Source organism: Haemorhous mexicanus, chromosome 2 (assembly GCF_027477595.1).
Source record: "Haemorhous mexicanus isolate bHaeMex1 chromosome 2, bHaeMex1.pri, whole genome shotgun sequence".
Taxonomy (NCBI): domain Eukaryota; kingdom Metazoa; phylum Chordata; class Aves; order Passeriformes; family Fringillidae; genus Haemorhous; species Haemorhous mexicanus.
Window position 1 is genome coordinate 35106325 of NC_082342.1, and position 1153433 is coordinate 36259757.

Consider the following 1153433-nt stretch of genomic DNA (forward strand, 5'->3'; position numbering starts at 1 on the left):
AATGCTCAAATATGTGATTAATCAGAAGTTCTGTATCTTAGTGTATTCATTCCATTTGGGGGCTTTAGTCTCAGTCAAACTTTTCTCAATGCTCCATAAAAAGCCATAAGAATTATCCTCTTCAGAGTGGTTCCAGATAGCTCTGCTTTTTTGACCTCCCTTGCCCCAGCCTGGGCTTAAAAGCTCAGCAGACCTTCCTTGAACTAACCCGCTGCTCTGTCCCTCTCTTTCAGGAGCAGGGAGCAGAGATGGATAAGATACTGGAAGCTGTAGTGATGTCCTCTTACCCCAACAACGTGAAGCAAGGGCTTGTGAGGCGCGTCATCGAGGCGGCGAAGCAGCCCATGGACAGTGAGCAGTGCTGGTCCATGCTGGAGCTGTCCACCAAGCTTTATCTCACTGGGGACACCAAGTATAAAAGAGAGATTGGGAAAGAGGTTTTGGAAGTCTATGGCCGCTATCACCCAGAGGAATTTGAGGAGTTCTTCAACGTCCGCTTCCTGCTGAGTCTCCTCCAGGAAGGCTATGGACCTCTGGGGAAGAGAAGCCATTATGTACTTGATTATATCCAGTTAGGACTGCAGTTTGTCCTGGAAAGCCCATCAGCAAACAGCATCTTCAGCTTATTGAGGATCGAGGTGCTCCGGAAAGTCTGCGAGAGGCCCGGCCCCAAGCAGTGTGCGAAGATCAGCAAACTCTTAACGCAGCATCCTCAGTGCATTCCCACGGGAAAACACCAGCTCTTGTTCTGTCAGCAGCTGGTCCGGTGCATCGGACAGTTCCAGTGTGTCTCCGAGGGGGAAGAGGAGATCATGGAGTTTTTGGAGCAGGTGAACAAAGTGAGTGGTCTGCTGCAGAGGATCTGGAGAACTCAGACCTCAGCCATCCTGCCCTCTTTGAAAGAACTGTTCACTATCATTTCTTCAACAGGTAATTTAAAAATAATAATTAAAAGAAGGCTGGGAATGTAAATGCAGGCTCTGATGAAGTCAAACTCTATTAGTTTGACATCTTGCAGGGTTTTCATCCACTACAGAAATGCAGCCACAGATGAAATATAACAGACAAGCATCTCTAAAAGTTACCAGGGCTCTGAGCTGGGAAAACAATATCACCCTGAAACCAGAGTCTGCAGACAGGAGCTGTTAACAGGATCAAAGCATTTGCAGCACAAGTTTGTGCTCAGCACTTTCCAGCTGGGCTTAAGGGAAAGCATCTTATCTGCAGCTTGTTAGAGTGGAACTTGAGAGCTTTTAGAAATGCCACTCTCTTTTGGCTGACTTGGTGGTGCCCCACAGCCTGCTCCCTACCAGAGACTAGGGATAATGCTGAACAGTTATTTCTCGCTGACCTAGAGGTATGAAGCCCTACAGACTGTCTGAAGAGTGGTTGCATCTTAGGGTGAGACAGGCAATATTTATCCAACTTCTGGGGCCTTTAGGTTATTGTGGAGGGTTTCAGAAGGTTTTTGGGAGGTACCAGTGCCATGAAAGGCTGGTGAGCTCCTGCTTTAGCTATTCCTAAGACCACAGGAGATGGGTTTTTCAGTATGACAGCCTCATCCATTAGAAGGAGGCCCATTTCCCGTCAGGCAAAATTGCAGTTGCATCATTTTGCAATTATTTCCAGTATTTAGTAAAAAGAGAGCAAGCAGAGGAAATTTGGTACCTGAGTGGGGCCAAACACGTGCCTATAATCTCTTCCTCCCTTGGGGCTACATATGGCTTCAGGGATATAGCCATCTGCTAAGATCCAGCTTCATTATGTGCTACACTGGGATCTGGGGAATTATCCTCCTAGCACAGCCAGTGGTGGACTCCACACTGCTCATTGGCAGCAGCTCAGTATCCACTCCATAATGTGTGGATGTGGTTTAGTGGTGGGCTTGGCAGTGCTGGGTTAAGGGTTGCACTTGATCTTAGAAAGCTTTTCCAATCTAAACAATCTGATTCTATTTTTTGTGGGCAGAAATGATTTGGTTTTTAGGACAAGAAATGACCTAGTGTGCCTGGTTTTCCTGTCGACTAACATCTTCATTGCTGGGGTGTGATCCCTGTCTTGCAGAGGAACAGGAAGTGCCCTCCAATGCCTTGGCCAGTGTGGTTCAGTTTGTCCCTCTGGAGCTCATGGATGGCGTCATAAGAAACCTCACCAATGATGACAGCATCACTGATGTGCAAATGATGATGGCCATTGGCAGGTAGGAGAGGCTGTGGGAGTGAAAGCTTTAACTCAGTATAGAGAAATTCTCTGTGTGGTTTTATCCCAAGCAGCTGGGCTGGCGCTGCCTGGTGAGGAGTGTGTTGGGAAAAGGAAAAGTTCTGTATAGTTTCTTTTAGCCCTGAGGTCCTAGAGAACTACAATAAAGAGTGGTTCTTATTATGATTATGACTATTATTATATTTGTTTGGCTTAATTTGGTTTATTTTTTCATAAATAATTGCATTATGGGATGTCCAATATCGTCTATGTTGAAGAAGTTTGATTTTTTTTTTTCCCCTGAAGCTGTTAAGGCCTTTTTCTTCCCCAAAATCTCATTTTCAGGATTTCATTATGATCTCTGTCTCCCTTCAGAAGGATATATTTTTAAGCCACCAGTCACAGCTAAAGACTTATGTGAGGGAGGTATGCCCAACTGTTTCCAGGTCCCACCTTGGCCTTTGTCAGCTGGGTGTGCTGCAGCTGGACAGAAAAAGTCAGTGGAGACCTAGTCAAAGCATGATGAAGAGTAGTGGGTGAAAGGCTATCTGACATGCCAGACCTGGTCTTTTCAGCACCAGTGCCCTCTTTGGCATCACCAGATCTTTTTTGCACTCTTATGACCAAGTCCTACAGCTCTTCTGTGCTCCAGTGCCTTGCTCTGCACTTACTTAGGTGTATCTCCAATATCAAGGTGTATCAACCTAATCTTAAAGGGTATTTTCCAGCCTAAATTATTCCATGATTCTATCTTTAACCCACGCTTCCCTTAGAGGACTCCATTTAAATAGATGATATTCACATGCAGTGGTGTGTGCACTTAACACAAAGGAGCTGCTCTGACTTGATCTCACTGGAAGCATCTTTTTTCCTTTTCTTATTACAGGATTTGCATGTCCCTCCCAATAAGGTTGCATGACAGAAACACGTTATTCCTGATGGGAAGTTTATGTTTGCAGAAAGGAGTTACTTCTCTTTGGCTTGCTAGGGAAAGTCATGGTTTTCCCAGAGTGCAGAGCAATCCAAGACAAAATATTAAGTTATCAGTTCAGTTCCTAACCCTCTTCTCCATCTTTTTCTCCTTCTGGACACCTGTGGCTACAAGCTCCAGATGAATCTTCTTAGAGTGCCAGTGTCTAAATACAGAGGTTGCCAAATCAATTGCATCATTCCTTAAAACAGTCTTTGTCATGCAGAAGGAGGAGTAAATAATTAGTCAGAGCCCACAAAATGTAATTAACATCACTTAGGAGAAATGTTGATGTTTTGGCAGCACATTTATGGCAGATGGGTGCCCCAAAACCATCATGACCCCAGGCTGTTCGATATGTGTGCTCCATGCCTAGAAAAATCAAAGGAAAATGTACAAATTGAAGATCTTTTAGCCTAGTATCCCTGACAAACTGGTTGCATGCAGAAGTGTTTTTCTGGTTTGGGTTTGAGAGTAGCAGGGGAATAAACTGGACTTATGTAGAGCTTCTGGTCAAGCCTGTAAAGAATAACTGGTGGTAGAAAAAGCAAGGCTGTCACCTGCTGGCATAAGTGTACACCACAAGCTCTTTTACAGAGTTTGTCTATTTTTAGATAAACTCTATTATTGCGCATCTGTGATGTCAGACATACTCACTGATTTGGGTTTTATTTTTTTCCCCCTGGGGATGTATCTGTTCCAAGGAGCCCAGGTCTGGATGCAGAAGGCATCTGCTGTCACACAGCTATGCAGGCACTCGCTACCTCTCGAGATCTTTTAAAAGTTTAGCAGACCAAATCAATGACTCCTCTGTCAAATTAGGGTCATCACTACTAAAATATTTGTGGATCCTGCAATGTGAATTTAAAATGTAATTTCTTCCTATTGTAGCAACTCAGGCAGCACTGTAACTTAGCTACCAGTGCTAGCAAAGTATAGCTTCAACCAAATAAGGCTATTTTAGGCCTCTTTAAAGAAGATAGGGAGAAAAAAGACCTTTGAATCTCTGGATCCATCTCCCTGCTTTATAGCATTGACATTACAGACCCCTTTCATGAATGTTCAACTCTGCTCCTCAAAGCAGGACTATATTCCCACTGCTGTTCTTTCACAGCTCTTCCACCACTGGATTGCTTTAATGGGTCAAATCTCTCTTCTAACAGCCAGTCTATGTGTATTTCTAGCCATCTTACAGTTCATTTGATCTCATGCCAACAGAAATTGCTGAAATATCTTTTGCCTCCCTGGTGTTTATTCCTTCAATATGTGCAGGAAGAGCAGTCCTTTCCCATCTCTGCTTTTTCTCATGGCTGTGCTAAACAAGCCAGGTTATTTTTAGCTTTTCTTGCAGGAAGTGTTCTTCATTTCCCCTACCACCTAAACAGGTTTCTTCCACGCAGTTCATTGGTCTTGGGCACAGATGGTGGTGTTTGTGCACCACGTCCACCATGGCAGCCTGACCACAACCTGAGGTGTCATTGTTTTCCTATGAGAACACCTTTCCCTCTGCCCCACAGATGGTGATGGTCCTTTCCATGGCTGCTGTTACACTGGGAACTTGTAGTCACCTGGAATCTGCCTGGTTGTCTTCAAGCAGATGAGCTACTATAGCCTCCATTTCTGGTGCCTTGCATGCCTTTTGAATCAATACATTTCCTTCCAGTTCTACATTTCTAATCCTCAGGGTCTTCCTTGTGACTCCTTGATCTTCCTCTTGTGTTGATGATGACTGACAGCTTTGCATCTTCACATACAGTGACTGCATGGCTTTCCTTGTTCTCCTCTGGTGCAAATGTCTGTGCAAGCTTCTCTGGCATTTGCTTTATTATGCACCTTGGCTTGACTTTTATTATTTTTCAACATCCCAATATATTCTGCTTTTCAAGGTTTTTTTACTGACTAGACTTTAATTTTTCCAGTTCCCTGTGAACTTCACTCATTCCTGCTCTTTGCCTTGTGGTGGTTAGTTATCTATCTTCCCTTCCTTTATTTTGCATAAGATACAGATTTATAAGCAAAAGGAACTGACTGCGTTGGGTAGCTGAATTGAGGTGTAGCCTGAAGGTTTGGGGTATCTTCAAATCAAAGGTACTGAAATGGCCAGCAAAGCCGGATACTTGGAGATCCCAAGTCTTACTTATTTACTTACTTACTTACATTTTGACAGAAACAATATGTCATCACTTAGTCTTAGGTTTTTGCTTTACAAGAAACTTCTGTAAAGCACTTATTTCTTGCAGAAACTTGACAACATGTTGGTTAAATGGCTAGAAATGAAATTTTTTACCTGTGACATTCAGGAATAATCGGCTTCCATTGGACTTTCTGGGTGGAGCTTTTTTAATATGTTTTTGGAAATCAATGTTTCCCACACAGAGAACTAAAATATATGAATCTGAATGTTTTTTCCTTACCAGTCACAATGCAGAGATCAAACCAGTGTCATTTGTTTTCTAATGGTGACAATGCAGAGACCTCAGTCAAGCCCTCATGTGAGTAGTATATAGAGCACAGCACCAGTTTTAAAAACTTGAATTCAACTAGACTGAAATTTTTGGAAAAAATCCCTACTTTACTCAATGGACTTGGTCCTGATCCTCTGATGAACCACAGCGTGATGGTGACATTAGGGTATTTCTGCTTCAGGCTCTGTTGTGCTTTGAATGACATGTGAAATGCCTTGTGCAGAGCCTGTCTCATCCCAGTGACTGGACACCAGTTTGGAGGAGGTTTGACCCAGAGTGTAGCTTGACTTTTACAGTATGTGAATTAAATTTATTTAAGAGTTTGTGTTTCATTTCAGGATGATTGACTGGGTGTCCTGGCCCCTGGGAAAGAACATAGACAAGTGGATCATTGCTCTGCTGAAGGGTTTGGCTGCAGTGAAAAAGTTCAGCATCTTGATTGAAGTCACTCTTTCGAAAATAGAAAAGGTCAGTTGGCTCATTTAAATGTGAATGTGAACCACAGAAATCCACAGAAATACCATCTTGCACCTGAAATATCACCTTGCCTTTCAAATGACAAGATGAGATGTATAGAGAAAAAAGAGTTTGCTGTCCCGAGGGATACTGATTTTGCTGCTAGAAATTATGTTCTCCAGAACAACCTGGGATTCTGCATGTTGTGGTCTGCAGAGGTACTGATATCTTAAAGGAAATAAAGTAGCCAAGAATTTTCAAACCAGTCAAACACTTTTCTTCCCAAACTATGAAGCTCTTGTAAAACTTGCTTTTGGGAATGTGACATCCTCTCATTTGACCATGCCTGAGTCATTGCTGGCACAGGTAAAATACTTATCAGTGAGTGTATTAATAGCCTACACAGACACAGGTCAGCTCTAAAGCCTGTGCCCTGGCTTGGTTCCTTTATTAGTGTAGAAAGTTTATTAGTGTATAAAGCCCCTGCTGCCATTGCCATCACCTGTTTCAGCAGTGAGTGCTTGCTCTCCCTGAAAACTGTGATCAAGCACTGAAACTGGTCAGTATTTCCGAACTTTTTCCATGTTGTGGTCCTACTCTTCCCTCCTTCAATTAATGGGGATAACACCTTTTTGAGCCACCAGAAGTCATCATAGAAGCTACTAAGACTATGTTCTTAGGGACATGGCTTAATGGTGGGCTAGGCAGTGCTGGGTTAAAGCTGGACTCAATGATATTAGAGGTATTTACTCACCTAAATCATACTGTGATTCTATAATTATCAGTACTGGAACATTATCAATAACTGCATTTGTCTTTGTGATCCCTCAAGTGCATTGAGCAGTGGGACAGTAGCCAAGCATCTCTGGCTTTTCTTTCTTTCCTTTCATTATTAATACATAGGAAAGGGACACAGCCCATAAAATAACATGTGAATTTTGGAAACCCTCAGAAATTATGATCTGACAACAGCAGAAGGAATTGCAAAAATAGTGGTATTTTTTGTAAAGTAGAATAAATATAATTATGTAGCCTTTGAAAAAGATACTTGCTTTTTATCTCTTTGAAAGGTTAGTGATAAAGTTCCAAATATCTGAATAAATTAAGAGGCATGTTCTAGAAAATCTAGCATTTTTTTCATGAGGAGATATGGAGATGCAGCACTGTCATAGAGGCATTACACAAGGCTGAAAGGGTGAGGATAACCCACACAGTATTTTTAAGGGTGCCCTGAGCCAATGCTCAGGACAGGAGATGACTCTGGAGACCTAGTTACAGACTGCTTGCTTCAACATCCAGCATGGAGTAGGAAGAGACCAGCAGCCATGCTAGATGCCCAGTGCCTCTGTTTTCTGCTGTTCCCTTCTCCTGCGGGTTGAGTGCCATCCTGCCTTCTCATTTGCTTTTTTTCTCCTCCACCAGGTCTTCTCCAAGCTGCTGTACCCCATTGTGAGGGAGGGGGCTTTGTCTGTCCTGCAGTACATGCTGCTGAGCTTCCAGCACTCCCACGAGGCATTTCACTTGGTAAGGCTGAGTCTGGCACTTGTATGAGGCCATTGTCCTGAGTGTAACCCTGCTGTGGGGCAGCAGGGATGGGGGGGGGCACCTAAGGTGTGGCAGATGTTGCCACGGTGGCTTTGGAGTGCATTTGGTGGAGCTTTTGCATTGAGAACATCTCAGAGGGCCCTCACTGTGGAGGGCAGGGAATACATTATTAAACAGCCCTTGCTTTTCCTAAGTGGATGTCTTACTGTCTGTTGGACTCCGTGGGCCCCATCCCATGTGTGACTTTAAATTGTCACCAACATATGGCACCCATTTCTTTTAGTGGTGGGTCATCTTTGAAAGGTTTGAACAACATCAGTGCATCAAGACCAGAAGACTGGATCAGAACACTTCACTATACAAATTCTCTGTTCAAAGCAAAAACAAATTTTGGCAACATTTGAATACCCACTTTTCATTTCCACAGTGATATTTTATAGTTTATTTTGCTGTTGGCACTAAGGCACAGCTCTGCTTCCTGCTGGTGTTGCCTCTGGAATGCTGAATTAAAAAAGTGAGGCCGAAGGCAAAAGCATGCTTGTAGTGATTGAACTGATAAAAGCAGTGATGAAAAATTACTCCTATTAATGTTTGATTTTGTACTTTCTGGTTAAAGCCCTTGTATTTGGCTTTTCACCTGAAGTACACAGAATAAACAGATAAGGCTAGAAAAAAGCAAAGCTAGCCAACATTTTCAACTGATGCTTTTTCATTCCTCAGCTGGAGATACTTTGAAGGAACCTGAATTTCTTGAGAAACTCTTTGGTTGCTAAAAATAGTCATTCCAACATGTTGTCTTCAGTTGGACATCAAGTTTTGAAACACTCCAAAACCTGTGAGTTGCTCTTGGCTTGAAGTTTCCAACTGTAGCCCATAAGCATAAATTTCTTCCTTTATTTAAAAAACCCAAAACCCAACAGGGCCTAACCATGTCTTTTTGTGTTTGCCCTGGCACTTTGGAAGGGTTTTGAGAGTTGTTCACATCACAGCTTGGCAAAATTCTGGTGTACAAAAAGGTGCTGCAATTCATCTTCCCCAAAAACCTTTCTTGTTGGAATGGAAATAGTTAAAATCACATTTTGAAGGGAAAGAAAAAGAGGAGAAGAAGACCAAGCAAGGAAGAGAGGACCTGGAAATGGCTGGACTGGGGTCCTGATATTTTTCTCCAGGATTACATTGGGCTAAAAATAACTTAAAATATAAATATGAAAAAGGTTATGTAAGTGCCTGGGTCACTCTAGCACATCTGCAGGGCTGGAAATCGGTTGTTAATTCTGTGTGCAGCTGCAGGGTCAGCAGAGGGTGCCCGTGAGCAATGGATCATTTGCATTTGCATCTGCTCGTGCATTTTTACGTTTTTGAGATGAAAGCAAAATAAAGAGTGTGCTGTTTATATGCCTGTTGCCACCCATCCCACCATACCAATTCTAGTTCAGTGTATTCTGTATAAAATAGTATAGAGCACAGCAGACAACATTTCTTTTAGGCTAATCCCATCTACCTACCTTGCAGGTTTGAATCCCTGCACCTAGCAGTCAGCATATCCTTTCCACCGTGGGTGTGGGATTTAGGGGAGACTAAAGAATGGCAATTGCAGCTCAGCAAAGCAGCATCACAAACCTGCAGGTGTCATGCAACAGAAAACCCTCCAAGGTTGCCAAAATCAACAAGAGAGTTGCTGTTGAGTTCAAAGGATGAAAGGTGAAGTCTAGAGTGGCACTGAAGTCAACTCCTGTTCACTGTCTTTTCTGCTTGCAGGTGGATTTCATTCCCTTAAATGTATTAACATTCTGTGAATAACGTGGAGTAATTGTTGTAGTGATTTTTTCTTTTCCAGCTACTCCCTCACATCCCCAGGCTGGTGGCCTCTTTGAAGAAGGAGGACTCCAATTCTGCAACCAGCTCCCTGGAGCAACTGGCCGAGCTCATCCACTGCATGTTCTTTCGCTTCTCAGGATTCCCAGACCTCTATGAACCAGTCCTAGAAGCAGTTAAAGTGAGTCATGCCCTTCTCAGTCATTTTACTGCTTTCCACATGGAAATGGCATCTTTGTCAGTTGCTAGAATAGAGGAACTGTCTCATAGGGATGTCCTGACCTCATCCCTCACTGGCAGGGATGTCCTGACCTCAACACCTCAGATGGTGATAGAAGAAACAGGATTAAAATTCTGAATTTGAGCCCTGTGTAGGCAAGTGGAAGGAAGTTACTTCTCTAAGTAACTTGGTGGGCCTGCAGAAGTCCTTATGGTGCCTGTAGGTTTTAGCTATAACTTTATTCTGAAATGCCTCTAAAGGATTAATACAAACAAATAAACTCTTCTATGCATGGAGGCAGGATCATGTGAAGAGCAGGAAAATTAGTTGCCTGAATGCCTCTAGCAGAGAAGTTTTGTAGTTGCTCATTAGTAATTCCTCATGGGAAAACATCAGTCATGGATCATAGAATACCCTGAGTTGGAAGGGACCCACGAGGGTCATCGAGTTCAACTCCTGACCCTGCACAGGACACGGATCACACCAGGTGCCTGAGAGCATTGTCCAAATGCTTCTTGGCTTGGTGCCATGACAACTTCCCTGGGAAACCTGTTCCAGTGTCCAGCCACCCCATGCTGGACACTTTTCCTAATATCCAGCCTAAATCTCTCTGGCACAACTTCATGCTGTTTTCTTGTGCCCTGTCACTAGTGACCAGAGAGAAAAGATTGGTGCCTGTCCCTCAGCTTCCCTTTATGAGGATAGATAATGATTTGTAACACACATCTCTCTTTCCAAGGCTCTCCCGATTCCAAATGAAGACCGGATTAAACACCTCTTGGGACAAAATGCTTGGACCTCTCAGAAGAACGAGCTGGCCTGCTTCTACCCACGCCTGGCATCTAAATCAGAGACGGGAAAGATTGGGTTAATTAACTTGGGAAACACTTGCTACATGAACAGCATCATACAGTCTCTTTTCATGGCTTCAGAGTGAGTTTTTCCTCTCTTGCTCCCATTCAAGGCTGCTCCAGGGGTTGCTTGTCACTCCAGCCTTGCATGTCCCACACTGATTTTCCATCTCACAGATTGCATCTCTGCTTTTCTTTCACAGCTTTCGGCATTCAGTGCTGAATTTAACTGAGGGCAACTCCCAGCCCCTGATGACAAAGCTCCAGTGGCTCTTTGCATTTTTGGAGCACAGTCAGGTAATTATTTCATGTTTTAGTTATTTGTTTGGACTGTCGGCTGCGGAAAGGCTCGTCTCCAAGTTGCTTCCTGCTGGCTCTAATGTGCTGATAAGGAGCTGTGGATCTTGGTGGGTTTTTGTAATGGGACAAATTTTGTTTATATGAAGGAGGCTAATTTTGGGAGAGGTGGAGGGAAACTCCTATCACCCATGAAAGTGGGCTATGTTCTCACCAGACTGCCTGTCTTTAACTTGTGGTCTTCTTGGGCTGGCCTGATGTCATAGCTAATGGTTTGACAATGAAGCCCATTAGGTAATAGTTTACATCTGTGGTCAGCTGAGAAGCCTGTTGATGTGAAGCAGAGGCTTTGTTTCTTGCTGTGCAGCAAGGGAGAAGACTGGATCAGCTTGCTTGTCCCACTGCTGCCCAGCAAAGCACTAGTGCACAATTGCTGAAAATTACTTTAAAGTGGTTTTGTTAAAAGCATAATTATAAAAATCCCCTTAGATTCCAGATTGCTGAATCCTCTCTATGTGAGGGAAAGTAAAATAAAAATAACACCCTTAAACTAAATGTAAATATTCCCATGACAAATGTGAAATTTAATGGAGTGACTCCTGGAGATACAGCTAGGTCATATCTAATTCCTCTCTTGAAAATATATCTTCCTGTCCCTAGAAAGATTTTGGAAAGTCAGTGAATTTTCCCTTGCTGGGTAGCAAGTCATCCAGGCTTCTTCATTTCCCAAGCCTTGACTGGCATAGCTGGCTGGTAGCATTGTGGTATAATGTCACTACAGATTACCTGAGGGGGAAATATAGACATCCTGTTAAATTTAATATTTGGTAATAGAAGAGTCTAGGTTTTGATTGCAGGTTAGGGTGCCTGTGTTCTGTGATGAGCAAGTACAGAAGCATGTTGTGTAACTGATGGTTATAGTTTCCTGTTTATTTCCTTTTAGTTGTTTTTCTTCTTTGAGTTGTTCTTGAAGTTACTTTTCTGCTAAAGATGGGTCTTTTTCCATGTTAATTAAATATCTGTTTCCTAATGACAGCAGTTACATTATCTGGTAACAGATTACCTGCCTGCAGTGATCAGAATGTTGGGTGCAAGTTTAGTGGGTTTTTGTTTACTTTTGTTGTTGTTATTGTTGTTGTTTTGGTTTGGTTTGGTTTTTTGGTTTTTTTTATGAAAGGATTTGGTGAGAGAGATCCTGATCAAATTAAATGGAACAGCAAATTAAATTCAGGCTGAATTAAGTAGAATTATCTGGATCAGGCCAATAAACCATTTTAAAACTGAGTGATAAACACATATCTATATGTTTATTTTATAGAAGTATACGTAAAATAATGTCTGAAATTCATCCTTACCATCCTGGCTTGCAGCAATTCAAGAAAATCTTCCTGTGCACTGGGATTAGCCTTTGTAGGGGGAAAAAAGGGACCTTATCAGGCACAGAACACTGTGCTCCCAGTGAACCAACCAAAAACCACTCTTCTCTCCATCTCCCTTTGGGAACTGAGGAAAAATGGCTAGGATTAAATGCATTTCTTCTGTGTTGCTGCCAGCGACCTGCTATCTCCCCTGAGAGCTTCCTCTCTGCCTCCTGGCCACCCTGGTTCACCCCTGGAGCTCAGCAGGACTGCTCAGAGTACCTCAAATATTTGCTGGACCGGTACGTGACGAGCGCTGTGATCTTGGAGCCTGGTGACAGCAGTGTCCCTAAACCCCAATATAGTGTTTAGTGCTAACCTACATGCAAACAGGGCACGTGGCTGAGACCCAGAGGAGCTGGGAGAGTGGAGGGTTGGAATAGTGAGACTGGTCTGAAATGAAATTCTGTTTGGGAGTAAGGTCAGAACTTAGTTCAACTTGAAAATTTCTGCCTTTGCTCTGAGGACACAAGGAATTCATAGAATTACAGAGTCATTAAGGTTGGAAAAGACCCCTATGATCATTGATTCCAACCATTAACAAGTCCACCACTAAATCATGTCCCTAAATGTCACCTCTACACATTTTTAACTCTTCTAGGAATAGTGATTTCACTACTTCCTTGGTCAGTCTGTTCCAATGTCTGACTGCCCTTCACCCTTTCAGTGAAGAGATTTTTCCTGATATCTAATCTAAAATTGTACCAACCTTAGAGATTCACCTGACAAGCCACTCAGCCTACTCTGTAAAATGTTGAGTTTTGCCTTTACCTAGAAATATCAAATCTCTTGTGTCCCAATGATCCCTCTAGAAGTATGTGATCAGTACATGAAGACTTCAGGTTCCCAAATCCTGTCAGATTCCTTCCCACCTTTTTCCCACAGCATCAGACCCCTGGGTACAGGCAGGTTAACTGGGATTAACTACTTGCAGTGAAGAACAGGAGCCCTATTTTAGAAACTACCTCTTGGTGTTGTATTGATGCATAACACAGCCTTTTTCTCCCCTGCCAAAGATTGCATGAAGAGGAAAAAACTGGAAAAAGGATCTGCCAGAAACTCAAGGAATCCAGCTTGACGTCTCAGGCAGTGGAGCATCATTACTTAAACAAGACATTGATTGAGAAGATGTTTGGGGGTAAAATGATGACAAAGATCCGCTGCTTGAAGTGCCTGAATGTTTCCTCCCGAGAAGAAGTCTTCACAGACCTGTCCCTGGCTTTTCCTCCATCAGACAGGAATGTGCGTGGGAGCACGTCTATTCTACCAGTGGAAAAAATTGGCCCACAGTTCATTGAGCCTCCAGAAAATGCAGGCCAGTTTATGGGCTCTCCCTGGATCCAGAGGAAGGCCCCCATGGCCAGTGACCATGCAACCCCATCAGTGTCAGTGGAAACATTAGGTTTCCAGGAACGAGGAGAAGCAGCAAATCCCATACATGGCAATGATGTTGGGGTGGATGCAGCCAAAGACCCTCTCTCAACTTCCGGGGAGCAGGCACGTGCTCCCAAGGACTCCAGATCTGTCCCAGATTTAATCAACTATTTTCTATCCCCAGAGAGACTGACAGCAGAGAATAAATACCACTGTGAGAAATGTGCATCCTTGCAGGATGCTGAGAAGGTGGCAGAGCTGACAGAAGGCCCACACTACCTCATCCTCACACTGTTGCGGTTTTCCTTCGACCCACGGACTATGAAGAGGAAGAAGATCTTGGACAATGTCTCCATCCCTGTGGTGCTTAAGCTACCCATCCTTGTTGCTCCAGAGGAAACTGAAGAGGTTTGCCAGCATGGGAAGGACGGTGCTGTCCCAGGGAGTGGCTTCATGACTGTCGTGTATGACCTCTGCAGCGTGGTGGTGCATTCAGGCATCTCCTCTGAGAGTGGCCACTACTACTGCTACTCCAGGGAGTGCAGTGACACCATCCCCCACGGGCAGCCCCGGGATGGGGTGCTAAAACCAGCCTCTGACAAACAGTTGGACTTTGAAATCCAGTGGTACCTCTTCAATGACACCAGAGTCTCCTTCTCCTCCTTTGAATCGGTCAGCAACGTCACCTCGTTCTTCCCCAAGGACACTGCCTATGTCCTCTTCTACCGGCAGTGGCCGGAGCGGCAGAGCTGCCTGCTGCACGAGGCTCTGGCTGAGGCCGGCCGCCTGCATGGAGAACCATCCCTCCACAAGGACTTGATGGAAGCCATTTCCAAAGATAACATCCTCTTCTTGCAGGTAACTCTCCCTGCTGTGTGCAGCAGGATGCGGTCCTACAGCTGTCTGACTCATGGGCCACGTTCCTACAAATCCAGGCAGCAGTGGGATCCTGTCCTGTGGTTAAGATCCTGGAGATACCTACCCAGTCCCTGAAGCCAAATCTCTTTTCGTTTTTGGCACCCAGATATAAACATGCTATAGCTTCTTGATGAAACTGGGCACTGAGATTGGTACAAGACACCTTGTGGCTGTGCTTGGGGTTGGTTGATTTGCTATTTTCTGCTCCTGGAAGTTCAGCCTGAATTTTCCTTTGAAGTGCCTGGGAAAGAGAGGATGATGGAATATTTTGGATTGGGAGGGACCTTTAAAGGCTATTTAGTCCACCTCCCCTGCAAGATGAGCAGGGACATCTTGAACTCAGATGTTTAGGGCCCCCGCCATGTGACCTGACCTTGAATGTTCCCAGGGGTGGAGCATCTACTGCCTCTCTGGGAAATCTGTGCCAGTGCCTCACCACCTTCATTGTAAAATATTTGTTCCTTTCATTCTACCCTTTCCTCTCCTTCCCACCTTCACTCACTGGTAACTAGCTGTTCCTTCCTACCACCTCTGATGTTCACCTGAACCATTGCAAGCAAAGTCTTTTTTTCCCCCTTTTCTCTTCTTATCACAGAATCATAGAATAGTTTGTGTTGGAAGGGACTTACAGACCCTCCAGTTCCAACCCCTCTGCCACGGGCAAGGACCCTTTCTGCTAGACCTGGTTGCTCAAAACCCCATCCAACCTGGCCTTGAGCACTTCCAGGGATGGGGCATCCACAGCTTGCCTGGGCAGATGGGTGAACTGGGAATACAAACTAGAACAGATTTCATTCAGCTGATGGAGTTCAGTGCTTTTCACAGAACAGTGTCTCATATGACATGACCTGCATGTGGGGTGATTTGGGGCTGTCCCTCCTCTCCCATAGGTGACCCGGGAGGGCTGGGTTTGATCACTGAAGAGCTGCAGTGTTCTGCTGCATCCCTCCTGCTGAGCTCTAGAGCACATGGCCTTCACACCCCACTTTAATTTGAAGGAAGGTCCCAGGGGATACCTTACAGGCCCTTGGCTCCTCAGGGATGGTGGGAGTATCCCCCCACTTGAGTCTTTTATCTGCTGATATCCTTGTGCTATTTTCCCCCCTTTCCTTCTCCCAGGAGCAGGAAAAAGAAGCGAGGAACAGAGCCGCCTATATTTCTGCCTTGCCGAAATCCCCGCTGTGGTGGAGAGACTTGGACAGGGACAAGGATGATGACAGCTCATCGGGGGGCTGCAGCCCAGCAGCGGGTGGGGGCAGATCCGGCTCCTTCCACGGACTCGTCTTTTAGCCAACAGCTTGAACCAGATGGGCAGTGTCCATGGGGCCAGCCCAAAGCCAGAAGCTCCTCTTCCTCACCCTGATAACAGTGAGCATCTTGGAGGATTTGAGAAACATTTCAATGGAAAAGGTCTCAGGGGCTGATTTGGAGGCGCCTGGAGGGTCTCGCTGCTTCCTATGCACTTGGTCTTCATGCCTTAATATACCTAAGCTAACGCTTAATGAGCAGCTGCCAACAGCTCGGAGAAGTGCCCTTTTGCTTCATCATAGCCATGTCTTGCCTGCTGTGAGCCATGCCACCAGCTCGGGGAGGTGACAGGGACAGGCATGGGGAGGAAGACAGGCCCAGCAGGGCCCCAGGGATGGACATGTCCCACGTACATCCTGTCTGCAGCCCTTCCCATGGCACTGAGTTGGTTCTGGGGTGACCTCTGCTCAGTTGTTATGTTTCTTTTTAATGTGGTTTGGGAACACACCATGAAAAACCCCAAAGGTGGAAAAAGTCTGGAAAATGCCAAAATGTAGTAGTGCTGGCTGTGAGGCAGTGAGCTTGTAAGACAAGCAGTGTCAGGTCAACAAGAGGGAGTTAATGCTTTTTTATTGCTTTGTTTATTGCAAGACATCCAAAAGAGACTGAGGGGCACAAACCCCTCCAGCCAAGAGAGACTGACCTGATGCAGTAGGGGTTTCTGGGCTCCAGTGAGGACCCACTGTGTTACTGATGACTTCTGGATGCTTTTAGTGTGTACAGCAGGCCAAGACACACCGCTCTTTTTCCAGATGTGTCTTTAGGACTCCATTAGTCTCCTTCTGCTGCTGTCATTTGATGGCTTTCTGGGCTGGATCTGCCCTTTAAAATTTGGGTTTTCCCTTGGGATACACTGAACTGAGCAGCAGATGACAGAGCCCCCCTAAAATCATGATCTTTTTTTTTTAAATGCTGATTTGCAAGGTGAGTATCCCAACCAGGTATGTTATAGCAATCCAATATCAGTATATATTCTATGTAAACCAACGTATTATATAAATCAGTAATGGGACAGGGGCTGATTTGATGGCAGATGGCCAGCTCAGGCCCCAGGCAGCACATCTACAGGACCACAGCTCCCTCCCATGTCCCTTCCCAGCTGTTTTGCCCTGCCTGCTCCTCCCTCACACCTGTAGTAGAGATTTCTCTGGCTCAAGTGGCAGAGTCTTGTGCCTTAGGTCCTAAGTGCAAGGCCCAATCCTGATCATGGCGTATCGGGGTAGAAGTGTGGAAGAAAAGGCAAAGCACAGACATTGCTATGGATAATCTGAGCAGAAAGTCTGCTGGAGAGGATACTTGGGGTCAAATATCTGGTGTAGACTATCATATTCTTTTATTGTCTTTCCTATATATAAATAAAGGAAATTAATTCAACATACAGACTTAGTGTCTTATTGCAGTACTCATAAATATTGGGCTGATGGGTCAAAAAAGAGATGGGGAAGTGAGGCATCCATCCTCAAGGACACGGGACAGTCCTGCAGAGTGGTAGCTTGGAAGAGGGGATCAGACAGAGGTGGAATGGGAACAATAGTGCAGAGCTGTGTGCTCTCCAGAAGAGCATCACAATACTAATAGTGAAGCCTTGTAGATGAGCAGTTGGAGTGTGTTTGTTGTTTTTAAGTCAGGTGCTGAGAGAAATAAATGAAGACCCAAAGATGAAGAGTCACAGAATGTACTGTGTTTCCTGGTTTTATTACTAGGCTTCTATTTATTTCCTGTTCAAAGAGGTTGCCAAAAGTTTTTCCTGTTGCTGTCATGCTAGCTCCTTTCTTTACTCTGGAATATCACCTGAAGGCATTTTCTGTTCTGTTTGCTGTAAGGTGCTTTTGCAGGAGACTGTCTTCAACTTGATGAGATCATAATCTAAGTAATGAAGGCAGATAGTCAAACCAACATGGAAAATGTTGGAGAGGCTGTATCATAGCTAAGCTCTTTCCTGAGTATGTCTTGTATTTTTCCCCAAGATTTTCTGGGATGAGCAGAGGCAAACAGCATGCAGTTCTCAGCATGGATGGCAGCCTGGAGAGTGTCAGTGGTGTAACGAGGTTGACTGGTTTAGCCCCTCTTGATTTCCTCTAATTATTAGCACTGGACTTCCTTTTGGAGTCAGCCAATACTCCTATGTCTGATGAAGATATTAAATAGTGTTGGTCCCAGTACAGACCTTTGAGGAACACTACTCATTGCTGGTTTGGACACTGAGTCATTGACTGCAGCTCTTCCAGTGTGGCCATCCAACCAATTCTTTATTCATCCAATGGTCCATCCATCCATCAAACTCTTCAGTTAAAAGCTGAGAATGTTATAAGGGACCACATTAAAAGCATTACAGAAGTCTAGTATAGTAAGAGTATGGTGTATTACTATCTGTGCCACACCAATTATAGTATATGCTATATAGTAATGCCAGTCATTTTTGTATGCCATATTGACAGACTTGTTTTGTCTGTCACACACCTCTGGTCAAGGAGAGCCCACAGGGGAGTCCTCAGCTCTTAGTTTGGGATTCCACATGTGCTGCAGGTGTGAGATGATGCTACTCTTGTCTAAAAGAGCTGTTACACGAGCTGTGTTTAGGGAGGTATTATTTCCTCATTTCCCAGTTGTCTTTTTTTTTTTAAGAAAGTCTTAAAGGGAGGGTTAAACTTTTAACTTTGGAGAAAAAGATTTGTCCTTTTTCTGAGGTTCTCTAGGTGATTTGGTGTCCTGAGCTGAGACTCACAGGTGCTAAGCTGATGATGGGTGAGGAGGGAAGCATTTGTCCTCACACTGCACGCAGCAGAGCAGATATATGGTATGAAATTCAGTTTAGCAGCTTAAAAATACATGGCTTGGGTTCTGGTATCAGGAAAAACCCTAGCTACATCTTAAAGGCCCTCCTTACCCATACAGGACACTTGAAGCTGTAGGAGACACTTGGCAAGTGAGAAGATGCTTTGAAAGCTTTAAAGGTGCTACATAATCAAACTTGATCTGCTTATTAGTTTCCCCTTTCTTTTCCTGCTCTGAATCCATGCTGGGAATCACCAAGGAGAGATGTCTTTTTATTATCATTCTTTTATTTTCCTGTTGCTTTTCTGCTGCATATACAGTACTTAAAAATGAGATCACCTTCACGTCAGGCATGTACCATGTTTATTAACAGCAAAAAAAGTATTATCTAGGCTTCACTCAAGACCGATTTACAGGATAAATAATTGTTTCAAATTACTTTAAAAAAAAACCAACCAAACAACACCCCCCCAAAGAATAAATTAATAACTTAAGTGATTAGCTGTCCACAGTGATTTGAAAACTTGATAACCATTCAAACAGTGACACCACAAGAAGACACATACTGTACAGTTTGCCACAGATTACTCTTGTCCTTCCTTCTACAAATGGAAATCAAAAAATTAAAAATACTCCTCTTTAAGAACAGTCATAGGCTTTGAAACACACAAAACGTCCCTGCGAATCGGCTGCTGATGCAACAGCTTCACAGCCAGGGCTCCAACACCTCCTCGCAGCAGGTTAAGAAACAAATGGAGAAAACTACCCTAATCTGACTGGGTCTGTTCCCACACAATGATGCCCAAAGGTCCCACAAAATGATGGCAAAGTCATGTTGACTTTGCCAAGGGCTGGGCTGAGTGGGATATAACTACTCTAAAGGTTTGGTCCTAACCCTACGGGATTCATCGACAGGCTCCCCGTGGAGCCCAGGGTCCTGCTCCCTTCCCCTCTCTGCAGTGTGGCTCAACCACCATGTCCATACTACTCTCAAAAAACCCATGGTATTGCCAGGGTAAATGGGGCAGCAGAACGCTGAAAACTGTGCAAATGACATTTCCCCCACCCCCCTCAGTCAGAAGAAAATCCTGCCAAGCTTTTTTCACCTTGGTAGCTAGGGATGAAGGGGTTTTTAATGAGTTCTGCAGAGCGGGATGTGTCGGTGCCATATATGATGCTGGGCATGACAACAGGGTAGCACCACATGCTGCCAAGCCATTGCCTGCAGACTCGAAACAGCTCTTTGCATTATTAGATGTCAATTAATTACACCTCATGACACACCTGTGAGGTGGGGAAATAAGTACTAAAAACCTTCATTTTACAAGCCGGAGAAAAAGCAGGATACAGAGTTCACATGAACCCTCTCGTCCCACATGAAGATACAGTGTGGTGTCACCCAGAGAATGACAATAAAAATGATGGTTTCATATCTCCTTGTCTGGGGGAAAACCTCTCCCATATGGTCAACCCACTGACCTACAACAGAACCCGTTGTATGTTAGCAGTGGGCTGCATCAAAAATTAAGAGCCTGCTGATGGGAGCAAGTCTGTTGAGAAGCTTTTTTAGCTAAAGAGATGGAGCCATGCAACCCAGCTTCTGTTTCAGATATTACTGGCTGGTGTTAAAACTTGAACACCACGTGCCAGGACCAGCTGGCCGTGGGCTGGAAGGGGACAGCCGTATTGTGACACCTTGCTACATATCAACTTTTCTCAAGAGAAGACACTAAATCAGCAACCTGATCGACAGTACAACACTAGGACTTGTGAACAAGGAGATGAAATTGTGACTACAATGATGAGACACCAAGGATAGGCTGATAGAGGGATGAACTGCTCCAGACCAAGGAGGAGTCGTGATCAAAAAGTGCACATCTTGACCTGCAAGAGCCTCATTAACATTTGCAAGATCATTGTGTACATCTGGCAAGGTTGAGCAGAGAAGAGAGGCACTCAGACTCATCAGAAACCCTAAATTGGCTTATTGGCCCTTGTGATTTGATGCTGGACTGGTCCCTCTGATTTTTTTGACGGCCCTTTGACGACCATGTGTGTTCTCTGGCTGGTGCCAGAGTTAGGCTTTGCTCTTCCCCTGTGCTGTAGAACTCAGGCTTCTCCATAATCACAGCTCTGCTGCATCCATCTCACCTAGGCAGCATCCCTTCAATGGGACACACACTGTGGGTGTCAGCTTTTACACAGAATGGTACTTTTACATCACCAGGTGGGAAAACACCAACGCAATGCAAGCACAACTTGAGAAAACCATCCTTTTACTTGCCTCCTGGGCCAGAAAGTTCAGACAGCACCTGGGAACTATTTTAATATCTTCCATAAGACCTGGACATGGCTGTATCCCGCTCCCCACCCAAGGAGACATGATCATTGAATAGTCAAAACAAGCCAACTCTTCCTGGTATGCCAGGGTGTGGAGTTGGCATGGGTTTGCTCAGAGGTCTGGATCTAGCCTGACAAATACACAGGTTCAAGCTGTCTCCCAGTTGCTAGAACTACCTGTCCATGTCCTAGATGACTTGTTCTGGGCCAGCCAGCCCTTTCCCAGGTGCAAGGGATGGCCCAGCGTGGATTAGGTCTTCTCACTGGGAAGTATGGCCTTAGGGATTGAGCTGTGCACCTTGCCGCTTGGCTTCATGGCCCTGCACCTGTTTTGGATGTTACAGGGCTCCAAGCAACACCTTGGGCCCCCTCCCTCACATGGAGGAGTCTCCACACCAGCAGCACAGGGTCTCAGTATGGAAGAGATGCTCCAAGCAGGGTCAGCTATGGGGTTGACCTAGACTGGTCCTGAAAACCTCCAAGGATGAAGATGGCACCTCAAGGGATGACCCTGTGAAACCACGGCACTGCTGCCCCATGAACAGCTCATGGGAGCCCCTCAGCAAGGTGTCTCCCAGCATGTCCTGGTCCCCACACATTTCTTGTAGGGTTTCTCCTGCCCAGCTCAGAGCTGGGTGAATAGCCCAAGCATTACTGAATGCCAGAGCACAGGCATCACGTTGTCAGGCAGGATGACCCTCTTGAGAGTGAAGCACCCAAGAGTGGTGGAAGTTCCTGTCCCACCAGTGCATGGCTTCTACTGAGCATTCCACAACCCACAAATCTCTGCACATCTTACCCAAGACACAGGCTAAAGGAGCACATTGTGAGGACCAAGACCCAAACCTTACTGGCAAACTCCCCTTCCTTCTCTTGTCACAACCTCATGTTCTCTCATATCTCACCCTTGCCAGTGGCTGGTGGCCCAGAGTTCAAATCCATCCCACTTAGCTCCCAGACAAGCCAAACAGCCTTCTCTATCTTTTGGTTCTGATTCTGCATTTGGCCCTATTTGCCAGACTCCCAGCTTTGCCCTAGCACACTCTGTGCTCATACTTTATTCTCTTTTGCCAACTTGAGAATAAGCCTAAGCCTGGCATCTATTTAGAGCTGGAAATGTATTTCCCACTGAACACTCAAATGCCAGTTCAGAGCAAATCAGCTCCAAGGCAGCTCACACATCTCACCAGACAGAGGAATGATGAGCAACATTTGCATACTCACAGCAAGAGATACACATTCTGGGAGACTTTTGCCTTTAAAACCACCTGCTTAGTCATTTTCAAGCTTGGGGAAAGCTTTGAGCCATGGACCCGGTGCTTCATAAAACTAAACACTGAGGTCATGGTGCTTGTCCCACGGACAACCCTTCTCCATGAGCACACACACATGCAAGCACATCCCTTTTCTAAATCAAACCGTAGAGCTGTAAAGCAGGCTCTGATGTGAAAGCTCAAGCCAGTTTAATTTCAATTAAAATGAATAATTCGCAATGTTCTCAGTTTCCTTAAATACCTATTTCTAACAAAGGAGCCTGTCATACTTGAGAATCCAAGTATAAAGTGGATGTGATAAACTCAATGCCTTCAGGACAAAGTTCTTGGCAGTCCGTGTAATTAAAGCAGCTGCTTTTCAATATGGTTTAAGACTAAATACTGCACAAACATTAATCACCAGGGACTGCTGTAATCAGCTTGGCAATCGTCATGGGTGACTATTTCCACTGAAGCCATTGATTACTTCATGCTTTCAGGAGGGGTTGATTCAGTCATGTCTATGTGGCACAGAGTCTGTGGGCTTCTGCTTAGTTTGGTGGGGCTGTTTGCTTGGTGCTTTGCAGAGAAAAAGGCAGAGGAATGCATCTGTTTCAGTGAAAACACAGACTTTGCTGCAAAGCAGAGAGGGACCAGCAACCAGCAGTTGTTAAGTAGCTGCTTTTGGGCCGTTCTGGTCCTTGGTCTGCCAAACGCAATGGACCAGTTACTAGGGATGCTTATGACAGCAAATTATCAAAACACAGGGTCTGAGCCTGGGAAAAGAGCTATCCCATGCCAGTGGTTGCCCCATGAACAAAGACATTTGTGAAACGTGGAGAAAATGGTCTAGTTTCTCCAGTACCACAAAAGGCTTTTCCATTCTTAATTGACTCCTTGGATTACACGGGGGAGTGGGCACTGGATGCACCTAGTCCCAGTGCAGAAGCACAGGGCACCCACTCAGCAACTTGCACTCAAACCCACTGTGATCTCTCTCAAGCCACTAAAGCTAACAGCTTTGAAGAAGAAATAGGAAAAAATCAGCTTCCCAGTAGTGACATTCTTTTTGGTGGGGACGAGGAGCTCTATCCCAGATGGGTGAATGCACACTTCAATGGGCTCTGGATCAGGTCCAATGTTTAGCCCCCCCTGAAACGCAGAGATAAAAGGGGCAATGGAAATACAAAGTACTGTGTTCTAGTCTTCATTTTGTCAACTCACCAGGCAAGTGGGCAAGCATCCAGCAGAAGGCAATGGCCCTTGCAGGCTGTAACACACCCCCTGACCTTTAGAAAGCATCTGACTGTGCTAAATCTTTCCCTTTGGGGCTTTGGGTTTTTTTCCCTTCTAGTAATTACTATTATTAGCATAAACATTAGGGTATTTGCTTCGTTGTTTCTATAAAAGTCTAGCACTTCAATGTCTCAACAGGGTTGTCAGAGCTTTTCCATTAACATCCCTCCCTTGCATGGCATATGAGAAGAAAATACAAAATGGTGTCGAAAGTTCAAGACTTATTTTACCAGCACACAGCAGCACACAGCCCTTAAGGGACTGCTATCCTATCCCCATGTGGGTCACGTCTGGCCCTTTCCAAGCTCAGACCAAGATTAAGCAAATGTGTTAATGCTTAAGCATTAATAACCAATACAACTTGGTGGTGTTGATGGAACACAGAGCCCACGGTGCTGGGAGGGGTTCCGCTTGCAGAAAGAATAGCTCCAGCTCTTTAATAAATATTATTACCTAATCTTTCTAATGTCTCCTTCATTTGGCTCTTGGTTTGCGGTCAGCCTGTTTATTCATGTCAGCGCTTGCTGTCTGGCAATCAGGCTGCTCCATGGCAATCATTAGTTCTTCCTGTTTTCATGAGATCATGAATTATTATCTCTGCATTAAACTGTCTCCTCCTTCTCTTCTCTCTGTGCTCAGCAGCTGCCTGGCGAGCGATCCCAAAGCCTGGACGTGTTAAGGATGCTGGCAAGGGACAACAGCAGACTCCCACCCATAATTAGAACCTAGGGCCATTGATGTCAGCAAGCCCCATTTCTGTGTTGAAGAAACATTGCTGAAGATGAGGGGAAAACAGTTCAGCCTTTTGCACCCTCCACAAACCAACCACAATGCGACGTTAAAGCTCATACTGAAACGCCCTGCCCTGACTCTCCTGACCAACCTCTTCCCAAGCCTATGATCTCACCATCAACCAACATTTCAATTACTCTTCTCCTTTCTTCCAAGAAACATTCCACCAAACCTCTTCACCCAGGACCAACCTCTGCAGTACACCACCTGCCTTCTCCCAGTCCTCACAGCAGCCTTCCACTCCCTTCTTGTCACTCATCCTTATGCCAGCCCACATACACAGGGTCTCCAGAGCCTCCCTGCCCCCTTATACTCAAACACAGAGCTTCTCACAATGGCCACGACGTAGTACTCTTACTCTATGGGCTTCTTTTGGTGCCACAAAAGGCAAATTTTGGTTTTTAGGGTCAGATTCACAGGAATTGGTTTCAGACAGGCAGTGGGTCAGTGCTTAAATTCTACCTTCCAAAGCCAATCCCTCCAGCCCCTTCCAAAACCAATCCCTCCAGCCCGTTCACTTTGAGAGTTAATGGAGAATATGAACAGAAGACACCCCAACAAACTCATGAGAGCATGTGCTGGCATGTATGTGTGTGTAGGATGGGGCAAGTCCTGGGCTCCTACGTCAGCTCAATGGGATGGTGGGGATGGTGTGTCAAGGTCCTGAAGGCTAACAACCCCAACCAAAACCTTGGGGGCTGTCCAGCCAAGAGCAGAGGTTTTGAACATATTATTTACAAGAAACAGGACAACAAAAGTGATTTCAAAAGCAATCGTCCTTGCTCAGTTTTGGGACTGGGAGGAGGCAGAGAAGAGGACAACCCTAAGGAGTGGATAATCAGAGCTGGGCAATGATATCCAATGGGAGATGCTGCAAAACTGCGTGGCGTGGTTTAGGGTACGATATGGAAGAAGACGGGGAGAGATGATGCAGTGTTAGAACACACAAGGTGGCTTTAATAGCTGTAAGGAAAAGATGTGTAGGGTGAAACCTGGTATTGCTAAGTCAAAGTTCCTGGATAGTGCATCCAGCAGCTAAAGCACAAACCTAGCCACCAAACATAGTTGGCCTTTATCACTGGCAAACAGTATCCGCCAAGTCTTCCCCTGAAATTAAGTTTTGTTTTAAGAGAAAAAAAAGAAACCAATGACACCCCCTCCCCTCCACAGACAAGTCTTAGAAATCCAGCCCAAGTGGGTCTGGCAGCCCAGCGAGGCCACAGCTGGGGAAAACCAAGAGGACATTGGCCTGTTTCGCTGCCTGCCGCAGGCACTACTGCTTCATGCTCTTGGCAGGCTCCGAGGACTGCCGCACATCGGTCCACTCCTGCATGGTGCTCTGCAGCGCCTGTGTCTTCTCCTTGTCCACTTGCACGTAATCAACCTTCTCATCTGAGGCGACTGACGAGGTGGAGGGCTGTGGGGAGGAGAAACAGGGCACCGTCTGGTCACTCATCAGCTCCCTGCTCTTCCCTCTCGCTCCTTTCTGCAGCAGCACAGCGGGTGCCACAAGCCCACCAGAACCATTCCTACTTTCTCGAAGTCTTCACAGCTCATCTCCTTCCCTTTAACCTCCCAAAGACACTTGGATGAAGGATTTCAATCTGCTCTGCCTCTTGCTGTCATGAGACTGCAGTGCAGTGGGAGGGTACAAACAGCATGTGGGTCTCTACCTTCTCACAAACTTTGGGACATGAATGTTTGTTTGTAATGGTGTTCTCTAACTGCTGATTTTTTGAGTTCAGCCTTTCATCTTGCTCATTTTCCTGTAATCTCCAGAACTCTTGGAGACACAGATAAAAATACCAGCTCTATACCTTTTAGTTGTGCTGACTCTGCCCACCTATGGCACGAGCTCATTTTTCTCCCCAAAACAATAGATATGTTTGCAGGGTCTCCCAAGAGAAAAAGGAGATACTTTTTACCCTAATTTCTGGAGTTCTGAAGTTTTTTCTGACTTTATAAGCATTTCAGAGGACCTCCATCTGCTTGTAACTGGAGCCATATCATGCTTTTTAGTGGTCTAAAATCACTTTTCCAGAACGGGATATAATTTAAATGGGTGGTATTTGAAGAAATATTGCTGGGCAGGAAGAAACCATCAAGGGACAACTGTCAAATAATAAAAGGACCTAACCAGGGGGATGCTTTGCCTAGGAAACAAGGCAGTGTTTGAGAAAGTGAGGCCAACTCACAAATGGTTGCCACAAAGGTTTATACAACCCTAATCCTTCACCTTTCGGGTGTAAAATCCAAGTCTGGTCTAGGAGGAGCTGTTGTTTTAAAGGAGGAAAAAACCAATTCTTATCCTTCTTGGGGTACCTCCTGACGGCTTTTCAATATATAGTCTCCAGCTGAATTTGTGGTCTCATCAGCATCCCTGAACCCTGCACATCCATGCTTCTGCTTTACACTGCCAGCAAAGCTGCAGACATGCAAGAGAGTGTTTGACCTAGAGTAAATATAGCAGTGGGTCACAGAATGGTTTGGGTTGGAAGGGACCTTAAAGATCATCTCATTTCAACCATGCCATGGGCAGAAACACCTTCCACTAGACCAGGTTGCTCTAAGCCCCATCCAACCTGGCCTTGAAGACTTCCAGGGATGTGGCAACCAAAGCTTCTTTGGGCAGTCTGTTCAAGTGCCTCACTACCCTCACAGTAAAAAATTTCTTTCTAATATCTAATCTAAACCTGCCCTCTGACAGTTTGAAGGCATTACCTCTTGTAGTGTCACTGTATGCCCTTGTCAAAACTCCCTCTCCACCTCTCTTGTAGCCCCTTGAGGCACTGGAAAATGGTTTAAGGTCTCCTTGGAGCCTTTTCTCCTTCAGATTGAACAATCCCACCTGTCCTAGCCTGCCTCCATAGTAGAGGTGCTCCAGCCCTTTGAGCATCAGAGATTCCTGAGACCACAGTCCAGGCTTTGGACCATGCTGTTGCCAATGTGCATAGAACACCTTAAAAATGCATCGCTTTTAGTCAGAAGTTTATAAAATCCCCCATACCTTCCTGTGTGGCCCTGGTGAGCTTGGCTGGAAGTCCAGGGCCAGATAATCCACACTCCCCGAACTCTTTTTAGGCGCTGGGCTGTTGGTACCACTAGGAACAGGAGAAGCAGAAATGGGGTTTTGCTAATGCAGGGAAGAGACAGGAGAGATAATGAGGATTAAAGTGGGAAGGAAGAAAGAAAAAAGGAAATTAACACAAATCCAGAAATGAAACACGTTGGAGGCACCTTTAAAAGAGCCTGGGTATTTGCTCACCTGCCTCTGGGACAAGGATGAGCAAGAACTGCTGGGACACTATAAATGTTGTATATTGTGCTAACAAATATTTCAAGCTCATGCTCTTGATTTCATGCATCAGAGCAGCTCTGCTGCCTTTGTGTTGATTTTCTTCACATGCCTGACAGCAGACGTGGGCTTTAGCATGTCCCTAGAACCACACCTCAGCAAGGCCAGGCCAGCTCTGGGATCTTTGCTAATCACAACCACACTGCACAGAGCACAGATTTCCTCTACCCCACTAGTTACATAGCCTCAAAAATATGCTTCAAGTCAGTAGCTTCACCAAAACAGACAAAATCCCCTCCCTGTAAGCAGTGCCACTCCCTGCTTCTGCTCTGATAGCCCCTGCTCCCACAGAAACATGATGTCAGCAGCTATTAGGGGGAAAAAAATCAACCTTAATTAGGAAAATACACTCTGACAGTCCATATAAATTTTTAAACCCCTCTTAATTCCTGGCAAAGTGGGTGATACATGTTTCTGCTCTCATACACATTTAAAACTCCAATGAGACGTTGCCTTCAGAAGGAAACACCCTGTTTTGTGCATTGAGGGATGCACATAAGGATGTACTCCACACTGTGCTATCTGAGCATTCCATGTCATGAGCGAGGAATGCATCTGCAGAGCTGGGGAGATTGTATGACCTGCCAGAGCCATCTGTCTTAGCTGTGGGGCCCTTACCATGGCCACGTAGTTCTCCTCGCTCTCTCCCGAGTCAGTGCTGGTGATGCTCTGGGAGGAGACAGGGCGACAGTACTGCAGAGAGCCGGCGTTGAAGGACTGCCTGCAAGGACAAGGGGTGAGGTGTTACGGATGGCTGCACGTCCTGCTTGTCCTTTGACAAGCAGGGATGGGAGAGGGCAGCTCCTGAGGCCTGCAACCACCACTGTGATCCAGTCTAGGCATGAGGAAGAGCTGGTGGCACTGAGGTTCTCCAGCCTGTCCTTTCCATGGGTCGGAAATCCTTGGGTTTGGTCTCCTCAATTTTTTCTTTCTAGAATTTTTTAGTAACACCTTGCTTTCTATGTGCCCATAACTCTCCTGCTCTCATCCACACAAATCAGATTCCGCTAACTCCTTCATCTCACAGGAAACATTTAATTGTGAAGGATGGAGGGGCAGCCTTGGTGAAGCCTCTCACCTCCAGCCTCACCACAGCAACAGGCTTTGTTTACTGTACAGGCCCTATCCAAATTTTTTGCCGGAAAACAAATCCTCTGAGGAATTGTCTTTCTTTCAATAGGCCAAATCTAATTATACCGAACAAAATAATGAAATCAGCTTCTGGCATTAAAGCACGTGTCTCAAAAAGCTATTTGTTGCCTTTCAGTAAAGCGGGGTCATATGATTAGCTGATAGGGGAAAAATCCATTAGCTTCTCCAGGGTCAGACCTCTTGTCAATCAAACCCTGCTCGCTGCTTCCCAGCGCAGTGATTTCGGCACACAGCGTTCATGCCCTGCGGTCAGTCTCCACACAATCCGATTTATTAGAGGAGTCATAGCAGCCAAGCTTTGCTTCTGCCTTTTACTGGTCAACATCAGACCATGAATTAGTAGCAGAGCTGGAATTGTGCGAATCCTGTTATTTTTGGCTGGCAGACATAGCTCTGAAGTGCTTTGGTTTAATTTTGCAGACTTCCTTCAGGCTAAGCTTTGCTTTCAAGGCAATCAAAATACAGCTTGGTCAGACCCTGCGAGTCACCCTGTACTTTGAGATGACAGTGGGGTTTTGGGGGGAATAGCTTGGATGTGAAATCATGCCCCCCACACAGCGTGGCTGAGTTAGTCTGGCTCAGCTGAATCATGAATCGTGGCGGACCACAGGTCCCAGGTCAGAGCCACAGCTCTCCAGTAGCTGTCAGATCCCAGAAACAGGAAATGTCTTCAAGGGATCTTAATTAGCTTGTTAGCCACATGCTGGGCTTTCATGTGAAATCCCAACCTAAATGAATTTATCTTCCTGCCACCAGCTCTGATGTGGGGAATGTTTAATCCATGGCAGAGGTGACAGCATGGCTACTTGTGGACGTCAGTAAGAATGAGACCAGAGAGCTGCTGTTGAAGCAAAGCAAGAATTCATCCCCCAGCCATTACTCACGTTGGCCTGGACCAGGATTTTGTGACTGGCGATTTGAAGGGAAGCTCATCAATGACAGTGTTGTTCCTCAGGTCCAGCGGTGATGGCTTTGCTGGGGGGGGGAAAAGCCTTTATTCAGAGGCAGCATGTTCCTACAATTCAGCATCCATGACTGGCATGGAAGTGTCCCCAACAGATGGCTGATTACTTCCCATTCTACTAGTCAGCTCCCCAGCCCTCCCTGTTGATGACAAATACCCCGAACCAAAACCCCTGTGCTCATTTATGCCAGAACTGGGAGAAAACAGTGAATTTCTCCCTCTGGTCCACAGCTCCAAAGTGGATGGGTAGTCCCAAAAGGGGAATGTATCTTCTAGGGGATAGAGATCTGCTAAAAATGCCCAAACCCCAAAACCACTCATTAGGTATCTGTGGTAACTAATGCACTAGATGGGAACAAGATCAGGCTCTGCCAGGCCTGAACTGCCCCTGGGTGGAGTGTTTTCCCATAGGGAATGGGAAAGGACATCTGCAGGGTAGTGTGAAAGCTCTTCTCATTGTGGATGGTTCATTAGGTGGAAGAATTCTATGCTCCCACCCCAGCGCTTGCATGGAGTGTTCATGGGGTTAGGTGTTGACACCTAGAGATGGGAGCCCTCCTCCTCAGGATCTCCTTGGCCACCTGCCAGACAATGGATTAGGGAGACATTTGGAGAATGTCAGCAGAGCCCTGAAGGAAGAACTGCCTGGAAACAGCCAATAGGAAACTGCAGGAAAAACTTGTGTCATCTGAATACAACATTAAGATTTTGGGGTGGAGCACAGGGAAGGGTGCAGGCCAAGGGGCTGAAATCCTGCCTGTGACATGCATCTCCTCTAAAGGCCTGGAAGGGTTTGAGATGGACTGTTCAAGCACCATGAAAGCTACATTTGCACTACAGAGCTTCTGAAAGAGGAAGGGGATGGGGGACATCTGAAGGTCTGACTGTACTGGCAGTAGTAAAGTGCACCCCACCTAGGACTGGACACAACTTCACAGATGTAGTCTGAAGTATTAAGAGAACAGAAGGATTCCTGGGAAGATTTGTGCACAACCAAAGGTTCTTACCTTTCCGGTCGGGTTTGAGGTTGCGGTTGACTGGCGGGGGTTGGATTTCACTCAGCCGTCGGTGGCACTGAGCCACGGCTCCTCCTTTGTGCACGGGAAGGGTGGCCGAGGACAAGCCCACCAGGTCAAAGTGATGCGGCCCAGGGCTCATGGGGATGTAGAGACTTTGGGCATTGTCGTTGGCTTTCTCGGCGTGGATTAGGGGCGAGGAACCAGGGTTCATGGGGACGTAGTTGTCCTCGGAGTCGGTGCTGTGGGAGCGGGCCACCACAGCCTTGGCCTGCTGGGGGAGGACGTGCTGTGAGCATCAGGCACTGCCCAACCCCATCCACTACAAACCCTTCATTTCATCATAACCAACAACGTCTGAGGGGAGACTCACTCCAAAATCTAAGCACAAAGGGAAGGAATGATCTGTCCCCTCCTTGGACATCAGTTTGCACTGAGAGGTTCTACTTCCTTTGTTTCCAAGACACTGCAACATCCTGAGTTTTCAGAAAGGTCTTTATCACCCAGACCTGAGCATCTTCTCATGATCAGAGTGAGCTGGAGAAGCATGCTTAACCTGGAAAGTCTTTCTTCCCTAGGCTGTGTCCGTGACTAGAATGGAATATGAAAGGTTGCTTTAATGTCATTTCCAGCTCAGGAAATATTAGAAAGTGCACAAAAGAGGCTGTTCTGGCTACATGTCAAAATTTAGCATCCCAGACTTTCAGGAAGAAGGCAAACTCTTGGGTAGTTTTTTTGGGCCAAAGCTGCAGGCAGATCCCCTGTGTGGAAGCAAAGCTCTGCATGCCATGGTTAGGTGGGTTGCCACTCCATCTGTTCTTTGCAGACCACCATGGTTTGAACAGAAACCATTAACAGACCCTTTCTTGACTTAGCTCTGTAGTACTGGCTGTGAGGGCCAACTGGGAGCAACCTGTCCCTGAATCTGTAAGGTGCAAGCGGTGCCTGTGGTGTGGTGGCCACACCAAGGCCAACTCACCAGGTAGGAGTGGTAGCCATCGTTCATGGACTCGACTGACTGCACAGCGCTGCCGCCCCCGTGCTGGGGGTACTCGTACGTCTCACAAGAAGAAGCTGCAACACAACCACAAATTCATGTGTCCCACCACAACTGATAACAAAAAGGAGTCCCTGAAAACAATATCCAGGCACTGGTAGGGCAGTATCTATTCTTGTTGATTGAGATGCTGGTGAGAAGATGTGGTCTTTAGCTTGTCACAGGCTCTCTGCTATGCTCCTTCCCAATTAGAATCTCTCTGATGCACCAGCACAACTGCACGTGCTGTGCAGACCTAACCCTGTTCTGCTGAAGTGCTGCAAAATCCCAGGGGTAAAGGTGTCAGATAAGGCAGATCATGGTGATAAAACTGGGTTAAGGAGGAAGCTCTGTTAGAGCTTGCTCAGTAAATGTAAAGGCTGGCAGCCTCCAGTAAGGGGAGGATGGGTGCAAAGCTCTTAGACCAGTCTGTTTACTGCTGAGCATGAATCTGATCTCAGCCTAAGTGTGGGCATTTAGGTAGGGGGAGATGGGAGAGGCATTTCAGAGAGCTGTGTGTATAATTTACAGTGCATTTTCTCTCCAGCCACCTTTTCTAAGTTACTTTGCAACTATCTCATCCTAGGCACGAGATTTGGAAAGTGCATGTACACCTACAGCCCACCCATGGCCAATGGCAATCGTGGCTTTTGGGGATGTTGGGTTTTGGAGACATGCAAAAACCAAGGTTTTGCTCACCCACCTTTGTGAGCTAAACCAAGGCATACTTCCAAGCTGAAGTATGTTCTGATAAACCCGGTTACGAGTTGAAGTAAAGGTGAGCTAAAAAATGGACGAAATCACAAAAATCTGACAAAGGGCTGCATAAGCAAGCAGATTTGGGGTTTTGGTTTAAGGTACAACACAACCAAGAGCCAGCTGAGCAGCTCTGGTGGGTAGAACTTTGCGGATGCCTCTCCATGCCTGCTGAATACAAAAAACAGGGCCAGATCCTGGCTGAGCAGAGTTTCTCCGTGTTCTGGCTGATGCCACATGCACCCCAGCCCTACCACAACCTAGTGGGACTGATCCGCCCACAGCTGCTGGAAAGCACAAAGCCACCCCCAGGTCCCCACCTCCAAATTCACCTCGGTGCAGTCTGCTGTTCTCCACTGCTGGCAGAGTGTTTCTCCGGGGAATGGTGGCTGCCATGGGGGTGAGACCTAAATTTTCACCAGGCTGGGGCCGCTGGGGTGGGCTGCCCCACCGTGGCTCTGTCTGGCCAGGCTTCGGGGGCCGTGGGGGTGGTGCAGCGGGTGAGTCGCTGGCGGCCACAGCCAGAGCATTGTGGTTCTTGTCCAGTGTAAATGTCCTGGGGATCTGGTAGATGGAGAGTGGGGTGGCAGGGATGTCATAGGAGTCCGTGGAGAGCTCCCCAAACTCCTTGCATAGGGTGTTGTTGGGAGTCTTGTAGGTGTAGACCTCCTCATTATCAGTTTCGGAGCTGGTGAGGCTTGACTTGGGGTGGGTGTAGGAGCCAAAGGAGCGCGGGAGGTCGTAGGCACTGTCCCTGAACTCCGAGTTGTGCCTGCTGGGTTTTGGCAGGCTGTAAAAGCCGTGGAGCTGCCCACCAACGCCGTTCATGCAGTGCCCGTTGCCCTGCGAGAGCTTCTGCACCGCCGTGTCGCTCCGCATGAAGAAGGCAGACCTGGTGGCTTGGGAGAAGCTGGCACTCCTGCAGAGGGAGAGGAGAAAGGGGCTGGAATGGGGGGAGAGCCGGTTCTGGGTGCAGAGAGCTCTGCTCCCTCTGTCTGTCACCTTACTGACCTGCACTGCCCAGCCCCAGAGCAATGAGAACACCTCAGACCCCTCCAAACATGCCCACAAGCCACTTAATCCTGAAACACCCTCAAAATGCCTCTGTCATAGGCAAGAGGTACATGCACCTAGCTCCATGACAGGGCCATAGGCAAGAATTAGCCTTTTATCCTGCCATAAATTGCTCCAAAAGGGCAACTTTCACACCAGAAGACAACATCCCAGGGCACAGCTGCAAAGCGCCAATCTGCCAGCATTGCCACCACGCCTCGACCACTCATCCGCAGTTCAGGAGGGAGATTTCATCTCACCTCTGCCTTGAAAATGTGTGAAGGCCTGAAAAAATTCCTGATGGGGATTATTTCAAGGTCTGCAGCCATGTCATCATCCTGCCCTCTTGCAGGACAAGCATTGGGGATGTAATAGAAGCCCCCAGCTGGGATCTGCGGTTTGCAGCCCTGATGCGCACAGGGGGAGGAATGAACCTCAAGGCTAATTTCAGATTTATAAAAGCCCTGGAGTTGTCCAGGGTGAGCAGGGCAGTGTGGTCACTAGATCCATGCCTTGGTAATGATTCCTCGATTTACACGCGGTCATGCCTGGGGACTCGTCAGAACAGGGGCCAAGCACAGAGATCTCAGGCCTCTAACAGCTGCTGGTTAGCCACTGCTCCTCTGCTCATCCCCCTCAAGGTATCACCTCCTGTTTTATCCCTGCTTAATCTCTCACATGGATCAGGCTTTTGGGGATCACACTCTCCCAGTCAGAAAGGGCTCAGCCAGCCCCATGTAAACACCCCCCACAGAAGAAAGTTCTGCGCTGTATCAATCACTGTGGTGAGAAAAAGTGAAATGGTTATGGGGAGAGTTTCCAGTTGTGGAAAATCACTGGGAAAGTGTCAGTCCTTTGGAAAAGGTGGGAGATGCTGGTTTACACTGCTCTGGTGTGGATGATGCTCTGCAGGGACAACAGGGACTCTGTTTCACGGAGCCAGCACGAGATGGCGCTCAGAAATAGGGCTTATTTAGGGGAAAAAGTGATGCTCTGATAAGACAAATGAATCCCTGCCACCTTTGGACCTCAGCCCACCCAGAAGTGGTTTGCATTTGTCAGGGTATTTTTGGTCGACGACTTGAAACATCTCATGGGTTAATTATTCTGCATTGCCTGCCAATTAGCTACTATTACCCTCATTTTATGGATGAGTAAAGTAAGAGCTCCAGAGCAGAAAGGGGAGGGATTCCCAGCAGTCCTGCAGCCTGACCTGCTGCTCTGGGCATTGATCAGAGCATTATTTCTGGCCCAGCTGCAGAAGTTACCACTGGCCAGTTTGTTTCTGCTCACCAAAGCATCCGTGCTTGCTCCCTTCTCCTCCAGATCCCAGCCCCGTTCAGGTTCTCAGAGGGTGGCTTTTAGGTATCCTCACAGCTGGAGTGTGAGAGCACCATTTTTTTTAAACACTGTTCCATTAACTCTATTTGACGTTAATTTTTCTGAGCCTTTTTCCATTGTTGTTTTCTGACTAGGGAAAGTCAGCTGCAGCAGGGAAGCCCAGTGGAGGCTGCAGCCTGAGCCCTGTACTCACTCCACGCCAGCTGGGCTCCGACTGTCTCTCCCTCCCTCCCTCCTCGCCCGCTCCCGCGAGCCAAAACTCTTCACGTCAAAAAAACTCCTCGCTATTTAAGGCAACCGGCTGGGTCTGGAGGCGGGGATTGTCGCTGGCGCAGAAATCCCACACCGTGCACCAGCAGCTGCCACAAGGGGTGAACGGCAGGGTGCCGCAAACCCTGCCCATCCCTTTGTTTGTCCTTTTTCTGGTTAAGGGCCGGAATTATGGCCCTGCCTGCAGGATCACAAAGTGGTTAAGGTTGGAAGGGACCTGTAGAAGTCATCTGGTCTAAACCCTTCCTCAAGCAGGGCAACCTAGGGCTGTGGCAGGACTGTGCCCAGACAGCTTCTGAATATCTTCAAGGATGTGGACTCCTAAACTTCTCTGGGCTACCTCTGCTAGTGGTCAGTCACACTCACAATGTTCAGATGGGCTCTCCTGTGTTTAAGTTTGTGCCCATGGCCTCAGGTCCCTGGCACTGGGCATCGCTGACAAGAGCCTGGCTCTATCCCCTTTGCACCGTCCCTGCTGGGGAGATAGCCCAGAAACTTTTCATAGGCCAGCTGAACAGCTCCAGCTCTCTCAGCCTTTCCATTTAAGAAGGATGCTCCAGGCCCCTCAGCAATTTCATGCCCCTTTGAACTGGACCCAGGATTGACCCCTGGGGTACTGCTAGGGGTCAATGTGAGCTGATGGCATCTTCCCATTGTCATAACCATGTAATGAGACTGATGCTGGAAAATAAAACAGCTCAAGGCATGTTCCTCAGCAGTCCCGTCCCGTTTGTGATGTGCACATAGCCCCCGGCCGGTGATACCGCTGACCACCACCCTCTGGGTCTGGCCTTTCAGTCAGTTTTTAACACCACCTGAAATGCCAGGAAAGCTGGGAGTTTGTGAGGTCACCACTCTGACCTCCTCCCAACCACGCTGAAATGAGACCATCATTCAGGACTTTGCCCAGATGCGTTTTGCAAACCTCCAAGGATGGAGGTGGGGTGAGCCACTCACACCCAGCCCTCCCCTCAGCTGTCCCCGAGTGGGTGCGCCACAATACCTCGCATTTTCTGACTTTCTGCTCATACACTGGTGCAGGAAAAGGTAGTCCTGGGGGGCACTGGCAGACAGGGTGCTCTGGAGGTGGCTGGCAGGTGAGTCGAAGGTGAACAGGGTGGGCTGGCTGGAGTGGGAGGGCGCTGAGGACTTGCGCTCTCGCAGCAGGTGGTGGCTGGCACTGCTGAGCTCTGCCGGGGAGGAGCGCGGGCCGTGGTTCATGGAGGCAATGCTCCTCAGGGCATCTGTGCAGGGAAGAAACACACCTGTGAGTGTCAGATGCAGCTACCCCACATCCCCTGCTCCCAGGGTTTTCCTTACGTAAACGCTCTGGCATTATGGAGGTCAGTGTGGTTGGCTAATGGCTCCAAGGGATCCTCTCAGCTTCTCTACTCAGAGCACGTGCAACTACAGGTACCATGAATGGAAATAAATATTTATTATATTTTATCATAACCCACATTTCCTAGTTTTATAAGACTTTGTCACATGCTTAGTGGCTTGCTGGGATGCCTGCAGGATGTCAGTCTATTTCGTGGGGAGCTCAGTGGGTTGTTAAAACCTGATTGAAAAGAGAGGAGCTTTCACACTGCAGTGAGATGTGATTTAAGTCACCTCCATCCCTCTGTGTTAGGGCATCACTGCTATCCCTTTACACTAGGGTTAACTGAGGAATAGGGTGGGAATCTAGATGGACATAATGACAGCAAAGATGAAAAATATTCTCATGTTTCCTAATTCTGTATTGATTTTGTGATCTCAAGAGAGTTGCTGCTGTTTTCTGTGAATTTAAAGGGATGCAGACCTAAGATGTGACTCTTAGTGTCTGCTCCCCCTACTCAAGGAGAAACAGATTTTAAAATATTAAATTAATTTCAATGAAGAATATCCCAGAGGTCAGGAATAATCACCCAGCTACTCCAGCCCTCTAATAAGTGTGCTTCATTAATTCAAACCACAGATGAATTTTTGCAGCCAAGCTGTAAATCCCCATAAAATAAAAAAACCCAAACAAAAACAAAACAAAAAAAGCCAAAGCAAAACCAAAACACCCAGGAAACCCACAAGCTGAAGAATATTTTGGAAATGCTGATCCATCTCTGGTTGCAGAAGACCACACAGAAGACCATTCATGCACTCCTGACATGTGAAAACCACTCACTGTGGCTCGCAGAAGTCACACTTCATATAGTAAATGTGATTTACATTTATTTGGTGCTGATACAAAACACAGAAAAAACCCAAACCCCAACAAAAAGGGGAAATCCATACATTTTCTAGCCACCACTAATTGTGGGATTGATCTCAGGTTTCCCTGACATGATGGTCGCCAGCTCTTCAAATTTGACTTCAGGCACCCCTGCTCCAACACAAGGATGAGCAACTTTTTATAGATTACCAACCTCTTTTTTTTCCATTCCTCCCCTCAAATTCCAGACCCTACCAGAAATTTTGCACATGACTCCTTCATGCTACAGGGAAATTAGTTCTCTACAAAGTGGCTGTAGTGGCTCAGACAAGGAGAAGCTCCACACAGGGCGATTTTTCACCAACTTCTGAATCATGTCAAGATACAAAATCTATCTGTCTGCTGCTCATTCACAGCTGCTACATTTTTTCCCTGGTGTTACTGCAAACTTCACCCAGTGCACAAAAAGCACATTAATAAAAGCCAAAGAGCCTGGCTTGACTGTGTTGTTTGGTTTGTGCTAAACACAGAAAGGATCAATATTTAACATTGACATTAATGGTGGGGGATGACAGCTTAAAACTCTGATTCTTGTCTTTTTTGCATGGGCATTAAAGATCCCCTGGGGCTCTTCATGGGAGTAAATGGCCATCTCAGTGTCCCCGGACAAAACAGTGTCTTGACCCTCATTCTTATTAAATATTTATCCCATAGCAGTGCAGAATGATCCCCATTGGAAAAGGAGTCTTGAGAGCTATGCAAATTCCAAAGCGAGTGCTTTGAGATCAACCAGGATGAGAGATCCCAAACCCACACTGCCATCAAAAACAGGGGTGCTGCACCCAAAGTGCCCCTCAGGAGCCCCATCTTGCCACCTCCCAAATCAGCACCAAGAATTGCCCATGGCACTGTGCTTTAGCCAAGACTCTTTGGGCATGGTGAGGATGACAGGTTGGTGTTGTGCTCCCCTCCCAGCAGGAAGGTCACCTCTGGGGACAACTGTGAACTGCACGGCGTTGAGGTCCCTCCAACAGCTCTGAGCTGTCCTCTCTCACTATCCCTGCAGGCTCTGCACTTGCCATTGCATCAAAATATCATGGCAAGGCAAAATACACCCAGGAGTTAGAAATAACACTGATTTATTTGTGCCAACTCAGCCTGAGGGGAGAGATGGAGCTGCACAGAGGAGACAGTCCCAGCAACACCCCGGGGCACAGCAACTTCCAAGGGTAACACTTCAGGGAGCCCTGGCATTCTGCACTGCCAGGAGACCTTAATCTTTCCCCAAAAATCAGTCTGATTTGGGGAAACCGCAGAACACAGTGCAAAAGATGCACTCATTGAAATGAGGATTAATTACTCCATGGTTACTCCAACCACATAAATGAAAATGGGGGATGAAGGGGGGCAGGAGGCAATGCCTGGTAAAAGCATGTCACTTCCCTGGGGAAAGCCGCTCTATTGGCATCCTCATCGATTTTCAAAATGAATTCCCAGCTTGCTTCCCACAGCGACCCGGCCACTGAGAGCATTAGTGGGAGCCAATTCAGGACTCACGTACTCCATTAGGTCTGTGAGATGAACTCCATAATAGTAGGTGAGAGATGGATTGCTTTGCAGGGCTGGGAGGGTATTGCAAGAGCTGGGAAGATAAATCCTGTTGAAGGAGACTGCCAAGATTGGTCTGGATTTTTTATGTTGTGAGGTTTTTTGGCACCAGAATAAAGGACAGCTCATGTGTCCAGGTCACACGCTGACAGCGGGTCCTGCTGGAGGGCAGGAAAGGGGCAAGAAAGGAAATCATGGCAGAAAAATAGTATTTGAAGAGTAGCACACGCCAAGGGAAAAATCAGAACACCATATCACGTTAAATGCAGACAGATCCCCATGAGGGTAAGGCACAGAGGATGAATACGAGACAGAGATCCCAAAGCCACTTCAACTTGCCATGCTGCAGCACCCAGCTGCCAAGAAATGAGGACAAACACTCCTTTCCCACATCCCTGCAGTGCTCTTAGAGAATAATCTCCATGGGATCCCATCTGGATGCCTCCAGGCAGTGGTCCCACCCGCATCATGACCAAAGATACTCAACTCGAGCTCTCCACAAGCCAAAAAGAATGATGATTCTCAATCCCTCATGGCCATCCACCCTGGGGCCATGGATAAACCCAGGCCCCTCCATCATTTAACAGCATAGATGTTACGCTCTAATCCTTTGGCTTGATGTTGATATCTTGAGTTTATGTTGAGGGAATGTATCAAGTACAGCCAAGGAGGGATAAGATCCTGTGCAGTTCCTACTGCCATTCCCAGGGGGGACAGAGTTAAAGTTATGTAGTGGGGCCATGTGGGAAGTGTCATCTTAACCCCATGTCTCCTGGCCAGTTCTCCTCCGAGTTTGGGGAATTGGACTCTCACGGTCTGGAAAAGGCAGTGTTGGACGCCCACAAGTTAAAACCCAATGTCAGCAGCATGATTTACACAAGTACATCTTGCTGGGCTCAGGCTGCAGCTCTGCAGCTGTTGCACTGGTCCCTGCAAGAAGCCAGCAGCTCTGTGGGGACAAACCAGCACAGCCCTGCAATTCCCCATGAAGTCAGTGGCCTTTGGCTGAAGGCTTGGAACACACTAGTCCAGGTTAAGATATACCTTTTTGTCCATGTGTTACAGCAAAGTGAGGAAAAAACCTTGGAAATCCATCCTCAAAGCAAAAATCCACAACTGTGAGCACAGCCAGCAATGGGATGGACTAGGCTGGGAGCCAGGAATTTTTTATGAATGTTTTCAATCCCCCAAAGCGGTAATTCCCTCCTTGTTGACAGTTCTGAATTCCCTTGCTCAGAGCACTCGACTACTGCTATGTGCACACAGCTTCACACAGTGTTCCTGGGCTTATCTGAACAAAATAATAACTCAGCCTCCTTTGGAAACTGCTGCTCTGAATGTCCTTTTCCACCAGAGCCACAACGTCATCTTTCCCTGCCTGAAGGCAGAGGCTGGGACTGCAACTCCCTGTATCTTCGCATGATGCTGTGGATAAATCCCTGTGCTCCTGTTGATTGCAGCAAAGGTGCCAGGCTTGCATGGCATCCCTGAGTGGCACAAAATTCCCATGATCCCCAACACCAAACTGGCAAGGACTGGTCCAAGAGCTCCACAGATAAGAGCTCCTCAGACCTGCTCTGGCCACGAAGTGCCTCGGACCACACCGCTGACTTTGTGCCAGTTAAAACTTGTGGCAAATGAGACTTTCTTTATCAAGGGAATAGCAGAAATCTACTACAAATAATCCCCAGGATGGCACAGAGCAGATCATGCTCATGCACCATCGTCTTCCTCACCCTTTGGAGCTGTTCCATCATTTATTAGAGAAAAGAGGGGGAACTTTCATCATGGGAATCTCCCTGCACCCCCACTTTTGTTGCCAGCTCTCTCCTCATGCACAAATACCAAGAAATAATTAAAACAAGATAAACAACCCTACCAAAACAAGCTATCCACATGCTTCTCCTGGCAGGAAGAGAACAAACAACATGTCCAGTGGATGAGTCAACACACCACAGTGCTGCCAAGAGGCCCTGGGATGCCATGAGGATGAGCCTGGCACCCGAGGAAGGTTTATTTCCTGAGCTTCCCCTATTGCCTCCAAGCTGGATGGCATTTGGAAAAACTGTTGTCAATCTGAGGATGAACTGGCAGATCACTAAAGGTTTTCTCCAACAGGTTGGCAGGACACAGCATCTGATCTGGATAATTTCCCCTCTCCTTCAAAATGGAGAGCTGTGTGCATGGACACAGGCACCCCAATTCTTTTCACTGCCTGAATTTTGGGTGCCAAGCAGGGGCAGTTGAGCTTCCTAAAAGTGAGGATAGGGCACAGCTTAATCCCTGTAGAGCTGTAGAGCAGAAAGATAACAGTGACATAGGGCTTTTGAGCTTTTCCTTTCCAGTTTCTGATGGTCATTTCCACTTGCTTTGGGAAACTGGTCAGGACAGACTGGCCAAGGGAAAGGAGAAGCATCCCCCCTTTACAGACAAGGACCTGCTGCACAGAGGGCTGAGAGCATGGTTTCAGTTACACAATTTCACTCTTCTAATTGATACTTAGCCTATGCTAGTTTCCTTAGGTTTTCTCTATAGAGAACAGTGAAATCTCCCAATTATTTAAGCATTTGACACAGGATAGGGAGAATTACCCAATAAAAAGTTATGGGAGAGACAGTGAGAAAAGATGACAATAAATAAACTGCCTTTCTTCATTAGTATCAGTGCTGTGCTTGCATTTGTATGAAACAACTGAAAAATATTGGCAAAGTAAGAGAGCATTTGCTTTGAAGAAGCATGGGAAACAGGGGAAAATATCACAGAGTGAGAGAGAGAAGAGAAGGAAAGGAACCTGACCTCAAAGCCTTATATAGCTCACTTATTTTAACAGTAATCAATTCTTTGAAAGATGAAGGGGCAGAAGGGAGAGAGACGGAAACAGAAACAATGCAATGCTTCTCCCTGGAGAACATAGGTTTGCTTCTGCAAGATGAGGCTGTGCCCCAGATCCCATCCCTGCCCTGGGAAATACCTGCTGGTGACAGCAACCATCTCTGTTCCATATCAACATGTCCTGGACATGGCAGCTACCACCTGAAGAGCAAATCTGCCATTTGATGGTGGAGCTCAGCACTCATATCAATACTTGGAAGTCTAACACTTGGCCAGACTGGGATGCCTGGTGTGCACCTATTTATTTTTGTTATAAGGGCCTCAGTGCTTTGAGATAAAAGCAGATGGAGGTGGATGCTCACAAACGTGGCTTATGTGTGCCCTTGAGCATCCCATGTGGGACACCCTCACCTGAGAGTCCTGGAGTGGGACAGTGACCCACAGCTAGGGAGGAAGGACAGTCCCAGGGTGGCAGCACAGGCTGGGCTGAGCCTTGTTTGCTGCATGGAACTAACCTCGTCTTGCTCTGCTTCATGGATCATCATTTCTGATATTACAAAACCAATCTGCTGAGGGGATGCCAAACCCATCTGATTAAATGGCATAAAGAAAAGGCTGGAACAGAGGAAAAGGGCAAAGATGATGTGGTGTAACTGTAAAAAACACAAAGTCCTCTCAAGGTGGGTATTTTTGCTTATTTGTCAGGCTAAGTATATAAGGTGGCAAACCCAAGGCAATGGGGATGTGTAGAATTAGCTGCTTTCTGTCTGTGGGTGGCACATGTGATTCTGGCAGATGCCAGGGGCATCCTTATCAAGTCTGTCTGGAGGTACAAGCAGTCTGTGGAGGCCAGTGCTGCAGGACAGGGTTCAAGCTGTTGAAAATTAAGAGCTATAGAAAGAAGTGACACATTTATATGAGAAAAACATTTTTTTCCCCCCAGAGGCAGGCTCATGATGGCCCAGGATCAAACCAGCTCTCTTACTCTGTGACATGAAGCTCTGGCATCCTGTTTGGGAGGATTGCACTGGATATTATTATTGGTTATTATAATTAGTTATTACTATTTATGATGATGATGACTAATGATTTTGGCACCTCCTAACCCAGTTTTCCCTTGGAAATCACACTAGAGCAGTCTCACCCAAGCACTGCAGTCCAACACGTCATCAAATGTCCAGAAGCTGATGAACCACTGACTTCCACTAGCCCAGGAAAAACTTACTTTTAGGTCCTGAACAAATTTTTCCTCATCCTCTTATCATCCACTGCAAGCAGTATGTGGGAACCTCTCCTTGCCTGAGCAAATATGAGTGCACGCCTCACTTAGCAGGGATGGAGGAGAAAGAATGAATCCTGGTCTAATCCCTGGCAGGGCTTCTTAACAGCCCGCTTTAAATTTTATAGCCCTTTTTATAGACAGTGGGAGTGGAGTCTTTAATGTTCCAGGAGAGCAGAGAAAAACTTTCACTAGGAGAAAATGTGAACCCATTTTACTTATGCATGATTTAGGACCATTTCTATTCAAGGCAGAGCACGAGAGGCCCAAATATTTGCACTTTGTATTACAGAAGAACTGCCATTCCCGGCTCTTTACCGAAATAATTTATTTCGATCTCACCATACCTTGGGGGAAGAAACATTACACCTCCCAGTTTGTTGGGGAGTCAATAAAACAGCAACACTGTTATGGGTCTGCTCTACCATTGCTCAGCAAGGCAAGGCTTGGGGAAAAAAAGAGCACCCTCAAATTTCTCCTCTCAGAGCCCCCTTCCTCATGGGTGCATTTGCACTCATGCATACGACCTAACTGCAGGAGTTTGACTCTGTTTTTCTCTCCTCTATATAAGATTAATGTTATTTTTGCTCTGTGGGTGGTGTTTTAGCTGATGAGTTAAAAGGAAAGGGAGGTGGGAGCTGCAGTGCAGGGGTAAAGGGTGAAGATGAGGACAGGTGGCTGCACTAGAGCTCCACATTTCTCACACAGCTTCAGGTGAGCCCGTCATGCCCAGCCCTGCAAAAATCCAGAGAGGAGACAGAAGAAGTCATTACCCCTCATGGACACAACATTGTGTCCCTGAAGCAGCCACAAAGCAGCCCAGAAGTCAACACAAGCAAGAATCAGTCCAGCTCCAGAAAACATGCTCATCAGGGTGGAAAATGAAACTTGCTGGGTTTTTTTCGTTGCTGGAAGTAAGCCTCCCTTTTTCATCTCTGCAGCATTTTCTCTCAAAACAAGCCTAGCTGCAACAGTTTTCCATGTGTTTTTTTTTCGTTTGTTTGCTTTCTTGTTCTTTTTTTTTTTTTTTATTTAGGGGCATGGCCATACCCTGCCCGCACACTGGGATCATCTGAAGAATTCCTGAAGGTAATGCCATTCTTAAGATATTAGAGGGCAAAATGCAAGAAGCAAAAATCTGTATAAGCAATGGGAGGATTGCATCTTGCCCAGCCACTCTCTTGATGTGTTCTGCAACACCAGCACTCCAGGAAAAATGCAGACAGCTCAAAAAGCCATCCTGGATTTTTCTCTCCATCATTAAAAACCCGAGTCCTGCCCATTAGACTGTCTATTAACAGTGCTCAGTGGAAGCAGAGAAAGAAAAGGTCCTTTCCAGCAAGCTATTCACATTGCACGAGGTTAAAAATGCCTGTGACCCCCAAAGCTTTATGCATTCAGAAATCAGGAGTTCACATGCAGTAAAGGTCTTCAGTATCAGTTAAAGCCCAGAGGTTTTTTCTCTTCCTCTTCTTTTAAGATGCAATGATGGCAAAAGGACTTGGAATTTATTCCCTACACATCGCCATAATCAAATAATATGCTAATGCTATTAGCATGGGACCTTGCATGGCAAATGACTTAGACTCATATTCTCTTTCGAAATACTAGAGTTTCATTTAAATTGGTCTCCACAGCAACCAGAAATGAACTGGAATAACGTCGGATGGAAATTTTCATGCCTGGGCACGGTGGACAAGGAATTTTGTATCAGGGATTGAGGGGAAAGCCATGAAAACAGCCTGATCCCACCAGGTTTGGTGGGCTTGTACTGGTCAGTTCTTTCCTAAATAGTCAAGTGATGACAAATACAAGGACAAAATTGACCTGCACGTCCAGGAGGACCTCAAAGCATCCTGATGAAAAAAAGATGAGAAGACATGATGTGGCTCACGTAGAGTGAACTCTGAGAAGCTTTTCTTGGTCCTCCTCCCCACAAATGCTTTCTAAGTGGCCTCAGGGCAGACACATGTGACAACTGTTTTCATGGATCCTGAATCATTTCTTGTCTGCCAAACTCAAACCTGGCTGTTTGAAACTGGTCTGAGAGAACCAAGTTTCTCTTCATGGGCCACGCTCCTGTATCTCAGGGCTGTACAAGCACAGACCAGGAAGAAAGTGTTTGTTACTGGCTTCCCTCTGTTACAACAGGAAATGCTGCTTCTTCCTTTATCTCAGCTGCTCACAGTTTCTCCATGGTAAGCACTGTCTCCCATGAGGATCCAGGATGAAAAGGACTTGCAGCATTCTCTGACCTGTGCCCAGCAGCAGATCACATGGTTCTCTTCCATTGAAAACACTCCCCAAACCCATTTGAAAATGAGCTGAGCTTTGCAATGCCATGGCTGAAAAGCTGCTGGTTAGAAATTAGCTCTAATTTCCCAGAAAGTGTTTTCCCAGATGCTGTACTCATCTTTCCTGCACTTGTTTCACTCTGTGGTAACCATTACATCAGCAGGCATGGTGTGATCCTCATCCTGGCTGGGGCTTCTAGACATTCCCCTAATCATAAAAGGAGTATTAGCAATGTGTCCCACAAAAATGTCTTTGAAAGCATTGTCAAAAAGTGGGAAGCATCTTGCTTGAGAACGGCTGAGAGTTCAGGTAATTAAAAGCAAACAACTCTGACCAGTCTTTCGATTCTGCTTGTAATTATCTGGGTTCTGGTGGGTGTTAAAACATCTGTACTGGTTTGGCAGGGACTGGGGAGCACAGCTTGTGCCAAAGGCAAGAACTGGCGTGGGTTGAAAGCAGTGCAATACTCTGGAGTGGTATTTGCACTCAGAAACACAGGGCTGGCAGCTCCTCCCACGAGTGATTTTGTGTTAGGGTCAGTTCCAGTAGTGCCCCTGTCCCCACATTCCCCATCCACCAAGGCTTGTGCCCCTGCGGGACCACCCCAAGAAAGAGCTGAGGGTGGCTAAAGGAGACGCAGACTGGGCTGGGATCCTCAATCCCACTGGGCTAAACAACCTGATAGACTTTGGTCACTATCAGTTCAGCTCCCTCTTAAGTTCTTGTTTTTCTTTTCCCTGTGCATGAGTGCTTCCACCTGGACACCCTCCATCTCCCCGTCACATCTGGTCATGTACAAGCATCTCCCTGCTGGATATTTCTGCACCAAGAAGCAGAGCAAACTCCCAGCATGGATGTTGCTATTTGAACCCTGTGCACTAAAGCATGGGCTGGTTCTGTGGTTATTTTTAACACACAGCAGCAGCAGAGCTGCGTTTAGTGGAGCAATGGAGCGTAATGTATAGCTTGGTCCTCAGGAGACTGAGGTAAGGCAGATCTATCACAATCTCCTTCATGGTTACAGTTTTGGATTTTGGCATTCCTCACCTGACTCAGGTACAAGACATCCACTGGCATCCAAAGACCAGAGCAAACCATCCCTGCTCTGATTCTTGCTCATGGGTTGGGAACCATCCCATGGGCTTACTCAGCATCTCCTCACCTCCTCTTCCTTGCTCAAACCAGCTCACAGTGCAGCAGGCTCATTTTTAAAAGCCAAAAGCACCAGATGACATTACCCCCCCTTGCAGCTCACCCATCCGTGCACCCACCACAGCTGGAACCAGCACCCAGAGCAAAATCCACATCTTCTTGCCTGGTGCCTCGCCCGGTGCTTCACGCTTGGCTTAGGGCCAGCTGAAAATCTTCTGACATCCTCCAGCTGGAAAATGCCATTTAATCAAAATAGGAGCTTGCCAAGGGATCATTTGAAGCCAGAAATTACAAGAAACCTTCAGAGAATAAAAGTGAATTTTAAGTAAGAGGGGAGAAGGTCAAGGTATTTCAATTCATTCTCATCAGAGCAGATCATTTTTTGGGGGCAGATTGCCCCTCTTCGACTGAAAATCATCATGATGTGCTTTTTAGATGTGAAAGTGCAATTCTTGTTTTTTCCTGAAATTCATTCAAATTCAGAATGAAAAGGTGTGAATCAAAATTGACACTGAAAGAGTATGAAAATGAATACCAGAGGGAGTGAAAACGAAGATGCTGAATTTTCACTGCCTTTGAAAGGGAGTTTGTTTTGGGCTTGTCACCTGCTTCACTTGCTGCAAGAACAGCATTTCCCCAGATTGCTCTGACTCCATATAGGCAACTTCTGAGCACTCCTCCTTCCTCACAGGAATGGGATTTATTTAATTTTTGATTTTAATTACTGATGTGACACATGTCTGAACTTAGTGTATTTGGCTGCTGAGATAGATCTGGGTGAGATCCATCTTCATCCTTCATCTACGGGATGAAAAGTGGAATGGTGACAAATAGACAGTACATTAGACCCATTTTTCTCCAGAGATTCTGGGAAGAATAAGCAAAGACATAATGGCTTTTAGCTACAACCACGGGAATGCAGGGGCTACTGGGACCAGACCAGACTAGAAGCCAGCCTGCTCCGACCTCCCAACTCCAACTGCTCTGGAGACACCTGAGAACTTCACAGGGACCACTCATGTGGCAATTCACCCACAGGGAAAACCCATTTGTGCATCACCTCATCACACATAAACCTGATTACAGCAAATATTTTAACTCATCTAGTATGATGGAGGGCATCCTTGGAGTCATGGCAGTACTAATTCTTTGAGCCACTCTATCTGTAAAACAAACCACTGCATCATACAGCTCTGTGAACACAGGGTCGGCCTTCCCTTCAGATGGTGCCACAAGACACCGCAGCAGTAGCATGTCTTCTCATCACTGAGATGACAGTGCATCTTTTAGTACACAAAGCTCTGTTTGCCCAGGACTTGGACAGCATGGATTTATCTCCATAAAAATGTCACTGGAGGGCAGAGGACAGGGTGGTCCTTCCAACATCGTGCCAAAGAAACTCAAAGTATTTCTGAGCCCGTACTCTTGAGTTCTTCTTAGAGGTAGAAGAAACAGTGGAAGTGAGTTTCTGGAGCATAACAGAAAAAACAATGGGATCTCAGATGCTGAGAAGGAGTTATGGTGATGCCAAAGAGGAGATCTACCAGTATTTCAAAACCATAATAAAACTGTAAAAGCATGAATGAGCTTCAAATGAAAATCACAAATCCACCTCCTTTTCTTAGAATCACGGGGATGAGGAAAAGCCACAAGAGTCAATAAACTGGGATTGAGATACTTAAAAAAAAAAAAAGTAAAGAATTAGGAGACATCATAGTGCTTTCTGGGAAAAACAGTCTTCTGCTCTATCAGGAGTTTTTTTCAGACAAATCTCAAGAGACGAAAGCAGTATTTTCATAGGATCATAGAACACCTTGGGTTGGAAGGGATCTTAAAGACCATGTAATTCCAACTCCACACCATGGGCAGGGACAACTTCCACTAGACCAGGTTGCTCAGAGTCCCATCCAACCTGGCCTTAAACACTGTGGGCATCCGCAGCATCCCTGAGGAACCTGTGCCAGTGCTTTACCACCCTCAAGTAAAATATTTCCTCATAACATGTAGCCTAACTCTCTCCTCTTTAAAACTGTTCCCCTTGTCCTATCCCTGTCTGCCCATGTAAAAAGTCACTCTCCATTTTTTTAATAAGCTCCCTTTTTGTTTTCAGCTGGAAGACCATGTGTTGACCAGGTTTTGACCCTAACACTAATCATCAAAGCAACCATCAAGTAGCAGAAAGATCCATCACAGAATTTATGGATTTCAAGTGGGTATTTGAAAGACTTCATCATGACTCACTGGAGAGCAATATGAACCATCATGGCAAGCCAGCAAAAATAATTATCATCGTAAAGGCTTTATATCAAGGCTCAGTCTGTGCAGAGCACACACGGGCTTGAGGGGAGGGTTTACACACACAGCAATGTCAAACAAGGTGGTGCTTGGCAGGGCAGGTGATCAGCCACGAGATGAAGGTGAGGACGGAGCCACTGGCAGTGCAACAGTCGTTCGCGACACTTTTACAGGTGATGAAGTATTTGCGAGTGCCCAGACACCTGCCTAACACTTCAAAAAGAGGATTCATTGTCAGCTATGGAAAAAAAAATAAATAAAAAAAGCAATTGCAATGAGTCACTCCACTCCAGCTTACTTTCAAAAGCAACGGCACAAGCACAGGGACAGTTTGGCAGTGGAATGATGGAAGGTAATCACACCAAAACTTGGCACAAGCAGCTGTGCTGGCCGGGATGGGATTAAGTCATGTGGAACTGAGAGAGCACATGATGAAATTTTTGAGGTGAAATGTTATTTTCCATTTTAACAAACAGATATAAAGGGTGGCAATCAATCAAAGGTGCAAACCAGTCACATTCCTCAGCATGTGACAAGTAAGTATGAAAGGAAGCTACATGCCCAGTAAGCGTCTGAGATGAGGTTTAGTTTGGATATTAGGAAAAGGTTTTTCACCCACAGGGGTTCAGGGGCAGCTATAGCAGGTCAGGACTGTGTTCAGACAGGTTTTGAGTATCTCCAAGGAAGAAGACTCGGGTTGGTGGGTTTTGCTGGCTTTCTTGGGGGGCTGGACTTCTTTTTTCACACAGCTTTAAGTATTTGCTTCATCCTCTGTGGCTTAAAGTGATTGTAAGCATGGAAAAATGGCAAAGATGGTCCTTGGATATCTTATGGAAACTGTGACTCCCTTCTGTGTCTGAATTCCACCGAGAAGCAGCTGATTGTGGTCAAGTGGGGAACAGAAGAGATAGAGAATATCTAATTTTCCTGGACAGTCTTATTTTTAAACACATTTTTCAGGAGCTGTGGCCAAGTGTCCTTTTAAAGACTATTGCCAGCTTGGAGGGAACAGACACCACCCCTGATGTGCCTCTGGCAGCAAATGGCCACAGACAGGATAGAAGATACCCCAAACACATCTGTATGGTGCTCTAGTGATGAATCCTTCCAAGCAGAGGCTGCCTTTCTGCTCAGTGCTTGTGCAGCACCTGGCACAGCAGAAGGCATGTTTGTTGGCTACATCTACTCTGTGATGGACCCTCAGAGATGTTCTCAGTCTTCCTGGAGGGAGCTGGGTCATGGAAGGAGGGCATTCCTGGATCAGGGGTAAGCCCCACAGCACTAAGTTATTGCCAATATTACAGCTCTGGTATTGTACCACAATAAATAAATCAAAAGTATGTTTGAAGAGCAGGCAGTAATTATAACTGAGGCATAGAAACTGTCTAGGGAAAAAATGCTATCTTTACAGATAAAATCAGTAATAAATGCTACTGCATTCATAAATAAGAATCAGTCTGGAAACAAACCCTGACTGGTGTCACAGAAAGTTCACAGGCATCGACAGCTTCATGTCTCCTTCCTGCTCCATGTGCCTTCTCTTGGAGGCTTTAAAGGCTTCAGAAAGCTTTCCTTTTGCTCAGGCTTGGTTTTAATTGGAAATATAAAGCAATACAAACCAGCAAACAAACAGGCATTGGGGTTTGGGAAATGAGAGTCTAAATCTGTCCTGGCTTTCACCAGGTTTTACAAAGCAGTGCACAGGGCAAATAAAACCACGTCCCTCTCAAAGCTTTGGAGGGAACAATGGGAAATGGATGGAGGGAAGAAACGGGAAAATAGATTTATGTGGCGGGGGGGAGAAGTGCCACATTGTGAAAAACTGCCAGAAAATTATCCTTTTCAAAGGTGATTTTTTTCCCCTTGTCCAGTATGCTTGCACTTGCATTTTGGGGTTCTCTGTCCATTGCATTTGCCAGCCTGCTTCCTACATAAGGCATCACCTGTGCATCTGTGTCCTGCCCTGATGCCTGAGAAACTCTGCAGACACAGATTCACGGCAGCTCCATGAATCCCAAAGTGCATGACTGGGGCACATGGGCTACAACAGTCCCAAGACCCCTCTGGGAAATATAAATGCAGGCAAATCTGACTGTGAGTTTCCTCCTTAGTTGGCTGACACCCAAAAATGCCTCTCTCCCTCCCTCCCTGTCTCCCTTGGTTCTGCTCAGACAGTGTCACTTCACTCCAAGTCCATCAGCTGTTTTTGTTTCCAAGGGCTTTGCATGGTTTTGTTTTCTGATGCTCTGCTGATACCGTCTGCCACACTCATTTTTCCATGGTCAGTAAGTCACCCCAAAAATTCCTCTGTGCCCATTAAACTATAACAGAGCTCATCTGACAGGGCTCATAGCCATATATGCCAATTACAAAACAAAGAATTACGTTAAATGGGTTTCTGATTCTGGGTGCCAAGCCAGCAGACAGCCCTGCCCAGGGCTGAGATGTGAACTCAGCTTGTCAATCTCTGCTAGGAAACCTGTGCTGGAAAGGCTGGGCAATGCTTTTAGTGCTAAAAAAAAGCTCCAACCTCTCAAACTTCACATTTCTTCCTTCTCACCCAGCTCAAATCCCAGCCTCAGCTCAGCTAAACCAGTGGGACTTTGGCCAGGAAAGGGCAGGATTTTCCCCAAAGGCCCCAGTCCTCCAGCTCTGTATTTATCTTCAGAAGAGGCCAGTTGGATACCCTTGAGCTGGGCGCCAGCTGGGAAACAGTCAAGAAGAGCTGGAGTATTTTGACTGTTGGTCCTTTTTGAAAGCTGAGCATAAATTTTTTTTATTGCTGGTTGATGGTTTTATTATTTGCAGCAAGATAAGAGCATTTTTTGCCTGTAAACCTTGTGCTCCCACAAACAGCTGCATCCTCTGCCAGTTCCCATCAGTGCTGTGTATGGTCAAAGGAGGCTTAACAAATACTTATCCTTCCAAATGGACTCTCTGGGATGGCAGAGCTATGGGTTTGCAAACACAAGGCTCACATATCTTCTGGATTTTTTTCAGTTTTACCTCTTCAAAATGTCCACAGTCACAATAAAAACATCTAAATAAGAAAATGCTAAGAATTCCTAAATTTCCAAAACCCAAACTGTGAAGAAAGCCTTGGTCCAAGCATTGCAGATGTCAGAGATTTGATTACATCAGATGTCCTGAAGCCAGAGAACTGGTTTTCTAATCGTGTAGATACCTTAAGACCTTTTCCCTTGCTAAAACCTTCTGCATCCTTGCCTCAGTCCTTTCCTTGGTACCTATATGGGCAGGAAACTTCCTTTGGTATCAAGGACAGTGACCACCGTGGCAGCGCAGTGTTGACTCTGGTCCTGCAATGTTCCTGGGAAGGCAGCATGCTGAAGAGCAGAGTGCAGCAAGAGAAATCAGGTATGGAAGAATGGCAGGGGTTGCTTGTTGTCTGGTGTAAATGAAATCACTGAAGATTTCATTTGATAGCAAAGGCCTTGATAGCAATCCTGAGACAGGTGGGATGAGTTTTAGTAGAAAGTGGATACCTGAGCTCATCAGTCCTACTTCCTTGGGGAACCAAGGGAAAGAAATGGCCATTTTCAGGGTGCAAATGGTTAGCCTCATTCTAGACATCTTTTTTCATTTTCTCCCAAGAAGTGGACAGACTACAACCACCCAAACATGTCTCACTCTTAGCGGCATCAGTTCCCTCTCCAAACTGCCAGGGGAATCACAGCAAGTACACCCTGACCAGCTGGTAAAGATCAGCAAGGATCTCCCCCTGTTTCTGTCCTCTAGGAAGCAAATTCCAGGTCATTAGTGGTGCTCTGCTCTTCAGCAGACTCATCAGTACCACAACTAGCTTATCTCCAGAGAGAAAGAGGGGAAAAAAGGGGGGAAAAGACAGCAGGCAGTTAACTGCTCTCAAGCTGCTCCTTTGTGCCAATACCACTCCATCTCTGGTATTGTTTACACAGAAATAAAAGCTGAACAGTGTCAGATCTTAAAATAACTTGCTGTTTGTGGAGCAGGAAAACCAGGGTCAGGGAAGTTTGGAACAAATTTAAAGTGGCAGGAAGGCTAAGGAATGAACTGTGACTTTGGCAAGAAGGTGCCTGTATGCACCTGAAGTTTAACCATGAGCCTGGTGCAAAGTGAGTTTGGGCTACCAGGTCTCCCCCACCTATTCCAGTGAGATTGGGTCAACCCTGGGGCTGAGATATGACATCTGCATTTCTCCTCCAGAGAAAATCTGCAGCCACAGCTGTTCCCCTTGTTAGGAACACTCAGAACATGGAAGAAAAGGATGAGGGGGATCTGATCTAAATGCCCTTGAGGTGTGCAACCAGTGGATCTAGATGTGACATAGGTGTTTTAAAAGAAGGAGCTCCTTGACACTGAGTGCTGAAAGTATTGATGGGAATGCTGAGGAAGAGGCTGCATCTGTATGTATGGTGGGACAGCAGGTCAGAGCACAGGGCTCAAGGCTCCATATTCCTGTCCCAACACAAGCTACCTCCAAGTCCCAAATGGGGCCAGGGACAGGTCTTTGGGTAGGTGAATAAACATAGGAAGGTGAGACATCTGGAGAGAATCCAACCAGAAATGCCCCATCCATCCCATGGTCAAGCTCAACTCAAACATACTCTTGTTGTACTGTCTGAAGGGACAGACTGGCCTCCATGTGAGCTGATATCCAAGTACAACTCATACCAGAGCTTAAAGATGGAGTCAAGACCAACTGACTTATGGCCACAGAAGCTAAAATGTCAAGTGGTACAAGGGGGAAAAAATTTAAACTGACAGGGGGCAGGTTTAAACTATATATTAGGAAGAAATTCTTTCCTGTGAGGCTGGTGAGGCACTGGCACAGGTTGCACAGAAAAGTTGTCGATGCCCTGTCCCTGGAAGTGTTCCAGGCCAGGCTGGATGGGGCTTAGAGCAACCTGGTCTAGTGGAAGGTGTCCCTGTCCATGGTGAGGGGCTGGAACTGGATGATCTTTAAGGCCACCTCCAACCCAAAGCATTCTATAATTCTAGGAAGTCATGAGGGCACAAGGCTCCACAAGGGGCTGCCTGCTCCATTGCCCTTAGGTGGCAGTGCTGCCTGCAGATCCCAAAACAACACACAGCAGGCCCCGAGTGCTGTCAGGGACACAAGGACACCCCCAAATATCCTTGTCCCCATTTCTCATTCCACATTCCTCAGCCTCTGCACAGTCCCTGGCTGGGCTCTGGGCTTGTAACTCCTCCACGGCACAAGCAGGGAAGGAAGGAGGCATGTGCTAGGCACTATAGCACTATAGCAAGGAAGTCTTGTGTATTTCCCCTCTGCTTTGGTTCTTCCTGGCCATGGGAGAGGCAGTGGTGGCAGGAATGCAGGAACTGTCCCCTTGCACGTGCTCCCTGGTGCCCTGCTCCTGCATGCAGGAATGGGGAACACTGCTGACTTGGGAGTGTTTGGGGGAGAGGTGTGTGGTATACAATGTTCAAACATGGGTTTACTCTAGTCTTGCAGCCCACAGCCTCTTCACTGAGTTCTGGGCAGCTCCTGTCCTCCCAACAAGTCTTCAGGGGTATCTCTGTTGTTTTCTTTGGTCCATCTTGAGCTCCCTTTGTTGCGCAAACACCCAGGCAAACCTGGCTGCAAGGAATCGATGGGGCTGGAGGTATCACTGGCCTGCTGTGAGGACAAACAGAGAAGTGAGGAGCGTGCAAGAGCAGCCAGATGGGCTGATAACACAGACTTGCAGGCAGCAGGCTGGGGGGCAACCAGCCTGTGGCCCATGTGGGACCCCCAGCCAAAGCAAGTCAAGTGAGAGCAATAAATTTGCTCTCATGGGCTGGAATGGGGCAACTGGTGGAGGGTCTGGGGCAGAACCAAGCCAAAGACACCCAGGCATGTGAGGTGCAGATCTCACCAGTGTGAGCAGAAAGTGACTGGTATCCAGAGGCTGATCCACTAAACTGCTAGAATAAGCATGTCTGAGTGGAAGGGGGAAGGAGAGACCCAAGTCCATTAAACTTCAATGCTCAGCCCTGACCAATGCTCAGCAAGACATTGCTGGGATTGCTCCCTGTCATGATGTAAAATACCAACACCACGCCTTGGAGATGGAGTAGGGACTTGGCCAGAACCCAGAACTGCCCTGGAGCAACTCCCTGACAGAAAGTAGAGGAATAAATAAAAGAAATTAAGTCCCAGATGGACCAAAAAAAAAAAAAAAAAAAAAAAGATAACATGCCTGGACTGGGTGGGAGAGGCTGCTGCTGCCAGACACAACCCATGAGGGCAGGAGCCCAGTGCCATCCTTTTCCCACGCCTTCCTCACCCTCTCCAAGTGGAGGGAGCTTTCAGTTCAGAACAAGGTCATTTACTCACACACAAATATTCCCTTCCCTGGTTTCAAGTCTGGGTTAAACCTCTAGCACAGGGGCATTAATGATGTGCACGAATAAGCTTTGTAACTCCCACCCATGTCTGGTCAGGACTCACAAATCCAAGCCCCTGAAAGAGCCCCTTTTCCATGGAGAAGGTAGAAGAGGAGCTCCAGGGAGACACTGAGGGTGGCACAGTAAATTGACATAAAGTTAATAAAGTTATTGACTCCTTCAAAATAACTAATCCTTGCACAGGGCCCCGGCAAGGACATGCTCACTGCATGGGCACACACACTGGTTCGTGAGAAATTAAGGGCCGCTGTAGCTGCACCTCTGTCATACTGGGGATGGAACAAGGAAGGGTTTTGGCTGAAGCATCAGCTTCAGAAAGGGTTAATGGCACATGAGACATGTTTAGTGGGATTTGGTATTTTTTTAACTTCAACAAACAAAGCATATGAGAAAATCCAGTTCACAGCTGAGCCCTGGCTGCCTGCCCACTAGGGCAGGGAAAATGCTGATGGTTTGAAATACCCATGTGCTGGCCTTTCTCATGCAGCCTGTGGCCCAGGGTCCCCGGCTGGTCTCCCCCCACTGTATTTGGATCACTCAAGGTGGCAGCAGTGCAAACTGCAGTGTAAAGGCAGCACTGACACAGGAGCAAATCTACTTCCCTTGAGCATGGCGGGCTTCCTCAAACATGCAGAGGAGCTGGGATCCTGTGAGGCTCTGCTTGTTCAAAAATCGTAATTAGCTCTCAAAGTAAATAGGTGTTAACAGAAACAAAGAGCTTTGCCACAGTCTGGGTAAACACTTTAGAATCAATTTAATTTCCCTTCTTTGGCAGATGTAATCGTGCTGCTCTGCAATTATCCTCAGGTCGGGGCAGGGAACAAAGCCACCGGGGCGGCTTTGCTGAGCAGCTGCTCCTTGGGACAGCCGGCAGGACCCTCTGCTTCACTGACATTCAGGCCCCTGAGGCTGAAACGAGCTTCCTTCCGCTGAACCAGATGTATAATGCAGCTGGAGACCAGCAAACCAGCACTGAGCCATAGCAAGACATTAAACCGCCCTGAAGTCCAGCCTCCTTAATCCTGAGAGTCCCCCTGTCTAGACGGAACACGAAGGACTAATGTGAAAACCAAGTGACAGAAAATTTACTCTCTCCCGTTGAGCTGCAAACGGAAAGAAGCATCAAAGGGTGTAAATCTGTTTGCCTTTTAATTGTCTTGCCTTTTGGGAGCACGGGCAGCACCTAAGCACAGTCCCACATTGGTGCAGAGGGTTTGCATCAATGCTTCCAGGCTGCCCATCTGCTTACTAAATCATGCTAAAAGGCTTTTTTACCCTGCCTTTTCCCTACCACCATGGGGAGCTGGTGCAACAGGCTTTTACCCAAACTGCCCCAAAAGCTAATGAGTTTGTCCTCCATCACCACTGCGTTACAAGCTAACTAGTGACTGGTGACTGGGGCTCAGCTGATGTGGGGTGTCCCTTCGAGGAGGCAGTAACTCAGCATATGATGGCAACTGCAGTCAATGTGTTTGCTGGTGATGGAGTGTTCCCCTAGCTGGGATGTGAGTACAGCCCGGGTGGGAACAGCCTGGCTGTGGGGCCAGACCCAGCAAGGCTTTTGGGCCAGTAAAAAGCAGTCACACACCCAGGAACAAGTACAACCAGAAAAATGTGCACAGTGGCTTCCCTGGCAGTTCCTGATCTTGTTCCACCACGCTGCCTGTCTGCTGGGAGAAGGAGATTTAGTTAATTAATTGCTACAATTAGCATGGAGCTATTCCTGCTCATGATGGTTACCTTTTCCTCCCCCTTTTTGGTTCATCCAATTACCAACTCATTCATTCTCCAAGGCAGAGGCTACAACAAGGCACAGAGAAGCTTGAGGATGAGGGGAGAAAGGCCCAAAAACAAAATGCCAAGTGTCCCAAGCTCTGTTTCTACCCAGGAACTGTCTTAATCTTGCACAAACTCTTGTTCCTCTCCCATCCATCCACCCTTGACTTCAAGGAGGTGACGAAGAGGGAGCACAGCACAGCAGAATTACAAACATTGCTACGGCTGTTCCATTACTCCCTCCAGCTGACACCCCATGAAGGATGCACCCCATGATGAGCTTATATATGCCAAGACAGACAAGACTTCCGACACCCATCGTGCTCCAACAACCCCTCAACTTCTTCACCCAGCCTCACGCCATGGATTCTTCAAATGAACATTACCCACTTTGGGAAACTGATGATTTATTTGCCATTACTCAGCTGGGATGGTGAAGGAAAGGTGAGCACGGGGTCACCGCTTCGGCAAGGACCAAAGTGAAGTGCCAGCCCTGAATAATTCATGCTCCCTCTCTGCTGCAGCATCTGGACACATCTGCTGCATTCGCCGTTGCAGCTTTTTCTTGGCTTACTCAGAAAATCAAACTTTGGCAGCTGGGTACTGTTTCAAGTGGGTACTTTGCCTACAGCATTAACGAGTTGTGATTCTGTTACAAATAGGGATTTTTGTTCCTCTTTTGCTGATGTCACTCCATGATCCTGCGGGGAATAGTGCTTGGATCTCTGCAGCCTGATGATCCCTGTGCGCCCTTTGGGACAGATGTACTTGCAAGTGGGAGATTGTTTTTCCTTTTGCTGCCCAGATTTATATTTCACTGAAGTCCCGTATCGATCCTGCTGCCGCTGGGCTAAAAGCTCATTTTACTAAATGAGAAGAAAAACAGTTCTCCCAGCTGAAAGCATACAAAATGGAAAATCCTGCAATGAAACAGCTCTTAAAAAAGGGGCCTGAACAATTTTGCTGAACCTCGAGGGCTGCACTGCTGCCATTGGAACGGTATGTAATTTATTTAGCCTGACCTTTCCCTGAAAGACCCGGCTGGCGACGTTATCAAGGATCCTTTCTGCCACTTGTGCACCCATTGCCAAGGTGACATCCTGCTTCATGCGTCAGTCAGTGAGGATCGCATCCGCGCTGCCGCGATGCTTTGTTTGCTGTCCTGCCTGACAAGCTCTTGGCAGGGTTTCAACTCCTGCGGATGGCAGCTGCTCCACGAGGGACCAAAACAGATTCAAGCTGGACGTTAGTATGGGGAGTTTCATGCAGACAGAGCACAGGCCTGCAGTCCCCTCGATGAGACTGGGCCAAGGATGAGATGAAGCAAAAGGTACCCAGAGATGCTACCACGTATAATGGGATGGGCAGGTGACTGCAGAGCTGCACGCCACACTCACTCCCCCTCCCCATCTCACTCAGGTTTTATATGTGCCCTTGTGGTGCTGGGAAAAGAGAGGCAGCTCACCGGTGCTTAATGCAGAGGCTTGCCCAAGTGCAACCGAGTTTGGATGGTGCAGCACAACTCAGACACTAGGTCCTCTCACTGCACATGAACTATCTGGAGTTTTCCTTCCCCCCTCCCAGCGCTTTCCCTGAGGGTTCCAGGAAGAGATGGGGATGCAGATGCAGAGAATATGTCTGTCCTCCACATGAGAGCCTGCCTGCAGTGGAGAGGAAAATGGCTCCAGTAAAGCTTCTCCTCCTACTCCATCTCCCCCTACTCAATCCAAGGGATTGAAATATCTAAGCAAAAGAGATTTTCACTGCTGGTTTCCACCACTCTCAAGGGGATTTTGGTGGTGGATAGGGACAAAGGCTGCAGCTAAAAAAGTCCCCGAACACCAACAACTTCTTGTAAGAGACTGAAAGATCTGCAGTTACAGAGGGTAAAAATGACTGGCTCTCACAATAGCCAAGACAGCTCTTTGGATGTCAAAGGCAGGAAAGCCCCATCAAGTTTCCCACACGTCCATCCATTTCCCACTTCAGCCCGCCCAGCCTTGTGGCAGGCTGCACCCCCCTCCTACAGGTCTGATCTGAAAGAGGGCCGGGGCCCATTGGGAGGACAGGAGAGAAGATGCTCTTAGCAATGGACCTGTCACTCATTGTACCTGTGTTCTCCTCAGACTGGTTGAAGCCACAGATCTGGCAGATGCTGCGGACCCATTTGTTCATGTCGTCCTCAGTCTCAGCCACCAGGTAGAAGGTCCTGTCACTCGTCTTGATGTCGAAGATGTAGCTGTCTTGCAGCTCCTTCTTGTTGAAGGTGAGGCCCGCGTCCACTTGCTCGCAGAAATTGAGGTTGATGACACGCAAAGGTTTCTTGGAGTGGTCATTTTTGTAGTACTCCAGGACATCGGGGTCGCCACTCATCCGACCGCTGCGCAGGACGAACCAGCGTTTCTTCCATGCCTGAAACCAAGACAACAAAAAGCATGAACCCCACTGGTGAATCTGTGAGAGTGAAAATCCACTGCTAGGCACAGGGTGACAGAGAGGGACACGACACTTCTCCACCATGGGGTGCTCTGGGAAGCTGCTCAGGCATACCTGCAAGAGGTGCACAGACTCAGCTCAGTTCTTCAGTTCGATACTAAAATCCAGGAGAACTACATACCAAAATAGCATCATAGCAGAAGATGATCCCAAAAGGTGCCAGTCTTGAGGCTCAGAGGAACCTTGCTCCTACCCTACAGCCCAGACATGCTCCCAGGACCCAAATGCCCTTCTCTCAGTGATCTGTGCAGTGGCATTACTGGGTGTTGCCAAAATGCCTTCCAGCAGCTCAGAGGAACTGAGGCACTTCAGATGCAGCACCCTGAGTGTCCTAACCTTCAGAGAAACCCCTGAGAGCATCAAAGGATGTGTCTGCAGATACTGACCATGCCAATCTCTGTTTAAATGCCAGAATAGAAAGACCAATAAAACCAAAGGAGAATTGGTTTGTTTTTTTAAATATCACGAATAATGCCAGGGAGACCCATGGAGAATCCCAGCTTCATTTGTTTTTCAGCATCCTCTGCTCCCTGGCATGTAGGCAACTCCTTAGCAAGGAAAAGGTTATCATTGATTCTTCCAAGCACTGCTGACAGCAGCTCCTGGCCAAACTACCTGCGGAATGGACTCAGGGGGTTGTGGAGCTTGAAGCAAACCAACAAAACAAATGTCAGCCATCAGCCCTGGCCCTGAGAGGTGCGGCCCTGCTGCTCTCCCCATGCCAGACACATCTGGGAGCCCACTGGAGGGGGGATAGCCACAAGAATAATGTGTTAAAGGCTAAAACTGAAATTACAGGGAAAATTGTGCAGGTGTAACCCCCCATCCCATGAGGCGAGCAGAGTGTTTCTTTGGGGTGTGCTCTGTGTGAGGACCATGGCACCTGTGGGAGGGATGAACGGGGTTGAGGGACCACCTCGAGCTGCCCCCCTTTGCAGAGCTATTCTCCCTTGCAGAGGCCTCAGCTCCCATGGCTTAGGGAAGAATTACACCTAAGTGTAGTCCTTAAAACAGCTTGTTCAGGGTGTCTTTGAAGGCAGCAAAGGTTTGAGAGGTGCATGTGGATAAGCAGGATGTGAATTGTGACCAGTTGTCCTGCATTACCTGACACAGACTTCAGTTTGTACCAGAGGATGTCAGGGGAGGAGACGTGATGCCCACCATCCTGCCCTGGCTCTGACAGTGGTGCTTTTTGCATGAGATTTACCTTATTTATATTTTTATATATACCCAGCTTTGGAGTTCTGATGATTATAAGAGGTTGGGTTATTTTCTAACCATATTTCTAAGATGGAAGTACAAACACCTATAGTAACCCAAGAGAGGCACCAAGGCAAGCAGTGTGCTGGGTCCCTCATGATAATGTCCAGGTGCTGAGCACAAGCTTTACATATTGGTGATGGACACATGCTAGATCTCAGCCAGCCAACTGCAGCAGGATCCCACAGTTTTGGAGAATTTAATTGCTGAAATAATGGTAAGAAACTCCTGTGGCGTTTTCCCTGAACAGTCTGATTCAGACCACACTTCTCAAAAGCTTAAAAATAGCTTTTGTTGGTGTCTTTGAGATTTGTAATCAAATTAGTTTTGCACTAATTCTCAAAACAGCTCCTGGTGCCAGGAAAGCAACTTCAGTGCAATCTTCCAAAGGCAGTGAAGCAGCAAATTGCTTAGCAAGAGGACGTGCAAGGCTAGCAGATTTTGGTTTAATCTCACCCACTTCTCATCAAAATGGCTGCTTTTGAGTGACAAAATAGATGCAGCGGAGCTGTGTCCATCAGAAAGGGAAAAACCAATTTCATCAGGCAGCAGCAATAATTTACTAGCCCATCTCCTCAAAATGGATCACCCAAATCACTGGGAAACAAACCTATGAACATTTTTTCCCTAGTTCTAGGTGGTAAATGTCCCATTAGCTTCTTCCTGTTAACACTGAGTCATTTCTTTGCAGCCACCTGGCAGGACTAAGACACGGGCATGCATCAGTGAAGGGACTGCAAGAGGATGGAGCCGTGCAACCACAGGAACCAGCACCTGAGTGCAGACATCCAGCACTAGTTCTTGCTGCTTAGCCTGTTGCTTTCCAACCATCTAAAGTTCAGTCTTGTAGCCTCCCTTCATGGCTGAGACATTGCATTACAAAACCCACAAAGTGCAGAAACTAGACTTCGGAATTTTGAGCTTTCATGGAAAAAACAGGAGGAAATGCTGCAAGCAAGACGAATGATGCTACCACGACCTCTCCTTTAATCACCAGTGTGAGAACCACAACTCCTGCAGTTCTCTTTGGCCTGTCTGGTAGCAATGAAAGGTACCACACAGTCAAGATCTGGCAGAGAAAACAGTGTAACACGCACAGTCCGGTTGCTTTGGATAAGTTTAAACATAGGCTGGTTGGGAAAGAATGGGTCTTGCAGGCACAACATTTCTTGGAAAGCTTCAGGAGGTGGAGCACCATTGGAGAGTGAGAGCACAGGACAGGGCAGGAGTCCCACAAGCTTGGGAAGACCACCCTGTCCATCTCTGTGTGGTGCCCTCCTGATGATAAGGAGTCACTGGTGTTCATGCAATACAGCTTCTGACCCAGAAAAAGAGCTCATGGCAGCAGTCTAAGGAGTGCCTGTCCTGGACAGGTGGCTGCAGGCAGTGCAGCTGGAGGCATCTCCCACCACACTTCCCTGCAGCAGGACCAGCTGTTCCTGCCTCCTAAGATCAGCTTCCAAGCCAGAGGAATAAGCAACGACTGCTAGAAGAGAGTGGAAGTAAACAGTAAAGAAATAGACAGGAACCTCCTTATTTTTGTGGACATCTTCTCTGAATTTTTGAGTGCTGGGCTCAGCAAGTGTATTTCATTTCTTCCCTGTGGATTTGCTATGCCTTTTTTGGGACCAGGGCTCAGTTTGTGTTTGCCAGGCTGTGGCTCCTCTTGGGGCATCTCTGTTGGCACCAACGCAGCTTGCTTCAACATGTCACTCTATGCAGCAAAGGATATGCAGTTTACAGCACGTGGCTCATCCTCCTGGGACACCTATTTCCCCTTCAAAGCTAACAATATCATCCAAATCTTCGACATTTAAGCTTCCCTAGGATATCACCTTCCTTAAGCGTCTACTGACCAGCAGCTATGACAGTGGTAAGATGTATGGGATCCATATGCGCGTGGCAATCTTATCTGATGCCAAACCAGGGGAGGATGCAACTCCATGTGAACCTACACACTCTTTCCAAGACCACCTTTCCCAGCATGAGGCTGAGATGGCACACAGGCATCTCATCCTCCACCTGAATTTTCCTCCTCTGCTTATTTCTACCTTTTCACAGCTCTTCTGAAGCCCCTGTTGCCATCAGTCTGCTCCTGCCAAAGCACCGTGCCTCCCTGACACGTGTTGTGAGCCAAGGGCTGTGTTTGTTTAACAGCTTTACAATGTTGAGAGGCCAACAGCTTAACAGCCATAAAATGCTGCTTTGCAGCACAAATTTCCAGCTGTGCGGTCCTTTGCCGGCATCAGGTTCCTTCACGGTTAAATTACGGCTGCCAAAGGCCCTTCATATCCCTGAGAAATATTTTGACACTTGGCAAGTACTTTCTTTTAAAGACTTGCTTCTTAAAAAAAAGTGCCCATCATGCTCCTATTGCGATGTGAATCCTCCCTGGGCACTGAGAACCGTGGCTGCTGCTCTGTTTTTTCCCACCTCAAGAGTGCAGTGGCAAAGTTAAAGTTTACCCAAGTGAGCTCTTTCCAGCTGGATGCTACCTGGAGCTGGTTGTTTTATGGGGAGCTGGGTTGGCAGAGGTGAGGCAGCACTGCTGGGTTCACTGCATGAGTGTACTTAGCAAGGATATTTGCTCAGGCAGTGGTTGGGACCCCTCCTGTTCCATCTGCTGGGTGAGGAACCAGAAGAGCCAAACCAAACAGGTGGCTGCTCTTGAGCAACTGAGATACCACCATGGGTGGTAGGAGATCCCATCCCACTGCTCCAGGAGTGAGGTCCCTCGTGTCCCCCGTGGCTGTCCTGATGGTGCAATGCTGTGACAGAGCTGGTGGCATCAGAACAGAGAGCTCAGAGAATCTGGGGCCTCCAAGTGCCTAATAATCCAAATGCTTTGACTGACAGCCCGGAGAGAGGCTTTATTAACTATGGTTATAGTCAGGGACATTCACACAGCATCTTCCTCTCTGCCCCCCTGTTCTCTGCAAAGTGAACAGAGAGATTCAGCCCATACACTGCTTCAGAAAATAAGAAAATAGGTGAGGAAAATAATAATTTAAATATCAGTAAAGCCAGGTATCCATCCCTGGGGAATTTGCTAAGTGCCACAATAATGAGAAAGAAGCAAATAGTGACAACATGGAGAGATGGCTCTTGGTGGGGCCTGTAGGAGTGGCCCACCCAGTATTATCTTAGCTTCGAAGTGAGGAGTTTGAAACAGGCAGAGAATGTCAGCTTCAGGTTGAAAGGGATGTTCTTTCAATTAGGATCAACTTCTGAGCCACATTCTCTAATCTGAAACACTAATATTTTTACCACCACACCCTTATAGCACATACAGGGAGAAGAGAAGGAGAAGAGAAGGAGAAGAGAAGGAGAAGAGAAAGAGAAGAGAAGGAGAAGAGAAGGAGAAGAGAAGAGAAGGAGAAGAGAAGGAGAAGAGAAGGAGAAGGAGAAGGAGAAGGAGAAGGAGAAGGAGAAGGAGAAGGAGAAGAGAAGAGAAGAGAAGAGAAGAGAAGAGAAGAGAAGAGAAGAGAAGAGAAGAGAAGAGAAGTACCTGTATATTTCCCAGGAAATCTCTGTCCTGTTCCTTCTCTCCCTGATAACAACTTCATGCCCACCAGCAGTGCACACCAGCAGTGTGAAATAAACCTTCCAAAATCTGACCTGACACAAGTCACAGCATCTAATCCAAGCTGGCAGGCAGGATAAGTGACCTAGCCATGACATCAGGCAAATTTCTCACACCAAGATGAAGCTGGGGACTGAGTGATTCAAGCAAGAAACCCCACAGCAGGGCAAGCAGGTGCTTGTGTCCCAAATTTGCCCAGAACCAGAGAGGCCCTGGGTGCAGGATGGCTCCTGTCACTGCCTCTGCAGCCACCAGCTGCCAGTGGGGGTGCCATCAAATCCACAGAAAACCAGAAGTCTGTCCCAGCCCCACAGTTTTCACTCTGCAGTGCAGATTAGTCTTGCACCACACTGAGCATGTTCTCCCTCTGGCTCCATTCATGTCTGGTGGGGCAGAGAGGAGTTCACACTTCAGGAGCATGTGAGAAAGACCACAACACCTGGAAAGGTCTCACTGTTCTTCCCATTCACTGTGTCACTCTGATGTCCCCTCCAGGCTGTCACCACTTTAGCCATCCTGGCAAGATCACCCCTGGGAAAGGGGGACAGAGATGCCGGGGGTATGCCGCGAGCACGTTTTGGGTGGCTTGGGTCCTTCAGTGGTGCTACTGTTTTTGCCATCTGCAAGAACTACAGCTGCTGGACTCTGTAACCCAGCACTGGGGTGGATCCTGTCCTGCCCACCCCTCCCCACAGCCCGGTAGCAGGAACAGGGTCCCCTGTTGTGGCTGGTACTACCAGCATCAGCGAGTGAAGCCCCATACAGGAGGACTGTAGAATAACCTACTGGTGACCTGTATAATAATGTTGTCTTCCTCTGTGTCCCTAGGGGCTTTTTATCTGTCTGATGGACAGGAGGATGCTGGTTTTATTATTCATGCAAGAACACCTCTCCCCTCCTTGTGTAAGTGCTAACTCAAAGGAAATGTGGCTTGGAAGTAGATTTGTAAGCAGCAAGAAAGCCCCCTCTGTCTATGCAGGGGATTGTTTGTGCTCACTGACTGCCCTCACACAGCCCCAATTCCCAGGGCAAACAGGAGCTCCCTGAGCCCCACTCCTGCCCTTCCAGACCGCCCCCCGTGGCTCTCCTTGCCCACGGCTGGCTCACAGCATCCTTCCATATGGTGCTGGGAACAGGCAGGTCCCAGCCCTGCTCCTCGCACCCTTCAGAGGGATGGAGATTGGTCCCGGCTAATCACACTCCAGCCGCGCCCGAGCTCGGGGTGGGTTCATTATCAGCCCCGCTCCGGGGAGCCGTGATTGGCAGCGCTAATAACACCACGCTGCAGCTGCGAGACCTGCGGGGCACGGGAAACCTTGCTGGGGCACAAAGAGCCTCTTCCTTGCTGAGGAACAGAGCGAAGGTGATGCAAAACAAAAAACCACCCCAACCCAGTGCATATCTCAGACTGTCAAACTGACCTTCCCTCTCGGGATTTTTTTTCCCACTCCTGGAGGTGTAATTAGGCTTCAGAGCACATGTGGAATCACTACATGTGACATCCACCCAAGGGCAGCAGAGCCAGCAGGAGACATCCTGCATCGAGCATCACTCACAGCTGGGTGAGAGAGGGGGTTTCAAGGAGCACAGGCACAAACACAGGCTAAAGCCTATTTATTTGTAAGATCATTTATAAAAACATAAGCTTCATAAACAGCCCCTGCCATCAGAGATGTTTGCTGCCAGGGAAGGAAGGGTGTGGGATGGCTCAGAGCTACAGGTACACTGGGGTGAGCTGGAGGACCCGCTCCCCACCTCTGACCGCTGTGAACGGGACGAGCAACACAGCAGTGACACAATGTGGAAAACATTTCCCTTCATATTTATTTTAGGGGAGTTCTCTGCTTGGAAAGATTTCAGTGGCTTTGTGCTGCATGGTCAATCTTAAGAAAATAAAGATTTCTCTCTAGGACGTGAGGGCACTGACAGCACTTCTGATGGGATGCTGGAGTGCCTGATTAAGGATGGGATGGAAAAACAAAATACCAAATAGTGAGGCTGTACTTACACCACCAGACAAGCTGGGACTGTCTGAGAATGAAGGACACGGGAAACCCTCGGAGGTCCAGGACTGCTCCTCTCTGGAGGGTGTAGGAAGGATGGACCCAACTCTACTGGGAGAAGCATGGGGATAGTATGAGACGTGATGGAAAAGTCTCATTAGATGTAAGGAAAATGCTTCACAATCAGGAGCAGAACAACAAAAAACCCAGATGGGGTGGGTGATGTCCATCTTTGGAGATGGTCAGAACCTGCCTGGACAAGACCAGGAGTAACATGATTTACCCCCAGATTCGGCCCTAAGTTCAAGCTAGACCAGCCTTGAGTGGGAGCTGGTTCAGAGACCTCCAAAGGTCTCTTCTGAGCTCAGTTACCTCCAAATCTAAATTACTCTTCCATAATCAGGTTCACTCCCCACTCCCAGTGAAGAGTGTTGAATTTGTCATATGGAGACCTGATGAGGGCACTCAGACTGAGTCCTGATGTAGGACCAGTGTAGCCACCCATTCCACATCCACTCACAGCATTTAGCATGGGAATGGGCAGTGCTGGCATTTTTCAACTCTCATTGACAAAAGCAACCTTTTCTAATTAATTCCTACCTGCTGAAAGTTGGATGGCAGTGCCCTTACAAGTGGGAAGGTGCTAGGAAAACAAGGGGTTCACAGGAAGAACCTGGAGCCCAGCTCTTGCCTTGGGGCTGGCTGCGAATGGTCCATGTGCAGAGCCTCCAGTGCATTCCTGCCGCCACGCATGGATTTTGTTATCTGGAATTATTTCCTGCTATTCAGCCCTGTTCTGTACTCCACTCTGTTATTCCTTGCTGAAATCTCTCCCACCGCCCTGCCGTGGCACATCCTTTGTGGGGCACTGGAGCAGCACCCAGAGGAGGTGCAGGCAGGTGAGTGGGTGTGGGATAGACAGAGCCAGTGGCTCCCTGGAGATCTACAGGCTTGTACTTTGTGGCCTCTTGGAAAGCTGACAGGACACGGGGCTGCAACAACGAAACAGGATGTTCCAGCAGCCTATGATGTGATATTTCACTTGTCATACATATTATGATACTACAGCCATACATATTTTACATGATGCACATCAAGGCTGCTGCTCTCCAGGTGTGTTTGCAAAAGCCAGCTGCCACCACTGGCTAGAGCCAACCCCGCACTCAAGAGCCGACCAACCCACCAGAGCAAGTCAGCCTGTGCCATGTGAGTACATCAAGAGTAAGAGCAGAGTTTAGTTTGGTTTTTCAAGTTTGGGTTTCTGGAAGCAAAAGCAAACTGCTCAGAGATTTTTTTTCCCTCCTGAGACTCTGGTATCAGTCTCTGATAAGAGCTTTCCCGGCTGTTACACAAGTAGGGCTGGACATGGGAACGCAGCATGAATAAATGACTTGGAGCAAAGCATTTTGATAACTGAGTTTTTCTAGCTTTCTGGCCTCTGCAAGAGCAAAATAAATTCCACAGCACTGTCAGCAATTTCCCTTCCCTCAGCCCTAGCTTTGGGCTACATTGAATTCCTACCCTCATTGCCCAGAGAAGCTGTGCATGCCCCATCCCTGGAAGTGTTCCAGGTCAGGCTGGATGGGCTTAAAGCAACCTGGTCTAGCAAAGGTCTCCTGTGGCAGATGGGTTGGAGCTAGATGGTTTTTAAGATCCCGTCCAACCCAAACCATCCTATGATTCTATGAACAGGGCTCTGCTCCAAAAGCATCCATTCTGTGCTGGCAGGAGCCATGGTTTCTGCCCCAGGCTTCTTTGGCAAATGTACACCAGCCTCTGCTCACGAAAAACTCATTGCACAGATGAGTCACCCCATGAGTGCCCAGTGACAGTCACCCAGGACAGGGCATCATGAGACAAAACAGCACTGCACATGTACCCTCTGCCTTCTCCTGGAGGTTGTGGCTGCTCTCCCACCCTGTGTCACCTCTGTGACACCCAGGAAGACACCCAAGAGAGGACAAGGTTTACTTTCACCAGGCTTGGGCTTTGCTGAGAGAAAATTTCCAGGCAGGGCATCGCATTTTGGGGCTTCTTCTGTCCCACACCCAATGAGTGTCCATGAGACCCAGAGGGAGACAGGGAAAGGGCTGCTATATGTTCCCTATCGGTGAACCTTTTACAAGCTCTAAACACTGCTTGTGTTTCAAAGCAAGCCTGAATTAAAGCAGTGCTTTTGAACAAAGAAAAGAATCTGAAAAAGCCAATTTGAGATTCAGTTTTAATCACCTGGAGATATACAGCCATGTCAGGTCTAGCAGTGAATCCTGTAATTAAACTGCTCTGCCCTCAATCTCTCAGGTGAAGGCGGATGGAAATACAGACGGACTTAGAATTGGATATCAGGAATGAGAGGTGTGTCAGGATGCTTTCCCCTTCCCTTGGCATGCCACTTCCTTTTCTTTAAGGCTGCAGAAAAAGTGCCTTACAAGGTGATGCTGAGACTGTTCTGAGCTTAACAGGCTCTATGCACAGCAAAAACCACCACCCAATTTGGTTTGATAGGATGAGCTGGAGATATCATGGGGGTGAAGCTGATAGTAAAGTGTGAGGATGTTTTTCCTGTCAGCTGAAGGAGTCTGGCTTGTAGCAGGATATTTGGGATAGGCTTGCCTTTCCAGGGATGATTTCTAATTTTAGAAAAGCTCTGAGGCTTGTTAATTTTCAGCCACTTTAATGAGCTGTCTCATCATCTGTAACTACTTCCAGCTCAGCTAACCTCTGCAACGGGAGAAATTAGCCTGATTTGGCTCATATTGAACTCACAGTCTGCTAGACAACCCTTTTCACCTCCTCATGGTAGCTGTCTGGGTGGCAGGGCCAACATCACAGTTGCTGGCACAAAGGGGGCAACAAGGAAGATCAAAGGGCTATTATGGCTTCTCTGCAAGGAACTAGTGAGACAGGTCTGGAAAAGCATCAGCATAGGAGAGATGCTGAGGAAACCCTCAGTGGCAGGGAGAAGGTGATGGAGATGACCTACTCCCTCTCACCTAAGACAAGAATGACAGGATATCATAGGAAAGTAACAGGAGCCAGGCTTGGGGCACACAAAAGGAGACTTCCCTTTGGGCAACACAGTAATGACCTTGCTGAAGGGTGCTCAGGAGGATGCAAGTTTAGCTGGCCCCAGCTGGAGACTGAACAAGGTCACAGAAACAAAATCCCCCCAAGGTCACCGAGTGCCACCAAGTGTGATGATGGATGCCTGCAATGAAAACTTAACAACAGAAAAAATACTAGGAGGAGGAGGAGGAGGAGGAGGAGCAGCAGGAGGGAGTCTTGCCAGCCTAGATGCCGTGCAACATTCCACATTGAGAAGATTTGGGAGTGACCCTCTATGGATGTTCAAATGTGCCAGGCTTGGAAGGGGCAAGGGAGGCAACACTCTTCACACCAACTCTCACGGCAGAGCTCAACCTTTGTGGCTTCACATGGTGCCCTTGCTTTGCTCGGGGAAACGTGGGTGTTTCCCTTTTGGCAAGACAGAGAGGCAGGAGGCTGTGAAGCCAAACACATTAAATGTGGGCAAAAATGAGAAATGGAGCCAAAAGCTGCTATGAGAAAGACAGCTCTGTGGAGATCAGCACCAACAGCACTCACCCGTCAGCTGGATTCTCATGGTTTAGTTGATTTTAGGGCCTCAGGTTCATTCCTGCAGCTTGAAAGGGCACCCAAATGAGTGGATTCCCTGGTGCTTCATAACATCATAGCTCGTGTGAAAGCCTTTCCTTAGTTAAAAGTGATTTCTCTCCTCTTCCAGCTCACCCTTTTGGATGAAATTCATGGAGACTTAATTATCTCATCCTTCTGTCAAGCCCCTCTGAAACCTGCTTGAAAGGGCTTCACTGGTTTCCAGGAGACACTCACAGAAAGCACACACACACACAGACACTCCCTGAGGCTCTCCCTCAGCCCTGCCAGCTCACAGCCCTGCCCACTGCCCAGCCCTGCACCCTGCTCAGGCAGTCAGGGTAACGGGTTGGAGGGCAGTGGGGGATAATTCAGGGTACACATGGGGACAGCCCTAAATCTGCACCATGCAAGGGTCCAGATCTTACCTGTTGCACAGCTGGTTGAGGGTGGCCAGCTAAAATATGTAGATTGCTGGTTTCAAGCCTGCTACAGTGAGGTACATCTTTCCAGATGTGCCCAACAGCCAAAACATCTGTCAGTGACAACACTTGGCTGGGGTCTGTGTTGGGGGTCTGTGTTTCCTACAAAAGGAAATTTTCTCCAAGTTCCCCCATATGAGTGAGAAACACAGATTCAGGCAGTTCAGGACTCCTAAGGTCCCTTCCAACCTGAATTATTTTGACTGTAAACTGATTTCTTTTATATCACAGGCTTTTAATTAAATGCACACTTATGCCCATATGGACCCCATTAACCGTTCATTTGTCCTCATATTTAGCCACCACTTCCAGAAAGAAAAAAAACAAGCAGGGGGTTGCTTCCAATCTGTCACTTTGTGGGTTTGACATCTTGCAAGGGGCTCTCACGATGCCCTTTTCCACTAGACTGGAGCTCTCTTAACATGTTCACAGAGAGAAAATATCACAATCACCTGGCTATTCCAACCCCTCATCTCTTCCAGGAAACGAACCAGCCACCAGTCTACGAATTTCTGTGCTAAACACCATTTCTGCAATACTGTCATGTTTCCTTTCTTCCTCTTCAGCACCAACATTAGCAGCCAGTTACTCCAACACATTTTGCTGTTGCTGCACGTAAGGAAAAATAAATGCACCTCCTACTCCTTCATTTAGACATCAAAGGTCACTGTAGCTGTTTCTGCCACAGCCTCAACTCACATCAGGAGCTGCTCATGCAGTTTCTTTCTACCAAACCCAGAAAACCCTGCATTTGGTGATTCACTGCCCCTTTCTGTAGGAACAATCTTATTTCTTTCTCCTTTGATGTTCAATTTTGCATTGGGCTGTCCTCTAACATATTTTTTTCAAATGTGCTCTGCTTGCCAAGTGATCCAGACTGCCCTGTCTGATGAATTTGTCTTCAACATTTACCGTTTCATTACCCTTTGTGCCACTAGCAGCTTCTCCTCACAGGAGCCATTAGATTGCTTCACCTAGGGAAGTGCTAAGACTTAGTGCTAATCCCTGAAAAACAGCATGAAGAAGAGCCCCATTTGTGGCTGACATCTTCCTGGGATCTGCCAGGTTTTAACTCACTTGCCAGGTGCTTGGGGCTGTATGGACTAAGCCCTCATCACCTGACAGCTCGCCTGACATTGGCAGACCTGTGGGCTCCACCACTTGGCCCAGGAATGATTTGGGCATCAACCTATTGCTGCCTAGGGAGTCCCTTCTGAACATTTCTTCTGCCTTCTGGATTGGAAGTAACTCCCTTAATCAGGATTAACCTCATCAGTTTCTCCCCATGTCAGGAAAGCTGTTGTCTTCTTTTCCCATGCTTTGGTGGAAAGGTGAGAAGACCACTGCTTCCTGGACCTCCATGTGCTTTGCATACTGCTCTGATCATCTTTTCCTCAAATACCAGATTTTCAAACCTCTCCATGGCCCTTCAGTGATGGGAACATTTACGAAAACCAAGGGAAGATGGCCATTGAGGGTTCTGGTTGCAGCAAAAGTCTTTAGCAGAGGCAGTCTCCAGAAACCATCTGCAAAGAATCTGGAAGAGAGCAAGGAAAGCCCTTGGCTCCCTTGCAGGAGGAAAGACCTTCCCCAGAAGGTAGCGCCTCAAAGGCAGATGACCAGGGTTCAATTGGTACTGCAAGAGCAGATGACTGGGCATTGGCAGAGTCTCTCACCTGATTAACCATGTGTCTGCCCCATCCTTTGCCTTTTGCCAGCAAACAAAGCCCAGGGAAGATATTCCTGAGCTCATATACTCTGGCTCTGGGAACTCAAGTGCATAATAGGTCACTTGATAAACAGTAGTATGGTTTAGTCAACACAGATGCGAAGATCAAATGAATGAGGAGTTGGCCCATTCAAAGACAACCTATTCCTAATGAACGGTCACATCACTATTGTCTTCTACAAATTAGAGCCTATAGAAGCCCTTGCAGTTGTATATTTGGGATGCTACAGGGTTTCTGGTCGTTTCTCTTTTCAGTCTGACCAACAGCACAGTGAGAACATTAAATATTCTGACTCTGACCTGAAGAATGCCCACACATCTAGCTGGACAAAGCACAAAAATAACCTCGGATCATGATGACAGATTGCCTTATTTAATGACTTCTTTAAAATCAAAAAAGCCAAAAGGAAGTAAATCAGCTGAGGTGCTGAAAAACACCTCATAGCAGCCAAGGATCTACCAGATCAACGGGACTGTTTTGTGTGGCTTCTGTGAATTAGCCTTTTCTCCTCAAGTTTAAATGATTACATTAAAAATGGCTGCAGCCAGACACAACTGAGGCAGTCTACTGTTTCCCTTGACTGATCACACAACTCTCCTCATTTTGAAAACCCAGCTGGAAGCCCAGCTTGATGCCTGTGTGCCTCAGGCTTCAAAGGAGTGGACAGCAGGGTGGGTCCTAATTCCACATTACCAGCACTCCATAGCAGTTCCTCCATCTGCCTGCTAATGCGTGCTCAAAACCCGATACAAACACTTGTATCAGTGCGCTGAAACTGAAACAGGGGTAGCTCTGTTTTGTCCCGACGGCACAGATATGGTCATCGGAGGAAGATGATGCCCACCACCTCTCCCTCCACTGGAATCCCAACGGCCAGTGACCCGGCTGTTGACCCCATCAATAGCTGAAAAGCCTTTCCAAAAGCAGCAAACCTCTCTCCTTTCATGTATTATTAAAATTCTCACTGGTTAATTTATTAGGGTACTTTGCACTGGGAAAAACGACCTCTTTGTTGACCCACTTAAACATGCTCCACTCCAACACAAAACGGTCAGAAGGGCGAAAGGGAGAGCTGGGAAGTTGTGTGCAGACTGATGTCCTTTGTCTCAGTGAGACAGCTCCAGGATGGAAGTGCTGGGACTCCCTGGCACGAGAGCAAAGGGCTAGACACAAGCCTTCACAGACCAAACCACAAAGGAAACATTCAGCCTTTATGCCAAATGGACACAGCCAGAGAAACAAGACTTCCCGGTCCCACTTCCTAGGCAGTGCTCATCCCTCCCTGAATCTGTGGGTTCAAGAAAGAAACCTTGATTTCTCCCCACGTTGCCTTCTCTAACAACCTAAGTGGAAAACATGATGAAGGGTGGTGGATAAACCCATCCACACGTGGTGGGACTTGCTCATGAGGCAGCAAAGGTGCATCCTGGCCATCCTCTAGTCAAAGGTGTCCAGACTACACCCAGACTCTCCTCTTACCAGCTCCTGTGTTTCTCTAGCAAGAGAATCACTAGATTTGCTCCACACAAATCCCTGATTCAAAGTAACTCGTATGGGATGTGGAGGAGCAGGGCACTGCTGAGCAAAAGCCAAACTGATGGTACAAACACCACTCAGCACCAAAAGTAGCCCCATAAGTGAAACGAGCAGGATTAGCTCTAATTAGGTCTTGTTTTTCCATTAGTGTCATAAAGATAAAGCTGCTCTCCTCCCAGAAAGGCGGCCTGCAAAGTGCTCAGACTCTACAGGACTCTCAGGTTATTAGAGAGGACACAAAAGCTCCATTTGCTTTCATCACTGACAAAGCACCTGGAAAGTGCAGCGATGACAAAAAGACACCACAAGGTGCCTGCCTTCAAACATGGGGGGATTGGGGGCTCCATCCTGTGCCCTGCTCATTGCCCTGACCATCACACCAGATTCCTGCTAGGGAGTATGTTAAAGCTCAAATGCTTTTCTGTGGCTCATCTCATGTGATGCTCTTTATCTCAAGCAAAGGGACTGCCAAATAACTTTGATACTAAAAGAGTAAGCAAAGAAAGGTTCATGAGGACACCTAAAATGTATCTGAAATTTCATCCCTAAAGAAATGACCTGGAAGAAGGACTTTGAAGATAGACATGCAACACATTAACCCCTGCTTATTCTTAGTTTCATAAAGCTCATAACATATCCTGGGTGTTAGATGAGCAAAAGTACACAGAATGGGAGTGAACAGAATAAATTACAGGAGAAGGCTGAACACAAGTTTGGGGGCTAGGAGTTTGCAAGATCCGACTCTGCAGCTGCCATTAATCTGTCAAAAACCCCTGGAGAAATGAGGTTTTACCCTGTTGTGCCACCTTTTTCCAAGCATCAAATAAAGACTCAGACACAGAAGGATGTTACAAAACAATGACTGAACTGGCATCTGCAAAAATACTTTGGGGGTGGAAAGTGCAGTTATATGATGGCCGAGGAGTAATTTTTCTCCCTGCACCAGTTCTGCAAACCTAGAGGTAGAAAACAGCTTGTGGGAACCTGAACCTGCAGCAAAGAGGGGTGGAAAGAGCAGTAACTGATGAGTTTTATTGCAGGATGTGTTAATCATCTCTCTAGACGATGGACTGGGATGGGGGTGGAGGATTTGGCAGCTGGGATTTGAGATTTATTTGTAATGCTAACACACATCTGGGATCCATCCTGGAACAGGAACACCATGTCTGGACCAGGCAGGCCAGAAGAAAATGTTCTTTGTGGCCAACCTTTGTGAAGGACCTGACCTGCAGAGCCAAGTGTGGCCTTCAGAGGTGTCCCTCAAGCAATCTGGGGTCATGGAATGCCACAGATACTTTCCAAAGGGAGCATGGAGTTTCTCTGACTGATTTGCTCAGAAGCTGTAACAACTGTCTTGCATGGACTGCCAGGGAAAAACAGGTCCAGTTCTCACTGTGAGCCCTTGTCCCCAAATTCTTTGTCAGGGCAGGCTGAGCTTGGTGCTCTGGTGGCTCAAGTCCGTGCACAATGAAGTTAAAAGATGGTGCTGCACCTCCATCCTAGCATTGCTCAATTAAAATTTTTCTGCTTATCTGACACACATGGTGTGTCTCTCCCATCAGCATAACCCTCGATGTTTCAGTGCAGTTATCTCTGGCTCACAGCAGTGAGCAGGGGACCAAGGTGTGGGCACAGGCATGCAGGCATGCCATGATCAGGGACTGCACCTACAGGTGATAAAAGAGTCACCGTGTTCCTGCACAGGCCCCCATTTACAAACTCCTTTGGAAGCATTTCATCTTCAGAAAGCAACATTAATAAAACATGGCACTTCTTTGGCTGTGCTAGAGACTGCATGGAGTACGTGGCTTTTCTGCCCCAACTTGCACAGGCTGTTAGGTTTGGGAAAGAAAGATGGGGGGTCTACACCAGTATCTGATACCTCAGATTCCCTGGCTGGGTGTTTCCAAGGATGTGTTTTTCCAAGGATATTCCCTGTGCTCTGCAAGAGTCTGAGGGAAGGCGCTCCTTATTACATCACCTCCTGATATGCAGGGGATCCCATGCTTTGCATTTGCTGTGAACTTCCTGGACACCCTGTGCATCCCTGCACTCCCAGTCCAGCCTGACGCTGCCCCACCAAGCTGCAGCAGCGCTGCTGCACGTGGTTTGTGTTGGCTCTGTGGATGCCCTTTGTGAGCTCAAGTGGTTTCTGCAGCTGTGTAAATAGGAGGGAAGCCCATGATGGATCCCTGACCTGTCTACACATGGCCTCCTCACCCTCCCACCAGCAAGGATGAGCAATGAAGACCCTGCTGGGTTCTCCACCCTGAGAAAACACTGGAGAACAGCTGTCCTTCACAGCAAGGGTGGGCTACACGTGTAGCCCAAGCACTCCTCATAACTGCTCTTAGCATCCCAGGATGCAGAAGAAAGACCAACACCAAGCCAAGGATGTCTCCTTGCTACAGACAGCAAAATCAAGTGAGAGATTAGAACAGCAGGAGCATGGAAGAAGGGAGACTTGGAAGATCTGCCAGCAAGACCACTTGATTATGTCTAGATATAACATTTAGCAGGGTTTTTTCCTATGGAAGAAAACAGCCCCCCCACACACAGGTGAGTTGGGAGAGAAGCTCTGAAGATCCCCTTGATGCTGCAGGTCTTCAGAGGGGTTTGAGTCTGGCAAAGCTCAGTTTCAGATAACTTCCCTAAGGAGAAGACAGGAGGGATGAGCCACAGGAAGGACCATGAGGAGGGATGAGCCCAAGGAAGGCACCCACTGACCTCCACAAAGATTGGTCCTGTATTAGTAGTGAACAGGTGGACCTGGGTTAACAGCTGGCCTTGATTGGCTGGTCCCTGGGTTCTGCCAAGGGGCCTTGGGGCCACCTCCTGTCTGCACTTAGTCAAACAAGACCAGGAAGAGTGCTGGGTTTCATAGACCCTATGAAACCCAGCACTCCTGGCTTCACATGCCACAGGCACCTGGATTTCCTATTCTTGGTTTTCTTCTAGGATGGCACCTCCTGTATCACCATCAGGTTCAGGTGCCAGGATCCCAGGAAAATATCAATAAACTGCAGGAAATTCAGAGAAGAACAAAGCAAACTATTATCATGGAGCCAGAGAGACTGACTTTCTGAGCTCATGTGTTTAGCTTGGCTTAACGGCAGCTTAGCAGGGGCTTGGCAACTCAACTGTCTGCAAATATTTGAAGGGTGTAAACACCAAGGACAAGAGAGAAATCACTGAGGGATTTTCACAGAGTAGGCTGAGCAGGAATGTAGGCACTCACTCACCACCATTGCTAACTGGGGCTGGGGTCTCTCCATGTAAATTTACTGAAGCTCCCTGACCTTACAGCTGCTCTCAGGTCTCTGTAGCACCTGTTGGGTCACGATGGGACTCAGAGAAGCACAAACAGCCCTTATGTCAGGCTTTATACCTGAGGATGCCAACAAGGGGAAGGTTCTTGGATGCTGGTGCTCACCAAGGCAAGGACAAGTGGTATCTAACACCGCCCAGCCCTGCTCCCAGCAGGCCTTCAGGTTGTTCAATGAGCACACTTCCACACCTATGCCGTTTTTCTCTTCTATCTCTAGCTGTTTCAAATCTAAAGCACAGGGATGAGGGCTGATTTATAGCTGAAGTCTTAGGACAGACATGGCAAGAAATGTTTTGCTTATTCATAATAATTCTGCAAATTTTTTTTGGTTTTGTTGGACAAAAACATCCTTGAATTTCCCTTCCAAGCTCCTGAAACAAATAATTTTATAACTATATTTGACATTTTATAACTATATTTGAATTTTTCAGTTCAAAGTCAAACTGACTTTCACAACGGAAGGGTTAAAACAATAATTCTAAATCAAAATATTTATATTTACAGTCATATGAAATACTTATTCATCTTTCAAGCTAACTTCTGTGGCTGCACAGGACTGCCAAAGAAACCTCCCCAAAACAAGTCACCACGTCTCGTGTCTCATAAGGTGACTCCAAACTGTTTGGACACCCTGGAGTGACGTTGCTAAACTCCAGACGAGGATATATCCCAGTAGGCACAAAAAAATTGCTTACGGAAGGGAAGATTCAAATTTAGAGTGGCTGCCTATCTATAAATAGTCTGCAGAACTAAAATACATTCCAGTTCGGCTGGAAATGCCTTTTTGCCTCGTACTCATAAACACTCCTGCCTTTTAGAGTTGAAGCAAATATTTGGTTTCTATAGTTATAACAGTGAGTACCCAGTGGTCTTTATTTTTAATCTTCACAGTGTTTGCCTGAAAAGCAGGGTAGTGGTTTGTGGGGACCCTGGAGGAGTCTGGACCACAGGTGCATCATTAAAAATAAACCTGTGAACAACACAAAAAGCCCTCCCCAAAGTACCCGAACGCAGAGAGGTTTGCTAGTAAACAGCATTTGGCTTTTAGATGCGGCTCTAAGTGCGCTGAGAGTGAAAAAGGCCAAGGATCCGGTGATTGCTAATATAATAATGAGGCTCTGTCCTACTAATCTGATGTTCTCAAAGCACTTTGCAAGCATTAATCATCCTCCCAGCAGGGCACGGTGGGGATCATCACTCCGAGCACGTTACAGGGCCCAGGGTGGATGGGGGAGAGCCGTGCACAGTCTGAAAGATCGCGGATGTCCAGGGAGGGGGTGGCCTGCATTGCTTTATGGATATGTATATTCCAAAAGCCACGGCCGCCTCCCTGAAACTTGCCTTCAAAGGGGCCTATTTATCTCTCTGACAGCAATACACACCAAAGCCCTGTTATTCAGCGCTTAATAAATCAAACACCCAGCCACCAGCATTACTGATGGAAGGAAAAGGAAATTAAAGGTGACCTGCTTGGCTTGGAGATCAGAGGATGCTTCCCCATCCACTTAGAATAATTTAAGGTGATTAAATCCTGCCTGTAACAACTAAACAGGTTTCACTCATTTTCATGTCCCGGCTCAGAAAGGATTTCAGGGTGGGATACTTGGCTTCCCAAGGGATGCCTGGAGATGATGGTGCAAACCCTCCATCCCTCCAAGGAGTGAGCCTGCAAACCCAGACTTCTCCATGGGAAGTGCTTTTCCAGGAAAACACCTGAATTCAGCTTTTTCACAAATCCACAGCTGTTTCACTTAATACCCTGGAATTTATTATCAGGCTGGACATGCCAGGAGGATGATGGGGCAAGAAGGGTGAAAGGTGAGTGAACCCAGTCTCAGTTTTAGCAGGGCTGGGCTCCCACTGGCCATCCAGAGATCTGTTTCCCCTGCTCATGCTCAGGGGAATGAGGGCTATCTTCATGCCTCATCCTATATTGTCTTCCATCCAGAGAAGAGACTCACACTTGCTGAGGTCTGCCTGGCATACTCCTGTGCCTGCTTCTGATGGCGTGATGGATGCCAATGTGTCAGACAGTTGTGTGAAGCTGCATCCACCTGGGACAATTCCCCATTTCAGCTCTTCCACCCAGCTACAGAAAGACAAGGGAAAGCTGCATGGGAAAAAAAAGCATCTAGAATCACAGGAATTTACTAGAAGGAGAATCTTTCAAACTGCACCAAAGGGGCAAGTTTCTGCATTGCTCATCCATTCCTGACCTCTTGCTTTATTAGGGAAAGAGAATGTTGAATTATCCCAGGCCATGGCTGTCCTTACAGTGCTGGATGTGAAGAATGGATAACAATGGGAATTAACAGCCACTACAAGACCCAGCTTGTAGCAAGGGGCTAAAGAGAACCGAGCACATCCACTCATGGCAGTCAAGAGCCACTGCTCCCACCCTGAAATTCACCAGGAATCAACATGGATGTTCCAGGTGAGATTAAAACCCTTTCCATGGCTTTTTGTTACTCACACAGTGCTCTGGGAAGAACTCAACCAGCATTTTTTACCTCAGCAGAGGGAGTTCAGACATCCCCACCACCCTGCATCCTCCCAGACCTGGCTCTTAGCTCTTGCTTAAATGCAGAGCTGCTGGAAGAACCTCATTGCCCTGCTGTGGGCAGGCTGCCTGCTGGCCACAATGGGACATCTCCAATGGAGCTACGAGAGCAGTCCATGCACCTGTTGGGTGCCCAGAGCCAGGCTTTCAACTCTCAGCAGTTGAAAGCAGCCTTAATTTATCAAAATTAAGGTGCCACAGAGATGATTCCTAAAACAAAGAGGTAGTACCAGGTTCAGCAGGGTGCTGCTGTGCAGCCTGGGACACTTGTGCTCCTGGGAGTCTCTGCAGAGATGCCGCCCCCTCTGTGATGGCACAGAGCTTTGAAACACCCTGAACACTGTGATTTGCCTCAGGAGCTGATGAGGCTCCAACACTTGCTCCTTAGCATGCTGCTACCTGCAAACAGCACGTCTTTGGCACCTTGTCCCTCCCTCCTCTCCTCCCCAGCATTAAAATGCCTCACGCTTGCTGTGTCACTGACTTCCAAGCCTGTGGCCACTCTGCAATATTGATATTCTTGTATTTACCATCAGCCATCTCAGAGCAGCCTGGAAAAGACCTACAGTAAATTGCTTCCGTGATTTAATGACCCCCTTGGATCCCCAATGCATTTCCAAGCAGCGCTGGAAAAGCCGAATATCCCGGCATCAATCCAGTGCTGCTGTTTCAGAACCAAACCCTGAACCCCATCTCTGGCTGAGAAAACCCTCAGCTGTAAAACCCGATGTGTTTTGGGGTGTTGGGGGGGCATAAGATGGCTTTGTCCTTGGCCCAGTGGCTACCAGTGGCTCCAGGAATTCATGTTCCTTGCATGGGAGACAATTCTTACATTACAGTGGAAGAGATTATGCCCTCTGTAGGCCCACAGAAATGCAGAGTGCTTCTAGCATGGTACACTAATTCCATTTGGGACTACAAAGCAAGACATATGGCCAGTGTTTGTGACATGTAACAAACCCCATTTCAAACCCATTTCTTGTGAAAATTGCCCAGTTCACCTCCTATGACCTCGCACAGCATCACCCTGATTGTACAAAGCTGTCTTTTCCTACTCCGCACGTCTCAGCATCCCTGTGTGCTCCCCAGGCAGGTTCCTAAAGCAGCAGGGAAGCTCCTCCAGGGAGTCCTGAAGTTATTTGGGCAAGAAGGTGAAAATACCAATGATTACAATCATTACTTCATCATGTGGCACCATGCAGAGCATCCAGGAACCATCCAAGGTTATACAAGAAGAGCACATAGGAACCGCAGCCCAGGCAGATCTGTGTGTATCTCCTATGCCTCACAGGATGAATAAAATGCTTGTGGCTTTGCTTATCAAGGCTGGGTGAAAAGCTTATCTAGGATGCCACACATGAGCAAGAACTCATGGGCTTTTTTCAGAATAAGACTTCTGTACTTAGCTCAAGTCAGGTCCAGCAACCACTCACTACGTGTCCCAGTCTCTCATATGTTCAAATGTTTTATGCAATTTGAAGAAATTTAAGGAAATTTATTTTCTTTCCTTTTTTTTCCTTTTTCAAGAAAGGAATCATTTAACTAAAGAAGTTTAAAGTGAAGCTAGGAGGATGTGACTGCTCTTGGAGAAATCTGGATCCTGGGATGGGGGAGGGAAGGGACAACAGGACAGCAATGCCCTAAGGAAGGGGTTGAAACAACAGGAAGAAGACATAGATTTTGTATGGAATAAGGTGTGATTTTAACAGCCTAATCTGCTTCAGCCTGGTCCAAGCCATCACTGCAGCAGAAATACAGATTTAGGGCAGGATCTTCATGTCAGACACTCAGGTGAACACACAGACAGCCTCCACTGTTTTTAAGGTCTCCTGGATTCACATCTCTGAGAGGCTGCAAGAACTACCACAGAAAGCTGCAGCCTCTTGGCATTCCTCCAGGTGCCACAACTTCCCTGCAACTTGGCTCAGCTCTAAGTGCTGAATACAAGAAAACTGTGGCTTGACAGCAGCAATCTCCCATCTGCCAACTGGGTAAATACCCTTGGTTTTCCAGAGGAAGATCTGAAAACCTGCTCAGATATGGGAAGTTTTGGCTTGGGGATGCTGAACACTCAGTGCTCAGTATGTCTCCCCAAGGACCACCTGGGTCTACTAGCCTGGGTCATGGCCAAAGGCCTCTTCTTTATCCCCAAAGTGCAGCTGGTATTGCATGTCTCAGGGAAAGGTATAGAAATTCCATAAACTTTGAAATAGCTTGATTGTGGGAACAGCATCCCCCTAATCCAGGCAGCACAGGACACGTACAGCACGCAGGGCTTAGCAACCCCCTAACTGCAGCTGTGGCCGATGCAAAGAAATGGATCAGATAACAGTGCTCCCAAAGCTTTTGTCTATTATTTTAATGTCATTAAAAAGTGGATAATCTTCTCCTCCATAAAAGCACTGGCTTCCTCTGGGAGCCTTTTGGCTGCTCTGTTGAGCCAGAGCAATGCAAAGGCTGGCTCTGTACCGAACCAGGAGATAGCAACTAAAGCTGTCACAAAATGTGACATTTTGGAAACTCAGCCTGGGGTCTTCAGAGATGGGCTTGAGCTGCAGCAATGGAGCTGTGCCCCTAGAAAGCTGAGAGTCACATATTAAAATGTGGTGACCTCTGTGGTGCTGGCCCCATGCAATCCCACCAGGAAGGACAAAAAAGTAATTTTCTTCTCCTCTTGTTTTTCTCCTTTGTTGTGAGTATTTTAGAAACTTAAAAGCAAACTTTATACCATTATTACTATTTTTCTTTCCATTGCAAGAAATGCCTACTGTAGCAGATTAAGCTGGGAATCATCCATAGCTCTTTGTCCACTGTTATTTTACCTTTTCTGTTTCTTATTTGCCAGCTATCTGAAGAGTCTGGTTATAAGAAGAGCCCTTTTGGATGAGCACCAGGCATGGCAGGGAAAGAAGAAACAACAAGAAGAAAACTCAATTCTTGGCTTCTGCACTCAGATCTCACCTTTGCTCCCCTTTCTATGGATGGATTGCAGCAGCAGTAAGACAAGCAGGAATCCAGGCGCTGGATTCATACTCCCACTTGCCCATGCTAGAGCCTCAGCACTGTCAAAATCCCAATTATGACACTCCTTCACCTGCTGACTGCCTTGCCCTGCAGCTGACCCAGCCTCACAGCCCAGGTGCCTGAGGAGTCACATCCCACTCTCAGATACACAACACCCTCAGACTCTGTGACACATCCCATCTCATCCTCTTTATTCCTCACCTCTTGCCAGGCCTGTGCGAGAGATCCAGGGCTTCCCCCAGCCCTTCTCTTTTGCCAACGCCTTCTTTTCTCCATTCTCACTGCCTTCCATGATAGACTTCAGGTATTTTTGGTACTGGGGGAAAGAGGGGAAAGGAAGAGCCAGCTCTGCTTTGCATCTCAATCCATTGCCATTGAATGAGAAGGAGAGGGCTACAGTGGATGTGCCCTTGGGAATTGGCTGATCCATCCTCCTATCAAACCCAAGGGTCCCTGTGGAGGAGCTGTCTAGTGAGGTCAGACAGCTCTTGTTATATTTAGGAAGAGCTTCCCCTCCTGTGTTGTCAATTTCATGCAGCAGGAAATCTTTTATTGGATGTTTTATTTTTAAAAAAGAGCACAAAACAAGAAAAAATCACCTCATTTCCTGGAGTCTTCCTCTCTGCCTCACTTCTTTCTTTCCATTTTCCCTGTTTTTTAGTATTTGTTTCTAGGGCATGGCACTCAGCAGCTTTCCCTCTACATCCAGCTCCAATCCTTGAATGCCAGCATGGACCTCCACTGCACTCACAACTGCTGCATGGAAGGAATCAAATGCCCTGAGCTACTTCTGACACCTGGAAAACTGCTCCAGGGAGCATCCTCATCCAAGTCCTACTCCAAATGCCATTCAGCATGTGAAGCTATCCCACTGCCTCTGGCCAGTGTTAGAACTGACCCTTGGGGCACAGCAGGAGCACGTGCAGGCTCCTCTTCCACATCCATATGCTCCATCCGGAAACATCAATTCTCTTTCTATAGGAAGGCAGGTTATCCTGGGGCAGAGGAAATGTTTCCTCTTCCTGGCAGGATGTTTGCAGTGAGCCCGGAGTGAGGTATGTATAGAAACCTCCTGATGCAGAGAGCTCAGTAAACACCTCCCAGCAGACAGCCCGGACCAATGTTCTCTTGGAGCAGATGAGAGGCAGCCCAGGGAAAGACAAATGTAAAAACTCCATCCTACCCTTGCCAAAACCAGGCAGAATGTCCCCTACTAACCACAGTGATCAATATTTGGAGGGACCCTATGGGGAGCTCTCCATACATGGGATTCCCTGAACCCAGGGAGATGGTGCCCAGGTCTGGCCAGAAAGGAGTTTTTATTCTCCACTTCCACTGAATTTTCCTCTTGAGTAAAGAAAAGCAAAGTTTTAAAGTTTTAAAGAATAATTAAAAATTTTTCTGACCCCAAAAAAGATTTATCCAGAATTTCCCACCTCAGCCTGTTAATACAGTTGAGATCTCAGCCTTTCATCTGGGTTCATGCATAATTCCTGATGCACAGCTCCTCAAGACAAGCCTCTCTTCCAGGCCCAGGTACCAGGCAAGATATCTGGCTTCAGGGTTCAAAGACAAAACTTTTAGGAAAATTAACCCTTAAGAAAATTTAGGGATTTGGGAATTTCAACCCCAAACGTTGCATGATGTCATTAGCTAAATCAGAGCTTCATCCTTTTGGTATTCAAATCACAGCCTCCAACACTGCTTGTGTGAAGAGATAAAGTGGTGGCTGAGCAATAAACTCTTTTGGATGCTGATAAACCCCCCCTTTGAATTGCTTGATGTGATTGTAATTATTTAATTTGCCTCTATTTCCCTCTCATCACAAATCCAGTCCCTGTGAGATCCAGCAGGGTTGCAGCTCTGGCACTCTCTCTCTCGTGATCTTTGGGGATGAACATCAGGGAGTTAGAGGGGTAAACACGAGCTGTCCATACACTTCAACAAGGTTTGATACCTAGTAAATTTTGGAAGGTAGGTATTTTGGAAATTTTCTGCAACACAAATAAAAAAATCAATGGATTTGAAAAATGTCAGGGTTTTTTTGTGTGAGTAAACCATGCCTACATCTTGTTGCCCTACTGTGGGACATGCCTGAGTGGTGCACAGCTGGTTTTACCACTAATGATGGGTCAGTCCATCAAGGTTTATTTTGATTTTATGACCTTTACCAGAAAGTCTTGTGTAGCAAGGATTAAAATATCAACTGTCTCCTGTTTGTGCTGCAGTGAAACTGTCTGACATCAACATAGCTACACCACCAAGATGGAAAACATCACGCTTCCTAATTCATCACATAAACACTGGTGGCCTGAATTCATCAAGCCAAACAGGTTTTGAACTGACCCAGTGCTTCTGGATCCCTCACCAAGTCCTGCCCATTCATGCAGGAGACCCAGCAGCACATTTTCCCATAGGAATTTGCAGAGCAGGGTTGGGGAAGATGTCTGCAGTTGTGCCAGAAGCCTCACACACATGGTGTGCTTACTGTCTCTGTCTCTTCTTTCTGCTGAACCTGTCCCCAGGGCTGATCCTTGTCACTGCCAGCAGGGAAACTCAGATCCACCAACATGAGCAAAGACATTCCTCCTGCACAAATTTTGTACCAGACTCATACAAGCATGGAGCACAGCACAAGGAAATAAGAGTGAATGGTTGGACTGTGGGATGGGATGGAAACTTGCTTTGCTAGCCAAAATTTCCAAAACCTCAATAATTATGATGATGATAATAATAAAATTTAGTAGTAATAAAATTTTCAGACATCTGATATTCAGAAAGAACCAATCACCTCCCTAAGGAAAGCCAGGTACCTCCTTGCACCAACTTGAGACCTGCTACTCCTTCCAACCTTCCAATGCCCTACTTGCATTTCTGCTTTTCTTATTCTTTTTTCCTTTGAAACATTCACATGAATGAAGTTTTGTTTGTGGAAAAACTACATCACTTGGGCTGAAGGAGACTTCCTGCTTTTTTTCATCTTATTATCTCATGACTGCTGTCTCTTTGCAACATGCTCACTTCAGTATTTTGGGTTTTGCCGCATCAGTGAGATCGGTGGAGGGATGCAGAGGCATGAGTCTGAGGGCATGAGGGCAATGCTGCCTTCTTGGCCAAACATTTTCCCTCTCATTACTTCCCCCCAGCCTACTGCTTTGGCCAAAACACACAAAATTCAGGGCAGAAGGTTGAAGGGGATTTTTCAAAGACCTCAGCCCAGGCCCTGCCCAAGAATGTCTCCCAACACAAGAAGCCATTCCTTCAACTCTGAGAACAGGTCCTGAGAACTTACAGAAAAATGTGAGAAATCCACAACATCTTAGCAAATTGAGCAACCCCGTTTCCAAAGGCTTGGGCTAAAATCCCAGATTTCAAGTCCTCCCAGCTTCACACACAATCACTGGCTCCATCACGAAGGCACGCAGGTACCTGGCTCTGAAGGCAGACAAGCTGCAGAGCTAAAGGAGCTACAAAGGTAATTGGGGACACATTTCAACCTCAGAAAGGCTTTGGGTGCTTACACAGTGCTAACGATAAGATAATTTAGAAATATTTCAACCTGACAACATAACGTATCAGCTCTGGCTGCAATTTAGTGCGTGTTATCAGGTTTTTCATTGCTTTTGCCTCGCTGTGATGGATTCCAAGCTTGCCGTTATTACAGCCATTACATCCTTGATTTTAATGGGGGGTGCTTGCAGCTGTCACAACGGGCTGAAAATATATTCTTTATGTCAGATAGCACAGGAGACATTTCCTCCTCGAGTCACTGACAGGTCACCTCCCCAAACCAATTAGCTAATTGTCTCGTATCACTCCCTGAAGAGCAAGAGAAATGAGTGACTTGTGAATGAACTCTGCCAATAGAAAACACTTGTTCTTTCTCTCCCTCCCTAATTTAAAATTTTTTTTAAACCTTAATTTAATCTGTCAGCCATTCCAACAAACAAGGCAGTGTGCCTGCCCATTCCTTGCATTCTGACTCTGCCAGACCATTTTATTTTTTGTAAATAAAGGGGGGAAAAAAATTAATAGTGTTTCTGTCCTAGTATATATAGGCAAGCCACTGCAGCAAAGTGGGTCATCCACAATCACTGGATCATGCTTGGGGGGTCCTACTCCCAAATCTGCCATCAGCTCTTTCTGGCTTGAACCTGATCCTCAAGAGCTGTCAAGGCTCCTGCATAGTGTAAGGACATACTCCTGTCTTCTCCGGCTTCAATCAGCTGTGTTAGAAAGTGTTACTTTGCTTGGCAGAACTGCTCCTCAGGCAGAGCCCCCTCTTGGCTGTTGGCTTCACCAGGGTACTGAGCTGTCACTCCTATTTCTTTGAGCTCTGCAAAAGTGATGCAAGTAGGGGAAAATAAAGAGGAAAAAAAATTGCTCCTCACTAAATGTATCAACTGAGTTGCATGTTGTATTTCAGAGAGGACAGAGGGCAGTGGGGCTTTACATACAGCAGCATGGAGAGAGGAGACCCTTTGCCCTGGCGTAGACAGGGACGTGAGTGGATCAGGAGAGACATGCTGGCGTCAGTATACCCATTACAGGGGCAGCCGTGGGGGCAAATCCTGAATGACAAACCCCTGTGTGCTGCTGAGCTCCACAAAGAAGCCCTGTGCCTGCCCAGCCAACACCTCCCCTGCTGCTAGATGTTATTACAGCATTGAATTTAATTACACTATCATGGCTGAAATGCTCCAAGAAAACTGAAATATCTGTCCCAATTACCACTAAATCATATCTCAACCTTCTATAATCTCCTCTGACCCCATGTGATTCTGAAGTAAGACCCCTAAATCACCCTTGACCATCTCCCCAGATGACTGGCTCAGTCAGAGCAGGGGGTGCTTCTTACTGGGATGTCAATAATGCTTTCTTCCAAAGCATCTCCCAGAAGTCCTCATAGGCAACCTGCTGAAGTATGTGCTAGGTAACTCTGCAGGGAGGTGGGTGTCGCTGGGGCAAGACACAAATTTAAAACACCACCAGGAAACATCATTTAAACATAAGGATCACCTTTGTTTTTAACTGTGAGGATGGTCAAACACTGGCACAGGCTGCTCAAAGCGGCTGTGGAGATCCTAAGCAATCTGCTCTTGGTGACCCTGCTTTGGGAAAGGGGGTTAAATGAGGTGACTCCAGAGGTCCCTTCCAACCTTACTGATTCTGGGCTCCAGTGGATGATTCCCTCTCTCTCATATCCCACATCTTCCTCCTGAGCTGCTTGCCCCTTCTGTGCAGCTGCTTAACACCCTCTCATCCTCCCATCTGTGTCTCAAAGCTCAACACCTTCTCATCCTCCAATGCCCCAGCTCAGCAGAGTGGAGACTCTCAATGGGTCAGGTCTGGGAGGAACCAAATGAAAACAGCAGGTCAGGAGTCAGCATGTCCCTGGTGAAAGCCAGATATCCTGAAGGTACAAATTGAGCCTGATGCTTTGGCTCTGGCTTCTCCATAATAATAATCTGGGATAATCGTGGTTTACCTGAAGCTTTGCCTTACAGGGAGGTGAGAAGGATAAAAACAGTAAAGATCTTGATTTATTGAGGTACAATGCTAAAGGAGGTGGTAAAAATAGACAGAGATGGTTAGGACAGGAATGTGACCTGCTCATTGATTTTTCAAGCATTGCTGGACTTGAGATAAACCTGTAGTCACCACAGTAGAAACACCCCCTATAATGACATTTTCTTTACTGGTTTTTTGAAGGAATGGGGTGGGGGACAATGAAATAAACTGACAGACAGCAAAATATCTTAACGTCAGGAGGAAAATGAAAGCAGCGAGAACAAACAAGGAAAAAAACAGTCCTCAAAATCCTAGAAACTGTTCTAACAGCTATAGATTTTAATCCTTATTCAAGCTCACCCAGAAAGGTTGAACTTGGCTTCCCACAGCACCCTGACCCCACAGGCAGTGACCCAGCTAGCCAACACTCAGGGGATGCTCATTAATCCAGCATCTGGAGGGTTAAGCACATTAGAAGAACCTGCCTCAACACATTGCTATCCTGTCTCTTTTTTCCTTCGGAAAATGCCAAGTCACTCTTTAGCAAGAGGCCAGGCGAGAGGTTGCTTAGGAACTGAATTACTTCTCATTCTTAGACAGTGATGCTAGCTGGCACTCAGGGCGTGTGGAGTGCTCAGAGAGGGGCCAGAGCGCTGAGAAAGCTGAAAGCAAAGGGCTGCAGGGTCATCCCAAAGACCAACCATCAGCAGCAATCACTTCTCCCTGCTCCTCCAGACAACCACCCTGGGCTCTGGAAGGAAAACCTTGGGTTTGGTCCAAAAAAGGAACCCTAAAAGGCAAGAGATGTCTAAATTAGAAAGGTTTTAACAATGTTATAAGAGGTGGTGCATGTGCTCATCTTCAGTGTCAGGGTTTCTGCTGGCACTGTGTCCAATGGGAAGAAGCAGGGATGCTTCAGGAGAAGCAACCTTTCACCCCAGATTTCAAAAATGCTTTCAAGTCCCAGATGACATGCAGCACACAAAGCTGTCAGCTGTGTCTCCTAGTCAATCACAAGAGCTGCCCTCTTTTAGGTAAGAAATACTGCTGAAGAAGCTTTTCCCCTAGATGCTTTTAGGTGAAGTTAAAAACCTTGTAGAGAGCAGAATCATGATGGAGGAAGCCGCCAATACCGCAGCTTCTCAAGGAGAAGTTGTGCCACTGAGGCTGTCCCATCCCCATGCCATCTGCCTGGAGGAAGCTATTTCAAGGGAATCACAGGAAGAATGACTGCTGAGTCAACAGTTTGGACCCAATGAAGCAACAAAAACTGCAGGAAGAAGCCAAACTGTCAGATTTCCACTATGCATACTCTTGGGGAAAGGACTGGTTTGACTGAGCCATACAGGAAAACTCAGAGGTGGCAAGGTAGGGATATGAGAAGTCATATCCCTCTCTCCTCATCTGCTGAGATAGTCCAGCAGCTTGTGTTGACAGCTCTATTCAAGATTTTACACCATTAGCTCTTGATGTAAAACATGCCCAGCTTTCAGACTTTGTAAGATAGAAAATCCCAGCAGTTCTCTGGGATATGCAGTCTCTGGATACGCAGGAAAGCAGGTTAGGCTGAGCCAATGGATGAGTAGCTGGTAAGGACCTCATGGCAGGGAGCTGCCAGAGATAAGCTGTTGTTCCTGAGTGATTTTCTGGATGTTTAACGGAGTTAGATGCCCATCTTCTGCCAGATTTCCCATCCACCCACAGAGATATATTTGAAAAATATATTGAAAAATCAGTCTAAACTGGTATTATACTCCAAGATGACATCTTGTAGCCACTCAGATTGGACTGAACCATGTCCTGTTAGATCTTCAGGCTAATGTTCAAGTTAGTCCCTTTTACCCCAGATGGACTTTGTACTCTAGGAGATGGAGTCCCCTAACACCTAAACAAAAAACACCAAGGACCAAGTTAGACATCTAATGATGCTTTCTGGGAAAGTCCTTCACAGATGGTTCTTTTCAGCACCATCAAAAATGATGGAGAGGATGAACACAAAGATAATCAGATAATCACACTACAAAACCCAAAAACCAAAGTTTTCAAAAGACTTGGCACTCTTGCACCTGTATCCCTAAGCCCAGCAGACCAGCACTGATGTCTACCACCTGGAAGGGACAAATCTTCATTGCAGGAACCACACTGACACTCCACATGGATGCAGTCTGTCACAAGAAGGTCAGGGCACCCAACCAGATCTTTTCTGATATGTCATTTTCTGTACTATTTCATGGAATATCATGGCTGAGTTCAGGATCCAGCAGAGTTTGAGATTAAACACATGTCCTGCAAGCATCCTCTGCCATCCTGTAGAACACAGATGTGAGGAGAAGCACACACTGAAGCAAAGTTATTCCCTAATGGACAAAACTGCAGCTTACCAACCTGAATGAGAAAGAGGTAAACTGCTCCTCTCTCCACTACTCCCACTGCCTCCCTTCACCATGGATTCAAGTGAGGCCCCAGATTCATGTGAGACTTTTTTTACCCCAGGGTAACCCAACCACCTCAGGTCAGTTCCACAGAAGGAACAGGGGAAACTGCAAAGTTCCCAGGACACAATCAGCTGGAGTAGCTGTAAACCAGCTCATGGGATGTTCTATTCTGGGCACGGCTCGTGCATGTAAAGGCCCCAGCTCTCCTCTCCCACATGTGGGTATCACAGCAGTCTTGTGGACAGAGCCGCCCAGACGGAGATGTGAGTTGCATCCCTGTAGTGTGATCAAGTCGAGATGAGTCAGTTCACTATTAAATTCTCATTTAGTGTCTTTGTATCAGATCCCAGCCAGAAAACAAAATAACTGTCTAGAGAAAGAGCCCAAGGAGAATTCAGCTGGCTACAGCAGGCGCTTGAAACTCAGTGCAATATACCAGATTGCAGCCCTTGTCTCCATCTTTATCTAGGTCATGGATTTTTGGGCCAAGGCAGTACAGATGTCAGGGACTAGAAGATGTTCTACATCACTACCTTCCAGAGCAGTACCCTCCAGCTCACTTCACTCAGGTCCACCACACCTCCTGGAGGCGCAAACAGGAACCCTCCAGGCTCCTGGGTGGTATGAGGGTTTAACTTCACAGGATGGTTTGATCAGTGAATGGCCTCCATGCTAAAGCGAAAACATAAAGCTAGAAGGCAACCACCTTCCACTCTGAAAACCCTCTGCCCCACACCAGGGCACTCATAATACTCTGATTTTCCCCAAAATTGCTAAATCTTGTGGTTCCCTCTTTTGCCCTACAGTCCTTCCTGGCAGCTGTCTCAGCATGCTCAGGAGTTTCATCTAATATATTTTGACATCCCCCATCTTGCTGCCAGCCAAGCTTCACAGCTCTTCCTTGGGATGCACCATCCCAGGGTAGACAAATCCATGTGCATTACTCCTTGTACACACTCCCACGGGGACAGAGGTTTGTTTCTCACCCTGCTGCCCCTGCACAAACATAAGAAAAGACTTAGCACAGATTTGACTTGGACTTCAGTACCTGCAACCAGCCCCACCAAAATGTGCTGTACCGTTGTTTTCTCTTCAAGAACAATTCTGCCAATCTCAGTTCATGAAGAAGGGTGGAAATCATCTGCCCAGACTCCCAAACCGTTCCCCAAACAACTCCCTTCCCTTTTGCCTGCAGAAGGCAGCTCACATCTGCAGAGCTGCATTCGCTGTGCTGACAGCCAGCATACCCACCCTGCTCCCCACAAAGGGCATGGGAAAAGGCAGTGGGGATGGCGGACAAAAATGCGCAGATGGGAACGTGGCAGGGGAAGGAGTGGGAGACTTTGACCTGCAATTTGTTTGCTCAGCATTTCATCTCTGGGTGAAGCAATGTTTCGTTTTTGGAGGGTAGGAGAGAGGAGCCTGTGTGCAAGAATAAATCTGGGATAGGGGAAGGGCGACAGCTCTTTGCTCCCCAGTTTTAAAGCCCAGGAGCCAACTTTTCTTGCACCTTGTCCCTTTTCCCCCTTCAGTAACCAAGTCATGGGGCAAGAAAAGAGGACACAGTGTGATACTGCAGCTCATTTCCTCATTCAGGAACTTTGGGGGGTCATGAGGAGAGAGGATGGATGGTCAAGCTGGTGACAACAGTAGCTTAAGATAGGGGTTTTACATAAGGATTTGAAAGGCTCCCTAAGACTTTGCCACCTTTACAATCATTCATCCAAAGTTAGATGACAACTTGCATCAGGCAGAAAAGATTTCCCTTTCTTGTATTTACTCAGCCGTGTCCAACTGAAAGGTATCACCCCCACCCTCCTTACATGATTCCCAAGCTCTCAGTTATGTTTAAAAAAAAAGAAAGGAAAAAAACCTCCCAAACCACCACTCAGCAAGCAATACACTACATGGACACATGTTTTTCTGCTCACTTGAGCTAAACCTCCTCCACAATTTTTCCTTTCGCCAAATGTTTCTGAGTGGGAGCACTGGAAAAATAAACTGCCCTGGCGCGGTGGGACACAGGCGGGTGGCCAGGCTGAGCTGAGCCCCGGGGGCTCACGGCCATGGGCAAACCCCTGGGAGCCCCTTCCCAGTCCTCTCTGAGCACAGGCTGTCAGCTTGGAGACATTTACTGGGAACAAGTGCCTATTGTCCCCCATCAAGACTGAGAGGCAGCTCGGTGGGATAAAAATATAATCAAGTGGAATTTCAACCTTCCTTTTTGTCCTCTTGGCTTTACTTTTACTCTCATGTCTGCATAAAGCCCCAGCATTGGTCCTTCTGCCTGCCTTGCTTTTCAACCTAGATAGGCAGCTTTGAAATGACACCTTGAGAAAATTATTATCATTATCATCTCCAGAACAGGTCTCTCCTATTATTACTATTATTTTTCCTTTCTTTGCCTTGCAGCACTGCTCCAGCCCACAGCAGGCTGGGGGTTTTGGATAGCATAATGGGGAGGGGTGCAAGATTGAAGGTGGCAGGAAAGTTGTCAGGTTTGCTGGAATAAAGACCTGGGTAGTACCTGGTTTCCAGGGCACAGCTGAAGTAGTTCAAAGTAAGCATGTGTCCATGATTGCAAGGTCCATCCATACTGCCTCTCAGGAAGAAATCATGGGCAGCTCTGGCGGGGCATGCCTGCAGCTGATGCCCATCTGGTTTCTTTGGTGCCTCTGATTCCCCATGTGGGATAAATACACCAATTTCTCCAAGGCAACGGCTCCTGTGATCCTTGCGTGACATTTGTTGCACATATGCCAACTAATAATAATAAATATGCTAGCACTATTGCTGAAAGGATACACAGAAGCAATAAAAAACAAACAACACTTAAGAAGGACAAGGAGAATAAAAGATGGCAAAGGAAAGCAGTAGCATGTGGGTAATGAGATCTGAGATCAAACTGGAGGAACTAACGGCCCTTTTCTCACAACCTAGTAAAATGTATGAATATTGAAAACCTTTTTCATAATCCTCCAGCAGGGAAACACACAGCAAGTCTAACAAGTGAAGAAAAAATTAGCAGACACTTCCCCTAGGAAAACGAGGACATTGGGGGAAGCTGGTTCATAAATTGGCCACAAGGATAAAAAACCCCTATTATTTCCAATATCCTGCTGCAGGATGAAAGAGGGTACTGAGCAGGCATGAAACCCCTGCATCCCCAGAGGCCAAATTCTACTCAGGCTCTGCAGCATCTGCCCCATCCTCTTTTCCTCACAGCTCCCTCCCCAAGTGCCCGGGAACAGTGATGGCCAAAGACTGCAACACAAAAGCACCTAGGAGCCCTTTCAAGCCAGATCAGGACCCCAAGCATGTATTGATCAGTTTTACACCCAGCAGACAAGGTCTCCCCACTGCTGAAAATAAACCCATAGAGGCTAATACAGTGTGCCACAACAAGTTGGATGAATCCATCCACGCAGACTAGTACTGCCTGGTGTTCCGTCCTCTGTATCCCTAAGTCCTGAAGTTGGACGAGGCATGCAGTGGAGAACCAGCTGCCACGTGCAGACTGCCACCCTGACCTTGCCCCAGAGCATCTGCACTTTCAATCAGTCCTCCTTACAGCTGTTTCCTTTTATTTTCATGGTGTCTGCCATTAAATAAGCCTCATTAATGTGACAGGAAAATGAGGTTCACCTCAATTTTGTTTAACGCTGTGAACCAGCAAATCTTAGATTGCATAGGAAGAGGTCAGGTCTTTGGGAGCATCCTTGGGCCAATGCTGCCCAGAGCATGTCCCAAGGAATCATCAGGAGCAGGAAGAGTCTCCAATTCATTTGGGGAAGACATTAAGAAGCTCTTTTTACCTTAGAGCAAGAAATCAAGGCAAGGCTGGATGGGCTCTGAGCAAACCTGGTGCAGTGGAAGATGTCCTTGGCCACAGCAGGGAGCTGGAACTAGATGATGTTTAAGGTTCCCTCTGACCCAAACCATTCTGCGACTCTGTAATACCACAAAGCATTGCTCTGACATCAATACTCATGTGTTGATGATGTTCCAGCACTGGAGGTAAGTGCAGTGATTTCTACACAGAGTGAAAAGACAGACAACATGAAGGCTGGTCTCAGGGAAAGCTGATGCAGAAACCAGATGCACTGGACAGAACAATGCCACTGCTGCTTGGCTGGAAGCAACCAGAGTTGTGGGGTCTCTGGAGGCATCTCTGCTTTCCTGGGAAGGCCAGTGTTTAAAAAATTAAAAAGCAGGCACACAGTTCTGAGTTCCCCAGGACTTTCTGAGCTTTTTCTGGATGGTCTTCAACGTGCAAATATGACTTTCTGAATTTTTTTGGGTACCCCTACATAAATGATTTTTGTCTGCAAAGCTTTATGGTTACAGACCCAAATTCTGGTCATTGTGGCAAAGAACAAGATTTACAAAACGACTGCAACTTCACCTTGTGCTTGTAAAGGACTGCAAGACCACCACCTTCACTTCTTCAAAGGATTTTTCACAGACAACAGCAATTGAAGATCTGGACCTGAAGCTTTGCTGAGGTGCAGGCTGAACTGACCCAAAAGAAATCAGCCTCATCTCTACTCCCAGTATGTTTCAGCCATGCAACACTTGCTGGATTTACTCTCCTGACAGCTGAGATTTGGTTCAGTTTAGTAAATATAAGCTTGGTGGAGATGCACGATCTGTCCTCCATATCCTTGTGATCCCCAGGCCAAGAAAATGACTGGGAGTTACCTGCTCCTCGTGATGCAGCGCCAGCAAAGTCCCTAAGAGCCCATGCCACCACAAACCCTGTCCAGGAGCCCCATCCATTCCATGGATGCCCACAGGACTCTCCTGCCCATTTAGAATATACTTCTTGCATTGAGACCCCCCACGCAACACAACACAGACTGCAGCTTCTCACACCACCACGTGCTTCACTGGCTGCTACAGAATACCTCAAAGTGTTTGAAAACAGCAATTAAGCATGCCTGAAGTTCAGCAGTGGGATTTATGTCAGCCAGGAACTGAGAATTAGCCTCCAAAAGTTATCACTTGGTTTATTTCAAGGAGAACAAAGGAAATTCTAGAGGACACAATGGTTATGAAGAGAAGATGGGCAGAGCTGGACTACAATCCCAATATTGCCCTGGCACTGATACTCATCTGTTGATGATATTGTTCAGCACTGGATGGAAATGTGGGGAATTTTATGCAAAATGGAAAGATGGAGCAACTTAAAGGCTGGTTGAGCCATTTTCAGCTGAGAAGCAAACTCACACTTGCTTGCAACAGGCAATAAACTCAATCTGCTAAGAGAAGCAAAGACAGGCTGTGTAAACTGAAAATGCCACCAGCAAGCAAACTCTAGCCCTGAGGCCCTTCTTGCCGGTCTTAAGTTTAAAAACAATGACTGAATTTTAAAACCTCATTTGCTTCAGTGCTCTAGGACCTGGCTTTTTATTATGAAATGGTAGAAAAGGACAGAAAAATATAAAAACACAATCAGCCTTCCTTTTTGTTTATTAACAGCCCCCAAACCACTCAAAGTACTTGAAACTGGTGAGATAACTGTCCTGATTTCAGAGAGGACGGGTGTGGGTGGCACCTCCCGGCACGGGAGGGGACGTTTGCATTGGCAGCCGAGGCAGAAAGCCTCCACACAACCTAGGGAAAAGGGAAAAAAACGAAAGAAGAGAAATAAAGAAAAAAAACCCACCCAGCAAATAAACAAAAGCATTCCTAATAAACTGGAAATGTCATACTACATCAGGGATCACAAGATCGAGCCCAGAAAGGTCCAAGTGGCAAGAACACGCTGTTAAAAACAGATGGGAAAAACAAGCCGGGAAAGGTTGAGACTGTGTTTCTAAACTTCTGTTCCCAACACAGCTTTCAGAGCTGGTGCTGTTGTGGCTGGGGAGACAGCAGGGTGAATTACCAGCTGTCTGCATCATCCCAATAGTCCCTGTGGAAACCGTATAAACAGGAGGATGGGGGAAAGAGTTTTACACTAAAATTCCTATTCAACAACTTTGGAAATGTAGATTTTTCCAGCTTCCTAAGTGCAGGCTCACCACATGGGGAGGCAGTTAATAATACTGCTTTTTAAAATTTTAGCCTTGGTTTTGTGGAGTCCTGCTTGGAATGGGATTTGCTCCTCACAGCACAGCTGTGTCCAGGCAGAGGTTGAGGCTGGGTTTCTGGATTCTCTGCAACAGATGGGGATGGCCATGTCAGCCTTTCTGTGCTCATTCCTACTCATCTTAAGATGGATTTACAGAGGCAGCTCCACTTCATGCCATAAAACCAGGTGCTCAGCAACCAAAACACAAGTCATGTGCTGGGAAAAGTGTGTACCTGCTGACAACCCCCTAAAGGTTACACATTACATGAAAAGGAGAAAGGAAGACTAAAATGAAATGGACAGGAGAGGGTACCAAGACATGCAGCCTGCAGAGAGCTGTGCAGAGGAAACCTCTGTGCCTGCAACCTCCATGCTCATCGACTCAAAGGTGACTGGAGATGAAGCTCCTGGTGACAAACTCCTAAGATATATCTGATGGTACCAGCTATTCCCTGAGAGAATTCAGAGGCCCTTCAATGTAACAAAATAACAGAAGGTTATTGTTCTAGAGGACTTTTTTTAAACTCCTTCCCCCAGTCCTGAACACACGAAGACACAGCTGGAGCAAATACAGCTCTGCATGCACACGGACCTGTTTGGGGTTCAGTTTTCAGACACATTCAAGCCAAGATCTGGTATTCTGAGAAAGAGGGTCTAGCCTGTAAGAACTCAAATACTTTTGAGCTCCAGCACCTGGAAGATCTCAAAAGTATTTGTAAATATTGGGGTTTGGCTCAAGTGCCTTTTTATGCAGGAAGAGCGTGGGGGAGAACACTTTTTGAAGCACAAACCAAATGCTATTCTGAAATTTAACAAGTTTGACTGATTTCCTCTATTATTTTGCATTCCTTCATGCTCTAGGCTCCAGAAGATGCCTAAATATCCCAGTGCATAGGCTGCCAGCACAGCTTTTCCAGCCCAGCAGGAAGTAGGAGATATCTTCAGGGAGAGCCTATTTTTGGAGAGCTATCCAATTCCAAACTAAGCCTTCAAACTTTTTTGTTGTTATTATTTGGATTAAGACAGCAGAGTGGGAGAGCTGAGGCATTCCCACAGCAGATCACATTGCTCACACTCCTTGTTCTCAGTGGTGGAAGAGGGATTTTGTATAGATGCAGGACATGGTTGGAAGTCCAGGGCTAACATCCTGCAGGATTTTGTTGAAATCCTGAGCTGATATGGGGGCACCTGGGCACTTGGATGCAGTTGTGTTTAAATTTCAAAAACCGGTTCTTAATGCTGAACAACTTATCCTGTGTGAAGCCAAGATGGATGGAGAAGACTGTTTTCTCTTGTACCCAAAACACTCCAAGTGAAAAACATGTATATAACAAAGAATTGCATTACAATAGCTTTTCACATTACCCAACATGTCTGTGGAATCAGCAGCCAAGAGCAGGACACCCCAGAGCCCCCCTGCTTAACAACTAGATTACACTAAATTAATTGCAACATCCAGTGTTGGTTTTTTTTTCTTTTTACAACTCCTATTTTATACATTAAAAAACATTTAGTCGCCATCCCTCAGCCTATTCCTTAAGATTAATAAATCAAAACAGAAACACTGGGGAGTATGTAACAAAAAAAAAAAAAATTCTAAAACCCCCTTGGCTGAATTTAATTTCTATTAGAATCCTTAGTCATGATGGAAATGTTTTTATAACCACAAACCTCCACTAAATTATCTTAACAGCCTCTAGCTGTTGTGCTGATGGCCGAAACAGCACAGTAAATGACTGTCTCACCGTACAAAATTATACACATCACTGTTACACCATGTTCCAGCCCCAGCCTCTCAAAAGCGGTGCAGATTTATTCTTATTACCCAGCTGAGCTCACCCACCAGCACACACATGTGCCCTGCCACGTGTGTACTCCCAAAACAAGAGCAAATCCACCGATTTTGGCACAAACACCCTGCCCAGTGCACAACAACCACTCACCTTTTCCCCCTCCTTTCCCACGTCTGACTGACTTTCCGCTCATCAGGTTTTCCTGTCTGGCAGCTGGACTGAGTTCACTCCTAACCTTATCCAACGAACTTCAAGGCAAGGCACGTGCAAGTGAACTTGGATCAGGAAACCTGGTATTTCTCAGCACAAGACTGCAGGGACTGAGCATGCTGGGCTGCAGCTCAGGAATGGGAAGACAAAGATGAGACTGAAGGATGTTGGTGTCTGGCTCCCAGCTCTGTGCTAGACTCGTTGCAAACCCTGAGATATTCACTTAGTCCCTGTACACTCTGATTTCCTACTTATAAGGCAGGGTTAGTAAAGATCCAATATCCAGTAAGCAATCTAGGTGGAAAGGTTGGAATCTCACTGGGTGTCCAACCTCTTGTGCCAGCTCTTTGCTCTGTTGGAATGTGCAAAGCTAAAACAATTTGTGTTTACAACCCATCTCAGTGTTACAATGCCAAGACCCTGGAATATTCAGGGTAAGCGTGTGAATATTCTTGAGAGTTCAAAGTGCAAGGACCAAAGCTTGGGGGAAAGAAAATGAACCCAAGCCAGGCCTCACCACTGGGCTCTGGGGACAAAAAGGATAAAGGTGAGAAAATAGAAGAAGCAGCTATGATAATATCCAGGAATATATACTGCCCAGGAACTAATGTCTTAAGTTACAAGTTGAAGAGCACCAGAGCCACATTTCTGATTGTGCTTTGGTATTTTGTTTTCCATCAACCAGTATTTTGTTGGGGTTTTGTTTGGTTTGAGTGTTTATTTGTTTTTAAATACATATAACAAGTCATAAGTATCCCATGCTTTGAAGGAAGGAAATCCAAGGTTTTGACCAGGTCCTTCCACACTGGCAAAGCAGAGTTGAACCATACCAAAATTACAGGTGACTCAGCAGCAATGTGCACAGCAGAGGGGGAACACATAAACCCCAAACATGTCATTCTGGCTTCTCACCTTCCTCCACAACCTGAGCTACAGTTGGTTAGTGGGAGGCTCCAGGTACAAAGAAATGCAAAGAACAGGCTTTAAAAGCTCTTCTTAATTACAAATGGAAATCTTGAAGCTTGTCCTTCCCAAGTGGTATTCAACAACTCAAATCCGTCTGAATTTCCAAGCGTGTCAGAGCAGCAGGTCCACACTTCACCCCACATGCCCTAATCACAATATTTAACAGCACTGAGTTGGTCATGGCAGACTCTCCCAAGAAGCAGGATGGACAGAGAAAAATCACCAACAGAACATTGTCCCGAAACACCCTACTTAACTAAGTAGTCATAAAAAAGCCTCATGAACAACCTACACATTGCACAAGTCAGGATTTGCTTTATGTCCCTATTTCTGTCCCAGCCCAGAGCAATCCATGAGGCCCAAGACAAACTCATTGTCAACTCCCTGTGAAGATCTAACACACCAGAGCACAGGGCATTTTGTGAAGCACTGTCCATGACACCAACCTGTAACACACTCTGTCTTTCTGCTGCATGTGAGGCACCTTCAGTATTAAAACCCCCCAAACAAATAAACCTTGCAGGCAACCTTTTTCTCCACACATGACTCTGTCTTCAAATCTTGCTCCTCAACGCACCTCCCTGCGACAGCACATGATACATCAGCCCATCTGCATGCCAGCTGGCTGTACTGATTTGATGCTAAAAGGAGTGTACTGATTGATTCCCAGTTGAAGCCTCAGCCAACATGTTTTGCAAGCGTTTGAGACAACGGCCTGATCCCTTCAGGCCCTCCGTCCCTTGGGTTGACTTTGGAGGGAGTGTAAGGCAGTGGCTGAAATTGGCTTTGGGAGCAGCTCTATGGCTCTGGTGCTGGATCTAGCTAGTCTTGGACCAATGCACATCCTATTACAGGTGGGAACTCACTAAAAAGGAAAGAGGAAAGAGCCGTATCTCTTGTAAAGATCCATCCTCAACTCCTTGACTGCTTTAAACCTCAAAATAACAATTTTGTTCCTTTCCAGTGTTTTCTTTGTGCTATCGACTTCTAAAATTGCAGATATTCACAGCATGTACCTCATCTACTTTATAAGGTGCAAATTCAGAGTTGGTAGGAGGAGGCAGCTTCTCCCCCATTGCACATCAACAGCAGAGGCAGAACTTGCTGAAGGATGAAGAAACAAAAAGATCTCACAAGCTTTAACATCTGTGACCCCTCCCCTTGTGCATTTGATGCCAAGGCGTCAGACACATCTGGTCACCTCTCCCAAGCCCAAAGCTTGCCTCTCCAAGAGTGGGTTCCAAGATGGGATGGGACCTCACTCTCCTTGGTGATGTGCCAAATGCTTTGGGCCACTTCCTGAAGAGGGACCCTGGGATGCTCACATCAGAAGTCCCACAAGCCAAGCTGAAATGCTGCCCCCCCTCTGCACTGACAGCAGCCTTGAGGACTTTTATCAGGGCACTTTCTCCTTCACTCTCCTTGGAAGGTGGCTGTCCTTTGCTGCTTTGGAGGCCTGTTGTGTAAAGCTTTCCCAGGCTCCTAATCACTCTCATCACCCATCTCCAAAGACGCTGGTGTCAGGGGTCCACCCACACACACATTGCTGCAGGATAAAGTCCTGATTGCTGGCAGGAAAACTTCCTGCTCCATGTCCTGCCTCACTCCATGCACACAGAGGGCTCAGAGAAGGACCTGAACAGATAACGCTCAGTTAAAACCTCAAATGCCAATTTTGAACCCTTGAGCAGGGACCAGCCTACATCATTTCTCAGCATCTCCTTCTGGCCAGGACAGCTAAAAGGACCCCTGTCAGTACACCCCATACCTTCTGCATCTCTTCTTTTCTTTCCTTTCATTGATATTATTTATTTATTCCCCTCCCTCAAAGGCTTTAAGGAGCCACAATCACAGAGTGCCCACTGTCTGCATGGCTGCCCCTATGGATCACATAAGGCCATGCTGGAGGTAGCAGCAGGGCTCAGCTGCCAGCTCTGCGCCCCTCTCTCCTGCCACCCTGGCCCTGTGCCCTGACCCCCAAAACAATGAGCTCTTCTGTTCCCCACAGCCCGCTGGAAAGTCTGGCCTGACATTACGTGTAGTGGGCAGTGGGCGAGGCAGGCAGGGAAGGCGAGACAGGGGAGAATACAAGCCTCAAGTCATCAATTCTTCCTGGGTCAAAGCAAATGAGGTTTTCTCAGTAGCTTCCTATCTGGAGGGAGCTATTTAGGAACAACACAGTGACCCAGAATCAAAGGAGCTGTGTGTAGTTGATGGCATGGAAGTAGAGTGGCTGATTTGTGCTGTCAATCAGCCAGAAGGGGCATTTACAGAGGGGCATTTATGGAAGGGGCTTGGAGAAGAAAAGGCTCCAGGGAGACCTCATTGTGGCCTTCCAGTACTTAAAGGGAGCTTATAAAAAAGAAGGAGTTGTTACACAGGCAGATAGTGATAGAAAAGGGGGATGAGTTTTAAATTAAAAGAGAAGAGATTTAGCTTAGACATTAGGAAGAAATTCTTTACTGTGAGGGTGGTGAGGCACTGGAACAGGTTGCTCAGAGAAGCTGTGGATGCTCCATCCCTGAAGTCTTTAAGGCCAGGCTGGATGAGGCTCCAAGCAACCTGGTTTAGTGGAAGCTGTCCCTGCCCATGGCAGGGGGCTGGAACTAGATGATCTTTAAGGTTGCCTCCAACCCAAACCACTGCAATTCTATGATTCTATGGTTTATTGCGCTTCCTGCGCTGGATGGCTCTCAAACACAGCATCTGTGGGCAAGCAGTGTGAGAAGAAAGGAGATCTGGAGTTGCTGATGTGGCCTCTACAGGAGTGGTAAGGGAGACTTCTAAATGGAGAGGCAACTACCAAAACCCAGAGCTGAATTGCATAGCCAACCTTCCCTTTTCCATGGGGCACAGTTTCAAGCCAAGAGCATCCAGGGAGCAGTAAAACCACATATTTCCCCCTACAAATAAACAAAAAAGTGCCAAAAGATCCTTATATGACAATGTGGGTGAAGATCTGAAGAACAGATCGGTAGCAATGACTAATAACCCCATTAAGCATTGTTACTGAAATTATTATGAGATTAAAAAAAGGCAGACAAATGAAAGCACTGCCCAGTGCAACAGCAGCACACGGTGCCAAAGCTCCCATGTACATGCAACACGGCTCTTCAAAGCTGAAAGTTTAAAAGACACCCCAGTGTCACCAGTAAAGAGAAGTGAAGGCTTACTGGTCACTTTTGGAAATGAGACATAATCCCTGGTTGGATATTATGTTAAGTGGCCAAAAAGTGGATTTAGCAAGCCAACTTGCAACTTTTGGCAGCCACAAGAAAGTCCATTGGCTTATTCTGAAGGTCAGTGAGGAACCAGAATGGGTGAGACAGCAGCTGGGATCATCAGCAAAACTTAATCACTGAAAATCCATGAAATTCAGAAGACTGCAAATCTTTGACTCAAAAGTTATTTCCATCTCACCATATGGATGCGGGACCTGGAACTCCACCAAAGAAATGTCTAAATGCCTTCCAAAGCAAACGCCTTTGGAAAATACCAGGTTTAAACGGAATAAGATGCATAACAAGTTCTGAAATACTATTAGGACAGTATCTTCAATCCGGAAGGCATGATGGAAATAGTTTGGATGTGTCCAAAAGGCAAGGGGAAGCAAAAGAATAAATAGTAATTAAAAAAAAAACCAACCAGAAGATAGTTCAGTCAATAGATATTCATTTCTGTCAATAGATTATTATTTCTGTAATAGAGAGAACAAACATACACCATTTAAAAATTCAGAGGCCATGTGGAGTCTGGAGTAGGCAGAGACAGAAAAGCTTTTGAAATAACAGAAAAGAAGAAGCAATCTGAACACTTAATACAGAAAAGTCTAAGAGCTGATCTCAACTGGTCCTGCCTCAAAACCAGATTTAAACTATAAATAAAAATGTTTCATTTCTGACCCAAGAGAAAACTTCCTTCCCTGAACACACATCATTTTGGGGCGAGAATATTCACATTTGGATGGAGAAGTTAATTTCTAGGCATTAGTGTAATGCAGACAACCAGACTGATGCAAGATTTCCCAAATCAGAACCTTCTCCAGAAAAAGTGCACAAGAACTCAGCAAAAAAATAGGAACCAAATATGAAAACACAAATCCAGAGATGAAATCAGCTCCCCCCTTTGCCCCCAGGTTGCTGGATTTAGTCCAGATTCAATGGAGAAACAGGTACTGCTGGCTATCTTACACGGCAAGAAACATATGCTTCCAGCACTCAGATTTTCCTCCTATCCTTCAAAGGCACAGCTTGCAGGCTAAAGACAGCTAAGAACAAATTTTTTTTGACCAAAGCTGCTTTTAAAACATTTTTAAAGATTTTCTACTTAAACGCAGCAGGTATTTAAATTGCTGTATGACTAGATATGATTGATGACATATGTACGATGGCACTGTGCAGGCTTGCACGCTGACCTTGAGGAAATCCTCTTTGTGTGTTGCAAGGTCGTGGCAGGCATGCCTTGGTGCAACTCTGTATGCCTGGCAGTATGCAAATGGTCTGCATCTCTTCTTAAGGTCTCAAGTCTGTTTTTGTGAATCCACATGATGACTATTTGTTTTTTTCTGTCACTAACCACAAAAAAGAAAGAAAAGTGATCACAGATTTACAGAAGATCCTGAGCTGAAAGGGACCCACATCACTGAAGTCCAGCTCCCGGCCCTGCACAGGACACCTCAAGAGTCACACCATGTGCCCGAGAGCATTGCCCAAAGGCTTCTTCAACTCTGCCAAGCTTGGTGCTGCAACCACTTCCCTGGGGAGCCTGTTCCAGTGTCCAGCCATCCTCTGGGTGAAGAACCCTTTCCTAATACCCAGCCTAAACTTTCCCTGACACACCTTCATGATGTTCACTCAGTCCTGTCACTGGTCACCACGGAGATCAGTGCCTGCCCCTCTGCTTCCACAGCAGCTGCAGACCACACTGAGGTCTCCCCTCCTCAGTTTCCTGTTCTCCAGGCTGAATAGCCCAAGTGCCCTCAGCTGCTCCTCATAAGGCTTCCCCTTCAGAGCCTTCAGCATTTTCGTGGCCCTCCTCTGGACACTCTCCAACAGCTTTGTATCCTTCACACACTGTGGCACCCAAAGCTGCCCCCAGCCCTCAAGGTGAGGCCGCCCCAGTGCAGAGCAGAGCAGGACAATCCCCTCTCTTGCCCAGAGTCAGCTGCCAGGGCACTGCTGACTCACATTCAACTTGCTGTCCATCAGGACAGGACCCCCAGGTCCCTTTCCATGGCACTGCTCTCCAGAACCTCATCCCCAGGCTGTCCATACACCCAGGGTTGCCCCATGACAGGTGCAGAATCTGGTACTTTCCCTTGCTGAACTTCATATGGTTGATGACCATCCAGTCCTCTAACCTGCCCAGATCCCTCTGTAGGGCCTCTCTGCCTTGGAGGGGGGCAACAGCTCCTCCCAACTTATTATCATCAACAAACTTACTTAGTATCCCTTTGAGTCCTGCACCCACGTAATTGTTTTAGATGTTGAAGAGCACTGGCCCTAAGACTGAGTCCTGCAGAAGCCCACTAAAGATCAGGCACCAGCCATGCTCTACGCTGGCTCCATCTACAGAGCCTCCCACAGTCACTGCCAATTTGCTGTGGTTTAACCCATGATAACCACATGATAACCACAAAGCTGGTTTCACTTGGCAGCAAGGTGGAGAAGCTACACGGAATGGCAGCAAAATGTCCCTCAGCTCTACTGCTGCTCTACAGGCACCCTGAGGTAAATAAAAACCTCTCTCATTTCTTCCACCTCCTGAGATACGTTTTGTCACTACTGTAAGGTGCTGAAAGATCCACCTAAGCATTATGATAGGAAAGTGAGAGTATAAAGACTTTAAATGATTACTGAAAGGAAGGGCCATTTATATTAAAAGCAGTAATTTCCAAACCTTTAGGGTCAACTCATCTCAGAGAGACCCTTGGTGACTGTGGCAGCCTCATCATCCAAATCCCTGATAGATGCATTATGTACTTCCCTGGACTAGCTGCAATCCGTATCCACATCCTCACAGCTTCACACATCCTCAGCAGCTTGTGAACAGCTCAGAAGCCCCTGGCCCAGGTAGAAACCATAAAGCCCAGGTGAGTTTCCAGCTGTGGGAATGACCCTGAACACAAGTGCAGCCAAATCACTGACTTGCTCCGTGCCTTGGTTTCCCCATCAGACCAGACCTTTCATGGCAGATGTGGTCTCCCCAAACACAGCCCCAGTCGCCTCAGCTGCTACTGTAATACAGATAAAAAACTTTTGTTCTTCCTTTGAGTCACTAGTATAAATTATGTGCTTCGGTCTGGTAAACACTTTTGCATCATGTCTTCCATCTGATAGTTGCTAAAAGAAAAAGGGGAAAAAAAATTGGTTCAGTGTCACTTCTGCTCTCTTTCAAAGAGAAACAAAGCCGGCTTCCTCGCACATTTTCCTTAAGTACTGTTTGTCTTTCTTAAGTTCAACCTGTGCTTTGGCACCATTAATCTTTTACATCCACTGTGGACTGCCAAGACAATTAGCCAACACTGAAGTCATGACAGATAGCTGAGGATTCACTCAAGCTGTCTCAGCAAAGCCAAAGCAGCAGAAAAATACACCAGGTTCACCCCCACACAACAGATGGACTCCTTACCTCCGTGGGCATGTCCACCTCAATTGATGCAATGCCTCGAAATATACACGGGTTAGTCCTGGCCAGACCAGTCTGGGTTTCAGCAGCTGAAGAGCTGCCCCAACATGTGTGCTGGCAGCAAACAAAACAAAGACTGTCCACCTTCACAGCGAGCTGGGCTACAACAGCTCTACTGCTTCTGAGACTTGTGGCTCCACGTTGCACCTTACAGAGGCGTAAGAAATATTGGGTTAGAGGCACCTCAGGAGGTTTCTAGTCCAGCCTTGCTGACTTGACATTTGAGGTGTCACTAGATCAGGTCTGCTGGAATTTTCTCTAGCCAAGTCTCGAAAACCTCCAAAGACTGAGACCCTGCAGCCTCTGTGGGAAGCTGTTCCTTTACTCCATGACCCTCTTATTGGAGGGGCTTTCCTAAGAACCAAACTGAACCTACAAATCTGGGTGTTGGCTGTTGCTCCTTATTTTGTCACCTTCTACAATCAAGAGTTTGACTTCATCAAATGGTTCCCACAATCATTCTTCAAGTATCTGCCTGTTACTAGATCACAATTTTCATGACGACAATAGATCACCACCTGGCTGTTTCCAGAAAATGCTACAGTGGGCAAAGGAATGCAGTCCCACAGTCAAAAAAATGACCCCAAAAGGAGGGGGTAAGACCTCTTCCCCTCTTGTAGGGAAGAGATCATGTGTTTTGACTCATCAGCAATGATGCAGCAGAGAAACAAGTTAGAGAGTGGGACCTTTGTGCAGCATTGCACAAGAGAGCTGGTGTAGCAGGAGCGCTGGCAGGCACTGCCTTTGCAAGCAAAATGCACCCCCTGACCTGCAAAACCTTCTCTGGTGGAGCAAGTGTTCATCCCTCCCATGAATCATTGGGCAGATTACAATTGCTAAAATATATGATGGTCTTTTGGAATCAAGCTGGGAGATTACATGGGAGGAGCAGGGTGCAGCAAGGCAGTTTGACAGATGGAGTAAGTGCAAACTCATGGAGTTTCAGTGCAATCAAAACTTTCTACAAAGAACTTGTCAGAGGACTTCCCTGAGTCCCATCAGGAGATCCAGGTGACATAATCAGTGCCCTTAAGCCTCTTAGCTACCCCTCCCTGCATACAGGCTCAAAATCCATAAATTCACCCAAACCAGCGCTGGAAGGAACTTCTGGAGAATTTGTCAAATTTATTCCACTGCCTCTAAACAGATTCAGCTCTCTGAAGTGGAGTTTGGCCAACCTGCACTTCAGAACTGCCACGATGGAGACTCCAAGCCCATCCCAAACCATCTGTTCCACTGCTCCACTCCTCTGGCAATCAGAGGTTAGGAAGTTTTTCCTACACTTGTTTCCCTTGCTGCAGCTCAAGCTCAGCACTTCTTGGCCTCCAGTCACCAGCCATGTAGAACAGTTTACTCCCTTCTCCTTCGCAGCCACCTTTGGCATACGCCAGGACTGTTATTTCTCCTCTCAGCCCTCTCATCCCCAAACAAACCCATTTCCTTCAGTCTTTCTGCTTTCTATATTTTTGCTCATTTTTTGGTGCTTTTCTCTGGCATGTCTGCAACTGTTTCCTATTTTTGTTAATGGGTAGAGCATCCCATATGAGGCATGGCACAGCTGAGTATGGGAGTGACCGATTAAAACTCCTTAGAAGAGAGAAAAAAAGGAGGTAATTCTGCACAATCTTTTGTACTTTGCTGCAGAATAAAGAGATGTTCTTTCTTCTCCCTCCTATAAAATTTCATCCCAATCAGCACTGTGCCAAACTCCACCTGGCATCTCCACTACTTGACAGCCTATGATAACCCTGCACTAATGGTCCTACTTCAGTCCACATCCCACATTCTCATTTAAGGAGGACATCCTTACGATGCATTTTCAGGTGGGATATGAAGGATCTACTTCAGGAACCAAAATAAGCCCTTCATCAAGGAGGTGCCCCTAGGAACAGGGCTGCAATCAGTAAATCAGCCCTTTAACCTCTTCTTGCTTGTCCCATCAGAGAGGAGCAGCTCTTCCAATGGCCTTGATTAAACTGCTTTTACATGATGTAAGAACAAAACTGATGCACAAAGACAAATCCAGAAAAATCAGCTGGGAGGAAAAAAACCAAAACCCAAAGCTAGGGGGAAAAAACCAAAACCCAAAAACTAGAGGACTGTACAACCGGCACACGATGAGAAGCTTTTGTTTTAGTCAGAAGTGCAGACATACATCTCAGCCAGACAGAAAATACTCTGACTTCATGGTACATAAATGAGCAGGCAGAGCACACTGATCTAACGATAGGGAGCTGAGCTGCTCTACGACAGCACTTGTTTTTCACAGTGCTTCCCTGCCAGACAGTCCAGCCCTGAGCCCATCGTGCCGGGCAGCGGACAGACACAAAACACTGCTCCAAACCCACGTCTAACACAGGAGACAACAGACAGGCACGTCCAGCAGGAGAGGACCAGGAGACAGTGAGTCAGTACAGGACCAGCACAACATGCGCTGGTCTCGGCTCACTGGTCACACAACTAAAGCCCGGGGTTTTGTTTAGGGATTGGGTTTTTTTAAAATTTTTTTTTCACATGTGTTTTAAGGAGGAGCCAGGAGGAGAATTAAAAGACAGTTCTGTGCTTTGTGGCTGCGTACAAGGAGACTCTTTCATGCATGAAAGTCAGAGAGGCAAAAGGTAGGAGCAGGCTTTTTAATAGGGTCTGTAGCAACAGGACATGGGACAATGGCTGTAAACTGAAAGAGGGTAGATTCAGACCAGATATGAGGAAGAAAATTTTTTAAAATGGGGGTGGTGAGCCACTGGCACAGGTTGCCCAGAGAGGTGGTAGATGCTCCATCTCTGGAAACATACAAGGCCAGGCTGGACAGGGCTCTGAGGAACCTGGTCTAGTTGAAGATGTGCCTGCTCATTGCCAGGGGAGTGGGATAGATGAGTTTTAAACCTCTCTTCCAACCCAAACCATTCTACGAATGTACAAGAAGTGTTTGTCTGAAAAAAAGCAATTAAGCAAGAGGATGAGGGAGCTTGATGTCCTAAGCAGAGCAGAGGTGAAAAGAGATATTTTGGTACTTCAATTATTCTTGACCTTCAGTTGTTTGCTTAGCTTTTATTATCAATATTACAGTAGCATTTACAGCCAAACTGCCCTGAGTCTACATGAACCCCTGTCTGCAGTTATGAGGCTGAAAAAAGACACACTTTGTCTCAGCCTTTAAGCAGTCATCGTTTGATCATTTGAATGTCCCTCAACAGAAGAGAAACTCACAACGCTGATATTTCCCAGAGCGTTGTACAAATAGGTCCCACAATCTCACATAAACACAATCCTCTGAAGTGAAACAGAGCAGGCACTGCTGTAAATGCAGATTAATGCTGCACTGATCAGGTGTGGAGAAGAGCCCCCTTTCCCAACCACCCTGGGTGGAAGTCAGAGAGAAAATTTAGTATTTTCCTTTCTTGCCATAGATCTCCTTCAAAAATAAAAGCAAAACAAAACCAGGCTTATAAAAGCACAGCACTTCAAGGACAGCGTTAGCAACACACCCATGTGCAGACATTTGAAATGCACTTGTCAAAGAAAAAATAAATCTATCCGCTCCCCTGTGTCAATACAGCCAGAGCAGGAACTTCAAACCCCATTAGCAGCATCCTGCAGCCTGAGATTTCTCCTCTGAGATCTCAAAGCAGAACATAAACCGAAGACATAAGGAAAGTGGCAAAGCCAGCGATTCAGCACCTTCCCTTTGAGGCCATACAAAAGCCGGCATAAACCGCCTTTTGTGCATGAAAACCAAAGTCCAGCCATGTGGGTTTATTGTGGACAAAGGCAGGTTTTACGGGAGGAAAGCCATCACCCTCAGGCTCTGGACGAGCAAGCTGCTCTGAGCTACACTGGGGAGAGCCTGATCCTCACACCAACACCCTAAATGCACACCACAGCTACATAAATACAGTATCAATAATGGTGCATGAAAAAGCAAAGGGACGAGGCACCACCAAGTGAGACACGGTCCAAGCTAAAGGCCTTCAATGCTTTGAAATCCAGCCACCGGTGCAGGAAGCTGGTGCAACTGGTGCGACTGGAAGGGAAGTCCCACTGACCACAGCGCCGGGACCGCTTCAGCGCAGAGATCCCCTCGAGTGACATCTGCCAAGCATCGCTTCCTGCCCCGCGGAGGCTGCGTGGGATGGCCGGGCACATCTCAGCATGGCTGCATTTCCTCTTGGGGCAATGAGGATGTTTTGAAAACATAGGTGGCTTGCAAAGCACTTTGGGATGTATGTGGATGAAAAGCACTCTTATGCACATCGATAATTAGCACTAACCGCCGGCATGTCACACCCTCCATGCAGAGCATTTAGCAGATTTATTCAGCTCTTGCTGGAATGCCAGAGCACAAGCTGGATATTCAGACAGTGATGTGAGCGCCCTTTCATGGGGCAGATGCTGGGGAGCTAATGATGTTTGATGAGTTAAGGCCATTGGTGACTCAGGAGCAGCAATTAGTTGATTTCTGCGGGAGGAAGGTGCTTTGCTCCATTAAGCTAAAAGCATCCTCCACAGTTCAGCATGCACAAAGTCATTCTGTCCACCTCCCACGAAGCCTACCTACGTTCATTAGGGGGTTGATACTTCCCACATAAACACTCAGGTTTACATTTCTGGATGCCCTAGTAGTTCCATCCCTCAGCCCTGTGCCAACCTGATATTTCCTGGAAGAGCATGAGGCACACAAGGAAAGAATTGCCAAGAGCAACTGGACACATGGTCTAATGCAAAGGGACGTGGTACCACTGATGTCTAAGGGGCTGAACCCATTTTGGGCAAGGCTAATAACACTGTCACAAATCAGTCACAACCCCAGTCCTGCTCTAGCCTGCAGTACGGGACTACGGACATCCATCTCCCTCTCAAGGGTAGACAGTGATGCTTCCATCAATCAATAACAGGCACTGGGGAGACACCAGCTGCACTTGTTCTGCCTGCTATTCCCCAAATGCACGCAGGCAAAAGCAACAGGACCAAAGGATGATCTGGCTGGTGTCCCCCCAGGAAGGGAAAGCATCCAGCTCCCTCCCAGAGGCTGCATTCCAGTCATGTGAAGGCTGGCTGAGGCTGGTCTTTGGTGTCAGGGAGTGGGACCCTGGACATCCTGGGGAGTGATGTGCCGAGTCATAGGACGGCAGCGCTTTTCTGAGCGCTAATGCTCGTGGCACATGGCAGGAGTGTCAGGCGGAGGACGCAATGAACAGTTATTTCTTTCAATGAGTGGGGAATGTGACAGAGCTGGCATTTGGACCCTCTTTTTACAACTTCTTTGAAGTGTTTGATCTCAGCCGCTAACGACGCAAAGGCTATCGAAGCGCTACTGGTGCTATCTTCAAAGGGTTCGAACGTTCAATGATTAATAGGAACCCTGCACGGGATGGGGGAGAGCGACTATTATGGGAATGCTGGGGGAGATCCAAGATGCGTTAGTACCTTTACTCTCTGAGACCAAGGTACTCCCAGCCTCCCCTAAAACACACGACTTCAAAGGCGGGGGTGTGACCGTCGCATGTCCCGGGTGAGCCCGGCCACCGCGGGGCGCAGCCAGAACGGCCCCAGCGCAGTGTCCGCTCCAGCCGTGGCCGTCACGGCCCATCCCACCACCCCGGGGCAGGGAGCAAGCCGGGGGGCTCGGAGATGCTCCCACCCGCCTTCCCCGAGAGGCGAGGAGCCAGAAGCTTTCGTTCCCCACCCGGGCAAGGGGCACCCCCGCCCAGCCGAGCCCCAGCGGCGCCGGGAGAGGCGGCGGCAGGTGCACCCGGGCTGGCGGCGGAGGAGCGCGGATGGAGGCGGCGGGGATGGATCCCGGCTTTCCCGGGGCCGGGGTAAGGATGAAATGGGGTGGGCTGAGACTTACGTATCTCCGTAACTTCTTCTCCGGCGGTGACTTTCGGAGCCAGCCCGAGCACACCACCTCCCCGCCGCTCATCGCGGCAGCCGGGCGCCGCCGGGCGCTGCCTCCCGGCGCTCAGCGCCGGCCGCGCCGGCCCATGGAGGGCGGGCGGGGGTGGGTGGGTGAGCGGACGGATGGATGGATGGATGGATGGGTGGGTGGAGGGAGGGAGGGACGGAGGGAAAAAGGGAGGGAGAGATGGAAGGATGGATGGGGGGGCGGCGAGCGCCTCCCCCCGCCGCCGCGGCCGCTCGGCTGCGAGCGGGGAAGCAGGAAACTGGCTCCTTCCCGGCTCACCACGCCTCCGCCCGCCCGGCGCCCCGCCAGCCGTGTTAAAGACACAAACCCCGCGGGGAGAGGGGCTGCCCGGCCCCACGCCGCCCCCGAGGGGCTGCCGCTCGTCCCGGTCCCCCCCACACTCATAGAGTGCCTACAGAGAAACTTTATCATAATGCAGCAGGTGATCTCTAACAGCGCAACGTTTCCTTAATTAAAAAGTACAGCTCCTCCCAAACCTCTCCCCCGTAAGGTTTCATTACCCCAGGACCCTTCCTCTCTCTTGATGGAAAAGCTCCTTCTCACCTCGTAAAGGCGAGGCTGGCTTTAGCCTCTCCGTGCTCAGGGGCTTGTGCCTGAGATGAAGATGCCATAGGAAAACAAAGAGGTTGAGCAAGAAACAGCCAAACACCAGTGATGTCAAAAACCCTCCTGAAGAAAAAAAAAATAGCAATAAAAAACCACGAGGGGAATCAATAAAAGCTTCGTATTTTCTTATTGATTTTTAAGTAATGGAGCAGTGGCCACTGAAAGGGGATTTGACTGCCATTGGAGTCTCATGCAGACAAGCCAAGTTTTGTATTACAGTGTATTATACCCTGGCTGAGATTCACTATCAACTTTTAGATCTAGAAACACTGTGCATTTCAAAGCCTGATCCTCTCCTTCCCAGCTCAGGCAGTAATAAAACGTCTCTCCACAGCCCTTCGAGTTGGGTTATGCTCTAACCTTGCTTTCACTTCACCCTTTAAAGCAAAACTTGGGCATGGCACCTATAAAAACTGAATCCTCTTAGCCCACGCTCATGTGGAAAACACAACAATTTGCTAGGGATGAATTTCTAAGACCTGTTTCTATACAGCAGCTCTGCCCCAAACCTGCTTGGGCACATTCAGTCATCCCTGCCTCAGCTTCCCTGCCTGTCCAACTTCTGTGGGCAGGGATGGTCCCTCCTTATGTGTTTGTGCTGTAGCTCTTGCAATAACAACTCCGTGCTGGCTGGATGTGCTACTGTATGTCACACAACAACAACCTTTATATAACATCACTCGAGCAGGGATCTTGCATCACTTCAGAGCAGTAATTGCAGTGCAGTGCCTCTGGGAGTTAGGAGCAACACCTCTTTTCAAGATGGGGACAGCACGGTTAAGCCATATGTTGTTTATCATCTTTGTGAATGCATAAAGTAGGGGAATAACCCCTTACAGAACAAGTCAGTCATTTGTCAGGAATGTATTTTCTCAACAGCTTTGTTTTTCTGCCAGTGAAATGCAAAGGCTACATAGGAAGATTTTTCTACCTTCTCACTACCCAAAGGAAGGGCTTGATCCTATTCCAATGCTGGGCAATCTCTGCAGAGAGAGGCTATGCTCAGATCAGCTTGCCCATCTCTGCCAACGCAGTGTGTGTGATGGGGCTGAGAGCAGGGGAGGATGGAGAGACCAGTTCTGTGCTGGCCTCAGTCAGCATCACCTTATTCAGTGCACTGGAGCCATATCAATTTACACTGTATGAGAGCGAGAGTCTCACCTGCAAACTCTCCTGGGTTAGAGGCACTTTGTTCATTTGAGGAGAAAACTGTGTCCTGGTGACCTGCACTTGAGAGATCTTCCCAAAACACACAGAAATTTCAGGGAGGCCAGTGAGCTATTGGGTATTTAGAAAGACTCAATTAAGAACAGATGATTGTGATTAATACAAAGGTATCATGCAAAACTATCCCATGGTGTATGTTAATGATTCACAGGTTAGGAATTCACTCATACTGACACCAATGCAAAGTGGTATCAGTTTGAATACCAGTTGCAGAGAACCCCGTCTGCATTTTTATGTTAACAACTTCTACCACACAGAGTTGGAACACTTAATTTGGGTGATGGATGTTTAAAGAAATGCTCCATAATTATCATTGTGTGAATTGGAATGAATTATTCTACATGTTCTATGACAGCCCTTGCTTTATTGCCCAGCTCCCTTGCTGTCCTATTCCTTCTCTCCACTCATCTCCTATTCTGGATCACATTTACTGACTTGGTTATATCACAAGATATATCCAAACAGTGTTCAAAACATGAAGTACTCCCGTGAATTCTTTTTTCCATGCTTTTGGTGATACTTGACAGGTATCTCAGTTTGCTGGGACTTTTGGATGGGAAATGGGTTGCATTTTCTGTACATTTGAATATGCTGCTGTTCTCACGTGTGACACAGAATCACAGAATCATTAAAGTGGGTAAATGCCTCCAAGATAATCGAGTCCAACTGTAATATAAGCTGTGTGCAGAAAATTGCTTCAGACAAAGATGCTGCACGTGAACGTGCCTCCCCAATTCCACTGTGGCTGTATGCAGAGTGGGAACAGTGAGTTAATTCTGGCATCAGGCTTCCAGATTACATATGATCCAATGCATGTAACATTACAACGCCTTATAATGCTGGCCCTCCTTAAAGCTTTTGGCCAGGAGGATACACAAATACTACCCTCAGTGCCCCTGGGAGTTAAAGACGATGTCTGTCATGAGCACAGCTCGATTTGGCAGCGCTTGCACGTTCGTAACAGTTTTTACCAACTTCAAGCTGTTCCTCCAACCGGCAGTGGAGAATGAACTCAGGCTGGCCCCAGCTGACTGCGTAAATCTCTGGAGTGTGAGCTAACAGCCAGCAGCCTTGGCGGAAAACTGTGTGAAAACCACATCCCTGTGTTGGAAAAACCTGACAAGGGAGTTATGCGAAGCCATCAAGAATCCATCTCTGCCAGCAGAAGCAACTGAAGGAGGAACAGCAGAATTAGCAGACATAGCAAGGGAGAAATTAAGAGATGCCATATAAGAAATAATATTCCTTGAGCAAGGGTAAGGCTGAGAGAGAAACGTTTTCCTAAGAAAAAGCCCTTGTACTGTCTTTAGCATGCTGGAGTGTGTGACAAAAGGACACTTTCTTCTGCAGAAACCTCTGGGGTTTTTATTCGTAACCTTCAGTGTGGTTTCTTGTTCGTGTCTGAAACTGAAAAATCAGAACTTCTAAGAAAGAAACCACAATGTCCACGGCTACTCCTTACTACTCCAAATTTATTCAAATGAGCTGTGCCATCTGCTGGCAGACGGGAAAGCTGCAGGCGGAGCAATTCTCTTCGCTCCCAGTCGCTGGTGCAAGCAGTCGGGATGGAGACACCGGGCATTTCCCGTGGATTAGGGACCAGCTGGCTGAAACGCTTCGAGCTACCTTCCCCAGCCAGGCACAAATCCCTTGGAAATGCCGATACGGCGGTTAATATAAACCGAAACAGGCTGGGGCGGGGTGGGGGGGGAAGGAAAGGCTTGAGAAATCTGCCGTGCTGCTTGGTGCTCCTTGCCTGCTTTTAATTCTGAGCGAATGCTCAGTCTCCTGAGATGCAGCTCCACAACAATAAGACCTGACTTTATCTTCACGCAACAGTTCCCGCAGCAGAGAGGGATGGGAGCAGCTTTTTGATTTAATGAAGAATTTTCAAGGTTAAAAAAAAAAAATCACCTCTTTCAAGAACTCAAGTCTTTTCAGGCTTTCCACCCTCCACAGAAGAGCAAAGCAAGCCCCCCAGAATGACTGCAATTGAAGCCAAACCACAAGACAGTCCTTTCCTTTTTGTGACAGCAGCTCCAGCAGCACTGGCTGCTTTCCATGAGCAGAGGGAATAGTAGCACAAGGTGCTTTGATCAGATAATGAGACAGTTTGAAGCATCTTCAATAGAGTGTTGTGGCAAAGGCAGGGGCATCAGTGCTCTGATGCCTTAATACAGGTTAGCAGTGTTCAAGGCAAAGAGGCTTCTGTGGAGTTGATGGTCCTACTTTGTCATCTCTCTGTTGGACATCCTGGCCAGAACCAGCACATCCCATCTAGAATGGATAGAGACCCCCTGGGCAGGACAGGGAGGGGCCTGGGGTGCTGAGCTGGATAGCGTCTGGATGCAGCTGGAGGACACTTCCAGTCCTCACACTTAAGATTATTAAAGAAGACTTTATATTCCTATTCAGTCAAAACTGAAGCCCAGTCCCACTTCTCTCACCAGACTAGACACTTAGAAATAACTTTGCCTGGAGCTGAGCTGGGGCAGAACACTACTAATGCACTTCTCAGTTCTGGACCCAGGTAGAGGCTTTTTTTTTGCACCTGGTGATTCCCTACTAGGGCGGATGAGCTCCTCATGCAAACTCTCTTGCCTGGATCCAGACACATTTTTGGCACCTACCTTTACCTTTTCTCTCTCCTGCACCCCCCCCCCCCCCCCCTTTGCTGTTTTTACCACGGAAGTGAGGGGAACTAGGAGGTTTCCCATTTTTTTCTCACCTCCTCAAAACAGAAAACCATTATACAACTGCTTGGTGGAAAGTGCACCAGGCAATGCTCCAGACACAGACACTATTCTGACATAAGCATAAAGGCCACTTCATCTTTGTTTTTCCCCGATGAGGCCGGCAGCTCGGCATGGGAAGGACTCCCTCTATGGACACTATTTGGCACAATGGGGCTTTGAGCGCAGCTGGACCCAGGGCAAGCAACCATAAAACAAATGATAATAAAACAGGCAGGGAGAAATCTTTGCCGTGCTGCCCTGCCTGCTTACCGGTGTACTCTCACATCCTTAGGCATTACTTCAAGAGCAGATGGTGCTCTGTGGTAGAGCAAACGAGCAATTATCCTCCTGACACCCTGCAAGGCCTCCCCACATGCGATTGCAAGAAGTTACTTCACCCCAAGCTAAGAGCTGTTGTCTGGCTTTTCAGCATAATTGGACGTAATCAAGTTTAATTTGGTTGGTGCAGTAACTCTGAAGACTTTTGTAACTGGATTACTGTTGGCTCAGCGGTCATGTGCCATTATATCTGCTGGTGAAAACAGAAGCCAGAATAAAAACAGATGCTTTCCCCCTACTCCTCCTTCCAGTGACACCCCTCCAGGACATGAGCTTGCCCTGTATAGCCAATATAATGAACTAAAAATTCTATTAGAAGAAGGAAGTCATTGCTGTTGTATTATGTCCAGGCCTCTTCTACAAAGTGTAAATTACTTAGAATATATATTTCTCTACATTTGTCTACAACTGTTGACCATGCACAGCTTAGAGCTAAAACTACTGGAACACAGACCTACTATGCATACGAGCTTTTAGAATTATAAATCTTATTATTCTAACTATACAAGTAGGGAAGCTGAGACCATGAGCAGGAGTGAGTGGCTGATGAGGATGGACTCCCCCAGATCCTGTTTTCCACTCTACACCACCATCTGAGAACCAGGAATATAGAGAATGCTGTGTCCATAGCAGACCTATAGCTTTACTGCAGGTAATCTACAGGTGAGAAAGGGTACCTGGTAAATGCAACAAAGCCAGCAGCATAAAGACCTTATTTTCAGACCCCCCAGCTACTACGTCGTGGAAGAAGCATGTGGAAGCCATCATACTTTAGATCAAATTTTGCAAATTCAAGAGCCTTTGTTGTCTTTTGTAATGCCCCTCAAATGCTGACAGTTAAGACACACTGATATACTCCCAAAAGAAGCTGAGGCCAGGGAAACAAAGACTGAAATATGGAAATATGGCACTTTTTTAACAGTGAAAATAATCAAGGAGCAATGCATGGAGGGGATATGCCCTTGTGGTTTCAAAGCATTTTAGCCCTCCTGGCTGAGATGTCGATTGCATTTTAAACAGACATCTCCTAGAAGTCTAAAGTGTGAAGAGACTTTGCTGAGATAAGAGCAAAAGCTGCTCTGCAGTTGCCAATCCCAAATGCTACACAGCAGCCACCCTCCCAGCTGAATGCTGTTAAGCTGTAGTTGCAGGCATATGCATCTCTGGTTTTGGCCAGATGGCTATTTTAAGTTTCTAATGATCTGGGAAATGAACACTTCATAATGTTCTATCTCAGAGGGTTTAGCACAAACTTTCTTCCTTTTATCCATGGCAGCACTGTTACAGATGGTATTGGATCTCAATTAGGGACTGGAGTAATGCAGTGCTAAAAACATTGTGTTTTAGCATGTACTCCAAGGACATGGCAACATAATCCTGCCTGGCAAGTCATCCATCAAGTTCATTAACAAATAGGCCCATGAAATTTGTTAAATACTTGAACCTTATACTTCCTAAATCACCATGAACACTAATAATTTATTAATGCCATTAGTAATAATGGAATTTGAAAGACTGTTTGAAGCCACTGTATAAACCAGGCCCTCGGATTTGATTTGTGTGGTTATTCGAGTTTTGCAGGTGGCAAAGTTCAGCCCTGCAGGGTGATCTGGAAAAGCACCAGCCATGCATGTTTACAGAGAAGCACCTAAAGCACGCCTTTCCCAGAACTCCAGCTGCAGAGTGCTGGAGCAGAGCCCCATCTTGGCAGCTATGACGCCACTTATATGCTGCTGAGCCAGCCTGAAAGCACATGGTGATTTATTTATACTAAACAGCTGCAGAGGTCATTTCAAGTGCTTCACAGAGATGCCATCATGTGAGCCCAACCTGCCAAAAGGAGACCTCCTCAGTTACAGTGATGACAGAATCTCTGCAGTAGGTAAGTGCTCACAGCTGCATCTCCTGGAGCTGCAAACTCGCTACCAGTTGAGCACTGCGTTTCTGTAGCTTCGTGCAGAAAAGGGAGAAACCTGTTCTCAACTCTGACAGGGCAGCCTGGAAATGAAACCCTAATCCTGACTCTTGCTTCCCTCCACAGCCTCTGGCAAGTCCCTTCATCTGTCACTGACCTGGAGTGTCCCAGCTGTGTGAACAGCCCTGGCAGCACTGACACTGAGAGGTCAGTCAGCCTTTGAGTTGGCTGTGGTGGGAGTTCAGCTGTCTCCTGCCTGGATGTGCAGCCCATGGCCACGTGCTCATCAATGGAGCAGCAGCAAGGCTGGGGGACAAGCAGAAAATGGGAGACCCGTGTCTCAGAAAAATATGGATCATATGCCTGCTTCACGCAGCTTAACCACAGTACTGAGCACAGAGTGCCCAGGATCTTCAAAGGGCCATCAGAGATACTGGAATTATTGCTCAAAAATGACTTTGAAGGTAAAGACACCAAGGAAGTATTACTAAAAAACATTGTGTCAGTGGTGTAATTATTTTCCACCGGGACTAGAAATGTAGCCTCTTTTTGAAGCCAGGACAGATAGTAGGGAATAGCTACAGAATAGTTCCATACTGAAACTTAAATGTTTACATGATTACCAAGGCCTCCTACCAGTCCTCGTTGATTTTTTTCTGAGCTGTTTGCATACTTTTTTGCCAGCAACCTGTATGATCAGTGACTTCTAAAAACTCTGAACTCCATTCTTTCAGCACAAGTAGCAGTACATTACCCTGCTGAAAATAGTAAGACACACAGATATCAACGAAGAGCAAAGCAGAAGATGAAGCCTTGCAAAGAAAATTAAAAATCTACTCTTCAGGCTGCCTCAAATTATTCAGAAAAAAATCAATTGTAAGAGTAATAAAAATAAACAGCAGGATTGCTATCTCTGAAAGGCCTCGGGACATACAGGGATAGATAAAAATCTCTGAAGCACAGGCGAAGATCTTAGAAATGCCAAAAATGCATTTGAAACCGGATCAGTTGCAAACATCCTGCCTTATTTCTGGTGTGGCAGTGCACCCAAAGGCAAATAGAGGGAAGTCTCAAGAGCAGGCGCCAAGCAGGGATTTGGTTGATTTGGGTCACTTCCATGCTTCTGCCACACATCTTCCCTAACCTTGGGCAAGCAGATTAATTGCTCTATGCCTCAATTTTCTGCAGTAAAATAGTGTCAGCAGTAAGAGCAACATGGATTCTAAAGTAATTTCATCCGTATTTCACTCACAATAGAGCCTACAATTTCTGATGTAACTGGTACATGACTTTTAAATGGCCATGCAGTCTTGTCCCTCTCTGGCCCTTTATGTGAAAGCTCTCCCTTTACAGCATCTTTCCTGTACACCTTGTGCAGCAGACACCGCAGCACAGCAGCCATAAAACAACGGGAGCCATAATTTCTTTGAACTCTGGGTCAAACTTGTTGTTAGCCAAGTCTGTAAGAACTCATATAGTAAATTACATATGTCTATTTATCAGCAGGATCATAAAATAAAAGTTTACAACCCTTCTGAAGGTCATGGCTCTGCAACAAACTGTAAGACAAAACAATAAATTCACCCCCAAGACCACCATTTTTGTGGCTTTAGCAGCTTTGGTTAGGTCTGAGGAAATTAGAACTCTGTCAATCTTTATAAAAAATCCTATTTCTCCTTTGGACCCATCTCTCATTTGTCCCTAAGTATAATGTCTAAAGGCTAAAACAACAGTCATAATGGCTGTTACTGGTTTCAGCAACAGCAAAGCCACGTTTATCTCTATACACACATTTAATGGAAACAAAGACAAAAGTTTCTTGGCAAATTAGCCCCCCTCACCCCCTGAGGAAAAACACATCTATAAGCTATTCCCAAAACAATCAATATTAGTCCAGCAAGCAAAACTGTACATCACGTTTCCCATCAAAGTCTTGGCATTCCCTCAAACAAGTGATGCCTTATAAATTACAACTACTACCAAATAAACCAGAGAGAGAACTGCTGAGCTGGGCACCTTGCTGCGTGTTTCCCTCAGGTCTGGGGGCCTGAATGCAGGTAATTCAGCTAAAATCCCTGTGCTGGTCAGCTGATGTTTAATCATTTGGCCCATGTACTTTTTTGTCTCTGCTTATACAGAAGGTACAACAGCCCAGGATCTGAGCACTGCCACAGTACCACAATGTAAATCATAAAGGAGAGAACAGCAATCTCTGCTCCTAACTTCCAAGTGTGCATTTGCTCTCCTGTGGATTTAAAAATGAGAAGACTGGAACAGGGTGTTAGTTCTGCAGGTATTAGTTTTTCAATTAAAAATAGAGCACTTTGGGATACTTTGATCTTACACATTAAAAAATTAAGTGAAGGGATTATCTGATATTCTTGAAGTGAAAAAACCAGATGTTTTCCTCTAAATACTCTTCTGAGAGGCTGGCATTTAGTTATGCAAAGTTTATGGTGTAGATCTTTTATCTCCCATCACTCTGTTCTAATGTTGCAAAGCTACCGACGCAGTAATCAATGACACTCATTCTTTCCTCTGAAGCTCAAAGTGAGGACAGCCTTGAAAAGAGGCAAGCTGAGGAACTGAAACTTCAAGATATACTTACGAAATGATGCTAGCAGAGACAGTGCTGGTAACCTGGGCTTGAGAGGTGACTGCTTATGGCACTAAAAACACCCCAGCACTAAAAACACACTGGGCACTGCACGGTGAGCCTAAGAGGTGATTCCTGTGTGCAAAGAGTAACAGCTGTTTATTTGAAGAAGTGTCACAGTTTTTATCTGGCTTCAGTCAGTGTCAGGGTGCAGACTCTAAGAGAAGATGTAGCAAGGAAAGCTGCTTAAATTAAGAAAATCTTGGTGCATTTCCCTGCTTACATGTCCAAGAGAAATGACCTCCCCGTCCTCCAGATTAACTTCCGTTTTGTTCTAGAAGGGAGATTCAAAGGAAATACATGACATTCCACGTGGAAATCCCAGAAAAAACATTTTGCATTCCTTGGCAATACCAGTCCATGTTATATATACATAGCACGAGGTGAACAATGCCAGCCTGGAGGGAAACAACGGCTCCCACCCTTGCTGGCTATCCATAAATTAAGTTTCTCACAAGAATGCCAGTCTCGGTATTAACCCTGAGCAGTATCATAAGGCAAAGGGCCTCAGCCTCTTCTCTCTCTCACCACTAGCAAAACCAGCACACGCTGAAGGCTGCTACCAAAACTAGACAGCCTTTCCTTCCCCTTCTGAGCCATCTGGTTACCTCTCTTGGGACAACCCTGTTCAGCTCCTGCTTCATCTGCCAAATTACCAGGGGTATTTTTTTTGAGCTTTCAGACCCAGGGGCAATGTCCCCTTAGCTCACTGGATACTCAGCTCATCAAGCACCTTGAAATGAACCAGGACAGGTAGAAGACTGGGGAAACTGCTCCTCATGGAAACACACAAAAAAGCACTCACAGTGCATACTTGTTACTTCTTTCTTACTTACATCTACCTATCTGCAAATCAAAGGTTCAACCTTTACCTTCAGTCCTGCAACAACCTCTGAAAAGGGCAAAGAACAAAAGGTGGATTAGATCAGTTCTTTGTTCTTGCCCTGTCACCCTGACAGCCACCCTGCAAACCTGTTTGAAGCAGTTGTGTCCTTCCCTGTAACTTGTGACTCACGTCACATTAACTGCGAACTTTTTGGCACCTTCCATTGTCTTCTTTTTTCCATCTTGTTTTTCACTGTTGCTGTTTAGCCCCACCTTGCCCATCAGATCTGGCATCTCAGAGCAGGATCAACAACCTCCCATTGATGCCAAAACCAATGCAGGCAGCCCAGAGCTGCTGTTGGGGATTGCCAGCAGAGTGGACAGGAGATGTTTTGCCATCACCCCACTCTGTTCCCAGAAGATGGGCTTCCAGTTCAGGCACTCTCATTTACAGTGACTGTGACAGAATCAGTGACTAAGGACCTCAATAAGGACACCTGCTCATTGCAAGTTATTTAGGGAACATGCTATGGATGGGGCTGTTTGGCAGCTGTACTCTTTCCACATCTTTCTGCAGAGAAGTCATTCCAAAACATAAAGGCCAGCAATAACACTTCAGACAACATACTAAAGGAGAGATGGTCCAAATGCAGGAAGATACTTCAGTGTCTGATGTGGGAACTTCTCAGTGGTTTCAAAGGGAAGGCAGGTGCTCAAACTGTTTTGTGGAACCAGACTTGCCAACTCAGGGCTGTACCGGGAAATGCAAACCATCAAACGCACAAATAACACCTGCCTAATCGAGTGGATGAAGGAGACATGAAAACATCTTGATATGCAGGAGATGTCTCAGTGCACACAAGAAACCCCCCAAAGTAATGACCTTGTGGTGATGTTGCTTGCATGATCATAACAAGTAAAAACCCCAGCCATGGAGCACACCGAGACATGGCAGGTGCCACATGACACAAACAGGTATTTTTAGATGCTGCAGGTGCAGTACCACACAGCCTTACCAGAGAGAACTGTGACTGCAGTATTACAGTTTTTCAATTTCTTCCATCTACTTGGAAAATAAGTTTTCAGGGCTGTCCTGCAGCCACTTCTCGTACTGTGTGCCCATATACATGGTTTATACTCCAGCCACAGTGGGCTTATGAGTAGCAAGCACTATGAAAATGATAATTTGCTGGATTATGATCATTTGGAAGGGAAGAAGGATGCTGGAAACCCTCAGTTCAAGTCCCAAATAAATCACTGGTTTCCAGTTGCCTCAGGCAAGTCACTTGCTCTTCCCATAACACTGTCTTCAAAACAGAAATGAGTATTTCTTTACCTGGCAGAGAAGCTGAGAGCATAAACCCATTAGAGACTGCCAAGGAGTTCAGATCCTATAGTGATAAGCGATTACTTAATACACAGCAATGCTTGGGAGCATCTGTTGGTTGTTTTGCAATGCAGACCAAACTGCTTGGTCCGATGAGCACATGAGAGATTTTCTCAATAACAACACAGAAAAGCAAAGCAACAACAAAACCCTACCATGAACTGCAAGTTGGCTCTGGAGAGATGGATGGATGAATGAACTCTGATCTAACTGAACATTTCTGTCTGCTGTGAATGTGTGCTTTCTTGGAGACAGAAAACAGATACCTTCTGCAGAAGTTGTGCAACTAATTTGGTTATACAGAAAATGAAACCTCTACCAGACACTGAAGGAAACTCTCTCATGCTGAGAGCGACAGTTTTATAACAGAAGAAGAAACCATACAGAGTTATAAAACAACCCAGTGTACATCTTTATTGATGATTCACAAAATCAAACATCATTCAACAAACTCACTCCAGCAATTCCACTATGACATTGTTCCTTGCTAGGTTTGGCTGATTTTTCCAAAATAAACAATATTTGTTTTTAACTCATAGTGGGGAGAATCATGTTTTACAGTAGCCATTTCCTGACTGCAGCAGTAGCAAGTGTATCACAGCCATGACAATATTTTAGGTCACACTTCCTTTTTAATATTTCACATAAAACTCCCTGCTACTTTCAGTACTTGTTCAGTACTTCCATGGCATGTACTAGTCTCATGAGAATCGTAACCCTTTAGTTAAGTGAGATTTATTAATACTCCTGAAGTGCAATGAAGACATGAGCTGCTATCAAATTAACTGCCAGTGTCCTTCCATAATCTCACCAGAACATATATTATTTTCAATAACCCAGTATTAAATTGACCAAGAGTTTCATTGAAGTAAAAATTACCTTGATTTCCCACTGAAACACACCCAGTCATATCATGGTATGTTATATACACACAGTTACACCAGCAGTTTTCTCCACATGAGTCTACTGCTGAGCTACAGGAGACAGGAGTGAGAAAACCTGGGGAAAGGAATAACATCTTTGATATTGTCAACTCCCAAGATGTACTGCAGGTAGCGTTCAAACCCCATCCCGAAGCCTCCATGAGGAACTGATCCAAATTTTCGGAGGTCTAGATACCTGTAATTTAAACAGACAGTTACATTTGCAGCACAGTTATGCTGATGTCATTAAAGTGAGCTTTTCATCTAGGGCTTTGCTTTCCATCTTAATTACTTCCCTTTGACCCTAACCACTGTGATTTCTGTGTTGGTCAGGGGTATGAAGAAGCAGAATTGCATTAGCAGAAACCCCAAGTTTAAACCCAGTCATAGCTATGATTTGCCAATACACTACAGCATGCTTTTTTTAGGAGCAAGAACGTATTTGGGTAACAAAGAACAGCTTGAGCACCATATCTCTGCTCATATAGGAAACACCTCTGTAGTTTTAGTACCTAAAATATTCCTAGCAGAGGCACAAACCCAGGCTCCCACAGAATCACAAAGCACTTCCACTGCTGGAGGCGAAGCTCTCTGCTTGGGCTTGTCTAGCCTTTGCCATGTTGGTGTGGAAATCTGTCCTGCAAATTCTTTCAATTTCTGTTTGCTTTTCAATAGCGTAAGTAATTTCATTTCCAGCAATTTCTTTAGAAGCTTAAATAGGTCCTGCTGTCTGTCTACTCAACATTCCTTCCTGTTTTTTTTTCTTTTAAGGTAATTATGATGGCTTTTTGCTACTTTTTCCCCAACCACTCTTACAGATTGATTCATTTATTTCTATAGTAAGCCAGAAAAAAGTCCCTTGAACATATCATCTCTAAAAATGAGATCTGGAACAAGACATTTTATTTTGCAGAACAGCACCTGTTGTGCACAGAAAACTCAGAAAACGTTTGGAAGCAGATACTCTGAGTATATGGGTGTCAACGAGATTATGATGGTTCTTCTATAGTTACTCACTTCCCAGCTGGACTGTGGCTGGTGTGATACTGTATTTGCAGCTATAAATTGTCCCAAACAGTTTTATTTTAACAGAATTGAAAAGCATCTCAGTGCTTCTATTGATTTGTGGGGCCACTTCTGAGGTTGCTGAGGGCACCAAGGTATTCTTCTTTATATAAATGCACTAGTAGGGAATTGAGTGACTCCAGATGTATTACTTGCTTCTAATCTTGGTGTATGAATATTTCATCATCCCAGTTAAAAAAAAAATCAAGTGCACTTAAATATAAATGCATATGTTTTACTACTTATGCAGTGGAGTAGAGGGGAGCAGAACACCGTGAAAGAAATTAAGATTGGATTGATTGCAATAAATGGCTTCCCAAATTTTACATACTGTTAATGAACTGCAAGGAAATATTATATTTGTGTGTATATGTACTTATATATGTATAAATATATAAAATATACGTTTTGTATATTTGCGTGTAGTTGCTGGGACATCAGATCTTTCTTGGCTTGAAGACTGTATTTTAACAGAATGAAGACAAAGTAAAGCCCATGATCACCCTTACTTGCAAAATAAGAGTACTCTCCCACAAATTCTATAGCTGCAAGATTGCCCTGTCACTCAGTTTGACAGTATGCCTTTCATACCATGAAATATAATTTTTCCTTAAGGCTCATTAGCAGTAGTTAAAATTTGGGAAACCAATCCAATATTCAGGTTTTTTCTTCCCCAGTGTTTTTCCTCTCCCCTCCACTGCCCAAATAGCAAAAGGAGAAGCAGAGCTTACTTCTTCCTCGTAGCACTGATACACAAAGTGCAGTTTGCAAGTTGAACAGCAGGCCCAAGAGTGGGACATGTTTTCTGATGACTGGGACCCACGTGCTTTTCTCTCTGTGCTGCTGGGTGATAGCTTGGCTTACTAAGGCTTGGTGCATGCACCCCACACCTCGTGATGAGGGTTATGCTCAGGATAAGAACATGTAGGCTGTGCAACTGCATGGTGGTCTTCACCTCTATCCACTTTACACAGACTGCATTAAGAAGAACTTGAGTCTCTGTAAATACCCTTAACTGCTCCTGGGGAGCTCTGCTGCACAGCTTTGCAAGGGTTTGCAAGGAAGGTGATAGGCAGACCTGATGCTGAGGGTGGTGACTCACAAAACACTCATAAATGTGAGGGATATGGGTGCTGGCCATGGCACATCAAGTCTGCTCAGAACTCCTGACAAGCTCAGGAGTTCTGAGCAGAACTGCCAAAGCAGCTGGTAACTACTTTAGCTGTAACCGGGAATACAAGTAAAAGCACCAACTTTTCTGATCATGTCTGTAAGTGCATCAGCCTTTGCAAAGGCAGTTGAGACTAAGCCCAGCATCTTCTCTCCCTTTTTGCTGGCAACAGAGTTTATAAAGTCATTGTAAGAAGATGAAATAACTCAGCTACTTCCAGATGAACAATAATATTAAATTCTACCCTTGCTTATCCAAGACTTTGATCTGTACATCTCAAAGCACTTTGAGAAGCCATTTTGGCAAAAGGAGCGAAACAAAACCCATCAAAGTTAATGGAACAAGTCCATTGAATTAAATGTGCTGAGGATCAAGACTCTGAATCCGTTCTGATGACTGTGCGTAGAAGAAGCAGAAGAATGGAGAAATTTTCCATTCTTCACAGATGAAAGAAAAAGTAACTGCCTGCAGATGAAGAGAAAAATCCCTTTAGGCTGGAAAATGCTCCCTGATGTTTTCCTACATTCAATAGTCTAGAGACATTGGATGTTTCTCACCTCAAAAAGAGTCGTGAAGTAGTTTAGCTGTTTTTGCCAGTAGCTCAAACTTAAGAGTGGAGCTGAGCACTCTCTTGGCAACTGGTGGACTGTGCAGCATTATTCCAGAAGAGAAGTAAGTTTCTGCGACCCCCAGCTAGCCCAGGTGTTCCTGCTCTAGACCTGACCACTGGTAGATCTTCAGAGATTTGAATCTTACTAAAGTGCGTGCTATAACAACATCCCCCAGCAATGAATTCCAGGACCTCATTATGTGCCATGTTAGAACATTTCTGTTCATCCTTTTAAAGATTTATATTCTTTTATCATCATTGTGAGCTCCCTGTGTTGCACAGCAAGGCACTGTGAAGAGCCTAGTGACCATTCATAAACAGAATGTGTTCTTTTCAGTCTCTTCAAAACAAATATAATCTCAACCTTTTATGCAATCCCCTTGCTATGCTGAAGGTACTGTGGCCAGTTTGAAAAAGGTAAGGCTGAAAGAACAAAGATACTATAGTCTGTGAAACTGAATATTCTACTGGGTGTGCATGTAAGAAAAACCCCCCTGATTTTCTGCCTGCCTCTGACTTGTCCAGCACAGCACTCCATTTTCTTCCCAAGGAGGAGTAATAGGACCAGGTCGCTGCCAAGGACAGTGATGAGCTACCTGTTTTCACTGGACTCTGAAGAAGGTTAAAGGATGAGGTGAGTGTAGTCACTGGCCATGGGCTCCAAGTGGCTCACCAGTGCTACTTTTCCCTAAGCCTACCCTGCCACACGAGGACCCAACAGAACACTCTGACATTCAAGTTTCAAAGATTACCAGAAGTGAAAGAGCCCAACACAGCTCAATCTTCTTCATCCAGAGCAGGAGCACGAACAAAACACAGTAACATCCACTTGAAGACAACAGACAACACCTGCTCTGCTATTGTGCACTTTCACCAGTGTTACAACAGAAGATCAAAAGGGTACCTGGACTGTAAAGGGTTCAGTATGATACAATTGTCTCCACTGAAGCACATAAAGATAATCAGAGTAAGGGAGCAGTGCCTTAAATGTAGGAAGACTGTCTGAAACACTGCTCTCACTGATGGTTGTGGGAACTTTACAAAGTACCTGCTTTGTTACTTTGAAGATGGCACTTGGAGGCTGCAAACAGGATCAAGTCCCCTGTTTACAAGGCAACATACTTAATACTCCCTGGTCACAGAGAAGAAATAATAATAACAACAACAGTAACAATAATAGGAATAGCAATAATAATAATAACTCCCAGAGTACCCTCATCACTCGACTTTCCCACCTCATTTCCACAGACCTCTCAGTTTAGCCAAGGTCATAATCTACAGTTAGAGCTATTTTCCATCAATTGTAGATTAAAGGAAAAAGTGTGAAAATAAGATAAAATAACTACAAAACCTAGCCAAATACTACTTCAACTCATATTCTATATGAAAAGAAATGTGCCTAACAGGAAAGATGTAGTGTACTGAAGAAGACTCATAGAGTTTGACCATGTCACTTTATCTATCTTATGAAAAACTTCCTAAAAGGTAGGAATGGCAAGAAGCAGAGCAGTATTTCAGATCATCAGTTGCCTCTGCCTTACGATTTGCCCGCGAACAAGGCAATCCTGAAACTGTCCTAGAAACAGTCAGATCCACAATATCCTCTTGCTTAGTGGAGGGAATAAAACAGGTAGAATCAGAGATATGGCAATGGTTAAGGAACTTGAAAGGAGATCACATTCAAAAGTCAGCAAATATTATATTTAAAAAGGAATGACTCAACTGTTCTTCCAAGAGTTTGTGAGCCAGCTTTGGAGACTCAATTCAATCACTAAATTGGAGGAGATTAATTTTAGTCTTTCCTGCCACCTCCACTGAAAAGATGGATGCTGGCAAGGCACCTATTTGTATTCTGGCAGATTTTGGACTGCACTCCAGAAGCATCCAGAATTACTACTATCCTGCACCTTCCTAGGATACCAGACCCTGCTAAGGCAGGGGGTAACAACAGCTTTAATCTTCTCCAAGTTACATTGTCTGTGATGGAGTGAAGGGAATAAAGGAGGAAAGAGTCTCCAAATCAAGATCACAGCAGGAAGAGCTTCCAGAATGTGATCGTTACAAATCACATGAAAATGCAAATGAGCGACAGGCAATGTCCTCATCTTTTTTTGAGGGAAGCATGAGGCAGGGCTGCACTATCTTAGTAGTGCTGGAAGGCTCTGCCATTGAACACCAGACTTCCTTGGGCTGTATCTCAGCATCTAACCACACAAGTTATCACCCTGTTCAGGATAATCCCACCCTCTGATAAAGGGATAAGGTGTATTCTGGACCACATCTACAACAATAAAGGAAGAAATTAAATTCACCCTGTTTGCACATGGATGATGTGAAGATCTGCCATACACTGGGCTGTTCCTCAGTGATTTCAGATTGTGGGAAGATGAGAGTGAAGAACCAATACTTTGTTTTTTTTATCAAGGCAGCCTTCCTAATGATCAATCCAAATACTGCAGAATACTTGAAAATACTCTTCTAAACTTAAAATTTTCTGCACTACCACTCTCTCAGTAGCTGTGATGAAGTGCATACCAAGAAACCCTAAGAACCTTCTGTCATTTTAATGGGTTAAACTGTTAATTCAAAGGTTGATCTGTCTCTTTAGGAGGACAGTTTTAATTGCTTTAACTGCTTTGTTAGGGAAGATTTTTCGACCCAATTGCTCTGTCAATTGCAAAGGGAGTTATTCATAGACCTCTTAAAGGTCACAGATCGCTGTGGTTCTGTAACCTGTTTATCTTGTGCATGGTGGTCAGAATTGACCCAGCTTCCAACACAGCCTAGTGATTTAATATGAAAAATCATTATGGGTTGTAAATTAATCCACCTTATGCAGTCCTGAGAGGAATAACCTGTGCTGTGAGTGGACACATTGGAGGCATAAACTAAGCAGCATTAGATTAACCTTTGTTTAAATGAATTGGCTATTTCATTTAGACTGGCAGTGATGGCAGGGCAATAGGGCCAAAAAATTGTTCCCTCAGAACCAAACCAAAACAAACCAAAACAAAGAAACAAAAAAAGAAAACAAACAAAACCTCAGTTGCTTAAATAAGTATCAAAAGAAGAAAAAGAGCTTGCAGAGCAAGGTGGCATCTTACCATTGATAGGCATCTGTGAGTCCTAATCTGTGAAACAAAAAGAAAATCCCTTGTAAGTAAAGGAACAGAGTTATTCTGCACAAGCAGCACTTGCCTGGAAGAGCATGCTACTAATAGAGGGAAAACCTGGTGAACTATTGTATGAAGCATGCATAAGAAGACAAGAATCCTGGTTTTTCTCTCTAATGTTATAGTGGGTCTGCAGGAAATAGAATTTAAAGGTCTAAAATATTTGGGCTTAACAAAACCAAATCCTGAAGACTCAAAATTGAGAAAAACATGTGAAAGGAGGTGTGATTTACAAAAGACACACCCCATTTGTACCTTAAAATGCTTTCTATGACTTTCCTGACAAACAAGAAAGTCTGGCTTTGAACTCCACATGGACCCCTCTCCTCCTCCTAAGGACTGTGGATTCAGACACTGGCAGAAAGTTTGGACTGAAAAAATGCAGCAGGCAACATTGTACTTTACATGAACTGAAGCATGCCTGCTTCAGAGAGCATACAGGGAGAGTAGCAGGAAGCAAAGGGAATATCATCATCCTGTACTAACAGAGAATTCTAACTGAGAATTAATGTTCTGGTGATTTTAATTGCCTGGTGCCTTTTGGATTCATTATGCTGAAGTAGATTTTGCTCTTCTCCACTGACTAGATATATCTGTGTGAGCATGTGGCTACTTTAAGCAACAAATTAATTCCCAGTGTGCAAATGGTGCTTCTCTGGGATTAGCCTTTCCCCAGTATTGCACAAGTGTATGACTAGCCCAAACCAAAGTGTTCAAGTGCTGGATGGGACTTTGTACAACCTGATCTCATGGAAGGTGTCCCTGCTCATGGCAGCAGGGCTGGAACTAGATGGTCTTTAAGGTACCTTCCAACCCAAACCATTCTCTGATTCTACAAAATTTTTGAACAATCACATAGGATCCAGAGAACAACTGTCTGTGGAGAATTACCCAATGTCAATTATTAACTAAAAAGCAGCTTTGATATTCTGACACTGAAGTTAGCCTAAAATTACCAAAAGTAACAAGATGCAGACTAAGGCAGCAGGGAAAGAGGAGCCCCGGTGACACAGGACAGGTCTTGAGCAGTTCCAGTGAAGCCTCCCATAAAACTATTAGCAAAGAGCCATAATCTCTGAAATCAGGCCAGTCACTGAGGCCAGCTACATCACAACTGGCAAAGCTGACCAAAAATGCAATTTCTCAGTTACACAACATGATGACAGATATCTAAGTTCTGTATATGTGACAACCTCCACCTTCATAACCCACTTTCAGCCACAAAAACTAAAGAAAATAATGAAGTGTCCCACAGCAGACCCTCTTCCAGACAGTTGCAGCAGAGCTGAGGCACTCTTACTGCCCTGGCCTCTCAGCACAAAGAAAACTTTTCTTCTCTGATGAGCTAAAACAGAGGTGCTTTGCACACCTATGACAGAAGCACAAGAACTTCTTCACCAGTTTGCAGTCACCTACTCAAATAAATACATATCACAAAGACAAAAATAGGCTTATTTTAAATACTATTATCTGGCCTTCCACTCCTCAGTCTTGCCAGCCACAGAGAGCTGCTGAAACACTCTCCTGCTCAGGCTAGTCTCCTGGCATCTATGGATTTTCCATACCTCTGTAAGCGTGATTCAAGGAAGGGCAGTCGCTCCTCTCTCAAGCTGCCTCCACACAGCTCCCCTACTCCTGGTACAAGGAGATCAACAGCTGCAACCTTCAAAGACAGAAAACTAATTGAAGTCATGCCACATAGCCACAGAGTGACTAGCAGAAGAAGTTAACACTGATGGTTTTTTGTAAAACCCTACTGTGATTCTTCCAGAGTCCAGGACACTTAGGTAAGGATTTGCATATACTTGAAAAGCCTTTTGTTGACAGGAGAAGGCTGGGAGGAATTTTTGCAAGGATAAACATCAGAAATTTACAGAAAACCTAAATGACAGCAGTGATGTCTCAGACTGAGGACATCTACTGCAAGTGGTTTGAACTGAATCTCACCAAGTTAGTCTGGTGACAACCTGTGTGGGGTTATATAGAACCCAACAGCAGCTCAGAGAAAGGCAAGGACATGTGGGCAAGCTTTCTGAAGCCCTGATTCCCTGCTCTGATGCTGATGCTTGTGTTCAGCCCTATCTATCCCCACTCCTATAACCAGTTCTAATGGATATGGTAGCAATGGCACTCCTGTGCTGGATCAAAGTGTTAGGATCCAAGTGTTACCACTTAGGCTGTTAGGTTTGGGCTGTCTGTCTTCTCTGCTTTGTCTCCTAGGGTTATTTTTCTTATCCTACAGCTGAAATGTTGCTAGAATTAAAGCCACTGAAGACACATTGGTGCATGGCAGTGTTGTTGCTCTTTTTAGTAGAAGCAATGCTTCAGGTTGTCTCAATTCAGTTGAGAAATCACAATTTCAAAGCATGAGACTTGATAAAGAGCTTATTTCTTCTGCCCATCTGCTATTTGAGCATTACATGGATGCTACATTTGGATCACAAGAGAATCACAGACTACTTGGAGCCATCCAATTCTAGGCCTTTCACTTAATATTATAGAAGTTTAGCAGGAAAAGAAATAAACTATGGCAAACTTGTCTTAAGTAAATTAAGCAAAAAGTTAACACTGCCCCAACCCCTGCATCTTCCTCCTCCTGCTGTTTCCACTTTGGGTATTTTCTTCTACAACAGGAAAAAAAAGGGGCAGGATCACCTGATGGTCACGTTTTATCTTGAACTTCTTGGGGGCAGGCCCAGCAGATGATGTCTATCAGTAGGCCAAGACATATTCCTAGACAAAAAAGTGGTGGAGGTGTGACCCATGGACTCACCGTGTGTTGAGGTCCATCTTCATTGTCCCGCATGTAGAAAGGTTTGAGGTCGTATGGATAGTTAACCACAAACACAGGAACCTCCCCACAGTGCTTCACCAGGTACTTCTCATGTTCTGTTTGGAGGTCACAGCCCCACTGTAAGGACAGCAAAAGGGGCCTGGGAATCTCCTTTGGTACCTTCTTGCCCATGGCAAGAGACCCAGCAAAATCCATGCAGAGAGAGATGCGCTGCTTTGAATAGCATAGGCAAAGCAACTTCTCATACAGGCCACTGGGAAGTAGACAGTTTCACAAGTTTTCAGGCAGAGAAAAGCATGTAAAATAATATGATTTAACTTAACAGAAGTTAAGAAGAACAGGGCCAGATCGTTCCTGCATCAGGCCCAAGCATCTGGTATCAAATCAGAAAACCCAAAACAAGCAAAAAAAATCCCAATCCCAAAAACTCCAAACCACATACTCATATCTAAAGGAAAACAGGCACCTCTCCAAAGCCAGCTTACTTGACCCAGCAACCAGCCTTATTTCAATATTACCTCTGGTGTATAGAAAGCAGCTTTCCTAGGCTGATTACTCTCTTCCCTGCTGTGTGCTGTTACATGCTACATTAATTCCCACTTAAGAAAACATAGCACCATATTAACCAATTCTTTGTTATCAGAAACCATGGACATTTGCAATGCCCTTCACTTTTCCATTTTTCCAGGGACGTTATAAATCCTCTGGCTTTTGACTTGAGATCCCCAGTCCATTTATAGGACATGCAAAGAATATCGGGGGAATGGAAGGGGAAGAGAGGAATAGACCTCCCCCAGACCCTCTTCATACTAAAATATCCCAAGTTTGCTGTGTCAGATCCAGGTAGTACAGAGAAAAGATTAGAGGTTCTACACCCACTTGTGCACAGAGATGAGACAGTTACCCAACTGGCTATGAGGGTGGCTTCAGCCAGAGAGTTATTTTCCTTGAAGTATCATAATGAGATAATGATTAAACAATATAGACATAAGATGAGCACCACCACAAATGCTGTCCCATACTGGAGTGGGTGTGTTTGAAATTGGGCAAAATATTTTAGAAAACCACAATCTCATAGCTTTAGAGAGACTAGCACATTACTCTTTTTACCCAGTCAACATCGATGCTTTAGAAAGACAAGGGATTCCCTTTACCTACATCTAGATTACATGACACTTTCACATGGTATTGGTTAATTAATCCTAGTCCAACTTTTGGTGCTATCCTCTTATTTCTCCTTTTCTTGAGAACTAGTACAGCAACTCTTCTTAGATGATTGCTACTGAATCTGCAACACTCTCAGCACTACTCACGTACAGGAAAGAGAAGTGCCTTTTACTAAAGCCTCAATCCTTCAACTGCAATCTCATCACTTCCTTCCCTGCAAGTGTTACATGTTCTCCTGCTACACATCTCACTCCTTGCATTGCTCCCATTTCAGCCCCGAAGGGCAAAAGTTGCACTGGATTTACAGCCCAGCAAACAAAACACCCCAGGAGGCAGATAATCTGTGCAAAATAACAACTCTTGTGGTATCAGAGAGAGAGAAAGGAGATTCTACAAAGTTCAGGCTCTGTGTAGGGACAAACCAGCTGGCAATGACCTACCTCTGGCTTGAAAGTGAAAGTTTGAGGAGCTTGCTTCAAAATTTCCACTGCTTCACTGTAGGAAATTCTGCAAGAGGAAGAAAAAAGTCTTTAAGATAACTATGAAAGGAACAACAAAGTTTTCTGGCTAATTGCCATGCTGGAAAATTAAGGAGGCATTTCCCCACCAGCATGCCAACTTGTGTGTAATGTCAGACTTCCCAGCAATGCTTCTTTGGAAAGAAACCAAAAAGCATTTAATATGGCAAGAATCCTATGTTTTCCTGTGCTTCAGCTACATGCAGGGCAGGAAGTGCTAAGCTCTCAACACTTCTGCATTATTGCAATATTGCATTTTAGTCATAAGTGAGCTCTGCAGGGAATTGCTTCATAGAAATGGGTGGATTTTTTAAAAGAAAACAATATGTCCTCATCAGCATAGCTACAACAACATAGCTGTAGTCCAGGGTGTGTTAGGCAAAAATAACAGCCCAGGGTGCAAAGGGCTTGAAGCTCAAATGTTTCCACTTTACTTAAAAAAACCATGAGATTTATGTGCAGCAATGTTTCTCTACTTCTCTGGCAGATTTGAGAGCAGATTGTTCACCAATTTCCACCGGCACAAAAGAACAGCATCATGGCAAAGCAAACAGAAAAATTGCAGTGAACAATGCTCCAGATTTGGTAACTGGAAATCCAGACTCAATGGAAGATATCGTAGCAGCTAAGTTTTCCACATACCAAGCCAAATGTTGTGGACAGAGAGAAGAACAGAATAACACGATCACAATAATTTTATCTTTGTATCACTGGCTAATCCAATTAAAAACTGGATTCCCTAAGGAGCACAAACTCCTTACACCCCAATACAAGGTTTCATTAAAGCAGGGAAGGCTTCTGGAGGAAGGAATATATTGCTCCACGTGTTTGGGTTATGTGAGGCCACAGACCAAATGAGGTGTATCACTGGCACAGATTCAACACATGTAACCAATGTGTGTAAGCCAGGAATGGCCCAGATCTGCCAGCAGCTGATGGAGAGAGAGAGAGAGAAAGGGAGAAAGAGATGGTCTGTCTCTCTCCTTTTCCTTGGAGCATGGGAGAAGCTGAGTGCAACTTTGTCCTTTCAGGAGTATCAGTTAGGTCCAAAGGGAGGACTGAAATGGGCAGATGCTAACTTCACTGAGGACTCCCATGGTGCTCCTGCAGGCAGAGGCACAGGGGGGATCCATCATGATCCTGTTGCCCAGGTGTGGCTGCAGCTGCTTAACAAGATAACCAGTGCTGGGATGAGCAGCCTGACAATGTTCTGTGGGATAAATGGAGAGCTCCACCATTTGAAGAGACAAGCAGGAGCAGGGAGGATGTGGCACTCTTGGGGGTCAGTGAGGGAAACCCTAAGCCTTCAGCTCTTTAGCCCAAAGAGAACCGGGATTAGGAGCTACACAATCAATTGGGAATAGAAAACCGATTGGGATTATTAAATATCATAAAATACTTTAATAATAAGAAAGCCCCTGGAGTGAAAGTGTGAATGAAAGCAGAGCATCAAAGCCAAAACCAAGCAGGACTATGAGCAACCAATGTGCAGGTACATGCTGGAAGGAGAATACTTTTGGGGATCTTGTCCAGGGGAGCAAAAGCCAAAGGCCAGGAGATTCAGGTGACAGTCTCATGCAGAGCTGAAAGGGCATACCTGACAAACAGTAAAAGGGAACTGCAGCTCATGCTCTTTTGGAGCCATTATGCTACCCCAGAAGACACTGAGTTGTGAAAGAGAAAGAACATACACAAAACAGGAACTCTTCCCCCAAAAGCCCCCTGCAAGATCATTTTGAAATAGTACTTACATCATAAATTTGTGCTTCAGTATTTGTTCCAACCTGTCCTTGGTCAAAACAAGAAAAACATAAACATGTAAAGCTACCCTTTACGGTTCAGGAGCAAACTCAGGAAAGTGACCTCCCTCTATTTTGTAATTTGGGACTGCATTCTGATGTAGATACAGGTCAAAATCCACTCCTGGCCATTCAATGCCAAAACAGAACCCAATTATTGAAGCTGATGATTCAGAGGCTACCAGATAAAGTGACAACTACAGTTCTACCACACTTGCTACCAGCTACAAAAAGTTGTGTGTCCTCTCTCTGTTGGCCTGAACAATCACTTAAGCTCAAGCTGATATTTAGCTTTTCACAGGACAACACAGTAACAAAACAAAACAAAAAAAAAAGAAAACAAACAAACAAAAAAAGAAAAAACCCAACAACAACAAAAAAAAAGAAAAAATTAAGCTCTCCTATAGCCAAGAACCCCAAAAACACATGACAGCATTGCAGTTCTTTCCTGTCACATGCATTACCTTCTGTGCAGGAGCTATGTATTTATGAAAAAGTTCAACATCACGAGGACATCTGGAGAGCACAGTGCTTGTCACTGTCTTGAAAAGATCTTCCATAACCTAACAGAGAAAAAAGGAGCACATGAAAAATGAACACTGCTTAGGTGTCCCAGACTATAAATGAAACATGGTACACATCAGCCAAAGGGTACAGAAGGAGTTTCTGTCCTTCTGCATGGCCAGACTCTATAAGAGGGAACCACCTCACTAATGCTCCTAATTAGCAGGCTTGCTTAGTAGCTGAAAAGGACTGGAACCTTTATTTTTGCTACAGGTTTAGGGCTTCAATATCGGCTGATGGAGTCAGTATCTTCAGTCAGGTATCTTCAGTGAAAAAAATCACAGCTAAAATATTCAAGCAGCAACCCTGGATAGCCACAGACATCTTACAACCATTTGTGGGTCTGGTCTCAGATTCATTTTTAGTGAGGCATCTGTCCTGTAATGAACAAGTCCGGATTTATGCCTTGTTGTTAGAAAAGACAAAGAAGGAAAGAGAATAAACATGCAGTGTGTAGAGCAAGCCCATCAAACAGTTCTCAGCTAGAGAGACTCTGCAGTAAGAGCAAATGAACATGTACAAGATGAGCAGAGAGCTCAAGCAAAGGACACATCAATGCAGGGATGTTTGAGAAACTAAAAAGATGTGGTTCCATTTCCCTAAACGAATGTGGATTAACTAAATGACATTATCATCCAATTTGGATATACTTATCCAGTAAAACGGGCTTCACTCATTAAGAAATTAAAATGCCATTAAAAGCCCCCACATGGGATGCTGCTGCATTTTCATCAACCCGTTTTAAGAGTCACTTTCTCTTTTGGTTAAGCAAAGCAGACCATCCAAGACACTTGCTGTTGTGCAGACTAAGAGTTCCCATGGCTCCCTGTAGTCTTACACCAGCACAAAGCAGGTAGCTGAACCCTGTGGTATCAACTGATCGCCCCACCTCTTATTCAAAATCACCCTCCTATTTTTATTTTCTTTGTCAAAACAGAGCAATGCAGCTGGGGCTACATGTCATCTCAGCCTGGGAAGGGACAAGGTTTTTCCTAACTAAGCGCATCTCAAAGTTCTGGCACTTTCCTGGTTGGTTGCGGATTTCTGGGGTGTTTTTTTGTTGTTGTTTGTTTGTTTGTTTGTTCTGTTGTTTGGGGGTTTTTTTTGTGAGTGTAACAACTGCTTCATTAATTGCAGAGTTTAGAGAACTGAAGTCTCCACTAATGATATCTAGGTGAGCAGCAGCCCCTAGACACCACAAAGCCTGTGACTGAGGAAAGATGAACCTGTGGAAAGAACAGTCAGCAGACCTCAAGAAGAAGCAGTAGGTCTGTGCCTTACAAGGAACTGGATCTTTCAGGGTAAGAGGAACACAAGGCACAGAAACAAAGCCACTGGGCTACTGACATAGCCAAGATGAGATTTCAGGCATGTTGTTCAAACTTATGCTTAGATGAACATCCTTCATACCTGCCCCAAGCTGCTGAAGCACTGCTCTGTGCTGGTGAACAACTCTGCATCCCACCAGCCTAGTGGAGCTGGTAAAGCAGTCCATTTGGGCTACTCTGAGCCAAACTCAGACTCTAGACTCCTGCATCAACCTGGGCTCTCCTTTTAAAAAAAGGGAAGATGCAAATAAGGGAACAGCATTATCATATGCAGATGAACAGTTTTACGCCTCCTGGTACTCAAACACACAGGAAATGAAAAGCCAGCATTCCTGCTGCTGAGTGGCAAATAACCAAACAGTCAGCTTTGAACTTTCTTCAAAGTAGCTAGAAAAAGGCTTATGCAAATGAAATTAGAAAACTTCTTAGCAATTCATCTGGTTTCACCAGGCAGAGACGAAGGGATTTTACATTAAGCTTCCTCTTTCTAGAAAATGAAAGTATCATCTGGTTTTGGAAAGGCATGTTGTTTAATTAGCACTTTTTTTCCTCACTGTGCGATAAAGTAACAATTAGGTTCCCACAGCATTCAACATAAGCAGCTTCCTCTTGTGGAAAAAAGATGTGGGTGGTATGGGAAAAACAATCTGAGAAATATTTCCAGGTTTGAGACTGAGGTTTTATCCTGGCAAAAAAGACAGACACGTGGGTCATACAGTGGCCTCCTTGCCACTCTTATTTATGCCAAACAAGTACTAGGCACAAACAGTAGATGGAAAAAAAAAAGGAGGAATAAAACCTCTCAAACTGAGAATTTATGTCTTTAAGCAGATAGCATAATGAAGGACTGCAAAGTAGGCTATAGGAAAAATGAGTGGAGAAGTGTAATCACTGACTTGCTGGTTTAAGGGAACACATGAGTGTGAGATATAGGTGAAGTGCTTGGTTTGAACATATTCTGAAAGAAACATGTTTGACAGGAGACTTACACAGGGGAGAAAAGGCACTGGAATCACAGCAATTAGCTCATCTCAGAGGTGGGACTCTGGATATCCCAAAAGCCCAATAATGTGATTGCTTCACAATGGTGGTGTGTAAACTGTGCTGGTAGGGGGGCAAGCAAGGAGAACAGAGGTTAAAGCTTTTTCCCTTCCCTCAACCCTTTTAGCCTCTTTTGATTTTCACCTTTGAAACTTCAGCAGTATCAACACTGGCCTTCCCCAATGTTGCTCTGTTGTTTAATGGTTAACAGCTCAATTTTGATTAGGAGCAGCTCCCAAGGGTATTGCTTAATTTTACCCTGGATCTTTTGATACTGCAACTTATCCTCTTCCCAAAAAACATTATGACCAGAGTTGAAACAGAGCAAATCATCAATAAAGCAGCAGTAAAAGTCAGCAGCAGCAACTGAAGGTGCTGCGCACTCCAAGAAAGGTTCAAATCATCATCTTTATTATGTAATAAAGATTACATAAGAAAAATCACATGACCTGCCAGCAGGATTTTTATTTATGTATTTACCTGGGCCATGCATATGGATGCAGTGTAGATCACAGGCTCCTTACAGGAAACAATTACCAGTGGACCACTGTTGCTGCCTCCATGCTTGCTCACACCCACTCTACATGTGCACATACAGAGGGAAGGATTCCCATCTGATCTTGGTCATAAAATCTCCTCTCAGCAACATAACCAACAGCTCAGGCCCCATTTTGGAGAGATGCTGTTGCTGTGCAAGGAAAGAGACTTGTCTGCCAGACCACTGCTCCACTGGCCATTGAAGCTGAATAAAAGTTAGGGAAGCAGATAAAAGTTAGGGAAGAGAACAAGCCTGAGCTATGGCAGCTGGATACCACTTCAGACAAGGAACCTACAGTCCTGCAGAAAGCCCAATGTCCCTAAAGAGAGTTGTAAAACAGAGTGCAAAACTCTTAGAACAAACCCTTCTCATGTGATTACCAGTGTTTGCTCCCTCAAGACTGCAGTCAGACCTGCCCAAGTGCCTAAGACTTGGTACTGAAGACAGAATGTTGAGTGAAAACTAGACTGGAAATCAAATCACATACATGTTTTAGATCCATGCTCTCTAAAGCTGACACCCAGAATGGGTACCTGATTTCATTTCATGCCTGAACTCCCCTCTATAAAATGGAGGTAATAATGCTCCATGTCACTAGGCCGTAATGACAGCAAATTAATTTTGATGAACTACATAACCAGTGGAAGACAATACTCCTGCCCTCAGGACACAGCTCAAATACTGAGTGTTAAATTGTATGCCCCATCTTAAAGAGAAATATTCTCCATCCCTTAAAGAGACAGTAGTGCTAGGATATAATCTTGTTAAGGAAGACTAACACTATGCATAAATTCCTGACAATGCCCTCAGGAAAACTTCCTTCTTGCATTTCCTAACTTTACAGCCTAAATAATGCCTTTTTTAGCATGGCTTTGTATGTGCTTTTGATGAAATTCAATAATGACTGTATCATATGGCCTCTTTGAGACTCCATTAGTGTCATGAGTGAAGTGGGATCCTTTAAATATACTGCACTGCTGATACAGGGGAATGAAAAATAGAAGATAATGGCCTACAAATACAACTACATGACACAGCATTGAAGAGAGAGGGAGGGAGAGAGTGGTAACAGGCATCTCAGAGGACAAATAAAACTGGAGACCTTGGATCACCAATTCAGGTACTGGGGGCCCGATGGCTCTAGGGGGTCCAGCCACTTCCACAACTGTACCTCTTCTCCTGTCTATCTGACCTTTTTCTAAATCCTTCTCTTTCTCATCCATTTTGGAGGAGACAAGAGGTCCCTCCTTAGATCCCCTTACATGTACCCTGTAGACCAAAGCAGAAATACTATCACCCAGCCATGCAGCGTGAAGTTCTGCACTGAGCACACGGGACTTTCCACAGAAAGTATTGTGAAACCAGTACTGCGAGAGTCAAAGCTTCTTTGTAGCACTAAAACAGATTTTGGCACAGAACAGAAATTTAGATTGCATGATTAAGACACATGAGACTTCATAAGAACTGTGCTACTAATTTAGGAATAACTGAGCACTACTTTGTGCAATTACAGAGGGGAAAAAAGGCCGATGCTCTAAGACTTCAGGCCCTTTGTTCCCAAATACATGTAGCTTGGTTATTAAATCTCCTTTTTTTCCTTTTATTTCATAATGAAAACTATGTTTCTTTTGGAGCTTTGGCTGAAAGATCTCAAGCCTCACCAGTGAATGGTAAACATGCACATCTTTGTAGCAAGGCTCTTTAATGGTGTATAAGCAAATACTTCAAGATGTCCCTGAAGAAGCTGAGCATTCCCAGCACATTAATTTGCTCAAGTGAGAGATACTTATTCCAAATGTCCAATAGCAATTTTAAAAATAAATTTTTAACAATCCAGCTCCTTATGTGAGGACAAAGTTCAGATAATAACCCTGGCCAAGAGCCCTGAAGGCTTTCAACTGGGCGTTTTTCACTGAATAAAGAACTTGCAGATGACAACAAACAGACAAAATACCCGATGGGCAGACACATGAGAGAACACTGAATTTAGGTCAGTTACACCAGGAGAGACACTTAGGTTTCAGAGCAACTAGCAGAGTTTTCTGTTGATTGGGTTTTTTGGTTTGTTTTGTAGTAAAAGAGATTGCTTAATGGTTTAAAAATAAACAAAGTGGGAACTCCACTTCCCCAAGTAAGAACACCACAAAATTAAGCCTGTTGCAATACATACTCACTATGAGAAATGCAAAATAATGGCTGCTAGGAGACTTTCTGTTAGAGGGAAAGGTGCTTGTCAAAGACTTTGGGACAGAGGGAAGATTTAACAAGCTGAAACTTCACAACAAGATACTTAGCAACAACAAAGGCAAAATTGAGAGGGAAATTTCCTCCTTTCTCTACAAATAAAAGCCTTACAAATTCCAGAACAGTTCTCAAATCTAATTCTCTGAATTGTCTGAACTGGCTGTTTATACTTCAAAACTCAGGAAATTAAGGTTTTCTGCACAAGGTATGTTGATTCTGTGTTGAAGGGCTCCAACACCACTCAACAGAAGACCCTACTTACTATACTAGATAAAAGTAGTGAAGATTTCAATTGACTCTTGATTACCTAGAGAAGCAAGGGGGCTCAGGAATGAAGATGTGTACATACACACAGGCTGTGCTCTAAGAATACACAAAGCTGTGGAGAAAAGGAGACACAAAAGAAAGAGCAGGATGCTATTTACGATGGAGCACAGACTCCCAATGGATCGGTCCACACAGCCCAGTGTCATGCAGACATTCCAGATTCAGAAGCAGCACACAGAGCACACCAACTGTGCTCTCAGGCCATGCTGGTTCAGCACTGTTTATGACCCATGCTGAAGAAACCACCACCTGGATGTTATTTTATATATCTGCAGCCAGTGCCTCAGGTGTTTTTCTTTATAAGGTTATTTTTTCAATCACTTTCCACAGAGCTTATCTGATAAATGAGACTGTGTGTGTATGTTTACATACAAGTCCTATTGGGTATAAGCTGGCTTATGCTGAGACTGGTAAGGTGTATAGGCATCCATCATGTGGTTAAACTGCATCTGAGAAGTCAATCCTGAAAAATCAAAAAGCAGCTGACTAAAGATTTCCTCCAGTCTTTTGCTAAAGCCACAGTGGACAGTGTATGCCAGAAACTGTTGTTTCTTCTTCAGATTTCAATGCAGATTTCAAGGAGGCCTTTACAGAGCACACTGCTTAAACACTGCTCACTCAGTGGAAAGGTGCTGAACATTTTGAAAGTGAGAGTGCCAGTCATTAGCACTAGTCAAGCACATTAACATTCCCTGGCAATACAGCAACTGTGGAGCTTCCCATTCAGATGAGGGCTGCGTGCACCTGTACCTTCTCTTCCAAATCCTCTCTATGGCCTCATCTCTGCTGAGCAAACCCTCCTCCTTGGGAAATACCTGTGCAACCTCTGCTTGGTTCTCTACTCTCTACAGGGTGAGAGGAGCTGTGACCTCAGCAGAGGGCAGGAAGCACAGGAGGAAGAAACTCTGGCAGCAGTCCTGCATAGACATCTGGAGTGCCCACCTGCATGATGTCCTGAAGGCTTTCAGTGAAGGACAGCTCAGCCTCCACCATGTAGAACTCCGCCAGGTGCCGGCGACTCTGCGAGTTTTCCGCTCGGAACGTCGGGCCAAAGGTGAACACGTGAGTAAAAGCCCTGCAAGGCAGCAGGGAACAGGCAGGTCAGGTCCAGCACACAACTGAGTCTTTTACATCTAAAGTCCTCACTTTTCTCCCAGCATCTAAAAACAATCGTGTTTCCATTTCATCTTTGACCAGTTTAATGGCACTGCTGGATAAGCTGTTGTTACGTTCCTTCATCCAGCTGGGGAGAGAGGTTATTCACATTTTGTGACTCAGAGATGTTGCACACACACACTATTTAGCTTCCTCTGAACACAAGTCATGCTCAGGACACTTTTTGTAACTGTGTGGGAATAAAACCCAACATTCTGCAGAGCTGGATAACTAGAGAAGCATGCAGATACTATACAAATCATGCTGTTCTCATCCATTTGCCTTTTCACTTCTTTGCCTGCAATGCCTGACCTTCACAGGTGCTGTGAGACCCCAGTGCTCACCAGAGCAGAGTGGACTGTGCTGCTGGAGCTGGGTTGGTGGGCACTGGGTGGGGGGCAGTGAGACCCAGCAGGACAGGAGGTGTATGGCGTGCAGTCCCCATCTAGTGGTACGACAGAAGTTCATTGCTCAGAGAGCCATGGAGATAAAGAACTGGGTTCTTCCATACAGCTAAAAATGGCTCAGCTGAGAGGGGTCCCTACTGCAGAGAACACATGGGGAGAGCATCTAATGCTGTAGCAACCAATGCATTTCCTATTATGAAGCCATTTCTCCAACCACCCTTCTGGGGAGTCTATTTAAGTACATCCTCTCTTGTTCTGCAGTCATGTCATGCTGTGTTTCCACTTCCTTCATTAGAAACCTTCCTATCAAGCACCAATACACCTTCAACAGTTTTGATTTTATGTGGGAAGCTGCACTCCAAGCAATACCTTTTACCCTGTGATCTATGAGCACTTGAGCTCCTGGACACCCTCAAGCCAGTGGGAGCTTCCCAAATACATGCTGTGACATCTGTGATTCCTCTCATGCTTCATGGGAAGAAAAACTGTGATTGGGGAAGAGAGCAAGCTGGCTCAGAAAAACCATGAACTGGGCAGCTGCTAACTTTGGTACATCTTTAACTTGATGTTATTTTTAGCTGCAGACAGCATGTAGGAGAAAAAGAACCCGATCGGTAGAGATGAAGCACAGTTTGACACTCATGAAAGGATGCATGCTAATTGCTGGGGCTGGCATTTGACTTGCATCTTGCTCTGCAAGTTTTCAACTTAGAAAGGACGTTCACTGAAGTTTCTGAACAGGCTAATTTTGTTAAACTGAACTTTAAATAAACAGCACAACAAAAAGCAGCATTTTTCCTTCACCCCTTATGGAGACATCTGTGCTACAAATAAAGGAACACACACATTCTGTTTCACTCATCTGTTCCCTCATGTCACATGTTGGTTAAAGGTTATGATCCAAAGAAACAGCACTTTCTTTTTCCTTGAGTTGCTAGTAGTAAATACACCAGAAGTTTCAGCTCAAGACTCTGAATACATAGCCTGCCTGTAGGTTTCTTTTCCCCATGGCTCTGTTTTCCCTCCTCTAAAAAACACACTTTCTGTCTCCACTTTGCACTTCTATCGGTACTCTCTCATATATAACCACAGCACCCACAACCAACTAACTAGAGTTTGCAGCAAACATCTTCCTTTAAGCATCATTTTCAGCATGCCACTATTACCTCTGCTGTCTTTCTCACTTGTTGACATGTCACTGTAATCTTCTGTTACTCCATTCTCCTTCAAACTGCCCTTTGCTGTAGCCCCTACAAAACCTCAGCAATGTTTAGAGAAGTGATGTACCAAGACTATTACTCATTGCACAGGTCATTCACTATTATTTCATCAGTTCCTTGTGATCCCCCATCTGTAGCCACCTGTTGTCTTGAGTTATGCAAAAATTCATGTTTTTCCTCACATGGCCTTTTTGATTTGTTTTTTTCCCATGCTCCTAACAGCACCTGGCACAACAAGGTCTCGGATCCAAAGTTTAAGAGCCTCAACTGCTATAGCAATACAAACAACAAATACAAAACAGTGAGTCATGCAGTCAAAATCATCTTATGTTTAAGGCAGAACCAGTCAAAAGGTTTTGTTTGCCAGCTTGTGGAGGTTGGCCTGCAGTGGGAAACAGGAGTTAGAGGCAGGTTCTTGCTCTACCTGCCCCCATGTTTCAGGGTTTTGCTAAAATATTTCAATTTGAGGCCCTTCAGTTAAAGAAAGAATTTTTCCTAAATAGATGAGTTTAGTCACAAGTTCAGTTTGTGACTGAGCCAGGATAAGACACAAGATGAAAATATTGTGAAAAGCTTACAATTGCTATAAGTACTCATTAAGGTCTGCTCAGTATGATGTGCAGGTCTCTAATGTCTCACTGACATGAAGGCCTGAAAGTAAGACTGAAAGCTAAAGTGTGACACTAGCTGGCTAGCATGGGATCCTTTCCCACAGAGCAACAGCCTGGCTTCAGGGAGTGACATTTCTCAGTGCCTGTCCACGCACAGGCACTGACAATTCAGTTACTGTAGGTTACTGGGGCAGGACAGTCTCCAGCAATGCAGGCTACTAAGAGCACTTTGAACTGCCCTTACTTCCTACTGATCAGCAGCCCAAGCATGATGACTAGTTACTCATCTTCCAAGGGGCTTGCTGCCTGCAAGATACCTAAAAGTAATCAGAAATAAAAAAACCCACCCTCTTACTGCTCCAACATGTCAGCCATGGTCAAACACTTCATAGTCAGAGATGAATTTTGTACTGCAAGAATAAAGCCTCTCTGTGCCCAAGACAGCTTTTAGGGAGGGCAAGTGCAGAACAACTCCCACAGGAACCAATTTCTGTCTTTCCTCGGCTGTAGGCACTTGTACACAGAGAACCACCAATGTTTACAAAACAAACCATTAGCACTGAGACTCCATGGACTACCTCAAGGTAACAGTAAATGTAAGGGCCTTGTGATAGCCTGTAGAATCTAACATCACTGGTGTGGGGCTGAATTTGTCTGACCCTGGAAGAAAGGGAAAAACAACACTCACCCCTAGCCCCCCTCTCCATCAAATAAACCCCCATCTGCAGGGAGAGGAGGAATCATTCACTTCTCAGGCTAACTGTAAAGGGAAAATACAGATATGAGTAACTGTGAGAACTTCCCCAGGATCCTGGGACCCTGGCAAAGGGAAACTAGCCAGATGTCACGCTGGCAAAGCGATCAAAGGAGCGCAGTAAATGCAAGTCATCTGGTAACAGCAATGTAGCACTGACCAGAGGCCTGGACAGAACAGAGAAACACAGCTGAAAGTACACATGGTCACTGTTATCAGCTCTGTGCATGAACAATTATTTTCCATCCAGGCATTTATATACTGTTTACTGTGCCCTGCCATTCAAGATGTTAAGCAAATGCCCACTATACAAATCAAGTCTTTATTTGTATTTCATCTGCTATTAAAAACATATCATGATTTGTTAGTGCTATATCACACTGAGCATGCAAGATATATCAGAAAAGAGGGATGGGAGTTGACTCTGCTCTGATTTCATGGTACTGAGAGCAAACCCAGTCATTTTGTTCTGTGTGCATTCAGCACCTAGCACAATGGAGCCTCAGTGTAGGGCTGTGACTCCTATGCTCTATGATGCAAATAATCAATCATTTAACATTCCCAGACCTCTGTAAGACTTCCAGCGTTTAAAAATAACTTGAAAATTCTAAGTCGCCAAAAGTGCCTAGGTCAGTTTGGGTTGTGGGCACTCAAGAGTCTTTAAAAAAAAAATCAGTAGTGCTAATTCCTCATCTCCAACAAAAGCATACACACAGGAGAGGAAAAAAAAGCCCACTAATCTGCTGAGCCTTTTTCCCCAGCTATTACAGGCAGAGCAGTAATGTCTGTAACACTCTCCTTGTACGTGCTACCAAAGAATACAAGAGAGGCTTTGAAACGAGTCCTTTTGCAGTCAGCTTTGCCCAGATCAGAGCTCTGGACAGCAAGGCTGAGTGCATTTATGCAGTTCACAGGCGCTGCCGGGGTCGACACCACAAGAAGGCACAGAGCTGCTTAATTAATTGCTCCCTTTCTGTGACTGTATTTCGCTCTGCCCAGTTCTCTGGGAAAATCTGAGAGCTTAATGTGGAGGCCAAGAGAATACCCACAGTACTCCCTCCAACACACTGAAACGCATCAAAAGCCAGGGCCCCATCCTACAAAACGCTGAGCTTTCTCACCCCAACCCAGTGAAGGGCCCAGCCACTTTTAGCTACAGGCTCCCAGAAGTACTTTTGGACACCAAAGCAGTACCTGGAAGTGTTGCTGGGACACAGCCATCCTCTGCACGGATGGGGGAGGCTCACTGCTGCACAGGCCACACTTGTGTTCTCTGCCCTATGAACAGCCTGGAAGAAAGAAACTTCCCCCCTTTCACCTTTATTTCACACACTACTAAAAGTGTCTCCAGAAGCAGCCACCTTTGGGAGCTCTCTGCCATGCAGAATGAAAGCTCATTTTGTTTGAGTTCATTGACATTTCATTACAGAGGAAGTGAGAGGAACCAATAGAGAAGTAATAAGTATCCGTACCCAAAGCTGCTTCAAATCATTCTTTTAATTAAACTCATGCAATGTTTGTAGGCCTCAGCGTCTCTGCCTTACTGGCAACTTTTATGGTGCAATCCAAATAGAATTAATTGTGCTGATGGTTCCCAAGCCAGGAATGGATTGTGCTCCTTTTCTGAGCCAGGACTCCACGCTGCTACTGAGGTAATAAAGACTTATTTGTGCTGTCGAACCAAGGGCATATAACTCTGAACAAGGCTATTAATCAAGAAGATGCAATCCCTGCACAGTCAGCTTACAACCAATGCCAAGGTCACACCACACAGTAGTGACACAGCTGGAGGCAGAAGCTGGCTCCTGTGACTCAGGGCTAAGCACTAAACCACACCAGTACACACAGGGAGCAAATATATTTCTTAAAACTTCATCACCCCTGTGATTTCTACTGTAAGCCATAAAAATACACTACCAACATGGCCAAGGGGGAAGAATTCATTCTCATGGTGCCCTCGCTGTAACCCCAAAATACAACATGTGCCTATGTAAACAAAAATATATTGATTACTCTGGCAAGATCTGCAGGGACAAGTTAAGCTCAACAGTGACTTGTGCCAAATCTCATCTTTGGCCATGCTAAATGACCACAGCATGTACCCCTTCAATACAGTGTGTTCCCCTGCACCATAATCCACCAACCCCTCCCTGCCATATACACATTAAAATTTAGATTGCAAGAAAATCTAGAAACAATAACTTCTAACCCAAATACAAAACAACACATGATGTCAGCAGAGGAGAAACCCTCAGCAAGGTGACCCTGAAGCCCAGGAGTTTATCTACCCATTGTCCTTTCTCTTAGGAAGAGAAGAAGCTAATAAAGTGAGCCATCTGATTTAATTCCACTCTGTCCTGGCATGACCATATTAATTTTGAGCATGGAGGACCTGCCTGCTCCACTGAAATAAGCAGGTGACTTTGCTCAGCTGCCAGGATGCACCAGCTAGCTGCAGTGCCTGACCTGAACATGAATGGGATTGTTCAGCAATGCTGAAATTTGTATTTTGAAAGATGCTCTGGCCCTGTGCACAAAACCACATACACAGGTAAGCATTCAAAATATCAGCCCAATGCTTCCTGGGTCTAGTTTTTGGAGGAGCTGGAAGCCCAGAGCTCCTAATGATGATAGCGAGGTACAGATGCCCAGCAGTGGAGACAATAGGCAGAATATTTTAAATCCTTGAGCTAGGTAGACTGTGATAAAAAATACTTGTCAGAGTTGCACAGAAATACCTGGGTTTTAACCTCAGTGCAAAAATAATACTCCCATTCCTGTTGTCTGGTGGTTTGTATTCGGCCCAATGAAAATATACATTTCTGTTGAAAAGGCAGCAGAAGACGCTGAATTTTACCCAGAAAAATGAGTTTTTAAAGACTCCTCACAGGCCATTTCTGCTCACGCTCTGGGGAAATGCAGAGGAGAAAAGCTGCATCTTGACAAGGACTTTTGTATGTGAGGCTCAGGCCTGGGCAGCAGAGCTGGTGTGCTGAGTGCTGAGGTTTTGGCTCTTGTTGCGACGAGATGGGACTGTACTTCCTTTTGTAAGCAGCCAAAAATAAATGCGTAAATTAAAAAAAAAAGAAAGCTGTCTAAGTTCCCAGACAGGGACTGGGAAGTGCCAACTTCCCCCTGCAGCCAGTCAGAGTGAAGCAATGCAGCAGCTTCTCTCGCTGCAACTTCCAAAGGGCAGGGATCCACGATGCCGGCGAGGCTGCGTGTGCACAGCACCCTCCTGCCACGCTCCAGGACCTGCTCTCCCCTTGCCACAGCCTCTGCTCCAGCTTCAGTGGCACAAAACAGAAGATGGGACAAGGATCCTTCCCAGGTCATCCCCCTCTGCTTGAATATGATCCAGGCACACTCGAGTAATTAACAACAAAGTGACCCATATACCCTAATTATCTGGCAAAGCACCCAGAAGTTTGTTTATTAACCCTCACAGCAGAGCTAGACACTGGACTGTTAGCCGGGAAAACTGAGACAAAGGACATTAAGAGTTACTCAGAGCCATACAAGTCATCTGCTCCAGGCTCAAAGACCTCATCAGCCTAGGTCCTCCACCCTTCTATGCAACAGTGTTGTACTTCATTGTCCGTGGAGTCCTGCTTTGTCCTAGTTTTGATATTATTGTTTCTAATTCAAGTCAATAAAATGACCGATTAGCAATGAAAACTCAAGCTGGGTTGATGAAAGCCACCAGAGTAGCTGAGGATTTATTCAAATAATAATATCCTGTGCTCTAGCTAACAGAGATATTCTACAAAGGAGCGATACAAAATGTCCCAAAGATTTAAATAAAACAGGTAGCTAAGATGTTTTTCAAATTTAATCATCCCATTGACTCCGACTCCAAAGCATTAAAATACACAACCAACATGTTGGAATGGAACAACTGGGTAAAATCTTTTTCCGATCAAAGTGGAAAAAATCCATGTTCTTTAAAAAATGCATTATAACAGCCAGGAAGAGGATAATTAATTTTAATTTTTTTTCATTTTTCAGATGAACATTGGTTTTATGAACTCGGCAAGTATCAATCACAACACGAAAAAGCAACAGTGGGTGCATTACTGAACAAAGGGAGTCATGGTTCAGGCCACATTCCAAAGTTTGGGTGTAACTATTTAAAACCTCCAAAGCCTCAAATTCTACAGTACCTAAATGAAGTAAGCAACTATATCCAAGGAATTACTAAAATCCATACAAAATGCAACATGTTTCAGCTGACTACAACATGTATCTATACTCTATTCTACTTCAGTACAATGGCAGCAAATCGAAGGACTTCAGGGCACACGCTAATGGATTTATGCATCTATTTCAATGAAAGCTGTGGAAGCAAATATCACATCTCATCCTGGAGCCATCTCCTGAGGCACAGAGACTCCTTGAGAAGCAGGAGCTACAACCTGGACACAAAGCAGGTTCATGCTCTTGTAGGGTATTAAGTCTGCCAAAGTGTTGCTTTGTCTCTGATGGTCAGTTGAGCTGCCCAAAGGCTTCTTGCTTGCCTCAGTCACAAAGTAAAATAAGTTTTCAGGAGTCACCATGAACGTGGCTACTATGGCACAGGAACATGTGGGCAGAGGGTTGTGACAGCCAGTACTGTCGCTCACAAAGCCACAGCTTCTTAAACCCCTGCAGCTCTCACAGCGTTGTCCAGGCACACAGATGCAGGGGAGCTGCAAGACCCCACACACACGTGGATGCTGGGCTCTCCTGCCACAGACCCTACAGCATCTACCACTGACTGGAATAGGGATGATGAGGTATTCAGAGAAGGAAAAGGGACTATGCACTGGATTCAAGACAGAAACACACTGGTTCAACTTGCTTTACTTGTAAAATGAGGACCAAAAATTTCAGGACACCTTTCACCAGATGAGCATAAAACTGGCTCTTCTCTTGCTCCCTGCACTTGATTTTTACAGCAAGACTATAACACAAAGAACACATAGTCCAAGACTGCAGGGACTGCATTCAACCCTTCATGTGAGGATCCCAGAACATGGCTGAACTGCAGCTAACCTCAGCACACACTCCCCATGCTTGCAAGCAGATTTCCTGCTTACCCTCCCCAAAAGGTGGAGAGGAAAAAAGGACCAACAGGATATCCATGTGGACTGTAAAGCTCCAACTAGCCAAGCAACTCTAGACTCACTGTTGTACCTACAGAGCTCATGTATTTGGCCTCCCAGTAATACAAAGCCATTAACAATCACTGCAGCAGTCATGAACCAGACTGAAGTATGCAGTAATTGATTAAAACCAGACATGTCACGGTTGCTTTTTATAGATCCAATTAAGTGTCAGCCTAATTAATGGAAGTTAGTGCACTAATTATAAGAGTCTGCATTATGACTCAGACTCAAACAAATGTTGTGCAAGAAATGTCAGAAATTTTTTTTCAGACATCCAAGATAAATAATTACACTTATTTTTGTTACTTCTTAGCAACAGGAATGTTATACAACTGGACATCATTCCTGCAGCTGCATTCAGAAGAATTTAAAATTGTACAGTGTAGAGCAAATATTTGTTTAAAGACAATGTAATCTGTGTCATCATTAGCAAGTCATTTTGGAATCAAATTTTAAGAGCGTGTGTTGCCAGACTGCTGAGAATGAAGCCTATTTTATGGAAAGCAGCCTCAAACACATCTCTTTTGAGCTCTGCAGTGTTCTCTTGAACATCAAAATGACAGCTCTCTCTCATTCTCCATCGTCCATGCTTTGAAAAACACTGAAGCACTGGCATTTTTAAAGTGAAATCAGTGTGATTTTAGTACCTCCTGCAAACAACAGGAAATTCACTGAGAGTTCAGCTCTCTACAAACTCAGGCAGACACAGCCAAAATAGTCTGGATGACTGAAATGCTTTTTAGATCCTCTCTGCAACCTGCAAAACCAGTTGTAGCATTGCAGAGAACATCTGGATTAGGCAGAAGAGCAGCAGAATAGATGATGGTTTAGCAATCAAGGAGATGTGCTTGAGGAGAGAGGGATTAATTATGTTGCATCTAAACCAAGTTTGATAAATAGATGTTAGCAGGCAGAAGTCTGAATGAAAGGCTGAGATTTTAAGTTAGCAGGAAAAAACAAGTCCTCGGAATGTTGAACTGAAATTAAGCTAGAGAGATAATTCACCAAGATGGTATTGTGTCTGAAATAGGTGGAGGGGCCAGTGAGAACGAAGGCAAGAAAAAAACTTTGAAGAAGAAAATTACTTGGGCTGGAAGGGACCTCAGGAGATCATTGGTTCAGTCTTCTGTTCAAAGCAGGGTAAGCAAGAAGGCCAGACCAGCTCAAGGCTCCACCTAGCTGTGTTTCTGAAGAAGAGCACACAGTTTTTCTCATCAATCTTTTTCAATGCTCAACTGATTTCTCCATTATTTTCCTCCCTATGTCCACTGGGAACTTCACTTTTCTCAACTTATCCCTATTGCTTCTTGTCCTCCTGTCATTCACCACTGCAAAGAGTGGGTCAGTCTTTGGAGAACCTCCTTGCAGGTCCTAACAGGCTGCTATTAGGTTGCCCCTCAGCCTTTTACCTATTTGCAGGGAACTTCAACACAATGTGAGATGAACAAGAGACGAGAAACCTAATGAAGGCCTGGTAAGAGAGAAAAGAAACAGGGTTAAGGAGGGCAAGGAATGATGAGATAACTTATGCTGCCAGTTAGGGAGGGGATAGCTCCCAGAAGTTTTAAGAAAAGCAATTTTATTTAAGTTCGTGATGCAAAAGGCAGAACAGACAGGGTCTGGGATGAAATGTGGTGCAAGGGAAAAACACTGATGTTAAACTATTAACAAGAAGGGCTGAAAAGAGAGGAGGTATAGCCTGTGGGAAAGGAGAACAAAAAAAATTACTGCAGCCAGTGAGCTGTTACTTCTTGACAACGAATGGCTTTGGCTGTCTCCAGTATGGTTCTGAATCATCTTCAGCTGTCACAAACCCTCCAGCCCAGTTCAGGTCCCCAAGGGGGCCTTTGTCCTCACCAGAGGATCTGGGGGCAAGGAAATACCACATGGACTTCACAGCAAACCAATGACATTTCAAACCAGATATGAGGACACAGACAGCCCTACACTTGTACCACGCACCCTGGCTACTGACTCATCGGCGACTGAGGAGACTGAAGGGGAGTGCTTTATTACTGAATAAAGACTTCTCTGGAGACCTTAAAAAGCCCATGGATTTACAGCAGCTGCCAATGATTCAGACATGCTGAGCAGACAACCTAGCTGCCATCACTGCTAAGATGAGGCTCAATGAAATGAGAATCTGTGCCAAGTAGGCTGTTCGTGTCACACTGAGAGACAAGATGAACTCCTCTGACCTTGCCTTCAGTAGCAAGCACACACAGCACAGCAGACGGTCAATAAACGCAGGGACGTCTCTCTTCCCACTTTTCCTCAAAGAAAAAACTCACCAACTATAAATGGCTCATCAGGAATAGCATCCCAAGCAATCCTGCCATGAAACAGAGCCCTGGACAACAGACAAGCATGGGCATTCGGGTCTGCAGATAAACTCTCTGCAAGGACACAGAAGATGTGATTCCAGTTTTATCTGGTAAGTCTCCTCCATCCCTCCCTTTCCAGCCTTTTCCAGCCACAGCTTGGAGGTTGCTCATGAGCTCTGTAAATCTAAAAGCTAACCCCAAAATTACATGACTGCCTACTTGACCTTCTGCTCCCCTTCTACATAACACCTCTCCAAGGAAACATTCCTACCTGCCTCTCACACCTATCCTGCTCCACCTCTACTTTCTAATGGACTTATGCAGGATCTGTCCCTCTTCCAAGTCCTACAAGTCACAGGAGAATATGGGTCAAGACTGGATGGGGAAGGTTCTCCTCAGCATTTCTATCTCAGTCTCCTCCCACAAACTCTCAGGAACAAAGTGTTCTTGAGAGCCTTAAGACTGCAACACTCAACATTATGTTTAAGCTAAAGGTAATTTCTGAAGACAAGATAATTTTATAGGCATGAAGAATTTAGTCTGGATAAAACAAAGGGTAAATTTCATGGAATCAAATCCAAAACAGATAAATCTTTACTGTTTTACCTGATTTTTTTATTGGGAAGACCAGAATATTTCCATTTTGGAGGTGGAAAACTCATTTTTTACTACTCTAAGACTAAGGGTAAAAGTGTCAAGTCTGCCAGAGAGAGAGTTCTCTTTCATAATGGGTTTGGTCTTCATCTACACTGAATTTTCCCAATAAATTAACTAAATTAGTACATTGGGTAGCTGGCATGAAATCAGCACAACAGCCCTTATCTGAAGGCACATTTTTCTGAGCAGTTGCAATGTGGATTCTCCTCAGACATGGTACTTCAGCCAAATCACTGCTGGCCAGCTGGACTGCTGATAGAGCCTGTCAGAGACCAGATCTCAGGCAGGTAGCACTGCAGTTGTTTGCCATGTACCAAGGGGGGCTCATAATGACCTTATGGTGACTTTAAAAACACTTTTAAAGTGATCAGTTACTGTGGAATGGAAGCCTTCTGAAAACGGGAGGGATAAAATCCTAGCTTTGGAAAATGTGAACTTTAAAGATTGGCCTTTTCATCTGGGAGTTCTGACCTGTATTTCTAATAGTGTTTGCTGTCCATGCCTCATATGCAATGTAGATAATCAGTGCTGGAGTTTTTTTATGTGATCACTGTAGCACAGTTTATTGGCTGCTGATAAATAGCTGCAGTGAAATTGCTCAAAGGGCAATTTTTGCATACAAATCAAAACATATAAATTTTTTCAGAAATCTCTTTTCTGCCTGGTTTGCTCTCCCTGGGTGACATGGTCTCTTCTCAGACCAGCTAAATGTCTGCAATATGCTGAAATACTCAAGCTAGACATTCTTGATAGACAGGGTGTTTCTCACACGGTGCCCTGCCTGCTGGGGCCAAAGCACAGGTCACCTGGCAGCAGATATTAGCTGTGTCATCTCAGATATTAGCTGGGGAAAGTTAATGAAGAGGAGGTTTGTTTAACTGAAGGGGGGGAGATTTTGGTCCCTGGAAGATGGGATGGCATGAGTTTGTATGTGTTAGACTTAATTGACTGTCCACAGGTTGTGATCTTTACGGAAAGATGTAATTCCACAATTCAAGTAAGTCCAAAGAAAGAACATGGATTCTAATGATCAACCTGAAATACAATCTCACTCTATTACATCAGGCTGTACCCCTTAAATAGTACACAGCCTGCTCTAAGATAAAGCTAAACTCAGCAGATCACTTGTCTGGTAAATACTTTTTCCATTGATATCACTCAGATGCACCTTGCTCTCTAAGGATGGATAAATAAAAAAATCAATGATCTTCAGCATGCAGTACATTACAGCTTCATGTTCCTATTTTACAGTATTGTGTTGTTCTTACAGACATTTGGAATAAATCTAGGGCCATCTAAATTTAGATGTGTTTATTCATAATGGAGCATAGCTGTTCTGGGAACCTGGTCCTTTTATTTTTACTCTATTTAAGAACACTGAGTTTTTGAGGCCTGTAGCTCAAGTGGTATTGAATCCCTTCAGTCTTCAAAAATAAATGAAGCTCTTCTAGATGCAAAAGCACTGCACCAATACATGACACAGCATTAACTCTCTAGAAGCTGTGAGACCCTCCAGAGCGCAGAATCATTGAATGGTTTTAGAAGTGACCCCAAAGACAATGTTGTTCTAACTCCCTGGCCATGGGCAGGGACATCTTCCATTACCCCAGGTTGCTCAGGGCCCCACCCAACCTGGCCTTGAACACATCCAGGGATGGGGCATCCATCCTTGGATGTGTTCAAGTTTCTCTGGTAAACGTGTGCCAGTGGCCCACCACCCTCAAGTAAAGAATTGCTTCCTAATATCTAATTCAAACCTTTCCACTCTCAATCTGAAGCCATCCCCCCTTGCCCTGTCACTCCTTGCTCTTGTCCAAAGTTTCTCCTGAGTTCTCTTGCAGCCCCTTAAGTACTGGAAGGGGCTCTAAGGTCTCCTGGAGCCTTCTCTTCTCCAAGCTGAACAATCCCAGCTCTCTCAGCCTGTGTCCAAACAAGAGGTGCTCCAGCCCTCTCTCCAGGCTGCCCTCTCAGCACCCATCATCCAGCCACTGCCACTCAGGCAGATAACCATGGCAGATACCTGACGGATATCAAAATTACCAGCTGGGAACATCCCACAGACAAAGACGAAAACTTCTAATTTTGCTCACCCTGCCATTACTTCCAAATGGAGCTGGCCAGAAACTGTCAGGAAGGCAGGCACATTGAAGAAATGGCTCTTTTCCACAGACTCCTTTGCCTCTCTTGATGTCTGTAACAATGAGGAGCAAGTCAGACCATTGGTGTTTAGATAAAAAGCACAGCACGCGGCTTATTTTCCCTCTTTTCAAAGCATCAATTTTCACTTTCCTACCAAGATGAACAGAGAGGAGGAAGAGAAGAATCTCTGTCATTTGTAGTTTGAAGCTTCATACAGCATTGCCTTCAAAATTCAATTTCAAGCCTGATGAGAAAATGGAGGAGTGTTTTCTGTGTCAGCCCCATTGACTTTCAGAAAAAACTTTAAACAGAGTGTTATTTTCTTTTCACAGGGAAATGAATTTGTTTCCACTGGAAAAAGACAAACAGGGAAAAAAAAAGGCAATGCAATATCCTCTTAAAATTTGTTACTCAGTCTTCAAAAATATCTCAACTGAAACAATATTAATTTGGAGACATAACAGCTTACATATTATATAGGCATTGAAAAATAAACTATGTTTCATTTCAGCTTTTGCATGCTTTTTTCAGGTCATCAGATATTTTAAGCATAAAAATCTACACGTAATAGAAAATTTAACAAGTTCAGTGTTCCATTATGAAAAACCCCAAAAGAAAAAAAAAGTCCCAAGAGACAATAGGCACAGATTTTGGAAAAGACACACAAAAATTCATCTGCAAACAAGAAAAACCTTTAATATTTACTGTGGGTGTCAAGCACTAGAACAGGTTGTCCAGAGAGGCTGTAAAGTCTCCATCTGGGAGATATAAAAAACTCAGCAGCAGAGTACTGGACAACTTGCTCCAGCTGACCCTGTTTGAGTACAGTGAGACGGATTAGATGATTTCTAGAGGTCACAACTCAGTGACTTTTAAAGAAACATGAAGATAAATGATACTGTGTTTCAACATCTTGTATATTTCAATGTCACCCCTAAACTTTGGAGGAGCCAAAGGTTCAGGAGAAAAACAGAACGAATCTTCAAAGCTAATCTGACGTCTGGCTGATCTACATTCACTTCCAAACAAAGACTTTCTTCTGAAATAAGTTTGAAATACCCAAGGTGTAGCTCCTAGGAGTCATGCTAAGTGTTGCTAGTTCAGCTAAGTACACCACTGCCTCCAGCCACCCCACTCCCCAACTTGCTCTGTCACAGGGAGCCTTGTTCTTCAGCCTTTGATAGCCTACAACCTGCCATTTTTCTCTTATGAGCTTGAAGGTGTTGCTTTTGTTCTCAAAAAGCTCTGCTGCTCATCACAAAGATAAAACAGTGACTTCCAAAAACCTCAGATCACAAGGCAGTTTTATCTCTTCACAGCATCACACTGAAGAAAAGAGCAAGCTTGCCTTGTTCCACAGAGATCAATGAAAATATGACAATTTGTGGCTCTAACCCCAGGACAGCTTCCTTTGTTTCAGAGGTTTTGTGGTTCTAAAAAAACCAAACACCAAACTCTGAGGATGCAGAAGCAGGTCCCTACTGTTTTCATCAAATAAACCCAGAGTGTTTGCTCAAAAACAATAAGGATATTAATAAACATCAAACATTCACATACTGCAGCCCCAGAACCACAGCCAGAACACTAAAGAGAAGAGCCATGGTTTCTGGTTTCTCTTTTCCTGTAAGCTTAGTTCAGACATTCCTTGTTTCACCAGTGAAAAATGCCACCTAATCCTGTAAGATGCAACTTCTAAACAATGAGAAAGAGACAAACTAGAAGCAAGAAAAGAACAAGACATCAGCCACAAAATCTCAATGCTTCACCCCAGATCCGCAAACAGGATACAACTGTCTCCAGGAGCTGGGGCCTGGTTTATTTATAATGACTTTGTGCAATTTTTCATTCTCCAAATCAGATGTGATCTCAGAGAGACATAAGGAAAAAAGAAACACAGTAAGTGACTAGATAAAGTGAGACAATCTACAACTCAATTGGGCTCCTGAAAATCTGCAGCCTGTTTGAAAGGTCACTGAGAGACCCCAAGATGTTTCTCTACATTGTGAGCAGCTCCTGAATGGCTTCTGACAGAAGATGAAGAGTAAACATGGCAATATTTAGATTAAATGTTACTGCCCCATCACCATCTGATCACCTCCCCTCTCCACAGCTGCCCACTTGCTCTCTCTCATCCTAAGGCACAATACTCAATAGAATGGGTACAACACCGCTCTTGCAGAAAACTTTTCTTTGCAGGAAAAATTAAATACCTTCCTTTTTATTCAGAAGGGACACCTTCAGAAAGGGGAGATTCCAAAATTAGCAGCTGCACATTTTACAGGTACAAGTATCAGCTCATCCACTGGAGATGATTCCTCCAATTCACACATTTGAGCACAGGCCAATATTCCCAAGTGCCTGTGCCCCAGATTCACGCTCAGCCTTTTAGATCAAGATGGCTTGTTTATTATATGAAACGACAGCCACTGGTACAAGACAAACAAAAGGTAGGGGACACTATTCCTTCACTGCTGACACTGGGTGAGACTGGTTTTCATGTCCATGACCAACAAAATGAAGGAACAAAACTGTGGTGCTTTTACTTCAATTAGATGGACGCTTCTCCCAATTCCCAATCCCAAAACATGGACTTGATAAAAGATTAGGAGGGGAATTATGGGTTTTCTTTCAAGCTCTTTCCATCCCAGAATCGAAAACTACCCAAATTACAATGGGGGGAAAGGGAGAGAGAATCTGTATGAAACATCTTGGTGTCTCAGAGTAAATATGTGCTATAAACATGCTAGTATTTGACATCAACTTCAAAGGCTTTTTATTCTCCTTCTAAATACAAGAACAACTGGATTTAGTACCTGTTTTGTTCTCCATCTCCTCAAATGTCTAATGGTTTAATTTAAAATTATTCCCTTTGATGTCAGTCTTGTATTAACTTCTCCTTGAGGCAATTAGCTTCAGGAGAGTACAGACTGTTTGATTCTGTCTTACACTCTATGCAAGCCAAAAGCATGAAGGGATCAGAGAAGACTTGAAAAGCTCACAGAAATCATTGCTGTAGCTCTAGCCCAGGCCCACAACACCAAGCTGCTGCAGCTTCCCAGAAACACATCTTTAATCCAGATTTGCCCTCTGTGACACCCCATTATAAACATGATTGGATTTTCCTTTTACACAACCCCTGCAAAATTCCTAACTTCTAAGAAGTCCTCCTTGCAATTCCAGTCCTAATTCTGACCAGCTGGACTTGCACTGAGCAATAGCAGCTGGTTCTGCTGAGACACACATCACATAAATATGTACTGGAATGCATAATATCTCATAAATATGGACTGGACAGGTAGATATGAATCAGGTAGAAATGAGGACAAACTGGGAGAGCTAGAACATGAAAAAGCCAGCCATCCCTCAGCTCAGGTCCAGCTTACCCTGATCCCTGCCAAGCACTTCTCTGAAGTACCAGTCTCCCAGGAACTGGCTGCCTCCCAGACCATCACACATCTCTAAAAGGACAAACACCTTACAGACACTAATAATGTTGTGTTCAACTGTGATCCTCCCCTGCAGATCACAGCTTTCTTTGGTGCTGACAAGGATATTTTTCAGTAGTACCAAAGAGATGGTAGGAGTAAGTTTCTGCATCTTCAGCAGCAGGCACATATTGCTGGTGCCACAGCTGGCACAGCCACAAACTTGCACCTTCAGGAACCTAACAAATTTGTCATTCACTCCTGTGAGCAAGGGGCAAAAAACCTCTGAAAGGCCAACACCCTACAATCTCCAGATGCATTTTAGAGAAGAACTATACCTGGACAGTTCTTCAGGGTTTACAGTTAAATATCCTTTCAAGTAATGAAATGGCCTGATCCAGACCCTGGGTTCAGCCAGACACCATCCAGGTGCCATGAGGTGTGCATGGGAAGAGACAAGCCTCACACAGAGCACATTTTACCTCTGCTGGAGCCAACAGGTAGAGTGCAGCACTCCTTACATGTAGAGAGTGGTCCCAGGAAGGAATATGGTCACAGGCAATAAAAATTGCATGTGAGATCTACTTTAAGGAGCTGTGAATGCATGATACAGCTGTTATGCTTTGGAATTCACTGCATACTGAGCTCCCTTAAAAGGCTGCAGCTGGGCAGCAGGGAAAGTGGCTGTGGAGACCCACACTGAACCAGCTGGAGTGTCCTGGGCCAGACAGGCTCTTACAGAGCACTGAGAAGCCTCCACCTTCTCCACATCAGCTGAAAGCAGCCATACAAAGAAAATTTTCCAGGGAGCAAAGTGGAAAAGAGAGCAAGAGACTCAGAGAACAGGGAGTCTTCAACACTGCAGACAGAGTGGGAGGCTACTGAAAATAGCAGGGAACAGACATGCAGCTGGGTCACAGGACAAAAGTATGGCAAATTTCTTAGGACACAGCCACAGAAGGGAACTGGGTAAAGTTGCTTGCAACATGAAAAGCTGCTAAGAATTCTGGACTTCAGAAGAAATAAAAGAGAAAAATAAGGAAAAAAAAGGAAAAACCCAAAAAAGCAAGGAAAAAAATCTGTGAAGTGTAGGTTCTAAAACTGCTGGTACAGGGGAATTATTTCAGATTAAAATAGAAAAAGGGCTAACTGCCCCTGCTGATCTGCATTCTTCCTATTTCAAGAATTACCTCATCCTGCTTTGGATGATACTAAAACACTACTTTCAACAGCCAAAAGTCTTCTAGTATTTTCAATATATTCACTTTAAAGAAAGAAGCACAAACAAGTTGCTTTCTCCCCGACATGCTCCCACTACAGGAAGACACTGTCAACAGTGCAGAAAGCCACAAGATGGTTTTGCTGATGTGATTTAGGGTCTGCCTAGTAGTCTTCACACTTCTGGCAGTTTCTCCTCAAGCCTATACTTTTCAGGTGGAGAAGTTTCCTCTGGAGTTGTTACCATCTTGTGACTTATTTATTCTTTAAAATGTCCTCTGCTTACTGCACACTTTTCACCATTACAGCACTTCATTTTAAAAACATTTAGTTTTTAGATTTGCCCAGCAGAGAGGGAATATGGATTCTCCCCCATCCCAAGTCCTAATATGACAGCATCCCAGCCAAAGTCATGTTCACACTAATCAGTACATCTAAAACCAAACAAAGATAATGAGGAAGCTGAACATATAAACAAACACAAATCCTACAGGATTAAGAGTTTTGGGAATCGAAGACCACATTTCAAAAAGCTTTTTCATTCTTACTTCAGATACATTTTCCCCCATTTTTTCAACTCACATGTAAAAACATATTCCTACTCTCTTCACTTTCCATCACTTCAAAAGAATGCACAGGAGCAGCCATCAGATGTTAGTCAGAGGATTAAAACTGTGATAGCAAGAGAAAACAGCTATTTAAAGGCAATAGTTCACAGTGGGTACAAAAAAAAAGCAGAAAAGCAGTCTCTACTTGAGTTCTAAAGGCTATTCAACTAAAGTTTTTCCACTTACTCCACCTGCAGCAGGTCAGCTAAACTGGTGAGACCATTAGTTCTATGCACTGCTCAAGGGAGCAAAAAAAAAAAAAAAAAAAAAAAGAAAAAGGCAACAAACCCAAAAGGCAGAAAAACCCCAACCTGTTAACAGCAGCTGTATTGCAACTACTACAAATTCAGGAGTAATAGGACATCAATTCTGGTTGCAGCTTGAAGATAGGTCTTAAAACTTAAGGAACAGGATTTAAATATTTTTTTAAACTGATGAATCTAATTTGAAGGTTGTTTTCATCAACTCCCATCACCAGAAATCTCAGCTCCTCCTCAAATATAAGAGGAACATGAAATTATATTCTCCCTTGTCCAGCTCAAGGCTAATTAAAAAGTGACTGAATGCAGCAGACAAGAATGTCTTGATAGTTGGTTTGGTTAAAAGCACATGAGGATTCTGGGCTTTGCTGCAAACACCATACCTTTATGACTATGTCTGACACTTTTCTGTCATTCTTATTTTGTGTTTGACAGCATCACATGCATGGTGCAAGGCAGGCTTAATCTTCCCCATGTTCTCACTGCCAAAAAACAGTATCACTGCTCCAGTGGAGTGACATGACCACAGCAGGATAAGCAGGAAGCCTTAGAACTCTGCTAGCCAGGACCAGTTGTGAATAGGGCTTTGCAGAAACAAAACTAAGTCCTAAATGAAGCCAGACAGTGAAGCTATAATCAAAGAAAAAACAGGACATCAGGGAGAACTCCCATCTTCCCAGCAGCAAGTGGGTTTGTGAATTCCTTCCTTTATGGCACAGGCCATTTAATGGGGTCTGACTTGGCACTTAGTGCACACCTTTCAAGCCCAGCTGTAGTTACATTTCCCAAGACAGGTAGTATTTGCACCTCAGCAATCCCACTGGAGAGGAGTAAAATATCCACCCTGAACCACGCATTTAGATAAGATCCAGTTTATACAAGTTTCAGGCTGACAGTTTAGCACCTCAATCAACATTTGCATCAGGGCTGCTGTCACTACCAGCCACCTACGCTGTAGTCCTGCATCCTCTACAGCTTTCAAGTGGATACAATTTGTACCGAAGACGCAATACACTGTACAGCTGCAAACTGCATAATGTTTCCATCATTAAGTGTCACTTGTTTTCACGTCTTAATTTGCATGCAACAGCCTGGAGTGAACCTTGGGTAGCATTAAGGCATCTCAATTAAACGGGAACAATTTAGTTTAGCTAATCAACCCTATTGTCACAGCGAGCAAAAAGCTGAGCCACATCTACTGGTCTGGAAGGGAATCACCGGTAGCACAGGTTAGACCTTGAGATTCTGGAGAACAAGCAGACAGAAGCTTTTTTTGTCACGAGGCTGTGCAGAGTGGAAGACACGATGTCACAGCAAGTAACTCTTACCTCAACAATTCTTCTTTTGCTTACAGATGAATCACCAGCAAAGCTGGAGCCAATACGCATAGGAGGCAATGGATGCCGTTGTTTGAGACAGAAGACTGAATTTCAGATACAGAAGGATAAAAGGCAGTGGAATTCTGTATGATTAATGACTGTGGGGTCAGGAATCACGAGAAATCTGTGGGGGAGATCTTAGTGGTTATGGCTGTGTTTCAGTTTCACAGGAGGTTCTGACCCACGATGTGAAGTACTCTTATAACGACAGATTGTGGCAGTAATTTGGTGGTTATGGGGAGGCCTGACAATATTGAGGGAGAATTCCAACATACAACAGGAGTAGCTTGTAGGGAGGAACCTGTATGTACATGCTGGTGAAAAGGAGTTTCAGATATTGCTGACTTTTGTTTTAAGAATTATCTCATGATTAATTATATTCTTTGTTTCAAAACTAAGAAACACTTAAGTGTAGTAGTCTGTCCTGAATGACCCATCCCATCTCTTGGGCTCTTATGATCACATAATTCTGTTTACTAAGATGTTTCATCTCCCTCCATTATTCTTTGCAAATTTTTCCACAGCACCAGGAATAAAACAACCTCATCAGTACAAAAGGTGCTGATTAATGCACAAAATAGCAATAAAATAAAAGATAATGTATCTGTTTAACTGTCTAAATTATTAGTTGAAACAAAGGATTGCTATATTAAGAAAAAAAAATCACAGAAGTACATAAAAGGGTTTATGAAGATAAATATTTCCTCTAACCTTTATTAACTCAAGAACTGCTTTGAAAAAAAAACCAAAAAACAAACCAAAACATACTTTATGCAACCCAACTTACCTCAATTTGAAAGAGTTCCCCTGCACCTTCACAGTCATTGGATGTAATTATGGGGGTATGAATATGCACATATCCATTATCCTGGAACAGACAGCACAGCAAAGTTAACAAGCTGTCACCCTGAAGGATGACATCAACCAGCACACATAACTAGGCCATTAGCCCCCAGCCAGGACAGCACATGTAGTCTTTTGGGCAGCTTCTGCCTTACAGGGACAGATGACAAACTAAATGCCACCATGATTTAAACATCAGTGTTTGCTACCTGTGTGTTTTCCTCCAGGTTTCAAAACCAAAAGGGATTTATGTCATTACTATGAGATTTTTTGCAATGGCCTGTTTCTACACCATTCCCTTTTATTCTCACTTCCTTCAGCATTTTTATAGTTTTGGGCAGTTTCAATCAAATTCACCCCTAAGACCTCAACACTTTGTTTCTTTCAGCTTTTTGGAAGGCAGTGGTAGGCAAAGGACACACATTATGCAGTCTTGCATCATCTAAGATACTGAAGTCAAGCTGATTTTAAGAGGCAGGGTTGGTCGTGTTCTAGGTCCCTACAGAATTACACATTCATGTAATAGTTCATAAATCCAGCAGAGGCCTCTGAAACCAGTAAGGCTGAATGAAGAGAGCCCCTGTTCTCTGGATTCTCTGCAGTGCAGCCATAGGCTTTTAAAACAGCTGCAACCTAATATTCAGGGGATGGACACATCTCTGCTTCACAGCTTTTACCAGAATAATAGAATTCAGTCAGTCCATGAGAGGTCCTGGTCCTTATCACCAGCTCCTAAAGGAACTAGGAAGACAGGAGTAGTATTTACTGCCCACTCTGAGAATCAAACTAAAATTAATTTGGAACAAAAACCTCATATGGACACGCAATGCATTTTGTGGGAGTACAGTAACACAACCAAGAGAGAGCAAAGTCCCTGCAGTCAGCTCTAGGCTACCTTGGTTACAGGTGCAAAGACCTTGGCTCCTCACTGGGATCCAGTTACTGCACAGAAGGAAGTCTTGGATCCAGAGCTACTTGCTTTGCCTGGAAAAGGAAGTTTCAGTCTAGCAGTACAAAATGCAGGCCTCTGGCACAGTTCCCTGCATATTTGGAGCCCTGCTGTGGCCTCCCAGCTCTACAGGAGATGTTTGAAAATGCCTGAGCTCCTCATACAGTGGTAGCAGCTGCTGTAAAGAAGCACACTTCACATACAAGATCCCTTATATGCTTTGGAAAGTAATGCAAACTGCACAGATCTGAAATAAGAGAATCCCCATAAAACCTCTTGGATAATTCCCCTTATAAAAGCTTCTAAAATAATTCAAGTTGCATTACTGGCTCTCACAAACCTGGAACTTAATGTACAGAATGGAATTTGCCATTCTCAATGCAACTATCTTGCTGTGCCTAGGAACAATGTTCCTATCCCACGTGGACCACAATTCTCAGAAGATTTAAAGAGGACATTTTAGCTTTCAACATCCAAAGGCACTTGGCACTAGTCATTCATTCGTGGAAATGAACAGGCTAAAAAAAGACAGGTTTTTAAAGTTACAGAGAGTCTTGATAATTTTGTATATTCAAACAGCTCCACTTATTTTCTTCCACCATTAAGCTCCTTACAGCTTTGCCCAGTGAAAATGCTCAAATTATACTTGGTAGCTATGGTATGCTCTGACATGGTCAAGCTGGAAATTGCAATATTCTTGGGATGATGCAAGTGGTAATTTTAAGACTTCCTTCCATTAGAGACAGAATAAAACCACAGACATTCCTGGTGCTGGGAGAGTCCTTACACAAGCATTTGTAAATATCAGGTCTGGGACCAAATCTTTCTTATTCTTTTAAAAATACCTTTAGTGTAGCTGCTGCTGCTAAATTGATGATAGAGTCTATTTTTTAATAGAGCTCTGCTCTTGAGCACTGTAAACAGGAAGGTATGTCAGAGCCTGAGCAGGACCTGGCTTGGAGAAGCAAAGCCTGAATAAGGCGGTTTTGCACCTCGGCTGCCTGCGGTGTCCAGGTTTGGAAGCACAAAGTGTTGTAGGCAATGCCATCTAGTGGCTCGACACCGGCACAAACTGACTCCCAACAGCGCAGGCTTCTGTCTTGGCAGCAGGCACAATCCTGAAACCAGCAGCTTTATCTGACACAGGACCCTCTACCCTACCCCAACAAAATCCACAAAACTCATGCAAACGCCATGCAATTCCACACAGGAAGTTCTCAGAGCAAGCAAGCTTTCTTTGCCACTGCAGGCAACAAAGACCAGCACACCTGGAACAAGAAATTCATCTCAACAGTTCTAACCTGTTCCTTGGGCCACACTAATTATTATTATGTATGAATTTTGTGATCAGAATTATCTGAATGTGATTCTATTTTATATAAAGCCAGCTTATCTAAACTAAAACATGATTATTTACAGGAACAGCTTTAAAGAAAGGCTCAGGTGTGCTAGAGGACTTGCTACCTTTCTTTTTCTAGTCACACATGGTCTCTATGACATGCCAGTGACATCTGGCATCAGAGCCAATTCACTGCTCCCCTGCCTGCAAAAAGCCTGTGGTGTGCCCACAGTGTAAGAGTGACACATTCAGAAAACACAGGTGGCTCCCATCCATCAGTTCCAAATGCATCAGACCAGGAGTCTCCTAATGTCAGCCAACAGCGTCCACAAAGACTGCAGTAAGAGGCAGGAACTGAGAATAACATGAAGCTCTGAGTCAGTTTGTCTGTGTTCCTGCATCACAGATTTTCCCATGTGGGAGGAGGTTTCTGTCCAAGAACCATAAGGTCACTGCAGAGGATGGGTTAAACAAGATCATATTATGTTGTGTTCCAAAGACCACACACTTGCAGGCAATTATGCTGCAACTCTGTGAAAGGGATAAATAACAGGAAATGGTTGAAAAGGCACTGACAGGCCACAGATGCACTAACCTGGTCATAAGAAACAGTATGGCCAAGGCCCAGCCAGGCTCAGGCCTGGAAAGAAAACCACTGTGTGAAAATTCCATGTCATGCTCCTTCCCTCCTAACCTGCTCCCAATAAAGCCAGCCTGGGTGGAGTGCTCTCCTTGAGAGGCTGGGTACAGATTACCTGGAAGAAGGAGTGGATGCTGGCAGTGGCTTCGCTGCGGATTCGCAGGAGAGCACCCAGCGTGTTGTTCCTGCAGCGCAGGTGAGGGAACTGTCGGACATACTCCAGTGGGTGCCTCTCCTTCATTTTCAGGGGAAATGACTGAAAACAACAAGGAAATCAAAGTAAGAGGATGAGAACTTGGTAGTCCATGCAGTTTTACTGCTATTCACGGAATGCCATCTCTCCCTACTAAAACTCAATCACCATTACAGAGCACGGAAGAATTAGATGTGTTTGCCTACCTTTTCTGCTTATTTTGTCTATTTTACAATGCTTACAGCAGAGCAAGATCCATGAACATGAGAGGAAGTATTAGTATTCAAAACCACTCCACCTTTTGGATGCTGAGCCCCTCTGAAGCCCAGCTGTTCACCTTACTGCTGCAACAGAAGCTGGTTCTGAACGTGCCTGTGGCAGATATGGCTCTTCCAGCTGCACAACCTGGAGTGTCTGGCCAGTTCCACTGTTTGTCCAATTCATGGTAAGCCACCTGCACAGGCAAATGCTTCAGGGTGGGACAAAGGCATACTCCTAACTGTCAGCCTATGCACATTTTCCATGGAGAAATGGCTCTGTCACAGAAATGAGCTTTCATGGTGATCCAATGCTTCTCCTTTTATGCACCCTACAGACACTGCTGACAAATCAAAGTCTGCAGGACCACTCACACTTAAAGAAAATAGAGTTTCAAGCAAGCTTTGCTGGAAACTTGGACTTTCAAGAATTGATTTCCAGCAGTCCTACCCCTCCTGCTATAGTGACATACCCAAATATCACAAGGTCCCACCACATGAATGGTTTCAGCTTGCAGTTCCATGTTTTGCATCCTGTGAGGACTTTTGACAAGCTTCCCGTGCACTTCCACTGCACTTCCAAAAGTCAGGTCTCTAAGAAACAAAGAAAAAACAACAGCTTAACTAGGTGCTGATACAACTACATTTAGAAGAGAGATTCCTGTTAATTTAGCTGGATTACTGAGGATCACAAGAGATGCTGTAGCCATAGAGCTTAATTGATGAAATGAAAAATTATTAAATGCAGAGGCGGGAATGGGAAGAGATTCACAAAGCTACAGAAGAATTTAGGACAAGGCAGGAATGTTGGACAAGCAGGGAGAAAAGTGACAGGTTTTTATTAGAAGAGGCTCTTGGTGGAGACAAACGTGGTTGGTGAGTCCCTGGCATAGGGAAGAAGGCCTAAGCAGACCCCTCCAAGCACTGCTCAGCAGATGCATTTCTCCAATTATTTCAAATGGACCTACTTCTTTTCCAGGCTGGGATCAGCAACCACCTGGAGGCTTTCCAGAGAACTCCCATCATTTATGTGCAGGAACAAAACTTCCTTCTGGGATCGGACAGAGCGAACCCAGCCCTAGAGGTAAAAGAAAAAGAGATTTGTTATTTTTTGGCAGGAACGCTGTGTGCTCACGCTTTTCTTCCAGCTGAGCTGGACACACCACTTCAGGGCTACTTCAGCTTCTTACTGAAATCAAGGTAACTGTTTCTTTAGAGGCAATAAAACCCCAATCATAATAAAAAAACAAAAAGAGAAAAAAAATTTTTGTCAGTTTTTCTTTTGACTTCAAAGCAGAGAGAAACAAATCCTCAGGCAGGGACATCCTTCTGAGGCAGTCTCTTCCTAAGAAAAGCAAGGATTGAAAAGATGTACCTGCATCTTTGAGGAGCAGGGAATACAGAAAGCAATGAAGTGCTCTGAAGATGTAAAATGTTTTGGCAAAATACATATTCATATCAGTGATGTCCCTTCCAAACTCTTCTTATTAAAACAGGAGAGACCAGTAATGCACTATTCTTCATTACAATACACTCAAGACCATTCTGATGGTTTTCAGTATCAGTTTTGTTGTTGTATCCTTGTAGTAAGGTTCCAGTGTTTCAAGTCTTCAAATCTGCTCACTAGTGGTTCATGTGCCCTTAAATGCTGGACTGCTAAAACAATGTTGCAGCAAACAGATTCATATGAAAAACTATGTATTCATGCAAAACAAAAATAAAAATTATTTGCTTGGATGTTTCTCGTTTTGTCTCAAAAGCCAAGACTGCTTCATCGAGCCCATTCGGGGAAAAAAACACTATTAAGAAAAAATTTAGAAATACTTTGTTCAGTTTCATGAAAAGAATAAAACTAATGATACCCCAATTCTTTGTAACAGCAAAACCGACCATGTACAGTGCAGGCTAATGTCTTGAGTTTTTTAATGACATATAAATTTTAATTACTTTTTAATGGGAAATGTTAAGTCAGTACCACGGAAGCAAGCAAAATGTAACTCCCATAGCTGCTCCTCAGCTCAGCAGAGTTGAGACAAAGCTGGCCTTTAAAGCAAAATTATCTGCTGGGGACCTTGCAGATCAAATTCTAATAATATTGTAGAGAACAACTAAAACCAGCGCTGATTAAAGAACCAAGCTGTCTCTTTTCCAACCAGTTTCATCTTTTTCTTAACCGGAAGGGACCAAATAGTCCCAATGACTTCAAACTGGGCAAGTGCTTTAGGGATTTTATACCAGACAAAACAATGCAAATCCATCTTCTGTCACCCAGACAGAAAAAAACAAGAATTAACCAGCATCAGAAGCATGTTATAGTTTTAAGAACAACTACTAACATGGGCAAAGCATTACACAGGCTTGTATAACACGCTTTCCTTACTCCATGTAAGCACCATGGATGATTTAAGACATCAATCCAGTGAATCAGAGGGCAAACCACCCGAAGGACAAACTAAGGCAAGAAACAAGATCATCTGGGCATCTTCCTCTTTGTATGGTGAAAGTAAAAGGTATTTCCCACAGTAAATTGATGAGGCTGTTGTGCTTATCCTCTGTATTCCAGGAAATCCCCGGAACACACCATATATGCTATACTGGATGCACGTTTAATGTATAATGGCAGGTATTTTTCCTCCCCACAAACACTCCTTAACAAAACACACCAAAAAAATGAACAAAAACATTCTCAAGAAGGTTTTTTTGCCACCTCATCAAGCTGGTCTGGAATCTATTAAATAAGAGGAGGAGCCTTGCATCCTGCAATAGGAAGTAAAAGCATACCCATGGGCTTGTATTGGAGCAGCAGAGGCTGGGGCAGCAACTTTCTGACCACTTCACAACTTACCAGAATAAATGTATAATAAAAGTGACAACGCTGACTGCAATGACTAGACTGCACATTCCAACAACCTGGCCATTACAAGGCTGGATTTAAGCCAAACCAGATTCCAAGCCCATTTTAATATAAAACCCCCACATTTTGCTAACAAAGGGGAAGAGCAAAGCAGCAAGGGTCTGGAAGACAGGGAAGGGGGAGTAATGACAGTACTGCAAATTTTAGCATCAGTTTATTCTAGCTTGCATTATTCATCAAACTACATCCAAAATGAACCAACACTGGATGAGCTTCTTCCTACCCTTTGGCTTCACCTATGTGTGAGCAGGAATACCAGCGTGCTACAAACTGGAGTCTGGGTCAGAAGAATCACAGAAAGGTTTGAATTGGAATGAGCCTTAAAGGTTATCCAGTTCAAACTGCACTGCTATGGGCAGAGACACCTTCCACTAGACCTGGTTGCTCCAAGCCCCATCCTGGCCTTGAACACTTCCAGGGACGGGGCAGCTACATCTTCTCTAGGCAACCTGTGCCAGTGCCTCACCCCCCTCATAGTGAGAAATTTCCTTCTTATAAATCTAAATGTATCCTCTTTCAGTTTTACTTAACACTGTTACCAAGTACCCCAGTCCTTTCCGTATTCATCCAGAAATACTGACAAGCATATGCCCTGCATGGAAGCAGGGACTCTGTGTGTGCAACCACTGCTCTGCCAGTTGCAAACACCACAAAACAGGGGGACGATCCTATGCCAAGGCTAAGTGCCCCATAGCTAAAATGCCCATTAATTCCAGGCTATCTTGGTTCACAAGAGGAGCCAAATACAAACGTCAGTGGAAGTGTTACGGATTATTCTACTGACATTGCTCTAAACCTGGACGTACGCGGCACAAGACCTGTGAAAAAGCTTTAAAAACAGCAGCACGCAGGCAATGGCTCGCTCTCCGGAACAGATAAAGCCAACGCGGCGGAGAGCACATTCAGTGCAACCCGCCACGGTGACAACGCTGCTCCGCATGTGCCGAGTGACCCCAAGGCTCCGCTGGCTGCGACAACAGCGAACCGAGCACGCACGGCGGGAGAACGCACGGAGCGGCTCGGCACGACGGCAGAGCAGATCCGGGAGGTCAGCAAAACGCTCTGCACGGCTCCCGTTTCCCGCGCTGAAGCACGGGCGTGGGCCGTGCCCCTCCAGGCCCTCCCCTCCGCTCGGGCCCCGGGCCGGGCCGGGGCGCCCCGGGCACACACCTGCACTCTGACCGCCTCCGCCGGCTCCCGCGCCCCCAGCGCCTCCCGCACCCGCAGCCGCACGGCCCGCGGCAGGGAGGCGCAGCGGCGGAGGGCCCGCCACCCGCCCCGGGCACCCAGCATGGCAAGGCCCGGCGGGCCCGCTGCCCCAGAGCCCGGTCCGAGCCCGGCCGCCCGCTCCCGGCTCCCGCTCCGCTCCCGGCTCCCGGTTCCGCACGGGCCCACGTGAGTCCGCCCGCCTGCCGCCGCCCCACGTGACCACCAGCCCAGCCAATGGTCGCCCCGACTGCCCCCGGCCAGCCAATCGGAAAAGAATGCGTGACTCAGGGCGCTATTCCTATGCCAGGGCGCAAGCGGCCCTGGGAAATGTAGTTCTTCCCATGGGGTGTCGGCTCCTAGCGGGACACGGGGGAATGCCATCCCCGCGAGTGGGGGGAAGAATGCTCCGTGGCCACGAGAGGGGTCCCGTGATGGGACACATGGGATCCCCGTGGCGGGGGTAGGGTATCCTACTGATCTCTGGGACCACCTCAGTGGCAGCGTGGCGTGCGGTGCTTCTCAAGGAACTTCAGCCACTGTCCCGTCCTCCTGGGCTTCTCTCCGGGACCATTGACTCTCTCATGCCCCTCGATATTCCTCACTTTTCCTGATAAGAGGCGCAGGACTTGGGTCTGCTCTGCAAGTCTTGATGATGAATAAACCTTTTCTCCTGTTTATTTTTGAGGCTTATGCCCCTCTGTCCTTCCAGGTCATGTGGGTGGATGGCGAGGAGAAGCCATCAGGGTCTCCAGCCCTGCAGGGAATGACTTGGCAAGAGAGGTGGGCTTTACATTGGACATGACCCAGCAATGTGCTCTTGCAACCCAGAAAGCCAATTATATGCTGGGCTGCATCCAAAGCAGTGGGACCAGCAGGGCGAGGGAGGGAATTCTGCCCCCTGTTCCTGTGAGACCCCACCTGGAGCATCCAGCTCTGGGCTCATCAGCACTGGAAACACGTGTGCCTACTGGACTGAGTACAAAGGAGGTCACAAAGATGGTCAGAGAGCTGGGGCACCTTTGCTACTGAGAAGGGCTAAGACAATTGGGGCCACTCAGCCTGGAGAAAAGAAGGCTTCTTCCTTACTGCAGCCTTCCAAACTTAGAGGGCTTGTAAGAAAGACAGAGAAACCTTTAGTGCAAAGATAAGGGACAATGGTTTTAAAATGAAAGTGTCGATTTACATTGCACACGAGGAAGAAATCCTCTGCTGTGAGGGTGGTGAGGCTCTGGAAGAGGTTGCCCAGGTTGGCTGCCTCAACCCTGGAAGTGTTCAAAGCCAGGTTGAATGGGGCTTGGATCAACTTGGTCTAATGGAGGGGTCTCCATGGCAGGAATGTTGAAATTAGACGATAGTAAAATGTCCCTTCCAACCCAAAACATTCTGTGATTCTGTGAAATGTGTAAAGCCAGTGCTGCTTCCCCATGCAGCCCAGCCTTTGCTGCTCTGCTTGTCTGATTCCTGCCTGTCCCTGTTCTGCAGCATCACTGCAGGAGGGCAGCAGCTGAACACGCCTGCTGTGCTTGTGGTCAGAGGTCGCCTCATTGCTGTGCTTTGATCATTGGAGCACTCTGGGTCACACAAGAGAGCAGCAGTGGGATGCCCCAGGGCCAGGAGGTGCTGGGAGGCAGCTTTGGTAGTGACACTGCTTGTAAGGAGGCAAATGCTTTACCTTGCTGTAAAGTCCCAGGTAAGAAAGGAATTGCTGGCCAGAGACTGCATTTAGAAGAAACAAGCAGGGCTCATGGGAAAGAGAGAGGGGAGCTTTTTTGATTTTGCCATGTGATTCTTTTTATCTGTGCATGAAAAGCTTCTTGTCCTCAAAGTCCAAAGCTACTTGCCAGGGCCTTCCTTCACCTCCGCTTTTGCTCCAAGGAAGCCAATGTCCCCACCCCTGGCTCAGTCCTGACCTGAGCTCTGCCCTGCCTTGAAACACCATCCTGAGGAATTAGAGCTGCAGGGCAGGGCCACAGACATAACCAGGTGGATGAGAAAGACACTGAGAGGTAGGACAGGAGATCTCAGGGGTGGGGTACAGGGAGGGGAGGTGGAGGGAGGGATAGAAGCACATCCTCAGGCAGCAAGGACAGCTTTGCCAGTATCTGATCTCTGTGCCACTGCACAGAATTGTGCAGACTGCCTGGACACACAAGGGTTACTGCCTCAGTGCTGGATGGAAACACGGAAGCACACATGTCTTTGTACTCCTGAGTGAGCAAAAATAGTTTTATTTTAATGCCAATCACCATCCCCTCCTGTAAGGGCCAGCACTGAGCCTTGCTGTGTGTTGGTACACTGCTGTGAGGTGGTTTCTTAGAGAATCACAGTGCAGGAAGGAGCTGGTACTGCTGCAGTGTCAGGCAGGTGTGAACTGGTGGGAAATTAGGGCTCTGTCATTCAGGGAACTCTTGGCTTAATGTGAGAGTTAAACAGGCATGTGATGACTGCTCAGTGCGTGTTACATGTTCTCTGTGCCTGGTCACACATGGTGCATTCCGCACTGCTCTCAGCTATAGGTTTTTTCTGCTGTTCTACCATACTGCCCAGAATAATTTTTCCAGAGTTATTTGACCCATTAAACCCTCTTCAGGCCAAATAAACAATTAATGTAAGGAAGAGGGTAGCACCAGTGACAAAGTCTAAACACACCAGGAAAGGGGTAAGGTCCTTCCCCTCAGACCCATCTCCTCTAGGACCACCTGTGAGTAATTGAAGGCAAGGGCATAATGCAGGAAAGTCTGGCCTCACATGTTTTTGAACTGGACTTGAGCTTTTCTCCTCCAGGTGAATATCCTTCTCTACAAAGACCAAATGGTATCACTATACTTTTGGGAGAAGTGGAGGTGAGACCATAGTCAAATCTGTTCCTGCTGTCATAAGTGGTGGGACAGCCACTTTGTCAGTGAATATCAAGAGTAAAAAGAGAGAGATCACAAAGGCCGTTGGTCTTGCACAAGGGGGGAACAGAACCATGACACCTTAGCATCACTCCCTCTTCCACCTCTTGAAGTGGTGAGGGTCACCTGGCCTTCACCTCATAAACCCTCTCCCATCTTCATGTCCCCAGCAATCTCTTAGCCACACATCTAATGGCATAGCTCACGGAAATCTCTTAGTCACACCTCACAGCATAATCTCAGGGTTGTAGGCCTCAGTTCCTATAGCTGCCCATCTTCTTTTCACTGCTGGATGCTGTCCTCACTGGCCAACAGTGTGGCACCATCAGAACCACAAACCACAGCCCCAGGGAGAACCCCAGATCTCAGGTTCTTTGAGTAGGTCCGTATGGGTCGATGCGGTGCTGCAGCTAACTCACAGCACTGTTCCTCTCTGGTACATAGACTGGGTGTTTTGGAGATGTTTCAGGTGTTGGCAAAGACATGGCTGTGTATGAATGTGTGTTTCATTTCTTGCCCTGCAGAGCAGAGCCCTTCTAAAAGCTTTCCAGAGAGCACTGGTGCTCTTTGTGGATCAGAGTAGCAATGTCAGTCTGGGCTGGGAAGCAGGATGCTGGTAGTCAGGGTGTCTGCAGGGAGGGAGGTTTAAAAGAATGATGAGAAATAATGGTTCTTCTGTATTCACATCTGGGTTTAGGAGACATGAAATGTTCCCAGTAGATGTTTCTGGTAGAAGCAGAATTTGTCTTCTAAGATGGTCCTTCACTGAGGGAAGAAAGAGAGAGGATTGAAGGTGAATGTGGCTGGGAGATGTGTAATGTGAGGTCATGTTAAAGGCAGTGCATTTGGAACAAAGGATGCAATGACAAATGGTTTGAGGCAGTAAAATGTATGATATCCATTCCTCCTGTTGCTAGGAGTGATTCCTGAGGAGCACTGGCCAGCAGTCTTCATCTCTCTCTTTTTTATTTGAACAGCAAAAATTTCTCCCATGGAAACAGAGCTGTGGGGGTACCCCAGCTAGCAGGTTTGTTCTGCAACAAGGTTTTATCCTTCTGAAAGGAAGATCAACTGCTTCAAAAATGAGCAGGAGGAGATGGACAAAGCTGTGTATGAGGACCAACTCCTAAAGGAAAATTAATCTTTGCAGATCCTGGTCATTTTGGAAGTCACACTATCACTGGCCCAGGGTAAGTGGCTGGAAATGGGGAGATGAAAAAGTGTTGGGAAGAGCTGTTCCTAGCTCTGTGGGGATGGCAGGAATACAGAAGAGATGTTTTGAGGGGAAGCAGTGTCTATGCTCTGGTCTTTACTCTCTGGACTGTTCTTTCAACAGAAACATGCTCTGGATCTGCTGTGAGCAAAAAGGAGGCTGGAATACTGGGCTTTGTGCTGGCTTAGTTCATGGTGGTACTGACAGAAGAAAAAGAAGTGAATTATTCATGAGCTAAGTAGAAACCCATTCTTAATGGGGCTGCAGAGAGATATTTTAAAGCCTGTAAAGCTTCACTAGAATTTAGATTTACCATGATAATTTCATTGGGTTCCAGCATTCAAGTGGGTTTTATATCGTCTAATCCAATATCCGTAGAAGCCAGTGATAGCTTTTACTTTATTTTAACTGATGTTAGATTGGGCTTTCACTGATGAGAAGTCATTTCAGAACTAGCATCAGTTGCTGAAAGGTCAGCCCAGTTCTCTGACACAAAGTCCTAGGCTATGGTTTCTTATGAGTATCAAATTAGCTACTTATTCCCAAATGTCTCCACATTGCTTTGATGCAGACATATTTTGTAGACTCTGGAAGCAGACACATTCATACTTATTTTTAGAAGGATTAAATACCTTTCTTTGCAACTACACAGGGGAAAAAATAGAGACATTATCTTCCAAAAAGCTTCATTCTTGTTCTCAAAATGCAGGTTTGCAGAGTAACAGTACCTTATCCCAGCCTTTGCTTTCTGCTTTCTAACAATTTATAATTACTAGAATCACAAACAAGTACTGGGTGAGTCATTGTCCAGGGATATCTTTCCTGGTGCAATGAGCACTATCACTCAGCTTAATCCTGTACTGTTAGCATTTTTCCTTAGCAAACTCCCTTAAGCAAGCCACATCTAATATAGCCCTTTGCCCCTCTTAATTCTCAGCCTATGGATTTAGGTCTCCAGCACCAGGAGAACCTGAATTCCCTGCCCACTACCACAGCTGTTAATAACTAGGGGGAAAAAAAGTCTTGGTGCAAAAAATGTTGTAACCCCTTTGTTGGACCCAAACATCAGTTTCTCAGAGAGCTATGATGAAAACAGCATACTCCATAGGTATCAGTTTTCCAGCCTGCCCGGAGCCTGAGCTCATTGCACCTGTGTCGTTCAGAGCCCTGCATTATCCAAGTGATAAATGCTTTGGGTAAGTCTCCAAGGTGATCTCAGAAACTGGATTCCTCTGCCATAAATAAATCCTTTATGAGAACAGCCTCTGGCAGGACTGCCATGGCTCTCTGAAGGTCAGCTGACCCCATGGACCTTAGCAGCTCTCTGCTGTGGAGTAGCATGGATTGTTGGGATGACCATGGAAATCACAGGGTAATCATTCAGTGCTGTGAATATGGGAGACTGCTAACAGGAGCCTGGAGGAGCCTTTCCTATCTCTCAACTTAACTGGCACAGTGACTGGCAATGCTCCAAAGCCTGTGTGAGAAGTTCCTCCACCCATTCCTGCTCCTTCTTCCTGCAGGGTTGCCCTGCTTTTCTACTGCAGCCACAGAGGAAGTTGGCATGGAAAGGAACACACTACTGGGTGATTAAGTCCACAGCAAACCTCTGAATCTGTGTGTGTCTCTCAGAGTTGAAATAATCTGTTGCTCCCTGCTTTTTTCCCAACACTATTCCTTTCCTACTAACTGCTGTCATGTTAGCAGGGCACTTCCTCTTCCCCTCTCAGAAGAACTGTGAGTTTGCAAATTGGCAGATTTGCAGATTCAAGGGTAGTCTCAGGGACTGATGCTGGGCCACTGAGGCTTGGATGGAGACTACTCCTGCATTAAGCAGCAAGAGGAAGGCTTCAGCTTCCCAGCCCTGCACCTACGTGGAGAGAGAGATGGGGGGAGTACACAGTAGCATTTTCAAGGAATGTTTTGTATTTTGAATGATTTATCTGAGGGTCTGAAAGGATTTAATAACTGTGAACTAATTAAGCGTACTAATTAACCCAGTGTTTAATCTCAACTCTTCGTTAGCTTTCTGTGCTGCTGAAGCAGAGATGTAGTCCCATATATCAAGACATCCAGCCACTTTGCTTAATTGTGATTTCTCTGTGCATGATGCAGGCACTGAGCTGCTGAGGTGATGAGAGGAGCACGAAAGCCCACGTACAGGAGAAAATTTGAGGGGCGAAGCAGCCCTGTGTGACTAACAACCTTGAGATTATTTCCATGAAGAGGATATTGACAGCCTAATTTGTTTCCCCTCCCCATTATCTCTGGTTTATTCTCATTGATGCCACTGTTTTGCTAAGTGAGGTGGAAACAATCTGCTTCTGGGCACATGATGACAAAATGTCCATGTTATTCCTTTGTCCCATCCTTGTCACTATAGCTCCAAGCTGCTGTGCTGCAACCAGGAATAGGATACTGCTCACTTTATGGTACTTCCCCATGGGCTTGCCTTTCCATGAGGGTTTATACTGATGCTACTGGTACTATTTTTGTGTGGAACCCACAGAGCCAACTCTCAGATCTCCATGAGCTGTTTCCTCAGCACCACAGAAAAAGGGGCATCTGAAATGAATGCCTAGCTCAATCCAGAAGTAGATCAGGAGCAATGTGACTTTCCTGCTTCCAGGACTAAATAATTCCTCTGGTTCTGGAGCTGTGGGAGACCCTGGAGCAGGTGAATGTGGTGGAACCAGGAGACAGTGTGCTCCACAGCAGAAACAGAGACAGAGGACTTAGAAGATTGAAAATCCTCATACTCACGAGGGCCATAATCCCAAGGCATGAGGACCATCATCCCAAGATTCTCTCATTGTGGATGCAGTATTTAGTGGGGGATATCTGAAATCCTGTCATTTCTTCTTCTCACAGCTGGCCAGAAGACTATGCATGGGAAGGTATCGTGAACCCCAGATTGCCCAGTCAAGGGCAGAATAATTGCCCCAACGGCACTGTTTAAACCAGCAGCTTCAGCTTGTACTCAGCTGTAGCTCCACCTCCACACTGTTTACTTATTACTACTCACATAAATGTGGGATGGAGGTAAGCTTCTTTCAGGTTCACAACCTCAGCTTGGAGTCACGATTCCTTTAGGAGCTACTCACTTAAAAGTGTCTGGAAATGAGTCTGTGTGAGCAAAGGGTCATAAAATTAGCTGAGAAAACAGGCCGCAGTGGGGGAATTTGGCAGTCACCTTCCTTGGAAATTACCAAGGGAAAGCTAGGCACAAATCTGTATTGAGGGTGTCTTAGGAGAATGAATCAGACCTGCCAGGATATGGGGAGAGGGGGGAGATGACCCACTGGGGAATTTTTTTCTGAACAGAACAAGCAAACGATTTTACGAGACCGACAATCCCCCAGTGTCTCCTTGTGCAGCCCCATGCAGCCAGCGGAGGAAATTGGTAACTGTACCCAGCAAGCCTGTTTTTAATTAACAAATAATTATCTACAAATTGCTGTAATTATTGCCTTGGATTCCAGAGGACAGGGACGTTAGCGCGAGATGAGCACAGTTTCCTTGCGAGTGAAATATTTTCCCTGCCTTATCTACAGAGCCCTGCTGCTGTGAGCTTTGGGGACTCGGCGGTGCTTTCCTTTGGAGAAAGTGATAAAACATCTTGGGCTGTCTGGAAGGCAAGCACGCTGGAAAAGGCACCAAAGGAAGGGCAGTTTCTTACCTTTATCAGGTTGTCTGTCCTCATGCTGGAGTGGTTTGGGGGATGCCAATTAAGACATAAACCTCATCAGTCAGTGCCGGGAGAGGGTGCTTGCGTATCTGTAAGCCAACAGAGCAAAAAGAGCATCCTGATTTGCAATCTTTCAATGAGAAAAGGGTAAATCCAGTATGGAAAAAGATGATTAGTGTTAATCCAGATCAAATGGAAGGCATGGAGTTTCCCTGAGCCTTCAGCACTGAAGGATGCTGGTCTGGACAGAGTGCATCAGTGGCCATGGCCACCTTGATCTCTTTTTGGTTTGAGGGCACACAGAGCACTTCTACCTCTTTTTCTTCAGGCTCTGCTACCAAACCTCATGGTAGATATCCACAGCAACCACTTTTTCACAGTTACAAAGAATCTCTCCCATGGTAGCCTAAACACAGTGATGTTTATTGTCCTGCAGGGCTTACACCCTTTCAACAAGTCTAACGGGGAAAATCCACTCCAGTTTGCAGGAAAGGCGCTGAAAGATAGCAGGACATCCTGGCTGGATGGGCACAACCTGCTGAAGAGTTCCTGAGCCCAGACTTCAGCCCTGCTAGGTGTGTTTAATCTCTGTTCTGATGCTTTATTCTGTCACTTTTAACTGAATCCCCTCAATGATGCCACTCACTGCCAGGGTTTCCATGACAGCCTCCACTTCAAGAAAACAGGGTGCTTTTTATTATTCATCCATGGCATATTTGCCTGAGGTGAGCTGCCTGTACCTTATGCTGCTGTGAAATGTTGCCTTTTGTTTTTGCTGCTGTGTACTCTGTCTTTTCCATGCAGATACTTACCATTTGGGGTAGGGGGACCCTGCAGCACCTTCCAAGGTGCCAACTCTTTTCAGCATCCCTTTGACAGTAAGAAAACCCCATCTCAGTGAAAATATGTGGTTCCGTGCTGGGGAGGAAGGGAAAGGAATAGGGCAAGCTGAGACCTTGGCCCTGCCCTCAGCCTCATCTTGCTTCTACCAGTGGGATAGCATAGAAGCCCTCAATCCTGCTCAGAAATATCTCACTTGCCCTGAAAAGACAGAAATGGCAGCTGATTTTCTTCCTCTTTATGGGCTTGCAGGAGGAATTACTTTGTATGCCTGAACCTGTGTCCCTGCTGATGCCCAGTATGGTCTCCAGTGTTGCCTGGTCTCAAGGAGCTTTAGACCCCCTGAGGTTTAAGCTCCTGGCATGAGCTCATCCTTTCACATTGGGACCTCATCTGGCACAGAAGGGCATTTCTCAATCATTACAGGGCTTCTTGTCAAGCTTCCCTCACTGATTGTGTGAGTGAAAAATTGCCCACTGTGAGAGCTGGGTCTCTGCCCTTTGTGTGGTGCCCTAAATGCTGGGACCCTGTTGAGAATCAGTAATGGTCCTGCCTTGATCAAGGCATGGCTGTGGCTCAAATATGTGACTCTAGCAGGAAAACAAAGAAAAATACACCCTGCTTTGGTGTTAGGATTAAGAAGTGGTTTTTTGTCCTTTTTTTTTTTCTTAGTATCTATGCCCTCCCATGCACTGTGGCCTTTAAATAAATGGTTCCTAATAAATGGAAATAGTTCATGGACAAAGAAGCTGTCATGAGGAATGATTGATTGCATTTAATATTTTATTTTCAAGATTTGAAAGGAAATCTCTGAAATATCCTTTGGCAGGTCTGTGAACCTAATGGAGTGATTCCTAGAGATACAGAAGGAACAGAGGGCTTGTTAGCAGCAGAGCAGGAGAGTATTGGTTGTGTTTCCTACACGCTTTTGCAACACAGCTGTGGGGGTATTTTTGCAAAAATACTGTGGGGGAAAGGCAAACAAAGGCAAAATTCAGGTTCAATTGCTTCAGGCCTGCTGACAAGAGAAAAAATAGGGTTTTCTAATGACTGTGCATCCATAATATTTAAAAACAGAGAGAGAAAATCAGCTCTTTGTTGGTGAAACATGAATTTTCTCTCAAATTGGAGTGTCTGCAAGCTATTGTGCCCAGCATCACTGTGGTGCTCTGTACCAGCCAACTTTAATGCCTTTGGAGTGTTCCCATGGGCAGCCAGTATCCTGTTGTTTTACTGGGCTGCAGTGGTGAAACAACTTGTCCTAAATCACACAAAAGGTCAAGGTCACACATGGGATTTGAACTCTGACCTTCTGATGTCTCCTTCTGTGTATGCACCATAGCTCCTGTTTTTCTCATGCCTCATTTCACTCCAGATGGTTTCTCCTGCCTTCAACCTCTCCCAGCTGCCAGTTATGCTCTTTGCTGCCTCCAGCATGTCTCTACAGGGGACATGTCCCCATGCAAGACATTTTTCCAAAAGGCTGGAGGAACTCATCACCATGTGTGAAAGAAGAGACCTTGTCATGGTCTCTTCTCAAAGTCAGTTGCTTTGTGGGCTAGTTAGTTGGAGTTTTTTCCCCTGCAAAATCAACAAAAATGAGTATAGGAACAACAAGGTTTCAGGAGAAGCTCTGACCTGTTCTCCAGGTGAAAGTCACCTCCCAGTTAAGGGACAGCAGTCATCTTGCTTAACTCTAGAGCCTGCCATGCAGGTGTCTGCATCGGAGATGTTCCCACTCCCTTCACAGCTATTGGTGACAAATAAGCTCCTCTAGGGACCAAGATGCCCCATCCTGAACTAGACATCTAAAATAGCCAAGGTGCATGCCACAGGAGTGGCTGTGATGGCACCCTTGGATGGTGAAGCTTCCAAGGGTGCCATGGTTGGATGTACCCATTAGAGCTTTGTTGGCTGTAGGCAATCCTTGAGGAGTTAGATCCACCCTGGAATGTGAGGGAGAGATCTTAAAAATATCTCTTTTTGCATGTACAGGTGAGACCTCACTGCTGATAGTAAGCTTCAGGTGTTCAAAATGCCCAGTTTTTTCTTCCAAGGCACAGCTTACGCTGGCATCTCTCACCTCGATTTTCCTTCTTTTCCGGTTACTTCTTTCCTTTTGTCACTAGATGACAGCAGAGGACACACATCAAGGACTGCTCTGAATCCAGGGCAGGCATCACTTCTGTACCAGGCAGTTCATGGCTGGGTGCCCCAAAGCATCCCGATGACTTTTAATAACTCTTTACCTACTTATTTATCTGGCAGATTATGTACAAATGCTGTATTAAGTCAAATCTTAGGCTTTTTGTGTGGAGCTACTTGAGTGCATTTTCGTGCTTCATCGCCTCCATCATCCCCATCCTATTTTTAAGACTTTTTCTCTCACATTTACTGGATGCCTTTTGTTTTATACTTGGCTTGTGCTCTCCAAATCCATTTTATTTAATCCAACAGGAGCCCTCACAGATATAAGCAACTGAAGCACACTCCAACAACTTGCTTCTGTTCAACACTGTCAGACATAGAGCTGAGCTCCCAAGAGATAGGTGGTTCCTGGGGGGAGGATTTCTCTGATAACTGGAAATTGGCACCTAAATATGAGGATGGATAAATGCATGGATGGATGGATGGGTTTTGGAATGCACAGTAATTACTTCTTGGTGGAATATGGGTCAGATAACTGACATAGTTAGCTAAAGGGTGAAATGGATGATTAAAAAAAAATTAAGTAATTATAAATAATTCTGCTATCAGGAATACCCTTACCAGACAACAAGAAAGAAAAGGTATGGATTTTTGACACAAGAGTCAACCAAATGGGTGATTTCTGTGCCTGGGTGCTATGAAAGAGGCTGATTCAGTCTGTGGTCCAGCAGAGAGCTCAGTGTGAGCACATGGGCCTTGTCTGATGATTAACTGAACCAGGTCTCTGATCTGTACAGAGGTATTCTGTGGGGAAGGTATGATCTATGTTCCTAGGAAAGGCCAAGACACTTTAGGAGACATTCTGGTTGATTTATTCATAGTTTCATAGGAGATTCCAGGACAATATTTCACGAAGAGGATTTTCATTACAAAATTCTCAAACCTACATCCCTAACAGCAATCTTCAGTGCCCGCAGCTCTTGGGCATGGTCCAGGATTTTGTTCTTGTCAAAACGAGAGCAGAGGAGATACCGAGACCATTTGAATCTTTCAGATACTGCAAAGCTAAAAAATGTATCTCTAGCTTCTTGTCAGTGACTGGAAGCTTCCACATTGATTCTTAAAGAGGTTGTTGCCATTGCCTGTTTTACCTGCAGTGTAATTTATAATCTCAAAGGCAGTGAGAACCTGCAGATACTGGGAGTCCTTCATAAGGAGTCCCGTGCCCTGTGCTCCTATTGGCTTGAACCATGCAGGATCACTGCCCTAAGGAGCTGTTGTAGTGCATCATGATGGAAAACTACAACAGCCAGCATTTTCATTTCTGATCACTCGGTCTCTGTCCCACAGCTGGGTGAAGGACAGAAGAGGATATTGTTTCTTTGATGTCATTCTCCAATTGTTCCTAGTAGATGGAACCTTTTAGGGAATGAGGCTTCCCAGTTCGCTGTAACTGTGAGGAGGGGGGAGGAGAGCAGGGGGAGAGTGGGGAGAAGGATAGCATGGGCAATCTGTGAAAGATATTTAAGTTTCTGCAGCTGCAGGTGAAATATTCATAAACAGTCATGCAAATACCTCATTTCCACTGATGTCATTGATGTCAAATGCTTCATCCACACATTTGGGAGCTGCCCTGTCCCCAGGCTCAGGTGGTGGCTGATGGGTCACTGGGAGAGTCTAACTGTGTTTGGGAGCATGCCCATCACCAGCAGAGGACCTTGAACATCACTTGACATGTCCCAGAGCCTGAAGCAGTTACTATGTGAACCAGTTAGGATCTGTCCATCTGTTTCATGTCCTGTTTTAAAAGCTGTGAATCAAGGTAAAATCCAGCCTGGAGGTGACAAGTATCTAGGTCATCCTGGCCATGTCCACAGCTGGCAGGGTGGAGAAGGGAGGGGAGAAAGGTGGCACTTACTGATGAATCAGAGCTGAAAGCAGCCCTTTAGAGACACTGGTACAGACTGAATGTTATAGATCAGCTACTAATGACCTAAAACATTCACCTTGAGGTTCAAAGGATGACTTCTAAGCCTTGTTACTGCAGTTTTGGGACTAAAAGGGGTCCTGAAAAGGCCCTACAGGCTGAGCCTCGGGAGAAACAGCCTGCAGTTAGTCAGCTACGTGTCTGTGGTACCAATCGAGCTTTTAAATCTGGAAGCATCTGCCCCAGCAGTGATTTGATTTTATGCAACGACTCTCATGCTACTGTATTGCTAAGCATGTCACTAAATCCTTGCACATCAAAGGAACAAGTAAATCAAGCAAAACTGCATAAGCCACTCTACATTCAGTTTTGGCAAAAGGTGCTTAGACAACCCTGGAGGCTGCAGTCATCTAGCTAGCAGCAAAACTCACACAGGCCCAGAAGCAGTGCAGTTTTTCCTGCACCACCAGGCAAACGGCTTGCAGCTGAGGTTGGATTAGACCCTGTCCCGGAGTCAAGTGGTCCAGAGGTCTAGTCCTGAACTTGATTAAATTTTCCAGGTGGATTGAGAAATTATACTTAACCTTTTTGTATTTCTATTTCTGGGTCTATATTTTTCCCCCATCTTTCATGAGGAAGATGAGGATTAATTAGAAAAGGCTTTTTAGTGGAGGCAAAAAAGCTTTGCAATTGTTGAAGATTCAGGTTTACCTTTTGCTAAGCCAGCTTGTTGGAGTTCCTGGGGTCAGTATTGTAGTGCAGAATTTGTCTACAATGCTACTGTTCATATTCCATATTTGTACTCCTGATGATACAAGAACTGATGTCTTTTGCTGCTCGACAGGCATTGGTACGAAAAGGAAATGACTTCACAAGCTCAGCAGCTGTTCTCACTGCCCGGGGCCATGGTCCAACACAAGAGCTGTCATTCTGCAGCACACACTGAGGGAGAAATCCCTGGGACAGGTCACTCAATTGGGTCTGATGGGTGACAAGGGTGGACAGACTGCTTGAAGGCTGGGTAGAGGCCACCATGGGCTGTAGGGGAGAGAATGCTGTGGTGGCTGTGGTGGAGAAGATGCAGTGCAGAAGCTGGTGTGGCTGAGTGATGGGGTGAACATGTCCCTACTGCCTGCACTGATGATGGAGGCCCAGGGGCTGGCTTAGATGGGATGCCCACTACGACATGATTTGCATTCAGTGAATGGAGATCTAAGGCTCTTTGTGTTGCCCAGGTGGCAGCTCTTAGTGCAGTACAGAGGCTGTGGGGTTCCTGGGACATCTGAAAGAAGGCTGATAAGCCCAATACAGAATCTTTGAGACACCTGTACAGTCTTGGAGGTTGGGCAGAACACCAGAACGATTCACATGCATTGACCAGATATGTGTGGGCAGCCAAGTAGAACTGCAAGTCAATACATCCCATGGATAACAAGGACTTGTTCAGCCTGTAGGGAAGCAAACACCTACACCTGCATGGCTCAGTTGCTCTCCCAACTCCACAAGTGCCCTGACGAGCTCTTCACATACTTCAGCCGAAACTCTCGTGTGGCTCATGTAAACATTGCACGTAGACACCGACGTGTAGGGATTAAACCAATCTCTGGGCTCCTCCTAAATCAGATCCTCCAGCAGCAATGCTGAAATCCTCCACAGCAGAAAGGAGGGATCCACTCTGGAGGGTGACCATACCTCCTATAGCAAAAGGAGGTAAGAGCGGGGTTCTCAGGGGGTTTGTTCTTGCCCCGAGATGGGTTCTCATTTGAGACTATCCAGGTCAGGAGAGTTAGGGAAGGCCTAATATTTCCTGGCCAGAGCCCTTTGTACTGTAATTCACTAGATCTCTTCCTGCCTGAAGTCCTTTCCATCATAAATCTAATTCAGAAACTCAAGGCCTCTATCTAAATATACCAAACCTCTTGTTCCATTAGCAACTCTTTTCTTGCCATAGCGGACTGTTCATTGTGCCTGTCCCACAATAAATGGGCTACAGTCACCAATGTCATTTAACATGGGTAAAGTGAAACCCAGTTTAAATGACTTTTGGTCAGTCCTGGATTAGAAAATGTTGAAGTTTGTAGACCACCATCCCCCCACAGAGCATTGCACAAGAAACAAATGGAACATGTCTCCTGGGGATCTTTTTCTCTAGAGAATCCAGATGCTTTCAAGGCGCCTGGTAACAGTACAAAATAGTCTGCTATTAAAATTCAAAAGCAAGTAAAATAGCCCTTCCCTGCAGGCTTTCTTTCTATGAGGCATTTCTGATGAGAATCCAGAGTCTCTGCAGAGGCCTGGCATATGAAATACAAATTATATAGCTCGCATTGCCCTCTTTAGAAGTGACTGTGTGAAGCACAAAATCCCTTTGCAATTCACACTCACGATGAGAGGCAGCTCCTTATGTTCAGACCGCTCCTCTCAGCATGCCTTGGGCTGAAGGCCTGCAAGGCTTGTAGCCCAGGAGCTACCTGCCCTTCCTAGGGTCATCCCAGCTCAGGGGAGAGCACATCTCCTACATCCTTCAGAGCACAGTGGAGGGTCCACAGACAGAACCACCCTCTTGCTTTCTCTAGCCCCCTGGAAACACACCAGGGCTGCATTTGTCCTTCCATCCCTGTCTCTGGAGCCTTCCTGCTGACATCAGAAAGGGCATGTGTACAGCTACACATTTTGGGCTATTTTGTCCTGGGGATAGGTTAAAAATGAGTCATGGTCTTTTCCACGAAAAACTCTTGCAGAGCAGAGTTTTTCCACACAGTGAGCCATTATCAACCCATAGGTGGAGAAGATAATTATGACTGGTGTAAAGCTGTGCCTAATTTCCCGCTCCATAAAGGGGAGACAATAACTCCCTTTCCTCTTGGAGGTGTGTGATGATTTAATCACAAGGCAAGCTCTGTATTTATAGATTTTAAAGACACCGCTATGATTTTGTAGTCCTGCCTCCAGCATAACAAAGCTCAAAGCACATCAGCCATGAATGTTTGTGTTGAGTTCATAATTTTGAGTTTGTAGCACATTTCTTAGAAAGACATGAATGTGACCAATCTGAAAGTATGTGTGCCAAGTTATGAACCCCATTTTCTATGCTAACTTACACACACCATTGTCTTTTCCATTTATAAATTCAGCTTGGGAGTAGAGTCTCCGTTTTGTGCTATCTGTTGATTTTATACTTACCCCCCATTCACTGCAAGATTAAAGTAATGTCAGCCTGCCAGTGCCCTGATCAAAGAAAGAATCTGCCACATCCCTGAGAGATCATCACTGAGAAATTGTGGATAAAACCATGTATGTTCCTTTCACCAGCTGAGTGACATGGCAGAAAATTATCTTCCTTGAGCTGTGAATGGTAGAAGGAACTATTTCTCTTTGCAGCTGGGTGGGTTTCTGTGTTTAGCGCTTTGAATTCATCGTTTGCTTTGTGTTCATGTACCAAATTACAAAGCAAAAAGGTTTTATTCTGCATTTTTTCCAAGAAAGTGAAGATAATCTCTGCATGATGTCCTCATGAATTAGCATAATTCTTTGTAGGCATGTATAAGGATGGATCAAATTGAAATTTATAGGAGAGGTATGCCCACATGCCCATGAGTCTCATTTAACAAACACAAGAATACGCTTGGTGAAAGAGCTGAATTCAATTCTCTTCAATTAAAATAGTTTTCATATGGTGAAGAACCTAATTATTTTGAGAAATCAGTTTAACCTGCTGTATTTCAAAGGAGGTTCAGTTTTGTTGTTTGGTGATGTGACAGGCAGTACTGAGTTTGTTGTCCCCCACCACAGGATTTTGCTCTTGAAAACATTGCCTGGCAAGAGCTAATGCAACCTAAGTTATTTTTCTTATGCTGTTGAATGTGGGATCACCATAATAAATTTGAGGACATTTTGTTCCCCTACTCAACATGGGAGGAAGGGATGTGCTTCCTGATGGGATACATGGAGAAAATGAACCTCTGACTAGCTGTGAGAAGGTTTAGGGCTCAGAAGATAAATTAATCCTTTGTCACATGCAAGTAAGCTAATCTGAAGACAGAGGTGCTGGTTGACCCCTAATGCCAGGCAGGTCTGGCCCAGGGGCACAGCATCCTCCAAAGTCTTCAATTTATGAAGACTGTAGATCTCTTGTTCTTTCTAGAAATGACATGTCACGATTAAAAAATTCCCATGCCAAACGTTTGTGTGTTTTCTCTCATCTGCTGATCATCGTGTCCTCTAAAGAGAGAAACTGAGAGCAGATAGGCTTGGTGAGGCGGCAGCCAGGGAGAAGGTGTGGAGTCTGAATGCAGAGAGTTATGCCTGCAAGGAAGACTGAGATGAAAGAGCTGTACTAAAGTATCTGACCAGGGACCTGCAGCCAGGAGGGCCAGCTTGAATCCACTCCAAAGAAGATGTGAGGGGACTTACTAACACTTTTTTGCAGGTTATAATTTTTGCGTCTACTTCTGGTGACCTTCCTGAAGTCACCCACACACCATGCACAGCAGGACCATCACTAGCCAAGAAGAGCTCCTATGGGTGCTCTCTCTTGGTGCTGACAGTGAGGGAATTGCTTGGATTCCCTGCACTCAGGTTGCTTCTCCATCCTCTCTTCAGGGCAAGGAGCCATGGCTCTCCCTGACTCATGGAAAGAGCATCTGGCTGATCACTGGAGAGAGGTGGCAGACTGGTAGCCAAACAGAGCCAGGGTTAAAGTGTAGATATGCATTAAACACCTCAAGTTTCATGCTCTCTTTACCTACTTGTCTAACATGACCATTAACATGAACAGTGCCAGCCTGAGCTGTTTTGTGGGAGGCTGGGGAGGTCCCACGCCATGGGAAGGTGACCTGTGTTCAAGAAGGATAATGGTGTCTCTTCTGTGCCTGGTAAAATCATGGAGAAGTTTATTCTGGGAATTATTGCAATAATGCTTGAGAGACAATGCAGTCATTGGTCATAGCCAGTCCATAAGTGCTTGGTACTCATGACTAGATAAGGATGAATGAATTCACCTGCTGTGGTGTGGTGACTCTGGCCTTTGTAGGCATGAAACCACGAGGGCTCAGCACAGTGCAGGCCATCCAGAGCATATTAAATTTTGTCCTTTGCCTACTGAGGAGAGAAACAAGGACACTTCATGCATAGTTGGACCTGGCACACAGCAGCACTGGGGAAAAAGCTTCACCAGTCTTTATTTGGACCAGGAAGTGGCCAGTGATGCACCCAGTGCAGAGCTTGGATGGTGTATTCTTCACTGGATGAAAAACTGGCTGGATGGCGGGGTCACAGGTGACTGATTAGGTGACAGGGCAGAACCACGGCTGTCTTGCAGAGCCACCTGTGATGTCACTGGTGACTAATGGGCTGATTCAGTATGAATGAACACCTGGCTTTTGCAGTGTCTGACCACCATATGTGGTTGTTCCTTTTTCCAAGGCACGAACGTGGTCCAGCAGGGACAATCTGCTTATGCAGGTTATACAGAGTATCTGCTTACACAGATACTGTATTCATGATCCCCGCCTATTTTCCACTAGTAGTCAGCTGGAAGACAATATTACCTGCAGGACATCCCAGCACCGATAACAGCAATAAAATTCCAATTTTATTTGGAAAAGAAAGGATGTACTCCTTTGCAGACCTGCATGCCCTGAGAGGTGGAGCAATAAAACCAATAAGGGCATTGAAGCAAAGACAGACGAGAAGGTTATGAGACAGCTGGACATTTTTATGGAGAAAAGTAGAATTAAATGGTGTGGTGATTAATCAGGTAGGTGGGGCTGAGACTCCCAGAAATCAGAGAGGCAGATTAGAGGTGAGATAGCTTGTTCTTATTTAGTAGTTCCCTACTTCCCTTTTAATACCTGAGAGAATATGTTCCTCATGGAAAAATATTTTACACAACTTCATGGATGAGCCTGAGATGGCCAGAGTTTTGGCTCAATGGTGTGGGCATGGCTAGAAATGCTAGAAATGCCTCACTGTCCTATCCCATCTCTTGTCCAAGAGCGTGGTACCATTGCTGTCACTTTGGGTTGTGGGATGCTGACTTGACAATTGAAAAGTCATCTTTTTGCTTTTTCCTTCACTCATCATCATCCTTAGGTGACCCAGGCTTCCTTCCTCACTCCAGCCCCTCCTGTACCTCAATGTGTGCTTGGAAACACACAGCAGCAATTTGAAAGTAATGTTGAAAATCGAGAGTGTTGCTTTTGGCTTTTCATAAGGATTTAGAATGCTTGGCCTATTTTCCTCTGTCATGGTTTAACCCAGCCAGGAGCTCAGCTGCTCGTTCACTCCCCCCAGGTGGGATGGGGGAGAGAATCAGAAGGGTGAAAGTGAGAAAACTCATGGGTTGAGATAAAGACAGCTTCGCAGCAAAAGCAAAATCTGTGCATGCAAACAGAGCAAAACAAGGAATCATTCACCGCTTCCCATTGGCAGGCAAGTCTTCAGGAATCCCCAGGAAAGCAGGGCTGCATCCCATGTAATGGTGACCTGTGAAGACAAATCCATCACATGAATGTCCCCCACTTCCTCCTTTCCCCAGCAGGACACCCTATGGTCTGGGATATCCCTTGGGTCATTTGGGGTCAGCTGTCCCAGCTGTGTCCCCTCCCAACTCTGTGGGCACCCCCAGCCCCCTCGCTGGTGGGGTCAGTGAGGAGCAGCATAGGCCTTGGCTCTGTGTGAGCACTGCTCAGCAATAGTGAAACCACCTCTGTGCTGTCAGCACTGTTTCCTGCACAAGTCCAAAACACAGCCCCGTACCAGCTACTATGGAGAAAATTAACTCTACCCCAGCCAAAACCAGCATATCCTCCCACTTGGTTACTTCTCTCCTTTTAATAAATCAAATAAAACTGTAGGAGCACTGCATTTCATCTTGTCTGAACTGTTATATTTAATCTCCTGAGTGGGTGGGGTTGGTTTGTGTGGAGGGGAACAGCTCAGAGCCTGAAAACATGAGAGATGACTCTTTTAAGCTTTTCTGATTTCACGGAAAGTTGCCAGATAGCATTTTAATTAGGATCTATCAAAACCAATCAGGAAAAGAAGAAGGTTTGTCAAGTTGTTAGCAGCCGCTAAGCTTTTTAGAGTTTGTAGGATGGGGGTTTTTTTTGCCTTGTGCACAAATTTATTCATCCTAACAATTTTATAGCTCTGCTCCCTTGCTTACAGCACATCTCTCTGCATGAGAAACCTCTTCTATCATCTTTGCCGCTAGCTCCATTGGTAATTTTCCTGCTGGGATGGGCAGGAGCACTCAGGCATTGCCAAGGTAGAGATTAGATTTTCACTTTGCAATTTGGAATCTTTTTTTCCTGGTGCTAAAAACATTTTCCTTGTGTGTTGATAAGGCCATTATTTCTGTTTAATCTGCAAAGTAAGTTTGGACCTCAAGGATCCTCAGTATTCAGTTAGTGATGTAAAACATAAGCATGATAAATAACCATATTATATAGCTTACTAGGGAAAAAGGGGGAAACCAGCACAATCTTAAATTAGAACATTTTCTTCAGCAGATTTTAGTGGAAAAGGTTTTTTCCACCCATTTGTAATTCCACTATGCGGTTCACATTATCTCTGGAATTCTTTGCTCTGTTGTGTTTTCAGAGATTTCGGTCAATAGGGAGTGAGTCAAACACTGAAAGTTAGGATCATCTTGAAGTGTTTTGCTGGATCAGAGATTTCATTATCAAGATACTGGTCACACCATCTCTGACATCCGGGTTCTTGCACAAAACACAGTTTTCTTGTTCAAAAACACAGTTTAAAATAAAATTTTTCACTTTCGTGTCTAATACGGCCACTGAAGGAAAATATATGACAGCTGGAGGCTGTAAAAACAGGGTAGGATCACTGAACACATCTGGAAATACTTTAATTACTGCACAGTCAACTTTGAACTATTTGGTTCCTATGTAAACACAAAACTAGTAATTAAAGTACAAGACTTAATTCATGTGGATTGCCACCTTTTAACTACTGGTTTGGAGAAGGGAGGGGAAGGAGAAAGGGTAATTTTACCTTTGTAGTTTTGAAGGCCAAAAGGACCATTAGATGTGACCAGCTGTGTAGCAGACTGATGAATTCCACCCCATTGCTCCTCTTTTGAGCCCAAATCCTTGAGTCCACCATGGCATATTTTCCTGAAAGACAGTTAATCTTGGTAGAAGAAAATCAAGAAATGATGCTACACATTGGAAGGAATACTTATTAAATGAGTTTTAAGAAAGCATAAAGTTAATTAAGAGCTTTTCAAGTTCTTTTTTTGAAATAATCTAAGGATGATGTTTAAATTTGATTTGCAATAGACCAGTTACAAAGAGCCATAGTTCTATCTGCAATTAACTATATAGTTAACTTAAGATGTATTAATTAAAAAAAAAAAAAAAAGGAGGCCTAAAGGATATGCAATCAAAAATCAGTCAGCTTGGTAAATTATTCTGAGGAATTGCTTCAAATAAGGTTAAATTTGATGACTTGCCATGAAACTTTGCACAGTTGGCTCAAGATGAGAAATTAACTGCCCTGTAAAACTGTTTTTAAATATATTTTTATATTTTGCATGGAGACAAGTGGGTGTTTTTATACAGCATTAGGGAGGGCCTTATCTGCTGGTCTCCATTTTAGGTCAGCAAATCTTTCCTGCCTGTGTGAAGGCACAGTGCCTGCTTCAGCCCTCTGCAGTGTGCTGGGCTCTGTGAAAGCAGTGCCAAACTGCAGGGGATGTTATTGCCGAGCCCTGCCTTGCCTTGCCTCTCTTGCTGCACCCCTTGGCTCTTCTGGATTGGCTTCTGGGCTCAAAGGACATGTCCCTGCTGCGCTGGTGGGAGCTGCACGAGATGCCCTCATCAGGATACTCGTGACCAAGCTTGACTGAAGGCAAACTCAAGGTGGACAAAGCCAAACTGGCATTCTACACATAAACCCAGCAAAACTTGTATGAGTCAGTTTTCCTTGGAAAGCCAGGACTCCACAAGCCCAGGAGCCTGGCCTGATGTCCCAACTCTGTTCTGTGTTTCCAGTAGAGGTGGGAAAACTTGTAAAAAAACCCCTGACTTTTTGAGTTTCTCCTCTGCCTACTTTTTTTTTTTCTTTTTCTTTTCCCTTCTGAGGCCCAGTGTAGAAAACGTAAAAATTTGGGAAAATGCAGAAAATGCACTTTATGTGAAATATAGCATTCAGAATAAAACCTGGACATTTTTAGAGTAAGTATTATATTATTGCTACTGCACTTCTACCTTTTACTAATAAATATTCCCAATGATATCAATATATATCAAATTGTATAATATTAATAGCAATGATTTTCACAGTTTTTAGGCTTTACTACTTGTACTTCAGAGTGCTTTGTTATACTGAATTATAGTGTATACATATATAACAAAGCCTTTTTCCCTGATTTTTCCTCCTGAATTATCAAGATTTTCTTCTTTGTCTGCAAGACAATATAAGAGGATGTAATCTTTCTTTTTTTTTGCAAGTCAACAATATTGATGCTTTTTATTTTCAAGTCCGTAATTTCCCTACCTATTTTATCAGTATTTATAAAGATAAAACATATGCAGGCACTTTTGTATGCAGCACTATTGTATGTGTGGAGTGTATTTGTCACTATTGGGAAGTAAAGAATTTAATAGCACCGCCAAAATGTTTTGGTAGCATATAATGATAAAGAATATATTATTTATTAGATATTAAAAAAGATTGAAAAAGATTTTAAATTCCAGATATCCGTTAATCTATTTCTTAAACATTACATTGAAATTTCAGATAAATAGATCTATGGGGCTACTTACCTTATTGAAATCAAATTTCCTGTTGCAAAGGCTAAAAAACTGAGCAGCAATTTGCCACAAGGCAATGGAAAGCACCAGGAGGTAAATATAGGTTATAGCTAAGAGGAAAAGGGGCTTTAGAGAAAGGACTAAAATGCAAACTGTGCTGGGCTGCAAAAGAAGCAAACGGGAGGTGCAGAAGACACAAACAACAGGAGACATTTGGTGATGGCCATGGATAGATCTCTCTTTGCAGCTGTTGAGACTTTACCTTTCAGGGCCTAATCTCACCCAACAGGTTTTCTCAAAGGAAAAACATGGGCCTGCTGTGGAATGCCAACCTCTTCCTCCAGATTCCAGTGCTGGCAAATTCACCTGAACATCAGTATTACCAGGAAAGGTTTTCAAATTGCAGAATGTCATTGCATTATCTCATGGATACAGAGTAGAGGAGTTTTTGCAGCTCCTCTTGAACAGTGTCTTGTGTGTCTCGAGGTCTCTCTGATTTGTGTGGTACAAAATTGTTGTAAGAATGTAGGATTGTAAAGGGATGTGCTCAGAGAAAAACCCCAGTCCTAATTGTACCCATACAACAAGGCTCTGAGCTGACTGTCACCTCTCACTGCTGAGATGGTAATAAAAATTTCTAAAAAAAGCAGCACCTCTATGCACAAGAACTATCAAAAAAATCTCCAAGTTCCACCTTAGGAACTGTTAGGAAAACTATAGAGATCAAACCACAAGATACCATCGTGCTGTTGTAAAAAACCCTCAAAGAGATGTTGTGCAGTTCTGCTTCCCCTGTCTCAAAACCAATCCCTAGAAGTGGGAATGGCAGAAAGGAGAACAGCAAGGATAATGAAAGATATGGCTTGGTTTCTGTGCATACAGCTGAGGAGACAGGAATCTATAAAATCACGAATGACAAGGAAAAGCCAAACAGGGAACAGCTAATTGTGGTTTCCAATGAAAGAATCATTACATTGGAATGATGGGAGTATTTTACTGCTTAAAATGAAATTAAAAGGAACCATGTTCCCCGGATGCACAAGGCTTAATTTCTTTCCACAGCAAAGAAGTGAAGTGCTGAAGTGCTTGCAACAGAACTTTTGCTGGTGAAAAAAGTTGCAGTTAAAAAGATGGTCCAGTTAGACCTTTACTCTGCCCTGACAAGGCATTTCTTGTGAACTTGGAATTTGGTAAAAAATTCTTACTTTTTGGACTTACAGACCTTGAATTTATCTGTGCTAGAGTGTCTGGTACTGGGGTTTTTGATGAGAAATTTTATGTATTGATTCAAATCTTGTGGCAAAAAACCTGACTTTGGTTACTGCATATCCATGGCACTAAAGGATGACTGTTGTCACTCTTGTAATAGAGAATGAAATTCCAGTGTCAGTTGTATGATTTGAAGTAGAGAATTAACCAAGAAAACCACTACTGATAGCAGATACACTCCTGAGAGTATTTCATGAGGCTGTACTTGGAAATGAGACAGGGAACAGTATAATACACACATGTTTGACCAAAAAGAATTATCCAGTTTCAAAACCAACGTGGAATAAATTTACAGAAGCTGCAGCTGAGCGTGACACATCACTGGAAGCCACCAAGGTTTAGATTGTGCACCAGCCAGGGAGTCACACATGTAACCAATACTTCCAGTCTCACCTGAAGTGCTAAAGTGGCAATTCATGACAAGCTAGCTGAAGACAACCCCACTGGCTTCAGAGGTGCTGTCTTATTTGAAATGCTTCAGAAAAATACAGGAAGTGTAAATGGATGTACCTTGAAGAGCCTAAAGAAGGGTATAAAAAGAACTATTCAGAATAAAAAATGCAAAGTGGACACAGACAAGATCTTGAAATGTGTGAAATGTGCTGAAAACTGCAATGAAACAAAATCTTGTGCTAATAAATCAGGACTTGGAGCTGTGGACCACATGTACATGACACAAGAGTGACTATTTCTCAGCTTTAGCATACTCATCCTAACACTAATTGCTTTAGTGGAAAAACTAGCACCAAATCCATCATCAGTCATGCTAGTCTGATATTTCCCAGATGTAGGACCCCAGCAATAATTAGAAGCAAAAATAACCCTCTGGTTCATGAGTTTGAGTTTCTCCCTGCCTCAAACCATACAGAAAAATGTGGTGGAGGACATCAGCAAAGGTAGATGTCTAGACAGTGGACCCCAAAATCTGAGGATGGGTGAGGAGGACCTAGGGGTTCAAGAACTTGCAGCATTGTTACCACAGAGGATCAGGGAGATACAAACTCCGGAGGAAGATTTGTGGAAGAATCAGAGTGCACTTGCAAGCTATTCTGAGTAAGAGGAATAGGGTTATGAAACCTGTCAAAATAGCCCTAAAAGTAAAGGAAAAAATGAGAACATTGCAGAGCTGTAAAAGAATGAGCAGAGGGACAGAGATGGATGGGCCTCTTAGAAGAGCAGCCAGCACACACAGTGCTTCTGGGAGCTCCTGAGAGACTGTCTGAGTGCTGTTAAAACAGTTAAAGTGGAGCTGAATGTGTATTTTTTTTCCTAAGTGCCATAATACAAATTGCAATGTGAGCTAATTTACGGCTGAAAAACAGGGAGTTGTGTTATGAGGATATTGATTTCCAGAATAAGAAACAAGGTGAAACTGACCAGAGATGCCCAAAAAGGAACCAGCAGGCTTCTGGAGTCAGTTAAATGTCATTACTATAACTTGACTTTTCTAGTGCATGTTCAGCTCAGGCTGTTGTCCTGATGGGAGCCTGAGCCAGTGTCTTGATTCTTCCTCCATGAAAATCATGGCCAAAACCTTTCCCTTTGAGCATCCCAGGCTGGTGACTGAGCAGGACACAGCCTCTGGCTTCCTGTTCCTGTCTTCTGTTTACAAGTCCTGTAACGTGACTTTGAGTGTCTCAAGTTGAGGTGTTGCCAGTTGTTTTACCTTTAAAACAGAGGACAGAAATAGGCTGCTCCTGTGGTCTCCCCTTGCATCTTTCTTCCATGGCTTGATGCTGAGCTACATGGCGACTAGAGAACTTCCCAGGAATTCCTGTTGGAGGCAGACATAACATGGCAGAATCATATGGACAGGGTGAGGTTCACTAGACACAGATTATGAATTGTTGAAATACAGTAATACCTTGTTTAGTAGGACAAGCCCTCCTATGCTTAGCTGGGGGAGCTCAGCCTGTCTGAGATCCACCATCTGTGGATCTTCATCTGTGGATCTTCATCCGGCTACAGCCAGATGTTATTCACCTCCTTGCTGTTCACCCCTGCACAATGTGTTCTTCAAATCCAAAACACACCACTTCATTCAAGGAAAAAGCCTGAGTATCCTCATCTCTGCACCTTCCTACCCCAAATTCCTGTTGGACAGTTCAGCACACTCTGTGCACCATTAGATCTGCACTGGTTACCTGGCTTCAGCTCCATCAAAATTCAGTCCATCAATGTGCAGAACCTACTCTGGGAAATAAATATCCATGAAATGTTTTGCTGGAGCTCCCAACCAAAAGAAGGGCAGATGATGCTCCTGGCTGGACTGTACAGATGATTGGAAGTAAGAGTTTCTGAAATTGCTTCTTGATTGAGAATATATGTCTCATTAATCTTTTAAACAGAGCAATGTGAGCTGAGCACAAAAAGATAATGGAGCTCCCAACAGCATCCTTGGCCCTTAGGACAAGGGTAGCAGTGCTTGGGCCTGACTAAAAAGTAATTTGGGTGGAGGTGATATTCTCTGGAGGTGCCTAAAATACCACAGGCTATGTTCACTGAAGTACATAACTGCCCTGCAGGTACTGAATCGAAAATGGAGATTCCCCTCCTGTCCTGCTTGGCTGCTTCTCTTTCTGCAGGTAGCTGTGTGCTTCACAAACTTATTTGTTGCCACCTAACCTTCCCTAAGACCCCAAATCTGTCCCTGGCCTAAAGGTCTCCAGTATTATGAGTAATGAGTGTGAGCTGAGGCCAAGTGATGATGTGTACCTTGTATATCTGGCTTGTGCTGGGTTTGCTCCACACTGAACTCCACACAGGGCTGAAGGAATAGAGGATCCCTACCTCCACCATGTGGTGCTTGGAGAACATCTGCAGAAGGAGAGAGACTAATTTGATTCCTCTTGCAGCAGGTTTTGCATTTGGATTTGTGGCTGTAATCATCCATTGTCCCAGGTGTCTTGCTGAGCTTGTTTGATGAGGGGCATAGCATCATATGGCCTGAGCAAAAATGTTTATTCCGCAGTCCTACTCTGAGGGAGTTCCCAATGAGAGAAGGAGCTCAGAGCTCTGGGCTCTGCTTCAGCAAATATTTCTCTTTTGCATCTTGGTCTTCACAGCTGAGACCCCAACCAGGTCATCCCTCTTGAGATGATTCTGGATTCTTTGTCACTTCTGGCTTCTGTATTTCAGCTGTTGCAGTCATTTTTTCCACCAGGTAAAATCAGGAGAAGTGGGATAATGCCCAGCTACATATCATCCAAAACACAGGTGTCTGGAGTACCCAAGGGGGTGTGCAGATTTGGACAGAGGCAGGGCAGAAGCTGGGTTGCCCACAGCTTGGATGAACACCATCACAGCTGTGTCACAGCTGTGAGAGGGACACAGCAGCAGCCCAGACTGCAAATGCAAGCATGGCTTGGCAATGGTCCTGAGAATGTTTAACTCCCTGGTGTAGGTAATCCATTAAAGGTGCTTGGTGGTTTTTACTCCCTTCTCATCCTGTTATAAGGCCAGAAGCATTTGTGAATCACTTGCTCATCTCATGAATATATAAGACTTTCCTTTGGCTGTAACCTCCAGTGAGGCACTGCCAATGGCTCACAGGAGTCTTGGCAAACCAGAAGATTTGCTTTTCATTACCATTCGTGCCAGTGATTCATGTTATCTTTGGCTGGCTGGTTCATTGATGTTCCTCTGTTTCCTCAGGTCCTTGAACTCTGCAGCCCAAAAGTGGTATATATATGAAATTATTAACTGCTGTGGTTGCTTCTCCTGAGCACGAATTCAGACACTAACACTTCACAAATTAGTACAGAGCAAACAAAGCCAGATTAGAAGAATTGCTGAAGCTTTTCCTCTCTTATTTTTTTGAAGTGTGGTTTAGCAAAATCAATTCTAATCCCTTTTAAAAAATGATGCCAGTAGCAAAGTCCTTCTGAACTTTAATGACTATTTCCCAAGTATGATTGGGAAACTCCTGCTATTTTCAGTTGAATAGGGAATTTTACAGAAGGTTTTTGTGAAAATAGATAAAATATTTTGATCATAAACAGCAAATGATAAAATGAGGATCTTCTAAACCAGACTGGAAACTGACTGCTCTGCAGTGCAGCCAAGAGGCCAATGTTTGATAAGGTTGCCTGCAGTGCAAGTCTGCCGGGCTATCATTTCTTAAATCATAGTGGTTTGCTCGATTTTCTTTTGAGGGAAGAGAAGGGAATGTGTAAAATTAATGTCAGCAGACTGCTAGCTTCCACCAGAAGGATGGGTTGTAAAGTGCATCTTTGGCCTTTCTTCATCTTCCCTCCGGAGATGGAAGATATTCTTCTCCTTCCATTGGTTTGCTGAAAAACCAGTTTATTTTGCAATTTATCACCAGTTTTGAGTTTCTTTGCTCTTCCTTTTATTTTTATCACCCTGTGATGTCACACTGCAAAAAAGTAACATTGTCTCTTTGAGGCACTGTGGGGAAAATCTCAGTGGCCCATGGGTATTTGTACACATAAACTTGTTTGCCATTCTTCAGGGTTCTGCTTGTTACCACCATGAGGCATTTGACCCAACATGATTTATTTCTTAAAGTGGCCTCTTACAGTAATTCAGTCCCCAACATGGCTCTGAATTTGCCCGTGGCATCAATTACAGATTGGGTCACACTTTCAGTCCATTGTCCCTCTGCAAGCCCTGCATGGATCCAAGAGTATCTGGACAGTGTGATGTTGTCTAGTGGATAAATTTAAGACCTGCATTCAAGCTACATTGAAGCACAGAAGGATAAGCTTGAAGGGAAAGGAGGAAAGAAAGTCCAGACAGAAATGCTGGATCAAATCCTGCCAGTGATGAGGATTTATACCCCTGGAGGGTTCACATCCACTGTGGGCACAGCTCAACCCGGGTGCAGTAGTGTGTGGTTCTGCATCAGAGTCAAGACACCATCTGTGCTCATCAGGGGCTTCTCCACTCATTTTGGTGGGGTTTAGATTATCATGGATTTAAAATTTCATCTTTTCCACTTCTGATAGAGCTCACCTGTAGACTCTAAACATGTTCCTTGGGAAAGGTGTCTTCCCTTTCTCTTTTCATTCATGCCCTTTCTGGCTTTCTGCCCAACTCTTTTTCCTCAGGCTGGGAATATCAGTGTGCAGCAGAAGGGCAGCTTGGGACACTTCAGCTGAATGTGACTGAAACTTGCCAGATTCAGGAAGAACATTCATGGATATTTCTCACTCAAGCCACAATCAGTGAAATGATTAAAAATCCCCTCAGATATCTTCCATTTTAATATTTTTTAACCAGTTGGAAAACCTTGACGTTGGAGGAAAGTCATGCTCAGGAAAGGATCATAAAGGCAAGAAGAGGGACTGCAGCTTGGTCTTTTTACAGTTCATTTCTTCTTTTGTAAAAGTCTCATTTCAAAGGATCATAGAATACTTTGGATTGGAAGAGACCTTAAAGACCATCTCATTCCAGCCCCACTGGAACAGGCAGGGACACCTTCCAAGAGACCAGAACTTGCCCAAGCCTGTTCAACAATAAACCCCAGCATAATGGGATTTGAAACGCCACTGTAACAACAGCAACAACATAATTGCCTTTGTTTATCATAAAGTTCCTTTTAGCTAGTTTTATTAAGGCTCTTGGGCTTAGGTGCTGATAAATTAGCATAAATTGTCATCTTATTAATGGCTCCCACTCTAATCTTCCTTGTGATGAGAGAGATTGGGGTGAAAAGTCTCAGCAGAAGTTGCATTTTCTAGCAGGTTGTTTTATTATTACAATTGTGTAGGTTAGTTTTTATTATTGTGTGGTTTATTTTTATTATTGTGTGATTCATTTTTGGGGGTTGGTTGTTTTTTTTTTTTTTTTATTCTTTCTAATTGTAATTAACTAACAGTTGAGAAAGTCAGCCTTGCTGCATCACCCTCAATTGCTGGGGTCCAAGCTGCAGCTGTAATTTAGAGGGCTGGAATAATCACATAATTACTCTGCAGTGATTACAGGAGGCTTGCATGGTCAGTGGATAAGAGAGATTAAATGGCAGTGGGAAAAAAGAGGCAGACATATGTTGCTAGTTAAGTTAACCACTTTATATTAATCCTGGCCTGCCCAGAGAAAGTGCCACACTCCTGCCAGAGGATGGGGTGCACAAAACCTTTGCCCAGACTGTGGGGAGCATTGAGGCCCCATGCCCCAATTTCATGGAGTGGAAAGATTAATTTTCCTAGAGGAAAACAGGAAGATTAACTCCTGGAGGTAATCTGCTTTTCCTTACTCTGGCATTGCTTACATGGCAGTCTTATGTGCAGTTTCCTTCAGATGCCAACCTAAACCTTGTGGGCTGCAGCAGGAATTGACTCACACCTGTCTGGAGCAAAGTGTGGTGCAGCATTTGGCCCAACAATGCCTCAAGATGTTCCTGGGAGGCAAGTAGTCTGATAACCAAATCATGTTGTTCTTCTTTGTTAAAACAAGATATCTAAATCAGGTTTGAATGCTCAACAAGGCAGTTTGGAGGGGCTTACGTCAAGTGGTGTTTTTCCCAGGTTATTTACCATGCAGAAGGAAGAAACATTATTCTGTGTCTGTTACTGAGTCTCCATTAAAAGCAAGCCTTAAAATCACAATTTTTGTTATTGAAAAAAAAGAAGACTGGTGAGATTATAACAGGATGCTGCAGCCCTCCTTTTCATATAAGAACTGTTAGGAATCTTTGTTCCCACCTTGGCTGGGCAAATGGGACCAGCAAAGCAAGGAGCAATGTGGGAACCTTGTTCCTCTTTACCACCCTGGGGCTCATCCTCAGGACTGACCCTGCACAGAAAGTGTCTGAATTTAACAGGTGTGTGACAAGATTAGGTTCAGGGTGGCCGTAGGTTTCCCAAGACGTTTATGGGCACAATCCTGGAGCTGTATTCCCCAGGCATCCCTGGGTGCTGTAGGGTGACACTGACTAAAACAGAATATTTCAGTTGGAAGGGACCTACAGGAATCCTCCAGGTCCATCTGTCTGACTGCTTAAGGCTGACCAAGTTAAAGCATATTATTGAGGGCACAGTTCAAAGGCCTCTAAAACACTGAGGGGAGCATCCCTGTGCTTGGGGGAACATCTGTAGGAAACCTTAATGCATGAAGCATCCCAGCCCTGCTCCCAGCCCTGTCCTAACTTCTCCGCTCATGGTATGATTTTCAGGAGGGTAAATCCACTCACAGAAATGCCCAGAAGAGCTGCCTTCAGGGATGACCTGGAAAAGCTGGTGACTTCTGTGCATGAGGACAGTGCTTGGCTGAAAGCAGGACATTCCAGACTCCGAGCAGAGGTGACCGCTGGAGATACTGGCAATAACCACATTCCCTGGGGGCTTGGCTTGTTTTATTTCCCTAAAAGCTTGGAGAAAAAACCCTTACAATGAGATACAAAACCTGTTTTAAAACAGTGCTGGATGTGGTCCCTCGGCGGGGGAGGGGAGCTGTCTGAAATCTGCTTCCCAAACACCGCTGTGTTATCAGTTGTACAGGTGCAGTGTACATGAGGGTAATGAAGACAGGATAGCAGGGGATTAGTAGGACATTGCAAACAAGTTTGTGCTAAGTAGCTTAGGGTTCATCCTGTCCTGCTTCTAAATACTGACTTCTGCTACTTTCACCTTCCAAAACACCTAAGCTGTTGATTATGATTAGTAAATTAATTCCTGCAGATAAGCTTCAGCCACTTGTTAACAGCAAGATGTGCCCCACCACCTTGTCTGTGACATTCAGAACTGAACTTATGGTGTTTTGGTGCAGGGTGTTCATGCTGACATTCATCTGAACTGCCAAACACAGGATGTCCACACTATGAGGGCATGTGGCACATTTGCCCCGTCTGAAAATCAGTCCTAAGTCCTGTAAGTACTCATTCTTTTGGGCCTTGACAACCAACATGGCATTTCAGTGCAGAAGAAGATGGAGAGTACTGAGGAGACCCTTAGTTCCCATTGCCCTGTCTCTCTATCTGCAGATCCTCTGCACCCATTTAGCTCTGGAGTATGTACAAATAGAAGAATAATTATATGTAGCTGTTCTAGAAGGACAGGAGAAGTAACTAACAACAGAAGTCAATTAATACTCTGCTGACACAGTTCACATGGGGGAAACATCCTTTCTCCAGGATGAGTCAGGTTCTTGGCTTTGGCTTTCACTAATTTCTTACCACTGTTTTCAATAAGAAGGGGAAGTTGCATCACATCTAATATTTAATGGGAAGTTTGAAAATATTCCTGAACTCCATGTCACCCTTCTGCATGCCCTGGGCCCTGCTTGACTTGATTGTCCAAATCTACCAAAACTCTCAGCCACACAGTAGATTCAGGAGCAATTTAAGAGATCATTACCTCTAATTTGTTTTTAATTCCTCTCTTGGAATCCCAGAGAGCTGCTAGCAGTTTCAGAGTGATTATAGAGATTTGCTCCAGGTAAATAGAACTCCTTGGAAGAAGGCAGAAACTTTGCAGGATGTGAGGGGGCATTTCAAGCTGTCACTTCCAGGATGACTCCTTGCAGCATCCCATTCCAAGTTCTCCCAGTGCAAGACAGCCTGGCAGCAGCCAACAGCTTACGTGTGAGCAGTTTGGGCTTTTCCCCACTTTATTAGGACACTTGAGGGCCTGTGAGTTTTTCTGTCCTTAGCATTAGGGGATCTGGTAGCTTTTATGTCCTGACACAGGCTTTTGTCACCTTTGTGTTCAGCGTGTGGTAAGGCAAAGTGCCTGTGACAAATGGGACGGAGTCTACTTGACAAAACCTTCCTCTTCTGCTCTTGAACTTGGGTTGCTTCACCTAAATATTTGTTCATGTGCGGAGCAGGGGTCTGTTTTCCTGCAGTAAACCACTTATTTTGTCCTCCTAAAACACATCAGCATCCAGCCTGCCCTCTGCCGAAGGTAACACCACCATCCCCAGACCCAAAACTTGTCCATGGCATAAGACCATGGCAGGTGCACCCAGACTGGTCCCATCCCCATAAACAATGGCTGCAAGCAATCCCTACTCCCACACAGAGCCATTCTGACCCATGTAGATGGAGTCAGAGCACCCAGAAGATGCCATGAGCTGCGTAGTCACAGCAGGTAGTGGGGCAGCTCTCCCATCTCTTCCCTCTCACAGACCACTGCTCACGCAGCAAAATCTGTTGGACTCTCTGTATCCACCTCTGTGGTGCCATTGGGTGGCTCCAGGAGAAGGGTCACAGCAGACGTCACTGTTTGTGGGCTGGTGGAGCCAGAACGGGAGGAAACATCGTGGCAATAAAAGAGCAGAAGCTGCAATAAATGGGGAAACGTGTGCCTTTCCCAATGAAATGCTGCCTTCCCCAGTCCCCTGAAGCACTTTTTCAGGTGCTAAAAGGCACACCCACCCTCTTTGCTCCACACCTGTGTGTTTAAACTCCAAACCAACTTCTTAGAAAACCTCTCCAGTCTCCATAAAAGCTGCAGATGATGACATCAGTTCATGTTCTCTGTGAGATGATTATTTCTGGGTTAAAGTATCAAATCCAGCACAATCTCTGCTGGTTGCCCTGGCGTCAGGGCTCTCGACTCCAGGAGGTGGCAGCCTCACACAGCACAGGGCTCTCATTTACTTGCCTGATCCCACCCAGCTATTCGGAAAGGGCATAAAATATTTATCTGTATTTGGATGTATTTGGATCTGATTCCCCATGAACACCTCTTTGTATCTGAAAGATCTCTTTCTACCCTTGCTGGCACGGCAGCGTTCCAGCAAAATGAGACTTTGCAATCTTGTCCATGTTCAGGCTTAAGCAGGGTTGTGTGGGGTTTTTTGTTTTGGTTTGTTTGTTTGTTTGGGTTTTTGTTTGGTTGTAGGGGTTTTTGTTTGTTTGTTTGTGGGTTTTTTTGTTGCGCAGTGGAAAAAACTCCAAAATAACAGCTAAAGGTTTTAAATCTAATCTGAGGTTTCTGGTACATAGAAATCATTAAAATCCAGCATGTTTTACAACAGAAAAGGTGAAGTGAATTTGCAGAGTGCATATTTTTCCTTTCCCCGTGCTCATATTAAAGTTTGCTCATAATATTGAATGAGCTTTTGGCCAGAGACGTGCCGAGCCTTGCCCTGTTGATCAACAGGGATTAAAAAAAGACACCTGGGACTGTTCCTGCTGAGGTAATGAAACAGGAATCCGAGGGCTCTGGAGAGCAATTTGGAAAGTTTCTTTTCTTATTGCTATGGCTGGGGCAGGCTTTTTCCCAAATTTAGTATTCTGTCCGGGAGAATATAAAATAATGAGACTCCTGCTGCTTCCTAGGGGGGACCCTTGGAAGGAATTGCCTTGGAGATATCACTGTCAGCCTGAGGTTTTTTTCTGTCTAAAGCTGACCTGAAAAAAGGAGCAAAGAAGAAAGCAGGGGCAACATAAGCCTGGGTTGATGCTTTCTGGTGGTCAAAAATTACCTTTATCTTTTTTTTTTTTTGTGGGGAGTTGTTTGTTGATTTATTTTACGTAAGAAACCCCAAGGTTAGGGAGTTAACTACTGAAACCGTTTCTCTTTGGAAAATGAGAAGAACAAGGTATTGGTCACGGTGTGCTCTCAAGGTCTCTGCAATCGATGGAAAAGAGATGCTATGAGGCTGAAAAAACACAGGGTGTTTCATTGTTGTCCATTGAAAGGATCAAAAGCTGTCACAGTAAAAAAAAAAAAAAGAGCAGCTGCTGGAGCAGTCGGGGAGGAGAATGAGATGTGGGGTTTACAACAGACTGGCTTTAGGGCGTGAGGAACACAAACGCCAGGGAGTTCCACCAACACGTTCCTTGCAAGTCAGGAGGAGCACAACCAGAGTGCCCCATGCAGAAGTTTGGGAAAAGCTGCTAAGAAAAAAGTGAGTCAATAAGGAGAGATCCATTGCTGTTTCAGCTTGCTTTTAGCAGCTCTAGAACTGCCCTGATGCTGAACATGGACCTGTTGTGTCTCTGATGTTGCCCCTTGGGCTCTCACCGCCGGCTGCAATCTCTGATGGTCCTGCAGGAAAGCCATTATTCCACACATTTATGGCATGCTGGGGGCTGCTCTGCAGAGCAGAGCTCTGGCTGGCTGCAGCTGGGCTTGCAGACAAGGTGAGAAGGGCAGATGTGCCACTAGAGTGGTTTTTTTATGGGGCCCTGTGGGCAAATTACACCTGCCACACAGCCACTCCAGTTCTAAGGAACAGATGTAAGAAGCTTAGCAGCCATCTCTGCTAGCAAGTTAAGTGAAATGGGGAGCTGGGCAAATCATAGAATGGTTTGGGTTGGAAAAGACCTTTAAAGGTCAACTAGCCCAACTGCTCTGCAATGAGCAGGGACAGCTTCCCCTAGGTCAGGTTGTTCAAAGCCCTGTCCAGCCTAGTGTTGAACACTTCCAGGGATGGGGCATGCACCACATCTCTTGGTGACTTAGGCCAATGTTTCTGTCTTAAAATAGTGGCTCAACTCATTGTATAATTTGCTTCCAGTCATTTGAGTGGTGGTGCCTGGGTGTTGCTCATGTTTCCCTTTGGATGGGTATGAGGGTTCAGGGACTTGGAGCTACAGCTGCAGGAAGTGCCACCCAAACCTGGCTACTTTTGGTAAGCTGATTCCTGAGATTTAGAGTGGGAGAAAATGGGCTGGGGACACTGGCCAGCTGTGGGACACCAGAAATAAGCAGTGGCTTCAAAGTAGTTTGGGAGGTTGGATCACAGTAGCCACAGGGATGAGCCAACAGACGATGAGAAAAGTTAACAATAGAGCTTGCAAACTGTGCTTGGAATTCAGGGAAGGAAAATCCAAGGATAAATCCCTGGTGAAAGCTGCTTCCCAGCTTCTGTCCCTCTGAATTGAAGTGACCTAGTCCACTTTCATCCCATTGGGATGTAAAACTGGCTGTGCAGCTTGAGGAGGCTGTGCCAGCCTTCTGCTGGGTATTCATCTTTGTTAGGGCTGGTGTAGAGCTGGCATGTCTGTCATCACCCTGCACCCTTTCTGAGCTGCTCTTTTGTTCACTGGAGCACAAAGCCAGGTCTCCTGTGAAGGGCTGAGCAGCTGGGGCCACCACCTGAAAATAAGAGCCACGGGGATAAAGGAGAGCTGGCAGAGCCCCTTTTCACACAAAGGAGAATAAACATATGGTATAGGTTAACATGTGAGGTGGCTGAAGCCATGCTATAAATAAGTTCAGGAGGCATGTCGACAGGCTGCTGGGGAAAAAAACACAGTGGGGAGGAAGGGATTGAGGATATTAGGATGGGGGTGAAAGGACCCAAAAGATAAGCTTATGATAAAGGGAAAATAAGATGGAGAAGCAGTCTGTTTTCTTCTTCTTCCAGCTGTGCTGTGAGTTGGAGGAAAGACCTGTTTCTGACCCACATGTCTGAACCAGCAGTGATTGGTCTGTGTGGCATAAGGAAGGTTTTGCCCATAAAACTGGAGAGTGTTGAAGAGAGTCGGCAGCATGGTGTAAGAAATTGGGTGTTACACACCTCTGGTTTTCAAGCTGCTCTAAAGGGTGGATGTGTGGGTTTGGAGGCTGGTATTGATCAGAAACACATCTAGAGGGGGATGTCTCCAGAAAGTGTCTTGCTGAGAGAGGAAAGGGTGAGGGTACAGGGGGAGGAGCAGTGGCAGAGTGCAGAGACACCTCTGTAAAGCTCCTCTGCAGTGAAGCATGGTCACATCGTGATGGAGCGAGAGGAGAGAGGAGATAGACTACAGTAGTGCCTGAGGCTGGTGGAGACATGGAGGTCCAACAGTGCTCTGAGAAAGATCAGAACCTACTCCTGCCTCAGCCTCCAGTAACATTAATTTCTTGATGTCATCAACAGACATCAGAGAAAGGAGTGGTGAATTCAAATAAACTACTTGGGTGTAGGAGATGGTTTTTTGTTGCCTTGGCCAAGCAGCTCTTTAGGAACTAAAATATGACCCAAGCCCACCAAAACCATCCATCTCCAAGATTTTATGTAATCTTTTATTTTCTGTGTAACAGACCTCTTTATTAACTCTGTGCTGGAAAATCCCAGCACTTCAACAGGAAATGTGTTCTGAGCTTTGCAAAGGAAGGTATTTCCAAAATCCTCACATGGACAAGTACCCCCATGCCAAACAGAGTAAATATCCTATGCTGTGGTACTTGCAGATCCAGCCAAACTTATTTTACCAGCTATAATAGCCACTTTTTTGGCTGCCATAGTGGGAAATGAGCTGGGAATCTCCAGAGTGAGAAGCCAAGGTTTATTAAACTGGAATTTTAAGTGATGTTAATGGTGGGTTGCACTTCCAGGGAAGGCAGCTAATGAGTTTTAGGGGTATTCTGATGCTTATCCTGACAACAAACTCCTGATGTCTGCTCTTACTGGAGTCTGGCATCATTCACAACAAAAAGGAGACATTAGAGCCTCTGAGTTGCTTTCTTTGAAAATCAAACTCTTCTGCTACTCAAGTGAGCACTAAAGACATCGGTCTGTCTTGCAAAGGTGACAGAACATCTGTTCTGAGATTTGTGTTGGGACTTGCTTCCCCATGTGGGCCTTCCCCATAACAGGCCTTTCTGAGACTTCAGGCAAAAGTTTTGGGATGCTATTCCAAGTCCAATAGCTACAACCTCAGCAGTGTCACCTAAGGGGCAATGGGTCTGGTGAAAATTGAGGCATGGAAGGAACATTTATGGCAATCATGGAATTGTAGAATTGTTTAGGCTGGAAAAGATTCCATGATGGTCAAGTCAAACCACTAACCCAGAAATGCCAGAAACATGACCCTAAGTGCAACATTTACATGCCTTTTGCATACCTCCAGGGATGGTGACTCCACCCCTGCCCTGGGCAGCCTGTTCCAGTGACTCTGGTGCCTGTGAATGCTGAAATGCCTGGGTCACTATGTGTGGCTTGTGCGAGTCACCATATTTTGAGATTTCCAAAATTAAGCTGAAATGCAGGCATGTAAGTCCCTTTGCAGATCTGGGACTTGGAGCAAATGTTTTAGATCAAAGTTTTCCCTATAAATGTACAGAAAGTAATCAAATGTGGCGTTAGCCTATAGACATCACAGCCCAGTGAAAGCATCATCAGATGGTTCCTCAGATTTAATTCATCCATTCATTATTAATGTGTGCCTGGAATTTCAATTTACTCTCATTAAAATGTGATTGATGGTAAAGATACAGCACATAACAGTCACACTGCACCAGCTCTTTCTTTGCACTCAGCAGAAAAACCCAAGAGCTGCTTCATGAGCAAAATTGGGCCTTTTGCTTTACTTTCTGGGCAAAAGTTGGGCTTTTCTCATCTCTCTATGGTAGCTGCTTTTCCTTTGTCTCTTTCATACTTCATTACCATGCTGTAAATTTGGGAAAACCAGAAAGAAATGAACAGCAAACATAGGAAATGTCCCTACTGGGCTTGCAGCTTTAATGCAGGCACAGTAAAAAACTGCTCAGTGGGGTGACACTGGTGCCCCATGCCTGGAGCTGGTGATGGGGCCCTGATAAACAGAGCAGTGTCACCATGGCACACAGTCACTGCCACCCTCCTCCTCCTCCTCCTCCTCCTCCTCCTACGAACTGGGCAACGATTTCCCGTGTAGCCTGGCCAGGCTCCAAGCTATGCTCTGAGCCAAACCCTGGCCTGCAGTCATACAGGAGTTAAGGCCTCATTAGTTTCTTATTCCCATGTCAGCAGGCTGTTAGCAGGCTCTGAATTGGCCAGCCAGTTTCTGGAGAAGAGCCAACCTGCAGCAGCACAGGCTCAGTCCCCCAGGCAGGCTCTGCTGCTGCTGGAGAGATGCATTTTGCATGCATCCCATGACACTGGCCCCACTTCTTCTTCTCTCAGGGGACCCCTCTTGAATGAAGTTTTGTAGCTGATGGTCCCAGGACTTCCATGCCAGACTCTGCTGTCAACCCAGGCTCTATGGAAAATGTCTCTCCACCAGCTACTTTTCATTTTTCCCCTGCTCTCCAAATTCATGAGTTTCTTGATCCAGAATAAGCTTCTCTTGATTGCTCAGTTCTCCAGAGAGCTGTCCGTAACCCTGTGTGTGGTGTTGGATGGTGCTCTCCTCTGTGAAGCAAACATCTAAAGAGTTGGCTACTCTTTCATCTCTTGAGCCAAATTTTTAATGCTAAGTCAGAGTCAGCGGGGTCTAACTTGGTCTTCAGATCTTCTTCTGGATAGCTCCAGCCTTAGCCTGCAAAGAGCTGCTCTTTTCATCTGGCACTAGGCACAAAATCCACTGGCAAGAGCTTTTCTTCCCTTAGATGCGCGTGGGGGAAGTACTGTTGCAAATCATGCTTAAAATTCAAGCTGGGCAGAAAAACTTTGAAATGCCTTTAAAAAGTTGAGCAAAACATTTAAATATGGCTGTGTAACCTATCCCTGGAGAAGGGAGAAAGAGAACTGCTGGTGCCCCCCCATGATTGGGGTTTCTTCACCTATTCCCCTTTGATCTTGTTCATACCTTTTTTGTTTTTCTTTTTCTTTTTTTTCCATCCTTAGATCTCCCTGCTAATATGGTCCATATGTTTATTCTCCTTGCAGGGAAAGCAACGCCAGCATTCACATTGCACACTTCTACACTGCCATGTTTTCCTAATGTGCAGTGGTTTGTTAGGAGGAATTTCAAGGCTTTCCATAATTTCCAAAGTTGGCAATTAGATCACTGCCTCCAATCTGCCTCTTGCAGTGAAAATAAACTTCCATTTCCTTTACTTTCCCTCATACCGATACCCAGGAATTTCCGAATGTTTTGTGATTTCTCCAAAGCCTTTGTTCCTCTGGGTAATGCAGAGTATCCAAGACAAGGTCATGGATCCCATACACGGGTCTCTAGCTGAGATGTAGCCATTCCTTTGCAGAGCAAAACCTCTTCTTGCCCCTGATTTCCACACTGCAGTTTGACACCTTTGCAGTTGCTTTCTTTTCTCAGATGGGGAAGGTTTCCTGCCCTGGGAACTGAACAGCTTTTGATGCCACGCAAAGAACATCAGTTTCTGGGTCCTTTACTTTGCTCTCTCTCTGTCGTCTTTCTGTTTCCCAGTGGTCCAGCAGGAGATGTGATTGTGAAGCACCCTCCAGTCCTCTGTGAACATCTCATGGGACAGGGTGGTGGTGGGCTTGGTAAGGATGGGAAATTGCAGATTCAGAAATAGAGAGGCATTTTTCCAGGCTGACTGACCATTTTTTGAATCACATTAAGTCCCTCGTTCAGGCAAAATTTCAGCTCAGGACAGCAAGATTTGGCATAACTAAATATCACCATGTCCCACTTACCTTTAAGAGATGGACTCTGCAATGGTATGAGCTTACAAGGGAGATTCTGCGAGTTCCAAGGCATTCAGTGCTGCTTTCTGAAAAGCTGTGAGAGCTTGGTAAAGATTACATCAGACTTGCCTCCAGGAAAATAAAAAATACAGACTGTAGGAGCTAAGCAGTTAAACAGGAAGAGAAAATTCAGGGCATGTTCACAAGGAAGTTTTGCAAATCCCAGTTAGAAAATCTCAGTAATATTTTGGGGTAGGTGAAACAGAGACTTAATAGGAAGAAAATATCCCATGTACTGCCGAGGAACTGTTCCTAGCCAGAAGCCTTGAGCAGAGGGGATCAAGTACAGTGTTTCTTTCAGAGAAAGAAGAAATTGCTGCTGAAAGCAAAGATATCAACAGTGTGTATGAGTAGCCCTATGGATTGCTGTTCATTTATGCTAATAACTTTGAACAAAGAGAAATTTCTCCAGGAAGTGGCACTTTTTCCAGACCTGTGCTGTCAGGCAGGAAGTTCAATACAGACTTGAGTTTGAGATTTGAAACTTGAGCCATTCAGAAGACCTAATGGCCTTCCTGTCAGATTCTTTAAATGACAAAATTCAAATCTTCTCGCTATTGGCTGTGACTTCATGCCAAAATTTTATTAATTGTTCCTTCAGGCTTTTGATGTGAGTTATCACAGTCTGAGATGGGAGTATTATCTCCTCGCCTTCCTTCTCAAGAGCCAACACTTCTTTCTTTAGCAAAAGAAGAGGATGCAAAGTTGGGAATGGGATGAGCCCTATGGTTAGGGGACAATTTCTGTCCTGGTTCAGAAGGTGTTTGATGTTGCATTGTGCTCCTTAATTGTTTAGAGGTGCATAGTAAGTGTACAGTTTTCTCTTTCCTTGTGAGTGTAGGAGCTCTGAGATCAGGACAAAATTATTTCAACATCTTGATGTTTTCTTTTATATATGATAATGAACTTTGACCTCATAGAAATTAAGGCCACGTGACAAAAAATCTGTGATGTATTTCCTTTTCCTCAACTGATGACAGTCACTGAACCAACCATGAGTTGGGTATAGCACAACACTGAAAACCAGCACACGATGACGTTGCCTGGTTTGCTATTTCAATAGAAATTCTGGTTGAGGCCCTTAGACGGTCTCCACCTTTTCTCTCATTTCCATTCTGTCTGGCAGTAACATATCTGTACCATTTCCATGATCAGGAAGGCTCTGCTGAGGTAGTGCCAAACTCTCTGGGCAACAAGATAATGAAGGACCCAGTGTAGCATTTATTTTACACTGTACCTGAGCATTTGATTAAGCCATAGTGCAAAAGGATATTTGTCTAACTTGAAAAAAAAAAACCTGAAAAAAGACTGCTCTTGTGTTTCAGGTGGATTCTAAAGTTGTTTAAAAAATATTTGCTGACCTCAGAAAAATTGAGTTCACTTGCATTGCAATGAGTCTTCGTGCCAAGCAGCAGAGGAAGTAGGAAGATATGGCTTGAGCTGTCTCGAAGGAATCAGATTCAGTTTAAACCTCTAGATTACCCATTTATTGCAATTTATTGGAACTGGTTTCCCAGAGAGTGGGAATTACTTTTCTCTGAATTACACAAGAAGATGTGCACCTTCACTTCCAAAAAGAATCTGGAAAGATCCTGTTTTCCAAAAGTACCGAGGGAAGTTCTGGATGCTTAGCCCTATACCTGATTTTATACTCTAGGAGTGTTTTAAACTCCTCACAGACATTTTATATTCATGGAGTGTGAGTTTTCTGTGATACAGCTCTGGGTGGATATTGATTTTGTACCACGCTTCACAAAGTTGCACTTGTGCACTATGGAGAGGAAAAGCCCTGGATTAAAGCTGCTGTAAGAAAATTCAGTCATGCAGCTCATGTATGTGGACTTGTACAGATTATGGGCACGCTTTATGTCCTGGATTAAAGCCTTCTTCCTTGGCCTGAGAGCTGGCTGCACAGGGACACATGGGGCACGTGGGACTGCACACTCTCTGCCAACTCATTTTGTTGCTGTCTCACCACAGCTCGTTCTGCCTTCACACATGAGACTATCTGAGTGTAGGAAAAATCACCTGGCGAGGGAAGGGAAATCTAACCCCACATGAAGACTTAGATGCTTCCCTGGAGCATACCAAGGAAGCTGTCCAAGGCTGCCCTCTAATTTTGGATCTTGGTGTACAATGACACATTCCTGGCAAGTAAAGAAGCTCTCTTTAGGTCTACGTGTCAGTGGCATGGGTTTGAATGCATTGCATTTCTGTTTCCGTTTGTCTGGAGATATGGAAGAAAATCTGAAACAACGCCTGCTGCCTGTCAAATCTGAATGAAGTTGCTGAGGGTTGGAAAAAAAGTGGGGAGAAGAAATTTACTGCTGATTTTGCCCATGTTTTACCTTCAGAACTCATCTATTTGGTAAAATCATCCGCTGTCTGGGCATCTGCCTGTTGCTTAGCAGCAGAACTGTTCTGCTGATGCTCTGGAGGACTTTATCTGGGGACATGTCAGAGGAAGGAACTGGTCCATTATTGCTCTCAAACAGTGGATTTATTTTTTTCTTTATCCATGACTTAGAACAGCAAGTAATTTACAGAGGAAATACCTTGTTCCTCAGTAATTCATTTTAAGGATGTATAGAAAGAATCTGGATGTTTTCTTTAGTACTTTATGTACTCTATGAGCTTTAGAACTCTTATTAATTCTCTAGTACTCATGAATTTTTGTTATTCACAAAATTTATCTGGGTCTCCTTGCTGCCAATGCTATCAAGGGTGAGTGTTTGCTCATTGAACAAGACGTATGTGTCGTTCTGGTTTGTTGATAGCATCGTGAATCAATAGCTGTCAGGGGATGGGAGATAATTTGTGCCTTGCATTATTGCTCAGGAGAAGGAGGGGAGGTGTTCAGGAAATCAGAGAACACGATGAATAAGTAGGCACATGGGGTATTTGTTTTGTTCTGCATTGGCATCCAGCTAAGCCAGAGGTAAAACTTTATGGTTTTTGGTGCAGCAGTAGGTGACTGGCCATGAGGATGGCACAGGAGAAACAGTCCCGAGGTACACACTGGCTCTCAGTGCAGAGCTCAAAAGCCACTCACGCTGTTGTCCCGTTCCTGAGCATACCAGAACTGACATGTGCACTTCACTATTTGTAAATCCCTTTCTGCCTCTGCACAGCCTTGGTCAGCCAAGCCCCATTTGAGGAGGCTTGCACGCTTTCACCCAGCACAGACGGATCCAGAGGGGCAGCAGCTGAAGAAGCTGATGTTTGAGCAGGTGATGTGCAGTGAATAGTTTGGAGAAGACACGTGAGAGCATGGGACAGGACAGGAACAGAAATCCAGCCTCTGTACAAGCAGCCAACTCCTTACAAACAGCACAGGAATCATGTCCTGTGAGCTCTGGTCTATGATCTCCTTTTGGAAAACCTCATCCAACTTCATCCCGTTGTCCAGTCCAGTGCAGCTGCTGCACTTTCTGCCTTCAAATTCCTGTTGGCTGATCTCAATGGGAGAGCACTCTCCCATAAAGTCCAGTCCCCAGGGCAGGACCTGCAGAGTCCACCACTGCACTGAGCCACCTCTGACTCCTGCTGGTGCTCAGCGCATGCTGGCCTGTGGTGTTTTCCTGCAGCTCAGCTTCCTCTTGTTGCAGCTCGGTGCCGGAAGAATTAGGAAATTCAGTGAGAGAATCACAGCACCATTAAGGTTGGAAAAAATCCCTAAGCTCATTGAGTCCAACCATTAATCTAACAGGACCCTGTTGCACAGCTTAACCAGGGAGGTTGTCAACCACATTTACCTCAGGGACCAAAGGTTGCTGAGAGCTCTGGCCCAAGCCCAGCCTCTCTTCTGCCCTGCAATCCTGTTGCAAGCAGCCAAAATCTGCCTATCAGACCCCAGTTCCTTATCTACTCTCTTTGTGTGATGTTCTTCCCTCAGAGCAGAGCTTTACAGGCTGCCTCTGTGCAATCCCACCGCCAATCCAGGAGCCAGTGCCAGCCCTGTGCTCCAACTCACCCCGGTCACAATGTACCTCCTGTTGCCCTTCCTTGGAAGAAGAGTCCCTCAGCCTTCTTTCTTCCACTTGGCTTTTTGAATGTGTGACCCAATCTATAATTTTTTTGGCTCTGATGGCCAGAGCACACCTTCATGTTGGCCCTGGTGCAGATAAAGGGGGGATGAATCTAGACCTGGAATGCATCAAACAGGGTGGATGGACATTGGCTTTCTTACCCAGTTAGTCTGGGATATGTTGGCACCTGTTCAAGCAATTTCTTGCTCAACCTGGACATTCCCATCTGGTTCTGTAACGTTGGTGGGTAATGTTATGCAGCACCGAGGATAAATTCAAGGCCCAAGTGATTCCTGTGTTGTAAAGAGGCATTTTGAACTTCTGGCATGAGATCTGACTGGTGGCGCCCGTGTGAGTCGAGTCTGTTGCTGTACACCAAAGCTCACCTCTTCCAGCTGGCACAGCGAGAGCTGGCTGCCTTTCGTCTGCTTTGCACCTCATCAGCAGCGAGGATGATGCTGGAACCAATTTAGGTGGTGATGTGGTAGACAGCGCGTGAGGCAGAGCAGGATGCTGGGAGTGGCTCCGCATCTGTCTCCCATCCCGGGTCTGGCTGGGATTTCTCGTCTGGCTGTGGGAAGAGCAAATCTTAGTGAGCCAGGAGCACGTGCACCCGCAGCACACAGTTGTGCCTGGGGTTGCACATGGGGAGGGAGCAGCCTTTAATAAGCAAGGTTATGGCATTAGTTTGGGTGTTGCAAGATCCGGGCTCTTCTGCTGGGCCTGTGTCACTCACTCGTGAGATTTGGATCTGTTTTTTCAACCCAGAAGAGCCTTTAGCTCTTCTGCAGTTGTTAAAATGCACAAAAAGGGTCTTGATGGGGTGTGGTGCAGTTTAGCATTTGGAAAGAAGTGTGAGGCCGGTTTATTGGTGAAAGGAGCCTTAGAAAATTCAAAGAATTGTTCTGACCCTCATTCATGAAGTAGTTGAGGTTGGAAGGGACCTCTGGCAGTCACCTGTCCAACCCCTCGCATTCAAAGCAGGGAAATGCTTCTTGTACTGCTGGCTTCCAGCAATTTCTTTACTGGTTGTGCAAGGTTAAGTGAATTCTGAATTTTTAAATACTGTTTCCTTGCAAAATTCCTTCCATTTTTTTGTCTGGTCTGCATATCTACTGAGTTTGAAAGAGCTTTTTGGGCTGAATCGTGCCAAAATGTGGAGTGGAGCCTTTCCTCTGCACACCCTCTTCTCCATGGACAAATGCCTGGAAAACACTCTGATTCACAGCAGGTTTCAAGCCTGTGGATCCCCAGAGGGATCCTCTGTTTATTTCCGAGGGCTCTGTGCATAAGAGAGATTGCACAGCATGCACAGAAATGTTTGAGTGATATGAGGGCCTGTTCCTCAGCTGGAGCAGATGCCACCCATTTGGCTTTGCCACAAGAGTCTGGGCCATCAACAGCCCTTGGCTGAACACACAGATGCTCTCCACTGTCCCAGAAGGAGAGCAGGAGTGAGCAGCTGGAGGAGGGAATACCAATAGCCAGAAGTCTGTTTGCCACAATCACGCCTCCAGCACAACTGCAAGCCTTAGCTCGCAGCAGGAGCTGCTGAAGGGTGCCCTTGGTTTGAGAGGGTTGGGGCACGGCTTAACCCTCCTCTTCACTTCTGTGTATCCTGGGTTTCGGAAACTTTCCTCCAAACCACAGCCCACTTAGAAGCTCTCAGACATTCCTTCACCCCTGGTTTAAATAACAGTGCAACTTCTTTTGGTAGTTATCTGTCTCCTGCCCAGCACCTCATCAACAGGGCACAGAGCTTACGTCTGCCTCATGTGGGCAGGCATCCTTTTCCAATTTTTTTGCAAAGTGTGAAAGGCTAACAGAAGAAAGCTGGTTGCTATCTGTGCCGCTGCTTAATCCTCAGTCTCCAATTCCCGCTATCAGCACTATCAAGGAGACTTTTCTCTCTGCCACCATGTTGCAGAACTGCAGATAACATAATCCTAAATCCCAGGTAAAGTTTTGACCCTTCTGCCGTGCAGCTTTATTTTTGAAAGCAAAGTCTCTTGCATCAGATGAATCACGGCTGGTAATATTCTCCTTCAGCCTATATTGCCTTAGCATCAAACTAAGCCCCATGTGCTTTCTGCTCTCTTATTTTCTGAAACTATTTTCAGTTTTCATTTGAAAATGTCTTTTAATATGGCCTTGCATGTAAGACCTTCTGGGAAGAGAAATCCTAAAATTCCATGATGCATCTTTCCCTCCTGAAAAGCTTTGATTTATGGCTAAGAGGAATTATCCTTGCTGCCCATAAAGTAGCATTTTTCAAGCATGCTGGCTGCAGACCAGGTAAGATTACTTCCAAATCCAGATAGCTGTGGATTTATCAAGGCATCTAAAATGCACATACACATGTACATATGTTTAAAAGTATCCAGTGGGGCATTTTTGTTTTCTGTTACATTGAACAAATTCAATCAAATTCATTAAGTTCCCTTGGTTTATTACCAATGGACTTGAGACTGGGCTATGATCCAGGGACTGCATCTGTGCAGGTATTATTACCATGATCACCTGCACTTGTCATAGACCAGATTTTTTCTCTGTGTGCTAATTACAACCATAATGTGTGCTTAAGTTGCAAACAATAATGTCTTATAGGAACATGCTTTCATTCTTAACTGCATTACAGTAAAAGCACATGATTCATGATGGCATTTTTTGGAAAACCCCAAGTGGTCGGAGTCTAAGCAGTATGGGAAGTTATGATGAGCCAACCTCCCAGTTCCTGTGGATGCTCCTGGACACAGAGAGGGTGAACTTTGTGGGTTAATGCACTAATTAGAAAGGGAATGTTGAGGCCTTTTTTCCAGGCAATGAGCTGCTTCAGCACTGGGTTTTCATGGAAGCAGCTGTGACCCTGCTATCTCCAGCCACATAGGCTTGCTTGGCATTCACAAGCAGTATTGGCCTTTATGTGGATCTGAGTTAAACCTTTTGCTGACATCTTTATGGTGTGTTTACTTCTGCTTTAAGATTAGGAAATTATTATTTTTGTCCAAACATCAAGTTATCATGGCCACTTGGCAGTGTGACTGCAGAGGCAGGAGCTGGAGGAAAATCCTGGCACATCACAGACTGGGGATTAAGAATCTTGCAAGCATGCTGTCTCCTCTGAACCTCCTCTCCTAGGCTGCTGCTCCTTAAACAAGTTCATGCCACCTGTGCCTGTGCCACTGGCACATTGTGAGCTCAGCAAATCCAGGCTCCCGTGGTTAATCCTGGAGGTGCCAATGGCACCTTCCAGTGCAGGTCCTGACCAGTGTGGTATCTGCTGCACCAAAAAAGAGGCAAACCACCTATGTAACATTTCCTAAATTAGCTTGGATTACTGGGCAGAAGAGTTTGACCAGTAAATTAGAAAGCCAGTCAGAGGGAAAGCCAGGCTCTGTGTGCCTTATTGTGACCACAAGCTGCTAACAGGGTGTGGTGTGCATGCATGCTGTGGTGCCTAAAGGCACCTCCCGCTCCTGCATCTGCCCAGAGTCAGAGGCTGCTGGAATCCCTTCCTAAGCACTGACCCAGTTCCATAAAATGGGAGCAACATTTGGCTGCTTTAGGAAAACCACTCCAAATGGCTTCTGCATCCCTAAAATCTCACATTCATGGCATCAAATGCTCACTCACACAGTTCGAGGGCCTCTTCACAGCCAAGTCAAATAAAGCACCAGAACTGTAGCTATGATTTTCTGAACTTGTTTGGAAAATTTCTTCTTTTTGGGCACCTGACTTAGCGTGGTTCTCTGGCATCTAAAAGGTATGCTGTGATCCTGTGACATGTCAGGTTGCTCACATGAAGACCCCTAAATCTTTCCAGTGACAGGAAGATCTTGCTGTCTTCTTCTCTTTGTAAAAAGAGTTTGTTATGAAATGCATCATACATGATTATAAAACTTCCCACCTTCTGTTTGGGTCTTTCAGGGTGGAACTAAAACAAGCCACACACAACAGTTTCTCTTTGGGGTTTCATACTTAAATATTATTTATTTCCCCTATAGTAACAGGAGAAAAATAGGTAGTGACAACTAATGGAAGAGGAATTTGAGCATCTGGAACAGGGTAAAATCCAAGAAAACAGTGAACTCTTGTTAGATTTTCTCCCCACTCTGAATTGTGAATAGTTTTTCCATCCCACAAAAACACTCATGGAAGGGAGATGCTTTTCTCCCTGTTTAACTGTAACAAAAAGCATGCTGTGAATCAAAGGTGCTTCCAAGAGCATCTGGAAATATTTCCCACCCCAAGCAGAGACTGGTGATGCCTGCTGTGAGTGGTTTGCAGCATCCCAAAAAAATCAGAAAAAATAAAAAAAAAAAAGTAAAAAAAAAAGTGGGTGAAAGAAAACTCAGCTAAGACATTTTCAGGGGTGTGGGGGCAGCAGGTGGAAGAAACAGGGGCTGGATGTGGGTCAGTAGCTGGTACCCCATGGTGACACCACTGTATGCTGCTGTGAATGCAGTGTCCTGGGCAGCTGCTTGTCTCTGTGTTGGGTCACACGGGGCTTGTTTCCAGCTGTCCTGGTGTTGCTTTTCCAAAGGCAACAACATGGTTAAGAGCAAAGCTTGGTCTGTGGAACCCCCTGATACCCACCTGGGTGGCAGTGTCCTGACTGGCAGAGGGGGGACCCCCTAGGTTAATAGTTAGTGTTGAGTCCAATTGCTGGGGCAATTTCTGTGGTGCTCTTTTGTTGGCAATACCTGTCTGTTGCCATTTCTCAAAGTAAAGAACTCCTGAAGCAATGGTGAGGATCATTTTGGTGGGTCTGGTACACGGAGTCACCCCCTTCTATATCCAAACCACCTCTGCTACAGGAAAGTGCCCCTCTGAGCTGGAGATGCAGTGATATGTCCTGGGACTGTGCTGCTTCTCCCAGGGAGACCAGGAGGAGTACTGCTCTCCCATCAAACCCTCTCTTTTTAAGGGAGGAATGCTTTATAGCCAGCGTGAAGCTGCAAGAATTTGCTTTTCAGTCGACATGCTCTGACACATATTTCCTACACGATCTTGGCCAGTTATTTGAGATCTCAGTGTTTCAGTTTCCCATGAGAATATTAAGACTTCCCTTCCCTTGAGGTTGTATTCCTTATTGCTAGGGAGGGGCTAGCGGATCACAGGAGAGATGGATGCCACACGACTTGGCACCTCTGTGTGCTATAAGCAGCTCTCAGCAAGATGCCTCTCCCTTTCTGCTCTGTTCCTCACTGGTGGGGCCTCCTGTGTAGCCAGTTCTGCTTGCAGTGGGTTTGCAAGAGCTGGTAGATGTGGGCTCCTAATGATGCCCATTTTCCAGACCAAGATAGCCATCAGAAGACACATAACTTTGACTGCAGGCTCACCAGTGGGTCACACATGCCATCTGCAAGGGTGTGGTTAATTCACCCCAGCTGCCAGTGCTGCCTGGTGCTCCAATTCTCCCACTTGCTGCCCCTCTAACCAGGGCTGGTTGGGTCTATTGCTCTGCCATGGACAGTTCAAGTAATGGACATAGAGGGTTTTGTTTTTATGACTCGTTAACATGAAGAAAGGCTGAGATTTTCTGAGCCTAGGAGAGAACAGCTTCTGCAATTAAATGGATGCTGTTCAGCACAGGCTGTTCACTTTTGCTGGTTTCCTGGTGGTAAACTCCCAGCAAAAGCGTTGGAGAGTGAAACGTGGCGAATACATAAAGACATAATATGGCAGAGAAGAAAATCAGAAATTTTTCTCATGCGTGTGTCTGTCTGTTGAGATGTATTTATTATAAGTTTCACATAATTTTATATTTTCCAATGTATTTCAGATATATGGTATGATATAAAAATACAGAGTCTCACAACAGTGTTATAAATGATTGGAAATTACCAGCTGGGAAATTTGTCTTCTGCAGTATATAACACAATGGAAGCACGTTGTATTAAAAAAAAAAAAAAAAACCAACAACAACCCTATATTAAAAAAAAATAAAATAATAAAAAAGAAATACTTGTCATAAGCAATCTGTTTCCCAGGAATATTCTGGATACAAAGTGGAGATTTATAAACCCTGCAGTGTGTGCAGAGAAAATGGATGAAAACATGAGCTGCTGGTTGGCGTTAAACTGCAGTGGCATTCCTGCAGCTCTCTGCGTCCAAGCCATGTGCACAGCATGGATCGCTTCCAGCCGGGAATCCAGCAGTGCTGCCGTCCTCCTTTCCAAGACTTGGGAAGATTGCACTTCCCTGGTGGGGCTTGCATGGGTACAGGACAGATGTTTCCTAGTCAGCAATTGGCCTTGCTAAGCTTTGGACGTGATTCTGGGCCATTTCTTTTTCTCTTTTTTCCCTCAGAGACAAGGAAATAAATTACTTTAATTCAGCTGAGGATGCGAAGAGCTGCTGTTCATCGTGGAAGAAGTAGATGTTTGCATTTTTTGTGAAGGTAACTAGATTTCTGAATAACATGTATTTCAAAAATAATTGTGCATCCGTGGGAATTCAATTCCTGGTTTTGTGCCAAATAACCAGACATCTGTCAATTGATGTAAAACTGGATGTATTCGACTTAATAAATAGCAGGCTGTTGTTGTTAGGACCTGCCACCCAGAGAAGCTGTGGCAAGTGCTATGCATTTGGCTATTGATGACTGTTGGTCCATGTGCCAATAGCAATAATAAGGCTAACCAAACTGGCTCATGGAAAGATGAAAAAATCCCTAGACTTGCATCCCAGGTTTGGAAATGGGCAGTATCTACCGTTCTCACATTAGCCAACACACAGAGGGATGTGGAATGAGAGTGTAAAGGGCCAGAAGCGATGAAAAACATACTTCACATTGCATTTCTGTGAAAAATTGCTTCCAGGAGCATGGTGGTGGGAAAAATGGGCCCACTGACCTGATCAGAGAAGGCTCACATGAGGAGCAGCCAGGAGCTTGGCTGGGGCAGGGATATAAACCTTCTTGTCTTGGCCTGAGCAGATCAGTGCTGGTGGATTCCACTCACAAAAGGAGGAAGAACTCATATTTTAATGCAACGGGCAGCCTGATGTAGGAGTCCTTCTATTTTGTGGCATTTGTGAACTGTCTGTTTTTCCTAGTCTCATAACCATCTGGTAGTAATTAATATCCCCTTGGAAAGCCAGGAATTTCTTTTCCCCCCAAAGACACGTAACTTTCCATGCTTCCTTGACTCTTCACAGAGCCTCCAAGAAAATCTCTCCCAGCTACTTGCTAAAAAACTGTTTTTAGGGAATAGATTTACTGCTGGAGATTATTTCAAGCTTTTCCTTTCCATGCAAGCATCTTCTGAGGCCACGTTCCCAGCCTGTTCCCTTGGGTGGGATAAGCGCACGTGGCCAAGGAGGTGTCGGTGAGGGAGAGACTCAGGGCGGCCAAAGGCAGCTCTGAGCTCAGCTTCACCTCCTTCACAGCCAGTGAAGAGGAACAGTGAATTCTGGAGCATGAAGCAGCTGCCCTAATGCAGCCATCTGTCTTGGGACGAGATGGATCACAGCCCTATTGCTCTGGATTGACTGTAATGGGAGAGTATCACAATTTGTGGGATGGATGGCGATACTTTGGAGCCTAATGGTGGACAGGATGGACACCTCCTTTGATCACTTGTGTTGGAGGAGAAGCTGCTTCTACTATATGTAGCAGGTCTGAAAAGGATCACTGACAGCTTTGGCTTCACGTGTGCATGAAAATCTATCTGTTCTCCTGGATGGCTGGTGGCACAGTGACCTCAAGGCTGGAACAAAATCCTGATGCAAAAATGAATACCTAAAAATGGGCAGAGATGTATTTATGGGGCTGAGAGTGGATTCACTCAGTCCTTTTTGAATATACTAAAAATAAGCACAAACACTAATGGCCTCTTTAATGGTTAGAAAGACCTTAATGTTAATGGACTTCTCTCCTTGCTGTCCACCCTCTGCCTAAAATGTGTTTGGTGTCATTGGCCAAAGTCAGACAATATCACCCAAGCTAATTCCGTCTGAGTTAATGAGCAACACAGGCACTTCTCTAGGGATTTCAGGTGGCACAGCTGTGAAATATTTAGTGAGATAAGGACTGATGCTGTTTCAAAATAGTCCAAAGAAACACATCAAATCCAATTTTTGAAATGCTAGGACTATGTCCTCTGCATACTGCTGTATTTTCTGTCCCTGGTTTTTTTACAGAAATAGCCAGAGAGTAGGGAAGGGTGGAGGAGGGGAGGAGGGGAAAGGAAAAAACCGACTTAAGGCAAATGTGAGGGGAATTTGATGTACCTATATAAATCTGTATTTTTTCTTTTTTAACTCTTCTTAATTTTTTTTTTCCTGGAGATAGAAATTTTGTTCTTGCATTTTATAATCTGGCAGAATCACTTTTGCGGGAAACTGGGGAAAGTGGAGGCAAGATGGGGAATGCATTTCTGGTAATATCCAGCTGCTTTTGTTAGATCACCCGCTAATTCCCAGTCTTTGTATTCCGCAGCCTTATTTACATTGCATTATCATTTCATTTATGGGCCCCTCGGAGATCTCAGTCACTTTGGGGAGCTCTCTAAATTTGCCTTTCATCACGTATTAATGAAGTGTTAATAGCTCACCCAAGCCACTTTTGAGCAAACAGCATGTGATGTGTTTGTGCTGTGCAAACAGCCCGTGTGCACGGCCGGCATTAGGGGACATCTGCCGCCGCCCCGGTAATTTCTGCTGCCTCTGCCTGCTTGGCTCGCACATGACATCCCCGCCCTTCGGAGGCCAGCGCGCACCTCTCTGCGCTAAACTGAGCTCCTGAAGCTCTGTGCACCACATCTGGGGGCAGAGGACAGGAGAAAGAGGCAAAGTCACTGAAAATTGGGCGGCTTGCGGAGGCCGGTCCTAGGCTGGAGACCGGCTGGATGTGTGCACATCTGGCAGCTGGTTTGCTCCAGAAAACAGGCAGAGCAGGGGGAGAAGCAAGGGTGGTCGATGACTTCTTGCTGCCCAAATTGGTAGGACAGGAGGTCTGAGCCTATGCCATGCTCCCCAGTGCACTCGGGGATTTGGGGGTTTTGACTTGCCTTTTGCTGGCTGTGCTTTAGCAGTTAATTATGTCAGTGTTTGTGTCTGGTTATTGATTTCTGGCCAGTCCTTCCATCCAAACAAGAAGAAAAAAAAATTTTTAAAATGAGCTGGGTAAAAAACTGAAAGTGTACAATCACGAGCAACATAATTTTTCTTTGCTTTTTTTTTTTTTATTTTTTTTATTTTTCCAAAATGAGCAGGTTGCAACTGCATGGGGGGGAAATCCAACCCCCCGGTGTTTTTTTTTTTTTTTTTTTTTTTGTTTTTTTTTTTTTTTTTGCCATTCCCCACTGCAAGGGAGCTTTTCATGAACTTTTTCACGAACACAGCCATGTATTTTAAATACGCTTTTGGGAAGAGCTTATTGACAGGTCCTTGATGAATGCTAAATAAATGCATCTTCCATAAATGCATCTTCCAGACGTCATTACCGTGTGAGAGAGGGGGCGATAAGCCTTCTGAAGAAGATTTTGATGTCCCAAAACAACCCTTCCTGAGCCATCCCCAGCATCTCCTGGCGGCCAAGGCAGCAGGGCAAGGCAGCAGGGGGCTGTGGTGGGGATGATGCAGAGTCTGGTTGTGCAGAATGGACCCTGATCACTTGGGAGGTCACTTGTGGGGAAACATCACCTTCTACACCAGCAGGCTCGTTACTAATTCAGTGTTCCCATTAGCCAGGGGTGACATTTGCAGCCCCCTCCAAAGGACAGGGACGTGTTTCTTGCAGCCTGGGCCACGCTGTGTTGCAAGATCCACCACAAAGCCCAGCTGTAGGGATGCTGTAGCTTTTAAACATATTCAAGAAGCACGCTTCCTCCTTTTTTTAAATGCACCTCCCATTAATTCTCTAGGATATGTGATAGGATGCGACCCTCTTACTGCTGACCTTTTAATAACAATAAAATCATTCAGTGGTGCACTTTATTTTGATTTATCATTGCACAACATAAAGGGATTATATATCAAAGGAGGCACTAAAATGATAAGACTAATAAGAAGAGACCAGAGGAAGATGGGGAATAACTGGAAGAAGTTTCATTGGTATTTTCAGTAAAAAGAGATAGGAAACTATGGCTTATCTTGAATAGCCTTGGGAATGATTTTTTTCCCCTTTCCAGCAGCTGAAAATGCATAGATCATGTCAAAATAAACTCATATTAAAAAAAAAAAGAACAGGGTATGTAGAATTTATCTCCAGTAACTGGAGTACTGGACATTTTCTGCAGGCTTCAGCTATGTTATTTTTTTGTATTTAAGTTATTTTCAAAAATGGAGATTTATCCATAGCTGTCATATATTTTGATTTTATTTCATTTTTATTATCAGAGCAGTCTGATCCATTGGCAGAGCAAATATCAAAAGTTAGGCTGACAAACACCTCAAGATTTTCTTTTAAGAGAAGAAGATGTTAAAAAGGAAATGATTGCTTTAAACTTCTTATTTTATCCCCCTTACACACAAGCTGACAGGTAACAACCACGGTGTTTAGAGCACGAACACGTTTGTCAAAGTGATGTGTAGGGCAACCAAAATGCTTTGTGAGTTTGAGTTATGTTTGAATAGATTCAGTAAGAATTTCCAGGGAAACTCTAGAATTATCAAAACATGACTTTATTTCTTTATGGTTTAATGAAAGTCAGTGTTTTTACATATTTAAGTGATATTTAAAGAAATCTTTATTGTACAACAGCCTTTTTGTTACAAAGATTGGCTTGTGGTAAAAGAATTTTTAAAAACATACACAAATCATTCTGTACAGAGCTAAAGGTTTTGTGTGAGTTTTTTTCCACTGTTTGGCCAAAAAGTACAAACTCTCCCTTCCAGCTCTACCTGACCTCCTTTCTTCTCCACTTTTTCCAGCAGAGCAGCAGCTGCACCAGGAAAGGACTGAAAACAGGAGGCTAAAATTCAGCTCATCAGCCCAGACACAGGGGGTTTCCTAGTCCAGCCTCTTTCTTCTTCTGCTGTAAGCCCTGGAAATTACCAACCATTAACATTTCATCAGTCCAGGGATTTGGATGGCAGCTGGCAGAGGAGCTGCCTAAGAGCAGCACGGGCTGTGCTGCAGGCCAGCCTTGCTGAGGGTGCTGCAGGTGCAGCTGCTGTGGTGAAGTCAAGGGCTGATTGTGTCTGTAAGGCCATGTAGCCTGACCAGCCCAATAATGTCACAGCTGGACTCCAGTGCCCTGTGTGCCCAGGGAGGTGTAAATCCACTGCAGAGCGAGAAAAGAAGGAAAACAAGCAGGAATGAGGTCTGAACACAAAAGGGAGGAGGTTTTGTAAGGGAAGAAGAGAAACAAGTAGTTTTAAATATGGGGTTGGCATGGTGCTTTGTGGGCTCCTGTCTTTGAGAATCCACAGGTGGATGCAAAGTGAGGGTTAATGGGGCACGGGAAGGTCACAGACACTGGCATGAGGGGAAGGAGGCAGGCAGCAGCCAGAGCTGGAGAAAGCAAAAAGGAAGAAGTGAGATTCAAGTGTCTGAGCAAGTACGAGTGGGGCTCTGATGCTCATTGCAGTCCCAGCTGAAATGGGTACTTCAGCCCATTCCTGAATGAGGCCGCTTCTGAAAGACATTTTTGGCTTTGCAATTTCATCCTGTTGGCTGGCTTAGGAGCTGAGCTCCTCACAGCATGTTTCCTGCTAGGATGCTGGGGAGCATTTAATTTCTTATTCCAGGAGTGGAAAATAAAAGATGAAGAGGAAAAGCCTGAGTTCAAAAGGTTGGGTTCTCTCCATCAAGTTCAGCTGAATTTACTTTACTGTAGAGCCAGTTCATCCACTTTCCTGAGGACACTGGTCCTGTGGACAGGGAGATGGCCAGAAGACACAACCAGCCCACCTAAGACCTCAATCACTTCTTCTTTGTTGGTTGTACAGGAGTGTGTGGCAGTGGATTCTTCTTCTACGCGTTTGAGCTAGAAAACTAAATTTAGGAAGAAGAATTTGACCATCTCTAAGTAGTTTTGTATTGCAAAGTGTAAAAACAGGGCTGCTTTTTATGTCTTCCCAAGGGTTTTCATAGAGGTCTCTGCCTTTCCCTGCTTGATCATAGGAAATATTGAAAACATCCTTGGACCCAGATCACTCTTTTGCAGAGGTCCAAGGCCAGAGCCAGAGCTTGTGCCAGCACAGATGGCGTTGTTAGACATGAGAGGGGAACGTAAGAAAAAAAAAAGATGAGTAGAAAAGTGCATTTCAAGAGTCGTCAGCCCTCCAACTTTGAAGTGACAGGGCATGTTTGCTGCTCTCATTTCTCAAGGTCCCCACAGAATTGCTGAGAGGAAGAAAGCCGTGTTTAGAAAAGCTGCCAGATGACAAGACCTGGGGATGTAGGGCACGGAGCAATCACACGGTGCTTTGCTTGCTCAAGGTGCACCTGCAGGGGGGAGAGCAGGGATGGGAGTGTGTCTTTGTGACAATGGAGGGGAGCACAGGAAGGGATGGAGAATCTGCTGAATGCATATAAATGCATGAGAACCTATCTTGAGGCTGCTCCTCTGAAAAAGCCACACTTATTTCTACATGCACAGATATTTCTATGTGGATATATAGCTCCAGTTCAGCTGCAGGCTGTGAGCAGCCCACCTTGGTGAGCCTGTGTGCTGTGTAGGTTTAAAACCCCGAGCTTCCCGAGGCCATGGGCATGCAGGACACCTCCCTTGGTGCTGCCCTGTCAAATGCTGGAGGTGGCTTTTTCTAGCATGACACCCAGAGGCAAGCGAGCACTGGGGAGGGTCTGGAGGAGAGGCAGAGCAATGCCATCCACAGCATCCTCTTGCCCCAGCTGTTTACCCCAAAGCAGATCTGACCCAAAGAGAATGTACAGAAGAGGGCCCCTGGTGGAACGCAGCACATGTGCAAAATGACACACGGACCACTCTAACCTCTTACAGCTGCCATTTCAGGCTCCTGAACCAAAACCCCGGCATGCTGAGATCCTCCAGGTAACATTCCACACATGTCCAGTGCAACACTGGATTTTTCTTCCTGCTCTTCCTCATCTACCTTGTTTCTGGAACTTCTGTCTTCCTGCTGCTGGCTGGCTGATGGCTCCTTTTCCTGAGCCACCACCAGAGCCTGAGGAGTACAAACAACACTCCTGAAATGGCCCAAAACTGTCACTGCTGCAAGGCAGTTCACCAAAAATTCTTCACCAAAAGGCTTGTGAGGCAATGGAACCAGCTGCCCAGGGAAGTGGTGGAGTCACCATCCCTGAAAGGATTCAAAAGGTCTGAAGCTGTGGCACCTGGGACATGGTTTAGTGGTGGACTTGGCAATTAATGGTTGGACTCAATGGTCTTAGAGGGCTAAAAGATTCTGTGATTCTATGATGAGGTTTGGTTGCATAGAACTTCTGGAGGACACGAGTGTCTTCTAGATGGAAAATAATAGCATAGCAATGAGTTAAAAGATCCCTCTCATCTCTTGCCCTTGAAGGCAGACATCAAAGCTTCCTTGTGGTCTCACTGGTTTGCAGCATCCCACTGGTGGTGTATCTCTGCTGAATAAACTTGCTGTAATTATCTGCCCACTGACTCCTGCCTGAGAAACCCTGGGATAAAAAAGTTTTCTGAGCTTTGGGTTAAAAAAACCCCACTGTTCCTTGAGAGAGTCTTGGAGATGCTCAAGCAGACTGAGTAATGCAGCAGGTTGAAGTCCAAGCTCAGAGCTGTGTTTTGCCTGTGGTTCTATGTAATTTAATTCAGAGAGTGGGAGATGAGCTGGTTTTAAGCCCAAGCATGCTGTGCTGTTAACAGTAAGGATGTGGTGCTTACCCTGTTCCTGTATTCCTTCCCATCCTTCTCTGAGTAAATCCTGACAGGGATGTGCTGGCTGGGCTTAGGAAGGCTTGTGGTTTTGCAAACACTATGCTGGAGGAGAGGGAGGTGTTGAAGTTCGTGGTTTATGTAGTGGGTTGGTGATTGGAGTTGTTTTTTAGATAGAACCCAAGAAATGTTTTTAAAGCATCCCACTCACAATAATTCATGAGGTTCCCTTGCCTGGACTGTTGTTGTTTCAGCAGGCTGCATTCAAAGGAGCTCCTTTGCCCTGGAAAATTCTCTGCAAAGGATCACCACCTAAAAATCACTGTTTCAAACTAGAACTGCCATGATTTGACAAAGGCTGAGCTCAATTCTTTCAAAGGGATGCATTAATGACCGGATACTTTTTTAAACCTATTATCTTTGCTGAAGAGTCTCTGTCCCTGCTCTCAGCAGCAGCTCAGCTTTTCCTTATCTTGAATCTACACCTTTATGGAGGAAGGCCAAAAGCATTGGGAGCACTGGACTGCAGCCCTGGCCTTGGCGCAGTGTGGGGCTGCAGCAGTGCCCTGTCCATGCTGTGCAGGGGAGGGAAGGGAGGGTGCTGCAGCTGGGATTTTCCTGCCCGTGCTCTCATCACTGCATGGGCACATGCAGCATCTCACAACACACACCTGCGGAGCTGAGCAGTCCTGGAGGGACCCATACTCAGGGGAGCTGAGTGATGTGATGGGTGATGTGCTGTGCCAGCCAGCCAGCAGCACAGTTTTGGCCTTGAGGAGGGTCATGAGGCTGGAGCACTTGCTCCTGCAGGGATGACCCACCTGAAGGCACATTGCTTGTGTTCTACCTGTGTTCATTTCTCTTAGACAAATATAATCATCATTCTTTGGTTTTAGTACTTTTCAACTATATATGAGATGTGGTCCATGGTTGAGGCTCTAGTTGCTTCCCTGTGGGAATGCAGGACAATTTTTTCTGTGCTCCCACCTTGAAAGGATGGAGAGACTCCTTGTAGCATTCTGAAAGATAAGCCAGAGGCCTCAGGCTATGGCCTCTATTAAAGACATGATGTGATAAGTCTGCCCTGGCCTATCAAACTGGCGTGGCAGGGTGGCTGTCCCAAAAGCACTTGATTTACTACCCATAATATTTTGATTAAAACATTGGTCTTATCTGGCACAGCCACATGAGGCAGAGAAAAACCTAGTTTGCCGACAACTTGAAATGTTGCTGTTTCCTTGGCTACCCTCGGGGATTAGTCCTTGGTCCAGTGCATTTCAATATAATTATCAATGATTTAAGGCAGAATCTTTTTTGATGATAAACTGCAGGTGGCACGGGAAGTGAGGGATGGCAGGTCACTGTCGCAGGGGGATCTGAATTCCCTGGCTAAGCACAGCCTAGGAAAAGGCACATGAGTAATAGCCTGATGCAAACTAAGGCATCTGATTTGGAGAAAACAGACCAGACCAGACCCATGGGAAACCAGAGGCTCAGGGGAGGATATCAGGGTTGCTGTGTAATTATCTCAGTAACCACTTTCTAGGGCAAAAAAAAAGGGGCCAACACCTTCCTTGCAGATAAAAATCTCTGATGAGTATAGGAGTGAGTCCCTGCTTTGTGCACAAGGTAAGTTAAACTGTCCTGCTGAAGGTAAGGTGGCCAGACATGCCAGAGAATGGAAAAACTAAAACTATCCAGCAGCTGGAAAGTGGACTTTGTGCCATGAGGCTGCAGGAGTCCATCCTGCTCAGCATAGCACAAAGAGAGCAAAGGGGGAACTTGGTTGGTATCAAAGGGATGTTTGCTTTGCAGGATGGCTCGAGGAGCTGCACCACATCTGGTGGTTAGAAAATGAAGGCCCCTGAAAGAAAACACACATTGGTGGAGAAGATAACATCCCACAAGGAATGGCCAAGTATGGGTAGAAACCTTAGGGAAACCTTGCAGGCATCAATATCCACCAGCAGCAGGACTGCCCTCGCCTTGCTTAAGATGTGCATACAAAGAGGCCTCTCCTGATTCCTGTGGCTCTGCCTGGTGTCAGGGGAGAAAGAGACATGCGGTTTATTTCCCTTATCACAGCCATCTACCTCCAGAGGAGAGAGATTTCACACAGAACTGGGCTTTATTCTAAAAGACCCAATTTCATCTGGTTTTGGAGAGCAGAACAATGCCCAGGCAGTAAAGCTGGATAGCAACTCCCCGCTCCTCCTCCAGTGATCCCTGCTCAGTCCTATGCTCCATTTTCCCATTAGGTTGTCCCCAAGGACCACACAAGGATACTTCCCTGAACACAGGTTTTCCGAACACGCATGTTTTTGGCCCCTGTTTCCTGAAGTTATTCTGGATTTTTTCCTGAAGCATCAGAGCAAGCTGCCAGTGGGGCTGGGCCAGGCAGTATCAAGAATCACAAGAGGGTTTCCCTGAGTCATCGTGGAATGTGCTGCAGGAGCTTCTCTTCCCCCTCTGTGTGAATAAGGATCAGATGCACAGGTTTCTGCTGGATGTATCGCTAAATCTAATGCTATCTTGATTTGTTAGGCATCTTTTTGAGTTCACAGTATAGTTTCTCAGTTAGCTTATCTTTCTGCTGGAATGGGGGCTCCTGCAGTAGAGAGAGAGGCTCTGAATCCCAAGCATCGCCTCCTGGATTGGCAAAGCCTTGGGACACCTGCAATCCCACACCCTATGTACAGGTGGAAAATGCACCTTTAAGTGTATATTTGAGGAGTGGGAGGACATTTTGGTCAACTCTTTTGCCATGTGCTTCTCCCATGTAAGGACCAAACAGCTAGGGTGAAGAAATCCAACATTGTCACAGAAAAAAAAGAAAACACTATTTAAACACAAAATATTCTTTTATTTGTCACTGAAGGCTACACATGGTCATTTCTGTCTGTTTGCTTTTCTTTTTTTTCTAGAAGGTATCTACATCTGCACTTATTTACAGCCTGGTTGTATTTACACAGTCAAGAATACAGTATTAGAAACACAAAGTATCGAGAAAAAAAAATTTCTCAAAAAATTAGTTCCAGACTTCAGGAAAATTATTACACACGGTAATGACAAGAGTCTTCAGTGCTGGGCTTACAGATGCAGCTTTGATACAAAGTCCTCTTCTCGGCCGGAGCTGCATTAGAAGTCCTCTCACAAAATAAACATTTTACTTTTTAATAGAAAAGTGTGATTCTTTGATTGGTTATTTCAACAATATCTATGAACTGTCCAAACACTTTATTTTTCTTTTTTGAAAGTTTTAGTGTTTGCTTGAACAGTTTCCATCTCTAAGGAAAAAAAATTATATATATATGTATATATTTTTTAGTTAATTTTCATTTGTCGTTTTCTATGCTCCCCAGAAAGCACTGACCTCTGGAATGGGAGTTAACAGCTGAGCTATGTAACACTTGGTCAGGAACACAAACTTTTATGGTAATTAAAGGAGAGTATGAAAGAAACACAGAAGATTTCCGTAGGGTGGGCTGGATTGTTTTTGATTGGGATGGCAGAGGATGGAAAACTGCCACAGGAAATGCCCCCCAGGACATGCAATGGCCCTTCATCCAGGAGCGAGAAGGGGGGTCCTGGACAGGGCCCTCCGTGCCCCTGAGGTGTCTGTTTGAAGTTTGCTCTACAGTCTCAAGTAATTTTATTTAAATATATTCAAGAGATGAAAAAAAACCAAGCCAAAACAAACAAACAAACAAAAAAGTAAAAAAAAAAGCAAACACAAGAAGGCTTTGGGTTATTTTTTTATTTTTACAAAACTCATGAAAATTCTTTGGTGTAACGGGGGACTATTTAGTGATCATAATAAAATGAGTGATTATAATAAAAAGAGGTACTGAAAAACTAGCTTGTCCTGTGGAGGACTGTAGCAACAGGAGCAAAAATGCCCCAGGCCATGCTCACCGTGGGATGGAGGATGCTGCTGGCCACATAGCAGCAGATTTTATCCCATCAAATGCATCCCTGGCATGGAGGCACAGTGTTCATATTCACCAGGTCTGGCAGCGCCACCAGGGCGAGGAGATAAAGTGAGTAAGATTTAACAAGCAAAGCGATCTCCCTAGCTCCATTATTAATGTTACAGGCAGTCATTTCTCCTCCCCTTTTAAAAAGCAGCCACAGGACTAACCATGATCCCTGGCCCTGGTTTCAATTATGCCGAGATTGAATCAAAACAGACTGCTGTGCCGTAAATATGAGGGGGGCCCTCTCTGTAAATCGTAAAATTGAATTCTAAAATTTCATGTTAAGAGCCTTGTCTTTGCATAATGGATTGCGCTGCCATCCATCACGGTGACACTTACAAGTCACAGCTGAAAAAGTACTTTATTAGATTTTTTATTTTTTTTTAAACAATTTTGATTTATTCTGGTTACACTGTCTGTATAATAGACTGAGCAGAATTTCATGCCGGTCCCTACGCTCAATAAAGCAACTACAGATATATTACAGAAATCCCTCACTGCTCCTAAGTTACAGCCAAATGGTGTCTCAGGGACTGCTCCCAGTCATCTGTGTCTTCTCAACCTGAATCAAGCACAGGGCTCTTAATGACCTTCATCTCATCAGCTCTCGCCCGGTGTTGTTTAGCATTGTTGGCCCATTTTCACTGTGGCTCTGATCAATAGCTGTGATGACAAAGATATGATGAGCTGCGTGACTCCCTCCGGTCACTGCTGCTTAATGATTTTTCCAAGTGCCAATCTCCAGTTGAAAGGGAAAAAAATAAAATAAAATAAAGATCTCAGAGGAAACAAATGCGGCATTTCTCGTGATGCCTAATTAGTCTTGCTCCTCTCCCCCTGGGCTGGGTTCACAGGATGTTTTTCAGCTGCAGAGTCCTCATGGCACTGCTTATGTTTGGATACGACACCAAGTAAGTCCCATCACTGTTGTCCCTTCAAATGGAGCATGTTTCAGTACCAGCTCCAGCTACTGAAGACTTGATCTGTTGCTCCTTATTGCTCTCATTGAGAGATGCAGCCTGTGCTCCAAAGGACTGGATTTTCTCCTCTGAGCTGTGAGATTTGGTCAGGATCCTTCTCACCTCTCTTTGGACAGGAGACAAGACCAGAGTTGAATGTAAGTGAAGTTACACCTTTGTATTTTGATGGGGAACTCCTTTTGGTGAGTCCTCTTTTTGGGAGTCAAGAACAAAAATGACTTCTCAAAATCAAACCTTAAAGCATGTGAGACTTAAAGCATAGTGACATTTTTCCCAGGAGATGGTCTGCCACGCCTTTCAATGTGCCTTTGAAACAGCACCTAGAGCAATTGTTGGCATGCTGGAGGGAAGGGATGCCATCCAGAGGGACCTTAACAAGCCTGAGTGGTGGGCCTGTGTGAACCTCATGAAGTTAAGCAGGGGCAATCCCAAGCACAAATACAGGCTGGGCAGAGAATGGATGGAGTGCATACCTAGGGAGAAAAACCTGGGGATGTTGTTGGGTGAGAAGTTCAACATGACACATCAGTAGCACTCACAGCTCAGAAAGTCAAACATGTCCTGGGCTGCATCACCAGCAGTGTGGGCAGCAGGGCGAGGGAGAAGCTTCTGCCTCCTGCTCTGCCCTAACCAGATCCCACCTGGAGTGCTGCATCCAGCTCTGGGGCTCCCAACACAAGAAAGATGTTGAGCTGTTGGAGCAAGTCTGGAGTAGGCCGCCAAGATGCTCAGAGGGCTGCAGCACCTCTGTTATAGAGACAGGTTGAGAGAGTTGGGGTTGCTCAGCCTGGAGAAGACTCCAGGAAGCACCTAGAGACCCTTCCAGTGTCTAAGGGGCTCTAGGAGAGCTGGAGAGGGACTTTGACAAGGGCATGGAGTGACAGGACAATGCGGCATGGCTTCAAACAGAGAATAGATTAGGTATTGGGAAGAAATTCTTTCCTCTGAGGCTGGTGAGTCACTGGCACAGGTTGCCCAGAGAAACTGCATATTTCATCCCTGGAAGGGTTCAAGGCCAGCTTGGATGGGGTTTTGAGCAACCTGGTCTAGTGAAAGGTGTTGCTGCCCATAGCAGGGGGTTGAAACTGGATGATCTTTAGGGTTCTTTCCAACCCAAACCAGTCTCTGATCCTATGATAGGGAGTTGAGTGCAAATCCCACAGCACTAAGACCTTCCACTCTTATGGAAGCAATAAATTACTTCATGCCTGCACACAAGCAAAGCAAGAAGGGTCAGGCAACCAGAATGGTCCCATGGGGAGGCAAAAGGGACAACAAAGAGGCTGGGAAGGAGCTACAGGGCCATCAGGAAAGTGGAAATGCACTTGGGATCCTGTAGAAAAATCATTTTTCACTAATGAATGGGTAAATTTAGTGCTTCAGCACTGAAAATATTGTTTTGCCATCTAGGTGAGGTGGAAAGCTTTCACAGAGGCTGAGGACTCAGGAATTGTAGTTGCTGTCTTTGGACAGGTTTGTCCCCAGTTTTAGACAGCCATCCCTTTTAAATTTTTGTTTTGATAGAAAGGAGCAACATATACATATATATACTTTTACATATAAATTTTTTCCCCTTTTTTGACACAATGTCCATAGTTTCCATACTGGGTGCTCGCCCAGGAGAAGACTGTCATGGACCTGGCAGGCAGACAGGTGCAGTCACATCCCAATGCTGCTTGAGGATGCAGAAAAATGCAACACAAGGGTCTTGCCTTGGCCATGGCACAGAGCTCTGGGCTCCTGGCTCTGCGTATGCTGGACAAACATGGAGGGACTGGGAGACTCTTGAAAAATGGGTGAACTCCTCAAAGTCATTAGCTCATGTAATAACCTGAAGAGTCTGTGTAAGGCTGTAGAGGTGCCATCTCAGGCTGGCAGGGTTCCAGTAGGAATATTTTACACTTGAATCTCTTTTCTTGACTCCGTGGAAAAATGGCCCATTTATTCTTGCACTGCACCTCTTAGCATTGTAACACATGGACGCAGATGGATACAGAAGCACCACTTTTCATCGGAGCTGCTTGGAATGGGGCAGTGCAAATGGGAAGCACACTGAGCTCTCTCTGCTCTGTGGGTCTTTTGACCCTGCCTCCTGCAGGTCTCTTTTTGTTCCTTTAATGCTGTTTGAGACACTCACAGCCATCACAAGTTTGAGGTTTTAAGAGGGATTTTTCCCTGGTGTGACTTGGAGAGGGGGAAGCAGGGAGCTGGACAGCACTGGCAAGGAGGTGCTGCTTCCTTTGAGTAGGTGGTTACTGCTGGTTTGGCTAATGCTGCCCCTGACCCCCACCTGTGCATCCTCAGGGCAACCCAGGCTTGCCAAGCACTTCATACCAGCCATACAGGTGGCAATACCATGGCCTTTTAACCAGCCCTGGCAGGCAGCTGCCAAAGCAACTGGTCCCTTGTAAAAGCCTGGAGCAGGTCTGGCCAACACGTCTTCTCCCACCTGGCTCTGCCAGAACTGGATAAACTTTCCAGCTGCCTGTGGTTCACTCCTGCCAAAGTAATAAAGCTTGTGGGCTGCAAGGGGTGGTTCAGAGCACAGTGCTGGGACACAGCACCAGCATCATCACCCTTGCTGCAAGCAGGAGAGAAGAGCAGAAAATCAAACCATAACGTTGGTCATGGCCATGCAGCCAAAGGTATTAGGGATTCGGAACTGGAGGAGGAACAGTCTGTTAGGGGAATTTCCATCCCATCACCTTCCTCCTGGCAAGTACCCGGGAACAGACAGGCAAGGCAGACGGAGCTGGCAGCCGGCTTCTACGGAGAAACCGTGAGAGCACCGGGGCTGCCAATGTTTCGCTGCTCGAGGATTGCATGGCCAACACACGCCCCTGCTGTATCTGGGGTTGAGATCCTGCAGAGGGGTGTCAGTCTGTGCTGGAGGATGGCAGTGGTGGTGGCATGAGTGCAGAAGAGCTGCCTCTGAGTACACAGGTGCATTGTAGGACTCCAAGTAACGAAACAGCCTTGGCATGGACTTGCACGTCTCGGGTTATCTCTCTGCAGAACTGGGAAAAGCCAAAGTGGATGGAATAAAAAAAAAAAAAAAAAAATCAGGACTGAGCTGTTCCCAGAGAGACACAAGAGAGCTCTTATAGTCAGGACACATGCAGGCATCAGTGTGATAGAGACACCTGTCTAGGACCAGGGTTGGCCACCTCCAGCCAGAGCTCCATTGAGAGGTGGAGTAATACTTCTGCCTGCAGGAACAGCACAGGACTGTTTCAGGCGGGGAAGAGGATGCTGAGCTCATCTCCTTGCTCCCTTGAATTTCAAGGACTCTCGCAAATACCAGAGCACAGAGTTATGTGAATAAAAATTACATTAGCATGCTGAGCAACTTTGTCAGCAGTTTCTTATTAAAGCACTTGGTCCTCTCTGTAGTGGGCATTTCCATTCAACCTCCCCCTCGTCACTGCTAACAGTCAAGTGGGCTCTCCATTAAATTTGAGCTCATGTAAGAAACAGTGAGAGGGTTGATTTCAATATTCTCCTTCTTGTCCCACCACGCACAAGCTGTTGCTACTTATTAAACATTTTAAAATCCCTGCTGCCAAAGTCCCCAGGAGACATTTATCTGCCATAGTCATAAACGACTTGCCAGCATGCTACTCCAAACTGCATTTCCCTGCCAATAAATACAAGCTCCAGAATCAGGAAAAGCAGGGTTTGGCTCTAATTTTCAGTGGTATGTCACTGGGATACTATAACTACTTTTAAATTCAAATCAGCTTCCTAAAAATTAACTGGTTTTATCAGATACAGCACAGTGGACTGTTAAACACGTAGCCTCATGTACTGAAACACTATACATTTAATGAAGTTATGCCATTAGCAAATGTACAACATGGGTGCATTAAATCCACCTATAGAACAGCTCCACGTATGAGAGAGGATTTATTTTAGCTTTTCTCAATAGAGCAGGAGTCCCTTTTCTTGGCTTTTGCTAGGTTATTTAACTAAAACCAGTATTTGCGCACACACAAAAAACCCCAAAAAGTATCTACTCTCATAATGAAAAAAGACTGATTTTTTTTCTTTTTTTATTCCTGTTCAGGAAGGAAGAGAATCATCTTGCAAGGTAATAGAATCAGCTCCTTTGCCTCTATAATCTACTTCTGCTCAGCCCCCAAAGAAACACTTTATGTCCCAAGTGAAACATGAAAACTACTTGTAAGGTCCCTTTTGAGGCACATGATTTGGACGGTCACTTTCAGAGTATCAGAATCAGCGTTGTCCTCCATCTCCTTTCTTTCTGGGAAGAGCTCTCTGGCATGCCATGGGCTCCCCCTGTTCCAGGTGGAAGGCTATGCCCCTGCCCCAAATCAGAAAGGGTTAGGATGACACAAGTTAGCACAGACATCCATTTCGCACTTACACCTAAGGACGTATGTTGACGACTCCCCACTTCAAATTCCTCACAAAGAGGGGGGAAAAGAAACAAAAAACCCCAAAACAAACATACAAAAAAAAAAGGACAAGAGACAGTAAATTTCACTGTGTCACACTACGGCAAAATATACCTTCTGTTCATTGCAAAAAATGCATGAAGGCCAAATTAAAGCGGGAAAAAAGTATGTTGCATGAGTTACAGTGCAACCGTTATTATTCCTTCTCTTTCTATTTTCCTCCCCCCCACCTTGTTCAGTTTAGAAAAAGGATTGAGTACAACACAGTCAGGTAAGTGGCCACAAAAGAGTAGCTGTCTTTGGCAAGAAGTCACCGCACTGACCCTCTCTGTCACCTTCTGCCCATTTCGCTCTGTCTCATGAAGTGGATGTTGTTGGCGCTGTCTGAGAGTTCGGGGTACTGCTCCACTGAGATCACAAAATAGCCATCGTAGCCCTGTACCCGGCCCGTGTTTAGCACTTGTTGCTTCTCCCCTTCTGTCCACGAGCGAATACCCTCCTCCCCATCCCGCAGTCTCTGCTGTTCCCGGGACCAAGCTTGGGTGACGGCGCGCTGTCGGGCCAGCTCCAGGACGCGTGCCTTCTCCTCGTCCAAGGTGGTCCCGTAGCGCGTGTTTAGACACAGTGCACCGTACTGGAGCTGGATGTCCGTGTATCGTCTAGTCCTCCCACTCAGCACTGTGTTGATCTGGGACACTGTCACATTCACGCCATTCTCCAGGGTCCTCCGCCCGCCGCTGAGGCCCAGGATGGATAGGTCGCCCTCCGACGGCCCCTGCTTAATGAAATAGTGTGTGTCCACCCCGTCGATGGTGAAGTGCAAGTTCTCCAGGTAGTGGGCGTTGTTCAGGATGGCTGCGATCCTCCGTCCGTCCTCATTGGCCACGCTGATGATGTCAGTGGCCACGCGCCCGTCCTTCATGGCGAACTTGACGCCTTTGCCAAAGATGGAGCCTCCGGAAGCAAAGTTCTTGTTCTTCTTGATGTGCTGGCACCCAGCGATGCTGGAGCTGTAGATTTGTTCGAAGCGCTCCAGGGTGACAAAAGCCTTCAGCTGCTTCTGCACTTCACACTGGACCCCCAAAATGGACTGAGCAGGGAGAGAAAGAAGAGAACGACATATTAAAAAGAGAAACCCGATGACTCAAAAGCATTATTTGGATGCTGGAGAGCAGGAGAACATACTGGAAACATGTAATAAAGAGCTCCATTATTTTTTCCCCCTTACCACATTTTTTCAAAATTTTAATTCCTTTTCATGGAAGAGACATGTAATGTCTCTCCCCTCTTAATGATCATTGTTTCTGCAAACTGAACTGTATTTAATCTCACAGATTGAAGGATGTAAAGGTAGAAAATGATTTTTTTGCCTTGGTGGTGTGGGCGTTGTGTTTGGATGCATAATTAGGTTGTGTTTCAGTGTTCTTCTGCATATAAGAAACAATTTGTCTTGTGGCCATGATGCTCTATGAAATGCTTTCAGACTTTCAGTGAAGCATGAAAGTATTTGTAGAAGTTTCTTCTATTTTAACTCCACATTGTAACTCCTTGTGCTGCCTTCAAAGGCCCTGCATGACCTGTATGACCCTCAGAGTGGCCATAACCTCTCCGTATTCCATTTCAGCCTAGCCAAAGCAGGTTGTTCAAAACTCAAGGAAGGCATTAAATCCAAAACTTATTTCCTGAAAACCCTCTACAATTTGCTAGGCTCCCTGAGTTAAGGCCAACCACACCCGATGCTCAAGTTTTAGCTTATATTGAAGCAAAACCAAGAGACAACAGCCCAGATCATTTGCAGTCTGGTGCAATACAAAGTCACTTTTGCTGTTAGGGTATAATGCAGCAAGCACACAGTGAGTCAGCAGCTCATCATTACTGCAAAATGTTCTGGAAATGCTCCCATCAATTCATGGCAGTGCTGACTTACAGACTCCTGCTCATGAACAATCATTTGCTCAAATTTCACAAAAGCAAGACGATTCTATGACAAAACTCTCCTGGCACAGCCAACAGCTCAGTTCAATAATATAATGACACCCAGTATTAAAAATAGGCTACAAAGTTTACTCCATCCCAATTATTTTGAGGAAATTAAACACCCTTGAAGGATATTTCCTTAAACTGTCCATGAACAGGAGATTCACATCCGGGGAGCAAGAAGACAATTCAGATGATGCAGGCATTTCAGTGTGGACCTCTCACACAAGACTTGTAACATGACAAGGGAAGTGAAATAAACCCTCATTTCCATGGTGGCCATTTATTTCCAGGGAAGAGTCATAAAGCATTAATTAAAAAAAAAAAAAAAAAAAGGGATTGAGCATTGCAACTTACTCAGAAGTTATGAGCAGATTTGACTGTTAAAAGAAAAAAACTACAAGGGAATAGAGGAATACAATTTCAAAAGCACATTTTAGGTTGTAGAACATTAAAATTTCCAGAAATTACTTTTGTTCAAAGTGCTGAGCAGGCTGATATATCATCTCCATTTCCCTTTTTGATTGACAGCATAGCAGGTGGAGCAGGAACCAGTTTCCTACGGAAAAGGAGCTCTTTCTGGTTTTCTCCATTCTGCCTGTGGGGCATCTCACACATCCCCTAGAGAGCAATATAATTAACAAACTGATAGGGAGCCTAGCCCAGCTTCTCTGCCAATTGCACAAGTGCTCTAATTATGCAAAAAATGGACGTAATTAATGTAGATGTCAGTGATGATGGACATGGAACAATTAGGCTTCTAGGCTCCACGAAACACTTACTGTTCTAAACAAGTGCACACTGCACAGCCTTGGTAATTAGTTAACTTTCTCTTCAAAGAACTTTAAATGGAGAGTTCTTCTCAGGTGTATCTCATAGGGGTTGACTCTAGGTGGTCCCTTAACCACTTTGTATGTCGTGCTGCCTTTCCAACTTGCCTCAGTAACATTTACCAGTGATGGGAAAAGGCATCTCTCAGCGCTCAAACCAAATCACTGCTCACTCAAGGATGTAAATCAGGTCTTCTGGCTACACTGCTATGTCCTGTGATCACTTATGTATCACCATCTATATATACATCACCTTGTTTACCAGCAGGTGACTGATGCAGAGTCCCTGGAATTAATTGCACCATCTACTGATTATCACCTTGGGGAAGGGAGCTTGGGGAGGTCAGGCACTACTGGGCACGGATGAATAATTCCTATCAGAAATTGCCCCTGCTCCCCTTCAATTTTGCTTTCATCAACTTATTCCTGATGAGCTGCAGGAACTCTAGTATGTTTTTGATTATGAGCAAATTATTAGGTAAAGATTCTCTATGAATGTCTCCAAATTAGGTTGCCCCGACAAACCAGTGGATCTGGACACCACCATAATATCAAAATTCACATGCAGAGACCTACCTTCAGGTGTCTTAATCAAGAACAAGAGCATAATCAAAAAAGACTTTTCTATTGAGGACTTGTTACTTCTGGGTTCTCCCCACCTTTTTTGTCACATAGGGAAGCAGGAAATCAGATGTGCAAAGCTGTAACGCTGAATATTCACCACCACTTAGAATCACAGACTGGTCTGGGCTGGAAGGAACCTTAAAGATCATCTAATTCCAAACCTTCTTCCACAGGTTCGGACAAATTCCACTACACCAGGCTGCTCAAATTTAACTATTAGCTATCAACTATTTCAATAACTAAATACATCTCTGTTACCTTGAAAACAAGCCCAGGATGACTTTGAAATGACTTTTTGAGTGCATTTCTTTAATAAAAGAGTGCATTTGGGAACAACATTCTGTTAAAAGGAAAAGCAAACACATCCAATGGAAAGAAAACATCAACCAACAAATTCAAGCAAACCAGAGCACAGCCAGAGTGTATGCTGTGCTGTGAATATAAAGAGGGTGGAGGCAAACAGATTCTACGTAGTTCAAAGAAGCAGTGTATCCCTGACTTTGAAATTACCATTTCTGTTCAAACTTAGAATTCATTTCAATGAACTGGCAAGGAAAAGAAACAGAAAATTTCCATCCAAAGCTGCAATGGCATGTGCTATTCTCTAAAAATTGCTGCTGCTTTTACCAACTGTAAACCAAGGCATCTGTAAACCAGTTTTACAGAAGAAAGAAGGGAATTCATCACTATTTTATTTCAATATTTGTTGCTCGATGTGAGTGACAAATATGCTGGGTTTGTTTTTCCTCACAGTCTTTTTTAATCAGATGTCCTTAGGTGACATTTCACTTTATCTAGTAACAACCCTTTCGAGAAAAGAGAACGACCTTCATCATTTGTTCTCTGCTGCACAAAGCTCAGGAGAGTGGCACATTACCGGGATCTCTGAATAGCCTCCTGCATTTTGCCAGCACCTCTTGAGGATTTCAAATACCATCGCCAGATCCTATCATCTGTTGTTTTTAAATATCGCCTTCCAGTGTGAGACTGAAAGCTTTAATTTCCCATCAAGGATCCAAGATGTGAAATACGTGAACATGTTTCCAAGTTTCTTTCTATCTTTCTTGTGCCATTATAGACAGATAGGTGTTTCTCTTACCACCATATGGCTTACAATGCAGAAAGCTACTTTTTCCAAAAGGTTGGAAGTTATGATTTCTCTGATATATGATTCATTTTTAACTCCTTCCTATTTATCACAGAAAGGCTTGGTCTGCAAGGGACCTAAAAGATGGTCTTCTTTTAACACCCCCACCATGGCCCAGGATGCCCCCACTAGACCAGGCTGCCCAAAGCCCCATCCAACCCGGCCTTGAACAATCCCAGGGATGGGGGTATCCATACCCTGTCTGGGCAACCTGTGCCAGTGCCTCACTGCTCCCTGGCTACAGAATTTCTTCCTAACATCTAATCTATACCTCAACTGTTTTCATTAAAAACTGTTCCCCTTTGACCTCTCCCTATTTGCCAGAGTAAAAAGTTGCTCTCCCTCTTTTTTTTAAGCCCCCGTTTTATTTACCCTGTTGCTCTCTGTTAACAAAGCCATTGTTCAGCCATCAGCCTCCTCCCTATATTCCATGTGGCCATCACCTGGACACAAGTCTCTGTTTGGATGTGCCTACCAGTACAGCTGCACTGCTCTTGGGTTGTCTGAGAGGTGATGTGTGGGGCAGCAGAGGTGAACCATGGGCCAGCAAGGCCAGTGCTCTGGATGCTGCCTGGCTGGGAATGAGCCAAACAGGAGCACTAACTCACTCAGGGGCTTAGAGGACAGGTTTCTCCTCCACCCCACCACTGTACATGACTGTTGGGGGATAACAAGGTTGAGTTCATTAAGCAGATTTCAAGTGTGGGGAAGTAATAGGATTTGCCTCCTCCTCCTGCTCATCACTTTATAGATTTCTCATCTATCTTCATAAAGCCTCAAGAGCTTAATGTTTTTGAGACTCCTTTCCCTGCACTGGATCCTTTGAAAACTGACCACTGCATTTATAAAACATAACTGGGAGCTGATGGACAGATGTGTGGGCAGCCTGACAGTTCAAGCCCAGGCCGAAGCAACTGCAATGTTAGGATGCCTTCCCTGAATGATGAACACTGGCAGAGCCAGTCCCTCAAACAGATTGTCCTTGGAAGAAGCTCTGCCAGAAAGCACAGCCCTATAGCTCACTTTCTGGCTCAGCATTCCAGAGCAGCCCTTGCCTCCAAAATGCTGCTCCAGAGGGGATGCCAAAAACTACTTCTCCAACAAAGCCTGTAACAGGCACTACAGAAAACAGGACCCATTCCTGGAGACAGTGCCCATGGGATGGAGAGAATGGTAGTTATAATAGGATGTAGATAATGATACAAGTGCTGACTCCAAAACACCCCTCCCTGAAAATAGAGTTGTTCTGGCTCCAACATTACCTGACAGCTCAACAAGACAAAAAAGGAAGGAAAAAAAAAAAAACAACAAAAAGCCAGAAGAGAAATTGGATTCAGGTGCAGCAGTTCCACAATATGCCAGAGGTCACCCAGAGTCCCCCAGTGGCCAATAACACTGAACTTGTTCAACAAACAATTTAGTGACAGCCTCACAGTCGTGGGGAGGAGGGGGGGAAGTGCTGCACAATGAAGTATTGGATTTTAAATGTCACTTCAGAGCTTTAGGGGGTTAGTGCAAGGCTTATGACATGCTGGCTGTTTTTGAGGTGGCGGATGCTCAAAGTCAGAATTATCTCTCCAGTCTTCCAGACCGGCAAGGCAAGCACCAAAAATGTTTTGGAAGAAGATGCTAGGGCCCTCTGGTTATGCACTCCAAGATGAAGCAGCCATTTATGGGTGTTAGTTGCTTTGTAATTGTGCTCCTGTTAGTTGTTCCTCTCTGATAAAAGAACAGACTCAATCTGCTGGGCCAACTTTTATCAACAAAGACAGTGGAGTAGCTTAAATATACTTCTGTCTATCACAAGGAGGTATGTGACCCAGAGAAACTAGGGATCAGGAGACATGGAGATGAGAAAGTTGTGGTACATCATTCAGTGATCAATGCCTTGTCCAGGCTACTTTTAAATGACAAAAGATCTAGAGCTTACTCTGTGTGCTCTGCAATACCATTTTACAGTTTGATCAGTCTTATTAACTGAAAATGTTTCCTGTGCTTTCATTTACCTTGGTTTAATTTTGTCATTTCCTATGTGAAATTTTCAAAAGTTTCTATTTTCTTCCACATGCTTCACCAGTAAATACAGAGACAACCAGTGACAAGGAAGACGGGACTGTGTCTGGGAGTGTGTATTGACACCTGGAAGGGTTGGGAGTGAACAGAACTTCATGGAAACATCAGTGTTGAATGCATGGATAGGTGTAGGAGAAAATGGATCATGCATTCATTTATTATATGTGAATAAATATGGTATATGCAAATATGTGCCTACAATATGCTGGGTGTGACAGAAAGCAAGGGAATCCTGCTTTACAGCATTTAAGAACCACTTGCTATCACAGCACGATCCTGCAACTGTAGACTGAAATAAAAATGCTCATGTTTTGTTGCTGTCATAACAGGGGAAGAATATGAAACTGCCTGCAATGGTTAAATTCCACTTTCAACATCTGAATTCAAAGGGACTCATCTGGAAGCATGACAGCTGTATAAAGCCCTCTTTTAATGAGCAGGGCCCTGCATAGCCCTCACTGCAGCTTTGGGCTTTAAAAACCTGTGAGGGACATGGAGATTTCCTTTTCTTCTTATTGCTCATTCAAGCAGATTCACCTAAAATGGGTGGACAGAAGGGAGGGTTCTCCTTGATTTTTTTTCCAGCTCATCCACCTGTATGAACAAGGGTCAGTCATCACCTCAATCTGTCACTCAAGTTACCTGGCTATTCAATAAGTCAAATAATGATACTATAATACACATTAAAAAGTTATATATATATTACACACTATAATACACATAATGATGTAATAATAAAATAATAATAAAATACTACCAACAATAATAATTTCTGTGGTGGTTCTGTGAGAGTTATGCACATAACAACACAGAGATGGTCTTCTGTGCAGTCTCTGGTTGAGTCTTTCCTGTCTGCCTACTCCTGTACAGCTTTGCCCAGGAAGACTGTGTCCCAGCAGAGAGGAGGAAAAATCCTGACGCTCTCAATCATTAGGAAAAAACCCTTCTATTAGCATTTTATTGTTTAATCCAAGGAAATAAGAAAAAAAAAAGGGAGTCTCTGAGCTCCAAACAAAAACTGAGTTACTGCACTGTAATAGTTTTCAAGTATCAACCCAGCCATGGTAATTTTTTTAGTTCCCCCAATATTATTAAGTGACACTTCATATAAATTTCTTGTTGAAGTTGAAGCTGGTACTTTTTAACTTGTCTTCAGCATGGCTGTGAGGCTGAGTACCAATGATGGACTGACACATGACTACTATCAATCTACAGTAATTTGTTTGTACCTTTGAGTGATACCTTTTGTAGTTCAAGAAATGTGACCTCCTGGTTTAAGATGTATACCTCAAGAATCGCCTGAAGGTCATGAAGATTTCAGTGAAGCCATAGGTAGAGAAGCTAGGAGGGCAGATAGAATCAATTCCATTGCCTACTGTTAACATATTATTAGCAGAAATGTGGAGAGGATGTCCTGATCTCCCCAAGCACATTGGTGCCTCACTGCTCTTGCAACGTTTGAACACTCAGCAACAGCAAGTGGGAGTTCAGACTTAAGAGGATTCAGACTAAACAGATGAAAGCCACCCCAGAATACAATCAGGCTATGAAATGGAAGAGAATCCTGAGAGGCAAGTGACTTTCAAGGTCATACACTGATAAGCAGTAAGGCTGGGACTTAACCTAGTGCTCTCAAATCCTGACCCTGTGTTCTAACTTTTAACAGTGCTGCCTCTGTCTTTCAGCTGAGTAAGTCTCAACAGGAAGATGGGGAAATGATTGGGCTGCAAAAGCCTTTTTCTTGCCAATTTTATCACTGAATTTTGCACCAGCATCTACCAAAATGCCTTGGGAAACAAACCTGTTTTTAAAAGCAGGACACAGTTACATGGGATTAAACATGATCAGGTAAAATGAAAGTTTAATATCATCAAAAAATTCTTTCTGGAAAGACTCTCTGCAATACAAAAGAGTTTCCTATACAAGTAGTGTGACTTCTTGTTTGAGACATTTTAAACCAGAATGAATAGGTTTCTAGAACAAAAAAAAAGCGCCCAAACTTTATAAACCAATTCTGTATCAAGATTCGCTTTTTTTTAACTTCTAAAAATCCTGAGTGCAAGGCCTTGAATTTAGCCTGCAATATGTGATAATGGGGCCTCTTTTGGGAGAAAGAAACAGTAACACACCACTTCTCTTAGCAACCACCAGAAAATATCACAGGAAAAAGCACCATGGCAGTAGGGAACTTAGTATGTGATTATTTGGTCAGATTTCAATACTGGAATGGGGTTTGACTCGCTCTTCATTTCACAACACGCTGGTAGAGCTTTTTCAACCAACATGGCAAATGGATAGTTTGCTGATAAGGGCATGAGATATAGTAATGGAGTTACGTGGATCACCTTGCTATTGTCCCATTCTTGGGTTTTCATCTGTGTGTGGATTAGCTCATAGGATGGCTCCATTGCATCCATGTCTGGCTTGGGGTAGCCGGGGATGACATTGTGCAGCTGGAACCCAAAGGTGAGCAGCCAGCTGTTGACATCTGAAAGGGAAGAGAAACATAAATAAGATTATCTGATCTCTCAAGCAGGATTGGCCAGGAGAAGGCCCAGAGGAGGACCCCACAGTGGCTGGCACTGTAGCAGTCTGGACAAAATGATGAGCTTCTGTTTTGCACGAAGAGCAGAAATCTTAATGGTCCTACAATGAGCTGTGTGCCAAAATCTGGCCTTTCCACCTCCAGCCAGAGACAAATTCTGCGCTTTCCCAGCTCTGAAACAGAAACGCTGGCAGTGAGCAAATGGCCCAAATCAAAGCCAACTTCATGTCTGCCCTTCATCAGCAGAAACCAAGCACTGTTTGAAGGTGTGCAGAAGTACAGCAACAGCAACACACTTGGAGGCTGAGATGCTCCAGCCAATTGGGAAGTGTTATCCAGTCCTACAGTCAGCTCGAAACACCTCAGCCCCAATACTTCTCTCCCTGGGGACTCTCAAAGGGCCTGTAGACTGAAGACTAAATGTAGAGCTACGTGCCAGAATGCCAGGACATCCAGGATGGACAGCTCAGGCATTTAGCCGGTGCTCACAGAAGAGGTTCTGGACACATCCACTGCTTTTTCCATGGATTTCCACCTCAGTCCAGAGTTTCCTGGCATCTTTCATAAGAAGCTGTAGTTTGAGTATTAAACCAGTGTAAAGTCACATCATCTTTTACAGTGATATTTACAATTAGACTTCATACTACCTGCAAGGTACGTTATAGTGAAAATAAGTGTACAGACACAAGAGATATTTTGCTTGGGTACTTTTTATAAACACCTTAAAAGAAGTCCATGGATGGTGAGAAAACTGGTGGCTACCAGAGATAAATTACTGTCTTATACAGAAGAGGGACCGCTGGCATTAAAGGGAACGTGATGGAAAACCAGCCATTTGGGAGACCATTCCTGCATTTATTTGCAAGTAGATTACAAAGTTTTCCTTGATTTTAGATTGCACAGCCATTAGGAATAGCAGGTGAAAGTTAATCTGCTGGAGGAAAAATTATGAAGTTGGGAACTCCTAGATCTGCTTGGGATTAGCATCACTTTTCCCCTTAACTTCAGAGCATTTGATGAGCACACCTTGTTTGCCTTTACTTAGCTCCAGAGGACACACCTGCTACAGTCCCTGAGCAATATGGTGTGCATCTGGCACACAATAGCAACTGCAAGACAAAAAAAGGTATGAAGGTGCAGTTTAAATAATATTAGCTCCCAGGAGTCTTAAGTGTCTGGATGTAACTGGAATTTTGTTGGTGACTGCTCTGCTTCACGCTGGAAGTGCAAAGGCTTGACTATCATTTTGCTAAACTCAATAAGTGTTGTTGAAATCATCTGAAGACAGAAAAAAAATTAAATAATCAAATACGCATGTTTGAATATTTTTTTCTCTACTCCCATGAGCCTAAATGAATGTTTTGAAGAACTGGTTGGAAAAGAAATTATGGATGCAAGTGGCAAATAACGCCGTTCCAGATGACTGGAGAATCAGGAGCCAAACAAACACACTATCTGTTGCTTGTTTTCCTACAGGCCAAAATGTTGCGAATGGGCAGATGTCCAAAAAGCCCTTGCGACAATCCATGTGGAAGAGGGAGGATTTCTGTAATAAAAACACTTCTGTTCACTCAATGTACAGATTGTTTTTGGAGTGTCTTTGAAACAGAGAGGTTGGGGGGGTATGAGAGAAATGAAAAGGCTCATTTGATTATTTTGTTGCCTAGTGCTAAGACAGCCTGCCTCCAAATCCTTCTTATCTCAAATGAAGAGCTTTGATGTACATATTGTGGACCAGGTGGTTAGGAGAACAAAGTAAAACAGTGAAGGTCAGCAGTGGTGCAGGAATCATTTCCCAAGCACTTCAAAAATGCTAGATAGAATCCAGAGCATGGATGCTGAACTGTTGAAAAACATGTAACATGTCTGGAAATATCCAATATAGGGGGTTTTTTTATACTTCTCAGAAAACTGACTTCCAAAACATTTGCAACAGGAGTTTGCTCTTTTTTGGGAGAGGTGGTGGAATACCCAGAACAAAAAAACCCACCAAAATAAACAACCTGAAACCACTGGAGGAAGGTGTGGAGCTGAGAAAACAGAGGGGAAAATACTAATTTGCCAGGAGGCACTGACAACTTTTTTGACAGAAAAGTACATTTCACATCACAGAGGTTTTTTCAGCTACAGTAACCCTGCCAACACATTTCACAGTAAATTCATCTGAGGGCAAAGAAAAAGAGTGCTTAATGCAGACACATGTAATGGAAATGTCAGTTCAATCCATCAGGATTGCTGAAGCTGGCAGCAAAGCTCTGTGCCATGAAGTGTACAATCACTAAAATATTCATGTTTAACAATGGGCCTCTCAAAATATAAATACCTGCTTCTCCTGCTCTCCCTTCCACATACCTTCAATTTCTTTAAACTCAGAGACCTCATCACTGTGGACCAAAGCATGTGCTGGTCACCCATATCCTGGGCACTGAGTTCTCCTAAGGACAAACAGGTCCCAGTGTGGAAATGCAGGGACAGAGAGGGTTCCCTGTGTCCAGATCTGGGCAGATTTGGTTGTGATGACAAGGACAGTCTTAGCATGGGTCCTGTCCACAAGGTGCCTGAAAGCCTGAGCAAAAAGTGCTGGGGCAGCAGCCATGTGTCACAGCACTCATCCCAGAGCATGTCCTGCTTCTTAAATGCACTGGGGGAGGAAAAACTTGAAAAATATATTTGGGCTCTGTATTCTTGAAAAACTAAAAATAGAACTTATAAGGCCATGGAAAAAATTATTTGCTGCATATAAAATATTACTGTATCAGGTTTTGACATCTTGATTTTATTGTCAGCTGTGTGGGAAGCTGTGCACCTGTTCTAAAACAGGGCTAGAAAAAATATATTTTCTCCTTTCTTAACTTGAGCAGGAAAACAAAAATCTGTTAATATGTCACAAAGCAACAGTTCAAAAACTAGATCTGTTCAAACCAAAAATTTTCAATTAACTTCTGAATTAAACTCCATGTTGGTTTTGACTCCTTATTTTTCTTTTCCAGTTTTCAATCATTAGTTTATACTTAACTTGAAAAGGCTGAAAATCCAAAATACATTTTTCTTTAAGGACATTCTGGAATTTGTGATTTTGACAATTTTGAGAGCTGTTTATACTTCTCATGAGAAATCTCTCAAGCTCAACCCTCCCCCATAAACAAATTCAGTTTGGGCAAATAGACATTTTCTGATAGGAAAAGTTCTCTTGAGGTATTCCCTCCCAGCCTTTATTATCAGAGTGAGAGCAACACACAGGATCTTAGCCTGCATCTTTTGACATATTTTACTTCCCTCGTGGCATCATCTTCTCAGCTCTGGACATAACAACTTTTCATGAAAAAACCCCATGATCTAATCCTTATGATTACTGCAGAAGAACCTGAAAGCACAAATCCTAATGTCTAGAAAAACAAGCAGGATAGAATACCCAAGATTTTTACTTTGTAACATTTATTTGCTGTTAAGCAGATCTCGTAATTCAGGGGAATGCAATTATTGTTGAATATAGGAAGGCTGTGATAGATGCAGCAGGAGCACTTAAAAATTAATTCTATCTCCTTAAGAAGTATGCACATTTGATATGTGATTGTGGCATTTGGCTTTTCAATGGGAAGTATCTAGAAAAGAGTCCCACCAAAAAGTCCTCTCAAAACTTCTCAAACTCTCCTCCTTGCTTCCACTGTTGCACACAGTATGAAACTAGGCTTGAGACTAGAGAAAGGAGATAAAACAAAGCTCGATGGAGATAAACCTGGGGGCAGCACACCAATGGTAGAGGGACAATTTGCTAGTGAGGTTCTTCAGGTTGCCATCTCAGTACAGGCAGGGGACAAACATGCAAGTGTGATCAGGTGGCCAAGAAGGCCAGGGTCATCCTGGGCAGTATCAGCAATAGTGCAGCCAGCAGGACCAGGGCATTGACTGTCCCCCTGTACAGGGCACTGGTGAGGGCACACCTTGAATCCTGTTCAGTTCCGGGCTCCTTACTACAAGAAAGACATTGAGGCGCTGGAGTGTGTCCAGGGAAGGGCAATGGAGCTGGTGAAAGGTCTGGAGCACAAGTCTGATGAGGAACAGCTGAGGGAGCTGGGGGTGTTTAGCCTGGAGAAAAGGAGGCTCAGGGGGGACCTTAAGGCTCTCCACAACTGCCTGAAACAAGGTTGCAGTATACGGTGGGGGCTGCTCTGTTCTCCCAGGTAACAAGCAGTAGGACAAGAGGAAAAAATTTCAAGTTGCACCAGGGCAGGTTTAGATTGGATTTTAGGAAAAATTTCTTCACAAAATGGGTTATCACGTGCTGGAAGAGGCTGCAGGCTGCCCAGGGCAGTGGTGGAGACACCATCCCAGAAGAATTTAAAAGACATGTAGTTGAAGCACTTAGGGACACTGTTTAGTAGTTGAAGCACTCATGGACGCTGTTTAGTGGTGGTTGTGGTAGTGCTGGGTTAATAGCTGGACTTTATAATATTAGGGTCTTTTCCAAACTAAATAATTCTATGATTCGATGTATATAGGAAGGCCATTTAACATACAAAAGGATTTTCTGTAAAAATACCCCAGAGCTCATATTACAGCAATTTTACAAAGTTTCAGGGGAAGCAGTTCAGAGATTGTGTCAAGCTTTAGGGTAGGTGTGCCCCAAAATCTGTCCTCTAAGTCTAAAGCACCTTATTTTCTTGACTTTTTGTAGACACTGTTGATTCTGCAAGGGTGATTAACTTTGAGCTACATAGCTAGTAGTGTAGTAGTCATGCAGACACTCTGAAATGACTGACTGTAATGAAAGGTTTGAATTGCTTTGCCATTCTGCTAAAACAATTCTGTATGCCATTTGTTTAGTTGCAAATAAATCTCTAGGCAAAACTGTGTAAACAGAGCTGCCCCCTTACAAAGAGAAAGGTTATCAGGACATTAATTGGCAGCTAAACTTCAGATATCTGAGGGGACAAAAAACTGTAAGCAAAAGGAAAAGAACAAACACTTAAGAAGAGAAAGGAAACAGGTTTGGGAATTACAATCTCCATCTATGCTAATGAATTAAATATGCCCCCTTACATGGGGGTCCAACTGGCAATCTAAAACTTATGTCAATTAATTAAAGAATGGAAAACCTCATGGTGATCAGGACACTGAGAGAGGAATTACCTATTGTAGTGCTTTTGGTGAGGATAAATTTCTTTATAGTAGCTGGTGCAGGGCTGTGTGTTGGATTTGTTCTGGAAAGTGTCGGTAACACAGGGATGGTTTTGCTACTGCTGAGCAGTTCACACACAGAGCCAAGGCCTAATCTGCTCCTCACCCCACCCCACCAGCGAGGAGGCTGGGGGTGCACAAGGAGCTGGGAGGGGACACAGCCAGACAGCTGACCCTGACTGACCCAAAGGATATCCCAGACCATATGATGTCACGTAAAGCTGGGGAGGAAGAAGGAAGGAGAGGACGTTTGGAGTATTGTTGTTTGCCTTCCCAAGCCACGGTTTTGTGGGATGGAGCCCTGCAGTCCTGGGAATGGCTGCCTGCTGATGGGAAATAGAGAATGAATTCCTGGCTTTGCTTTTCTTGCACAAGCAGCTTTTGCTTTTCCTATTAAACTGTCTTTATCTCAGTCTCTGTCTATGAGTTTTCTCACTTTTTCAGTTCCCCATTCCACCTGGGGGAGTGACCTAGCAGCTGTTGTGTGGGGCTTACTTCCATCTGGCATTAGACTGTGACACCTATTTGCTGACAGCAAGCTTGTGAAAATGTTTATTAATTTAAATGTCTTACCTGTCATGTAACATTTGATATCCTGAGAATTGCTAATGGGGTTGTTGTTTTTGAACATATACAGGTTGAAAGGCATTATGTTATTGCTACTCAGATGCTTCCACATATCATGGTCCGGACTTGTCCAGCGACCCGCTAGCACATCGTAGTCTCTCCGCCCCATGTGGATAAGCTTAGTGAGAGGGTCATATAGTCCTCCATGGTAGCCAATGATGATCTGGAAGTTGGGATTAGTGTCCATATAGATCTCCCCATATGCTGTGTACAGTATCTGCTTGATCATTAAGCCAGTCCCACTGAAGACAGCCAAAGGCGTGCCAATGTTATCGCAGGCTATGTAGAATTCATCGCCGCTGCTGAGCTCCATTGCAAAGAGGTGGCCTTGGAGGTCATAGTACAGGGAGGTGATCTCAGAGCTCGAGTGGTTGTACAAGTGGGTGACCTTGGTTGGGTTGGTCAGATCTGCGTAGAAGAACTGCAAGTGATGGCCATGGCTGGTTTTGCTGGAGACTCTCCTTCCTAGGCCATCATAGCGGTACTTCACACTCCACCCACTTGCTTTATTGTAGGCTTTGATGAGCAAGCCAGCTGAATTGTACTCAAAAATATCATTGCCCCTTTGCTTCAGGAAGCCATCTTCATCCATTTTGTACTGCACATCCCCCAGTCTAGTAATCCTGTCCCTGAGGTCATACCTGAGTGGTGTAAGGCGGGCACTATTCCCCGGACTCAACAGATGGAGGTTTCCATTTAGGTCATAGCTGTAACGCCAGAGAGGTTTGTCATTGATAGACACAGTCTGCAACTGGCCATCAGCATCATATTCATATGAGTAACGAGTTGTGTTTGCGTAAGGGCCAACCTTCAGCTCTTTCTTAACCACTCTCCCCATGTTGTCATACTGCACAGTCATCCAGTACATGAGAGACCGGAATATCTCATACTGGACCTCCTTCATCCTGCCATAGGCATCAAAATGTTTAGTGTGGGTCATGACAGCAGTGGTGATAATCTGGTTGATATCGTAGTAGATGACCCCAAATTTACCGAATTGCTCAGTTTTGCCTGACACATCATCGTACCTGTAGAGATCAATGGGCAAAGGTGTCTCGTTGATGACCGCTTGCATGCTGGTCACCCGGAAGCTGTTGTCATAGTTGTAGTCAAAGCGTGCATTCACCATGCCCTCCTCCGTGAAGCGGAAAATCTGTCGGTCAATGAGGGGCCCTATCTGTCTGTACCTGATTGTGCAGGTGAACCCTTCATTCTGCAAGTTTATTGTCTTCAGCATGCCCGCAGTTTCGTCGTACGTGAAACTGATCTTTGTGGTGTCGTAGAGCATCTCGGCTAACTTGGACAGCTTCCCATACTTGTAGATGACACGTCTCCCTGTGCCCAAGTACAAAGTGTGGAGGAGCTGCTCATCCTCTGTGAAGTCCTGAATTACTGAGGCATTGCCTTCTGGCGGCCGGTAGATGTTCCTGTAGTAACCAATGGAACGAATAGTTTCCAAAGTCTGACGAGCAACGTTGGGCATGGTCACTGAGGACAACCGATCATTCTTGTCAAACTCAAAGATGTACTGTCTCTGGCTATGAAGGAGCAGCACCATGGACTGGATGGAAAGAAGAAAAGTATAGATTATATCCCTGTTTATCCAGCAAAATTATACTCTCACAAAACCTGTAAGATTCCTCAATCCAAAGAGCAGAGCAAGTAGGACAAATCTCTGTGCCCAAAGAATTCAACAGTGAAAGGTAAGGAGCTGCGCACGGCACATCAAGTATCCTCAAATAGGAGTGGGTCAGTGGAAGAAGCTGTTTAAGCAGTGAGAAAGGTCCAAGGTCAGAATGTTAAGTTTTTCAAATCACTACCCTATAGCTGTCTTACCAAATTCCCTGTGCTAATAGCCTTTGAAAGATAACCAAATAAAATTGGTAGAGCTACTTAAACTATGCTTGAAAAAGTATCCTCCAACACCTTCCAGTGATGAATTAATTCATTGTGTCAACCCATCTTCTATTATCCTCTTCCTCCATACTTCTTCCTGCATACTTATTTGTTCTGGGATTTTGGTTTTTTTTGGGTTTTTTTTTGCATATAACAAACAATCCACATAGATTGTATAACACAAGGGATAAGTCAATACTTTTTCCTTTTAAAAAGATATGGTACAACTACAGTTTCCTTAAACTGTTTTAGGGATAGGTGCTATTCAAAAACCAGGAATAAAAAATTCCAGTCCCAGGTATATAATATATGGATCGGTGGGTAATTGGGCAGTGTAATGCTGAATGGTAATAGTTAGAAAATATAAGTTCTATGCTAATCTACAGAGTGAAGGCCCAGGAGACACTGCAAAATGTGCTACAAGTATGGCTGAATTAATGCCTCAGTTATTAATTATTATGTATTTTTGTAAGTAGAGATGGACCACTTGAAGAACGCAGGATGTCAGACTCTTTATGTTGTTTTAACATGAAAAATCCTACTGGAAATTCCTACTGTTCACTCTGCTGACTTTATCTGAGCATATTTTATATTGAAGTCAAGGCAATAAAGCAAGATTGTGCTTAAAAAATCACGTGTCAAAGCCTCACAGTTCACATGCTCTCAGCATGACTAGGAAAAAGACTTCTCAGACAATTTTCAACTGCTCTGTGGTGGTCTGGCATGAAAGCCACTTTGTGCACCTTAGTGGGACAGAAGAGGAGGACTGGACCATAAGGACCAGCAATTAGCTGAGGTGAAGGAGTGCAGCTGTACTGATGTCAAAGGAGAAAACCCATGTGCCTCAAATGTACCATCTCTGAGTGGTAAGACCATTCTTACCTTCTCCAAGTAGGTGTAGCTCCATGATTTACCATCAGCAAAGATTCTGGATGTAATTCGGCCAGACTGATCATACTCCATCCTTTCTGACATCGTGCCCCTCTGAATCCCTGCAATGTGTCCTCCTGGGGAATAGGTGACATTGACCCCATTCAGTCTGCTGCTGGGTGACCAGAGACTGGGCCTCCCTGCCTGGTCATAGAGGATGCGGAGCGTGAACTTGCGGTGGTCATCATAGATTTTCTCAGTCCTTGTCACACGATCAAAGTCAAGGGACAGCAGGTTTCTGTTGTGAACCTACAGGAAAAAGAGGGAGAATTAGGAAGCTGGAAACAGTGTAAGTTAGAAAGACTAGCCTTGTTTCACCAAATACCTCTTTACACCACACTGCAGAGTATCCAGCTGTTGATTGCTACTGGATAAGACACAATTTTTAAATCAAAGAGTTGTTCTAACATTGCTTTTATTGACTTCAGTGAGGAGAGAGGCAGAAGTATGGTACTTTTCAAAAACCACATCGAAGGAATATTGCTCATATCCCAAACCTAGATTTAGGACTGCTACAGCAGATGTGGCCTACAGAACACAGAATGACAACTTATTGCAAGGAATACTCCAAGATATTCTACTTATCAGGCCTTGAAGATTGAGTCTTTTGCTTTCATGCATATCAAAAAACACTTGTAGAAAAGAGATAGGTGTTGTGCACCATAGCAGAAATCAGTGTTTTTCTCTGAGTTTACTGAATGTAATGCAATCATTTGAGGTTAAGCATTTCTCCTGAGATGAAATATGGAGGCTTTAACCACTGTAGATGTTACAAAGACCAGGAACTTTCCTGCAAGAGCTGGACCTTTAGCTTCATTGTCCTGGGGTTATTCAGAGTGGCATAATTATACTCTGATCTTTGGAAATGCAGAGGCACTGGAGGTCAGCAAAGGTCTCTACTTCAAATGCAAGAGCAGGAATACATTTCTACTCAGGGATTGCAGTGCACAGCAATACAAAAAGGAGCTGATAATATAACTCATGTTTAGTGACGTGTGCAAGGAGACTTACAAAGCCACATCACCACAGCAGCAAAGTACTGGTTTGAAAGCAAGGAGGAAAACCAGTATTCCCAGTAAGAGCTTGTCAGTGAAGACAGCTCTTTCGCCATCCCACCACTTCCAAACCTCTTTCAGCTAGTGAATGTCTTTCTTCTGGAAGAGTGGAGAATCTTCTTGGATCAATCTCAAACTCCAAAAAGCTGACTTGGTTTTCAGTTCCCTTTAGAGCCCTTTAGCTATAGTCAGTAAACCAGAGTTTGCTGTTTGCTATGAAGTTTTCAGATCAAGCTAAAAACACTGCCCCATCCTGCTCTGGGTAACACTGACATTCCTGACTGAAGTGTTTAAAAACATGCAGATGTGGCACTTGAGGTCATGGTTTGGTGGGGAATATGGTGGTGGTCCTTATTTTAGTTTGACTTGTAGGACTTTGTATGTTTGCACTTCCAAGGGAAAGGATGGGGTTGAATCAACAAAGAGGTTCCTCAGCCCTGGAAGAATAGGAGAGGGAAAGGCTGAATCACTGCAGTGCCTTTGTCTTGCATGGGCAGACATCTATGCTGAAGCCTAGAGAACAGGGACACCAGAAAGACAGAATTCAGACAAAGGTATCACGGGAGCTGGGGAGAGAAGGAATTGTTGCCATGATGTAAGTGTGAGGGTGATGTAAGAGACAAGTGCAACAACAATTTTCAATTTATGGATAACAAGGATAAAAGGTGCTTCAGGGAAGAAACTCTGTAGAAAGGTAGACAATGCTCTAATTAAATATGTATGATATAGAGCGTAAATGTGCAGTGGGAGAAAAGAAATCAGCCACTATAACAGGGAAGCTGGAAAATAATTAAAAAGGTATCAAAACTCTTAAGTACAGATGCACATGAGTAACTAAGAGGAATTTGGTATCTCCTAGGCGCTTGCTGCTATAGAGAAACATGAGAGGCAATTCCTTACAAAAAAAAGAAAAGCAAAGCAGGAAGTAAAAGCATCTCTGCCTCCCATATATTCACAGAGCAGCTCCATCCTGGCAGCTGCAGCTTCTTCTGCTCCAGGTCTTTGCCAAGAAACCTGGGAAGAGCTCTTCTAGGGCTGGAACAGTCATCCAGGCTGAATGAGGTCTTCCTGAGAAGTATGTTAGCAGCAGTGCCATTCAGTGGTCTGGAAGGACCAAACAGCAGGTCCCTGGATAGCTCTTTAAGCTCAGTCCAAATGTCTGTATCCTCTGACTGGTGCCATAAATTGTTGCACCCTCCCTATGCTCTGGCAAGCAATGTCTGTGCAACTAGTTGGAACCAATCTCGCTTTTCCTGTATTTTATTTTTTAATGATTTGTTTTCTTCTGCTCTCTTGATGTACTGTCTCTTTTATCTGAGCAGTGCTGCAGTGCAAACGGTAACCTCTCAAGGTGATGAGCAAAGTGAACCCTACCCTGCCAGTAGCCTCTGAAGAGGGTCTAAATCTTTTTCATACTTTTTCAAGGACATGTCTTGTATAGAAGTGAATTTTCTGCAAAAGAACTGACAGGGCTGCAGGCTGCAGTCCAATAACTGTGTTTTATGGTGAGCAGCTAAATAAGGTGCCATCCTGCATCCCAGACGTTATTCTGGAATGGAGTCTGAAAACCTCCTGCAAAAAGGTTTTGCCCCTCAGAGTGTTTGACAAGGCTTGTGATCAGCACAGAATCAAGACAGGGTAAATTTAAATCCACAGTTCACAGTGATTTGACATCCCTTTAGAATGTGTGAGAGACTAAATTTAACCCCTAACTCACGTTCCACAGTACTTTATTCAATCCCTTAGCTTCCTCTGCAGAAAAAACCAGCATAAACACACCACCATCTCCGATTTCTCCAATGCTTTCTTTGGCACTCCTTTAGCTCAAATGATAATTAAACAATATGCATTGATCTCCCTGGGAACACTAGAGTACAAAAAGGGAGAGGATTCTCATGAAAACAGCTTGGCAACCTTCAGCAGAGGGGGGCACAAAATGCTCCTGCAATGAGGACTCCAGGCGCCAACAACATCCATGTGATGAACGGCTGCCTACAAAGGAACTCCCCCAGCAAACTGCTAAAACTGTTGGAGTGGCCATATCCAGACCTCAATGTCTTGCTGAAATTGTGGAGATCATCCTGACCATCCTTATTAGTCAGCATACCAGGAATGGCTAGCACCATATCCCCCCCTGGTCATGTCAGCTCTGGGGATTTCTGGGATACTAGGTCTTGATGCCACCATTAACCAAGGTCTCCTGTCAAGGTCTTGGGAAAGAAAATGTGATTTATGACAGGAGTTACCATGGTTAAATAAATAAAAGAACTGAGCCAGCAGCTCTGTCTCTTTTTGCTGTCCTGTTCGCTCTATTGTCAGAGATTATTTTACATCCTTCTTTACTGAAAAATTCCAGTTTGTTTAATAAAAAAAAAAAGAAAAAGAAAAAAAAAGGAGGAGTCCTGTTCCTTGAAGCAGGATTTACTTAATTCTCTCTCTGCAAATGAAGTCTGTTGCTGCTGTTGGCCAGGGATAAGTGGAATTCATAGCCAGGCAATCTGCAGAGATATCTCACTGCCAGGTAGGTGGATAGAGAATCACAAATTTTCATGGGGTGTGTGGAACAGCAAAAGTGAAAGGGGCTGCTTTAACATATTTGTGCTGCTTTACAGCTGCCTGGCCAAGTACAGAGCCAGGTCAGCACTGGTGGAACAGGGAAAGAGATATCAGGATTGTCCCCTTTCCCTTCATCTGTGCAGAAATCCCTGCTGTGTGCCTTATCCATGCAATAAGGAACTGTGTATTGTGTTATTTCCTAGGGAGGGTCAGGGAGGCAGCTGTGGAAGTGGCCTCATTGTGCTGGGAGCTGGCCGAGCTCACGGCAACAGGCTGCCAGCCCCCAAGCACACCGTAGGAGGAAGAGGCACAACTCATGAAAAGTGGATCCTTGTGATGACAGCAGAAGGGATCACTCTTTGACAGTGTCCAGATCCTGTTGTCCTCACTTCAAAGGCTTCATGAAATGATGCTGGAGCCTCTTTGGGATGTTCTTTCCCCATGAAGCACTATGTCTACCCTGCTGTCTCATGTGAGCAGGGGGGTGAGGGGACAGTGAAAGTAGTAACAGTCACATATAGCAGAAAATGGTAACATTTCCCAAAATGAACAAAAACATGTTGAATTTAACTTTCCTAAGTTTCTCTCCTGCCAGGGAAAGCAGCAATCATTGGTGCGAGAGAAGAGGGGAACATCAAACAGAGAGTATGTTAAATGTTGTGCAATCCCCAGGGAGGCAATTAGCACCTTGCAGGTTTTCATATAAGGGGAGCAGATGCTGACATGCACGCACAGACACAGAGCTTAAAACATCTAGTACACCCTCAACAACTTTGAACCCCTGAACACAGCCATAACTGAGTCCTTTGACCATGTAAGATGCACTTCTGATTCACCAGAAGGGTCCTGATAGGCTCAAAATGTCAATAAATGCTGGCAGATTTATAGGGATACTGGCAACTAGCCTGAAAATTCATTTTGCAGGTGTTTTTCCAACTGTAGTACAATATAAAACATAGACACATTCTGTGTTTGAATCTACTACAAAAATTTTGGGAGATAAAAACTGATATGGGCAGCTAAGCTTTGGCTAAATGAGTGGAAACTTTTTTGAACACCAAATAGCTGTGGCCCAGCTGCAGATTTCAGAAGGCCCTCTCTTTTCAGAAAAAGATCTTTCTGAAAAGTTCATCAGTTATTGAAATGAAATGAAATGAAATTAAAAAAAAAAAAAAAAAACCCAGGACAAACCCAACAAAAAAGCATGTTGACAACTGATCTGCAGATACACAGCAGTTCACACTGAAAGAGCAGCTTCAGCTTTCATTACTGTTTGCATTTTTTCTTCTGGTAACAAAATATGAGGCTACTGATGCATAGGGAAAAGAACAGAGGCGAGACTGAGGAGAAATACTTGACAAGTGTGAGCGAGGAGAGACAGGAAAAATCACACCATAGTGGCAAGGGTCATGCAGCAGGGAGAGGGAAAGGTGAAGAGCAAGGACTGGGAAACACATATCCTGAAACCAGAGCATTGATATTTACTGCCAAGCTTAAGTGTGAATAAATATCTGCAGTCCTTTTGCTGGGGTGGCATTACACAGCACTAAGCATTTTTCTCAGAGGGTCTGAATTTGCCAGGTGCTGAGCAGCTTCCCAGGAACCGTTCATCAACCTGTGACTCTGAGACTAGCAAGGTACAGGGTGAGTGCACAGGACTTGCTATTACAAGTTCCCAGCTTTGCCAGCAGTTAGCAGATGAATTACAGCTTATTGGGCAAGATCTTTAAACAGCCCTGACAAGTATGAGGTGCATTGTGCGGAACAATGTTTTCAAAACACATCAGTCTCAAGCACAGAAAGGTCTGGGCACTCCTGGAGGGAGAGTACTGAAAGGCTGGAGCTGCTTGTAACACTTCAGGGAACAATAGCAATTGTGGTGCAATGCCTTGCGAGCCCAGTTCTTCCACAGTTTCAACAGACTAGCAGTTTCAGGAATCCAGAGTTTTTTCTGAGGTTTCCCATTTAACAGTATTCACAGAATCATTGAATGGCTTAGGTAGGAGGGGGCCTTAAAGATGTAATTCCAACTTCCCTGCCATGGGCACAGACACCTTCCACTAGACTAGCAACTATGGTTGCTCAGAGCCCCATCCAGCCTGGCCTTGAACAATTCCAGGGATGGGGCAGCCACATCTTCCTTGGGTGGTCTGTGCCAGTGTCTCATCACCCTCACAGAAAAGAATTTCTTCCTAATATCTAATCCAAACCATCTTTTTTTTTAGTTTGAATTCATTCCCCCTTTCCCTGTAACTCTATGCCTTTGTCCTAAGCCCCTTTCCAGCTCTCTTGGACACCCTTTAGGTAATGGGAGGTGCTGTAAGGTCTCTCTGGAGCCTTCTTTTCTTCAGACTAAATAACCCCAGTTCTCTCAGCCTGTCCCGATATGCTTAGAAGGCTTTCAGTGCTCTGCTCTATGACTACCAGCAGCACAGGTAGAAAACACCTGCACTAATTGGTGGTGGTATTTCATAGTTATGACTGTCCCTGGCTTACTTGAACAGCCTGAGATGATGGTTAAACCTGTGGTGCCTGATGAGAGGTCACACATTCCCAGGGATGCAGAGGACTGGTAGGGAGATCAGCAGCAGCACCTTTGATGGGTAAGGGAACATCAGCACATAAGGAGACATAATGATATACTACAGTCATAAAGGTTATGTCACTGAGGGTGAACAGACAATTCTCTGTCCTGCAGCTCCATCCCTCTTGCAGACAATACAAATCATATCCATCCCTTTCTGCCATGAGACTGAGCACTGATGAGATAGGAAGTGGAGGCTACAAGTGCTCATGGCTCTCACTTACCCTCAGCCGACGTCCAAAGACGGTGACCTGCCCTCTCGCTTGCTCCTTCCTCTGCCTCCACTCCACGAGGTTGAGGCCGTTGTCGATGGGCAGGGTGACATTCCTCTTCCCCACCGTGGGGTTGACGGTGCCAGCCAGCAGATGTGGCTCGGTCTGCAGGGCCACCTCCATGCCATTGGCGAGCATCAGTCTGAGGGAGCCATCAGCACCGATGTAGTAGCTGTTTCTGACTTGGTCTGAAGACAGAAAAGAGTTCTTTGCTGAGCTTTGATGATACAGCTCCAGATCTTCGTTTGCTCCCTCACCTAGGCTGCATGAGCATTTTGGATGGTTGTAACCAAATGCACTCTGTTACTCACCTGTCCACTAAACAGGAGCAAAACATCAATTTCATCAGGGAAAGCAAACATGGACAATTCCTTTTTCATTCTGATGAGGTTTGGCACCTCATATTCTTTCAGAAAGCCTCGCATAGGTTAAGAATGTGAAAAAAATGTGTAATCCTTACCAAAGGATGCAGGTTCAAACCTCTTCCTCTAGGCTAAAACACTGTGGGGTGTGATATTTGTTTTAAATCAGTCTGGCTGAAAACTTTCCATGCTTTTATATCCTAAAGATCTTAATTTCACAACAGTATATGAGAAAGTGGGGCCACCTACTTTCCTCAGCTCATTCACTGTCTCACAAGTGGCAGGAAATTGCACAGCAAGTTAATGCTAACCAGTTCCCCAAACAACAGCCAAATCCCTTCCCTTGAGAAAGCTTTCAGGAGGCAACTGAAGTCCTCATGTTTGGAGAGAAAGCAGAAGCATTAAGCTCCCACATGTCTCTATACATCTGGCCTCCACTAGCTCATGAAAGATCAGATTTTGAGGCCAGTATTTGGAAATACAGGAGATGATCAGAAGAGCAATCTCTCTTCTACATCCTTCAGAAATCAGGCAGGCTGAAAGCCCATCCTTTCAATCTCCAGCTGGCATTTATCTCTGCAGAGAGTAGCTCATGAAGGGTAAGAAAGCATGAGACTTACTCAGAGCAGAATGACTTTAAAACATATTATAGAAACACTGCCTTATCTGAAGCTCCTCAAAAGCTGGAAAATATTACCACTTCTGTCTCCCAGGCTGCCATAAACTCTTAATTGTGAATAAAATCACCCATTGAAAATTCCCATTAAGTGTTTTTCCTTTCTGAGGCAAGCTGGGTTTTGTTCACTAGTTGCTCTGCCATAGCTCAGCAGGAAACAAGATCACAGTGAAATTACCATTTCTTGTCCTCAAGAAAAAGATCAGCAAAGAGCACAGTTTGGTATAGTTAGGGAAGGAAACGTGACACCAACTGGTCCTTTTTTATGTGGATCTCATCCTGCTCCTGTGCTGGCCAGCTGGAGTTCTGCCCCAGAGACCTCAGCAGAACCATCGTTACACAGCAGTGATAATGAAACCACTGGGGCACAGGATTTTGCCAAAAAACATACAGCAGTGATCCACAATGCAGATCCAAGAACTTTAGCTCTACTACCGAGTATGTAAGTTGATGGTCTTTGACACAGACTCCAGCCAGATCAAACCCCCTCCACACCTGAGTCTGCAAATGGAGAGAAGGGCCAGCAAGTTGGCTGCCACACCTTTCTTAGATGCGTGGTTTGATGCTAAAGTATTAGGAGATGCGCTTTAACTCCAATCAGAGAAATATCTCTGAACAGTGAATATATTCCTCCCTCTTTTTCCTTCACCAGGAAGCAGTAGAAGGCTTGAAGGTTTACATGAAATTAATCAGACACATGACATTCCCTTTGTTTTACATAAGCACCACAGAAGGGTTATTGTCACCAGTGCTGTGGTACAGTGTGGGGAATGTAAATGCTCTACTTTCAAAATTTTCCCAAGAGAAGACTCTTCCCTGGCTCTGGAAGGCATTTCTCAAGGGCTACATGAAATCCATGGGCTGCTGAATGCTGTATTTTAGACTGCTTTGGCTCTAGGGCACTACTGCCCTACTTTGGCATTGAACAAATGCTCACTTTGTCACTAGTCCAGAAGACAAAATCCCACTGGAGTGTTGATGTGCCTGTTGTAGAAGCTCCTAAATCCATCCTACAGGAATTTGCAATTTTCTGAAAATGCCTTCTCAGATCTCACCTGTTCACAGTGTGATCCAGGTTTCCTGAAAGGTTCACCAAGAATTTGGTTCACTAAGCCACCTCTTCTGCAACATTATCCAGATCTTTGTTTTAAGTGAGTTTCTTCAGAAAGAACAATTTCATAATTCTATACTTCTGAAGATAGTTAAGCTCTTTGTAATTCTGCATGTCCTAATGGCCAGAATGTCCCAGTGCTGGAGGGCAGGACAATGACAGAATTGACTGTGGTACCATTATGTAACTGTGCCTTCAGTGCTGAGTGTATAAATCATACCACAGCCAGTTTTGTCACTAAAGGGCCCCCAAAAGTGGGCTCCATTGCTTAATTAGGCTCTTGAGGTGAAGCCAACCTCATGTCTGCGCTGTTGCCACACATCTTAATGTGAGTAAGTGAGATGGGGTGGGGTAGGTTGCATCTGTCTTACAGTAAAGAGTAAGAAAGTCATTGTGTTTCCCTACAGGAATATGGGGACAGCTTGAGGGGGCTGGAATCCTCCCAGCTGCCCTCTCCAGAAGGGTAAAAACAGTGTTTCAGGCTTTCAGGTTTTTAGTTTTCAGGCTTTTCACAGCCTTCCAACCTTCTTGTAGGAAAGGGTGATGTTGTTACAGGGAAGGGGAAAGAAATTGTATCCCAGAGATGCGGGGAATAAATGTCACTCTGGAACATGCTTGCCCCACTTGGAGCAGTTTGTTCCTCACAAGGAGAAAAAATGTTTCACCCCCCACTGTAATCAGACACAGCCAGAGTGAATGAGATCTGGGGAGTAAAGAAAGCAGAGTCTGAAAGTTCCTTCCCTTTCCCCAAGCCCCAGAGAATAGGTGTGATAGCTCATCCTAATCCTTAGGAGGCTTCAGCTTTCAGACCCCGGAGATCCAGGCTGACACTGTGCAGTACAGGTTCTGCCACTACCAGCAGGTCAGCACAGTACTCCCCTGCTATTTATTTTATTCCTCTTTTATTTCCCACTTCATTCCTTTTTCCTCCACCCAATCAGTCCTCTGCTTCCCACCTTCCTACCACAGGCACAACTGTGCTCATTTCCCCCAGCCATAAACTGGTCTCACCAGTCCTACCCCACCTGTCCACTTCTCCTTTGTGCCTCTCCACGCTACCTCTTATGTCAAACACAGACCTTTTGGGCACAGGGATGGTCATTTTTCTGGATGCTTCCTTGTGAATGTTTGAAACACCAATGAACAAAGAATCAGATCTCCAGCAACCAGCTGGAAGCCTGTTCCAGCAGGAGAGCAACTATAAAGTCAGAAGCCATTAAGAGACTGAAGCAAAGGGGCTGGCTGGAAGTGTGGCTTGATTTATGCAACCCTTTTTAGTTACAACAATAATGGTAATAATGATGGAGGACTGTGCTGCACGAGCCTGCATGGCAAGGGGACCGACTGAGAATGGAGCAGAAAAACAGCTGCAGAGCATCCACTGTGCTAGGGAATGAGGCTAAGCAGGTATGAGTGAGTGTGTGTCTGTACCAGCATGTGGGGAGCTCTGGTGCACTGAGAATGCAGGTGATTTTTGGCGCTGGGATTATCAAGACGATGCCTGTTTCCTGATGCATTGTGTGCAGTTTGGTCAGGAAAGGGATGGTGGCCCAACTCACCTTGGAGCAGGGTGTAGAAGGCCCCTGATGCTGACAAATTGGTTGTTATTGTAACATCATCCTTGCTGGAGGTTTCCACCTGGACATGCACGGAGCTGTCGGTGTCGCTGCGGAAGCTGCTCACTTGGCCAGTAGGGAAGGTCACGTTGGTCAGGCGGCCAAAGCTGTCGTATCTGAAAGAGAGAATGTAATGAAGTCAACAGCATCAACAGAGGATGAATTATCCTATAAAGTAGAGATCAATTCTTCAAGTCATCATCCAGATTTTTCAGACAGAAAAATGCACCATCACTCCTTCAGACAGTCTTGATTTGTTTTTTGTCCTCATGAGAAGAAAATCACAGCTTTTAGCTGAAGAAATTGAAGTAAAGAATAGAAAAATAGTAAATTTATATTAGCTTGTATTTTAACAATATTTTTCCAACACTCCTCACACCTGCACTATGCTTCTTGTTTAAAAGAGTAACTTTATTTCCCATCTCCTGTGCTGTGGCTTACAAAAAAGCACTGGCCTGTGCATCCTGTCTAGCAGAGCTAGGAATTTCTGAAGCTCACCAACTGATTTGTCTGGCTGTGTCCTGAGCTCAGCAATTTATTTTAGTTTTTTTTCCCTATCTAATTTTAAAAAGCTGAATATTAAGGTAGCAGCAAGGACCGGATTGGCCACATCAGATAGAGAATTGTCCTTTGTGAACATGGTGTAGATTCCTGAGCACAGCTGAACCCCTGTGTCTACGTTTTACTGCTCCTAGGACCATATGGAAGGACTGATTTAAAAGTGTAAAAAAGCAGACCAGTTTTCACCCCTACTGTGTCCTTGGCCTTTCCAATGAGGAATCAACATAAGCACCATCTGGGAAGGTTTCTGCGATGTGGACACCTGTGTACCAGGGCCCAGGTAAAATAAGCTTCATACACGCAGGCCCCACAGCAGCTAACAAGCTGGGGGAGTAATTTTTTGGTAAAAAGAGAAACAGACACATGTGTTAGAGCCCTCCTGAGTTAAGAGAACAAACACATCATTATGCCTCCCATCTGTGGCATTACAAAAAGGTTCACAGACCCAAAAGGCTGGCAAGGAAACTTTGCAAGGAGGTTATTGTAGTTGAAATGGAGAGCGATAGGGAGCTCTACTGGCTAATCTCTGGAGGGCTGTTGGACCTTCTGATGAGAGGGACCTTCAGGGAAGGGGTATTTAAATAGTTAGGGAGAAACAGAAAAATTCCAGCAAATCAATCAGGGATAAATATTTGACTTTTTTCAAGTCCTGCCCACAACACTTTTAAGAATGATTTATATGAAACTAAATAGATAATATTATGAAAATCTATCACTTGGAGATGCAAAGTAAATGGTGGGCAAGCAGAGAGGTCTTGCTCTCCTGTGCTACCCACTGGAGAGCCTTTGAAGGAGTGCAGTGTCCAGTGAAGGACAAAGGACACCATTCCTCAGAATGACAAAGTAATGTAAATGATACATAAGGATAACAACCTTAGGAAACCTGATGTAAGAGGCAAAGCCAAAAAAAAAAAGTTCATTCAGAAAAAGGGAAACAAAGAAGTGGAAAGATGCCACCCTAACAACGGGTGTTCTGAAGAGGATTATAATAAATTGCTTATCATGTCTGCTGAGGATGTGACAGAAAGTAAATGGAAACAGTGAAAATTTAGATTAGAAGCTGTAGAACATTTTCAAGGCCCATGATTGTTCCAAGCAGAGGAACAGATGGAGCACTGGAAACCCCACCGTCCAACTCTTTTAAGAATAAGTTAGAGAAATGTCTTAGAGGGGATCTGTATGCAGATGATCAGACCTTGGAGGGAGCAGATGATTGAGGAGCTCATGATGCTTTTTTTTGGGACTACTCTGAGCTGGAGAATAAGAAAATATACCCCATCTAATAACAAAACCCAGAAATCAAACAAAAACCCAAAGAGAAGAGGGGAGTGGAGGGGAAGGGGGGATGTGGGAGGAAGGCAGGGCAGGGCAGGGTAGGGCAAGGCAATGACAAAGTACTCTTGAACTGCAGCTGATGAGAGAGCTGTGAACAGTCACTGGACTGGCTCTGCACTATATAGAAAAAAAATTGTCTCCTCTTCCACTCTCATTTTTCCAGATTCGAACACAGCGCTGGTACTTCACTTTTGAAATATGGCAATTAAGTGAGAAATGTGAGATTGATTTAATGTGAGAAAGGGCTGGTTGAAAATATTATTTTTACCCAACTTTAATATTTGTGACTAAGTGGGTGACCTCATTGCAAATCTTTGCATCCCTCAGGTTTAGAGACATCATCACATGCAGCTTTTCTTGCCCACTGAGCAGAAGGGGAGGTAGAAGGACAGAAGAAAGCATTTGCCCTCCACAGTCAGCCTCTCAGTCATGGATTATCCAAGCCTTGCCCTTTCTCTCAGATATCCTGGCAATCAATCAGCCACTTGTAAAATGGAAAAGAAAGAAGAAAAAAAAACCAAAACAAGAAAAGGTTGAAAACAGGACTGCATTGCAGGAGTTTGGCAGAGATCAGTTAAAGCTTTTCCAAGCAGCTAGCAGCACACAGCCTGGATCTGAGCTGCATCTCCACACAAGAGCCAGAACTGAAGTGCTCCCAGTACCAAACAATTTACTCCAGATTTGTGGCTGCCCTGTTTGCACTGAGACAAATGTGTTTTGCTTGTACCGTCTCCAGTCACCTGCACATCTCCTCCTAATCCAGCAATGTGAATATTAAACAGAAAACATCACAGGCAGTCTCTTTACCCCATCTGCTGAGACAAGACGCAAGGAATATGATTTAGTCTCTCTTCTGAGCAGAGGAAACATTGTTATCACTGAGGGTGCGCTGTGTAACACCCCAAATTCCTCCTACCACAACATCAATAGTGCTATATATAAAAATCAGTCTGAACTGTAAGGGTAGAATCAAGTTTGGAAACATTCTGAAATTTCAGTAAGATGAATCTGAATCTGGCATCTCTGTCTTGGTGGATTAGTAGGTGCGAGGGATTTATTTCTATTGCTTAATTTAGTCTTTAAAAATGAGCTGCTCCTAAAAGTAAGCCTGATTCACCTCCTAAAAATAATGTCACAAATCTAGATGTGTTGCACTGAAGTCCAACGGGTGAGTTTAGTGTAACAGGTATATAAAAGGAAGCAGGTCTGCAGGTTAGGGAAATAAGGAGAGCAAAAACCAGGATGCAGGCAGAGAGCTTGTTCATGTGATAAGTGCTGAGTCAATGTCCTGTGAGTCACAGCTTTTTATCCTAATTAAATGGCACTCAGAAAAATGCTGAGAGTGAGCACAAAACCTTTACTCCATGCAAGTCCTACTTATGTGCTCCCAAGAAAGCCTCAAAACCCTGTGGATACTCAGTTTAACAGCCCCCAGCAGCAGCAGACAGCCAACTCTTTATAATCATCAAATCACAGAAATACAAATTGGTTTGGGATGAATGGGACCTTATAGATCATCTTGTTTCATCCACCTCACCATGGGCCAGGACACCTACCACAAGATCACACTGCTCTGAGCCCCTTCCAACCTGGCCTTGAACACATCCAGAGATGGGGCAGCCAGATCTCTTCTGGGCAACCTGTGCCAGTGCCTCACCACACTCACAGTAACTAATTTCTTCCTATCATCTACTCTAAAACCTACCCTCGTTCAATTTAAAGCCATTCCCCCTTGTCTTAATGCAGGATGCTCTCACTAAAAGGCAAGTAGTGTCCTTTTATATAATATTATGTAGTGTAAAATAAATTTTATTTTATACAGTATTTCTGTAGTGCCTTTTTAGTAATATTTTTATAATATTCCTGGACCTCAAGCTTCTAGCACCCTCACAAATGGTTCTCCACCTCTGCTGGGCAAATAAATAATATCTGCAAATGTGCAACTGGAGAAATCTGCTAGCAACCCTTCCTTGTGAAAATTAGGTTAAAATGGCAAGAAAAAAAGAATGAAAAAGCGTAATGGCACTTAGACCTCTGTCACACTTTTTTCTTGTGAAGTCAAAATGACTAAGTACAATACACTTAATCTACATGGTTACATTTTTACAGGTGTACAAAACTCACAGTACTTCATCAAAAGCAAGGACTTCCATTTTGGACTTTCGATCCTGAGAAGCAAGACTCCTTTTGGGCCCGAACAGTCTGGAATGATCTGCTGGAACTGGTTTAAGGTGTTTGCAGAATTACATTAGACTTTTGGCACATCCTTAGTCACCCCATTAACCTCCTTCAGAAGGAACTAGGACCATCTGTGTTTTCTGCATGTGCAGGAGCTGCTGCACCTCTCTGCTCAACAGCCAGACAGAAACCTGCCAAGGACTGACTTTGGGGGGTACAGCTTACTGATGTGCAGCTGCAAGGAGATCCTGCCTTACAAAGGAAGAAAAATGAGAAGGTAGAACAATTAGACCGTTCCCATTTTTATTATTATTTTTAACTGGAGACAGATGAAGTGTAAAATGCTCACGTCCAGACTAAAGCTCCTTTTAGCACTGTGGTGGCAATGCAAACGAAGGTGTGGGAAGCCCATTAGCATGAACACACACAGCGTTTTCTCTTTGGCAAGCAGTTCTTTTTCTCTTTTCTATTTCTACTCAGAACTGAGCATTTTTCCCCTTTTCCCTGATTTAGCTCACACAACACATACCTGTCACATACCCACAGTCTCCCAGGAATGTGCAGACTTGCACATCCCAGAGATAATATGCTTAACAAGTTAAATGTGCCGGTTCCTTCCACCTGTGCTTTCAGCCCTATAAAGGCCCTTACCGAGCACACCTCAGCTTGGAGAGGACGGCCAAGTGAGTGGCTCTTATGTAGCTGCAGGTGTGCCCTGGTATTTGCAGTAACATAAATCTCTCCTAGTCACCTAATTTTGCAGCTAAGCTGCCTAGCCTGTTTCCACAGCATCGGGATTTAGGGCTCGGCCAGTTTTCATCACAGCCTAAGACTTCTGTGTTCTCCAAATGCTCTGAAAGCCCCAGAATTAAGGAAATACTGAAGCATGGGAGTGCACACAGCAGCCACTTGGAGCAATGAATCCATCACCTGCTAACACAGCTGCTGCCTCCCATTCAAACCTGCTGCAAAGCCTTAGCACTTACAATTACAGTGGCAATTATTAGGCCAGCAAAGGAATCCATTGCCATCCATTCCCAATTGGCAATGTACTTAGCTAAGGTTCAATGCACAGAATTAAAATGGTATTTGGTGCTTATGAGGTCTAATTGTTGGCTTGTAAACATTCAGAGCTTTCATTTATCACATTACCATTGTGTAGAGACCTGGACCTTGGGAATTAAAGAGCATCCTTAGTACCATCTATTCAGAAATCAATTTCTTGCCTGAGTTTCTGCATTTCCTCATTTTAGCCTCTTCACATTTCATCAGCCTTTTAAAACACAAGTCAAACAGATCAGAAAAAAAACCCTCACTATAATAATATTGCACTTAGTGCCAAAGTGTCTAAATGGACCTTGCAAACTATATTTTGCATGTGATTATACCAGTGTGCGCCCAGTGCCTCTTAACAAGCTCGCCTCATCCCAATGTTTCAAACAACATTAAACACAACATTAAAAATAAAATCTTTAACAGACAAACTAACAATACCAAAAAATGCATGAAGGCAAGTCCTCTCCCTCATGACCAAAGACCAGGTTGTGGTCACAGTCTGCTGAACTTTCTGACTGCCCAAAAAAGAAGAGGAAGATCTCTTTCTAGCTTTATAATACTCATAATTCCCTTGGTTCTCAACTAAACATTGCAATCAGGCATTCATTTCAGGGCAGGGCAGCGGCTCAAAATGTGACCTCATGACTTAGTGAGGGTACTGGAGAACTGCTATTTTATCATGGCACTTACTGGAGTTTCACTGCAACTTTGTCAGAGGAACTATAATGAGAATCTCATAATTTTATCATGTAGAAATTATGGAACAAATGGAACCAAGAAATCTTGCTAAAAGAGGAGAGAGGAAAAAAGCCTAAGGTTTCTCATACTCCAGTCTGCTGCAGGAGTAGAACAAGACCCTCACTTGAGCTACACTAAATCAAATCCTGTAAAACTCTGTGTATGATCTGATAAATCACAGTCACATAGACCAGGGCACTGCCTTTGGCACTAAAAGCTGCTGGTGCTGCGGTGGGACCTCTGCTGAGCCCTGGGGGTCACTGGGAAGCCATTCAAGGTCCTCCTGCATGCTCAGTCCAGCTGGCTCCTAGCTTCCATCCATTACAGCGTGTGAGGTTTGGCAGAGTTTGATTCTCTGTAAAACAGCCCCCAGTGTTACGGGGTCAAAGCTCCCCTTACCACTCATCTGAAGATCTGGCTCCATGAGACCCTTTGCCCTCCAGACAACTGTGAGCCACTTCTTGGGTAGTCCTTGAAAAGGTTTTGAATTTCTGGGTTTGGCTGGAGCAATGTGTGTTTGACTCTGTAAGGGAGGAGGCGACCTTCAAAACTAATTGGACACACAAAGGACCTAAGTAAAAGAGCCTCATCTGGGCTAAATAATGCATAGAAGGTTTGACTTTGGCTCAGAGGGAAATTGAGTTAATGTACAGTGATAACATCTCAGTGAACTAATCAAGATAATTGCCATATTCTTGATTTAAACAAATCCATTAATAAGAATTTCCGGATTCTGAAGCAGACAAACAGCAACTGCTAAGAAACTTTGTAAAGGCTGGTAGCAATTTTTTCAGGTCAAGTTAAAAAGCAGCAACAACAAAGCAGAAAGTAGTCACACAGCATCCTTTGTCTTCTACTTGAGGAGTGGAACAAAAAGTCGTTTCCCTGTCTGAGTTTCCAGATCAACTTCCTTTGCTGCTGATTATCACTGTTACTGTCACCAGTTCAATGGGAAGAAAAGTCTTTAATCCAGTTACTGGACAAGCTGAGCAGCATTGCATTAACTGACAGCTAATGTCAAGCCCACTGCAGGGGCAGGAAAGGTCTATTTAATGCTAAAACCCTCAAAGTAGTCATAGACAGGTCTTTGGAGACAGACTAATTACTGTGGGGAGCTAAGTTTCACTCTCAAACAAAAAGGGAAACTGCACACCATTACACACTGAGTCTTACTCAGAGCTAAACCTGATAAAACAGGATTGTTAGAGCAGGCCTGGGTGTAGGATGTGTGAAAGGAAGAGCTGTAAGTGCTGTGAGACTGCCATTCTCTGAAGCCAGCATCAGTCTCTTTCCCCACAGGAATGAAGGGACAATGTGCCAGTCCAGCATGAAGCCTTGGAGGACCTGGATTCCCTGGTGTGCCCTGAAGACAAACCTCCAGTACTGCATCAGTACATCCTGCCTCCTTCCCTCCTTTGCAGAGTCACACCAACGTGCCCACATGTCAGAGCTCTTTGCAGCCTTATGGTAAAAGCTAAAAAATGGCCTGATAAGAACAGCACCTGGAGGAGAACCAGAGATGCTGCCTATGTTGGCTGGAACTAGATGTTCTTGAAGGTCCCTTCCAACCCAAGCCATACTATGATACTGTGATTCCATGTTGAACACGTAGTGATGCCTCTCTCACGACACCACTGCTCTGTCATGCTGGGTTTCTGATTTATGGTCCTTTGTAGACAGTCAGGTGAAAGGTAAATCTTTTGAGGATGTTCTTCATGGGTAGAAGTACACGGTGCCACTGGTGCAGTGTAAATTTGCCAGCTGGATTTACTTTACTCTTAACTTTTTAGGCAACAGTGTCCAGCTTGCCCTGGCCCACAAACAACTATTGTGTGCTGTGAGAAACATGGAAGTTTTTCTTTTTCAGAGTCAGATTTGATTTGATGCCTTTATTTCTTTGGCCATGAGCAAAACAGAAATATGAACTTCAGCATTCCCCTCAGTCAGGACTGAAAACTCCTTCAGAGCACCTTCCAGCCACTCATGTTCACAGGAATTCTCTAAACCGCTTATGCCTTCCTAATGTGCATTTTTTGATGTTCAGGCAGAGAAACCAATAACATGAAGGTAGTGAATGTTGATTTTATTTGGTTTACACCATCTTCTTCAGCTTCTTTGATAACAAGGAATTTAAACTTCATCCTGCCATGCCTGCACTCATGTCTAGAGCTTGTGTTTCAGTCATGCAAATCCTCTCTCTGGTGAGATTTCATTATACAAAAGGGCATCGGAGTCCTGATCTAAGATACAAAGAAATGGAGAATATACTGCTTTCATGGTTGGTTACTCTACCAGTTAGGTCATCTCAGCCTAACAAAATCACTCCTTCTTGTCAACTTGAATTTCTCTAGCTTTGCTTTCCAGCCCCATACCCTTCTCAAGCCTTTCTCTGTTAGATTGAGAGTCCCCTCCCTAGGTGAGAGCTTTGGCTGACATGCTGTGAGATCTGGACACTTCCCAGTCTCATTCATGTCAAGATTAATAGATCAAGTCTTTCTTGTTCTCCCCATGAATGAATTTTTGAAGAGTTTTTCTGCCCAGCCTTCAATTTCCACGTTTCTTCATAAACCGCATTTTTATGAGCTGACATGTTAGTCACATCAATGCTGCACAGGGAAAAAATCAGCTTCCTACTAGCCACTACAAGTAGAGTGTGATGAGTAAATGTATTCATTTAGCTTGTCCATCCAAGAAACAAGTTAGACAGATTTGCCATGGAATCATGGCAACACAGTGAGGATAACACTGAAGACTTGATGCCTTGGTACAACTCTGAGAGCTGAGGCTTAGCCTACTTACATGTGTACCCTGGCATCAGATTGTACAAGAATATATTTTGTTTAAACGAAGCCTACTTTAGCAAGCAATTGAAATATTTGACTCTTATTTCATATTCTAATTTTATCAGTCTGATTTTATATTCTTTTCCTGGTTACACATACAAAACCTAGACAGAATCAATCCCTCTAAATCATTGATCTGCCCTCCAAGTCCCTAGTGAATAGGATAGGATAGGATAAGATAAGATGGATAGGATAGGATAGGATAGGATAGGATAGGATAGGATAGGATAGGATATGAAAGGGTAAGATGGATGAAAAAGAATAGTCTCCAATTCAAGCATGGAAGATTTAGGCTGAGCATATAAAAAAGCTTTCTATTAGTAACAATAATATAGGTAAATACATTGTTATCACTAACAATATTTATAAATAACTCAGATGACTGACAGGATCCATTTTACCAAACTGTAGACATCTGCAACATAAACATCTGTATCTGAACTCATCATTCTCTACTACCTTTGCAGAGATAAACTTTCAGAATACAACTCTTCTCATCTTAAAGGAAATACCTAACATAACTCATAAGAAGCTCACCTTGAATGGGCCTGTTTCTCTCCACCTGCCTGTAAAGGGTGGCTGAAGTAACTAATTCAGATATAGACTTTTACCCTGTAGTTTTATAGAGTTGCATCAAAAACTGCCAGGAACAGTTAAACACAGGTAAGTGATCATAGGTTTGGATGAGTTATGTGTGAAGGCACAGTCACAATTCTATATTCAGTGATGCTGTGCTATCATACAGTGCTGACTTGCTCTAGTCAAGATTTTCATAGTCCAGCCACTAGAGAATACTGTCTTCCATTTAGCTCTAAAAAGCTTTCTTATGACTCTTCTGAAGTGCATTAAAGGACCAGAATGATGACTTTCACAAATGCTCTATTTTGTTGGACAGCAGAAATAATGGATCACTGTTATAAACATATCCACAGAGCAAGTTGGTTTTGAGCTTCTGTCTCATTTTATCTCCTTTATATTTTCAGTCGCACTTTAAAATAAAAGATTATGTTTGAGGTATAAATCTGACCATTATTAGCTGTAATGTTTAGTTTACTTCACTCTCTGTGGTTGCATCTGTTTTCAAGCACAGGAACTATTGGGTTCTTTGCAAAAAGAAAATACCTCCTTGATTTAGCACAATGATCCTGACAATATAGCTGGCTTTCGCTCCTGAGAAGAAAAACACCCTCTTTTTCCTCCCTAAGGCCTTCCTCAAGAAAATTCAATGTAAGAGATGGAGAGTATTAACTTGGATTCACTGAGGAATATTGCTATAGTAATTGCAAGGAGAACATTGATGAAATGCTAATAATATTTCAAAAGATTCATCACAGCGTTTCCATCAGTTCTTTTCCAGGCAAGAGCAGGAGCAGTGAGTATTAAGCAAAGAAATTTGAAACTGGGCCTGGAACATTTTAAGGAGAGAACCAAAGCAACCACATATCAACACACAGATATGTGGATTTAGCCAGCTTTCCTTTCCTGAATCCCTTTTTTTCTTAGCAACATTTTTGTTTGTCATCTTGGGAACTGTCTATTCTATCCAAATTGGATTCTTACACTGGGTCTATTATCATGGCAGCTGAACACTTCCATGTAACCATTCAAACCATGTGGGAAATGATGCACTTAAGGGAGCATTTCAAACAGGTTACACTTGTAAATAAAAATTAAACTAAGGAAGAGGGAGGGGAAAGGGCTCTCAACAGCAGGATGAATCCTTCTAGGTGCTCTTCACCCAGTTATCTGTCTTTGTCCTTTTTTGTATCAGAAATGTGTTTGCTTCACAATATTTATAAGCAGGGAATTGCCAACAGTAGTACAGAGAAGAAGTATAAATATCCAAGATACTGCCATCTCTGGGTTTTTCAATGCATCCTATCTTCTCTCTGCTTAAAAACTCTTTAGGGATAGTCTTGAACAGTTCGAAGACTACTTTTAAAACTTAGTGAGGCAAATTGCAACAGGAGGAATTGAGCAGTCCATTAATTACAGAATTGCTTCCAGAGCAAGCTCTCATTAGTCATTGTCAATTGTCACTCTACATCAGACACTTCAAACAGGCTCAACAAAGACACTGCAGCGTAGGAGGTAGGTGAAAAGCTGTGAAAAAAGAGGCTCTGATGGAACTTTCATACTTTCAAGGCTTTCAAAGCCAAGAAAAATTCTCTGACATACAACCTAAATCTCCAGTCCCGACTAAAGTTAAGGAGAGCCAGATGCCCAAATTAATTAGAAAAACTCAGCAGAAATTCTGACTCTTAACTTGGTAGAGGGAGCTTATTCAAGCTCCAATGCACCTACTGCCAGTATCTAGTGTTTGCGTGAAATCCAATACTCTCTGTTCAGGCCATTTTATTTGGACAATAATTCTGATCAGGGAATTAAAGTCTACCAACCTTGCACGGTTCAGAGAACACAAAATGAAGTCAGCAGTCCCAATATTCATAAAATACTTACTCATAAAATGTTGTCCAACCATTTTCATTGCTTTTAGTGGCAAGGAGACCAGAGTTGCCATGGTAAGTCATCATGGCCACTTCATGCCCCTGTGTTGTTACACTCTTGAGTGCACTGTTGGTACCAATTGTCACCCAATAGACTTGGCCATCAGGCACCACCAGCCAGAGGGGCATCCCTGTGGAATCTCTTCGGATGTTGACTAAGTTGCCATTATTGTCGGTGATCAGGGTTATATCTCCGTCTCCAGAATAAGTAAAATTGTAAAGATAATCTCCAGTGGTGAGACTCTGAGTGTAAAGGTGCTTCCCACTGGTGTCAAACAAGTAGAGTTCCTGATCTATGGGTGAGGATAACTCATAGAGATTTTGTGCATTGAGGAACGGTTTGTTTTTCCGAATGAAGCGGATTCGGATGTTCCCTAGGTCGGCGACGTACAGCTCCCCGTCGGCGCACACGGCGAGGGAGGATGGCGCGTTGAGCTTGGCGTCCTTGGCGTAGCCGTCGTCCCCCGAGAAGCAGTCGCAGTTGGCATCGTTCTTGCAGTCGCAGCTGCTCGGGGCGCCGGCGACCAGGGAGATCTCCCCGTTGGTGGTGACCTGCCTGATGCGGTTGATCTTCTTCTCGTCGGTCTCAGCGATGTACAGCACCCCGTTATGGGACACGGCCAGGGCGGTGGCAGACTCCAGCGTGGCATGGATTGCCACCTTGCTGAGGAGAAAGTGATCCATGCCTGGCACCTGGCAGTGCATGGGCCTCCCTGCCACAATGCGCACTTGGTGGTTCTCAGAGATCTGCAGCACAACGTTGTTGTCGAGGACGTAGAGTGAATTATCCATGGGATTCACTGCCAGATCTGTGGGCCATTCTAGACGAACCTTCATGGTAAAAGAACACAAGGGATCTTTTATAGCAAGACATTTTTCCACTGCATGATTGCTATAAATCAATCATAATGACGATGGAATCAACATGGATTAAAGGGGGAATGGGTGAAAAACCCCACAACTAATTATTACTTGATAGGTGGTCATAGAGGATATAACCTGCTGTGAGCAAGGGGGCTTAGCTCCTGGTCATGTGAAGCAGTCACAGGGGGACACCCACACTCTGCACTGGAATACTTGGGAACAGGATGATGGACAGAGGCAAACCATTCTAGGATTTTCCCTCTCCTGTGCTTTTTGAACTTATGGAAGCTGGACCTCATAGCAGAGACCTGGGACTATAAATTTTGCTGTGTGAAGTGCTATGAAATCAGACACACAGAACAGTGATTCTTTTACTAAAGGATTTTTCACACAAGTGACTGAAGTCCTCTTGGTAAATGACAAGGAGGGATAGACACAGAACTGGCAGCTGTGCCAGCATGTGTGAATACCTGTTTTAACCTACGGTTTTCTGCTTTATGCTGCAAAAATGCAGAATAGCAATTCACAGGAAACTCAAGCAATTTCAGTTCATGGAGCAGAATACTTGTGCCTTCACAGTGATTTTCACATTTTGTTTTAGCATAATGGAAAAATGGGTTCAGGAATGACGTATCCCAGTTCTACACTGATAATCCACTAAAACAGTGACTGGCAACACCACAAGTGAGTAAGCACTAGAGTGACTTCACTTCTAGCTCTGCTTCTGCAATACACTCTTTTCAAGTCAGTCTTCTCTCTTAGTTGCCAAACCTAAAAAATGCTTACCAACAGAATCCAGAATTTTTTTTGTAAAAAACTCCAAGTTGTGAATTTTTTTGATTCTTTTATTTTATTTCAGGTTTACATATTAAAAAAAAAAAAACAAAAATCAGTCTTGTGCTGACGGGAACCTCTTAGTTCCAGTACAGTTCCTTTGTTTTGAACCTTCTTTTCCTACCATCCATCGGCACTGCTGCTTCTCCTCATTTGTCTGATGTGACTAAGTTTACAGGAGTATTTTGTAATCTTATTGGAAGGAGGACTGGATGCCAGCAGACTCAGGTCCATGAAACCATCTTTCACTGTTATTTTATTTAAAACTGAGTAAGAGAGACCAGGTAAGATTCAGGAACACAGGAAATTCCTATTTTTAAGGCCTGCAGTTCAACATCTCTGCTACAGCCATGATTTATTTGATGCTTCTATATGCCTTTTCAGCATTTATTTTAAAGGATCAGATGTAAGGTATTTAGTTCATTGTGTCTTCTAACACTTGAGTGTGTGAGGCTTATTTTCATTGCTAAGCAGTTTGCTGCACTTGATCTACTCTGGTTCTCAGTTTGCAAAATCTACTTCTTTTCCTCAGCTCCTGGCCTATTTTAACCCTTCTTGTAGTAAAACATTACAGCCTGTGGTTTTCTCTTTAATAATTCATGCCTCCATCCCTTCCAGTGGTCTTTAAGCTCTGCAGTCTTCAGTTAGCATCAAGAGCTGAGTTTATTCTGAACTGACAAGGGAATTTTCAATTTCTTAAAAACCATTCCTAGTCAACAGTGGCAGCTAAATATTTCATGTCCTCATGTCCCAGGGAGCCTCAGGGACCTGGCAGAAAAGACCCTTCTATCTGCTGTAAATGATGAAAAGCTGCTTCCCAAGCTGGATTTTATTTTTTAATTAAGCTTGTATTTAGTATGCTTCTCTAGAACAGGAGTGGTTAATCTGCCAATCCCAGTACAGGTTAATCTAAAAATGGTTCCTGTCATTTAATGAAAGGAAAAAAAAGAGTCTTCAGCTGATACAAGTTCATCTCAGAAGTGTTTGAACATGACACTGGTTTACATAGGAACTATATAACCTGGAAGCAAATAATTTCTAAAGCCTGATTATATGACCGTCTTGTGCTAACTGACCCTGAAATTCACATGAAGAAGAAATTATGTCTGTAAGATGAGAAACTAACTACAAGGTGGCCTTTAACCACCAAAATTTCCTCTCTACAGAAGGCAGAAAAACTTTTAAAGTCATAATTTCAGCTTGTTCATAAATTACAGACAGTGGGAGCCAGTTGCAAGGAAGCAAGAATAATCTTTTCAAATTAGAGGGAAAAAACAAGGATAGATTCCATATGGGAGCATGGAAATTATCTAGGTAGTTACAAAAAGGAAACCCCATTGACATCTATTGTGGCTGAATAACAGTACTTAGCCCTCCAGCTACGATCTATATTTTCATAGGAGAGGACAACATTCCTGCAGTCAGGCAAACAACAAGTGGCACAAAGGTTACATGGGACACTGTCCTAAACGGGCACAGTTTGACAAGTTGGCCAGTGCCACACAAAACTGAGTGCTGGGCTGTAACAGATTTCTCTTCTGCACCATCCAGCAGTAAAGCAATCAAAATCAAAATGAGATTTCTTCTTCTTTTTTTCTCTCCACCTTGAAGCAGCAGGACTTAAAAGCCCAGCATGATGGTAGCTGCAACCAATTTGCAATCTGATGCAATTCAAGATTCTTGTTTTCCTGCTGTTGCTAATTTTGGCACCATATCCTCCAATCAGTATTTCCTATGTTAATTTGATTCAGGTCTAAAATTGTGCTGGGCCAAACTAGGATGAGGGGAAGAAAAGAAAAAAACCTGTGATTAGCTAAGATGTTATAATGGAGCATGGCATATAGTCCATGGCATATAGTGAGACATGATGGTAACAAAACCTGCCTTCCCAGGAATCTGTATCTACCTACTGACTGGAAACTCTGAAAGCAGTCAGTTCTGTGGCTGGAACACCTTTAAAAATCTCATCCCCAGAAATCTATGAGTTAGGGCAGTCAAGTGTTTCCTTCTGTCTTTACAGGGTAATTCTTTTATGATCTGGTCAATTTTATACCATAAACTATGCAGAAATGCAACTCTCCTTGAGCCCTTACCTCTTTGTCAGATCTGCTGGGGAAGCACACAGAGATGCAGATAAGGGTGAAGGAGTAGGCTTGCATTCTGTAAAAACAAAACCAAACCACTGTCTTACCTGAGAAATGTCCATAACAGAGTCACAGCTGAGAGGCCGAGCAGATGTCAAGTCATTGGAACCCAGCACAGTGGAGATGATCCCATTCTGATCAATCCTCCTGATCATGGTGCCATCCACAAAGTAAATCAGCCCAAACTTGTCCACGGTGATGCCTGGAAAGGAACAAAGAAAGACAGTCAGAAAGTGATGGCAGCCTGACACGCGGAGCAATATATTTCATGGCGCTCCAAATGGATGAGAGAAGAGTTGGGCATGTGGGAGTCCTGGTTATCAAGAGCTTTGAGCTGGCAGCATTCCATGGAAGGCACTTTTCAATGCAATTCAGAAATCCCTGCTCACTCCTGGAAAAGGGCATGGCATTCGGTGAACTGCTGAAATGAAAAGGTTTTCTAATAACTGCGTGTCTTGCATGATCAGAAACCTGGTTTTATTGCTCATGGTATGAATGGTAAGCCATGCACGTAAAAATGTTACACTGATGAATCTTTAAAAAATGGCAATAAAAAAGGCTATGAAAGGTCCATCAGGTCAATCAAATTCCAGAGGGATAAATGAGAAAGGGTTTTCCCTGGGATAATCCTACTAATATACAGTGTTTCACCTGATTCTGAACTCTGCTAGTGATCAATTTTATTGCTCAAACCTCCTTTGTAGACATACTCCTGTCAGTGGATTTGAGGTCTGCTGACAGCAGTTCCAGGCTGCTGATCTCATTTCTTGCCCTGCAGATAGTGCTCTACACTTTCTAATTAGACCTTATAACAGTCTATGAGTGTGGTCATTCTAATTTTACATATCAGAAAATTAACAGATGATGCAGTTCTCACAAGGGCACAGAGAAAGGTCATGACTGAGGCAGAAGTAAGAAGTTAGGGGCTCTATTGACTGCCTCTTTGTGCAAGTATAAATTAAAATAAGTCCACAGTCATTCACCTCATCTACCCTATAGAGGCAGAATGTCACTCAGCATAATATTTGAGTGTGTTAAAGACACTAAAAGCTTGTAAAGAAACAGAAAAAGAACACAGAGGCCTGTAACATCTTCTTCTATGCAAGTGAAAATCCTGCTTGAAATTTATGAACATTAGGATTTTTCTGTTTGGTTTCTTTTGCTTTCAGGGTTAACAATCACTTGGCAAAAAGCAGACATCTGCACTGTGCATCTAAGCAAGTATCTGAAGTTATACCAATCAGTGGAGGGAGAAATCTACTTTGAGAGTGCAATTTTTATCACTCCAAAGCCCATATCCCCAAGAGATTATACAAATCCTGCTAGAAATACCTTTTCTTCCCATTTGACTATAAAAGGAGACTACAGCAAATATCTCTAAAGAAAACATTTATATTGTAGGCAGATTAAATTACTGAGCTGAATCCTCACTAGACTGTCTCTTTGGCTGTCAGCTTGGTGACAGAAATGATGGAATTTCTGTTTCAGATAGAAAGCTTTGAGAATGTTTGAGGAGTGATCAGACCTTGTGTTCCTCCAAAATGCTGTTTTGCAGCCAGATCCCCTTATTTGAAACATCTACACCCTCAGTCTCCATCCACTGTGAGCTCTGCTGTGAAGTGCAGATGCAGCAGTTCACAGATCAAAAATTCTAGATTTTCATAGAGTACGGACTAATCCTCTGATTGCTTTGGCAACTAAAATCATGGCCTTCAGCCAGCACTGTAAGTATTGCATGGGCTGGAAGCCATGGAGGTAGGTGATATGTGGAAAAACATAGCAGATTTGATTATAAGGAAATCCACAGAAGATAATCTGGCCTAGCAGAAAAACATCAGGACTAAGTAATTGTTTGAGAGAAAGAACAAACTTCTGCATTGAGCTGAGATAAAGGAAGGGATTCAGACATGGTTGCAACCTGTTGATTCCAAGCCAATTAGGAGTCAGAAAACAGGTGTTTCAGATCACTGAGCTGAATGGGAGCTGTGTATTATTGCCAGGAGGCAAAACCAGCATTTCCATTACTTCTTCACAGCATCACCCTGTTTGAAGGGCATCACTTCGACCTGGATCGGATATTTGATCATCAGAGCTGTGTGGTTTCAGAATAGCCTCTACAGCAGTGAGGAAAAAAATTACTTACTGCTTTCAAGATGAAGTTCATTAATTTTGGAGGGGATTATATAGCAGGATTGCTGAGATAATGGATGACAGGACTGAATGACCTAAAAGATTGCTTCTAGTCCTACACTAATACCTGTGTTGAATTCATGCCAAGGACTCATCTTTGCAGGGCCACGAAACAAGAGTCTCAAAGAGGAACACAAGGTAACTGTTGAACATCAGAATTTACTGAGAATAGTGAGGCACTGACAAAAGTTTCCTGAAGAAACTGTGGCTGTCCCATCCCTGGAAGTGTTCAAGCACAGGTTGGATGGGCTTTGAGTAACCTGGTCTACTGGAAGGTGTCCCCCCTCAGGGTGGGTAGAAACTAGATGGTCTTTATGGTCCCTGCCAATCCAAACCATTCTATGATCTGATGATTGCTATGGGAGAAGCCACAGTAGTGGTGGCCATTTATTCTCACTATAAATATAAACACATCACTTGTATTTTAGTACTTTGTTAAATGCTTGCAGAAGGATCTGATGGGATAAGCATCAATATCTCACTGTCATCCATGGCTTTCAGGAAGCTATCTTCACCTGCCATGAGATCTGTCAGTACTATGCCCTCTTCAATGGATCCTTCCAGGATACTGGCACATGTCACCTGTCACTGGCATTGAGGGTCTCTGTTCCTCTTAATTATTTTGCCTACTGAGTGTCAAGCTGTTTCATGTTTGCTGGCATTTGCTTAAAAACTAGGAACACAACTGAGCTCTTTAAGCAATATGGCAGATGTGCTTTTTTTTGGTAGAGGCATGATAGAAGGCTTAGCTGATCTTAACTGGCTTTTGTCAAACACTCAAAAGAGTCTCTTACCTATTCCTTGGTTCACAACAAGTATTTTTCCAGGTGCCTGTCCATTACTCTGTGTGACAAGCCAAAAGCCAGTGAAGGGTGGCAGGCTGGATAATGCGATTTTCAATGAGGCAGAATTTTCTCCCTTAGCTAGTTCCATATGTATTGGATTGGACTTATCAGCAGCATCTGCTGGCAGTGGCTCACTGTGTGCAGTGTTGGGGTTTGATGGCTTGTCTGATTACCCAGTTACAGTAATAATAACCTGGATGCACTGTGGCCCTCGAGCCAGCTCTGATCAGCTGATAGGGCACAACTTTATTTTGCATTCCAGCTTAGACAAAGAGCTCGCAAACCCGAGTAAGTGGAAGTGGGATAGCAAAGTTACCATTTATCACCCTGTGCAATGGTATATGTATGTGCTCTTATCACTGAGCACTTCTCTGCTTATCCCTCTTTCATAGAGGCTAAGCAATCTCAATTGACTCACATTTCCTGAGATGTTCTGTAGGGCAGTAGAGTTTGCAGTCTGTTAAAGCCCCAAATTCCCCCTTGCACACATTCTTTACATGGCAGCTGCTCCAATCCCTTCCTGATTTTGCTGATTGTCTCAGAATCAAAACTAATTACGGAGAAGAGCCCTGCTATCCCACAGACAAGTGTCTTTGGATGGATGACTTCTGTGAAAAGGGAAAGAAGCATCTCACGGATGCTTTGCAGCAGATTGTAGAGGTTAGGTTGGACCTCTCTGTTTCCTTTCTGATATAGGCACAGTTCCAGCGCTGGGAGCTGGCTTCTGCACGCAGGCACAGAAATGGGTAATTCACATGTTATGTGTCTTAAGCCCAAGGCCTTGGCTTGCTTTGGCAGAAGGCTCCTCTCATGTTTCCATAGGAACATAAGGGAATTACAGCCTCTCAGCATATATAGCTCAAAGTTCAGCCTCACAGTTACTGAAAGGAAACAGCTGCTGCCACTACCCAGGTAGCGTTGCAGATCTAAACCTTAAGTTCTGAGATATGAAACACATACCCTACGCAATCATGCTGGCTCCTCTTGCACAAGCAGAGATCTCTCACAAAACAAGGGCTTGTAGCACCAAGTGCATCTCACCACTGAGCTGTGCTGATAGAAAGTTGATGCGGTGACATTTGCTTGAAATGTCAGGACCTTGTAGCATGAAGAGGTGACAGCACAACGTTATGCTGCAAATAGCTACTGGGACATGGTGAGTTTCTTTTAGAAGACAAACCACTAAAAGTGATTGCATGGTGCATATAGCTCTAGTTAGGAAAAGAAAAAGGGGAAAGCCCCTTTTAACTGAATTGGACTTTCTTGTCTGACTGGATGCTGAATGACTGAGTAATAAAATGGCAGATCAAAATCAATGTCAGTAAGTACAGAAGAATTCACAGGGGAAGGAGAAAGCCTAACTACCCATATACACTGACAATCTGAAAAAGAGCACGCAGGAAAAAGATTCTGGAATTCCTGTGAGATGTTTTCTGCTAAGATCAGTTTTGTGCTATGCAGTGGTCAAGAAGGGAACTACAACACAGCTAAGAATAAGCTAAGACACAGAAAAAACACCAACGAAACAGTGGCTTGGCCTCAAAAGGACCATTCTTTTTCATGACCTGGCTAAAGAAATTGTGAAAATTATTAGCACAGGGTGCTTGGAAGAACAAACCTAGGTGTTCAGAAAGGTTTCTTAGCCAATTGATGCTGATATATAAGCCCAGGTCTGGTGCAACTTCTTCAGAAATTCCCCTAAATGGCGATGACTAGCATCTGGAGTGTTAGCACAGGAAGACCACATTGCCCCTGTCCCTAACTGTCTCTTCTGGCCAGAGTAAGGGACGAGAAATTTTGTTCAGTCAGCCTCTGGTCTTCCCCAAAATGGTATTATTATTATCTGACCATAAAAATGTTAACAGATTGCGGAGGGTTGGTTTCCTCAATTTATCTGTCGAACTCTTCAACACTTAGAGAACAACTGAGATTTTGTTTACACATTCAGCAGGGCAGAGTGAAAGAACCAATCTGTCCCCAAATTAATTACTTCATTTCACATTGGTGTTATGGTGCTAAATGAATGAGATGTCCCCTCTCTCCCCACGTGCCTTCTGAAACCTTCTTCCTATTGTGTCAGACTTGTCACTGCAATCTCTCTTAATTGCAAGCTCCTTGGTAATTTCTCTGCCACAACATTTTCCCGAGAAGAACCAATGGTGAGTACTCAGATGAAAAGAAATGCTCTGACAAGCTGGAGTTTTAATTTTTCTTTAGATTGCTTGTAGAAGAGGATCATTATTAGCAGATGATAATTAGGAAGTGGTAACACTTTAATTTGCAAGGATATATTGAAATTCATTAGCATCTGAAAGCTTTGCTGTGCTCTGTGGCAAATGAATTGGACGGATCAGACTGGTTCCTAATAGCTATGATAAATACCCTGACCAAACCACTGCCACCCCTGTTTCATCCGTGGATCTATCTGTCCTGTGTTTCTGTAGTCTGCCTTTATTAAACAAGCCAAAGATGGGTAAAGGTTTTTTACCCCTTCTAATGTCTTTTCTAAGCTAATGGTCTAAAATGAGCTCTTCCTTCACTGGAGTGAGACAAGAACCTCTGTCCAGAGAAGGTATTTCAGAGAAATGTCAATACAAGGGATAATGGTTCTGGGCGGATTTAGATTATGTATTAGAAAGAAATCCTTTCCTGTGAGGGTGGTGAGCCACTGGCACACGTTGACCAGAGAGGCTGCGGATGCGCATCCCTGGAAGTGTTCAAGGCCAGGTTGGATGGGGCTCTGAGCAACCTGATTAGGGAAAGGTGTCCCTGGCCATGTCAGTGGGGCTGGAACTGGATGGTCTTTGAAGGTCGCTTCCAAGCCGAAGCATTCTACTCAAAGTATTCCCTCTGAACTCAAGGGAGCTGAGGTGAAGAGAACTGGAGGAAATGATCAAAAGAATGGGGAAAAGTCTGCTGCTCAGAATGTGCAGAACCATTCTGAAGTCTTTGCTGCAGAGGGGACCTCATTCCTCAGGCTATCAGATCCAGAAGACCAGAACTCCCAGAATGTGGTTCATCCCACCTTGAACATGTGCATTGTCACAGAATGAACCACCTTCAGGTTATTAGTTTCTTTCCACTGAGAAGAGACCAAAAAAAACCTACTTAGACCAGATGCTTGACTGATCCAAGGGACTAAAGGTATATGCAAAGGCATATAATGACAGCTCTTGGTTATTTCTCCAGTCTTAATTAATTGCTGGTTTTCATCTGGCAGGAAGGTATCCCTCAGTATTTTCCAGCAAACTGCAAATATCAGCTAATTAAAACTTCATGAAAGGCAAGACTTTTATTCTTTATGATTTTTGCAAAAGTGCAAAGATGTCCTTAAAATACAGAAATCCTACTTGGCATAAAGCAATTATGTTCCGAGCAAAATAAATAGCTTTAGGCTGAAAAAGTAGAGCCCTGTGAAGAGCAATGATTCTTGAAAAACTGACTTTCCAAGTCCTTCCCTGGCTAGTTGATATCTCTACAGCTACAGAATAGTCTTCTAATTTCCTTTGACCATTCACTTATGAGTGTTTATTTGCCTGCCAAGACACAGAAGCAAAGGGTCACTTGAGATTTACTGGTTACTTATACAATAAATCATTTTTATTTTGAACTATTATGAAATACATGAGGGAAGAGCATTTGCTGGATTTTTCTGCTAGGATGAACCACTGTGGAAGTATAAACAACGGTGACATTACATTGTCAGCATGAGTTTTCACTGTTCATCATTTATTGAGGGGACTGGGGAGTGAGTCACACCTGCCATAGCCATTGCCTCAGCAGAATTTGCAAAGTCAGGTTAGAATCAGATCAGGGAACACTATTTAGGAACTTTCTATTGGCAGTGCAGGCTTTCTGCATTATTATTTTCTTCTTGTGATTTTGCTTCATGTCATTTCCTCTTTCACCCTCAATTTACTTCTGTTTTGTGAAATTTTGGAGCTATGAGGAATGAATGCATGAATTTTGCTGTTATATGATTGAGATGGAAGAATGGCCTCCTGAGAGCTTCAGTTGCCAACAAGATGGATTTCAGTGCTGAAAACTTTGAACTCCAGAGCTGTTTGCTATAGCAAAGCAGAAACATAAGTCATCTAAACCTTGTAACATTCACCCATGGATGGAAATGAATAATATTCCTCTTATCTTGTACAAGGGAGAACAGAGGACCAACAAAAGTGGTGGGATATTTTTTTTGCACTGATTGAACTTCAAAGAGGTGCAGAAAACTGGATTACAGATTTCTGGATTCCCTGATCGCATGATTCATCTGCTGGACTGCCTGAATCTCTCTGCCCAAGTCACTTAATATTCCTTTTTAGTAGGCCTTCTCATTTTAGTGAGACAGATTCTACACCACAAACTGACCGACAGTAGCTGTTCCTTTACTCTATCTGTGCTTGTGGCAATACTTTAGCCCAATAAAATGGTTAACTCACGGGATTCTCGAGTGCTTGGAAACCACGCTGGACTCTTTGAATATTACAGGGGTAGAAGTCTGAGTTTTGATGCTTTTTGGCAAAAAAACCAGGTCCTCCAAAGTACAATTTTCTGCATCCTTGACAGGAAACAACTAGCTGACATAACAAAAAACCCAACCAAACAAAAACCCAACCAAACAAACTAAAAACCAAACCCAAACAATAACAAAAAACCCAAACAAACAAAAAACCCAAACAAACTGAAAACTGAAAAATCAGAGCCAGATCTGCCACAAAAGCTCATAAAATCAGGTTGGGTTTCCTGGATTCAGTAACAACAGTGTCGTCTCTATGCCATGAAAAATAACTTCCTGAGAATCACAGAATCATTGAAGGGTTTGGGTTGGAGGAGATTCAGTTCCAAACCCTTCCCATGGGCTGGGACTCCTTCCACTAGATCAGGTAGATCAAAGCCCTATCCGACCTGTCCTTGAACACTTCAAGCCACAACTTCTTTGGGAATCTCATCTGCTCTCAGTGAAATAACTTTCCATAAAATCAGAAAATGGTTTGGCTTGGAAGGGGTCTTTGAAAGTCATATAGTCCAAACCTGCTGCCATAGGCAGGAGCACTTGCTAAAGTATCTCCGGGTTTTGCTGAAGGGTTGCTTTGCAAAGAGGTTGGGATAGACCTGGCCATTGTTGTGGTGAGGAAGGAAGGAGCTACCACTCCCCAGTGCAATAAAAAAAAAAACCAACCTGCAGCACATTGATGTCAAAGCCAAGAACCCATAAATAACTCCTTGCACTCTGAACAGCTGTGCAGAAGGCAACACATAACAGGCAAAAAATGCCCCATCTCAAAAAACATTCCTGCATGGGTGTCCTTCCCAGCCCTCTTCACAAACATGGCTGAAAATCTGTGCACAAACAGTGCCTTCCACCTCATCTCTATCCCCTCCACCTCATCTCTATCCCCCTGTGTATTTTTTTTTTTTCTGAGGTGCTGTGGACAGGTGAGAGGAGTGACATCCTCCATCTGCTGAGCTTGTTACCTTGAGATTGCCAGACTGAAGTCTTGGCTACACACAGGACTGCATATGTTTGGCTAAACCTGTTTAGAACAATTTAGTTCACAGCCATGAAGGCTGCGTGATGCATTATTCTGATTCGACTGTGCTTTTATCACATTTCAGGATGTTGGAACCAGGTAAAATTAAGCTGAATTAGACCACTCCCATATCAAAGTTAGTATCCACCCCCTACAGGATTTAAGCTGATGCTGTGATACATCATGTCAATGTCTAAACCACCATTTGCGTATGCTGCTTTTGTTGCCCTTTTTTATATATATATATTATAGGGCTTTTTTTAATGCCAAGAAAGTCTCAGTGAATTGAACGTTAGTGATTCCTGCCTGAGCTGGGAGGGACCAAGCACTGTTGGTAAGGAGAAGTAGTGGCTCCACAGGTATAAAAGTGATGGGTGGATTTATTCCAATGCCCTCTGGACACATGCCCATCACTGACCCCCTCTGGCTCGGCATACCTCCCAGCCACGTGAATTTGAAGAAACATGACATGACTAGCTGAGGGTAAGACATACTCACTTACTCCCAGGAGCAAGCCCTTAGGATGTGTTTCAGAATTGGAGAGAAGACCAATCTCCAGTGTTACTAAACAAGCTACTTTCAAAAAGCCCCCTTTAAAATAGCCAGTGGAGAAGAAGCAGTCTCACCCCTGGGATTTGTAAGGGTGGCATCAGTGCCTTTGCCTCCATCTCCGCAGCGGGTATCATCAAATGGGAGGCACTGATCCCCAGTTCCAGCCAAGACCTCTGAGTTCTTCACAATGTCTTTCACTGATGTGGTTGACTTGATTTTATAGATACGTCGGCTGTTGGTGTCCGAGAGGTAGATGGAGCCAGTGATCGGATCTGTGGTCAAGTAATACTTATGAGCTGGGCTGTGGCTGAAAAACAAGGGTATGACACTGTTAATTTTCTGGACGATGTGTTTCCTTTAGTCAACAGGCAATGCAAACACTTTAGAGAATAAAACACACAGGGCAGAGAGACTGGGAAAGTGAAGGAGTGCTGTTTTGGACAAGGTTAGTACACGGTGTGTTACAGCATGGGATCCCAAGCTGTATCCATTAGCAACCACTGTGCCTGGGGTGCTCTCTGGCATGGAGGGAAGCAACTGAAGGAAGGGGCTCTCTGGTCTGGGTCTGAGCCAAATCCATGCCAGGAACTACTACAGGTTGAGTTCCAGTGCCTATGTTTGCTTAATTTACTTGTTATAGACATAGACCTGAAACTGGTATTCGTGCAGTGCCAGGAAGTGAAGGGATAACAGAGGACAGCAGGGAAATAAAACAAATAATAATGAAAAAAAATCTCCCAACAAAGGAGATTAGCCCTCCCAAAAAAGACTAATACAAACTCCAAAAGGAGACTCCCTGTATACACCTTTCAAGATCACTGCATCAAGGTTCATCTAGTGCTCTTGCTGACTCCAACAAAGACTCCAAAGTTCTGTTCTGCCCCCAGGGAGATTAAGGGAATCCTGCCACTGAATTCAGTTGGACCTCAGTGATAAGAGAAAGAAAATAATTCCCCAAGTGGCGCATTTTGCCCTAAGTAAAGCATGAACTGACATTAGGCTGAGGAACCTGGACATCAGTCCCCTGTTGAACACCGTCTTCTCACTGTTTCCCTGGACACAAGAAAGGGTGGCTGACAAAACAGCATGGGCAGACAGAATGATAATATTTTTATCTCCATGACTAACATGGAGCAACACTAAATGAGCCCAAGTCTGAAGGAATTAATAAACTAGAATCCACTTTATGGAAAGCATCCAATACGACTGGCCAGAAAAAAAAACCAGATGGGTTTAGGCAAAATTTAAACTATTGTCTTGCAAGGACTTTACTTGTATTTTAACATAGATACTTAAGTTAATAATATCTTTTATTGAAATTGTTGACTACTAGTGTGTATTGAGCTGTATCTCTTCTAAGCCTGAAACCAACATGTTAGACTTTTAACATCTATCCTGAACAGATTAATTTTTCTTCTAAGAAATCCTAAGTAGTAATTAGATATTTTTCGTAAAATATCTACTTCTCTCCAGAACACCTTCAAGCTGTCCAAACTCATCAAGTCCAAAAAATTAATAATAAAAATCTAGGCCACAGTTCACATTTTGGCACTTAATAGAATTGTTCCAGGAGAAGCTGACTAGAAACTTGAGTGTCAATCACAGTTGACTCTATTCTGCATATAGAAAATTCCTCTCAACCTTTATGTTAGGAAAATTACCCCCTCTTCAGACACTTAAAAATTACTCAGTTATTCTAATATTTTAAAAGCAGTAAATTGGTCCTTCATTCAAATTATTTAATACTATGGGGGAGGGGGGAAAGCACCTTTCTGATTTATTCTGGAATATCCCTTGTGATTTATCCTATTAAAGTCTGAACAGATTTCATCTCCAAAAATGACACTGATTCTTGCTAAATAAAATGCTCTGACCTTCAAGACAGCTCCAGACTGACAGTTCAGTCTCCATCTGTATTCCTTCCCAATGACAGCAGGCTGGGAGGGTATTATTTCATTTACCTGCATGTCACTCACACTAAGCAAGTGGCTTCAACCCTGGTGGAAGAAGTTCCCTGTGGGAATCCATCATCCATTTTGATCAGGGCCTTGCATTTTCTGCTGACGGTCCTAACAAAGCCCTGCTGAATGTCAGTAAGCTCTTGAGCTGTTCATAATCTCTATTTTGCATGAGAGGTGGACAAGAGGAGGACAGTTTTAATGGCACTTTGCAATCCTTTACCATCTTTGACTGGCAAGCACAGGTAACTTTCCCAGAGTTTTAGAGCAGGCTATGTGCAGATGGGCAAAGGCAAATGACTTAGCTGGAGATGGAGAAAAATGGGGATAGAGAGAAATTCCTGCTCCCCTCTCCCAGCAATATTGTCATGATTTATTTTTGGATTGCACAGCCTCACTCTGGTGGATTTTATTATTGATTACAATCTTCTGTAAAAAAGACAGCTCTTAAAACAGTCTTCTATTCCCAGCTCTTGTATAGAATAGACTCTGAAACAACCTGTTAAAATGGTCAAGCTGGAATTTACCGCCCTGGCCTCTGCCAACTGTTTTCAGCACTGCAGAGATTTAGTATCATACTCTGCCCTGGCATGAACTGCACAGTGTTATACACTGGAGGTTTTTTTGGTCAATTTGAGATCCTTCAGGGTGAAAGATGCTTAAATAAACATACATTGGTCATGTAAAATCTCCCAAACTGCTTCCCTTTATCTGTGATAGTGCATGAGCAGTGGAGTCAGGAACACTGGGGATTCACTTTTTATTTAAAGCCACAATCAACAGGCAAATCCAAGTGGTAAACTGGACTGCGCTGAACAGCAACTGAAATAAATATGCCTGGGGTGAAGTAGAGAAGACTTTTTTTCCCCCTTTCATCCTCTCTTATCTCTCAGCTAGGTAACAGTCCAAAACAAAAGACAAGACTTTTTACTATTCAAAAGACTTGATCGGCTATACTATTTGTAGTCTTAGAATATTTATCCCTCATATTGGCACTGCCACTAGAAAATGACTGTGGAGGAAGAGTTCCCATTCAGAGTGTTCCTTGAGCTACTACAGTTTTTTAGCAGAAAACCTGAGCAATGCATTGATATTTTAAACCCCCTGAAGCAATAACAGCGAAATTGCAGTGATGGGATGGGCTGCTCCCTAGCCAAGAACTGACACTTTGATGGGTTTTAGTGGGCATGATGGTGTAGTCACTGGGAATGAAAACAGTTTCATGGTTCTGCAAGCCAAAGTGAAATGGAGGTGATACTGCTTCCATGTATACTTCTGACACAGTGATGTGCTGGGAAGGTCAGGAAAATCTTCCAAGTCCACAGTGATCCCACTTCTTTGGGGTTGTGTATAGTCTCTTCCATACATCTGTCTTCTCCCTTTTATCATTCTTATTGTTTGGACAGGATAGCGCAGTATCATTTAAAGAGCTCTGCAGGTTATGTTAAGAGATTCAGACTCTGTTTTAAAGTGTTTGTGCTTTATGTGATTTCTTACACACAGGCACAGGAAAGAAATGGGATACAAAGTTGGGTAAGCTGGCAGAGGCATGAGGTTTGAATTGTGGATTGCTTCAGTTGTACTATGATATGTGCACAGGCTTTGAATAAAGGCTGGTATTCTCCCTTTGGGTCCAGAGCTCATGTTCTGGAGGAGTCCTAGGAAGGAACCTCCTGCTCCAGAGTGGGAAGCCAGTCTCTAAGGAAAAGAGATAAGAAAAGGGAGATGGTTCCCTTTTTCAGCAGGTTCCCTACAAAACATCAGCACAGCAGACTACACCTTTTTATTGGTTTCTGTAAAATGCCAAGAGATTAATTTCACCAAGCTTTAGATGGTTACAAAGAGGATGCTTACATCAGAGCTGGCTGCCTTAATTCCCTTTACAAGCAGTGGAGAGAAATATCGCCTGTTGGTGTAGGACTTGTCTATTTTCAACATTTGTCTCACAAGATTAACTGTATCTTAGTTTCTCAAATGCAAGGGCATCTATCACCTCGTCAAAGGACAACCTCTGTAACTGGTAACTGTACAGCCTGGCACCCACTCTGGACAACAGACAGGAGCAGTCACACCACCAAAATTAGTTACCTACAACCACTGACCTGGATAAACCCCTGGAGCTTCTTTGGATCTGAGGTCTCTGTTTAAGGACACAAAACCACCTCTTTTTCTGTGCCAGCTACCCACTTTCCCTCTCAGCTTTGCTGGCCATGTACATTTGCTGGTGACTAAAGAACCATCAAATTCCTGCAGTCAGGAGGTTTTTGTTCAGTGGGGCTGTGTTTCCATGGCTCCATGCTAAGCACCCTGCAGCTCGGACCCAGAGGATTTAATTATTGTAGCTTGTGTGAGGTACTGGTCTTTTTTCTTTTTACTGGGTGACATTCAATAGATTAATAGCTAATGAGGCCACACAGTGCAGTGAGCTGGATTTGCACTTGGTCTTTTAGTGTTTGCAGTTTGTGTGTGGTGCCCAAAGCTCTTCTAGTGTGACATGTTGGACAATAAAACTTTATAATAATGCCATAGGCCAAGCCAGAGATTACAAGGGACTTTTTATCTGATCCTAGAGCTGTTTGCTGAGATACCTCTTTTGGTCACTAATTGTAGACTTCCCTCTACAGTCTGAATAGAAACAAGAAAAAAAGAATAAATTTAAGTGGCCACTTTTTGAATATTTGTGAGACAGAAATGCCTCAGTGCCCTCCACGTTCCTGCAGAGAAGGCATCATGATTTGTTGATGCTTTTTGGCTTAGCTAATGTCACTCATTTAGGCTGTTGCAGAGTTAGAGCTTGGCTACACACACAGAGCTGTAAAGCTAAGCCTCTTAGTGGGTAGCTCCAGAACCTTTGGAGATCAAGCTCACCACAGCCTACATACTGGGGAGGAATTCCTTTCCCATAAACAGAGGCAGCTTTAGCATATGGATTTCAGTTTTTCCAAACCACTATGATTCAGCCCTGTGGATCTTCCCCTTTGCACCATTGCTTGTCATTGGCGTCAGGCTTAGGACCTTCTGGAGTTTAAAGCACTGGAGCTTTAGCTGAAACTACACACACTCATTTCCTTGAGGGTCAGGAGCAAAGAGACTTCCTAGCAAGAAGTATTAAAGCAAATGTCACAGAACAGGCACTAAGAGATGGGCGATTCCTTCAACAGAGTCACTGATGGAAGGATTTGATCTGGAGCTCCTCACCTGCTTCCTCCTTCCCTCATCCCCTTTGGGCTACACTGAAGCATGCACGTCTTGGATTTCTTTCACTTAATTTCTTAGTTTTTAGAAACTGCCTAAAGGCTGAAGCCCTGCCAACTCTGCTTGCCAATCTGCAGCGCTTGTGGCCAGTCCATCGATCTTCCTTCAGTGACTGCTTTCATACACAAAACCTCTTCTCATAACAGGTATCCAGCTGCTGCCCTTCACTGTCAAAGCAGATGGACTTTAGTGGCTGTGTATTTCTTGTGCATTAGGGATACAACCTGGCTGTTCCAAAGAGAAATGAATTTTTCTATAGTCTTCAAATGATGTGAAAGAGTACCTGGGGGGCTGAAACTCAGCCTGATGAGGACAATCAGTGAAAAGGTCTTGGGTACCAACCTCCCAGCCCTGCTAATTGATGCTTTGGGCCAGTCCATTATACTGTGAAGCTCAGCCCTTCATTATTGTTCTGGCAATAGGATAAAAAATCAGTTTCTACTCCATTTCATTTCCAGGCATGCAGATGAAAGAACATTTTTAGTTTAGCACAGCCTCTATGAAGTCAAAGAAATAGTAAATGAAAAGCATGTAGCAAGAAAAATCCCCAATACCAAAAGCAAAAGAAAACTAAACACACATACTCAAAAATCCCAACTCCACACAATCTAAGCTTCTGATTTAGAAAAGCAACCAGGGAGAAGGATGGAAAACTTGTCAGAATCAGAGAAGTCCTTGCAAACACAGTCAGTGACAGGAAGTTGACATCTTCTGGAATGCAACTGATTGGATCAAACCCACTGAAACTCCAGTGAACCCAAGTGACAAATATTTTTAGTGACAAAGCTCCAATTTAAGAGTCTCTCTTTTATCTTGTTTTCTTGTCATTACTCTTTTATTGCATTTCCTGGCTAAGGTTCTGAGTTGCGCTACCTCCTATTGGAGTCTGACAGACTTTCATGTGTCAAAGCTCTCTATGAAAGCTCAGGCCGAAAAATGTTACAAAAACTAACGTCCCTGGGTGGGCGATGCTGGGGCACATAGGGATCTTCATTAAGCCTGTTAAACCCCCCCCCCCAAACACAAATGAAGGCTTTTCACTGAATGAGAATTATTTTTCCATCCTACTTGTTCCAGTAATCTGTATCCTGATGCTGTTCCCATTCTACTTTCTTGGTTAATTCCCATCCATTTTTCTTCCCCCCTCCTTCTCCTGCTACCCTGCTTCTCCTGCCTGTATTTCCCCTGTCTCCAGCTATAACAGCTCATGCAGAAGCTTGCATGGCTCACATTGTGATTAATGGCTCCCAGTTCTGATGACTGATTGCCTATGCCAGTTTTAATCATGCCAGCTTCATTTGCTATTGAATCATCTGGAAATGGCACTTGTGGCTCACTGTGTAACAACATGCAACAAGACAGGGAGCAGCATAAGAATTCTCCACTGGTTGGCTTACCTATGTCTGAAATCTTTATTTCTGACAGAAGACAGGAAAGCAGGGAATAGAAGAAAGAATGAGGTGTTAGCAGCTCAGTTCGATGCATTATTAGCAGATTGAAAACTTGACAGTAACTGTATCACACAATGCAATAATAAATAAAGACTTAGCTGGAATGACACTGATGTATTTTATATTGGATATTACTTGGCAGTGAGCTCACTTATGTACTGCTGCATATCACAAAAGAAGTGTGATCTCACCTGCTTAGAGTTATTCACTCACACAAGAGATAGGATCATCAGACTTTATCTATCATTCAGTGCAGCACTGAGCTAAATAGATGTAGATGCAGATATCTTTACAGTTTTTTTCACTCTCAGTCAAAGAAACACCTTGTGATTTACAAAGGTAACTTAAGAGTTGCACAGTTACGGGTGGCAGTTCATTGCTGTAACCTCGTGAACTCCAGCCCAGAGGACTGAAATTATGCTGAGCTGGACATTTTTCATAGGTCTAAGTTACACACCCAGCTGCAGCTCTCTGTGACCCACAATGCATTTGCTTCCCAGAACACTACACTCCAAACCCACCCCTGCAAACAAACCTTGGAGCCAAACAGTGAGGGTGTTAATCTCAAAGGAGATGCTGATTTGAGAAGACAAAAGCAAACTCCATTTAGTCCAAAAGCAATGGCTTTCCTTTTAGCCAGCCAACATCTGAACCCACTTACTTTATAGCACACCAGAGTGAAGAAATGTTTATTAGATCCAGTAACCTGAGTGTTTGCACAGATGAAGCAGCAATCGTTGCAGCAGATTTAACTCTGGAGTAAATTTAACTCTGTGGCTCTACACAACAGCCAGCAAGGCTACTCTGTCAAGGCTTCCAATTTTCTCTTCCCCAATGAGGAAATACTTTGCAAAACCTCTGTTTGGTCTGGTATTTCCACTGACAATGAAACAGGGATTGCGTTTTCAAAATTGTACTTCTGGGAAAGAGATATTAATCCTACTCTGTTGAAATGGGATTTGGACTCACCTAGGCTCTTCTGGAAATTTCACCTTTGGTCATTAAAATAACTTTCTGGCACTGGAAGGATGGATATTACACTCTAACGAGGACCAGGTCTGAAGGTTTATCCCAGCTTCCCACCTTACAAACATGAGAGATATTATGTTCTCATGTATCATGGAACAGAATAGCAAAAATGAGGTTCTTGCTTCCTTACTTGAAAGGTGCCCCAGCCCTCTGAGTTGCCCATACCTATTCTGTAAGTGCCAGCCTTCTGGTCGTGGCTGTCTGGATTTTTTTTTTATTTTTTTCTATACACCATGATCTACAAGGACGGTTCTGAATGCCAGATAAGACTTCTGGCAAGGTCTAATGACCATAGCATGTTTGTGCATGAGGGATGAAGAGGATCTTGCACAAATTTGGCTGCAGTCCATGCAGAAATGCAGTATTATGTTTGTCCTCAGCATCAGGGGATATTAAATCTGAGGAGGGAGGGTCTTACTTTGAGGAAAATTCTCACTTTCAGGCCAGATTTTGAGAGGTGAATGGGAATACTGACCCTTCCTAGCAGGCTATCCTCATACTGACTTCTCAGGACCTGAGTTCAGGCCTGTCAAGCACAGAAGACTCATTCAGGAACACTCCCTTAACTCTATCTGACTTTGCTGGAGTGAGGCTTCTCCGGCCATGCAAAGCCCAGAACCAGGCCCCACTGCTTTAAAGTGGATGCTTGCAGTTGTTGCGGAAATTTTAGACAGGAAAAATATCCTCAGTGAGGTCAATTTGAAATTTGGTTCAGTCACAATTTATTCCATTTTCTCAGAACTTGTGACAAATCATACTTTTCCCTCTGCTTCATTGATTTTAATGGATGTTCCTGCTCCTTCCTCGTTATTTCTCCTGGTATATTTTTTTCCTTTGCTTTCTGGCATTAAAAGGAAACCCTCCACTTACTTCCAGATGCTCCCCATCTGCAATTTCAGCCTGACACTGCTGCTCAATTGGGAATTGAAGGGGGCTGCTACAGCTGTGCCCTCAAAAAACAACTAGGAAACCCCCAGTCTGTGACTGCCTAGAGTGATCATCTTGTCTAAATTATGAGTGATTATCAGTCCTGATTCACCTTTACATATCATCATCAGTGCTGTGCCCTTCCAAGTTTAGGTTATCTCAGAGGCTGCTTGTTAATTTTCAGCATTCTCACTGGTTTCTGACTACAGAAAAAGGCAAACATCAGCACAGCCTGATTTAGCAGCACAGAAATGTGTCAATATTTTTGGCATGTGATTCAGTTCTGGAAGAACTTGCTAGGCCTGTGTTTCTCTGGTGTAAATCAAAGTCAGCAGAGTTGCAGAAGAGGCAGATCCAGACAGCTTTTTCTCTGTTTTGCTGTGTTGTTTGCTTTTTTTTTTTTTTTTTTTTTTTTTTTAAGAGTTCTGCCTATTTTTTCTTTTGGATACATAGGATTTGTGCAGAACTTAAGAGCATTACTCTAACAGCCACATTCAGCGCAGAGTACCTCAGCTCCAGTATGTTGGTGACATTGCCAGAGGGAAAGATCCTTCGGATGTAGTTGAAATCTCCAACATAAAGACTTCCATCAGACCCACATGTTAGGGCAACAGGAGCCAGGAGTTTGTTTCCATCTGCCAGACCATTGCAGCTCGGACAAGAAATGCTCCGTCTGCGGCCGTTGCCCATAATGCTTCCAATTACAGGTGGCTGCTGGGAAATGAACTGGTTTTCCCCGTTTCCTTTATGCAGGATGCCTAGAGAGAGAAAACAGTATTATGGAAATTAAAGAAACAGGGAGACTGAGACCAAAGGGAGCACAAACTGGCAATGCTGCATGCCAGCTGGTGAATCTGTTAAGTAGCAAGAAGGTCGATCATCTTTCATAGTATTGTTTTGTGATAGTTTTAAATGAGGAGCCTCTTTTGTGAATTAAGTATTTCTTTTAGACCTATTATATTTCCTGCAGACGGAAAATATGTAGGGAGAACAAGACTGTCTTTACCTTTAAATGAAATGCACTTTTCAGCATCTTATGAATTTTTACCTGCCCTGTCTGTTCCTTCTTGACCTGTAATATGCAGTCTACCAGGTTAAAAAAAATAGAAATATCATAGCTCATGGACAAGTAAGGGCCAGGAAGACCATGGAACATTCTCTAGAGAAATGTTTCACCTGCAAAGTTTTAGAGAAGATCTGCCTATTTTCCCTCTAAGTGTAGCACTCTCAGCAGTGATGTGGGTTCAATTAGATGTTTGCTCCCATACCACTATTATCCAAAGGGACAGAGTGCTTCCACCCTTTAATATGTTCTGATGAGCTTTTAAACTTCCCTTCTGCAGTCCTCAGCAGTCTTTAAGGACTCTGAAACCCTCCATTCTTCTTTAGGACCCATGAAGCCTCTTGTTTTGCAAGTACACTTGGCACATTGGAGGATGCCTCTGGGTGGATTTATGCTTAGTGACAGCTCCAATCTGAATAGGCTCCTCTTCATTATTTTAGGAATATTTTCCTTATTAATACCCTTCTTTTACGACACTACAAAGTTGGGCTGACATTCAACTACTCCATGATGGCCAGCTCCTTTTACATTTTGCAAACCAAATTGCTTCTAAATGTAGGTTAGTAGAAATAATTTGTTAGCAAAATACACAAGAGAGCACACATGTTGGTCAGGTTTCTTTCCTTTCTTTTTCTTGAATTCTTAGTGGTAAGAAGCAACTGGGTCTTGCAATGCTGCATTATTCTTGTTATGAGTCACAGACAACCTACCACTTTGTATGTTGAGGGCATGGTGTTTGTCCAGGGACCATCCTCCAAGTTTGGAAGCATCAATTTCATAACCCTGAAGCACAGCTGTCCTCTTCTCCCACAGGATTAAGTCTGGACAGGATTCATACTCATAACCTACTGAAACTGTGAACAAAAGAGAAACAAAAGATTCCTTAGATTAGTAACCCAGAAATGCAGTGCCAGCACACAGAGAGTTGCAACTGAGCAGGGGTATGAGAATTTCTACAGAAAATTGCTAATTCAATTGAAAATGTCATCAGCATAATGCACAGTCCAAATATTTTTTCTCTTAAAAGTCTATTCTGCATCTAAAAAGGTCAATGCCATTGTTAATGCTGGGCAAATGTGCTAAAAATTCAAAAGATACTGTTTTAAGGATGTATTTTAAAACTATGGATATCAGGATTGGGACTTGACCTCTGGGAGTCCTTTCCAATTCAGGATATTCTATGATCTGAGAGTGTACACCACTGCTGGACTCTCAAATGGGAGAATTTTACTCCTATCTATCTAATTTCTCTGATCAAAGAGTGCATGCCAGGAACTTAATCTTGATTATGATCTTTCTTGGAAGGTAAAGACTTGGGCAATTCATGCATGGGGCAGTGAGTCCCTCGGAGGCAGCAGTCTCAGCCAGGTTGACATGTGGTCATGGTAACTCCACTGAATACGCTAGAGCTGCTTGAAATTATGTCAGCAGAAGGAAAATAATGGTTTTGACAGAATAATGTTTCTTTTATGATTTTCTCAGAAAAAGCAGGACCATTTTCATTGGATTGCATTTCTTCTTCTAATCTTTACAGCTGAAGCAGAGCAGAACTGCAAGTTCCACACAAATGAAAAGCAATTACATAGTTTTTTTTTTTTTTAACTAATAGATAGAAAAAAAACTTGTCTGCTCATACAAGTTTACCAGCCTCTTTGAAAAGTACTGAGCACTGAGAGAACTCAGGATTCACCATCAAACATAACCTTTAGCAGACTGTATCAGAAAACCATGTAAGCTAGGATATGAAAGGTCAATGTTTTCCACTGTTCTGGAGGTGGAAATCATTGAAGGCCTGAATGCTGATGTCCTCAGACCTGCTTGTGTACTCTGGACCTGCAGAGCTGTTTCATGGAGCACTCCAGGACACACTGGTGATCTAGCACTTTAAAGAGCATGCATGCAGAGTCCTTCAGGATATGATACATTTCTCAGTGTGGACTCCAGCTGGGTAAGGCTCAGCAGGGTGTATAATCCAGCCTGCTCAAGGCAGCTGAGCCTGAGTGAGAGGAGGAAGGCATCTATTCTTACTCCTGGAAAACCAGGCATCCTGCAACTCCTCTAGAAAGACTTAGCTGAGCTATGAGGCATAATGAACCATCCTTCTGTCAACGGGAGCTGTATTTGCTAATTTGGGATCTCTCTCATTTTGCTGATACCATTTCCTGGCAGCCTGAAGGGACTAGTCTAGACTCAGCTGAAGACCTGTAACTAAATGTCCACTGGGTGTTGACAGATGGGAAGCAATCACTGCAGAACTGCTTTACTTCTGCTCACTAAACACCCAGTATGGGATGGCATTCTTGAATGGGTAACAAAGAGGAAACTAAGATCAGACCAACCCTGAAGGTCAGGCACAAGGAGCAGTGGTAATCAGGGTTCTGTCCTAGGGATTTCTTTCAAAGCAGTGTTGACAGTTTTTGGCTATAGGTGAGAGGCAGCCAAACACTTCTAGTCCCAGTTAATTCCTTCTGTATGGATATGATGGGAGCAGCTTAGGATGCACGTGCTGGGCCATGAGCCAGAGAACAGATAAGTATTTGTACTCTGTCCTTGAAAGTGTTCAAGGCCAGGTTAGATAGGGCTCTGGGAAACCTGATCTGATGGGTGTCATCCCTGCCCATGACTGGGGAATTGGAACTAAATGGTCTTTAAGATCCCTTTCAACCCAAACCATTCTGTGATTCATCTGCTGGGGAATGTGTGCTGCAGTGAATCTGCAGGGACCATTCATGTGTCTGCAGTCAGACCATAATGATCTAGGACAAGGTCTTTCACTGCCACTTAGTTGCTTCTAAAAGGAGGCACAAACCCTGGGGTCACTTACCGAAGGCTTCTGAGAGCCCATACACCTTCTGGCTGTAGACATCTGTCTTGTCCCAGATGAAATAGTAGGACAGGTCTGGAGCTGCTGCAAACCACTTTCTGAAGAGGCGTCCCTCGACGGCCACCATGAGGTGGACTTTCATGAGGTTGAAGGGGATGGTGGGGTGGGTCATGCTGATCCGCAGCACTGATTTGTAGCCAGCTGTGCGACTGCTCAGATAACTCACTTTTATTTTACTGCCGGAAACGTTAATCTCCTCTTGTAGAGCCTGTGGAAAAGCAATCCATGAGGTGTTAAATCAGCAGCGAGCAGACAGGAAAAGGCAGTGAAGCTGTAATTTATCAAACACACCTGTATAAAAGCTCTGGCAGGCATGTCTAAAAAGGCACCTAGTAGGCATCGAGTATGAAATCATATACGTAACTTATTTCTGGAAGCTAAGGAATGCCTCCTGCCTTCTCCATCTCTGTTACATGGGAGAACAGGAGAACAAAGTGTCACATTAAGTCAGTGTTTACAAAGAGACTCACTCTTAAAAGGAGTACCAGGACCCATGGAGAAAAAAAGATCTCAGATAATCACAGCTCATCAGTTTAGCTTCCATTTTCTGTCTTTTATCCTCATAGGTTTTAGAGGCCTCTAATTTTTGTCTCCTGGCTTCCTTTTCCCAGTAAAATATTGCATCTTACTTGGCCTTAAGGATATTTCCTGGTCCTGATCATAACTTGCAATTCTCTCCAAGACATTAGTGAATCCTGATTCCACCATCCCTCCTCTGACTTACCCATCTCTCCTATTTTGAAACTGCTCCTCCTCCTACCTCCTCTCTGACCTCTCTACCCGATCTACCATCTACCTCTAGCCTTTTTTTTATCTGTATTCTCACCCTTATTTTTTGAGTTCACATTTGTTCCTACTTATTCTGGTACTTGCTTGAGATTCCTTGCCTTCTTACTTAAGTGATAAAACTTCCGGCTGACTTACCACCTACAACTCCTTTCCATTCCCTTGCATTCTTCTTTCTCTTTCTTTTTCAAACTCCTCTATATTCAAAGTGAGTTGCTTTATTTTCTCCCCCAGCCATAAATGTGGGTATTTCTGACTGACTGGGACAGTTATCTAAGGTGCCCATTACAGAACAAAACTTCAGAAAAGACTGAAGAAACATCAAGGACAGTTTTTCCTGCTTTCAGAATAGAGAAGTCTCAGTAAAGATGGGATTTTCAGGATGGGACTTCAGCAGGATAATTTACCCGCTAAAGTAACAACAGGACTTAAAATTTTGCTTTTCTTCTTCTTTTTTTTTTTCTTTTTCTTTCTTTTTTTTTTTTTAATGGAGAAATGCTTGGAAAGTTTATGGAAACTGATACAAGTATATCTCTGACACTGTGCTGATCTTTTCACGCAAAATGCTGATAAAAAATTTTAGGAGAAAAACATTGTCACTTTCAAGAAAACTTCACTCTTGGGTAAGCACCCAACTTGGATATTTTTGGCACAAGTCAGCAACCTCTGGGGAATATTGAAAAATGAAGATAGAAGCTAATCAGTGAGCTGGAAAGCCTGGTGGTTTTATGGGATGTGTTAAAAAGTCACAGCTGGCACAGTCCTCTCCTGTGCCACTTCTGAAGTTCTTCAGTGTGCTGACCCCTAAATGAGCTTGGAAAATATATCCCTAGTGTCGCTAAGGAACACGAAAGAACACAGACACACACCGCTGCTCCAAGGTGAAGAACAAAAGGGAAGTTTATTTCCTGACTCCAACATTTATAGTTTTCCAAAAGTGACAGTGGATTGGAGGGTGACAGTGCCACCTCTCCAATGCCACTGGGCAAACCAACAGTCCATCAAGTCTCTCCTCCTCCATAAAGGAATGCAAAACAATGTGTTATCTACAGACAGGGTGTGAGAAAGTTCTCCACAAGAATGTAAACATCAGAAGGCTTAGAAAATCCTAGAAAATCAGGGTGACATCCCTAGCAATAATCATCCTTCTGAATATTAAGTGTGGGGAAGCTTGAAGGCAGGTGGGTCAAGAGATCCACCCATCAGGAAGGGATCACATCTATCACAGCTTGATTCTTGGGGTGTCCTGTGGAGGGTCAGAGGCTGGACTCAATGTGGGCCCCTTCCCACTCAGGAGATTCTAGGATTCCATGATCCTTGTGCCTTCCAAGTTATGTCACTCCTATACCCAGCTCCTATGTGGGAGCAGCAAACTTCCCAGGCATGGTGAGTTGCTCAACTCTTACAGGTTTTCTGGTTAGTGTTATCAAAAATGACAAATCTCATAATCTGCCCCTGAAAACACCTCTTCTGAGATGTTATCCAAGGCCCAACACTTTTTAAAGTGATAACTAAAAGGCTCGGAGTGCTGCAGCACTTGAAAACAAACATATCCAGCAGTTAAAGCCCCATTCCACCGTGCTCATAAATATTTACCATCTCTAATGCAGTCTTTTTAATTTACATATCTCAGTGCTTAGGAGGCTGAAATATGACAGAATTGGGAAAACCCAGGATTTTCAAAATATATTTTATGAGATCATCAACAAGCTGGATGGGGACCAGGCTCAACCAGAGACGAGCTCAGCCAAATTGCAGTAAAGATGGTCCCTTGTATCAAATCTGTCTTCATATGTGACCCCATTAGGATAAAAACAGGCAAAAGTAATTGTCATGGAGATACTATTTAGAAAGTCTGCTTCAGATCCTTGTCATAAGTAATTATTTCTATCTGTTGTGACCTATCTTGGCTGTCTACCATTCCAAAGAAAAGGTCAGCCCAATACTGCCAAGGCACTGAGCAGCACAAGGGGCTGTGTTAAAAGGTGTCTGCTTGAAGAGAGGTTAAAATAGTAATTCAGGTGATTCAAAATGTATTTGTAGTTTGAAAGTGGTGACAAACTAGCAACAAAACATGGCACTGGTGGGGGGGGGGGGTAAAATTCAGTAGGGTATCAGTGGAAGAAAAGAGGGAAAACAAGCTTTTAAATAATCTGAATATGCTAGAAGAAATAAGAGCTAAATTGTGCTCTTAATTCTATTTGATAATTGCTGTTTGGCCCAGACACATTCATATGCTCTGACTGCAGGCCTTGTTAAAGACTCTTAGGGTTTATCCCAGACTAACCAATATAATCTGCTCTTTTAAAGAGGTCCAGCCATGAGGTTGGGCAGGCAGAAGAGCAGATTCTTCAGGCTTACTGAGGATTTACACAGGGTCACAATTCTCACTGTCATGTTCTCTTGGCTCTCTGGTGAGAATCTGCTCCTGTCCTAGTAGCAATCATTCTACTCTTTGCATGAGACAAGGTAGGAAATCTTGTTTCTGTGTGCTGGGTTACACATGTCTCTTACAGCTACTCTTTACTCTGCCAGCAGACAGGCAAGGAACAGTCAATGTCTTTTTTTTTTTTTTGTAAGATGCTCAGAGAGAATTTTAAAAAGGAAAAGCATTTTGAGTCTGATTCAGGGGCCTTAACATAGACATCTAGAGCTTTTGAAACACACTATGGTATCCAAAACTTCTGCAAGGGCATGCCAACTCTGACATGGACCTTTCTGACATCTCCACCTTTCTGAAGCTACAGCTGGAGGCCTGAAGGGGTACTTCAGGGCATCCTGAATGGCCCCAAATCTGTCTATAGGCACCTGAATCAAATATTTAAAATGTACTACTAGGTTTTTTTAAATGCATCCAGGTAGAGAGCACTGAATTTATTTCTGCATTTATTTGTTGGAGCTCATGGGGTTCTTATCTACCCACTTGTCAAAACCTCTTTCCTAGCCCTGCTATCTGCTTGTCACCTCCTCCCAGCTATGTGCTTACACCTTTTATATTTAACATTTTCCTACTGAGAACTGTGTAATATAAAATGCAGCTGCAGGAATGGACAGCTAGGTTATTTTTTATTGTATGTACATCCAGTATAGAAATGAAAAGTAGTCCATTTCTGAAGTGCAGTACAGTCAGGACTCTGCCACAAATCAGATTCTCTTGTAAACTCCAGCATCACAAACTCTGCTAACCTTCACCTGTCAATATTTGAGGTGGAATATTGATTTACAGGTTTTAGCTCAGACATATGGCACACAGGAAAAGCACTGTGTTCATCATGTATGGGATTAATCTTCTGTCAATTTAGGAGCCTAAGTTAGGTATCTGCTCTGAACTGCTCTTTTAGGTCTTGCCTACAGATAACAGTAGATACCGGCAGATTCTTTAGAAGGTTGGTGTTGCCTTGTAAACTTAAGAGTGGGATTCAATTCCAGTTTAAGGCATCTAAATCCAGATGTCAAATTATAAATATGCTCATGTGAGGTAGGCATATAAACATCACTTTCAGTCAGTGGAATCTAACTGATATCATCAGTGAGAACCAGAAAGCTTCAGGGTAGTCAGCTTAAAAGATGTGTGGGCTCCACTGATGTACTGGTTAGATTTCTGTCTGCTTAAATGGGGGCTCAGATATTTGGCACATATCCAGACAACTGCACATGAACTCCTTATAATCTCAAAGTTAATCTTTCTTATGTATTAGATTCCGTAACTACAAGTGTCTAGTGGGACCTGGGATGTCCAAGTGATCTGCCTTTCACAAGGATATCCAGAAGATGTAATGCAGGGCACTGATAGGGGGATCATTCTGGATTGGCAGTTGGAGGTCAAGTAAGATATCATCTGGACATTTCAACTGGCACTAAATATCTTTGATGAGGGTGGTAAAACATTGACAGAGGTTGCCCAGAGAAATGGCAGATGCCCCAACACTGAAAACATTCAAAATCAGGTTGGATGGGGCTCTTAGCAGCCTGGTCTACTGGAAGGTGTTCATGGTACCAAATAATGACTGAGGTTATGATCATAGTTGCGCTGTATCAGATATTTGCTTTTTCCCAGGCAGCACTGACCTTTCATGGTGTCTGTTTATTTCATAAAAAGATTTGGAAATCAAGATACTGAACCAAGAATTTATAATATGATAGACTTTACAAGATACAGGACTTAATTAGTAATTATGCTGGGAGAAACATGGGAACCATAATTGGAAATTAGTGTGAGAAAGGATCATAAGACTTGGTCCAGAAAGAAAGGTAAAGAGACCACTAGCTTTATTTGTTGCTGGGTTTAGCACCTGGTTTATTAAAATTAGAAGGTATAAAGTTACTTCTTTCCTCATTAATGGTACTGTAACCCCAGTGGAGTCAGGCTGGAAGCACACAATTTGTCTCTACACTTGTTATTATTTCCTCCTTGGCAGATTATTGTCACTAAAAGCAATACTCAGGACATGCTGAATGCTGGCATATAAAATCCAGAGTGCAGCACGTCCAAGGTAGCAAAGGTTGAATGCTGCTACATCCATGTGTTTCAACAGAATTAGTGTTTTTAAGAAATATTGATAATTTGGTTCCTTGGACTATTCAGTTTAAAACACAACTTTCCATTTAACAAAATACTTTGAAGCCACAGCAGATTGTTAAGGATCTTTATCTGGCTTACACTTACTCATAAAAAAGGAAAATGGGGATGAGAAATAAAAGGTAACCCTCTCACTTGGCTAATCTATTCCAAATGTCATGAAATGCAATAAAACTCAGGTGCTCTGCAGGATGGCCCCTTCTCACCCACCTGCTGGCTGACTGCATGTCTCAGCAGCTGAGTAGAGGGGGAGGGTGTGACTTCCAATCAACTTGGAAAGTGGAACTTCCACCAAGTGGAAAGTTCACTCCAACATTCCACCACCAAGGTTTAAAGTGCCCAGTGGGTGGAATTTTTTCCTGAACAGAAGATAAGCATTAGAATCAGCCAGAAGGGCATCAGCCTGGTGCTGGGCATGCTGAATGCCAAAGGGCTGAGACCAAGGGCTTGTTGTCGGTCACACAAGGGTCCCAGCTCACGTGTTGTCAGCCACAAGTGCTTTGCCTCTATCTCACAGGGATAGGGGAAAAGTAATCTGGTAAAGTGAGTGCCCGGGAGTGAGTGCTCCTGGCAAATGTCTGAAAAATGGGGTAACAAACGGGGAATGCTTATTGTTAGGAAAGCAGGGGAATAGTTGCTTTTGTATTGCTCAAAGCTGTCAAAAGAAGCACAGAAAGAAGATGGGAATGAGGAGGCACTGGCAGAGGTTGCCCAGAGAAATTGTGTATGCCCCGATCCCAATTCAGTGCCAGGTTGGGTGGGGCTCTGATCGACCTGGCCTAGTGAAAGGCGTCCCTGCCTATGGCAGGCGGCCTAGAACTACATGATCTTTAAGGTCCCTTCCAGCCCAAACTATTCTATGATGTTATGACTTATTGTGCCTCAGCTCAGATGTTTCATACCTGGATTTCAGGAACAATAGGACCTTTCTCTGAGCAGGAAGTTGCAAAAGCAGTGAGTGGAGAAGGAGAGACCACAGGGTTGGGCCGGGCGAAGTTACTGAGGTCACAGCTTGGGATCTCATTCTCTTCGTGCCTCATGACTATGGTTTCCATCACAAAGAAGCGATCCCACGGCAACCACAGCGTGTGCTCCTGGGTGATGAAGGGAGCCCGCTCAAAGTGCAGGATAATGGAGATTCCACCAATGGTAACAAGATCAAAGCTGTTTTAAGAGATGGAATACAAAATTAGTGCAAGCACTACCCCATCTGTTTGTTTCAACTGTCTAACAAGGACCCCAGAAAAATAACTGCAAGAAATGTCATCAGACTCATTTTATGAACCTAAAATCTGCAGCCCAAATAGAGTTTACCTGAATAACAGCAAGTGTTGGAGGCAGGAGTCCAAGCTCAGCTTCTTTGTCCTCATGTGTATTGAAATCATACCCATCCCTTTTTTGAAACATGTTGATCTTTGTTGGTGCTTTTCTAGCACAACTTATTTTGGCCATATATACTCCTTTTCTTTTTTCTTTTTTTAAAGTAGTGATTATCCAAGCAAATACAGATCCAAAGATTGGATCAATTCACGTGATGAAATGAACTATTTGGAAAGAGCCTTCTCTGACACATCCCCATATGAATTGTCTTGGCACCTCTGCTAACCTGACTAATGCCTAATGCAACCCAGGGAAGATGGAGAGCCCAGTCATGGACTTAACCTAGTCTACTAGAAATACATACAGAGCAGGGTGTCTGTGCCACAGCACTCTGCACATCATCTTTTTTGACTCTTAAACATTTAGAGCAGGGCAGATGAATCACTGCCTGTGGTCTCTGACTTCACCCTAAGCTACCTCCTGCCAAGTGGCTTATCTGCCTTTGTTAGTGTTGGATAACAGGCAGCCCTCCAGAGCTGTGTGAAAGAATGTTACCTTGCTTAGGAAAATGTTCATCCTCTGGATGTAAAGATGTTGGAATAAGGTTCTGGTGGTTTTCTTATTTTGTATTTAAACTTCACATCTTGTCACAAAAGGAGATTTTATCAAGTACCACAGGGATGTATCTACTATGTATAGACCCAAAAAAAGAGGTGTTAAGTAAGAAAGGAAAGGATTTCAACAGAAATTGACGACCTCTTGTTTTTACTCCTTTGTGTTTCTCTCACTGTTTCTTCGGTTGCAATGCCAAACATGTGCTCCAGGCAAAGAAAGTTTTCTCATCCCTGCTTCTCACTTTCATGCTTGGTACAGCTGTATGACACTCTCACTGAGAGTTTATGCATGTGATCAGGCTCACTGGTTTCAGCAGAGCTGCTCATGTGCTTAAAGAGTTAGGAGCTTAAGGGCTTCTCTGCATGAGAACTGGGATCTGAAACACTCTTGATTGCCCAAAGCCAGATTCGATGCACCTCGTAAATACATGGTAAGAAAGAAGGTGAAGAAAGTATCTAAAAATTATTTTTTAAAATTAATTGTGAGGTTTTCAGATTGGGTGCAGAAATCCCAGAGGAACAACAACAGGCATGAACTATTTCTAAAAAAAGTCTTTGTCAAGCAATTTTTTGGGGGAACCTTTTTTATTTCATGGTTTATGGACTGAGGTGCCATTTAGGAAATAGAGTTATGAAAAGGTTATTCATTAAAGAATGTTGAATTGACTCCATGAGAGGAAGTGGAAAGCACTTCAAAAAGCCAAAGCCATGTTTATTCTACCACTTGAGTTGGGGCATCATGTTCCCAGCCCTATGGAGCTTGGCTTGCAGCAGCCTCAGGAGTAACCTGCTGGTTCCTGCCAGCAAAGCTGCACAACGTTTGTACCTGATGTGAATGTTTTTAACAGTCAATTAGCATTTGGCAACTCCTTCAGCTGGGAGGGAGATGCTTGCTCTGCATGGATCTGGGCACTGAATGGGCCAACAGGAGGGAAGAAATAAACATTACAAATGATTCTCAACAAGTTTTTAGGCAAGTTGGAAGAGGTCTTATTTGCAAACACCTCTGTTTCATCCCTTTGACTTCACTGAGCCTGGATCAGGGATGGAATCTGCTGTGGGGGAAATGTCTTGGCCTCTTCTGCATCTCCAAAACAGGATGCAGAAGGGAAAGCATCACCTCCATGTCAGGCTCCAGCAGCTGTGAAAACAGAACCATGCAGCTTTTTTTAGCAAGCGGTGTTGCTCACAGGCTGGTTTTCCCAGAGTCCCAGGGTGCAGCTTTCAAGTTGCCTTGATGAACTGAACAAAAGGTAAACCCAAAATCAAACAGAAAAAAACCAAACTGAAAAAACCTCCCAGTTTCCCTCAGTGAAATTAAATTTAACAAAAGGAAAACTGTCTTGGGATTGAAGGAATAAGATAATTTTATTTCTGTTTTTGCTGCTCATCTCTGATGTATTTTTTATCACTCTGTAAAAACCATACTTGTACAGTTGTTTTGTTGTTTTTCTTTAAAGACTCTGGAGAGACAAGCTGAAGGATGAAATTATCTATTTATCCAAAGCAGGCTCAAAAAATAAAAACCCCACAGGAAAGTGTAACCCTTTCTCATCTCTCTTCTCTGGAAGTTCATTGTTTTTGGTATTTCTGAGAAAGCTATGCAAAAGATGCTGAATGCAATATGGAAAAAGTCTGAGACTTTGTTGCTGTGGTATTAACAGTGTTCCCACAACCCAGGGATACTGAGGACTTGCAGCCTCTCTAAACTACCACTTTAATCAAATTTAAAACTTTATTTAAAAATGTGGTTTATAATCCAGTACTGATACTTTGAACTGTCTGTTAACTTTGCTTTACAGAGAAATCCATACAACAGAGCAGTTTGAGAGTTGTCACTTTTTATTCATGCTCTGTTATATAAACAAAGTCTCTGGTGCAGTAATTAGATGCAAGCCTTGAAGTTATAGGAGTTTTGCTCAGTCTAAGTAATGTGACTTTAACAAGACCAGGGTTTCACTATTTCAGGCTGTATCTGAGCAATGTTATAGGAGAGACCTGGAATAAAGTGAGTCCCCTTACAGAGGTGAAAAATTTACCTCACTGTAATTCTAAAACTGAAATTTTACATACTCATTTGGAGACTTTATCATGCCAAAAATAAACCCCAAAACCCCCAAACCTGGAGCAACAAAATCAGCTTAGGAACCAATCTAGCTAAACTGATGCAATTGTATCTTTAAATTTCCTTACTTTAAAACCCCAGTTATTTCCCTGCTATCAGTAAACTGATTTTCTAAATCAATTTAAGGCAACTCAGCGCACAATTTCAAGAATAGATATTCCTATGGTGAATATGCTAGATAATAAACCTGCTGAGTTTTATGCAGTTATCTCATGACCCCTGGAACAAGGTAACTGCTTGCATGTGTGCTCCCATTTATTCTCCAAACCAGAATGACACTGAAGATGGGAGAGATGACCCTGTATGAGTGGGAATGCTCTGGACTGCATGCAGCCTGCTACTGCAGTTCAGGAGAACCTGCTTCTTGTCTAAGAGCATCAAGTTCTTAAAACCAACTTAACTCAATCACATGAAAACTTTGCTGTACAAAAGTTGATGAGACATGCTCTATTAAAAAAAATTACTCAAACCAATAGAAAAGATAATAGAAACTGGAACAGCAAGAATTCTTTACATGATTTTGAAAGTGCTTTACAAATGGTATTAAATAAACACTATAAAAATCAGTAAGGAAAACAAGTAAATGTTAACTCTCTTTCACTGGCTGGTTCACTGGACTGGGAAAGTCAAGAGATGCATCTAATGGTACCCACTAAATCAGCAGTGAGGCTGGGATTAGAAATTTCGACATCTGACAACATTTTCTGCCCTGACAAATTTTAGCTTGAATGGTATTCTATAGTTCAAGGCAATTTACAGACCACTTGAGTCACTGGACTCAAGGATGGATCTCGCAGGACTTTGAGTGACCTGGTCTAGTGGGAATTGTCCCTGCTCATGGGCAGGGGAGTTGGAATCAGATGATCTTTAAGGTTGCTTCCAGCCCAAATCATTTGGTTCTATGAATTTTGGTGTTCTTTAACTTGTCCATTTATGAACAAGTGGTTTTTGTCCATAGAGTACCTACAGAGTACACAGATGCACTGATGTGCCTGTTCATTTGAGAAAATACCTGCATGTATCCCTTAGCCAAGTTGGAAAGTATATTCATTATTCTGGAGGCTCAGCAGTGCAACTGGACAATTTGTTTGATGTTTGTGCACCAAGTTTCTGTAGAAGCAGACTGACTTGAGAGAAAGGTGAAGAAAGTGAAATCAGAAGAGCTGACACTACAGAGGCAGGGGGTACACTGACCCCCACCAGCTGCCTACAGAGATCACAGCTTTAGGATGAATCCCACTTGGTCACAGATTCCTTGCTTTGAGACAGCTGATCTCTGTCATTTTTATCACTTAGAGCTGAGTATCTGCTGGGGGCTGAGTCAGCAAACTGCAGCCCTGAGCTCCTTGAAACTAATTTAGCTTCTGGAGTCTGGCAGCCACTCCTAGGAACCAGGAGTCCACCGAAGCCTGGTGGAGCATACTGATGCTCTGGCTGCATTGCCCCTGCTCAGCTGGACCTCGGGAAGGACATAGCATGGAAGGAGCATCCCTAGCTTGAACTGCCAGTAGAAGTAGATTTGTACCAGAGGGGGTTTAGCTCTCACCACCCAAGAATCAGAAAGAAATAGTTGCCTGAACAAAGGTCTGGAGCCTGGATAGCAGCAGTCACCTCCATGCTCTGTCCCTTTAGCTTTCAGGTTTGCTGGCTAGAGGTCCAGTTTACTGTAGGAAACTCTGTGCTAGGCACAGCACCACTGCAATGCAAAGAGATGGTTTCTTTCCTCCAAGTATTTGTAATCTAAATGAATGATTACATACAGCAGTAGGGTGTTGTACACACACAAGGTTATGACAGAACAAAAGGTTATGACAGCCATTGCTGTCCAGCAATCTTTTAGTCATATTAATCTGTTCTACTGGATACAGATTTTGTGCTGGTCCATACACAGCAAGCTGATCATGAGAGTGTAGTTTGGATCCCACTTTCCCACAAAGGAGATTCAGTAAGCTTGCCAGAGATAGCCTTAAGCACAAATGTTCAAAGTTTCTCCTTTTTGCAGTAATGCCTAAACTACTGGCAATAAGAAGACACCAGCTCCAGGGGTGTCCTTTTCCTGGAATGTCTCTTTATCATCTGCATTTCATTGTCATAACATGGAAGGGTTGGAGCATCACTTGGAAAGCCTCCCAGTCCCCACCAGTGTTACAGTAGGTGCAAACATCCCCGAGTGTGAACAGGACAGCATCAAGCACACGTTGCTAGCACATGTTCTTCTTTTTCATTACAATTCTGTTTCTCCAGCCAACTCAAATGAAAGTTGTGGATTAGAGAGGTGCTAAAATCCATAAATCCTCTCTCAAGTGCTAGTGGTTAGTAGTCAATGCATAGAACTTATGCAGCTGGAAGCCCTTCTGTTGCGTTTTTGTTCTTAAAAGAAAGGGAGCCAATTAGCACTGACAAACAAAAGATAAGATGAAAGACATTCCCAATTTGCACTGCTTTTGTTTTGGTTGAGCATGATTGCCCAGATTCTGCCTCTAACACAACCGTAATCTTAATGACTTCTTCCTAATAATTTCAACACGAATTAGCAAGAATAGATCTGCTGGGAGCAGGAGATGTCTTTTTATGTGCATGGGCACTGCATTACCAAATTGCTGGCTAAAGGTTCTAGGTGATATCACTAAATTATTAATCATAAAAAATGGGGGGGGGGAGGGGAGAGGAGGGGAGGGGAGGGGAGGGGAGGGGAGGGGAGGGGAGGGGAGGGGAGGGGAGGGGAGGGGAGGGGAGGGGAGGGCAGGAGAGGAGAGGAGAGGAGAGGAGAGGAGAGGAGAGGAGAGGAGAGGAGAGGAGAGGAGAGGAGAGGAGAGGAGAGGAGAGGAGAGGAGAGGAGAGGAGAGGAGAGGAGAGGAGAGGAGAGGAGAGGAGAGGAGAGGAGAGGAGAGGAGAGGAGAGGAGAGGAGAGGAGAGGAGAGGAGAGGAGAGGAGAGGAGAGGAGAGGAGAGGAGAGGAGAGGAGAGGAGAGGAGAGGAGAGGAGAGGAGAGGAGAGGAGAGGAGAGGAGAGGAGAGGAGAGGAGAGGTCCAAATGCCTCTTAAACACTGACAGGCTTGGGGCATTGAATGCCTCTAGGAATGCTGAGGTTACATTTGGTGCTGGTAGCCTGGTGTGCAACTGCAGTGTGAGCTGCAGTTGAGCTCCCTGTGGGGCAGGAGGCTAAGCCAAAGCCTGAGGCAAGAGGCAGGGAACTGCTGAGTGACCACATGGAGAGATGACAGGAGCCGACAACTCCAGACTTTCCCATGCTTAGACTATGAGGGGATAAAAGTCCAGGGTTTCCTTTGTCCAGGGTCCCTCCTTGCAGGCAGCAGCTTGGGCTGTTTTGTAATTTAGTTATTGCACCAAAATGAAATTATTTTAGGGATCTGGACACGAGATACTGCTACAGGAAACCTGAGGTCTAGTGGGTAAGGAACCCTGGTGTGATTGTGTGACTGTGGGGTGTGGCTGAGAAGGGACCCCCGTCCCAGCTCAGGTCATGTGAGTGTGACTGCCAGAGTGGCTTCTGGATAGTTGGACAGGGAAGTTTCCTTAACTGCAAACCTGTTTCAGTGTTTAAGCACCCTCTCAGCCTCTCAGTTAAGAAATGTTTCTTCATGTCCAGTCTAAATCTCTCCTGGTTTTGAACCATTCCCATGAGTCCTATCAGTGGATATCAAGGAGGTGAGCTCAGTACTTCCCTCTCCACACCCGCTCCTTAGGAAGCTGTAGGAAGCAATGAGGACACTCTTCAAGCCTCCTTTTCTCTGAACTAGAGAAACTCAGAGTCCTCAGATGCTGCTCACAGGATATTCCTTCCAGTCTTGTCACCACTCTCTTGCCCTCCTCTGGACACATCAAGGGACCTGAACACCTTTCCTAAATTGTGGGGCCCAGAACTGCACGCAGTGTTCTGGGAGAGGCTGCACCAACACTGGATACAGCAGGACAACCACATTCTTGACTGGCTGGTCATGCTGTGCTTGATACACCACAGGATGGGGTTTGCCCTCTTGGCTGCAAGACACACTGCTCTAACAGCTTCTATTCAGCTGCTGCTGGCCAGCACCCCCAGATCCCTGTCTGCAGGGCTGTTCTCCAGCCACTCCTCTCCCAGTTTATACTTGTGCCTGGTGTTACTTTGTTCCAGGTGCAGAAAATCCAGCATTTTGACTTTATAAAATTCATCCCATTCATCACAGCCCAATGCTCCAATTTATCTAGATCCCTCTGCAAGGTCTTTTGCCCCTCAGGAGCATCAAGATCACCTCCCATTTGGTACCATCAGCATCTTGCTAATGGTGCATTCAACCGCTGCATCCAGGCTGTTGATAAATACATTGAACAAGACTGGCCCTGGAACTGAAGAGCAAGGAACAGCACTGGGGACTGGTCACCAGCCAGATGCAGCCCCAAAACAGCCAACAATAATGCACCAAGGTCTTCAAAAGGCATGAATAAGAAACATGCTTTTGGAAGGAGTTTCTCTTTAGTGGTCATGGCAATAATGCTGTTACTGCTGCCTGAACACTGTAAATCCCTTACAGACATCCTACCTGCCATCTTGTCTGCTGATTGTGTAGCCAAAGAGAGGATTGTTGACAAAGCTGATGTTCACTCCAACTAAAGGGGTCCCATCTGCTGTCATCACCTGGCCTCGAATCACACACGCATGTCTGCAAGAAAGAGAAAAATCATGAGAAATAGTAAGTCTTTTTGACAAATGCAGTTTCTTCCTCTGTTGATGTGGCTGGGAACTCCTATGGATTAGAAAGCCAAGGCCTTTATAACCTGTAAAGCTGGAGGCCATGCCATGTGTTTTGATGGTGCAATGCTGCCCTTCAAGGCTTTCTCAGGCATTGTGTAAAAACCTTGGATACTCAAATTACCCTACTATGTAAAAGCAAGTCCTGCAGCATATACTTAATTAAGTATACATTTCTGTAGGATTCACATCACACTGGAATTTCACAGAATCTCAGAATCTCCTGAGATGGAAGGGACTCACAAGGATCACTGAGCCCAGCTCCTGGCCCTGCACAGAACAGCCTTCAAATCATACCACGTTCCTGAAAGTGTTGTCCAAACACATCTGCAACTCTGGCAAGCTTGGTGCCACCACACTCCATCAGGAGCCTCTTCAAGTGCCCAAGCCCCCTCTGAGCAACGAACCTTTTCCTAACAGCCAGTAGTGTCTTAACAGTATTGCTCTAATTAAAAGCAAGGTGTATTTTAAAATCAAAGAGAGTTGAAAATTACCATGCAGTACATGGACATATTTAAGGCACAAAAGCCACAGAAGATCCTGACCTTGGCTTGGCAGCTCATTTCTTTTCCATTTGGGAAAACCATGACAGAAAATTTGCTGGGTTAAGAAAGCTTCCTTATAATCTGCCTGGGGAGCTGAGCACACTAATAGGATGGGCTTTTTCTCCCCCTCTTTTTCTTCCCAAGTTTGGTAGATTGCACCATTTTATAGGCTACATCTATTCCAACTACTCTGTGATCTGTAATATGCTCTTTTATCTAAGGATTTCAAGGACCTTTACAAACACTGATTAATACAGCCAGATTGGTATTTTACAGAGAGAGGAAATAAAACATGGAATGATTTTCAGTTGTCCAAGGTCAGTCAGAAAACCTGTAGTAAAGCCAAAGACAAATTTTCTTGGTTCTCATTCCAAAGTCTGTTTCCAGACTTCTAAGTCATTACTACATTGCTACCTTAGGAGCTTCCCATAAAGACAAAACATCACATGTCTGTGAGAGTGTCTGAACCCAATTTTTGGCTGAAGGTAACTATTTTTCTGAGCAGCAACAGCAAATTGTAGTGTCAGTGTGCTAACATGACTCAATGAATAATTTTTCTAAGTGCTGTCCTGCTGGAGAGCAGAGATTGAAAGCCAATGTTTCTCCAGGTGCAGAACCAGATCTCAGCTAGAGTAAATCATCCCAGCTGCACTTCAACAGAGCAATGGTGCTTTGCTGGTTCAGTGAGGCAAAGGATGATTTCTGCAATGTTTTGTAAAGATGATTTCATAAACACAGATCATTAGAGAAAGAGCCAGTTATTTTCTTACAGTCCACCTTAAAAACTGAGATTGTATAATGCAAGGAGATAAAGTATAACTTCAATTTAATAAAGGCTGCACAATTTTTACATTCCACAGTACAGCAAACAGACCATTTGCCAGGGTGTCTTAAAAAAATTCCTGCTGATCTAAATGGAGAGTTCCAATATTATCAAAAATTACTGCAGCGATGCCAAAATGTGTCTGCAATCTAAGATGCAACTATATTCACATATAATTTTGGAATAGGTCACAAGAAAATTAGATACTGGAAATTATTTTTATGTCACTGAGTCTTCTCTAATGTATCATCACTGAATTCTTAGGAGTCATGTAGAAAAAACCTGGACTAAGTTTGGAGCTAATAATCCAACAATCCTACAATGGTTTGAGCTAGAAGGGATATTAAAGATCATGTAGTTCCAAACTGCCTGCCTTCCACTAGACTGCTTTACTCAGAGCCCCATCTAACTTGGCCGTGAACATTTTCTGGGATAGGGCCAATGAGGGGAATAATATCCTTAGTACTTCTTTTGCTTCTCCCATTAAGGGCTCTACCTCAGCTTTCCATATATAACAACTGGAAAACAATAATCCAGTACCGTATTATGCACATCACTCTCTAACATACAGGTAGAGCATAACTGAAAAAGAATCAAGATGCCATGGAATATGCTTGGAAAAATGTCAATGTTTGGAATAACCCCAATGAAGTCAACAGGTGACCACCTGCAGTGCAATTTTTGTGTAAAGTGAACGTGTCTGAGCACATCTCAGAGCCAACAGCAGAGCCTAGGCTCTCTCTACCCAGTTTTTTTCATGATCTGCTCCACTCTGTCCCATTTTATTTTCCATCCTTCAGAGAGACCAGATGATGGGTTTGAAACTCCCTTCTCTCTGCTTCTCATCAAATGAGCTGAATGTTTTGTGGAAGACAAGGAATCACTGCAAACTCTTTCATGAATACTAACACCTGAGTACAAAAGAATTGGTGTTCTGTACCAAGTAAACACTGCAACTACAAATGTTTTAAAATAATAAGAACAAGATCATACATTTCTGTGAACCCAAGAAGAATACTTCCACCCTTTTTTTTTTCCTTCAAAGAGGTCAAAGCAAATAAGGAAAAAAATACATGTTGCAGGTGTCCCTCCTGCTGCCTTACACACAACATATGTCCAGGCAGTTTTAAAGTTCTAAGTAACAGTGCAAGCAGATTGGCCAAGATCCTTGGCTCAGTAAATGAGGGATGTGCTTTATATCCACAAGCATCTGCTCCATTACATACCACTGACAATTATTTCTACAACAAGCACCAGCACAAGGTGGGCAAACAGCAAGTTTCCTCTCACCTTGGCAGCTGTAGCAAACACATTCAACACCCCACCTTTGGAAAAAGACTCAGTTCCTATCCTGGATGATGCTTCCCAGCACTCATCCAACTCTGCTAATACACCTATGTGCTCATGGACTTGGAGGCTGTCTCTTCTCAGAGAAGCAGCTCGTCAGCAAACCCAGCTGCATCCCCACCCTCCTGTAACCACTGCTTTATTTCCATGCTTTAAGGAAAGATGTTACCACTAAGGGGATATCATTCCCAACCCACAGCAATAAAAAGAAGATGGAGCAAGATACACGAATCTGAATAGATTTAAAAGAGATAGAGATGGAAACTGCAGGAAAACTCAAGCCCAGACTGACTCTGATGAGTCTCAAATCTTCTACTTCCCTGAGTGATAAAATTTGCCCCGCTTGAATAAAACACAGTGCACTGGAAGCAGCTGGCTTCTCTAGTGTCAACACGTCCTTTGTGGAGACAAGATCGAGTATCTACAATGCCCCAAGCCCCCCAGGATCCTGGTTAATGCTAATTTAGTCAACTATTTCCTTCAGTTGACCTTGGTCTAAATGCAATTACCCTGCAAAGAAGTTAAGTGGTACTGCTAAGATGCTCAGCTCTGCTAGAAGGTCTCCAAATACATTTACATAAAATTATCTCTCATGTTAATAGAAGAGATTTATTCCATCAGTCCAGGCCTGCTAGTTCAGAGTGCTTTCTGCAGTTGAACAAAATTCAATTTCTTGTAGCCTGAGCCTCATCTTTTCATTAAATTATTAACAGATTCCACCTACTGCCTCTGGTTTTTGTTTTTGTTTTGTTTCCTTCACTACTGTTACATAAGACTTTATGGATTCTTGTTTTACAAGGAATAGCAGATTCCATTTTCCCCCTTCTTTAATTTGACTTTTCCTTTAATTTTTTTTTTTATTTGTCATAAAAACTTGCTTGAAAGACCATCATTGTCAAAATGCTATTTACAAGGCCAGATGGTGCATCAAAGAATTTTACACTGTGGCTTTGTGAAGTTACCTTTTATTCCCAGTAAAATGAAATTAAGTCTTTCTGCTAAGATCTGGGTCACAGTGGCAAAACAGAGAGGGGTACTCTGATGCCTTTACGTTCCTACTGCTCAGAGACAAATAAAATTTGACAGACTGTCAACAAAATTCAAGCACACCAAACCAGCCTTAGAACAGAAGCCAGAAAAGTAAATTCCACAAAAGCCAATTCACCTTATGGGAGCACATTAAAGATTTGTCTTTAATACTAACTCTGATCCAGCGTCTCAACCTAGACCCTGGTCCTTCCAACACACTTTAGTCACAGATGTTTTCTGGTGACAGTGTGGTCGGCATTTGGAAATAAGGGAAAAATACTGTTTCTGCTAAGCATTTTTCATTTTAAGAAGAAAATTCCACGCATCCTAAATCCCACTTTTTCTGCAAGAAATGTATGTTCTTTCCTTGACTGAGGATAGGTGACATGGGAAATCTCACTCTGATTAATTTCTGTTGCTCCTCAAAATACTCCTCCATATACCTCATTCTCGTTTAAAGGTTTCAATGTGTGAAAATGGTTATCATGACTGCTTAGCCATCCTCAGCCCAGTTATTAATAACAAAAATTTCAATTTGACATTATAAATATTTTTGAACTTACAACTTTAACATTTTATTGGTATATATAAATATACATGCATATATGCAGGATTTATCCTTCTTGGGATAAAACTTCAACAGAGCTCCACAGAACAAAAATCCAGAAAGTTGTAATTCATCAGGAAGAATGTTATTAATGAAAAATAATCTTTACAGCCTTTCTGTGTGACACCAGTCATGTCAGCTGGTCTGCTTATTTCTCTTTACTGCACTTGCAAAATAAGAATCCCCTCCTTACAGAGACATAAGAAGAATAATTGCAGTAATCTGAAAATCCCTTTGCAGAGGGATTTTTACATTCTCATGGCATTCATCTATGATCTTCTCAGTCTGATAAGTGCCTAGAAGTACAGACGTGCTACAATCTCTTGTCTTTAGCCTTGGCTGTGGCCTTTTTGCTCGAGAGCAAGAGAGGATAAAGCAAAATGTACCTCGTCCATTTTGGGTTGAATGCACCTGTCTAATGTTAAACAACCTCAGGGCAGTCTTGTACCAGGATAGACAGAGCACTTGGTAGAATGCCAGGTAAAAGCTAAGGGCATCACGATCAAACACACGGACACACAGAAAATGCCTGAGCTGGCAGATGAAGGACAAAAGAAGAAGAGGAAAGATCAGAACATAGAGATTTCAAGTTCATTGCTTGTGGCAGTATGTTCCTCAAAAGCTGTCTGTAAAAACAGCCCTACCCACTAGCCTCTTAACTGTGGAGAAAAACCTCCTGACAGTCTTTCCTTGAACTGAGTAAATCCGTCTGACTTTTTTAGTTCAGTTTAGTTGTAAGAAAAGCTTAAAGTCAAAACCTATGTACTGCTCTTAGCTGCCATCTGAATTAAGGAATTTAGGTAAGGAAAAAGAATGCAAATGATCCTTCTGAAGATCTCCTTGTTGAAAAGAAAAAAGGCAGACTTTCATATAGGAAACAAAAATTGAAGAACGGTCATCCAGAAAGAACCCCACACTATCATGGACAGCACAAGAGAGTTTCTGAAAGGGTTTGGCACATATTGGGCAGCTGGGATACAATCCTGCTGGATTTAGCAGGGCTTGATGCAATAGGAAATGGAATAATGGTTCTAAACTAGAAGAGGGTAGATTCACACTAGATTTAAGGAAGATAAGGATGGCAAAACAGCGGTAGGCTGTGTGGAGAGGTTGTGGCTGACCTATCCCAGGAAACATTCGAGGCCAAGTTGGATAGGGCTCTGAGCAACCCAATACAGCTGAAGATATCCCTACTCATGGCAGGGGCTAGATGGCCTTTAAAGGTCCCTTTCACTCAAAAATATTCTATGATTCTAAATAACTGATTAGGCTCATCTGAGGAGTCTGCACTAAGGGAAGCACCAAAATGCTGGTGTCAATGTGACAAAGGGACTAAATGCACTAACGTTTGACCATATCCCAAATGGGGACCTGCTAAGTGGCACTGACAGACATGGCTTGGAACAGATCCTGTCATTCTGCGCTGTGAGTCACTGATGGAACAGGGACCCTGGAGAAGGATAGTGGGTGACAAATAGCAAAGTTTTTAGGAGCTCTGAACAGAATCAGTAAAAGAAAGCCAATTCTAAGTTGTTTGAAGCAAGAAACTGCACCTGCCTGTTTGTTTAACCTACTCAGTGAAGGTGCTAAAAAGGTCTCATCTCTGAAGGATAAGGAGATGCTGATGATTATGTGGGCATGGTCCTTAGCTGTTAAGCTTTTGCAAGAAGCCTTCTACAATATTTAGATATTCTATGAAAGACACAGCAAAGCCAAATGAATTAAAAGCTCCATTGAAAACCCATTACTCAAATTGCCTGAAGGACAGGGGAAAAAGCTATATAATGCTCAGATACTTTTATAGATGTGGCTAATGAAGTTGGTTTTTGAAGTCAAAAAAGAAGTGCTTATTAACCAATATTTATAATAACATCTGCAGACACAGATTTTATTCTTGCTGCCTCTTTAGATCCGATCTAACTTGACAGTATCAACCCAGTGAATGTTCTTCATCTGATATTTTTATTATACATGCAGGGACTTGGTTTTGTGATCAATTGTTGATCAGTTTCTTTGGCTTCCCACTGCATGCAGCTGTCTCAATTCTGCTCTGTGAAGACTTACAAACTGATGGTTCTTTAACATCTCCTTTGGCATCATCTTTTTTCAGCAGTATTAGTGACTGCTGGTTGTAGCTCCTCCAAAAGGAAAGAGGAGGTATCTTTATCGCGTGACAGCTTTGCAACAAAATGTAATATCCTTTGAGGACCACCTACCACTCTTAGAAATTCCATGATCATTGCTCTCACAAGAATTCCCTATTGGCTCCATTCTTGAGAGACTCAGGCCCTTATTGCTTTGAATACTTCTCCCAGGAACTGAACATTATTCACCTTCTTGTTGTGTGTCCTTTTATCTTTATGACAGCACAATCTTCCTCTCTGATCTGCCAAGCAATCTGGCCACTCTTGGATGCCACTCCTGCCATCCAGAGCATCTTGTGTCTCTATGCCTCATTGACTCACTATTTTCACAACTCAAGATTTCTCAGCTGAGCTATAATGGTAAGGTGGGAGGGTAAGGGATATGGGAAGGCTACTCAGCAGAGGAAAAGATGCTGATGACATCTGTAGAATTGTAAAACTGCCTCTAACTGTTTAAATGAAAGTATTTTAGAACAGAGTTTTATAGGAAATGCAACACATAAAGTTGGGCTGTGCTTTACTGCAAAGTTTCAGTGAAGAATCCTTTTGCTCACGTGATTGACTAATGCTTTAGGAGCTGATGACTCTCTCCTTTTCTCCAGTAAAACCAAAGAAACACTCCTGCTTTGCATAAGGTATTAAAGAAACACAATCCCAGTCATATTTTTTAGGTCTGTACAATCCAAATCAAGTGTCCAGTAGTACATAAGGTAGAAGATAATTTTTCCACCTAATACTGAATTATGCTTATTTAATGATTTTTCAGAAGTCATTTTATAGCCATTATTTCTATGAGAGATAAAGACTTTATGCTGCAATAACTTTCAGAGATGAATAGTGTATTCTTGTCAAGTCTTCACTAAAAATGTCTGCAGAACTTAGTAGCTCTGTATTATTACAGTATTTTACATCTGGTATTTATTTTGTAAGCATTGGCCACATATTCAGCTCTGCAAAAAAACAGGAATAAAAGCACTGCCTTTCATTGAATCTGAGGCACCATGAAAACAAAACTAAGCAGAAGAGGAGGAAAAATACATTATTTCCAGGTTAATTAGAAAATTATCTCTCTTTTGATCATCATAGGGGAAGTTCTTTAACTACATATAAGCTATCTGATAGATTTGTAATGATCAAAAGGAATTAGCAAAAAAAGGTCCAGTAAAATACAAAAGATTTTATGGTTGGGATTATAAAACTGCTTTTTTATATAGGAGGTTTTAAACAAATTTAGCAAATAAATGCCACACTCAAAGGACAGACTCTTTCTGGTATGGCACCTTTTTTCAGAGGACAGTAACTTAAGTACTGAATAAATATTTAATCAAATATCCATGTGCAGATCCAAGAGAATGCATCAACACGTACACCATAATTTGGACTCCTAAATCCAAAAGTGCACATCAGTACCGCTGTAATCTGGGAGGTATTTAAATCTCTAGCCTTCAAAACTTGCAAACATGAAAAAAACTCCTAATGAGCTGTCTTCTGCACACTCCAAGAGCTCCTTGGGACACAGGTATCACCTGAGACCTTTTAATTCCAGGCGCAGGATGGTGCATTGTTTCTATCAATTGTCTCACTGGGTCTTGGAAGCATGCCCAAATCATACTATGAAGATCCTACTCTTTCCCTTGTGCTTGGTCATAAATATCTAACATTTAAAAAATATTTTTAGAAAGCTGAAGCCCAGTTTCTCTAATGACTGTACACAGGACTTATAGAATTACAGAATCATTAAGGTTGGGCAAGACCTTGAAGATCATTGAGTCCAACCAAATTACTTTTACTGACAGTTAGAAAAGAGGAATATAATTACATCATGGTTACACTATCTATGTTATGGAAAAGAACATAAATATGGACAGGAGTTTTACTTTCATTAAGTCTTGCAGATACAAATTCCACAAAGTTGATGTAAATAGCTGCATATATTGCAATAATTTACTATATGGGAATAATGTTATGCTAAACTTAAAATCAGAGGGCAAACATGGGAAAAGAAAATAAGCCCTGTACATAGGAAAGGTAAATTTTTAAAGTATGCTTTGCTCTTAGGCCCTCTTGAAGGGATTAATTACTAAAATAAAAACCAGTAAGTTTTTAAAAAGCTATGACTTGTACCTAATAAGGAGTTCATTTGAGTAGAAAGCATCAAACGAAGAATGATGCCTTTGGAAGACAATAATGCTGGGAAGAAGAGGGTTTGAAGACTTGCTGAGTTAACCTGTTCTAAAATATGGAAAAATACGACCTTGCTTCCATCAATGCAGGTACCATGCTGTGCCATGAGTGCTCACCCTCAGAACACTGGATGCTGTGTTATTTCTATGACACAGTATTAAACAGATGCAGCATTCCAAACTGTCCTAACCTACAGAGATGCTGTGCTCCCTATGGTCCTATATTGCTTTTGGGTGCCTGTGTACAGTGGGTGCATCTGACCCAGAGAATTTCCTGCTGCTGAAGGGAACTTCATCTGCCTGGAGCTGGACCAGAGCCATGGGCTGGACTAGCCAGCCCAGGAGAAATCATCAGGATTAAAGCTACACCTGGTAAGTTTTGGTTCTTTGACCTCTAACTTTGTCTTCAACTAAAGAAGTGTTTCTTAGGTCACTGTATCAAAGTTATACTTTTCTTGATGGAAAAACACAGAAAAGACAGAGCACCTTAGTTTCCTTGGGTGCCGGGGTGAACCCACAGCCCCCCATGAATGGGACAAAATGAGTGAAAAGAAAAGAGAAGATGCTTTGAACATATGCATAGAATCAGAGAATGGTTTGCTTTGGAAGGGACATTAAAGACCATCCAGCTCCAATACCTACCCATGGGAAGGGACACCTTTCACTAAATCAAGCTGCTCAGAGCCCCATCCAACGTGACCTTGAATACTTCCAAGGACAGGGCAGCCACAGCTTCTCTGGGCAAACTCCGTCAAGGATACTAAGAAAACATAGCAACGTTCCTCAAAATCACTTAGGACTGACCAAAAGGACTACCAAAACATTCTGAAAAAACATTTTGATCCCCTCCTATTTTCTTAGCTCTTCTTTAACCATGATCAATATTCACAGTTTTGGTTTTGATGGGACTTGGGACCAATGCAATTTAACTCTGACAATAAACCCCATTTATTTATTTATTCACAGTAAAACAGTGTACACAGGCATTTATAGCATACCTGTCTCTCTGAGATGCTAACTGTGCTGTGTAATCCTCTCCACCTGGATCAGTAAGGTACACCGTTCTGCCTGGCACACAGAGGGGACACAGGAAGGTTGAATGACATGTTTACAGATGCCTTGTCACTCAGTAATAGGAAAAAATGTACAAAGTTAATGCTGATCAGAATTTTAATTCATCAAAACCAACTTTGTACGCAGACTACTGACCTGAGGGCGATCAGGGACTACTCTTGCAGCTAATAACAAATGCTGCTCTCTGATGTTTCATGTTACTCAGATGGTTATTTCTAGCTGCCCAAGTAATCAGAACAGGTTCATACTGTTGGCAGCAAGTAGATATACGCAATCTGTCTCAAAAAAGGAGGGGTGTAAAGCACACTTATTTCAAAATTGAATGATTTGAAATTCTCTTTACAAAAGTGCCAATTCTACACATGGTTTTCTGCGGCACTTTAACTATGCCAACACTTACCATAAAAGACTGTGGACCAGGACTTTAGCCTGTTCTTGCCCTTTTATGAACCTGTCCCTCAAAAGAGAACAAATACATCAGGTGTCCTACTTTAGAGTCAACTTATTGACACCACTGCATCTTGTGCTACTCCTTATGGTGATGGACAACTAAGAATGGCTTAAAAACAACAAAGCTAACAGTAAGAGTAAGTGGTTTCAAAATCAATACAAGAATGACCAAGTAGTAGAGGAGTACTTGTTATCTGTTCATCAAAATGATGTGAAAAGACATTCTGCGCATTCAAAATTTAATTTACCTACTTCCTTTATCATCATAAACACTCATTTCAATATGGGTAATGATTATTTTTTCTTCGCAAACATGAATAATATATAATTGCTGGTATTTGGGAAGAGACAAGGTCTTTGCCTTTATCCATCAGGGTAATTTATCATTGTCTTTCTTTTTCTTCTGCACTGGTGAGAGAGCTTGTCAGCTCAGCTTGTTCTTAAGAAGCCAGAGTGTAATTCAATAATAAATTCACTTAAAGGCTAGCTGTCACGAGACATTCATTTATTTGTATCCATTAGGTGATCTGCACTGCTGCTCCCTCTGAAGAGTGGCTAAGCTGTGGTTTTGAAGCTCAGGAAATATATTGCAGAGATATTCAGTCACCTCCTTCACGCTGCTGCCACTTCTGCACAGGCCAGACAGGGATGCAAACGTGCCCCGGTTCCCTCAGGGTGATATCCAGTCAGTCATGACCTAGTGAAGCCCAGAGGAGCACTCACTTCCTGACCTGAATTGTGAGTGTGCCTGTGCCACTGGTGCCCATGCATGATACCAGACACCCAGGACACAGAGATCCACACCATCTCTGTGTTGCCTGCTCATGGGGGACTGCTCACAGCAAATGACACAGATCCAACTCCAACCCTACCCCATGAGGACGATGGCGTTGGGACAGAAAGATATAGGAAATTACATGAACAGCAGTCTACAGTCCTGATCTACACCAAGGAGACAACTTTATGAATTATCCCAGCAGCAATAGGAGAGGGTTGTCCTAAAGCAAGATGCTGGAGCCTTCCATAAGAATAACTCCCTCTTGTCAGACAAACTTTTAAGCCAGAAGCTGGAAGGAGTGATGAAAAACAGCTCATCTTGCCCCCAGCCGCTGCTGTGATTTCTATAGAGACACCGAGCAGCTCCATGGATAACAGGGATATTATTACCTGTCTGCTGGAAAAGCAACTGGTGGAGTTTCAGTGACAATGCTACTGAATAAATGGCATATGCACACGCGCAAATACAGGCAGTCTTGCCTGTCCAGATTAACTGGATCCCAGATGGTCCTAGACCATGCTTCCCCACATATCAATCACTGACTACTGCTGAAGCACTGTCACTTCCAGGATGACCAGAGGAGCTGCTCAAAGGTCCAGCTTTCTGGGAGGTGAAACAGGAATTGAAACTACAGAAAGAGGCCAAATAAGCAGAAAACTTTTGCAATGGTTGAATTTATCCATATCTATAGGATCTTTAAGAACTGCCAGGAACATGTGATCTCTTTTAAAATCCCAAAAGAGTAGTGGCATTTTCAACAACCCAACACTCTCATGAGCCTGGACCAGGTGCTGTCTCAGGGGAAAATATACCTTCTATTGAGGTTCTTCAATATTACTTGCAATCACTCTTGTGAATCAAAATACTTAACTTGAGAGATGCAATACAATCACAGCTTGAGGTGACATATCTGTACACCATACTTAGTGGCACACAGCCTATGCTGATAATTTGAGAATGGAAACCCCATAAATCATCGCTACCTCTGTATAATTCTTCATCCTAACTTAAACAGAACAAGTTTTATTACTTCCACTGCATTTAATCAAAAGCAGTCATTAAAACCCTTCCTACTGATCTCAATCTTTGCATTCCCTCACTCCAGTAACCTACTGGAGACAAACATTTATGCTAGCAGGTGCTCCTTCTTAATTCTGAATCTCTTCTTAGCGGGACATCTATAGATGGTTACTAGGTCCTTCCTACACAGAGATCATCAGACCTATGAAACACATGTAACAACTGTAGGAATTTATGTGACACTAAATGACACATTCTTTCTGTTGGTTCTCTGCGGGCACTCTCAGAAACAAATTCACTATATAATTAGAAATTCACACTATTTTCCCCCAGCTCTGTATGCTGTTGAATGCAAGCAGCCCTTCAAGAGAAGCTGCAATTTTATTTTTTTATTGCATAAATATGAAGATTCCTATAGTTCATTAGTTGTATGGAAAGTTCACTAAGCACAGATGTGTGTGTACCAAAACTCTCTGCCTGTCAGAAAGGATAGATATGGACCTGATAACAGAGTCCTCTGTGGAAATGCTGAGGAATTGCTACCCTAAATACACCAGAAGAATGAAACGGTGAGCATAATGTATTTCATATTTTGAAGGCTGATTTTACAGCCTAGTCCAGAGCCCAGACTGTTCAGTATCCAGTACCTGTGATCTTCAGAATGCCAATGAAAGACAACAATTTGCAACATGAAAGTGTTTGGTTATAATCTGAGTCACTACTGTCAGTTTTCTTGGACCGTGAAGAACTTGGAAGCAAGAAGTATAGGGAAAATAACACATCAGGCCAATCTCCTGACACTGCTGTGATGATGATGTCAGCCTGCAGACTACAAAAAAAGGCAATATATGGGAGCTGGTACCCAAGAGATGTGGGCAGTGTCCCTCCGTGAAAAGCATTAGGTCAGAGCTAGAAGGGCCTGAGAGGCCAGTTGAGATGTAAGTGCTGAAATAAATACTCACACAAACATGAGGGCTGTGTATTTTCAGTGCCAACCTATCAACTGCTGTGTGTGGGAAAGCTGAAAGTAAGCAGTTCATGTCTGGGTGAAGCTCAACAGAGTTCAAACCAAAGTGTTGAGAGCCACCTCCAGGATCAGGGTCACTACTTCTGAAAGGCAACATTTAGGGCAGACACTGAATGATATAGGAATTTGACACCCCAGTAACCCTGCTACAAGAAATGATTTTCAGGGATGACCAGCCCTGACAGACAGGAATATACTTAAACCAAAATCTTGAGATGCAGTCACAGAAGTTAATGGCTCTGTTATAGCAGTTCACTTGTTTCCCAGTTCCTGTTTCTTGATGATGATTGCAGCGAAAAAGAATTTCTTGATTTTAAAACCAATCTACATTCAACCTGATTGCTTATATTGCAAATCACTCTAACAGCCATCCCTAGATGGTATGATTTTCCTCAGTTCTTATGAAGTCTCTAATATTCACACTATAGATTGCAAAGAGTATTCCAGTTTCCTTCTCTTTTGTCTCTGTCAAAGGAAGATCTGCCACTGCTCTTTAGGAGATACTTGTGCACAACATCATTCACTTCATCTAGAAGAGCTGAATGGATGCCTTTCACTCCTTGAAATAAGGAAAGTGAGGAAACATGCAACTGCTTGTATGTGTTGGAAGAGAAGCATCTTGCCATACTGGCTGGCAGGAAATTGTAGGTGAAGAGACAGTCGGCAGAACTACATCAGCCATAAAATCTTGAGGTATCTACTTCATTTAAACAACTTTAATTATTCTGTGTCTTGCTGCCCTTCCATGTCTTAAAATGGCTAAGTGGCTTATGCTTCACCACTTACTGAATCAACTCCAGCATTCACTTACCCGCCTTCAAAAGGATTGTCCCCTGGGATGACATGAGTGCTGTCCTTGCCAATCAGGAACTTGATTCGATCATAGAAGGAGTGCAAGCTCTGCTGGGAGACGGGCGCTTGTGTCTCCTGGATGATATCCAGGGGGTCCGGGGAGCCCAGGCACAGCGCATTCACGTGGCACAGTGGCTGCAAGCAGCAGTCTGGGTCCATGCAATCCACCAGGCCATCTGCAGAAGGGTAAGGAACATTTTAGAGCAATGGAAACATGGGGTGCTGCAGACTTCAGGGTGCAAGAACTCATTCCAATGCACGCAATAGAGAAATGCAGATTTTTATCTACATTGAGTAAGGCATGTTCACTTAAAGTCACAATAAGGAAACCAAAATACACATTAATACATAAGAGAAATATGTAGTAATATGTAATATATGAAAACTCATATATTAGACTGGGCCCTCAAAAAAGCGTATTTTAGATTAATCCTAGGATGTGCCATTCCACAACTCATTCACTTGGATTACTAACTCCAGAGCCCCTAAAGATTGCAATGGGTTTTTTTTGTCAAAATACCCAACTCCTGTACCCTGCTCCTAATAATTGCATCCCACCAAAGCTACCAGGTTTGCTTTCAGCAGAACTAAATAGTGAATAAAGCCATGGTATCTACCACAGCTGCAAAGAGATCTATACATGCAGCCCAGTAAAATAGAGTAGAAAGTAAAGGAGATTTTGCTGGGAAGGTTTGACCTCTTCTGACCTTGGTCACATTGATTTCATACTGACACAGAGTAACAGGTGACCTCAAACTCTCAGGGTATAAATCTTGCACTTTCAGCACCATTAAATTAATAGTAACAACAATAATAGCAGTGGATACACATGAAAAGGCTTGCTGAGTGTACTCCAGTAAAATGAGGGTTTGCATATCTGTCCAGCCATCAAATGCAGACAGTACCACTTCCCCTCCCACCGCCATAGCAACATGCCCCATTCATTTGGAGATGCCACTGCTCATTGCAAACAGCACAGTAAAAAGCGGTGACAGGAAAAGAAATACCAAAAAAAGCTCAAAAGAGGTTTGATGAAGCATCACATTTAGCAATAAAAGCTGTTAGCATGTAGTAGAGACAGATCTTTAAATCAGATAAAGGAACTGGATGTTTTTGTTCTGGGGTAATGGGATACCGAGCCCTTCACTTCCAACTCATCAGTTCAAGCAAGACAGTTTGACAGTGAATGAAAATTACTACCATGTGACGGCTGTTCACAGACCTATGTGAAATGACTGGTTGGTCTCTGTGTAGCTGCTGAGAGCTCCATATGTCACAGACACCACCTTTACAGCAAGCATCCTACTAACAACTTCAGCAGAGAGGCAAGAAATGAACATGCCTGGAGAGCAACACTATCCTGAGAGGCAGAGCCCTCCTGAAGTGGGATGAAATCTTTAGTTTTCAGGATAATAGATTTTTTTTATCTCAAAGAAACAATAAATTAAAACAAGACACTTTGTTATTAATACCGATTGTGAGCTTCCATTTTGTCCCACTTTTATCGGTATGAATTAGAAGTCCTTTCACTAATGTTATTGGCATTACTTTGTATTTACTTCAATATAAATAGGATGAAATCTGATCTTTCATTGTTCTAGTACTTAAGATGGCTCACACATCATGGACTTGGATTCTGTTGAGTTATACCTGTTCCAATCTTGGAATAGTTTAGTGTTTAAAACATCACTGACATCATCATTTCATATGGTTACTCACACACAGAAAGTCGAACAAGCCTGGTAGGGGCTCCCAGAGCTTCCTGTGTCCAAGTAGGTCAAAAACAATGAGTACCTGCTCCATGTACACGTACACACACACACACTGGATCATTTCCACAAGTGCTCTGCACTTGTCATTAATGATAATGGGAGCACTATTAAACCAGCAAAAGTGCTTTGGAAAATTCCATCTGTTACCCTTACCTCTGTCTGTCCTAACATCTCAACATCTTTATAACTCCTTACAGAATTGCCACAAAAAATGTTCATCTTGGACACTAAACCTATCCATTGGCCTTTTCTCTTGATTACTAGTGATAATGAAAAGGAACTAATTAGAATTTCTTTGCCCATTAAAAAAATTGCTTGCTGCAGATGACTAGATCAGTAGGATTCTGGAAGGTCAAATCTCAGATAAAGTTTGAGAGACCGTTCACAGAATACAGGCTGGCTTAGGTGCAACAGGCTTAGTCACAGCTGCCTACTTACAAAAAAAAAAAAAGTAAGAAAGAAAAACAAACAACAAACCAGCCTTGTTACTATATTGACTACAGTTTCAAGCAAGATAAAATGTTGTATTTTTCTCACACACATTAATAATGTTTTCTAAGGCTACAGACACTTGGCTGAAAGGATGGCAAACCAGCTGTACCATACCTCTTCATTAACCTGTCTTTTTCCTAGGCATCACAAATGTATTTTGGGGCCTGAAGCTACAAGACAGCAAGAAAATGTTGTCTTTGCAGGAAAGTGTAGATAAATGTTTGAAGAATAGAAGCAGAGGACAATGTTTTGAACAGGTGAGAATGATGAGGACTTATCTCCAGATAAGCCTTTCAACTAATGTGCTTCGGACCTATATGGAATAAATTGAGGAAAACTACATCAGAAAAGTTTGTCACTGACATCCTAAATTCATGAAGGCACTCGAGGGCTGAAATGGCATTTAGCTACTCAACTCTCTCTAATACCAAGAGCAGTTTCAGGACAAAGCATTTCTTTAGCTTAGGAAAATGTAATGGCTATTTTTGTCTGAGTCATGCAGAACAGCAAGAGTTAATCTACAAGCCAGATCATAAGTAGTGATGTCTCCATGTGCATACTGTTTTCTTGGGTTTTTTATTGTATGGTCCAAAAGTCATCCAAGTCGTGCCCTACAGTGACCTGTCAGGAGATATAATGACAGCGTACACAGCTATGACTTCTCATGCCCTGATATCTCTCACTGGATTTATCAGAAGAGTGAGGATAAAGTGACATTTGCAAGAACCTCCTGACCCATGACTCTGGCATTAACTGTCCAATTCAACAAAAACAATATGAAGTTGTAATACAAAACACCTTTGAAATCCATAAAGCACAAAGGTGAATTTTCATTAAAAATCACTGCAAATTTTTCAGACAGGTAACAGAGGGGGATGATCATGGGGTCAATGCCCTCTGCACCCCAAGTTTAGCAGCAGTAAAGCCAGAGAGACCCATGACCTGCATGTGGATTCCTAACTCCAGTAGCTCCCAGAGCACACGTAGACCGCACAGTAAGTTATTAGTTATGGACGCCTTTATACAGCTCTTGGTTTTAAAAAGTGATGACAGCTCCCCTACTTAAATATAACTGTAATATGACTGTGGCACTTAAGAGCAGAGAAAAAATACATTGCTGAATTATCTCTGTGAGAAATTTAAAGTCTTGCATAGGGGGATTACTGCAATTCATATGTTTTAAGGCTACTATGATCAGCTTGTCTGACCTCTTATACCCATAGGCTGTTGATTTTTTTTCCCACCCAGAACTGGATTAAAGCCTGTGTTTTAGAAAAATATTGCATATACCAAAGAGAGTTGATTATAGTGAGTCAACCACTTCTTCCAATAAGCTTCTGAAATGTTTAATTACTGCTAGGGAACTGTGTCATATTTCAAGGGTGGATTTGTCTAATTCCAGTACACCATGACTGGTCTTGTTTGGCCTTCATCCATAAAGGTACCAATAGTTCCTTCTGCCCTGCATGCTCTGATGTCCTTTCCATGTGCAAGTACCTCCATACAGAAAAATAATCTATTCCAAATCTTTTCTCTGAACAGCTAAGGAAGAACAAAATTCCCATTTTAAGGTTTGTTTCCCAACCACCGGACTTTTTGGTGTATGACATCCTTTGAGCTCTTTCCAGTAATTTCACATCTGTTATGTGTGGACACCAACACTGGACACAGCACTATGTCAGCAATACTGGGTGCAGAAAAGAGACCACTTCCTCTTTTCCAAAGAATTTTTGGGCTTCTATACTCCTAAGGTTCACAGAGGTGAAGGTGCAAAAGCCTTGAACCAAGAACAATGACCTCCAGTGACCCCAAAATCCTGTTCTGAGCCATTGCTTCTCAAGAATCTCTCAACCCTCCAGTATAACATCCTTTCTTTGTTCCCAGGGCTATTTTGCATTTTGCTGCATTATGATATATTTTGTTTGATTGTGACCTTGCAGCGATGTGAGTCAGATCATTCTGTGTCAAAATGATCTAGGTACATTATTTACCACCATACTGAGCTTTAGGTGACCTAAAAATTTTAGCAGGAGAGAAGTAAACTACATTCTAAGACAATAATTAAAATGCTGAGTAGGGCTGGATATGACAACCAGTTCCAAGGAATCCCTACAGAAACATCTTCAATCATGGATGCCTTCCAATTAACAAATTAATTCAGACATGTGTCACTAAGCCAGAATTTAAGACATCTCTTGTGTTCCTTCTTATTTCCACGCAATAGGAATTTTTACATCTTTGAGACTGTTTATGCATTCTATATAGACATACATTTGCTGGCTGCAAAGTGCTTTGACAGTCCTGCTAAAACCAAACCCAAATTCTTTTGTCCTACTTCCTTTGCAGGAAGCCTGAAATAAATACCTTTCTGTAATCTTAGAGTTACCATGGGGTGAATCAAACCACTGTTGTGAAAAGGGAGCCATTGGCAAGACATTGTCACATCTGGTAAATGATGTGTTCAGTGGTTTGCATCTTCCACTAAGATTCAAGTAATCAGAGAATAAAGCAGAGTGGATGGCACCTCTGCAGGTCATCTTGTGAGCCCTGGCTCATTCCCTTCAGAGAGGGACATGAAGGAGAATGAAATGGGCTCAGCAGAAACCCTTTCTTTTCTGCCATTGAGGATAAAGCAGCTCAAATGTATTCAGCCAACACTGTATTTTAGGGGACCAAGACCATTTTTATCAGGTAATCTACACTCTGTATTTCACTAGCCAATGAGTTTTATTTTGGGATGACTCATCTAGCTTGTATCATGTGGGTGGAGTTGCAATTTTTTTTAGAATGAGGCTCTGATTCCCTTAAAGACTGCAAACCAACTAATTCCATTAGTGAGCTCTTCAAACTACTCCTTTAGACTGAAAACTCCGTGGGAGCAGAGACTGTCTTTTTATTTTCTGTTCACAAAACATCTGTTTCAGTCTCAAAGGGCTCCGAGGTGTCAGCACAACCCAATGAAATAACCACAATTCTCAATAAAGTTTTGTGTCTGCAATGTATGTTCAGCTTTTTCTCCATGGGAGCGTTGTTTCATGGAAGGGGCTGGACACCAAAGGTACCTCTGTCTTCTTGGAGCAGGACCTTGGCCTAATGAGTGTAACATTTGCATAATGTCAGCGGAGAACACCTCATTTTAACTGAGTTCAAACACTCGCTATGACTACTGAGACAGCACCACTAGATAATGACAACGGATGGAAATGCTGACCTCACTCAGGAATTTCACGAGATACTCCTTATCGTAACTGCCTTCCACAAATAGTCACCTGGATACCAAATTTAAGAGGAGCTAAGATTACTTGGCTTTACAAACACTGCTTGTGACCCATCACATTCTGAAAATCACGTCCTTTATGACATTTGTCTATATGATGCATGCAAAAAAATACATCCACCCAAACCAACCAGATATTTTAAAATTCCTGCAAAATAATTACTCTTGAGTGTAGTATTGTCTACAAGCATCCCAGGATGAGGGAAGAGACAAGAAAGTTGACTCCATGTTTCAGAAAGCTTGATTTATTATTTTATGATAGAAAATATATTAAAACTATACTAAAAGAATAGAGAGAAAGGATTTCATCAGAAGGCTAAGCTAAGAATAGAAAAGGAATGAATAACAAAGGCTTGTCTCTGACCGAGACAGTCTGGGCAGGTGAACTGTGATTGGCCCTTAATTCCAAACAACCAGATGAGACCAATCACAGATTCCCCTGTTGCATTCCACAGCAGAAGATAAGAATTGTTTACAGTTTGTTCCTGAGGCCTCTCAGCTTCTCAGGAGGGAAAAATCCTAAGGAAAGGATTTTTCATAAAACATGTTGGTGATACTTGAGCAGCAATGGAGCTTCTTGCTGTCCCTCTTCTCCTTGAGTTGTTGCTGCACTTGCTGGCTGCAAAGTGATCACAAATCCCACAGCAGTGTCATTTCTTCTTTATGTCCTGTGCAGTCAGCTTCCAAGTTCCTCACTCACTGCCATGCAGCTCCCAAAAAGTGTTAAGGATTAGAGCTTTGTACAGAAGCAAAGGCCTGACTTTGAGACACTGCTTCTGCAGTAAACAAGATCAGCTGAGAACTAATAAAATTTCAAATTAGCTATGACTTTTCATGGCCCTACAATTGTGTTGGCTGATTTAATGGGCACTGTCTTAACTGGCTGTGACTGAATAATTGAGCATTTCTACAGAGTTATGGATGCTGCAACAAAAATCAGTCATGCTAACATCACCAACAGAATGCAAATAACCTGCAGCCAGAGGTGTTATTATGTGTTTAAGCAGACTCTGACAGGTGCTGCATGTCAAGTGTCAGGCTGGAACAGGCAGGCCATGGGTAGGGATGGACCTGTTTGTACACAGAGAGTGTTCTGTGAACTGTGACACACTCTGGGAGCCCCAGGCAGACAGGCAGTCAGAGGGAGGTGACTTAAGGAGCCTGATTAGGGTGAATCTGGGACAGCATACATGACCAACTCAAGGATTCCTCCTGATGAAGACCATGACACTTTTAGTCACTGACTGCAATGGATGAACCCCTATGAAAAACTGTATTAGGCAAAGCAAAACTAGGAAGAAAAAACAATAAAACCAATTCTCCCACTGTCTCCCATGGGAGAATTTCCACTGGCAACAAAAGCATAAAATGCACTGATTATACAAATAATCGTGTCTCGCACCTCATCCAGTTCTTATCTTTCAGTTCCCTTTCTGTGCCATTCATCAGGCAACATTATCACTTTTTGTGGGGACACTGTCTTGTCCTGTGATGCTTTTGGACGAATTACTGGGAGAGTTTGGGTGGGAAAGGTTTTAAATGTAAATGCTCAAAGGTAAAGATAACAAAGTCTTAGTCTTACCCTTGAGCAAATCAGGTTTTACTGAGGGTAAGACTTTCAGTTCTAATCTAAACTCTGGTTTAGAGGAAGGCTCTAAAGGAATGGCTCAGTACTTTTGCAAAAACAAGTTACTGATCACGTGGATGTTTGTGCTGATAAAGGTTCTATAGGAATAGTGATGTTCTGATCCAATTCCTGAGCTGAGGACTGACACTCCATTTACTTGAATTGGATTTGGGGAATAAATGGATTTTACTCCAGTGCTTTGCAAAGAGAAATTTTACTTATTCAACAAGAGTTGCAGCTTTTCGCTCCTCTTTAAGGAGTCAAAGGAGAACAAAACACAGCTGTAAGGAACAATGGCAATATGACTGTCAACTCCCTGTGGCCACGTTAGCTATTCATATTCTCTTCGCTCCTTCTATCCCTCCTGCTCTGTTTTGATTTCACCTGAATAAGCTTCTCACTGGTTGTATCCGGGCTAAATTAGATTGCTGGCTGCCTGGGAAAGGAATTGCCCTCACATCTTTCCATAAGTGTTCAGCACTTGTTTGCAAATTTGAAATAACACAGTCATATGTAATAGCAGTCAAGTGTTTGAATTACAGGACTCCTTGGGCTCTTGTGCAGAACCTCTATGGGGGTAGTCACTAGAGAAATACTCTGCAAAATGTTCATCCTAATCCAGAGCTACATTCTTTAAAAAAACATCTGAAAAGAAAAAGAAAGGAAGTGGAAGGAGGAAATGACAGAAAACACATGATAATCACCACTGTCTGGCATAAACCAGAGCTGTAATAATGTGGTTAGAATCTACAAGTTCACAGTATCCTGCAGCTCATCACTGCTCTGGAAAATACAGTTGATGCAGCTGGTTTCACGGGCTTCTTCCTTTCTCCAAGCAGATTTTTAACAGCCAGCAAAGCAGCATAGAAACCAAGCAACCTAGGATTTGAGGGAATTGCATGAATCTGAGCAAGACATATGAGGGCCTTTTCTAGCTTAGGATAGGCTGTGTCCTGGGGTGCATCAGGCATAGCATCATCAGCCGGGTGAGGGAGGGGATTGTCCTGCTCTGCTCTGCACTGGGGAGGCCTCACCTCAAGGCCTGTGTGCAGTTTTGGGCACCACAATACAAGAAAGGTATTAAGCCATTAGAGAGTGTACAAAGCAGGGCTGTGAAGAATATGAAGGCTCTGGATGGGAAGCTGTATGAGATGTGGCTGAGGTAATTTGGCTTGTTCAGCCTGGAGGAGACTGAGGCAAGACCTCATCATGGTTTGAAGTTTCCTCTCAAAGGGAAGAGGAGGGGCAGGCACTGATCTCGTCTCTGTGGTGACCAGTGACACCGGAGTGAATGACATGGAGCTGTGTCAGGTAAAGTTTAGGCTGGGTATTAGGAAAGGGTTCCTCACCCAGAGGGTAGCTGAGTACTGGAACAGGCTCCCCAGGGAAGCGGTCACAGCACCAAACCTGACAGAGCTGGGGTTGTCCTGTGCAGGGCCAGGACATGGGACTTGATGATCTTTGTGAGCCCTCTCCAGCTCAGGTTATTCTATGATTCTGTGACTAGCACTGGACAGGGCAGTAAGTGCAAACGGATTAACCTGATCAACTATCATGCAATCGTGTACCTGAAACTGCCTCCTTCAGGAGCCAAAGCACATCTTAAAAGTGATTCCTCTGAGCAAAAGTAACTCAGAACTTAACAGTTTTTTTTGGTGGGAACAGTGGTTTCACACCCTCAGCAGCTGAGAGATCCTTGTCACCAAGGTCTCTCACTTTCCTGGCAAGTGCTGCAAGTGTTAAGCTACTGTTGAAAAGTTCACCCTAACATATTCGGACTGAATCCAAGCCAATTTAAGCAATCATTTGAAAACAGCTTGGGAAGTGGTTTCAGATAACTCGGATATTGGCATGTTTCTCAAATCCTGGTCCAGACGAAACTGACCATGCAGTCTATGCAATGTTAAGTATAGTCAGTGCAAAACATTAGGATTCTAAGGGGACTTTCTGTTTCACAGAAGTTGCAACAGTTTGCCTCAGATGCTAAAGTAGGTCTGGTAGAGCTTTCCTGAATTTCTGCTTTAAACATTGGTGCTTAAACTCTGTTTAAGCACCTTTTGAAGTGCAGAAATGCTTTGTGATATAAGTGTCTAATCTTTTTTTTTTCTGAAGCTGGTTCATGTCACCTTCTGTTACATTTTGTGTACCAGCAGTGTGTCCTTTCCACAACTTAGCTCTCTCATTTCAGCAGACAATGGAAAATTTCCTTCAACACAGGGAGCATTTTCACAGGGAGCTTCTTTCTGAATCTATTAATCAAAGCCATTTCATTAAGGACTCCTTCAAAGTTCCAGGAGCTCTCCCAAGGTGTCAAGACAAGACAAGACTGCTAGACCCCCCCAGTTCACAACACATCATCCTCTCCAATGGCATGATCAACACGTGCTCCAGGATGCTGGAATGCCCTGGGTTAGCACTGCCCTCCTGCCAGCCTTGCTGTCAACAAGCACCCACAGGAGACATCCATCTGTTACCATCCAACACAAAATCAGCAAAGAGCTGAAACCTGAAAATGTGAACTGGTCATTTTATCTGAGGAGAAGACAATTAACAGTCACCATGAAACAGAGGAAGAGAAACTGGGTGATTTCTAACAAATTATACCAGCTACCCAATCTTTCAAGTACAGCAGACTTTCTCATTCTTTTAGCAGTGCTTTGTGGTTCCTCCAAGATGACCCTGTTGTTTGACTGGATCTATTTGTGATGATAAATGATAATTTACAATGGCTGTTTTCCCAGGTGCATTCAGATCTCAATATTTCCCTCCACAAACGTAGCCGGCACATTATTGCATAATTTTTTATGGTTTTGAGGAAGCAGACAGCTCACACACCATGCCCAGGAGACAATCTTCTCATGCTATTAAAGCCCAAGGCATGAGGGCAAAAAGAAAAAAAAGGAAGTATCAGAAAGCATCCCACCACTTTGTCTGTAGCTCAAGCATTTGCAAAGACAAAGGTTTGCATTCTGGGGTTCTCCTGGATTCTTTACTGTTCCCTTTAAAACCCTGAGACTAACTTCAGGTGTAACCCTATGCACTGCAAAGATCAGTGCAGGCTTCTGCCAGCTCTCTAACACTATTTGGCATGTGGTGGACAGATGGTGAGCACAGGGGTGTTAAGAAGGCCAGAGTGCTGTGCCAAAGTTTCTCTTCCCAAAGATTTGAAATGCTGTTGTTCCAAAGCATTATGTAAGTCTCCAGCTTACCACAAGCACTACCTGACCCTTGAATGGGGCAAGGCACTGTGGAGCTGCCAGTGGGTTGTGGTACACTTAAAAAAGTAGCACTGATTTGCCTCAGAGAAACCACTCCTGAATTACACTGTCCCTGAAGTCACTGCTCCAGGGTTGGGAGATTAAGGTAACCTTTAGTTGCTCTGGTCCAGGAGGATAAGTCAAGGAAAGCATACAAATTGCTCCACCTGCTAGCTTTTGGGAAGCATCTGGTGGAGCACAGACTGAACTTGCAAAGGCAAAATGGGGCCATGGGTACACTGGAACTCTCTGTTTGTCCTAGGCTAAATGAGACATAAACTGAGGGGAAGGAGCTTTGCTAATACAATTTGTGCAGAAAAAGAAAACAGGATGCTTTATTTTTCTCAGTCCCAAAGGAAGATTGTTGACCAGATGACAACTAAGAAAAATGAAATTTCTATACTTTTATGTAAAGGTGTGCAATATATGCTATGACAGGCCAGCCTTATTTGACTAGGAAGGGTATCTATCTATTTAGCTATCTACCTACCTACCTAATCCCTTAACCACTAACACTAGCCTTTGGAAGTACTTCAGTTGGGAAGAGGCAGTGGAGAACAGCAGACAACTGAACAGAAACCACTAATGAACATGAAGGTTTAGATAATACTGTGAACACAGTCATTTCAGACACGTTTTTCATGTGAGAAAGACTGTTGCCTTCCACAAGTAAAGTAGATTAGTGTTTGACAGAGTTCAGAAGCTGCTCAGGAACTGGAATTGTTTAAAGCAGGAAATGAAGGATGGGCTGGTTCCAGTTTCTGGAGAACCAGCAAGCTTTACTCTACCTGGAAGACTTTACCCTACCTGGAAGACTTTACCCTACCTGGAAGACTGCTCTGGAGAAGCCCCAAACAACAACAAACGCCCTCAAGTAAAGTAACTGTGTTGAACTTTTAGATAAAATGAGTAACTTAATTTAACATCTGTAGTCCTCTCATGATTTCACCTCAGGGTGATCTTGTCTTCATGCAAACTAATTGAAATGGGGAACTGGACAACTCTGGCTCTCAACAGCTAGATGATTTCTCCAGAACAAGGACAGGTAACACAGCTTTGCTGTTCAACATGAGATTAGTTAAGAATATATATAATAATATATATTCTTATAGAATATAATTATAGAGATATAATCGCTAAATCTCTAATCTCATAAATATAATTATATTCTTTATAATTTAGAATTATAAAGAATATAATATTATTCATGAGATTAGTTAAGAATATCCTCTCTTCCCCTCAGTTTTTCCTGTACACTATGTTCCTAACAAGTGGAGTCTACCAACATCAGAGCCCATATTTAGCCTATGGAATACCAGCCTCTTCTCAAGGTATTATCAAATGCCATTAACTCCACTTTTAGGACTTGTCACAGAAGACAATTTCCTTGATTTTTTAAACTTTCAAACTTATTCTTAAAGGACATGACAGAGCACTCAGTGCGGGGTGAGACATGTAGGTACTACCTGTCACACCTACTCTGAGGTAGTGAGTGTTTGCAACCATAAATTAGAGAGGTTATTTTCTGCTGAAGTGAGGCCAGAACCACTTTTCTTATCTTGTTTTAAAGAAACACCTCCTGTTTGTTGTAATGCAGGTGGCCTCTTAGGTCAAATGTACAAAATCTTGGCCTTTTACCCAGGTTGTTACAGCTCTGTCATTGCACTGTTTTTCCTTAACTGATACTGGATGATCACCTGCTCTCAGTTACTCACTACAGCTTCTTTCAAGTTGATGGGCTTGGTGTTTAGAAGTGTAAACAAAGTGGACCTGGGTGTGAAACCTAAGTGCTAGCTTTGACAAATGACACTTTGTGGAGAGGGAACTGCGCGCAGAAACAACTTTTTACTAGCCTGAACAAAGATTACATTTCATCAAGTTTCTTTCTGAGTGACTCCTGCTCGGCTTGTTATTGTTTATCTGAACAGCCTCCAGATTTAAGAGCCAAACACACCCTGTAATTTAGCACCCGTCTCCCTCAGGGTATGATTAAGCTGGGAGCTGATGAAAAAGTTTCTGACTTCAGCTCCCATTATCCTGAAGAATTTCCGGCTGCAGAGATTTTGATTAGCAGACACTTGACACCACAGTGTAGGAACCAGGTATGAGCTCAGGCAGAGTGAACCCCCTGGTACTGTGAACAGCCCCACAAACCTCTTTCTCACCCCTCATAATATCCATTTTGACTAGGTCAGTTGTTTGACTTCTAAAGCTTTATGGAAGGACTTTTACCTCCAATTCCTCCACTCACGAGCAAATTCCATGTTTGGATCCTTTCCAGTGAACCAAAATAAACCACCTTTCTTCAGCCCTGAGCATGCATCACTGTAGTGTATATGACAGAATCCCAAATGGTGGAGAAAGCACAGAGCTCATTGAGGAGAGCCCTTAGCAGTAACACAGACAAATCAAAGGCACAGTGTATGACAGATTATCTGTAATCTGTAATGCACACCATGTACATATTTTTTTTTGAGAGTACCAAGAGTAAAGTCAACACTCATTTGTGGGCTCTGACACATGAACAAGCTGTCACAAGGCAGTAAGTTACAACCTATCAGTTACTCTGTTCTTGGTGTGCACAACACTGCTCCACACAGGTTCACCAAATGCCATTTAGTAGCTGATGTGCACTAACTTGTAAACCTGTCAATGCCTTTTGTCTCTCCTGTCTACATCTGCTGTCCTGCAGGCTTTCAAGGCAGCTCATTTCAAGGTGAGGGTAAGCCAGGTAAAAAGGTTAACCCTTGAATCAGGAGATATAAAGAGATGCTCAGAGTCTGGTCATGCACTTTGTGATATCATACAGTTGTGATTGACATCGTATGTTAGGCTGGATTACTCCTTCCGTCTCCCTTACTAAAAACTTCACAGGGCTTTTGCTGGTTATTTTTTTCCATGGAAACTGGGACTAACCTTCAGTCTATTTACCATATTTTTGCACATCTGATGTGATGACCTTTATTGCTGCCCTGTGGCAGCTGTAAATAGAAAAGACAAGTACAGTGATACTCAGTTCCATATGAGGTAAAAAGCCATCTTCGTTTTATAGTGTGTACTCTTTGTATGGCACTCCAATTTTTCCATCTTTTCTAAAGGGCTAATTTGGTCCATTTGCCATGCCAGATGTGCAGAAGTATTTTAAATATTCAATCAGAATCGCAGTTGTTGTGAAGCAGATAATCACAGACTTGGCTTGGCTATTATTTTTTTTTAACTGTACTGTTTTTGTGAATATGATAAAACAGAGGCTTGCAAAATGCAGTCTCCACTTCACGGTCTGGGTCCTGGCCCAGACTTGTGGTTTACAAAGCCTTTTGCTGAGTGACAACAAAACAAATTATGCAGTCTCCCTTATGCCTTAAATTTAATATCTCATCTCCTGCTCTCTAATTCAAACCTTCACACTGCACCACGGTTTCCTTTGTAATGAGATAACTCTGAATATTAAGTTTGCATTGCACAGAGCTATTATTCACATGCCTGACATCATTACATATGGAACAGTAATCAATAAAACATGGTTTGAGAGGGATTAGATGGCTTGTGGGCATGGGGATCAGTCACCCAAGCCTCTAGGTTTCTGAAAAATATCCATCCAAAGTCAGTAGTGACCAACTGCAGAGCCTTGATGAAAGCCTCAGGCAGCGAGGGCAAAGTCAGGGATGTTCACTGTCTGAGGTGGTCCCATTGTGTCACTGCTGAATCACTCGGCTGGGGTGGAGGGACGGGACAGGTGCACAATTTGATTTGAAGACAAACAAATGTCCCTCTTCAGCCCTGGCACCCCAGATCCAAACCCATTTAATTTGAATTCCAATCCACTCTGGCTGAGTCAGCCTGGCAGATTTCACTGTCTGTTCTCTACCAGCTGTCAAAAAACAATCTGCCCTGCAGAATCAAGCCCAGATGACTGCTCACTGTGAGAGGTTTATAGGCTCTGTGAAGCCTGACATATCACATGTGCTCATGTCCTACCTCCATCGTTGTCTTTCCCATCGCCGCATGCCGTCTCCATGGAAGTGTCACAGCCTGCTCCTCTCCAGCCCAGCTGGCAGACGCAGTGCCAGCCGTTCATGTCCAGAGTGCATCTGCCATTGCCATTGCACAAGCCAGGGCATCCCTCTGCAAGGCAAACAGCCACATGTTCAAACGCACTCGAAACACAAAGCAACACAGCCTGGAAAGGGCCTCATTAAACAGCTCTTTCCCTTTGCCTTCAGGTGATTTCTCCACTCCCACTTGGTGTCTTCCCACCTGGAATGAACCTGCTTTGGTGTCAGGATGGTTCTGACTACTCAATGGGTAGCTGCTTCTGGCTCTCCCAGGAGGTCCTCACAGCATAACCACACTCACTGCACTGAGGAAATGGTGAGTTTCAGGGGGGCACTGAGATATTCCTGCTTCATTGGTTGCAAAAGCAAGGTAGCACATTGCCCTCCGAGCCTCTCAAAACATTTGCTAGGTAAGACTAGTACTTTGGGTTACCTAAATTGCATTTGGGATTAAAGTTCACAACACCCAGCAGGATAAAGCAGCTGGCTTTCAATAATACTGAGATCTCAGACTCGTAAGCATTCAAAACCAGCTGGAAAGGGAAAGGTAGAAAATATTATATTATAAAATAAGTACAGTTTCTTTACTGTAATAATTTTGGGAGGGATTAATCTCATCTGGTTCAAATTAATCTAAAACTGAGATACCTTTAACTCTCTGTAGTCAGCAGAGAAACAGATTGTCCCAGGGCAGAAGTCTCCTCAGGGGGGTTGGTGCTCATAGTGATGAGCTGAAGCATGCTCTGGAAACAGCCATTTCTCCCCAGTGACTAGAGAGAGCCCAGTACAGAGGCACGCATTTTATAGGTGATAAAATTTAGTTAGGGAGGATGAACAACAACCTCCCTGTCTGCTCACTAGGGCTTGCTTTTCTCATCTGATGACCTCCTGCTGAGATTTTTGTACTTCTCCCTCACCCCTTAAAGAAAACAGCAGAGTAATTTCCACAGTAAGCACTGGTGTGAGGGAGGCTGCTTAGCTTAAACCCTTCTGGGGGCTTTTTACCTGGCGAGCTCAAAAATCTTTACCACCAAGCTGTCAGAAATGTAAGAGACACTTAACAGCTTAGGAAACTGAAGTACAAGGGACTGAAGTGACTGTGAAGGTCACTCAGCAGGACTGATTACACCAGGGAAACAATTCAGTCTTCCTAAGCCCTGTTTTAAAGCTTTCTCTATTTATATGTGTGTAGTGCTATCTTGCCACATAATCTGAGTTTTTTTAAGGTCCTCAGCTTTGCAAGACAGGTTTGTGAACCTGTGTGAATGACGCAGACCTATCCCGTGCTTAAGGTCAGTGAAGAGATGCGCATTGTCTCGACACCTGTTTGACCATATGATGTGTGAGGGTCTCCCCAAAGCAGAGCTGGGACTCAATCTAGAGCATCCCATGTCATAGTGTGTCCTGCATTGGGGAAATGGAGCTTAAAAATGCATTTAAAACAAAAAAAATGTTTCACAGGAAGCTGTATAAGTTCACAGAACCTTTCCCAGTGAACAGAAAAAAAACCAAATACTGTTTGGGACTGTTTTTTTAACAAGTGACTGATTTACATGGACCAAAGGTGGTAAGGGAAAGTCCTTTAGAAGGATCCTAAATATATTTCTCCTTTACAAACAAATTTGTAGCATTTCAGTCTTTTAAAATGTGTATTCTGGGATGTGGCAAATGTGTGTGTATGTGTCAGCAAGCTGTTGTGTATTTTGGTACTTATACACCATATTAGTATTTATATACTACAGAAGAGCTATTTATAGGCAAGGCTACTTGAAATTCTTCATTTTAATATCCCGCCTTTGGTTACTTACAACAGTGCCAAACTTTTAACCACTTAATCAGATTTCTTCATGCTACAGCTAATTTATATGTTTGATCCCTTTTCAGTACAAGCTGAAAGCATTCAGCTGTTTTGAGAATGAAAGAGGAAGAAGTGTATTAACTAACCTCCTAAAATTACTTGGCTAGGTAGGTAATCCCATTTTGGAGTAGATATATTCAGTTTGGATGAGACTATCCTGACAGTAAAGCTAGGAGTTTTTTCCCCTCTCTAAAAATCACAGAATCATAGAATGGGTTGGAATGGACCTTAATGGTCATCCAATTCCAATCTCCCTGTCATGGCCAGGGACACCTTCCACTAGACCAGGAAGCTCCAAGTCCCATCCAATTTGGCTCTTCAAGTGATGGGATATCCACAGCTTCCCTGGGCAACCTGTGCTATTGCTTTAATTTGTCTAGATGAAAAGCCTCTGAAGAAATCTTGCTTTATGTGTATACTGGATGGCTCCATTAGAGCTTGGCTCCTCGGACTCTCTAAAACCTTTGCCAAAAAGATCTCCTCTATCCTACAGGTGCAGAGACTGGGCAGAACAAAGGGGCTGTAGCGTTGACCTGGACAGGAATGAAGTGAGAACCAGAAGAGCTGGATGAACTTGAAGACACCATGATCTTGGCTCATTGAGAAGTGCCCAGGAAACGTAAGGGAAAACTAATCTACATATAGAAATGAAGACCTCATACAGAACTGCATGTGCTCTACTCTCCCAGGCTTAGGAAAAAGGGAATTTGGAGTGGCAGAAAACAGATGATATATACCTTGAATGAGGTACCTTTGGCATCTGAGGAAATGGGAAGAGCTTGAGTTGTCTCTCCTTGGACAATAGTGGCTGAAAAGACTATGATTTTTTTTTTCCAAAAGTTAATGAAACACATAAACATTGAGAAGGGAAAACTTTTTAGAAGCTATTTAAGGTAAAGAGAGTATTGCTGGCACAAGAACAAATGGACATAAACCAAGTATGAATAAATTCTGGCTGGAAATTAGGAAAAAAAATCATTTGCAAGAATCAAAGGAATGAAGTTCTGGAGCAGACTCCCTGTGGGAGTGTTAAGGAGAAGATTCTTCAGTTACTTTTCCATAGAGCTTGGTAAATTTATATAAAGTTTTACACAATGTGTCCTTGCCAGCAGAAGACTAGACTCTAACTGAGGAGACCCCTTTAAATCCTATGTGTTTGAATTTTGTGTGCAATTCATTGTCTATATGAAACATGCTTGAGAGTATTTGAATGGACTTTCAGGATTTACTCTGAAATCTTCATGATCTGGACCCAGAGAAAGTAAGCCAAGCATTTCAGAAAGAGGACAAGCAGAGGAAAAGGAGAGGAGAGAGAGGAGAGCAAGTATCTCATAAGATTTTGCCTTCCCAAAATATCTATTCCTCTTCTTGAGTACTACGGGAATCCAGGGCGCTCTGATGAGAGATAAGTATCTGTAGATACCTAAAGTAGGGTAACTCCTACCTGCAATTTTATACTACACTGTCTTGGCACCCTTAAAGTCTAGAAAGTAAGTTTGTCCCTTCCCACTAAGGAGAATGTAATCTCTGGTTCTTAGTAGATAAAGCTCTTCCAAGGAACCAGAAAGAACTGCTTCCTGCTGACAGAAATGGCTCCTCACAGGTATAGGAACATAGAGATTTTCCAATGTATACCATTACATTACACAGTTCATTAAAATTTCAATGCTGTGAGGATTAAACCGAACCCCTCTAGTATCATGGTTTGGTAGGAGAGCAGACATTTTAAAGATGCATACAGAAAGTAAACCATTAATAGGAAAAAAAAATATACAGCAGCTATTAGAGGACTTGGGCCTTCAGAAAGTTAGAAGACAACAGAGATGCATAAGCCAATATATCCAGGAGAATGGACCTATAAGTACTGCCATTTCTGCAGTGGTTCACTGCACAGAGATGTGACCATCACTTATACTACAAAGACAGGATGGTACAATATTCCTCATTCCATAAAAAGTGCACTTCAAAGCACTTGATGAAAAGACGATACAAAATAAACTTTACCCTTTCCTTTCCCCCATGCTGGGGAATAAAGCAAAGAGATCATCTTGTTTCTGAATTGCTTCTGAATGTCACCACAGCAGGATGGCTTAATCCTCAGAGATTTACACCACCATAATCTTGCAGCTCTGATTTCTTATGGCTAGAAGTCACCAATGATCCATTATTCCTGTTTGTGGTGTTAACTGTACTTGGGTGACTAAGAGAATTAAATACATGAATAGGGCTTTCTTGGAAAAGGGGGAGGAAACCCTTTATGTGAGTTTCAAACTTAAGCACATGTAAGTGCTGCTGAAAGATTCTGGAGGGCATTCACAAAGATGTTTGGTCTGCCATGCAAGTGAGAGGATGGAGCAGGAAAGCAATATAAAAAGTGGGTTAATTTTGAAACAGAGATGTACAGACCAACAGAGTCAAAAGAGACTGTCACCAGAAGTCATCCTGCAATTTTTAAGACAGTTGGTAAAATAATCTGCTCTTAATAATCTGTACAGTTAAAGCCTTCTCTAATTAGTCCAACTATAAGCAAAATTTACTGGTGTTTTTCTTCAAGGCAAACCTCACTGCCACTTGAAATAATACTCAGAAGAAAAGGCTATTTATTATCTTTCCTTCACTGTCAGTAGGAGAGCCTCAATGGGGGTTCTTATGAAGTCCCAGACAGCAGCTGAGCTCTGGGACAAGTAGGACATGGCTGAATGCAACACATGAAGATGCAAATGCCTGAAGCTTGAGAGAACAACAAACGCTATGAGACCTGCAGAAGCTTCTCTAAGACTAAACACGAGGAGTAAAGCATCAGCTGATCTCTGCAAACTATGAAAGCTTGTCCCAAAACCAACTCAACTCTGAAACTACCACTGTGATATTCTGTGGTGACTGGAATCCAGAAATCTTTAATCAGATGCATCCTCTAATAGGAAGGTTAAGACGTTACTGACCAGAGCTCATACCCTTGTAACTGTACAAATGAGGGAACTGGCTTTGGTCAGACCTTGGGTTCTCACTTGCTCTCACACTTCAGGAGCAGCCCTTGCAGCCACCCCTGAATTCTAATGTTGTTTGGCAACTTTAAAATTCAAACTAGCTGTTTATATATGCATCACTACAGTGTTAATGTGGTTAATGATTATTTTTGAAGAGTAAGAACTGATATTCAGTAATAGAAATTAATTAAACTGATGCACCATCAGATTCAATGATATTCTGGATGGAGAAACTCTCTCTAAAATCAGCATCTCTTTTAATTATTATTAAAATAATAGGCATCTCTTCTCATTTTAAGCACAACCAGTGTTAATTAGGCCTTACTTTAGAAGACTCTACTTTGAGTCTAGTTAGATCTTTTTGGTTTAATTATGCTGATGTTTACTATTAAAAGTTGCCCTCCCATTTAGGAACAATTCTACATCTTCTCTGACTGACTGGTTTATTGTAAAGCTGTAGGAAAGATTCAGCAGGCTCTGAATCAGGCTCACCCTTTGACAACGGGATTACTGGGAAGGGATTTTAACCAGAAAGATGTTAATAATTAAGAAAGCCAAAAGGGCATGAGTAATTTAGTTTTGAAAAATGCACACCATGCAGTTAGCCAAGTAGAAAACCATGTACTTTTAATGTTTCAGCTATTGCTAATCTTTCCAAAAGCAGCCATGCATAGCAAGAGACGATCTTTTATTCTTAGTATGTTACTTAACCTGCTCCCTACTGAAAGACTCATTAAATATAATGTGTCTTTATTATTGGGCATAAAGGTGAGTCAAAAAGCTACCTAGAGGAAAAATGGCATCTACAAAAGACTTAGTTAAAAAAACTGTGCCACTGAATGGGCAAATCAGTACTGAAGGTTCCTTGCCAGGCTCTGCAGGTTGATTTTTCATCTCTTCTATGCCCTCAATGCTTATCTGCTACTTTTTGATGCAGCTTTCTCCAATACACATTGAGATGAAAAGGAGGAGTCCTGGGGTTTTGAAATGCAAAACACTGAGATGTGGAACATTAACAGCAGGTTCTGATCAGCTCCCTAGTGGTGGCCCATATCTTCCTCTGAGGATGTCACCATGTTTACTTCATAAGGGCACAATAAATGTCCCTCTTTCCCTGAGCTAAGAAAGAGAATGTACTTTTTCCTCCCAATTTAAATAAAGTCAAACACGTTTTTTTTTTGGTGTCAAGCAATGAGAGAAAACTAACTATCACTGTACAATCAACTGATCCATAAAGAGAGGTCCAAGGACAGCTACCAGTTGCTGCTCTACACTGAAGATGGAGGTATTTAAACTATGGACATTTCCTCATCACTAGTATTTGTCTGTTCAAACATTTTGCCTATTTGCAGTTGTTCCTGAATCTTCCTTTAAAAAAAGAAAAAACACTGCATCGTAAATTCACCTGGAGAAGTGAAGTCAGTAGGGCAACCATGTTTCCTGTCACACCACAAAAGCCCTATATAGCAAAGACTTCATTTTAACTGTTTGTGGGGTCAATACTTGAGCATATCTGCTCTTCATCCTCAGCCTCTCACAGATGTTATTTTTGATTACTTAAAACCTGAAAAGAAGGATAGTACTACAGAAAAAAATTGATTTGTTCAACCTGATTTTTTGGTTTGTTTAACCAGCAAACATGGTGTCAACACTCTGTTGCTGTTAGTGTCAAATCAGTCATGTAGAAAAATATTTAAGTCCAACTCAATCATATTTATTGTCAGACTGTTGTATTTAACCATATGCATGATATTTCAATACTTTTCAAAAGCTAAGTGCATTGTTGAACCGTCTGTTTCTATTAAAAAGTCCTAAAGCAATTTAGCTCATTGTTCTGATGAACAAATAACTGATTTTTTTAAAAAACAGCAGGTGATCACTGTTCTCCAACAGTTCAATTCCTTTTCTTCTTTTCTGAAGAAAGACCTGGGTCCTAGACTTGTGTTACACTTACAAATAGGAGCATTAGGTTGGATTTTGTTGTAGTGTACATAAATGTAGCATTCACTAATTTCCACAGATTTTGAAGATTTATGCAACCAGAGATTTTGGGATCATAACATTTTTGTATTATGAAAAAAATCCTTCAATATATAATTACTTAAAGCTCCCATGTAAGAGATGGCAGTTGTGGATCAAAAACATGAAGACTCCACATAGAAAGTGCACTCACCTGTGTTACAAAATGGACCATAGACATTTAATTAAAACATATCACTGTGCAGGGTTCCTGCTGTATTCACAGACACTTGTTTTCTCCTGACTTGCCTCACCTGAGTGGGAAGGATGAGGATGAGCGATGATTTGGAGGGGAGGGCAGGAACAAGGGAATGGGTAGGAACACTGATACGATGTTAACACAGGGTCACAGCACTCACAGAGGTATTTCCTACATAAATGACTGGAAAGTTCATCCTTCCAGACATTAGTAACCACTTTGGTGACAATGAGGAAGAGATGCAACCTCAACACAGCATGTTCACGGTGCATTTTTAAAAAAGAAACACAAAGACAATAGGAAAAATAGGAAGGAAGAGCATACCTTTCACTACCTTATCCAGATAGTGAGCTTGGGAGATAAAAGACAGGACATTTAAGGTAGGATTGAATAAGTGCATTGCGGCTTACTACGAGACTGTGCAGGTGCTAGAAAGGCAAAGGAGAGTTCGCTGTGATATGAAAAGAAAAACCTTGATTATGAGGAGAGAAAAAAGGAAGAAGAGTGGAGCACAGTGCTCCTCAGTCAAATGGCTTGAGAAAGCTGTGTTAAGGCATTCAGTCATCTTTGCTCATTAAGATCAGGAAGAAAAACAGGAAAGTTCCATATATGTATTTATGTGGTTTTATATATATAGGTACATATGTATATGTGTATATATGTATATCAGGATATTGCAATGCTCGGCTCATTTGCACATCTCCCTCCACTTTACTGACTGCTTTGCACTTCATCAGGAAAGCAGCGACATTTGAAAGTCCTCCACCTTACCTGATTGTCTAATGTTTTTCCACGCAAAAAGGCACAGTTCCATGACCATACAAGACTGGTACAGGCTATTCCCTGGATCCTTCTAATGGTAATATACTGCATTTAGGTAGTATTTTCTAGCCCCAGATCAATTACTTTACAAATATTAAATTAACCTCATCACAACTACACCAGATAGGCAAGTAATAATATATTCATTTTAAGGAGGGCTAAAGAAAAAGTAAAAAATAAAGTTATAGACATCATGGGAGCAGTCATGTACCCAATTCCCATGAAACACTCATTTGGAAAACTACCTTCTTACTGATTTTCTGGTGTCGAGAAGGCTGGTGGCAAAGACGTCCTGCCTCGGAGAGCCCTGGTTCATGCCAGCAGGCGGCACTCTCTGTCCTAACACTGGTCTTTTTTAATAAAAGGGAGGCTCTGAGTCTTGCATTTCTCCATTTCAATATGTACTTAAACAATATTTCCCTTGTTCTCTTGCCTGCTCCCTGCAATCTCAGCCTCAGTTGTGTCCTGGTACTTTTTGAAGAAGCTTTTGTTCCAGGTTTGTTCACGCAGACTATCTTCTTGGGAGGTCATGGCCCTTGCAGGAATTATTTTTCTATCCTGTGAATGTAATGGATCTATATAGGAATTAAGTGGAGAGGGCTGGGAGAGCTCACCTAGTGCGGGGCAGTTATGAGGCCTGGCAAAGACGTGAATTAATCATGTTGATGTGGGGGGAGCGATGCAGGAGGCAGAGCATCACCACCTGCTTGGATGGTGGCTGAAGCCTAGGAATGTGTCTCTTGGATTTTGACATCCACAGCAGCACAACCTGTTAGCTCAAGCAGTCACTGTGCAGCTGATGGCAGTGAAGGCAGCTGCCAATGCCAGCCACGTGTCAGTTATGTATCAATGTTTTCTTGTAATTTGAAAAATAATGGGGCTTTCTACAGGAGCAGCAGGAATCTTTCTTTTCTAAACCCATACAGGCTATACTTCTGCCATTAAAATACCATCTTATTCCTTACTGACACTCCTTTGGAAACCCTGTGGGCATGCGGGACATGCTGAGAATTATGCAGGAGTTTAGAAGAAAAGCTGTTTTTCTAAGGTGTCCTCTGCACTGAAAAGCACCACCACACTCAGCTCCATGTCACCACCCTACCCCTGGAAGCCACTTTAGAACTGCTAGGGAGGGGCTCCTGTGACCATTTTTCAGTGTGAAAGCCCCCTTGTTTCACAGCCTGAGCTGACTTGGCTCGCTTTGTCTGAAACACAATGGGAATGATAACAAATACTTCTCTTGGCTTGCAGAGAGGGAGGGAGAGAACAGAAGAGAGATGAGAGATGCTGCAGGCAGGTCCTTGAGAAGGACTTGTTTCCCACTACACTCTCCTTCTTCATTTCCCAAATATTCTTTTTCCCTTTATCTTTCCTATGAGGTAAAGTGGACAGCGCCTCAGGGAAATCACTGGAGTTAAACTGAGATCACACAAATGTGAAGGAGAGGAGAAAGTAAACATCCATTGCTGAACCAGGGACAGCATGTGAAGTTTATGCTACAGGGTCAGGGAAAACACTGTCTTTGAAGTTAATCTGTGCTCAATATTTACTGGCAAATATGCTGCCAAACTATTTAAGGCCAGATTACCTTCAGATTTATTCAAGATCATGTCAGAACAAAGCAGCAAGTGGGTATTTTCCACTGACTGCTACAACCATGGTCTTCTCTTGCCCAAGGGCACCCATCTCAACCAGCCAGGGTGAGTGCCAGAGGGTCTCACACAGCTCAGCTTCTGCTGTGGATGCACTTGGGCACTGACTGTTGGGCAGTGGGTGGAATCACAGAATCATAAGAGCTGGAAAAGACCTGTAAGATCATCGAGTGCAACCACTAACTCAGTACTTCCAGGTCCACCACTAAACCCTGTCCCTAAGCATCACATCTACGAGATAGCGAGAACCTTCCCCAGACACTGGGAGGCTTATTTTTGTCTTGGGCAATGCATGCACTATGTTGCTTTATGGATTCAAAGGGCACAAGTGATGTGTTAGAAAGCTGGGGAAAAGAGACCAGGATCCACCTGTAATGTGCCCTGTCTGGATTCCAGCTGCTCCAGCAGAAATGGAGAGGCACTGATTACAACCTAAGCTATTCAGAACATGTGTGATTATTTATGCCAGAAGACTGATGAAAGGCAAACTTAAAGGGACAGATTTCTCAAAATTCAGTTTTGCTATGTAAAACAAACCCCAGGCTGATGGCCCCATAAGCAGAAGCCGGTGTGGGATAGGCTGTCTGTCTGCCTGTCTGTCTGGGCTTTGTTATTGCATCCATCACCCGTGCGTGCCAGGACCAGATTTCCGAAAGGAGTTAAACATGTGGCTTTTGTGGAGATCAATGGGGATTAGGCACTGAGGTGCTTTGAAATCCTGCTAGGTAGGCTGTGGAGTGTTTGGAGAGCTAGCTGCTGGTCCCTCAGGTCTCCAGAGACTCAGGAGTATTTAGCTGCAGCAACTGAACTTCCAGAGATGGCTTTGGTCTTGTGTCCACGCTGTTCAAGGATAGTGAATATCCCAACTACACCATAAAGGGAAGCCCCCTCTGCCATTATTATGCTGTAATAATGCTGTATGAATCATAGAAGCTGGAGAGGTAGTTTTCACAAGGGCTTGTAATCATAGGCCAGGGGAGAACAGCCTTTAGCTGCAGGAGGACCGGTTCAGATTGGGTATTTGGAAGAAATTTTTTACACTTAAGGGTGGTGAGGCATTGGCACAGGTTGCCCAGAGAAACTGTGGATGCCTCATCCCTGGAAGTGTTCAAGACAACATTGAATGGGGCTTGGAGCAACCTGGTCAAGTGAAAGATGCCCTATCCATGTCAGTGGATTTGGAACTAGATGATCTTAAAGGTCCAAACAATTTTGTGATTCTATGACTCTTTATTAAACCCAGGAAATTTTCTGTGCTGCTTCCTGTGAGGCAAACCCATTGAGCAGCCTACTACAGACATGAGCTGTAATTTGGCCTTTCAGAGCTCACAGTAAGAGGGTTTATTTCATCGTTAAACTCAATGCTCCTAAACCCACCATGCTCCCTGGATGTAGTTTGGGCCAGAACACAAGAAACTTGAATTCCTGCAATGTCTCTAACTAGGGATGAATTAGGAACATGCTGGAGAACCTATCACAGGAGTCTGGCACTGATGATGTTGTCACGGTGTGTTTTGCTCCTTCCAGAAAGTGACTGAACCCTTCTGCTGGGTTTCAGGATTCCTGCAGTTAGATAATCAATTTTCCGCTCTACTCTCCTGCACTAAGTCTGCTGAATTAGGATGATGAATGCAAGCTTCGGCATCAATTTCCTAGTTGGGAATTAACTGGGGTTACTCTAATGAAATCTCTGAATGTGAGCAATCAAGATAGTACATTCAGTGACACAGCTCTTTGTAGGAGCAAACAAAATTAATCCACCAGGATCAGAATACCTTGAACACCATAAGGAAGAGCCTCCTATGACCTACAAAACAAAAGGATGTCTTACTCTCACACATGCTTGGCAGGAAATGGAAGAAGTGTCCCCTACTGGTCCATTTCCACCGTGTTACCTGCACACATGGCAAAACTGGTAAAGCATCACTTCAGCAACGGGGTTTTATGCTTGTCAGTGCTAAAGCAAACCGGGCCATGACACAGACATATACAGAATTACCATCAACAGAACAATTTGCCATGCAGGGAAATTACACAAGGACAAGGGGAATGCTTTCCACGTACTTAATGTAATTTCAAGTCAATGTCCTTTCATTTGTGCCAACATAACTAGCTTATTACTCCTGCTAAAACCATTCAATTTCCCTGGGTATTCACAACTTTGCCAAATCTCCTTTACAGTCTACACATTTATCAGTGAAATATTCTGTAGGAAATAGTGTTTACAGCTTCAGAGGCAGGAGACTACGTACAAATTTGTTTTTAAATCACAAAGGAGAGGGGAAAGGGAAAAGAAACAGAGTTGCTCCAGCACTTTACGTATCCAAGAATGATTCCTTAACCAAGGCAGAGCTGCAAAAGGAAGGTAGCAGCACACAAAATGAGAGTGTGCACCAGTAAAATCTCAATGCTGACTGCATTGCAGTGCTGGCCTTCCCCATAACATTTATACTTTAGAGTGAGGAATACTACAAATAAATTTAATTACCATGAAAGATAAAAGCTTGTTGTTCGAAAACAGTCCAGGCATATCAGCTGTGTGGAGAATTATCATATACTGAACTAATGGCATTTTGGTTTTACAGCAGAACTAATAAAATTGCACTAAGGGGATGAATCAGGTTTGTTATTTTTTTTTCCTGCATAAATAAGTTCCATATAAAACCGTTCCCTGGATTTGGGGCCTTTTGCTGAATTTTTTTTTTTTAACTTTTTCATGAATCTGTGCTGCTTTCCAAATCAAACTGCTTGAATAAAAGGCTATAAAATAATATTATGGAAACAGGATTTCAATTAACACAGGACTGCTCTCTTTTCATTTTAAAGTCATTTAAGAAACGTGGGTTTTTCAATCCCTTTCTCGGGAAAAGAAATGAAAGCTGCTAGGGACATCAACAAGAAAGCAGAATGCAACGTCTAATGAGACAGAGGAAGTTTTAAAGGCTAGATATTTTTCATTAGGGGGATGCATGTGGAGACCATAATGTGATAGGGTGACATTAGCATAAATAAATGATAAGTAGAATTGAGCCGCAGATATGGTTTGCACCATTATCCTAATGCTGAAATTAAAATACTGAGATCAGGCTTCATTTCCTGTCTGCGTGTGCAAATGCACCTGGTGTTCAAGCAAGGGAAGTGATGTCTCATATAACTAAGCTCCTAGTCCACACAATAACTATGCTGATATTTGCCCAGGTATTGCTAGTGGTTAGTCTTGATGAAGTGTGATTTTTAGTTATCATGACATAATGAAAGTAACATAGAGGTAAATTTTCTTCTCTTTAAAAGAAGCTGATAAAAATAAAATGACTGAAAGAGAATTTTCATTCTGGAATAATTCTTTTAAAGTCAACTGAATTTTTTCAGGTCCACACAGGCATTATTGAGAATAGAACTGGATTCACTAATTTAGTTTTCTATTAATATACAATAAAAGGTATCTGGGGAGTTTAGGGCTACTGATTTAATAGCATGACTACGGAAGAGGAACTGAAGAGGCTAAATACTTGACAATCAGAAAGAAGGAAGAAGGGAAAATGCATTAAGTAGTTAAGTGAGAGAAGGAAAAAGGTGAAGCCAAGGCAGTTCATTAATGATGCTGCAAATTGCTTAATATGAGAACTGAAGCTCTTTGCATGATTTAGGCATATTGTTGGCTTCTTATTAATAATAACATCCATAATAAGAGACATGACAGAGAGAGCTCATGAGTAGTGCCAGTACATGAGGAATACTGAAGCAAAGCCAGAAGGAAGTGAAATGGTTAGAAAGGTAGCAGAAAAGACAAGGGATAAGCAAGACAAGTTAAATACCAGACAGAAATCATCTGTCTGCAGTTTCCTCTTTTATACTGGCAAGCAAAGTGACAGTGCAAATAATGTAGCAAATAAAAGGAAAGAAAATTTAAAATCAGATGCATGTTTCTAAAAATGCTGTCACCATAGTACAGAGAAGTCTTGGAGGCCACAGAAAGACCTCTCAAGAGAGGTAAAGTAGGATGTTTTCAAAAAAAGCTCCTAGCTGACATTTAAAGGCTTGTCAAACACCACATAGGTGTACTTCAATAAAAAATATATATAGCCATGTCACCAACAAATGAAAGGACATATTGTCTTGTTCCCACATGAAAATGTATGATGTCCGAATTTGAAATCCAAGAACAAAGGTGCTCATGCTACACTAGATCACACATATTCAATTAAGCATGCGCCTTTTCTCCTCCCTGCTCATCAATTATTCTCTTAAAAGGAGTCGGGTTTTCTTTCTCCCTACCAATAGTGCAGTGCTCTCCGTTCCAGCCCGGGCTGCATTCACACTTGCCATCCCGGCAGGTCCCGTGCTCATTGCAGCGTGGGTGACACGCTCGCTGATCACAGGCTGTGCCCATCCAGCCCTCCTCGCAGCGGCAGGTGCCTCCGACACAAATGCCATGTCCTCCGCAGTCCGCTGCACAAATCTCTGTGGGAGAGGAGACAACAGAGAGGAGGGGATATGGGTGGAGAGAGAGAAGGGAGAGGGGGAAAATCCAGAGTGTTATTGTCAAGAAAAGCAGACACACTTCACTACCTCACCTTATGGGGCAATGAAAGGAATTCCTAGAGCTCATAACACTAATCCTTCCTGACAATAAGAATCTAATAAGTATATTACAAAAAAGAGATGGACATTGATTGCAAGGGTCTGCTGTGATTGATCCTTCTATTTGCTTTCTAATTCTCTTGCACTCTTCAAGCTTTTGTGATGCTCAAATCCAAAGGGGAAGGCTCTTCCAATAAGCAGAACGGAAGTCACATTTAATTAAAATCCTGTTAAATGTGGAAACAATGTGCTGATAAACTACTGAAGCTAAAGTTAAGTGCTGGCAAAGCCTGTTTATGACTTCTGAAATCCCATCACGGGATGGGATTCATTAAAATCCTTATTCTCTGTTTAAATTTAAGAAAGGTTATTTCTATTTCTACCAAATCTGCACATCCTCTATGTCCCTATTCTCCTACTACCCATTAAAAATCCCCTCTCAGACATTCAGAGGTACAATTGTATCTCTTGTGAGCCACATGCACTAGAGCTGATAGGATGGTGCTTGTTCCCAAGTCTTATCAGAGTTAATGGAAGCACAGTCACAGCTGGATATTTTGGTACTTACCGCCAAAAAGCAAAGACCTAAAGGACCTTGCCTTTTCAGGGATAATGGCCTTCCCAAACCTCCCTGAGCCATAGCAGGCCTGAGGACATAGGCATAATATTTTTATCCAGCACTAGACTTTTGCCTAAAACCTGGAATAGCCTTGGCATGAATTTGGGAAACATGTTTTTATCTACATTGTATTTGTCTGGAAAAACAGAGACTTGGTGGAGAAGAGATACCCATGAATCAGGTGTAGAAGTGCCTGTTACCGCCATTACCATACAGGATTGATTTCAAGGAAAAAGACAAAGCCCAAATACTGATGCAGTGCAGCACTGCAGACGAAATGAAATGAATCTATTTCTTCTCCAGACTCATTACTTGGCTGCTACTTTCCATCTCTCATAAGCCCTGACTACACTCACCCTTCCTCAACTGAAGGAGAGGCAATTCACAGCATTTCAGCCTATGAGGTCTTCTCTCTGACTTCTGCCTAGCGCTTCTAAATTCCCAAATGTTTTGACCTCAAGCCTTTAGCCTCACTGAGCCATTTTATAGATTTTACAGGGTAAGGACCCAGTTCCTTTTGGGGACATGGAGAAGTGAACAGAAGAAATGCTGAGCAGGGCTGGGCTGGAAGCACAGAAAGGGGTACCAGGGTACCCTGCAGTGTGCATTTTTTCTCTGTGTCATTGGCTGCACATAAAATATTCAAAACTACTCAGCCTGCATTAAAATCGCACCTGACTGAAATTCAGCCATACTAATGTTTATTTTAGTCTTTTGCTAATGAATACCCCATTTACAGGACACCTGGGCTGTTCAAGAACTTTTGATATGCTCCTGATATAGGGCTGGAACACCCACTTCAGCTCCAGTAGGAAAGCTCTTTGCAGCTCCACCACAGTACAGAGCTGTGAGGTCTTCAGCCCCTTATGATGAACAGAGAGTTCTTTGGAGACTGGTAATTTATGATAGGAACAACAGTAATGCCTTGCATGTCTAGAAAACACCTCATTTTTCAAATGAGAACAATATCTAGCTCTTGCTTCCCAAAAAGCTTGGGGTGGTGGAACAGTTTTCAGTAGAACTCCTTTTACTGCAGCATGGTGGATGTCTCCAAACCCCCTCAAACATTAGTCCTATATGCTTAAGCCTCCTAGTGAAACAACTCAGGAGTTCAAATGGGCTAAAGACACTCAGGAACTTATCTGTATCATTTAGAATAAAACTTGCAAAAGTATTTGGATATCTTGGCTACTAAAACAGAGCATGTGCACACACCACGTGCTGTTGAGATGTAACAGAATCTAATGTAGGATTTATTGGAAGCAAACAGAAATTACACTATCAAAAAATAAAGGCATGGCTGAGGAAGGGCTTAAGTTGCTGTCAGAAGTTTTTACTTTGCATCTGGCATTGAGAGACAGATTTTCACAGCTCCTAGCTGCGAGGGAGGTAATATCATACTACAGTACTCAATAAGAGCATAAGGGATGGGCAATTATTGAAACCCATCCTTGCTGAAGGGCTGGAGTCCAGACAAATGTTTTCTACTTTTTTCCTCAACTGCCAGACAGCACTGCAATGGAGCGTGGGCTGGTCAGGGTGGTGATGAAAACACACGACCTGCAAGTTGGTTAATATAGCAGTAAAGACGTACTAAAAAAAAAAAAAAAAAAAAAAGGAAATTTGGTTCTCCTTGGCTGACCTGATAAACAAAGTCTAAAGGAAACAGTGGATTAAAACTCAAAAGCTAGATTTATACTGCTAAAATTTCAGCAAGCTGACAGGAAATACCTTGAGAAAATACAAAGTCTGGGAGTACTGGTATTTAAGCCCAAACTCCAAAAATTATTATTTTAGCCTCTGGTGCTTTCCAGCACGCTTTTACCATAGGGCTACTCTAGTTAGACTGCAACCCCTTCTCTGGTTATTAGTTTACATTCTTTATGCATAAGCATTGAACCTGGATCTCAGAATATCAAATAAGATGCAATTTTTCTTGCTCCCAGCTTACCAAGCAATCCAGAGGATGCCAACTTGGTCATTTCATACCTTCATTATATCCTGTTCTTTCTCTTTGTAAAAAATTCTTCCTTATATCTAGTCTAAATCTACCTTCTTTTAGTTTAAAACAATTATCCCTCTTCTTATCACTATAGGCTCTATTAAAATGTCTGTCCTCATCATTTCTGTAAGTCCCTTTTAAGTAGTAAAAAGGCCACAATAAAGTCTACCCAGAGCCTTCTGTCCCTCAGGCTGAACAACACCAATTATCTCAGTCTGTCCCCATAGCAGAGGTTCCTCAGGCCTCTGATTATCTTTGTGGCTTTCTCTAGACTAGCTCAAACAGGTCCATATCCTTCTTGTGTTGGAGACCCCCACAAATGGGTCCCAAAGCTGGATGCAGCACTCCAGGTGGGGTCTCACAAGAGTGGAAGGGCAGAACCCCTTTCCTCACCCTGCTGGCCACACTCCTTTGATGCAGCCCAGGGCACTACTGAGTTTCCTGGGGTGTGAGAGCGCATGGCCAGGTCATGTCCAACTCTTTGTCCATCCCAAAGTCCTTCTCCTCAGGACTGCTCTCACCCCCAAGCCTGTATGGATACCAAGGGTTCCCCTGACTCAGGTGCAGCACCTTTCAGATAAAGTAACCAAGGCATAAAGAAGGAAAGCGATGGATCCACAGATAAATGTGAACTCTGAGACAGGTGCATGAAAACTGTGATGTCCCAATATTCAGTCTTGTGTCCTACAGCTAAGATGGACACGTGAGATGTCTACAGATTGGTGATGGAGGAAAAAATCCCAGAGATAATAGGAATAGTGACAGTCAGAAGCCTTCCTGGAGTTATTTAAAGGTGTCAAACTAGGATAATGGAGTGCATTCAAAAATGGTGAAGAGAGAAAAAAAAAATCATGTTCTGAAAAGCAGAGTCTGTGCAGTCATTCCTATGAAAAAGGATGGAAAACCCCTGGGACATTTACATCTTGACTGAAGTATTTCTCAGACAACATGCTGCCAAGGAACAGTCTTGCACATGTGGGCCAGGGATATGCACTGCATGGTATAAACAAACAGATCTTAGGCTAACCCAGAAAGGGAATGCTGAGAACATTCTGGGTTTCATCTCCCACCCAGCTGAGACCCCAGCCAAACCACCACCCATGCACACAGAAGTGTGCAAGTTCCAGGTTACAAATGTGTAATTCATATATAATGGATATATGAAGTGGTTTGGACTCCCAGGCCCCAAGGGCTGTAATACAGACTCCCAGCTGAGAAAAACACTTGTGAAACAAACTACTTAGGACAGTCACCCTAAAATGTAGTTTAATTATTTCTGACAGGAAACCAGGAGCCAGAAACTGTCAAAACTAAATGTTGCACTTAGTGCCAGTTTAAAGATAGATGGGTACCCTACAATTTAAATAGCCTTACAACACACAACCTGCTACATGCCCTGGTCCTCTACAACACAGGCCTCTTAAATGCTCAGAGGTTTCTAATGAGTGATTAAATAGTCAGAATAGCTTTTACTTTTCTTGTGGCACGATAAGAAATTATCAAAATGGATTTCAGATTAAGCTTCCACTTAAATACATATCTTTTTGGACAGAAAAAGACAGCTAAGACTGTTTTACAGAAAAGGGCAGGTGAATAGTTTCTTTGTCATTGAGTCCCAGGGACAGAATTTGCCACCTCTGTTCTTATTACAAACTGCATTTTTTGGTACATTTCCCAAATCCGTTGTTAAAATTAGAGGACATGATTAGCTACCATCTGAGCTGCATGAACAAATGAGTAGGAAAGCTTTTAATTCTCCTATTACAGTATTCTCAGACTGGCCAGCTGCACTATATTGCTCCTGCCTATTTAAGCTTAGTTAGAACACTCTGCCTGTGCATAAAAGACCTGCCTGTTAAATATTTTCACACCAGCTGTTCCCAAAAGGTGACTAAATATTTCCTTTCATCTTTAATGTCATTCAGTGTTTGTATGAGCAGCTTAGCCACTCCTTATCCTTTCCTAGAAGTGCACTGTTCTACCTCATTTCAGTGTAGCTCTCCAAGCTGTTTGTAGTTCCTTGAGGAGAGGGGATCCTCTGAGTAAATCTGGTGCCCAATTCTATGAGCAAATATGAGGCTTAATGTCCTCAAAAAGTACAATCAAGCCAAGCACCTCTGTGAGAAACACCTGGACTTTAAGCATTACCCTATATTTTGCTCCCTTATGTTTGTACTTAACAGAGGGTACTGATGGATAGTAACTGATTAATGGATGCAGACTTTTTTCTAAGGAATCAAGTTCCTATCAACGTTCCCATGGGGGGTTTTGTCACGTTCTTGTCTTGGAGTGATGTCTTGCATTGCCTGAATCTCACCTCACATTAAGTCAGTCTTGCCTGAAGAATTGAATTGAGCCTAATTGCCCTCTGTGGGTCAAGAAGGAAAGAAAGATAGTTCAGAGGATGATTCCCTTGAAACCTCTTTCATGGAGAATTTCTGGAGAGGACAGTGCTCAAGGCATTGTTGAGCTTGGGGTGGTTCACCCAGAGGTCTCAGGTTATCAGAAACATTATTCTTAGGAAAGGATAATGCCATTCCAATACGATTCTGCTCATTTTTTATGCAAATAATCAAAAAATAAATGGCTCATCTTCAGTTCCAGGACCTGCTCTGTTTTATCACTGCTCATCCCCAGGAATCAGCCCATTACTGGGGCTCAGAGGAACCTGTTCTAGTGGAAGGTGCCTCTGCCCATGGCAGGGGGTGGGAACTAACTGACCTTTGAAGACCTTTCCAACCTAAACCATTTTGTGATTCTGTGAGCCCAGACTCAACTGTCTGCTGGCTAGTTTTTAGACAAATGGTTTTCCTTTTTTTTTTTTTCTCATTATCTCCTCAAGACGGGGAGGGACTTCCCTCTGGTCTGTTAAAACTGCCTCAGAATTCTTCAAAGCTCTCTTAAAAATCCTAATCCATCTTGAATCCTACCCAAAATCTTGACAGTGGCTGCTGACGTGCCTTAACTTATCCACAGTGTGTTGACGAAAACTGTAATGTAATTTTACTCTGTCTCCACCAGCACGTCTCTCTCTGTTGTTGTTCACTTAAAGTTTAAGAATCTCAACTATCTGAGGCTAAGATTATCCTTTTTGTTCTGCATTTGCACTGTGCCAGGTATAATGAGGTCACAGTCCATTAACAGACTTCAGAAGTTAGAATACTAAAGCAATTACTCCTACAAATAAAAAAAAATTGTACCTGCTTCTCTCTCTTTTTTTTAATATCCTGCTAAAAACTGGCATAAATCTGCCCCCTTAAGAACAAAAAGTCTTCTATGTTGTCTTTGATATTTCAGAAGAAAGTGGGAAAAGAAACCCATCAAACACTAACCCAACAATGCAGTGCTTTGCTCATGGCCCTTTTTAATTGATGGAACAGACACAGGAGCCTCCAACACAGGAAATGGCATCATTCAGAATTTCACATTATTTTCACATTACATTAAAGACTGGAGTTGGGAAAGGGATAATGATGTTAATTTGTGCTTCATTTCTAGCAAATCCATTTTTACATGTTTACCCATATCCCCCCACATATCCTCAAACTGGCTTGACAACAGTTTAAAGCTTTCCAGCTTAGAGAAGAGAAATGCAGATGAAAATTTTTTTTTAGCATTCATGTGATGCAGAATCAGAGATTTAGCTGCTTCCGACCTGTCTGCTAAATCCTTTAATAAATATGGATTTAGTGCTAAAACGTAAGATCAGGTGAAATTGCTCAGAGCTTCCTGAAAACTGGGTCAGTTCCACTGACCTTCAATATATTAATAGAAAATTTAATAATTAAAAATCTGCTGTAACTAGGATTTTCCTATTTCAAGCTGGCTCATTTGAGGTAATTTCCAGCCTCAGACAGATTTTTTTTTCCAGAAAAGCACAGGAGAGAGGCACTGCACGGAGCTAAAAAGCTGAGTTTGGTGAGGAGCTAAGCCTTGTTTTCACAACCTGCTTTAGAAGGCAATTTATGGGGAATATCTGGGAAAAGCAAGAAATATATAGATGAAAAAAGCAGAAGGTTGTGATCAGCATGATTTAGATAGCAGTGAAGTGCTAAAGACATTCTTCTCAACAAAACATGTTTTGCAGTGTTATGAAACTCTCATTCCTGTGATTCGATAACTCTGTAGTGACAAGAACTCCTGTGCTGTTACTGAAAAAGACATAAAGCACATTAGCTTTTAAAACCACCCTTTTTACAAATGTATAAGGAAAGGATCAAACTAAGGAGCAAGAAAAAACCTGAAAGAAGAGGTGTAGATTTTCTGTCACTGCCAGTAGCTGATCTGTACCATGAAATCCTCTGAAAACCATCCTGGTTTAGTAGTGAACAGGGAATGATTGTGCAAGTTCTGTCCATGTCATTAATTGAGGGATGCATTTTTCCTTCACAGATCATGTCCTGAAAGCAATCTCTGCATAATTTAATGCCTTTATACAAATAATCTGTTTATCTATTTTTAAAGCATACATCAAATATTTAAATATTACTAATGTAGAAATAATAATAATTATGTCTACAAATGTAAAATCTGTCCTTTTAGGAGCGCAATTAAACTTTTGGTACTTTGATGACTCTCCACTCCACTCAAGGGCCTCAATGTGTTTTACACAGCTCAGTAAACTGAATGTAGCTAAAAGGTAACAGCTATTTATTTTCTTTCCATTGATGAGGAAATCATGATTAAAGGATGCTCTCTAGAGACTGAAAATGAATCCACCAGCTTTGCTATCACCACTCATCAGGAAGAACACTGACCCTCAGCAATGGCTTTGAAATGTGACTTGGACACCTGAATTTTCACCTCCTGAACACAAAGCCCTGAGGAGCATCCCAGAATGCCTGCATTGGGGAGTACACATCCTGCATTAGAGTGACCCTAACCAGGACACCTGAGTTGGCCTGAATGCTGATTCTTGCCGGCTCTGCAGGAGGACTGAGTACAGGTCTCCAACACATGTGCAGGAGGGATAACTCTGCACCTCTGCACTTTCAGGAAAGACTGGGTATGCACAAAGGAGGTATAAAACACAGAACAGAACAGGAGAGAGATTTTTCACTCAAAGTGGTTAAGCTGTATCTAGGAGAAGGGTTGGTGAAAATCCTTGATAAAAATAAGGAACCATCTCTGGCTCTGGCCCTCAACTAGATACAAAAGTTTAACCCCATTTAAGTTTTTTTTTCCCCAGTTTTCTCCTGGTATTTAATTCTTTGCTGGCATAAACAGCTTTGTGTTTAAATGAAAGGCTTCTGCAAATCCCCTTCTATGTCTCATTTCTCTCTGGAGATCCAAATCAGGAACCAGGGTGTCTCTGAGATACCTCATTTGGAGATGAATAAATAATCTGCAGAGTAGCTCCTCACCTGGTGCTGAGCAGATGGAGATGTGTCTGTAACTCCCCTGGAACTCACCCTCCTTCTCCAAAATGAGTAATGAAGGGGTTTGGTATAGTAATATACTTAAACTGATGCATGTGTGCCCTCCAAGACTGAGCTTCTAATTCTGTAACCATACAGGATTGAGCACAGTGGGATTCTTGGGAATTCTTGTCAGAAACAGTAACAGTGAGAACAGGAGCACAACAGACACAATTAGCTGCACAATGTACACTGGTAGAGCTGGGATGTCTTTTAAAAAAGTATCTCACTTTGAAGTGCAATTTTGGCTTGCTTTGTATTTGCATAAAGGTCTTCCAGTTCCTGTCTGGAAAGTTGTAATTCTGTGCGATGAAATTCCATTAAACTGCTGCAGTGTTTTTTATCAGCTGCTACTTCCTACAGTATTTATACTCCATTTTCATCCTTGCCTTAAATGGTAAGGTCTGACCATCACTTTCTGTCTGAAGCATCTCCTCTATGGCTGTGATTTACTTTCATACTCATGTCAGCCTTCCATTTATTTATTATTATGAACTGTACTTTAAACTGCCGCTTGTTGTTGAATAGCAGGACACGAAATGCCAGGTATTGTCAGGCTTCAGTCTTGGAGCCGAGATTTATTGAATAAAAATAAATAACCCAAAGTTCAGGATTGTATTTTTCTCTTTGATGCTTAATTGAATCTCTATGCTTTCTGGGATGTGTTGAAGCTTCCCAGAAAAGAAACAATTTCTAATATATTAGATGAAGTTCCTAAGAAGGATTCCTCTCTGGGCTAATTTTGATTTCCTCTCTGTCTGCAAGGAAGAGATAATTTGACAGAAGAAAAGTGTTTTGCTCATGCTTAAACAGAACTGATTTATTTTCCAATTCTGTATATTTTGTTTTTTTCTAAAATAACTTCAATAGATCAGTCAACAGTGTGTACTGAAGTGATCACAAGCTAGATTTGCTTGGGATTCCCTTACTCAGAGCTCAGTCCCAATATGGATTCCTTTCTCTTCAGACAACATTTTGCCAAAGAACTTAGAAATTTTATTGTTATTCATCTTCTTCAAAAGGAAACCCAGAACACGTAGGAAACATGCAGAGCTCACAGATCCAGAAGTTAGATGTCTGTCTATCCACACAAATGAGATGCAGCAGTAGCTGTTCCAGAGGGTTTCTGCTTGCTCTGCTGTCCATATGCCTCAACACTGATCCGAAAAGGATCACCTTTACTGAAAAGCAGCAGAGCTCTCTCCAAAGTGCTTTCTAACTTTTGTCTGTCAACATCATAAGAAAGGGCTCATTAGTGCAAATTGTGATGATAGTTTTTAGAGTATGAACACCTTGTAATTTGGAAGGGGGCAGAGAGAATATACTAATTCCAGTGCATCCACTTCAGACAGCTTATTAAATCATGGATTTCTGGGCTTTAATAGACAACAATCCACTACGTGACAATCATTGGTCTTATATTGTCTTTAGCTTATTGTTTAGCTTTTATGTTATTCTGTTTTACTGACTCACAGACTCTTTTCCTTATTATCTAACCTTGGACATTCTAACTGAGAATGATACATAGAATCCTTTGGATTGGAAAGGACATTAAAAGACCAGCTCATTCTACCCTCTACACCATAGGGAGGGGCACCTTCCAACAGAACAGGCTGTTCAAAGCTCTATCCAACCTGGCCTTGAACACCTTCGGGGATGAAGTACCCACAGCTTCTCTGGGCAACCTAATTCAGTGTCTAGAATGTGATCTGATGAACCTGAAAACATCCAATGAATTTTTGCAGGAACTCTGACTGTGATGAGCTCCAACTGGGTTGGAGTGTAAGGTGACAGTCACAACCAACAACAGCAAGGAATTGGCTGAACAGCATGGAATTGACTGAATGCCAGTGGGGAAGCCATGACATGGAACCTGCAACCATCCTTGTTGGGCCATGAGTGACTTTATCCAACATAATCAAGGTAGATCATGGCAGAGACTGACTCTGCACAAGTATCACCCTGCTGACATTGCAGCAGTATACTGGTTAAAAGTAGGAATAGCCAGCAGCAGAGGTCTAGATTCAAAAATTAAGAGGCTCCTTTCAAAGGAGAAGAAGCCAACATTTGGTCATCTAAGACTTAATGATACAAATGATAAGTTTTCAGTGACACAAGCAAACATGCTAATTGCTCAGTCATCCTCAAAACATGATACTATAACTGTACTCTCCTTTAAACATGGAATTTGGTATCTTGTGGTGTTGTGAAATTTTTCAAACTAGTCAGATTGACATGAGTCCCACTGATTCCAGTACAACACTGCTGTTTTCAGTCAGAAAAGTCCACAACACAAAGCATAATTGATCCAAACAAAAAGAACTTTTGAGCTCATGGTGTGACTGCTGAGGTCACATTTGGAGATAGGGAAGAATCCTAAACTGAAACTGGCATGCTGGGGATTAGCCCTAGTCATTGTAGGAAACAAACAGGGGATGGAATAGTCTTCCCACTGCCCTTTGTAAGGGTCCATAAATTTTCACTGATTACTGCAGATACAAGAGAGAAGCTTTGCTCATCACAGAATGCCTAAGGTCAATGAGAACCAGGGACTGCTTGTTACATGACTGGACACACACTATTCTCAGCCTGAGACATGACTTAATCAGAGCAAATGCTTTGTGATCTAATGGTCAGAGACAGACTGATGATGTCATTGCTTCCACTGGTTTTGGCCAAGTCTGAAATGACAGCTAGAACACAAGTTTTCAGTTCCTTCAATCTTCCCTTTGTCGTTGTGTTTGACCAAGACTGCATGGACTGCTGCAGAGAAGGGCTTAAAAGTAAGATCCTAAACACATCCCAGAGCTGACAGAAGTTTGATGCATCTCTGGTTGGCCAGGAAAATGTCCTAAAACAATTTCTCACTTATCAGACTTAAAGCAGAAATTCATATTTGAAAGGTAACTTGTATTTTCTATCTTAGTGGGAGTTCTCTCCCTCCCTTTATTATGTCCCTTTCATCTGCTGAGCACAAAGATACTTGGACTTTTGAAGAATTGGACTCGCCACAAAAATAACTGCAACCCAGTTCAACTATTATCTTTTTTCCACCACATCAGGGTCTCCTTACACACATTTTTAATAAACAAAAGGAAAGGGAGTAAAAGGATATACAAATGAAAGCCTCCCTGAATGCTTTTATTTCAAAGGTTTTGGCAGATTTTAGTCTTTTATTGCATTTTTAATAAAAAGCTTAGAAGCCTTTAAAGGCTAAGTTCCTCTTGGCAATGGGTAGGCTAAAATCTGCACTCACAAACTCAGCTACATGAAAAAATTCATGCTTTTCACAATGATAGTTCTTATTAACACTGTTGATTCTCTAGATTCACTAATTTCTTCACAATCCACAAAGCAAACATCTGCCAGGCAGAACCTGTGAGAGCCCTGTGTGTGCACTGGGCTGCACATACTTTTCCCTTTGAGAGAAAAGTTACTTCTCTCTGTATAAAATGGAGAAGATCACAAGTTCAGAAATCAGCATGTTATGCTTCTGCAAGGCAGAGGATGAAATTCCTGCTAGTACAAAACATTTCTTGGCTTTCAACGACCATTAAAGGACCAAAGTAAGGCTTTCAGGGATGAGTCTGCAATTTAGGTATTGAGCCAGAACAAATTTTGATGGTATCTTCTGAAGTCCAGCTTTGAAGACACTGTACTACCAAAGTTTCAATTGCCGCAGACTAATGTTTCCCATAGGTCTGCCCGGGTAGTGAGATGAACAAGTTACAAGATGAAGAAAGAGCATTCAAGGTGGCCTTTGATTACATAGCTGTGTCTGGTGACTTTTTATTTAGTGATGAAGGTGTTTATCAATTTCAGGTGTTGCATCCTGAGGTTTGGTTCTCTATTTCATCTTCATGTGTTTTAAAGCTAAGAAAAAGACAAATCAGCAACTTCTTAGGCATTAAAAGCAGTCTTGGTCTGCAGTATGCTACAAGCCTCTACCATGTCAGAGGCTTGTTATACCACAGCTCTTGTTATATCCATCTTTTACAGAGACATTTTTACCCCTGAAGAAAATGACTGTTTAAAGGAAGACTTACATGAATGTTTTCTAAGGATGGATTTTTATCTTGGTGGCCTTGGGCATAGCATGAAATTAACATGGGATTTTGTTTTCAAAAGTTGACACCAGTAAGCCCAAGGAAATAAAATTTTATCACAGATATCACAGATGTTGTGTTAGCCATGGTGCTGTTTGAACAATGGGATATGACACTGTGTGATAAAATGTATGAGAACTGCTTCTGTGTGTGTGTGTGTGTGTGTGTGTGTGTGTGCAATAGAGTCCTGCACAATTCCTGGTGAAAAAAAGACATTGCAATGTAAAGATGCATCTACTTCAGCTTAACTCTTTAAAAGTTCATTCTTCATGATCTATTAACTGGATTAGAGAAAAGATGCCTGTTTCAGTGAACTGTACCAACTTTGTGGTGGGGAACTCTTACGTGCTACCTGACAGACTGTCACCATTGCTAATCTATACTATGAAATTGATACTAAAAAGTTCAGTCATTACCATTAACTGAAACAGGGTCTTAAATCTAATCATTCTTTGTGAATTGCCTTCAACTGCACAGTAAATAGGAGCTCTTCCACTAACTTCAATTCACTGTGCAGTAATTTATAAGAATATGGCTTCCCTGCAACCAGAGACATGGATTCACACACCATGCTGGTTTTATTTTAAATCCAATTTGTCAACCTACTGAAGTAAGTAAAGTCATGGAAGGTGGGTAAATATCTGGTCTTCTCCTACCCTGTGGCTACCCACACTATTTCCCCACTGAGCTTGGAGGACAAGTTTATCTAGGAATATCTGCCATATGTAGTTCTCCACAACAAAGAGATTTATAATTTGCATTTGCTCAAGGCAAATTTTAAATGCCTAAATATTTTTGTGTTCGTAGACCTTCACAACAAAGTGTGTCAGTTAAGTCACTGGGAAGCAGCATTTCATCCCTGCCACAGTGGGATGGGCAGTCATAAAGTCAAATGGCATATCCCCAGAAAACCATGTTAGCAGCAGAAGTGATGAGAGGAGCAATTATAGGACCAAAATACTAGATTTCATGAGATATGGTCATGCAAGCTCAGCCTCAGTCTCTGGCCAGGCACGCTCTCTCAGTCTTTTCAAAATATGATGTAAGATATCATAACTTCTTACTTCTTTACTGAGCCCCAGCTTCCAGTTTCTAAGTCTTATCGTTAAATGTGCAGCCCATGATTTTATGTCTCCACTGGCAATTTAGGACTACCACATACAAAGTACTATTCCTATTACTGCTTTTCTCCAGTGTATTTTCAAGGGTCTGAAGTACTGCCTGGATGTCAACTGTGCATAAACTGCATAAGTCATTATGAATGAGTGATGGAGAAGGGATCCTTATCTGCACACTCGTCAATCTACAACCACTATCAACTGCCCAGAAAAAGTCAGTACACTTAAGACACAGAGAACATAATTTCTATTGCTGCTTTGTATATTCAACTTTGCAACGATTTGAATGAATACTGTGCATGTAAACATGTCAACTACCAAAGACAGAACAGTGTGAAAATCGCTGATTTAAACTTGAGGAGAGTGAAGGACAACACCAGATAACTTAATTTCTTTAAAAATGATTTTGCATCCAAGCCTAGTACTGTTTTGATGGGCCTGGGATTATACTGATGCATCAGTGAGATCCCTCTGGTAAATGGTGCATTCCCCCAGTGCAGAAGACATGACTCACTTATTCACTGCACTGCAGTCAGCAAACATGTCTTATGGTATGTAGTGTGCTGCCTCTGGATTCGCTAGATATAGTCAGCCCAGTTTAAATAGGTCAGGAGTGAGACTGTATCACATAGTAAGTTCTGTTTCACACTGCAGCACAGGGCATTTCCTTCTTCCCACTATATGCAGAAAAAAAAGAGGTTAAGAGACCTGCCCCGTAATGGCTTCATTAGTTGCCAGATAGGGCTCATACGAGGTGAAGGGAGATAGCCCCTCAAAAGCCTGGAATAGAGAGAATCTGGGATAGCACACCGGAGGAATGGAGATAGGTTAAGTGGTTCCTTAATTCCCTTTCTTTTACCAAGCATTGCCTTGGACTTTTTAGCTGAACGGGGTTATAAAGGCCTTTTTTGAATTTGCTTGTGCAACTGTACAAAGATGCAAAAGGGAAGTGATTTAATTATCACATGGAGAAAACAAAACACCACTTTTATTGCTCAGTACAAGTTATCTCTTGGAATTACTTCTGTACCTTTCTCTAAGATACTCTTTCTACTATTTGGGAATCAGCCAAAAAACAGTGTATATTGAGGGAAAAGTGATCCTACAAACTGTCCCTTGCAAGAAAGGGTGGAATATGTTTGAGAAGCATTTTCCCTGAGTGACAATTCTGAGGTAGTATGGCAGCAGCCCTGTCTTAGCATGTCTTGGCAGTGGGTAGACAAAGAAAGCAAAAAAACCCAAAACCATATAACTACTTCCTACAATGCAGTTCAGAATGGGATTCTCTCACAAGAGACTGAACTCCATAGACAGCTTGTCTATGAAGGCTAAGTGGAATGAAAAAAGATACTATAAACAGGAAATAGAAATCTCTGTAATATTATTGTATTGTGAAAAGTGAGGGTTTTACCCAGTAATCTGTGTTCTCTAAGATTAGCACCAAAGGCAGGTAAAATCTACCTGCTTAGCTGAAAAACTCAGTCTAAGGTTCAATGAGGCTCTAGTTTTACTTTCTACATATGACAATCCACAGACTTCAGCTACTGCTTCCATACTGCCTGATAACCTAAATGAATAGAGCATACAGCACTGTAGACAGGTGCTATTCTTAAATTCAAGGCGGTAAGAGCTGGAAAACCTACTGTGCCTGCTCATATTCTGGGTTTTCAGATAATTATGCTGTTTCCAGGGTTTGCCTCTCCATGTGGTTTATGAAAGAGGCCATCCTTGGCACAAATCCATGTGGGCACAGTTCTATACATTTCACTGGGACTCAACACAGCTCCAACTGCTTTGCTGAGCTGAGGGTGATTTTTGCAAGTACTTAGCTCTTTCCCTTAGTAATCCTTCTGTTCTGTTTGGTCCTGCTTTATAGGACAATAAAAATCTGTCCCTTTTATACCCTTCTACAGAACCTCCACCCCAGAGGGGTGGGCAGTGTGTTATTACACGCAATAGCACACCTGCTCACTCTATTTTAATGATGCAAGAAAAAGGACCACATATCCTGTGAGTAAATCTGTCTTTCAAATCAAGTCATCAATTCAGTGGAAAGGTCTGGGCTAGAAATGGAAGTTTACAAATCATCTTAGCTGTGATTTTAGCTGTGAGGCACAATAACCTGAATGTTACAAGCAGCTCAGTGAGCAAAAAGGTCTTGGAATGATGCTAAAGTTTGTCTCAAATAACTTCATGCTGCCAAAGAAAGTTTGCACTAGATGGATTTATAAAAGCAGTATAAGGAAAACGTATAAATCATCTGTACATGACCCTGCAGGTTAACAACGGGAAAGTGAATTCTGTTTGCACAATGAAATAAACATTTTTTCCAAATCCATCCCTGCAATCCCCAAACCTCTGCACAAACACAGAATAATGACTCAATTATGATCTATGCTACAAACTACAAATACATGACTACCTTTCGCCTTATGGTGGTTTTAAAAATAAACTCACAGAGTATGGAATTGAAGATGTTAATATGGGGAAAAGAAAAGCCTGGCACCAAATTTATCTTGCCTTCAATGCATGATAGCTTCCCTAAGTACATCTGCAAAAGTTTTGATCAACCTAGCTTCAGCCCCAGGCAAGTAGAGTAGGCCTCCTCTTCTGATTAATCCTCAGTCCAGTCAATTTTACTTTATGACAAGCTTCTAACACCCAGCCTAAATGATGATTGTCAAAAGCGTTTTCTTATGTTCTTAGCACCAGTTTAATCAGTTTGCCTCATCCTTGGAAATTACTCTTCTAAAATACTTGCAAACAGTTAACCTGATTTTCTTTACTCCTGATAGCAATTCCTCAGTGAAAATGTTGTTTACATAATTTTTCTACTTTATCCACTCCCCTAATAGCTTTTTTTTTGGGTTGCTTCGCTGAAAATTCCTTTCATTTCACTGTCTATACTGAGATGCCCTGGATTTCTGGCCTAGTTCCACTCCAGTTGTGTAAGGTATAGAAACTGTTATTGCTGAGGTCTCTTTTTTTGTGAGCACACAATACAGAACAAAATCCAAAGGACTGATGCTCTGTAGGTTCTAACCATTTAATGTATTTCACTATTTCTCAGTGTGGCCTTATCTAAGAGCTAATTGCATTTGGTAGAAAAGGGTTCTGAACAGTTTTTCTTTAGCCTTCAATTCCCACACCCGATGCAGATTTTGAGCAAGATGCCCATTCAGAGGAGGAATGAAGGTCGTTGTTCCAAACCTCTACACAAAGCTGCCCATAAAAATCTGTCTCCTTGGCAGCTGCTTGTACTAATAAATACTTTCACTCAGTAAACTTATTTTTTAGTTGGTAGAAGAGAGTCTTTTAATATGAACCTTATGAGGCACTCATCCTCCTCTAGCCTAGAAAAGCACAAGCTTTGAATTCAGAAGGGAAAGAAGATCTGACAGATTACAAAATCGTCCTCCTTGTTTACAGCCACTAAAGATTATTTAGTCATCTCCTAAAAATCAAAACAGACACTTTAGTGGTCCTGGGGTTCATCAAGAACTAGGACCAGAACAAGAAGTTATATGTAGACCATCAATTACATTAACAGCCATATAATGAACAATAGCAAGCCTAGATGGCTTTAATGGAGTTATTTATGATATTACTCTATGCTCAGCAATGGTAGCAGAATTATTTATGTAGTTGAGCTATGGAATTTCTCCTTCCAGTCATGCCCTACGTGTGCTTCACTGGAATACATCTTAGCACTTTTTTTGCAGATCTACGTCTGAGTGTTTCACAAAGTTAACGGAAAACCAACAGTAAGTCAGTGCTGACGTTACCAATTGAGCAGTCGTGGCCAGTCCAGTTGGGATCGCAGCTGCAGAGTCCAGTATCCGGGAGGAAGGTCCCATGACCAGAGCACTGATCCAGACAAGTGGCTCTTGGGGTCTCACAATTTGTTCCTCCCCAGCCAACCGAACAGTGACATTCTCCTCGGACACACACGCCTCGTCCCGAGCAGGTAGGATCCATACAGTCCACTACATGTGAGAAGGAAGAGGAAGCAGACAAGGAAAGCAAATGGAAATTTCATGAAGAAAGCTATCAGACTGCTGTCTACACAAACATATTTACACAGTATCTCAAGGTTTCAACCAAAAAGCCCTGCTGTGAACAAAACAGATGCTTCATGCAAGAAGTCAGTGGCCCTAAAAGGCAGTGAGACCTAAACCACCTACATGAAAAACAGAGTAAAATCTAGTGATGCAATCCATTCTTTTATGCCGGTCTGCACTAATAAGGGATCTTTCTGGTAAGAACAGGCTAATATCAATTAAGAATAGAATAAGAATAATATTCTATCATACACATAGTATGTCTTCATTTATTCTATTAGAATAACCTAAATTACTATTACTAATGAATTTGAAGCTGAGCCCTAGTTTTCTGAGAGAGAATTTTGCATAAAGATTCAGCAGAAGCTGACATTGTTATTCAGAAAAATACATGCTTAAATTGAAGAATGTGCTTAAATCTATACAGGTTTCATGGAGACTTAAAGAAATTTCACACTGAAATATATCCATAGATGGTTTTCCTGGAATAAGGATTAAAATAAAATCATGCCTTTTTTATAATGGTGTTCTTCTGGTTTTATTTTTGATCAATTAATGCTCTTCTTTAAATGTTTGAGGTTTACTTCCCCCTACACAAAGAGGCATTTTCCTAACAAGATCAGAGACCATTTAGTTAGGGGTATAGCAATGTACACCAAAAGACCAAATGTACTCCCTCCCTGATGCCTGAGTTATGTGTTTTGTAGGCAACTGTCAGCTGCTCTGCCCACAGGGGAATTTCACCCAGCAATCAAAAAATATGAAATGCACCAGACACCCTCCCAGAAAAACTGACTGGAGGAGTCGATCGTCTATTTATAGATAAAAGCTGATAGGACAGCCTAGAGAAATTCTTCCTGTCTTTTGAAATGGTGTGTGGCAGCTCCCTGGGGATTGGTGACAAGTGTCAGTCTGGCTAAGTAGCACAGGAAAACTGTCCAGCTTCTGGCTCTGATACAGCAAAGCAGAACATGGCTACCGCACACACGGCAGGTTTGTGGTTCAGTTTTTACCCCTGGAAAAGCTAGTAAGAATTCCACTGACCTGTTTAAGATCCAGAAACCTTAAAAGGAAACACAACAGCTGTTCTGATAATTCCCTGGATTCTCAAACCCTTCTCAGTCTGACAAGTAATGGCTCAGTTATTACTATCCCAAGGCATGAGAGAGAATTTTCTTTTTTGTTTGATTCTTGGAGCTCTGCTCATAGCTGGAACAATCCTCAAAAATTTTAAGAGGCTGGAAAGGATGAGTCCATAAATCTCCTTCACTGTTAGTGAGCTGGGAGCGAGGGTGCCAATTTTAGCATGAGACCCTTGAAGCCCTGGCCCTGTTCTTTCTCAGCAGTAATAAGTATGAAAAGGACTAAGGGATGGAGTAGCAGCCTCGTCCGTTCTCAGCAGATGGTTTGAACATAGAGAACAAAGATCACAGGCTAACTGACAAGAGGCTACCTCCAGGCAATTAATCATCCCCTCTGAAGGTCAGTTGGGAAAAAGGTGAGTTTTACAGGGGCCTCCATCACAGGAGGCAGACAATCTGCTATCTCAGCTCTAACACAGACGATTATAGGAGGCGAATGTGCATGTCAGAACCCCCCATTTATCATAATCCCAAGGCCATTTTTCACGTTGAAATGAGCCCTTTCAGAAAATGTCACACACAACGGCTACTTTAATCTCAGCCTCACTGGATCTATCTCTTTAGACTTTCTGCACCATTGGAAGGACCCTGGGACAGGATTACAGGCTTCTGCTTTCTTCTTAATCAATTGCTTTGTGGATTTGGAGTACAATGGTATATTTTTAGGGAGTTCTGCTTGACAAATTTAGCTGCTCAGCTCTGGGAGAAGCAGAGATGAGGAGCTGGGCATGAGGGCAGAGCTGCCAAGATCTAGTATACCTGGAAAAGAAAAAAAAAAATCCTATGTCTGTGTTGTTGGTTGGAAAATGTCCCAAATGGCCAACTTTGGTTGGAAAATGCCCTGTTTATAGTTAAGCCTTGTGCAGAATCTTTGCCAGGGAGATAAATCATGTAGCAAGCAAGGTTAGTGCCTCTTCTACACTCTTCCCCAATATGCTTCATGCTTCATTGGTCACACAAGTTATTAGGCTTATTCAGTGCCCAAAGAGTAACTTCTCATATTTCACTTCTTAAATTTGCTCCCCTCCCTGCAATGTCTCACTGGCTTAGGCCATGCCTTATAAAATATAGGCCAATAAACTAAGGAAAGAGAAAAGAAAATCTCGCATAGGATTGTTGGCTGATATTTTATAAACATTGCTGAACTTCTATGGGGGAAAAAGAAAAGACAGAAGAAAACCTGGAATGAAACCCATTACAAACATGGACCAAGCAGTGAAGCTACGAGAACTGAGAAATAATAAAAAGTAATCAATACCAGATGGCCCCTCTTAGAAGAGAAATTAAAGAGTAAAAGCAATTTAAAAAATAGTATAAATCAACTTTTTTACTAAATCTAAATACATATGTATATGTTCTCAAGATTTCCCACATGGCATATTTCTGAGCTGTTTCCCCCCCATCACAACGTAATACAAATTATGCCTTGAGTATCAAAAACATGCATGCTTGGAAAAATACTAAACAGCCCATAAGAAAACAGAACAGAACAAAGAGAACAGCCCATGTTCTCTTTGTTCTTCCTCCTTTTTCAAGTTTTGACCTAGTGGGACTGACACTGTCCCCTGCTACAGTGATAACATAAAATAACTGAGCAGTGCCTGGCTTTTCTGCTTTAAACGTGACCAGGGAAATAAAGGTTCCTGTTAGAAAAAGGGCAAATCTCACTCTGATTTACACACATTAAACACTTCTGGCTGGAGGCAAAATCAGGATCTTTTCATTTCTGTTTATCCAGTAAAGATATGATCTAGTAAATAGGAGGTCTACAGAGATGCTTTAAAGATACTTGAGTAGTCAATCTTTGGGTTTTGCATGCCCCACAGCTTCACTGAATTGTGCTTTAAGCCAAAATGAGGCTTTCACAAGAGATGGCTTATTGTTACAAGAGCTGATATTGTCTTCAATTCTAACATTTACTGACACGGAAGCCATGCTACATCAGAGATGTCCCACTCCAGTACATTATACACATCAAAAGAATTGCTAAATTAGATGCCATTTGAATGTCTGAATTCAATTCAGCCTATTTTCATTGCCTATAAAATAAAGCCATTTCAGATAAATCTTTATCCTGCATACATGAAGACAACCATAAATTAATTCAAGCCATTGTCATTCTTAAATGTATCAAATGATGTCTTTAATCTATCAAGCGGCAAAGAGGCCTTATATATGTACTTGTAGAAGCACAATTTAAGAATAATTATTTGTCAAGTCACCAGCATAGAATTCTGGGAATAGTTTTCAAAAGTTTTGAACATTATTCTTTAAATAATGCACTTTTTGGATATTTATTTATACTCTCTGAATGATTTATACACTTGCAAAACTGTTCACTTTTTCATTAGCAGTAAGAAGCAGTCACAGTCTCAGGAAGATAAAGGTTTATGTTGGCAGGTGACTTCCTACACAAAAAGATTAAAGATAAGTACTAAAAGCAGCTGTAAATCTAAATGCAAATGAGAAATGTTTGGGGGGCTAATGTGAGAAAAAAGCTATGGAAATGCCATGAAAATAATATGTGACTTTGAAGCAGAATTTAATTCAAGTCCTGAGCATTTCTAAGCTTTTAAATCTGGCAAGGACCAGGGACTTCCTCTCACACGGCACCATTTTGTGTATGTAAGCAACTGAAATTGCTTGGCATAGCACAGCAGAGAAGAAAGCACTGTAAAAGTAATTACACGTTTAGATGTGTAAATGGAAACGATGCTTTAATAAGAACATTTGAACATATGATTAGATGTTCTGGTCTTTCAACTAGATTCTTCTATCTGAAGCATTTGATAGCTTTTCATCCAATTATTGAACAAGCATGATAGCTAACCAGCAGTTATGACAACATATCATTTTTATGTTGTATCCATCTATTGTACCTCTAAGATGCCTATTATTGTTCTGTTTAAGTGCCAGTCCAATTCTGAATTGCCTCCATCCATACAATTACAGAACAACAATCAAAGAAAAAGGCTAATTGAAGGCATCCTGCAAATACCTTCTTCACAGCTCTCGCCTTTGTATCCTGGGTTGCAGATACAGGTGCCCATGATGCACGTGCCATGGTTATTGCAGGAGACATCGATGCACTGGTTGGTTGGGACATCACACTCTGCTCCCTTCCAGCCACTGTGGCACAAGCACCTTCCTTTCATGTACTGCCCATTTCCACTGCACAGCACTGGGCAGGACGCTACGGACAGACAATAAAAATCATATTAAAACAAATAGAAAATCATTTCAAAAAGAAACACAAGAGCCCAGCATGCAATTTACATTCTTCATATACAGTCTTCACCGGGGTATGCTGCTGTTTGTTTTACCAAAACCAAATATTTTATATGGATGATATCCAGCTTTTAACTATATTCTCCTATGAGTGTTCAAAACAAAGAAACAGTGCTCCTAAGTTAGATTATCTTCTTGCTTTGTGTCTCTGATACCTTTTTTCACTAACTAAACTCATAGTTTTCTTATATTCTGATTTCACAATGTACTGATGTCTCCTTTCCGGAGCATCACTGACCTCAGATTGTTTATCACTATCCCTGACCTGCTGCTGGACTTTCCTTGACACTGTCTCTGCTGTGGACCTCAGTGGCACACAAATCACTCCCCTGTTTTTTTCTGAGTTAACTCTCAGTTTTATAGGTTTCAGTTGCTTTGCTCAGAGCCCAGAATGCCACATTGAGACTGTTTCCCTGATTTAGCTCATGTCATACCATCAGCTATTAACTTTCTTGCCTGAAAGGGTTGTCAAGCACTGGAGCAGGCTACACAGAGAAGTGACTCAGTCACCATCCCTGATGGAATTTAAAAGATGTGTTGATGTGGCAAATGGGGAATTTGGCTTAGTGGTGGACTTGGCAGTGCTGGCTTAATAGCTGAACTTGATGAAAAGAGTTTTGGAGGTCTTTTCCAACCTTAACAATTCTATGGTTCTAACCGAATGCCCAGCCCCCATTTTGGGTTATCACCTCTGTTGGACTCGATCCATCACCAGCCACAAGGCAAAATTGGCCTCTACTGTTTCCAAGCTCCCTGTAATAAAATCTGTGTAAATTTATCCTCTGAAATTTGTATAATTTATAAAGGACTCATAAAGGATTTTTAATTGTCCTTGTTTCCAGCAAAGTCAGTTGACTCTCAAGGCCACCCAGATACAGGATTTCTTCCCCGTGATAAAGGGGAGAAAAAGAAAATGACAAGCTCAAACTGTAGCATGATGGATCCCAGGATTAAGCATTTTCAGAGCTAAATTTGGAAACTGCCAGGCAGAGTTGGATGGGATGAAATGAAGGATACAGAACAGGTTCCCCAAGGAAGCAGAGGGCATCAAGGACCAGACCTCACCCTCCATGACCAGTTTTTTGTAATCACTGCTCTCCAAGCTTTCTCCAGCTCCTTTCAGATGATGCCTTCTCCTTATGCCATTCTCCACACCAGGCACATTATTTTCCTTTTGTCCTCTGTTCTGATTTTGCCAAGAAAGATGCTGATTTCAGTCCCTCAGAAACAACAGCCTTTTCCTGTTCACTCTGCCTTAAAACTTCTTGCTTAAGTCCTGTTCTCTTTAATTTTATTTTGCTCAAACTCTGCTGCAAGGACATATAGACAAGAGAGACTGCTCTTGTTCAATGCTGCACATCAGCCTTAGGAGAGAGCAGCTGGCCTTCTCATCTGCCTCTCGGAAAGGCAATTCATGAACAATTTTATGCAGGACAAATGTGAAATGAATATTCCATTCTGCTGCTTAATCCAACTGGATTAGGCATGTGATGAATCCTCTCTTGCTTTGCTCCTGACTTTGATTATGTGTGGGAAGGGGTATTACATGGTTAAGGAAAGCTTTCCTCTCCTTCTCTTCCATATTTTCAGACAGTAATCTCACAAAGTGCATCATGAGTTGTTTCCACAAGTCCTTATAGTCAAGTCAGTTTGAGTGTTCCAGAACTACAGCAGCCTCAACAGAATACAAAGCACTGCCAACTCTGACTGTTAAACCAGTTTGATATGCAGTGAACTGTATTTGCCTGACCAAGATAAAAGAGGCTTAGGAAAGAAAGGAATTTGGCAACTGTTATTACTAAGGAGCACTCTGTTCACTTTAAAGGAAACATGATGCCGTGGAGCATTGAAAGTGCATAATTTGCAAGATGGTATCTACCTATACAATATGAGACTTAAATTGTGTAAGATACACTGTATTGTGTGCATGGTTCACAGCACACTCACTCTGTAATTTCACTTTTAAGCTAAGTGATGGAATTTTCTGCCCCTCCCTTCTCAAATTTCAATGCTCAGTAATAGACATTGTTCTTTCAAGGCACTGGCAGGGGATAGTCTGCAGTTCTTTTCAACAAGAAGAAAGAATAACTGCCTTTAACCAGGGAGAGGTTGCTGAGAAAGACTTAGATGTTTCCTGACAAGACAGCTGATCACTCAGTAAAAGATCAGATAAATTACTGGCTATCTGCAGTGAGACTGACACTCCACAGAGCCTTCTGTAGAGAAGTCCTTCAGCATCACCTGGAAAGCACTGCTACAAATGTCAAGGCAATGGCAAGAACAAGACCTCCTCTGTAGCATGCAATAATGAATAAAGACAAAAGAGTTTCTGATTTTTTTCTCCTGTTGTTTATGCAACTCTTTTCCATATATAAAGATATATAATTATTATTTGATCATTCAGATTCCAACAATGTCTATGATGGCAAAATTATAGTAATTCTCTAGTGTGGTAATGATAGCAGCAATCCAAATGCATACTCTGTTTCTTGCAAAGTTGAGCATCAGCGAGTAAGATCTTTTGTTTGTTTACTTTATATAGAACTTGAAAGGGCCACCTCCTGCGCCCAAGAAAACCTTCAAAAAGCTTATGAAATACACCTCTGGTGACTTGCTCTCATTTATTTTGTTTAAAATAATTGGTTAATAATATGTTAGTAATTAACCATTACTAAAAAAAGAAAGGCTTTCTGCTCCAGAGTTTCCCATTCATTTGGATGTGAATTACAAGGCTGAACTGAAATAAAGGAACACCCAGGAAATCCATGGAATTCTTCATGTGAGCAGGAACCCGCTTGTTAAAGGATTACTGCTCTTTACAGGGATCGTGAAGGGCTGAAGATGGATACTGTAACAGCCTTACACATGCTGCCTTTGGAGGGATTCACAGGTCAAAAGAAGAGTCTTGGATGCCCCTGAAAACCAACAGGAAGTCAGTGCTGGAATCTTTGGATCTCATGCTCATGGCAACATGATCTATTTAACACACCCAGTGAGTGGATGTGCATATACAAACATAAATTTGGCACTCCAGGTATTTTTCTGTCTTCCTAAAGGCAGAGTGCAACATCTGAACCCAGATGATTCTGAATGAAAAGACAGATTTTAATAAAAGGTGTTCATTGCAGCTAGAGCATGTGCTCTGGTGAAATGAGAGACTGGCATCACTCCATTGAAAAGCCTGAGAAAGTTCAGGGTAGCCAGGGAGGGGAGGTGAGCTCCTCTGAAAGTGGATTCAGAACAAGAGTTTAAGTACTCTGACTCACAGTGAAGAAAGTTCTTCTCCTCCACAGACTCTACAGGGAGCCTTGGGGGAAATAAGCCCTGAACTTCTGCCCCTACTGAAAGTTAGGAGGTGTGAGCTGGAATATGCTATGGGACATGGAAAAAACTCCTTTTGTCTCCAGCTCTAGGGATTTGAAAAGGAGCTTGGAAATGCAAACCAAGTGTAAGGAAATGCAAACCAAGTGTAACCTGAGTCAGCAAGAAGTTTGACATAACAGCTCTCAGGGACACAGCTTGCCACATCCATCTTACTGGGCTGTGAACTCTGAAACCCCGCCGGGCTCAGCCCGGCCTCACTGCCTTGGCAGGGAGCTCCCGCCTGCCCTGGGGGTGCGCGGCTCCTTATCTCTGTCTCCTGCCTTGCTGCTGGGATGTGACCCAGCTCGGCTGGAGGGGGAGAGGGCTGGGGTTGGACAGAGTTTAGCTCTCTCTTGGGAAGGCGCCAGGCTGCTTTCCAAAGCAGCGATGAGCTGGGGTAAAGGCCTGACCTGCAGCCTTACCGCAGCTCCTTGGGTGGGCACAAATGCTTTATGCTACCTCCCTCCCCAGATTTATAAATCTGTACTTAGTTTGTTGGACCGTTTGAGCCAAAGAAGGCCTTGAAAAGGTTGATGCACAGTATCCTGCCATTTCCCACATGCAAGATTTTCATATCTTGGTTTGAAATGTGTTCTTACTAAAAGTATTTCAGTTTGTTTTTTAAATGTTTAAATAACCTAGAAAATTCAGGCCAAAGAAAACCCTTCCAAAGCCATTTATTAAAAATACTTATCACTTGAGCAGAAAAATGTATTATACTGTTTACTGGGGTAAGTCTCCTTCCCAGTCTTCCCAGTGTTTTTACTTTTGGCCAGAGTAATCAGTTGCTCCTGCCATTATCCCACTCCTAGCCTTATGCTAACGCTGCCCTATTCCCTACAGCCAGACTTGCCAGGTACTTTTTGTATAATCAGTATCTTAAAAGGAAGTATCATTATAGTGTTGTGCCACATCATGATAAAAGTGCTCTGCTAAACAAACCATAATGCCACATAAGTCTGGTTTTCTAAAGTCACTTCCAGAAGTAAATTTCCAACGTGACATTTGCCTGTCCACAAGCAGCCAAAGGGCCTGTGCTGCTGCTAAGAGCACAGCACTCATGATTAGTAAAGAATCACAGTGTCATTAAGGTTGGAAATGCCCTCTGAGATCGAGTCCAACTCTTAGCCCAGCACTGCCAGCCCACCTCTAAACCATGTGCCTAAATGCTGCACCTACACTCCCAGAGATGGTGATTCCACCACTTCCCTGAGCAGCCTGAATCCTTTGCTGAAGAAATTTTTCCCAAAAGCCAATCTAAACCTCTCCTGGCACAAATGGAGGATGTTTCCTCTTGTCTTATTGCTTACTTGGGAGAAGAGACCGATCCCCACCTGGCTACACCTTCCCTTCAGGTAGTTGTAGAGATCAGTAAGATGTCCCCTGATCCTTCTTTTCTCCAGGGTAAACACCCATGGGTCCCTCAGCCGCTGATCGAAAGGGAATTTAGCAAATTTTTAGCAAATTTGTGGCAAACAAAATTCACAGATGAACTTCTTTCCACTCTACTGCAGCATCCCCACACTGGGTGAAGAGTACTTTTCAGAAGGCACCGTCATGAATATAATTTCCAGAAGAAAAATGTTAACCGAATGGGAAAGGGAAACAGTTATCAAGCATAAATTCCTACCTCTGCCACAGTCAGGGCCCAGAAAGCCAAGGAAGCAATGGCAAGTCCCAGACACGCAGTCTCCATTCCCATAGCAATTACTGGGACAGTTATCCACTGATTCTGGAAAACAAAACAGAATTCAGAAACTTCTTTAGGTAAGAAAACAGCTCTGAGTTTAGGAGGCTCTGGATGGGCAGGACAGCTGAAACTTCAAAGCAATTGCTGCACTTGGGGTGAAGACATTAGTGTGAGCTGCACTAAACCCTGCTCACCCATTTACATCGATGGATGGTTCAACTGTGAATTCAGTGATTAAATATGAGCTGCTCGGCACCCACCAGGTTTGGAATTCTCTCAGTACCTGAAAACTTCCAAGTGTCTTTTCTTCCCGTATATTTTTACAACCATTTTTCTCTCTGAATTTATTGCAGGGATGCAATACACACCATTCTCATGGCAGAACATACACTTTTGGTCTGGTTTTGTTGACTCAATTAAGTGACCTTGAGGCATTTATTTGTGCCAAAAAAGAGCTGAGTGATGATAGATACGTTCCTGTATGAACTTACTCAACACAGACCCTTGGTTCATCCTATCTGCTTGTTCACAAAACACCTCTAACCAAATTTCTTATTTGCTCTGCAACTTTACATTGAATATAATAATTTGTATCTTTAACAGCTCAGAGTGCTGGGGCTAATATTCTATTTGGTGGAACAGGAATGGGCCTATTTTATATTTTCTTCTATTTCTAGTTATCATCTTAAATTCCCTGACTTTGGCAAAAACACCAGCTATTCATTTTTCAGGGAAGTTAACAGGTAAGCAAAATGTTATCTAGCACTTCTCTTTTAAAGAGAGTTCAGAATATTGGGACTAAAACATATCTTTCATGAAGGAACAACACAAGCTGGTAAACACATCAAAAAGAGAATGAAAATAATCTTATTTTCTTACACTAAACTGAATGAAGACTGCGTAAATGTGAGTGGGGCTTTGAAAGACATTGTAATAAATACCATGGCTCATTCTACAGTGCTATTTCCCATTTTCTCTGAGGGAGATGCCTATCAGATGAAAACTGGATTTGGTTATAGAGCAGGGGCACTGGTGATACACATGGAGTGGGATGAAAATCTCAGCCCTGTGAATAATGATTGCATTTGCACAGACATACTTCACAAGACCTTGTGGGAGCAAAGTTATTTGTAAACTCCCAATCAGTGCAAGTGAAGAGAACCAGTGACAGCAGAGATGTGCAGATTAGTTTCTAATCACAAATGAAAGGAACCAGTTTCTGGATGGGTGTTTGCCAAAGAGCAGAGGTTTCTGAAGGACATTTTAAAGACTGTGGTGTAATTCAATAATTCACAAAAGACAATAGCAAACTTAAATAATAAAGCCAGTTTAAAGCATTTATGTTCTAAGTCCTGGCTTCAGACAACTCATAAGCAGACAGTTCCATGCAGCGAGAAAGGTACAACGAAGTGCTGTCTGTTTTCTAACACTCAGTAGTTAAGCAGGTATTCACTTGGTGTGTGGAAATACAGTCACAACATGCAGTCAACTCTTTAGGCTTGAGCTGCCATCTTTGTTCCAATTAAAGAGCAGCCATGCTTCCTAGAATAAAGAAGTAATGACTAAGGCCTGTGCATTTATAGTGATATTTAAGAATATCATCTCTCACTTCATAGCAGGTACAAACACAAATCTATCCTGTAAATGAAAAGTTAATACTAGCCCATGTGTATCCAATCTTCAGAACTCTGACATGGGTTAACGTCAGAGTTTTGTTTTTGCTAAAAACAAAAATTAATTCACTTTATGACTTTTTTTCTCTATGCTTTTTTAAAAATACTTATATTTTTCTTTTCTTCAAGAAATATACCCAGAGATTTAGGAAAAGGAAGTTATTTATGTACATAGTTACACACATGAAGAACATACAGAGTGTGAGTTCTGTGAAACAAGATAATGAGATGGGCAAGGAGATTTAACCGCTCCTGCTGCTGAAAGGGTCAGTCCTTTTCCTCTAATCTTCTCATCCTAAGAACAACTCTAAGCTCCCTCTTCTTGTGCTGGTTCTGGCACTTGTCAGACCCTCCAGTCAGGTGGTTAAGATCAAAAGGTGGCAAAAGAAATGAATGCAGCAGAAATAAAACCTAAAGTTTTTTTTTTTTTTTCTGCCTGAAAACTGGGAAGAGAAGGGCTGTGCTATTCAGCATCAGTTCAGTTGTCCCATGACACCTTACCACCCCCACTGCCACAGTGGGCCAGGGGCTGCAAGGTGGAGCAACACTGCACAGACGTAACATGTGTGACCTTTGAAGTCAAGGGGAATACTCAGGGCATGATGCAGGACAGACTCCCAGCATTAACAACACCTTCTGAATATTAAAAACTGTTTTTAAAAGTTTTTTCTCAAGTTTTTGCTTTAATTGACTAAACTGAAATCTTGAAAAGGATCCATATAGCTTTCTTAGTATATTTTTGCAATATAATATTTAAGTAAAATAGTAAAAAGACCCACAGAAACATCTAGAAAGTATCTAGAAAGTAGCATAACATCAAGCATGGCAAGTGTTCCAAAGTGTGACAATGCACCACATCAGCTAAATGATAATCTTTCTTACTGGAAACAATATTTTGCAGTTACAGTGAGTTCAGCTGGTGTGTCTGCGATGCCTAGGACAAGATAGGCAAGATTCTGCACAGCAATTCAGTGTCCACTGCAGATTAAACTGAATTACTTTGTCCACTATTATGACTATGTATAAAGGGATTTAGAAGTTCAGAGTAACCACAGAAATGGAGCAGACCTGTGCTTAGATAACCAACCTTTCCACAATTTCTGGATGAATCCATGTAAGAACCTTTAGTCTGGTGGTGCATCCTTTCCTCCTCTGACTAGTTCAGCAGAGACACCTATAACTGGTAAGATCCCTGCTGACAGTGACTGACACTAACTCATTAAAAAAAATACATCTATATTTTCTGGCTCATATGCAGATCTGGCATTTCTCACTGTAAAGCTGCAGTGATATGAACACATATCACTTCATCTATCACTACATCCTCAATCTTTGGTTTCCCAGACACTTCTTTGCCAGTGTGGCCAAATTGCCTCATGCCATAGAGTGGCTAAAGGAATTCAAAAGGAATTAAAAAACAGGTGGATGAAACCCATTTTACCTTCTGCACTGAAGCACCTCAGTAGCTATTACTTGTGGCCTGAATACCCTCTGCTATTAATAATAGAGTAGGCCCTTAAAAATCCTTTCATCCCATTTCACTGCTTTCTCTGATGTCCTTTGTTTTTCCAATATAGCCAAAAGTAACATTTTTAATGTATTCTCATTTTACACTACCTCTATTTGCCCTGGAATAACCTAACTGATAGAGATGAGATGAAGTGAAAAGAAACTCTACTCCCCCTGTGACTTGTGCCACTTGCTGTTTTTTAGCAGTTAAACTTTCCTGGTGATTCAGGGCAATTAGGGTCTTCACACACTCCCAAAAGTTCTTCACTACTGAGAATCAATTCTGAAAAGTGATGAAGGTTCATGCAGTGCATCTTTGTCTCAAAGCTACTCCCAAACAACTCCAAAGTATTTCCATAAAGGAAGTGTTAAATGAACACACTTTTTTTCCTCAGAAACTCCAGAGCTAATGAGCACAAAACAAGGCAGAGATTAAGGCTTGTGAGGAGCAAGTCTGCAAGCTGTGTGTGCAACACTGAGCATGCTCCTTTTTAAATTCTTAGGCAGAATCACAAGCTGGAATTTCTTTTTACTTTGAAGATTGCAGGCATTAGCAGGTTATACTCACTCAAGGCTTTTCATAAAAACCTCTGTTTCCATCCTAGGACTGAATTTTGTTTCAGTAGTTACAGACTGCCAGCTGAGCACCTCAGATAATTTTCTGGCCCTTCTGGCATGTGTAAGTGCGCACACGTTCATGCACAGTGCTCTAACACCTACATTTCAAACTAAACAGGAGGAGGAGGATGACTTGGCATCAGAAATAAGGCAGTTGTGATGGGAGAACCCTGGAAAGAATAAAGAATCAGGCAGACATTTTCAGAAGCTAGGGCTTAGCCAAATTATTATCATATGGGATAGAACGGACACAAACATTCAGGGAGTCCCTAAGTCAGTGGCACAAAGCAGCTGTCTTTCTTTTTGAGTATGTTCACAGTCAACATTGCTACAGAGGTGACAACATTGCTCTCAGTCAATAAGCAAAAACAGGCCACTGCAGTTATGGCTGGCTTCTAGTCTCCATTATAGAGCTTATTCTGTAAGCTGTTCACATAATTAGAGGAGTATTTTCCAATATATACAAAATTCCATATGGTGTTTTATGAATAGTACCATGGGAACTCCTTTAGAGAATTATGACAATGTTTTTGTTTTGCTTTATTTAATTGTTAAAGTTCACTGTGAGACCATGAACAATTCTATTTTAGAAAGAGATACATATGTTCTCCGTTTCCAGTCTGATTCCCACAGTTTTCTCTTGGCTTCCAAATCCCTGAAGAGATCTGACTGACACCAGCCGGTAAGGGCAGAGATTAATAACTGGAGGGCCAGCCGATGGATGATGCATGATGCCTTCATCAGGTTTTGCTGCTGAATGAAAAGAGAACACTGAAAACAGTTTCCATGCCACCTTTCAACCACCAATGGCAGCAGGAGTGAAACTTCCGAAAGCAAACAACTCACACCAGGGGCACATGGGCAAAACTTGAGGTGGTGGGGTTTCTAAGAGGGAATGCAGAAGCTTGCCTATGGAATTAAGTGTTCTGCCAGCTTCACAATCTAATTAGCAACTGAAAAAGCAAGTCATTTAATGGAATCACAGAATTACTGGATGGTTTTGATTGGAAGGGACCTTAAAGACCACCCAGTTCCAATCCCCCTGCCATGAGCAGAGACACCTTCCACAAGACCAAGCTGCTCCACAGCCCATCCAAACTAGCCTTGAACACCTTCAGGGCTATGTCAACCACAGTTTCTCTGGGCAGCCTGTGACAATGCCTCATCACACAGTGAAGAATTTCCTCCTAATATCTAACCTAAACCTCCCAACTGGTCAGTTTAAAACTATTCCTGCTTGTCCTATCACTCCAAGCCCTTGTAAGAAGTCCCTCTCCAGCTCTTTTGCAGCCCCTTTAGGTACTGGAAGAGCTCTAAGGTCTCCTTGGCACCTTCTCTTCCCCAGGCTGAGAAACCCCAACTCCCTTTGCCTGTCTCCATAGAGAGGTGCTCAAATCCTCTGGGCATCTTTGCAGTTCTCCATTAGAAATATCCTCACTCTTCTCTGACAGAAAGTCTAAATGACATAATGAGACACTTGGTCTTCAGATCCACACTGTCATTTTGGAGAACAGTATGGAAATGCCCTGTCCAACAGAGCAGGTACTCCCTACCCTAGGACAGCCCACCTCAGCCAGGAAAAGGAGGATGTACAAAACACTTTCTGGGTTCATAAAAATAAGAAAGGGAAAACATCCATTAAGTGCAAAAGCCTAGACTTCTTCAAGAGCAAAACTCTTCTTCTGAAGTACTCTTTAAGATCCTTTCTGCTCATGAGCTTTAAATATCAAAGCAAAGAAAGAAACAAAAAATACTCTAAGTATCCTCAACAGCTAAAATTCAGCATATTGCATAAAATAACACTGATCTGCTATTTTTGCGATTTCTTTCAGGAGATTTTTTCAGTACAAGTAAACTCACAGCTGGCAGATTTTGAGGGAAACTTGGCTCAAACCTTTGTCCCATTGCTAGCTCTCCCACTGTAATCACCCTTTACTCTGAGAGAAGCCATAAATTGGCATGATCCAGCCCATACCCACAATAAGACTTCACACTATACTATTTTTTGTTTAAGGGTATTATCGAGTTCGATATGAAATCGCTAATTGTTACCATTCTCATTTTTTTTAGGCTGTTAATCTGAGGCATGGACAAATACAACACAGCATTTGCTTCATATTATAAATTGACTCATGTGACAGCAACAAAGCTCCCAGGCTAATGGTCTGCTCAGGGGACCACTTTGCTGCTGACAAAAAGCCCCATGAAAGCCAATTCTACTGTGGTGAACTCCATAAAGATCTGTCAGCCTGGCTCACAACTACCGACATGAATTACCTTTATCCAGATGCAACACAATAAACATAATTAAGAAGCTTGACAAATTTCTAGACTCTTGATGGACTTCTTTTTTATATACTCACCATGTTTGCTGGTCAGCAAACAGTATTTAACAGTATTTCTGCCTTATTTATTTACTATGCAACATCCAACTTAATAGCTTGTTTCCCTATCTTTGGGCCAGAGGCCAAGGCAGATGTTTGCCTGACACCAAATCCTATTAGAGGCTGCAGTAATACAATTGTGTGTTAAAGATAAATATTTTATAGCCTGCACTTGCCACCAAGCATCATCATTCCCTAGGCATTTAGAGGCAACTATCTATTGGCAAAGAAAAAATAGTTATCTAGCTGGCAACTGAAGGCAGTAGCTTTTTGGGAGTTAATAAGCACCAGGACTGCTTTCTAAGAACTGATTAAATGCCATTCAGTGCTGTGTGGCTGTGTGAATTCAAATGTAACTGTTTCATTTGATAACCTCAAAAAGTTGCTTTGGAGATGGCAGTGTTTGGTGTCAGAAACATGAAGGAATAGCACTGCAGTAGGACAATTAGACTTTAATGAATCAATGCTAATCTCAGTTCAGGAATCAATTTTCAAGGAATACAAAAAACTTGCACCAGTGAGAATATTAAATATTAGAAATGAGATGCAAAGAAAAGAGCAGGGTTTTTTTAAGTATCCTGTCTGGTCCCTTCAACTAGTAGTCTACTCCACCACGACATAAGAAATGGCCTCAAAATCTTTTGTTCAGTTCTGGTGAGAGCTACAATATGTAGCTGCTCAGCCTAAAATAAATTGCCACAGCTACTCATCTATCAGCCCAGGAAGATATTGCATACATACTAATTGGTACAACAAAAGGTTTTTACCCTTTCCTAATAAATGCTGACTGTCTCTATACAAAGATGCATTAATTCAAAAATAGCAAGTAAACTAAAAAATAAGGTAAACCAAATAACTAGAATCGTTTACTGTATCAAACAAATACATATATTTATTGTTACACAGAAATATATTGTTCCTAGCTGTCTACTGATCTATTTTCTGCCTAGTTGTGTTCCCCTGGCTAACAAAAACGTTTTGCTGGGAGGGAGGGAGGGAGGGCACAGGGAGCAAGGCAGCAAACAGGGAGACTCCATGGTTTGTATTTGACCTTGAAATCCTCTTTCAGCCACATCAGTACAGAAGGGCTGTGAGGAGTGCCCAGCATTCCTCTCACTGTACACTGAATTACATTGCTTGGGAGAGTGAAGGGACACCACACTATTTCACCTTACTCTTTGCTGCTGCACTAGAGCAACCTTAGAAAGCCACACACTATTTATTCTAGATCTGCTTGTCCAGGATAAAACTGACACCTACAAGCTCACTGCAATAACATCTCTCTTTCACAAAAATGCTCCTTGTCACTGCCCTGACTACGTTACCAATAATTTTATTAGGAAGTCAAGCAGTATAACATGAAAGGCAAAGAGGATTCTGAAGCTCTGTGAACACATTTAATTTACTTCCCAGTCGCAGAGCTTGCAGTCTTGTTTATTTTTCAAAGAAATGATGCTACTCAATTGGATTTCACTTCAGGAGAGGCTGGATTCTAAGCCTAGAGAACTGTCACTGCCCTTGTAATTGTGATAACAATGCCAAGGCTGACGTGGAGGTGAGAGGGGATAAAACAGGTTTCAGATGTCTTCAAGCATCAGATTTGACATTATGAGCCAAAAAAAAAAAAAAAAAAAAAAAAGGGAAAACAAACATAAGGGGAAAGAAAATGCCCTGGAAACAAGGGAAATGTGGAAACCCTGGGTTTAGTATTCTCTTGCTCCTCCTCTTCCTTCCCTAGATGAAGCTTTAAAGGACTGATTCCTTCTTATAGTACATCATCACCTGCTGAGATTTCAATTTTTCTGCTTCATTTTTATTTTGCACAGCTTTTATACTTCTAGCTCAAGTAATCCACACCTGGCAGCCTGAGATGTGAAAATCTTGACATCATCATGGAAACTCAGTCATTATTTTTGAGTGCTCTTTCACAGTTTCCTCTTCTGTAGGGCACCTAGCAGGATTCTGATACTGCTAATGCTGGTTGATGTTGTGCCAGATTTTGATTTTTTTTTTCTTTTTCCTAAGGCTGGGAGGTCTGTTTTAATTAAGGACCCATGCATATAACCCTGTTTTGCTCTCACATCCCAGTGGAACTCTAATCTTCACATGCAGGTATAAGGATGCTAAATTAGGAAAAGGGCAACAAGCAGGCAGTCCTCTAAACAGATCCTTAAATCACTCCTGAATTTGGAAAGTGAGAGAGGACATAACCACAATATTGAATTGAATGTTATTCTCACTCCTCTTTTTTCTGTAAGAACATTTTAAAAAAGCAATTTGCAAGTGCAGATACACCCCCATGTCCATGAGGGTGCTGACAAGAGACACCTGCCCCTGCCAGAAGTGACTCTGCAGGCTGGGCCATTTTACAAGGTGACGGTGAAGCACAGAAGGTGTGGTGCTCAGGGCAGTTAGGCTGCTTATTGATATCAAGAGCTGCTGATTTTGCCAAATTTCACAGTACATCATGTGAGCACATTTTCCCTTGAGCTGTCTATACTTCGGTTTTTAGGCCTGGTTTGAGATGTATATCCAGGTACTCAAATGGCTCTCACCACAATCATATCAGTCTTTCTCACACTATTTCAAGCACATTTGACTCCAGTCCCAGCTGGAAATACTAAAAAGTCAGATTTTTTTCTGTCCTATTTTGAACTTCTGTTCTACAGAAAAAGGGACCAAGTGGGAATAGCTGGGGAGTAAATAAAGAAGAGAACAAGCCTGATCATTTCAGAAACCTTTGCCACATTTGGTCTGAATTTGGGTTACCCTTTGACAGAGAGCTTTAACTTTATCTCCCTGATTCATTCCTTTCTCTTACTGCTTCCTTATTAAGAAGAAATCTTTCCAGGGCAGAATGCCTTATAATCTGAAGCTCTCAGATGGCTGAAAGCATAAAGTGTAATGGGAATTCAAAAGCACTTGGGCATTGGTCGATGTATATGACCATTTAACTTGATGGTAAAATCTCCCTTGACTTCACCAACTTTCAGGAAGTCCTGCTAATATATTTCTGCTGTCCAGAGGGCCAAACAGGGAACACTGTTTCCTCACAACATGAGCAATGCTAAAAGTACAAAAGGCTCTTGAAACACAGTTCTTAAGGAATCATATACTGACCATCTGAAAACACCCTCTGTTCCAAAGCACTTGAAATGTGATCACAGGTTGGAAGTTAGCTGGGAAAAAAAATTCAGTGAATAATTTTAAACAAAGAGTAGCTGTTGGACTAAAGCCCTCTTATTTTTCCTTCTACAATGCAGCTTCCAAGCACAATAAGACTTTAATCCATACTTGTAACATAACTGTGACATGGCTGTGGACATCTAGAAAGACACACTGTGAACAGTTATTTTCTTCCCAGATTCCCTTTTTTGCAGTTGGAATATTTTTAAACCTGAATTTCACTCCAGTAGATGAAACTGTCATATCCCCTATTTGCCCAGGGGATTGCAAAGAATTTTTTTTGTTCCTTCCCACTCTCATAAATTGTTACAAACTAATACAGGAAACAACAATTATTCAGCCTTCAGGGTTCAACTTCTGGAGCTGCACTAGCAAGAGAGAAGTTACTTCACGTTCAGTACATTACATTTTCCGCTGTCATAGCTCAGGGCAAGGCTAAATCTGGCCTTGAGTTTCATTTTAAATGATGTTTTAAGTTGGTGTATTACAGGAGGAAAAAAACCGAAACCATTCTTGCATACACACCCAGAGAACTACAAATGTAATCTCTTTTGATCAAACAAATACCACGAAACCTTGGCAATGTTTTAATTTTGGGTGGATAGAAAATAAATTTCATTTTACACCAAGTCTTTAGTTAATATATCCAGTCTGATAACTAAGGATGTACTGGCTGGAATGACTGATATGAGAAGTTCAGTTAGGTAAGTGCCTGGTGCTTGGACATGCTCTCAAGCAGGATGCCTGACTGGCAGCAACTGCTACACAAGAGCCTGACTTCCCTCCAGGTTCTATGTCAGCCTTGCTCTGCTGTAGGGATGCCCCTAGTTCTCTGGGGCATCTCAGGCAGCTGCATTGAACTCTTGGTGGTCTTCTGTCAGAGCCAGACAAAAAGCAGTACTTATGGCTCTGTTCCTGCCCCTTACAGACTCGCTGCACATATGTGGTCAAATCTTGCTCCTGCTCAGAGCCTCTGGCAAGCTGTCTAGAAATCAGTTTAAGATAATCTGTGGAACTTTTTCGGAGACTGTTGTAGCACTCAGCAAAGGAAAGCAGTCACACATCTAATATACAGACCAACTGTTATCATGTAAAAAGTCAACATATGCCAGGAGTGACTGCACAGACCATGTCCCTCTCATCTGCTCGGCCCTCATGCAAAATAAAGATTGGTCCAGTGACTCCTGAGGTGCTGATGTTGTTGGCTTCTAGTTTTTTGTGGTCTTGCATGCAAGTATGTACACGTGAATACAGCCTTTTGAAAAGTGAGGCTTTAAAGTGTCTGTTGTTCTAGTACAGAAAGAGTTTTCTTTTTGTTTGCCAAAGCGGACAAGTAACTCCCACAACCTTATTTCTGTGCTTTAGCAGGGGAGCATTCATGGAAAGAAAAGCATGCACAAAGCTGCTCTAGCAGCTCGGTAATACGACACAGGAATAAAACAAGCTGTGCTTACATTAGCCCGCAGTCTGGGCTGCGTGGAAAGAGCTATATACAAAAGTGTAAAAACGAAAACCATATGCACCGTTTTACACTTTTCTCCAGAACCCCTCAGACAGCACTTACATGCCATGTTATTAAGGCAGAATTATGCTTTTCTGAAAAAAAGTGAACAGAAAAACATAGGGATTGAAATAACAGAAAGAAAGAAATAACAGAAAAGAGAAAGAAAGAAAGAAAGAAAGAAAGAAAGAAAGAAAGAAAGAAAGAAAGAAAGAAAGAAAGAGAAAGAAAGAAAGAAAGAAAGAAAGAAAGAAAGAAAGAAAGAAAGAAAGAAAGAAAGAAAGAAGAAAGAAAGAAAGAAAGAGGCATAAACTTCAGCAATAAATAAACCTTTTCTTGACCCTAAAACTAAAGTAATTCCCCCAATCACTAAACCTTTTGTACCAGCTCTGTCAGATCAAGGGAACTTGCCTGCCTGAACACAGCACACGGACACGCACGTTCAATGCAACCAGTCCATGTAAGTACAGATGTAGGCAAAGCTTTTCAAAATGACAAATCTACCTTCGTTCTTCTACCACTTTAAAGCATGATTAAAACCAGACAAAATCTGGAACATTAAAGACACTCAGAAATCTAACTTCTACTGAGATGAATACTTACTGGCATCCAAGCAGTCTTTAGAAGCATGGCCTAATTTCTTTTATACAACAATATAAATGAAAGTACTTGTCCATTTTTCTATTTTCTCCACTCAAGTTATCACTTGTAATTGTAAGAGCTATTGAAAGACATGTGTACATATAGAAATCAAAATAAAAAATAAAGAAAAAGTTTAAATCCAACATTAAATTATTGCATCTCTGCTTTAAAACTAAGCTAGCTTTACACATTTTAATTTTCTACTGCTAGCTTTTATTCACTGATTATCAGAGAAGAGATACACTCTACACAGAAAGAGAGGCCATGGTTGTTTTCACAGCCAAGCATTTGACCTTTACAGGCTTCTTATTATTTAATTATCTTTGAGACATGTCCTAATTTGCTCTTTATTAGACATGCCTTATGTCTTCAATAGCAAAATCCTGAAATAATAATTTTGCCTGCCATTATGGCTTGGGAAGAGGGGTTATTATGCAAGAAATGCTTGCAGAGAGAAAAAAGGTCATTACAAGTAACATCTAGATTTGAAACAATTGGTCTGACTTCCTGTTCCTTGGAAGCACTGTAGATCTAAGCAGCAGCAGGCAGAAAGCTGCAGTTAACATTTAGGGAGCAGTGTACCATAGGATCATGTACAAACATTACTGACTGAAGCTGAAAGGGATTTAAGAACCAGGAGGAATGTTTGATCTGTTAGGAGTTGTCTGAAAAGGCAGACACAAAGATAAACTCCAGCACTGGAATATGCTCACCCTCTTGGCTCACTTCACTGGGAAATGAGGCTGTTCATCAATTTTGAGGAAAAACATGAAAAGATTAAGGGTGCACTGATAAAGCTGCTGTTGATTTTCAGCTGCTAAAGTTTTAAGGGCTGTGTCACTATCTATCCAAAATCATCATTACTGTTTTACTGAGAATAGCAAACAAACTCTGGATATAAGGAGTGCAAGCTACTGTGAAATGTTTCACCTCTGCACAGCCCTCTTTCCATTTCCAAATCCAGGCTCAGCCCATGCTTGCTTTTTATTAAACCCTATAAAGAGAACAGACTAGATTTGCACATGGGCTGGATGAAAGTGAAATCTCACCAAGCACACCATGACACCTGCTTGGAATGGGGAATTCTTGCAGCTCACAAAGCTCAGGCAGAGGGAGTTCACCCCACACTTCTGTCTCGCCTTGTGATACCGAACCTATCCGACTGGGCTGGATTAGGCTAGGATGGAGAGGGCAATCTCCTGTCTTCTTGCCAACCTTCTGCATAGACTAGTTCAACTCTCACAGAGGACCTCACACTCTGAGGCCAGATGGATATTTAAAGGAAGATACTTTGCAATGCTGCAGCATAACCTGAATCTGCTCTGAGGATAAGCATTTTCAGTCAAGCAGACCTGTCAACAAAATGTCACTCATGAGATCAAATACACAAGGAAAGAAAAACCTAACATAGGCCCGGCAGGGACTCATACACGCATTTTTTGCTTTCTACATCAATTGAGTGACTGTATCTTTTCTAAATACTACCTGAGACCTGTGAGCTTGGCCACACTCAGAGAAGCTAGATAAGAGCAGAAAGCAGGAAACAAAGTATCAAAGAAAGGGTTGGCAGCAACAAGAGAATAATCAAAAAAAGCATCACCCATCTGACAGAGCATCAGACATCAGCTTGTAGGGGAGCATACAGAGCCAAAGCTGAAAAAACTATTTGCAGAGCCTGCAAAGCTCTGCTATTATTTTGTAGCACAAAGATCAATAACATCAGAAATTAGGTGATTTTCCTCCTTGGCACAGTTCTCATATTGCTGTGTTTCTTTTCCTGTGCAGAGCAAAAAAAGAGCTGTGAGTGTGGGCAGGAATGGGTTACTAACTAATCTTCTGCAGAGGGTTACCACATTGTAGAAGTGCTCCATGTCCCTCTCGGAAACAGTAGGGCTAAGATGACCATACTCATGCAATAGGGGAGAACTGAGCTCTTCCACAGAGCAGCTGGAGTCTCATTAGCAGTTAAAGAGTTCTGATTCAGCAAAGTACTTGCTGAACTTTCAGCTCTTTAGCCTAAGGAGAAGTTCAGAAAAGGGTAGCTGAGACATTAAACCCACTTTTCCTCCTTCAGAGTCCTGAAGATCTAATAGTACATGGAGGACTTTTAAGTCGAGTAACTGTGGCATTAAGGAGCTAAAAGCAAAGTGCAAGCCAGAACAGATCACATCCCATGTTACTCTGCAGAGTATCCTAACCCCTCAATATTTACATGAAGCCAATTTAGATTTTTCCAGACATTAGAAAAACAAGTGTAAATAACACAAATGGCTTTGAAACTCTAAGTGGATCACACTTCTGTATCCCCCTTTGAAGTGGAAATTGCTAGAGTTTAAGTTAGCTTACACATAAGCAGCTAAAGCAAATCTGAGCTACTCAGATGCTTCCTTTTCCCTTTGCTAAGAACAAGCTAAACACACAGACACTTTCACACAATGCTAAGGAAGCCATTCTTGTCACTGCTCACACAAGGAGGGTTCCCAGTCCCACGCTTGTCTCTGTGCCCTGCAATTTCTCCTTTGAGCTCAGTCCTATTGTGAAGTGCTCCTCTGCTGCTACCATTCCTGAGTGTGAAGCGCTGTCCTAGGGACTGCATGGGGTAGGTTACATTCTGGGCTATTGGAGGAAGGGCATGTGCCTTTTGGTGTATATTACCAGGTGCTGGATGTGCTGTCAGCCCCTTATAAATCACACTGGAGCTCATCTTGCACTTCAATGGAGGAAACTACTTACAGCAGGGTTTTTTTACAGATGGCAGAAGGAGCAGAAAGAATGGTCCTTTTCTTAAGTGTTGTCTCATGTGGAAGATAGGAATGAGATAAAACCTTGCATCCAATCCTGGGTGCTCTACATGTGTTTCCTGTCACTTGCTGGGTGACAAGCTGGTAAACAGCGATGCTCTCCTCTCACAGACAGTTGATTTTGCTTTTCCTTTTGATTTCTCAATGGCCCTGCACAGTCGAGACTGCCTGAACTCAGCAGTAGCAGCTGCTGGAAGACACTTTTACTCCACAGATGCTCTTTTCAGGTTCTCAGATGTTTTCTGCTTCTACTGAGAAGACTTTTGGCCAAAATCTGTCTCAGATGTGCTGATTCTAGCCGATTTCTCAGACTACTATTTTGCTTTGCTAGACAAGATTGCTCTAAATAAATTACCACTATCAGGCAGATTGTGGCAGATTGTGAAGCCACAAAGTGCTTCTCAAAGAAGTGTTCCTATTAGGAATTTCAGAAAGTGTCACCGATGTAATTTACAAAAAGGTTAATTTATTATTGAGAGACCATGACTGTCCATTCCTTTATAATGTAACGAATTGTAATTTGGAAGAATGAGATATAAAAATGCTGTTAAAAGCTGAAAACTTTTCTAGAATAATATTTTTCCCTCCACCTGAATTACCTGTGTTATTCAGAAGTATAAGCTCTGACAGGCATTACAAGGCTGTATTCTTCCCAGGTTTACATTCACTGCATGTAACAGGCAGATATTTTGACAACACCTAGCCCTTCAGTGATGATGATTTCACATCCATTTAGAAAACAGGCCAAGTTGCCATCTCCTGCCCTCAAAATCTATGCTAATGTTCCTGAGTGGATTTAGTTATAGCTTTATCACATTCCAAAGCTATATAATGGACAGCCTCACAATTTATGAAATTAACTGTGTGTTATCAAACTGGGAATACAGATGCCTTTTTCCATTTTTCTCCAGTTTTCACTAGAATAATGGAAGCCAAATCATTCCAGGCAAGCACTGCACAGTAATTGCAGTTGATACTGTCATACAGAGCCTGCAATGATTTGCTGGCTCTGAACAGCTCGGTCTGTTGAAACATAGCAGATAAGACTTGGGAAATCAGCAGTCTTTCCATCCAACATGTTTACTGCTGAAGTAAAAGCTATTGCCATTTATTTTGGTGAGTCCTCACTCGCAGGGGATGTTTGCCTGAAGCAATGACTGCACAGTTTGGCTTTATGAACTTATCATTATGATCACCATTATCAATTTTGTGCTTTCTGCTACTATCTGTGATTATTAATTAATGCTTCATTCATTTTCCCAGCAGTTCTATCACTCTCACAGCATCTCCGGAGAAATGTCACTCTCCTCAGTTTTACACAGTGAGCAGCTGAAGCATGAGCCTAGGCTGGGGCAGAATTAACACATCAATCAGAATTCAGGAGTTCTAGGCTGCTGGACCGCTTCTCAGATCATTGGATCCTACTTCTTCCTGCATCACAGCTATACTTTTCAAACTTGCTCTTACTGTAAGCCCTATGTTAGTGGAATAATAAAGGGAGATATTTTAGGTGGTCTTGCCACAGGAATCAAATGAAATGGCAGCTTGTCTCTGACAGTCAACACAACTCCTTTGAAGGCTCCTCACCCTGCACAGACAGATCTAAGGCTCCCATCATGTGTGACTTGATTTATTAGTTTGGTGTTGCAACTTTACACACTGGTTCATAAGCACTGTCAGGTTGCTTTATCCTCTTTACTTGGGCAGTGAAAAAAAAAAACAGTAACACTACAGTACCACAGTATTTATGTACTTACAATCTAGCAATCATGTCTTGCCAGACTTCATGAATACACTAGAAAGGTTCTGAAGCATTAGAGTTACACAAAACACCTGACTGTTTCTCTTTTTCTTTTTTTAACAAGCTGTTGAAAGTTAGATGGAGGAGAAAGGTACCACCTTGTTAAGGCTATTACAGTGATTTTTATGGTACTTATACAAATGCTGCACTTTTCTGGACAAATTCTAGCCAAGAAGCCACATTTTCCTATCTAAAAATTTTACTTAAATTCTTTTCAAAATTCATAGCTTGTACCTTTACAGGGTTTTTACACTACAGCTTTGTGTTAATATAGCGCTGCCAGTGAATAAAGTGATTCCCACCTGTGTAGCAAAAGAAAAGTTTCTTGTTTCTAAACCACAGAAACCCTGAATGATTCAAGGTCAGCAGGGGATATATTGAATATATCATGGGTTCCATATCATGGACTGCTCTGTTTATCATGTAGTCATGAGTGTACAGCAGAACAAAACTAAAAAAAATAAGATTGCCTTGAAGACAATTTGACATGCCTCTCACCCTCATCATTCCCTTGATGCTCAAAGGCAAATTAAGAATGCTTCTTTTCTTTTTTTCTCCTTGTTTTTCCCCATATTAGTGCAATGAGGCCAAGAGAAAAGTCTGGCTAGAACACTTTGGCATCACTTTGAAAACAAGAACAATAGTGACAGTGCTTTAAACATGTTTTCTGTTCTAAGAGCCTCACTGATTTCTTTCCTGTGATGGGAAATTTTGAACTGAAGACATTCTTCAACAAGGAGAAAAAGCTGCCTTAGAAGAGTATCTTAAGCTTGTGTGGTTTTTTTAAGTAAAAAATCAAATTACTAAAGCAAACTCAATGGAAGTAAATCTGCATTCTATAAAGTAAGACCTCAATTTCATAAGCTAACATAGTTCTAGAAGTAACTACCACTAGTGTTACTCAGCTGCAAACAAGACAGAACATCACATTTCCAGGTTTTAAATTTAAAACATAGTATTACAGCAGTTTCCATTTCTGCATTAGATAAACTTTAGTGCTAAAATGGAATATTGGGATGTTAATGACTTTGCTTTAGTAAGACCTAAACTTTTTAATTAACCTGCCAAGACAAATTACAGCCCATAGCTCTTAGGTAACTATTGCAGACAGCTGAGACTCAACACCAATGCCTCTGTTGGGAGAGGGATTAATGGCAGCTTTGCAATGAGTCTGCTTTTTTTTGCAAAGAAAAAAAGTCCATTAAACACTGCGGTCAGAAGAAAGCTGAGTGCTACTTTTATAGACTGATCTTTAAATTAGAACCAAATGAATTTCAGTATATGAACAGTTTAAGCAGGTCAGACAAATTTAAAATTAAATATTACTGGATCGGAAACAGATTTAGATATTTACAGGGTGGGAGAAGAATACTCAGTGTGCTGTCAGGCACCCACTGGCAGCATCTTTTCCTCCTTGGACAGCAACAAATCCATGCCTGTGAGCTGAACTGACAGGGCATTTTACTGCCAGAGAAGTCAGAAGACCTATTTACTTAATTTGTTCTTCTTAAGCAATCTCACCTTCTTTCTGTTAGCAAGGAGAAACAGGGATTCCTGTTACTGTGGTTGCTACCACCAAGGCTTACAGTGCCCTTTATTGGAGTTTTAACCCCAGTACTCTGCCTGAACTCCAGCTTGAGTGATTTTGATGGTGTTCAATGGCAGAACTGTCTGTCACACAGAACTGTGGAATGGTGCTACTGTCTGTTCTTCGATCACTCCTACATCTCTACTCCAGAAAGAGAAAAAAGCCTATCAAACAAACAAAAAATCAAACAAAACCAATAAAAGCCAACTAAATAAAAGGAAAATCAAAGTAAGAAAATAAAGCAAGGATCTTCCAGCTTGTAATCCATGTTTGGCACTGTGCAGAATCACATTATGGTTATAGTTACTTAAAATACCTACAAAATACTTACTCAACATTTAGGGTCTAACAGTATTCAGCATATTGCTAAATAGAATCCCCTCCAAGCATTTTCTCCCAAACCACACAAAGCCATCATGAAATTCGAGTGCGTGCGTTAATACCTGGCCCCAAGGCGTACTTAGGAGTTTAGGAATAATAGAGGAAATCCTTACCAATAGCAGTAGTGAGAAAAGAAACCACTTCCGATTCCTTGCCATCATTGTAGAAGGCTAAATGCCATATTCCTGAATCTAAATACTGGATAAATCCTGTCTCATGGCTGGCCAAGGGCACGAAAGCTCTGTGCTGCCGCTGAGGTCCTTCCAAGCTTCTCGCCTCCTGGGTCAGCAGACGTCTTCCATCAAGGAGCTCGACAAAGTCAAACTGAAACATAAGAGGGAGTGATGTTTGTGTGTTTATCAGGTATCCTCAAGCTTAGTCTCTTATTCTGGGTCTGCACAAGCATCATAAACAGGATTTGCTCTGGTAACTCAAGTACTCTCCTGGACTACCTGCAAGTAACCATTTTGGAAATAGCTAGTATATGAACGTATTTTCCAGAAATTATATAAATCTTGAAATCATCTTTGTTTAGAAGGTGACTTGCAGCATATTGGCCTTACTGAGATGTTCTCATTCTGTAGAAATATAGGCAGGAAATAATGAGATCATACCTCAACTGAACTGTAAATATGACACTAAACAGCTTATTTGTTATCTTTTTTATGTCTTGGCTAATATGGAAAATAAGACAGAAAAATATATCTAGCCCAACTGGGTTGTTTGCTGGAGTTTTTAGGGGTCACCAAAGGAAAAGTAAAAAATATTTTAAAGGGAACTCTGGTAGAGGTTTTGCAGAAGTATTTTGCTTAGCCAACAAAGATTTTATCTTAAAACAACAGGAAAAGTAGTTAAAAGATCATAAAAAATGAAGATGGAAAAGAGATAAATAATATATAAAAGTCTCATTTCAGGAGTGGCTCTAGGTATTTTCTTCAAAAGGATGCATTTACTTTTTGCAAGGCTAACTTTGAACAACTGCTTCGCTTTAATACTAGTATTGCAACTCCCTTTAGTTTCCTATTTAAATAAACTTCCACTGATTTTCCACAATACTTGTATTTCGTCTGGCATTATATTAATGGGCTGAGGCAGATAGAAGCCTAGCAGACATCACAAATGTTAAATGAACCTTATCTAATCTGACTTGTATCATGTGCTTAGATGACCAGGACACCTCGCAAGCAGAAGCCAACAGTTGAGGCACTATTTAGCTTTTCTATTCCCTGACTTCACTTGGTTTTGCCTATCTCATCCAGCTGATCAGGTAAGTTTGTGATTTTTTTTTGGCAGGAAGAAGAAAAACAGGCAGAAAGAAACAGAACAGCTTATTTCTGAACCCGTAAATGTTGCTGCACTGAATGGCTGCTGAGTGTTAGTTGACTGTGGCATCAATATTTAGGCTGCTTATCCCTTTTCACTTTACTGTAGCAAAATTTGGGTGCTTGTTATGAAGTTGTCTGGTATGGTCTTCAAAGTCAACAAAGATAAGGACTTGATGACATGTTCTTTCCTATGTAGGAAACGTTAAAAAAAGTTAAGCTACTAAGTCAAAAAAAGAAGTGTTTATTTCTAAGAACATTTTGAGCAATAAGCTATATATGACATAGCTCGCATGCAAAATGACAGAATACATCCCTCCATTATTTTAATTATATATTTTTAATTATTTATTTAGAGAAAATTATTTTTGATCCTTGCTTTCATTTTTATTTTCTTTTGGTTGTATTTCAGTATACAGATCACAAATTTGGTGCTGAAATATTTTTTCGAGAATGTAAAAGCTGCCACACTGCAAAGGTCATTTTTGGGTTTCTATCCAAGTTAGCTTTCCTAGAGACAGAGTTTCAGTTTTGGAAAAATAGAAAATATATATAAATTATAAACATATACAATCTAAAATCAAAAAATACACGGCAAGTATAAATTCTAAACACATGTAATTAAAAATGTACATTTCTGTTTCAACTGCTCCCTGGGGGGCATGAGGCACAGCACTGCCAGCTGGGCAAGGGAGGGGATGGTCCCACTCTGCTCTGCACTGGGGCAGCCTCACCTCGAGGCCTGGGGGCAGTTTTTGGTGCCACATTATAAGAAAAACATTGAGCTCTTAGACAGTGTCCAAAGGATGGCCAGAAGGATGGTGAAGCTCTGGAGGGGAAGCTGCATGAGGAGTGGCTGCATGAGGTCATTGGTCTGTTCAGCCTGGAGAACAGGAGACTGAGGGGAGACCTCATTGCAGTCTGAAACTGCCTCATTGAGGGGAGGTGCAGGGGCAGACACTGATCTCTTACTTGTCTGTGGTGACCAGTGACAGGACTTGAGGAAACAGCCTGAAGCTGAGTCAGGAGAGGTTTAGGTTGGGTATCAGAAAAAGGTTTTGCACTCATAGTGTGGCTGAACACTGGAACAGGCTCCCCAGGGAAGCTGCCACAAAAGTGTTTGGACAATGCTTTCAGGCACATGGTGTGATTCTTGGGCTGTCCTGTGCAAGGCCAGGAGTTGAATTTGATGATCCTCATAGGTCATTTCCTACTCAGTATATTCTATGATTCTATGAAAACAGAAGGATTTAAGAGGATACTGGCAAGTGGTTGGTTTGAAAGACACTTTGGGACCCAAGTCTCTGTAGCCACTCTGAGCATAAACTACTGCCTAGGCTGATGCCCCATCAGGTCTCATGTGTGACCATGCCTGACACAGCTGAGCAGGACAGGGACAGAGGACATCAGTGCGGTGTCTGGGTGCTGGGAATGTCTCAACAGAGCTTGATTCTGAGTAAGGAACAAGTGAACTGGAGAAGGTAAAACTGAAGTATTTCCATATTCATTTTGGAGCATGATGGAACAGCTTGACTCAACTTTAAAATAGAACTCAAGAAACCATAGGTAAAGTTCACTTCACCGAGTGCTGTCATCTCCATGGCAGCTTAAATTAGTTTTCTAGAATCACTGGATTGCAAGCAAAGAGAGACTTCTAGGATGCAACCTGCCTCATTGTAAAGCATACATCTAAGAAATATCCTGTGGATTGTGCTTACAAGCATCCACTTCCTGCTATATATTAGATGTAGTTACTTAGAGCTTAGCGAGATGAAAACAATTTCAAGGCACTCAGGTACAGTGAGCTGCTGTTCTACTTCAGTCTGGGTTATGCTTACTTGGGGCTTTCTGCCAAAAACAAAAGGTTTTTTTAATAAATATTTGCAAGATGCTGCTGCAGATGTTGCTGACTTTGGCCAAGCTACTAGTTACTAGTTGTAAATATTAACTGAGCCACAAATGGATTGGGCTTTTTTTTGCATTTTAATACATTCAAAGATTTTTAATAGGCAGTTAGTTAAGTGCCAGCAAGGAAATAATTGATAAAATACCATGTTAATCAATTCAAACTGTACAAATGGAAAAAAGCCCTCTGCAAGCAGTGATGACCTATCCCTAAAATTTATGATTTATTAAAATTTGGCCTAGGTTAAAATGAGTTTAAAAAAGGATTTGATCTAGGAAGATTAAATCTAATAGACCATAACAAAATTGTGTTACTTATTATGATTTGTTGAGAAGAATGATAAGAAATGCCTTTTGTTATTAATAGTAAACTATTATGGGCTTCTGCATGATCTATTTCTAAGACTATAGAAATTTGGAACTTACAGTTTCTTCCTACTTATTAGTGACCATAGTTGTGGGCAACCTAAAATAGAAAACCATCACCACAGCCAGAGAATATTTCCCAAAGAGAATTTGGAATAGTTTGTTATTTAAGCATGGGTAGCCATGACTTTGAGCATTGTATTGGGTTTGCATGGCCAGGTTTTGGTAGTAGGGTGGGCTGCAGGGGTGGCTGCTGAGAAGCTGCTGGAAGCTCTCCCTGTGTCTGACAGAGCCAATGCCAGCCAGCTCCAAGACAGACCTGCCACTGGGCAAGGCTGAGCCCCTCAGTGATGTTAGCAACTGTCACCTCCCTGGTAACATATTTAAGAAGGCAAAGAAATTACTGCACAGAAGTAAGTGCAGCTAAAGAAGAGGGGAGTGAGAATATGTGAGTGGACCAATTATACAGACACCAAGGTCAGTGTAGAAGGAGAAGCAGGAGGTGCTTCAGGTGCTGGAGCTGAGATTCCCCAGCAGCCTGTGGCGCAGACCATGGCGAGGCAACTTTGCCCCTGCAGCCTGTGGAGCTCCAAAGGGGAGCAGAGATCCCCTTGTAAGCAATCTGGCGAGAAGACCCATGTAGGAGCAAGTGGACGCCTGAAGGAAGGCTGTGACCCCATCCCACCCCATCCCCTGTGCTGGAGCAGGCTCCTGGCAGGACCTCTGGCCTCCTGGACAATGAAGCCCACACTTGAGCACATCTGCTTGCAGGACTTACAATCTCATGGGAAACCAATGACTGCACTCTGTGAAAAAAGTGAGGTTTATGTGTTAAATTTTAGGGTTTTTACTTAAACAATTGAACTTATCCATGTAGTAACTTCTGTTCCATAACAACATTAAAGATTATAATGAACAAATAAAATCAATATAGAGTTCTGATCTAAAGTTAGTATTATGCAATCACGACTTGAGTTTTTCTTTAACTAACACAGGATTTTCAAGTTATAAATGTCTGAATCTCCCTGTGAAAAGAGACTGATTAGAAAAGGGCAGTAACAGAGTTACTGCGGCACTGAAATTATGATGTGCTGATCCTACTGAAATATTTTAATTTTGCAGAAAAGTACACAGAGAAGCATAGATTTATGACACCTCTTTGACAGAAATAAGTGGGAGGTGTGTTAATATGTACAAAATACCCTATTATCCACAGAGATCATAATAAACATATTTGTTTGTTTAAAAATGAAAAAAGGCAGGATATTCTATAAATCTCTAGTATTTTCATCTAATAGTAGAGGGCAAGGGCAAGATACACTAACATAAACCTGCTAATTCTTTGATAACCTGCTGATGCAAGTGGGAGTAAGATACTTTGCACTGCCAGTGTATTATGTCCTAACGTATTAATCAATCTGGGTAAGAGTAGAAGCTGAAACAGAAAGGAGAGAAAAAAAATGAATAAATTCCTTACTTAAGGGGATGGTTCTTCAGAGCTTTTCTCACAAAGTGATTTTTCTGATATGTTTTTTTGGTAAAGGTGTGTTAAAAAAGCATCTGTTTTCATTTTATTCCTACAGAATAATAATTACATCTTGATTTCTGCCTAAGTTGGTGGCTTTCTGTAAAAAATTGGTTTTCTTTTCTTACACAGTAATTACTGGGCCCTGACAACCCTTGGTCTAAGCAGACAGTGAGCATACATCATGTGAAGCACTGGCTCAAGGCATTCTGACATGGAAGAAGACAGAAGTGAATCTTGCTCCCATGACCAACTGGGGTCTTGCTGCCCTTACCATGAGACAGGAAAGGCAGGGGCTGAAAGAGAGACAGACCTGATGTATATGAATCTGCTTAAGAGAAGATTCCTTTGGATGCAGTTTGAGCCTGGCTGCCTTTGTGCAAAGCACTGGATGGAGAAGGTGGTATCTTCGGCTGTTTGGAGCTACCAGCTGGTACCCTCAGTGACCACCAGCCTCACTTTCTCCTCTGGCAGCCTGCTACCTCAGGCAACTGACTGCTCTTCCCTTGTCTACAGCCTACCAGATTAATTTCTGTAAATTTTTTCAATTATCTCTTGATTCTTGTTCTCTGGACAAATGATCTTGGGTATCTTTTAAGCATGCAACAAACTCTTGAAATAAATAGATGAAATAATACATCATACAAACATCAATTTGGGACAACATAATTTAGCAAGTGAAACATAATTTAATTAAGGAAATAAAGTTCCATTACCTGTGTGTGTGATGGTGGGAGTCCTTTTCTGCCATAGATGCCAACAAGAGCAGCCTTTCCTAAAGACACATTGAATTTCAGATGCACTGGGTGGTCGATGAACACCTGAGATCTCCAAAAGATACCAGGAGGGATCTTCTGTGTGGCTCGTCTGCCTACATCAATTTCTCCGGAGTCTATAAAACTGTCGTCTGGAAAGAAACTACTGGGCTTTCCTGCCAAAACACAGGAACAAAATTCTTGAATTAGTCTTTAGATCCTGAAAGTAATCTAATCATACTGGTATCTCTGACACTGATCTTGAGAAACAGTCTATTAGTGCCCTGAAGTCTTCAGAGTACTTTGTCTAGCCAATCCATATGATTATGGGAAGAAAACTGGCAGGATTATTTCTGGCTTCAGTAACTGTTTTGTTTGAAAACATGAGCATGGAAAGAGCAACCTGGAGAAAAATGGCCTTTTGTTTAAACTGTAACATCAGAGAGTGTGTAATTACATTCCAAAGACAAGAATAAATCATCTGACATTATATCCTACATTAATATAAGTTTAGGAATGGAGAAGTCATCATTAAATTAGTAAAGAGAAGTGTAGTGAGTATGAAATAGATGTGCCACAGACAGTGGAATGGTGGGGTGGAGAACAGCAGCATGAATGATGCCTGAGTGGGGAAGGGAAAGTGTTTCTCTATTAAATTAATTCTTGACAGTGGTAACAGTATTCGAAATAGTAAAAAAAAAAGCTAATGAAAAAAAGGACTGAGATACAAAAAGGAGACCATACCCTGCACTTGAGTAGTATCTGTTAAGAACCATGAGAGGTTTTAATTGAATTTCAAAATATTCTATAAAATACGCTAATATTATCCATTTTCTTTCAGAGGACAAATGTAGGCATTTGTTTCTAAAACTACCAGGTTGGAGAGCCTGGGTATTCAAATGGGATCAGGACATGCCATAATATCCAAAGGAGTCGTCAAGGAGCTTGGCACCCCTAAAAACACACCTGAGGAATTCCAGGTTGGAAATTTATGCAGTCATAGCTCCCAAAGCAGGTGGCTGCTTCAAAAAATCTGGACCCAAAGGAAGACCAGGCAATGAGGGGCAGAATGAAAAATCAAGTGCCAGAATGTTCCTTTTTCAGCCTGGGCTATAACCAGTGGCTACAGCTTTGGGTGCAGGGCACAGGGATGATGAAAAAGGCAACTGCTTAGCAAACAGCATGTATTAAGGACACTTCTAGTGGAAAAGCATGCAGTAGCATCACCTGAAAGATTCTGGCTTTAGCGAGGAGAGCAACATGTCACCAACAAGGACTAATTATTAATTTAGGAAATGCAAATAAATCTGCTTCTTATCTCCGTGCCATTACAGCACACACTACTCTGCATTTCATAGAGCAAACAGCTCTAACAAAATGAGAAGGAAACTTCTGGGTACATATATTACTTTGCAGGAAAATCGCATCATGAATTTTTTTCTTCCAGTACCCACATTCGAGGATGGGGAAAAAAAATCCTTTCCAATCTATAATAAATTTATGTCAAACAGTCTCAGAATTTACTTGCCATGTTGAAAATGTGACTGGTAGAACATTGCATTTCATTACTTCAAATTACATGTCCTATAACATTACATAATGTTAAATACAGTATTGCCTTAAATTTCTCCACATACCATCCCAACACAAACTCTCCAGAAACAGATGTAAATTGTTAGCTGTCTCTGAAAATCAATATAGAAATTATATGCATATTAACTATTAAGGATGGAGAATTTTTCCTTGCAGAACTTTTGGCTCCAGTAAACCCAAACCCTGATTTAAAGTCAGCAACTCCTTAAGGATACTGCTGGAGCAGGACTTGATGGCATCATCAAGTCATTCTTCATTCTTGAGCCATCTTGAGGCAGAAGTTTTATCCATACCAGCACAAAAGTTATATACGCAAAGGCTGCATGTTCACACAAATAAAGCTACTCTTAATTTTATAAGATCTCCATTTATCTTTGCTCATCACTCTCAAATAAACCTAGGCAGGAAATCTGCTGACTTTTTATCCTTTTTCAGTCCATATTAAAGGAGATAATAGGAAACAGCTTAGGTAAATGGGCACTCTTTCTGAAACCTTCTGCGCTAATAGAGTATAATTGTACAAGGAAAATCAACCAGCTACATTCTGAAGGGAATTACTTTATCAACTGGATTGACAGTATTTATTTGGCATACTAAAATTTTCTTTTCACACTCTCAGGATTATGGGAAACAGTTCAAATGTCTTCATGCAAAGTTTCTTATTGCACTATTGTTAAGATGAAAAGATTGAGGATTCTATTAAAGAAGAGCTAAAGACATCACATATTTTGGTTCAAATGAAGGATATATTTTTTTCTGATTACCACTGACATGTTTTATAGATTCATAGATATTCAGATGAAAACCTTAAGTATTTGATATGCCCCATGATTGTTCATTAATAAAGATTGTACATCAGAGTGAATCAGGGAAGGTGAGAATTTAATATGACAGATGTTGCTATGCAAGATAGAGCCTGGAGAAAATGAGCACAGGGTTTATTCTGTAGAGAGATCAGCACTTGCTCATGCAAACAAAAATGCTTCTGCGATTACAAAAGACAGTCTCACAGAAATAAATTTTTGTACACAATTATGAAGTTTATGTCTCTTCTTGGTGGACAGTTGTATGTCTGAGAAGCACATATCCTAAGAGCTGTTATGTCATGTTGCCAGAGGTTGAAGCCTGTTCTGATACAGAAGTCCAAGGAGAAACTCTCTTCTGAATTCACTCCCTGAAATCCCTCTCTGTTTCACCAGTTGCAGCCTACAGTAAGATTAGGCCCTATGGACTGGATACTTCATGAAGAAAGTACAATAAATAAGCCATTTCAGCTTCTAATCAGAAATTGGCTTTTAATCAGAATACCTGAGTCCTTTAAATTAACTTCAGGTCTGAATTCTTAATTGGGCTGTCAATTACTTTGCTCTTTCTGCACCCTACCTTGAACTTTTTAGTTACCGTAGCAACTGTTCCTAATTTCTTTATATCAAAATGAACTATTTCATCTTGCTGAATCTCTCTGTACTTCTCACAGGACAGTTCCATGACCCATCAAAACACTTAAAAACACACACAGCTGACTTCAACCACAGTCAATTACATGCTTAAATGTAAGCATGTGATTAAGTGCTTTGGTAAACAGGGTTGGGCTTGAACAGAGGTAAATGCTGTTCTGGAGCACAGCCACAGATGAGAAGGAATGACTGTTACTGAGAGTTGGCAAGACACTGGTAATGATTCATTCAGATCAGCTCTAAGGATGTTCCTAACACATTCTAGCCTATTTCATTCTGATCCGGAAGACATTCAAATATATTTCAATTCTCTTTAAAATAAATTTCAATCACAGACATTCTGGTTTAGAACAGAAGCCCTGCAGCACTGCTAGTCCAGAATTAATTACACAGTTACCTGATGGAGAGAGAGCTGCATTTGAAGGCTGGGCAGTATTACTCCTGCAACAAAGATGTGCTGATGTGTTTTTTAGTCAGGACATGCTATGTTCCTCTAAATCCTACAGATTCCCTAAGATCCATACAAAGCACTAACTTGAGGGGTCTTCTCATGACATAACTAGGCTATTTCCCAGATTTCTCTTTTAAAAGAGCAGCAATCAAAACTTCTACTCATGTCACTATAAAATAAAATCTAGTGGAGGTCTTTCACTTGGATGGCAGCTTTGAATACCTACATTTATTTTGACTTTTAAAAGGAAATGGACAGATCAAAGCTATATGATTCAAAAATGAACCATATGGCAAGTTAGAGGGGAAAAGAAAAGGATCTGTCGTGAAGTATTTTTGAGTACAACAGCAGGGCTGTCTGCAGCTTGCTGTACTGTCTAGTAAGGCTTGCTGAGAATAACCTGCTTAGCTGATTATTCCTTGTAGCAACTTGATGGCAGCCATCAGTTACCAGTAAATGCACTGTTTTAAGGAACACACATAATTACGGCCTTCATTTGGACTAATAAAGACAGAAAAACTCTTGTAGGAAAAACCCGCTACAATAATTTAAATTAAACATGTAAACACAGGCTGTCAGCCAAAGCCTAGGTAACTCTTTGGAAACTTTTGAGTTCAGATAGTTGCAAGAACAGTAGCATACATCTTATCTGTCCAAAAAACTTCCACCAAAATAACTATCAAAAATAGTCCATTACTTTACTGGTATTTCATAATTATATAATAGAGAAGCTTGACACACAAACAAAAAAAGCTTTCTGAAAGTTTGCATTTCTCATTTCTCCAGCTATGTCTGCAGAATGATAAGACTTTGCAGAGCTTAAAAGTACTTTTAACAGTAATGCCTCTAAAAAAAGAACCCAGTGATGTAAAGCTGCTGAGTAAGGTGCTGCTGAATTGAGGACCCATAAGCTGCTTCTAATTTCTGTCAACACCATGATACTTTATGGAGACTAGGCCTTTTATCTGGCTACTTTTGCAAAGCTATGTTCAACTCTGGAGTGCCAAAACTTACAGTGTAATAGCTCCCAGTAAGTATTCTGGGCCTCAAAACATTTGCTGAGTGGCAACAAATAGTCAAACTCAAGCATTTTTGTAGTTCTGTAGAGGAAGCTTGATCCAGTGCTCCAGGAATCATTCAATTTTCAAGAGACAATGATTTTCCATGAAAACCATTCGAGGCAGGGTTTTCATGCTGACCTTCTGTAGTCTGTGAGAATGCCTTGAATGTGTGGAGAAGGTTTCACACAGTTTTATTGCATTAGTGGACATCAGAGGCATATGAAACTTAGAACATATGGAAACAGGACTGACAGCTACTAGCTCTAGACATGAAAGACTGGAAAAGCACCTGCTGATGGCAGCACTGAGGGTAATGGAACATGAGATTGGACGGCTGGAGTTTAGAGGCAGACAGAGGACTCACAACATGGACACACACCAACCATACCTTCACTGGTTCCTTTGCCTTTCCTGTCAGGTAACTCTAACCCTGTGCCCCCCGAAGGATATAAGGAGACGTCCGTTGGCACTGGCCAACTGCTGGCTGTGTCTTCCGTGATCTCATACATCTGCCCTTCCATCGGCTGCAGGTGCCAGTTTAGGCCAAACAGGTGCATGGCTGTGGTGAGCAATGAGAAAAGTCATCTTTTTCTGTTTGGGAGAGTTTCAGAACTACAGGGGCACTTTCTCTTTCTAAACCCTTGCTCCAATGCCTTATTAGTGGTCATTGCTTTAGGACAAGAATGGGATTAATGTAATTAGACAGCTCCTGCTGCTTCTACCATACCAGCTCCCTAGGTCTTTCCACCCACTTAAGTTCGATTTAGATCACCTGTAACAATCCACTCCGCTTCTTCCAGCAGAACCACTCCTGACTCATGGTCTGCATCACAGGATAAGCAGGCACAATGTTTCACAAAGCTCCCAAGGCTGGGGTAAAAATGTGGTGAACAAAGAAATACAAGGAGTATTATTTCTTAACATACCAATAAATCCTAGGGAACTGCACTCTGGTCTGTTTTGCCATACTCACAAGCGTATTATATGGGTTCCCTTTTTTTTTTTCCCCATGAATTATACACAGAAGCCCTTACAGACATCTCTGACAGCTTTTCCTGGTTAAGACCAAGTAAAAACTCAGGCAATTCAAGACCCATCTTGAGCACGTGCCTTTGTGCTCTGCATCACAAATGTGAGCAACTATGTCTGAGCATTCTTTCATACAACTCAGCCTCTTCTATTCAGATCAAAGACATATCCTTGAGAACTGAAAACAAGCAGGACCATTTAGATTTGTGTGATAGCAGGGCAAAGATCTCTGTAGGTTTCTGGACCATGTAAAGTCACCCAGGGCACATGTGAGTCTATTTCAAGGCATTACATAAAGACAAGTGAAGTTAAGGAAAAAGACAAACTACTTAAAAAGCAAACGTGTGTATGAGGAGTATGGAAATCATATGCTTATACAACTAATACTTGCCCCTTCCAAATATAAAGCAAAAGAATGTGGCTTGTGGCTTACCGTATCAGTTCTTCCATACCCAACATAAACATTTCATACTCAATCAGTATCCAGCTTAGCTTCAGGCTCTACACAGCTAAATGATCTGATATTTGCTACATTTGGAATGACATTTCTTTTTTTAAGGGAAAGCATTGATATTTTACACTATAATTTCTCCAAGAAACTATACAATGGCTCTAATATCACAGCCATTTAGTGTGTAAAAAAAACCCCCATAAAAAAAAACCCCATAAAAAAAAAACCCCAAAAAACAAAAAAACCAACAAACCAACCAACCAACCAGCAAAGAAACAGAGCATTTCCATGGCCTATAACTCTATTTTTATTCACAAACATATACCTGAGATTGGCAACCATTGTTAGGGATAAGTGGTTAGTTTATTTAAACCTGTGCATCAGAAACAATCTTTACAAGAGAACTGAAAAGTAATCTAAGTAGCTCTCTGAAGACAGCATGTTTAGGCAATTTAGCAAAATACAGGATTTATTCCACTTCAGTCTCAATTAGGTCACCTATCATTTACTAACTTAAACAAGATTGTCTTTGCACAACTACAACATCACAAAACATGAGTGCAAAATTCTTTCTTTACCATGTAAATGGAAACTGCGTTTATTAACAATTTTATCCATTAGGAAAGAAAATACGCTCCCTAAACTCCCACACAGCAAGGAAGCACAGCAAGGAAGGTCTCCTGAGGACCTGTTCAACACTTGTTTTTATACAGGCACGTATACCAAGAAGGAATGTTACCAACACTACTGGTAATTTAACCAGGGTACTTTAAGAAGAGGAAAAAGTATTTTCATCTAAAAGGGATATATTTACTCAGTAGAAAAACTGTGCAAAGAAGGAGAGGAAATCAGACCATGAACAAGGAATCTATATCAAGCATTCAGCATCGCTGTGTTTGCATAATATCTTTGTGTTTATACAGCCCTCATCATCAGAGTGCCTGGGCACTTCATAGCTCACCAACCTCACAAAACCTCATCAGGAAGGAATCTGCTTTTTTCTAGTACACAGTAAAGGAAAGGAGAACTACAGCAGATTAAAGGACTAACTCAATTCACTTGTTTGGGCATTAAATTGCAATTGTGTGTTATTTCACTTAACTTACTGTATGCTTACAGTGCTGCAAGCTCCAAAAGGCATTTCATGCAGCTCTCTGCCAGCAGTTCTGTTGTAAGCTCAGTACTGGATGCTGTCTTATAATTCCATCCAGGCTGGATGTTTCCAAGGACCAGAGTGTTACCCAGGTGCCGCAGAGCTGTTACAGAGCTCAAGGGCTTAGATGCTCTGAGCACACAAGTTCCTATGTTTAACATGGGATCTTTGTAGTTACCTGCATATTTGTAATTCCAAGCAGAATGGAAACTGTACTCTTCACTCCTCCAAACTCAGACATTCCTAGACAGGAGTCAGGCCTAAGTTCTGCTGGCCCTAAGTGCTTAACACCAGCTCCATCTCTCAGACATCTTCATGTTAGAATGACCTAGAATGACCTGCATGAGCTTCCAGTGGGCATTCCTGGCTTAGGCAGAACTGAGCCAGTGGTTTGCTTTCTTTGTAACACCATTTGATTTGCTCTGTTCTTTGGACATCACAGCCTAAGTGCCACACAGATTTTTAGGAACACATTGCAAGGCCATTGTTTCCCCAAAAGGCCATTGCTGCTTCTCCTCTCCTTAGGAGGAATTTTTATATTGTAGATCATTATTTACTGCAATCAAATAAAGGTGTAAAACTCAATATTGCATTGGGTGCAGTGGGCATTTCTTCTAGGCATTAAAACTAATTTAAAATACATGAGAGGAAATGTCTTAACAAGTGATCATCTTGCTTCAGTTTAAAAACAGAACTGACACTCTGGAAGATGCTACAGCTTTTCTGCACATTATCCGTCCACTTGCTCAAGTGGATCAGCCATTCCATGTCATCATTCAATCCTCATTGTCTGAAAAGTGTCTTACAATTTCCCAAAACAGAAAATACAACAGAATTATCTGTAACATAGATACTGTGTTATCACACAGTAGTTAAAAGACTTGTATTAATGTTAACTTTGTCCTTTGCTAGTAGATTTTGTCTAAAGCAAAAAGCTTATTGCATACATTGACTCATCATCACATCGGTCACAGAATGGTCTGGGATGGAAGGGACCTTAAAGACCATCTACTTTCAAGCCCACTAACATGGGCAGGAACACCCTCCACTAGACCAGGGTGCTCAGAGCCCCATTCAACCTGGCCTTGAACACTTCCAGGGATGGGGCATCCACAACTTCTGTGCGCAACCTGTGCCAAGGCCCCATCAGCCTGATAATAACAATTCATTATATCTAATCTAAATCTATTCTCTTTTCATTTAACACCATTATGGCCCTGTCCTGTCACTACAAACTTTAGTAGGACATCTCTCTACATCTTTCTTAAAAGCCTCCTTTTAAAGGATTGAAAGGCTGTAAGAAGTTCTCCAGTGATAAGCCATGAGAATGACAACTATGCACACCAGGGACACCAAAGTGCAAAATGCTGAAAACCAGAATTATCTGAATTGCATTTTGATTATCAAGTGGCTTAAAAAATTCAGAAAACAGTAAAAGCTGAGAGCTACTGCTCTATTCAGGATTTCTGAGCTGATGTTTTTAAGCACAAAAGAAAAGCCTATAAATATCCCCATTCATATGGCAAACAGATATCATGCAATTCTGCTATAGGTAGGTAATAATCACAAAAGTCAACCTGAAACAAGAACAAAGAGTCTGATTTACTTTGGAAACACACTCTTGTAGCAGGCTGTTATGAAGATGTCACCTGAATAAGTGATTTCATTACTATATTCCAAATACCAGTGTCTGATTGGCAGCCTGGTGGAAGATTCATTTCTCCTCTTGCTCTAACTGCCACACTGGTGCTAAAAAGTTAAGTAATAATAGCAGTGGATATTTTGGGTCTTTACATCTCAATGGGATGTGTAAAGCTGTTGTTGCACACAGTTGGGTTTAAACCTTTTATGAATCAACCTTGATCTGTGCTAAACTGATGAAAAGTTCTTTCTCACAGAAAAAAAAAACAACTATGGACCGTAATCATGGAAAAGCCCTGTAACCATGAATGAGAGCCATAATCATATATTTTGGAGTGTTAATGTTCTTAAGAGTGAAGTAAAGCTGTAAACATAGTTTCAGATTCCTGATGTTCTTAGTCTCCGGGTCAATGGAACCCACTGTGGACATTTTTTCTGGCTATTTTTCGCTCCCTGCTCAGCTAGATACAAGATGTTGCTGACAGAGAGTAAATGCCCTCCTAAAAGCCCCCATGTCCTTCTCCATCTCCCTCTCCAACATGATGCTCTATAGATTTTCAGATATTGAAGGCTTCCCATGTATTAAAAGAGCACTCTGCAATTAACAATCATTAAAGTGTACACTTTTGTAAAATACCATGTAGCTTTCACTGCCTAGGAAGCTCCACGACAGGCTCTTTGCAGAAGCTTTGGTTATATTCCCCATGGAGAAGAAAACTCTCTTGTCTCTCTTCTCCTGGAATGAAAACAATACTTAGGGGAAACCCCGCTTGCTCTCTGGGCTGTTTCACCACCACCAACTTAGATGATATAAAGGCATCTGGGGCCTCTGGCCCATTATGCTCATGTTTTGACTTTAAAGCTTTGACTTGCATGACCTTTCCCCTGTAGCTAAGTGCCAGCAAAAGATGCCCTAAAATTTGTTGAATGGGTAACAGAATTTTCTGTGGCAGACTAAATCCCCTTATCCTCAGTCCTAAGTCACCTGTGGCTGCCTTCTTGGTGGAAAAAAATTGGAGATCAAACTCCAGTCCTTTCAGGGTTTGATTACTTTGCAGAGTTCAGCATTTCAACCATGCCAGTGTGATACAGCTGTTCTTTTGCTGGACTCAGCTTCACTTTTACAGAGAAAATTTGCAAACGCTTTAGCATCATCTGAGTTATTTAATCATGCAAATAAATCAAAGTTCATATTGATGGAACCAAGTATTCAGGATCATGATTCTTCTGATTTTAACATATTATCTCTTCCTATATTGCATTATTCCTACTCCGTAGCTACTTGTGGACACCATAATCAGCATCAGCAGACGCTGTTAAGCCAAATAAAGAGGAACATTCTTTCCAAGTTTCTTTTGAAGACACTCAGGCTTTGAGTATCTTTGTATTATTGCCACTTGCTTATGAGGCAACAAAACACTAAAGTCAAAACAACTTACTCAGCGGAGCAGAGAACAAAAGAAGTGGTACAGCATTTAGAATGAAAAAGGACAAACAAAGATAATAATTCACATGGTCAACAAAATGGACATCTCTTAGGACAGGTTGATGGAGCGAAAGAGTTAGCAGAGAGAGGCAGATGATTGTGATAGATCACAGGGAGAAGAAAAGACAAGACATGCTTACTGAAGCATATGAGACCCCCAGAAAGCACACCAGTCAGCAAAAAATTGAAAAACAAACGTCTGGCCCTTTATTAGCTTGTTGCTTTGCCCAAAGCAGCAAGCTAAGTGTAATAAATAACCAAACCAATCAATTAGGATGTTTGGATTAAGGCTGCAGCTGAAGCCACCAGGTGCTTCCATAGTGTTTGTTAAAAGCATTCTCACAGCAGCTCCCAGGCTCTGCTGCATCCTTCTCCCCTGCCCTCTCAGGGCTAAGTCCTGCAGATACCACATCTGGCCTGGTGATTCCTCACCCAGGCAAAGCTGCTACAGAAACAAAGGGAAGAATAAAATAATTTTTTTTTCCAGCCAACAGCTGATCTTGCCCTGACCAATGAATAAAGAGTTTCTCAGAATCAAAGCTTAACAAAACACATTAATGATCCTTACCTGAGCCTGGACTTCCAGCAAGTGCAGGGGTAAATGACATAAAGGCAAGACAGAAATCTTTTGGGATTCTCATCTGAAAACCCCAGCCAGATGCTTTGCACTAAGAATACTCCAGGTTTTGAATCCATCTTTATGTAAGAATATATGCCCATGTATGTCAGTATATTTGCTTAAATAACACAGGGGAGGGCACAAACTTTGGAAAAGCGAAGCTTCTCTGCACAGCCACCCCAGCCTCTCCAGCTCAGCTGTACTGGCACTGGGCTCCATCTGGAGAGTTTGGCTTTGCTACTGCACTGGCTTCTACAAGCACCTCACTGCACTGCTGACAGCTAAGCCCAAGCCAACACAAACCAAAAGGCCACTCCAGGGAGGGAGAAAGGTTTTCCAAAGCCTCCCCGTGCAGCATGGGGAAAAGGAGAAAATGGAAAAACACTGGTGAGAAGAAACAAATGAGAAGCACTGATGCCACAACAGACAAGAATAAAAATGAGAAAGGGGAGGAAGGTGACAAAAATATGGAATGAGAGAAACTGAGAAAAATAAGATTAGAATAGAGCAAAGATAAGTTAAACAAAAAAGTATAAGGGATTTGGAATAAGAAAAACAGCTGAAGTTCAGTGATTGAGAAGACATTTTTACAGCTTGTTTCTTTGCTCTCCCCTCTTTGTGTGGGGACAACCATAATATATGCGCTGGTTACACATTCCTCTTTAACCTTCATGCTTAGTCAGACCTACAATAACATGCTCTCCAATATGATACCTGAGCTTTTCTTTTTTCTCCTAATTGAGAAAAAGCTGAATCTCACCACCAAATTACTCAGGGTTAATTTTAACTCAAGTAAATGTATTACTTTCAGTCCTGTCTCTGGAAGAAACTTGACTGTAATTATCTGGATAACTGTCTCTACACTGAAATCATATGATTTTTGTATAAATGGTAGAATTGACTGTTGCAGAATAACCATATTTTTGTGAAATTCAGTGTTATGAAAAGGAGCCTTTCAGCATGAAATAATCACTGGTTTGTCAGTCTTTAATAAATCAACAAAGATGAAGAAGAATGGGAACAATAAAACAAACATTAAAGAAAAAAATTGAACTGTTTTTCTCTTACACTGCTGTTCCATTTCAGTGCTGGCCAAGACTTTTGTGGCAGAACACACGACAGTCAAGGGCTGAAGTGGCTCTATGGGCCTACTTGTGTAGGAAGAGGGCAAAAAGCTGGATGCATCATATACTACCTGCTCTACTTGCTTGTATGGTCAAGTCCTGGACTAGACAGATCCAAGCTATTGTTCACCTAAGAGCACCTAAGAGCATGGAGGCACTTTTGAATGTTGTGATTTAATAACCAAAGAACACGTTCACAGATTTGGAGTTGAGATCTAGTATCCTGACTGAAGATCCCAGTGCTTTGTAAAATCATGAATTCACATCATTTATACATACATACCCAGGTCACTCAGCCAGGCACCATGGGGCAAGGAGAGAAGGATTCCTGCAAGGCCACATCTTGTGTAGAATTTGGCAGTTACCTTGTGACCAAAAACTCTGTACAGCACTCTCTGTCATTCCTAGTGTCTGAAATTATTTCCTATAAATAAATGCTTTCCATCTGTGGCTTAAAACTCTCACTCAGGAAATGGAAAACCTGACTTCATAAATCATCTTTTGCCTGAATGAATGTGAATTTGCACACCAGGACAAGACTGCAGTCATGTGGGAACAGAGAATCCTGCATACCAGGCTCTCCACAACCCAGATGGATTAGAGCTGCTGTGCAGCTAGAAATGTAAAATTAACAGGTCACAAAGGAATGGAGCCCAAAAGGCAGCTTGATTACATGTTGTTTAAGTGAAGACTCTAAGCCTGCAGCTGGGAGGTCCCATGGCTCTGCTTCCTGCCTGTTGATTTATTTGACACAAGACAATAGTTAAGAAAAATAAAAAAAGCATCCGGAGGGACATTTAGGGTAATGCTCACTATTGTAAATTCCCCATTTGCTTCCCCTCCTAACTGCTCAATGATCAGCCTTCAATGTGAAAAAAGGGTTTTCAAGCCTCCTTCATAGTTTGGGGTTCAAGACACTTTGTTGGGCTGGGATGTGATTGCTTCATCTACGAATTGGATAATCTGCACCCACGCATCGCAGGGTTAAGGGAGGAAGGATTTTGCTGATAAAACAGAGAGATATCTGAGTTGTGTTTCTGGGACTTTTTTAGGACCTCAAACATCCTAAAATATGATGAGGTGCTTTCACAGCCAACTCTATTCACACATGCTACAGGATTCATCAAGCAATTCCTGGGATCCTACCTTGATGCCTGACTATTGCTTCACATTTAAACTATGCAAGTACCAAAAGTGGTTCTTTTAGAGATAATTCACATCTTCTCCTTCCCTAAATCAGAATCACCACGTGCAAAGGAGGAATACAAATGACAGAGAGCTTCCTACCTTTTAAAAATTTGCCAGCAAGGCAGGAAATGCCTTTTGAGAAAACAAAGAATTGTGCTAATCACCTGAAATCCTGCCACAAACATATTTACTAGCTTTGAATTGACACTAACTAGTTATTCTTTGACCCCTTCTCATTGAAGAAGAGCTGTATCCATGATTTCCACAATAGAAGCAGATGGTCTACCAAGCAGTATTAGCACCTTCTTAGGAGAACACTTTATATTTTAATTTAGTTCCCAATTGTTCTTATTAAGGAAGAAGAAAGGCTTCCAGCTGAAGCACCACATTTCTTTGAAACCTTCAAGGAAGTGACTAGAAAGGCATGTTTTAAAATGAAGCAGTTAAACTCAATGTTTGTTCAATGCAAAGAGTCAGCACTTCCTATTCAATGTCTTCCTAATTGGCCCTGAGGATCAAAGTCTTTTGAATGATTGCCTGTCCATTCAAATCATTAATAGATGATCATTGGCCCCTCCAGTGCTACAGTAGCTTGTAATTTCTTGCAGGAAAGGGAATATGCAGTATTAAATGAGTATATTTAAATATTTTAATGCCTTTTTAAAAGAGGATATTTTTAAAGCGTTAACCTATAGAAAAAAAAGACACAAAAGTGGCGTGGTTTATCTGAGGAGCTGACTGCTTAAATACCTTTGGTAATTTCCTTTACCATTTACACTAATTTCAAATTGAATAGGAAGTGGAAAGATGGACCTCAGTAGCATTTGGCTGCTATTAGGCAGCCTACTGCAACAAAGAAACTTATTTCAGCCCTCAATGTTCTGGTAGAATTCGTGTTACGCATGCTCAGGCCTTTCTCAGTAAAATAATATTTTGCCTTCTAGATATCCTTTCTGGCAGAGACCATATTAAAATAAATATTATGGAGATATTTCTTCAAGATCAAAGTCAATTATAAGATGGTCCCACTATACCTCTAAATGGAGTTTTAATTTGTGTATATAATATTAGAAATAATGGTTTTCCCATTGGGGTACTCACTTCAATTAGAGAAATGAGGACAGGCAGCTCTACCAGAGGGCCTCTTATCCTGCTTTGCATTTACTAAAATTCTGGGCTAGTCTGTTGTGGACAGCATAATTTTACAAATGCCCTTTCATTACACACGTATAAACTGTGAGGCACTAATTAAAAATGGTGTAATTTACATAGGTAAATCCACAAGCTCTCATATGCTTCCTTCCTTGTTATCTCAACTGGAGAATGTTCAGAAAACCTACCTTCCAAAAATAATACGGTAATTTGCCCAAAGTCTAAAAAACACAGTTTGCTGTGCAGAAATCACAAAATATATATATCTTTTTCTAAAACCCCAGCACAAAAGAGGTTGGATCAGAGTTTAAATCAAATATCCCAGTTTAAGTATGAAGATCTAAATATTGCTGTAGAATCTGATGTGTGAGCTGATCTCTCAGATGGCTGCCTGCTCATCTGTCCTTCTGAACATGAACATGATTTTATTATAGTAAGACAAGTAAATGTCTTTGAGACCACTGCTTGTGTTTTAATCCTAAAATCAGCTAAAAAGTGCATTAGTGTTATTAGTCACTGTGCACATTCTAAAAGCACCAGAGCCCCAGACGGGCTGTGCTAGCTGATATAAGAAAAATTAACAAAATGACAATCTCAGAATCCCTTGATGTCCAAAGCACAGGTTTAACTTGAGCTTTACTTAGCCTAAGTAAATCTAGTGACTTCAAGAGGATGATGGAGGTGTTTAAAGTTCAGATCAAATTTACACATTTTGTATATCTGGGCCAGAGTGCTCATAAGTATTGTCAAAACTAAGCTCTAAGAATAATCCCTGCAGCCTTGAGCCTGCTGGAAGTGATACAAAGAAATTTTAACTGTCCCAGTGTTCAGGAGTATTTTGTTGTTTTACCTACTTTGGGTGACAAAAGCACAGGTATGTTTAAAGCAGGCTAGAAATGTTTTAATTTCTTTTCTCGTTTTTCTTTACATATACTAGGAAAACAAACACTCTTTGGACAGGGAAAAAAAATCCCTTTTTTTGTTGCAGTAAAAAAGCTTGGCAAATGGATACAAATGCACAGTCTGAGAAAGCTGATAAAGTGGGTGACACAGCACAATTAACAGCACAATAATTTTTGTTACTGTCCAGAGACCATGAGCAAAATCCAGCACAATATTTTCAGGTGCTATAAATCAAAATGAATGGCTCAGATCAGTGTAGAAAGCTCTCTCAATTACAAAACTTAACACAACCTGATGATTTGTTCCCTCGGACTTAGAACTAAATCCAGCACACAGAATAAGGCAAGTGCTAGCAAGTGCAACCCACAGTGTTCTAGAAAGACCCACAGCCATCTTTATATTTAATTTTACCTAAAAAAAGCAGCTGCTAAAAAAACCTGAAGTTTGCCAAGTCAAGCAATCAAAAATGAGCAAAAAAGAGAATTAAGATTGCTTTTGTGATTTTACATCAGCCCCTGTATGCATATGTACTTTGTAATAGCCTTTAATTCCCTCATCACAGGCTATTTTTTTCCACTGGCCCAATGCTGAGCAGAACAATTGCACAGAAATTACCACTCAACCCTGGCAACTCCAGCATTGTAGCACATTCAATTGCTTTCTAGGGATGCCATATGTGCAGTCTGCTTGGTAGCAGTAGGAGGGGGGTGGAAAGAGAAGGAACACTGGGCACAGACAATTTTGCTACTGCACACTAACTAGGTCCCTACTGAGCATGTGTGAACTCAGATTTTCTAGTTTTGTGGTAGCCAGCTTGGGGTGGATCAGAGGTGCGATAAAGTACACACCACTGCTTCTTCTACCTAATAAAAAAAAGAGGTGTCACAATTCTCCATTACTTCAGTACTTCTGCAATATAAATAGAGAACAACAGTAGATCCAATAGCAGAACTTTGCCTAAATGATTGCCACGTCACCCGGTGGATCCAGATGCCTACTCTCACATCTATTTAGGCTACAGAATCACAGAATCATTAAAGCTGGAAAAAACCTCTAAGATCATCAAGTCCAACCACTAACCCAGCATTGACCCATTCATCATTAAACCACGTCTCCATCTGCCACATCCATGCGCCTCTTGAACACTTCCAAGCACAGTGATTTCACCATGGGCAGCCTCTTCCACTGCTTGACAACCCTTTCAATGAAGAAACCTTACCTAATACCCAATCTAAACCTCCCCTGGTGTAACTTACAGACATGTCCCCTGGCTGCCTGGGAGAAGAGGCCAACCCTCACCTGGCTAAAATCTCCTTTGAGGGAGTTGTAGAGAGATATAAGGTCCACCCGAGCCTCATTTTCTTCAGGCTAAACACCCCAGCTCCCTCAGCTGCTTCTCATCAGACTCGTGCTCCAGCCTTTCCCCACCTCTGTTGCCCATCTCTGGACATGTTCCATCCAGCACCCCAATGTCTTTCTTGTGGTGAGATGCCCAAACGTTCCCTTGTGATAACTTTGGTCATGATAATTCTGGTTTATCATTAAATACAAATGTAACGAGTGCTTGCTCTGACACACAGCATACTGCTTTGCCCCTGGATCCCAAAAGACTAAGCTGATAGCAGTGAATTAAACAGTTCTAAGCAGGGTAACTTGACAGTCTGCTACATTTATTTGTTAGAAAGAACTCTACCCATGGCACTGGTTCTGGTCAGCCAACACTTCCAAATTCCCGTGCACTGTTCAGCTAGCAAAGACCAGAGAGCACTCTTAATAGACGGTTTGGGTCTGAATACCCATAAGAGTTTAACAGTAGAGAAATGTATCCCTTCTGGACCAGCTGGGCACCTAGAATAGTCCCATGTACATGTTCTACATCCTGGAGTAGCCCATGATACAGTCTGACTGGGGAAAGTATAGTAAAATCAATAAATTGTTACCATCAAGATTAATGCTGTTTGGAACATCATTATGCTTATATTGAAGGATTTTGTTTTTTTTTTTTACCAAAAGCCTCAGGAAACTCTTTTGATGTTTGATTTCATTATAATTTCTGCCATAATTGAAAGGGATTTTCTCCATTGATACTCCAATTAGATTTTCTTTTGAAATACTTAGGGTAAGGATAGCCATAATTTCTGCCAACTGCCTGGTTCTGCTTTGCTTTTTAAAGAGTCTCTTTGCCTAATGAAGTGATGCTGCAGTTGAACTGGGCAAGCAAGGTGAGATGCTGCTGCTTCACATGCTACTATATTTGAAAACAGCCAGCATATCCTGTTCTCATCTTCTGCCTAGGCAAGAGCTTCTGAGTGCAATAGGGACACCCTTGGAAGTTAAGGTATGATAAAATCAAATGGAGAGGAAGATAGGAAAAACTGGAGATGGGGGAGTTCATAGGCTAGCACTGAAACACCAAGATTCAGTAACTTATATCTATAGAGCACCAGAGCCTACTATCTCAAAGGGAAGTATGGAACTGGTTCTTTTGGAGCTTTTAGGTTTCAGCATAAATAGGCGCTTGAAATCTTGAAAAAGAGGAAAAGAGTGGACTGGATTTTCTGTTCATTATTTTACAGGTCATTAGGATGTTACCTGAGCAGTATACTTAACAACAACGCCTCACCCTATAAAGATTCTATCTACTACACAGCTCAACTTTAACTACAGGTAAAAACCTCAGAGAATACATCGCTGCACACATTCAATAGAAATGTATAACCTGTTTGCAAAGCAGGCTTTGAAGCCATCTTTTAATTTATGCTAGAAAACTATAAACACTAAACTATAACTAAAGAGCATTTTTCACTGCCAGTGACATCCCTAATTGAGATTACTCTATGACTAGTTAGCCACAAAAACATTTGGTATTTAAAAACATTGGAAAAAAGCCCATTATGGGAAACAATTCTTTCTGTCTCCACTTAACTGCAATTAAATTCCATTATTTCACACTAATTAGTATGAGATAAGAACATGGACTCAAGGAGAACTCCTTCCACAAGACATATAAAGATCCGTAAAACTGATTTTTTCAGCATCTGTGTGCAAAGGTCAATCTAAGTTGTGAAATAAAGATTATAGCAGCACATCTGTGCCACTGTCATAAAGACAAGGCCAGCACTTCTGGAGTCAGCCTGCTGTTATTTTCTTTTCTGGGGGCTTAGAGCAACTATCAAACCTCACTAAAAGCAACTGATAAAAGCTTATGGGTTGAGAGCCTGTATCTGACCATGTAATAAAACCAGATGGAATTGCATTAATCTCTCCTTGTATTAAAGATTCTCAATTTTACGGATGGATCAGACATCTAAAGGGCCAGCTAATGAGTGGTTTCATGGCACACTGATGCAGACACCCAGATCAGATGGAGCCTGCTGGATGCACAGCCACAACCCACTTTTGACTGGTTAAACAATCAGTTATATTGGTGGTCTACTTCTGAATGGAAGTCATTCTTCCAGTGATCCCACAATGATGAAAGAGGATCAGACTTTGACAAAAGGACCTCTTCAATCAGTGTCAAAATAAAACAATAAGCGGAAATAAAAAAAGTAATATATAAAAGCCAGAACAATAGGGGAACAGAGAGTAATCTATATAAATCTAAAGCCAGGGAGAGAGGCAAAAAGAAGCTGAGGACATCAAGAAAAAAATACATGTCTTGAAAAAAACCCACAGATCAACAGAACTTTTTTTTAAGTGCACTGAAACCTAGCAAAATGAGCAGCAATATTGATGGAGATAGGGAAATTGCTAATAATGTAGTAAAGACTGAAGTGTTCAGTAAGAATTTTTGTTCTAGCTTTTGAAAATAACTACAATAATGCAATAATTTCACAGGAAATAAGTTTTTTTCCGGTCCATTAGTAACCAGGAATTATACTGAAGTACATCTATTTAAGGACAAACATTTTTAAATCTGCAGGCTCATTTAACTTGTACCAGTAAAGAAGAAGGAAGAATCTGACTCACTGATTAATACTGAACCAGCTACCAAGAAATTAGAACGAGATTAATGCTCTACAAATATTTAAGAAGGGAAAAGGACAGGATGCAAGTCCCTTGGTTTGGGTAGTCTGATACCTATTGCAGACAAAATAACAGAAAAAATAGAATTGAACTGATAGAGAATAAAGAAAGTGAATGTATGGTATCTCAGGCCAACCATATTGCTTTTCTGAAAAACAGATCTTAAAAAACAGTTACTCATTCTTTGACAAGATTACAGTTTAGTAAGATATTTGATGTGATAAACAAGCATTTTTGAAGGGTATAAAGACATGTATATATGTATTTAAAAACTAACTGAAAGACATTAAAATTATCATTGCTGGTGAATAACCATCACATATTACAATTTCTTGTGATGTTGAACAACTGATAGTTGTCTGAAATTATTCAACATTTGCATCAATGTTATGTAAGTAAATATAAAATCATGGATCACTAAACATGTAACTGACTCAAATACTTCACGTGAGAACAGAAGTGAGAGAGAGAGAGAAAAAGAGAAAGAGCAGGGCAGTAACTAAATGAGAGCAGAACAGAAAAACAGAAGAGCAGGGCAGTAACTAAATTTGAATGACGCAAAAAAAAAAGTGTCAGTGGCCAGCCTATGTACTTAGGATAATGGACCACAAACTGTGTCCATGAGATGGGACACTGGCAACTGGAAAGCCAAGAGAGCAAATGACTTAAGAAGTAAGGACAAGAAGATGCTGTACAACAATATCCTCATGTGACTTTTACTGCCCAGAAAGACCTAATGGGATGGATGCTTACACATATAAGTTGTGAAAAAGCCAGCTGAAGGACGTATGGGATTTACCTATGTAAAACGGATAGAGTAACTAGCTGGAGTTTGCTGGGCTTCAATGTGCAAAGAGGTCAGCCTGTATGATGTGATAGTTAATGGATTTTAACATATTGAAAACTGAGAAAACAGTTTTAAATGAAAATGGTGGGAATCATTAGGCTTCTTCCTGCCTTCAATAAACACTGAATTAGTTGAGAAAAGATGTAAACTTGCCCAGTATATTTATCACTGTAGACTCTGAAGAAGTACTAACCACTTTGCAAAGCAGAAATTTTGCCACCAAGTTCAGAACATACTGTCATCACATGGATATCTACATTTTAGTAGATATCCCCAGTTTCCACAGACTGGGCAAGTCTGGCAAAATTAGTAGGTCTGCAGTATCTTCTGCTCTACTTTTTCAGTATTATTTTCTTGCAGAAGTGTCTCTCCTTTGAGTCCAAAAAGCGAAAGACAACTTGTGAAGGGTCTAGAGAGTAAGGCCTAAGAAGAGGTGCTGAGGGAGCTGGGGTGTTTATCCTGGAGAAAAGGAGACTCAAATGGGGGCCTTATTGATCTTTACAGCCACCTGAAAGGAGCCTGGAGCCAGGTAGGGGTCAGCTTCTTTACCCAGGCAGCAAGCGACAGGACAAGAGGACCCAGTCTCAAGCTGTGCCAGAGGAGGTGCAGGCTAGACAACAGAAGAATTTCTTCATGGAAAGGATTGTTAAGCATTGGAATGGACTGCCCAGGGAGGTGGTGGAGTCCCCATACCTGGAGGTGCTCAAGAAACAACTTGACATGGCACTTTTTGCTGTAGTTTAATTGACATTGTCATGTTCCATTGAAGGTTGGACACAATGATCTTAGAGGTCTTTTCCTGCCTAAATGATTCTGTGATTCTTTCAAAAGCGTATCCATCATTTCTCTAATCACAACACTTTTAAGTTCAAGTTACAAATCTTATTTAGATTGAAACAGTGAATGTTCTTTAATGGAGTTTCTATGGCAAGGTTTTTAACACCCATCTGAATGAACTGATCTTCACAAGAATAAATTTAAAGTGGCATCTTGTATCTTTATCACCTTTATTTTCAGGCACAATAGTGGATAAATCACTTGTACTTCCTTTGCTCTAAATGATAAAGCTAAGAGCAGCTGCTATCCAAACATATACTGGAAAATTCAAAGTAAAAAAAAAAAAAAAAAAGATGCACACAATCACCTAATAATACAAAGAGCTCTTGATGACTTTGCAGATGATAGAAAACAAAAGATCTACATTATAATTCATAGCACCATGTACTTAAAGCTGCAGCAAAAGACAACAAAACAGGCACAAATGTAAGACTGAATGTAACCCACTGTAGTTTTAATTTACACAGAATCCTAGAATGCTTTGGGTTGGAAAGCACCTTAAAAAAAAGAAAGCCATCTAGTTCCAACCACCCTGCCAGGGGAGCAGGGACACTTTCCACTAGACCAGGTTGCTCAAGGCTCCATCCAACTTGGCCTTGACCTCTTTCAGGGATGAGGCAGCCACATCTCTGGCAACCTGTGCCAGTGCCTCACCACTCTCACAGGAAAAAACTTCCTTCCAGTGTCTATCTGAAGCTACTCTCTTTCAGTTTAAGGCCATTGATTTAATTTTGTGTCTTTATCTTTTCTCTGATAATTAATCTCCATGTGTGCATGCATGCTGAGAGGGAGGTGGGGTAATGGTAGTAAAGAGGTGGGGCTGAAGCACTGAGTCACTATTTCACCCACTATTTGTGGATACGGCCAAGGAAAGTTTATTTTGCCAGATAATCTGAGGCAGCTTTCCTGAGCCCACTGCTACTCACCAGCCTCTTATAAATTTTACCCACAGCAGCTGCCCTCACTGGTTCTCTAACATAGTGAAGTGTGACTGAGGTGTACACAGAGTCCTGTGACCTTCCCATCTCTCTGCTACAGAACAAAAAAATGCAAAAAGATTTCTGCAACTCCACCTATTTCGAGTACTCAGACATATGCTCAAGTTGATGGCATCTCTCCATGGGACTGAGACTATTTTCATGCCTTAGCCCTTCTGAGAAAATTTACAGGGGCAAAATTTGTGGCACAGCAACAAAAAAGATCATTCAAAACTGGATTGAAGGGTTATGATCTGTCATGACTTATGTTTTATCTTTAGTGAGGTCAATTTCCAGGACCAGGAATTTATAAAAATATATGCAGATTTTTCCAGCTCCTGTTGCAAACACTGGGCCCAATGCCACTGACTCTGACTGCATTTGAACCAGTGCTGGAAGGAAGGAAATGGAGTTGCTGTAGTTTAAGAGGAGAATGTGCCCAAGAAGAGTAAGGCCCATATTTCTTAAATATCAGTAGTATGAAAGGAAAAGCTAGATGTCATTTAAAGTGTCCTGCTTAGTGAGGGAGGCACTAACCCTCTTGCCCCACCAATGTTTGTCTGCATTTGGTACAATAAGAGCCAGCTTTGATAGAAAAAATCAAAACCCCACATATTCAAGTAATACTAAACAGGAAAAAATGGTAGTGCTGGCTCGTGATGATGGTCCCCTCTGAACCAGTGTCCTGGAATGTTGTTTCACGAATATTTATAATACACAAAATATATCACTGGTAATACTAAAGCACCTTTTAGACTGGATCTGACACTTTTATTGATTAAGGGTAAAATTAGGTAAATGAGTTTGCAGTTACTGAGTGAACAGACCACAGTGATTTCTGAAGATGTGAAGGAACCAAGAAAAGACCACAAAGCTCTGTTTGAGGTAACAGATTGACTACATAACATTAAGGCTTTGCTAGAACAGATTGTTTAGCTCCCATTTCTGCCTTTTATCAAAGACAAGATGGAAATAGAAAACATGCAAAGATTTTGATTTACAATCCTTGTAAATCAAAAGAACAAATGTCAACAGTAGCAAAATAGAATTTAATCTGGGATCAGAAAATAAATATTAAAGCAGAAAGTGAAAGTAGCCTGTTGGCCGGGTAATAAAATGCTTTATATTTACTTACAACCTTAATATCAAGGTATATATGTAGGATTATTAGATATGGACCAAGTTTAATAATTAAGCATTAGCAACTTTTCCTATTGCTCTCTTACTATGTAAACACCATGGTAATTGGTACTCTATACATCCATTGCAAACTAATTAGATTTCCAAGAGCTTTGGAGATCTACTTTAAATTGGGTTTGCTCCATAGCATCAAAGAATCATGGACAAGCTGAGCTAAAGTTAGCTTTTGGGGTGATTTTTAGACAGTAAAAGAAAGAAGTTTTATAAAACACATCGTAGTCCTAGCACACTTTTACTGTCAAAGCATTTTGCCTGCAGCAAGCAACACTGTTCTTCAAGTGAAGCTGCATCTGTACAGACTTCAAATGAACACAGAGCTGAAAAGTAGAGAGCTCTGACTCCAATAAAAAGGAATGACTGTTTTGGCTTCATAATATATTTTCCAGCCCTAGCTTTAATCTAAATCAAATGCCCATCTTTCTTACTGTTCATGCAATGCAACCGCAGCACATGCTTAAGTATAGGAAAATTGCAAGTGCCTAACACCATCAAATTGTATTTCCATCTAGTCTGGAATCTGCATCAGGCAGAGGATATTAACTTCTGTTTAAACAGGCAGAAACTATTCTCCATCACTAATTAATTCAGAAACTGTTCCATAGACCTAGCCAAACAGCTGCTGGGCATGGAGATCTGGACAATCAAACAGGTATTTTCTGTTTCTAAACTTCCTCCCAGGCAGTACAGCAATGTCAGAGACTCTTTACAATGCTCTTCTAGCACGTCTGGCATCTATAAGGTACAGGAACTGTTGGCAAAGTATTAGCACAGCACCTTGTGGGATTCTCTCTGCCATTAGAATCTTGCTAGAAATTAGCCCTCCAAGGCAGAACTCAATGATGCTATAGAGACCCCACCAAATCCCAGCAAAAGCCAGGAAAATTTTTCTGGTCTAGGTGTCCATAGAATGGACATTCCTAAAATAGGGAATTCAATTTTAAAGTCATGTCTCTTCAGGAACTCCTGGAATAGAAAATTTGCAGGGCAGTTCTGAGCTGCTAAAGGAGAGGCCTTTGATTTCAATGGTTCCATCACTTTAATGTTGCAGCCCTGATGTGCCCCTGCTTTTCTCCTTGATGTTCTCACCGCATGAGACAAGCTTCTGTGGAGCTCATGGGATTTGCATAAGCTGTGTGTGTGCAAACCACTGATGGGCACTGTCACCACTGCCTTAGTATGGTGTCTGACTCTTTGAAAAGGGGCAACAAGTAAATCAAAAGCTGGCTAATTCAAATGAAAACCAGCCTCTGGATTTTAATACACTCTGTTACATTTTTTTGGTCATTATCTCTCCAGACCAGTGACTCAGCCTTGTAAAACCTTCACCTTGATCATAGTGTTGACACATGACAGCAGCCATTCAGCTGCCATGGACACCTATTTATGTCTCCTCTCCTAATTTTGAAACAGCCCAGCAAGATAAATGAACCTCAGACTGCTAAATGTCATAAAGACTTTCATGAAATAACAGAAACTCTGCTTTTTACCCTCAAACAAATGATTTAGCAAGTTCTCCAGGTGAATTTCAAAAAGGAACTGGCTTCAGCAAAAAACTTCAGAAATGACCAATGCCTTGTTTCCATGAAGCTCTGCCGCCTCAGATGGGCACCCACCACAGTTGTGCCTAGGTGTCTGTCACTCAGGAAGTACTGCCCGTAGCAGAGTCTCTTCACTATGTCTTTAGCTCCACACTTCTATGGACAGGTAAGGCCTGCAGTGGGCAGTTTTTAATATTTAAACAGAAAACTGTGACATGCCTGATGCTGTGAGAACACCCCGAAGGCCTATATACTGCTCTGAGGTATTTCCCTTATCTAGCCAGTGTCCAAAAAATACCAGATTAAATGCCAAGCTGCTGCAATGGGACTCAACCTAAAGTCCATTCACTTAAATGGGAATCTTTTCAATAAACTCAGTTTGCTCTGGAGGATGAAAATGGTCATTAAAAGATAACTTCCATTTTAACTAACAAGAGCAGATAGAAAGCAGTCAGACTCCCAATAGTCACAGCCCGTTATACAGGTTAGACCTTCTACTCATGACTAAGTTATACCTTACCCCACTCAGACTGTCCCCATGGCATTGAAAAGAGCAAGGTACTGCTTCTGTGAGAAAAGGTATCTGTAAGAAAATGCAACTATGCAAATATGGGGGGGGTGGCTGGGGAAGAAAGCCCAAAATTGGAGGAAAAACAGTAGTTTGTTTGCAAACAGACCAGGTTACTTGGAATAATAAACAAGTTCCTGTTAAGAATTACATAGTTCATACCAAAATGCAAAATGTCTCAGTGTAACTTAGTGAAAGTACATTTTGACTGTCTCATTCATTTCTCTTCTTTTGGGTTAGGTGATACAATTCTCATCTGCAACTTGACAGGATGTAAAAAATAATTACAAATGAAAAGGTTATTCATAATTTTTAAATGAGTTAATTAGTAAACCCCACCAGAATCACTCATTACAGTAATTAATAATTGATTATACTTGAAATTAAACACAATTTTTCATTAAAATCTAATTAAATATCTGCCTTTTTTCTCGTTGATCAGAACACTGGGTCTGGTAGAGACAATCTTTGCTAAATATGTTTATGCTGAACTGAACCATTGGATTTGATTTTTAATAATTGGTAGTTCCTTTAGAAATTAGTAATTATGACCCTTAATTACACTGGTTCAACCTGCTCAGCATTTCTGGCACCTTGCCAGCCATCTGTGGTGTCTGGCAAATGCCAGTGAATTCACCTGAATGGAGAGGATAAAAAGGATGGGAGGGCACTCAATGGACCTTCCTTTTAACAACATTAACTGTGGTTTTAAGCAGAAGTGTGATCTTTTGTGAACTCTGAGATGGGGTTCTGAGTTGGAAAGAAGCAAACCAAACTCCTCTCCATCTATCAACCAGCACACACCTCCTCCTCCTCCTCCTCCAGAATGAACTGACACTGCTATGCTGAAATGATTCTCCTCTGATACACTGAGATTATGTCCAAAGGAACCATGTTCAGGACATAAGGAGAATACCAGACAAATGAGAAAGGTGACTCCAAATGTACATAGCAAATGATGAAAACTGACTGCATATTTCATCAAACTGCTGCTGATTTAATGTTGGTTAATTAATCATTCCTGTTTCTCTTACAGGAGACATAAAAGCGACCAGAGTATGATGCAAGGCAGAAGTGGAAAAGTATCAGTCATTAAAGAAGTGTATATAAAAGGAACACAGTAAAAGCAATCCTTTGTGGTAGTGCTAATCATATTCATGTAAAATGAAAGCAAAATCTTTCGATCCAGACTAAGATTTGTAATTCTAACCACGACCTTTTATAGTTCATTAGTGTACAGGAAGTCACAGCAAAATCAAAAAGACTCATTTGAGCCATGAGAAATGGGCTTTTTACTCATGATCACATCTAAAAGTGTCAGACAACTGGAGTTTGCACCACAGACAGTCTAACATAGAAGTCTAGGAATGGACTTTTTAAAGACATTTATAACACACGTATCAAACAGAACTGAAGAAAAAGTAATGGTAACATTCCAGCTTTACAGGCTTAAAAATACAATTTTCACTTCTAGCAGTTCAATTACTTTTGCAACGTACAAAAAGAACTCTTTTTTGCAATGAACACTGACAAGCTGCATAAAACAAAGAAATTCAGATCATGCCTAGGTTAAGAAAAATCCACTGCTTTTCCACCCAAGATGCAAATTTCACCAGCACCATCTACTCTAAAAAACCCTGATGAACCACAATCTCAACCCAGTCCATCTCCATCCTCCTAATCACCCTGTGAACTCCAAAATTAGTTAAATGTCACTGAAATGGGTGTGCCACCAAATGATAGAATTAAACCACATTTTTGTGTACCAGGATCTTGGTTCTGATCCTGTCCCACCAAAGTCAGCACTGAGGGACCTGGATGTGACTGGGACTGGGACATCCTATTTTAATGGGATGCTTAGAGAAAACCTGGTGGCTTTGCCTCACGCCAGGTGCACTTTCCTCTGAAGAATGTAAACAGTCCACGATATTGAAGGGAGTACAACTCCCTCATATGACTCATGTTTTACTAAGCCCTTCTGGCTTTATGACAGGTGTTAAGCTCCCTGCCACAACACTGCAACACAAACAAGTCAACAGATGCCTTATTTACCCATCACTTTGTACCACAGTCTTGACCCTCTGTTTCCCAGACATTAGCAGTACGGGAGGGTTTGTAGAGAAATGAAATAAAAGAAAGAAAAACAAACAGTAACAAGCTTACCTATGAAATAGGCCAGCAGGATCACCAGCGTGACTGAGATGACGATGGCACTCAGAGCAGCACATTTCCAGTTACAATACTTATAGGGTTTCTTCAGGTTAAAGGCAGGCCTAGAAAAGGTACTTCTGGGAAGGGGCCTAGGGGGAGGCGAGTACACAGTGCTGGACGTCAGGGGATATCCCGGCGACGTTGTACAAAAAAGGGGAGAAGTGCCTCCAGGTTTGAACAGGAAGTGCCTGAGGGAAGAAAGACCAACAGCAAGTGACTCCTCACACAAATCGATGCTGAGGGAGGCGTGGGGTGGGAGAATGGCGACTGCTGCCAGGACGAGAAAAGCAGCTCCACACAATGCTGGCTACAGACATGGACGGCATGCACAAAAGAGAAGAATAAAAATCAAAGGCAAATCACACAGAGTAAAAGAAAACAAAACCAAAGAAAAAAATCACAGAGCCAACAATGCCACAGAGAACTCTTCAAGGGCAGGAGTCCCCTCTGTGGAAGAGCTGGCGTTAGAGTGAGATGAAAACCCCAAGCACAGCTACGACAGACTGGTGGCACGGGCAGAACTGGGAGCCTGCTCGCACTCCCACAGAAATGCCCTACGGAGGCTGAAGAGGAGTGGAGGTCAGATTAAAGAAGGGAGGATGTTTATCAATTTATTGATCACTGCATGAGAGCGTTTTTTTTGTGGCATTGGTGAATGGAGATGGGAATAAGGAGCTTAAGCCATTCCATAGCACCCAAATTGTCACAGAGGGGAATATTCACACTGTCCCCATCCAGCAAATTTAAGCGTCAGACAATGGCGTGGCTAAAAGCATCAAAGTCCTGTGTGTTGCCAGTGGGGAGAGGCACCTGCTTCCACAAAGCAGTCCAGTGAACATTGGATTGAAGGATACTTTTAAAAAAGTGTGAATTACTGTCAAAGGCAACAGCATTTCCTGTCCAGTGACACATTGGGAGGCACCATATTTTGCCCATTATGACAAACGCAGCCTGAGAGCCAGCCATGAGCACCCCGGGTGACACTCATGGAAGTCAGCATGAAAAGAACACACTGAAGCCCACGAGAAATGAAATGTCCCAATGGAACCTCTGTCCATGGGAATACTAAATGAAAAACCTGATTTTGGTGGGACATCATGCTGTAAAAGGCATTCAAATTCTGGGAATGAAACCTGGGAAATGGAGTGGACTAATCTACCACCATGCTTCTGTAAAACAAAAATGCAGCCTGTGAGGACTGAGAAACAGCCCCAATGCCCTTTGCACATTCTGCCATGGCTTATGGGGCCAGATTTGCAGCCAGAGTAAATGCAATTAGCATGGATTTGTGGGAGTCAGTCAGTGGCTAATACCAGATGAAGAGGTGACTCTATTTTCCCCATGAAGTTACTTGTGCAGTCACAGGGGGAAACATCACGTGCGGAAACACCATAGTGCAGAAAAGCCACCAATTCATGCAGGAAAATGTAACATGTAATTATCCAAAATAGGTGTCTGTAATAATACAGCCATAGTTCTATTAGTACTGGAAGTATGACTGCCGAGCATTAGAGAAAGATTCTTTATTTCTACTAATGCTCTACATAAAAAAAAAAAAGAAAATATTTATACAATAAGTCAGATACTATCCCCTTTTTGAAAAGTATTTATTTAGATAGAGATGTATCTGTTCTGAGCAAAGAGGTACCTGCCGTGTTCAAGTACACCAATAAGCTCTTGTGTGAATGATGGCTACCGAATTATGAGCTGGCAACACAAGATTCAACAGTTTTGGCACCAACTATCAAGTTAAAAGTCCATTATAATTTAAAAGTAAGGTGATCAAAATTTGTGTAAGGATGCCAGAATGGGTGGTTAAAGTCAAACTCCAAGGCTTGGCTGACATACACCACTAGCAGACCCTTTTCAGATAATGTATGTGGAAGACACCAGTTTAATAGTGAAGTATCAGGCTGTCAGCACAATAAAGGGTTCAGATTTTTATGAAAATGAAATTAATTTTGGTTAATATGGGAGTTGAAATTGCTGTAGGTACTTCTTACAAATCAAATGACTTTCAAAACAATAAGGGGATAAAAAGCATATGGCATGCAGTGGTTCACTAGCATATTAATGAGTTTTCCATTAATATGTACAGGACACAATGCTCCAAGCCCCAGAAATTCATTTTTTAAAGCCATATTGGAAGAGGTCAGCAATGGTGTTGCCCTTAAACATCACTGGTGTGACCAAATGCTTTCATGCAAAGATCATAATGACTGTACAGTAAACAGGAAGACCAGATAAGTGTCACATACCCATCATTGTAAGCACCGTCATGTCGGGAGGAGGTGAGAATGTCCATCTCAATGAGGTTGTCCTGCAATGTCTCTAGGAATGTCTGCTTTGCTATGTTTCTACATACATATGGAAACATGAATGAAGCCAGTGAGTCATGCATATATGAAGTGTGATCTTATAAACCACAATGGTTATAGTGCAGTTGTGCATGGAATTAGAATGATGGACCATATATTTATATGTATAAAATGCTACACATATACATATATAGCTTTTAAAAATGTTCACTTCTTTATATATACACTATATATATGCATATACACACATACAAGCACACACGCCCATGTGCATGTATCAAAAAAGTGGATGTCTTTGCTCATTGCACATTATTTATTGCCAGTGACACATGAAACCTTCCAAACTCCAGGATCCAAAGGACCAGATTTCAATCCAGCCCAGCTGTAATCTGTTTATACTCCTGCACCTGTGTTACTATAACTCTGAAAAGGGACAGCAGAGTATCTATATCCTACTGTGGCCAGTACCTTGGTAGCACTCTTGCATCTAACTTTCTTATGGATTTCCAGCAAAAATCTGCCACTCCTTTGGATTTGAGAACTTTTTAGTTTCCAATTTTATTAATTTATTTTCCTTTGTGGAATAATAACTCACTATTATAGAGTAAAATGTAAACTTTCAAAATGTAACTTTTGCTCAATATGAGTATTCCAAATGAAAGTCTCTTGGTGATAAGCAGATATAAGCCAGAAACAGGTTAAGCTGTAAACCAAATTCCAACACCAGAGTATTGGCTATAATCTGGATAATACAGGCAATAAGCAAGATACTTAGGGCCTGCACATGCAAATGCTTGGGACTGACACTGCACACAGCAGCAACATTTTGCAGTATTTGTCCTCCCGGCATGTTCTTTTATGAGTCACATTTTGACCTACAAATGCTAAACTGTTTTGTACTTTTTGAGGAGAATAGCAGGAACATAAAGAATTAACTCAGAGGCACAGCTGGGAACAAACTGTCTTTCTCACCTTTGGGCTTGTTTCTCAAGACCTGGCAAAAGAACATTCTTCCCATGTTTTTTAAAACAAAATACAGTCCTGATTTTGCCAATGTCTGTTTTCAGCATCAAAACTGAATCTAAGCCTGAATTTGAATAAATCCCCTGGCAAAATACTAGTAAAAAAAATAACAGCATTGTGGTATTTTATCACTTATGCAGGATTAAGAGCCTAGAGCGCATAAGTGACATGAACTCAAATAAGAATTCCTGTCAAAGAAACTGGATTCAGGTAACATGCTAAACCAAGAGAAACCAGCCCTGTCACATTATACAAACCTTGATACTGTTTCTTCTAAAATGTTCTCAAACCTAATTTTCATTTCTACTGCCTCCTTTGCCGGCTGCTAATGCCAGCACTTGTTTAGCTCAACTCCCTGCTTTTGGAGGCCTTTGGGCTGCTTTGACAGAACAGATCTACTCCTTGATCTGAATGAAAGTGAAGTAACTCCTATTCATAGCTGTGGAGTAAAGTGGATCAACATGCATGAGCTGTGTGCCATAGCACTTGAGACATCAATACATCCCCAAGTGTTTGCGGCTTCCTCACATTCCCTGGGAATGCAGGAAAGACTGGATGTTGAGTTCAATGCAAAAAGAAGCAGCATATGTGCATGCACTGAGCATTTAATGGGTAAGAGGCAAGGCACCTAGCAACACACCAATCAATAAAAGTTCATCGTTAGTTAAAATCCATGTCAAATTGGTTCCATGAATTTCATTTGTGGATAGTCAATAGAACAGAAGAGGGGAGGGTTACACAATCTCATAATGTATGCATTTGTAACAGACAGGTCGCTGGGTCACCTGGGGGACTGATGCGTGACTGTCTTCCTCATGGAAGGCTCACGGAGTCTGCTCCCTTGGAGATTACCTGTAAATCGCTGGCTAGTTACAAAACACTCTCCTTTCTCATTAGCAGTAATGGTGGGAGAAATCTGACCTTACATGATTACCACATGAAATTTCCTGGGAATGGAAGTCTCCTGAAAACTGTTGATTTGTCAACTAAACGTCCATCTAGTTGGCATTTGTTTGCTCCCACAAGGTCTCATGTAAAGGAACATTAAGAAGGCCACAGAAGGAAGAAGACTGAGGAATAAATAGGGGGGGAACTTACCTGTCAGGAGTGACCGCTGAGCAAATATCTTCTCATCACAACCTTGATAATACATGGCTTTTAAAGCAACAAAAAAGGGAGCAGACGGGAAAAGAAAGAGGAGAAAGGAGAAACAGAGAAAAGGGAGTAAAGGGAAACTAATGAAAAAGGAGGGAGAGAAGAGGAGGGGCTCTTCCTCTTGCAACATACAAAATTCTCCGATATGCTTATTCAGTCAGTTGTATATTTATGCTGCACATCTCTTCTTGCCCTTGTATTATGATTTAGAAATTTCCAGGCAGTGACAAACCAGTCTGAATTCCCAGTTCTGAAAACTGCCTGGAGTCCATGGCAGTCAAAATCAAGCCACTTAAAACTGGGTAAATTCTGTAACTGCAGGCACGTTCCACAGCCTGTGATAATCCTAGTTTAAAAGGTGCAGCTTTTTTCTTCTTGTGTTCTCTCTCTGTTGACTAATATGGGATTAAAAAAAAAAAAAACAACAACAGAAAAAAAATTCCATTTTTTGACATGAGATTAAAATCTCCTAACTTCAAAAACCTTTATTCTTCGATTAATGTCTCTTGGCCAGGATTTATATTTTTACATATTGGACATTTTATTCTCCTAGGTGATGGTCTTTTTATTTGGTTCTAAAAATCTTTGCAATGGGGAAGATGGGGAAGATCAGTCTCATGGAAGAGGCTGAACTGGGCTTCCAAATTTGCTAAAAAGCTCTGAAGCCTGATCTTTTTTATCTACACAATTCCCACTGAAGGAAATGGAAGACCTCTTCATGCCAGAAGAGCTGACTGTCAGACTGGAAATTAGTCCCAGATATGCTGATCATCTATGCAGCTCAGCCTTCTCTCTTTATGACACCATTATAACACATTTTATTTTCTTAATGTTGTATAAGTGAAGGAATAGTCAGTAGTATTAATTTGCTGTTGGCACAAGATTACATATTTTCCAACATGCTTGTCGTCAAAAAGAAACACTGGATGAAATCACACCATTTCAACCAGTGTGTCAAAAGCCTCCCCATCAGTCTTGAAATGACCTGTTTTCTACCAAATTAATAACATGGTTAGACTGAGGGCCAAGTACAAATGTGACTGATCTCTGATGCTAGAGTGAAATCATCAAATCACGCAAAAAGAACTCTTCATGCAGGTAGACCTCCAACTGCCAGTCTGATTAGCAGCAATAATGTGACCAATCCAGCCTGCAACAAGAGCAGTCTGCTTCAGATCTTGAAAAATTTTCATCCACAATGATTTCACAGAGAAGAAATGAGGACAGCCTTTAAGGTTTTGCACTACTAAAACAGTGTATTATCTCTTTTATAAAGAATTCACCAACTGGCTAGGAAAAGGCACAGGACTTCCTTCAGAATTATAGAGGATTATCACAAAAGAGCTGCAGGAGTAGGGCCTAAGTATTTTTTAATGTAATTTTAATAAGAATTATTACATAAAACTCAATGCTTTGGTATTTGTGCTTGAGAATTACTAACACAATATAATTACTAAAACTGTTGCCAAATCACACTTCCATTATTTGCTTATAATTTTGTCTTAATCTTTTGGATCCAGCTTCTTAGTTGAGTCTTTTTAATCAAGCAGTCACAGAGAAATTAATTATCTTTAAATGCCACAAAATGTGATATTGAGGTTGTTTTGGAAGTTTCAGAGGGCCAGCAGATATAGCTCATTCTCAGAAAGACTGACAGATGTGCTCATTTTTTAAAAAACATTCTCTTAGCAGAAGTTTGCAAAACTGAGTACAACTTGTCCCATGATACAATTACTGCTGCCTCTCAATGAGATTCCTGCAGGCAGTGATGTGAAAAATTTGGGTTTTGAAACTGTCTCAGTTTTCAGTTATTGTATGATTTTTGCTGTCTCAAATCTTGTTGGTTTGAGAAGCTTAGTCAAAGACAGTTGAGCAAGTGCACCATGTTTTAGGCTTGGAAGACTCCTCTACAGACTGCAAAAGACACCATGTATGGGAGCTAATGACTCCAGTGGCTGCTCGGAAGCAAAACCTCTGGAGAAAGCAACTGGGACTGCAAATAGATGCACTCACCATCAGATAGGAGGACTGAGGCTGAGGGAGTGTGAGACCTCTGTTTTCCAGAACCTACACAGAACCTGAACAAAGCTATGAACTGCAACTTGGTACACCCTTGTCACACCCTTCAGGTGTTGCATAGGTGGAAAAGAATTTGAGAGCTAAATGGAAACACCATTAAACGGCTGATGCTGCGCTATCCAGTGTTTCATGCTTGCAGAAGCAATGTTGAAAAGGGCAGCAGCTGACCTCTCTTCATTAGGTGATACAAGATCAACCTTTCCTGAATTACGGTCTATGAAAGTACCGCTTGATGAGGCACAGCTACAAGGCTAAATCTTTTCAATATACTGACTGATTTCAGCTTTTTAAATAGGATATTGATTTATCCTACCACATAGGAAGAAAAGACATTAAAGGAAAATAAAAGAAAGAAAACCAAGAACATTTTAATCTATGATCCTGACTCCAATTATAAATGAGGAAAATAACCTTATAAACAGTTGTTAAAGACAACATTTTTAGATTATGAAAGAAGAGCAATTTCCTCTTCTCCTAGTCCAAATAAAAAGACACAAGGAATAATAAATGCAATGCAAAATGCATAAGTCAAACACCAGTTCAGAAACTAGGTGGCTGGCTATGCAGATGTGTGTATTGTCCATAACATCTTGCGCACACACAGTCAGAACACTGTAAGTGCTAAAGACAGTGACCTACCTTGTCTCCAGTGGGATGTTACTGTTGAGTAACCAGTTGTCCTGAGCATGGGCTGGCTCTTGAGTAGTGGCTGGTTGTTCTCCAGAGAGAGAGTGGTCCGTAGGAGCTGGGCTGGGGTTGCTGCGTGGAGTGAAGTTCCCTCTGTTCAGGGAATTGATGGAGGCTGCATGATGCTGATTTGGGGTGTGAGCATGTGATATTGGAGGTGGTGGAGTTCGAAGTCTTGAATGATTTTGAATATTTGGAGGATGATCTAAAACGGAAGTAAAATACTTTTAAGGTTCATGATTTGAGTACTTCCATACTGGGTTCATCAATGTGCAGACACTTCTGAAAAGTATGAAGGCTGGGGTGTCATACATCCTAAATGAAACTCAAAAGGGTAACACAGCCTTGTTCCATATGTTCTAATGACACAGCATTGACCCCTGAGCCAGCTAGAAAAATAGTTCAGACTCATGCACAAAAGTTATGAAAGTTTAAAGCACTGCAGAAAGGCTGTCCTGACAGCCAAGTTAACCCTGATGAAGCAACTGCAGGTTGCAAAATGCAATCTATCTGTTACACTGATTTGTGATAATGTATGAAAAATACAACCAGTCTGGATAGATAACACATTATGGATATACAGCTCCCAGAGAAGTTTGTTCTGCCTGTTTTGCCTGAGAACTTTCAATAGTTAAGTTAAGAAGAAGAGTAGGAATACATTTAATCACAGACTGAGTTTGGTGAAAGCCATAAAAGCATGTCAGGCTTATACAATTTAACAAAATCCAGTAGTTTGTACTGTTAAAAATGTACTCAAACTGAGTAAAAAATTCATGTGGCATAAAATCTGAGGTGTCAGGAAAATGAAACAACAAGAAATGAATAAAGATGTTAAAGATCAGTGGTATGGCTACTTTGAGTAAAGCTCAATATTTCTTAGCCAAGAGACTGAGGAATGCAGACTGAGAAAGATAAACACCCAGGAAAGATGAAGCAAGTGCTGATCGTATCTGTATTTTTATTTTTTTAACTAACCATAAAGCATTTTTTCATGCTTTTTTTAGAAATGAAGAAAACTAAAGTATTTGATGGAACTGGAGGGAGATTGACAGTATAGCACATTGCATATGAGAAACAGGACACATATACCTCTCTGCTTTGAGTGGGTTCATGCTCAAAAGTCATTAATACTGTGCACTGGAACAGACTGCCCAGAGAGGCTGAGGAGTCTCCCTCACTGGAGATATCTGAGAACTGTCTGGATCCAATTGTGTGCAATGTGCTCTGGGATGACCCTGCTGGAGCAGGAAGTTTGGACCAGATGACCCACTGTGGTCCCTTCCAACCTCACCCATTCTGTGATTCTGTAGTACACAATACTTTAGTGATGCCTTATCTGAAAAGAGTGTCTATCCTATCAATCTAATACTTACCAGACTTCTATATCATGAGAAATGAACCCCCATTGTATTCACTAATTAGAGACCTCAGAACTGAACAAATTGTACGTAGTTATACATTACGACAAATGGTATCAGACATGTAATGATACTCTTGAAATTTGGATTAGGACTTGGATTTAGGAGAGGAACAGAAGAAGCATTCACAGTGTCTCTGCATCTTCTCAGATAGTTAATCAGATAAAACACGGAGATGTGTGAGTGAGCCATCCTGTCCCTCCTCACCCTGTGCTGACTCACACTGCCTCATCATGAACTATGGCTGGTTATACCAGAACCTTATGGTATTTGAGGTGGTCTGGCAAAAAAATATGTGTTAATTACAGGGGTGCCATTATTCTGACTGGACATATATTTACCTCTGGCTTTGTCAGGTTAGACACACAAACAGGAGTGTATATTCCAAAGGGAGAACTGAGTGGTTTGAGGGTCCCAATCTTAAAAGCCAATTTTATCCTAAATACACAGGTCAGACACATACCTACCTGTCTTGCTATTTTACATCAGTAACACAAAAAACAACAAGTTCAAAAAGAGGTCTATACTGGGCATCTACATTTGGACAGACTGACTTTTCACAGGAATCTAAGGAACTATTAAAAAATCTGACTTAGCAAAGCTCAACCAAACTTTAAAAAGCCCTATAGTGCCAATAATACTGGCCTCTGACTTGCACATCAGCCAGCAAATGAAAGGGAAGAGCAATGAGCATGGACTGTATAGACAAGAAGTATCAGAACTAAACCAGGTTTGATCTCAGCTCTGCAGCAGCATGTGAATCAAAGTGTCCAACCATTCTTGGACTGGATATTACTGGGGACTCTTGCTTAGTGGAAGTCCTGACCATTGAGACAATACAGTGAAGGAATTCTACTCTTTGTTTAGTTAAATTAATGACTCTTTTCCTACTCAACAGACAGGAATCAAGATAGGAAGAGGGTATTAAGTACAGCTGAGGGAGATAGAGGGTATCCAACAAATACAAGGTTTCCAACTTTTAGGGCTGTCAATCTATTACCATTAATAAGAACTTAGACCAGAGAAAGTAACTTGTCTATTCAGGAGAAACATACCAGAGGTTTCCAAGACCAGCTATTCAAGTTTTCAGCATAGCTCATGTCTGAGATGAATATTATGCAATCTACAAAGGGGCTAAATGGGGGGGATCTTGAAATAAGAAGTAGGCCTTCTGCAAAGTTCTCCTGCTATTGGTTGACTTTTCCTTCAGGAGGCACCATTTTCACATTGTGAGTCAGAGACTGTTTTCAAAGATCTGTTATGTAAATTTCAATTTACACCATATTATTACAGACACATTGCAGATGCTATTATGGATAATGCTTTTGAATCAAGTAAAAATGTGTTATTTTCATTCTCTATTTTCATATCCTCCGTGATTTCTTTGCTAAGTAAAGACAGCACATCTATCTCACTCTGGTCTATGTGATTTTTCACAGGATTTTATAGCTTGCATTTTGTTTTTTCTGACATTTAGGTAGCTTTTCCTTCCAGAATGTTTTTTATTTCATTCATATACAAATTCTGAACACTTATGTCATGTCTGAGCACTATGGAATTTAATATACCTTGACTAGAATTAGTAATTATTTCCCCTGCCTTACGATCCTTTTTTTTTATTGTCTTCTTCTCAAATAAAGGAACATCAGAAATAAGGTACAGACAAAAGCACAAGCCAGGAAATAATCCTACTGAAAATTACTGCAGCTGTGCAGGATTTTCTTGATGCAAAAAAAACTGTTTAGGTTCTTACCCTCTGCTGTGACCAAAGCTCCCATGGGATTTGTAACAGATCATGAAAGCCAACCAAAAAGGAAAAAAAAAAATCTTTCTTGATTTCCTGCACTTTCAACTGTCCCCTTTTTTGAGTATGCTTGGAGAAGCTGCAGATTCTCCACTGCTTGAAGTGTTCAAGAACAGGCTGGATGGGTCTTCCAGCAACCCAGTTTAATAACAGGTGTCCCTGCCCACGGCACAGGGCTGGAACTAAAGGGTCTTTAAGGTTCCAACCAACTCAAACCTGTGATTCTATGAGTATTAACTAGACCCACAATGTTTGAGTGATGTAAACTGTGTGACTGTACTTCCTCCCAGGAAGGAGAACTTAATGCTGGCTGCAGTGGCTCTCTTACATCATGTACGAGCAGAGATCGTACACAGTGGAACATGCTCAGATCATCTGCTGTCTATTACACAGAATTGAATTTTTACAGAATTGAATTTTGACAGATCCCACCATGTAGATGGGATACAGGGGAAGTCTGCTACAGCTCTCTACATCTACCAGCAAGCCTTTACTGGGACAACAGCAGCACACAGGAATTCAGAAGACTTTATAAAGGAGCAGGACACTGTGGCCAGTGCACAAATTGTACAAGATTCCCCAAGATCTTTCTTAACCAAGTATAAGATAGCTAAATGTGACTATATGTAAGTTATCTCTGTTTACTCCAAAAGAGAGAATTTTCAACATTTTCCTTCTTGTAATTTTCCTCTTTGGTTTCTAAAAAGACACAGACTTAATCATTCCCTCTCTACTTATTGTCAGAATGAAAAACTTGACATTACCTACTCAGAGGGATCAGCTGAGCTAACAGAACACCAAGGAATAAAACAAACACCTTGTAAAGCACCTCTCCCCCACCTATACAAATTTCTAATAGTCTCAGAGTCAAGGAAAACAGTTTAATGGTTGATTTGTGCCTTGAAGGGAGAACAGAAGAGACCCATCAATAGCAAAGGAGTCTTAGATACCAGTCCCAGTCTTAGACACCAGGTGCCAATGAAAGAGCATCCCAAAGATAATGTTCAACATTTCTAGAAGACAGGCTGGCAATTGTGGAAGTCTAAACAACCAGAACTTGTAGAGATCCCCATAAGCCTCATTTTCTCTAAAATGGGTAGCCAAACTGTATCTAACATGTCTGTATTCAAATGTAAGAAAACTTTGGAAATCTGAATGCAAAAAACAGATAGAAATCAAACTGCTTTTATGTTGGGGTTTTTGTGGGTTTTTTACTTGTTTTATAACATTAAAATGGCATTGAGAAACACTGGCTTGGTAATCACAGATAAAGCAGAGCTGAAAGATAATACAGTTAATGAAGCTTGTACTTGGTATGTATTAGAGAGCCTCGACAGAAGGCTGTGAATGAAGAGCTAAATAAATGTGAACCATAAAAAATTACCAATGAGGACCTAGAATGACAAAATTTCAAAAAAAAAGATTCGAACCTCATGTTCCTTTTCTCTCCCTTAATCTTTAATGAGTAGTACTGTTTTGAAATTAGTCTATGTAACAATTACACTTTCTGATTCATTAGGTTTTGGGATTGTGTTCAGAGCAAATGTGCTAACCTCTGAGCGAAAAATGCATTCTCATTTTCTCCCCAGCTTATTCTGTTCTTCCACACATTTGTCATTTGTACATCTGCTCACATTCAGACAGACTGATGCCTAACTGGTGTCTGGATTAGGTACAGGAAAGATTTCTCTTTACTCACTGTATATATTACCAGGTGGAATGAATCACTCTGTGCTCCCTTGAACTTCAGCTCCACAGTAGCTGAAGTGATGGTGATGATGAACTTGCTAGTGTGACTTTGGACAATCGTGCTTGTGCCCACTCACAAGGAAAAACATCCCCAGCCCCCATCCTGCCACCCCTTGCAGAGGAAACAATTTTTTTAAAAAACAATGTACTCTTCATTCAATTGACAGAACAGCAAAGAGCCGTGCTTCAGCTACAGGACCCACTTCAATCTGCTGCAGATGTACACAGACGGCACTTGCACCAGACTCCTGAAATCACCTTCACAGGGCTCCCTGTCCTGTTGGGTGCCACTGGGTAGGGGAGCTAGGGTGCTTCTCTCATGAATCTGATGAGGCACTTAAGGTCAGATGCACTAGGGAAAACTAACCTGGGTCTTTTCTGTCACCTTTGTAGGGGACACAGGGAGTTTGCTACTGGAAGCGAGACTGCTTGCCAGAAACAGGGTCCCTATCAGACCCATGCCAAACCAATGATGGTGTCTGCAAAATGAAAAGAGAGCAGAATATTTAACCCCCAATTTGGCAGATAATGGAAAAATATTAGGAGGAAAATCAAAGTGGGAGGAACTGCCTGCTTGGAGGGTACCTTAATGCTTTTGATTACAGCCAGGACAAATTGCAGACCCAGTTTTCCTTCTATCTGCAGACAATCCAGCTGAATGTGTAGCATCCAGACTGAGCTGAAGCAGTGTGCAAAGGCACCTCTTTTGTACCAAGTTGGTCCACCTCATGGCTGACACTGATATTCTGCAACCTAGAGGAGAATTTCCTCTTTCAAGGAATGTCTGACAACAGTGTCTGTCTCCATGGGACAGTCCAATGAGGAAGCCACTGCACAGGAGGGTGAAAAGAGATGGAGTGAAATAGGTCACCCAGTAGTCAGATGATTTATCTGAGCAGAGATAAAGTGTTTGCAGAAGTGTTTTCCCTCACTAAAACTTAAAAACTAGAATCAGCGTAACAACTTGAGTGACTGTCTCTCCTTAAGACGCACAACCACTGAATTTCACTTTAGACCAGCTTCTCCTACTATCAAGTGGAGTGTTTTCAACAGACTGTGAAACACGTCTTTTCCTGTAGCAACATCTTGTGTTCCCAGTTTTCAAAATGACACTGAAACATAAAAGGAAAGCAGAGTGCTGATGTATAATCTCCATTAAAGTAACAAAACAACAACAGAACAGCTAACCTTACGTTCTTTCCTCTGTTTTATTTTATGTAACAGAATAATAGGGGGCTGGTGTTCCATTAAGGGCTCTCACCCAGAGAAGAGCATAGTCCTCATCACACAGAATCATCAGTGTCTGTGTCCTGGTTCTAGAGTATTCTGGCTCAGAGTCTTTTTTCAACTGAACTCCTTGAGTTGCAATCTTCACAACCTCGCATCTCACCCGCACTTTATGATGCCATGTGCATAAACACGCAACCAACTGTGGACGACTAAAGCCTAATTAAGAGTTTTCCCATGCTTCTTTGGTGCAGTCTTCTGTTCACAGAAATCCACAAACATTGGAAACTACTTACTAGAGGAAAATCAGCTGTACAGATGTAAATAGTTTTGAGCATCCCTCTAAATGTGAAACTTGGACATTGAATTTGCAATAGCATGTGCTACAAAGACTGAACACCAAAAAAAGCTGCAGAATATAAACCTTCAAGTGTATTTTCATAACAACACTACTCACTGTCCCTATGAATGTCTCCAGACACTGTCCATAGCTATTCTAGATATCGTTAGTCAAGCTACACATATCAGGACCAGTGCAGAAAGACTCTGTAACTATCAAAATCGAAATTTGACTTCCAGCAGTATACTATGTGTAAAAGTGGTATACTTCCAGCAGTATACCACTTGTTTGCTCTCACAAACTGAGCATAACAAGTAGCAAGTGAAAATGAGGGTCCTCAAAATCAGGCAGCAGATAAAATGGCACTTTATTACTGACTTATAAGACTAGATTTTATAAACTTATTAAGACTTCATTCTGAAACATTACCAGGTCATAGCTGTACTTTAGAAAGTTCACTTGTTTAGATCAATGACATCCAAAATCAGGTCCATTTAGATGCTATCTATGCATGTGTAAAACGAGCTGAAGCTCCCCTCCAGCTGCACAGATCAACACTTCATTGGCTTTACTGTTTATAGAAAACCATGGGTGCACCAAATCAAGCCCAAACAAGCCATCTCCTCTGTATTTTGTTCATCAAATGTGTACATTACAGGCAAACTTTCCTCTCAAGTGCCAAAGTGCCTTTGCAAAAGCAAGATATTGACTTCTGGGCTTGAAATCAATTTTTTGTTTGATGCTGGGCTGTCAAGCTTTGCCTGTACATAGTCAGCAGGAGTTCTGGGTGGTTGTTTTTTCATCAGCATGCATCTGACTGGATTGAATGCCCTACAAGTAATGGTTTTAAAAAGGTTCAAGTCACCATCAAAGGATGATATGCAGACTTTTAACTCATGATGTTCATTACTCAATAAAAGGGAGTCACAATCTAATAAAATCAAGGCAGAGTATTACTGTTTAGCTTCTGACAGTTTATGAAGAATCATTGTCTTTAGCACAAAGGAAAGCGGAAAAAACCCAGAGTATCTGGCAGAGTGCAAATTCAAATAACATATTTAACTTGTGAAATAATTTATGGGAAGCACAGGAAAGTAGCTCCTACTGTGCCCAGCTAAGCAAATTTTTCTGCAGCCCTGGAGGCTGAATTTTCTGCTGGTCTTAAGAAAAGAAACATCTTTAACTACCCTGATACTGCACACTGGAGGCAAGAGTAGCTTTTGAAGTCTCAAGCTGTTGAACTGCTGGCCTTTCTGGTCTAAGCATATAACAAACAAAGAAACAATGCTTCATTAGAGCTCCTTCCCTCTCAGAAATGCCCCAAACATAAAAACTGACCGTGAGCCTCACCACTCAGGTGAGATGCTGCAGCCAACCACACTGTGCTCTCAGCCCCTTAGGCCTGGGTTCTCATGTTTGGAAACCCATAACTGCTATTCTCCTAATTTTCACAAGGATGCTCAATGGAGTTTGCTGTGCCATTCTGACAGCACTGATGACTCCTGTAAGCTCCCTTCCAGCTAATTGACTGAGGATAACCCACCTGCACTGCATCTTTGCAGGGCACAGCACCATCATGTCAGGCAAGAAAATCCACTGGCCTGGAGCTAAGGATGGTGCAGCCGTGCTCTGATTTCGAGTTGCTACAATTATGCTCATTGAATGTTTCTAAACGTGTGTGTCTAACACTTCAAAACCCGGCTCTTGAAGAACTGGGATCCTGCAGCTTTCTCTTTTCTGAGTAAGAGATGTATGAAGTCAGTACTTCTGAAGCTATGTGCCTTCTTTGAAGTGTTAGAAAGGTGTATCCAATTCCTCACGTTTTCCATACTGCACACAAACCCTAAAACTCATTTGTAGCCACCCATGATATCCCAGTAGCTGTAGTTTAGCCAACTATGCCACTTAGATCATTGCTAGTCTCCCGTCCAAAGCGTCCAACCTGCCCAGACTTGGCAAAAGCAGATAGGTGCCATCCCTCATGCATAAAAGGCCTGGGGAAATGGAATTAGTTCTGATTTGCTGCCCCCTCCATTGCACATTTAAGAACACAACTGTTATTACACCTAAGACTGTTCTTCTTGAAAGAAATGTAGTGCATTTCTCTGAGGTCTGCAGTTTATTGACTTGAGGCCCCAAGGAACTCTTTGATACAGAGAGAGTTTTGCTCGTTTCCATCCATACACTCTCTCCTGTGTCTGTTTTGTGCTCCTTTCATACAGTAACATATGGAGACAAATATTTATATAAATATATGAAACAGATAACCACCTAGTTGACCCTTGTCCAAACCAGACATGATTACCTGTACAGTTACACAAGCAAATCTCTGAATTGTTTGTGTAAAGCAGTTCCTGAAACAGAAGTACATCACCAAAAGGTGCCTCTGGCTGCCGTAATAGCAAATAAACTCAGGATCTTGTCAGCAAAGCTCTCAGATATTGCTGGCATTTTGTTTTTTCATATACCTATATTAGAAAAATTGAAATATAGACCTGATCTTTGTCTGTTTCTCCGTAAAAATAAAATGAACAAATAGTCTCTATTTTGCTTACACTCTTCAAAAATCTTATCTAAATTGCAGCACTGTTGTGACTTAGCTGTGCACAAACAGACAGGACTGACAGATCTCCAGCTCCATCAGCACAGCCAACTATTAACAGCAGCTGAGGAAATAGTCTGGTTTATGTATTTTTTACAATGTTGTTAGCCATGACAATCCAGAGCCCATCCTTTTACAAATATGAAGCACACAAGTTTCCAAGTTTCATGCAGTTTGACCATGTGTCAGGACCAGGTATGTGCTCATAGTGGTCAGGGTGAAAGATTAATAGCCTGCAATTTTTTTTTTTAATTTGCTTTATTTAATGTTAACTTGCAAGCTTTGGGTCTGGATTCCAACCTCAAATGGCATGTAAATCCCACAGCCACCTGGGAGTTGCACAGCACAAACACCTGAGGTAGGGTTTTGTCCTTTCTTTTTCATTTTTATGTTACCCAGGCTTGTGAATGTATAAGTCTCTGGTAACACACAATTCCATTATTTCACAGCAAAGTACTTATGGAATGCAACACGGTGTGATCCAGCACAATGCTAACAAGCACTAATGATTTTAATTATTCAGTCTTGAGAAAGAAATGGGGAGATTTCATCTTGGCAGCAGGTGAAATAAACTAATTCAAGTCTTTACTGGCAAATAGAGATTTTTTTTTCATGACTTTGGATCAACTTTTTTGCATGCTGCCCCCCAGGTGCTACCAAACAGAGGCACTGCACAGTACATAACCAGTTCTCCAGTTTTGCCTTTGTTACCCACTCCTTGCCCCCATCCTCCTTTTATTTTTTTTTCTGCCTTTAATGTTTTAACAAAGGAAATTCTATTAAACACCTCCAAAGCACAACATAAACTGGTGACAACTCCATCTGACAGCTGTGACTGACACGATGTCTGTCACAGGGATTACTACCCACATCTCCCACTCATCCACCACATACACAAAGCTGACTAACTTCCTTTGGTGAAAACCATGGGTGCAGATGAGTGTAAAATCTCTCTGCACAAGTGGGAAACCTTTTTCCTTTTCATACAGGAATCTGATTTCTAAGAGCTGGGCTCCATGACCTTTTCCTTCAGGTTCTATTTGGCATTCTTGGAAGCACTATGGCAGACGGCTGCACTCCAAATAATTCTGAAACAGACATAAAACTTTTATATTTTTATTAACACTTGAAGAGGCTACTAAAAGAAAATCAAAACCATGAATCTGTCAAGACACCCCTCAGCAATGCTGCACTTTGTTCACAAAAGCACCATGATGGAATGGCAATGTAGCTTATCCAGCGTGTATGGTTTTCTACCTATTCATAATGCCTCCTCCCCAAAAAAATCTCAGTACTAATTGATCCAGACCCTTTGACAACACACATCTGAGAGAAAATATTCATGATGAGTCTCATTAATCACTTTCATTCTTTTTTTTACTTCTACACATCATGTTGCAAACCTATAGTGCTTAAATTACATCAACAAAACTATAAATACACTGCACCTAAATAATAATAGATCATAAAGACATTTATACATGTTCTGATGTTAATTTTTCACCCTAACATTCTGAATGTACCTTTGTGTAGCTCTCTGCCTTGATACAGCAAGACAAATGTATACCGTGCTACAGAGACAGAAAAAACCATGTTATAGTTAAAAGATTTTGATCTTAATTCCTCCTCTTAACTTTTGTTTCCCTTCCATGAGCTATTGCCTTTACTGGCAGTGATGATTGCTGCCCTTCAACTTCCATCTTGGAAAACAGGCTAATTTAAAATGAATACATGAAAAGGCCTCTGGTAGAACAAAAAGACTGCCTTAGCTTTTCTGTAAAAAAAGAATCATTATTTATAATAAACATTATTATTTAGAATCCTAGTGCTTTTCGTGGTTTTTTTTCAGTGCAGAAGAAACAGAGAAAAGCCAGGGTACACAGCTATTCAGCAGTTATTCTCATGTGCACAAGGCATAAGAGGTTTGAGAGAGGCAGATCTATTTCTGCGAGTCATTCTTCATCGACACAAGCTTACAAACTGTCCATGTGTGAAACTGTCACTGGATTATTACTGGTATCTCGACATATGCAAAGAGAGAGAGATTTTTCATGTGCCCTAAAAGAAGTAAGGTATGAGCTCCCATTTCTGCCACTCAGTGATACCCTGTGGCCTTGAAAAATTTACCAGGATAATTTGAAAATCAAGCCTCAAATTAGCAATATTAGTGCAGATCCCAGAGCCAGAAGCTTAGGTCGTTTAGTAATGTTCTTTGGAAACAGAGTCCTAGCACTGTCTGAAGTCTGGTATAAGCTGCAGGTTCCCTTAGTATGTGGCAGTTCAGGAGAGTGACAGTGCACTCAGATAACGCTTTGGCATGAGGCGCGCGGCTTTAAGCGCAGATTATCACGAAAGATGAGTTTTGTAAGGTTCTTTTCATTACTTCCTGTAAGTGCTCTTGACATTCTTTGAAGCAGTTTAGGAGAGCTTCCTAGGAAAAATGTCAAAATAAAGTAGTAATTTTCTTATAATATTGTTCAACAAATGTGAGCACGGCATGGTTTAGAAAAGATCAGTGGCTTATGAAGACGATGCGAACATGCACACATCTCTATATTATCAAAGACTTTGGTGTGATCAAAACAATAAACAATAATTTCATATATACCCTGTCAGAGAACTAGAACAACTGTTCAGTGTAGAAAAGGGATTTTTTATGACTTCCAAGTATCCTGACAATATACATTTCAGCTGTATATGAAACTCTGTTTCAAACATTGCTTGTTATTCTTTGAGCAAAACAATTTATACCAGCTTCATGCTGGAAACATTTCCTATAAAATTTATACCCCTTCTATCCCTTTTAAAACAGAAAAAATGGAGTTCAGAATGCAGTTGTATTAAAATATGGCCTTGTTTTTTTAGGGACAATCATGTTAAAGCTATTTTAGTCTGCCACCAGCACCAACTGACACAACTCCAGGAGGGTGACAAAATTTTTTGGTTTAATTAAACAGATGATCATTAAGATATAATTTATTCTGTAATTCACAAATAACATGTGATAACGAGGGTTTATTTTTGTTCCCTTCAAAGTCCCAGAGCCTCCTCAACCCTCTAGATGAATGATGTAGAGTTTGGAATGGACCCATCACAAACCGCAAGTTGCAAATTAAACAGTGGGATGAATACCTGGCTACAGGGTTTTACAAATGCTAACAGAACACATCCTATTCAGTCTACTGTGAGGGAACTTCTTCCAAAAATATATTTCTGTACCAGAAGTAAAATTACTCAATAACACAATTTAAATTAATAATAACTGGATATTTTAAACTTTTAGGCTTAAATTTCACGGAATTTGTTTATGCATAGATCTTTGTACTGCTCACTTTTAAGCTAAACCACTTCACATATTTAAAAATTGACAAAATTTTACATCAAAACTACAGGAAAGAATCATTCAACTCATCACTGGAAAGCCACCAAGCCTGCCAAAGAGCAAGACAGCTTCTGCATGAAGGATGAAGCCCTGACTCCACTGAAAACAACTGTCAAACTCTTTAAGACTTTAGTAAGGTTGGAACTTTACAGCTCATTTTCTGAAAAAAATATATTAATACTTGAGGGTAACTTTAATAGTGGAAACCAAGGCAGGGCTTTCTTTATTTTTCAGTTCCAGTGATCAAACCATGACAGGGACAGATCTGTGTCTGCTGTCATGAATCCAGCAACCTACTTCCCTGCCAGCATAGCCATTTGGAAAGAAACGTGCAGAAACTCCCACAGAGATCCACTGCCCTTGATCTGCAGCAAAAATCCTGTATTGTCAATACTTGCCTTGATCTGCAACGTAACTCTTGATGTCAGCAGCGGTTTTGTGCACAGTGTGGGCAGTATCTGGCTCCTAAGGAAAGTTTTAGACGCTGGGGATGCATTGAGATTAATCTGCATTTGATGCCTCACTGAAGAAAAACAAATGAGCAGGGTTTGTGAATACAGTGAGTGAGGGAAATGCAACGGCAGCCAGAAACCTACCAGAAAAATTACAAATGATGCCAGAGAAGAAGAGCAAGAGTAAGGCAAGGAAACATTAGCCCTGAAGAAGGATCACTGATAGACCAGATTATCTTAATCTCTTCTACAGCTTTCCTTCTAAACTATCAACTTTCATCTGGACCATCCCTGATCTTCCCCATCAGTCAAATCTGAAATTCACAATCGCTGCCAAGCTATCCTTAAAACCAGCTCTCATAAGCCATATAAGCCAGAAGGGTTGGATGAACATTCTCAAATTTCCCTGCACTCCTCTCCTACCCAGTCCAATCTGTATCTACTGAAAGACCCACAGGCAAAGCACCAGACTGCTCCCTGAAGTGAACCCAACAAACTCAACCAACTCTGCTGGGATCTTCAGGTGGTGGATCTTCACCTTCAAGAGGTGGCTGGACCTCATAGAAAAACTCTGGGCAGCAGGAAATGTAGACTCTCCATTTCTTTAAATTCACAGTAGTAACGCTGACAGTTACAAACCCCTCACACTTCTGTGTAATTGCACAGTGTTTATTGGAGGAGTAAAGTGATAGTTTCCCTATTTGGGACATGGTGCTTTTAAAAAAATCTGTCTGGTATACACTGGGAACCAGAAACACAAATAATAATTTTTATTGCATAGGAACTTTCACCCAGGATTCTTACAGTAATTTACAGCATTAATTAGTTAAGAGCATCTGATAACAGGACTCCACATTAGAAGATTATTGTTATAATTAAAGGTATTGAATGATGAAAGGAACAGAGCTCAATTTGTACACCAAAGTTGAGCACAAAGATTTGTGACTAAGCACACATGACCATATGTATTTCATTTCTCAATCCTGCTTCCATCTAGGAATTTGTATGTTTTGGCTAACCTGCTGGCTGCTGACAAAAGTAATGGGCATTGGTGTAATTCTCCTTATCTTTCCTGTCACAAAGGTTTCAATTTCCACAAAATTTGTAGGATTTTGGTATCTTTGAGACCTCTGCTCCCCATTAAGCAGTCAAAACTGGTCAACAGCTTAAAAATACAGGTAACAGGGCGTCAGGCAGACAGGCAATACAGTTATTTAGACCTTATTTTCTTAGGAAATAGTTAAAAATTACAGTGATTGCACTGGGGGGACAAATACAGATTGCATCATGAGTTATAAAACAATCTTTAAAAAGACAAACAAAATTATTGCTTTTCCTTAGTTATACATATGCAAAGAGTCTTCTTTATATAAAAGGTGACCTTCATCTTGAGTTCAAGAGCATTCTGGTCTAGTGGAAGGTGTACCTGCCCAAGGCAGGGAGTTGGAGCTCAATGATCTTTAAGGTTTCTACAAACCCAAACCATTCTGTGATTCTATGATTTATGGTGAGAAAAAGAAAGTAGTGACAATCATCTTTTTGTCTTGAAGAAAGTTCCACTTTTTTTAGGAATCAGTACAAAAGCTCCAGTGAAGTGAGACATCACCCAAATGTCCTTCAGTGCAGAAAGAACCTTCTTTTTTTTCTCCTTGTAAGAGACCTATAATCTTTTTAAGACAATCCTCAGAAAGACAGCATCCAGCCTATGAGGAGGGACTTGTCCAATGAAAAGGAGTCCTCATAATGACAAAAGGTGTCAAAATTGTGGATGATACACTGGGAGTCATTCAAACTGCAGGGAGGGGTGTATCCTCTAAATGCATACTACAGTCACCCAGGTTTTCAGTAACTCTGCACTTCGCATCCAGTGGGAATCAACAGATTCTGAAAATTTTCTTTTATTAGAAGTTTGCATCCCACGACGGGTAATTAGCTGCTCAGAACTGAAGAATGACAGATAATAACACTTGTACTCAAAGAGATCAAGAGAAACTTGATAACTTTCCTTCTATGATCATCCTTCCTTGGAGACCAGACTCTCTAGCAAATCAAGCAGTGATCCATGAACAAGTATCAACAGTGTTTCTACCTCTTAGCTGACTTGGAGCTGCTGATAAATACTCTGCTGACTCCAAAAGACTTTGTACCTGCGAAGCACGCCAAACAAACAGGTATGAAAGCAAAAGGAAGGCTCTGGTTGGCAAGGAACAGCACTGTGGCTCAAACAGCTGATCTGCAAAGGCAGCTGTTTGAGCTGTGGAACATTGTCCAGAAACTCAGCACCTGGCACAATAAAGGGAACAGAGTGGTTTCCTGCTGGAAAATTAGCAAAGACTCCATCTCAGTAGCAACATGAACAGCCTCTCATAAGCTTTCATCTGCTGTACATTTCTGACACAGAAACACAGAGTGTTCCAAGTGGTGGTGTGCAAGTGTACAGCTGCCTGGCTGACCTGCTGGTAAATGCACTCACCTGGACGAGAGAGATGGCTTCTGAGGGGTCAGTGCCACAACAGCTGGCGTCTGGTGCAGGGTACGGTGCCGCACTGGTATCTACTGCTCAGATCTCAGCGCCAGAAGCAACTGTGGTTTAGTTCTGAGCCAGGGTCAGAGTTATGCCAATGTGATTCCTCACAGATCTAACAAAAACACAGCTTGAGCCACAGACACCTTTGATCAGCAGCAAGAAGGAGAACTGTGCTTCTTTAAACAGAAAAATCCCAGGGGGGGACACTTAGGCTGTTTTTTATTCTTGTAGCTGTGAAGGCTTCTCTATACATGTACACACCACATTCTTTAACTTTTCCTTCAGCACACGACCCTGGCATTTCTGAAAGCCTGCCCAGATACTGCTCTGATACTATTTAGAGAGGCAACACTCTACGCTGAACAAGATACAATTGGAAGGAAGATTGCAACAAGATGTAAAGAGAGAGGAAAATGAAGTGGGTGGAGCACCCAAAACCTACCAGGCATCCTGCACAAAATATTCTAAACCATTAAGAGTGCACGAAACCATCAGGCAAAATCTGTGCCAAACTGCGTAAGATATTGGTAAAGCATCTGCTTCTACACCAACATCCAGAGAAGATGTAAGGCTTGTTTCTTTATTTTTAATTTCAAATGCTGATTTATTTATTCTTTGCGTATTCCCACTAGCTCAGGTTTATGAAATAAATAACCTGACTGGTGGAGAAGTTTAAACACATTGAGTAGTCATGTTCTCATCTTTTGGCATACTATTTCCTTTTTCTAATTTATTTTACTAAACTTGTCAAGAAAGGAAGACTCTCTTGGCAAATCAGAATGAATGCAAAGGAGCAATCAACAACATATATAGCTCACAAATCTTTGTACCTAGCCTCCCAGGGACTGGAAGCACATTCAGGTTTAGATAGAATATCCCCAAGGATTTACACCTATAAATATACCTAATAAACTCAGTAAAAACATGAAGTGTGAAGTAAGCACTTCATCAAAAGCTTATTTTGGTTTTCAACAAATAAGAAAATTAAAACTCCTGCTGCCCACATGAGTCTGTATGTCTGGATCTTTCCTCATAGATAAAATTATTCATGGTATATTAGAGCTTGTCAGTCTGTTTAACTAGAAAAAAAAGACATATCTGTCCTAAGGGAGATCTAAGCAACTTCATTATGAAAGCTGTGAGGGAGTCACAACACATTACGAAGAACAAATGCAGTCTGCAGTGGTTTTTCAGCTCTTTCTACACCATTGACTCACCAGAGGAAAGTACTACTAATTACACCTACTTGCATTGATTATTTTTTTTCTTCAGGATGGATTAGCTTGTCCTCCCCTACATCTAATGATTTAAATTAGAACAAAATAGCAATGTGATGGAGGTTGGAACTTTTCTTGAAAGAAAGACATCAAACATGACATTTAAAAAAAAAATCATCTTTCCTTACCAACTGCTCTTCCAAAATAGGCTAAGGTTCAAGTGATGTGACTTAGCAAATACTACAGTGGTATAATATACCACACATTACAGGAAATGCCAGATATATTTCTTGTGGCTATATAAGGTTCAGCGATCCAGATCTGGATCAGATATGATCCTGTTTACACCAATGTAAATCCAAGCTAAATTCCACTGAAGCCAGGGAATTAGTTAGATCAGAATCTAGTTCACTAAATTATACATTATTCCATTCTTAGGCATACTGTTCTTATCTGTCTCCTCCTTTTCCTCTTACAGACCCTCCAGTTGTGCTGTGAGGACCATGAGGATCATCTAAATGAAACTCATATGCTGTGGGTCATAGAATATCTCCCCATCGTTTCTACATCAGACCCAGTCTTTTGCAATTGTGGTAGAAAAGATCAAACACTCCTGCTGGTTTTTTTTGTTTGTTTTTCATTTGTACCATCCCTGTGAGAACTCAGTAATTAGGAAACAATTGCCATGGTAACATATTACACCCAAATCCGATCATAATTAAATCAGTGCCAGAAATTCTATCAGGTTCTTCTGAACAGTCAACCTCTCCCTCTATTCATATAAGATGGTATCTTATCCACCAGTCTGGAACTTTTGTCCAACCTGCTTGTTGTGAGGTCAATCTGAGAGACAGATCTTAAAGAAAATTTCCTGACCATTTGTCAGATTATCTGCCTCATAATTTATATGCTATATACATGCTATATGCACATGATTATAGCAATCACCACTCTGTCTTTTGTTTTCCATCCCCCTCCTCTTCAAGCCCTCTCTCCAGGTAGGCATAGATCATTCTGTACCACCTTTGCCATTTTGTAAACAATGACAAAACACTTCTTAATTCCTGACTCTATTCTTTGCACAGACAGTTAGAGTGCATATTTTCCCATGGAATAGCTACTATTAATCCATTATAATTTGAAAACTTTACATTTTCTCATTTAGTTATAACACAGATGCAAACACAATCAAAAATTCCATGGAAAACAAAGATACTACAGTGGAAATGAATAGTCCAGTATGGATTTAAATGAACTGATGCAGTGGGTCATCATCCTGTGACCTGACACAAAACAGGCAGTATCAGAAGTGCTGGCAGCATGCTGAAGGATTTAGAGGGACAGGGGTGAGGAGGCACAACAAAGGTTTATGTAGATATTGCACAGAACATATAGAAAATTACAATAAAGAGATCTGACAGTCAATACACAGCACAAGAATCAATACACATCAAGGAAAAATTCCTGGTACTCCAAGATGCTGAAGTGGGCTGAGTCCTTTGTATGCTTAGAGAAGTGCATGCATTACATTCAGGCTGCTGAGAGCGAATGTTACTGCCTGGACAAACACTTTTTTGAGGACTTTTACTTTCATCAGTGCTATCACAGAATCAGACAACATAGTTTTGTATTTCTCTTTGTTTTTTAAATCCTAGTCTGCTAAGTTGGCAATAAAATAATTTACCCAAACTGAGTCTGTGTTGCTTGAGACTGTAAATGCTGAGTGATCACCTTGTCCTCACCTTGACCCATGAACTTTTTGTTGTATTTTCTCCCCATGTCCTGTCAAGAAGGGGAGTGACAGAGTGGCTTGGTGGGCACCTGACAGCCAGCCAAGGTCAGCCCACCACACAATCAAACCAACAGCTCTCCAACTGAGCAACAGAGATGCTGTGTGGGACCACTTCAAAGGACATGAAGAAGTCAAGATACATTACACCAGTTGCTCTTCCCTTCTCCACCAACATGGTCACTGCATCACAAAAAGACATTTGGTCCTGGTGTGATTTGCCCTTTACAAAGCCATGTTGCTGGCTCTTAACCACTTCCCTGTCATCCATCAGCCTACACATACCTTCCAGGAGGATATGATCCATGACATCAGACACAGAAATATCTGACTAGTTGATGGTTCCCAGGGTCCTATATTTACCCTTTTTAAAATAAGGTGTGATATCTTCCTTTTTCTAGGACTTTGCTTGACTGCCATGATTTGACAAATATGATGGAGAGAAGGTGAGCAACTGCATCTGCCAGTCTCATCTTACACTTGATTCATTAACATGTGAATAGTAATGCTCAATATTGTCCTGCTGGATGAAGGAAAACACGGGGAAGTCCAGGCACTGAAGACTGGGGGCAGTCTTGACCTTACAACACACGTGTTATTTGCCTTGACTGACCTCACACATAATTTTTTGGCTTTTTTTCCATATAGTTTTATTTTCTGCAGCCCCACTAGCTTAGGCATTATATAACCAGTGCTTTAAAAGCTAGGAGAATTAAAGGCTCCTAAAATATCTTTCCTTGTAGATTATTTTCTTCATCTGCATGATCTTAGTGACATGTGTAAAACTTGTGCCCTAGATTTTAATGATGGTGACCTTTGGGACTTACAGTTGAGTCAATGCCATTTTAAACATGAGTCTGCTACTGTATTATATCTTTGCAGCTGTAGCCAAGTGAGAGGATGACAAGTGTAATTACCAGCTTTTTCAGTGAAGATTCCTATCTGAGAAAATGCAAGAATCTTTACAAAATGAGAGCATGGATATGCCATGACTTTGTATCACTACTACATGTGGAAGTATTTACCTTTCACCAAAGTCAGATGCATCTGGTTTGGAAAACAGAAGTGCATAATACATAGTTAAGAAAATGAAAATGTATCACCCCATACACTATTCCACATGTTTATGTTCTCTTGAAATTGGGAATCCTTTCATAGAAATGCTTTAAACTGCTATTTTGGAATATTTGCAACAGTGTTCAGGTAGAAAGTAACATTGTGTTTCATAGTTTCACATCATGAAAGCCCACTTTCCAAGTTTAACTTCGAAAACCAGCTGACATAACCCAGACAATGAGAGGTAAACTGACTTGTTTGAACTGTAGGTATTACCACTAATAAAACAGCTGAAGATAACTTGATGTAAAGACTATTTATTGACTTTACTGGGTTTACAGAAATGCACGTGAAAGCAATTTGGTTAATTATTCTACTGAGGCATCCCAAGACAGAACAGAGTCTGCAGAAGCCTTGAGATGTCATCCCTTCCCTCTTATTTTGTTCACTTTTTTTTTTTCCCCCCACTAGCTGGTGATAGGAGCTGAAGCTGCTCTCAGAACCTTGGAATCCTACTCCTGTCTCTGTGGGAGGTACCTGTTTGCACTGGAATAACCGTGAAGAAAATTTAGATTTCCATTTAAACTACGAAGTGTTTGAGAATGTATCAAGGTTCAAAAAGTTTCAATAATGAGGACTACTACCTAGATCAGCAATTTTAGATTGTAGGAAATTACCTCTATCACACTAAATATTTCAATATATTTTTGATTCAGCACTCCAAGTCACTGATGACAATGACAGAATTATTTTTAGTACCTACTGAAAGACACTTTAAAAGGCAAGCTTTTGTGCAACAGTTTTTCCTTAAAAAAACTAGTACAGCATGTATGCACAGGGGAAACTACAACTGAGAAGGAATTTGACAAGTGCTTCTGAAAGGTATTTCTTGGAGATGTTAAATGTCTCCCTTCTTACAGAGTTTAGATTTTGTTTCAGCATCCTTTCCATATTCAGTGTCAATGCACAAACTAATTGTCTGTTAGCGTAGCAATTTGTACTGTGAAGCTATTTCACATACTGCACCGTATTGTACAGCAACTTGCATAGTTATTACTAGGTCAGACCAGAGAAGAACTTGATGGTATAATGAATTCTGTATGAGAGAGAATCTGCTCTGTGGTTCATTTAATGTTAGTATAGAATAAATCTGTTAACTTCAGCAGACTCGTGCTGGTGTAATTCAGATGTAGATCCATGTGATGCATCCATAAAACCACTCCCTGCTGGAGGGGATCACACCTGCTCATTCATTACATGTCGCAGAGTCTACACCAGTACAATCCTACTACCAGCACTGTCCTATCTCAGCCAGCTAACGGGAAGATCAACTTACTCATATGAGCTGCTCAGACACCACTTTGTCCACAGGGGACACAGAATCACCCCTGCAGAAAGCAAGAGGCTCAGCCATACTGTGACACTGGGCTGTGCTCGCTCGGCACCTCAGGCACACACTGCTTACAGCAGCTGCTCAGGTGCCAAGACCATGGCAGTGGGATGCTCCTGGGTGAGCTCCTGCTTCTCCTGGCATGCAAAGCACTGTGAAGATACTCAGGCCGCACCTCCTCTTGAGCTACTGCAAGTCACAAAAAAAATCACTGCTGAGGTCCCACTAAGTTCTGTAACATATATCTTTGCAGCTATAGCCAAGTGAGAGGATGACAAGTGTAATTACCGGCTTTTTCTGTGTCTTACTCAATATTTTGTATTTGTCCATGCCCACATATGGACAAAACAGTATCTTTACTACTAGAGGAAGAAATAATGTTTTCTTACAAAGAAAATTAAAATGTTGCAAACAATTTGACTAGAAGTCTCTAGTAAAATTCAAAGTAAAAGTTAGGATCACCAATCGACAAGCTAGGGAAGAGCCACAGTGACATTAATTTGCTCATTGGGGACAGATGGATGAAATGTTTTTCCAGCAAGGATGCCAAGGAGGTGGGTTAGTAAACAAGGCAAACCTGGGGGCTACCCTGCAGCCATCACAAAGATGGGAGACCTGCAAGGGGAGGTGGCATTGCAGGTGGCATTACTAGCAGACTGGAGGCTTACAGGGAACAAGGCAAAGGACAAGTATCTGAGCAATACTTTGGGGCTTGAAAAGTAAGCAAAAAAAATACAATGGAAGGAGTTAATGAAGACCCAGTGTTAAACAGTATCAGCCACAGAGCTCTAAGCAGGGCAAATAAAATTCTCTGTAGGTTGAGGAGTCCAAACAAAAGAAGGCTAAAAGAAAACAGAAGAGGAACATGAGTAAAGCAAAGAAGCAGGCACTGGAAAACCCAGATGGTGCATTTGGTCACAGGCACTAAAGAGTTCATGTAAGCTGTGCACATGTAACCACAGGCAACCATCAGCTCTGACATCTGCATTGCCAGATTCCCACACTTCTGGAAGATAAATAACTTGTTTTGAAGGGAACACTTCAAATAATAGTATAGATATTACTGTAAATCACAGTCTTATTCCTCAGCTGTATTTCATCAGCTTTACCTTACGTGCCATCTTTCTATCATATGCCAGACAATGTTCCTCTATCCTATTACCAGCAAACAACCACTCCTAAATTCAGCCCTTCATAGTCCCCTAATTCTGCCGTCTTTCAACCCATATATAAATGTCCAGTTCCACAGGCTAAAGGTAATATTTCTATGATTGTCCCCAGCAGCTCTCAATACCAATACACAGATGAACAGCAAGAAAAAACCTTGCCGCACAGGACATCTGAAGAAGGCTTTCAAAGTTCTACAGCCCTCAAAATAAATTGCCATCCTTGTTTGCTATTTTTGATGTAAGCAACTCTCTTAAAACTTCATGAATCACTAGAACAAGAAGAGTTCTAGTTCCATCTAAACATTTTGTCATGACTACCACCTGTCCATCTTGCTTTTGAAGGAAATATTTACTTATCTTCATTAAATTTGAGTGGCACTAGACCACAACACATACACACACACACAACCTCAGTTTAATGACTAAGCCTCTCCCAGGCTGGGTCACCCATACTGAAGCACAGGACAAGCCAGCTCACACTGGAATTTTTGAGAAACAGGGTGCTGACCCATTCCAAAAATCAGGCACTTCTGTGTCTAAAGAAAAATAAAAACCAAAAAACTGATTGAATGGGATTGTAAAAACTTAAAAAATATACAAAGTGTGCTTATGAGGTGTTTTTAACAGCACTTCTTGATCTGAAATGTTATTTTAATACTCCTCATTCAGTGCTTACAACATACCTACATAGTAAACACAGACGAACAATCCTGTAAATATATTAAATGAAGCCCTCCTTTTTCATACGGATTTCAAAACTGCAACACCAGCACCAGCTCTGCTTCAATTTTAGAAAACTTTGGTCCTTGAGCAATCCACCTTCTTACCATGTAAATCCATTATACCATTTGGACTAATCCTGTTGTCAAAAGGATTCCTGGGAATACCAGGAGGCAGCTAATTTTCCTATGCTTTTATTCTTGGCAGTGTCTGAAAACTGATGTGTGGCTATTAAGAAAGTAAAATTCACTCAGTGAGAGCTCCAACTAAAGAATAATCTCCCACATAACAATTTCTGCAAGTCTACAGGCGTAGGTCTAAGGTTCAGTAGGTGTCCTGGAGCTTACAACCATGTCTCTTTGTTTCTCTTGCTTGAATAAACATTTGATAAAAGAAAGATGAAGAGAAATGTTAATCCTGAATTTGTATCTCAAGACACGCAGGGGGGAGAGAGAGAGAAAAAGAGACACAGGGATCTGGCTGGATTTTCTTACAAGGTTGTAAGAAAAATAAATCCAAAGATACTAATCAGGGGAATTATCTCTCCTCTTATCTAAACAGCTACCTTAATGTAAAGTCAAGAAATAACTGGCCTTCCAGGAAGACACATGTCTGCATAAAAAGGAAGATACACAGGCCAACTCAGCTGAAAAAAAACCAACCAAAAAACAATAGTGAGGAATGGGAACAGCTTCAGAAATGTATAGCTTGGGGACACATTGTGGAAGGGACTGATAGTCTCCAGAGATCCCTCAAGCAATTTACCAGACAAAAAGGTTGTAAACATAAAACGGAGCAATGTGAGTCCTCATCCCACCACTGACTGTGACTACTATCCTTGTGGCCCAAGACAAGCTATTTAAACTATATAAAACTTTCCATCTGTGCAACAGATTAATAATATTTACCTACTCACATCTTTGGGATTAAAACATTACTGTTATTTTTAAAGTATGTGGAAGATGAATCATGCTACGTAATTGCTAAATATTATTATTACTAAAAATGTGATGTATTGTTTGAATTAAAGAAAATAGTATATCTTTATCTTAAGAAGCTTGTCAGAGCATAATGAACTGAAATTGTGGTTGCTTAATATAGTTACCGCCATTTCTAGTCTGAATGTTCTGTATTTATTGTTTGCATTGCACTGACGTCTATTAAATTAACAAGATTACTCTGTATGATTGCTCTCCTCTTGAGACACTTAGGAAATGAGGCTGTCCTAGGGAGCACAGTGTTTAAATAAATATTATTTTATGCATTAGTTTATAAGTTGACAGATTGTCATTGTTTTGCATCTCTGGATGTGTTTTTAATGTTACCTAGTTCCACATTATGTTTAAAGGAAACTCCATGGCTTTTAACATTACAAACAAAAGAGTAGAAAGTATATCAAATTGGACCGCAGGAAGCAATTCCGCAACAGAAGCTGAAGGGACCAATTGTTCCAGCTCATCTTTCTTTCCTGAACACTCACTCTCTGCTGTACCATTCCCACCTTACAAACTTATCGCACAGCGGAGAACAGGAAGCTCTGCCCACTTGTGCATCCAGAAAAGCATTTCCTTTTCTTTCAGTATCACCTGAAGGAGCAGACATTACAAACCCATCACCCAGTCCAGCACTAACCAATCTGACCTCTGGCTCTACACCCACTGGTACAGGGCTCCTGTGAGTGGGTTGGACAACACCACCAGCATTTCCTGCCATGGCTTTGGCCACACATGGTTCAAAAGATACCAGAACCCAGGAACCAGGCCCAATGGCCTGTGCACACACAGCCTCGCTGTTTTCTAGGCTAGCAGATTTACTTGAACTAGTATGGGCTGCTCCTTGATACCCAGACTTCAAGTTCCGAGTTCCAAGCACAGACACAGCCAGACTGGAACCACTGCAGAGTGCTGCATGAACATCCCTTGTGGCAACTGTGGCTCTCTGAACACAGACAACACTATTTAGTCACAGTCAGAGCTAAGTTAAATACAGTTGAAGTCAAATGCTCAATTTCCTGGCTTATATAACACTGTTAGTACAGTCTGAATTTGTCAGTGTGTGGAATCATTACTCAAAGTGTCGTTAGGTTTTGTACACCAACTGAAGCATATTCCACAGCTTCTTCTTGTGGAATAGAATTTACCTATCCACATATTCCCAAATGAGTGCCATACATGCTCTGCTCAAAGCAAAGGTTAGACGGGCTACTCCTCAGTATATAAACAAGGAAGCCTTGCACCTCAAGTTTTTCTCTTGTTTTAGAAGCTTTTAAGGCTGCAAATAAATCAAGACCACCCTGCCAGGCTCCCAAAGCATAAGCTATTCATCCAGAATAAATTCAGCTGTCATTTAAAGTTGAACTAGATTGGACAAAGAGGCAGCAATCAAGCCATTTTCATGTGAGGCAGGTAATTACAGAATCTGTTTAACTACAGTGATTAGGCGCTGCTAAGAAGAAGCTCCTAGAAATCTCAAGTAACTTTTGAAGGTGGAAAAATAAGTTAACAGCTGTGGACCTCTTGCAATGGATTTGATTTTCCCTCCCCCCCGCACCTTATAACAAGTAAGCAGGTTAACAAGAGACAAAAGGCAGATAAGGGAGCGTAAGTGGATCAAGGGGAGCCTTGGGAAATCCTCAAACAGTATGTCTGAATGTGGCATTAAATGGTTCATTTGGTGGTAAGTGATTAAATGGGAGAGGACTTTCTTTATCATGGAAATTGGTCCTCTATACTGTTGGACCTATGCTAATGATTTGAAAGTGAGAAAAAAGGATGACTGTGTTATAATGGTTTATAATACACCACTTCATGCTGGACTATGAGGAACATTTGCATTAATACAGGTCAGGCGAGAAAATCTGAACAGCAATGGATTTTTGTTTGGCAGAATTATTCTCACTGGTGTCCAAAGTTCACAACCTAGAAAATGCTAGCTTTTTTTTGTACATTAACTTAGAGCAAAATGTGCCATTTTTATTTACAACACTAAGAAAATAAAGGCCCACCTATTATACTGAGAAGTCTCCATTTCCAAGTATAATTAAAATTAGCCTTGTGATGGTAAAAACTATACTGCAATCATTGGGTAAGTGCAAACCTGTATTTAAATCATTCAAATCCTTTAGAGCCTTAATTTATATTTTGCAATGTAAGCTATGTAAACAGGGATATTCCTTCAAAGAGGGAAGGCCCACTAGCTCAGCACATCAGCTAAGAGTTTCAGAGACCAGAGGTGGTGTTTCCAAATTCATTTGCTAATTCCCTTGTCACTTGGAGCAACTTTAAATTAAGCTCTCACCATAATACCTCAAATGGCTTGATAAATTCATGCAAAATCTGCGATAAAGGACTCAAATGCCTTTAAAGATCTCACTGGTGCAATCCCAAAAATATTTCAAACTTTCAAGAGAAGAAAAGGTAGTTTTATATTATGACCAGAACCTTGGATAAAACCAGAAAAAGCAACACATTCAAACCCTTTAAAAGTCAAAAAGCATCATTAAAGGGTGATTCCTTCCTGCCTTGACTTCCTTGTCCCCACTAGAATAACAAATGGTTATGGTTCCATTTTACAGTGCAGCAAGGAGGATTTGAGAATCTGCAGGGCCTCATCTGCTGCCTGTTAAGCAAACATCTAATGTAATTTTAAATTTCACTTCATCATTGTGATAGCTTCAAGCAACCCCCTCCTTAGTGCCAATCCTCCCTCTCAAAGGCACACAGCCAGTATTACAGAATGGACAAAACCATCCCAAAACAATCAGCTCCCCTATGACTGTGATTTATGTCATAAGCTACACTTGTAGGGCGACACATCTCCTCATTCTTCTTCATTCAGTTGAAAGCAGTGCCTTGTAGTTTGTAAGTACCAAGTGCTGAAGCTACTTATTGTCACAGTGGTAAAATATAAGGTTTGATGGGGCAGAGGGCTGAGTCTGTAGGGATATTTAGGTGTGTGAAAGTGCAAGAGAGAAATGATGAGGTCAATACCTCTGAAAGCATCAGAAGTGCATTTTCTAGAAAGCCTTAGGCCCAAGTGAGGCTTCATTTTCAAAAGTATGCCATGCATTTTAGAGCCTAAGTGTTCCCAAAAGTTACTGTGACTTAGGCTCATACATCACTCAGGCACTTCTGAAGAGTATACCTTTAGTAAATGTACAAAAGTGCCTGTAGCAGAGAGGTACCTCTCCTAGGTGTCAGGACAGTGAGGCTGCTTGTCTGCTAGGCACTCTTTATAAATCCCCTGGGAATCTTCCTGCATTTTTTAATGCTTAAATAAATCTCGCCCTGTCCTCTAGTGTCCTTTAAAAGCAAGAGGACAACTTGCACACAAGGCCACTGTGTGGGTATCAATAAATCTCTGATAATCAAATCTCCCAGTGATCACTGATACAGAATTACTGCTTGGGCTGGAGCAATGCCAGCTCAAACCCAGCCCAAAAGCATCAAGAGCCCAATCTGACCTACAAGTGTTAAAGCAAAGGACACAGACATCATCTGGGGGATGATCTGCAAAGATGAAAACAGCTCTGCCAATGGAGACACCCTGGCCAGCCGACAGCTCTCCCAACTTCAATGACCATATTCCTCTTGGTGTTCAATGGATGACAGAAACTAAGGACATAAGCACTTGTGGTGTCCAAGGAGGTCTTCAGATTTTCTCTTCTGGGCACTAAACTGGAGAAGCAAAGGCACTATGAAGACAACATTTCTCTGATACAGGTATTCCCACCACAGAAATTCCCCATGTTACTCAATCTTCCTGAGTAACATGCCTCTACAGCTACAATAAACTGACCAGAAACCTTGCCCCTTCTTATTTCAGACTGCAATTGCTTGACCACAGGACTGCTGTCCCTAAAATCTAGAAATTCTAAAACCTTACTAGAAATAAAGGAATGTCAATATTCAACAAGCTGGGAAAATGTTTTGCTTTCCACTTGCCAGCTACATATCAGCAAGGCAAACCTGCTATTCCTTTAGCAAATGAAGATTTACAGTCTCTGCACAGTTTAGAAAGAACAGAGTAGGTAGCGGAGGGGAGGGGAACTTCTCATGTACCCCATCCACTCTCCCTTAAAAAGTACCCAATTAAAGCCTCATTGGTCCCTCGGTCTTTTTGTGGGGTTTCTGACACTAAAGTATGTGGCTTCAGAGAGCAAATGTGGAGGTCAAGAAAACTCCCCTGAGAGGAGCTGCAGCCTCCAATTGCAGCATGATGTCTGCTCAGAACCGATGAAAGAAATGCCAGCCTCCTCTTCCTGTCCCTGGTACTCACCTAAACAAAGAGATAAGCAAGTGAATGTAGTGAATGTGCTGGCAAAGCCAGTGTTGGCTGTGCCCAGAAAGTGCCATTCAGCCCTCAGAGGTTCCCTTCTGCTTACAGACACACAGTAGGATATGAGAAAGAGAGAATTATGGAGGGAGACAAATGGCTATTTAAAATAATCATCATGGTTTTTTATGGAATAGCCAGTGCTGGCTTCAGTTCTGGGGTGGGGGGGGAAGCATCTGTAAATTAAATTCACGTGATCCACTCCTGTTCATTTGCGTGGTTATATAAACTGCCCACTGGCAGAAAGATGGTCATTTTTCAATTAAAGAAGAAAATTATGTCATCTTAGTACAAGTATGTTGCTGATGAAGACTGTTTATGGTAAAGATAAAGAAATAATCAAGTAGATGACATGGTGGAGCACGACTTCAACTAAGCCCTTGTGTAATTTTACCTCTGGTTCCACTGGAGGTTCCACTGCTTTAACAACATAGCTGGGGCATATTGTCCTGCACAAAGGAGAACAGAATGTAATGGATAACTTCTTAATTACATGGTCTATTAGATGCAATGTCCTCCCCAGCAGCAAAAGTCCATTGACTTTTATAAGGTATGGCTCAGCAGAGGCAATTTATAGTAAAAAGTGTCCTAATCCATGGAAGGAAATGTCTTCCTTTTCTGACTACCCAAAGTTTGGGCCTTGTCCATTCTTAATGAAGACAACAGGAATTCCACTTTTGACATAAACTTGAGTAGAACACTAGAACAGCAAGCACTGGAAAAATACTGAGGTAGTCATAAACAGCTCTCAGACAACAGCAGGCCATATATTGGTGGGTGTTCTGGGATGAGTTCAGCCTTAGAAGTACTACCCAAACCTTCACCATTTCCTAACAAATGGTTCAAATGCTCCATGTCTCAAAAGCTATGAAATAAGGCAAAGAAAAAAGTCATAAAATAGGAGCTAAGTCTAAATGCTGAATGCTGTTTTCCACATCATGCTGGGAGGCCATAGCTTATCCCTTTAACTGTGAAAGGAAGCAGTTGGGGCAGAGAAACTATAAACACAAATACCCCAAACAGGCAGTGTGATAGCAAGTGGAAGCCTATTATGGAGAATTTGCCATTCCCTAACTCAGGCTCCATATGACCGCTGCAGGATATGCACTACAATCTGATCTCAGTGTTTGTCACTTGTCAAAAAATTGAGAACAAAGAGCCAATTAGCTGTGGTTTGTTTTCTTTTATTTTGCTGGAAATAAAAGCTGAGCTATCATACAGAAAAAAATTCCTGGTGTGTGTACGAGGCAGGGAGAAGGAAAAAACCAATAAACAAACATTTTTACAAAAACTCAAATCATAGGACTTGCAAAATAAGGACAGCTGGGATGCATAAACAAGAGCATTAGAAAAAATATATTTTATACAACAGAAACTTTCCTATTCTGGCATTTGTTCTTTCATTATACAGTATAACCACTAACTTCTACTGCAAATCTGCAAAGATTTTAAAGGCAGCTAAGCTGCAGTGGGACTGGTTTTTGAGGCTGGCTGAAAGGCAGTGACTGTCACATAGTGGCCAGGTGCTATTTGACCATTAAGATAACACTGCTTTGCATTTGGTTGGAGATTATGATAATAGAGTGTTTTGTGACAATGGAATTAATTGCTCCTCCCCACCTTGTTATGCAGTAGGTAAAGAGACACTGGAGACACATCACCAGTTTTCAAGTGCCTCTGCAGTGAAATCCATCACAGATGCCTAAGATACAGCACTGCAAGATAAAAAGGGACCACCTGGCTTCCTAGTCTCATCTCCTGGGTAACCCAGTCCACTATGTTTCACTCCACTGAACAGTAAACCAAAAGTTTTGAATACAAATTGGGGGAAAAAAAAAAAAAAGAGACTAGTTGAACCAATTGCAAAGACAGAAATCTGGAAGGGTGGAGTAGAATTACTGAAATTGGAATGCAATTAGAACAGAGAAGTCAATATCCATGTGCTACAAAGATGACAAGAGATCTTTAAGAGACCACAAAGAAGTGGTCAAGGTTTTGGTTTGTGTCTCAGTTAAAGAGAGTGCTCAATACGGTGCCACAGCACTGACTGCTACCAAAAACTGATCATTCAGGAAGTACCAGCAACAAGCCAAGCAAGATCCGCAAGAGTTCCTGGGAGATTTCCAATGCAAGGATGGATCCAGTCCAAAACCTAATTGCATCAAAGAAGATAAAACATGACTAGTTTATTGGGACAGCCTAGTATAACTCTAACACATAAACATGGCTGCTTATAGTGAAGGAGGCAGCATTTAGCAATTTGTTTAACACTCTGCACACAAAAAAGCAATTAGAAAATTCATTTTCATCCCGATCTGAAATCTAGAAATATTAAGAAATATATTTGTGTATTTAATGAAATGTTTTGTGTAAGGAATTGGCAAATACCTGTAGTAACTACTATAAGAACACAACTCTTCCCATTCCTACAGATAGTGGTGGGACTATTTTATGACTGACATGTCCAGTGAGCCCTTTCATTCCTTTTTAGGCTCTATATTGAATGAGGAAAATCTGCTGCTTTTTCTACTATCACAACTCTTTGTCTTTCAATGTGCTGTTCATGAACTACTGAAGCTTATTATGTTTAAATAATAAAATAATGGAAACCAAGACAGTGATTCTGTACAAACACAGATTAAAGTTCTTTACCAAGAGCTGTGCTTAGGTGACTCCCAAGGAAGGCTGAAGGGAACAGTCTGTGTGCATAGGGGAAAGGACATTTCATAGCTTAAGACAAGTGCCTTTTATACTGCTGCCTTTTAAGCAGCAATGGGAATCAAACAATTTTGATTTCTAAGAAAAAACAAAATCCAAATTTGGTTTTGAGCACAAACAGAGATAATTAAAGCACTTGCTCTAACAGGAAGCTGCATTAGAAAACAACTTTGCACTTTTGAGGACGCGCACTGTGTTTCTTGTTATGCCAATTTATTTTAATTAATCAGAAAAACATTTATTTGAGGTATTAGCAATGCTGGTGCTTAGCCTGTAATTCTGCTTCCCTTCTAAATACCCAGAATGGTAATTCCAAAGTAGAGCACATCTGGTGCACAGAGGAATCTCTCCTTCTGGCACATCGCTGAAAAGGAGTAGTATAAATTCACTGGGCCAAATCTCTGTCCTTTCACTCACCTGGAGTAAAGCTGAGGTGTGCTGGAGTTCACCACCACATAGAAATATGATTTAACTCTTAGTGGAGTGTGAAGTGGGGCTCTTGGCATTGCAGGAGCCTGTTCATGCTTGCCAGGGAGGAAGTGTGACAAACCATAGAACCTCCCAACAACCAACCTGTGACTCAAATTTAACCTTGGAGTGTAAGACATGGTGGGAGCAGGCCCAAAGTCCCTCTGGGAGACAGAAGGAAAGCTAACAGTATGGGGAGGCTGGAAGGACCAAACAACTTGGACTGCACCCAAGTGATACTCCTGGAATAAAAAGGGCAGATGAGATCTTCCAGGAACATTAAAGACAAAAAGGAACCAGGGGATGACTCAGACTCCTTTCAGGTTTCTCTATAGCACCTGTCATTTCTGAAACCATCACTGAGTTTCAGAATACCTGCATAAGAAGACGCTCCTCTCCAACAGTATCTGGAAAATGGAAATTAAAAATACAATCTTCCATGTTCTTCTTTGCATTCTTCATTCAAATAATAGGAACAACTGACCTGTCCTCACCAGCTCTTGTCCCCCACCTTGTCTACCCAACCCAAAAGCATTGGGTAGACTTTCTCAAAAAAGAAGCAGACTCCCAAAACACATGTGACTGACATGACTTAAAATTTTCTGAAGTTTAAAAAAGTTAAATAATTTGATAATATTTAAATAGTTTTAATTATTAAAATAAGGATCTATTTTAATAGCAAGATTTGGATTTTTTTCCTTTTTTCTTTGGTTCTCTGTACCTGTCCCATATTCAAACCTTATAAAATAAAAGAGCACTAGAAACTTCATTTTACTCTTCTTTTAGTTGGACTAAAGTTGATGGGTAATTGGAAAGTTCGTGGGGCTGGCATAACAAAATAAACACCAAATATGTTTGGAGGCAGCAAAAAGAAATGCAGGATTTGCCCTGACACATGCAGAAAAAAAGTGCTACCAATATCACCAGTAATATCTCCTAACTGGTACTATTTGTTTTACCAGAAACATTAGAGGCCGGTGGGAAAAAAGGCAGCTTTGACAGTTGCATGGCAACAAGAAAAAGAGTCAGGGATGCTCCCTGAGGATGAGTGTGGCACAAACAGAGAGTAGACAGTAACTTGGCTCCAGCTGAGCTTGCTGGGTGCTGCTAGCCTGACCTTAGACTAGCTGTAATCCAGCAGGCAGCCACTCCCACTGCACAACTCCACCAGCTCTCTGCCAGTGCCTCTTGTGTGCAATGGGGCCAGCTTTCAGCATCCAAATGGTATGAAAGCTCTCAGGATAAATAAACTAGAAGACCAACTCAAACAGTGCGTGTGAAATGGCAGCTGCAAGCAAGTCCTCCAGCCCGGGCAGTTTCAGCACTAATGTGCTTCTGCAACACCACATTTTGGGAGCTGCTGTACACTACAAACTCAGACCAAGAAGGGAAATGTCCCAAACTCACAGTGTGACAGCCCACAGCACCATCAGGAGGAAAGCCAGCCTTTCCACAAGGCACTTAATAAAGAGACCTGAAAATAAACTGAGCTTGCATATTTTGCTCACCTTAAATTTCTGCTAAAGTGATTGAGATTGAGGCCTAAGTCCCATTCAACTGCTGATTTACTCAGGGTAGCGTTCTCCTGTTAATACATGGAAAACTATCCCTTGCAACCTCCACAATTACCACATGCTGCTGGGACAGTGCCTACACTGTCCCAGTATAGTTCCTTTTGTACATTATAATCGCTTCCAGTAAGGGTAATTTATTGTATAATAAAAATTACCATATTTTAGCAGAAGACAGAAAAAAAATCTGTAAAACTAATGAAGAGCCTTTTTTTAAATTACAAATCAGAGAAGACCAAGCAACTAGAGAAGTGTAACCAGGGAGAAAAATTTGCCCCAAACCTTTCATCCTCTTTCACAAGAATTTTTTTTTCTCTTCAATTTTTAACCTTTTCTGTCACCACCAGTACTAAAAGCTGCTTTTCCCCGCCTTTTGCTGGAAGAACAAACAAACAGTTGCCATTTCAGTCAAAGCAATGTTATTCTTTGGCTGCCTGGCACTGGTTTCAGCTCACAGGGCGGTCAGTTCCTCTGGCTACCATCCAGCAAGCTGAATAAACCAGTCTGGCAGTAAGCACAACTCTGTTTGGGCTCAGAAATCAGTGCTTCAGACCTGTTTCCAACCTGAGCACTTCCAATTTACAGCACTCCAACACCGCAGGAAGTATATCAAGCCAATCTGAAACTCAAATATATTTGATACAAAGTTTTCTTCCATGCTTTTAGGTCTTTTTCTATACTCTTCTTCCTTTTCTCTTTAATGTTTGCAGGTTGGAATTTAGTGCTCTTTTTTCTGACAGAAGTTTGGCCTTTGCAAGAAATAACTTCATCCAAGTGTGCCATTTCCTCCAAAATGCACAGCAGTGGCAGAAATCACAGACAGATCATTATCATCTTTTCTCTGTTTCTTGCTTCCCTCCTTTTGTATGGAGCACTATGAAAGTCAAGAAGAACTTTTCTGAAATTACAAAACTCATTTTTTATAGGCATGCAGTCTCTCTGTTCAAGACTTTCGACTCTCAGAGCACAAAATAGAAAACACAAGAAAACTTGTAATACAAGAGAAACTGTGGTTCAGCAAGTGCAAAGGCATGCTGGAAGGATTATAAGTGGAGGACTAGGCACTTTAGACTCCCCTTATGCTCCTCTCTCTGGCAGAACAACACTAACAGCAGAATTCCACTTTACTGGCATAAGGGATGGTGCTTATGAGAATGGCAGGAGATGTGAATGCAAAGGTTGAGAAATTGTATTGAGTGCTGTGTTTCAGAGCTCAGGTTATTATTTTCTCTTTCCTCCTCTCATTTTTCACACCATTAAAATTCCACCTCAGACACCAGACTCAAAGTGAACAAACAAACATGCATTGTTCTCTATCCAAACCCACCACGCTCACACGGCTGCTGTTGAAGCTGCAGTGACACTTGAGCTGAGGAGCACAAACCACTCAGGCAGCTCACAGGGAGAATGCCAGAGTGACAGATTAAGTACAAAACTAATCCACATGCTGTGTTTCTGCTGCACAGGTGTGTTCAGGGATTATCCTTCTGCCACACAAGTCACTTATGCCAATCTCAAAACAGCCTCTCTTTCCTTCTGCTTCTTGGTTTATATGAAGTAAATTTTCCATGGCTACTGTGCCAAAACCCTTCCAGGGAAATTATTTTGTAAAACTTCAAACATTATCATTATCTCTTGTACACAATAATTTATCAATCATTGTAGCATGCTACAAGGCTAGATCCTACTCTCAGCATCGCAGCAGATGCAAGTTACCCACATTCTTTGAAAGAATCTTAAATACCACTTCTTTGCTCTGCAAAGAACAATTTGGGGAAAAAAAAATTAAAGCTTCAAGATCACCTCTAAATTCTGCACATAAATATTATGCTATGCCAAGATGGAGACAAGTAGTAAAAAAGACACAGAACCCTGAGACATGTTTGAAGTCCTCAGATAAAAGTTAGCACATTCCCATTTAGAAGCAGAAGTAATTTGAAGAAGTTCTGCTTAATGGATGGTACAGCAAATATGGGTTCTGGTTTCCAACAAAAAGTGACATGCAATAAAATATTTAGGCAATCTCTTGAGAATATGTAGCATTTCATAAATTAAAGGGCTTTAGTCAGCTTTTCACATGACAGCAACCAACCCACAGTTCAGTCAGAGAAGTGTTTGTGTTTAATCCCAAGATGGATTGGAAGAACTTCTGGCATGAACTGACACCGATATAAACTGCTCAAGAGTTTTTACAGAGAATAAATGGAAGACAAAGCAAACTGTTTTAAATTGAAGCTACCATAATATTCAGCAAGCCAAAATTCTCTGTTCCGAAAGTCATGCGACTAAACACTAGGATGGAATTTTCAAATAGGTAAGTAAACTGCCTTTATAAATTCCACCACTATGTTTAAAAATCATTTAGTTTTCATTCCAATTGTGTTATGTGTTTGTAAAGCTTTGGGCAGAAAAGAGGTTGTACTGGTTGTTAAAGAAATGGGAGAGTAAGGGGACGTGAATCCCGCTGTGGTGGCATCGCAGAATGCCTGGGTGACCTCGGGCTAGTCAGTTGTGACCTCTGTAAAATGGAGATAATCACACTTATCTGATTCAAGGCGGTACCAGGAGACCTACTGTTTCCTAATTGTTTAGAGATGTACACGGGAAAGGCACAATATATAGTTACATGGGTTAGGTTTCTAGAAATATCTACTGGTGACACAATAGATTTTACCCATCTGTGTAAAAGTGTCAAGTACTGCTATTATTTTGACCTCATTGATAAAGAAAGGATGGGTGGTCTGGTAGATTGAAGCACATTTTGGCTGGAAGCTATTACCCTTTGAGACGACCTCTTGTTTCAAGTTTCACTGGTGTATCAGAAAAGTTACAGGCAGCAGCAGTAAGGGTTTCTGTAATTCATGCTACAAAAACACTCTAATCTGTTTTATCTCCTCTGACATCCTACTCCTCTATACTAGTCCTAATGATATTTTTCCTAATCAAGCATATGTTAATGGCAGGAAGCAGCGTCACTTCTTTCTGGTTCTACTTGACCTGTCTTTAGGTACTCACTGTATCTGTGAAGCTAAACCAAGCTCAACTGTCTCTCACTATTAGAGAGGTGTAGAAAAACTGACTGCAGTGCTAAGAAGGGCATAAAAAAGCATGGTAATTTAAGAGGATGACTGATTTTAAAACAAGATACCTAAATAGAGGTAAAATGTAGATCCTTCTGATAGTTTCATGTAGCCATTCAGTTTTAGGTAGAGAAGTTGTTTAAGGTGATTTGGGCAGGATTTATGTAAACTGAGTAGTAAGAAAAAGGGATGATTTACACTAAAACATATCACAAGCCACCATCAAGTAGCAGTAGTTTTACTGCTGAAATGTGACTCAGGAGAATTTTTAAAAAATCTCCACACTTGGCCAGGAAGGGTAAGGCAAAGTAGCAGTTTTAACCTGGAGTAATCCATGCTGATTTTTATTTCACCAGAATAATTTTACACCAGAAACATCCATAGAGAATGCAAATACTGGCACCTCTGTCTAAAGCACTCATTTAACACCAAGTGCCCTTGTTTTACTCAGTGTGTTTGCAAGGATGAACCACTCTGTCATTTGTATCAGTAATGCAACTCCCACCCACATGTGCTTCAACCCCAGACTTGACTAATGCATGAATCTTTATGCTGCGCTCCTTATGAAATGCTGTGTCCTATCACGTTGCCACGATACTGCCGCTAGATTTATGGCTCCAACTAAATCATCCGATCATACCACTTCTGTGCTGTGCTTCTTCCATTACCACCTAATGTATCAAAAGCATCGATTTTACACTTGCCAGCTTTCCTGCCGGAGCACTCCAAGGTCCTGCAGCACTTTATTACACCCCATGCCCACTCCCTGAGCTGTCATGCTAATGAGCCATGTGTCGCTACTTTAATTTTTCTGAAGCAGGTCACAAAGCTCAATTCTCCCCTCACGTGGGAGAACCTAGAGTCCAATTCCTGAGCCGTCATGGCTGGCTGATTTTGAATAGTGCATATGATGTACTGGCCTGGCCACCACAACACCCCTTCCCTCCCAAATGCTGAAAGAAATATAGCCACTTATGGTTTCAGAATGCTTTTTCCTATTTGCAGCATACTGTTCTTACCAAACAATTAATATCTTGAGGTGTCCAAAATGCTGAAATTATAACCTACTTAACCCCAATAATTCTGAGAGACCAATTTTTTATCTCTACAATAGGGGTCTTATTTAGACTAAAAGAAAATGAAAGACAGCATGATTAAGAGATTCAATTGTCAGGACACCTAGAAATACCCTGAAAACCTACAGAAATGTGGCACAATAGAAAAAGGCTCAGATCCCCCAGAAAGGACCAATATATTTTATGACCTACAAGTATGAATATCTTCTAACTCCAGGTATTTTATGATTTCTATCAATTTATTGCCTTGCCAGGACATCAGTTAGGAAAGGTAAGAAAAACAAGACGTTAGAGTAGCAGCTTTTACGTTACCCTTAAAGGCATCTCAAACACACTTGCTACATTTTGTAAGGTTAATTGCTGAGTAATGTAGATGTCCTAAGACATAAAAGAATAGGAACAACTAGGAGGAAATTAATGAGGGCCAGTACAGCCTTCTAATTTTGACCACTCCTACTAATAAGGCTACTTGGTGTTTGAGACCCTTGAGGAGCAAAAGGGGCAGATTTGGGTCTCAGTAGCTTTGCTTTAGAATTTTAAATGGCATGTCAGCTGGGGAGAAATGCATCAACCATCATTCTGCTGGCAATTGTTTTCCACATGCATTTGCGTTTTAGTGGTAGAAAGTAGTAGATTAAGATATGAGGTCTCTGCCATTTGGTAGAGATGTCCTGGCATCACTATCCCTGGAAGTGTTCAGAAGGTACTGCATGTGGTACCTGAGGACATGGTTTAATAGAGAACATGATGGTGCTGGGTTAATGGTTGGACTCAGCGACCTTAGAGTATTTTCGAGCCTTAATGATTCTCTCATACGAAGAGAAGTAACTATGAAGTAACATGGAGTAACACGGCCCATGTGTAACATGGGTCTTTCAGCCCTTCACTGTTGTCTTTAGTGAATGGCTGCACATTTTCATGGTACTTTGACATGTCTGTATTAGTTGACCTCCTGTAAACAGAAATACCATACACTACATCTGAGTTTTATCACCTTCTGTCATACAATACTACATTTTATCTTTACACTTTGTCAACTTTATATGGAAAAGGCCTTAACTACTAGGCCTCCATTAAAAAACCTAATTATTACACAGAAAGAGAAAAAACATCTACTAAATCTTTCCTGCTTAAAGTGAGGACAGACTGAGATGTGTTACAAAAAGGCTGACTAAACTTTGCAGCATCACCATCCCTTACCTCCAGAGACAGAGCACGTGTTAAAAGCCAGCAGTAAAGCTCTGAGACACTGTGGATTTATCAGCTGAACAGAGATGGAACACAACAATGAATATTTTTCATTATCAATCTGAAATTCAGAACATGAAAATCTCCAAAACTTCTCAGGAGCAAACAATAGTGATTATCCCCCATTTTATTTATGCAAGAGTCAAGCACCAGCATTTAGGTCACTTGGCCAAGGTCACCACTGTAACCAGCCCCCACGTTTTTTATTGGTGTTGACTCCCATTGCACTACTTACTACAAAATACAGACCCTGCAGATGTAGATTCTGAGCTAATGCCAATCATGCATTTAAAGCACTATGCCAGCTATTCCATCTCTCTTGGGGGCTTTCTTCTAAATTCATATGGCAGGACTCAGAAACAAACAAAACTTTTAACCCTTCAAATTCCGGTGTTTTCCAAACTGCCATCAAACTAAATTTTTATGTCGGGTGTGTACACTGGGGCTTGTGGACCTCAAAGCCTCAACCCAACTGACTCTTAAAGAACTGTGACAGTCTTTCATACAAAGCTCTTCATAGCAAAGGTTCCTTCTGTGCCATAACTGTCTGTCACATTAGCTTTACTACCAAGAATGGGCACTATGGGCTTGGTCCTGCTGTTAAGACACATGGTTAAGGACTGCTCTCCCTTGAAAAAATACCCTACTGCTTTGCACCCAGGTAGACTGGGAAGCAACTTCAAAGGATACAGCATCACTTATACAGACACAGCAAGAAGCTGCATGATCCTCTCATGTCATTTTCAAGTATAATTTTTCAGAAAAATCATGCTGGATCCACAAACACCACTTTTTCCTCTGAATTACTAACTCAAATATCTTTTAACCTGATCCCTTCTCTTTTATTCACAGCCTCAAAAGCTTCCACCCAAAATACCTAAACCTATCATTGCTTTAGATGAAGAATTTGTTGGGGTCACATGATGGTTTGAAAGCTGTGGTTGAGATTAATAGTGTGTTACAATAAACACAGTGAATAATGCAAAGCACAGAAACGATGGAGGAGGAAGTGGGAGGGGATACATCTTCTGAGGCTATGCAGTTATTGGATGTTTAGTTTGAAAGAACACACAGGTCAGAGTGAGACTTCTGGCATCTTCTCCCTTACAAATTAATCACCAGGTCATAGTGACCAGCAAATTTCATCTTATAAATAAAGTTCAAAGCCCCCAGGTCCTCATTTAAAAATGGAGACATATGGCTTGCAAACAGCTAATAGAACAAGCCTTCCCAAAGTTTGAGCTCATTCCCAACTGAGAGATCCATTTCACAGTAATAACACAACGCAGCCACGAATACATGAGCTTCAGACTTCCTTCCTGTATTTTATAATACTCTGCACTTCCACAGCAGCTTTTATCTGGTGAGTGGAAAAAGTTCTGATGAACATCAGTTATGACTTTTCAAAGTGTAGAAGGCACTGCAGGAACTGAGAACATATACAGACCCTCAGCCACACAGGCTTCAGCTCAGAGATACTTACCCAGAAACAAAAAGTTAAATGTTGTGCACAGAAAAATCTGAAAAGATTTAGAAAAAAGATTAGCTTACTCTCTGAAACCTGATGTCTGCAAGTTTGGAGCCACAGGTCCCTTCCTGTCTACTTGTTCACCATAGTGTAAACCATGTCTAGCTGCAGTAATATCATATAAATAAGAAAACAGTTCAGAAGGATACCGAATTCTAGGGTTTGCTATAGCTCTCATTTGCAACTGAGAAAACTGAGGTTTAAGTTTTGTATCTGAGAAGCCTGTGGCAAAAATCAGAAGACTGAATTCCTAGTACTCACTCCAGTCCCTGGACAACTCTCCCTTCAATGTTTTGTTCTGAAGTTGCCCTGAAAGCACTTTTCCACACAGAATCTACTGCTCTGGGGGCTTTGTTTCATGTTAGTCACAAATCTCTCAGTATAACCTGAGGTAGACCAAAACACTGGCAGTCCTGCAGTGAAAAAGCATCTAATGGGCCATAAATTATTGTTTCATTTCCTTTAATAGTGTAATGATTAATTCCTTCTTCAGAGCAAGATTTTGTTGTTCATTTGATAGTTACACTATAAAGAAAGAAACAGGGTTTTTTAACGTCAAAAAGGATCAAAGCCAGAACGCTGCTGTTTTTGTTTGTGCTCTTGTAGCTTGACTCTTCAAACAGTTTTTCCTCCCCAATTTTGTAAAAAGGTAAAAAAATCCATCTCAGATGAGACCTTGCACAGCTTGTCAAGTTTCAACCCACAGTGAATTTTTTTTTGCAGATATAAACCCCTGAAAGTAGGGGTTTCTAATGGAAATGCTGACATAACCTTAACTATACCAATGCCGCCGTAATCTCAGGTTACCAGGAATATTTCTGCTGCCAATTCCATTTAACAAGTCTGAATGCATATAATTTGTTCCAGTTGTCTTTCCTTGGAGTGGGGCTCCTTTGTGCACACTTTCCAATGTGGCTTGCATTAAAAGAAAGGAAAAAAACCTCCTACTCCTATGTAAATTCATATACACACTGATATGGCTTTATCACAGCTAAAAAGCTATAAATCTGCTTTAACTGATTCAGTGTGTTCCTTGGCCTGGAAAGGTGACTTGTTTCATTGCTGCCCTTCACTGAACGTGACAATCATAACTTTGCTTTATTCTTTCTGAGATATTTATTCCTTGCAAAAAAACCTCCCAAAAGCCCCTGAACTGCCTCTCTGTGTATTCATACTATCCCCTCCTGACCAAGGGTTCCTCTGTTTGAGCCAAAAGGATTTGAGCTGGGTCAGGATTTGCCCCTGGCTATGCTAGGAATCTAATCCAAATGCCTCCCACTGATACCAGTGATAAGAATCTAGTCCTATAGCAAATCATTTGCTTCTCACCTTTGGCTCATCCTGAAGCCAAACAATTGCCAGGTTAAACAAATATTCTCAGGATGCAAAGTGAATTCATGAAGCAAGAGCTTAAGCGACAGCAATGTAAGTGGGCACTTCTAGAGCCTCATGTCCTCTGAAAGATCTGCAGCTCACACATTGACATCTCTCTGATCTCTCCTCTTAGAAGGAAGAGTGAAACAGGAGGAACAAAAACTCAACAGGATGGCTCCACTGCTCAGTGAATAAGAACAGGAATAATTCATGATCTGATCCTCCTCACAGCTGCCAGCTAACAGCTTCTTACTTGATCTTCAGGGTCTAGGAGGCAATAGCTGATGCCTGGAAACTCAAAACCTCAACCTTGTCATCTTTACATCAGAGATAAATTCAGAGGAATGATGTGAGGACAAATTTTCAAACACATAAGTGAATTTTTGGAAGGTTTCAGTGAGTTTGCGTAGACATTAACTGTGAAAATCAAGCCAAAAATGGTCATCTGCACACTAACTCCTCAGGCTTCTGGGGACCCACAGTCAAGACACAGCTCTAGCCACAATGAGTGCATAAAGAGAAATCTTCCCAGGATGACTCAAACCTTGGCGGCTTGAAATGTCTCTATCTAAATTGAAAGCTTATGGTTAATAAGTTTCTTGTTTAGTTTTCTGCCTAAAATTAAAAGAGAGGAATTAAAGTTATAGTTTCTCAGGCTGAATTCCGAGCACGTTCTGAAATTAGAGGATAAATTAATTGAAAAATTATGTAAATCTGATTTTCAAAATGCTTTTTTCGAAGCACCTCATCTAATCATCACTACTGATTTAAAAAAAATATAATTTTACTAAAGAATATTCTTAAAAGTACTGCTAAACTAAACATCTTTTAAACCTTTCCATTCCTAAGAATGTTTTTACTAAATTTCTGTAGTGTTGGGGAGGAGAGGAGGGGGAGGAGGGTGATGAGTTAAAATAGTTTTAATAGGAAATGCAATAACGAATATTTAAAACTTTTTAAAAGACACTTGGAAATTGATTGGCTATATCTTCCAATTCCTGTTTCCCTTCTGTAATTATGAATTACCATTATGAGTAACACTGACTGCTAATGGACTCTGCAAATCTCTGATAAAGGATGCAGAGATTAATTTCTATTCTTACTTAACACACTTGCTTGAGTAGTAAAAAAGAAGCAATAGAAAGCACTGTGCAAGGACAAAACACAGCAAGAGAATAGATCCTCTGTTCACAAGATTTTTTGAAAAGAAAAATTAAAGCCTTCCATAAAAGAAAACTGAATTTAATTGGAATTTATTGTTAGTTTTTAGATGAGAAAAATATCAATTATTCAGATTACATTATCAAAGGCTCTTTTGCTCTCCTCAGTCAGATTCCTGAAAATTCTCCACTTCTAAGACGCCTCACATGATACTATTCCTTCTTCAAAATCCTTTAATATTCAGAGTCTTTTGGCCTCCCTGTCGCAGTTTGATCTCTCAGTACTTTCAGTCCTGGTGCTGTAAACACCTAATCCTGTGCTTGAGCAGGACTCCTACAGGACAGCTGCTGTGTCTGAATTTGGACCCAAAGGTCAGAGGAGCGCTGGCTGATGCAGAGCAGGCTGGTGCTGCATTCAGCCTGTCAGTGGTCACACCGGGTTGCTGAACGAGTCTGAGAACAGCCGTCGCTGTGCGGCAGACTCTGCAGCACCAACCACACCACGGATACAGAGAAATAAACACTGAGCACTCACAGACAGATTAAAAACTTTCAGCAGAAAGTGCCCTTTGTTTCAAGAAGATGAACTTCCCCCTAGATCCTGAGGAAATCCAGCCATAGCGGCAGCAGTGGCACATGATCTGGTCAGTTACTGTAAATTTTGAGAAATGCACCATTTATACAAAAGTGACTATTTGACAAAAAAAGATAAGGCTATAGGAGTCCCCAGCAGCCTTTTTATGAAGGATTTATCTTCTCAAATCTGGGCCAAACCATTGAATAAATAGTGGGAAATTCTTACTGAAGGATAGGAAAGGGAGGTAAATTACGAACAGTGATTGTATTTAACTGCTCAAGGCTGCTTTTTAAAACTTAAAAAAACCCCCAAACTTTAAAGAAAATAGGTTACAAATCAGGAGGCCCAGATTTAGCCAGAAATGAAAATTAAAATCTTTGGGCGATTTACTGCTTCAAATTGTCCAGCACTCCAAACAAGAAAAAGTGGCAAAAGCAATACAAGAACCTTCATTAACTACGTGACCATGGATTTTGTTGGTCAAGAAGCTCATTCATGCAGATCCAACTGCGCAGAAGAAGCATGGTGTGGCTGCTGGGAGCAATCTGATCCTGATGTGGTCTATTTTCCACCAAAATCATGGATCATAGAGAAATTGCACACTTCTCCCAGGATCTAACCTTAGAATATTTATATATGCACTCAGCGTGGATTTCCTTCCTTGTCCACTGCCAATGTAACCTGTGCCGAGGAAAGGGCTGCACCATTCATGCTTTATTCAACTTTTAACCCTCCTCTTGGAATTCAAAGTGTAGTAATACTGAGAATCATGCCTGCCTTTCCCCTCTCCCTCTCTCTCCAGCAACAATGCCACTTTGGGTGACTGGCCTCATGATCTTTAACTGCTGCTTCATCTGTGAAAACTGCTCTTAGTGATAGAAAACGTGCAAAGCTGGTTAAGCAGTGGTGAGCCACAAGTATGTGTAACAGGGATGTAGTTGAGGGAGAAACCAAAGAAACTGGGGTACATAAATGCAGAGGTGGGTGATAAGATTCCAAACTGTGTTAGATTCTTCCCAGAGAGACTTTAGTAGATGTTGCCTTCAGTGTCACCAAAGTAATTTCTTGGACCAGAGAGTCAATTTTAAAAATTGACTGGTATTTAAAAATTTACTGGTATTGCTTTACTGCTGTTAGAATTAATTAAATTCCATGATCTGGTCTCAAATATTGTGTTAGTATTTGAGAACACTAAAATGCCCCAAAACAGAGGTGACTTGGGATTTTGTGGCTTCAATGCGCAGAGGCTGTTTCAAGTGACTACATCCAGCCTTCCTGTCTGCCTGATACAATTAGCTTAAGAGAAACACAGTGGACCCCACCAAATGACAAAAGCATACTTCTCATGGAACACCTGCTCTCTGATGGAGGAGCTGGAAGAAGTCACACATTTCAGCAGTGACTATGAGGCAACACAACCAGTGTTGGAAATTGGATGCCAGCTTTCCACAGATTTCATATATCTTTCCACATCCGTTCTTTGTCACTCTGTACAATGGCCATTTCCCTACCTCAGAGATGTACCTGCTAATGTCCCCAGTGCCACAGCTGTGGATGCTGAAGGGACATGGGCAGCAATGGTCAGGCTGATGTGCTCCTCCTGATCACCATTCCCTACAGATGCTTCATTTTTTTAAATTTTTCATGTCATTTAGGAAGAAAGGTGCCACTAATGAGCTAAGCACCCACATCCACAGCTCTCTCCTTGGCTAGTGCTCAACCTTTCTTAGCTGGCCAAGATCCTCCCTACAGCCCCACTTGTTCATGCTTCTTCTCCCATACTCTTGTCAGGGACTGCATGCTCTGATCCAGCACAGCAGTTGTTAAGTTTCTCAGTACAACCGGATTAAAGATTGGATGCCTTCAGACAGTTCTGGCTTTTCCCGAGTCCTATACATATATACCTACACACCATATAATTAGGAAACCTGAAAAACTAATTAGTGTTTCTTAATGTCCACCATGATACCATAAGTCAGCCAACTTTTCAAATAGTGCTGAAATCCTAAAATCAGGAAATTTTAAGGTTTCTGAATGGAAACATCCTGAGATGTTTCATAGAGACAGGGCTGTTTAGTCTGCAGAAGGGAAGGCGTGTGACCTTTTGATGCTAAAATGGGGATTATAAGGTAGATGGAGAGAGACTTTTTACAAGTGCTTGTACTCACAGGACAAGGGAAAAAGACTTTTAACTGAAAGAGGATAGATTTAAATTTCATATAAGGAAGGAATTATTTATTATGACAGTGATAAAGCACTGAAACAGGTTACCTGGAGAAGCTGTGGCTGCCCCATCCCTGGAAGTGTTCAAGACCAGGCAGCATGGGGCTCTGAGCAACCTGGTCTAGTGGAAGGGGTCCCTGCCCATAGCAGGGGTTTGGGACAAGGTGATGATTAAAGGCCCTTCCAATCCAAAGCATTCTAGGATTCTATGAAATAGAGACATTCACACCTTAGTTACTTTGGGTAATTTCAGGTAAAGTAAAAAGCCTTCTGGACTTGACATATATAAAAAGAAAAAATGAAAAGGTCCAAGTCTGAAAACTCTGTTTTTCCTTAAAATCATGTGCCTGTTGATATTGTTGGTACAATAAAACTTTGGCCTTTCAATGTTCTAAATTACTTAGAAATAAAGAAAATCAAACCCTGGTTTGTAACGCATCTATCACAAAACTTAAAGCCCAAAAAGATGCCCATGTATTTACATACATATTAGCTGGTTCTAGCCTGCATTTGAAAGTTTAGGTGGACATTTTTCTGGACATGTAAAAATAATATCACGGACAATATTACCTTTCTGGAATGAAAGGAATAGTGATAAAGAATAGCCTACTGTATATTAAAAAAGTAGCACGTTTCTTAAGTTCCATATGCATTATACTTGCAATTTACATGGGGATTTGCAACAGTGGTGCTGCTCCCTGGGTGTTACTTACTTTGGATGGACTTCTCTAAGGCTAAGTTTACACAGCTGTGGTTGGAAAACCTAGCCACGATCAATTAAAAAGTGCAACACAAATCCTTTGAACAGCATTCTCAGGCTGTCCTGCTGTTGAGACAGCTACTATTCTCTGAGAACGAGTGCTCTAACTGTATTAAACTTAGTCCTAACCAAAATAAGCTTTTACTAATTTTCACCATTTAAGGAACATAAAGACCTGCCTTTGTCATTTAAAATTTAAGCTGACTAAGCCTCATAGAAACAGAACATTAAAGAACTAAAGCAATTAAATCCATTTACAGAGGTCAGAAGAGTCTCTGGGTTTTAGGCATGATGGGCTTGTATGGTCTGTGGTTGTCATTCACGTGAACTTTTAGATTATGGGTTGATAGGTGGCAAAGTAAGTCACCTTTGTTTTCCTCTTGATAGCAGAGTGACGCTGAGCTGATCCTAGCAGGTCACCAATGTCCTGCCATTACCTGCTCTTCTGATTACTGAGCAACTAGAGTAAGCAGGCAAATGAGCCCCCAGATGCCTTGTCTTTGTGTGGGACATATTTATTACCAACCTACTGAATCCTGCACACAAAGAAGGCCTCAGGGAATGTAGTATGTCTACAAGCTGATGCAAAAAGCACTGAGGAAAAAAAAATAAAAAGAGGATAAATAAGCAAGCTGCTGAAAAGCCTGAAGTCTAACTAACTCACCAACACATCGATAATACAATAATGTGGTCAACCCACTGTGGACTTTGAACAAGGCTTTTTTTTTTTTGTTTTGTTTCCAGCTAATTAGTAAAAGAAGAGATTAAGGTTTTTAATCTTTCTTGCTCTTTCTTCCCTCTTTTTACCTGGAGGGTGTGCATGTATGAGTACATATGTATTTCTAAATGAGCAAAGAGAAAGTACATACATATACATTATGATGTGGAAAACATGAGGTAGAGTGTGAGTTAAGTTTTATTTCCAACAAGAGGGTAATTGACATTATTTCAGATTTCCATGTTTGGTGACTGCAAACAGTCAGATGTGTATGTGTTATAGGGTGGGAGGGGAAGGGGGAAGCTGAACAGAGGATATGAATTTTAATCAGTTTCCTCAATGAATACAACACTGTATTTCCCCCTACTCTCCTTAGGATGACAATTCAGAGGAGATAACCTTCTCCTTTGAAAAACCTTGAAAGGAAAGTTTGTTTTTACCATAACAAATGCAACAAAAGAAGAGGGAAGCTGGGAAAGGGAGAGGGCGGACAAATTAAATGTCAAACTTTCTCTCCTTACTTGAAGATAACAGCCTACTAGGAAACCTTCTTAGAAGCTTAACATAAACGCAGTTAAGCTGTTGCCAGCTGCAGTAAACCTCTCTCTCACCTTTCTTTCTCTCTTTCAAGATATCTTTGAATGTCTCCTCCTTCATCATAAATCAGACCTGTGAGCAATTATCGCTCAAACCGGATGGCAGCGGCCTGAGTGGCCACTGCTATTCCACTGCTGTAATCTGCACTTCGTCAGGTTACACTACCCTTGATGAAATTTCACATTTCTTTGCCAATGAGCGTTACCTCTCCATTTATGACTCACTGTCTTTGCAACAGAGAACTGTGAATTTCGTTCCTCTCCTTGTAATTTGCTTAAGCATCATGGACCATCCGGCCGTGCTGAGCACCCTCAGCAACCCATCGGGCAGTCCCAGAGCATCCCAATAGGATGTAGTTCTGCTGCTGTTCCTCAAATACTTCTCTTGAGGGCACATCTCAGCGCCTCGGAGGGAGACTGGACACAGACACCCTCCTCTTGGATGGTGCTGATGCCACTGTCAACTATCACAGGAACTCTTGGTATTCATCATCCGCTTTCCTATCTATGCTGCCTTAGGGTGACAGGCTCCTCTCAAGTTCCGGCCCCGCCAGCCCCCAGGCTGCACCTTGCCGCCCCCACAGAGACGGGGAAAGCTCTTTGGCCAATCCTGCAGCCAGGAATTAATAAAATAAAAAAGCCAAACCACCCCAAAATTTCAGCCCCGCAAAAGGGAGCGGGCTCCAGCCTTCAGTCACGCCAAGTCTGTGAGCGCTGCCCGGGTACCAAACGGGGTTGTGCGTCCCGCACCGCCGCCACCGCGCAGCGCGCACGGCACCCAGCACGGACCTGCTCAAAGCTGCCAACCCTTGCCAGGCAACTTTTAACTTTTTTAATAAAAACCCCCAAACCAACCCAAAGGGCACACCCGCTCTCCCAACCATCCTACATCCCCGCGCATGGCTGTCAAGACGGGCATGAAAAAGTAGGCACACAGAGAGAGAGAGAAAGAGAGAGCGAGAAAGTCACTCACCGTTGGCGGCGGCACAGAGGTTTCCAGAGCCACTTTGAACTAAGAATGACTGAGGGACAAACTCTTCCTCAGAGTCCGAGCCCGCGGCCGCCCGGGCCGCGCCGTCGCCCAGCGACCGCCCCGGGCCCTCATTGGCCGGCGGCGAGGGGAGAGGGGAGGGGGACTGCGAGCGGGGGGTGGAGGAGGCGGACGAACAGGGCAGGGGGGGACCTGCGGGCCACAGACACACACACACAGAGAAGGGAGGGGGGAAAAAACACAGAAAGAAATAAAATCAACAAAAAAACCACGGCAAAACACGGACAGAGAGACAATAAAAGTCGAGCCGGGGCACGAGGGAAGGCCGCCCCCCCACCCCGCCGCCTGCCCCAGCGGGGCAGCCCTGCCTGAGGGGCGGCCGACTGCACGTATCTGACCCCATTACCTGCTGCCCCTCGGGCTGTTACTGTCCTTTAAAACTCTTATCCTCCTAATATCCATCCTTTAAAATTGGCATCCGTCAGGTTTTTTGTTGGGCTTTTTTGGTTTGGTTTTTTAAAGATTCTGACTGGCGAGAGCCCCTGATCCGAGATGCGCTTTGTTCCCACGACGTGGGCGCTCACTACCGCGCTCCGTCTTACTAACCGGAAAGCTTTGCCCGACGTATTGTGAGGCGAATTATTTCAGATTTCATGTGAAAAGTGTAAAGTCCTTTTGGGGATTGGTTTAACAATTCCCTTCCCTCTAGTTTATAAAGCAAAGGGCTCAAGACCTCCACCATGCAGGCAAGAGGAGGAGGAAAGGTGTGGACACCGCTGTGTGGGGTAGAAGCGGCTCAGCAAACCACCACACTGATAACAGAGCAGAAGCACAGCTCAGACCAGCGTCATTTCGTTGATTAAATGACGAAAAACACAACAAATAAGGTTCTAAGATTATATTTTACAGAGAGCTGTGGAAGAGCTTCTACTGACTGCAAGAAAATTGTATCAGGTACATGTAGGTTAAGTAGATCCAATTGGAAAAGCTTACTATAAGCAATTAATGGTTGTCAGGGTCTTATTCGAATCATATTTTTAAACAAAATTGGGAAGTCAGAAGTGCCAGACTGGCAAAAAACTATCAGGCAGATGTGGAGGTCAGATATGTGCAGTACATCAATAAAAACAGGGGGAATATGAACACAGACATATAATACAGGACAATGCATTTAAACATGAGCTTTTCCCCTTGCTACATTTGATCTGAAAGTCATAATGATTAATCTCTCACATTTTCCCAAATACTGAAATTTTATCATGCAAAAATCCATCAAAATAGAAGAACACTCATCACAAGAAAATCAGCAAACTTAAAAAAATCATCTGTTTCTATAAATATACATTTTGAACATAGCATAGCTCACAACATAGCTGTACAATATTTCTTACTAAACACAACTTGGACATTTAAAAACGGACACAAACCCAAAACAATAAAGTGGGTTTAACATTAAAATCCTCCAAAGCTAGTTCTGCATTTATATTTCCTTCCACCTTGGTCATTAGTTTTTCTCATCATAAGCCCTTGGATGTCACCTCCTTGGCATATGCCAGTCTTATAAATTGCCAATTATAATCAGAGAAGAAATTGCGGCATCAGAGGCAAACCCTGAGGTCCAAGGAGAATAGCAGACTGTACCTGTGCTTAGAGACACTTGTCACCCGAAAGAGGAAAGCCAGTCAGTGTTGGTTAAGAGCCTACACTCCCTTGTGTGACCAGCAGCCTGTGCAGCATGCAGACCAAGAGCCAAAATTGAGCCCTGTGTGTTTTGTTATGATCAGCAGTGGAGTTGTCTGGATCGCCTTCTTTCTGACAGCACTCCAGACAGAGAAGTTCCTCCTTCAGGAATGCAGCTTTTAAGGAATCTGCAGCCCACTTCACACTCCCTGACCCTTTTTATGGTGCCAAGGCTGTAACCTTCCCATTGTGCTAACTACTGGTAGGAGCTGGAGACAGACAGGAAGAAAAGGGAGCACATGCAAGTGGATGAGCACAGCTTTCCTTGTCACAGTCCCTGACATAAAACCTGAGATTCAGCTCTTATTCTGAAATGCTTTTGAAGAAGCAAAGTATACTCTGCGTCATCCTCTTTGTGGCAACAGAGATTTGATGAGCCCTGACATGTAACAAAGTTTAAATCAGGACTTTGATTTGCTATGCTTTCATTACAAAATAGGGTGACATGTATTTCTAATCCTTCAAAGTAGTCAGAGGCTGAATTTTAGTGTGATGGTGACTGAAATGGAAAAGAAGTGTAAAATCAATGTCTTCCTATAGACCCATACAGTTTTTCAGTGTACTTTGTAAGGAGAGGACACATTTTTCCAGCCATTGAGAAAGACAATCTAGATTAAAAATTTATTGCAAGCCTATGATTCATTTACACAAATACCAGTGAAATGCATAAAAGGGAGTTAATGGTGTGGCTACCCAGTCAAAAAAAAAAAAAAAAAAAAAAAGTGGACAATTACAGTAGAGGCCCAAAGCCCTCCCTGTGTTTTGTTTAGACAGTACACTTGGCATAACGGTACATGAATTCTGTAGTCTGGACATAAAGAGCAGGAGCAGAATGAGCTGGATTTGGAATTGTAACCCTAAAAGCAAAATGTCAGTGCTTTTGTCACTTCACATCACAAACTTTCTGCCATTTCCACATGGTTGCAAGTTGTTGGGAGTTTCTTTTGGAAAGAGCTTTCACCATCTCTCAGTACTGCAGTTTTGGCAAGAATAAAATAAAAAATATAAATAAAAACAAAACCAAAACTTTTTTAATGGCAGCTTTAGGTTTTAATCAACTACATCATTGCAGATTGCACATGAGAAGATCCCATGGGCTTTCACAGTCATTACATGCACTTGCAGCAGTGTGTTAGCTGACCTTTACAAGGGCAGATTCCCTAGGAATTGTGCATACTAACCACTCGGGGCTGTGCTGCTATGAAGGGCACCGGCACACACCACCATGCTCTATGAAAAATTGCCTTTTGGGCATGAATGACAGGGTGGATTCAATGGGAGATTTTGCCAGCTGCTGGATGGAATGACAGGGTGGATTCAATGGGAGATTTTGCCAGCTGCTGGATGGAAGGTGTGCACTGGGCAGCTCTGCTGACAACAACCAGTTATAAAATGCCCGGGAAGCAACACGATACCTTCCTACAGTCAACAAGGCTGTAAGGCAAGCATGTGTTAAGTTGTGGATCCTTTAAGAGAACTGCCTTGTTTTTTTCCTGCTTGGACAGAAAACCAAGAATTAAATCTGACCTTTTCACAGAAATTAAACCAAGAGAGAGACGAAAGCTACAAGTTTGTTTCCTTCTCAGACAAGTCTCTCACTGAATTTACTGCAACTGCAAGTCCAAGTAAAACAAGCCCATAAAGTTTCATTCCAGCTGCCAGAGCAAAATTTCTAATTGATTAGAGCAAAATGAATTTGCAGCAATACTGGGTTGCCATGGAACCTGAGCAAGTAGGAAAAGTTACTTTGCAGAATGTGCTGTTTCTCTTTCAAAAATACAAAACAGAAGGACTAGATAACACATTCATTATGTACAGTCTTGCAATTTGGAACTTAACTCAAAGAAAAACAAAACGAATTCCAAGTATGGGCCCCTTGGCATCAATTTGTAACAATCTTATATATCCACTTGCAGTGAACAGTCAAAATTATGTTCTTTGGACTTGAGGCACGAATAATAGTGGTTGAATGTCTCTGGATGAATGATGTGATACTAGCACATATTCAGAGGAAAAGAGAACAGAACCGTGTATTTTATCTATGTGCCAGTATTTCAGTTAAAATTAAAAAAAAAAAATCAGGGGAAGATATGTTGCAGTGTCTGGTAGATTTATGAAAGTACTTAGGAAACACAAACTTTGGAAATAGGTTAGTACAAAGAATTCTGTTTCTCAACTTAGCCGAGGAACTCTGCAATATTCAGGCAACTGCTTTACATTTAGGGAAGAGACAAGCAGAGCAGATCCTAAATAGTTAGGGGAAAGTAAAACAAACAATAAACACGCCTTCATTTTATGCTGCACATTTGGCTGTAATATTTAAGAATTACTTTATCTCTCACAGGATTTGGCATTTCGAGATCAAGAGCTGATTTAAAACGGGTGTATTCATGCTAGTGTGAAGAGAAGGGCTGCCAGAAATACAGAACATTCACAGAAATACTTCTAAAGAAGGTCAGTAAATTGTTTCATGGACTATATTCAGTGGATATACTCATATGTTTGTAATTTGTCCCAAAAGAGGTAAAAAAGAGTGTATATATACAACGGCTGACTTCTCACAGAGATGAAATGACAAGGCAACAGGATTTAGTAGTGTTCTATATACCCAGAATGGTATTATCTGTGATCAATAAAGAAGTAGTATCAGCTTTTTCACCTGGTAACTTCTTCATTCAAGAACCTTTAAGGGCTTTACAAGCATTGGGTATGTAAACTTTGAAATACTGTTATCAGATCTGTAATCAGATTGGCTGATACAATGGTCAGAGGGCTGGAACCCTTGTGCTGTGAAGACAAGTTAAGAGAGTTTGAGTTGTTAAGCAGGGAGAAAAGAAGACTCGGTGGAGATCTTCCAGCAGCCTTACAGTACTTAAAGGAAACTTGTAAAAAAGAGGAAGTGCAACTTTTTACACAGGCAGATAATGACAGGACAAGAAGGAAGGGTCTTAAACTAAAAGATAGGAGATTTTTATTAGATACTGGGAAGAAACTTTTCTCTGTGAGGGTGGTGAGGCACTAGCACAGGTAGCCCAGAGAAGCTGGGGATGCTCCATCCCCAGAAGTGTTCAAAGCCAGGCTGGACAGAATTTTGGGCAACCTCTTCTAGTGGAAGGTGTCCCTGCCCCGGACAGGGGTGTGGAACTAGATGATCTCTAAGGTCCCTTATAGCCCAAATCATTCTGAAGACCAGACTTACATTTCTGACAGATAAGTAAACTGAGGCACAGAGATGTGCAATAATTTGATTCAAAATTCTGTCATTTCCTGTACCTGCACGTTGTATCTCTAGCCACTGAAACAGTCTAAAAGGCTGTTGTCACACTCCAAATATTTTTAATTAGCTGGATTCCCTCATAAAGAAACAAGAGGTGTGGGCAGAGGTCCTGTGATTGCGATTACTTCAGTACAACAACTGCAGTAGTTCTCACATAGGAACGTTGGCATTAAGTCCTATCTCTGACATTTCCTTTGTACCACCTTAAAACAGGAAAGTCTCTAACCAAGGTTAGAACTGGTGCACCAATGATGTTAAGGACCGCTACAAACAAAAGACATCACAGTACAGCTCTGGCCTTTAAAACGAGGCTTTGCTTTGTGGGTTCACAGGAAGGCTGTGTAAATGATAGCAGAATGTATTCTGTAGTGTGCTGGCTGAGTTTATTATCCTGTCAAAAGAAAGACAGTGTAAACAGATGAACTTCTTTTAACTTTTTTTTATGTCTTCCCCTTACTTTACACAGGAGTTTTGAGTGATCTGTACTGACATTGATGTGAAATGTTATTGATCAATATTAATTTGTAGCTAGTCTTGTGCTGGAGGAAACCATGACCCACCTAAATAACCCTTAGGTACCTCTGTATGATAAAGGAAATAAATTAATAATTAAGTCTAACACTCAGTCAGTTTCATCTCAGAGTGTATCTGATTGATTAAAACCCCACAAGCATGAAACAGTCCTGCAGAGCTGAGATCCTGTGTGAGAGCTATCCTTGCAAAGTAGCAAACAGGGTGGGCACCAGGACATCCCTGATTGCTGACAGATGGTACAAAGTGGAAAGGACAGCACCCTGCCTGCACAGCAGTTCTTGGTTCCCTGCAGAATATAAAAGGCAGTGATTTGCTCCACTGCTATTTCATAGCATCAGAGATCCCACTGGACTTAGGAGAGTGGGAGAATATCTGCCTTTTTGCTTTTCAAGGTGAAGGGGAATGTATATGAAGATGAGCCCAGCTTATCACATATTAGAAGACTGGTTTAGCATCCAGAAGCCTCACTCCTTCAGAGATGGAGAAAAAAGGAATTTTCCTAAGGGAAGAACAGCATTCATGTCTCTCTCATGGCAGTGTATCAAGCCTTTCCAGTGAACAGCATAATACACCTCTGGAGAAAGGGCGAGCTGAACTAGCTGTCTGGTAAAATGTGTCAGTGAATCATAGGAGTAAGGAATTGTTGCACAGATTTATTAATACTCTTTAACAATAGGTGGTCACAACATTCTTAGTTCAACAGGCAATATATATTGTGTTTAGAATTGATTAAAAAAGCAGTCTTGGAAAACTACTTTTAGTTATTTATATTTCCTGAATTTCCACCTGCACTTATGTTTATTTCAGTTAATTTAATTTCATGTATTTGATTTATAGCTTTAAAGCCAGAGGGGAAAATGAATGAAACAAAGGGGACAAATGAATATCATCTTAACAAGAAAAACCTGGGCAGTTGCCATGTCACTAAAATTAAGAAATGAGTAGTTGTGCCTAGAAAATGAAAAATAATCACATGCCCTGTATGAAGACTGGCATACTGGGGGGAAAAGGGCCATGTGAGGTTAAGAAAGAATGAATAAATTCACCTGGGCTGAAGTGGATCATAAAGAACACATGTTACATGGACTTCACTTGCCTTGTAGATGATTTGTGTTACTCTTCCAAACTGTGTTTTTCCCCTCCACTATGCTGTGAAGATAGGCAATGATTTTATTTAGCCATTTACTAGCATAGTGCATTTTCTATTGAGGAAGTAAAAAAGTCACTGTCAGCAGGGCTTGGAAACATTCTTGTTTGTACAGAACAGACCTTGGTTAGACTCTCCTCTGGATGGAAAACCTAGATTGGCAGCAGCTGTTTGAGGAATGAAATACTGGCATATATAAAAGCATCACAGCTGAATGCCTGTTACCTGCCTCTGTCCCAGCACAGATCTGGAGCGAGCGTTTGGATCCTATGCAATTATCCCAAAGGAAGCAGAAGGTAGAAAGGGACAAGAAACAAGGCAGACCTCAGATCTCCTTTCCCCCAGTAGAGGTTACTAACTTGACCCAAAACAGCAGAAAGCAATTATTGATTGAGCAAGATGGAGAGTAGCGGGAGAAAATTGTTCCCTTCCGAAGAGCAGTTCCTCCATGGCTTGGGGTGCTCTGGAGCAGCACAGCCACACTTACAATTTTTTGCCAACAGAAGAAAATATGGCAGATTTTCAGAAAATTACACGGGCAATTGCCTGAGCCGGATACTCCACTTGCTCATTTGTAGGCACAACAGTAGAAACAGATTGTGTAAGTTAGCTACATGATTTTCTACAAGACACATCACCAAGGCTCAAATCGTGCTGCTATTTAAAAGCACAAACAGGTAACCTGATTTCCAAATATGTCGGAGATTTCTTCTATCTTTTTCAAAATCAAAGAAGTAAGGATCAAGAAAGAAAGACTTTCTTCTGATAGAGACAGTATAAACAATCCTAATCACTGCAGAATATTTATATCATGCCTTGTAAAATATTTATGCAAGTAATTCACATCATCTAAAGTTTTAAGGAAAATGCAACCCCCTATTTATGGCTCAGCATTACAAATGCTTCTGCAGCTTTACTCAAACCCAACTTGTAAAAGAATAATGTAATCAGTAGGCAGTCTGATGAGCTGCTCGTGAAGTGGCCTCTCTCAGTCTGACACTAATGCTCTATCTGATCCAAACACCCAATATAAAGTATGAAGTTCTCTGCAAGTGATTACATGCAAATCTCCTAAAAGGTCCATTTTCCTGTATTTGATCACCAAACTGTAGGCTTTATAGAAATTGCTTTTTCTAAGCTTAGTGCTAACAAAATGGTTTACACTAGCCTTGGAGAACTCTCCCTGATAGGCTTGGTCAAGGCAAAGAACTTGTTCATGCTCCTGCTACCCCTGCAGGAAAGAGTTGTTCTACATGGGCCACTGCAAGGCTTTTTCACCTGCCCTAGCAAATAAAATTTACAGAAATGTCTTGCAGGGTGGTTGGCAGTCATTTTCTAAAGTTAACTTTAAAGTAATGCCAGAGAAAACAAAATTATTGAGTGCTAGAAACCAACCAAAATCGTGTGATGTTAGAGCCGATCTAACAGACAGCCAAACTAATTCATCCTACAGCCAAAGCACTAAAAAATCCACAGGTTCAGCTCACAATCAGTGATACACTCTGCAACTGTCCTGGCCCCTGGTGATGGGCTCTAACACATATGTGTAAAACAGTACATGATGAGGCAAACTATGATGTTAAGGAAGAAAGCATCTATTTCCACCTGTTAATTAGATAATCACAAAAAAGCATCTCTTGAAAGGAGTGAATGTTGCAGTTGTTAAGAGAAATCCCAGAGTTGCTTGGGGAAACAGAAGGATAAAATATGACCTTGTGCAGCATAGTCACTAGAGTGTCTCCCTACAACAAAGAGAAATCTTGTCATCATATTTCAAAAGTCTCATACTTCCTCAGTGATTTCTCATAGGCAGCTCCTCACAGCATTGACTCCTTCAAAGCACAGCCAAAAAAAAAAAAAAAAAAAAAAAAACAAAAAAAAACCAAAAAAACAAAAAAAACCCAAAAAACTCCATCTCACTTCACAGCACAACCAACAAACACTATCTCTCCCCTCAACCAGCTAACCCACTCTTTTGTAGCACGCTTCCTATTGGACACAGCTGTGGCCTATTAAGGGCAGCTCTGTTCCTAATCTTTGATGATTAGTACAGCTGCAACTCCTCAGGTGTGAGGCTACCTTTGCACCATCTTTATTTTTTTACATTCTATCCCTCCACAGGGAAATTCAACCTTTATCTTCCAGAGGCCACTTAGTTTCTGTCTCCAGTTTGAGTTGGAATGTCTCATTTCTCTTCACTGGCTATACAGGGAGCCTTGATGATCCTTACTTGTGCGTAAGTGAAAGTGTTATGAACCCTGGGTTTGATTTCTAGAATCTGCCTGAAGGTAAGGCACTCTCACTGAGGTGCTTTTGGCAGTGACAGATTGGGTTGCTCCATATACAAATCCATAATTGTGCAGACCCATCATATGTGCAGACTTGACACTTCCCTCCCAAGCTCATAGACAAAGGTACAGTACAGTACAGCAGCAATGGAATTGGTGATTAAACACACAGGCAGCTGGAGGTAAAAGTTTCAGGAAGAAAAACTGGGATGCAAGGATATATTATGCTTCTCTTAGGAAAAAACATAGTCTGCCTGAGTAAGTACAGTCCAAAGAAAATGTAACTGCTGCAGGTTCTGGCAAAGGGGTGATAAAGGTGTACTGCAGTTGAGACCCTACCTGTCTATGCATAAGTGTTCTGGGGAGGAAATTTGGGGTGACCCGAACGTTGCCTGAATGAATAGATTGTATCCATTCTGATTACTGTTTAGATTACTGTTGACTTTGAATTTCTGCACTACATAAAACGAATTAACTTTCTCAGCCTCTAACACTTACTGGGGCAGTCTCCTCCTAATCCCAGTCTTTATCCCCATGAGGGTTGGATGCTTGAATCCTTCAAGTTGGGACCTGTTTTCCGGTCACTATTAATTCTTATATTCTAGCCAAGCTCCCTGATTTTTGGAGGACTTTTTTTTGCAGTGCATGATTTCAAAGTAAGCAAACAGCCCTTCCTGCAACATCTAAGAGTCATGGTTCAGAAGATCACTTTCTTTCTTCAGCTGAGAAAGAGATCAAGGCAATTTGTGCTGACAGACTCTTCTTAGATGAACTTTTAAAGGGATCTGATTAAGAAGAAAGTTTATTTTCCATCACACTGTGTGTGAGCTAGCCCTGGGGATCTGGAGCTGAAGACAGTGGGAGGCTCCTGCAGAAGGGGAAGCAGGATGACTGCCCCAAGTGCTGAGACTCAGTTCATGTGCCCCAGACACCAGCAGCAGAGCATGGTGCTGTGTTTGAGGGGCTGCAGCCCTGCTAACACTTGTGCTCAGTGCTGTGCTGCCATGTGCAGCCTGCAGCACCTCTATGGCTAATGTCTGCACCCAGGTTGATAGTGGGTGTTAATCCTTTCCAGCTTACTCTGAGAGTAACTCCCCACTTTGTAACCTGGGGAAGAACTCTTTGAGACCTGTCTGATCTGATCCTTATGTGTCAGACTCTCATCTGGCACCCACCTCATACTCCCAAATGCATCTGAAGATTGCACATGCCCTGTGTCTGGCACAGCTCATTAAAAACCAGACCTATCCTGCATCTTCCAGCAATTTCAATCAGTTTTGTCTATTTATTCTGCAAGCTTTTCAAGACGTGGACCCCTTCTCCTTGTGTGCATGTGAGGCATGCAAAACTGCAAGACTTTGATCTTGTGTTTAGCCATACAGTGGAGGAGAACAGTTCAGTGTTCTGTAGGGAGGGAGAGGCTGAGAGTGTCCCTTTGCTAAAATCTGCAGACAGGACAAGTGCTGTGTTTCCAGGGAGGTCCAAGTGGAGATCACACACTTACTGAGAAAGCTGCAAAGAAGATGTGCACCCCTCACTTCTCTATTTCAAAATTTCACCTTATAAACTTGACTTCAGCTTTGTCTTCCTGGAACAACTCAGAAACTAAATGCTAAACGCCACCCACAACAAGAAAATAAATGGATCAAGAGGGATTTTCAGGTTATTGACTGACATTTTAAGTCCCAAAACATGGGAACAATCCTTTTCTCTCCAAAATAATTATGTATTTCAGCAGACAACAAAACAACTTGCAATGCAATAGCAAGAATTCAGAAAGTTTGAGACACCACTGATGTTATTGTTAGGTTTTTTTCCTCCACAGCATTGATTAATATCTTTAAAGCTGTGATTTTAATACCTCCATCATGGCTTTACTTACTTTTTCCCTGTAAGAAACTTTACTTTGACTTTTTTTCAGTTCCCTGCTCAGTGGAAAAGATGAAATTTTTCAAGTGACTATAAAAAGATTGGACCCAAATGATGATTTTCTGGATAGAGGGAAGGTAATGATAATTCAAAACACATTGCAGGCACATCAGAATTATTTCAAAATTCCAGTAGTTCAGAAAAGAGTGGCTATGAGCAGTAAAGCTAAATATACTTTAGAGAGAATAATACCTGGTCTCATTCACTGAATGGTCTCTCTATCTCTCATTTCTCCCAGCCTCTGTTTTTCAGAGAGATAGTTAAATGAATTAATTCATACTCAAGAAAAAAACTCTTAAAAATATGAGAGCAGTATTAGAAAATAATTCTGTTCTTGCAAAAAAGGCACCTGAGCCCACATGAAAACATGCTGCTGGTTTTGCCATAACAGAACATGCTACTGGTCCACCTCATATACCTGTCCTTTTCCCATCAATGCCTAATTGCAGCCATGCAGTGCTCCAATAAAACAGTTTATAACACCCAATGGTATAGGGGAAAAAATCTTTCTGATACTGCCTAGTAACTAAAGCTAGGCAAGGAAGCAAGATGGCTAAGACACCTCATTTTTCCCTGACTGTTGAAACAGTATGTGCTATGTATTCCAGATCATTGGTAATTATTTCCCTCAATCTATTTGCTCCAAAACAAACATGTAACAGGTAGCTTTGCATGCTTGTTATGAAACATTCCCTGCTTTTCTTTTTTAAATGTAATGGTTTTCATCATGGTAAAATGCTAATGGGAGAAAAGAATCCTTAACTTTTGGGTGATAAACAGCCTTTCTTGGTTTTGTCCATCTCTGAAGTAGTTATTCACTAAAGCATAGAGTCCCTGCTACAACACCTCTAACTTTAAATTCCTGATCAATTAGTCTGGCCAGCCTGACCCAGAGTTTTAGAGGTCTAACAATGCTCACTCTCAGATGGGTTTCTGCTATACTGCACTGAACACTCCTCAGTAGGCTGGTGAGCAGACTATATAATATTGTGGTCTCTTTTATCTCTAATTTTGATGATTACCTGACCTTTTTGGCAGGCTTGACCTTCTGTACACTATTCAATAGTTTATACAGCTATTTTCTTTCTTATGATTCCTTTAGAAGTAAAGGCCCTGATCGGCAAGCAGCGTGCAGACCCAGCTGCCTTTTATCAGTCTACATGTGTATCAGCCAAATGCCTATGAGTGGAGAACCTCTGACTAAACAGCACTTGAGGCACTTCTGCAGACATTACAGCAGTTCCACCACCCTTTGTGAGCCACTCTGGCCTCAGTTTTGTCCTAATTTTTGGCTATCTGTGTCTGTATTCATATGGGCTATGTTTTCCCCATACTCTTTTAAATTTTGGTTGAGCAGCACTTATATGCACAGAAAAGAGGCTCTTTTTTCTCTAGGACAATTTTTCAAGTTATGCTTTTCATTTACAAAAAAACATAAGAACAAACATTAAAAAAAAAAACACTTGAAAAGTCTAGAAGTAGAAAAGTCCTTTCAAAATGTATGACTTTGATTCTATATATGATCAGTTGCCTTGTTCATAAAGTGTGAAAATCAAAGGAGACAGCAAAATAAATGTAAATGATTCTGGGGAGATTCCTGAGGTCGTGGATGGTCAGTAAACTTGTTCACTTCTAAGGGCTCCCCAGTTGAGGAGGCTTCTGTTCTCACTGTCTTCCTACTTAACCTGCTAACTCCCTGATTTTTGACATTAAAAAGAGTATTATCAGAGAGAGAAGCCTGTCTGTGGCACAACCCTGATGAAACACAGAGGCCCCTTCAATTCTCAAAAAACTGAAAAGTCACTAATACCACTCAAACTGAGTGGAGCCTAGAATCAAGGCTTCCCACTTCCTGGGGAAAGGTCCCAATTTCTAAATTATTTTAGAAGAGATCAGTGCTATCATCACACATCAGAAGATGGCCTGAAGGACTGACACTCAAATGTTTCCAATTAGTTGCTCTGGAAGATTTTAAGAAAATCATGTAAGAAAAAACGTAGGAGACAGTCAAGCTGCCTGTGCCCTGTCCAGGTGGGAAGGAATTCCATATGATATGTTGATTAGAACATCCCCTGCTTTTCTTCAAGGCCATCTACTTTCTTCCACTTCTATTTACACACACAAAAAGCAAAATTTGGATGACTTTTAGTGTACAGACTGGTTTTCTCTCAAACTCTTTGGGACCTGATTTCCCAAATTTCACTAAATTTCTTGGACTCCTAAATTTTGTGTGATGAAGGATGCATAAAAGCCGCAATTTGCACATCTTAGTCCTTAGAGGAAAGAACCTAAATTCACGTTTCCTTTCTTAAACTAAAATGCTGAAGTCATCAAGTGAGACGCCCTGACACAGAGCATATCAGGGTTTTCTTGTTATTTTGGAGCTGATTTCTTTCATAATTGCAGAGAACCAAGAGCTTAGGGTCAAGACAGTAAGTAAATTCTGGTGGTTTTATTTCTATAATCAAACAAACAATGGTATGCCTAAGAGGTAATGCTTGAAATTTTTAACAGACATAATCATAAACAGTGAATATTTCCAAATATATCTCAAACTATCAAGAGTTACCTGCACATAGGCTTTGTACAGAAAGGATGAGTTGTATTTTTAATGTTCTTGGCTGAAAAAAGCTACTGTCTATCCCTGTGCCTTTGGGCATAAACTAACCCACCACACGCCCATGGGAAAACAACACACATTTGGAGATGCTTTAAGAAAAACAAAAGCTCATTGCTCCCTGTCACAGCTCAGTTCATACAGAAGCTACAGTAAAACTCATTTATGTTTGGGATTCTAGCTGTGGACAGGTAAAGGTGCTGCTGACAAACTGTTCTGCATCTGAAGATTCCTGAAGGCATTCCTTATCTAAGGCTATTTCAAAGGCAGTTCTGCTTGCATCTGTCTGCTGATCCACAATAACTGTGCTGTCTTCTGGTCTTTCTTTTTTTATCTTTTTCCTTTCCCTTTATGTTTTCTTATATGTGGAAGCTGATGCAAAGATAAATGTGAAAAGGCATGACATTTCCTTTTTGTTAGAAGCTCATGACTTTTATTATGCATGTCCCCAAAGGTAGCTTAACCAGCACCTGGTGCTATTTGAGTATTTCTGCCTTCCAGTCAATGAAAGAAGAGTCTCTGGAACCAGGGAGCAATAAAGCTACTTCAGAATCAAAATGGTCATTCTGGTGTGAATATTAAAAGTTCTCTCTCAGACACACATGCACAAACACAGACAAAAGGGTTCAGATAGCCATCGTTCTGTGCCATTTACCCTGCAAAAATATATACACTCAGTTATAAATTCTTAGAAATTCATTTAAACTTGCACTTACTTAGCTGCAAAGTCTGCTGCTTCTGTTTCAGATTTGAAGAAAGTTTGTCCACTTTTTCCAAGTATATAATTTCTAATAAAAGATTCTACCTGTGCTTGTGTTTTCTTGACTAACTTGTCAGATTATCAGACCTACGAAAATCCACCACTAGGCTGATATTTCAAGGTCTGAAATGTCATACAGATGTTTGACAGCTTTTTTTAAAAAATAACTTTCTACTACAACATGGGGTTTATAACTGTATTGGTAACATAATCATCTAAAGCTCTTCTGGTAGTAGAGGACCAAACAGATAGTTCTAGTTTTGGTGGGGACTCTGACATCCAGTAATACAACAATGTGAAAATGTGATGAGAATTACATGAAAGAAACCTATCATTTAAAACATAAGAAAATCTAACAGAGGTCTCAAGCAGCACAGATAAAAAGCTCAGCAATCTGAATGTGTTCATTTATGGACAGAGCTATAGTTTTTATGTAGATTTAATTTCTGAGCTTTGCTGTACCCTGTCACTGATGCCATCCATGTGAGCATGTAAATATAGGCAACAGAAGCAAAGGCTGTTAAGACTACTTGGAACAAATGATGAACTGAAGTCTGAAAACACACATTGTACTGTGTCACTAGAAGTTAAATCTGCTGCAAGCAGAATGGGGAAGACCACCAGGCACTAACAGAGAAAACTTACAGGATATGTGGAAGAGACAAAAAGGCGTGAGGGTTTTGTATGGCATTGCAAAATAAGATACAGAAAGAGAACTGGTGAAATAATGGCAATGAACTTGGCCATTGGACCCACAGGATGAGAAAGCATAGCTGTGCAAATGATTTTCCATCTGGTTTACTCAATAAAACATATGTATGTTCAAAAGATGTTTCATGGGAAAAACCCTTCAGCTGCTGTAACCTCTGAGTTAAGTCAGGTAGAAGAACTGAGATTGGTCTGTGGCTCAAAATCTCCACAGCAACAGGCATATCTGCTACTTTTGTTAATGCTAGGTGGAAAATGGTAATGTTTTAGGGTAGAGAAAGCAGTTGTGTCTGATTATACACAAATGCTAGTTTAAAGCTCAAATAAGTATGGATTTTCCCTAACTGTGAAAACAGCTCTTTAAGCCATTAACTTCTGTGTTTCCACAAGAAATAAGTATATTTAAAATAAATTCAAAATTCCATGGCCAGGCATTGTAAAAATTCTTGCTTTTTTAAAAAGTAAACAAAATTCAAGGTTTGCTTTTGTTGTGGGCAAAGGTCAGTTGGAGGAACAGAAAAGGTTTTATGATCCATTCTTCTTTCTTACTTGCTGTTGCTGGGAAGCTGTGAAGCCAGCCAAGAGATGGATTAATGAATGTCTTCTTTACACTTCCCATTTTATCCTTCCCAATGGTAAAAGGTGGTTGTTAAACCATGTAATGGAAAACTGGACTGATGGAGCTGGGTTATAGTTTTTGGAATAGTGTTTTTCAAACCATTCCATTTTCCCAATCTCATTTGTTCATTAATTCAGCTGTCTCTCTTACCACAGCCAGTGCTAAAATTCATATAGCAATGATACATCCAGCAAATTGCACATTGCTGTGTAGGCAGAAATTGCTCCCTTCAGATCCCTGGCAAGTGATAAGCACATGCCCTTGAGCCTGAGGGGTTTTTTAAAAAATCTCTGTTGCATTATGCAAATCTCTAGAACTGATTAGAACAGTTTCTGAATAATAGCATCTTCTTCTGCCACCTGTTCACCAAGGCCTTAGGAATCACTGGAAGAAACTAAAAATCCAAACTCAAATTCCAAATCTGCCCAGCAGCAGAATATATCTGACAAACTGACTAACAGAAGCAAGTCTGCTTCTTAGAGGAGAAAAACAGATGAGCAATAAAGCTACCAGGCCAAAATCTTCCAGTGTGTCAGATAAGAGCACACTACTTCCCTTGATTCCCACCATAGGGCTCTATACACTTGATCATCCCACTTGCATAAGAAAAATTAATACTAGTAACAAAAAGTGGCATCAAGACTGAAAAGAAAGCAAATTAAACCAATCTGCCCCTTACACCTTGGTGTTTAATAGAAGTCTGCAATGAATAATGTGTTTTGTAAAAGGTCTGTTTTAATAAAATCTGCCTTCATCTCAAAAGGGACTAGTACTAGAGTGAAATGAACACTAATAATACCATCTTCTCTGCTACTTGGTAAAATCCTATTCATAAATCTATGAATGCTAATTAATCATCTTGCAGTAGCAAGCAGAATTGTACATTATTCCCAAATGAAAGCATGGAAAGTGTTAAAGAAGACACTAAATTGATGAATGTCTAGCCAGGGGTTTTGTGTACCTAAACTCTTCCTATCTGACAAATTTTTCCTATTATTTTTTTCTTTTCATAAATGACTTGTACGAACTCTTTCAACAGCTACTTTAGTTCTTAAAAGATTGCAACTTGGCAATAGAACTATAAAATCATAGAATGGTTTGGGTTGGAAAGGACCTTAAAGATCACCTACTTTCAAACCCTGCCATGGGCAGGGACATTTTCCACTAGACCAGGTTGCTCAGGGACCCAGCCAACCTGGCCTTGAATGCCTTCCACTTGTGATGGGGCATCCACAGCTTCTCTGGACAACCTGTGCCAGTGCCTCACCACTCTCACAGAGAGGAATTCCTTCGTAATATCTTGCCTAAAGCTACCCTCTGTCAGTTTAAGCCGTTGCCCCTTGTCCTGTCACTCCATGTCCTTGTCTAAAGTCCCTCTCCAATCCTTTTGAGGCCCCTTTAGGCACTGGAAGGTGCTCTAAGGTCTCCTGGAGCCATCTCTTCTCCAGACTGAACAACCTCAACTCTCTCATTCTGTTTCCACAGCAGAGGTGGTCCAACCCTCTGAGCATCTTCCTGGCCACCTCTGGACCTGCTCCAACAGGTCCACATACTTCTTATATTGAGGGGGCCGGAGCTGGATGCAGCACTGCAGGAGGGGTCTCAGGAGGGTGAAGCAATAGTAGAGTGAGCATCTGAGATTGTCCCAGAGTCTGAACTTACCAGAAATCAAGCAGAAGCCACTATGAACAATAAGGTGGAATGAGTATATTTATGATTGACCTCTAAAGAGAGATATTATCTGATAACTGTGTTACAAAAAACCTGGTCTTTGTAAAAAGACTTATAGGTAGAAACGTCCACTATAGGAAATCCATAAGTATTTATAAGCCTCATGACAAACGTGTAGCTGCGATGTAAGATTGATGGAACAGGCTTAAGAAATTGTCTGTGAGACTCTCAGGAGATGGAAGCACACACAGCTGGCTTCAGACATGTCAGCTCTGGAAATGAAGAAGTTGCATAGACACAAATGAGCAGCTCCTTCACACCCACCCTTCCATGGTGTGTCCCTGACCTTAAAAAGCCTCTTTAGGATTGCCAAAGACTAGAGAGACTTGCCAGCACAGACAAGAGCCATCACAAAACCCCGAGGCACTGCTGCATGACACATACCAGCCCTCAGGTTTGTCAGGTCTCTCAAGAAGCACAAACCAGGATGAGATTCGGATCTTTCAAGGTACCTACCTACTTTTCAGGATAAAGGCTTGGGAGGGAGGCACATTTCTGCAATTCTTAGTTTGAAGTCCAGCCCTGACAAGTGTGATCACCTGAGCAAAATGTGTATAATGCCTTGACAGAGCTGATTACCAAAGGTAGTTTTCCACATGGACTATTAATAAGAATAGATTTTAATTGAAGATTTTAATTGAATTACTAACCGTGTAAGGCACCATTCAATGAGACCGAGGGAAGAGAGGGGTTTGGAAGCCAAAGTAACTCAGTTCCTGTTGGCTGTGTTCATGAAGAGGTGCATTTATTCTGCAAACAACTCCACTGAAATCAATCTGTATCCCTGTAGAATAACTTTTTGACCAGTTGGATTAAGAGAAAAACACTATGGCTTCTTTGAGTGAGAAAAGTTGCATAGAAATATAGCATTATTTTTATACCCTTTCTTATTAATATATTAAACTTCTCATCATTCTTCAGGGGAGATGAAGCACAGCAATGCTCAACACAACAGTAGGTTGCAGTCAACTGTGTCATTCTGTCAGATAGATGGCTTTTACGTGGTGTATCCTGGACAGCCAAAATATCAAGAGGGTAATTTGTCTCTAAATTATAGCTGTTAGTAATTAATCCTCTTTTACTCTGGACTTGGGTGACCTTTATAAAGAGGCAGTTTAAATTAAAAAAAAAAAAGAAAAAAAAAAGGGAAGAAATGAGCCATCTCTTCACAAACATATATGCTTTTGTCTTAAACTTGTAGTAAGAACTATGAAAAGAATAGAACACCCTACAGCTGACTCAAAATATAGACCAGAAGATGCATACAGATGACTTCTGCTGTATTTGAGGATAAAAGACTTTCCTGTAGTGGCAGTGGGAAGCCTGTGACCTCTCCAAGGCTTGCCAAAATCAGGTCATCTCTGTGATAAACTGCTCAGGCCTGCATTTCCATCTCGAAAAGTTTCCTGATGAGGTGTGAAGGAAAATGTCCGGCCTCTGTAGATATGGTGTTTCTTAAAACCTTGATGAAAATCAAATGTCTCCCTCCTTTTATTAGGGATGTTAAACAGAAGCAGCTGTGCAAGGGACATGCAGTCTCTTAGCATGACCTTCAGAACTGGTACATGCTCACTGGTAATTGCACAGCCATAGCTGCTTATCATATAGAAAGTGAATCCAACACCTTGTAGGAAATACCTCTGAGGAAACAGAGTCATGATGAAATACTGCCCTGCTTTATTTTTGTGGGTGAATTCAAGCATTTATAAAAATAAACTATGTCCATGGCAGATAAAAAGCAGGCGTAGTTTTTGTGCAGGCTGTTTGGGGTGAGACAGCTCTGCCTGCTTCTGTTACCAAAGATTGCCTCACTTGCAAACTTTTGGTTGAACCTTTAGTTTTGTTAAAAAAGAGAGGAAACCATTCCAAAGCTGTCCCACATATAAGGAGCAGTGCAACCCTTTAACATAGGTTAAAAAAAAAAACAAAAAACAAACACATAGGAGAAGTAGAAGGATTTGGTGGTGAAACCATCCCCGTGTTTGAGCTGCCTTGGTTTTTGATGGTAGGCAATTTGGGTTTGTCTGGGAAGGTTAAGTAGGAAAGCCCTTTTTTTGCAATATTTATTTTTTCTTATCTGAAAATCTGGGAGCTTATCTGAAGAACAGTGGAGACTTCTCTTTCAGATACAGCAATCTCTTGCATCTCAGATTCGTTATATGTGATTTTAAGCTCAATCTAATTGAGACTGCCTTATCTATGTTTTTCTTAGAAACCAGAAGGTAATCTTTAAGAGCTCCAAGTTTATCTTTTCCCTTTCTAGCCACATCTCAACTCGAAAAAGCCCATGCCATCACTCTGCTCTGCTTCATTTATCAAAATAATACAGCAGCTAATCCTTCTGGAAGGACCCAATATGAGACATGCAGGGCAGGACAGCCACATCCCCAGGGCTCTTTTGGGGAGTCAGGGGGGCTGTGTGCCCATACTGTTGTTCCTAGGAGGTTTGGTTGACTGATTGGGACAACTGAATTTGAACACACATCACAACCTGATGGTGAAGGTAACAGCCTTGTAGGACCTGAACCCCTTCCTAATCTCCATCTGCAAGTCTGTGTCCAGGGACGATGACCAGAAATTATCACCTCTCCATGAGACCCAAAAGATTAAGATGGTGTCTCCTAGCCCATCACTATATCATGTCAAAACCTGTCCTGTTTTGTGTATTAAGGCAAATCATCAATTGTCAGAGCTGTCAGCTCAGTTCCCAGACCTCAGTTTGCTGCACAGAAAATACCCATCCTGCTTCTGTTCCAAACCCCAGCATATTCCAACCTGAGCCAAATGTCCACATGGTAAATGATTGTATTAGGTGTAAAGGTTCCCTCAGAGAACTGAGACCTGTGTTTATTTGCATAATAGGTGAGGTCTGCTATTAGGGTTAAATGAGGGAATGGGATGTTTGCAGGAAGATGTTTAAATAGTTCTGGTTCAGTGAGTGCAGATTCCCAGTAAGCATTATAACAGACATGGATAATAAGTGCTGGGAACTTAACTGCTTGTCCAGGTTTAGGCATAAGTTTACAATTGCTTTCTTAAGTATTTGTTTGGCTTTCTTACTATAAATATGGAAGAAAAAAGTCTCCTACTTTCTTGAAGACTGTGCTCACTTCTGAAGTTTCTTTTCCTGACTTCCGTACCAAATAGTTCACAGGGATGTGGATATATACACCTAACGCATCCAAAACTTAGATCAAGTCTCCAGATCTGAAAGGACCAATTCTGAAATCTTAAACCAATTTATTCCTAACACTCAGGGTGTTCCAATTCAATTATGTAACAGAACATGATGTCTTAATCTTCAGTGAAACCGATCAAATCACATGGTGGTGGCCCATTGAAAGAGTGGGCTCTTGTAGAGAAATGGCAGTGTTGGAGATGTTGGAGATGCTGGGCTGTTGGCACAGGGAGGAATATGTGAACTTAAGCGTAAGTCAAGTCCTGAAGCACAAAAGATGTTTTAAGATCAGTGAACTGGACAATGTTGTTGATCCCTGTAGCAAACAGGGACTGTTTGAAAAAGCAACAACTGTATGAACGGCTCAAACATGAACACCTAGTCAATGGTTCCGAGTTGGAGGCATTAGGAATGAAAAAGTCCTACAGGGGGAACCATGATTATTCTGCTTCAGTGCTTTGTCCTGTGTTTCAAACTGCACGCAGACTTCTCTGACCAAAATGTAGATTTTAATATGTGCACTGTGCAATCAGCTTGATTTAGGGTCCTGAGTCAATCTCTTGTAGAAAGAATATTAAACTGCAAGGCATAAACTGGGATTTAAAAAACAAGAAGGGTGTTTTGGTTTTTTTGTTGTTTGTTTCCATTTCCTCTTCCCTCTTTTTTTTTTTTTTCTTTTTAATAGATTCTGAACACCCGCACACATTAAACTCTCTGCAAGGCCTAACAAATATTCCTGTGCAGAAGGGAAACATTTTCTTTCCACAATGTTTGAAACAGGTACGTCCAATGCAGAGATTCACACCAAACAAAAATCTGCTAAACAAAACTGGCTGTTTTACCAGCTGAATGCAAAGTGCAAATCCTTCCCCCAGGACATGATTTTTAGTGGTAGAAAGCGAGGTATGTAGAAAAAAAGGTGAGATCTTACAAGAATAGGAAATTGCTCCAAGTCATCCTTCTGGAATCAGGGACAGAGAGAAGGGAGGAAAAAATTGCAGAAGTATGTAAAGACAATTTCTGAAAAATTTCAGCTTGTGGCCATGTGTGGCACACATAAGCTCAATATGTGGCTATATTATATATGCTGATTTACACACTCTGCAAGAGAACTTAGGTCTGAAACATGACAAGAGAACAATGCCTATCCCAACATGGTATCCTTATGGCACTTCAAGGCAACATACTTGCCAAACTAAAGATAAATTTCAAAAGGAGTCACAAAAGTCACTGCTGTATGTGAAAAGTGCTAGCAATTTTAATCTCAAGAGGTCCACTGTTGTTTCTGTTGCCTTTTAAAAAGCCCAGGAAGCTTGCTGTCATTTTGATTCTGGAGACTAACCTCTGATCAAAGTTTTCTTTAGCTTACCTCCTTTTTGACAAGTCCCCTTTCTTCCACCTCGGTTGTTTTATGTAAAGCAAAAGTTTGCAGCAGCCTGCAGGAAGGCAAGCCACAGCCTCCCTGCCCAGCAGCAGTTCAACACTCTCAGAAGTGAAGGGGCAAGACAGGAGCAGAAGTACAAAGATGGGGAGCTGGCCTAAAGGAATGACCATCCCAGCTACACACTTGAAACAGAAAGAAATTCAGTAAAATCCAAAACCAGAACACTGAAAGTTTCAATGCCTAGGGTGGTAAAACACTGGTACAGGTTGCCCAGAGAGGTAGTGGGTGCCCCATTCCAGGAAACATTCAGCATCATGGATGAGGCTCCAAGCGACCCGATCAAGCTGGACTAGATGAGCTTTAAAGGTTTCTTCAATGCAATGCATTTTATGGTTCTGTGATTTCCACTTTTTTCCAGATCCTGAATGTGTTATGGAAAATGCATTCTTCCTGCTGACTCTGCTCTCTTTCCTTTTTAGCCTGGCTTAAACCCGCACGGCTTCTTAAAAAGACTGGTTTTGCTAGTGGGTTCCAAGGCTAAGAACTCTCCCTGCTGTTCTGCCAATCTGAGGATAAATATTTCAATACGTAAAGGGATATATCCTTTGGAAAAAGACCTGGGCTTGTCTGCCTGTGCCATAAGTTCATCAGAAGCAGTTCTGTCAAGGACTTTTTTGCCTTGGTTTATTGGTTGGTCTCAGCACTACATGGCCCTCAGCAAGGTACATAGCTGCAGGACTTTAAGGTTTACAACAGACATGAAAGGAACTGGCAAAGAACTGGGGTTATGTGAGCTTATGCAACAACCCAGTGTAATGTATTTACTACCTCTGAACTTTTTTAGATTTTCTTTGGATGGGAGCTCTTTGAGTGGGAAAGAGACTTGAAAAAGATACTAATTAGAAACTTGCTAAACAACCAAACAGATGACAAATGTCTCCACCATTGAAAACTAGAGGTGAAAAAGACCATTTGCATCCTGTTTACCACTTCCAAAGATTAGGCATGACACTATACTCATATATTATCATGTATTTTACTCTGATAGACTTTAAATTACTCAAGTCATAAGGTCTATAGACCATACAATATGCTGCACAATATTTGCAGTATTTTTTGAATGCAAATTTATATTCTAGGTAGACTGATAAGAAAAGTGATGTAGCTGAGGGAGTAAAACACTACTCACTTTTTATCAAGATGACCTTTAGTGAGATGGAACTGTAATCCTCATTAACAAAAGCAACAGAATATTTACACAGAGTACTTCATATTACAATTAAAGTAGGCATCTATCTGAATGCTTCTGAAATGTGTAACAAAAGATGCTTGTCACCACAGTTAATTTCTATCAAAGGGTGATCTGATTGCTAAAGAAGTTCACTTTGCCTTGAAAATCATTGGCATAAAAAGTCAAGCTTCAGGTGACCAGCAGAAGAGATTACATCAAAAGCATTAAAAAACAGGAATAAAGTCTTGCCAAGTATTTTTTTCTTTATGCTGAAGGTATTTCAGTAATATTCATATTTCTGCCATACAGGCCATCTAGTACACATTACTGCAGAAAGTTCCCATTCTTTGATACTCCATTGAGAATCTAAAAGTGACTTTAATATAATTCAGGCTTCAAACCCTTTTCTGTGAACTTGCTCTAATTATAGTGACCAACTGCTGCAGGCTAATGCCACCCCTGAAGCAGGCAGTTATATCTGAGGGGCCATCAACTCAAAAGTAACAAATCCAAGTTACCCTGTGTCCTCAGGCAAGCTGTGTAACATTCAATACATACCAAAGCGGTCTTCCAACTTTCTAATTTCAGGTATTTGACACTCAGCCTGAACTCATGCCAGTGATTATTTGCATCACTTTCCAACCTGCAGCACTCTGTGTCTGTTATCTGAGTTACTGTCACTACCTCTTTGAAAAGCACCAGGACCCATATGGCTTGATTTACTGCCTCATGAAATTAAATAAGCAGCACAACATCCACCAAATCGCTCTTTTTCAGAAGGATCCTAATGATTCTCATGAACTCGTATCCAGCCCAACTGATCCAGACTTCCCTCCCTGTTAGGCAGTCTTCCCTTACTGAATACACTTGGCACACACTGAACCTTTTTCCTCGTCAGATCTGTGAACTGACTGCTGAGCAGCCTAACCCCTGGAAGATGGCCTGTGTGCTTAGTGAATTTTTCATGAATCCCACATTAAATCTGCAGGCCTTGAGGTGCACTAAGGGAACTGACATATTTACCCTTCCAGATCAGCACCACTGTTATCTTTCCTAAGAAAGCACAGGAGCACCTTTGTTTTCAAAGGAGGTGTGGGCAAAAGAAAGACCATGGTCCTCCCATGTCACTCAGCTGCCACATCATCATTCTTCCCAACTGCATTCCTTAGGCCATTTATTAGCATTGCTAATACCGAGCACCTCATTTTTATGCCGCTAGCAGCAATTGTGAAAGCCATACTGAACTTTCTAATCCATTTATCTATTAATTTATTATCTAATTAAGGCTCACAATGACAGTCCTATTTGTTTAAAAATGCCCTCAAACTAAACCAATACAAAACACACATGCATTCAAATCAATTAAAATGCTACTCGCTAATGTTTTCCTTAATCAGTTGGTAACTGTTCCATTACCGTTTAAAGAAAGGCAAAATTAATTTTAACTTCATCGTAATCGTGCAACCTACTTACACGGTGCCAAACGGATACAAATGGCTGTTACTGTCATGTCATAAGGGCATGGAATCACATCAGCCATGAATTTTGCAAGAGCCATCCTAGGAATAAGGCTTTTTTGCATAAAAGGGCCCTAGAACATTAGTTTAAATGCTGTCACTGAAAGGCAGTCAGGCAAAAATGGAGATTTCAGAAGAGTTTATTACAGTTTACATCATACCTCGTGCTGCATCTCTATGATTTTTTTCTTCCAAGGGCTGTGCCTTTTGCACAACAGCAGCAGAATCTAGTGCCCCATGCCTAACGCCTCATGTTCCTTACAGGAAAAAGTGAAGGCATCTCCCTGTGTTGTTTAAACAAAGCCTGAGCACATTTTTTACCTAATAAGCTGTGTCAGGGACCCCTTCCATGCCATCCAGGCACAGAGAAATCCTACACAATACCTTAATGCCATTTGTTTCGGCCACTGACTTCAAAAAACAGTTGTGCCTCTTTATTTGGATGCAAAAAGTGCAGGCACTGCACGTCTAAACTACGTGCAGATGTTACACCTTCTTGATACTTTCACCCTTCCCGAAGTGAAAGACTGAACTCAATAATAATTGCTTACTATGGCAAAGGATTTCTGGGGCACAGCTGGGAGAGTTCTGCTCCCTTTCCTCTTTCCTTGCTGCTGGAGTTGCAGTAGTAACTGCACAGATTATCACGCTGGAGAAGGTTGCTCCATTAGGTTATTTAGAAACATTTTAAGAGCATCTTTCAAAGCCCACAGTAATGCAAACTGACACCAAGGTCTGAAACACAAATCCCCGCAGACTCAGTCTATCCTGTTCAGGCCTGGAAATGCATGGAGGAACATTCATTCATTCTCCAGAGCTGTGTTTGAACATGACTAAACTGCTGCTTTTCCACTCCTGCATGAAGCATCGCTTTCCCTTCTGCTCATTATTTATAGTACACCATAAGATATTTTTAAGATGAGGAGAGGAAGAAAAAGCCAGATTGAAGATACATAGACCTGTAGTTTCTGTAACTAAGAATGACTAAATAACATTTCTCAACCTATTTACTTCCTGCAAATTTTTTTCTTTTCTTTTTTTAAGACAAAACAGGTAGCCAAAAGAAAAAGAAATTTCATAAACAGGATATTTACACATTCTACAATTCAACTCTTGTATTGGCAGAGTTTTAAAACCCCAGCTCTGCAGTGACTGAAATGACACAACAAACATACCTGGGATGGAAATCATTCACTATGCCTGAATTTTCTGCAAATCTTTTAAAAAGTGAAGAAATACACCTGAAGAGACTTCTTTTCCTTTGCAAGGGAAAACAAGAGAGCAGCAGAGAGCTCTCAGGATCTGATGTTGATCCTTCTGAAGTCCGGAGAAGACTGTATCTGAGCTTCAAACCCTCACTGCCTTTCAGCACTAATGTCAGCCCACAGGCTTGCAAGCTGGTTTTCAAGTGACAGCTAAGCCACCTGAAGCTCTGCCTTAGCAGTTCAGTGGGGATTTTTCTGATCAGGTTTACTGGATGATGTCTTCCTGAGTGACAGTGATGGTCGGAGTACCGGATATGTGTTCAACAAAGCACATTCCACTCCCAGAGCTTATTTCTTTCCTTTTGTGCTTTATTTACCCTAGCTGACACTATGACACTTAATTAGTCTTAAAATTCGAAATGTTTTTTGGATTAGAGATTTGTTTCATAAAGCCTGGGAGGAAGTGCTAGGTCTGATTAGTGATGCCTGACTCAAAGGAAAACAAACTCCCAGAACAGCCTCCTGACAGCTAATCTCCAATCCTGCATGATGTTAGACCAGGAGAGGAAACCACTACTGCAAAGGATTGGGACCTATCCCTGTCAAATACCTTCAGTGAGCAGAATGAACAGTGGCCATGTAAGAAACCTCTTACTCTGGTGGTGACTGGTGCCTCATGTGAACAGCCTGAAGGTAACTCTGCACTGCATAGTTTTGGTAGCAAAAGAGGCTTTGCCAAGGCATGGCTGAGCTCCCCCTGGGTTCTGCTTCTGCATCAGAGAATCACAGAATGGTTTGGGTTGGAAGGGACCTTAAAGACCATATAGTCATGGGCAGGGACCTATTCCATAGACAGATTGCTCAAAGCCCCATCCAATGGGGCCTTGAATGCTTCCAGGGATGGGGCATCCACAACTTCTGTGGGCAACCTGTGCCAGTGCCTCAGCTCCCGTATCGTAAAGTGTTTCTGGTTCGCTGGCTGCTGGTTGCAGCAAAGATGCTCTCTGTGGAATAGGGATATTCCTTGCATTACTGAAATAGGTCAGCTCCAAATCATAAAAAAAAACCCCAAAAAACCCAAAACCATTACCTGTCCCTTAGGATCTTTTCTACCAAACAGAACTCACAAGCAGCACTGCTGCTGTCAGCGGAGAGTTCTTTGCTAAGGCTCCTCACTGGAGGAAGAGGAGGAATTACCGCTCGACTGGTAGACAGGACTGGCTGCACCACTGTGAGCAGAGGGGCAGGACACAATGCAAGGGGAGCAGTTCATGAGGAGGATGGTGGCTGGAACCTTGATTAAAGGAGTCACCAGAGAAAAATGATGACTGAGAGCTCAGGCTACAAATCGAAGGGTCACTCCATGGAAGTATGAGTCTTCAGTAGGTCAGAAACCAAGACCAGATCTTTTTGGGGAACTCAAAAGTGGACTCTGTGGTTGCTGTTACAACTCAGTCATGCCATGGTACAGTCAGCAGCACTGGCCTATCTGCCTATCAATCACAGCTAAGCTCCACTAGGCAAGGGGGTGCCGGCAGTCATCCTCTCCCCCACATTGCCATAACATTCCCTTGGATCATGTTGCTCTGGTCGCATCCTTACACTCCATGGGGAGGCTCCTTCAGCATACCCAAGTCAAATGCATGTCTGTCCTGGACTTCCCTGCTGGCAGACTGAAGTCAGCACCCATGCAAGCATCCTGCACACTGAAAAGAACACTGTGGCTGTGCCTGGGGCTATGCTTGTAGATTTGTTCTCAGTGTAGCACACAGGTTTACTCCTGAAGGCAGCCTCAGTGATCAGAAGTGCTACACATCCAGCTCTGAACATAATTTTGCCAAAACTTAGCAGTAGTAGAGTGCAAACTGCCTTGGAAAAGAGGAACATGAAAGGCCATGATCTGCTCTCCCATGTAGTAAACTAAAACAAGCTTATACCACTGTTTCAGTGTAATAATAATTTATTAATACTTCATTAATTTAATAATAGGCTTGGGGAGAGGATTGGTTGAAAACAAATAATTGCAGTGGCATATCCTGCCTATACTGTGATCATTCTGAATATCTATCAATGCACAACACCACATCTATTGATACACAGTTATCACAGCTATATCAATATCTTCCTATATCAATATATGGAGTGAGGGGATTGAGAGAGAATACTAATATTGATGTGGGATAATTGCTGACAACAAAATCACTGACATTTCTATGGAGTTTCTATACTGCAGATAATTCCAGGAACATGCTATAAGAAAAGTAAAGATTTCCTATTGTTCAGTTTTTGATTTTCAATTAATTTCATACTATAAATGATGCTATGCTCTAGAGAAGCTGACATAAAACCAGGTTGTTATGGAAAATCTCTGCAAAATGTTTGCTAGTACTGTTAATTCTTTAAAAAATAACCTATCTCCCTATGCAATTATATTTCAGGAAGCAAAAGGTTATCTCTGTTGTAAAGACACATAATGGAGAAAACACTCAAACTGTTGCAATGTCATTGCCAGAATTTCTCCTCCAGCATGACTGTGTTCTCAATTACAGCAGAAAAAATGTGTTAAATATCAGTCAGAGAGGAACATCATCCAGTAGCTGTATACTTCTGAAAAGCTTCTAAATTCCAAGGAAAGAAGATTTTTTTTTAACCTACATTATGCTCAGTTTAAGAAAATAAAATAGAAATCAAATAGAAATGGCTGAGAAAGAATAGCAGAAATCTCCAAGCTATAGCCCAGAAGGGGAACCCAGGATTTCTATTTACTAGAATTAGTATTGGTATTGTTACGTTGTCATTCACAGTGAGCCAAAACCCCTTTACTGCAAACTTCTGCAAGTTACCCGTCACCCCTGATTTGCTTGCCTCATCTCTAAAGTGGAAATAAATGTCCTTTCCACAGCTGGGTCTTGTAAAGTTGCGTTTTCAGGATTGGAATGCCACTATAAATGGGTTTCTTATTCAGGGCTTTATAAACTGTAATGAAAAAAGGCTGAGTAATCACTGACAGTGTTGATGTCTTATCTGAGATACATCCTGAGATCCCTCTAGTCACAGGAAAGTGACAAATTATTTTTCTTGTGTTTCTAATAGAGTCAAAATGAGCATGGTTCTTAGTAATAGTCAGTTCCTTAACAAGCTCATAAACTTTCATTATGTCTTGCTCTGCAGAAATATTTGTACTGCAGAACCAGACATCAAAGATATAATGTAGCTCTGGACACTGGGGCTACTTCACCAACTGCTGCTTGCAGGTTATCTATAAGAGAGCAACATATTGTTTTGCTTTTATGAGATCCTGTAAAAGGAAAGCTGGTACTTAGAAAAAATGAAAAGCTGCAAGCAATATATTGGCTGGGTTAACTTCACCTCTAGTACGTTTAATTTGAAGGAATCTCTACCAAGTTTCAGTATAAACGTGTTGTGACTGTGCTTACATGGAAAGTAAAAGAGGGCTCAAGCACCAGTTCATATAAATTTCCTGCTTAATGTTGCTGGGCTCATCGTGGTCATGGTTTGACCCTCCTGTGTCAGCCTGCCTCTGTGTTTGGGGCCAAATCCATCCTCCTTCATCCATGCATCTTTCCAGGAGAAGTTTCCTTGCTTTTTTCTTGATGCCCAGTGTGTGCCCACATGTTTCTAATTAAGTTGGATCTGGCCCATCATAGCTGCTGATACACAGCATTGTTCTGAAAGCTGGTAGGCGCTACTTGGTTAACAAAAGGCAAGCATACACCATCCCTAGTGGAATTTTCACCAAACTGATTCATCACCCTTGTGCCAAGAGTAGAGCATGGAACTCAAGTTTTGCTTAGTTTAAAATCTGAGGAAAAATTAAAGCTGCTGGCTATTGCCTTTTTTGAGAATGCATTAGGAAATGCTGTTCTGTCTAACAAGTGTCTCTGTCTCCTTGAGATAGAAAAAATAAAAGGATTAATAAGTATCTCATCTCACACCCCACAAACAGTATAGAAGGTCACTGACCAGTAGTCCAAGGTGGGGACTTAGAAGTGACAAAGACACAAAGGCATCCATTACCCTGGAGCAAATATTCAATAATAAGTGGGATGAAAGGAGGGAAGGAAGGGGCGGAAGGGAGAGAAGGAAAGGCAAAGGCAAAGGCAAAGGCAAAGGCAAAGGCAAAGGCAAAGGCAAAGGCAAAGGCAAAGGCAAAGGCAAAGGCAAAGGCAAAGGCAAGGCAAGGCAAGGCAAGGCAAGGCAAGGCAAGGCAAGGCAAGGCAAGGCAAGGCAAGGCAAGGCAAGGCAAGGCAAGGCAAGGCAAGGCAAGGCAAGGCAAGGCAAGGCAAGGCAAGGCAAGGCAAGGCAAGGCAAGGCAAGGCAAGGCAAGGCAAGGCAAGGCAAGGCAAGGCAAGGCAAGGCAAGGCAAGGCAAGGCAAGGCAAGGCAAGGCAAGGCAAGGCAAGGCAAGGCAAGGCAAGGCAAGGAAAGGAAAGGAAAGGAAAGGAAAGGAAAGGAAAGGAAAGGAAAGGAAAGGAAAGGAAAGGAAAGGAAAGGAAAGGAAAGGAAAGGAAAGGAAAGGAAAGGAAAGGAAAGGAAAGGAAAGGAAAGGAAAGGAAAGGAAAGGAAAGGAAAGGAAAGGAAAGGAAAGGAAAGGAAAGGAAAGGAAAGGAAAGGAAAGGAAAGAACCCACAATTGATATAATTCTGTGAGGATAGGCCAGTTTGACAAGTTCTGAGAGATTAATAAACAGCAGGTCTGTGCTTTGATAATTAATCTCTGTTAACAAGTTTTAGTCCATGTATGCAGTATTTATTTTTTGTTTTGGTAATTTTGAGAGGGTGGAGGGAAGGAGAAGCTTATGGGATCTTCAACACAGAATGAGACAAAGAGTTAATGGGAGAGATTACTGCTGTATAATCCTTAGCTGTATAATCCTTAGCATAAAAGCATTAGATACCTGTACTGCTACCACGCCTGCTTGCAGAGATATGTCATTGCCAGGAATTTAGTTGCTGTTTCTGTGGCCTCTGTAGCAGTAAGAAAAATTCAAACTGAAGCTGCTATTCTGTAAGGTTTCCTTGCAAATCCATTGGATTTTGCTCACAGGACCATAAAAATTGCCATGCTGGGTCAGATCAATGGCCCATATAATCCAGTAGTCTTTCTCCAACAGTGACTAATACTATATGTTTTGGTAAATCACAGGAAAATGTAAGAAACCTTTCATGACCAATTATGGAACAACTTTCCCATAGAAAGAAGGTTTATCCTAACTTCTGGTAAAAAATAATTTTTTTTTTTTTTTTTGCTTAGAGTCTGAAGGATTTCTACTAGCTCCTGTCCAACATGACTCTGGTTATATTTGCTACTAATATAAATATCCATTCCTTTTTTAAATTTGGTTAAGTTTAACTTAACATTACTGTGTTGCAGTGAATTTTACAGGTTAAATTATCTTTAGAAGTCTGCCTTTTATCACTTCAAAACTTACAGCCCTTCTGTTGCAATGGATGGCTCTTGTTTTTATTTTATGAGTGGGAGTAAATAAGGCTGCCAATTTACTGTCTCTGTAGTATTCAGGATGCAATATACTTCCATGAGACACCTTTTTATTCACCTTTTCTTTATAGGGACTGTTCCTCTCTCTCACCTTTGCATTCTTCCTAATAATTTTTTGCTGTGAGAAACTTCTTCCATTCTTAAATCCATCTATTTCTCTAAATATAAAAGGAAATGTTTATTTAGATCTATTCTTTTCTTTTCTATTATTCTCTATTTAATTGGAAAACTACAATGACTTTGGCATTGAAATCTAATTTCTGAAGGTCTGCTTTGAAATTCCCTGAACCAGTCACTGCATTCTTACCAAGCTCCTGCCACCATAGCCATGAGACATTAGGCTGTTTGTGGTATTTTTCTTAAAATCCAGTTTTAATATTCTAGCAATGTAAACATTTTCCTAAACACAGCTGTGCACTGAGTGCATGATTTCCCTGAACTGTTGTTTATAGGGACCAACAATTCTCTCCTAAAACCCTTCAGAATCTATCAGTATGTTGGAGTTTCCAACTAGTGTATTCTCACCTCTGATTTTTCTCATCTGTGTTTTCCCAGACAATTGTTCAGTTGCTCCTCTGCTTTGGAAGGTGGCCCTGGACTTCCTCCTTGGACTCTTCTGGCCCTGTCACTACTTTAACATCATCTGCCAGTGTTGCTCCTTCCCTCTTCACTGCTTTTTCAAGTTAGAAAAGGGTTTATTAAATATATTCTAATCATACATCTTTTCCTTAATCTCTTCTGCTAAAGACCTTAATTTGAAGTCCATGTAAAATACAATCAACTGTCTTTTTATCCACTGTTACAATCAAGTTCAAAGTAGCCTGGACAAGACTAGCACAGATAAAAAGCATGTTCACATCTGCTCCATCATGTACATATGGTACGAGCAGCTTATTTGTAATCTAACACTTATAATATTTTCCATTTTAGCAAACTCTTCACTGCCCCATCATCCAGAGATCCATTTCTTTTCAAAGAAGCAAGCAGAAGATGCTCAGCCCTCTAAAGCCTAAGACTGAGTTAGTGTCTTCCCTTTCTGTGAGCAGCACCAGAGCTGTTCCCAGCAGCTGTCAGAGAATGAGCACCTCTGAACCAGGAGAGGCATCTAAAGCACTTGATTTCAGCAGTCTTGTTTCAGCAGCAGTGCACTTCCTGTAATGATGAGAACAGAAATACTGTAGCACCTCTGAAGTGCAAGTTGTTCCCTGAGGCACTTGTTTTGGCGGTGGTCATCCTGCTCTAGAGATACTGGTGTCTTTCCGCTGAATACCAGGACTGCCTAAGGGACCAGCTTGGAACTAATGGTTCTGATCTGCCTGAATAAAACTGCCTAAGATGAATGCTTCACTAAGTGACCTGAGAATCTTTAACATAATTCTTTTTTTATGGTCTTCTCTGGCATTCAAATTCAACTCTGTTGCTGTTTTTGAGTGCATGAGGAGCTGCAGGGCAGCAGACTGACAATAGGCTGTGGAAACTGCTAAGTAATAAACCTTTTTTTTACTGGGAGGTAGACCACGTCCTGGCACAAGTTGCCCAGTTTATGGAGTCTCCATCCATGGAGGTATTCAAAAGTCACAGTGGTCACAGTCCCAGGCAACTGACTTTAGGTGGTCCAGCTTGAACAGAGGGCTTGGAGCAGATAATCTGCAGAGGTCCCTTCCAACATCAACCACTTCTTCATTCCCTGATTTTGAAGGAAATTCAGTTTGGGATGGCCTAAGGATATTGCATTGGTTTGTGGACTAATTTGTCAATCACCCAATAGGAACTTACATGTTAAGGACTTGCCAGCTCAACTTCAGATCCCAAAGCCTAACTGGCATAGTTTGCTTGAGTCCTGAGGTCTGCACTTTTCCTCTCAGAAATGCTGTAGAAGGACAAAGGTTTTAGAAGTATCATGCTTTACTGTATGCAATATATAGTCAAGAGAACTTCACTCGAGGAATATCTGTTGGATACTTTTCAGAAGAAAATTTAGGACCCAATTCCTTTAAAAAACACTTGAAAAATGGTGGTATTAGCTGTATATTAGCTGTATAAATATATATATATATATATATGCATATTATATATATATATATATATATATAAATATAAATAAGGTGACTAGACATTCTCATACCAGCTGAATCTATATCTATAAAAATATTGTAAAGACATTTGCTTTCACTTCTCTTTAAAAAAGTTTACCTTAGTAAGGTATTTCATTGACAGTGAATATTAAGTTGCCACAGTTAAAAATGTAGCAAGGAAATTGTGTTATGTGATGGGATGACAAAAACCCTAAGCTGTATCTCTCACAAGAAATCAATGTACTGTGTCATTTAATGTCATTAAAAAAAAACCTCCCAACAAGATGTACTCAGAGTAGTATTAGCAGAAAAGTGAGCTTCTAATGGCCTTTATTGATTAAGTCAGAAACAGCAGACAACTCTGAGGATATTGCTTTTGTACAAAACAACTGGAAGTACCACCACCTTACTTTATTCTTAAGTAGATTTAGTGAGGATGCCCAAACTCAGTATCTGTGGAACTGCCATTGGAGCAACTGCAGCCCTTTGTTCCAGTGAGAGGGATTTGCTGAGCCTGAAAGAAGTTTTCCCATCACCTTTCCTGAGATACTCCTCCTTTTTTCCACAAATTTTCATTTGCTAACTGCAAACCTTTGTCCTTCTCAAAGACTTCCTGAACCATCCTGTTCCCCTCCTGAACATCTGTCAGATGTTTGCATGAGGGAATGAGGACTAGAGTCCCTCATTCCCTCATGCAAACATTCTCTCTCTAAGGAGAGATAGCAATCCTAACGATATATTAAAAAAAAAAAAACCTGCTTTGGGATTGAATCCACAGTGACTGTAGAACTCTCTCTCCAGAACAAGACACACAGAAAAATGCAGCTGAATTATGGAGGCTTAATAACATGCCATCAGTTGTGCTGTCATACCTCAACAGGGTGGGTGCAGATCCCATGTGTCTGGAGGGGACAATGTTGTGTCATGCAGAGATGCATTCCACACTGGCTGATGCTGAGAAGCACAGAAATGCACTTGTGATCTCCACACGGTAAATCTGCTCCTATCCTGAGGCACATTCCTAATTGTAAGATGGAAAATATAGCTTTCCTATTCTTTCCGAATGCTAAATTCTTCTATTTTGCAGAGAGGGAGCTCAGAACATGCTGGCCCAGCTGCACAGCCATAACTCATTGAAGTGCAGCAATTCCATGAGATTTGACTGTGTGCCCACGTCCTCCAAAAAACCTCATGATAGGCACAGACCGTGTCGGCGGCCTCTTGACTCACTGCTCGGCTGCTTTATTGAGATGAGAGCTGCTGAGAGCCATGGCCAACAGCATTAAGGGCCCTGCAGAGCAGCTGAATGCTGGCCACACAGTGCTGTAAATGGGCCAGGACGGATGTTTTGGATAGGGGCCAGATCACCATAAATGCCAGCCAAGGAAGATGGTTTGTGACTCACCCCTTGGTAAATGCGCATTTATTTGGTGCACAATTCCTATACCTAAAGTAAACAGAGAGACAAACAGACTCTGGAGAGGTGTGGGGAGATGACAATAAATAGGGATGATAAAGAGCATAAAAGAAAATTCTGCAGTCAGCCATAAAAATTCCCACTCCCCACTGGCTATTTTACAGAGAGTTGTTTTTATCTTGCCAACAGTAAATAATGAAGGCAGGTTTTTTAGCTGGGTGAAGGGCACTGAAGCAGTGTTAGGACTGATCAGAAAGGGTAAGGTGCTGAGCATACGCAGGGTGTGCAGACTGGAAGCTGGGAGCATCACTGCTTCTCTGCTGTTAAATACACTGGAATCACCCCAAGCCATTGAGCCTTTGCCAAGTAACTCACTGCTCTGTGGACAGACTCTGCTTCTTGTTCACGTTTGCTGATCTGATGCAATTCCTAGTGCTTAGTGGTTTAACAGAACTTTCTGTGAGACACTCAATTTATCACTGATAAATCACTGATGAAATCAAAAGTTCAGTTATAAAGTGAAGGCTCAGCCACAGCAGTATAAAAGGCTTTCCCCTGGCTTAGAAATACACCAGTGAAGGTACTCAATATGATGGAACCCCTGCAAAACCTCCGCACTGCTCAGGCTTTGTTTCAGGCTTTTGTTCTAAAACCATAATTATTGTTCCTGGCTAACGATGGAAAAGACATGTACATCATTCCTAACATGCCCAACCAGTTCTGTCCTACCCTCTACCAGCTCTCAGCTCTGTTATGCACAGAGCAAAGCAGTTGAACTCAGCAATGAGAGTCTCCCTTTTAATAGGAACATTTTGTATTTTCAACATTGCCTGTGCCATTTCCTCCTTTGAATAGAAGAGATGAATGGATGGATGCTGGATAGGTGGCTGTCTTAGGATGTTTCATGGGTTCTTGGTATTTTTTTCTTCAAGCAATGCCCCAAAAGTAGTAAATTTTCACCCCTTTCTGTTCAAAACCTTGGGAAGTCCCCTCATTTCACTGGACAGTATGTTTAGATATGGAGATGGTGATGGCCAGTGATAGGACAAATGGGAATGACTTTTGACTGATAGAGGGGAAGTTTAGATTAGATTTAAGGAAGAAATATTTTACTGTGAATGTGGCGAGGCACTGGCACAGGTTGCCTACAGAAGTTGTGGATGCCCCGCCCCTGGAAGTGCTCAAGGCCAAGTTGGATGGGGCTCTGAGCAACCTGCTCTAGTGGAAGGTGTCCCTGCCCATGGCAGGGGGTTGGAATTGGTGCATCTTTCAGGTCCCATCCAACCATTTTATGATTCTGTGGTTCCATGACTTCATTTCCTTGGAGGTGTAGGCTGAGGAAAAATCCCACAAAAAAATTTTAAGCATTCAAAATAATTACAGATTTGTGTTTGAGGCAGGATCTTCATCTGTTTGCATTTCAGCAGGTCAAGTAACAGATGACACAAACAACAACATTGCAAGCAATTATTTGATGTGGACTATACATGCAACTAGAATGTTTGGGACCACACTACAAATCTTTTTATTCTCCATGCCTGAAGTGCTCATCATACAGGCTTTTGAAATCTGTCTTAGAGATCTCAGTGCACATCAGACTCAAATCTCTAACCCAGCACACCACTTGAAAAGAAGGTTTTGCCCCTTGATCCCAATATACACGAAAACCATGAGAGATCTGCAGGGCAAAGCACTGTCTGATTATTTCTTTGTCTGTATCTGTTATTTCCCAATAATAGATACAGTGCTGCTGCTCTGGATCCTGACCCCCATTATAGTGATACAATGCAGCAGCTCCACCGACTTTCTCATTTGTGCCATCCAGAAAGGTGCTGCAGCACGAGCCGCTGCCCTGCCATGCATTTGTCTTTCATTTCCATGCATTTCTTGCCTGATATTGGAGTGGGAGTAACACCACCACAGTTCAGCCTTCACCTCTTCTTGGCATGATTTATGTGCATCATGCAGCAGCTCTGCTAGAGATTTTTCTCATTTATATTGGGCTCCAGCATATTTTCTCCTCAAGCTAACTTGATACCTTTAAATAGAAGCAGCACCTGAGCAGAGGAATGAAACCAAGAGTCGAAACAGGGAGAAAAAAGTGCTTGGGCACCATGGCATTCAAAGTGAATCTCACAGTAGCCCCATTTCCACTGTAAACTTCGTAAAGGGTACACACACTATGTCTGTGGAATCTCATTGCAGTGACATCAGTACACATGGCTTTTGATTAAAAAATGGAAATGTATGGATACTGTTTACAGCTTGTATAATGGTGCTGGGAATCTGATTGGATTGACGTTTGGTTTGAAATGGGACATAAATTTGAACACAAACTTTAGCCAGTTTTGTGCTAAAATTTGAAGGGATGTGCTTGTTTGCCTTCCTTCCAAACTCTGTCTTAACACTTAATAAGCTGCCTGTTGTTATAGGACAGTGGTATTCTAATTGCAATTAGTGGTTTAGGGGGATTTTAATTGCAACGTAGTGGGGAGGACTGCCTCTAGATTACAGTTTCATTAATGTTATGTTACCTAAATGACAAACAGTGATAGGTGGCTTCTTCTGATTTATGAAAATTTACCCCTGAACAAATAAAATAAATTACAGTCGGGCATTCCTAACAAACAAACAAACAAAAACCAAAGGACGAGAACTACCTGTTAAGCTGATTCGTCTTGCCTAATACAGGAAAACAAATCTAGGGAGGCAATATACAATATTTCAAGCAGGTAAACACTGGCAAGAGAAAAAAGCAACTGAGGTAGTATAAAATGATGTGAGTAATTTGAGACTGAAAATGAGATGAAAACTCCTAAGCAGCAGAAGAATGAAAAAGCTGTTTCCAGTAAAAGTGATCAGAGTAAGGCACCAATCTGGCTTCAAGATGAAGAATTTATCTCTGTCTATAGTGTGAGTTGGGATTTGATGAGGGAGTAGGGTCATGGGAATGACAGGGCATGTTCCTCAAAGAGTTGGACAATTTACTTTCTTCAGTGTCAGCATCAAGAAAATTTTCAAAGAGAAGGAAAAGAAGGAAGCAATGGAGGGGAGAAAAGAGAAGGAAGGAAGGAAGTGGCGGAAGGAAGGAAGTGGCGGAAGGAAGTGGCGGAAGGAAGGAAGGAAGTGGCGGAAGGAAGTGGCGGAAGGAAGTGGCGGAAGGAAGGAAGGAAGGAAGGAAGGAAGGAAGGAAGGAAGGAAGGAAGGAAGGAAGGAAGGAAGGAAGGAAGGAAGGAAGGAAGGAAGGAAGGAAGGAAGGAAGGAAGGAAGTGGCGGAAGGAAGGAAGGAAGGAAGGAAGGAAGTGGCGGAAGGAAGGAAGTGGCGGAAGGAAGTGGCAGAAGGAAGGAAGTGGCGGAAGGAAGTGGCGGAAGGAAGTGGCGGAAGGAAGTGGCGGAAGGAAGGAAGGAAGTGGCGGAAGGAAGTGGCGGAAGGAAGTGGCGGAAGGAAGAAAGGAAGGAAGGAAGGAAGGAAGGAAGGAAGGAAGGAAGGAAGGAAGGAAGGAAGGAAGGAAGGAAGGAAGGAAGGAAGGAAGGAATTGAAAGACAACAAAAGAACAAGCCAAAGAAAATGAAAAAAATACAAGAGAGAGCAGAGAGGAAAAGAGAGAAAGTGGGAAGGAAAGAAAGTGAGAAAGCAAGAAAGAAAGCAAGCAAGCAAGCAAGGAAGGAGACAGAAAGAAAGAAAGAAAGAAAGAAAGAAAGAAAGAAAGAAAGAAAGAAAGAAAGAAAGAAAGAAAGAAAGAAAGAAAAGAAAAAGGGAAAGAAGGTGTAATAACCCTCTAAACCAAAACCAGCTACACCTAAAGCCCAGACGACTTCAGAGAAGCTGATTTACTAAAGCTTTCTAACGTTTCACATAATCAATTGCATCTCACCATTGCTTGACTATTGTTTAACATACAAGAGCAATATAGTTCCAGACCTTGCTTGGGGCAGGTAATGATGGTGTGTTTGTGTGGGATGGAGCAGTAATTCATTTCAGACACGGAGGTAATTCATTGCAGACACTCTTAAAGAGACTGGGGGGAGAAAATAAAATGACAGATGATTTTATAATAGTTCAGTATTATTTTTTTTAGCTGTTGACCCTGGAACTGGTAATAGCAGGAAATGGAAAGATTAGCGTAAAGAATGGTCATTGATACTTGGGGTCTGATAGTAATTTTTGCTGAGCTCTATACTTATTTTGAAAGGAATGAAGCATTAAAAACAGCCAGGGTTTTCTTTCCTGCACATATACAATCTTACAGCTCTTATGGAAAGTGTAAAATGGGTGAACAGGAATTATGCCAAAGGGTTTCATAGGAATAACTCTGAACTCACATTAAACATGACAGAGAATTAGAATTTTATCTTCTGAATTGAGTAAGACTTCTCAGAAACCTGTAGATAATCCATCTTTTTCCATTAAATTCTTGATTTTTTCATATGAGAAGAAAAGCTTGATTTTGTTTGCAGTCTGTTTAGTAATAAAACCTGGATCTGTAGATAAATGAAAAGAGTGGATATTCTTACCCAGACAAATAAAAAAATAAAATAAAATAAATAATAATATGGAAAAGAGATTGTTTTAGGTAAATCAGAAATTGAATTAATGGGAGGATACAAGGAATCTACCTAAAACACGATAAGAATCCAGATGGCTCTTTAAGATGTATCCTCAGAATTTTTTAACTGAATGGATAAGTGGCCATTAGAGGATAATGTGGGAATCATGATTTATTAGGTTAGGTTCAGGCCTGCAATGCAACGCTGTCTATCCAGACAACAGTAAGTCCACCAGAATTATTCTGTACTAAAGAAGAACAGAAGTGGTTTAGGCTTATTCACACTTCGACTGCTCAATTCAGCCAGCAGATTTATCTCCCACCTCAGCAGATACTCCTGCTGCCTAAGCTCTGGTCTGACAATCTAGCTGGTCCCTTTCCCTATCACAGTTCTGAACTTATGGGACCACTTCAGTGATGCCACAGATAATCCACAGCCCTTTTACATAGCTTTCTGGGTTAAATATACAAAACAGGTGATGTGAATTGAAATATATCCTACATAACCTTGTATTCATCCCCTTTTTCTCATTACATGAGCCTGGTGTGAAAAACAGTTGAGGAATGATGGATGCACCTTAGTTAGGAGGGAATATCATCAATAGATGACAAACCTGGGTAAGTGTTAACAGTTGCTCTGAACAGTTAACTAAATTGATGTGATTTATAGTAATAGACAACTACTTGTGTGACTTTGAGATTTTAGGGCTTTAAATGCCTAAAGGAGTCAAGGTGAAGAGATCCTGGATAAGGAAATGGGAACTCCTGAAAATGGTCATTTTTCTAGTCCTACTATCAAGTCTAGGAAACTCCTGCAGCATTCTCACCATTATGTGAAAAATAAAGCAGTCAGATGTTATATGACTGTCTTAATTGTGGTAATCGTGCATTTTTCAGCACAAAAAAGGAGGATGCTGCTGCTTCTACATTAAAGGGAGAGTGAGTTTTATGAGTCATAAAATAGAAGGAAACACAGGAACATTATCTCACTAGCTGTAAAAGAAGAAAAAAAAGAGGAAAAAAAAATATTATGTGAAGACTTTCAGGGCTTATCCTGAAAAACATAGATGCTGGAGGCATTCAGTAGCTCTCTGAACTGTTTTCTTGTCAGGGAATAGCCTTGATGACAAAATACTTTCAGCTGAGGATTCAGCTCAACATCCCTAGAAGTGAGGAACAGAGGCATTACTGCACCAGGGCTAACTAGGACACCACTTAGGAAGGGACCCTCTGCAGCAGCCAAGGCATATTACATCTCCCAACAAATGTACAAAAGCATGTGTTCCCAGGAAATTTCTTCCCTTTCTCATATGCTGTTCTCTTTAAAGCCTGTTTCTACAAACACTTGCTGCTTGACTTCCTTCCTGACACCATGAGGAGCCCCATTTAATTAACCTGGCAGCCTACCGTGGTGAAAATAGATTGCGGCTTGTAAGTGTGGGGATTGACAGTCTCTGCAAGGTGCCTTGGTTTGCTCAGCTACAGAAGTTACTGTTTTGCAATTATTTTGATCCTATGATTCCAGGTTGTACATCCAGTGGCTTCGCTTTGGCTGCAACAGTAGCTGAGGATGGGGAGGGAGGGGGAAGGGGACTGTGTGTGACATGGAGCACCAGCAGTTCCCTCCCCCAGTCTGTGTTATATTGGGTAGTGAATTGCCTCTGGCTAATCACAAGCCTTCTTAACATTTTCCTCTGAGAAAACAGATGATCAAATGCAAGAAAGCCTACTCATTAAAACAAGTGCTGGGAAGGTTTTGTTCTTTTCAGACCCATCTCTGTGTTTGAGTACCTAGAGAACCAACCACTATTAGCTGTATAGCATCTGTTTACCATCAGCTTTGTCTGAAATCTCTCTCTCTCTTTTTTTTTTTTTTTTTTCCCCAAGTTAATAAATATGGAGTTTGAAAACTGGTTCTGATTAGGCAGGTCAAATAATGAAAATACTCTCTAAGGTCAGAATATACCTGAGGATCTCACTGCAGAGCAAAACACCCCACAGAAATCACCAGAAAAATGGCAGCTCAAGGCAGATGGAAGTGGCCTACTAGGTGCTGCTGGATTTAGAGGTGCTGCCTTGGTGCTGCAAATGGAGCTGCAAAAATTGTGGGTGAGATTCAGCCATCTGAATTTCTGCATTAGGTGGCCAGGAAGTAGCATTAGATTCTGCGGAGGGCAAACATAAAGGAAGATTAAAAAAGCCTCTCCTTTTTAAGGAAATGCTGTATGTACACAAGAGTGATGGAGGCTGCAGCAAAGTTTTCTTTTCTGCATTTCTTTCTGCCTACTTCACAGTTAGTTGCTATACACCACTTCCACTAGAGTATTTTTTTTCCCACTGTTATTAAGATAAATTGCCTATTACCAAAGCAGCTATAAGGAAGGAGAAAAAAAAGCATCTTTTCCATCACAATGCAGTCAGATTCCATTGTAATTGGCAGCGTGGTGGGTATGTCACTCCCACCAGGTCCCTTGCCCAGCTGATTGAGTTTGTTCTTTGTGTGAGATGCTCCTATTTGTGTTGATTCATGTGACTTTTTCTTTTTCAGTCTCTCGTTATGGGTTGTCTTTTCTTTCCCTTGCAGGAGATGAACAACCAGGGGGAAGAAAGGCAGTTGTCAGCTCCATTTACTGGAGTTAGTACTGCTGTGGTGAACGTGATTCCTTCTTTTGTGTTTTGTGGGTGCTGCAGGGTGAAACTGTAAATTCTAGTTATAAAAACAAAACAGGAAGCGCAGGGTAAGCAGGTGAGGCAGAGCTGTTAAACACTTTGGTATTTGGATTGCTGGATGGGTGTCCATGTTACATGAACCTGGCAGAGAGGTAGACAGCTTACAGCTCCTACTTTGGAGTACAGGGGTAGCATCCAGAATTTAAGATTTCTGGATTCCTGAGCAAAACTATATTGAGAAAATCTAAACCTATAGCAAAAAAGCCAAACAGAGACTTCTAACAAGGGCGTGTAGTGATGGAACAAGGCTTTAAACTGACAGAAGGTACAGTAAGATTATATTAGGAAGAAATTCCTCACTGTGAGGGTGGTGAGGCACTGGCACAGGTTGCCCAGAGGAGCTGTGGATGTCCCACCCCATGAGTGTTCAAGACTGGGTCAGATGGGGCTTTGAGAAACCTTCTCTAGAGGAAGGTGTCAGGGCAGAGGGGTTGGAACTGGTGCTTTCCAATCCAAACCACTCTATAATTCTATGATCTATTCCAGGTGACACCCCACTGTGACTGGCCTGTCTCTCTGTTAACTAGCCTCTGAGGAGTACCTATATCCTAATCCGTACTGCTGTTGACTGGCCCATACCTTGGCTTCTCATGCTCATCTAGCAAAGCCAGCTTGGCCACCCCAAAGAAGACCTGAAGCCATGCACGGCTCACCAAGAGCCACGTCCCACACCTTTGCAGCTCCTTGCCATGCCTGCCATATTACCAACCAAGTCTTGTCATGATTTTGTCTCACTCTTACTGCTTTAATGCCTTAAAAAGTCTGAGCACCACTGCTAGTGTTTGAATCCTCACATGTGTGACCAAGAGTATGAATTTCTCCCTCCTTAAAACATCTGGGATAGCTCAAGGTACACTACTACAGGGTTGTCAAGCACTGGAACAGGCTGGTCAGAGCTGTGGAACCATCATCCCTGGAAGTGTTCAAAAGGTGTGTAGATACAGCACTTAGGGATATGGTTTAGTGGTGGGCTTGACAGTGCTGGATTAATGGTTGGACAAGGCGATCTTAGAGGCCTTTTCCAACTTAAATGATTCTGATTCTAGGGCTGCTCTGTTCTCTTTACTCCCAGATTCAGAGCACATCCACAGGCTGTCCCTTTTAGAGTTAAGTAGCCTGGAGTTGTTTCTCCTCGCAGAAAGTTGCTTTCAAAGAATATTTGAAAGGAAAGCTCCTTTCTCAGAATCTAATATAGTGCAGGTTTCTCCCCTGAGTTTATCTGTGAGGAACCTGGGATCCTAGAATCTTTTATCAACATCTGGCCAGAGTCAGAAGTTGGATATGCCCTGACTAGACCAAGACAGGTCTTTGAGAATCCATAAGATGTCTGTGCCAAGTTTAGGGAAAACTAATCCTCAGATTTAAGTGTAAAACCTGGGTTAAATCCATTACTGGCACAGACTTAAAAACTCTGTAACACCTTCTGTATTGCCATACCTCCAAAACACACACACACACACACACACAGAGAGAGAGAGAGAGAGAGAGAGAAAGAGATTATTCCATTTTATAAGCATGGAATATTTGAGACTTATAGGAAGCTACAGAAAAATGCAGAGGTTTATCAGACAGAAAAATGCAAGCAGCTTCTTCACGTATCTTTTGGGATTTAAATGCATTTCTTTTTAACTATTTTTCATTTGCATCCATAGAGAAATTGAGTCACTAGGAAGAATCAGCTTGTTGTAATACACAAGGTGAGATGCGTGGTGGCTGCAAGGCTGGGCAATGTAATTTAGATTTTGTAGTGAAAGTGCAAGCATGAGATGGGTAAGCATGAGATGGGCAAATCAAGTCCAATATAAATTGTATAATAGTACTAGAGCAGAGAGAAGTAGGGCTCATGAAATCTAAGGACTTTCTTTGAAAATAATATTCTTAGTCAGTTCATTAAGGAAACAGAAGTGAATACGAGTATTTGATGTAATATATTAAATAGGATTGGAAAGAGTAAAATAACCACAAGCTAAGAGCAAGGATCCTTCAGCATCTTGCAAACACAGATTTCAGTATGGCCATCTCTGGCTTGTGTCCAACACAAAGTAGGTTACAAAAATTAACCCTTCTTGCAAAGAGATGCTTCTACATGCAGAGGCATAGAAACTGGTGGCATTGCTCTGATCCATGTCTTTATTAATGTCTAGGTCATCAGCTCTATTTATGTCCTTATTGCATAGAATTTTATTTTTTTAATTAAAACTGCCATTCACCAGAGTAAAGAGACAAATTCCTAAGGGAAAAAAGAGTAATCTTTGAAACATGTCACCGAATGGGAAAATATGCTTATTTTCATTCCAGGGAGCTGCCATTACCCCACAGAAAAATTAGCCCCACATAGGGAAAATTTCAAGACCTACAGAACTCCATAGGAGAAAATGAGCTTTCACTGCAATGAGTATGAAGTCTTATAGGGCCACAAACAATAAAAACTCTTCCTTCTCCTGCCACTGCAAATGTATTTCATGTATACTTCTAATGCACTGACAAAACTAATAAGCTTATCTCACATGGAAAAAAAAAAAAGCATAAACACTGTTATATCCATGAGTAAAAATGCTTTCTCAATCTGCTGTGGTCAATTGCCAGCCACTGCACCCCATGCTGGCAAAAAAAGAGCTGCAGGAGAGAAATGCCTTATGCATGGAGGGAGACTGCTGAAGGGTCTGCATTTCCCTCTCCATAAAGTGAAAATCATTGTAGGAGGCTCTAATTATCCTGTGGCAAATTAAATGGCAAAAACCAGCATGAGCTTTTAAGTCTCAGCTGCAGAGCAGAATTTCTGGTGGGGTTTTTGTTGTTTTGTTTTTATGTTCTGGCTTAATGCACAGGTCATCATTACCAGACACCTGGGTTATGCCTATGCATTGCAGCCCAGGACAGGATGTGACTGATATTTCAGTACCTGAAGGGGTCCTAGGGGAAAGCTGGAGAGGAACTTTTTACAAGGGCAGATAGTGACTGGACAAGGGGAATAGCTTTAAACTGACAGAGGGTAAATTTAGATTAGATACTAGGGAATGTGAGGCACTGGCACACGTTGCCCAGAGGAACTGTGGATGCCCCATCCCTGGAAGTGTTGAAGAACAGGTTGGATGGGGTTTTGAGCAAACTGGTCTAATGAGTATCCCTGGCCCTGGCAGCAGCACGAATTAAATGATCTTTAAGGTGCCTTCCAACACAAACCATTCTGTGATTCTATGATTCTATGATATATTTCACCTTGAAAGAATGGGAAAAACAGTGTCTTTTCCTAGGCAAAAACCAATCAACCAAAGGAGAGGTAAATTCCTGAAAACTATAAAAATTAGGCTCTGTTATTATCCTCTATCCTCTCTCTGCAGCTTTGGTTCGAGATTGGCCAAGGAGTAAATGTCCTGCAGCAAACAGGTGGAGGAGCAATGGAGAAGCCGGGAATTTACCAAAGCCCACACATGCAATTTGCTTCTCTTCCTTGTTGACAAAATCTGCACAGAGTCAAATCAAATGGATAAGCAAGTTATCTGATCATAAGAAACAAAGCACCAGCAGTTTGGCTCTGTGCTTGGCAGTGGGTTTCTCATCTCTTCAAGGCTTTTTCAGTTTCTCTAGCTGTGAGCTACCTGTGCTGCCTGAACTGCTAATGCACACTGTCAAGGACTGGGTAAATAACTTGTCTGTGAGACTTACCTTTTTGTAATAATAGAACATGATCCAAACAGTGAGCTCCAAAACGAACAGAAACAGAAAGCTTTGCATGTATATGTCAAGGCACAATTGCATATCTGTCTTTCGCTGTAAATACAAATAGTGTGTGATGCCCTGGCAGCGTGAGCTGTACAGCAGAAGCACAGCATTTCCAAGCAGGGTCCTACTCTGAGGCTCTTGCCATCAATAAGAAGCAGAATTAGGCCCTGGTATGTAAGAAAATTATACTGGACTGGTCAGTTTGGCTTCACTTATGCTGAGATTATGTACATTAGACATGTTTATAATATTATGATATATATAATATAATTTCAAATGTGAAATGCCATTGAAAATTCTAACTGGGATTCAGACAATCTGACATGAAGGAGAGCTGGGCATGAGTGATCCTAGCCATGGAGCCAAATGTCCATTTGATGTAAATCAATATATACCTTTTCCAACAACTTTAAAAAAAAAGTGTGTGTGCTTGCATGTGCACCTGTAAGTACATGTTTTATCCTACTCAGGGAATTAGAGCTTTTTAAAATTATTCTGTATTTTGTATCCAACACTGACTGGGTTTGGCTCATACATTTAGGGTAGGCAGAAGACCTTCTCCATTCCAATCCCATAATTTTCCCAATGGTCAAGGATTAAAAGGAGTAATTTCTCTGCTTGTGCTAGTGCCTTTCAAAAAGCACCCTGTTGATATTTACCAGCAGTAGCACAGAGAAGTAATTTTTGGCAGCTAATATATCCCTCCTCTATGTCCCTCTCACTTTCCACTTGCCCCAGGCCAGCCCCCTATGCATGAGATGAGACAGTGCTGTAAACTTCACAGTTGTGCAGAAAATCCTGGTTTAGACAATTTTTTTAAAACTTTGGAACTTTCCTCAGTTTCCTGATTTGGTAGGGGTTTTTAATTGGTTTAGAGAAAAAAGCTATAAAATACATGTTTGGCAAGCTCAAAACCAAAAGGCAAACAGAAAGAAGAAATCTGTATTCTCATTGTGTTCAAGTCTCATTATTATAAAGTGAATTTCATTATTTTTAACAGGTTATTCAATATCTCTGCATGCTGGTCTTTGGCAATGTAGACAATAGACATTTTAACCACTTGCTTGTGAAGAATCTTGAAAGCAAGATTCTTACCAAAATTTTCAACCTGTGGGTGGCAAAATTTCCTCTGTTTGAGGAGTTAAGAGCTTCTGATCTATTTCCAATCTATGCAATAGGCAAGAAAGTAAATCCAATAATGCCTACTGCTATGTTCAGGGCTCTGATCCTCTTCTTTTGCAGTGCATAATTTAACATAAAGCTCCATCTACTACCAGACGTGATCTGGCATGCCAGGAAAGTGCATTGTAGGATGGCAGTTACATCATACAGTGAAGACTGAGAGAAGTATACTTGTTTTCTCCTGTGTGGTTAATAGGACTATTTTATCTATTTTTCTGTAATCCTTCAAAAAGTTTTCCTCTGTAGAATGAGCCTGCAGTTTGTCTTTCCTAAGAGCCAAGGGCTGAGCTCCTTAAGATGCCATATGTGCTATCTAGGGAGGAGGGAAAGAAATTACCTCAGTAGCTCTTGTCACCCTCCCTCTGGTCCCTCCAGCTGGCAATGACTCTTGGAAACAAAGCCCAGAACAAAAATGATGCAATGTGCTTCTTCTTTCGAGTGGCCAAATTATTCTTCAAAGACATAGGATCAGATTTTCCAATGGCACAAACTGTTCTTGACTCACTAGAAATGTGGCCACAGAGACGAGCATCAGATAAGGATGTGGCCATCTGTTCTTCTGTCCTTGGTATTCACTCTGTACTGGACACTGGTAAGGCTGTACCTCAAATCCTGTTTTCAGTTTTGGGCTCCTCACTACAGGTGCTGGAGTGTGTCCAGGGAAGGGCAATGGAGGTGGTGAAATGTCTGGAGCACAAGTCTGATGAGGAGCTGCTGAGGGAGATGGGGGTGTTTAGCCTGGAGAAAAGAAAGTTTAGCCCTCTTTACAGCTGCCTGAAAGGAGATTGTAACCAGGTGGGGGTTAGTCTTTTCTCACAAGTAACATCTGATAGGACAAGGGGAAATGTCCTCAAGTTGTATCAGGGGAGGTTTAGATTAGAGATGAGGAGAAATTTCTTCATGGAGAGGGTTGTCAAGCTTTGGAACCAACTGCCCAGGAAAGTGAAGGAGTCACTGTCCCTGGAGGTATTTAAAAGACATGTAGATGTGATACCTGGGAAATGGTTTAGTGGTGAGCTTGGCAGGGCTGCATCAGTGGTTGGACTGACGATCTCAGAGGTTACATTTCTCCCCTTTCCATCCTTAAATGGGAATTTCACTAAGATTTCTTTATCTTGAGTTAAAATTCTCTGCTACATAGTGACTGCTCAGAGTATATTGTTCACGGAATTTGGGAAGTGCTACCTCTAACAGGGGTTTCAGCTGCAGGAATGGATTGTTGGGTCACACAACCAATACCCAGGGACTAAGTAATGATTTCGAGTTTTTCACCCACTTTTCTCTTGTGCTGTTGCAGCAATCAAGCCTGAATGTCAAACCTCTATTTAAAGCCTGATTTTGATGTTGACAGAGCAGATTTCCTTTCAAATGGGAACCAAAATGGAAGCATCCTCTTGATCATGAATCTGTAAAAACAATGGGTATCCGTCTTTGTGCTGCTGAGTAATTGATCCCTTGCTCAGTGCACAGGGTGTGAACTCTGAATTTTGGCTGGTAAGGATAAAAAGGCCAAGGATGGGAGGGAGGAAAAGGAGGGAAAGAACAACTAGTAACTCTCTGCAAGAAGGTGGTTCAAAATACCAGAGCAGAATGGACATTAGTGAGAAATTCTCCCTCTTGTGGTTTTCCTGGTCTAAAGAGAAGGTGGATGTATTTTATGTCATTGTGTGCTGCATGTTTCTGCCCTCCCCTGCAACTTGCTGCAACCTTTCAACCATGAGACATTCTCAATTATATGAGTATGCATATATATATATATATATATATATATATATATATATATATATACACACATATATATATACACACACACACATGTACACATACATCTATATCTATATCTAATCTATATCTATATCAATATCTATATCTATACATATATACTCCTGTGGATGTGTGTGTGTGTGTATATATATATATATATATATCTATATATATCTATCTATATATATCATACACACACACATATACATATATATATGAACATTGATCTACAGGTTCTGAGGTAATTTAGAAAGTGCAATAAATATTCCTGAGTGGAATATAAATTAATTCTTCTGACTCAGAAAAGTTAGCAACATATGGTTTGTAAAAGTCTGCACATTGTTACGGAAAGTAAGTTCTCTGTGCCAAACCTCCCACATATCTACCATGTGGAAACAGGGAAGAAAATGTAGTGACCCAAAGACCCTAAGCTGGTTTTCTGAGGTTGATGAAAAAACTTCTCTTAATGTTCATACAGAACTTTCAAGATTTAATATATTTATATATTCAATATATACCTATTGTAGTATGCTTTGATATATCATATAGATACATCTTCATATAAAATACATTAAAAAGATAATAAATATTTCTATATTTAATATATATTTCAAACAAGATCTATTTTTTTATTTGTTCCTGCACTTGGCATCAACAGGATTGCCTGGGCTCAGCTGGTCTGATGCTGGCACCTATTAAAAAGCACCTTTTAAAGAAAGGTGATTGAATAGCTTTATAAATAAAATGCTGGAATGGCATCATTGAAATATGATATGTGAACAAGAAAAGTACACAAAGCCCCAGAGTAGGTAGGATCAAATCACAGACAGCATATTGTCTCTGTTTTCAAGTGTTTTGAAAAGGACAAACCAACCAGGATGCTGGGATAAGGCTTTGATCCTCTCTTTGTAACAGTGCTATGCTTTTAAGTCCTTTTTTGAGTGGCAAACCACTCATGAGTTAAGAAAACACCACAGTGCAGTCCAGCATGGAAAAAACCCACTACCCAAAAGAAGATATAAATAATTCACTGTTGTAGAGAAAGGCTCTGGTACTACAGGGTAAACTTGATGAGAGAGTCATACAGATAAATATAAACAGAAATACAAACACACACACACACACACACACACACACACACACACACACACACACATATATTTTTATATAATATATAAAAGAAATATAAGCATGAAGATTTTTTTCAGTAGTAACAGTGGTGCTAACAAAAGGAAGCACCCACCTCTCTGGGTGTTCCAAGATGCTAGAAAAGTGTGTAAAATGCTCTGCAAAAACCCACATGTTTTAGTTACAAAGCCCAGAATACAGCCCAGGAAATCTGGCCTCATAGAATAAAGACAGTTTAGATGAGAAGAGCTCTTGAGCCACACACACACGCTGGACAAAGGAAAGCACATTCCAGCAGTGTTTCTCAAGGACCTTGAAAGGCTGATGAGTAAACAAAGAAAATACGGTGAAGGACAGCAGTGGTTCTTTCCCCTTCATGTTAGACTTGACTGAAAGAGAAGAAAAAGCTCTAACTTAGGAAGATTTCTAAGAACTCATCCCCATGATACCTGATGAGTTTTTTCAGAACTGTGCTTGTGCAGCATCTCCTGCAGCAGACAAGTGCCTGCACACAGACCCTGCAAAGCAGATAGGGAACCAAGGCAGTGCTGCTAGCAGCAAGGGACACCTGTGGAGTTATTGGCAGAATCACAGCATGGTTTGGGTTGGAAGTTTCAACCAAAGTTTCAACACCCCTGCCATGAGCAGGGACATCTTCCACTAGACCAAGATGCCCCAAGCCTCATCCAACCTGGTCTTGACCACCTCCAGGGATGGGTTATCCACAGCTGCTCTGGGAATGCTTTGCTTCACTGCACACTGAGTAAAGAATTTATTCCTAATATATAATCTAAATCTCTCCTCCTCTAGTTTAAAGCCATTCCTCCTTTCCTACCACTATCTGCCCACGCAAAAAGACAGGAATTATTGGAAATACTGGAAGATATTCTAAGGTCTCCCTGGAGCCTTCTCTTCTCCAGACTGTACAATCCCATCTCTTTCAGGAAGAACCAGAAATAAATTTCACTAGTCCTGTATTTGCATTCTAAGACTGTGTACTCTTTCCCCTTGCACAGAGAAGTGTAGATGCTACACTTTTACAAGGTGTTTAATCACATCAATGGCTAAAGACAAACAAAAAACCCTGCCCTAAAACAAGCAGCTGGGGTCTTTAACACTGTATTGATCCTCACTGTTCCCAGAAATACTGTGAGCTGGAGCATCAGGAAAGACAGAATCCTTATTTGCTACATTTTTAATGGCATGGAAATTTTTGGAACTTTATCTCTGTGGGGCAATACATTAGGCACTTCTCTATCAGCCCAGCAATGTACTGAATGCAAACCTTTTAATCAGCAGAAATGGATCATGGCTAATTGACATGATGAACAGGAATAAAAGAATCTTGTGCCTTTTTGGTTTGTTTAATGATATTTTCCTGAAAGCCTGGATTGTGTAACTAGAGAGCACACTCACTGGGCTGTGGACTGCCCTTTATAACTGAGTGTATCAGACTCAGCACAGCAGGATCCTGATAATTGCTTGAGGGCTTGAGGTGTTACTGAAGGAAAAGCCATCACTGAAGTGCCAAGCACAACAATTAACATTTGAATTATTTACAGACTACAGGTGGGCTATCCATATGTATCCATCCATATACTCATAATCTGCTTGGTCTAGCATTCTGAAACAGAGTTCTCTGTAGAGTGGAAATGCTGCATCCATGGAATAACTTCCCATGCTAGCTGAAATTGGGATTCAAATCTGAAATGGAATTACTGCACAAGGAAATTAGGGATTGGCATTTGGAGTCACATCACCACTGTTGGGGCAGAAAATGATACACCTTCTCCCTGCAATAAGAGTGGAGACGATCCCTCTGTCCCACAGGCTGAAAACATTGAACTAGCATCTCAGTATCCAGCCTCTGACTTTTGAACAAGAAAACAAAACTGCAGCTGAAAGATTAAAAGCAAGAATGTAAGGAAGGACCAACAAATCTTTAATCAGTGTGTGGCCATTCTAAATCCCTACTAAAGAAGTAGAGTGGAAAAACCCCAACAGCAGTTCAGGGTAACTGTGCAGTGAAAAGCATTCAGCTATTTTCCTTTCAAGGGCTGTTGATCTGGGGGAGCAGCACAAGAGGTAATCTCATCCTAATTGATAGTATAGTGATATCAAAATCTTCTGAGCATTGAAAGCATAGAGAGAAGCAAGGTCTTCATATCACATCCATCATCCATCTGTGGTTTTATCGGGCACCAGTCATCATAGTAACCCCACAAATCCCCTAGCACTCTCTTGGAACCATCCAGATCTGCAAAAAAAGCCTAAGAACACAACCATCATTTCCCAGCCCAGCTCACAGAGCTCTGCATCATTAACCATCAGGTAATGACCAAATGCTAACTGCTTCATTCCCCTGAAGTATGGGAAGGTTGTTTCAAACAGCTGAATATAGTGCTTGGAAAGAACAGCCCCACTGAAGAGGCCTGTTAATGAATGATTTATTAGGCAGCAGCTTTTGTTGGGATCATTTCTTAATTAACAGCCACTAACTAGTTGATGTCTGAAAAAGAAAAAAAAAAGCCTAAATATGTTGATTTAATTTTTTTTAAATTAATTAAGCCTGAGATTTTGAAGGCTGTTGATGTACCAGTTCTCCTTCCATACTGGAGCCATCCCAACAACAACTGGCCTGAACCATGTGAGATGTGACCTGTGTTGTTTTCTCCTTCAACATTTTCATGGAGGAACAGTGCTGCTAAAATGCTTCAGTGTTCAGTCTCTTTACTGTCCCATTGAGATCCCTCTGCCACAGTTTGCCACAAGGACCTGCCTTGCATGCCCATCGCCCAGCCTGCCTTGCTGTGTGTGGGCACAAAGAAAACTAGGTTATTTATTTTCTCTCTTCTGAATTGTATTTTACCCTTTTTTTTTTCCTCTGAAAATTACTGATCCAAGAGCCAGAACAGGGAAATAGCCCTGTGCAAGGACCACATCAGCCACATCAATTTGTGTGGGCAAACCCATTTTAAATCATTTTGGTGTTGTTCGCGTGTGGCTTCTTGTACCAACCCTGGAGAGATGCACAGGGAGATATCTGCTGCAAAAGGAGAAACTGAAGAATTGCTTTTGATTTAGTCCTGTCTTTTCTATTGCCGTGCTGGTCATGTCTGCTGGGATCAGCTCTGCAGCCCCTCATCCACACTGTGTGCAGTTTTAGTGCATCTAGATCTGGATGCAAGTGATTTTTACAGGGTCATGCCATAATGCAGGAGCAAAGCAAGGAAACAACTGAGAATTCCTGATATGTCTTTCATAACCTAGCTAGATATAAATCCCCTTACTTCCTGGGAAAGGGCAAAAGAGGATTTAAATTCCTCTTTGTACAAAGGAGAAGGAAAGATACAGTACAAGAAGGGTTGTTGAACAGTGGGGTAATGCAGAACAACAGGACTAAAACTAGAGGCACATTGCAATCCTATGAAAGGAAGTGAAAGGATTTTGGAGCTAGGACAGCAATGTAGGATTTCCCTACCTGAAGGGCAGCCAGGTTTAATGTAGGCTGGGGAAACTGGAAACTGGAACTGGAGCAAAGTGTGTCCTGAGGCAAGGAGGAAGGTCTGGATTTGTGTGAGCCTGAGTTTTCAGAGGTGACTCAGCTCTGCAGCATCAGCAAAGATGGGAACAAACAGTGTGTTTCTGCTCTCCCTCAGACACAACCTAAATATGCTCAGCAGAAAACACTGATCTTGCTGTAACTGTGACACTTTCATACTTAAAATAATGCTTCTTTTCTTTTCTTGTCTTAGGGTGTGAAACAAACTTCAGTTCTTGCCTGGACCTTGCTCCAGCACAACTGAAAAACACCTGGCAGACTTATCAGTTTACATATGCTAATATGATGATTTTTCAATATGCTCTAGATGAAGCAAGTTTTGCAATACAAAAAAAAAAAAAAAAAAAAAAAAGAAAGAATAATCTATTTTCAATGACATAGGAAAATCACTTTCCTTTGTAATAATGAAAAAAGGTCATAAATAAATTCTACTTCACTGTTCTTATCTGTCATATTGCACAGAGTTATGCAAATACCAAGACATTTGAAGCACAGCATTTACTAACTCTGTGAAATCAGTACAGCCTGAAGGTATTTTTTTTCTGTATTTCTTCATCATCCTCACAATGGTGTGTTTGGATGGGCAGGGGTGTGAGTTTCTAGGCAAATGTCAAATAACTTAGAAAATGTAATTCTTAATAGTTCTCAAAGGGCCTTAAACTATTCAAAGCCTCAGATGTTAGACAACTTCACAGTGAGTACTTTCATCAAGCTTCAACTTACCCTGGCAGTGAGATAATGAACGATTTAAATAAAATGAATGAGAAAATTAAAATTAACAGTCCAGAAAATTCTAAATAATGAGGTAAGAGCCTCTGATGAGTTAGAAATATTCAAGCTTTTTGAAGGATTTTGAGTATTTGGCTGTATGTGTGTATATAAAAATTCATAACCTTGTTCATAATAATCATTATTGCTCCATGATCTTGAGAGTTAGACAGACCCAATGCCACATACTGGCAATAATCTGTCTTCTGTTTATGGTTGCTTTCTGGAATAACATTCATGAAGACACAGGAAGATTATTTCCATTAATTGAATGAATCCAACTATCATTTACATCTTCTGCAGAAACAAATTTTTTATGATCCTCGTCATTTACTGACTCATGCTAGAGTCTGAGCAGGTTGAAGACAGGGTCATTAAATCCCTTCACATACAATAGAATGCTCTCAAAGAGCCTCTTTAAAGTGACACAGGAGTGTCTACAGACAAATCGCTACCTATGCAGCTACTTTTCGAGCTGAACAAAGTGACTACAAAAGCCATGCTCAAGATTAGCAAGAAAAGTCAAGAACAATGTGTGCTTGATGGAAAGGAAATAAAGAAACACTGAAATGACATAAGGAAATGTCATCTCCATTCTCATTTAGCTTATTTCATCTATTGTCATCTAGACTTCACTGCAGAACACAAGAAATATACAGCATTGTTTGTTCACGAGTTGTCTCCAGGAATGTCAGATGCAGAGGATAACAGAACATGGATATAATAAGCCTAGTTTACAGCTCCCCTATCAACTTAACAACATTATGAACCGGGATGGTGTCCAAGACTCAAATGCTCCTCGCAATTAAGCAATGAGAGATACCAGCTCCTATAGACAGAGCCATGGCTTGAATCCTATTGTTCTGAAGCTTTTACAATAGATTTCTGACTCTTAAAAACCTCATGCACACCAAAAAAAAACCCAAGGAAAGGTGATTATCAGACAGACCTAGCAGATGTTTGTGAAAACGTTTAGTTGCAACCCCAGCACTCATGTGGGGCTTGCCAACAATTGCTCAGAGGTTTAAGAATGCAGACGGAATCTGGACTAAGTCAGTGTCTATGGCTATGGAGGCAAATAATTCAAATGGGTGTTTTCATCTTATTTCAACAAAAGGTAGTTTAACCTCATGGAAAATTAATGACTGCAAATCTGATACATGATTTTTCCTTCCACACCACCCTGGGTCTGCAAAATAAGTCTGAGTTTGTGATTCCTCACTTTTCCTCCCCCATAATCTGTGCTACTTTAGCCAGATCCTCAGCTAATTTGGCAGAGCATAAAGTACCCCAAGAGCTGTTGACTTAAAAATAAAAAACAGTCAGACTTGATTCTCTGCTTTTTTGCAACATGAGAAATCATTGATATTGGTAAAAAATGAGATAAAATGGTAAAGAATGCTCCTATATCAAACTGAACTTTCTATAACAACTCTGAACCTGATTTTTACTAATTTGCAGCTTGTTAAAGAAGTGAAAAGTTTGCTCCTATATGGGTTTTTTTCGGTTGCAGCTGATAGCACCAGAAGAATCCTTCAGAAACAAGGCTGCTTCCTATTCAACGTTAACTTTACACATGGGAAGCCTGATCATGTGCCATTAAAGTCAATAGGATTTTTATTACTGACTGTAATGAGCAAACCATCAGTCTATACGCTTTTTTCTCTCCCATCCACTCGGTTCCTAAGTTTCTCATTATCTTTATTCAAATGACTTTTCCCTGATTTTCTGTACTTCCTTTCCCTTCAAGTTTTGTGCCATCAATACCCCACATTCAAAACCAGTGGTTCAATAGGAACCGTTGTGATTTTGTCCTTTAAAAATGCAGGTAACGTATTATTTTGCCACATTTACAGACAGAACTGGATAGGTTGTAGAGCTCTCAGCAGAGTCCCTTTGGAGGCTTGGTTGCCATTCAAATAAAATTGAACGGGGCATGAACATGAGTGAACTAAAAGCTATCAAACCCAATGTAACACAGCTGGAGAGACCAGCTTGGCAAAATGTTGAATATCCTATGCTCTTGATGATTAAATGAACCATAAAGGTTTTTGGCACCTTTTAGCATCATGCTTTGAAGTCCTGATCTTGCAGGGAGCTTCAGCTATGCTTAAAATTAAGGTCTTGCCAATGACACCAACAGGTTTTTGTTCCAGATTCATGACATCTAACTAGAGACACTTCACTGAAGCAGAGATGAGATAAGCAGTGGTCCTCAGCCTCACTGGAGAAGCAAAGGCAGCTCCTGGATGTTTTCTCTGTTTAGGCAGTAAAACTGTTGAAGTGCTTTACATGGTGTGAGTACTTATAAAAAAAGATGACGGTAAAAGGACAAGCCCAGATGATCTCAAACAACCTCTCAGGGTCCTTAAACAGAACTTTCCTCCCTCTGCTGTTGTACAAGCATTAGATCCCAAAGCACATACGGACACCAATGTATCAGGAACTCAGAAAGTTGCATGAGCATAACAGAATAAAACACTTCAGTGTCAGATAGCTATATACAAAAAGATTGCATCAATCTGGCATAAACAGGGTCAAAATTCTTTGTAATTAAGGAAAATAAATACTTTGGCACAGAAACAGAAAAACCAGAAACCCAAGCATGCATGCAATCTCATTTTCTGGCAGGTTGTTCGTATCGGTGGAAGGAAATGATCTAATTATTTTATGGACAGTGTTTGTCCCTGAAGACCACAGCCTGGAACTTGGGGGGAAACAGTCTATCTGAAGCAGTTCATGTTTTTCATACACTAAGTGAGTTCTGGTATCAGTGAAATGAGTTATATGAACTAAAAATAATGCTTACCAAGGCTGATAGGCATCCAAAACCTAGCTATGGCAGAGGAAATGAGGACAATCAGCTCCAAAGACTCTAATAATAGTGTTTTTTCCAAGTTTGTATAGATGAAAAATCAACCAGTCCCCTAAAGCCCCTTTTCTTTGTGTTCAGTGAATGAGAAGAAATACCTCTTTTTGGATATGTGTTCTTGGGGGGGACTCAGAAACTCAGTTCTGCCCTTTTAAACAGCCTCCATGTGCTCAAAAAGGGCAGCCAGAGGCCACATTTTTCTAGTGTTGTTGGCAAAAACAGACTTGAAGTTTGACAAGAACATGAGAATCCAGCATAAGGGATGGACTAATGTCTGGCTGCTTGTACCTCTTGCTCTCTTTCAAATTTCTCAATACATTCATCTTCATCACTCAATTAATGTGTCTAAATCCTCAGTTCCTTATTTTTTCTCATCAGGGCTTCCAACAGTTCTAGGAATGGAGATGACTGATGAACTAACAACCAGTGTGTCACATTGTCTCTTAGCCTTAAAGGAAAAGGTAAAAGAATAATTTTCAAAGGAGTGGAAGAACATAAGAATTCTTTCCTTTCTTGAGTTTATCTTTTTTATTGCTCTAACTTGAACCCAAAAATCATTGCTGTGCAATTTGTGGACTGTCATGAACCATGGGTGGTTCTTATTCTGATTTTGGCTTTCCAGGATGCTCTGGAAGCTTGTTCTGGCTTAGGAACTGCTGAATATTCCTCTTTTGTGCTTTCTGCTCTTGTGCTCTGCCTGGACACTGATTATTTTAGCAGAGAAATCAGTATTTCTAGGGTATGGAGGGCATGGGATTGTGTTAAACAGGTTTAGGCTGTGGGGTCAAAGCTGGCACTATGGAAATTACTATGGAAATTAAATGAAATTTCACTGAGCTCTCAAAGAACTGAAATCAAAGATATTTGTCCTTTCCTTGATAAAAATAAGGAGCTGATCTTTGACCTCTATATATGAAAGGTACTTCCTTTAGTCCATTTTCACTTGTGTTGGCATTTACAGAGTATGACTTCAACAAAATACCTTCCTCGTTTTTCAGCTCTTTCTTTGTATTTATAATGACTTCTTTTCATCCTACCTTTCAAAGCCTTGACAAACACTTGCATATTTAGCTTCTCATCGATTCTTTGGGTATTATTAGACCAAATTTAACACTGAATAAAATAAAATGAACTCCAGAACATTTAGTAAGTCAGCTTCCCAGCTTGGATGAGACGGCAGGAGTCCTGACTCCTCGGCTGTTATTCTAACCACTAAACCACATTCCCTTCTCTTGCCTTATGTCTTCTGGGAATCATCCATCAACTAACTTTCCTGCATTTCCTTTTATTGCTTCCCAGGTAATGTTTATTGCTTTCAAAGTAACTAATCATTGGTTGGGCTGTGCTTAGATGCAATTAAAAGAATATTCCACACCCCCCTTTTAAAATGCAGAGCATCTCTGAGATTCCAAATCATCTGAGTTTTATGACTCTGTTTTATTACTTTCCAAATATACAATGCTCATAAAAAAGGTAATTGGATCTTTACAATAATGCCATTTTCTAATCTTCACCAATGAAGGAAAATTATCATCATGTAGCAGAATATTATGTTTCAATTGTTTTGCTCTCTTATCCCATGTCAAAAATTTTGAGGGCAAATGTACAATATAAATACTAAGCCATCACTGCTGGACAAAATGGTCATTAGGGATGATGATAATTCTGTTAAACAGGGAGTATCAAGGATGAAGGAATAAGACAAAAATATAGAGATGGGATAGCCTGAAGTAATAGAGAAAAAAATACAATAGCAAGTGTTTAGTTTAAACTCTTAGTATATAGGAAAACTAAGAGCCATGTTTTTGCCTCAGTTCTTAGAGTACATAAAATCACAGAATTATTTAAGTTGAAGAAGACATCTAGGATCATCAAGTCCAACCATTAACCCAGCACTCCCAAGTCCACTACTGAACTATGTCTTTAAGTGCAATGTCTCCGTGTCAGTGTCTCCAGGGACACTGACTCCACCACTTCCCTGGGCAGTCTGTTCCAACGTTTAACAATCCTTTTTTGTGGAGAATTTTTGCCTAATATCCAATCTCAATCTCCCATGGCACAAATTGATGTCATTTCCTCCTAATTTCTCATCTGTTACTTGGGAGAAGAGACCAACCTCCATCTCACTACTGCCTCCTTTTGGGTAGCTGTCCATGGCCAGGCAGCTCCACCCCATGGAGGCACACTGGAATCCTCTATTTGCTTTTGTACTGGAGTAGTTTGAAAGTGGTTTCAACAGCCACCAAACACAAGAAGAAACACACCACATCAGGGGTGATAGTTTGGTCCAAGAGTCAAAAAGTGTAAGAACAGCAGTGTGTTTATTTAAAAAAAAAAAAAAAAAAAAAAAAAAAAAAAAATTAGCTGTTTTAGTGTCAGGCTTCATCCTCAATTGGTCTGATTTTCTGAGAAGCTGAAAGTAAGATCAAGCCTGGGGCTCAAGCTGAGGCCTTTTTTAGAAATATAAAGCTGTAATGAAGCCCCTGTTGCATTTCCCTATGTGTGAGGTGGGGACAATAACCTCTTTTGCTGGCAAGTGTTGCAATTCCTTTAGGACAAGGATTGTTCCTTAATGTGAAATGAGCAGCACTTTGCCCAGCAGGGCTCTGACTTTTTGTTGAATGCCTTGAATTTGCAGCTAGGCAAAAATATACAAACTGAAAGGATAACAGTTCTCGGGTAGGTTAATTTCAAGCTACTTTCAAATTTCCCTTGCCACTGTATTCCTGTGGTGAATGCAGAGATATCGTTTCTGTCTGGGACAGTTTGCAATTAAGAAAGCCCTCTGGTCTCCTGCATGGGAAACAAGCCTTCAAATATGGCTTGTCTGTGATCCACTCCCACTGTCGTGGCTCTCAGCCCTGAGAACTGGCAGTGCATTACAACAGGGACTATTGGTACTTAGAAGAGACCTGCCTGACACAGCTCTCTCTGCCACGTTTCACAGGACACTGTAGGCATTGGATGACACAGAAATGAAAGACAAATGTGGGATTAAGAGGGATGTTCAAGGTCAACAACACCACCACTCAAATATAAGAAGCATCATCCCATGCAAGCCTGCTCAGGACTGTTTAAAAATTGGTTATTTTCTTGTCTAATCTTCTAATCTGGAAGGAATTCCAGAACTCATTTTCTAAACAGTTAGAAAATTTCTAGTTTCTAGTCTAAATTTATTTTTGGCATATTTTTAGTTATCTGTTCTTGTGCCAGCATCATCTTTTAGCTTAAAGACCACTGGTCCCTCCCTAGTATTTACCTGGTGAATATATTTAGAGTCTGCAATATTATCATTTCCCTGCCTTGCTCCTCCTACCCTTCCTGTGAGAAATGAAACCCAGACTGGCTTTGCAGTAACCCCAAGCCTCCCTGGACTGTAGCCATCCAGATTGCCAATTTTTTTGGTTGCAGTTTAAATTTTTCTTTCTTGAATATGTACAACAGAACATAGGTGCGAGGAGGGAGAGGAGGTCAAAAAGTGTTATAGTAAGTATTGCTGTGAAGAAAATGAAAGTCCAGAGAGAAAAAGAGATTTGAATATGTTGACACAAGAAGGGACTAAAGCAAGAGGAGATTTTGAGTCTCCTGATGCCAAACGCACTACCTTCAAACACTCTTATTCATGGTATACCTCCCTCATAGCAAAGGGTTATTAAGGTGTGAGACACTTGGTTCTCAAACCCAGCATTTCATCCTGTGATCTTGTAAGTCTCATCCAATTTGTTCATGAAATGAAAATCTATCAGGAAGGCTCTGCTGTCTCTGCATATTAATATCAGCAAAAAAATAGAGCATTCATTATCATCTTCCTTGCTTTTCCCCCTTGCCAAAAAGGCAGTTTGAAGGTTACACTTAAGGTCAGCCGCCATCCACATCTATTGGTTTATTCCCAGATTTTGAGTTATTGATATTGAGCTTGTCCAGGAAATCAGTGCAGTACAACATAAGACTCATTGATAGCCTGCTGCTCTTTTTGCATTTTAAAAAGATAACCTTACAGAGTAAAATAAATTTTTAAGAGAACTTCAATGTCTTCCCACTGCCAAATTCAAAGCTTTGCAAATCCTTGGGCCACTTTTATTTTAGTTTTACGCTGTCTTTCCCAAAAAGTGGGCTTAAATGGTCAAAGCAGGTTTCATTCTTTCTTCTTATTTTTTTATTTTTTCCTTTCATTTCTCCTGAAGATGAAACAAATGCCCACTGCACAGATATTCAGATAATTGACCTACTTGGATATGTTCCCTGCATATTGCTAGACTGTCTTTTAGCTTGCTGGGCGCCAGGAATGAAAACAGAATCATGGGCTCGTAGCATCAGCAGGGCTGTGACCTCTGTCTGAATGCTCCTTCCCCCAGCCATCTCACTGGTGGTCTCTGTTTCTTGCCTTTTCCTTAAAATTCACTTGAGAGACACAAATATGTCCCTGTACTTTGTTTTTCAGAACACCCACAAATTAACCGATGTTTTGCTTTTCATGCTCCTGCCTGCACATTTTGCCTCCTGCGTGTGTGTTTGGTTGCTGTGCAGTTCCCCTCCCTTTCCTGCCCTAATGCTGTTATAGGATATTGCTGTTTGCTAAGAAATGAAAGATGATATTTAAAAGGATGCTAGTACTAGGTTGACTGCTGTTGAATTTCAGAGTTGCTGGTACAAATACTGAATTGTATTACTTTCATGGTAACGCTCTCCCCAAGGATTCTCCTCTTGCCTCATATGCTCAGTCCCTGGTCAGTTCAGATCTGATTGCTCATCTATTAGATGCAATAACAGTATCTTAGTGTAGCTCTACACTGCCTTTCATCTCATGTGTTTTGCAGAGTCTGGGCAGCTGTTGTAGAGAAACAGGTGGAAAGCTGAGTGTGGAGGCTCTTTCTAAAGTAATTTCAGTTGACATATATTTAGTGAACTCATCCTGCTGATAAAGAGGTACAGTGTGTATTATTTAAGTGTATATATACACACAGCTAATTAAAATGACAGCACTGGCACCAGTGGCCAGCTGGGACAGATCTCTTTCCACAACACCTTTCTTCATCAGCCCCCCACCTTCCCAGGCTGGTCACCAAGGAGTGTTCACCATCACTGCTCTTTCAGGACATGATTTTCGCAGTCTCATGATGACTGGGGGTGTCTGTCTGCACACAACTTGGGAATTTGGCAGTGTTTTATGAAGTTGCCACTTCCCTATCTGCTCTGATGTATTGTCAGCAACCCAAGAGCAAGTCATAGGAGGAAGGATCCTGTTTGCCCAGAAATAAGTTGCAAATGTGGCAACTGCAATAGCCGTTATACTGGAAGTATAAAAGAAGATGGAAACCAGAGCAAAAGGGATGTGATTTTGGAGGGTAAAATGGTAACTCAGAGAAGTACCTAGAAAGTCAGAATGTATCTTCTTTGCTTAGCACAGCTGAACTTGGGACACCTCTGGGAACTGGGCCAAAATACACACATAGACACACACACGCACACAATATAGCACAGTGTCCTATCAGGATATTATCTGAGACATTTGAAGTAAAACTAACTGATCTGGGCACTACTTGTGTCTGTTATTCTGCTGAATGGCTCTGGTGACACCAAAGTAAGCTCGGCGGCACTGGGTGAAACAGTTCTATAGCCCAGGACCAAAGCCCGAAGCAGATCTTTGATCTTCTCAAACCCAAAAGAGCAAGTTATTGGCCTAGAAGACAGATCCTGAAGCCTGATGAGAAAGAAGGGGAATTCAGGTGAAACTATGACAGCAGTGAGCAACTCTATGAGAGAGAAGGATGGCTTTTTTCAGTGCTGAGGTTGTACCAGCACAGTCCCCAGTATAGGGACAATGATCTCCATGGGCTGTAATTCCCTCTTCCAGTAGAGGAATTGGCTATATTGGACTGGTTTGTGATTCATTAGTAGGAATTGAATCTTAGTGAGCCATTGCCTGTTAGCATCCTGCACTGAAGTGGCTGAGATGTGCAGGCCAAAGGGAAAGAGCAAGAGAAAGTGAGAATGGCGTCCACTTTGCCACACACTGAATGGCAAATTCATGTTTTCTAAAAATAGTAACTTGCCTTTGTCACAACACTGACCTGCACTGCAGATTCAGATTTGCTTGTAAATCTCCTCTTGGTCAGGCACCAAAACTCCTGATTCCAACATGGCAATGCAATAAATTGGAAGTGATCTGCTCACAAGTATATGTGGGAAGAAACCCAGAGCAGCATTACAGACCAAAGTCTGACATTGTCCATTTATGCCTCTCAAGTAATGCCTGTAATCCCATAGCTTCCCACAATTCCCTCTGTATCCCTGGAAAGAACAGATATTTCTTTTACTGTTTCTTTAAGAATTTAGGGTGAATATCAGTTCTGCGGTAATGATAAAACTCAAAAGACGTTCCTCTGGTATTCCCGAAGCTGTGCATATATGTGACCAAATCAGCTTGGGCACCAGGATACAAGGTGTTTCACAGTAGTACTACGCTTACTCCAGCTCAACTACTTCCAGTTGAAACACAGTTCTTCAGTGGAGACAGATGCCAAGAGCAAAAGACCCTTCTGTTGTGTGTGGGGGGGTGACCAGCGTGACTATATATTCATGGAAACAGATGGAACAGTTTATACTACAGTACTCATGCATATTTGGTTTGTATTTGAATGAAGACTAACAGATGCAATGTGCTATTTTATTTTTTAGGAAATATATGATTAGATATGGCTAATTTGCAGAGGGTAATGAGCTACATGCCCTTATTAAAAAGTCGTATATTTATATACATTTCTAGCAGCAACATCTTCCTCTTGAAAAAGGGAGCTGTCTGTTAAAACCAGAAAAGATGACCTTTTCAAACTGATACCTCAGTTGTGTACCTGCTCCTTCTTTACAGCTTCTTACAGATGTTTATTAAGAAATTGAGACAGGAGGGTACTGATGACTGAATTGTGATCCTCCAGAAATTTGTTCTCTGCATCTGGTTAGATTGTTTTCATGTGTATATACTTTACATATTGCTCTCTCAACTGCCTGAAAGGAGGTTGTAACAGGGTTGGAGTCAGTTTGTTTTTCCAGGTAGTGAGAAACAGGAAATGCCCTCAAGTGGCACCAGGGGGTTTAGACTGGATATTAGGAAAGGTTTCTTGACCAGCAGGGTTGTCAGGCATTGGAACAGGCTGCCCATGGCAGTCAGTGGTGGAGTCACCATCCCAGGAATGATTTAGAAGATGCGTGGATGTGGCACTTGGAGACACGGTTTAATGGTGGGCTTGCCAGTGCTCCATTAATGATTGAACTCAACGACCTTAGTGGGCTTTTCCAATCCAAACTATTTTATGATTCTATACCTAAGTAATTTTATTTGGTTTTGAGCACATCTCCAGGAAAACTGCATTTCATTCTCATCATGTTGACAAGGTCTTCAACACCTTGAACTTGACTGACCTTGATATGTTAATCATCATATAATGAGACATTAAGTGAAATATTACTAGGTGAGCTGTTGCTTACTTGGACATTAAGAAATTAATGTCCACTTTGGAGTACTTTTTCTTTTTACCTTTGTGGAAAAGAAAATTGATATACAGATGCTTTTGTCCTGAATTTAATAAATAATACCATGTCCTAAGGCGAGAAAGTTTTTTTTTTTTAGTCCCATAAATTCAGTGGACTGACCATGCTAGAGGTGTATACCATAATTTCTTGAATGTTTCAGAGGGCTGGAGTCAGTAGTGGCAGATCAATTCCTATTCCCTGAAGATCTCAGTAACATCCTGGGTAGACTCAGGGGACTAAGTGTCAGAGTCCTGGGGTCTAGTCTGGGTCTCGCCTATGGCAGGGAATGCAACATCAAGGAGATACAATTAATACAGATGGAAATACATCCTAAGGAATCGCCTTGCCTTGCAGCTGCCCGTGCAAACACACTCTGCAGGCTTGCACATCATCAATTTGCAGACTTGTACATTGCCATTTTACAGCAGTGTCATGAAGTTTACTTCCTTTATCTTTTAGCAACAGGGAGTTATTAGTCTAGGATGTGTTTGCCAGTAGTGTTGAGGATGGTAGCCAGTTGTTTCAGTGCTAACTATACAACACTGATGAGAAAGACACCTTAGCACAAAAACCTGGGTCACCCTTTCCATTAAAGCACTCTGAGATTTTTAACATCCCTGCAGAGCCGATGAAATCAAAGTCTCCTTCAAAGCAATGACCCACAGTGCCACATGGCTGTGTTTTTCTGTCCTAGTGTGATGAAAAGCCAAGCAGACTAGGCTGATGAGTTCAGTCCAGTGGGAGTGTGAGTTTCCCAACATCTGGCCCAGGCTTTACTGATGTTGCTCAGCCACAGGAACAGCCCTCGCGCCACTTTATTAGGCAGAAGCAACGTGGCTTTTTTCATGTTGTGTATTATCAGATCAGATCTAACTCAAATAAATCATATCAGCCCACACTGTCATCTCCTTCCACCCACTTTTTGTATAAAACTTCCATCAGCCAAGCTTAAATGCATTGAATTTTCACAATGGGTAGATTGCCAAAAAAAAAAAAAAAAAGGGACAAGACTTGGCCTTTATTTGAGAGATAGCTTCCTTTGTAGCATTGGGAAAGGAGGAAGAATTGTGATAAACATCATTACTAGCAAGTAATTTTTCCTTTTCTGATGCAGCTCTACAGTGAGTTTGTTATCTGCCTGCATGAAAGATCTTTTCAAGATGTTTCTAGTCCCCAAGGAAGTGAGAGACTAACAGAGTCTTCCAAATGATAATAAAAGAGGGATGTCAGGAGGGAGAAGATGTCTCTCTTGTTCCTCTAACACTTGACAAAGCACTTTGCCCCCCCTTCCCAGCACTAGTTTCCTAAGCAGTTTGGGAGGGAAATGAGCTTGCTTGCAGATATTTTTGTTCTTTAGCTAAAGAAACAAATGCATTCACTGAATATAGCTCTGCCAAGAAAATAAGAACATGGGCAGGACTTTGAATGGAGTCACTGATGGGAATGAAGGAGAGGAACAGTTTGCTGTTTGAATTGCTCATCAGGAAGAAATAAAGGTGAAGAAAGGGAGGGAGGAAATGGAGCTGTTTGAGTGAGGATGCTGAATGCAAAATCTGAGTGGAAGAAATAGTAAATGCTGAGAAGAAGCTGGATGAGTCTGAGTCATGCAACAGATTTTTTGCCCCCCCGAAGCTGTGTAAAGCAGACGCTGCAACAACCCACCTCAGAAACCTTTCATGCAGTCGCTGTAGGAAAAATGACCCTGGGACAAGGTTATGTCTTCAACAGATGGACAAACCAGCTCTTCCATTCTTTCCTCTCTTGCCCAAGTGGGCTGGGATCTCAATGGTTTTGAGTGGGATCTCAGAGATTTTATGGCACATCATGATAAAGGGAATTGCTGCCTGCCGCCTAACTCCCTAACTGCAGGGATACATAGATCCTCAAAAAAAATCCCAATTTTTGCTCTTCTCATATCAACCTTCCTAGCACAGTGATATTTTCAAAATACTCTCTGCTAGTGACCTTCTGAATTCCCTGTAATTTATAACACTCTTTAAAATATTAGAAACTAGAGTAACTAACCAGTTTTCAGGCAGTATTTTTGCAAGGGAAGGTATGTCTGCATATTTCCAAAAACATGCAAGTAAAGAATCTGATAATTTTTTTTTCATCCAAGTCTGGAATGCTATTCATAGGCTTATCTAGACTTGAAAATGTATTAATATAATTATTCTTGGAAAATGATTTGGAATTATTCATTTCAAAGTAATTCTCTATGTGGAATCAGAATGATCAGATACTTGTGCCAAAGGAAACAACGATGAAATAATTATTTCATAAAAGGCATATTAGTACATTTCCAATTGGAGAGGAGCTGGTATAAACAGGAAAGAAGCAAACCCTATTGTCTTTCTCATTCCTTACAGCCTTGTTTTACAGCCCAAAAGGCAATAATGAGGTTGTAGATCTATCTCGTCTTCTTAGAATCCAAAAGGCTTTACAGAGTCTGTTGGATGAATTTCAATACCCTGTTCAAGTCCAAGGAGGAAATAAGCTCTTCCAGAAATTCACCAATCTTCCTTTTTCTTCTTTGAGTCTGGCTGTATCTCAAAGGAACCTTATGGACCATCTGTCCCTCCTATCCTCTCAACCCCCACATGCCACCATCGATAAGACATCAATCTGTGAAGCAGCTCTGGGAGAGATTTTTTAGTAGTTTCTCCAGGAAAGCATCCGAGTGATTCCTTTGCAGAATCTATCTGCTCTCTGTGCCTGCTGGGGAAAAGGGGTATTGACCTCTCCCCATCCCTAATCAAGTCTGGACATTCTTCTCTTGAAGGACGCAAATATATTGGCAAGAACTTTAGACAAAGCCAAGAATAAATTAACCAAATCCAATTCAGGGAGGACATTGATAAACAGTGCATGGCTCGTGAGAGCATTAAAGGTTTGCAAAACATTACTTACAGTGAGAAACTGCAGAAGAAAAGAACTAAGAGAAGGTTAAGGACTAAGTTCATCACTGTCTATGGGGAAATTAATTTATTGGAGTACTATTCAGGGGCAATAGTAGATGTTCTGGGTCTATGGTGTCTTTGGGAACCCTTCCTGAGCTTCTCTTACTTTTTGTGCTTATGTGGGACTAACCATAATCTGATGCAGACAATGCAAAACACTGGTGCCAATGACTGAGATAAAAATGAATGGGGGCTGCATTTGCTTCAGAGTCCAGACTGTGGCTCTTTCTAAAGGTCTTCAAAAAATCTTCTATTGTGAGGTAGTAAAATATCTCCCTAGAAAAAAAAGCACTATTACCTTCCAAAATATTCCTTTGGCAACTGGTCTCTTCCTTATCATGCAGTTTACAGAGAGAAATTGTGTGAAGTCTTCTGTTTAAGTTTGCTTCTAGATATTCACTAAAATGCTGGGAAGCATTGAACTGAGTTCCAGAACTTTTGGCCTCAATATTTATCCTTCTAACCCCAGAAGTTCTCTATCCAACAATCCAACAATTAACATGGCAACGTCTTTTTTTTTTTTTTTCCCTGCCAGAACTTTGATAATTTTTGACCAAATAACAAGAGGGTTTATCCATTTGCATTGAAGAGATAAGCCTGTCCACTGATGTTTCTCCAGGTTTCTGCTTCAATTCACACAAATCACAATGTCTAACAGCTCACACACATGACCTCCATTGAAGGGAGCTATGAAAATATCCCATTCTGCCTTAGAACACATGGAGATTTTGTGACTTGATCTCTGCTTTCTGCTAGCTCCATTCACAGAAGGAAAATGACCAAAGAGGGTAAATTTGTCCTGATTTGAGAGCAGCCAGCATACCAGTAGAAGGGGTCCTGTGCATATGGAATGGCAAGGACTCCCATCAGGGAGAACCACACTTGATGGACAGTCAACAGCCAAAAATATTCAGGTGATGTTGAGGGACACAGTGACCTGACAAGAGACATAGAGAGCACATTCCCCCTGCTGCTGTGTGTCACAGCAAGTCTAGTTTAGGCACATAATTTACAAATACATACATCTTTATTCTATTTGCATAAATGTTTAAGTGAACCTTTACCAACCTAATAATCTTTCTCAAACAAACTTCTAACGTGCTTCTCTACAGCTCCATCAGGTAACATTCCTCTAAGCCCTTTCCTTGTTCTCCTTTGCAGACTGATCTTGTGCCAGAATTTCTACTTTCCTGACATCAGGAAATATCTGTAATTTCTACTTTCCTGACACCAGGAGTAAATATCTGTAATAACCAAAGTCACTACCTTTCTTTTTCTGAGAACTGAGGCAGGATTAACACTTCTTCAGACTCCTGCAAACACAGCACTAATTTCATGGCAGTTTTCCAATATATGACGGGTCAAATCACCAGTCTGGGTAGCAGGCTTCTTTAAGGACAGCTAAGTGCATCCAGCAGATTGCACATGTTCCAGAGGGAACACCTTGTATTAAACGCCAAGGAGTGGAACCAGCTACAGGTAAAGTTTGCTTTGTTGAGCACTAATGAAACTAATGGGGTATTTTTATGTCACACCTTTCATTCCAAATGATCAAGTGCATTGCAAGCCTAATCATTTCACCCATCACTGAACTGCAGACTGCTCTGGGGTGGAACATTAACAGCTGCTTGGTAGAGCACAGCAGCAAGCCAGAGCAATTAATGAAGGAGAAACACCCCTTCCAACTACAGGAGCAAAGGGAATTTTGTTAAGTGGAATGTAATTATCCAAAGCACAGAGAGGGAGACATTTCCCTTCATACTCTAATCTGGGGTTACAGCTGCTTTTCCAGTCCCTGTGTTACTGGGAAGTCATCATCCTAGCCTGACTCCGAAGTTGCAGTGCTCCATTCTAAGAAAGAAGCAAAACTCCCAAAGGAAAAGCATCTTGAATTTTTCTGTGGAATACCAGATTCCCACCCCTTCAGATGAGGAACACCATCCGCCTTCTTCAAACACCTAAACCAAACTAGCAGCAAACTAAGAAAGTGGCTGGAGATAAAGGCTCAGTACATATATGTTCCATACAAGCAACATTATTCTCCCTCAGCTATAAAATCTGCGCATTATACAAGTGGGAGAAATCATTGTCTCTAAACTATTTGTGGCAGGGTGGCCTCATTTAAATTATAATCATGGTTTAAACCAGGAAGCAGAGAATCTTGATTTAAATAATCAGGTTTAATCTTGTTTTGCATGTGTGCTTTTCAGTTATTTTCTTTTAAAACTGGTTGATTCTCACTGATTGGTATAATTTGCTGCTTCTTTATGCTAAATCAAAAAGTATCCTATATCTATACAGCAATTATATAGTTTAGCATGCATTTATTCAGATTCCTACTTTTTTACATTTTTTATGAAGAGAAAATGGTGAACAACAGATTTCTTATTCAGTAGATGATTACTGGATTTTTTAGTATTTTTTGTTGTCTTACATTTATTTGAAATTCACGTCAAAACTGCATTTAAATGGAAACTGGAATATGGTCATAATTTTACCCCCCCTTCTCAAACTAAGGGTAATAAAAGTACTTCACTATGCTGGAGATGGAGAAGAAAATAAGTCTTGCACAGAAAATGCATTGGTGAGAACAAAGGCAGTGACCACTCTTGCTGGAGAGCTGGAGCAGGGGTGCATTTCCAAGAGAGTCTGGCAATGCTCCTTCCTTGCTGGCAGTGCTGGGTTAAATAGCCCCCAGATGTTTTTGTTATGCCATCCTCAGTCACTGGCCCTTATTTGATGCAAATCAGGAGGATCTTCTGTTGGGTGGGAATTCTCCTGCTCTATCCAGCATTGAATTGATCTCTCTGGCATGGGAACTGAGTGGAAATTGTGAAATCAGGAGCTCTGTGTGCTGGCACTCTTGAGAAAAGGCTTTAAAACACATGGTTTTGGGGGATAAGTCAGAGCTGGACTCCATGAGCAGTTGCACTATCATGACCATAGGGAGGAGAACCTGTGAAAGGGCATGGGGATGAGTACCCAAGGGTGGCAACCTATTAAACAAGTTGGTGCCTCAGATGTAATCATAAAATCTCAAAATTATTTCAGTTAGAAGGACCCTTACAGATCATGGAGTTCCAGCCCCTTATCATTGTCAGGGATACTTCCTACTGGACCAAATGTTTTAGAACCCCATCTAACCTTGCCTTGAACACTTCCTGGGATGGGTCATCCAGAACTTCCCTGGGCAACCTGTGACAGTGCTTCAGTATCCCCACAGTAAAGAATTTCTTTATATCATCCAATCTATATCTCTTGTCTGTTAGCTTAAAACCATTCCCCTTGTCCTGTCACTATCTGCCTGTGTAAAAGGCTGTGAATTATTGTTTTCTTTTTATATACATGATTCAATAAGATCTTTGCTGTGGTGGAGAAAACTAAACAACAACCTGCCCTAGAGCATATAATTAAAATTTTTAGGGGCTGTCCAAAGAAACACTGAAAACTTTGCAGAATTAGGGCAGTAATGCATTTTCAATCACTGCCCTTGATTGAATAAAGTTGCGAAAAGTTAATCAAAATCCTCTGAGAAATAAAACAATGAGATTTTAATGAATAAATTCTCATGGCAGAAGCTATGCTTTCCTTTATTTGGAGCTCAGTGTGCACCTCTGGGCATGGGTAAACCAAAAATAACATGCTCTTTCGTTTCACTTTGTTCTGCTTATAGATGGAGACACATCTTCACTGAAAGAAATAAACCAGATACCTCAAGGGGCATTGTTGGAGACTGAGCCAGATGTGGACTAACACTGTGTGCTGAACTCAGAAGCAGATTCAGTGGCCCAAATGGGAATTCAGAAATACAGACATGAGCATTTGGAAATGCCCAGTTGGGAAGAACACATGAAGAGGGAATAGTGGGTATTGAAAGCAGGGTGCACCAGGCTTTCTTCCCAATTTCTTCTACTCTTCAGGGAATAATGTATGTTTTTGAAATGCTGGGATGGTGAATGGACGTGTCCTACCCATTGCAGCTTGATGTGACCCCTAGAGATTGAGGATGAAGGGAAAAAATTGAGAAAAGGCAATTGGGAAACAAGCTTACTCTCCCTGTTCCATGCTTAACCAGCTGGCTAACTCTGGAGGCAGGAGTCTGTGGGCCTTACAAGGTAGATATCCAGCCATTTTGAGTTCTCAACCATCACCCCATCCTTGTTGATGGGAGATTTACTGTCTCCTCTAATTCTTGGCTTTTCTCCATGCTGCTTCTCTTTCATGTATCCCAGAGGGATCAATCGTTTGCCTAGAACAGAGTTTAGGTCAGACTCTAAAAATAAAATCCTGCTCCAAGTGACCATTGAGCTGCAGGTCCATCCCGACTCCAGTACTGATGCCCAGTGCCATGCCAGCTTTGATGGCCCTCAGTGTTCTGACCATAATCCTCAGTCCATGGCAGAAGCCATTCCTGATTGGCAATTATGCACAAATCCCACCCGAAAACCAGGCTGGAAGTAAAGCTACTATCAAAAGGTTTCACGCTGCCGAACATAGGTTTATTCCCCTTGGGGTGTGTCACACCACAAGAAATTATTTATAGCACTTGGAAACAGTGTAAAAAATGCATAGATTTGCTTCCAAAATACTTGGCAGCTTGCCCGTAATATTAATAAATGCAATTATTTTCCTTTAAAAAAATCACCATGAAAAGGCAGTTTAAAGTGGCAAAAGAAAGGACAAAAATTATTCACATAACTACAAAGAACAGCACATTCTTACCTGCTGATGTTGTTTCTACATGCCCTCTTCCCCAATATTCAGGCTAATAATCAGTTTTTAGAGTTTAAGCTTTTTTTCTCTGCTTAATGGCTTCACCATCATCACAATAATAATAACAACGTGAAACCTACACACTAACCTATATTGAACTGCAGTTCATTACAGAAGAATAACATTGCGAAGGACTTAAGTGTCAGCATCCTTTCAGATGCAGATTACAGTAATGCAGAAAGTACATTCTCTATGGTACACACCATACAGGAATAAAATTAACAAAAAGAAAAAAAAATAAAAGGGAAGACTTCTTTTCCTCTAGGGACAAAGAGGCCAGCAATGAGATAAATTAGCCCTAGAAATCAGTGGGAATTCCTTCACTGTGAAACAGAATCAAGATACTGACCACTAATGCTGCACTTGAAATACTAAATTCAGATTAATCTCATGTGCCTTTGTCTCTTTAATGGCAGCAAAGATGCTGCTGGTTCCCTTTGTGGTGTTACCAAAGGGACAATTGGCTCTCAAGTGGGTTGAATCCTGTCTGAGATGCAGTGACATCCTCATTTTGAAATGCTGTTTTATTCCCAGTGGGCAGGGAATTGGTTGAACGTGGAAGGAAATAAGGGTCTGTGATCCTAAACCCCATGAATTCACTGTCCCATCCAGGTAAAACTTTCTCTGAGACTCCTGTGAAGGAGTGAGGTGGTGACTCACCTATTCACTTTCAAGAAGTATCTCAGGACTAACATCTAAAAAGGACAAAAAAGATCAGAGGATAGAAAATATGAGGAATCTATCATCAAGAATGTCAGAGATTAGAAAGTTGGATCAAAAGTAAAGAAGATGTAACAGCCTTCAGGGGAGCCATTTTTCAGTGGAAAATGTAGCATTTGATGGTCATACAGTTAAAAGTCTCCTTTTTAGGACTAACATTCTTCATAGGAATATTAGTATCTTTATGGTTGGAGAGCCTGAAGGCACATATCTTCCCCTGACCTTCACATTTTAGGCAATTACCAAATCTCTGAATATCTCTGTAAGGTGGCTTCAGTAAATTGCCATATCCCAACAATATCCACACACCATTAAAATGGGTGTTTTTGCAAATTCTACCTGGAAAGGGGCAGTGTGAGAGTTTTGAGAAAATGAAATAAGGAAGGGTATCAGTGAAAATTCCCTTCTGCTCTTCTAGATGTGCTACTACTTTATGTAGTTCTTCACTAACTTCTTCAATCAATAATGGATCTTAAGTGGTAAGAGTTCTGGCTAATTTTTTATTCCAGGCTGAAACATGTTGTTAATATTAAGGTTACAACTGATGGGAGACAAGTGAAAGATGACAGCCAGCAGATGTCTGATCTTGCCTGGGTAGTTCTAATTTATTATTATTTTCCTTTACTAAAAAGTCGTAAGGAAAACTTAATAAAGTATAGCTCATAGTACATCCTTTTAAAATTATTATTTATTTTGAAAAATGTTTTGTTTTTTTAAAAAAATTCCTTTCTGAGTTCTCCAGAATATGAGTATCACATTTTTGCCTACATGGTTTGCAGAAGAAGCATGTCTGAAGCACACACTCATTTACTGGAAGTACTTTATAATGTACTGTTTAACTCCAAGGAGAAAATAAAGAGAAGATGTTGCTGCAACCACAGTAACAATATTAACAATGGAGTGGATGAAGCCTGAAAGGAAATTACTCAGCAAAACACGGTAATAAAAAGAAAAGTCACCATGGATTATCAACTGGGGTATTAACAAATAATTTGTATTTCAGAGATTACACAGTAATTCTGGCACTGCTAATTGCACTGAAATACTGAAGTGTACTTTGGGCCAGTGATTTGGGTCAACATGATTTGGAAAACAGGAAGGTGAATGCAATGAAAACTGAGTAAAAATTCTTCCTCTGCAGAGAGTCAGAGTTATTAAGAAGCTACCTTGCAAGGCACCCGGTAGCAAATATAGACAACATTAAGAGAAGAGCTCTCAACAACCAAAGAGAACAAGGAAAACACACAGAAATAATTACTGTTTGTCTAAAGCTCTCTTAGTTGTTGTAAAAAGACTCTGAGGAGAAAATATTTTGAAAAAGCTGATGAAATGTGGCTTGATCATTGAAACAGCTTTCTGATTTAATAAGAGGCCAAAATGGCTATCAGAAAACTAGCATCAAACAGCATACTGTGGTGTATTTAACCAAAAGTATTGGGATCTATACCACTCAGGCATGCTGTTTTCAAAAAACAGACTGTTATCACCATGTACCTAGGACCTGGTGTAACACTGCTGATGGCAACAGGAGCCTTCAAAGGCTTTGGTGAGCTCTGTGTCAGTCACCACTGAATAAATGAAAGCATCAGTAATATTTATTAGCTACTCCAGAGAAATAAATTGTAGCATTTCTCTGGTGTTCCTTGTTTGAAATACTTGTCTTTAATTATTTCCTGCTTTAATGTACCCCTGTGTTTATAGTATGTTCTGTAAGCATTCAGTTCTGTTGAGTCCTAAAACCCTATGCAGTTTCTTAAGCACTCTTTCTGGCAACAGTAATGGCTTAAGCAGTGGAAGTAGAGAATGTGGTGGTTACTGCAAGAAATACTCTGTAAATCAGGTATTATGTCAATTAACATGGCTAAGAGTTGAGTCTGGGATAGTAGAGGAGGCAGAGCTACCATGTAAGCTTTCAAGTTCCTGATTGCCACTATGCTTCAGTTTTACAGCAGCCTATGAGAATTTTTCAGAAAGGCAATTTATTTGATGAGAAAGCAAAAATTAACTGTAACATATCTACTGCCTTTCTGGTAAAGTTGGTATGGCTTGGAGAGCATGTTTAGATATTGAGCTGGTCTGCTTAACAGTTTTAAATGCATTCATTTAAATGCATTCCAGAACAGCAATGACTAAAGGAAAAAAAATTACAGAATGGTTTGGGTTAGAGAGAACCTTAAAGGCCACCTAGCTCCAACCCCTGGGTTGCCCTGGAAGGGCAGGAACACCTTCTACTAGACCAGGAACACCTTCTACTAGACCAGGTTGCTCACAGTCACATTCAGGCTGGCCATGAACAATTCCAGGGATGGGACAGAAAGTGAAATTATTCCTCTTTGTAGGATGTGAGTCCAAAATGCTGCTCTTAAACCTTTTCACCAGGAAGTGTCTGTATCACTATAGTCACCATATCACTTTTGGCACTGACTGGTGCTTTCAGAGGTGGAGCCCAAGATAAATGAACCCTGAGATGAAACCGTTCTTCTTAAACAGAGATGATCAACAAAAGTGTGGTGGAAGTGTTGGGGTGATCAAACCTATATGCACTTCATCATTAAATGGGTGATTGGAGTCCAGTAGTAAACCCTTTTGCAATCATAGAAGGTGTGCAAAAGTTTTTGCAGGATGATGTTTCTCACATGGTTTTGAATTGTGAAGACGGAAAGAAGTTGCACAGGGCAATTTGACAGAAAAGTTTCTGCAGCTTGAATTTTGGCTTCTGTGGTGGTTAGATCTGGAATTTTAGTACATGTCTACTAATCTCTCAGTGAGGTGAAGTCACACTTCAGCTACACTTCTGCTGCAAGAATTTCTTTACATGATACATCACAGTTGAGCACCTTCAACTCAGCTGAACTGTCTTGAGCCATCTGATGCTAAACATCCTGTCTGTGAAATCCTTCTGGCCATTCCATACTGCCCACATTCTTCCAAGGAAGAGATGATGACAGAGAGAAACACCATGCCACTCCTCACAGCATTAATCATGGCTTACTTGTCCTGCTAATGAAAAAAATGCTTCCTCCCTCTCTTGTTCCTTCTCATATTTAACCAACTACTCTCCTTGGTGGATATGAACACTGACCCCAGATTACAACTAAAGTAAAATCCTTAGTTTGGAATAGTTTGGAATGGCTTCTTTGGAATAGCTGAAAGTTAAGCTGTACTGTTTGTTTGTTTGTTTTTAAAGGGCTGCAACTCCACTTTCAGAAAGACCAATTTTAAAAAAGCTGTGGACCCAGTTGTATGGTAAACCTGTAATGACTGTACTGAGTAAACCAGTAAGTTCATTATCACACTGAAGGAAGAGGAAAAAGTGGTTTGGTTTTGTTGTTGGTGGTGGGGTTTGGTGGGGTTTTTTGTTTGGCTTTTTTTGGTTCCTTTTTTTTTTTTTTTTTTTTTTTTTTTTTGGTGGGTTATTTGTATTGGAATATCTATGCATTTTCTGCCTGTCTCTCAAGTTCAAATCTGTCCAGGGATTACCAGCACCATTCATAACACTTGGGTGGATCTGGGTTAAGATCTCCATTACAGACCCAAAGGAAATAGACACAGCCCAGTCCTGGATGCTTGCACACAAACACTGTCCATGTCCACATATGTTAGGAGTCCCCTAGACAGTACAAAAGCCCAGCCTGAATAGTCCTGCACAGCCCCAGAGGAATAAGGCACAGGAGTGCTGCAAGAATTGGAACTGGAGAAAGAGGGATGCTTGAGAGACCCACACAGAAAGCCACTCTGAGTGAGACAGCATCTAGTCTAGACCTTCCTCGGCAGATTTTTGTCTAGTTTACACTTAAAAGCTTTCAGTACTGGAGTTCCTCAGACTCCTCTGATCTCCTCTAGTGCCAAACTGCCTTCCAACTGTTTATGAGGAGAGGAGACTCTAGATGCTGTCTTTCAACAGTTTTTGCACTGGGTGATGTTCAGAAGATGGAGTCAGACTGTTCTTAGAGATGCTCAATGGGAGCAATGGACACGAGTTGCAGTTGAAATCCATACCAGCTCTTAGAAAAAAAGTTGTTCGCAGCAAACGTGGTCACCTGCAGAACCAGGATACAGAGGCTGCGGCCTCTCCATTCTGATAGATACTTAAATTGCAGCTGAAAAAACCCTGAGTGACCCAACCTGACCTCCAACTTAGCCCTGCTTTAAGCAGGAGAGGGACCAGAGACTTTCAGCAATGCCTTTCAGTTTAAATTATCCTGTGGTACTGTATTTTTATAATGATGTTCTTATGATTAGAAGTTTTTTGGGTGTTTTTTTTTTTTTTTTATGTGACTAAATTGCTGAAAAATAAGCCAATTTCTGGAAGACTATTACCTCGTTTTTCTTCAATGTGCCCTTCTCTATGGTAAACAATTGCTGGCTCAGTACAAATCCTGTTCGGGGTTAGCTAAGGTACCGCCAGGAAACTCCAGGCTTCACTCCAAATGACCACTTCAGGAACTTCTTTTGCTTGAATCAGTCTTTCTGAGAAATAGTGCAATCTACTATAGGAAAGAAGTTCTCCTAAAATCTCCTAGACTTCCAGGAACCAGACTCCCTCTGTGCTTGGTTCTGAACTGTTAATGGGAGTTCACAGTTCCAGTTCAGATCATGACCATGCTGCAGAAAACCCCTTGAACCATATAAAGTGCCTGCTACATCAGCAATACAGAATGATGGCACTGTCCCCATGCAAGATGCAGCAACTTGAGCTGTGCCTCTGTCCCCTCACTGTGCAAAGTGACTGTGCAAAGGTCAAGTGAAATGCACTGTCTACTGGAAGGGAAGCCATCGTGGCTGTTTGAGTGGGCAGGATGTGAGCTCAGGGCAATGCCAGAGTTATAACTCAACTCTTTAGTGAAACAAACTCTTAACTTAGTAAAAGCATTCAGCCTCCTAGAAGCATTCAACCTAATGAAGGTGTCCCTACTCAGGGCAGAGGCTTGGAACTAGTGTTTTTTAAGGTTCCTTCCAACCCGAACCATTCTGGGATTCTGTGAAAACCTCATAACAGTTTAAATAAAGCTATGGATGGCTTTCCATGCCAGCTCCCTGTTCAAGTGATCTATAGACTACAATATGCCAGAGCACTTCATAGGCTCCCTAAGGACAGGGATGGACTGTGACTGTCCTTTCTGAGCAGCATATCTGTTCCTTTAAGGCATCACCACTCCTGAAATAAAAACAAACCTACTTTTCAAGTGATTCCTCTCCTTTTCTAGGAACACAATAAATGTTTTGGCAGAATCATGCTTTGACAACTTTGGATTTACAAACATCAGAAGTAAATTATGATTATTTATTTTAGATAAATAATGAACAGCGTAAAAACTGCTGACTTTGACCTTCATTGGAGAAGTTGGTTTAATGAGCCCCATAAACTCTTCTATTGATGGCAGGTTCATAAAGTCCATATTGACTTCCGCTAAAGGCTATAACTTCTATCAATACTGTCAACAATTAATATTGGCTCATAAAGGCATCCTGTAAACTGAGTCATAGCATTATGTTACTTTACATTGCCATTAGCAAAATTTCATGTCTTCTCGAAAATGTTTCTTCTATAAATTTAAGATTTCTCAAAATAGCATGTGTGATAGCTAGCAGCCCAGAGAAACACTACTTATATGGAGTGCAGACAGAGGAAAAGCCTTTATGTTCAGCAGAAAAAGCTTCTGAGAGGATCTCAGACTTCATTTGCTCCTACAGTAGTCTCAGGCTGTGAGGAGTTTGTGCACAAAGGTTTCTCACACCTTTATCTGTGCCAAGGAATTACAAAAGAAAATGCTCAAATTCTGGCTACTTGAAAGACCTGTCCCTAACCTTCTTTTCTTTCTACCTTGCAACATTTGTTTGGATATGTTTATACCACCAATTCAACCGCAGTCCCTAAATTAAAGTGAACTTTTTTCAATTTTGAACCAGTTTTTCTGACCTGAATACGGTCTGATGTCTATGACATCTTCCCAGGAAAGTCTAAGCATCAGATGAAGCTCATCACCAGCACAGTTTGGATCTTAATATTTTCCTTCAAGTTCCACCACCTCTTTTTTGTCAGTATGGACAATACTATTACATACTTGACACCACAGCAATCTATGTTTTATTTGTGCTACTGAGGCTTTTGGTTTTAGTATGATATAGCCTTTCTCATTCAAAACACCCAACATCTAAGACTGAAAATGCCTAGGCTCCAAGGAAACACCTACATTTATAAAGCATTGTATGTTCACCACCTCTGGTTTCCCTTTTTCTAGTTGCTATGAAGAGATGGTTCAACAAATGGTTAATGTGCCATTAAACCTAAGGAAAGAGGAATTGAAGGCTGTCTCCAACCTGATATGAGTCCTATACCCTCTGTGATTACTTTCAGTAAAGCCTTTCAAGGCACATGAAGTTGCTAATGTGCTGCTTCTAATATAGTTTCATTTGAAAGTGATCTGTAGGTATAAAGTTGCATTTGTAGGTGTAGAGAGCAGGGAAAAAGACCCCCAAACATAATGCAATTCTTCTCTGCTAAGACCAAAGAGAGGAAAAAATCCAACAACCTAAAATTCTGTATACTGTTTTTCTTACTAGGCATGGAAAGAAAAAATGTACAACAATGTATGAGATAGCATCGCAGCTGCTCACACATCACATGGAAAGCACAAAAGAGAGCCTGGATAGGGGAAAATGGGATGGAAGCACAAGGTGCTTGCTTTTGGCTGTTTTCTAGCAATTTCTTGTGAGTGTGCAAAATTTAATTGACCCTGATGATCCCTCTGATTTTTTCATCAAAACACAAGGATCAGACAGAAAACAACGTAACCTGGCACTGTGTGTCTGCACTAAGAATCTTAAGAAAGTATGGTAAAGATAATTTTAAAAGATTCTTCTGTACATCCTTTGAACAGAAGGCCATTTATCTTTGAACTCTGCCTAATATATCATTATCTCTGAGTAGAAACTTAATAAGCTTCAACTGTAATTTTGTTGGAGTTAAACATAAAATCATGTGGGTGGTGTATGTCTCACTGTCATGGCTTCCAGAGGAAAACTTATCATCATTTGTCACTATAATACTGTGGCAAAAAGCATGAAAAGAACAAGTGATACAGTCATTTCACATGAGTTTTCTGTGCCGAGCACAAGTGCCCGATGACTTGTACGCAGCAGCTATATCAAGAAGCAGGCTGTGCTATAATTGAATTAAAGGTGCAAAGGCATATAGGACTGGATGAACTCCTGGGTCAAGTTGCAATTGAATCAAAGTCCCCTCTCCTTCTCCTACACTGCCTGGCAGAACTGCTGACCAAAAGGTTCGCAGACCTACAAAAGGCATGCAGGAACCCTCGCAGCTGGGGACACAAAGTTACAGAGATAAAAAAAATCTGTGACCTTCAGCTTTTATTTTATTTCACACAAAGAAAAAGGCTTCTAAAAATATTTCGCCATTGTTTTCCTTCAGAGAGCAGTCAGCCAATTTACATAAATGAAGCGGCCCCTGTCAAGGAACCAGCAAGGAAGAGAAGAAAATTATCTGCCCAGAAAATCTGAGCAAAGATAAGAGTAGCACTGGCCAGAGGAGGGGAGATTTAAATGCTTTCCCTCTGAAAGGTTGCTGCAAAAACAGGGAGAGTATTACAGCTATTTAATGATCTCTGTCGCAGTGATAAATAAGTAGGAGCTTCTCCAGCAGTTCATTAACAAAGACTCTGTAGGACAGTAAAAAGGCCACGACTGGGGCTGTTAGAAGAGTGTTTTCATGGAGTCTGATAAAAAAACCCATCATTAAACCTAAGGAAGATTAAGGTGGAGTAGTAAGAAGAGACATTCCTTATAGAGTTCGAGGCTGACACTTGCATGCATTGTCACCACTTACCTGTTTCAGTATTCTCATGCTCCGTGTCGGTGAGGGTGAGGTTGGAGTTGGCCCGGCTTGACAAGCAGGAGCTGCGCCCAGACTTGGTGTTGCGTCCCCAGAGCCTCACTGGGTGCTCGGGTGACACGACCACATCTGCTTCTGTGTCAGCATCCGAGCCGGCGCTGATGGAGTAGCCACAGTGCGGCAGCCCGATGTCAGTCCGGTACAAAGCCCCGTGTGTGGGTGTCACATCTTCAAGTCCCAGTTCTCGCAAAGAAAAGTTGGCTCCTGTGAGAAAAACGCACCAGCCAAGTTATTCTTTAATAGGGCATGGTGCCATGTAGCACAAGTCAGAGCTGAAGTGTTCATCCTCTACCTTCATGTGGGGCACAGCAGTGTCACAGTAACACACAGCAACATGATACCAAAGATACCTTTCTTCTGTGGTCTTGCTCAGTATGAGACCAAGAGACCACAGAATCATAGAATCATTAACGTTTTAAGATCATCGAGTGCAACCACTACTCAGCATGTCCAAGTCCACCACGAGACAATGTCTAAGCATCTTATCTACACTTTTTTTTATAACAATTCCAGAGACAGCGATTCCTCCACTTCTATAGGCAGCCTGTTCCAATCCTTGACCACTCTTCCACTAAAGAAATTTTTTGTAATAGCCAATCTCAACCCCCCCTTGGTGTCACTCAAGGCCATTTCCTGTTGTCCTATTGCTTGTTAATTGGGAGAAGACACCAGTTCCCACCTCACGAGAACATCTTTTCAAACATGCCAGGACTAAAAAGCGGCTGGATTCCTGCTTATAGAACCTGACAAAAATTCAGGGCATGTTCAATGAAATCATCAGGTTTGAAAGCAAAAACGGGTGTAGAAATGGTGCAATACTTTAGGAGAAGCAAAAAGTAGTCTTGTGAGAAAAGCAAAATGAGGGGTGCAATGATGTATGCTGTCAGGTGTATGTCCAACCATACACCTGACAACTTCCCTACAATAGGCAATTTGAGTGAGTTCTGCTGATTGAAATCCCTGAAATCACATACTGGGAATTTAAATTTCCTTTGGCAATTTCACTTTCCCTGTGCTGACCACTCACACCTTGACTCACATTTAACTATTCATTCTGATAGAGTCACAGCAGAGGTTATTTGGCCACAAATAGATGCAATTGTTTAGCTGACTAAAAATATGACCTGAAAAGTGACTCTTGACTCCATGTGTAGTTACCTGCAGAGCTTCAAAATCAGACTGAATTGATGCGAATAAGGCTTCAAATATTAGCCCACTTTGTTTGGAAAGTTCCACAAAGAGGCTGGGGAGAGCAATTTTAATCCACATTTATTTATTAATGCATGCATTTATTTTTCAACCTTGAATATCTTGAAAAGATTTTGGCCACCCATGAGTGCCTTTAGCTGCACAGTGCATTTATACAGCTCAATGCACCCCTGCTTCTGTTATGCTATGCCTTGGATGGATTAAAGAACTGAGCAGTTTTCAGCTAAGGCATATTTCAACAAGATAAATCTCAATGCACACTCTCCAGGAAATTTCAGGCAGAAACCTTCCTTTGAACACTGACGTTCATAACTACTCATTATTGAAATCTGTTCATCAAGTCGGGATCTCAAGGTTGTATCCAAAACTGAATTACCATTTTCTCCTTTCTCAAGACCCCACAATTGTGTGTTTTTTCTCACATTTCTATTTGTTAATGTCAAATATCATATGGTAGAAAATGTGTATCCAAAAGAAATAGTCAGTTTTCTACTTTTCCAGAGTATGGTTTCATACTTGTGGAAACACCCTAGCTTGTCCTTGAACCCTGATGACTGGGGAAGGTCTCTCCTACGAGAGCATGCATGCATCAGATGACAGGTGGCTGAAAGTAGATGCTATTTTACCACATTTTTTCATTCAGTTGACTTTATAGCTCACAGTGAACAGAGAGGATATATCTGAATGCAAGGTGAATAGTGGGACTAGACAACATTTTCTTGTATAGCTCAGAGAAGGAGCTGTTTGATGGCAGGAGAAAATTCAGGTTTAGCTGGTAACGGATCTGCAGCTGACAACACTCCAACTGCATAAAGGATTCATGAACTTCACACCTTTGAAATTGACCAAACAAGATTAAAGCTTTCAGACAGAGTGGACAGAAAAGGTTGCTTGGGGCTCACACCTCTGTCTGACCCTTGATTGAGGAGCACAATGCAAGCTTGTGGCAAAGTAATCCATTTAACATAATTACAAAGTGGTTTGAGAGATTGTCCTCTACATTCTCATGGCATAAGGAAGCAAATAAACCTGACCTAAGTTATAAATGCTAGGAAGCAGTATATCCCCAGAGACCTTGCTCTTCTGTTCTAGTTTTGACTTACGTGTAAGGCCATGCTTTTCTAAACCATCCCTTGTGGAGTACTGAAAAATATCTTTTGGTTTTCCTTGTGTGTCTGAGTCAGTGATGCCAAGTTCCACCTTCGCCTGAAAGAAGCCACACTCAGCATCATCAGGCACATCAATGTGCAGCATGACCGATGTTCTCCAGCAACAGCAGCTCATAAATTATGAAAAATGACTGCTACAATTAACTCAAAATCAAATTTATTTGCAATAAACAGAAGCAGATGCATTGATTTTCATATTCTATGCTCACAGTTGCCTTTTAAGCTGGAAGAACTCAAGTCAATAAAAGGAGGATAATAAATATCCAAGACTTTTTAATTCAGATCTGGTCTATTTTCTCCTGTGCTGACTTGCACATTTGCTGACACTCACTCTAGCTAAAACCATTTAAATGCTGACTTGTTTATTTACTGAATTTATTTGGTCAATTTGAAATGTTTCCCTCCTCTGCCTTCCAAACCAATGCAGAAGAGAAATTCACTTTGCCTTGTTGATGTCAAGCAGGCTAATAAGGCTTGGTTTCAGTTGGCCTGATGCCAGGCAGCATCACAAAGGGAGGTCCATTCATGGCTTACTGCCAGTGGAAAATGTGGCACAGAAAGTCTGGGATGATTGTTAACACTCTTCAGGCCAGTTTTGGGACTGACAGGATAAACTGGGAGAAAGCTTTAAGTTGAGCCACTTGTGAGAGTTATATCAGAAACAGAACTGGTGCTCTGACATGGTTAATCTTAGCTTTTCAATGAATTTCAGCTACTTTGACCAGTCATTTTTACTATTTCTCAGTACCTTCAAAATTTTCATAGGGAAGCATGAGCTTGTGTATAGAAAAATTATACTCCCTGTAAACAGACTGGATTTTCAAGAAAAGTAATGTTTTGTGGACTTCTTAGGAGAAGTCTATAGATCTGCATGGCCTCATGGACCTCCAAGTTGAAAACCGCTGACCTGGACTAATTCACATCTATCCTGCATGGTGAATATATTGTATGAAGTAAGAAAATGCAATGACCTAAAAAGTTTCCTTTTCTTTATAATGTCATACATTCCTTAGAGAGGATGAAGTACTTCGGAGTTGCTAAGAGGGAAACAGCTTTCGTGATGTCACAGTGCTACTTACATCAGCTATTGGCCCTTGATTATTCCCAGTTGCAGGTATTCTGAAACTCAAACACCAAAGCCATATGCATGAAGATACTTCAGCAAATCATTTTGCTTGCGTCTGCCTTGAAGATGAGTCTTGCACCAAAATCACATATGCATGATTTCTGAGGAGAAATCAAGCAGCCCCCACGTTTAATGAATGCAATTATATGCACTCCTTTTGTGGAATCAGCTTCTCTAAATTGCAGAGGATGTGCTCAGAGTACTCTGGGTCAGCTAGTTTATGTTCTTTTTCTGGAATGCTGCCTACTCTATTTGACTCACTTTACCACTTTATGCTTTTCTTGGTGGACTTCTAAAAACAATTTATGTGAAGTCCTGGTTGGAATCTGAACTACATCTCTACAGAAAGATGAAGACGAGTCTTATAGTAGGGTACAGAAATCTACCTCATACAGGCAATAACAGCAGTGAAAACTGTAACTGCACTGACTTCAGGGTATATGGAATTTCTGTTAGAACTGTGGAGTCTGTGGTGACTCTTGAAACTCCACATCTTCACAGATACCGGGACTCAGATTCACTAAATGTGCTCCTGTAAGTCCTAAAGAGGTTCCTTACTCCTTTAACACTGAAGCATGTCCCCAAGGCAAACCTAAAGCCTGCAGGCCGTATACAATGCCAAGGGGAGTCATTCCATCTGTACCTCAGGTGTCTCCTTTCTTCCAGGATTCTTGGGTTTTGCTGTAGACCAGATGGACAGTGTGGAAAGTTACACTCTCCACTGGTTGCCTCCTGCCTCGGCATCTTCACTGGCTTCCTTCATGACAGAGCAGACATGTGACACAGTGAAAGGTCTCCTGAGCAGGCAGGAACATTCCATGCCACGTCAGTACCATACAGCATGTGCACAGGGGGTTCTAGTCTCATGGTGGGAAGTGGCAAAGTGCTGCTGCAGACAGAAAAACTAAGGCAGAAAATGTGTCTTAGTAAGTGCTACTGAACCTGGGATTGGGTAGGCCCCTTAAGGATAATGGGCTGCACACAGTGTCATGTGCAATACAATGAAGGTGATCTCTGCTGCTCTCTTTAAATCTCTCTTACATCTTGCTTTTGGCCTCAGAGTCTTTCAAAGGTAGCCTCCCACCCAACTCTGGCTCTCAGCTGATTCCCTCTTGCTGCTTGCAGTTTCATCTGCTGAAAAGTACCCACCTGCTCGGCAGAATTCATCAGCCTCCTGGTGCACCATGTCTTTGACCCGATTGCTGTAGGTCAGCCTGGAGTCTTGATCATAAGCCTTCAAGGTCTCACTGGAGCTGTAGGACTTCTGGGGTGCCTTGCTGTCCTCACTCTCGGCTGAAGAGCTGGTGTAGCGGCGCTCAGTGTCACGGCGCCGAGTCAGAGATCGATACGGCTTCCTTTCCTTTACATCCATGGCACCCTTGTCTGAGTATTCAACATTAAAATAATGACGTCTGTGTGGCGGTCAGATTGGAATAACCTGAAAGGGAGAATTAAAAAATGTTATGCCTTTGGGCACTCAACGGCTAATTTGCCCTCTTTATACATTCTTACACTGAAGAAAAGGGATGTTACTTAATGGATTGCAGAAAAACCCTCTTATAACAATTACCAATAAAAAGAAAGTCTCAATTATGTGTGACTCATTTAATAATTGCCACTGCTAACAGGATACATATATGCAGCAACCTGCATCTGTCTGAACTAGACATACACTTGGGAATTTGAAACTGATTGTGATATTGTGTGTCTTCATTCCATAGGAAGTGATTCAGACACCTCGAGGAGGCATGTATTCATCAGTCACCTAATTTCTGGGAAATGGGGTAATGCTGAAATGTCTCTATTTGGGCAACTGGAGGGCTTTGGAAAAACGCTGTCCTATGGCTTTAAAAATGTTTCCATAGATCATGAGGTTAGAATGTATGAACAAAAGACCGAGATGGTATAAGAAGGCAAGTAGGAAGGGGGAGGGAGAAAGGAAGGATGAAGGAATGACATGTGGATGGAAATTGCATAAAAAATTTCTTTCTTTTCAGAGGGCTCATCTTTACTCAGCTGGAAATATATTAGAACTTAAGCAGAGCTGAGAAGTGTAAATAAATGATAGTGTTCTGCTTCATGTAACAACATGGCCTGGGATTTATTTCTGTGGAAAAATCAATGTATATATGCACTGCAATACAAGCGTACATATCTGCACACAGAGAAAACAGATATCAGAAATAAAATGTATTAAAAGTATTTTTGTCAAAATAACTAATAAATGGTATTTTCACTTCAAGTTTATTTTTCCTGTGTTTTCTGTCACATTTAATAAAGGCAATGGCTTCCATCGAGATGGGAAAATATGTTTTTTAATATCTAAACTTGTTTATGAGGAAAAATAATGATAAAATACACAAACCAAACATGGAAAATCTGTAATTATGAGCTGAGCTTCTCAGAAACTGAATCCTCTTGACTGCTAAAGAACAGAAGTTGATTCTCTAAATGCCACCCCAGGATATTGTTGTTTACCATCAGCATTTAAAACCAGAAAGCTAAAAGTTCAGAAAGAAGCTATCAGTTCTTGGTCTTTTTGATAGCAAATACATATGGAAATATATGGCAAAAGCTGAATCACATTCTGTTGGCATTTCGTTCTTGAAAAGCTAAACCCTGAATGTGCTAATGAAATCTTACTCGTCCATGACTCAGATCCTAGACTTGCTTCAGATGCTGTGTCCTGGATTTCAGAGAATCATAGAATCCTAGAACGGTTTGGGTTGAAAGGAAACTTGAAGATCATCAAATTCCAACTCCCTGCCATGGATAGCAACAGCCTCCACCAGACCAGGTTGCTCAAAGCCTCATCCAGCCTGGCCTTGAACACTGCCAGGGATGGGGCAGCCACAGCTTCTCTGGGCAACCTGTGCCAGTGCCTCACCGCCCTTACAGGGAAGAATTTCTTCCTAATACCTCATCTACATCTGCCCTCACACAGCTGTGGTGCAGTAGCTGAGGACAGATGTGCTACGAGCTTTGTAGGTCAGTTTAAAGGGATGTGGTGTAATGTAGCATTTGTGGGTTTTAAAACTGGGGAGTTTTAAATGAAGGATGCGTTTGTCAGTTTTAAATGAAGGATGTGTGAAGGATGCAAGACTCCTAGCACAGGTTCTGATAACATATAAATCATAATAGTAATACTGAAGCCCGAAGACAGCATTTTATTATTAACTTCTTGCTTGAAAAGCTGTCTGGCACAAGCACAACTAAAAAAATACTGGAGTTGAAGAGAGACTGCAGGAGGAAACAAGAATGACAGGAAGGGTAAACAGGCAGCTGGGCAAAGAAGAAGCAGAGTTACACTCTTGGGACTCTCATGAGGTTAAACCATGACACACTCCTATTTCTGCAATTCTGATTGTGATAAAACTGCTAAAGGGTTTTAGCCCCAAAAAAACATCCAAAACCAACTTTGCAATGACACACCCCAATTCCAACACCTTGTATGGCTTCTGTAGCATTCTTCCTTGGAATTAAGGCTCTACTATAAGAAAAAAAAAATCCATTGTCCCTAGTCTATTCCATAGATGGTCGCAGACCAAGTTCATACATTCTGTTTGTCAGCAAAATGCATAAAAACTATTGAACACTTCGGGGGGGAGAGGGGAAAGGAGGAGAGTCTTTAAAAAGCTTTATCTAAGTCATCCACAGAGACTTGAGCACCACTTTGACTTCAAACATGTTTTTAAACCCACTGAACTAATTGACTTAAATTCATTCAGGTAAATGCAATACAGTGAATGCAAATGGGATTACTCACCAGCCAAAACTGACATGTTAAAAGTATAGCAGAGTAAGGGTACAAAACTAAGGCCTGAATGTAGAAGCAATAGTGAAGGAGATTGAATTGTGCTATAAAACAATAGAAGCATGAAAGAGATCTAACAAATATTGGGAGTTTTTTGTTTGTTTTTTTTTGTTTGTTTTTTTGGTTTTTTTTTTGCATTGAATCAAACATATTGGTGCTTTCACACAGGAAAAAAATAGAGCATCTGATTGCCTTTCAGTGCACTGTCATCTCCCCTTTTAAAAAAAAAAAAATTTTTGGCTTGAAAAATTGTGACATTTTTTACACTTGTTATTGAATCCGTTTGTCTCCTTTATAGCATCTCTGTATGAAAACCTTAGAAGGAGCAGGTTTGTTATACTTTTGAATATAACACCTTAAAACAGGCTCCTTCACAAAAGCCCAGTATTGTGAGCCACTATAATGAACCCTGAAATTGTGGTTTATTGTTATGGGGATGAAGATAGCAGAATGTGAGTGAGAAGTGGTTACTCTCTAAGAAAGAAATGAGGAAAGGTGGTTTCTGTCTGCTCCCGAGCATTGTAGCAATTCCTACCTAGGGCTGGTCATTTAAAAACCCTCTAGCAGGAGAGCAACATGTGCCAAGGAAACCTTTTTTCACTGCTAGACCCACAAGGTACAAACAGGGTCTGTAATTACCATTAGTAACCTTGCAACTTAGGAAATGACAAAAAAACATAAGGAAATTGACTGAATTCCCACCAGATGAAGGGTTTTCTTTTTGTTAGGAAAGGTGCTGAAAAGCTGAAAATTCTCCTACAGTTCATCAAAAATAGCCCTGTAAATTTGCACCATCCATATGCACATTCCTCTGTAACAGTGTTTCTATTCCCAACTCATTGATGTCTTTATAAATTTAACTCTTCTCAACTTTTTATTTCTCTCTCCCTCACAACTTGGGTTGACTTTCCAAATAGAAAGGTTACCTCCATAAAATATAATGAAGATTTTTTTAAAGCTATTTTGAAAGACTGAACTGTTGCATTTACCTGACTTAAGTAAGTTTCCAGCACTTTTCCATGGACATGCAGTTCTTGTCATCTCAGTTTTATAGCCCAATTCCCAGATGGTTTAGATACCTTACTTTCAACAGAGTTGTGTTGTCAGAGAGTTTGCCTCATAGCTTTTCTGTGGTAGATTTTTTTTTTTCTGCTACTCCTTGTGTCTAGATTGTACTTCTGCTGCAATTTCATCAGTGCCATCAACACCTAACATTTTTCCTGACTTCTCTGGCACATGACAAACACAAAGAATCACACTCGTCTCAATTACATACTCAACCACCAGTTTCTTTCCGTCTTTAGCTCATGATTGCTCCTCATAATTTTAAAAGCTTCCATAAACTTGCTGGACTGGATGTAAAAAAACAGGCTTTCTAATACAGACCTTTCCATTTCCGTGTTCATTTTCCTTCTATAAAAGCACAAAACCCTTCTGCTCTGAGTCATTTATATTTGGACAGGGCTTTCTTGTCCCATAATGCAGTGTTTCTAGTTCTGTTTGTTTCTTTCATCAGACTGCGGTCTGCATAACATATAAAATTTTATCTTTTTTTCCTTTTTAAAAATTTCACTTTAAGGTCAATTAGTTGCAATGGCCATTCCTATTTTTGGCAGCCTTCTGTGTATGGGGGTCCAATCCCAGCTGGACCACAAACTGGTCTGCAGTACAGCTCACAACAGAAGCATATTTCTGTCTTTACTTATTCTACTCAGAAAAATCCCACTGACCCTAGAAAGGGTTACTTAGAAGTAAAAGCCTGTAAAATCAGATTCCTTGATATAGTTATATTTTTCAGGAGTGTGGGACTCTTCTCACATCCCTGCACATGTGTCAGGGAGTGGAGCAAAAAAATCAGCTTTCTGGTTCTGGTGCAGTAGTGCAGCAAACATAATGCTTATTTGCAGCACTTTTTATTTTGCTTTTGCTTTGGTTGGCTCCCAAACAATCCTTTTTATGATATTTTATCCTTTATATCTCTCCTCCTCATTCTCAGCTCTGTTGGTTTTTGTTGCTCTTTGGAGCTTTGATTAACCACACCGGCTTTGTGCTGCAGAATCGCACTCAATGAATGGCAAGGGGTATGATTTATTTTCTGAGTCACTGCCCAAAAGAGAAACTTGCATCAATCAAAAAACCATACAAGGGAGTGTGACACCACAAAGTGATATGCTGGGAGGCGCTTATAGCAAAAAGGACAGGTGGTCTTTGATAGCTGACTTACATTGCAGGTCACTAATCACAGAGATTAGCAGCAAGGTGATAGACAGCGCCTGTTCTGGAAGGCAGCATGTCATATCATCCAATTTTCTGTCAAAATGTGAGGGTTTAAACAGTACAGATAGCTTTATGTACTTCCCATATAGTTATGGCAACAGAGTGATGAGAATGCTGGAAGAGTGAAATATCTTGTCTGCAAGAAAACATGAGCATGAGTTCTGGTGGGTTGATTCCACCTCCACCTTTGTGCTGAAGGAAGCAAAAGGACTACTTTTCACTTCTCATTTGTTTTCCTCTGCAAAACTGCCTATGCAGAAATGGCATTATTTTACTTGGTAGGGCATGCTTTTTGTCTTCTTTAACTTGATCTCATTTCACTGCTTAGGGCAATATTTTCTCTATTTTTTTATTGCTGCTGCCCTTTGTAGAATGAGCACAGCCATAGGATGCTGAGCAGCAAGCCTAATTTTATATTCCCTTCTTTGGGCTCCACAAATTGAATCATTAACTAAGACCTAAAGCTGGTAAGTAGTGAGCAAGTATCCTTTCTTTCACTTTATAGAGGAAGAGATGAGCCACGGGAAGCCAGAGTGAATTGCTTAAGGCGGTACAAGAAGAAAAGAACACAACTGAGGGCAGCAGCTTCATCTCCAAGGCTGAGTCCGATACTGAGCTCTTGATTTTTTGAGAACCAAGCCACATAAGCATAGTAGAATAATTAATTTTAAAACTTTCAGGCCAATGAATGCCTGAAATCTTTGTTGGGGAACAGAAGCATGAACATCAGGCATTATTAACAAGATGCTCTTTCATGTTCTGTAGTGTCCTTCCATCAAAAGGACTGTGGAGCATGGACAATTGCAGTTTTATCTGACCTATGAAATCCCATGGTGAGTGATGAAAAACCCACTCAGAGTCAAAAGGGAGACAGATTTTCACTTTCTATATAAATTTTCTCAAAGACACCAACAGATACTGGGGGCAAACCAGCAATATTATTTGGGAAATTAGTTCCAACTCAGGACCCTAAGCTGCAATCAAAAAAGTTGTGAGTTCAGATGATTAAATGACTTTGTGTCTGTGATTATTAATATCCTACACCAAATTAAGTCATCACCTGGTATTTTACATCATATTTGAAAGAAGGCAGTCCACTGTGGCAGTCCTACCACTTCCGTGAGGATGAAATGCCTTGTTCAAGTCTCCTTATTGTGATTTCATAGGCTCCTGGAAAGGCTTGGGCTGGAGGGAACTTTAAAGATCATCTAGTTCCAACCTCACTGCCACAGGCAGGAATGCTACACACTAGTTCAGGTTGTTTAGAGCCCCATCCAACCTGACCTTCAAAAAACCTGGCCTTCTTTACACAAAATACCAAATCGGAGAAATCTTATTTGATCATTTTTATTTGTCAAACAAAAATTGTCTAAGATATTGCCTCCCATTCTACCTCATCTAAAGCACAAACCTGGCATAAATATAGTGGTGAATGTTCTTTCTGATGCATTCAGCAAATACTCCAGCATGTACTCAGGGGTTATTCAAATCAAATTTGTACTGCTTGGTGATCAGAGTCAGCAATCATCTGATCTTAGCAAATACACTACTGTGGCTTAAACAGTGTGATACCATTTATCATGGGAAATGGGAGATTCTTCCATAACATGAAGGATTCCTGGGTTTTTTATTAAACCTTAAGCTTCATATTTATAACACAGGTTCAAATCCCATGAGATCTTCATAGGAAATAAATTAAGCTATAGGTTAACATCCTCTCACATTTTTGGCAAAGACTTAGGAAAGAAGCAGGCACAAGAGAGAAGGAGAATGAAGAGTTGAATTAATACTGCTTGGCTTCAATCCAGTACTCAAAGAAAGTAACAAAACCTCCCTTTTCTGGTCTCAACCACTAAACCTTTCTTCTGCTGGTAAGAGACTTGCTAGACAGTTGGTAATGCCTTGTCCAAAAGATGTGGTTTGTGACCTTTGCATGAACAAATCTAAAACTGCATTAAGCTGGAGGCCCAGGAGAGCTTGAAACAGTAGTGGCGGGAAAACATGGAGGAGACTAGAATGCAATTATCTCAATTATTTCTGGTTTGCAGCTCCCTAAGTCTTGTGCCATGGGCTGGAACATTTAACCTGTGCTAGTGAAAGATTTTACAGCCTGAAGTTAAAAATTCTTTTGAATAATTTTTGTCAACTATAAGCAGTCTGCAGTTGCAGCCATCAGAACCCTACTCTGGCTTACTCCAAAACAAAAGTTACTTTGGAAAAAAATTAGTTTTATACTGAAATTCTCATCATGAGTCTATTAGCCATTCTTGGATGAAGTGGGTTTTCTTCAGAATCTCAATTTAATAGAGAGTGCATAATGGCATTTAAATAATAAATGCTGAAAGATACAGCCTGACCATGTACACTCTTTTATGATCAGCCTACAAACTTTTCCTGTCTTTGTCAGACTCAAGGTTTGGGTGTATGATGTGCCATACATCCAAACCCCATGTGAAACCAGCACATTTATCAGCCACTCTCAGGAGTGACTAAGAACTGGTGACATAAAATGGTGGTATTCACTAAAAGTATTCTTATTCTTTCTCCATCACCCACATTTTGCTAATTTGGACTCTTGCCTGGGATGATACAGGAAGCTAAAACTTATGTCCTTCATCTGAGTCAGGACAAAGTTTTGAATGTTCCTCAAGCCTCCTAGGTGAAAGCCCTTGGCATAGCCTTTCTCAATCTGTTTGGGAGAATTTTTCTTTTTTTTTCCAGAAAAGAGAAACATAGCCTGTTGTCATCATATTGCAAACCTCTCATGCCTTCTCAGTGATTTCTCATGGGCAGCTCCTCACAGCACTGACTCCTTCTTCCTCACAGCCAAGACCTCCAACTCTCTTCCCAGCACAGCCAACAAACTCCATCTCCCCTCTCAACCAGCTAAGCCACTCTTTTGTAGCACACTTCTTATTGGGCACAGCTGTGGCCTATTAAGGGCAGGCCTGTTCCTAATCTTTGGTGATTAGTACAGCTGCAGCTCTTCAGGTGTGAGACTACCTTCTGCACTATTTTCTTACATTCTATCCCTCCACAATAGCCTGGGGTTGGTTTTTGTTTGTTTGTTTTTAAATAAACAAACAAATGAACCAACAAACAAAAATATAATTCCTAGTCATAGAACTCTAGAATGGATTCCATGACAACACATAAGATGTCTTTGTGTTGGAAGGGACTTTAAAGATCTACTTTTAATTCCCTTCCATGGGCAGGGACATCTTTCACTAGACCACGTTGCCCTTTCCAACCTGTCCATGAACACTTCCAGGGATGGGGCACCTACAGTTCCCCTGGGCTCCCTGTGCCAGAGTCTCATCTCTGAGACAGTAAGAAAAGCCTGGTACAGGACTCACTCAGGGTGTTAAGCCTTATACCCAGTCCTGGGTAAGCTTCGTGTCTAATTCTCAGTGTTCTGTGGTGGCCTACAGGAAGTCTTTGTAATTAAATTGGGACTCAAATGAAAATGTAGCAACAATCCCAAGACAATTCCCATGCACACATTGTGCCATTCAACCTCTTTATTCCACAATTAGGTAAGTGAATTCCCATGCTTAGATACACTAGCCCTGTATCCCTACTTCCCTGTCAATAAATTGAACAAGGAAACTCTCCACCTTTATTACCCCTTTATGGATTGGATGCAGTCAATTTCGGAGAGAAAAAGGGGACAGTGGCTGTGAACAGTGATTTAGGAATCAAGGTTGGTCTTTCCCCTCTATCCACTTCAGCAAATTTCTCTGCAGGACCACTGGGTGTGACAGTCCCTCATAAATCTGTCCTCTGAGAGTTTGCCTAACCCCATTTGATTCTGAATACTTTTGGCCTTCACCACATCCTGCGTGCAGTGCCCCAGTGTGACTGTGTGTGGTGTGAAGAAGTACTTTTCTCATTTGAAGTCACTGTTTATGGTCTTTTTCATGGGAATATTGATGAGCCCTCAGCCTTTTCGATAAGAAAAGAGGCCTTGAACTCATACCCACTCTCAGACGTATCTTATTGCTATTACACATTATTTCTGAAAAGAGCTGAATGGAGACTGGGACTCTTTTAGGAAAGAAAGCATGTCTGCCTTTTCTGCCTGCAGCCACCACCCTGTATCCATACTCCTCAGTAAAGGTATCACATTGATGTGCACCTCCTGTTTGAAACAGAGTTCAGAGCATCCTCTGTTCTACACCCTTCAGATGCAGCCTGGGGTTTTAGCAGCTCACAGGGTGACAGGTGGAATTGAAGGAGACCTGTAGTATAAAACTTCCAAGATCTTTTCTCCTTTTTGTCATTGGCTTGACTGTGAAAACAATAGAAAAGTAGTTTTGGACAGCACTGGCTTTCACTACTGCCATTAATAGCAGGAAGTGCCATAGGCTTAACTGAATTTGGAGGAATATACTTAGAATTATGCCCAAAAAGTATCACTAGGGACAGATTTATTTTGCATCTGCCTATTTATTAAGACTAATAATATAGACACTGCAGAACAATAAGATGAAAAACTTCCTGCAGCAGGGGGAAGCTCTCACCTACTCAGTCAGGACACACAGAGTAGGGAAAAAGTATTACCATCCCTCTTCTACAGGCAAAGACAACTACCTTATCCAGTTACTTGAATTCATGCAAGTAACCCAGGAAACTCCTGTAGGATTAGTCACAAGGCCAACCTGTCCTTGTTTTACTACGGTATCACGTGTGAAAATGTCCCTGCTCTTGTCACAGGTGCTGTGGTACTGGGTAATCTCTCCTTGCCTTCCTTTAGCAGGGGAAGAAACCAACCTGCTTTCTTGTTCTGATAAAATTCCCTAAAGGGTTGAGCTTCAAACTAAGTTTATTAAAATATGAATTATCTGTAAAAAAATACTGCAAGGGCTCATGAATTGATTCTTTTTAGGACTTCTCTGTGAGATAATCAGAGTGCATTGAGAGATGCTACGGATTGATTAATCAGTGTAACCCCTACTGTGTCCGGACCTTCACTTTCAACAGCACAATAAGCTTATGCAGTAGGAAGTGTATTTTTCTTAAGTAAAATGTCTATGGGGGAAAAAAGAGAGAGGTAAAAATAGTAAATTAGAAATAGGAAGTGTTTGGGTTTTTTTTCTGAAACAAAGGGCTCCTTCATTGGAAAAACAAGGAGGGGTATCACCTCTAGGAAGAGATTTTAAGCACATGCAAGAGGACTTACACCTGATTTCTGGGTTGCATCTTAGCACTGCATGTACAGGGATATGGAGAAAAGGCTCTAGGGAGACCTTACAGCACCTTCCAGCACCTGAAGGGGCTACAAGAGAGCTACAGAGGGTAATTTGTCAAGGGCATGGAGTGATAGGACAAAGGGGAATGACTTCGGACAGACAGAGGGTAGGATTAGATTAGATTAGCTAGAAGGAAGAAATTCTTCCCTCTGAGGGTGGTGATACACGGGCACAAAAGCTGTGGCTGCCCCATCCCTGGCAGTGTTCAAGGCCAGGCCGGGGCTTTGAGCAACCTGATTAAGCAAAAGGTGTCCCTGCTCATTAGATGATCTTTAAGGTCCCTTCCAACCCAAATCCTTCATGATTCAATGATTCAATGACCTTCCCAAACAGACATCAATACACTCTTCCAAATGTACGAATGCCACTTGACTGAAAGGTGCCTTAAGGAGGGATCTTAATAAGGTAATGAAAACTGATACTGTAGTTCAGGTAAAAAATCAAACATTACATTTATTCTATTCTTGCAAAATGCTGCTCTTCTACTTGCCCAAAGCTAACAGAGTAATAACAGCATTTATTTTTACTTTTATTTTTTTTTTTTTAAACACATAGCAAAAACTCAGATTTCTTACTGGTTTAGCCTTCAAGGAAGACCATTTTCATCTCTCCCATGTTACAGGCAGAGCAGACCTACAGAAAGGAGGTGACCTGATCAAAGAGCGCAGGAAGTCAGTGGCACAGACTACACAAACCCCAAACCCTGTTTACACATCAGAAGCCTGTTTACTGGAGTTCTTGGATTCTGTGCCAGTAATAATGAAATTCAATCATCTTTCAGTTGATAAAATGCTAGATAAGAGATTAAGTGGTTTATCCAAGCCCAAACTGAAAAATAAATTCTGCATTGTTGATACTAAGATCACTAGTTTAGTGACTAAGTGATGAATCTTCTGGCTTGCCATAGGAAAATATCTTGTATTTGATTTTCTGTGACAAAACAGAACGACTTCTTAAATCTTTCTTATAAGAACAAGTTTTGATAACATTTAACAAAATGAGATGGAAGGCCTACTCTTTTGATAAAAAAAAGCTTTGCTGCCATGCTAAGGAATCCATCTTAAAGAATATTCAGCAAAAAGTCGTTGTGGGAAGAAAAAGAAAAAGCAAATAAAGGAGCTGGGGAGGAGAGAAAGCAATTGAAGATGTAAATGGCTCTTCTTAGTCATACCTTTAATGACTAGCTAGACCAAAGATTAGAAGTAATTGAACTAGCTTTAAGTCAACAAAAGATGCAAGTAGATTGCAAAACAGAGTGGGATTACATTAGTTTACACCAAACCAAGAGTAATTAGTGTTTGAGTAGAGCTAAAAGAGCAGAAAGTGCTATATAAATGTTAATTATTACTATTTGTTTCAAATAGATGCAACAAACACCATCTTTTATATGCCTTAGGAAGTAAAAAACAATAAAGCAAAACTCACTAACAGCCTCTATCATTTGGCTGAGACCTATCAGATCACACTTGGGAAAACATATGGAGCCTTATTCAGTGGCTGTCTCTGAATCCTGAGTGTTTCATGTGAAGTCATAGGTGACTGTCTATCTCTAGAAAGCCTATATTCTGGGAGATGATAAAGAAAGAACAAAGCCCACCCAAAGCACAAAGGTTGCCAGCTCCACCAATGTCAAAAGAATAAGAGAATTTAAAAGATGGAGACCATGGGTTTCAGTAGCAAGAAAACCATCTTCATTTTGGTCCATGCAACAGTTGCTGAGATGAAGAGATAGTTATGTCTACTGCTGAGAAGCAAGAGCAAGACTCTGGGAAATAGCACCAGTTTCTCTTATGCCCTACTGTACCACTAATTTATTATGTGATCCTGGACACGGCATTTTACCTTTTGGGCCCATTTTATGAAAAACAGATATAACCATTTGCCAGCTGTTTCACAGCCAAGTAAAAGGTCTTTTTTGATGCTTTTAAGCATGTCATTTCAATAAATAATTTATGAGACATATCACTATTAAGAAGATGTCCGAGAGAATCTAGGAGTCTAACAAGAAACTTATGAGGTGAGATCATACAGTTTCAGGATGGATTCTGAAATGATTTGCAAAGATTATTAGGCTTGTTGGAATCATGGACATAAAAGAACCGTAAAGTAAAATGCTTATCTACTTTTTTGCAATAAATTTTCTACCAATTTCCTTCCTACCTCGGCAAACTCTTGCAGAGAAGAATGATAAATAGCAGGGGTCTAACCACTTTGTAAGTTTTAAAAATCGCAAGGGATAATTCAATTACAAAAAGAAATTTGTATGAAAGAAATATTTTGCCAGGATATGAGGTAATAAAAACCTATATTTAAGCTCATGATTTCCAAGGCAGTATATAAATGTTAGTTTATTAGCAATTATGTCTGTAAAGGAAGCAGTACAGATGGAGACAGAGGAGATAGCAACATCCTCAGTCATACACTCCTGAAGCCAAATGTCTCACTGTACATATCATTGCCCAAGTGAAGCTGGATCAATGCTTGCATCTGTTGGATGCAGAAATCTGCAGGAAATCCAATTGCCAAGAATCCTTTAAACATAAGTTTGTTTTCACAAAAGTGCAGGCTCCTGGGTTTGAAAATGTCAACCTCAGTAGAGGAATGGTTCCCTGTTTCAATGTTTCTGATGACAAACCCTACTTGAGATGTTCCCTCCTGCTAGGGCTCAGCCACCCTGCTGCTTCCTGCCTCCCTGGGGATACTGATGCAGCTGTTCATAAAACCACACCATAAGCAGATCAGGGAAATTGTCTGGAAATGAAAAGAAAAAGAGCCCTTATCTGCCAAATCCTTACCTTTTTATGTTTGTAGCCTACCCCAACTTTATTTGAGCAAGATTAATATTAATCTGGTTTTATAGGGGCATTTCACAATTAAATGCAAGGCTCAGGCAAGAGGAAATACACTGGGGTGGGAAGGAAAACAGATTGAGATACTCTTTTCTATCATCTAAGTTGGCAGATGGAGCTGTTTCCACTTTAGGTCCTGCATGCAATAACTTGCCTGACCTAAAAATCTTATTTCTAACCAGTTTTCAAGCAATAGAACTGGAGGGTTCTAATAACCATTCTAGAACATCTTTTCCAGCACTAGCCCCTACCATCCATGGGCAGATGTACATTTTGTGGTTCTGAGAGATAGTATTGCTCCATTCTTTGACAAAAGAGCTGCTGTTACTTCATGGAAGCTGCCTTGCCATGCTGAAACCCCAAGGGGCTTCAGGGGTTTCCATGTCCACAGCTCATCTATTCCTCCTCCTTGCTTACAGAGCAAAGTTTCTCTGCCCTTAATTGGAATTTCTGTTGAGACTTTATTGTCTCTTCCATTATCTTTATCATACTGTTCTCAAGAAGAGTTGAAAACTGATGTAAGCAAACCAGTTAAACACTGCCAACATATTTTCCTCCCTTCACTTCCTTGGGTTTTTTTTCCTCTTTTTTCCATTTTTTTTCCCTTTCCTTTTATTTCAGTAGCAATTTTTGGTACCCCTTGCAGGAAAAATGAATGTTAAAAACAACCCAGACCTTTCTCACTACTTTTTTGCTTTATCCTTTGGAAATCATGCTGTGTATAAGCTTAATCTTAAGGTATTCCACAAATCCCTACTCTTATCCCTATATTTCTGACCAATGAGGAGTGAATCTGTTGTGTCATCTCCTGACTGGCATTGAGTTTTACACCACCATGGCTTTTTGTGAACTGTGCATCTGATCCAAAGTCCTTTAAATTACTTAGAAGTATTTTCCATTCATTTCACTCAGGGAGTAAGATAGGGCTTTATAAGCTCAGCTCTCTGTACAAAACCTTTTAATGTTCATTTTTATGGTATGGGCTGCACTGCATCATATTTCAGTCTCCAAAAGTGCCAGCGCTGAGGACAAAAAGGAATGAAATTAAGAAATTGGAGTCTTTTGAAAATCTCCTTCTCAGGGTGAGCCAAAATGAAACTATGAAGAAACATGTAAGAGAGCACACTGGCAATTTTCTCAGATGCAACCTGTGACCTTGGGAGCTGCTGATTTGCCCCCATGGACCCTTGAGGGGGCCTGGGTTTGATGGAGCAGGTTTTTCTCCAAAATTAGGCTCCTTTCTGACATAATAGGCATAGTGCCTTTTATGATTAAGGCATTTTTAAAATTTTCTTTCCATAATTATACATAGCTGGGGTCTGGAGCAGCCCAGCCTTCAAGCTGTCAATAAACACGTTTAGTGCCGAGTTGGGTCATTAGGCTTACAAACAGGTTGAACCTAAACACTGGGGGTTTTAAGCTGATTTCTTGGGTAGGTAAAGAGATATTTATATTTTCATTTAGTTTGAGTGATACCAGCACCTGCCACTTGCTCTAAACACAGCAGTTAACCCATAACTCCCTCTGTCAACTCCTGTTGATGAAAAGCAAAGCAGATAAATTAATGGCTCCCCTGAGAGGAGAGAACTGAGAAGGCTCATGTAAACAAACACCTCACAAAATACAACTGTATTAATGGGAATGGAAATGAAAGAGAAAATGCCTCTCTCCACCCTTGATAGGCACAGCAGGCTGGAGGCAAACACTCACAATGAAACTAAAGGTGGGAACACCAGGCCCTTTGGGGCTCACTCAGTGGCCATTAGCACAGATGGAAATATTTCAGTCCAGCTGACACCAGTGGCAGCTCTTTTGGCGCATCTGACTTTGTAAATGTGACCCTTGCCCCTCTATGCTGGCATGGACACAAGGTCCTGCTGCTGGGAGTTGCACCCTGCAAACAGTAATTAAGAATGAAAAAAGGTGAAATATGTGATTCTTTTAAAAATCTGGCTTGCTCTTAGGGATATACAGAGGATGATCCATGCTCCTTGGCTTTTTCCCTCACCTGAGGGTGGGCTCAGTATCTTCAGCTGCTCTGTCTCAAATGTGCTGAGGGCACAGTGCTGTGACAAACTGAAGGACATTCAACTACTTCCTCTGTGAAGGGATAAAGTTAGGACACTTATATGTCATAGACTCATAGAATGATTTGGGCTGGAAAGGACCTTAAGATTATCTACTTCCAGTCCCCCTGCCATGGGCAGGGACGCCTTCCACTGGAAGATGATGGGGATGACAATCTTAAAAAAAGCCAAATGTGCAGGTCAGTTGATTGGTCTCTAGTCAGGGGATAAATCTAATTAAGAGAATTTTTTTCCTCCCATTTCTATGACCTTCCTCTCTCAAATATGTTTTCCCCTTTTCCCTATAATGGGAAATTGGATTTTTGTTTCTTTTCCTGTAACTGCTTTGGAATGGTCCTAGGTACCACAAGGCTTGTGCACCTCAGAGTCCTTCAAGGCAGAGGAATGTTTGCACAGACAAAAAAATTAAAGCAAAGACCTCTTCCCTATCTCACCCTGGTTGGTTGTTTTTACCAATGCACGTCTCCTTCCTTGAGGTAATAGTAGCATCTGTGTGCCTTTCATCTGGCATGAAATGCTTGCAGAAATTAAAATAAATCAAAAGTGTGGTTTTCTTTTTGCAGACCAGGAATCCAGGCCTCCAGTCTGATTCCCACTGCTATATGGTGGGACTGGGTGTAGGGCAGCCAGAATCTGCTGCTGGCCAAAGCTACAGCCTAAGAAAGGATTTATTAAAGACAGTAATTCTGTGCTTAGGGTAAAGGCAGGTCCCAGGTCTGTGTCATCCCGCTGTCCTGTTCAAGATGGAAATATAATTCCAGTCTGCTCTGCATACCCAGAGGCTGGATCATCTGGACAAAGGATATGAAGATTTTTGCCAGACTGGAGGATCTTAAGTGCCTTTTTGCCTCCCTCACACCTCAGCTACTCCTGGACTGTGGAGGAGAAGCCCATAGCTGAACTTCCTCACCTAGGCTGAGCTTCTGTTAGGCTACAAATCGTAATTTGGTGAAGGATGTGTGTAAGGAGGAATGAGTACAGCAACAAAGGAAGGAGCTGCAAGTGGAATTCTTATTCACATGAGTTTTAACTCCTACCCTGGCATTGCTTATTGCCTGTGTGTTGGCTTGGACCAGAGCCAAGGAGTCAAACAATATTCTCTGCATAATTATATGCTTAAAGGAAACAAGCAGAGGTCCCATGGCCTGGATTTGGAGAGGACTGTTTCTTAAATAGTTGCCTCTGAAGCAGAGCTGGGAAGAAACATGCCAAAGCCATGTGCAGAAGAGACAGTGGAAGGGCACCATCCATAGAAAGAGCATGTGGTCTAGGGACTATGCACTGTAGCCAACTTATATATCAGTCAGTGCCTTCTTTGGCACTTTCTCAGATGGTAAATCAAGAGCAAGAAGTTGAACCAAGTGGCCATTGCGGCCTGCTGAGCAGCTGGCTGTAGCTCCGAAAGCACATGATATGATCAATGCCAAAAACACAGACCAGGGGTGTGACAAAAGGCACACCCTTGATGTGGCTGTACTTGTGGTGACATGGAGTATTTCCATTCCAGACTGGTTTTCCACATCACTCTTTCTTCTAGAGGTTAATGGTCTTATAAGGGCAGCAGCAATAAATAAATGTGCCTAACCTGGAGCCTCATTAGTGTAAAGCCCAGCATTACATACCAAATTTTTAACGTTGCATAAAATGGGTTGGCACGAGGATGGAAGCACGAGCCTCCTTCCACCTTCCATTCCACTGTGTCTGCTGTGACAAGGGCAGGAGACCAGCTGGGCTTGAGCATATTTTAAGCTCCTGATTTTATGCTGCTGTGCAGAGCTGCTCTCAACATGAGGCCTCGGCATAAATGTGCAGGGAAGGGGTGATAGGATCACAGACAGACACCGTCAAGATCCTGGCCCAAGGCAAACATGCCTGTGGCTTTCTTACTTCATGCTTTTCAGCTCAAATTAGCTTATCTGTGTCAGAGAGGGCAGCTGTTCCATGGGGGAAGGAGGAGGGAAAGTGTAGATCACGTATCTGACTCCAGAATTGTGAAAAATAAGTAAATGCAGTGGGAAAGGGGCAGAGACAGTGACTGAGATCCCTACCTTGAGCACAACACTTTCTCCATGGGACTGCAGAAAGAGAAACACTCCAGAGAAAATGCTTAAGCAGTGCATTAATTGTGTCAATATTATTAACAGGCCTCTCTCTGTTACTTCCTTAGCTGACACCTCCCACCCTTGTTCTGCCCTGTGTTTATTATAAACTGTATAAGAAGTATAGCAGATTTACAGTTGGCCCAGGGTTTTATATAGGGTAAGGCTGAAATGAAACCATTTCACTAAGGCATAAGAAATGGTTTCAGTAATTTTTAAGTTTGGAAACAAATGTATATAAACCTAACACCCCCGCCCCCCCCCAACCAAACTAACAAGCAGACAGCAACAAAAGCTGTAAATGGCTTTGATGGTTACATTAATTGCTAAACAGTAAATAACAGTACAGTAAATAATTGTCCGGGACTAATCCCTGAAACTGAGGTCAACTGGCATGGAGAAGCCTTCAACTACATAAAAACCCCTTCTAGGATCCAAAATAGGGTGATGTAGTCTGCATTTTGGGACTGGTTTCTGGGCTATGCTGGTGCCTTAGTTGTGCTCAGAAATTGTATGCCCAGGTCAAAACCTTGCTAGGAACCTCTGTTAATTGCTGTTTAGCTGCTATTCAACAATATAAACAATAGCCCCTTGGTGTTGTTTCATTTACTAGCATAATCAGAGCCAAAGCTGCTCCATGCCAAACTGTAAGGAAATAGATACTTCCATATTTACAATAGTTTTCAGATCCGTCTGTAAAAGAAAACCTTCTTCTTATGATTATGAGTTAATTATGCAAGCCCTGAAATGAGTGTGGTGTCCTGTTCTTAAACCCAGTCTAGCATTGCCTTACGTGCATTCCAGAGCTTGAAAGAGCGCGTGTTGGTAGTCTCAGAGCTAGCAGGCACAAATATAACAATAACTGAGACCTTGGGTTTGTTTTTTAAGGAAAACCCTGCTCCTTCCCCTTACTCCCAAGATTGTTGAGCAGTGTAACTTTTCTCAGCATTCAATTTAATTTTCTTTCTTCCTCTCTTTTATTTTTTTTTTTTTTTTTAATTTAAGAGAAAGAAAAAGCAAATTAAATGAAACTGAACTTTCATTAGAAACCCATTGATGAAGAAGATATCATTTAGAACAGGTTGTCTGGGAGTGAAGGCAACATCAGCCAGAAAGGAAATGCTGCCAACTTACCCTCCTGACTCTGATCTCGGATTTTGAGCTATTACATGAAGCTCTGCAAATCACCAAACAATGTGAACAATAATGAAGGCGTGTTTAAGAAAGAAAGATGCCATTTGCAGGGGGATTACTGGACATGAATGGTCTCTCTCCCAGCTCTTGGCAAAGAATGAATTGCCACTGCATTGTCGTCAAATCAAATATTCCTACAGCATCCCTAGGGATTGTTTTGCAATTTTGTTAATATTTTAAAAGCATCCCTTGATCTCTCCCATCCTGCCTGCAGCTATGATTTCATTTTGCTCTGAAACAGATGTCTTCTCTCTCTCTCTCCCTTCTCCCCTCTCTTCCTTCAAGTGTTCTCCTTAGTAAAGTACATTATGAACAATTGATTTTGAAGCCCATGAGCACACGGAATTCAGGAGGATTCAGACCACTTTAATCCTGCCATATTTGGAGAATTGGCCTTTTTGCCAACACTGGTCAGATAAGAGTCTTTCAGAAGAAAAACAAGAAAAAACAAACAAGGAAACAAAAGCTTTCTCTTAGAGCCACAGGACAGAAATGCAGAGTCATGACTGTTCAGAGCACCTTAGTGGCCTGATTCAGAAATCTTGCCTCCAAGAGGAATTCCCAACATTATCTTGAAATTACCTAGGAATTACACATTACACAAGGGACAAACACTTTTAGCAGGTTTTGCTGAGCTAAGAAAACGAGTGATTGTTTTACACTAAAAGAGGGTCAATTCAGACTACATATATGTAAGAAGTCTTTTAAAATGAGGGTGGTGAGACACTAGCACAGTCTGCCCAGAGAGGTGGCAAATGCCCCATCCCTGAAAACATTAAACAGGTTGGATGGAGCTCTAACCAACCTGAACAAGTTTAATATGTCTCTGATCTTGGTAGGGGGGTTGGACCAAATGGCCTTTAGAAGATCCCTTCCAACCTAAACCGTTCTATGCTTCAATGATTTTTTCAACGAAAACTGAGTGAGATAGTACTGGAGTGGCATACCAACAAATGAATCAAAGCCTGGGCTCTTTGTACATTTTTCTGTGAAAGAAGACTTATCAGAGTACTAACCAGACCAAGGCTACCTACCCTAGCAGCATTTATGATGCTGTTTATCTTCAGGATGGTTGATATAGAGGTGGAGTCTCCCTGAAGGCCAGGGCTGTGACTTTGCTTGACATCTGCAAAGTGCCATCCATCACATGAATTAATTATGACTCACAAGACGACAGAAAGGGTGGCCAAGGCAGGTCAAATGCCCTGGCCCTGGCCAAAGCACAGGCAGCTAAGTCATACGATTTGTAGCAATGACCCACACTCCTGTCTATCCATCATGATAAAAAAGACTAGCTTGTTTTTTGGTTGAGCCCTTTCTATTGATTTCCACTTGTTTTCAATAATTTTGTGGTTCTCAGATGTGGATATCATACCAAGGTAAACAAGAAGGGAGAATAATTAAAGGACTTAGCACTCATTAGTAATAGAGGTTTACTTGTTGAGCTGTCCATGGGATGAATAAAATTATCTTACTCATTAAAAACAGCTATGAAATGACCACAGATGATGTGTTGTAAAGCAGAACTCCAGTTGCAGCTGGAGAAGCAGAGGTATAGAGGAAGAAAATAGAGGGATGTACCATGTGGTGAAACACTGGATGCCTCATCTGGCAGCAGAACCAAGGACTGAACACAGATCTTCTGTTTCCCAGTCCAGACCTAGCCTAAGTCTTGCAGTTAGGCCAGTTTCAACTTGGAAAGCATGTTTATGCTTTTCTATCACTGCAGAGTAAGCATTATCCACTGGAGTGCATGTTTTCATCCTAAACTTGCAGGCTTAACAGCTGAAATTCCTCTTTTCCTCCCCTCCCCTGCCTTGGCTTGGCTTTTTTCCATCCTAGTTAAGTGTATTCAAATATGCAGATGCTTCAATGAACTCAGGAGTGGATATTTCAGTGGTGACTTCACATGCTCCTCCTAAATTCATCTAGTAAGCAGATGTCAGACATTTCTTTTTATCTGTATTGCTGTTCAGGTCTCATTTCATATGTAGACTTAAGACAGAAACTGTCAGACATATGTTTCACTTCTCTAGAAAGACGCCGGTTTGATGGCAGAGGACTGGCCAACTTTCTGCAGTCAGAAGCAGCCTAATTCAAAGATGGAAGTAACTGCTGCTATTTCAGACCTGATCAGCTGGAAAGACCATCCAAAGACAAACCCTGTCTCAGAGAGGCACCTGCAGGTGATGACTGGGTCATGGGGATTTTTTGGGTGTGGTCCTATGTCGTGGCTCTGCTGGGTTGGACATTGTTGGTCACAGGACAATGTCTGGAGCTCCTGCCTGCAAGGCTCAAGTCTAAGCAGGAAACCCTTCCATATCACCTGGGAAGAGGAGGTTAAGCAGAGCCTGGTGGAGGCTGGTAATTTGGCAGGCACAGAGGAAGAAGACAACACTAGGGAAAGTTAAGAAGAAACCTTCGATGGATGCAGTCTCCTTATAGCCACCATGGAGTTTTCCTCCCCAAATCAAGAGAACCAGCTTACAGTACTATGAAAGAAACAATCAGGATGTGAACATGCATAGGAGCTTAAAAAATAAAGTATGCACCAGGATCTGAAATGTAAACAGGAGAAAAATTTGAGGTAGGAGCTGTAAGAGGCAGTAAAGGTTACCCAAATTAGGAAGAGACTGATGTGGTGAAAAAAATGCACAGCAGAACTGTGAGCTGTGAACCTGAAGCATTTGTTTCTTAAAAGCTCTAGCAGTTTGAGGCTGGCAGGCCCTGATAACCACTTGTGAGCTGGCTGATAAATGGGTCAGATGCATTCTGTCACACTTGGCTGGGGATGCTGGCCATGAAACAGAGAGGGGGATTGGTGTGGAGTAGAAGGCCCATGTAGCCCATGCTGTTTGTGTCACTGCCCTGTGACACATTGCTGGACATAAAAAATAGTACCTTGAAGAAGAGCCTGGAAAAGACCATGCAGTGAGATAATCAGCAATGCCTGTTTCAAAAGGATGTTCCTCAAACTTCCCTTAATTATGACCTGAGCCACTGAAATGCATAGTCAGAGTGACAGCAGGGTACTCATGTAATATTTCTATCTTCTTAATTATACCAGAAGTATGACAGATACTTTTTTATTGCCTTAAAAGAGTAACAGCAGCAGCAAAACCTAGTTTTTGTCTGTTAATGGTCAGGAGAAGGGTGCAAATATTCCATAATTTGTTATGGAAATACAAGAAAAAAGTGAAGGAGAATCTCAGGGTTTGTCATGGTGCATTAGAAGCTCCGAGGTAAGGGGAAACTGGCATAACCCATGTGAAAAAGTTTGTTGCCTTGTCCCAAAAAAGCAAATGCACCTAGCCCAGTTCCAATGAGTCCCAATGATCCCAGGCAAGAGCATGTAAATCCAGACTCTATTAATAATACAATTTAAATGGTTTAATTATGTCTCTATAGCTCAAAACCTGCAAAGGACTGTCTGAAATTCTGCTTTTGCCTTCCATACTTGTAAAACAGGAGGTAATTTTATCAACAGACCAGAAACAAGGATTATTCATTTCTGTATATGTGCTTCACAGTGCAGAGCATAGGCAGAGCATGGTTATTCTTTTTTCTTCATGAATTATTCCACATCTTTCTCTCTCCCAAGGACAATCACTCCTCTTGTATTATAGTGTTATTGCTTGAGGATGAGTATGAAGTAGTCGCACCATCCCTGGGCAGGAGGGTTGGAACTACATGATCTTTAAGGTTCCTTCCAGCCCCTTGAGGCTGAAGAGGAGAGAATATCAAAGTTCAGCTGATCTCAGCAGATGTCTCATCTGCTTTGCTACTCCTCAACATCTTAAAAATAAACTGTGATGGGGTTTATTCCTACATCACAGTCAAATTACAGAACATGAACAATCAACAGAGTGGTGATGTTTTTCTGTACATTTTATTTGAAGTGTTCCTAGGAGGAAGGATGGGGAGGATAGAGTGACCCCTTTATTTAATTCATAGATTGGTGTCATCACTATGTCTTTACAGTTTGCTACATTCCACGGCAGGGAAGTGTTTGTCTCTCTCTACATGACTGTTAAGAGCAGGCTTGAAGTGTTTCACATATCCCTAGGTGGTTAGCAAAAGTATATCCATGTGAATATACTTATGTAAAGCTTAAAGAGAGTAAGTATGAAGAACTGGTGCATTAAACATCTGCAATAAATGTATGCAGATTGGCAAGCAGTAAAAAACAAAGGGGTTATAAAAAGTCCAGAGGAATCCGAAGGATTTCAAGAAAAAAAAAATGGATTATCAGTGCTATGATTTAATTTAGAAGAAAATTTTATTAAGAAAAAGAAAATTTCTGATTAACATAATGAAATATTTTCCAAATAATCAGATCCCGTTAGGGAAGTAAAATAAAATAATAATATTAAAGATAATAAAGATAATAATAATGAAGGTGATGATGATGATGATGATTATTATTGTGCCATGTGCTTTAGGATGACCATGCTGGAGCAGCAAGGTTGGACACAACCAGAGTTCCTTCCCAGCCTGATCCATTCTATGATTCTGTGACTCCCCAAACCACTATAGAAACAGAGTGTTGTACAGAAAGGAGCAGTCTTATGTTGGATAGAGGACTGAACAACCTGGTAGATTTTCTTCCACTTCTTAAGTTTGTGATACTGTATCATTCACAGTGGAGCTAGATAAATCAGTATCAATGCAAAACCTGTCCCTGTTTCTCAGTAGCCCAAACCAAGGATATGTAGACCAAGCTCCTAACCACTTTGGCAACACCCAGAATTTTAATGGAAAGAGAAAACAAGTTGCTTCCAATTAGTGGAGATCCATATCACAATGCTGAGGGACCCTCCAGGCAACCAGAGAGCTTTAGTGACCCAAGCTAAGTCTGAATTTATAACCTCTGCATTGGGAGATCAACTCTCAGTAAGGAAAACCTCTGAAACTGCAGAACTACTGTACAAGTCTGTCCCTGACCCAAACATCTGCTTTTTACTTGGGTGGAGTGTGGTCTAGATTTCTTACTCAATGGTAATTCCCAGCAGTTTGTAATGGGCCCTTAGTAATCCTTAACTTAGGGCAACAGCTGTTGGAAGGCAGCCCCGGAGGGTGGTTGGGTTGACAGCCTGACGGAGGGCAGGAGACGCTACTCGTTGCAGCTTTGATGGAGAGGAGAGTCAGGGCCACTGGGTAACAGCACTGAGCTTCAAAATACCCCAGTGTTCTTGCTTTTGTGAGGCACACACACTGGAGATCTGGAAACTGTCAGCTTGTTCCAGCTTTGTAGTACCCTCAGGGAGGAAGCAAATACTCTGAAGATGTGCAACTCTAACTGCACTAATTCAATAGTAACAGCGAGTCAGGGCAAACAGACCCACCACTACAGAGAGGACACCAGAATGGAGAGGCGTTTAATTGACAGATGTGAACTGCTTAGCATTAGTGGAGACAATGAAATACCACATTTGAGAGCAGTAACGCAGACTTTATCTGATGTACAGTACATCTGTGCCTTAAATTTCCTCTAGAGTGCAGCTGAGTCCTAATCCCCTTTTCTTGTTATACCCATCTCTGGCAGTGAATACATTTGTCAATTAAAATATGTTCTTTGAAGTTATTTCAAGCTTTCCAGAGTAAAGAATTGTGAAGTCTCACTATGACCCAGGATTAATTAAGAGGGGCCAAATTTGATCTCATTTATGGGAGTGTAAATGTGTCGTAACGCTATTCCCAGCCCAGCGAAAGAAGATATTTACTCTTTGTTGGCTTTTTTTTTTTTTCCCCTCAATCTTTGGCCAGGAAAAATTAAGGTAGTTTTACTCTTCAGCTGATAATCTGTGGACTCCATCTTTATGTGGATTTCTGTGGTGCACAGCTTTCTTTAAAAAAACCTCAGGTCAGAGACAACTCTGGGGCACAAAGATGATCACAGGGCTGGAGCACATCTCTTGCAATGACAGGCTGAGAGAGTTGGAGTTGTGCAGCCTGAAGAAGAGAAGGCTTCAGGGAGACCTTAGAGCCCCTTCCAAGGGGCTAGAAGAGAGCTAGAGAGGGTAATTTGAAAAGGGCATGGACTGACAGGACAAGGGAGAATGACTTCAGACTGAAAGATGGTAGGTTAAGATTAGATATTAGGAAGAAATTCTTTCCCAAGAAGGAGGTGAGGCACTGGCACAGGTTGCTCAGAGAAGCTGTGGATGCCCCATCTCTGGAGGTATTCAAGGCTGGATGGGGCTTTGAGCAACCTGGTCTAGTAGAAGGTGTCCCTGCCCATGGCAGGAGGGTTGGAACTCAATGATCTTTATTTGTCCATTCCAATTCAGACCATTCTGTGATTCTATGATTAGTTATCCAGATAACCCCAAGATATAATCTGCTAAAATATTTACAAAAAAAAGGGAAAATTTATCTTGTTTATTATCTATCTTTTGAAGTGTTTTGTCTCTCAGCATCTCTGGACTGCATCTGTGCTAACAATCCTTCCACTGATGGTGTGAATGAAATCGACACAGTATTGAAAATCAGACTCTCATATTCTGTTTTGTGCTATTATTACATATGCTCTGCCAGAATCAGATGCAATTAATTGCTCATATCTGGCAAAAATTTACTGTATAATAAGGTATTATTCAAAGTTATCATTACTGTATATTGCATCTCCTGGAGAAGGATGAAGAATCCAATATTCAAAGTGGTTCTGCAACTGCATGTAAGCTCTCATAATAGACTGGAGACAGTCACAGACTGTCAGTTCAGCATCAAATATATACACCTCCTCCACATGCATTGAAAACAATTCCTTAGACACACATAAGTTAGTAGATTCACAACCCTTTCCAGTTAAGAAATGATGCTATAGATGGAGCTTACATATGGAAAACATGCTGTGTATACAAATTTGTGATGTGGCATGGAAATCTCACATGAGCTGATTTGTGGAAACAATAAGACACCCCTTGACAAGCTTGCTGGCATGCTACTGGGAAGGCCTGGAGAGCATTCAAAGGAAGTAAGATAGTTTTCTTTTTAAATTGATAAAAAAATGAGACAACAAAAGGTCAATTTGATGATCAAACTAGTTTCATTGTGTATTTGAGATGTCTCTGGTCATTGGAAAGGGCTGGGAGGGAGCTATCCAGAAGAGGAAGGGCTTTGGAAGACCAAAGCCATGTAGCTAGTGACAGCAAATGCAAATGCTGTCACCAGCCATTGCCCACAATTCTCATTTGATAGATTTTTACCTAATTTTACAAAGATAAATGAACACAGGAGAGATAAAGTGACAAAAAAGATTTGATAATATTTTACAGTGGAAGTCCAACAGTACGGCACTGCTCCTTCAACAATATAGAAAGAAAAGCAGTAAAAAAAGAAATCACCAGCTGAGTGTTTGGACATATTCCTTACTATTTCATTAATCCACCTTCATTTATTTCTAGCTTGATGGTGTGATCCTTAGCAGTTGATTAAACTGTAGAGAGTGGCAATTAATTCAATTAATGTGAAGTAAATGAAAGATAAGCACATGTTACATGAGTCTTGCAAAATTTGATGCAATAATATACTCTAACTCCCTGTGCCTTCTTCAAAACATTAACAAAGTATCATCGCACTTCTATATTGTATTACAATCAGGTATTATTGCCAAGACGTGATTTCTTAGAAGTCTGTTTGGAAAAACAAAGTACATGAGCACCCTCATTCCCCTTTGCATTTGACCTGTGTTTATGCAGCTAAATTTTGCTTCTTTGGAAAGGTTGTGAACATAAATAATTTCATGTGCTATTCATGTTGCTTTCATCATTGCATTTTACTGCAATAAAACACTACGTTGAAAAATCCAAATATGTATGAGAAAAAATAAAAACAATAAACTCCTTTTGCTATTTAGTTCTCTGAGTGACATTCTTGACTATTTTAATGTCATTTAATGATAGTCATGTGGCATTCATTCCACACATGTAAATGGAAACAAGATCTAGCCTCCTATTATAGGATGTTTGTGTATATTATTTTTTAAGTGGAAGCTGGAGGAAGAAAAATCAGTCCACTGGGTTACTTCAGAATTATTTCCAATGGGTTTCAGCACTTTAAAGTGCTTCTAAAATTATATTAACTGAAACTCAAGTAGAACCCTGTTGAGTACACTCATGATGCTGCAGCTACAATCACGAGGCTTAGAGAACTGTGTTTCATAGATGTACACAGCCTTGATGTCTCTAGTGCCCATGTAATGTTCTCCTTTTCTCTCTCCACATGGTTTCTTCCCTTTGCTCATTTTTCTTATTGTATTTTATTTTTTTTACAAGGGCGAGAGAAGGGAAAACACAGCTGTTGACTCTCACAGATCTGCTATGTGGCAAGACAAATCTCAGAGGTGGTCAAGACTCAAAGGCTTGCTGGGAAGCCTGTGCCTTTTGGCTTCTGCTCTCTATTATTTCTTGAACAGCATTCATCAGTACTGCCTTTGGGAAAAGAAAAGAAGAAGGAATGGGAAACAAGGGTCTGATCTTTGTGCTGTTCATTGGGCTTGCTCACTGTACAGCATCCTAAATAGTCCCCTAACTTCTTTGGCTATTTCTCTAAGTAAAGAAGCAATTCACTATAATCAACAACACCAGTCTTTTGTAGAGTAACAACTCCCTTTTGAAACCTAAGATAAGCTTCCGTGTCCGTCTTAAACCCTGCCTCAATTCTTTCCTTACAGCATTTGTCTGTCATCAGTTCTTCCTAAGAAAGGCCCTATTTAAATCCTTTCCCTGATCCTGCACTCACTTTGTGATTTTAAATATTCTTTTGCTATCTGACTTAGCTTGTCCAGCCAGAGCTTTGGGAAAGGTTTCAGAGACAGGGACACACAGGTAAGTGACCTATTGCACTCTGCCACTGCCCTGATGTTTGACCTTGGACAAGTCAATAGCAAATGGGTAACATTAAAAAGCTGTATTTGCCAATATTTAACAGTGCATGTTATACAAATGACATTATAACTTCTGCTTACTGGAACAGGAATAGTCTGTTTAAACTACATCTGACTAGCAATAATGAAGTGGACAAGAACTTTTCCAAGTTTGAAGAATAACATAAAAAGAAAGGCAAAAATATTTAAAAAATAATAATTTTTAAAAGTAGGGAAACAATCCAGAGAGATTAGAGTCAAGAATTAGTCTCAAAAATTCGTAACAGAGGTTCCATTTTAATGAATCACAGAATCAATTAGGTTGGAAAAGATCTCTGAGATCATTAAGTCCCTATGGACCAGACACCACCATGTCAATAGACCATTCCACTAAGTACCATATCCAGTCTTTCCTTACCATCTTCAGGGATGGTGACTCTATCAACACCCTGGGCAGCCCATTCCATTGTCTAACCACCCCTTCTGTGAAGAAATTCCTCCTGATTTCCAACCTTAACCTCCCCTGGCACAGTTTAAGACTCCTCTTGTTCCATCCATAGCTGCCTGGGAGAAGAGACTGACCCCCACCTGGCTGCAAGTTCTTTTCATGTGGTTTTAGAGAGCAATGAAGCCACCCCTGAGCCTCCTTTTCTCCAAGTGAAACAACCCCAAGTTCCTCATCCTCTTCTCATGGGACTTGTGTCCCAGACCCCTCACTAGCTTAATTACCCTTCTCTGGACACACTTCAGCACTTCAATGTCCTTGCTGAGCTGAGGGGCCCAGAACTGGACACAGAACTCGAGGTGTGGCCTCACCAGTGTCGATTACAGGGGCACAATCTCTTCCTGGTCCTGCTGGACACACTACTCCTGATACAGGCCAGGATGCCATTGGTCTTCTTGGCCACCTGGGCACATGGCTGTGTTGAACAGCATCTCCAGGTTCTTTTCCTCTGAGCCACTTTCCAACCACTCCACTCCAAGCCTGTGGTGCTGCCTAGGGGTTATTGTGATGCAAGTGCAGGACCTGGAACTTGGTCTTTTTAAATCTCATATCACTGGTCTTGGCCCATCAGTCCAGCCTGTCCAGATCCCCTCTGCAGAGATTTCCTGCCCTCCAGCAAATTGACACTTCCACCCAACTTGGTGAAGGGCAGCTTTTAAAAATTTAGGACACAGTAAATCAGATTGTAAGTTTCTACTTGGAAATATCATAACTGTGAGACTTCAAATGTCAAGCTACCATGCAGAGTACTAAAACACAGCCAACACAGGGTAGAGTTAGAATGTAATGTGCTTGGGAAATGTGTCCTTCTTTTTAGTGGAGAAAACTTCCAAAATGGGTGAATGGAAAATATCTTTTTAGCAGCTGGATCTCCCCTGAGGGCTCTCTAGAACTGGCCATGAAACATCAAGCTTTGCAAGACACAGAGGTTCTCTCCATCCATCTGAGTTACTGTTTCCTTGTCCACACAGTCTGCTCTGAGCACTGGCCTTAGCGAAACTCAGATTCACAAAGCAAAAAGTAGGGAATATGATGAAATACAAAGCAGCTGGAAAAAAAATCCACTTACAAACTCCAGGCACAGATCTGATCCCTCACAGAATCAAGCAGGAGAAACAGGACAGCATCCTGGAAGTGTTCAAGACCAGGCTGGATGGGGCTTTGAGCAACCTGGTCTAGTGGAAGGTGTCTTTGCCCTTGGCAGTAAGGTTGGAACTAGATTGTCTTTATGGTCCCTTCTAACCCAAACCATGCTAGAATTCTACGATTCTAAAATCAGATCAAAGCAAACTCTATAGCATTTGCTAAGCTTTTGTTCTGTTACAAAGAAATTAATTGTTGGGTTCTTCTATAACTTGCATTTCTGAGTAATTTCGTTTTAGCTAAACCTCTGATTGTCACATTTTCTTGGATCTTGCTATTGTGTGGCTAAAAGCACCATCTGTGTTCCGAGGCTACCTTTTTCTGTTTTCATCCTAAAGAAAGTCATGTTGTGGAGGTATCCAATTGCATCTTCTTCTGCCTTGATTAGGGAAACTGACTGTTGAGTGTGAACTGAGCACAACCCTTCTTGTCATTATTTATCAACCTTTCCAAAGGTACCTCCTGATCAGATCCTAGACTCCTAAGGTTCAATATACCATCAGTACTGACATTTACAGTAGCCTTGAATCACAGAAAGTTATGGAAAAGCAGGGAATTCATTTGACAAAAGACTCAGGTGCATTTGCACTAATTCCCTACCTGTATCCTACTGTACTTTATGGTTTCTGCCAGGCATAGATAGTTTTCATTCCCACTGTGAGGTAAATGGAAGGTTTACCATTAAATGGAGGCTGAAACCTGGATAATTAAGGTCCATTTCAACCCAACCCTTTCCATGAAATGCTGGAAAAAACAATGCACTGAAGACATGCCCATTGGTAAAAAACCTGATTCGTTTCCTCCTAGCCTGCAGCCGCTCAGAGCTGCAGATACTCCCATGGAGAATGACTGTCCATTCCTAGCACCCTGCACAACCTTATCACAACATCTCAGCCCTTAACACAGCCAACCATTCTGATTGAAACACAGCCATGGGTGTCTGTCTCACAGGGCAAAGAGCAGCTCTGAAAGCAAAAAACCAAACCAAAAAGCCCCCACATGCTGGTAAAAAAAACCAAACAATCAGAATTTGTGATTTGGTTAGTTCTGTGTATAGATGGAGGCTGGTTTGAATTTACACCCTTGCAGAACTAGAAGCAGTGCTCAGGTCAGAGGAAAGCACTCTATGGGAACTGAAGGTTCTATACTGAGCTCAGTATCGTTTAACTTACCCATCAATGACTTGGATGAAGGGGCAGATTACTGTGCAGCAAGTTCACACAAAGCTGAGAGGAGTGGCCAACAGCACAGAGGGCTGTGCAGCCCCTCAGAAGGGCCTTGACACACTGAAATAATGGGCAGAGAGGAACTTTTGAAATTCAACAAGGGCAGATGCAGGATGCTGCACCTGGGAAAGAATAAACCCACAGAGCAGCACAGGCTGGGGGCTGACCTGCTGGAAAGCAGCTCTGCTCCCTCCAGAGAAGAACTCAGGGGTGCTGGTGGACAACAAGCTGTCCATGAGACAGCAGTGCCCCTGTTGCTAAAAAGGCCAATGGTATCCTGGGATGTCTTAGGGAAAGCACTGCCAGCAGGGCAAGGGAGGTGATCCTGCCCCTTCACTCAGACCTGGTAAGGCCACATCTGGAGTGCTATGTCCAGTTTTTGGCTCCTTAGTACAGGAGAGACATGGAGCTCCTGGAGCAAGTCCAGTGGAGGCCTATGAAAATTATTAAGGGACTGGAGCATCATTCCTAGGAGGAAAGTCTGAGGACATTTGGCCTGTTCAGTCTCAAGATGAGATAACTTGGAGGGGACCTGACTAATGCACTGAACAAGGAATGAACTAATGTCCTGAACAAGGGTGTCAGGAGGATGGATCCAGGCTCTGCTCAGTGGTGCCAAGCAATAAGACAAGAGGCAGAAACTGATGCACAGGAAGCTCCATTTGAACATGAGGAAGAACTTTTTTACTGTGCGGGTGACCAGCAGGCAGCCCAGAGAGGTTGCAGAGTCTCCCTCACTGGAGAAGAACCATCTGACAGAAACCAGTGCAAGGTGCTCTTGGATGGCCCTGTTTGAGCAGTCTTTGGACCAGATGGCCCCACTGTGGTCCCTTTCAACCTGACTCATTCTATGATTCTGTGTACACTGAAATAGGTAAATTGTTTCCTCTGGTGGCTCCTTGCAGCTACATCACTGCACACTACATGGTCCTGGGGAGCACAGAGCAGTAGAGATTTTGGTCCCTGGAGCCCAGGGCTGGGAAAAAACTTTTCATTTGTTCTATAGACAGAGGCATGAAATGCAGCATGGAGGAATATAAAACACAACAAAGCATGAGAACAAACTTAGCTCTGCTTAGACAAAGGACTTGTGGTTGCTTCTTTCTCACCTTCTCTCTCATGGCTGCATGGAAAATAAAAAGTTGTGGCTATAAATAGCGCCACTAAGGAAGGAGGACAAATCCTGCATCATTCATGAACATGAATCTCAGACATTCTGCCAGAGCATAACTTAAACATTTGCTTACATCAAAGTGGAGCATGATCAAAAACTGCAGGCTTCCCTCAAGGCTTTCATTCAAAGGAGAAATAGATAAAGAATTGCACTCTACCTCTGTTACTAGATGCATTGTATAAATGAAAATTAGTGTAAACAGTCTGGAGATAACTAAATATTAAATGCACACAATTTATATAGCTTGAAGGAAAACAGTAATTGGTTAAGCTCACGAGAGAACTGAAACTCCACACTCTATTGTTTTATTCTTTAGCAAACAGAAAGAAATGGGTAAAAAAGAGCTACAGCACCATTCATAGGTCATCATTATCTCCCTGAGTACCAGAAGGGAATGCCTTTACATTTAGGCCCCCACAGTCACAGGCAATTATATCAAATTCTAAGACCTACCTAAATTAAGACACTCTGATGGATCCGTCTTTCTCCCAGGACTGGTGCAGCCCACATCAGATACGGCAAAGCCACCCTGAAGATGCCAAATTTGTCAGGAAGGCTCCTAATGCACACACTGAGTTATTCAGCAACAAAGCCAAGCCCTTGCCCACACAACATCCATTCACATACCCTGAGCACAAGCCGCAAATCACTCCTCTAGACAGCGCAACAATGGAAAGACCTTCAGCACCTATAACCACAAGAGGTAAAATCTACACTGGGCCACCAATAAAAACCAGGGCAAACTAAGGGCATGGCCAGTGTTGTAAATCCCCTGTAAGGGAGGGAAGTATCTTGCGAAAATTCCTCAATGGACCACCTGCCACTTTTCCAGAAAAGCTTTGTCATTCCTGCTTATATCACCCAGGGAAAATTCTTTCACAAACCTGGAAGTATCTTGGTGTTTCTGGCACAGCCTGCTCTGTCAAAGACACACTCTCCTGTCAATCAGTTAATCTAGTTAATGAGTGATAGTTAATTGAGTTGATGACTGCAAACTTAAAGGTAGGATGTTACCAGGGAGCTCAGAGCTTTTCTCCCCAGGGTGCTACTGCCTACGGCCTTCATGGAAAGCCAAATCTTTTCCCCTTTAACATATTATTCAAGGCCACATATGTATCTTACTATAGGTTTGCACAATGCTGAGCACAACCAGGCTTGGGTGCCACTGCAACACAGATTTGCCAGGTTTTTCAGTAAATACTCCCAGTGACTTCAGCAGAGAACTGTGCTGCAAAATTGCTCAGTAAGACATCATAGCTCTTAGTAAAATCTGAACGAGACAGAAAGAATGTTGGGGATAATCTCAGATCCTACAGCAGGTCATCAAATACTCATGTAAGAGTATTCCTAAAGTGTAATTCTAAACATACATAAGTCTGAAAATTACTTAAAATTTCAAAGTATATCTCATCTCTAGGTAGCAGGTGGGATTCAGATCCCCAAATTTACACATCAGGAAGTTGTATGTTTATATTTGAGGTATGCTCAGACTCCAGATTCTATTAGTGTGGAACAAGAACTTCTAGCAGATGAATAATTTAGTCATGAAATAGGCATCTAAAGTCAGGCTTAGGTTTTAAAAAATTAATAATCTGAGGAGTTGAAATTTGTGTATGATTGGTGAAGGTATTGGCAGTTCTCTGTTTCCTGAGCCAGCTTTTTGCCTTTCTGATACAAACCTGGTTGCATGCAGCTTCCCGGATATGTGTTTTTTTTTCTTTTCCAGGTGAGGATTAAAGTCCCACTACATTTGTCTGATTTTGGGGGATTTTTTGTGGCCTTTAAAAAGCCATCACCATTCTTCTGTTAAAAATATTTTTTCTTATGTCTGGTAAAAATTTCTTTCTCTGACTATTTTTTTTTTATTTGTAAACCTGCTCACCCCCAAAGGATGGTCAGTCAACAACATGCAAGAAGCTCACATGGAGATTTTTTAGAGATCTTTTGAAATAGAAAGCCGTATAGTAGGTCTGGAATAACAGTGTAGCTGAAGGCCTAGCCAAGCATATCAGCTTTTTCAAAGGGTCAGGATTCAGCCTTATTGTAAATCATTCCTACTGATGATGAGTCTATTGACATCTGCACTATGCTATCAGGTCATGGTGCAATCAGATGCTCCTTGCATATTTGCACGTCCCTGATCGACTTTGCCACTGTTCCCCATTTAAATGGCTCAGGTGAGTGGTTTATAATCACCAGAATCTGTGGTGATGGTAGAGGGGGAAAGCAATGCAATTCATACTTTTGTACAATTTTAGTTTTCTCCCACCATTGGCCAGAAAAATAACAAGCACTATAATGATCTCTGTATCATGTATGCAGCCCAGAGAAATGAATTAAGTTATCTGTCAAGGAAGGAGTAGTGCATATTACTTCTGATACCTTTCTTCACTGGATTCCCCCCCTTTTAATCTGCATATTTTATACCTCCCTATACATAGATAAACATTATTTTTTAGATTAAGGGCAACTAGTCAGCTAGTCCTACACAACAATTTAGAACAAAAACAGAGCATGAATTCCTTACATGAGTTAAATTGAAATACATCTGATTTATATTCTAGTGTTAAAACAGCTCTCTCAAGGTTTCTAATCTCCATTTTGACCATCTTCTTGTCCTTTAAAAATCTATTATTCATGTCCCCTCATGAACTTATCGCTCCATATATACATACAAGGACCAGGGAAGAAAAGTGTCTGCCCAGTAGAAATGGAGACCTAAATTTGGAGTAAGTCAGTACTGAAAAGGATGTTCGGGAAAACGGAAATAGGCACCAACTGTCTTTTGGGGAAAGAGAAATTAAAGTAATAAATATTGAAGGACAAGGAAGAAGCAAAGTTGTACAAAACTCTAAATGACAGGATGATGATAGCAAATGGACTTGGTGTTTCTTCCTCATTGAAATCCCACTGAGAGGGCTTCTCCAGGATTTCTGCTTTGAGTCCTGACTCTGAATATGGACTGTGCAATATTCAAGGCAGTTCTCCATCCCTCTTTGGAAGAATTCCTGTGAAAACTATTTTTCAGATGTACAACACTGTCCAGTTTCTTGCTCCACAAACTGAGCACTGAGGATGAAGAGAGAGTTCCAATCGGTCCCCAAGCAGGCAAAAAGAAAATTTCTGGCCAATGCACTTATCATTTTGGCTTGATTTTTTTTCATAATGTAGTAAGGATTTGGGACACAAGAGCAGAGAGTGTGACCTCAGGAAAGTCCCATAGTAGGATTACTTTTCACTTTCCATTGACATTGTTCAGAAGGGAAAGTGCATCAAGGCAATGAAGATGTTTATTTAAAACACATTGGAGATTATTATCCATCAATTCATGGAGGAGGAGAGATGTTGCACCAAAGTCCCCAACAAACAAACCACTTCCTATGTTTAAAGAATTTTGGTCATGGTCCTATCTTCCCTAATGAATCTCTTCCTGAAATTTAATCATACATAATCAGAATTACTCATTCTTTATCTGTAGCACTCAAGAAGTTAAACCATGCTTATTCAAACACATAACTTTATTTTTTCTTATATCATCTGACTCAAAGTCAATGAACTCAACAGAAAGTGAACCATTTCCTTACTTTCTGTGCCATATAATTATTAATACATGTTCAATTTTCATTCCTAATTATAGATGTATTTCACAATGTGTGTAACTATACACAAATAAAAATCTAATTGAATCATTACCAAACCCACATTTTCCAGTTAATCACACTAATAATTCTCCTTTGTTTTCTCTATTTATGTCAGTGGATACCTGAAAAAACAATTAATGCAAGGTTGCTCTAGAGCTAAGGAAGTAAATTGACTTCCCAAGCTTAGGAGTTTTTGCTGAAAATTTAATTTTCAGAATGACTGAATAAATAAGCTATTGTTATTTAAAAATTAAGCTTACTCATATGAAGCCTGACAAAGCACTGTCAATAACCTCTCCTAATAACTACCTTCTTCTACAAGAATATGTTGATCATAGAAAGTTGGTGATAAATAACATCCTGTTTGCTCTTCCACTGCAACGCTGTTACTTACCCATATTTATAACACGCCATTTACTAAAGTGTGCATGTTTATAGGCTCTCTGGAAAAGTCTGATAAGGGTAAAGATTGGTGGCAGGCTATGCTCCAAATGACTCAAACTTCCTTTCCCCACTGACGCCGGCTTTCAGCAAAGCCGGACCAGAGCACTCAGCATCCTTCAGCAGCTCATTTTCTGTGCTCTCCTTGAGCTTTGTGGCAGCGGGCACGAAAGGAATGCAAAGTCATGCTCTTGTGTGCTGCCCTTCGGCTTCATTATTTACTTTACACTCTTCTACCTGAATGCATCAGAAAGGGCTCTTTTTAAGACTTCTCCCTCTCTGTCTGCTTTTAGCAGAAGCCTGCTGTGTGGCACTGTTAGCCTAATCTAAGCTGGTGGGAGGGCCTGCTCGATGGCTTCACCAGGTGCTGGGCTGGAGGGGGCTTCTCACAGCCATGTCTTGAAAAGCTTCGTTATTTACCCCTCTTTTCTAATGCCCACCCACCCTGCCTTCGGCATGGCCATTCTTTAATTGCAGCCCAAGCTCAACGCAAATTCTTCCTGAAAGGATTTCTAGGCAGTTCCAGAGTTGCTTTTCATTTGCGAGTGCTGAATGGCAGCTTCGATGGCATATGTATACCCAGCTTAGCAAAAAGGGTACATAAAAGAGCTAAGAAAGGGCTTTGTTGTGCTTTCAAAGCTTCGGCTTCTGCCAGTGCCACGGGAATTTTTCCAGAGTAAGAAATAACCCAAATAGCTATTCCACTAGTGTCTAATATGGAGAATAAGAAATAGTTATTAAGAATTAACTCATTATAACTTCAGTGTGAGGACACTGTGGAAGAGTGTACCAAAAGTGAACAGCAGAAAACCAGCCTGAAACTTCTACCAGAGTACTAAACTTTGGAAAGCTGGCTTGAGGGGTGGAACAAAAGCCATGCTGGTATTGCACTATGCTGATAATGTCCTTCCATCCATAGCGTGGCCCCAAAACAATGTCATCAGATGGTCATTTGTCAAAAACAAATTTAGACCAATCTACCATATGTAACTCACAGTCATGGCTTGACAACATACTGCAGTTATCCCCAGCAGACACAACTGTTTACATTTTACACACATAATTGGGTCTGGTTCAGTAAAATTTTTCATTGGTGTGTCTGCCAAAATTATTAAGCTATTAGTACATGCTGAATTCTTGCCAAGCAAAATATTTGCCAATAAAATTGGCCTTATCTGTATAAATGCCAAAAAGGTTTGTGTTTTTTGGTGTGTGTGTGTCTATTTTTAAGACTTTACTCTTATACGTATAGGTAAATGTTAAACAACATGACTGGACATTGATGTAGCATATTAGACCAAGATAGTCTAGGGTTTGGATGTGATCCTTGGGATCATGTCTTGTCTGCCATGTTTTCTGCTGCTGCAGAACCACAGGATGGTTTGGGTTGGAAGGGACCATGAAGATCATTCAGTTCCAATCCTGCTGCCATGAGCAGGGACACTTTCTGCTAAACCAACTTGCTCCAAGCCCTATCCAACCTGGCCTTGAACACTTCCAGAGATGGGGCGCCCAAAAATTCTCTTCTGTGTTGCCACAGAGGAGATGTATAGTGTCCAGTAGTAAAACCCATGGAGCATTCTTCTTAAATCACTTAGCAAGGTGTGATGGACTAGACACCATATCTACACTGAACTTGTGGGACAGAGAGATCCTTAAGCTGGAATTCAGTCCTCAGCATGCGACATTCAGCCCCATCTTTAAACACGAACCTGTAACACTACACAGTTCAGATCATCACAGCCACTCTGACATCCATCCTTCTGTCTAACACTCCAGACTATGTATTTAAATTCACATCCAGTCTTCACTGCTTACAATGATTTACAGAAGTTTAGCTAGTTGCATTTTTTTTTAATGCACAGCTTTTTGAAATTTGAATGTGTTGGTTTTGTGATTGGTCACAACTGTAACCAGAGAAAGAGTAATTTTGTTACTGGGAGGTAGATTCTTTTTCAGTACTATCTGCAGCTTCACCAACGATTCATGCAAATGCTTTCTCAAGACCAGTTACTCACACTGAGTCTCAGCTTCCCAACTGAAGAGGAGGTGTGCTATGTTATTTAAAAATGCCTCTTTTTAAATCTTGTGGAGAGGAAAATGGTTTGTAAGTGGCAATTATTCAGAGAAATTTTCTCCCACCTCCTCAGGAAATAGGTTGTTTACTGTAATATTCTCAGTAATTCTCTTTCAGACCATCAAAATGTGAGTCCGTCCAACTCTCCAACTCCTTGAGATCTCTCCTTCCTGGCAGCCCATTCCTGGGAAGCAAAGAATGACCTGAACTCCCACACACTTAGGAACAGGTTACTGTGGCTTAAATTTATGGGGAACAGGACTGATTATTAGTATTGAGCCTCCTGTGAGGTAAAAGAACAATGCTGAGATAAAGAACAAAAGCACAAGCTTTACTCTTCAGTGTAACTGGACATCAAAGATGGACACTTGCATTTATTTGGGTTAGAAGATGCATTATCAACATGGCAAAGGTAGATGACAGTTTGCAAATCTGTGACATGATAACATCAGACCTCAGTTCATATGATGAAAAGGGGGAAAATTTTCCACCCTCATTAAAATGTCAGTGGTATCAGTATCCTCATGGAATTTACAGGTGCAATTCATCTTATCCTAATGCACACATATAAAATACATCAGCTAAGGAGCTCTGCAGAAGGCTGTTTCCCTTCACTGATAGTAGATGAAGTCCAGACTGACTAGCCAAAATGTGGATGCCTGCACTGCCGAGAGCTAAAATACAAGGCATGGCAATTCAACTTCTATGAATGGCCAAGTGTTTTTGGTTTTTGGTTTTTTTTTAAATCTGCTTAATTTCTCAAGTCCCAAAATTTTGATGGATCTTTTAAGTACTCAACAAGCCCACATGAGTTATTCAACATCTGGGGAGATCAATATGACAGTATATTAGTTTATTAAACTGAAAAAACATATTCAGTTTAACATCTCCAGATAATGCGCTTCCCTGGAATGAGCATGCAAATGTATGAAATACAGGAGTTCAAACCAAGTTTAATTCCTCTATATTTTTAAAGACCATACTTTGAAAAGCACAGGTTTTCATATCACCATATTCCGGAATTTTTAGTGTTTTTTATTTTATTCTAGTCTCCTTTTTTTGGGTAATCTGTGCAGAGTTGTACCAATTCTCCCCCCTTTGCATAACATCCCCTTAAAAGTCATTGAGTATGAAAGAACAACAAGTCGGCCTTGACCTCACCTTCTCTGTATTTGAAAGGGGGCCTTTATCTTAATGTTCTCAAGTTGTGTGTCCTGCTTTGATTAATGCACCCATTAGTCCATTGCTTCTATTTTTTTTTCAATCAGTCAGCATACAACACTCACCAAGAAGCCTTAAGGTTAATTTTAAATGATTTTTCCATATGGTAACTAAGAGACGGCATTCCTGCAGCACTGGCTGTGCAGCTGCAAAGGGTAAGGTGGTGGACTTTGTCTTTGGGGATGCAAAGAACAGTTGGAATCAATGAACTTAAGCATCTTTTCTGACATAAATTCTTCCATGAAGACACCAAGGCAGTGTTCACACCTACATTGCCTTTGAGCAACATGAAGTTCAGCTCCATCTCACCCAGCCTGGCTGATGTATCTAGGTACAAAAATACAGATTTTCATCCACTAAAGGGTACAGACAGAATGGAAGTTCCTGAGGGTGGTTTCCTCATTAAGATCTATGAATCTCCTCTGGAGATGACTATATCTACATCCAAGGGATGTAGGAAATAGGCAAGACAACAGCCCCTTGCTAGTTTTTTAGACTCCCCTAACGTATAGAAAATAAAAAGTTACACTTCTGCATTCAATTTAACCATCCTGTTTTATTTGTTCACTGAAGATGAGAGGAACTGAACATTTAAAATTCCTTTTCTTTACGAAGTTTTAAAGAGACACTGAGGGGTTTTTTATGTGAGATATACTGCATGAAGTAGGGACAAGCAGGGTGATCCTAGGCTGTAACTCACCTATTCATTATTTTACTGTATTGTGAAAAATGGAAATCCACTTTTTCTTGTAATCAGAGAGGGATTAGTGAAATCCTATTAAAAATGGTTATAAAATTTCTATGGAAAAAAAGAAAGAAAAAATAAACAGGATGGTTTAGCTGGAAGGGACTGCTCTTGAATTGCTCTCCTATGTGTCACATGTCTACTTCTGGACACATCTCTTTCCTCTTGTTTAGTTCCCAAGGGCTATGCAGCTGCTTTAAGAAAGAAGACACCACCATTCATGCAAGGGATGATAATCCTTCATCACTTCCCCTTTCCACCCTGACAACTGCTGACCATGGCAGGAGCAACACAGAAAGGAACTGCCTTTATTATATATAATCTTTTCAACATCAGTAGAAAATAAAGCCTTCCACCTGCTATTGTGCAGCTGAGTTTCTAATCTCTGGTGCCAGCATGACTGCTGGGAGATGACCCTCAAGCCAGGGGAAGCAGGGTTAGGCATGCACGGGGCAGGATGGCTGTGCTGATGTGATGTGACACACGTCTCTACAGCACCCAGTAAAGATATCCCCAGTTGTTACTTGCTGGGCAAAATTCAGTATTTCTCCCATGGGCAGCAACTCTGGACTACATTCAGCATGCTGGCATAAAAACTAACATCAAAATTATTTCACTTGCTTTTCCTACAGAAATACAGAGTATTCAACTTTTATTTTTAGACTTTGAATTTTGCTTTTGATGATCAGCCATAAGGAGGTGGCAATTAATCCCAAAGAACAACTCCACATATCATTGTTGGTTCCAGGTATTGGTGGGACTGATAAAAGAAAAAGAGTATGAGAATATGAAGCCATTGATAAACTGATGACTGCTGCTTATTAGGTACTTTTCCATGTGTTTTGATTTAGATCCCCTGCCTTAAATAGAAATTTGTTCACATTATCAACAAAACCGTTTGCCAGGCTTTTTGCAGACCAAGTAGGTGAATGCTTGCGGATCCCTCTGCAGTTCTTATTTTTCTGGTCAGAACTCATTTGCCTACAGAAAATTTGGGTGAAAACCAGAGAAAAGTCACATTCAATTTCATCACAAATCCAGACATTAAATGGACTTACAAGGCGCTGAACATCCACCAGGTTTTTATGATTACCAAGGGCCCCTGCTCTCCTGACAACTAAACCTGAAATACTGTGACAGCCAGCACGGGTGACAGAGGAAGGGATGGTAGGAGCTGAATGTCTGGGTACCAAAAGCAAAGGTAAAGAGAAAGTGCCATAGGCTGCCAGTGCTGATATCATTTTGCAACTGAAAGCAGTGACTTAGGCGCTTGCTTTCAGACATCAGCTGGAAAATAACCTCAGTTTTCTTATCTATAAAATAGGTCTAATTCTATTTGTCTTCCTCTAGGGGACCATGATGCCTTTGGATTGCTAATGTTTTTGGATGCTCCAGGCTTCTTAGGAATTATGAGCTACTCAATCAGTAGTGGAAGTGCGGTGTTCACAGGTGCACTCTGCACTATACAATATGTATTTCATCCATATAGGATGCTAATGCCAGTTTAGAGAGGAAAAGGAAGTCCTTAGCAGATATTTTTCTGAATTAGCAAAGATTAGAAGGGTATAGCAGAGTTTGAAAGAATTCCAAATGAGGAATCAAAACAGAATTTATTTGGTTATAAAAATCCCCATGGATCTTTAATGGGAATAAAAGTGTGAAGGCTATCCCTTGACTTAATCATACATTTGTTCATTATTTATGTAATATTCTGACCTACCCAAACCTTTTATTTGCACATGTAGTTCTTTACTTAAAAGGATGATTTTCTTCAGCATGTATTGTACAGCACTCCCAACATAGGTCCATTTTAAAAATTGATGGATCCATACATGACAAACAAGGTATTGGGAGGGACTCAGAGGATAAGTTAATGCACCTATTTGTACAGCATTCTCAGGCTGGTTTAATGGTTATGGATGAGGATAGATGTTTCCAATGCTAGGAAATGCCATGGTGAAGCCATGTCTAGTCCAGAAAAAGTTTTGGTGATGGAGAGAGTTTTGAAGATGGATAAATTTTTTTGCAAAGACAGAGTTAAGTTTCTGCATGGAAACTGGTATGGTGCTATGCTTGTCTTCCCAAGAAACCATTACGTGTGATGGAACTCTCACTTCTCAGGGATAGCCAAACATCTGATGGAAGTATTTCGTTTTGCTTTGCCTGTTAAATTATCTTTATCTGAACTCGTGAGTTTTTACAGTTTTACTCTTTCAATTCTCTCTTCCATCCTGCGTGGGGAAATGAGCCAACAGTTGTGTGAGGTTTGGCTTCCTACTAGAGCTAAACCACAACAATGGGTTAACCTTGAAAATGCCATGAATCAAAGTAACAGTAATGTCCACCTTGAAAGGACACAGAACTTTATCTTACGGCCAAGCACACAGTCACTTTCAAAGTGAAGGGGTTTTAGCCTTTTGCTCCAGTGAATATAACCCATGACACTTGCCATCTAGTGTCCTTGCATCTGCCTACAAGTCTTTTCCTATTAGTGAGTACTGTAATATGCCATATGCCTTCGAGTTCTTCCTACATATATATATATATATATATATATATATATATATATATATATATATATATATATATATATATATAGGTACAGATCTGCCGAAAGGAAGGAGTCCAAACTATAACAATGTGGATCAGAATAAACCCTGGGATATTTCAATTTATTTCCTTAAAATGCTTCCTCTGTGACACTGTATGAGTATGACTACAAATCTCCCTCAGACCACACTCGCCACTTGCAAAATAGAAATAATATTTCTTAAAAAACACCTTCCTATCCATTTCCTTTTATACAGAACAAAAACATTTAGGGATAGACAGTCCAGTATTTAGTGCAAAAGCTCTCACATTAACTCACACTGCCAAATAGTTTCATAAAAAATTGCTAAGTGATTATGGTGCAAGAAATATAAGACAGAAGCATCCCTAGATGCTAGGTATCCCTAGATGCTCCTGTTTCCAAGAAATTTGACTACTGGAAACTTTCAGAAATATAAAAGTACATTTAAATCTACAAGAATTATACTCAGATTGAGTTTTGACAGAAGGTTTTAGGTATAGTTTTAGCAAAATCTTTTTTCCATATCAGATAAAGTCCCTGAGAAATCACTCCTATCTCCACACTGATATAACTTCAAAATGCCACACACGAAGCACTCTAACATCATTAACTGGTGTGCAGTGTTGATTTTTATGTTGCAAATTTGATTGAAAACAGAAGTTTATCAGTGAAATGCTGAAATAGCCTTGAATATGGGGAAGTGAATGAGTATAATTGCTGATGGGTTCTTTTTATTATCAAGGAGTCTTGATTATAGCTTCATAGACTTAAATTATGGCAAATCAAGGACAAGATCAATTTACTATCTAAGCAAATATTTATATGAAGCTGGAGATTGGCATATATTGATCCATTTATAAGGACCATAATTCTTTCTGCAAAATGCATTGGCATTGAGCAGTGCTCTTTTCTCTATGTGCTTCCTCAACAGCAAGGAGCTGAAAATCATGAAGAAAAAAGAAAACACAATTTGGAAAGTCAGAGGTCTCATCCCAGTCAAATGCAGCTGCAAACCCAAGTCACTTTTTAAGGACAGCCCTTTAGATGGAGATTGATTAATGCGGGGTTGTGCATTGTAGATAAATTGATGAACAGTTCTTGTAGTAAGTTAGAAATCCTGCTTGAAGGAAAAGAAAGTGCTCAGAGCATCTAAGCTGTCAAACTGGCAAGTATTGATAGGCAACATCAGCCAGGGTAGAGCATTAGCTGTAACATCCCGAGTCTCCCTGCATTTTTAAGAGGTCACTTCGATATAAAGTAGAAGAGCGTTCCTAACTTGTGGGATGAAGAGGGATCCCTGTGAAATGATGACCATTCCCAACAAAGGCTGCTTTTGTTGGAGGAAAAGGCGAGTGTGGGGGCAGGGAAGAGAAGAGGCCGGATAATCTTTTGTTGCATTCGACAGTTGAAAAGGCCCTGGTGAATAATTACCCTTAAAACTAACAAACAAGGATAAAGAAAAAAAATGCATAAAAAGAGAAGAAAAAACCCCTTGACCTCTCCCCAGACACAATAGCTCCCTTTGAAATAAAAACAAAATAAAAATAACTCATAGGGGAAAAAAATAACTTAATTTGACTTTCCTTTCTACTTTTGGCAAGTGCACACACACGCTCACATATATACACAATTGGCAGTCTTCCCTGTCACAGTTATCTTAAACTTTTCAAGACTTGATCCACTCAGCAGCAAAGCTTATGCAAAATGCAATAAAAAAATCAAGGGAAACTCCAGCAGCAAAAAGAGCACCCTTAGTTGAAGGCCCTATTGGTTTATACACAAAAGAACAATTCCTGGTGAGATAAGTTGTCACCTGTTTTGCATACTCCTTATTTTGCTCTTAATTGGCATTATATGGAAACTTATCTACAAGGCCATGGGAACCAAGAAGCATCCCTTACCCCCTCCTTCTTTGAACAAGCAGAACCCAATTAAAGAACAATTATCTCTGTTCTGCTATTAGCATCCTCCAGCAACAGAGACACACGGATAGGAGAAGCATTGTTAGTCTGACAGCAGCCACCTTTTCTTATGAAAATTTTTGTAAAGGTCATAAAGAAAATAAAGGAGACAAAAGTGGTCCAGGCTTTGGTGAGCTGAAGGGCAGTGTTTTTTTTAAATATTTGATATGGATTTCCAGATGATTTTCTAAATACATTTATTTTCACCAGAGAGTAACTGACCTAAGACTCAAAATGCACTCATAGTGTTTGGAGGCAAGCCTGGAAAAATAAAGGAAATGGCCAAAGAAAAAGAGGAAAAATAGACACAGGTGTCTTCCCAGAGAGTCCAAGTTGTCTCAGAAAGCTGTGAAATTGACAATTCCTCTGGCAGGACTATGGAAAAACATCTCAGGGGAAAACAAACAACCATTTTTCAAACTGAAGCCCAGAGTCAACTCCTAAATCCATATCCTACTGCTTAATATTGCAAATCTACAGCCTACATGCTGCACCCCCGACATGGATGGTCAGCACTCCAAGATGATCATGACTCGGAAAGGGTTCCAGTGGCATGATTCGTGGGTTTTCTGGACACAATCTTTGAGGTGTCCTTGGAGAATGAACACCCACCACTGTTCTCAGTTACATATGTGCCTGGCTGTGACAGACTTCGAAGATAGCTCTGCATACCTTCCTTATCAGAAACCATCCCCAATCTGGCAAACATTTGCACTACCACTCATCCTGTCTCATCAGCAGCTACTAAGAATATTTATGTGTCAGGAAACGTCATGCATTTCATCACTTCAGCAAGGCATGCCATCACAAAGCAATTTGTGTCCCAGTTGATTCCCTCAGTTTTCCTCCTGGATGTCAACTACAGGTCTTAAAATACTGGGCAAGGAAACAAACAAGCTTACTTATTTTTCTTCTTTTTTTTTTTTTCTTTGGGATATTCCTCTGCTGTTTTTCCAACATTTAACAGGTCCAGTTCACATATTTTGTTGAAGAAGAATGCAGTATGTCCAGGCAGAAAGCGGAATTCTCCTTTTAGAGGTGCCCCGGAGGTGCCTGTCTGCTGCCCCAAGGTCTTGCCAGCAAATCTCAATGTTAATATTTTTAGGAATTTCAGTTTCACACTCATTGCATGTGCTTGCAAATTGATTTAATTTCCCAAACAAGTTAATAGCATAATGCCTGGGAGGATAGTTTTTAGGATAGCATCAGCTCTTTGACCCCCTACAGCAGATCTCCTGCTTTCTTCTCTGGAGAGCTCAATGCTGCAGCTACACAGTTCTGTCCAAAGAGAAAAAACCATGTCAGTGCATAAGCACTGTTTGCTTTTGTCATGGCACACATGGTTGGCTGGTGCAGTGAGAGGGAGATAAGACAGTGTCCCTTCTCCAAGAGCCAATGGAACAGAGGTGGCTGTTGTAGACTCTCTACACAAGCAGGGCAGTTAAAAACAGGAAAAACAGTTCTGCCAGTGATTTATTCCCAGATTAAATTGAATTTCTGCTAGTTGGGTAAGTGTTAACAGATCACCAATGAATGGTAAGGAATTGGCTAAAGAGATCCAAAGATCAAACAAGGGACAACAATGTAAAAATATGCTACTGCATTTAAGTACAAAAATAAAAAACTTTCCCCTGTGCCCTAATACCATGTAATACCCAGAGGCTGCTCTGAGAGCAGTGGAGCAGGATGAGCAAATCCCTGTCTTGCAGCATAAAGATGAAACCTGCAGGGAAACAGCTGCAGTGGAAAGGATTGAAATTAATGTCAAGCAATAGATGAGATTTTGGTGGAGATTTTGATGAGATTTATTGCTGAAAATATTTTCCCTGGCAAATGTCCCATCATTAAAATTAAAAAAAAACACCCACAATAGAATTAAGAAAATAAAGAGAAACTCAAAAACACTGTCCTGAAAAATGGCAGCTTGAAACTCAGTCCTCAGGCTCTCAGGGTCAAAGATGGTCTTCTTCGTAAGGAAGTGTGCAGAAGTGTTAAAATGTCCTTTCAGATCCTTTCACCTCATCAGGTCCATCATCTGTGACTCTAGAGCACACTTCATGGACAGTAAGGGCATTTTGTCAACATCTTTCAGGGCGTGGCTGAGTCTAACTGGGAACAGTCCTTGGAGCAAATTCTGCAGCTGAGCACTTCCCAGCAGAGCCACGTCATTTATACACAGTCTAATATGTTTGAATTAAGATCCTGTAAATATAAACAGCGTGTTTGGCATTTGCCTGTTGAAGAGGCTCCTTGGGGAGCCTCTTCTGTGCCATCCTTGATGGGATAGCCAGAAGAATTATTCCTTAATGTCTGGTAATTACACAGGAAAGTGCCAGTTCCCTGGCAGAGACAGCAAAAAGTGAGGATTGCAGGTGAATTGTGTGTTTGCCTCAAACATGACAGCAACTCTGCATGAGGCTGGCCAAGCTAATTTCTATTTTCTCAAAAGAACTGAACGGTCTGTAGGTCTGAGTGCATGCCTCAGGCATGCACCCGCCTGCCCCTCCCCATAAGTACCTTGCATTTAGCAATCCTTGAAGAAAACAAATTGTTTTCATCATGCAGGGATGAACAATCCTCCTCGGGCCACATGTCCAGCTAAGAAAAACATTTCTCCAGCCTTTGGATTCTCCATACTTGGGCGGCTGTTCTCAAATGCACTTGTATTTGTTGGTCCAGCTAGATTTGGAAGATCCTTATGAACATGGTTGCATGGAACTTGTCTTTTCTGAGCTGGCCTGTAATTCAGAGGTGCTGATATATCTATTAAAATCCAGTGTAGTTATCTTTACCAACAACACTATGTTAGGTTAATATACTGGCAATATACCAACAGTGTAAGAGTTACCTACACACATATTATTTTTATATATTGCTAATATTACTAGCACTACATGTGTTCGAGATGGTAGTTTCAGCTCGGTCAGACTAGTCCATTCCTGTTAACAGGTTAAGTCTGATAAAATAAAGAACTTATTTCTCTGCCTAGACCAGGTAAGAGCTGTGTCTGCTGGTCATCCAACACAAGAAAATAAACTTTTTAAAAGTTAGCAATAGAGCAAAAAAAGAGACTGCTCTACTTCTAAGGGACTGAACTGTACCAAATTGATGACAGTCCATTATTATCATTGGTAACACTATGCTGTTATTACAAAATGGAACTGGGGAAGAATCTCACCTGTGGAAGTATGTCTTAGATCTAATGCTAGATTTAGATATTTTTATTTATTTATTAAATATTAGCATTAGATTAATTCTAGAATTAGTTGCTAAATTGTCTTCTGTATTTAAGCCTGTCCTTCAATTTAGGGCTTAATAGGACTTCACACAGGAGCTAAACATATGCTGAACAGTTTTGCAGCAACAGTACTCAAGGATGCTTTCTTGTACCAGGTGAAGACAGATCCTGTAACTCACTTTCAATTATTTTTCCATACTTCTGTTGTTTAGATAACCCTGTTTCATAAGAAATGAATGCCCCTACTCACTTTGTTTTTTGTTCTGCCTGACAACATGCAGTGACTTCTTAACCCCAGTGAGAAAAATACAAACTTCCCCAGCAGCAGAGTTGAGGACAGTCAGACACAGTTATGCAGTCAGACATATTTTAATGCAAAATTAGCATTAAAATGAGATGAAAAAGCTCTGCTTTTTCACACAGAAAAATTTCATGCTCCCCTGCAAAATGGAAAGTGTGCTTATGTGTCCAAAAGCAAATTTTGCTCCCTCATCCCACTGTCACCTCACCCTAAAAGTCAACATCTAATGAGAATCTGCAAATTAAAACAAGCCTAGATAGGGACAGATGGAAGATTTGAAAGCTCTGCCATGAACAAAGGGAGTTTACCTCAGGTATCATGAGAGAGCAGAAGCATCTTCCAGTGCTTAAATGGGATACAAGAGAGCTGGAGAGGGACTTTTACCAAGGGTGTGGAAGGACAGGACATGGGGAAATCGTTCAGACTGATAGAGGGCAGGGTGAGATTAGTTATCAGGAAGAAACTCTTCACTATGAGAGTTGTGAGGCACTGGCAGAGGCTATGAAGATGTCGCTCCTCCATTCCTGGAGGTGTTCAAGACTAGGGTGGATGGGGCTTTGAGCCACTTAGTCTAGGGGAAGATGTTCCAGCCCATGGCACAGGGTTGGAACTAGACAGTCTTCATAGTGCCTTCCAACCCAAACCATTCTGTTAGTCTATGATTTTATGGTTTTATGAAAAGAAAACTGGGATGAAAATCCCTGGATGCATAGTTGCCTTGAGTCCTCAAAAAGTTAGCTCTCTGTACCATGGCTGTGGGTGATAAACAAGGGCTTGCGCACAGTCCCCAGGGGTGGCACGTGGCACCATGGGCTGCGCTGCTCAATCAGGGCTGCAAAGTAAGGGGTGTCAAAGAGCTTTGGCCATGGCACAGTGGGGTTCTGACCAGCTCTAGGACAATGGCACAGTGCTTATAGGAGCTACACATCTGCTGCAAGGGGAAGATATGCAGGCATGGAGAGGGCACTGAGGATGCACAACTTCCACTGAGGCATCTGTGCTGTTTGCAGTCACCGGCTGTGACAGCAGCACACACAAGCTGTGTGGGCCTCGTGCATGGCACTGTTAGATAAGCCTATAAAGTACATTATGAGATCATCCAGAGATACACAGAGAAGCCCTGAGTGAAACTCTGCAAGATCATAAAAGCAGCAAAACTGTGCCAGACCATCGGGATGATGTTCATGCCTGTTCATGGAGGTGGGGGGCATGGCTATAAGCTGTTGCACTTGCAGGCTGTGGGTTAAGCCTATGTCATTATGCTCTCCACACAGCACGTGGTTTCCAGAAGGAAAATGCTAGGGTATTTTGGTGTATTTGTTAAACCTACAAGGAGACGAGTAATAAGTATCCCTATTTCTCTGAGATACATTGTATTTGCAGCTAAAGGTGGTTCCACTGATATGAAGACACCTATTTTTCCAAACAGAGTAATGATGGGATCTTTGTTATTCCTTTGCTGTTTTGTATCAGTTCTTTGGAGGGTGTGAGATCACATCTCCTGTGTGTCACAACAGGAGGAAAAAAATTGGGCTGAAAATAGATTTCTGCAGCAAAGCAAAAGAAAAGCAAAATCTGATGTGTCCAAGAAATGCATCTGCAATTCACTTGCAAATCTAAACAGGGAGAAAACAATTGGCAGGCAATGTACAAACAGTTCTTGTAATAAACGTTTGAATTCATACTGGTTTCTACAGCCACCCCCCACCTGCTGCATACTCCACAGCCAAGTTGCTAATTACAGCCTTTCTGTTGTTTTCCAGTTCCTCCTCTGCTAAACAATGGGAAGAGAAAGGTTTATGGTAACTGATGCACTTGACAGCAAAAATAAATAAGCAAATGAATACATAACTAACTAACTAAATAATTAATCTAGTAGTCTCCAAGACAAGGCTCTTCTATCATACCTTCAGTACCTTGAGCCAAACTTCAAGGATTATTCAAGAAAAATGATGATCTGGCACCTCAGAGAATAAGACATAAGTATCAATGCTTAATTAACACTGCATGACATTGATTTGAATAAGTAGAACCTTTTAGAAGGATGTCTCTCCATATTGTGGGTTGAAACATGATGCCTTGTGGGAAGAATGAGAAGCTCCCTAGGATTATGTAACATCTCTATGGTTATAGCACCTGGAGGCTTTGAGTGTATCATGAGCACAACATGTTAGATGCTGCATAAATATACAGTTGCTAAAGATCCTTATCTTGGATTTGTAGTGTAAACAAGAAGAAATGCCATGCAGTTTAGGTGACAGGTTAATCAAGGCTAAGAAGACAGGGGACCTAAGGAAATTTGAAAACACATACACATTGTTTAGCAGTTTCTAATTTGTTGGGACAAGGGGATTTTTACAGAAACTTATTCCCAAAACTTGATCAATATAAAGTGCTTGCAAAAGTCCCCAAAGACACTGCAATAGGAGTTGCATTATGGTTTAAGAGAAAAATAGGAAGGAAAAGAGTGCACAGGTTGCAGCAGAATAGCATGACAGCCAACAACAACAATCAGTGTTTTCAAGCTGGGTACTAAATGCCAACTACCTAATGCCATCTTTCCTCACCTGAGTAAGAGCAGTCTGATCAGCAACGAGCTACAGTTTCCGCTGAGAGCTGCAAGAGGACAGCAGCTCCAAATATCATCCTCTTTCCAGATCAATGTTGGCGGCTCCTGAGAAAAACTCTATATACTCTGAGGAATGTTTACTTTTAATGAAATAGTAAAATAACAGACCTTGTTATTTGTACTGTTCATATTCATCTTGTGTGTGCACTGAAGAGGGACACAAAATTCTTTAGAGGGCTGGAGACCTTCTCCTGCTGAGACAGGCTGATGGAATTGGGGTTGTTCTGCCTGGAGAAGAGAAGGCTACAGGGAGACCTTAGAGCCCCTTCCAGAACCTAAAGGGGGCTACAAGGGAGCTGAAAGAGTGACTTTTGACAATGGCATGGAAGGACAGGACAAGATGGAATGGCTTCAGTCGAGCAGAGGTCAGGTTTAAATTGGGTATTAGTAAACAATTATTTCCTGTGAGAGTGGTGGGGCACATCCACAAGTTGCCCAGAGAACTGTGACTCCTCCATCACTGGAAGCGTTCAAGGCCAGGTTGGATGGGTCTTTGAGCAACCAGGTCTAGTGAAAAGTGTCCTTGCCCATGGAAGTGATTTTGGAATGAGATATTTGAGGTCCTTTCCATCCCCAAACATTGTATAATTCCAAGACTTTGCAGATAGTATTGGACCAGTTAGTATGGCATACCTTTGAGGCAGCTCTGGACAGACCCCTTGAGGGGAAAATGTGCCTGATAGCTGGCGTGACTGACTCCACTACCCAGTTGGACATAACTGGGGAAAAATTCTGTGATTCCACAGGAAATAACTGATTTGGATTCTATTATTGACTCTTTGACCTCATGTCACTACTCAGATCTCCTGGTAGCAAAACAGTTATCAAATGCATAATGGCTGTAAAAAACTGCATTTTGCAATGAGTAGCATTTTGTAATGAAAAAGCCTTCAGATTGCACTGATGAGTAAGAATTCACCTTCAGTAAAAGCTATTTAGACATGTCCTCTGAAATTCTTGTCTCTTAATAGAGAGCTTGTCATGGGCAGCAACTCCCAGCAATTTAAGAAGTTTTACTTTAGAGATTTCCTCTTCTTTTCCTTACTCCACTCAGTTTTCTGTCACCTCATTATACTGTTACCACTTACCATGAAACCTTGACTTTGAAAACACTTTTTCTCTTTTTCTTTTTCCCTTTTTCTTTCTCTTTGTTTTTTATGCCTAGCCATTATCTTGCAGTGAGATCTTTTTCAGGGGTTAACTTTTTGAACTCTTGCTACAGACACAACATTTCAGCTCACACCAGGCCTAATACTTCCCTGTCCATGGCAGGGGGGGATTGGAATTAAATTATATTTATGGTCTCTTCCAACTCAAACCTTCCTATGATTCTAAGATTATGGGGGGAAAAAGCAATTTAATTCCTTATAGGAGTACATGGTTTCTCCCTAAGGAGTAAAGAATAAAGTCCAGGACATGACTTGTAGGCAAAATTTTCATGCTTTGGGAACTGTCTCTTCTTTCTTATGCTAGTATCTGTGTAGTGCTGGTGATTAAAGCACTGGTGTTCACTAATCACTTTCATTCTTTCTTGCAAGTACACATAATTCTGCATCAATTTCATTTAAATATCACTTTATATTCATGGCTTTGACTTTTAGAACTCCTCCTATTGTACTTGTACTTAATATTAACAGACATTTCTTTCTCTCCATTTATCACTCATGTCAAGATTCCTAGGCTGAGGTGATCATTTGCTGCCTCTTTATGTGGCAGGAGCCACAGGCCTCCCAGCCCTTCAGTTCTAGGTGAAAAGTTCTTAAATATCAACCCTCAGCAACTTTCTCTAAAAAAGCGTGTTTTGATTTGAAAGGCGACTAGACAACTTCTAGTGGTCCCTGCCAACATCAAATATTCCACGATTCTTTGATTCATGCTCCTGCTTCTCTACCATTTCTTTGTAATGTTCTGTCTACTGAATAGTCCCAGCTTTGCTTGAGATATCCCAGCAATGATCTCCAAGCAACCTTCCCTCTTGATCACTGTGGACAATGCCACCATCCTGTCACATGCCTGTAACCTTGATATCATCAACTCATATTCCTGTTCACTCCAGATGCCACTTCCCAGTTACATTGAAGCTACACACACATTCAAAGTATGTTCTGCGTATCATACTTCAGATAATGCCTTTCCTTCTACCCATCTAGGTAAATCTCTATCTCAGACCTTATCTTTGAACATGTCAACTACTGCAGAATTCCTTTCTGTCACTTACATCACGAATGTAAATTTGCCCTGATGATATTCCCTGGATACAAAGGCCTTTTTTCCAGATATAGCACTGATTTTCCTTCCCCATTTCTATCAAATCTATGCTGTCTGCATCCAATCAACCCATGCAGTCATTTTCCATAGTCAATGCACTGGATTTTCAAATGAGTGGTTTTGTATTTTCTTTCATGCTGCTCTCCATAAACACATAAAAAATTACCTTGCGAGTGACTTTCTTTCTCTGTAGCAACATCTAAAATTCTCTGACAAGGACTAGGTTACAGGTGTGCTATTAGCATTGCCTGTCTTACTGACCAGCACTTTCTTATCACATCCATGGGTCTCTTCTGTCCGTCACTATCCACAGCTTCTTGATTTCTACTAAGATGTAAGCAATTTCATGCAGAGAATGTCTATGTTTCTAGAGTGTCTGGCACAGCAGAAATGAATCCATGACTGAGACTGTGATGCAAATTATCCTTGTCAGCTAATAAAAATAGACACATTCTAGAGAAAACAGAAAATTTCCTCACTACTCCAATTAGAGAAATCTCCTCAAGAAACATTACAAATATCATAATTTTATTTTAAACAACAAAGCATGATTAAAACATCCCAGGTACTGGAATCAGTACTCACTTTTGGTAGTTGCCTTCTTAGAAATATCTAGGAACAGTCCATCAAATGCTTCTTGTAGGATATTGTTTTAACCTAGACGTGTTATTCTCAGTCTACCTGAAAAATACACAGACATAGAAAAAAATCAATGTTTTGTTCAGTGATTTTTTATTTATTTGCTATAGAAAAATAAATTAAAACAACTACTTACTGTTATACGGGGTATCTAAAACAGTCATCTATACATACATGGCTCCTGTTGTAATATCACATCAGCACTACTAGGATATACTTAGTCATCTCATAGAAAGAAATGATTTGTTAAATACAAACTAAGGTTGTCTGTACAGCACTCAAAATTAGATGCCTGTCCTTGACCAACTGTGCAAACATTCATCCCTTCCATCTTTGCCAAAAGAGTAATTCATCAATTCCTCTACTGGAGGTTCAAGAGTTTCCAGTTAACATTGCAGTTATTCTTTTCCTCTTCTGTGTTTTTGCAGTCTTCAGAAGGTAGCAATAATTTTTTAAAATTTATTTATATGATTATCCCAAATACCTAGTTTCTTAAGTCTTCTTCCTTTGTTAGAGAGAAATGGCTGAGATCTTCCAGAGATGCCTCTTGCTGTTTCCACTCATAGCAGTAAACTACATCCTATCTGAGCTGTGTGTAGCATCAAAGAGTCAATTTAATGATGAATGTGTCACAAACCTATCACACTACAAGTAGGAGGTTCAAAGAAAGTGTTTAGCAGCACTGGGGCTCCTCTTCTGCCTCTCATTAGCTTATTAGTTTCAAGTCCCTTTTCTTAGCTCCTTTCCTTGTCTCAGGGAGACCACGTCCATATAGACTGGGAAGGTAGAGAACACAGAAAGAGGGTGTGTGTAGTTTCACTGAAAGCCACGTTTGCCAGACACATCCGCTCTCCCAGGCTACCCACTTTGTTAGATACGCATCTATTTTACATTCACTCTGGTGAACAAGGTCTTGCAGAATTGGGAAAAAAAAAAAAAAATAGAAGGCTGAGTGATATGGTAGCATACTGTTAGAGAAGTGGGATTCCATGTCTTTCTTTGGCAACTTCTTTCTGCATATATGGTCCAAAACTGCACTGACCTTTGAGTCTTGCCAATTGCAAACTAATTTTGAATCCAAGCTGTCTAATGAAAAGGTGCAAAGGTCACCTTTAAATAGCTGCTCTGCTACATTGCCCTTTACTCCATGGTCCACATCCTTTGTCTTCTTCCAATTAATTCTGCTTCTTCAAGAACACTCCTTGCTGCTGATTGTGTCCTCGTGCAGATTATTTCTCCTCCACATGCATTTTTCAAAGCCGCATCTCATTTTGTTGTTTCCTGCCTAAGGTTTCAAGTCTCTCTATTTTTGCTGATTTATGCAGTGCCTCCCAATTTGGATCATTTGTGATTTTAATTAACATGCACTCTTTTCCTGTCTTCTGGCTAATGAATTAAGATATTTAAAGAAGACCGGACTCAGGACTGCTCCCTGATGGTCCCCCACTAGAAAACTCATGTGATTCAACACATTTTCATTTATTATCTCACTTCACTAATGGCCCTGTGGATGGTTTTTAATCAACATCACAGAGTCCTTATCTAAGCCAATCTGAATTAATTTTGTGAGTATCCTCTCTTGCTGATGCTCACTTCAAATCAAAGAAAACAAAACCAGAAGATGCCATCACTCACCAGAATGCTTTTCTGCAAGATCTGGAAATGAGGAGGCAGTGAGAACAAATTGTTCACTTTCCTCTCTCAGGACTCTGGTAAACTTAGGAACCCCTATCACTATAATACCTATACTACTCCTGATTTTCAATGTAACTATTTTAAAACTGTTTGTCAAGGCAGGGAAGTGTTATTATTCCCACTTTGGAGAATAAGCTCCAGCACAGAAAATATAAGGAAGTGGTCTGCTCTGCTCCTTTAGCAGTCATGGTTACAAACTGAGGGTGTAAGGTTGCTCTTGCATTTACACCTGTCTTCTGAAAGTTACAGTGACATGCCTACATGTGTACATGTGTATCTATGGGATGACCCATCAAATGCACCACCAAAGTGATTTCATCTCTTAAACAAAAAAACCCAATCAACCAACCAAACCCAATCCAACCAAAACAACACAAACATCTAAATGTCAGTACATCCGTATTTGTACCATGACCTGAATGCCACTTTGAAAGAACCGGCCCAAATGATGTAAAGGGATTTAGAAAAGGTGAGACTCAGGTATTCAGAACATATAACTGCCTAATTCTGACCACAGGACACAGATTAAGTCTTATAGCAGTATCTGTTGGATCTCGTCCTTAAAGTTATTTGGGCATCTCCTTCTCACTCAGCTGAGTTTTGAGATATTCCTGAAGTCTTGGACCAAAGTGTTTTCTTTGATGCTATACAGGATGCTTATACTGGATTTGAATCCAGATCCACAAAGTCTAAAATGTGGTCCCCACTGAAGAACTTATTTCCTTTCCATCAAGAGTACAATTATGTCATGTGATGGATATTTCAGCACCAGTCATGGCTCTAAATTCCCTAAAAAGTAGGGTCCCAGTGACTACATGCACAGCATCCTCCACAGTCACCTCCTGATAAACAGTTTTAATATGGTAATTACCTTCCTTTAGGATGAAAATTAAAAACACCTTTCCGCTACAGCAAAAAGGCATGTATAGCATTGATTTATTTATGTGGGTAATTTATTTTCTGAAATATTAATTAATTGATGTTTCTGAATTATTCTCAAAAACTTTAAGTTTATGTGGTTTTTAATAAAAGCCAGCAGGACTTTTTTAAAATATTGCTATTATCCCCTCTTCCCACCCACCCTCTTTATAAATCAAAACCCATGGGGAGAAAACAGAAAAACAGAACCCTTCCACCCCCGCTTAAAAAAAAAAAAAAAAAAAAAAAAAGAGGAAAGGAAAGGAAAGGAAGAAAAAGAATGAGAAAAGACAGGGACCAAATATTTCCAAAAGCATCAGGAATCATAAAGAAACCCATCACAACCTAAGAAATTATCTAAGGGAGCACAGAGGGAGGTAACAATATGAAGAATACAGTTTAGAAAATATTTGCAGGAGCAAAATTTATAAATACTCATTATATCTTTTAAACATGTGTCAAATTAATATGTGTTCTTGCTTCTTCCTTTGCCAATAATATATTTAGTGCAAGAAGATATGTAGGATAAAATATTGTCACCAATATTCTCTTTATATTAGGAAATAATTACAACATTTTTTCACTCCAAACTTTTAAACATGGCCCAGTTGGAAATGAATTGCCTTTGACTTGCTAAAAATAAGCATGAGAAACTTAATCTAAGTCCATCACTAGTGCAATTTATACTAAACACCACTTCTGTAAGGTGTAATTAACAGTGCATTGCTATAATTTATTATTGGTTTAAAAAGCCTGAAAATCAGATCCTTACAGCAAAATGGGAAAATGGGAAGCTATATGCCAAGCATATTATTCTGGCTTATATTAATTCAGTTATTTTACCTTTGGTGCACATCCATCTATCCATACAATGTGAATGCTCCATTGAGAATGATGCTGGGTACTGAACCTTTGGCTCAATATGAAATACAAACTCTGAAGCAGAGCTCCAATAATACTTCCATTTGCATTATTATGATTAACATTCTTCTGAATAGGAAGCATCCACTAATATTAATCGCAGAAATAGTGAGATTCCAATTGTCATAAATCACTGTGCAGTGTAAAGCAAGCTCTCAGAAAAGAGCACAGAAAAACTCTTTTTTGTTTTTTTTTTTTTTTTCCTGAGTTCACTTGAACCTCATTTTAACCAGGCTTTTTTATTTGTGTCCATTGACAAGACAGTAGTTATGCTTCTCTCTTGATTAACACATTCTTTTCAATAAGGTCCCAAACAGCTTTCACATGAAAGGTTGAATCCAACAGAGCATGTTTTTTCTCATTAAAGACTTAGCATTCACCCACAGGTAATTTATCACACAGATACTCCCTGTCTCACAGAAAGGAGAGTGGCCTTGAAGCCAGTGTTCTTGGTCTGATCAGAAGTTTTCTCCACAACAGTTGAAATGAATGCCTTTTCAAAGATGGTGACTGTTGAATTCATTTAGTAAGTGAAAATATGGGAGGGGAAAAGATACAGAGTTTCTCTATTAAAGCACAAGGAGACATTCTGCCTTAATTGAAACAATATCATCACTAAATCTGTATGATCTTATTGAAATTAATTGATATATTTATATATTTGTATCAAGTCAACATTTCCCCTTCACTGCCATTTCCTTTCTTCCACAGTTAGCAATACTGTCAATATTCATTGATTCATCAAAGAAAGCAACCCTGACATTTGGTGCATCAGCTTTCATTTGTAACAGGCATACGATACAATGATTTATTTTGATGTATTACATTGTCCCCTAAAGAGCATCCAAAAATAAAAATGCTTTCATTAGAAGTGTTGTGAAAACAAGGCATCTTCATCAGGGACCACAAACAAGGAAAGAAAAATTTCTTGCCACCTGTGCTCTTTAGTCCAGACTTTTGATGGTTGGATTGCTTTGGAGTTTGCTTGCTTGGGGGTTTTTCAGACATGCTATTTCCAAATGTATCATTTATTCAATAAGCAGCTGGAGGGTCTAAGCAGTGCTCAGAGCTGGAAAGAGCAGAGATTTTCCTAGCTGGTGTCCTGCTTTGATTAACTTGCAGTAGGTGAGGTGCCCTGAATTACTGTGGTATCAACTGAGTTCCTAATGACAGGGCCCACCTTGCAAGAAAACGCTTTTCCTGAGATGGCAATTAGTGCCAACCTCAAAGACACCAGAAATGGTCATAGATAGCCTGGCTGCTTGGCTGCCAGTGGGAGGGTGAGGAAAGGTCACGGACATATCATCACCTAGGACATCCATACTAATTGGCTTTTCTGGCCAAGAATACTTTAGTCCCTATCTTTGCTCCTGACTGGAGGACCCACAAAGCAATTATACATTTTCAGGTATGAAACATTGTCCAACTGCAAATAATTCCTTTAGCAGATATTTACTATTAAGCACACGTTTAATGGTAAATATCTGCTATATTTACCACAGTGTCACTGGGGACAGCAGAGCTTCAACATGTGCTTGAAGTAAAGTGTTCCCTCAGAGGGCTGTGGCTGAATGGGGACAGTCTAATGAGCTGGAGACACTTAGGACCAGGAGTAAATACATTTATGCCTGCATGTACCAGTCTCTGCTGCTTCTGATTGTGTCTGTGCTGCACATTTCTCTCCAGCTCCTTTTCCACTATCATCCTGTGCTGTAAGAGATGATGCTGACACGGCGACTAAGTGGAGCGAGGCAGGAAATGGAGACAGGACAAGCAGAAATGAGCTGAAAATCATCCTCCCAAATGAAGCCCTGCTCACAGGACAACATCTCATTATTTTGTTCCCCCATGGAGAACAGAAAGGCATGGCTGATGTGTTTTGGAGATCATAGGCATGTTCCAAAAGGCAGCAAATGAAAGCAGAAGAGAACCTATTTGGGTTATGCAGAGCCAACGGACGCCCTTCTGTAAGATGGCACTTTGCTCTGCAGTGACTGAAGCCCAACCACCATGATAACCTTTTCACTCTCAACAACTCCTTGTAAGGAGGTTTTAGCAAGGTGTGGATTGGTCTCTTCTCCCAGGTAACAAGCAACAGGACAAGAGGAAATTGTGCCAAATTGTGCCAGGGGAGGTTTAGAGTGAATATCGGGAAAAATCCCTTAATTGAAAGAGTTGTCAGGCACTAGAACAAGCTGCCGAGGGAAGTGTGCAATTTTGAACTTCATCAGCTAGAATGGTGCCCAGTGGAGTGGGTGTTTTTCACATCCCAGTCTGTTCCAGCTCTGTTGTAAGGGCCATTTCACTGTATTTTGTCTCATATGTTTTCCTTCTTTGTTTTTTTTTATGGTTTTGGGTTTTTTCCTTTAAGAAGGGTGAAGCTGTTTTTTTAAGTGGATTATAGAACAGGTTAAAAAAAGGTTGCACAATGGAGGCTTCTCAGAAATAAGATAACCTTCTCGGTGTGTAGTAATTTCAAGTGAAAAATTGGACTTCTAGGAAATGATAACACAAGTAAAGGATGTAGAATGCATCGCAGAATAATTACATTTTAATGTTCATCAATGAATTGCAGTGCTGTACTCTTTGCATACCAAGCACTTCTTTCTCACTTGAAGCAAGATGACCAGGTATGCTTTGTGTAAAAAATTAGCTTTCATGTTCTACTTTTAACTGTGCCATACCTAGGTCTCATTTGCTTGCATACACTTTGGTCATCAGATATGTATCCAGCTAACTTCAGACATCTGCATAATAGAAGTTAAAGATCTATTGGCCTAGACTAAGTTACATGTCTAGTTTTAGTTGAATGAGTTACCAGTCAGTGAGTCTCACCCCAAGATATGTTTTCTCAGTGCAAATGAATAACCGCTCCATCAGTCATTAATTTTAATGCCGCACTGACAAAGGCTGAGCAGCATTTCAGTAATGACACCGTTCAAAATATTGCAACAGACCACAATAACAAATTTGGTAAATAACTTATTTTATCAAGCCAGGAGAACTCAAGGACAAAATATCCTCTTCTTGCCCACTGGAGCAAAGAAACAGGGCATTTCCATCAGCCTGCAAAGTTGCAACCACGATCAAGCTTCTTTGATTGTGCAAGTTTCACTCATTGAACTTAGATTTCAGGTGGACAAAGAAATTGTATCAAAAGGCAACAACTTCTCTCTCACAGAAAAATCGGTCCTCTATTTGCAGAGTTTAAAATTAACACACCATACTATGAAGCACTGGAACATGCTGTCAAGAGAAGTTGTGGATTCCTCCTCCTTGGAAGTATTCCAAGCCAAACTGGATGGGGCTCTGAGCAATATGGTCTAGTGGAGGGTGTCCCTGCCATGGCAAAGAGATTGGAACTAGACAATCTTTATGGTTCCTTCCAACCCAAAACGTTATAGGATTCAATATCCATCTGATCAAATCTTGCAAACATTTTAGAAAGCCATCGTTCTTGCACATGCGAAACCTTTTTTTGGATCATACTCCAAAATTTGCTTTGACATGCTCATAATCCATATAGCAAAATTCAAAGCATTAAAATATGCCTTTTGTGCAAGAGCATAGCCAAAGTAAATATTTTCCTGGTCTACTGTGGGAAAAAAGTCTTCTTTGGCTTCTGGATCATTTTTTCAGCTACTCCTTTATCTGTGGGAATAAAAATATTTTTTCTGTTGAGTTCACTTAACAGAACTCAACAGAACTGGCCTATTTGAACTGCATATTTAAAATGTCATTGTAAAAGAAAGAGGTTTTGTATTGCCTAGAAAAGTATCACAGTATGTTCCCCAGTTCACAACAGATGTTTCTGTAATTGTTCCTTGATTCTGTAGTGGCTTCAGATTTTTCAGCAGAGCCTTGACCAGCAATAAAATGTAATTTGACCATCAATACACTTTTCGTTAAAGCTGTTAAATGGAAGGAATAGTCTTCCCCTTTATCCGCTGCTGATCTAATCCAAGACCCTTCCAAAGCTTTCAAAGGATGGGTAATTGCTGCCCCTATTTCTTTTGCCAGAGGGTAGGTAAGCTGACATTGAGAAGTTTAGAGGAGCACAGCTATTGAGCTCAAGGATGGAAAACTTGACCCTAATAAAGACTGGAAATTGTGGACTAAGCTATATGGACCCCACATTTCTTATAAACTATGAATACTGCTGCATCCCACCTAAAAGATCCAGTCTGGTCATTTTGTAAGTAATTTGTACATCTGAACTTTGACATCTTCTGGCTTGGAAATATTGAAGAAAAGTGAGAATTCCTTGCAAAATTTTTATGCCACTTGCTACTGATAGCACATTTGCCTCAAAAAATCCACTGAAAAATCTGTCTTGGCAAATTTCTTAAGGGTAGAATACAAAATACATGACACCAATGATTAACAAGATGTACAAAGTGAAAGCTCTCAATATAAACATTGCATCCAAAAAATGGTATCTGAAATGGACATTAAATAGTATTTGAACATGTATTTAAAAGCTGTTTTCTCAGAAATTAAAAAATTATATAGCTTCTAGAGTGGACCAACAGGTAATGGGTTAGATATTGCATTAATAAGAAAAATACAATGTGAACAGAGGGCAAGGACACTGCTCCTGAATCTGAGTGCTTCTGTGTTGGGAGCATGTGCTCCTCGTCCTTGACTCCTCCCTTCCTAGTGCAGTAACGCTGCTGGGGAGGGTGTTGAGAAAGGGAAACACTCCCAGTGGATCATGTAGGGACTTCTGATTCCTTCTCCTGTGCCTCTTCCTCCAGCTTAATGTGATCATGCCCCAAGACTTTACAGGCCTAACTAAAGGGGTATAGGCAGTGGTTTACTTGTGTCTGACCAAGTGTGCTTCTGACCCTGAGAGATGTCACCACCTGTATCAGGCATCTTCTGGGCTGGTGGGTCAGACACGTCACTTAAGAAAGACCTGCACCTTTCCAAATCAGTAAAGAAAGGCCAGGTTGGATGTCCTGGGACATCCCAAACGAATCAAACCTTTAATTCATCAGAGAATACATTCATAGCTGTATCCTACCTCTGCAGCCCGTAACACGTTATGTCTACCCTGTTGCTGCGTGCTTGGTAGGCTGTCCTGCTGGCCCTCATGCTGAGGCAAATGTAGGCATGCTGTGACACCCTCTCTGGAAACCATGGAAGAATTTACACTGTGTATTTAGGCAGCATATTGACATTTGAATGGCTTTAACAGGAGTCCCCACTGCAAGGGAGCAATCAAGGTTAGAGCTTTAGAAGGCTCATCACCTTAGAAAGGTTTTCATTTGTGATGACGGAGAAGTCTGTGGCCTCTGAATGCCCTCTGCTCCATACTTTGCCTATTCTAAAAACCCAGGGTGAATAATTTAGATATTTCTGGAAAATCCCAAGAATGGGGTGATATTAAAAAAGGTCAAAGCATACACTTTCATTTATGTGGCTGGACACACACACACACAAATACACGTATCTACATATATGTACATACACACATGCACATATATATGCACATAGTGAAATTTTCGGTTCTCCAAATAACTACTAATAGCACATGAGAGCTGAACAGCTGGAGCTAGATTGGTATATTGTACTGTACTGTAGTGACTCAGCACAGGAGCATTTAATTTCCTCCCAGAGCCAAGATGTCTCTCCTTCTCAACTGGAAAGACTGGGGTGGCTGAGCTGCCTTTGTTTCTTAGAGAGTATCTATGATGATACCTTGTAAGGAAGAAGTGGATAAAAATTGTAGCATTTTTCTTAATTTCCCTTAAAATAAATAAAAAATGGGCATCCAGAAGAACTCAAAGATCACAATATTCACACACAAATGCAAAAATCTCACTCAGTTCCTGTGCCATGAGAAAAGCCCTATCACTAACCCTCAATTCAGATCTTCTTTCTGTTTAGCCCCTTAATGAAAAAGGAGCACACATTTTTTCATGTGCTGGGACAGCAAGAAGGAACCTGTTTAATGAGATACCATACCAGCCCCTCCACCTGACTTGTATCTTTACAGCTGTGTTTGTACCAGGAAAAATTCACTGAATTCAGGAATAGTTCACTGAATTATTTTTTATAATCAGCCTTACTACCATCCCATCCCTGCCCAGCTAATAATTTGTAAAAAAATAATATTTCTGCTTCTACAGAAAAATTTCTAATTCTCTAATGGCAAAAGCCCCCCTATCCAAGCTACCTCTCAGGACAATATGTTGTACAAATGACATTAAGTTTTGACTTGAGCTACGCTTCCTCATTTAATTAGCAAGGAGAGTGTCAAGCTAATGTTATCATCTCAAGTAAATTGATGGGATCTTTTCCCGCACAATAGAAGTTGAATAAAAGCAGAGGATCCTCATGCATCTCTCTTGCTCAGCTCCCAGGACTATATCCCTCCTGCTGCTGTGTAGTGTAGATTGGTATTTTACCTCTTATCAATAGATCTCCATCATTCTGAATGAGAATGACGATCCTTCAGACCTGGTTTTGTAAAGCAAACCTATATCCATAAGAGCAATTAGTCCCCCGCTGTGAGTTTAGACACGCCAGCTCCACTGCAGCTGCTGTCTGTTGCCAGCACTAAATTTTCCTCAGTAGTGGATCAACGTGTTTAAACACTTTGATCTTTTTTATCTCAGCCACGAGATTTGAAAGCCTCCTGGTTAAACAAGTTTTCTTTCGGGTGAAACTCCATCTCATCCACCATTTCAGTGCTGACCCGAAACATTTGTGCTTTATTTACTGGAGAGGCATCGTCTTTTGAAATGGCTTCTCACATCCTCTCAGGAAGACTTTTTTTTCATTCCCCCCTAACACTGAGCTTAAGTAACGGTACTTCAAACAGCAAATAAGAGGCACAAAGGGGACTCAGTCTTCTACGCAGCAATTCAAAACCATCTTAATCTCCATCACGCACTTTCTGATTTTCTTTTTAATCTCCCACAGCACACTGTGCACCAAACAGAACTGAAAGCTTGCTAGTTAACTACCTTATTACTGTCATGCTACAAAAGCTTAACTCCTGTTTGGAATAGATGAGCACAAATGAACAAACGCAAGGGAACAGGCATCTTCCATGTGGGTACAGCAGAGTAGTTCATGGGAGATAAGAAATAGTGTTGGGTTGAGGTTTATTCTGTTTTCTCACTTCACAAGCAGCCACAAGCGAACTATTGGTGATGTGAAATTGCTGAGCAGGGAAAAGCATGGGGTGACTGTTAGGCTTATTCCTCCAACTGCTGCGGAATTCCTGATTTTCCTAGCCAAACTAACTCTTTCCCTCTTTGCACATCATAGGGTTGATACAGCTGTGAATACAGAATCCAAATCAAATCTCATTAATCAAATTACTTATCTGAGCTTTGGATTGTAGATTGATTTACCACCAAACTGAGTAAATTTATTCTCATACAAAATGTTACCTCCTGTGATAAAAACAAGAGTTACACTTGTAACTCTCTAACTTTGCCTCTTTCCAACAGCATGTAGAGCTTGTAAAGAGGCAAAGAACAAACCTTATTGAAGCCTTTCAGTACTTAAAAGTGGCTTATAAGAAAGATGGGGACAGACTTGCATAAGGCCTGCAGGGGTAATGGATCTAAATTAAAAATGGGTAGATTTAGAGTAGGTAGAAAGAAGTTTTTACAGTGAGGGTGGTGAGACACTGGCACAGGTTGCCCACACAGGTGGTGGATGCCTCATCCTTAGAAACATTCAAGGTCAGGACTGCAGGGCTCTGACCAACTTTGTATAGTGGAAGGTGTCTCTCCCCATGGCAGAGGGGTAAAATTAGATGACAATTAAAGGTCCCTTCCAACCCAAACCACTCTGTGATTCAGTGATTCCAGAAGGAGCCCAGAGAGTTTTACTGACATTAAAACTTTCTGAATATTAGGATAATATTAAAGGGCTGTGTTCTTACCAAAATACTTGCTCAGAAATGCAGACAAAGCATTTTCCTTCACCCCATTATCTGGTGCTGGCAGTGACACAGAAATAACAGAATAATTAGAATAAACAGCATAAATAGAGACTTTGCTTTTTTTTCATAAAGGCTCCCTAGGCATGATTTTAATACCACCGACAATCAGAGGAGTTGACAGAGAGACAGATAACTGAGTCAAAACTTAGGTGAATTTTGTTTCTGCTGCAGTTTGAGTGCTCCCACCCTGCACCAGCTGGTTTTATTACACAGGTGGATGGAATGTGTTCTGCTCCATTTCCAAGGGAGCCACACAAGCCTAGCATAAATCAGTCAGCGAGTACCTTGAACCACACATATTAGGAATGTAAGCAAGAGGAATTCCAAAATGAAGCATGTTTAGACAAAGAGGCAATTATGGCATGGAGAGGAAAGGAGTGTAAAAATTTCATCTGGAATCAGGGATGGAGCACAGTAGCTCAAGGAGGTGGAAAGTCTGATTCTTTATTTACATAGCCTCACAAATGGGGTGATTTTAATCCCCTGCATATGATATAGCAATATCTATTAGAAGTGAATATCACAGACTGATTCCCAAAGAGGATTTAGGAGACTGGTCTTACAATATCCACACAGTTCAATGAGCCAGATTCAGGTCTCATTTACAAAGAGTCTGCCCAGGTGTGCTTTTATGGACATTGGAGTTACACAGAATGGAGGCAAACGATACATAAATGTCGTGGGTTTGCACTGCAGACAAAGGAGGGGTGAACAGAGCGGCTCATGTCGCTGCATGCTGCAAGTTTGACCATAAAAATGCATTCCCAGTGGGTCAGCACCTGTTTAGATAAATGGTTTACTTGAAATACACAATGCAGGAGAGCTCACTCATTTATCCATATGGCACTAACACGAATTGCCAGCTGTGGCCAGTCGTCCAATATGTTCTCTCTCCATCTATGACATATGAAACCATATGGAATCATCTATCCATTAGGAAGAGATCATTTTCAGACAGGAAGGTTTTCTGACACAATTATTAGCTGTGGCGTTCTTGACCAGGAACAGGCCGAAATAGACAGGAAACAAAAAGAGGCTTATGCTGTCTTAAAGGTTCATGTGAAGAATTTTATGTTTTTAAATCACTTTTAAAGGTTCTCTTTTCTTTTTCTTTTTTTTTTTTTTTAAAGTGTGCCTTTTATCTCTCAGCTTAATGTCATTCTGCTGCATGAGATGCCTTTCTCTTCACCCATTTCATCAGCGAGTGATCATGGCACAGGATGCTACTGGCTTCCTTGGAGCTTGGATTTGATTGGGGCCAGCAGGCAGGTATGTGACTTGCTGGAAACAGCCTCTTTTAGGAGTAACTGCTGAACACCCTGTTCAGCAAATAAGTGGTCCCAGAACTGTGACTCAAATGTACTTTGTTCCCAAGTGTCCTTGTCTACACAAGGTAGACTTTGCTCTGAACTAATGCTAAACACTGTAAATCATCATAAAATCAAAGGAAAACAGTGTCAAAACAGAGTCACTGGCTGAATTCAATAATATCTTTATTGAGACAGAAAATCCTATTAAGGCAGTTCACCTGCTCAGAATCTGGAATAACTCAATTACTCTTGATTTGCACCAATGCAAATGAGATGGGAATCTGCCCCCAGAGCAGTTGCTAGCTATGCTCATTGACATGATCAGAAGTACAGTGTTCCCTATAATCAGCCTTGGTTTACCTCTAATGGATATAAGCAGAGACAAGAGCCTCAGGCATTTCAGGCTGTGGAGTGAATAGCTGATCCCTGTCTGCCTGTAGAGTATGCAGATTATGTATGGAGAATCAGAAAAGCTTATTTTGGAAATTAAGCAGCCCCCAAATGAATCTGAAATCCAGAAATATTTCTTAACAGCAGCACTTACAGATAGAGGACCTCTCCTCCCATATGCATTATATCTCACCTAATTCAGCAGAAACCTTCTGAGTTAAATCAGCATACAATGAAAATAAGCTCTGACCTGTGGTACAGCCCAGACTATCCACGGAAGAGAAAGACAGCATAATTACTACTAACTTTAAAACTAAATTGGAAGTAAGAAGTCCTTTGATCTAGCACCCTGGCACTTGAAACAAGGTTCGGGCTCTTACATCCAGTGTTTACAGATAGACCAGTCCACAGACAGTTCAAAACTCAGCTGTGCCAAGTACAGACTCAATAGATGATGCCAAACACAGGCAAAATTTTGTAAAAGGATTGGTTACTGTCTTCTGCTCAATACACCAGGGACCCATATCCAGTCTTTTTCTTCCCCTTCCTGTTTTATAGGAGTTGAGGACTAGATCTTTTGAAAGGATTTGGATCCAAGTAACAAGTTTTGTGTTTTCCAGCTAACACTGTCATATCATCTATTCTGAAAGAGAGAGATAGACAGCTGCTTGTCATACCACCACAGGCCACAGTTAGGGAACTAAATGGGAAGCTGGGATGTAGAGAAAATATATATATATATCTTTGTAATTTGTCTATCTGATGGTTATCAGAACACAGTAAGAAACACCAACCAAGAACCTTTGCAAGCAGTCTAGAAGTTACTCACACCATAAGAAGGCAATTTAATGTGCAGTAAGTGGAGATCTCAGGCTACTTTTTCCAGGCTAGATGTCCATACACAGAAGGTGACCACAACAAACACAGTAAGTGAGAATTCATATAAAACACTTCAGAGTATTTTAGGCACCTATTTACAAGCAACACAAAGCACATAAAATCAGGAACCTAAACATTCTGCTAGTTAATGCAGAAATTTCCAGATAAGGTAACACTTAAAATTAGTATTTAACTAGCAGATGGCACAGATAGCTCAGTAACTGTCCACTTTGCTGACAAAACAAGGAGGCAATGACTCAGTCTTGCCTAGAGACAGCACTAACAGGGAAGCAGGATACACCTATTTGTTTCCTGTCTATATGGAATGAGCTCCATGCATTACTATTTCCAGGGACATTAGCCCACAGTTTTCCAGTCCTTTTCTGACACTCCAGTTCAGATAATAAAGGATGCTGTTGACCACCTACTAGTCACAAGCAGTTATTCCAGCACTTCTCTCTTTTTCCATGACCAGGGTCACTTGTGATGAATTTGATGCTTATGAGATGTTTCTGAAAAACTGCTTTTCTTTACCAAACTACAACAATACTGAGCAGAACTGGCATGCTGGCATCTCAGGAGGTTTCTAGTATTCCAGTTTGAAGGTTGTGATCCCAGTTCTTTTTGCAATCACTTACTTATTTTTGTGACATCATGACAATTGTTCTCCCACTGATGATTTGCCTTTCTTTGGTCCTTTAACTGCTTATACTTGACATGTCTTCATCATGCATAGCTGACATATTTTAAAACGCCACATGCAAGCATCTCACCAGAGGAGCAGTTTAGCTCAATGCCATGTCATGCCATGCCTTAGTAGTTCAACCCCTTGTTTTCCCAGCTTTAAATCCATACCAGCAATTTTCTCACTCATATTTGTCACTCACTGCCAGCCATGAAGTCAAGACATCACTTCAGCTCTGACATGTATATCTCCACTTTAGGCTAAAATTTAAATCAAAATGCTTCTTAAATCTACAAGTGTATTGGTTAGGACTGTGGAGATCACAATCAATAAGGAAGTGATAAAACAAGGTAATTCATACGCTTTAATGCATTTTTATGCACAGACAGGGAGTTTAAAACATACAGATCCATAGAAATATTCCACATAGCCACCAAAAGTTTACAAACTGGCATTTGCTGCTTTTATAACTGTATTTGACTAAAACATCCTAAAAATTCAGCAATATTTAGAGGTTGCTGTTCCAACCTAGTATATTTGCCGGGAATTTATAGGATTATTTGCTTTGTTCAGTCTTTTTCTGATTCTACACCCACTACAAATGAGCCCTATGCCATTGGTGCCAACCTGAAAGAGTATTCTGAGAACATGGATAGTAACAGAATTTATCTCAAGCACAAAGCTTTGTGGATATATAAAGCATTAACAAAGCCTACATACTGCACAGACCATGCTACCTATCTCGAGTAATAATCTCTTGTACAAAAAAGTTGCCTTCCCACTTACAGGAGCAACAAGCTCCTGAGCTGCCCAACAGCTGACTTCAGAGCCATTGCACTAAAATCTGGAGAAAGACTCATCAGAAGTTGTCTGCTTTAATATATTTTACACTCAGCCTTTAAAAAAATCTTCCAGGTACATTTATTCTCACATTTTTTTGAACATCTCGTCAAAGCCAACTTCCCAAACATGGCAGAAACTATATCAAACTGTAACAGGACCTGAATTCCTTCTTATATCTGTTGTATTTAGTGATTGGGAAGAAGATGCCCAAGACTATCTACAAAGTGGATGTCCTAAGGTGACATTAGGATGCTTGTATCCCCATTCGTGTGTGCTGTTCATGCTGGATATTATGTTCTGTGCCTTCAAGACTGGCTCTGAAGAGTGAAAGTTTTGTTTTGGCTTTTTATCAGCCACTCCCCCACTGCCAGCAGGACATACAGACAATACAGTACATAGTGCTGCTTTTTTTTTTGCCTGGCTTTTCGCTTTGCTCTTGCTTCTGCTTGCTCTTGCTTTTTGCTTCTTCTTATTAGTTAGTTTAGCTAAACAGTCCAAATTTCTTCCTGGACTGCTTCCCCTTTCCTTTTTGGACCTACTCAAACCTGCTCTGAACTGGGACCTGGAAAACACCAAGAGTTTGCACCTTGTGGCTGCAGCAGCTGCCCCAGTGCCAGAGGGACTGATAACAGAGCGACCACCCCAGGAGAGACTTTCTGAATTTGACATCTTATTCAGAGCGGTGAACGAGTGGTGCCATCCAGTATTGTTAATTTTGTGTGCTGGGGGGTGCAATGCCTGTTAAATAAGCATGTTCTTTCCACTTCTCTCAGAGCAATTCTTCCCAAACCGGTTGGGGGGAGGGGCCATGTGGGTTTGCTTTCTGGAGGGGCCCCCCTTTTGGGGATTCTCTCCCAAATTTGCCCTAAACCAGGACAGTGGATCAAAACGGAAGTGCTCTTTCGGGCTGCAACACTAAAGATTCCAGCCAGCTACTCTTTGAGAAACCCCTGACACATTTACTCCCCAGAGCTGCAAACAACAAACCAGACCTTTAGACAGGTGGTATCTAGCTAGAATTAGCCCTGCTTTTCGTTAACTTCAGGAGAGATGCATTGAAACTGACATGGAATTAGTGTGAAGTGTAGTTTGTCTCTTATTGTAAAAGGCCAGTGCCATCCAGATTCAGGGATGATACCTGCATCTTGTCCATTGCCATCATTCAACAGAATTATGACTCATCTATGCCTCCTATTCCTTTCCCACTTGTCTACTGAGATGTGATGCTTTCTGGAGAGGGTCTGTCTTACACACGTTTAGCTGTGGACTGATGTTGCCTGAAACTACAGCAGCATCCAACTGCTGTGGCTGTGTTCAAATACAATTACTCAAAACAAACAGCAAAATGTCTACACCTACATAATATCTTTTCTGTGTGAGAAAGGGAATAAGCTGCAAAAGTCAAAGTCAGGTCTGCTGTGATGCAGTACTATGGTTTGTAACAGTACAGTTATTTTAGTAGAATATTTATATTCTCAGAAGACATAGTTATACTGCTAAAAAATTCCAGTCTGTGCTGGAGTAGAATCTCTCACAATGCTGCTTCAATCTCGGCTGGTACCTGTGGATTTTACTGAAATGAAAATAATGAATAATAAAAAGTAATAATTGAATGTGAACTGCATGCACTGGGCTGTCATGTGTGGGCAATACAAACGACTTGCAGAAATTCTTCCTGCTCCTCTGTATTCTGCTCTTGGTGACAAGCTCTTTGTCAACTTTTCCTTCACTGTTAGCAATGAAAATGTGCATGTGTGGCAGCCAGTAACTCAAGCTTCCCATGGGGACAGTTAATTCTCTGCTCCTTGGTCCTGTGCTTATTTCCCTCAGTCACTTTTCCCCTACGGATCCAGTAACAGCAGAAAACGTGCCGGAAAGAGAATGAGAGCAATAATTAACCACAAGGAATGAAGGAATGGGACTGCTTAGAAAGCGCAAGAAGCAATGGCATGTCAAACAGCAAAACATCACTGCTTAATGGTTTAAACAAGGAACATGAAAGCCTTGCTCTTTCCTTTCCATGACACAGGAGTCTCCCTATCCACAGAAATATCTCTCTGTTAAAGGATAACATTAAACAATCCAATCTTTAATAAGCCACTGGAAACCCAGAGGCACAAGACAGACCGCCTTTGTTTATCACAGACCTTATATGCTCAGAGGTCTTCAGATGAATGAGGTGCCAGACAGCAGTCTGGGGGGACTGGGGGTATTAACTCAACACCCTCCATCAGCTTCACAAAACCATCCCTCCATGCCCTCAGACCCCACCCTGCCTTTCCCACACTGGCTGAGGATAATGAGGAAATTATTCCAAAACTATAGAGTCTAAAATAAATTTGCTTCTATCTGAAAGTCAGATTTTATGCCATATATTTATACTTTACGCCACATTTACAGGATCCACACCCAGAGGAAAAAAAAACTTAGCATTTATGAGTTCAACAGCAAAACTCCAAAGGAGTTACTCACTTGCCTAAGTAGGGGCTTCTATTTCTGATTGAGATCTCCTGGGGTAACCCACAGCTTGTTGCCCATCTCATGTCCACACCTTTTAGAACAATTTTATGGCATCTCATATAGCAGTGAATTCCTGTGTCAGGTACCTGAGCTCTTCAGTATATTCCAGGCTACAGCTTTACCCTAAGGCTAGTTTGTGATGAGATAGCAGAGTTTGCAGAAAGTTCCCTTTTCTTGCTTGGATCACACTGGCAATTAGTCCTTGGAGAACAAAACACTGCAGAGGCAGGACGAAAGCTCTGTGCTATGCGAACAGCACAGAGCTCATTTCCTCTCTCGCTGGCACAGGGAGCAGATAGAGCCTTTAAACAGCAAGCGTCAGAAGAAAAACTCTTAGGTCTGGATGTCAGGTCTTAAATTTTTTTCTTATTTGTAGGCTGAAAATTCAAAACTGTAACCTGTTAAATAGGGATTTGCCTAATGCTTCATATAAAGCTCACTGACTTCTGCTCTAATGCCAGTTCTACACCTGCGTAACAATGTTGGCTTCCACATTTGCAGCACTGGGGCACCAGCTCTACCTAATTTAATTGCAAGCATTAGATCAAGCTGCAGAGACACACTTTCAAGAACTGAGGTGTTTGAAGATCCATCCAAATCCTTGATCAAGACAAAGCAACCCCAAGCTACCTGTTTCATGTTTCTCTTTCAACACCAAACTAACACGTATGGGAAAAAAAATTAGGTTTGTGCACTGTTCACAAAGGCTGGGCGGGCAAGTTTTGCCAAGAACTTTTTTCATATTCAGCTCCAACTGCAGCCACCTGGGAGCCACTTGACTCCCAGGCTTGGTGGAAGTCATGGCAACTTCCCAAGCACCTCATATGCTTATTCTAAGAAAACAGAGCCAGTTTTTATCTTTATCTTTAAAAGTGAAGCAACCCAGAGCTCTGTCCCATTAGCTACACAGGACAGATAAGTTCAAAAGCACTTTGGCAGGGAACGTGTATCTGACACCCTTCCTATACATGATGCCTCTCCAAATAGGTTCCTAAGCTAAACCACAGCCTATGATAGGACTTGGTTAAACAAAAGGGGATTTGTGAAGGTATGTGGCAAAAATTGGCTGGATGATAAGACATATTATACCTAGAAAATTCCTTTGAGCTTACAGTGCATCTAGCTGGATAATCCCATGTATGAAGGTGGGACCTAAAAGGGTGGTGAAGCCTTCTGTAAATAGGTAAGCAAATCCATGCACAAAGCATGAGCCCTCTCTGGAAGCTGTAATGGAGAATGAAATGCATGTGGGCTGGGTGCGAATTCCTCATTTGCACCAGGACAACAGTGTATAACAGCCTCCTTAGCTCTACCTCACTCCTCACACTTGCAGAATAAAGACTCACAAAACCTTTAAAGATGCCAGCATGATGTTTACATCTTGCTACAAGGAGCAGTGAGCAGCAGGATTTTGATCAAGAAAATCTTCTTTAGAGTAAAATAATCACATGAAGGGGGAGAGAGAAAACAGGCTGACTGTAGATGTGATAGAAAATAGATACTATGATTTTTCTTGAACTTACAGAGTTAATTTTTGAGAAATTGCAGAACTTCCAAGCCTTTAAGAAAACCCCTAGTAGAGGATGAGCGTAAACATGTGTAAACACGATCAGTTTGTCCAACTTTGAGTTTTCTCTTTCCTGCAGACCCCTTTGATGATTTTCCAGGAAAACAAAGCTGGGCACTTTTTAGAAGGGGGCACCATGGCCAGAGAAGGGTTACAACAACAGATGCCCCACATTTGAAGTGCTTCTCTAAGCCTCTGTATGCACACAAACAAGAGATGCTGCTGAGCCTCTCTTCACATTAAAAAAGATAAAATCAGGTCACTTAAGACAGAGAGAAGAAAGAATGAGACAAAAACAGAGCTCAGAAGTCACCACTAAGGGAACATCGTGTACATATAAGAGTAATGCAAAGGGAAAAGTAAAATTCCTGCAGACTCCAGTTCTTGCATGAATTCTCTCTGTTGCTATGAGAATGACTGGGTTTTTTTCCAGCCTTTCTTTCCCCACCTACAAAACGGGGACAGCACTTACATAACCACTTTGCAAAGTGCATAGGAGGATTAGCTGGCTGTCATCTGTCATATGAGCAGACCTATGAAAGTGCGAAGGAGTATTTTTAATAAATACCTCATTACCTTGTTATATTTTTGACTTCGATTGTTCCCAGGGAGGTCAATTGCATTCTTTTTTCTGCCATCCTCCCAAAAATGTGCAGACCCCTTAACCATCTCATCCCTGATGAGTCATCTTTACCTAAAGTGACTTGCGCACAACATGATGTGCTTCTCTTGGTCAGTCACGTATGCAAGTCACAGTGAGCCACACATTAAACAATAACAGATTGATTTGTTCTTTAATAATCTGACCTTGTTTGATCCGGACAGGCAATGCTGTTTTACATCCTGTCATGCTGCAAACATGACAGGCTATGGATCCTTGTTATGCTGCTGTGAATATTGAGTGATTCAAGTGAAGGATTCAGAATTCCACCACAGAAACAGAAATCAAAAAAACTGTAAATAATGTGGGGTATTTAAATAACTTGGAAGTGGCTGCAGCCTTGCTCTTCAGGCTTTAACCTGCACAAGTCCATGAGATTTTGTGCTCTTTGCAGCTAAGGACTGGGGCAAATTTCCATCATATGCAAAGCCTATTTCATTTGTTCTAATCAAGTTGACCTGGATTCACTTGGCTTCCTTCAAGCAAATTTCACTGTACTGCTCAAGAAAAAGAAAAAAACCAAGCCTTCACAATATCTGCCAGATGTAGTGACCCTCAGCTAAAAAAAAAGAAAAAAAAAATTCATCAGCATATTATTTTATTTCTTTAGCTGATTTGCTTTTGTCTCCTAAAAGCTGCTGGGACACAAAGCCAGCACTAACCTTCCTCCCATCGCAATGCTCAGTGATAACATTAGCTTGACCCACTTGAATGCTGCAATGAGTTATGGTAATAAATGACTGAAGGCAAATTGACTCTCCTGATTCTCCACAATGCAAGCCTCAATGCATATGAGAAGACTTGTTTGTTTTTTATCATTTTGAAGGCTTACCATTTACCAAGGAGGTCTTTCTAGGGAGAGGGAAGCTGCCATTTGACCCATGTAAAGATGATAAATAGTAATTTAGACTGGTTTTTTTGCACATTACACAGAAGAATTACTATAATAGGGCTGGAATAACAGTGGAGGCTACTTGACACTGTTATTCTATCTTTGGCAAACTTGCAGTGCAGAAGGGCAGGTCTGATGGATGTGACACTTGGGCTATGTCGCAGAACTGCAAAATGACAGTCTCAGAAGGCAGCCAGGAAAATGGAAAAGGATTCAGTCTAACCCTTCTCCTGCTTTTTTCATGGAATTTTCCTAATGGCGGCCTAACTGCTCTCACAAGAAATTACAGCACAACTTCCATTTCTATTTTATCTCCATAGCAGAACAAACTGCAGCCCCTGGCAGACTTTGCTCATACTAGAAGAGGGCAGTTCTCTGCTCTCTTTGCTTCCTTAGGTCGTTAAGTCACTACTCTAGATGACTGGATCCACTTCTATTGTTGAAGCGGCTTAAAGCCCTCTTCAAATTTCTGTTATTCCTGAGTGGAAACCTCACTCACCTTCCTTCATCAGGCTATGACAAATGATATTCCTTCCTCTCTTGTGTATGAGAGATACAGAAGCAGATGTAACTGTCTGCTTCCATACCCTTCTGAACCACTTAATTCCAAGCCCCCTGCCATGGGTAGACACCTTCCACTACACCAGGTTGCTCAGGGACCCATCTAACCTGCCAAGGGATGGGCAGCCACAACTTCTTTGGGCAACATGTGCCTTTTCACTCCAGTGAGTCCCACTCCAGCTCTCTTGTAGCCCTGTCAGGCACTAGAAAGTGCTCTAAGGTCTTCCTGGAGCATTCCAGTCTCCAAGCTGAACAACCCCAGCTCTTTCAGCCTGCCTGCAAAACAGAGATGCTTCAGTCCTCTGAGCATTTTCACAGCCTCCTCTGGACCTGGCCCAACAGGTCCATCTCTGTCTTATTCTAGGGACCCCAGAACACAATGCAGTACTCCAGGTGGGGAGCTTGGGCATTAACCAGAGCTAGTCTTGTCATCAAATCTGATTAGGCTTGGATGCAAATAGTTACAAATATGATGCGTTGAGGAAATGAAGATGCAGTCAGATAGATCCATCTGTTCCTCCTGAAGTCTAGAGACATATTTGTCTGACACAAGATGAAGAGAAAAATGGGACACAAGATGAAGAGAAAAATGGTACACAAGACAAGTGGCTTTGGACTCATTTTAAAGATGCTTCCTCATTCAGTCATAAAACATTCTGATCATTTGCTTCAGCGATGGTCAGAGCTGGATGTGTCTTCCAGAGCTAAGGAAGGGATGGTCTCCATCCATGGCTTACTTGCAACTGGAGGGTTCACTTCGTGCTGCCACTTCGTTAGGCAACATGGAGTGAATGGAAGACCATCACATTGATTAAATTAATTACCAATCCATTGCTAGTAAGCTTCATTGCTAATGATGACTTTTTTTTCCCCACATCAGAAGGCAGTTCTTGCCAACAGAGCATTATAATGAGAACAGGAGAGCTACATTTCCCAGATGAAGGTTTTGCATACTAAGCTGGCAGAAGAGGGAGATACCTTCATGGGTTGGGAACTCTATCAAGGAGGATGGGATCGTTCTATAAATTACATGCCGGACATGAGTTACACTAATCTCCATCACTAGAGACTCATTAATTAGACATTTAAGAGCAGGCACACAAATAAAACACCTTCAGATTGTAGACAGATTACATGCATGCATTCAGTTCTGTAATGGTTATACTTCCTTCACAATTCATGCTACATGGCCACTGTTAAGATTTTAAAATTTGGTACCCCAGGCTGACAAGTCCAGAAAGTACTTCCCAAATAATCTACTGCCCACACTCATCTAAGGTCAGCCTATAAATCATGCACCAGGCAATTGACTTGGATTGTCACTGTGTGTGCCTTTTTGTCTTTTCTTGCCATTCTTCCAAGATGATATGAAACAATAACTGCATTCCAGGGGAAAAAAAAAAAAAAGAAAGACAAGAATATTCTTAACTTGATGCTTAGTTGAGGAACAAGAGTAGGTCTTCCAATGGATTAAAAGAATACTATTAAGCAGTTTAATAACACAGTTTGTGAATGCAATGATATTAACAATTTACATCACTGCAGAACCTTTACTTTCAGAAAATCCTGAAGATCTTTGCAAATTAGAATTTGTGGGAAAGTGTCATACAGCAATATGAGTTACTTGAGCAACTCTGTGTGAACACTTAGCAGCAGGACAGTGAATACTATGAAAAAGGCCTGGTTAATGTTTTCTGTGAGTCAAAACCACCCACTGTCTCTAAATTAATTCATTGTTTTAATGTATATGTGACAGACGAAATATTCAGTTTGTCCAATGAAGCAATTTTCAGTACTTCAGCAGATCATTGAACTTTATAAGTTTTTGTAGATTTGCCACATCTTTGCAACTTGGTCCATTTTCTTCAAAAAATCAGTTTTGGTTGTGATCCTTAACTATATAATTGACAAATAAAAAAGCGGCAACCAAATCTGGTGGTATATGGTCACCAGGTCTATAAGTTGACTATTTATAAACAGAATTATTTCAAGCTTTTCTTGCAAAGAAAGTCTTAGATTATAAATTTTCTGTAGGTTATTTGTAATATTATTTTTCAACAACAGTTTAGAAACCCTACAAGAATTGAGGCATTTTGATTGACCTGAAGTACATGCATTTGTTTTGGTTTTTTCCCTTGAGCAGTTATTTGCATGTCTGCTTTAGCTCTGCTTGACATAATATTTCTGCTCTCTGTTTTTTGGAATCTTAGGTGAATCCCAATCTTATTTCACAGCTGCACTGCTTCATTCCTACTTGCTTCAGGCTGAGGGGAGCATGCCTGAGAACAGCCTGAGCTCTCCCTCAACATTTCTTGGTACGTACATGTGGAACATGAGATGTGGATTATTACCAAACAACACGACTTTAGCAATAGGAAAGAGCCAGGCATGGAGGAAATTGTGACTCAGAGAGCAACACTCTGTAGTACTTCTTGGCTTCTTCAGGGCTGCTGTAACTGACTCATGGTGTGCAGCCCTTGCTAAAGGCTGTGCACTAAACTGAGTGACACTTTCACACTTGGTGAATGTCAGTACCATTCCACTGAGCCAGAGAGTCTGTGGGGGATGATGACTTGCATCTGGCTTTCCCCCGATACTGATCATTGGTCAGGCTGCACCTTGAATCCTGTGTTGTTTTTGGCCCCTCACAGCAAGAAAGACATGGAGGTACTGAAGGGAGTCCAGAGAACGGCAATGGAGCTGTTGAAAAATTCTGGAGCACAAGTTTGATAAGAAGCAGCTGGAGGAGCTGGGGGTGTTTAGCCTGGAGAAAAGGAGGCTCAGGGTGGCCTCACTCAACTGTTGTAGTATTAGCTATAACTATCTGAAAGGAGGTTTTAGACAAGTGGAGGTTTGTCTCTTCTCCCAGACAAGCGACAGGATAAGAAGAAATAGCTTCCAGTTGCACCAGGGGAAGTTTAGATTGTTTATTAGGAAAATTATTTTGACCAGAAGTGCTGTAAAGCACCGGAACAGGCTACCCAAGGAAGTGGTGGAGTCACCATCCCTGGAGGTAATTTAAAGACACGTAAATGTGGCACCTGGGGACACGGTTTAATGGTGGACTTGGAAGTGCTATGTCAATGGATGGACTTGATGACCATATTCCAATCTAAACAATTCTGTGATTCTAAGATGGAGCATGCCCCAGACTCTCTCTATTTCAGGTGAATACAAGTTTTGTCCCAGGTATCACATGAACCCTCTTACACTACTGGGGTCAGGGGCTGATCTCCAGCTGACTCACAAATTGCTGACATTGTCTGGCTGTTGGTGTTACATGGTTTTGGTTTTGACCACTCCTGCTGGAACTGATCAAAACAAATCAGCTCTGGATAAGGTAGGAACTAGGATGTGAGCTTCTTTGTTTTGTCCTTTAGGCTATAGATACTTGTCCTTTAGGTGCTAATTAAGTCTCTAGAAGTCTTTTTTCTCTGTTTTTTGTTTTGGTTTTTGGGTTTTTGTTGGTTTTGGTTTTTTTTAAACAGCATAAACACAGCTGTAGGGATCCCAAACAAGCCGCCTCCATTCAACGGAAGTTTCCCTGAGCATGCAATTCTCATTTTCTTCCTTTTTTGTGGTCATATTTATTTATTTATTTATTATTTACCTTTTTTAAAATGTATATCCAATAGAAGCTGTGCCACTGACCTACTTTTTAAAATGCATTTGAGAAATCCCTAATCCTTTAGATATTTTAGTAACAGCATTTATATTAGAAAAGGTAGTCCAAGCAGGTACCAGAGCAGAGCAAGCATTTACTATAGTGTGTGTGTAAAACATAAAACTAAAACAAAAACCAAACAAAATCTTTATAAAAAATAGATTTTGTCAGACTTTTGAACAATGCAAACAGTGAACTGAATTGTGTCAAAACATAAACCAAGCAATTCTTTTTAGTGATGCAAATCTTCTGCAGCCAGTCTGAAGTCTCAGCCATGAAGGTTTTTCTGCAATATTAAAGACTAGACCTTCCTTTCACTGCAGAGTGATAAAGAGGCACTAAGCCCTGCTCAGTTGTTAGTCACAAGTCATTTTAATGTGGGTCTGCAACACTGTGAAAGGTGACCTGCAAAAGGCAAGCGACAAGCCATAATTCAGTGCCTTGGAAGGTAACACCAGGATCTACTAGTTGATAATTGACCTTCCTGTTATACACTTATCATCTGTAACACTTTTAGACCCTCAGTGGGTCCTTGCTAGCAGAGTCTGTGTTAATCCCTTGGATGGGGATGGAGCAGTAAACTGTTAAGAGCATGGGAATGACTCTCCCAGTCTGTTTGAAAGCAGCAGCAACAAACATGTTGCTGTCAACCCATCTCCAGAGGCCAGTCACAGGCCATGAATTATTATAATTTTTACATGATACAAACACTACCTGGCCTCAAAATTGACTGGGATCCTGTTGTAGAAGCACAGGGTAAGATTACCGCTATCCTAAATAATTTATAATCTGACCAGCAAAGGGCTGGAAGAGTATTTGGGAAACACCATGGCATTTGTGCCCTGTTCTCAAACACTTCTCTAAGTGCTGACACGTGGCTACTGTCAGAGACAGACAGGAGATGAGGTGGGCTTTTGAAGTGCCTGATGTGAGCTTAAGGACAGCAAGAGAAAATCCATGTATTAAGGCCTCAAGTGGTTTAGCCAGACCCAGGTCAAGAGCCCAGCAGTGCAGAGAGCCCAAGGGTTGCAACCCCAGAACTGCTACAGTTCATCTAGACAGGTGTCTTCCTCTTCCTCCTCCTCCCATCTCTGCAGACTCTCTGTGAGTCTCCTAAGACTAGTGTGTGCTTTCTTTAAGAAGGAATTTCTTCCAGACTGCAGCAGGAATACTGACAAAGGCAGTGCCTGGCCTGCTGGCACTGCTGCTCCTCCACATTTGACTTTTCAGAGAGGCAGGACTAGCTGCAGAAGCTAGCCTGGTTAGCAGGGATAATGAGGAGAACAGCGTGTACCTGCCCAGAGCAAGCAGGGATGTGTTCACAGATGTATTCCTGTTACATCCTGCTTGTGGAGTCTGATATTCACCTCAGTGGGATAAGACAGCCTTTAAGGCAGCACTGCTGATAACAGCAGTCTGCTGGCTGCTTCTCGATACATGCAGAGGTGTAAGCAGGGAAGGAGAAGCACTGGAGTATGCTGAGAAGACAAAATACAGCTGGGAATTTCTGTACTGCTCCCTTCTAGCCTGGAGAAAGTACCACCAGTGGAGAAACATGAGCCAGTGGCATTACTCAGTTTACGAAATGCAAGAACAGACGAAGCCTTGGCTTTATGCTACATTGGTGCCTTGATGAAAGATGTCCCACCTGTGATTCCTCATTTGCACTGTAATCCTCACCTGCCTTAGTGTGCATATTTTGGATACAGACTTTAAAGATGTGATGGTATCAGGTTTTCAATAGAGTTTCCCCAGCCATACCTCACAGGAAATTTGTGTCTGGTTTATTTTGTAAATCTGATACATGATCTCTTCCTAAGGCAACTAGATGTGTTGTCTTTTGGAGGGTAGAAAGGGAAAGAGCAAAGAAAAGGATTGGGAAGATTTAGCAAAATCTACATTCAAAAATGCTAAACTGCAGTAGGTATACTGACCCATTTTTTTTCCCTCATTCCTCTTTGGTTGCTTTAACTGAATAATGAACTGACTCTTACTGGTAGCTCATTTGGGATGTTGAATACGTGATGAATCCCAGAGCGTTAAGTTTTGTTATACTAATTTGTTATTATGAAGCTGAATTTCACCAAAGCAAGCTCATGGCTCTAAAAAAATGTCTTCAGCCAGGCTCAGCTCTGAACTAGACCATGAAATTGTAAGTAAGAGTCATGTCTGCTGTAAAACAGCGGAAATATGTCTGTAAAATACACATGAATGTAAAAACTCACTTTTGAGAGACAGCTCAACTTGACCATCAGAATGTAGTTTAGAAGCACTGCACAGGAATGCCTGTACGCAAAGGAGAAAAAAATCTGAAAAGTACCTAGGAGGAGGCTGCGATCTTTTATTTAACTCCATCATATCTGTTTTCTTTGTGTCAGGTACTCCTAAATGCTTGTGAAGAACTGCAGCTGTTTGAAATCCTGATACCAAACTGAAAAACATTCTGCCACCTTGAATGCAAAAATCAATATTGAGCCCCTTTACCATGAAGTAGCAGTTTTCAAGGTCAGTCTCGCATTGGCAATGTGGAGCCGGGATGCAGCGCAAGTCTTTTACTTCCTTTTTTCCTCATGTATCTGGAGTAAAATATGTATGAGCTATATCTTCATGATTTCCTTTTTTCCAATCAAATTGGATACCACAGTCCTGAAACTCAAGCACTTTCTCCCTTGATCACCTGCCCCTTGAAAATGACTGGTTCCCCTTTATCTGTTTCTCTTACTGTCCCTTTTCTTTTAAACTCAAAAATTCCCCCACTCAAACCACAGCATTTAGTAGCATTTCTGCCAGAACTCTTCAAGTTTTCTAGTAATTCAGGTTCAATCCATCAGTTGGAAGGATTATTTCTGACTCCTGAAGACTTCTGACTTCTGCAGTCCAAAATTAGGAGGACAAACTTTTACCTGCAGAATTCAAAGTACAGCCAGTTTTGTATCATCTACTGTATACATCTACCTCAATCTTTTCAAGCATTGATGTGTTTTTGTATTGACAAATGGTAAATTAAGTCAGGGTTTCTGAAGATAGGTTCCTCAAAAAATCATTAAGAAGAGGAATCACTAAACATAATCAGGACTTTCCTATAAGAGCTAGAGCTCAGTGGGGAAAAGCAAGTCAACTGATAGACTTTCTGATATTTTTTGTCCAGTTCACCTGTAGTCCAAGAAATAGTTCACAGAAAGCTCAAATGACATTACAGTATGCAACTTGTTAAACCAAGGAGTTTGGGCTTCTTAGGTTTCTTTTCATTAATTTTTCTCCTTAAAGGAAAAAAAAGTCAATTGCAGCAGGGAAACAGTTACAATTTGTCTGGTTTCCTGTGTCTTTCACCTTCTATGCTACGTGGTGTGAGAAGATCTGTTCTGTGACAATCATTTTGTTCTGGGACACAGTGCTCCTGTCTGCTGCTTTTGAAGTTCTAGTGGCCTAAATTCAAGCACATCTGAAGGACATTTCTGGTTGCATGAGTGAAAGAGCCATTTTATTTCTAACTGAACTTTTAAAAAAAATATGGATACTGAGTAGGGAGTTCTAATGTTAAGGGATGGTACTGAACACTGTGTATTTCATTCTCTAATGCATGTTGGCAAAATTTATTTAAATACATATTCACACATATAGAATGAAATGCATAGAAAGTTTTATATATAACACCGTATGTACAAGCAGTAGTCAATGTATAGAAATATGATCAAATGGAAATATGTCTTTATGTGTAAATATAAAGCATGATTTGATGTTATTAATCTATACCAACACAACCTGTTGTCATGATCTGGTTAAAACACCTCAAATCACTTTTGTCACTAGCATTAAAAACCAGCATTCAGGGAGTTAATGGTAAATGAACAGTCAAAATCTCTTGCCAGTAAGAACATAAATCTTCATAAACCAGGCCTGTCGGTACAGCTATACCACAAAATCTGTCCCTGTGTAGACCAGGTATATGCCCTCAAAGGAAAAATGAGCCCTATGAATGTCTCTAAATTTCTTTCAGGTACAAGTGTAATTCTTTCCCTACTACATGAGGAGCCACATAGGAATAACCCAGTCACAGCTTTTCAGAGCTATTTGAGGTTGTATGTAACCAATTCCTTTTCACTACAATCATCTTTAAGATCTCAGTTCTAGAATTCTATCTTGTATTCCCAAAGCATCATGAATTTATGATAAAGTAAATTAGCCTTGTCCCTTAGGATAAATCATGCACCTCAGGAAAGGCATTTCAAGACCTTTGGAAGTGTAGCGAAAACCCCTGCAGGTTAAGAAGTGCTGTGCCTTTGTAGAAACACTTCCTTCCCTTGTCCAGGATGGCTTTGGCTATCAAGAGGTGAAGATCACTACAAAAATGCTGTAAGTCTTTGAACAACTCTCTTCAGCTGTCAGAGAAGAGGACATTTATATGTTGTCCATGGTGCTCAAAGTTATGTAGTGCCCTTGACTACAGTGCTCAGGTTCTCCTGCAACCTGCACAGAAGAGAAAGGAAAAGTAGAGACACAAAGAACTTTGCCCAAGGTCACTCTAGAGTGTTGAACTACATGTGCTGGACCTTGGAGAATAACAGCATTCAAATTTCACTGAAGAAGCCTCTGGCTAAGCAAGACAATACAAGAACAGATCTCAGCCTGGCCAATGCACAGCAGCTGAATTCAAAGATGCAGCCAAGATCTAAGCCTTCCCCACTGGTTAATGCATGATTACCAGGTCATCAGTGAATGCTTTGTCAAAATTTTCATTAATCCTGAAATTAATTTGCAGTTTGATTTCACTTCCACTTTGCTGAGAATGTACCCATTTTTGAGGCATTTAAACATATCCTGATTTCCACTGAAGACACTGAGAGAAAAGCTTATTAGCTACTTTTTAATTTAGAGCAATAAACCTCTTAAGGTTCTCAACAAAGTTTAGCATTTCTTGACGGTTTGTTGCTTAAAGCAGGGATCATCACTCACAAAAAACCATAAAGGTGTACCAAAGCCTTAAAGAGAATGGATTTATCTAGAATCCCTTACTTTACAAGCACAGATAACACAAAAATCTACTGATTTTTACATCCCTGAGATCTCTAACATCCCACATAGCCTTCCTTTCTCTTGTGACAGGGACCACAAAGAACATGTCCCTAAATGAACAAGGAACAAAGAGCTCTGTGTTCCTGTAAGGTCTCCTGCCACGCTCAGGGAGCCTCAATGCATCTGTGCCTGTTTCTGAGGTCCCTTGCTAGGCTCTGCAATCCTACTCAGGCTTCGGAGACAACTCACCCTCTACCACAAAGCTCTTTCTGACTTGCTCCCATCCTTTATACAACAGAATTCATTTTCCCATTTGGTATTTTATTTTGATGTTCCAGGCATAAAAAAGCAAATGGTTCCCTCAAGCCATTTTCTCTCTGTGAAACTGTGAAATAGCTTTGCAATTTTGGAGCAGTTTAAAATGCATTGTTATACTGAGAAAGAAGAGGGGAGGAGGGGGGGAAGCTTTTGACTATGAGCACTGAATGCTATAGGAAAAATGGATTGAAATTCTTCAAATAAGGATTTCATAGCTTCTGCAGCTATCAAGGCGGATGGCTCCCTATTTGCATACTGCCATCTATATAAAAGAAATGAGACTCAACGGTTTTATTATAATTATATAGCTTGGGTTTTAGTATTAATAAGCCTATTGTTATCACCACTGCCTTTTGAAAAAACCTCCACGTTTCTGTCATACAAACCGAAATATTGCAATTTATTTTTAAGGCGCATACTAAAAAAGTAAATCCTTTCCAAAGATTCTTCTTGGTTTCTTGCTCAGCACTGAACTAGTTTGTTGGAGATTATCACCAAGGACTGTGTTTGATCACTGTGTTTTTCAATATTCTCTTGCTGAGTGCTTTATTTAAAATTCACAGCAGAGGGGTGATGCATACTTTAAAGATGATATCAGTGCCATTTTCCACAGGACTTCAGGCAGTTCCTAGGTGCCTGTGTTGATGTTCTATTAAAATGGAGCATCCTTCACTGAGTCACAAAAAAGGTGACTGGTAATTAAGGTGAAAATGCTGCTCTCCTGTCTATGCAGCAGAACTCTTATCAGGCCTCTGAACTCTTATCAGGTGCCTTCTTATCTCTCCTCCTGTGCATCCTCTGCTGGAATCCCACACCAAACTCCCATGACATCAATGGAAGCTCTACCCTTAGTGATGTGAAAACACAATTGCTGCTGGAGTTGCCAGAGTGTGGCTCTGCAAGCACACTGTGGTCAGGGACATGGTACACAGAAAGGAAATGTAAAAGGAAAAAATCAGCGGCTTTTGAGGCTGATACAATGTATGACAGCATACTACTATGTATATGTATACATATTGTTCATCTGAAGCAAAGTTGTTCATTTGGCGTCACAGCCAGACTGAGAAGTTAAGCCTCAGCTGAAATGCTTCAGCTCCTAATATCCACAGGGACACATTCTGGTGAGGTAAAGTAAGTTTTTTTTCCAGAGAAGAAAATTTTAAAACAGACTGTGTCTCAATTTCAGAGATTTTTTTTTGCATAGGAAAAGAGAATCATAACTTTTTCAAGCAAGTACTACAAGGGAGCTTTGTGGAGAAGATCACAGTCATAAAAGCAGGGGTTTATCTAAGCTAAATCTCTGCAAGCTAGTCACTTCAGCTTCAGAAATATCAGCAGGTCCTATTTGCCATCTCACGGCTGATCTCAATCCATTTCTTATGGACACAGTGATAGAAGTGGCTTTTCAGGGAGAGGTTGAAGAAGGACCAAGATTTGAGGTATTTGAGGGAACAGGGCAGAGGCTTTTAACACCACTAGAGGTTTGAACATAAAGATGATGTGAAAGAGAGCTGCCAAAAGACATGAAAGGTGAATGAAGGAGAATGGGAAAGAGATGTTTTACCACCAAACAACACTAAAGAAAATTTTCTAGAGCAGGCAGAGTAGGAAGGGAAATGATACGACAGGGAAGGGATTACTACAATCAAAAAAAGAGATAGTAAAGCTTCATGGCAACTTTCTTAAAAGTTATCAAGCTCACAATAAACTCATTCTGAGCAATGCTGTCTGATGCTTTGCTTGAACAAATTACCACTGAGATTTTCTCCTCTCTACAAAAACAGTTCTAGCTCATTCTTCCCCTACCATGAAAAAGACCTCAAGTCTAGATTTATCATGTCCCTGCTTACTTGTCAGCTTGCATTATCCTGACAGAATACAAAAAACTTGACATATACCCTCTAGTAAAGAATTCACAGGACTCCCAATGTGGGAAGGATTAAGCATCATAATAGCCAAACCAAACAATTTCCTAGGGAGTTCATATAAAGTCTGTCAAACATGCTCCATTGCTCTGAGAAGAAAAACAAATGCAAATGTAAATCACCTCTAGGAAAGGCAAATTCTTTAAGGTGTCCAAATGCACTAAATCAATCTCTGTATTTTCTTTTGGGCAGAGTCCACAAGCTTTCACCAGTTAAAGAACCACAAGATCAGAGAGCGCATGGTTTGGCATGTTTGCATCAAAAGTTCCCAAGGCCATTTCTGAAGGTACTTTAATAGAATCCAACTTAGCTGAAAGAACTTGAGCAAGGAAGGAAAAATATGATTAAGATTTGGACAACTGCTGAAGAAACTCCATCTTCTGCATCTTCCATAATCACATTTTGAGAATTTTATTTTTGACCTAACATGCAAACACTTGCACCCAAACTGGCATCCAGCATAACATACAGTTATTAGCTATGTCCACTGGAAGACTTAGCCAAAATGAACACCAGATACAGACACTTGACTGCATGTTTGGAAGAATCTGGACCCATTGGCTCTCTCAGGAAGCAGCACGTACGGCCATACGAATTACTGAAGAAATTGCACCCAACAGGCTAAAGAAGACCTTACTCTTAGTCATGTTCTAAGACACTCTTAAAGCAACAAATTTCCCTCAGTATCAAAAAAAAAAGGTAAGCACTGGAAAAATCTTTGATAAAGAGTTCCTATTTCAGTTTCAACTTCAGAGGTCTGTTCCTTTGTAATGGGGTTAATTTGTATCACAATGAAATATCCATGGTACTAAGTGAAATACATCTGCTAAAAGAGGAACTATCAAAGGAAGAGACAGCAAACTTTATTGTCTGAAAGGAGTAGCTAATTAAGTTCTGACTAAAATTGTTTAAACTCAAAGAACAGCGAGAATAGTTATAAACTTGCCAAAAGCTCCAGTAGTCACCAATATACCATATTTTGGCATTGATTGAGAAAGTCCCAGGCACACAAATACTTCATATATAAAAACTCAGAAAGGGCACTGCTCAGGGCAATGCTGCAGTCCTTGAGATGAAATAGATGCCAGTGGTGTTGCTATTCTGGCTTTCTTGACTATAACTCCTTTAACTTGTTCAAGTCTATGATGCAGAGAGATCCTGCTCACTCTCACTATTTGTTAGACCTTGAGACAATATTTATGCATCTGCTCTCTTCCTCCTCTTAACCTGCCTTAGGCTGTGGACTCGTCAGAGGACACTGTGTCTGTGTCTGAGTCCACAACACAGAGATGTACTCCTGTGTGGGAGAACACACCACTATAATTTCAGTGGAATCCATTGGTAACACTGTTTTGTTTTCCTGTTCCTCTTCTCAGATGTATCTCTCAGCAACTTTCCCTGTGTTAGTTAATGCAGCAAATGAGATTACACTATCTGCTGTCGTGGATATGCTCAGACAGCATGCTGCCCATGTTCTCAATGTCACTCTCCATCGTCCTCCGCCATTCTTGCGAATTTAAACCTTTCAAAACCTCTCGTCAACATGGACTGATCTATTACTAATCTCTGACAAATCCTTTGTTAATCCTTCCTCACTTGTGGCCCAAAAAATGGCTACTGAAGCCAAATGGAATTTGACTCAAAAAGACATGAATTTATGGCCATGATGCACAGACAGTGTTCGAATATGGAGCAAAAATAGATCTGATTCCTGCCAAACAGAATTCCAGAGAAATGGGCAGACTGAGATGCTTGTTGTCTTCTAGAGGATTAATGGGTCTCATACTATATTGTAAGAAGGACAAAGCTGGCCCTCAAATACACCATATTTTTTGTTAGAGAGCAGTAAAAATTCTATGAGGACATATGATTTGGTAAGATTAATTTCCTTTTCTAAACTGTTTTCCTCCATTTTTAGATAGTGTTTCCTGGCATGAAGTTTTAAAAGTCATCCTCACTCTTTTTTTCAGATTCTAAGATTTATTTGTTGTTATTTTTTATTCCACATATTCCAGTAGCTGCCAGGAAAAGCAATCTGGAATCAAGGTTTTCTTACTCTATATTCTGGACAGGCAAATATTTCAAGAAAATATTCTGCAAACAATATGTACTGTCTGGATCTGCAAAGTTATTAAATAAACACAGGAAGAAGAAGGGGAAAATGAGGGAGTGAGATCACAAAATGAGAAAATCATCTGGCACAATGAGCTTCAATTTACTTTTCCTTTTATTAATATGAAAAGATGTTATTAACAAGCCTGAAAATCTCTGTGCTCTGATGGTTGTCACATTGAAAACTGTAGTTGGTACCTTAAATTGAAAAAGCCAGAAGTCTGAGCGAATTTCTAAGTGTCAGGTGAAGGACAGACCTAATTTCTGTTACTTTAGAATTAATCATTTTCTAACATGCAAATTGTATCTCTGGGACTAAAGATTACAATATTCTTTTTTTAATACAGGAAGAAAATGCAAAGATTAAGTGATTTAGCCAGAGTTACATAGGGAACTTGGTGGTGAATTCAAATGCCTTATGCTCAGTCTTGTTCTTTATAATATGAGATCCTCTTTCTTAAAAAAATACCAGAGAAAATATACAAACAGCCAGTGGGGAATTACCCTAAACAACTAAAAGGCAGTCATGCTTGCCAAAACAATTGACACTCTACATTTTGCAGAGCAGAGGGACTCTTTTAGGCCTATGTGCTCACTTGCTAAGTTGCATACTTTGTAAGACACAAATAAAGATTTACTCTAATGTGCGGTGGTGGTTCTCACCCAGGGGTTTTTGCTTCAACAAAATAAAGTTTCATATGAATCACTGAACAAGTAATTAAATGTGACCGAGAATATATCTTTGTGGTGTGCTTGAGTGTTATCTTCATTTTACCAAGGAAACTGAGGAATAGAAAAATTAAATGTTAACCGTTATTCAAGCAAAAAAAATTGTGAGCTTCAAATCTAGAAACAAAACTTATTTAATTCTTTCCCCTCAGCTTTGTGCCCTGGACTATTTTTCAGTAGGATGTGTGACTGTTGTATGTTGGACAAAAGAGTCCTAAACAAAAGGACCAACTGTAGTGCTTCTGTGTTGATTAAAAATCGAATATTCCCACATTGAAATTCTATGGAAGTGTGATTTGGTTTCTATAGAAATTATGCTATCTACTATTTTAACAAAAAAATCCATAACACAGGACTTTTAAAAACACCATATAAGATTCTATAAATGAGTTCTTACTCCAGAAAAGCCTTTAGTATGAACTACAGAAATCACAGCACAAAAAGCAAGTACCATCCTATTAAATTCAACTGAAATTTCCTAGATATGATGCATTCCCAAAAATTAAGAAGACCTTTTTCCTAGTCTCTTCCATGAGAAGGGATCCAGACATGAAGCCTCTCTTCCCTGTTGCCTTCATTCCCAATGAATTAGCATTAAGGTTGCCAAAGCCCTTTTCTGCCCTTCCCTATACCTCCGGGTTTGCTGCATGAAAATGGCACCTTGTTCTTGCCTCCTTACATGGTAATGATCAGTCTTGACAAGGGTTTTCAAGGCAGGGGGAGCAGTCATGGCTACAGGCAAAATCACAGCTTCTGAACTTCATGCTTGTCAATAGCTGTTTGAGTTTGCATTGCCATACTCATGTGCCTTATATATATTCCCCAGGGCTCTCCACACCATCACGTTGCTGTTGTCTTATTCATCAATATAGTCAAAACAGATCCAGATGCTGTCAGTTAAGGTCAAGACAGGCCTCTTACAGATCTCTGGAGTAAAAAAAAGCTCCATCCCATTTTTTAAAAGAAGGAAACATTGTGTATTCATTTAATAAGTAACTGCTGGGGTTATACAACTTTACCATGATGACCCCAATAATTAACCTTAACTGCTATACTGAGATTAACCTTTTATGCCATTCTCTCTACTCTCCTCATCCATTTCTCCTGGAGTGTTTTTGGTGATTGGTACCCACACCACTGCACAGTCTGCAGGCCATGCTGTGTGAAATGGCATCTGAAGGGATAGGAAACGACAGCCTGTCCTTCATTCCAAATGGAAGAAAAAAATCAAGTGAAGGACTGGAGTGTGAAAGGTTTGGGGAAGGATGGCTTCTGCTTATCTACAGCATGGAGGTGCAGCAAGCTGGAGCTTCACCAGCATTTCCTGCATTTAAAACTCCATCACTGGAGGCATTTCTGCAGGTGCTTGCACAATTCAGCTGACTGGTTCTTAGCCTTCTCTATTTTTTTTTTTTTTAATTTTTGAAAATTCTGTCTTAAAGCAGTGCACCCACTTGGAACCAGATTTTAAAACAAACTTGATATCCCTTAAGCTTGAACATACATGCTACTATACACCAACAAACACAGACCAAATACTCCCTCTGCTCTTTAACTCCTTTGAAAGACTTGTGATGAGTTCACACTGCAAAGCAATGACTTGCAAACATGATGGTCACTGTGCTTCTATTTAGGCACTGATGTGGGACTGATTCAGGACTCAAGGGGAGCTGAATGCTTCAAAATATAACCTCCAGGGAAGCACCATTTTTTATAAAGTCTTTGGCTTTTCTACTAAGATTAGTGAAAAAGCAGACACCTGGCATGTGCAGGGATTTCTGCACTGTGCTGATCTGATGGCGCTGCCCAGAAAAGTTCTCTCCTCAGAGCTTGTCCTTGTGCATTCTGCCTAAGGAAGCTTCCTTTGTGAGCAATCTCTCCTTGCTTCCACTGTCTCAGCTATCACCACCATAGTCATTCCCAGGAAAATCAAATATACCACTGCTGTTGTAAATATTCAGCTTACCAACAATTTCAGAAGTATAGCTTGATGAGTTCTGTGAAAGCACAGCAAACCCATTTGTGGTGCCCTAATTGCTACATGTACATATGTAACAGAGATATTGGCTCTTACTTTAACACTAGTTCTCTTCTGCAAAAGACACAGAGTGTCAGAGAAGTAAGGCAGCTGCCCACGCAGGCAGAGACACAGCAATAGTCTAAAGACTTGAAAAGTGGCAGCAATAAGAAAGTAAAATACAGTCTCTGTTTCTCCTGTAAGACGATAAAATCATCGTCATTCAGTATACACACAAACTACAAAGAAGACATGCTGAGCATGGAAAATTGACAGACTTTTCTGGGGAGCAATAGGGACTGCAGACCTCCAAAAGCTTTTCCTTGTTCTTTTTTCAGAAGGGAAAGCCTGTCTTGTCCTTCTTTTCCCTTTGCTGGTCTGCAATCATCTAATATTCTGTTGATAAGCTGTCCCTTTCTAGATACACATTTCTTGAAGAAGCACAAGAGAAGTACTTGCTCAAAATTTTTCCTGCAAGCTCTGACTTCCTTAGAGCTGTTTCTCTGCCACAACCTTACCTTGATGGGGATTTTGGACCATAAAAAGAAGATTGGCTGTCATCATGCTGAAAGTTTCCTCACTTTGCAAAGAGAAGCTACTGATTGTTATTATTTGATGACAAACTCTTGCCAAGTATTGATGCATGAATAATATTAATGTCCATCCCTCTTTATGTCACGTACTTAGATGTATCACTCTTATAAACCAACCCCAGCTTCCTAAACCACTCTGGCCTATGGGAAGCAAGAAGCATAAAGAAAAAAAAATAGCCCCCAAAGCTGCATCTTGTGCACAAAGTACACACCACACTGCGAACAGGGGGAACAGCAACATCTGGAACTGCCTCATGACCAAAAACCATCTGAAAGCCAACTCATGCAGATGTGTTTGGCCCCAAGGAGGCTTACAATACTCATCTCTAACCTACAGAAATGCAACATGTTCCAGAGAAATAAATGAAGTAAAAATATGTATTTGATTTAAGATTAATAGTGAAACTTTCCATTAGCTTATTAAACTTTCCTTTTCAAAGTTGTTTCTGTTCAAGCAAGTGACTTGCCAGCATAGCTAAACTGATAATTTCAGAGCCAAATGTGCTCAGTGCCAGTGTCATCAAGAAGGATAGATTATAGAGCTGCTTCTCATTTATGTGCTTGTTCTGATGAAATACAGACATTTATCTTTGTGGAACTAGTAAAACAATTGCATCATTTTCCACTGCAAATTGAATAAATGTACCCAGTGGCTGCTGAGCTGGGAGCAGAGCTGGAAACTGTATGTTCTTCTATGCAGCTGCCCTGATGGTAGGATCCATTTTGCATTCAGCTGAATTGCCTTCCTCTTCCCTGTCCATTCCCAATCCTTTTTCAGAAAACCCACACATAAAATAAAAACAAAAACAAAAAAACCAACCCAATCCAAAACAAAACAAAAAAACCCCAAAAAACCCATCCAGCCAAAAAGATCCAAACAAAAACAAAACAACCAAAGATAATCCCCAAAACCTACCTTTTGTTTTGTTTTGTTTTCTCCACAAACCCTCCCCTTGTGAGCCTGAGGGCTGTAATACTGGCAGTCCTTTGTCAAAGTTTGAATTGCTGGAGAGACTACCCTGCATCCATGCAAAATACAGATCCCACATGGAATTTCTGCCAATGCCTAGAGATATTTGCCTCTGAGACTTTTGTTTTGGTCATCTCTCCTTACAGAGCATCACACAGTGCTCCATTCTCTCGTCAGACCTCACACAGAGCAAGTAATTCAGGAAAAAATCATAGCTGTTTAGTCAAACAGAGAGGACATGGACACTTTCTTTGAGACCTCATGCCCCTTGGGCAAGTCTAAATTTCTGGAATCACCTATCCAAGTGTAATCACTGCTATAAACAAAAAGATTGCTCCAGAGACTATAACTTTGTGTGGGGAAGGAAGCAAGTGCTATGATACTTAAACAATATTGCCATGAGATGATTATTAGCTATTACTTATATCACTAGTGTTTGTTGGGTGCCAGGTAGGATATGCAGGTAGATTTTAGTTACTTATATACTATCCTGCTTGGATTTTACATCACAGTTACCCTTCCAAGGTGGAAAGCTCAGATAATGCTGGACTTCTACAAAGGCTGCAGATCTACTTGGTACCTGTGTCCCATCTGGTACCTGTGTCCCACCTGGTACCTGGTAGCCGTGTTCCATCTGCAAAGACAAGGATCCCTTCCAGTGAGGAATCCTGCACCTGACAAATTACAATTTAAGACATAGTAATCTAAAAATCATAGAATCAGAGAAAGGCTTGTGTTGGAAGAGATTTTACACATCATCTATTTCCAACCCACCTGCTGTGGGGAGGAGTACCACCCTCCACATCATGAACAGATAGGAGAAGGCAGAGCACAAGAAAAAGATGAAACCTTAGCACAGTGCTCCTGTCACAGCTGGCTGATGGCTGGCAGTTCTTCAGCAATCCATTGAAGGACGGCTTCTAAAGGTAATTCAAGTAGGACAGTGGTGCAGTTGTAATTGTATTAAGGGGCAAAGTCTCCTCCAAGCATGACTGTCAATAGAGGAAGAAAGCATGGAGGCGCTTGCTGCACTGCTACAAGCGTATTTACAAATCAAGCAGAACACATAAATGCTGGGGATTTTATGTAGGTCTTTCAACTCCTATTTCTGTAACTCCAGGGCAAGAAAAAACAGTCCTGTGAAGAAACAGCACCAAAGATTCTAACTAAAAAAGTAAACAGTACTCTAAAGACCTTGGAAATGCACTTATTTATTCTTTTACAGGTGATTTTAAAAATCTCCAGCTTCCCACAAATTATTTCATTCTTGAAATGGTTTGGTTTCCATAATCTGTAGTTCCTGATTTCATTTATGTGCATTCCAGTAGTGTTTAGAGACTCTAAACAGCATTAATGGTGCCTACCATACAAACCCAGATAACAGACAATGTTTACCCTGAAGGCGAATAGAAATAGGGAGAAGATGCATCTGTGGTATAGAATTGAGCAGAAAGGAAAAAGCTGTCATGAGGAAGGATCCAAAGGAAATTCAAGATTTGCAAAAGTGTGGTTGTTTATAGGGCCTCAGGGTTTAGCTGCTCCAGCTGAGATGCTTCCAAAGGGGGTTGATAATGCAAAGCATTCATTGCCATGAAACAGGATTCAAGTCTGCCTTGAGTTAGTCACTTCTAACACCAGGAACTGAAGATCTTACACTTCTAAAGCAACAGTTTAGATTTCCACAAATTAATCTTCATCCACTGCTAATGGTGCTCAGTACTGGCTCTTAAGAATCCACTCTTGAATAGTTCACAGTCATGTTGCCTTCAGGTTTTTCTACTTATTATGTGAAAAACAACAAACACTGAACTCAAGTGAAAATATGCTTTGAAAGAGGCAACATTTTTGGGCAGAGATTTAATCTGTTATTAGCCCAAGAGATTAGCTTGGAGAAAATGAGTAAGATGTTAAGCACATGCTCAGGCTTGAAGCAAAAATATCCAAGCGAAATCAAAACTAAAAATATTTAATCCAAATTTGTCATCCTACAACACTTCGTCTTTGGCAGAAAAGTTGGTGCAAGATTTTGTACTCTCAGGCACTTAGTCCTGCTGGATCCCCATTATTCTCACTGAGTTGGGGCAAACCACCATCTGAATCACTGCAATTTAAATAAATGTATTAAATTACGTGGATTTAAAAGTGTTATTTCCTTTCTTTAAATCTGAGTTGTTTGACTGTAAGATCAGATTCTGCAAATGAAGCAAAAAGATGGGGATTAGAATTTTTAAGTGGCTTTAATGCCAAAATTATTACACATTTAAGTTTAATTAATGTGTTTATTAGAAAATCTGAGAGAAAAAAAATACTGCTGGTGGTTTTGGAGCAGAGGGAGCTTCTGTTCAGAAGAGATGGTTTGCCTCAATGGAAGAGAAACAGCCATTCACTTAGTTATCCAAGGCACTAGTTTAAAGATTGTATTGCACTTCATTGAAAACATTCCTACTGTTCAGTTGTGTCCTGTATCAAAATATCCTTCACAAGACAGTTCCAGGTCATTCACCAGCTCATCAGCAGGGTTTTGCTGCTCACTTCTGCATATGGGTAACAGCATGAAACCCACGCTGTCTGCCAAACAGCCCATATATCAGAGTTTACCATGCTCTGCTGCTGCTGCTTTTCCTCCCCCTGTAGAATGCCACAGGCTACAGACAGATGAAACGGGAAATACAATAGCCTTTCAAAGGACCAGTGTAACTCTTAGAGGGAAATTATCCTTTGATTGCACAACAGAGATTCCCACACACAGCTGATATTAGGAAACACCCATGTAACACTACTTTCAATAAAGAGGCACAACAAAACGTGTTTCTCAAGACAGAAGAATGAAATCTGGCAACTTTGCATGGCTGCTTGGCAAAGACTACAAGTGCTCTAAAGTGGCTGGTTAAACGCTAGAATTATAATGGGAATTGGAAATGGAAAAGTCTGGAAACATTCTAACTTTGGAGGTTTTTTGTTTTTCATTTTCTGTTTCTCCTGGCTTGGGTGTAACGAGACACTACAACTGCTTTCTGAGTCTGTTCTTCTGCATAAATACATGCCAAAGGTAGGAGCAGGCAGCTGCTGAGAAATCCATCAAGGGCTGTTAAACACAAAGATACCACCTCTGGCTCGAGCAATCCCAGAACAGCAGATTGCTGGGAGGTGCTCTAGGGAATTGTGCCATGTGTCTGTCTCCCACCCACATCTCCTCAGGACAGAAATCCGGTACCACAAATGGCAACTTGTGCCCTCACCCAGTACAGCTCTCTGTAAGCTCTGCTGTTAAACGAGCACTTCATAACATTTCATTCAACAGGCACTTTTGGAAACAGATGCTTCCCAAAGATGCTTTCATGAAGGATTTGAGCCAATTAAAGGGGCTTTCAGGAAAAGATACCTCCACATGCAGTGAAATTTACCCTTTGCAAGGGTTTGCAGACAGGCTGATGTCTCTTGTACCACAATAAATCCCCATCAAACATGGTTAGACAGCCATAGGCTGTATTCCACTGAAAAATTCAGATCCTAAAATAAATCTTTTAAAGTGCAAAGGTACTTGGATGTCAGGAAGAGAAATCTCTTTCAGGTCAGTCTCTGATAACAAGTTACTCATCTATTTTGCTGTAAGGATTCAGGGCTCAGTTTACATCTCAAAGCATTTAATCAAGCATTTAGCCAAGTCTCTGCAGTCTGCTCAGAAAACTAAAGAAAATGCAAAAAATCTAGATTATTTAGGCAACAGAACACTATTGCCTTTTCTTGCTCTTCTACATGTGAGAAAATGCTTGAAAAGAATTTGGTTTCCAACCTGGCAGTGAAAAACTCCACATCTGAGCAAAAGTAAACATCAGAAAGTTTCATCTGATGCAATGATCTTCTCAGAAACTTTATCAGCAGGAAAAAATAAGGAATTATAAAGGAGGAGAATCTATAACGTGAGAAGTGACAGTGGGCTCCAAAAGAAAATATCACTTTAGATATTTGCAATACATGTATGTATGTAATAAAATGTCAGAGTTACTCAGAAATTAAAATTATCGATGTATAAAGTTGAAAAGGAGGAACTTCATTCTAAAATAGAGGAAGAAAAAACCAGAAATACTATCAATGTACCATCTAACCATCACTGCTCAAAACAGTCATCATGTGCCACTGCTTGTTGGTGGACTTGGTCAGATCAGTGGTCACAAAAGACAGAATTTTAGGAAGTTCATACCCTGACAGGAAGCCTATTAGTGTTAGGCACCCCAAGCCTGTTGAGTTTAGCCTGGATTTGAGAGGTTTTAATTAAAAGATCCCTGGATTTGGGATCTTTTAATGTCCAAATGCAGGTATCAGCACCTAAAATATCTGGCTATTTAGGAATCTTTAGCTATTACTGCTCTTTTAGAAAGCTGTGTGACCCTTTTGTCAAACTCAGTGACATTTTCTAAGTTGAACAGAATCAGAACAACAGATTTTGGAGCTTATAAAGCCGCTGCCATATGGGAAAAGTTAAAAAAGAAACAGGCACACATATAAGACAGCATGAGAAATGATGTCTCTGCTTGGCCTGGGCAGTGTTTGTCCACTCCTCAGAGGATTTTCAGCTACCTGAGCAATCAATCCAAGCACTAAATTTGCTGTTTCTTGTCTTTGTTAAAGAAAATCTACCAATAAATCCCCATAAGAGTTTGTGTAACCCAGATCAGTCAGTTATTTCTTTCCCCCTCAGCATTCATGGCTTAACCAGCTGGCTCTCACACTGCCCAGGCACAGACCTTGTTAGGCACCAGTGGCTGATGCAGCCTCGTGCTGCATTTTGAGGAGGCCGATGCACTGTAAAAGCTCCCAGAATATACTTTTTGTGTAAGTACAAATAAGCAGGAAAGCCCCAAAGTAATTTGTTTTCTTTTATGCTAAACAGGAAGATGTATGGGAAGAGGAGAACTGCTTATTAATCCCAACCAAACAGTAAACTCCAGCTGAGCAAACTCTGCCATTTGGTGGACTGAATTTCTTAATCAGGAAAACATATGGGGAGGCAGTTTTCAGCAACCAAGACAGGAACATTTGCAAATGCTTTCCTATTGGTGTATACCAGAAAGACAGCACAGTTTGCATTTACAAAAAATGGAATATTTTTGCTTTTTTTTGTCTTGTATAAGCAAATTAATGTTAAGGGAACTCAGCAGCTTCCCTGTAGTGTCGTGAGAGCAGCAGAACCAGTGAAGATGGCTCAATTACAAAAATAAGAATACTGTATGCAAGTCAAAAACCAAATGAAGCAAAACTAGCCCATGCTTCTGTTCTGCTCATCCCAGGAATGTAAGTCAAGAAAACAGCTTAGCCTCTGGAATTTGTTGTCAGCGAAGAGAGGAAAAAACATTCATTATCCCAAGAAATGTCAGAAGCAAAGCCTTTAGAGGAAACCTGCTGCCATTTCCATAAAATCATAGAATTTGGTTTGAGTTGGAAGGGACCTTTAAAGTTTATTTAGTCCAACTCCCCTGTAATAAGCAGGGACATTTTCAACTAGATAAAGTTGCTCAAAACCCCATCCAGCCTGGCCTTAAACATTTCCGAGTATAGGACACCACTCTGGGCAACCTGTGCCAGTGTTTCACTATCCTCATTGCAATAAAGTTCTTAATTATATGTAATCCATTTATACCCTCTTTGAGATTAAAGTCATTACTGCTTGACCTATCACCACAGGCCCTACTAAAAAGGCTGCCCTCAGGTTTTTGACAGCAGGTTTATCTAGCTGACAGCATCTTTCCTCCCTAGTGAAGCAGAAGAAGATACCCAAGCACAATGTTGGTGGACACTGCTGATGAATATACAATCTCTCAGAAGAACTTCATAACTCAAACTCTTGAATGTTTCTGATCATGTGTACAATCAGCACTAGGGTCATCAGCTCCTGCCTGGCATAAGAGGTTATGAGTGGATTGAGCAGATGCTCTGTTGCCAGTGCATTTTTGCTAGAATGATTCCTCTGTGCTCTGTGTAGCTTGAAAGGAATCATAAAGGCCCCAGATTTTAAAGTCAGAGAAACAACTAAATCCCAGAGTACAATTAATACATGCAAAAACAGTCTCCCTAATTTAGGTAGCAAAGTCCAATCAGCATAGTTCTCTGGCACATTAGTCAGGTAGAGTATATTTAAATACATGTTCTTGCTGGAATGTAAAGTTTGTAGAGGGTCAGAAATTAAGTCTAAATTTTCAGCATGATCTGGTCACCAGCTTGTTTTGTGTTGCATATCAATATTCAGCATTTCACTAAATTGTGCATATTAAAACAAAATTATGTGCAAACCATCTCTTATTTAAAGAGATGGTCACAGATATAAGGCAGCTTGCAAAGAAATACATAGAAATGGAGGGTTACTGCCTTAAGAAATTTCTGTGGTGAAGAGACATGTGTCATTAAGCTATTCACAACCAGAAAACCTGGAGTTGAAGGTTAGTCACTAACTAGATGTGCCATTTGTGGGGCAAGGGTAGCAGAGGAATACTGACACTTAGATTTATATAGGATATGTGGTATAAATAAAAACCCAGAATACAAATTGTAATTAATTAATAAGCTGCTTTGTAAAAGTAGCTGAATTACTACTCTTTGTTTTTAACCCCACTGTGGGAAGTTGTGTGATCTGACCTTCCCACAACAATCTCAGTTTCTTTAGACTTCTGCTTACAGGTAGAAAAACACATTGTGTTTTAAGCAATCCTCATCCTCCCTGCCTTTCACAACAGTGTAGGATCAAGAGTAACCTCCTGCTGAGAAGAAACAGGCTGACCCCACTGTGAAAGAGAGATCAGTAAGGCCAGATGGATTCCCAACACCACATTGAGCACTGAGGGCCCGAGGGAGCAGAATGACACCAGAAGAAGGAGGGCTTTGCTGATCTCACCATGGAGTAACTGCAGGGAATTTTTCACCTTCTTGAGGCACTGTACCAGCATCTGTTTGTCACCAAATTTAAGACAGCGGCTCCTTGGTCACAACAGAATTAGGTGGCCCCATCATGAATCTGTGTGAAAGTAATGAAAGGAGTAATTGGCAGTCAAGGGTGGTGCTGTCCCCCTCTACTCCACTCTGATGAGAGCCATCCCAGAGTGCTGTGTCCAGCTCTGGGGTCCTTAAGAAGGACGTGGACCTGTTGGAGCAAGTCCAGAGGAGGCCACGAAGATGCTCAGAGGACCGAAGCACTTCTTTGAAGACAGTCTGAGAAAATTGCAAGTGATCAGCCTAGAGAAGAGAAGGCTCCAGGAAGACCTTAGAGGACCTTCCAGCACCTAAGTGGGCTCCAAGCGAGCTGGAGAGGGGTTTTTGTCAAGGGCATGTAGTGATGGGACAAGGGGAATGGTTTAAACTAAAAGAGGAGAGATTTAAATTAGATATTAGAATGAAATTCTTTCCTGTGAAAGTGATGAGGCTGGAGTCACAGTGCTGGAGAAGCTGTGGATGCCCCATCCCTGGCAAGGTTAGGTGGGGCTCTGAGCAACCTGGTCTAGTGGAAGGTGTCCCTGTCCATGGCAGAAGTGTTCAAACTAGATGCCTTTAATGTCCCTTCCAACTCAAAGCATTATAAGATTCTACATTACTCCAGCTTGAAAAATGACAGCTCAGCATCAACAGAGCAGCAAAGCTCTATTTTTCACTTGCTACAGGAACTCACACCACTCTCCTAGAGGGAGTTTCTGACCATTTTAAAGTATAGGTTTTAAAAGACGTTATCCATCTCATTTCCGCTGCGCTGTTCTGAAGACTGTGAGCTGTTGCGGTGTGATGTCATAGCTTGCCTCAGTTATCCCGGTCCTTCCCCAGGTGCCAATCACCTCTCCTTTCCCCCACCCTGACCCCTGCTGAGTGCTGTCTGTCAGTCCTGTCATTCCAGAAGAGTGTCGAGTACTTAGAAGAATTCAAAAGATGCCTTACAGTGAGCTTTGTGGGTTTTGACAAGATTAATCTCTCCTATCTTTAAACACCTAGAAAGTACAACTTCGCATCTGATCTGATCCTTTGATATCCACTTTAGAGGAAAGAAAGGTGCTTCTGGGGTGGAATTCCATCCTATCCCAAGGTAGACATCTAAAACAGGTCAGAGAAATTGTACCTGAAGAGTGTCTATTTTGCCCCTCCATTGACTGCAGGAGTTAAGTTGAGGAGCACACATGCAGAAAATTACACTGGAATGTCTGACTCTGGAGGAGGTAAATCCCACCCTAGAATATCTCTCCCAAGAGCTGTCAAAGCTCTTTACTGAAACGCTTTGAGGCAAGGAGTTATTTAGACTGCAAAGCTTTAGGGGGTCTTTTACTGTAGGCTTGAAAAGTTATTGACATATAGGAAACTCAGTTTCAAGGAAAGACTTTGCACACTGTAGTGGTACTACCTGGTGGGAGTTCCACACAATTCCTGTTTAAATGAAAAAGGAATATGATCTGTTGATTGTTGTTAAACATGGTCCCACTTTCCAATATGCAAAATCCCATAGCTAATGAATTGGATTCTTATTTAAATTACCCTAATGCAATGAGAAAGGGTACCACCAAAATTCAATTATATCCAATTATATTAGTTTAAATCTGAGATAAAGCAAAGCCAGAATCAGGTCTAGTCTGTTCCACATTGATTTCTAAGTTTTCCCTATGTTCAGCTCTCAAAATAGCTCAAATATTGATAACATGCAGGAGTGAAGTTCTACAAAATGTCATTTTGATATTCATTTAATTATGCTCATTGTGACTTGTTAACCTCCACCTCTTATTTGTACATTTAAAACATACTCAATCCCCCCTAGCAAAATTCTCTTGCCAAAAGAGATCCAATCATTGTTGTTTGCTTATACTCCAAACCTCATCCCAGAAAAAGATAAATAAAAGTATTTAGGTAAATGAAGAGAGAGAATTTAATAAAACTTAAGTGCATGCAAATGCTTAAACATTAAAAATACTTTTAGTAAGAAACTCTACGTCTTTTTTCTTTGAGAAATTTCTGTTCTTTTAGTGGGGTTGAACCTTTTTGCCTGAAAACAAAAGCTTCCAAAGCATTTTAAAAGGTAAGAAAATCTAAATAAATTTTTAAGAATTCTTGAAGCTGTTTTTGCAGGTACAGCTGCATTGCCTAGAGCGAATCACCACATTTCCTTGCTCTTCCTTGATGTAACTCCATAAGAGCACTTCCAAGCTCTCTGGTTCTGCATTTCAGTCCAGTTTCCTGGTGTACAAGCAGAAGAGCAACACTGAGCACAGCCTATTTCTCAGCCTACCCACCTTCCCAGTGTGTCACTGCTGTGCATTCATGACAGTGAATGCATTTCTTACAGGAAGTTCAGAAACCTGTTTGCCCTCCTGTGCTGGATGGCATCTGGGGACAGCTGTGGTGGCAGTGGCAGTGCTGCAACCGACCAGGCCTGCGGTGCTGCATCACCCACAGACACAGACTCATTTCTCCAGTGGTTCAGATAACAGGGACTCAGTCCTCAGATAACAGGGACTCAGATAACAGGGACTTTTGTGGAGACAGGACCACTGGACTGTGCTGATGCAGCACCTCTCTGTGCTAGTCAAACACAGGAGTTGTGGGCTGATGAGTCTTCCACACCTCATGGGAAGTATAGAACCAGGTGTGATAACAGCTTCACAATACCTGTCCACTGCAAGGTAGAAACTAAAGATCTTCTGTTCCCTCATATTAATACATGACTTTTTCTACCCAGATGGCATATTACCACAGTGTTCCACAAGAGAGGATGTTCACATGCCCTGAAGACGTCAGAGGAAAAAAATCTACAGCAGAAAATGAAGCAAAATTCTATGCTTCCAAGTCCCAAGCTCAACAAAAAGTACCTGTGCATGTGTGGGCATGGACATACACACCAATACCTAAAAAGGTATGGGGAAAAATGGTATTTTCAAGAATATAAAAAATTACCAGTTTCTAATCCTCCTAAGTCCTAAATATTGCACAGAGAAGACACTTATTTAGAAACTCTGACTCAAAATGACTGAGCTCTGCAAAAGACACCTGTTGATCGCACAATGGTAATAGATCATGTTTACCATACAACAATGCAATTTCTCTCATTAGGGGATGTTTATCTTTAATTAGGTAACTGTGTTTTTTATTATGTATTAGTTCTCCCTGTTCTTGTCATTAGGGTATTTGTTAACAGTAGGAGTAAATGCTTTAATAATAAAAACAATGCTGAACTCAAGTTTATTAGAATTCTCTTCCTTAAGCAAAACTAAACCAAACCAAAGTGATTTCAAAGCCACTGATTACACATGCTGTTCTTCACGAGAGGCATTTCCAAGTGCGATGTCTCTAACAACTTTGTTCTACTGCTGTGACTTACGTTCACAGATTCTGTGGGGTCTAAATGAAGCAGAAGGATTAATTGCATACAGATGCTTTCCTATTTCTCCTTGCCACTGTTTTTTATTATTCTTTCATGTTTTCTTAAAGAACAAAGCCAATAAAAGGATTTTACATTATACTAAGAAAGTTAAATACAACCTGTAAGAAGTAATTATAGGTACAAAACATATGGAAATGCCATCTCTTGTTTTGGTTATATTTGCACATAATGTATGCAGAGCAAGTCATGATTAGCAGACAGGAAGCACGGTCTGTGATTATGCAGGATTTGGTAATTGAATCCACCAAGGATAATGATGCTGACCTTCCCATTCGAAAATAAACTAGGCATTCAAGTTTTAAGTGGTTTGCATTAATTCTAATTGTATAGACATGTCTACCCAGACTGCTGCTGGGAGGACCTGAAACAGGTAAGTAATGATTACATTAGAGTGTTTTATTAACAGCAACTAAAGTAATGCTGTTTACAGCAACAGTGCTTGGACCACATAAAACCAAAATTTGAATACCTAGGAACCACCATTTTCACAGAGATACAGACACCAACAACAAAAAGTTGCCCGAGGGGCTCTGTGGTTACAGAATACTCCTTGCAAACCCACAGAGAAGAAAATAGTAGCTAATTCATGAGAAATCTGCTTTCTTGCCTCTTCTGTTATCCTTCAATCTTGCAAGGAACACAGAGTTCCAAAAGTTAGAAATGCAATGGAATTAAAAAAATAAATGAATTATTTATCCTGAAAGCATGGCATGTTTTGAACTACCTATGAAACCAGAAGTTTTTGTTTGGTTTTTTTTTTTTTTCTTGAATTGGTGCTTTTTAGCAGATATATTAACTTGGTTGTACTTTTGTAGTTCAAGAACAGGAACTATGGAAACAGACTGGTGTTTAAACACTGGTGTGTTAAATCTGAAACCTTGCCTTCCTGCAAACTGACCTAGTTCTCAGTTAGTGCAGTGAACCCACCCCCAAGTCCATCTGTGATGCTCCTTCCTAAGCCCTGAAGGCAAATTTGCCTTGGTCCAAAGCCTGCAGCACTTCTACTTGCAGTACCACCAAGTCTTTGTGTCCTAGCCTGCACTGAGACAAATCTGCCGGAGAATAAAAAGCAAAGACCAGTGGCGTAGAGAAAGCTGCAAGACCCTCCTACTCCCAGGATCACTGCAAAAACACGTTGCTGATTGGGAGCAAAGTAAAGGCCATGGTCTCCTAGATACTCTCTCTGCTGGACATAAAATCTGTCTAGAGTAAGTCAGATTTTTTTCTGGAAAAAATTTTAAGGATTTTTACATTTCTCCTAGATTTTTAATGTGTGTCAGCCCATCAGATGTGGGATCCAGTTGCCTGCCTCACGTCTGGAAATTACAGACGATTCTATTTTTCTTGAACATATCAGCTCTGTGGTGCAGGCATGGAAAGCAAATATTTCCCTCTGGAAATGCCAGACTTACACAAACTCCATAATTTCTGGCTGCAAAAGTCATACTGCTGATTCTTGCTGCAGACCCCAGGAACACACAGGACTCACGCAGCAAGCTTTTGGTGTGCGTTGGAAGTCCAAGGTGTTCAGGAAGCACTTGGCTTATTGCATGTGCACTCTACAGCCACGTACAGACATTCATGCCAGGACAATCATAGGAAAAATATACTGTACCTCAATTTCTGCCTTTCTTTACTCCCTGATGCAAATAAAAACTAAGCCGCTGATGGATTTCCACTTGACCCTTAAAACTGATGACTGATGAGAATAGATCAAGGACCCAGAACTCTAGGAATCTAGCCTCAGTCACAATACATGTGATCCAGCTCCGCAGAAACATCCCTGCAGTGTCTAACCACCTGATTACATCCTGTCTGCCAAAACTCAGAGGTGGGAATGACTGTTCACCAGTGATTATTGAGGAAGAAATTCCCAGTAATACTAAGAAGCAGGGATGGCTGTTCTGTGGCAGACTACTGACCTGAGCAGGGAGTGCTTAGAATCTAAATTACTGAAAAACAGATTAGAGGAATCACAACAAAGCTCTATAATTGCACTGGAATTAAGTTATGTACTTACATTTTGCATGTGTAAAAACTGGCAATATGGAATGCACAGGCTTTCACCTCTGGGTAACTGGCATACTTCTCCATTATATTTAATGGACAAACAGGAAAACATTATGTAGTCTCCACTTAGAGTGTATTTATGACTCAACAACACTCTAGAAGTGCGTTCAAAACCATTTTTTCAGCTCATCAGAATAATTGCAGAAGGGAACCATGATAGTCTGGGTTTTGTAAGGTGACATGAAGGTCAAACCCCTATTCCAGGATCATTGCTTTATTAGTTGCTTCCCACTCTCTGCTGTCTAAGATATGGATTGAGGGTCTCAGTCAAAGTCCAGGCGCTTACATACATCTATCATACATCCCCCACATGGGTAACAGGCAAAGAAAGCATACAGCTAATTTGCTTGTCCAGAAGAAACAACATTTTGTATCTCTGAGCACAAAAGTCAACTTCAGTCTGAATAATGACCTTTAGGCCTCTCAGACAATGGAAGAGATCTTTGTCTCTCGTTTCACTTTTACACCATTTGCAAGCTTCTGGATACAAGTAGATTTAAAGACAACAACCCAACTCAAAGACTCAAAGAGCTTGTGGAACTGTCTGGACACACTATGAGCTTTTCACAGACTGCATAATGCTGCCACTTCGCCTTGGCCCTACAGACCACACTCTTCTACCAAAGAAATTTAGCAGCAATATGGGAAGGACAGGTGTTTGAACCTTGGTGATAAAAGTAGTGATAACAGCAGTGAGAGCTCAACACTGAGATATTGAACTACCTCATTTTGTGCAGCTTTGGTAAAGAGATGTGGTAGTGTCAGTGGGACAGCAGTTCACATCCACCTTTGCAGGGAAGAAGCGAGTGGGCTCTGTCAGCCCACATCACTTTCTATCAGCCTCAGCTTCTCTATCATGAAAAAGGTCCTTGAATGTTCTGTATCATCTCTAGCAACAGGAAAGGGACAAAAGGATCAGAATTAGAATTGTTCCTCTCCCTTTCCGAGACTTTCCTGTCTGCAGAAAGACAACCTAAAAGGAAATCTGAGTCGTGACCTTTTTGCTTAGCAAAGCCCCCTGTGATCAGTGTTAGCTAAGGCAGCTTTGGTCTTTTCAAGGGTGACCAGCACCCAAAACAAGTGCTTGTGATATTCAAACCAGAAATGAAGGGAAATATCCACATGGAATCCCTTCCTGCTGCTGATGGGCAGGATGGTGCACACAGACAGCCCTGGATCAAGCTGATAATAGTCTGCTCCTGTTCACAGATGAAGGAAAATTAGTCTCAAATTACCAGAGCTGTCCCTGGGCTTTGATACTATCATGCACACTGCTGCTATCCAGCCTCAAAGTCATAACAGGGGCAAGCACTGTGGCACCAAGGAGGGACAATGTGGTTTGTAAGAGCAGATGCAAGCAAAAAGAAAGAAGTAAAAAAAAAGAAAGAAAAGCACATCCTTTCTTACACTCACCATCCAGCACATTTAGTATCATGATCCTTGTTTTCTTATGGTATGAAATCACATGGGGCCTAAAATATTCCTCAGGTTAATAAACGATCAACTCAGGCCCAAAAGCTACAACCATCCCACCAATTTAACCAGGGATGGGTTTTGGGCTGGAGAACTCGAGCATGACTGACCGCATTGTTTAATTTCAGCAGTTTCTCTGGTTTGGGTTTGGTCCACAATAACAACCAATCTCTTAGACAAAGCCCAGGCATATTTTGGGGGATATATGAACCAGAAAATAGAGCCAGTAATAATGTGAGATGACAAAATGCACAATAGACTACAAGAGCTTGGCTTCACTTTCTTAGCAAATTACCTTGGTACTTGTTTCTTCTAAACCACTTTTCCTGAGTGACACTATTGAGACATTAAAGGATCAGAGCAAAGGACAGTGAACTAGGAGCCACAACATTAATTATGGCTCTGACACTGGTTACTGAGGAGACCCTTGGCAAATCACAAATTTTCTGTGCCTTCTAAGTGGGAAGACGATGATAGCAAATCCTTACCACATGTCAGGAAGGAGAGACCTAATTAATTAATGCTCAGTAAGTGCTTTGGAGATTAAGTGTGCGACTCTTGATGTCATGAGAGCTAAATATTATTACTGAACTCAGATTCATACATATGGGCAAAGGTTCCCAGAAAGAAAAACATCAAGGGTGGGAAGCAAAGAATGCTCTTACAGAAAAATACTCAGTGTAACTCATTCTGAAGCTCTTTCCCAGTAGCCAAGTGATTGTCTTCCTCTAGGCACAAAGTTAAAAGGGTTCCTGCTAAATACCCAGTATCTATCAAGGTTTAGGGATATGACATCAGCTGCAAACTTCTCCTAAACAGCTCTCACTATTAGTAGGGGCATGCATTTATTTAACCAATTATTTAGGTGTAGGCATCATTATGAGGAGTGATGAGGATGCATCATCTCTGTGTCCTCTCAAGAACATTCTTTCGTAGACAGCTGAAGAAACACTGTTAAATATGGGCAAAAGACTCTAGCTCTGATCACTTCTTATTTTACTGTTTTCTATATGGTACTGTCAGAAACTGGGAGTTCAGCTCAAATGTGATGGAAGTTGGGCCATAGAGGAAGGAACAAGAGAGGGTCCAAAGGGAGAGCCACTTGAGGCTAACATCCAGTGGCCAAAGGCAAGGTTCCTGCCCAGAGCAAAGAGAATCAAACAGTGCTTTTTTGAAATGCTTTCTATGTGCCAGTCTTTCTGGAAAACGAGCTTTTTCAGAGACCTACCCTTCATGAACAGGTAATTTTTCCTCAGTGGAGAAGGAGGCAGCGATGTGTTACTGCATAGGTGGTCAAAGAAGAGAGCTCAGTGTGAGGAGCAGGATGAGCTAACATAAGGAGGGCATGGATCTTTTACCCATGAAGCTAATCCAAACTTCACCACACACTGTGGCAAAAACACATGTAGTTGCTATACACCGACACTCAGAGATTCATGGATTTTAAAGGACCTTCAAAATCACCATTATTCATTCCTGCATAATGGCTTTGAACTAGATCTTATCTTTTAAGAAGATATCCTATCTTAATTCTAAAATCTCCAGTTATTTGCAGGATTAAATACAACCCTTGAGAAACTGGTGCCTAATTTCAAGGGTGAGGTTGTCTTGGTTCAAGCTGCATCAAGATACTCTCAGCTCATTTCAACAGACTGAAGAGCCATTTGCAATGTTTATTTTCTGAAAAAGTATATGTAAGAACCTAATCAAGCCTCTTTCTGCTTCTTTAACTCCAACTGTATTTATGGTATTCTGAAATCTTCCATTATGTGCATGACTCTCAATTGCTTAATCATTCTTGGGAATTTTGCCTGAATCATCCCCAGTTTTTTAACATCCCTGTAAAAGCCACAGGCAATATTCTGATAACAGTCTCATCAGCACAAATCACAAAGGTTGTACAGTCAATTTTACTCAAGGTCCCTAAAACCTATGTCACACATTTTTGGCATCTGTGTTCTGTGAGTGATAAACTAGGACCCCAGCATATCTCTGAATCACTGACTCTAAAAATAGAACCAATCTGTGGCCTTTGTTCCCACACATTTGACTTTACTTTTGTCTCATACCCTGCTATCAAGCAATCCAGATTGTTCTGTATCACTGATCAGTCCTATTCATGATTTATCACTCCCTCAAAACGTGAAATCTGAAAATTTTATCAGTAATGAGTACATCTTCTTCTGTGTTCTTCCTAGAATTATCAAACAGCTGAAATTCAGCAAATCATACGTGCTTAACACACTAGAAAAAGCCCAGCTTAATGTTCCCATTCACAAACACATTTTAACACATAATATTCATTCAGGTTTTAACAGTTTAATAAGTTCTGGTTTCAGCTTCTATCATTCTGGTTTCCTAATCAGCATGCCATGCAGTACAAAGTCAAGAAGTATATTACATAAAAACTAGTACCTTTCTACACCAAACTTGTAATCTCCTAAAAAAGACATCAGGATTATTTGACAAGAAATATAGTTTCTTCAGAAACTACATTGATTGGCATTAATTGCATTACTCTCCTGTATGCCTTTACTATTTGAGAGCTGCATCAACCAAGCCATTATTTTGCCTGGGATCAATGTCAATCTGACATGTCTGTAATTACCTGGGTTGTTCCAGTTACCCTTTTTGAAGCATTGGTACAATGTTACATTTCCTTAAACTTTGTTAAGGATGCAGGTTTTCATGTCCACATTGACATCTGGAGGCTATAACAGAGACTGAGGCCTCTGTGGGTGTAGTTCCCCTTCCAATAATTATTACTTTGCATCTTCTCTGCTTGCAGAGTAAAAAAGGGTAGCATTACTCCCCAGAACCACAGCCTGAGAAAGTCTGCATGAGGAGAAGTTCAGTAGTATGTGAAATCTCATGCAGTGAGAATTATGTTGATCTGATACCACCTCGTGTGCTTCCATCGCTATCCCAACGCTCGCTCTTCCTACGAGCATCCATGACTCACTGTGCCACCCTCTTTCCCACTTCCTGTATCCCAAATTTCTGGCAAGATCGTGAGCTACAACCTGGTTGTACGTGAAGTCACCAGTGAAGAGAAGCCCTCAGCTCAGCACTTCTGGGTATCTCTTGCCTCTGAAGAAGGCTACTCAAGCCATTATTAGCCAAGGCAAACTCCAGCATGGGAGAGGTTAGCTGGAGAAAACCTAGATCTGATATAGCATAGGGAAGGCCTAAAACATGCTATTTCTGAGACCATACTGCTGGAAAGGCTTCTAAGAAGCCCGCTGCATGCAAAGTGGCATTTGCAGTGAAGAATTAATTTAATAATTTAAAATCTTTTCTGTCGCTACAAAGAGGCTAAGATGCTACTACAAAGACAAGGCTGAGGTGTAGGCTATGATACCCCCATTGGAAGGACCACCTTTGGCAGCAAAGCAAAGGGTTCCCTGTGGCATAAAGGGAAAATTTGGCTAAAAATAGTATTACCAAATCCAGCTGTATCAGTTTTAAGACTGTGGCCAAGTTCAAGCTTGGCACTACTGCAACACCTCACTTTAGTTCATCCAAAATTCACATCAGCATTTCTCCCACTCAGTGCACTGACCTGGAGAACGGTGGCTGTGTTGCATCTCTCTGGCACACAGCAACTTGCTCAAGGTGATTCACGGTCACATAAAGCTGTGCTCCCAGACACAACAGTCAAGATGCTCCCTTAAAACCTGCAGAAACCAGTCCATTTTCACAGTTCTTGTAGCTGTAGGTTTTGTAGCACATCAGCTGTGCTCCCTAGGACAGCAGAGATTATGTCTGGCCATGACATCTGCTCTGGGTTGTAACCAAGCTCATAGCTTTCCAAACTGATTGTTTTCATTCTGCACTTTTATGAGGGTTTATTAGATTTGAAATATCTGCTTTATTGATATTTGTTTTATCCACAGTGTTTATTTCAGTGATTGATTCCAGCACCTCTAATTTAAAAAAAATATATACTTGTCTAAACTATTAGAAATCAATCAGTCTGTGTAATACTCCAAAAGAACTGGCCATCAGCCACAAATTCATAGGCATCACATACATTCACATACGAAATTATTTCCTAGACCAAGAAGACAATGCAGAGAGCTGTGTTTGATGCATGATACACCGTTTAAATTCCAAGACAGTATGGTCTGAAATGAGGATTCATTCCTGCTACTCACTGTGATGGTCCATATCAGATGCTCATCCTGCATCATGCTTAAAAAAACAAAGCACCAGAAGAAATGTTATTAATTCCCCAAAAAATGGTGTGGAAAACCTCCTTACTTTCTTGTGAATAATGTGTACCTTGAATATACTCCATCTACTTGATGATGTAGAAACAAAAGACACAGAGGAATAAAAGGAAAGAGAAAGCATGTTCTGTGCACAATTAAATATGACCATACTGCATATAATTTAATTAAGACACTGTAATGTGCTCCTGTGTTCTTGTTGCTTAGTACCTGCATTCAGGCAACGGTTAATTAAACATGCAGCTTAACAATGGTGACCGCACCACACATTTCACAATACCTTGTATTAAAATTTTATTTGTGACTCAACCCCCAAAAAATATTTGCTCCATTTTCTCATCTTGTACGTGCAAAGAACGATAATCAATCCAAGAAGGCACAATGTTCATGATTTTTAATACTGGATAAGACCAAGAAGAAATAAACATATTCAGAAAATACAAGATGAGTCTTTGGGGATCAGCCATTTAGGGAAAGAATAGACTCTGGTGCTGTATCTCATTGTTGTATTTAATGTTAAATAAATAAATAAATAAATAAGGTTGAAATATGCCAAGGTTGGAAATTAAACAACCCCTTCATAATTCATAAATGAAGAACAAAATACTTCTTTTCTTTGTCTGCGGAAGATATTTTAAATACTGTTTGGATTACCAGATGGGTTTTTTTTTTTTTTGTATGGACATGGCACATGCCAGCTGGAATGGCTGAACACATAGACCTGAGTCCACAATGTAAGTAAAACCCATCATTCCTTCTTTCTCTTTGCTTCTGCCCTGTGAGCAAAGACAGACTCAGGGCTGGTTTGTGTAAGTGGACTATTCTGCAGCTTGCTTGCTGTTGAGCCTGTGACCATCATACTGAGAACACCTATACCCACCAGCATCTTTACAAGCTTCACTATGGAGCCTTCTAGGACACTTACTGACACAACATCATCAAGAAGACTCTTTAGAATGCATCTCATTACAATGTATAGAAAGGTTATTGCTAAATGATTCACTTTGTTAGTACATTAAGGTGGCCATATATTAAATCCCAGGCAATTAACTGACCAACACAGTCAATTATCTAATAATAAACCTGGACCCTTCAAGACTTCCAACTAAATTAAAGGGTCTCTTGCAGAAGAAATGGAGTGGCCATAAAACTCTCTGCGACTTAACACTGTTAGAGGAGTCTAAACATTTCCTGACTCCATTTGGAATATAGATTTTTTATTTTCTTCCCAAATGACCACAGGAAACAGGTTATATAATTTTAATTATTGCTGATGCTACTCAGGGGTTCTGAGAGCAAGCCAATAATTCCGAAAACAGGTCTCTTCTTTCATGTAATTCTTCTACTCCCCCACTTAAACTCTCCATCCACCTTATATGTTACCTTTTTTTAAGGAAGCCTTGAATATTGACCTAAAACACTTTCATTCTCTCCCTTCTCAGTCAGTCCTCCCCCCATCATTAACTATAAAGTCCAGATTGTGAGACTCACAGGCTAATGGAATGTCTAATGCAGAGCAGCTGTACATTTTTAATGCAAAAGGGGAAAAATAAAGGCAGCATATGGTTTTATGTAATCTTCCTATGAATTTTTAACTGAGCGTCCTAATTCATGTCGGACAGAAAGAGCTTTTTTACTGGTCCTTTGTGGTTAGAGCCGGCTAGCATGAAGCATGCAGTACTTTAAAGCCATAGTGAGTGCAGGTGAGATTGCTCTGCAGTAGATGCTGGTATGAATGGCATTTCTTTTGTATTGATGCCTTTAATAATAACAATTCAGGGGCTAGAAAAACAAAGGTATGGATGAGCAGAATGGATGAATTGGTCTCCTCTGGACATGACTGTGACTGAGGGTTTTCTTCAGTCCTGCATAATCATCCTAAAAGTGGAAAGTGCTGTAACAGCTTCTTGCCCTTCTTTTCCTATAAAGTGCTCATGAAGTCCAAAGAAAGAGGAAGAGAAGCTGAGAAGAAGGAAGGAAGGAAGAGGCGGAAGGAAGTGGCGGAAGGAAGGAAGTGGCAGAAGGAAGGAAGTGGCAGAAGGAAGTGGCGGAAGTGGCTGAAGTGGCGGAAGGAAGGAAGGAAGGAAGGAAGGAAGGAAGGAAGGAAGGAAGGAAGGAAGGAAGGAAGAGAAGAAAGAAAGAGAGAGAGAAAGAAAGAGAGAAAGAAAGAAGAGAGAAAGAGAGAAAGAGAGAAAGAGAGAAAGAGAGAAAGAGAGAAAGAAAGAAAGAAAGAAAGAAAGAAAGAAAGAAAGAAAGAAAGAAAGAAAGAAAGAAAGAAAGAGGATTTTTTTCTGAAAGTTTTAAAGGTTCATATATGTTGACTCAGCTCCCTGACCTATCATATGTCAATATGCAGGGCACCACAATGTTTAAATTCCTTCAGTGCTAAATGACATTCATTTTCTCCCTACACGACTATTTCCATGAGAGGAACTACCTAAGGGTAAGGTAAACACAGAGATAAATGATCTAAGAAGTTTGTGGAGTCTTCATCAAAGGAAGTCTTCCAAACAAATTACAGAAACATGCACCAGAAATGACAGAGATACAGCTGATCCTGCCCTGGGGTTTTTTTAACCTCTTTCAGATTTATAATCCTATGATTCCTCTGTAGCCTCAGAGCTGACCAATGCAGGTTCCTCTGCTACTTAGCTATTACTCTCTAAAAGCCCCCACATTAAACTGATCTCTCACATCCATCCATTTTCTTTGCTTTCAACTTCCCTCCTTCCCTAGCTTGTTGCTCACTCTATTTTTCCTTTGTTATATTTAAGAACCCTCTGCTTCCCCCTTTTTCCTTGCCAAAGTGGCTACCCTCCTGTTCTAACATATCACTCCACTCTTCATATTCTGCATTTTCAGAAACCTGTGGAACTCAAAAGTGTTTTAGGAAGTAGGCCGTTTTACAGGTGAAGAAACAAAATTGGAGAGAAGGGAAGTAACTTGCCAAACAGGCAGCAAAGAAGAAGGGCTGCCATGCCAGTTTGAAACCCAGTAGGAATGCTTGGTCGTTATCCATTAACTTCTACCTCTTGTAGTCTTCTTAGAAAAATGGACAGGGGAGCTGAGGATAAAGGGTGGGAAAATCCAACAAATAGATGAAGAGACATTTGTGGTGGTGTTGCTATCCAATAGGGTTGACACATTCCCTAACCCCAATTATTGGCCAAAAAAATGTTGTCTTTTCTTACACATTGCAGTCTTCCTGAGTCCATACATATTTATGTGCCAATAGCAATTTCAGCAAGAATGTGGCGAGGGTAAAGAAAAGAAAAGGGTAGAAGCTTTTCTCCTGGATCTTAACAATTCCTTGCAGAATTAGGACATGGTTTCAAGTTCCTTCTGACTGGAAAATCTGAGAATATTTTCATTTTTAAATGAAGGATGAGATTTTTGTCTACTTATCTGACTGTGAAATCACAAATGTGGTTTGACCAGCATTAAGATTGCTAACATTACGAACACTGAAACCTTTGAAAAGAAGCTCCTGCTTCAAAATTAGGCTTTGTCCTATATTACACTATGTAAAAATGTTTTAACCATTTTCTATGGAAAAAGCCAGTAACATTAGAGAGATCTGGTTCCTATTTTCAACCCATGAGGGGTCATCTGGAATTCTGTTTTCTAGTGTTGCCTGCAATCTCATAGGGAGAGATCTCCTGTGACATCTCTAGCACTGTGCCATACACTCCAAGCACCTTCATTTTCTCTCTCATGGGACCTTAGTTCCCTTTAAAAATCAATTGTTACCACACATGAAGATCTGCACATACATGTTTAAATTATAAATACAAATGAAGATGCAGGCCCATGCAATTGTGCCTGAAGAGAAAGAAAGCTATTGTTGACTTAGATCTAAAAGCTGGATTACATTGCAAAGATGTTGCTGTTATTGCCAATATCTTGCCTTGGGGTTTACTATGGATGTGACTCTTGTTTGTTCAGTTATGTAAGACTGACCCTAATGCAGCAAAGCCAAACAATTCTGAATTATTCTGCACCTGCAGGAGAATGACATTTTCCATACAGCCATGGGCCTCATTCAGCCAGGCAGTGTGAAGTATTTCTAGAGACAAGAGGAAAAAGGAAGCATTAGGCAGGCTACAGTACTTGGGCACAATCAGCATGGCTGCTTGGAGAAAGAAATGTCTAATAATCCACTGTAACTGATGCAAACACTGAGTCCAATGACTTTTTAAAAGGCAGACAGAAACAACCAGAACACACATTCTCTAACCATATATATTTAGCAATGCCTTCTCTATATCTGACCTGAAGGTCCTGTGAGCAAGTCTTCATGAAAATCAAATATTTTAGGACTTTTATTTTAAATAGAGTAAAAAATTGGATATTTTCTGTCTTGCTTTTATGAAGAAAATCAAAACTTCTCTCTCCTGGCTGATGTAAAAAGAATACTCTCTCACTAAGAGAATCTAATTTAATCTCAAATATCACACAAACTCATGAGAGCATTCACCATTACAAAACCAAAATTTTGCCTACCACAAACACAGTGACAGTGAAGAAGAAAATGCAAACACCTTTTATGTGAAAAGTGATGGAGTTTTATTCCTCCTCCAAAACTACCTTTACATGGTCCAAGAATATATTTCAAGTGTTGGAGGAAAAGGTTTTATGCTGAGCTTGGCTGTGGATCCTCTGCCACTCACCTACCTAATTATTTTACCTTACTGTCACCTCTTTCCCATCAAATAAAATGGACTAGTATTCCTTATTTATACATATAGCACTTCAAAACCCTTTACTTATATACAGTCTGAGTGTAAGAGACGTATGGAACAACAATAAAAACCTCAATCACGGAGATAGGGAAATAAAATTCTTTTTATTATTCTTGGTTTTGAGGCAACATTTGTGAAATGTGTTTTCACTGCACACCTCTCCTCACCACCTGATTTTCTGCAGTGTGCAGATACTGTGTTCCATTCACAGCTTCTCTGGTGCTGGCCGTGAAGAAGATTGTATGCCACAGAGACCTGAGAACTGCAGGACACAGGACAGATCACGAAGGAAACCTCTGCCTATTGGATACTAATGAAAAAAGCTTATGAAATAATAACAATAATAAAAGGATTATTTAGAAAACCCTAATCATGATGAAAGTTACCATTATTTTTTAATTGGAATGATAAACCTGTAGGGATTACCCTGAAAATGCTCCTTGTCTAAGATCAAAGTGCAATCATTTTATATACTTTGAGTACAATAGTTTACCAGTTGTGCAGCTTTGTCTTCTGGATCAGTGAATAACTGGTTCAAGCTATGGCAGGAATTCATTCATCCTTGACATCTGAAATAGTAAGGAAAGAAAAACTCCGAAGATTTCCTGCAAGAAGGAAATCTGCAAGAAGGAAGTCTCTTCCTCTTCTCCCAGGACCATATTTGTCAAAAGTTTCATTGTCCATTTTCAGTCCTGCTTGGATGATCCACACAAGATTATGAGGAACACATCTTTCTGGGACTATTGCTGCATTCACAGCCACAAGTCTCATGAAGCCTAAGATATGTCAAAACTGCTGGGGTTCATTAAAAGCAGTCACTGTCATAGCCCTTTGTTCACAGGATTGTAGAAGGATTCACGAATGAGGAATGACTTCCAATAGTAAACATACAAAATACAGTTATGTGATGACAAAGAAGGTGTCTAAATGGAACAGAGACTTTGGGAGATGTCAGCATCTTAGAGATGAGTAAGTTATTTAAAATGGTACAAAACACTTGGAGCATGTGGATGTATTTAAGAAATAGAAATACTAAGGGTATTAGGGGAGGAAGATATCGTAATAGTGATGACAAAAGGGTTTATCCAAAATAGGTGCCTTGTCAGTAGATTCAACTGCTCAGGCTACATCTAGTTAGAATAGAAAGTTATGTCTGTTAGGAAATTCTGCCTTTTTAGCTTTAACTCATAGAGAATACAATTCAGCTATGGCATCCAAGTGGGTTCATGAAGATTTCCTTTCCCCCCCCCCCCCCCTTTTGTTCATATTTAGTCACTGTCTGTGCTCAGAGAGCTGAATGCATACCCATATAGCAGTAGTTAAACACTCCCTTGCTATTGCAAAGGTATGTCAAAGGTTCTATAAAAAACATTCCTACTTTTCCCACCTGTTAGCTTTAGTCACTAGGGTATTAGAAAGATAAGACCTAGCAGCAAAACAAAGAGCATCAGAATAATTTCCAGTACTCATCTCACATATCGCTCGAATCCAAGAGCCTTGAATCCCTAGTAAAACTCTGTTGCAGGAGTCCAAAAAGCTTCAGACTATACTAAAAATGTTGGCAACTTTTGCTGACTTAACTGAAACTGGTTGCTAAAAATAGCCCACCATTCGCTGAAGTCTGATCACCTAAAAAGCATGAAAAAGGTCCTCAAATATCCCAGGTGGCTTGAAAATATTTTTTTTAAATATGGATTTTCAATAATTTCAACTGAACTCAGTCCCAGTAGCATATTCACTCTCTATTAGAACTGATAGTGACAATGAATTTCATGGAATCATAGAATGGCTTGGGTTGGAAGGAACCTTTAAGACCATCTAGTTCCAACTCTCCAATGGGCAGGGACCTCTTCCACTAGACCAGGTTGCTCAGAACCCCATCCAGCCTGGCCTTAAACACTTCCAGGTATGGGGTAGCTATGACTTCTCTGGGCACTGCATCAATGTCTCACCACCCTCGCAGTAAAGAATTTGTTATTACTATCTAATCTAAATCTGCCCTCTGATTTATAGCTATATATCATGGCAGCTGGTTAGTTTGGGTTTCCCTTGAAACATCCTGTGCTTTTCACTTTTAGAGCCAGGATAGTTAAAGGGATTACCTTTGGAAATTTTTCCTTGATATTCTCCAGTACCATGTTTTTCTTTTTGTAGTTTTTTTTTGTTTTGGGCTTTTATGCACATATGTGGGAAAGTGAGGATGCAAATAACAGAAGATTCTTAGATTCTTTTTCACCTTTCAGTCACTCAGCGTTTAAATGTCTGGGCAGTATCTTGTGAGCAGGTATGACACTGCTGCATCTACAGGACTCAGCTCAGCTCCAGGTCAAAAAGTGTGACTGTGTTAATAAGGTTACAAGTCTGAGCTCTTATATCCTGCTAATGCTGAGCCTATTAGTATGGGTTTGGCCACAGGCGATGTGGTAACGCTGCTTGCTGCTTGGCTTGGAAATGCAGGCCCCAGTGGCACACATGACAGCATTCCATAATGCAGAGAGAATTACTGCCTTCTCCACCTGTGAGTTGAGCTGGCACCAAAGTGTATTTGGAAGCTTTGTGCTTCCCTAATGGCAGTAAAGGAGTTGTCTCTTCTACATACAGAAAACACCAAGAGGCACATGATAACACACAATGATGGGTACTCATCTCTTTGGAAAGGAGAATAAGAATTGTTTCCAAAATCAAAGAAACTCATGAGAAAAAACACTGAGAAGTGCAAATGCAAGAAGGATTTTTCAGCTTCACAGTCTAGAGGAATATGTTTGTGTTTATCTCCTTGCTGTGGGGTTCAAATGGTGCTACATTGCAGTTCATCCAACTGGCACTCCCCTGAATACTGAGCATTGGCTGCAGAATGTGCAGATTTCACTGCAAGATTTTATCTGTGCAGTTGGAAGGCTGTTTGTGTGAATATTTCCAGTAATCCAAACTTCTTCAAAAATCAGTTAGTAAATTATACAGATAACAATCTCAAGCCTGAGCAGAAGGTTAGGGGTCATTTTTGGCTTCTTTAGGCTGCCAGGAGAGAACAAATATTACTTTCTCCAAACCAGCATGCATCCTCATAACAGGTCCTGGTGCTTTTTATTGACTAACTGGACTGTGACCCTTGCAGCTAGTACTTTGTGCTTAGAAACACACATAATGCTGCAAAGGGTTGGGAAATTACAGATTGTTATCAATAATTAGTATGATTTTTTTTTTGCCATTTACTTAGCAAAAAGACAGAAAGAGCCTGGGTCAGTGGCAGTGGTTCAGGCTTGTCACTTTTCATCAGCTTAAGTGCTGAGAGCAGATGTGAATCAGGTTACAGCTAAAAGCTTTATACACCAGTATTCACAGCCAAGAGTGCATTGCATTTGGTTAACTTTTATACATTATGATTCCTACAAGGGGAAGGCTCTCAATGACTAAGAATCCATTTGAGGTAATGAGAGCTTTCTTGGAGCTAACTGGCTCAACTTTGTTAAGGAGTACATGCAAATAACCTGAATCCTGCTGAAAGCTATGCTGACAACTCAGTAGCACCCAGTACAGACAACAACAGACTACAACAAGCTTCAACGCACAGCATCATGCAGCTCATGTGAGCACCTCCACCCCCTTTTTAAGCACATAAGTCACATTTGCTGATATTAATATCCAGCAGATGACTATCTAATAAATACAGCATTCAGAAAAACCTGTATATGCATGCAAAAGGGGGCTTACTCTCTGCAAGAGCTCTGTGAATGGATTCATTCCAAGACAGCTCTTCTAAATTTCCTGTCTCCATCCAACTGCTCAGTTAGCTGAAAACAAGTAATCATGCTTAGAAGATAAAGCGTTCTTGTATCTTCTGGGATGCAAATTCCTATTTTGCATTTGGAAGTGTTTGGAGACTGGCTGCAAGAACATCCATCTGTTTGCTTGCCAGAGCAAAAGGAGCTCCATACCTGTTATTAAGCCTTACACGTCATTTCCCAAATTTGTTGTACTCTACTGGGGTGGCAGAAAGGCACTAGTCAACACCTTCTTAGTTTCAGTTAATTAGATGACCTAATTTTTAACCATGTTTTGACATGGAAATCTGTGGATACACAAATCATGAGTCCAACGTGGTAACAGTATGTTTTAAAGTGGTTCAAGACAAGTAAAATTATTTTGGGATGATCTTTAAGGTCCTTTTCAAATCCAAATGTTTCTAAGATGCTATTAGGATGAGCCAAGGTCAGCCCCATAGATAGTGTTTTTGTTATCTGGCATATCCTTCCCACTCCAACATAAGAAATCACCCAGTCTGTGCACAGACTTGCAGAAAGGCATGGAAAAAATACAATTTTTTTTGTAAAACAATATGCAGTCTGTATTAGCCGCCACATTTTAGAAAGCTCCCAAATGCAGCTGTCAAGCAAGAAATGCAAATAACAACTCTACCTGGCTTAAAAGTAACAGCTTTCTAAAACCCTGTTGTCTGTATCATTTTCCATGTTTCTTGTCTTTTAGTAACTGTATCCTACCGTAAGAAAAATGTCAATTGTCTTCCTGTGCAAATCTAGGATTAATGATGTAGAGAACAGATGCACTACAGAAGAAACACGCAGTACCATTTTTGCTTAACATACTAAGTTGTAGCTAGGGTTTGAGACTGCATGTAAAAAGTATAGGAGAAAGAGATAAGGTTTCAAAAAACAGCCTAACGGTTCTTGTTTTGTTCTGCCCAGTATGTAGAAACCTGAATAATGATGACTGCAAATATATACATGCACAAATGCACACAAACAAAAAGGAAGAAATGAAGCAAAATATTTGGGTCTCTTGTTAAGCTGCCATTGGGAGAGCTATGGCAATCACTGGCCATAGCTCTCCCAGTGAGAGAAGTGATAAAAGTCTCATCATATATTTTAGCTGTTAATAGCTGGACCAGTTCCAGCTTGTACTCTAATCCTATTGCCAAATCTGCTGATGCTGTAGAGAAGCCGGGTACATCTCAGGCAATCTGAATGTGAGCAAAGGCAGCAAGAAAAGGTTAACGGCATCAAAGGTAAATAAACCAGCAACTAAAAGTGCTAAAAGTCCCCAATCTTCACAATTTGAGTGGGACACTGACCATGAGGCAGAGTCAGAAAAAAATAGCAGGAGCCATGGTGAAGTAGAAATCATTTTGTTTTCTTCTGAAGTGTATAGCTTTCATTTCAGCCCTGGTAGAGGAAGGGTGGATAAAGGCCAGATTCAGACACCTGAAATTAGACCTCCACAGGAGAGGCAGGTGTCTTTCTACACTTCAATTACAGTCAGAGGAGACCTAATCAACACAGCTAGTGGAGTCTAGAAAGCCATTTGGCTGGTCAAATGCAGGTGTCTATCTCAGGGTCAGATAAATAGCCCTCTAGCCTTCATTGTCTGCATTGAATAGATCAAGTTTAAAAGGAACTTTGCCATCTAGCTCAGAATTCGATTCACAAGACACTAAAATTCATCTGGCTGAATGTGCTGATAAATCCTGCCCAACATTTATTTTTTTATATCTTTATTTATTTTGATGTGGTACTTTACAGGTCATGTTCACGCCTGTATTAAGATGTAGCAGTGAAGCAGCTCAGGTACAGCATATCTGAGACCATACAGCACCTTCCAGTACCTAAAGGGGCTACAAGAAAGCTGGAGAGGGACTTTTGACAAGGGCAAAGAAGGACAGAAAAGGAGGTAATGGCTTTAAATTTACAAAGGGCAGGTTTAAAGTAGGTTTAGATTAGACATTAGGAAAAAATCCTTCACTATGAGGGTGGAGAGGCACTGGCATAGGTTGCCTACAGAGGCTGTGGATGCCTCATCCCCGGTGTAGTTCAAGGTCAGTTCAGATGGGGACCCGAGCAACCTGGTCTAGTGAAGGTGTCCCTGCCCATGACAGGGTGGTTGGAACAAGATGGTCCCTTAAGGTTCCTTCCAAACCAAACCATTCTAGGATTCTATGGTTCACCTAAAGCAGCATTCTAACTATGATATTACAGGTGTCTCTGTCAATATTACAAGGCAGCCAAAAACTGCACACTGCCTTGAGTGCTGTGCAACTGCAGAATTTCAGAAAGATAATAAGCAACATGTTTTTCCCAAACTGAAAAACATTTCATGCATTTCTACATTCCCCTCATTCTGATAATGCTCACTCTCTCCTTCATACTCATCTTCCAGCTTATCTTACTTTAATGAATTCCTCCCATGCATACTTACAGATATACAGATCTGAGACAGTAAGCCAAGGCCAGTGCAATGAAAGTGGAGTACTGAAATACAAGTACCTCTCCAAAATTTGTAGCAAACATGTAACACAATCAATAAAACCCATTTTTCAACAATCTAAACCCTATTTATTGTATGTTAAGGGTTATTTTATTTAGCTGTCTTTTTTTCTTTCCCAAAGAAATCCCTTTGTAAAGAACAAAAACCAGCAACTTCTACAAAACAGATATTATTCAAAATAACCTGCACTCACAGCTTTTCATCTTTCCTCACCTTGAATCAGAAAAATCTCAAGTGAGAGCATATTATGTCCAAACAGATTGCTTGACCTCATATAAAACAGTACACCAGGAGGAAATGAATGGAAATTGTCTTTATTTTTCATAAAAGCTTATTCTGTCCTTGAACAAAGTGCTAACAAGGAAACATTATGCTCAATTAAATTGTTTATTTCTGTAAAGTCTCCAGGCCAATGCATTTTGTTATTGATTATGTGGAATCAAAGGCAGCATTTTTACAGGAGACAGAAGGGGCCAAAATTTGACCCCAAAGTGGTCATTTTATTTACACCTAAATTCCTGAAATGTGCCAAACTCTGTGTAGCAATCAAAGCTAAATGATAAATCCCCACACCTCCTTATTCTTGTATAAGTAGCTCCTATGAGACCCATACTATGGTTACACAGACTGGGAACAAATGTAGTGATTGAGAGGAGAGATGAAATCTCAAGAGTTCCTGCACACAAGCCTGCATTTAAATCACCAAAAACCAGAAAAACTTTCTCCAGAAAATCATTTTTGTGTTCTATTTCTTCCAAGGTACTTTTATAAAGAAGGTCATATGTGCCCTTTTTGGTATGAAATGGAGCCCATTAAACCTGCTGAGTTGTAACACAACAGCAATGACATTGTTAACTCGAATAATCAGTTTGCAAAACACAACTTTCTTCATGGTATCCATTCCAATGGTTTAACAACCTTGTTGTTTTTCCACTGACATCAGTGTATGCTGAGGAGGTGTGAGAAAGAGAGCAAGAAGTGGGCAAAGTTTGGCCTGTTTGCCAGAACAGCACCACAGAGCATAAGACATTTGCACATGTCGTTTTGACTAAGTAATTTCACACCTGTCACAGAAGAGAGTCAAATACAATTCTTAAATCTTTGACATACCCTGAGGTTCCATCACTTCATCTCTCCTGAAACACAAAATTGTTCATTTCTCATTAATTGTCCTTTATGCAGAGAGTTTTCAATTAAATTGGGAGTAGTGTTACACTCCTTACTTTGTGATACTAGCCCCCAAAGATTAATAGATTGCTCGTAATTTCTCAATTGCCGTCTGTGTTCTATTACACTCTCATCATTTGTTCTGATTACGAGACCAAACCAGATAGTGTCCCACAGAGAGTGGCAGTAGCCATCTGGATCCCTGGGGGAGCCATTTTGGCAGAAAGAATGGCTAACTCAGTCTGAATGCAATGACAAAACTAAAGTGATTGCACAGAAGCCTACAGCTCCAGGGAGGATGCCATCCAAACTTAGGTAGCATTTACTAACTAACTCCTAAACAATGTCATCCAACAAGGTGTCTTTGTGCACTATCAGCTCTGAGTGCTTCTGAGTTAGTGTGGGGTTTGCAGTAGTGTCGAAAAACAGACTCAAAAGAAAATAAAAACCCTATAATTTTAGGAAAACCTGATTTTTAAAACTAAGCCTTCGGAAAAGACAATAGTAAACAAAGTAATTGGAATATGTTTGCTTTAAAGAGTCACATTGTGTCACTAACCTGTTATACTTACTACCCTGCTTTTACCATTGTTGTTTCATACTTGCACTCAATAAAAACCATATGGGTGTCCTAACAAATATGCTAATATTAATATGCAAATATTAAGTCTGTGCTCTCAAATATTACAGATTTCAGAAAAAAGTATGGTTTTATATTCTTGTCACCAAAAAATAGCTTTATTCAGGAAGTTAATAAAGATAATTCATCCTTTAAGCCTCTCGGGTTTGAAAATAATTCACCCTACAAAGCAGAGCTGTAATAATCTCTTGCTGGGATCACACCAGCTGCCAAAGCACCAGTGATTATCCACCATCAACAGTGGTTCCCTCCAAGCCTCTGAAAGACTACAGATATCTAACATAGCTCATGAACAATGATGTCCTTCACAACATCTCTGGAAAGTTTTCCAGCAAGACAAGGGTTTGATTTTGGGAAATAGTTCATGTCTTGATCTTTTCGTCCTGTGACCTCTGTGGCCTCCAGTGCAAGATAGCTATGGATGGACCTGTTTGACCAGGTGCAGAGGGGGGTCACAGATGTATCTCAGGGATGGAACAACTCTCTTATGAACATAGGCTGAGAGAATTGGGGTTGTTCAGCCAATTCTCTTCAAAAGAAAAGCATGCTCTGGGAAAGACCTTACTGAAGCCTTTCAGTACTTAAAGAGGCTTATAAGAAAGACAGAGACTTTGTTTCCCCTTCCTCCTCCTTTATCTAAGTTTTTATTGTTAAGCAGAGCTCATGTGATATGGAATATCACTTTGGTCAGCTGGGGTTAGCTGTGTCCCCCTCCCAAGAGCCTAGCCTACTGGTGAAGGGGAAATACTGGAGAGACAGCCTGGGTGCTATAGAGCCCAGCCCAGCAGTAGTCAAAGCACTGGCACATTATCAGTACCTTTCTAGCTACCAAGCCGTAGCACTCTAAGGGATGCTAGGGGAAAAGTATCTCCATTCCAGCCAGACCCAATACAGCATCCAGGATTTTTATTTCTGGTATTTTAAGTTTTGGTCCATCTCAATTAAAATCAGTTAGAAGTCAATTTCACAGCTGTTGGTTTTTAAGATCTCACAAAAATGATAATTCACTTCTAGGCAATAATTTACTTCAGCAGAGCAATTCCTAGGATAAAGCCGACACATTTTTAAATCTCTCTCACTCTCCCTTCCTCATATCCATCCTTCTGTAAAGCAGGGCTGTGGAAAGGACAATGATCTTTTTTCTCGAGAAGTATGGGAAGGAAGGAAACTACAGATCTGTTTAACTCACCCACAGCCACATCTCACTGAAATTAGTTTCCAAGTATAAGGTGAACAGGAGGTGTCTGTGCCTTGTCTATTGAAATCTGAACCCTCCCTGTGCTTCACTTTGTCTACACTAATGGCATCTCATGGAAAGACAAGCCTGAATGCAAGACATTCCCAGACTGGAGCTTTTTTTAATGTGAAATCTAATTTTTCTTGGTTAAAATATTAGGACTATATTTACATTTTGAAGCTTATCCTAAGCAGCCTCCTGATGGATCAGAACAAGATCAGTCCTGTGGTGAAATTTATTTTTTAAATAAAGGTTGAGAAAATTGTGCTCAAAATCTTAGACACATTTTAAAGGGGATAATTAAACTCGATTGCCCCCATGGGAGGTGGCCTTTAGTGCAAGTTGGTTGCCAGTACAAGTCCATTTAATATATTGTATGTTATTTCTTTCAGGTTTATTTGGTTTATATTGGACTGCACAGAATTAAAATAGATGGGGTAATAGGCATTACCTAAAGTTAGGTACCTGGATTGCTCACAGGGGTGAGAAAGATGGTGAAGAGGAGTATTACACCCCAGACCCCAAATCCAGCCAGGGACCACACCTAGATGATGCAGAGCACTTCTGGAATGCAGACAAGAGAGGGATGCCATGGGTCTTGGTTTTCTTCTCTGAGGAGAACAGGAAGACGTGCCCAGATCCAGTGGAATCCAACTCATACATCTTTTTAGAGCAAATCTAAACCCAGCATTGCAAAATTTGAAGATTGAATCATTAGCTCAGCTGGTATATTACTGACTTCTGGTAAATCTCAAGCTTATCTTTCCTCTGGGACAAAATTCAGTTTATTTGTATAGCAAGTAGCAAAATGATGCCTTGATCTCAATTAGTTGCTAATGTTATATGAACACACATCTTTAATAACCACAGTCTACAGAGGCCTGACAAAGGGTCAGGTAAAGAGAATCTGGATTTAGCTGAATCCTGATAAAGCTCTGTTTCCAATACCAGGTCTAAACATTACCCAAGTTTACCTTCCCTCTCCTAAAGACCATGCTTTCAACACTAGTGAATTAGCACAGCTCCCACAAAGCTAGTGGGATTATGCACGTACAGCACTAACTGATAACTGAAGCACATCCATTTTCTTCAACATTATTTTCACATCTTTTCCCCAATGACTGGCTCCCACTTATTTCTACATAAGTTATTAAAGTAGATCATATGCCACCTGCCTTCAGCCTTACCCTCCATTACCTACGTTCAACATGGTTAGTTTTGAAGAGGTGTACAACCGTAATTAATGTATTCCCAGTCATCTACTCAACATGGAGGCAGCCTTTGTTTTATTTTGTAAGGCATTCTGTGCATCAAAGTAAGTTTTCATGCAAATTATCAATTACTGTATCACAGTGTATCACTTGCAAAGTACTTTTAGATGGTGAGACATGATGCCACTGTAGAAACATTTCTCATGTATTCCTGATGTGGACAAACATGCTTAACTGCAGCTCCCTAGTAAATTTTTTAAAAAAGCACCATTTCAAAGAGTCAAGCATCTGCCCAATTCCAAAGGACAGCATCTGAGCACTTAAACAAAAACACAGCAGGGAATTTAATCATGAGAAAACTGAAGTGAAAGAAGGTTTTGTATGGGCAGAGCTAGTTTTAGTTCTTTCATGGCAAAAATAAAGGGGTCAGAGAGATCAAGAGGTCACCCATTCATGGGTTAAAAAAAAAACAAGAACAAAAAAAGAACTTTTCTATAATTTACTATGCAGTGCTAGGAAATGTCCAGATCAGGGTTTCCCCATCCTGTATTCTACCCACCTTGAAGGATAAAGAAAACAAAATCCTTGGGCTTTAACCTCCCAGCCAGCTTTTATCATAATCCATATTATTCACAAAATAGACTGGAGGTGACTTATGTGGTGACCTCTCACCACAATTCAAAACGAGTCTTAATGAACTAGGGTAATTCATTCCTCTGGCAGAGCTTATGAGATAAGGCAAGACTGCACTGGTGGGCTCAGCAGACTGAAATGTTAATCTTTTGTAGTCCCTGCTCCAGGGGACCCCCAGGTCAAATCCTGGTGCTGCTGAGAAGTAGAAGTGCCTTTGTTTGGAGTTGGAGAAGCAAGGTTCTTGATTTCAGTGTTGCCATTCACTCTGCAGAATGTAGTGCGCGTGTGTGATAGTAAAAACAGCCTGTAAAGTTATTTAAAACCATACAACAGAACTTTCTGCTGAAATGTAGAGAACAAAGGCTTAAAATAAGAAAAGGAGAAAAAAAAAAAGAAAAAAGAAACAAAAAGTGGGGGGGAGATATTTAAGGAGTCTGAAACAAAAAAGACAATAAGGCTGTGGTCCCAACCTGCACTTCTGGCCCTTGTCCTCTTCTCTGGGTCATTAAAAATCCACTGTGACATTGCTTCAAGAGTTAGAAACTCCAAGCGGAATGGCTTTGATTATTCATTACTAAACAGGAATACATACCATTTCACCCTACAGTAGCAGCAAAAGTATGATTTACCTTATCAAATGTGATAGGATGTAAACATCTCTCATTTTCTCTCTTTCCTGCTCCTAGATAAGCTAGCTACTTCTGAACTCCAGTGTATAGAGCAGTCACTGGGATTTCTTCCTTTGAATCAGTAAAACAAAGATGCTGAGAAAGATGAGGATCTGTTTAAAGTTACAGTGGAAAAGTATGGAGGAAAAATTGGTCTGAAATTCACAGATTTCAAGTTCCTGCCTTAGTTTTCCTGCTTGTGCTTTTCTTTGTCTTGGCCCTGGCAGCATTTGCAAGACAGCAAAACCAGTGAAAAGGTCTTTCGGACATCTGACAAAAAAAAAACCAAACAAACCAAGTAAGAAGAAAATTACAAATTGCAGGCCTGAATGTAAATAAAGTAATGGAGAAGAGTTACCAAGGAAGATCTAAGAGACTTCCTGGGAAAAAGAGTGGACATAAAGTTAGAAAAGAGTTTTAAACTGATTAAATGGTTTGCTACACTCTATCTCTTTTTCAAGAAGATAGCATGGTGAATGTACACGGGAAATAGAACTTCTCTAATACTGTAATAGCAGACTCTAGACTGCTGGAAAATTATATTTAGGTGGAGAAAATATACCTGGGAACTGCTCATAGGTATCCTGACCTCAGCAAGTTCATCCTAGATGCAGCACATTTGTGGCCAGCAGAGACCAGCCTCCTGGCCAAGTCCAGGACTAGAGTCAAAAGACCAAAGAAAAAAATCTTGCTTTTTCTTAAGATATGGTGGAATTTCTGATATACTGTAATTGGGTTGGAATGCTGGACTGTAGGCTGACCCCAGTGAGATAAGAATGTGTGGTAGGAGCTGCTTCAAACTACTGACACATTTCTAAATTTATTAGAAAATTATTCTGGTATTGAGAACTGCAGATGGACTTCTGCCTTTGTGCTCAGGGGTGATAAAAGACCTGTTCTGAGATCCTCTCAGTATACAGTGTTTTAAAGCATTGTCTCTTTTGGTTTTCTTCTTGTTCTTCTTTCCATGTTGAACTTGAGACTGCTTGAATGATGAACCACACAAAACACAATTAACTGCCATGGAAACTACTCCGTTTTCAGCTCAATGTGATCAACTCACTTGCACATTATTGTTGTTGTTACTATTATTGTTATTAATATTTATAAGTAGAGTATGACTAATGCACCTATGGATGTGTGGATATTGTATGGCATGGACGGCAATTTGGCTTTACTTATAATGTTACATTTTTCACTCTGACCTAATTTCTGAAAAGAAGAAAAGATAGAAAGATTATTTCCAGACAAGAGCAAATTCTGGGTTGGGTTTGAATAGCGGTGCCACATCACATCAGAGAGTCTACAGGATCCTCTCAGTGGAAACCTCAGTGAATAGCCGCAATCTCTCATGCAGGTGCTTGGATTGGGTAACTAGGACAGCAGGTATAAGGACCATGACCGACGGCAAAGGGCACCCACCTCCAGAAAGAGAAGTTCCTCCAAATATATTGTCAATAATCTTACAGCAGTGTATCCTGCAAACACATTGTATCCTTGCATGCATCCTTTACAAACAGGAAAAATATTTTTTAAATAATTTTTCTTTGTCTTTTATACCTTGTATTAATATTTCTTTTTTACTCACTTGCACAGCTCACAGACTTCCCAGGCCTGGTCCTACAACCAATTCATCAATAGAGATACAAGCAAGACTTGAAATTGAACTTGAATGCTGTATTAAGAAGGCTCACCACTTTACTTCTGGGTAATTAAAGCTACTCATGGTTAGATTTGTGCAACAACTAGAGGCTTGATTTCAACAAGTTGATAATCCTCTTTTGTGGCCAAGCATTTGAAAAATATTTCTGCTGTGATACCAACTCATGTCAATGCAAGCTTGTCACCTAAGTTTGAAGAATACTTCTGCTCTGAAGGCTGCATTCCTATAAAATTATAGGGAAAGCATACTCTTCATTACTTTTTTTAGTTGGATCTGCAATGACTTTTATCAAAAAAGAGAAATGAAAAGCGGAAAAGTACAAAAGAATATCTACCATGGAGAAATATACTTGGTGAGCTCAAATAAAATACACAGCTATGTTATCACAGAGTAAACCCCTATAATTATACCCATTCTTTTATTTCCTACAAGTTTGCACATTACAGTCTACTAAACCAAAAGGCCAGATCACTCAGCTACCTAGATCCTTGCAGTCTACTTAGCCAAGGGTGAAATTAATTGAAATTCAATGGTAATATGCTGATTTACAAGTAGAAGATCTTTCTCAGAATATCATAGAAGTCTCTTTTGCTTTTCAATGGAGGGTGATTAGATTTAGATTAGAGAACGTATAGAAACATAGAAAGATAAACAATTGCCATGGCCTTTTCTTAGATCATAAAAAATAATCGGATTCAGGGTTAGCTTTCTAAAAGAACAATCTGCAGGAAGAAAAATAAAGGAGCATCTTAAGCTGCTGTCACCACACTCTAAAGTGCCCACACAATAGGTTCACTTCAGAGTGAAACCAGTTCTCCTTTTGGTTCATTTGCTGACATTGTCTGATGGGCAGCTTTGCTCTTTGCAAAGAACGGTTCAGAAATCCTGAGTGAAAGGTTCAGAGCTGGACGGAGCAATCATTCATCCATTTCACGATCACAAAATTCAGGCACCTAGGTGGCTTGTGAGCAACTGAAAACCAGAATGTGAGAAAGGCTGCTTGCTCCTGGAGCAAGTGTCTGAACTTGGGCCCCCAGAAGTATTTAACCAGAAATCTGCCTAGAGGGTCTTTTTGCCATTTGTCTTTTATGCTTCTCTCTGTCTCTGAAAGGGTTTCTTTTTGATGAATGATTGCTATCTGCCACCATTCCCCTTCAGGTGAAACATTATGCCCTTTAAACAGCATTGATCAAAGACCAGGGAGTAAAATAAAAGAAAGAGAGAAAATACCTCTGTCCGGAAGTGCTGGAAATCCAGGAGAGCAAATCTGGGTATAGCTCACTGGTTAGTTATTGAAAACACAAGACTTAGCCTTAAACACCCCTGAAGCATCACATTTAACTTCTGCCTGAATAACCAATGGAAGAAGATGCCACAAGAGTTGCTGCCTTAATAGGAATGCATTTGTGACCAAATAAAGAGCTATCTCTGGATAAGAGGGTTTTGTGTGAGCAGAGCTTTTATATAACATCTGAGTATCTGGGCTGCTGACCCAAAAAGTAAGATGCTGTCTTGTGCTCTTGTGCCCATGTGTCTACCCTCCCTTACTCAAACACCTTATTTGAAAACATTACCCCCGACAGAAAGTTTACATGGATGTGGGAGGCTCAGACCACAGAGATCTTGAAGTGAGCTAAAGTCAAAAAACTGTTATTAAATATGTGATCTAAAAAAAAAAAAAAAAAAGGCTTTGAGCATTAAATCTGCTTATTAATGTCTAAGGTCCTCTTTCAGTTAAAAAAAAAAATAGATCTGTTGAGTTTCTCTTGCGTGAAGGCTAACAAAACGACAAGCAAAGTGAGCAGGACTTGGCATAAATGTGCCCCAGTGACTTGGCACTAATGTGCCCCAGTGACTGTGCTCACTAGCAAAATCAAATTCTGTCCACTATCAAATTGCTGGGATGAGCTAAGAATGATGAGCTAGGAGCTAGACATTCCATGAAGAGCTAGTAATATACAAACCCATGTTTTCACTACAGAACCTCTAAAATAAAGAATTGGATCTTTCTGCTTGTTATTCTGATCCCAGAGAGACTCTTTATCTTTAGCATGAGTGCTTCTAATTCATAGTCCCAGCAAAAAAGTTACGATCTGAAGTAACAGGAAAGCTGTTGTACCACTGCTGTCCTCTGAGGCAAGATAAATGGTACAGAATGTTCCCTTCTTCCCTAAGGCCTCCCTACCTGATTGAGAAGTCAGTTCGGTGTGTTGCCTCACTCGCTTAATTGCCACTTAGAGGAAGACACAGTTAAACGTGGTCACCACTGGAGATACGCCTCCTGTGAAGTGATGAAGTCGTCAGGTGGCCACTAGATAAGCCAGCTAAAGAGGGTCAAGAAAGCTGTCCTCCACTTGATAGCAGCATCTTAATAGCTTTCTAAAAACAGTAGGCCATCAAGTACCCAGACAATTTAATTTCACTTCTCAGCTGGAAAATAAGTACAGTACTTAGCTTCATTCAGAAAAGAGAGGGAAAAGGAGAACTCATCTGCCCATTGATTCATTTGTTCACTCATTACCTGTGTTAACTCCAATCTAGTGTAAGCTGCAAACTTTCAGGAAACTTTCTATGCCAATATGCGATGACACTTTACCATGAGTATTTTCCCTGACACCTTTGTAAGCTCTTAGCTTGCTTGGCTGCCTTGTTATGCTACAGGAAATGTCTCTGCAGCATTCAGAGATGATAGTAACTGCATAAATGTATTCCTTCTATTCTACCTAGTAATGATGCAGTTAATAACATGGATGCATTTAGTGGACACCTCTATCTTCTTAAGCTCGTGAAAAAGTCTGGTGCTGAGTTAGTTTTCCAATTTGACACAGATTGCAAGAAAGTGTGAGCCACTTACAGTCCTCCAGAGTTTCCTGCAGACTTGCATAGACACAGACACACTGTTAAATTATATTCTCTAGTGAATGGTTAAATAAAAATCTGGAAGAGGTCCAGATTTTCCCAGCTTCTTCATAAATGGTTCAGGACAGACATTTTTTCCTTTTGTCATTAACTGGATTTGGATGATACTTCATTATGCAAACAAAAGTGTTAGGAGATTTGTGTACCTTTTTTTTTTTTTTGGTGTAGATTTAGAAAGTTGCCAAATGACTAAGATAAAGCAGAGATTTGCTTTCTGCCTTGCTCAATCTTCATCAAAATAGGACTGCAGTCCCAGCGTATAACCACAGTAAAGAACTCAGCCATAAGACTCCCCACAGCAAAGTCACTGACTGCTGTCAGATTAATATGCACTGGCACAAGGGCAACAGACAGTCTGGAGTGGCAAGAGCAAATCTGTGATTTATCTGCCAAATTTAGGACGTGTTGTATATAGTGACTTATAGTAGTATTTGAAACATCTTTAGCTCCAGTGATGCACTTTAGTAAGTGCTTTGGTATGGCTACACTCTTCAGCCCTGCATACTAGATTTGATAAGGTGAAGACATGCCTATAGGTCTACAATTTCATGGAGACTTCATCAGTGCTGGGGATGCATGGCATTTTACCGCAAGAAATAATGGTTCTAACTTGACTTGATGAAACTGTTTTGACTGGTCAATGAAAGTCTGTGTGGTAACTGAAAAACTTTAATAATGTTATTAATTATTAGTGTGATCAGAATTGTCCCTTTCAGTTTTCTAAGCTACAATACATGATTTTTCAAATCACTGAATGCAAATGCTTTCAAATAAGAAAGTCTGGAAATCCCTTAAAGTGCTCCCACCAATGTTGTACTGCCAGAGTCTTTTATATTCTGTGCAACTTCACAGGCAAAAATCTCATCAAGGTACCAAATTAAACTGTCATGCTGCTCTGTGACTCCTGAACTGCTGGCACGCCCCAGCTGTAATGCATGTTATTAATGACACCAAGTTGCCGGGAAAACAGTTTCCAGGTCATATTGTAAAGACAGCTAATTGGTAACAATGAATGACAGATTTCCGTTAAAGTTCTGGAAATAACTGGATGCAAACAATGCCACATAATGCGAAATATAGAGACAGACAAGATTAATACTGACTTTTGTCACAGTTATACCTCTCACTAAGACCCTTCTAAAAAACCAAACCAAACTATTTGCAGAGAACCTAAAGCATTCAAATGCTTCACTTTCCAGACAGGAATTAGTTTGCAGGCAGCATAGCAGGAGAATGAATAAATAATGTGGGTCATGGTTGATTATTATTGTTAATCTATAATAACTAGCTAGCCAAACATAAAGTAAAGGTTAAATTTCCAGAGGTGTTGAGATACTATTGATAGATTCACTTGCTCAAATTAAGACCACCAAGCTTATACTTCAGATTCCCTCTTTAACCTTTGGAGAAACAGAGGCACTGCTGGGACATAATTCATCACATCTGCAACAGTTGTGAACAATGCCTCCTTTAATAGTGCCTCTTCCTTAACACCAAGCCTAAATATAGACCAAAGTGCTTAGCATAGATGGAGACTTTGAAGATTAAGCAAGATGAATCACATTTTTTGAGAATGAAAGTCACGTAAGAGCGGCCTGTCCAGAAAGATGGGTGGAAGGGTGCACTGCATATGCTCCAGGTCAGTAAGTCTGGGAGCCAAACTGTCCCAGGCTATGACTTCTTCCTTAATAGGTACAGCTTCATGAGCCAGAAAAACAAAAACCCATATAAAGCACTGTTCAAATGGCTCCTGTTTAGTGTTCACCTTATTAAACTAACCTGCTACCAATTTTGCACACTAAGGAGTAATGTATAGCCCTCTGGGATCTGCTTTTCAGGCAGCCTCCAGGGACAGGGCAGACACCTGGGATTTTAACATCTCCTGTGATAAGTACTGAGCAGGATTCCTACATTCCATGAGTGCTTCTAGTTTGAAGACAGGAAGGAATTTAAGCAGTACACAGGTGTAATCATATCACTCTGCAGCAGGGTGAATCTCATCCTTGGTGCCTCAACTCATCATCTGCAAAATGATTCAGAGATGCGCAGGCTGTAAGGCCAGAGGGCTCTGTCTCCAGTCCTTCACAACACACAGACAAAACAGCTATTCCCAGGAGGTGGATTAAACCTTCTGAAAGATAGCTAATCTTGTTTTAAATAACCAGAATGATGATAAGTCTAACACCAGTCCTGGCAAGGTGTTCCAATACTCATTTATCCTCACTGCCAGAAAATTGCACTTTCCTTCAAGGTTGAATTTAACTTTGTATTCCAGCCAATGAATGCCTTGGTTTGCAAGACTAAGAAGACCTCCCTGTCTAAAAGTTTATCTGGGCATTGGTGTCTGCATATGAAAGCCAAGCCCTTGTCAATTTGCACTTGAATGAAAAGCAGAGGGTGATTCTGTAACCTCTGTATCGTATAGGGTGTCTCCCTGAACCTTGTTTTTGGGCTTTCTTGCAATTCTCTGAAGTTTTCATTCACTGCTCTTCAACTCAGTTGAGGAGAGACAGGACAGGATGACTGCCAGGCACCCTGGGCTTGGCGCACTCATGGGGGTTCTTGTGGATATGGGAATGCTTGACCTCCAGCAAGCAGAATGAGAACTCAACTTGGCTGTTAGGTTTTGCTTTGCTGTCATAATAATTGCTGTCTGTCTCCATCTAATCTTCATCAGGGCCAGCTCTCTTCCAGTAGAACCACACAACTCTGTCTTTTAAAGCAGATGACTTGGTCTGCAGAGAGATTTCTGAATTTTAACTACCTCTTTGTCAGATTTTAACTGTATATGCTTTTTTCCCGGCTCCCTGAGATCCAGATAGTAATTGCTATATTGTATGTTGATTTTTTAAAAAGAAGTATGTATCCAGCTTAAATTTACTGCCACACACTCTCACTGGGTAACTTCTGGTCTTGTTTTTAAAACCAGATTCCTGACATGTTAAATGGAAACTGTGTACACAGTAGAAAACCTATGCTACATAAGTTTAACTAATTATATGTCTTCTCTGTCAGAATTACTGTTTCAATCTTCTTCCTCTTACACAGAAATTCTCTCCTCAACTGGAGCCAATTTCATAATTTCTCTTTTACTTGTGTTGCATCTCTCTGAAGTCAGTACTGAAAAAATGCAAAATTATACCATTATTTCACAAAATGTAAAATATTTACAGCATTATAACATACAATGTAATATTTTCTTGCCGTTTTGACTACCATTGATCTATTACTAGAGAAATTTCCAGTGAATTTTGTGCAAGCAGAATCTTTTCTTTTTCTCTTTTACTGGGGGTGCTGGTTTGCAGGCAGTCAACAATCAGGTAATATATCAGGAAAATTTGAAAAAAATTGCAATCAGCTTTCTCAGATTAAAGTTGTTTAAGAGCATTGAAGATCAGCCTTGGTTGCAAATAAAATTGTGAAACAAAGTGGCAGCAGAATTGTAGAAATAATGCATCCTACCATGAGTCTGGATATGTGTTGCCCCTCTACTCCATTTTGGTGAGACCCCACCAGAAGTGCTTTACCTGGCTCTGAGATCCTCAGCACAGAAGAACATCAACCTGTTGGAGCAAGTCCAGAGGAGGCCACAAAGCTGATCAGAGGGCTGGAGCACCTCTTCCATAAAGACAAGCTGAGAGAGCTGAGGTTGGTCAGTCTGGGGAAGATTCTGGGGAGACTTTAAGACTCCTTCCAGTACATAAGTCGACTCCAAGAGAGCTGGAGAAGGAATTTTGACATGGGCATGGAGTGATGGGACAAAAGGGAATGGTTTTAAACTAGGAGATATTTAAATTAGGTATTAAGATGACATGCTCTATTGTGGGGAAGCATGAACAGAGGCTGCCCAGAGAAATGACAGATGCCCCACCCCTGGAAATATTCAAGGCCAGGTTGAAGGCAACCCTGGCAACGTAGTCCAGTGGAATGTGCCCCTGCCCATGACAGAGGGTTTGGAACTGGGTGACCTTTAAAGGTCTCATGCAATGCAAACCATTCTGTTATTCTATGATTCTTTAAGGTCAGAATATGGTAGGTTTTTGCATAAGAAGGGGTGACACTTCTATTGTTTTATCACCTGAGTAAGATGGGAGGGGAGGAGCAGAAATGATAAAAAGAACTGTCCCTGAAGAGTTATTCATCAGTTAGATGAGATCACATCTGCAAAATCTGCAAGGTAGCAATTCCTGGGACATGCTGACAGTAACACAAACCTTACTGGGGCCCTGAAACTCTAATCAGCTTCACAACACTGTGGCTGAGCTGCACATGCTGTGCCTTGCAACAGCAACCCATGGTCACAGTGGTGGGTGATTCTCCAACTGCTGATAAAGCACTGCAAGACAGTTTTTGGAAAGGCAGGATGAAAAAGGAGACAGTGGATAAATATATCAATTAAACCTGAGGAAGACAGTCTGAAGGTCTGATGACCAAAAAGGGCTACACATCGTAACTAGCAAAAGAATGCTTCCAAGTCACGGCCTGTATAGACGTATGTGAAAAAGAGGAGACAAAGAGGGAAGACAGAAAAGATTAAGATGGCAGTGGAAATGGGAAAACAACCAACCTGGACAGTAGAAAGAGTGGCGTTCATGAAAAAAGATACCCCTGCACAAAGCTCATGGGTAAACAGTAGAAATGGTAAATGTAAATTATAGATACGTAGACTCGGTAAGAATACCCTCATTCCCTTAAGACAGTGAGAAACTAAGGTCTGGTAGAAAAAGGATACTTAAGAAAAAGTTCTAGGCTCTCTCTAGAAATGAAAATGCCTCTGCCAATTTGAAGCTGTGAGCAAGCTATTTTAAAATCGTGAGCCTCAAGTCTGCTTTGCTTAAAAGAAAACTGTGACAGGAACAGCAACCAGTTTATAGACATTATTTATGTTCAGACATAATTGTGAAAGTACCTTGCAGTTGTGGGATAATTAAGTATCATAACAGCACTTGAATAAATTTTATCATTATCAGTTTTGGAAATAGGGAAATTAAGACACCAGAAATGTAAGATCAGAAGTCTGGCATCCATGCACATGTTCAAATCAATAGTTCAAGGCTCTTTTTTTAGACTGGCTGCCTGGTTGTAGAGTAGTTCATTGCAATAGTGTGGAAACAGAATTTCCCCTAAAGTGGGATTACTGCACTAACCTTAAAAAAAAGCCAAATGTAAAATAGGAATTTCTGTCAATCTAATTAAATTTATCATAGTTTCACAATGCTTCTTTCTTAGCACTGTCAACACCCATTGCCTCCTGTAGAAGCTAAACTAGCTTGGATTCAGCAGCAAGCCTCTCCTCAGTGCTCCAACAGCTTGCTGGCCTCAGTGACCCCAAAAGCCAGTGCTTCATGTTCCCATTTATCTGAGAGCCAACAGGAACTCTTCCTTCCTGCAACCTGCATCCTGGCTCTCTTGTGGGCAGTTCTGAGCTCTCCTATCTGCTCAGAGTCTTTTTGTAGATTTTTCCTGCTGTGGTGGACTGAATACCACAGGCAGAACAGCAAAATATAGCTAAAGCAGGAGATAAGTGCTCCTTCGCATGTGCTTCAAAGCAAGAGCACTCCTGTGTTGTTCTGCCTCCCACCACACCCTGCAGCTTCAGATCTGGTTCAGGGCCAAACCTGGCCTAAAAACCCTGCCCTCAACCTCTTTCTTGATTGTGTGAATAAAAAATTGCCCATGGAGATGAACAAAAGGGAAGACAGGTCATCTAATACAGGTCAAGTGTATTTCTGACATTGCCTCATCCTGGTAATTTCCCCAAAAAGACTTCCATAGACCTGTTGAAGAGAGTCCAGAGGAGGCCAAGATGATGAGAGAGATGGAACCCCTCTCCCATGACAGAGGTTGTTCAACTTGGAGAAGGCTTCCAGAAGATCTTAGAGCTCCTTACAGTTCCTAAGTGGGCTACAAGAGAACTGGAGAGAGACTTTTGACAAGAGCATGGAAAGACAGGAAAAGGTGGAATTGCTTTAAAATAAAAGACGTGAGGTTATGATCAGATATTAGGAAGAAATTCTTTACTATGAGGCAGTGAGGCATGGTCACAGGCTATCCAAAGAAGTTGTAAATGTCCCATCCCTGAAAATGTTCAAGGCCAGATTGGATGGGGTTTGGAAACTGATCAAGTGGAAGGTGTCCCTGCCCACGCCAGGGGCATTAAAACTAGATGATTTTTAATATCCCTTCCAACCCCAGTCACTTTGTGACTCCAGGCTGCTAAAATACAGTGTGTGACTAAGATTGCTCTACATGCAAAGGTACAATGGAAAGACACTGAACCAGCTGCTAAACTAAGATCCCAATTATGAACACCAGGATATCATTTCTAATAAGGCACGATGCAAATGGCCTCCCTCTGCCTTGCCATTCCTTGCAGGCCAAGGTACCCACCTTTCTGTACACACACATTGGGGACCACTTGTCTTAATGACACAGATGATAGAAACTTAACGCTGAGCTCAGGTAATGTGCATTAACAAGGTTTTATCTGCTGCAAACAAATGGTACTTTACCATCCTTTTAGTATTTTAAAAAGATATTTTGTAAAATCTATGAGCTTGTTTTACCAGCATTAAATAAAGAAAAGATCTGGAGAGGCATCTATCTATCCTTCCATCCATCCATCATTAGATGTAATTTAATACTTAATGACATTTGTGATCATCATGCTATGCTTGTAATTGAAAATGAATAATTGAAATTCCAATTACCACAGGGGTCAGTGTAAGGGGAATTCATATAGTAACTTGCTAGGGAATAGCCTAAATTTGCAGTCATGTTAGAACTGCAAACAATGTGTCTCATTCTTCAATTATTTATTGGGAAATGTCGTCTTAATTTTGCTTAGCTATTTCTATGAACACTCAGGGCATTGTCCTGAAAGGCAGAAAATCTAGACTCCCTTATGCTCATTCAGCATCTAGCTGGAGAGTCCTGGATCAGCACTCCTGTGGGGCTCCCTGTTGGCATCTGTCCTTACAAGAGCAGCTGAAGGTACCACCAGCAGACTAAGTGCACTTCAATACAGACCACACATCTGTCAGCATGAGGGAAACAGAAAGAAAGCACAGAGCTGCACAAGACCAAGAATACATGATACCAGTGGAATTAGCTTTAAATAATCGATCTTGGGCCTCAAACAACATCCAGTGGCAAATCATCAACATAACAAAAGAGGCTCATTTTCAGGCTATTAGCAGCTTGCAGTACAAGGAACTTTTCTGGCTTTCTCAGAAATCTGATCCCCTAATGACTGCAGAAAGGGCAACAGGACAGAAAATAATTACAGTCTGTCAGACAGTCTGGCATTCAACCTTCCACATGGTCCAGCAGACGGTGTCAAAGATTTGACCTCAAGGGGTTTAAAGCACATTGTCAGAAAATACTCATCTAAATGGTCTACAGAGCATCCTACAGCTGATCAATGTCTTAAGTGAGCAATACTTAGCAGCTGAAATGTGTTTGATTAGTACATCTAACCCCTGATTGATTGGTTTTCTAAATAATTAATTGCCTTGTTCGTGGGGGAACAAAATAAAACTTTAATAAGTGACAAGGATCTCAGTTTCTCTGTAGCAGGCTACAAGAATGCTAGCCCTGCTTTTCACTGGTTGGCTTTAAGTACACATATGAAACCACTTGTATATTTGCATTCAGAGTTGCAGAATTTCACTGCTTTCCTAATACCCAAAAATGTGGCTTAGTGGAAATTTCTCTCCAACTTGCTTCAATGCCAGGAATTCTATATATTCCTTTCACTCGTCTTACAATCCATCTGATCTTTCCAGAAAGATATAACTGGTTTGGGCATTAAACTCAGAACAAGAGACTTCAAAGAAAGGAATAAATACAATAAATTATATATTCATATTGGGTTTTTGAACGGGCTGCTGATCAATTTACATTGGACCTCTGTGTACAGGCAAGCCTCCCTCGGCTTTTCTTTGAACCAGTAGAAGCAGGTATCTCCAGAAGGCATCTTACTAGAACAGGTCATGGAAGGGAAATAGAATTATGGAATGGCTAAGGTAGGGAAAGACCTCTAAGGTCATCGAGTCCACTTGTTAGGCCAGCACTGTCAAGTCTACCACTAACCCATATCCCCAAGCGTCATATCCACCTGCCTTTTGAATACTTCCAGGTATGATGATTCCACCACTCACCTGGGCAGACTATTCAAATGTATGAAACTGATCTCATCTGCCTTAAGACACATCTCATTCAAGTGCCCAGGTTTGTGAAGTGACTCCTACCCAATGTCTTAGGCTCTATGTACTTTGATCAAAAAAGTGCAGAGTGCCTCTGACACCCCACTGGAGATTCAGGTTCATAGGTAAAAAGAGACATGCAACCTGTGATAATCAGCTCCACTTGGAGCTTTATTTATAGTCCTTTGTTAATTAAATCTGGAAGGACTGATTATTTCTGCAAGTACAGCCTGGATTGAAATGCAACTAGCAGGACTGAAATGATTTACATCTCTTCTACAGAGATGCCAGAGTGAAGGGCAAGAGATAATCATGTCACAGTCTGGTGATAATGGCCCTCTGGCCTTGTCCAATAAAAGAAAGTACCACTTTTTTACTAGAAAGAAAAAGGAATAGAAGTCTTTGGCAGAATTATCTGGAAAAGGCTCGTCTGAGCATACATACTGCTCCTCTGTGACTAATGATCTTCCTCCTCACCACCTACCACCAGCAGCAATGAGTGCCCTCACTTCCAACCTTAGTCCATTGCACTCTCCCATCAAGACCTAGAGAAAGTAAGACACAAGACCTAGATTCATCTTTGCAGCAAATAAGTATTTCCTAAATACTCCAAAATATCTGTACCTCAGGACATTACATTAGTGCTTTTCCCCATGTGGCCCTCTGCTATCCTGTCCTGATTGGTGTTTCTTGGCAGGACTGGATACTAGGTGCTAAAGGGACATTCACTCCACCAGAGCACTCAGATCCTAAATTTTTTGATGAAGAGGAACATGCCCCTCAAAATTCAACCAACATCCTTTCCTCTTTGCCACAGAAATGCCACTGCAGGAGACAAGAGCATGGCCAAGCCAAGTGCTTGTTAGTCTTCCATACTGAGCCAGCCACTTCCCCTGCAGATCCATGGCATCAAAGAGGTTTTCCTATATTGCAATTTAAACTTTCAATTCTCTTGGCGTATAAATAGTAAAGTGTTAAAATGATCTTGGTGTTGTTTGAGCCTGTGCCTTTTTGGATCAGTACTACCACACTGCCATCCAGGTCACAATGTTGTTTTTAGTGTCAGATTTATAAGGACCATCAGTGGGTGAAGTGTCCTGAGAGAGGCTTTTTAAACAAACGTGATTTCAGCTTATGGAAGCAGACCATCATTATGTCTCTCACCAACCAAAGAATGTGTGTTTACACAAGAGGAGGCCACGGGTCAGAGGCAGAGAGCAGAAGCACAGACAGTGCAAATCAATATTTTTAGATAGTTTACTGTTAAATAAACTGTAAGACCAGGCCCAGCTGGTTTGCATCAGCTTCACCACTCTTAGTATCAATGGCAGAAGGACTGTTTACTTGTATCGCAGTTATGGATCTCAGCACAGTCATCTCAACAAACTGCTGCCTGGAAAACCTCACATCTTCTCTAATTAGCTACTCATTGAGAATGTGGAAGAGGTATACAGCTTCTTGGCTTACAAATAAAGCAATTAAAGAGCAATTTAGACATCAGAGTAAGGTCAAATATTTAACTTCTCAGAGCCTTTGAGTAATCAGGGACTGCTGGGTGTCAAACAAGTCATGGGATTGGAATGACCTGATCAAGAAAAGCAGTTCTTTCCTCTCCTGATGCTCAACCCAGGGTTCTGCCTTCTGGATACAAAGCCCCATCCCTCGTGTGCACAGCAAAGGCCAAAAGGCAAAAAGCTTGCCAGCAGAGAAACAGAAACAGATGCCAGTCTGTTAGCTGACAAATCTAGGAAATCTCTTATTTTGCTCTAAGGTTGGCTGTAATGACATGGTGGGATGGAGGAGTTGCCTTCGCTCTGCTGCAGAGGGCAAAAGGATTTTGAGTCCAGTCACAAGAAATGTCAGGCAGAATAAATTTGCTGCTTGGCTTAGCAGTGACAGCATCAGGTTTTTCACCTGTTTCCTTGTGAGTCATGTCCAACTTTTGGACATGCATTTCCTGTGTATCCAACACAGCCTGAGGTGGGAACTAATGAGAGGCCTGGTTTTGACATGTGTTGATGTACATAGCACAGTTGCCTAGTGCAGGTGCTGACTTGCACATATTTCTGCTCACTGCATTTGTAAGTCAATGGGGGCCCTGGCTCAGTTCCTCATGTGGAAGTCTCCACTCCAGTCTCTGAATTCTCCCAATACTTGGCACAACTTTCATGAATACATTAAATACCTATAGATAATCTTCTTTCTCTGAGAATTACTATAAGTCTTGTCTGATAACATAGCTAAAGAATTACAAAAATTTTACTTTTTTTAACCAGTGAAGATTACAATGAGGCTTCTTTTTGCCTCTGAGCTGTCATGGCTGCTTCCTCCCTTCTGAACTTTCACATACTATTTTTTAAGGTTTAACCTTTAGTTTACTTTTTTCCTCGTTGAAATAGTCAGAAAATACTTTTTCATTATTTACCAATTATGGGACAGAAACTCAAAGGAACAATCAAGCTACCTAAAGGCTAAAAAATATAAATATTTCATTTTCGTTGAAAGGCAAAAAACTTTTTAAATTGACTTTTAAATCGTCTATTAAATCATAATGGTAAATGTTGATTGAAAAACTCTATTTCATATCACTCCAATGGGCATTTGATTAAAGTCTAATCAAGCTAGGATATGTGTGTGATGGCTTTTTTTTTTTACTATTATTATTAAAAGAAAATATTTATACTATAGTAGAATATAAAATTCCTCATGGAAATAAGTATTATTACTACTTCAATTCTGCTGCACCAAGCATTCTTCTTATCCATGTGTAAGAAGATATAGTATTACACCACTTCATTAAATTTAATAATCAAACTTTACTCCCCAGCCAACATCTTATTGACTGTTGCTCTGCTGACTTTTTGTCACTGCTGTCTGCATTGTCTTTTGATTTTCCAGTATTCCCTATATATTATTCAGGACAGCATTTCCATACACTGGACTTCATTATGAGGTCACTCCAACCAGCACCAGTTTGTCATGAGGATAAACTTTGACTCAGGTTTAAAATGAAGTAATAGTATATTTCACTGCAAAATAAAAGTATCATCCACCCACTACCATTATCAGTAATGCACACTGAAGCTACTGGTTTACGCTGCTGAAGGGGTTTTGCAAGACTCTGGCTTGGTTGCCCTTTTTGATTCACATGTTGAAGCCCAAAAAACCAAGAAGGACCAACTATATCTTGGACTGATTTGAGGGAGCTTGCTTACTGTTTTCCCTTTCAGAAGAAAGGCAGATGCAAAGCTGAACAGGAAATAAAAAAAACAAACCAGAGAATGAGATCAACTGGAACATTTTGCTTGGACAGATATACCGTATTTTCCTTTGTGGAGGTTGGATTTTACCCTGATTCCCTTGCATTTTTATTTATTTAGGCCAGCAGGCTTCAACCAACAGTTTTTAACAAGCCACTGAAATATTTTATGTAGATGTTTTTCTAGTTTTCATATTTTTTTCTCTGGGGGAGAGTACTGTCAAAATATATGGATGTCGTACCTCCTATACAACAAACAAGCAAACAAACAATCTGAAATAGTGTATGTATGGCCAGTACCCATAAGATCAGAGCATATCATCAGCAAGGAATTAAGGCTCACACACACTCAGTACAAATTTGTTCTATCTGGCAAAGAAAGGATGAACTTACAGTAAGAGTTGTCTTCTGACACTTCCTCTGTATTGTCATTGTCAAGCTTTACTTTCTGCGACCTCTCTTACGGATTTTCCACTACAGCAAGATCTCCTGCATCATGTCTTAAAGTCTATTTTTTTTTTCTTTGCTACCCATCAAGACCCTGCATAAAATTTAATCACAGTTGTCTCCAGAAAGAGAGTAGAGGAGGTCACTAAAGAGAGGATGTCCCCTTGACACTGCCCACATTCATGCCTTAAAAACTGCAATGATTTGGTTTATCTTAACTTGAGTTTCCTAGGTTGGCTAGGCCTTCTCAACCTCAGTAACCCTCTCTTTGTTCATCCAAGACATGGACAATGGTACCTTACATGGTTCCCTGCTCTTTCGTGCAGAAACATACTGATCTAAACTTTCACAACAGAAATAGATTTAGGTTCAAACCTTGATCTGCAAAAAGAGGTGAGACAGGGTTTCTACTAACACAGGACCTTACTCCTTCCCTAACTGATTAACTGATCTCAGAACCAATTTAAAGGCTGTTAGGAAGGGAATGCTTTTTTCCCTCCTTGTTGAAGTTTTTCCTGTTTGCAGGCAAGAACGCCAGGCAGCCAAGCTACTAGCAAGAATGGGATCATCACCATGTACCTGTGTAGTTAGGACATTAATCTCTAGCTCTGAGAGAAGTGTCTCTTCTGAAGAGCGGAGCAATTTCAGCATGAGTGACAGAGAGAGATCCCATGCAGATAGGAAGGAAAATCATATCCTTTCAGTCATCTCCAGTCTCTGTTCAAACTTGTCACCCAGGGCTGCTTTTTATTCCCCTGAGATAAGCAGAGAATTTTAGGCATATATGATGTGGTTTTATTTTAGGTGTGTCTTCTGAAATGAAAAATCTTTCAACCTGAATGTACTTGTTTCTCTCCACTGACTAAAAAACCAGTGTATGACGACTGTCTCAGCCGTGAATATTTACATTTGATCAGATGTATCTAATCCCAGTCTGGGTTTTTGTCATCTTCCTTTCCGAAATAAACTTGCATTTTGTTAAGAAATCTCTTTCATACTATCTCAAAACAAAACCTTTATAAAACCCAGGATGAAAAAAAAATCAAATTAAACCCTTCTGTTTTTAGACATTCATGTCCTAGAATAGACCCTGATATGTAACCACCACTGTTTGGGCAGCCAGAGGGAGAAACAGACTATAAACAAAACTGAAACAGATTTTATTGATTTTTCCCCATGCAAGCTAAGCCCCATGCAAAGTCAAAATCAAACACAGAATACCAATAACTAACAACAAGTCAAGTGCATTTCCAAATTAGTTCCCTCTCCACGGTCTAAGGCATTCCTGCAACAAGTCAGATTAAGAAAGATACCTGCAAGTTATGATTTGAAGTGGATTGTGTCCACTTAAGGATTCATTTCAATAGGTTTTCATGCTGATGACCTTGAAAGAATAAAGGAATTTACATTATTCGAAAGCTGTAAACCAGGCACAGCTCTCTACTGCCTTTGCTTCATAAAGCTAAAATGTTTTCTCTCATATAAAAAGAGCTACCATGGGACTTTTACTCTTACTTCCACACCTAACCCCTTTTCCCTGAGCTTTGTATACACTTTTCCAGGTTACAGAGCTATTCTACCCCACCACATCACAACTCCGGCTCCAAGAAGAGACTCACAATTAGAGTTTAACCAAGTAAGATTGGGCAAAAGTTGAGGGTAGGTCAGAGATATACAAGGAGACACTTACTCTGAACATGCACAGGGTAGGATTTATCCCTCATTAAACTTTGTATATTGACTACACCTTCACATGAGTTAGCCAGGAACAAATCCTCTGATTGTTGATCTGATACTACTAGCTCCTTCCAGCTGGGATGAAACCCAGCCTGGGAGAGCATCTTAGAGTCAGGCTAATACAGCTCATGAGCTGCTGCATCCTGACTGTCTTGTTCTTCTAAAATATCCTCTCTGTGCACAGAGATGCTTATACTGGAGTGACTTTCTTGTCATGAACTGGCTTACTGAAGAATGCCTGACACGGAACAGCTCAAATTGCTATAAAGACACATCTGTAAAATACAGATCCCTCCAAAACTGCGTGGATGGAGAACTTCTGAAGTATTTCATTACAGTCCCAGATTCTGCATACTGTCTGGGCTGCTTACGTATCGTGCATTTTAAACTCCCTGGGCTTTTTCTTACAAATAAACATCTTAAAGGAAGGACAATTCAATTTACATTTGGTCAGGTTCAAAAGTCACTGTAATTGAATAATAATTTGCCATGAAGTATGGATGTGAGTCCTCATGCTTGCCTTTTGACCTGAAAGGATACGGCTAGTGAAAATGTCTAGCAGATAATTACTGCGAGGCTAACCCTGAGGCTTGGCTATTATTCACAGGTCAATCTCTCTAAGATAATTCCCAGGATAATATTACTGAAGAAAACACTCCCCCTGCATAATGCAACACCTGTGTCCATTTTGAAACTGGGGATGGAGATGGGGTGGTTGAGCTTTACCTGTTTTTCTATCTTTTCATTAAGGTTTCCTGTAAGGCAGGGGATGAAAGCAGTGAAAGGGGGGAGTAAAGGAAAAGTCACTTTGTAACAATGAACCTGCGGTGATTTTATATTCATTACTAGGACTACAATCAAACACAGAGTGTGTACAGATGAGGAAGACACAAATTCTCAGACTGTGCAACAGGACCAGGTGCTGCAGTTGGAGAAGGGAAGGGGACTGGTTTCAATACACAAGGTATTTGCTAGCCCAAAAACACTAACAAAACGGCCTTGTCAGAGCATATAATCTTTTTCTGGGCACAGGATTATGCACATCTCACATCATTAGTAAGAACTCATCTTTTGAAGTCTTGACAACACTGTAAAGAAATTGGTGTGCTTCTATTTTGACTGGCAGCAAATCACGTCTCTTTATGAATTCTACTGCAGATGACCAGGAAGAAAAATAAACATGTTGAAAAGTGATCTCAGAAGATCACTTAAAACCATTGCTAGGTCTTCTTTTTGTCAATATACTTCCAGGACTGAGGGGAAAAAGCCACGGAATTGTAGTATCATTTAGGTTTGGAAAAGATCTCTAAAATGACTGAGTCCAACTATTATTAACCCAGCACTGCCAAGTCCACCACGAAACCATGCCCCCAAGCACCACACCAAGCGTACAGTTTTGTGTAAATATGTGTCACAGCATGGATCTACAGGCAGGTATGCACCATACTTCAGGTAAGGTCAGGATGCTCCCTGGACTTCTACAGCACTGCAAGGTACGTGAGCATGGGACAGATCAGGTCATAATCATGAGCAGGGGTGAGCCCAACCTGCTTTATTCCCCACACAGAAACCTAGTAAAACATCTCTAGAGGTCATCTAGATCCTCCCCTTGCACCGAGGCAGGCTAAACTAGAGGGAGGTCATGCCTGACAGATGTTTGTTTAACTTCTTCTCAGAATGATGGAAACTTCACAATCACTGCAGATAATCTGTGCCTGGTCTTAAGTGTCCTCATCACCAAAAGTCTTCCCTTCCCAGTGTTAGAAATCCACCCTTGCTACTGGAAGACAAGAAGAAGGAAAGAGCATCAACAAGAAAATGTACAAGAGGGAAAAAAAATCTAAGGGAGAAAAACGGGAATAAAAGAATAAAACCAATAGGTGCCCATGGGTTGATTTGCATAAGTTCAAAATTCTGCAGCTGTGAAAGTAGTGCTGAAGGGATATCTAGTTGTCCCACTGCCAGCAGTAAGAATAATAATTAATAATTATGCATCTGGTCAAAGGACAATGGTACAGTAAGGTTACATGATTAGCCTGATCAGCAACATAGAGGAGTGATGGGAAAAGGTATGCAGGGGTCCTAATTACTGCCACTTTAAATGCTATTAATAATGTATGATTAACTACTTAAATATTAATATCTTTCATTACCTTCTTTTACTTTGCCATACTGCAGAGCAGGCAAAAACATCTCTGCCTATAACAGTATATATATGTAAAAGTTGTTGGGAGGTTTATCAACCCTGTGTTGAGCAACACATGAGTCCTGATGTTCAGATTTTAATTTTTACGGATCTCTTTTATTCCACTTGTGTTAATTATGTCTTTTAGCACTTTAGCTGAAAGAACTGGAAGTATCTTAACTACTTACTACACTCATTAGTATTTTTTGTATTGTTTATTGTTTTGCTTCCACTAATTTTAGAAAATATAGCTGAATGAATTGGTTTGTTCTAGAACAGCAACACAGCTTGAAACAACTCCAAAAGATATGTTTTAAATTGGAAACACTTGCAAAAGAGGAAACCAGCTATCAGTCTCAAGTTACTACTACTGTAACTGGAAACAACTTTACAACTACATTTGTATAATTCATATTATTTTGCCAACACTTTGAAGTTACACTTTCTTCCCTCATTTCTTAAGTCAGCAAGAAATGGTTATTAAAGGCACCTTTTTAAAAAAATGAAACTGTCAAGATGTGGCTTTGAAATCTTTGAAAAGACGCCTGCAACGTATAATGTGCTATAAGCACGTCTATTAAATCACGGCTCTTGTGGTTCTAACACAAAAATACCAGAAAAGAATTCTTTTCACATAGGATCAGTAGCTACACAATAATGGGAAACACTTGGACTGAAAGGTCAAAGTTGGCTAAAGTAAGCTTCTTCCCATCTGCTTGTTATCAGCAGTTATAGGAGCAGAGCAGGTGACCCATAAATATATCTATTTTTTTTTATCTGACAGGCTTTTGTTTAGGACTGTGTGGCAATGAAGGGTCTTATTTTAATTTATAGATATTGTCCAGAAATTCAAAATTAAACAGAAGCTCTTAGTAAAGAAAAGAGCAGTGGTGGGAGAAACCGAAATTATTTTCCCAAGTTAGAATTAAGAAAAATGTTGAAAAAAATTAAGTCCTCAGATTTTGCCAGGCATTTGCTAGAAAACAGAAGCAACCTGAAATCAATAGAGAAATGGATCAATTAACTTCCCCTGTCCCAAGTAAATGAAATGCCAAGAAAAGTAAAAGTACTGAAAAAGACATGAAGAGAAAAACTTTGGGTGCACAAATAAATCCAAGAGGGGAAGACAGAAATCAAAGTACACTCTATTTAGTATTGAAAGGCACAAATCAAGATTGAAAGGCAAAGCTAAACACATTCACAGTAGAAAAAAGTGTGACTTAAATATTAATATTAATATTAATTAAATATTAATAGTGAATACACATGACCACTAAAGCACAGCTGTGTGATGGAATCTCAGTCTCTTAACCTGCTCAGTGCATCTTTAGAAGCAAAGAGTTGTCCATAGAAGCTGCTAGGCTCCAGCTGGGAATGAATGAAATTCCATCACCTCCATTAAATGGGAGGTCAAGGTGGAAGAGCTAGTGGTTTCTGTGACCTCAAAAATCTTTGAAATTATGAAACCATTAAATTAGGTTACTGATCTAATTGTCCAGGTCACTTGGAGTTGTGAGGATTTTACACAGGCTTTTAATTTAATGTATGACTTACTATAGTTGAGATAGATTCAATAATTAACCTTTAGTTATTTTTCAAGACACAGCCTCTCTACAAACAGGGGATTTTTGCAGATTGTAAGCGCTGGTTGGCATTAAGTAACTACAATTTGAAAAAAAACCTTCAAAATCCCTTAAAGCCATTCTCTGCACTGCATCCTCTTTTATATATTTTGTCATCAAGAACATTACTGAATTGCTAAAGCAATTAAATATTTGTTAATTAGCAATAAAGAAAAATCAACTTATGTAATTATAAGTGAATTTAAAACAATGGAATTAATTATTAATACTAAAAAGATTGGCATTCTTCCCAGAGCTGTAAGTTTATTTACTTGTCTTTTTAAAAGCTAAATTCCTCCTGTGCAATACATCCAGCAAAATTACCAATGCTTGTTTTGTATTCAAGCATTTTGGAGATGAAGGAAACGTGGAGCATTCCTGCAGCTTTATTCCTTGTGCCCTAAGTCAGTAAATACAGTGATTCAAATTTCTTTAACATTCAGGTTCCAGGACAGATGTTTCTCAATAACAAAGGAAAAATTAAATCAAATTTTTAAGGAACCTCAGAGAGTCCAGACATGACATGATATTTGTAAATAACCTACTAAACTATTAAGGCAAAACTGTTGCAAATAAGCTTTTCCACTTAAATAAAAGTAAGACCAGCCTGTAAAATTAAAACTTAGATATTGAGTTACCCAGGGAAGTGGACAAATAACCAAGCTTTCCAGAGTTCAAGAAGCATTTTGACAATGTTATCAGTCACATTGTGTAATTCTTGGGGCTGTCCTGTGCAGGACCAATGTTTTAGTCTGTCCCATCAAACAGCCTTTGAAGTCAAACATGGTCCTAATCACCCTATTTTTCATGATTGTCTAGGTCAGTTCCCCTCTGAGAACTATCTGTCACTGTGAATTGAAGGTGTGACTAGAATAACAAGTATAGAGTCTGCTTGGTATTACTCCATGATGGAGTAGCAACTGATTTGTCCCTTCTTGTGCTGGTCTGGTGCTCATTTTTGCTCACATGTAAAACAGTAAGTTAGAGAAGACCAACAACATTTCTCTTTCTTTGGAACAAAGAGTCATTACTATAAACCAATAGTGCCCAGGCTGATGCACGTGTCTCTGCAACTCAGCCATCAGCCTCAACACCTTTCCCACAGTACTACTGGTATTTCTTCAGGGATCAGTTTCTAACACCAGTGTCTGTACTTCTTCCACACCTTCCTAAAGGAACATCTGCGGGCAACTGAAGGAGCAAGGTCTTGGCTCCAAGGAGTTATGATTAGTCAGTGACCAGGAGAAAAGGTCAAGGACATGAACTGCCAGGCTTAACACAGGTTTAAGACAATGGGAGCCTGTTAAACAGAAGCTGAAAGTAGGTTTCTTCTTCTTGATGTAATTCATATTCTCATTTATTGAAAAGCAGCTTCAGAACACAGGTAGAAATTCGGTTCCTCTCTTCCCTCAGCCCCCTAACCATGCTCCCACAGTTCCTACCATCTCCTCACCATCTCTTCATTTCTGCTCTGGTCTTGCTCTACTTGCTGTTTCCCTCTTTCGTTTCTCTTCACTCTTACCCCTCTTTTCTTCTGCTCAGATGTATTTTTTCATCTTTTATTTTACAAATTATTCTCTCTCAGGTCTGCCTTCATCATTTTTGATGGCCAGCAGTGATGTGGATCTGGTGCCTTTCACTTTGTTCCCTGCCCATCAGCAGCACTAAGGCATGAAGCTTGATGAAATACAACCAAACCTGCTGATAGGCCTGGCCAGGCAGTGATTTCATACAATTAAATACTTACTCAGATTCAGATTGGTCATGGTTTGCTACCAGTCAAATCCAAATGCCACTTTGTCCTTTGCACAGTTGTGCCATACTCTCCTTAACATCCGCAGAACAGGCATGTGGCTGTATGTATTTCCATGACAAAATATATGTTGCCTTGCTAAAAGTATATTAAGCCTCTCTCTCTAGAGACCATGGTGTTCCAATGTAGCCCAGATATTCATCCTGAATCCTGAAAGAACTTTTTTTTTTTTTGGCAAAATAATTATACAGCTGTAGTTTTAAATTAATATAAAATGGATATGGACCTAAAGCTCCCTGATGAGATTACAGGACTGTGTCATACCATCATTGCCTTCTTCCCTGAACTGTGCAAATCACTAGTCCAGGCTTTAAAAAGCCAAGACCATACTTCTTTACCTATATGCCTTGGTCATTTTTGAGGGCAGTTAGTTACCTGTATGGCTATAGTATTGTAGAACTCAGTTTTCAATTAAACTCATTTTTGAGTTTATGAGCATCAGGATTCTCTGCATCTTATTTCCTTTACAACAGGGGAAGAACATCTTATTTCCTTTACAACAGGGGAAGAACAGCAGCAGTGGCATAAGGCATACTTATGCTGGTAACCAATTATTCCCACTGGGAAGCGATGCATGTCTTCACTTACAGTTGTACGATGGAAGCATCACACCTATGAAGGGCAGAGAACCCTCAGTCCAAATGTACTAACCATGGTCTCATCTAGACTTTTCCCAGTCAAACCATGAAAGAATGGTCCATTTATTTTACTTATTTTTTATTTGCAGATTTTTTTTATTATTCTCTTTTTAAAAATTTATTTATTTATTCAGATAAAGTCTGAAAATTAGACACAAATCTCAGAACTTAAGAACTTCCCAGCAAAATATCTGACCAGGCTGTGTTATACAACTCTACACTGCAGTAGGAACATCCAGGCTTTATGTGTGCTGAACCCATCTGTCAGTCTGGCTCTCTGTACATCAATACCCCAGCAAATAGTGTGCCATATATCACCACCAAATCCTGAAAAAAGACACCTGTTCAATATTAGTGTCTAATCTCCTGAGTGAAAAAAACACATTCAGGGAGTTTTTATTATTATTTCACAAATGTTGTTTATTAATCTGGTGGGCTATAATGTTTGAATTTAAAATTAATCCTCCTACCATAGAAAATACCATCATCAAAGACACTATTGCACAGGTTGGAAAGAAAATAGTTTTGCTGTGCAAAATAAGTCTTTTGCTAAAGATGCTCAGCAAGCCTTTAACCTACACATACTTTTTTTTTACCTGCACTTACTTTTACCTATTGTTACACAACCTGCATGAGGTACTTAAGATGGACTCCAGTTTAGGTTGTGTACTAATGGTTTGAAAGAGCAGCTAAAGCCAGGTGTGAAGCAGTGTGAGGTTGACTGAGTATGATTAACTATCACAGAATCATAGAATGATAGAGATTGGTGAGGGACCTTAAAGACCATCTAGCTCCAGCACGCCTGCCATGGACAGGGATACATTCCACTATACCAGGTTCTTCTAAGTCCTGCACAACATGGGCTTGAACACTTCCAGAGATGGAGAATGAAATATAAGAGGTCCTAGATAAGAGCAGTACAACTGATTACAGGAACACTAGCAAATGTAAAATAACTTAATGTTTCACTCCATAGTGAAATGGAAATAAATGGCAAAGTCAGTAGGAAATATTACTACAGACTTTTATACATGTCCTGAACTTGATTTTTGCAAAGTACTAGGCATATCACTAAAACACTAAAAATTTCAGCTAAAACGCTGTGAACTGCTAGAAATACCATCACTATTTAATGAAAAGGGAACATCAAATGTTCAAATGTTAAGTATATCCTTATTTTGAGTCTGACTTATTGTAGAGAAAAGGCAAATTAATTCTATGATGATGATAGAGTTTGCAGTACTTGACATCCATTTTTAAAACTTATTAGTAATAGGGTAAATATGGTTTCAAAAAGTGCCCTCTCAATATACTCCAGAATCGTTTTTGCATACGCCTTTTGAAGCTTTTCTCACTGTCTTGCCCCTTGCACCTATTAATATAGACTTTGCAATTTATCTGTCTTTATCAGCAGAAAAATGGAAGGATTGAAAGAGAAGAGTTCCACAATATCCTCGTTACGATACCAGCTTGTGATTTGTTTGTGTCCTTCCAGACAGATGTCAATTAAAAGAAAAAAGGGAAGGGGGGCGGGGGGAAGAAACAACAATAGTACAGGATTGACTGACAAGTGCTATCATGCAAGATTTCCCTCTAATATTTTATGAAAAGGACATTGGACTTCATTAAATTCTGTTTCCAAAAGCCATCTCTATTGAAAAGAAGATGTTCAGAGGAATTAACTGCTTCTGTCCTGCAGATCACGTACCAAATTCAGAGTTCACTTTCTTGTGGCAGAAGGCCTCCTTCCCACCTGCACTATCTGCAATAGGAAGATTAAAAGTAGGTGAAAAGGTCTTGCATCCTTATTATATGTACAGGATAAAGGTATTTTTACAGGGCTGGGCGCATTTTTAAGATCCAACTTAAAATACATAATTGCTATATACCTGCTGATATACTGAGGACTGTGCTATCTAGCCACACACGTGTGGAAAAAAATACTCAGAAAACTGCTTTAAAGATCTACTTTGCAAGCTTCACAGTAAATCTTCTCCCTGTGAAAACCTCCTTAACTATTCTGACAGCATGAAACTTCAAATCTCTCCTATCAGCTGGAAGGCCACCCAAGTGCAGTGGAAGTTGACATAGTAGAAGATCATGGCTCAGACAATCCTATGCTTCACAAACCCTTCACCCCATATTTGTGTATGTTTTACTAAAATATGGTGAATTAGGACTCATGCAGCAGGGTGTGAATTTGGAGAGGCAGGAAAACACCTTTCAAGGGGTATCTCACACAGACATAGCAGCTGGAGCCACCAAAAATGGCACAGAACAGAGTCAGGGAAGGCAATACAGTGTGCAACAGAGCAGTGGCCAAGAGAAGAACATTTTGACTACCTAGATCCAACTTTAGGAAAACCTGAGAAGAATACTCAATTTAGGAATCTTACTGCTGTGAGAGCTGAAGACCCTGAAATTGTTATTCTGGCTTAATGCAGAGTTACCTGTGAGAACAGCACAGATATAATGGATATTACGGAGCCTTCTTCGCAAATCTCAGTCCTGATACACACACTGGTGATTTCCTCCCTACACTCCTGCCTTCTTTAAGTGCAGAAACAAGGAGACAAGTGCAAAAAAGTGCTTCCCCCACTCCATGGGTAGGAAAAGGAAGAAAGGATAAAAGGATGGAAATGAGTGGAGATGAGAAAGAAGGAAGCAGATGGTAGGAGAATTCCAGAGTATGTAAGTGTTGTCTGTATGACCTATCTGTTGGCTGGCTGTCTTGCTTGACGTTGAAGCAAATCACAGTGGTTTTGGGAAAAAAAATTAAAAATGGGAGAAGCCATTTCGCCCATATCTTGACTCTTCAGGCAGTTTGGATTTGTCTACTGTGTCCATCATATTGCTGTTATGAACAGCCTGAGTTGAGGATCTAGAAGGATTAGCCTTCTCCTTAACAGGAATATTCTGAAGTGACTGATAACAGCTCCCTTCATTGCTCATGTACAGCAAGTGCAATGACATGACACATGAAGAAAATCTGTAAGGATGGGAAAGTACCCAGCTAAGAATCTCATCCCACTACTTTACATGGGTATATCTAGTGCAGAAAAGGCTAGTGCTAAATCCCCACTACAAAAGTGATATCTTGGAGAAAGGGAACATCAGCTAATGCTTAGCTGAAGCTAAATATGAGCGTCAGCAAATTTATCTGACCTCTTCTCACACTGTTTTAAAGGGCTGTCAGAGAAGGTAGCCTTGTCCTTCACTCTTGAAAGCAAATAAACAGAAAAACAACCTGCGCCACTAAGACATTCAAAGCTACAGAGATACCTTTGGATAATGAAAAAATTATCTTTCCAGATTTTAATCTGAACTTTCCTCTTTGATGGCTTTCCTTCCTAGAATCACAAAATAATTCAAGTTTGACCAGCATTTCTGGAGATCTGTAGTCAAACTTCCATCTTCAAAGCAGGTCCAGCTATATTAGGTGGTTCAAGAACTTGTCCCACTATTTGAAAGTCACCACATGCAGACATTACCCAACTTTCCTGGTCAACCTATTCAAACATCTGACTACCTTTACGTGGAAAATCTTCAAAAAATTTGTTGGCCATTTTTCCTTTTTTAACCACTTTGCACATATTACACAATTTTTTTTTTCTCAGAGACTGAAGTCACTGATAGTGACTTCAAACCTGAAGCTAGCACATTGTCAGTCTTTAAATTACTTTTAAAATATTCAGTTTATAAAGCTGGTTTTGGTTTCTAGGAGAGCTCTGTGTCTTACTTCACATACTGTAGCTCTTCCAACAGGTTTATTTCTGAGGTAAAAATTACTGTGCACATCAGCAAATATGTTTTCTTTTGTCCCAGCTCTAAAAATCAAATTTATCTGCCAGTTTGCTGGCAATCTGTGCCTTTCCCAAATCCTGATAAACTATCATGCAGCAATGCCAACCATTCATTATAGAAATGATCCATGTCTAATGAAAGAGGTACTGTACTTCTATATTCCAGGGTACTGGAAATTAATTTGCATAGTGGAGGCTGCAAGGGTCTGAGTATATCACCTATTCCCATACTGGGCCTATTTTCTGGAAAGAATACTTCATTAAGGGAAAAAATGTATAATAAAATTATGCATCTGCTAAGGGATATTTATATTCTAATGTCTTATTAATTTCATTGTATAAATGTGTGACATAGACTGATATAATCTATCAAACCCTTGCAAATCCAGAGTAGATGTAAAATTACCACAGCTCAGCCCTGTGTTCTCCACACTAGGCCACACCACTGCCTTTAACTTTTGACTGCTGAGTGGGACCCAAAACTGCAATGTGATCACAGAGAGAACAAACCATGTGGGGTACAATGTGTGAAATAAGGGCACGGTCAGGTGACTACTTCAGATCATCTCCTGTATCCCTTTTTGCATAACAACAGAGATGAACCCTGACATGGAGCAACAAGTGCTTTATTTTGCAGTGTGTTAATCTGTAGTCTGGGTAACTTGAAGGACTGTCAGTAGTATCAGAAAAAAGTCAATTTCTTACCAGAAACCAATAAAAACCATGCTAACTAATTTGATCACCCCTTAACAAGACAAATCACAACACTTCCCATAAATGGGTTCAGGGAAGATACTCCTACCTAGACATAGTTTAGCTTCTCACCGAAATTCAGCTAGGTCAAGAGGTGCTTTGAGAAACAACAAAACCAAAAATGATGAAGTACTGCATGTTTCTTGTCTCCATGATCCCCCTAACTTGTAGTAACGAGTCTTTGAACCTCAGGGTCTTTGAGGACATGGCACCGGCAAAGCAATAGCCTTGATTCCGCAGATGCCTTACAGCGATTCCCTGTGTGTTTATTATGGAAGCCCCACAGGCAGTGTGCAACCAAAGATTATTTTTCTTCCAAAGGCCAAACTTGCATGGAATTCTGTTAATTACATGCACTATGGAAATATCAGCCTTTACTCCTCTGTATATACAGCATCCTTTGTCCTTCACATAATGATTTCGAAGTGTTCTGCAAATATCATTTGATAGAATAATAAGGTATTATTATTGAATCTTTATGTCTCCTGCTGTCCCAGGGGCATTGACCTTGCTTCCCCAATACAGAGGTCTGTCTGCCAGGCTAATCACACTGATATTTGAGTACCTCAGGAGATCCTTATGTGACAGCATTTCTACAGGAACTCAAAACTGGACAGACATACTGATAAGATCCATGTATTACGCTTGTGCATTTCTGCAAGGTTATAAACCAATTCCAATTTCAAATGTAAATCTCCTTCCTGGTGACATGTGGAGAGATGCATGGTTCAAATAACTCAAATTGTCCCCAGCTGTCAGGGTTCCCTATACAGGTGGCAATGGATGCGATTTCCAAGCAGATAGCAACCACAGGGAACTAAGATGAATGAATCCCCCATCCACTCTTTTCCAGCAGATATGTAGTACTGATAAATGTCCTTGAACTACTGAGTTACTATGGGAATAACCTTTCATTTATGTCCTTCACTTTCATTTGCCAGGACAATGCATTCATGCTGTATCTTTTAGCCATGGACAACCAGATATTAGCTCACCTTCCCGTAAGTTGTTTTTTTTCCCCTTGATTTGACGTTGTATAGGCATATCCATAAATATCCATGTGCACAGCAGGGTATATGCAATACATCTGACAGGGCATGGTTACCCCAAGCACAATACCACTTTTTAATACAATTTTGGCTGGTTTCCATAGCTGTCAAAAAGTCTAGGTTAGGTTGATAGATCTCTTAAAATGTACAATTTTTGGCAATCAAATTTTTATTCTTCCTTTAAGAAAGTCCTGATACTTATGAGGAGGGCATTTTCTTTAAGGGATGAGATATTTTAATAGTTGCTGAACAAATTATGATACAAAAGCTCCTATCTGGAGTTATGCAGATACTTCATGGCAGCATCAGCATCCTTTACATATCTGCAAAGCTGCAAAAATGTCCAACAGTTTCATTTTTCCACTCAGCAGCTTTTTATTTATCTTCTGTTTTGAAACAAAATGCCAGAGCTCTACTATTGCCTCACCACTTTTTATTTGTCCTGAAAAGCCTTGTTTTCCCCCTCTAGTGCAGTGAAGATGCCTAGGCTATAGTTCCTTTTATTGCAATACCTCTGGGAACCTTCACATGAACAAGGGTTTTGATATAATGGCACTGTTGTTACACCAATTTCTACCAAACCAATTAGCTACAGTCAGAAATCAAAATATTCTTTGAAATACACCTATTTTAATTCAGACCCATCAAGAACAATCTGCCTGTCACTGGTACAATGTGTATGTTTAAAAACCTGCCCAAATCTGCAAGAATTCAGGGTAGTCTCATTACTATATAAACACAATAATCTGAAATATGTTTTATAACCTGGACTGGGGGAAGAAAACATATATAAGCTTATGCTTATTGCTTAAAACCAAAGGACAATCAGGACATTCTTGAGACATAAAACTTTACTTTGAACCCTGTCTGAGTAAAAATACTCTCCTGTGAAGAATTTCAAAACCAGAAATGTGATAGGACTCAGCCTCGTCCTTACAAATCCATTCTGGATCTTATTGACTGGTTTCTGTACTTTAAAGTACAGTGTTCCTGGCTTCAAGTTGTAGAAATAAACTCAATTGTGTTTCTAAATCTTTATGGCTCGTTGAAGTCTTGGCCTATGTAGGAACATTTCAAATTTATTTTGTTCTCTCTGAAATACTTTGGCATGGACACTGATTTGTACAACTGAGGTACAGCACCCTGCGTCTGACAAGTTTACTTATTAACTGTTGCACATTAACATTTTTTATGGGAGATAATAGAGATCTAAAAGGCACCTTATGCAACATCATTAGATGAATCAGAAATAGTATATCCAGATGATATTTTGGTTGCTCTTATTCAACAAAAGTGTTGGGAGTCAAGATAAAGTTGTACATCAATATAGAATTTATTTTGTGGGGAAAAAAAAGAAGTGTTATCTTTACTTGAACTGGGAGTGTGCAGGAGTAAATAGCTGAGTGTTGGCTGGTATTGGGTGAGTTGGAAATGCTGGTAAAACGCAGGGAATGGAGGCTCTGTGGTAAAGAATAAATTATGCTAAGTAGTATATGAGCTGCCATGAAATTATATTTAGGTTATTTCTGATACTTCAAATGAACTTCCAGACCAGCATGTTAACATTGACAATATCATTTATTCAAGCTCAGGAACCTGGGATCATTTCTTATCTTGATTCAAACACTTTGGTTAAACCTCTTGTTAACAAGAGAGGAAAAAAATGGATTTTCCAAGTGATCACAATTTATTAGACAATAAATTTAAATGACACTGCAAATATAATTTCATGGTTTTTGCTCTTTTCATTTCTTTAAAAAAAAATAGAATGGAGACAAATAACAGGGCTTAAAATATCACGAGGACAGTCCTGATTTATCAACTCCAATACAAACACACATCAAAAGAAAACTTTAAATGTCTAAATACCACACCCATGATAGATTAAGAATTTTACTTCTTTGATTCATCTTTACAAATAAATCTAAAAAACGATGATAGTGTACTTACATATTTCAGATCCTCATCTGTCTAAGAATAGAAAGCACTGAAGTCATGTGTCAGAATAACTCGGGTGCTCTCTTCTCAATTCCCTTTTTGTGATCACCATCCACAAAAATCAGTGCGCCACTGCAGTGGTCCAGCCATCCTCACTACAGAAAAGGAGCCAGGTGTTGAGTGTCAGACAAGACTGGCATGGATTTGTAAAGGTTGTTTGCATGGCAGCTGTCCAGATTCTAAGACCCAGATTCCCTCTATCTGCCAGAGTACCTCCATCAGAAGCCAGGCTATCAAATCAGACAGTAACTGGTACTTTTCTTTAATGTCTGTAATGATATGGATAAATGGGTATCTACCTGCACATCTACAGGCCAGCCATGTCCATGCTGCCTTTCCACGCTTTGATTTCCCCAGGAATAGTTATAACATGTTCCAGGCTTGTTCTGCCCAGGATATGCACACCATGCCACTATACATTGGTGGCTTCACACATCAGTTGAGGTCTCAAAGGCTGGATAAGGAGTATATCAAATGTGAGGTGCTTCAAGCTGAATGGAATGAGACTGGACCTAAGTTAGCATGGACACATGTTTAAGCATGGAGAAAGAGGCAGAATGTTTTCTGTGGGACAAACATTCTAACTGCATTTTTTCTTCCTTTTCTGTCTACATTTTATGCTTAATGCTGGTAATAAAGCATATTTCATTATTTTAAAATATCACTAAAATACTGTAAGTTTTTGCAGATTATATTGCTTTTTTGGAAGAAATTTAGGAGAGACACTCCTATGTCTGACACCTGGATGAGTCCAACTGTTTCAACATATATCATCAAAATTACCATCTCAGTCCCTTACTGCATTTTACTCAGACACTTTCACTCAGTAATGTGCTGGGCACTTTTTTTAGCAGCTCTATATTTAATGGGGACTTGAAGACAACTCTCAGTTTTAGAGGTACTTGAATCTATATTTACCATGAGACACACTAGGTAATGTCACTCTGTTTAGTGACAACACTCACTAATATAATGGGTGGCACAGCAGAGAGAATGAGCCAGTACATCATCTTGCTAAGGGCCAACAGTTTCTGATAGGTCACAATTAGCATGCCCCTCAGTGTTATCAAAAAATAGCTTGAAAAGTTGTGAGTGCAGATGCAAGATGCAACCCAGTTCAGCTGTCCATATAAAACTGTCCAGTGCAACTAGAGATGCCCTAGTTCTTCTCACCGTCCTTCAGCTGCTGTCCACAAAGACACGGGTTTCTTGCAAATCCTGCATCTTCTCTGCCAGTCTCTTAAATAAGCTTGGGCATCTAAAACAGCTTGGAGCATCTCAAATGTCTCTAAGTTTATTGTAAAACTAAACTTTGCAGTAGATCACAAGTTCTGCATTGACAACAGGACTCCGTGATACCCCATCTCACTACTGCTACTCCCCATACACAAGCCCAGCACATCACCCCTTTCCACAAGTACTTTCAGGGAATGAGTTGCATAACAAGATACCAAAAATTTTGTGTAGTATGCTACTTATGCACATGTATGCATGCTATATCAGAGCTCATATTTTTCATTCTTTAATTAATACTGCCTTTTTGTAAAAATTAAAGCAGTGGGATCCCAGAAAGCCATTATGTTTTGTTTGTTAGGAGCTGGCATAAATTCCAGTAGAGATAATGCTATAAATGTTGATCATGTTACAAGTTGGCCCACCTACTGTCACTTCAGGAAGCAGAGGTTTAAATATAAAACTACTATTTTTAACTGAGTTAATATTGGAACTGAAGGAGAAGACGTTCAAGCTGGGGTAAATAGTAGACTGGCTGATGTAAGTAGCAGTATATTGATTTACAGCAGTGAAGCAACTATCAGAAACAGTAACTCTTTACTCCACCAAGAGCTCCACAAATGTATTTATAACATTATTTTGATACAGAAAAGTCATAACAGAAAGTTGAGAGTATTCAAAGGTATCTCAGAAGTCCTGAAAAACTTCAATGAGAAAAGAAATGGAAATATAGAGCATGTGTCCTAGCCCAGTAGACTGCTTCAAATCCCTGAGCTAAAATATGCATGTTATATAACTATGTGTTTTGTTTACAATGAGCAGTATATTCCAGACATAATTAAAATAAAGAAAATTGTTATTGGATACCTCTGGATGATAAAAAAGTCCCAAACAACCCTCTACCAAACCTTCAAGGTATTAAATAAAAACAGGTTTTATACCATAAACATTCATTTATGTTTTCTTCTTGAAGCTGCAGTTCCTAAAGTACTGTAAGTTAGATTATTATTAAAACTAAGAGCATGACCATCCAATTTTATTACTAAATTGGAAATAGGAAAAATAAAAATAACAAAAATGCTCTAATACTTAAAACTCACAATTTTGCATCCTATAGTTTATCTTGATTTATTAAATATTCTAATGTTAGGCATTCTTTTTGGGTCTACTCAATAGCACTTGGCCTTTATAATACAATAAAAAAAATTAGAAAAGTCTAAGAAGTTTAACCCAAGAGGAACCTCACTTCTCCAAAAAATCAACTAAAGGACCCAAAGCTGTGTTTTCTTTTTAAATTACTTTCTCTCTCTTTAGCTGAGGTGTTTAAAGACTCCATAATGAAGCACAGCACAGAGTGCAGCACAGGAGGACTGAAACTATGGGCTTTAGGGAGATTAATGGCTGCAGAGCAGTTCACTTTTTTGTTACATTAACCTGCCCAGAAAAGCAATTCCCTCCACAGCCCCATACCCAATCCCCATAAGTGGAGACATATGGCAGTTCTGTGATACAGAGAGCACACTGTGGTAGTTTTATTGATACTGGGACTGCTTCTTAGCCAGTATAAGTCTTCTCCACTCAGCTATGAATTGATCCCATTGACTCTTGGCAAAAGCAGAACAGTCATAAAGGTTAATGCTGCCCTTGCAGTCAGATTCCTTCTCTGAATTGCCCTGTGAAGGTGCCTCTCTCCACTGACTCCAGGGAGATTGGCAGATTAAATTTAGACTGAGCTAACTCTTGTGCCTCTGCTGCTTTGGTGGGATCAGTCTGTAAAGACGTGCTTTTCTCTTTGTCCATAGATCTAAGTCTTTTGATAGAAAACCATCAGAAGTAGCAAAGAGAGTGGTGCAAGTTGTGCATGGCCGTCTCTGTCTTCTTATCTGGAGAAATGTCAAATGAGCAGAGCCTCTTTCTCCCTACCTCTCTCCCTCCCTCCTTCCCTCTATCTTCTGCCTGTCCATTATCTACCTCTCTCCCTCCCTCCTTCCCTCTATCTTCTGCCTGTCCATTATCTATCTGAGGACAGTAATCATTAAAACATTTCAAAACTGATAGCCCAATGTTTCCATGTTGAACTAACATGAATACTTGGAATTGGAGAGCTGTGGTGCATTTTGGAAGGACCTTACAAAAGGGGTTTTCAGCTCAGATTCTTGGCTAAAGGACAAAAGGCTTGGCAATGTGGCACAACATTGCACATACATAGACACACAGAGATAATTTCATATTTTCTGCTTCCCTCCTCAGATTTCTCTCTTCCAGCCATCAGCTTCTCTGCTAACCTTGAAACTGCAAGGAATTTCATTCTGTGGCTTGTGTTTCCTCCAAAGCAGAATTGCAGGACCTCAGTTCCTCCCTAGAAATTATATCTCCTGGAGTCATTATTCCCTCTTGGCCTCAAACCACTTCCTGCAATTTCAGAGCCACTGAGAACAGCAGTTTCAAATTATCTATTAACCCATGAAGGCTAAGCCAGCGTGGATTCACCAGAGCTCCTTTTGATGCATTTTTCTTTTGTCACACTTTTCTTTCTTCCTATCCCGAAACCTTGAAATAGAACTGAAAAGATTCTTCCTCAGACGAGTTTTGGCCCATTTTACAGACTTTATCCTCTGAATATTGTTTTGTTTCCACCTCCAGAAAACTGCAGACTACCATTGACCAAATCTATCTTTCTTGAAAAGTTCTGATGACCTGTAAAAGCTGAAACGTTAACTATCAAAACCCTTGGGTATAGCCACAAATGATTATGTAAGGCTCAAGGCTCAATGCCAGATGAACAGACGACAGACCCATTTATCATCAGTAGGAACAGGCACATTAGTTGGCTATGATAGCAGTACCGTCCTTCAGCATTAACAAAACTCTTCTTGATTCTGAATGTCTCCCCAGAACACCCTTTATTAAATAAGATAAATAATACTTAGGCCAAGAGTCACACTGTTTCATCTCAGAAAACTCAATTATTTATGAATACTTCCCAGACTCAGGCTTGGTAACCTGTCAGGCTGGCAAAGAGAGCTTTTTGGTCTACTGACTAAACATTATTATTCTACAGAGATATTAGAGAATCAACAACAGAGAAACAAAAACACATTAGTCCTGTAAAGCTTCTGGACTGGGGGAAGAGTGCTTGAACGCTGGAACAGTTTATCTAGAAAGGCTGCGGAGACTCCATCCTTGGCAACATTCAAAACGTGAGTGGACATATACCTGGGCTCTTGTGGCTGACACTGCTTTGAACAGTGTGTGTGCGTTGGACTAGATGATATACAAGCTCCCTTCAAGCCTCTGTGATATTCTGTAGTTTTGAGTCCATGAGATGAAGCCACAGTAGTGAATTCCTCAGTTTCTGTTCTGGGCTCTTCCATGTACTCACACAAAAGCCAAAATACTTCTAACTGGCTACTGCTTCCAGCTGTTTAACCATGCAAAGAGTAATATAATCCTAGGAGACCCTCATGACAATTTTCTCGCATGCAGCTGAGAATGTGAAGTAACCCATGGCCACCATTTGGTATGGTACCTACAGAATTCCCCTGCAGTTAAGTGAAATCTTCTCTAAAACAATTTGACCCTTTTTTGACACAGTTGCTATGCAAATATTTAGTATGATTCCAGGCACACTGTTTGTGTGTCATCATTGTCACCACGGATAGTACAAAAGCAGTGATACACTCCAACAACTCTGCATGAGAATGGAGAAAGAAAAAGGCAGATCATTTTACTGGAATACTGACTGCATGCTCAAACTAGTAGAAACAAAGTGTTTCTTTCAAAATTGACTTTGCCGTCTTCTTGAGTTGCCAATAAATGGTTCTGTGGCCCATTTCATTGAAGGAAGAGCTCAAAAGTAGTACAGCAATACTTCATGGAACTCAAAGAGGATCATCTGGTCCATCTTGCTGACACAATTTCTACCTTGTGGTCACAAATTCCTACCTTGCCTGCACTTGATATACACAGATTTTGATGTTATCAACACCCCTCTCCATATAGCTTGTTAGCTAATTATATGTTCATCCTACTATAAATGACATTTTCCCCATCCTTCTATCCCCTTTTGATCTTGACAAGAAGGAGAAATGTTTTTTTCTTTCTCCCCCAAGGGGTATGGGGAGTTCTCCTAAGAATGATACAGTATTTCTTCACACTTGGAACAGAGCCTTCTGTTTGCACACAGTACTGGGGAATTTCCAGTGCTGACACCAGTCAGCCGGCATGCACACTCTATACCTGCATAGCCAAAGGAACTGGCAGATGGTTGGTGACAAAAGGAGCATCCCATGGAGCTGCAGGAGAACCATCTCAACAGATCCAAGATTTCAGAGCCTGAAAGACACCATGCACAGCCCAACTGTAAGAATGCTCAGCATTCAGCCAGAAGCAAGGCAGGTGCTTGAAATGTTTGCCAGGACTCACTCATTCAAACATGTTCAGTCTCCAAGATGGAAATAAATCTAGCAAATGGGTGTGGAATGCTTTTACAAAGAGGTATAAGAGCAATCACCTGGTATAGGACAGATATACCACCTTTTCTCAGTGACTTTTGGAAGCTGGAGGACTGACTTATAAAAATTGTCCCTCCCAGGCTTCCAGCAGGAGGAATTGTTCCTTCCAGCAGGAGAGCTAGTGAGAGTAATTGGGAGTAATGATAATGTATGATTTTGAATGTAGTAGTGCCTGAAAAAGATGTGCTACCAAGCAGGTCTCATTTCAGCATGGGTCTCCAGGACTCAAAATCTGCCATTCCACAGCATTTGGTAGGCACCATTTCACAGGAGAGGGGTGGCTGCTGATGGTCCAATGCTGCATAAACACTTGAGTTGTAAGCCTGGCTGATGGGACCGGAGAGGAGGGAGTCAAAACTATTGAGCTCAATATGTTAGAATTGTCAGATTTGGATCAGTTCTGCTCTCGGCTTGACAGCTTCATATTTCATATCATCCTACCCTTAGCAGGCAAGTGACACACCTGGAGTTCTGTCTCCCATTTAAACTTTATAAAGAAAAATGTGGGGTTTTTCTGCATCTTTCCTTCCTGAAGTTGATGGCAGACTAAGGAGGAAGCATTCAGGTATTTGCTTCTCACTATTAATTTATTTCTTAACTCCCCTGAAATTTTTCCAGTACCTCAGCTCCTGCTAAAAATTTCCCATGCTGCAGCTACAATGCACTGACAAGATTCAAAGTTCTTGTTAAGCAACGGTAAACCTGTCCCAAATGTGTGGAGCTTCTTCCTTCTACAAAAGAAATGAACCATAGCAATGATCATTGCAGCTAATCTGTCTTCAGACTCAGGAAGATTCTTCTGCACCTCTGCATTTCAGAAGATGACCTTTATCAGATGTAAAACCTACAAATATTTTCTGACTGTGTAAGGCAAACTACAAATATAGGATTTGGTGTACAAATGTAACAGCCCTTCTCTTATCATACATCAGCCAGTGTAGCACAGATGCAATGTTGCAGAAAGAAAAGCATAAAATAGAGGAAACAAACATAATAACTAGTTTATAACTTGCCAATGGGAAGAGGAGACCAACTAAAACGGTAGTGAAGGTCCGATGGAATACCATGGAGTTAGTCTCCCTAGAGGAGTGAAGGGAACACATGAACAATACTAACTCTCTAAATGCAAACACTGAGTGGGAGAGGCGGTGCTTCTGTGATCTGCTAACAAGAATAAGAGTTCTTTGCTGAATAAGCAACTGGACTAGCTGGTGTAGGGAGCAGTGTGCACATTGATGCCCTAGGGAATGAATTTCATGATCAGGGGACCCTGAGACATGCTTCAGTTTTCTCATAATGAGTGGACTGAGTGCATTCATCAAAACTGAGATTTCAGGGCTCAAAGTTCAAAAAGCTACCAGAGGTGACATAATTTCCCTGCTTCCTCTTTCTCTTGTCCCTTCCAAAAACAACCCCACTATATTTTTTTTTCTTGCCACTTGACTGAAATCACCTGGGGGTTAATTATCTTTCTGGGATGAAAACCATATGCTGTTTCATGTTCTTGCATAAGGTTAAGCTGAATATGATGAAACCGATCAATTAAATCTTGTGGGAAGAGAAGGGAAGGGAGGGTGAAGCCTGGCCAGGAGTTAGTGTTCCCATTTACTGACAACGTAATCCAAGGTAACAGACAAATATTGAAATTTACTTGCTCACAAGGAAAAGAGCAGAAAAAATGTTGCCTCTATCACCATAAAATGAAGCTGGGGAACACTAAAGTGGGGAATATTAATGTAAACAAGACGGGGGATATGACTGCTTATGATTGGCCAGACTCAGACTACGGAAAGGTCATTTTATTAAAAAAACCAATTTTTCTATGTATTTGATTTTGGTTTTTTTTTCTTTTTTACCTTGCAGCTTGGAGACTGCTTTGAACACTGAGAGATATTTTGAACACGCAGATACTGCGCTGATGTGCATTCATAAACTCAGCCTGTTGTGTGGGTCTTCACCTGTCATTTCACTTCAGTGTAGGAACAGTCCCCTAAAATGTTAGCCTGATTTTCCAATCTATCTGGCAGGCAAGGCTGGTTCTTATCACTGTGGATGGTTTTCCTTCAAGCTAAAATATGGATTTTTTGTGCAAGGATAAAAAAGAAAAAGAAAAAACAGACATGGAAGTGCTCCACTAAGTCTCATACTTGTAAAATTCCATGCATACAGAAATTGCATGTGGAAAGAAGATCTACAGCCACATGCAAGTTACTGAAGGCAAACAGTGCAACATAAGCTTAGAGCTGTTTACAAGTAAATTCTTCATAACTCCTAAGCCAAAAACTTTGTTGCCTGAATAATTTCCTTGTCAAAGAGAAACATTTCTTTGCCAGTGAGAAAGAATAATTCCAAGAATCATCCAACCCCCAGCCCTGCAGAGTTTAGGTTGTACATGGGTTAACATTTCAGTGCAGTTACACTCCCTCAGCAGCTAGCATTTGGAAAGTGTGTTACTGAAAAGAAATAAGCACAAACATACACAGATGTCTACTGTTCTGGGTTCAAATAACCCTTGTGGAGAAAGAGTGGTGTATATACATATGGGTGTGCACGTGTGTGGGCATGCATGGGAAAGCAAAAAGAGCTTTATTTTTATTCTGAATCCTACCTAAACAAAGATCCTAATGTTATGCCTTGGAATGAGGTAAGAAATATGATCATTTGGTTCCAAGACCTGCCTGAAAATACAGTTTTTGTAGCCCTGAATGAGCGGCAGCCAAAGTAAAAGAGATCAGATGAACTGCATTTAGAAGTGATGCAGTGAACTGGTACAAGGGGAAAGTGCTTTTAGTGATCGATATGAAAACAGGGGGCTTTCATCTAACCACAGTGAGGATGGCAAAGAGGAATTTGGGCAATATAATATGGGATAAAAGGGTGGATAGACTCTTATTTCAACCTAAAGACTTAATGATGCTTATTAAAAGGTTGTTACCTGGTTTCATGGAAGAATTATTGCCCTCAACCTATATCCTTAGAGTGAATGACCTGACAGGGAAAACCAAATTTACTTAAGTCCTTGGTCCTTGTTATGGAAATGTTCTTCTCATTTTCCTGTGACTTTGCCAGAAGACCAACCCATGCAAACCAGCAAGACACCGTGCAATTCTCCAGGCAGCACGTTCATATTACAGCACTTGGGTCATTAGATACTACAATTTGATTCACATAACAACTGTTTAGATTAAGGTCAATGTTACAAATAAGTGAGAGCTTTGAAACAGCAAAGTGTTCTCATGCTTAAAAAAATACACTGGGCCAAAGTCATGTCTGGAGGAGACACACTGAAGACAATGAACTTTCAGCAAGTGAGCCAGGCTGCACATTTCTGCTGGGGAAATCTTTCCACCACTGCAGCATTTCATTATTGGTGTCATTTTCTCTATGAATTATTGCCTTCTTGTCAGATTTACCTCCCCTTCCACTTGAAAACAGTCATCTGGGGAATAGGACAGCAATAAAACAAAACCTCCTGGAGGTTAATGTTGCAACGACAACAACAAAAACAGGAGCTGGTCTACCTCTTCAACTAGGGGACCAAACCACATGGTAGTGGTTCAGCTACAAGAGTTCAATCTGTCTGCATCTAAATATAACAAGCTGCACTGCTTTTCTGGCACTGGATAACAACAAAGTGTTTTGAACTCTCAGTTACTAGATTTGTTTAAGGCTATTTGGTGTGTGTCAAGACTTAAAGTTCTCTAGCAGAGTGCCATTCCTGTGCCATTAAAAAATATATTAATTAGGTTTTCAGTTAATGTTAGGAAGTCTGATATGGCATTTGACTAAGAGTATACAAGGTGCCAGCATTTCTACAATTCTAGAGTAAAGAGACATGGGGCAGAGATATGTTCTGGGAGACAGGAAACCAGAGCATCAAAATGCCCTTCTTCTTACCAGAACCCATTCAACTGCATAAATTGGCCTTTTCTGGTAAAAGAACTATCTTCTCACTTTTTGTAAAACAAACTGTAGTTTAGCTACAGTTAACTGGGCCAAATCTATGAAAAGCTATTATTTCTCCTCTATTCCACCTAAATTTGTTTGTCATACATGTGAAACCTAACTCTGGAGTTAAGTCTAACCAGAACCTACAGGGTTCTACCCTAGATGTAGATTCATAGAATTATTTGGGTGAAAAAAGACTTCCAAGATCACTGAGTGTAAAATACCTTCTGAATTGCAAAATGGAGGAAATGTTTTTAGGTTAAATATTTTGAATTATGTAGAATGTTTGATAACATTTCTTTAGAAATTACTATGGCATGGAATCAAGCCATAATCGAATGAAATCAAAGAATCTTTCTATGTTGCCTTCCTTGAACGGTCATTTATGAACCAGAAAGTAAATGCACAAAGAATCCTAAATCACAGCCAATCACACCAGCAAAATTTTGACACTTCTTCACGCTACTAAGTGGCTAAGAAACTAGAACGACTGCAACAGGAGATGAAATCCAACTTTACTGGAACAAATTGTGCTTTAAATTACATTGGTGCAGTGCCACAGAAGTCAATGGGATAAAACCTTCACAGCTAATGAAAGAGGTCCACTAAATTTGTCCTAGTCATCTTGGCTGCAGAACCCCTTTGCAAACTCTGTGCACAGCCGCTTGTTCCCTCTCTTAGAATAAGTAAAAGATTTTCAGTTAAAATACAAGCTAATGAATTTCAGAGTCACCTTTTTACAGTAACTCCTCAAGTACATAATGACAGTACACTAGAAAGTACAGACCAGATTTACATGAAGACTGCTAGGACTTGAATTTAACTCATTGCAGTTTCTAACTTTTTTGCGAGGGGAAGAGGGACAAACACTGGTCCTCTCTGTGGTGACCAGTGATAGGACCTGAGAGAATGGCTTGAAGCTCTGTCAGCAGAGGTGCAGGTTGGATATAAGATACAGGTTCTTCATCCAGAGAGTGGCTAGGCACTGTCACAGGCTCCACAGCAAAGTGGTAACAGCTCCAGCCCCACAGAGTTCAGGAAGTGTTTGCATGACGCTGTAAGGAACATGTGCGACTCTTGGGAAGGGTGCAGGGCCAGGAGCTGACTCAGTGATCCCTGTGGGCCCCTTCCAACTCAGCTTATGCCAGGATCCTGTGAATCAAAGTCCTTTAACCATGGGATCTCTTTGTAAAGGAGCAGATTTACTATAGGGTGTAGGAGGCTGGCAAGCATTTCAGGGCATTGCCCAGTGCATCCTGGTTACTGCTTGTGTGACTGCAAGAGGAATTGTGGAGCAGATCCTCATCCCTTGCCTCCTTCCCTTCCAGATCAGATCTGATTCTAGGCCTACATATGGTAGTGGGGTAAAGAAATTCCTGAGATGCTTACACCTAACATTTATGATGTGGCAGACATTCACCTGATGATCCTCTCAAATACACACTTCAGAAATGACTAGAGAAATTAGTTTATTTATTCTTAAAGAAACTGATTCAGTTGACACGGGGAAGGAAGGAGGCAGTGAAAATAATGAGAAAATAATAACTATCATTATCCATAAGTATTAAAGCCGATTAACAGATTATGAGATAAAAAAGCAAATGAATATTCCACAGTTTAAAGTTCTAACAGCATTAAGATTTTATTTCCTGTCAACTAATTTTAAGTTAATCACCATTCATTTTTCAGAGCTAAATAGCAAAAGAAATAAGATTCCTCTATTATTTGCCATACACTCTAGTTGTGCAGGGAGTCCAACATGAATGGAATGTGGTGAAAAAATCTCATCACAAGATAACTGAAGTTATGGCTAGAAAAGACTTACTAATCCATACCCCTGCCACTGCAATTTCCCCTCTTCTATGGAGCATCTGATGAAGTCTCCTACTCAAAAGGTTTAAAAGTGACTCAGTGATTTGAAATCTTCTGTTGTTAATTGACTAAATTATTTCTATAGTGAAACCTCTTAGCAAGTAGTCTTTAAGTACTCTATGCTATACATCCCTACACAATCAGAAATACATTATGCATTAGAAAGGCATTTGAGCTCAGTGCAAGTGACAGAGATGGTAATTTCTTTTCAATGCAAATAGCTCACTGCTTCCTTCCAATTTTAAACATTGGTGCATTTTAGTTCAGTAAATGCCACCTTCTTGCAATGTTCAACTTGGGCAAGTGAAATATTTTTCTGATTGTCGATTTATAGAATTTTGATGTCTGAAGACCCACACAAGAAAGCACTTTAAATTAACAACTTCTACCCTTTTCTTGATGGTTCTCAGGAAACCATGAAGTCCTAAAATGGCTTGGGTTGGAAGGGACAATAAAGATCAACCAGTTCCAACGCTCCTGCCACCTGCCACTACCTTCACTAGACCAAGTTTCTCAAAGCCCCGCACAACCTGGCCTGCACTATGAGTTCTGGTATTTACAAAGCACTCTGCACATTAAAACACTTTCTCTTTGGAAGACTGTATCACCACTGCATTATCAACAATACAAAATAGTACCAGTGAAAAAGCCTGTACAATGGCTGGATAAACATTAACTTATTCTGCTGAACAGAAGAGTGTACACATGCAGCCTTTTCAGCTAAAAGGCTGAAATCAATTCAAAAACCACTGTGTTGAAACACCAGTAGAAGGTGGCAGAAAATCACAAGGTATTAATGTTAATGTTTATTTCCCAGAGAAGTTCAGAAAATAACTTTATGCAAAGTCATAATTGTATGTCTAATACAACCAGCAACAAACCAGATACTTGCAGGATACCTCAGGTCATCAGAAGCACAAAATGTACAAATTGAAAACACAGGTTACTGTATTTTATTTCATTTAAATTTAAAAGAGGTAACTGCACAAATGCCAGAACAAATTAAGTTCTGTTCAACTTTTCCTGCTGACATCTCCTTCTATCAGTGTAAACAGTTGACCATATATGCGAGCAATTTCTTAGTCACACTGCAGCAGGAATTTCTTCCTGCTTTGCAGCTCAAATTTTCTTTTGTTTAACATAATCCTATCATGCCTGTCTTTGTCACCTTAGGATAAGAGAAACAATCTTTTGTCTTTATCCTCTGTGAGCATGACTTTCTGTTTCCTACCAAGTCAGGTTGTTCCGCCCCTTAATGATTTTTGCTGCCGTTCTTGGAATTCCCTTCAATTTGTCAACATCCATCACTATATTCAAGGTGCAATCTCATCACTGCTGTACAGCAAGAGAATCCCCTCCCTATGGACAAAGGAATGACGACACTGCACATACAGACCAAAGTCACAACATCCCTTTTTGTAACCCTCTAGCATTGCAGCATGCAGATATATCATTTGCTGCCCGCTCAAACCCCAAAGGCCTCCTTTGACATTTCTGCTTTTCAGGTATCTTTGTCTGACTTAATAACTGTGCTTTAGATTATTTCCCTCTCAGATTTATTAGCCTACATTTTTCTAGGTCAGATCCCACTCTCTCAGTTAAAGCACATATTTATGCCATGTCCCATTCTCCTTGCACAGTTTTTTAATAATTAAACAGAGTTTGTTATTTCAAGGCAGAAGTTGGAAGATCCTTATTTGTGGGAGCTCAGCACATCACTCCTGATGTCCAGAGCTACAGAGAGAATCCTTGGGGGGGGTCGGGAGTCTTGGAATGTTGCAAAAGCACTTGGAGGCTTGATTTTGATCCATCTAGGGATGTGCCACCGATGTATGAGGAGACGGAACCTGTGAGAATCACTTGGGTGTGAATGGTGAAGGGAAGACATCATTATAGGGTAAATCACAGATTTTGGGGTTTTGGTACAGGGGGGTTGTGGAGACAAGATGGAGGAATCAGGGCGTGTCACCAGGCTCTTCTTTCTTCTTCCTGTCTTCAATCTTCTGTGGTGGTGTTGGCACTTGTGGATTGGTCTGGGGTGAGGGTGTACTTGGTGACGAGGGTGATAGGTATTGGGGACAAAAGGTAAATATGATATACGTAGTTTTTGTTATAAAAGATACGACCGCCTTGGGGGTGGGCAGAGTGCCTTTGGCTGCCGTGCTGGTCAGATCCTTCGGGCAGAGAAGGGACTTTGTAGATAAGAAACAATAAACAAATCTGAAGACCGAAAAAACTTAGAGTCCAGACTCATCTTTTGAGGCCCAGCGTGCAAGAACCATCCTAAGCGTGTGTGGGAGCAGAGACGGACAGCCGACCCCATACTTATTAGGATTTGGACAGGATTTGATCAGAGTATTTCAGTCCTTTTATCCTTTTATGTCTTGCACTGATTCAGCTGGGTGCTACACCTATGTCCACTGCTGGACCACTCATTTTTTTTGTCAGTGTGACTGTCTGTAGAGTTCCAAAAGGCAGCCCTGGAGCTCTCTCTTAGCTTTGCATGTTATCCAGAAAGAAAAATGCAATAATCTTATTAATTGTAGACAATCCACTCCTGAACAAGTCTAAGCCCTTCCACAGTTAAAGGACTTTAAAAATGGACACATCCAGGATACAACTAGTCTCATCCCTAAATATGCATCAAAACTAAGTTTAACAAGCTACACCCTAGAAATGTTTGTTTCATTTCAATGGACACGGGGCGAGTCCAGTAGACCTGGCCGTAGATACATAAACAGAAACAAACAACAGCAGATAATTGTGGACATCTTTGACATCATGAATTACTCTTTCATTTGTTTCTATCTACTAAAACATAAAAACATAAAAACTTCTTTATATTTAGTTCTTGTTTTCTCACATCATAAATTTTTTCATCTGTGTAACTTAGGAGCATTTTTGATGATCCATGTTTAACAGTGAGTTTTACCCAGCAGATTTCTAGGCAGTTAAAATAGTACTTGGGTACTATATTCTTTATCCAGTTTTTGAATAATTGCTCTAAATATTTTTTTTCAAGTCTTGCGACAGATGCCTACTGATATCTTTCATCCTCTGTAATTTAATCTCAAGTATTCCACTTGCTGCTATTCATTATCAAATTGTATCTCAGTGCCATTACAAACATGATATTCATTATTTCAGTATATAGTGGTAATATAAAAAAATAAATGAAGCAGCACAAAAAACAAACTACCCCTCTCATATATTTACTGCCTTAAAAACTTATGTAGGAGATATTTCTCTCAATGGTATACAGAAGAATCTTCAAGTGTTTCTTGCATCATTTCACTAAGAAAAGTTAAGATAGTTTACCATAACTATAACTGCAGCAGCCAACTGTTGCACAGATTTTTAACTTAATAAATCTATCACAAACTGAAGAGTTGAAGGTGAAATTCTGATCATAACCGGGCTTCTCAAGCTCTGCCATAAGATAGTCCCTGAATCCCATTAAACCTACCAAATATGAAGATACTCGCCCACCATATGATACTGTACATTAAGTTTATTTCAACATGGGAAATCTCTTTAAGTTTTATTATAGGAATAGCTATGATTTTTACTGTTTGTTTAACAACATGGAACATTCCATAAAGATCTGAAACCTTAATTACACTCCTCTACCTAATCCTCCAGGGAATTAATTGGAATAGCATATTAAACACTTTTTTTCCTGTTCCTAGAAGGGGTCTTCTGTTATCCATTGCCATTTCCCACACTTTTTAAAATTAATCAAATCCAATGTAGTAAGTAGCTTTATAAGCCAGTGGGCTCCTGCTTTCTCACTAGTCTCAAAAATTTACTTTACAGTGTAAGCTGTGTATCTTTTTAACACCTGAAATGTTTTTGTAAAAAACAAAACCGGCTCTTTGTCACAGTGATAGCAACAAATACCTTATTAATATGTGGTGCTAAAATGAACAACTATGCAGTAACAATGCCCTATTCAGCAGGTTTATTCCCTCCTCTTTCACCATGTTCCTATTGATTTCCGTGGTAATCTTTATTGTAAAGCTGTCCTTACAGTTCCAACATGGATGCAAGCAAAACTCCATTCCTGTATGTACCTCCTCAAAGTAACTCTTTATTATGCTTCAAGTTTATGCATCAGTCTGCAGTACGAGGATTGAGTATATATCAATGAGTACATCATTTCAAGAGGATGATAATCGGGAAAAAAAATTATTCTTTTAAAGCATATCTCATTCAGAAATGTTGGAAAAATCCTGCTTAATTGTGAGACATCTTGTATTTAAAAAAAGTTCCTGATATAGGCCACTATTTGAGACTACAGGAGAATGAGTTTCAAAATGAAGGGTACAGAACTAAGTGAAAGCAGCAAAAACAGCAATGTCCATTCTGTGTATTTAACTGTAACTACAAAGCAATTTTAATGTCAGACCATGGCATCTGGATATAGGTCAGCATATCTCCTTGAATTAATTAACAGTATAAAAACTGATAGTGTCTTAGGAATGGTGATTTTATTACTGAAAGTGACTACTTTGTATGAAACTAAGAGTTTAAAATATTCTATATGAGAGCAAATTCCCGAATATTAGCATTAATGGTGTGTTTTGGATGGTGTGGGCAGCAGTAGAACAGAATCATAGAGTCATTAAGGTTTGAAAAGACCTTTAAGCCCATCAAGCCGAATCATCACCTTAGTACCACTGCCATGTACACCTTAGAGCCATGTCCCATGCACAGACAGACACATCCATGTCTTTTTCGAACTTCCAGGAAGGAGGACGTCTCCACAGAATGTGGACAGTCTGTTAAATATTTTTTCCTAATACTCAATCTAAACTTCCCCTGGCACAGCCAGAGGCCATCACCTCTTGGCCTGTCACTTGTTGCCAGGACAACAGAATGACACCCCACTGGCTACAAGCTCCTTTCAGGCAATTGTAGGGAGCGATAAGGTCCCCCCGAGCCTCCTTTTCTCCAGGCTGAACACCCTCAGCTCCCTCAGCTTCTCCTCATCAGACTTGTGTTCCAGACTCTTCCTCAGCTCCACTGCCCTTCTCTGGACACACTCCAGCACCTTACAATGTCCTTCTGTACTGAGGGGTCCAAAAGAGAATGATTCAATCTGTGGCCTCACCAGCGCCAAGTACAGGGGGACAATCAAAGTCCTGGTCCTACTGGCCGCACTATCGCTGATACAGGCCATGATGCCACTGAGTTTCTTGGCCACCTGGACACTCTGCTGGTTCACGGTCAGACCAGTCAGACAGCCATATGAGATTCTATTAAAGGGACAAGTTTTTCCAAATTTTGGCTTTTTCACACACCATCATCACTGGAGAGCAAAATAGTCTGTCATGTCCCCTGGGTCTATGATCCATGAAAAGCATACACACTGGGGAGAGTGTTTATAACTTGCTCTTGTGTGACTGAAACTCCAAACATCGCAAGCGTGACGTGTGAAATATCAGGAACAGGCTCCCCAGAGAAGTGGTGGAATTACCATCCCTGAAAGTGTTCAAAAAACTTAGCAGATATGGCTTTTAGTATTACAGTTTAATGGAGACAGTGGTATTTTGTCAAAGGTTGGATTTGGCCATGTTGGAGATCTTTTCCAACCTTAATCATTCTATGATTCTACCTCATCCCACAGAAAAAAGCAATCTGGATTACATTTCTGATACAAGAAGCTAACAGTTTTCAAATTATTGTTTCAGAATAAAACATAAAAATGGTTTTATTTCAGTACTTTTAAAATGAGAACAATTAAATTAACTAGTGCACTTAATGTACTTTCCCATTCCTGGAAATGTTCAAGACCAGGTTGCACAGGGCCATTTTAATGAAAGGTGTCTCTGACCACGGAAGGGGAGTTGGAACAAGATAATCTTTAAGGTCCCTTTTAATACAAACCATTCTACAGTTCTGCAATTCTACTTGCATTCTTTCATTAGACAGCAAGACTGCTCACTATTTGTAGATTCTGGTTAAAAAATGCATGTATCTGTAGACAATATTTTTACTTTAAGTACAAAATCTAAATATAGTTGATCTTGCATAGTCAAGATTAGCAAAAATTCAAAAAGACTAAAGACTAGAAGCCTGCAGTTATCTTCACAAGTTGCTCTAGGAAGCTTTGAAGCCATCCTTAACTTGGATTAATTTGGATCTTAACTAGCATTCCCAACCCATATACTACAAGACAAAAATTATTCTTCCAAACAATGGTTTCTCAGCTTTTAGACGATGAGTAGACAAAAAATAATTCATTATCCCTAAATGAAGTGGAAAAGCATAGGTAGTTCTGGAGGGAGCACAGCATTAGGTGAGAACATAAAAGTATGGGACAATAAATAAAGAATACTACAACTAGTTCAAAGGGGACATGAAAACACAAAACTAGTTTTTTCTTCCGTTTGTGTTCTTCTACCTTGCAGGCTAAAAGTATATTGGATCCAATCTGCATTTTATTTTCCAAATCTATTTCATAAAAATAAGCAATTTTTCAATATTTATTGCATATTTTCTATGACATTTTTTCCAGGCAAATCAAAAATGAAAAACAAAATTAATCCAGCAACACAGATTTCTGCAGTTGAAAAAAAATGGGATGCCAAACAATAAAGCCAATAATATCAATAATTATTTTAGGAGACCTGATGAAGCAGGCTTGCATGTGGGTGTCTGTTGCCATTTCAAAACCACAAAAAATAGGCTGCCAATAGTGCTAACTGAGAGGAAACAAATACACTTGCAACTTCTCGGCACTGAATAGTAACTGGTATTTATTGCATTTAAGCTCATTTTATCTGACTTTTCATTTAATTGCACTTTGCTTCTAACAGAGTGCATTATATTAAATATTAAACATCTTGGTAAGGATGTCAAGGCACACTTTGCTGTCTTTTTAGATTACTGAACAGTAGTTCATGTAGGAATTATTTAGGGTTGCTGAAGGCAGAAAATGAAATGTGATGGGGTGAAATTAGAAAAGGAAAAGGTATAGGCAGTTAAAGTAGTCATATACAGAAAACTGTAAACCATTTCTCAGGGAAGAATAGATCTTTCCTTTCTTCAGATTTTTTCAAATAGACTAAAGGACTGACAACAGCTGTTCAATAATAAATAGTGCTGCAGAGAGAGAATAAATCATGGTCTTTGTTGATAGCACAACAGTCTCTTGCCGTAAGCAGTGGCCTGGGAGTCAGAAGCTGTTTCCCCAGCTTTGCCACTGACTTCCTTTGTAATCTTTTCTGGATCACCTCAGCAATTTCACTCTCTCTTGGTCTCTTGCAGAGTCTTAAATCTCTCCAAGTGAGGTCTAACTCTAACAGGGGCTTGTCATCCCCGCAATGCAATGTTATTGTCACTTGCTGCAATGCAAATAATAAAGAAATGCTGCATTTACTAGTAATGCTCACTCTCTTCCTCTTACACTACATTCTATTAGCTTTTTTTCTCCCCATTCAAATGCAGCAGGATCGAAAAGAACCCAATCACTTACTTGGAAGCTTGCAAACTTATACCCCCGGAAAACTTCATGTTAAAAAGACTTTACAATCTACAAGTGAAATGATCACTGCTCTCAGAAACTCATCCCTAATCTCTTTTACTCTAGTCCTTTGTCAGCTGCCAGCACCCAACATCTGAAGAGGTCCTACTCTTAACACCTCTTTTCCACGACAGGAACAAGACATAACTTTCTCAGAGATAGATGTTTTTGTGCTGTTAGTCACCAGGCTGCTTCTATACTTCAGCAATGAGAACCACCTCCAGAAAACGTTTCTCTTTCTCTCTATTAATAAAACTGAGATGTCTAGGTGATTCCTATAGGAATGACTATGCTGGCTTGGACCAGTGACTCATCAACTCAAATGACCAACGTGGACTTTTGAGGAAACTGTCCAAACCAGATAACGATATTGAGAGCTATGTCTGCTGAATATTTCCCCAGACCCCAGGTCTTCAGTCAGAGACAGAGGTGTTGTGATTAATTGCTTTCAAAAGATGTTTCTCCATGAAGTTGTTTGAAACATGCACAACCAGCTAAATAAGTAATCTGCTGATGTCTATAGTTACTAAAGAAGCAGCTCAGTCTGTAAACTGTATTTTATTGCTGTTCTGCAGCTATTTTTATTTTTTGAACTTCTGGTGGCATTTTACCACCCCTTCTTTTATTCTGTAGGAGAAGAAAGCCATGATGCTACAGTAACTGTCAGCCTGAACACTATTCAGAAGGCTGAGGTATCTGCTTAGGGGAAACTGAATCAAGTGGTGAGATTACTAACAGGGAAAGCAGAGTAACTGAGAATCATATCCCAGACACACTGTGGATGCCCCATCCCTAGAAGTGTTCAAGGTCAGGTTGGATGGGACTTTAAATAGCCTGGTCTAGTGGAAGGCATCCTCACCCATAGCAGGGGATTGGAACTAGAGGATCTTTACTGTCTTTTCCAACCCAAAATATTCTATAATTCTATGAAAACTTAAGGCTGGAGGAGGAATTGAGACATAAGGGGAATGAAAACGGTTCCTTTCTACCAGCAAATAACCATACTTTCCAGATCTCGCTTGGAGCCAAGGCTTCTGTTCCAAGTTCACCTCTGAACTTGGCCCACCACACTTTCCAGGAGGTTGGTCGCATTAAATTGCTCCAAGTATTTTACTGAGAATTGACAGATTGTTCTGCCTCTCTAAAAACTCCCATTCCATGCAGTAGCTGTCTTTTAAATCATTGGCTGGCATCTTTCCCAATTTTCCACATCTAAAACCTACCCAGTTGTCATATAACTACTATTTTCTCTCACACTTCCTTACAATAGGACTGTTTTATGCTTGTTTAGTTTGCTGCTCTGGGTTTATTTTGATCACAATGGAGCACTGTCAGGGCATGAGTAATATCGACAAAACAGCAACTACAATGCCATCTATCATCACAAAACTTCTTGGAAAACAGTAGTACACCTCTTCTGTCCTTCTATGAACTTTTGGACCAATCCTCATTGTATTTCCCCCAAATTCAGCATCACTTTCCCTCTGATCACAGAAAAAAAAACAATAGGAAAGCCTTCCTGGATAATGAGAGAAGGGTTGGAGTTAAAGTCAGAACAGCACTCAAAAATTTCATGATGGAGATCACAAGTGTCATCTTCTTATGTGCATCGCCTATTGTTATTCAGGGAAAAGAGAAGGAACTTCTTTAAGGAAGTTCTTTTTTTTTTTTTCCTATATTATATCACATTGAGCTCAATATAAAACAATAGAAAACATGTATTTGTACCTACAACAGCAGATGAGCTCTCCATTGTACTCTGTTTAATAAGATGCTTCTCAGCTAGTTTTCTCATTTGTATATAGAATCATAGAATCATTATGGTTGGAAAAGACCTCCAAGATGTCCAACTTTCAACAAATACTCTATACCAACTAAACCACATCATGAAGGTTGAAGCTGATCTTGTGGTCCTGTTGATTTAGAATCCCTCTGGCCAAATTCATGCTTGATAGGGACTCGGAATAGGGTATGGAGAAGGTCCTGGTGTTTAAGAACAAGATCTGCTACTGAATACTCCTGAGGGAAGCTGGTGACAGAATTGAGAGGATAAGGCATACTCTGGAGATTGAAAGTAATAGATGAGAGTAGCAAGAAGGAAGAAAAAAGTCAGATGCCAAAGGCAAAAAAAAACAACAACAAAAAAAAGCAATAGTTTTAAACTGTCAAAATGCCCAATCAGTTCTAATTCCCAGCTCTGTCAGATAGTTTAAATCCACTTCCAGTGTCACAGCTGAAATGGAATCTGCTCGGAATTACTTTTCATTAAAGGAAGTGGCTACTGAGAGTACAAGTTGCAAACAGGCTTTGGAGGAGAAGATGTTTAGGGAGGGGATCAAGGAAATCTCACAGTGAGGGAGGACTAGGAAAAAGCAGGCTTGATCTTCCTCTCACTTAAAGCAGTTCTACATGTTAAAACAGCTGACTTCAGAACAACCTGCTCCATATTTTCATCAGTGTAAGAACATGAGACCAACTGTGTTCCATGGGAATGCGTTTTATAATACATACCATCCCTGTATTCTTTTATCTAACTTTTTTTAGCCATTTTCATTTATTTCCATTTTCAGGAAAAAAAGCATGAGTAAATAAATTACTTTATTTAAAAAAAGGAATAAAACAAACATTTCCTCAGAGTTCACATTCACACATATTATGATGGCATGATAACTAAGTTCTGAATTTGGATTAATATTATATATAGGTGATGGCATATGGCAACAAGGATGTTTATTAGCATATGTTCCCCCCAAAGCATTAATTCTTGACTCAATGTGGTGACAAAAATTGTCATTTTGTCTTATCTAACAAGAAGTTTCAATGCATTTGCAATAGAGAAGTCCAGGAAGTACCAAAATGTTTGAGTTTTATGTTACATGGTCAGATAAACCAGCGGAACCAGTTTTAAGGAAAACATTTTGTACGATGCTTGCTGATCAAGCAGCCAAGTACTCTACAACCATAAAGCAGGCTGTGTTTACATGTGTAAGCATGAAAATTACTATCAGGCACAAATATATATCAACATTGTGCTGCCTGGCCCCTGACAGTTGAGGCTATAGCCAATATATTACACACAGATGTACATTTTGTAATGCTTTCATTTAAAAGGTTTAAGCTGTTTCCAAGGGGACTGCTCCAGCTCCCAGACAAACGGCCGCTTGACAGCTCTCCTAGTGCTCAAAGCTCTCATGCAATTTTGTTCAATACACAAAGTGCCAGGCTGAAGGAAATTGCTGTTCCTCATCTGATGCTAAGTGATTGGCTTTCTATCTTCATTAAATGTGTGCTACTCCACGCCTCAAAGACATTTTACCTTGTCCTGGAATGTGAACTTTAGCAGCTTTTTGAAATACCCAGAAGGGCTTGTAGAAATAAGAAGGAAAATCCTAAGTCCTGCCTGCCCATGCCCTTACCCCTGTTAAATCGATTAGAGATTGGACAGATCAGATGTTGTCTCACTAGATGTGCTGAGTTAGTCTTAAAAGTTGCTTTCAGAATTCAAATGAGATTCTATTCCCCAAGACCCCAGTCTCATCTGCAAAGGTGAACTAGGAATGGAGGAAAAGAAAAAAGAGTAGCAAAGAAAGAAAGATTTTGTCTGTGAGGGGAGCCTTTATATATGATGGATTACAAAATTAAGGCAGTACCAGGGTGGTACTGCTTGTGACTGTAGATTTCCCTGGCTCACTACAGTGCCAGATGCCCTCCCTCTTTTTTAATTCCAATGAGGATCCAGATACATAGATTCATTAAAAATGGGGTTCAGCCTTTAGAGAAATGAACATCCACTCTTCTCTCTCCCATTTTGGTAATAATGAAGAGCTGCTGCACCTCTCAAAGCTTGAAAACACAATTGTGCTGTTGAAAGCCATTATAATGAGATCTCTGTTTGAGAGTCAGGTCTGATCAAATAATAGACCTTCCCTGTTTGTGTTTAAGGATGGGTAAACAATGTCATAGTGAAACCTAACCAGAAGAAATTGCATGAGCTTCTTACATTCGTGCAGCCCTTTTGTTTCACTGCTATTTAGAGCTTTACTGGTCTGTGGCTGGTCTGAGGTCTGATACAAAGCCACTACTCATTTATGAAAAAAGGTGACTATTTACCCTGTTGACAACTCAGACACTAGAGAGAAACTGAAAACGGCAAGAGCATTATGCCCTGTGGACAATATAATCACCCTTGAAAGTCTGGGTGGATGGTGGCATTATGAGTTCTCATCCACTCCTTCCCATACTCCCTGAACAGCATATATCTGTGTGTAAAAGGGATAGAACAGTGAAGGCATCATTACCGGGAAAATGTACTTTGGGCAGAATGAGAAACAGCCCCATTATAGTCAAGCATGAGGGGACAAATTTGCATTGAGAAATCCCAGGAACAGAGTGGTGCCAGCATTCTATTGGAAATGACCATGCATCTTCCAGGTGAGGAATCCCATAATACTTTATGATGTACTGGAGGAGACTGACTTACGGTGGAGTGGCACGGTTGAGTGGTTGACTTAACAGTGCTGGATTACCAGTTGGATTCGATGATCTCTGCAGTGTTTTCCAACCTAAGTGATTCTATGACTCTATATATGTAGTCATGCAAACATTCTGCTCCACCCCCTGAAAACGTTCCAGCCTGCACAGTCTACATCATATGACCAGGCAAATCATAATAAACTCAAAAGCTGTGGAGCTCTTTCATCTCAGTGATCAGGTTAATGGTCTCCAGAGGCTTTCTGCACATTTGAAGACCCTTCCAGGTGGTTCTACACGATTTACCAAAATGAGTAACTCTTCATCCAGCTAAAGCTTAGCACTGGAAGATTTTGGGGGACAGATTCCTCTCACCCTGCTTTTGAACACTTAACTGATCTGCTAAATTAAAATAATTATGCTTCTGTGGAATGGAAATAATTTATTGATAGATAAAGGTGCTTCTGTTCACTGTCTAAAAGGCAGTCTAGAACAACTAAATTTGTAACATAATTGACACTGATACAATTCAAATATTAAACAGAAGGAAATCTGATTATTCCTCTCACAAGACAGGATTCCCTCTAGAGTTGTCTTACACTCTAGGACATCAGCCACTGTGCTTCTGAAACTATCTTGTGTGTTTAGTAACCCCCCCAATCTACGTCATGCCATAACAATGAAATCAGAAAAGCAAACACAAAAAATCCTACTTTTTAAAAAGTGAAAATATTCAGGAGTAAAAATGAACTGAATGTTCAGATTAATAATTCCCCAGTTCCAAAAAAGCCATATGATCTAAGGGAGCAGATAACAATGCTGATGACACTTTGTTGACAGCATTCCAGGAATCCTTTGTGAAGGAACAACTGACTTTTGTCTTTATTTTTTTTTTGTATTAAGAAATGATAATTCAAATAAATAGCTGACAGGTTTTTATTTAAATTTCAGATCTCTATTAGAATATATATGGAAAAATTATATTTAGAAATTCGAGAGCTTTCTCTGTTAGGTGGTGCAGAGAGACTGGCTACAGGAGAACCTACAAGAGAAAGACTGATGCTTTCCAAATGCAAGTTGCCCAGGAATGGGCATAAACAACCAATCTACTTGGAAACACAATTCCAATAGCAGTTGTTTGCAGTTATGAATGTACAATCCTATCTTTATATTCCACATGTGGATATAAATTGTCAGCCTTGCTCTGCACTTACCCATGTGTCACACCTGTGAAATATTTTATTATATAAACAAAACCATGTTTCACTTTATGGGCCAGTATTTCCATGCAGATCTGACACCAAAAGAGGTGCTGTGCTACACTGTTATTATATCGTCTATCAAGAAGCTCAACCAGTGACTTTCAGAGTGCAGAACCAGGAGACAGCCCCTTCCACTCTAATCTTGAGACAAAGAGCAAGGTCTACAGTCTTTCCTCCCCATTTCTCTGCTGTTAAACCAGGGAACCAGCTGTTTCTTCCACAGGGTGGTGAATGTTTGTAAAGTTTTCAAACAAGTACATTAAATTATTCATCAGGAATATAAATATTAATGGTTTGATTCAACATAGCGATAATCTGTCTTTCTTTAAAACTTTGAATTATTCTCTACCACCACAGCATCTAAAAAGGAACCAAACTATGTAATATTTCATGAGCAACCAAGAGCAATAGAAAAGTTCTGGGACGTCTCGGTGCTGCTATGGCTTTTCTCCTTGGTAATAATTCTTAGGTTTTAGAAGGGAGAGTTTTCCATTTTTGCTCCTGCTTTGATTTGTGGTTTTGATGGCTGATTGATTTTTCTGTGTAACTGATTTTATTTTGCTGTTATTTGATTTACTAAAGTCAGCAAAGTGAGGGCTGAGGCCATGACTGTGTTTTGAGCAAACTTCATGTTATGTTGGAAGGATTTTTTTGAGAGCGTGCACTAGACCTTTATTAAGACCCATGCAATTGTAGTTTTCCATCAGCCAAGACTCTACACTGGTACGATAGAGAAATTGTTACACAGTTAGTAAAAGAGGTGTAAAATAGGGTTGAATCTAACCAGTTTGTTCCCTTGTGCAATGTTAACTATGCTACGAGGCTGGGAAGATACGCCCAATGTTTTGCCCCATCTGTACTGAGGGACAAGGGTGACATCTGAGCTCATCACAGTTGTGACTACTCACCCCAAGGATGATGTTCTCACAGGGCCTGGGCTAAATGAAGCTTCACCTACAGAGGTAATTTAAATACACAAAAACCATCCACAAGCACTGAGGCCAACTGGCACAGAGCAGTGAGCATCTAAGCCAGTAACCTCTCACAGTCTCCAAAACAACATAGATGCATAAAAAGAGACTGGTGGAAATTAGCTGTTTTTCTTTTTTAGCTCCTGATCCAGACTGAAGTATTACTTGGGAGAGCACCAGTTGACACAGGCAAACACCATATCACAGATGCTTCTTACAGTGCAACAGTAGAAATTACTGTATTGTAGTGCCTAGGACTGTTTCCAGACACTTTCATTTACTTCTTGGATATAGTCTTCATATTCTCATCTGTGAGATCAGCTCTAACATCTACTGTAGAGGGAAAATTATTCAGTATATGCCCTGACTATGCCAGAGCAGGCAGGTCTGGGAATATTAAAGTAGTTGCCAAACAGTAATGCACAATGTTTTAATTATTCAGAACCACTCTGCCATTGTCACAGAGAAAAGACAAGGGCTTGGCAGAAATAAAACCCCACCATCACCAGCAAAACCAAGAGAGAATTTGGAATCCCCAGGTGTTTCTTTTCAGATGTTGTCTCTGATGGTGCTGCTGCGGGGGCTTAACTCTTGAGCCAGAGGATAAATATGAAAGCTAGTGTTCTGTATGTACGCACACCTGCACCTTTTTAGTACAAACAGCACAATTCAAGCAGAGGAGGTTAATGATTTCCCACACAATGTAATCTAGTTTATAGATCTGTATAAATGTTTTATGGCAACACTTGATTATGTGATGTCCCAAATGATTTATCAAAGAAGCTGATGTAAAAGACCAGCAAGAAATGCTGGGGAATTAACTGTCTCATTCTTTCTGTGGAAAAAAAAAATACTCAGAGCCCTCAGGAAACTTGAAACCTGTCTGGTGCAGAAAAAAGCTTGTAATTTGTTTGCATTTGATGACTCTCCTTAGTTGCAGGCAGTAGTGCTAAATTCACAATTTGTGGCAAGTAAAAAGAGGAGCAAGGAAGCTGCAGCGCACATTAAAATAGTTTAATCACCTACAGAATACAGTTTCTGCAAAGCAGGTTTTCCTCACTGTGCTTTACTGCTCAAACTGGCAGGAAAAAAAAAAAAGAGGAAAAGCAGGCTTCATAGTGGAGTTTAAAATACTGAAATAGCAAAATATCAGGAATAGAATGGAAAATAAAAAATGCAGATTATCTGGGAGAAGTGTATCATCCAACTTTCATTTTTCTGATATCAACAGTGTCTGTCCAGAGAAGGGCAATAAAGCTCATAAAAGGTTTGGAGCATACGTCTTAAGAGGAGTGGCTGAATGAGCTAGGGGTGTCTAGTCTGGAGAAAAGAAGGCTCAGGAGAGACTTTATCAATCTCTACAACTACCTGAAAGGAGGCTGTAGTCTGGTGGGGGTTGGTCTTCTCTCCCAGGTAACCAGTGACAGGACAAGGGGAAATGCCTCAAGCTGTGCCGGGGATGTTCTTGCTGGATATTAGGAAAAATTTCTTCATTGAAAGAGTTGCTAAGCATTGGAAGAGACTCCCCAGGGAAGTGGCGGAGTCACCATCCCTGGACGTATTATAAAAGAGGAGACATGACACTTTGCAGATGGTTTTGTGGGTATGGTGGCATTCGGTCAAAGGTTGAACTTGATAATCCAGGAGGTCTTTTCAACCTTGAGGATCCTAAAATCACAAGAGACTGGTTATGAGGACTATCCCCCCTACCCAGGTTACCAAAACACAACATGCATCTGTGGTGCTTTCGGTGTGAGCTGTGTCTGTGAGTGACAAACTCCCACAATATCCTAATAAACTCTGACAGAGGAAATCACAAAATGGTCTGGGGACCAGGATGCTCTCTTTTAAGCACTTCAGCAACTCCATGATGATGCCCTGATCTGTTTATTTTCCACATGCTTGGACAAGACAGACAAGTCACAGACTCAGCGTGGATTGTAAGCACTTAAACGAAGCATACGAATGCAAAGTGCAGAGATAGAGGTAACTCAGAGAGAAATGCAGCTCACATGGTGATGAAAGCTCCTTTATTTTAACCTGTGGTATCCATGAAACTAGCTTTATTATGCATAAACAAAGGCAATCTTAGCTTTCTTCTAAACAATGAGCTCTAAGTACAAAGAATAAAGAAACAGCTTACGATTGTTCCTGAGGAAATTTTCTGTTCTGACAGTGCGCGTGCTGGTTGCATTCTTTTACTAGCCTAAGAGAGTCACTATTAAAAGGATGCTATCTTATACCCTGGCCAATTCCAAAATTCCAATGCACAGTCTTGGGAATATCTGCCATTGAAGAAGCAAATGAATGAGCACAAAAGAAACAGAGTAATGCCTGGGATCTGACCTTTTATGTCAAACATTATTACAAGTAAGTGGGAATAGATGCAATACTCCTACAAGAATCAGAAACAGGTTTTGGTAAATGATTTGCAAAAAAGGCTGAAAACCTGACTGTTGCGTGATGCACCTGACCTGGAAGACTCATCAGTTTATTTTTCTGTTATTGCAAGATGATGATCTGTTTCTGATTTAAAAGGCCAAAGGCGGCATACGTATCGGCATATCACTAAACACAATTCTCGTGTATAAGGTGCTCACTGAACACAGAGGATTTTCTTAAAGTCAGAAACTATATTAAGATTTATATTAAGCTTTGTAAATTTGTTCATCAGAAAGAGTTACGCTGGATAAATTAAAGAGTGTTAAAAGTATGAGCATCAACCTGTGATTGTTCCCACTGTAGCTGATAAGATCCCTGGAAGAGTTTCGATCCAGCACTTAAAAATTATTTTGGAGAATATTTGGCTTGTATGGGCAAGAGAATATCCTAAGAGGGTGTGTGCAAATGCTCAACTCTGTCTTTTCCTCTGTCTGAAGGAAAAGAGAGTTTAGAGATAAATTCTTAAATTTTACAGGTGATCTGAAGTAACACCTTTGAGTATGTCCTTTGATTTAAGCAACATGAGAGAAAAGTTAAAAACAAATCAGACAAGAAGAAGAGCCGTGGTCATTAATGCCTGAGAGATAAAGAAAGGGACATTCACTGGAATATGGCCAATATCATAAACTGTAGGTCAAGAAGAGAAGAAAAGTAAAAGATGGCACAATCCACAATGACTTGCTAAGTTAAACTTTTAAATGGCCAGTGTTACGAAACTGAAGCCAGCCTAAGCTGTTACTTGTGTGAAGTAAGGAGACAATGCCTGCCTCAGTCTTTACTGCCTCTTGACTTCCATCAAGTAGCTGATATGGACAACAGAGTCCCAGAGGCAGAGGTCTGTCGGCATCACAGAGTGGTTTGGGTTGGAAGGGAGTTTTAAACTTTACCTAGTCCAACCCCTCTTCTATGGGCACAAATACCTTCTACCAGACCAGGATGTCAAAGCTCCATTTAACCTGGTCTGTAATGTTTCCAGGGATGGGCCATCCACCACCTCTCTGGGCAACCTGTGACAGAGTTTCTCCACGCTTATTGTAAACTTCTTCCTTATATCTAGTTTGAATCTACACTCTTTTAGTTAAAAAACATTACCCCTTGTCCTACTGCTACAGGCCTTATTAAAAAGTTTGTCCCTGTCTTTGCTGCAAATTCCTTTTAACTACTGAAATGTTGGAATAGAGTCTTCCTGAAGTATTTTGTTCTTCAGGCTGGACAACCTCAACTCTCTCAGCCCTTCCTCAAAGGAGAGGTGCTGCAGCCCTCAGATAATTTTTGCGACCCTCCTCTCAGCCTGCTCCAATAGGTCTGTATCTTTCCTAAATTAATAACATTTCTACATATTTACAGCTGATGCAGTACTCCATTTCTGACTGTGAGCTGTTGATCACTCTGGTTCTTGGAAAGGTACAAGGCATTATGGATCTGTAGGAGAACTGGAAAAAAAATGCGCTGTATCAATCCTTAGTAAGAAAATATTTTATCAGAAGCTGCTCAAAGAAATACACTTTATAAGCTGTTAAACAGTTGGTTGGAAATCACAGCCCGAAATGGCTATTTTCAAAACAGAATTCCAAACCCCACTTTGAATCTATGTGCTTTTGTATATGTTTATGTACACATACACTTATATGTATACTTATATGTGTAGCTATAAATAAATAAATAGTAGGAAAAGGCTGCTTCACTAATACCATGAATGATACTTAATGTTTACAAAAGACAAGAATCTGCGGCTCAGGCTTGGAATCCAGCCATATTGGTTCAGTGTAAATTAGTAACCGCATGCCAGGAGAGAGCTGGTCTACTAAGATATTTGCAGTGTTTTATTGCCTGGATTAATTAATGCTAATGGTTAAGAGAATGATAATCTACTGGCTTCCAAGCGGGAGTCAGGCAGTCTTCCCTGCTCAATGGAGTGTTAGAAGATTTGAAATATTTGAGGCATCAGAGGAGACTAAGAGATTTATAGAAGTCAGTGCTTGAGCTTCCCACCCCTGGAAATTTGTTACTGGAAGGTTTCCTGGAGCTCAAGAGGATATTATGGCTTCCTAATGGACTTTTATTCTTTTCTAATTTCTATGAATGTGAGGTTCTTAAAAAAACTATGTATTTCATACTTTTTTTTAGCCTTTTTTATTTAACTTTCACTTTTTAATGCATTATGCATATGTTTGAGGTTTAGTTGCCATTTTCTGGTTTGATCACTTTTGTACACAATCAGTCATTTCAAGTCTTTGCCTAAAGTATCACTACATAACAACCATTTTCACTCTCCTATTATATTTAAATGTTTTATTAAGCTGTTTCAAAATACCACTGTATGTGTTCAATGAAAGACCAAACCCATTTTGTTTTCCTTTTTGCATGATAGCTAAGACTGTCACTTAGACTTCTAGCTCACGGAAACAGATCTGAAGATCAAAGAGGATCTGAGAAAAGGAACCATTCATTAACTCAAAAAATTTAAAAATTTGAGCCATATAAAAAACCAAGCATATTATGAAAGAGGGGTCAAAAATGTTGGAGTGATATTATTAAGATTCTACCATTCTGTTCTTGTGGCTTCTTTATATCAATAGAAACTTCTTTTCTACAGAAAAAAACCCCACAACTATTATTTCCATAAATATTGCAGGGACTATTTCTACTACACAATTAAAAAGAAGACTAAAAACACTCTGATAATAAGGAACTTATCACTCTGAGGATTGGAAAATTGGTGACTAACTGAATTAGAAACTGAAAATTTACATGCCATTGCTATATAAATGCTCCTCAAGGATTTTATTTGTTGTTATTTACTGAAAATAGTCATTTTTAACTGGAAGCAATCATTAAAGATTTACATACATACAAGTCTAATAAGAAAAAGGAAGTATTTATATTTCTTGTATTTTCCAAAGAGTACTGCTGTTCCTATTATGTGACAATGATAAAGTTCCTTTAAGTACTACTTAGAGATAAAGTTTTGTTCCTGAAGATTGATCCCCTTTATGACAATAACTTAACATAACCCTGCTTCTTTCATCTGAGAAGTGTGAGACAGGTGTGGAGAATATTTCTTGGCATGGAACTTTTATGTTTTTAAGTTCCCTGTATCTTTAATTTATTTCCTTCTAGCAGCTGGCGCAGTAGATTTCTAAACCATTCCTGTAACTTTTTTTGATAAAAATTTTATACCCCTTCAAGGACACCCACAAGTCATGTATTGACTTGACAGGGGAGGCTGTCAGAGTCTTGATAGTATTTTCAGTTCCTTTAGTTTTATCCCCTGAGAAACAGTCTTTGTTATCCAAGAGTGGCTACTGAGTACATGTTTTGACTGGCACTGATTCAGGCACTGCTCTTTTCACTGATGCTAGCTGGTTTAGATATCAGCCTACACTTTCAGAAGCAAGGTCTGAAAATATAGTCTAAAAATGACTCTGGCAATCACATATACTCATCATTTTAAGCCAGAAGAGAATTCAAGATCATTTTGCGTGACTCCATGTTATGTTGCAATCCATTACATTTAGGCATTACACCTTATTAATCTCAAAAATTCAGTTTGACTACACTGTGTAGGTCCAGATTCATCCTGTATAACATACGACACCCAGTGAAACGTCCCTCATGGATCTTCTGCAGACAAGAACATATAGAAAAAAATAACCCCTCGAGTGGGCAAACCAGACCAGGATATGAGCTGTCCTGTGAAGAACTCATTCTTCATGTACACAAAGATGACCTTGAACTTCTCAAAAAATGCCTGAGAGTTTAAATGACTATTTCTATGACCCTGTGGCAACTCCCATGGCAAAAGCCAAAGAATATCTGGGAAATTAAGAAATAAACAGAGAACAGAAAAAAAAATATTATTACAACATTGAATAAAGTCCCAGCATATCCAATTCTTGCCTAGAAAATGCAGATGCACAAACAGCAGAACTTTCTTGACAAAAAGATGTGAAAACTAGAAATTTAAAGGACACGAAAGTATAGGTAAGTGGCTGATTAGGAACAATTAAATACACTGAGGTTCTTCAGCTTGCCAGAGGCAGCTGAGAGAGACTATGACTGAGACAGTCTGGATGTTTTTATGGTCCCTTTCAACACCAGAGCTAGCAAACAGCAAACGAAGCCAGGTGGCCAGCTGCACCAAAGGGAAGGGATTTGTGTGCATGTGTGTCCCAGGGTCAAGCCACGAGAACACAGCCGTGCTGCACAGCATGTAGTTATGCGGTGGAACTCAGAAGTCTGATAAAATGAAGTAAGGAGCATTCGTTGTCTACGACTTCCATCCTCCAGAGGTTTTTAAACAAATCTTATAATTTAACTACCGTGCTTCATAAATAGGAAACCTGTTGCTTATTTGAACAGTGCAGGAGGTATAAATGAAAAAAAGTGAGAGAAAAAGTTAATTGACTTTCAGCTTTGGCAGCTCCAGGAACAGACACTGTGTACAGACAGAATAGTAGCTAGGGGTGGCGATGACTGGTGTTGGGCAAAGCAACATCTGTCTGAGAAAAAACATCTGGACTGCTGCAGCATTCAGTGAGGAGTAAAATTTATCTTTAAGATTTTCCCTGTGGACTGGCAAAGATGCAGTTTTTACACAGAATTGTTTTACAGCAGTTCAATATAATTGCCTCAGAAATTTTAAGGATACTGCAAAGTGACTATCACAGATACTCTTTTAGGGAGTTTTGCCATTAGCATCACATCAACAATATTCAAAACACTTCCAAAAAGCCATTGGAGAACCAGACCACACCTCATATTTGAGCTCAATACACAGAGACCTTCCCACTTATTCAGCATCCAAGGGTTTGGATTCTATTTCAGATATTCTCAGCTGCACTTGGGCCACAATGAAATGCTACAGAAAGCTGTGATCCCACCCTCACAGATGTTCAAGCAGCAAGCAGCAGCCTGGCTGATATAGCTCATAAATTCAGAGTAGGGGGTGGCTGGAAAATGCTGCTTTCAGCTGTCCAATGTGAATGTCACAAGGAATGAGCATATGGTTAAAAAAATCACAGACTGTCCTAACCTGTACCTGCAACTGAATGCAGGAGAAAATATGCCTTTCTGCTTTTAAAGAATTGTGTAACTGAAGTCATACGCCAGAATTGTAGCAGTGGTAACTGATTTCATATAAGCAAATTCTGCCTGATATAAAAGAATACAGTTGTTCCATGGTAAGGAAACAACCTTTGCGAATTCAATCAACAAGTTTTTAAACAGTGACATTAAAAAGAAAGTGACTAGCTTTAGGGTATTTGAAGTATTGTAACCCCATAAAGTTTAAGCACTGGCAGGAAAAAAGAGTAATTGCTAAAGCAAACAGCTCAGCAGCTGGTTTACTTGTGTTCATCAGCGAGTGGTGATGAGCATGATGCTGCATCCTTGCAGCTGCAAGAAGAGATGGCCTATATATATATATATATATATATACACATATACACACATAAGGCTACTGGAACTACAGAATGATCAAAATGGAGAGAGATAGGATACCAGGAAAGTATTTTTCACTGAAATGGTGGTCAAGCACTGGAACAGGCTGCTCAGGGAAGTCCTGGAAACCTGACAAGCCAGAAGATGGGGGACATGGTTTAAGGACATGATTTAGTGGTGGACTTGGCAGTGCTGGGTTAATGGTTGGACTTGGAGTTTTTAGAAGTATTTTCCAAGCCTCAGGATTCTATGATTCTCTGACTGATACATGCTGCAATGTTTTCTGCACATCACTGCATCAGTAACGAAAGATGATACCCCTTTGTAATAATTCTGCAGCTCTCTGCAATTTAACTTGGTGAATGAACAGCTCTCCTCTTTTGATCATCAGATGATGAGTGCCGCCTGTCTAAGTAAGGAGTCAGTGTTTTCAGATCGACCATGTACCTGCTGAGATCAAACAGCAGAGTCACCTTTCAGGTCTAACATCATATATCCAGAGACACCCCTGCTATGGCAGAAATTACTCGTGCCTCTCATGATGAGGGATTTGCATTCATCCAGCAGGAGGTGAAAGAAGACACCTCCTCACTATGTGTTAATGTTTCTGTGATCCAGCAGCCCATGGGGAACTCTCCAGCTCCACACTCCACAAATGCCCAGCAAGACATAAGCTGTCCATTTATGAGCCCACAGTGTCCAGCACAGAGGATGGTTTCAAGTCCTTCTCAATGTGTAAAACTGAGGCTGAAGTCCATACAGCAACTACTCTAAAACCCTCTCTTGTATGTTGTGGCTACTGTGGTCTCAGCAGCAGTGAGTAAAGTTTAAATGATTTTAAATTACTTCTTTATTTGTGAGCAAGGATCAGCATATTCCTGTTTAAGTTATAAAAGAAAAAAACAAAGTCAAAACTAAATCTAACACCTAGCCACACAGCTCTTAAAAGTTGCTTCATATAGGTTACTTGTAAGTCTAAAAAATTCAGCCCATTTGGAAAAATATATTAAATTTGATATATATTAGACTCAAATATCATGGAATCATAGAATGGACTGGGCTGGAAGGGACATTAAAGAACATCTAGTTCCAACCCCACAGTCATGGGCAGGGACACCTTCAACTAGACCAGGCTGCTGAAAGCCCCATCTAATGTGACCTTAACACTTCCAGGGATACCGCTGCCAAAGCTTCACTAGGCAGCCTTTGCCACTGCCTCACCACCCTCCCAGTAAAGAATTTCTCCCTAATCTAAACCTATCCTCCTTAAGCTTAAAACCATTACCCCTTTTATTGTTACTCCATGCCTGTGTCAAAGGACCCTCTCCAGCTCTTTATGTACTGGAATGTGGTATAAGGTCTCTCTGAAGCCTGCTTTTCTGCAGTCTGAACTACCTCAACTCTCTTAGTCTGTCTATATATATTAAACTCCAGGGGTTAAGCTAGAGACACACAGGAAATTAGCTGCATGCAGTGTCTCAGACACAGGGACAATATTCTCACCTCCCTACAAACAGCAATTAAAATGCCCAGACACGTGAAGAAACGTTTTTTCTTAATCCTATTAAAATTCACCCATTACTAGGAATGCATTCTGTTAAATGCATGGTTTGCCCTAAGTGCTATGCTACTGCATTTTACCTGGAATACTTAATTGTTTCTCAAGAATAGCAAATGGTTAACAGCTCTTCATACAGGAGCTGTGGAATGGTTTCTGCAAATTTCACTGCAGTTCACTGCCTGCATTTACACCTAGTGAAAAACTGACTTTCAGGAAAGAAATAAAGGAAGAAAAAAAAAAAAAGGAAAATGCACAGGAGAAGCAGATAAGCTTTATAGATCCTAGAAGGCAAATGTGGAACTAGTGCTACAAAGAAGCTGTCTGCTTCCCGAGAGTGCAAAGTACCTCAGAGGTGTCAAAATACGAAGGTAGAGAGATAGAGCTTCCTCAGGTTAATGGTCTGATAATATCACTGTTGAGACCTGGAAAGCCATTGCCTCAACATCCATTTCTAGCAATGTTGATATAAACTCCGCAGGGGTGGGGTTAGGGGCAAATTCTGGGGCTTTGCCTGCCAGGCTGATGAAAGAAGGAAAATCTATTTCACTGCTTAAAAGACAAGAGTGGCTTTTGGTGCAGGAGGTCAGACAGATACACGGGTAAGTTGCTGTATAGGAGTAGTCTCAAAAAGGACTACTGAAATGAAAACCAGATAAGGGCCTGGAACAAGATCCTACAGTCTATTAATGCCCTGGGATAGTGTAAGAGAGACACATGGGAACTCAGACATAAGAAAAGTGGCGGGGCTGGGGGGGAGTTGCAGTGTTGACAACAAATATGTTTGTTCTATGGTAGGTAAAAAACCCCTTGGAACAAAAAGCTCTTGCAGGCTGATATGGGAAGAAAAGCCTGTTTGTGGTGAATACAATGGGGAATTTGTTCACATTGATGCAGACAAACCCATCACTTGAAAGCTGAAGTAGTTGTTTTGACCCTGTTCACTCCATGTTATCGAGTCAACCCAACTGGGCATTTAATCCCTCCAGGACTAAAGAAATCCATTTCTCTTCCCTCTTGTGAAAAAAGGAAAACTCACTGCTCTGGGTGTATCTCCACCAGACTTAGGCCCAGCAGGTGCTGGATGTGTGCAACATCCTGTTCATGGCTGACGGCATTTTGCAAGTGTTGCTATCAGTGCGAAGGAGAAAGCTGCTCCACACATGGTCCCCAACCAGTGTTTTCTTCATTTCGGACTAAATCTGTAGCTAGAAATGGAATTTTTAAATTCTTCTCTAATATAATTTAGGGTGCAGTCATTTCTATAGAGCCTTCTGGTACAAAAAGCATTTCAGGTCATAGGGCACAATGAAACACCAAGACAATGAAGAAAAATTAATGAAAAAATAGTATCTGGAAGAAAGAAGAAAAATGAGCACAGTATTCTGATTCTTAGTGACAATCTGCCTCCATGAAAATTTCAGGCAGACACTCTGGGACTACAAGGATGAGTTCTTAATCTAGTGAAACCCCAAACCAGCACAGGAAGCAACAGCAAAAACATGAGAAATATCTGGCTGAAATCACTCCTTAGGCTGATAATTATATGCTGGATGTAGTTAGCTGTTGGAGCTGGGCTTTTCTGGGTTATAAGGATAGGAAGGACATTCTGGATTGAGACAGTGCTCTAGAACAGGTATTCAGCTTTACTACCAGCATAACATGGGCTCCCTTTCATATCATATAAGCATCCTCAGTTCTCTATCTCTGAGAACACAGGAAATGAGTTCAGAGTTAAATAATTCTCTGGGTTAAATAATTTAGGCTTCTAGAAGGAAAGGTCAGCTTGCAAGTGTTATTTTAAAATTAATAAAACAGTACAGGTACTCAAAAAATGGCAAGAAGCAATAATCCCATCCAGGCACTTTAAATTTTTTAAACGTCACAGGAAAGGAATCCATGAATTTCAAGGATGAAAAGGACTTGCTCTCCCAATAACAAACTGGAGATCCTACCACAGTATCCAGCAAATCTAGTTCTACATCTAGTACTCTACATCCAAGACCTTTGCATGTTGCACCCAGTCCACAGGACTCACATTCAAACCCCGTGAGATAACATCATGTCTAAAGAGTCCTTCCAATCTGGTCTATAAAAAGTTTCTCCTGTAATAATAAGGTACTAAGCATTGCATTAAATATTTCTGGATGGGCAGATCTGCCAGACCCTTGCTTCACCATGGGAGTCCTCTGTCTTGAATAATGTCAGGAGGACATTGCAATGAGTCAGTCATGAATAACTATATGAAGTATTTATTATCTTGTGGTCACCATCCTTCACGAATGATCCAGAAGAAGATAGGGGTCAAAGACAGGATGAAAAGTAAGAGATACTGGTTTCAGGGCAGCAGAGAACAGAACAGACAAAGAGGTCAGAACAAGGGTACATGGATGATGGGCTCAGAACAGAAAATTAGGGATGCCACGTAGCTATGAAAGAACAGGGAGCCAGAAGAATAAACTTCCAGAGCAAGACAGCTGCTGAATGAAGTCATCTCAGAAGGTGTACTAGTGGCAGCGTTTGGGAAATAAAAAGTGGTAGTAGAGCCTCTGAATTTACATGGTGGGAAAATGAGAGACAGATGTAGGGGTAGAAATAGGAGTGAGGAGGAGAGAGGAAGAAAACAGAGACCTTGAAGATGGAAAGATGTGGGAATAAATTTCAAGCAAATGTGCAAACAGTAATGGATAATAATAGCACTCAGATGTTATGTAAGATCTTGTGTGTTTGGTGAGGGAACAACAAACTTCAGGCTCAGTAAAAGAAGACGGGCGGGCTTACGACAGGAACGTTTGTGTACAAAGTAACTGCAGGCTTTCTCAGCAGAGGCGAGATTTATATCCTATACAAAGGTATCAGGGAACAACAGAATGGTTGGTATTGAAGGGATTTTAAAGATCATTCCATTCCAGCCCCCTGCCATGGTCAAGGACACCTTCCTCTAGACCAGGCTGTTCAGGTCCCCATCTAACCTGTCCTTGAACGCTACCAGGGGTGGGATAGATACAACTTCCATGGGAAGCCTGTACCAGTGCCTCACCACCTTCATAGTGAGGAATTTCTTCCTAATACCTAATCTGAACCTAACTTCTTTCTGTTCAAAGCCATTATTCCTTATCCTATCAGTACAAAAGAATACATGTCAAAATAATGCCTGTCTGGGAATACCAAACAATCATGCACTTTAGGTTGTGAAAGCTCAACAATAAACAAGCCCAGGGACAAGGGCAGCTTCTGTTTACATCAGCGCTGCCACTCTTCTCACAAGTCCTGAGGAAGGACCAGAGCTCCGAAGATGCTGCCTAAGGAAGAGTACATCAAGGACACAGCATTATCCATTCTTGTCTTATTGCCCAGAAACACACTCATCTTTCATAATCAGCAAGACAGCAGCAAAACTGTCTGGCATAGCACCATGTTTTCATTTTTCTTCATTTAATTGTGCTCTGTCCCACGGCACGGATCAACAAGCAAACAACAACATGCAAAAAAAGAAACTAAGAGCTCGTCAGCAGGTCTGACTGGGGAGATTTACTTCTTGAGAGCTGGGCACAGAGCCAGATACATCGATGGTGGGACTTGCTAAGGGACATGGAGGCAGTGCTGGGTTTTGTAAACAATTCTGAAAGAAGAGGCCAGAAAACCAAAATCTGAAAGAAATAATCTTTCAATTTCACATTACTGACATAAAACTCCACTGGAGAAACTGACTGAACTCTTAGCTGGCATTGCACAACACTTGAACCTCTACCAGAGCTTGCACAAACAGAAATTTACAAGAACAGAGCAAGGCCGGGTTTTGTATTTTCCCAACCTGGCAAAAGAATTCTGTGGCTTAACTGAAATGGCTTTTCTGACACATCATCTCTTAATTCTCACTCATTCCTTCTCTCCATCCCTCTCAGGATCTCTTCTCCCAACCCCCCAAATCAGACTGTCTCCTTGAACAGCACAACATCTAAATCCAATCTTAATCTGATTCCCCAAAAGGTGCGGATTCCCCTTTTCCCTCTCTCCTTGGCACCTGCTATCTCTACAGCAGAGACTGAACCTGTTCTCCTGCGTGCGGGCTCTCGGCGCTGCCTGGGCCATTTTCTCTCTGAGTCACGGCCTTCTCACACTGTAAAGAACTGCTGAAGAGTGACTTGTTTCACCATTGCCCGGCTCCCTCGATAAGATATGGAAAGACAGTGGGCCACGATGGTCCCTGAAGGACCGGCCGTGGCGGTCCCTAGCGAGTGCGGCCCCTGGGCTCTGCCGCGCCGCCATCGCAGCTGAGCGCCCTCAGCGCCGAGCTGCGCGTGCCGCCGAGCGCTCGCGCGCAGCGCCGCGCACGTGGCGAGCGGGCGGTTGCCATGGTGCCTAGACTAGCGTGAAAGCGCCGAGTCACTGCCGTAAAGCGGCGCTGAGGCCGCTGGCGGAGGGAGGGAGGCCGCTCTTCGCGGGACGCCGCAGGTTCTTGGTGGTGATTCCCCGTCTCCCTTCCTGTAACTCTTGGCTTTTTCCTCTTTTTCTGTGTCATTCTTTGCTCTTTTCTTTGATAGTGAATAAAAATGAATTATCGTTTTGATCGCCACCGTTTGACCTCGTTTGTGTCTACTCGCTCTGGCTATTCGAATCCATCCTGCCCCGCCCTCCGCCTGGGTCGCACCTTTGGAGAAATCCAGATCGGGACGCAGACTTCTCCTAGATGCAAGAAAAAATTGTGCTCGGTGGTTAAACTCATGCATTTGGCAAGACAGCAGGGAGGAGAGAGAATGGTGTGTCGTTGTCACGGATTTCTCCAGAAGCCATGGTAATCCTCCCGCAAAACCCTTTGACAACAGATGCGACTCGGCCACCACCTGGAAGATTCCAGGGGCTGGACCACAGTGCCAATCCCGTTTACAAAAGGCAAAGGAGACAACCAGGAGCAATAACATGGTTCATGGGTACATCATCCTGAGATAAGAAACCCTAAGAGCGCAGCTGAGTAATACACAGCCTGCCTGTTGCACTTGTCTTCCTGAATGTCAGAGACCTTAAAAAGGTTTTAAGTATGGTTAGCACCATATTAAATATTGATCAGCTCATTCATGCTGAAGTGAGTGACTTCACCAAGATCGTGCAGCAGTGGCAAAACCCTGGAATAGACAACACCGTGAAGAAAAGCCTCCCACTCAGAAATTGCCTTATTGGTGTAACAACTGCATATTTATGTAATGCTGTTCACAACATACCTGTGAGACGCAAGGGGTACTTGGAGGTCCTCTTGCTCATTCCACAACACATACAGGTTATCCAAAGACATGGGATGCAATGCAATGGGACCCCATTGTGTATTTCATTAGACTTGAATGGGGCATTCATTCCTCTGGCTGGGAATGGAGAATGGGGAATGAGATAAACGTGCCTGCCTCACTGAAGAAGCTCAAGTAAGAAGAAAGAAAATTGGAGGTTCTGAAAAAGCACAAACGTTGCTTTTATCTAACATAGCAAATCCTCCCTACTGCTCTCCAGTTTTATCCAACTGCCTACTGACTCTACTATATGTCTGTTGCTGGTGTTATTCCTTCTGTGAATAGTTTTATCCTATCTGCCCTTCACACTAGATTCCTGCATTGTACTTATTTTGGATTTAAACCCAAAATTTGTCCAGAAACTTCATGTGAACCTGAAGCCTAATTATCACCTTCCTTTGCAATATTTTATATATCTGTCAAGATAAACCATAGTCAGGTTTTGATGCATATTTCATGTTGCTTAGAAATATGGTCTTTGCTACAGTGACAAACAAGATCACTTGCCTAATTTTACTGTTGCTCAAAAGTTATGATCTGGTGATAACTTCTAGATTTATGTATTGTAAGGCAGGACACTCTCATATGAGCAAGTCTCAATTTTAGCAAAAAATTATTTTTTCCGTGCAACAAGTCCTTGCTATCCATCAGGGCGTATTTTAGGATCTGCCAGTGTATTTAGACATACTCTGTAGTTTGGCACAGTAGGGGATGAAAACACTATTTCAGGATTGCTGACACTTTGTCAATGTAAGTGATTTCAGAAGGTAGCTTTGTTATATATTTTTGATAGACTAAAGATGAATTTTTTCAAAAATGAACAGCAAGAGACACATGGTGAATGGGGAGTTGATAACTGTGAAAAAAGCAGCATCAGCAAGTAACTGGGTCCCCAGCTTTCTAGGGACTTCTGCTGTGAAATCTGGCTTCTTGCCTCTTCCCTTCAACTTTTTCTTCTAAAGAGTGATAAAATTGTGCTACGAATTCCTGACACAAGGAGGAAGATAGAAGCTCTGTCCAGACGAGATGGCAGTGCTGCAGCAAATACGTCTGATGCTCTTGGGAAGGAGTAGGCAGCAGAAAACTTTCATGTGATTTTTCCCTGCTAGGAAAACACAGCAAAGATGACTCCATCCATTTTGCAACTTTGTTATGGCAAGACATGATTTCTTAAAAATCCAGAAAACAATGGTTGTTTTAACAAAGGATTTGTATAAGAACAGGGATTCTGTTAGGAATACACTGGACTTAATGTCTTGGTTCACATGGAACGAGTAAGGAACAGAAGGTGAAGCAAGAAGTTAAGGACCTGTCCTATGCCAGTTTTGGTCCTTCTGATGGAGACTCTCTCATGTCATAAATGAGCAATGGTTTGGGTTGGTAGGGACATTAAAGATCATCTAGTTTCAACCCCCCAAGCATGGGCAGTGGTACCACTTATTAGATCAGGTTCCCTGGAGCCCTATCCAACCTGGCCTTGGACACTTCAGGGATGGGGCATCCACAGCTTCTCTGGGCCAGTATTTTACCACCCTCACAGTAGATAATTTCTTCCTAATCCCAAATCTAAACATGCTCTCTTTCAGGTTAAAGCCATTCCCCCTTGTCCTCTCCCTACATGCCCCTGTCAAAAGTCCCTCTCCAGCTCTCCTTTAACACCTTTAGGCATTGGAAGGCTTTCTAAGGTCCCCCTGCAGCCTTCCCTTTTACAGGCTGTGCTGCCCCAAATCTCTCAATCTGTCTTAGAAGAGTTGCTCCAACCCTCTGATCATCTTTGTGGCCTCCTCTGAACCTGCTCTAACACTTCCGTGTCCTTCTTGTGCTGAGGGCTCCAGACCTCAATGCTGTACTCCAGGTGAAAGTACAGTATTCATTTAGCTGTCCTCTTTTCGTGGTAAACTTGGCAGTTACAGCTGAGCTAAGTAAGTTCTCCCTGTGTTGTCACTTGGTAGGAGAGTTTCTTATTCTGTCCCCATATTTCTCATGTAACGAGGCAGGATGCTGTCAAGACAGGTGCTGAGTTTCACCCATACTGTGAAGACACTACAAAGGTACATGATACAGTTATTGCCAGCAGCATCTGTAAAACAGGTTCCAGGCAGGGCTGTGCAGGTGTGAGATGACAGTCATCATAACCAGGGTACCATCAGTCAGTTCCCCGTCCCTCTTAACAATTTCCAGCTGATGGCTCCATGGGTTGTCATTTTAAAAACAAGTGGAAGACCCTCATCAAACTAGCCCCTTGTGCCCTCCTATCCAGTGGTATCTAGAAAAATCTTCCTGACCTTCAGAAAGCAATTTAGGCCTAATGCTCTGTTATTAAACTGGTAGGTGTGTATTAAAAACACTCATTTAGTCTGCAGTGAATGGAAGGTTAAGTAAGGTCAAAGAGTGCCTGCTTGACTTATGTCAAAAAGTTATTCTGTTAATTTTTTTGGTTGATCTTGACTCTTTCCCTGCAAATGACAGCACTATTATTAATGTTAATTAGCCAGGCCTAGTAATGGGATCATTGTGAAAGGAATAGCTTTGATGTGTGCAAGTAACATCTAATATGTGGTGTAAAAGTGCTCTGTTACTACTCAATAAAAATATATTTCCAGTGATTAAGTACAGGAACTGGAATTTCAGTCCCATTAAGTTAATGGCAGAACTCCCAGTAAATAGAATGGGATGAGCAGTGTTCACTTTTATAAAAATCCACTACTTTCACCATTTCTTACACTTTAGTAAGCCAAAGGAAATGTCACTCTGCCATGCCAAAGACCTTATTTACTCTTTTCTACAATTCTTGTCTTCTCTGTCCTGAGTTTTAAGAATCAGATCTCTGTCTTTCTCACTCCATCTTACCATCATTGAGCCATGCTGTTCTATAGACGTGTACCATATTACTAAAGCAACACAAACTTTGTTTCAGATTCTTAGGTTGGGTCAGAAATTGCACCTGCTTCTTTAATGTTTTGAATGTCATACATAAATTAAACTAGTATTGGCCCAGAATAGGAGCATGCACTCATGCTTTCACAGCCATTTAAATAAATGTCTTCATCTTAACCTCAACAACACCATTTATCTCTAACCAAATTTTTTTTTTTAAGATAATTTAAAGATGGATATTTAGAGCTCAAAATATCCACTGTTGTGACTGGAAAAAAAGTCCAATTAGAAAAAATTGTTGGGTAAAAACACCTCCACAGGTCCCTTTCTTACTGAGCTGTTCTATGACTATAAAATATTTGTAAATCCCAACTGAATGTCTTCTGTACGAGTGCATATCAATGCTCTCCTAGATAAACAAGGTGTATAATTCAGCTGGGACGCCCCTAGCACTCCTCATGTACTTTGGACAACCCACTCACATGTTAACAGTAAGTCTGATGCATGTGGTAGATAATAGACATACTTGACAAATCTACACATCAGCACAGATGTGGTAGATCTCATGGTTCCCTAATACTTGAGTCCTATAACACATGGATTTCCTATGGCACAGAATCATAAAAAAATTTTGCTTGGAAGGGGTCTTAGAGACTATATAGCTCCAGCCTCCTGGCCCATGGGGAGGCATACCTTCCTGGCCTTGAACACTTCCAGGGATGGTGCAGCCACAACTTCTTTAGGCAGCCTGTGCCAGTGCCTTACCACCCTCACGGGATAGAATTTTTTCCTAAAATCAAATGTCAGCCAACCCTCTATGTTTGAGGCCTTTCCCCCCTACTTCATGCCCTTATTCAGAAATCCCTCTCCAGCTCTCTTGCAGCCTCTTTAGGTAGTGGATGATAATCCAGGTCTTTCCAGAGCTGAGCAAGCCTAACTCTTTCAACCTATTTTCTTATCCACCAGGTATGACCAGAAAGTCTGAAATGGCTATGGTGGGTTGAGTTAACATATATGCAGGCCTAAGTAAGCCTGCACAGACTAAAAATACCCCAGAGAGAAAGTTCAGCCTTGAGCAAACTTTCACATTAGTCAGGAGAGCTCTAAACACAGCCACATCTTTTGTTGTGTCTATATAAATCTTCCCTGAGACTTTGTGTTGCATAGTGCATAAATAATGTTGTGCTTCTATTCCCTGTCTGCATTGATCCACACTGGCCTTTACAACTTCATCTTGGGTGACCCTGCTGTCAGAGGTAAGACCTGTCTGAAAAAGAGCTGAAGACCCAGAGTGTAAAGCAAAGTTTACTCTGTTGCGACTGTCACCGTGATCTTCCTGAGTGACCTTGGTGAATTGCTCCCAGCTCAGGTAGGGTTTTCTTACCTGAGAGGTCCCAACAGAACTGGAATCACTTCACACAGAGTTCTTTTAATCTTCCTACATCAATTCCTGCAAATCTTTTTTCTTGCCTGAAAGGAGATTATTGTCTTGCAAAAAAAATATTTTTTTTTAAAAGGGCATTTCATCTAATATATCTTAATTGCCATAACATTTAAAGAAGATACATGATTCCCTTAATTCAAAAGGCTAATGAATCATTTTTAATCATACAAAAATGTCATGTCCTATGGTGGTAAGCAGCCTAAAAAGCCCAGGAGAAGTTGGTACGCATATGGTGGCTTGCTCTTTCCGTAGCGTGAAAAAAAATGAATGAGCCTGCTGCTGGCTCCTGACTGCACACGCCAGTCTTAACTTTGGAGAAGTAATCATTTGCTCCTCGACTCATTCCTCTCTTTTCATCATTTGATTGCAGATTCCAGATGGGTTTGGTAGCCAGTAATTACTTTTATAACTAGAACTCCCTTGCAATGCATCAGGTTAATATAAATGGCATTCTGTACTGACACTCATAATCTTCTCTAACTTCTCTCCCATGCCAGTGGAATAGTATTTCCTTAATACTAACCAAACAGTGATCTCTTATCTTTTTGTTGTTGTTGTTGTTTTGACAGAGGGTATGTGGGAAGGAGCAATTTATATTTTTCCAGGCTCCTCACTCTCCTTCACTATGTTTATTAAATCTGTATGTGTTACTTTTATTTCTTAGTGCCAATGGATTTTTCTTCTAATTACAGCAATCTGATTTCAGTTTATTTAAATGCTGATTTATGTTTATGCTATCCCCTGGTATCAATTTCATTCCAACTAGATCCCAGTCTAACTTAATTACTTGTAGTCTTGTCATTCCAAACTAATGCTAATTAAAACAGTTTTATTGCTGGAAGGTATTAAAGATTAACCCCTCCACTGTTCTATAGGAAAGAAAGTAAAGTGAAGGTGAGGAAAAAGAAGGTTTACAAAACCAGAGAAAAGAGTGCATAGGAATGTCCACTACATCTGTTTTGTTTGATCACACAGTGTGATGCAGTTGCCTAAGGTTCACAGCCTGGTTTTATTGCCTGGTCTGGTGATCTCTTCCTGTTCTCACCCCTGTTGTTTCCATTTCCTCTTCTTTAACTATGTCTGGATGCAAAAGTTGCAGAAGATGAAGGTGCACACCTACTGGTAGCCAGCCTCTCCTCTCTTCATGTCCCCATGTCCCTCTCCCTCCCGTTCTGCCACACCTCCTCTCAGTTGTATCTCACTTTCTCTACCTCCTCCTCTTCATCACATATCCCACTCTTTGCCATTCTCTCAAATCACACACTTGTTTACATTCAAGAAAAACAGTGTTTTAATCCAATCATCGTCCCTGTAGACTTAGCACAGATGAAGATCTCTGTCAGTGCATTGTTCACTGCTGTTCAACTGTGTCCAGCAGAAGTTGAAGCTGAAGCACTGACCAGCCTAAGCTTTTAGTAGCAAGCACTTTGCAACCAAAGAGAGATCAATCCTCACAAAGATGTGTTGGGGTGAGTTTGAGTTAGATGTTAGGAAAAGTTTCTTCATCCACTGAGTAGCTGAGCACTGGAACAGGCTCCCCAGGGAAGTGGTCACAGCACCAAGCGTGCAGTTCAGGAGTTCAGGAAGCATTTGGGAAATGCTCTCAGGCACATGGTTTGCATTTTGGAGCTATCCTGTGCAGGGCCAGGAGCTGGACTCAGTGATCCTTGTGGGTCCCTTTCAGGAAAATCTAAGAGGTTTTTTTTGCTATGTGGATTTGAGATGATAACAGAATATATTGCAATAACCCAATATATTGCTTTGAGTCTTCAAGCAAACTAGGGGAGTTAGTAGGCTGATAAAGCACCCACTGAGTGCAATTATGTCCTGTGCAGTGCTTGTAAACTTTACCTGCCTCTTCAATGCTTCTCATAAATCCCCCTGACTGCAGCATACTACTCTGGCTTCCCAAAATCCCTACCCATCTCAGATACAGCTTTATTTTCCTCTACCTTATTCCTAAGTTGACATTTGCAGAAATGGTAATAAACTAACTCAGTTATTTTTAAAAAAATCCCCAAGTCCTTACTCTTCAATGCTAAAATAACTCCACATATATCTTTACAGGCTTACATAAGCACATGTATGCAAATGGCCACAGTATTGTACTCAGGTGTTTGGCTTTCCAGCACAGTTTTTTGGTTGGTTGCCAGGTAACTGGAACACTTCTGATACACATGTGCAGACGACATACTTAATTGTTTTTCATGTGTACCCAAATTAGGAGCCGGGAGGGCTACTGTTATTTCTGCTGATGAGAAAGTGACATCTGTGGGAACACAGAAAGCTATAGAGTGTGTCTGTCTGGGGCTAATTGATTTATAAAACTTGCCGACAGACAGATGTGAACAAACACTTCTGACAAACAGCATGATTATAAATTAGCTTCTTCTTTTTATAGGAGGTAGGCTAAAAACACACAGCAAGGATAAGTAATGGGTGGAGGAGACACGTTATTTATTTTCTGGATCCAATGAAGCACAGCAATTGTACTCTTGTTCTGTGGGCTGGTTTCCTGTTGGAGTCAGGGAGTACGGGAAAAAGAGCTGAAGAATGAGGATGATCTCTACAAAATGGGAAGCATATTGCAGTATCCCAGGAAAAGATATAAATATGATCTCTGAGCTCTCTGTCTGATTTTGTGGGTTTTAGCTGAAGTGGGTAGGTCTGATTGTTATTAAGGAAATTCTGTGCTATTTTCCGTAATGAAATTCACTCCTACAGAGACCAAGCAACTTAATTTCAGGATTTGTGCATCAGAGAAGAGAGTGTGAACTTCATCACATTGCTTTGATACATAAATAAAGTTGTGCAATTCCTTTGAATTTTCTCTTAAGTCAATGAACAGCGCAACTGGTTTCCCCAGGAGAAGAATGGAGGGTGTCAAGGGAGGGGTGAGCCTAACAGAAAACTGAAGTCCTCTGTGGATTTATGTGAATGCTGAGACTACTCTCTAAAATAACTAAGTTCTTTCCTCAATGTCCCAGAAGACAATTACAGGGAAAAAAATAGAAAAAAATCCTACCTCTTCATACCTACATGAAAGAAAAAGAGTTCCACATACTATTGTCTAGATGAGTTTCACTTCATTTTCCCATCTATAAGCAGGAGGCAATAAGAAATAGAATTGAAATTAATTTGTCTCAAAGTAGTGGAAATGAAATTTTTATAAGTATTATACATGAAAACAGACCACAGAATTTCACAACAAAGATTACATTGTCTAAACTCAGTGGTAAAGCAAGTGGAGAAATTTAAAATATAGGTAAAAAGGAATTTTCTTATTATCCCTTAAGCTCCCAACATCCCTATCTGCTCCTATCTGTGTTCTACCAGTCCCATTACCAAGCATGAGGCAGCACCAACAGGGACTAGTAGAGAGGAGTATGCTGTGTATGCCTGCATTTACAGAGGGAAAGCTTGCCATCCATCATCACAGTTCCAGAGAGAGAGGCAATGCTGAATCTTTCCTCTACAATGCTTTCCACCACTACACAAAGAAATCTCAGTGAGAGAGAGAGAGCACACAAGTACTAAGTGCACCAGCACAAGGGTAGAAATGGAAAAAAAACCTCAGAAAAGTCATTACTCATCAGTCTTCAGATTTACAGCCTTCAAGGTCTGGGAGGGTGGGCACTCAGCACAGGCAGCAGCAGCAGACACGGCTACTCCTCAGCTAAGGCATGACCCTCCCTGACTACCCAGCCCTGGGTATGCAGATGATGGGAGGAGGGCAGGGAAAGTTCCTGCTGCTCAGCTCTTGGGGTGCTGCCCTTGTACAGCTGCCTTGTGCAATTCAAAGCAGCAACACTCAGCATCGGATCTGTGAAGGGCAGTGAGCAGCCAGCAGCAATTCTGGCAGCCAGTGAGGGATTTTTTAGGATGAAAGCTGAGTGCAATCAAGGAGAGGTAGGCAAAGCAATCCCCAGACCTGTGGCTTCTGGGAACAGGTAGATACAGAGGCAGACCCTTGCAGGCAGAGACTTGCTGAACTCATGAGGGTTCATGGTGTTTACCCTGCTGAGGGTCTGTGGTGCAGTGAGGTTTAGTACTGAGGGTCCTGTTACCCTCATTGGCATCCAGCAGAATCTGGTATGAGGAAGATGAAATACAAGCAAAATGAGTCCCAAAGCTTAAACAGACTCTCTAATCTTGGCTGAAATCTTGGCAGACAGGACATGCCAGTGGGACACAGGACTTGGAGTATTCCTGGGAAGATGATGGTAATTATTCCTGTCATTAAGAGCAGCAGGAAATGAGTCTTTGAGAGCAGCTTGTCTTACATACAGACACACACACACGCACACCCAGGCACAAGCCAAGGCAGACTTTAGGAGAAAAGGTTGTGTCTCAGTGTAAAGGAAACTAAGTCAATATTATCTTTTAATAACAAATCCAAAAGGAGGCAAGCTGTCCCAAAGAATGAGCCAACAGAAAACACATTCACAGGAATATGACAGATAAAGGGGCCTCAGTTGAACAAATTAGCATGTGCAAATATTTGTGCTGATGACGTTGATGAAGATTTAAATTGTAGAGAATACATTAATAAATTGACATCCCAAACTGGAGTTGCATAAAAAAGAACCTTTCCCAACCCAGGAATTGTTCTCCCTGTCTTGTTTTCTTTCACTTAGTAGGAAACATTTTTCCTTCATGCTGTGAGAAACAACCTTTTTTTTCATCCCTGTGCTTGCTCTCACTTTTCTGATGACTACTCTGAGTTTAATAAGATGCTGTCAGACATGTGCAGTTAAAGCTTGGGGTTGCGTTTCTGTTTTCTCTTGTTCTTGCACAACACAATTCCAGCGGTGTCGCTTTTACAAGGCATAATGTGACTCCTCACAGGAACAGTGCAAGACAAAACCAAGGTGTTGATGGAGCACTGAAGTATCCCTCCCCTGCTGTGGGACATATGTGGAAGGAGAAGATCTCCTGTAGTCCCTCTTCATGTTAAACCCATACGGGTTTTTCCAAAGTGCTCTCTATAGAAACAGAGCAGGAAGAATTATGTTTTATATGCATGGAAATTGCACAAGTTACCTTTTTTATTTTCCCCTATAGAATCATAAAAAGGCTTGGGTTGGAAGGTATATTGAAGATCATCTAGTTTCAAGCCCCCTGCTGTTGGCACAAATGCCACCCACTAGATCAGATTGTCCCATTCAACCTGGCCTTGAACATTTCATATGCTTTCATCTTCCATGCTTTTGTGTGTGTCATACAATTAATGCTAGGATCATCTAAATGGGAGGCAAATTATGCACCCAAGGAGAAAAGAAGAGACTGAGACAAACTAATTCTGCTTTGATTTGTTTCTTGATCCCAAGAAGAGAGAAGATGAAGTGCAATCCCTGTTCTTATATGGCCACCTTGGTCTTTCTTTTTACTGCCACAAAAGCAAGGAAAAAAATAATTCAGGAAATTCCTGTGCTCCAGTGTATGGTTAACTCACAACTTTCAGGAGTGAATTAGCCTGCTAATGTCATAATGTCTGCTAAGTCAGTTAGAGCAAGGCAGCAAGGCTCTAGCTTTTGTACTTATTATGCTTATCTCAATTGCTATTCACAGTCTGAAGCCTCACTTCCCTGCCATTTTATACTGATCACTGTGCTAGACTGAAGAAAAGCTTATGACCATATGGTTGCATTTGGCTGCTCACCCATTCTCAGAATTTCACCCAGTTCTCATTGACTTTCAATGGCATCTGGATGACTAATTGCCACAGGCATCTCTCAAAGCCTCAGCTACAGCACCCTAAAGAAGGCAGGCTACTTTCAAGTCTAACACACAAAACAGCAGGTTCTTGCCTTCAGGCGCTTGCACCTACTGTTAGATGTTTATTCTTAAGTGGTAAAGATAAGTCAAGCAAGACAGAGTGGTTATGGCAAGTTTCAGGCCACAATGTGTAGCTGGAAGTTTTAGGAAGAGCTGGGCTAGTCCAATGAATGTTATCATGCCCCTTACAGTGACCATCACCAGAGGTAGCAGGAAAGGTGCTGAGCAGTCTGTGCCTTGAGCTGCAGGATTTATTTCGTGCTCTGCCACTGATGTCCAGTAGAGCCTCTGCCAGGTCATTTAACCCCTGTGCCATCCATCATCACATTTTTCTCTATTAGGTCACAAAGTGTTGAGAACAGGACAGTGTGGAGCAGTCTTCCATGATCCATGCACAAAGGAGTTTGTCATGGAGACTCTGGCATTGGTTGGAATCTGACCTGGAAAAACTCTGGGAAAAATAATAGCAGCAAGTATTTTTGTGTTCTCAAAAGAATTGTGTGGACCCATCTGCACCGTGTGAGCTCACAGTACCCACATAACTGACCTGAAAGTGGCTGCACTTGGTTTTGTCAAGGTTTTTTCCTTCACAACCCCCCCAGTTTCTGCAGGGCAAAGGAAATCCTTTTGAACAAGACGATTCAGGATAACGGAAAGCAGCATGTCGTGTAAACACCTATGTGAGGCAGGAAAAAATAAAAAAGAGACTTCTTCTATCCTAAACAACAGTAGGACCATTGCAGAGGTCAGAATGGCCATGGCTGTAAAAAGCTTCTAAAAATGTATGTGCTGCTGTTGAATTGCTTTGCCCTTGTCTCCAGAGCTTCTCAGGGAATTGTATTCAATCTCAACTTTTATGAAGACGAGCCCAATGAAGATTTGATCTGCAGCATTTCTGGCTGTAGTCTGAAATGTTGCTCAGGATGTCTTTAAAGATTTAAAAGGAATTTAGCTTTAGTGTTCTTTGTGTGTGCTTATTGTTGGGTTTTTTCCCAAACCACAGAATTGCTGAGAGGTTTTGTACCTTTTCTATTTTCTCCCTTCAAAGATTACAGATAGACTCATCACCTAATTATTTTGTTTCCATCTTGTAAACAAGATCTGGGGAAGAAGATAGCAAAGAACATATTTGTGCTTGTATCTTACGACATGCCTACACTGAAAGAAATTATACATAACAAAATTTCATTCCAATTTCCTGTAACATGGTACCCTGTGAAATGGGAAATAAAAAAGAGGAGACGCTGTTAGACACGGTCTGTTCTGTGTAGTTCTACTCTGCTCCAAAGGAGTGCTAAATTGAAAGTTTCAGTTTCAATAAACCTTTATTGACATATTTAGTAATATTAATAAATTATTCAAATAGAAAAAGAACAAAAGTTCCCATGAAATTATACACAGATGTTATTTAAGCAGCCCTTGCCTGGAATATAAGAAAGCCAGGTTTCTCACTTCTGGAAATCTGAAAAGTAAGTTGACTGTGGAGAACAAAAAAAAGGTTCTTTAATTTTTTTTTAATTTAATTCATCTTTCTTTTCCAAATTCATTCAATACCAAAGAAAGTAAATGTTTAAATGGTCATTTTTACAGTTGGGTTTTAAAAATTTTTGCTTGCAGTGTAATTTTAGTTGTCTGTGCTCCTTCAAAAACAGCTGGAATAATGGCCTATCTGCATGCATGTTCAAAATATAATATATAACATGTAATATACCACATATAGTATGTTATATACATCATTTGTTGTATAAATGACTAAAAAATAAAATATGAAATAAAACAACAAGCATCTGCAACATTTTCCCCATTCATTTCATAGTCTGGAAGCTATCTCATGAGCTTGAGAGAACCTCTGTTGAGATCATGGGTTGAAGACATACATTCCTAAGGTAAATGTTGCTACTCCTCAAATACATGGTTCCTGGACTGTCTAAAGAGATTGATGATAACACCCTGTGGCTATCAGTGCAAAGAAAGGACTATTCTGAATTTTTAAAAAATGCTTCCCATAATCAAATGTTAAATAAAGCATTACCATAGACAAAGTTATAGTTTTTACTATGTCAGATTGTATATATCAAGAAAAGTGGGGGATATAAATAAAACCTTCCTGATTAGACCTGCAGCCTGAGGACAGGAGGGGTATAAGCACCACCACATGTTTCCTGAGATTTGCAAAACCAGAAAATGAATGAGTGACATAAATCAAGGCAAGTCTATGAAGCACTATTTAATATTTTGGTTTTCCTTAGTAAATATTCTCCCTTAAAAGTCTGCCTTCCAATAGGAAAACAAATGGGGGAATTTGCTCCTAATGTTTCAGACTTGCATACAAGAAAGTGCCTGAGTCCTGATTTGGCAAGAAAGAAACAGCCACCCTGATTCCAAAGGAAATCTCTTGATATTGGGGCATCTTTAAGGTCTTAAAGAGATCCATGGGATTCCAGCACACATTTCATCATGTGCCTATGCATTATTTCTGAAGTGGGCTCAACAGCACATTGGAAGCTTTCTGAAGTCTGCAGTCCTTACAGACCTCAGGCTGTGCTTTCCCATTATCTCACCATTTTCTCTTGAGATTTTGGCAGTGATCTGTGTGTGTTAGTGCTGACTTTCAGCAGGATGAGAGAACACCCACTTTGGAAATGCTATGAGTTTGCCGTGCCCAGCTGTGCTCACAATTTCTGCTTTCCCAGTTTTCCCTCTATACAGATGATGTGGAGGCATCAGGGCTCATGGGGAGCCTCCCCTCTGAAGTCTTCTACAAGCTTCTCCACCTCCATGGAACTCAAATCCATGCAGAAGCAAACCACCTTTGCCTTTTCTTTATATAAAGTCTATAGAATGTAATGGATTTTTGAATGAATGGTGTTCCTGTAGCTTTTCCTCCAACTATTTCTTTTTGCTTATAAATTTTAAGCTCAGATTCAATTCCATTAAATGCACAGATGAGCTGCTGGACTCTAATGAAGGCTGAGCATGGAAATATAATTCCATGCTTTTACTGGTCATTTCACCCAAAGGTGATGTCTTTCAAGGCTGAAAGGAATTCATCAAAGAAAAAGGTGATGGGGGAAGTCAGCCTCTTCTCACTGCCTGCTGCCAGTTCAGGGAGAAGTGAAATGAGCTGTCAGAGCTCAAAGGGAGTGTGAGAGGGAGACATGCCTGTAGCTCACTGTGCACCTTCTCCCTAGAGCCTCAGGAGGACATTTTAATGGTGCAGTAATCAGAAAGATGAATTCTCTGGTGCTCTGAACACACCACCAAAAGGCAAAGCCCTCCCTTTGCTGACAAACCCTTATGTGAGCAGTGTTCATGCAATGACAAATCTTACTGAAACCCACATGTGCCAAAGGGAACCACCCCCAACACCTTTCTCCCTGGTGCTGAATAATCCCCTGCCCCATGGCAGGGTCTGAGTGTAGAACAGGACCTTCATTGACAAGAGCACTTAAATTAATAATTAATTTCTTGCCATAAAGGCCACCAACTTATGCCAACCCAAGGCTGCAATTTATGTTGTCCTTGCTGCTCTGAAGACTCTCTCCTTGGCCCAGAAGGCAGGTCCCCTGCTCCTCAAGGCAAGTTTTCTTGATTGTTTAACATCCCTTGTTCACCAGCAGCAAGCTTCAATGATAAAGTAAAATTAATAAAATCAGCATCACAGGATGGTTCAGGTTGGAAGGGATCTTAAAGGTCATCTCTTTCCAACCTCCCTGCCATGGACTGGGACCCTTTTAACAGTGGAAGCATTAAGGGTAAATCTGATCACTTGTAAATGTACTAAAGGTAAGGTGCACTTCACTCCCAAAGAAGCAAGGAAGCATGTATTTATGCTTTAAAATCAAGGGAAATAAGGATAGCAGGTTAAAATGCTTCTGTAAGATAGAAAAGCTAGAAGGAACGATTTTTTTTCCCCCAGGAAATCACTACTTGAAAATTTCACGGACAACACAGCCACTTGAATAATGAATAAAGCTGACTGGTTTAAATGCAGTGAAATTGCCCTCTCCTCAGCTTTCTTTTAATCTTTTGTGGCCCTACAAGGAGCCTTAGAAGAGGCAGCCCTGTGACATGATAATCTAGCCTCCTCCAGCAGCTGAGCCTAATCAGTCAGTAAAGCCACTATGTTACATTTTCAAGCAGGAGCCTCAAATTCACTTTTTCATGGCTAAACCCTTGTTGGTTTTACATTGGCTGAATTAAAAAAAGAAATCCAACCAAACCAACACTAACCACAAACAATTTAAAGGACTAAATTCACACTGCTAATAGTTCCTTAATTGCTAACCTGAAGGTCTATAGCAGTCCTGATTGTCACTTAAGTTATTTTATAAATGCATGTTGATTTTAAAATTCTAATGGTGCTGAATTAGCAAAGGGATTAAGAATGGCAGAAGAGTTTTCTGTGTCAGGGGGCCCTACATTATGAATTATAAGGTTTCCCTTTCCCTGTCTAACTCCTGGGATTTCAAAACATTTACCAAAAATTAATTTCTCATCACTCAGAGCACCCTAGGAAGTAATCAGATGTTTGTGTTTCACAGAAATTAAAACCACAGCCTGAGCAAACCCAATGGCTTCTGTGTATCCTGCCGCGAGGTCCACTGCAGCATGAAGACCAGGAAAGCTGATTTTAAAAGAAATTTATAGACACATATTTTTCCATGGGTCTGTGTCCTGTAATTAGTTACTGGTGTGTCTAGAAATGAGCAGACTCCAGCTACAATCACGCTTTCAGCCCTCTCCTGAGATTCCACACTTCTCTCTTGCAAATGGTGAGCTCTTCCTGAGCCCCCCTGGCTTAGATTGTTCAGGGTCACCTTCACTGCAGGACTCAACAACCTTTGGGACAGTTATGTGCCTGAGAAGGGGAGGCAGGGGCATTGACAAAAAGAGAAAGAGAATCATGGAGTCATTTAGGTTGGAAAAGATTTAAAAGATTATGAAGTCCAACAATTAACCTGCCACACTGCCAAATCCACCAGTAAACCATGTCCCCGAGTGCCACATTACTCATGCAAGAACAGTGAGATTACATGAACCTAATTTTTGAAAAAAGAAGCCTAAACACAGGTTCTTTTGCTTTTTATCTGTGCATTGCATAAATCTTGGTAATTCTTATTTTTGTATTTTTTTCCTGGTGCAGCCAGATAGACTATAAAACTAGAGTCTGGTCCTTGGCAGAGAACTCGAGTGATTGGGAAAGCCTGTGACTGGTTAGACTTCCCTGCAACAGCAGGGATTTAATGTATTTCTCCCTTGCTGTACAGAGCTTTTGAAAGAACTGAAATCAGCTTTAAACACTTTTGCTTTTTTTCTTAATCAAACGATACTAAAGAAATCAGGACAAATCATGCACAGTTAGAAACTGATTATCCTTTAAGGAATAAAAAAATAAACAAGTTGAGCATGCACCTTCAAAGAACCAGCCTGACATTACTTGAAATTATATTGCAGAGAGTGGAATCAAATTCTGGCATTAGTTTTTTATATACATTGAATATTTGGTCATCTTCTTGTTCATGCCTTACAAAGGTGAAGGAACTCCAGTGGCACCAAGCCAGCTATACACTCTAGAAAAGCATCCAAGCAGCCATGTTATTATTTAATCATCTACTATTAGACAATATCATCCCACTATTGAGGCATCCTTTTAGTCAGCCTGATCTAGATGGAAAAATAGATTTCCATATCTTAGGGGTTGACCTGAGGCTCCTCAGAATTAGATCATAATGAATAGAAAAAAATTCTTTTTCGAAAGAGTTGTCAAGCACTGGAACAGGCTGCTGAGAGAAGTGGTGGAATCACCATCTCTGGAGATTTTTAAAAGATGGGTGGGTGTGGCATTTAAGGACACGGTTTAGTAGTGGACTTAGCAGTGTCAGGTTAATATGTGGACTTGATAGTCTTAGAGGTTTTTTTTCCAACCTAAACATTTTGTGATTATATGATTTCAGGATATTTACAGGGTTAAAAGTCTCCTCTGGAGAAGCCAACAGCTGATGAATATATTAGCTTAACTCAACTCCATTTCCCTCCTGACTGTGCAAAAGGGAGCTACACCAGCATGCCCAAAATGGGAATCAATTACTCCTCCTACTTATGCTGCTAAATATTCAGGTCCTGTTGGTGCATCTCCTCCTGTTTGGCTCCAGTTCTCTTGCAGGTTAGCAAGGAAATCAGATGCAAATCACAAAGGTGATTCCTCAGCGGGAGGACAGAGCTGTGGCTGCCAAGGAGGGGGCAGGCTGCCTTTGTGTTTCTCAGAGTCACACAGCACTTAGCCACACAGCTCCCATTGACTTTCAAATGGGAAATATGTAGATGCAAGTAAGAGTTATGGAAATGTAGCCTTTCACTGTATCATTAGTTTTTTGTTTCCATATGACAGAAACTCATGATTTATTTTGAATATTTAAGCTGTGCCAGTGCTTTTTTTTTTTCTGGTTCTTTTGGTGAGCGTGAAATAAGCAACCCCGACAGTTTGGCATGCACCATAAAGAAGCTAACACAGCTGAAGAACATGGTGGAGGGTCTATTTTGCATATCATCTGATCTAATTGCAATATATGTAGTCTCCTTATAGTTAAAGTACAGGAATATGGAAGTGGTCACCTGGACTGTGTTCCTCTGCTGGACAAATCAATTAGTCTATGTGCATCATCTTTAAAGCAGAAATAATGCTTTATTCACATGGAAGTTTTAAGCCTTTTTCAAGCCTTGAGGAGTGCTCTTATATTTTTGGATTCGGTATAACATACTATCTAGGCCATATACCAATATCAGCAAGCTTGAGACTATTATAGTTGCTTCACTCACACCATCCCACTAAACATCTTTTATTGCCACTTTTGTCTGTGGTTTAAGACTGGGCTACATGTGACACAGTCAGCAAGATTTTCTGTCCTCATGTTAACACCAAAGAAAACTAGAAATTAACTCCACTAAATGCAAGGCTCCATTCAGTTTCAAACTGAAACTGAGCTGCAGCAATATATATTTATATATATATATATACTGAAAATCTTATGCAATCCTGAACATTTAGATTTAGCAGAATCCCTCACCTGATGGTTTGATTTATCTTGCTCCAGCCAGCAAAGCAGTTGGGCTACTTAGTAATTCTGCTGAAATTACTGCTGAAAAGCACAGGCAGGTGTGTCTCTCTGAATCATGTCCTTATCACAAGAAATTCAGGGGCTGCCAGATGATCTGACCAAAGAGCTAAGAGGGATCATTTCTCTTAACTAAGCTTTTCTCAGAGGGAAATGGCTATTTGCATATTTTACCAGAAGTATCAGGCTTTTATTAGTTATAAGGAAGTATAATGGTATCTGCCTATATATTATCTGTCCAGCAGTACCTATCTATACCTTATTTTACTATTCAGGACACTTTGTTGAAGCCTCTACCCTTACGCAGAACTAAAATTACTGGCCTCATCCTTTTCTCAATTAACAATTAAGGAACAATAAATCATGAACAGTTTCACCAAAACCAGTGAAATGTCTTTTTTTTTTTTTTTTTTTTTTTTTTTTTTTTTTTTTGGTGTAAAACTGGTGGGGAGAGACAAGAGGACCCTTGATTCTAATTATTCTATCTTTAAAACACTAAGTCCATGAGCCTTTGTCATAAGCCCCTCTCTACTACAGACTGCATTCCAACAGGAATCTAGCAAATAGTATTTACAAGGAGTGGGGCTAAACTGTTTTGTTGGGGTTTATTTGTTTGGTTTTTAATGGAGCAGAGCTAAATACTAATTTACTGGCACAGGCTGCCTAGGGAAGTAGTTGATTCACCAGCCTTGGAGAGGGTTAAAAGACATGTAGATGTGGTGCTTAGGTTTAGTGGTGGGATGACACACTTAGTGTTAGGTTAATTGCTGGACTGGATGATCTTAGAGGTCTTTCCCAACCCAAATGATTCGATGGTTTTAAATGAAGAACATAACACAATCTCCCCAATAGGCATCTATTAATTAGAGAATAAAGGATGGTCAGCTGCTTCGTGAGTGGGACAGCTTAAAAACAAAAGTGTGCCAAATAATTTACTGCACACACTCTCCAAGTTTACAGAAGAATTTGGGTTGAGTTTGATGTTTTGTCAATAACTCAGCAGAGCTAAACTTTGGAAAATCAGGTGGGTGAAACAGCTGGCAAAGAAAACAGACAATTTTGTAACAGTCTGAACCATTATCTAACCTCTCTCTTTGAAAGGCTTGGGACAGACTATGAAAACAAACTGCAATTACAGAAGAGGAATGAAATTAATATAGTTTGTATGTTAGGAGGATCCTTCTTTCTTCTTGAAGCCTCTACAAAAAACCTAATTTGTGCTGGCATTGACCAGCTTTTGGGGGGGATCTTGTATTTCTTTACTTCACAGGTTCCCCGACGCTTTTGTGTGGCATTAATATTGGTAATTGCAGAGTCTCTTTCCCTAATAGATATAATGGAGATGAAAAATAATTTCTATGGCTTCTGCAAGGAACAAGCACTGTGTTCAGATCCTGAAAATTCAGCTTTTTTAATCCTCCTGCAGCCATAGGACAAACTGAAAATGTGTATGTGAGAAGCTGAACAGGTTGAAGGGAAAAAGGCCTGGGAAAAAGGAATGCACAGCCCCTGTTCCCACGTGTGCCTGAGTCTTGAGGTGTTTATTGCCCTTGCTATCAATAAAAGGCTTTACAAAACTTTTTTCCCAGAATGTCTTCACCAATTTTTAAAATTTCTTTCTCTCATTTTTTCCCCCTAATTCCTGCCAAGCCCCTTTCTTGAGGATATATCTTAGGAAATTCTTCACAGACAATTTTTTTTCAGAAAAAGTAAAATGCAGGCATGTTGGCAGCTATTTTGGTTACCTAGAAGCAAAGGTGCTGAAACTGCAGGAAGGAAGGGGAAGAACCAGTTTTTAAGCTAGGAAATAGCAGAAACTTACAGGGTTTGCAGGCACATAACCATACTCCATCTCCGAGTATGTGTTTTGTTATTCCAAACTGGTAAGGAAGATGAAACCAGTGTTCACAATTTGGTCTTGCAGGTGCAGTCTGAGGGTTTCATCCCTGTGATCTCCAATTGCTCTTCATCCTTTCTTTCAGTCTTTATTCTCCCTTCCCCTGATGATGACAAACAGGGGCACAAAGAAATAGGGAGGAACAGAGTGAAGTGCTTCTTTCCAGCAGCCACTCGAATTTCAAGCAGAATACTGAAAGAACCAGTACAAAGGAATGGAGCTGTTGTTTTTTTCCCCTGCTTGCTCCTTGTTAAGCTTCACAGCTCAACAGGTGCCCTACTTTGAAAGAGAAAAGGCAACAAAAACATCCACTCCCTTTTCTAGCTTGTTAATTAACCTTTTTGCTCTCCCCGTCTACATTTCTTTCCTCCAGGGCTCTCCTTCCTAATATTGCCTTTTGTGAGACAAGATGGTGGAAGATGAGACAAAATGGCAGAGGATTGAACTACCAGTAACTGGGAATTCTTTCAAGCAAAACATGTTGAGAGCATATGCAAAGGTGCTGCCTCTCTTCCTTAGATCATTCCCTTGGCAGCAGGATGTGATAGGCAAAATCAAACCAGTATTCAGAGATTTTCAGCTGCAGATCTCGATAACTGGCAAGGTTTTTATAGTTGTTTTCCAAATGGGAAAGAAAGAGACAGGGAATTTGAGAACATATGGTGATAGAATAATGAATGGGTAAACAGACTCCTTCTGGGCCCTGTCCTTCATTAAACCCAAAGGAAATTAACAATCTTAGATTCAGTGTTACAATAATAGACATTGACCATGATTTCATGACCAGAAAGTAGCCACTGCAAAGGTCTTCAGCCTCCTTCTCTCAAAGCTAATGTACAAAAGTAAAGTTTGGAAGACAGATATCAAAACTCAGCACTGTGTTTTGCAATTTTGCTACCCAATGTGTTCCCACTCACTCCTGTTGAGCTAAGATCAAACAAATCATGGAATAGAGAGGTCAAAACTCAGTTTTACCACCAAATGCCTCTCTTATCAGCAGATGTCTCATTCACTAGGAAGCTGCAATTCTAAAAATGTATCTATGAAGATGATAATAGATACAAGAATCTTGTTGTTTACCAGGATATTCTTCTGACCCTGAGGGCATTCACAATCACATAAATCTTAACTTTGGAAGTATATTATGTGTTCAGTTTAGCTAAGAACAAAATAATGAGCAGTATCCCAGCAAGTATTTGGTTACCTCCTCATCTGTTTACCATGTGGGGACACATGGAAGAAGATCTGTTGCTGAAAAAGACACTTCCTTTTATTGCACTGGTTGCCAGCACCCCTGAAGTTTAAAAAAATTAAAAAATGGGAAAAGTAATTAAAGCATGCTAGGCCTAATTACTTTCCTGCCTGGTTTGACAGTGTTTTAGGGGGAGAAATCATAGTACTTCAAACCCCCATGCCTGCTTAGGAACTGCAGTCCCCAAGCCTTCTGCTGAGTAGAAAGCTGGAATTCTCTCTTCTTAACTGGACAGCCTCCTGCTTACATCAAGAAACTTGACATTTTCCATAGCCAGCTCCACATGATACTCCTTCCACAAGGCACTATTTGAGATCCAGGGATCTGAAGAGGAAAATACAAATTTATATTCTCAACATATTAAGAATGTTATGTTGCTTGTTAGAGAATGCTGAGGATATTTAAACTTAGAGGGTAAATACTCAGAAATAACCAATATTGTTGGAAGGCAGAGGATGGTTCGTGCTGAACAGTTCCTGTAACTACTCCAAAGTTGGCTATATTAGAGGTATAAAGCTTGATAAAGAAAAGCCCTGGAAACATCATAATACTCATAGTAATACACCCAAACCCAGAAGAAAATCTCTGACAAAGAGTGGAAGAAAATGCAAAATCCAAAAGGGAAGAAAAATAATGGCAAGAGAAATCAGAGAAAATTAATGTAAAAAGCAAATAAAGTAAAGAGTAGTAATCATACATTGTAGGGCAAATATCTACTACATTGTTTGGGGAGCAGTTTTCTAAAAAAAAATCCCAAAACCAGCCAAACAACCAAAACCCAAAAAACTAACAAAATCCAACCAGATTTGAAGCCAGGGATAAAAAAGTTTTTGAAATAAGGAGAAAATGAGTATTTCAGGATAAGTACTTTTTTTCCCATTTCTTGGCACTCCAGATACATCTGGAATCCTGCATCCAGCTGGGCCCCCAACAAAAGAAGGCTGTTGACAAACTTCAGGGAGTCCAACATAGGCCGCCAAGGTGATCAGGAGGTTGGAGGAGGTTGGAGCACGTGATGTACAAGGAAAGGCTGAGAGAGCTGGGTTTGTTCAGCCCGGATACTCAGCAGGGATTTCATAGCTGCCCTACAGCACTTCTGAGTAAGTTTTTTAAGACGACTGAGCCAAGTTGGGATGCATGACAGGGAGGATCCATCTGGATTAAAGGGAAAAAAATCCAGTGTGAGATATTTAAACCCAAATAGATCATGGGATCTCCATCCTTTGAGATTTTGAAGGCCCAATTGAAGAATCCCTAATCTGTTCTCAGTTCAATGTTGACCCAGCTGTGAGCAGGAGCATGGGCTGGAGACCTTCTGAGGTCACTTCCAACCTACCAGATCCTCTAATAATAGGATAGCTTCATCAGAAACATTTTCGATAAAGCAATCTGGGAGACATGAGAGCTAAAAAGCAGAGTGAAAGGCTGTTGTTACTGGAATACAGGACAACCTCGACACAGGCCAAAATATTTGGTATTTAAAATGAAACTTTGGAAAAGAAACCTTGGAAAAGATGCAAAGAGAAATGAGCTATGGGGAAGGATGTCAGATTATAGTCAGAATTTTAGTCTGAATTTCTTCTTTCTAGGGTAAAGAATAAAGTGTAAGGTGAAAAGTGGGCTAGGTCAGATCATGATTTTCCTTTGCTTCTACCTTTTGAATAACCATGGAGGGATAGATTTTGCAGAATATCACTCAGTGCTTTCCTTTGTACCCTTCACAAATAATTGTGGTTCACATTTGGTTTTGACCCAAGTTAGCACATCTGTTTAAATGGGAATAGCTTATGCAGATGAAACCTTTTTGTTGTCACCCTTCTTATCATCAAAAGCATATATATACTATGGTGATGCACGTTGGCTCTTGTGTGTCTTCAGGCCTATCATTAGTCTTGTTTTTATGTAAAGTGGATAATAGGAGAAGCTGCTGGATGAACCAGAATATGAAGTAAAAGTATTTGGATGGGTTGTAACAAAGTTTGGCCAGTATTTGCTTTAGCAGATTCCATAGTTACTAGAGGTGTATATTTTTTTTAATAACAGACAAAAATTATCATTCACTTTGCACTGGGGTACATTTTGATTGTTTTTTTTAGTGTTTGCACTTGACTCCTCATCAAGTTTTGCTGCTTCTTGGGAAACATTTGTAGGCATTCTTGAGGGTAAAGGGAGCTTTGGTCTGATTCTGCTGAGGCCAAGATTTTAACAAATTATAGTATGTTTGACATTTAGAAAGAAAATATAGCTCACATACATCACCAAATGGTAGCAACTGTACAAAATAGCATTGCTATGATATGTTCTTTTGCATTGACTCTTTTGTGTGTTCATTGGTTTAGGGATGTCCTGAAGTTTCATTCCTTGGAGCAGAAACTCGATCATTAAATTTGATGCCAAGCTGTTTTGCAAGACTTTTCATTACAGTTGCTTTGCTACACAACTAAAAAGTGCAATTGGGAACAATAGATGGTACTTCCCACTCTTTGCTGCCAACTCCTCAGACCTCACCACAAATTCTTTTCCATCTTGGCCCTTCTTTTATTTGCCGTTTGTCAATTACAATGCGTGTATTAGAAAGATTGCCCTCACAGAGAGAGCTAGTGAACTTTTAAAGAAACTCATTGACAGGCTTGAATAAAACATCCATAAGTTCACCTGCCTGAGCTCTGTGCAGCCAATTTGATCTTTCCAAGATCTGCAATGCCCTGATGATGATTTTGAGACATATTCTTGGATGAAGAATTTCAGTGTCATACTTCTGTAATTCTAAAAATGAAGAACTTACTGCCTCTCCAAGTAATTCTAAATTTTGTGTAGTCTTACGTGAAATCATGTACTTTTCCAGAGAAAATAAGTATGCCTGTTATACATGCTAAAAAAATTCCCACACATTCACTGACAAACTCCCAATAATGTATTTTGAGCACATGGGACCACAGGGAAACACAGTGGCATTCACATTCCTACCACCAGTCTGTAAGAATTTATCTATGTGGCTTTGCAGGATGATGTGATGAAGAGTCTGGTCTAATGGACATGGTTTTCCACTGAATTTAAAGTCCTACTCCCAAGTGATTGCCACTCAGGGACAAGTGGTCAGAGACTGGAGTTATCAGGTGATATTTGTACAATGACCAAGTAGCTCTCCTACTAAGACAGAAGATGCCCTGTGAAGAACTTGCCACACTAAGGCTTACATCCACTATATTTTTGACACCTTTTATTTCAAGATCTCTCCACAAGATAGAGCCTTGAGGCCATCTGCTTTTTTGGAGACTCTTCTATGCTAGTCATTTCTAGGGATCCAAGTAACCTGGAAAGGAACATAGAGTCTTAAATGCAGTGGAGAAAAATGTTTCCTGTGATTGCCTCCACTTACACTTCATTGCAGCTGGTTACTATAGAGTTTTAGCTATTCTACAGACTCCAAATTTTGCCCAAATGTGGATAGTGCTGACAGATTGCCGGAAGCCAGATAGTGACAGAAAAAGCAGGACAGAGTATACTGTGCTTCTTAGATGTGCAGGGGTGATTTGCTGGAGACACTGAATTTCAGTACCCCATTTGACAGCCACCTTCATCTTATACTTGTGAAGTTGAATAAAGTGGAAGTGTTGCCTCCTGGGGTACATAGTCTACATGATTTGCTCAAACACCACTGAAAGCTCCAGGGCCCAAAATTTCTTGTGATGGGCTGGACAGTGCATTCAGCCACTACTGCTGTTCTGATCCACACCTGACACTAGGAAACATTTGCTGTTACAGAATCAAAACCAGCCACAGCTAAAATTTCTGAGAAGACCAGAAGAAAAATGACACAAGAAAAGGAGAGAGAGGAATTAAAATTATCTCAGCTGCTTCATTTGGCACTTGATATTCCAAGGCATCAAGAGGAATTATATGAGAAAAACGCACAGAAGACATACTGTGCATTGCTGTTCATTATCAAATTAGCACATTTTATATCAGGTTTCAACCTTCTTTCAGGCTTTGCCTTGTAATACATGTGATTAGAAGAGAAGTAATATTAGCAATTTTTAGTGACTACTTAAAAGCAAAAATGAGAAAGGCACTTTTACATTATTTTTAAAGAATAATTAATCAAACAGAGGGAGGTATACTAAAGACACAAAACTCCATGCCCATGAAAACACAGTACAAAATTTCCAGGCCTCTGCCTTTAATTGCACAAAAAAGTCATTGTTCTCCAAACAAAAGAAGCCATGGAGTGAGTGTTTTATGTTTCATTGAGTCTTTATAAATTTCCATCACTCAAGATGAAAGATGCACCAAGTCATTGGAGCTATTTTTTTGCTGGTCTAGCTGCCCAAGGTACTATTTTTCCCAACTGATTTATTTTAGCTATTTTAGCTATTCATGATTATTCTCCTGTCTCACGATATGACACATTCACATGGTGCTTTTTCTCTGGTGACTGCAAATTCTTTAGGCAAGTAATTTATTTTACATCATTGTGCTGCAGAAAAGATGCTCTGCAGAAGACAGAATCAGACTAGTAGGTTGCTCAAAGGCTAAAGCCAATGGGTAAAAGAGTTAACTTTCATTTTTGTACTTTATTATTAATTTGTAATTTAATTTTTTAAATGTATCTATATCATAATTATTATTATTTTGCTAATATTTCACTTTATTATTTATCTTATTATCTTTTTTTTTTTTTTTTTAAAGTGGTGGGTAAAACTCTGTGCATTCTCTCCTCTGTTCTGCAAAAACACAAGATAAGTGCATGGTACAAAGTTTGAAAAAGCTATCCTTGTTCCTAAAAAGACATTCTGAGTTTTTTTTTTCATTTTACCAAAATTAGTCAAACAACAAGTCTTATAGAAGATACACTAGCTAACAAGGAAGAGCAATACTTACAGTCTTACTGTTTAAAAAGTACTGAGAACTGTAAGGAATAATTTTTCTTCCTGTAAATGAGAAAACAGGAGGATCTAGACAGAGCAAAAATATGCCTGAATGAATCACACATGTATGTATGATTTCATTTTCACCATGGATTTAACTGAAGGAACATATTCATTTTCCCCTTCTTCTCAAGTTCTTTCCTTAGCCCTCATTTTTTAAAATACGAGAGAAAAGAAGTAAGTTATGGGTCTCCTCCCCATGCATTTGGATACAGAGCTTGGAAAGGAAGATGAGAAAAAGAGCTACAGTGAGACCCTTAAACATAGGTGTCTCTGGGGTTAGCAGAGCTCAGTGATGAAGGGAAACATTAGGATTTATGATAAACATGAAGTGCACACAAACCAGACCCAGTTAAATTCCATCTGTCCCCTGCAGATATGCAGGTGATACATTTTTCTTTCAAGTCAGCTGGTGACACTGTCAAGTGTTGCCCCTCTGCCCCAGTACCTACCCCATGGCTTTTTAGCATCATTCCTTATGGAATTCCTTCTGTGAAGAGAGCTAGTCAGGAGCAGCAGACAGGGACTTCAGCTATTCTGTGGGCAGTGTGTACCAATCAGGATTATTTTCCTTTGTTTCCCAGAAGTAATACATTATAACCACTACAAAGTAACCCAGTGTAGACACCCAACCTCTATGCTTTGGGTTCCTCTATTTGCTTTCTGGTCAAAAACCAAAGGCAAAATTTATTTATGGAGCATAAACACATGACACTACTGGTTCTATCCCTTGATTTATAGGAAAGTTTAATCATGAAAAAAAAGGTGTCAGGCAAACTGGACCTTCCAACCACCTAATTAAGGCTACATTTACATACTGATTTCAAGGCTGAGTACCTCTGTCCATGAGGTTGAGAACCTTTGTCCATTCACTCAATATTGACCATATGTAAGAAACAGCAGGATATTAATCACAATGAAAAAAGTGTGTTCACCCCCTTCTTGGACTCACTATAGTTGTTTTTTTCCTAAATGTTATATGTTCAGAATCAAGGAGTTACTAATATAAGCTATTAAAATGGGGATAATACCTTTCAACTGCTTTTTTGCAATGGGAAGACAACATATATTTGCTCTGTCTTGGAAAATGAAAAACCACAGAGATGATTTTCTGCTGTTTTTTTTTTTCTCCATGCTTAGTAATACTGTTTCTGTTTTTTAGACAAGCATCTCTTCTCTCCATGATCTCCAGAGATAAACTGAAGGTCGTTTGTATTTGATCCTTCTCACTTTCCAATCTTCTTATCTCTTGAACTAATGTTCTCCTCCCCAGTCCTTGCGTTTTCAAGAGCTGAAAACACTTTGGGACACCTCCTGGTTTGAGAAGTTCTTCTCTCCCCATTGCTATGGACTTTCACAGACACACACATGTGCACACACACACACACAGATTAAATCTTTCTTCCTTTGGTTTTCTTTATTTTTCAGGCTTCACTGCTTCTTGTTTAATCACACATATTATGAACATGATTATCAATCCCAGACTACGGGATGTCAGACTACAGAGAACAGATTAAAGCAGAATTATTCTGCATTGGTATGTTTTCATTTCCTGAAGTTTCCTAAGTGCAAGTCTATTGAATTTATCATTTTAAACACCATTTTTCATTTGTGCATATAGAAAAAGAAAGCAGACACAGAACTATTCATACTAGATGTGCAAATTCAAAGCTATCACAGGCACAGCATACATATAACTCAAATAAAACCGTACCTTGAAAAATCATTTAAAAATAAAACAAGCAAACAAATGAAAGCAGTTCAGTTTGAAAGGGAACAGAGGCAAGTTGTCAACACCAGCATTCTTAGAAAAGCAATCTTCAGTCCATCCCCACTGGTTTTGGGTCCCTGTCTTTCTCCTCAGCTGTTTTTCAGTCACTTTCCCTGTGTGGTGTTTTCCTCACTGCCTTCAGGAATCTCTTCCTTCTCCACTTCTTTCAGTCTCCATCTTCTTACCGCTTCTCCCCCAGATTCTGCTACTTATAGAGGAAATATTATTCCCATCCTGGAGTTCTCCTAATTTGTTCCCTGATATGGAAGCCTCTCTCCTAGCTTCTTTTCTTTAGTTCTTTTGCCTGTTTTTCTCTGTCCGCTATCTTTTCCACAATAATCCCATTTAATTACTCCCTCTTCTCTTCTTCCTACCTATATTCCTTTTTCAAAACCCTTCAGAATTCATGCTGGGAATCTGATAGGTAATTATTTATTGCCAAGTCTGCAGACAAAGAGAAAGTGCCCTTAATGAGCAGACATTGGGGAAGTCCTAATGACAAACCATGAGACTACTGCACAACTCATTTAGGAAAATCAGGAGATTTCTAATGAGATGAGATCCTCAATTGGTATAAAAATATATAACTTCTTTCAGAAGATAATCAAGGATCTGCCACTTCAGGATCTGTCCTTCAGATAGAAATACAGAATATAACTAAAACGGCAACAACATCCCACATATTTTCAAAATCCCCTGGTTTTCATTTTACATCTTTAATTTAGGTGTAAAGAGAACTGGCTTCTGGGTACTTTAGTACCAGGGAACTAAATACTCAGTTTGGAGTTTTATCTGGTGTTGGTTTTGGGTTTTTTTCCTCTTTGTCTTTTTCCAGTTATTTTCCCCCCTAAGTTTATATGCAGAACTTTTTTTTTTTTTTTTTGCTAGATAATCAGACTTTTTGTTGTTATTATTATTTATGTTTAACTCTTATCTGAAATTAGGCAGCAAACTGGAGCTGCTCTGCTGGCTCAGCAAGCTGAGGGGCTGAAGTATAGATTGGTTTGTACTCAAGGGACTGGAGACTGATCTCCTTCCCACACAAGCTATTTGGGTAGAAAAATCACAACTGCTATAATGAGTAGTATCTTCATCTCCACGTGTCAGCTCAGAGGGTGGTCTTCTGGGAGAAAATTAAATGTGACCTTCTGCTGTTGATGTGACACAAGCACACATATATTGCACAAGCTTTTGCATCAATGGCTCCTGCTTGCAGCTCTCTGATGTGCAGTGATCCTTAAGAAGGGTACGAGGCCCAGCACTTTTCTTTGAGGATCCAACATTGTATTTAAGAGATTTTGGAAGTGAGATGAATCTGGCAGGCATTTTTGGACATACTCTGATTGGCACAAACTAGGTGAAACACTGGTAATTTCAGTGTTGCCCCTGGACTAAACATACAATAATAAAAGAATTTGGTTCCTATTTCCAAGGTAAAAAACTGTTTTGTAACTTTACAATATCATGGACTCCAGGACTGTGTTTCTCTATGCCTTGAACTACCATATAAGTACCAGATATCCCAATAAACACAGTGTTGGAAGACAGCAACAGGATTTTTTAAATCAGATTATTCTTTTGAAGTCAATGACATTTTCAGAAGCATGGAAGAGATCACTGTTCAAACCACTTAATATGCAGCTTTTAAGACAGCCTCCACCAGCCTCCATTTCCTTCTCTACTTATTTCATCTTGGACTTTGCATACTAATTTTGGCTGGGATAGAGTCAATTTTCTTCATAGCAGTTTGTTTCAAAGTTATGATTAAAACAGTGTTGCTACACTGTTGATAAATAGTGCTTAGTTATTGCTGAGCAGGGCTTACACAGAGTCAAGGATTTTTCTGCTCCTCATCCCAACCCACCAATAAGGAGGCTGGGGGTGCACAAGGGGTTGGGAGGGGACAGTCAGGACAGCTGACCCCAGCTGACTCAAGGGGTATGCCAGACCTTATGGTGTTGTGCTTGGAAATAAAGCTGGAGCAGAAGAAAGGAGGGATGTTTAGAATGATGACATTTGTCTTTGAAAGTCACCACTAAAGATGGTGGACCCCTGCTCTCCTGCGCGTGGCTGGACACGTGCCTGCCCATGGGAAGTGGTGAATTAATTCCTTGACTTGCTTTGCTTGTGTACAAAACTTTCTCTACCTATTAAACTGTCTTTATCTCAACCCCGTGAGTTTTCTCACTCTAACACCTCAGATCCTCTTCCACATCCTACTGTGAGGGAGTGGGTGAATAGCTAGGAGGGGTGTTAGCTGCTCTCTGGAGTCAACACACAACAGCCTGATAGATAAAATTACTTCTCCTGTTTAAGTGGGTCCTACAGAACTACCACATATAGCAAAACATTTCTTACCTTGACCCTTATAGTCATTAGGGAACAAATCTGGGGCTAATCAAAGGACTCCCTTTAACCAAACATAAATACCAGGAGCACTAAATGGTCTTCTATCTCTATGAGGCAGGACCACTCTGAAAAGAAATTCTGTTTCTCACAATCTGTCTATAAACAAGGGACAGAGACTTCAGTGAACAGTGATGGTCAGTGGCTTGATAACATGTGCTTGATGAAACTCTCTTTTCAATCATCTTGGAGAAATGAAAAGAGCACCTATAATCTGAAGCCTGTTTCTCATTTGCTGTAGCAGACTCATAAATAGCTGTGGGAGACACTATATTGAATTGTTTAACATGGATGAATCTATGGATCAAAACCAAATTTCCAGGATATAGGGATTCACCACTCGATAAAACCACTGATGGCAAACATATCATGCCAGTGAAGCCAATGGAGTCATACCAGCCTATAATTACACTAATGGGAATGAAAACCCATCCCAGGGGTAAAGATAAATAAATAAATAAATCTAAAAAGATATATAGCATTAAATAAAAATAGACAGCCAGAATAACTACCTCAGTCTTGGGTCATATGCTGTGTAGCAACCTTTACTATTTTTTTTTTTTAGTGAAACTAAACCAAAAAAGGAGTAAAACTACTTGTGGGGAATTTTCCACATGAAGGATAGGCTAAATTTCATGTGGAAGAATAAATTCTTGGGACAACAGAAGATGATAAAGATAAAAACAATGACAAATATGGCTAAAGGTATCACAGAGAAACAATTGCTTTTCAGATTAACCATCCATTTTTAAATGGCCAGTGGACCTCTCTTATAAAACATAGGGTGTTTCTAAAAATCAATATATTAGGCATTTCAGGTCCCAGTTTGGGAAAGTCCCTTAGAAAAGGAGGAAATTTTTTTATCATTCTTCATGAATTATCCACTTCCTTAATTGCTTTGGGAATTATCTGTTAAAACAGGAATGCAGTGAAGAAAAACTAAAGGAATGTGAGGAAGTACATAAAGTTGGCCCCATGTCAGCAAAGCCTGAATTGTGATAAGCAACACTTCATGCAAGGAGTAGGTGTTTTATGATATCACAATTTTTGTTCGATAATCAGTTGTCAAGGGTTTTAAGCTGCAATAAAAGCTATTGTTTGCCAAACAAAATACTAATTTAGAAGAAAGGAATAATGCCATGAACACTGTTGCATTTACAAGTTACCATTACCTGTAGTGATGCTCATGAACCTATGGTCTGATAAATTTCGTAGAGTCCAACAAGTTTTCTTTCCAAAGCCAAATAATATGATCCCATAATGCTGAGTTTGCTTCTGCTATCCCCATCCCCAAAAAGCCCATCCATTCCCATCAAGCAGAAATCCCTGTCCCACTCCCTCCCCTCTTCTGACAGCAGACAAGATATTGCTGCTCTCTGCTCTAACTGGGATGACCGAAATGAGAACAGCCAGAAATACAAAGTGGACAGGTACATTTCTTTCTTTATAGTCCAGTCTTTTGGAATTTACTCTTCTTCTTGTTTGACCTTAGACTATGAAAAGCCGTGGGCCAAAATCACCAAGGAACAAATGGATGCCACAATCCACAAACTATCTACTCATTTAGTTTGCTCTTTATTAGATTTTATGTACAAAAAGGGGTATTACTCCCTGTGGTCCAGGACTTTCAGAAGTGACTTAGTCCAAGTATTCTCTTGTAGGATTTATCTTGTACTGGTGTAAATGGCTGCAAAATGCAATGCCAATTAAGAACAAGGAGGGCAAAAAAGATGCTCAGAGGTCTGGAACACCTCTGCTAGGAAGACAGGCTGAGAGAGTTGGGATTGCTCAGCCTGGAGAAGGAAAGGCTCCAGGGAGACCTTAGAGCACTCTCCAAAAGGGCTATGAGAGAGCTGGAGAGGGATTTTTGACAAGGACAGGGAATGATGGGACAAGTGAGAATGGCTTAAGGCTAAAAAGTGAGTAGGTTTCGTTTAGCTTTTGGGAAGAAATTCTTCATTGTGAGGGTGGTGAGGCACTGGCACAGTTTATCCAGAGAGGTTGGAGATGCCCCATCCCTGGAAGTGTTCAAGGACAGGTTGGATGGGGCTCTGAGCATCTGGGATAGTGGAAGTTATCCCTGCCCATGGCAGGTAGAATAGAACTAGATGGTCTAGTTTGGTCTAGTTTTGGTTTGGAACATCCAAACCAAACCATTCTATGATTTTCTCCATCCAGTGGCCACATTAATCAGGTTTACAGGTGTTTGAAAATATCCATGTAAGTGAAGCTTGGATCAAATTATTTGATTTTAAGTTGTCCTATTTGGTTGCAGTTTGAGGGAATGTATAAATTAGCAATTCCAAGCAAGACACAGTAGTTTTAAGAAGCCAGAAACCTCCTCTGCCTCCAGAGTTTTTCACGTGCTTGTTCACAGCCATTCTCAGTACTTATATCTCAACTTCCATGCAGGCATAGAGTTACTCTAAGAGGTGCATACATAGGCAATATAGAACAATGCTACAAGCAGATCAGAGTTCCAGCTTCCATTTCAGTAACACCAAAGAAAGGAGAGAACACAGTTTCCCTTTTTTCTTACTTTTTTCTTTGCTTGCTAATAAGATTAATGGATTTCTTGTTGTGTTCTTCTTAAAAGAAAACAGAACTCTGTGCGATGGGAAAGCAGTATTGCAGGCTGGGCCAAACCAGAAAACTAAGAGGGAGCTTGAGACTGCAAAAAACCAAATGTGGTGCATAATGGGACCCATCTGGTTGTACCGAGATCTCTCTGGACGAGCAACAGATAACAAATTTCAGATTAAATAAATACTATATATTCATATCCATGCTTTCTCCACTTCAAACTGCTCAAAATAAGAAAAGAACCATTTTCTCTTTTCAGAGTTGACCATTTTTAGAAGATTTATTTCACTTCTGTATCTATTCATAAATTCCAGTTCAATCTTGACCCAGTAGAAGACACTTGAATTTCTGCTGCTTCACATTCTTTATCTCTTGTCACATATGGGGTATACAGGGATGTAAACTGCTATCAAATTATAAACGATTTGCATTCATTTTGTACATATGCAGATTAGTGCAAAACATGAAGAATGGCAATCAATCCAGATGATTAAAAGAAAACCTTGTTTTCTTTTATTCAGATTTAGGACAAGTGAGTACCTCTGAGCAAGCTCTTGACAAGCAAAAAAAAAGCCCAAAAAAAACCTCCCTGAATAGTTTTGAAAATCAAAGCTATGCTCAGGAAGTGTAGTTGTCACTATTTCTAAACATGCACAGGGCAAAGATCACTACTATCCACATGGGAGATTGCAAGAATGAGGTCCTGAATATCAGAATAGATATATATTGTGTATTCAAATATTATACAGATAAGAGGGGCCACTAGGAAGATTCTTCATGCAACACATAGTCTGGGGTGTAGGTAATACAAGCTTGAGCAAAAGTATTTACTAAAAGGTACAAAACCCCAAAATATATTCCTCATCTAAATAATCATTAAATTTCTCCTCAGGTTGTTTCCTTCATAGTAAATAGTATGCATTTTGCTTCAGGTCATTTTGTCTAGAGTCAGTTTCCTGACATTTTTTACTGATGCCTCTTTGCTACATCTGTCCAGCAGAGGCCCCTGCCAGTGAATTTCTGTTGCCTCTGCAAGTAGTCAAAATAATCCCATCACTCCTTAATTTGCACTTTGAGGAGATAAACAACAGTGTTTTCCTTGTTGTTCACAGTGTGATCTCTTACCAAGCCTTTAATTATTCTCACATCTCTTCTCTAGTTTATCCATATCCTTGTCCTTTCCACTGGTACCCAACCAAAGAAGTATTTCAACAGAAGTTAACCTATGCCACATAGTGAGATGGTTTCACTATGCCTCCATGAGGCTTCTATGCTTGAATAAAGTTTCACATTAAACTGAAAGCTCCTCTTTTACCTATTTATTCATAATGCCAGAAAAGCATTTTGCAGTTTTGGCGTGCCTGAATAGAGGATCCCCAATGAAAATATTGCCTTGCATTTACTTCTCTTTGAAGAGTTTGTATTTCATTACCTTAGAGATGAGATCACTTGCCTGTACACAGCTCACCAAGACATGCAGGTGTCTGTCAATATCCATTACTAACTGCCCCTGATGCCTCAAAGCATCACCCCAACTTTTTAGATTGCCTGCAAACTATTGGCAATGGCCATGTTTTTTTATCCCAAGTCACTGATAAACATGGGCAGCAACATAAATCTAGGAAATTGAGTCTATAATCTTTTAAAAAGTGAATTGGAAAGACACATAAGAAAGTAAAAATATCAATAACAACTTATGGAGAGAGACTTACACACTGTAACTGAACAATTCCCTTTATGAGTAAAACTTCAGACAGAAATAGCTCTTCTTACACAGACAGGGATTAGTTAATCTGTGTTGCTGTATCCAATATACTTTATGAAGGATAAAAACCATTTTGAATTAATGTATTTGGGTTATTAAGAGTCAACTGACACCTGCAGATAACTACAGGCAAGCAACAGGAATACTTAAACCATTATACACTTACTCATCTCACAGAGGGGTCTTTAACCTCCTGGCTTTATTCTTACATAGTTTGATTACTAAAGCAGTTCTTCTATCATCATAAGTCCTTGGCAATACTAGACCCCCTCATGATTCCAAAAGCTAAACCCTTTACCGTAAAACACTTTTCTGGAATTTTTTTTTCTTTTTTGAACTGTACTCAATATCCTCCTGCAATATATAGTTTTGCAGTGCCTCTGTCTTTATCTCTTTCAGTCACTGTTTCTCAAGCTGGAAGTAATATGCCTTGGATTTATTAATAATCATATGGAACTTTTTCAAGGAGTAGTTGGGTTGTGAAGAATATATACCAAGGACATCTGTGTCATTCTCATACTTTCTTACCTCGGTGTTAGCTGTCTTATCAGTCATAAAGATTTTCTAATTAGGACTGTCAAGATACAGAGCCAATAACAAGAAATAACAGGGAGTTACTAGCATGCTAGTTTTACCTTAGACAGACTTGGAAAAACCTAGAATTTGAGATGAGTTTTCTTACAATCTATGACTCAGCCTAATTTTTCCAATAAAAAAACCCCTACAACACGTGGTCTTATATGCCTGTCCTATATTAAAGTCAAGAATATAAACTGACCTGATTTGCTGGTAAGAACCTAATTAGCATGGCTACGGGGTGAGCAGTCCCTCCAACATAATAATTTATTAGCTAGAATTCCCTGGGCCTTGGCCAATGCAGATTCCTGCCAAGGAGATCTGAAGAAGAAAGGGACCTTACCCACAGGATTTTCTGACTCTTAGCACAATGGATTTTGGCAAGGAACCTTTCCTCACCATGTTCACTGTAAGTTAATAGGAGAGGAGAAAGTGGATTTGATACCAGGTGAGCCGTGGTGGCTACTTTAATTCCTATTAGTAAGCAGCTCTTTGGAGACCACAAAGTAAGTCACTGTCCAGAGCTCCTGCACTGTCCCTTTATCAAAGATAAAAATAGCATCAGCTTTGGATAGGCTCACTAAATAGTCGCTTTAACTGGACAGATACTGGGAAAAATGTTGGCATCTTTGCCTCAGAGTTTTTTTATCTGTCTTCATCATATCTCCCACTGTAGCTTGTAAGAGAAGATGGAGGTTTCTTGGGTTAATATTCCTAAAAAATATTTTCCTACTCTTTTCCCTCCTCTGGATGGTCCCCCCCAAATGTTGTCTAAACTAATATAATTGTTATGAAGGTTTGAAAAGATTTAGGCTTCATCATCTTGCTTTGGATCCTCCTTTCCTGGTGTTTCTGTCTCAGTTGGAAGATCAGATCTTATGTGTTAATCTGACTCATCCTGTATGGCCCTTTTATAAGTTTTCTGATTTGTGTGGCTTTAGTACATCTGTTGTTCCTACCAAGCACAAGTTAGAGAAATCCTTAAGACTTAAAGAGGCTTTCTCCACCTCCCAGTCATACACTTCTCCCAACACCTTCATTCAGAGAGGCAGAAAGCAGCCTGGACATAAGTGGTACTTGACCAAACAGTTGAGATAACTGTATGTTTTGATTTTGTTCTTTGCATGGTTCTTTTGTAAAACTAATGAGGAAAAATTAAGCCAACAAAGCAACTTGCTTTCATCCAGGAATGCAGATCTTTTCTCTATTTGCATGCCAGCTAGTCTGCTTCCCTTGTTATTTTCTGTCTCCACCTCAGTTTTAAGGGTAGAAAACACTGAGTCATTGCTGATAAAACAAGCAGGAAAGTTAACTGTATTGTTACCACCAATTAACTTTCTGTATGAGGGGACTGTATCTAAACTGATTTAACGGGGCTGCACCCAACACTCCACTAATGTTGCATCTGGGATAGTTTTGACACCTTATTCCTCTTTTAAGACTATGCTTGGGATGAGAAAGTAGAAAATTTGATCACCAAGGGCAGTAACTTGGAGTGATTTTGTACCCAGGTCTGCTTTGCTTTGCTTCCCCCTTCCTTGCTTATTGTTCTCCCCCTTTCCTGGAAGACGAGTCATAGAATCATAGAATGGTTTGGATTTACAGGGACCTTTAATTCTCATTTAGACCAGCTCACCTGCAACGAGAAGGGACATTTCAACTACAACAGGGTGTTCAGAGCTTCAGCCAGCCTGACCTTGAACATTTTCAGGGATGGGGCATCTACAGCTTCTCTGGACAACCTGTGCCAGTGTTTCCCCACCTTCATTGTAAAAAAATTTCTTCCTTACATCTTATCTAAATCTGCTGTGCTTTAGTTTAAAAACATTACCCTTTGTTCTATTGCTAAAGGTCCAAGTAAAAAGTCTGTCCTCATTTTCTTACAAGCTCCTTTTACTTATTGAAAAGTTGCTATAAATTCTCCCCTAAGCCTTGTCTTCTACAGGCTGAACAACACCATTTCTCTCAGCCTGTCTTCAAAGAAGAGGTGCTCCAGCCCTGAGCATTTCTGCAGCTCTCCTCTGGACCAGCTCCAACAAGTCCATGTCTTTCCTGTGCTGAGGGGCCCAGAGATGAATGCAGAACTCCAGATGGGGTAAGGACAAGACAATCTCCAGCCCAAGTGCATGCTCTGGAATTATCAATCTCTGATGAATATGGGATCTGCCTAAAGGATATATATATATGCTTTTTGCAAGAGTGACACAGGATTCAGCTATTTTGGTATGATTCAGAATTCAGCTAATTTCTAGGTAATTTGGGACATTGTCGGTCTGGGAGTGCACCTGTTCTGAACAAAGCCTGTTACAGACAGTGCTGGACCCTGTGAGCTCCTGACAGCTAAAAGGCTAATCTTTTCAAAGTGGAAATAACAATTCTCTCTCACACAGAACACTGGACTTGTAATTCAAAAGATCTGATAAATTTAGAAAGGATTTTGTTCACATGTTTGAAGAAACTGACATTTTTACAATCTGGCCTGGAATCATCTTCTAGGATAACATTGAAGGGATCAAAGTAAACACGTGTAGGAACCTAATAAAACCAAATGTCCCAAAAGACAGGTCAACTAACTTTCTACTTCACAGTGTGACTATAAATCTGATTCCCATTCAATAATTTTGTGCAAAGAATGATGGACTGAATTTCTGTAGCCTAAAAGGAATGCTGCCAGGAACTGCAGTGATATATTAAGGGAAGGGAGAGTGGAACAGAGCTTCCAGGACTGCAAAATGATGTGGAAAAGAGGAAATAACTAGGAAGTTATTAGAAAACATTTTCTATTGACAGATTAATTGAGAGAAAAACACAAGTGAGTTCTCCTGGCTCACAAAAGAGAGCTGCAAACGGATCAGAAGTCCTCATGTCCCCTCCTTTCAACTACTTTCTATGGTCAAGGTGTCTTCTCAATAACTAGTCAGTGTAACTAGATCAGGACGTCTGGATTTGTTTTATATTTATGTTTCAAATTTAAAATTGACCCAGGAACTGGAAAAGGAGTCCTGGGGAGTATGCCCTTTAATTAATGTCTCTCTCACAACCAAGAAACATGAACAGAAAAGAGAATCATCTGTCTTGCCCTGTGAGATATGATCTGCAAGACTGGGGGTTGTTCAGCTCCTGCCCAAGCTGTCTGGCACACATGCTGTAAAAACAAGTGTCAGCTAATGGAGCATGCCCTCATGCTCAAGGAGAGGGAAAAATGCATTGTGCTGCATGTCCCAGTGGATATTGGGCTCTGGACAGTCAGAGACACATAGCCATGGATAGCTGTGCTCAAAGCATCCACAAGGTGTTAACATTCAATATCAATCTGTCCTTTCCCTTGTTTTCCCTTAAAGCTGGTTCATCTGTTTGACAGTTGTCATTCCTAAATGATACTTGCTTGGGTATTCTCACTTAGAGAAAAGGACAACGTCTATCATCCTTTTGAGTAGGATCATGGCTGCATCAAAGTTGATCACAATCAGATATTTTGTCTATATTACAGACAAAAGAACAATAACCTTGGACAATATTAATCAGCTTGACAACAGAATTTTTTAAAGACTGTCTCCAAGGAATTAGCCTGAAATCTACACCATAGATGTAGGGTTAAAATCAGAGATGATTGACATTAAACTTCCCTTGTTGGTTGTCCCAGCTGCAAGAGTCTTGCAGTGTTTTACCTAGTAAGACAAGGAATTACTGGAACTGGTCCAACTCGACCATGCAAAGCAGCTTAACAAGCAAAAGCATCATTTGTGGAAATTTTCCTGATGTTCCGGAATGACTCTCATGGAACCTCAAAGGTGAAATGATCTAACAGAAAAGTGGAATTGTTTTGAAAATGAAACCCCCACATTTCACATTAAATGGAGCTAGGAAATAGGACCCAAAACACCTTGCCTCTTCCTGCTCTGACAGAAAGTGGTTAATTGCTATATTTGGTGAGAAAATGTATTTAAAAGCATAAAATTGAAGGTTTAATTATATTTGGTATGTGTTACTGGCAGAGCTTCATGAAATGATCAACAATTATCTTTCTCATCCATCAAGTGTTCAGGGATCACACAAGGACAGGGAGTAGGAATATGAAGTAAGCTGTGCCAAAAACATAAAAATGTGTTGTTTCTCTTGTAGCTTTTTTCATTTTTCCCCCCACATTTTCCATGCACATCATTCAAATTAAAGTGGGTTTTTTCAGCATAGCTACTTTCCGGACTTATCTGGAAGCAATCAACCCCACAAAACCTTTTGAGCATCAAACTCGCTACAGGACACAGTGGAGTCTCATTTTAAACCAAGAACAAATTAACGCATTCCAATTTAACTTCAGCACTTGATTAACCCAAAATGAATAAAAAAATGCTGCTCATTGACATGCAAACCCATCTTTATTATATTGCTACTCGTAAAACTTCCTATGCAATGGCACAACTCTGCCAAAACATTCAGACAACAAAAACCAGATTAATTTTGTGTATTTACACATGTTTCTGAAAGACTGAGATATTTCATGCCTACAACCAAACTTTAATTAGTGCTAAAATTACAATACAATGCATCCCATCAAAGTAGGCATGCTATTTATAGCTGCATATTTAACTCTTGGCTTGTCAGGTGCTCTGTACATTGGGATCATGAACATCCTGTTTAGCCAAGGAATTCAGAGCTTAAAACACAGTTGGAGGGGGATGCACAATATTCCATGCTGTGAATGCCACTGGAAAGATGAAACTCATGAACACCGGCTTTATTAGTACTTACACACTTATCTATTTACTTTGTGATTATTTCTCATTGAGATACTTGGCCTATTTGTGAAGGATGAACAGTAGAAAGCTTGGCGCTGCTAACAGATGTGGATGCACTTAATGGGAAAATCCATTACTTCAGGGAAGGGCTGAGATTTCTGTGGGATTCTACAAAAGGCTAAGCTTTTGACACATATAAAAGTCCCAGAAGAGCAGTTATTTGTTTATTATGAGGGGATATTTGGAATGATGGCTTGAGGCCTGGAGTGTTCTAAATTCATCACGTAACACGCACTATTTTAGTTACCCACAGGGGATCGCAGCTTGAACACCAGTATTTGGTGTTCCAGCCTGACCACCCTAACCAAAGCAGAACTCTTCCTGTTTTCACCATCCAAAACTGGAATTCAGAGAAGTGGGACACAATGGAAATGTTTCCTACTACAACACAATGCATGGTCTCACCAAGCACAGAGAGAGTCTGTGCTTGCCAGACACTTGGGAATTTAGTTTTGTCCAGCTTTTATTGAAGACCCCTGGCAAGCAGAAGGGAGCAGGTAACAGGGTGAAGGAATAAAGAGCTCCTTTAACTTCTGTGCTTGAAATCTGTTTGACAACAATTACCATCTGTCAAAGCATTTCACTCAGGTGCTTGCATTTAGCTGGGATGAACAGGTACACAAAGATGTGGCAAAGCATGTTGCACTCAACATAGAGGTGACACAGAGCACTTTATCCACCATGTAATGAGGGACCTGTAGCAGATATTTTATCCTGGGTGTTGCATGGAGCCAACTTCTACTCGCCATGTCAGATATGCTGTTAGCACTGCTTGGGTTTAAGGATCTCAAGTTTATGCTAGTTAGTGCTGGTTAGATAATAATGATGGGAGGCTTTGAAAACAAATCTCTATCTTCTGTTTTTAAGGACAGAATAATCCAGTGGCAATTCCACAAAGTAAAAATTAAAGAATCTGACTGCCCAAAAGAGCTATTTTCAAAGGTCATATGCATTGTTAATAAAAGCTTGAATAACGGCGACGAAAAAAACCTGTGAAATATCCAATAACTCACATGAACAAACAAATATCAGGTTATAGACAACAGAAGCATGAGGCACGATCCCAATATATAGATTTCCTTTCAAACCTGGATTTTTATTTGCAGATACCCACTAAAAGCCCACACATTAATTGCAAAGGAAAAATGACAATAGTTGAATTAATTTAGTTCTTTTGTTCCAAGCGTTTCATGGCCATCAGTCTGAAATTTTGAAAGAGGCCCACACTGAAGATAACCCTATAAACAGGGTAACTTGGGATTTTTAAAAAAAAAGGCTTAAAAAAAAAAAAGGTAAACTTTCCCTACATATGGTTCTAACAGATGTGGTTTTAAATTACCATTGGGACATAATAATGTTTTTTGAATAGACTGAATGTTAAATAGTTGGCTCTTCCTATGTGACAGACATTAGAGCTCAGTGGTTTAAGCAGAAAACTCCCCATTTGTGTATTTAGCTGGCATGTACTTCATTTTCAGCCCACGCCGGTCAGTATGATTTAATACCTTGGCCTGATGTCCCTCTCACCAGCAAGAAAAAGGATAAAATTGGATTAAACACATGAAACAAAACAAAACCAGGCAACATACCCCCCCCCCCCACCCCCCCAAGCAGCCAATGCCAGGCTCCTGCATTGTTCCTTACACAACAACTCCCACAGCCCTGCAATGGGAGCTCACTGGAGATGACAGCTGAGGAAGAAAAACATTAAATAATTCAAAGCCACTAACATCAAGTCTGATGTAGGTATAAAAATAGTTACAAAACACCACTCTACATGTTTTCATTATAGGAACTTTGACTTACTTGGAAACATCAAGAAAACCTCAAACCTATGCCACTCCCAGCCTCACATGCTCAATTAGTCCAGCAGTGGAAATGACATCCATTTCCAAACCAGCCTTCAATTTTCATGGCCATTTTGTGCTTCTGCACTGGGGGAGCCAGCTCTGTTCCACAGCAGGAGTGAAAAAGCCTGATCCAGAGGCCATTAAAACCAACAGGAGCCTTTGAATTAACAGTAATGATTCTTGGATCTGTCCCTGGTTTAAGTTAAAACGTTGTGGTGCTTTGGAGATTGAAACAAGATGGAATGTGATTGGCTTTTGTTATCTTCAAAAAAAAATCTCTGTTGCTGGGAGTGTCCACTTTCAAACACTCAGTCTGCCAAAGCAGTGCACATTATAAAAAAAAGGCCTTAATGAAATTCCTTAATAAGGAAACATGATGGCAAGGTGAGGTCCCACACAGTCTTTGTAACATTAACTCCAGGTGTTTTCATTTGAGCAGAGGGAAGGAGAGAGAAACAAACAGGAGTACTGACATATGAAGAATATATGCCCCCACATTAGATTAGGCACCTTTACTGGAGCTGGCTATCCTGATTTTATTGATTTATGTATTTCATGCACAGCAGAGACGTTACAGACTTTTTAGTCTTCCGTGCTCTGAAGTGGAGAATGGGAAGAAAGAAAACAGAGGAAAAAAAAAGAATCAGAGTCCTCAGTTCACAGGCCACAGCAGAGAACCAGCTGCAAGAATTCAGCTCTAATGATGAAAGAGTTGGTAGAGGTGTCTCTCTTCCTGGTGTTCCCCCATTTTCTCACCCCCTAAAAGATCCACTTCTATTCCCTAGTATCAGCTTCTGATATACCCTTCTTCTCTGTTACCATCTTCTCAACTAGATGCTTGCTGTGTCTGATACTCTCTGGAGAAGACATCAGCCAAAATAAATAAATACATAAAATTGAACAAAATATTAATTATGCAGAAGGTATAAAAGAATGCAAAACAAAGTGATGCAGGTGTACAATAAAGTTGCTCTCCAGAGCCTGTGATCAGCAGCGTTCAGCACAGAAAGCCACAAACAGATGACATTTTAAAGCATATAGGGGATATGCAGGGCTGCAAGCAATGGTTTGTAGCTTCTAAATGAGCCATTTGTGAATCCCTCCAATCCCAAATAAGATTGTGAACAGCAGCAACAATAATAAGCCATAAAAGCTAAGCCCTAAAGAAAGCCCTGCTCAGGTAGACCCAAGTGCTTGCCATGAAACAGGGCTCTAAGTGACAGGCAGGTGGCTTTGTCTGCTCACACTTTCTTGTGAGATAAAAGTAAAACCAAGAGAGTAGGAAAAGTTTCCAAATCCCAGGTGTCTTTGCAGTGCATCATGAACACAAGAGGGATTTTAGGATAGAAAGAAGATGGAGGTACAGGGAAAACATGTCAGGCTGAGAAAAGATGATCATTAAGTTGTCCCTTAGTATCAGGATTCTGGTGGTGCAGTGTGGAGGAAGCAAGGGCATGATTTCCTGCTTTTGGAACTAGCAAACACTGGCTAGAAAGAAGTATGAGAAAAAAAGACTGTTAGATTCCAACGATAAGAGCAAAAAACATTTGAACAACAGACAACTTCACAGTCAGATGTCACAAGACAGGCAGGCCGGTTGTTCTTACTTTCTGTAAAGGGTGTTTTGTTGGTTATATTTTTGTTCAGATTATCCCCAGGACAAGAATAAAAGTCAAAATGAGAGCCTGTTTCATTGCTGGGCTTTCTGATTCTCTCATGAAGCCTCCAACCATTATGCTACAACCTGCTTTCACAGTTCTGGGTAACAAGCTGGGTGATAAAAACATCAGATGAAATTCGGCATCAGTAAAAGCAAAATAATGCATAAAGGGAAAAACAGTTCTAACAATGCATGCACAATATGGGCTGTGAATTAACTGGTGCCACACAGAAGGTTGGTTGAGGGATCTCCGTGGGATGCCCTCTACAACTACTGGCTCTCTGCTCGTGCCAGTTAAATGCACAGGAAAAAAATCTGAGATACATTAGGGAAAAAATAGACAATGAAAAGAGAAAAATCATAGAATCATTTATATTAGAAAAGACCTGTAAGATCACTGAGCCTAGCCATTAACCCAGCACTGCCGCCACTAAACCATGTCCCTAAGAATCACATCCACACACTAACTGAACATTTTCAGCCATGGTGATTCCATCACAGCCTCATTCCCTCAGCAGTGTGTTCCAATGCATGGTCCCTCTGCCAGTGAAGAAATTTTTCCTAATATCCAATCTAAACTTCCCCTGGTGCCACTTGAGGTCATTTCCCCTTGTCCCATCACTGTAACCTGGGAGAAGAGACTGACCCCCACCAGGCTATGCTCTCCTTTCAGGGAGCTGCAGAAAGCTATAAGGTCCCCTCAAGCTTCCTTTTCTCCAGGCTAAATATAATATGGGATGAAGTTTTATAAGGTAACATGCATTTCTGTCTTAATGCTGCATATATTTTGGTTCTACCCATGTCTAAAATATAGAGAAGAATTAATAAAGACAGAGGAAAAGGAAAAGGATGAAAAGATTATCAGGAATGTGGAAAGACTTGCACAATAAAGTAGGGAGGGGATGGGATTTTCATCTTGGATTAGAAAAACAAAACTAAAGAATAGAAGGAATTTATCCTGCTGTATAACCCACGAAGTAGGAGTCATCTAATGAAATTACCAAATTGAGAGGTTAAAGCAGAAAAACAGGAAGGCTTATTCACTCATTGCATGACTTTAAATTTTGAAACTGATTCCTGTGGCAATCACAACTACATGCTGGGTTCAAAAAGAATCCAGCAAATTGTTAGAGGACGACTGCTTCAAGGCCCACTAAGCAGGATGTCTTGAAAGACTGTCCTGAAGATAGAAGACTGTAATGAAAAAGTGCACTCTGTATTTTAACATAAATAATATTATACTTATACATATCAGTACAATCAAACTGCTGTAAATAGTTGGCAACCTAGGAAAAACTCCTTGGTCATGGGACTAGCCTAAACCCCTATCACCACCACAAAGCTCTTTGTACCCCCTTCTTTCTCTCTTCTCCTTGGCAAATGCTTCCGCCACATTGACTCGATGTAAGTCACTAAGTCATCAGAAATAAACCAAAACCCCAAGCAAAAGATGGAGTTTGTTTTGTCCTGGGTTGATAAATTAAATTGTAGAATCATAGAATCACAGAATGGGTTGGAAGGCACCTTAAAAATCACATAGTCCCAGCCCTCTCTGCCATGTGCAGAGACATTTCTCACCAGACCAGGTTGCTCAGAGCCCTGTCCAGCCTGGAGGCATCCACAGCTTCTCTGGGCAACATGTGCCACTGTTGGCCATGGCCTCACTATTGTCACAGGAAAGAGCTTTTCCTAATATCTAATCTAAATCTGCCCTCTCTTATCTTAAACTGTTACCCCTTGTCCTACCACTACGTGCCCCTGTCAAAAAGGCATAAATCATCAGACATATTCTGAAGGAGTCAAAGGACAGAAGCTGGGGAGGGAGGACATTGAGATGGGAGGAGAGGGGGAGAGCAGGACCCCTCTCCTTCCATGCCAGTGGGTCCTGAATTTGTCTCTGATGTGAAACTGCAGCTTGAGAGTCACCTGTGATGACAATAAACAGAGAAAAAAGCTGGCCACATTATCTGTTCTTTCAGTTTTCTGGGTTTTCATTTGGTTTTTTCCCCCCTTTTTTTTTTTTTTTTTTTTTTTTGGGCTCTTTTTTGTGATAACTGTTGCTGTTACAATATAATGTTGTTATACTAAATAAGAATTCCTCTGTCAGCAGGACACTGAACCTGAGGGTGGGATACATGGGAATTTGTGGGTTTGCTCTGTCAGTGCAAGATTCCTGAGAGTTCTTTGGATTTAATTCCATCCTACAAATCCTGCAATGCTGTATCACTTTGATGTGACTTTGTGGGATTCTCATTACTTGTATTCACTTCGGTTTCCAGGAAGCTTGAGATTTCATCATCTGCTAACATATGCTGAAATGCATGTGTCAGATCTATAATAAATTTCCAATATAAAAAAAAATCTATAAAACACACAAATACAAAATTAGTTTGTAACACAATCTCCAGTTCTCTGTTTATTAGGGAAAGGCGAAGTTGGTAGTGCCGTCAATTACGGGGAGAGTGAGGCAGCTTTAATAATAAAACAGCATTCACAGTTTCTTATAACTATACTAAGCAAATTGTTTGGCCTGAAAATTTCCATGCCAGCTGTCTGCCTCAGGCTGAAGTTTTTTGGAAAATTTCAGTCAAAACAGTTCAGCAGATTCTGAGAACAAGGCTAAGGAAAAATATGTTGTTTTACTAACGTTAAAAAAAAAAAAAAAGCCTTTAGCTTTCTTTCTGAAACCTCCTCTGGGATTTTTAGGACTTTAAAGGAAGGACTTGAAATTTGCCTGGGAGAGAACTGTTTTTCTTCTAATGAATTTTGTGCATATCTGTGTGAATTAAGCCAAGTTTAGACATCTCTGATAAAAACACCGTTGCTACATGCTCTTGGGTGCATTTGTACATATTTGCCAGCTTCCATCACTTACATTTCTACCTGTATATGACAAGACAAGATGTTTTATGCTATGGGAAGTGCCAGGTCTGCATTCAAGTGTCAGAACTGCAATCAGAGATGCTCTCTGGTTCTTGACATGATCTCAAGCTGGTAGGAGCTGAATGGAGTTGGGCTGAGAGACTTGGAGAGCAGGGGTTAGAGGGGTGAAAACAGGATTGTAGAAAGGAGCTGGATGAGGCAGGGCATGAGGAGAAGACCAGACTGAGTGGGATGGACTGAGATCTGTTTAGAGGAGCAGAGTACTCTGTTAAACTAAGCCATTGACACACAGAGAGTGACCAAAATGAGGCAATGTCACAAAGCTACTGTCTCTTGGATGACTTAATAAAACCAAAAGAAATTGACAAAAGCTAGACTAACAGACCAATGATATGATTTAAAACTATATATTGGAGACCTATAATTTAAGTAAAAATCAGGATGAAAGTTGCCTTTATCAAGTGTCTGAATAAAGAAACAGTCATTATTTACAAGACAGTGTTTTACCTAAGCTGGCCTGGAGGTGAAGCAATGAGAATGAGGACTAGAAGAGGCAGTTTACAATCCCTGTCTCACCCGCTGCAGAGCTGGGAGGTTTGTACTGACTAAGCAAAGGATTGTAGAATGAGGACAAATGTGTTTCAGATTAAGGTAGCCAAATGATGCCCCAAGACTGTGGGCAATGCTGGGCAAGTCCATTTAACCCAACATTTCATAATTGTGTCAGAGTGTTGCAGTGTATGGATGATCATCTTGACAGCTCAGAGGCTGATGTGCTGAAGTGTCAAATATCCATAGCAGCAATTAAAGGCTGTGTGAACTTTGCATTGTTTTAGCACCACCGTAAGGAAACACCGTTAAGTAATCCCTGATCACGGCTCTGTCTGTGGCAGCACATCGGCCAGTTGGCTCTTGAGATGATTCTCTGCTTTCTAGAACAAAAATCTCTGCCAAAAGGCTGATCACACCTTAAACCCAGCTGCCCAAAGGGTAATTTCCTAGAAATAGAAGCACTTGCTTGTTCCAAACTGACAGGATCTGTGCTGCCCACAACCCAACCACCTAATGCTGTTTGTATCAACAGGCAGAAAGCAAATTCCAGTGTCTCTCATGATCTGTCAGTTTTTCCAACCACTTCTGGCAGTCACTTCTAAAAGCTTTTTGGGTAACCAAACTTTCCCTTCCTATTCTTCTTTATGTTACAGAGATAAGGATGAAATGGTTTTCAGCACCCAAAGACACAGAGGCAGTTCAAAAGGAATTAGCAGAATATTGAAAACCTTCCATTAAAAAATTTGGTTGTTCAGTTCATTTGTAAGACTGACCCATTAAAGTCCAGATGACCCAGTGGAAGAAATTGTTTATGAATTGCAGGCCTCCAGGACTTTGCTCTTATGTGAACAGACAGTGCTTGAAGATGCTGCTGCCTAGGAAATGAATCCTGGCTTCTGTTATACTCCACAGAGCATGATATCATAGGATCACAGAATATCCTGAGTTGGAAGGGATCCATAAGGTTCATTGGGTGAAACTCCTGTTATAGAAAACCAAGATTGATTTTATGAATAGACCCAATATTCCTCGGAAGGAACAGGCCCAGACTGGATTTTTTTAAAGCAATTTTAAGATTTTCAGTACACATTTTGGAGTTTGAGGGGGTGACAACAAAGCCTATGAGCCCTTATTGCATACATGATGCAGGGTTAGACTAAAACAGAAAAATAGGATTTAATCTTCTGTTTCTAACTTTTTACTGTATGACTAATCCAGAATACTTTGAAGGCTCAGCGTGTGCAAACACCTGTGCAGGCAAGTGATACAGCTTCTACTCAGTGCTTAAAGAGAAAACTGCACTGAATAGTCACGTAAGACCTAAATCAATGGGGAGTGAGACACCTCCTGCTCTCATGTTTGCTGTTGCTGCTGGGGTAGCACATCTGCCACCAGTGCACAGCAGTGATTACGGCAGTGGAGCAGCATTCTGGACTGCAGTGGTTATCCTAGACCACAGCAAATGCTACTTCACTAAAACCTGTGGAGATATTGGTGAAATCTCACTGAGCCATCCCCATTTGAATGAACTGATAAATGCAGTTCTGTGAGCTCCTCCACCTAAATCGACCATCAGCAACTCCTCTCTCCTTCTTCCTTCTTCCCCCTACTTAAAAAAAAAGAACAAGGATTGTGTCATATCCTAGAAAGCAACTCTAACTTGGAAAAGGAAACTTATCTGTCAGCCCTAATTCGTATCATAATTGCTTTACTTCTTCTTGCTGCCAACACACTGGAAGAACAGAGAAATCTGTGCCTGCTTTCATGGACATCTTCACATTCAAAAGATCACCTCTGCTGATACCCAGCAGGGCAACATTGCATGAAGTTTGAATCCCCCTACAGCACAAACAGCTTCATTCCAAGCAATTTGGTATAATGGCAAAAGGATTTTTGTGAGTAAGGCTTATACTTTCCAAAATTTGAACTTTCTGTAAGAAGTGTTTGTCACTGCACACAGACAAGGAAACATGCCCTCCTACTCACATTTCAACTCTGTCTCTACAGATGCTCCAGGGAGAGTAGAACAGCTGGCAAATATATATATATATTTCTAACAAAATTATTTATCTATCAAGGGAAGCAAAGGTGAAACAGCACAGAAGAATGAAAATTGTACATTTGTTCCTGACTACTGTAAGTCCTATAGACATGCTACAGCACCACTCCTCATGTTAGGCTGACATAATTAGGATATAAATTTCTCCATGTTTCTTTTTCCTTTTAATCTAGAGCAAAGAGGAAATACAAATATATACGTGTGCTTTAAAAAAGTGTTACATTATTGGACTTTTTTTCTCGGAAACATATCGGTCAAGGATCCATGAATACCCAATTCACTGGCAAGTGGTGCGAGTTACTCTGTCAAAGTACCCAGCAATGCCAATTTGTCAGTTCAAAGCAGAAACAGAGTATTTTAGCTTTTAGTTACAATAAGCTACGCTGATGGACCTTGTAACAGGGCAGGTAACAGCCAGTCTTTAAATCTGAATTGACATTGATTTACAGGGTTTCATTTCTTTGAATCAAATCTGAGAGAGAGCAAGTTTCATGCTACTTCATCTCTCGAAATTACAACTACACATTTCTTAAACACAAGAGTTTGCTTTAAGAAAAGAAAGAAATAAAATCTCAACTGTCTACACAGTTAAGATAAAAAGGAAAAGTGATGTTAAAGATATCCAACTAGTAAGGTTTTGTTTATTCATCTTTTTATAATTCTGCTTTTCCCCTCCATAAATTTTTAAAACCACTTTGATTTGAAATCCTAATAATAAATATGCCATGCAACATTCCTCCTGTCAAATCTCTCTCTTCATGGTATTACTGCAATATTTGTAACTTTTGATCTGGAAACATCAAGTTACATAAGATCATAGTTCTTCTTCTTGTAAAGATGTGATTCTGTCAGAAAATGAACCATTGAAGCGGGAACTCAACAGAACTGGAAATGACTTTCCCAGGGAAAAGGTAGTTCTGCTTAAGCATCTCAGCTATTTTAAAGGGCAAAAACTCAATGTTTTATTCTCCTGAGCAGAGAAATGGCAAACTACCAGGTTAAAAATAATCAGAGTAGGCTCTTAATTGGAATAGTGTACATGTTGTAGACAGAATGAAATAACATTTCGTTATTATGCACTCCAGGAAACCAATAAAATAAAATAAGATAAAAAATTCACTTTGTAAAACAAAAATAACCTTTTCCCTTGCCAGTGTACTATCTGCTCACCAAAACAAAAGGAAAGCATCTATTTTAAATGAGTCAAGGAAAATAATTAAGCTACACAGACCTAAAATTGCAGAGTCTTCTCAGCCCAAACCTCACTCCTTCCCCAGACCCACTGAAATTAGAGAGATGTCTCTCCTTTTCCATCCATGTAGTAAATTAAATCGGGGGGAGGGGGGGACTATCTCCCTCCCCACCCAGTGAAAACCAGATGAGCAGCTTTACCCTCTTCTCTCCATGGTTTTTTCCTATCCTTTAAAATTAGAGAAGGCAAATTCTTCCCAGAAAAGCATTTCTAAACCAGGACCCTTTGCTAACAAGAAAAGGAAACTATGAAGTAAACTTCTGCATCTCCTTTTGCCTCTTACCCCTTTCCTTGCCAAAGAACAACCCAAGAACATTTTTCCATATTAATGACCCTCTTTCTTCACCAAAATATGACATTTCTTCCCCAGGTCACACTTATAAATAACAGATTAATTGAAAATCTCCCCTTGTAAAGATGTGAACACATTCATGCACGTATGTATGAGAAAGGAGGGTGAGGCACAGAGGCAGAGTCCCTGTAAAGATATAGTGCATCTCAGAGCAGTGGCTATAATTCCCAGTCTTGGTGATTCTTTTTTTGAGGGGGAAAAAGGGGAAAAAAGTGAAACAAGTTGTCTGCAAAGGCAGCTCCCCTCCTCCCCTGCCCCAGTTGTGCGTGCAGACCCCCTTCCCAGGATGGTGGGTGCAGAGCAGTGGTCCTGCTCCCAAGGAAAGTGCAACACAGGTTACATCTTCAGGTGCCTGGGAAATGCCCGGCCACACACCGAGACCTCACAGTCCCCTCTCTGCCTCCAGACCGGCTGCAAACTAGCACAGAACCTACTTTTCTTTGGCCATGCACTGACTTGGGGATTGCATTCTCAAGGGATCATGGCAGCAAAGAATTCTCCTGGCTACAAACCAGCCCACTCCAGCAAGGACTGATCCAGCAGCGTGGCAGAGTCGGGGAGCTGGGAATTTTACAAGGACGGGCAGCTCGCAATGGCCACAAACGAGCGAATTCCTACAGCCTTGTAACACAGGCAGAGCCGAGTGAGCTGCTCTGAAGTCCTGCCTCACTGCAGAACAGTGCAAGAGACACGTCTTCCTCCCTTTATGCTCTCCCCCACCGCACTACATATCTATCTATATCTATATATAAATATACACACACATACTCCTTGTTTTTTCCACCCAAGCCCATAAAAGTGCTACAGGCAGAGGCACTAAGTGGGAGGCGCCTGGCTCTGAAGAGGCCAATGAAATAAATTAAATACAAATCTCTGGCTCAGCCCCAGCCTCCCCCAGCTACCAGGGGAGAGGTTGGGGTTCCCGACGGCCAATCCCCAGCTCCTGCCAGAGCCAGAGTGCGGGGGGCAGATGCGGACTGCTGGCATGCTATAGGTGAATGTATGTTAAGCCTTGGGTGTTGCAGGCACATATGGTGCACATGTTGGGAGCAGAGCACTTTCCATAGGAGAGGAGGGGCTATACTACTAGTAGACAATTTTATTAGGGTCAGTGAAGCCGAAAGAAATGGGATTGGGATAGGCTGGGAGCTGCCAAGTTCCCCTGCCCAGCTCCGGCGCCCCAGAGCAGAGAGCAGCACACTACCAACTTGCCAGCCTAAAGCAGAAGTTTACCTATAAAAAGCACACAGACAACTTCAAGCTTAAAAGATTTGCTCTCATTTTCTCATTTTATGGCTCTCCCTTCACCTGGGACTTTTCTCAGTGGGAAAAAAAAAAAAAAAGAAAAAGATGCAGCTGTAAATTCAAGGTGAGGCTTCACTGCAAAAAGTTAAGAAGGAAGATAGGGTTGAGGTGGAGAGACTAATTTTTAGTTTGATTCAGGAGTTTGGTGTATTGCCTTGTTTTTTTATTATTTTTAAATCATAAGAAATTGAACTTTCCAGGAAAAACCATGAGCAAATGCATTCAAGATGCAGAAAGGTCTTGCCCATCTATTCAATGAGCATTTAGTAATTTCTGTTTTGGCGGTATGAAAAATGTATTTCAGACTATGTATCCCATTAAAAAAAGGCAGTGGCATAAATATGAGGTTTTGGCTGGGTTTTGGTTTTTGGGTTCTTTTTTGTTTGTTTGTTTGTTTTGTTTCATTTTGTTTTTCTTTTCAAATCATGTGCTTTCATGGTTGTAATCGCTGTGAATTTCTAAGTGTGGTCATGATAAGAAAGTAAATAAATACTGCCTTGTGAATACTTCTAGAGTTTTGGGGAGGGGCTAATTATTATTTTTTAAAAATTTAGAAATTTCTTAACTACCATTTGTTTTGAAGTAAAATATCCCAGATATTTTACACTATATTTTCAATCAAAACAAATCCCAGGAAATAAACACCCTTTGGTAGCAGCCTGGTTTCAGGTTCAACAGCCCAAATTTGTATTTGAGAATGCAAATTGCTGAGAACACGAGCACGAGTCTGAACCACTGCATTTCTTCCAGGCACTCCAACATCTTTTCTCCAACACCACACTATTTGGGCAATCTTTTAATCCTGGCAGGGCATGGCTGGAAGCAGGGCTTTAACATTTAATGCCTAAGAAACAGACTTGTCACTCAACTTGCAGTCAAGCGCATTTCTTTTTTTTTTCTTTTTTTTTTTCTTTTTTTTTTTTTTTTTCTTTTTGTTGGAGGCAAACCCACCTTTCCTTGGAAAATGGGAGACCCCATCCTCACCCCCGATTCTAGCACGGATCCGAATGTAAACATACACATACACACACACACACTCCCACCACGCACCACCCTGCAGCAGGACATAAGTATGGGGGGCTCAGAAAGAGCCGAAGGAGCCTTGTGGGCTGACAAATATCAAGGCACTTCTTTCTTATTCTATTTTTTTCTGCCTCCTTTCCTCCCTGCTTTTACTATTACATAAATAACACCGATTGATCTTAAAGCTGCATCCTTGCTCCAGTGCCTCCCAATCTGCACTGCTGCCTTCCCCCAGCACAGCCGCACCGCTCGGGGTGCAGAGGGAAGGGTCGGGGAGGGGGAAGGTTGGATGGGAGAATCCACTCCAAACATACCCTGAAGCAAGGTTTTGGCAGTCTGGGGGTGCCTGATCACCCCCCGCCCCAGCCCGGAGCTTCCCGCAGCATCTTTGCCTCCCTCCGAATTGCTGCAAACTGTGCGAGGGGAGGGCAGGGAGCTGGGCAGGAGGGAAGGATGGATGCTGGGGAGGGAAAGCCAGGGATTCGGAGAGCTTCTCTCCAGCCCCAGCCTGTGTGCCTGGCTGTTTGGTGGGAAGAGGGAAGGGGGAAGGGAAAATTCAAGAAGAGTCTATGGCATAAATACACTTTTCAGAGGAAAAGCGAAGCTTACCATGTCTGCAGCTTCCCCCCACCGAAATGCCACTTCTGTGTCCAGCGATCCCAAAGTGGAAACTACAGGCAGGCACCGGAGCTCATCTCCGCAGGCAGCTCAGACATACACAGCCGCCTCCCCCAAAAATCAAAATCAAAATAAATTAAAAAAAAAAAAAAAAAGAACAACGACTGGTCCAGCTTCTTTCCTGACAGGAATCGTCCTGGTAGGACTGCCCAAAATAAGCAGCTGCAATCCAAAGGCTTTATTTAAAGCTTCCCCCCTCCTCCTCCCTCTCTCCGTGCCTCGCTCGCTCTCTCCCTCTCGCTGTTACACACAGAGAGAAAGAGAGACACACACAGGTTACATGAATGGGAGGCAGGAGCCGGCGCTCCCGGCTGGAATGACAGGCGCACATGCGGCTGGCGGCTGCCCACCCCAGCGGCGTGAGAACAGCTCGGACACGGCCTGCGGATGCGTGGAGAGGGGCACGGGGTGGGAACAGGCGTGGGGTGGCATGGGCATGGACACGGCAGAGGCATGGGGCCGGCAGGAGGACACAGACTCGGGCACGGCAGGGACGTGGGGCTGAGGAAACAGAGACGTGGGCACGGTCATGATCACAGAATAGACGTGGGCCAGGGATGTACATAGACACGGGCATGGCACGGGCATGGGGAGAACACAGACATTGGCATGAGATGGGAATAGGCACAGGCATGGGAGTGATGCAGTCATGGCAGAGGCACGGATCAGGGAGGACATAGACAGGCATGGGCACTGGGAGAAGGGCTTGGGCATGGCCTGGGCATGAAGGGGATTTGGGCATGCACGTAGGCACGCATGGCATGGAGAGAGGATGGACGGGGCTATGGGGAGGGGATGGGCATGGACAGATATATATGGAGATATATGGGCATGGTGAGGAGATGGATCAAGTGTGGAAATTAGGATAAGATGGTATAATAGGGACAGGAGAGGATGTGCTTGGGTATGATAGGAACAGGTTGGTCTTGGGCATGGATTAGGCATGGGGATGGGTTGGAATGGCATTGGCTTTAGCATGAGAATGGAGTGGGGATCAGGATGGAGGCAAGAAGAAAGTGGAGATCTGCCTCAGGTAATGCCTTCATGTCCTGGCCATGGTGAAACTCCCTCCCTTCTTGGGGTCAGGTGGGCTCTAGTTTCAGCACACATCGTAAGGAGGAGGAAACCTCTGTTTCTCCTTTCTGTGCCTCTAGTTAGGCAGCTTGCATAATGTCTTGCTTTTGGGGTCAGAGGGCATCATCCACAATGGTGTCAGGAGATGACATTACTATCACTATCAATTGCTATTTTTTAACTTCTTTTACAGAATTATAACTAAATCAAAATAATTCAAATCAAATTCTCGGGAAGAAGATCAATGCTACCAGTTTCTGCCTTTTATTTATTTGGGGGGGGGTGGGAATTGGCTTGGTTTTATCTGTTTTTTAATAATTTTTAACAGTAGTGACAAGAATTTAGGTCTGTTTAATGCTGCCATTCAGCATGCTCTGTAGAAAGAGAGGGTTACAGTGTTGCTAAGTGTCAGGCCCTGCTACTGCTTCACTGCCTGACCTTGGGCATGTCCTCAATAACTTATCCCTGTCAGGCTCTATCACCCATTGCCATTTACACTCAGCCTATCATTTTCTCATTCACCAAATAATCACATTTTTCTCTTTTGAGTCCCTCCTCAAAATTTATTCTTACAAAACTTTTCAGCAACACTCTCTACAGGATATGTGTTGACATCACAAATCTTAGAGTGACACTGGATTCAGCCCTAAAACCTCATTGTAAGAGGAGTGCTGAACATAATGGACTGCAGTACTTCCTGCAGTGCTTTGAGCTACATGGGAATCATCTTCTTCATGGCATACCTTTAAATCAGCCAGGTGCAAGTCTGCTGTGGTCTGCCTTTTTCTTCTGTCCTAAAATTTCTAGCCTTTGTGGAAAGCGAGTGGTAAGATATGTGTTTTATTCCAAATCCAGAAATCTCAGTAAAAAGGCACACAGCAAATCAGAACATCATCCTAAAACAGCAGAATCCTCGACATAAAGGTCTGCATTGCAAAACAGCTGCTGCTGTTCACTGGATTTTTCAGACATACATATTAAAAATGAAATATATTTGCATTGGCCTTATTACCTCTGGAATATATTCCACATCAGGAATCTAGACTCTAGACAAAGGTAATTTAGGTCTCCGGAAGGAAAAAGTTTAACTGAGAAATATATATATTGTTAGGAATAGACCTCATCCAAATTCAATGGTAATTGTATAAGCCTTTCAAAAATCATACAGTATGCAAGCTTCCAAAATTTCGGAACAAGAAACATTTCCATTTAAATGCCAAGAAGCAATTTTTCCTCTCTTGTTCAATACTAAATCAGTCACATGAGCAGTTTGCATTTGATTTTAGAAAGGAAATGGAACATCTTCTCTTCCAATTACATATAACTTTTTCTTTTTCTTGTTCTTAGTGCTCTTACAGCTTGCATTACTTTCCTGTGGTTTTGAAACACTTAGTTGATATACCCATTCACCTCAGACTTTTTTTTGTTATTTTTTTTTTAACTCAAGTGACATTATTAAGAGAAAATCAGTAAATTCAAGTGGGGAGTAGAATGCTGTTTATTTGAATTCTGGCTGGTGAATTCAAGTTTAACAGGTCAGCACTGTTTGTGTAATTGGCCTTTTTCTGTTAACAGAACTAGACAATAATGCTCCTGGTAAAAAAAGAACAAAAGTAATTTAGTGGGAAAAAGTGACTTTGCTTAGGTAAATCCTGCTCCTGCTTCAATTCACAGTGAATTACCATGGTCACAGAAGTGTGCTGCATACCAATTTGGAGCATATTTTATGAAGATGTACATTCAAAGTATCAGTGTTCATCAGCCTGCAACGTTGTGCCTGTGTCCTGCACCCCAGCAACTTTGCACTTTGCTCCTTGAGAACAGTGACTATTGAGCCAAGTTTTCCTCCATGCAGCGTTTGGAAGAGTTTGTAAAGAAGCCACATCTGTGGGACAAGAAGGTGAATGACAAGACTAATGCCTGTTAGACCTTGTGTGCCAGAGAGCAAGGACAGCAAGTCCTGGAGCTGCCACTCCGATTGGCACCTGGTGCTCCCAATGCCAGCTTGTGTTTCCATGTTGACATTCTCTCCAACAAAACAATGAAAACGCATTTTGTAAAGTCCCCATTCATCAAGCAAAAAAAGCAACGTCTGGTGGTCAAAGGCTTCTTTCCAAGTCCAGCAGCAGCTGGTTTGGTGAGCCCTTTGCCTTAGTGGAGACATCTCCTAAGGGGCTGCACTACTTGACAGCCACTACTAAAGATTTTAATTTTTTTTCTACATCCAGGAGAATAATCCAGAGGGAAAACCCATGTATTTTAATCAATGGAAGCGAAACCATTTGCCTTTCAGAGACTATAAAATACACACCCCAGGGTTCAATGCTCTTTTCTACTCCTCCACAAAATTCTTAAGGGGAAATCACTCTTTTCTTGATGAATGTGCAATTCAAATGTGGAAATATGCCATTCTTCATGCTTTCTCCATAGGGTGCAAAATGATTTCTGTAATTAAACCCTTTTTTGCCAACATTTCCTGATGAGAATTTTTTTTCTTTTTTTTTTTTTTTTAATAGAAGGGGAAAAGTCATGTGCAAGAAGGTTTGCAAAACCAGGTCTGGAGTGTTTGACCTTTAAGCCTCTATTTGAATTAGCTATTTTGTTTAAAAGGTTCATGAGAATGAGGATGAGGAACATGAGTAAGGGCTGCAACTTAAGTTTGCAATCAGGCACTGCTGAAAGAAATGTCTGCAGGAGAAGAAAATATGGGTGTATCAGTGTAGCTATTAGGGTTGACATTAGCACTGAGAACACAGAGCCCAGTGCTCAACACACTTCAGCAGCCCCAAGTGTGTAACCTGGGTCTGTGTGGGGATCATGCTGAAATGTGCGCTACAGCATCAGTGCTGCACTGGTTCCCATGGTAGCTAGATCAAAGAAATCCAGCTTCTCTGATACATATCAAGCTGTGAGGGGTAGTGTAGACAAAATTGGAGTCAACTAAGAAAAGCACCTGTGTAAGCTTTTGTAGGTCTTGGACCTGAAGTCCACAACATATTGCTTGTCACCACAGCTTGGACTATGTAATATAGAGAGATCAGGAAATGGGACAGAGTTTTAGCCACTTACACAGTTAAAAGGTGAAACCCCATTCCTGTATGATAGATGGCAGGGCTGAACCAGAGCTGGATGCAGAGCTGAATCCTGAAGTTCCCACTTTGAGTTATGTCTCTCTGACAAAACTCTTGAACAAGGTGGTGGAGCAGAAATCACTGGTGCTCTTTATCAAAAAGAAGGATTTCCCTTCTCTTTCTCTTCACTCCATGAATTCCTGCAGTTTAAATCTGTCTGCATTGACTAGAGAGATGTTTCCACTACTGGTGCCATGAGGTTATGTCCAGACTGGAGATGGAGAAATGCTATCACATATTGAATCACAAAATTATTGAGATTGGAAAAGACAACTGTTGACCCAGCATTGTCAAGTCCACCATAAACCATGTCCTCAAGTGCCACATCCACAAGTATTTTGAACACTTCTGAGGATGGTGGTTCCCCCACTTCCCTGGGCAGCCTGTTCCCATATCTGATCACTTTTCAGTGAAGAAATTTTTCCTAATACCTAGCCTAGACCTTCCCTGGCACAACTTGAGGTCCTTTCCTCTTGTCCTGAAGACTCTTTCCTTTTGTAAAGATCTTTCCTTTTATTAGCAGATTTTTAACATGCTGCTAAAGGCTGGAGAGGGTCATTCTATGCTGACTGTGCCTTTTGTAGTATCTCAGTATATCTTAAGTCTTGAGAAGGACAGAACTGAGCATCTACCCTCAGTACTGGCTCTTATACCCTTCCTTGCCTTCCTTGCAAAGCACCAATGTCTGTTGTCATACCTGAAAACAAGCTGAGGCATAGGATGGAGCTGAGAGTCTGCTCCGACTGCTTACTCAGGAAAAGTTCCCATCAAGTGAGTTGGCCATTTGCCTGAGTGAATGTGGCAGGATTCGGCCCATATGCTTCTCAGCTCTTATATTTGCATAGTGCAGAATATGCTTACAGTACAGTGCCAATAAAACAAAACTATATACAGTTAAGCACAGAAAAACCAAGAGCACAGTTAATGCCATTTACAAACAGCAGCTGAGCTCTGCAGCTGACATCCAGGCTTATAGAACATGCTCTGATGTGGATAACATGCACAAGACAATTATTTAGAGGCAATTAGGTGGAAGGTCCTGTAAGCATATAGGTCTGCATTCTCCTTTCCCTAAGCCTATTACATTCTTTTTCCCTGTGTATTGTATTTTAACTCTGTAAATATGTCTTTTTTTTTTTTCCTTCTTCTTTTCTTTTTTTTAAACTACGGAAAACATTTCAGGAGGCCACTTCCATGGAAGACAATTGTTCTTGAAGGGTTTTGGGACTGTGTAAACATACTGTATGTACCATATAAAGTGAACTTCAAACGAGATGCTGGTTTGTTCAGCCTACTGAAGTAGACTGAGGTCTCTCTTACCCCCAGAAATTCCAGTGATGTCTTAAGAAGAAAGATCTTCATCAAGAAGGTGTAGATCATGTCAAGAATTGTATAAATTGCTCAGAGAATCAAATTACACCTTTTCAAAACACATTTTCCTCTCTAAAAATCTAAAGCATGCTTTTTTAAATCCAGGGATAGGATAAAATATTTCTCAATTCCTAGCACAGGATAAAACAGCCATGAACAACTGTGATATAATACATCTTCAATACAATTGACCATAAGTATATTAGAAGAAACTCCAAAAAATAATTACCCTGTTACCACACTGTGACTTCACATCCAATTTTGTTCACCTTACTGTACAAAACAGACAGAATAGATGGATTTTATATTTTTAATAATAATGGGATGTTCAGGATTTGATATAGAAACCTGGCTACCAAGGTAATAGGTACGTATAAGAACCTATTTAGAATAGCTGTGTGAATAGGAATTGCCATTAAATTACAATGAAATACTGCAGCACATCAAACAATATCAAATAAAGCTTAGAAGGCCAATCTGCAGCCATATTCAAGACATAGCCTCATCATGAAAAAGACTTTTTTCCTGATGAAATCTTCTGGTTTAGATGCATGTGTGATATTTTTTAATTCTCCAGTTAGGCTACGTATCTTGACTAACTTTGTGATCACTCCAGATTTATGCCTGTGCAATAGCAAAATTCATGATAATAGTCCCATGCACATGCTAGATGCTCTTGGGAAATGAAAAGCCAGTTATTTCAATCACAGAGAGTCTTGGTCTTACTAAAGGAAGAGATCTGGAGACATCTCTGCCCTTTAGAGAATAATGTCTGAGCCAGCAGAATAAAGCCCCCACTTCCCCAACACCTTCACTTCTGGCACCTCCTTTTTATGTGTTGAACTTGACTTCTGAGATGGCAAAGTACCCACATTATTGTACGATAACAGAGAAAATGGTGATCTTGTGGTATTGACACAGAAAATCTGAGTACAGTGACTGGTTCTGATACACATTTCCAATCCTTGTTAATTTTTGGGACTCAATCCCCACCTGTCTCACTGAATCCTCACCAGAACAGTAAATAGCATGAATATTCCCTGCCTCCTGCCTGGGCTGCCTGCATCAGCTGACGTATCACCACTCACAAGCAGGGAGGGATCAAGCTCTGCTCCCACTTTCTGCGCTGTCCTCCAGATAAATTGTGTTAGTTTACTGGCAAAATTTAGTTTTTATTATTGTTTGCACTTCAGAGTCAATATGGATATGGAAGAATAAGCTGAAATATATGCCTTTTGCATCCATAATAACAGCGTGGCCTCTCCATAGCTACGTGACAATTCCCTAACACTTTATTTAACAGTAGCAATTTATCATGTCTGACGTATCACAGTGAAGTAGTTCAGTATCCCCAATTTACAAGGAGCGCTGTTCTCTGTGCCTATTTGTACTGCTTATTTCAAGACAGACCAACAGACTGAGTGCTAGCTTTCAGCTTGGAAAACCCAGATTCAGTTCCCTGGCATAGCAAAAATAACTGTCTAGGCTTCAGTTTCCTCTGTACAATATGCAGATAAAAAGACTTCCTCGCTTTATCAGATGTTGTGGGGATAAATGCATTAAAGACTGCAAGTCCCACCAGCACTGCAGTAGCCATCATTATCTCAATTAGACGCACGTGGTGCAAGTACAGTGATATTTAATACATACCCTATGTGTATAAGCCATGAGTCAGGGCTGATAGGAACACTCCTCAGCCATGCTAAGGAGTTAAAACTGCAGCTCACCTGTATGCTCTCCCCTGGCCTATGCTCCATGGAAGCTTGTGTGTCAGAAACCAGCTTTGGCTCCCGGTCGCGATGGAGCGCGGCTGCTCAAGGCAGTGGATTTATTTCAGTCGCACACTCCTGGAGGCAGGGGCCCATTGTCTGGGCTGAGACACTCAATCTGGAAGGGAAAGAATAAAAAGGCTCCAGTGTGTAAAGTCATTCATTACAATCTGGAATGAACAAGGAAATCAGTGGGGTTGCTGGAGGTTAAGCAAGGGCAGAAACTGGTCTTTTATCATTGAAATGCCATAGGAAAAAAAATTACATAAAGTAAGGGATCTAACACTGCACATCTCTACTCATATCTCTTGCCTTTATTCATTGCAAGGGGTCACAAAGAAACAATCATGTACATTTGCAGGACCAGATGTTAAATGCATTTATAACAGAATTTCATAAGCAAGCAACTTCTTCTTCCTTGGACAGAACTCCAATGAAATTTTGATACGACCTTTATATACTTTCAGATAAAATAAGATTATTTGGATTGCCATCCTACATAAGTAAATTTTCTACTGCAACTTCAAACTCAGAGGCATGAGAACATGCTTCAGAAGTCAGCAAATATTTTTGAAGATTAGATCTGGTGTTCTTTTAAGAGGAACTTTTGTAGTGAAAGAAAAGTAAAAGGATTGATTACAAAGCTTTCAGTACTGAAGGTGCATCATATTACTGGAAAGTGTGGAGTGAAAGTTGTTCTGAAAAGCTCCAGCAGCATCTGTGCTTATTTTATTGTACTAGTTACCCTTGGCTATGATAACTTTATGCACAGCATCAAAATAATGAGATGTTTTCATAGCTTCCCTACAAATTTAAATAAAACTGCGAGCAACACAATTGCTTTCTAAAATGCAGTAACTGACATTACTTTCTGAAACTTCTTGTTCTTTCCATTTCAGGACTGCCTGTGTTGCAGTGAGCATCCACAACCCAACATCCAGGCTTCAGATGAGTCCAGCAGCGAGGACAACTCAAAGTATGCTTGCTGAGCAACAGTTCTTCAAACAGGAAATTGGGTTCAACCAAGGGTTCCCACCCATTCCTGGTGGGAATTCCATAACCTCTGGGGCCAGATTTTGTTCATATATCAACTCTGCACATGATAATCCTCCAATTAAGGCATTTCACCTTTCACTTCCTTTACATTCCCCACCTCACATGGTAGCTCTCTTGGAACTGAGGATGCTACAAAGGAAGGATGCTACAAAAATTACTATCTAAGGGTAAAAAAAGGCTAAATAAAACAGGTGGTTGATCCTATAGACTGTTACTCAATCATGAGTCTAACAGGGCCCGGTCCAAAACCTGAGTTAGTGCTACTAAACCCGAGAGAAGGGTTGCAGAGGTTAAATACCCTGCCCATGGAACCAGGGTTGGAACTAGATGATCTTTAAGTTCCCTTTCCAATCCAAGCCATTCTGTGTGTCTATGAATTTTTGCTGTAGCATTTTCATATTTAGTGAGTACAGATTTAGAAAATCAGGTTAAGTGGTGGGTTTTAAGATTCAGTAAGCAGTACATTTAAAACTGGCCTTTTTTTCCTATTTGAAATCCCCAGATACAGACTTATGTAGCCTGTTAGACCTGATCATGTCCGATCCAGCCATTTTCAGAGTGCAGCTGGGTCAGAGGATGGGTTCAATAATTTTCAGGGTAAGGGACTACAATCTTAATATGCTGCTTCATTTACCCTCTTGGGCTGGGTGAAGAAAACATCAGAAAGTCTTTCATGAGCCTGCTGGGTGAGATTAGGAAAGGCCACATGAATGCCTTTAAATGACAATCCACAAAGGACTAATGGAGCTAGTGACAAATCTGCCTTACTTTCCTTTTCCATTTCGAATGTGTAGCTCTGCCAGTCTGCTGTGAGTTTACTTGAGACAGAACAGGACTTAAACTCACACCTGAAAAGCAAAATAAGGTGCTTCCCTTACTCTCCCTCTGCGTCTCTCTGCAGGAGTGTCTGACACATGACATCTGTTAATGAGGGTTATAATACCCCCCCATCCATCCTGTAACCTGTACTAGTAGTGCTTAGACCCAACGGCCTCTTTTCCTAAGGAAATAAGGCTTTTATAGGAGTTCTGTCTGTCCATCTGGCTCTCCATCTGTCAATCCAGTGCCCAGCAATGTATTCTGAACCTGGTGGCTAATTTCACTCCATTCTCTAGAGAGGTAAAAGCTTAAAAGATATAAATATCCTACATATATTATGAAAATCAGTGGCGTGTGAGACAAAGCACAGCTCATGTGAGTGAAAGGCTGTGGTGTAAGCTCGTTAGCTAATTGCTTGGCTTGGGCTGCCAGCTGGCCAGTCAGTACATGCAAACCAGCCAGCTCAGCTACCTGTGAGTGACTTCTTGGATCTTCACACAATGCACCTGGCAAGCCAGCAGAAGAGAGGAGACTTTTGTAGAGGGTGTAGGTGTGCACAGGGACAGACAACAATGGAAAAGAAGACTTGCCAAGGGCTGTGGTCAAAGAGAAATGGTGTTTTTGGAAGGGAGAAGAAAATAAAAGTTTAAGGGTATGATTTTGTTGGGAGGAATCTATGATTTAGGATGTTAATAAAGTGACTTGGCTGTTCTTGAAGGACAGGGTTCAGCTTAATTATCTTGAGTGAGGACTTCCCTTCCCTTTTATCTTTAGAGCTTAAAACCAACCACTCTGCTAAAAAGTAAGGATCCTTATAATCCCATACCTTGTTTCAGATGGTTGAAATTAAGAAAAGAGCAAAGAAAGAGGACACTAGCAGAAAACAGCTTATGGAATGAGCCTTATTATTCCCTCTCCACAGCTAATAAATAGAGGCACCAGAAGACAAACTGGATTGCATCTCATAAAGACCAATTTAAAATGCTCTCAGTAAAGGCATACAGTAAATTTGCCACAGTGTCAAAGCCAGAGTATCCAGTCTCCAAATCTCTGGTGCTAGAATTTCCCTGGTGTACATGGCAGCAGAGTTGCTCTGTGTTCAGCTGACAGATGCTGTGTTTGGGTGTGACGTACGACCCTTGCTCTGGCAGTGGAGAAAGAAACCCTACTTCTGGCTTGGTTCTACCATCAATTACACAGATCCTACTGCCGCTCCTCTTTCAAGGACATTTTGGCATTATTTAGTACCATTTCACTGTCAGAACACCTGGTTTTCCCCATTCCCCTGCTCCCTCACCCCTTACATTCCTTTCTGTGTTTGATGCATGTTCAACCACAGCCTAAGAGATAAAGAACAAACCTTCAGAACAGAAAGACTCCTAAAAAATCAGTTGAACTCAGGATTCCTAGTGTCAGATGATAAGGTGCCCGAGCTAACCTACTGATAAAGTATGTGGTGAGCAAACCCTGTGATCTATACAGATAGCTTAAGCTTCTGCAGTGCTAATTACTATTACAACCTTAAGCTAATATTTGAGCCTTTCTTTTGAGCAAGGATGTGTAACAATTAGATTACAGGATTTGGAGAATTACAAAGAGAGATAAAAGCAGCAGTTTCGTCATGGTATGTGGTATTTTGTTTACATAGAGATAATAGCAATGATGATAATAATAATTTAATAACAGCTATTCTCTTTAGGTCCAAATTCTGATTTCAGGTGCATCAGACCTGTGGCAGAATTATCCTGAATTAATTTGGATTGAGGCATGCAGATCTCTAGTCAGAGACCATTTGGAAGTGAATTGTTGTGAAGAGCCCAGCATGGTGTACGATGAGTTCTAGCTACTCATGGTAGTAAATAGTGAGCCAATATTTCCAAAGAAGGGCCTGGGATTGAATATTTCTCTTCACTTCTGCCCTGAGCATCGCTGAGAACTCTGATGGTATGTATTGCACCCTGATCCTGATGACAGCTCCAGCAATGAAAGGGACCTCTGTTTTTTTGGTCTCTGCCACCCTTATGGTTTTCTCTCTCCCTGCTCCACAAGAATATGCATAGGTAAAAACACAATATGCTTGTATACAGTGGTAATGCATAGGGAAAAACCAAACAACAGAGAAACAACTCTAGCTGTGTGCCAGATTTAATACATGTTATGTTTTAATGTGCCTGGGACATCATCTTTAGAACTTTCTACAGTGTACTAAAAAGAAAAGACATCTTTTCTGCATGATATTTGGGCATGTTTTTCTATGTCTCACTCTTCTGGTTTTTTTTATTTCTCCTCCTAGGCACCCAAGGGGAAAAAAAATCACCCCATGTCCATGACAACAGACAGCTTTTCTGATGAACCATAAAATTCCTTGCCTCAGAGATAAGTCAGCTCATACAAATGAGCATTTGGCCCCTGAAATTTTGTTGCTGCTGAGATCATAGAAAATACATGACAAAAACACCCTTTGCCAAAAACTGAAATCAAGATTTTCCTCTGCTTTGGAGACTAAAATCAAACTTCCTAACTATGACAGTTTTTCAAGTATTTACCACCATTTCCTGTAAGACAGAATCAGTCACACAAAGCAAAACTAATTTGTGTATCCACTCAGGAATATTAAAAATGCTCTTATAGCATTAAAGAATAAACCTATCTCCTAGCAGTGGATTTAAAGAAACTCTCAGCAGCTGAAAATCTGGTCCCAGAGTCACAAGCAGTAAACAAGCAAGGCAATTAACTGAAAAAAGACAAGGACATGTTTTAGCAAGCCCTCATTCCCCTTTTAGTCTATCGTAAGTCTATAGGAAACCTAAAAGCAGGCAAGGTAGCCAGATAGGATATTTTTCCTTACCCATAGGCACCAGGGTCTTTTCAGAGAGCTGCATCTCGCAGACAGTCAATACTTGGTTGAAAACTTGAAAAACAGGTTTTAAGCAAAAATTCTTCTGAGAATTAGATCCAGACTGAAGAGGCTGAAAGCATCACTCGAAACAGCCAGTTTAATTTATTCAAAGAAAAGCCACATAGCTCAAGGACAGGTAAGGAGGTAAATAAGCCATTGTCAGCCCCTTCTTGGCAAAGAAAGGTACCATGAAAAGCCAACATTAAAGGAGAGCTCTGCATGGGAAATGAAGGAGCCTCAGGTAGAGACATTTGATTTATTTTTTTCAGAGTGTGGCACAGGGGAGCGTGCACTGGCTCAACCTGTTGTAATCTAACATGTGGGTTGCTAGTTGTTGCGATGATATTGCAGCAGCCTCTTCATTAAAGGAGCTGTGTCTTTAGCAGCAATGATTCGTTTTCTACTTCTGAAATCAAGACACTGTCACTGCTGCTGTTGCTCTCTGTTGCACTTCCCGCTTTACCCCCTTTTTTTTTTTTCCTTTCTTTCTCACAGTGAGCAGGAAGGAATGCAGAGAAGGATGGATAGGTACTATATGTTTCTTATTTGCTCAGCTGGCAATCCTTTCACTACTTCATTTCACTTTAATAGGATCTTCTTGTTACCCACCTACTGTATCTCAGCATGGAAAATCCTGGCATCAAAAGGTTGAAAGCTGGAGGGAAAACTTGCCTCCCTGCAGCTCTAGATGAGGTGAGGATGAGACAAAGTCATCTGGTTGCTTTGCAAACAGTATTAAGGCAGTTCAAGGAAGTGTAGGTAAAAGATATTATCTTCCCCATGAATTAATCTCCAGCAGGCTTTTGCTTTTTCCAAAGGCAAAGAAGATGAGGGAAGAGTCACATGTATCTTAGAAGTGTAAAACTGTCAAGGAGAAGTGGTCAAATGATTTCCTCCATAAGAGATATCAGTGCATTTCTGTTCAGCTTGTGTTTGTCCAAAAAGGAATCCTGTGACAGAAAGATGTGTGACAAATAAAATAAGAGTGGAAACTGTCTGGGCAGCCCCCAGCTGTGTGTTGGTGTGCAGGGATCTGTGGTGGGGATCTGGTGTGCACCTGTGTGGGGATTCATTTGTAGGCAGCACCGGGACCATCCGCACAAGCCCAAGACAAGTTCCTCTCTCATATCTACTGATGAGTTTCAGGAAAAGCAGCCCTGGTTTGAAATAGCCTCTGGAACATAATAGTAAAACCTTACACTTAAAACCAAAACTGCTTTTGGAGCCCTAGCTGCACCTCTATTTCCCAGCAGTTACTCTGGGCTTTAAAATTTAATGTCTTATGTAAAGTCTCATTGCAGGATGGGGGGTGTTACTGAGAGTTGGGTGGGAGACAGCTCCTGTCTTGGTCTGGGGGAAATCGAGGCTAAGATCAATGTGATGAAGAACCAAAGGGGATTAAATCAGGCATTTGTGTTGGCAAGGGGAATGAGGCAGAGTGGGGGGAGGAGAAATTTCAGCTCTGCAAACGCCAGACCTGACAATTCTGCTGTCTGCTCTGCACAGCGGCAGCACGGAGCACGCTGGGAAGCGTGTGTGTACCACTTCCCTCTGCTGGAGGCAGCTCAGACTGTTACCTGCCTCTCTCCATCCCACAGTATTTCTACAGGTACTAAAAATGCTCCAACCCCTATCATCTGGCACAGCAGTGATAATGAAGTGGCCACAAATCCTTTCAGTAACTTTCATTTATACAAAAGTCTCAGTGCTGACTGGGGGGTGGAACACAGCAGCTCTTCCAGCACAGAGGAAAAACGGATGAGAGGAAAAGGATGTGTTTTGCAGAGATTGTTTAAGCTGACACATTTTGAAAGGAGCCAGAATACCACAGCCTGGACATGTAACACTTCTTGAAAGAAGAATGAACTGTCTGATTGCTCACAGCTTTGCACAGCCACGCACAGCCTCCCCCAGCTCCAGCACTGCGCAGCACCAGTCAGGGAATGCTGTGGCGTTGTTTAACGTACTGGTGTCCATATAACCATGAACTGATCAAGTTTGTTTTGGAGTTTGTGCAAGATCACAGGTCAAGGGAATGTGGGGGACTGAATGAACTAGTGAAGAGAAAAAGAACTTGCCTGCAAGTTGTCTTCCCTGTTCACCTCTTGCATCATCTTGAGGTGTTAAAATATTTAATATAATACTGTGTAACTAATAGGTCTCCCCATCTAATCCCTTACTTAGAGATTGTGAGCATCAATGGTTTTATGCCCAAGGTGAACTACAGGCTCTAGAAATGGATAATTCAGATAGAAATGATATTTTTTCTCTCTTGAGTATGCAGAACACTTCTTAATATTTAATATTTTATATTTGCCCTTAGATATATCCTAATGACATTCTCCAGTAGCCTTGTGAGACCAACCCCAGCTGGACCAGTCCCAACAAGACTAAGCTGGATGGGGCTTTGAGCAACCCGCTCCAGTGGAAGATTCCTTGCCCATGAGAGGGGTTGAAATGAGATGATCTTTATGGTCCCTTCCATCCCAAACCATTCTGTGATTATTTATTCTATGACCACCACTCTTGTAAGGCCACTGAATGCCACAGGATTTAGGAGTACAGGCAGTGTGAAAGTCCTGGAAAGCCAGGGGGTGTTGATACTCTGCCATTTTGCTGATGTCAGCCTTGTCATTATCCTCTCATGAGAGCTCTTATAAGACGAATTACAATCTAGTAGCTCTGCCATCAATACACTAAACCTTATAAAGTTTTAAAAAAAACAAACCAGAGTGCCACTGCAGGAAGCCACAAACACGGTACACAACAATTTACAGTGCGTGAAGAAAGCACTATATTTATTACAAAGATATTGTCATTAGAACATGAAAAAAAGAAGTCAAGTTTATGTTTTGTGCAAGAAATGTTCTTGCACAAAACTAATTTTGTAAAGGATGTGTATTATCCCTAGCCTTCTTGTCATCCCAGGGGTATGGCAGATCATTCTACCTCCTCAATCAGTCACCCACACACCTCTGGTGAAACAAGTTTGCTCTGTGATTCCTATTGAATCTTAGCTGTAAATCCAGCCTCAGTAAAACAAATTAATAAATACCTCTTTAGTAAGAAAAAAAGGGAGTGAGGAAATATGGAGAGATTACATCATTTCACTACTTAATTATTTATTTTTAAGGGGAAAGGGATGGCAATTCCTCACAGACTGAATGATGACAGCCATCTATGCCAACAGAGATGCTTGCTGCAAACAGGAGCTTATTTTTGTTAAATAAGCCACCAAATAAAGGTGTAAATTTAAAAAAATGAAGTTTTCTGCATCTTATGTGTGTATCTACATTGGCATTTAGCTTTGCATCAGATGGGTGCTATTGAGTGCCCCAATGTGTTGGCAGCATTTTATCATTTCTACAGGAACTAGAGGGTTAAACAAGCAGGACAGATCTTATTATGATTATGGAAAAAGACAGCTGGGAGAGACCAAAACCATTGTATATCAAGATATTACTAGATGCCAAGGCAGAATTCTCCCTAAAAATCTGTGACACAGACAGGAGCTGTCAAACAAAGGTTACCAAATATAAGTGGAAAAATTAGGGAAGAACATCATCTAAGTAGTGTCCCTTCATTTAAATGCCTAACACTTGAATTTTGAGAAATTTCTTTATGACTGTTGTGTAAAAAATATGAGTTATTAGTTATTATAAATAATTACTAAATTTATCCCATGTACAACTGCACTGAAACAAAAGACATTACAGAACTGAGGTTAGCCTGTAGTGGCCACTCACGTCTTTCTGATTTTAATCTCCTTGGAAGTGTGAAAAATTAAGTTTCCATTTTTGTATCAAATCAATGGCAACATCCATAGGCACTTCATTACTTGTATTTAAAAAAACAAAAAATAAAGAAATAAGGGCACAAAAAAAGAAGAAAAAAGAGGAGAAAAATATGGAAAGGAAAAGGGAAAACTAAAAAGAAAAAAGAAAAGGAATGAGGAAAAGGGAAACAAAAAGAAAATCAAGGGGGGAAAAAAAGAAGACAGAGAAAGATGTACCCACCCAGAATGTTTTAAGATGTATTTTAAAAGGACTGCTCTCTAAATGAATAGGAAACAAGGGATTTTCTTCTGTCTTTCTTCCCTCTGATAAGAAAATTCTGATTTCCTTACTTCAAGCAAGGAAAGATATCCAATTGAATGAGTGTGCTGGTCACACTAGAGATGTTTTAATTCCAACCACATTTGATCTTTTTCTTATATTCCTGATTATCTCCACCTCTATGAAGTACACAGGCAATGACTGCCCCTGCAGATAGGGTATGGTCCTGGATATGATGTTAAATATAAAAATCTCTCTAACTGACTTTTAAAACTATTTCCATCCTACTTTTTCAAGCATTCTCTGTCATTGCCACTCTTCTTTGACCAGAAAAAATATCAGACACATAAACAAAATCAGAAATTGATTACACTTTGAGGGTGATTTCCTGTGCAAAGGGAATGGAAAGGAAAATACTTTTCCCTCTCATTAGAGGGACAGCCTGTAGTAGGGTGAGCCTGAGCAAGGACAGTGATGGAGGGAGAGACCTGAGGCAAGCCAAGATCCGGACCAAGAGCTTTCCAGGGATTGTCACATTTGGCTGAGGACAGAGTGGTTTGGCAGGGCTGCAGCCTGCCCAGCAGCCTGCTGGGAAAAGAATGGGCACATAAGGCCAATGACAGAGGAAACACTGACCTTAATTTTGTTTCCAAAGATGCTATTTTTTCCTAAAGTTGAAAATAAAATAAAATAATGAAATTAATAAATCAAAACAAACAACAGCAACAAAACCAAAAAATATGCAATGTGTTTTTGTAAAGGTGCAATAAAAAATTAGATAGCATGTGAAAACTATTCTGGTCTGTAACTGTTAATGCACAGTCTGAGTGGTACTCCAGCCTCCATGGCCTCTTTCCACAGCTCTCACAGGACTCTGAACAGAGAGTGACATAGTGAAGTTTGAGCCCTTAGACAATGCACTGCTGAGCCTCAGTTTTTCTCATCCATGAAAGCTAATAAATAAATGTTTTATGAACCTTTCACAGGCCTATGCTATCCTGTGCTAGAAAAAAGGCTAATTTTGTTAAAATATTTAACACAAAATGCTTTCCCACTGTAAGACTCTTTTCAGAAGAACTGCAGCATTTGACCATCAGTTTTATAAAACTCTGTCAGACCTCAAGCTACAAGAAATATTACGGAGCTAAATATTACTTCACCATCCTCGTGCATTTTAGTTTTACATTGTAATAGGTGTAAGATTCTCTTCAGAGTGTTCCTGCAAAGGACAGGGCTCTCTCTCCAGCTTTTTTCTATTCATCAGTGTCTTGTACTTTGCTCTGTACAAATGTTTGCAGTGATTTGTAAGCAGTCTGTGCAGAGGTAGACTCAGCTGAGAGTTATTATTACACTCAGACAGCTTTATGCATTGACTGAAGATAAAATACACTCATCTCCTTAATACTATATATACACTTTCTCTATATATAGCATTAAAATGTCCTTACTAACTCTCTAACCATAGGATCCGTAGCTTGCATTTATATTTATACTTTTTTTATTTATTTAGACCTACCACAGTAGTATTCAGGCTGAATCAAGATAGCTTTGCTTAGTTTTGTTCCAGACTATATAGTTTCTAATAGTGCAGGGACACAGTGGTTCAGAGCATAACACTTCAGATCAGGAGGCTGGATAGCTGCTACTGAGCACTCAAGTCTTCTTACTTCTTTGTAAACTGAGGAGAGCAGTGATTTGTAAAACTGCCTTGAGATCTGTGTCAGGTAGATGCCAAGTGTGACTATAAATATAATTTGGGCAACTAAAAGAGCTGAAGCCAAGCCCTTTCAGAAGCACATTTTTAAACCAAGGATGCTGAAAATCTCAGGCTCCCCTATTTAAGCTAGAATGCTTTAAAAGCTTGCCAGATCATCCACATTGAATTTGGACAGAGAGTTCCAGGAAGAAGGAAACACTGTTAACCAGGCTGGTGGCTTTGTGCAAGTTCTCTGTGACCACTAAAATTGGGAATATACTTATTAAATATTCCATCAGAGCTAAGATGGTTAGAAGATTGCATTCCTCATTTAGCAGAGATCTAGAACTCCAAGAAGGGTTTTGGGTCATTAGTAAAAATAAGGGCAAATACGTGCTCCTACACAGAAGAACAGTCTGGCAAATTCTCTCCACTACCACTGATTCCTGGCTGAAACCTCCATAATGTCTGGTAACTGCAGCAGCTCTGCTAAAATTTCTAAAGGAAAGTCATTGCAGCCCATTGCAAAATCTCTTCCCTCTTCTCAAGGTTCAGTGACCCATGGGTCAGTGCTCCTAATGTGGATTTCTACACTGGTGCAGCCATAGTGTTAAATGACAAGGATGACAGTCTTGCTAATTTATGCAGACACCGAAAAGAGAGCTAGCCCATAATTTTGTTATGTTTCCAGGGCTTGACTTTTGTTCTAAATGTCAACATGGTGTGCAAATGCCACACAAGTCTCCCTTAGGACTTGGCTCAAGTTCATATGCAGATACTTCTGAGTGTCTTGGATTCATGAACTTAAAAAACTCAGCTTAAATATACAAAAGTAAAACTAGTCTTGATAGACAATATAAAAATACTGTATAAACTCCTGAGAATTTCTATAAATTTGAGCATAGATATGCAAAATTGTGCATATATATCCACACATACATTCTCTGTACACAGGATTTCAAGATAAAAGCATTGGTCAATTTTAAGCAGTCCAATTTACCTGCTTGGATTTTATTTGCAGCTGATTTACTGGTTTTCCCCATTTTTCTTTTAAGTACCGTGTTGCAAATTTCTTAGAATGATAGGCCTGGAAGCTGTCTCTTCAAAAGAAAGAGCATGTAAGCACTGTGAGAGCAAACTCCTCCAGACTACTCCAGCAGTGCACCTCAGGTTTTTTCTGCATAGAAATGCTTTCAGATGTGAAAGACCGGATGACACAAAAGTTCCTATGTAGATCCCTCCAGGGCATGGCAGTGCTGAATTGCTTGGCAGGGCTGAATGGAAATATCTGTGCAAAAAGCTGCCCTAGCACTTGCCCATGCAAATAGAGGGCTTGTGTAGATCTCTACTGAGTGATGATCAGGAAGGCAGAGCCTGTTCTGGATGAGGATATAGGGTATTTTAGAAGTGAGTGTTTTCCTGGGCATGTTGAGGAGGTTATAAAGTTTGAAGAAGAGAAATTCCAGACAGACGATGTCTCAAGTTCTCTGTTCTTTTGTTAGCATTCTCAGATAAATTTTCTTGATCAGGAAAGCCTGGAAAAATTTGAGTGAAAAAGTAAAAAGAGCTGAGAGACAGTAAAAATAGCCTTAGAATCAGGCAATGAACAAAAGTGTGTGAAAGCTCTTCATAGACATTTAGATTATCCAAATTCAATTTAATCTGTGATATCTGATCATCATAGCAAGCTTCCTAGTAGCTCAGTTGGTTTGGTAGTTCTGACTTGTTATCCCCTTTCTGCCAGATCTGGCATATGACAATTATACACATTAAGAATTCAATTATACATTTAGTAATAATTGAAAAAGATTTATAAGACCACACACACACAAATTCTTTTCCAACTGTGATCTTGGACAAAGACACCATTTATGATTATGAAAGCTACACATTGCCATCCAACCACTACCACTATCTAGCTTCATTTCTTGTGCTGTTCAGCTTTCACACCAAACACTTATGTAGAGAGCAGTAGACTCATTTGAAGACAGCATCAATGCTGGGGTTTTTTATCACCATACCAAGGGAGGTACAGAGGATAAAGTTGCTGGCTAGTACCTTCCCTTACCAACTGAACATCACTTGAGCATGTGATATGCATTGCAGCATGCAGAATGTTTGACATCTCAAACCTTTCCTTCTCAAAGCAGCAGCAGTACCTGATCCCACCACTACAATGGCTTGATTCCTTGTAAAATTGCTAGCAGCTATTGAGTTTTTCAGATTTATTCTAGAACAGGTTTTCAAGGCTGTCTGTAGAATGTCAGTATCAAAGATGAAGCTGACTTTATTCTTGTATTTGGGCTCTTGACTTAAATACACATTTTTGAAATGTCTTTCTGAGACTTTCCTTATTAATGAGTGCTTTCAGAAATAAATGTTGGTTGTCACCAAAAAAAATTGTTTCACATTTCTGTTTTGTTTCCTGTCATTGGGTAAATTCTTGAAATCAGACATTTAAAACAGTAAACAGATGTTCCAATAATAATTAACTATTTCTGTGAGTGGGAAGCTAAAAAAGCCTGCAAACCTTGGAGTTTCTGTTCTATGCTATCTATAGTCCCCTCCAGCACAGCATCCCATTCTTTTTTCCTTTCTTTTACTTTCTTTTTTCCCCTATGATCTCAACTCCCACTTCCAAAGCCTGCAGATATCCTGTAGATAATCTTTTTCTCTAGGTACCTTCCATGCCTCCAGGCTCTCTTCTAACCCTAGCAATTATCAGCTGGCAAAAGGCACCACATGCTGAGACTGGTTCCAAAATGACTGCTGGTCACTACATACAGGCTGACTGTGCAGGGTCAGACCATGCAGAAAAATGTCCCATCATAATTTATCTGACCAAGGGTTGCTCCCAGATTTGGAGGGTATTAATTTCAGTCTTTTCCTCCCACTTTCTCATTAATTTTCATGAACCTTATCAGTACCTCATTATATTTTCTTGGAGATATCTAGTTCTTTTTCAGCATGACTAATTCAAAAATGATCTCAGGTTTTCGTAAGGGAACTGATAAACAGATGGACAGGCTGAGCGACTTCAGGAACCCGGAGAGAAAACTAGACTGCCACTAAGTTTGTACTCAGGATCTCAGGAGAATTGATATCTATTCATTAATCCTGCTTCATGACATCAACTCATCAGGGAGATAAATATTACTGTTCTTTAATTTATAAATGGGTCAGCAGAGGCATGAAGAAGTCAGGAGACTTCTCAAGGTCCTAGACAAAGTCTGTGGTGGGTCCAGGGTAATTTTTTGACTGGCCTGTACTGTAACCTCAAGGTCACTGTGTACTCAAATGGTTCTTTATTAAAGGTGTGGCTTTGTCATGAAGCAGGATTAGGAATAAAGGTGCAAGCTACGGAGAACCTCTTGGGGTATCTGTCATGGCCTGACTTATTTGACCCTTGACCCATCCCTGTTACAGGCAGCAGGTACTGTCACCTGAGACACCATCCCTGCATGGGTAGAGGGGCAGAAAGGGTAAGGGACACAGACATCATTTGCAGACTCACTAGACTTCTGAAGATTAAAGTCACTACTCCTGATTTCCACCTTGAGCCCTTGAATCCACACATTTGCCCTTTGTGCTCTCAGCTGCTCATCCTCAGGTCCTGTCATATCCCATAGGGCAATTCCTTTATTTCCTTGAGTCCCCTGCTGCACAGATGCTGGCCATGCCCAACTTCTTCCTGTAACTAGATTTGCTCCTGCACCATCTCCCCTCAAGTTCAGATTCATTCTCTTGCTCAACCTTATTCTGTTAGCCCCTTCTTTTCCCTGAAGCAGATGAGAGGTCCCTTCCACAAAACATCCCTAGTAGACCCGACACTTGGATGAAAATAAATAAACATTGGGAACCATAATATAAAATTCTGCCTCAGTGATGTCAACAGCAAAAATTTTATTCCTTGACTCTTCCTTGCCTGGAATTACACAACTTGTTCTAAAAGTCTAGGTCTCTGCTGAGTTTCCGTGGATCTATTGCATATCTTCTTCACAGCAGCTATCTTAAAATTCCTTTAAGTCCTTGGGCATAACCCTGTCCCCTTGTCTCTATCTCCTGATTTGGTTTGGTGACCTTGTTATGAAGTAAAGAGATTTTAGAGATGCTTACCAGGGAAATCCTTGTCCTTCAAACTCAGGTTTGTTTTCCCAGACTGAATGACTTAAAACCCCGGGAATGTGTGTGATTAAGGACTCAATGAACCCCATGAAAGGCTTTGTAATTTGCACAGCTATTGGTATTTTAAATCAGAGTGCTTAGGTCTTCTACACCTCATGATATGAAACATGTTTACACTTATGAGTCTAATTATTTTTAATCAAATTAAGTGGCTGCTGTGTTTTCCTTATCAACATGTCCTGAGAAAATATAGCCTTAAGACCATCTGAAATAATTTTAGTAAGCCACAAATATTTTGTATGTGTTTTATCTTCATTTCTCAAATGTAGCTTTGCCAGTGGGAAAAAAGATAACAGCAAAAAAAGTGATTTGTTTTTAAAGACAAGGGAAGGGAAGGGAAGGGAAGGGAAGGGAAGGGAAGGGAAGGGAAGGGAAGGGAAGGGAAGGGAAGGGAAGGGAAGGGAAGGGAAGGGAAGGGAAGGGAAGGGAAGGGAAGGGAAGGGAAGGGAAGGGAAGGGAAGGGAAGGGAAGGGAAGGGAAGGGAAGGGAAGGGAAGGGAAGGGAAGGGAAGGGAAGGGAAGGGAAGGGAAGGGAAGGGAAGGGAAGGGAAGGGAAGGGAAGGGAAGGGAAGGGAAGGGAAGGGAAGGGAAGGGAAGGGAAGGGAAGGGAAGGGAAGGGAAGGGAAGGGAAGGGAAGGGAAGGGAAGGGAAGGGAAGGGAAGGGGTTTTTCCATCTGTACTTTTCTATCTGTGTTTTTCTGCTTATTGGTGAATCAGAAATGAAAAAGAAGCTTATGTCCTAAGTTAACTACAGAAACCTTGATTTGATTTCTGTCTGTCGTGACGTCTGTCTGCATGACCTTGGGCCTGCTATTTCCTCACCTTTAAAAGTAGTATAAAAACACATTCTTGCATTTTTGGCTGAAATAATTCATAGGCTCATCAGACAAGCCTTGCTTGTCACTATAGCCTTGTATGCACATACGGTCCTGATCTCAACTGATGTCTCTAGGTGCTAATGCAATGCAAAGACTCTGCAGTCAGAACTTTGCAGTCAACTGTGCTAAGTCAATCATCTTGTGAAAATAAAAGCTTTGAGAATCCCATGAGAAATAAATAAATAGATAAGTAATGAGATATCCCTCTGCAGTTCAGATCATGTGGTTTTGGACAGAATAAAGAACTTAGCACAGGTGTAAATAGCAGCCCTCCATTCTTCTTTCTCAAAACTCCCCTAGAAATGTCTGCCATCCTGCATTTTTAACATTTTTTCACTGGAGTACAACAAGGTACTTAAAATAAAATATATTTTTACCCGGCTATCTTGCCACTTGAAGATTCTAGACAATTATGAGATGTGACAATCTCAAATTACTTTTCTAAATTAAAGAGTAAAGAGTGCTCTTCTCTTCTGTGAACAGGGCTTTGCTCACAGAGCTGTCTGGGCCAAACCAGAGGCCTGCCACATACAATCCACTTAACGTTTTTCTAGATGAGCAATTCTCAGGTGCCTCAGGGCAGCTGGATTTGGATACTGGGAGCTCTGTGTATGTTCGTAGCACTTCCATATAAACCACATTGTAACTCATTGACAATCAGAACCCTGGTGGCCATGGATTTGTATGAGACCAGCTGCTTAGTAAAACTGCTGGCCTGCAATTTTTAATGAAATCTGCTTTTCTGTCTTTCATGTGAAAATATTGGTTTGCTGAAACTAGTGCCAGTAACAGAAAAGACATATCAACTTCCGCCTAAATTTTTGTGAGAAAAAGGTTTCTGGCTGCAGCCATGTGGTTGTGAAGCAGAAAGTCACTCACTCAAAAAAGCCTGGCTATTTGATGACCAGCAAGTCCTCTTGCAGCTGTATAAATAATGATATAATCATTCGGCCAGAACAGAGACAAGCTCTTTAGCTCTATGCTTAAAATCTAATTTGGCATGTGAGAAATCTGCACATTGAAGTCCTTGCTCCAATAAACATGCATTTATTCACCCAAAGAGCTTGGTCACCTGAAGATGAGGGAGAGAGACATGCCTTAGGGAGACCCAGGAAATCCTAATGTCCACAGTGGCTTTTCTGAACTAAATATTTACTAATGGCATAGCACATACATGTTCTTTCCCCTCTCTCCCCTGCTTTCCCCCACTGCTTCAGATAGTTCAGTTTGACTTTAGATCAATTTTTTTTTTGAAACCTGAACAGTTTTGTAGGGACAGGAAAACCATTTCCAAACCCACCCAACTCTACCTGGCATCCATCACCACAGAAGCAGACACTCAAATACTAATGGTGCCTGCAAAGCAGAAATTGAACTTTACTAAAAAAAATTAAACCAATTAATCATAGGCCAAAACTTCAGAAAAAACCCAACAGAAATCTTGCAGTGTGCTGTGAAAGCTGCCAGCTTCTGGGATTTGCAGCAGTCTCACAGGAGTAGTGTGTTACTCTGCTTCTGCAACAGCTACATTGAAAACAGAGCTTTAAGCAGGGCCAAGAGTGCTATGGTTTAGAGTCAAATCTATCTCAGATATGTGCAAATTCACTCAGACTCAGGATTTTTTGATTTGTGGAAGCCTTTCAGTAAAAACGGGCTAAAAATTACCTGAGGATCAATTATTTGCCAGGTCCTTCTTCTCCCAGTCTTCTATTGAAGGTAGATATATTCATAGATATCTGTCTCTTGCTCCTCCTCCTTTTCTCACAATAAATGATATCACACACAAATACACAATGATATGGCAGGTGTACACATGAGGAAATGACCTTTCCATAATTGCCTTTCAATGAGTCTCCCCTTACTTTAAACAGTTTATCCTTTTCCATGAGCCTTAACAAGAGACTCAGTGGTTGCCCTTGCAGAAGTAAATATTCTCCCAGAAAATGTTTTGGCTTTTTCAGGCTGGACAGTTGGATTGTGTATGGGCACAGGGGGTCAATGGCCTTTCAGGAATGCAATTTGCATAGGTGCTGGCAAGCCAGGTTGGCTTGAGGAAGGTTGAATTCACACCACTGCTCCTGATAGGCAGAGCTGTGGATGCCTGCCTGTTGAGGTGCTGTGAATGGGGCATATGTGCTTTCGGACACAAAGGACTCCACACCATAATGCACTTGCCAGGTGACTCCTGTACTGCCTAGCTCAATGACTGTGAATTTCAACTAGGCTTGGCTGCTGTGCAATGCAGAGCTATTCACCTTTACAATCACTCCCTCCCCTCTCCCATCATCCCCCACTCTACAGCTACTTAGAGAGCTAGGCAAACTTTATCATCAGAAAACAGATCAAGTCATTTGGCTCAAATCACCAGAGCACAGCAGCAGAGCACAGCATGTTGGAAAAAAAAAAAATTAATTTTTGGCTTCTTGTCAGGTTTGGGACCATATTTGCCAAGTATTTCATGAAGGATAGTTTGGATATTATTCAGGGATCCTCCTGAAAGCAGCATGTACCAGAAAACACACACCACTACTTAGGCAGTTTTGCAGACTCAGGATGTGCTAGATGAGCCTTTCCTCCCTGAGATAAATCCAACAAGCAATTATTCTGAGAGATATTTTATCCTGGCAGAAGCAGGGGTGTATTCAAGTACTTTAGGATTTAAGGGTCTTGCATTTTGGTGCAGGCTTCTTTAATCCAGTTTTGCTTTTTTACAAGGGCATTCTGTTGTGTCCATACTCAGTAATACTTGTCTCTTTTGTAAAGGACTTGGAAATGAACAAGTAAAAATACAGTGGGATACAGAATGTTTGTTTACAGGGATTGTACATCTACCACCCACCTGGGCAACCTATGCCAGTGTATCACCACCCTCACAGCAAAGTATTTCTTCCTTATGGCTAACCTAAACCTATCTTCCTTTAGATTAAAACCACTACACCTTGTCCAATTGCTACAGACCCTGCTAAAACATTTGTCCTCATCCTCTTATAAGTGCCCCCTAGGTCTTGGAAGAAGCACTAAGGTCTGCCCAGAGCTTTTTTCAGGCTGCACAACCTTAACTGTCTCAGCCTGTCTCCATAGCAGAGGTGCTCCAGCCCTCGGAGCATCTTTGTGGCATCCTCTGGACCTGCTCTAGCAAGTCCATATCCTTCTTATCTTGGGGACCCTAGAGCTGGATGCAATACTGCAGGTGGGGTCTCACCAGAGCAGAGGGGTACAGTCCCCTCCCTCGCCCTGCTGATCATACCTCTTTCGACACGACCCCAGATACTATTGACTTTCTGGGCTGTGAATGAACGTTGCTGGATCATGTCCAGGTTTCCATCCACCATGATCTCAACATGATTATTCTTTTTTATCACTGTCATATAGAGTAGCAAGTTTAGATCCAAACTTGATGTTTTTCAGACACACAGATAGGCAGAAGTATCTTTGGAGTATCTAAAAAGATGAATTTGAATTCTACAAACATCGTACTGTTTCTACCTGTTTGCAAGCTCTCCTGGTTACGTGTGATCTACAGTACTAAGAAATGGTGCTTATTTCATCACCACAGTCCTCAGTGAAACACTGAACAGAATCAGACCAAAAACTGACCACTGTCAACCTTCATGTGGAACCTCTTTTCACAAACAGGAAATGCTTTTAGCCTATCTTTAAAAGGCTGATGTCTCAGAGTCTTACTGAAGTCAAGGAAGAGGGTTGACACTGGGACTTTATCATTGCCCCACTTTATTGAGGACAACTCTTTGCAAAACACTTTATTTCTTAAATATTATATGATATAATCTGCTGATTTGAAAACATCTAACTGGTCCAAACCATTGCTTACCATACCTTCCTTGTTTCACTATTTGTTTCTCATTCTTTTGACCCTGGTATGAATTTTATTAGTCATCCAATCACAGTTAATCTTTCTAGGGAAGAAAAAAAGCAAAATGTCATTGAATGCTTCAGCCCCATCATCAGTTAACTTCTTTCTTTGTCCATTGAGTAATGGTCCTGCACTTACATTTCCTTTAGTGATAGAACTGCTCTAGGCATCTTGCCCCTCCTCCTTTCCTTTTGCTATCCCTCTTTCCCTTGCTTACCACTCATTTGTGCCAGGACAACAGTTTGCAGGACAGCATGGTGAACAAATTAACTGACTGAAGTTAAAAATAAACATGTTTTGCTGAGTTATTTCTTCATGCTCTTAGCTTCCTCCTATTATTATTTCTAATGCACTTATCCAATATGCTTTCATATTGCTGTAAATCCTTTGCATAACATTTTATCCTTTCTTTGTCTCTATTTTCTTCTAGTTATATTATTTCCCACTGATTTGACTTATCTCCCATTCTCTTTCTCACTGTTTCCTAAATTTCATAGAATGGAGATGATCATGCATCAGACAAACTCTTATTAACCTTCCTACACCTTCCATATGATAATTTGAGCCCCAGAGCTGTCTTAGCTTTTGGGAACTCTTTCCCCCTACATTTGCTTCCTCTGAGATCTCTTCTACCAATCAGTTGAATTTATTAATATACCATTTCCTAAATATTTTTTTTTTCTGTTGCTCTCTATCCTCAAAGGAATCAGACTGTCATCCTCTTCTATGTGTCTTTCTACTTTATTTTCTTAACCAATTTATATATATTTGCCAGAAGAGTACCTACAAAGACTTATTTTTCACATCAACCGCCCCAATTTTTAGAGATAACAGGCAGCTTCCAGAGCAACTAAGGAATTTGCTCTTCCTGCAGAGTTTCTGTTCCAGCTGTAGTTTGGTGTCAATATGCCCCACAGACAACAACCCCTGGGGTTTGAAATATTCCAATAGCTATTCAAGGAATTTGTCTCACTTGCCTATCTGACGGTTTCATCAGCCCATCCCATCACTCTGTTGGCTTCCTTTCTACTTCAGCAAGATAGTTTCTGCAAGTCTTACACTGAATTCTGTCTCTCAGAGCCAATTATATGCCTTGGTCAATAAACCATGTCTTCTCTCTTTTCCACCGTCCTTTCTGGACAAGCCATACCTTTTTACATCAATATTCCAGTCACATGAATTAACCTAGCAAACCTCTGCTAAGCCAATTAAGACATAATTCTAATTATGTATTAAGATTCCCAGTTCCTCTGGCTTATTCCCCATACAGCTTACATTAGTGTATAACCATTTAAAATGTTCACAAGATTGACCCAGCGGTTTCCTTTTCATCTGCCCTTTCTCCTTTTGCGTACACACTCTCCTATTTCTGGCAAATTTAGGTGCTTCCACATGACACACACTTATATCTGGTAAGCAAAGTCTGGAACCATACATTTTGATACTGAGGTAAATTATATTACTCAAATATTGGTCTATTAAAATACTAAAATATTCTTAGGCACTGGAATTTTATAAAGGACCGTATCTTCTGAAATATCAGCAGTTACTGGATGTGTTAATAGCGTTAAAATAAGAAGTGAGACAAACAGGAATTAGTCAGTGGAAAACGTAATCCACAAATAAAAATCAGACAGACTAGAAATGAGTCATAAGGATGATTTCTCATTAGTAGGGAATTTTTCCAAATCATGTTAGACCATCCCCACATCTTATCCCAACCTCAGGCTATCAAAAGACAAGGTAATACTTTATTTGTGAATGGTTTTGGGCTTTTTGTGCCTTGGAAAATGTTTACATATTGACTTGAATAGCCAAATTCTAGAGTACTTGAGACTGCTGACAAAGCAGCCTCTCCCTATATCTCCTACATTAAATATAAAAGGCTTCCATTGCATTCTTTCATGCAAATCAGTACCTGTACTTATACACACACAGGCTTGGACATACGCAGACAGAGATTCACAGCCAGCAGACCAGCTATAGCCTCCCCAAAGTTGCAAGGAGGCAAAAGAATTTTAAAAATGACATATTCAGCTATTAAAAATGGCCACATTACACTTTGGTAGTAATAACAAATGACAATACTTTGCTTAGTATTTCCATTTCACTTTCCATCCATCATGGACTTGTATTTTGGCAGCAGCTTTCTGAACATCCATCTCTCGCTGGTATTTGCCATTGCAGCAAACCACTATGCCTGTAATCCTAAACACTTTGAGTATCCTTTGGCCACTTCAAGCATGTGGCATTGGTCATCACTGAACAAGCTACTATTGGCCTCCCTGATATCCTACAGAAATGTTGCTAATATGAATCAGGCTATAAAATCTGGGGTAGAGCCAATAGATCAGTAATGCAGCCTTCACTTAGTGCTGCTGCTCTCCCCTGAATTAGGTATAATATCACTATACCCATTTTACACGTGCAAAACACAGAGAAATCCCCAAAAGAACATAGTCCCAGTGACCTTAGTTTGTGAGTATTCAGCTTGTGAAACTGGTAGATGATCCTTACATTTAATGAGAGACCTGATAATTACACTCTGCAGTAAAAAAGTGAAACATTGAAAACTGGAATTGCACCAAACCAATGAGCTGTAAGGAGCAGATTAACTATGAATGTAATGAGGTTTTGTTTTTTTTTTATCAGTCAACATATATAGGCAGCTCCAATGGGAGACTGAGATCTTATGGATCTATCAATTGCAGAAGAGCCCTGAAACTATGAAATCAGGCTCTTCAGTGAAACACCTGAATTAAGCAGGGTGGATCCAACCATACGTGATTCATGCAGACATGACAGCAAAGCCAGGACTAGAAACAGCTTCTCAGCTCCCTGCCCACCATTGTAATGATGATAATATTTCTCCAGCAGAGCAAAGCCTGCATCAGGAACCTGCACACCAGGTATTTGCAACATCTCCAAACCACTGCCAAACCCAGATACATAATTTCCTGTGCTCCACCCCACGAATGGGTATCCTTCTCAGAGTCCTACTCACAAACATAACTCAAAATTGGTTTCAAATATACACTGGAGAAATGAGCAGCCTCAGGGTGTGAGAGCCCTTAAATCATGGCTCACCATGTGAGAGTGCATGGCTTGTCTCCCCTATGGACAGCGAAGCACCACAGTGCTGATAGAGCAAGGCTGCTCACAGCAGACACTGTCACATCTTTCAGCCCACTCTGTGATAATAGATGCACTAACGTTTTGCCTACAGCCTTGTGTTTACTGTGGGTGTTAGCTGAGACATTTCCATGTAAATAAAACATTCATCAAGCTCACAAAAATGTCTGCAGAGCAATTATTACACAAGAATGGTGAGCACTGGAGAAGTGGGGTCATTCATCCATTCCATATACCTGCTTAGGCTTGTTGCAAAGGAAGATGCCACTTTCACGGATGTTGGAATTAGGTCAGGTCTCCTGTGTAGAATCTGTGTGGGCCAAGGAACAAGGCTTGGCATCAAGAGACCTGGTTTCTATTTGCATAACTTCTGCTGAGTTACTCTATGGCCTTGAGCAACTCACTTTGCAGCTGCATGATGCTGTTTCCCACCCATCTGTAAAATGGGGTTAATGGTACTTATCAGCCTTCACAAAGTGCTTTTGTGATGTAGAGATGAAAATGATGGTGACTGCTAATTGTTTTCACGCTCTCCATGGAGAGAAGCTTTTTTCCTTCCAGGAGTGTAAACCCAGGCCCATTTTCTGCTAGTTGTAGAGTTTAACTTTCCATTTGCATGGATGGCAGCACCCTTTCCTACAATTTTTCATAAATGTAATGTGCAACATCTGAGATGGAAGAGGCCTGGGTAATATACAGCCTCAGAGCGATGATGGACAGCACAACTGAACTCAGACTACAGAGAGAGCAAAACAGGGTAGAGGAAAACAAGTGCTATTCCCAAGAACTGAGGGCAACAAGAGGTTGATTTGGCTCACCAAGGTCAGATGAATATGGTTAAGAAGCTCTCATGAAGTCCACGTCTCCTGGTATTCAGATTAGTGAATTAACCCTACGAGCTTCCTTCCCTTAGCATCCTCCTGGATTAATAATAGGCATTGCCAGGAAACTTTTCTTTGTGGTTTACTTTTCATTTTCAGAGTGTTTGTGCTCCCCAAATAACTATTTTTCCTACAGACTGATCACTGACAACATGCAGCAGTGGGGTAAGTATCTGAAATTTCTTAGTTACTGGAAAAGAAGAGCTTCAGAGACCTTCCCTTATTAGCACATTAATTGCAGCTGTCACAGACAGCAATTATTCGCTCAATTTTCCTCAAATTCATCATTTTCTTAAAAAAACAAAACCAAATCCAAAGCTGCAGTAATGAATATTCAGAGTACCCTGGCACTTGAAATCCTGTTCTCATTTTGTAGCTGGCACTGGCTTCTTCCTATCTGAACACCTTGCACACCTTTCAGGCATGTATGATTGACAGCTGTCCTGCATGCATAGCAAAATGAAGTTTAGTCCCTCATATCACAGACAAATGTACTTTGACAGCCTCAGTGCTGAGCACCACACCACGCAATCCTCCCAGAACAGGTTCCTTCCAGGGTAAACACCAACTTCTCTTAACTACAGTGGACATTTCAGGTTTCTCTGCGACCACCTGGCTGTACTGGTTTTGGCTGGGATGGAGTTAATTTTCTTCAAAGTATGGGAGACTGAGACTGTGGTTTGGATTTGTGCTGGAAACAGCTCTGATAACACAGGGATGGGTTTGTTACTGCTGAGCAGTGCTCACACAGAGCCAAGGCCTTTTCTGCTCCTCAATCCCAGTCCACCAGCGAGGGGGCTGGGGGGTGCACGAGGAGCTGGCAGCAGATGCAGTTAGGACAGCTGACCCCAGGTGACCCAAGGGATATCCCAGACCACATGGCATCACGCTCAGCATATGGAGCTGGGGAAGGAAGGAAGAGAGGACATCTGGAATGATGGCATTTGTCTTTCCAAGTCACTGTTACAGTATGATGGAGCCCCGCTGTTCTGGAGATGGCTGAAGTGCATTCTGTCCGTGGGAAGTGGGGAATGAATTCCTTTACTGATTTTGATTGTGTGCACAGCTTTTGCTTTCTCTATGAAGCTGTCTTTACCTCAGCTCATGGATTTTCTCACTTTTGCCCTTCCGATTCTCTCCCCCATTCCTGCTGGGATGTGAGTGAGGAGCTGAGTGAGGCTGACTTGCCAGCTGGGGGTTAAACCATGACACTGTACAATGAAAACCATCTACAGATCTTGCAGCAGTAGAAGGGGAAAATAAGGCAAGTAATTCCTAGGACTCCCTTAGCCATGTCAACTAAAAAAAAGCTCAGGAAACCACGTTCGTCACCGTTAGTCCTTCCCTCTTTAAGCTATTTGCCTTCATAGGCTCCCTCAAGATTGGATAGTGCAGTCCAGAAGAATTACAGCACCTCTGTGAAACAGTCAGTTTCTCCAGGGACCTCATTCTCAGGAGAAAAAAACATTCTCAGGAGCCTAAATGTGCTTCTTAAAAAACTCCATAAGGCACTGCTGATGTAGGTATGTATGAATGTATGTATTTATATGTGAATGGACAATATTGCAGCTTTCACAGTGAGAAATGATGAGTTCAGGAGATGATGGATTGGGCTATAAACAGTCTCTAGGAGGCATGAATATATATATACCTGTTGTTGGGGCGCTGAGGAAGCCATGTACTTTGTCCACTTGCATCAGACAATAAAAGTGCAGGCAATTTTAACTGAGTAACTTTGAGCTGGTACAGCATATGCAAAATCAATTTGTTATCATGGAATATTTAGCATTATTATTTAGATTAGTGCATTTTATCACTAGACAGTGCTTTTATGACCATCTAGTGTAACCTACATATCACCTAGCAATTTCTGTAACTTCATGACTAATGGCTAAATTAGAGCATATCTTTTAGAGAGATACCACATCTTGATTTAGAGCCTCCAAGTCATGGAAAATATAACTCCTCCCTTGTAAATTGTTCCCAACATTCATTACTCTTCTGGCTAAAATTTGCACCTTATCTTTAGGTTGAATCTGTCTGGCTTTGGCTTCCAGTGAATGGATCTTGCTATACCTTTGTCTGAGGGATGAAAGAGCCCCATCCTACTGAAAGCTGTCTTCCTGTGCAGGTGCTTACAGTGTCAGCAAGTTTCCTCTTAACCGTCTTTCCACAAGCTAAATACACTCAGTGTCAAAATTACTCTTTCTTGGGGTGGGAAGATTGACAAACTTGGGCAACTACCAGTACCTACTTGCCTGAGCATCCCTACTTAATCAGTGGAGGCTCCTTCAGATGACAATTTAGCTAATTTCAAGTGTAAATATGCCCTGAAGGTGTCTGTGTCTCTCAGTATCTATTTAACTATTCCAGAGCAAATATGACTCTCACTTGGATGCCTCATTTAAGCAACTGAAGTTTGGTGAGGTTTCCAGCCTTTAAAATATTTTTGTCTCTTTCTGATACACTTTGTATTTTCTCACAACTTTTTTAAAGGATGAACATGAGATATGGAGACTCATGCCAGCCCCAGCTTCTCTCAGTAAAATAATACATGGTTAATGATGCCTCCATTGTCCTGTTTAAATTTGACCAAGAGCAAAATTAGCCTTGTCTCTTAGCCATCAGCTCCACATTCACAGTTCATATTCAGTACATTGTCTGCACTGACCTTTCAGTATTTTTTCAGAGCGTCTGCTTTCCCCGAATACAGTCCCACATTCCCTAAGGCTCCGGGATACAGAATTTTCAATTTAGGGTTATATTAAAATAGATTTGTAGGGTACTTGGAGCTGCCAATCAGGATCAGGACCTCACCATGCAAACAAACAGTGAGAGACAGTCCCTGCCCTGAAGAATTTACACTCTAAATTAGACAAGACAGACAGTAATAGAGTGTGGGGGCGGTTAAATGGAGACACTGAGAAATGAAGGCCACAGAGAGGTCTGAGGTTTCTCAGACCTTCCCACTTATCAAAGGGATGTAGGAGACTTGTTTTGCTGAGGCCCACTGAACTAGCCCATCTTAACAACCTTTTTGGTGCAACCCCACAGGGCTTCAAGTGCAGGGCTGCTACCACATGAGCAGTTCTGTCTGACCCATATCCCACAAAATACACAAAATGTATTTTGTCAGAAGTATGCATTGGACAGTAAACTCTGTGCTGCAGGAAGCTCCAGGGCCAGAATCATCACTAAATTGAAGCTTCCTGCCAAAGATTCTTCCAGGCACAGGCACTGTTTATGGTTGTGGCCAGGACCAAACTAGGGCTCAGCCATTCCCAGAAACAATGCCTAACCTTTCAGTGGCTGGACCAAACTAAGGTTAAAGTGGCTGGGTTTCTTCTCTGTTAGTAATGATTTATCTCTGAGGAGCAAAAGTGACGTACAACATGATGCTCTGCCCTTCTCCTTACCAGCGCATCTTTCTTGTCACATGCTTCAGGGTGACCACCCAGGTTTTCTTAAGACTCTTTTATGCCAAGTCTTTTCAACAGGAAGGATTTGAAATGCATTTTAGAGATCTAATTGATCTTTAAAGGTTTTAGAGAACGTTTAAGTTATGTCTGTCAGCATGGACTTTCCAGCTGAGTAGTTTGAAGCCCCATAGCCAGAGGTGCAGCCACGGGACAACTGCTGAGAATGGGAGGGTGACATGTGGAGCACTTGTCTTCGTAGATTTTGGGCCATCCTCTCCCTCTGGGCAGCTGAGCAGCTTGTGGATATGTGAGCAAGCTGGAGATAGGATTTTCATGGTACAGTTTTCCACTGATCTGTTCTGCTTCAGTTAAAGTCTATGCAACTTCTTTTGTTCTTAGTGGGAAAAGGAGGATTTGACCCTTATTTTAACCCCACTTTTTCTGTCATTTCCCAGTTTTTGTTCCTTTGTAGCTTTTCAACACGACTTGGGATAAATTGACTAAGTGTTTCCAAAATAGGGCTGCAGGGTAAAGCCAGACTTTCTGTTGTAATAGTTAGCCCCATTTACTCCAGCTTGAAGTCAGGAACTAAGTTATCTTGACCACAGGACACCATCAGAGCTGTAAGGCCAAAATGCAAAATGGGAAAAAGCCAAACTGAAACAAAATAAAGCAGAAAACCGAAAGAGGGCTGGTGTTGGTGATGGCAAGAGCAAAAAGGGACTGACAAAAGTAGAAAGGATGAACCCTATTATATGGTATTATGCTTTGAAATACCAGCCCTGCAAGGGAAAATGGGAGCTAATACCTCTCCCTTACCTCACTGAAAGATATAAATATCAGTTAATTAACTTTCCTCAAGGACGAAGGGAAAAATTGCTGAACACCTCTAAAAGGAACATAGGTAAATCAAATTCTTTGCTTGTAGTCTATTAGCCACAAAAAGGTGAAAATTAAATACACGTGCATAATATGTTTTCTTATAATTATATACACATATAAAAATTAAAACAATATAGATAAAAATAACTAATTACTTTCCGTCTATAGTGATGCATGAAATAAGGAGTAAAAAAAAATCCCCACGAACAAAACCTATATATTTAATGAATACTAAATAAGAGATAATAAACACTTCACAGGAAACCTTCATTTTGGATTTGTTATGTTTTTCAGTGCTTGACTTTGAAACAAAAATAACATTTGTCCAGGCTGGCTTGGGATGTATTTTTTTTTTGGGTAGCAATGTCATCTTTCTTTGTAAAGTGCCTCTTATCCCTGTGCTGCTGTTAGGGAGACAAAGAGAAAAGAGAGATAAAACCAGATGTGCTGGGTACTAATCTGATTGCTTAACATGTTTTTCTGGAAGATGCTCTGATATTGTGATGATTCAAGCTAAATGAGAACTTGCAGATAAGTGGAACTGAGCCCCAGGTTGTCAGTAATGAACTTCAACTAACTCACACTGGGCCTAAGCCCAGTAGCACTGGGCACTTTTACCTACCACAGAAGGCAATGATAAGACATGAGCATGCTGGTCTCCCTGCGGATCCAAGATATTATACCACTTGCAGGCAAAATTACATTAGCTGCTCACTGTGCTGCAAATTTTAATGGTTTATAAGCAACAAGAAATTACCACATTGTAAATTTGGGATAGATGACACAAATCAGACAGACTTACAGAGGATGCTCCCTTTGCTCTCAGCTGAGTTGTACTTTATTAATATCCTGCTTTCTCTTTGTTTACAGCACTGATTGGTTTTATGAGTGGGTGAAGTGCATTTTGCTCATTTATTTTGGTTTAGCATAGGCAAACAAGAGTAAAAGAAAAGAAGGAAAAAAGAGAGTCACTCTTGCAGCTCTCCTCTTTTCCCAGACCTCAGATCCACACTAGAGGAAGAGTTAAATTAGTGACAGGGTAAGTGCATAGCAATCCTCACACTGTTTCCTTGATTATGTGCTTAAATGACATTGTGGTAGGCGTGCTTGTTTCTGAATGGTAACACCTACCCTTTTTGCTATTCACTTTGGGTTTCCTATTGCTGTTGTCCCCAGTTCTCCTCCTAAAGCAGAGACCAGAGTGCACACAGGACCTTGGGCCATGTGGCTGATGGCACACATACATACTTTTCCTCACCATACACACATGAAAAAAAATCCCTCTTAGCAAAGCGCTGCCCAACCCTGCCCTCACTGCATCCCCTCTCTCCAGTGAATCTACCAGTGCAGCAGTGTAAGAGCAGATATGTGCATATTACAATTGTGTGTAAATATTTCCTCATGTCTTGCAGGTGATGGAAAGACACAGAAGTCCTGACATGAGCATCCCTCTATCCTGCCGTTTTCACTAGAGAGGTAAATTTCACATATAAATTCTTGGGGGAATCTCTTTGACTATTTGGGTGAGCAGTCAGTAAGTGGATGTATATGATTAAACCCTGGGATACAATATTTGACACTCAGCCTGAAAACCATTGGGCCTTTAAAGAAAATCTAGTCCAAGCCCTCTGCAATGAGTAGGGGAATCTTCAACTAGATCAGGTTGCTCCTCCAGCCTGACCTTGATGTTTCCAGGGATGGGACATCTACATCTCTGAGTAACCTGTGCCAGTGCACTACCACCTTTTTTTGTAAAAAATGTCTTCTTTATATCTATTCTAAATTTACCCTCTTGTAGAGAAAAACATTTAGACCATGTGCTATTGCAACAGTCCCTGCTAAAACCTTTGTTCTTATCTTCTTATACACTTTAGGTACAAAAAGGCTGTGATAGGGTCTTCACAGGACTTCATGTGACTGCCATAATTTTTCATTTTTTTAACCTTGTAAAAGAATATTTTAACTCTTCCTCTGAGTCCTGAGAACTCAGGTTCACACCACTCACGCTAGAACATGCAGCCAGAAGTGAGGACCAAAAGCAAGTGTGCTTATGCCCAGGTCTGTTTCTCAAATACAGTTACCTCTAAATGAGTGGGGTTAAGGTGTAATGAATTGCATCCAGAGCAATCCATTTTCCTCTGTCTTACTGCTGAGCTCCATGCTCAGAGACACAGTAATATTGTATGCACAGCTCAGGAGATGAGCACACTTAGATACAGCTGCCACTTGGAAGTCCAGTGAGGAGGGAGTAACAAATGCTGCATTGTCAGTTTACAACAATAAAGAATCATTTTCTTTCCTTGTGCACAAGAGCTCCAATTATAATCTAATTCAATTCAGATTAACTATGCTTTGATGGCATTTCCATTACATAAAAAATAAATTTATTAGCCAAGTATAATATGTTTTGTCTATAGTTCTAATGCTAATAAAGAGACTGTTTAACTGCTTTAATGCTGCATTTTAACCACAGTTATAAGCTATTTCCTCAAAATTTATAATCAGGGTGTGCAAATATTACCCTGGAAACTCACAGAAAGGAAAGTTATCAGGATTTACAGGTGAGCTGCTAATAAGGGCTTATAATCCATTTGGTTTAAATCCCACCCATTAAGAATTTTCATAAGGCTTTCATAAGAGATTCTTTCCAGGTGCTTCATCCCATGCTAATTGCGTGGTCTGGTGAAAAGCAGCAAACATGATGGGATCAAATTAACACTGCTTTATCTAAGGATTGTTAATGATTCACTGCAGGTATTTCCAAACTACAGACACCTAATCTTATTATAGCACCAGAGCTGAGTCTTTATGTTCTCTAAATGATCTTGATGGCTTCTGTGCCACCAGCCTCTCCAGCAATCCTCAGCCTGTCCCTGAGTTCCTGATTGGTTTATATCCTGCTATTTTAAGTGCTATCCTGGGGTCCTGAGGACAGGCTGCTCACTCTTGCCCTCTTTGCCCAGTGCACAAATGGATGGAGGCTCATAGCTAATCAGGCATTCTGATTAGTGGAGCATACATTTATGTTTCCACCCAGGGCAGTAAGGCAGAATTTGAGCTACTACAGATGAGAACCCAAAGCAATCCTCCCTTCTCCACAAAGGAATCACAAAGTTGGATCAGCATCTGCATCACTTTGCTGGTCTTCAAGCAATCATTTGCCTTCTGGCAGACCGTGCACAGGATGCTGGCATGGAGTTTGGAGGCTGGAAGTTCTGCTCTCTGCCAAAACTTGAGGGGCTTTGCAGAGTTAGAACAAACTATGAAACTGTATACTGTGAGAAAACACACTCAGCACAAACTCAACCCATTTAGTGCAGGAAAGACCATGACAATCCATCGCAAGGTAAATGATCATTTTTGTGTAACCTGCATTTGAACTGAAATGGCCACTGCTTGGGCAGCTTGCTTTAGTCAAGAAACAGTTGTCTTGGAAGAAGCTACATACCACAGCTCTGGAACCAGTCAAGATGGATGCAGTAACAGATGGAACATTCTGATTACTCCAGATTGATATCTATGGAAGCTCTGTTTTAATTACATTCTACAGTGACAGAAAACCAGACCCCTGCTGTACTTATGAATTACTTTCTATTCCAATTTACTTATCATGGATGCCATTAGTTTATGTGAACAGAAATTAACATTTGTTTTCTTTTTTTCTTTCACAGTTTCTTTTCAGAACAAAACCACTTTCACTGGACAGTCATCATGGAATTAAATTATATCTGAGGGAAAATAAAAAAGCCAAAACAACAAAGCACCATAAATAGCCCCCCAAAGTTCTGTAGTATCTTCCAAAAGGAGTAGGAAGACAGAAATGCCAAAGGCAATTTGGTCCATTAGTCAGCCTTCTCCAATTATTTATGATAAGCAATTTATCCAATCTTCTTAATAGTCATATAGGGAAAATGAATTTTCCACAAACAGATCAGCAAGTTAATAGTTACTTTTTTGCCCTCAGCTTAAATCTTCTTTTCCTCCCTTAACAAACATCTGCAGACAATATATCTAAGCTTCTGAGTTTGTAATTTTTTTTGCAAGTGCAGTTGCTTACATGGGTAAGAGATTTATTATAGCAATCTAATAGATCAAGTAACAAGATCTAATGACTGGACTCTAGAGCTGAATTAATTGACTCTGGATATGCTGCATAATTTTTTAATTTTAATTTTTTTGGGGGGACAGTTAGGGCAATTAGTCATTGGGATAACTTACCTGGAGATAAGGCAGAATTCCTATGACTGCAAATCTCTGATACAAGACTTTCTAAAATACATATTTCAGCTAAACTGGAAGATGGAAGCTACCTGTCAAACTCCATGGCCTTTTGCTTGTAGGATGCCAGGTTAGATGAGCATAGTGTTCCCTTCTGGCCTTAAAATTTATGAAGTATTTATTTCAGACATGATCTGTACTAGTCACCTAGGTCAAATAGTGGGTAAAACATTTATGAAAAATCAGACAAGCAGATACAAGCATCACCATGGGGCAGAAAGTGGTGATCTTCACCCTGTGTAGTGTTTCAGCCAGGTTCTCAAAATGATGACCAGAAAGCTGAGGGCAACCTGGAGTTCTAATCCCGCAGCTCAAGTGACAGTTTGAAGTGAAACAAGTAACACTGAAATGAAAAATCATCATCTTAGATGGTAGGTTACAGCTACTGAAAATGTGCTTGTGTCTTTTGCTCATTTTTAGCCTGTAAATTAAACATAAATTTACAATTTATACATAAAGAAGGGGGAAACCTACCCCTCCTACATAAAGAAGGGGGAAACCAACCAACCAACCAAACAAAAAACCCTATCAAGACTATTCCCGAGTGCATGAGAAGAATCACCCCCATGTTTCTGCACAAGGTGGTTACAACCTCTTCTTTGTGCCCAGTGCTGGTGACACAACCTCTGAAAAGGTGCTTGGTGGAAACACCTGATAATCACACAGAAGTGGAGGCACTTCAGAGGCATTAGCTCAAAAAATTAAAGAAGTAGGAGGACTGATCTGTGAGGAAAAAGCTTCTGAATAACTTGGGAACGTGATACTAAGGCACTAAGTTGGGTCTTGGTGAATTTTATGGGAGATTTTCAGTTTTGCTTGATGAAGGACAAAGATGTTTTAATCAATAGCAAATGTTCAAAATGTGTGAAAAAGAAGAGGTAAAGGAGTATTTAGCCACTGCACAGGGTATAAATAAGATAGAGTTTAAATGGAAAAAAAATGTAAGTGAACATTTCTAAAATATCAGAATTTATAACAGGCAAATGATGAAGAGAAAACGGGTGGAACAATCCAATAGAACTGAATAGGGTTTTTATAGTTTTAACTAACTTTTCTTATGAAAGATGTATTAGGAGTTGGGAAGACTGGAAATTGATATTTCCTAGTCCTGGGAGATGAACCTGGATAAGGCCTTGAGAAATATTCATTTGATTCTGTAAGGTTTCTTATCTTTATTGTCCATCAAAACCGTCTGACCTGAGTCTGTCCAAGACAAGAGGCTTTCGAAAACAGAACCCTGTTCCCCAATTCTTTCCCCATCAAATCTTCAGAGCAAAACCATGTAACCAGGACCTACCAGGGACTACACCCTGCTGCTGGACTCAACAAAAAAAAAGAGGGATGACTTTTTGGTAAGATCCCATATAAATGAATGAATAAATAAATAAATAAATATATATATATGTATAAAACTTCAGGTCATGTTTTAGAGGCTTGTGCCTTCTTCTTCGTTAATGGAAAGTCTGTATTTCATGCATGGAGTTGAATTTAATATCTATTGAACAGTAAGATGCACAGTATCTAATCTTCTGACCTGTTCAGTGAAAAAGTGCCGCAACAGTTCTCACCTTTTGCCTTCCTATTATTCATTGTTTATGTACTCCTATCCAAATATTTAAATTATGAATAATGAGGACTCACAGGAAGGAAATCTAGTTCAATATTTCTTTCCATTGAGATTAATTATCTTTATTTTTCCCTTGTTTGAGTTTTGGGGTTTTTTGCTGTTTGTTTTGTTGTGGTTAGTCTTGGTTTTTTTGACTGGAGGGCCAGCACTACAAGAAAAATCACCAATTCTAAGAAAAGACAGTTGTTATCAGTTTAATGATCAGTGAATGACCAGATCCTGCAACGACCCAAGGGCTCTTGGTTCAATAGGAGTCAATGACTACTGAAGATATGCAACTTTTCTCAGCATTGATCCTTGTTTATACAGTTCAGAAAAACACTGAGAGCAGGGAAACCATGTTGATGGCAATAAGGCATTTATGGCCTTGAGAAGATGCTGTTTCCTGGCTGTCTGTAAGTAAATACTCAAATTTTTTTCTGACTCTGAAGCTGCTGCAAATGATATGGAATGTTGGTGTTGGATTCAGAAGTACTTTAATAACTTTAATTGCAATATAAAATATGCTGAGCTCATTTTGCATGCATCCTCGCCTTTTTAGCAGTTGGCCTTCCATTTATTTTTGTGGAGGTGCTGGATATTGTGTGTGTCAGGCAGCTGTTTCCAGATGTGAAGCTGAATGCATGAGGAATGGTCAGGCATGAAAAAGTAGTAAGTGAGAACTGAAAAATAAATTGCAAGATTCTTCAGGCAATGTTCTATAGGAAAAAAGAGATAGCTGTCTCCAGATGGATCCCAAAGCCGTCCATCTGTTTGGTTTGCATGGAAGCAGTCCCCAAGCAAGGAGTGATGATTCAGCAATTAGAGTCTGAAAAGGTAACGGACCCCACGCCAAGTTAGCAGAGCTGCTGTAGACCTCTCCCTGTTTCATGTCAGCCAAAAAATACAGACTTATTGCCATGTTTACCAGGGACACATCATCCTCTTTGCTCTAAACCAGGTGTGATTCTCTAAAATTGGAAAGTTCTTAACCCCACTCTACACTACCTACATGTCCTACTGGATCCATCACAGCATCTACATTCTCCAAGCACTCCCAGAAGAAGTCCTGCATGTGCTTCTGAAGCCTTCTGCCACACAATAGGTAGGAGAAGACTGAAAATGATGACCAGTCATAGTGTTTATCCTGGTCTTCTGGAAACTGGTTCATCATCCTAAGTATGTTCCTCTGAGCCGAAGGCAAGGACTGGCTGCAGAGTGAGCAAAGATGGGATTTTCCTCTGAAAACTCTCGCTATGCAGAAAATGGGATGCACTGAGGAGAAAAAATGCTGACATCCCTCTAGACTCAGGTGCCAGCATAGAGCAGGAAAGTACTGAGCACATGGCTTGTGACAGGCTTTATATCACCTAAAATGGGAGCTCCCACAGCAGTCCAACAGCATGAGAAATGAGCTACAGCAAGACCAGAAGGAAGAATGGACTGGAACATGCTGAAATAAAGAGGAAATCACATAGTCAGGGAGAAAATGTATGGCTCTCGGCAAGACCTCTGGTAGTAAAATCTATGTTGACCATATCACCTTGCAAATTTGTTGAATGTATGTAACTGTGTTTCCTCTGGATAACATTTTTATTGTGAAGAAAAGCCTTTCTTAAAAGATAAATATGCTTCAAAGGAAATCTGAGTGAAGTTTTAACAGATCACACTTATACTTTTGTATAAGGGAAAAGAAATGCAACATTCAGACAGTACAAATGAGACATTTATGGCAAGTTGCAAGTCTTCTTGTGTTGGTTTTTTTTCTCCCTCCAAATTATCAATAAATGAGGCCAGCTCAGTTTGTTTTTCTGACATTATAGCCAGCAAACTTTTGTTTTTCATAGGTTTGGTTGTGGATCAGAGTGATATTAAACTATTTGCATTAACAATACTCAAGGCTATTTACCATCAAACCAAGTTGTAGACTCGACAGCCTGATTACATCATCTTTGAGAGAGGAAATGAAGTTTAGCATTCATTTGAACATAATGAAATAAATTTAGGCATTTACTAAAAACCATTAAATCTCATCTCCCACTCAGTTTCAATAGGGATAAAATTCAGCAGACTAGGAGAAAGGGAGCATTTCAGGTATCCTGACTCTTGTCAGTATTTTGTTAAGAGCTATTAATTTAATAAAAAGTGCATTTTAATTCAGACTAACACAAAATCTTGACACATGGAAACCAGAGATACTGGTTTACTGAACAGACCACACTTCAAAGGCAGGGAGAAGCTTTGGCCAGCAAGATCTAAAGCTTCTCTGTGGATAACCAACTGGAAAAAAAAAAGTACAAGCTATGAGTTGCTATAAGAAAGAATACAAATAAAATCTTTGTATGCTTAGTCATTAAGTTGAGGGGACTTATGAGGGTTTTTCCCCTGGATTGTTCCCAGTAATTACAGTTCCAAAAAAGACATTAATTAAAACAAGATTTTGGGAATTATCTTAAAAGGATAATCTAGGATAGAGAAATGTGCCTTTAAGGGGGAATCAGAGTTTCCCAATCTGTTTAGTGTACAGGTAGACGATGCAGAGCTGACATGGTCATAGGTTATATGCATTGAGAGAAGGAAGAGCTTTCTGACTTTATGTTGATCGTTAATCTCACAGAATCCCAAAAGCAGTTAAGTTGGAAAAGACCTTTAAGATGACCAGGTCCACCCATTAACCCATCCCTGTCAAGTGCCAAGCTCCCTCTAAGACATGTCCCCAGGTGCCACACATACATATCATTTAAATGACCACCAGGGCTGGTGACTTAACAACTTCCCTGGGCAGATCTGTTCCAGTGCTTGAGAAACCTTCTGGGGAAGAAGTTTTTCCTAATATCCAACTTAAATGTTTCCTGGCACAAATTAAGGACTTTTCCTCTTGTCCTATTGCTTGTTTATTGGAAGAAGAAACTGACACCCATCTTGCTTGAACTTCCTTTCAGGCAGTTGTAAAGAACTTATTTAGAACAAATAAAACCAAACAAATTGTACCAGCCCGTGTTTGGAAGCAGGAACTTCCAAATTCATGCTGAAACAGTAGCATGATTACGTCCTCAAAGAACGTGTCTAGATTTCATGGTAGCCCTTCATCAGTTAAACTCTTTAATTCAAGTTTGAGCTACAGCACATTCATTTGAAAAGCAAAACGTACAGAGGCAAAGGTTGTTTAATTGACACAGAAGTTACTGAGTAAGTGCTGTGCTACTGGATAACACAAAATTGAAGGAGAGATCTACCAGAGTGTGAGGTTCCCTGTGGACAGCCATGCCACTGAAGGATGCAGTGGGAGGTACTGAGGATGTCCTTCCTGCTGCTGAAGCTCTGGCAGCCCATCCATTCCCCAGCACCAAACTGAATTTTCTCCAAGTCCTTGACCCCAGACCTCCAGACACATCCAGATAATAATCCAAGAAAATAGCTGTTCCTGATCTGTCCCTGATTCTCCTTCAACGGGTGAGAGACTTCTGCACTGAGCAAAAGCCCTTGGCACAAGCCACCCCCACAACCCCACCTTTGCTGTCTGTGTGCATCATTAGTTGCCTGTCCTGGTGCCTTGGCTGGAGTTCTCCCATGTCCACAGGCTTAGGGAAAAGATGCTCAGCCCTCCCACTGCCCACATGGTAAATTACTGCCCCACGTCTCCACACTGCCTTGCTGGAAAGTGAGGGCAGAGGATCATATGGATTCTCATTCACAACTGTTTTGCATCTGTAAAAATTATAATTCCCATCCTTTTTCTTCTCCTTGGATACAGAATGGTTTCTACTTAATGATTCAGCCCACACTAGAAAAACACATCTATCCAGAAAACTGCCTGATGTGTTGATGATGACTTTTTTTAATCATCATCCATTTAGCATCGACAAAGATTAGTACATCTTGAAAATGTATTGTTTAACTGTAGCAGATAACACATTTTCAAATAATACAATTTTCATATTTAATCTCTACAAAGTAGTGATTAGAAAGATGACAAGTATCTGCTACATTCAGCTTGTTTTTGTAGTCTTGAAGAAAGTGCATCTCAAGCTACATTTACAGAATGAACTTTTGAAAGCAAAAAGGTCATGTCAGTTTTATAATACCATTATACTTACAAGCCGAGGTACCCCAAACAAATCCAGGTTTAGAATCATATAATTGTTAGGTTGAAAAGGACTTGTCAGATCGCTGAGTCCAATGGTTAACCCAGCACTGCCAAGCCCACCACTAAACCACGTCCCCAAGTGCCCCATCTAAAGGTCTTTTAAGTCCCTCTGGGAATGATGACTCCACCACTTCCCTGGGAAAACCATCATCACATCTCTTTAGCCAGCTGGAGTCAGCTGCCCCAGCTGAGTCTCCTCCCAGCTGCCTGTGCCCTGCTGCAGATGCCCCACAGATGAGATGATGTGAGAGCCTGCAAAGTCCTCGACTCAATGTAAATGTGGCTAAAATTTTCCTTGAACATCATAGCTACTCTCAACAATTTTGGATGTTAGCAGTTATGGAGTTTTAAATATTATCAGAAATATTTCAAGTACCACTCTTTTTTTCCTCCACTATTTGTTTGGAAGGCAAAAAGCAAATAAATATTTATCTTATGTATATATATATGTATGCACAAGTGCATAAATATATATGTGTATACATATAATTTAATTTTTCACTTTTTTTTACCTGTATCTATTAGTTATCTTAAAATAATCTGTTGCTACATTCATCCATTGTGACAAAACCAAGTTTTAAAAGTAGTAAGATATGATCCTTTTTTCTTATTGGATAGAAGGAAAATGCTCAGACAAAAACTTATACAACTCTCTAAGCATGAATAAATTATTTTGATGTGGCATAATAGGTATACTATGCCAAAAGTCCTTATCTACTTTAGCTTATCCTCAGTAATTCATTTGATTAGATTTTTGTTTCCTTGTTTTGATTTGTTTAAACCAAATTTGACAGTGATGAGTATCTTTTAAGAACAGCGTAGCAAAAAAAGGACTGACATTGTGTATGTAGAACCTGCTATAGGAGTTTCAAATACTGCAAACAGGCTTTGGAAGTGTTACCATTGGAAACACTTTTAAGAATGAAGAGATATGCTAATGCTTTTTTTTATTTCATCCATAAGCCACCACACGTAAGAGAAATACTGTATTATTTTACAAGGTGAAAAGAGCAGAAAAGATTTTGACTTTCCAGTGGACAAATCACCCTGGGATTTCCAGGTCAGCTGCAACGAGATTCTTCTCAGCAACTCAAGGTAACACAGTCTTTATGTCTGTGATTTTTACCTATATCTGCAGTTGAAAAAAAAGAAAGGATGACCTATCAGCTTTCTGCTCAGCCAAATAAACTGATTTGGGTTTGCATTCTTTCACAGTTGTCTCTGAATGGAAAAGGTGTTCTGCTTTGATCTCTACCATGTATTTTACAAGTAATTACTATTATTATGCCTTTTAATAGAACATGTATGTACAGACCTGCTGTGGCACTGTGAGTAGATGTGTACATGCTTACAACACCACATTCATGTATTTCTTAGGTATCCAAAGGATCCTTCTGCTCCTGTCAGCAGCCTGGAAGGACTGTGTGTAATTTAAAGAAGTCTAGGCTGTCACTAAAGGAGGATGGGGAAAGATCACAATTGCAAACCACCCTGTGTTCCTCACCAAGGACATAAAACTAGGTAAAGTCAAGTGGAAAACTTCATTGCAACAAATGTCTTGCATAAAGGAAAAAAATATCTACCAACAGAGGGGAATCTAAAACGAAAGCCTCTGGGCAGACTGGCCATTCTCAGCATTACTAAGTAGCTACAGCTGCTGTGTCAGAGCCTTAGGGCAGAGCCTGACAGGGTTCCAAATAATAAAAATTGGGATGTTTGCTACAACTTGGTTCTCTTGTTGATACCATTCACCACATATTCCTTAATTTCATACACTGACACTGCTGCTTCCATAAATTATCACATTTTATGGTTTTATTGCTAGCAAAATAAACTTTGATGGCATATTTAAAAGGCATCGAGGCTATGAAAATGAATTTGTATTTGTGGAATATTTTAAGTTGTATTATTTTCAATATATTACAGTCAAAGGTGGAAAAAAAAAGTGTTTAAATAAAAGTGACACAGTGAAGGTTATTCTGACCACATATACTCATAGACACATGTAAAAATGACTTGAAAGATGTCCCATCTGCCAGGTCTCTCCATCTGACTGAAGCAGGGAGTTGCTTTGCAGCCAACCCATGATAAATAGAATGAATTCAACAAAAAATGTGGCAGGCAGATTCTTGTCAGTCTTACTAATTAAAAAAAAAGCAAACAGATGGACAAGCAATGACTCTTATTCAACAGGAATCTGGGTGCTTTAAGTGAGAAGGCACTCTCAGAATTTTCCTTGGATGCAAAAAGGAGTGTCCTTACAGATCAGTTTCCAAATTTTGGAGCTTAAGGCTTGACACTGTGTTTTTGATTGTCCTCCTGCAGCATCTCCCCCATGCATACTGGTATTGACCTTCTACAGAGTTCTGCCTCACCATGAAGGAGCAGGGCTGAGTGGTTCTTGGAGAAATGGGAGAGGAAAGGGTAAAGGAAATGAGAGATCACAGGTTTGATTTAATTATGCTGTCATCCTTAGTATTTTTTAATCTTCAATTTATAACATATACAATATTTAAGAACATAATTGCACATTTTGATTTTTGTTTCTTGTTATTAATAATGCAGTATATAATAGATATAATACATATTATAATAAAATATAGTCACCTTTTGCACTAGTGAATTATTACCACATCAACAGTGTCTGTGGGAGGATTGCTATGAGGGAGGGTGATTGCTCCTAAGGAGCAACAAGCCTGAAAGCAAACAAATGAAAGAGAAGAAGGAGATGCAGTGCTTGAAGCTTGCTCTGAGATGAGAGTGAAACAAGATGGAAGAGGCAGCACACATGAAATAGCATGAGTTGAAGTGAGATGCTGCCAGGGAGGGTTATGTGGGCTCATGAACAATGTGCTTCAAATCAGTGCAAAGCAGCTACGTCCTGCAGATGATTATAAAGGTGAAAAAAGGAGGGAGGAGAAAGGGGATAGCCACTACAAGGCAGAAATTATGATGGCTTTATTTTCAGCAGTGTGGGCAGAGCTAAGAGGGACTAAAAGTGAAGTGGAAGCGACAGGAGTCAAGCTGGAAAGGTGCTAGTTGAGTGGTAACCACACAGGCAATGAAACATGGTTACTACTTTTTCAGAGGAGAATGACCCCTGATTCTACTACATTGGTATCACAAGAATAGGACACAATCAGGGACAGAAAAATTCTACATAAAAATAATAACAAAATCATAAAGCCATAAGATGGTTTGGGTTGAAAGGGATCTTAAAGATCTTCTAGGATCAATGCCCTTACCATGGACAGGGACTATGTAGCAACTGAAATAGTGGAAAAATATGATTTAAAATGCATATTTTTTCTTCCATTTTCTGTCAATATAAGCAAATAAATAAATTATCTCATTTGAACTTCTGGTACCTCTGTTAAAGACATTTATTTCAAGACATCACTTCTACAAAGACTCACAGACGTTTTTAAGTCTATACATGGTATAATGTTTGTAGTGCTTTATTCAGTGCACAGCAGTATGCATTTAAGCTTTTCCAGGGCAGGAAGAATACCAATCTCAAGAACTCCAGAACTGATGAGCTGAGCTGCCAAAGCCATGAGATTTAGCCTGGAAGTTATTAAAATTTTCTGTGTCAGCCTCCAAAATTTTGCTTTTTGAACAGCCTCTTTTGACTTTGAGCATATCAGCCAACTCACAACAGTTTCGAGTGAGCAGGGCCAGCTTTCAGGTCTCTTTGGGAGCCTCACTAGAAGAACCAGCTGGGACTAAATCACAAAAAAGCTGCCAGCTGCTGTAGCCACCTTTCCCCCTCCAACCAAAATGCCCAGCAAGAAATAATTCTGTGCTTCTCTAGCTTACTATCTGCCAGCTCACTAAATGGCCTTCTTCCCTCCACCAGTCCTGAGTCTTCATCATGCAGTATGGCAATTAGTTTTCCATTCTTCACTGTAGCACATTTTAAACCTGCTGTCAGTAATACTGAGTTAAGTGCCATACTCTGGAAGGAGTTGGAGGACCAGAACCACGGGATATACCCTGGGGTCCTGCCTGCATCCAGCACATGCCTTTTTTTCTGTGCCAATCACCTACTCTTTCTGCCTTACTCATTCCCAAACCTTCCTGATAGTCCTGGAAGAAGAAAAGGGAAGCTGCATCCTCCTCTTTATAACTGATCCAAATACCTGCAGTATTTGGAATATTCTAAAACTCTGACTATTCAAAATCATTGATTGCTCTCCTGAAAATATCAACAGGATACAAAAAGTCTGCACTGGGGTCATGCTTTATACATAACTGAAAGCTCAGGTCCTCATATGAAGGCATCACTTTGGAGGTACAAATTAAAAAAAAAAATTAAATACAGTAGAAATTTCAAAGAATCATTACAGTGAATCTCTTGCCTGTGAAATCTCTGAACAACTCTTAATTTAGACAGTTAACTGATTTTCAAAACCAGACCACAAACCACAATGAGGTCAGTAGAAAAGTTCCAACAGATCTGCAAAAGGAAACTGAGAGAAATCAAGTGAAATTCAAACAGGTGACATCTCTTAGAGGGGAATATGTCCAATTCAAGATGTTAATTCTGAAATAAAAGAAGGCTAAAAAATCACTGGAATTGATAATTTTATCTTTTACACTCTGACTGAATATATTTAGTTCTCTTTTAAAAATCAATAACACAAATCTCAACAACCATTTTTCAGGGAAAATCTAAAACCCAGATGTACTGGTCCTGCTCCCAGTTATGTGAGCATTAAAATGAGAAAGAAATTCATGAATGCAAATGTAATTCAAATCAACATCAGCACTGTCATCTGCAGAGAACACAGTATAACAGAATCAACATCTACAAACCTTTGAGTTTTATCAGTGTTATCATTAGCAAAGCCAAATCGTGAAATCCTCAGTCTGTTCCTCCTGCAGCAAAACTCCTCCTCACTGCTGTGGGACTAGAGGACTGAGTATGGACATCAAAGTTTGGACCCATCCTCAGAGTCTCCCCAAATTCCAGGCACAACATTACCAATAGGATTTTCAGGATTTAACTCTTCTGAGATTCAACCTGTGGTCAGCACTGCTCCATAGAGTCTTGAATCAGACTCAAGATTGGTCATTTTCCCCCAAAGTCCACAGAGAAACCTTTTAACTTTAGGACCTACTGAGTGTATGAGAGTTTAAAAAACTTCTGCAGGACTACTACAGACCTTATCATCCGTTTCCAGCTTAAACAGAGAGCTGGATGTGCATAAGAGAAAGAAAAGAAAAGAAAAGAAAAGAAAAGAAAAGAAAAGAAAAGAAAAGAAAAGAAAAGAAAAGAAAAGAAAAGAAAAGAAAAGAAAAGAAAAGAAAAGAAAAGAAAAGAAAAGAAAAGAAAAGAAAAGAAAAGAAAAGAAAAGAAAAGAAAGAAAAAGACACCCTCTCCCCAAACCTACCAAAATTAAACTGTCTCCTGCACATCAAGTGCTCCCACTTTTCAAGGGGAGTGGTGATGAGAAAAGTGATAGGGAGAACAGTTCTTGATGTGACAGTTGTTAGTCATAGTGCTTAAATGCTCTACTGGAAAGCACTCAGATCGTGCAGTGATAAAGGCTGGGTATGAAGCAGAGCAGAACATAATTCTGCCTTTTCCCCATTGTGTTTTGGAGTCTTCATCCTCTGCTCTTTCTCAAACATGATGAACCTTGTCTCTTATTAGGTACAAATGGAATTTCACAATCATTCACACATCGATTTTGCTCATTCACTCAGCTGAATACACAGGACTAGGAAAATAATCCTTTGGCAGCCTAAATCAAAGGTTTACACTTCACTTTGCATATAGGAAACCACTAAAAGATCACAATTCCATATCAAATCTAACTGAGTAACAAAACAATACCTCCTTTTCTTTCCTCGTTATTTCTGCTCTGCCTCTGGTTTTAGATGCTTGGTCTTTGTAATTATTTTATGATTTATTCAGTACAGCCAATGTACCCAGGAAAAGACACACCTAAAATGCCAATCCCTAATCCCTGAAAAGCTTGGTAAAAGCCAGCATTACTCATTACTCTGCCTATCCTTATTTTTGACAATTCCTTATTTTTCTGTTCTGAATAATTAGTGGAGTCAAGATGCTACTTGCAACATTACATGATGTAGAAAAGACTTTTTGATCAATGCTGCACATTTTACAGGGCTAACCATGCTATCACTGTGATAAAAAAACCCCAGTACTCTGTCTGACATAACCATATTTAATAAGGTTGAATTTTCAACTCAGAGATTTACATTTTTTCAACTGCATATATTTCCTGAAGGATTAGTTGTAAAGCAATCAATGGCAATACTTTTTTTTTCTCTGAAATTATTTGAATTGAAACCCTGTGCTCTGTTCCTATTACTCCTTTTTTTATTAGGGCTTCTCATCACTAAATACCCAAGTATATAACACTAAACACTTCACAAAAATAACTTTAATAGTCATTAGAGATGTTTTATAGTTGGGAAGGTGAGTGAAAGGTTGTAAACCCAGCAAACTTGAGATCATTACACTACAGGATCTTCCAGAAAAATCAGCTTCAGTAATATCTCAGGTCATAATAAATACCATTGTGCTATGCTTAGTTCTGAATGAACCAATGTATCAGCTTATCCTCAACTTACTTTTTCCATTTTCTGAAAATAAAATTAATGATTATATAATGATTAGTGCTAACATCACTACTAGGAAAAAAAATCTTCAGTTATTAGCAAACTTTATGTATAAATTCATGCTGTGAGTAAAATAAAAAGGTATTTGTCTCATTACCTCTAATGGGATACTAAACATTATGTTTGGATTGATACCAGCTAATTTGAGAAGGAAGAGAAGAATGGAAACTCCAGCTTTGAGTGTTTGGCAGCAATAATAAGCTGTTCTGTATTGATTTAATCTTATTTTATTTTATATTAATTTCATTTTATTTATTCTAACTTACTCAATTTTATTTATGTTATTTTAATCTGGTTTGGGTTTTTTGTTTTGTTTTGGTCTTTTTAAATTTCTTTGGGCATTATTGTATTTAAAACAATTCAAATGTAGAAACTTTTATTTAGCAAATGTTATTGACACAGCCATACAAAAGGGCCATCTCAAGAACAAAATTGAGTAATAACTGAAGTCCAGGTCTCCTTTCCATTAACCATCATGAATTTGTGTCTTAAAATAACTCCATTGGTTTCAGCCTTCCCTCCAAACCCTGGATCATCTGAGTACACACAATAGAACATACCCCTGGACAAACAAAAGGAAGGCAGATTCAACAAAGACTGAGCAAGAATGAGAAGTACCCGCATTGTAAATCTGACATGACATTTGAAAACATTCCTTTTTCTGCTCATTTCTGACTCTTCTGCCTTTTACTTATTCAGCCTGCAAAAATCGTCTTTTTTTCAGGTCAGGGGTTATGTTTTACTCTCATTGCTGAATGTAAGAGGAACCCAGTTCAGGGCATTTTTCTAGTGTGAAGGAAATGATAAACACAACCAATGTTAAGAGGAGCTTATTTTCAGGAGGGAGTGCTGGCATTTCACAGAGCTGCTACTTTATCTGACTGTTTAATTAAACTTTCAGAGACTTTTTCTACAGATACATGTTTGCAAACATGTTACTGGGACACAACATAGAAGGAAAATTCAGAGGAGGTTCCTGGGAAGGGGCTGCTATATTTCAGCACAAGAAAAATCTCTACAAAACCAACTAATTTCCCAAGCCTGCATTTCCTGCAGGGACCTGCAGAAGAGGAGCCAGTGCCAGCCCAGGGATGCTGAATTCCGGTATCTCACTGCAGCATCATGGCTGACGAACTTCCCAGTGTCACATAACCACACTGGCTTGTCTGGATCTGCCTTGGGAGCAGCTACAATAAGACACATGCTGCAGCCTTATCACCGTGCAGTTAAATGAAACAGACAAAGCTCAAGACAGAGAACAGAAAATAAGATGACCTAGGTGGTTCAGCAGCAAAAAAGGCTGATACAGACATCACCTGCTGCACGTGTGGCTGAAAGTGAGAGCCACTGCAGGAGGCTGAGCTGCAGGGGGAAACAAGGACAAGCAGTGTTTGAGATTGCTCCAGAAATCCTGATTAAAACCTGTACAGCAGTGTGTGAGGGAAAACTAAAAGTAGGAGGCAAGTTGGTCTCTTATTTTGGGTTGAGAAAAGTTTCAAAGGAGAAGCAGGACATATGCGAGGGAGCAGGAGAGACTTTGAACAAAGGCATGGAGTAATGGGATAAAGGGGAATGGCTTTAAACAGAATGAGTTAAGGTTCAGGCTGGATATTAGGAAGAATTCCTTATTGTGAGGGTGGTGGGACACTGGAACAGGCTGTCCAGAGAAGGTGTGGCAGCCCCATCCCGGGAAGGTTGGATGGGGTTTGAGCAACCTGGTCCAGTGGAAGGTGTCCCTGGTCATGGTGGGGGCTTGGAAATAGATGACCTGTGGGCCCCACTCCAACCCAAACCCTTCTGTGATATGTGAGTAAATAGCAGATAATTTTATATATGTCAAGATTTAAAACAATCACCCTTTAGCTTTAGTGACTGAGTTTAGTGTGGGAAGGGAATTCCAAAGCCTTTGTTTTGTTGTTCTTTACACAGGAAAAAAAGATATAAAGGGAGACTTTGCTCAGGATTAATTATTGAGTGTTCCAGTGCTTTATAATATATTTATATACTCCCTTGAGCTTGGCAAGCTCTTTCTCTCTTTCTCTTTTACCCTGTCATCTCCAACCCAGCACTTTTCACTCAAACACCCAATGAGACCCTTTGTAGTATCAGATGAGAAGAAGGTTCTGGGGAAATGCTGCAACCCTGCACAGCTCTCATGAGCCTCACTCCAGCTAAGGGCTTTCTGAGCACCTCCTGCCAACAGCCTTGCTCCCAGGATTCAGGAACATGGCTGCAGAGGAGTATATCAATGCCCAGGTCTAATACTTAAAATTGAAGCTCTTCTAGAAATACATTTTACTGCCATAATTATTATGCCCTGCCACAGAATTTTATTTGCTTGTGCCCCTTTTCTACATAATTTGGGTTTTCACTTTAATCTTATCCCTCTCTCCCATTACAACATTAAGAAGAAAAACCAGATTAAAATGTATTTGCAGTTTGAAATAAGGATGACAGGAGGATTTTGATAAATATCTGCCACAGGAGCATGAATTTTATTAGATGGAAGTACAGCTGCTGAACAACTCAGATGACCTAGATGATGCTGGAAAGACTACAGCTGATGGATGAGAAGGAAGAGCAGCTGTGCTTCCAGGGCTGAGGAGGTAAGATACAGCTTTGATGTTTGCCACTCTTAATGAGACCTCTGCAGGTTCACAGCCTCTCCAAAGCCCCACGCAAACAGTGAGTAAAACACTTATTTAGGGTCTTACACTTGCAGGGACAGGGAAAGAGATAAATAAGGTGAAAACTTGGCCCCATTGACCTCAGCTACGGCCAGATCACTTTGGCGGAGCCAAAAGTTCACCCCCAAAGTGGTTTTCTACAGACTACACTGAAAACAGCATTCTGTGGCTTTTCAGCATTGTTATGGTGGTGAGAGCACGTGCCTTGGTTTACCTGGAGACTTTGTCAAGCAGAACAACTAGACATGATTTTATACAAATGTTCGGGACATTTATTTATTTATTTATATAGCTGTTCTAGACATTACCTCTGGAGCTTGGGACAGCAGCAGGAAAAATCAATTCTGAATTAAGATTCCATCTATTGTTTCCCTGTTTTGTACTTTGGACTGTGTACAAGATGTACCATGACTCTTTCTTCTTTCAGACTGGCATGATAGCAGTGAAGACATGTCTCTGAGACACTTGCTACACATGTTAAAAATATTTCTTATTTGCTAAATAATGTCCTAGTTAAATTTCTCTTTGCAAATTGGTGACCTGCAGAATTCACATCATTAGTAAGTTAAACCACAGCTAGGCTTGTGTATTGGGCACTGTGTGCTTACATGTACTCCAGTGCAGACACAGGCTGTAAGTATAAGTCACAATCTATTGAACTAATAGCATGAATTTAAAATTCCACAATAAAGCATTTACATGAGGGATAACAGCTTTACTGAACTACCAAAACAAGCACAGTTTATGAGTTATTTAAATTGAAGGTAGAGAGGGTCTTGTAGTCTGTTATCTAGAGAATATAGATATGGCTCCAGAGGAGGAATATTTGCCTAAACACAAACTTCTGCAATCTTCATCTGAGTTAGCCAATATGAGTTAGCTTCTTTTGTACTTCTCTGACTTCATGTAGAGGAAACACATCTCCAGAAGCAGAATCACTTAATCTTAAAACAAACTTATGATTTTCTTGACTCACTCTGGAGAGATCCAGTCAACCAGCTTACATAATGCTACCTACACTGCAGATCTCTGAAATTAGGGGAGGCAAATCTTATGCCTGGTAGTTTATGTTACTCCCTCAGCAGCATCTCAAGTCAACACATCCAAAGTCTTTAGAAATACTTATCAGAGAAATAATCTAATCCAAACTGGCTAATGGAGAGAGATAGCTCCATACAGACAACCAGCCCTGTCCAACATGAGATACTGTCCTATGGAGTTACATTTCTCTCTCTATCTCCTCTGACTAGATAAGATACTTAAATTTCATGTGGCTACAGTCAGGGAAAAAAAGTCCCCCAAGGCTGAATGTCTTCCTGTGGTTCAATGAACGAACAACTGATTTCAGTTTAACTCTCTCTCACCGTGTTTGAGGAGTGGGGAAGAGTTTAGTTTTAGTCTTGCTACATCCTGCCTCTCCTACAAAGGATGCAATTTAGTGAGTGACAAAAAGTGGGAATTTAAGACTATGACTTGCTTCACAGGAGGTTGCATTTTCAAAATGCTGATGAACTTGGATGGCTCGACATTCACAGGTCAGACGTGGATACCTGAAGAGGGTGATTTTCAGAACTCCTCTTTGGCTCTCATAAGGTCTAGTGACATTTATTAAATATTTTGGTCTGAGAAGTCAAAATAATATATTGTTTTGTAAATGCAGCTCCTAGTATAAGTAGTGCTTTCAGAAAACTGTAACAACACTAGAACCCTCAACCCCATGTAAATATGTTAACACTTCAATTACATCTGTTGCATGTCAATATTTTAAAATTCAATTTTCAAACTCATGGCCAGATCCTGACTTAATTAAAGGCATATGTCTTTCTAGGAGTATTTAAATTCTATAAAAATATTCTTAGAAGAGGCAAGAGGGAGAAATACTTTCAGTTATAATAATAAAGCCAGCGTAAGAAGTTTGGTATCTCACATGGTATCTCCCACTTAACATGTGAGGGCAAACAGGGTAAAATAGAACCACACTCCAAAAAATTCTCCCTAGAGTCCATCACTTTCTGTTATAAGAAAGTGATGGCCTCTGGGCTACTCTTTATACTAATTTTGCAAATAGTGATTCAAAATATTCCCCATTCCTCTTATACTTCCTTGTCAGCCTGCCCTCACCTTCTACCAGCTGAATCTTGGTGCAATAAAGTCTCAGTTCTGTCAGCCTCAGTTATTACTTGTCATCAAAAATCAAGAAAAAAAGTGAATCAAGAAAAAAAGCATCATTTGTGTTGCTAGAAGTAAGCAATGAAGAGCATTTTACCATGGCCCACACTCCAATTTTAGGGTGGCTGTTAACCAGCTGAGATCAGCTTCAGCCTCCTGAGAATCATGCAGCAGAGTTGATCAGTGAAGGTCCCTAGCTCAGCACTTAAACACAGATTAGTGCTGCCCACTCCAATCCAGCTCAGAGCAAATCTTCACTGTGTATTCCTTTATACTCCATGCTTCTTTAAGGGCAGTATTACAAAAACTTTTTACTCATTTAAGTAATAACAAGCCTGCTGCCATTTCAGTTTAGCTTCCACAAGTCTGCCCATTTGTGTTAGAGGACAAGACTGTTTGCAGCCACAGTTCACAACAGTAATCCCTTTTCATACATTTGATAGAAGAGGAACACATCTCCCATCTCCCCTTCTGTTCCAGCTTTCAAGACTAATGTATTGACAGTACTTCTTTCCTGGTAATCATTTTCTTAATCGCTGGATTCTTCTAAGATTTTTCTAAGCTCCCAGAGCTTTGCTTTGGTTTTGTGTTTACTCAGTCTCCAACAACAGAGCTTGCCTCATCACCGTATTTAGTCAGGCACTTCTCTAGCTCCATTGTCATTAGGCTTAAAGGGAGTGACCCATTCTCCTTCCAACAATAATTCTGGAGTGTATCCAAAACGTGAAAGGACCAACTTTTGTCTCTATATTCCCTCCACTGAATAAACTCTTGCTTTCCAGCAGAATTCCTCTGGTTTTATTTTTTTACTTCAGTCCAAGTAGTCACTGAGTTCAGTACTTTCACTCAGTGACTACTTGGACTGAAGTAAAAAAATAAACAGCATAATAAGACAAAGTACCACTAATAATATAAATTTTAAAAGAAGAATTAACTACTTATTTTGCTGGTTTTTGGCTATTGGCTTTTCAAAGCTTCTATCTATCTTAAAAGTCTTACAGGAAAATAAAAATCTCAAATCATGCCAGGCATAATTCAATCCATAAAAACAAAATCCACAACTTTGGGCCAGAAGTGGCTTGCATGAGCCAAAAAGAAAGTCTGCTGTAAGATTTCAACTCCTGCCTCTTGGACATATCACTGCTGGCCTTGGCCAATATGATACTGCAATTTGGTGCCAAAACTGTCTCCAACACTTTAACACCTCTGTAATTTCTTTGCTGTGGACAAGTAGATAAGCAAGGGTGATGTCCAACTTCAGCCTGGTCCAGCAAGTGGGAGACTTGGATTAAATGACTTCCCTTGTTGAAAACACAATTCACAGATCTGTTGGGTTCCCTGAGTACAGACTAGGCTGTGCTCTAGGTCCCTGCTGAAAGTACACCAACAGGCAGGAAGAAAACACACTGTGTGATTCCTGGCCTTGTCCTCTTCAGGGCCAGGAGTGAAATTCAATGATCCTCATGGATCCCTTCCAGCTCAGGAATTCTGTGGTTCTATAGCTCTACACAGTTCCATGAAATGAAGTTTCAGGTGGCCAGAGGTAAGTCATGTGACTCAAGGACATCAGAACTCTGCCAGGAGCAAGTAGCCCTCACTCCAGTTTCTGCTCTGGTCCCGTGAGTCACATGGATGCATTCCTGGCTGCCCTGTATGTATGAAATAAACTTAGTGCTGTGGGTAGGCCACAGTGTTGAAACAGTCCTAGAACCTGATTCCATGCACTTTTCCAAGTCAGGTCTCCCTGTGCCACTCCGCTCTGTGCAGTCTCAACATGTCATTTGATTTGATTTCTGGATGGCTCCAAAGGATGTCACCACTAAAATTCAGTGTAAGGTATTAGGTGCCTGAGTCTTTTCTGGATGTAATTGCCTAGGCTTCACCTCTGATCATTTAACATGTTATAATGTACCAGGAGAGAGACTGAGCGAATTTCCCACCATCTAACAAGGAGGCTGCTGCAGAAAGAGATTTAAGCTTTGCTGTCCGTCATTTCCTTGAAGATACTGTTATCTCTACTTTTTCTGAAGTTGAAATTTACATGAGAAGAGCCTGGGTGGTATGGAAAAGGAGCAAATGGAAATTCCAGTAAGAAAAAAAGGCTAATGTTTGTTTCAAAATAGGCAGGGCTGGGGATTGAAAACAGGTGATCTTTTAAATCCCTTCCAACCCAAATCATTCTATGATTCCATCATTCTATGAGCTTTTTTCCCCCAGCCACAGTTTTCATTATTTTATTCAGGACCTTGTCCTTCTAAAGAGGAAACTGGTGGAATTTAATAAATTTCAGTGATTCATAGAACTTCTTACAATTTGTCAGCAATTCTAAACTGTTTTTTAGGGAAGGGTGAATAATATTTCTGGACTGGGGTTTCTGAACCAGGGTGACATAACACTGACACTAATCACTCTACCGCTGAGAGTCAGTGTTGCCAATGAAAGCCTTGTGTAAAGATGAAAAGTAAATCATTATCCCAATGAACAGCAATTGTATCTTATCAATTACCCCATTTTTCAAAATGGCATTTTCACCTTTAAAATCACAACTTCTTTACACTTCATCTTTCTCTTTGTGCTTTTCTTCTAATTTTTTATTTCACTTCTCTCCCTTTCTTCGTCCTTTCACATTCTTTATTACAGCAACTCCTAGTTTCCCATCTTGGATTTTACCTTAGTCTTATACAAGATCAATAATTTCTTGAATCATTACTTGAGAAACACTGTATTAGAAAAGAGAGGTGAGAAAATAAGCATATTCCAAGCACATGGGTTTAGGCTACTGATTCAGTAGAAGAAACATCAAGTCAGTAAATCTGAACATCTGAACATTTGGAAAGTTTTTTTCCCAACTAATGACTATACTTCAGATATTTTTTTTTTAAATCAACCTAACCCTTTAAATTCTTCCAAATTTGAAAGTGCTATAAACATAAAAAGCAGAATGTAATCAGCCCTCAAAAAAAGATTTTCAACACCTCCGTTCTTCACATCATCTTGTCTCTTCTCGATTCAGGCAAACTGCAAAGAACTCACTGCCAGCCTTACAGGACTCTTATGCCTCTGTGTTTACCCCAGCATTTTGTAGAAATGATCTTCATGACTGCTGGGTACTGTAGGCACACACCTGCTCCTTGTTTTATGACTGGGAAACTGGGTCATGGAGAAATGGACTGGTTTCACCAGATGTCACTCAGAGAAATGGTGTCAGAGCAAAGTTTAAACCTGATGATGCCAACTGTGTCTCATGAATCAATTATGCTTTCTCTTTATCTGATATTCTACAAGGATGCTCTAAATATGTTGAATTATGTTTTGACACTTTTGAAACAGACATTTTTTTTCCTAAGTTTTTATATATTCCTTTTATACCATCTGCAGAAATTCTGAAAGCTGTAGTTTAATTTGGCTTTTGTTGTATTGTACTGAAATAGAGAAGATTTACTGAAACTCATATTCCATTCCATTCCATTCACAGTGAAGAATAAATCCTACTTTGCAGTAGAACAATTAATATTGATTATATTACTTGAAAATGTAAGAGACTGCACACAGATATATTTTCCATGAACCAGTGTTCTAGGAAGGACCTCTATTTATTGTAGCTGCTGAATATGATCAAAGGAGTTACTCTTTAAAGAAGATAGTTCAAAATATGGAATTAAATACCAAGATTCAGTCTTCTTAGAGGAACAGCACTTTTATCTATACAGGAAAGATTGGAGAGAAAACCTATGATAAGAAAAGCTCACAGTCAAGGGGCAAAGTTTGGAATATAGAGTTTGCCTCTGGTGCACAGGACACAAGGCTGAAGGTTGATTAAGATGGCAGACAGTGCACAAGCAGGAGTGGAGCTGTTGTCAGAAGCTGATGAGTTGAGTGAGTCTCAGATCATTTTCCATCTCAGCATCCATGTTGAAAGGCACCAGCTCAGTTCATTTGGTGCTGTCACACATCTCCGTACTACTTTTCCTCTTCCTCAAATTTCTATGCTACCTTCTCTCCCTCTCCAATCACGTAATCTTCTTGACCCTCTCATCCTGCCCTATGCATGGCAAACTGCACATCTCAAAAAAGCAGAATCAGTGATGGGGCTGGAACCACAGAATTACAGAATGATAGAATATCCTCTGTTGGAAGGGGCCAACAAGAATCATCGACTCCAACTCCTGGCCCAGTACAGAACAGCCCCCACCATGAACCACACACACCATGTACCTGAGAGCATTGTGCTTCTTGAACTGTCAAGATTTGTGCTGTGACTATTTGCCAGAACTCAGGACATCCCGCTGGCTGTCCTGGATTGCCAGGACCCCTGCCAGGGGGCTCAGAGACCCTGGCACAGAACCCAAGACACCTGTGACTTTGATTATGACCCATGGAGCAAGTTACCAAGCTTATATGAAGATCTGCAAGCCACAAAAGTATTAGTAGAATAATAATCAGTTTGTCACAGGGTGAAAAATAGCTTTTTTTGAGTTTTTAGAATGGGGATTCAGGGGGCAAGATGGAGAAATATGGGCATGTCCAGCCTTTCTCCTTCTTCTTCTTGGCCTCCATCTTCTGCTGTAATGTTGGCATTTTTAGATTGGTTTAGAGTAGAAGTTCACTGTCTAACATAGATGATAGGTATTGGAAAGTTAAGGTAAATAATGTACACGTAGTTTTCGGTATAGAAGATTACACTGCCTCTGAGGGGGTCAGAGCGCCTCTGTCTGTCCTGCTGAGTGGACCTCAGCAGGCCAGGAGAAAGAATTTTATAGATAAGAAACAATAAACAACCTTGAGACTGAGAACTGAAGAGTTCTGACTCCTTCTTCGACTGCCGGGCTGGGAAAAGAGACTTTCTAACGTATCGTTGGGTCACTCTGACCAGCAAAGTCCCAAGAACTACTTTTTAGGGACCTGGGTATGTGGTCCCTTTGAAGAAGCTTTGAGTTGCTCAGAAGCTAGTGAAGCTGTTCCAAGACAATATCTGCAGGGATTCTGTGGCATAGGTGCACATACAATGAGTTTGGTTGGTTTTTTTTTCCTTTTTTACTAGCTACTGAATTGAACTGCATTTTTGAGTGTGCCAATAATCCACATCAATCCATAATATGATGACTGTATTTCTGGGTGCCAGTGGTGTTTGAGATCCTGTGATTTAATTTCACCATGATTTCATATCATACAGTAACAATACAGGCAAAATGCAGACTAGCAAAAAATTCCAATTGTGCATGAAGGAAGCCATGCATTTTGGAATTGATGTAAACCAGCACAGGACTGGATCCTCTTTTGGGAATAGCATGCTTTTGTCAAAGCCAAGTTGATAGAGGTGACACTACCAAACAAAGCACTTCAGATACTGTCCAGCAGAGATCAGCAGTGAATAGACTCCTGTCAATCAACAGAATCACCTTTCTGCTGATAGTGACAGGCAGCATTTGCCAAGGGCTGTGCACCAAACCCAGACTGCTGAAACACTAGCACAACGACTTAGCCATGAAATCATCCCACTTCTTTGCAAGCGGAGTTGGATGCTGTTAGGAGACAGGTTTAAGAGAAGGAGGGAGGGCACTCCTCTTGACAACTCAAATTCATAAATCAGAGCCAAAAGAAGCAGCAGGTTTCTGGCTACACTGCATTTAGATCAAAGGCTCTGTTATAGCTTATATGATTAATGAAAGATGAACAGCATTCCAAAGATTAACAAATTTAATTCCTGAGAATGGAGCAGTTATCTCTGTGGGCAGACTGACCCCTAATCTCTGACTCGGTGCTGGACTGTGCCACCCTCACGTTTTTTCTCTGCTCCCCCTCCACCACCACCATCATGCTGGCAACTGTAAGATGACATTGAGTAGATGAGTTCAGAACAGAAAGATAAAACAATGTGAAAGGATAGAGATTGGGAGCTTATCAGCCAAACAGGACACCGGATATAAAAAGTAATCAACTCAAAGCTCTTATCAAAATGTTTCCTGGGAACAGTTTTGTTTGGTATTGTTGGTTTTTTGTTGGTTTTTTTAAAATAAAAATCTGTCATTGCTCAGGAAAAATTACAGGATTATTTTAAAGTAATTGCATCTGATATATTCTGCATGTGGGCGTTTATGTGTTCCCTGAAGAATGCACATAGTTTGTAACTTGATGTGTTTTAAGCCAAGGGAATTAAATTATCATGTACAAAGGGACTTTATCTGCAAGAGGAACCCAGACATAACTTTTTCTGTCCTATTTAAAGGATGAATGGGAAAATACAGAAAAGGAATGCACACACTGCAGTATGTTAAGAATATAAACAATTAACAAAATATTTAGACAAATTACATATAGTTAAGTGCTAAAATAAAATCCTTGCCTGTAAAATCATCCTAACCAGAATTCTCTGGAACTTTATTTGCAGAATTTATTTAAAAAGGTTTTGAAATCTTACAGTCAATCCCATAATCTGATGACAACAAACAACTTTAGAAGTAGATTTTTTTTTTCTGTTGTTGTTAGAGTCAGCTTTCAGGATTACTAATTTTCAATTTACATGTCTACTCTCTTATGAACCCATGCTGTTCTCCACTGCTCAGAACCTACATTTTCTAATCTGGACAATATCATTCCACTCATTTAAACAGTCTTCTGCTCATAAAAGAAAAATAAAAAAGTGACATTATTTCATGCATTTTTCTAACTATCCTTTTTTTATTATTATTGCAATGAGAAAGCTATTGGGCATGTGAGTGCTGGTTTTACAATGAAGGGAAAATAATTTTAATGAGCTAGATAATATGATGGCACTAAAAGAGTGATAATAAGAAAACAGAGTAGAAGAATACATACGGGTTACATGGAAAATGTTTCAATAAAGACAGAGAGATAATTTCAGCATCTTTATTCCTTGATTTCTTCATGGCATTTAGTGCAGTTTGCTTGGTGTTGGGTTGAAGGTAAATAACACTTTATTTGTATTAAAGCAATTCATTTGTTTGCCATCATAAATCGTGGGAGCCTTAGGGTTTTTACTTCACTTCCTATGCCCAGATTCCAGACTATGCTGTGGTTTAGGTTCTGTGCTGGCCAAAAGACCCTTGTGCGTTGGAAGCCCACAACAACACAGCAAAGTATGCTATGGTTTTAGTGGTGTTTAAATGAACTCCTTTAGTCAGAGAGATCTCCTAGCTGGATACCACAAGGTGATCTCACTAGGGAAGGACACAACTCCAGCTGCCCCGTCTGCTCTTCCAGAAGACAAGAAGTTAATTTCTTCTAGTCACAAAAAGAATCTGTGCAAAACATACCACAGCTCTGCCTGGTGCCCCTACCTTGGCTTTCACATGCACACAACAAGACGTTCAGTCAGGCTTGAATTCTGCAGGAGGTGTGTCCTTAATATTAAATTTCTTATGAATATTTAAAAGTAATAAATGTCAAATTAAATGTTTTATGATCTTGTTTTGACTAAAAAGACCTTGAGGAGGATCAGCAGGAAGAAGCCAAGCTATCTAAATTGGCCAGTTAGTCAGCTGAGAGGAACACCCCACAATTTCTACTGCTCTGGTACCCTGTGATAGCAACGGTGCTTGAATCACAAGAGACAAGCACACTGATGTACGGTGTGTCTACTCTTGGAAGCAATAAAAATGTCTGTGCTTTGCTCTGCTCCAAAAGATGCAGTCTAGATGGAACCCAAAATAATGATACAACACACAACAACATCTTTAGTGGTTTCTTTACTTATTTTCTCATAGCAGCTATGGGATTTTGTTATGACTTCTTGACACATTGAGGTGTATGCAGTAGATTCCAGTAATTTTAAATAAATTCAGCTGCTTAAACTACCCATTTCTATGATGCTTTATCATGATCAGCTTGGATCTACTTGGGTCTAGCCTGAAAAGCATAGTTGTGGAGAAGAAACCTCTCACCTTCACTGGAAGGTGGAATTATCGGCATAGACACAGATAATCAGAGGATTTTTTTTTTGTAGCCATCTAGCAGCTGCCTTATTATAGCCTATTTTTTAAGAAAGTGAGAGTTCAGGCCTCATTACTGCAAACTGTGGAAACAACATCCATAATCTCAACTATTAAGGAACAGGGAAAAAGAAGTTAATTATGTACAATTACAGTTATCTTCACCTTGGTATGCTTTAATGAACTACAAGAGTTTAACTCTGTACACATGACTTTTACAGAGGTGACTAGATTTGAGACAAAGTTGTGAATGACCTTTGCAGAGTGAGAGTTAGTACAGGGGGAAGCAAAGGTGGCAGCTGAAATCATGGGGAGGGAGTGTATTGTTTCTCAGCCCCTTCACATTTATTCCCTTCTCTGTTCAGCTCTTATGGGCTTGTATTATTGTTGCACTCACTTGAAAACTAGCCAATCTTTTTGAATCATGCCAGAGAATCTTTTTTTTTTTTTTTTGTTCTTTCTTACTGTCTTGGATTTTTTAGGTTCGAATGAAACCAAGAAAATATTAACAAGCATTCAACTCAAAGCCACTCATCCTATTCACACACCCCAGTGTGGCATTTGTCTCTGGACTAATCAAGTTAGTCTTGCTTTGCCAGTCAAAGCTGAAGGCAAACAAAAGTCTCACTTCAGTTAATTGAATCCCACATACGCTCTCCATCAAGAATGCAGATACTTAATTTGTTATTGCATTATTCCCACATTGCAACTACCTAAAAGTTCATATATGGGTTGGGAATCCAGAGTTTTAGCCATTTCCCAAACACACAATTAAAGGATAGTTTCAAACTTCAAGAGCTTATTTTGCAAGTGAGATCTCTGGAGGACAGGAATGCTGAACTGTCTAGACTTCCTCTGTTGACAATTTCTGGTGGAACAATTTTTTTTGCTTGTTTTTCTTTATCTAAAGTAAGTGCAAGTTTTTCTTCATGCCTGTAGGAAACCTTTCATTGACCCATTTCCTGAACCAAGCAAACAGTCATCAGCTTATAATTGGGTGAATTAGCCACAGGAGAGAAAGCAAACTTTAAAATAATTGCTCTATTTCCTCATTTATATCAACATTTTTTTTCTGCAGCAAGCCACCTGGCTCCAAATATTTGTTTTCTAATCACCCAAGAACAAAACTCACCAGACAGCAGATCCTGAAAAGTCCTAGAGCAAAATTCTACTCAAATCACATCATCAGCTTTCAAAAGCCATTCAAAAGGAGAAGATCAGCAGAGCATACCCCCATACTGAGCATCCTTTGGTTGGGAAAGTGAGCCCTCCTGCAGCTCAGAGCTAAGGAAGAGGGAATTTTACTCTTTAATGCTCATGAAGTACACAGAGAAAATGGGGGAGGGAGTGAAGGGAAACTAGTGCTGATCAGAGGAACTACTAATGGAACAGGAGAGTTTGAAGATGTCTGATCTTTTCTCTGCCATGAGTGCAGATAAAGTCTCAGATGAATTATGAAACACAGATCCCTGTCATGGCCCCCATGCAAGTTCAAGGAATAGCACAGTTGTTTACTCCTCAGAGGATACTCTGCCAATTTTCTATTCATTCCCCACCTACTTTATAGAAAGAGATATTTTATATATTTTCTGTAGACAATACATGCCTATTTTTATGAGTATTTCCCTAATGTGCTCAGGGCAAGGATGTCTTTAAAAATATTCCTTGTGTTTTTGCACCTGTGTAGGAAGACCATTGGAATCATTATGCTGCAAGCTCTGCTCTGATTTAAACATTTTGGGTTCCAAGAAGGTTTATCTCCACCCTGCTGCCTGCACACCTACAGCTATAGGAGTCATCTCACCTCGCTTTCACTCATCTCCAGGGCCAACATCTGCATGCAAGCTCGTTTTCACCTTCTCTTCCTTACAGTCACAGGAAAGAAAGAAGTCCTCCTAGGGAATGATTAATTTGACTGATTTCAAATACCTGCCCTATGGTGAGATAATTAGGCCTTAGAAAAGCCTAATTATTTCTGTTGACTATAAAGGGAACCTTGATGATTCCTAGACGTACAGAAACTTACTCTGGCTCTAGCATTTCCTGAGCTGCAGATCATCATTAGCTGGAGGAAAGACAGCTCCGTGCTTGCCTTGTCCTTTTGCTTTTCCCTCAACACCAACCTTTTACTTCTGGTTATGGACAAAATGATCTTTCAGTGAAATTCAAGTTTTACAAAATTGTGTAACCCTTCTGGAATATTCTCATCCTTGGCTCTATCCATGACACCTGCAAGGCAGAAACTACAAAAAAAAGTCTTTAAACATTCCCAGACTTCAGATAAGGTAGGAAGCAATAACGCTTTGAGAGCTGCCAGTCTGCTTGTAGAACATACTCTTGATATGTAGCAGTGCAGACATTCTCTGTGATTGCTGTGTATATGTGGGAAACAGGGACTAAGGGGGCACAGACCTGCTCTTCAGAGGGTAGGGAAGCTGGGGCCTCCTACCTACCTGGCTTTTCCAGTGAGTCAGCCGAAAGAGACAATCTATCCCTCAGGTTGTTTCTTCCCTGTCCACTAAGACAGGGCCTCTAAAGCCAAATTGCTTCAGAGGTTTTGATTGACATCATGTTGTGGAATGACCAAGGTTTACCACCACATCTTTAAGATGGGAGAAAATACAGTAAAAACTCATGGGTCAAGATACAGACAGGGAGATCACTCACCATGTACCTTCATAGGTAAAACAGACTTTTCTTGGGGAAACTTATTTAATTTCTAGATAATTAATACAAAAATAGGATAGTGATAAATAAATTTTAAATTAGCGGGTACCTCTCTTCCTCCCAGGCTTAAATTCCCTCACGACATTTCCACTGCTTCTTCCCTGAGCTGTGCAGTGGGATGGATGGGAGCTGTAGTCAGCCCATAACATTTCATCTCTGCTGCTCCTCCTTCTGCATGCTGTTCCCCTGCTCCAGCACGGTGTCCCCACCACAGGACAAAGTCAGATCTGCTTGGACCTCTCCAAGGTGGGTTCTTCCCATTGCACTCAAGGACTGGTTCAGAGTGCCTTTTCCATGGGCTGCAGTCCTTAAGGAACAGACAGCTCAAGTGTGTGTTGGTGTCTCTCAATGACCCTTTAAACAGACCTGATCCTGTGGGCTCCTCTCAATAAGCCACAGTTCCTGCCAGAAGCCTGTTCCACCATGGGCCTTCATGGGCTGCAGATGGAACTCTGCTCCACCCGGGACCTTCATGTGCTGCAGGGGCACAGCTGCCTCACCATGATCTTCTTCGTGGGCTGCAGAGGAATCTCAGCTCTGGTACTTGGAGGACCTCCTCCCTCCTACTGACCTTGGTGTCTGCAGGAGTGTTTCTCTCAAATTTTTCTCATCCCCCTCTCTCACTGAATAGCATTTTTAGCCTTTTTGTTATCACAGAGGCATCACCAACATTGCTCATTTGCTCAGCTCTGAAGAGTGACAAGTGCGTCTTGGAGTCAGCTGAAAAGGGAGCCTGTCTTCCCATAGAACACCCCCCTGCAACCCCCCTGCTGTTGAAACCTTTTCATTTTAACACAATTCACTTCAAAAAGGCCAGGATTTCCATCCATGTCTTTTCCTAGATTTGTCAGTCAGGCAATGTATGTATGTATGTATGTATGTATGTTTAATGTATGTATTTATGTATGTATCCATCTCATCTATCTATCTGTCTCATCTATCTATCTATCTATCTATCTATCTATCTATCTATCTATCTATCTATCATCTATCTATCTATCTATCTATCTCATCTATCTATCTATCTGTCTATATCCATCCATCCATCCATCCATCCATCCATCCATCCATCCATCCATCCATCCATCCATCCATCCATCCATCTTCTCTGTTCTGCAGTCCAAACTCTTCTCTTGGGCATACTTTTCCTTATTCCTCCTCATAACCTCAATTTAGGGCTGTAGTAATTAGTCACAGGTGCAGAGAGTGCAGCTTCACACCCCTTGCAAAGAAGAAAGTGATAAATTAATTTTCCATGTCTCTCTGCAACGTGCCTTTTAGGCTCCTTATCAGGGCAATATTTCATCAGTGCTGGTCCCTTTGCTACTGTCAGTTATTTCAGGAATGCTATGAAATTAATGAGACTAATGGCTTTTGTTTCTTTGTTGTTTGGGTTATTTTTTTCTGTGGGTTTTTTAAAAGGTATAATTTGTTTAGAGGTTCTTTTTAGTCCTCATAACTCCCATTACACAACTCCCATTATGTGCTCTGACTGCCCACGGCCTCATTTTGAAAAAGAATAATTTGGGAAGCATATATATGCAGTCAACCTCCCCTCTGAGGAAGCTAAATGGAAAAATCAAAATTATTCTGTTTCAGGAACACTTCCATACAGAAATTTTGAAATGTGATTTAACAGACAAGGTTAACAGGCATTTCAGGATGGCTACAATCAAATCACAGCTGTAGCACAGTATCTTTAACCCTATTCTGTCATTCTTGGATGGATCATGAAATAACTTTGCAGCTTTCATTGTGCTGTGGAATTGGACCTTTTGTGCCTTCATCATATGTATATGTATATGTATATGTATATGTGTATGTATATGCACATACATATCAAAGTCCTTTGCATAAGCATATAAATTAATATATATATACATAAAAATTACTGGAATCAAATGTGAATGTCACTAACCAACATAATCCCAAGAAGAAAAGACACATGATATTACCTCTGACTTCACTTTTTTTCTCTATATCTCCTATTCTGTTGGAACTTTCATACTTTCATTTCTAGTGTAATTTAAGTATTTGGTGAATTTTCAGCAGACAAGATTTTGTAGACTATGGAGAGCATGAACTACATGTTCTACGGTAGTTAGCGGTTTTAAGGCAGCAGTGGGAGGAAGTCAGGATTTTTCTTTTTCTGTAAACCTATCTTTAGGATTAGTGTCAGGTTTTATTTTGAAGGACTGTTATCTTAAAATCTTCTTCTAGTGTTGCAGTTGTCTGTGTCAGAGAATCTCCAAGAAAAACTTGCTTAGAAGTAACTAAAACTGCTTTTCCAGCAGAAAGAAGGAACTGCAAGAAGGAAAGTATTCAGAGCTTGTACTTGAGTCCTTGCTCTCCACCCAGAGGTATATGGGATGCACTGAAGTCTGCCTGAGGGGCAGACTCCACAAAAACTTTCATGGATATGAACGCTGACTGATGCGTTCATGGAGCTTCTTTCACTGGTAGGAATGCTCCTGTGGAAGCTATCTTCTTTCTCTGAGGAGACAAGGAAATAGGAAACTCTACCAGTGGAGGCTCAGTTATTGGTACAGCTGACCATTTTTAATTTTTGCTTCTTCTTAAACATGAAAGCAAGGAAGAACATGTTCTAGGACGCTTACACCAAAGTAGCCAGGACAGCTCCTGCATACAATTATGCACACACACATGCACATATGTATGTTCAATTCTCTGGAAAAATGATCTAATTATCTATAGTAGATCCCTAGTCAGTCTCTCTTATCTGTATTTTCTTTTTTCCTTGTATAGAGAAGTGTCTACCATATCACAGGCGATAGCAGTCTACAATAGAGGCTCATTACATTAATTAAAACCCAACACCACCAAACAAAGAACTCTTCCTTCCACTTCAGTACACAGTGAAATATCTCCCAGTATGCACACACAGACACACAAATAAACCTTCATTGTGGTCATCTGGCAGGGGCTGTGTAGCTGCAGACTCATTTTACTTAGCTTTGAGTTACATTTACTGTTGGAAAACATTAGTAAGCCACATCCCAAGGTCCATGCTGCTCCTCTAGCATGATCTTACAGGAGAATATCTTTCTGCTCACAGACAGGGGACCCTACAGGGTATGTTTCTTAGCTGATGTGCCAGTAAACTTGTCTGGTTAAGCACTTCATATTGCTCAGCTGATATTTTATCACAGTGTCATGGAATACTAGAATGGTTAGGGTTGGAAAGTATCTTAAAGATCCTCTGGTTCAAACCCCCATGCCATGGGCAGGGACATGTTCCTCTACACCAAGCTGCTCCAAACCATATCCAGCCTGGCCTTGGACTTTCAGGGACAGGGCAGTGTAGTGGCTCTTCCTTTTCCCTCCTCTCCTGGACCACACTCTGATTCTTTAAATGACCTTAAAACACTCCTTCACAAGAGGCAGCCTCTGAGCAACCTGTGCCAGTGCCTCCCTCACCACTCTCACGGGAAAGAATTACTTCCTAATATCCAGTCTAAACTTCTTTCAGTTAAAAGTAATTCCCCCTTGGCCTATTGAACTCCCATTTTACTCAAGCATCTTGTGATAGCCTTCCTCAGTGCAAGGTATAAATCTAATTGTAAGAGTAGGATTATTGTGCAGAAGGATCAACATTTTAACCACTGAATATCTGGATCTGCTCTGAGTAAATGAGACACCAACTCTCCCACCAAAACAGGCTTACTGGACTGGCTAAGAACTAAGTTGCACCAAGGAAATTCTAAAGGAAAATTATGCTAGTCCAGACATATAAATGCACTGGTAGTGTAGCAAAATAACTTTTTTGCTAGCATGTTGTGAATTTTGTATAAAGGATACCAGAAAATAAAGACAAACAGAGAAAACCCAAGCAGGAAGTTGAGAAATTCTGACAAGGACAGTTTTGAGACTGTGAAATATTCAGAGGAATGCAAAAATACTATAAGAGGCTGAAAGATATTTTTATTTTGTCTTCACCAATTTGAGCTGGCTGCTAATCTGGGAAGCAGCCAGATTTTTATTTTCCTTCTCTTGTGCCTTGTAAACACTTACTTATTTAGTTAAAATGCAAAGATTGTTAAAAACACTTTACCAGATGCTTCCCTGGGTTCAAAACACAATTGCCTTTGGAACTCACATTTGGTCTTTTTATTCTGCTTATGGTAATTTAGTCAACCTAATAGCAGTTAAATGTTCAAAACCTTACTTCTAAGATGTATGCTCTAGGTCAAGTGTATCCTCAGAGATTGGGCCCAGGAAATCAGGGCTATAAATGCAAATATAAATATCTCAATCTAAAATAATGTAAAGAGAACATTACTGAGAACACCATGTAAATGACAGCCTGGAACAATATACGGGATTCATTATTGTTTTATTTGTGCTTTTGCATCCGTAAAAGCAAATTAAAGGAGATGTCTGCACAGAGTTTTGGGTATACAGGTCCAATCTAGAAACTGTTGTAAATTTTCAAACAAATTTAAGGAACTCTGACTAAGATGGGTGTTTCTGTGCTTCTCCTCTCAGCCTATTCCACTACAATGATCCTTGAAAAGAAAGCATTGCTCTGGAGAATATTCAAGCCAAAGGGTGACTACTTGCAATTCAAATGAAACGCCTTCATACTTCATCAGGGAAGGAGAAGAGAGTCACAGAAATGTCACTGTCAAGAATTATCTTTCTTCTTACATTATATCTTTATGCTGAATTTTTAAGGGTCATGGGGAGGATTGCCAGTTCAGTTGCTGAGTTGTTGAGATCTGCTATGTCTATCAGGGTGCTTTCATAGCAGTGTGGACCAAGAAGACAATGAGATGGGCTATTTTTGCTAGAGATCAAACCTCTTTTCAAGTGAAGCAGGCCAAGACCACATGTCCTTTTGAACTTTAGAGCTCTAATCTGTGTTGTTGCTATCAGTTTTACAGGGGAAATGAATTTTGTGGTGGAAAGTGCTTACTTAACCAATCTGAATCACTTCATGAAATACCAAGATATCTGAAATATTGATACCTGAGAAACTTTCCATGACCTGTTGATATACTATGAACTAACCTCCAAGGTAACAAGTTGGTATATTTCTCCAAATAAGAAGTGTATGGCAGAGAAATTCAGTGATCAGCTAAAACCCACACAAGCTTGATTAGGAAGAGAAGAGAGTCTGTATTTTGTGTGTCACTCGACTGATGATTCCCTCAAATTCTGAATGTGCAGATCATTTTTTTCAAATGGAATAACTGATTCTAAAGGAATCCAGTGAGAATTTGTTATAATACCTTAAGATTTGTAGCCCACTTGTAGATAGGAAGCAGACCAGACACTGATCTTGCAATTTGGGTAAGTGACAGTAGTTTCTAGTCCTCATTTTCAGAAATATATGTAATGGAAATATGAGGAATAGTAATGACTGTCCCCTCCACCTCCATCTCTTGCATACATATTTCACACCTCCATATCTCAACTTGGAATATTATCATATGTATTTTTGTAATGCTCAAAGCTCCTATCTGCTTTTAAGATCTACGCAGCTTAAGTATTGAAGTTTTATTTTGTGAGTATCTTTGAGGGGACTGGCCTGATAATGTGAATAATTTTTATACTGTTTAACAAAACATCTCCAAGATGGCATTTCATGACCTGTAATGATGTCTTAAATATGGAGACTGCGCCCTGCATTTTGAATTTAACATAGGATTTTCCTTTGCTTCAAGTAATGAGACCAAAGCAAAACCAATTTGCAGTTCCCATTACTGGTTTTATCCAGGAATCGAGGGATTAAAAAACTCCACTATATTTCTTAGAAACAAAGCAGCAACATTACTGATCATGACCCCCTGAAGCTGGAGGCCTCGTTATTAGTAATTTCCAGCTGTGCTCCTAGTGGATGCTTCCACCCTGGTCCAGCAGGATCCCAAAGGGCATGTCTACACTTCAGCTGCTGAGGCACCCTTAGATTTATTGTCATAACCAGGAGCATGTTCTCTGTAATGAATAAACATTGCTGTGGCTCTGTCACTTTCTGATTGCACCAGTTAACAGATGGACATACAAATTTGGGTTGGCACCTGCTACTGCACAGTTTTCCCCTTGTTTTCCCAAAAGGGAGAGAGTTTGGTTTGATCTTGGGTGTTTAAGAGTAGAATCAGACCCTCGAAACTCGTAAGTAAGGAAACACAAGTGCCTGAAAAGATAATGGTTTGCACAGCCCTGGAAAATACAAATGTAGATTGTTTTAAATACAAATAAACTTCAGCAAGCTCAAGCAATTAGCTTGGCACAGCCCTGAAATGTGTTTAATGGCTGAGTGATCAAAAGGTTTTCCATCAACTTTAGCTGAATCAAACTGGTAAGTAAATCTTTCCTTCCACATAATTTTCTGAAGTTTGAAGTGACAAATTGGACTGAACTCAATTAAAGCAGCAGGTTCTGTACGTTTAATTGCAAGCAGTGACTATGATTGTGAAGGAATCCAATTCAGAATGAAAACACAGATGTGGCTGCAGCAGAGCTCTGTGAAACACAAAGAGGCGAAACGAAGTTCAATCAGAAAAAAAAGTTACAGGCAATGTAAAATTATGTATTCTGCCATACTTCTGGAGCAATAGCTGTCGGCAAGTATTAGAATGTAAAATTGGGAAATGTTCACCTAGCTACACCACTGCAGTCCAAAAAATGCTATGTGAAAAAGTAAGTAAATATTTGTACAGCAGTCTGACTGTGGAAAACACCAGAAAATACTAATGCTATTTTCTATTACTGTGCAATGACACTTCAAATAATTAGTTGTAGCATCAGTTAGACTATATTAAAAGGAAAAAGTTGGTGCTAAAAATGGTTATTAAAGAATGACTTTGTAATAGGACACTCAGTCATTATGGGGGAAGTGCTTAGGGGGTAAATTTAGCATTTAGTCCTTCAGTACACACACATGGCTCCCATTGATATTAATGGGAGCCATACACATGTTCAAGGGCAGGTTTCAACCTACATCAGGAAAGCTAAACTGAAAAGGAAGCAAATCTAGCAGATCAAGTTATTCTTAAAATTGACCCAGGTGAACAAGACATGTGCTAGCATTTTAAGCCCTGCACTCAGTGAAAATTAGAGTTGTTAAATAAGCAATGGAATCAATTTTAAGCAATTACAGTGTGTATTTATAGAAACAGCACCTCCATCAAATATCTAAACAACTGAAAAGGGAACCTATTAGTCTTTAATTTTGGTCCTTCGAAAAAGATGATTTCCATAGTAAGGCAAGTGTAAGAATCATTTTAAAATCTCAGCAGGGAATTTCTGTACAGCCTATGAGTTCTGTTTGAAATTGGGAGCTTTTTATATGTATCTGTGTCAAGCCACAGACACTATTTAGGATGTGGGATTTTTGTCCTTTCACATCATGGTTGGGGGTGAATAGTAGAGGCTGTTGTGAAAGGGCTAACCTATCCAAAGAATAGAAAGATTAAGAAAAAAAAAAAAGAAAGAAAGAAAAGAAAAAAGGCCAAAACGCCAAAGATAACATGGTAAAACAACTAAGGTAAAAACCCCTATTTGAACTGAAAAGATAATCCTCAGAAAGTAGAATGAAACCTTCCAAAAAAGAGAAACAGAAAAGAGCTAGTTAAATATAAAAGTATAGTAAAGAAGGACAAAGGGAGAAAAAAAATCAAGAATGCATTGGTAAAACCATGAAAATGAAAACTTTTTTCCCAGCATGTCAGAATGTTTCTAGGTCTGAGATGATCAAGAAATAAAAAGATCATGCAGAGAAGACTGAGCTAAAAAAAAAAAATCTTCACCATGATCATTATCAATAAGTTTGGGGAGATTGCCACACCAGAAACTTTCCTTAAGAAGAGATGAATTTGAATAGTTGTTTCAAATTAGACTATCAGTGGAAGATTTTATAGGGAATCAAAAAAATTGACGGTATTGCGTCACCAGGACCAGATGGTATTCACCCAAGAGTTCCAGAAAAACTGAAGTATGAAATTGTCAAACTATTAATTATGTTAATGATATTTTTTTTACTAAAACAGAGTCCCCAGTACAGAAACTAAATGCCAATATGAAAAAGAAAAAAAGGAAAAGCAAAAATATTTTTTTTTTCAGAGTATTGTAAAAAACAGATAATAAAATTGTTCTGGTCAGTTTGATAAAAATTGTAATATAGAATGTAAACATGATACACATGGAAAATAATGGAAAGGGATAATTTTTTGGGGTGGGGGCAAGATTGTGATTCCCAAATCTGTCAGAGCTCTTGTTATTTTTTAGGTGGTTTTTAAATATATTTTTTGTTATATTTTGCCTTCTGCTGAGTATCTTCCTAAGGGTAGAGGACAGTGAGAGCAGAGTAATGTCTTCCTGAGGAGGATATACGAGGAAAGACAACACTGGAGGCTTTCCAGGGTAGGAAGAAGAAGGCAGTGTCACTGTGAGATTTCATTATTCTCCACACTTGCTGATCTCCAATAAGACCTTGTTAAACTTGTCTGAGAGGTGCAAAAGCAGTGGACTTCATAAAGTACCTAGACAGGGTATGTGCTGGTATAGGCAAGGAGCAAGCAGTCTTCTCTTGTAAAAGTATGTACTCTAGGCATGTAATAATAATTACTGCTTTTAAAACTTTGATGACAATTTTTAAAAATGCCTTTTATGAGGCAGCTTCAGGAGTGGCAGGTGATGATAAATAACGAGAGCACACAAGCTTGCCCTCCCGTGGCAGTTCATTTCTCCAATGTTTCCCAGGCATCTGCAATGGCTGTGTTAGGGAAGTATGTAGAGATTTATTTAGGCAATTTTTTCAGTCCCTTTTTGATTCTGCTGATGTTATCTGCCTTTATGACCACTGATTAAGAAAGTGCCTGTAATTTCCTGCTCAGAGGCTCAAGAAGGGCTTTTTTCCATGCTAAACCCATCTTCTGCATGCTCTGGTTAAATGTCCACCCAGCTCCTGTATTGCTAAATGGCAGCACTTCTAAATTCACTTTACCCACTGTCTTCATGACTTCAGGAAGTCACTTGATCCCCTGATCATTTTAGTTGCCCTTTTCTGTTTCTGGTCTACATCCACCATACCCTTGTTGACCTGGGGAAAAGAGACCCGAATGTATTATCCACAATGTGGGTGCACACCAGTTTTACAAGCGGGGAAATAATGCACTGTGTCTTGTCTCCTGTCCTCTTCTGATGACAATGTTATTGACCTTTCTGGGTCTCATTACCGGTTGAAATTATTATTTCAGGAAAATATCCATAGAAACTAGAATATCTCCTTTCAATTCTCTTTTCTGAGTGCAACATTGTATTTCTGTGCTTCACAGTCTTTCTCTTGATTCATTCATTGCCTTGTATTTTTTTAACAGGGACTCATCTTGTAGCTTGTGGTCCCTTTGCTCAGTTTTGTTAGGTTATAAAGCATTTGACTACCTGATAGAGCTTAATATAATTTGTAATCATAAATATTTCACTGTTTTCTGCTTCCTCAAGGGCATTGATGATGATATCCAATAAAACTGACACCAGTCCTGGGGCATCCCAGTGCTGACTATGCTCCATCCTGAAAAGCAACAAATAAGCCTTTCCTTCTTATGCTTTTCTTATGTTTCAGAGTTATTTTCTCTATTCCCATAGCAACTTACTTTAATAATGTTTGACATAAAGAGTTACCGAAGATAGGCTTTTATTTTTAGTTTTTTTTTCAAAATCTGTATGCATTATGACCATTCTATCCTTTTTTATTGAGGTGCTTACAGCTTCATGTTTAAACATCAGCATACTGAACTTCCCTTCACAAAAGCTAAGCTAATTCTTTCCTAAGAAGGTAATGCTTATCTGTGTGCTCACTGTACAATCTCAATGTTCAAAACAAAAAAAGATCCACCTCAGGTGTTTAAGGTATGAGGAAACACCAAAATTGGTGATAAACTAGTCAGCCTACTAGACTGTGATATGAGAGAAATAGCAGTTGCTATAATATTTGTTATTATAGTTTTGTATCCTTTAGCAAATTAGATGGAAGAATACTGAACTTGCTACTGAAAATCAATTGATTTCAGATCTGTTAAACACAAAACAAAGCTATTTTATGTAATTTTATATTAAAGTATGACCATTAACGAGTCATAAAACATGACCTTTATGTCTCTTGTAGTAGCTCAAAGCTCCTTGACTGGAGAAAGGCTGAAATGTTTTTTACAACTTTACAGCAACCAAACCAGTCCTAAATCTGAAGTAGTTTGTTTATCACTTATTTGGTGCACCTGTGAAATTTCCTTGTCAACAGTTTCTGCTTTAAAAGATGATACTAGATCTTACTTGTGAATTTAGATATAGCTCATCTGAGAGGAAGATTATATTCAGAACTGAGGACACTTTACATCTGAATAAGAGTTTCCACATGGGGTTTTAAGATGCTTGAACTGTGATGCTCCAAGTTCACACCTCCAATTAATTTGAATTAATTTTCCTAAGTGTCTAGATGTCAGCTGGCTCCAGAACTCTAGATATAAACAACTTCACACTCTGGCAAAGCCTAGATATAAACTTGACAGCTTGGATGCATTTCTGTTGACTTGAAGCCAGGACTTGAAGCAGACAGAACAAATTAATGTGTGAAATACCCTTAACCAGTATTTCAGAATTCTGAGAAACAAGTTTTACCAAAAACTGCTTGGAAAAGTCTGAACTCTATTTCGACAGTTATCATGTTTTAATAAGGTTTATCTAAGCTCAGCCTCTGGAAACCTTGAAGTTTGCCGTCTCGATAAAACTTGTTTCATTCCATATCTACACATTCTGTGCTTAAATGGGCTTGGCACACTTCACATCAGCTAATGCTGCATTAAAGAGCTGTATATGACACAAAAATGTCAAAGGCAGCTTTAAAATGTAATGAAAATGCTCTGAATGGAGACTTGGAAAAAGATTCCTTTGCTGTTACATATTGGTACATGTAATACTGCACCAAGAGATATCAGAGCTTTGATCTTACATGCACCTAAAAATATCCAACTTCAATAGAGCACTCAAACAATTCTTTTCCCTCACAATGAACCCATATGTTCTTCCAGCACAAAAGAAAATTAGCTTTTACTGCTCAAAATTAAATGCTGGAGAACAAGCCAAATATAGGTCATTTCTAGCAGGGCTGTGATCCTGTTAGATAACAGACAGCTAAGAAGGCTCAGGTCGGGGCAGCACACGCATGGAAGACAGCCAGAGGGCTGAAGAAAGCTGTAATTTGGCAAATAAATTGGAAACCAAATGATGCAACCCAGTATTGAACTGTGCCCTTGCACTGTTGCAAGGCACCGTGACAGTCCAGAGGCAGGACATACTGGCATGAAAACTTGTGGTCGCCCATGATGACGTAGCACTTGTACGGGAAGAGTTTTATTAACCCGGTGTCCCAGATTTGTTGCAATTTCAGTAATGATATTCCACTGACCTACATTTCCCTTGCAGTGTGAGCTGGCTGAGGCTTTCCTCCTGTTTGTGCCTCAGTGACAGTTCCTCATTGCTGTGTGTTGACAAACAGCTGTTGTGCTCTACCCAGGATGTGTGTGCGCTGCGCACAGCATCCAGTGGCTGATGGTGATACAATCAACCCCATAAAAAGGGAGATTGGACATATGGCTCTGCCTTTCTCATCCACCATATCTTTTGTCATGTCTGTACAGCATGATGCGGTCAAAATCTGTGTAAGAGTCTTTGGGACCTCCTGGGACACTACTTTATGGGTCAATCCTATTACTGATATATTTCAATTACAATAGGAAGAGCCTGCATTTTTTGGTTTAGAAATTGTTGTGTAATTGTTTGGTGGTCAGGCACTGCAACAGGTTGCCCAGAGAAGCTGTGGATGCCCCATCCCTGAAACTGTTCAAGTCCAGGTTGGATGGAGCTCTGAGCAACTTGGTCTTGTGGAAGGTGTCCCTGCCCATTACAGAAGGGTTGGAATTAGATGATTTTGAAGATTTCTTTCAACCCAAACCATTTTGTGATAATTTATTTTGTATAAGAATTTCTACACTTATATGAAAAAAAAAAAAGAAAAAATAAAAAAGTTCAGGACAACAATTTTTTGGGTGAAAGTGCTGCTTTCAGCTGTGTTTTCTCCACATGTAAACAGAGGCACAAACTTCTTCTGGCATCGTCTCATTGTTACACTCATTTACTTTTCAAGCCAGAGCAGCCGTTAGGGTTTGACATGTAAGACCAAAAGCTCCAGTGGTCATTGTCTGTGAAAGTGCTTTGAAATGGACAACAAACAGATTGCCAAGACAAAGGTGAAGTGAGATACCTGCAGTGAGAGAGAGCAATGAAGCATTACCAGGTAGGAGAAAGTGAGAATATAAAAGACAACGGAGAAGGCAAGAGACAAGAAAGATGAAAAAGAGGGCAAGGGGGTCTAATGAAAACTTAATAGGTTTGTGCTGGTGAGTAGTGCTCCTCTGTCACAGCAATCTTCTGTGTGAAGCAGCAAGACTCTTCTTGCTGTATGTAATTGTGTCAGGGAGAGCATATAATAAATGGGAAGAGACAAGGCTGTATGCATTCTCAGTAAAGCCTTAAAAGCCTTATTCTTGAATTTCCCCTTTGGGGAAAATACCAACTCAGCAGCTAATCTAAAGTTTTGGTAGGGTTGAGTTTTGTCACCAGGTGCATCCCCTGACAGTGAAGAGCACAGAGCCATGGGTGCTGAGTGGGTGGCTCAGCAATGGGATTCAGAAACTTTTGCCTGTCTGTCAAGAGTTAAACGTCTCTTCCATGCCGGCTGAGGTGGTCCCAGCTGATTCCTGTAAATGGGCTGTTTTGAGGCTGACATGAAATTAATTTGTCATACTAAACCAACAGCAGGTCAATTGAATATCTCCCTCCCATGGTGAATGATGCAAGACATTACAGAGAGGAAAAATAAAAGGAATATGGAGCACCTGTCTCCACTGAAGAAACGATGTCTCTTGTGGGACTTTTTCAGTGCCAAACAACTACATTTTCCATGCACACATACTTGGAAAAAGGCCTCAGTTTGCAGTGCAGCCACAGCCAAGTAACTTCTAAAAGTGTGGTGAAAAAAGGGAGGAAGAAATCAAATAGGGTAAAAAATAAATATTGAGGTAAGTTAGGAGCATGCAGGAAACAGCCTAGTTTTCTATCACCAGTTCCCTGGTCTGGCTGAGGTGTATTTCTACTTGGGTTACACTCTGGAGCATGACCTGCCTGCTCCTATTACATTGGTTTCTGCTAGGGAAATGAAATATTAGCCTATTTTCTTAACTTGTGTATTAAGAAGACAAGTTAATTTTTCACCCCTATAGTGAATTATTATATGATCAGTTTATATGAGAGATGTCCCAGGAGTAAGAAAATGAGTCATAACTCAAAGGAGGTGAAGCTACAAATGAGTAATGAAGAATGTGAAGATCATTCTTTCCCCTCAGTGCCTGCACTGGCTTGTTGGCTTGTTCTGCAATTAAAAGGGCAAGGGAATAGGTAAATACACAGTTGAGCCACAAGTCATCTCTGTATGCTGTGATCTTCGGAAAAAAGTCTTACAAAGTTTATTTTTGTTGGAAATGAGCATGTGCAGCTATAAAGCACATTAAAAGCCCTTCGCTTCCTGCCTAAGAGCTTCATTAGAGTGCCAGGTTGTGGAGCAGCTCTTAGAGGTGAGTTTCCTGAGGACACAACAGTGACTCATTTCAGAGATCTGTTCCTCTCCATTGCTGTATTCCCACTGTCTCTTCCTTGGAAGGTTCAGAAAAAGTTTACTCTGTAAACTCAGCTTCCAAAAGGGACATTGAGAATGTATTCTAAGCCCTTACTATTATTTAAGTGATATGTGTGGTACAGGGGGAAACTCCAGACTGAATGGAAATATATTTTTAAATGTCCTGACTTGCCTTAGTTCTTCATCACCTGCCCACAGGCTATCCATTTTGACTGCTTAAAATTCTTTCCTTACCCATCTAGTAACTTGCAGTACAGCAGTCATGGTCTGACCTGTTCTTGCTGCTGGTTTAGCTCCACAAGGTGCTATGACCTGATTTCAAGATCCCCACACTTCCAATGCTTATTCCAACTCAGCTGCTAGTTGGAATGCTGTAAAGAATAGCCTTAATTTTCTTTTCATTATGCCATAAAATCATGGACTCTCCAATTGGTTCGGGTTGGAAGGGACCTAAAAAACCATCTAATTCAACCCCCCTGTCATGCGCCAGGACACCTTCAGCCAGAAGGTTGTCCAAAGCTCCATCCAACCTGGTCTTGAACACTGCCAGGGATGTATTCCAAGCCCCCTGCAGTGGACCTTTTCTGAAGTGGATAGAGGTATGACTTATGTATGGAATCTGGCCTCTCATGCAAAGACAGTGTAAGAAGGTTTCATAAATCTGCTTTTAGTGGAGAACTATATTTCGGCACCTCGGAATGAAATGGAAAGTTCCTGGTTGGACAATAGTGCAGACACTGCTGGGCAGAAAGTTGAGGAAATCTTCAAAGGCTCAGAAACTGCACCTGTAAGGTGCATTCCTCTAAGTCACCAGACATCTGCAAGATTTGCTTTTTGGTGTAATTAAGCTGATAGTTTTTGGAGGTGTGTTGTCTTTTGTTTGAATTGTCTTCTGACCAGGCCAAGGTAACCTCAAGGGCTCAATCTAGTTTTCTTGCTGTTACAGGGTGTGGGACAAAAAGTCTTTTCTCTCTGAAATTCAAATATCCCTTAACCCTTGGAGAAATGTGTTTCCACCACTTGTCTTAATTTCTCCTTGGTTGAAACAGTGTTTCTTAATAGTCTTCTTGATACCTGCATCAATATAATGGCTAAATTTGTTATAAATATCAAGGAAAGATGGCAGATGCAAATGGCCACTGACAAGAGTGATCTAGAGACTTAGATTGTCTGCAAAACTGTATCCAGTTCTCTGATAATTCAGTATAAATCCATTTGCTCTGCCCATTTGATAACATTTTGCATGCTATGCCGTAGTGTGACTGTTAGAGAAAGAGGAAAAGGAGCGGTAGGAAGACTTTCTCATAGACAGGACTCACATTGGCAGCAAATCTCAAGAAAGCTAGAAACCACATATCTGCTGACATCGCTATCTAAATAGAAGGGTTTGTCCTTCGTGCTGTGAAAGCCACCAGCAGCTGCCAGCCCCTCCGTGAATACTGAATGAAACAATTTGTTACAAAAGGGACCTCTCTAGATCAATCTAAAAATCACTTCCATAGGCCTGGAAGCAGATGTGACATGCAAAACTTGACACCATCAACCCTACAAGGGTTTGTTCATTCTTATGATGCCTGGTGGATTCTTCCTCAGCATGTGGAAAAGCACTTAAACAGGTTTTAAAGAGCAACATATCAAAATCACCAAGTGCACAAGGCAGTTTCCTTCCACTCCTCTACTAGATTGTACATTTGGTACGTTTTGGAGTCACATGTAATATATAAAAGTTGTTCTTTCCTTTGCTTTACAGACTTGGAATAAATCTATACTAATACACCTACAGGTGCACTTGGATGGTTTACCTTCCATCCCCTTACAAGGAAAATGCTTGAAGGTCATATGGGGCCCCTCCCATTTCTCAGATACATCTGTTTGCTAAACACATTTTGCTTATTACAGGCTACTGATTTCAGTTGCATTCCACAACAATTGCCCCTTGAGGTTAACAAATACAATAAGAGCCACCTACTTTAAGTAACTTGAATTTTGAAGGCTCCTAGCAGCAGTTCCAAGCTGACCTTATGCTCTTATCTGTATGATCAGTTCTCCTCAAAGCCATATTATTCCCTTCCAAGCAGCCATGCATCTGAGCCCTGCATCTGAAAATAGCGCAGAGAGTAAAAAATAAACAACTGCTCAAATCTTCTTTAGCAGAGTCATCATACCCAATTCAGAGGTCACCTGCAGTGACTCTTCTAATTCTAGTTCATAATGTTAAAACTCTAAACAATACAGAAAATAATGTTTTAATTTTTCAAAATAGCGGAAAGGATGCAGAATTCCAATGTATCCACCATTTGAAATAGATACATGCATTAGGAATCACAGAATCATGGAATCATGGAATAGTTGGAACGGACTTAAAAGATCATCTCATACCATTGCCCCTGCCATGGGCAGGGACACCTTCCATTCGACCAGGTTTCCCACAGCCCTGTCCAAGCTGACCTGGAAGACTTCCAGGGATGAAAATACATGTGTACTCCATTGCAGGAAAAGATATTGCTCCTCTAAGAACATTACATATACTGATTTTTTAAGGATACAATCTAGCGAAATTCTGTACAGCCTACTCATGTTTCATGGATTACCCTGCAGTTGCTGAGGCTGTTGAAGTTGTTTTATTGGGGGATATTTCCAGCATTTGTGGTGAATGAAAAATCCATTACCACGCAGCACTCTAGAAATGAAGCCTTGCAAAATAAGAGAAAACTAGGCACTCTGACTGGGGAAAAACTCATTCAGCTTTAGCAGCCAGGCACAGGCTGCTAAAGCTGAATGATGCAGCAGGGTTGTAGCTCAGGTTTGATATCATCATTGGTAACAAAAATTTTGCCAAGAAATGTGGAAATTCTGTTTGACTTTCTGCAGCAAGACTGTGGTCCAAGTGATACAGGCACTTCAAACTCTATATTGCCACTCCTAATATGGACTATGTGTGACTTGCACTCTCACTGCTATTGATGCCAACTGTGACATCTAAGTTTTGTCAGGGAAGGCCAGCAAACAAGACTAAGCCACAATAGAAAACCTGCCATTATGCTAGTTATTAAACAATCTAAATTGGAGAAACATATTGTGAAGGTTTGACTATTTCAGGAGTTGCACTCATATTTTTGTGCTATCTCAAGCACAAGATAAAATTCCATATATTCACTGAGAAGTAATAAGATGCAAAGTCTTCCTCTATCAGATAATTTTCAACTTATTCTCCCCAGTGGATTTTCTAGTTTCTAATACAGGGTTGACCTAAAAGCACAGTTTTCCTCTCAGCAGGGGGATTTTTGAAGCAGCACTCCATTACCTAGCTGTTTATTTGCATGAATCTTATTAAAAAAATAAAGATGATCCCTTATGTCCGTGCCAAATTTCTCCGTTATGCCCATCTTTTCAGAGGCTCCAAGAAAGCACACTGAAGGAAGAAGAAGCTGACATGCAATGTGACTACAGCAGGCTTTTTCCTGAAATGCCAGACTAAAACTCCCCCCGAACTTGTAGACACTGTCTGGTTTACATCACGATGTTCTGAATGAGCTCATTAATGTGTAGGATGCAGTGACACCGAGCTCAGTGCTGCAGCAGAGATGGTGCTTCCTGCCCCAGAGAGATTACTGCAGGTCCAATACCAGAGCAACTTGTTGAAATTTTATGGCTTAAGCTACAAAGGAGGCAAGACTTATGGCTTTGGAACACTGAGGAGTTATGGGAGCTTAACAGGTTACTGTCTCTTGGAGGAGATGTATTTTTGGAAGGTAACTGCCCATGTGTGCTCCTAATCTGTCCCAATTGCAAGGGAACTTAGCTTAAAAGTCTTCCAGTGAAGCTTAAGTTCCGATGCATTACATCAGTTTTAGGGTGGGCCATGAGCATGCCCCACAACTGTGCCACTGGCTCAGAGTCAGGGGTAATTTGTTAAGCCATGGTAATGCAGCTGTGGAGCTGTGAGACCACAGCCTGTGATCTAAGGATTCCTTCCAGCAGCAAACCCCATGAATCGTGTCCTGGCAGAAAGCATAAAGGGAGAACTGAGCAAACAGAAATGGTTTGCTGGTGTCATAGCTTTACCTTTACCTTTAAATTTTTATATGGATGATTGTGGTACAGGCAGCACAAGCTTCTAATATAGAAGCATGCCAATTAAATGAACTGCCATCATTCTCTGCTTTGTTTACTTGAGGCTTTTGCTTACCTTTGCCAGAGCAACTCAAGCAAGGGTTAAAGAAAGGCATCTGGTTTTCACCAGCTGGCTTAGTTTCAAATGGATTTAGTTAAGCTAAAGCAGTATTTCAGGTCTTCACAGGCTCCTAACTAGCTGAATATACCTGTTTTTGACACTATGCAGGCTTACTTCTACATAAGCTTTCTGCAGGTGAGTGCCATGCTTTCTATAGCTAAAGGACAATATATATTCTAAGAAAATACATAGTAGTTTGGGTTTCCATTTATTTGGCTTCGGATTTGTTGGATTTTTCCCTAAATGGAAAGTCACCTTGGGACATGAAGGAGGCAAATTCAGAATCATGGAATCATAGAATGATTTGGGTTGGGGAAACCTTAAAGACTGATCAACTAGTTCCAACCTCCTGCCATGAGCGCTAGCTCATTTTTTTTTACCCTCAAAGGACCTATACTGGATTCAGAGGGTTGTAAACAGTTAAAGTCTTAATGGAAGGATAGGTATTGTCTAGGTGGATTGTCAAGAGATTCAGCTCCAAGATGGGAATGCCTTCAGTCTGCACAGATGATATTCTTGGATTTAATCTTCCCACACAGCTTTCACCCTGCTTACAAATACCACTTTTTATTAAATAACCGGTTTATTTAATAACCACTGTTGCTGATTAAAGTGATGTTTACCAGCCAAAATGAGTCATACCGACCCCATTTAGACCAGATGCAGCCAAAAGTTTTGATGTTTCAGTGATTTCTTAAAAATTTAAAAAAATAAATCAGGTGTGTGAAAGAATTCACTGAGGACACAACAAAGTTATTTCAGGAAAACATAATAAACATGGCATGACCATTCTTTGGGTTTTATTCAAAATTTAGGATCTACAAATACATATCAGAAGATCAGGTCTAAACTGTCCTTTACCCAATTATACTAGTTGCATGTAGAGATTAAAAAAAGAAATCCCATTATTAGACATTTCCTTCCAAATCAGTGAAGGCAAAGTTAATCAGGATTCATTAACCCTGAGTTCTGTGCCTCACTCCTGTGTAAATAAGAGAAAGACAATGTATAATGATGCAAATTTGGATGTGACCAACCATGAAGAGAGGAGAACGGGAAGTGCTTGTTGAACCTTACTAATGTGAGGCTTTTTGGGGAGCGGTGTGAAATGAACGAAACAGGCTCTGGAAAGTGGTGTCCTACTGAGCAACATTTCCACAAGAGGAAATTTGCACAACGAGCAACTGACTGTCTATCCAGCTCGTTCTGTCAGAAAAGAATAGAGTCTCTTAAAGTTTAATAGGACTGGAATGAAGAGAAATCTTTAGAAGGGTTTAAGACAAAATTAAGACAGAAGACTTTAAGACAAAGAGATGGAATAATCCCCTTTACATGAAATACTTAATGACTGAGCTCCTTTCTCTGCAATTTTAAGTTGGTCAAAGGAATTTAATAAAGATTGCATATTTCAAGAAAGAGTTCTGTAGGGAAGCTTAAATTTTTATAAGAAAGTTAGTGTACTTTTTTATAGTCCACACTGCATTTCCAGAAGTCTTAAAAGAACATCATGGCTAAAATGACTGGACACAGAATTGTTGTGCTTTGCAAAGTGGTTTGATGGAGCTCACATTTACAGTATAGCTACACTGTGTAAGCAAAGCCTTGCATGGTCAGGATTTACACAACATATAGGGAAATCAAAATGGCATTCTGTGCCTATAATACCCTCCCAGGCAAATGTAGATAACTACAGATAAAAGCACAAAGTCAAGGGGTTTGGCTGGTGAAGAAGTTAGGCAGGGAAGGTTGCAAGATTAAATAAGGGGAATATTGCTGCAGTCTCTTATTTCAGTAAGCCACATAAATCAACTCTCCTGCATCTCTTCTGTGGTATTAATTTTCTTTTTCTGGCATCGCAAGTATTGGCTTCCTAAAATTTTTGCCCAGTTACAGGAATGATGAGGAGAAAAACCCCACCACTTTTAGGATAACATAAAGAAAAATACTAGGGAAATTATTTTAAATCTTTTTGTTCTTCCAGTCATATTTAGAATAATAGAATCTCCTGAGTTTGGAGAGACCATAAGGATGGAGTCCAACTCATGGTCTCGCACAGGACAGCCCCAAGAATCAAACCATGTGACTGACAGTACTGTCCAAACACTTCTAGAACTCCTGAACATCAGGTTTGGTGCTGTGACCACTTCCCTGGGGAGCCTCTTCCAGTGCCCAAAAACCCTTTGAATGAAAAAGTTTCTGAGTTCTGAAGTTTCTGAAGCTACAAAATACTTTTTCTCTTTGTGCCTCAGAAGTTGTTATTTAGGATGTAGAAGCACTTATTTAGAGTCTTGAAATACTGAAATAGGACATTAAACTTCACGAGACATCAAGTTTCTTACATTAACATCTGCATTTCCCTTGATTAGTACCTTCTCTGTTTCAGTAGATATCTTATTTGTTACTTTCAGGTTCATCTATTTTCTACTAGTTGAAGCACCCACAATTAACACCTTAATTATTAAATATCTTCTGCTTGAATTTCTCTGAATTTGGAAGGAAATTTGACCGGCTGCAAAAGTACTCCTTATTGCTGTAGAAGAGTCACTTATAAAGAGAAAAATCAGCAAGCCAAAACCAGTGGATACCAATAATCTACAGGGTTTATAGTTCTGGTTCCTCCAAAACTAGTAGGAGTTTGAAAACACTAATAGAAAAAAGAAATATTATAATAATTTAATAGAATTATAGAATGATTTGGGCTGTAATGGCCCTTAAAGCTCATCTAGTGGCAAACACCATGCAATGAACAGGGACACCTTCCACTGAACCAGCTTGCTCAGAGCCCCATCCAACCTGGCCTCGAGCACTTCCAGGGATGGGGCATCCACAGCTTCTCTGGGTAACCTGTGCCAGTGCCTCACCACCTTCACAGGGAAGAATACTTAATCTAAATTTTCCCTCCTTCAGCTTAGTCATCCCCCCTTCTGCTATCATTGCAAGGCCTTATCAAAAGTAGCAATTACTAAGGCACTGTGTATGGAATTTTTCTGAATGGACTTCATGTCACCTTGTGGCAATCTGACTACTCAGCTGTGTAAGCCCAGGTATCTACAATATTAGCCTTCAGCTGAGAAGACAGAAGGGACAAGTGCAAAATTAGAAAGGTCTGATAAAATGAGCAGTGTCAGAAATGAATTGCAGTCTGCATAATTTGTGTGATCTGCCCAGCTAATTATATTGGCATTCAATAGCACTATCTAGTTAAGGACCTGTCAACATGTCTTCCAGAAAATCTTATTTGCTGGATTTTATAACATAGTTGTAAGGAAATCAATTCTAGACTGAATCTTGACACACACAGCTAAGTACTTAAGAGGTATTGGTTTCTACCAAACAACAGACAAACTGCACTCAGCATTTAAATAGCCAGCACTGGCCAGCATGGCAAGACTGGAAAAATGGAGCATTTCTTTTTACTTGCAGCAAGAGATAATTACATTATCTGAGCTATGCTATTGTGACTTTTAATGGAGGAAAACATCAGGTAAATAAAGTAGATTTTATAGGTATGTTTTTCACTTATATGATAAGTTAATATCCTTTATATTCTTTATTTTTATTTAAAGTTTTTCTTGTATGTAGGTGAATTAATATATCGAGATCATTCTTTGTTCTTATACCCCTTCCTTTCTTCCTATCTCCTCCCTGCCATGACTTTAATCTTTCAAATCTCATAATGAAACCCTTTGTAAAATGCTGGCTAATGTGCTGGCAAAATGATCCTGAAGTTCACCTCACAAAGTTAAATTTCAAAATTCATGCTGCTTACAAAAAGATCCTTAGCCTGGAAGAAAACACCAAGTGCAGACCATATCATCCTCTTGTTGCTACCAATCTGTTCAAATCTACATCTATGAGCACTTAAGGCAAATGCCAAGCATAGGAAAAAGCAAGTGCAAACAGCAATGTTTCTGACACGTGATGATGAAAAGCTATGAAAGAAAATGTTAGCTAGTTCAGTAACAGGTGCTGTCCCTGTGCTGCTTTACATTTCAGAAGCTTAACTCTTTATGTGTCTCACTGGTAATTGCATTTGTTGAAGAAATGCATATTTCCCTGCACTTTGGAAATATATTAGTTGCATTATTCAGGGTAAACAGAGCAGGAGAGCCTTGTTACTCTGGTGTTCAGCATCTATCACCAGAAGAAAAATGGTGACATTTTTACATGATTTTAAGGTGTCGGTTAGTGATGTCTTCTTATCTATATTCATGCTTGTTCTTAACAATGTATTTTTCAGTGATTTCTATGATTTACTTCCTTGATTTTTTAAAGTGCATTTCTTTTCAATTTTCCATGGCAGTAATTTTCAGTGCCATCAATTTGTTCACATCAATAGGAAATGAATTCTAGATATCATACTTTGAACTCATACTCTGGAGACACAATAAGACCCCTTTTCATCTTGATTGCTCCTTGAAGTATGTGGAACCCATTCCCATTGTGGCAAAGAAAATGGTGTTAGTTTTTACAAAGAGCTTCATGAAATGGCAGAGATGGAAACACACCTGAGCTGTTTCTCAGAGTAGCATTTACAGGCTACCTTTCTGGGTAGCATCCATCTAGATGATAATTGCTGGTGTAGAATCAAAGTATTACATGTTTTTGACAAATCACATTAGAAATATTTCTTTTTTGTGGAGTCACTTATTTTCAATGCCAAGACTTTGCTTTTCAAAGCTTAAAAATATTTGGTTTTTTTTTATATTGTTCTTCCCTTTTCTTGTTGCCTTACAGAGGAAGTTTGTGGAAGGATTGACAGAAAAAACCAAGGATTCAAAATTTTGACCTTGAAGAGTGTTGACTTTAAAAAAAAATGCTAGTGGCTTAAATTAATAAAATGTTCAAGCAGGGATCTGAATGTAACCTTTCCTCTTAGTTTCTAAAATCAGAACCAGCAAAATAAATATCTCAGTCTTGCAAATTTCCTTAAGGTTTTTGAATTATTTTATCTCTTCAGGAAGCATTTCTCAGATGTTCCATCAGTTTTACCCCCTGGCTCCCTGGAGATTGAAGAGCTAATTGTTATTTGCACTTTCAGCAAGGCTTGTGCTGTTCTCCTGGCATCATAGTCATGAAGTCTTATTACAATTCTTGTTCTTCTTTTCTCTGAGACTATCCCAAAGGTCCCCAATGGGCGGGTAATGAATGATAATATGCTCAGGTTGCAGCCAGACTGTGTGTGTATATATACATATTTAGAAGACCGCTTGCCGTACAGAAGATTTAATAACATTCACATTACTCTGGCTTCTTCTTTGACCCATGACCTTGAGGAGAAGTTACCTTCAAAACTGTATTCCTAACTCCTCCCATTTCTGTTCTGCAACTTCTGCTCTAACATGCAGAAACAGGAGGGGTTCAAAGTCAAGGTTGCTGAAAAATGTTAAAGATTTTTCAAGAAATTTGGCTTTAAGGACTCAAAGAATGATACAATTCTCACATATAAATGTTTTAAAGTTTTTTTTCAAGTAGGGAAACACATTTGGCTGAAAAATGTGCAGGAATTTTGATTAGAATTTCTGCAGAAAATATGATCTAGTGTCTGGCCTCTGGTCCAGCAAAGGAAAAAGATATATGAATGCCTTTCATTTTCACAGTCTTGATAATTGGAAAAAAAAATTTTAAAAATTAAAAAATTAACCTGGGCATAAAATACTAGCAGTAGTAAATAGCTTAGAAAACTCTTTTCTGTGAGTTAGCTATGTCTTATTTGAAGAAATAGTTAAAGGTGTGATACAGAGAGGGTTTGCCTCACTCTTTCTGCATTATCCTATTTCCACCTATAAACTGTGTTTTGCCATTCCCTCAGCTATGCTCAAGTACTGCTAGGGCAAACGAGCACTATTTTTTCCTTGAGCAGGAGGTTCTCAAGCTGTTTTCTACTGTCTCTTGCCAGAGACAGGATGCAAGGCTAAAGGGTCAGGTGATTTGATCCTATAGTCAAGTATGATCATTCTTATAAATGACATAACTTGTCTGGAAACTTATTCAGTAAAACATCTTAGTAGAGGAAGTTTACTTTTAGGCTGGGTCATGTGAGGGATGTGGTTTATGGTGCTCCCCTGGTGCAGCTCTGTCAGCAGAAGCAGCAGAGGGAGAGGGATAAGCAGCAGTGAAGGGATGAGGTGGAAGCTGTAAGGGTGTAAGGGTATAGAAATGTCAAAGCTATTTATGGCAATGATTCTGATGGCAATATCTCATGCAATTTCAACATTAAGTCATGGCTTTATGCTATAAAGCTCTTCATGGCAAAGAAATCATAGCATTGCTTCATCCCAGCTGTGTAACACCTCTGAGTTTCTGTACTATGGTGAAGCATTTCTCTCCTATACATCACTAGCTGTGATGGTAATTGGGATGGATAAATGATCCTGCTTTTAGAAAACAAACCACTGAAAAGCATTTGGCTTTTTAAAAAATTTTTGTTTGCCACTAAATGAGAGGAAAGGTTGTGTTCCAACTTAGGGAACACGGGGCCTTTAGCTCAGCTGGGGGGATAATGTGCTTCAGTGAGTAGACAGGGAATATTTTAAGTTCCTAATGACACAAAATCCTCTGCAAGGTAAAACAATGGCTTCTGACATGTACAACAACCCTTAAATAGCCCTGTTTAGTTCTGTAAGCAAAACCACGTTCACCTGCTGCATTAGAACTTGTCAGAAGATTTCCAATCCATGGAGAAAACCCAAGGATTTATGTTTCATTGGGGTATAAGTCATGCCTGTCTCTTAAAACATAATGGGAAATCCTGTATTTATTACTAAAAAGGCTGAATAAATTTTTCTTGATAACTGTCCTGTCCCTTCAACTTCTGCCTTCATAGTGACAGGCTCTCTGCATTCAGGCATCAGCCTGTGATCCCCACAGCTGACTGAAGAGCAAAGGGTAACGTAGCATCTGTCAACTTTCAATTATCCCATGGTGGTATCCTGATAATGTCTGTTAGCCAGAGCTGTGATGTCTAGGCTTGTATGTGCTCTCTTTGAATTCAGACCTACAAACACAACTTTAGGGACAATAAAGGGAGTTCAGGACTAAAATTCAGTACAGAATAGCATGTTTATACTGTTGCACTTGGCTCTTGAGCTTACTGTATTCAGTGAAGATGTAGAACTGAATTAGGTTGCTCAAGTTTTCTTGTGCCATTTGACATATCCTAGGGCAGCCAAAGTGGATACCAACTACTGGAAGACATGACACAGAACTTGTAGAAGAGTTTGGTCTCTTAGAGGAGCAGCTGTAAGACCCTAAGGATATCACACAGTCTGAGATCTCTGCATGGGGAGCTGAACAAAGCTTCTAATGTACACATAGATATTTCCAAGCAGCAAAAAGTATATTTGTTTTAAGCTGGAGCTGAGTCACACACCAGATGTCTACAAGAGAAGTATCTTTGTGAAATATGAGGGTACACTGAGACTTGTCCAGGCCCTTTCTTTGAAACATAGGGACATCATGCCAGTAGAATTCATCAAGGTAAAGCTCCAGGCTGAAAACTAGGACATACTGAAAGTACAGATGTGCATATATGGGTGGCAGGTTTTTGTGGTTCATTTTTAATGTAGGAAGCAGATTAACATCCTCTCTTTCCAAATAGAATGAAGCTATTTCCTATACATAAAAGCCAGAAAGAGGCCTGTGTACTACTACCTCAATCCACTAAAAACATTGAATCAGGGATTTCAAATGCAGTTTAGCATTGCCTGAGTCTTCTTCTGGCTCTTGTATGGAGTTAAGCAGTGAAGCAAGAAAGAGGAAAGCTCAGGCAATGAAGATCTCCTTTATAAGCATTAAGATTCTTGGCTATTCCTAGACAATAAAAACTGACTTAAAATCCTTATAATGGATGCCTTGTTTTTTCACTGCTCCTGTAAAACAATACCTCCTTAAAAGCAGTCCACAGCTTGCTTTCTTACCATCATATTCCATTCCAGTAAGATTAATGACAAAATTTCTGCAGCTTTTAGAAGAGGAATTAGCTTGATATAAAGGTATGTCCTCTCATTTCTGTCTAGTCTAACAACAAAAATCTATTATGTAAGTTTTCCCAAAACATTTCTCATTCTGGTCTAAATACTTTTGCCATGATATCACAGCTCCTAAAGGAGAACAGGCTCAACGTTACTCCCTCCTCATGCATAAAAGCTATGGTATATTCATCATTGCATGCGAGTCATTTTTTGATACCTATTATTTAGATGTTCTGTTCTTTAGCCACTCTATTCTTCATGCAATCAAGAAACCCATTGCTAGCACAATATCCATGGTTTTATATAGCCAAGCCCTATTCAGACCAGCCAACATATTAGACCTCTTTTACTGCAGCTGCACTAAACCGCATACAAAATGTAAAACACTGGCCAAGACACTGGAAAAAAAAAGTCTATTTTGAGTGTCCAACTCGATACATTTACAAAAATCCAGCATCGAGATGATGGGTTGCTGCTCTATTTTCTTTTGAAAGATGGACACTAAGATATCCCAGGCTGAATGTCAGATGTGAATTGTCAGACCTGCTTTGCATTTCATTGTAACTATAATGCCATGTGAACTCTAAAGCATTTGGATAATATCTGAACATCTCATACATTCAAGAGCATTTCAACTGATTTCCACATACCAGCTGCTTCATTCAGTAAGATATGGCCTTACTAAAGCTAGGTCTAATTTCAGGCATTGCACAAAATGAAGGGCTCAAAAAAAGGAAGTTGAGCTGAGCAATGGTGGGAGAAGCAAGAAGATATATGCAGGATCAAGCAGTAACAATCTTCTTTCTGGTTGTGTAAGAGTTAGCCATCTGCTTGTTTTCTCTGAACTCTGTTTTGGGGATACAAATCCAATTACCCTTCCTAACCACAGACCTCTTGCTTTGCCTGTGAAAATGAGGATAGGAACTGATTTAGTCACTGTGGGAGTCAGAGATTTGTGATAGAAATGGTTTTGGGTCTCAGATGGGTTTTGTTTGTGTATTTGTTTTCTGTTTTATTTATACAATTTGTATATGATTCTTCCTTCTCCTACATGGGTGGGAGAGATGTAATGGATGAACAAATTTCTAACATGAGCATTTGAAGAATTACATATGACAACACCGAGAAATGTACTTTACATTTTCCCCACTATTTTTGTAATCTTTTCAGCAAAATCCCAGGAAAATAGTTGCTCCAGAAACTATATGGAAGCATCAATCCTCAAGTTACTCCTTTTGGATCAAAAAGACATATCAGGTTCCTTGTGGTTTGTGGGCTTGATTTACTGTATTGAGCTCTGTGGACTTTTTGTATACGTTACTGGTTGAAATAGTATTTTTTCCTAGTCACATAACCCTTAAAAACTGAATGATTAGTTTACTTCTAAGATACATGTGGCAGGTGAACAAACAGCTTTGCTATGGGTCCAAAGTACAAGTCTCATCTGGTTAAGGTAGTGAATGGAGTTAGTTAAAACAGCAATGGACCATGGGTGATAAAGGTGACTAAAACACAGAATATAAGGCTGAAAAATGGGTCAGAGAATTAGGGAAAGACAATTCCTTTGACTTGGGAAGAAAAGATGATCTAGCTTTGCGCAGTGCAATCTATGAATGGTTGTATCTGACAGGTCCTACCTTAATGCAAGGTTGGAAAGTCTTCTTTGCAGGGCTCACTCTTCTTAATAGCTGTGTCTCAGCACTGCCTTATGGGATGATACTCTGTACACCAAGACAATGCTGCTTGAAATGTAGCTAAAGAGACAATGAGCAGGGACTACAAGAGGTGAACACCACAGGAAGATTTTTCTGCCCTATTCCTTGATCCATTTTCCTTCTCTGCTCATGTAAAGCTCCCATCATCATCTGTTTGGATATTTACTGCAGTAATGGTTGTCTTTACACATCACATGAGGAATGGGAGGCATTAGGTTGTGGGCTGGCTGCCCAGTAGTTCAAAGCCCATGTGGGAGGCATTCCCTCACAGACCATCAAGCTGTCGGGAGATGGAACTTTGTTCCTGGCCACCCCATGCCCACCCAGCTGCTTCCCTGCCAGTGAAAGCTGACTTCATGGGGCAGAGGAATTGGGAGCTCTACTCAGGAACTGCTCTGAGTCACACTCTGAGAGCCCCAGCTGGCCTCATTCTTTTGGTGCTTCAGTTAGAAAGCAACAAAATGTAGTTTCACCCAGTCTCTCTCCTCCAACTTTTCATCAAATATTAAAGTCAGTTCAAAACAGATTTTCTGGATCCTAGCTCTGTCTCAATGAACAGTGAATGGCACTAATGCAGATCTCCAGAAGCTTCTAACCTGCTGCAGGATGGACAAACTGAGAGGATGAAACCTTGCAGTGACAGGACTGCTCCAACAGAATGTGGCCGAAGGTCAGGCTGCACAGAATGGTGCCTGCTGACTTGTCTTGCTGAGAGGTGTAACTTTATAAAGTCTAACACATCTAGCAAAATTGCACTTCAGTCTTTTGCTTTCCTTTGGGAACCTCTGGGTTCAGTTGCTTGGGACAGTTAGTTGAGAAAAACTTTTTTCTTCTGTAAGCAAATTTAGGATATCTTTTCTCCTCATTATCTCTTTCTCCTGCTCTGTCAGGGTCTTTATTATAACACAGCCTTCCAGCCTGTTTAGAAAGACTTGAGAGCATATTTACTCCCATAAAATAAGGTCAATGACTCCTTTTTCATTTATTGGTATTGACACACAGGTTTTAAGACTTTCTGTAATAAAGGAAAAAGGTTTTTCATCCTGAGAAGATTATCTTTGGAGGTATTCATAGGCAAACTATTCATAGTTTTGTATCATGTCAGTACCTCAAGGCTGATGTATCATTAATTTTGGACTCTTGTCAAAATCTAAGGTGGTATTCAGAGCGATGAATAGATGAACACTCGAGACTGCTGACCGAAAGCTTTCAGATTATCTGTGAATGTCTGTTATAATGTGCTTCAAGGACTGTGTGTTTCCTCTTTGTCTGTAGGGCGGTTGTAGAAGTGGTGACCATGAACATATGAGGATATGTTACCTATGCTTTCTGTTCTTGCGTCTGACTCATACCAAAGCACCTTGGAGCCCTGGGTGATAAAGTGCAATCTTTCAGAAGATCAAATGTGATAAAGAAAAATACCTTGAGAACCTCAGGAAACACAAATGTCATTTTGGTAAAAGCATGTGTCCCATAGAGATTCTTAAGATTACACAGACATGGAATCTTTTTTACTAAGAGCAACCACCAAGAGTCCTCCTAAACAAAACATCTCAGATGCATGTGAAATATTTTTAATATTAATTTAATTATTTTAGTGAGGCATAGGTTTTTCTCCCTCCATCTAAAGTAGCAGGTGCAGCTTTTCAGCCTTGTCCAGCAATTCTTACTGCAAAAAAGCCTATCAATCTCCCCTTTTAACTCTCCCTTTTATATAAACTCTCCACACAGCATGAAGATGTTAGAAGCTATTATAGCTGTGAAAATCATGCTAACAGCCTATCAATTCCCAGCAACACACCTTTTAAAACTCTCTTAAATTCACATCTTCAACCAATGTAGTTTTATCAAGAACATCAGTAAGATGTGCTTTCAACCCAAAATTATTTTGCTCTATACTAGTCCTATTACACATTGCATTTTTTCTATTTTTATTTACATGTAAAATTGAGACTTATATTCCTTTAAGAAGCACAAGCATTCCCTTTCATTTATCCTATTTACCCTTCTAATATATGTAGCTCTTCTACTGAAGATTCCAGAATGCTTCTATCAACAGATTGGCTTCTGTATTAGCATCTGTCTTAAAAGTTTTAAACATGTCATTTCGTTTCTGGCAGTTGATCCAAAATTATGTCACAGTTGTCTCTGCCCCTTAAGGGGCACTACCTTAACGCTGTGCTATCCACAGCCAAATACAATGATGGTGTAATGATGGCTTGAAACTTTTGAAAAGTGGCAAAATCTATTGAAGCTTGTTCAATTTTCCACTATATCTGACATTTTCTTAATTTGTGCTGGTCTTAAGCATTTACTTCATGTACTATTCTCTCCATTTTCCACGATTTCCAGCTCTCAGAATTATGGATTCTCGTGCACATTTATTCTATTATCACCAATAACCTCCATATGCTTCATTCTGAATTGAGTCACCTCTTTTTCTTGGAAAATTAACTCAGTCTCTTGTAGCAGTTTCTGAGTGGTTTTGTTCCATCTATAATCCAATCTCTTATCAGAGCCCAATAAAAAAACTGCAATACTCACTGTTCAGCTTCTTCTTTATGAGGTTTATTTAAGTATTCTCACATTCTTTTTAAAATCCTTTGAAAATATTTCATATTTACATAGCGTATGATGCATCCTTTTCACTTCTGAAGCACATTTCCATAGTCAATAGCTGACTTAGATGCCAGCAAACTCAATTTGGAAAAACAAAACCTTTTGAATTGCATTTACTGTAGCAAGTGATTCCTAGCAGCCAATGTTTACAGCCTAAAAATTTTGTGTATTTCTGTCAGTTAGCATATTTCTAGACAGTTTCAGTTCAGGCTTCTGCAGCTATCATGCCACAAAAATGCTGGGAAATTGGACCATTTCCAGTGACATTTCATCACCTCTGACTGTTCAACACCCTCCCGAGCAGCACCTCTGGGCGCTCTTTCACAGCTTTTCCGACTACCGGTGTCTGGGTGTTTCCCTGCCTGTAGCAGGGCCTGGTATTGGAGGATCTTTAAGGTTCCTTCCAATCCAAACCATACTATAATTCTGTGATAGGTGTATTTGGCAGTTTAGGAGTCTGTGATACAGGATACACCTCCTTGGCAGCTGTATCAGATTCCCTATAGAAAGGATTTGCTTTGATCTTTCCTAGATATCCATGAAGCCATAGCACCTCTACTGGGATATGGATATTTTCCACATTTTATAACTTGTTAGCAGTAGTCCACAACCAACTGGTGTGATCTGACTGGGGAGAGCTTTTAGAAGCTTCAAAATAGTGTAGAATACATCAGATCACCTCTTGCAATTACTTGGTAAGAGTGTGCTCTGTTCTGACGATAAAGCCAAGTGATAGTTACAGTCCTTTAAAGATTAACTGGTCTGGGCTCCAACCACCATAGGTTCCTCCTATCACTGCTGTGTCTTGAGAGAGCATTTAAGCTCTCTTTGGGTTTTTTTTTTTCTTTTTGTTTGATTGCTAACATTTCACTCAACAATGGGAGTAGGTGAAAATTCCCGCAGCCCACAATGGTCTGTATTTGCAAGACTTTAAGCACAATGCAGAGCATACATGATGAATTGTCTCATAGTAACAGTGCTAGATAACATCTTATATTTTGGATTATGAGCTGATGAGCTATGACTCATCAGTTTATCTCACTGATTATGATGTCACTGCTTCCTTCTGCTTCCCCAGCTGTTGTGTTCACTGGTAGCTGCTTACCTTGGACTGTAAACTCTTTGGGGCATGAAGTACCTTCCAGGAACTGTTATGTCAGAGCAATCTGTGTCACAACTTACCCTCTCTGTTAATAAGTGGTCATATTAGTACTTAACATTGCATGCTAGATGTCCTCAAAATCTAAATTTTCTTTTATTATTTACTGAGGGACCTTTGTCCTGAAAGCGTGTTTTATTATCACCTTGGATCTTGCAGAGAGTAAGGCTCTGATCTTACAAAGTCCCTCAGAAGTTCCAAACTGCACTTGTAACAGATTGAAGTGGAAGGACCCAAAAGCCCAGCATACCTCAAAACAATGTTAAAGAAGGGAGGAGCTCAAGGAACTCAGAGGATCCCAAATCAATTCATTTTATTGAGGCATAACACTGCATAACCGAAAATATCTCAAATGCGTTTTTGTAAGGACCAGTTTCAGAAGTCAGATTTCAAAGTCAGGATTTCAAAATAGCACAGGAATTTCTATAATACATCCTTAAGTGCACTTTTCCAAATAGATAGGTTACATTTCCATTTTCGTTTCATCTTTCCTGGACTTTGAACTCCTTTCCCTCTCCACTTCCTTTTCCTTATCCAGATATACCTAAAGTTGTTTAAATTTTTCTGGGGATTTCTTTGGTCTATGCTTCAGAAAATTTACATGCCATTTTCTTCTAAAATTTTCCTTTTCTTTGTCTGATTTACAGCTCTTTTGCAACTGTCATCTCTTGTAAGTATCCATAAGGTACAATAACTTTCTATGCCTCGAGGTTTTAAGACTTCTATTTAAATAACTTTCTGGTGATTGACTTTGTTACTACAAGTTTGGGAATTTAAAAGATTCATTTTCTTGTCAGAACAGCAAAATTGGGTATGACCAGCTGAAGCTCTTAGCGATCTAAAACTGGTCTCGTTAACTGATCACTCAATATACAATCAAACTTTCCAGAGCATGTTTCAATTCAAATTTCAGACACAATAAAGGCTCCTTTTAGGCTTATCAAACTGAAGCATACCCTGCTAGGATCATATACTGCACACAAGAAAATTGCCTACTGAAGTTCTCTTCAGCCCATGTTGCACATATCTACAAGGTCATCAGTAATATATATTAAAAAAAAAGATTATGTAAAATATGCTCAATGGCAGCAAAATTCATATTCCTGTAATATTTTGTTATTAACAGTAGTGTTAGAGAGATTTAACCTAGAAAACTGATATACACTAAGTTTAAGTCAATAACTAACCAATGAGAATTAGGATTAAATTTGGTTAATAGTTTATTCCATTTTTGCAGATTATATATTGCTGATATTTTTAATATTTAGTATTGGCAATGAAAACATCTGATACTATCTAATGATGCAGAAAAAAATTGCCTTAAACTGATTATGATGTGACCCATTGTATTTAATCTCATATCCCCATGTCCTCTGATATAAATTGTGGCACTCTTCTGAGTCTTGTTAAAAGGAGACAGTAATGCTTAGTCTTGTAATGGCAGAATTATAGTGATACATTTTGTAATGGGCAAAATCTTGTTGCCATCTAGCATTTTACAGAACATTGTGAAAGAGTAAAAGTATTACAGGAATTACTGGGTTTTTTTTTGTTTTTTTGTTAAAATTGTAACATCGGTTCAGAATGACAATCTGCCTTCCCAACTTCCATCTGGAGTTTCCCTGGGATAAATATTCCTTTCTTCTCAAATTTGTGAACTAAATTATTCAATGATATTGCTTTGTGATGTTAAACAGCTGTTGTGCTTCACCCCTAAAAGCACATTTCATTGATGGCTGAAGCAATTCTTTCATTTATGCTTTATTTTAAGAACGTCCTCTGTACCTTGAGCTAAATGCAATATATGCATACTAGAAAATTCTATGTATTTTGTCACCTGTGATGAAAGCAAGATCCTTGCAAACGACAGATTTTATTAATCCCACAGATGCCACTGAAAAGGTTTTTAATAATAACAATGTTCTGGAAAAGCATAAACCAATTCAACAGATGTTTTGTGGACATTTCATGGACATTTTCCAGGGGAAAGATGAGGGAAAGGCTGTGGATGCTGTCTATCTGGACTTCAGTAAAGCCCTTGACACCATTCCCACAGCATTCTCGCAGAAAACTGGCTGCTCAGGGCTTGGAAGGGTGCCCTCTTTGCTGGGTAAAAAAAAGGCTGGATGGCTAGGCTCTGGGAATAGTGGTGAATGGAGTTGAATCCAGTTAACAGCTGGTCCCTAGTGGTGTTCCCCAGGGCTCAGTATTTGGTCCAGTGTTGTTTAATGTCTTTGTCAGTGATATGGATGAGGGAAATGAAGTCGCCCTCAGTCAGTTTCCAGATGACACCAAGTTGGGTGGGAGTGTTGATCTGCTGGAGGGCAGGAGGGCTCTGCAGAGGGATCTGGACAGGCTGGATTGATGGGTCAAGACCAGGTGTATGGGGTTCAATGTGTATGAGTGCTGGGTTCTGAACTTAGTTCACAACAAACCCAGGTAGTGCTACAGGCTACTGGGGGCCCAGTGGCTGGAGAGCTGCCTGGTAAAAAATGATTTGGGAGTACTCTTTGAAAACTGCTGAACATGAGCCAGTCGTGTTCCCAGGTGGCCTAGAAGGCCAATGACATATCAGAAATATCAGAAGAGGCTGCCCAGGGAAGTAGTGTAGTTAGCATCCCTGGAGGTTTTCAAAAGATGCGGAGATTGTCATGGTTTACTGGTGGCCTTGGCAGTTAGCAATTGGGCTTGATGATCTTAGAGTCTTTTCCACACTTAGTGATTCTATGATTCTATGATCCCAGAGAAATAAAGAAGTTGTTTTTCTGAGAAAGCACCTACTTTTATTTACTGATGAAAAATTTCACAGGGCCGTATTCTGCCTTCAGAGACTCATACAGAAATCAAATTGATTTCAATAGAAATTAGCTGCCTTTACTGGAGCAGCAGTATTACAGAGGCTTCTATAGAGATTCCAGCTAGATTTGCCTTTAACTTAAAAATCCCCATTTTACACTTGAATCAGCAATTTTAGCTTCTAGATCTGACAAAATCATCCAGAAGGAAATAAAATCTCCCATGAAGAGCTGAAGCCTGGCAGAATGTCCTAGAAAGAGTATCAGCTTGCTTTCCTTTACCCTTCCCCAGGCATCTGTCCCAGGTCACTCTCAGAGCCAGGATGCTGAGAAGCAGGGACCATTTTTCTAACCTGACAGAAACATTCCTAATTTGGTAAGCAATGAAGATTTTTTTAAATTAGAATTAGTGTAGATCTGAGAACAGTGAAAGTGGCCATGACAGTTTTCTAACTTTCCTTATATTTATTATTCCTTTGAATATAACAACACTAAAGTCCTGCTATTTGATCTGGCTCCTTCTAAACACAATAACTTCATTTACTAGAAGAACAAGGTCAGCGTTAAGATCTGTCCATATAAAACTTTCAGTCAGTTATAATATCAGATGATCTAGCCTCCAAGTGATCCACTAATCAGATACTTGATGACTTCTAGCTAGGAAAAAACAGCTAGAGTAAAGCATGACTAATATGTTCTCCTGCTCACTGTGACCTGTTGTTTTGCTTGAATTGCTTAAACTTTAGGACTCACAATATATTTTTCTATTTCTTCCTAACTTTTACAGCAGCATCATTTTTCGTCTGTCACTAGCTGCCATCTTTGGAGCTGAGCATCACCAACGTGAGCAGGACCTGAAAATTGCTCAACACAGGAAATGAAAGTCCCTGTTAAAAATGGAAAGGGAAGGAAATGAAATGGTCTACAGTTTTGCATCTAGACACCATTGCATTCCATTCAGGAAGTTTCACACAATGGATAGAATGTACTATCTAGCAGGTGAGTAAAAGGAATGGAAATCAGATTTACTGTGTTCTCTGATGTTTCCAATAGCAGTGATGTAGAAGACACCAATGAGAACTTTGTTAAGACTCTCTATGCTGTGGTCTATCCATTTGTATAGTAATACTAGTGTTTGCTAACATATCTGAAAAGATTACATTTAAGCCCCAGAATTGTAACCCGGGGGCTATAATTAACTCTGACTGTTACTTAGATACATCACTGTGGTCCCCAAGCAGCTCCAAGCTGAATTCCCCTTCACATCCTAGTGAGTCTTTCTTTTCAACTTATAATGACTCTGAAAGAGCCATGCATAATAAATACATGGTTCACAGACAGCTACTTAGCCTGCTGTCTAACAAATCTCTAATTTGTTATCTAGTAAATATAGTAACACTTAAAATACAGAGACTCAATCAATGAATCTCTCTCCCTGTCTCATGTATCTGGAATACACAAATGCGATTCACTGCTGCTGTTCATGGGCCAGCCACTCCATAGGTATATTTATTACAGTATATATATATGAACCATCTTTTAAAAAATGTGAAAAGAGCATTAAAATGCTGAAGAGAAACATATTATTTGCTTTTCTCTCCTTGTCTCCTCTCCTGTGATGTCCTTTGTCTTCCCTCAAAAGCGAATATGAGGGAGTCAATTTACTGCAGCAAATGCCTTGGGTCTACACCTGATTTCAATGTGCTATTCTTTATTTTATTAAAATAGGACCAGGCAAACCTACTTCAGATTGGCAGGACAAAATTCCATGCTGCATGTTGTGAATATTATAATTCTTCATGACAGCCGCTCTGGATTACAAGGTAAAGGGAGGAAGCTACAAAAGCTAGTAATGAAATGGGTTTATTTAAAGGTTATCCATATAGGTTCATATATGGAATGCAACAAAAATGTTTGTTTATATTCCTGAAAGAGTATTACAACACCCTAAGTATGTTTCATTTCAAGGACTGGACAAAACAACCTCTAGTGGTCCCTATTGACCTCAACCATTCTGTGATCTGTGTGGCAGCGTCTTGAGTTTCCAGTGACAGAATGAGAGTCTGTGAGTCTAGAGTTAATTTTTATACGTAATTGGACAACTGAGACTGAGAAATCTGTATCCTGTAGGTGCTGACTACCCCTACTAATGAATTTATTTAGTGGCAATTGTGTAATTCTCTGCATGTGGTAACAAAGGCATTGTACACTACCTGACAAAACACATTAAAGTTTGAAAATGCTGCCTTAAGTGCATAGTAGAGATTTTTTTTTGGGGGGGGGGGGTGTGATAATTTTATCTCACTATTTGGTTTCATTACATGGAATCAATCATCTCCAAGGGGTTGATTTTAGACAGCTCAGAAATTTTTGGTTTGAGGAGTACACTGAATATTTTTCAGGATTTTAATCTGCATGGGTGGGTGATCCTTCCCCTCTGATTTGTTTTAGTTTTGAAATAGAAAATAAGAAAGCTTGTCAAAGCCTTTGTTTTTGTCTGGCTTCATGTCAAATCCATGTAGAATTCTGCATTCTGGCTGTATTTTCATAGGTTGACCTGGATTTCATGAAATTAAAAAGATTTGTCAGCTTTCAGAAGAAGTGCAGCTGAGATATCAGTTTGTTACTATATCTGAAATGTGGTCATCAGTTGAGTTTACGTTTCATTGAAACCATTATTCTCAGCATTGTGTCTTTAAAACAGCATGTTTTGCCAAAGAATGCTGCAAATGATCTGTTTGAGACTAAAAAGCAAACCAAAACATGCTAAATGAAAAACCTAACATAACTACCCAGGCTAATCAAACTCCCCCCTCTACTTTTGCTGTGACTCTCAAGATACTTGCTAGTTTTCTGCAATGATATCAGCCACCCCTTCAGCAGTCAATTCTTCACCAAATCACTCAAAAAGGCTGACACTTGGGAGGGGGAAAATGCAAGTGAGAATAGACATGTTCTAAAAGCACTCAACAAACCAGGCATTCTTTTCCAGCATTGGGATTTTGGGTTATGGAATAAAGAATGACTATAGAATTGATAAGGAACTGAGAAACACCATGAACACTTGATAGAAATTCTCAGAGAGATTTCTTTTTTCAAAAGGACATAAGTACTACTGATAATGATGAGAATTCAGTTCCAAAATCCTGTAACTGTCTTGTTTTACTTCTATTTATGTCTGGGTTTTTGTAATATCTTTAGAGTAGATAAAGATAAAAATCTCTGATGATTTTGATATAAATAAATAATTAAATGACAAAAGCCTGATTTGATAGTTATGAAAACAAGGAGATAGAGCTGACGGTGACAAAAATATTTCTAAAATTTTAAAGATAGACCACAAAATTTGAAGGTGGTAAGTAGAGGGGATTTTTGTATATTGTATGCTACCAAGGAACAAAAGACTTCACTTGCAACAGTTTTTCCAGAGTTTATATAAGTGTATTCAAGCCAAATCCAGGTCCTCCTCTAATTGATACAACCCAGAATTTCCATATTTGGAGAAGTTTATCAGTTGCCTTTAACAGGAAGTTGAGATAAATTTGATGGTTGATTACATGGTCACAGCTATAAACAATGGAGTGTTTTAATGCTGACATGGAGAGATTAGCGAGCTATTAATGAAATCCCCATTTAAAATTATTTTGTCCATGAATTGTGTGTTGTGGGAATCTCTATACCCTAGAGAAAACTAGTCAGCACTGAGTTAAGCACACACATATATGTTTAAAATAGAAACACATATCTATTATATATGTGTGTGTGTGTATACACACATATATCAATAAGTTTTCTGATAGACAAGAGGAAGCCAAACTAGAATGCAGATATAACTTTTGGCACAGAGATCATGTCAACCCAAACAGACTAAAATTAGTTGATGATTTTCCAAGTATAGATTTACATATAAAAAGAACAAAGCAGTTTAATACATTTGCTGACTTAGAGACCAATTCATCCCAGAGGAGAGAGAAATTCTTGAGTATGGCTGTTGTCCAAAGTATTATAATTAGGAGAAACTAAATGAGATTTTACTTTGGTCTTGCAAAAGAATCTATTTTTTCTTTTGGCTTTCACAGGATGCGTAGGTTGAAAATTCTGTATCCAGTCAAAATATTGAGGATCCATTAACAGGATTTAAAGTGGTAAAACAATGGTGTTTCTTGTTAAGAAACTTGTTTGGGGTTGATTTAAATTCTGGTTTAGGCATTAAGGTTGTGCTGGCTAGTAATTTTGATATGAAGTTGTGTTTGACATCCTATCCTGTAGTTGCATGCTGCCACAAAAGATACTTTTCTTCATCACAGGATATGTGATCCAAACGGAATGGTTTCTATTATGATTTGGTCAGGTATATAGCAGGGCATGGTGTTTTCAGTGTTCAGCCTCTTTTCCTTTTTTTTGAACAATAGTTTACAGGAAAAAAAAACCCAAAACACAATCCAACCCACCCAAAATGGTATTTCCCTTGCTTTAGACAAAAGCAAACTTAGGAGTGCAAGAAAAGGTCATATTCGTTTCTCTTTGAAACAGCTTCATATGGTTTCAGGCAAATCCCTCCCATAGGATCCAAATCCATAGGAATGGATTATGAAATTCTAAGTCAGGATTGATTTTTGAGGACCAGCTTGCATTCTTCAGCACCATTGAATCAAAAGGTTAAAACAGCAAATGACTTGTAACAAGAAGGAGTAATTATGGATGTCCTACTTTATCCACACTAGACATTAATTGTAAATCCTCTCATTGATAGCAAGTGCCTGATCTGACTGAAGTCTAGGAAAGAGCTGCCAAGGACTTCAGAAGTTATTAAATGAGAATATACTTGTAGCACATGGCAAGGAAAGAGTATACTTCAGATACTAGGTTTTTATTAATTTGGGAAGATAATTAGCCACTTCCTCTCAAGTCTGCAATGATAAAAATCAAAGGATGTAAATCGATCTTCCCCTGTCAGAAATGACATTTCTTCCATTCCTAATTACAGTTAGGAGAGGAAACATGCTCTGCTATCCCCATCTTCCATCTCTGACTTACTACATTTTCTTGTGGAAGCGTACTTTAGTGCATTTCACCCTGGTTTATTTGTTATTTAAGAAATGAGGCGCCATCCTCTTACATGCCTTACATGTGAGTGCTGTGAAGTCTTTGGCTGAAAATCCTACTTAAATGTAAAACAAGAAAACAAGCCTCCTTGGAATTTTCCCAGCAATATGTCAAAAGCAGAGGACAGCTGAGGAGAAGGGTGTTGTGTATGTGAAGGAGAAACTACAGTTTTGGCTTTTTTCCTCTGTGTTACTTACGCACACAAAAACACACGCAAAAGCACTGGGGAGGGCTTCTCAGAGGAAGTGAGAGTTTACGCTTGCTATACCTCAGCAAAATCTGGTGCTGGTTGGCCAAGTTGAAGTAATTTTAGAAGGAAGCAAAAAAATCCATGGCATACTCAATAAGCCCTTTTGTAGGTCCATTCTAGAGCATAGGTAAGGTAAAGCAAGGGAAAAATTGTTAGGCAGTAAACACTTGATTACAAAGTGGCTGACACTGAGGTACTTAGATATTTTAAAGTATTTTCTTTTCCTCTTAATGCAAAGTTCACTCAGAAGGACTGTACACACAGAGAAATATTCCTAACCTCAGTGTTACAAATAAACCGAAATATTTTACCACAGGCAATAATTAGACAGAGAATCATTAATAAAATCCTGCTGTAAACTGTATGCTTGCTGGAAGAATAATCAAGAATTTCAACAGCGCTTTTCAGAATTGTTATTTCCTGTCCCTTTTGAATAAGCATTACCCATTTTCTTCGTCCATCTATCAGAAAGGTTCCCATGCACGTACTGAATGGATTTTTACTAAAATCTGTCAAACCTCCATGTTCAGCTCGTGGGAAGTGCTTGCTGGATGTAAGGATGCCCAAGTGATAATGGGGTTCCCGACAAAGGGAAGTAAAATTGTGATCTTTGTCAAATCATCCCATACATACAATGCTACAAGCAAGCAAGCAGTGTCTTAATAAAAGAATTAAGAAATGACCCTACAAAATGTTTCCCTTCTTCTAGACTTTGAGAGCAAGTATGTAATTTTGGCTGTATCACACAATAAAAATACATTGATTTATGCAAATTTTTACTTCCCAAGCCCCAAAACACTTTATGAGCTGTACAACATATACAAGAACATTTTCACTTAAGACTAAATGCAGCAATTTCTGCAGTGGAGTTCTGCATCTGTTAATTAAGGTACACTTGTAGCCCAAATTTCATTTTACAATACCCTTGTGTGCCATCTCCATACCTCAGCCTGGGAACTAAAGCAATGAGGTTGCCATTAATCTCTCCAGGCTCAGGAACTCTCCCAGAGAGATTATGGAAATAGATTAAATCTTATTAGAGATCTTGTGGGAGTGCAAAGAGTAGACGTAGGTCAAAGTCCTGTACTGAGGGGACACCCTTTCCCTATCACAGAACATTCTATATATAATGGTTTAGTAAAGATGATCTTTAAAGATCATCCAGGGCCAGCTGCCCTGCCATGGGCAGGGTCACTTTCCACCAGACCAGGTTGCTCAAAGCCCTATCCAGCCTGGCCTTGAACACTTCCAGGGGTGGGGCATCCACAGTGTCTCTGGGCAGCCTGTGCCAGTGCCTCACTATGCTCACAGTAAAGAATTTCTTTGTAATATCTAATCTAAACCTGCCCTCTTTCAGTTTGAAGACATTACCCTTTGTCCTATCATTTCCCCTTTATCCTATCAGGATACCAAAAAAGGTGAGTGGTATTAAACTTGCAAAATACAACAAAGATTTTCTTTATCCTTCCAAGAGATAAGAGTGGCATTTGGCCTCTGAAAATGTTCATTGAGTAGGAGGTAGGGCTTTTCAAGCATCATAATTGATAGATTTGTAATTAGCAAGCTTTGCAGCAGGAAGAAAATCATTGCATGATGACTAGATTACAAACCCTGTTCTTTCATCCTGCTGCTTGTGATTTTGCAATGGCTCTGATTGTAGCTTCTCTGACATTTGCATATCTTCCTAAGCATTTGAGGTGCATGCTGATTTCATGTTTTATCTCCTTTTGATATGTTGCAGGTGCTTGTCAGTGACTAGCTGAATTTCTGTTAGTGTTAGCTTTTATTTTATTGAAATATTTGTGCAGAATGATGTATCACTGAAGCATAACATGAGTCCATCCTAATCCAACTGTGTGGAAAGACTTACAGAAGGCACTGAATGCGCCATAGAAGAGATGTGTTTTGGTCTGATCATTACAGTTAGATGGGTAAGGAACTTTATTTACTGAGTGCAATGCCTGGGGATTTAAGAGCAGTTTTGCATCCATTTGTATTCAGCGGGTTACCTACACATATGATTGATGTGGCCTCCCCTTTTCCCTCAGTTGCTGCCTTTGCCTCATGATTAACACCAATCTAGTATCTTGTCACGACTGAGGCATCAGTGGGACTTCAGAGTGACAGATGCCCTCATGGCAAATGCACTCAACAGCAACTGGAGCTAAAAGGCCAGTCTTCAAAAATGGGACATGTTGACAGCTGTGGAAAGGTATCATAGTGCACCATGTGCTATTAGGTTATTTGATCTTGTGCCTTGAAGAAAAATTTTGGGCCGGTGACTTAGGACTGTTACTCCAACTCATTATTTGTTGGCTTCCTTCACTTCTGGAACCTGCGTTTCTTCACCAACACTGATGATAAAATCAAAATATTCAACTATTTTATGTATGAAGTTATAGTCATTCAGGTGTTTGTAGAAATTTTGGATCTTTCCATGATGATACTTGTAGAAAATGACTAGCAGGTGTGTAAGATTATTTTCACATAGCTGTAAGAACAGCAGGCATCAAAATCTATTTTTTAGTGTCTCTTTCAGCCTGTATTTCATTTGCTCATTTTTATTTGTTATTTTAGGGTTCAGTTCTGCAATGACAGATAGGCAAATCACTTAGACAAAATTCCTGCAGAATGACCCTTTTTGGGACAGAGAAGCTTGGTTCACAGTAATGGTAAATGGGTATTCATATAATAGAAAAGAATCTGTGTAAAAAAAATTCTTCACCATGATTGGAAAAAAAAAGATTAAGAAAAGTGTGCTCAAAAATTTCACTGCCCAGCTTATATTGTTATAATAAGAAATGTTGCTGGCATAGAGTTCAGTTTAAAGGAATCATGAAAGCATTAAAATTCCCTGTTTTCTAGCCTTTGACTAACAACATGGAACAAAATATGAATTACCAACCTTCAGCACTGTATTTTTTTGTTTTTCTCAATCTCAAAAGGGTTCTGGGATATCAACAGGGCTGTGCTTTCTAACAGGAATGAGGCTAAAGTCACCTTCAGCTGTCTCAAACTCTAGTATGTACATAAGGGTAATAAATTACAGATGGATTTTTTTTTACTGCATTCAGTAGCCAATGATACCATTGGTTTTTTTTTTTTTTTCTGTTTCCGTATTTTTTGAGGTTGGCAGAGCGTTGCATTTATTTTTCCATGTGTGGTGGCTAGCTACAAAGACATTGGTTTCACACAGAGGTATAGCTGCAAAATTGATGCATCTTTTTTATTTATTTTTAATAGCAATTCATTTCAGTGGCCACAGTGAGGACCCATAAAGCCTTACATTATCTGATTATTATTTTTTACATTTAAAAAGGTCATTCAGGATTTTGAAAGATTTTTCTTGAACTTCAATACCAAGTTACATTCAAATCAGCAGTTCAAATCAGCAATCACTTTTAAGAATATTAGTTTGTTTTTTTTTTCTTTTTAATAAATGGAGAGCACAATGGAGAGTGTATTTATTTATAATTATGCCATTTTTATTATTAACCAAGTAGATGACACTGAATATTCATATTTCCAATGTAAAACCAACCTCCGGAAATTATAAGTAATACTTAAATCTTTTTTATTTCTGTAGTGATAACAGATATATTAGAAATATGGCTTCTTTTTAAGAAATGGCTAAATTTGCAAGAACAGGTTTATGTGTTTTTCCTGAAGAAACTCTCTGTGATATAAAAATAAACCCTTGCTTTTTTTTTTGCTCTGCATTAATAACTGCACCTAGAAATAATACAGACAGTTGTGGTAGAATATACATCACGCAAACTCATTTATAAACAAATCTAACTTTATATATGAGAATAATGACAAAAGGGAGGTCTTTTGCAAGATAACTCATTTTTATAGAGGAAATGGCTCAGCTGCACTTGACAGTTTTTTTGAAAACAAAAGAATTAGGCTTTGACCAGCAGCTCAACAGGGATTTTTGGCAAGGCTGGCTTTATCATTTGCAAGGGCCAACAACTCCCTCTGCCTCACACACTGCACAAGGAACAGTAAAAGAGTTGGGGGGGGGGCTTTTATTTGCAGGAAGAAATGACAGTGCCAGGACCACTGAATTTTTAAAAAGACGAAGATAAAAAATGTGCTTCTCTGCCCCTGCTTTGACGTGCTGACGTGCCAACGTCACTTTAACAGCTTCACAAAATAATGTTTGCAGAGATTGAACCTGCCTCTCACATGCTCAGTGGTACATTTGCAACCACCCGCTCCTAGCATTCCCCCTCATTTCCTTGTAGAATTTAATCTCAGATACTGTAAATTAGATGGACAACTTATGCTGGATTCTCTCCCTTATGGGTATTGCCAGCAAGATTCAGGGTATTATGATCTGTTGTCCTGCATCTCAGAGGGAATCTTTATGCCACAGAGATGCTTTCACAGGCTGTGCTATTCATAATGACTCGAAGTAACATTTGGGTCCTTCCTCCTCGTTTGATTGACCCATGCTCCTCACTTCCTTGCCATTTTCCTTCTGACGTTTCCCCTTCCATTTTGTTTACCTATAGGTACTTTCCTCTGGAGCTAATGACCTTTTGTAAATATTGCTGTCTTCATATTTTGATTCTAAAATGACATGTATGAAGGTGTTTACAGCTATATTCAAGAGTAAATTTGTAGCCTGTCTCACTGTTGACAACCACAATAGTATTTCTCCAATAAGGTTTAACTTAGAAATGTTGCCACTCATCTCAGTGGTTTGGACTCCATCCTCTGCGGCAAAAATCATCACAGTACCATTTAATAATGAACTTTGGGTACCAGGTTGGAGTGTCTTGTTGAATACAACAGAAATGCTCCTTGCAAAAACATGTTTAATATTCAGAGGTGTGTGACCTTTGCTTTTGCAGTCAGATAAAACTTGGCTTCTTTTTTTCCTGTCTAACATTACAAAAGTAAGGAAATAAGAAGATAAGGTAAATTGCATATTTATGCTTATTTCCATCTCCCACAAGGAATCTGAGAAGTACTTAAAATGCAATTATTTAGTTCAGATATTCTGTCCAGGAAAATGTTTCCACAAGCGTTTTACAGACTTACTGTAAATAATACAATCACACGCTTCAATCATAAATAAGCAAGGAGGAGCAGGAAAGAGAGAATTGAGGCATAAACAGAGATTTGAAGTCTGCTGCTGAGTCTAGGAGACAGCAGAATGCAGAGTGGTTGCTCCAGGTGACAGAGGAGAAACCAGGTCTACCGAGGATGACAAGGCTGGGTGAAAGAGGGAATGGAGGAGCTGAAAGTGTGAGACAGATAAAAAGTGTGAAGTCCTGTGCAGGAGCTTCTGACAGCTCCATTTGGAGGAGTTTTTGTGGTGGGGGAATTTTTGCAGGTTGTATTCTGCTTTTTAATCATGCCTTAAGGGAAAATGCAAGACCACACTTTTTTTTTCTTTTTTTTTTCTTTTTTTTTGTCTTTTTTTTCCTTTGTATTTGATTGTGAAAGTGGGTCATTTCATAGCAAAAAAGGAAAAAGGTATTTTGAGTACACTCAAGTGCCACGAACATGTTTCCTGTTACAGAGGAAGAAAACAAGGTTTAGAGCACGACATCTGGACGAATAGAAAGATCGAAAGAAATGTGTCCATCCCTTTGTTAAGTCAAAGGATACTGAATGGCAGTGTTCAGGGAGCTCTTACTGTGGTTCTAGTGATGAAGATGGGTGAAGAATCCTTGGAGAACAAGATGGGAAAAATGAGTGGCTGTTCTCAGGTGTTCCTTTTAAGAGAAGCAGGAAGACTTGTTTAGGAGAGATGTGCATAAATACACAGAGGTAGCTCCTGGTGAAACTAGGTGCTTTCAAGAGAAGAGGAAAGCTGTCCTGTTATTATAGTGTATATATGTGTGTGTGTATATATAATTTATATCATAGCATTTACTAAACCCTAATGATCATTATGCTGCCAGAGTTGGACATCAAATGTCATCAGTGTCTGTCCAAGACTGATCCTTGGTTCAGACCCCACCTGGAGCACAACAGCCCACATTTGAGAGGAGAATAGCTGTATGCAACCTGCCTGTGGTCCCAGATGCATAATAAACTCTGAAACATGCCCAGAAAGAGGTTAGGGAACAAGAGTTTTCTTAGACCCCAGTCTTACTGTTGTATCACAGGACAGATGAAATCCAGCTTCTGGAAATGTTTCTCTGCTACAGGTTTGTTTGTATACATGTGGCTATCATGATCAGCTCCCATTTGGATGGGAGACATTTGGATGACTTTTGAAAGCATGTTCTCTCTTAGCTCAGAACCAGCAACCTACATGGATTTCCATATCCTTATAGAATTTCCTATGGCATGAGCCAGGTGTTATCTACTGATCTCGGATCAAGACACTGAGAATTACAGACTTCAATCTTCTAAACATCACCCATACTTTTCTAACCTCTGAGCAGTCTCTGACTCAGTTTCTCTCTTTAGGGGCGTTCGTAATGATTAAACCATTGCAACAAAGCTTCTTGAAGATAAAATTCCTTTGTAAGAATTATATATCCTTTCTCATTTTGAGCAGAATAACTCTGTCTATAAGTCTGCTAAATGGACCTGGTTAGAGAAAGACCCATATATCTTGGCCCATTGTCAACTTTTTGCCTAACTTAGGTAATATATGCAAAAAATAAAAAAGTGTCAAACTGAGTTTTGGTGACTATTACACGTAATGATTTGGAGATTCTTGTCGTAGTTAGGCCTTCATAAAAATGTGAACTATTAAGATATAAGTTTGGTATTTAATGAACTCTTGAAAAGGCTCCAGATAATATATCCTGAAAACGTCATGAAAATATGTTATAGGCTACTGGCCACAGTTGGCTAATATAGGCCATCATTTTTCCTTAGATGACAGCCTTTTCTATGTCTTCTTTGACTTTTTTATCCTTTAGTTTCCCATTTATCTGCCTGTCTCAGCTCTGTCATCTCTTGGCTGCACCATAACTTTTTCCTACCGAATCCTTCAAAGCTGGAAGGCACAATGTGCACTAAGAGTTACGGCTTACCCGTGTCTTTAGCTCTGTGATTGTCATTCTTCACTTTGCTTTCAGGGATGGAAATTCCAAGATTTGCCCTTGACTCTAAGGTTATTTTTTTTCCTCTCACAGCTTTTCAGCCTGTTTCCATGCATAGAGCTTTCTCTGGAGTGCTGCCAGAAGTTATCTTTATCCCATCACCCCCCTGCTGTTGCCAAAACCCCTACTCATGCCAATTGCAATTCAGTCGTTTATAATCTCTCTTAATTTTTCGTATGCACATTTTACAGAGCAATGCCAAGCTACTGTCAAAGACCATCCATTTCCAATCCATAAGCACCATCACTGCTGTCCCCATGATCTTAGAGCCATGCAAGAATCAGACACAAGGGTTAAACACGGGTAATGCAGAGAACATTTTGATCATACTAAATTAGCAGACTTTATGCCTTCATAATTATAAATTTCTTATCATAGTCACCAATCACTTGTCAAAGTCACCGGTGTGTCCAGCTTGGGTCAATATCTCCTTCTAGAAGTAATTTTCATTTTTAATGTATATATCACAGTTTAAATCCACAACAAAAATCTTCTTTAAATTGAAAATGTGTGTTTAAAATATCAACGCCTGATGCTGAGATCACCCCAGTGTCTGACACTACCTGCCACCTGGTGGAAAAGTTTCTTAGTTGCATTTTTCTTTTGATTTAGTTGATTAAATGTTTCTGGGAAAATCCCTAGTTTTTTATTGTGCAGTGCAATCCAGAAAGGATAGCTTTTAACTAGCTGAGAAAGGCTAGAACTAACTTGCTAAATTACCTTCCAGACATAGCAGTTGGGACCCCATGACAACACAGACTGGGAAATCTGCTGAAGATAACTCTGATGGTTACCCACAGTAGGCTTCATGGTGCCACTGTCACCCTGAAGCCTGGATTGTCTTAAAGTTGGCTTGAGCCTGTTTCCATAAGTCAGTCACCACATTTTAGACTTACTATAAATCTGTCTTGTGCTAATTTAAAACAGATTGTCCTGTGGCTGTTTGAATTGTGACAACAGTGGGTGTTATGTCCTTATTGATTTCAGCACTGTTGTTCACTCTGTGCTCTATTCCATAAAATGGGAAGGAGGGCAATGTGAGTGAAGGCCCTTTTCTTGTGAGGGGTATTTTCTCTTCTGTATCTCCTCTGCAGTAAATACCATGGTGAACAATTGCCACTGCTTTGAAAGATGCTGCGTAAAGATGAAGGTCTATTGAGAGTGAAGGTCACGCTCTATCTTGAAAAGTTGACTTCAGGCCTTCAGGCGGAAGAGGGGCTCAGAGATTTCAGGCTCCAGTTACTACGTTCCATTATGTCTAAAAAAAGATTTTGTAGCTGATTGTGAGCCATACAGATATGAGAGAGATACAGCTTGAGGCAAGGGCATTTTTAGTTTCTGGATTGTGGTAAGGACTTTTTTAGCAACATGCTAAATATACAAATTCTGCATTTCATCCAGTAACTCCTGAAGGTAAAACATACAAGCTATTCTGAGAGTGGATTCAGAACCTCAGGACGGACATTTCTCAAGTAAGTACTGCCTATCCTTGGGATGCAAAGCTGTGCTTCATCTTGTCTTCTTTTATTTCACCTATTGCATTTTGATTGCACTGTGGTACAGATTAAACAGCACAGATAGAAGGTGTCCTTCTTTCCACACTAGTCCAATCTCAGTTTTACCTCTAACCTACCTAAAATTAATGCTCACTTTTAGACTGGAAGGTCCAGAGACCTTTTTTGCAAAGGAACTGCCTAAGCCATGATGAAAAGTATGAGAAACACCTCCTCTTCATCTCACCCTACTGCTACTACCGGCACTAATGATAGTGACAGTAATGGATGCTCCTACAAACAGTTTCTTGGTTTTGTGTCTGAATCACCAGAAAACTTGGTACTTTCAGTTTGCAGTGGCTGAAGAACACTGTTGTGCTGCCTGAACTTAATATAGTTAGACAATTAGACAATTAGGTGAATGAGGACCTGCTTACAGAGTAACTCAAGATTGCTCCTAAATGTCATTGAATTCCAGAATTTCCCTTCACATGACAACATTGGCACTTCAAAGCATCTTGCCAGAGGCAGTCGTCAAGTTTTTAAGTATTAAAACAATTGATAGACCTAGGAATCATTAAAAAAAATTTGCTTCCATTGAGGCTTATGAATCTGAATTAAAATGATGCAGCTAAATCCCATGGAAGTTCTAACCTGAAAATGGTGGGAATGATATGCTGAAGAGAAGAATTGGATCTTGACTTGAGTTTGAGGCCAGAGGTGTAACACACCACCTCCCTCCTCAGATACTTTCTGAGGTGAAGACATCCAAAGTCTGTCACAACACCGCAACTCATAAGATAAAAGCAAAGCTTTTTTAATATTGCACCCACTCAAACATCAGTCAGGGAGCCTCTTGTGAAACAGCTCTATCATCCTACACTGAAAAGAGATGCCAGGTAGCAGTACCTGCTACAAAGAGGTGTTCGTTTTATCAGCAAGTTTCCTTGATTGTGAACAAATAGAAAATCTCCTTAACTTCCTGATTTGACGCAACAATACTATGAGTAAAATAAGAATTTTCCTCTTCAGCCTGTGAATGTTGAAATATCTGTAAGGCTGTTCATGTGACAAAGCTCTTGAATGTTCCTCAGCTGAGATCTATGTAGTCTATGCTTCCTTTGTATTTTGATTTTTTTGGGGAAAAAACAAGGAGAAAAGAAGCTTATATGAAAAAACCCCGCAACATTCCACAACCAGTTTACAGTTTTACCTCGGACTACCCTATCTTGGCTATCATTATAAATATCTATCAGCTAAAGGGATTCATTTTTTTATCAGCATAAAGGGATAAATGTCTATATGGGTAATCAGACTCACTGTGAGAAGTAAAATTTGCTTTCCAATTTCAGCTGGGTTCACTTAAACTGTCCCTATAACTTAAATTATAGTTTTATTGATGTTTAGAACTCTTATCAGAAAAAACAAGGTATAAGGAACACACAAATAAAATCATCCTGGTGGAAGTTCTGTGAAGAGCTTTTGCTTTTTTAATTGGTAAATCTGAGCCTCTCTTTGCTTGTGTCTTTACTTAGACTTACTTAGGAGATGTCCCAAATTACTCCTCTTACTTTGTAGATGGTTTAAATTTATAATTTCAATACTACATTTAAGGGTAAGTGCCTTAGTTCCATCTGTCCTCTTGAAATCAGGTTCTTCAAAAGCTGGGATAATTTAGTATTATTTTTTCATGTTAGTTAGGTATTGAAGAAAGCATCTAATAGTGTAACATGGCCATTTTCCTGTGGATGCAAACTGGGGTCTTGGGAGTGCAAGTTTATACCCTTAGTCTTTCTGAAGGACAGTTTGTTTCCCTGTTGAAAGAGCTGTGTACCATCACTGGCAAAATCAAAAGCTCCAAGTAAACACAGGTTTTCCCTAGTCTTTATCGTGCTTGTGCAGGTACAAATTTGCAGCAAGATTTTCACAGCAGTGTACCTTCAGTACACAAATGGAAATCTCTCCAGAAAATGAAATGAGGGACATGTCTAGTGAAAATGGAAGTTTTCAGAGGTATGTGTTAGCTTCCATTGACTTCTCAAAGTAGTTAACCTCTGCAGAAAGATTGGCTTGCTGCTTCATTTGCATTGAGAGCTATCTAAAGTTCACCTGAACCTTTGAAACTTTACATCATAAAGGAAAAGAGGGGAGATGCAAGAACCTGAACTGCAGAGAACATGTCTTGCAACTATGATAAACAGGAAAGAGAGGTAAATAAATTTTAAAATTCCTCAGCAAGTGGGTTCTCTACTTGTTCAGGAAGCCAATAGCTGTAGAACCAGGCAGGTTATTAAGCTGTATTTAGGGCTGAGAAGAAGAAATCAAAACAAAGCTGGGTGTGACTTAGGTCTTTGTGTATGTTATGACAGAAATAAAGAAGCAAAAGGTCACAGAAGGAAGAAGTGCTTGATCTTCCGGAATGATGAATGACAGCAAAACATAAGGAAAGACTTTCACATTGAAGCCGATGGAACTACCTGCACCTTGAAAAAATAGGCCAAGGAAGAGAGAAACTCGGGGGGAAATTTACAGATGTTGACCTCCTAAAGAAGAAGAAAGCAGAAGGGACAAGCACAGAGAAAATTAAAACAGAGGAGAATGCAGAATTGAAGACAAGTTCAAAGTTAATTTTATTAGAACTGCCTTAGCATTTCATTTTAATTTCAATGAATGTTGACCATGTTTTCTAGTGCTGAATTTCACCTACTGCCATGAAGCCGCTTCTTTTGTGGGACACAACTACTTGGAGAAAACATTGTGTTTGCTGCATTGTGCAATTGCTAACTCAGCAAGGTAACAACAGTAGAGGCTACTGCAGTATAGATGTTAATGTATTTATATTTTTGAGGGCACCATATGATTCTTTCCATCTCAAGACAGCCTAGTGCCAAATGTTAATACTTTGTTCTCATTCTTGTTCCATTCCTTTCATCACCTGGCCCTATGAAACTGATCCAGCATGACTGAGACAGAAGGATCCTTCACTTCAAAACAATTCATTTTGTTTTATTTCACTTAAGTGATTTCTAATCCACTTCAAGACTATGTTCCTTACCCTGTGGAGATTTATTCTCTCTGAGAGTTCCTTATGAAGAAGTATTAAAGTAAGTTATGTCCACTGAATCACCTTTATGTACTGTTTCATTAACTTTTCCAGAGAATCTGAACAGGTCAGAGGTGCACTATTTTTTTTTTAAGAACTTATGATCCTATTCTCCAAGTACTGTTCTACTCTTTCCTTAATTAAGACTATACCATTTCCTCATTTCCAATTTGTACCTTAGCTGAGGTAGTTTATGTTCCAATATATTCACAGGTAGGATTTCCAAATATTTAAACCAAGCTTTGTGATTTGCTTTCATTTCCTGACCAAAGATATGACATAATTTATATGCATTAAAAATGTAAAGGATCTAATTTCACAGCAGGAAAATTTCATCTTAACAGGAATTATTGGCTTGACCAAATTTTCCACTGAGAATCGCTCTATTCACCGGAGAAACATGACCTCCAATTCATAAACCAGTGGATTCATAGAAAGGTTATCCGGAGGAGACTTCTGAGCACACATTTCTGCTTGAAACAGTGACAGTGGTCCTGTGACTAGATGTGGCACACTTTGTGACTTTGCCTAGTAGAGTCTTAAAGCCCTCCAAGGACGGACATTTCACAACCTCTGTGGGTAACTTGTTCCAATTCTTTATTACCTCCTGAGTGATTTTTTTTTTATTTTAACTAATATCTGATCTGAACCTGTTAAGCCACAGAGTGTGGCTGTTATTCCCTTTTTTTGCCACCTTTCACTTACTGGAAGTCTTCTCTAAACTCCTCTACGTGAAGTTCTTGGCCAGTGTTAGATTCCCCTGTTTGACTTTGTTTTCTAGACTAAACAAGACCAGGTATTGTTGCCTGTGGACCAGCCATATGCCTTCGGCTGCTACTGAACCTCACAACCCCTCTCCACATTACTTTTTGAGTTGAATCGAGTACCAATCTCTGTGAAATCTCACCAGTGCTGGGAAGAGAATGACAGTTGACTTTGATCTGGTGGCTGTACTTTTCGATGAGCAGTATTTCCATGTTCTGGTGAAAACACATTCAGTAACTCATATTCCAGCTTGGAGACCATTGCCTTTTCAGTGGCGCCATTACTCTGTGAGACTCTTGCCACCCTGTCTGGATGCTTAGGATTACTCTGCCATATGTGTAGAACTTTCCACTTTTTCTTGCTGAATCCAATAAAGTCTTTGTTGTATTACGCCTCAAGTTTATTTAAGCCACTCTGGCTAGAAGCTCTGACACTTGCTTTCACCTTCTGTCCAAGTTTATAGTCACCTGAAAATATGCTAAAGGTACACTAGGTAGTTGCCAAGGTCTTTGATGAAGGTGTTGAACAGTATGGGATGTAGTACTGAACTGTGGGATGCTCTGCTTGTTGCTGTCAGCCAGCTGCACAGTAATCTCCATTCTTTTTCTCTTGTGATACAGTCAATTTTTCCTCACCATACAGGCTATTCATCAACCTGTATTTGCTTAGCTTCCAAATGAAAGGCAGTAGTGAACAATATCAGATAAAGGTTTTGATTTGCATATGTGAAAAAAAAAAGAGATTAGAACAAGACATTTCCCTTGCATCACTTCCTATAAGCCTCAATAACTTACATTTCTTTTTGTTATGCTATCTCAAGAAACAGTTAACTACATTCCCCGTTTTAATAATTTGAATATTGTAAAGATAAATCTTCTTTTTATTTTTTTTTTCTTTTGGGAATCAGATCCTGGCCACCACAAATTTAGGGCTCTTTCATGTACTATCTCCTGTGGGATGATTTATGCAAGTGCTTCAGTGAACAACAAGACTAATGTAGCACGTACTCCTACAAATGCGTGCCCAGCAACTCTCAAGTACTGCAGGATATAGAGTTTCAGTTCCCCATAGAGTCTTGGTGTCTTCTTACCCTGATCAAAACTTCCCCTGATCAAAACTTCCCCTTCCACTGCTAGGGCAGGAAGCAGATGCTATTTGTAGATGGGCATCCACACTGGACCTGTATCAGACATTCACTGAAGCCATCCCAGAGCTTTTCTTCAATAAGGACCTTCTTAACATTTCCTTTCTATACCACGCCACTAAAAATTGAGACTTTATATCTCTCTCTGTAGCTCCAGTCTATATTGATCACTGGGTTTGGAATTAGCCTGGTGTGGTTGAGGGTGGTGGGCATTATGAGCATGGGCATACAATAATAATTATTCTTCTAAGCAACCAGACTAAAGCAATTTTAAGCTGCATAAAAACAAAATCAGCAATTTACTAAATTGTCTCTACTTTGAATTTGTTTGTTTGGGTTTTTTTCTCCTAATGCAAACCATTTAAACTTCTACTTAAACATAGGAGCCACATCCACTAATCTAGACAAAAAATATTTACATCATGCTTTGCTTGCTCTCCTGGTCATATCTCTGACCTTGAAACTGTAAGCTCAATATGTAAGGCAGGCAGACACCATTTCTGATTTTCTGCAATACTGGACAAAGTACTACTTATGCTGAACAATGAATCCTCCCTTTAAGTGTTAGGCCCCATTGCTCCTGTATTTCTGCAAAGGGTGTCTCAGTTATTGACCACTGTGTTATCCTTGTTCAGGATAATGTGCAGTTTTCTCTGAGTAAATGAGATTTTACAGGAAAAAGATACCAAGCCCACATATCTGAGACCAAGCTAGATTTTTATAGGAACTTTTATCCATGTGCCAATGTTGGTAGATCTCACACCCATTTTAATAATCTGCCTAGTATGTAACAGCTGAGTAACTATGACCATCACTCATCCCCCACCAAAATACAAACAGGCTAATATGAAGTTAAAGAGAAATAAAGAGATTATTATAAGGATGAAACATCTCTCCTGTGAGAAAAGGCTGAGTCAGAGTTGCTCAGCCTGAGAAGACTCTAGGAACATCATGTAGGACCTTTCACCACCTAAAGAGTCTGGAAGAGTGCTGGGGAGGGACTTTTGAGTAGGACATAGTGAAAGGAAAAGGGGAAATGAGTTAAAACTAAAAAAAGTTTATATTTAGGTTGCATATTAGGAAGAAGTTCTTCACTCTGAGGGGAGCGAGACCCTGGCAAGGCTGCCCAGACAAGTTGTAGATGCTCCATCCCCAGCAGTGTCCAAGGCCAGATTGGATGGGGCTTAGAGAAATCAGGTCTAGCAGAGGGTGTCCTTTCGCATGGCAGGGGGTGTTGGAACTAGATGATCTTTAAGTTCACTTCCCACACAAAACCTTTTATGATTCTGTAAAGCAGTAGAAAAGGCAGGCATGTAAAGGTCAAAAGGTTCTTTCTTCCCTACCAACCTGAATAAGAATTTGGTGGGATAAGATAATCTTGCTCCTAGTAGATGCATTCCTACAGACCCAGTGCTCAAAGCTTGTTTCAGTTCCTAAAAATATATTTTGCTTACATCGCTCACACTTACTATACAGAATATCCACAGAAACAGAGTCCAAGCCAATGGCAGCATTATCTCTGAGAGCTGGAGCACAGCTCAGTATTCCAGCATTGGCAAGTGAAAAGTAGTGAGTGTAATTAGTGGAAACAATACTTAACAAATGCCCTGGTACATTTGTAATCCTATGCAAACACCGAGATGACTGCATCCCCGCAGTAACTCTGATGACTTTAGTATACTTAAAATGGATTTAGCTCATCAAGAGAAATGCTAGACATGTCTCACTCTTTAAATATATTCATTTCCCTTTGAAATTGATTTAATGAGGAGGCTGATTTAGTCTATACAATCAACAGAATCAGACATTAAAATTGCATACTATATTACATTATCTATATGTATATATATGCGTGCACAAGCACATGCACATCCCTATTTTTGTGTAAACAGATATATAGATAGACACTGGTTTTGCTCTTTCATCACCTCTAGTCATCTTTCCACAGAAGACAGTTAAGAAAAACAATTCAGGAATCCTATGCTTCCTTAAAAAAAGACTATAATATGGCCTTCCTATTAAAGGCTTATAACAGCCGAGGTCCTGAATGTTAGGGGTTTCTGAAAAAAAAAAAGAAGAGGGTAGTTGCAAAAGACAGCAGCAGATATTGTATTCTTATCAGATATTATATTATATTAATATATAATAAATATAATAAATATAATATAATAGTATAGTATAGTATAGTATAGTATAATATATAATAATATAATATAATAAATATAATTAATATAATATAATATAATATAATATAATATAATATAATATAATATAATATAATATAATATAATATAATATTATATTATATTATATTATATTATATTATATTATATTATATTATATTATATTATATTATATTTATTATATTTATTATATTATAATAGATTCACCCTCACCAAACAAGCAAAATTAATACCCTCCCATTGATTACAATGATACATCCCATTTGGTATTTGGAAGAAAAACAGGTTATGATTTATTGCAATTTGTGTGTACAGAGTATTTAAAAACTGTTTGCATTTTAGGGAAAATTGCAGTAGCTTGTTTTTTCTACTTACTTAATGCTGAGTTTTATGTACTAAGACTGAATTATCTTAATTTCTTTCCAGGGGAATAAGAAATCTGTGACAACAGTAGATTTTGAAGCAAAGCAATTTAAATTTTATAATTACTAGGTAGTAAGAGAAGGGGTAAAAGTTCAGGAAGTCTTCATTTGAGGCTGTGTGTGTTGATTAAGTCAGGATGGAATTGCTGAGAAGCATTAGCTGGTTTCTATGGGATGCGTGCAAATTTTATGCAGAAGATGTGCAAAATGCAATTTTTCATATTGTTACTGTATAAATCACCTTTGTAAGTAATTCATTATCTCTATTCTCACTTTTTGCATAAGCCATATCTTATCTACAACACTAGTTTACACATAGTAACCTAAAATCATAATCTAATACAAGAGATCTATAGTCACTAAATGTCTCTTTTCCATTCGTGTTCTATTCTCTGGCTTTTAAGAATAGCAACATGCCTAGAGACATGGAGAGTGAAATGATAGCTGCCTGAAGCTATTTGAAAGGTTTTAGTAAAAAAAAAAAAAAAAAAAAAAGACAAGAATTAATTTAGTGTAAGGCTGGATATGGCTATGAGTTATTGGATAAAGCTGAGAAATGGAAAATAATGGCTGATTATTGAGAGGAGAAGTGGAAAAAGAAGACGAAGAAAGAGACTGAGATCTATTAATCCGAAGAGCAGTCTCCAAAGGGGAATAACATAAACCCCATTTCTTGACATTTAAAAGCAGACTGAACAAAAGGTGAATAAGTGTACATTAGGGAACAATACCACATTATCAAAGAGATTAATGAGTGATCTAACATTGCTTTGCTGCCTGTGTCCACTGATGCAAACTAATAAACTCTTATGGAATCTGATTCACTGCAAACATGACAGGATTTTTCTTTACTTTGATCCGAGGTATAGATCTGTCTTTTTAATGAAAAAAATATCATAACCTCCCCCAGTCCTTTTCTCCAGCTCCTGTCTTTCCTGTATCTGCTGTTTCGTGAGCTCTTATAGCCACGTATCAGGTAGGAAAAGGAGCCCGCATATGGAGCCCAGGGAGTCAGCCATCCTTCTGATGAATCCTAAAATCATAGCCAGAGCTCAAAATTGTGGAGACAGTAAAGCAGCATTGATAAGTAGCTGCACTACTAAAACTTTTGTAAATGTCTTTATCTAACAAGACCTATTGTGTGAGTTTAGTGAATGGTCCGTTCATGCTATATTCTTTAGATCAACTGACAGGGCATCTTACAAGATGGATACCAAAATCTTAGGGGAACCGCTGAAAGTAAGGATTTGATAAATAAATTTGATAATTTTTTCAAAAGCATAAGGAATAGGACAGGATTATCTTTTTGTTTGGCTTTTTTAGGGGGCTTTTTGTTTGTTTTTTTTTGTTGGTTTTGTTTTTGTTATTTTTTTGGGATTTTTCCTGCTCTGTCAGGCTGCTCTATAATTTCTTTTGTAAATTGCTCAAACTTCGAGGATAAAACAAGTTCATGATATCATAGAATCATAGAATGATATTGTTGGAAGGGACTTTAAAGGTCATCTAGTCGAACCCGTCCTGGAATACTGTGGGACACCTTCTACCTTCTGAGATGACTCAGAGCCCAGTCCATGCTGGCCTGGAATGTTTCCAAGAATGGGCCATCTACTGCTTCTCTGGGCAACCTGTTACAGCGTCTCACCACCTTCATTGTAAAAACTTCATTCTTGTATTTAGGGTAAACTAACTCTTTTGTAGTTTAACAATTACCCCTTGTACCATCACACCAGACTTTGTTAAAAAGACTGGCCCCATTTTTCTAATAAACACTCTTGAAGTGCCCTCCCAGAGCAGTCTTTTCTCCAGGCTGAGTGACCCCAGCTCTCTCAGCCTGTCTTCATAGGAGAAGTGCACCAGCCTTCTTACCATTTCTGTGGCCCTCCTCTGGATCTGCTCCAACAAGTCCGTGTCTTTCCTGTGCTGAGGACCTCAGAGCTGGGCGCAGTATTCCAGGTGGGGCCTCATTAAAGTGGAGTCCTTTGACCTGGCTACACTTCTTTAGATGCAGCCCAGCATTCAGGTGGCTTTTTTAGCTGTAATAGCACATTGCTGGCTCATGTCCAGCTTTTCATCCCCCACCCTGTGTTGATATTGCGGATTGCACTGACCAAGATGCAGAACCTTGCACTTGGCCTTGTTAAGCCTCACAAGGTTCCTCTAAGTCCACTTCTCAAGCTTGTCCAAGTCCTTGTGGATGATATCCTACCCGTCAGGTGTGTCAATCACACAACTCAGCTGTATGTCACTTGCAAAATTGCTGAGGGTGCCACTTGATCTCACTGTCTGTACCACTGATGGAGATACTAAACATTACTGGGCCCAGTACAGATCCCCAGGGGACATCACTTGTCACTGATCTCCATCTGATGTTGAGCCATTGAGAAAAACTCTGTGGATGTGATCATCCAACTGATTCTTCATCCACTGAACAGTCCCCCCATCAAATCCCTCTCTCTCCAATTTAGAGAGAAGGATGTTGTCGGGACCTTTCAGAAATCCCGATAGATGATAACCACAGCTCTTTCTTTTTACACCGATGTAGTCACTCCAACATGGAATGCCACTAGGCTGGTCAGGCTGGACTTGTCCTTGGTGAAATTGCATTGGCTGTCTCAAATCATCCTCCTGCTCTTCACCTACCTTAGCAGGACATTTAGGAATGCTAGTTCCAATGAAGCTAACTAATGTTTTCTCAGTTCTACATATTGTTTACATAGCCATTACTGCTTCAGTTCCAATTCCATTGATAATTATTAAATATGAATGTCCTAACAGGGAACTGAGCACGATATTCTATTCTGTTGCAAATTTGATAATATTTTCAAATGAAATGTGGGTACAGAATCACGTTTGGTATTTTTCATGGTCATATTACAGATTGTACTGAAGGGTGTCCTGTGATTGACTGGAAGAAACAGAGGTCTCCTTATCACCTCAAGATAAAAGCATCCAGTTTAAAGTGGACTTAATGTTCCAAGTTCCTAGAGGCCTGAATCTTAATTTTCACTATCAAATGTCCTCCCTCTTTTCCCCATCCTCAGAAAGATCCCATTTACCCTATACAATATTCTGCCTGCTGACTGATCTTGCAATCAATGTATTCATTAAAGGAAGACACACCCCTAACTACATACTCCACAAACATCTTTCCTCTCAGTGATAACTCCTTTTCCAACACACCTTTTATAACTCTCCCATTAACCTGTTTCTTAACCACCTTAGTACTTACACTAAACTCATCTTCACTGATTTAAGTGATTGTTTCCATCCAGTCTTTCACAAAAATCTCAATAAATCAAATCCTTCCATGAATCACAAAGGCTTTTAAACTCAGTCCAAATTGATTAAATATTAGTACATTTTAAATTTATTTTATTTAGAGAAAAGTCTTTTGATTTACATTCTGAATAGTTTATCTGATGTACCCCAACCAAAGTAATCTCAGATCCAAACTGAAACACAATTAGTTTCATTATCTCCACTTGTCAGTGGTCATGGTAATTGCCAGTTTTTGAATTCTTTTTATAGATCCTGCATTCTCTTGTATGTTGAACACATTGCTTCCGAAGCAAGACACTAGTATTTAAAGTTGTGTCATGGCTTTCAGGATTTTCCACACCAAACAGCATATTCATGTTCTAGGTCATAAAATTCATACTCCTAGCTGCCAGAATTGAGGCACTGCCATTACATGAGAGATCACTTCTGTAGGCTGGTAGGGAAGAATACTTGAGGCGATTGGCTTCCATTTCCAGGATAAGGGGACTGGGTTGTCTACACCAATTTATGAAAATGAAATCCTACTTAACCAGATTGATATTTTTCATAACATGGTGATTCGCTCAGGGGCTGAGAACACTGGTTAGTGTGCGCTCTGCACAACTCCACATGCACACAATTCCATTTAAAAACTAGAAAACAGTGTTTTTGTTGTGAAAATGGTTGAACAAAAGTTGCATAGTGAAGTTGTGGGCTGTCCAAACTTGGGTATATTCCAGCCTGGACTGGACAGCCCCTGATCAACCTGCTCTAAGAAGAAGGGCTGGATTATGCTATCATCTCCAGAAGTTCCTCACACTAACATCCAAATCAACAACATCACTTCTGTGATTCATTATTTTGTGGTTTGAATAATTCACATTTGAATTGTTGAGAAAGGGAGTTTTCTGTCAAAGGGTTATTCACCAGGATAACTGAGAATTTCTTCCTTTCACTTTGCCCTGCAAGTGGCTCTAACTTCTTAGCTATAAGACTTTTATATAGTGTTGTCATTTTGATCTATTCTTTGTGGACGTCTGAAATTTGTTTGAGATTTGTATGTAAAAAAGATGAATTTTTCCCTCTGTCATCCTCTCTCAGAGAAATGCAGATGGATAAATTCAGTATGCTAGACATGTTTTCTTCTACAGAAAGAGCAAAGAAGCCTTTCTGCCCTACTTTTGGTAGAATCTAAGTCAGTTTGAACAACAGCAACAGGTAGGAAAATAGAGATTTCTTGTTAACAGCCTTTGTTTAAATAGGATTTTGGTGTGCAGCTTTTGCAGACACTATAGCTAAGGTTTGATTCTTAGCCCTTCTTAATGCAGCATCCAAAGATGTGTAACTTCATGTCAAAGGGTCGCTGCTCAAGGAAATACCCACACTGAATAGCGTTTCCCCATTTTTTTCATTGTTACTATTATTTAAGAAATATTTTCTTGAGTTGGTGAGATTTTAAATTTTTTTTCCTTTTTGCATCCATGGAATAACCAAAATGTACAACAAATGGTCATATAATTCTGATTTAGGGAAAAGTTTTTGTTAGAATTTATTTCATGTCACAGTAGATACCAGGAAAAGAGGTATTCTCATGGAAGCACTGGCACTGTGCCAGGCTCAAACCATGACATCTATGAATGGCTTGTTTGGTTTAGAGACCTACATTTCCAATGACATTTTGAGGAAGAAATGTGGACACAGAGAGGGACAAACAGGTGTTCAAAAGTGTATACACACGCACACACATTAGAGTCAGAAGATAAAACAACTCTTTTTTTGCTTTCTCAGATAGTTATAGCTATGTGTATTTTGGTAATGAGATAGGCCCGTTTAAACAGACGTCTGCAACAGGATAATAACTTTGCAAAATATGACTGACAGTTACTGCACAACCTCTTTACCCATGCTTCTACTTCTATCAAGAAGGCCTTATACTTTCATCACTTTTGAAACATGTTCCAGCTGCATGTGCTACTGAAGCTTCAAAGGCATGAATAGACAGAGAGTTTCTATGAGCTAGATAAGCTGACATGTTCAGTGAACACATGACAAAGAGGGCAGTGCTGTATCATACTGTCACACCAATAGAAAGGACTGCTTCACCTTCTGGATAACGTGTTCACACAAACAGACTGCATTACTAGGGGCATTTTAGGTAGAATTTATTGGTAGTGGGTGTCTGTGCTGAATATCTGTTGTAATTATATACCCAGTTGTATTTGACACTTTTAATAAAATCATAGAAACACAGGATGATTTTGCTGGGAAGGGACCTTACAAATCATCCAGTTCCAATCCCTCCGCCATGGGCAAGGATTTCTTCCACTAGATCAGGATGCTTAGAGCCCTCTCCAGCCCAGCCTTGAACATTTCCAGGGAGGGGGCACCCACAACTTCTCTGCGCAACCTCTGCCATTGCTTCAGCACCAGAGAAATAAATATTTTATCCCTGATATGTTATCTAAATCTACTGTCTTTCAGCTTAAAGCCTTTCCACATTTTCCTATCGCTGCTTGCCATTGCCAAAAGTCACTCTCCAGCCTTCCTTGTACAACCCTTTTAGGTAGTGGAAGGCTGTTCTTGCCATTCCTGGTTTTTTTCCAACTGATGTGGAATGTTTTCCTTTGGGAAAGAGCAGTTTAAGAACTCAGGACGTCTTTCTATCATGCTCAAGAAAAAAAGAAATGAATAAATTATGGCTAAGACTGATGGGAACCTGAGACTTTTACTGCATGTGGATGTCATAGGTTTGGTAGCAAACTCAGAGGTTTTTCAAGTTTGGGGTCATCCAGTTCCAGTCCTCAGGAAACTCTAATCTCATCATATTTCTATTTAATTGATATTCATTGCAGAAATATAAAGAAGAGGTACATCAGGCAGATGTGCATAAGTAGCTCCTTGACTGTCCAGCCCCAACTTCTACAAAGGATAGAGGAATTATAAGGTTTATTAACTCTAATTTCCTACAGTGGAATTGCTTTCAGCCCACCACTTCTGTAATTTGTACATGATCTACTACCCAAGATTTTTTTTCTTGCAAGGAAGGGACTACAGAGCTCTTTCTGGAACTAAGATTTCAAGTCCTTCAGTTGGAACTGGGAGCTTAATTACGTTTGAGGATTTGGCTTAAACAAAGTTCTGGATTTTGGCATCAAAAAGTAAAGTAAAACTAAATCCCATTATTTTAGAGGCATATAAATCCTCTGAACAAACTGCTTGCTTCTGTTTTAGAGTGTGTGTGAAAACTTAAATTTATACTAGAAGTGATGCCTCTTCACAACAATACAATAATCATTATGTGTTAATGATTCCCTAACGACAGATTTAACTGAACATTCAACAAGAGTTTGCAAGAGATTAGAACTTGCCAAAATTTGCTTTGATGATCTCAGTGAAATTAGAACAGTCCAAGCAGGAAGGTTGCTTTGAATTTTATGAGTTTCACATATTTAGAAAAATCATTTTAACTGAGCAGTGGCCATCTTGAAGGTGGGCTTTGTGTTCAGTTATGTTGGCTTCATCTGCAATATCACTTTTGGTCCTGGTGCCTGTGCCTTCCAGCCTGTAGGTCACACGTAAATTCATTCCCTAGATGTACACTTGCTTCTTTCTTGAAGGAAGGTAGGAATGTGGAATGAAGTTTATGTATCCAGGTCCCACCCCTATAGGGGGTTAAAATATGAGCAGCAACATGCCCATTGAAGATAAGAAAAAATAACTGAAACTCTGAAGAGGTTGTTCATCATGAAATTCTCTTTAACAATGTTATTCACCATCCTCTGTCAGAGGACCTAGGGTAATGGCAAAAAAAATACTATCAACCTTAAAACAATTTATTCAAATGCAATCACTGCAAAAAGTAGTGTACTTTAGCTACATGGGAAATTGAAAAGGCCCACATTATCACAGTGATAGAAGAAAAAATATAAAACATGGATGTGTTTTGTAAAGATAATTTTGCAGACTTTCTGGAGGTTTATCATATGTATGAATTTTGTGGTGTAACTCGTCTGCAGCTAAGCCCCAGGCAGCTGTTTGCTCACCCCTCACTGCATCAGGATGGGAGGAAGTGGATTCAAAGGCCAAAGTGAGAAAACTCATGGGTTGATATAAGAACAGTTTAATATAATATTAATTAATAATAATACTACTAATATTAGCAATAATAATAGTGATGAAAAGAAAAATTACAAAGAGCCTTCAGGTCCCCTTATACCTCTGGATCAAAAACATACCAGCTGACCTTCAGTCTCTCCAGGCATTTTCTACCAGAGGCTCCAGGTGGGTCTGTTATCCCTGGCTGAGGTGCAAAGAACATATTTCACACTTTGTCTTGTCTGGACTGTCCCAAGTACTATTGAACAGCTACCTCCCATCTGATTTTTTTTAAGGCTTGCCTCTAGTTAGGGCCCGTTTAAAGTCATAATTCTGGGTCACTCCACAGAGAAAGCTTATGATCAGACTGTAATTTGGAATGTGCATTCTCCAAAAACCTACAAAACATAAGAAATCTTGTGTTTATCTTCTGTTAAGTGGTCAAGACAGAGTTGTTATTTTGCCTTTGTCAATGGCTTTATCCTTATCAAGTGATCCCAGCTGCCAGATTTCCTTATGCTCTAATTCCTGACTAGTGGTCCCAACAGACCATCATTGGTAACTAAAAATTCTTGTATCTAACTTAGAGCAAGGGATGAGGAGGTTTCTGTTGCATTTATGATTTCAGTCTTTTCCTCTTGTTCTTGTGACTGCTTTTCTGCAGAACTGGCTGTGTCTTCTAGTTCTTTCTCCTTTTTCCTCTTAAGAAAACCTTCTTCATATTTTACCGAGTCCTCTTCTTCCTCACAGGAGGTCTTCCAGAACCATCTGGAAGCAATATTGTGTAATGCGCTCTAGGGGTTTTTCTTGAGCAGGGAGGTTGGACCAGATGACCCCGCTCTGGTCCTTTCTAACCTGACCCATTCTGTGATTCCATTTCTCCCTTTTAGTTATGGAGGTGAGTGATCTAGTGTCTGGATTAGCCCTACCGTTTTTTGGTTTTTTTTCCATCCTTCTCACTGAGGGTAATGCATCATATCCAGCAGGGTTGGGCCTCTTTGGAATGGCCACAGCATTTTTATTTGTAAACGTTCTACCACTTTGTCTGGATCCTGTAACTTTTGGGAGTGAAGTTTCAGAACATTTGATGTCACCTTTGGGACCCCTTCCCATATTCTCCCACATTTTGTGCCACCCATCACCATACTCTTATAAGGACTGGGTCATATTCCTAAATTGCTTCTTAGCTTTAGGCAAAACCAAAGCAATATTCCTAAGACATACCAATAGAAGTGTTCTAACTATTCTCAGGTGTTCAAGATACTGAGAAGTTATTGCAACTTTCATAGAAGAAATAAGTTGTCATTCTGTCTTGCCTCCACAAAAAAAACCCTAAAAACCACAACAAAAGACCAAAACAGAACAAAACCAAGAAAACCCCCCAAAACCCACCCCCCACTAATACCCCCTCTCCAAAAAACCCCAAATAAACCAAATTTGAAAACCCAGCAAACCAAACAAATTAAAAAAATTAGTAAAAGGCAATATTGCTAATTGTCCTCATGAAATGGCACCTAGAGTACAGAGCCCAAATACCAGATCAAGCTCAAGGTCAGTGTTTTCATAAAAATCTCCTCAGCAAAACATCACTAACCACTACAGAGCACAATGAACTGCAAAAGCCAACACCAGCTTTTGACATGTACAGCAAGAAAAGGGCAGGGTACAGATCAGATTAAAAAATATCAAGAACAGGAGGATCTATGTTGTGACCCCAAACCGATAACAAGTATAAATCCCTTCTAATACACACTGGTCAATCTGTTATTAAATGAAACCCTTTGAGACTCACACTGGGTGTCAAAAAGAACTTTCATGGCTTAAGTCCTGTCAGCAACTAAGTACCAGACAGCCACCAACTCACTCCCCACGCCAGCAGAATGGGGCACAGAGAATTCAAATGGAAAAGAAAAGAAAACTCATGCATCGAGATAAGAACAGATTAATAACCAAATTAAAATTAAATGTTACTTCTATCACGACTACTCCTGCTGCTACTAGTATTGCTTCTATTAGTACTACTGCTACTACCTCTACCATTATCCTAATGAAAATGAAAACAACAGAGAAAGACAAGCGATGTAAATGAAAACCATAGCTCACCACCAGCTGATCAATTTCCAAGCAGCACCCCCTTGGCCAGTCTCCCCCTCATTTATTGCTGAGCATGACACCATGTGGTCTGGAATATCCCTTTGTCAGTCAGGGTCAGATGTCCTGGCTATGTCCCCTCCCAGCTCCTTGTGCACCTCCAGTCCCCTCATTGGTGCGTGGGTGAGAAGCAGAAAAGGCCTTGGCTCTGTGTGAGCACAGAACTTAACCCCATACCAGCTACTTTGAAGGAAGTTAACTCTACTCAAGTAAAAACCAGAAGAATAAAATAATGTTTGTCATTTTGGGGAGATATGTTATATTTTTTATGTCTGGCATACAGTTTGCATTCAAAGCCTAAAATTCAAAACAAATCTACTTAGAGAATTCTGACTCATGCTTATGGCATAAAATAATTTTTTATCTGAAACTTATTTTTAAAATGAAAGTTTTGGAGAATGTGATCTTTGCTGATTTCTTCTAATGGCAAAGGAAATGAGGAGAATGGTGTTTCAAATGGAAGTCAGTCTTTGTTTCTTCAGTGGAGAATGAGTGTTCATCATACCATAGTTAGAGCAGAGGCATAAAAATAGAGCAGATCATTCAATATTTTGAACTCCCCCCCCCCAGTTAACTGCTAATCCCTAGTAATTTGCAGTTCAGGGACTCTTGAGGCCTTTCTGCCCCTGCAACATGGTCAAGGTTTTCTCAGAAAAATTAGGACAATCGAGAGGTGTCTTTGGAGGTTATCAAAAGACAAATGCAATTTTCTCCCTGTGCTCCAAATTTTAAAAGGAAAAAATTCTTGTTAGCAGGTTCAGCTCCTCTTCATTTTTATACTTCATCTCATCAAACATAAGAAATATTAGTTTCAAGCATTGGTACATATTTACCACTTTTCACACTAATGAAGAATGGTGCATATATTGTCTTGAAGGTATCATTTTCTGTCACTAGTTCATTCCTTATTTGGTATGTTTATGAATGCAACTAAACCATCTTGCCAAAATAGTAACAACTCTCTTCAGCAACTCTCCTCGCTTTCTTTTTTCTGTGTTTGCCTGTCACTGCCTCACGGTTCTCTTAAATAATTTTCAGCTAATACTATTCACACAAAACTAGAATTAATTAAAATTGTAATATTATATTGGCTATAAAATTCTTTTAGTCAGCAACAGGACCAACATGTACCTGTTCACCAGCTAACTTGAACTTGAATGTAACTTTCTTGTCTGTTTTCCAGATAAATATAGTATTTCTTGGTATGCATGAAAATGTGTAATATACTGTTTTTTTTAAACATTCACCTTAAATTGGTGCATTATACAGAACCCAATAGCCTTGATCTGGTTCTGATTTTTTTTTTCTTATGGTCAGGTGAGCTTTATTAATGGAATAGAGACACAGTGTGAAAGATAGTAGAATCACACATTTGTATGTGTGTATGAAAGTTTTTGTAAAGTTTGTTGATTTAGCATATGTCCAAATCCTCCCCTTTCCCTCCAACCTTGACACAAACTTCATTTTTAAGCAGGGCTATTTTAGACATGATTAAAGGCATGCAAAATTATGGGTAAAATAATGATTATATTGTACACAATTCCTGCGATCTAACTACGCAACTGTAGCTCAGCGTGAAGCAGATTGGTCTTTTCCTATCTGATTCAACTCCTCTTTCAGGCTTGAGTGTTGACTGTAATTTGCAGACATGTTAATATGTAGAAGTGAACCATATATAAATGAGTAAAGCCAGAAAATAACAGGCTCTTTTGGAACTCTTTCTTTCTTACAAATCAGTAACCTAAAATCTCCAGCCTGGGAGACATACAGGAGTTCAAGCAGCATATTACTCTGTACAAACACCTTTTTACTACATTCTGACAGCTTTTGACAAATGTAACACAGAGCAAAATCATTTGCAATGGCTGCATCTGCCTCTTTAGAATCTGTGATGAGAACTGCAAAGACTGGTTATTTATTTAAAAGTCAAGTCTATGTGCGGCAGATTTTGTGAAGTGTGAACAGTGAAAGCACTTCAGTGCCATCTTTTCCTGTGTCTAAGTGCAATGCAAGCAGTTTCTAATTTCCTAACCTGTACCTTTGGTATTTTAACTTATTTCTAAGGAACATTGGGCAAATAACCTGTGGAAACAAGCCCTTGTGAATTAATTCACAACATCACCTCTGAAATGAGGATGCATAGGCTTGTTTTGCCTGGGAAACATTGTTGCAACCTGACTGTATAATTGTTCTTGGGATCACTTGGATGGTGGACACTTTAATCAATGGAAGCATTTCTTTATTTATTCTAAACTTGATTGAACATTTCTTCCCATGTTACATCAACTTCTAGGAGCTCCTGATGCTGAAAAATGGTAAAGAAATATTTGCACTGGTTGGCCAGCTTTAGTGTGGCTTATGATGGTGAAATTAGTAAGCATCAGTTAAAGGAAAAAAACAGTGGATGCACACTTCCAGGCTTTGATGTAAAGATAAGACTAGAGATGTTCTAGTAAGGCAAATGAATCAAGTTTTCATGAACTGCCTGATTTTCTCTATATAAGGGCTGAACTGAGTTCTTTCTCTCTTACCAGTTATCATTATCAGCATCTGACAAGTAACCAATTCTACAAGTAAAAAATTCAGGCTCTTTAAATTAGGTTTCTGTGAAAGCAACACAGATTTTATTCAGGCTCCCTAGTGTTAGCCTAGTTATTTTGCTTGTTTCCCTTCTCCTACAATTTTCAAAATGTACTTTAAGCTACAAGAAACAAATCATATTATATATCCAATAGCCTAATTCAAGTTGCTATTAGAAACACAACAGCAGAATTATCTTTATTATCTGCTAATTTAAGCATATTGACCTTCATTCCCCCTGCTTCCTGCCAAGGACTAGCATTTAAGAGTTTGCATGGGTATAGATGCCTGTGTCTCTTATGCAACACTTCCCAGCTACAGGGGCTATACCTGCATGAGATGATTCCTTATTATCTTTCCCCAGGAGATTATCTCCTTCACAGGCTTAAGATTGATTTTTTTTTTAACTGACACTGAATTCCTGAGCATACTGCAGGCAGTATTCTTCACATTTTATATTATCTCCAAAAAAAAAAAAAAAAAGCCCAGCCCAACCTATTCTTCCTCTTAGGCAGGAACACAAACCCTTATTCATTATCTCCAAAGACAACATGTTTACCTCTGTAGTTTGCTCTTCCATATCTTTCACAGCTCTCAATGCAGTAAATAGTAAGTGTTTCTCCTCTACCTGCAAGCAGAAAGTGGTCTTGCCCTGATTATTCAATTTTTTTTTCTTTTCTTTCTGGAAAGGGTGAATGTCTTTCTAATTGCCTGGGCTTTGATCCTGTAGTCAAAATCACACATGTTACGGAACAGATAAGAAAAAAGCCTTGAGTTTAATGCAGAGGATAGAAACTTAGCAAATGGATAGAACATGGGATTGAAAGGCAGGAGGTATGGGATTTATTCCTATCATTACTATTTGCTTCTACATGATCATTGTCAAGTCATTTAACCTCTGTGTCACATGTTCCTCTATATGCAGAGTTAAAAAATAACATTTCTCTATTCAAGGCAGAAACTGCATAGTCTGAGGCCTAATTAAAGCCAGTAAAGTGTTTTGAGATCCTGGATAAAAGGTGCTATAAAAAGTTCCAACTATTAATTGCTTCGTGTTCCCTAGAAGATTTTAAGTCACATACCTCTTTGAATCATGGATCTCTATTAAATGAAGATTGCTGTCTGTGCAATCATGCAGTTGTTGGCTTTTTAATTTCAGAAACAGATGTCTTGTGAGAGTAAGCCATCCATACTTATGAACTAACCTAAAATCCTAGCTAATACCTACAGACTTCAGGAATAACACATGAAAACAACACACCACTAACCCAGTTTACTCTCTTTTGTAAGTTTCTGCAAATACTTTTTTTAAAACAGACTTTCTGTTTTAAGTCCACCACTTTATGTCTTTCCCCCAGAAAATCAAATCCAATCTGAAGTAGGTTTCTGTTATGTTTTGTTTCCGCACCCCCATTCTGGATAAAGCACCCTCAGGAGGAGGTGAAGGGGATGGAGAAGGTGTGTGAATTGACTGAAATCTGCTTCTCAGATTACCAAATTGTAGACTATGCTCAATAAAATGGTAGTATTGAACCAACACGATCTTGCATGGATTCTGAGAAGTCAGAGTTTCTTCTGAGCATTTACATGGATGTGGACCACTGTGCAATGCAATCACTTTTCCTTTGGTCACCTTTTCTTCCTACAGGGTTGAAAAAGGCCAAACACTTAGCAGACACCCAAATCCTGTGTTATTTCACTTCTCCTTTAAGGAATGCTCCGATTTCTTGCAACTCTGGCAAAAACCAGCCACTTTTTTTTAAGAGAGCCAAGAAATTTGCTGACTGTCACCTTGCATATGACTTCCCGGACTCTCTAGGCAGGTATTTGGTTAATGGCTGTAGTACTTTCAGCAGAATTAACTCTTTCTTTCCAAGAAGACACAAACACAAATTAAAACACACCTTTAAAAGACCAAGCATTCTGTACTTGTACCATACACCTACCATCTTATGCTAACAAGAGTCGCATGACTAAGACCAACAAAAGTCAGACTTTTTTAATAAATAACACACATCCAAGTATAGTTAGCTTCACTATTTCATGTTAAAAAAAATTCCATTAAAATATATAAAAGCCCAATTTTCTACATGTTGAATTAAAAGCTATTCATGATCTGGATTTTGGAATTAACCATGAGGCTGGTAAAAGGCAGAAGGTACAAGAAACATGTCTTTGGAAAAAAAGGTGAAACTCTATTACTGAACCATCTTACTGCTCAGTTTTGAACCCCAGCATTGATTCTGCCAGCACACTTTATCTACCTGAACACAATTTAGAATCACAGAACCATTAAATGGCCTGTGTTGGAAGGGGTCTTTAAAAACCATCTTGTTCCAGCTCCTCTGCAATAGGAAGGGACACCTTATACGTGACCAGGCTGATCAGAGCTCCATCCAGCCTGGCCTTGAGCACTTCCAGGGTGAGGAACCCACAACTTCTCTGGGCAACCTGTGGCAGTGCCTCACCACCCTGGAAGGGAAGAGTTTCTTCACAATATCTAATCTAAACCTACCCTCTTTCAGTTTGAATCCATTCCCTGTTGTCCAACATGCTCTTGCACAAAGCACCTCTCCATGTTTCTCATACGCTCCCTTTGGATACCAAAAGGGCAGAATCAGGTCAACCCCAAGCCTTTTCTTTTCCACACTGAACAATCCTGATTCTCTGTCTCAGCCTTTCTTCTAATCATCTTGGCCCTTCTCTGGACTTGCACCAACAAGTGAAGCTTCCAGTGCTGGAAACCCCAGAACTGGATGCAGTACTTGTGTTAGGGTTTCAGAAGATCTAAACAAATGCAGGGATGCTGCATTTGAGGTTGCGAAGAGTCAAATTCCAAACAAATTTTCACATAAAAATTGACTTCTATAAGTGATTTGAGACTACAGAAAGAGAGTGTTCATTGCCAGACAGAAAATGTCCATATATGTCAGAAAACCAGCAATGATGATGAATGTAACTTTTCTAAAGTAAAACTGCATTTTTAAACATTTACAGGGATAAACTACAAGTTTTTCTCCATCAAACCAGCATTAATTACTTCTCCTTGACCTGGAGAAGTAATAGGAGACCTGGGGTCTCCTATAGAATAGGAACCAGCTTGCTGTATTCGGGTATTGGAGAGAGCTCCCAGACTCTGCTGCAGCTGGAGTCTCTCCCTTCAATATTTACTGTTATTTGATCGATAAGGAAATGATGAAAACATTCAATTTAGTCCTGGAATTTCTTTGGGTGTGGCTGCCTGTGATTTCTGCAGCATGAATATCTACTTCTAACTTGACTCTACAATAATTTGCAACTCAAGAAAAGGTTTTGGAGTTGATATTAGCAATTTTACTGTCTTTTGATGCACTGTTGCTACTGTTTTGGTCATCAGAGAGTGAAAGACTGGAAGATGATATGTGTGCAATCTTACAACTGCCTTTACCTCATGCAATGGCAATATTTTTGAGGTTGCCAGTCCTATTTCTATGTTTTATTTCAAGCTGTTTCCAATAATTACATAGTAGAGCACCTGTGCTGGATGAGTATCAAGGGTATTAAGGCCAGAAATTTTTGCAGACAAAAAGAAAACTTGTTTTTGTCTTAAATTGATTTTTTCTTATTCAAACAACCCAGCAGAACAGTCAACACTCGAATTTATGAGTATGTTAGGGCATGAGAAGCAGAAAATTAAAAGGTGACTGTATAGCAGGAGCTCTAATTGATATTGTTCAAGCTGGTGAAGTGCAGATAGAGAGCACAAGATATGAAAAGCTGGAGCTCAGTTCTAAAAAGCCCTTTCCAAAAGAGTTGAGATTCTACTAGTTACACAGAAAAAAACTGTTATAACGACTTATATTTCTACACAGTTGAGATATACAGAGAAGTGTCTCATCTCCCAATTCATGAACCTAATTGTAAGGCATATAAACAGCATGATTATTTGCTAAAAGGATTATGATTCCTTGTGTTTGGAAACAGAGCTGTTACTTGTAATTATCAATTGAGTTCATTATAATTTCATTTCCAGATACAGTGCTGATTTCTTGTGCTTCCCAAATGATATTCTGCCCAAGCATGTGGAACAGTTGCTGTGTATGTCCATCACAGCTGTTTTCCGGTGTGTTTAGAAGCCTTCAGATTCCCAATATGGCTTTGGTTGCTGCTAAAAGCATCAATCTATGACTTCAGTCAGTAGAGGAGTCAATGTGAAATGATCATGTATGGAATATAAGGGCTGTTTGTTTCAGTTTGGGTATCTAAGACACACCCTTTTAAAGCAAACAGGGCAAATAGATATTGTCTTCATGCTTTTCAACACATTGAGAGTGTAGTTTGAGAAGATTGTATATGAGAGCCTCCTGCCAGGGATTCAACTTCCAACAAGCCCAAGTTGATGCTGTTTACTCCTGACATAGCACCTTCATCAGGTGAAGGTTGCATTTGTGTGCCACCATAATGTACAGAAGAGACTTATCCACAGCCTCCCTTCCCCCTCCACCCTTTCTACACAGCTGTTTCCTTGAGCAAGATCATTGGTAATTTTTGCTCTAGATTCAGGGCAGTGTACAAGACATAAGCAGGGCTGAGAAAGACCACAAGAGATGGACTTAATCCTATATCCCAACAAGGATCAGTTATATCTGACTGAAGATTCTCCAACCTATTCTGAAAACCCTCCAAAATACATCCAAGCAGTGCATTACAGCATTATATTTTCTCAATCTGTCTAAGCTCTCTGCTATTACCCACCCTGAATTGAGTTCAGTTTAATTTCCCAACATTTTTCTCTCTCTGGTATGAATTTAATGGAGAGAATAAAGCATTTATTTCTTTTTTGAAAAGCCTATAATTTATTTTAAGCTCGTCACTGTAAATCAGCTCAAGCAAATCCACCTTTCTTTTCATTTTTGCTCACGAACCTTTCATACTCATCCTTCTTTTTGCTCAGAGGTCTATGTCCAGCTGGACCATAGCTTTTTTTTAAGCTTCCCATCATGGATATTCCTGAGGTTGGATCAATACTGAACAGAGCATAGCAGGTGGTTTATTTTGCATTTTGCAGGCTGTACTTTTATCCACACTGCAAAATGACATTTTTCCTTTTTACAGAAACATAGTATTCTTCACTCATATTCCCCTGTGGTGTTTTATGGCCCTCTGCTAGGGAGACTGGACGGAGTTCCCTCTGTAAAATCAGTCCTGATTCCCCAAGTGAGCTTAAGTTTTGCTCAGCATGTAAAAATCTGTGCCCTCCAGTGATCAAAGCACTCAGTGGTCATACAGAATTCTGAGAGCAAGTCATACTCTGAAACAAAAGCATTTAAAATAAAATCTTAAAACCACAGGACAAATTATGGGCCCATCTATGGTATTAGGTACCCAATTATCTCCCGCAGCTGGATCCTAACCTTACTAAAGAAATCCCACTTCCCCTTTTCTGGCTCCCCCACTTCCCTCAGCATCCTTAGAGTCCCGTTGCTCTCATCCATTGAATATTCAATCATGAAATTTCTCTTGAAGATTAAGTAAAGTACCTTGGTGTTCTTATATCATAAAACAGTTTTCTGATCATCACAAATCTCACCCAACTATGCAGAACCCCAGAATATTAGAAAAAGTTCGGTTGGAAGGGACCTCTGGATGTCTAGTTCACCCTTACTTCAAAAGCATGTCTAACGGGAGAGGCTGCTTTGGAAATTTTCCAGATGAGTTTTGAACACTATCTGTGGAAATAATCCCCCTTCTGCCAAGGACATATTTTGATCCCCTCCTCCTAGTACATATCCAGGTAATGTGTGAAAATACAACACTAATACTTTTCCCAGATATTTTCTTTCTTCCCAATAAAGACTTAACAGAAGAGACCAACTCAAGACATTACAAAGTGTCAAGTATTTCAGTCAGTGTGGCTAACAACAAATAAAATGTCCTTTGTATTTTATCAGTCTCTAGAAGGTGTATCTTTATACAGCAGCCTAGCAATCCAACCATGGTGATTTCACCTTTGATCTCTTTTCCACATTTTTGATACAAAATCCCAGCACTAACAGCATTTCAAGTGCAGATCTTACACCCAATGGATGGAAGTAGCAGTCAGCATTGCAAACAATATTGAAAATGCAAGAGTTAAAGCAACTCCATTTGGAACAAGAAATTATATTTTATATTATTCAGTTTTGGTAATATTTTAAGAAGCAATAGGTTTTATCAGGCCTAGTTAAGTTTAGTCACTCTTAACAGCTACCTGGTGATCTCTCCAATTATGTGAAGAAGAATAGTTCAGTTCATGCACTACTCCTGTACATGCATTACTGGATCTCCTCACAGATACACAGTTCCTGCTCTTCAGAAGTCACTCACTCAACATCATACAATGAACCAGAGGTACCAATAGGGCTATAGCTTGGACGACTTTGGCCAGTGACCTTAAAACTAATCTTTTAAATGTGTGATTTGCTTTAGTATCTGATGTATATTAATCAGCTACAAATAAAAGCCACACTGATGTTTCTAGCCCCACAAACACTCTTTAGCATCAAAACTAAACCAAAAGCACAGTATATACAGTAAATAAAACAAGACCAATCCAAAAAAATAAAAATACCCCAACCCAGCAGTGAAAAAAATGATTAAAAAAATAGCAAGAAGTTTTATGACTCTTGAATTAGCCTGTGAACTGAACTTTGGACATTTCTGATGAGGGAGTACCTGTAGATAAAACAACCTACAATGCCTCATGATACACAATAGCACAAAGTGGAAACTGAAAATGTTTTTCTAAGGGAGGGCAGAAATAGGTAGTGCTGAAGTAGTACTGAAACTATTTGGGAAAGGGAACTACAAATATTTCAAATATACAATTTAATTTGTTTTCTTCTGTTTGGTTTGTTTTTTTTTTTTTGGAGAGAATCCAATTGAACAGGATTATAAACCTTCCTTCACATTGTTAGACCTGAAATGTGGCAAAAGAGAAGAAAGAATACAGCAACTTACCAGCAAGGCTATTTGCTAGGTAAATATTTCATCCAATACTTGTACGAGACTCTATCTCCAACAGAATCCATATATTATTACCAGTATCCTGTAAAATGATAAAGACAAACCATAATTCTTTGAGGAATATTGTAAATAAGAAATACAAGTACGGTGTCAGTGAGAAATACTGTATGCTATTGAAATTCCATATCATATCTACTAGGAGAGTGTAGCTATTATTACAAGGCATTTTAACTAAGATTACTATTAGGAAAAATGACATTTGAAAACAATATAGCAAAATATTGTCAGGTGGGTAGGTTTTACTTAATCAAAAAAGGCTTATTAATCTATAATTTATAAAAAAGCATATTCATGATATAAAATGAATAAAAAATAAATTGTGTTAATCTACTTGAATGAAGAGGTTATTCTGGTACTACTTGAAAATCCAATGTCAGTCTTGCTAGAGAAAAAATTGTTTGAAAGTATAATTTGTGTTGCTCTGCTTTACCTCCTTGAAGCTTAGACTAAGGTAGTTATTAGACTCTTGCCTGAAGCTGGTAGAGAAAGAGAAGTACCTCTGAGAGCAAACCAAGTCACCTGTGTGGATATTCCTCTCTTCACACAGTTTGTTTAGATGGTCAATTCAGCTTGCACTGCCAGCTGGTTAACATGGAAAATGTGAATCCCACCCAGAAAGTTCAGGGGAAACAAGAATCACATTGTCTATTTTTATTTTGACAATGTTTAGATATCTCCCACTCCTGCAATCTGCAAAGTGGCAGTGGCTCAGAAGGCAGACTTCTTCATGGCTGTGAAATTTTCTTGGATGAGAGTTCAGGCTTTAATAAAATTAACTCCCTGTGAACAAACCCATGGTGTTGGGGTCAGAAAATACTGCAGATTAAACTTCATGCACCTTTCCCAAGGCCTCCCCTGAGATGATGAAAGAAGTCAAAGGACAAACCTTAAAGCTGTTGTTTCATAGTGAAGGATCAGAGCACACAAATTTCTGTTCAGGGCCCCTATTTGAATACACTTTTCGTCTCCTGAGCATTAGTAAGACACATAAAGCTCAATGTTTACAAAGAAACTGCAGTATATGCAGGCTACAACATAAATATTTTACAAATGTGCAGAACCTGCTAAAAAAGATATTTTCTCACTTTTACTAATGCATCCTTCATACCAATAAAAACCTTAGTACATGTAATGACTTTATGTAAAAGGAATAGTCTTGCCAAATATGAAATGGTTGCTGAGATACAGACCGATCTGCCCAATAAGAAACAAATATTACATTTCAATCTGTTTTTAGTGAGTCCAGGAGCAACCTCATCTTAAATGCTCTTTGAGAATATTTTCTCTCTTAATATGCACCAATTAGAAGGAGGAAAAGCAGATGGCCAAAATAAATTAGAGACAGCATACCAGCCCTGCCTCAGATCATCACCATTGGCAGATCTGAGCAGCATCTCCATCCAGTCAGTAGTTAGGAAGGGAAGTATGTGGGGTTTTTTCCTCTATCCCTTTCTGGAATAAAATTGGAGAGGCACTGCAGCTGTCAGAGTATTCGGTTAGCAGATCTGAAGAAAGCAGAAATCTGGCCAAGGACATATAAACCCTTCTGAAGAAGAAATTTTCTTAATATCCAATTTAAACCTCCCCTGGCACAACCTGTGACCACTTTCTCCTGTCATATTGCTTGTTACTTGGGTGATCAACCCCCACCTCGCAGCAACCTACTTTCAGGTACTTGTAGAGAGTGAGAAGGCCCCTGAGCCTCCTTTTCTCCAGAATAAATGCCCTCAGCTCCCTCAGCCTTTTTTCATAAGACTTGTGCTCCAGACCCTTCAGCAGCTCTTTTGCCCTTCTCTGGATAAGCAGAATGACATGTCCAACATGACATCTGTGCTGCTCATCAAGAAAAGTCCTAAGTAGAGCAATTTTTAGATTGTTTTGTTTATTTTTTTTGGGGTATTTTATGGTGATGGCTGCAGCTGCTCCATGGTGTTGGTGTTAATGGACAGCTGTGCCAGACTGTAACACAGCATTATGGAGGACACACCTGGTGGAGCTGAGGAGCAGAAGTCAGGGCAATAACTGGATGATGGGGGAAAAATGGGACATTAGGGATATATCTCAGCCTGTATGTTGGGACACCTGGAGCCCTCTGAGGCAGCTGAGCTAACTGAGCTGCTTCTGTTCTTGCAGAAATTAGTCACAACAAACTCAGGTTTCGGCAATCCCAAATGACTTATTGAAAGTATTTTACCTTTCTGGTGAGAAAGTAAGAGTTTGAAGAAAGATCTAAATGCACAGTTTCACTAATGGATCAAAATAACAGATCAACCAACCCTGAAATGTTATTGTGTGCTTTATATGACTATATAAAAATTACCTAAACAAGCTACGAAAAGTATTAAGTAATCTGAATGCTGAGTGAATAAAGAGAGTGATTGCAGAGTAGTTAAGCATGAAAGAATATCTGAAAGGTTTTGGGTTGTTTTGCTTTTTTTTTCTTCTACCTTTTAAACTGAAGATAAATTGCAGGCCACACATGCACACAAGTTATAAGCTGGTTTGATTTTCACACAGACAATCTTATTTTTTGCAGGTATTTTTCCCCAGTTGTACTACTAGAAAGTGTAAGTACTGTATGCTGCATCTAATTGACACAGCTGCATTTCTAATTAAAAAACTTCAGGCATGTTGCAGTTCAGAACTGAGCATTTAACATGTCTTGAGCTTTACAAGATACCATTTGTCTCCAATAGGAATTGGGTAGCCCAGTCCCTGCAGGACTAGGGGCTATTGTGCTTTGCCATGCCATTTTGAACGCCTTTCATTTATGATAAATAATCCTTGTTCGTGTTTCCACTATTGCTGGAGGGTGTTCTACTGCTTTATATTTCACTTTACTTGCCATTCTAAAAGCTTTTTTTTTTCCAAAATAATTAACTTCTAAATACATTACTTTTGTGCCTTAGACCTTGGATTTATGATATGTTTTATAGTTGGGCCAGCATTATTGTAGATAGGATTTTTCTTGGGATGAAGATGTGTCCAAAATGTATTTGCCAGAGCTTTGGGAAAGCCTTGCATGTGGGGACCTGTGCCATATATCGCAAAAGAATAGATTCATGTAACTCCAACTTTTCCAGAAATCCACTTTGTGAGAAATAACTTTTTATAGTGTTTGAGCTTTTTTAGGCTCAAATCTGGGAATCACAGAACTGTGGAAATATCATATCATGGCATATAACACCATTTGAATTAGAGTCCTGCTGTGTTAGGCATTGAACACAAATTACATCCAGATTGTCCTTTAGCCCTAATTGCTCTCAGTTTTTATTTATAGTTTAAAAAGAAGAGACAATCAGCCATAGAAAGTTCTAGTCTTTCTTAATAATTACTTACAGACATATCTCACTGAGAACAAAACCAGTTGCCATTTTCCATTATCTATGACAATCAGTCACTAAAGAATACAAATTCACCCTCCTAAAATAGTGCCTCTGACCTTCAGAGAAAGTGGTGATTTGTACCAACAGCCTAAAGTAAAAACTAATGTAGCCAACTGGAATCTGAGGGGGTAAAAGTGATTTTTGAGGCATAACTAAGCAATAAAATCCTGCTTTGCCATGAATTTCAAAAGTTGCAGAAATATAGCTATAAGAAACCTAAGTATTTGTTTTATGGAACTTGTTTATTGATTATTTTGCACTGAATTCTCAGGATTTACACTGCAAAACTGATGTTGTTCTGACACGTGGACAAGAATAGAAGGTAGAGCAGGACTGTGAAGAAAGATACATCTGCATTGAGATATCGTTGCTAAAAGAAACACAGCGGAGAGGCTGGAACTTCAATGTCCCTTTCAGCCAAGCCAGTCTGTGGTTCTCTGTGGTTCTATGGTTTGCTAGGATGTGTGGCTGCTTGGAAACGTGATTTTGAGAGGAAGTCAATTCAGAGTCAGGAAATGTAAATTCTATGGAGATTTTTCTTAAATTAGAAAGTCAACAACGTGTGACTTCAGAGAGTCTGAAAGGCAGCTCAGTTGTCTCAGCCTAGTTGCCACAGAATACTGGCCTCCACCAGATACATAACAAGTGGCCTCTGCCACTTACATAACAGGGTGAGGCATCTCACCTTCAGGTTCCTAAGAGCATGTCAATTCCTAAAGGAGACGCCTCAGAGGTCTTGCATCAGATTACACACCATCATTTAAATGGCTGGGATGCACCCTGCAATACCTCTGGGATGGCAGAACACTCCCTTGTTGAGGGAGTTTGTATATGAGCATAAAAAATTAGGGTAAAAAAATGAGTATTTATATATATATATACACTCGTAGGATTCTAATGCACCTTCTCAGGCCCCTAATTTGTCCAATCCATCTTACTATTAAATCACACACACAGGAGATGGATAAAAGGAAGACAGACTAGGAGCATGGCGTGAAAGATGTATTGCGATGATATTAAAATCTGGCCTTGAATTCCCTTCTTCCTTACAACTACTTATTGCCATTCAAGTTAGCTCAGGGAGGCAGGTCACCCACACTTTGATTCCTCTTCAGATTTTGTGGCTGACAAAGGGAATGTTAGAGCTCTGTGTACTTCAAAACTAATTTATATTTATCCATTTTGCCTATGTGTTACTTTAGGTGTGATGTGAAGGAGCAGTCAGTCTGAAGACTATGGTAGGCATTTGCACATATTACTTTGGTGTATCTCACAGAGGGATATTCACAAAGGCTAACTCAAGTCATGGACAACTTAAGAATAATTTCCCCAGGCTTCCATTATAGTCAGTTCAGGGAAAGGATCCTCCAGAGAGTGATCCAGATTAGAAGACTAACTTTTGTTAGCTTTTCTGACTGTCCCCCAAAGAGGATCTTTTTACGAGTAATTGTCAGTCAATTCTCTTGCAAATAAACACTTACTTCAAACATACAGACAGGATAAAATTGGTCTCTTGCTGGCATCCTCACTGATTTTTTGACGTAGCATCCATTCCTATGAAGTTCTTACAATTATTTTGCAAAATACCACTTTAACAGCAGGGTAGCTGTGTAAAGCAGCACTCAGCACTTGAACCATCCCTGCATCACCTTTTTCAGCGCCCGTACACTGAAATGTCAAACCATGCTACACCTTCTTGTCTAGGTAGTCTGTTTTAAGAGATCTCTATGTCTGATCAAAGCCCAGGTAAAAGATGATGCTCCTTGAGTTAACACTACATGGAAGATAAGTTCTGATGAAAGCTAGAGAGAAAAAAAAGGGGACTGGACAACTCCACAGAGTAAGCACCTGCTTGCATTCACCCATCCACATGAATATCCATCTTTGGAAAGATGAAGAACAACACACTTGTATCCTCTGCAACCCCTTCACTGTTGTTTTTGTTTCTTTATGCAAAAATCAATTTTCTCCTTGGAGTTTCATAGAACATGGTAAATTGCTCATGAAGCCAGCACTGTTAAGACAGTTCAAATTCTGTTATCTTGTAATGTGACGAGTCTTGTATTCCTTTCCAGAATTCATCTGTGATTTAAACAGAAACTCTTAAGTTCCTTGTCAGCAGCTCAGATATTCTTGTGAATGCTGTATAGATTTTATGGAGAGAGAAAGACTGACAAACTTTACGTGGTGGTGTATCTGGTCACTGTAATGATTCATTTATGAATGGTTAACTGGCACTGCTAGTGTCAGTTAACACCAATTCATTCATAAAATTTCTTTAGTGGAAGCTAGTTTCTGGTTTACAATAGTTAGAAATCTGTCAGTCATGCTGCAAAGAAAACAAAAGCAAGCTTTTTAGGTTCTACGTGTTTACAAATGAAATCCAAAGTCCTACAATTCATAATAAGATTTTTGTTGTTACTTTCTGTATTATATTTTTGTAGATAGACCTGGAGTTTATATTTGTACCAAAATTAGTCCAAGACACCAAGTTTTAACTTGAAAGAAATGGCAACATGAAGATTTTATTTTTAAGTATTTGAACATATCAGTAGAAGGATGAACACAGTGGAAACTGGACTGAAGTGATTTGAGAAAATCTCAGCAATTTTACATCTGTCCCTGGGCATATTTTTGTTTTTTAACAACACAAGCATTGAAAATGAGAAAAGAAGAAAAGACCATTACTACAAAATGAGATTATATTGAAGACAAGAGAAAGAGCTCAGGATACTTGAGTAGGACAACAGTGCAAAAGTACACAGCAGTGCTGGCTTCCAGCTCAAATGGAAGCCTTACTTTATTCACTGCTCACAAATGCTTGAAATGGTAAAAGTTTTATAATGCTTTAAAGCCATAAAGATATCTGGCTTCCTACAAGACTTATTTCCAAAGTTTTCAATCTGAAGAAGGATTATTTCTACAGTTAACAATGAGGGACAGGAGAAACCCTAGAGAGAGATTCATCACACCTAAGTTGGACATCTGCATCTGAGCCAGTCACCCTAGGCTCCCTTTCCAGTCAGAAAGATTGAACAGCACTGCTACATTATGAGACATCTGTCTCTTTTAGACTTCTTCAACATGACATGTTTTTTCACCCTAAAACCCCTTGTTTCTCATCTTTGATTACAACTGGAGTCTGGTTAACCAGCTCAGATAGTAGATGTTTAAAATCAGAGATGAAAATCCTTTCTCTGCTATGTCCAAACTCTTCCAGAATGAGCAATTGAACATGGGACATTTCCCAGTATCAGCTGTCATGCTGAACCTACAGAACCATGTCACTGAAGTTGAACTTTCTCACAATACTTGAGAAAAGCCAGGAGGTAGAGTTCACTGCAACTGAGTTCTTGATAAAAATATACAGATAATTAAATTAAATACATATTTCTTGTCATATTTAATAATGATTCTGATGAATAGACACTTAGGGGACATGACCTTTGATGGTTTTTTTGGAAAGGTTTCATGATGGGCCAGAAAAAGATTCACTTTTCAGTAGGAGATATACGAAAAAATTCCTAACAAATTTTTTCAGTGAGAACTTTCACATCTTTTTAACTCCCAGTGAGGAGATTTTCTTCTCCATGTTTTTCATATCCATGGTGTTTCAACCTTTTTAAACACGTGTGAGTTCTTTTTACTCCTTGTGCATACTGTTTTGCAATTAGACTGTTCACAATTATATTTATTGACAAGAAATGCTGTTTTGCATCCAAACCTACACAAGACAAAAAAAAAATAATTTTTTTCTTCTGTATATACCTTCAAGAAATAAGAAAAATGGTCTCTAAAGAAGCGTTTGGAAAAGCATCTTTTGTGATTTACTAGATAGCAGCTAAACTACAGTGATTCAGGAAATTCCCTCACCTGAAGATGGTTAGAGGATGGGTAAGAATTATTTGTAAGCATCAAATTTGCATGTTCAGTTCATCCTTGTTTCCTGTAGTCTGCTTGCAGCCACTGCTGGAGAAGGAGAAATGCTAAATGAGCCCAGGTTCTCCAACTCAACCCCTTTTAACATAAATTGAAAAGCTGAGGATATACAATGTGAGATGGTGGCCAAATAACAGAGAACACTTGTCAGCTCTAATCCAACTCATTTATGTAGCTGGAAAACATTAGTGCTATTCATTGCTCTCTAACATTTCATCAAATGTTCTTCAGGTGCATACTTAAACAGCAATGAAATAAAAATATTGAAAGTTCTATACATTTCCACATAACCCACTTCAGGTTTGACCTTTTAAAAAGTGTTTGCAAGTCATTAAGTGGAATCAATACCCTTAATTAGCATTCAATTGCTAAGAAAGGCAAAGTCCTTTAAAATTTTATATAGCATGTGTAAAAACTGAGTTAGGTGTATCAGTTCCTTTATCAACAGAATGAACCTAAAGATTGCTTTTTTATTATGTGCTGACAAGTATCTAAACTCTCTCTACTTTCTGAGAGAAGTCAGGAGTGAAAAAATTAAATGGGAAGAACTTTAATGTATCTATTGAGCTAAAATAAAAAAGTTATACTGTATCCTTAAACAGAAAGGTTAGATTTGATTCTGATGAATATTCCTGTAGGAGGGAAAGACCTAACATCTCTTTTCATCTTTCACCCAAAAACTGCAAATAAAAAGCAACGAAATCTTCTGATTTCTAATGCCATTGATTCAGTCTTCAGTTTAAGACTGTATATTCCTCCAGCATTTCCAACACTAAACTCATGAGTATTTTAATTTTTATTTTTACATTTGGCTAGATTAGGAAATGAAAAAGAAAAAACACCTGGTTACTGATCCTGACTCCAACGAGAAACTCAATCACTACTTTCTGCTTCAATTCAAGAGTTTTCAATTACAACATTTTTTGCCTCAGTTGGAAAAAGGAAACATGGCATTCTAAGACATTGCACCAGTGTTCAGTACTAAACTCAGCAATTAAAAAAAAATTGAGGGTTGAAAATAAATGTTGATTATTGCTATCTTTCATCCTCTGCATTGTAAATATTCATATATCTCTGTTACAACTTGGAGAGTCATTGCAAGAACAGACTTCATTCTAGTGTTCTGGGTAGCTATGAAGAAACTTGTTTTGGAAAGCAAGCTCAGGAGGGTGGAGATGTGTCCCCTCTTTTGTCTGGTAATTTTTGTCTTACACTGGTGTACTTACACCAAACTCTCTTTTCAATCCCATTATGTGCAAACATCTGTGGAATTTCTGAATAACATAAAAAATTATTATTCAACATTTTCTTAGTCTGTGTGGATTTAAGGTCAGAACAGATCAGTAAAATACCTGTCTGATTTCTGGAAAAACACTTAAGAACTTCACATGCTAATTGCTGTATCAAGATTATGGCTTCTGCTTGAACTATCACAAACTCCAGTAAAGGATATCTAACCTCAGCTTTTAGACTTCAGGTGGTGAGGAATCCATCATGAATCCAAGAAGGCTTTTTCAATGCCTAATTAGCTTTACTTAGTATGTGTACCTCAGTTCTAGCCTGGGTTTATCTAGCATCAGCTTCTACCCACTGCAACACAGAATGACTTTCCAGTGAATTAAAAAGTCATTACAATCAGATGGCTTTCCTCACTTAAGTGCTTGTAGACCATGATGAAACCACCTCTTAAACTCCATTATAAAATAAATTGATTGAGAATTTTACTGTATCTCCTCAAAGGGCATTAATTGCTTGTTGAAGTTATTAGGTAGCAAATATACCAGTATATTCTCTAAAGACTTTCACAACCTCTCCAGCACACCATAAAACCAATAATCAAGAATGGTAGTTCTTTCTTTAAACCCACATTGTTAGGGTATACAGGGAATTTCTCAGTCCACAATAAGTTGCAGAAAAGAGAAGTATGGCTTTAAATTCTTCAGCTGTGAAATTCTTCCCCTCTTTCTGCCTTCCAAGCCTAACTGTTTTCCAAATGTTTCAAAATGCAACAGTTCTTGTCTTTTGAGAATGGAAGAAGTTTGGCTGTCTCAAAAAAATTTAAAAATCTTACTCATAAAATCCGTTCTGTTACTCCCTTCCAGCTAGTCATCCTCAGTCTTCTGTCAGTAAGGGGATTTCCCCTTCTAGTGTTATATATAGGAAACACATTGTCTAAATATGAAAGGTTTTGCACATCTATATAGGAAAAGAATCCAGCCCCTTTAATCTGTGAATTATCCTCTCTTGTTATCCAAAGCAAGTCATATATATAAAACTTAGCTATGTAAACCTGTTTTATCTCACACACTTAGGCAGAAGCTCAGTGTTAAAGAATTAGCAAAGAGCTACAGTTAACTTCAATAAGCCCTATAGACACCAATGCATAAATCTCTCTCAATACATAAATTGTTGTAGAACTTGTTACTCTGGAATGTCTCCTCCAGCAAGAATATGCTATAAGAATGAAAAATAGTTGACACTAGTTTTGAGATTCATCCATGGCAGCAGCAACATATTCCTCTTTGAATGGTGTTCACTTACCCCTTGCTTTCAATGCCTGCTACTCAAAGGGTTTGCTATACACCTGATTTGGATTGATCTGACTTGGACTGTAAAATTTATTGTGTGTGTGTGTGTGTGTGTCTGTGTATCTGTGTGTATGTGTGTGTATCTATATGCATATTTCAGTGTTTTTTGCCGCTTTCAGTAAAAAATGAGGTGCTCAATGTGTCTTTTTCTTTGTGATAGCACAGCACAGTAACAGCAGTCATGTTTTGACTCCTGTTAGCTGCTGCTGAAGGTAGGAAGCCTATCACCCCACTATTAAGGTTGCACATCTGAGCAGGGGACTTTATTCTGAGCAGTCTTTGTCACCTTTTATGAGCGGGGTTGAAAATGTCAGGTCTGAAAAAAAGAAAACTTCCATTATCTGGAAGGTATTTTTATTTTAGCACTTTATTATCCTTCAGTATGTTTTAAGATGGCTCTGAAATATGAAGCTAGAACTACACCAGCCCTTGCCTTGGTTCCAGAGTGGAGGTGGTATAGTGCAGGTTACAGGCTGGTAAAATCACATCAGGATATGAGATTTCCAGGTGCACAAGTAGAAGACACTGGCTTCTCAATGCATTGTGCTCTCTTGGCATTTGTGTGTCCATGTAGTGTCCATAGATTAGGACTAGTAGGACAAGTAGCAGTGTCAATCTCTAATTCAAGAGTTGCATTATGACATCATGGGTTGACAGTATCACACAGGTGAATGGAATGAATTATATTTGTATAGAGTTATGCAAATATTCTGTATTTTTGCCTTGTTCCTCCTTTATTTAGATTTCTTTGCTAGGTTATTATGTGAGTAATTCATCTATTAATTCATACATGAAAGGGTAGCACAAATAGTTATTTGTGCTGATTTGACTTGACAATCTCTTTTGCTTCCTTTTTCTCCTATTTTTTTAACTATTTCTCTTGACATAACTCCAGCTACTTCTTTCAGCTTCTGAGTCCCAAAGCTACCATCTGGCCTGCAGCTTGGAAAAGCTGTTCTCAGTGTAGAATCTTCCTTATCTGACACTCCAGCTAAGACTTTTTATAATCTCTACTCCCACTATCTTAGGCATGCTAATAAAAAAACAACAACAAATATTACAAAAAGAAACTGAAGCAAAACTTTTATGGCAGGAAAATAATTCATGCCAATGATGCTGAGAAAATTTGAATTCACTTCAATACTAGCAATCTGCTTACTTGAAAAAAAAAAAAAAAAAAGGCAAAAAAACCCACAACCAATCCCCAAATACCAAAAATCCCACCTACCATGATTGTGCAGCAGATACTATGGGAAAAAGTATGGGCTCCATCATGGCACTACAATAGTTGAGCTGATGTTCCACTTGCTGCTGTTATACTACTAGACAGAGTCATGAAATGGCCAACCAGTCTTTTTATTTCTTACATAAAACAATGAAGTCCATTAATTTTTCTTTAGAGGGTTTGTATTTTTATGGTAGAGTATCAAAATATTGCCCTTAGCTTCATCTTTTGTCTTGTTGAGAACAATGAGTGAATCATTGCTTAGAATGTAATATGCTATACTAACTGTACAAATTTCCCTGAAGTAAACACTTCCCAAATCTGATTTGCAATACTCATACCCTGGTCTTTGATTTGTCAGGAGCTAACTGCACAACAGTACAATAGCAAGCAAGGACAGAACAGCAAATCACACTAATGTAATTATGACAGGGACTGGTTGCAGTATTCTGAATAAAAATAAAAGAAAAAAGACTCTCAGAATATGAATCTTCATGGTGAAAATAGGTTTCACAGAAGTCTGCAAGAAGAAACCAAATCTAAACACCAACTGTAGCTTGAAATAAACAAAGGAGACTGGAATATTTCTTACTCCAGCACTTTATTCGACTCATTTTAATAGTTCTGCACATTCCATGATTGGGAACCATTTATTTATAAAGTCTATTGAATAGTTCACTAAAGCTAGAGACCCACGGAGAAATATTTCTTAGAAGGTCGTATTGGGTCACTGGTTCATGCGCTTGTGTTTTGAGGCAAGTGTAGAACTGGCCAGCACCAGATGCCACAGAAGGATAAAAAACCTCACACAAATGGGTATTGTTTGGTCAAGGAGTTGTGATCAACAGAATGAAGCCCAAAAGACTGCTGATTGCCAGTGGTGTTTCTCAGGAATCACTCCCAAAGATAATTCTGCTTAAAGTCAGTGCTAATGGTCTGGGCAGTGGGACAGAGAGGATCTCAGCAAGATTTTGGGTGAAGCTAGATCAGTGTGTGGAGCACTCAATTAGCTCAGGATAGGGTCAGTCATTAAATGGATGCTCAAAAGGCTGGAGATATGGATTCAAAGGAACTTCACCACAGAGAAAGTATGCAGTCCTCGAATGGAGAGGGAATAATCCCATGCAATAACACAGGCTGGGATCTGGTTGTGAGAGACTGTAAGAAATGGATTTCCTCAATCTGGAGAACAGAAAGGTAAGGGAGACCTTACTGTTGTTTATAAGTGTCTAGTCAGACAGTCTAATGTGGATGAAAACACACAGAAATACAGAACAGAACAAAAAATGGTGAAGGCTGAGCTGCAGGATGGGAAATTCTGATTATACATTATGAAAGGTAACAAAAAATTGGATAAGGTGGCAAAAAGAGGTTGTGCCACCTCTAGAGAGAGGTGGCAATCTTTATCTCTTAATTAAAAATCCATCTGGAAAAGATTCCAAGAAATCTGGCTTAGGTTGGCCCTGCTTTGAGGAGCAGATTGGACAAAATTGGCTTCAGAGATCTCTTCTGGTTTAAAATAATCAATGAAATAATATTTTAGTGTTTAAAGCTTAAAAAAATGCTGTAATTTTGTTCTCTCACAAAATCTTCTCCTCTTGCTCTCATTTCTGGATATTCTTGTAGACAATAAATACAGTTCAATTCTTGTCTTTAATCTCTTGATAACAGAGTTCTGCTTATCTCACTAATAAGTTTTTACTTGGATGTCCAGTCTGATTAATCTGGTCTCCCATTAAACATTCACATGACTATTATTTTTGTTTGATTTTACTGATCAATGGTATTTTTTCTACAGTGGGAATTCTACTCTTTTTTTTTTTTAAATTTATTTATTGAGTTTTTCCATGCAGCTTATCTTTTCTAAATCTCAGTTTTTGCAATATTCAGTGTGAGATTAGTGGTCTACTCAACACTTAAGCAGGGACACCACTGATGTGTGGGATGGAATAATCTATGCTGCTGTTCTTTCCTTTCCTTGTTTACTAAAAAATATTTTGCATTCTAATACCAGCTGCACCTTAAGAAAAAGGTGCTATGCGTAAACATGCCATACATAAAGTATGTTAAGGCTGAATTTCTAACAGTAGAAGATTTCATTAGGATTAACAGGCAATAAAGCGGTGGTGGTGGATGAGCAAGGAAGCAATCTCAATTGCAAGGTCCATCTGCTACCTACGAAAAAAAATCACTATTCTGTGAAAATAATTCCTGGCTAAGGAGCAGTATGCAAAACCACATCACAGTCTCTGCTTGCTGAGGATCCATTCTGCACTAGTATGAAGATGTGTGAGTATACATCTCTTTGACTGTGTGAGCTTTAGTTGTGTTCTTGTTTCCAGGCTAGATGCTGTCAGGACCCAGGACATCCCTCTGGCTGTCCTGAGCAGCCAAGACCCCTGACAGGGGTCTCAGGAACCCTGGCACAGAGCCCAAAAATGCCTGTGGTTTTGATTATGACCTGTGGAGCAAGTTACCAGCCTTAGATGAAGATCTGCGAGCCACGACAGTTTAAGTAGAATGATTGTGAATTTATCACAGGGTGAAAAAGTAGATTTTGGGTTTTCTAGAATGGAGGTTCAGGGGGCAAGATGGAGGGATCTGGGCATGTCCAGCTTTTCTCCTTCTTTTTCTTGGCCTCCATCTTCTGCTGTGATGTTGGCACTTTTAGATTGGTTTAGAGTAGAAGCTCACTGTCAATCATAGGTGATAGGTATTGGGAAGTAATTGTAAACATTGTACAAGTAGTTTTTAGTATAAAGACATAACACCACCCTGGGGGCAGGCAGGCTGCCTCTGTCTGTCCTGCTGAGCTGACCTCAGCAGGACAGGAGAAAGAATTTTATATGTAAGATACAATAAACAACCTTGAGACCGAGAAATGAAGAGCCCTGACTCCTTCTTCAAGTACCGGGCTGGGAAAAGCGACTTTCCAGGTTTTCTTGGGGTCACTCTGACAAGCTAGAAACCCTGACAAGATGGGAAGCGTTATTATCCTCTCCAGTGTGTTAATTTCTCCTAGACTCCAATCCTTGTATTTCTATTATTCCTATGGGGAATCCATTTCATGAAGAAAGGACAAGGTATAAGTCTTAATAACTTAGGCACTAATAAAGATTTTCAAGAGACTTCGAGTTCTGATCAACAGCTAAAATACATTTTCTTTTTATGAACTTTTTAGGGCTGGTCACACCTCCGCCTAGAAGAAAGGTGGTTATGTGGCTGATGTTGACAGCTCAATAACTCCATCAGTTCTCTCAAATTACGCTTTTCTTAATTGTTTGGGCTCTGCAGTTCATAGGCATGCATGAAAGAACTTTTGTGAGACTGTCAAGTAAAATGATTACATTTACTTGACCACAGGCTCAGTCACGTAGCTGCCTTTGCTGTGTTAATACCCAGAAGTGCTGTATTCCTGTTGGACTACCTCTGGGATCTTCACAGTTTGTGACACTCACCAAACTGAGGAATGCAATACAAATGCCCAGAAACTAGAGCCACCTGAGAGGCTGTGCCCATGTGGCATGATGTGGCATGAAGAGGGTCTAGCCTGAGTTTTGGAAGTGGCATTACCATATCTGCCCACTGCTATACCAGGGGAAAGACAGTCTTTTGAGAATAGAATTCATGAAGCCCTGTTATCTTGTTGCACTTTGAAATTGCTAATGCATTAGAAAAATTAAGCTTAAAATCATTCAGCTGATCTTTTTTGAAGGTAGATCAGAAGCTCTTATTGGGAATTTTGTATGTTTACATGTATATGAGCACATGGAAAATATTTAAGTTGCATGCAATTGTTCTGCATGAGGGCAAAATACTACATAGGCTGCAATTTAAGAGAAAGAGACTATTAGTTCAATGTCTTATTTCTTTGACAAACACATACTTTTGTACTGTATTAAAGCAAGGTCAACTCAAATTGTACATTGCTTTTCCTGGAAAATGCCAAGAGGCAAGAAAGTGCAATGTAAGATCTCTTGATTTTGTATCCAGGTTCTCATAGAACAAAAGGGAATTAAGCACTCAGTGAAAAATTTTACTATAAATATGTATGTAGAATTTCTGTTCATTGAGAACTGTCTGAGGAAGACTTGATTCCCAAAGAGTAAACTTCCGTTTGCCTTTATAATTAGGTGATCATGTCCACATAGTAATAAACCAGCACACAGTGTTGTAGAAAAATGCACCTGAAATTATTTAGGGAAGAACATAATCTTGTTGTTTCCTTGAAAGTCACCTCAAATAAAGACATTCAAAACTAGAAAAAATAGTCCTCCTTTCTACATCTCCTTTTTTGCATTATTATTTTATCATTTGGGTAAAAATGTGGTAAGATACTCCAGACCAGTGTCTTTATTCATTTCATATGTCAACTGTGAATATCCTGGTGCGTTAAATTACCAAGTAGAGAAAAAATTTAACTTTGCAGATAACTAGAAGGAAAAGAAAAAACAAACAAGAAAAAATTAAGAAGGAAAAAGGAAGAGCTCAGCAATGTGACAAAAATATTAGCTAACCATTGATCAAGTGAATGAGTATTTCAGTGAGGGGGGAATTAAAACTGAACAGCATAATAAAGAGAACTAACAACTAAGTGATGGTGAATCATAGTAAGGAGTCTGAACACATTGCAATTAAACATGGAGTATAAAAAGTGGTATTCAGAGGAGAAGCTTTTTGTCCCTAAATAATAGTTCACATGTGCATTCATACAGGAAATAGTTTTTAATGAGAAATTCCTTCAACTCCTTTCATTAGGAAGTGACAAGTTTCATTAGAGGAATATTTGGTGATATTTTTTCTTCTCCTCATCCCTTTGGTAATTCATCCCTACTTATGTCACATTCCATTTTTGTCATCGGTGAATTTTCCAATTCATCATAAAAGGAGCAAGTCATCAGGTCCATATTTAACTAATATGTAGAAAGAAAATGTTAATGAAACTTCACTCCAAAGAGAAGAAAGCCCAGTAGTCTTCAAAAGCTAATAAACAAGAATTCTACCCAGTTTGGTGGAATGTTTTTCCATTTTAGTTTGGGTTCTTTTGCAAGGTTTCTGCTTGCAGAGGACACATATGCTAAAATGTATTTTTTTAAAAGGTCATTATTTGATATTTTTTCAGAGAAAATGGAAAATACATGAAAATATAAGTTTTTAGCTTGAAAGGGCTACTGAGGTCAGTGATCAGAGAGTGAACATATGATAATATAGCAAATAAGCAAAGAAGTCAGAGCTAGACTATTATTTCTACATTAAAGACTCAGGTTTCTGGCAGGCAACATGTATATCAAAACAGAATATTGAAATAGAATACAGGCTGCTGTACATGAACAAATTCTGGGGAGCTTTGAGGGGGTTTTGTGGAAGGTTCTTTTTTTTCACTTCACAGGCTTTATCTTACACATTTCCAGCTACAGGAGAGAAAGCTAACCCACAGAGAGCCCCGTGAGAAAACCAGCTGATACTGGTGTGGGCATGGTGACTCTGATCTAAGTAAAGATTTCTGCTCAGCAACAAATGTAATGGTTAGGAGAATAAGGAAGTGGCACTAGTCAAAGGGGTGATTGGGCTTGAATAAAATTAAAATCAACATATTCATGGTATTTTGAATTAATCTTTATAAACTGAGTACAGAATGATAAATCCAGGCTGAAAGAAAAACTCTTTTAGCATTAAATAAGAGATACTTAGAGTGATTTGTGGTTGTGTTAATTTATTTATGACTTTTCACTGAAATATTATTTATAAGGCAACAATAGCTAATGGCCATATTTTTTCTGTAAAATGTGTTGAACTACATAAGGCAAAAGAGTGCCCATCTTGTGAATTAGATGGAAATTTTGATGATGGATTTTTTTCTGATCTAATCCTGACCAATAATAACTCCCTGAATTCCTATAGCACCTTCATAGGAAAAAGGAAAAAAAATAAGGAATTCCTCTGTGTCTTATGAGTAAAAAACTCTGCATGAGTAATCATTGCAACTGATACTTTTACCTCAATCAATTAAAAATCCTGTGTCTTGTCTTCTACAAGCTGGGTTAAAAATATAAAGTCACAATGCTTAAGTGAATATCCAAGAATAATTTAAAAAAGGATTATCAGAAATTTTTATCCAAATTCACAACTCTTCATCTATCCTATTTTTCTACCCTATTCACCTACCTTTTTCTACCCTAATTCACAACTCTTCGTCTCTTGCAAGAACCCTAACTGGCTAAGCAGCATAGTTTTCAATAAAATAACATCAATTTGAACAGTATTTCAAAAAAGGCTACACAGCTTTTGGGGGAAACAAATGAATTATGCATCTTAAATATCAACAAATATTTATACAGCTAACAATCTGCATCTTAAATGGTCTCTAGAAATTTAAAGAAAGGGCATACTGTAGTACTCCATGATAAACTCAGTAATAATTAGAATTCCTAGCAGGCTGTTAACTAAAGCAGACATATTAACACGTATTTTTAGCTGAGCTTATTTTGTTCTAATAAAATTTAAAGAAGCATAGCTGAAGGGTAAGAAGTAGTAGCATCTGCTCTACTACCAGCTCTGCATTCTGCTGTGCCATTTAGGCACTGCCAGTGTGTATGTTTTTGAAATGCTGAAATGAAGACCTAGATTGATCCACTATTACTACTTGAAAATAGTCTGTGTATAAGTCTCTGCTTTTAAATTCTGGATACAGGATTTCTAGAGGGCTGCAATCACAAAAGTAGCAGCCTAAATTACAGACTTAGCTCAACAGAAGTGATGGCACTTGATCCTTATGGCAGTCTCTCAGAAAACAGACTCCACTGCATGCATCCCTACACATAGCTGCGTGCTTCTCTTTGATGTCCAGTCTCATCAAAACCAGACTTTTTCAGTTTTTTAATTTTTCAAAATATTTTTGTGCATTCTAACACTGCAAGGCTGGTGTCAGTTTCATGACTGGGAATCATGCTAAAGCAAGATTGGCCCAAATGTTAAATGGGAAGTGATTTGTTTTGTAGTACTGATGATTTTAAGTGATAGAGACTTATTTGAAGGACAAATTTCAAGGTAAAGAAGAGTCTGGGCCTTTATGTGTGATTTGGGGGAGTAAATATTGCATGAAAAAATAGTTCTTGAAGCCCTTGCAAAGAAGGGCTTTCACCCTTCCCTTCATATCTGCTTGCAGGCTGGTGCAGTCAGAGTCCTGTCAATGGCATTTCTAAGACATGATGGGTTAATTCTCATCTCTCTGGGCATCACTGGTGCTTGACAAGGTGTGAGATCTGAGGGCACATCGGCAGTGTGGAGCATGCTGAGCGCCTTGGACAGTGTAATTCAGACACCTCAAGGAATATCTCCCCCAGGATGTCTCACAGAAATGAAGTTATAATCTGAGTTGTTGTTCCACTAGATTTGCTTTCCTTTAGGAGTTGTAAAAAAATATAATTTAGTTGTCTTCAGGCAAGAGGACAAATCTCTTCAGACTTCTCACACCAGACAGGCTCAAAGAAACAGCAGATCTATCCTGTTTATAGAGTATGGCTTGATTTAAGTGACCAAGGTAACATTAGAAGGAATGTAGAAACTTTTGGGAAGACACATGTTAGGAATTATTTAATAACTTGTGAAGTATTAAAAATAAATATTTTACCTTCTGTTTTTCTTTTTGGATGGAAATTATATTTAATCTATGGCGTATCTCTGCAAATGCAGTCCTCTTTCCTCAAATATTTACTCTGGGAATCTCAGTATATGAGCACCTTTTATTGCAATGTAATTTGCATACAATAGTGGGAAGGGAAGGCTTCAAGAAGGGAAGGTTTCGGGAAGGTTCCTGGAAGGGAAATGAAGGGAAAGTTCCGGGAAGGGAAAGGAAGGGAAGGGAAGGTTTCGGGAAGGGAAGGTTTCGGGAAGGGAAGGTTTCAGGAAGGGAAGGTTTCGGGAAGGGAAGGTTTCGGGAAGGTTTCGGGAAGGTTTCGGGAAGGGAAGGTTTCGGGAAGGGAAGGGAAGGTTTCGGGAAGGGAAGGTTTCGGGAAGGGAAGGGAAGGGAAGGGAAGGTTTCGGGAAGGGAAGGTTTCGGGAAGGTTTCGGGAAGGGAAGGTTTCGGGAAGGGAAGGTTTCGGGAAGGTTTCGGGAAGGGAAGGGAAGGTTTCGGGAAGGGAAGGGAAGGTTTCGGGAAGGGAAGGGAAGGGAAGGGAAGGGAAGGGAAGGTTTCGGGAAGGGAAGGGAAGGTTTCGGGAAGGTTTCGGGAAGGTTTCGGGAAGGTTTCGGGAAGGGAAGGGAAGGGAAGGGAAGGGAAGGGAAGGGAAGGGAAGGGAAGGGAAGGGAAGGGAAGGGAAGGGAAGGGAAGGGAAGGGAAGGGAAGGGAAGGGAAGGGAAGGGAAGGGAAGGGAAGGGAAGGGAAGGGAAGGGAAGGGAAGGGAAGGGAAGGGAAGGGAAGGGAAGGGAAGGGAAGGGAAGGGAAGGGAAGGGAAGGGAAGGGAAGGGAAGGTTTCGGAAGGTTTCGGGAAGGGAAGGTTTCGGGAAGGTTTCGGGAAGGGAAGGTTTCGGGAAGGTTTCGGGAAGGTTTCGGGAAGGGAAGGTTTCGGGAAGGTTTCGGGAAGGTTTCGGGAAGGGAAGGGAAGGGAAGGGAAGGGAAGGGAAGGGAAGGGAAGGGAAGGGAAGGTTTCGGGAAGGGAAGGGAAGGGAAGGTTTCGGGAAGGGAAGGGAAGGGAAGGGAAGGGAAGGGAAGGGAAGGGAAGGGAAGGGAAGGGAAGGGAAGGGAAGGGAAGGGAAGGGAAGGGAAGGGAAGGGAAGGGAAGGGAAGGGAAGGGAAGGGAAGGGAAGGGAAGGGAAGGGAAGGGAAGGGAAGGGAAGGGAAGGGAAGGGAAGGGAAGGGAAGGGAAGGGAAGGGAAGGTTTCGGGAAGGGAAGGTTTCGGGAAGGTTTCGGGAAGGGAAGGTTTCGGGAAGGGAAGGTTTCGGGAAGGTTTCGGGAAGGGAAGGGAAGGTTTCGGGAAGGTTTCGGGAAGGTTTCGGGAAGGTTTCGGGAAGGGAAGGGAAGGTTTCGGGAAGGTTTCGGGAAGGTTTCGGGAAGGTTTCGGGAAGGTTTCGGGAAGGGAAGGGAAGGGAAGGGAAGGGAAGGGAAGGGAAGGGAAGGGAAGGGAAGGGAAGGGAAGGGAAGGGAAGGGAAGGGAAGGGAAGGGAAGGGAAGGGAAGGGAAGGGAAGGGAAGGGAAGGGAAGGGAAGGGAAGGGAAGGGAAGGGAAGGGAAGGGAAGGGAAGGGAAGGGAAGGGAAGGGAAGGGAAGGGAAGGGAAGGGAAGGGAAGGGAAGGGAAGGGAAGGGAAGGGAAGGGAAGGGAAGGGAAGGGAAGGGAAGGGAAGGGAAGGGAAGGGAAGGGAAGGGAAGGGAAGGGAAGGGAAGGGAAGGGAAGGGAAGGGAAGGGAGATGAACCACTGCAACAATTATCAAGTTACATTTAGGGATTTCACCTCTGAAGCAAAGTTGGGAATCCTGTTAGTTATGCCCCTTACAGATGGCTCATGGGGACATAAAGCACATACATGAGCGTGGGTTAGTAAAAGAGTTGTTGGAGCAGGGTCAGGAGGAAATTTCTCAAGCTTCCTTGATCAGTGTGTTTTGAAGGCCTGACCAAGAAAAGCACTCTAAGCCATCATTAATAAAAGTAAAAAAGAACCTAGAAGGAATATGATCTGTATTGCAATGCAACTAACTGGTGTCTAGAGAGTAAGAAAGTGTTTAAGTAAGAAAATAAATGGGAATGTTACTGATAACTCCTTTTCCTCCAGAGATATGATCTTTCATTAACATCTTTCGGTTTTCAGCACCTGGCTCATTTTTCCAGCAGGGGTATGGGTCATCTTATAGTAAAGTCTAGTGCCACTGGGTTTGCTTTTTAATTGTCTTTCTCAGGGGCTTTAGTAGGATTGCAGAGATCCCAGGAGACACCCAAGAGCACAGAATCAAGAGCATGGAGGTAGGACTGTCTGCCCACAGAACACATTAAGAGAGTAAATATCCCATATGACAAAAACAAAAAAGATGGCATTGCACTTACAGTTTTTTAATATCATTACACTGCTACTCAGAGCAAGAAAAGCTCTTAAATGAGAGCCTCTCTCAAGTAACTCTAAGTTCCCTTCACTTTTCTTCCTGTGCTGCTTACTCACCATGCCTATCACCCACTTTCGGTGTCATAGCCTTTCTTAGCATCTGATAACTGCATAAAACAAGACATTACTACTTTTCAATTGTTTATGTCTAAATATTAGTGCAGAAAATTGTTATAGTTGTCTTGTTTTTTTAATTAAGTGGGAAATTTGAACTCAGTTTGTCTGTGGCTATACAAAGTAACAAGTAATATATAAATGTAATAAATTATTTTGCATTTCTCAAGAAAAAGTTTATGCTGACTATTTAGAGATTATGCTGTATTTTATAAGCAACTTTATAGTATATATCAATTTTTTATCTACTCAATGTGCTTACACAATTACTATGATATCTTGGAGCCCCAAAACCCTTGGAAATGGAGATGTTGGTAAGATTGGAAAAGAAAACAACAGTGCTATTATACTTACCTAACCAAGGAGGGTCAGAAGCCCAAGACCTTTTTGACATAATCATGTCAGTTGCAGTTCTATGCATCTACATCTGTGAGGATCTAGAAAAGCAGTGGTGGCTGGTGCTGGCTTGGTATATGAACAGCTAACTATATATGTCTGAATTTGAAGGAATTTTCAGAAACTACTGGGCTGGTTTACATTGGTGATAACAATTGATGACAAAGACAAGAAACATTTAAAAAATATCCACCAAAGTTCTCTCTAGAAAAATCAAGTTATTTTGGCTTTTTATTTTATTTTATTTTTTTAAGAGTGTTGCATAAAATGTAGGTAAATCAGTAAGCCCTGGGTTTTGAATTTGTAGCCTGCTGGACTACCTTGTAATACAATATTCACTATTGTTTGAATGTATTTATTTTTCTTTGTCTGAGGCAATTTTAACCAGTCTCAAAACTTCAGTGATTCAAGCAGTATGAATTTTCCCTGAATGCTAATTATCTTAATAACTTTGTTTATTTACAGATTAAGCAACCTGTTAAATTAATATGTAGCATCATAGCACACCTTTCAGGTTTCTTGCAGCTGCTTGCTTGGTAGGTTGTTTAACAGAGGAGCCGTGGCTGATGGAATGATGGTCTCAAAGGATTTGCAATTTACTGAAGGAGCAGATTTTTTTGCACAAGTTGTATTTGTGGCTCATTGGATTGTCTTAGAAGTCAGATGTTAATTGTATCAATAAACATAGCTGCAGTCCTTTCACCCGTCCCATGATAGCCACTTTTGTTTTGGCTGGGGTTCTTAAAATGTTCTTTGACTGTATTTTTCCACAGTTGACTTGTACCACACAGCTAGCATTCCTCTCTGAGTCATCTACCAAGAAAATAGGAACTGCTGTTAAAATATCCACAGGCCCCATTCTGCTACAGGCGTATCAGGAGTTTCAGAAGAAAATCAATAAATTTGACCACGGACCACAAATCAGTAATAAAATGATATTTTCATCAGTAATAGTAGAACATTTTTGCATTCATGCAAACCCCACCATTATTGCAAATTCAATTAGCTCTGATATCCCTTGTTAAAATATTTTAAAAACTGTAAAAGTGGATTCCAAGTTTTGCAGCCTCAGTTTTATGATTGGAGGGAAAAGGCAAAGGAATACAGGCAGTTCTGCATGTATATAAGGTTTTATAAGAAGTTCCTCTCAAAATGAACACTGAAATACTTTATGTTCACGTTATGCTCTTTAGCACACCATTACAGTTTTAACCACTTCTAAGATCTCCCATTATTAGTTGCATTGAATAAAGCACCTATCTCAGAAGAGCTTAAATTTATATCTTAGATTTTAGGGAAAGCACTCTAATAAGTGGGATCTAAAAGAAAATACTGTTGGTTATTGCTGAGAACATTATAAATATTTTAAAATGTCATTTTTCATTTTCTTATTACATAGTAATTAACACAAAATTGAAATAAATTCTATGCACTGTGCCTCATCATTTTCTAGCAGGATAGATGACACTGACTTAAAATACCTGCAGAGCAATAAAGTTTACCAACCATTATGCAACAAAAAAATATAATCATTACTAATAGAGTGCTGAATAAGAGCTAAATTCTTCTCAGCATAACGCAGAGTTTAATAAAACAGATGAAAATCCCAGAAATTCAGTAGTTCTCTCTTTTTTTCTCTTTTTTTTTGAGACTCACAGAATGGTTAAGGTTGGAAGTGACCACTGGGGAGAGTTTTTTTCTTTTTATTTTTCCCTACTTGAGAACATGCATTGATACTTAGCACAACCTGGTAAATGTCAGTAACGAGGGCTTTTTATTTACTTATTTTTTAAATATAAGTTTAATGAACCAGAGTAGAGATGGCAGTGTTACCATTGTGGAGCTCAGAATATTTTCCCATGTCTGAATCTGCTCTGAAGTACATGGTTATACAAAGCCTTGGCTACCCTGCTCCAGTGCTGACCCTGGTCCCCTCTGAGCTTGGAGGTGGCTTCCACAGTCCCTTCCAACTGTCCCTTCTATGACCCTCTGATGGTTTGGCAGGAGTGGGATTAACATTTAAAATCTTGGGTTTCCTGCAACTGGTTTTGCATTGATTTATCCTTTTTATTTATTTTTTATAATCCCCCTTTGTCTCTCTGCTGATATTGCCCATCAGTTATCACCAGAGAACCCTGTGTCAGTCCTCCAGCATGTAAACTCAGTAGCTTTTCAAAGTGACTTTTCCCATGGTAGAAAAGAAAGGAATTAATCTGTTAAAAATACAGTCAACTGAAACACAGGTAGGCTATTTTGAGTTCACTAATTTTTTTCTTAGTGTAACAAAAGTCAGGGTAGAAGTCATGGTTTAATTCTTTCTGGATTACAGTCCAATCAGGACTTGTTAAAATTACTCCCATGTGGAACAATAATCCATAAACAAAGAAAGAGAGGAGCTGAGCCTGCATTTCAAGGACAACCCCCCATTACTTTGAAAACCAAGGTAAAAAATTACTCTGCTTTTCTTGCCATCAGGAGGAAAGCTTGAAACACACATAAGTGATGCACAACTTGGAGGAAGTCTGCTCAATTGGAATTATGAACAAAACACATGTTGAAAGATGAGAGAACCATGGAGATATTTTTCTCCCCACTCCCCCTTTTTCCATAAGGAAGGCTAGAAATATATGGTATAATAAAGGACTTAGAAAAAGTATGTTCAAATGGTATGAATTCTGTGCTAACAGAGGAGCTACTTTCCATGCCTACATGAAAATAAACCAGCTGCCTTCACTAAAATGGGTGGGGCTTATTGTTATTGTGTCTTAATTCAGAGATTTCATTCTGTTAGAATTCAAATATATATATATATATATATATATATAAAAAATAAAAAAAATTAAAATAAAATAAGTAAAAGTCCCCCCCCCCCCCAAAATAAAAAATGCCTTTGATTTTCTCAATTTTTTTTTTTTTTAAACCCGTTCCTCACAGACAGTTTTAAAACTGCACATTTAGTGCAGCTCTGGACACCTGATGGTTTTTAATGCAATGGAAAATGTTTCTTTTCTTTTCAAAAAGAGAAACCATCTCCATGTGGGATTGAAGACAAATACCAATCAACATGACAGGCAGAAACAAACACATGCTCTGCTGTATGTTCTAATTCCCTCTTCATCCAAAATGGTAGATATTCAAAAATCACAGAAATTTATTCTGGTTTTTAAATATGAACATAGGTCTCAGGTTATCCCAGAAGTGCACGCTCCTAGTGCATTCAGTGGACAGACTCAAGATTAAACAATGAATTTTAATTTGCTTAGAATAAATGCAGTAAATTCCATTTTATGTAATGCTGTAAGTATACTGATTGCAATAAGCAGTGTATACTGCTTTGTAACTCCTTTTTTTCCCTTCTGCTGAGTTTCTGTGATATTAGTAATTTCTATGTATTCACATTCTAGCACCCTCTCCAGATATCAGTGTACAACATTAGCTCAGAAATATAAAATAATCCATCTATAAACTCTGTGCATTCTGTAAAAACTCACAAAGGCTGAGAAACCAGATATTAAACAGTATTTAGGTGTAGCATAATAGAGACTAACACTGTAATTCTGCTCCTAATGAACACCATGGACTTCTGTCAATGACTTCTGTAAGAATAGGATTTTGCATAAGAAAGACATCATTGTATGGTCACCCACTATAATCTGCATAAACATGTCAGAGAAATCAATCTAGTAACATCTCCATTGAATCACTTCTCATTATACTGGAGTATAACATTTAAATCCAATTTGGGCATAAAATTGTTAGAGTTATAAAATCAATTCCATGTTAAATATACTTCATTTCTCTCTACTTTGAATTTGTCTACTTTTAGCTTCCAAGCACTTGTTCCACCCGTAATGCTTTTCTGCTGTGAGAATCCTTCCACAGTTATACAACACAATTACTGTCTTTTAGTATTCTTTAGGATATATTTGCTACAGGGAGAAAACCTTCAAATTGGTTTGGTCTAAATCAGCTGCTTTTTCTGTCATTAGGATGATTTCTATTTGCATTATATTTCCTTTCAACAGCTGATCAAGACAAAGGGGTTTTAGGGACAATGAGTATCCTCATGGTCTCCCCCACTCAACAAGTATATTTATAATAGAGGCACACTTAGGGGAAATCAACAAGAAACACTGGCTTCCCCTATTGATTAAACTCTTAGTGGATTTCTGTAAGTAAGCTTGCCCTGTCTTCTCTCACAGGCCAGAGAGACCTTCTCAGGCTCAGGAAATCCAGAAAAATAGCGCTACATGTAGCCACAGGCGTCGGCTGCAACACCTTCCCTAATGTGAGATATGTGCAGTGGGTAAAGCTCCATTTGAGCCAGTAACCCCAGAGAGCCTTTCCCAGCAGTGAGAAAAGCAGCCCCTGCTCAAGTGCAGTTTATCTCTCCTAAAACAGACATCTGAACTCAGCCAGACGAGTCGTGCCCTGAAAGGACCTCCAGCGACTGGAAATGGGAGCCAGGGCAATAATCTCAGACAGAGGCATACTTAGAGGGGTTACATGCAGTTATGCTTAATTAATCCCACCTTCACTGTAATACTTTTGAAGAGAAACATTGGTTTAGGAAAAAATGCCAAGATTCAAAACTCATTTCTTGTGTGGGGAACGGAGGTGTTTAATCAAGAGTCCCTGCTTCCTAAGGAAACAAATAAAATTCCTGGTTTCCAAACAGATCTTGTTGGAAAGAAAAGGCCATTTCAGTGTTTGGATAAAATGACATAAAGGGTCAAGATGCTAGCATGACTGGATGCTCTAAAAAATACTTTTTTCTTGGTAAAATTGTATAGAAATTTCAGATTTATTAAAACTGTGATCAATTCTCTAATAAATATTCTTTTCTTTATTTTATACTCCTTTAGCATTGACAATAGTTAGATTCAGTTAATGGGGTATGAAAATGAATTAAATATTTGGGTATTTAGGATTCTGAAAATATTCACTATTTTCATGCAGAAAATATGTTTTCAAAGGAACTAATTTTTTGCTAGATATGAACATCTCATATTAAAATCTTACATAATTTAGAATTTGCTTTTCTTTCATTTTCTGTTCTACAAATATTTCATTTTCATTTTTAGAGTTATTTGTCAGAGTTAATTTATGCAACTAGGTGTTTTTTCCAAGATAAAACAATGAACAAGCAAAAGAAAACAATTTTTCTCATAGGACTGATAGAGAACCTGGGTTAAGTATATTTAGAGTTATTTTAAGAATTAGTTAAAAACAGTAGTGATTTGACAAATGTTGACAAATTAATTTGGAAATTACATAAAAAAAAGAAGTGAAATATCACTTGGAATGGGAGAAAGTTTTTAATTACAGCCCTTTCTTTATAAAGGGAAAGATGTAAATCCAAACCACAGAAAAAATACTCTGTTGCAGTAACCTACACAAAGAAACTGAATAGCAGATGCAGAACTGAACTAATAAATAATTTATTGAAAACCTACAACTCCAAACAAGCAACTAGTTAGCGTGTGTTGTAATAAAAGGATTTTGTCATTTTACCTAAATGTTGATTTTGATGAGTTTAAATGATAGAGAGATATTGTTGATATAATGTGTTGCATTTCTATAAAACATTTGAACTGGCGTCATGACAGATCCTGTTTCATGAATTCAAATGACAAAAGCTGCAATAACAATAAAAATATGCACATTAATTTGCAAACTCTTTTACGTATAATTATGAAAATATTATTACTAATATGGAACTTTATCTGAGTACCTGTGTTTCCCCTTGGTGCATCAGAGGACTCCCGTGTTCTATGTTATTTGGACATTTTAAGAATGACTGAGATAATTACATTAGTGCTGAAAAAAATCTCTTAGCGACAGAAGAGGGGTGGGAGTGGTTAATGAAAAATTTTAGAGTTTGGTTTCAATGAAACAGTATCTATTTCAATATGGCCAAGGACAATGTATATAGGAAAAGAATGCAAACTACAATAATGATATGGGTTTGCTAACCTGGGAAATAGTGATGCTGAAAAGTACTTAGGGCCATGGTGGATAATCAACTAATAATGAGATCCCAGGTGACACTGCAGTAAAAAAAAATAATGGATAGAAATATGGGATGGTGAGTGGGAGTTGTGAGATTATAATACATCTACATTTGACAATAATGAAACCATTCATGGAATAATTCGTCCATTTCTGCTATTAGTGCACTGAGAGATGCTAAAAACCTGCAAAGAATTCAGAACAGAGCAGAGGAGTAACTAAAACCTGGATGGCAGTGTGGCATCCTAGCAGACAGAAGGTACTCCATCTTTCCAAGGGGAAAACTTGGAAAGGGTCAGTTGATGGTCCCTAAGTGTCTGTGTGGACCACAGAAATTCAACAGAAGTCTTTTGAATGTAGAATATTATGGCAAAACAACACCAATATAGGGAAGCCAAGATGACTGGCATGTAGGGATGGAACAAGTGGTAATTTTAAAGGAAACTTCCCGGTCTGACCATTGACAGACTGTGGCAGTGGCACTGCCAGCATCAGGGGCTGTCACTGCTGGGACCGAAGCCCCTTCACAGCAGTGGCTCCAGTGACCTGACAGGTCCCTGCTTGACTCCCCCCACACCCCCCACTCACACTCACACTGGTTTCCTGACCAGCTTGACACCAGATTTCCCACGGCAGGGTCTCTGATGCCTTGTTCCATAAAGCCATTTATGTGCAGAGCTGGTGCCTCCAAGGAGGGACCCAAGAACAAAGGAGCCCCTGTGTTTTGTCGCCCTCTCACTCCAAGCATGGGAACTCTGGAGCTGTGGTCCCCAGGATGGACCACAGGTGTCTTTGTTATGTGAAGGGGCAGCTGTTCACAGCCTCTGGGCTCAGTCTCCCACCCCTGGAGCTGGAACATGCAGCTCCAACTGAAGTTGCTCACTCACGTACCTGCACTGAGCGTGTTCCTAGACAGTAATATCTTTAAATCAGAAGAGGGAAAGTTGAACTTCAAAATTAGAAAGAAATTCTTTACTGTGAGGGTGATGATGCACTGGCACAGGTTGCCCAGAGAAGATGTGGATGCTCCACCTCTGGAAATGTTCAAGGTCAGGCTGGATGGGGCTTTGAGCAAACTGCTCTAGTAGGTCAAATCTCTGCTGATGTCAGTGGAGTGGAACAAGGTGATTTTTAAGGACCCTTACAACACAAACCATTCTTGATTCCATTATTTGAATTCAGCAAGAAAAAAAATGATAATTAAATGGAAATTATTCATCTGTGGAATCACTTTCAGAATTTTGTGGAGAAGTTTCTGTTATTAGAACTATAAAGCCGGAACAGGATGTCTGTTTCACAAGATACCACACACTTTTCTTCAACTCTGAATATTGCACTTTGGGTGGGAATTGATGCATGGTACTCTCATGGTTTGAACTTGTAATAAAATTGGAGTGCTCCCTAAGGCCCACCAAAATCTATGAATGGTGTTTATTGATACGGAGAAATAGCTGGCACTTCCAGATGTGATTTGCAATATTGCCTCTCATTGTGAACAAAAAAATTGTTTGAACTTTTATTAAAGACTCCAGTTTACAGCTTATGTACACTTAAGGTATTATGAGTACCTGGAGGCCGAGGTCTCAGGCAGTAGATCACACGCATGGCTTGATCTTACAGATGCTGCACACATGGAAGCACATGTCAAACTGAGAGCGTGGTAGATCTGCATGATAATTGCTCTCAGAATAAGGGGTGCAAAATTTGACCACCTCTGGTCCCGATGTCCTGTGCCCACACTGGGTGGAAATCTGCCTAAGCCAAGAGCTTTTAAAAGAAGAACATTAAAGTGCCAAGTGCCATTTGGTTTAGCCAATTGGTCGTGTGTGGTGCAGACCTCAATGCTGATGAAGGAAGACACTGAAGCTGTTCTCTTTACGTGGAACATTCTCATCTGGTTCCCCTTACCAGAAACAGACTCCAATGTCTTCTGCCCTTGCCACCTGGGGTGCAGATCCTGGCCCCTTTGTAGGATTCCACAGTCTACAATAAAGGAAATTATAGCAAAAAAGAATTTTGGTGGAGAGCCCTGCTACCTTAAGCCTCAATTATTCAGAAAGACCAGTCAGATTTCACAAGTTATTATTCTCCTTCTTGTTTGCTACACCAGTGGTTTGTTCCAATGCCTTTCCCCAGGGGGCTGAGCCTGAATTGTATTCCAGGGGCAATTCAGAAACTAGAAGGCAAGCTGGGCCTCATTTTTGAAAATTAACATTTAACTTTAATTGTTCCTTCCCACGCTACTTTGGAAATTATTCCTCTGTGCAAACTGAAAAAGAAAGGAAAAGGTCACGTTCAAATGTAGATTTAAAAAACCCCTGAACTTAAGCTCTAGTTTACCACCTTGCCTTAATCTTAAATATAGCAATAAAACCAAAACAAACCTTGTCTGCATGCCTGCTTTACATTAGAGCCTTACAAGAAAAGTTATATGTTGTCTGTTTCTTTGCTTAAAAGAAAAATAACCAATTTGCTCTTGTGTGGTTCAGGGGGAAATAGCCTTGAGAAAATGTTATTGATGTAGTGTATTTATGTAGGGTTGCATGACAAATTATGCCATCAGCAAATAAGGTCAGAGTAGCAGAGTGAATTACTGGCAAAAATAGGTTCCTTGCAAAGGACAAAGGTTCTTTTAAATGCATATAAACCTTGAAACGATATGAGAACAAATAATACAGACTCAGTGTGGAATATAGTATTTTAAAGCTCCCCAAAACTACATATGATTTTTTTGTGGATGACTATTACTTTTTCAGGAAGGATGAAGAGGCCTGCATGGCAGAATATCTGCCTGTGATTACTGGGAGGCAATTTAAGGGCTTCCTTGAAGTGTGGTGTAGCTGCTTCAGTTAGACTTCAGACCCTGCCTTCGGTAGGGAAAACATTGCATTTAGGGATGAGTTCCTAGTGCTTCTCATGGAGTCCTAATGTAGTTCTCTACAGCGGGAAAGAAGGAACACATCAACAGATGCCAACCCACCTGTTTAACCACAAGTATGTACAAGAGCACACTGCAGAGAAGAGCGCATTATTTAATTTTTAACAAAGAAGAATTCTGCTCTACAGTTCTGGGTATCTCATGTAATTCCTTATCTATCTGAAAACTGTTTACCATAGGTGCTGCTAAATTATTCCTGGTGCACTTCAAGCCTTTCTGTGAATCATAAAAGGGAGTTTTGAAGGTTTATTTCTGGACAAGTTCAGGGTTGGCCAGATTATAGCATAGTTGTTTATGAAAAAATATCATAATCATATTAATTTGATAAATAATCTTTAAGTAAAGCAGGATATTAAACATGTCAACAATGCTTTGCAGTTGCAATTGGCAATAGCATTTTTTAAAAGAGCAAAGTCATTGCTTATCAGATGCATCAGGGCCCTCAAGCCACGTATTTCACACTAGTCATTCATGACAATGCAAACTTTGGAGAAGACATCAGAAAGATCTTCCCCTTTTTAGGGATGCCCTTACTTTTGGGATAGAGCAACACACAGGATGAGTTCACAGGTACAGCTAAAGCCAGGACTGTATTTGCTGCTCTGATGCAACCTCAAGACCATCTGCCCATGGTGAGCACCAGCTTGAGAGAACTGATACTGGAGAGGGTGAATTTGAGTGGCCCAGAGATGAGCCTGTGAAAGAGCTGACCCCGTCCTTGCAGGTGGTGAAGGTCCCCAAGGCTATCTCCATCCTAATCCCACACCTGGCTGGCAGCAAACACCACAGTTGCATGTGTACAGTCGTACACATCGGGGCTTGAATGCTGACATGCCATGATCTCTTCTGTTCTCAGCATGTTTCTCATCCCAGGCAGCAATTAGACATTGCTGATACGATCATAGAGTATCCTAAGTTGGAAGCGCCCCACCAGGATCGCTAAGTCTGACTCCTGGCCCTGCACAGAACAGACCCAACATGGTCAAGTGCAGTCCAAGATCTGTTCCTGACGGGCACTTTGGGTATCAAGATCTTATTTTCAGGGCTTAGGAATTTTGCTAGGACATCACTGGGCCGCATCTGGGACTGGCTGAGGTTGTTGGGATGGGCCCTGGATGGTGAGACACTGCTCTGCTCTGAGTCTTCTCTGTCTTCTCCCACCGCAGGAGCCACCAAGCCCTGTGCCCTCAACTCCTACTGTGGGTGATAGCGAGCAGCTAGGAAACAGGCATTTAACAACTGTTCTTTCCAAATAAGGACTTTTTCCTTTCAAACCTTTAAATATCATTGCTGAACTAGTCTATCATGATAGTGAATCATACAGTATGATCACTGATGGTAAACTGACAGTTAAAACTGCTTTTTTTATGCTCTACACTGCTCATTTTTAGCTTTCCTAAACTTTGTAACATCACCTCTTACTTCCTGGGCATCTAACATTGTGACTGTACTTTTGCTTTCCCAAATGTTATTTGCTGCATAAGTCTAAAGAACATATCTGTCCTTTGATTGTGGCTTAAGAACAAAACTCTGTGAAAGAGGTTTATGCAACAAGACAGTAGAAGGCGACTTTAAAGAGTGTGATTGAGAAGAAATTATCTTCTTTACACAGGAGACAGGTGCTTAGATATATACAGTTAATAATTTTAGGCTAAGAAATAGGTCTAAAGAGTTCTGTGGTGGATCAGCTGTTAAAGTAACAGCCTGTGAGACTGAGTTCCTCGACTGCAATCCTGATTTATCATCAACTTCTAATTTAGTGGTAAGTAAGATCTTTCTGAGCCGAAATCCAACATCTTTTAAAGGCAATTTTGCTGATGTAACTCAATTGATTCTAATGGAGTCACTTTCACTTTACGTCAATGAAAGTGAAATTGGGATATCATTACAGTCTCAGTTAACTCATCTACCAAGTAGATTCGGTTTATCGATCAGAGCTAGGGGACAGTTTAGAGCTGAAATTTTTATTTTGTTCTGTAAAACCACAGCTCTTTGTAATTAGAAAAATCAGTAGGAAACATAACTGTTCTTATTTAAAGACTGTGACTCAAAAAAGAATGTGTTAGATTCTTGCGCTGAAAAAATGCATGATTTTTATAGAGTAGTAGAATCATTAAGGTTGGAAAAAAACTCTAAGTTCATGGAGTCCAGCCACTTCTGAAAGCAGGCAAGGAAATGTGACAGGAAATCGCACCTTTACAAGTTGTGATTATTTTTAAACTTTCAGTTCCATGACAATAATTATTTGTTTGTTTATTTCAGCTCACATTTCAAGATGTGAAAAAATACTGAAATACCAAATTTTCCTCAAGGCAGTGTTTAAAATATTATTCGCATCACAAGCTGAACATGTGTCAGCAGTGCCCTGGCAGCCAGGAGGGCCAACAATGCCCAGGGGTGCATCAGGCACAGCATGGCCAGCCGGGCAAAGGGGGGATTGTCCTGCTCTGCTCTGCACTGGGGCAGCCTCACCTCGAGGGCTGGGGGCAGTTTTGGGGACCACAGCATAAGAAAGACATTAGGCCATTAAGAACCATCGAAAGGAAGGCCACCAGGATGGTGGGGAAGCCACCAGCTCTGGAGGGGAAGCTGTATGAGGAGTGGCTGAGGGCACTTGGTCTGTTCAGCCTGGGGGAGAGGAGACTGAAGGGAGACCTCATTGCAGTCTGCAACTGCCCTGGAAGCAAAGGGGCAGGCACTGATTTCTTCTCTGTGGGAGTCAATGTCAGGACCCAAGGGAATGTCCTGAAGCTGTGTCAGCAGAGTCTGGATGTTAGGAAAAGGTTCTTCACCCAGAGGGTAGTTGGACACTGGAACTGTCTCCCCAGGGAAGTGGTCACAGCAACAAATCTGCCTGAGTTCAAGAAGTGTTTGGGCAATGCTCTCAAGCACATGGTGAGACTCTTGAGGATGGTCCTGGGAAGGGCCAGGAACTGGTCTTGATGATCTTGATGGGCCCCTTCCAACCTTCTAACTCAGATATTCTATAATTCAGTGATTTTATGATCTCTAGTTCTCATGTACTTTACAGGGGTTTTTGATGGCTCAAGTCTTTAAAAAAAAAAAAAAAGTTTGAGTAAAAAGAACTTAAGAAGAGTTAAAGTGTTCTACTATAATTTCCCCTAAGTATCTGTTACCCACATTCACCCTTCTAGCTTTCTTTTTATCCCATGAGACACATTTCTGGCATGTTTTTATTCCCTTCATGCTTCCTTGTGATGGACCATCTGGCTTCCCTAGAAGAAAAGGCAGTCATAGAATCATAGAATGGTTTGTGTTGGAAGAGACCTTAAAGATCATTCAGTTCCAATGCCCCTGCCACGGGCAGGGACACCTCGCGCTACACCAGGATGCTCAGAGACCCATCCAACCTGGCCTTGAACATTTGCAGGGATGGATGGGGCAGCCACAGCTTCTCTTGGAAACCTGTGCCAGTGTCTCACCACCTCAAAGTGAAGGATTTATTTCTTATACCCAATCTAAACTTTCCCTCTGTCACTTTAAAGCCATTCCCCCTTGTCCTGTCACGACACGCCCTTGCAAACCATTCCTTTTCAGTTGTCTTGTAGGTCCCATCCAGTTAAACAGAGTGGGAAACCCTAAAGCAGCATGCTCCATTTGGCTTGTTTGCAGAATCTAAATAAAAATCTGCATTTTTCTGTCTAGAAGGCTTTTTGTTGGTTTTTCTTCTTTCAATTTCTGTGGGCAGCATGCAAGTTTTTACATTTTGAGCCCAGCTTCAGTAAAAGTTGGAAGCAGTTCTGTTTTCTCTCTTAATGGCACAGAAGAAAGGACCAGCTTACATCTCTTGATGTGAAGAGGGGTATCTCATTTGCATTCTTAGTTATAAGAAATTGTCACTATGGTACATAAAAGCACCATTTAATATATTTACTCTACAGGGAAGCACATAAATACTTTACCCCCTTGTTATGTATGACAAAGCAAAACCAGACAGATTGTATGCTAGATATTAAGAATATTGAATGACTAATTTTCAGAAAGCCAAGATCGGGTGTCTGCTAAAATTAGCCTTGTTTGGGTTTATTATTGTCATTATCATTATTATGATGATAGTGACTGGACACCTGCTCAAGCAGCAGGTTAAATTGTATTAGTCAGTGTCTAAATATATACAGAATAAAAAAATCAGTTTCTGACTACAGTACTTATAGTCTCAGGATGAAACGAGAAACCAAAATGGGATATGGACAGAGAGGGAGCTACAGAGGGGAGAGATCCAGAGCTACACAAGGTTTCCAATACGATATCCTCAAGAGGCATCACAGACATTTTATGGGCTAACTGTGCAATTGATCTGAGACTGCTTCTATGTTGAATAGATTTATATCTTTATAGGTGGTTGTATATACACGTACAAATACTCATTATACAGTTTCACAGAGGTTTGCAATAAAATCTTTCCATTCCTGCAAAGAGCCAGGTGAAAAGCACCAAGGTGCCTTTTTGAAGGTATAGCACGTAAGTGCTAAGGGTGGACTTCTCTAGCTGGTAACTAAGACGCTGTGTCTTAGTAGGTGGTAAGTCATGAAATCCTTGAATCTGAAGATTGATGGTTTTGTTTAATGCTATGCAAGAGCAAATAAAGGAGTGTCTAGAACAGAACTGAGATTATCAGGGGAAAAAAAAAAAGGAAGGCTAAGGGAAGCAACATCCCTAACAAAACCAGAAGTTACCACATTTTACTTCACAAGACCAAAAAATCAAATAATAAGTCAAATAATTGAGCTGTTACATGACCACAGTAGGCACAATTCAACTGATGTGAATGGAAGATGCTGAAAAAGGCCTAAGAGGTTTTTCTGGACTAAGCAGGAATCAGTGTATTTGCATGAGAATACAACAGAACTGTTCCATTAGGACAGCAAGATAAGAGAAACAAGTATCTTCCTTTACTTACTCCCAGTGAGGCGACACTTGAAATAATGGTCCAGTTTTAGACCTCCCTAATTCAAGGGAAAAAATTGGAGGGAATGTTGCAGACAGCTGCCAAGATTATAACTAGCCAAGGCAAGTGACGTATGAGGTGAGTTTGAGAGAACTGAGCTTGTTTAGTCTGACAAAAGAGACATTCCAAAGCAGTCTTCAACATTGTGAAAAACAGGAGTTATCTAGGGTGGATGCGGAATCCCAGTCCTTGTAGTTTTTCTATATTTGTCTAAAGTCATGGCTGACTTGATCTGGTGTTGGTGGCGGTCCCAGTCTGGGTGGAAAGTTCAACCAATGACCTCCAAAGGTCTTCAAACAGCATTTTCAGGAAGACAGAGCAGTAGCTATTTTGCTGCCAGTGGTTTACCTTTTTGAGGAACCAGAGAAAGCTGTCGGACCCAGACAACTACATGTAAGAACAATTCTGATTAAGTGATGAAAATTATGCAAACCACAGGACAGGTATTTATTAAAGTATCCCTGAGCATCACTTTGTCACATAGCATTGGTATGTTGAAAGGGTCCTTTAGTGCTGTGCCACAAAGTCCCACAATTGCCTGTCAGATACGGGTCAAGCCAAAGGAGAACGTGAATGAGCTTTCAGGGATAACAGTACTCAGTAAATTCCTAAGAGTTCCCATCCAGTACTATTAGATCACCATCTATGAATAAAATATGAATAGAAGACTGTATGTATTCCTGCACAAAAATTTAAAATACTGGAGAATAACAAAGTAGCAGTGCATGGAACTGCACTGACTGAAAGTGGAAGTTTGGGAGATTGTGTCATTATAAGAATAGGAAATGAAGTTGATACTTTATGTTTTGAGTTTTAAAGCATGATTGAACATCTTTGTGGGACATACTAAGGAGACACTGTTAGTGACATATTTACAAGGGAAAATGGACAAGAGGGGCATGCAGGAGGATAATTTTTAGATTTTGATGATTTCTTTAGGGCTTGTATTTGTGCAGAATTATTAGGGACAGATCTAATAAAACATACAGCATCAGTCAGACATGCAGACCAACTCAAGATCTAGCTTGTAGCTTAGAAGCTCGTCCCACTCAGTGACAAACAATACATGGAGAAAATGAAAAAAATGGAGCATGAAACTTGAAAATGAAACCTCAAAAATGTGAGAATAATCCTCTGACACAAAGCTGAGGTTTGGCTTCCTGTATTACCCAAGGAGCATGATGGCCTCTCAGAGATGTCTTTCCCCAGAGGCACAGGTTTCAATTTGCACCAGGCTCCCAGAAACTATTCAGTGAATTATCACAAAGTTATTAAATCCTCCAGGGCTCAACCAGGTCCCAGTTTAACTCCCACTGAGCACTGGCAGAAAGAAAGTGATAATTAAAAGAGAATGTGGTAAAAGAATGGACATCTATTTGAGATGTTGCCTGGTGTTAGGAAAAGAGGTGTGTTAATGTCCAAAAAACATATGAAACAATGCCAATTATAATGATGGTTTTCACCAGAAGGTACCCTTAAAGGGCATCTCTCATCCAGAATGGAATCAAATTATTTACTTCAAATTCCAATTGGCAATGTTAATTAGCACAGTCCTTAAAAATCTGTTCCTTGAAGAAGCCCTTTAGATGATGTAACATGCCAATGTGATTCCAAGCCCTTACTTTTTCATGCTGCAGATTTTTAAAACAACTACCCTCTGTTCAGTACTGGCATTGCCAGGAAGAGCTGAAGTGCCAGGAAGAGCTGGAACACCAGCTCCTGTAAGGGCCATCTTGCTGTCATGGTTAATCAAGAGCTGTTACGAGGAGCAGCCTTTTGAAATGATAATAACAACAACAACAGCAATAACCATGGTGGTGGTGATGAGAGATGTACTAAACTACAGAAAAAAAAGTTCAACAATGAAATCTGCCAAGTTAAATTGAGGAATACACATAACAGTCAGCTACTCTAAGGCTACAAGTGTTCAGATACTAGTAGTATATGGGTACAGAAGTAATTGCAAAGATGGACTATGGTAGGTTTATTTGCTGAAATCTTTTATTTTCCTAAATGCAACACAGGTGCAAAGCAGAGTGACACAGATAGACAACATATTTTATGAGAAGAGATTAAACCAGTTTATTTGTTTAACAAGATGAAAGTATTTATGGATATGATTGCAACATATACAAAAATATGCTTTCCCCTTCTCCCTTTTTATCTCTGTAGTTATGTAGGGAAGAAACACATAAACTGGTCACCAACATCACTGGAGTGGCTACTAGTCAGATATTTATTAGTTCAGAGGCAGGGTGTCATAATAGCTCTCCAATAAAAAGACTGAGGAAAGGAACAGAGACTAACAAGGAACTGAGATCTCTAGGACTGACTGTACTGCAAAATTCAAGGCAGACTTAGGGTGGAATATGACCACTGTAATTGGAAATCCATTTCCATATTCTGCCAAAATATTTTTAAAACCTGAGATCTCCAAGGCATTAGCTTTTCTGTCTTGAAATGATCTAGTGGATTGAGCATAACACCAGAGAGCAGAAAATAGATTTTGGGGACCTGCAGAACTGGGCAGCCTTAGCTCTTCAGTATTTTCTTCTGTGCCATGGTCTATGCCTTGGCTGTTGTGTGGCCTTACTGGTCTTCTTTCCAAACCAGGGCTATTTCAAAGTGTCTTCATAACTCTTCACAAGCTGTTGTGGGAGTAAAGAGACTGGAGCACAAGTCTGATGAGTAGCTCAGGGAGCTGGGGATGTTTAGCCTGGAGAAAAGGAGACTCAGGGCAGACCTTATTGCTCTATAGGAAGTTGCAGCCAGGTGGGCAGTCAGTCTCTCCTCACAAATAACAAGTGATAGAACAAGAGGAAAGGGCTTCAGGTTGTGTCAGCGACACTTTAGATTGGATATTAAGAAAATTTTCTACAGCAAAAGGATTGTATGACATTGGAAAAGACTGCCCAGGGAAGTGGTTGAATGACCCTCACTGGAGGTGTTTAAAAGATTTGTAGATGTGGCACCTGGGGACATGGTTTAGTGGTGAGCTTGGAAGTGTTGGGTTAACAGTTGGATTCAGTGCTCTTAGAGGTCTTTTCTAGTCCAAATTATTCTATTTTTTTCCAAGTGTCAATTCTTATTATTACTGAACTTTCTTAGTGCTTTCTCTTTGCTTTCTTTTACTTCTGCCATCTTTTTCTCATTTTTAAAATGATATCCAGAATCTCACACTTGCAGGACTTGTTTCTCAGATAAACTTCATATAGCAATGCTTAGAGCCTGGAAGCTCTTCAGATCTCACCAGCTGAGATTTCTCTTGGCATTATAACATCCCTTGCTGGCACACAGTCAATGAACCCTGCTAATATACCATCAATCCTGACTGGCCCTGGAGAAAGGAGAGTGCCGGGACTTGGCCAGAATACTACTGCATTTGGCTAATTCCCAGCTGGAGTTGTTTAAAACAGTCCCCAGGATGCTTTAACACATGCCAAAGACAGCTCAAAAAACAGTGAGCTTACTCCCTGAGCCACCCCATATCCTGCATCTTCTGTGCCCAATGGTCTCTGGGCACATCAGGCAACAGGGGCTAGGTGCCTCCTCTGATCCCCTGCCACTGCCAAACTTCAGCATGATCAAAGCTCCCCAGCACACCTAACGCTCTGTCAAGTAGCTGAGCATTACTGCACACAGGGAGAGACAAGTTCTACAGAAATGGTGAGAGACTGAGGTGAAAGTTTCAGATATGTAAACAACTGTTTACACATTATCGTGTTTTAGAGCACTGTGAAACAAAGCTAAATCGTGAACTCCACACACTTCAGCACATGTGTTTACGAGGCACAATCTCCCCTCTCTGCATGTGCATTAATTGCCACGCACTAATAGGGCAGTACTCTCTCTTGCCATAAAGCAGAGGTGTAGGCCTTTGCAGAAATGTAGTCCATTACCTTTTGTCAATTCTTTATTTTTTCAAATATGAGTTACTTTGAAATCGGTGGACAAATTCAGTATGTGACAGTTGCTACTTGTTGTCCTGGCTTTGTGGAGAGAGTTAAAAAAGGTGCAAAACAAGTATAAAAGCTGTTGTTACTGTCTGTGTTTCCACTCCCTGTGCCCTCTGGATGTAAACAATGACATAAGGCAATAAATTGTCTTGGCTGAGACTTGGCAACAGAATATATTCGAAAGTCCTTCATTCTCCTCCGCTAAACGCATCTGATTTATTCCTTAAATCTGCTGAAATCAATATGAAAAGGCTGACTTTTAAATGGAATAAGTTCTTTGTTCAGACACTGAGCCATCACCATGACAGTGTCCATTTTCCATGCTCAGTTGAATCAGTACATGCCTGTCTGCCAGCTCCACCGACTTAGCACGGGCAGGGAACGTGCACTTAGCTTTGTTGGGAATGTTTATTCTGAACATCATTGCAGGGGTTTTTTTTGGGCCAAAGAACACAGGAGGGCTTGTTTGTCCTGAAATTCAACCTGTCACTCTGAACTCAGGGATTAACCTTATTTTGCTAGTGGGTTTTGGCAGCTGTAGCTAGTAATTCTGTAACTTTTAACTTTTGTGGTTTTGATGTGGGTTTTGTTGCTGCAGTTGTTTGCTTGTTTTTCAGTTATTTGGGGTTTTCTTCCCTTTTTAAAAAAATATTTTAAATAAAAACACATCAATATCTGTCTTGTTACTGTACTCAGTCCTTATCTTATGAAAAAATCTATTTAAAGATAGCACCATGGTGTGCTAAGTAATACTGCTGGATGTGTTGAAAGCTGCTGGGATATGAGCTCTGTGCTCTGATACCTGATGCTGGGATATGTGCTCTGTGCTCTGCAGATCCAGATACCATGAACTCTTCAAGAAAGGGACATTGTCTTCTTCTATTCAGTTTTGCAGATTCTGTAAACACCTGTCATGTTAGGTATAAAAATTTGTTTTGGGTAAATGATGGCTTTCAGGCAAATGCAGAGGCTTTTGGGCAAATACAATGCCTTTAGGCAACGGCTTAGATTAATGTAGTAGTCTAGTGGAATGTATCCCTAGGCATGGCAGAAAGGCTGGAAATACATGATCTTTAAGATTTCTTCCAATTCAAACTCATTCTGTGATTCTATGAATCTATGAAATGCCATATTCAAATATCCAGCAATATAGCCAAATCAGTTTCTACCAGCCTGATTACCACTAAAATATCAATTCCCTCAAATAAGAAATTCATTGAAACTGCAGTAGTCTTTTTTAAAACTTTTTTTAAAAGGCTTATCAAAATCTCTTCAATTGCATATCTCTGCCTTTATTGTGGTTATGTCTCTTTCTATTAACCTTTCTTTATTTTCCTCATTCCACTCTCTCACCTGTAAGAAACTTGAAATTTGACCACAGTTTACTTCTGAGTCCTGGGGTACACCGTTTGTGCTGCACACTCTTTCAACACAAACACACACTGAATGCTCTTACATAGTAGGACTTTCCAGAGGGACAAATAAGGTAAGGGACAAAAGTTTAAAGCCTGTTAGTCAAACACATGGGCATTTGTTTGTTAATGGTCTAAGCCCTAATACACTGTTGGCACAGCATAGTGCATTTACATACCACAATATCCACAAAAGGATTAAAAATAAGTTTAACAAACAAATTGTCACCTTAAATGCAAGAGTGTCAACATTTGGGGATAAGTGCATTACTTTAGATCCAATTACTGAATAAAATAATGAAAAGAAATGTTGACAGAAGACTCTTCCTTTTGTTTACAATGAGTGAACAGCACCAAATAAACTTCTAAGCCAAAGCATCACCTGCCTGCTGAGATTTGACAAGTCTCCCAGTGATCTGATCCTCTGGTCTCAAAAAGTTAAAAGCAAGCAGCAGAGGTCTTGTCAGGTGCCATGTACTTGCTGTGACAAACAACTTAGATTGTGAAAGACACAATTGATGATTGGAGATTAGTCTGAAATGCATCTTAAACTGGCTGTACTTCCACGTATATGGGAGAATTCATTGTGACCTTTCGGCAATCAAAGGGGGATTACAAAAAGATTTAGAATGATTTTTGCATGAGAAGGTAGTGATAAGTACGGGAAGGAAAGGTTTTGAACTGCAAGAGGGGAGAGTTAGGCTAGATGTTAGGACACAGTTTTTATTCAGAGGGTAAGCAACAGGTTGCCCAGAGAAGCTGGGGATGCCACATCCTTGGGAGTGCTCAAGGCCAGGTTGGATGGGGATTTGAGCAACCTGGTCTAGAGGGTGGCATTTCTGCCCATGGCAGTGGGGTTAAACCTAGATGACCTCTAAGATCCCTTTCAACCCAAACCATTCTATGATTCTCTGAAAATATTACTCTCCCTTTGTTAACTGTCCTGAAATTCCTCCTGTTGTTATCTGGGGAGAGAAGCCACTAGTCAGGACAAGCCTGGCTGTATGCAGACCTTATCAAGCACAGTCAAAACAAAGGCAGCATCTACAGTGTGAGCAAGAGGAATAATTATGAAATCATACATAAATATATCCCTTTTGTCACAAAGAAATTTTTGCTCTGGGTCAGACCAGTGACTCATTATATTCAGAATGCAGTCTCTGGAAATCTCAGACACATGCTGCTTTGAGAAAAATATCAGAAATCTCTGACTGTAAAACTCCCTTTATTCTAACAGCTAATGCTTAAATTACACCCTAATGCAGAAGTTTTGTATCCAAAAAGAAGGGAGGTGTGCACACAGATCATTCTTGTCCCAGTACACATTTAGATGGTGGGTAAGGCATGCCCCCACCCTGGGAGTCCAGCTTTTCAAAGCTGTTTTTCTGGCAATGTATTTTATTTCACAGGCTGCATACCCTTGTGCCACATTTTCTTTGCCTACTCCTAATTTCTGAGTTTCCTTCCTTATTCCTTTTGTATGTGCTAAGATACTTTGCAACATGTTTTACCTTCCCTGCGCCATTCCTTATTTTATGCTTGCAGCATATACTGTAGATCTCTAAAAACATATCCTACCAAGCCTTGCTCTTTCATGAGACTTATAGTTTTTATATCCAAGTGAAAAAGTTAAAATTTGCTTAGACCATGCATTTAAATCACATGCCAGGTGAGATGGGTGAAAGCTTCCATGTGGCACAGGAAAGAATATAAAATAATGTCTTTAAAATAATTAAACATCTCCATTCAGTGTGGCTGTGCTTCTTTTCAAAGAAGATGGCTGTAGAGAAACATAAGCTTGTAGGAGTAAGTCAAGGATGTCTGTCTGGTGTTTGATGGATTATCTGTTATGCTTGTTTGAGTAAAAAAGATAAGTTGCATTTTAAAAACCCTTCCAAATCTCCTTCTACTTGAACTTGAGAACAGGAAGACATAGCAACCAAAATCTGAACTTACTCTCCCTTGGCAGTCATGAAGCCAGAGGACCTGTGGGCAGAAGCCAATTGATAACAAACATAAAATGTGGAAAGACTGAGACAATTGTGCAGAGCCACTGTTGTGCACAGGAATATCTTGCATGGTCAACCACAGACTGCACAAGCAGTGGTGCCTGGAGTGCCATGGGCAGGCATATGGGCAAGACATGGGAATGCTGCACTGGGAAAAATAATTGCAGGCTTCAAATGGAGTCTTAAAGGAAATGGAAAGAATCAGAAAACTCAGATATGTACCTCTTTATTCATCAAGGTATTTCCAAATATCTTAATTAATTAATCTATTAAATATTATTTAATTAATACATACATAATTATGATGCACAGAAGGAAGCTGGACAAGATTAAGCAGGCTCTCTGCTTCCACTGTGTTTCAGCACTCACAACCTTGTGTGTGAGCAGACCAGTAAATGAAAGCTTGGGTAGAGGTATGGTTCATTTTATAAGAAGAAAAGCACTTCCACTTCAAAAGCTGTGTGAAGACAAGCTAGCAGGAATCCATTCCTGGGGCAAGGCAGACTAAAGCTGGCTTGGTTTTCAACAGTGCATTTGGGGTTTTGCTAATGGCTCCTAAGATTGTTGTTTTGGGCAACTGGCACTCTCCAAAGCCTCTTGATGCTGGCTTGTGGTCTGAGTAGGATCCCTCAGTGTCCTTCCTGAGCTCCCTGCTGGAACATTGGTTATCATCCTCAGTTTCTACAATGAAGCTCTGGTGTGGTGGTCCCTGGGACCCTCCCTGCATCTCTTTCACTTTTCACTTCCACAATGAAAATGCTTGGTGCTCACCAGTGATACAAAATCAGGGTGCAAGGAAGGGCTCAACTGCTTGCATCTTGAGGAGAAACAAAGGTAAAATTGGTGCTAAAATTACAAGCATTATCAGATCACAGGGGTTGCTATTTGGATAGCTGCAATGAAACTTAAGAGTCATAGCAATGTAACATCAGCTGCCTCAGAGTCAGATTTTGTTTGCTAAATATCAAAAGTCTGGCCATAACAAAGTGAACACCCGTGCCTTTTAGACCAGAAATGTCAGCTCTGTCTCCTGCCAGCTACCATATCATCCAGGCAGTTTGGACAGTTTTAACATCAGTAACACACTTCAGATCAGATGTATCACAATCTGAAACTAAGAATAACACCAATGTGCTCTCTAGGCCATATTGAATATAAATCCCAATATTGCGGAATAGAGCGTGCCTGGGTTCGTCCGGCCTTAGTGCACCGAGCTATAGGTAACTGCTGGGGATGTTTCACCTCAGAGACGCCTTTGGCTCGCTGGCAGTTGCAGTCAGGCACTCAGAATGAGTCCAAGCAAAGTAGAAACTCAGTTTACCTCTAGTGGAAAAGGTTCAGGCGATGGTGAAGAGAAAGAGAGCAGGTTCTGCTGGAGGGTTAAATCCAGAGTTATTCCAAGGTGACACAGTTCTGAATCTCAGCAACAACTCCAACAGAACCTTGACCACATGGTTCCAACGCCTTTTAAACTCACAGGGAGGGGCGAGGGAGAGAATAGGTGAGCCACCAACCAGGTGGGAGGGGGAGGGTCTCAGGGCACAATGACACCTGGACAGGCCAATGACTCCAGGTCTGAGAAGCATCTTTTGAACTTCTGCCAATCACACGATGCTCTAGCTGGAATGTGGAACTTGACAGACAGCAATTAGGAAGAGTGCAGGGGGAAGGGTAGGAGGAAGTAGTCACAGCTGAGGGACGGGATTTAACTTCACACCACAACAAGGCCAGATAAACTTTCACATGAAAATAATAGTTGCCTGTGTTTTATGTGACATTTGTTGCAATATTCAGTTTACTGAATATTCAGTCCTTCCTTCATTGCACTTTGCTTATGACTAAATCCTTATTTCCTGCTTGAATGTCTATGGTTTGTTACTTCACTTCTTTAGATTTTCTGCCAGCTTTTTTTCTTTCTTTTTGTGCGATATTAATTTGGTGAGGTTTCCCATGTTTTAGCCACTGTCTGCAATCCAGGAACATCAAAAACTCCACACCAAAAACTCCATTGATTCTTTGCAATATAACAGAATGATGAATGTAGAAGGATGCAATAGGACAAAGAAAATCAGTTCTAAACTAAAATAAGGAAATTTAGATTAGACATTAGGAAAAAGTTCTTTACTTAGAGCATGGTGAGGCACTAGAACAGGTTGCCCAGAAAATGTGAATGCCACATCGCTGGAAGTGTTCAAAGCCAAGACGGATGGGTCTTTGAGCAATCTGGTCTAGTGGAAGATGGCTCTGCCAAGGGTAGGGGGGGGTGTAAACTTGAGGATTTTTAAGGTCCCAACCCAAGCCATTCTATGACTCTATGAGATATTTCCAAGTAAAAATGAGAAGGAAAGAAGTAAAAATGCCCTTATTTCTTTAGAAGACTCTGGGCCAACCTAGCCAAACAGAATTGCTTTTTCAAAGCTCTCAAAAAAAGAGACAAGAGATAGAAAGTTCTTAAGGGTTTTCCAAGGTGGACCAGATTCAGACAGTTCTGTTGAGGCTTTGGGGTTCATATGTCTTTTTAAAGGGTTGCTCAAGGCCTTTGAATGAATTGTCCCTGCCTGCTGCTGTGCTCCCAGATGATTAAATCACTTCACTGAATCAGTTGTCTGGGCAGTTTTATAGATGCAGCTGTCAACCCCAGTACAGGAAAGGTAACAGCACTCTGTCTCTCAAGCCAAATATTAAGTATGTGCTCTGGGCTCTGAAGTGCTGAAATGCACAGGCTAACACTGTACTGCAGATGCTCCTGGATGGTTGAAGAGCTCATTCCTGTGGTCAGAGTTCTTGGCTGAGGCTTTATGAGCAAGCAGTAGGTGGGATGAGGGTATCCTCAGTAGAAGGCTCACGTCATCTATCTCCTGTGACCATGTGTTCATTTTTCTCCAAAAAGAAAAGTGTGATCAAGTTGCAGAGAGTGTTTTGGTGACCCTGTTCTTTGGGCCAGGTGTCAGGGGATGCACAAATGGGCTCTGTTTCTGTTGCTTCCAGTCAGACATCCATGACAGCATCTTTTTTATGCTTCTACCATATTTGTGTGGACCACTGCAGCTAGACTATTCTGTGTCAAATTGGCATGGAAGAGTGTGTTAGCAGTTAGGGACAACAGGCAGCTTCCAGGTAGCTATTGTCAGTTGTTTCTCTCTGCTTGGTGAGAGCCTCATAGCAGTGATCTGTTTTCAGCCTCAGATGTTGCTTGACTTTCCAGGAATAAGGCATTTTTTTTCCTGAATTTCTCTTATCACTACTGTTCATTCAGCTGCATAATCCTCTCCTGTTTTGCCTTCTGCTCAGAACCAGCAACCAAAATCTGCCCATGGTTCTAGACTAAGTATTTTTCAAGTATTATCAGGATACTTCCTTTGACAGAGTGCAAGCATGGGGAAGGGAGGCAAGACAGTTTTTACAAATGCTGTGTAACACAGCATCTCTGGTGTAAACCCAGTGCCAGTATTGTAGCACTGCTCCCCGCTGCTGCTCATGTTAGTAGAAGTCAGGGAAGGTCTGTATAGTTACAAGGATTGAAGAAAAAAGAAATTCCTATACATTTATAGATATTCTGTATTATATCAGAATTTATGGATGCTATAAATTATATTAATATAATAATATATATATTAAATATTATGTTGGGAGGTGTGGGAGCTCAGCACATCACTCCTGATGTCCAGAGCTACCGAGAGAACCCTTGGGGGGCTCGGGAGTCCTGGAATGTTGCCAAAAGCACTTGGTGGCTTGATTTTGATCCATCTAGAGATGTGCCACCGATGTATGAGGAAATGGAACATGCGAGAACCACTCAGGTGTAAATAGTGAAGGGAAGATATTATTATAGGGTGAATTACAAATTTTGGGGTTTCGGTACAGGGGGGTGGTAGAGACAAGATGGAGGAATCAGGGTGTGCCACCAGGCTTTTCCTTCTTCTTCCTGTCTTCCATCTTCTGGGGTGGTGTTGGCACTTGTGGATTGGTCTGGGATGAGGGTGTACTTAGTGATGAAGATGATAGGTATTGGGGACAAAAATGTAAATATGATATACGTAGTTTTTGTTATAAAAGATGCGGCCGCCTTAGGGGTGGGCAGAGTGCCTTTGGCTGCCGTGCTGGTCAGATCCTTCGGGCAGAGAAAGGACTTTATAGATAAGAGATAATAAACAAACTGAAGACCGAAAAAACCTAGCGTCCAGTCTCATCCTTTGAAGCCCAGCGTGCAAGAACCATCCTAAGCGTGTCTGGGGGCAGAGACAGACAGCCGACCCCAGAGGGAGGTAGTAGCAGGCTAAGGAAATTTAAAGAGAAATAACTTCCTGATACTGGGATAAAATCTGGTAAAGACTTTATCCCATCATCTGAGCAATGGTGGAAACTAAGTCATATAAAGTAAGACTGGAGCCTTCTGGGATGGAAAGAAGGTGCCCATAGGGCATCCAGCATTGTTCTTGATGAAATATCTCAAAAGACATAGGAATAACAACCCTTTTATTTTTTTCTATCCTCTCCCTTTCGCCTGTTGAAATAACTTGTAAGAAACATCAGCATGTTACCTTGGTGACCACTGAGCAGTGGTCAGTTTCTTCCTCTGTAGTTTTTTTGAAATCATAAGAATGTTTTTGCCCATTTTTCTGGTTTCTAAATAGTCTATAATCAATAAAATAGGTTATCCCTATTCCACAGGGGCCGATACATGTGAGAGCCAATGGACTCCATTATCTGTGTGAATACATATCCAGAGTAACACCTATAATCACCTCCCTAAAATGAGACATTAAGGCAAATGTAATTCATAAAAGACTCTTCACTGCTTCACAACCTCCCAAGGCATGTGCTGTCAAGATTTAGTTTCTCATGCAGCCATTTTAAACTTTCTCCTATGAAAAACCCATACTGGGAATAGCTGGCAATGGTGCCTTTGCACCCTGTTACAGGTAATCTTAACCCTTAGCAACACATCTTGTCTATCTTATAGAGAGGTCAAAGCCGGTGCACAACTGCTTGTTTCCACCTTCCCCTGAAAATGCTGACCTAAGAGTTATCCTGCAGCCAATCTAAAGGACAGTGTCACTGTCAGGTCCTTTGGAAGTTATCCACAATACAAAGACACAATCCTTGCAGCTCTGTGTCAATATCTCATGCCCTCTGTTTTAAATCTTATCCAGAAGGTAAGGAAGCCCTTCCCGGAGTAGAGTAATACAGGCCAGATATTATGCTGAAAAAGATGATACATGATCTGGAATTTTTGGTATCAATTTAGTTTCTGTCTTTTGTAACTTCTATCCCTCTCCTAACTGTTTTCTATAAGTCTGTGCACTGTTTTTTTCTTTCCACTCTTCTCATCTCCCCTGCTCTTCAAGAAGTAGAGGTAACCACTAATATCTAGACTTTTATGAGTTTATGACTTCTTGGTTCAGGGGAAGACCTGCAGCAATAAATTTCATAAAAAGGCCCAAACATGGGCCTAGTTTTGTGTTTCAACTGGAAATTGGCCCCTGCTAAGCCTCTCCTTAGTCATAACATGTCAATCACTTCTTTCCCTGCTTTTCCTGTACCGAGTCAACACAGCTGAACCTGAACACAGAGTTCCTTCATAGCATCTGTTCAGCTCTTCAGGTGTTTAATCTTTGTTTTCCTGATCACCCCATACTTAATAAAAAACAGGTATTTTCCTCTATAAATACTGCTCTAGGAAGTTCTTTCTCTTAGCACAAAAATCCACAAAGGTGGCAAAGAAAGGACACTTTTCTCCTGGGTCTAACTACACATGATGTGTCTTACCTCTGGGAAAGACAAGAATGAAGACCACAGATTCAAAGAATAATAGAATCAAAGAATCATAAATCATTAAGGTTGGAAAAAGATTTCCAAGATTATTGAGTCCATCTATTAAACCAGCACCACAGTGGGGATCAATAAACCGCGTTCTCAGGTGTCACACCCACACACCTTCTGTGTATGGCAATTACACCAGTTCTCTGGGCAGCCTATTCCAGTGAGGGAAAGCCCTTGTAGTGAAGAAATTTTTCCTAATATCTAGTCTAAACTTCCCCTAGCACAACATGAGGCCATCTGGGGGAACACATTGAAGAATATGTTTTAAGCCCATCTCAGAGGATGTAACTTGTAAAAAAGCTCCTCCAACTGCTGCTGGCTGTGAGTTGGCCATTGAGGCACAGCCATTAAAAGGTTAGGCTTATGGCTGTACTCAATGATTTTAGAGGTCTTTTTTCCATCCTAAACATCTCTCTCTATGTTTCTATAAATCAGAAGAAACCTTCAGTCTGGTAACAGTGCAAATATTTTATGTTGTTAACCATCATATTGCACAAAAAAACCCCAACAGTGAAGCAAATCTTTCAGCTCCCTGTGTTGAATAAATGTGAAGAAAAAAAAAATAGAAAAAAAGGAAAAATGCACTAATCTTTCGGGTGTAAATACCAACAGCAAGATTAGCAATGACATCATCTGTATCTAGGATCATCCACTAGGTAGCACACAACATTTTGGGAAGTGTAAGCAAACATATTCTTGTAAATTAGCCAGCAGTAGGTGCCCACACAGTCTTATGAATTCAATGGAAACATATTACAAATGTTCTGAAAGAGGTTAATTAAACATTTTATACAAGGATTATAGACTTCACACAAAACACATACCAAGCCTTGAATGTACATAGAGCTTCATGCAAATTAGACTCAATTTACTATAGGTTTTGTTTCTTTGCCAGACATTAAAAAAGCTGAAATGTTCAAGTCAAATGCAGCCTGTTTATAGGCAATAAAGATAATGACGTGGTGAGAATGTAGCCATCTATATTCCAGTGAGAGTGAATCAGGCACACAGAATATGTAATAAAGAAAACCCTTTAAGGTTTCAACTCACAGTCCCCTAAACCTAAGACAGAAAATTTATCTCCCAGGACACATATTCTGCTTGCAAATTATGGGGTTCTGATATGAAGAGCTGAAAGTGTCAAATTAGGTAAAAACAGGAAAGGGGAAATTTTGCTCCATATAAAAAGACATGTGAGCTGCCAGAATATACTAAGAATTAGAAAACAGAGATGGATAAGAAGGGACTTGTGTGACTTGAACTAATGATCTCACAGTTTGTATCAACAGCTCAACGGCAATGTAAGCTATAATCAGTTCTTTTAATGCCTCAATATTAATTATAAAAACTATTGTCAAAAGAAAGTGGTAATGCATTCTGTATTTTTTCATGTTGAGATTAAATGTTCAAATAATTATCCATGCAATGTTATGGTCAATGACATACACCAGGGCGAGGCAGAGGGAAGACATAGCACTTGTTCATGTCATGAGCAAAACTCATTAACCCAGAAGGTTTGGTACTGTTTCTTTACACTAATTTGCCTTGATCTGCTGTGGTGACACTGTTCTGTTATGTAAATTATGCCCAGCATAATTAACTGTGTACATTTTTTAATAAGGGTGGACACACTTTTCCTAAGTGGGGCTTTGAGTCACTTGAAGGTTTTGGAAGGAATTTTTAAAAATAATGGTGGGGTAAGGAAATACCCAGACTGTAAGACTTAGAGGTTGTTTGCACAGTGTTGTTACCCTATAATATACATTATGGGTTCCATAATTCTATCTATATGGCAGACTATAGAGGAAGAAAACTGCCAGCTCACACATGCATACCCTGAAAGCGTTCTGTTTAAAATCACCTTGTTAACTCACTAAATTAAAGATAATTGAACCTATTATAGATACTTCTAAAGAAATTTTCTTCTTTCTGGATCCTTCCAATAATAAAGAAAAGAAACAAAAATTCATGAAAATTCATTAAAAAAAAAAAAAAAAGGAAAAAAAGGTGACCATACTACCTGAATGTTTCCAGGTAGATGCTTTCTGGCACCAATTAATTTTTTTTTTTTCACTGAAAGAGTGGTTAAGCTTCAGAACAGGCTCCCCAGGGAAGTGGTGGAATCACCATCCCTGAAAGTGTTAAAAAAAATAAGTAGATATGGCACACTTTTTGATATGCTTTAAATGGGCATGATGGCATTTGGCCAAAGGCTGTATTTGATCTTGGAGCTCTTTTCCAAACCTAATAATTCTATAATTCATTCACTCAAGATTATTTGCTTGTTTGCTGCTTTATAGAGAGTACACATAATAGTTCATATTTTTTCAGCTTAAGGAAAGTACTTAACCATTTTTACTCAGGAAATTCCCTGTGGAGCTGTCTAAAATGGTATTTTTGCTGTGTATAAACTCAATTGTTATATTTTTATCTATTTGCCCAAGGATTTCAAGACTTTACACTACTCTTAATTAGGCCTCACAGCGAGTTTTTTTCTGGTGAGCACGCAGATGCTTTCAGAGAAATTTTGTACATGGGGAACCTGAAGCAGAAGGAAATATTTTGGACAAGCTCTCTGTGGCACAGATAAGATTGGAATAAGGTCTACTGACTACTTATCCTGTGTCTCTAAGGCACAGCAAACATTTTTCAGTACTTCATGTATGGAGAGTCCTAACACAGCAAAGCTAGAGAAAAACCACTGGGGTTCCCAGGCCACTTCTTGCAAAGCCTGTGTTTTAATTAACATTTAGCTAAGGGAACTCATGTGAGTATTTTATGGGCCTAGCTAAAATCCTTCTGCTTGGTGACTGACGATATTGCATCCCTCCTCAGCAGATGGATTAAATGGGAGGTGTATTGGGATTCAAGTGATGGTCTTGGCTTCAGATTGTTAACTATTTCATACCTGAAATACAAAACCGATATTATTTCACTTCCCACTGTCTTTACTACAGAAAGCAGTAGATAGATACGCTGCTCAGAGAAGCTATGGCTGCTTGAAGAATGGAAATGCTCAAGGCCAGGCTGGATGGGGCTCTGAGCAGTGTGGTCTAGTGGGAAGGTGTCCTTGCTTATGGCTGGGGGGTGGGATTAGATAATCTGTAGGATACCTTTAAATGAAAAGCATTCTATGATTTTATTTATGGATATTTTTTGGTGGGGGTGTGGTGGTGGTGGAAGGGAAGAAAGAGCCTTGAATAAATAGATAGTGGGAAGAGGTAAAACCAAAACCAGTGATCCTGTTGGATCTGTCTCCTGTGGCAAATATTTCTGAGAACAGGATGGGTAGTGCTATAGGGAATGGCTTATATTCAAAATTAATTACAAACTCCTCTACCATTATAATATTATTAATAGAATATAACCTAAAAGCTACCTGCAGAAGTGGCAGGCAATATTTTTTACTGAGGGGTGCTGACTCAGGATGGCCAGAACACGGCCAAATTTAATCACCCATTTCTGTTACAACCTAATCTCACCCAGGGTATAAAGCTCAAAAAACAATATTATTTACTTTACTTTTTCAACATTAAAACAATATGTTTTGACTTTCCAGTCCAAAGAATTGTTTCTTGCCAAAATTCAGTTCCATTTTTAAAGAGATTTTAAGAAAGGGTAAGGAGAGCTTGAAATAAAAGGCCATGTGACAGATCAAACAACGTTTTTTCTGCCTCAAAGTTTCTCTACCCACCAATGAATCAAATCTGCATTTTTTAGACCCAAATATGCTCTAGAAAATGCATCAAAGGTCTGAATAACAAAATATAGACGGCCTGTAGTAAACACATTGTGGAATTTAGCACTGGAGGACAGAGTAAGTGAAAGTATGTGGGGAGGAGGTCACACAAAGACTGGGATTGTTACTTTTTTTGTTAAACTGACCTAAGTGAAAACTTAATATTCTGAGAAATCTCTTGAATTGTGATCTTGCATAACAGTATTTAAAACTAAAATGTACAAAGGACTGGAAAAATATAGTATAAGGATCAATCCTGCATTAGGATGTCATAAGAATTAAGTAAAATAGTTTTCTAGTTTTGCTTTCCAAACCAGTGTATGCCAAACACAAATTAAATAAATTTCACAGAATCAGAGAATGGTTTGGGTTGAAAGGGACCTTAAGAACCATCTTGTTCCAACCCACTGACATGGGCAGGGATACCTTCCCACTAGACCAGGTTGCTCAGAGCCCCATCCAACCTGGCAGTGAACATTACCAGGGATGGGCATTCACCGTTCTTCTTGGCAAACCTACTCCTTCACTACCCTCAGAGCAAAGGTTTTCTCCCTAATATCCAATCTAAATCTAGCACACCCTTTCGACTTAAAGCCGTACACTTAGCTGCAATTAAAATGTGGTTGCCCCAAGCAGAAGCTGTTTCTAGATTGGATAATTCTCTTTGTCGTATAACTTGGCCTGCTGACCCCAGCATCTAAGATGCTGGAAAACTGCCCTGGTTTCTCTGCCCTAAACCCAGCTCCTCAACATGGCAGTAATAAATGTAGACTTCTTCTCTACTAAGATGCTCACAGTCATCCCTTGAAATCTACTCAGCTACAAACTTGTAGCTGTGCCAAAACCTCCTTAAGCTGTGCTTAAGGAGATGTAAAATTACACAATTAAAATGATGTAATTGAATTAAATATATGGATGAATTAAGTTTAATACATAGGAAAACTTCCTAGTGGCAAGAAGCTGACTTCAAAGGGGCTGAACGTAGGTGCAGAGTTTGAGGCACCAGAGAACTGATTCCTCAGGTAGAGGAAAATGGAAGAGGGCAAAATAAAGTCAAGTTTAATTAGCTGACAGAGTCACATGAGAAGTAGCCATATGGGTCTGTGCAGATACAACTCTTTGAAGAGAATTAATTGCTTTGACCTGGTGCTGATTGCAGCTGGTAGAGAAGGTAGGATAAGCTTATATTTTGAGAAGAAACTTCAGGGAAGAAAATGCCAAACCTTGAAAAATGGAGTGACCACAGGAGTCCAGGGGCAGAGAATGACTTGAAAAGCAACCCATCTTTAAATCCTTGATACAAAACACCTGTAATAATTCAGTAATTAGGCTGAATGGTGACATAAAATTCCCCTACCTCAGACATCTAACCCAACTTCAGCCGCAGCATCTGAATCCAGAATGGTGCTACAACTGCTCTGTCATTGAGGACTTAGCCATATGTGAGTCTCTAAAAACTTCTCACTAAAATAAATCTTCACACACCTTTGTAACTCTTGATTTGCTTAAAAAGGTGCACACTGCCTCAGTAATGAAGACTGCCTCAGTCTTATGTAGGGAAGTCTAGCTTATGGTACTACTATTCCCAGCTTTGCCCAAGGTCAGCTCTTCCTGGCCAGACTGACACTTATGTAAATTGAGAGGGCAAGAAAATCAGGCACCATTCCCTCTGCCAGACAATCCAGAAACAATTTTCTCATTAAATTTACTTCTTCTCGCTTACTGGGGTCATTGTACTGTTGTATCTAGCTAAATCAGGAGTGGATGATGCATTGATTGAAACAAAATTATTGTTTAAAATTGGAATCAAAGAACTGACACACTCACTACTGCCCAGGGTATCAGAAAATAGCTTAGTGATATCACTTAGAAACTACATAAGAAGTTCTTGTAATGAAGGAAGGACTTCTCATAGAATTTCAATTAAAAACTTAAGCCTATTAGGAGTTGATCAAGTTGAAAGAACATATATTGAAGAGTTTTTATGGCTGTTTTTACCAGGTGCCTGGTTTTTTTTTCCCCAGTGGATGAATCCCACCCATTACATCACATATTGCAAGAACACATCTGATAAGAGAAAAATCTATTCTTAAAGAACTTAACATTATTAGCATATGCTTTTTTGCATATTTAAGGCTCAAACTAATCTTAAACACAGCCTGTTCCTTGTGGGTAGTTTGGTGGATTCTAATGCATCTTCCTGGAGGGGTGGTCTGTACCACAAATGAGAACACCTAGCCTTTATGTTGTTAAAAGACTGCAGACAAAAGACTTCCATGACTTCAGCTTGATTTGTGGTTTTGGGGTGGGAGATTTTTTTTTTTTTGCTTTTGGTTTGGTTTTTTTGGTTGTTGTTTTTTTCCCAGAAATGTTCTATTAAGAATTTTACTTCTGAGAAAAAGGAAGGAAGTTGCGGAAGGAAGTTGCGGGAGGAAGTTGCGGAAGTTGCGGAAGTTGTGGAAGGAAGTTGTGGGAGGAAGGAAGGAAGTGGCGGAAGTGGCGGAAGTGGCGGAAGGAAGGAAAGAAAGAAAGGAAGGAAGGAAGGAAGGAAGGAAGGAAGGAAGTGGCAGAAGGAAGGAAGTGGCGGAAGGAAGGAAGTGGCAGAAGGAAGGAAGGAAGGAAGGAAGGAAGTGGCGGAAGGAAGGAAGGAAGGAAGTGGCGGAAGGAAGTGGCGGAAGGAAGGAAGGAAGGAAGGAAGGAAGGAAGGAAGGAAGGAAGGAAGGAAGGAAGGAAGGAAGGAAGGAAGGAAGGAAGGAAGGAAGGAAGGAAATGGCGGAAGGAAGGAAGGAAGGAAGTGGCGGAAGGAAGAGGCGGAAGGAAGGAAGGAAGGAAGGAAGGAAGGAAGGAAGGAAGGAAGGAAGGAAGGAAGGAAGGAAGGAAGGAAGGAAGGAAGGAAGGAAGGAAGGAAGGAAGGAAGGAAGGAAGGAAGGAAGGAAATGGCGGAAGGAAGGAAGGAAAGAAGAAAGGAAGGAAGAAAGGAAGTGGCGGAAGGAAGTGGCGGAAGGAAGTGGCGGAAGGAAGGAAGGAAGGAAGGAAGGAAGGAAGGAAGGAAGGAAGGAAGGAAGGAAGGAAGGAAGGAAGGAAGGAAGGAAGGAAGGAAGGAAGGAAGGAAGGAAGGAAGGAAGGAAGGAAATGGCGGAAGGAAGGAAGGAAAGAAGAAAGGAAGGAAGAAAGGAAGTGGCGGAAGGAAGGAAGGAAGGAAGGAAGGAAGGAAGGAAGGAAGGAAGGAAGGAAGGAAGGAAACTATAAATGTATTTGCTTTGATAAAGTTTTTTTATCACACTTTCAAGGAGACTATTTGTCTCAATCTGTCTGGAGTTAGGTAAAGCAGAAGAGCAGGCAGCAGTTCATGAGTTACAAGCAATGCAGAGACGTGACATCCCAGGGCACATGTACTGTCAAAATTTCACGTAATCACTGTGCAAAAAGTATAAAAAACTGCAAATTTTTTTCACTAATCTGCCTGCTTTTTGTCTTACTGAGAATATACTACACTGTAAAATTTTTGAGCAAATTCCCACAGTGTATATGTTCTATCACAGGCTCTGTCAAAAAAAAAAATAAAATCGTCCCTGCCCTTTTCCTTGATGCAAGCATTTCCAGCAAGCATTAGATTTCTGAGGTTTAGGTTCTATTTCTATAATTCTCACGTCTGCTCTACTTTCATCCCCACTTTCTTTTGGAAGATAATCCTGAGATGTTTATATGGAAGAAAAATTTGAAAGTATTGCAAGTCTCATAGTGAGAATACAAATCATGTTGAAAGTCGTGAAACAATAACAGGTAAGAATAGCCAGCATGTAAAATAAGGAAGGATATGGGTCTGTGGAGATGACCTCATAGGATCAGATAAACCAGGCAAAGACCTGATCTGGTCAACGGAGGTGCTGGGAGACAAAGGCTTGCACAGAGTAGAAACTTCCTGGGAGAAGAATGTGGCACCTATTATTGGGATACTTAGAGCATGTTGTGACAGGACAAGGGGAAATGGCTTTAAACTGAAAGACGGTAGATTTAGATTAGATGGCAAGATATTCATACTGTGATGGTAGTAAGCACTGGAACAGGTTTCCCAGAGAAGCTGTGGATGCCTCATCCTTGGAAGTGTTCAAGGTCAGGTTGAATGGAGCCCTGAACAACCTGGTCTAGTGGAAGATGTCCCTACCCATGGCAGAGGGGTTGGAATTAGATGATTGTTAAGGTCCCTTCCAACCGCAGTCATTCTGTGTTTCTATGATTCCATGGTTCTATGATTCTGTGATAACTTGTCCTTGCCCCTTCTTAGGGGCCAGTTTGATATTTGTCAAACCATTGCAGCCACTGCAGCTACTGAAACGAAGTGGGAGCGGCTAGAAAGAAGGACCTGACTTCTCCAGTTTGCAATGTTGTCATAAACAAATTGTAAAAGAGCCATTAACACAACTCGATGTACCTACTAGAAGAGGACTTGGATTTACAGCTTGTGCTAGTAAATCATCATTTTTGCTCATCTAGTTAGACTGATGTGTATTCCTGTTGTCATTCTGTTGTTTAATTATATGATTCTGTTGAAACACCACGTGTAAAGTAGGAAGTCCTAGAAGTCTTCCTTTCAATATTGTATATTTTCATGACCATAGTGGGTAAAGATAACTGCAAAATGCTAAGTAGCCTCACTGAACACTTGGAAGTGGATAGTAAAAGGAGGCCCTCTTCTCATAAATTGCTAAGTAAGGGGGGGAGATATTTATTTGCCCAAGCTAAGCACATTAAAAAAAAATTAAAGCTTGTTTAACCATAACATAAATGAAGAGAATGGGAGGAAAAAATTCTGCCTGAGACACACTAACCTAGACATTAATAGATCATTCTATTCCTTAGGGAAGAAAGCCAGTGTTTAAACTTAATGTTCTGCTTGTAATTTAATGGAAAATCATAAAAAAACAAAAAAACCACCCAACCCCAAAACCAAAAAAACAATACAAAAAAACCCATAGACAACTACTCTGTTATTTAGGGCAAAGAGCCAAGTCTTCATTTCAAAGGAAACATATAACAACTGTAACTCACAAGAGGCTGAGAAGCTGTTTGTATATACTTGCTCAATACAATGCCTAAAGCAGCCCTCAGAAAAAAATGAAGAGCATCCTCAATTGGCTTTAGAGCTTTTCTTCTCTCTTCTTTTTCTCTGAGAAGGAGCTACTTTTAATTGTGCAGAAGGGACCTAATCCATAAACCTCCGATAGATTGGGAGACTTTCCATGGACTCCCACTGGTCATTGTGAGGTGGATTTATCCTCAGGTCAGTAAATCAAAGAGCATCATCCAGCTGTAGTGGCCACCATGCAATCAATTCTATCATGTTGGACTTGTACCTGTTTGTAAAGGTGTCATAGCTAACACTGAGGCAGATATCAAACCCTCCCTTGGGCCAAAAGAGTTTTGCTGCTTGAATGGATATTTTGTGAAAGAGTCAATCACCAATTTGGGCTTGGTGAGGTATACCCTCCTTGATTTGGAAGAGATAATCCAAACTTTCCATGAAGAATGCTACATAGGTTGAAATGATTAATATGTGTTCTACTATTCCTGTATCTTAAAGCAAGGTAATTGATGAACAAAAACTTCAGCCTTGCAAAATATTCTGATTGAAGCAAGCTGTTTGTTTTTTGTTTCAAAGGCCACCAAAACCCATAAACACTGAGCGGCTTTCAAAGACCATTTCTCTCAATATCTTGTTCTTTTACTGTGTAATTCACTCACAGTGAAAACTGAAAATACAATTGGCTATTGCTGTGAAGTATAAGCAGATACCTTGTGTACCACTCTCTTACCTCCTCAGTGAATTCCCACCTGTAATGGTAAGGTCTGGCTTCATTTAATTGGTGTCCCAAAATACAAGAAGGACAAAAGGCATGTAATTAAAAAATACCCTGCACTTCTTCCAGTGAGTGATTTGAAGATCCTTGTCCTCGCTGACACAAATTGAAGGAGAAAACCTCAGGTTCAGTGAGAATCAACAAAACAGCCTTTGTGAAATCATCAGTCAGCTGCTGTAGTCCATCTTTTCATCGGATTTATGTCTGCCATCCATCCTGTGTTCAGAAGTGTTATCTTCTTTCTTTTTGGCAAATTTCCAGAGCACAGCAAAGAAAATGCCTCAACAGATGGAGAAAAAATATATCTGTTCATCTGTAGGAGGCATTTTTGCTCACTGATAACAAAGAGCTAAAAATGAGAAACTTTTGTAGAATAAAGTACAAGAGCTAGTGGTGAAGGATGAGGAAGAATAAAACCTGCTAAGATGACTAGGTTCTGAGTGAGTTTTTGTTGGGTTTTTCCTGTTTGTTACTGGTACACATGACTTCTTGCTTTGCAAAAGACACAGTCTGCAGGTACAAATTATTTATGCTGTGCACTTAATGGATGACTGGATCTTTTCATTTATGGACTTTGCAGCAACAATAAAAAAAACCTGTAGGTTAGTTAATGAGCTTTAGCGGTCTCAGGCAGTTAAGACTACATGTCTGATGGTATCAGAATTGCTACTGTAGGTTAAGCCATAGATTCTGCAGTGAAATGCAAACTGATTTCTTCAGTGAATTCATTCCAACTACTGTGTTGGCTACTTCAAGATTTTGGAGACTTCAGAAAAGCTTTTTTACAATACCTTTATTAGGCCTGAAGACAAATTTATGCTTTTAATTGTCAAAGTTATTGTTTCTGGTAACCACAGCAAGTATCTCTTCCAGCCTGACGTGTTAACATCACATCTGTGCTATGAGTGTGTACAGGCTCACAGAAGCAGTCTTCCTCTTCAGCTGCAGAGGGTTCACACCATGCCCAGAGGAATGGTGGAGTGGAGTGGAGACCCCTTGCTTGGCCCATTTCATATCTGGTCTTCAAACTACATAAGCTCTACTGGTGGAGAATGAACCTTCAACCCATTTTCCCCAACCAAAGTAAAATCCTGCTCTGTTTTAATACTTTTCTGGACACACTGAACGAGTTAAGTATCATTTGCCATACATATATGGTGCATGTCAAAGGTTCTTTTCACTTACTGCAACGTTGATGGAGATGTGGTTCAACACTGACCACAGAAGTCTTGCAGACTTCAAATTTTTCAACAGCTTGGTGTTTCATTCAAGTTTTCTGAGATCTGCCCTGATATCTTTATCTTTCATACCATTTCCATACATTGCCCCAGTAGTACATTGAGGAGGATTTTGCAGATCCAAGCCCCAGGCTTTCATTTAACACTCTAAAAAGAGAAAACTTGCACCAAAACATTCAACATTAACATTTGTGCAGTTGGGCAACCGGAAAAAACGAGGAGGTTAATTTAATTTTTTTCTCTCCAGACTACCGCCAGGTTGGAGGACAGGAAAGGAAAGAAAGGGAAAAGACACAGGATATGGAAAGAACAAGACTGATTGTTTAGATGAATATTTACATGAATGACTCTGTAAATTGCTGTGGATGTCACATTGCATTACAGACTGTTACATGAATGGAAAATAATCCTGAAATTTGAGACTTAAATTTTTATTGTTTGCTTGGAATAGTGCTATGGGCCTCAGTTCATCTACTTTTTATATTTGATTCCACAAAAATAAACGATACAACATTCAGGTTGTATGGGAGACAGTCTGAGCCCTTCAGGTTCAAAACACTGTGGGCACTGAGCTATTTTTAAAGTTTCTTGGGGTTCTGTTATGCTGTTTGAAAGCTGCTTTTCAGTTCAGCCCAGCATGACACAGGACCTGGTCCTACATTGCATCACATTCTCCATAGGTTGCAGGAGATATTAAATCTCAGATGGTCCACATGTGGTTTTGAATCTGCATCTAATGAGTTTAGTCGTTGTTTCTGTTGCATTCCCTAGAATTGCAGCAATAGTTCTGCTCTGTTGGACTAGACATCCTCTCAAACCCACAGCTATGCTTTAAATTTAGAGCATTGGGCTGTTGGATGTTGGAGGCAGGACTATACAATATTCTGAAGGATTATTCCTATTGCTTTTCAGCAAGGTGTTCTCGTGGTCTTTTATTTTAAAAAATGACCAAAAAGCTTTTCCTTCCTGCTTTTGGTCCAGGAATCACTTGAACCCAGGACTTATACAGGTAAGCAGCCACCCATGAACCATGACAATGGTTTCTGAGCATATTAATTTGAACTGAAAATCACACAGAACTCGTTTCTGTATTTAGAACACAGAGCTCTTTTCTGAATTTAGAATATTCATCTATATTTAAAACAAATAAATATAAAGGGAAATAAAGAATGCCTTCTTTGCTGACTGTATGAGTAACTAATGATAAAAGAGAAAATATTTTATGAATGGAAGATGTACCTTCTGACTTAGTTTATTCCAGAGGAAAAAACTAAATACATATTGTTGGGGAAAAGGTTTTCTAGGATCTGCGTAACAAAACACCCTGTTAACTTGTAAGCCTTTCTACACAGCTACAATGTGATTCTGATCTGCTCATTTATCTAGAGTTTATAGGTACTGGTGTAACAAATAATGATAATAATAACCTTGGTCATGCATTTTTGAAGTTAATCCTATAGATCCTAGTATTGCTAATAGAAAAAAAAATGTTCTTGATGATTTGCATTAAAAGTATAAAGAAATGCTTTGAATGCATAATGACATATCAGAGTACACATATATAAATTTACTTTTAGGGGAAAAGTTGACACACGAAACTTCAAAATCAGCATTTCCACTTCATAATTTCTATATTATTCAAGTTTATCTTATTTCAAATGAGCTCATACTTTACATGTGCTTTTGTCCCTATGTAAGAATACTTGTGTTTACTTCTTTGATGATGGATCCAATCAAATCTTTTTCCAAACAAAAGAACAAAATTTCTATACAGTCTTAGAAGTCAGTTTTTCTTTTATTCTCAAAAAAAAGGTGATTATCAACATTCATTTTATTTGCTGTGAATAAATTATTCAGATCTTGTTTACCATATTATTAAGTTTTAATTGTTCTCTTGCATTTTCTCAAATGTAAACAAACCTGTGGCAGAACAAAACACTGCTTAATTATGGCAGCTTCAATTGCTCAACAAAAGAGACATTTCAGAGAGGAATTTTTAGATTGTCTAATTCTTCCCCAAAGGCAAACTCAGCTTTCTCAAAATTATTGCCTATCCATTTTATTAGAAATCCACAAAGGTAAATTTTCTAAAGATCTTACAATAGAGAGCATTTTAGCTCTTGATTTTTTTTTTTTCAATGACGATAACTGCTTATTAGTGAAATTTTCCTTTGTTTAGCACTGCCCAGAAACCTGTGTTAAAAGTGATGAGACATTCATATGAGCCCGTACACAAAGAAACAACACAAAAAGGTGCCAAAATGCCACTGGGTAGCTTTGGATCTTTTCAGCCTTAATGATTCTATGATTCCATTCTGTGATTCTATGAAGGGACACTCACAGGGCTTTCTGGAGTACAAAGCCTCACACAGGTAATGCAGACCCAGCAAACCAAGTCTATATTTCACCTTAACTTGCATAACACGTGGATTGTGCTTTCCCTGGAGTCTCAGACAAGCAGGATGGTGCATGCAAGAGGTCCTGCAGACCTGCAAGATGAGGCAATATTAAAAACAAGTGTGACCACAGTGGGACTAATTAGTGAGTCACAGACCTAGGTAAACACATTTGAACAGTTTGTGGGCTGGCTTGGACCACAGGAAGAACGGTCATGAAGCTCTCAGTCCTCAGCTCTTGCTGACATGCCTGTAAAAGTCCATTGCATAGACTACCAGTGACTCAGGGCTCTGGGGAGTTGAGAGGTCAGTTGGAATTTTTCAGTATAGGAGTTGAGAAACTTGGGGAAGATAGATGAATACATCAGAGCCAGAGCAGGAGAGTTAGTGTAAATGGAGCAAATAAACAGTGTGTTACTGGAACAGGGCCTCCTACAAGTATTGTGGTTTTTTGCTTAATGTGCTATATTCCTATTTCATATGCCACAAATTATGGACAATGGAGAAGATTTTTGTTCATATTTAGCAATGATTGTAGAAGGAAGAAAAAAAAGCCTAAGATGCTGTCAGCAATACCCAGCTGTAATCTTGCAATCACAGCTTCTCAGAAAAAGTCTCTTGCTCTATCAGAAAATACATGTGTGGTCCAATCTTAGCCAGAATGTTTGTCTGGAATTCCTCTGCTATTCTCATCTAAGACTAATGTTTATGACTGCTTTTGCACAGCCTTAGGGGCCCTCTGTCCTACCAAGAATTCTTTTTTCATGATGGTAAACTAAAGGACTCTAACTGTAACCAAGTGATCTGCTACTCCACTTTTATGTTGGAGTGGAGTAGCAGATCACTGTGTTACAGCTAATATTAATATTGGTGTGACACATATTTCTGATGCACAAAATAGACCTGTTCTTCAGCAAAAATTTTGCATCCCCTGAATTTGTTGAAGAAATAGCATAAGAGAGTAGGTTGCAGAGAGCTCTCTGCTTGACATTCAGACCTCAGTGAAGAAGTGCCTGCAATTTTTTTCATTCTGGTGTCCTGCCTTTAGAATTTGCTTGTGCCAGTAGCAAACAACAGATCTGGGGAAAAATAGAACACTTCAGGGCTGGATCCTCAGGCACAAGCTAAGGGACAAGTAGTGCCAGGCTCTAAGTGAGAGCTGAATGCTGTAAAGTATTTAGCAGAAATAATCTAATAAGGGCTGCTGAGAGGACCCAGAGGTGAAACCCTGCAGAGGTGTCAGAGCCCTCTGAAGAGCCCAGAAAGCTCTTACTGCCTCTCTGTGATCCACTCCAGTATGTTTATTGAAGTTAAAATATAATAAAAGGGAAATTTCTACCCCTGCTGTGCCTCAACACAAAATAACTCTTGCACATCTTTTTTTGATTATCAAGAAAAGAGAAGAAATGAAAGGAAACACAAGAATTGAACTTTTAAACACTATTTAGGAAGGGATTAGTTTATTTTTTGATTTTTGCATCTAAGGTCTTGGAGAAGAAAGGTAAGGAACTGAGAGAGCAGAGTGACCTACAACCACCAGTGGTGTCACTCCTAAAAAGTGATTTCCAAATATTCCTTCTTCCCTTGTTCTGTCACTCGAAATTTGAAGTTTCCATGTGTCCTTGGACAATGCAAATTTTCCATGTAAACTTCACAGCTAATAAAGGGCTAACAGAGATGCCATGCCAGTTGGAAGGGATGGAGACTTTTTATCACACGTCTAATTATAACACGTGCAGTGCTTTCAAAACCAGATAAGAAATATTCATTTCAAACTCTCCATGAGCCTGAAATAACCTAAACAACTCCTTCTGTGTGTTGCATTTGCAAATCTAAATGTAGTGCACAAGTCCATGATGTTTAAATTGTTGCTGAAGAGGAACTCAAATCCGACCTCAGTCCTAACCCCCCCTGTAATTTTGTTTTGGTATTGGGAATTTCTGTCTGGACAATTTCAAATACAAGTGACCTTTCCCTGGAACTCTTTCCCCACGACATTTAAATAAAACTTGCCCTAAAATTCAAGCAATAAACAGGGCTGCATAACTGGTACAATTCTGAGGCTTGGTTATTAAAACAAATCAAGAAGCTGAGAGGAGAGCTGAAAAAATTTTCCATATGTATTTCTCTCCCTAATATTTTGCCTTGTTTTGAGTAAGATTAATATATTTAATTTTTAATTCAGTTCTGATGCTCTATTTTATTGCAGTAACATTTATTAATTGGTATTTCCATGTATCCTCCTTTTTCCAGCATAGATTACTTTTAAATAAATGTAGGAATATCTAGAAAAAATATTGATAACAATTTCTTACTTAATCAAACTTAAAATGAATTTGCAAAAACTTTTCCCTTCCAAACTTCTATGTTAAAAGAAATCTCATATTTGTTAAACATGTTCCCCAGACCAGCCTATGTGCACCTGTCTGAGTGACGTTTTTATTTTAAAGCATGCAATTTTAATCCTGTGTGCTCAATGACACCATTCTCAGACCATAATTTATGTTGCTAATAATGTGCTTCTGTAAAAAAAGAAGTCCAAGGTGACGGTGAAAGAAAGGTTTGGTTGTCAGATGCCACGGCAGCAAGAGGGATTTGACAGCAGGAGCACAGGGTGAAGAGGAAAGAGCCAGCTGTTGCTATGTGTTATGTTCCTCCATGAACGGGGGAAGACAGAACCTCTCCTGCAGTTTCAGCTCTTTCCCCTCAAGCCAGGGTGCTTTTTCTTGAACTGTGACACCAAGCTGAGGAGTTAGGATGTCATTTTGCAGACGGAAAGCTCAACAGGGCAACGACTGTCTGGTTATTTGGACTTATCCAACACAGCACAATGGAGGCTCGAGAGAGACTGTGGCCTGGGGACAGTGCAAACAATCATTTAAATAACTCCACACATGCAGGAAAACCGTGCTGGAAAGTTTAATTGCTGTGACAGTACCAATGAAGGCTCAGGTAAAAGTCTACTTAAATTCCAACACCGCATAAGCAATCTGGGACAATTTTCCTTGTATGTTCACATATCAAGTGTACTTTAGATGGTCTGAAAAAACAACACCTGCTGTCAAGTATTTCAGCTTTGCTGCTATCCAATATTTTTATTCCAAACACACATTTTTAAGTGCAGATAGGGCTAAGTGACCAGCAAATCTGATTACTGCCAGCGCATAATGCCTGACATCCTTTATGCACTTGGTTCTCAACACAGTGGGGGTTGTAGGAGCTGTGAGGCTAATGCCCTGTGCAGCAGGTTGAGAGCACGCCTCTGAAAATTAATATGGTAGGCTTTCCATCTTCATGAGGCTGCTTTGCTGGCTATGACAGTGACAGGTGCTGTGTAATATTGAGAAAGATCAGACCATGGCACAGGCAGAAATTCTGTCACACCAACGCAGACGTTCTTAAGGACAAAGAGGTTTGGAAGAGGTCTCCCATCTCAGGAAATAAATTGAATATTATTTTAAAAATCGCAGTGATGAAAAAAAAAGGTGGTGGAATATTACCACTACAAAGGAATATTTTCTTTTAGTCATCACAAAAAGGATGGCTGTGGAGCAAAAACAATAAATACAGTGGGAGCTATATTTATTCTCTGTGTTTTCCACATATTCTACTAACAATCTTAAGGACAGACACGTTTCTTTCTTCCCACCCTACTGCAGGATCCAGTGAAATTATTAATTGTTCAGGGAAGGGATGATGCCTTGTTATGTGTCTGGTACAATGGCCAATGAACATATGCTGGTATTTTTAACAGCTCCGCTGTGAGAGTTGCTGTAAGAATGTCTCAGTGAGAATATAATGCTTGCCTTGTGTGGGAGGTCAGGCTAGATAATTTTAATAGGCCCTTCTGAACATGAAATATATTATCAAACAAAACCACAGTGATACAGGCAGCAATTATTTTCATAATGAGAACTGGTAATTGTGTGGACAGCACTGAGTAAAAATAAATGAGATCTGTAGACTAATAACAGATTTCTGTAACACTGAGAAGAACAAATACTCCTGTAAACAGAATTGGTATTGCCACTACTTCACATTCATGCAGCATTTTGCAGAGCTGTTACTTCATTTTGGGGAAGGAGCATGAACAGAAGAGAGATTCAGTGGTTGCCCAGCATGCAGTGATGCACTGGATAAAGATCCTGGGTCACCTCTGCCAGCCTGTCTTTTCCCCTCTCACCTCTTGCACCACTGGAACAGAGCACTGGTGAGGTTCCCTCTCCTGACCCGCACTGCTCCCATTCTCTCGATCCTGGGTGACACCCTGGGGACCTCTGACAGTTCTGTTCCCTGCAGCACCAGTGCAAACTGCCAGGAAGTCCCTCCAGCTCCTGCTGGCCCCATTTCAGGTGTGGTGTTTTTATCATGGCAGGTTGGAAAAAGCGAACATTAAATCAGCCATGTGATGACCTTTACCTGCAGCTCCACCCTTTCTCTGAACACATTCTTTTGACAAACTCTCTTTCAGAAGTTACCAACACTGGTACACACTTGGGGTTGTGAGAGCGTCCTTGTGTATGCCTGCATGTGCAGGCATAAGAGAACAACTCAAAAATACTATTTTATTGTCCTAATTGTTTTCTTGCTCTTTCTTCACTGACCTTAATTGAATTCACACTGACTTATTTTGCTCAGAAAGCTTGCTACTTCTGATTTTGGATTATTGGGTTTTGCCTTACATCAGTAGACACATGCATCCTCACTGAGCAGCTTTCCTCTTACCCTTAGTGGCTACTGGAGACCCATTTGCAGATGCTATGTGAAGTGTCTATAATGCCTGGAGCCAAGTTCTGAGCTGATGTAAATAAGGAGCTGTGCTAATTTTCACCATCATTTGCTATGACACTAAATTTCTCCTTTCTCCTGTCCCTGATACAGGATGCTCTGTCTGCCACATGCAATAACAGTGAAATGCCGGGAAGATTAAAGGCCCCTTCTAGTAACCTTCTGCAATCAGATTTGCTAATTGGGCCATGGGACTCACAAAACAGTGTGGTTCTACCTCAACTACTAATTATCAGGCACTCAAATCCCGAATTAGACCTTATACAGAGGATTGGAGTCTTAGAGGGACGTGATTCTCTCCTGTCATTTTAAGGAAACAGACCCTTTCATACACTGTATGTATAAAAATGGGAAGAAGATGACAGGAGCAATTTTGGTTCCTTGCTATTAACATTCATGACACCCATGCTATCTGCAAAAAAAAAAAAAATTAGAAAAGAAAAAAGAATTCTGCTACAATAGGGATGTTTTGGCAGTCTCGGAACTACTGCACTTAGGAAGGGCTATTAATAGATTAAGATCGTGTCTACTGTACTCCCAACAGTTACCTGAGGATCTTGAAGTGTGCTGGTAATAATAGCAATGCTCAGTACTTACAGAGTTTTACATCTCCAAAGTACTGTACAAACATTAACTAATTGATCATCAGCTCCACAGTGAGCTGTCAACATTATTCAGAAACACATTTTGAAAGAGGACCAATCCTGTTTTTTAAGTGTTCAGGCTGCAGATCTATTCAGTAGAGGCTGAGTGCCTTCACAGCACAAAATTCAGCATTACAGGAAACATCTGTCATGGATGTCCCATTTTTTCATTTTGACCTCATGGGAAGAAATATTACAAGGCAGAGCATTTTCTCAGGAGAGGTTTTTGTATTGCACATGAAGGCATTATTTCCAATTTTTAAAATATATGTATGAGGATTAATCTGTAGTATGGAGGACTCTGATGAAAATTTATATAGTGTGTTTTTTTGGTAATTCTTGCTTTGTAGATGAACATTCTCTGGCCATATCCTTAGAAAACTGGATTGTACAAAGAGAACAAAGTCCTTTACTGGTGTTTTCACACCTGCAAAGCTGGTTGCCTTTGATTATGAAAATGAAGTGGACCTAAAAATAGGAAATATAGGTTATTTTATTTTTATTTTTGATGGATCACTGTGTCATTTCATTGAGATGACAAAGGGAGACAAATTTCAGTTTGACTTGTGCATTTTATAATATTCAAGAGGTTATGGAGATACGTCCTCAGCACAAGGTTGAGCTGTTGCATCGGTGTCCTCATACCAAAACTGACATAAAGGACTGCCACAGAAATCATTTCCTCTTGATGAACTAGTTTATATGTCCTAAATAACAAAGGAAACAAATTACTAGATGTTAAGACTTATCTGATAGTGATGAACTTGGTAACTACCTGCAATACCCATGGACATGATCACACTGAGATGCTGTCCTCCTTCTGCATCCCAAGCTCCACTGAAAGAATAGTATTAATAAACAGAAAGTCAGGCTCTCCAGAGAGTTTTATTTACTTATCTGTCCTTAAACAGACATAAAAAATTGTGTGGATGTATCTATAGATATATATGTGTGTGTGTGGTTTTTTATTTATATATCTTATTTGGTCATATAATATTTTTTTGAATGACCTGATCTCTCTCGGCCCAGAAATGCAATGATAGAAAATGTTGTTTTCTTGTTTTTATACAGGTATTTTTTTTGGTTTTTTTTGGTGGGCTTTTGTTGTTTCGTTTTGTTTTGTTTGGGTTTTGGTTTTGTTTTGTTTTGTTTTTTCCTGAACACTTTTCTTTTCATTTCCATATGGGAGTTTCTGTCATTTGAAATGCAGTAAATATATTAATGAACTCCAGTTGTATTCTAGTGTAGGGTAGAGTATGAGAAAAGAGTAAAATTAATTAAGGTTTCTCAAGCATTTAGATATTGGATGCTTGATTGTTGTAATCTTATTATAATTATACTTTTAGGGAGGGTTTTCACATGTAGTTTATTAGATTTTGAAAAATTACAATAGTGAAAAACAAAGCAAAATCTCATCCCTTGGCATAGTATAAAAACCTACATGATTCATAGGCAGGATTGGAAACTTTAGTTACAATCAATGAAATTAAAAAATAAGAACTTCTGAGTGGTAACCTAAAAGATTGAATAACTATAAACATTTTATAAGAATTTTCTTCTGGGTTTGCTACCTTTTTGTTACGCAGTTGCTGTTGCATAACTCTCTTGCTGGATCCCTTTTCTCCTTCTTAAACTTTCTTCTCCCTTGCTTTCTTCATTAAACTTTCCTTCCTTCCTGTGTAGTTTTTTCTCACCTGGACCATGTGTGTACCAGGATGATGTTCCTACTGGGTGTAAAGTAGGAACATCATCCTACTTTACACAGCACCCATGTGGGTGCAGAGGAGCACTACAGCTCAGTGCCAGCAGGTCAGAGAAAGCACAGACGTTTTTGCTAATCCTTAAATTGTGGCACATGCCACAAACACCATGTAAGGCTGAATCTCTGTCCTTCTCTTTTATTAACTAGCACCCTCAATCTGGAGCCCAGGGAAGCTGGAGGACATCCTCCTCAGGTTCTGCATATTCCTAACAAAACTTGGCCCTCACAGCACTGCAGGAGGAATTCCTGCTGTTTCCACTGGCAAGGGTACCATTAGGATTTTTAGCTTGTTCCCTATCACAGGAACACATTTAGTGATTTTTAAATTTCTAACTATCTCTTTTTAAATTTCTACCTATCACCTCCTGACCATGAACTGCTCTTTTGCTTAAGGGCCAGTGATGCACTCCCTCAGTACCACACAACATAAATGAAAGAGGCGGAAACAGAAGAGCAGGCAGCTCTTCAAGAAGCCTTTGGACAACTCTCCCAGGCACAGGGGCTGTTCTGTGCAGAGCCAGGAGCTGGATTTCAGTGGTCCTCGTGGGTCGCTTTCAACCTGGCATATTCTAATATTCTATGATTTCACATGTTCTGTCACTAAAAGAAGGGATAGCAACAAGAGCAGAGCTGAGTCTCTCAAGGCATGGTTGGCACACCTTTTGCAAGTCCCATAAACCTTCATGCTTCAAATGTGAATTGCAGTGTTTCCACTGGTAAAATCTTTCCAAGCTGTTAGAAGGAGTGCCAGTAAACCAGCTGCTGACAGGTGTGCAGACTGTCTGTGTGGGCTGATAGAGCCAAGCAGAGGCTCATTCCCCACTCACACCACACCAGCAGTACGAATGGGTTCTCCAGTTGAACAAAAATATCAGCCTTTCTTAAGTGCTGTTTATTTTTCCTAATCTGTTATGACTCTGCTAATGAAAGGATCTTCTTCCAGTCTTCCGTAAACTTCTAGACCAGAGTGGGTCTCTCCTTCCTCCTCAGCCTTTCAGTTTCCTCCTTTGTTATTCTTTTTCAGTGTGTCCTTGTGAATCCTCTTGTTTTCCTTCAATAACTCCAGGTTTGCTTTTACACACTTCCCCTCAGACATAATCCCTCCCAACCAATTTTGTTCTTCCAGTCTGTTTTATTCACTCCTGTTTGTTATCTGGCCTCAGTTTCCTCATCACCCTCAGACCTACAGTGATGTTATACCTTTCTCCTGAATTCTACACCTTGTGATGCACACACAATACCCAGTTCACTTGCTTCCCTTTAATCTCTCTCTATATTCTTAGTATTCCATTTCCAGGGCCACTCCTCTTAATAATTTAATTCCCTAGGTTGTCCTATTTCCAACCTGTTTTTGACTCAAACAAATATCTCTTCCTACTAGCTTGACTTCTAGTAGAGAGAGAGGACAAATTTTTTTCAATTGTTGCAGAGCCTGGATCATACCAGGCTAAGAAAAGACAGACATGTCCTTAAAGGACTACCTGGTTTATGCCTCAAGGGGTGTGGAAATTCAGGGTGCTCTTGTGCTGTGTTATGGGCACAATGAAAAATCCCTCAGCCTGGCTTTAGAATGGAAAGCAGTATGACAACATCAAAAAGGTGATGACTTTGAGGGTTGCCACCTTCAGTCTCAGCATAATCCCTATATAATTATTCTTTCCAGCACTTTTTTCTCCCCATCCAACTCTGACCTTGCTTAGGTTTCCCCAACACATCACTGAATCATCCTGATCATATATGCCCTCCATTCTGTGGGGGATGAGCTGCATTAGATGAACTCAGGGAATGATGAGACACCCAAAGAAGCTTCTTGGCTCTTCAAAGAAACACATAACTTTTAAATTACTTGTTTTAAGTTACATGTAACTTTCAAGAATGTGTTTTGATTCTTTCTTGGCATGTACTCGCAGACTGGTGTCACAAAGAATGAAAGGGTACCCAAAGCCAGTGGGAATTATTAGACATCTCATGAAGGTCTGTCTTGCTCACTGCGTTTCCAAATAATCAGTGATTTTCAGATAAGCTTCCAAGAACTGAGCCTCTCCTGTGGAGCATATCCAAACCTCCAAGGACTGCAAAAATCCAACAGACAGTGAAATTCCTGGCAGTTATGAGAATCCCAGCTTCAAGTAATACAATGCAAATTTTTTTCTAATCCCAGATGAAGTCTGAGAGTGAAAATGAAATGAGAAGCTCTCTATTGGAGACTGAGTCTGGCTGTAAGTCTTAAACACCTTTGGAGGGGGCATTTTTTATTTTAAAAATGTGTTTTGCCAGTCAATTGGGAGTCATCTATGTATCACTTACAAATTCTGTTGAGTCTATGAGCTCTCTATATTTCTACTTTTGTGCTATCTTTTAGTGCGTTTGTTAGATGAAATAACATCAAGCCTGTAGGTTAAAGGGAAAATGAATACAGATCCTCTGAAGCCCAGGTCAGACCTCTCTCCATTAAGACAAACTCTCCACATGCTGCCAGTTAATAGTAGACTTTTTTTTTGCTTGATGTCATGTCAAAATACAGGTTGAATCAATGAAGTAGAACCAAAGCTTTAAGGTTTTAGCTTTGAAATTTCTCAGCACTGATACATGAAATGGATACTATGAAATTATTTTGTTTACAGTTCTATACCATGGGATAAAAATAGCTTAGTGAATTTTCACAGAGAAGCTGAAGCCTCTTTTCTCTTTGTTTTGACTGAATGCTGAATGCAGCAGAAGCACCTTTTTATTTAGTGTAGTCTCATGATTGGCTACACCCCCATTCTGTAATTAAAAAAACCCAAACCCATCAACACCCAAAACCCTGTACAGAAAGAAGGCTTTCTGCCAGACAGACTTTTTTGTGTGGATAACAGAGCAAATTAGACATAAGCTTGCAGTGGCAGCACAAAATACCTGGGTAATTTCAGAAAAGTTTACCTTCAATCTTTAAAGGAGCAGCATTGTGATGCTGAAAATTGTCACACATAAATTGCTATTTCATCTCTAGAGCAAACACAGGCACAGAAGAAAATGTATTTTAAATAGGGTGAATTCCAAGGTGCTATAAATGATGTTTTATCATGGTTTCCATTGTAGAAAATGTACAGAAAGGAGCATAAGCATGTCCCTGGCAGTGCAGAAACCGTGTGTGGTTCGTCCCTGTTAAGGTGAGGGGCGTGGGGTGACCAGTATGTAAGACTTGGAGTCAAGAATTGCAACCCGGCTTTTGTTCTGATATCCTTGAGGCTCTAGGCAGGAAAGAAATTTCATTTCTTGCCTTAAGTATTGTTATTTTTAGAATGTGCATGAAAATGTTTTCCTGTGTTAGAGGGCAGATTTGAGGGCTAAGACTCAAAACTGAGAAGCTGAGACTGCTGATAGGGAAACAGGAAATATCACTATCCTGCCTCGAGCATCCAATTCCACTCCTTGTGTGATGGCAAATTACTTTTGATTGATTCAAAGTTCATATCTCAACACAGGTTGTCCTTTGAACCATGCAATCCTAGCAGACACAGATTTGAAGGCACAGTTCCTAGGAATAAAGAATCATAGAATGGGTTGAGCCGGAAGGGGCACTAAAGACCTCTTGTTACTATTCCCCTGCCTTGGGCAGGGGCATCTTCCACTAGACCGACTTTTTCAGGGCCCCATCCAGCCTGGCCTTGCACATTTCCAGGGATGGGGCATCTGCAGCTTCCCTGAGCAACCTGTTCCATATTCCCAATGAAGAATTTCTTCCTAATCCTGAATCTAAACCTACTCTATTTCAGGTTAAAGCCATTCCCCCTTGTTCTATCACTACATACCCCTGACAAAAGTCCCTTCCCAGCTCTCTTATAACCCCTTTTAGGTACTGGAAGGGATTCTAAAGCCTTCCTGGAGCTTTCTCTTCTCCAGGCTGAACAAACTCAACTCTCTCAGCCTGCCTCCAGAGGAGAGGTGCTTCAGATCTCTGACCATCATTGTGACCCCCCTCTAGGATTCCTCAGGCCCACATCCTTCTTGTGCTGAGGGCTCCAGAGCTGGATGCAGTACTGCAGGCGGGGTCTCACAAGAAGAGAGGGGAGTGCAGAATCACCTCCCTTGATCCTGCTGGTCACTCTGTTTCTGATGGTCAGTTTTCCCGGCTGCGAGCGCGCATCGCTGAGCCTTGTCCATAGCTGCACTCATAGTGACCAGGAGGAGCAACTCTCAGACGTCTCAGATCCCACCAGGATCTTTTCCAGGAGACCCAACCACATGCTCCATTTCCATATGTGTTTGAAGCACACAGCTCTGGTGAACACCAGCTCTGCTGATCTTCTGTTACAGACTCTGCTGAGTTCAACACAAACCCACTGTGGCTCCTTGTAAAATGTTTGCTGTGTTTCATCTGTTACAGTTACAGAATAAATCAAATATCTGCTCTTGGATGCTTTCCCTCTCTCTATCCCAAGCTGCTCTTTCAACTCACTGTCCCTCAAGGATCCTATTTCAGTGTTAATACTTTATGCATTTACCATTATAAATAAAGAATATAAACATGGAACATAAATGCATTCCTGAAGGACAAAATAGCACTACAAACCCTCTTTTAGTTTCTCTGAATTTGACAAATTATTTCTCAAGAGAATAGAAGGTGTACCTAAGGAAATGTCTGCCAGTCAAAAGTTTAAATGAAAAACAGAGCAAGAAAACACACAATGTTATAAAGTTCTAACTACATTTGAACAAAGGATACCTTGGGGAAGCAAAAGCAAGACTGGTATGTGTCCATTAAAACATTCACATGTAACCTTTGATTTCTTTTGTTCAGAAGACTTTGAGATGATAGGAAGAAGATGTTAAAATGGGATTACATCATCAGCCATGCAGGGACCGAGGGAGAAGTCAGTCACTGGATACACTTGTCTCATTTTTTGTGCAAGATGTTTCAAGTACTCTGAAACTAGAAAATGTGCATTAAAAAAATCTCAAAATTGTAACTACCGATATATTTGAAGACTTTATTCTGGATGCAAGAGGCTATCCAGGCAGTGTTACATTTCTTGGCACAGAGATTCTGCAAATATCTATTAAAAAAAAAAAAAAAAGGGAAAAAGCAAGCTGCAGGGAATATCCAGAACACTTTATGTACTAGGTGGGAAGAAGGGAGTACAGAGAAGCAGTGAAGAAAGGTCTGTGCAGACTTTTCTCTTCATTCCCTGTAACCTAACCAGGTCACACCAAAGGTCCTGACCATCTGAGGGAATACTTCCAGTTCTTTGGAAGAATGACAGAGCCAGACTTTTAATCCAGGTCTAGTGCCAGAGTGAGATAGTAATCATAGAAACATTGAATCATTGAGGTTGGAAAAGACCTCCAAGACCACAAAGTCCAATGTTACCTGATGCTTCACTGGGCCTATTGCGCTTCTTCCCTCCATCATTTCACAGATGCTGAAGTGTGATCTTCGTCCCTTCAAGAAGGTGAGCAGATAGTAATGACAACCAAGCCCATATTCCAGAGTATGTCACAATTTCTAACCTGCCACAGATTGGTTTTTTTGCAAATCCTGATATATTATGAACTATGAATTTCTAGGACTCAGTAACTAATACTAAAGCCGTATGGAGACATTCATTTTACATTATAAATTGGTACAAATGATGCCATTTACAGCACTCTGGCAGGTTTCCACATGAGGCCTACAAATGCCACAAGCGATTAATAAAATCTCTGTTCCCAAATGCATTTTACAGTTTTTTCCCCAGAGAGAAGTACTTTGCACTTTTTGAACTTCCAGGCTGGTGGGTTGAGCACACAATTGGTACAGGGTTTTTTTTAAGTGGATAATCGAGCACACAGCTGAGAAAATGACAAACCAGATGCAAAGTGGATGGTCTCCCTTGGGGCTTGGAGAAGTGGAGAAACAACAAAATCTACAGGACATTTCTAGTGAATCAGACCCTTGTTCTCCTCCACAAAGGAGGAGGGGAAAAATACATGGTGACACACAAAACATGTGGTAACAAATTGATGGCAACTTCTACAAAATGGGAATATGAACTACATGGCATGTAGATAAAAGGGAATGCATCTGCAAAACGTGTGAGGAAAATTGTGAATATAATTCTAGCAATTATGATTATAGTGTTGTATACTCTACTGCACTTAATTACAATTCTCCATTCTTTTCATGCTATGGAAATGGACTAAATGTATCTCAAAAAGACAAGCAATCTGTGGCATGAATAGGAACCTCCTTTATCTTAATACAATGAGGCCTACATTTAACAAACATGGCAGCATCTCTGTGAGAATTTTGATTACAAAATGAACATAGTGATAAAAATTAGCAGCCTTTTTGTTCATCTGAGAACATGAATAGGATTATTAGTATTATTAAGAAGATTTGGGTTGTTTTGTTACTTTTTAAAAAGTAGTTTCCTTTAGGAGTTGTATTAAAACTATAATCTTTCCTTTATGAAAAAAAAAAAAAATATTGGAAGGGGAAGAGGTCTGCTTTAAAAAAATCTCTTCGTTTATGTGCTTAACACTTTCCTTCTTTTTCTCTATTGGAATGAGAAGATGTGCAAGTTTCATAGTACACACATACACAATTAAAAGTTAAAACATGATCATAATAATTCCTCTTAAACTGTGAACCAGAACAGTTTGTCTATGTAGATCTGTGAAATATTTGGTAAATAATGAATTCTGTTTAGGAACACTGATCTAGAAAGGAAGCCTCAGGGAACTGAATTAATATGCAGGGAGTTTTTTGGTAATGCATTTAAAAGTGTACACTTGAGTTTCAGGTGCTGGTTTCAGGCAGTTTTCAGAAGTTCCACTGAATTAATTGAGCCAGAGCGGATTTACAGGATCTGGAGAACTAAGTCATCATACCTCTTGAGAGGGGAAGTTGTATGAAAGAATGGTGTGGTACAACACAAGGTTTTTGGTGGCCCAAATTATGGGCAAAACTATCCTTGGATATAGTAAAATTCTGAGTTACACAATTCTCTATGAAGATGCACTGATAAATCCTGAAAATTCATTACTACATCATGTATACTGAAAGGTTCATTCATTTTATGGGATTTTTTTTTTATTCCGTGAACGTTTAAGAGTTCAAGGAGCTGGATAACTTCCCTTTAAAAAACTCAGAAATTCTGGTTGTGTGTTCACAGATGAAGACTTTGTTGCACGGGGATGCTGTGACTGACCATATTGGCCATTCTCAGAACTACTACCCAGGATCACACAGGAGAGAAAAGAAACCAAGCCAGAGAAAAGCATATAAACCTGCTTATTATGACATCTATATGGTTGTCATTATTATTTCCTTTCTTCTCAGAAAGGCTTTTGAAGGTTGAAGGGAGAGTTATTTACTATCAAGTGAACCTTTTTTCAGGATTCATTGTGAAACCACACACTTGCCACCTACAAAAAGAAGCTTAAATTAATCGGAGTTCATTAAGCTCTGTAGAAGTCTTAAGGGCCATGGACAACTGGGATGATGCTCTCCAAAATATAACCTGTAAGAGTAACAAATCCAGGAAGGAGGAGACAGTGTCCCAGTTCTGCTGAAGCATGTGAGGCTTGTGAGCACCCACACCTAGCGATCTACATTTGAACACAGCTGATCAGCTGTGCCTCCTCAGCAAAATCTATGTGTAGGCTGTGTCTGAGCTGGTAAAAACTGGGTTGAATTTATTTCTTAAACGTTTTTCATTATCAGTTCAGATTCCACATTCTCTGTAGAGTTCAGGTAGAATTTTTTAGTTTTCCACCATCTGCTATAATTCCTGCAGTATATGATGTAAGGTAGGACATAAACAGCACTTCTTCTCCTAGTTGAATTCAGGCTAATTTAGACAATTGCAAATGCCCAATATTTACGGTGGATAATTAATTAATATTTGTATTTCCCACAAGCCACTTGCTATGAATTTTCCATCATTTGCTTTGCCTGTTTTTCAACCAGTCCCTACTGCTGCATTCTGTACAAAAGCTGACATTCCTACTTGAGGTCACCTAGCTGAGCATTTCTTACACCCCCTACTGCCTGCCACAGAGGCTTTGTCTAGACTTAGAAACACCAGCTAACTGAGATTAATTTATCCCAGTCTGGACAAGCTGTACAGCTCTCTATCTCAAATTTGATCTCTTCCCATCTGTATTATCTTGGATTCATCATAACCCTTTCGCTGTTACCAAGATATCCATGTTTTAGTACTAAATATCAGGACTCCAGAACCTACCACACCTTTGTCACTGATTAAGCTTCTGTTTCACCAAAAGTCTGCAAAGGACATTTTATTGCTTTTTAAGTATTTTTGGTTTTGCACATGTTAATAATTTTCTTCAGTAAGAGAAAATTCTTCCTCTGTAGTATTTAGTCCTTGATAATAAGGAGAAGAAGATTACTTTTTTTTTTCTTTTTTTTTCATGGATAGCCATATCTAGGAAAAAGCTGACTTCTAAAAAGTTACTTTGAACATATATAATCAGAAAAGAATAATTTAATTAAAGTCCATTAAGAAATCTAATATTTATTATTAGCTTGTGTACTTCCTAATTGTTTTATAGGCTTTTATTTTTATGGCAAGATTCCAATCATTACAAATACATGGAACTTGATACATATCCAAGCAAAGAAATGCATTTGCAACTTTGTTTAAAGAGGAAATTGTCAAAAATGTCAGAGCATAACCTTTCACAACAGAGAAAAAATAACTTTGCTTTTAATGATGTGGTTCTTCTCTTCCTTGTTAATATATTATAAAATACATTACCAATTTTGGAGGGCAAAAGGGGAAAGGGGACCGCACTTAGAAAGTGTAGGACTGTGTAATGTCAGTAATGCCAAGAGATTAAAAAATTAAATCAATATATCAGTGTTCACCCAATGCACTGTCTTTTCCAATTTTTCTTGTGAACACCAGAAATAGATTCTGACCTCAGCCAAATCTTGGTGCTGTAAATACTATCCTTATTCAAAGGGAAACTAATTTAACTTTTTTTTAATGAATAGCAGTTTATAAATTTGGGCTCCTGAATGCAAACATTTTTCTAAAGACTCTCTGGGACTACTCTGTGCACTTAATTAGGTAGTATCCTTATGTCTGAATTACTGAGCTAAGAATGTAGAACCCTTGCAGATACAGTAATGTCCACTAAAAAGGAATCAGCTCAGAGAATATGAAATGGTAATTCCATTAGTTCTGATTTATGGGGAGCTTCTGATATCTTGATATCATCTGTTGTAGTCGTGCATTGATTTTAAGAGGCGGGTAATGTCAGAAAGAAACATTTCTTGCTGTTTTCTGGTTAGCAATTAAACACAAGTCTAACAGACACAAATATAGCTTTAACAGCTTTAAATTTAAATTTCTAGTCTGAAAGTCAAAATCATAGGCAATGGGAAAATAATGATACTACAGTTACCTGGGGAATTCAGCCAAAGGGGAATCAATTTTATTGTAAAGATCATGTTTTTAATCCACCTCTACCTGAGTGCCAGATGGTCAAACCAAAGAATCAACACATTAGGCAGATGGACTTGCTATCTGATTCCCAATTACTAGAGTTGCTTCATGTGGAAGGTTACTTCTACTGATCAGAGAAAATTATTTGTACCCAGATGGTGACAAAAAATTGCTCACTCTTTCAGTATTAAAGGTTCCCAATTATCTTTCAAAGTTCGGCAGTAGCATTAAAGATTTCATCCAGGGCTCATGGAAGGTATCTATTGAGGTTGGTAGGTTTGGATCTAACCTCAAAAGTGGGTGATAAAAACTTAGGGACAAGGAGTTATTAAGGTATGTAAGACCGGTAATTAAGCTCTGTTCTATGTTGAGCAAGAAAAAAGGCACTGGACATCACACAAGAAACCATGGGATGCAACAAATTACTCTGTGAGACTCAGGCCAAAGCTTGCAGGGATGGATGGATTCTGTGGGTGCTTAAAGAGGAGTCTGATCAGACACAGCTAAAACCCACAAATACTCAAGGGGGCTTAGGAACTTTTGGGGAGCAGAGCCTTGTCATCGCTACACAGAGTGCACACAGAGCAGCAGCAGTAAGACTGGTTAGGGCTGAGATTACATGAGAAAGTACAGCAGAAATACAATATTTGAGTTCAGATTTGATGGAACTGGGGCCAATAGAGAGAAACATTGGGTGCAGATTGTTTATTTGTGAAGAGACAAAAGCGGTGAAAGACCCAGCTTGCTAAAATAGAAAAGCAGCGGAATATGAAGTGGGAATAACCTTGAAGCCTGACCAGCTGGAGAGGAAAGCAGAGGACAGGGCCATCAATACTACTGAAGCCCATGTGACATTACACTGCCTCTGTTTTTGCAGATGTTGTTAGAGGCATGGTTCCCTGTTTGTGCTGGTCTGCACACACACAGTGTGTGCATGGGATTGCACATTCTTCCCTTCTCAAGGGTGGACCCCAAAATGGAAGAAACAGCAGCCTTATATCCAGCAGTCTAGGAAAGAAGAAGGTCTCAAGGACTAGCAGGTGTCTTTTCATTTAACAAAAAGTGTCAAAAGTATTTAAAATAATCCTAGTAGATATTATAAGACAACAGACCTGAAAACAATAGAACTCTATGAAAAGCAATAAAGCTCCATTAAACCTTGTTCAGGCTGCTACAACCCTGCATTAGTTACCAGCTGTACATAGCTATTTAGTCAAAGCCTCTATTTCAGTGACAATTCACCATCAAAGTGATAAATAGAAGCATTGTTTGATGGATTCAACAAGTTGGCTCTGTAAATATCTGTGCATCCAGAGGTTAGAGGCAGGCACTGTTCTGACTGGAGCTCATGCCTTCCCAAAGCTGACACACTTGAACTGGGTTCCAAATTCCCTCCCCCCACCCATCTCATGTGTTCATGACATTTGCATTAACTTGCAGCCTAAAGATGAGAGACTATTAATCTTGACAAGCAGATATAAATAAATAAATGAATAAATATTATTTATAAATAAAATTTATATGCATATATGTAAACTCACTTTGTATTCTTTTTGGGCCAAACCAAAATGCACACTTTTTTACCAAGTAATGTCTATTTCCTTTGGAAATAACATTCAGGTCAGTAAAAAACTTTTGATTTAACTGAAAGATGTACTATCCATTTTAGCATTTTCCCTCCATTTCAAATGCCATCACTATTTTGAAATGCTTAATTTTCAAATTAGAATTCTAGTTGGGAGACAAAGAAACTGGAATTATAGCAAACATCAGCCTTTGGAATTTTTAAAGGTTTTTCTTTTCAGGTTTTTAACTGTGGTTATTCACAGAATAGAATCAGAGAACCATATAGGTTGGAAAAGACCTCCAAGAACATTGAGTCCAACCATTATCAATTCCCTCAAACTTTGAATCTTGTGAATAGTCTAAGTACCTCACAAATTATCACTCCCCACTCCGAAATCTCTTTCTAAGCTCAAAATCTATTCCCTGTACCACCTGTTTATCTGCCATTATCTGCTGAGCAACAAGAAAGGAGACTTCTACAGAGTGCAGATTATTTGACATTAGACAGATGCACAATACACTGCACATCATGTTTTGGGTGTCTTTGTAAATAACAATGAAATTTTACTCCCCAGCCCAACTGCTAAACTTGGTCCAGTTGTAATTAAATGCAGCCTTCTGTTGTTAAAACAGATCAGGTTTCCAGTTTTTCATGGACTGATATGTCTGTTCAATGACCAAGTTTAGACAGGCAGGAACTTCTGTTCCTCCTTGTCCTAAGGGACTGCTTTAGTTTCATACAAATATGACCTTTGAAAGAAAAGGATAAAAAAAGCTTTTTGCCAGAAAAGGCTGGTGAAAGCCATTTCCCCTGTGTAAATAAAGGGAAAAGACCAAGATATTTAGTTCTTTTGAGGAACAGTTTGCATTTGTTTCAGGTGCATCTGCCAGGAGAGATAATTTTAAATGCAAGCGCTTTGCAACTTTGACAGTAATATCAGCTATAAAATACTGTAACACAAACAGGACAATTGCTTGGAAAATCTGAAGGGAAATTGCAATGATCAAGAATGGAAGAAAAGTTATTTTTTATTGCAAATGTGTATTTTCTGTGGCTTAATAGCCTCCTGAAATTCTTAGCTCAGTCGCCAGTGCCCAATTATTTGTATTAAAAATGGGGTAATAAAGAATTTAAATAGTAATGATAATGTTATTGTTCTTATATTTAAACTCCTTCATCAGAAATAAAGAAGACTTTTCTTACACAGATTAGCTCTCTGGGCAGGCACTGAGGGTACAGGGCAATGCTAAAGCTGCATGATAGGGATGGCATTGCTTTGCAGATTTACTGCACTGCGGGATAAGCAGATAGAGCAGAACTGCAAACGGCTGTGTAGGTGAGCAGGTGAGACGTGACATTGACCAGACACTTTAAAGATAGTTTACAAAAAGAGACAGGATTGGTATGACCTTCTCCTGACTCTCATGTTATTTATTCTGTAATGACGGGTTAATGATTCTCTATAGCAACCACCCCAGATTGGTTCAGGAATATCCGTGGCTCCCGAGAGACTCACTTGAAAAAACTCCTCTCTTTATGTAATCATTCATCTTATCTCAGAGCAGTGTAAGACTATAAGGTAGGCTATAGAATAAATATGATAGGAACTTTATTGCTTATATCTTAATTCCTAGGAAAACCTGACTTCTTGGGGTTCAGAAGAAGCAGTGCTAGGAAGGTAAAGGAGATCAAGAGCTGACAAGCAAAGGACAGGAGGCAGGGAGAAGAAAAGGTGTGTGGCAAATGGAGATATTTATAGTGGCTTTATGGCCTCCTGCTTCAGGGAGTAATTTTCTCTTTGGGTCTGGAAAGTGTCTTTGATGAGTCCCAGAGTCAGCCAGGACTTAAAGCTGAGCCTGTCAACACCTCCTTCTTAAACAGAGGGCCCCAAAAACCCCAAAGGGGCTTGACAAATCTAGACCTAACTTTTATAAGAATATCAAGGTGATCATCAAACTCTGTAAAATAGAGAAGCTGCATAACTTGTTATAGTAAAATGGAAAAGAATTTGAAACAAAACACCCTCTGTTGATCTGTTCCATAGGGAGGCCCCTTTCTTCCCAACTTCCCTCTAAAAGCTCTGGGTTAAGAGCCTTCTTGTCCTCTTTGTCTTTCTGCCCCTGGCTCTGTGTTTGCCCCAGTGGCTCCCAGTGCAAGCAGAAGCCCATTTCTCTCCTGATTTGCCCCACCCAGCTCTGCTGCTCTTCAGGAAGAAATAACTTTCCACCCATCTGGAATGCAGTGTCCTCATCTCCTGCTTCTCAAGCACATTCAGACACTGACCACTGATCCCAGGATCCTCTGTACCTCTTCTTGGGCTGCAGGGAATTCCCACCAGGGTTCTGGGCAAAGGATGCCTACCATCCATCATATAGATGCTCTCCACAAGAAAGACAAGACAGAAGGAACCCTGACCCCCTTAGAGGAAGGTCTGGAGTGCAGCTGGGATGTGCTGCACAGCTGACCAGTCACCCAAGGCCTATATGCAGCAAACCAAATCCTGCCCTACCCTCCAGGATTAAGTAATATGAATACAGCATTCCTTTTCCCTGTATTTGGTCATTAGGCCTACATAGCTGATTACAATTGAACAGGAAGAGTTTTGGCCTCTGGATTTTATTTTCTTGGTAATTTTCATGGCTTTTTTCTGTGCTTTAGCACATTTTGAAAAATTGTTGTTGCGAAGCATGCCCAGAGGTGTGACCATCCCTATGTATTTTAATTTCTCAGTCTGTAAAGCAGGAAGGACTTCTCCAGCTGCATACTCTACCTCCATACTTAGAGTAGGCCAGTGATTTGTAGACAAGAAGGTGTCTATACAAACCCCAATTTATTTTACACGGCATTCATTAAAAATGAAAGTGCTGTGGAAGAAATAAGTGCAGATAATTTACAAGACTACATGCACATCAAATCAAAAAAGGATTAGAAATCTTTCTTAATGCGTCTTATATTGTCTCATATACTGGAACAAATGGAAAATTTTGAAATTTTAATTTTCTGGAATAAGGCGTTTTGCAGTACTGACTCTCCCACACCAAGAAATTTCTTACCACAGGAGCAAAACCTATTAGCATTGAATCGTGAGAGACAGTTTGGTTGTTTGTCCAAATTTGAATACTGTTAAGATAATTCCTAAAGATTTTCACCCTTTCCCATGAAAAAATTAAAAAACATATATATACACGGGCATATTTAAACCATTCTCTGCTTTGAATATGCCCCAGCCAGAAGAAATTGCTAAATTAGTTATTAGGATAGATTTTCCATCCACCGCAGGCCACAAAATGTCAATTAATGCACTTCTTATGGTCATCCATAAGTTGCTTGGGACAAATATGATCCAAATACAGCCCACTGCCTGAGGGGGCAGAAGGATAACTTTATTTTCCTCATCTCTATCCGAAGTCCAAAGCATGTGATAATACTTTGGCAATATTGTGTGTACTATAATACTTAAAAGGACAGAATCACTGAAGATGCTCTGAAAGCTTTTATTTCCATGGACACAGCATATAAATAACTCCATGAAAAATCTCAGAATTGTTGTATATGAGCAATCAGCCATAAGACAAGAGTGAAATTTATATGACAAGTAAAGTTGGACTATAAGTTGCTTGTATGATGGTACAAGATCCTTATCATATTTTCTTTTTTTAATTTCAAGTCTTTCCTCAAAGGAAAAGACACCAGCAATAATGTCACGTGGAGGAACTCTATAAGAATAATTAGAAAGACATAATTTCTTTTCATATTCATGGGGTGTGCTCCAAGCTCTGAAATAGCTTGGAGGCAGACAGAGGGGCTGTAGCTGCCCAGGCTTCATGGATTGTATATAAATATTGAGATTATCACCTCTTAGAGTTTCTTCTCCCCACCCAGGGTGAATTTATGCTTCTCATCATTCAGTTCATAAATTTTATTGTTGATAAGGATGCTGTTACAGCACTGGATTGGAAAGAGGGGAAAGAATTCAATTGCCTAAATACTGAAGTGGTGCTTTAGACATGCCAGGTTATCCAAAACATTCCCATGGAGCGGGTAGATATGACTGAGTAACTTCTGGAACAGCAATTCAAAACCAAATGGGATATCCCAGGGAATCTTCTATAATACTAGACAACTTAGTTTAAGAAAGAGAAGCCTATCCTGAGGGACATGGGTGGGAAAGATGCAAAATGATTCATCAGGCATGCCTCAAATGCTGCATCACTTTTGGCCAGCTGCAAAACTCTCTTTAGCACCAGAAGTAGCTTAACACACTTTTTTGGAATGTATTTGATACCAAAAAGATATAAGATTTATTTTTCCTTTTACTGTCAATAATGACATATGGAAAGTAAAGGCTGAAATATATTCTTTATGGAAGGGAACACTGTGTGCCAGTAGATAAGCCAGTGTATTTAGGAATTAATTTTTCCTCTGAAGGACATCAAGAGTGACAATATCACCAAACAAAATGCTGCAGGCAATACCACCAGTGAAGCTCCATGAAATTGATATTTTGTTTCACCAAATTTTACTCAAAAAAAAAGAAAAGATTGGATATCAGAGGCTAAATCACACATTTCTTAGAGTGAAGACTCTTTGAAAGAAAGTGCTGGAGCACTTCATTTATTTTTGAGTCTGCCTATTTCAAAGTTCTTGCCTTTCTTTTCTTTCAATTAAATGGATTCATTTTGGTCACTCCCCCTTCTCTCCATCCTTTCAATGTGTCCTAGGAATACATCCCAGTAAGTTCAGAAAAAATGTCCCCCAAGCAAATATTTTTCTTAGAAACTTGATAGAGAATAAAGCAGGAAGACAGCAGTGCTTCATTGATATTAAAACCCAAATCTATGAAAATTAATTAAATGGCTGATTAGAACTTTTCTGAAATTGGTGGCAACTATGCATTTAGCCTGGTATATATTAAGAACCCCTACCATCTGAGGACAACAAGCACAACAATAAGCCATTAATTGATATATTGCTGGTAGTTAGTTGCATTAAAATTTTTGCTGTTGCTATTAAAGAGGATTCTTATAAAATTGTCCTCTGTGAATATATAAATCCAAGTAAAATTAAATGTTTTTTACAGAAAACTCATCTTCATTTTGCAACTTGATTAATTATAGTTTGGGAATGGACCAACATAGAACAGCAACTTTTCACTTTTCTAATACACAGAATGTCCAAATAATCAATATTACTTCAGAATTGCAGCATATGTGCAGTTGATCTGTATATGTACAGAAATTCCATTTATAGAATTACAGAATGGTTTGGGCTGGAAGTGACCTTAGGAGTCCTCTAGTTTCAACCACCTTGCCATGGACACAGACACCTTCCATTACATCTGGTTCCTCAGAGTCCTATCCAACACGGCTTTGAACGCTTGCAGGGATGGGGCAGCCACATCTTCTCTGGACAACCTCTTCCAGTGCCTCACCACCCTCACAGTGAAGAATTTCTTCCTAGTATCTAATCTAAGCCCACCTTCTTTCAGTTTGAAGCCATTCCCCTGTGTCCTGGTTATTATGTGCCCTCATAACATATGACATTCTTGTTAGGTCAGACATGGGGTTTTTCCACTTTTCCTAGGTGCAAAATATTATCCTTTATAAGAATAATCTATAGATACAATCTACAGATTTAACACATACTATTTTTAGAGACTTATATCTGTACCTTACACGGACTATGTAGCCAATAGCTCAAAGTTGAACCACAAGCTATTGCATCATATTTTAATTTGTGGGCAGAACAGTGGCGTGTGTGGGTTAGCAAGTAATGTCATCAGCAGTGTGGAGGTAGTTTTGATACAGAGTGATGAAGAATTAAATAATAATGGCAAATGATTTCATTTTAGTCTGTACTTAGTAACAGCTCGCCTGCGCTAAGCAAAGTTTGAATAAGTGACCCTGAAGCATGAGACTTATATCTGTCCTAAATCCATCCTGATCCAAAACTGGAGACATTTCCTTGCTCAAATTTTTGTTCCCTTTGGAAAATTGCTAAACGTCCATCTGTAACTTTTCCACAGTATAAACTCACCTAATTACTACAGAATAAGAAATCACTACCCTTGGAGGTTAATGAGATGTTTTACACACCACAATTGCAGGGTGTTCAGTTCTATAGGAAGATAGAAAGCATTGTAAAAAAAATATAAAATTTTACTTCAGTTATAGTTAGCAATTTGTTTTGAGTGTTTGAAGAAGAAGGGCTGAGACTGCTGTCATCTGTATCTGTCTGTGATGTGTCTGCTGCCTTAGCTGGTCACTGAAGAACATTTTTTTCTCACTAGAGAGAGGTATTTTTTTGCTGCGATTCGTGTGACCTTTTTTGGATGTGTGTGATGAGTTCAATTGCATTCTTGGAGTGTCCAAGTTCTGTGAAATGAGCCTAGTGTCACTAGGCAGGGGTATACACCTGCACTCTTGAGTGTCTACCTCAAATGCGAATTCCTCCCTCTACCATACCTTAATTTTCTGGCCTTGTTCCTTAATACACCAGGGGTGTTGAGTATCCCAACTGACCTGAGGCTACTATAATAACAGCTAGATTTGTCTGCTGATAAAGGGGAACATGTCTTCTCTTATTTCCTTTTCATCATCTTTTATTGTCACATTTGCATGCTTGTTTTTTCCCCTCTATTTTATTTCCCCTGGTATTTTCAGAGGTGAGAACTGGTCCTCCTACTGTTGTCAGCTGACATTTAGTAAATAATATGCTGGATTTTATGAAACTTCACTTTCCTAGGAGTAAAGTTCTGGATTCAAAGTGGGAAGATGTGGGTGCATCCTTTGAGCTTTCCTTTGCCTGATGGGTTTTTCAGCACAGTGGAAGGAGATGTGTCCTTTCCACTTGGTTCTGCAGTAAAAACATCAGAAACAAAAGAAAAAGCAGAAGGCTGGAGGCAGTGCTGCCTGAATACTGCAATGTATCTAGGTACAGATCTTAGAATTGAGATCTCCTCTAAAAGGTCAGAACTATTGGCATAAGTGGTTCCAGGAATGCTAGAGATGAAAGAATGACTATAAAAAGATTTAGTTTTGTCTTCTGAAGAATTTTATTCTGATTTATGAACTATGTGTCTTAAAAAGGCTTAAAAATGACCATACTTTCTTTTTAATTGCTATATAAATTTTTAACAAAAGAAGCTAAACAAACAAACAAACAAATACACTTTATTTTAAGGTGTTACAGCCTCAAATTAGAAAATTTTTGTTGAGAACTGGAATTTTTCTGTATTTAGATTTTCATCCCAAAACAGCTTTTTGGAATTTTTCTCTTTACATGCAGACTGGGATTTTCAATGGAAACATCTCTGATTACCTTTATTCTTAATATTTTGGAGCATGGCTTTTGATGCGTCCAAAGAGATTTGTCACTCCTAAAATGCTTAGGACTCATGTCTACAGCAAAAAAAATAAGGAAATTTCTTCAAATTACATAACTATATGACTGTAAAGTGACTTAAGTAAGCTAATTCATATACACATTGATTTCCTAATAATATGTACTTACATTGCTTCGTTAAACCATTAAAAATTAATTTGGAATTAATTTCCTGCAATCTCCCATGCAAACAAATTCTTACAGAAAGAGGTGATTACTTCTCTTTGGGTTGGCATGTAACTAATCTATCTACCTAGATATTTAGCATGCAGTCATTCATGACAGATTAAAAATCTTGAAAGGGTACATGAACAAAAACAGTGAAGATATCAGTTTTTTCTGCCTGTGCTCTGCACAAAAATACTTTCCTGGTACATGCCACATTTCATTAAATACTGTCTAAGCCCTATGGTGAGGTAGCATGGCCATGGGACACTGCTGCCCACGCTATAAGATGCAAAGCCTGTAAAGTGTAAGTGTTCAAGAAATGACAGGATGTGGCACTTGGTGCTGTGATTTAGTTGACATGGTGTTCGGACAAAGGTTGGACTCCATGACCTTGGAGGACTTTTCCAAATTTAATGATCCCATAAATCTAAAGGTCATTTAGAGGAATTGGCACAGGGTCTGTCCTACACTAAGTTTAGGGTGAGGATGGTGAAGCTGTGGCACACGTTGCCTGAAGAAGCTATGGATACCTCATCCCTGGAAATGTTCAAGGCCAGGCTGGGTGGGGCTTTGAGCATCCTGGTCTAGTGGAACATCTCCCTGCCCATGGCAGGGGATTGGAACAAGGTGATCTTAAACGTCCCTTCCAACACAAACCATTCTACTATTCCTTGATTCTATGAACAGAATATAAGCCATGGAAAACATCTGGCCCTGCTAATCTATCCTTTTTCCTGTGACCACTTCTTTGCCCAACAGGAGGTGACAGTAGAAACAGCTTTGCTTCCTATTGCACCTGAGAAAGTATAATTATTATTTTCATTTCCTTTTGCTCTCCAGGAGAAACATGTCCCGAAGGAAGGCAGGGCACCACAGCTCTCTTCCTCTGGATAGTTGTGCCTCACAAACTGTGCCAACAACTCAGTGTTTTTAAAAGGTGCTGGTGCAAACAGTATTTTGACTCCTCATCTTGTGTGCTCTGAATGGAAGATGATTGCATTGTGCACGGATCCTTTTGCGGTGACTTTTTTCTTTTTGCTGATAGGAGAGTCAGTCTTAGGTTCTTCTGAGAATAAGCAGCTTCCTAATCCTGTGTCATAGTTTTTCAGGCAAAAAGTACAATTTTGTCATAATAGGTAATTTAGTTTTCTCATTGCCGAGAGGAATGAATGCAACAATGGATTGCTTTTCTAGGATTGCCTCTGCAAAGGTTTCTGTAAGTACTGCTTTGCAGCAGCCCTGAGCAGAACAAGGTATAGTGTCATCAGAAACATCTGTTGATTTTGGAATTTTGTGGTTTTGGTACCAGCAACTGGAGCAAGTGCAAGTGCATATGGCAGTGTGCCAACACCAGTAAATATCAAGTCAGGCTAACTGGTGAGTAGGGTGAAGTGATCATAAGCTGGTGGGGTGTATGTGTAACTGGGGGTGTGACAGCTGAGTGTGATGGGACCTGGCGCAGTTTGTCCGGAGAAGCTGTGGGTGCCCCATCCCTGCAGGTGTTCAGGGCTGGGTTGGATGGGCCTCTGAGCAATTTGGTCAAGTGGAACGTATCCCTTAACCAAGGGATACCTTGGCATGGGCGTTGAAATTAGATGAAGGTTCCTTCCAATCCAAGCCATTCTATGATTTTGCACTCCCATGACATGGCTATTGGAGGAACTGGGGGCCAAATGCTGAAGAGACCAAATGCTGAAGAGACTGTCGTGTTTGGGAGTTGGCTGAGTTAACAGTGTGTGTGTGTGTCTCTAGAAGGGGCAAATAGGAAACTGGTGTTCCAGTGTCAGCTAATGGGCAGACTGAGTCCCCTTACTGAATGGATCCACATCATATATATCTATACATAAAGATTTTTTTTCCAACTAGTGGCAGTTTTTTCCAACTGCCAGAGAACAGAATGAGGTCATTGCTGCTGTTTGTGTTCATGTAAACACTGAATTTGCCAGAATGTGCTCTTTCACATGACCAGGCATGTGGCTACAGGGGGCACATGCCCAGGCACATACCCAGATTTGCTCCTGATTGGACCTGGGGACATGGGGGTCCAGTTCCTCATCTTAGTTGGGCTATCAATTTCAGCAACCCCTGAAAGTTTGCACATAAATTTGGGTTTAACTACCCCTCCAGAGTGTAGATTCCAGGTGCTTCTCTCTTGTGCTGGATAGGTGATTCTCAAGGGCAGAATGAGTCTCTTGTATTTCAACAACATTGACTGAAGCAATAATGAATAATTCTAAACATGCCTCTATTTCGTATTAGTTGTGTGTTCACAAGCAGCAGAGCAGAGAAGGAATGTTGAACATTTTTCAAGCTTTCAGAAACTGGCTTGAACGCCACATCCTGTTCTCCTTGGCTTGCTATCCATTTGCAGCATATCTGAATTTTTTTTTTTTACCCTTCATTGATTCTGATGAGTCCAAATTCCCTTGACTCTGTTCTTTTCATATATCCTCCAAAGGACTTTTCTCATACTGGATTGGCTCAGATCTAGAGCCCAGCGTCCTACCTCCTTCAGTCTGCTCCCAGACACGTAAAAGACATTTTTGGGACCCCTACCAGACAGCCTCTTTTTCTGACAGGGGCCTTCCAAAATCTTCTACAAAGCTGTACTTTCTTGCAGATCCTTTACCATTGAGCTTGCTGAAAAAGAAAAAAACCCTCAAGAAATTGGCCATTGCTTATCAGGCTGACCAAGAAAGAAAACATTTCCTTCTGTTGTCCTGTCTCTTTGCATGAGGCTGTTTTCTCTTGCCTTACATTTTACATACAAGCTCTGAGAGACAGAGATTGTCATTTTAATCTATATTTTTCAGTGCTTAGCACAACAGCTCATGACGAGGGCTCTAGGCATTACAGTATATATAAACAGCAGCAACAAAATAAATATGATGGCAATTCCCAAACCATGGCTTGAAAAAACTACCTGGTCACTTCACTTTTCTGGACCTTTATTCATTCAAGGTCAAGGAGGTTAAAGAGCAGAGCTTTCTCAGTAAAATCTCTCAACCTTTCCTAACCCAAGTAATGTCTGCAAGTTCTTTTTATTGTTCCTTGTCACATTACAGTTCCGCACAGTTAAAAAATATTGTAGAAGCTACAGTTATTATAGTTATTAACATTTTATAGCCTTGTTATTCATACCTTAAGCTCCTTAAAATGAAGTGGTGCGTTTTAAGAGAGCAGCATGTATTTAATTGATTTCACTGTAAAAAGGTTGTCCTACTTCAGTGGTTTCCAGTCTTTTTCCTTGGCTTTTGCTTCTATTAATGATGACAATATCAATTTTATGTCTTTAAGAAAAGTGACACAAAACACAATTTCCTTAATCTGCTAGGTATTTGTTCTTGGTTTAAACATCCATGCCTTTTTCATTATCAAACATCATGGAAAGATTTGCAGTGTTCTGAGCTACCTGTTCATGCACATATCCATGTCTGCTTTGGAGTACAATGTCATGGATTCATCAGGAGTATAATTGTTCTTGAATTATGCACCTTTGCCATGGTGCAAGTATCCTTGGAGAGCTATCAGGAAGTTGCTGATGTCCGAGAGAAGTTTATATTACCTAACTTTTAAATGCCTATAGAGCAGGTACTTGCATCTACAGTTAGTTCTTTAGGGTCTGCTTCCAACTGCTATAGAGAAACAGGGCTGCTAACTTGAATAACCTTAGGAATATAGGGCAGCTTAAGATCAACCTCCCTCTAGACGTGCCCTCTTTTCTTCTTTGATTTTGTAGGAATCCTAAAGTAAAATAGTTGAGGAGATAATCCTATGTAGGTCTTGTGTAGTGGCAGCATCTGATGAAATTTCTCTGTGTCGAGACCCAAAATCTAAATATTTAACAAACATTTCCCTTTAATGTTTTCCATTTTCACTACAAAGGGACAGGGACTACCTTATTCTAAGTGTTTATACAGATGCAGTCCCAGAGGTCTTAATTCACCACCAGAGACTGTAATCACTGGAACATAAAACTAAACTATTCTGGTCACTCAGAAGTACTGAATAGCAGCTTCCTTATCTGTTCTGACTGAAAGAACTTCAGACACCTACATTTGGACAATGTAAGCTTATATTTATACGAGATCAGGAAGGTCAAAACTAAAGACAATGAAAAAAAAAGGCAATTGAATTACAGAGCATTGATAAAGTCAAAGTAGTAGTATACGTTCACTTTATCTTTCCCAGACTGCATGAGTCACTACAATTTTGATACTTCAGTGTGCTGGCAGATATTGATGGAATAGGAAATGGCTACTCATCATTCATTTTCATAAAAGAGGGCAATGAGAAAGGAAAGAAGTACAAATGTAAACCCTTCTTTTCTACATCACACACCCATACACCTGGCACATTTCTACTCTCTTGGCAGCTTCTGCTGTGGACAAAGCCAGGAGTTGAATGTGGCACGGCTATTGCCAAACATGCGGAGACCAACAGAGGGCTTGTACTGTAACACAGGTAGTGTGTCAGGACAGTGTCTAGAAGGTCATGTAACATCTGCCTGTATGTTCCCATTGATCTGAAACCCCCAAACACACCCAAAGATTTAAAATACATAAATATATGGCATGGATGTCATTATGGTTTAGTCATGGACTTGGCAGTACTGGATTAATGCTTGTCCTCAATGATCTTAAAAATCTTCCCCAATCGAATAAATTCTATCATTCTGAGATTCTAAATGCAGTATTTTCACAATCTATAACATGCTGCATCATTCATACAGCATTATTTTTTCAGGAAAACTCAAGTAATTTGGGACTACCACTAGTTTTTTTTCTCTTAAAATAAAAGAAATTTTTAACTCCAACTGAAGTTTTAGATATTTTCCTTGTTCTTCTTCAAGGGTATTGCATAAGCACATGTAGGTCAAAGAGAGAGCTGCTAGGAAGAAAAGTGTCTGCCAAATATTTTTAAGCAATGTATTAACATTATTCAAATTCCTTTTAAAGAGCAGTCCTTCCCCCCACAGTTTCTTCTTGACAGGTGTCAGTTGATGAAGAGATGAGTGCGGGGGTGGGTGTTCTTATCTAAAAGGATTTTAAATAATGTTACTGACATTACTTGAATCAAAATTGCTGCCTAAGTAATGTTACAAGGAGTTTTGTCTTTTAAAGGGTATTAAATTATGTTACATTTCTCAGTAGCCCTACCTTTCACCCTCACTTCTCCCCTCTATGCGGGATTTGCATTTTCCTGGGTTATCAGATGCCATAGTAGTACATGACTGGTCAATGTTATTAAATTAAACATTTCACAAACACTGATCTACAGAGAGACCAGGGAGCTTCAAGGGTTTGAAATACTGGCTTGGTTTGTTGTGCACCTGTGACAGTTCAGCAACTGTGTGGCTGTGGAGAGATCAGGGTCTAGAAACATTGAGTATGAGTGATTTGGTTTGCACTTTAAGAAGTCCTTAAGAAGAGCTGAGGAATAGCAGAGGATTCCTGTCAGAGAATATTAAGTGAACTTAAAATAACCATATTTATGCTCTGTGCCTTTTCTCCCCCTGGATTTCTTTCTGATCTATAATTAATAAAAAAAAAAAAAAAAAAGAAAAAAGAAAGGAAAAAAAAAAAAAACAGGAAGTGATTTTCAGATTTTCAGCGTCTCTGAGTGGCCCTTCTGGAAGTAAAACTAATAATATTTTTTTTTCCTTAAACTTGCCCTAAAACTAGGAATAATAAACCTGTGGTGTTTCCATTGAATTTAATTGTGCATATCTTCTGAGATGTCAGCCAAGAGACTGGCATAGTTTTATCACAGAATGGCAGATGACATGTTTGAGAAAATTCTTTATTTTAATAACTGTTCAAAACTAGATGCTGTTGTTGATAAACACAAGAATTGTGTTCTGCTCAATTCTTTACAATGAATAGAATGTGAAATGGAGAAAGTAAGAATAATATTCTTTGGAAATCTATATCTGATTCTGCTGGAATAGATCATCACAGAGAAGTTTAGGTCTTGTTGCCTTAGTGTCTGTAAATTGATACAGCAATGTTAGTATTAGAGATGCTTGGAGGAAGACCTCAAGATTAAAATATTTTTCCTAATAAGGGTTTCTAAAACTTGAAATGCTGCTGGACTAGAAGTATTTTTCAGAAATTATTCATGTCCTGTATATAGAAGGAAAACAAACCCCAAAACCAAAAAATTTTATTGTCCCTAATGGAAAGAGTATAGAGTATAGGCAGTCAATACAACTGTGATAGCTCATGATTGAAAACAGTTGTTTGCTGAATATTTGAAAGCTGCTGGTATAAGTATATGTAAATTAAAAAAACCCAACCCAAAAGTTAAATAAAATTATTCTTCAATAATAAAAATTCAGAGAAACACTGAAAATTTAAGATGCTAAAAGAACCCCAAAACCTACAAAAGTCCCATCTTTGTATAAATTGGATCACTTTAGTAAATTTTCCAGATACATGGAAGAATCCTTCAGCCCCTAAAGAAAGTATTTTTTCATTGTGTATTTCTTTGTTCTATATTAAATGAATCGGTGAGAAAAACAATCTCTTAGTACATTTTCTCTTCCATAAGCTGAATTTATTGGAGGTTTAGAGATGCTGTTCAATGTGATTATGTTATTAGCATTATGTTTGCTGACTGCATAAACAGATCAAAAATTATTTTTCCATGTTTTGTGTGATTTAGAGATTTCATTTTTAATACATATGCAAATATTTATCATATAAATGTGGCAGAAAAAATGTTCCTAGATCTGCTGTGATTTTCTATTAGACAAAAAACCACCTGGGCAGGCAAATATGCAATGGATGGCCAAGGAAGGGAGGTAGTGAACATAGCAAAAACTAGAATCTGGATGTGTTTGAAAGAAGCAGACCTGATGCCTCTTTTTCTTCTTTTTCTCCACAAAGGTCTATAAAGGATAAGTTTTTCTATGTGTCTGAGAAAGCTGAGATGACCCCAATTTGTTCTAAAATGTAGAATTATTTTGGACAATTTAACTTCACCTTTTCATCCTCAATAATGACTATTTATCTAGTGTTAAATCTTTGTGAGGTTCTCTTCAGATATGATGAAAAAGACATGACCTCTGTCTCAGTCAAGAATAATAACAAGAGACAAAGGAAAGTAGGTGGGGAAAAAGATTTATAACAAGTAAAGGTAATTGGCTGGCAATTGCACATAAATTTCAGAACATCAACTTACCATCAGCACAGAGAGGAAAAGGGGAGTAGTTTAAGTTAAGTGCTGAAAAAGGCATTTAAAAGTGAGGAAAGTAACCCCCAGCTCAACAGACAAAATTGCACTACAAAACTGTACCCGAAAAAAATTGGAAGACTTGGGATTGTGTGTTTCTAATAGTCTGCACATCTTAGTAGGCCCTAAAATTGTCAGAAGACTTGGATAAAAAGAGGGACTTCAGGTCCCTAGGTGCTTCCCTTATATTTTTTTCCATTCTCCTCCACTGCTTATACTTGCATGTTTTTGCTTGATATGTAGTGCCTGGAAATGCTAAAGATGGACAGCAAGACAGACAGTGTCTAAGCCATGAATCTGTGATAATTCATCCCAGCAGATCCCAAGAATACAAAGAAAGAAAATGCTCTTCTCTGAAGGCTGTCACACATGAGGGACACCTATGAACCTCTCCTCTGTGCTGCCTTCCTTCAGACAAAGTTGCTAGCCAGAGATCAGCAGATCAGCAGATCAAAGGTTTGGCTTCCATTCAGTGTAAATTTGGAAGAAAGGTTTAGGGATGCATTACAGATGGAAATCTCTTTGGTCACTCCAGTTCTTTGTGCACCCTAACTCACAGAATCTTTCTTCAGAAGATAAGCTGCATCTTGAAATTGGTTCAGAAGTAATTTCTCCCAAACTCTTCCAGGTCTAGATTTTTTCTAGTATTTGGTTGGGTTTTTTTTTACATAATTGATAATTCAGCCACAGTTATGTCCAGTTTAAGACCAATTTAACTTGTGATCCTAGTTTTTCTTCCCTGATATTTTTCCCATGCAGTGTATACGCAAAGAGGATTCATAGACTTATCTCACTTAATTAGAAGTTTCTCATTTTCTAGACATTCCAAGTAGATCTCTTCTACATCAGACTTTGCACATGCTCCTGCTCAAGTTTGTATTTTCAGATAATGCCTTTGAAGACTTTTTCTGTACCACCAATATTTTGTTACTATTGAAGCACATACCTTGCTATAAGCATCATATTATTCATCCTATCTTCTCGCTCTTCCAGCACCTAAGAATATTTTCCTCACTTTTCCACAGAAGACTGCAGTTATGGTGACATGTACATTTTTCACCTCCATGCTGCACTGCTGTTTTTCATTGCATGTATTGCTGAATGGAAGAAAATAATGCACAGTCTCAGCTAGTTACTGACCTCCCCCATGTATCAAGATGAGCCATAAACATATCTGTTGCTCCCCTGGCTGGTGGTGAACTCTGCTCTTGGAAGCAATTCATACATAAGGCTTCAAATACCGTAGAGATCTCCATTCTAGGTGCCTCAGCAAGTACTAGAATATTTTCTAACTATTTAAGCGTAAGTCATACAGCAGGCAGGAAAAAAAATCCTTTCATTGGAGGTGAACAAGTTGACTGCACCTCCAGAAAACATCAGCACTGGCTTGAACTACTTCATGACTGACTGAATCAAGAGGTTTCCTGGCTCGATTAAAATCTTCCATAATGAACAGAATGGAATTTGTGACTATTATCTCCACATAAAAGTTATCTTATCTGGAATACAACTTTGCCCATCAATTAGCTGCTAAACACTCATGTATAATGATGGCAGCCACAATAAAGACAACAGAAGTACAATATAGGCTCTACTCACTACTGTGCCAATCACAGAATTTTTGATTTTCAGATCAGTGCATTTTCTTTTAAGCAGGAAGAACATGAATATTATAGTGGTCCATGACATTTTCAGGGATGTCCAAAATGAATATTTTTTAAAATCAAAATAGAGCTTCTCTGGAGTCCAGCTGGTGTTTATTAAGCTCTTCCGTTAAAAAAATTGCTAGGACCTTTTCTTGTGTTTACAAGATGAAAATGAATGAAGATACATAGCCAAGCAGGAAGCAAAGGAAAAAAGGAATTAAGAGATTGTCTCCTTTAAAATAAATGGTTTTTTGGAAGATTTTTTCCCTTTTTATTAAACCAAGACATTCTCTGTAAACTGAGGTCTCGCAGGGTGATATCTGGAGGGAGTTTCAGGGAATTTTTAACAAAGAGCTGTATATTTTCTTTGATTATACCTGACAAAAGATGGAAAAGTAAATACCTGATCAGTAGTGATCCTGTGGAGCTCACTGCCACAAAACAGCCTGGCCAAACCCCTAGCAGGATTCCCAAGGAATTCCCACTGTGCCGCAACATGCAGTGGTGGAAAAGTTAACTACTGTGCACAGATGTTTGCAAGAATGCTGCCCAATACCCAAAAAAAAAATTTGAAAGATATAACCATCAGGTTTCTTCCCTACCTAGCAGTGCAGGGACAGCAAGGAGAGACCCACAGCCAGTGTGTGCATGTCTCAGTGCACACAGGTGGGAATTAAGGGAGCGCAGATATTGATGTGGGTACCCACCGTGGTATGGCCAGCACGTCTCCAACAGGAATGTTGTGAAAATGGGGAAAACAGCTCTGCAAGAAGGCTGTGTTCTTCTACCTACAGTGTCCTGGGAGAAATTTTGTGTGCTCAACCCAGGGAAGTTGGTGGAGTCATCATCCCTGAAGGTGTTTAAAAGACAGGTAGATGCGGTGCTTAGGGACACAGTAAAATGGCAGTGCTTGGTTAATGGTTTGACTTGTTAGGGACATGGTTAGATGGCAGACTTGGCAATGCTTGGTTAATGGTTTGACTTGTTGGGGACATGGTTAAATGGCAGACTTGGCAATGCTTGGTTAATGGTTTGACTTGTTAGGGACATGGTTAAATGGCAGACTTGGCAATGCTTGGTTAATGGTTTGACTTGTTAATCTTCATTGCTTCAGCCTAAGCAATTCTATCATTCTGTGATTGCTTAAGCCTAAGCAATTCTATCATTCTGTGATTGTTTCAGCCTAAGCAATTCTATCATTCTGTGATCTATAACTGTCTGCATGGGTGTATGTAGGTTTGATTAAAACTTTTGGGAAATAGTTACGGGAGGATGTCTCAAAAAGCACAGGTGTTGGTTAGCATTTTGCAAATGTCAGATGGTGGGGTTTATTTGTGCTATTGCTGAATTGATCCTGACTGTATAGCTCACTGATTGCGAGATAATGATGTGTCATTAATGAATTGACACACCTCCTTCATACTGATTTGATTTTAACCATGTGAATAGAGCAAGGTTTTCTTTCCCTGCAACACATGGGAAAGGAGGCATTGGTTTTAAGGCACAATAATGAATTAATCTTGGGACAAAAATCAAATCTAAAGAGAATGTGCAGGGGTGGAACAAAAAAAACCATTAAAATTCTTACTTATAGTAATTGCACTAATTTTCAAAGTGGTACCTTATGACAGGGTGCTTCCAGACCTTTTCAGTTAAACAAAAACCGAAATCCTGTCAGAAATGGCTTTCCCAGGACATTTCTAGGTCATCATGATACAGAAAAGTAGCGGTTTCAAAGGACTCAGGTAAATGTCTACACTTTTTCTTGGTAAATCACTCTGGCCTCCTAGCTGGAGAAATTCAGACCAGATTCTGGCTCAATACTCCATTTCATGGTTTCAAGTCTGTCTCAGGTTAAACTTCAGACGCATATACAGATGGAAGGATAATAAGTACAGATCAACAAAAAGATAAACACCGATAAAGTTAAATATGAGCAGAAGCTTCTATGATGATGCTTTTGTGCACATAAACAAAGTAAATTAAGGTGTCAAGCTGTGAGATATCTACCAAATAGACTACCCAGTAAGCATCAGAATTAAAAGTACAGCCAGAAGTGGTGGAAAAGAAATACACAGAAGCTTAAAAATATATAAATAGAAAGCTAGAAAGAGAGTTAAAGAAGTTGAGAATTCAGAAGTACACCAGAACACCCACTGAGTTTGTTTTGAACTAATCCCATCCATTATTATTTTTATTTTACACTTTTTTTCTGAAAACGATCACCACTGATTCTTTCTTGGTGGCCTCTATATCTCTTTTAGCTACTTAAAAAAAAACATAATCAAAGAATTACAGCACAGCACCACCTATGGTTGATAAAACTCCTCAGAAAAACAGTGTTGAGACATAAGGCTGTACTCAATAGAAACTGGACTTTTACTCAAAAATATTAAAGAGCTGAAGTAGCAGTAATGGGAGGGGTGTCTCATATGTAAAACCTGTATTGCAAAATTAATATCTATTGTTAGGGCTAAATCCAGGAATTAAACTACACAAAAAGGTGTAGCCAAGTGAAGTTTATCTAAAGTAAAGGAGGAGGAAAATATTCTACTGACACAGGGAAAGAGTGAACACAATACTAATATGAACAGTCTAATAGCTACAACAGATGAGTCAGGATATCACCACATTGCATCACCTTAAAAAATATCAACTTCAGCAAGCCTTGCCACATCTAGCGTAAGCAGTGATCCTCTATATTTTTGGAGGTTTCTGTGAAACCTTTACTTAGAACAAATACTCTTATTATGCAATAAGTTCAAAAAATGGTAAAACCAAAGCACTATTTTGCCAAACTGAAAAATGAAATGAAAAAAAGCAACAGTTACTGAAACATGCAGATAAAATTCTTGGCCAACTCCTTCCTAAGTGACACACTTTTTCTGCTTTTTCCTTTTCTCCTTAGCCTTTTCATCCCTGTCTTTAAGAGGATGTATACACGACATGCCTGAAACTCCTGTCATAGTTGTTTGTTTTAAAAAAGACCTAATTCTGCTGCTGCATGAAGAGTCATTTCTTTGTTCACTGAATTACACCTGCTTTGCTTCAGTGTGAATGAAGGGAGTTTTAAATCTCTTCTGAGGATACTACAGAGGCAATAACAAAACAGCAAGAGGGTATACATAAGAGAGACAGATGAGATGTCAATCCAGAATTCTGGCAGAAGAGGTTGCCATGGAATTACAGATACTTTGTAGATGTGAAAAATGCTATTTTGATGTCTCTTGAATTGGGTAAGAAAATATTTGTCAGTAAGTTTGGAGCTTACCTCATCAAGGCTTCTTAAGCTAGGTGTGATTCAGAGGACTGGGAGACACTTACAGTCTGAAAACTCATGAGGGGAAGAAGAAGGGCAGGCATTGATTTCTTCTCTGTGATGACCAGTGTCAGGACCTGAGAGAATGGCCTAAAAAGTTGTTTCAAGGGAGGTTTAGGCTGGATATTTGAAAAAGGTTTCCCACCCAGTGGGTTGTTGGGCACTGGAACAAGTTCCCCAGGGAAGAGGTCACAGCACCAATCCTGACAGAGTTCAATAAGTGTTTGTACAATGTTCTTGGGCACGAGCTGTGCTCCTTGGGGATGGTGCTGTGCAGAGCTGGGTGTTGGACTTTATGATGATCCTGATAGGCCCCTTCCAAGTCAAGAGATCATGTGTGACTCTGTGTTTGAATCTGATTCAGGTTCTGCCTATGGTTAGTAGGAAAACAGGAACATCCTCAAAAGATCTGGTCATGTTCATTGTTGTGAGCACTCAGGTTGGGATGTTTTTCTAAATAGCTTCCCTCTGCTGAATACATATAGAAGAAACCTCATCTTGGTCTAAAAACCTAAGTTTTCATGGTGTGAATTCAAGTAAAATGTATTTTACATTTCACCTTATTTTAGGAGGGAATCATTTGCCCTTGTCCTTGATCTCTGAAGGGTAGAATACAGTCAAATATTCTCAGATAATCCATCTGAGGACAGAATCAACTCATTAGTGACCAGGTGGAAACTCCAAGTATAAACAACCTAAGTAAGTGAAAAGCAACAGCATCTCAAGATTGATATAGGATTGTAAAAAACTGAACCTCCACTCTGCAAGATGTGGCAGGATTTGGGTAAAATGTTTTGTGACACCATTTTGGATATTTCCCTTTAAGAGAATGCATACATTACTCATGATCAGGCGCTCAAGAGTATAATGGCAAACTAATATCCCCTTCGGTTTGGGACTATATTTAATACATGCCTCAACACCAAATTTCTTTTTAGCCAATTGGTTTCAATGTAGCTCATCTGAGAGGAAAATGAAGTTTGTTGCAGAAGTAGCTGTTCAGGTGTGTGTAACCTCTGAGCATGATTGCTGTAGTTTAGCTGTGGGGAAAAATATTTTACTACTTTTGATCATACCAAAAAGAAAGAAAAATCCAGGGAAGGTGACAGCCTTGTTCATCAAATGAAGACACACAATCTTCAAGTCAGTGAATGATGCCAAGTAATGGCATGCAGAAGATCATTTCAGTGACATAGAGAGAAGAGGAAGAATACTTCTTTTGTTAATTACAACAATTAAATTCTGATGGATAGAACATTTAATGGTACAAAATAATTACAGAAGGATTACCTAACTTAGTTATTTGACTACTCAAAAATTTGAGGGAGAAGCTTTTCTACTCTGCAGGATGCCCTGTTCTATTTCCAAGCCTTTTCAAGTGCTGGTAGCGAAGATAAACCAGCAGGTGATTTGGTTATCTTGAAGAACTTGAGAAACGGGAACTTAAATCTGGGCCTCATGGGTATCTAAAAAACCCATGAGAGGTGCTTTTTCAGTTTCTCAGTCACTTCAAGATGGGGAATACCCAATTCCACAAAACAGCCTGTTGTGACTGGAAGAATATTTACAAGAGCATGTAGGACAAGAGGGACTGAATTCAAACTGACAAAGAGCAGGTTTAGAAGAATTATTAGGTAAAAATTCTTCACTGTGAGGTTGCTGAGGCACAGGAACATATTTTCCAGACAACCTGTGAATGCCACATCCCTGGAAGTGTTCAAGGCCAGGTTAAAGGATGCTTTCAGTAACCTGGTCTAGTAGAAAGCGTCCATGGCAATGGCAGAGAAGTATGAACTAGATGACCTTTAATGTCTCATCCAACCCAAACTGTTCTATGACCTTGTGATCCTTTGACATCAACAGTAAAAAACAGTTGGAAATGGCTGCAGGTCATAGTTCCAGTCTTAGAAAAAAACAATATGGCAGGATTTTTCTATAAGCATTCTTCTCATATAATGAGAAATTGGAGAAAAAAAAAATAAATAGCTTCTCATCAGTGAGCACAGTAACCTCAGCTAAAGAGAGAAAAATCTATATAGTGTATTCTGAAAAAGCAATAATCATATTGTGTTTCTTCATCTAACTCTGAAGTTTTCAGAAGACAAAGCTTGAAACTTAAAAAAAAAAAAAAAAATCAAAGGAAATTAAGTAGCCTTAATTTACATCAGGGAGCAAAGAGAAATCTTTTCTGAACAAATGATTATCAAATTACAGACCTGTCACTACAATTTCCTGAAAGGGTCACCACCTTCTCTTTTCCTGACAGACAGAGAAAGTGTGACAGGCTTGATCAATATTTCAGTTAATATAACAGCTGGCTAATAAGAGGACTTATGTCAGACAAAGGTTTGTTTGAAGGCAATAAAATAAATGTTTTTAAAAGATGTGTTTTGATTTCCTTGTTTTGTTTTCTTTTTCCAGTTTGTTTAATAGTTTTCATTAATCTGAATTTCCTTTTTTAAAGCTTGAGATATGTGTGTTCAAGACTAAATTTCCCAAGACGTGCAAAAAAGAATAATCAGAAAGCCATGTAAATTAAGACAGGAACGTTTTTGTTTATCTGTCAGTTGTAAAAGGATAGCTCTATTGAAAGGAAATTTTAGCACATTAAATGCATGTCCATGACACTCTTATGTGATGAACCCTCTCCTTTTTTCCCCATCTGATTCATAGTGGAAAACCTAATGGTTACAGGACCAAGTAGGGAGACCTGTCCAGCAGAAGCTAATATCCATTGTTAAATTATTTTCCTTATATAAGTGCTGTTTGAATTCCAGCTGATGAGACTCCACAGAAGCTTGAGCAATTTTACAATACTTTCAAATCTTGCAGTGACTTCTTTTAACCTAGCAGCACCCTACTTTAAAAACCAAATCGCTTTCCTTTAGGTTTCCAGGGACCTCCCATGGAAGTGAATTTTAGTTCAAGGCAAATTCATGGGGTTGGACCCTTGAAGCCTTTTAGACTTTCTTCCTTTGAAAGCAAAATTTATTTGTTGCATGGGGGTGGGGTCTCTCAAAAGGGAAATGTATGCACATGCCCGTGGCACACTGCAGAAAGAAGAGCACTGAAAAACAACTGCACGGACCTCGATGATGTCCAAAGCCCTGCCTTTGCAAACTCTGTCCCTTAACTGCTGCCCTTACCAGTGTTTGTTTGGTCACAGCTGGATTTAGAGGACAGCATCAGAATTCCTGCCTATTCTGCCATGCACAAAGAATTCTGAAAAGGATTAGATCCCCGATTCCTCCTTCTGTGTAGTCATAACATTTAAAATACCATTAAACCTTTGCTTTTGCTTCTCTGTGGGTTCCTGTACCCTACAGCTTACCACATTTCAGAGTCTGCAGGGGTTCGTATTGTACTCCGAGCTTTGTGCAATGTTGTAATGTTTCCATAAAGCCATTATGTGGAAGAATGTTGCAAACTTTGTTTTTCATTTTTCTACGGCACTTTTGTGTGACACTTATTTATATACCTTATTATATATTGTAGTCCCTAGTGATCATTTTTCATAGTGATCTAACTTGTCTGGTATTCTTCCCCTAAAGGTTCTAAATAATCTCAAGGCTTTAAAGCCGAGCTGTTCTGATGCAGCATTCAGCAGCTAAAGCTTTCCACTTGAGCTGTCATCTCAGTGCATGGAGTGGCAGCTGCAGCTGATTCGACTCAACATTTTATGTGACAAAAGCTTCTTCTGGGAAGAAGAACCACCCCAAAAATACCTCTGGGCAATGGCACACGATCTTGATGAACAAGCCAGGTTTGTGCAAGGTGACGGATGAACCTCCCACCACCTCAGCTCTAACCTGCCAGGGATGAGCTGGAATCTTTGCTTTGTCAGAGAATGCTGAACCTGAGTTAAACTGATGTGACCAAAACCAGGGTGTTTAAATAGGAGATTGCCCCATTTGTAAAATATTTGTGTCCAAGCTTGTTACAAGCCAGTGAAAAATCATTTTAACAAGATCTCCACCCTAGAAACTTTGCTAGATGTCCAGTATATATACGTACATATATATATATTTTAAGCACACATTAATATGTTAACCAGCTCATGACAAATTCATTCTGGGGAAAAAGAAGAGAGATGAGATGGAAGAGAAAACTGGAGTTAACATTTTGGTGGCTTCTGTTTGTGTTTATGTTCCCACCCCCTATTGCCTTTACTTAATGCCTTGAGAAAGCTTTTATCGAGCCAGAAGAATGCCAGCCCCAGCGGGTTATGGTAGGGCTTACGTTGTTTGATTCAGACTCTCATGCTGATTCAAATTACTTTCTATCACACATCAAAGAAACCTCCAAAATTTGTCATGTTCAAATTACTGCGCTATTCCTGGGTGTTGCTTATTACCATTAAACCCTCAAAGGCTCCAGACTCAATTAGCTGTTTCATTTTATAACAGCCTTTAGCATCCATGTATTCATGCATGAATCCATCCCTCCCTCCTTGTAGATTCTGAGGGCTATCTTAAAACAAAGCTTCTTTAAAGCTTATATTCTCAATGGCCCAAATGGACAGGGTTTTCCACAGGGAAAATTCCACAGAGAGTGCTAAGGATTTTGCTAATCACTAGACCTCACATAGTTCAAGTGAAATCTCAAATCTCTCCCTGGAAGACAAATTGCCTTAAAGACCATTTATTTCACTCAACTTTGGTTCTAAAAAATTTGGGCAGTTTAAATAACCAAAGTGCTTAAATTCCCTGTGATTATAGTGAAGAGATACTGGCATCAGTACTGAGCAATTAATTCCTTTCAAGGCTAGATATCTGAGATATTTAGGATGGATTGCCTGTAGAGGTGCTATATTCTCTGTGTTGGCTGTAGATAATTACCTTCGATGACTAACTTTCATATGGATAAAATTAGATGATGTGATGATAGACTGACCTTGCACAGGAGTGGCAATTTCAAAGCCTATGAGCATTTAGTTGTACAAACAATGAGATATAAACATGAGGCTTTGGTAATAACACCGATATTTACATACTTCACATTTTTCAGACCACTTGAAAACATCAAATAATTGCTGAGTTCTGACAGTTTTGTGGTGGTTTTTTTTTTTTTTTTTTTTTTTCAGTTGAGGCTGATTTAAAGCTCATCAGATAAAATAGACTGAATCATTGAATCTAGCTGCTACATCTCCAGGCCCACATTACCTATATATGTGCAGATTTTCATGCCTGAAACAAAGGAATGTTAAAGAACACTGGCAAGCCCTGAAGTCACACAGAGCTCTGAGGAAGATCTACTACAGGTTTTCCTTAAAATGGGCATTCAGAAAGCACCACAAAGACTTCAGTACTCTAAATTTAATTTTTTTGTTTTCTTTGAAAAATGTAGTAGAACACTGAGGTTTAGAAACAAAGGAATTTTTTACAATACATAAAAAAATGAAATGGTTTGAATGTAAATGCCCTCCTTGCTCATTGTGCCATCTCCTTCCTTTCCCCTTGTTTATCAATAAATCATATTCGGCTTTGTGGCATGTAATACTTTCAATGAACTCCTCACAATCCCCTCAAGGTCAAAAGTCCATAAATGCTCCATTCTCATTGTTGGAGAGATGAAGATGGGAGCCCCATTTCACGCTAAGATTATGGAGCAATTGCGTTTAAAAAATCTGACCCTTTAGTTTAGCATTCTTGAACTTTAGAATAGTATTTTCCTAATCTCACCTGACAATAGATAATTGTTTATGTTCTCCTGCCAATGACTATTGAATTTAAATAAAAATAGTTACAAAATAGAATAACCATACAATGGTTAAAAAAGTAGTCATGGCGTAAACCTGTCTTGCCTATCCAAAATGCAGATTCAGACATTCCAAAAAATCCCCTCAGTATGGAATTCCAGAAAAAGTTAAGAGGAAACTTAGTGTTTCTCCCAGAGCTACCTGAACTATAACCAGAGCTACCTGAGCTATAACCAAACTATAAGGAAGGAATAAGTGAATGAAAAGGTAAAAGCATCTTCACTTGGATTTTTTCTGTAGCTTGGTTAAATTTCGTTTGAAAAAATTCCACACCAAGAAACTTGTGAAACCCCTGTCTGCTCCTGGAGCACAGACCAACAAAAGTGTCAAAGACTTCACTATATTTAGTTGGATTTGTTAGCTTTTATTTCCTGGTCCCAGTGCAGACACATATTTGGCTTTGTGATGAATTGAAATTATGTGAACTGCATGGCATTTGATCTAAGGTAGAGTATGTGATGGATGCAGGGGTATCAAATAGTCTATGACAGATGTGAAGCATCTGACAAGGAGAAAAAGCTGTTCCATATCACAAGAGAAAGGAAGTTTCTGCATTTAATGTCGTCATGGTTTAACTCCAGATGGTAACTATGTTCCATGCAGCCACTGTCTCTATTCCACCTCCAGGGGGATGAGGAGAATTGGAGAAACAGGTAAAATCTGGGAGTTCAGATAATAAATTTAAAATTGAAATTAGTAAAAGAATACTAATGATAGCAATATATTATTGGAACAGCAAAATAATGATGATGATTATAATAATAATAACAAGAAAAACCAGGGGAAAAAAAAAGAGATTACTAAAACCCAAGAAAGACAAGGGACTTATAATACCACTGCTCACTGACAAATGCCCAGGTCATCCCCAGGAGCAGTTGGCCAACTCCTCCCAGTTTATATACTGAGTGTGATGTTCTGTGGTGTGGAATATCCCTTTGGCCACTTTGGGTCAGCCGTCCTGATCGTGCTCCCTCACAACCTCTTGTGCGCCTGTGCATGGGAAGCTGCATTTAGGGTTAGCACAACTTAGCAAAGACTAAAGCATCACTGTGTTTTCAACACTGTTTTCATAATAAATCCAAACCCTATAGCACTATATTAGCTACGTTGGAAGAAAATGAACTCTATCCCAGCAAAAACCAGGACATAAGCTGTCGTATTCCCTCCAGAATCTCATGTTTCTTATCAGGTGTTTGATGCCGTATTCCAGTTCTAGCAAATAACAAGAAGGAAGAATCTCAATGAGAAAGGGAATCAGATCAGAATCAAGAACCAGTGTTAGCAGGCAGCAGTGAGGGGTATGTTTGCCCAACATCAGAGTGGAAGTGTGGGTTTTTATGAATAATTACAGAAACTGACGAGACCTTTCAAGAAAAAAAATCTGAAAATTTCCTAGAAGAAAAATACAAGAGAAATTTCAGCTGATGTACAATGGCAGAGAAATATTAGCACTGCTTCTTGTATCTGGCAGCTTAAGCACTGCTCAGAGCACTGCAGACTGTACACATTTATGATGTTTATTCTCCAAGGTTAAACTTCAGATTTTCTTAACATTTATAAAATATACTCCCATTTAGAAACAATACAATGGAATAAATATTAAAAAGATTAATATAACCATTCATATTTAAGAAGAAAAAGTGCTTTACTGCTTTTGGTCTTTTAAAGATAATGTTTTCCTGTATTTACTTCAAATACAATGTAATCACATAACTTCAGAACCTGCTGTCCAGAGTCCTTGGGGTTAGGTGAGATACACACAAAAGCCTTGGTAAATACCTCAGCTTTTCCGTCCTCCTACTTTTTACCAGGATATTATAAAAATAAAGCAGCAGAAATTTCTTATCTTCCTAGTAGAATGCTGTGAGTAATAACTAGCAAATGCCTGCAAGGTTCTAAGAACTTTAATCCTATTTACTGGAGAGGTCAAACTCTTGTGCTTCCAAGAGGAAACAAAGATTTTATAACGTGGGAAAAACAGAGGTTTATTCCAATGCATACATTAATCCTGAGAAGAGCCAGTTATCCTTTCAAGCTCATGACAAAGAATTGTAATGTGTGGTAGATATTTTGATACAACTTTATGTGAATAAAGATCAAGCAGTTTTTCAACACCGTTTGTTATTTAAACCCATGCTTCATTGCAAGGCTGTGCACGTCCGTCTGCCCTTGCTCCAAGACAGTTCAGTAGAATAAGCTCAGATCTAAAGGTGCTTCTGCTCTCAGTGAAGTCCACCTTGTTCCCTTGAGAAAGAAAATCCCTCAGAGAGCAAGTGGAATGGACACAGAAGTTTGTATATACATTAATCAGCCCTCATTAATGCAATGATAACTTTCATTTTTGTGCTAACCAGTTTTCACTGGGGAAACAAAAAAAGTCCAAAAGGTCATGTGGTAGTATATTATAGCCATGGGACAGAGACCAATCCTTTTATGCAACCCCATTAAGTGACAAAATAATAGAATGGAGATTCTTCATGGAGTTGCTGGTATACAGCAACTCAGTACCTGACAGTCAAAAGCTTAAGAACAATGATATTTGTTGATTGAGAATCTTTGAATAAGTAGTCTCAGTCGTGCAACCTCTGCCTATACACTCAAGCTCAAGAAAATCCTTCCAAGTTAAGCTTCTAATGAATTTAATGTGCTCAGGTTACACAGGAGCTATACACAACCTAATAAATAAATTGGGTTACATAGCTCTGCTTAAAATGCATTTAATCTCACCTGCATGAGAACAGATTAGCAAAATGGTAGACAGTATTGTTCCTAGGCATTCACAACAGTTGTGATAAACTGGCATCTCATCACTTTGGTTTATTTTAGCTTCTGTAGAGCCCATCGGAAATGAAGAGTGAAAAACAGTCGGTAAGCAGTGTATTCTTTTACATTGTTGTCATAGTACATTGTGTCATTTCAGCTGATATTAAGAGTTGTCAGATCATATTAATGCTATAAGTCAAGGAAATGGTAATGGGATGAGACACACCAGATACAGATACCAGGAGCTAAATCACAATTCATTTGCATGTCTTCCTTGACTTCATTAGTTGCTGGTATCTCACCATGATCACAGCAGTCTTCAGAAAAACAGAAATATTTTGCCAAAGTACATGTAGTTCAAGTATCAGTACTGAGAAGTTAGACTACATATTACAAAAGATGCTAGTTTTAGATAAGTGTAAATAAATATATTTTTGATTTTTAAGCTCTGAGAGACTTTTTTTTTTCAAATAATACTACCCTTAAGATAGCTTTTAATGTTCAATAACTCTAAGTGCTTTTAGCTTTTCAACAAAGAGTCTCATCAGTGGGATTCTATAAAACTATATGGAAAAGACATTTATGAGTAGAATAGCTGTATATACATAGAGATTTTTAAACTCATCTGAGTTTTAAATTTTATTGACAGTCTGGAAAACAAATATGTTGGATTTGGGATGTTTACTAGTGGTTTGGTTTTGCTTGGTTGGGTTATTTTGGTTTGGTTAGGGATTTTCTTCCCTTTTAAGGGACAGTATTCTTGACAAACATTAAATCTTTCTGTGTCAATACCAGAACCATTATTTCTGATACATACACCAAAATTTCTTAAATTTCTCAGCTCCCTTTTATGCTGTAAATAATGAAAATAATCTTTTGTTCAGCAAGTTTAAATCCATTCTCAACTCTGAGTTGACACTCAAGAACAAGAAGATTCTTGAAACACTTCGACATGTGCTTGCAAAGAAATAGGGGGGTTGAGGTACTTTAAAAAAAAAAAAACTTCTCATAATTTGCAGGTTCAGATAACCAAGTCGTCAGTAGAAATAAAATTGTTTAAGAAAGGGTTGAATATGAAAAAGACCCCAATATACTATCTTTCCTTAAGTGCTAGTCTCAGAAAAAAAAAAAAAAACAAAAACCCAAAAAAACCCTCACCAAAGAAATCATTAAAGAATCCTGCCTATCTTCTTACATTTCTGGTTTCCAAGAGGATAGCAATTTAGTGAGTCCAGAACTCGCTAAAGTTACCATGCAATTTGAGCCATGTTGAATTGAGCATTTGATAGACTAACTTTGCATGTCTGCACAATGAGCACAATATCTTCAGGACCAGCCAGGCCACTGTACATGACATAATGTCACAATTTCCCTTAAGAGATTTCTCAAGTAAAAAATATCCAGCAGCAAAGAATAATTGACAACCAGATCTTCTGATAAACTTGATGGAAAGTCAGAAAAGACATTAAGGATACAGGAAAGGGCTATAGATGTTTCACACAGATGGAGAACATGTTAGATATGATTTTTATACAAGATCATATCTATAGCTGACATGCTAAGATGGGGTTACAGAATCAGATGGTTTCTTTAAGCACTGGGTCTGTAGATCTTGTTCCTAAAAATGTTTGATGTTTAGGCAAATTGCAGTTTCAAATTTAATGTTGGATGATAGAGCCGTGCATAACAACCTTTATATATATAAAACATCTGCCACTGAAGGCCATAATCTTGATTTAGTTCTGTAACTAACCATTAGATAAACAACAAGAGCAATAAGAGAATAATTCAGCAGTTATCAAAACACTGTGTTTCTCTAATTGTTTTTATGCAATTTTGAAACTAGTTTAACTATGGGTCACTTGGAAGGTTACTGCAGATGCATAAGATCTTTGGTTCTTAAACTCAGTGGTCAAATCAATCCCATATTTTATTTTTTCTCAAATCAGAACTGTTATAGATTTTTTTTTTGGTTGTATTAAAATAGAAAAACTCTGAAAACCAACCTCTGTCTGAAACTTTAACAATGGCATAATCTGATATTATGACTTAGACTTGAGACACAGTAGAAATTTAAACATGCCATAAGATGAATTTATCCTGGCCACTGCCTCTGTAATCTGGGGACTATTAACAATGTTTAGCTCAGTGGAGCTCTTTCTAACATCTCCTAGTCCTGAGCAGCTTCTTTACTCCCATATGCAATGGCATTGATAAAGTGCACCAGCATGATAAAATTGTGCTCTCTTTAACTCCCTGTCTAATTGGGATTCTGCTCTTGGGTTTTGCCTTCCTCATTGAAAAAGATCCAGTTTGAGCAGAATGAAGCAGACTTCCCATTCTTGGGTTGGCCAAAGAAATTGAAATTGCACCTGAAATTGAAGCTTTTGGCATTTATTCCTTCCATCTTAAAAAAGCACCGAATTCAAGGTGCTAACCTTCTGGATGACCCTTTTTGTCTCTAGATTGTTGTTAAAAAAGCATAAAAATCTAAATAAATGCAGCTGTTACTTGTTCTAGAAATAAAGTTGTTTCCATTCATTTTAGCTACCTCTTCAGTGAGTTTTTGTGCCTCTTTGCCCCAGCTCTGTAGTCTACAGTGTAGAAGAGACAAGATGATCAACAAAAAACAGCAGTGAGGTGTGCTGTGTCTATTTGCTACACTGATATTTTCTTACACAGTTTGGTACCTGATGAAGGAGAGGCTTCTTTTTTATTTTTTAATTGATTTTATGTAGAATAGAATCATAGAACCTAAGAATAATTTATGTTGAAACAGACCCCTATGATCATAGAGTCCAGCTGTTAACTTAGCCCTGCCAAGCCCACCACAAAAACACATCCCTGTTTTCCACACCTACACATCTTCTGAATACGTCCAGGGATGGTGACTCCACTGCTGCCCTGAACAGCCTGATACAGTGCTTGATAACCCTTAATAATTTATCTATATTTTGGATGCAAATGTATCCTGAGGTGTATTTTGGTGGCCATCTTTGATTTCCATATGATTCAAATAGAAACTTAAAGGTTTTTCATCCTCTTCAGAAGTCAGAGTTTTGCAAAATAATCAGATGCTTAAATACCAGTCCCACTGACGTGGCTGCTTACACTCATTTCTTCGACAGATCTGGGGTGGATCAGGTACAACAGCAAAACAAAAGCACCTACTGCATCCCCAAAGTGTGCTGAGGTGTCCAAGGTAGGATTGTTTTCCATATTGCTTCAACTGTTGGCAAAATGATTGACAAGAGGGTTTATCATCTTTCTTGAGCAAGTTCATCAGTGACTAACAGTCCTCCTGATAATCACTGAAATACCGCACCAAAACAATTCAGCTATTAATTTGTCAGATCAGAGTATTCTTCTGAGTCATAAGGCAAATCCATTTTATTTGAATGTCAATTAATAAAACAAGGAGAAGGGAAAAGAGACCCAAGCTTAATAAAATCCCTCATTAGTCTATTAATATAACTGTAAATAGAAATTTTTCTCCTTCTATTGTTTGAATTTGTTATATTACTTGGCTTCTTAATTAGAGGAGTTTATATTTAAAAAAAACCCCAAAACAAAACCCAAACCAAAGGTACCAAACACAACCTAGTTCAGGGAAGTGTATGACTTAGGGGAGAAAGCCTTAGGGTTCTTGGGTAGCATATCTGATTTCAGGAGCTACTAATGAAGAGCTACTGATGAAAATCTCTGTTCAGAGAAGCCAGCAGAAGTCAAAGGCACTCTTCCATCCCCAGATGATGCTAACAGGCATTTTATGAATTTTTCAGTGAGCAGATGATTTGCTTAGCACTCTTAGGGTGGATATATGCAGCAGTCTTCAAAATGGCCACATCAGACTGATCTCTGTTATTTCACAGCAGCAGCAGCAGCAGCAGCAGCAGCTCTACCCTATGATCTGTCACTTCTCTCTCATCTTGGATCCCAAGTGCATGTCTATGCATGATGTTAATAGAAATTACTCAAGAGACTCCTAACTCGCCTCATATATGTGGAATATCCAATCTGGGCATGTAATTCCCCCTTCTTCATCTCTACTAGTGGGCTTGCCCCTTAAAGGACCCGAGGAGAAGTGGATCCTGCAATCAGAGAGAGCTGCTGCCTGTGTTACATACCTTAGACTCAATTAATGGTGTGCCAAGTGCCCCTTGCTTTGTCAGACATGTCTGTTCCTACTGCCCGAGAGCTCTCAGAGATAATTGAGTCTGGCACTTCTATTACTACCCAGAAACACAAGGGCATATTTTTTACATTCACTCAGACAGTGATTCTAGGAGAATGGTTTTCCTACAGGATAATTCTTGCACTACCTAATTGTGCCTTTGCTGAGAATGTGTGCAGACATGGCACTCCAAACACATAGTGGTGAGTGCAACATAAGAGTGAGAGATTCAGAATGCTTTTTGTTTCAGCTTTCTTGTTTTTATATGTCTGTGCTCCATATTCAGTCAACGAAACAGCCTTTAAATTAAAGAAATTCCTAGTGCTCCAACATCTAGAAAAACAGAATATTTTATCTGATATCTTCTTCCTTTTTTTATTTTTTCCTTTCTGTACTTGTTCACTTGTAACTAAACATGGGTGAGAACTAGCCTGTAAGTTACAAAATTTCATAGATGTCACAAAGAAATAAAGAGAATTATGTATGCATTCATAAGTGGTTTAATCACAGAATATTTCTGGGATGCAGAGATAGAAGTACGTACAAAAACTCTTCATTTGATATCATTGTTCCTGATTTCCTTGTCCAGCTGTGTGCTTGCACACAGACAAATGTTTGTGCTATGACAATTCAAGAAATGGGAAACAATTGGAAGAGTTGGATTTTCGGTGCTTCTGTATAGGTAGATGTTCCAACATGTATTTAATTTTCCTGCCAGTTCCTTAGACTAAAAGCTTATGAATATAAATTTTATCAGTGACTCTTCTGTGATGTAGCAGAAGGAAGAACTAACAGCACTATATTTGAACAATGCAAACTTAGATTAAAAATTATTTTCCAAAGTTGATATGCCAAATATTCAAAAAAATCCTATTAAATGACAAGTGAAAATCTACATGCAGACAATGAACTGCACATGTCCACAAAGACTAAGTTATACACCATTTCTCCTCTTATCCATAGACACAGGCCTATTTGCTCATAAATAATTGAATATGGGTCAAATTCACAGCAGCAGGAACGTGACTAAGCTGAGATGTAGTCCTTACTGGGATCTGCTGCCTTGTGCCTCTATCTAAACATAGAATGCACTGCTCTCTCAATACTTCAGCTTGAGAGGCTGAGTTCAAACCCTTGTAACTAAGATTTGTATGAGGGCAGAGGACTAGGAAGAGTTTGACTAGTGGAAATGGCTACTGAATCTTCCTCTTCAGCTATCCAAGCAAGACCAAGAAAAACTACTTTTTCTTTTTTTAAATATATCTGCATGAAGCAAGCCCCTTTGGTCTTTCAAGAGCATGAAAATCACAAACTGCTTGAAAATGCTGGTCCATCTCCAAAAGATGGGCTGAAGTACACTTTCCTGTGCTGTCAGAAATCTTTCAGTAGAGTTTGAAATGTGGGCGGAGTAAAATCAGAGGCGTGTGGAAGATACTTTAAATCATTTGAGTAGGTGGTTCTCTATGACTTGGGCTAATTGTATGAACCTCACTGTTTCCCTGCTGCCTTGGTCTCAGAGGCTCCTTTGTTTCTCTCTTTTGTCCCTCAGAAAGTCCCGCAGAAGGAGGTGTTAGGTAGCCTCATTTTTTTCCAGGGGATGAGGCCATAATGGAAGCTCTGTGCACAGAAAACACAATGTGCAGAAATACAATGTTACAAGACACTTCCTCTTTGAGTTTTTCTCTCTCCCATCATCCCTGAACATGGATGTCCACACACAAGACTGCTGAGCAGGGATCACAGGAAGAAAATTACTCCTAACCATGAGACATGAGAAAAATTATACCTGCATAGCTACAGAGTTATTTTGTACATTTTATTTGTAGGTTGCTGTTTTTAAATACTGAGGGAATTTATGTCTGTTGATAATTAGAGATGTTTATGACATGCATTAAGAGTAAGCCTCCACACTGGCTTTTTGGAAACCTCTGGATTCATGTTAATGGCTCGAGTTTGCTAACAATTTACAGGCACTTACCACTCTAATACAGCACTTACTCATTTGTTCTTCATATTTTTATTGTTATGTGTATCTCTGCCTGAGATCTAGAAATTACTTACTCCATCACCCATGCTGTTTCTCCTACTTAAAGATGTAAATGTGTCCCAATTGTACAAGATATTTAGCATATGCTTAATTTTAAGTGTATGAATACTCCCACTGAGGTAAATGGGACCACAGCTAAGAGTTAGGCTCACACTTAAATTGCTTATTCAGAGCTAAGAGAGAGCACAGACTTGGCTTCCTGAATCCTGCACCATGCAGGATTTTGTCTCATGAATTAGTGCTATGTTGTTGTGTAAATCCTCTGTTGAACATCATCCTGCCTGGTCCTCTCGCTTTTCTCTTGTTTTCCTGAGGTGTCAAGCATCTGATTTACCTGCTTGAAAGTGTTATTTTCTAATGCAGCTCTGAGTGAATAATAATTTCTGGAGGGTTCAGGCCAGCACTCATCTGCATGAGCTTGACACTAGCTGGTGATCCAGGTGTAATCCTCAAATTGCAATGTGTTGCTGCGTGGATTTTACACAGTGAAGTACAATCTATCAAAACAGTGCTTTTCTCTGCTTTTCATATTTTTACGACCAGTGGATGGTTTGCATGATGGTTTTAAGGACAGCAAGGCCAGTAAAGGTCAGCAATGCAGTCTATATTATGTTCATAGAATCATAGGATGGTTTGCTTTGAAAGAGACCTGTAATCATGTAGATTCAGACCCAGTGCCATGGGCAGGGTCATCTTCTACCAGACCAGGTTGCTCAGAGCCCCATCCAACGTTGCCTTGAACATTTCCAGGGATAAGGCATCTTTAGGTAGCCTGTGCCTGTGGCTCATCACCTTCACAACAAACAGTTTCTTCCTGACATGCAATGTAAACCTCCTCTCTTTCAGTTTGGAGCTATTCCCCCTTGTCCTGTCCCTGCACACCCTTGGGTGCACAACACACCTGAAGCCTCAAAAAAAGCAATCAGGTAACAGAATCCTTATTTTGGGAAACTTGATCCCAAACTGCTTTCTAATCCTCCAGAGACTTTACCCTTCATGAAATCTGACTATTTCAGAGACCTAGACAGATTAAATTCTGCTATTGCCCTGAATGTTTTTTCTGTGAGGATCAAAGCTTTTATACAGTCTTATACAACCCTCATAATACAGAAGGATTTCTATAAAAACTGGCAATTTATTCACATTTTAAAATCAAAACTATAATCTGAAAATTTGAAAGCCTGTTTGTCTGACCCCTCTCTTTTTTCCTTTATACTTTTCAATTCTATTCTCTACACTTTTTGGAGTAGGGAATTCTCTTTTTTATGATGTTTTTATATGGGACAGATAATAGGTGCTCCCTTTTGAAAAGGAGAAAAAGGAGCTTTCTCTTCCATAATACATGGTCCTGACCACAAAGCCAAAACAATTACAGCTGTGCATGCCTTTTATTTTTTTACAGCTTTTCACATGTTCCTCTAGAGTGCTATGCGGAGATAATTCTTACTATAATATTCACAAAATTATGTTTCTTGATACACTTGTCTGTTTAAAGAAGTCTTTAATATAAATAAAAGATTCAACATCTCTAAAGAAACATTAAAAAATCCTTCAAATTTTCTCAATCTGCTAAAAATAAATATTCATTGAGAAAAGGAGACATCTTGGAGGTAATGAGAGCAGATAAGGAGGAAGGATTATCAGGTAATACATTCACATCCGAAAACATCAATTCCTGGTTTATTTCTGCAGGTCATCTTTTACACAAAATAGTATTTCAGCAACTTTTTGTTTTCTTTACAATTGCTTTCTAAAGACTATCAACAAAATAAAGAAAACAACATTTTTCAAACTACTCCATGTATTGAATAGGAATGGACCCAAACAGAAAAATGAAGGCTCTTTGCTTGTTGGGAAACTGTCCTCCTAAAGCAACTTTTTGGAAGGGAAATCCTATTTGGAAGAGTAGCTACCAATCCCTCCAAACAATAAGTCGTGTTTCTGGCCGCAGCAGGGTTAACTTTTGCAGCAGGCAGGAGCAGCAACAACAGGACCCTGGGGTTATGCAGAGGTGACCTCTCGCTGTGTGAAGGGGGCACAGAGGGCCAGGGAGTCACATTCTTTAGGATTTGCCAGGGAATGTGGTCTGGCGGCGCCGGGTTCCAGGTCCTGACCAATTGCGTGTGAATCGTTTGCTTTTCCTGTACTCTCTCAGTACTGTTCTTACTGTTCACCTTCTTATTTCATTGCTGCTTCTAATAAATGCTCCTGGTCTCAACCTGTGATCTTTACTTTTTTGTGCCTCCAATTCTCCTCTCCAGCTGCTGCAGTGTTAGGGGAGGAGTGAGAGAGCAGCGCTTGTCTGAGGTGTTTCAGTGGGAATACTAAATTGAGGAATACCGTTCCTAAACCCTGACATTCTACACTGAGATCCCATGGCCTAATGGCATCCAGGCAAGCAGTGAAAGAGGATAAGTGGAGCAAACAAAACATGATTGAATAAAACCTTTTTTTTTTACTACTGATGTAACCTTTGAAGAGTTTACACTCAAAAAATATGGATTTCATGACGTCAGGGATGCCAAGAATATCTGAGGTTGAAATTTTTAAAAGTCAAATTCCCTCTTGTCATCACACTTCAATTAAAAAAAAAATCAATTTCTTTTCCATTTAATCAATTGATCATGTTTCATTTTAAATATGTGCAGATGGACACAATTGAAAGTCACAGTAAGACAAATTCTGTAATAGCAATATGCTCAATATCTGGATAAATGCCTATCTGATGCATGAAAACATCACCTACCGAGTTGTCTGCAGGTTCAAATTTCAGCAGAAAGGCATAAATGTAAGAGTCAATAGTATTGCTTTTATACTTATCTATATACAAAATGATCATTCATTACAACAGCAGTGAATATTCCTCATGCCCTTAACACATACCTTCCCTGAAAACTCTACTCTTAGCTAGTGAAGAATTCAAGGTCTGTATTTATTGCTCAAGGCAGACATTTCTTTACAGCAAATGGATTCTGGAAAAATTCTTTATTAGGATTTAACTGTTGGCTACGTGTTGCTCTGAGAAATAAGACAGTGTGTATTTTTGAGCACTTCACCTGCCATAAACAACCTTCAGATCTGTAGATAAAACCTATTATCTTCATGCACTTGATTTACAGAGCTATTAGAAGTGGTTTTGTATTTAGCAGGAGGCCCTCTTGCAGCACAAGAACCTGCTTCACCTGCCTGACATCAATCAGAGGGAGCTAATCATGATCATAATGCCAGTGTAGTGACTGGGAGGATGGTGGTATGGTCAAACCCTGGGACGATGAGGGATTCCTAACCACCACTCTTTATATTTCCACTCCTATCAATTCAACCTGTGTTTTAGTGAAGTATATTCCCTTTTTACACAATAGGTGCTGAAAGTGGAAATGAACTACAGTGGAATGATGATTAGCAGCTTGCACATAGCATATGATTATTCACATAGCATATGATTCCTATTCTTCTTCCTCAGACAAAGGATTTACAGGATGTGATTTATCCACAGGTTGAGACTTGCAGCTGGGACAGGCACAGGCCACCCACTGAAATCAGTAAGAAAGCAATATATCAGGTTTGCAGGAACAAGCCTTATAAATTGGCTTTTATAGGTGTTCCTGACTTGATTGTTTTCTCCTCATACACAACTGGCCACAGCTTTGAAATAAAAAGACAGGTAAAGGCAAGCACTCCTCATTATGGTCACTAAAATAAATTGTTTAACTATACTCTCTCACTGACAAAAGTCCAAATCAACGGATGGTTTCTTTTTCCAATTCTATGTGCTATTACATCCCTTCACAGTAGATAATTACCCCAGTAGAAAGACTCCTTGAACAGTTCTTTCCTGATCAGAAACAAGTGAACAATACCACTCATGGAATTTGCAATGAAATTAATTCCACAAGCAGGAAATCTGTACCCAAATTATTTGCCTACTCAACACCAGGAATGACTGAACACAGAGTAAAATTTTGGACAACAGTTTAATCAAAAAACAGAGACCAAAAGCTATCAGACAATGTCAGAATATGTGCAAGAGAAGAAAAAAATTTCAGTATGAAAAATATGTGGTTTTCTAGGGCATTGATATTCATTTTTCCTGTCTGTACATTTCTGTTTACATTCCATGTGGAATGAGTGGTCAAATATTTACCAAAAATAAATGCTAAAATTGCAAGTGGAACCATTGTGATGAACACTCATGCAAATGTATTTGTGGTTGAATGGATTGTGCCTTTTTGCTGTCAACAATGAAAGCAAAACCCTGTGGTTGATTTAATAAATCTCTGCAAGGCATCTAGATGGAGTTTAACACAGAGAGCACAGGATATTTGAGTCTTGCCATTGTGCACAGAAAAGAAAAAAAATCCCCAAATATATTGGGGGGAAAAGCAAGTAAACTCATCTATTTGAAGATACTATTATTTGGATAGAAAGAGAAGATAAATTTGTCAGATAAAATATTTATGGAGACTTTTTAAAAATAGCTTTTTCATCCTGACCAAAGCACATCATAACTGAACTGTGTACAACTGAGACATAATGAAATGACTTTCCTTAGATATACAAAACTTATACAAACCTATTTAATATTTTATAGTCCCAGTATGACATTTCATGAGATCAGACTGACAGCCTTTGACAAAGAGCAAACATAGAGCAAAGAAAAGATGCACTACAGAAACGAAAAATCAGAAAAAGTTCTGAAGCCAAAATTAGCATATCTTTCCTTTCAAATGATTTTGTTTAAACACATGGAAAACAAAACAAATATTTAAATGAAGATGTCAGCCAATGATAATCACATTTCAAAAGAGAATGGTACCTGATCTTATCAAATGTTGAAATAAGTTTGTATGTCATCTAAATCAGAATATTCCCTGAAAATAGAAGTAAACCACCAAAAAAAAAAGAATAAAAAGAATTCACTACTCTATTCCAACAGAAGTTTGCAATACGTGTTTAAAAAGAAAATGTTAAATTAAAATAAATTATAAAATCAAATTAAAAATAGAATTTAAAAAGTAAAATAAAATAAAATAAAATAAAATAAAATAAAGTAAAATACATCAAACCAAAATAAAATATTATTTTTTTTCAATTACATGATTGTCCAAAACTCCAGGATGAGTTTCCATGTTATTCTGCTGGCTAGATAGCATGAAAAAATTCTCAGTGCATCCTGATGAACTCTGATTCAAGTGTGATCAAAACTCAGCTACTTCTTTGGAATCATGGATTATTAAAAATATTTTTAAAAAACGGTTCTATATACTTATTTTTAAAAGAGATTCTGATGAGAAAACAACTGAAACCACCATGTGTGGCATCTTCTGCTTTAAGAAAGGAGAAAATTAGTATTCTACAAATAGATAAAATGTCACCAGAAAGTTCACCTTTCTTCACAATACTGTAATTAGTATTTCATATACTATAATTTTACTCTTGATGAGATAAGCACTTTCTGAGGAAATTTCAATACCTATATTGCTCGTGCTGGCAAAAAAAAGCAATTTAAAATGACAAATTTTAATACTTAATGGAGGTCCGAACCTTTTGATATAGTGGCACGAATATCAAATATTTTAGGTACCTTCAAGGTTTTAGTGACTGTATAGCACTGCAGATGGGCCTCTCTAAGCCCTTCCTAATTTCTCTTTATTTTTCCTAGTTCTTTTTTGTCAAAGTCATCCTTCTGCATGGCCCAGAAAATCTGGGTTTTTTTCTGCCCTAGTCTGAAAGACTGTCAGTTTTGTTCAGATCTAAAGAAATCTGAGATCGCCACTGAGGGCTCCCTTTCATCAGCAGGTGTCAATTGAGCAGAATTAAAATGCTGCAGAACACCTTCAAAAATCCAAGGTGCATATTTGTGTAAGAAGTTGCAGCTAAACACAATATTACATATTTCCTCTTATCTTGGTGTTGTGCAGGGACTTCTGTCTGCAATTTCCAGACACGTTAATTTTGTTCCTAAATACCAGCTTACAAGGTTGCACCATACTGCAAAGCATTTTAAAAGGACTCAGTTTACTTTGGTGGTTTGCAAGGATTATTAATTAAGTTGCCATAAATTAAAAAAAAAAAAAAAACCAAAAAAAAACCAAAAAAGATTTTTTTTTTCAAGACATATTGAAGATCAGAAAAGTATTATTACTTCACTTAAGAAAAATCCCCTTAAGGCAGCCAGAACTCATGCAAACTTAACGGGACTGGGTTCTATTACGGATCATCCGAAACTCACCAAAAGGAAAACAAAAGCCTTCAAACATTTCAATAAATCTGTTTTATCTTAACCTGAGACAGGCTTCTGGGTTTTATGTCCAAGCCAGGTGGAACTGGATGCTTTTTGACTGAGAGTATCATGAAGTTCCCCATTGGTTCAAAGCCAAAAACTCAAAGGGAACAGGTGTTCACCTACATGGCTCAAAGGCAAAATACATTCTTGCTTTGTCAGAATGAAGATAAATTCCCAAATTTTACTCCATTGGAGTGTTAAATCTTTGGTCTCATGAAACACAAAACAGAGAGAGAACAAGAACTGACACTTCCCTGCTGGCTAGGCATAACAGCTGTATTTTCAAAGGAAAATGTGATCTTTGACTTTAAATTCATTCTAGCAACGGCTTCCACCCTCAGTAGGAAGCACTGGGTGACAAAGGGCTTCCCTAAGGGGGTGCAGTGGGGACAACTGTTCCCTGCTTTGCTCTGAAACTAGGACACTGTTCCCACTGCTGCAGACCAAGCTCATTTAGTTTCCATGTGAGCCTTTGAAAGGATGCAGGTGCCCAGCAGCTGGGGGTGAGGGGGCAATGGCTCAGGGACAGGCTGTGATAAAACCCCAAGCTGGGCAAATCTGTGTTGCTGCTCTAGGGTAGTGCTGACACACTAAACTCCAAAACCTTTGTGCCAAAAGCTTCTTGCTAGTGTAGGCAAGAGGAAGTGATTCCATTAGGTGCCGTGACACTGACACTGTTTTGCTCAGTTCACCCCAAAATAAGTTACAATAATGTGGAGCTTTAAAGCTTCCTGCCCCAGATTGGGAAAGTCAGATAATAATGCTATGCAAAACTTGAACAAGCTTAGTGACAATTTGAGTGGACATAAACTTCTTAATTTTTTTCTAAGAGAAATTGCATGTGATAAGGAAACTGATATCAAGGACTATAAAAATGCCCCACTATAGATAAAACTAATTTTTAAAATTGTCAGTGTAATTGGCAGAAAACAAAATGGAGACACATTTTAAGTATCAAATGTCCCAGGAGCTCTGTGTCCTTGCAAATGCTTAGGAAACAGCTTCAAGCCTAGAGCAGGAAATTAGTCATCATACTTGGCTAAAACTGACCCACATGTCTTGCCAAACATGCTACTGAAAAAATTAGTTTTACAGCTCTTAAAATTCTTTGTGAATTCATGAAATATTTTATGAACACAGACGATAAAGAAGTAGCCATTTCAAAGACATTTATTTTAGTTTGGGATTAAAAGAAAAAATGCAAGTTATATTTATTTTCAAAGAAACAAGCAAAGGGTCAAAAATAGCCTCAAAACCCGCACTGTGTGTGATTTATCAGAGACTAAATTGCTAGCTTGTCTTCACTATTCAAAACAAGCAGCCACCTCAGTAATGAACTTTGTAACAGGATTCCCCTAGGGAATGGCCTGAAGTTCTGTCAGGGGAGGTTTAAGTTGGATATTTGGAGAAGGTTCTCCACAGAGGGTGGCTGGGCACTGGAACAGGCACCCTAGGGAAGTGGTCACAGCACCAAGGCTGACAGAGCTCCAGAAGCGTTTGGACAATGCCCTCAGACACAAGGTGTGACTCTTGGGGATGCCCTGTGCAGGGCCAGGAATTGGACTCAGTGATCCCTGTGGGTCCTGTTCAACTCAAGAAATTGTATGATTCTATGAAAAAAAAATTCATAACGAATGGATGGAAAAGAAAGAAGCTATTGACATATCTTTACCCAAAGCTTTTATATCAGCAGCTGTGTCACAGACATCCACAGAGAAAAACCCTGCCATTAGGACATGTTAATTTTTGTCTATTAAAACCCCAGTGTAGACAAAGCATTTTTACTTGCCTTAGGAGAATCATAAATTTTCCAGAGGTCAGAAAATATTAATCTGTTCAAATAAAAATGTTCTGTAAGAATGTGTCAATGTTTGCACAAGTATCTTTGCTCTGAGTTTAAGTCCTCTAGTTTCCCAAATGTCCAGCAGTTGCCTGTAAAATTCTACTGCAGGGCAAAGTGAAGTTGTGTTGGTTCATACCTTCTTTGAAAGGTACCAGCAGGGTCCCACACTGACTGAAACTGCTATTTAAAAACATTTTTCTTTGTCTGCCAGTCAAAGAGTTGCTTGGAAAGATCTGGAGGGGAGGATTTCCATTTAACAGTCATTTCAGGGAGTTTGCCTGTTAGTAGAAGATTTTCAGACTCCATTGTCAGAAGACAATCAACATTTTTAAAAGCATTTTTACTTCCTGCCCAGGGAAACAAAGAACAGCCACAGCTGATCCATCTCTAAAAGATGGCTGGGGTGAAAGTGATTACAAGTAGGGCAATTTCTCAGTAACTAAATCCATACGCTGCACCAACATTTCAGACTAAAGTTTTTATAAGAACTTGTTGTCATGAAATGCTCTCTACATCTTTACTTCTTCCATATTTTAAAATCATTGGATGGAATCAGTGCTTGAAATCAGTCCTAGCTCTGACAGCTTTCTTGCCTGCAGCAAGTAGAGCAGCATGTGAAGTTGGTGGTCCAGGGATAATTGTTGAAAGAAGCATAAATTTACTTACTTAGAAGAAGACCTCAGCATCTTGGAAGCCTTGACATTGTCCAAGCAGGTCTAGTTTTAGATGGTTTATAAGTGGATACAGCCATGCACTGCTTGCTGGTTACCCCCTTGAAAAAGTTTTCCTAATTACACAATTCCATGTCTACACTGTATTGTCCTGGCTGTATTTAAGACAGCAAAACAGTCCCCTCAGTGGGCACATGGTTGTCTGAGATATTTTCCGAGTTGAGGTGGTATAAACCACCAGCAGAGTAAGTAGACAGAAAAGGATTGTACCTGTCCACAGTTGTCCAAAGATTCTGTAAGAAAAAAATTGTTAAATAGATTTGAAATAGTAAAAGTATACTGGGCTGCGAGCTAGGACAGGGTAGGAATGCTGATGGGCTGGATTAGATAATGTTCTGGGGAGGCTTGTGAGGACTGGGGGAGATGTGGAAGGAAAACAGTAGGAGATTTTGTCTTCAGGATTGTGACTAATTCCCAAGAGAAGAGGTGAAGGAAGAACACTAACTTCAAGCCCAGCTCGGGCAGTACACCTCCCACTACAGCCTCAATACAGAAATAGGGATCTGTGTATAAAATGTTCGCAAACTGCAATCCTTTATGAAGCAAGCTCTTTCCTTGCTGTTGCTACATTGAAACTTGAGGTGAGAAGCATTTGCAAGGGCTGAGTCCCCTGGTTGGTCTTTGGAGAAGCTACAAACATATAGCCCAGCCTTCAGATGCTAAGAGCTGCTCTCAGCCTGAGGTCAAAAAGAGAAAAGCCTGGGAACAGCAAAACTTCGATTTGGCAATGTTAAGTAGGTCTAAATTGTTAATTTACTGTTGGTTTTTCATTGATACAAGGATCACAACCAAACTATAGATACCTATAGGTAAGTGCACTCTGTATAAAAAACACATGTGGCATGCTAAGTACACAAAAAAAATGCATCCTATTACCACTGGAGGACTGCACAGCCCTGTTTTGTGTGAATATTGTCTGTGTATAGGATGTGCATAAACTTGCACTGTTACTTTTACATTAAAAAAAACCAAAATAAGGTGACAAAAAGAAAAAAATTACAAAGACATAATTTTAGTAACTTCTTGACAAGCACTTAATGTCTTCCAGTCAAGCAAGAACAGAAAATATGTTAGTTGCTTTTTAAACTCTTATTCCAATAAAAAGTAATTATAGTGATTAATTGCATAATGATTACTGTAATCACAGCCTATTCTTAGTTGATTAAGAAAGACAGAAGCAGCTCAGAGAAAGCTTTCCATTAAAACTATTTATGTTTATTTTATTTGTCTTTTGCTAATTTTCTTATCTGAACCCATGAGTGGCAATATTTCAAAGACAGCCTTGCCAGTTGCCTTGAGACTAATCCACTGTCCATCAATAGAAGCTCCATTTATGAGATTGACAAACGTGTTAAGTGTTATTATAAAAGCAAGATATTCTTTTAAACTACTACTGTTTTTTCTGTTGCTATTACAGTTTTTTCCTCCTTTTTAACTGTGTACTTCTGCCTCATTAGAATATTTCAAAAGAATTTCCATGTACTTTTAAATACATATAAAAATTTTAGCATAATGCATATATTGAGAAGTTGTATGAACCCTCTGAAGAAATGATAATGGGGTGAACAGATGTGGGATTACTTTTTGGGGGGATGGAAGTCTTGGATGCCGGTGAAAATCATCACATTTCCATCAGTTTGGATGGAGTTGTCATAAGTGACACCATTTAAGACTCTGTCATGTTGTTCCTCCTCACAGTCCATTGGGACACTGGCTTTTATTAATTTTTGTGTGCTATGAGATCAGAAACTGCTATGACAGTTAGCATCACAAAACTCAAAATAGTCTGAGTGATGGGCAGAGATCTCAAAATATTGAGATCTACATTTGACTTATATAGGGAAATTGAGACAAGAAAGCAGCTAATAACCAAGGCAGATGCTTTAGTTTAAATCTGTTAACTGCAAAATGACTCTTTAATTCCTAGGTTCCACCCTTGAGCTTGATGTTTCTGCACTCCAGTATGTGAGATGTTTTTTGGGCCTAGAAGTACACAATGGGGATGTGTTCCAATGATAAATGGCTGAGGTGCCTGAAAATATTTGTGATGAGTATCATATAGAGCCTGGAGATACAAAACAAATAGAGAAGGATATATAACAAATAGCTGTGATATATAAGAGGCCCATACTGCCTTGAAGGGCATCAGCTCAATCCTCAGTGTGTGAACTTGACTGTGTGAAAACCTTGATGAGCAGAGCTGTGGCAACACAGCGAGATCCCCCGTGAAACTGTCCCAAAATCTTCTCCTAATGCCATACTAGTCTGTAACAGCTACAGAGGGAGCTCACCTCTCCTAAGTCACATCCCAACCCTTCAGCCAGCAGTGCCAGATAGCCTTTCCACGATGATGCAAGTTCAAGAAAAGTCAACAGACTTTAGTCAGCTTTTGGTACATTGACTACAGACAAAATTCTAAAGTCCTTCAGATAAATGCGAATGCTCACGGCAGCTGTTGCAAAGGGAAAACACTTTCTTCTGTATAATTCCTCCACCTGGTGGCCAGGTCAGGGATTTGGCTAGTCCAGGTGTTGGACACAGGGCAGACCACTTCTCAGCTCATCATGCCCTTCCTGCTTAAGGTGCTGTTTAGGCTGAGATACCAGGTGAAGCTCAAACTCACTGGGCCCCGACCCTTTGTTTTCTGAAACTGGACAGGTAGTCCATATTTGATCAAGCATGTACTTAACTGGTTAAGAGTATCATGATTTTCCAGAAATTCTTTACCTTTTGTTATCCCTCCTGAACCCTGAAAATAATAACAACTTTCTTCAAAAGTGAAACCATCTGCAGAAAGGGACCAGTTGTGAAAAATATCACATTTCAATTTTAAAAAAATATAGCATGGTTTGGAATTGTCAAAATACGCTGGTTTGACATTTGGAAATGAAAATAAAAGGAACTTTGAAAGGTCACTATCAAAACAAAGTGATTCCAAATTTATAACTGGGTTATTAACTCAATTTCTTTGAAAGAGTTATTCTATTATTGTTTTGTTGCTTTCCCCTCCCTCAACTGTCCTCTTTATTTTTTTTTTTTTCCTTTTTATTTTCCTGTCCTCCTTATCCCTCAGCTATTCAGTACTGGAACATCTGTAAGGCAGTGACATATTTAGACATCCTGCAGAATTTTCAGATATGCCAGGATGCATTTCTTCTTTTGTAACCAACAAGACCAAGAAGCTTCTTTACAGCCCACATCTCTAAATCCTGAAAGTACTTGCAAAACGGAAGGCCTCTTTTCCACCAGGCACTCATCTGTACACTCAATCAAACTGTTTTATAGTCCTCTCGAGTTAAAAGACATGTAATTATCACTACTGTTTTTTATTTATAAATTCATACAGACATTAGAGGTGCATTTCTCTCCGTCTCACTATTTTTTTCCTTGGGCTGTATCTTTTTAGTATGTTCTCCATTGCTTACTACTCTTCTCAATATATTCTTTGCAGTGAGGATATATTGAACCTGTCAAGTTTATTTAAAGAAAAGTTAAACTGGGGAAAAATCAGGAGTATGTTGCCTAGACAGGGATGGTAAGGTATTCAAGACAAGGCCTTGCTCCACTTAGCAGACTACAAATCCTCCAGATGTCGAGGGAAGCACAGAAAAGCAGATGATAAATGGCAAGTGAGAAACTGTACATTGATAAATGGGACTGCAAAGAAAGAATATATCTCCATCAAATCCTTCATTGTTGCCTGCAACCCAGTTGAATTGCAGAGTGCTATTTTTATAATCAAACCTGCCAGTAATCAGTCAATGGGAGGCATGGCCCTACATGTGTATGAGCCTAGAAAGTGAAAGGAAATTGTAACAGAGAGCAGGGAAAATAATCAGGTTGTTCCTGTCCCTAAATAGATGTCCATCTTCCTCATTGACTGTGGACTCAGTGTCCTTTAGGGAAGGGACAGGAATCACGAACACTGAGAGGAGAACAATCAAGGAAAAAGCATTTAGAGAATTCTTATACAGCCACTGTTTTTCCTTAAAAATGTTATTGAAGAAATTAATCAAAAGCTTTTCTTCCTCTATAATTATATGATCTTTGTTATTTCTTGGTGAGTGGTCCCTTGAAGGATGTGTTCATGCAATAGATGGGCTAAAGACATGTCACAAGCATTGGGTAGTCGTGCAGCACCCGCTATTGAGCCTTCTATATTAAATTGATCCTCAGACAAAATAACATTGAATCATTTAAGAGGAAGAGACAGTAAGCCGACAGTGACCATGAGATAATTAATCTTGCTCGGATTTTGTGGGGGTTCTTTAAAGAAAGCCAATCTTTGGAGGCAAAAATCTTCACAGAAATAGAGATTCAGGCTTCAGACTGCAGGGACAATTTAAATGGCTCCAGAGTGCAGCCTGAACCCAACTTAGTAACTTTGGTTTCTTAACCACAGACAGAAATCTGATCTCAGCTGACTGCCCTTACCCCAACCTTAGTTGGTTTGAGTATAACCTTTCTTTGATGAGTATGATTGTTGACAACCCCTGTATTTTGATGCACCCCCTAAAAGAGGCAGGTTAAGGAGTTGTAGAAGTACTTTGTTATGATGTACCTTACATTCTTTTTAAGGGAAAGGTAATTTTCGTACAGGCACATTTATACCAATGTATTGTCACCTGTGTGGCTGTAGGGCTTCATTTATATGGGAGAGTTAAATCAGTTCAACCAGGATATATAGACAGCTTTATATTATTGGTTTCTCGAAGTTGGGATTGAAGGCACTTGAGACAGTAGTTCACGTTCAGACTAAGGTGTTTATTATTTCTGATCAGTGAAACAGCCTCACAACCATGCGTTCGGCAGCCTTTCATTAGCAAGCCACAAAATGACTAACTGTCTTTTCTTACAAGGTCTTTTAAGACTAAACTATCCAATTAAGAAATGACACCTAGATTATTTTCCCTTTTAACCCAATAACTGATCCCTCGAAGCCTGCACTGCGGACTTTTCTGTCCAATTACAAAACATCACCCAAACCTCTGAAGAAGAAGGAAGAAAAAGGTAAAGATGAACAATCTGCCTCCACCCTAAACCCTCCATATTGCTTCATATTTATTTCTATATTCTAAACCCCCAAACTTTAAGTTTTCCACCCTGTGATATTACATACTTCTAACAAATTACTCACCCGTAATCCCAATGCTATCAATCAATTTTTAAAGTCTTCTCCACCGCCTCAGGTCAATTGCAGTCTTCTCTTGTGGGTCTGTGCCTCTAAGCACAGAAAGTTGAAAATTCTCAGCATCCAGGATTCCAACATTATTCTACTGTTCGCACATCTTTCAGCCCACAATCACTCCAAACTGAATCCATCCAACACAGAGGCTCCTGGGCCCTACTAATAACTGGACAGGAATCACATGAGAATCTCAGGTGCAATAGGACTAAGGCAATGATATTAGTGAACATAAACCACAAACCAAAAGTCAGTGGAAAGGATTCAATGAGCTCCATTGTAATTGCTGTACAGCAGGATAGGCATGAAAAAGTAGCAAAAAACAGACATCTCTTTCCATCTACACGTTTGCAAGTCATATCAATATTTATATATAGATGTATGAGAAGCACTTCATAATAGGATACCTTGAGGTCTTAAAATGGAATGATATGGTTTCTTGCTTGTAATACAGCTACTGAAAGAACCTCAACTTGCTGTACAAAATTTCTTTCCCTTCTTTTGCAATTTAATTTTAAATACCTTCAGAAAGTTTAAACTCACATATAATATGCAAATTATCCATATTCTGAAACATCATACTGATTTACATTGTAATTGTTCCATTACTGATGATAATGGAAGTTGCATGTCCAAGAGTACTTATTCTTATTAGGTAGGAACTCTGCAAAATAGGCTGACATTGCTTTGCTTTTGCAGCAGTTATTACAGTGTGAATGGAAGAATCACAACACACCAGCCATAGTGCAAGATATTGAAAATCATCCTGGAGAGAGTCTTATTTCTCTGAGGTATATCGTAAAGAAAAACCCCACCGAAATAACAAAAAACCCCACACCACCTATTCAGGACTTGATGAATACAGCTAAAAATACACTAGTAAATATTAAAATACTAGTGATATAGTTCATGCCATGAAAATTCATACTTAATATCAGCCAAGTTATGAAAAACAGTGATGGGGAAAACTTGCATATTATCTATGTCTAACTAGTTCTGACAGTGCTGCCTACATGAATCTGTGACAAAATGATTCATGGAATGGAATTTTTTTTTTCTTTCTCTCTTTACTCTTTTTTTCCCCATAATTTTGCTCCTCCCACCCTTGCTCTTAGTGAATATAACACTGCTTGATAACTTTAAAGATGGACCAAAATTAGGCCATCTATTTGGCATCCATTATGGGTATAGAATCTCCAATCAAGGTGTAAATGAAAAATTAGATAATAAGGAACAGCAAAGATACACATTTGATTTATGAAATTATTAACACAGATCAAAGGAAAAGATTTTAAATTATCAGCAGTATGTATACTCAAAGAAAAGTAAAAGCAAAGATACAATAGTCCAAACTCACTTGTTTTAATTTGCAATATTTGATGCCAAATATAATGTTTAAAGTATGCAAAAATAATAGCTTTTTATTATGTTTACCTGAGATTTGTAGTCATGACATTTCTGTTTCAGGGTCAGGTGAGAATAACTAAAGCTTAGATATCTTTTTTTCTGTCTCCAGGTACCATGGCATTGAAAGTTTGACCTTTGGATGATGACAATAGAACCACTCTGAATGATGACACTAGTGTTCATTGCAGTCTCAGACAATTCCTTTGACTTCGGTGTGTCTCGAAGACTCATAATGTATATTTGTATGTAAGGTGAAGAGGAAATTTGTGGAGTAGGATAATTTAGGTTGGGAAAGACCCTTAAGATCATTGAATCCAACTATTAACTGAACACTTGCAAGTCCACTACTAAACCAAGTCCCTAAAAGTACATGTCTTTCAAATACCTCAAAGGTGATGGCTCCTCCTCCTCCTGTTCCAGAGCTTGACAGATTGTCTGTGAAGAATCTTTCCTTAATATCCAACCTCTCAGTCTTCCCTGGTGCAACTTGAAGCCATTTCTTCTCATCCTATCACTCGCTGATTAAAGAGATCAAACCCCAACTTCAATTCAACCTCTTTTCAGGCAGCTGTAGAAGGCAATGAGGTATCACCTCCTTTTCTCCAGGCTAAACACCCCCAGCTCCCTCAGCTGCTCCTCATCAGACTTGTGTTCCAGACTTTTCCCCCGCTCCACTGCCCTTCTCTGGATGTTCTCCAACACTTTAATGTCCTTCTTCTAGTGAGGAACCCAAAACCGAAGGCAGGATTTGAGGTGTGGCCTCACTAGTGATGAGACAGGGAGGCAATCCCTATGCTGGCCCTGCTGCTGACACTATTTCTGATACAGGCCAGGATGCCACTGGCTTTCTTGACCACCTGGACACTCTGCTGGTTCATGTGCAGCTGCTTTTCACTGGCAACCCAGGTCCCCTTCTGCCAGGCATCTTCCCAACATCTCTTTCCCCAGCCTGTAGAACTGCAGGGAGTTATTGCAACCCAAGGGCAGGACCTGGCCCTTGGCCTTATGGAACCTCACACTATTGGCCTCAGCCATTCTATCCAGCCTGCCCACATCCCTTTTCAGAGCCCTTCCTGCTCTCCACAGACCAACACTTCCATCTAACTTGGTATCACCTGCAAACATATTGAGGGTGTACTTGATCCTCTCATCCAGGTCATCAATGAAGATATAAATGAGGCAGACCTAAATACTGAGCCCTGGAGAACACCACTTGAGATCAGCCACCAACAGGAGTTAACTCCATTTACCATTTTAAAATATCTATAAATAAAATGTATAAAACTGTAGCCAGGGAGACTATAATCACTCACTAACAATTCTGATCAGACCTCTGTAACTCAGCTAAAAAAGCTTAAATGTTGTGTAGATTTTTTTCAGGATTCATTTTTGACCAGGAACATTCCCTGACTTCTCTCACCGTTTGATTAAAGATCCTTCTCACAGGAGAGGAAAAAAGCCTCCTTAATTTATGATGTAGGAAAGAATTTGCCTGGGATATTTGTGCTCTGAATATGTAACACCATTCTATGTATTTTTATTTCTTTATATATTAACAATGGACTTTGCTGGGGATTTTCTGCTGTATGGTAACACTGGGCTTTTTTTTGTGTCACTCTTGTTTCTCTTTCTTTTGTAGAGTGTAGTCCCCATAGGATATGATCCTCAACAGCAAATCTGAATTGAGGAATGGAAGCAAAGATTTCCCATAGAATTTGCAAGAATGCAGACTTTTTTTTTTAATGTCCATGTGCTTCACAAAATCTTTTATTTATTTTTGCCTTAGGTAGTGATAATTCATTACAAATGTATGTGATGATAAGAGGAATTAGTTTGAAAGGAAGAGGCCTCTTAGAGTCACTCCTGCCTCTTGCTGCATTTGTTTGTGTTTATGTAAGCAAAAAAATGGCATGCATTATCTTTTTATGAGCCTTGCGATTTATTCTGTTTTGTTGTCAGACCTTTGGGAATGCATTCTATAAACTTTATTGAGACAAGATATCTAGAGGCGTTTGCATATTTGTGAGCTCAGCACAATATTACTTTTTAATGCACTTTTGACTTTGCATGGAGAAAATGGAGTAAGAAAATGTAAAACAAATATATTTCAGGTGGCTTCATTTTTATTACCTGCTTTTTGTTTCCCTAGGTTAAAAGCAAGTAAAGATTCAATCATTTATATTTAATAAATATGAGATCTACTAGCTTAATTTCTGACTCTTTCTGTGGCTAAAAATTAAAATTACTTGTCAAGGTCTCAGTTTAAAAATCTATTAAGGATAGATCTATGCTAACTGAAAGATGCATATAACTGTGTTCTGGCATGGTTCTTGAATTGGGCTTTATGACATGTGTCTGTTTGCACTAAAAAGACTTGCACAGATTTGGATGTGGTTTTAATTCTCCCTGTTCTTCCTGATATTGCCCCAAATTGGCATGTGCACGTGTGCATTACTGTGCTCAGCTGTGAAGAGATATTCACACACAGATGCAAATCCAGCAGTACACCTATGCAGGTAGACCAAGGCTTGAGAATTTGTGACGTATAAACAATCAGACCCTAAAAGGGTTGGTTTTGGTTAGTCTTGAAAAAAGAAGTTGAAGCAGAATCTTATTGTGGTCTTCAGCTACCTAATGGAAGGTAGAGATTTATGTGGGACCTTCTGAGAAGCATGCAGAAGAAAAGGAGGTGATGCAGAAAGGAAAATCTTTTCACTGTGCAGGTAGAAAAACTGAAAAGGTAACCAAAGAAGTCTGTCATGTTCCCTTAACTGATAGAAATTAAAATGTGTTTTTTAAACAGATCTTAAATGATCTGTACACATTTTATTTTAGATACTTTATTTACATTAGTGGTTTGTCACTGTCAGAAGAACAGGTTTAGGTATTAAACACAATTAAATACATTTTTTTAAAAATTTTCGTTTTTTTGCACTTCCATCTGTGCTGACATCTCAGAACTCTCCAACGATGTCAGGGGTTCAAATATGAGAAGAATTTCCCATTTCTGGTTTATTTTAAAAGTAAATATTGGGATACCATGGTGAAGTTAAAGTCCCACTGGCTCCCATCTTTCTTTTTCCCTTCAGCTAATTTCTTTGTCATGATTTATACCTTTTTTACCCAAACTGCCCATTAATAAGTTAGAATTTATGAGCACCTTTAAAGAAAAAAGAAAAAAATTAGACAATATTTATGGAAAACCTACTTATACCATATAGAAACACGTCTCATAGAATCTGGAGAATGAAAGTCCCTTTGGAAAGATTTCTGATTTGTTGTATTTTCCTTCACTGACAAATCACTTGATTTTGAAATAATATCCTCGCTGACAACTTGGGTAAGTGACACAAAGCATCCTCTCTTCCTCATAGAGTAGTGGTTCCTCTGAAAAATGTCTGTCCCCCTGAACAGAAATAAAAAGAATGTTTCCTTGTTTTAGGTTCTAAAAGAGCATAGTCATTTTCACACACACTCTGTCTAGAAAAGAAGGGATGTATTTGGCTGCACTGGCACCCTTCTCTTTCCTCAATTTCCCCATATAACAGACAGGTGTTGTGATTTTTGACCATGCTGTGACACATGATGCGCACCTGTTGCAATCTTGTTTCCTTATGCAGACAGAGAAAAAGAAAAAACCAAACAAAAGCAAAGGAGCAGTTTCTGCATTTAGATACTAATGCAGCAGTGCATACATCATCATTATTGGAGAAAACGTGCCATGAACGTGCTGATGGATGTGCTCAGGTGTTGTGTTGAATTAGGGACTTAATGACAAAAGACAAGCAGTAGAGCTGAACAGTTCATATTTGGAGAACCATGTCCCCATAGAACTCAAATGTTAATGACAATCATACGCTGCATCACAGTGAAAAAAATAAAGATAAATAGATTTTAAGGAAACTGCAATGTATGTTGTAGCATTACAAATAATCACCATCCCTAGAAGTGTTCAGACTTTGCTATGAATATTAAAACTTTGGGGTTTTATTGAAAGTAGAAACAATTTGAGTGAAGCAATAACATGCCGCAACTTGTTGCCAGAGGAGATTGTGGAGACACAGAGTATCAAGAGGTTCAAAAAGGATTAGAGAAATTAGGCTGACAAATTAGATGAGGCAAATTAGACATTAAATGAGCAAAGTCAATACAACGCTATTGAGTGACTGACAAAACAAATAAAAAAGCCATAGTCTAGAGGGACTTTGATGAACTGTAAGGTTGAATGAGCAAAAACTTCATGGAGTTTGGCAATGAGAAGAGCAATGTCTTGCACATGAGGAGAATAAAGCCATTTATCATTATCAGGCTGAAATAGTTCTGCTGCAAAGGACCTGGGCACAGTGGGTGGACACTATGTTTAGCAGGAGCCAGGAGCGCAGTCACTATGAAGAATGCATGGTCCATAATTGTATACAGTATGAGGAGAAGTGCCAGGAGACTGAGGGTGGATGTTTTTCTCACCAGTGCAGATAAAGTTACACTTAGAGGAATGTTCAGTCTTGGGCCTCTCGAATTCAAGAAGCATGTAACAAAACCAGAGGTAGCAGAGTGACAAGATTAAGGCCCTAAAGTACAGAAAGTGGACAGATAGAGGAAGAGGGGGCTATTTAATATGACTAAGGTGAGTGAAAGAGCAAGTCTAATGTCATCCTGGAATTGCTTCAAGAAAAGTTACAAGGATTACAGAGTCTAGTTCTTATCAGTAGCAGATGCTAAATCAAAGTGGAATGGACACAAGCTAGGGCTTAGGGGACTAGATATTGAAAAGATCTATCTCTCTGAGAAAGATCATAACACTGGAACAGGAGGAAGAATCTACATCCTTGGAGGTTTTCCACATCTTGTTAAATAATCACTGCTGACCTGATTTAGCTTTAGCAGCACTCAAGCTCTGAGCAGTTTTGCAAGATTTGGGGGGGAGGGTGGCGTTGGTTTTTTTTCTTATCTTTTTAGTAATATGGACAACGGAAAGTTTTAAACAGACATGAAAGGGAATATGGAGATATGTATCCTCTAACATCCCTACCACAATAATTTTGGACAAGTCATCTCCATTCAGAGTTAAGATTTGCATATCCTCCCTAAACAGTCTTTTTATGCTGCCACTTTCAGAAAAGGAATAAGTGCAGGAAATATTGGTAGGACATTTCTTGTGTTTTAAGCAGACAATTAAAAGAGGCGCCTCTTTCTCTCCACACATCCTCTCTTCCAAGCATATTGCTGTGTTAAAAGTTATTCCTCTACTGTTTACTTTGTCCTCTAACAGGTAAAGAAAAATTAAATCTATAGTATTTGCCCAAAGCAACGTTTAGCTCAGGTCTAACAACATGATATAGGAAAAGACATCATACCAAAGACCTCTTCCTTGTCTACTTATGTGTCTTCTTACAGTGTACTGATCCATTATAAGTAACAAAAATCAGCTTTTTGGTGGAAAATAATAGCTTCACAAGCAAAACATGAAATAAATTAATTTTCAAAGGACCACAAGGAAGTCAGAATATGGAGAAATAGTGAATTTATTGATAATACACCCAGATGTAAAACCAACTATACTATTTCAACAAATAGAAGAAAAATATATGTGATGTATTTTGGTTTTCTCTTTACAGCAAGTCCAGAATCAGTATGAGTAGGAAAAGCTCATGGTTTAGATTAGTTTTTTTGATTTGGTTTCTTTTAAGAGAAAGTAGCATAGCTGGAAAAATTAAAAGTGTTCAGGCTTACAAAGTTAAGACACTGTATCAACACTGTCATAGGACCATTCTTAGATTGTCCCAGATGCAACCTACAAGAGTAACTAAAAGAGAACGTAAAGATTTTCACTTTGACCCTAGATGTCATGGCAGCAGTCTTGGAAAACTCCAGAGGCTTTGCCATTGAGGTGTTTACTGTGTAGCTTTGATTTTTAGCAGACAACTTTGATTTTTTTGGACATATTTTCTCTGTCCATTATTTTCCTTCCCTCTCTCCTTGAAGTATCTTCACTTCCCCTTCTTGCTCAGCTGGAACTCACACAAAAGCTATCTATCAGCAAAAAAAATGGATGGAGATTTATCTACTGTTTACAGAATAAAAGTAATTCTGTTCCACAAGTAAATCACCATTATAGTTGAGACTCAGTGCACTTATCAAGCAATTCTAGCCCAGTACTGTGAGTGTTCAGCTATAATGGTACCAGTGTGATTGTCTGGGGAACACAAATGCATTAACACCTAATAGCATTATTGACTTCATGTCACAGAAGTGAAATAATTTCTGTTTTGAAACTCTGGTTTAATTGTCATAATTAAGAACTCTTTCCCTCCTGCCTTGACTTTCACAGGGAGTAGATGTATGTAATAAGAAAGACATGTACCAAAATTCTTCATAAGGCTGAATGGGTACAGATAAGAATACAGCAGGTTCTCAACCAATAAATACACTATATTTTTTGAGATTTTTTCATACAGAGTGATTAGTTCTCCAGTATATTTTTTCATAAAAGAAAGCAAGTTTAAGAAGTTCCCTTCCTTCTTTTTCTGTGTAATCTATTTGTCCTCACACCAGCACTCACTACCCTCCACTCTGGCACTGACAAAAATGTCTGTAAATCCCACAAGGTAATGTGGGCCAGAGGAAAGGTTCATGTAATGGAAGATATTATTTTTATACTTTTGAATTTCTTTTCAACTTCACTCATATCAATTTAATTTGCTAGATCTGTTTTAAAGGGTTTAAAATAGGTTTTTTTTTTTTAAAAAGTGAAAATACAAAAATGTGCTTGTTTGTTTCTTCCTTGTCTGCTTAACAGAAATTCCTGATTATTTAACATATAGCAATATTGGCCCATCCTTTAGTAACTGGGTTTTTCATTGGCAGATAACAGCTGAGTCCTTTCAAGGAGTATGTTCAGTATTTCCCTGGAGAAACTGACTTCCCATGGTGTGGATGGATGTACTCTTTCCTGAGTAAAGAACTGTTTGTACAGCTGGGCCCAGAGAGCAGTGGTGAACGGAGTTGATTCCAATTGGTGGCTGGTCTCAAGTGGCTCGGTGTTTGGGCCAGCCCTGCTTAACATCTGCATGGGTGACCTGGATGAGGAAACCAAGTGCACCTTAAGACAGTTCGCACAACAACTGAATTTAAGACAGTTCAGACAACACCAATCTGGGCTGGAGTATTGATCTGCCAAAGTGTAGAAAGACCCTACAGAGGGATCTGGACAGGCTGGATTGATGGGAGAAGGCAAAGCGTATGAGGTTCAACAAGGCCAAAAGCCATCTGGGTCACTACAACCTTGGGCAGTGCCCATTCCTCCTTGTACTCTGCCCTGGTGAGGTGGTTCCTTGAGTCGTGTGCTCACTTTTGGGCCTCTCACTACAAGAATGACATTGAGGTGCTGGAACATATCCAGGGAAGGCAACAGAACTGGGGAAATATCTGGACCACAAGACTGATCAGGAGCAGCTGAGGGAGCTGGAGGTGTTTAGCCTGGAGAAAAGGAAGTGCATGAGGCAACACATTGCCTTCTACAACTGCCCAAAAGGAGGCTGTGTGTCCTCCCAGGTAAAAAGTTATAGGACGAGAAGAAATGGCCTCACAGTTTGCCAGAGTCCAACTAGTTAGATATTAAGAAAAATTTCTTCACATAAAGGGTTGTAAAGCATTGGAATAGGCTGCTCAGAAAAATGGTAGAGTAGTCACCATCTGTGGAAGCAGTCAAAAAGCATGTGGCTATAGCATTTGAAGACCTGGTTTGTAAACATGGTAGTGGCACTTAGCTGGGGGCTGGACTTGATGATCTGAAGGTTGTTTCCAACCTTAACAGTTCTATGATCTTCCAATGTGCCTATTTAGATTTTCTTGCAGCCAGGTTCATAGCTGACTTTAGAAATTACTATTGTGTTATAAAGAGACTGGCTTTGGCTTGGAGATATCCTGTAGGACCCCTGAAAAAGACTTGTTTTGTGGATAGGCTCTTTAACTGCAGGAATGCTGTTCAACGCAATGCACCAGAAGGAGCCAAGACATTTGTCACCTGGTTTATCCAGGCAACTCAGGGATTCCTGAGGCCATAACATTCCTGAAAAGGTCAGAAATTTTATAACCACGGATGGAAAGCAAATCTACAAGCAGATATACAAGCGTGTTCCCTCCTTCCTATTTCTTTGAAAGAAATGGGTGAGAGAAGGAAAATTTGCCCATTTGAAATAAAAGGTCAAGAGAAGAAATAAAGGGATGGAAAGGAGATCCTTTCCTCCATTTTGAAAATCACAGGATCACAGAAAGATAACATTAGTCTAGAGTAGTCTCACAATTAGCTTTTTCTTGAGGTCACCTTCAGTCTCAATCATGAGATAAATGCTATTTTAAATGCTATTTTATTTTATGCTTTCACACACTGATGGTTTTCATTACCCCAAAGATTTTTAAAGCCAAAATTGTGCTGTTCAGATGCAGAAGCGTACCACTGAAGAAACCTAGATCCCTGTCATGGGGATGTAACGAACATAAAATCCTGTCCTACTAAAAATGACTTGATCATTTCTCAAACATTAGGAAGGCAGAAACAGATATGCTTGAGTCAGTGGGATGACTGTAAGAGAAGAAATGAGAAAGGTGGTTTTCCTTCCTACCTATTTCTCCCTACTACTTTTATTTTAATGGTCTTGTTCATGTTGAACAGGTAATATACAACGTGGCAGAGGCAGCACCTCTGCTGAGGATCCCAGTAATGGAGGTAAAGCCAATTCTGGAGCGCGTTTGCCGCATGTCAAAGGTGAAGAATGGGAGATGATTTCTTAAGTCACCTGGGCTGTTCCCTTCTGTGCCAAGGTTTGTTCCAACAGTGTTTCTGTGTGTTTAGTGGATTAATGAAGTTCAATGAAGTGTATTCATGAAAGAGAATGTGGGCTCAGTATTTTCTCCCAAGTAAAGTGTGTGAAAAACACTGCTTAATTCTGATTTCATTTGCCAGTAACAGGACCCAAGAGGAAAAATTCACTATCCTTTACATCATACCTTTCCTTTAGCACAAGTGACAGAAATGAGATACTTAGTGCAACTCTTGCTTAGTATTGGAGTCTAGAAAAATTCTTAACAATGCAAAAAGGGCCAACTTTAATCACAACTGCATGTCCCTGAGCAGCACATATGATACAATAAATATCTCTATAAGTTTTAGAAATGTACACTTTGCTTTTGGAGCAGGAAAGGTGGAAAAAACCAAAAAAATCTAAAACTAAAAATAAGGGTATTTTCTGTGTATGTGCTGACACAACACTGTTTTTCATGAAAAGTTTATACCTTGCTATGTTTTTCTTCCTTCATTGTAAAAGGCATCAAACAAAAAGCAAAAAATCATGGACTTGAGTGTTTATCCTCAAAATGGAGGCTCTTGAGGGAATGCTACTGATGATTGAAAGAGCATTTCAAACTGTTTAAATTTAAAGGAGTTTTCTAAGAGTAATAAAATAATATGAAAAATCAATCTCAGTTTGTGTAGTTATTTTTGAAACACATAAACATTTCAGGGGCTAATAAACTGAACAGAAAACTGTTGGAGGAGAAATTCTAGATCATTATATAAATTATCTGTTGAAAAAGCATCAGATAAGAACAAATAGAAAAAAAATTTAACCCCCCTAGAAAAGAAATCCCCCTCTAATCTCATTTCTTTATTACTTAATGAAAGAAAGAACTTTTCTTTCAGATTTTGCAAGTCAAAGAGAATTCAAAGGTGTGTGGTGCAAATAAAGATGAAGGTTAGGTTTAGGATGCCTTTAAGGAATGGGTTGCATTTCTAATTCTGGTTTTCACTGATTGATAATTTTAAAACAATCAAGATGATCATAAGTTACTAGTAAATTCATAACTAGTAATTTCTGAAGTGTAGTAATGCTTTGCAAAGAATCTTGAGGTCAGAAAAGGGTGTAAAAAACTCCAAAACATGGGGTCCTTTTCTAATCTTCCTGATCTTTCAAATTTTAAACTTGTGAGTGTTTGGCAAGATGACACATCTGATTGTCAGGCCTCTTTGTTCATCAAGTGGGAATACCATTTTGTTATGCCCAGAGTTAAAATACAGTTATTTTTTCTTGCTCTATAACATGTAGTACTCTTCTACAAGAACTATTTCATCTACCTTTGGTGTGCAAAGAACACTACAACTAAATCACATAACAGAGTACATTCTTAGCGAGTACACTTCAAATTTATGTTAAAAAAGAGACACCTGACACCAAAGTGAGGTCATTCGCTGCAGAAAACAAGAAATTTATCTGTATTAGCAGCATTATTTATTCTAATTAATATATTACTTACAATATCCTTACTCCAACATAATTAAAACCAGAGTATGTGTTCTGCACCTTTTAGGCATCAATCAAGAATACTTGTATAAAACACAGCTTAATTCAGACAGACATCAAGTAGATAATTTTTCAGAAGGATGAAATTAATAAATAAATTTGGAAATCCAGAGATGGAAGCAGCAAATTGATGTCACAGCTATTAAGTTTAACCCAGTTCAGTTTGTTTTATTTTTGCCAGTGAGAACGTATCCAATTTATCTCCCAAGGAACAGAGAGGAACATAGGGAAATTAGAAGAGAGTTTTCTTTCTTTTAGCAAGTAAAAATGAGTGAACATGGGAGATGATAAGTGTGGAAAGTTCATGGAGTCTTCTCTTTTTAAAAAGATTTAAAATATTCCTTTATTGTCTTGCATTGCATACAACTTAGTTCAGCACACAGCCAAAATGCTGTGCCGGGGAATGTCCTGAGACATTTGAGTCAGCACGAGACCAATTCCGTGACTCCTTCAACTTATTTTGCCCCCTTTCCTTTATTTTGTTTTTATTATTCTGCCCTCCACCTCCAATATGTTGGAAAGGATTCTAAGGGAGTAAAGAGATCATCAAGAAGATAGAGAGATATCTTGATTTTCTCAAGGCTGCATACAGGAAAATAAATTCCAGAAGCAGTGTATCCATCCTTCAGGCCAGCTGGATTTATGGCAATCACATGGACTGTCAAATGAATGGGCAGTGCATAATACCCCTTAGTGTCTTGTACTGCAATGGGCCAATTACCTCGGTTCTGGATAAAGAGTTTGGAAATCTTTAGAAAGAATCTAACAGTGAAAAGGGAATTTTTTTTTTTTTTTGATAATAAATTTTTTGAAGCAGGCATTTTTTTTTCTGAGTGTGCAGTGGCACACTAAATCATCTAAATGTGTGGCTAGCAGTTTTTAAAAGGCAGCACTTCTGGGATGTTGTCTAGAGTCTGGAATATGAAAGAAGAGGAAAACTAAATAACATGCTCAGCTTAAGATAGTCATTTATAATGTAGCATAGAATAATATATTTTGTTCCGTGTGTTGACATGTCTTTGACATATGGAGATTTCTTATTTATATACACATTTTTTATTCATCACTGTAAGAGATAGTTGAATATATATGAATAAAAAGAATAATTTCTTCTTGAAATACTTCTGTCTGGATGGAATTTTGCATCCTCAATACATGGTTTTCGTATATTTTGGGCTAGTAACTTGGTGGAAGGCCTAGGAAATGTATAGTTTTAAACAAGAGTTTAAGGGTTTTTTATTTTGTTCTTTCCATACTGAAAGGAACACAAAGTAGGAAGCAATATAGGAAATATTTTTTGTTTCAATTATGGAGTTAAACTGAGAAAATACCAAAAGTTTGATGGTTCTGAATATTAGAATTTCTTGTTTGGGCATTAAATATTCTTATCCTGTCAATCTTATGGAAATGAAAGTGGTACAGAATAGGTGTTAGAAATTAAAGCCATTTCATATAATTATTAAATGTGCCACTCCATTCTGAACAGGGTGCAGCATTAAATGGGCTTTGTTTGATTTTAATCAAACTTTTCTACCTGAAATACCTTCTAAATTTAATGACTCTGTTCTGCAATCAAGATTGGCTGTCATTCAAATTGAGTCTATGGGAGGATACATAATTTTAATTTTTTTTTTACTATAAGATTACTGTAAGCAGTGCCAAAGAAAGCCGTAGGAAAAAAAATGTAATTATATGAGATGAAAGATAGAATAAAACTGTGGGAGAGAATAAAGGTGTATCATTCAATATCTCATATGTTCTTTGTCATGGAAGTGATTTCTGCAGCTGTAAGAAGAATGATAATTTACCAGGATTTAGATTCTGCATTTGTTAAAGCAGTGTTGTACTCTTACCGTGCATGTCATGTAGATAAAGCTCAGTTAAAGGAGAAAGTAGAAAGGAACATGTCTCAGTGGCAGAAACTCTTCTATTTTGCTTTCATAGGATGTTGCCTCAAACTCTGCATTTCAAAATGATCAGTGTTATTCACAAAAATCAAGCATTTAAAAATGTGAAGAAGTTGTTGCACATCATCAGATTTTCACTGAAGATAAGTTTTCATAGGAAGGAAAATGCTAAGTAATAGGATTGAAGGGAATGTTACTGATTTACACCCTTTGAGATTCAGAGAAAAATGAGTTGTGGCAACAGATTAGCTATACAGAAGACAGGAAATTTTTTCCCCTCTTTCCAATTTTTCCCATCCCAGTGAGACTGGGATTTGAGTACATTTTTCTGGTAGAAGCAGAGAGAAAGTGAGAAAAACCCTTTCTACCTACTGATCTAACACCAACCTTACACTTCTGGAGCAAGATGTGCGAATGAGCCCTCTCATGCCCATAGAAATGAAGCAAACTTTCAGTTCAAACAGCAGCTATGGGTTTTGTTCTTCAATTGCAAAAGTAAAGCAGATGGAACAGATGATACTTCTTTGTGGCTTTCCTCCATTTCAGAATTCATATCCTTTCACTCAGCTCTCTAAAAAATTATTTTCATGCATCAAATTGTTGTCCTTGGTTAATGAGATGCTGAGGGACAAGGGAGGTTATAGTCCTTACATTATTACTGTCTCTCCCTGCAGAGTGCAGGTTCCAGAAGTGACCATTCCACATCTTGCCATGTTCACAGCATGACTTGAATTTTAATATAAAATTCCATTTATAAAACTAATTAAACTTATAACTCCAGCACAGGAAATTAAGGACAGTAATAAGAGAGCTGGCTGGAAAAATTCCATGCAAAGGGTTTTTCTCTCATTCGGTGTTACTCAGACAAAACCAGTTCAATTTTTTTTTAAGTGAAATGAGATCAGCTTGGACAAATTTGTATTGTATGGTATTTTACAGAAAAACACTTTGAAAATTATATAAGATGACTTTTAAATTTCTTGGGGAAAACCCCTTCTATTTTGAAAAAAAAAAAAAAGTTTTAAACTGAATATTAACTAACAAATTGAGAAATATTAAAATAATAAAATATTTAAATGAAATTATTAACCCATTATAAGGATATGATGCAGTTTAACTATAATTTCAGCTGTATTTGACATACTAACATATTTCTAGTGAACAAAAATCAGTTCTTTGGTCATGTCTAGTTTTATCTCCCCCAGAAACTAAAATTAAACTGTTCATTTTACCTTGGCTTTATAAACATGTAAAAATTGCATTATACCCTGAGAGAATTGATAGATAGCATAATAAACAACAAAATATTTAATCTGATCTGTTTATTGCAAGGTGTGTACTTTTCTTAACAAAGGAAAAGTAATAGATTAATTGGTGCCTCAATAATGTACTTCATAAATTCTCGTATCGGTGATTAATTTAGGAGTTGGAAATAACTGGATCAGTAAAAAAAAAAGTTAAAGGTAAACAAGGGACTTGATAAACAGAATAGGAGACAGTAAACAGGAAAGAGTCCCAAGAACTGACCTGTATAAGAGCCTTATGAAAGTTTCTTAATGATTTGGATACAGAGGTTAAATGGGATTGCGCAGAATTTGCCGATGATTCAAAGAAGGACAGCACAGCAGAAACAAAATCATGGCAGAATCATTAGATCAAAGGAGGAAATGAATAGAATTGTAAAGAAATTTAAGACATCAAATAGTCTTGAAAAGTAATTAAAATTTCTCAGATGAGCTAGGGGCTTTTTGCTCAAAAATAGCATGGGAAGACATTGGTTCATCAGAGGATGTCTAAAAAATGTCATTATTAACTATCAAGAAAAAGGCAAATGTGGAAATGAAGAGCATTAAGCAATACATTTTCAGAAGAAATTAGAAAGTAAACTTAGGGAAAATAGAATGCTATAAGAAAAAGAACAGTTTATTTTTTTACCAAGGGAGACTAAAATTCTTGTCTAATTTCATCTGGTTAAGCACAGCCAGAATAGGGAATACGATTTCTTTTTGCAAAAGACATCACTAGGGACAATAATTATCTTGGTGAGGTTGAGTAAAAATAAAAATATACATTTGCCATGAAGTTTTGTGTGTTTTGTGGATAGGGTTTTTTGTTGCTGTTGTTGGGGGGGAGGTCGTGGCGGGAGTGATTGGCTTATGTCATCATTGTTTTGGTTTAGTTTCTTTAATCCACTTGGATTTCCATGCCAATTTGGTAATACTTACAGAAAGGACACCGTGAAGTGTAGGCTTTAGGACTAACACTGCAGCAGATATAAATTCTGTTGGTACTTCTGCTTCTGAACTGCATATTCATCACTTTTTAAGACTCTATTTCCCAGCATCTAGATGCCACTTATTTGAAACCCCTAATTTAAAGAATGCCCTAGTTTACTAACATTTTATGCACACCAAAATGGAATCCTAACTATGGGGGAAGTGGGGGGGGAGAGGGAGGGGAAGCAGCTCTGGAAAAATAAGAATATCATGATATCAATGGTATCATTAGGTTCTAGCCACTTAAGATGATGCTATTTTTGGCTGCAAAATACTGAACATATTAAAAATTTTACATTTAGAAAACACTGATAGATATGTCAAATGTATCCTGGGCTAGTACTCACAGTATTTTTTTTTCTAAATCTCTTCCTACATTATTTTTTGAAGTAGTTATCATATCTATATTTTTAAAAAGGATGATTTCTGTATAGAGATTTCCCTACAAGTTAATTCATTTCTCCCAGGGGAGGACATTGCTTCATTTTTTTTTTTTTTTTTTATTTTATTGAAGCATTAGGAATAGTTCCTAAATAAATCTATCAGTATTCTTTTTTTCTTTTTTTGTTTTTTCCATTTTAATGAATTCTCAGACTTATTTATAAATGTGAATTAAACAGACATGGAAAATATAACTACCCATGCTGCTTTCCAAATGGTTCAATTACAGGTAGAACTCTCATGGGAGACAACATTTACATTCAGTGACGATTCTGATAAATATTTTCTCATTTTGGCTGAATAACATAGTAATTTCTGCATTTCATAGGGACAGCTGAAAGAAGAAAATAATTGCTATAGCATTACTGCCTTGTCCTTTATGACCTCGATCTTAAAGAATAAATGTCCCTTAAATGTGATTGAATGAAGACACATTAATGGAAGTTATATGAGCTAATCAGACTGTCAGTCTGCATTTTTTGGTGTCCAGAAAATGAAAAGCAAGCAAGACAGTTACTAGAACAAGTGAGACATGGTTTTTGCTGTGATAAAGATGCAATCCAATACAAATCTACTGAATGTCATCTTCTCTTGGAGTCAAAATGACATCTTTATTCTCCACATTTTTAATCCTGAGGCACCTCACAGCAGCAACTGTCAAATGAGTGTTAATTCAAAAAGAGCCCTGGAGGTGAAAATGTTTGACAGCCTCTCTCAGCTATCCAAATGAAAAATCAGGTTGTTTTCTTTCACCATCCTTTTTGTCCACTTTTGTACAAACTTCCTTCAATTTGCCTTTCAATTTCTTTGTCACTGCCACCCTCCCCAGTTATTCAACCTTCAGAATCCCTTTCCTCTGCTGTTAACGATTCAGATGGAATTTTTTGTAGTGTAACACAAAAAAAAAAAAAAAAAAGGTGTGAATTCCCTAGTATGAATGGTAAAGATACCTTGTTTTTGGGCTGTAGACCTCATCTTGAGAAGAAGAAAACAGCCTCAATCTTATCTTTGTTTTGCAGAAGGACTCCCTGCTTTCTGAATATATTAATTTACATAATTAACATTACAGTAAAAATGAAGTAAAGATAAAGAAAAAAGCGTTAGTACCAAAGTCACTTGGAAGTAATCTTATAGGGCTTGGGCCACTCTTGGCTTCTAATTTACTCTGTACTGATGCTCTATTAAGTGTTACAGAGGCATGAAATGTGGACTAGAGATTTAAATATAATGCATTTATGATGATTTTCTCTCTCTGTTGCTATGAACACCATCAACGTTATAGTATGCAGAATATTCAGAAATTAAATAGTCAGAATAATTGCTTAATCACTCTGCAGTATTTAAGGTCATCGGGTCACGAGGCCACTCCTTCATTAAATTGCAAGTCAGTGAGTTCCCCTCAAAGACCCAGAGATCCTCATAACAGAAATGTTTGTGGATGGCAGGAAATGTGGGATGGCCCCAAGAAAATATGAATGGAATAAGTGTAGCTGAGACATGCAGCGCACCGCAATGCAGATGTCCTAAGGTGTGTTTCAAACCAGTGTACATGTGATGAACGAAAGGTGAACCCAAAACGAAAAATTAGCCAGGAAAAAGATTTAGTGTATGGCTGAATACCTGTCTCTGGAGGTGGCTCAGGCCATCCCATCAGTGTGGTACATCAGCAGCCTGGAATTCTCATGGACTAGGTGTGACTAGACATGCAACAAAAGAGACCACAGGGCCATCTAAGCGTAAGACCCCTGTCCTGGCTGGGATCAGGGTGACAGTCCTATCCCAAGGTTTTAGAATGTAAAAACTGAATCATTTTGCATCAAAATCATGCCATTTATCAGTAAAAATAATTGCTTTCAGAAGTCTGGAAAAAAAAAAAAGACGTGGTATGCAAGTGATTTTTTTGTTTCTCTTGTATCTTAACCAACAATCAATATTCAGTGAGTCAAATTTTAGCCAAACCGTTCAGCTGCTGGGCAAACTCTGAGATCAACAAAAGTTATAGTTGCATTTGTGTATATTTTCTGAAGACTTAATGGAATAATATCGTGTTCAAAAAGTCCCTTGCTGGGGATGACAAGAAAAAGGCAAACTGCACATTTTTGCACAAAAACATGCTGATTTATTATCCTTTTGTGAGTATTTTGCATTCTTAGCCTCATTAGATTGGCTATGGAGGAATTAATTTTAAACTATTGAATGCAGCACTCTACAGTACTACTTTCCAAAGGTCCCTTAAATGACATCAATGGAAATGGGATTTTCCCATTGTGCTTTGTGAGCTCTGGATCTTATTTCATGTTTACAAGTTATTTCTGTGTTATTTTTCAAATTGTCGAAGCTTTTTTGTAAGGTTGACATTAAGCTGTGAAGAGCGATGGGACTAAATTCACCATCTTAGAGCCAGTAGGTTATCTCCAAAAGGATGTCATGGCTCTGATTCATTCATGAAACCAGGTTCACACAATCTGTTATGTATTACAGTTTGCCTGACTACATTTTCTTCTTTGTATCTTGGCCAAGACATTTCAGTGTTCCTGTTCCTTTGAGACCCTCTGTTTAAGATGTGAGGGATTTCCAATGCAGAACATTATTGCTGCAATTGATTAATTAACTCTTTGTTAATAAACCCACCACTGAAATTCTAACTTTTTAGTCCACGGGCGTCCACTTTAATTTTATAATTTAGAGTGTTTTTTTAATGGTGTGTGAAAAAACCTCAAATGTCAGGATTAATTTTGATTATTTCATGTTGCTCCTCTGGACATTCCATAAGAAATAGAGATAAGAAAAGCTGGATAAGGGTTTTCTGTACCCATCTCACTCCAGACAATTTTCAAACAAAGTAAATTACATTTTTTATTGATCAGCAGAGAAACTCATAGTGCACAAGGGAATGTCCCCATTGGGCAGACTGGTTCTGTTACTGGCACGGTTATTTACCTTCCATTTGCTGTTTTCTAGAGAAGAATGAATTAATCTTTTCACCCTTTAAAACAGACTGCTGGGAAGATGCATCGAGGGTCTTTACCTTTTCAAATGAAATGTATTTTAAGAGGAAAATGAAAAAATCTGCCTTGCTGTGTGAAGCCCTATGAACAATACATTCATGGCATGTATAAGCAAAGCGTTAACATTTATGTGGAGTTTAATCCTCTTTTTAACTGCCAGAACCATAAAGTTCTCTGATTTGCTGCTATTCTGGATTTTCAAGAGCTCATGAGGAGACCATTCAGGCCAAGCTTTTGAGCAGAAGAGCAGTAGCAGTGCACATCATCTGTACTTGCCATTCCAATCCCCTCCTAACATGAGGGAGATTACCAGTTCTGTGTAAATGAAAATCCATAAGGATTTATCATTTTCTGCAGGTATATGATTTGATCTCAGATAACTAAGCACAGAATCTTGATTTGTCCAGAATAATATGACTTGTAGAACAACAAGAATAAAGAGTCCTGATTTCCTCATTTTTAAAATAAATATCACATTGCTGATCTGCATGGAATATAAGTTTTAAAATTCAAATAATATAACTCATGGAAGAATTTAAAACTTTTAATTCTACTCATTGCATGAGCCTAGTATTACTCCAGGTACCAAAGTACCATATGATTTAAATTTTTCTGCCTAACTCCTTTATTTCATTCATCAGACTAAGTTGCCAAATCCTTCTTCAAACTGGGCCTGGAGCCAAATAATATCATAGCTCTTACAGATTGTTCCAAAAATCCAGAAGGAATAGATTTCCACGAGAAATGTAACTGTAACTTGAAAGTAAAATTGACGAATCACCATAATTTAGAAATGGATATTTTAAATTTTCTTTCTTTAAAGTGTCATGTGTATATCATAGAATCTTAGAAAAGTTTGGGTTAGAAGGCACCTTAAAGCTTACCTAGTTCCAGCCCCCTACCATGGGCAGGGACATATTTCACCAAACAGGGTTGCTCAAAGCCCTATCCAACCTAGCCTTGAACACTTCCAGGGACTACTTCTCCTGGCAACCTCTTCCCTTACCATCCTCACAATAAATAATTCCTTCCTAATATCTAATCACACCTAGTCTCTTTCAGTTTGAAGCCATCACCCCTTTTGCCTATCTCTACATCCCCTTGCAAAAAGTCACATATTGGGAGATGACCCGAGGTTGTGATAGGAAGCAGACATTTGACCATTTACAAGTTTTCCCTGGCTAGAAGTCACTAATACCCTTGCTTAACACATTGCCATTCCTTAAAAAATGCTACAAATGTGCTCTTCACAATTTCTGGCTGAAGAACACTTCATATTTTGGTTTTGGTTATAAAAATCTCAAATAATGAAAAAGACTTGGCAGGTTTCTAAGGATCTCTCTCAACATCAGAATGTCATGCTGACAGTCTAACAAGTGCATAATTCTGGATTCTTAGTGAATTCAGGATATTGCATCAGGTACTTGCCTCTGCAAACTCTTCTCAATTGCAAGAGTGTTTTATGAGTAACTCAACTGAAATGGGATTTAAAATATGATTGGGAGATTTGGGAAAATTACTTCAAGAATAATATGCAAAATGGAACATCACTAAGGATAAAGGAAAAGACTGGCTTTGTCTTGCTTCTGCTCTGACAGACGTTGCAGTTGGGGCCTGAACTCCAGCCCAGAAACATCACAGACCTTGCATTATTTTATTGTGAATATTTTCATCAGCAGGGTTTGATCAGTTTATTAATACTTATGAAACTAGGATGTGACTCAATACATTGTCTTCATTGTGATGACAGTCCAAAATTATTTATTTTTCCTAAAACATTCTTCTGTGCTCCTCTCAGCTGCATCTTCTAGTTCTCTTGTCTTATAATTTTGGGGTATATTATGTTTAAAATAAATGTCATCTATTTTAGTAAAGTCTAATATCAAACAACTTTGCCAAGCACCCTCCATTCTAAAGTTTATTTACTGATTAGCTGTAGAAAATAATTACAGGTTTAGTAACATGTTTTACTTTTCTTTTAGCCAGTTCAGATATTCACTGTCAGTGAAGCTGCTTAAAACTATAGAATCCTTATGGGGCTTATTCATCACTGAAGTCTTATTTTCTGAAGTAAATTAATGATTTGCTATTCCTGGAGACTTTACTGTGCTTATCACTGTATTAACTTGCATCAAAAAAATCACACTAAGCCATTTTTCAAAACCTTGACAAAAATAGCCTAGAGACATTCTGGTGAATGAAGGTCTTGAGGGAGAAAAAAAGCAGGTATATTTTGAATAATGGAAATGTACTCAGTTAACATCAGGTATATTTGTCTGAGGTTATTTCTAGCATTCAGGATCAGCCTTCCTTTTTATGAACAATATGTCAGAATATAGTCAGAGATGATACTGGGAGCATTTGCAAAAAGGAAACCCATGCATAGCTGTGAAGACTTTGGCTTGACTGTGAATATTGTTTGGGTGCCAATTGGCATTGGCATTGTGCAGCTGACACTTGGAGATAGATTCAAAAATCCAGCAAATGCTTGCAACAGGCAAGTCAGTAACATCTCAGAGGCAGATCCCTGGCAGAGGAAAGAGTGGAGATGAGAGAAAAGATTTGTAAATGAACAGGTATTTTATCAATGAAAGTGGCACTTGGAAAAAAGAAAAAATGTAAGACAATGTTGAAAAAATATTACCAAAAGTAAAAAGGGGATTTTTTTTTTGTTGTTTTCTTTTGGTTTTCTTCCCCACAGGAGAGGAATTGTATATCCCATCGTCTCTTTTCTTCTGTGAGGTAGTAGTTAAAAGCTGCACTAAAACTAGTAACCGTGGAGGTGTCTTTCCAATGGCAATTAGCATTGTGATAGATGTTAACAAAACTAACCTGGGAAGAGCAACTGTTTTGAGGACAATTTTTTAATTTGAAGATTCTTAGGAAAAAGACCTTTGATCAACAGTCATAATTATTTAGGCTGGAAAAGACCTCCAAGATCATCAAGTCATCAAATTCCATGTAACAAAACCTCTCACTGCATGTGTGTTTGGTCAGGTAGTCCAACAAGGATGGTTTCTGGGCTGTACTGTAATAGAGACTGAGCTACCACATGTCAGAGGGAAATAAGCAGCAGCTCATACAGACTAGGAATGACATGCACATTTCAAAATATATGGACAGTTACAAAATTGCAAGATTGGTAAAAAAGTGGAAACAGAAATTATTAATTCTTGGACTTCACCTATCAGGTTTATGCAGTAATTTTGGTGTTCCAAACACTAACTAAAAAACATCACAGAAAAAGTCAGAGCTAAGTAAGTAGGAAATAAGAAGAAATAAGTAGAAAAAAAAGTAGTGCTTCTGACAGACCTTGAATCTTTTTCAAGGAAGTTTAAATAAGCATGAAAAATTATGAGTTAAATGTTATAATGCAATACAATAGAGAAGAGAACAAACAGATCCTCTCTCAGACATTCTTGTGACTGGACTATAGGAATTCCACCTAATTTGCTTTAGCTATTCCCGAAGATCTTTATATAGTGAGATTTAAAATTTCCTACTTTCCAGTTTACTTGTATTGCATTTTGGAAAGAAGAGTAGGGTCTAGGGAACTTGTCAAATTTGGAAATGACAGTGCTCTATGTAAGAATAATAGAGTTGTTATGCAGTTTGCAATAAATTTTCACGTGACTCTTGTTTCAATAAAGCAGTTTGGATTTATTGCAAGAATGACTGAAGAGACTAAACATATCCTTTCCATCAAATCACTGTTGGCATTCAGAAATGAAAACTGAAAAAATAATAATCATGCTTTGAGAGTCTAACTGGAACACTGAAAAATGAAATTGTTTAATTCATGTGTCTCTTACAGTTTATAGCATTTAATGTTTTCCTTCTAAGCTTATTAGTGATATTTGGAATAAAATACAATTAGAAATGCAACCTAAAATGCAAGAAAAAGCTCATATGATTGCTCTACAATTCAGACTTATCTCTATAATCTCTTGTGTGCAACTTTCACCCTGGTGGCTTGATAAATAATTTTTCTGTCATTTCATATACCTGACCTGATTAACAAAGGATTTATTATTTCCTAAAACAGTTTTGTAATTAATACCAAAGTCACACTCCATCCCCCTTGTTGATCCTTCCCTCTACATGTTTCTGATAAAATATAATTGTGTTAATTCTCTCTGGATTGATTAGATATAATGTTCAAAGGGAAATCTACTTTATTGCTGACCTAACATACCTTTGTTAATAAGAATTTTTTTTAATATTGCACTTCAAAGATGAAAGTTTCTTAATTAACAGCAGAAGCTTTACTGAACCTAGTCTATTACCATCACGACACCATTTCCTGAGGCTCTATTATTTTCTTTATTAACAAAATCCATTGGAGATATAGGCTTGAAAATAATATTTAGACACAATGAAAAATGAACTACTCGGAACACTGATATTAATTTTTAAAAAAAAATTTTAAGAACTAAACTTTTTATGTAAAGAAGAACATCTTAAATGTGTGCTTGGAGTGAAGTTCAGCACTTCACTTCCATTTGGAGGATTTAAATGGCACTCAAGTTGTTCACATGCCTTCAGATCTGCAGGGGGCAAATTTCATCCTTAATCAAGGCAGTTTTTATTATGTTATTTGAGAAAGTGATCTTAGCTAAGTCTGAAATTCATCTCAATATTTATGGTTTTTGATAATGTGCTATTTTTAAAGTTACAGTTATGGTAGCTGATGTCAAGAAAGACATTTTCCTGGAAAAAAACTACACTGTAACCATTCCAGCAACTAACAGTCACATAAAGGATTTCATACGGTGGGCCATAATAATATATATATATATATATATCACCTATATAGAAAGGCTGTCCAGAAGGGCTTAAAATTACTTTTATTTATCCACATTGGTATTTACTTAGCCATTTGTGGTATCTGAAGACCATGTATCTATGGCCTATCTTTAACTACTTCTCCTTTATTATTTTCTATGTTCATTATTTAAAAAATTAATAAAAAAAGAAATCTAAAAGAAACTGCTTTTTTTTGTGTCTGCCTGTTGACAGAGGAATATCAGACTTAAGATTTCTCAGCAAAACTAAGGTTAAAAGATCTAATGGCGGTTCTTCCAATGGGAAAAAATCCAAGTAAAATAATTTCTAAATAGAGATTCAAAACAAATTTTCTCTGAAACACACTACTCAAGCCTTGAAGCCTGTGTATTTGACGAAGTGCAGTCCTGTACCTGTTCAGCAGGCAATACTGGCTACTTTACACATTCATGGTAAGATTAATTAGTAAAAAATGCATGCATTATCATTAGCATGTTGTGGGTCTTAAGCCATCTCAAATTTGAAGACTGACATTGATCTCTAATTATTATGTCCCAATTTAATATGCAAACATGAGGGGGAGAGAAAACTAAAATTCCCAAGAATTAAGAAGTTCAGGTTTTAGGAATTTTATTCTGTTATTATAGAAAAAGTGGCCAACAGTTTTTTAAAACTTTTCCTTCCAGGAACATAAAGAAGAGAGATCTGCTTTAAAATGGATTTTTATTAGTTTAAAGACAACACTGATGAACTTGCCAAAGAGAACATGAGAGTCTCTTTATTTCTTTATTTCTATGAAATCCTATCTTTTTATACATCTATTTTGCTTGAAGAGTATTAAAAATCAAGGAAAGACGAAAGAAAATATTCACTGAAAAGAGCTGTAATCCACTGGTTATCACATTGATTATATATATCCATTATAATTAGGAATATATGCTGGATATTTACAAAAAAATCAAAAGAAAACTGGAAGAACATAATACAGTTGCAGTGTCACTGAAATCATTCAGAAAAATAAGAAAAAACAAGGTATAAAAAAATCTTTATTTAAAAAGAAAAACCTTTTGAGAGTGTAGTATTAAAGACGTGTGCATTACTCATATGCAGTCTGGCCACAGTGTTTGCCTTCTTTTACCTCCCAAATACATGTTACAGAAAATCACTTGCCTTTGGTTTGCCTACTTCCATTCTTTGGGGTTTCAACTACCTATATACCACCTGTACATTTTATGATGCCCAAAACATAGAGTGGGAAGAGTTTGAGTACAGAGCAGCTCACCAGAAAAGGAACAGGAGAATAAGATTGCTAATTACAATAATATTTATACTGACACATAGAAAAGCAACTTCAGACCAAATTCATAAACAGGATTTTTATAGGTAAATGACATGAAACAACCTTCAGTTCCAATCAACTGTTTCAAACTGCACTGCTCTGGAATATCCTTTTGTGAGCACTGTGTTCCAAGGAAACTCTAAAGCATTTAGACATGATCCAGAAGAAAAAAACAAATTAAAAGAATAAAAGACTGACTTAGAAGGAAAGTCTCCAAAAGACATAGTGGTTGAATCTGTTTAATGAAAATCCTATGATGATCTGCTAATGATTTTCAAATATTTTAAAGGCTCCACAAAGAAAGAAAAAAATTTTCCGTGTACCTATTGGAAGGAGAATAGTTGTGGTGGGGTTAAACTGCAGTGGAGATCTAGGTCAGATAGTAGGAAGAAATCTTTATAATGATAAGAATAATTAGTGATTGGAATATCCAAGGTTGGCAGTGGAATTCCTGTCACTTGAGTTTCAAAAGAAGGACAGAAATGTATCAACTGTTGACAATTTGATTCTACCCTGGGGCCATGGATAGATAAAATGATTATTTGAGTTCTCATCTACAGGTATCTAAACTTGACCAATCTAGGATACTGCCTTTGCCACTTTATAGGCAACAGGTTTTGTGAAGATGTCCAAGAACAAAATCAAACACAGGACGTGAACCTATTCCTGTTGCTGATGCATTTTTGAGAGGCAACTAGAGAATAATGTCTCCTTGTCTGAATCTCTTCAGGCAGTGATAGAAAGGTAAGGACACGGTAGGCAGTAGCAGTACTGCAATTTCTGAGATTTCTGGAAAGACAGAAAATCAGAATGCATGTTTTTCTTGTCTTGAAGCCATTCATCAGCCATCGGCTGCACAGAAGATGATCTACACTTAGAGGTGATAAGATATCTCAATGAAAATAATCTTCCCATTGCTTTTGCTCTATAGAAACAATTGAATACTGCAGTGGTAATTGCAGCAAAGCAGATTTGTGCAATGCATTTGTTGAACTCTGGAAAGAAAATCTGGTGGTCTCATTAGAAAAAGGAAGGCCCACAAGAAGAGAAATCTGCAGAAAGGCTGAAGTCAGGAACATTAATATTACTCCTCACTAGTTTTGTAATTTGCAGTTTTTGCTTGAAAAATTGATTTTCAGGCTTTTGACCAAGGACAATACAATAAATTAATGAAGATACATGTTTTTGGAAATTAATTAAAAATATATTAACAAATAAAGGTTGCTGCTGACAAGTCAACAACAGTTGTAGAAGCAGAATGCAGTTCACTTGCTGTGAATTCTAGTTCATTGTAGGAAAAATATCATATCTATAATCTAAATATGAAATAGGTTTTCAAATTTCAACAAAACACAGAATTTTAAAATGGAAAATTCACACATTATATTTATAATGGGCTTCAAATAGAGTAATGAAAGATACCTATTCATTACCAGTATGATTTGATGTCTTTTCAAGATGTTGTATATAGTTGACCATCTCAGGCTCAACAATTGCATGCAGAGTTCCTTGCCATTTTGACAGTGGCCTGAAGACTATTGCTTCCAGTCTCTTCAGATCAAGTTCACATGTGTCTGCATTTATTTGAAGTGTTAAGATGGAACTCATCCCTCTTCAGGAATTCCTAATGCCCTAAATTCTAATTCTGCTTTTTTGTCGGTGGTGAAATCAAGTCAGCTGATCTACCAGCAGGGGCATGATTCAGCTGCCTTATCACAGGTACCATTTGAGATGCCATTTGAGATGGGCTATCCCATATATCCTCCAGCAGCAAGTCCAGAAAGCAACATCTCCCATGAGTTCAGCATCTTGGCTCTCACCTCTGCAGATGCCTGGCATAGCCCGGGGTATCATTATGAAGACAGAAACTGCTCTCTGGAGTTTTCTGACTACACCTCCAGTCGCTATAATGGGGAGTTAGAAACCTACCTTCTCTTCAGACACCTCTGCTTTGGGAACGTAAACATAGGTGCAATTATTTCCACATTTCATATAATTATACATATATATATATGTAATTTTGACCTCACAGTGGCTGAGAAAAATCTACTTGGAAGTTCTCCTTTTTTTGATGTGATTTCCCTGTAAAGGTCAGCACAAGCTAAACCCATTGACCCTCTGGGCACATTTCAAACTCCTTGACTGAAGCTTTCGCCTTGGGGGAGAAACAGGCCATTGGGTAAGGACTATATTATATTGTGCAGCTGAGTCTCTTTCAATTTAGTTTCACATCAGTCATCCATTACTCATTCTTCTTAATAATTTACATGGGCACCCAGAGAGACTGTGATGAGCATAATTAAAAAAAAAATTAATAATTAAGGGATCTAAAGTAAGAAGTATATGAATGAGGATGTCACACTTAAATTGATCTATTGAGGATGAAGTATACCATAATGGAAAAATCAGACACAGGGCTCCTATATTGTTAAAGCAAAAGGAAGCTTCCCCGGTTATGTTGAATAATCTGAGGTTTTAGAGTCTTGAAATTAACATGTGAGGTTTTTCTTTTTCCACATTTATCTTGAATAAGAGAAAATATATCCACTGGTGAGTCAGTAGCTTCTTTCTCCATTAAAAGATATAATAGCTGACTTGTCAAAAAGATTATCACAGGGATTGTCACAAAAATTACTTAAAATTGTGCCAGTCGAAGCACTGATGAATAAACTACTTAGAAAAAATATGTACCAGTGAATCATGATAAATAATTCCTTTCACAGGAAATATTACTCAGTCAGAACTCAACAGTGTTGTGAACATCTTAACATGATTAACATTCCGTGCCCTCTGTGGTCCTGCTGAAATGCAGCATATATGTCACTGTTTTCAAGTTTAACAAGTAATTATTTTAAGTTGAAAAACTTTGAATAAGAGAATGTTAAAACAGAAACAAGAAATAGGGAGAACCAAAGGAATGAAATAGTACAAAGCAAGGATGCTATATTTTCCTGCAATCATAGAATCATTAATATTGGAAAAAGACCTGTAAGATATCAAGTCCACCCTTTGACCTAATACCCTCACACCCACAAAAGCATAGTGTGAAGTGCCATATTCAACTGTTTTTTGAACACTTGTAGGGAAGGTGACTCCACCCTTTCCCTAGGGAGTCTGTTCCAATGCTTAACCACTCTTCCATTGAAGAAATTTTTCCTAATGCCCAACTTAAATCTCCCCTGATAGAATTTAAAACCACTTCCTCTTTTCCTATCACTAGTGGCCTGGGAGAAATTGGTTACCCCCCCCCCCCCCCCCCCCGCCACAGTCTGAGTCAGTTTTGCATAACCTTTGCTTTACCTTGCACGTGTCTTATGATTCAATAATTTTATAAGCAGATCCATCTTCATATTTTTTCTTTAAGAATAATTTCTTGTAATTGTTTTTGGTGCATGTCAGTTAATATTGAAGCATGATTGTTGCAGGTTCAAGCAACTTCAGTGCAACCCTTGGCTGTCATTACTGTCACACTGCTGCTTATCCTACAGGCTTCATCATTTTTCATCCAGTTTTTCACTTTTTCTTCTTGTAAATATTCAATTTTCTGGTTTACCCCAATGGTTCAAGTTTTTCATTCAACTGTGTGTGAGATGAGAAACTGAGCAAGAAAGGAAAAGCAGTGTATGAAAGTTGCTACGTCCTAAAAGAAGTATCAAAGTACAAAGAGATACAACCAGGTGTAAAGAAAAATAGTTATGCACTTACCTATGGTAATTGTAGAGGAAGGGCTTAAAAGAGGAATATTCCTTAAACTAATCTCAGATGACGTTGTAAATATGGATATGCAAATACAATGCAAATACCATAAAAATATTACATTGATGTCTCAACAGTAAGGGAAGATTTGATCTCTTCCAATTTCTAGTCTGTCTTCTGGAAACAATAATTTCTAGCATGCACAGACAATAAGGGAATTCAAGCACTGAGAATTATGCCATATTGCACTAGATAGGAGGACAATGTCCATTGCCCAGTGCATTTTCTCCTTAATTATTACTCTTGCTCATTAGAACTGACTCATATAATTTTGTAATTATGTTAGAGTGAGGAAGGGGAGATAGCATACATAAAAATTGTCAATATTTTACACATACAGCAATATGTAGTCACAATTTAAAATTTTATTTCAAGTTTTATTTTTTGGGTTTAGTGGTGTTCAAATTTTATAGATTTATGATTTACAGATAATGAAATAATCAAAAGAAAAACACCTTAGAAGAATCCCTTAGGGTAACCACTGCCTCCATTTTACACAATCCTTTTTACAAAAACTCCTGTGTCCACCAAGAATCTACTGTTTTATTCCATCTTCAATCCCAGCTTCTTTGTGTCAAGCAAGATACTATGACGTGAAACTACCCCTACAGTTTCCTGAAAGATAAGATATGTTATGCCCCATATGCTATGGGTATAAACCACATCCTTCTGAGAGAATCACAGGGCTGCTAAGTCTGACTCTTCATGGCTGTGAGTGCTCTAAAAAGGGGGAAATTTTTGTACTGTAGTGCAGAAGTGCAAATGAGTGTGTACAGGCTTTATACCATATTTTGGCTTCATATGACCAGAAGAGGCTCAAATGCAATAGAATTCCAAAATGCACTAGCAATTTTCACAGTTGCTTTTCTAAATAATTGCATAGAGAGGGTAACTGGGGTGAAGAAGGGCTGGAATACCTGCACCATTGACACTAGATGCCAGAGCAATAGCTTGGAAAAGCTTTGAAGCTGGGCAATTTCAAGTGGGGTTATGAAGTAGTCACAATAGGTGAGGTAATGTCTGGAACACAATTCTGCCATTTCTGGGCTGAGCATCTAACTTTCTCAGATGCTGTATGATAAAACACATATGCATCACATAATAAACCTTTTAAACTTCCTCATCAGGCTGGGGGTTGGAAAAAATATTTTTCCCTCCAATATGGAGTTTCAATAGCCCTGCAGGCAAAAAAGCAGGAATTTTGGAGTATTTAGGATAATTTCACAATAAACTAGAATGCTGAAAGAGGATTTCTGGGTCAAATTTAAGCCCCTTTGTGATTATATAGTCCTAGAAAGTGAGTGGACTGGACTGTTTCTCTTAGTGTTGTGTCTTCCAAGGGTCAATAATGACCCCAGTATTGTTTGACTAACCATCATTTGTTTGGATGAAGGGGCAGATTGCTCTGCAGCAAGTTCACTGGTGACACAAAGCTGAGAGGAGGGGCCAACAGCACAGAGGGCTGTGCAGCCCTTCAGAAGGGCCTTGACATGTTGGAGAGATGGGCAGAGAGGAACTTTTGAAATTCAACAAGGGCAGATGCAGGATGCTGCACCTGGGAAAGAATAAACTCACAGAGCAGCACAGGCTGGGGGCTGACCTGCTGGAAAGCAGCTCAGCTCCTTCCAGAGAAGAATCCAGGGGTGCTGGTGGACAACAAGCCATTGTGGATTTGGGAAGAGACAACATTTCTATGCTGTGAGAGGATACTGGATGAAAACTATATTTCTATGTGATGAATAAGCATCAAGTACAGTAAACAAATGCTTAATAGAAATAAGTTATCAGCTCATTCAAGTTCAGTGTGAATGTTCACAGAATGTAGAGATTACACTAACAAATAAAAACTAAGGAATAACCAAATTACCACTAAAAATTAGAGACTGAGCATTTAAAAATTTTTGTATTCATGTGATACATAAGATGATATAATTTCTCACTACTTCAAAAAAAGCAAAAAGAAAGGAGTGAATAGATGAGAACTACTTGTTTGTGGCATCAATAAATGACTTGCTGTGGGCTGTTGTGCTGTAGGCTGTGCATGTACATAGCCTGTTATGAAACCCTTACAGGGGTTTTTGGTTCATTTCCTGTACTGTTTTCAAAATTTCTCTACTATATTGGCATTTTCTGGAACTTCCGTGTTCATTTTTCATTTCAGCTTGGATCTGGTTATTTTTTCCTTTTTTTCCTTTAGTAGTCTCATCTTCCTTTGTTCTCAAAGTTTCAGTTTTTAAAGGATTATTATATTATTGTTTTCCCTCCTGAATCAGCTCCGTCATCCTGTGGATGACTGTCTTTGGTCACAGACTTTTTTACTATGATGGAGGTAAACCTGTGGAATAGAAGACTTGTGGTTTTGCTGTCCTTTGAGACATCCAAAAAACAATTAGCCTTGAGTATCCTGCTCTATATGACTCTCTTTATTTGGGGATTGGTCCATGGGTATACTGAGGTGCTTTCCATTTCTTTGATCTTATGCTCAGCTCTTACCCTGTGCTGACCCAGATTTATTTCTGGAGCAAGTTCAAATGTGTAAGGAGGCTTTATTGCAACATTCAAAATGCATAAAAGGCTTCAGAAACTGAGAAATGCAACGCAAGGTGAAAACACACTGGAACCTAGGCTGTGTAAAGGCGTTTATGCTGGGACTGAAACTACACTAAGAAGCATTCATGTGTCTTTCCTTTCCAGGAGCAAATCATACTGGCACACCCTCCCACGTAATTCTTTCCTAAAATATTATTTTGTCATTCAGAATCTGCTGAAATTCTGGTAACTTTTTAAAGGAAATATCCCATCTTTACATTTTTTACACTACATAAAATAGATGAGTAGTTCATTTGTGTCTATTAGTATCTTGGAGATGAAATGGTAGAAAATCTAGAAATAAATTATTGTTAGAAGAGTCCTTGATATATTGCTTCAGAAAATATTAATTTATTATGTCTGTCATGTCCCATGCCATCAGCCAGTATCTCAAATGTTTCTCCATAATTTTAGGGAGACTAAAATCACACATAATCCCAATCTTACCTGTCTCCCTTATCTAATCACACAGTATTTCTTTCTCCTGCCTTTCCTGTCATGTTGGTCTCTTGCAGTCCCCTGCTATTAGGCCTACAGCACTATCTATGAGCTCAATCCAATTGATTCCCTGGCATTACAGTTCTTTTATGTGCCTTTTATTTCTCAACAGATAAGGGCAAATCTTCTGTTTTAGATCTTTTCTTTCAAATATCCTATAATCATGTATTCAACATAAAAGCTTGTTTTCAGGGAGAAATAAAAAGAAAAAAGAAAAAGGAGAAAAAGAAAAAACCACCAAGGCTCTCACTCAACTGTGATTTCTGTGCATTTTCATACTCATTTCTGATTGTAAATAATTAACTCTTCATTGTTGGAACAGGTGTTGCGGTGTGAAGCAATATCCTGTCCCAGTTCCTTTTCAGGTGTGCCAACCTCTTCCTTCCCCTCCCCCTTGCCTCCTTTCCGAAGTGATGTCCATCAAGTTCCACATACCAGCAAGGACGTCGTGTGATTGGCAGAAGTTCAAAAGATGCTTCTCAGACCTGGGGTCATTGGCCTGTCCAGGTGTCATTGTCCCCTGAGACCCTCCCCCTCCCACCTGGTTGGTGGCTCACCTATCCTTTCCCTCCCCCCTCCCTGTGGGCTTAAAAGTCACGGAGACCATGCGGTCGGGATTCTGTTGGAGCCGTTACCAAGATTCAGAGCTCTGTGACCCTGGAATAAAACTCTGGATTTAACCCTCCAGCGAATCTGCTCCCTTTCCTCTTCACTATCACCTGAACTTTTTCCACTAGAGGTAAACTGAGTTTCCACCATGCCTGGACTTGTTCCGAGTGCCTGACTGCAACTTCCAGCCAGCCAAAGGTGTCTCTGAGGTGAAACACCACAGCTGCCGCCTTTGGTCCAGAGCAGGGCCCGGCGAGCCCAGGGACGTTCCACCCGGCAATATTGGGATTTTGTTCCAATAAACAGGCTTACATCTGCAAAGAAATCTTAACATGTTTCAAATCAGGTGTTTTTTTTAGCCTGATTCCAAAAGTTTATGCAATGTCCTAATAGGGATGTATGTGCCTATGTCTGCTTGGCTATGTGTCTGCATAGACAAGCATACATAGAAAATTCTTTTAATAACCTGATTTCAAAGTGACTTCAAGAACTATGAAGAGACATATGAAGAGATTCCCTTTCTAATGCTTCTACTCAGAGTTGGATAATCTTGACCTATATAATATGACCAAAGAATCTACAAAGAAGAATCACACACTAGGGTGGCATAACTTCTGCTGTCCATGTTTATTACTTCTGTGGATCATATTTTGCTTCCTTTTGTTACCAGATTTCCTTCTTCTTCCTCCTTCCCTTAATTTCTGTGTGTTTGTTTAATTACTAAAAATAGACTGAGAACAAATGTAAAGGTCATTGAAAGACAAATGTTAAATACATTTTCCTCAGAACTTTTAAAGGGGGAAAAAAACAGAAAAAAAAAAAAAAGATCCTTTTTTAGTGCCTCTTATTCCACCATCACTGTTTTACAGGTTTTTCATAAAGGATGCAGTTCTTTCTGGTGTTGTCAGCCTTTAAGCTGTATACAAGCAGTGCACTGGGCTTGCTGAGGGATGTTATAGCACAGTACTGCCAATAACTAAAATTATATCAGTTCTACGCTTTAGATACCAACAGAAAGCAATAATCTAAACTGAGGTGATGTATAAGATAATGTCATTTTAGCTGAATTAGAACTGTAGTACTTGATCTCCTAATATGCGAGATCTATGGACAAAAAAAGACAATATACATACTGTGTGTTGTCTCCTATATCCTTTTGGAAGATTCTGTGTTTTCTACTATCCTACTGCATGCCAAGATAGCACACTTTGCACGGCACACAGCTGTGGTTTCTCCCTCAAAGTGAGAAGCTCTCTCTCTTCTTGCTTCACTGGCTCCTCAGACCTTCTGCAAAATCCTTCAAAGACATGTGAAATAGCACTGTCTGTATGGAGAGCTGACACAGTGCTCAGTGAGTCACTTCACTTCTGGCAGCAATAGAGCCAGATTCTCAGAGTGCTGTCTGTCTTCAGATACCCCATTCCTCAGCTATTTCCTCCACCTCTTGCTAAAATGCACCAAGTGGGCTGAGTGCCTCAGGTCAGCTTTGCATCTGGGGCTTCTTTCTACCATGCATGGCCGGTTCAGTCTTGGAGCCCTTCCAGGGAATTCATTCACATTGACATGCAAATGTCAGCTTAAGTCAGCCTGAGGTTACTACAAGGAGTTTAAATCTACAGATAAAAAATATAGAGATACAGGAAGGAGAGGGTGCCTAATTTAGGTGTGTTCATCCCTAAGATTGGTCATAAAGCATCCCAAAAACTGACTTAATGTTTTGCATTGCCACTTGCCGTCTCTTCCTCTGAATGTTAGTTTTCCACAGCTAAGACACAGGACCTAATCAGAGGTAAGCAGTTTCTCTTGAAGGTGTTGGATGGAAAAATGATAAGGTTTGACAAAATTCTTAGCTACCAAACAGATTAAGTAAAAATGAAGCCTTTAATCTCTTGAAAGGTATTAAATGCTAAATTATAAAATGTCTCTAAAAAGCAGAGGTTATGTGTCTCCTCTGGATCCTTTTTCTGTTCTTATGAGAAAAGTAATCAATGAACAACCTGAACATGATATTGTTCTGCCAAACTTGAAAATATCCAGAAAGCTCAGAAGTACTTACAAGTTAATTATTAACAGCAATATTATACAGTACTGTCATTATGTTCCATGTAGTAGAATATTTTTTAGACACATTGTGTCTTGAAATGCTTTTTGAGGTCACAATATACACCTTAGTGACCCAAATTATAGCAACTGAAAAAAAAAATAGCAAAAGGACAAGAGATAACCAGTGAAAAACTCATTTGAGGTGTGCTTTGTAAATGTATTGAGAAGAAGAATGTGATAAAAAGAAAAATTGCAACAACAAATTGTAGCGACAAAATTTTAGAAAGAAACTACAGGCAGGTCTTGCATAAATGAAAAGGGAAGACACTGGGGAGGCTGCTGAAGTACTGTGATGTAAATAAAAAGCTAGAATGGCCCCCTACTAGGCTTTCCCTTTCAACTATGTTGGAAATATGCAAACAATTTTGTTGGAAACATATCTGCCACCTAAATCGTAAATATTTAAAATATTCCCTCAAGTTGCAACTTTATTTTCTACAGCTTGCTTTTAGCAATATATACTTATGGAAAGCTTTACTTACAAAAAGAAGAAACATAAAATCCATGGAAATCTAAATTTTTCCTAGGCATTTTTTATTTAGCTACCTGCTTATAATACAAAAAAACCACTAGTTCTATATGTTGTGAATTTATGAAGACTGGAATAAGAGTAATCTCATCTAAGTCTGGCATTTACAATGGAGAACTTGACATCCAAACTAGCCATCCAGGGGTACTTTAGTCTCTGAAGAAAAACAAATAATTTTGGAGCATGCTTCATATCTCTTTGCACATCTGCACCAGGTTAGACAAATGGTGCCCTGCAGCGATTATTTTTGCCTCTACAGAGGACTGAAGACATTTCATTTCAGCGCCTACACTGAAAACCTCTGCAGGTAAATGAGGTGAAACTTCTCCTGAGCTTCACAAACTCCACAAACCACGAAACCACTTGTTTCCTTCATTAGCTACAGCCTAAGATAGCCAGATTTCTAGCTGTGCTGTCTCCTATTAGGCCCATCTTTGGGCAGGATTCAGGTCTAAATGCACAAGTCTTGGATGAGATTTAATATCACCTTTTTAAAAGTTTTCAAGGAAAAATCATCTTGAGTGTGATCACATGGCACATAGAGGACAACTTAGGGATCAGGTCCAGCCAGCACGAATTTAGAAAAGGCAGATCCTGCCTGACCAACCTGATCTCCCATGACTAGGTGACCCTTCCAGTGGATGAGGGAAAGGCTGTGAATGGTGCCTACCTGGACTTCAGCAAAGCCTTTCATACTGTTTTCCACAGATTTTTCCTGGAAAAGCTGGCAGCCCATGGCTTGGACAGATGCCCTCTTCTCTGGGTTAAAAAGTGGCTGGATTTCTGGGTCCAGAGAGTGGTGGTGAGTGGTGCCACATCCAGCCGGTGCTCAGTGTTCCCTAGGCATCAGTGTTAGCCCAATCCTTTTTAATGTCTTTACTGGTGATCTGGATGAGAGGATCATGTGTTCCCTCAGAAGGCTGGCCAGGGACACCAAGCTGGGTGGAGTGTTGATCTGCTGGAGGGCAGAAGGCTCTGCAGACAGATCCATGGCCAAGGCCAGTTGTATGAGGACAAGCCCCAGGTCCTGCCTTTGGGTCACAGCAGTGCTGCAGTCTGGGGAAAGAGTGGCTGCAAAGTGAAAAAGAACCTGGGGATGCTGGTGAGCAGCAGCTGCACACAGGCCAGCAGAGTGCCCCGGGGGCCAAGAAGGGCAGTGCCATCCTGGCCCGTGTCAGCAGTGCTGCGGCCAGCAGGACCAGCGCAGCCGCACCCCTGTACGTGGTACTGGTGAGGACACACCTCGAATCCTGAGTCCAGTTCCTGGCCCCTCAATCCAAGAAAGACACTGAGGTGCTGGAGTGTGCCCAGAGAGTGGCAAGGCCTGTAGCACGACTCTGATGAAGAGCAGCTGCGGGAGCTGGGAGGTGGTAGCGTCAGCATGCCTGGGGGTGTTCAAGGAACCATTGGACATGGCACTTAGTGCCACGGTCTAGATGACATGGTGGTGTTTGGTCAAAGGTTGGACTTGATATTTTCAGAAGTCTTTTCCAATTTAATTGATTCTGTGGAAAAAAAATTGCCACTCACACACAGGCTAAACAAACTGCCCACAAATCTTAATCTTAAATTTTTAATTTTAATCCAAACTGTTTGCCTATCAGAATCCAGTATCTGATCATTGCTGAGCTCAACTTGACATTTGCCCTAACTTTGCTGCCAGTCACAGCTCTGGAGTTGACAGTGGGGTGTATGAGAAATTATTAGCAAAACTTATAGTCAGGATAAAACACGGTGACAGACATTTTCATTTCAGTCTGAGTCCAATTGCCTTGATACCGACTTTTTCAGGTTCAGTTGTCAATTAATAAAACAACTGTAGGGTTTTCTAAGATGTTTTCAATGGTTTAAATGGCATTAATTTTCTTAGTTTTCCACAGTGACTATAAAGTGAATAATATTGGTACAATCTCTGTTTTTTAAAGATTGGACACCTTTAATCCTGAGACTGCTTTGTTATACAACGTGATCATTGTCTCATATTTATTAGGTATGTGCGGGAAGGGGGGCACTGACCTTCAAAAGCTCCATCTGAAATGATTTAATCAAACTTTAAGACAACGATTTCTGGCAAAAGAGATTAATCTTTTCAGATATGGACTGTTATACTCTCTATTTGCATACAAAAAATGTCCCTTGGATGGTGATCAAGTTGCCTATAAATATGCAATGAGTAATGATAAAACTAGACAATGTAGCATCCGTGAACCTCAGACACAATTTTGTATCAATCTCCACATCTTCCTATCATTACACTGTTAAGCTTTGTGGTATATGTTACAGGAATATTTTACAGATAAAAACCTACAGACGTATTTTTTAATTAGATTTCACTACTGTCTCAGCACCATGAACCCACCCGTACTGACTTTAATTTTATGATTATTATCTCTAGGACATTTCTTGAAACAAAAAGAAAGAAGAAATCTCCCTAGCTTGAGGGTGATAGACTTTTTTATCTGAAACAAACTAGTTTTATTAGCATGCTGCCAGAAAACAGAAAAAAAAAATATACTTGATGATCAACTGGAATAAAATTTAGGATATTCATACAAACATGTCTTGTTTATATATAAGCATTTAATTCTACTTCATAAGAATATTGAATTATTATTTGTGTGGGAGTTGTTTAATAAAATGCATAAAGACCACATAATACAAAATGTTCATAAAAAATGTTGCTGTGCATATTAAGAGCATTTATTGATCATTAAATGCATAGGATGACCCAGGTGAGAGTCCTGTTCTGCAGTGTTTGATGCTCCAGCCAGAGTGACTTGGGATGGTCTGTGCTTTTCTGTTTATGGCACAACAGAGAGTTGCCCAGGGAAGCTGCGGATGCCCCATCCCTGGCAGTGCGCATAGCCAGGCCAAGTGGGGCTCTGAACAAGCTAGCCTAGTGGAGGGCATCCCTGCCCATGGCAGGGGGCTGGAACTGGATGAACTTTAGGTTTCCTTCTGGCCCTAACTGCTCTATGATTCTATGAAGTCATCATGGGTGTATTTCAGTGCATTTTTTTCCTTCAAATTAACCATTCACTCAGTCCATACCTAAACTGAGCAAATATTCTTGAAGATGAAATAACAAACTCCTGCTTAGCATGTGAAAAGCCCAATACTGACTGCCATCCATGAGGACATGAAAAAGACTTCATCCTGGATCATCTTAACATATTTTGCTTGCAATGTTCCCCATCACCTAGGAACATCAAATAGGACATACACAGAGGATTTAAATGGAATTCTGATATTTAAGTTGCCAATTCAGCATCTACTGCAGAGAAAATAATGTCACACATTGACACAGCCACCACTAGATCTCAGTTTGACTTTTCACAGAGAACTTTATGGATTTTGTGATTTAAATTTCCTTTGACATTTTTTATTACACAGTTTTGAAAAAAATGTCAAAAGGTAAGAAGAGAGCAGTGAATAGTATCAGAAAAATGAAGAATGTCATGAAAGAAGCAGCCTTTTTGGTTAAAAAGAAAAAAAAACCTCTGACATTTTTATATAAAGGAACAATAGATATTAGAGCGGTGGGCATTAAATGTTACTTACGGGGAAATAAGCAAGGTTATAAAAATGTTATTGAGGCTGAAAAACTGAGCAACTCTTAATGGTTTCCCTTGCAAACCAAATTCTTTGTCTCAATGCACTAAATGACACAGGCATCCCCTGTGATCATGTAAAAAATGTCAACGTGACAGTTAATTGACAATGGCCTTACTGCTTCTCAGAGGAAAAAACAGTCACTGTAAGACCTCATAATGAAATGCATGAGGCAGCCTAAATGTACTGATTGCTACCAGCTTCTCCTACAACTGATTATATTTGTGAGATTGTTAGAATATGGCTTATAATGAGAAATTAACTCAACCTTGAAAACAGAAAGATGTTAGGTTCTCTTTAGTTAACCTCTGAATGTTATGAATTATTGCATAGAGAGATATTCAATTGCAATGCATGCAGATCAAACCCTCACTTCTATTATTTTGTCAGTTGTTTACAGACCATCAAGTTCATACCTATCAGGGTTTTTTAAACTATTGTGTGAATAATTAAATCATACTGTCTCCCCTGTACATCCATGCAGGACCGAGTAACATCACTGTGGCTTCCTAACGTTTGCTCTATAATCCATATTATTTCCAAAGACATTTTCAATAATGTAGTTCTGCTCAGAGAGCTTCTTACAATTTTTTTCAAGCTTTTTCTGTTTTTCATGGCAAGGCAATTCATTTTAGAATGTGTAACAATGTGTATCTGGTATTTTAATATACAAAGAAAGATTTGCTGCAGAAGTTGCTTCAGCACCCAGTTTTTGAAAAGCAGCTATTTTGCAATTTGAGATTTTGTGCATTTCACAGTTTAGAAGTATGTAGCTATTACAAAACTAAATGTGTTTTATGTATAGATTTCTGCTTGGAATCTCTGATTTTCCACCCAACAGGGACTTCTGTCTCAAGGCTAAAAAATCTTTCAAAAAAGGGTTGTTTGTTCAGCTTTCTTAATCAAATCTTTAAAGAACATCAGATCAACAGCAAAATTACCTTTATTTACTGTGCAGCATAGATTCTATGTATATATAGGTTGTATAGTTTGCACACCTTTGTTTGTGCATGACTCTTTTGGGATAAATTCAGCTGCTAGATAATATCAAAATCTGAGAGATTCTGTTGTAATATACTCTCAACCCTGCAGCATGGGGAGAGTTTATCACTTCAGTCAGTGGTAGATGCTTCAAGAGGATAGGTAGGGCTAGGAGATTTAGAGTCCCTATCTAGAAATATGCTGATGATGCTGTTTTACCTCCAGCAAATTACTGATTTTGTTCCAACTTCATTGCATCAATGAACAAATTTTAAGGTTTAGGAGATTACAGTGAATGAACTGTGAGAATATACATTAGGTCCACCTCTTAAAACCAAGCAATGAAAAGCAAGAGAAGAACAATTGAGAGGGATCTTCTATTGTTACTATTTTCAAGCACCTTGATAAATTTAATGTTATTGTTTTCATTGTCCTCATGCCATTCAGCAAGTTTTGTTTAATATTTATAATCTTAATATTATTTCTAAAAGAACATGTGGTAGCTATAAAATGCTCTTACATTCTGAAGATTTTGCTTATCTGAGCGGGAATAGAAAGACAAATTCATGACTGAGTTGTGATTGTCTTCTTCATCCAGAAGTTACAGTGGTAGTTTAGTAGAATCTTTGATGATGAAAAAAAGTCCTTTCGCTACTGAATATCACACTTTCTTGTCCTTGTTTTATTACTACTATAGTAGCTTAGCATTTCATTGAACATTCATGCAAATTTATTGAATAGATAATGATCACCCAATCTGCCAACCAGTTTGAAGTGCCAAGAGAGTAAGCTTTCATACTGGGTCAAAAATCCTGCCCCCATGAAAACAAGAAAACCAAAGCCACCTGTATTAAAGCAAACCTGTAAAGACCTACATCTTATGGCAACGCTAGTGGGTGCAATTGTAATATTATATTAATGAGCTTTGGGAATTAATGATTTAAGAATTCCTAGCCTCTCAGCTCTGATCCATTAGTGGGTATAGATTCAGTGGGAGTTAGCAGAATTGGGCAAAGGCTGCCTAAGTGGAAAATTGATCCTGGTAAGTGCTAGCTTACTTGCTTGACACCTTAATGGCTCCTGTTTTAATGCTTTGAACTTTTGCTCTGTGATAATGTGAGTTCAAGTCCCACTTGGGATGTTGAACTATCACAAAAGTCATATTGAGCAGAGGGGAATCTGTCATTCCTTTACATTTTAATTAAAAGGACAAGATGAAAGCAATGGAGAAAATATAATGAAATTACCACCCTCATCATCTAGCTCTGGAACTGGTAAATAGACCTGTTCTGTCATTTAATCATGGGAATGGTTGGCTAGGGACTTGAAGCAGGCACTGACAAGTATTAAAAGGTTCTCTCTCCAAACTCTGAGCTCCTTAGTCACTGTCTCCCTTTCTGGCCAGCCTGGTGGAAATAAAACAAAAAGTAAGAAAGAAGAAAACCCCAACATAATTCCAATGACTTTGAACAGCATTTGCACTTCTAGCACTTATTAATCAGACGTAATATAAATAAAATGAAATAAATTAATAGTTTCAAGAACACCTCCCAGACTAATTAAATAGTTCTCATAGAACTCTTGGGAGATGGGCAATTAGGTAATTTCCCAAACAGATAATTTGAAAAAGTTGGGTAGAGATATGAACTAGGGAAAGGCACCAGGGAGCACAGTTAATGATAATGTGGAACTTCCTCAGGTCCCATCCTCTGCTAAGATTTGTTGAGTGAGACTGAATCTACAGGGGGAAAAAAGCATTTTCTTGGGTTATTAAACAAGCCTTTTACAAGTAGGAAAATTATACCAGATTTAAAATAATTTAACATGTATCCCTCCTTCTTTCCCCCTCAACATCTATTCTGCCTCAGTATGACACAAAATTTAACCCTTTATTAGCAGAAAGCTTTGAGACTTCTCTGAGGTTAGTATCGCTTTATAAGTATACTTGGAGAAACTCAGCTCAGAAGCACAAGATACATTTTGATTCTGTATAAGCTTTCAAATTTGGATTGTTACAAAGATTTACAGGCATTAAAACTTTCTCCTCGAAAACCTTACACAAACTTCAGAACAAACATATACAAATGTTCCAAATTATTTTCTGTGATCCATTTAACTTTAAATTTCAAGTTTCTACAGAGAGCATCCACCAGAAATCACAAAGCTTCTGCTTTGTTTTGCAGACTCCAGGTCTGGGTAAGCCTTTGAGCTTTTGGATGTTTATCCAAGTTCACCTTGAGGTTTTTCCATACCCCTTAGGTGTGCTACAGCACAAGAGGAATAAAATATTGACTCTCCTCATGACTGGTAGCTAGAGTTTCTATTTCTAAAATGGTCAGCATTGAATGATCACAACTTGGTAACGTAAGCACTGGTACTTACTCTTGTCATCTTCCTGGCAAGATGACCAGGGCAAATGAAAAAATTATGTGTGGTTACCTCTGGTATTAAAATATTAATGTCAAAGCTACCTCTGATGGCTAAACACCAGCAAATAAAAGTCTCCACTGCACAGCATTTGGTGTGTCATCAATTCAAAAAAAAAGGAAGAAAACTCTTTTCAGCTTGAAGGCTTATCCACATTTTTAATGTCCAATTTTCTTCTGAAATACCATATTTCAGCAGACAGACATAACTGTTCATGGGTTGTTCTCACAACTACTTTTACTACACTGAGCCAAAGAGCTCAGAAACAGGTTCTAATTAGATTTCTTTCATACTTTTAACCACCTTCTAGGGTTATTCTCATCTAGTAATCTTATGATATTTGTTTGACTCCCAATGTTATAAAAAGCGGTGGATATTGTAAGGAAAAATTAAAAATTAGTAGGATCCAAGGGAAAAGTGTCTGGGCAAAATTCTTTTAGGAGGAAAATAAATAGAAACAACTGTAAGCCACCTTTCTTTCTTTATTTTAATGGTTGATCCTAAGGAACTCCTAGTTCAATCATGCTACTAACAGGGTGGAAGGGGTGGCAGAGTCTCCCTGAACTGTCAGACTTACCTGTAGCAATTGGCTTCTTGGTCATAGTGGCTTGGCATTGCTTGGCTTGCAGCTTGTGGGAAGTCATATTAAATCCATCATGAGAAATGGCTCACAATTACATGGACCACTGCCTGAATAGTAAGGCTGGCTTCCTTCTACCAATCAAGTCCTCTTCCTAAAAGTTGCCACCATGACATACACAGATTCCAAGGACAATCACCCAGTTTGGCCAGGTCAGCTGTTTACTGTGTATTCAATATTTAAGGGGATTTTTGGGACTACAGGAAAACTCAGTCCTAGAATTTCAGAGGTAGTTTTAAAGATACAGCAATAACACTAAATGTTTAATCCACAACTGCTAAACAGAAAAAAAATGTACCTTTAATTATGTGATCAAAACTAAGCTAGTACTTAGAACTTTTGCTAAACTGTGCCACAATTGGATATATAACTAGTGTTCAATGTTCAGGTAAATACGTTCACAACCAAAGCACTCTGGTAATGTTTACAGTGATGTTTAGGCAAAGCCAGACATCTACTTTTCATCATAACTGAAAAGCAAACCAGGCTCCCAAACAGAGTATTTAGAGAATCCTAAAGGAGAACTGAGCTCACAGCATTATGAATCATAATCAGACACATCCTTTCAGTCCTTCATTTCTTCCCAAAACTTCACACAGGCCTTTGATATAATCTACCTGAAAGAAAATTAATAAATAATAAAAACCAGTCTGGATGCCCTCTGCCCTCCAATCGAAACCAATATTTGCTCACATTATCTGGCAGAGAGGCCAAATACAGAGAAAATGAATTCCTGGTATCTGATAAATAAGTGGGATTTATTTACACAAATTTGTTTAATTCTGGTCTCCTGCTTGTCTGCTGGTTCATCTGCTCTATTTCACTCATTTCATGCAGCAGAGGGTTTTTCAATTATAAATCTGGGCAGCACAGTATATTTGAGCATTCTGTCAGCTTGATTTGTTTTTATGCCTGTAATGAATTTTAAACTCCCTCCTCAAAAGTCAGCATGTACAATCTGGAAACAGAATTTCTGGGGTTTTTTTTGGTGGAATTACAAATAACCAGAAAAATGGGAAAGGACTGAAGATAACTACCAACCCTGCAGGAGCTGGTGATGAATCCCAGTAGACTGAGAAGAGTATAAAACTGCCTATCCTTCTGTTTACATGGGGTTGGTGGTCGGAGACAGGGATGACACACACTACGGAGATCCTTGAGATCACAGAGAGAGTTTTATTGTTCAAACTCACTTTATAAAGGGGGTTTGAAACACCCCGGTCTAAGCTGCTGATTGGTCTGACCTTAGCACCTCCCAGTTCTCTGACCTGTGAGATGTCTGCAGCTTAGGGTGGAACATGACTGGGTGAGGTCCCTCTGTCACCCAGGGACCAGTTTATGGAACTGGGCTGGGTTTCTTGTTTATTGCCATATTGATTACTCAGCCACAGACCAGCTGCAATATTTATTTACTCTCTATCCTTCATACTCTCCTCCTTCTCTTTCTTACTTAATCCATTTTATTTATTATTGAGTCTCTGATCATTGTTTATGTGCTATACTGAACACTTAAGAAAAGCTAAGCCACAATTGGCTTAAATAGTTAAAATTTTTGGGCTTGATGATTTCAATTACCAGAAACTAGAAACTACAGCATTCCTTGTTGGCAGCAAAGAATCCCATGGGAAAGAGCAGGAAAAGGTGTCTACAACTTCGGGCACCAGGTCCTCATGTAGGATAAATCTACACCAAGGTGAGATCATCAGGACTGAGCAGTTTCTTCTGGAGAAGACTGGAAAACTGAGATATTTCCCATGGTTGTTTCTCTTTCCTCAAGATGCAGGATGAATGGAAAGCACATGTTTTCAACATCATGTGTGTGCACACATATTTTTTTATAGATAAGACTATTCCCTGCACTTGTAAGGATGACTTGGATTACTCTAGGGAACAGGGGTTGTATATTTTGGAGAAAAGCTGACTCAGGAGGTACCTTATTGCTCTATAGAAATCCCTGTAAGAAGGTTGTAGCCAGGTGTGGGTCAGTGTCTTCTCACATATAACAAGAGATAGGTCATCAGGAAATGGCCACAAGTTTCACTAGGGGCGGTTTAGATTGGATGTTAGGAAAAAAAATCTCTTTTGAAAGGATGGTCAAGAACTGGAACAGACTGCCCAGAGAAGTGGTGTAACCACTGTTCCTGGAAATGTTCAAAAACCTGTAGATGTGATGCTTAGGGGACATGGTTTAGTGGTGGATTTGACAGCACTGAGTTAATGGTTTAACTCCATCTTTGAGGTCTTTTTCAGCCTTTATTGTCTTGTGACTCTATAATTCTAAGACATTGAGATCCATTTACAATATGTGTAGAAAAGTTGTCAAAGAACTGCTGTTTCATCAAAGCAGTTGATAACTGCTTTGATGAAATAACTGACGAGCAGCCTCTAAATGATCTTTTTCTTGTCTCTGTAAGAATAAAGTCTGCTGAAACACCAAAATTCTACTGAGGTACTATGTAGCATGTCAGTAATGAGCTTTCTATGAGATGAAGGCTAGAGGTATGAACAAGCAGCTCATTTCAGGGCAAAACTATTAAATCCCCCACTGGCAATATGATGATGTCCACATGTTCCCTGTTCCCTATGAACAAGGATGTGTTTTTCTTGCTAGATTTGTTAAATTTATTGACAGCCTTAAGCAGTAGAAAACACGCTGCTGTTCTGAAACTCAGGGCATTCCCAGGACAATCATCAGTAAGTGGCTAGCAAACACAATGGCAGAAGAAGTCTGTAAGAAATCGGAGATCACCAAATGTTCAATACTTACTGGCTGGAAATGGGATAGCTAAGAGCTTTGAGAAATCAGGTAATTAACCCAAAATTCTCTTCTGTCAATAGAATGTACTTGCAATGACAAGCTATTTTGCTACACAATTATGCTGTCATACCTTTTACATTACTCTATCTGGATTGTGTGGCAAGGTTTTTGTGGCTGGGGAGTTACAGGTGTTGGCTTCTGTGAGAAGTTGTTAGAAGCTTCCCCCAAGTGAGACAGAGCAAATGATATCCAGATCCAAAGGTGGACCCGCTTCTGGCCAAGACTGAGCCCACAGCAATGATGGTAGCACCTCTGGGATAACATATTGAAGAAGAATAAGAAGAAAAGAGCTTAAAAAAATGGACAAAAACTGCAGCCAAAGAGAGAAATGAGACTGTGTGAGAGAAACAGTTCTGCAGATCTGAAGGTCAATGCAGAAGGAGAGGGAATAAAATCTCCAGGCACTGGAGATTCCCCTTCAGCCTGTAGTGCAGACCATGGTGAGTCAGGCTGGCCCCTTGCAGCCCATGGAGATTGAGAGTAAAGCAGATGTCCACCTGCAGCCCCTGAAGGACCCCACGTTGGAGCAGGGGGAACCTGAAGGAGGCTGGATCCCGTGAGAAGACTGCCCTGGAGCAGACTCCTGGCTCTCTCTTCAATGGAGCGATGCTAAGCAGGTTTGATGGCACGAGCTGTGACCCTGAAGGAGATCCATGCTGGAGCCTTTTGTTCCTGAAGCACTGCACTCCACAGAAGGGGTGCTCCATGTTGCAGTAATTAATGAAGAACTGCAGCCCATGGGAAGAATCTTATGATGGAGAAGTCCGTAGAGAATTGTCTCATGTGGGAGGGACCTCACGCTGGAGCAGGGGAATAATGTGAGAAGTCCCCCCCACCACCTGAGAAGGAGGAACTATCAGAGACAATGTGTGATGAACTGACCACAGCTCCCATTCCCCATCCTCCTGCACTGCTGAGGGGGAGGACAGAACAAAAATTGTAAATGAAGTTGAGCCCGGGAAGAAGCGGGGTGGGGGGGAACTGTTTTCAGTTTTTGTTGTTTTTCTTACCTTCCCTGATTCAATTTGCAAAACATAAATTTTCCAAGGTCCAGTCTGTTTCACCCGTGGCAGTAATTGGTGAGTGATCTCTTGCTGTCCCTATATTGACCACAAACATTTCAGTATATTTTTTTTCCCTTTCCAGCCGAAGATGGGGTGCATAGAGCAGCTTTGGTGGGCACCTGGCATTCATCCAAGGTCAACCCACCTTGCTTGGTCAAAAGTAAATGGGTTATTTCTTCATTGTGACAGGGTAACTGCAGTGTACTTAAATCTCTGCAGGTATTTGGTGTTTTTCTGCACATATACTAAAATACTGGCATATTTGCAATCCCTTTTTTTGGCGTTGGAGTTTCTGAAAATGCATATGAGTGACTGAAAGCAAATTGTACAGTTTTTTGCGCTCTGAAGGCTTCATTTTATTTTCCTGAGTCAAGCCATTACTTTACCCCTTATAGGAGTCCTCAATATAATTCTTATGGTAGCCACATAAAGAGTTTACTGGCTCCCTGACGGAACTAGAATGAGTTTTGCTCACATTACAATCTTTCCTGCCTTTGTCACCAACCCGTCATTATCCTTACTTGTTGCTACAATTGAAGTAGTGGTCACAGGGAAATGATGAGAGAGACTAATGTTCTGTGGAATGTTGGAGGAAGTGAAAAGGTAGGATTTTGCCCCTATGATTTCCAGAGTCCACAAAGGGCAGGGAGGAACTTTCCCTCTTCTCTTTGGGCATGGCTGGCTGGGACTTTGGTTTTTGAGCTTTTGGAAAACACTGCACAGCAGAGCGAGTTAGCAGTCTTTGATTGCTCTAGCACTGATGTCCTAGAGCCAACCCAGAAAAGAAAAAATTACAGAGACATGTCCACCTTGGGTGTGTGCTACTTTTCACAAAGAAAGAAAAGCACCTTTCACAGTCAGAAAATCCCTGTATCGTTAAGAGACCGTAGGTAGCTTAACTGATAGCACTAGATGATTAATTTTTTAGGCACAGTTACATGACTGGAATCTCACTGCTACTGAATGAGCAAATTCAGGTCAGGAGAGCATGGTCTGAGAGAAGGGCTGTTTCAACAGACCTTTGTTTGCATATAGGACTTGCATTTACCTTGAGAACAGATGAAAGAAGTAAGTTTTAAGCCTGCCAGGGGAAGAAAGAGCTTGTCAGCAAATGTGCAAATAAAGGTGTAGGAGCATCCTGACAGCAAGAGATAAGTGACCTTGTAACTCTTTGATTTTTTGCACTAATAAAAGCCACCTTTCTATAACATTCAGAATAAAGATACTTATTCTGTAGTATATAATTTTTCCTGCAAAAACATATGTTGCACATGTATGATGCTACTGAATTTTCCTCTGTAAATGTGCTAACACATAAAGGAAAGGCAGATGTATCATTGGCCCCCAAATGAATTGGCACAAGGGAAGCTTGCAAAATAAAATACAGTGAACACAAAACAATGAGGGGCATGGTGGTTGGAGGACAAATTAGACACAACTCAGGAGAGGAGCAAGTTTTGCAAAACAGCCAAGGAGGCAGTGAGATGAAGAGAAGCAGAAAATTCACTTTATAGTTCAGAGGTCTTCCTCTCCAGTTCTCCAAGGATTTGAACTCCAAGTTGGATCCCAAAATGTTGCTCTCTTTGAGTACTGCACACATGAGAAATTCCTTCATTCTGCATTTTTGCGTATTTTTGTAGCTGCCCAGTTGCACTTCTGTGTTGGCTCTAGCTCTGTTCACCATGTGTTAATTTTTGTCCCTGGATAACTTGTGAGAACAGGGGTCAGTGAACCAGCTGATAAAACCTGGCATGTAATTTA

General features: G+C 41.0%; 4 protein-coding genes and 1 long non-coding RNA gene across 12 annotated transcripts; 2 read left to right on the forward strand and 3 right to left on the reverse strand.

Moving 5' to 3' along the window:
• The first annotated feature begins 239 nt into the window (after positions 1–239).
• Positions 240–17210, forward strand: USP35 (ubiquitin specific peptidase 35). Its single transcript, XM_059838441.1, has 10 exons — positions 240–930; positions 2065–2200; positions 5973–6102; positions 7513–7614; positions 9473–9631; positions 10410–10603; positions 10725–10818; positions 12372–12478; positions 13253–14468; positions 15648–17210. The coding sequence occupies exons 1-10, from the start codon at positions 249–251 to the stop codon at positions 15816–15818; spliced, it is 2991 nt and encodes a 996-aa protein (XP_059694424.1). The 5' UTR covers positions 240–248; the 3' UTR covers positions 15819–17210.
• Positions 17211–18880: 1670 nt separating this feature from the next.
• On the reverse strand, positions 18881–112393 carry GAB2 (GRB2 associated binding protein 2). 5 transcript variants are annotated; one of them, XM_059838445.1, is made up of 10 exons: positions 112236–112393; positions 59183–59483; positions 36239–36479; positions 32904–33490; positions 31759–31853; positions 30771–31050; positions 29684–29774; positions 28266–28368; positions 27300–27425; positions 18881–25709 (listed from the first exon to the last, which is right to left on the reverse strand). In XM_059838445.1, the coding sequence occupies exons 1-10, from the start codon at positions 112305–112307 to the stop codon at positions 25566–25568; spliced, it is 2040 nt and encodes a 679-aa protein (XP_059694428.1). In that variant the 5' UTR covers positions 112308–112393; the 3' UTR covers positions 18881–25565. The 5 variants fall into 5 exon arrangements, 4 of the variants coding, with proteins under 4 accessions (XP_059694428.1, XP_059694427.1, XP_059694426.1 ...); XM_059838444.1 differs by having other exon boundaries at positions 30771–31053; XM_059838443.1 differs by having other exon boundaries at positions 32892–33490.
• Positions 112394–118914: 6521 nt separating this feature from the next.
• LOC132323350 (uncharacterized) lies at positions 118915–120051 on the forward strand. The gene is made up of 2 exons (XR_009485320.1): positions 118915–119099; positions 119259–120051. It is a non-coding gene; the product is annotated as an uncharacterized LOC132323350 (long non-coding RNA).
• Positions 120052–124388: 4337 nt separating this feature from the next.
• NARS2 (asparaginyl-tRNA synthetase 2, mitochondrial) lies at positions 124389–173082 on the reverse strand. 2 transcript variants are annotated; one of them, XM_059838447.1, is made up of 14 exons: positions 172872–173082; positions 169756–169865; positions 169261–169381; positions 168453–168593; positions 165354–165434; positions 157628–157728; positions 144205–144337; positions 137685–137783; positions 137173–137216; positions 135344–135410; positions 133716–133853; positions 132508–132605; positions 130874–130900; positions 124389–125119 (listed from the first exon to the last, which is right to left on the reverse strand). In XM_059838447.1, the coding sequence occupies exons 1-14, from the start codon at positions 172992–172994 to the stop codon at positions 124975–124977; spliced, it is 1428 nt and encodes a 475-aa protein (XP_059694430.1). In that variant the 5' UTR covers positions 172995–173082; the 3' UTR covers positions 124389–124974. The 2 variants fall into 2 exon arrangements, with proteins under 2 accessions (XP_059694430.1, XP_059694431.1); XM_059838448.1 differs by having other exon boundaries at positions 137173–137210; positions 172872–173080.
• A 60524-nt stretch (positions 173083–233606) lies between these two features.
• Positions 233607–833645, reverse strand: TENM4 (teneurin transmembrane protein 4). Of its 3 annotated transcripts, XM_059838449.1 has the most exons (31): positions 833416–833645; positions 740116–740258; positions 634117–634212; positions 581101–581389; positions 576382–576651; positions 447086–447338; positions 442130–442228; positions 439824–440059; positions 417307–417477; positions 412318–412532; positions 406597–406807; positions 388340–388441; positions 383057–383251; positions 378641–378841; positions 361288–361473; positions 347399–347545; positions 332955–333171; positions 318908–319027; positions 311211–311472; positions 304884–305151; positions 302770–302913; positions 301505–301754; positions 292451–292683; positions 283306–283460; positions 279370–280247; positions 268142–268314; positions 264386–264621; positions 257919–258215; positions 255087–256701; positions 249136–249278; positions 233607–241229 (listed from the first exon to the last, which is right to left on the reverse strand). In XM_059838449.1, exons 4-31 carry the CDS (start codon positions 581321–581323, stop codon positions 240471–240473), a joined length of 8259 nt encoding a protein of 2752 aa, XP_059694432.1. In that variant the 5' UTR covers positions 581324–581389; positions 634117–634212; positions 740116–740258; positions 833416–833645; the 3' UTR covers positions 233607–240470. The 3 variants fall into 3 exon arrangements, with proteins under 3 accessions (XP_059694432.1, XP_059694433.1, XP_059694434.1); XM_059838450.1 differs by lacking the exon at positions 740116–740258; XM_059838451.1 differs by lacking the exons at positions 576382–576651; positions 581101–581389; positions 634117–634212; positions 740116–740258; positions 833416–833645 and adding an exon at positions 495380–495527.
• Between the last annotated feature and the right edge of the window lie 319788 nt (positions 833646–1153433).

Coding starts and splice junctions, on each gene's coding strand:
- USP35 (XM_059838441.1), top strand. CDS start 249: ATGGATAAGATACTGGAAGCTGTAGTGATGTCCTCTTACCCCAACAAC. Junction 931..2,064: donor CACTATCATTTCTTCAACAG/GTAATTTAAAAA, acceptor CCTGTCTTGCAG/AGGAACAGGAAGTGCCCTCC. Junction 12,479..13,252: donor CTCAAATATTTGCTGGACCG/GTACGTGACGAG, acceptor CCCCTGCCAAAG/ATTGCATGAAGAGGAAAAAA.
- GAB2 (XM_059838442.1), bottom strand. CDS start 112,307: ATGAGCGGCGGGGAGGTGGTGTGCTCGGGCTGGCTCCGAAAGTCACCG. Junction 59,484..112,235: donor AGAAGAAGTTACGGAGATAC/GTAAGTCTCAGC, acceptor TCTTGGTTTCAG/GCATGGAAGAAACGCTGGTT. Junction 27,426..28,265: donor AGGAGAACTACGTGGCCATG/GTAAGGGCCCCA, acceptor TCCCTGCATTAG/CAAAACCCCATTTCTGCTTC.
- NARS2 (XM_059838447.1), bottom strand. CDS start 172,994: ATGCTGGGTGCCCGGGGCGGGTGGCGGGCCCTCCGCCGCTGCGCCTCC. Junction 157,729..165,353: donor GGGAACTCTTTCAAATTGAG/GTAAGTTGGGTT, acceptor TCATTGTTACAG/ACATCAAGAGAGGCAAAGGA. Junction 133,854..135,343: donor CTTTCACTTTCAAGCCAGAG/GTAGGTCATTGC, acceptor CTGTCCTTACAG/TGGGGCTGTGACCTCCAAAC.
- TENM4 (XM_059838450.1), bottom strand. CDS start 581,323: ATGGATGTAAAGGAAAGGAAGCCGTATCGATCTCTGACTCGGCGCCGT. Junction 319,028..332,954: donor GACAATCCTTTTGAAGGCGG/GTAAGTGAATGC, acceptor TCTTTCTTGCAG/ACATGCGTGTGTGATTCGAG. Junction 256,702..257,918: donor GCTACACCTACTTGGAGAAG/GTAAGAATGGTC, acceptor CTTTCCATCCAG/TCCATGGTGCTGCTCCTTCA.